Below are 1,153,433 nucleotides of genomic sequence, written 5' to 3'. Positions count from 1 at the left end.
TTGAACACAACTAGATTAGATTAGAATCCCTACAGTGTGGAAACAGACCCTTCGGTCCAACAAGTCCACACCGATTCTTTGAAGAGTAACCCACCCAAGCTCATTCCCCTCTGACAAATGCATCTAACACTATGGGTAATTTAACATGGCCAATTCACCTGACCTGCACATCTTTGGACTGCGGGAGGAAACTGGAGCACCTGGAGGAAACCTATGCAGACACAGGGAGAATGTGCAAACTCCACACAGAACCTGGGACCCTGGTGCCGTGAGGCAGCGGTGCTAACTACTGAGCCATCATGCAACCTCAGCTATATACAGGGAATTGCATGACAGGACATGTTATGTGGAGCACAGTAAACCAGGCTTCGATTCCAGGTGGCCTGATGTTTTGATGACATAGCTCCCTTTTTCTATCTCAGTAATTATAGCCAGATTAAAAGTATAATTCCCTTTGTAGTCAGTCATTCCAAACAAACAGAAGCAACTTGAAAGAAACCACCATTTAAAAGCAAAATAAAACAAAGGACTGTGGATGCTGGTCATATCAAATAAAAACAGAAATTGCCTGGAAAACGTCAGCAGGACTGATAGCATCTGTGCCGAGAAAATACAGAATTAGCATTGCTGAAGCAGTGTCGCTGGACTCACAACATTAACATTGTTTTCATTCCACAAATGCTGCCGGATCTGTTAAATTTCTTCAACAATTTCTGTTTCTGATCTGTTTGTGGTGGGCACTTTTTTGAGAAATTGGTGAAATTCTGCTTCCCAGGGATATTCAAGGGATCTAGAATACCTGACATACACATGCTTTTGTAATATTCTGTTGAAGAGGAAGCCGCCACATAATGATTTGAATGTGTGTAGCATTAGTTCGGACAGCATTATCGACCAGTCCTCATTGCCCTAGAGAAGATGGTCATGAGCTGATTCAAACCGCTGCAGTCCTTGGTCGGGAAGGACACCCACAGTGCCGTTTGATAGGGAGTTTCAGGATTTTAAACAAGCAATAATAAACAAATGGTGCAATAGTTTTAAGTCACATTGGTATATGGCTTGGAGAATAACACTCAGTGATGGTATTGTCTTGTATCTGCTGTCCTTGTCCTTCTGAGCGATAGAGGCACAGGTTAGGAAGATGCTGTTGGAGGAACCTTAGTGAGTTTCAACTGGGAGACATTGTTGCTACCATGCTATTGCAGTGAAGGGGGTGGAGATTGAAGCTGGTAGATGGGCTGTCAATGAAGTAAAACTGCTCTGTCCTGGATAGTGTCAAACTTCTTGAGTGTTGGTGAAGATACACTAATTGGTGCAAATGGAGAGTATTCTATCATCCACATGATACATACATTACAAATGATGAACAATTATAGGGAAGACAGGAGACGAATTTCTCCCAGCAGAATTCCTAGCCTCTGACCTGCTCTTGTACTGACAGTATTCAGTTCAGTCTGTCATCAATGGTAAACACCTCATGAGAAAATTGGTGCTTGCTCTGTTTTCTTGCAAGCCATCTGGACTACGCAGGTGTCGCCTCCTCTCCAACTAATTCCAGTGTCTCAGAAATCTCCAACTCTCCCTGTAGTACTTTCTCTCCAGCTATAAATTCATCTGTCGTATCCTACTGTTTCTATATTCACAAGCATATGGCATAGGAGTAATCCAGAGATTAGTGTTGGCTGGTTTGGTTTGCCCTCTTGATAAAATCTGCCTTCACGATTAGCATTCCTTTTTTGACTTATGCTGTTTCTATTAAAATACATTACAGCCATTGACTATTCACATTCCTTCCACAGAGTCTTCTGAAGTTAGTCAGTGAGGTCTTGATGTGGCAGCTAGAAGGCAAAGATATAGTTTTGGATTCATGTCTATAGCTGAAGAAGTGCTTGTCTGTTACCCTAAACTACTCCTTCTTCCTGTGCAGATGAGCCTGCTCTGGTGTCAATGACTTGACTGAAATCCCCAGAAGCATCATCGCTTTCACCAGCATTCTCCCTAAAAATAATTGAAAAGGATGCACATCAGATAACCTTGCATTATTACATTCCTATTCATCCTTGGCTTCTTGCCAATCACTCTTTTCTCTTTGTCATCCTTACCTCACACAGAGGCCTTATCTTTAAATTTGGAATCCAATATTCAAGCTTAAACTGTTCGAGCTTATGGCACTTGGAGTCAGAGAGCATTGGAGAAAGCAAGGAGGCCCTGTGTCTGTGCCAATTATCAAACATTTATATACTCGAACCCCCTTTCTAAGCATTTGGCCTGTAAACTTGTATACAATGTTTTTTTCAAGTACTAGCCAAAATCCTTCTTAAATGTTATGATGGTTCCAGCTTCTACCATGCTTTAAGGCAGTGAGTTTCAGATACCCTCATGGGGGAGAAAAAAGTTGTTAAATGCCCTCAGAATCTCATTGATGTTAGAGTCATAGAGATGTACAGCATGGAAACAGATCCTTCGGTCCAATCTGTCCATGTCAACCAGATATCCCAACCCAATCTAGTCCCACCTGCCAGCACCTGGCCCATATCCCTCCAAACCCTTCCTATTCATATTCCCATCCAAATGCCTCTTAAATATTGCAATTGTACCAACCTCCCCCAATTCCTCTGGCAGCTCATTCCATACCCGTACCACCCTCTGTGTGAAGAAGTTGCCCCATAGGTCTCTTTTATATCTTTCCCCTCTCACCCTAAACCTATGCCCTCTAGTTCTGGACTCCCTGACCCCAGGGAAGACTTTGCCTATTTACCCTATTCATGCCCCTCATAATTTTGTAAGCCTCTATAAGGTCACCCTCGGCCTCCGATGCTCCAGGGAAAACAGCCCCAGCCTGTTCAGCCTCTCTCTATACCTCAAAGCCTCCAACTCTGGCAACATCCTTGTAAATCTTTTCTGAACCCTTTCAAGTTTCACAACATCTTTCCGATAGGAAGGAGACCAGAATTGCACGCAATATTCCAACAGTGGCCTTACCATTGTCCTGTACAGCTGCAACATGATCTCCCAACTCCTGTACTTGATAGTCTGACCAATAAAGGAAAGCATACAAAATGCCTTCTTCACTATCCTATCTACCTGAGACTCCACTTTCAAGGAGCTACGAACCTGCACTCCAAGGTCTCCTTGTTCTGCAACACTCCCTAGGACCTTACCATTAAATATATAAGTCCTGCTAAGATTTGGTTTCCCAGAATGCAGCATCTCGCATTTATCTGAATAAACTCCATCTGCCACTTTTCAGCCTATTGGCCCACCTGATCAAGATCCTGTCATAATCTGTGGTAACCCTCTTCGCTGTCTGCTACACCTGCAATTTTGGTGTCATCTACAAACTGACTAACTGTACCTCTTATGCTTGCATCCAAATCATTTATGTAAATGACAAAAAAGTAGAGGACCCAGCACCGATCCTTGTGGCACTCTACTGGTCACAGGCCTCCAGTCTGAAAAACAACCCTCCACCACTACCCTCTGACTTCTACCTTTGAGCCAGTTCTGTATCCAAATGGCTAGTTCTCTGTATTCCATGAGATCTAACCTTGCTAATCAGTCTCCCATGGGGAACTTTGTTGAATACCTTACTGAAGTCCATATGGATCACATCTACCGCTCTGCCCTCATCAATCCTCTTTGTTACTTCCTCAAAAAACTCAATCAAGTTTGTGAGACATGATTTCCCACGCACAAAGCCATTATGACTATCCCTAATTAATCCTTGTCTTTCCAAATACATGTTCATCCTGTCCCTCAGGATTCCCTCCAACAACTAGCCCACCACTGACATCATTTCTGAATTGCTTCCCATTTTCCAGCTGTCCCTTTACCTGTGAACATCTGCTCCCAATCAGCTTTCGAAAGTTCTTGCCTAATACCATCAAAATTGGCCTTTCTCCAATTTAGAACTTCAACTTTTAGATCTGGTCTATTTTTTTCCATCATTATTTTAAACCTAATACAATAATGGTCACCCCAAAGTGCTCCCCCTCTGACACCTCAGCCACCTCCCCTGCCTTATTTCCCAAGAGTTAGTCAAGTTTTGCACCTTCTCTAGTAAGTGCATCTACATACTGAATCAGAAAATAGTCTTGTACACATTTAACAAATTCCACTCCTTCTAAACCCTCAACACTATGGCAGTCCCAGTCTATATTTGGAAAGTTAAAATCCCCTATCATAGCCATCCTATTTTTCTTACAGTTAGCTGAGATCTCCTTACAAGTTTTTTTCTCAATTTCCCTCTGACTATTAGAGGGTCTATAATACAAATCCAATAAGGTGATCATCCCTTTCTTATTTCTCAGTTCCACCCAAATAACTTCCCTGGATGTATTTCCGGGAATATCCTCCCTCAGCTCGGCTGTAATGCTATCCCTTATCAAAAACACCACTCTCCCTCCTCACTTCCCTCCCTTTCTATCCTTCCTGTAGCATTGATATCCTGGAACATTAAGCTGCCAGCCCTTCTCATCCATGAGCTACATTTCTGTAATTGCTATGATATCCCAGTCCCATGTTCCTAACCATGCTCTGAGTTCATCTGCTTCCTCTGTTAGGCCCCTTGAATTGAAATAAATACAGTTTAATTTATTAGTCCTACCTTGTCCCTGTCTTGCCTGACTGTTTGACTCGCTTCTTTTCCGAACTGTACCAGTCTCAGATTGATCTCTTTCCTCACTATCCCCCTGGGTCCTACCCCTCACCTTACTAGTTTAAATCCTCCCGAGCAACTCTAGCAAATCTCCCTGCCAGTATATTAGTCCCCTTCAAATCTAGGTGCAATCCTTCCTTCTTGTACAGTCACTTCTACCCCAAAAGAGATTCCAATGATCCAAAAATGTGAATCCTTCCCCCATACACCAGCTCCTCAGCTATGCATTCATCTGCTCTATCATCCTGTTCCTGACCTCACTAGCTCATAGCACTGGAAGCAATCCAGATATTACTACTCTCGAGGACCTCCTTTTTAGAATTCTGCCTAACTCTCTGTCACCTCCCTTCAAAATCTCAACCTTTTCCCTTCCTACGTCATTGGTTCCAATGTGGACAATGACCTCTTGCTGGTCCCTCTCCCCCGTGAAAACATTCTGCACCCTCTCTGAGGCATCCTTGATCTTGGCACCAGGGAAGCAACACACCATTCTGTTTTTCCATTGCTGGACATAGAAACATCTGTGTTATATTAAATCTAAGCCGTTTGTTATTGACCCCTACACTGAGCTGAAAAAGTGCCTTCTTATCCATCCAGTTTATGGTCCTCATAGTTTTTGAGGGCCTCAGTCAGGTCCCTCCTAGGCCTTCTTTGCTCCAAGGAAAACAACCTCTTGTTTGTGTCGATGCCAAACCTCTTGCTTGTGTGGGTGTCTGAGTCAGAAATTGCAAACTTCAGTTTGCTTAGAACAAAATATGCATTGAGATTCATTGTCATGCTTCTCTTTATTAAACTATGAACTGCTTTAAAGAAGTAAATTTAAAATCCAACCAAAACTCACCAGATATTCATTAATTAATTACTTCCCTTATGTTAACATCATTATATTTAATAGTAAGTTAACTTACATGTTTTGCTTAAGTCTTATATTATGGGGCAGCACGGTGGCTCAGTGTTTAGCACTGATGCCTCACAGTGCCAGGGACCTGGGTTTGATTCCAACCTCGGGTGTCTGTCTGTGTGCAGTTTGCACATTCTTCCTGTGGCTGTGTAGGTTTCCTCCCACAACCCAAAGATGTGCAGGTCAGGTGAATTGGTCATGCTAAATTGCCATAGTGTTCAGGGGTGTGTAGGTTAGGTGCATTAGTCAGGGTAACTATAGGGTAGGGGAATAGGTTTTGTTTGGTTGTTCTTTGGAGGGTCTGTGTGGACTTGTTGGGTTGAAGGGCCTGTTTCCACACTGTAGGGATTCGATGATTCTTTGACAAGGTCTTATGAGTGGCATTCCTGCTTCTGGGCTAAAAGTTCAAGGGTCACCACAGGACTGGTTGGACTTTAAAAAACTCCGAACGAACTGCAGATGCTGTAAATCAGAAACAAAACCAGAAATTGCTGGGAAAGCTCAGCAGGTCCGGCAGCATCTATCGAGAGAAATCAGAGTTGATGCTTAGGGTTGAGTGACAATGTTTACTCAACCCTAAATGTTAACTCTGATTTCTTTCTATAGATGTTGTCAGACCTGCTGTGCTTTTCCAGCAATTTTTGTTTTCATCACCACAGGACTTGTTGGCCAAGGAGGATCCATTTGCAAATGTGAGAAAAAAAAATGGTTTAAGTATTAACCTGCAAATCTTTCCAACACACATCACTGACAGGTGGTAAGAGCAGCAGAAATTCCAAGTCAGTCATGTGATGAAACAAAATGTTGGAGACTCAATTAGTCCTATGTATAGCTTTAGACCAGAGCATGTTGCCATAGTACCTCAGATTCCCTGAATAAAGTGTAATACATCTTAGGTTTCAATTTGCTCCCAACATTGCTATCCCTTGTTATTTAATTGAAGATTATGCACTCAATTTGATGAATTAATCAAATATTGATCATAAACATATTATAAACAGAAAATTTTGTTGTAGTTTTTATACAGTTGATTGACCTACTTTTACTTCATAATTGATTCATTTAAACTAAAATAAAAGCTTACTAATATATTTACTCCACATGACTCCTTAACCTGCGACTCTGCTTTGTGATATTATTGATTTTTTTCTCTCCCAACAGATTCAGATTCACAGGGAGAAAGTGAAGACTGCAGATGCTGGCGATCAGAGTCAAAAAGTGGGGTGCGGGAAAAGCACAGCTGGTCAAGCAGCATCCGAGGAGCAGGAGTGTCGACGTTGCGAGCATATGCACTTCATCAGGAATGTGGGGAAGGCCCAGGGGTGCATTTATCTGTCAACCCCCTTGGGCCTCCCCCCCATTCCTGCTCAAAATGTCGGCCCTACTGGTCCTCAGATGCTGCCTGACTGGCTGTGCTTTTCCAGATTCAGACTGACAGCCAGTGATGCTGTGCCCTGCAGTTTTTCCTTTTGCCCAATTACTTAATGATTATTTCTAGTTATTAATTAGTTTAGTTATGAACACTATTAATCTAATACCATACTGCCAGATTTTATAATCCTATTTTTAACCACTGTTTTATCTGTTTTTTTTTAAATAGAAATATGCTGTGCACTGCTCCTGGAGCTATTGACCTTATCTTGCTCTATGTTTATGCTTCATTGGTTCTGCTGGCACTTCTGATCAGGCTGTGCTGATTCCTGTCTTCTGTTTTAATGTTTCATTGCTTCTTCTGGGCCGTCTTTAAATTCCTTAAGAATCTAATTTTTTTTTCTATCCACGTTCAACTTTCCTTCAATGTTGTATTTAAATCTCTCTCCTAGTTTCCAATGCTGTAACAGCACTGAACCAACTTTCTCTGCGACTGTTACCATGTTGGCCTCTCTCTCCCGGATCTTCTTGACCGCTTTGTAGTCTGTTACACAGATATCCCCACCACTTTTCACCATTATGTCTCTAATATCCTGCAGAATGCTCCTTACATCTTTTCATTTCAGTCAAAGCTGCTCAAACTCAGAGCACATCAAGTAATGGCTTTTCCTCTCACTTCTGCTGTTCCTCTACAGTCTCCAATTACTTTGTCTTAACCTTCTTTTTTCTTATTCCATAAACTATAACTTATTGATAATATTATTCAAAGAAAGAAGGCAGTATTTACACGTGCGCTAATAATAATTGGTTCAAGTTTCCTCTTCACTGCCTCAGTACAGTCAGATGACTTGACACATATTCAATCCTGGCTCATCTACAAATATTATTGTATAATAATGTCAAGCGAGTCATAAAGTCTCAGCCTCACCATTGACTTGTCAAATATCTTGTTAGCTCAATATTGTAATGGAACTTGAGCTTAATGTCCAACCCTTTGCCTCACCCCCATAGCTTCTACCTGCATCTCTATTACATCATCCACTCAACCCACCTGCTGCTGAACCCTTCAGGATGAACGATTTTATTGTGCTTTTGGCTGGTCTCCTATCCTTTATCCTCTGTGAACTAACTCTCATCCAACATTTGTTATCATATATAAGTTCATATCACATTCTTCCTAATCATGCCTGTTTGCTGACATGCATTAACTCCTGCCCAGGATATATCAACACTTGTACCTAAGGCCACTTCTGGACTCACACCCCTTCTTACCCCCAACCACCCTATCTATTCTAAGCTACATCTGTGGCATTTTGCAGTTTTCCCATTATCTATAGCCAAGTATTCTGCTATCTTCATCTTGTGCTCTGATTCCTCTGCTTAAACCATCTTTCCCTCCATCGGGTCATTCAGTTTTACAACCTGCTTTAAAAGTTATGGGCAGAATCTTGGGACCTCCATGGAGGCAAGTTTGGCAGTAGGGAAGGACATATATTTGTGGGGTACCTAAAACATTGCTGCCTCCAATGCAAGTAATTCTGTGGCTGAAAAATATGATGGTCTTCCTGTCACAATACCAACTGAGGTCATTATGTGGGAACTCGGGATTTGGTTTTGGACATGTGCTTTAGGAATAATGAAGGGTTTAGGGAGGAAGCAGATAAAATTTACAAGTCTGGTTCCAGGAATGAGAATGATCTGATTTGTAGATAAATTGGAGAAGCTAATAATTTCCTCAAAGAAAGGAATTTTGAGAGGAGATTTGATACAACTCCTCAAAATCATGAGGAGTTTCAATGTTATTTGTATATTAATTGTGTGGAATTAATAGATACTTCCTGTTTATCAACAGAGCTTTATTATGCCAATGTCATTTGGAAAGAAAGTAAATGTGACAATGAACTACCTTAATAAGAATCTGCCCTTTCTAATAAAAAATCACAAGGGATGGATGAGTGCATGAAAGTAAATACTGCCATAATGAATAGACAGCTAATATTACAGTTTGTCCCAGTAATTTAAAGAGGATTTATTCAATGCCCACTTGACAAACAAATGAAAGGAATTTTTTTTCTCTGTAAGCTGGTCGGGAACAATAATCAGCCAGGAAAGCTAGAATGATTTATACTGAAATTTAGCTTGTTGGAGATAATTAAAATCTATATCATGCATTGTGAATATTCCTACAGTTGAGACACATAATGTCCTAGGTTGTTTGTAATGAAAAAAAATGTTTTCTTGTCTCGGCTGCATGGCCCAGTGGGAATGAAGTCTGGGTTAACAGTGGATGATCAGGTGTCAGCAATCAGTGAATCTGGCTTTTTGAAATATTGTAGCCGTTTAACTCATCCTCAACTACTTCAAATTTAAACCCTTGTTAGATTCAGCCAATGTGGCAAGAAAATACAGAATCAATGCGGAAGGACAAGTTTATATCAACGAAAAGGTAACACAGTAGCAACATTGTTACACACCCCGGAGCAGCATCAAGTGTAGCTAAAATGAGATGTCAACCCAGGTTTTGATACAAAACAGGACTACTTGCATGCCAAACAGCTAAAGCAGCAAGCAATAGACAGAGCTAATTGATCCCACAACCAACGGATCAGATCTAAACTCTGCAGTCCTGCTACAGTCAGTCATGAATGAAGGTGAAGAATTTGTAACTCACTGGAGAAGGATGTTCCATAAGTTTTCCCTTCCTCAATGATGAGGAGCCCAGCACATCAATGCAAAAGATAACAATAAAGCATTTGCCAAAATCTTCAGCCAGACGTGTTGAGTGGATAATACATCTTGGCATTCTCCAGGGTTCACAGCATCACAGATGTTAGTCTTCAGTCAATTCAATTCACTCCACGAGACATCAAGAAATCGTTGGAGACACTGTATACAATAAAGGCTATGGGCAATAGCACTGAAGATCTGTGCTCCAGAACTTAATGCTCCCAGCTACAACACCTAACTAACAATGTGGAAAATTGCCCAAGTATGTCTTGTCCATAAAAATCAGGCCAAATCCAACCCAGCACATTACTGCCTTAGTCTCGATCATCAGTAAAGTGATGGATGGTGTCATCAATAGAGCTTATAAACAGCAACTGCTTAGCAACAAAATGCGCAATGATGCCCAGTTTGGGTTCCACAAGGGTCACTCAGCCCTTAACCTTAGTCCAGCCTTGGATCAAACATGGATTAAAATGTTGAATCACTGAGGGGAAGTCAGAGTGACTGCCTTTGACATCAAGGCTGCATATGTCCAAATGTGGCACCAAGGAGCCCTATCAAAACTGGAATCAATAGATATCTAGGGGAAACTGTTAGCTGGTTAGAGTCATACCTGACACAAAGAAAGGTGGTTGTGGTTGTTCGAAGTCAGTTATCGCATTTCCAGGCATCTTTGCATAAGTTTCTGATGGTAATGCCCTGGGCCCAACCATCTTCAGCTGCTTCCTAAATTACTTCCTTTCATAAGGTGAGAAGTGGGGAGGTTTGCTGATGGTTGCACAATATTCAGCATCATCTACAATTCCTGAACTACTGAAACAGTCCGTGTCCAAAGTTCAAAACGAGCAGTGAGAAAATTCATTTGTAAAGAAAGAACCCTCCTAATTTAAACAAACTTCGGGACTGCAATGCTTCATGTAATATTTTGTCCTGTATATTAACTGGTTAAATTGAGTTGTGCTATATCACGAAATCTCAGACTCAGTTATTAACAAATATTGGAATCTGTCTATATTGTAATATTTTACAGATCTGAGACTAGACTGAAAATGCACCTTTAAGACAAATAAATGGTATCATGAAATGTGAAATTAGAGTCCTAGAGTCATATAGCACAGAAGCAGATCCTTTGGTCCAACTCATCTGTGCTGACCAGATATCCCAAAGGGGCCTAATGCCAATTACTAGCATTTGACCCTTTTCCTTTAAACTGTTCCTATTCATATAACCATTCAGATGCTTTTTAAATGTTGTAATTGTACTAGCCCCCACCACTTCCTCTGGCAGCCCATTCCATACATGCCCAACCCTCTGCATAAATAAGTTAACCTTCAGATCCTTTTCACGTTAAACCTATGCCCTCTAGTTTTGGACTCCCTTACCCTCTAGGCTATTCACCCTATGCATGCCTCTCATGATTTTATAAAACTATATAAGGTAAACTCTCATCGTCCGATGGTCCAGGGAAAATAGCTCCAGTCTATCCAGTCTCTCTATAACTCAAACTCTCCAGTCCAGGCAACATCTTGTAATTTTCTTTTTCTGTGCCCTTTTCCTCACCGCCATCATTCTTGCAGTCTTGCAGAATGCACTGACTCTACTGTAAAATTTATGATAGTCAAGTATAAAGTGACTTGTCCAAATCATTGGAAAGCTATGCAAATATATCTGTTATCTTGGTAATGGCTTGTCTTCACAGGTGATTCTCATGTTTGGAAGACAAATCCACACAGTTCTTTCCCTCCATACTCCAATGATCCAAACGCATGTACATGACATATTTTTGGAAAGAAGGGAGAAATCTGTGTAAGACTATAATCAATGAGCATGCAGATAATTTCCCAACTTGGGCCACAATGAAGTATGAGAGTTTGAGATTGTCAGATAAACCAGTGAATTTGTAGGAGGATATAATGCTATTTTATCCAGCCTAAGTTGTATGATAGTATAACAAACAATGGTCACGCCCTACGTGGAATTAAGCAACATATGCAAACAACATAGGTTCAATCACCATCATACAGAGTGATGAATTAGATACTAGAAGTATTATCATAGTTTCAGTCATTAGCTAAACATCTACAACAAATACTATACATCCAACTATAATGACAAGTAGCACACCGAAAAATGAAACGGCACAACCAAATCATGAAAAATGTTGAAGGACTAATTCTACTCATGGTGCATATTTCCATTCATTATCTTAGCTAGTCTAGATAATATTTCTGTGTGCATCTTATTATATATTTATCAGAAAATGTTCCCATTCTTCAAAGGGAAAAAAGAGGGATATTGTATTATTGCATAAATTGCAGACAGGTAGACAGTGTACCTTTGAAACAGTTAGATGTTATCATGACGTGTGACATTCCAATATAATTGTATCTGCCTCACCTTCAGTAACAGTCACAGTCATAATTCTAGCAGTCTTCCTGCAGTTACTGTATTTTACCTCTGTCTGTAGTCAGTAAGCACAGAAACAAGCTATATGTAAGCCTGAAATGTTATAGAAGTGTAAATGGTAATGTTGATAAACTTTGAGAATAGCTATCTCAACAAGAACCTAATCTTTATTGTATACATTAGAAAGGTGAACAACTCAGGAATACCCAGAGCATATCATTCTGATAGTGATATTTTAAACAGAAATTACTTCAATCTATATACTGTTACAAAGAAGTATCATAGTTAATATTGCTTGGAAGATGTATAGTTTGAAACATTATGAAAAAAAGAACTTATTTCAAGTTTGTAGACATGACTGGAGTAAGTTCTTCAAAAGAGGTCATTTAAAGTTCACTATAGACATTCAGATGCATGGTAAGAACTGCATGTTGCTGGAGACTTCTAAGGCCTGGGCTTTGAACATTGATTGCCTTGAAGAGGTTCTTGTTTTATCTGGGTGAGTTGGAGGGAGGTCTGCAAAAAAATAAACAAGCTGACTTTTAGGGGAATCTGCAAAGAACCAGTTGAGTTGGAGGAGAGCTTGAGATGAGCAAGCTGCCCAGCTGATCTCTTCCATTTCTGAAAAGAAACCCACTGCATGAGTTCAGGGTGACACTTAGTTACTCTTTTGAAAGAATGATTGAACAAATATCTCAATATTGTATTTCCTGAGTAAACTGCACTTGCAAGACTTCAAAATTTCATTTCATGATTAGTGATTGGCAGAACATCAGAGCAACAGACTTAAGAACATCTTATATTTTATCTTTTGCTTAAATAATAACACATTGGATTAAGTATTTTCTTTTCTGAAAACAAATCTGTGCAGATAACATTATTTTCTCTTTTCCTGAGGTGTATGTTTGTGTTTGCAATTATTACATCTTAATTGAACAAGCTTTATGTCGATAATAAACTCATAATTATGTTTATTAAGAAACTTTGTGGAAGGTCGTTGGGCAAAGGACACTGCGTGCAGAACTCCTGTAACAATGACCCAATGCTGATTTAATTGTTTCCAGCAACATGATGATTTTATGCAATGTCTGACTATTGCCCTTGGAAAGCTTTCCTCTCATCACTATTGATTTCAATTTTTCAAGGACTTTACAAATATCAAAGGACTGGTGGTGAGATTCTGTCTTCTGGGAGCTGATTATTAGCTTGCACTGGACTCTAAAACAAAGCACTCCCTTCTAGGTGGTTCAGTTAAAAATTACAAGACCTGTGGTATAATTTGAAAAAAGACTAAGGGGCTCTTTTGACATCTTACGTATCAGCAGCAATACAAAGCTACTCATTTCTAAATTTGCCCGGTTCTGGTGAAATTTCCTCACCCAAACTGGTTAACACTGTTTCTCACTGCACATGATATTGCCTGACTGTTAAGTATTTCCAGCATTTTCTGTCCTTATAACATAATAACTGGTTTGAAAGTAGATAATGATACAATGCTTTTAACAATTTCTGGGAAGTGATAAGATTCTTCCCAAATTCATGAATTCATGCTCATCTTCTGTGTTGATTTATTTAGTTGGTCTTATAGCCTCAGGGTCAAAAAGCAATTGCGTAAAGGGGTGTCGTGCAAGTAATAGGATTATACATTTACCATGTGTTTAAAACTGTTCGAGTTTGTATTATTCAATAAATATTTTAGCTTATTCAATTATATTTTTATTTCTTTGGCTTCATGAACTTTTATTGTTTACCAAAGCCTGCAACATTGCATGCTTATATTTCAGTGAATTACACCATGTTAAAAAGCAAAACAAAATAAAAAATAAAATTGCTGCTTTTCAATTTGAAGGAGATTTGAGCTGGGCAACAAGCTGCTACTGCTTCCAGAAGACAGAGCCAGCATCATGCATTTTATGTCAGAAATGGCACTAATTTGGAACAAATAAAGTACTCACCAGTTTGCCTATCTCTGCACTCGCAGTAACACATCCTCACTGGGCATGGTTGTGGCTTTTCTCAATTTTCATACAGTTAGTTTTCTGATCTCTGCATGAGATTGCTGATTTGATTCTAAATTTCACGCAAGTTCAGCTGGAGGCACATGTCAAGCAAATTTGTGTTTGAGCTGCTTCACTTTATTTTGAACAGGTCAACAAAGAGCAGAACTCTCGCACAATTGCTGGAAATTAATTGAAACACTGCTTTAAAGCTTTACGTATAATGTGATATTCTTTGTGCTATTCAGGGCCTTTCTTGCAGTTAGCTCAGTTGGTTGGATAGCTCGTTTGCACAGTGATGCCAACAGAATGGGTTTAATCCCATGCTGGCTGAGGTTACCATGAAGATTCTCTTTCTCAACTTCTCCCCTCACTAAAGGCATGGTGACCCATGGTCACCCCAGCAGTGGTTAGTCTCTCTCTAGTAAGAGAGTATTGTTATGGTCCAGTAGGGCTTTAGTGACTGTACCTTTACAGGTCATTTTAGTGACTTCAAACTGTGGAAACTGCATTGTGAATAGTTTTGACAATTGAAGAGTGCAGATAGAGGGGTCTGTTTCAGGATGGCAGCCTGTGACTAGTGGAGTTCTGCAGGGTCAGTGTTGAGGTCACGACTATTCACGTTATACAAAAATGATCTGGATGAAGAAACTAAGGGCATGTTGCTATGTTTGCAGATGACACAAAGATCAGTGGAGGGACAGGCAATGTCGAGAAAGCTGAGGCTGCAAAAGGTCTTCTACAGGCTAGAAGGATGGGTAAAGAAGTGGCAGATGGCAAAAAATAGGGATACATCTGAGGATATATACTTTGGTAGGAAGAATAGATGCACAGACTGTTTTCTAAATGGGGAAAAGCTACAAATTCTGAAGCACAAAGGGACTTGAGAATTTTAGTTCAGGATTTTCTTGAGGTTAAGATACAGGTTCAGTTGGCAGTTAAAAAGACAAGTGCAGTGTTGGCAATCATTTCAAGTGTCCAGAACACAAGAGCAGAGTTTCTGAGGCTTTAAGGCCTTACTCAGACCGCATTTCAAATTTTTGAACCCGGTATCTAAGGAAGGATATGCTCAATTTGGAGGGGTCCAGAGGATGTTTACAAGAATGATACTGGGGATGAAGGGCTTGTCATTTGAGGAGCAATTGAGGACTCTGGGTCGGTACTCAATGGAGTTTAAAAGGATGAAGGGGTCTCACTGAAACTTACAGACTACTGAGCGGCCTGGATAGAGTGGATGTGGAAAAAATGTTTCCACTAGATGAAGAAACTAGCACCTGAGGGCACAGTCTCTGAATGAAGAGATGACTCTAGAACGGAGATGACAAGGAACTTCTCCAGCCAGTGAATCTATGGAGCTCATGGCGGAGAGTGCTTTTGGAGGGCAAGTCTTTGAGTGCATCTAGGACAGAGTTAGATCGGTTTTTGATTAGTAAGGGAATAGGTAGGAGAATGGGGTCGAGAAACGTATCAGCCACGATTGAACAGAGGAGCAGACCCAATAAGGGGAATAGCCTAATTTTGGATGCAGGTTTGCTCACTGAGCTGAAAGGTTCATTTCCAAGTGTTTTGTTAACCTACTAGGTAACATCTTCAGTGGGCCTCCGGTTGAAGCACTGCTGATGATTCCTGCTTTATACTTATATGTTTGGGTTTCTTTCTATATAAATAGAAAGCAGGAATCATCAGCAATGCTTCAACCGGAGGCCCACTGAAGATGTTACCCAGTAAGGTAACGAAACGTCTGGAAATTACCCATCCAGCTCAGCAAGCAAACCTACATCCAGAACCTCAAACCAAGCTACAAATCTCCTCAAAACTTGCTAAAGCCTAATTTTGCTCCTGTCTCTTATGGTCTCATCCCGCATATGGCGAAACAATTTTATAAAGAATACAGAAATTCATGATCATTCTGGAAACCTTACCTAGTGAGCACTGAAGAGTAGTTCTGCATCTGTCCATGTACCAGAAGTTCCTCTGTAGCATTCCAGTTGCTTGTTTGACTGTATCTTTGGTAATCATTCATAATATAGTTGTTGGGTTTCATTGATCATTATAATTTAGATTGTTGATCCAGTTGTGAATTTGCTCCCAGATTTGTTGAAGAATCCTTTTGAATGCATTGAGGTGAGAATAATAGAGAACTAAAAGGGAACCAACTATTGGATCTCTGTCCCAAAGTCTGTAGGCATAGCTTAAGTTCCCCAGTTGTATTTCTTGAAAATAGCAAATCTTCATTTTCTTTATAAAATATCATAAAAGTGATTAATTATAAACACAAAAATGTGTTTAAAATTACTTTTGGTGCAGCATGCATCTTCTGAACAACTTATTCTTGAATATGAGATAGAAAGGTTCATATTTAGACAGACTGCAGTTAGAATCCAAATATTTTGAATGTAATTGTCAGTCCAATCTTAAATCCCTTCCCAAGTGTAAAACAGCAGCAACAACTTAACATCTTTGAAAATTATTTCTACACAAGCATAACAAACTTCCCTAGTGTTCTTCATAATGAAACACATTACCACTGATAGCGTTATAATTATTCCACAGGTAAATTCTGGTTGCAGATCATACAACAAATTAAACAGCCATCTTATTAGGTACGCTCTCATCTGTAATCTGATAAAACACTCTTGATAATTAAAAACTGACAATGGGATTGTTTCACAAGAATGCATGAAAATAAATGAAGTCAAAGCCAAGAATAATAATTAGATGCAGAATCATTATTTTATACTGAGCTTCAAAAGCTGGCTGGTAGTGCTATCAATTTACATAAATACTAATGACCAAATTATCAAAGGATATGAAAAATAACCGAGTGAGGTTGAAGCAGATCTAAACTATTAGTATTCTCCTACCCAAAGTGAAGGGATACAAGCTTCTATGTGTCTTACTGGTCCCATTGCTCAGATTCTTAAAATGATCTTGATAGCTTGGCTGCTCTTTACTGGGTTTTGTTCATAATAAACAAGTTTCATTGTTTTCCACATTTCTTTGTTTACATTATGTTCTGACTGGAGATTTATTTGTCCTTTTCTTTGTCAACATTTTTCCAAGGGGCACGACAACCATAGCAACTCAAATAATTAGCCTAGCTGTTAATTGGTGGGATGGGATGATAGGGGAGCTTTTAACTGCTGATATGCTGATTCACAGAGAAGAGCCTATTATCAGGAAATCTTGGTCTGCTTTTACTAATAAGTCACTAACCACAATACATTTTCATGAATTTCAACAGCAAGGTAGTGGTATATGCTATACATTACAACTACGATGATGATGAATTTCAGGAAACACCAGGCCATAAAGCCCTATGTTCACAATTCTTGGGAGTATTTGTGCAGCATGCATTATTTTCTGATGTTTGTAGTGGTTCATTTAAATTCTAAATATGCATTATTAATCTGGCAGTATTTTTCATATCTGCACTGATGATTCATTTCTAGCCTATTGTTCTGCGTCTACTCCCAAGGCATCTCAGTCAAAATCATCATAAATAAAGAAAAAAAACAACTCAGTGATGATGCAGTATTAAGAAAATAGAATCTACATTGCAGTGTCATACAGCTGGTAGGCACTTAACCAGAAATTGTCTGGACTACAGTGTCCAAGCAACGATGAAAGTCTATAACATATCGTAATTAGTTGAGAACTTGAGGACAAAAAAATGGATTTGATTTTCCTAGCTTTGTGAAATTGTGAACTTTTATAAAATCAGAAAGTTATTTTTGAACATTAAGTTTAGACAACATTTACAAAATCACAATTGATTTTAGTTAAATGACCGGCAACCATCTGAAGAGATAATTGCTAGAATATTTACTGACTTGTGTCTTACCCAGAGAGGGAGACAGACCAAAAGCAGGTTTATGCAGAGGGACAGCACCAGACTCCAACCAGTCAGAGCTGGTGACAAGTCCTGAGTTGCTTAAAAATCAGTGGAAAGAAAGCTTAAGAAGCAAAGTTTATGGATGTGTCGGTGAAGATGACATCTTACAAGACTATTGAAGCAAAGGTAAAAAGAACCACAGTTGGACCTACATACAGGCCTTCAAACAGTAGACAGGAGCTGGGGCACACAATACACACCAGGAGATGAAAAAGATGTGGAGGAAAGACAAAGTTACAGTCATCATGGGAGATTTCAATATGTAGTTGGACTGGGGAAATCAGATTGGTAATGGATTGCAAGGAAAGGAATTTGTGGAATGTCTACAAAATGGCTTTTTATAGCAGTTTATGGAAGAGCCAACGAGGAAACAGGCAATACTGGATTTAGTGATCTGCAATGTGGCAGACTTAATAAGGGAGCTTAAAGTGAAGGAACCCTTAGGAGGCAGTCCACTTCACTTTCACCAGTTTCCTCATTTCCCCTCCCCCCACCTTACCCCAGTTCCAACATTCCAGCTCAGCACTGTCCGCATGACCTGTCCTACCTGCCAATCTCCCTTCCCACCTATCCGCTCCACCATCCCCTCTGACCTATCACCTCCATCCCCACCCCCATTCACCTATTGTACTCTTTGCTACCTTCTCCCCAGCCCCATCCCCTCATTTATCTCTCCACCCTGGAGGCTCCCTGCCTCCATTCCTGATGCAGGGCTTTTGCCCAAAACATCAATTTTCCTGCTCCTCGGATGCTGCCTGACCTGCTGTGCTTTTCCAGCACCACTCTGATCTAAACACTGGTTTCCGGCATCTGCAGTCCTCACTTTTGCCTCGAAGCTTGGCTGTCTGGCAGAAAGCAGAGAGTGGTGATAAAATGTTCCTTCTCAGGATGGCAGCTGGTGACAAGTGGTCTTCCACAGGCTCAGTGTTTTGACCATAACTTTTCACTTGATACATTCGCAGCTGCAAATGTGTTGCTGGTCAAAGCACAGCAGGTTAGGCAGCATCTCAGGAATAGAGAATTCGACGTTTCGAGCATAAGCCCTTCATCAGGAATAAGAGAGAGAGAGCCAAGCAGGCTGAGATAAAAGGTAGGGAGGAGGGACTAGGGGGAGGGGCGATGGAGGTGGGATAGGTGGAAGGAGGTCAAGGTGAGGGTGATAGGCCGGTGTGGGGTGGGGGCGGAGAGGTCAGGAAGAGGATTGCAGGTTAGGAGGGCGGTGCTGAGTTGAGGGAACCGACTGAGACAAGGTGGGGGGAGGGGAAATGAGGAAGCTGGAGAAATCTGAATTCATACCTTGTGGTTGGAGGGTTCCCAGGCGGAAGATGAGGCGCTCCTCCTCCAGCCGTCGTGTAGTTGTGTTCTGCCGGTGGAGGAGTCCAAGGACCTGCATGTCCTCGGTGGAGTGGGAGGGGGAGTTAAAGTGTTGAGCCACGGGGTGATTGGGTTGGTTGGTTCGGGCGGCCCAGAGGTGTTCTCTGAAGCGTTCCGCAAGTAAGCGTCCTGTCTCACCAATATAGAGGAGGCCACATCGGGTGCAGCGGATGCAATAGATGATGTGTGTGGAGGTACAGGTGAACTTGTGGCGGATATGGAAGGATCCCTTGGGGCCTTGGAGGGAAGTGAGTGTGGAGGTGTGGGCGCAAGTTTTACATTTCCTGCGGTTGCAGGGGAAGGTGCCGGGGGTGGAGGTTGGGTTGGTGGGGGGTGTGGATCTGACAAGGGAGTCACGAAGGGAGTGGTCCTTGTGGAACGCTGATAGGGGAGGGGAGGGAAATATATCCTTGGTGGTGGGGTCCGTTTGGAGTTGGCGGAAATGGCGGCGGATAATACGTTGTATGCGCAGGTTGGTGGGGTGGTAGGTGAGAACCAGTGGGGTTCTGTCTTGGTGGCGGTTGGAGGAGCGGGGCTCAAGGGCGGAGGAGCGGGAAGTGGAGGAGATGCGGTGGAGGGCATCGTCGATCATGTCTGGGGGGAATCTGCGGTCCTTGAAGAAGGAGGCCATCTGGGCTGTGCGGTGTTGGAATTGGTCCTCCTGGGAGCAGATGCGGCGGAGACGAAGGAATTGGGAATATGGGATGGCGTTTTTACAGGGGGCAGGGTGGGAGGAGGTGTAGTCCAGGTAGCTGTGGGAGTCAGTCGGTTTATAATAGATGTCTGTGTTGAGTCGGTCGCCCGAGATAGAAATGGAAAGGTCTAGGAAGGGGAGGGAGGAGTCTGAGACAGTCCAGGTGAATTTCAGGTCGGGATGGAAGGTGTTAGTAAAGTTGATGAACTGTTCAACCTCCTCGTGGGAGCACGAGGCAGCGCCGATACAGTCATCGATGTAGCGGAGGAAAAGGTGGGGGGTGGTGCCAGTGTAGTTGCGGAAGATGGACTGTTCCACATATCCTACGAAGAGGCAGGCATAGCTGGGGCCCATGCGGGTGCCCATGGCAACTCCTTTAGTTTGGAGGAAGTGGGAGGATTGAAAAGAGAAGTTATTCAGGGTGAGGACCAGTTCAGTCAGTCGAAGGAGGGTGTCAGTGGAAGGGTACTGGTTGGTGCGGCGGGAAAGGAAGAAGCGGAGGGCTTTGAGTCCTTCGTGATGGGGGATGGAGGTGTACAGGGACTGGATGTCCATAGTGAAAATAAGGCGTTGGGGACCGGGGAAGCGAAAATCCTGGAGGAGGTGGAGGGCGTGGGTGGTGTCCCGAACGTAGGTGGGGAGTTCTTGGACTAAAGGGGACAGGACCGTGTCGAGGTATTGGGAGATGAGTTCGGTGGGGCAGGAGCAGGCTGAGACAATGGGTCGGCCGGGGCAGGCAGGTTTGTGGATTTTGGGCAGGAGGTAGAAACGGGCGGTGCGGGGTTGTGGGACTATGAGGTTGGAGGCGGTGGATGGGAGATCCCCTGAGGTGATGAGGTCCTGGATGGTCTGGGAGATGATGGTTTGGTGGTGGGAGGTGGGGTCGTGGTCAAGGGGGCGATAAGAGGAGGCGTCCGCGAGCTGGCGTTTGGCTTCAGCGGTGTACAGGTCAGTGCGCCAAACTACCACCGCGCCTCCCTTGTCTGCGGGTTTGATGGTGAGGTTGGGATTGGAGCGGAGGGAGTGGAGGGCTGCACGTTCTGAGGGTGAGAGGTTGGAGTGGGTGAGAGGGGTGGACAGGTTGAGTCGGTTGATGTCACGGCGGCAGTTGGCTATAAAGAGGTCGAGGGCGGGTAGGAGGCCTGCACGGGGTGTCCAGGTGGATGGATCACTTGATACATTAACAATCCAGATGAAGGAATTGAGGGCATTCTGGCTAAGTTTGCAGATAATACAAAGATGGGTGGAGGGACAGGTAGCATTGAGGAGGTAGAGGGGCTGCAGAGGGATTTGGACAGGTTAGGAGAGTGGGCAAAGAAGTGGTAGATGGAGTACAATGTGGGAAAGTGCGAGGTCATGCAACTTGGGAGGAAGTATAGAAGGATGGACTATTTTCTAAATAGGGAGAAAATTCAGAAGCCTGAAGTGCAAAGAGACTTGACAGTCCTAGTCCAGGATTCTCTCAAGATAAACTGGAAGGTTGAGTCAGTAATTAGGAAGGCAAATGCAATGATGGTTTTTATTTTGAAACGGCTTGAATATAAAAGCAGGGATGTACTTCTGAGGCTCTATAAGGATCTCGTCAGATCACATTTGGAATATGGTGTGAAGTTTTGGGCCTCATATCTCAGGAAGGATTTACTGGTCCTGGAGTGTGTTCAGAGGAAATTCATGAGAATGATCCATGGAATAAAAACTTAACATATGGAACATTTGATGTTTCTGGGTCTATACTCGATGGAGTTAAGAAAGGTGAGGCAGGATTCAATTGAAACATATGGAGTACTGAGTGGTCTGGACAGAGTGGATATTGGGAAGATGTTTCCATTGGTAAGAGAGCCTAGGACTCAAGGGCATAACCTTAGACTAAAGGGAAGACATTTTAGAACGCAGATAAGGAGAAACTTCTTCAGCCAGAGAGCGATGAATCTCTGGAATCTATTGCCACAGCAGGCTGTGGAGGCCAGGTTATTTGGTGTATTTATGACTGAGGTAGATAGGTTCTTGAGTATCAAGGGGATCAAAGGTTATCGGGAGAAAGTGGGCAAATGGGGTTGAGAAACTTATCAGCTATGATTGAATAGCAGAGCAGACTCAAGTTGCTGAATGGTGCTAATTTATGCCTCTATGTCCTATGATCTAATGATCTTATGAGTGCAAGGGAACCTATGCTTTGTAATAAATGAGCTGAATTAATAGTTTGTTCTAAGGATCTTGGAAAGAGACATTAATTTAAGAAAATAGGAAAGAGGAAATGCACAGAACTACGCTGCAATAAATTGGTAATGACTGTGTCAACTGAGCAACAATGTTTAATGTAGAGATCACAGGGGATTGGATGATTGTAAAAATAATTCTGCAGTGAAAAGGATGAATCTTTCTTTCTAACTTTCATAATGAGATTGTTTCAATAGTTATAGTACAACATCATACAGTTCATGGTTTTCTTTTCTGTAATAAATATGTATTTATTTGTATGTATTTCTTTTTGTTAAAGAAAGTTGTCAGCTTCTCTCGTAATTATACCCAGTAAATGTCCTCGAAACAAGACACATCTATCAAGTAAAGTTCCACTCAGAATTACCAACAACTGAATCTTAACAAAGCTCAGTTGTATGGATCAATTGGAATTTTCTGATCTCTAACAATGGTGCTGGTCTTTTGAAATCGGGAACAATTCAATCATGAAATTAGATAGAAGCAGCTGCTTTATAATTCATTCAACTTTTTGAGTTGAGATTCATTTGTATGTATTTTACCTTGCCCAGTTTGATCTGTTAAGAACATAGAACATTACAGCACAGTACAGGCCCTTTGGCCCTCAAAGTTGTGCCAACCTGTGAAACCAATCTAAAGCCCATCTATCCTACACTATTCCATTATCATCCATATGTTTATTGATTGACCATTTAAATGCCCTTAATGTTGGCGAGTCCACTGCTGTTGCAGGCAGGGTATTCTATGTAAAGAACTTACCTCTGACATCCGTGCCATATCTATCACCCCTTAAATTGAAGCTATATTCCCTCATGCTAGCCATCACCATCTGAGGAAAAATGCTCGAACTGTCCACTCTATCTAATCCTCTGATCATCTTGTATGTCTCTATTAAGCCACCTTTTAACCTTCTTCTCTCTAACAAAAACAGCCTCAAGTCCCTCAACCTTTCCTCATAAGTCCTTCCCTCCATACGAGGCAACATCCTGGTAAATCTTCTCTGAACCCCTCCCAATGCTGCCACATCCTTCCTATTATCATTTCTAATCATGCAGCTGTAGGATTGTGACCTAGTGAGGTACTATTTTGTGTGAAATGCATGTTTTACAAATTCCAAATAAGGAATGTTAACAAGACTGGAACTAGACATTGCTGAGGGAAGAAATATTGACTTAAATGAGCTAAATAAGATTTCAAATTGGCCTGTAATGCCATCAAAAGGAGAATCATTATATATTGCATGTCTTCAGCTATCTGCTGCCTTTCAATATGTTTCTATTGGAAAACACTCTGAGACAAACTGGTTTCATTATTTCAGTCTATAATAAAAGTACATTTTTTCATAGATGTGAGTGGTTTAGAAAATGCATCACTGCAAAAGTAATTCCACTGCACTTTTCGCTGGAGGCTGGTGAATACCTGAGCAGAGAGAGGTATTAGTCATAGAGTCATAGAGATGTACAGCCCGGAAACAGACCCTTCTGTTCAATTCGCCCATGCTGACCAGATATCCCAACCCAACCTAGTTCCACCTGCCAGCAGCCGGCTCATAGGCCCATATTATAGTTGAGAGTTTGTTGTTGGGAAAGCACAGCTGGTCAGGCAGCATCTGAGGAGTAGGAGAATCGACGTTTCAGGCATAAGCTCTTCATCTGGAATGAGGATTATGGGTCGGTGCTGAGAGATAAATGGGAGGGGGGGTGGGTATGGGGGCAAGGTAGCTGAGAATGTAATAGGTGAATGAAGGTGAGAGAGAGGTATTAGCCAAATATACAGGGTCTTGACCATCTTTGCAGTTGCTTTCAAAGACAATTGATAGCCTGAAGGTAGAACAATGGAGCAGGATGTCTCAGGTGGCCTGAACTTCTGAAGAACCAAGGAAAAAGGAACAAAAAACCTTGTTGAGATTAATGAAAGGTTCTGAGCAAACTACCATAATGATCCCCCTACCCTCCAAGGTGAGGTGGTTTTTCCAGTTGTGTTTGAACTCAACTTATCCTTTTAAAAAGAGTCCCCACTGACTCTATTAAGCCCAGTGAGTTTACATGTTAGAGGACACCAGTAAGATTTCTCCCTGAGTAATTATGAGGATTGCTGTCAATGCAGTCCAGAGTCAGTAGATTTATATCATTAACCTTGCATCTAATGCTATCAAATAGCTACCATATGAAATTTATCAGAGAATTTGCCTGAAAGTATTTATACAAATCTGAAACAAAGAGAGGATGTGGTGATCATCAGTAGAGTGCTGCATTGCACTGTTTCTTTTGTCACTAGTCAATTGTGTGTTGAAAATTACTTATTAAATAGGTGTCGAATGCATAAACCAACATAAATATAATACTTCGCTGGTAGGTTTAAAGGATATTAAGTTAATTCTGAGAAATGTTTTGGCTGATTAGTGCTCCTTATCTTTAAATTGTTAAACATCTGTTATCTAATTGTTGCTGTAGTGTTTAACCTTTTACAGGTATAATTTTCATACTTGAAATAATCACAATGCCACAATTTGTTAATGTCTTTCAGTGGTTTAACTATCAAATTGGCCTTTGAAGGATCAAAGCTTAATGAGCTTTTCATGAAGTTGGATGAATAATGTGCCTTGGGAATTTTCCAATTCAAATTCTCTTTCACGCCAACCTTACAGTGTGTAAAAAAAAAACAATTTTAATTTACTGGACATATGTCCTATTTATTATTGTTGAATTATGGACAGTTAACTATGATGAAATGTTACAATTTGTTCTGTTTATAATTTATAAAGAAAGCAATAATGTACAACTTGTGCAGAAGCTTTCAGGATCAGAGAAGTCCCACAGCACTACATACCCAGTGAAGCATAGGCAATGCTGGAATGTAGAGAAAAGCAGCAGCCATTTTGCAGTCAGCGATGCACCCCAGAGAGCAATGAGAAAATGGCCAGATGAATTGTTTCACTTGTGCTGCTTGAAAATGTTACCAGAGCAATATGAAAACTTCCCTAGTTCCCTTGAAAAAGAGATGGTAATGAGGCAGATTTGATTAGGGAGCTAGGTCAAAGAACCCCGAGGAGGCAAAGCCCATAATAAGTTAAAATTCACCCTGCAGTTGAAAAAGAGAAGCTTGAATTGGATATAAAAGTCTTACAATTGAGAAAAGGTAACTACAAAGACAAGAGGGAGGAGCTGGCTCAAGCTGATTGGAAAGGGACTCCAGCAGGGAAGGCAGTGAAGGAGTAATGACAGGGATTTGTCAGGGTAATTCAGGAGACACAGCAGATATTCATCCCAAGGAAGAAAAAAGATATGAAAGAACGGTTGAAGCAAACATGACTGACTAAGGAAGTCAGGGACAGCATGAAAGCAAAAGAAAATTTTCCAATGTGGTGAAGATTAGCAGGAAGCCAGCAGATTGGGAAGCCTTTCAAAACCAGCTCAAGTAAACTTAAAAAGCAATTAGAGAGTAGAAGATGAAATTAGAGGGTAAGCTAGTATGTAATATAAAGGAAGATTGCCAGAGTTATTTTTAACAATGTAAAAGGTAAAAGGGAGAGGCAAGAATGGACATTGGGCTGCCGGAAAATGATTGATGTAATACCCTTGTTTAAAAATAGAAGGAGACAGAAGGCAACAAATTATAAATTGATTAGCCTTACTTTGGTTGTTGGTAAGATTTCAGAGTTGATTATTAAAAATGAGATTGCGGGGATTGGAAGTGTATTGTAAAATAAGGCTGAATCAGCATGGCTTTATCAAGGTGAGGAATACTTTGAGGAAATAATGAGCAAGTTGGACAAAGGAGAGGCAGTGAACTTGATTGATTTGAATTTCCAGAAGGCCTTGACAAGGTGTCACATAGGAGGCTGCTTTATAAAATAAGAGCCCATGACGTGAGGGCCAAATTTCTACCACGGATAGATGACTGGATGACTGGCAGATAACAGAGAGTGGGATACCAGGAGATGATTAGTTGAGTTCCGCTGGAGTCAGTTTTGGGACCATAATTATTCTCTTTACATGTTAATGATCAGGATGAAGAAACTGAGAGCATTGTTCTGAAGTTTGAAGATGACATAAAGATAGGTGGAGTGACAGGTAGTGTTGAGAATGTAGGGAGAGAGCTGTGGAAGGGCCTGGACAATCCAGGAAGGTGGGCGAAAAAGTAGCAGATGGAATAAAATCTGAAAATGTATATGTTTGTGAACTTTGAGAGGAAGAATAGAGGCAGAAACTATTTTCTATATGGGAAATGGCTACAGAAATTTGAAGTACAATGTGACTTAGGATTCCTAGTTCAGGGTTTTCTTGAGGTTAACTTATAGGTTCAGTTGGCAATTAGGAAGGCAAATGCAATGTTAGCATTCATTTCAAGAAGGCTAGAATGCAAGAGCAAAATTGTACTGCCTAGGCTGCATAAGGCTCTGGTCAAACCACATTTGAAATATTGTGAGTAGTTTTGGGTCCCATAACTAAGGAACGATGTGCTAGACAATGTTCAAAAGACTGATCTAGAAATGTAGGGCCTGTCGTATGAGGAGTGGATGAGGATTCTGTGTCTGTACTTGATGGAGTTTAGATGGATGAGGGGTGATCTTATCAAAACTTACAGAATACTGAGAGACCTATACAAAGTGGACATGGAGAAGATATTTCCACCATTAGGGGAGACTGGGACCTGAAGGCACAGCCTCAGAGAGAAGGGACAACCCTTTAGAACTGACATGAGGAGGAATTTCTTCATCCAGACGGTGGTGAATCTGTGGAACCCATTGCCTCAGAGGACTGTGGAGGCTGAGTCATTGAATCTTTTTAAGAGAGAGGCAGATTGGTTCTTGATTAGTAAGGGATCAGAAGTTAAGCAGAGAAGGCAGGAGAATGGGGTTGAGAAACATATCAGCCATGATCAAATGGCAGTGTGGACTCAATGGGCCAAATGGCCTAATTCTGCTCCTTCATCTTATAGTCTTATGGTATCCTTCTGGATTACTGAGCCAGCATAATAGGTTCTTTCTAATTTTCTGTTTCTCCCCTAGCAGTGAAACTGGAGTTCCACTGAAGGCCCAAGCATATTTTTGGATCCTTGCAGTTCTCTTTGCAGCTGACCAATTCATGGATGGTTCAGGAAGACAATGTTCTGAAAAAGGTTCACTGGAATGGAATCATTAACTCTGTTTTCTTTCCACAGTTTGCAATTTCTGTTTTTGTTTGCGTCAAAACCTATCTACCTGCATGACAGGTTATAGTTCTAAATTTTAAGAATGGTGGATAGGAGAGGAGAAAAGGGAAATGATGTAAGTGATGTTAAGTTCTTTTTGCCAATGTTACTCATATATGTTAAATGACTATCCAATTATGAAGTCACATTTAGATAGCATTAGTAAGTGGTTCACAAATTTTAATATAGGTTTAGGAAAGCTGTAAATCTTTTATTCTGGTATAGTTAATTAATAAAGATCAAATCTAACGAACTTAAACAATTCCAAAATGTTCTAATATTTACAAAAAGTATGCTGTAGCACTTGCCTTAACCATGGTACACATGAATGTATATAAACAGACAGGTTCACAATGATGGAATATATCTTGATTTCAAATTTCTAAAACATGCTAATTAGAATAATTATGCAAAGCATATTGATGCATTTAGAAACATTATGCATTTATGGTAATCAATTTTGAGCTCATTGTGTTACAACTATGTAACTCTGAAGGGCAAATGCGGCATTTATCTTGTTAAGAGTAAGTTAATAGAAGATTATGGAGCATTTTTCTTTACAGGTATATGTTGCAATCTGCCTGATCATTTATTAATCCCTGCACTCCTCTGAACTAACACGCCGGAGCACAGGAAAATGCTTCATAATATGTATGAAATTCTTATAGTGTCACAATACTTCTAATCTCTGTTAGTCCAATCTATACTGCAGGAAATCAGAGAGGAAATAAATAAATGTGATGTAAAGCATGTCTGTATTTGCATAGTAAAAATGTGTTTTGAATGACACATGAACAGGAGGGGAACAGAGGGATGGAAACTGCTTATGGGCATTAAGTAGCAGGCCTAAATAAAGATTAAGAATCAGTACAGCCTTAGTGGGCTGACGGTACTGCCCCTGTGCTGCACTACATTGTGTTGTGTTATAAGGATTTTGAAACTAATGGCCATTGAAATTTTAGAACTCAAGAACTTGTACTTATAGCAAATTGAAACTTACAGCAGACTATAGTTTTTATAAAACATCTCTTTGTTCAAAGGCACAGTTTCATACTTATTAGATTGATCCAAATAATCTTATGAATTTAATGGAATGTTTCAATCTGCTATGAAAGAATATATATTATGCATGCTGAGGTAATGGAAATTTTGACTTTATTTATGAAATATCTAACTATGTTTTCATCTTATTGCAAATGAGGCCAAGATCATTTGATATTGGATCACTTTCTGTGATGATGTGCACTGTGTCTCATTAGAATATCACACACCCAGAACTCACCCTTTTACTACAGTTTGTTGATCATTTATTCAGATTAACTGAGTAATTGTTTTGGGATTTCTGTTCACTGCTCTGAAACTCTGTTTATTGGAATCTGTGTTTCTTTTTGCTGTATATTTGACATTATTGTGCTATTTCTGATATCCCAATTGCATTTATGTGAATCTTTGAAAATGCCACATCTGGACTACCTCCTTTATCATGAAACATAGACATGTTTGCCCTTTCATAATCAGCAGTGTTGATCAAACTAATTTTTGAATTTAATGAATTGTTTAACCGGAATAAACAAGTTTACTTTATATAAAAATGCAATCCACTTAGCAGTTTAGTTTTCCGTTCCATTTTGTCCTTTTCGATTACCAGAAGTAACCCATTCATTAGCATTTATTAAAATATATTAACATATCTAAACCACTTCAATGTTGCTCATTGATGTAAAATATTTTGCATAACTGCAAATAATGGATTGACCTTTATAGTTCTGGCAGTTGCAGAGAAAATTCATAGTTTTTGAATGCCATTTTGTTAAAAGAAGTGTTCAGCTTAATAGGTAACAACAAATGAATGCTTGGGCAGAACCTTATGCCCCCAGTGGTAGCATACTCATAGCTAAATTGAATGTATTGTGATGCACTTAAATGCTATCTTCCCATTTCCACTTGATCATGACTTTCCTGCCCTACTCCTAATTGAGGCCCTTAGATGGCCAAGTAATAAATTTAAAAGCCTTAACCCACAGCTGCTGGGAATAAGCGGGAGTAAGAGGCTTGTTGTCATGCAGCATGCCCAGTCAGTAAACCTAAACTGGCAGCTTGTCAGCTGATGAGCAGAGGGAGGAAGCCCTTGGTCAAAGGCAAATAGTGCCTGATCAAGGAGCTGGACATAGGGATAGGATGTCTATTGACAGGCAATACTGTGCCCTTGTTTCTGGCTACCCAGCAAAAAAGTCTCCTGTTGACCCATCATCACAGAATCATCCCCTCCCTGCAACAGATTTCTTACTTCATACCTTGGTCTTCTACAATCGTAAATGCCATTCCTGTAGCAGCATGGTTGCCTCTGTTCACTGTCAACTGTGAGAGATGCTAGCCTCTGATTGGCTCGTAGGTCTCACTGGAAAAGATACCCCCCATGAGGTCTTTTTTCCTAATCAAAGTCCCTTGGTGGCCTCAGTGAATGACTGATAGGAATTATATTCGATGGCCTTACCTGAAGGAATCAGTGAACATCTCTAAACTTCCCTCTTGCAAGAACCTGGCTCTTGAACAAACTTCACCGCTAATTATTGCAGTGTGAAATTTGTTTTAGTGACAGGAGTCTCTTGAATCCAATAAAAAGGGATCTGCAAAGTTCAATTTTAAATTTTACATTTTAAACCATCCTGTTGTGTCTGCTGCCATTCCTTTTCTTTCTATTTCCTTCACCATTTTGTTTTATTCTTCAATGAGTTTTGAACATTGCTGCCAAGCTCAACATTTATGACCAGTCCTAATCGCCCTTGATATGGCAGAGTTGCACTGCCTTCTTGGGCTGTTGCAGTTAATCTGGGTAGGTATAACCACATTGTTGTGAGGAGAGAATTCCAGAGGTTTGATCCAGAATGATGAAGGAATGTGATGTAATCCCAAGTCAGAATAGTGTGTAGCTTGGATAGACTCTTGAAGGTGGTATTCTATGTTGGAGAATTCGCGCTTTTAGAAAGCCCTGCCAAAGGACGCTTGGCAAGTTTCTTTAGTACATTGTGCAGATGGTACCAACTTCTGTTATTGTGTGTCTTTGGTTCAGGGGGAGAATATTGCAGATGTTGAATATGATACCAATCAAGCAGGTTGCTATATCCTGGAAGGTGTCAAACGCATTGAGTGTTGCTAAAGTTGTACTCGTCCAGATAAGTGGGAAATATTCCAACACGCTTCTAGCTGTTGACTTGTAGAAAGTGGATGATTTATTAGAAGCTAGTCACTCAACAGAACACTCTCATTCATAGCATTGTTCTTTATCATAGAATCATAGAATACCTACAGTATGGACACAGGCCATTTGGCCCAACCAGTCCACACCCACTCTCCAAGGAGTTTCCCACCAAGACCCATTCCTCCACCCTTCTACACTTCCCCTAACTAATGAACCTAGCCTACACACCCCTGAAAACTGTGGGCAATTTAGCATGGCCAATTCACCTAACCTGCACGTCTTTGGACTGTGAGACGAATCCCCAGCACACAGTGTAAACCCACACAGACCTGTGGAGAATATGCAAATTCCACAAGGCAGTCACCCGAGGTTGGAATTGAACTGGTTCCCTGATGGTGTGAGGCAGCAGTGCTAACCACTGAGCCACCATGCCGCCCATCTGGCTTAGAATAAGCACATTGTTGTGAGTAGAGAATTCCAGAGGTTTGATCCAGAGATGATGAAGGAATAGTGATATAATGCTAAGTCAAGATGGTGTGCCGCTTCGAAGGAGTCTTGAAGATGGTAATGTGCTCATGCTTCTGCTGCCCTTGCCATTCTATGTAGGAGAATTTGTGATATTGGAAAGCTCTGCTAAAGGGTACTTAGCAAGTTTCTTCAGTGCATATTGCAGATGGTATCAAGTGCTGTCATTCTTGTAGGCATAAGGTCTAATTAGGTTTGGTTAATGGTAACTCCCAGCTTGTTGATAGTAGAGGATTCAGTGATGCTAATGCCATTGAATGTCAAAGGGCTACGCTTAAATTCTTTCTTTTGGGAATAGTTATATTCCTGCTATTTGTGTGGCACAAATTCTAACCATCAGATCAAGCCTAAATATTGTCCAGATCATGTTGCATGTAGACACAGGTTGATTCAGTACTTCAGGAGTTGCAAACAGTTGTGAACACTATGCAAGCATCAGAGAAAATTCCCAATTTTAATCACAAAGAGCTCCAGTAGTGAGGTGCTCAGACTGAAATGACTGGCCGCCAAAGCCATATTCCTTTGAGCTATTAATGACTTCCACCAGTGACAAAGTCCCCTCTACCTCTTCACAGTGACTTACATTTTATATCAAATCCTTGATAGCACACTCTGTCAAAACTGCGTTCATGCAAAGGGATAATACACTCATCTTACTGCTTGAATTGACTAAAGATGCAATGACATTGAGGACATCAATGGATTGAGCACCAATCCTGCTGGATAGAACTGATGATAACCATTACTATTATTTTGCTGATGATTAAGAATAAAATGATGAGGTGACCATTGGTCAGATTGCATTTGTTCTACTTTTGTGGACAAGACAAACCTGGACAATTCTACATTTCTAGGTAAATGCCAATGTGTAGCTATTTATGAATAGCTTGGTGAGGGCACACCTCACTTAAGTGACAGGTAAACTGGTAAAATGGATTCATACTTATTCCTGTGCCATCTGCTCCTTCCTCATGTGAAGTGAAATGAATTCAATTGACAGAAGAGAAGGCAACTTTAATTGTGGGAACCTGAGGAGAAAGCCAAGATGAATCATCCATTCAGCTCTTCTGGCTGAAGATAATTGCAAGTGTTCAGCCTTGTCTTTTGCACTAATGCGTTGGACTCTGCCATCTAGGGATGTTTATGGGGGCTTCTTCATCAGTTTGATGTTTAATTGTTCACCATCATTGATGACTGGATGTAATTGAAGTGTAAAACTTTGGTCTGAGCCATTGGATGGGGAATTGACCTTCTATGATTATTGCATCTCACTGTTGGTATGCTTGATGTTCCATGCATTTTACCAAGATTTTGCCTAATTTGTAGGAACACCTGCCGCTGGCATGTACTCCTATAATTCTAAGTCAGCTTTGAGGGAGTCTTGAAGATCGTAATGTGCTCGTGCTTCTGCTGCTCTTGCCTTTCTATGTAGGAGAGATTTCATTAAACTATAGTTGATACCCTGTATTGATGGTAATATTGGGTCTCGGTATATCCTGGGCCATAAGGATAAAGATTGTAATGAAATATATTTGGTATGAGTTCAGGTCAGATAAGTTTAGGTCAAACTTCATGAGGATCTTACCATCTCTGTCCTAAACCACTCTGTTGCCAGCCTTCTAGCAGAAGTCATTGTTACATCACAGCATACCTGACATTTTCATATCTTTTAAAGCCTGGCTGTACAGATTACAGTTCTGCTGATGTTGATTTCCAACAATACCTCATGCGTGCTCAGTATTGGGATACTAGATTTACTCAAATCCAGCCCCCTTAAGTGGGAGTACTACACTGAAGGATATCTTCAGTGGAAGTACTGGACTTCCTACTGGACTTCACAAGGACAGAGCAATGGTCATTTCTATCAATGTGTTCTTGTGTGGAAATACACATGTGATGCAGGTTGATAATGACAAAGTAGGTTCTTCTATCTTGTTCATTATTTCACTACCAGCCATACACCCACTCTGAATGATATGTTCCTCAGTTAGTAATTATGTTATCAAGCCAACCTTGGTATTGGACATTGAAGTCATCCATCTAGAGTACATTCTGCACCTTGGCTACTATACTTGCTTCTTCTGAGTGGTGATTACTTGGAGGAGTGATTCATCAGCTTTGAGAGGACAATAGGAGAGAATCCGAAGGATTTTTTATTTGTGTATGTATAACTGGATGTCACGTCAGGAAGTCCAAAAACAATATTGAAGACTCCCAAGGTTGTGTCCTCTCAACTGTATACCACGGTGCTTCCACTGCTGGTAGGTGTACTCTGCCAGTTAACCCAGATATAACCAAAGATGGGAATGTCTGGGCCATTGATTACAATGATTGGTCAGTATTGGCGGTCAGTATTGGTATTCAGTCTGTTGCTAAACAGGTTTGTGAGACAGTTCTCCCAATTTTGGCACAGTCTCAAATAGCTATTTGAGAGACTTTCCTTGCAGGGTTGACTGGGTTAGGTGTGTCTTTCTTGTTTCATGTAGTCTGGGTACATGAAAAGAAACTGTGAATCTGGATTATCTATCAGATTTAATTTTATTCAACTTTTCTACATTTTGATACAAGTGAATTACTTTCTAGATCATTTCATAGGCTGGTTAAAAGTCAATGATACTGCTGTGGCTCTGGAGTCACATAGAGCCCAGACAGGCTAAAGATGGCAGATTGCTTTCCTAACACATGTCAGGGATCCAAACAGACGTTTATGACAATCTGGTGGATTGATGGTCACAGTTACCGAAACTTACTTTTTAAAATTAGAAAGATCTGCGCATGATACATTTTCACATGAATTTAAATTGTAATGGTTGTTGCCGTGAGATTTGAATATATATATATATGTATATGTGTGTGTGTGTGTGTATATATGTATATGTGTGTGTATATATGTGTGTGTGTGTGTGTGTGTGTGTGTGAAGCATTATTCTAGACTTCTGAAATACTAATCCAACACTAATTCTTTCAAATTCCTAGAATTTTCACAGCATTTCGATTCTATTTTGTCGAATAGAACATAAGTACCTGCTTGTCTACTTATGATTTTAATCATAAGTTTAAAAGATGTTTTACTTACCAAGATTGCTGCCATCATGCAGCAATATTAGCATGTCCCCTGTGATGAGACCTGCAGTGAGTCAGATGATATGCAATTTTATAGTGACAGAACTGTTGCATAATGTAACATCGAGTCATACTCCTTAGGATTGTTTATGAACAAAACAGAATGAGGTAAATTTTGTAAAGTTCTGCTTCAGTGCAGAATCTCATTAGCTAGGACAATGGGGTATCGGTCAGTTACAAGGTCGAGGCTGATTTTCTATCGAGCAGAACTTCATGTCAGGATCTGTGTTTCACCAAAGTGACTGCTCTCATTGCCTTTCTGATTTATATAGTTGCAATTAATGTTTTGGTTCTTTGTATTTTCTTATCATGCACAGTTTCTTTCACTGCCACATTTTTCTCTCATAATCTCCAAATCACTTTTCAACTCCTCACTGTTTCTACAAATTTTTCCTCTTTCAGGCTTGTCATTTATCAGATCTCTGTAATCATTGAATGTTAAAGGAGCATATGCTGAGGCAAGGCATTGTGTTTGATTCCTGAATATTCAATCCATATAGAAAAAACACACATAAAATAGTGCCAGAGGTGAGCATTTAAATGAGGTAAGAGAGGGAAATAAGTGAATATTCAGTTGTTTTTGTCTAAACAAAGCAGCTGATTGATGAGTAATTCTGGTCTTTAAATTAAGTAAGTTTTGAATTTGTACTGAGGTTTCTCTTTTTGTTATAAAGTATAACCTTGATTCTAGTGAAGAAAAAAATTATAATGAAGTGCAAAGAGCAGGAATACTAGAATGATTTGTTCAGAAATTTTACAAATTGATTAAGTTGGCAGTTTGAATGATGTGTTGCGAGTGTAGTCAGTAGAACTCCGAAGTAATCCAGAGTGAACAAGGGAATGCAGTTAAAACAGCTTGGTGTCAAAATAGAGGAGCTTGAACTTGAGCTGCAGGCATTACACAACATCAGTGAGGGGGAATATTACCTGGACAAATTCTTCCCACAGATGGGAAGGTGTCTCAGATTTGGGCATTCAAATCTCATCTTTGATCAGGGGCAGAAGTGTGTGACTGCAGGCTAGGCAGTCATGGGGAGCCAAAAGTTAGCTTTCAAGAAAACTTGGCACCTGCAACAGTCCAACTGTTGCAAGGTTGTTGCAAGCTGTGTGGACAAGAGTGGAGACTGGCGGAAAGATGACCAAACTAATCATTGTACCTTGGTGTTGTGGTTCTGTTCGCCGAGTTGGGAATTTGTGTTGCAGACATTTCGTCCCCTGTCTAGGTGATATCCTCAGTGCTTGGGAGCCTCCTGTGAAGCGCTTCTGTGATGTTTCCTCCGGCATTTGTACCGGTTTGTCTCTGCTACTTCTGGTTGTCAGTTCCAGCTGTCCGTTGCAGTGGCCGGTATATTGGGCCCAGGTTGATGTGTTTGTTTGATAGAATCTGTGGAAGAATGCCATGCCTCTAGGAATTCCCTGGCTGTTCTCTGTTTGGCTTGTCCCTTATTAGTAGTGTTGTCCCAGTCGAACTCATGTTGTCTGTCATCTGCGTGTGTGGCTACTAAGGATAGCTGGTTGTGTCATTTTCATGACTAGTTGGTGTTCATGGATACGGATCGTTAGCTGTCTTCCTGTTTGTCCTATGTAGGGTTTTGTGCAGTCCTTGCAAGGGATTTTGTACACTACATTGGTTTTGCTCATGCTGGGTATCGGGTCCTTCGTCCTGGTGAGTTGTTGTCTGAGAGTGGCTGTTGGTTTGTGTGCTGTTATGAGTCCTAGTGGTCATAGTAGTCTGGCTGTCAGTTCAGAAATGGTCTTGATGTATGGTAGTGTGGCTAGTCCTTTGGGTTGTGGCATGTCCTCATTCTGTTGTCTTTCCCTTAGGCATCTGTTGATGAAATTGCGGTGGTATCCGCTTTTGACGAATACATTGTAGAGGTGTTCTTCTTCCTCTTTTTGCAGTTCTCGTGTGCTGCAGTATGTGGGGGCCCTTTTGAACAGTGTCTTGAGGCAACTTCTTTTGTGTGTGTTGGGGTAGTTGCTTTCGTAGTTGGGGCAGGGTTCTGGAAAGGGGCTACATAGACCTACAGGCTATGGCAATACATAGGCTGAAAATAAAATGGAAATATTGCAGGGAAGCTATTTTACTAATGAAAGCCAAAGTGGAATAAGAAGAGATAGAGTCTCAACATTTAAAAAAGCAGCAAGTAGGGCCAAAGGCAGACAAAAAATGGGAAAGAGGCAGAATGAATAGTTTTTTTTAATATAAAGTACATATTAAACAAAATGAATGAATTAACAGTAGAGATAGAGTTTAATGGGTGTGATCTAAAGCTATTATGAAAACAATTCCAAAAAACCCAAAGATGGGAAATAAATATCTAGGATAAGTGACTTCTGAAAGGATGGGAAAGAACACGTGGCACGGTGGCACAGTGGTTAGCACTGCTGCCTCACAGCACCTGAGACCTGGGTTCAATTCCCAACTCAGGCAACAGACTGTGTGGCGTTTGCATGTTCTCCCCGTGTCTGCGTGGGTTTCCTCCGGGTGCTCTGGTTTCCTCCCACAGTCCAAAGATGTGCGGGGTCAGGTGAATTGGCCATGCTAAATTGCCCGTAGTGTTAGGTAAGGGGTAAATGTAGGGGTATGGGTGGGTTGCGCTTCGGCGGGTCGGTGTGGACTTGTTGGGCCGAAGGGTCTGTTTCCACACTGTAAGTAATCTAATCTAAAAACAAAAAGGTGATAGGATAACTTTCACGTACAGGATGGAACAGCAGCAAGATGTGATCTTGAATCAGAAGAGATAGAATCCACATAGGCGGAGCTAAGAAATAACAAGGGGAAGAAGACATTGTTAAGAGTAACCTAAATACCCCTGACAATACATATTGTAAGACAGGAACTAAATTAAGGGATGATGATGGCAAGTATAACAAAAAGCGGTAGATTCAGCATTGCTGACTTTAATCTTCAAATAGCTTGGGAGTGTCAAGTTAACAGTGGTAGCCTTGAGGAAGAATTCATACAGTGTATTCAGGATGGTTTCTGAGAACAATATGTTTTGGATCCAATCAGGAAGTGGGCTATTTTGTATCTTGCAATGTGTAATATGGTGGATTTTATAAAAAAAAAACTTAGAATCAACGATCCCCTAAAAAACTGTGACAATGATAGAATTTGACATTCAGTTTGGCAAAGAGAAACTTTGGTCACAAATAACTGAGCTAAGCTTAAACAAGAGTCATTACAAAGGAATGAAGGCAGAGTTGGCTGGAATGGACTGAAAAAGGAGTTTAGCAGAAAAGACAGTAAATGAACAATGATGAACATTTAAGAAAACAGATCTTGGCTCGCAGTAAAGATATATCCCATTGAGGAAGAAGGATTCTAGATCTAGAAAGAGGATAAAGTGACTATGGTTAATCAATAAAATTAAGGATAGCATCAAATTGAAACAAAAGAAGACATTACAAAGGTTTGTGGTGGGATTAGGAAAGTTTTAAAACCAACAACAATTAACCAAAATATTAAAGAGGGAGAAAATAAACCATAAGGTTAAACAGGAAATTAGTATAAAAACAGAATGTAAGAACTTCTTCAAATACATATTAAGGAGAGAGAGAGAGAGAGAGAGAGAGAGAGAGAGAGAGAGGCTAAATTGAACACAGCGCCCTTAGAGAACAATGATGGGGACATACTAATGAGGAACAAGGAAAGGTTGAAGAGTTGAATAAATACTTTGCATAAGTTTTCATGGGAGAGGACATTAACAACATTCCAAAAATATTAAATTGGGGAACATGTGGGGAAAATAAATAATAACTATAGAAAAACTAGATATAATAAAATAGCACAGAGAAAAAGTATTATGGGCTAAAGGATGATAGATCTCTTGGACCAGATGGATTGCAGATAATATTGGAAGAGATAACTACAGAGATATTGGGTGCGCTGGTAGTAATCTTCTAAGAACTTTTAGATATTGGGACTGTCCCAGAGGGTGAATACTTACAGTGTAACACCCTTATTCAGAAAGAGAGGACAACAATAAAACAGGAAACTATGGGCCAGTTTGCTTCACGTCTATCATTGGGAAAACATTATTTTAAAGGATATAATAGCAGAAGTCAAGACATATATAATACAATCAGGCAGAGTCAACATGGTTTCCTGAAGGGAAAATCATGGCTGACAAATTGATTTGAATTCTTTGAGGTGATAATAAACAGGGTAGTTAAAAGTGAACCAGTAGATGAAATATATTTTTATTTTGATCTCGCATTTGATAAGATCTGCACATAAGACTACTTAATAAAATAAAACCTATAGTGTTTGGAATAGCATGGACAAAGGATTGACAAGCTAATTGAAGACATAGAGTTGGGATAAAGGAGGCATTTTTAGGATGGCAAGCTATAACTGGTGAAGTGCCACATACATGCTTGAGTATACTCTCACCGAGTATGTGGGTAATACAAAAACAGGCAGAAGTCAAGTAGTGAAGATGACATTAGGAATATGTAAAGGGAGTTGGACAGTTATCTGAAGTCCTTGAAAAAGCAAACAGTGAGCAGCTCTAACTGATATCTGCCATGATTTTCATGTTAGGAATTGGCAATGTACAATTTCTTGGGGAAGAAGATGAGAACACGTGGCATGGGTGGCACAGTGGCTCAGTGGTTAACACTGCTAGATTAGAGTGGTGCTGGAAAAGCACAGCAGGTCTGGCAGCATCCGAGGAGCAGGAAAATCAACATTTTGGGCAAAAGCTCTTCATCAGGAATGAAGGCAGGGAGTCTCTTGTTGGAGAAATAAATGGGAGGGGGTGGGACTGGGGAGAAGATAGCCAAGAGTAAAATAGGTGGATGGAGGTGGGCATGTTGGTGATAGGTCAGAGAGGAGGGTGAAGCGGATAGGTGGGAAGGAAGATTGGCAGGTAGGATTGGTCATGAGGATGGTGTTGACTGAAAGTTTGGACTGGGGTAAGGTGGGGGGAGGGGAAATGAGGAAACTGGTGGAGTCCACATTGATGCCCTGGGGTTGAAGTGTTCCGAGGCGGAAGGTGAGGTGTTTTTCCTCCAGGTGTCGGGTGACGAGGGAGCAGCGGTGAAGGAGGCCAAGGACCTACATGTCCTTGGCAGAGTGGGAGGGGGAGTTGAAGTGTTGGGCTACGGGGTGGTGGGGGTGATTGTGTGGGTGTCCCAGAGATGTTCCCTAAAGCACTCTTCGATAAGGCGTCCAGTCTCCCCAATGTAGAGGAGACTGCATCGGGAGTAATGGATACAATAAATGACATTGGTGGATGTGCAGGTGAAACTTTGATGAATGTGAAATGGGAGGTGTGGGTGCAGGTTTTGCAATTCTTGCAGTGACAGGGGAAAGTGCCAGGATGAGAGGGTGGGTTGTTGGGGAGTCATGGACCTGATCAGATAGTCACGGAGGAAACGGTCTTTGCAGAAGGTGGAAAGGGGTGGGGAGGGAAATATATCCCTGGTGGTGGGGTTTGTTTGGAGGTGGCGGAAATGTCGGCGAATGATGTGGTTTATGTGAAGGTTGGTAGGGTGGAAGGTGAGGACCAGAGGGCTTCTGTCCTTGTTACAGTTGGAAGGATGGGGTTTGAGGGCAGATATGCGGGATGTGAATGAGATGTGTTGGAGGGCACCTTCAACCACGTGGGAAGGGAAATTGTGGTCTTTAAAGAAAGAGGCCATCTGGTGTGTTCTGTGCTGGAACTGGTCCTCCTGGGAGCAGATACAGCAAAGGCAGAGGACTTGGGAGTACAGGATGGCATTTTTGCAGGAGGTAGGGTGGGAAGAGGTGTAATCCAGGTAGCTGTGGGAGTCGGTGAGTTTGTAAAAAATGTCAGTGTCAAATCGGTCATCATTAATGGAGATGGAGAGGTCCAGGAAGTGGAGGGAAGTGCCAGAGATGGTCCAGGTGAATTTAAGGTTGGGGTGGAATGTGTTGGTGAAGTCAATGAACTGCTCAACCTTCTCGTGGAAGCACACGAAGGAAGTGGGGAGTGGTGCCGATGTAACTACGAAAGATGGACTGTTCTACATAGCCGACAAAGAGTCAGGCATAGCTGGGGCCCATGCAGGTTCCCATTGCTACCCCTTTGGTCTGGAGGAAGTGGGAGGATTGGAAGGAGAAATTGTTAGGGGTGAGGACCAGTTCAGCCAAACGAATAGGAGTGTCAGTGGAAGGGTACTATTGGGGACGTCGGGAGAGGAAGAAATGGAGGGCTTGGAGGCCCTGGTCATGATGGATGGAGGTGTAGAGGGATTGGATGTCCAAGGTGAAGATGAGGCATTGGGAGCCAGGGAAACGGAAATCTTGGAGGAGATGGAGGGCGTGGGTGGTGTCCCGAACGTATGTGGGGAGTTCCTGGACTGGAAGGATAGGACAGTATCGTGGTAGGTGGAGATGAGTATGCAGGAGCAGGAGCATGCTGAAACAATGGGTCGGCCAGGATGGTCAGGCTTGTGCATCTTGGGAAGGAGACAGAACTGGGCAGTGCGGAGTTCCTGGACTATGAGGTTGGAAGCTATAGGTGGGAGATCTCCTGAGGTGATGAGGACATGTATGGTCTTGAAGATGATGGTTTGGTGATGGGGGTGGGGTTATGGTTGAGAGGGTGGTAGGAGGAGGTGGCTTTGAGTTGGCAACTGGCTTCAGCGGTGTAGAGGTCAGTGCGCCAAACTACCACTGCACCCTTTTTATCCGTTGGTTTGATAGTGAGGTTGGGATTGGAGCAGAGGGAGTGGAGGGCTGCATATTGTGAGGGTGAGAGGTTGGAGTGGGGGAGGGAGTTAGACAGGTTGAGGCAGTTATTGTTTCGGCAGCAGTTGGAAATGAAGAGATTGAGGACAGATAATAGGCCAGCACGGGGTGTCCAGGTGGATGGACACCCTCCATGCCTGGACTTTGCCTTCACATATTCTTGGTGAAGTCTCTCGACGTGTTCAATGGCATCCTGCATAAGCCTTCTTCAATTTGATTAGTCACAAGCTAATGTTTTCCATGATTCAATGGATTTGTTTGAACTACTTACAGATAATTTGAAGGCATCCTTAAAATATTGAACTTTCCCATAGCGGAGTAAATGAGTATTATGGAAGAAAACATACTGTATTGTATTAATCCCCTTTAAGGTTTCATGTAACAACAGCTTTTGTTTTAAGTATGCCATCTGGTCTTATTCAGTATAGTGGGTTATCTCCTAGTAGAAATGTATGATGTTTTGGCCAACAATATATGATGGATAGGCATTGAGGGAATCGCTATTTCATTTAGATGCTTAAAAAGCAAAGGTACTCTTGATAAAGGAGCTCCTTAAGCAGGCAACATTTTCCTTCCCTAGTCAAAGTTATTTCACAGAAACTCATCGAAACCATACAGGGCTGTACATCCTCCCCTTACGTCTCAGACGTTCAGATCTAACACTGCATGATCAAACTGTTTGTGTTTGGTTTTGAAACCATTGTTTTTGGCTTTTTTCCAGTGCTGTCCTAGCAACTGATCAAACAATTTAAATAAGTAATGAGTTCTAAGTAAGGGGAAAAAAATAACCAAGAGATTTAGAATCTTCTCAGTTTAGGGGATTGACTCTGTGCTGGCCAGGTCACAGTCAATGTTTTACTACTGGTTTAAGGTTAATACTAAGGAGGAGAGTTTTTTTTCTCTCTCACCCTTGTTTAAGGTAGTTAAAAATCACACAACACCAGATTATAGTCCAACAGGTTTAATTGGAAACACACTAGCTTTCGGAGCGACGCTCCTTCATCAGGTGATTGTGGAGGGCTCGATCGTAACAGAATTTATAGCAAAAATTTGCAGTGTGATGTAACTGAAATTATACATTGAAAACACCGTCATCTCCAAATCTTGTTTAAGGTAGACATTTTGATTTTTGGTTTTCTTTATTGCTTGTTGAGTTTATTTTTCTGGGTTTCTTTCTACAAAAAAAGGATCGTACAAGGAAAATAGCTTACAGCTCCTGATCTGTGCCTTATAATGATTGGAAAACAATGTGTGAGAAATCTTCTATCCTTCGTAAAAAGGTTTTGAAGGCAAATAATTAAAGGTCGGTGGCTTTCACTAACCTTAGGAATTATTAGTCTGCTTTGTCAATTAAAGGATAATGCAAGCAAGTTCCAATATGGCTCGCTGGTGACTTGTTTAAAAATAATTGAAAAGCTGTTTTTACACTCTGCTGGGTTCCAGTTTCTAATTGCAAAGATATTTGCAACATTCACACTAACAATAATCAACACAACAATATGACATACTATTAATTTTTGACATGAATAGATCCAGAACACACATTTAAAGAAGAGCCAAATGTTGTGATGGTAATTTGACTTATATTTTGCCTATGAAGCATAGAAAATGCCACTTTTTATCTTGGTAAATATTATTTCTGCATGTAGTACATTTCCATTCAGAACAAAATTACTGACAATGAATGTGAATAAGTGTGATAATCAGTAAATGCAGGTCTTTATTGTTGCATTCAGTTAGAATCTAATCTAACAAATTTGATAAATGAAATAAACCACTTTCTTTGAGTAAGTGGCAACTCTATCAGCATGATACAAAAAAAAGACCTTGAGATACTTAATGTTATCAAGCCATTATTGTCTAAAATATTTAGAAAATGTTAATTTCAGTACAAGCTTAAGTTCTAACTGTGAATGGGATCACTGCTTTCACCTTCAGTCTGCTAGGTTCTTTAGGATAATATAACAAACATGAACTAATCACTAGGTGTCAAGGTTAATAAGAATGTTCTGCTTTGATGGAACTATCACTATTTAGGTAATTTACGTTCCTCAGAAGGAATTGCTCCCACAGTGTCCTGTATCAGATAACAGAAAGAAGTTTGAGCTTTTGGCAAATTTTAGCTTATGTTTTGCGAGTTGTGCTCACTAATCCATTCGATCGACCCCAAGCCCATCCTATTACGGTCATATAACAACTATTGTACATCTGCACCTCACAGCCCACCACCACCACCACATCCCAGAACCACTCAATCAACTCACCAAGGACCCACAGCAACAATCTTTCCTGCCTCAAACCCAGATAGAATTGACTCTAGAGAAGGTATGACACATCTCATGTGAATGCATTTCCAATACCATTTTGTGCCATTCTCATTGTCGAGGAGAAAGTGAGACAGCTCAAAAGAAGATACTACCCTACCAAAAGCTTTGTGACAGAGTGCAATTCTTTAAGGCTAGCATTGCAAATGTCTACATAATGATCTCCAGCCAACTCCATAGATGGATGTGCTGTCAATGTAGTAATGCAAATGCCATTTGCTCCGAATATTTTGGGGTGTGGATCGTTCCAAATTGTTGCCTAAGAAGTGCATGTAATATAAATTACAGGTTTGGGGAGGGTGATTATGACAACTGTTTAACAGGCGTATGACATTATTTAACAAGACTTAGGCAACAGAGTGAGAGAATCTTGGAAATCTAGCAATTACTGTTGCCTTCCTTTAGGGAAGGATACATACCATCCTCTCCTGGTCTAGTCCACATATGACTCCATATCTATAGCAATGTAATTGGCATTTAACCACCTTCTGAAATGACTTAGTGAGCCAATCATTCGATGGGCAAATAAATTAGTCATCAAATTACAGCCTTGCCAGTCATGTCCACATCCTGTTCAGAATGAAAAAATGACTTGGGTTCTCATAGTCCTATAGGTTTCAAACATGTGACAAAGAAGGTTAAAATAATATCTTTACTATGTCAACATCAAAGTTAAAAATCACACAATACCAGGTTATAGTCCAACAGGTATAATTGGAAGCACTAGCTTTTGGAGCGCTGCTCCTTCATCAGGTGACAAACATCTGATGAAGGAGCAGTGCTCCAAAAGCTAGTGCTTCCAATTATACCTGTTGGACTATAACCTGGTATTGTGTGATTTTTAACTTTGTCCACCCCTGTCCAATACCGGCATCGCCAAAACAACAAGAAAGGGTTTTGTGCATTCAATATACAGATCATCTGAAGTAAACTCCAACTTGGTCAATGCATTTATTTTTCAGTAAATGATATTCCCTGGTCTTTTCCATGAAGACTACTATGAAAATGGAAGGAACACAATGGACAAGGCAGATTCCATAATATTAAGGTTCATGACTGCACTCGAGAAACTGAGAATCCAGCAACAGGTCAAATAGAACTAGACCCAAAACCTTTACAAGAATTAAGGAACAAACTTTCTGCCTGGACAGTAATGTTCTACAGTGGGCAGCCAAGAACTATTGATTTTGTACCTGGCAACATCTTCCAAAATTTCTGCTTGTTTTCACCTGTCATGACTTCATCTCTGGTAGTTTCAGGCTAGGGATAAATATGACTTCTCCTAAAAGCTGCCTGAAAGTTAACAAGAGCCCAGGATTCATTCTGATATGCCTATGGAGGAGCCTTGAACATACTTAATGACCCAGCCTCAAAGATTTTCTTTGGTAAAGAATTCACCTGGGAAAATACATTCCTCTTTTAAATGCACAACCTTTGAGATTTTGAAATTATACCATTCAGTGCTAGAATCTCTCACAAGGAGAAACAATCTTTTTACATCCAATCTGCAAACTTCTCAAAGAATCTTATATGTTTCAATGAGGTCACCTCTCATTCTTTTATATTCCAATGAGCACAAACCCAATGTACTCAACCTCTCCTCATAAGAAAGTCCCTCCATCCTGGTATCAACTTAGTGAACCTTCTCTGGACTGCATCCAAAGCAGGTAATGGGCCCCAAACTGTTCACATTATTCAAGTAGTCCATTTTGACCCACAAGAGTGATGTAGAATATTAATTGGTATACAGAAGTATATGAAAAGTTATCTCAGTGCCGATTCTGAGAGCCCAAGAATTGATCTGTTCCAGTTACCCAGAAAAGCACTAGCTATACTGATGCTGAAGTATCTGTTCATCCCAAATCAAAAGGTCAGCATTCATCTCAAATTGAAAACTCGTCAATGGATTACTCCCTCCCCTCCCCAAATATTATTGATTTTAGAGAGTAGCGGCTCTCTGGGGATTTCTCCTTGAAACATACAGCAGTCTGCATTTTTCAGTAACAGCGTCAATTGAATCATAACCATTCCCAGGAAGAAGGCCGTGTCTCATTCTCTTTCTCTGTCTCTTTCTTTCTCTCACTTTGTCAGATTCAGGCACAGACTGTGTATTAGTCAAATTATTTTTGAAATTGAATTGAATTGAATTTATTGTCACATGTATTGAGGCACAGTGAAAAGTGTTGTCTTGCGAGCAATATAGGCAGATCACAGAGTTAAGTAGCATAGATAGTAAGTAATAGGTAAACAGCAGCAAAACCAAAACACAGGTACAAAGAGTTTGTGAGTCCATTTCAGTATTCTAGCAGCAGTAGGGTAAGAAACTGTTTCAAAACTGACTGGTGCATGTGTTCAGGCTTTTGCACCTTCTCCCCAATGGTAGAGGTAGTAGAAAAACATTGCCAGGGCAGGATGGATCTTTAAGAATGCTAGCGGCCTTTCCTAGACAGCAGGCCTGGTAGATGGAGTCTATAGAAGGGAGGTTGGCCTTTGTGATTGCCTGGGGTGAATTCACCACTCTCTGTAACTGTCTCTGATCTTGAATAGTATAGTTGCTATACCAGGTAGTGATACATCCAGATAGAATGCTCTTGATGGTGCACCTGTAAGAGTTGGCAAGGGTATTCACCGTCATGCCTAATTTCCTCAGCTGTCTGAGGAAGAAGAGATGTTGTTGGGCCTTTGTAACCAGTGCATCCACATGAAGAGTCCAAGAAAGCTTGTTGTGAATGACCACTCTCAGGAGCTTGACAGTGTCCACTCGTAAATGGCATTAGTCTGGTATTTGGCGACGCAATCATGGGTATACAGTGAGTACAGTAAGGGGCTGAGCACTCACCCCTGGAGGGGCTCCAGTGTTGAGTATTAGTGAGGATTAAATATTATCCCCAATTTTCACTGATTGTGGTTGTGGCTCAGGAAACTGAGGATCCAGTTGCAGAGATGGACCTTATTCCGAGATCACTAAGTTTAATAATCAGTCTCGAGGAGCCTACAGTTGAAGGCTGAACTGTAGTCAATGAGTAGGATTCTTACATAGCTGTTTTTGGTGTCAAGATGCTCTAGGGAGGAGTGAAGGGCAAGTGACATGGCATCGGATGTGGATCTGTTGGTCCGATAGGCAAACTGGAGTGGGTCCAAAGTAGTGGGAAGGCTGGAGTTGATTAATGCCATGACCAGCCTTTCAAAGTACTTCATGACCACTGAAGTTAGGGCCACTGGGCGATAGTCATTCAGGCATGCTGCATGATGTTGGTCCTTTTGAAACAGACAGGGACAGTGGCCTGCTGCAGGGCGAGGTTGAAGATGTCCAAGAAGACCTCTGCTAGTTGAGCTGCGTATGCTCTGAGTGCACGGACTAGTACGCTGACTGGTCCCATCACTTTCCTTGGATTCACACAAAATAAAACTGATCTGACCTCTGATGCAGTGACTGTTGGGATAGGTTCATCAGGACTAGTCAGAATAGGTGTTACCTCTCCACTGAAATTCTGCTCAGAGCGAGCATAGAAGGCATTGAGATGATCTGGGAGGGATGTGTCATTGTCCGTTATCTTTGGAAATAGGAGACCAAAAAAACATTAGCAGGTTAAGAAGAAGCATTTGTTTTAAATCTAATGAGCAGAGAATGTAGGGAAATAGTTCTCAATGTGAAAACTGCATTTATGAGAAAACTATTTACCATAAATTTGAATAGTTCATTTACAATGTTGCAAGCCTTTCTTGATATTTCAATTCACTCTCATAAAGAAAGAAGAATTAATGTGGTGACACATGTTCTTTGCACTGGCTGACATATAATCAACTTATGTTTTGATTTTTCTATTGTTTCACTGCAATTTGGTTATTGTAACATATTAGTTATGTTACTGAATTAACTGTCTGAAGGTCTTGAGTTCAAATTCCACCAATACTGGTTGTCAAATTAAGTTAATTAAATGTGTTAAATTTATATTCTAATGCCAGGAGAAGTGACCTTCAAGACTCCTTGACTTCTGTAAAAGAGCACCCGAAACTAGTATAACCTAGAATGCAATTAGTTTGTGATTTTGCAAGTGTGCCAGTCATAATACAAATGATTATTTCTAGAACTGTGGCAGAAAAATCACAAATCCATCAGAGATGACCAAGAGATCATATCAGGAAAAAGACTTACCCAAGCTAGGCAAAGCCAACTGTGCAACCACTCCCTATTAATTTCAGGAACTTAGTACTCAAATTGAGAGAGATTTCCGACAGATTAGTAAAATGACAGTCTGATGCAGTGATGTTTCTAGCATTGTTTTAGGCTCACAATATTTCAGAATCCTCATTATCATGATTGAGTATGTCACATGCCTTTTACAGAAAAAGGCAATGAACGTTGGTGACATGAGCAACTTTGTTTTTCATTCATTGGATTTGGGCTTTTCTAGCAACGCCAGCCTTTATTGCACAGTCCTAATTATTCTGGAGATGATGGTGGCGAGCTGTCTTCTTGAACTGCTGCAAACCTTTTTGTGAAGGAACATGCACTGTGCTGTTAAGGGATTTTGACCAAGTGAAGGTACAGTGATATAGGTCCACTTCCAGATAGGATGTAGCTTACAAGGGAACTTACAGATTGAGGAACTGAAACGTTATGGTGATGGATGGTATACTGATCAAGTAGTTGTTTTGTCCTGAATTTACTGAGTTTCACAAAGGTTGTTGGAGTTACACTCATCCAAGCGAATAGAGAGTGATGAATTGTAATTCTGATATGGGCCTTGTTAATAGTAAAGAGGCATTGATGAAACAAGAAGTAGATTTTATGTCTTGGAACTTCCAATTTCTAATCTGTGTTTATAGTTACAGTTTTAATGTGACTGGTCTAGTTAAGTGGCTGGCTAATAACAATTCCCAGAAGCTTATTGTGAGGTTTCAATGATTAGAAAGCCATTGAAAATCAAGGGGCGATGGTTAGGTCCTCTCCTGTTGGAGATGGTGATTGCCTTCTATCTGAGTGGCACAGATATTATTTATCTCTTATCAACCCAAGCCTGAATGGTATTCATTGTCTGAGGATGCCAACAGTCATCACTTACCCTACTGTGGAATTAAAATGTTTTATTTATAATTGGACAAAGATTACTACGAGATCTGGAACCAACTGGTCCTGATGGATCCCAGGTTAACTATTAATGACCAGGTATGTATGCTGTAAATACTGCTTGATAGCACTGTTGACAGCACTTCAATCACTTTAAGCTGAAGCTTAAAAGAAGATTGACGAGGTGGTTATTGACTGAACTGGATTTGTTCTTTTTAGGGATGTGAGATACTTCACTAATTTTCCATATTGTTAAGTAAACACAAACGTTGTGGATGTATTGAAACAGCTTGGCTCGTTAACAATATCGTCAACTGATAACAAAGCAGCATTTTACTGAGCTTGAATAAAATTGAAGGCAATGTGAATTAAACGTCTCCACTTGATAGAGTCACGCTTAGCATAAAGGAAGTTAGTTGACGTTGTTGCTGAAAACAGAAACATGTTGATGAGACTTTACAACTTGCATTCACCTGAAAAATACAAGCATTCTAAGTTTCAAATGATCACAGTAAATTATACTCCAAGAAGAAAGAGTGTTGATTCATTGACAGGACAAAATCCAGTTGGAAAAAACTATTTCTGCAGCAAGAGAGAACTAGCAACAGGAAAATATAGGCTCCCAGAATTCCAGAATAATTCAGAAAAAGTGCAAGGTCTAAGCATATTCCTTTTATTTGCAGGGAGTATGTCCTTGCTTACATTGCATGCATCTTCCAGGAAATACAGATAAACTACATTATAAACTCAACAGATCACCTTGGATTGGTTATTCATGTCGTATGAGTGCACTCATGATTATTTAGGAAGCCCTGCCCAATCAGAGAATTGTATTAAACAGTTGATTTTTTTTTAGTTCTCTTGTTTAGTAAGTACGGGCTGACTGAGTATGTTTTTTATGCTGCCTATTGCAGTGAAAGGGCATGCTTTTAAAAAAAAATTCTCCCACGGGATTTGGCATCACTGGTTGAGTCAGCATTAATTGCTTGTTTTTAGTTGCCCTTGAGAAACTGGAGGTGAGCTGTCTTTGTGAATCGTTGCAGTCCATGTGCTGTAGGTAGACCCACAGTGCCCTTAGAGAGGGTGTTCTAGGATTTTGTCCCAGCGACAGTGCAGAAACAATGATGTATTTCCAATGTCAGAATGGAGAGTAGAGAGGGCTTGTAGGACAACTTAGTGATGTTGTTGTTCTCATGAGTCTGTTGCTGTTGTCCTTCGAAGAGGAAATGGTTGTGGATTTGGAAGATGTTGTGTAAGGATGTTTTATGAATTTCAACAGTGCATCTTGCAGATGATATATATTACTGATACTGATACTGATGGTGCAGGGAGTGAATTTATACCATACAAAGTGCACTCACGTAATAAAACAGAGCGAAGAATATAATGTTATGGCTGTATAGAAAGTACACAAAGAGGTAGATCATCATTAAATTAAAAATTTGAAAGGTCTATTCAAAAGTCTAATAACAGTAGGGAGAAGCTGTTCTTGAATCTGTTGGTACGTGTGTTTAAGCTTTTCTTGGAGGATCTGAGCTATAGGGAGAAGCTGAACAGGCTGTTTGCCCTGGAGCATCGGAGGCTGAGGGGTGACCTTATAGAGGTTTACAAAATTATGAAGGGCATGGATAGGGTAAATAGGCAAAGTCTTTTCCTGGGGTTGGGGAGTCCAGAACCAGAGGGCGTAGGTTTAAGGTGAGAGGGGAAAGACATAAAAGAGATCTACGGGGCAACGTTTTCACACAGAGGGTGGTACGTGTATGGAATGAGCTGCCAGAGGAAGTGGTGGAGGCTCGTACAATTGCAACATTTAACAGGCATTTGGATGGGTATATGAATAGGAAGGGTTTGGAGGGATATGGGCTGGGTGCTGGCAAGTGGGACTAGATTGGGTTGGGATATCTGATCAGCATGGACGGGTTGGACCGAAGGATCTGTTTCCATGTTGTACATCTCTATGACTCTATGAATCTATCGGCTCAATGGAAGAGCTTGGAAGAGATGGCTCTTTGATTGATGTTGGCCGCGAGAAGAATAGTTGGAGCCAATGTATGGAAGGTTAGCTTGCATGATGGTCTGGGATAGACTGTTGGCTTGCATGAAGGTGTGGGAAGTGTTTACAACTTTAGTTTCTTACCGTTCTGGGCAAAGCTGTTGCCTTACCAAAGTGTGATGCCTCCAGAATATAGTACAGGGACAGTACAATCACTAAGTCCAACCATTTTCAGCTTCTTCATCAGTATGTTCCCTCCATCATAAGATCATGTTTGCTGATAGTTTCACAATGTTCAGTACAATTCACAATTCCTCAGATACTGAAACAGCCTGTATCATATGCAGCAAGATCCGGACAATATCCAGGCTGAGGTGGATAATCCTGGAACACCACATGATATTATGGTGTTCCAGCATCACCATGGAACACACGACCTAAAAAATAAAGCTTGCATCCCACTTCAGGGACAGAGACCTGAAGGTGCTGATCAAGGGGAAAGACGAGCCATTTTCTTACTTATCACTGCAGGAAATCACACTGCCAGAGACAACCACTCTGCACCCAGATAGCAACCTTGGTCAGTGCTGTGTCCCAGGAAAAAAGGAACATCCAGCAGGGCAGGAAGAAAGTTAATGATCTCATGCTTATCGAGACACTACTTGTACTAATTCTGCCATTGTATATATGTCTCACAAAGGTTCAATTCTTTTTATTGCCAGAAGCAGATCCACTCCACGGTTCTCTTCTACTTAATCCTTCCACACAATTAACTCTTCCTACTGTTACTGTTTCCTATTTGTTCACTGGGGACATCACTACCTGTCCTGTTCCTATCTTAGTTGAAAAATGTGGTGCTGGAAAAACACAGCAGGCCAGGCAGCATCCGAGGAGCAGGAGAATCAATGTTTCGGGCATAAGCCCTTCTTCAGGCTTGAGCCCGAAATGTCAATTCTCCTGCTCCTTGGATGCTGCCTGGCCTGCTGTGTTTTTCCAGCACCACATTTTTCAACTCTGGTCTCCAGCATCTGCAGTCCTCACTTTTCTCCCTGTTCCTACCTTAACTGCTCTTCTTTACGCTTTAGTCATACTTAATGCCCCCTTCTGTCTTATTGCAGGAAAAATCATCCCAACTCTCAGACCGATGTCTCCAAAGCACCCTGTCTGACGAACCTGTAATCTCTGGGCTGGATGCAGTTGACCTGCATGACTATCTCTTGCTAACTATCTGTTTGGGAATCAGAGAAGACACTTACTTTAGTGTGGCAGTACTCCCTGACCGAATATATTCCCTCTTCACCACACTAATGCCTGCTCACCTTTAGATTTCAATCATGGCCATTTGCTTGAGACAGATGCAGTGTGTTTGCTGCATAAGCTGCTGGCATATGCTACAGTTGAGGTGTTATTAAAGGCTGGTGCCACATCCATCTTCTTGAATATTCAGTGCTCCCCACTGAGACAAGCTGTCTGCATTTCCCTTTGTGCGAAAAAACATAGCATCACTGAAATAAGTGTAAAGTGGGTGAATGCTAAGAAAGCAATCTGAAAGCCATAAGATATGATTAGATGCATGAGTGTCCACTTATGCAAATCAATCTGACAGAAGAGTTTAAGTCATAGGTCCCTGAACTCCAAAGTAAAATGCTGAATTGCTGGTGGTATTTGGGTTGGATTGAGAGCAAGCATAATGAACTGGTGAGGCTGGTATTTTGCTGCTGCTGACTGGCATGGATGAAGTCACATAAAAGATGTTGTCCAAGGAGCAAGTAGGAATGTTTTAGTGAAGAAACAGTTGGATGATGGCAGAAATCAAGCCTTACTGTCCCAACTTTGATTTACAACTGGGGAATTTATACGATTTTTTTTCAGTGACAGAGAGGTGAATTAGAAGTGACATATAAATAAGAAATGTTGGAACTTCAATGAGATGCAAATGCATGAAAATAAGCTAGGCATCACTCAACAGCATGATTCTAAAATTGCCATTCAAAGCTTAAGAAGAAAATTGAGAAATCCTTCTTTGAGATTCAGAATTCTTTTGTTCCCAATTGTGTCATCATTGTCCATGTCACTTCTGATGGGGAATTGCTATATTAATAATGTTTTTGAAATTTAATATTTAAAAATTTGCATTTTTAATTCATTAGTTCAGAATTCTCATTGTAAAATGTTAGCATGAAAAATGTTTTTGATTTGTTTGGTATTTTTCCACTGCATTAGTTTTTATAACAGAAACTGTATCTAATGTTCATTCAATAATTTATAAGGTACATTTTACTTTACCAAGAAAACGGAAGGTTTTTTTTGCATTGTGTGTGACTTCTTTCTCAATAACAGGCAAAAGTCACTTTTGAAGTGACTTCTGGCAGTTATAACCCAGTTCCCTCAGGATAGCTAATGACAATACAGAATTACGTAGAATTTACTTCAAATGCGATGAATTGGCAAAGAGAAAAAAATGCAAATAACACTCAAGGCAGAGGAAATGATGAATTGGCTATCTTGTCTAAGAGCTGATTCCACTTTCATTTGGAGTTATGGCTCATTTTTATGCAAACACATAATTAAAACAGGACATAATAAATGATGACAGGTTGACACACTCACTTCACTGTTGTGCATTTTGCAAGCTTGTGAATGATAATCCATGTTAAGCGTAAACTTTCACCTTTATAATTGAAATTATTTTTTTTAAATTGCCACGCTGGACAAATAAACAGAGAGAAAAAAATTCTAATTTAACAGCATTCAGTGCTTGCTGAGTTCTTATGCCAAAATTATAATAAATGTCAAGCATACCCTGAAGAGATTCATAGGATTAGTTAATTACTTCCTTGATGCTGATGGCACTAATGGTAAATGTCTTTATCTAATGGATGAATTCATCTTTCTCCTGCTTTGAGAGTTAAAGTGCTGACAAGCAATCATCAGAAACCTCCAGATAACATTTTATATTTAGCATGGCTTCTAGGTAGTGAAATTAGTCAAATATGTAAAAATAAAATGTTCACATGTAATTACTTTTCCTTTCAAATATTAAGAGCTGACTCAACCTTCACATGCCTAAATAATAAACCAAGATTAGTTTAATTGCACCTTCCTTGACATATCTTTTATGAAGCATCTTCCCAAACATTTGATTAAAGTTGAAACATAACATTTTCAACATTTTTTTTCTTTTGTTAAGAGGATTTCTACAAGTTTGTTTTGTTTGATTTTCATAGATATCTGCTGGTTACGACTTGCATTTTAAATATATTTCCTCAATTTCTGTGACAAATTTGAACACAATTATTTCACATGCATCTTCTTCTTCCACACCTCACAACCTTTTAAAAACACTTGAAAGAACACTCAAAATGCCATAACATTCAAAGCTATGGGCCAAGTGTGGGAAATTAAGATTAGTGTAGGTAGCAGTGTATTTTTAGCAGTACAGACTCAATGGGCTGAAGAGCCTCTTCTGTACTGTATGATTCTACCAAAGACAACAATTATTAAACGATGATAATCTAATATAATATATTTTTTAGTAAAATACATGTGTGATCAATGGTCTGAAATCATTCCAAGGTCAGTTAATGAGGAAAAATATAAAGATAAAAGAAAGACAGATTGGAGAACTGAACCTTTTTCTAACACAATAACACAAGCTGGATTTTTGAAAATTGGTAACGGGGATAAAGCATGTCAATGTAAACTGATTATTTAAATTAGCCTGTGATCATTTAATGAGAGGTTAATAAGTACAAAACCAAAAAACCCTTAAGTAATTGCTGCTTCAAGTTGCGAATTGAAAGGGGAGGTCTAAGGACTAAAGGTTATTACATCAACCGATGATTCAGAGTTAAACTGAAATGTGAGGAAATAAAGGAGTAAAACCAACTGTTGGCTTTAAAAACTTGGGAATTGTAATATAGAGCAAAGATTGAGGGAGGTTATAAAATATAATTTTCCAATGAAACACTTCTCTTCTATCCACAAGAATGAGCTGAAACTTGTAGTTGCTCATCATTTCAATATACCACTCGCTTCTCATGTTCACATTTCTGTAATGTTTCCATGGAGCCCAATACAAGATGAAGGAATAGATTTCACTTTCTGCATACACACTTTACAGCATTTTGAACTCAACGTTAGATTCAACAGCTTCAGCCATGAACTCTGTCCAGCATTTTGATTACTTCTCACTGCTCACCTTCCTACCCCAGATAACTTATTTACATGGGTTTGTTCTCAGCAGAGAGCATTATTTTCTGCTATTAATGACAACCATAAACACCTACTCTTTATTTGTACTTTTTCCCTATATTGGCAGACCTTTTCCCTTTTGTTCAGAGGCACCTTTCCAATCTGGCGCAGTCGCTGTTTCTCCTTCTTTATCGATAGCATAAAAAACATTTTACCGGCTATTTCAATTTCAGCAAAGAATCAGATTGAGCTCAACACTACTTCTCTTTTTACAGCTGCATTTGCTGAGTTTTGACGGGACTTTGTTTTCAATAAAGATTTCTTTTGTTTCCAATTGATAGTGATGCAATCAGCATTTTTGAGTTAATTACATAATGACAGCTTCTTAGAGAGTACTGTCTGGTAGAGTTTGAATTTTAATAAGTGTATAAATATATTTCATATTGTAGTGGTAGGATTAAAATTATATATTCAAACCAGATCATTAAGGTTAAGTTGTAAAGTGTTAATTGGACATGATATTGAGCAATTGAAAACACATTGAAAATTACTGGTTTACTGCAATATTGTTGTTTCAGCTATCTACATGAAATGACCACCTGGAAGATGATTTTCTGCAAAATGGAATGTCTGGGAAAGTACTGGAAGCACCCAGAATAGTATTAACATCAGGAACTCTGCAGCTCATGTTAGGCTGCATTTCAGGCTGAGATCACTACTGGTGCTAGAAAACACAAGTTCTCCACACCAGCTATTGTAAAGTGGGGTCCCTGACGGATGGAAGGCAGTGAAACTTAATTGTTAGATATGCTGAACATGTCGAAAGTAGTTCAAGCTAACAGATTCACTCATTAGTTTGCAAATGTTTCCAAGCTATCTAAAGTAGATTATAAATTATTTTATGTAGTTTCAGATAATAGATTCACTCATTAGTCTGAATAGGTTTCAACTTATCTGAAGTAGTTTGTAGATTATTATTATATATTTACTTTTTTTTAATGTATATTTACAGCTATATATACATACTTACCTACTGCTCTAAGACAAGTCTACTGCTTAATATATACTTACTACTCAATATATTGATTTACCGCTTAATATATTCATCATTATGTATATAAAATCACCAATAAAATTGTTAATTAGAATGAATTAACTTGTAGAGTGTTTTGTTACATCCCACCAAATCCACTATCAAACCATAACAAGTGCAGTAATACTATATATAATTTATATATATATAGTTTTTATTGGATTGGAATTTAAAGACCACCTAGGAATCAGAACAGGTAGATGGACTGATAAGTAGGATATGTATATGTTAGCAGCCCATGTGCCTCTCTGCAATTTTACAAATGGCAGAGCAGGTATTGGGTGTACCACGTCATCTCAGTATGGTCTCATAACACGATTGTTTCAGTTTAACAGCTGACAGGAGAGGCCTATATCCAAATTGCAGCCCAACACATTTGAGCCTGTGCCTCATTTCTGGAATCCTGGTGCCAATTAGTAATCATCATCCTACAGTTTTTTTTCTAAGTTCATCCTCCAGTTTCATCTCAACTCGATTTCTGTCCAGTGTGCTTCCCCAACCCTCATGCCAGGCCACAGTGGGATCCAAGACTTAGTAGTAGGTTCAGCCTATCTCAGTCTCTTCAATATGTTATGGATGAGGCCAGACCCCCTCAGCGCATTTCAAGAAAGTAGCCCAGATCCTAAATTTGCTAGTTATTTTAAGCAGGCTTAAATGATACTCGAGAGAAGTTGCTGATCAAACTAAGTATTTTGAAACAAAATAGAATTTATTTACAAAATTACCAAGTGAAACACAAATAAAAGAGAACAGAATACCTAATAACTTAGCCTATTCAAAAATTCAACAGATCATCCCAATTTAATGATGCTGTTCCAAATACTTGCAACAATCCCTATAAACACCTTTTGGCACAAAAGGTAAAATCAAACATAGGTTCTTACTGGAGAGATGTCAAAGAGACGGGGGTGGGGGGGTCAGCATGGACCTGCATTTTTGGGTCTAGGAGTTATAGCACTGCTTGACTGCTTTCAGTGAATAGCCAGGCTGCCAAAACCAAATCAAGCCAGAGAGAAGCTGAGTTGGGAGAACTGGCCAAGCCTCTTTCATTATACAAGCATTTTTTTTATTTGAATGTTTTTTCCCCTGAGGCAGTATCTGTTAGCTATAATCAAATTGGTCCTAAAACACTTCAAACCCAGGCTTTTTAGAATCTGTGCTTTTATGACCTCCTGACCTCAAAACCAAGGACAATATAAACTTGTTAAAGGAACATCATCATCATAAATGTCCTTGGTGCAGCACCAAAATGGCCACTATTCTTTACCAACATTAATGGCTAAATCCAAGAGGATTTCAGCATGTGGATTGAATCTGGGATTGTTTGCCTCTGTCTATCACATGCAACTTTCACTATTTGGTAAGCCTGTAGTCCTGCAATGTAGTTTTACCAGGTTGGCACCTCATCATTAGTAAGCCTGCACAGAAAATGTCTGACCTATACCCCAACCAGTTTCCATGGCAATTGGGGTTTAATATTCCCCTCGTGGCAGCTCCTTGCAAAATCAGAAGGGAGATCGTTGTCATTAATTTGGGTAAATAAAGCTTCCTCATTTTTCTGCAGTTAACCCAAATTGTGACAGGTTATAATTGGCCCCAATGTGCACAGTGTCTAGCATTTGACATCTGTGTTTTGGCAAATGTTTAATTAATCTTTGGTTTCCTTGAGTCCCAATTGAAAGATGTTGCTTCAATATATTAATGAAGATTTTATGTAAAAAAATGTTCAAATCCATATTTAATGGTGTTATGGATCAGGCAACTTTTCAACCCTATTGTTAAAATTTATAACTGCTTGCCAAGTGCCAAAGTATTCAAATTTAACTAGGAATATTTCTGTGTTGGTATTTGTTCCTGCATTCCCATTAGTTATATAGAGCGCATAATGTTTATTGCAGGGATGATGCTATAAAGGGGATAGGGCTGAGAGAGTGAAATTTTGATATACTATTGTTGTGTTATGTGTTTGACAAAGTATCAATCAGAACTTAGCAATATTTGCATGTGTAGAATCACAGAGTTATGGAAAGATTGCAGCACAGATGCTGGCCATTTTGTCCATTATGCCTCTGGAAGTGATATTCAATTAATTTCACCGTCCTGTTCTTCCCCATAGCCCAACAAATTATTTCTTTTCTAGTATTTAAACAATTCCCTTTTGCAAGTTGGTTTTGAATCTGGTTCTAAGACTATTTTAGACAATGCATTTCAAAATGGTGAACTGGTTGTCATTTGAACTTGTTTTGTTTTAGTCTCCTGAAGACTGTGTGCTTTACAATGGATGGCATTTTTGTACTTTTCTTTTAAAAGATTGTTCAAATAATTGTACAACCTTTGTCCCAGTATAGAAAGGATGGCAATATGTCCGAGCTTGTAGATATTTTTCATCATTCTACTACCTGATGTGCCAATCTTACCTTCATCTGACAACGAAGGCTATGGTGCAAAATCTGGGACAATCATGTGAGAAGTTGAGTAAGGCCTGTCTTGATGTAAAGAGCATCGAGTTGAATTTTCCAACAGAGTTCCAGATGTCGAGACAAGATTCTTGTCAGTGATCTGCAGGAGGCCTATTAACAAGGATTATCGTTCATTATGACTCTCATTACTACACAATGTTTCCTCATTAATATGCAGTTTCCTATTCTGCGATGCATCAGTAAAAACAAAGTGCTGAGAATTTCTAATGTGAATGTCAAAGTGGGTACCTGGCAAATCCAACTCGCAGCTTGCTCCTCTGAATCTCAATCCTGGACACCCGGCAAAAACATCTCAGGACATGCCCCATGGCAGTGACTGCCTGCATCCCATACCTGTGAGTGCTGGCATCTGACACATGCCAGCCTCTCCCTGCCATCATGGCATGTTTCTGATTCACTTACAGTATGTTTTTTTTTGCTTCAATGTTGCAGTTTGACGTGCACCAGCAGGTATACTCATAATGCTGCTGCAAGGGCATTGTGCACACAGGGATAAGCACCCAGCTCATGACTGGATCAGGTTGCTCACGTGTACTCCTCGTGTTCAATTACTTTGGGTCTATTTGGATGTTCAAAACCATGTCTGTCATGGTTGCCAGCTGTGATCAGTCAAGGGGATGGACATACTGTTATGTGGCACCATACTATGTCAAACCCACAACAGGGCCATGTGCTAGCTGCTCGTGTGCATTCATACTGTAAATACTCCAATCAAATGTCATGTCTGAAGTCAAAAGAGTGTAGTTCTTATTCATGTCAAGATACACACCTTTTGTTCAAGGGCAGTGCAGCAAGTGAAGGGCAAACCCTGATATCAATTCAGGGGTATTATGCACATTCAGGCAGTTGCTTGGAGTGTTCAGAGTCAGAATCCTCTCCTTGTCAGGTGAAGAGTCAAATGTTAGGCACACCATCATCTGTCCTGAGATTTTCTGCCTCTTTTCGGCTATTTTCTCCAGGACTGGGAGAAAAGGTATACCTTCAGTCTGTTGAGACAACACTGATCCAGGTGGTAGCCTCAGACCACGCTGGCATGGCCTGGTGATGTGGCCTCCTCGATTGTTCCTGGGCATGTGGACTTTCAACCTCTGCACAACCCCATCCACCAGGACCTCTCTCTTTACAAAGAGGGGGACAATTTCCCTTTCTCGGCCCCATCTGGGGTAAATGTCATTAATTGCGCAGAGCCATTCTAAACTGCCTGGAATTTGTTTGGGTACACAATGGTTTTTCAAATAAGGCACAAATGGTGGAGGGGGATGATGTATTCTGCAATGTCTGGACAGTGACTATGATGAATGGTAGATGAGAGGGATGCCATTGGGGCGTGGTAGAACGTCAGTGATGTTTGTTCGGGGCAATAGCATAAGAAAACATTAGGCTTCATGGACTGAAACCTTCTATGAAATATGGAGAAACTGGCACTTTACTAGGTTGGTAATATTCAGCCCAGAATGATGCAAAGAAGGTTTTTAAGAATATCTGCATTCCTATCATGCTTACTGTTTCAGAAATAGCTTCTGGAAGGTGATTGGTCACTTGGCATTTTGCCAATGATATTACCATAATTTCCAAAGTGAGAGCTCCAGTATAAAATTGCTGAGTAATTAAGAAGCCTCTGTCTTTTGGGCATATAGAATATTGTAGTATATTGCAACTTTTAAATATTACCAGATGTCCATAAACATTACTTTCATATTACCGAGGTATATTCAGAGCTGTTTTTGAACTGGCCCATTTCCTAATCACCAGGTCACAATTTTCTAAAGTCGTCACAAACAGTTGTTCCAATAACCGATGTCTTATTTCTTGTCTTATGACCAGCCAGTCACATTCCACGTGTTTTAAATTTGAGCTTATCCTGCCTGCACTCAACGAGGCCACACCTCAACATTAAAATGGGACATTCCCTTCCTAAACATTTATTCCACTGTATCTTTTCCTTCTTAGAAGACAATTTCTTTACAATCTACATGTTGACCAAGACTTTGCTCACCAACTGTGGCCCAGTGTCAACTTCTGTCTGGTAATGATCCTATGAAACACCCTACGGAATCCTGCAATGTTTTAAAGGTGTTATATATGAGTGCAATACACATCAACAATGCAGGAACTATTCACCAGGCCTATCAGCAGTTGTGAAGAAAGAACAAAGTGTGTAGGCTGAGTTTTACCTCAGGCCTCAGATTCTGACATTGGATTGGAAAGTGAGTACTGAGCCTACATTTGCCGAAGTCTGACTGCAATTTTACTACATGCCAGATCTTAATTGGCACTACGAGATGGCTGTTGTTAAAGACAGTGGGATAGGATTAGGACTCATGTTGAATCATCCAGAAAGCTGACATCTTTGAAGTCTCAGCATTGTCATCTAAGAGCTTCCAGTTCTGATAGGAGACAGCTGTGATAGGAGATGAGGAATTCTACTCAAGCTTTCAGAAGGAGGAGATATGCCTATAACAACTTGCCAAGGTCCTCGTAATTGTGGCTATCCAAATATTGCTTTCATGAAATGCATCTTGTTATCAAAGAACAGTGCCTCTTCTAGAGATAATCTACAGTGGTGTGTCCGCCAACATTTTTCACTTGATGGGCTAAGATGAAGAAAAGACAAAGCAAGATTGGTGAGAGTGACCTACCTCAAAGAACCCTTCTGCAGTGCTATTAGAGGTGGCAAATATCACAAGGTGTCAGCAGTGATCATCTGAGAAAATACTACAGAAGTATAGTGAAGAATTTGATCATTGTTCTCGTCTTCATTGCTGTGAGGCCACTGGATTCCTTCCAGAATTGCAGCTATGTGTTGGGAGCACAGCTCTTGATATTAGTTATCGACCTTCCACTACTCATGGTGAAGGTATTATTGGAGAACACTCTATCTCTGGAAGTGGGAGGAGAAGCAAGACTTCTAGCTGTTTTCCATAGCTAGACTTGGGACTTCAACATAACATTAGGCAAGCTGAGTGCCTTATTTGGACATCTTCCTACTGCCTTCTTCAAACTGGGGTATTTCCATGCTAAACAACATTTCTTGTTTAATAGGTTCTGTCTGTCTTTAAGTGACATCAGAAATACTCAAGTGTAGATCCCCCAAACATGCCACACAGTTGCTGACCAGCACAATGGGGCAGACTGTACACATTAATCATTTTAATAAATCTGCTACAAATGCTATCTGATGGCGCATGATCAAATGTGTAAAGCACACACCCAAAAATTAATCTGTCCATTTATGAATATAATCAAATTTCCAGGTCCATGTCATGCATTTGTACAGACGTTTAAAGGCAGACTGAGAAACACAGGCAGAGAAACTATTGTAATTACCATGAAGATTTTTGATCAGTGCCCTCGGCATGCTATCGGAAATTTTTCAACTTATCCTGACTGATAATGATACCCAGGAGATTACAGAGAACTAAAAGCCATGTCTGAGATAATTTAAAATACAAAATTTACGCCAGAGTAATTAAAGCAGAACTGGCAGAATACATCTGAAAACATAGCTGCGGCTAAACAGAAGATGAGATTTAACAGGGTACCCAGGGCTCAACATTCCCATTTGCATATCTGGTGAAGAACAAGTTTTTTGACATGTGGTCCACTATGGCTTGGGGCAGATTTTCTCATGGAATCTTGCACTTTTTAACTTGATTAATTCCTCAACCAAACTGCTGTGTACAATACTGGGAGAATCATGGGGCCAGAGAGGAGCAATTGCTCACCCTAATGTCAAGACTTGCTGCTTACAAGACTCTGCACTATATTTAAAGACCACTACACATCACCTCAGACATTGCACATCAAGAACTGCCACTCACATTGCGCGTTTTGCTCCCAATCACCTGCTGCGCTTTTCCAGCAACACATTTTCAGCTCTGATCTCCAGCATCTGCAGTCCTCATTTTCTCCTTGCTCCCAATCACTAAAGGGATGGCCAGAAGGAATGCAAGTTGGCGCAACGTTTCACAGACTCAGATGTGGATGAGGTGTTGGAGAGCATGCTGGCCTCTTTCCATGCACGATACCAAAGCAGCCATGCCATTAAACCTGACCAGCTTGGATTGAATTTGCAGCTTGGGTCAGTTCTGAGTCCAGAGTGAAAAGGAATGCCCAGTAAGGGAGAAAGAAAGTCCATAATATTCTGCAGTCTCCAAGGCTAAGTATTATCTCACACTCAGGGTTAGCATTCACTCTAACTCTGTCATTGCACTGACGTCACATCAAAATTTTTCAACTACAATTCTCTAGCTGGTAAGATGAGCAATGGAGAATTCTGTACTACAGGTCTCCAGAGCTCAGGGAGAGAAATCTTCCATGAAACTCCCTGAAATTTATAGCTAGTTGATTTCTGGTAAAATCAAGCAACATGAATTTTGTTGTAAAAATGAAAGAGAAACATAGAAAATAAGAACAGGCCCCTCAGTTCCTTGGGCCTGCTCCTTCATGCAATAATATTATGGCAAATCCTCTATATCAATGCTATTGTCCTGCTCTCTCCCCATACGTCTTTATACATTTAGCCTCTAGAAATCTACTTTTTTTTCTGAAATGCATTAAGTATCTTTGCCTCCACTAGTCCTGTGTGTAGAGAATTCTACAGTTTCATAACCCTCTGAGTGAAGACTTCCCTGCTCTCAGTCCAAAATGGCCAACTGGAAATCCTAAATCATGACACTTTGTTCTTGACCACTGAACTGGAGAAGATACATTGGCTTCCTTTCCAGACTGTCCTCCCATCAAAGTTTACCCATTTCAGTGAAATCCCCTCTCATTCTTCTAAACTCCAGTAAATCGACTCCAGTAACTCCAGTCAGCCTAATCTCTCCGCATACAACAAATCTATTATCCTAGGGATCAGTCTGATGAATTTTTGCTGCAAGTGTGGCAAGTGTATATATTTGTGGCAAGTGTATATATTTGTTATGTAAAGACACCAAAACAGAACACAGTACTCCAGGGTATGGTCTCAGCAAGACTCTATTCACCTGCAGTAAGAGCACTTTGCTCCTGTACTCAAACCTTTTTGAGCTGAAAGTCAATATGCCATTTTCCTTTTTAACTGTTTGCCACACCTGCATGCTAGATTCAGTGACCTGCGTATGAGAAGACCCAGGTGCCTTTTCACAACAAACATTTCCCAATCTATCACCATTTAAATAGTACTGTGTCATTCTGTTTTTCCTACTTATCCATGTTATATTACATTTGCCATCCATTTATTCACTCACCCTATAGTCTCAATATCATCTTCACAATTCACACTCCCATCTGGTTTTTGTCTTAAGAAGACATTTGATTCTTTTCATCCCAATTATTGACATATAGCTGTGGCCCAAGCACTGATCCTTCTGTTACTCCATCTATCACCACCTTCCACTCCAAACATTTTGATTGTCATGTATAGACATGAATTGGTATGAGAATTTAGGAGGCATGGTTAGTACATTTGGGATGACACCAAAATTGGTGGCATAGTCGAGAGTGAAAAAGGTTATCTAAGATTATAAAGGATTTTTGTTCAATTGGGTGAATGGACTGATGGAATTTAATTTGGATCAATTGCAAAGTATTGCACTTTGCTAAAGCAAACAAGGGCAGAACTTATACAGTGAACAGGGTAGTGTTGTTGAACAGAGAGACCGAGAGGTTCAGGTACATTTTTTTTTGAAAGTTGTGCCACAAGTGGTTAAGCATGCTTGCCATTGGTCAGGCCATTGAGTACAGTAGTTGGGACGTCATGATGAGGTTGTACGAGGTGTTGGTCAGGCCACTATTAGAGTACTGTGTACAGTTCTGGTCACCCTGATATAGGAAGGATATTATTAAATTGCAGAGGATTCAAAAAGATTTATCAAAGAAGCTTAGTGCAAGAACAAACAGAGTTGTTATCTCTGGTTTGTTGCTCGTGCCATGTGCTAGTGATGCGAGGAATAGGGAAAGAGAGGAATTGAACACGTGGCTACAGGGATGGTGCAGGAAGGAGGGTTTTGGATATCTGGATAATCGAGGCTCATTCCGGGCGAGGTGGGACCTCTACAAACAGGATGGTTTACACGTGAACCAGAGGGGTATCAATATCTTAGGTGGGGGGAGTTTTCTAATGCACTTCGGGAGGGTTTAAATTAATTCAGCAGGGAGATGGGAACCTAAATTGTAGTTCCATTGTCCAGGAGGTTCAGTGTAGTGAGGTCAGAAATATGGTTTCACCGGTAAGCAGGAAGATTATTTGAAGTGCGTCTACCTCAAGCCAGGCGGATCTGGAATAAGGTGGGTAAACTTGCAGCATGGGTTGGTACTTAGGACGTCAATGTTGTGGCCATTTCGGAGACATGGATTGGTTGTTTTTGGTTCTGGGATTTTGATGTTAAAGATGGTAAAAGATGGACAGGTGTGGTATTGTTAGTCAGGAACAGTATTAATGTAATAGAAAGGACATTTGAGGACTTGTCTATTGAGGTGGTATGGGCTGAGGTAAAAAACAAGAAAGGAGAGGTCACCTTGAGGGAAGTCTTCGATAGGTCTCTGAATAGTTCCAGAGATGTAGAGGAAAGGTTAGCAATGATAATTCTGGATAGGAGTGAGAGTGACAGGGCAGTTGTTATGCGGGACATTGACTTTCCAAATACTGACTGGAAATACTTTAGTTTGGGCATTTTAGATGGGTCAGTTTTTGTTCAATGTGTGCAGGATGTAGACAAGTCAACTAGGGGCGAGGCCACATTGTATTTGGTACTGGGTAATGAACTCGGCCACGTGTTAGATTTGGTGAGCACTTTGGTGATAGTGATCACAATTCGCTTATGTTTACTTCAGCGATGGAAAGGGATAAGTATATCATGCAAGGCAAGAGTTATTGCTGGAGACAGGTATTTTAGATGCGATTAGGCAAGATTTAGGATGCGTAGGATAAGAAAGGAAACTGCAGGAGTTAGCCACAATTGAAACGTGGAGCTTATTCAAGGAACAGCTACTACTTGTCCTTGACAAATATGCACCTGTCAAGTGGGGAGGAAGTGGTCGAGTGAGGATCCATGGTTTACTCAAGATGTTGAATCTCTTGTCAAGAGGAAGAAGAAGGATTATGTTAGGATGAGACTTGAAGGCTCACTTAGGGTGCTTGAGAGTTACAAGTTCGCCATGAAAGACCGAAAGAGAGAACTAAGAAGAGCCAGGAGGGGACATGATAAGTTGTTGGCAGGTAAGATCAAAGAAAACACTAAAGCTTTCTACCGGGATGTCAGGGATAAAAGAGCCAAATGTCAGTGGAGCACAAGTTACCAAGTGGGGGAGCATGGACACTGTGACTAACCGTGATACCTTGTCGGTCCGTAGTAGATCGACAAAACTTGAATAGTGGCAATGGCCGGAAGGGTAAAGAGTTCCACCGGTAGAGGGCACACCGCACTAGAAGTAGGTTTCTGGGCCTATTTGGAGGCACTCGGTCAGTAGAATTGACCGGGAGGGTAGAGGAATCCTGGAAGAGAGCACACTCTATTGAGCCAGTATTCCCAGCCAACCGGTAGGTACTGATGAGTAGTGGTGGCTGGGATGATAGAGAAGTCCCACTGGTAGAGAGGACATCTTGCTAGGAGGCTCCTATGGCCGTACGGATGGTGCTGGTACAGTATTAGTAGCCAGGGGTAAGATGACGCCACTGGTTCAGAACACTTTACTGTTGGTGGGATCCAGGGGCTCACAATCTGCTAAATAACAGGCCAAAGTTTTAAGGAGGCTGCTGCAAGTTCCCTTATTGAGAAACACAAGGCAGATAGACAAGGGTTGACAGAGCAAATGAAGAAAAATGGTTGGGATCCATCCCAGATATTACCACAACAGAGAGTGTGGATGGAAATACAGAAATGGATAAAAATATAGGAGTAATGTTAGTGTACCAATTAGCAGGCCTAATTGAATAAGTAGGTGCCTCCACAAGTAGGTGGAGAAAGGACCAGGAACAAGTTAAAGAGTTAGAGGACAGGGTACAAGGGTTAGACCAAGGAACAATATAAAACATTGCAGCCACTGCAACAAAATAGAAACATAGAAGCAGTGCGTTGGGAAAAGTATGGGGCACCCCCAAACACCACCCAGAACACCACAGGAATCCCGAGGTCAGCAGAGCTGACAACCAGCTGCCCCCATTCCTGAGGGTAAGGGACAGGGGAGAATTTACGTACCTGCAGTAATAGGAGGGAGGAAATGTGAAATGCTAGTAAGCAAAGGAGCAGCTATATCCATCACAAACATACCCTTTTGCATAAGCGATTAGAACATTATAGTCTCTCATGAGATCATTGCCCTTTATGGTGCCCTCATTATTTTGGCATGCATAGAATTCCATTGGGATATATATATTATTTATTTCTGTGAGGGTAGTTTTGCTTAGGTAAGCCGGTGTTTTGTCCCCTCTGACTACAGACACCAGTAGGGATTGAAACCTGAGAAGGGGAGATTCGGAGCCATCTGCATCTCTGTCCCCGGAGCATGGGCAGAAACAAAGTTAGGTTCAGGTCTAGTTAACATAGACCCGATAAGGGTTTCCCTGACCGGAACATAACCCCCACCAGCAATACCCAATGAAACCCAAAGCAGAAAAAGCAGTCGGTGGAGATAGTGAGAGGATGAGTGAAACAGGGAATCCTGAAAGTAACCACATGTACAACTTGGTCTCCGAACACAAGATTTTTCCTGTTTTAGACATAGCCAAAGGATTCTGGTCTATCCCGTTATATCCTAAGTCTCAAAATAAATCCGCTCTTACAGTAAGGGACAGGCAGTACATGTGGACTCGCCTGCCACAAGGGTTCCAGAACAGCCCCACTATTTTCCACAGGGTGATGAGTGAAATTCTGAAGAGAGTAGATTTACCAGTGGGTAGCACTGCCCTCCAATATGTAAATGATATTCTAATTGCCTCAGAGTCTGTATCAGGACAACAGGAAGCTTTATGTCTCGTATTACAAGAATTGGCAACCGCAGGGTTAAAAGTTAGCCCCACGAAGACACAAATTGGCAAAACATAAGTCTTACACCTCGGACACCTCATATCCCAGGGACTACAACAAATGCCCAATGACTGCAAGAAGGCTCTAACAGATGCCATGAGCTGCCACTGTCAGAGGGGTCAGAAAGGTCTCAAGGGTGTTCAAAGACAGTCAGAGCTTTATACCCGAGTTTGCAAAACTGGCTGAACTGATCCAGAGTCAGAGAGTCATAGAGTCAGAGAGATGTACAGCATGGAAACAGATCCTTCAGTCCAACCCGTCCATGCCGACCAGATATCCCAACCCAATCTAGTCCCACTCCCCAGCACCTGGCCCATATCCCTCCAAACCCTTCCTATTCATATACCCATCCAAATGCCTCTTAAATGTTGTAATTGTACCAGCCTCTACCACTTCCTCCATACACGTACCGCCCTCAGTGTGAAAACGTTGCCCCGTAGGTCTCTTTTATATCTTTCCCCTCTCACCCTAAACCTATGCCCTCTAGTTCTGGAATCATCAACCCCAGGGAAAAGACTTTGCCTATTTACCCTATCCATGCCCCTCATAATTTTGTAAACCTCTATAAGGCCACCCCCCAGCCTCCAACGCTCCAGGGAAAACATTTCAGCCTGTTCAGCCTCTCCCTATAGCTCAAATCCTCCAACCCTGGTAACATCCTTATAAATCTTTTCTGAACCCTTTCAAGTTTCACAACATCTTTCCAATAGGAAGGAGACCAAAATTGCATGCAATATTCCAACAGTGGCCTAACCAATGTCCTGTACAGCCACAACATGGCTTTCCAACTCCTGTACTCGGTACTCTGACCAATAAAGGAAAGCATACCAAACGCCTTCTTCACTATCCTATCTACCTGCAACTCCACTTTCAAGGAGCTATGAACCTGCACTCCAAGGTCTCTTTGTTCAGCAACACTCCCTAGGACCTTACTATTAAGTGTAAAGTCCTGCTAAGATTTGCTTTCCCAAAATGCTTATTTATCTGAATAAACTCCCATCTGCGATCTCTCAGGCCATTGGCCCATCTGGTCCAGATCCTGTTGAAATCTGAGGTAACCCAACTTGCTGCCTACAATACCTCCAATATTGGTGTCATCTGCAAACTTACTAACTGAACCTCTTATACTCACATCCAAATCATTTATGTAAATGACAAAAAGGAGATGACCCAGCACCAATCCTTGTGGCGCTCCACAGGTCACAGGCCTCCAGTCTGAAAAACAACCCTCCACCACCACCCTCTGTCTTCTACCTTTGAGCCAGTTCTGTATCCAAATAGCTAGTTCTTCCTGTATTCCATGAGATGTAACCTTGCTAATCAGTCTCCCATGGGAAACCTTGTTGAACGCCTTACTGAAGTCCATATAGATCACATCTGCCCTCATCAATCTTCTTTGTTACTTCTTCAAAAAACTTCATCAAGTTTGTGAGACATGATTTTCCATGTACAAAGTCATGTTGACTATCCCTAATCAGTCCTTGCCTTTCCAAATACATGTACATCCTGTCCCTCAGGATTCCCTCCAAACAATGTACCCACCACTGGCGTCAGGCTCACTGGTCTATAGTTCCCTGGCTTGTCCTTACCACCTATCTTAAACAGTGGCACCATGTTTGCCAACCTCCAGTCTTCCGGCACCTCACCTGTGATTATTGATGATACAAATATCTCAGGAAGAGGCCCAGCAATCACTTCCCTCGCTTCCCACAGACTTCTAGGGTACACCTGATCAGGTCCTGGGGATTTATCCATTTTTATGCATATCAAGGCATCCAGCATTTCTCCCTCTGTAATATGGACATTTTGCAAGATGTCACCATCTTTGTCCCTAGAGTCCATATCTTCCACATCCTTTTCCACAGTAAATACTGATGCAAAATACTTATTTATTATTTCCCCCATTTTCTATGACTCCACACAAAGGTCTCCTTGCTGGTCTTTGAGGGGCCCTATTCTCTCCCTAGTTACCCTTTAGTCCTTAATGTATTTGTAAAAACTCTTTGGATTCTCCTTAATTCTATTTGCCAAAGCTATCTCATGTCCCCATTTTACCCTCCTGATTTCCCTATCAAGTATACTCCTACTGTCTTTATACTCTTCTAAGGGTTCACTCAATCTATCCTGTCTATACCTGACATTGCTTCCTTCTTTTTCTTAACCAAACCCTCAATTTCTTTAGTCATCCAGCATTCCCTCTCCTTATCAGCCTTTCGTTTCACCCTGACAGCAATACACTTTCTCTGGATTCTCGTTATCTCATTTCTGGAGGATTCTCGTTTTCCAGCCGAGATTAATTATAGGAGGCAAGCCGCCTTGGAACCTGTAACCTGGGGCCACAACAGGAGGAGGCATACAGTCAGCTTAAACCTCGATTCATATTGGCACCCAGACTAGGGTTGCCAGATCGAGGATTTTACTCCACACTTGTCACCCAACACTATGGTAGCAGGAGAAGGCCCATAGGGTACTACACAACTACAGATGGGCGAGTAGTCACCAGGTTGCCCAGGTACATAGCAGACTTAGACTGTGCTGCTTGGGTCATTAGCGTAAGTGAGCCCATAGTAATGACAAGGAATGTCATTCTCCACACTAAGAAGAAAGTGAGGTCTTCAGATGCTGGAGATCAGAGTCAAGAGTGTGTTGCTGGAAAAGCGCAGCAGGTCAGGTTGCATCCGAGGAGCAGCAGAATCGAGGTCTCAGGCCGGACCCCTTCATCAGGAGCCTTCTGATGAAGGGGTCCGGCCCAAAATGTCAATTCTCCTGCTCCTTGGATGCAACCTGATCTGCTGCGCTTTTCCAGCAACACCCTCTCGGCATCCTCCACACTAAACACACCCTCGTAGACATGCTAAACACAGGGAAACTGAGGGCCATTTCCAATATAAGAAGGGCAAAGTGGGAGGCAGTCTTTTTCCCCCCATGGTAATAGATAAGGATATGGGAGAAAACCCAGCTGAGCGAATTCCAGACACAGGAGAATCACACAATTGTGGGGATATAGATGGGGATGAAGATAGAGGTAGATTAAAAGATATCCCGTTGAGACACAGCTGAGGAGAACCTCTTCATGGACGGGTCATGAAAATAAGTAACAGGGTCACCCTGAACAGAATGGGCTTTGGTAAATGATAAGTTAGAAACAGTTCTGCTGGAAGGATTGGTGGAAGTCAGTCTGCACAGGTAGCAGAACTGGTAGCACTCACTAAAGCACACTGAAACGAGTAAAAGGAAATATATATTATACACACAGACAGTCAATATGCCTTCAGTGTAGTCCATGCCTACATGGTGGCATGGGATAGAAGAGGGTTCACCACTGCAGGAGGAATCCCGATCAGATACCAGTTAAGAATTCAGGCACTATGACATGCCAGTGAACAGCTAAAAGAGACTGAAATTAAGAGCCACCACGAATCAGGCAACTGGGCTAACACCATATGAATTAATGACTGGGTGAGCAATCCAATTGCCAGAGACAATAATCACAGGTGGCACCGATGTGAATCCACTAAAAGACAAAATTTGGCGGTATGTGGTAGAACTAAGTGCCCAATTGAAAGGGATGCAGAAATCTGTAATTGACAAACAAACAGGACAAAAAGGATAAGGTAGGGGGACTCAAAATCTTCCCTGAGGTCCCAGCAGCAGGAAGCCGTGTCCTGGTGTGAGCACTGCCCGATAAACCAGGATTTGTCCCAAAATGGATATTAAAGGAAAAGGCACATGGAAGCACTGGACTAACCGTTTAGAGACTCCTGTGACCAAACTAATATCATTGACCATTCCCCGGGTGCAGACAGGAATGGCAGACAAGACGGTCATCCTGGGGGTGGGGGGGGTGGGGAACAAAAACACAACAGAACAAACCACACAGAAGCACAACTGCACCTCCTGACGAAAACAAAGACTTTGACTAATAACTTTATTTAACTGCAAAAATGTATTTACCTGTAATGTATTATACTGTGTTTAAGTGTCGTGACTGTCAGGAGCATGTCAGGATTTGAAGATAACCTTTTCTATTAAACCCGCCTAAGTTTACATGGGAACCAAACTGTCTGCTATGCTCTGGCGCGATCAATAGAATCCCTATTTGTGACCACCCCAGCGTGGACCCCTCGCGACCTGTATACAGTAGACACTTTGGGAGCACCATATAAAGAGCAGATAGGAAAATACAAACGGGGATTCCAAGGTAGATGTGTGCAGCTGGGCAGGACCACCAGCCCAAGGAGCCGGGTCTCCCAGTTGAGGTCAGGGAAAACCCAGTAATTACCCAAGCTGTTTAACAGGGCAGGGATGGGGATGTGTTTATGCCCTGGTTCCCAAAAATGATTAATGCGTCCTGACACAGTGCACATATCAGTACTGTACGGTCACCAGGGGACAATTTACCCGCACCTGCAGCAAGCAGGCATGCTTGAATGTGACAGCAGGCGGACAATTCATGAGTGGTCAGTGCAATGACAACCATGTCAGCTCTACCATATTGACATACCTGTTCAATACTTACCAACTGGGTGTAAGTACAGCAATTACTACAGTAATGGACATCTGCACAGACATTGAAACTGATAATGTCTGCACTGAAAGTGACAACAACCACAATGCAATTAACAAAGGCTGTCCTGACACCGACAATGACTCCATCAAAACTATCAATGATTCTGCAATGTTTGCAACAAACAAACTATGTTACAGCGACAATAACCTCATCACTGACCTATTATATCACAAAATCTATAAATGTATCTTGACATGTGCTCTGGGTGGAGAGAAGACTCACAGCTGACCACTGTGCTTTTGGTCTCTCTCTCTCTCTCTCTCCCCAGAGCTCCAGTATTTCCTTGTGCAATAAACTCTGTCATTGAACCCCGACTCTGACTCTGAGACTGCTAATTTTCCCCACAACAGTTGCCAGCCAGGTTGACAGGATTGAGAAGAAGGCATATGGTTTGTTCGCTTTTATTAGGGATTGAGTTTTGGAGCAATGAGGTCATGCTGAAGCTGCACAAATCTCTGGTGCAGCAGCACGTGGAACATTGCATACAGTTCTGGTCACTGCATTACAAGAAGGATGTGGAAGTCTTGGAAAGGGTTCAGAGGCAATTTACTAGGATGTTGGCTGGTATGGAAGGAAGTTCTTATGAGGAAAGGCTGAGGGACTTGAGGCTGTTTTCATTGGAGAGAAGAAGATTGAGAGGTGACTTAATTGAGACATGCAAGATAATCAGAGGGTTAGATAGGATGGACAGGGAGAGCCTTTTTCCTTGGATGGTGCTGGCTAGCACAAGGGTACATAGCTTTTAATTGAGGAGTGATAGATATTGGACAGATATCAGAGGTGTTTTCTTTACTCAGAGTGTAGTAGAGACATGGAACACACTGCCTATAACAGTAATTGGATAAGCATATGGATGAAAATGGAATAATGTAGGATAGATGGGCTTCAGATTGGTTCCACAGGTCGATGCAACATCAAGGACTGAAGGGCCTGAATTATGCTGTACTGTTCAATGGCCTATTTTCTGTTTACCAGGATTATGCCAGGCCTGGTGGATTTGAGTTATAGGGAGAGAGTATGGAATCACATGGGTTTGGAATGACATGTAGGCCAGAACAAGTAAGGATAGCAGGTTCTTTCCCTAAAGGATATTAGTAAAGCAGATGGATTCTTTCAATAATTGACAACATTTTCATAATCATCACTAGACTCTTAAGTTTGTTTTCTCAAATTGAATTACAATACCAACATTGCCTGTGATGGGAGTCAAACCGGGTCCCCAGCACATTACCTGAGTCTCTGGATTATTAGTCTAGTGATAATACCACAAGGTCATTGTCCCCTTATTTGGGTCTCACCAGGAAAACCAAATATATTCTATCCACTTCTTCCCTTTATCTATCCTACTTGTTACCTCCTCAAAGAGTTCTAATAAATGTGCCAGGCATTGTTTCCTCTTCATGCTGACTCTGCTTGATGGATTACTTCCAAATGCCCTGCAGTGACGTTCTGCATAATAAACTCTTACACTTTCCCAATATTGAATATTAAGCTAACTAGCCTAATTGCCTTTTCTTGTCTCCTCTTTTTGAATAATGGTGTTATATTGGCAATTTTCCAATCTTCTGGCACTTTTCCAGAATCTGAAGATCCTTGGAAGATAACTACTAGTTCATCCATTATCTCAGTAGCTACTTCTTTTAATATCCTGGAATGCATCCAAATTGGGTCCAGTGGACTTATTGATATTTCACCCCATTAGTTTCTCCAGCACACTTTCTCTAGTGAAAGTTCTTGCATCTATTCTCTCTCGCCCTTTGCTTCTTTATTATTTAGTATGTTGATATGCTATTAATACCATGAAGACTGATGGAAAGTATTTATTCAACTCCTTTGCCATTTCCTGGTTACTTATAATTACTCCCTCAGCCTCATTTCCTCCGTTCACTTTGGCTTCTCTTTTCATTTCACTATATTTAAAGAAATTCTTGTTGTCTGTCTTCACATTACTTGCAAGTTTACCCTCAAAGTATATTGTATCCCTTGTTATTTTCACTTTGGATTTTTCCATGCCATCCAAGTCATTATATTTTTACTGGATTAGCCTTGCAGCCTATTTTAAACAAAGGTGTAATGACTGCATTCTTTTGTCTTTTGGCCACACCCATAACAAAGAAAAAATGGAACATTATTGCCAGTTTCTCCACAACTACCATCCTAATTTCTATCATCATTGGATATTTCCTTTTAACTCATGGTGACGTGTCATAGATTGAGCAAGAAAAACATGTCATATCAACTAATCAAATTGAAGGCATTTTAAAGAGTTTGAACTAGTAAATGCAATTAGTAAATTTAATTCAATGTCAGCTTGTGCAGAAAGTAAAATAAAGAGTGAAAGAAAAGACTGTCAAGAGATATAAATCAGACTGCAATTTAAAACTTTATAATGTTTTGTATTTTCGTTTTTTCTAATACCATCTACAACAATCTGAAGAATTAAGACTCCGCACCAGAAATGCAAATTTTAGTGTTCTGACGAGGAAGATTGTTCCCTTATGTTTGAATAGACAATCTACAATATCACATTTAGTGCTTAACAAATGGCAAGTGTTGTTACTTCATGCTATCGTTTCTGAATGCCGAATCCCTTGGTAAGATACTGGTGTTCTGAAGTTTATGGAGCAGCAGGGCAATTTAGAGTGAACAGCAACTTTGATTTTCACTGCACATATTCTGATACAAGAAATTTCTATCAGTTTACTCAATATCAGCAAGTGGTTTCAGCATTATACTTCCCACAAAACATTTTTTTTTCAGAAAAAAATTGTCAAGTAAAAGAGCTAACACATGAAGAATATTGTTCTCTAACTCTCTGGTTAAATTTGTACTATATGACTCTCAACTAAAGATTCACTAAATACACCAAAGACCCTCAGACTACACCTTTCAAACACATGGCTTCTTCCATCTAGAAGGACAAGGGCAGCAGATACATGGGAATTCTACCACCTACATGTTCCTTTCCAAGTCACACACCATCCTGACTTAGAAATATATCACTGTTCCTTCACTGTTCCTGGATTAAAACCTTGGAATTCCCTCCCTATTGGCATTGTGAGTCAACCTACAGAAGGTGAACTGCAGTAGTTCAAGAAGGCAGCTCACCACCACCTTCTCAGAGGCAACTAGAGATGAACAATAAATGCTGGCCAGCCAGCGATGCTCACATCCCACAAATGAATTAAAAAGAAACTTTTGTTTTAATTTTTCTACAGTTGCTGAATTACACCACTTTAGCTCCTGCTGCCCATACTATTTAACCATTAATCTATTTAACCATTTAACTATTAATCCCTAAAGATTTCAGAAGACTGTCACTCAATTTCTTGTATCAGAAGCCCAAACAGCATCTGTTTCAAGAAGCTGTCATTGTAGAATGTGAACCAGCTTAGACCTGCTATTCTCTATGGAAGAAATATGTTGACAATCAACTGTAGGGTGCAGTTCCAAGCAGGAGGAGTGACAACATTAAGGATATATTCTGTAAAGGACATGTCTTCATTTTGTATACTTTTTTTTATTATTGTGGACTAAAATGAGAAAGGAATGTTTTAAAACAAGTTTAAAATACTGTTTTGACTACATATTTTGAAAAGCAAGGTAACCTGACACTAATGGTAGGTGCTGTAAATAACTGTATGAAAGATAAAAAAAAACAGAAATTGAAGTGGTTGCAGATAAACAGGAGCCAAGAGGTTGTGTTGCACAAATGCATACAGTGACAAGAAGATGATTGGTTTATGAATCAGTGATAAGTTATTGATAACAAGAGCGTTTTGCATGCAAAGAACCACAGATTGGTTGTTGCATAATTGAACAGCAGGGAACAGGATAGAGAGAACGGATTTGATTTTGACCAGCACAGAAGTAGTCCATCTGTTCTCTGTAATCAAATCTCACTTTAACCAGGAATGAAAAGAGTTAGCATTTCTTTCAGCACTTGTTATAAGCTATGACTTTTAATTGATAAATCAAAGACATTTTAGAATTAAACCAGCCACATTGTGTCTTGCGCAAGCTGGTGAAAGCATTCAGAAAACAGAAGCCAAAATAAAAATTTGAATCAGCAGTAACTGACTCAATAGAATGTATGAACAAAGACTATTGAACTGCCTTTCCAATTTGTTTCATTTTATAGATATGTTTTCCTCTGTCTGTACATCTGTGTGTAAGAGCTTTCAACAGGGCAAGAGTTTTAATGTGTACTGTTAAATGCCAATAGTTTGTAACTGCTTTACTGTAGCTAAAGTCTAATAACTTGCAATAAATAGTAATTCTCATTAAGTACAGAAACTTGGTCTATGTTTTCTACCAAACTGGTCTAACACTCAGGTGAGTTGGGGAATTTTATGCATTTATTTTAATATTCGAGATGACTTCAGGAATAGAAGAGCTTTATTTCCAACATGTTGCTCCAATGAGTCATAGAATCTGTCCAATGTCAGCACATCAAGACCATACCAACTCTCAAAAGGCCATCCTAACCAGACCCAACCCCCTACTCTATCTCCATATTTACCATGGCTAATCCATCTAACCTGTACATCTTTGAACTATGGGAGGAAACTGGAGCAGCCGGAGGAAACTTGTGCAGGTACAGCAAGAATGTGCAAGCTCTACACAGACAGTGGTCCAACGTTAGACTCAAACAGAGGTTCTGGTGCTATGAGGCAGCAGTGCTAACAGTGAGCCACCATGCCACCCAGATGTGGCTATCCACAGGGTTGTTATTTTTACACTCCTCTTTACCCTGCTTACTGCACCTGATATTGTCAGTTACTTCTTCCTTTACTCTCTTCACAATAATTCTTATCTCCATCTTTAATTTCCACTGTTAAAAGTTAGGAGAACCCTAAACTACTTAAAAATAAATCCAATGTTCCTAAATATGCAGCATTACTCAATTTGTGTAATTTGCAGCTCAGGGTCTTAGCATTCAAGAGATATAATTAAGATAGGCTGCTATGAGGTTTCTGTAGGCATTGTAAATGAAGGAACCAGCCTCTGCCTGCCCTGACTCATAAACAAAGGACTTGATTAGAGGATGAGTGGTAGGAAAGGGACCATCAATCACTGTGTTACTGTCAAAATATGGATAGATTTAAATTGAGTTTGATGGGTAGTGTGAGTTTGAGGAAATGGAACATTTCCTATCAGGACTTTATAAGATCTTGTTCTGTCCTCCAATGACTGTCAACAAGAAGTCTCTGAAGAAGCTGAGTGTGTAAGATGAGCAGACAGCTGAGAACAACCAGCATTCCCAAATCATTGAACAATTTGCCAGTATGACTGATCATCCTCAAAGTATTCAGTCTATTCAATTTAAAATATCAAGGCAAATTTCTGTGAGAAACGTTGTCCTTCTAACCATCTAACAAAAAGTTAAAACGAAAACTGGATATTTTTAAAAATTTGTCTCTCTGAACAACAGAAATTCAAGAAAATGGTAAACGATTATCCACTGGGTATTATTTTGGGGTAAGACATCATATCCTGTTTGAATGTATCTGTAACTTATCCACATATCTCAAGTTCCCAAATGAATATAATCAATTTCCATTTGCCAGGTGCAACTAAAAAGCTACCTGAAGCATCAATACAATCTGAAGCAAGATGGAACACTTGGAAAATGAATCAGAGAATAAATATTGAATGGAATTAAGTAAAGAGAACTCCGCACTATTTTGATTTTTGTCCTTTAAAGAGCAGGCTATATTCATTACATTGTTAGTGTGCTCAGATTATTATCTGTCTTCTGACGATACCTGGTCCGTACAGGACTATTGGACATCACTACCTCCTCCTTCACTTCATGGAACATCTGTAGGGAAACTTTCTTCTATATTTCTTAAGTCCACTTCCACCTCTTCATGTCCACTTCCAGCCAGTTCTGTTGCTGACATTCAAACTTTCCTTTCTCCTTAATTCTCAATATCTTTTTTTTTCAATTTTGCCAAGGATGACTGCAGATGCTTAATTTCATTTTTGAAATAACTCCACAGAGGCTGGTATCCTATCACCAAGTCGCCCTTTTTTTACACATGAACAGTCTTTGACTATAGCACTGCCTCATTCAGAGTCAGGCACCAGAGGGTCAATATCCCTGACAGCCACTCTTTTGATATGGCAGCCAGGGCTCCTTGATTGGATCAGGTTAAGAGTGAGGTACTGGCATGGATGGAGGATTGGCTGACTGGCAGAATGCAGAGACTTAGGATAAAGGGGTCATTTCAGGATAGCAGCTGATGACTCGTGGACTTTCACAGGGGTCAATGTTGGGATCATAACTATTCACACTACACACTAATGATCTGGACAAAGGGACTGAAGGCATTGTTGCTAAGTTTGCAGATGACAAAAGATCAGTGGGTGGACAAGTAGCGTTGAGAAAGCAGGGAGGCTGTAGAAGGACTTGGACAGGCTCGCAGAGTGGGCAAAGAAGTGTTAGATGGAACATAATGTGGAACAGTGTGAGGTTATGTGCTTTGGCGGGAAGAATAGGAGTGTAGACTATTTTAAGAATGGAGAAAGGCTTCAGAAATCTGAAGTACAAATTGTAGGATTCTCTTGAGGTATTGTGCAAATTCCGTTGGCAGTTAGGAAGGTAAATTCAATGCTAGCATTCATTTCAAGGGGGTTGTGTAAGGCTCTGACAAAATACATTTGAAAAATTATGAGCACTTTTGAGCACTGTATGTCTTGGCCTTGGAGCGGTTTCAAAGGAATTATGCAAGAATGATCCTGGGAATGAAGGGTTTGTCAGAAAGGGAGTAGTTGAGGAAACCTGGTCTGTACTTGATAGAGTTTAGGAGGATGAAAATCAATTTCTAGCAAAACAGACCGGGAGCTGAGTAATAAACCATAATCCACAAAAGGAGCAGATGTGTCTTTCTCCATTGCATAATGACAACCGATGATATTCATTGAGGTCATTATCCAGCATCAACCGGTGGGACAGTGAGCCTTTGTGAATTCTCAAAGCTGGCAAGAAACACGTGCTGTTGGTGTCATACAGTACCACATGCTAGCCAGTAGGTTGACTGAGCTAGGGAAAGTGAATGACCTCCAAAAGCCGAGCCAATTTAGACAGAAACATCGAAAACAAACATTAACCTGCTTTATAAAAAAAAAATCATGAATGGGATATGGGTAATTGTTAGGTGAAAGTGAGGACTGCAGATGTTGGAGTTTAGAGTCAAATGTGTAGTGCTGGAAAAGAACCAAAAATCAGGCAGCAGCTGAGGAGCAGGAGAATTGACATTTTCAGGCAAAAGCCCTTCATCAGGAATGAGGCTGTGAGCCAAGGAATTGGGGAGATAAATGGGAGGGGAGGTGGGGCTGGGAAGAAGGTAGCTGCGAGTGTGATAGGTAGATGGAGGTGAGGTTAATGGCAATATGTCAGAGGGGAGGGTGGAGCGGATAGGTGGGAAGGACGATAGACAGGTAGGACAGGTCAGGATGATGGTGCTGAGTTGAAAATTTGGAACCTGGATAAGGTGGGGGGAGGGGAAATGAGGAAACTGGTGAAATCAACATTAATGCCATGGAGTTGGAATGTCCCGAAGCAAAAGATGAGGCATTCTTCCTCCAGGCTTTGGAAGGTTAGGGAGTGGTGATGGAGGAGGCCCAGGACCTGAATATCCTTGGCAGAGTGGGAGGGGGAGTAGAAGTGTTTGGCCACAGGGTGGTAGGGTTGGTTGGTGTGGGTGACCCAGAGATGTTCTCTGAAGTGCTGTACGAGTGGGCATTGTTGCCCAACCCTCCTTGCCCTTCAGAAGATGGTAGTGAGCTATATTCTTGCATTGCTGCAGTCTATTAACTATTGATAGCCCCTAATGCCATTAGGGAGGAAATTAGATTTTGATCCAGCAACACTGAAGAAACAGTGAAATATTTGCAAATCAGAATGGTGTGTAGCTTGGAGGAAAACTTGCAAGTGGCTGTATTCCCATGTATCTGCTGTTCTTTTCCTGATAGATGATAATGGTAATGGGTTTAAAAGCTGGAGTTGAAGGAACCATAGTAAAATTCTGCAGTAATCTTGCAGATGGTACCCAATGCTCCTAATGAGTCCCAGTGGTGGAGGAAGTGGATGTTTGAGGATTATGGTGCCAATCAAGCAGGCTGATTCTTTCTGGAAGGTGTCAACTTCCTTGTTGTTGGAGTTGCTTTCATCCATACACATGGGGAGAATCCATTGCATTCCTGACTTTTTCCATGTATATGGTAGACAAGTTTTGAGTCATCAAGCAGTGAATTACTTACTACAAGGTTCTTAGCCTCTGGCCTGCTCTTATAGCTATTGAATTTATATGACTAGTTCAATTCAGTTTCTGGTCAGTGGATAGTGGGGGTTATCGGTGATGGTAATGCCATGGAATATCAGGGGCTAACAGTTAGATTCTCTCATGGTTGAGATGGCCATTGTTTGGTACTTGGATCAAGTGATTTGTCAGCTCAAAAGGAATATTGTTCAGTTGTTCCTGCAATTGGATGTGGATGACTTCAATCTTCGAAGAAATGCATATGATACTAAACATTGTGTATGCATTATTTAATTTCCCCATTTTTGATCTTATTATGGAGAGAAAGTTATTGATGGAGGACCTGAGGAAAGTTGGGTCAAGGACAGGACTGTGAGGAAATCTCCAGAGATGCCCTGGAGCTGAAATGATTGACCTTCCACATGGAATCCCTATGATGGGGAAAAAGGTCATTCAATCCATTGAGACTGCACCAGTCCTCCAGACAGAATCTCACCGAGTCCTTAGCTGGTTAAGGAACTTGACCCAAACTGTTGGAATCATTCTTCATCACAAACTAGTTGTCCAACCAATTGAGCTAGCTGACTAAAAGCCTCACAGCTATTTCCACTTCGTATCACTCATCTAGAAACACTACCACAATGTGAACATTTTATCAAACTAATGAACCTACATCACAGCCAATTTCTCCAATATTTCCACAACCCATGTTGACATGGGTAGCTATGTCATGTGGATTGATGCTGTATTAAAGGTTATTTGCTCCTTTGGCCTTTTTTTTTAATCTTTTGATTCTGTCCTCCCATTCCTCCTCCTCCACTATAATGTCCACGTGAATTAAGTCAGGAAAATAAAAGTTTGTTTGATGAAAGTTAGTAAGTTTGCAGATGACACCAAAATTGGAGGTGTAGTGGACAGCAAAGAGGATTACCTCAGATTACAACAGGATCTGGACCAGCTGGGCCAATGGGCTGAGAAGTGATAGATGAAGTTTAATTCAGAAAAATGCGAGGTGCTGCATTTTGGGAAAGCAAATCTTAGCAGGACTTATACACTTAATGGTAAGGTCCTAGGGAATGTTGCTGAACAAAGAGACCGTGGAGTGCAGGTTCATAGTTCCTTGAAAGTGGAGTCGCAGCTAGATAGGACAGTGAGGAAGGTGTTTGGTATGCTTTCCTTTGTTGGTCAGTGTATTGAGTACAGGAGTTGGAAGGTCATATTGTGGCTGTACAGGACATCGGTTAGGCCATTTTTGGAATACTGCGTGCAATTCTGGTCTCCTTCCTATCGGAAAGATGTTGTGAAACTTGAAAGGGTTCAGAAAAGATTTACAAGAATGTTGCCAGGGTTGGTGGATCTGAGCTACAGGGAGAGACTGAACAGGCTGGGACTGTTTTCCCTGGAGCGTTGGAGGCTGAGGAGTGACCTTATAGAGGTTTACAAAATTATGAGGGGCATGGATAGGGTAAATAGACAAAGTCTTTTCCCTGTGGTCAGGGAGTCCAGAACTAGAGGGCATAGGTTTAGGGTGAGAGGGGAAAGATATAAAAGAGACCTCAGGGGTAACTTATTCACACAGAGGGTGGTACGTGTATGGGATGAGCTGCCAGAGGATGTGGTGGAGGCTGGTACGATTGCAACATTTAAGAGGCATTGGATGGGTATATGAATAGGAAGGGTTTGGAGGGATATGGTCCAGATGCTGGTAGGTGGGACTAGTTTGGGTTGGTATATCTGGTCAGCATGGACGGGTTGGACTGAAGGGTCTGTTTCCATGCTGTACATTCTGTGACTCTATGACTCTATGAGAGGCAAGGAAATGGCTATCAAGGCACAAAGGATAATGCTAGCATGAATATTTCTCACAAATGCAAATTGTTCCTGGGTCAGATTGACCTAGATTTCTGGGTGCAATTTTCAAAGTGTTATGAGCCAGCATTTTTCAGGAATTTAAGGTACTTTCAGGTACTTTAGCATGGCAAGATCAATTATATCTCGATTAGGTAAATAGCTAATATGTACACAGGACATTCTACCACAAAAAATTCCAGTGATTTTAGACAAGACAACTGGTGATTGTTAGCTACATGCCTAAGCTATCCACATTAACCTCCCTGCAACATTTTGATGTTTCTAGAAAATTCCGATATAGATGCACATCATGAAGACTGGGGTGAAAAATCATATGATTTACAAAATAGATTATCCCAGATCAGGAAATCCTCCATCATTAGGAAGTGACATTTCAATGAAGCTGAACACTAAAATCTGGAACATTGTGTAGAAATTCAGAGAGTTGCTATTTATTCTGAGCTGCTGTCTGTTGTTGAGCAAGCATTAATGTCTTCCTGATCTTGGACAAACCATTTGCAAATCTTATAATTTAAGCTCCACTTGCACATGATGACATATGATGAATAACCAATTTAACATCAACAGCTTTAACATCACCATATTTAAAAAAAAAATATTTAATAGCGATTAACTGTCAGTTTGACAAGAGCAAGGCACTTCTGAATAAAAAGCACCTTGCTAAGAAAATTATTATACATTTCTGCTGCTTTTGAACAACTGAGCATCTTAATAGATGCACACTGCTGTTTCTGTGGTTCATGAAATAAAAAAAATGGCAGAGTGATTTGGATGTGTTAACTTTACAGCAAAGAATAGTGTGACTGTATAAATGTTTGTTGGCCTACTTCTCTGTTGCTAACATGTGGGATCTTTGAAGATGTTTAGGGTGCACTATTCTGTAAAAAGAATGTTACTGGAGCCTGAAGATCTTTTTTTGTGTATTAACTGTGTATATTCTGGCCAAACACAGAGTTTGAACTGCTGCTCAGGTCTTTAGAATTGCATCATCATGATGTGATCATACCATCATCATTGCATAGATTTCCCTGTACATGTTCATGAATAAACCCTTTAACTGATTACTTCAAAGGAGCTAATATGACTGTTCAATACACATAAATGTAATTCATATTTGGTATCATTAAGTTATTCAGATATGTAAGTTTCTAAAAGTTTTGCAGCAGACATTAAAATTACACTGGAGGATTTCAGTGTAAAATAGTTATTTGTTACTGAAGTGGATTAAAGATATGTTGATTTGAAAGATATGTCATTGTTTCAATTTATGCAAAGCATGAACGGCAAGATCAATACATGTCATTTCTAGTATTGTCTTTAACTAACTTTGTCCAATACCAATTAATAAAATGAAAGAGAGAAAACAATTCTGTCAATAATGCTAATGAGATACACAATTGTTTGAAATTCATCTGTTACTGTCCCACGGGGGTCCCATAACCAAAAATAATCAGAATTCCTGAATTATTCCTCCAACTAATGGCATTATCACTTCTTGTTTCACTTACTTTAAAATGAATCAGAATTCATATAAATTAAACATGAATCAATGGGTGAATGATATGTGAAATTAAAAAAAAATCAGCCTTAACTTTAGTTAGTCAGTGGGGCCTTTGATGAGATACCACATGGGAGACTGATAATGAAGGTGAAGGCTTCTGGGTAACAGGGTAATTTGGCAAGTTGGATTCAAAATTAGCTTAGTGATCGGATAAAGGGCGTGGTGATAGAAATTTGTCTGTGTGACTGGAGGTAGACGAGAATTGAAGAAACTTTATTTTACCCAGAGGTGATGGGTGTCTGGAAAGTAGTTGAGGCACGAAACATCACAACCTTCAAAAAGTATTTGGATGAGCACTTGAAATCTTATAATATTCAATACATTGGGCCTAGTGCTGGAAAATGGGAATTGTGTAACTTTAACATAGTGTTAGCGGTAAAGACTCAATGAGCCAAAGGACATTTGCTGTGCTATATGAGTGTCGAGAGTGTGGTGCTGGAAAAGCACAGCTGGTCAACTGAAGGGCTTATGCCCAAAATGTCAATTTGCCTGCTCCTCAGATGCTGCTTAACCTCCTCAGATGCTGTGCTTTACCAGCACCACACTCCTGACTCTGATCTCCAGCATCTGCAGTGCTCATTTTCTTCCTGTATGAGTCTATGATTCTGTGATTCTCATCAATACAGCAAATGTACTAAATTCACAGCAGGTAGTTGCATCACTCCCTACACATACCTGCATCACATGCAATCTCACAATCTTTCCAACTCAATTGATTCAGCTTTTGAGTCTTCTTAACCCCAAGCTTCTTCAATCCTAGATCCCAAAGTAAACCTTCTGAAAATGTATTCATGTAATGTGAGTGTCACTGGCTGGGTCAGCATTGATTTGCCACTGAAAGGAAATGGGAAGCCACTTTCTCAAAAAAACTGGAGTGTATACAGTGTAGATATCCCACAGTGATGAAGAATATGGTGCTGGAAAAGCACAGCAGTCAGGCAACGTCCGAGGAGCAGGAGAGTCGATGTTTCAGCATAAGCCCGTCATCAGGAGTGAGTGTCAGAAAGGGAGTTTTAAGATTGTGGCCTAGCAACAGTGAAGGAGAGGGATTTCCTTAAGTTGAGGAAGACAGGGAATTGGGTGCCAATCACTTCCAATGTTTTTTTTTAGATTAGATTAGATTACATTATAGTGTGGAAACAGGCCCTTCGCCCCAGCAAGTCCACACCGACCCGCCGAAGCATAACCCACCCATACCCCTACATTTACCCCTTACCTAACACTACGAGCAATTTAGCATGGCCAATTCACCTGATCTGCACATCTTTGGACTGTGGGAGGAAACCGGAGCACCCGGAGGAAACCCACACAGACAAGGGGAGAACATCCACACAGACAGTTGCCTGAGGCGGCTTTATTATACAATTCCAGGGATTTTGCCTTCATTGTTTTGTTTGACTATTCCTCGTGTTTATTGATCAACTTTTGTGTGAAGAAAACTTCATTGCATAACAAATATAAAATTGCCATTTGCTAGTTAGAAATTGTGTTTCCTGGTGCTACATTTACATCTTAATTTAAGGTGATATTTTCGGTTAACATTTTAGAAATACTTAAAAATTGCACACAACTCTTCATAGTCATTGGACAATTCTTTTCAAGGCTGCGTATTCTATCTCTCCAGTCTTTCCTCATGATTCAGACTCCAGGATTACAAAGAAATAGATCAATTGGCTTCATGTCAGTGGTAGGAAAGATAATGGAATCCATCATCAAAATAGAAACATATTTCAAAACTGAAAATATACTAAACAGTAGATAGCACTGATTTAAAAGAGGAAGGTCATGCCTGAACAGTCTCAATGAACTCTTTGAAGAAATAAACGATTAGTAGGATAAGATAACGCAGTAGGCATAATACATTTGGATTTTCAAAAAGCATTCAATAGAATATTGCAAGGTAGACTGATTATTAAGGTCAGATATTGAGATGGAGTCAAGAAGTTGAAAGCAAAGAAAGAACCAGAGTTAAAGGCAATTGTTCAGTTTGGTAAATGATTGGAAGTGGTTCTCCACAATGATTGATACTGGCCCCACTGGTGTTCATCATTTATAGAACAAGTACAATTTCAAAATATATGTTGACACCAAATGGAAGGTCTCATTAATAAGAAGGAGCACAAGTGCATACAAAATTACATTAAACTTGCAGAATAAGCTGTGTCAGGTAAATTAACTTCAATATAAGTAAATGAAAGACCATACAATTTTTGAGAGAAACAAAATAAGATGGTCACATGTGTGTTGAAAAAAAGTTTATAAATGGGCTAGTGGAACAGAGGAATCTGGCAATATATAGACACACAAACCACTAAAAGTAGAAATGTAAGTAATAAGGCCAGGCAAAAGCAAACAAAGTCTTGAGGATCCATTCAAGAGACCTAAAATTGCAAAGCAGGGAACAATAAATTAAAGTTATATAAAACTATGCTTTAATAATACTTGATGCACTGTCAACTGTACTGATCTTTTAAGGGATATAGAGGCATTTGGAAAAGTACACAAAATATTTAAATAATGTTAGCAGTACTAAAAGGGTATGGCTTTCAGAAAAAAATGGAGCAGACTCTAGAATTAAAAAAAGAGTTGACCTTCTACAGTTCTCCAAGATACTCAAAGAGTTTGATAGGATTGATACAAAGAGTGTGTTTCTTGTTATGGGCAAGACCAAAATTAAGGGCTATAAATAAGTTACTAACAAATCCAAAGTCCAAAATAAAGAAAACATCTTGATTTATAATATGGATGTACATGCATCAGGGAGTATTTGAAATGCATAGCTTAAATAAGTTCAAAGGGACGCCAGATAACAATGAGGAAGAAAACAATAGAAAAATACGATGATCAATTTAGATGAAAGGGAATGACAGAAGGTATGGGTAGAGCATAAATATTAATAGAGATCTGAGGGTGAAATATCTGTTCCTGTGCTGTAATTATTTTGTTTCCAATATAACGTTGAAAGGGTGATTTTATCTGCTCCTGCCTCACAAAGCCAAGTAAAAATTACATTGGCAGATGCAACATCACAGCTCATTTCTTCATCATTTTACTTGTACAATTCCTTAACATGTTCATCACGATGATTTAAATCTGAAGGGATTATCATGACCTCCTGTAAATGGGGTACATATAATCTCAGAAAGATAGCAGGAAAGAAGTTAATTTGTAGAAACTGTTCAGTGTCAAATACAATCCAACAGGAGCGGCATGGAGATTGTAGCCACAGTTGAGTTTGATCCAGAGTGTGATTTTAAATGAAGTCATTGATAGAGTGGGGTTTATATGAAAAGATTGAAGCCAAGAAGCGTGTTACATTGCTAGGTTAGCCAGATAGTCTCATGTTACTGACAGGGAGCAAGGTATTGGGCAGAGCTTAAAACATAATGCTTTCAGAATGAGAGTGGGATGACAATTCCACAGCAACACTTGCAAACTCATCCATGCTGCAGCAGCTGATGGTCAATATCTTCACTTCAACTACAGGGCAGCTAAAAGCTAGCTACCTCTTAGTATTCCAGTGAAAGTTCAATCTAATATCATCCTTGCTGTCATGTATATTCAGATTACCACCATGGTTGCAGTTCTCAGTGTTTAATGGAATGTAGGTTCCCAGAGCAATCCAGCAATCTGAGGCATCATTGGAAGGGAGTGGCAGTTATTCTATGGAGCACAAACCTACTGCCCTCTCCCAAGTTAGTAACATTTGTCCTGCCAGCACTACTTGCAAGAAGTTTATGAGGCAAGGTAGATTAACTCAGGGCTTTGGTTAGTACTTGGAACTATGATGTTATTAAGATTATGGAGACTTTGCTGAAAGAGGGACTGGACTGCCAGCTAAAGGTACAAGGATTTAAATATTTCAGGTGTGATAGAAAAGGAGGTCATGGGATGGGGAGTTACATTACTGGTAAAGGAATATCTCACAGGTGTACTGAGGGAGAATACATCAGAGGACTCATAGAGGGAGACAATATGGTTATACTAAAGGCATTCCAATAGCCAGTGGGAGATAAGGGGAGAAATATGTAGGCAGATTTTGGAAAGGTGCTGAAACAGCAGGTTTATTGTAATGTGTGATTTTAGCTCCCCCCTATATTAGCTCGGACTCACTGCATGCTAAGGGCTTGGATAGAGCAGAATCTGTAAGAGTCATTCAGGAGGGATTCTCGACACAGAATGTAAACAGCCCAAAAAGGGAAGGGGTTTTTCTGGATCTGGCTTTGGGAAATGAAACTGGTCAGGTGAGTGAAGTTTCGGGGGGGGGAGCATTTTTGGAGTCATGACTAATAATTCTGTGAGTTTTAAAATACTCAAAGATAGGGATAACAGCGGTCCTTGGATGAAGATGTTAACTAGAGGAAGGTGAATTATAACAATATTGGATAAGAACTGGAGAACTTTGGCTGGAGGTAGCTGTTTGAGAGTAAATCTGCATCAGACATGTGGCGGTATTTCAAACTACAGTTGATAAGAGTTTAGGAGCAGCAGGTTCCTGCAAGAATGAAGGATAGGTATGGCAAGTTATGTGAACCTTGGATGACTGGGAATGTTATGACCTTGTTCAGAAAGAAAAACAAAACATACATAAGATCTAAGAGGATGGGAACTGATAAAGCCCTTGAAGGATAAGTGAAGAAGTGCTGTCCATCTTAGAAAATATTAAGGTAGATACTTCCCAGACCCTGATCAGAATCTATCTCAAATATTGAGGGCGGGCAAGAGCACAAATTGCTGGAACATTGACTAACATCCTTGCATTCTCTTTGGCCAGAGGTGAGGTCCCAGAGGGCAGGAGAATAGCCAATGTTGTCCCATTGTTTAAGAGACGTAGCAGGGCAATCCAGAGAATTACAGATCTGTGAGCCTCACATTGGTAGTAGGGAAATTATTGGAAGAGGTTCTCAGGGACAAGATCTACATGCATTTAAAAGCAAATGGACTTGTTAGCAACAGATAGAATGGATTTGTGTGGGGGAGGCCATGCCTTGCTAACTTGATCGAGCTTTTTGAGGAGGTGATGAAGATGATTGATGCAGGAAAAGTGGTTAATGTTGTCTACATAGACTTTAGTCAAGCCTTTGACAAGGTCCCTCATGGCAGACTTGTAAAAAAGGTGAAGTTACATGGTATCAGGGCTGAGCTGGCAAGATGGAAACAAAACCGGTTTATATAAAGGAGACAGAGGTTAACGGTGGAAGGATGCCTTTCAGTATGGAGGGCTGTGAATAGTAATGTTTTACAGGGATCAGTGCTGGGACGTTTTCTGTTTGTGATCTACATAAATGATTTGGATGAAAATATAGTTGGTCTAATTAATAATTTTGCAGATGAAACAAAGATTCACAAAGTTGCAGATGTAGAGGAGGATTGTCAGAGGATACAGGAGGTATAGATCAGTTAGAGGCATGAGCAGGAAAATGGCAGATGGAGCTAAACATCCAGACAAATGTGAGGTAATGTATTCTGGAAAGTCACTTACAGATGGAAATTATGCAGTGAATGACAGAACCCAAAGGAGTATTGATATGCAGAGAGATCTGGGTGTGCAGGTCCACAGATCACTGAAGATGACAGTGTAGTAGATAAGGTAGTTTAAAAAAGCCTATGGAATGCTTACGTTTATTGGAAGCCACATTGAGTATAAGAATAGACAAGTTATGCTGCAGCTTTGTAGAACTTTAGCTGGGTCATATTTGGAATATTGCATACTGTTCCAGTCATCACACTACCAAAAGGATGTGAATGCTGTAGAGAGGGTATAGAAAAGGTTTACCAGGATGTTACCGGGTTTGGGGGGCTTGCAGCTATGGGTTGGGTAGACTGGGTTTGTTTTCCTTTGAATGCAAGAGGTTGAGGGATGACTAAAACGTTCATTAGATTGTGAATGGCATGGATAGCATGGAAAGTATAGGGCAATATCCTGGAGTGGAGGGATCAATTACTGGCGGCCACAGGTTCAAGGTGCGAGGGTGGGGTACGTGTTTAAAAGTGATGTGTGAGGCAAGTTTTTCACACAAAGTCTGATGAGTGCCTGGAATACATTGCTAGAGGAGGTGGTGGAAGCAGACACAATTTCTGCATTCAAGAAGCACCTGGATGAATACATGAACAGGAAGGGACAAAGGGATGCAGATCCTGTAAGTGAAGACAGTTTTAGTATGGAAGGGCAAGATGTGGCAGCACAGGCTCGGAGGGTCATAGATCCTGTTCCTGTATTGTTCGTCGGTCTTTGTTCTTTGTTCTCTCTGTCAATGTTCTTTGCTACTATTTGTGTGGAGGTACCAGAAAACAAAATTACCAAATTTACCAAAGAAACCAAAAAAAAATTGACCAACATAATCAGTTTAAATTAATCATGAATTACCAGGTAACTAATACATCAAATATAAAGATAAACTGCATTTTAAACACATGATGCAACAATGTTATGTCTTACACAGTCACAAAATTGGAACTATGCAGTTACATTGTTCGACAATATGCTCTTCTTTATTTACAAAGATATGTCAGGATTAGTGTCCAACAAAAGCTTTAACCTTTGAGTTTCACAGGTATAATTATTATAAGCAAGGAACATTTCCTCGTACCCTCTCTCCTTCAGTTGTCAACACTTCTGATCTAGCTTCCCAATGTTCCTTTATAATTGACTGCCCAATAATAAGTAACAGGTTAGAAGCAAATTACTGCAGTTGCTGGAATCTGTACTGAAAGCAACAATCCCCATCTACCAGCACTCTCCTCCGCTTGGCTCAACTTGTTTTCCCCCTGAACAATTTCTCCATCTCACTTCTGCCAAGAAAAAGGAGTAGCTATGGGCACCAGCCTGGATCCCAGTTATGCCTGCCTCTTTATGGGGTAGGGGTATGTGGAACAATCCTTGTTCCAGTCTGACATGGGTACATCGACGACTGTTTAGGTGCTGCTTCATGCTCTCTCCTGGATCTGGAAAAATGTATTCATTTTGCCTCCAACTTCCACCTCCCCATGATTTTCCCATCACCCATTTCTGCCACTTCTCTTCCTTTTCTTGAGCTCTCCATCTCCATTTTGGGGAATAAACTGTGCACTGCCATCCACTATGAAGCCGTTGACTTCCAATGGCTACTTTCATTGCTGCTCTTACCACCTCATGTTCTGCAAGGACACCATCCTATTCTCCCAGTTCCTTTGCCTACGTTGCATCTGTTCGGATGATGTCACCTTCCAAAAGTGCTGCTGACTTGGCTGGCTTCCTCTGTGACTGTGGTTGACAGGGCCCTCAAACGCATTTGACCTATCACCCAAGCTTCTGCCCTAGCCCCTTCCCATCACTCACAACAGTGTTATTGGGTCCCTCTTGTACTCCTTTTTCATCACACCGTCCTTCACATTCAAAGGATCATTCTCCACTATTTCAGACAACTCCAACAGAACGCCACCACCAAACACATCTTCTCCTCATTTCCCCATCTGCATTTTGCAGGGATTGTTCCCTCTGGGACAACTTAGTCCATTTCTTGATCACCGGCACCTCCCCCCATTCTCGTGTAACAGACAGTCAAACACCTGCCCCTTCACCTCCTCCCTGCTCACCATCCAATGGCATAAACAGTCGTTCCAGGTGAAGCAGCATTTCACCGGTATCTCCTCAAATATAGTGTATTGTATTCGCTGCACCCAATGTAACCTACTCTACATTGGAGAAACTAAATGCAGATTGGGTGAACGCTTTGCAGAAGCCTTCTTTTCCGAGTGCAAGCATGACCCTGCCCTTCCCGTGGCTGGTCATTTTAGTAATGCATCTTGCTAGCTGCCCACTTGTCTGTCCTTAGCACCTTGCAATGCTCCAGCGAATCAAAGCACAAACTGGTGGAGCAACATTTCATCTTCAAACCAAAAATCACACAATACCAGGTTATACTCTAACATGTTTATTTGGAGGCACTAGTTTTTGAAGCTTTGCTTCTTCATCAGGTGTTATGTGATTTTTAACTTTATCCACCCCAGTCCAACACCAGCACCTCCAAATCACATCTTCAAACAAGGCAGTTTCCAACCTTCTGGGCTCATTAATGAGTTCAGCATCTTCAAATTGTGAATCTATCCTTTTACTTATTTTATCTTTGCTTGTTACATTCTGTATCACCCCTCTTCCCTTCCCTGACCCCAGTGGTCTGTTCTTTGAGTCTGTCCGTTAAACACACTATTGTTCTCCTATTCTCACATTCCAATCACATCATCTGAACTATCAGCATCATTTCTTCCCCAGCACCACAACTATCTCCAACCCCTTTCCCACCAAGGCTTAAATGCTGTCTCCTCCATACTTCAGCTCTGGTGAAGAGTCATCTAGACTCAAAACATTAGCTTGCTCTCTCTCCATAAATAACAGGTCATGGCATGTCACTTCTGTGAAATACCCTGTTTGAACTCACTAAAATGTTCCAAAAACCTTGAAAGCTGTGTGAATAGCATCTCTGAGCTATTCACACAGCTTTCAAGGTTTTTGGAACATTTTAGTGAGTTCAAACAGTTTTTCCAAGAGCTTTCATATCCTTTTCCATTAAACAGATAAATTAACTTCTCCCTCAGAGTAGACTGCTTCTACCTGCCACGTTGTTTGACAATACAATCTGCCAAATCAAAATTTTGAGTGCAAGCCCAGTTCTCCCATTTTAGAGCTGTAAATTAGAGCCCTGCCTTAAGTGACCTGAAGCAGTGTTGTCAACTATTTTCAGAAACTCTGGCCTCCATATCACTGGCACCAGATGTTTTGGTCAGTCTTTGCAGAGCTCCATAGCCTCCTGAAAGCAGAATTCTTGCTGGTTGGGTCAGTTCACCACATGTTTTGATTGTGGCTAAGAACTATTGTTCTCAGCTTTTCTGCTGCAGGATTTTCCTACATTGCTACAAGATACTTCTCCCTAGTTTGTCAGTCTGTGATTGACCAATGCATTCAGAAGGTCACTAAAGTTTCTTTACCATGGCCAATGACTGCATTACTTTGTTAATGGATGTCAGTGCTCTTGATGGACCTATTTTAGATTTTTGTACCAGAGAAGACTTTTATTTAATTACAGTGACACTGAGCACCTCCACAGGTTATACAAATCCTTCATTTTTCAGATGTAATCATGGAATGTTAGAATATAGCTGCATCAAAGCAAGGAAATAGCCCGACACATGACACATAGATATAATTACTGTAGGTCTACAGTAGTGAAGCACAACCAGGTCTTTGATACCATCAAGATAATAATTAACCAGACAACGTAGCTTCAAAATAGCAATACAGCTGCATGGATAAGTCAGAGGCCTTCCCACAGTACAGTTCTCAGAGAATCACATACATCGTCGTAATGCTTGGAAGACTGTGCCACATAGCATCTTAAAGAACATTGTATAATAAACTGGCATGAAGAATAAGCATATTTTGTCACAAGGACTCAGTAAAGATCAGGAAAGAGTTAAACAATGAAAGCAAATACAATCTTTTTTACCAGTCCATCAATTCTGCAATATTGATCATTGAAGAAGTTAAAAAAAAAGTTGTATATCTTTATGGTCCATGAATCTATTTAAGACAGTATTGACACGGGAGCTAAACAGTAACTGGCAGCTATCTAAGTTTCAACAGACTTTATTATTTTATTATAGAGCAGCAAATACTGAACAATAATCTCCTCTCAGATCTAATTTGTCAGTTTATAGTCCAGCCATTTTGTTTCCATTAAACATCAACCAAGTGTCACCAAAATTGGTTGAGGAGCCCAGAGACATTGCATAATCATAGAATCCCTGCACTGTGGAAAGAGGCCATTCAACCCATTAAATCACACTGACCCTCCAAACAGCATTCTATCTAAACTCAGCCCCCTGCTTTATCCCCGTTACCCCATATTTACATGGCTAATCCATCTGACCTATACATCCCGAGACACTATGGGGCAATTTTATTATAGCCAATTCAACCAACATGTATATCTCAGGACGGTGGGACGAATCCAGAGCACCCAGAGGAAATCCATGCAGACACAGGGTGAACGTGCAAACTCCACACAGTTGCCCATGTTTGGAATCAAAGCTGGGTTCCTGGCAATATAAGGCAATAGAGCTAGCCACAGTGCCACCATGCCACCTGCGTTATTAAGTCCTTCCAATTTTTATAATTTCATCAGAACATCCAATGGAACAACACATGAATGTGGAAAAATGAAATCCATGAACTAAAAGCAATGCACAGCATGGTGGCAATAAATAATAATGAGTAAAATCACAACATCAGTGCAGAGCAGAAGAGCAGTCTGATGAACAAGTATGGGATGGCAAAGAACACACTGGACCAATGGATTGCAATAGGAATCCTCTCATTCTGTCCCAGCTTTTGTCTGTAATATACTAAATGAACATCTGCTATGGGTTGCAAACTGATCATCAAACTTCTGCTGCAGTACAAACATTCGCCCTGTCTGTGATGAATCAGATGAATTTTGCACAGCACTTTCAGAAGTATGAAGCTTCAGAACTGTTTCCTGTCTGAGTAATCATTGTATCTTTTTTTCAGATTTAATTCTGTAACCACAGCTCAACTGATTTTCTTTCTTCTTACAGTTTTCTCCAAGGCAGTTGGTGAACTATTAACTGAATTCACCAATTGAGAAAAATCCCTTGATATGTATGTTCTGCAGTTGAGAATTTCATTGAATTTACACAGATATTAATGTCATCTGCAGACATCAGTTCAGTGACTCCAAATATATATATTTAAATGTTTCAGGTTGGTCCTTGGAAAATTGAGTTGCACTGACTACAAATTGTTCTTAAATTTCTGTGGGGATTTTTTTGTGCTTGTTACCATGGTGTAGAGGGATTGTAATGGGAATAAAATAATACATCTAAGCAGAGACTCCATATCAATTCCTCCAATGTAGCTGAAAGTAGAAGAACATTCATTCTTTGTTTCATGTGTTTTCAGTTTGTTTCTTTGTCCTTTTTCAAAAACTAAAGTGATGCCAAACAGTACAGAATTTATTTGAACTTTTAATTAATCCCAAACTTTCTGCATTTGTGGAAGTGATCTTTTATCATTAACTGTGCAGTATTTTAACAATAACATTATATCTGTTGCATTTTTAAAATTTTGAGTTCTTTTCTTCACTGAAACATCCTTTTATTTAAGAATGGATTTTGGAAAAAAAAGTTCAATCACAAAAGTTTAAAAACAATGTTAAGGCATTAGGTTTTGGTGTTGTTTTCCCAAAGACGAGTTAATAAGAAATTCGTCTGACTGTTTTTGCAAACGCTGAACTATTCACACTATTACATTAGCAAGTGGTTGGCCCTTGTTTGGGAATTCATGAGAGGGTCTGTGCTGCAGGCTCTCTTTCTGAGTTATGAACAGATGTAGATAAAAGGACAGAACCATTAACGTTTGTAAGAAGAATAGAGTAGGTGTGTTGGAAGTTTATACTGTTTAAGCCAAGCAAGTGAATCCACTGCCCTGTGGTAATGTAGCATATTCATTATTTTGTCTTTGTATGTAAAGATAAATTGTCTCGATTTAATTGAGTTAGACCGTATCCACTTGTTAACTGCAGGTAGGATAGCTGAAACATTATTTGCATTCAGCCTGATGTTACTAAATGTGTCCTCAGTGAACCTGTAAAAACTTGGAGAGATTGTGAGAAGATAACATTATTAATGTTACGGATAGGCTTTTATTTATTAAATAAGTGACCAAGTGGGATACATTTTACCAACTGGACTTCAGCTAAATGACTAAGGGACTGCAGTCCTGATGTGAGACTTGGTCAATTTTGAAGTCAGGGCATTATGTACATGGGATTATTGGCCTTCAGGGCCATGGAGTAGGCTGTCAGAGCTGGACTGGAAGTTGGTAGATCTCAATAGCTGGAAGGGGAAGAGCCAAAGCAGTTAATGTCACAACTAGTTTTGTGGCATCGAAATGAGCTCCTGTTGGGCCATGAAACTAAAGAAAGCTGGTGATTCCCTTCAGCTGAGTCAACAGTTGAAATTGACTGGATGCAGTGTGCATGTTAGATTTTCTACTCAGTTAACCTCAAACATGGCAGTTGGAGGATCCAATGTTTGTCATGTGAGAGAATGACATTGTCATTAAATGGGTCTATTGTTTGATTCAGGGACTGGTAGCAGTGACAGTGACACTGCTACTGTGGTGGTAAGACATTGAACATCATTTTAAAAGTGTTTACAACATTGTTGCCAACAAATTAAGATGATTAAAACACAGCTTTCTGAATCTATTTAAGCATATAAGGAACTTAACACCATTTCTAACTTCCGTTACTGATTCGGAAGGTATCTACAGCAGGCCTTACTTTATAGTAATATATAGACTGACAAAAACAGATGTCTCACCAAAAATGCATGACACTGACAAAAATAGCAGTTTATTCATTCAGAACCATTGCAATCCTAATAGGAACTAAATATTGATTTCAAATGCATTGTGTAATGTTTATGATTATTTGTGTTCATGTTGTTTTATGTCAATATATTGTAATATTATTTATTTTACTAAGGTCTTTCCAAGTGTTGGAATTAGGGAACACCGACCATTGAATTTGTTCATTCAGCTAATTGGATTCTAAGATTCACTTTAGGGACCAAATCAATTGAATTGCATAATATCAAATTTTGCAACATTTAATTAAAGTGACATATCCTTATTAATTCAATCTTACAAATCTGAAACTAAATTGTGTAACTTATAAATAGGTGGCAAAAAATTCCACCCAAAAACTTTAAACTGCCCCAGAAATGTTCTAACATTACCTATTAGTAACTCTTCCATTTTCTCTGCCTCTACCTCAAAATTAATTCAGTATCTTCAAATAACAAAGAACAGCACAGGAACAGGCACTTCAGCCCATCATAGAGTCACATAGAGTCATAGAGATGTGCAACAAGTACATGGGATTATTGGCCTTCAGGGCCATGGAGTAGGCTGTCAGGGCTGGATTGGAAGTTGGTAGATCTCAATAGCTGGAAGGGGAAGAGCCAACCAGATATCCGAAATTAATCTAGTCCCATTTGCCAACACTTGGCCCATATCCCTCTAAATCCTTCCTATTCATATTCCCATCCAGATGCCTTTTAGATATTAAAAATCACATAGCACCAGGTTACAGTCCAGCAGGTTTATTTGGAAGTTCTAGCCTTCGGAGTGTTGCTCCTTCGTCAGGTAGCTAGTGGGGCAGGATCATAGGGCACAGAATTTATAGCACAAGATCACAGTATCATGCAATTGAAATGATACATTGAACAAACCTAGGTTGCTGTTAAGTCTTTCATCCTTTAGAATGGGTTGCAGGTTCCAGCATCCTCTATTATTTCCTCTGGCATTCTTTGCACGTGTTGTCTGCTGCATGAAAAGGTCGTCCCATAGATCCCTTCCAAATCTTGCTCCTCACATCCTAAACCTATGTCCTCCAGTTCTGGACTTGCCTATCCCAGGAAAAAGAACTTGTCTATTTTCCCTATCCATGTCCCTCAGGATTTTATAAATCTCTATAAGTTCACTACTCAGCATCAGATGTTCCAGGGAAAACAGCTCCAGTCTATTCAGCCTCTCCTTATAGCTCAAACCCTTCAACCCTTGCAACATCCTTGTAAATATTTTCTGAACACTTTCAAGTTTCACAACATCCTTTCTATGGGCGGAAGAACAGAATTGCACACAATATTCCAAAAGGTGACTGAACCAATGTCCTATGCAGCCTTAACATGGCCTCCCAACTCCTTTACTCAATGCTCTGACCGATAAAGGAAAGATGACAAATGCCTTCTTCACGACCTTATCTACAACTTTCAAGAAGCTCACAAACTTGATGGAGTTTTTGAAGTAGTTACAAAGAGGATTGATGAGGGCAGAGCAGTTGATGTGATCTAAATGGACTTCAGTAAGGTGTTTGACAAGGTTCCCCATTGGGATACTAATTAGCAAGGTTAGATCTCACATAATACAGGGAGAACTAACCATTTGGATACAGAACTGGCTCAAAGGTAGAAGACAGAGGGTGGTGCTGGAGGGTTGTTTTTTCAGACGGGAGGCCTGAGACCAGTGCAGTGCCACAAGGATCAGAGATGGGTTATCTACTTTTTGTCATTTACATAAATGATTTGGATGCGAGCATATGAAGTACAGTTAGTAAGTTTGCAGATGACACCAAAATTGGAGTTGTGGTGGACAGTGAAGAGGGTTACCTCAGATTACAACAGGATCTGGACCAGTGGGCCAATGGGCTGAGAAGTGGCAGATAGAGTTTAATTCAGATAAATGCGAGGTGCTGCATTTTGGGAAAGCAAATCTTAGCAGGACTTATACAATTAATGGTAAGGTCCTGGGGAGTGTTGCTGATCAAAGAGACCTTGGCGTGCAGGTTCATATCTCCTTGAAAGTGGAGTCGCAGATAGATAGGACAGTGAAGAAGGCGTTTGGTATGCTTTCATTTATTGGTCAGAGTATTGAGTACAGGAGTTGGGAGGTCATGTTGCATCTGTACAGGACATTGGTTAGGCCACTGTTGGAATATTGCGTGCAATTCTGGTCTCCTTCCTATCGGAAAGATGTTGTGAAACTTGAAAGGGTTCAGAAAAGATTTACCCGGATGTTGCCAGGGTTGGAGGATCTGAGCTACAGGGAGAGGCTGAACAGGCTGGGTCTGTTTTCCCTGGAGCATCGGAGGCTGAGGGATGACCTTATAGAGATTTACAAAATTATGAGGGGCGTGGATAGGATAAGTAGGCAAATTCCTTTCCTTGGGGTGGGGGAGTCCAGAACTAGAGGGCATAGGTTTAGGGTGAGAGGGGAAAGATATAAAAGAGACCTACAGGGCAACGTTTTTCATACCGAGGGTGGTACGTGTATTGAATGAGCTGCAGAGGTAAGTGGTGGAGGCTGGTACAATTGCAACATTTAAGAGGCATTTGGATGGGTATATGAATAGGAAGGGTTTGGAGGGATATGGGTCAGGGGCTGGCAGGTTGGGATATCTAGTCGGCATGGACAGGTTGGACTGAAGGGTCTGTTTCCATGCTGTACATCTCTGTGAATCTATGACTCTAAGACTCTAACTTGCTCTCCTCAGGACCTTACCATTAAGTGTATAAGTCCTCCCTTGACTTGCCTTTCCAAAGTGTAGCATCTCACATTTATCTAAATTAAACTCCATCTGCCACTCCTCAGCCCATTGGCCCATCTGATCAAGATCCCATTGTACTCTGAGATAACCTTCTTCGCTGACTACTACACTTCCAATTTTGATATCATCTGCAAACTTACTAACTATATTTTATATGTTGACATATAAACCATATCTATGAATGGCAAAGTCTACCCAATACCGATCCACTGGTCAAGGCCTCAGGTCTGAAAAACAATCCTCCACAACCACCCTCTGTCTTCTACGTTTGAGCCAGATCTATATCCAAATGGCCAGTTCTCCCTGTATTCCATGTGATCTAATCTTCCTAATTAGTCTACCCTGCAGAACTTTTTTGAATGACTTCCAGAAGTCCATATAGATCATGTTCACTGCTCTGCCCTCATCAATTCTCTTCATTACTTCTTCAAAAAATTCAATGAAATTAGTAAGACATGATTTCTCACGCACAAAGCCATGTTGTCTATCTGTAATCAGTCCTTGCCATTCCTAATAAATGTAAGTCCTGTCCCTCAGGATTCTTTCCAATACCTTGTCCATAACCGATGTCAGGCTCACTGGTCTATAGTTCCCTGGCTTGTCCTTACCACTTTTCTTAAATAGTGGCATCACATTAGCCAACTAACAGTCTTCTGACACTTCACTTGTGACCATCAATGATACAAATATCTCAGGAAGCGGCCCAGCAATCACTTCTCCAGCTTCCCACAGATTTTTCAGACACATCTAATCAGTTTCTGGGGATTTATCTACCTTTATGCACTTTATGACTCCTCCTCCTTTGTAATATGGACATTTTTCAAGTTGTCACCAATTATTTATGAAAATTCTGTATCTTCCATGTCCTTTTTGCAAATCTGATGAAAACTATTTGTTTAGTATCTCCTGTGGATCCACATATAGGTTGCCTTGCTGATTTTTGAGGGATCCTATTCTTTCCCTCATTACCCTTTTGTCCTTAATGTATGTACTTTCTCCCTATGGGTTCTTCTTAACCCTATTCACCAAAGATATCTCATGTCCACTTTTTAACCTCCTGATTTCCTCTTCAGTATATTCCTACTGCCTTTTTACTCTTCTGAGGATTTACTCAAACTCTGCTGTCTCTACCTTAAATATGCTTCCTTCCTTTTTCTTGACCAATACTTCAATTTTCTAGTCATCCAGTGTTCCCTACACTTTTACCTGACAGCAGCACACTGTCTCTGGACTCTTGTTATCTCATTTTGGAAGGCTTCCCATTTTCCAGCCATCCCTTTACCTGCGAACATCTGTCCCCATTCAACTTTTGAAAGTTATTGCTCAATACCATCAAACTTAGCATTCCTCCAATTTAGAACTTTAACTTTTAGATCCAGTGTATCCTTTTCCATCACTAATTTTAAACTAATAGAAGTAAGGTCACTGGCCCCAAAGTTCTCCTCCACCGACATCTCAGTCACTTGCCCTGCCTTATTTTCCAAGAATAGTTCAAATTTTGAGTCAGTAAAATTTCTTGTACACACTTAACAAATTCCTCTCCATCTAAACCCTTAAGACTATGGCAATCTCAGTTTTTGTTTGGGAAGTTAAAATCCCCTACCATAACCACTCTATTATTCTTACAGGTAGCTGAGATCTCCTTTGTTTCTCAATTTCCCACTGAATATTAGAAGATCTAAAGTACAATCGCAATAAGGTGATCATCTCTTTCTTATTTCTCAGTTCCTCCCAAATAACTTCCTTTGATATCTTCCCAGGAATATCTTCCCTAAGTACCACCTTAATGCTATCCTTTGTCAAAAATGCCACTCCCCCCCTCTCTTGACTCCCTCTCTGCCCTTCCTGTATCATTAGTATCCTGGAACATTAAGCTGCCCGTCCTGTCCATCTCTGAGCCATGTTTCTGTAATTGCTATTATATCCTAGTTCCATGTTCCTAACCATACCCTGAGTTCCTCTGTCTTCCCTGTTCAGCCTCTTGCATTGAAATAAATGTAGTTTAATTTATCAATCCTACCTCGTACTTTGCTTTGTTTTTGCCAACCCTGACTGCTCAGCTCCTTTTCTGACCTGTACCAGTCTCAGACTGATCTCTTTCCTCACTGTCTTATTGGGTCCAACCCTCTCAACTTTACTAGTTTAAATCCTCCTGAGCAGCTCTAGTAAATCCCCCTGCCAGTATATTAGTCCCCTTCCAATTCAGGTGCAATCTGTCCTTCTTGTACAGGTCACTTCTGCCACAGAAGAGATTTCAATGATCCAAAAATGTGAACTCTTTGCCCCTACACCAGATCCTCAGCCATGTGTTCATTTGCATAACCCTCCTATTTCTGCCCTCACTTTCTCGTAGCACTGGGAGTAATCCAGATATTACTACCCTTGAAGACCTCCTTCTTAAATTCTTGCCTAAATTTCTGTATTCTCCCTTCAGAATCAAACTTTTTTCCCTTCCCATGTGTACAAAGACCTCTGCTGGTCCCTCTCCCCTTTGAGAATATTCTTTACTCTCTCAGAGACATCCTGGATCCTGGCACCTGGGTAGCAACACACCCTTCTGATTTTTCACTGCTGGCTGCAGAAACGTCTGTCTGACTGACTAGAGAATCACCTTTCACAATCAATCGCTTAGAACCTGACATACCCCTCTTACCATTTGAGCCAGTTTCAGTACCATAAACTTAGCTGTTCATGTTACATTCCCTTGAGAGTTCATCACCCCCTACAGTTTCCAAAACAACATATTTGTTTGAGACAGGGATAGACACAGGAGACTCCTGTACTACCTACCTTCCTCTCCTACCTTTCCTGGCAGTAACCCATTGACCTGACAGTATCTGTGGTTTTTCTCCCTTATCATAACTGCCATCCATCACACTCCATAGCCCCTGTAAATTCCTCCTTGCCTCATCAAACCAATCCATGTGATTTGATAGGATTCACATCCATTCATGCTGAATGTAGACATATTCATCACTAACATGGGAACTCTCCCTAATTTCCCACAGGAAGAGTGCATCACTCTACTAATGGCGATTTTTGCGCCTTAAGAATCTACAGATCCAGAAAATAGCACAGTTTTACTGCTCTAAAAAATAATGCCCCAGGATACCTTGGGACCTGTTTTATATTTTAAAAATTTAACCACGTGACAGGTTTCAATAAAACTTAGAATCAAAAAAGAATCCACTCTACTCACTGTTGTAGATTTACAAAAAAAATAATAAATTTGAGAGAGTCCTTTGATGAAGTGACCAGGAAGGTTGATGAGGGCAGGGCTGTAGACGTAGTCTATATAGATTTCAGTAAGGCCTTTGATAAGATTCCACATGGTAGGTTGCTCTGGAAGGTTAGAACGCATGGAATCCATGGCGTGCTGGCAAATTGGATACAAAATTGGTTTGATGGCAGGAAATAGATGGGAATAGTGGAAATATGCTTGTTGGACTGGAGGCCTGTGACTAGTGGAGTGCCTCAGGGTTTGGCTGAGCCTAATGCTGTTTGTTATCTATATTCATGATTTGGATGATAATTTACAAGGCATGATTAGTAAGTTTGCTGATGACACTAAAATAGGCAGTATTGTGGCCAATGGAGAAGGTTATCAGAAATTGCAGCAGGACCTTGAACAACTGGGGAAGTGAGCTGAAAAATGGCAAATGGAATTTAAAATAGGTAAGTGTGAGGTCTTGTATTTTGGAAAGTCAAATCAAGTTAGGAGTTTCATGGTGAATGGTAAGGCCTTAAGGCGGATAGTGGAACAGAGTGACTCAGAGTTCAGGGTCACAGTTCTCTGAAAGTGGAGTCACAGGTAGACAGGGCAATCATGAAGGTTTTTGGCACACTGGCCTTCATCAGTCAGGGCATTGAGTATAGAAGTTGGGAAGTTATGTTGCAGTTGTCCAGGATATTGGGGAGGCCACACTTGGAATATTGTGTTCAGATTTGGTCACCTTATTACAGGAAGGATGTTATTAAACTGGAAAGAGTGCAGAAGACATTTAAAAGGATGTTGCCTGGACTCAATGCTCTGAGTTATAGGGAGAGGTTGGACAAGCTAGGAATTTTTTTTAGTGATCGGAGACTGAGGGGGATCTTATAGAGGTATACAAGGTCATGAGAGGCATGAATTGGATGAATGCACTCAGTCTTTTTCCCAGGGTTGGAGAACTGAGGACTAGAGGACATCAGTTTAAGGTTGGGGGAAAAGAATAAAAGGGAACCTGAGGGGCTACAATTTTATACAGTGAGTGGTACACATATGGAATGAGCTGCCAGCGGAAGTGGTTGATGAGGGCACATTAATATTTAAAAGCATTTGGACAAATACATGGATAGGAAAGGATTAGAAGGATATGGGCCCAGAGCAGGGAAATGGGGTTAGCATGGACAGACACTTGAATTGAATTGAATTTATTGTCGCTGTACCAAGGCACATTGAAAAGCTTTGTTTGGCATGGTTCAGTTTGGGACAAAGAACATGTCTCCATGCTGTAGGACTTTATGACTCTATATAAAGGTTACACTTAAAAACTATGCACTTAACTTCTCCAGTGCTGTGAGTTTGCCCATATAGATTCCTCCAAGGTCAGCTGTGAATTTTACTGTTTTGTAATTTTTCTTAGACTTCAATGTTCAGGGATACTTGAACTCAAACAGAAAAAGCAGTAGCTGTGCAGATTCACTGTTGGGTCAGATAGCAGTATCGGTTTCTTTCTTGTTTGATTCACTGACCATGTGGTCACTGTCTTCATCTCTCCTCCTCCTTTATAAAGTGCTGTTGCTTTGATCTTTTGTTTCCTCAAAGTTCCAAAACAATGCAATAGCTTATAAAGCAGTAATTAATGCTCCTGGAATTCAAGGAAATCACTCCCAACAACTAAAATACAGCCACAATTTTCTCCCATTCCCCCATGTTGGATTATCTATAATCAAAAAGAACAAGAAAAGATTAAAACTGAACAAAAACAGCTAAAGCATGAGGCACTCCATTATCACTGTTTTGACAGTTCTGGTATTTGCCTTCTACATTTATTTGACTGTAGAAAGTGAAAATAGCTCTGGTCTGTAAATGAGGCAAAAGCTCATTTTTTGATTCTAATAATTAGATATGAGCTCATTTACAATTGCCCATTGTCAGGATTAGAAATATAACAGATTCTAAGCAAGTTAAAAGTGAAAGATTTGAAAGAAAAATGAGCCCATCTTTAAAAATCTGTTGTCCACCTAGATAAGTCTTGCTAGGCTGGAGCTACCCTGCACAGTTCCTGACATTATCCTCGGACATGGTAGATAAGGGGAAATAAGTACCTGACTTTTCAGGTAGATACCATGAGGTCCTGTTGGACAGGTTGATGCAGAGAGAGGGCATCCATTTTACCCAGGACCAGCATTGGAGGCCATAGCCCCATACCATGCTGAGGTTGCTACACTGACTTGTGTTGGGGAAACCTTAGCTGTCTGGAAGAATGCCCAGCACTATAGGAAGAAGGTCAATGTCCTTCAGCCCTCTATCAATGTAAATTATTACACCTCTCTATTACCTCACACTCAGCCTATGGTATCCATTGCCCACAAGACATATGCTCAACCCCTCTCAGTAATGCCTGTAACATCTTCCCCTCACCAATCCTACTTGTAAAATAGGAAGCTGGGATGTGCATTAGTAAGATATTTGACAAATTGCCATGGCCTAGCAAAGAAACTCACCTGGCAGCTGCATGGAGGATGCAGCATGAGATGCAAGGAGTAATTTCCAACATGGAGACTGGCTAAGCCAGAATTCTCCCATAACTCTGACAGATCATATTATAGTCCACATCATTCAGGCTCCTGTAAAATTTCAACCACAATATCCTGAAGGGAACATGACAGGATTAGATTACTTACAGTGTGGAAACAGGCCCTTCGGCACAACAAGTCCACACCGACCCGCCACCCATCCATACCTCTACATTTACCCCTTACCTAACGCTACGGGCAATTTAGCATGGCCAATTCACCTGACCCGCACATCTTTGGACTGTGGGAGGAAACCGGAGCACCTGGAGGAAACCCACGCAGACACGGGGAGAACATGCAAACTCCACACAGTCAGTCGCCTGAGTCGGGAATTGAACCCGGGTCTCAGGCACTGTGAGGCAGCAGTGCTAAACCACTGTGCAACCGTGCCGCCCATGGTGTTGCGTCGAAAGAATATTTCTCATTGTGGGAGAGTCTAGAACTAGCAGGACACATTTTAAAATTAATGGGATCAACAGAGAATGTAGGGATGTCACCTATATTTTCAGGCTAAACCTGCAGACCTGTGCTGCCTTCTGAACTGCATCCAGAGGAAGCCCATGCAAACTTCATACAGACAGTCACCCAATACTGGGATTAAACTCAGGACTGTAAGTGGCTGTGCTAACCACTAAGTCATCATTGCCACCCAATGACTTCTTGGGAGTTTCAACATACTGGAAGCATAAGCCAATGAATAAATACTCTTGAGTTGCTGCTGGAAACATGGAGAAAGGTTCAAAATACTATAACACTAATACTATAGCTCCATGTCTAGTAATTAATAAAAATGTCATTTACTCTCGTCTGCAAGAGGTTAACTAATTCGATTGGCTTCACCGTGAGGTTTCTATAGGTAGATTTCTCAACTATTTCATATGCTTGAATTTTATATTCAATTCCTTACAATTAAAATCTTAAATTTCATATTCTCTGTTTGGAAAAGAATTGAAGGACAACTATAAAATCAGTAACTTAGAGTAATGGTATAGAGCGAGGTTTTGCTAGCTAACAATGCACCTCCAATATTTAATCACATAATTTCACAATAGATTCTACTTATCTGAAGGCAAGCAAAATACAGAACTAGATCTTGGAAATCTGCACCAAATATCCTACAAATAGCCATGGTACCTATATCCCTGAAAGGTCTCATGTTCCTGGTCCTTTTCAAGCATAGTTGCTGGGTGACAAGGGCAATCATCTGCAACCTGCTAAGGACTTTACTACAAAACTCCCCGACTAATTAAGGCATGTATTTGGTGGAACCAATGGTAGCCCTCCTGAAGCTGAGGTTTGGATCTGTTTTGAGGGGGAGCCTTGCAATACAGTCAAGAGTACTAAGCCACATAACTCGAACACGCTGTGGTCTGCACAACTGGAGCGAGAAAACAGATTGATGAGCTGGCAGAGTGAAGATGGTCTTTTGAACAGGATGCTGTTTACATTGGAGGTATATCACCTTCAGTTATGATGCAGCACTGTAGCATGCGCAAAACAAACTAGGCATGATTTAATTGGCCACTGCTTCCAATTGTTATGAATTGGGTATTCACTCATTGACTGTAAAGTTGTTTTAGTTCAAAAGACAAGCAGCCAACTGTTAATTGCCCAAAACCCTTTTGTTTGTTTTCTTTTCTTTTTCGGCTCCAACCCCTCAGTGTATTTTTTTCTGGTGAGAAGGCAACTTTTTATGTCTCTTTCCTCAAAATACCAAATTTGTTTTAGATTTCTGGTAACCAGCCTCTTTTCTCAAATAATCCTCCCACCCTGTCCCCTGTAAAAATGCCATCCCATATTCCCAATCCCTTCGTCTCCGCCGCATCTGCTCCCAGGAGGACCAGTTCCAATACCGAACAACCCAGATGGCCTCCTTCTTCAAGGACCGCAGATTCCCCCAGACGTGATCAAAGATGCCCTCCACTTCCCGCTCCTCCACTTCCCCGCCCCTCCAATCGCCACCAGGGCAAAACCCTACTGGTCCTTACCTACCACCCCACGAACCTCCATATACATCGTATCATCTTTCGTCCTTTCCGCTACCTCCAAACGGACCCCACCACCAGAGATATATTTCCCTCCCCTCCCCTATCAGCGTTCTGAAAAGACCACTCTCTCCGTGACTCCCTTGTCAACTCCACACCCCCCACCAACCCAACCTCCACTCCTGGCACCTTCCCCTGCAACCGCAAGAAATGCAAAACTTGCGCCCACATCTCCCCCCTTACTTCCCTCCAAGGCCCCAAGGGATCCTTCCATATCCGCCACAAATTAACCTGCACCTCCACACACATCATTTACTGCATCCTCTGCACCTGATGTGGCCTCCTCTATATTGGGGAGACAGGCCGTCTACTTGCGGAACATTTCAGGGAACATCTCTGGGACACCCGGACCAACCAACCCAACCACCCATGGCTCAATACTTCAACTCCCCCTCCCACTCTACCAAGGACATGCAGGTCCTTGGACTCCTCCATCGCCAGACCATAGCAACACGATGGCTGGAGGAAGAGCGCCTCATCTTCCAACAAGGAACCCACCAACCACAAGGGATGAACTCAGATTTCTCCAATTTCCTCATTTCCTCTCCCCCCACCTTGTCTCAGACAAATCCCTCGAACTCAGCACCACCTTCCTAACCTGCAATCTTCTTCCTGACCTCTCCGCCCCCACCCCCACTCCAGCCAATCACCCTCACCTTGACCTCCTTCCACCTATCGCATTTCCAACGCCTCTCCCCCAAGTCCCTCCTCCCTATCTTTTATCTTAGCCTGCTGGACACACTTTCCTCATTCCTGAAGAAGGGCTCATGCCCAAAATGTCGATTCTCCTGCTCCTTGGATGCTGCCTGACCCGCTGCGCTTTTCCAGCAACACACTTTAAGCTCTGATCTCCAGCATCTGCAGTCCTCACTTTCTCCTCTTTTCTCAAATAGGCAATTTTGATTTGCTCCTTTATCTGCTACTGAAATTTTACTGCACTCATTGCAGGTTGTTTCCTCTGTTACTGTCTGGGAAAAAAAAAACTGTTTTATTTTTGAGGATAGTTGGCTTTTGTTGGTTTCTCTGGAGTAGTTTCTTTTAAGAGATGTTCCCTTTGCAGGGATTATTCAGTTCTATGGTTTTTCTGGCTGCCTCCTGGACTTAAAGTTGTATTGACAATTTATTGCAAAAAAAGATATTTTGAATTTTGCCCTTCGCCAAATGACCTCAGGTCTATTCCATGATCTTCATTGCTGCCATGACATTTTAGACAGTGAATCCCATAGCTGGTCCTATTTTTTACCCTATGGTTTGATGCCATGCAAACAGTTCAAGATCTTTATGGACTGATCAAAGTGTAGGCAAAGTCACTGCCTTCAAGTTTAAAGTTCAAAGTAACACTTATGTATTATGTATGGATAAGAAATGCATAGATATTTATAGATATAGTTAGATGACGTAAAGATTAATCTATCTTCTGTGTTACCTGTGTTTCCTCCAGAGTGTCTTACGCTAATGCATCTTCCAGATTGTTTCTTCTACCTGTTCTAGCTCCATCCACACATTGTATTTTGTATGACATCATCACAGGGTTGCTATAAGGTTTTATTGCCCTCACCTAATATTAATACATCTGCAATTACTTGTTCCTCTCTTTTTCTCCCCGTAAGTATTTTTCAGACCTTTCTATTTCTTCTTTTATGTGTGCCTGTACAGTTTGTGTGTGTGTAAGTTGTGTATGTAGGAGAAAGTGGGGACTGCAGATGCTGGAGATCAGAGCTGAAAATGGGTTGCTGGAAAAGCGCAGCAGGTCAGGCGGCATCCAGGGAGCAGGAGAATCGATGTTTCGGGCATGAGCCCTTCTTCAGGAAGGGCTCATGCCCGAAACATCGATTCTCCTGCTCCCTGGATGTTGCTTGACCTGCTGCGCTTTTCCAGCAACACATTTTCAGTCAAGTTGTGTATGTATGCAAGCACATGTTGTAAGTGCATTTGTATTTTGTATTTATGTACTGTTGACATAGATACGTGCACGTGTTGTTGGTGGTTTTGTAGATGTATTTAGGTGTTCATGTTTTCTCCACAACTTTGTTGGTGGATGTAAACATGTACTGTCTCAATGAGACCAGTGAAAAAACAATAACAATAAAAGGATTTGCACGTTCAGAGAACTTGTTTTATTCTTCTATTATCTTTCCATTATTTCACTAAGATGATTTCTAAGGTCAACTCATAAAGTGCATGCTTTATGATTTGTCAGTTAAAGAGCATTCCATCAATTAACTTCTTCTCAATCATTGTTATCCCAGCTTCCTTCCTCTTTTAGCTAATAAAAATAAACAAATGGTTTGCTTGTTTTTGTTTTCAATACTTAAAATATTCTGCAGTAAAATCTTTCTATTGTGTTTCCTTTTTCATTACTAGGATGATGAACTGAATTCTGCACTGTGTCATTATGTGAGGCTATAATGTATGAATGTTGATCAGCCTTTGGTGCTGATGAACAATTTTAAAAAATGATGCATGAGGAATTTTGCAGTAAATATATTTAAACTATTTATTTATAAGCTTTATTCAAATTGATATGATTTCAGGCGAGAATCCTCTTAACAGCAAGTGTCTATGAAACATGAAAACATTTTTTAAATGTTTGTTGAGCAAGCTAAAATACGGTATTCAGAGTGAATATCTGACTCTACCAATAGACTAAATTAGCACAGTTTCTTTCACCATTAGTGAGTAACCTTCATTACATGGCTGATGAACAACTGAAGAATAAAGGAACCTGAGCTATAAGCAGACAGGCTTTCTGCTGGGGGACATGGGCCCATTAAAATTAATAAGGAACAATTGTTACATGAATAGAACTTCAAAAATCTTCCCTGAGCAGAATAGCTTCCAGCATACATTTATATATTTTAATACTTTAATGAGCTATTCAGTAACATTTTTATGCCACACTTCAAAAATATAATACAATGTTACCATTTTATTTATGCCTACTTCAAATAGAGGTCTTATGGCATTTCTTCTTTGGCTCTTGTACTGTTTTCTTTTAATATTCAACTATGTTTTTAATATTTAATATTCTCTCAATATTCAATTATGCTTTTAATAATCAATTATGATTTGTATAATTCACTGCACAAAAATATGGAAAATCATGTTTGCTTAGTAACAAAAGCCTTTAGATTTCCAATGATATTATATAATGTCCATGGACTCTTTACTTTTGCAGAGGGGAATTACTAAGCATACTTGACATTTTATTTGCGACAAAGCAAATGCATATAAGAAATAAAGAGCTTCCAGGTAGTACATTTCACAGCTCTACAGTATTGAATTAGTTAGAGCTATGTTAATTTGTGAGATTGGTAATTTCCGAGTTTGATGTTGCAATTGGGATTTCTAATCAGATGTCAAGGTGATTAGTAAAGTCAGCAGGAGAGTGACAACTCCTGATGAGAATTACTGTAATCTGTTCCTAACTTCATGCCATCACTGGTAGACATATGACAAATCAAACATATGTTTGACTTGATTTATTTTTAGGAGATGAAGGAGAAATAAATAGAAGAAGGTGAAAGCTGAGCACGTCCCCAGATTGAGCATAAAAGAACAATGATTATAAGTTATTGATTGGTAGTACAGAACTTGAGTATTGATAGTTCTTGACGATATTTTATTGAAACATTTCATCTTGCACTCCTCAAGACCATTCACAAGAAATAGCAACATAAAGGAGAGAAGGTGTTTTATTCTGTATGAAAGGTGTACATTGATTAGTTGGCATATAATGCTGATTTACAGAGGTATTTCCTTGGAGATATACCAATTAGATAGTGACGATAGGTAACTGCCAAGCTATGCTTAAATTGTAAACTCTGATTCTGATTGGTCGAGGTATTGTACTGAAAAATGAAAATTTGAGTTTGCTGTTTTCTTTCAAACCAAACCTTGAAGCATGCGTCAATATTAAAGGAAATAAGTTTCGCATAAACAGGAACAGTTTGTGGATGGATTATTTCACTTCTCTCCAAACAGTAAAATGCTAATAATGGAGCAGAAGGAGTATGAATAATTTGTTATTCTTATGCATTCCTGGTGTTAAATTGGGTGGAGTTCCTTTAGCCAGATTGAATGATTAAATTTAATAAGCTCAGGTAAAGCCCTTTTAACTTTCCTCTTTAGTCTTAGAGCAGTTCAAATGACAGTGTTAGCAGTGGCATGCGCCCCCTACAGGATGTGGGAGGTCAGAGAGACTTCCATCGTCCCTGATGAATACACGTATGGGAGGTGCTCCCAGCTGCAGCTCCTGGGAGACCATGTTAGGAAGCTGGACCTGGAGCTTAATGCACTCAGGATCATCCGAGAGGCTGAGCACTTCATAGATCAGAGTTTTACTGAAGTGGTTACACTTAAGGTGCAGGCAGAGAGTAGTTGGGTGACCACATGGAAAGGCCAAGGGAATTTGCAGGAATCCTCCTCAAAAATAAGTATACTGTTCTGGATGTAGGTTTACTCGCTGAGCTGTAAGGTTCATTTTCAGATGTTTCGTCACCATACTAGGTAACACCTTCACTGAGCCTCCAAGTGAAGCACTGGTGGTGTAGCCCACTTTCTATATTTATATGTTTGAGTTTCCTAGGATTGTTGATGTCATTTCCTGTGGTGACATCAGTTCCTATGGTGATGTCATTTCCTGGTCTTTTTCTCAGGGGGTGGTAAATGGGTTCCAAGTCAATGTGTTTGTTGATAGAGTTCCAGTTGGAATGTCATGCTTCTAGGAATTCTCACGCATGTCTCTGTTTGACTTGTCCTAGGATAGATATGTTGTCCCAGTTGAAGTAGTGTCCTTCCTCATCTGTATGTGGGGATACTAGTGAGAGTGGGTCATGTCATTTTGTGGCTAGTTGATGTTCATGTATCCTGGTGGCTAGTTTTCTGCCTATTTGTCCAAGGTAGTGTCTATTACAATTCTTGCAAGATATTTTGTAAATGACATTAGTTTTGCTCATTGTCTGTATAGGGTCTTTCAAGTTCATTAACTGCTGTTTTAGGTGTTGGTCGGTTTGTGGGCTACTACAATGCCAAGGGGTCTGAGTAGTCTGGCAGTCATTTCTGAGATGTCTTTGATGTAAGGGATTTGATGTGGCTGGGGTTTCTGGATGTGTTTTGTCTGCTTGTTTGGGTTTGTTGCTCAGAAATCGGCTGACTGTGTTCATTGGGTATGTGTTCTTTTTGAATACACTGTAGAGGTGATTTTCTTCTGTGCTTCGTAGTTCCTCTCTGCTGCAGTGTATGGTGGCTCATTGAAATAAAGTTCCAATGCAGCTTCGTTTGGGGATGTTGGGATGATTGTTTCTGTAGTTCATTATTTGGTCTGTATGTGTTGTTTTCCTATAGACGATGGTGTGAAAATCCCCATTGGCTGTTTGCTATACTGCAACATTTAGGAATGGCAGTTTGTTGTTGTTTTCCTCCTCTTCAGTGCATTTTATGCCAGTCAGGGTATTATTGATGGTCTTGAAGGTTTCTTCTAATTTGCTTTGTTTAGTGATGACAAATATGTCATCCACGTAGTGGACCCAAAGTTTGGGTTGGATGGTTGGCAGAACTGTTTGTTTGAGTTTCTGCATTACTGCCTCTGCTAACAACCCTGACATCGGAGATCCCATGGGTGTCCCATTGGTTTGTCTGTAGGTTTTGTTGTTAAAGGTGAAATGGGTAGTAAGGCAGAGGTCCTCTAGCTTGATGATACTGTCCTTGAAGTTGGTGGTGTTTGGTGTAAGTGTCTTTGGTTCTTCTAATAATATAGTCAGAGTTTCCTTTCCTTGGCCAGGTTGATGTTGATGGATGTGAACAGAGCTGTTACGTCGAGAGAGACCATTATTTCATTCTGTTCTACCTTGGTGTCTTTGGTGTTCAGGAGTTCTTGGATGGAATGGATTGAGTGGTGTGTGTCTTTCACTAAGTCTTTTAGTCTTTGGTGTAGCTCCTTGGCCAATCTGTAAGTTGGTGTTCCAGGTAGCAAGACCATGGGTCTGAGGTGGGGAGTTCCTGGTTTGTGCATTTTGGGCAATCCTTGGAAGTGTGGTGTGTTACATCTATCTAGTTTCATTTTCTGCAAATCATTCTTACTTATTTCTCCAGATTTCTGAAGTTGTTTGAGGACGGCTATGATTCGGTTCTCTAGTTGTGGGGTTAGGTCCATCACCACTTGTTGGTAATTGTTGGTATCTGCAATTAGTGCATTTGCTTTCTCTTTAATTTAACATGACAGTCAAATGTCTGTTGTCGGCAGCTAGGATAACAATGTTTTTATCTTTTTTTTAGTGCTTTCCTATCTGCGAATTGCCCAAGGATCTACACTAAAGACTAACACACTTCGTAGAAGACTCACACCATTCCATTCACTGCACCCAAGAATTCCCGAACATCATCAAAGACACAAAGATAGACCAGGATGAAATAATTATCTCATTTGACGTAACAGCCCGGTTCACATCCATCAACATCAACCTGACCAAGGAAACTCTGACTACATTATTAGAAAAACTAAAGACACATACACTGAACACCACTAACTTCATCAGCAAGGATGACTGTTCAGGAGAAAGCCTCAGTAGCAAGGTCGGTAGCACTACGACTGGCTCTGGGGCACAGTGGGAAAGGCTAATGGTAAACAGGACCTTAGGGGTAGGAGATTCAATAATTAGAGGGACAGACATGAGAGTCTATGGCCGCAAATGGGAATCCAGGATGGTGTGCTGCACTCACCCCACCCACCCCACCCCACCCTAATATCAAAGTTCAGGATGTCTCTGAGTGACTGCACAATATTCTCTTGGGAAGGGTGACATAGATAGAAATAGGGATGAGGTCTTGTGGGGTGACCATAGAGACCGAGGAAAAGTCATTAATAAACAGGATCTTGATGGTGGAAATCTCTGAATAACTTCCAGTGCCACGTGCTAATGAGGCTAAGAACAGGAAGATATGGCAGATGAACGAATGCCTAAAGAAATGGTGCAGGGGGCAGAGATTCAGATTTTCATATCATTGGATTTTTTTCTGGGGCTTAGGTGTCCTCTTCAAGAAGGACACATTGCACCTGAATTGGAAGGGGACCAATACCTGGCAGGCAGATTTGCAAGTGATCCAAGGGAGGATTTAAACTCAATATGGCAGGGGTGTGGGATCCTCAACAGCAGGAAGGCAAGTACAAGGCTGGAAGGAGATACAGTAAACAGAAACAGCAATTTGAAGAGACAGGTCAGGTTCAAACATGGCAGGGAATGAGGGATGCTTGTTGGATTAAATTGTATCTATTTCGCTGCAAGAGAGCTGACAGGTAAGGCCGATGAACTCAGGGCATGGATAGTTACATGGGACTGGGATATTGTAGCTATTACAGAAACATAGCTTAAGGGAGGGACAAGATTGGCCTCTTAATGTGCCAGGGTACAAGTGCTGGGACAGAGGTGGTGGAAGGAGGGGAGGGGAACTTGCAATTTTAATTAAGGGGAGTGTCACAGCAGTAGTCAGAGATGAAAAAACTATAGGATCATCCAGAGAGGCTTTGATGGTGGAGCTAAGAAATATGAAGGGGAAGGTGACATTAGTGAGGTTGTTCTATAGGACCCTGAATAGTCATCAGGAGTTAGAGGGAAAAATATGCAGGGAAATTGGGGAGACTTGTAGGAACAATTAAGGTTGTCATAGTACGCTATTTAAATTTTCCTAATATAGACCGGGACTGCTAGAGCATTAAGAACTTCGATGGGGTGGAATGTGTTAAGTGCGTTCAGGAAAGTTTCCTTGAGCAGTGTATAGAGTGTCCTACTCGGGAAGGGGCAAAACACGACCTGCTCTTGGGAAATAGGGCAGGACAGGTGACTGAGGTGACAGTGGGGGAGCACTTTGAGACCCATGACCACAGTTGTATTAATTTTATAATTGTTATGGAGAGTGACAAAACTGGTACACAGGTTCAAGTTCTAAGTTGGGGCAAGTCGAATTTTGATAGAAATAGACAGGAGCTTGCAAAGGGTTGATTGAAGTAGCTTGTTTGCAGATAGACAGACCTATGGCAAGTGGAAGGACTTTAATATTGAGATAGCTAGAGTTCAAGGTCTAAATGTTCCTGTGAAGGCAAAGGACAAGGTTGGCAGGAATAGGGAACCCTGGATGACAAGAGACATTGAGGCTTTAACCACAAAAAGGAGACATGGGACAGGTAAAGGCAGCTGAGATCAAGGGAATCCCTGGAGGCATCCAGGAAATAAGGAGTTCACTGAAGAAGGAAATCAAAAGGGTGAAAATATAATTTTGCCTGAGAATGTTAAAGTGAATCTAAAGAGATTTGTTAATTATATTAAATGAAAAAGATTAACTAGAGAGAGAATAGGACACCTGAAGGGCCAAAGTGGATATGTATGTGTGGAACAGTGGGAGATGGGCGAAGTCCTCACTGAACATTTCTTCTCTGTGCTTATCATGGAGAGAGACATGAAGACTTGGGAACTTGGGAAAGTTAGTAGTGATATCTTGGGGACTGTCCATATCAGAGTAAAGGAGGTGTTGGACATATCAGAATGTATGAACGTGGATAAATCTCTTGATCCTGACCAGATATATCCAAGATCCCTGCAGGAGGCTAGAGAAGAAATTATTGTTGCCCTGGCTAATATATTTGCATTACCATCAGCCACGAGTGAGATCCTGGAAGACTGAAATGTAGAGAATGTCATCCCCTTATTCAAGAAGGGCTGCAAAGAAACGTCTGGGAACTATGGACGAATAAGCTTAACATCCGTTATAGATAAGTTAATTGAGAAGATTTTGAGGGATAAGATAGACACGCATTTGCAAAGACAGGGTTTAATAAGAAGTAGTCAACATGGCTTTGTGCATGGGAGATCATGCCTCACAAATTTGTTTGAGTTCTTTGATGAAGCGAACAGGAATTTGAAGAGGGTAGGTGGTAGATGTAATATGAATGGATTTCAGTAAGGCCTTTGATAAGTTTCCACTTGGATGCTGCTCTGGAAGGTTAGATCCCATGGAATCCAAGGAAAGATGGCAAATTGGATACACAATTGGCTTAATGGTCGGAAGCAGAAGGTAATAGTGGAAGGATGCCTCTCGGACTGGAGGACCATGACAACTGGTGTGCCTCAGGGATTGGTGCTGGGGCCATTACTGTTTGTTATCTCATTCAATGCTTTGGATGAGAATGTATAAGGCATGATAAGTAAGTTGGCAGATGATAGTAAAATAAGCAGTATTGTGGACAGTGAGGAAGTTATTGGAAACTGCAGCAGGAAGTGGGTCAAGAAATGTCAAATGGAGTTTAATTTAGATAAGTGTGAGATTTTACATTTTGGAAAGTCAAGTCAAGGAAGGAATTTCATGATAAATGGTAGGGCCTTAAGGTGTGTAGTGGAATTGAGGGACTTTGGATTTCAGGTGCAGAGTTCTCTGAAGGTGGAGTAGACAGGGCAATGAAGAAGGCTGTTGGCACACTGGCCTTGAGTATAGATGTTGGGCATTGAGTATAGATGTTGGGAAGTTACATTGCAGTTATACAGCACATTGGTGAGGCTGCACTTGGAGTATTGTGTTCAGTTTTCGTCACCTTGCTACAGGAAGAATGTTATTAAACTAGAAAGAGTGTAGAAGAATTGTACAAGTGTGTTTCCAGGACTCAAGGGATTGAGTTATAGGGAGACAATTTAGGACATTTTTCTTTGCAGCATAGGAGACTGAGGGGTGCTCTTATCAAAATGTATAAGATCATGAGAGGCATGAATAAGGTGAATGCACTCAGTTTTTTTTCCCCAGAGTTGGAGAATCGAGGACGAAAGGGGATTGATATAAAGTTAGAAAGTAGAAATTAAAAGGGAACCTGAGGGGCAACTTTGTTACGCAGAGGTTGGTACGCATATGGAATGAGCTGCCAAAAGAAATGCTTGAGGCAGGTACACCAACGTCTTTTGAAAGGCATTTGGATAAATACATGGATAGGAAAGGTTGAGGAGGGAGTGGGTCAAGTGCAGGGAAATGGAGTTAGCGTGGATGGATATTTTATTCAGCATTGACCAGTTTGGACTGGAGGGCCAATCTTCCTGCTTAGCACTCTATGACTTTTTGAGTCTATGACTCTATGAATGGTAGCAGAGGAAATACAGGACCAAAAACTTTACCTCAAGTGCTTCCGTACCTTCTCATAGATTTTCCTTAAACACCTAGTAACACAGATGAATCAAGTATCAAGTTGAATGCTGGGGAGGGATGGGAGAAATAGGATAAAATGTAAAGTAAATGTTGAGAAAAAAGTCATCTAGATAGCTGAATAGTAGAGGAAGTAACTGTTTGACTAGTTTTATGGTAGTGGAGAACTTGGAGAGGACTTTTATGTTGTGTTGTGTCTTTCTGGAAGAAACACAAAGAACACGCAGGCATGAGGGAAGTAAGAGAGGAAGGGTTGGGGACCCTGACACATTGTATCTAGCCAATGATCATATTGTTCCGATAGTGAACTCAGAGAACAGGTCCTGATGTTTTTCACCTTGTGCACCCCATTTTCCCAGACCCTGTAGACAATAAAAGCAATAAGCACTGAAAAATGTGTTGCTGGAAAAGCGCAGCAGGTCAGGCAGCATCCAAGGAGCAGGCGAATCGACGTTTCGGGCATGAGCTTTTTCAGAAGCCCTTCTCCATTCCTGAAGAAGGGCTCATGCCCGAAACGTCGATTCTCCTGCTCCTTGGATGCTGCCTGACCTGCTGCGCTTTTCCAGCAACACATTTTCAGCTCTGATCTCCAGCATCTGCAGTCCTCACTTTCTCTTAATAAAAGCAATAAGAAGTGTTTTGTTTTAATTTTGCGATGTATTCATAGAATGTGGTTGTTACTACCAAGAAGAGCATTTGTTGCATCCTTACTTCACCTTGAACTGTCTCAGTCCATTGGGAGTGGCTATTTCCACAGGACAATGGTTGTTGACTGAGGGGAACTCCATATTGATATGAATCCACAGACCCACATGCCCATGATTGCAACACTGTGCATGCACGGAGAGTTGCACACACTTTGAAATGGAGTGCAGTAGTGGAGAGTAGAGAGTGAAGACATGGGACAGGTAGGGCAAGAGGATGAGTAGGACGGAGTAATGGGAGGGAATCCAGATAAGGTGCAGATGAGAGGGAATTGTGTGAAGGGAATCAGGTAAGAAATTAGATGCGAGATGGTGGGAATTGTGGGGTTATCTACTGGAGTGAGGAAGGAATCAGGGAGGGAGTGGGATCCAGCACTCAAGGGAGAGAAAAGACGCAAGACCATGAGGGGAGGTGGGACAATAAAAGCCTAGGTCCTGAATGCCCTTGCTCCCTCCTCCCTGGCCTTACCCTGTTCTCCCATCCGGTCCTCACTTCATTGTCTGTCCCCTCTCCAGGATCCCAAATTGGCTCTTCCCTTTCTAAGTCCTGATCTTCATCTCACTTTCCTGTGTCCCAATTCCATTCCCTCTCTCTGCTGGGTCTCAACCCTAATCCTCCCCCATCTCTCAGCTCCTGACTCTGCATCCTATGCCTTTATGTTTTTTTTATTCTTTCACAGGATATGGGTGTCACTGGAAAGGATAACATTTGTAGCCCATCCCTAATTCATCTTGAACTGAGTAACATTGCTAGGCCATGACAGAGGTAGTTAATAGTCACCCACATTGTTGTTTAGAATCACGTGTAGTTCAGACCAGATAAGAATGACAGATTTCCTTCCCTTAATACATTATTGTGTCAGTTTGTTTTTACAATAATCAATAATAGCTTCATGGGTTCCCATTTCTAAGGTTCAAATTTAATGGTAGATTCATGCATTACCCAAATTCAAATCCCAGCAGTGACCATGGTGAATTGGAACCCATATCTACAGAGTATTAGCCTGGGCCTCTCGATTACTAGTCATGTGATATTACTACTGCCATTACAATTGTGCTACTGTGCCCTTATTAAATTGATTATCTATGTTTATAGAAGCATAAATCGTTGTATAACACAGCATAAGAAGGTCATTCTGTCCATCATGTCTACTGGGACTCCTTGAAAGAGCTACCCATACTGTGGCAATCATTTTCTTTGCAAACCCTATAAAAATGTATCATTGTCTGCATCTTTCACCCTGTTCAGGCAACACACTCTGATAATAACTCTTCATATATAGACGTTTCCACATGGCACCATGATACTTCTGTTGATCATATTAAACCTGCTCCTTCTTGAAATAATTTCTCCCCATTTATAACCTGAAAACCTTACATTTGAAGATCTCTGGTACATTGTTTAAACTTCTCTACAGTAATGAGGAAATCTTGAGTTATCTAGATTAGATTACTTACAGTGTGGAAACTGGCCCTTCGGCCCAACAAGTCCACACCGACCCGCAACCCACCCATACCCTTACATTTACCCCTTACCTAACACTATGGGCAATTTAGCATGGCCAATTCACCTGACCCACACATCTTTGGACTGTGGGAGGAAACCGGAGCAAACCCACGCAGACACGGGGAGAACATGCAAACTCCACACAGTCAGTCGCCTGAGTCGGGAATTGAACCCGGGTCTCAGGTGTTGTGAGGCAGCAGTGCTAACCACTGTGCCACCGTGCCACCCATCTATTCTCTATCAATCTAATCTGATATCAATCTAGTAAACCTCCTTGCATTCTGAGGCACCGAAGGGTGCAGTTTGACTTATTACCCACTTTTTAAACTAGTTTAGCCTATTATTTATCTGTTGTAGAAAGGTTGTGTCTTTGATTTCTATTTCATCAAGTCAAATGCAACTTGAATAGTTTGCAAAACAGCAAAGTCAGTTTTTTGTGCCAACAGCAAGTTGAAAAAGTAACCCTAAACAGGTGATCAGTCTTCTTACACATCGTTAGGGAGACTAAGTGAAAGTGAGGACTGCAGATGCTGGAGGTCAGAATAGAGGGTGTAGTGCTGGAAAAGCACAGCAGGTCAGGCAGCATCTGAGATGCAGGAGAGTCGATGTTTCGGGCAAAATTCCATCATCAGGAATTAGGGAGATTAATATATGCTGGCTTACTACTTTGTTTGATACCTATGCTCTGTCCATGACAATAACCCTGAGCTTCCAATTGCCTGCCATGCCAATACACCATCTTGTCCCTGTGCCAATACATTGACCTCAGGCCTACGTAATATGATTCAACAAGGCTCAATTTTCTGCCTAGGTACCTTCATGACTCTACATTGAGTTGAACAATTTCATAAGGCTAACAACACCCTCTTCATTGCTCATTACCTTCCCCCAGACCCCAATGTCCTTAGTGCATGAGCTGCTCATCCAGCATATCCAATCCTTTTCAACATTTACTCTTTGCTTTAGCACACTTCTAGGAATTATCTGTCTTTAGGTTTATCTTCTACAATGTCTGCATTTGCCTATCTTTTTCTCTCTATCTCTCTCTCTGGGCGCTATCCCCATGGACTCTCGTCCACATTCCGCACCTCCACCATCAGACCCCACCCCTCCAACTGTAACAGGGACAGACGCCCCTGGTGCTCACCTTCCACCCTACCAACCTTTGTATAAACCAAATCATCTGCCGACATTTCCGCCACCTCCAAAAAGACCCCACCACCAGGGATATATTTCCCTCCCCACCCCTTTCCGCCTTCCACAAAGACCGTTCCCTCCATGACTACCTGGTCAGGTCCAGCCCCCCTACAACCCACCCTCCCATCTTGGCACCTTCCTCTGTCACCACAGGAACTGCAAAACCTGCGCTCACACCTCCTCCCTCACCTTTATCCAAGGCTCTAAAGGAGCCTTCCACATCCATCAAAGTTTTACCTGCACATCCACTAATATCATTTATTGCATCCGTTGCTCCCGATGCGGTCTCCTCTACATTGGGGAGACTGGACGCCTCCTAGCAGAGCGCTTTAGGGAACATCTCCGGGACATCCACACTAATCAACCATATCACCCTGTGGCCCAACATTTCAACTCCCCTTCCCACTCTGTCGAGGACATGGAGGTCCTGGGCCTCCTTCACTGCCGCTCCCTCACCATCAGATGCCTGGAGGAAGAACGCTTCATCTTCCACCTTGGAACACTTCAACCCCAGGGCATCAATGTGGACTTCAACAGTTATCTCATTTCCCCTTCCCCCACTTCACCCCAATTCCAAACTTCCAGCTCAGCCCTGTCCCCATGACTTGTCCTACCTCCTTTCTCCTTTTCCACTTATCCACTCCACCCTCCTCCCTGACCTATCACCTTCATCCTCTCCCCCACTCACCTATTGTACTCCATGCTACTTTCTCCCCACCCCCACCCTCCTCTAGCTTATCTCTCCACGCTTCAGGCTCTCTGCCTTTATTCCTGATGTGGGGCTTTTGACCAAAACGTCGATTTTGCTGCTCCGCAGATGTTGCCTGAACTGCTGTGCTCTTCCAGCACCACTAATCCAAAATCTGGTGTCCAGCATCTGCAGTCATTGTTTGTATCAAATCTCCATGCTATCCCCTCCCCAGCCTCACCCTCATCATCAACATTAGTACCACCCTGCCCCTGCTTCTTTCAGTTTACTGATTGATCACTGGACTAAAAACTTTGCCTTTGGTTCTCTCTTGATATAGATGCTGCCAAAGCTGCTGCGTTTCTCCAGCACTGTTAGTTCGTGTTTCAGATTTCCAGCACACACAATTTGTTGCTTTTATCTTCCCCATCAACTTGCTCTCTGTAAATGGAATGCTTGCTGATTTTTTAATTCTTCTTTTCTTCTCTTTAATTTTATCTGCCTTATGACAAAGGAATTTGTTTATCGAACATTAAATAGTCAAGGAAGGATTATAATGAAGTGCTCTCCTGTCTTCACACATGACGAATGCTGACAAAATTGCTGTGCATTTTCAACATTTTTTGGATTATTTCAGGTTACATCATTTTGTTCGATATTGTTTGAAATCCTTGATCTCCACTCTATTTTAGTAATGTGTCTTGTTATACACATTAGCACACATAAAGGCCAAAGTACAATAGACTGTAATTTATTTGCATTTTGAAGTAAGAGTGTCATACACAGTGCAGCAATTCCAGTGCACTGCAAGCCTTAATTGGACAATTAGCTACTCGATCTTTTGTTCAAATGCTCCATTAACATCACCAGCAGAACAACTAATAAGGTGCCTTGAATATCATGAATAATTATATAACTTAAAGGTCTAGTAAGGTTCCAAAGTTTTGGGCACAGAATTTATTTGTTGCATTGCCTCTCATAGCATTATGGGATCCTTAAGCTCTTTTGTTGCGGCATGCTATGCTACCAACCATTTCTCGCAAGGCCCATGCTGTGTCTGATTGTATAATGGGTACAATAATGGGTTGTGTTGGGCTTTTTACCATACAATGGAAGGTGTAGCATTGATACTGTGCGGATATCATGTAGCCTCCTGATTTGCACTGGTGGATACTAGGGGATGGCCTACAGGACAATCTTAAACTGCTTTGGAGCTTGAGGACTCAGCTTCAGACTGCACTGCCTTAGCATTGATGACATTGGTCTGGCCTAACTGGCTAAAAGGCTACAGTGAGGACGAACACACAGTGGTAATAGTGGGAGTACAATTGATGGCATTCTGAGAGATTACTGCTGGTTCACCTCCCATGCTCCCACAAGATGGCACTTCAGAACCCGAGCCATGTGCTGATCGTCAGATTACTGAATGGCAGAGGGAGTCTGTTTTCCCCTTTGAGCCATGGTATCCATAGCAATGACGACAGAGGTCTGAGACTGCTTGGTAGTAAGCTGAGCTAGTCAACACCTCAGACTAAGTTTCCACTGCAGCATCAAGATATTGATGGACATTTTGAGAAGATTTTTAGCTCAGGTTGATGATATGGAAGTTTGCTGGCTCGCTGCGCTGGAAAGTTTGTTTTCACACCTTTCGTCACTATGACAAGGTAACATCATCAGTGAGAGCCTCCAATGTAGTGCTGCAGTTATGTCCCACCTCTTTATTTATAGATTATGGCTTCTTAACTTGGGTGATGTCATTTCCTGTTCTTTTTTTCAAGGGAAGGCAGATGGGATCTCACTCGATGTGTTTATTGATGGAGTTCCAGTTAGAAGGCTAGGCCTCTAGGATTTCTCATGCATGCTTTGTTTTGTCTGTCCTAGGAAGTGTGTGTTGTCCCACAAAGTGGTGTCTTTCTTTATCTATATGTATAGAAACTAGTGAAAGTGGGTAGTGTCTTTTGGTTACTAGTTGGTGTTCATGTATCCTGGGGGTAAGTTTCCTGTTTGTCTGATGTAGTGTTTTTTTCAGTTCTTGCATGGTCTTTTGTAAATGGCATTAGTTTCGCTGGTCATATCTAATGGATCCTTTAGGGTGATTAGTCGCTGTTTAAGTGTGTTGGTAAGTTTGTGGGCGACCATGATGCCAAGGAATCTGAGTAGTCTGGAAATCATTTCTGATATGTCTTTGATGTAAGGTAATGTGGCTATAGTTTTTGGTTGTGTTATGTCTGCATGTTTGGGTTTTTTTCTGAGGAATTGGCTGATTGTGTTTATTATGTATCCATTTTTCTTGAAAACGTTATGTAGGTATTTTTCTTCAACTGTTTTTAGTTCTTGGGTGTCATAGAGTGATGTAGCTCATTGAAATAGTATCTTGATGCAACTCTATTTGTGAGTGTTGGGATAAGGGCTTCTGAAGTTAAGTATTTGGTCTGTGTGTGTTGTTTTTCTGTAGACATTGATTTGAAGCTCTCCGTAACTTTACATTCAATTGTCACATCCAGGAATGGGAGGCTGTTGTCATTCTCCTCCACTTTTATGAATTTTATGCCTGTCAGGATACTGTTGATAGTGTTGTATGTTTCTTCTAATTTGTTCCGTTTTGTGATGACAATGGTGTCATCCACATAGCAGACCCAAAGTTTGGTTTGGATAGATGGGAGGAACTGTAAAAAAACACTGCATCGGATAAACAAGCAGGAAACTTGCCCCCAGGATACATGAACACCAATTAGTCACCAAAAGACATGATCCACAATCACTAGTGTCCATACATGCAGACAAAGAAGGACACCACTTTGACTGGGACAACACAAACTTCTTAGGACAACTGAAACAAAGACACACACGACAATTGCTAGTGGCCTAGCATTCTAACTGGAACTCCTTCAATAAACACATCAAGTTAGATCCCATCTACCTTCCCTTGAAAAAAGAACAGGAAATGACATCACCCACCTTAAGATCTATAAATAGAGAGGTTGGACATACCACCAGCACTTCACCAGAGGCTCTTGCTGATGATGTTACCTAGTCATGGTGACGAAACATCTGAAAACAAACCTTCCAGCTCAGGGAGCTAACTTATATCCATATTGATGAACTTTTGCAGCTGAAGCAGCAACTGTCATGAGAATGATTATACTCTAATAATCAATCACTCATCAGAGATTGAATGATTGTGTGGGTTAGTTTATTAAAAAAAGCACATTGTAAGTTATAAAATAGACATTACAGCAAACAAACAGATTTCTGTATGTATAAGCTTGCAGACAACAGTAGACTAGCTAACCGGCAAAGTTGTAACACAGCATAGGGAATCCTTAAAGATAGATTCTCTTAAAGACAAGATACTCATAAAATAGCAGCCACCACATTTGTCTGTGCAGAATGTGCATGTTCTCACTTTATCTGCATGGGTTTCCTCTGGATGCTCCAATTTACTCCCACAATCCAAAGATATGCAGGTTAGATAGATTGGCCATGCTAAATTGCCCGTAGTGTCGAGGGAAATGCAGGGTTGTAAGGATAGTGTTGGGGGGGTGGGTCTGGATAGACTGCTCTTAAGAGATTTGGTGTTGATTCAATGGACTGAATTACCTGCTTTTACACTGTAGGGATTATATAATTTGGTCGAGTTCACTTAGAGAGGTGCGCATACTTCTAAGATGGTGATAACCTCTTCCACATTGGAACTGAGCACCTCCATGCTCTTTGGCTCTCAAAGAAGCCTGCTGAACAAGCCAGTCAGGGCATGAGCAAATATAGTATTGTACTTTCATTTCAATCTTCCACTGCAGGTTGTCACATGAACATCCTTATCTGAGTCCTCTGCGGCAGGTGTGACCTGCAAGCCTATCCTCCATGAAGCTGGTACATAGAGATGTATAGCATGGAAACAGACCCTTCAATCCAACTTGTCCATGCTGATCAGATATCCCAACCCAATTTAATCCCATCTGCCAGCACCTGGCCCATATCCCTCCAAACCATTCCTATTCATATTCCCATCCAAATGCCTTTTAAATGTTACAATTCTACTAGCCTTCAACATTCCTTTGACAGCTCATTCCATACACATACCACACACTTGCCCCTTAGGTCTCATTTATATCTTTCCCCTCTCACCGTAAACCTATGCCCTCTGGTTCCGGACCCCCCCTCCCCCACTCCAGGGAAAAGAGTTTGTCTATTTATCCATGCCCCTCAGGATTTTATAAACCTCTATAAGGTCATTCCTCAGCCTCCAACACTCCAGGGAAAACAGCCCCAGCCTATTCAACCTCTCCCTATAGCTCATATCCTCCAACCCTGGCAACGGCCTTGTACATCTTTTCTGAACCTTTTCTGAACCCTTTCCGATTTCACAACATCCTTCCAATAGGAAGGAGGCCAGAATTGCATGCAATATTCCAACAATGGCCTAATTAATGTTCTGTATAGCCACAACATGACCTCCCAACTCCTGTACTCAATACTCTGATTAATAAAGGAAAGCATACCAAATGCCTTCTTCACTATCCTATCTACCTGCAACTCTACTTTCAAGGAGCTATGAACCTGCACTCCAAAGTTGTTTTGTTCAGCAACACTCCCTAGGACCTTACCATTAAGTGTATAAGTCCTGCTAAAATTTGCTTTCCTAAAATGCAGCATCTCACACTTATCTAAATTAAACTCCATTTGCCAGTTCTCAGTCCATTGGTCCATCTGATCAAGATCTCATTGTAATCTGAGGTAACCTTCTTCACTGTCCACTACATCACCAATTTTGGTGTCATCAGCAAACTTACTAACTATGCCTTTTCTGCTCACATCCAAATCATTTATATAAATGATGAAAAGTAGTGGACCCAGCACTAATCCTTTTGGCACTCCACTGGTCACAGGCCTCCAGTTTGAAAAACAACCCTTCACATCATTCTCTATCTTCTACCTTTGAGATAGTTCTATACCCAAATGGCAAGTTCTCTCTGTATTCCATGAGATCTAACCTTGCTCACCAGTCTCCTATGGGGAACCATGTCAAACGCCTTACTGAAGTCTATATAGATCACATCTACTGCTCTGCCGTCATCAATCTTCTTTGTTACTTCCTCAAAAACTCAATCAAGTTTGTAAGACATGATTTCCTACGCATAAAGCCATGTTGACTATTCCTAATCAGTCCTTGCCTTTTCAAATACATGTACATCCTGTCTCTCAGGATTCCCTCCAACAACTTGCCCACCACTTACCTGAGGCTCATTGGTCTATAGTTGCCTGATTTGTCCTTACCACCTTTCTTAAACAATGGCAACACATTAGCCAACCTCCAATTTTCTGGCACCCCATCTGTTTCTATCGATGATACAAATATCTCAGTAAGAGGCCCAGAAATCACTTTCCTAGCTTTCCACAGAGTTCCAGGGTACACATGATCAGATCCTGAGGATTTATCCACTTTTATGTGTTTCAAAACATCCGGCATTTTCTCCATATAGTCCCTCCTTTCCTCTGGTTAGGTTGCAGCCCATTTCTGTTATTCACCCAGTGCAGGTGCCAATTCTAAGCTATCTGCTAAGGTACACACTGATCGGGAGCTGAACTGTAAGTGTCCAATCACATGACAGTGCCTTATCATCAATGGTGTAGGAAACTGTCCTCAAACAGAACTTCAGAAGGAGAGTGTTAGTATGAGGGAGGGACATGAACAATGGTCATGCTATCTGCACCTTTCACATTCAGCCATATCTTGAGATGTGGATGAGGATGGTTACAAGCTGTCATCTTGGATAACCTCAGTGGCACGAGATGACATGAGTTCTGTTGATGCGAACCCTATGTTTATATGTCATCTCCTCACCCAGAAGTTAGCTCTGGACTTAAGTAATGTTAAAAACAATGCCCCTCAAAACTTCCTCACTGTGGCACCATATTGAAGCTTGAAAACTGCAGAGGTCCTCAGTGAGTGATTGATAGAGAAGAGAGGATCAATTGGTGGAGGGGAATTGGATTGGTCATCGATGTCTTGGAGCTCAAAACTAAAATTTCAACTCCCAACCGTGATTTTAGGAAGGGATCCTGCAAAAGATCAAAAGACACTAATTTGAAGAACAGGGGAGTTATCACTAGTGTTTTGGCTAATATTTATTTTTCAATCTACATCCCAGAAAATAGACAATCTAACTACAAAAATGATACTATTGTGAGACTTTGCTTGTACAAGTTAGCAAACTCATTATAATTGTGTTGTGTTTACACTTAGAAAGTCAACTGGATATAAATGTTTTGAGGTTCTTATTGTCATGAAACACAATATGAAAATATAGATTTCTTTTTCCCTCAAAGAGACTTTTCAATAGAGTCATAGTTTCCTTCCCACGCTCTCGGTTTCCCTGGTATTATGAGTGAGTATGGGTTCATAGATACATACTTGTCATGTTGACCAGAAAGATGGACTTTAGATGGAATAGATTTTCTGGTGAATGCAATTCAATCACAGAAATATTGTAATGGGAAGTGGGAAATCATACATAGCATTAGTTGGAAAGACAGATTGCCACACTGTATTATATTTTTGTGAAAAGTAATGCAGTTGTAACGAGATGAGATGTATCTTTGTTTCTTCAACTCCTTAAAGTGAAACTTGCCACCTAGTAATCAATGTTTGCATTACATTGGTCCCAGTTGGTTTGTTAATGTAAAGGGTTTTTTTTAATTAAAGCAAAGTCCTGTCCTAGTGATTCTTTTTCAATTGATGCTGTGGGCATTTTATTTTGTTTTCTTTTTAAAGCATTATCAATCTCTCTGGGAATCATTGTATTATTTTGGGCTGCAGTTTGAACTTGTGTCCTGGTAGTGTTCTGGCTGGGCTGCTCATTGCACAGTTTGTGCCAAAATAAGTTACTTACAAACATGAGTGCCTCTTGGATTTTCTTGAAGAATTGTACTTGACCAGTAGAATAAAGAGAGCACAAAGAGCAGGACACATTGTTAAGAGAGGGAAGAGGAGGAAGATAAGGGCTTTAAATTTGCCTTTTTTTTAACCAAGAATTGTTTTCCTGTTGGCTTCAATGATGGTGAATACTTGAGACAAATTCACTTCATAAATAATGTTGTGATGGAGAAGTCTGACAGCTGCTACAAATACTGTAGCGATTGTAATGAGGTCCGCCAAAGTGATCCTCATAGAATATGAGTTTCTTGATTGGGGCTGTTAATCTGGTCCAACTAGGAAGCCCTGGTTGACAGATATAAACAGGAGTGTCAAAGGTTCTGTTCACTTGATAGCTGGCTCTGAGGAAGCCAGACCAATGTCAAACCATGTGTAAATAGAGGTTGACTTGGTGACAGGATAATGGCCTCTGTGGATTTATTTTAAATACAGTTGTAACCTCATACTAATCAAGACTATCATTGTCCATGGTTGTCCAGGTGTTGCAGCCCATAACTTTTATGTTCCAGGCTGCTGCTGGGGATGTAAACAACATCTTACTGAGGTATAGCTGCCTCTAACTAATGTTAGTTACTGACTGTATTGGGTCTCTTGGTGATGCATGCAGCCAACTAACACCACAGGGAGTGCCTGCTGTTCAATGTAATTATTTAAAAGAGCAGGTTGCTGCAGTTTAATATGCTGTCTACAGAATAGTGATGAAACACATGTTTATCAAGATCTCTGCATTCATTCTCCGATCTGCTCAGCATTTCATGTTGTTGACCATCCTGTTTCCCCTTGATAATACATTGCCCAACCTTCTCAGCATTTAAAATGTTTTCTATTATTTCCTACAATTTTATTAGGCTTAAAGTGATGCTTAAAATTGGTAAAGATACTGCGCAAATCTTATTTACTTCTCTACGTAAAATGATTTGATTTGATGCTTTTCACAGGCGTGTTAAGAATAACAAATTCATTTTTGACACTAACAAAGCAATCTTTTTACTTTCTGCTGATGTATATTAGTTTGGACTTTATCTGCAATTTGATGTAATGTATTTAAATTGCTGTGAAAAATCAATTTATGTTGCTATTGTAGTCCCTTTAAAAATCACAGTCAAGAGCATCCATTCTGAAAGAAAAGCAATACAATTGTCTCAGTTGAGTCCACCTGACAATGTTGCTGTTCAATGTATGCAGTAAAAACAGCCACATGCTTTATGTGCACTGTGATTGATAATGGTTCAGTGTAAGTGAGTGCCATGAACATTTCAAATCACTTGCCTGTAAAATAGAGTAAAGCAGAATACCATTTTACAAAAGATTTATGATCTATTTAAATAAAGTATCAATGGGAGACTTATCTAGTTAGTGTCCTTTTGTTGTGGTCATGTAGAAATGTTAAAACTTATGTTTATGTTTAATTTACAAATCAAACATGATCATTCTTATCGTGCTAATTGAGTAAGAATTGAATACAGTTATTAGCATTGCATTTCAAATACCTCAATTTTCTTCCTTATTTTTTCGCCTGCAACTATTTCTCAATTATCCTCCTGCACACTTCCTCAGGAGTGCTTCAAGAGCCCACCTTTGGTCCCCTCCTGCTTTTCTTCTCAGAGCTACCTCCTATGACATAATTTTAAAATATAAAAGGGCAAAATTCAACACCAGCAGAAGATATACAGCTCAATTTCCCACACTTCATCATTCCCAAACCCACAATTGCTATCACAACTCGTACCTCATGCTGATAACTTCACCTCACTTTCACACTGTAAACACTGCTGCAAACTTCACATCCATTTCACAAAGCTTGCTCACACAGCAAACTGCTCATCTGTAGTAAACATACCACCCAAACATATCACAGCATTCTCAAGTAAGACACTTTCCTGCCTCATATAGTACAACATAATTTAAAGATTGGAGTAGCGAACTATAGGATACAAACATTTCAGCATGTCCTTCCCTATAGAGGTGATGATACTCACCCTCACTGTCTCAGCAATGACTAAAGTCATGGAGAACAATGAGACCGAAACCATCAAAGCTGATGGAATCCCTCTTGTGTGATCCACCTTTCCACATTCCAAGTCCTCATCAGGCCACTCCCTCTTCTAATTTACAAGCTGCAGAGGATGCTTATTCTTCCTACTTCATTCAGTTATGCCTGGCTTTGTGCATTTCACCTATCATATACATTAGAACAGAAACATACTGGGCAGTGTTCAGATGAAAGGTGTATGACATATTAGATTTTAGGTTAGTTTTTCAAAAAGATCAGAAAGTCATTTGGAACACATGGCTTTAGTCATGCGTCTGGCACCTGTGATGTCAGTGGGTGGAAGGTTTATAAGCGTGGATTTATAAACAGACTAGAGGATGTTAGATTAACTGTTGACTGCAGGTCAGAAGTGAGAATAGTTTTCTCTGAAATATGGAAAATTTTTCAGTTCAGTTCAGGGGAATGAGTTATCCCCGCGGGGTACTTTAAATTCATTGATCTTTCAAGCTGGCAAACCCTGCAGAGAAATCTATAGATTGTTAGAACTGAAACAAAAAGTATAAGGAAACAAAATTGTAAAAGGATCATGCCAGCAGAATCAGAAGAGAATTGTAAAACTGTCTCAAAATAGTCCAAGTAAACAGGGAAGAGCTAGTTAAGTTAAAAATCAAAGAGTTGAGATTGAAGTGATACTTCTCTGTAATTGAATATTTTTAAAAGTATATTGCTGGGCAACAGATTGAGACTTTCTTTTGCTGTTTTATGTCAAGATCTTTCGAACTGTCTCAAATACATAGCTTTGTTTGTTTTTCATCTCTGTAATAAACTTGTGTTCTGTTATTGAAGATCATTTACAGTTTCCTGTAAATACGTTTCAGTGATGAGTTGCCAAGTGGAAAATAATACACAATCCATCAACTAAAAGCAAAATTCTATGGATGCTGGAAATCTGAAACAAAGACAAACTGAAAGTGTAAGAAAAACTTAGTAGGTCTGGCAACATCTGTGGAGAGAGAAAGAGTTATTATTTTGAGTTCAGTATGACTGTCTCAAAATGTTGACTCTGTTTCTTTCCACAAATGTTTGCAACCTGCTGAGTTTCGCTAGCACCTTTCTTATATTCTGTATAATTTATCAAGCCAGGTTTTATTCTGGGATTTGACTTGCCCGGTCTTTCCACCAGCTGGGATCGGAACGGTTGGAAAAGAATGTAATGTGCAAGAGGAAGCAAGGACAATTTGATGATGATGAAATGTCTCAACTCAATCTCATGCTGTCAGCTTAGATAGCTTAACTGTGGCATACTTTAGAGGGCACACAGACGCAAGGTCTGCATACAATGATTAGGAGCAATAACAACAGCACTGCTCACTGGGCTTCAGTGCTGGTGGAAACTTTATCAAAGCCATATCTGAGAGCTTCAGCATGTTTACCATCTCTTGCTGGGATTTTTAGATCCAGATAGGCAAATAGAGGCCAAAGGCTATTCATTATCAGTAGTTCCACTGTGAGAAATGACAGGCACAATAGGGGTCTTTGAAAAGGAATACTTACAGTGACCTCAGAGCTCAGCTAAGTGGGACTGCCTCGCTGGGGCCAGTCACGCAGGCTCTACAGAAGGATGGAAGAGGCTTTTGTTTAAAGGTTTAGGGCAAAGTGTTTTGAGGGCATGTTCATTGCTACCATAGATCCCCTCAGTTGCCCAAGGGCATAGGTTGATGGAAAAGTAGCAACCAGCCTCCTTGCCAGGACACCAACTCACCCACCAACTTAAAACAGGTGACCTGCCCTGATGTCATGCATAACCCTCTTGTGGCTAGAATATCAGTGGTGCTGAGAAGCAGCCCTCTATTTGACCTAGAAGTTGCTACTTACGGGCCTCAATTTGTATAATGATAAAACCAATCTAAACTTTTTTTAATTCATTCACAGGATGAGAGTATCGCTCACTAGGCTAGCATTCATGGCTAGCCCTAATTATCCAGAAAGCATGATGTGGATGTGCAGGAGTTGGACTAGGTGGACAATGTCAGGTTATCATCCAACTGGTTTATTTGAAATCAAAGCCGTTGGAGCACTGCTCCTTCAACAGGTGAAGTGGAGGAAAGCACGCAGACACAGAATTCATAGGCAGAGAGTTAATTGCAAGATAATTGCAAGACAATTCCTGGTAATTAAGAGGGTCAAAAGATAGTACAAGTCGTGTGAGTGGAGTGTTGAAAGGCTGAATAATAAATCTTTGCAGGTGATCAAAAGTGTCAAACAGTGAGAGTAAAGTGTCTATAGCTGAATAGCAAGTGAAGGGATGACCTATGATCAGATAAATTAATGCAGAGATATAATTACAAAAGCATAAAAAATAAGATGGTGCGAGAGATAAATAAAATGACTGGAATAATATGATAGATATAAAAGTTGCATGATGAGGGTTTAACCAAAGTAACAAGTAATGCAAAGCTGCACAAACCATTTAAGGTAGAGAGATAATAACAAATTATCAAGGTGATGGTGATTAAACAGAACAGTAAGGAAGATTTTGCAATCACAGAACAGTGTGGTGGGGTTACATGTGACATGACACGAATCCAAGATCAAAGTTGAGGCCGTCCTAATGGTTATGGAACTTAGCTATCAGTTTCTGCTCGGTGATTCTGTGTTGATGAGTATCTCGAAGACTGCCTTGGAAAACGCTTACCTGAAGATTGGAAGCTGAATGTCCTTGAGCGCTAAACTGTTCCCCGACTGGGAGGGAACACTCCTATCTGGTGTTTGTTGTGTGGTGTGTGCTCATCTGTTGCAATTTAAAATAAACCTGTCAGGCTATAACCTGGTGTCGAATAACTCCTGACTTTGTCCAGAGTGCAGTTGACCACCAACCACATTGCTGTGGGACTGAAGTTATATGTAGGTCAGACCAAGTGAGGATAGCAGATTTCCTGTTCTGAATGACACTAGTGAACCAGATGACAATCGCAATGGTTTCATGGTCATCAGTTGATTCTTAAAAATTGAATTCAAAACTAAGCCATTTCCAAAATGTGGGATTTGAACCCAGCTCTCTAGAGTATTAGCTAAGTTTCTGGATTAAGAGCCTGGTAACAATGCCAATGGGCCATGGCCTCCTATTTCAATTCTGTGGATTTAAACGGCAAAGTCAGGAAGGCAACAAGTTTCCATCCAAACATTTGGGTCCACAGTTATGTTAACAGAGTTGAACATGACCTTCATGCTGGAAAGAAAGGGCTTCAAGACCTGGATAAAGCTCTGTGCCCAGCTGGAGATAGATTCATCTGCTCTCCTCAGTAGAGACAACAGGTTTGCTGGAAAGCATTTAATGAACAAAGTATTGTGGGATCAGTATGCAATGAGTTACCACAGCTTTCATTACTGCTGAATAAGGATGAATTGTGAAGCAAGCCTGACTGGTGAAGAATGCTTTGTGTATATCTTAAGCTTTGGAACATGCTAGTTTGGTCACTGTTATTATTGCAAAGATATGAAGGTTCTTAATTATATCGATACCCATTTCAAGAATGATGGAGTTTGGAAGGATGGAAGTGTACATCTGGTGTCAGATTGTGTACCCTTTAGTTGATTGTAATTTATTGTTTGTGCGTGCATGGAGTGAAGAGCTGGAGATGGATAATTGCTGTAAGTGTTTAAAGTAAATTACTGTTTTCTGTCATCATGCTGGAATTGTGGAGTGGGGTATCTGAGTTCCTATAGTAAATTGCAATATAATAATGAAACAATCTAATCACACCAGGATCATGTTATATGATTTATTATTGTGTAACATGAACACAGTAATGTTTAAGATCTAACTCTGCTGTTGTTAGAAACTGATGTCTAGGTTTAAAGTCACAAATTGAAAAAGAATAGGACAACAGATGGATTGGTAAGGCAATCAAACATTAAGGGAAGAATGCAGGAGAATGTGATTGAGAAACATAACAGATATGATCAAATGGTAGAGCATTACAGAGATCCAAGATGGCCTTGGTGTGGGACGTTTCAGACAGACCTCATCCACTCAACCCATTTCTTTCTGGTTTCTTCTGTTATTCTTCACATTTTTTTTCCTTTATCACTCTTCTTCCTTCTCCAGTCCACAGACTCCCAGCCTCCAGACAGACTTTTGGCCCTTCGTGCAGGTGTGGCAGACTCTCAGTGACCCAGTATCACAGACTCTTAGTGACCCAGTGTGGCAAACTCTCAATGACCCAGTGTGACAGACTCTCAATGACCCAGTGTGACAGACTCTCAGTGACCCAGTGTGACAGACTGTCAGTGCCCCAATGTGGCAGACTCTCAGTACCCCAGCATGGCAGACTCTCAGTGACCCAGTGTGACAGACTCTCAGTGACCCAGTGTGACAGACTCTCAGTGACCCAGCATGGCAGACTCTCAGTGGTCCAGTGTGACAGTGTATATGTGATACTTAGTGGTCTCTTGATCCAAAGTCACCTCAGTGTGGACTTCGCGTCTTGAAGTGCAGTCCCTCTGTGATTAAGCACTTAAGAAAGACTATAATGTTTGAACTATCAACTTTATTTCTTCATTTTTGACTTCAACCTAAGAAGGTCTGCAATGCATAACTTTTAATCTTATTTTGTATGTTTTATGCTGTATCGTAATTACTACAATATTTAACTTTTAACTTGGTTCTTTCTTTCTACATTGTTCTTAAGATTCTGTACCTAGGTAGTTGAACCTAAGATGGCACCTTTTGTGGTAGCATTATCACATTTCGGTATACTCAAGTTTTTATTCACTGAGTAAAAAGTGAGGTCTGCAGATGCTGGAGATCAGAGCTGAAAATGTGTTGCTGGTTAAAGCACAGCAGGTCAGGCAGCATCCAAGGAACAGGAGATTCGACGTTTTGGGCATAAGCACTTCATCAGGAATTTTATTCACTGACTCTTGTTCTTGAGTATATGCGACAATAAAATCAAAATTAAATCAGATTCAATGATTTGAATGGTTGAATTCTGTGGGATGGTCTTATGAGCAGTGTAGAAAATGTGTTGCTGGTTAAAGCACAGCAGGTCAGGCAACATCCAAGGAACAGGAAATTCGACATTTCGGGCATAAGCCATTCATCAGGAATGAGGAAAGTGTGTCCAGCAGGCTAAGATAAAAGGTAGGGAGGAGGAACCTAGGGGAAGGGCGATGGAGATGTGATAGGTGGAAGGAGGTTAAGGTGAGGGTGATAGGCCGGAGTGGGGTGGGGCGCGGAGAGGTCAGGAAGAAGATTGCAGGTTAGGAGGGCGGTGCAGAGTTCGAGGGAATCGGCTGAGACAAGGTGGGGGGAGGGGAAATGAGGAAACTGGAGAAATCTGAGTTCAACCCTTGTGGTTGGAGGGTTCCCAGGTGGAAGATGAGGCGCTCTTCCTCCAACCGTCGTGTTGTTATGTTCTGGCAATGGAGGAGTCCAAGGACCTGCATGTCCTTGGTGGAGTGGGAGGGAGAGTTAAAGTGTTGAGCCACGGGATGGTTGGGTTGGTTGGTCCGGGCGTCCCAGAGGCGTTCCCTGAAGCGTTCCGCAAGTAGGCGGCCCATCTCCCCAATATAGAGGAGGCCACATTGGGTGCACACACATCATCTATTGCATCCGCTGCATTGCCAGAACATAACAACACGACGGTTGAAGGAAGACCACTCATCTTCCGCCTGGGAACCCTCCAACCACAAGGGATGAACTCAGATTTCTCCAGTTTCCTCATTTCCCCTCCCCCCACCTTGTCTCAGTCGATTCCCTCGATCTCAGCACCGCCCTCCTAACCTGCAATCTTCTTCCTGACCTGTCCACCCCCCACCCCACTCTGGCCTATCACCCTCACCTTGACCTCCTTCCACCTATCACATCTCCATCGCCCCTCCCCCAGGTGCCTCCTCCCTACCTTTTATCTTAGCCTGCTGGACACACTTTCCTCATTCCTGATGAAGGGCTTGTGCCCGAAACGTCGAATTTCCTGCTCCTTGGATGCTGCCTGACCTGCTGCGCTTTAACCAGCAACACATTTTCAGCTCTGATCTCCAGCATCTGCAGACCTCACTTTTTACTTATGAGCAGTGTACCAATGGGTGTACATAATGATTTTCCTGGAACAATGCCAGGCCCTCCAGTGAACCTGCTGTCACCAGTAAGGACCACAATAGAACCTGGCTCCAATTTGGAACAATATTCTATAGGGACCATCCTACTCACCATAGAAGAAACCAACTACATTTGTTTGTGCATTGGAAATTGAGATATTGGACATCAAGCAGATGCCAATCCATGCAACATTTGAACACTATGACCTCACAACCTCAGTATTTTGTAATGCAAGCTCAATTTGCAGTTATATTTTTTGCAGCTAGCAATTTTCAAAATGGTTTACAGGATGCAGGTCACTGTCGTCCAACAAGCTGTCCTCCAGAAAATTGCTAGACTTGCTAATAGGCATAGCAGTAGCCCTGTGGAGCACAAACATGTTGTCCCTTCTATTTCCAATTGTATTTGTGTTCATATCACTGTCATTCTGCCTTAGAAATGACAGAAAACCATGGGAACAAAAATAGGCATTTTCGCCTCTCAAGTTTCAAATATTGCAATGCTTTCCAGTCCAGTTTCCCTGCTACAATCTTCCAAAATCAAAACACGTTCAAACTTCTGCTGCCTATCCTCAGTTACACCAAATCCCATTCCACCCATTTCTCTTCTTTTGGCATTTATTAATTCCCAATCTGATAGTGCCTCTCTCTAACTACAGTCAGCCACAAAACATTCTGGGGACTCTGAGTTCTTCTAATCCAAATTAATTCTGCAGCTTTCACTTGTTTCAACGCACCATTGGCCGTTATGTCTTCAGTTGTTTCGGGTCTAGATCAAAATTGTTCTATCTAAACGTCTTTCCACATTCGCTCTATCCTCTTTAGACATCAGTTCTCCTATTCTTTTTTTCCTGTTCGTAAAGTTTTCAGAAGTGTCCTGAGACTTTTCGCTACATGAACAATGCTTCGTATTTGCTATTTGTCATTGTTAGCTTTACAGACAAGTCTTAAAATCATAGATTTCCACAATCTGGTTTCCAAATTTGGCAAGCTTTTGGTGGCTTATTTTTTCACTCAAAAATGATCTACTTTAAATAAAAAAGTGTTTCTGGTGAAAAAATGCAAAATGGTTTCAATGATATTCTCAGTTATTTAAACTGACGTTACCCAGTTTTTGATATGTACATTTTGTTGTTTGCTCCCAAGAAGCAACAATATGGCAGTAAGTCTTGAGTCGATTTACTTTGGCTCTGAATTGAGCATTATGTGAAAAGTAAACGTCAAACTTCATTAAGTTAATCCAGCTTTCAAAAAAAATCATACTTTATCATAAGTTGTTTAACACTTAAGAAATCTGTTCAAAATGTTAAGAGAATACAATCACTGACAAAGGATCATCTCCTGTAATTATCTCTGTAGTAGCTGACCAAATCAATCTTACCTTTACCTGCAGCAACATAGTTCCTCTTCCAATTTTTTTCATGTATATTTTGTCAATGATGAATAGGCTGCTACATTGACAAGGTCTTAATACTGATCAATATTTGACTTAAGCCATAATGCCAAAAGATATGATGAGTTTGTTGTTTGTCCATGGAGTTAAAGTCCACTCTGACATCATCCGTCGTCAGTAAACTTATTCAGTAAATTTCCAACATGTTCTTTCCCAGTTCTTTTAACAGTTGGAATTTAGGATTGATTGAACAGCTATGCACATCTGGGCTGTGAGTTGGCAAACTCCCAGATAAGAATGTTTGCAGAAAATATCAGCAAACCTTTAGGTCTTGTGCCATTTTGTTTTCACATAATCTCCAATATCTGCTTCCTATTATCCTAGTTACATGTGCCTTCTCCCAAAAACATCACTTCATTTATTCCTGATTGCACCATCTGTTCTCATTAAGCTGGCATATCTCTGCTAGTTTATTTTTACAAGGGAACGAATAAGTATTTCATCCATCAACAAAATTCCCAGCTTAACAGGCCATGTTGGTAAATCTCATCAAACTTTGGTATTCATGCAGGAATAATACACCATCTGTGGCTAACTAAAAGATAAAGCATGATACCCAATTCAAAGAAAAGATATGCAATACTGGAATGATTAAGGGTAGGGCACAGGTTGTGAAAATTTTAAAACCAGAAAAGGATGATGAACATAAGAATTAAGAGCAGGAGTGGGCAATTAAATTCCTTGAACCTAATTTGATTCAGTCCCTCTAGCCCAATAACTTAATGATGAGGGGGTAATTTAAACATGAGAGATAATTAGCCACTTTTCAGAAGAAAAGTGAACTCTTCAACAAGAATATCAAAAGGAAAATAACAGTAGTTAAGATTAACTTCGATCCCTTAACAGATGAAGCTGGGGATTTATTAATAGAAACAAAGAAATGGCAGAGATTCTGAACAAGTATTTTGCATCTGTCTTCACAGCAGGAATCACAAAATCATCCCAAGAGTATTGGAGAAGTAAGGTATAAAAATAAGGGAAAAATTTAAAACGATCACTATCATTAAGGAAAAGGTAACAGGAAAACTAATGGAATTTTAAAGACTGTCAAATCTTTTCGAACTGATAGCTGAATCCTAGAGTCTTAAATGAAGTAAACTCCAGACACAATGAATGCATTGATTGTAATCTTACTGAATTCCCTTGATGCTAGAGAGGTCCCACTTATTAAGGTAACCACGTATGTTGTATAAGAAAGGTGGAAATCAGGAAATTAAGAGCCAATTAGCATGACATTTGTCATTAGCAGTTGTTATAAAGGAGTTCATAGCAGGACATTTAGAAAATGATAATACTAATCTGGTAGATTCAACATGACTTCAATGAAGGGGAAAATGTATTTTACATGTTTGCTGGAGCTCTTTGAGGATGTAAGAAGCAGGGTGGATAAAGGGAAATCAATAGATGTCGTGTATTAGGAATTTCAAAAAGCATTTTAAAAGGTACCATTTTATTAGCTAGTACACTTTCATGTACTTGGAAATTACAGATAAAGTTAGGATAAATGGATCAATTTAATGTTTACAAATGCTAACAGTTAATGTGTTGCTAGGTTAATTTCTGGGATTCAAGGTTTCACTGCCTATATTGATGATTTGGATGAAGAGACAGACTACACCAGAGCCAAATTTGCTGACAATACTAAGGTAGGCAGGAAAGAAAACTCTGAAGAGATTGCAAAGTGTTAGTACAAATAGATTCAAGGAGTGGCCAAAATTTGTCAGATGGAATGTAATGTGGGAAAATGTGATGATGCTCACTTCAGCAGGAACGTTTTTTAGAACTGTATGTTTATCATAAGGAGAAAGATTTTAGGATGCTGCCCTACAGAGGGATATGTTTGTTCCTGTAGATGAACCACACACAAATAAAATCCAAGTCGAGGAAGTAATTAGGAAAACAAATGAAATATTCTTGCTAATTACAAGGGACATAGACCCTCAGAGTAGAAAAGCCTTCCCACAACTGAACACAACTTTGGTGAGATGACATCTACAGTCCTGTGTGCAGTATGGTCACCTTACATAAGATTAGATTACTTATGGTGTAGAAACAGACCCTTCAGCCCAACAAGTCCACACTAACCCTCCGAAGAGCAACCCACTCAGGCCCATTCCCCTACACCTCACACTACAGGCAATTTAGCATGGCCAATTCACCTAACCTGCACATTTTTGGAGTGTGGGAGGAAACCCACACAGACACAGGGAGAATGTGCAAACTCCACACAGACAGTTGCCTGAGTTGGGAATTGAACCCAGGTCTCATGAGACAGCAGTGCTAACCACTGTGCCACACTGCTGCCCATTACAAGGAAGATATATTTGCATTGGACTCAGTACAGCAAAGATCCACTGTGCTCGTTCTTGTGATGAAAGGTAAAGATTGAGCAGGTTGAGCAAGTGTATTCATTGGCATTTGGAATAATAAAATTTGATTGAAAATATGAAGTTAAGAAGAACCTTGACAGGGTGGCTGCGGAGGGTTGGACGAACCTCTCACTTTTTCTGATGGAAAGCTTGGAGGAAGGAAGGAATCTAATGTGATATGATGATGTTGTATAGGAACACTATTGTCTTCCTGCTCCAACATGAGGTCAATGTGGGGATGCTTGCTGATTGTAGCACATCTACAACTCTTCAGTCACTTTAACTGATCATCTTCATATGTAGTAGGATGTGAACAATGTTAGATGAAAATGTGTTGCTGGAAAAGCACAGCAGGTCAGTCAGCATCCAAGGAACAGGAGATTCGACGTTTCGGGCATAAGCCCTTCTTCAGGAAGGGCTTATGCCCGAAACGTCGAATCTCCTGTTCCTTGGATGCTGCCTGACCTGCTGCGCTTTTCCAACATCACATTTTCAGCTCTGATCTCCAGCATCTGCAGACCTCACTTTCTCCAGTGAACAATGTTAGGTTTGGGCTTATATAGGCAAGTAACATGAATGCCTCAAGGTGTAAGGCAAAATGACTGTCATGATCAGTAAAGACCTTAACCATCTTCCTATAATATTTGATGACATGGCCATTACTGAATCCTCCACTAATAACAGCCTGAGGGCAACAGTTGATCAGAACGAAAATAGACCAGTCATGTAAATAAGGTGACAACAAGGTCAGAAGCTAGGAATTCTGCAGAAAGTGCCTCACCTTTGGTCTCCTGAATACAGGTAGACGATTCTTTATCCGAAATGCTCAGGACCAGCTGTTTTCCAGAATTCTGAGTTTTTCAATTTTCAGAATAAGTAAGTTTAATGGTATTTTTTTTAAAAAGCAGACTCCTAAGTAAGAGCAGGTGCTTGGCCATACACCCTCATGTTGCATCTGAGTGACATGCATCAATTGGGTTTCGACTAGGGTTAACTGTTTGCATGCCAAACAACCTTGTTAATAAGAAAAACTTCACAAAAATATCTTTGGATTTTGGAGTTTTCAGTTTTTGGATGTTTGGATAAAGGATTGTCTTTTGTACTTTGTATCACATATAGCACTGCATGGTGGCTCAGCAGTTAACACTGCTGCCTCACAGCACCAGGGACCCAGATTCAATTTCAGATTTGGGTAACTCTCTGTGGGAAGTTTGCATATTTTCTTGTGTCTGTGTGGATTTCTGCTAGGTGCTCGGGTTTCCTTCTACAGTCCAAAGATGTGCAGATTAGGTGGCTTGGTCATATGAAATTGTCTGTAGTGGCCAGGGATGTATGAGCCAGGTGGATTAACATTGGTGAATGCAAGTTTATGAAGATAGAATAGGAGGTTGGGTCTTCGGAGAGTCAGTGCAGACACGATAAGCCAAAAGGCCTCTATTCGCACTTTAGAGATTGTATGATTCTATTTGCTGGTTCGATAAAGCACATGCCAAGAATGTGATGGCATGCTTAAATGACTGCAGCTGCAACACCATTTAAGAAGCTCAAAATTAAAGCAGATCACTTGATTGGCACACTTTCTACACTTACATCTTTCATCACGGGGACTAGTTGGTATTGGTAAGGAGCATCTACAATATGCAGTGCTGCAACTCACCAAGGCCCCTTCAATAACGCATTCCAAACCCAGAACCTCTACCACCTAGAAGAACAAGAATCGCAGATGCATTGGAATACCATCACATGCAGAAGTTTCCCTCCAACCTACACACTAATCTGATTTGGAACTACTTCATCATTGTTTAACTGTAGCTCAGTCAAAATCCTAGAACCCATAGCAACACAGGACATAAGATGTAGGAGCATAGGAACAGGGTTTGGCCATTCAACCCTTCAAGCCTGTGATTGTGGTTGGTCTGTGCCCTAACTCAATCTACATGCCTTTGGTTACTGTATGTGGTCCTACACATCAAAATTGCAACAGTTTAACGCAACATCTCAGGGTTACCTTCTTAAAATCAATTAGGCAAGATAAATGATGGCTGAGCAAACATGTATCTATGTATCATGAACAAATTTTCCACATTTACATCTTTCATCACGGGGACTAGTTGGTATTGGTAAGGAGCACCTACAATATGCGGTGCTGTAACTCACCAAGGGCCCCTTCAATAACGCATTCCAAACCCAGAATCTCTACCACCTAGAAAAACAAGAATCACAACTGCATTGGAATACCAGTTGCTCCATGCTTGACCTTCCCAGCCTGGTACCAAGTGATAAGTCACCAATGAGTAAGTACTTAGGATTGGATGTCTGACTTGGAATCATACTCTTACCCTTGCTAAGAAGCCTTACCTTGCAAAACTCTCACATAATAATTACATTTGGCCTGAGCGGCCCTGTAATTCTGGGACACCATGACTCTTCTCCCTTCAGCAGCCAGGATCAACGGAGTGGTGCTGCTGAACATAAGAGTGACAGGGTGTAATTGGCTGGCAATACTTATGAACATATCTCCACACCTATGAATTAAGAGTAGGAATAAATCGTTCAGAACTTCAAGCATACCCCAGCGTTCAACAAGATCATAGCTGATCTGATTGTAATTTCAAATTTGAATTCCCACCCACCGCTGATAACTTTTCACCCTCTTATTGAACAAGAATCTATCCACATATGCTTTAAAAATACTGATGGACTTTGCTTCCACTTTGTTTAAGGCAGAGAGTTACAACCACTTGGGTGCTAGAGTATTGATTTCAGGCAAAGGCATACTTTGGCTCACTATTGCCTGATTGGTTTACTGTTTGCCAGAACTTGCTGTTCAGAGTCACAGGAGGTATGGTTAGTAAATTTGAAGATGACACCAAAATTGGAGGTGTGGTGGACAGTGAAGAAGGTAACCTCAGATTACAACAGGGTCTTGATCAGTTGGACCAATGGGCTGAGAAGTGGTAGATGGAGTTTAATTAAGATAAATACGAGGTGCTGCATCTTGGGAAAGCAAATCTTAGCAGGACTTAGACACTTAATGATAAGGTCCTAGGGAATGCTGCTGAACAAAGAGACCTTGGAGTGCAGATTCATAGCTCCTTGAAAGTGGAGTTGCAGATAGATAGGATAGTGAATAATGTGTTTGGTATGCTTTCCTTTATTGGTCAGAGCATTGAGTACAGGGGTTGGGAGTTTAGATCAGAGTGGTGGTGGAAAAGCATAGCAGGTCAGGCAACATCCGATCTTAGAGAGGTCCTTCTCCCCCCCCTCCCCCCAATTATCTCTCCATCCTGGAGGCTTCCTGCCTCTATTCCTGATGAAGGGCTTTTGCCGGAAATGTCGATTTTCTTGCTCCTTGGATGCTGCCTGACTCGCTGTGCTTTTCCAGCACCACTCTGATCTAAACTCTGGTTTTCTGCATCTGCAGTTCTCACTTTTGCCTACAGGATTTGGGAGGTCGTGTTGCGGCCATACAGGTCATTGGTAGGGCCATTTTTGGAATAATGTGTGCAATTCTGGTCTCCTCCCTATCGGAAAGATGTTGTGAAACTTGAAAGGGTTCAGAAAAGATTTACAAGGATGTTGCCAAAGTCGGAGGATTTGAGCAATAAGGAGAGGATGAACAGGCTGGTGCAGTTTTCCCTGGAGCGTCAGAGGCTGAGGGGCGACCTTATAGAAGTTTACAAAATTATGAGTGGCATGGATAGGATAAATAGGCAGTCTTTTCCCTGGGTGAGGGAGTCCAGAACTAGAGGGCATAGGTTTAGGGTGAGAGGGGAAAGATATAAAAGAGATCTAAGGGACAACTTTTTCACACAGAGGGTGGTACATGTATGGAATGAGCTGCCAGAGGAAGTAGTGGTACAATTGTAACATCTAAGAGGCATTTGGATGGGTATATGAATAGGAAGGGTTTAAAGGGATATGGGCCGGGTGCTGGCAGGTGGGACTAGATTGGGTTGGGAGATCTGGTCGGCATGGACAGGCTGGACCAAAGGTTCTGTTTCCATTCTGTACATCTCTATGACTCTACAACATTCAGACAGAATGTGAGATCTCCAACATCTCAACAGGATTCCGCCCAATATCACCCAAATCTACGATTATGGGAAGTAGTTTAGGAATAAACTTTTCCAACTTAAGATGGAAGTGAGAAGAAATTCCTTCTCTGAGAGAATCATTAGTCTTTGGAAATCACTACCCCAGAGATCAGTGAATGTTGGATCGGTGATTAAGGCCATGACTTAATCGGCCATGATCTTATTGAATGGTGTAAGCAGCATTAATGGACTAAATGACCTAAGCTTGCTCATGTTGCTTATAATTTAATTATTTTGTTTTTAAAGGCATATCATTCCTGTTTTATAAGAATGATGGTGCAAGTATTCCCAGGACAAAAGTCACATATTAGAAGGATGGATTTGAAGTAGCAGAATAGAGTTTATACAGAGTACACATTGTAAAAGTACACATTGTACAAGATTGAAATTGATGAAATGTATGAACAAAAAGTGAAGGAGAATAAATGCATGCACACGCTGAAACAACAATACGGTGGGATTAGTAGCACAGCAGAGACTGGATCATTGTACAAAAGCATCATTTAAACAAATGCTAATAAAAACAAATAATTGTGGATGCCAGAAATCTCAAATGGAAACAAAGTGCTGAAGAAATATCGAAGTTCTGGCAGGATCTGTGGAAAAAGAAATAGAGTCAATATTTCAAAACCAGTATGTTTCTATTCTGAAGAAGTCATACTGCATTTGAAACGTTAATTTTGTTTCTCGATCTGCAAATGCTGCCAGACCTGCTCATTTTCTCCTGCACTTCCAGTTTGTACTTGAAGTAAAACCTTCCAGATCATAGCTGACCAATTCTGTATGTGTCATTTGCCTACTTACAAAACTGATTTAACTGAAAAATCACACATGAACCTTAAGTATTATCTCTGTTTTGTTTTGTCAACTACACTACCTGGTCAGCCATGTATTTCCAATATTGTCACTTTACAAAATCAATAACCCAAATAGTAATATTTACCATCTACAAACATTAGCTGTTTTTAAGTTGTCGTGAAAAGCCTTTGTTTATCACTATCTTCCTGCTCTGTAAGTTTTTTGCAGTAAGCACACAATGCTTTTATTCCAAATAAGTTAGTCTAACAGTTGAATTTCACAATCTTTGGACATAAAAATCAAATACAATATCACACACAAGTCAGTTCTCTCTGTAAAGTGGATCTCACCTATCAGTTTATGGATCTTTTGAAAAGGTTCTTGCAGGTTCATGATTTTTACCTTTATATTGACTACCTTTTTTTAGCTCAGATGTGAAGATGTAAACTTGAGAGCATGCGCTGTAATTCCTTGTTTGCAATTTGCTATGTGTTTAAATCTGCCAGTCTCTGGTTTATTTCTTAAGTTAATAGCAGTTCTAATAAAACATGGAATATATTTGAAACTGACCTTGTATAGAAAGAAACATGAATGCCCAAGGCCAAAAGGAAATTGCACATTGAAACAAAATCAAACTGTCTAATTGGATAGTTAGGTAGTCAAAATACACTTAAGCAGAAATACATCTCTTAATTTAAATTAAATCATTCCAAGAGTCATAGAGTCATAGAGATGTACAGCATGGAAACAGACCCTTCGGTCCAACCTGTCCATGCTGACCAGATATCCCAGCCCAATCTAGTCCCACCTGCCAGCACCTGGCCTATATCCCTTCAAACCCTTCTTATTCATATACCCATCCAAATGCCTATTAAATGTTGCAATTGTACCAGCCGCCACCACTTCCTCTGGCAGCCCATTCCACACATGCACCAGTGTCTGTGTGAAAAAGTTGTCCCTTAGGTCTCTTTTATATATTTTTCCCCTCTCACACTAAATCTATGCCCTCTAGTTCTGGACTCCTCCCATCTCAGGGAAAAGACTTCATCTATTTATCCTATCCATGCCCCTCATGATTTTATAAACCTCGATAAGGTCACCCCATCAGCCTCCGACGCTCCGGGGAAAACAGCCCTAGTCTATTCAACCTCTCCTTGTAGCTCAAATCCTCCAACCCTGGCAACATGCTTGTACATCTTTTCTGAACCCTTTCAAGTTTCACAACATCTTTCCAATAGGAAGGAGACCAGAATTGCATGTAATACTCCAAAAGTGTCCTGTACAGCCACAACATGACCTCCCAACTCCTGTACTCAATACTCTGATCAATAAAGGAAACCATACCAAGCACCTTCTTCACGATCCTATCTACCTGCGACTCTACTTTCAAGGAGCAATGAACCTGCACTCCAAGGGCTCTTTGTTCAGCAACACTCCTTACCATTAAGTGTATAAGTCCTGCTAAAATTTGCTTTCCCAAAATGCAGCACCTCACATTCATCTAAATTAAACTCCATCTGCCAATCCTCAACCCATTGGCCACCTGATCAAGACCTCATTGTAACCTGAGGTTACCTTTTTCACTGTCCACTACACCTCCAATTTTGGTGTCATCTGCAAACTTACCAACTGTATCTTTTATGTTCATATCCAGGTCATTGATATAAACAATAAAAATTCGTGGACCCAGCACAGATCCTTGTGGCGCTCCACTGGTCACAGGCCTCTAATCTGAAAATCTACCCTCCACCACCACCTTCTGTCTTCTACCTTTGAGCTAGTTTTGAATCCAAATGGCTTGTTGTTCCGATATTCCACGAGATCGAACCTTGCTAACCAGTCTCCCATGGGGAACTTTGGTGAATGCTTTACTGAAGTCTATATTTATCACGTGCACCACTTTGCCCTCATCAATCCTCTTTGTTACTTCTTTAAAAATCTCAATCAAGTTTGTAAGACATGATTTCCCACACACAACGCCATGTTGACTACCCCTAATCAGTACTTGACTTTCCAAATACATGTACATTCTGTCCCTTAGGACCCCCTCCAACAATTTGCCCACCACTGGCGTCAGGTTCTATAGTTCCCTGACTTGTCCTTAGCCCTTCTTAAACAGTGGCACCACGTTAGCCAACCTCCAGTCTTCTGGCAGTTCACCTGTGATTATCAATGATACAAATATCTCAGCAAAACGCCCAGCAATGACTTCCCTAGCCTCCCACAGAGTTCTAGGATACGGTTGAGCAGGTCCTGGGAATTATCCACTTTTATGTGTTTCAAGACATCCAACACTTCCTCCTCTGTAATATGGACATTTTTCAAGATATCACCATCTACTTCCCTCTATTCTGTATCTTCCATGTCCTTTCCCACAGTAAACACTGATGCAGTTATCATTTAGTATCTCCCCCCAATTCCTGCAGCTCCACACAAAGACTGCCTTGCTGATTTTTGAGGGGACCTATTCTCTCCCTAATTACCCTTTTGTGTTTACTGTATTTGTGAAAACCTGTTATATTCTCCCTAAACCTATTTGCCAAAGTTATCTCATGCCCCTTTTTTACCCTCTTGATTTCCCTCTTAAGTATACTTCCACTGGCTTTATTATCTTCTAAGGATTCACTCGCTCTATCCTGTCTATACCTGATGTATGCTTCCTTCATTTTGTTAACCAAACCCTCAATTTCTTTAACCTTAAAAAATTTCTTGAATGTTTCAGGTCAAGTGACCTTTCCTCAGAGGTTCTCTATCTTGTTCCGATGAGCTATTCTCTTCCAACTTTGTTTTCATTTGGTATGCAAATTTTAGCCTCATTAAACCAGTTCACCTTCCATTTGCAATAATCATTTTAATAACTTCAATACATTCTTTTTTAAAACAATATGATTCCATGAGCAATGCATTTCATTCAGTATTGCTGAAAATAAACTCATTTTCTCTCGGTTTTTCATCTTGCACTCATCAAGAGAGTTTGCAAGAATGCCAATTTAAGGGAGAACCAACATTTATACTGCTTGAGAGGAAATTTCTGATTTTTTGGGCAAGTGGATTCTAATTAGAAGAGGTGTTGTAATGGAGAATGCATCAATTAATGATGGCTTACATTTAACTATGAAGATTTGTTTAAATTTTAAGCCAAGCAGTTGAGTCTGATTGGTTGTGCAATTTCACTGAGAATTGGAGCAGCAAATGGCTATTGTCAATTTGTTTTTAAGTTGAAACAGATGCAGTGTGTCTATATCTTCTACATTGCTAATGAGATGACTTGCAGAGAATTAAATGAGAAACCCATTAGGGCTCATGGAGAGAAATCCTCCATGAAGCTCACCAAAATGGACACAGTCTTATTTCTGGTAAAATTCATCCCAATGGCATGATGGCATCATCCTTTTAATTGTGAAAAACACTTACATTCTATAATAAAGTACCAGCTTGAAACAACTAGTTTCAGCTGTTGATTGAACATTTGAGATACCCTTCCATGGAGGTGGAATGAACACATTTCAGGGTTGACAGGGCTTCAGTTGTCTTCAGGGCTTTTTATGAGTTTGTGCTGTCTCCTAGGGATGTATAGTAAATACAGGTCCTGCTAGCAATGTACACATCCCATAAATAAATAATTAAAAACAACTGCTGGAAGTGATCTTATCGAATTTCCCATAGGATGGCTGTGATGCATCCTACTTCAGCTTCAGCTTCCAAGCTGAATAAATAGTGCAGACCCTATTTATCAGGCTGTCGGAAACCTTGTTTTTTTTTTAACTAGTTTTCCATTAAGAAGAGTACAACAACAGCCATAGGTCTGTCAGCCCAGCTAGGTAGTTTTGGTTGTCATTGTTATTGTCAATTCATCTGTTCAGATGTATAATGATATATCTCTGGAGCAGGTGGGGCTTAAACCAACTCTTCCAGACCAAAGGTAGGGACTAACACTGCATCACAAGAGCCTCTATTTTATTTGGGATTTGATTGTTCTGTCTCTTAATTTTGTCACCCAACTTACCTTTGTAATTCTTAACATCCTATCCTAATAATAACCTATCAATATCAATTTTGAAATTTTCATTTGATATTTTCATGAGATTGCCTTTATTGTGAAGTAGCATTTCTTGACATCATCGCTATATGACAAGGCTCTAATTAAAGGTTGCGTCCACACACAAGACCCCAAAGCTCCAGTTCACAGTACTTCAAGAATTTCGGTGAGATGCCTTCATTTATCAGTGTTAATGTCTGCTACATCACTTTTATCTACTTCTGTTGCTTTTTTTTGTTATTGGTTAGGCTTTATCACTACCTGTTTTCTTAGTATGTGTTTGTGCAATATTTGCCAAGACTTTGACAGAGAATTTGTGGATAACTGACAATCATGAGCAGACAAACTTCAAGTGTTTAACATCCTCCCCTTTGAGAAATGGAAAGACTTAGTACTGGTGTGAAACAAATCTAATTTTACACAGCTTCTTGCAGTACTAAAGAACTCAATTGAACTATCATCTATCTTGTTGATCAGAAAATATTTCATGACAAACACACGTAAAATTGATTCATATGTGCAAACATTTTTAGCCACTGGAAGTAGAATTGAACAGAATGGGACCAACATGAAGACATAATAAACATGAACAATACAAGGGAGGTTACAAGTATAGATTCCAAACCAATATTTGTTTTAGATTTAACAAAACACTAAAAATGCTGTCAAAAGTGATATTGAGTTCACAGACTATAGGCTACATGCCCCAAGTTACCTCAGAAAGGTCAAACACAGTTCTGGGAGAAAAGTTGTTTGGCATTCACAAGTAATTCTTGTAACACCACGGGTACTAAATGCATGAATCTTGATTAACATGAGGTGAGTTGATTTCAAGTTTGAAACAATACAGTTATTGATTGTTGAAAGTATTCCTGCCTCAGATCACAGGTTGCACTCCGGAACTTCTGAATAAAAAAACAAGGCTGACGCTTCAGTGCGATGCTGAGTAAGTGCTGCATTATCACAGATGCCGTTTTTCAGTGCGTCAATAAACCTAGGCTCCATCTGTCCTCTCATGTGGATGTAAAATATTGTCAAGTGCTATCTGAAGGAGAATAGGAGAATTACCTCCCTGATGTTCTGGTTAGTGTTTGTCCCTCAGTCAATGTTATTTAAGCAGATTATCTAATCACTAACTAAATGCTGTTTGTCGATACTTGATGTGTGCAAATAGGTATTTTATACTTCGCAAACAGGCTAAATTTCAAAATTGCTTCATTTACTGCAATGCACTTTGAGATAATAGTGTGATAGAAATCTACAGCAGAGAAAAAGATGTCATTTGGCCCATCAAATCTGCACCAGTCAAAGACAACCACCTAACTATTCCAATGCCATTTTCCAGCCCTTGGCCCACAGCTTTGGCATCACAAGTGTGCATCTAATTACTTCTTAAATGTTATGAGGGTTTCTGCCTCTTCTACCCTTACAGACAGTGAGTTCCAAATTTTCCTCACATTCCCTGAAACCGTCTGCCCTGTACCTTAGACTTATTGCCCCGGCCATTAATCAGGGGAAAGTTTCTTCCTGTCTACCCTATCTATCACCCTTATAATTCTATACATCTCTAACAAGTCTCTCCAAGGGAAAAAAAAATGTCAAGCTATCCAATCTCTCTTCATAATAAAACTTTGCAACTCGGCAGCATCCCAGTAAACCTCCTCTGTACCCTTTCCAATGCAATCACATCCCTCTCATATTGTGGTTTCCAGAACTCTATACAATACTCTAGCTTGGTTTAAAGAACATCTTACACAGTTCCATCATGACCTCCCAGCTCTTAAACTCTGCTTTGGCTAGTAATGGCAAGTACCCCATATACCACAGAAACCACTTTCTCTACCTATCCCTCTACCTTAAAGAACTCATGGACATGTACATCATGGAATGCTGATCCTTGAATCCCAGGAGCCTACCACTCATCAGCTATTCCCATCCCTTATCTGTCCTGCTCCAAAGTGCATCACTTCATGAGTATTTGGATTGAATTCCATTTGCCACTAATTAGCTCATCTGACCAATCTACCTATATCCTTTTATAATCTAAGGCTACTCTCTTCACTACTTTCCACCTTACCAATTTTTGAATTAGCCATGAACTTACTAATCAACCCTCCTACATTTAAGTCTATATCATTTACACAAACTACAAACAACAAGGACTCCATTATTGATCCCTTTGGAACCCCACAGAAAATAGACTTCTATTCACAAAGAAACCTCTCAACCATCACCCTCTGCTTCCTGTCACTCAGCCAATTCTGAATCCAATTAGCCAAATTTCCTTGGATTCCATGGGCTACACTATTAGTCTCAGTAGCTGTAAAAAGTGTTGTTTTAAAGTAAGCCTTTCCTTTTCACTTAAAGTTTTAAATCTTAGTCAGCCATGAGTCACCCAGTTTTGATGGTTAAAATTCAGACTACAAACTTCCTTATGCCACCACATTGACTGCACCCATAGATGAAATCAGATCAGAGGATTAAGTCTCATGGTCTTAGGGAGAATTTCTCACTGATGTCTGTGGAGTATCTGTCAGTCAGGGGATCCTGGAACAATAAATCAAGGGCACAGTCCCATTGCAGCCATGGGATTGGCAATTATCAGATGCCCACTGAAGGTGGTTTCAGTCAGGGAGTCCATTACTCTGCGGTCAGAGGAGTATGTCATAGTCAGTTGTGTGAGATGAATCTTACACTTTCTTGTCTAAGTCTGAGTTGTATTGAATTCTTTTGAGCATTTGGCACTGCAAAGTCCAGCAAGTTCTTAATGGAGCAAATTTGTTAACGTACAGTAAGTACCTATGCTGCCCCATGCTGCCTCTCACATCCATATTCTCTTCCTTGTTACCACGCACCATTCCCAGGGCAACTCACCACTCAGTGGCTATTGCAGAATTCACTGGCATCCCCATCACTTGCACTATTTTGAAAGACCATTGTGCACTCTCAGCCTGGTGCTGTCTTGCAGTTACTCACATTTGCTTTGGAAATGACAGACCAAAGAAAATGGCATTGTGCTTTGTAGCAGGGACCTGGAGGTCCTGCTGCATGTGGGCTGGGGAGGAAGGGGAATGTTCTAATGTAGGGTCTCCTCTTCCACCAGTACCAAGAGTGAAGACCACAACACCAGATGATGCCGTATCAGCTTGGTCCAAGGTTGAAGCAATCTCAGCTATCTGGAGCAATGCCCAGTAACAGAGGAAGAATATCAACAAACTTCTTCACTGCACCATTGTAAGGAGCTTTGTGAGCTGAATTTTAACCATTAAAAATGGGGTGAGTTATGGTTGACTGAGACTTAAAACTTTAAATGAAAAGAAAAGACTTACTTTTAGACACCACTTTTCAAAGCTATCGAAACTAGTACATCATACTGCGATACATCACACTCGCTCTGATTCTGCTACTGTACCCACCTCCCACAAAGGCTCATGCTCTACTACTCTCGCTATTGCTTGCAACACCTTCTGCATTCAGTCTCACCCACTCTCACCCCTGACACCACTAATCCTCCATGCCCTCTGTGCTGTCTACTCACTCCCCATTTGCATCATTTGTAATAGTTATGGCACCCACTTTCATCTCCCATAATGCCTACCTATCTCATTCTAACCCACAGTAGGGCAGAAAGAGCTGGGGCAGGTGATGTCTACCATCACACAGCTTCTCATCCCTAATGAGGAGAGGATTCTGACTCTGACCGTGTTGAGCAGGGCCTGGATAGGTATTGGAGGCTGCTTTTGACTTACTGCACTGTAAAACCCATGAACTTGACCTGATCAAAGCCTGCTGAAAACCATGAAAGCTTCCTAGCTTTGTGTCTGCACTAAACAACATGACAAAGCATCAGTTATATATGAGTTTGATATCTCTGTCTGAAAAGACAAAGTGCAAAAAGGCAAGGCAAGGGAATGAAAGGCTCAGATACTATGAGCATTCAGGTAGGGACAGTGAGTGAACATTATGAGAGCAAGCAAGGAGCCCAGTGATGCAGCCTTGTCTAGTTCATGAGCTAGGCTTACGTCCCTGAACATAATGTCCTTGCAACAACATTGTAGTGATAGTTGTGCAGTGTGAAAGCCGTGAAATGATAGTGGTGTGGGAGATCGTGAGAGTTGAGACTGAGCGAGGGAGAGATGTTGCAAGCAATAGCGAGAGTGGCAGAGTGAGAGGCTTGGTGGGACATTGGTGCAGTAGTCAACAAAGAGTGAATGGGAGGTGGCAGAGAGACGATTGTGGCACTTACACTGGCACGGTAGAGCAGGTCATTGACCTACTTTCAACATTGCTAACTGTATCTCCACACCCTAATAATGGCATTGATTTTTGACAAAGGCTACCAGGGCCAGGTGGCATGACCTCCTCGACTGGTCCTCCAGGAATATTACCCCATTCCTTTGTTTTACCTGGTCCACCAGGATCTCCATTTACCTGTTGGTAAATCATGGCAACATTTTCCCCTTCACCAACCTGTTCAGACTCTGCATTAGACCGAGATGAATCGTATGCTCACTATGGGGCAGGCTAGGTAATGGATGTAGCAAGTTTGGCAAGATAGGATGGGAAAATCTGCAAGGCGTTGTGGTGATAAATCCTACAAAAAGCTTGACACACCTGAGACACCACCATAAAAATAAGATTCAGCCCATAGTCCTACAGTATCTTGGCCTAACAGGTACAAGACCACAATATCAGAGCAGTACATAAAAAACTTTATCTACTTACCCAAAGAGAAAGGAGGGATAAGAATAAGACAGCCTTTAAATCTAGTTTAGATGTAAATTCTTACAGAGTTTTGTTGATTTATCTTCTCGATATTGTTACAGCAAATTTTGAACAAGCTGTCTTTTGATATTAATCAAGTTTCTAATTTACAATGGACTGTCACTATAACTTCACAGTTTTTATCATAGAGTTCTCATGTCCCTTCCTTTACATCACCAGTAAAAAATGGATAAATGACAGCCATAACCTCCCCTCAGGTCTGTACTAGGGCATATGAATTAAAGGTGTTGATTGTTTGTAACTGCATTTGAGCCATAAGAACGCAGTTAATATTTTTTTATCCACACTATACTCTCTAACCCGAACAAGACTGAATCCTAGTTAGCAACCTTTTACAAGGCACTTTGGTAAGGGGCAGCCAAATACTTAAGATACGGAATGTCAACTTGGCTTTCATCAACTTGGTGAGTCTCCCAACCCTTTGTGCAGTTTGTGCGATCAGTAGTTCTTTTCCAGATGCTATAGTGAGATTCAGTAATAAGCTTTTCCCTTTTGATTAATCATAATTAACCCTTTGAACTATAACAGAAATGTGAATAGTGTCAAGTTCTGATCTCTTGCCCTTTAAAAAACGAAATTACATTCCATGTGATATATTTAGTTGTTGAACTTCTAACTCTTTGAATGAAGAAGAGTGAATTACATTAGGATCAGCAAACTGATATGGTTTAAGAACTCATATTGTAGCAAAGCCCAAATCTGCAGCTAGTTTGACATGTTCAATTTTGGTCTTGAACCCATATTAAAATATTGAAAATGTAGCAGTGTTATTAATCAGAAACGAAAGTAGTGCCGAAAATGTGTTGCTGGTTAAAGCACAGCAGGTCAGGCAGCATCCAAGGAACAGGAAATTCGACGTTTCGGGCCAGAGCCCTTCATCAGGAATGAGGAGAGTGTGCCAGGCAGGCTAAGATAAAAGGTAGGGAGGAGGGACTTGGGGGAGGGGCGATGGAGATGTGATAGGTGGAAGGAGGTCAAGGTGAGGGTGATAGGCTGGAGTGGGGTGGGGGCGGAGAGGTCAGGAAGAAATTATTAATCAGAAAGGCTGATGTAGATTGGTTGCTCTTAGTATAAGAAAATTAGAAATAGGAGCAAGAGCAAGCCATATAACCTCCTGAGCCTATTCCACCATTCAGTAAGATCATGGTTATTCTGATTGTTGCTGGACCCCCTATAACCTTTAACACTCCTGTTTATTAAAAAACCTCACCTTTTAATATCTTCAAAAACTCAATATCCATTGTTGTCTAGGATAGGGAATTTTAATGTCCCTGTGCCTCCACCAAAACCGGCTCTCTTAAATCTCTCAATTATTTATTATTATGTTTTGCTACTGCCATTGAAAAAATGTTGCCATCATTGTCACATTTATCTCCAATCCTCTTTTCTAATGTCCTTTAGCTGTTCAGAAATCAGCAATCATTGGGTTCGTTACTCAATTGATCGTTCTCAAGAGATCGGTACAGTTGAGAAAAGAAGCGAGTCAGGGCAGGCAGGGACAAAGCAGAGAACAAGGTAGGACTGAGAAATTAAACTGCATTTATCTCAATGCAAGAAGCCTAACAGAGAAGACAGATGAACTCAGGACAAGGTTAAGAACATGGAAGTGAGATATCATAGCAATTACAGAAACATGGCTCAGAATGTACAGGGCTGGCTGCTTCATGTTCCGGGATACAAATGTTACATGAAGGACAGAAAGGGAGGCAAGAGAGGAGAGGGAGTGGTGTTTTATATAAGAGATAGTATTACAGCTGTACTGAGGGAGGATATACCCGGAAATACATCCAGGGAAGTTATTTAGGTGGAACTGAGAAATAACAAAGGGATGATCACCTTATCAGGACTGTATCATAGACCTTCAAGTAGTCAGTGGGGCAATTGAGAAATAAATTTGTAAGGAGATCTCAGTTATCTGTAAGAATAAAAGGGTGGTTGTGGCAGGGGATTTTAACTTTCCAAACATAGACTGGGACTGCCACAGTGTTAGGGGTTTGGATGGAAAGAACATTTTCTGATTCAGTATGTGGATGTACTTACTCGAGAAGGTGTAAAACTTGACTTACTCTTGCGAAATAAGGAATGGCAAGTGACTGAGATGTCAGTGGGGGAGCACTTTGGGCCAGCAACCATAATTCTATTAGTTTAAAAATAGTGATGGGAAAGGACAGAGCAGATCTAAAAGTTGAAGGTCTAAATTAGAGAGAGGCGAATTTTGACGGTATTAGGTGAGAACTTTCAAATGCTGTTGGGGGCAGATGTTCGCAGGTAAAGGGATAACTGGAAGATGAGAAGCCTTCAGAAATGAGGTAATGAGAGTCTAGAGACAATATATTCCTGTTAAAGTGAAAGGAAAGGTTGGTAGATATTTTCAACTACTTTCACATTTTCAGAATGATATCGTTAAGCAACATGACGCTTATATAATAGCACTGTACATATGATATGCATTAGTATGATGAAAAGTGTGCTTTATATAGATATATTATGTATATATTAACATCATATGTAGAATTTAGATTTCAAACCAGTGGTATGTGTATTGGAAATTGTGTCTCTCTAATTTTTTAGTACTTCCTATGTACCAAGACATCTAATTTAACCAGTATTCTGGCAGTTAAGTATTTTCTCCAAGCATAAACAATTGTTAATAAGCAAGTCAAAATGAAGGTGACATTAAAGACGGCCAATGGTACAATGTTCCACAGTCTGGAGTATTGCATACAGTTTTGGACTCCTCGTCTGAGGAAGGATGTCCTGGCTGTGGAGAAACTGCAGCAAAGGTTTACCACACTTATTTCTGGGATGATAAGACTGCCTTATAAATAGAGACTGGATAGATTAGCTTATGACCAGTACCACCACAGAACACACCAAATGACCTCATTCTTTAAAGACTGCAATTACTCCTCCCACATGGTCGATGATGCCCTCCTGTGCATCTCATCCACATCCCACACCTCCACCCTTGAACCACACCCCTCCAACCGCAACAAGGACAGAACATCCCTGGTCCACACCTTCCACCCCACCAACCTTTACATACATCGCATTATCCTCTGCCATTTCTGCCACCTACAAACGGACCCCACCACCAGAGATATATCTCCCTCCACACTCCTTCCCACTTTCCGTAAAGACTGTTCTCTCAGGACTCCCTCGTCAGGTCCACATCCCCCATCAAACCACCCTCCCCTCCCGATACCTTCCTCTGTCATCAAAGGAATTGAAAACTTGCACCCACATCTCCCCCCTCGTCTCCATCGAAGGCCCCAAAGGAGCCTTCCACAGCCACCTGCACTTCCACATGTGTCACTTACTGTACCCATTGCTCCTGATTTGGTCTTCTCTACACTAAGGAGACAGAAGCCTACCTGCAAAGCGCTTCAGAGAACATCTCTGTAATACTCACAGCAACCAAACCCACAATCCCATTTCTGAACACTTCAACTACCCTTCCCACTCCACCAAGGACATGCAGGTCCCAGACCTCCTCCATTGCCACTCTCTAACTACATGATAGCTGGGGGAAACATCTTCCACCTTGAGACCCTACAACATCAATGTAGATTTCACCAGTTTCTTCATTTTCTCTCTCCTCACCTTATCCCAGCTCCAACCTTCCAATTCAGCACCACCTTCTTGACATGTCCTACCTGTCCATCTTCCTTTCCACCTATCTGCTCCACCCTCCTCTCCAAGATATCACCATTACCCCCACTTCCGTCTACCTATCATACTCTCAGCTACCTTCCCCACAGCCCCACCCCCTTCCCATTTATCTCACCAACCCTCCAGTCACAGCCTCATTCCTAATGAAGGGCTTTTGCCCGAAACGTCGATCCTCCTGCACCTCGGATACTGCCTGACCCACTGTGCTTTTCCAGCACCCTATTCTCGACTCTGATCTCCAGTATCTTCACAAGAATGAAGTGGGATCTAATGAAAAAACCTTGTAATTCTAACAGGACTAGACAGGTAAATGCAGGAAGGATGATTCACAGTCACTGGACCTGGGGTGGATCATTTAGGACTGAGATGAAGAAAAATGCGTTGATTCAAAGACTGTTGAGCCTGTGGAATTCTTTGCCACTGAAATTAGTTGAGGATAAAGCATTGAATGTTTTGAAAAAAGAGTTAAATATGGTTTTCAGGCTAAAGCAATCAAAAGATGTGGGGATAAAGCAGGAACAAGTTACTGAGTTGGATGATCAGTCCTGATCATATTTCAATGGCTGAGCAAGTTAACAAGCTGAATGACCTACGCTTGTTTTGATTTTCTGTATATTTCTTTGTTTGACATCAAAGAACAATATATACTCTATTATCGATGCAGTGTTTTGGAAAATAAAAGCTTTTTTTCTGCCCTAAGCAAATGCAAACTAATCTTCGTATGAGGGTGAGAATAGGTATCCTGATGTCATGAGTAGCTGTCCTATGTCCACTGTCTCAAACAATTCGAATGGATGTTTGACATGTGTAAGCAAACAGATTTCAGAAAATTCTCGTATATCAACAAGTACTCAGGGTTAGACGGCAATCCTTATCAGGAAGCTGTCTTCTTCAGATGGATTTTGGATCAGAAAAGATTGAGGGAAGACCTAGCAGAGAATTTCCAAACACTTTGTCTACAGAGCAGGATGCTGCATTTGCAACTTTAATGAAAAGATACACTCTGTGCCAACAGACTGCTTATCCTCTGATGTCAGTAAGCCATCCTCAATTATCATTGGTTTTTGACTTTTTTGTCTAAATTGTTGTATCTACACTGCAGCCTCTTAACAAGCTATCTGAAAATTTCTTATGAACAATTAACCTCCTTTATTCACTAATTTGGGTCATGAACCCCCAAATTCTAACAATGATGTCAGGAATGACATCAACAAGAATTGAATTGAGTTCTGGAGAAGAGTCTGGACTCAAAACATTAATTTGCTTCTCTTTCAATTGATACTATCAGATGTGTGAGGGTTATCCAGACAATTCTCTCTTTTTATTTCAAATCTCCAACATTTTCACTTCTATTTCAGTTGAGGTATGATGGCTTGGAATTTAAGAAGCTGAGAATGAGCTGTGTTAGATTGTAATGAACTGTGGCAACCACACAAAAACTGACATTCTTTTTTTTTTGCAAAATGAAAGAGCACTCCATTTTTAACAAAAGACTCCATTCAGGGCTTCTTCAGAATTGCAGAGCCATTTCTGACTAATCCCTTGTAGTGTAGAACAGTTGGAGAATGCAAACCATGCCACTGTCTCACAGCAGTGAGCAATCATCTTCTATAAGTGTAACATCCAGCATTGCAGACAGCCACTATGCCCTAAGAAAGAATAGGTAAAAAGCATCAGTGTGATGGGTGGTTGGATAGGATGCCAAGTGGAGAGGTCAGAATACAGAGATAAGGTGCCAGGTGTGTAATGGATAGGATTCCAGGAGATAGGGTATCACATGGGCAGGGTAACAATAAGTTGGATCTCCAGGTGCAACATGGCAAGAGGAGGCAAGCAAGTGATTGTATATTTGGGGCATGTTGGTGCCAGTGAGAGATAGTGGGTCCAGTAGGATGTGCAGAGTGGGAATAGTGTTGGCTCCTAATAGAGTCTCAGGTCCCGCAGCAGTGTGGGACCAGTATGGACTGGAATAGGGGCTGGGGTGGGGGAGGGAGATGTTGTCAATTATGGCAGCAGCAGATACTGGATTGGGTCCAGTTGGAAGATTTGGGGATTACAACGGAGTTGAGTTCCAACATACTCCTCCTCAAATGGGAAATGATTAAGATGTAGTATCCAGAGTTTGAAAATTCTGATGTTAAATAGTCTCTCCCTAGGAGAAGCTCCATCGACATGAAAAGAAAATTTCATGCCATGGGCAGCATGGTGGCACAGTGGTTAGCACTGCTGCCTCACAGCGCCAGAGACCCGGGTTCAATTCCCGCCTCAGGCAACTAACTGTGTGGAGTGTGCACATTCTCCCCGAGTCTGCGTGGGTTTCCTCCGGGTGCTCCAGTTTCCTCCCACAGTCCAAAGATGTGTGGGTCAGGTGAATTGGCCATGCTAAATTGCCCATAATGTTAGGTAAGGGGTAAATGTAGGGGTATGGGTGGGTTGCGCTTCGGCGGGTCGGTGTGGACTTGTTGGGCCGAAGGGCCTGTTTCCACACTGTAAGTAATCTAATCTAATCTGAACTGCTATAATTTGGGCATAGGCTGTTCAAAAGATTAGAATACAATATAACGCAGGTATTGGGGAAACAAGAATATTGATTTCCATCAAATATTGGGTAGTGTCAAACAGACCCCATTGAAAGCCCCAGTGTATTTGCAGAGAGGCCTCATGACTATTACCAGAAGATCTGGTTGGAGGAGGAACCGAACCAGATGATGGTGAATATCTGCACCTCCCCAAATTTCAAGATCTTTTCTTCTGAAAATGTCCCAGCCATTAGCCCGTAGTGTATTGAATGTTTACAAAAGTAAAGCAGTGGACTGGAATGAGTTGATTAGATAGGGTGTTCAAGAAAGAATAACACAGCAGATGTCAAGAGTCCCTTGCCCAGTTAGAAGTTTGGACATTTAAAAGCATGATGCAGGAAATGGGTATTTAAATTCACTGTTTCTACTGCTGGATTACTATTCCCATGATTACCATAATAAGCATGCAGGGCAAAAGGCTAACAATATGAACAAGTCTCACTCTTATCACATATAGTTGGGTCATAACCCAGAGAACAGATCTAGAGAGAATGGAGGGAACAATAGAAGTTGTGAGGAACAGATAGGAGTCTTGGCAAATGCATGCAAAAGTGACCTGAAATCACAGGCTAACAACCAGAGTTGTGTGACTCCCAATGGCCTCCATTAATAGTCTGTATTGATGATAATTGGTCGTGGAGGCCTTTAGAAAATAATACTAATTGATTTTGACTCCTCTGTCACAATTATTCATAACCACTATCCAGTCTCCATGTCAGGTTCACCATAAATTCTGAAAATGTTCAAGACAAGCATCTTTTGCCATTTGGAATTTCCTGCGATGGTGTTGGAGAAAGAGGCTCTCCCAGTGATTCCAGCTGGTGCTAGAGCATAGTTGAAACCGCTTACCCATCTGCCTCAACTCTCCAGTGTAGGGGTTCGAAGCCAGTGTTCAATGTCACTTAGACAGAGGAAGAAAGGATGGGAGCTGGACACTCTGGTGTGGCTAGAGAAGAGGTTAACAGTATGCACAAATCTGTTTGTCCCAATGAGGTTAATGATGTCCTTATTGAAAATCTGAGTGCATTTACGAGGAGATTCCATAAGTGTTACAATTAGAGTACACCTTATATTCCAGTCATGTCAGTGCTGAATGGAATATTGTTCACAATTCCCTTGTGAACACAAAATGAAATGGGAAGCAGTTTGAAAAGTGACTTTCTGTGCTATGAAAAGTTGTGACTTCTTCTTAAAACAGGCACATCAGCTGAAGTTTGGCAGAAATCCAATCTAAACTCAGAAATTGAAAATTGATTTAAGAAGTAAAATGATAAACACAAGATATGTAAGAAGTGTTCTATAGGTGAGGACGTTTTTTTTAAGTTGACCTTACAAAAATATTAACTATGTTTTAATCATAAGTCTCCTATGGCTATTCCTCTCTCAAATAGATATCTTGTTTTGGGGACTGTTGGAAGAGATAGTCCTATAGAGGAAAATAAAAGAGACAGTCAGATCTTGGGCACTAAAAATGAATCTTATGTTTGGCAGGGTTTCATAAAATCTTAAAAAAAATGTTATAGGGGGCTCTCCTGTCAAGGGCACAGACAGGAGATTCTGCGGTAGTAAGTATGAATCTTGGATAGGTTGTTGTTGTCCTGGTGCCAGGATTAAGGACATATTTAAATGTTTAAAGCTTCCTGTCAATGGAGAGAGTGAGACATGGGAAGTGATTGTCCGTATTGGTAGGAATGACGTAGTTAGGGAAAAGATTATTCCTTTACAGAGCGAATATAAGAGGCTGTGTGGAAAATTTAAAAAAAACAGAACCTTAAAAGTATCTGGTTTACTCCTGATACAACACTTGAATGAAGGAATGAATGAAAGGATAAATGAGAGAAATCAATTGCTAAAGATGAGGTGTAATGTTCAGCAATTCTAGTTCTTGCATCAGTGGGATCTCTTCCAGATCAGAAAAAACCTGTTCAAGAAAGATGAGTTTCACTCATACTGGAAAGGGATCAATATCAGAGTGGGAAGATGTGCTAATTATGTTAAGGGAGACTATAAAGAGAAGTTTTGGAGTGATCCTAAGTAACACAGTCAATGAAGAGGATAGATGTGGATGGTTTTGAATCTGAAAATAATAAGTTAATTAGAAAAGACCACAAGAACAAATCAGAGCGCAAAGTAATTCTGAAGAACTGAACCAAATTTACTTCAGTACAAGCGGTCTTACAGGTAAGGCTGATGAACTTAAGGCATGTTTGAGAACATGGGATTGGGATGTCATAGCTATTGCAGAAACTTGGCTGAAGGATGGGCAGGACGGCAGCTCAATGTTCCAGGTTTCAGATGTTATAAGAAGGATAGAAAGGGATTCAAAAAAAGAGGGATGGGAGAGGGGTGGCCTTTCTGCTTAAAGAAAACATTACTGCTGTAACTAGGTCAGAAGTCACACTTCATCAGGTTATAGTCCAACAGGTTTGTTTGAGACCACACGCTTTTGACATGTAGTCCCTTCATCAGGTGAAGTGAGAGGGAAGCACTCAGACACAGAATTTATAGGCAGAGAGATCAAGGGCAGACAGATGAAAAGATCATACAAATGATGTGATGTCAGATCATGTCAGACCAACAACATGAATACTACCTCCACCTATGAGAACACCACCCACCTATTTATGTGACTTGGCCGATGTTGTCTACCTCATACGCTGTGGGCAAGGATGCCCAGAGGCATGGTATATTTGTGAGAAAATGCAGATTCTACAACAACAGATGAATGGACACCACACAACCATCACCAGACAGAAATGTTCCCTCCCAGTTAGGGAACACTTTAGCACTCAAGAACATTCAGCTTCCAATCTTCAGGAAGTGTCCTCCAAGGTAGCTTTTGAGATACACAACAACACAGAATCACCGAGCAAAAGCTGATAGCCAAGTTCCGTGCCCGTGAAGATGGCCTCAGCCATGATCTTGGGATCACTACATGTGATCCCACACACTGTTCTGTGTCAGTAAAGTCTTCCATGTTGTCCTGTTTTGACACTATCACCTTGATAAATTGTTATGATATCTCGACCTTAATTAGTTTGCACTATTTTGGATTCCGTTACTTTTGTGATTTTTAATTTTGTCCACCCCAGTCCAACACCGGCTCCTCAACATCATTGCTACTTTTGCTAAACCCTTGGCATACGACTGTTATACCTATCATTTTATTTCAATCATTTGGTTTGTCTCCAGCACCACCTTATTTTTACTTTTTTTGTAATTATCTCTCTGTCTCATTTAATCGGATAATAAGTCATATCTTCGCTTGTTATTCAGCTGCTGACACTTTACTCGCACCGCCTAACACTTCTGATCACCTGCAGAGAAGTATTTGACAGTTTACTTCACTATTTATATAATCTTTAGATCTCTCTGCCCATTAGTCTCTCTACAAACAAATTTTGTGTCTGTGTGTTTCTCTCTCATTTCACCTGTCGAAGGGGCTCTGCTCCGAAAGGTTGTGGTTTCAAATAAACCTGTTGGACTATAACCTAGTTTCGTGTGACTTCTGACCTTGTCCACCCCAACCCAACACCAGCACCTCCACATCATGCTGTAACTGGAGAAGATATTTCTGAAAAAATAGTCAAATGGAAATATGTTGGTTGAAATTAGAAATAAGAAAAGAATGGTCATCTTGATGGAATTGTACAATAGATGTCCCAGTAGTCAGAGGGAAATTGAGGAACAAATATGTAAAGAGGTCTCAGATATATGTAAGAATAATAAGGTTATAATAGGTGATTTTAATTTTCTAAACACTAATTAGGACTACCACAGAGTAAAATATTTGAATAATGAAGAATTTATTAAACATATTCAAAAAATTGTCTTAATCAATATATAAATGCTCCTACTTGAGAAAAAGCAAAACTTGAACTTCTCTTGGGTAATAACACAAGGGCAAGTGACTGAGGTGATAGTGGGAGAGCACTCCAGTGACCACAATTCTATTTGTTTTAAAATTGTTATAGAAAAGGATGAGGCTTCCATAAAAAAAGTTAAGGCTTTTATTTGGAGTAAGGCAAATTTTATGAGAAAGGAACTTTCAAACGCTGATTGGATTAGACTGTCCACAGGTAAAGGGATGTCTGATAAATGAGAGAATTTCCAAAGAATCCAAATGAGAGTTCAGGATCCTTACCTTCCTGTTAGATTGGAGGTTAAGGCTAGTAAGATGAGGGAACACTGGATGAATAAAGATATTGAGGTTCTAGTCAAAAAGAGAAAGTGAGGACTGCAGATGCTGGAGATCAGAGCTGAAAATGTGTTGCTGGAAAAGCGCAGCAGGTCAGGCAGCATCCAAGGAGCAGGAGAATCGACTTTTCAGGCATGAGCCCGAAGAAGCTCATGAAGAAGGGCTCATGCTCGAAATGTCGATTCTCCTGCTCCTTGGATGCTGCCTGACCTGCTGCGCTTTTCCAGCAACACACTTTCAGCTCAAGAATGAAAAAGAATCATATATTAGATATAGATAACTGAGTTCAATTGGACAGTATAAAGAGTGTCGGGCATTCTTAAGAGGGAGATCAGAAAGGCAAAGAAGGGATATGAGATAGCTTTGATAAATAAGATTTTAAAAAATCCAAAAAGATTCTCCAAGTAGATTAAGAACAAGAGAGCATATAGAGAGAGAATTGGGCTCCTTTAAAAATCGGAGACCATCTTAGTTCTTGACCTCAGGGGATGGGAGAGATATTAAGTGAATATTTTGCATCAGTTCTTACCATGGAGAAAGAAATGGAGATTACAGAGCTCAGGGGGAAAAAAATTGATATTTTGAAAACAGTTCACATTACAGAAGAGGAAATGCTGGAGATCTAAGAAAATATAAAAGTGAATAAATTCCAGGATGTTGTGGAAAGTTAGGAAGGAAATTGCAGGGGTCCTTACAGAAATAATTGTATCATCTATAATTATGGGTGAGATGTCAAATGACTGGAGCCTGGCTAAGTTATGTTTTTATTTAAGAATGGATGTAAGGAGAAGCTTGGGAACTATAGATCTGTGAGTTTGACTTCAGTAGTGGATAAGTTATAAAGTCATAGAGATGTACAGCATGCAAACAGACCTTCGGTCCAACTCATCCATGCTGACCAGGTATCTGAAACTAATCTAATCCCATTTGCCAGCTCTGGGCCATTATCCCTCTAAACCCTTCCTATTCATATACCAATCCAGACACTTTTAAATGTTACAATTGTCCTAGCTTCTATCACTTCCTCTGGCCCCTCATTCCATACATATATAATCCTCTGCATGAAAATGTTTCCCCTTAGGTCTCTTTTAAGTTCTTTCGTCTCACCCTAAACTTATGCCCTCTAGTTCTGCATTTACCCATCCCAGGGAAAATACCTTGTCTATTTACCCTATCTCTACCTCTCATGATTTTATAACCTTATATAAAGTCATTGGTGCTCCAGGGAAAATAGTCCAAGCCTATTCAACCAGTCCCGACAGCTCAAACCCTCCAACCGTGGCAACATCTTTGTAAATCTTTTCTGAACCCTTTCTGAAGTTTTGCAACATTCTTCCTGTAGGAGGGAGACCAGAATTGCACAAAATGTTCCAAAAGTGGCCTAACCAATGTCCTGTACAGCTGCAACATGACCTCCCAACTCTCATACTCAATACTCTGACCAATAAAGGAAAGCATATCAAGTGAGTTCTTCACTATTCCATCTACCTGCAACTTCACGTTCAAGGAACTGTGAACCCGCACTCAAGGACTCATTTTTCAGCAACATTCCCCAGGACCTTACCCTGATTTGTCTTTCGAAAATATAACATCTCACATTTATCTAAATTCACCTCTATCTGCCAGTCCTCAGCCCACTGGCTGATCAAGATCCTGTTGTATTCCGAGGTAGCCTTCTTCACTGTCAATTTTGGTGTCATCTGCAAACTTAATAACTATACCTCCTATGTTCACAACCAAACCATTTATATAAATGACGAAAAGCAGTGGGCCCAGCACTGATCTTTGTGGCACACCACTAGTCACAGGCCTCCAGTCTGAAAGGCCATCCTCCACCACCACCCTTTGGCTTTTATCTTCAAAGCTGAAAATGTGTTGCTGGAAAAGCGCAGCAGGTCAGGCAGCATCCAAAGAGCAGGAGAATCGACGTTTCGGGCATGAGCCCTTCTTCAGGAATACCCGAAACTTCGATTCTCCTGCTCTTTGGAAGCTGCCTGACCTGCTGTGCTTTTCCAGCAACACATTTTCAGCTCTTATCTCCAGTATCTGCAGTCCTCACTTTCTCCTTTTATCTTCAAGCCAGCTGTATATCCAAATGGCTAGTTCTCTCTGTATTCCAAGTGATCCAACCTTGCTAGCCAGCCTATCATGAGGAACCTTGTCAAACACCTTACTGAAGTCTATATAGATCACAGTTGAAAAGTGTGGTGCTGGAAAAACAAAGCAGGCCAGGCAGCATCCAAGGAGCAGGAGAATCGACATTTCGGGCATAAGCCCTTCTTCAGGAATGAGGCTGGTAACTCTTTCCTGAAGAAGGGCTTATGCCCGAAACATCAATTCTCCTGCTCCTTGGATGCTGCCTGGCCTGCTGTGTTTTTCCAGCACCACGTTTTTCAACTCTGGTACTCCAGAAGACTCTGCAGTCCTCACTTTCTCCATATAGATTACGTCTACCACTCTGTCCTCATCAATTCTTTTTGTTACTTCTCCAAAAAACTCAATCAAATTTGTAAAGCATGATTTCCCCCACACAAAGTCATGCTTACTACCCCTAATCAGTTCTTGTCTTTCCAAATACATGTAAATTCTATCTCTCAGGATTTCCTCCAACAAATTGCCCATCACTGATGTCAGGTCTATAGTTCTCTGGCTTTTCCTTACCAACTTTCTTAAACAGTGGCACCACATTAGTCATCCTCTAGTCTTCCGGCATCTCAGCTGTGACCAGCAATAATACAAATATCTCAGGAAAGGGTCCAGCAATCACTTCTCTAGCTTCCCACAGAGATCGAGGGTACACCCGATCGGATCCAAGAGGTTTATCCACCTTTTTGCATTTTAAGGCATCGAGCACCTCCTCCTCTGTAATGTGGACATTTTTCAAATGTCAACATCTATTTCCCCACATTCTGTATCTTTCCAATCTTTCTCCACAGCAAAAATCAATGCAAAATATTCATTTAGTATCTCCCCCCATCTCTTGCGGTTTCACATATAGGCTACCTTGCTGATCTTTGAGGGGTCCTATTCTCTCCTTGTTATCTTTTGTTTTTAATGTATTTATAGAATCTCTTTGAATTCTCCGAAACACTATTTGCCAAAGCTATCTCATACCTCCCTTTTACCATCCTGACTTCCCTCTTAAGTATACACTACAATCTCGGTTATCCGAACATCAATTAACCGAATTTTGGATTATCCTAACAAGATTCATGGTCACATAAAAATGGCATTAGGCAACTCAGCATTCAGTGATCCGTTATACAGCATTATGGCGTACATTGCCGGATAACTGAGAAATGTTCAGATAACCAGCACTCATAAATTACCACTTGTTTACGATCAGATTGGTTATCCGAGCAATCAATTATTCAAACAAAATGCTGCCTGCTCATCTCATTCAGATAATCGAGGTTCTACTGTACTCCTACTGCCTTTATACTCTTCTAAGGATTCACTCAATCTCTGTTGTTTATACCTGATACATGCTTCCTTCTTTTTCTTGACTAAAATCGCAATTTGTTTTGTCATCCAGCATTCCCTTCACCTACCAGCTTTCCTTTCACCCGAACAGGAACATACTGTCTTTGGACTCTGGTTATCACATTTTTTAAGGCTTCCCGTTTTCTTGCTGTCCCTTTACCTGCAAACACCTGCCCCAACCAACTTTTGAAGGTTTTTTCCTAATGTCATTAATAGAGGTCTTCCTCTAATTTAGAACTTAAACTTTTAGATCAAGTCTATTCTTTTCCATCACTATTTTAAAACTTTTAGTATTATGGTTGCTGGCCCCAAAGTGCTCCTGACTGACATCTCAATCACCTGCCCTGCTTTATTTCCCAAATATAGACTATTGAGGGTGGGGTCCATAGTACAATCCCAATAGGATGATCAGCCCTTTCTTATTTCTCAGTTCCACCCAAAAAAAACTCCTGTACATGTTCCCAGGGATAACCTCCCTAAGTACAGCTATAATGTTTTCCCTTATCAAAACCACCAATTCCACTCTTCTCTTGTTCCCCTTGGACCTCGTCTCTATAATTGCTATGATAACCCAGTCCCATATTTCTAAACATGCCATGAGTTCCCTGTTAGGCCTCTTGCATTGAAATAAATGCAATTCAATTTATCAGTGTTAACTCATTTTCTGCTTTGTTCCTACCTGTCCTGACTGCTTGACTTGCTCCTTTTCTCAACTCTACCAGTCTCAGACTGATCTCTGTCCTCACTATCTCCCTGGATCTCACCCTCCCCACTCGTTTAAATCCTCCTGCGCAGCTCTAGCAAATCTCCTTGCTAGTATATTAGTCCCTTTCCAATTTAGATTCAATTTCTCCTTCTTGTACAGGTCATTTCTACCCCAGTAGAAATTCCAAAGATCCAAAGATGTGAATCCTTCTCCCTCGCACCAGCTCCTCAGCCAGGCATTCATCTGCTCTATCCTCCTATTCCTATACTCACAAGCTTGTAACACCTGGAGTAATCCAGATATTAATACTTTCGAGGACATCCTTCTGAAATTCCTCCCTAACTTTCTATATTCTCCCTTCAGAATCTCATCCTTTTCCCTTCCTATGTTGTTAGTTCCACTATGTACAATGATCTCCTGCTGGTCCCAGTCCCCTTGAGAATAATCCGCACTCTAGCTGCGATATCATTGATCCTGGCACCAGGGAAGCAACACACAATTCTGATTTCTCACTGTTAGCCACAGAAACATCTGTCTGTACCTCTAACTAGAGAGACTCTATCACAATTGATCACTTGGATCCTGACATACTCCTCATTACATTATAGTCAGTTTTGGTATCAGAAGCTTGGATGTTCATGCTACATTCCCCTGAGAATCCGCCACCCTCTAGATTTTCCAAAACAGCATACTTGTTTGACATGGGGTTAGCCACAAGAGACTCCTGCGCTATCTACCTCCCTCTCCTGCCTTTCCTGGAGGTAACCCATCTACCTGCCTGTATGTGTGGTTTTTCTCTCTTCCGATAACTGCCATCCATCATATCCCCTTGCCCTTGTAAATTCCTCCTTGCCTCTAACAGCCACTCCAAACGGTCCATGCAATCTGATAGAATTCACAACCAAAGACACTTTCTGCAGACATAATCATCAGTAACATGGGAACTCTTCCTGATCTCCCGTAGCCAACAGGAAGAACATATCACTCTACTTAAGGCCAGCTTGCTCCTTAACAATCTACAGATTCAGAAAATAACACTACCTTACTGCTGTAAAACACACTGCTACAGGCTAGTTTAGAACCTATGCTTTACACTTTTAAAATTTAATCAAGAGATGGAACTGAATAAACATATAATCAAAAAAGAATCCACACTACTCACCATTGTAGACTTACTGTAGGGTTACACATAAAAACTATGCACTTAGCTTCTCCTGTGCTGTGAGCTCCCCTATATAGGTTCCCCCAAACCAGCTGTGAATTTTGCTGTTTGTTAGTTTTTCCTTAGGCACCCTCCGATGTTCAGAGACACTTGAACCCAAACAGCAAAGGCAGTTGGTGACCAGATTCACTACTGTGTCAGACAGCATTGTAGGTTTCTTCGTCTGATTATGTGGTCACTGCCATTAACTCTCTTTCTCCATTTTAAAGGATCATTGTTTTTTTTCAGATTAGATTACTTACAGTGTGGAAACAGGCCCTTTGGCCCAACAAGTCTATACTGACCCCCTAAAGAACAACCCATCCGGACCCATTACTCTACATTTACCCCTTCACCTAAGGTGATGGGTGATCAGGAAGAGTTCCCATGTTACTGATGATTATGTCTGCAGAAAGTGTCTTTGGTTGTGAATTTAGCATGGCCGATTTACCTAACCTGCACATTTTTGGACAGTGGGAGGAAACTGGAGCACCCAGAGGAAACCCACGCAGACACAGGGAGAATGTGTAAACTCCACACAGACAGTTGCCTGACGTGGGAATTGAACCTGGGTCTCTGGCACTGTGAGGCAGCAGTGCTAACCACTGTGCCACCGTGCTGCCCCATATATATTTTCCCCCAAAGTTCCAAAACAATGCAACAGCTTCTACAACAGTAATTATAACTCCTCATATTTGAAGAAATCACCTCCAACACCTAAAATACCTCAAAAAAAGAAGCAGCTCTGATAGCCACAATTTTTTCCTATCCTCCATCTTGTATTACCCAGAAGTGGAAGTGATCCTGAAAGATATGATATGTATGCATTTGCAGAGGCAAGGAATGATTAAGGATAGCCAGCATGGCTTTGTGCAAGAGAATCATGTCTTACAAACTTGATTGAATTTTTTGAGGAAGTAACCAAGAAGATTGATGAGGGCAAAGCGGTAGACATTGTTTATTTAGACTTTAGTAAAGCCTTTGACAAGGCTCCGCATGGTAGACTAATTAGTACAGTTAGATCACATAGGTTTCAGGGCGAGCTTGCTAAGCAGGTACAAAATTGGCTTAATGGCAGTAGACAGAGTGATAGTAGAGGGCTGTTTCTTTGGACTGGAGGCCTGTTACCATTGGTACTCCACAGGGATTGGTACTGGATCCATTTCTATTTGTCATTTATATAAATGATTAAGATAAAGGTATGGAAGGCATGGTTTGTGATTTTGTGGATGACACCAAAATTGGTTTCATAGTGGACAGTGAAGATGGTTACCTAAGATTGCAAAGAGATCCTGATGAATTGGGCCAATGGGCTAAAGAGCGGCTATTGGAATTTAATTTGGATAAATACAAGGAATGACATTTTGGTAAAAAAAATAAAGACAGACCTTATGCACTTAAATGTGGTGCTGGGTAGTGTTATAGAATAGAGAGACCTAGGGGATCAGGTACATATAGACAGGGTGATTAAGAAGATGTTTAGCCAGCCTGTCTTCATTTCTCAGACGTTTGAGAATAGACATTAGGACGTTATGTTGAGACTGCAAAAGGCATGAGAGTCATAGAGTCATAGAGATGTGCAGCATGGAAACAGACACTTCGGTCCAACCCGTCCATGCCGATCAGATATCCCAACCCAATCTAGTCCCACCTGCCAGCACCCGACCCATATCACTCCAAATCCTTCCTAATCATATACCCATTCAAATGCTTCTTAAATATTGCAATTGTACCAGCCTCCACCACTTCCTCTGGCAGCTCATCTCATACACGTACCACCCTCTGCATGAAAACGTTGCCCCTTAAGTCTCTTTTATATCTTTCCCCTCTTACCCTAAACCTATGCCGTCTAGTTCTGGACTCCCCCCACCCCAGGAAAAAGACTTTGTCCATTTATCCTATCCATGCCCCTCATTATTTTGTAAACCTCTATAAGGTCACCCTCAGCCTCCGACACTCCAGGGAAAACAGCCCCAACCTGTTCAGCCTCTCCCTAAAGCTCAAATCCTCCAACCCTGGCAACATCCTTGTAAATCTTTTCTGAACCCTTTCAAGTTTCATAACGTCTTTCTGATAGGAAGGAGACTAGAATTGCATGTGAATATTCCAACAGTGGCCTTACCAATATCCTGTACAGCCGCAACATGACCTCCCAACTCCTGTACTCAATACTCTAACCAATAAAAGAAAGCATACCAAACGCCTTCTTCACTATCCTATCTACCTACGACTCCACTTTCAAGGAGCTATGAACCTCCACTCCAAGATCTCTTTGTTCAGCAACACTCCCTAGGACCTTACCATTAAGTGTATAAGTCCTTTTAAGATTTGCTTTCCCAAAATGCAGCACCTCACATTTATCTGAATTAAACTCCATCTGCCACTTCTCAGCCCATTGGCCCATCTGGTCAAGATCCTGTTATAATCTGTTATAATTAGTGTGGCCTTTCTGGAATACTTTGTCTAGATCTAGACATCCTGTTATAAGCTGGAGAGGGTTCAGAAGAAATTTACCAGGATGTTGCTACAAATGGAGGGTTTGTGTTATAGCGAGAGGCTGGATAGGCTGGAACATTTTTGATTGGAGCATAGGAGGTTGAGGAATAACCTTATAGAGTTTTAGAAAATCTTGAGGAGTGTAGATATGATGAATTGCAGATGGTTTTTTTTCCCTGGGATGCAGAATTTCAAGGCGAGGGGCACACTTTGAAAGCGAGAGGAGAAAGATTTTAAAAAGACATGAGGGGCAATTTTTTTGACATAGAGAGTGGTTTGTGTATGGAATGAACGTCCAGAGAAAGTCGTGGCTGTGGTTGAGTTACAATGTTTAAAAGATGTTTACTTAAATACATGAATAAGAAAAGTTTGGAAGGATATGGGCAAAGTGCAAGCAGTTGGGAAAAGTTTAGTTTGGGATTATGGTCAGCGTGGACTGGTTGGACTGAAGGGTCAGTTTCCATGCTGTATGACTCCGTGACTCTGAAACTCCAAATGACATTTAAAAATAATGCTTCAAATTATCAGGAAAAGTCTTTATTTACTGAATACAAAATACAAAATTGTGAAATGGTGAATATATTGGCTTACTCCTTTTCAAATCAGCACAGATTCTTTGCTGTCACCTGGCAGACGTTTTAGAAATGTTACTGCACATCTTCCAACTTATTATAAATTAGAGTCATAAAATCATACAGCACAGTGGAACGGTAATCAAGTATGGCCAACTCAGAATTAAAGATAGTGACATGAAAATTACACAATATCAAATTGTAATAACTCACCTTAAGTGCAGCTAAATGGATGTATCAAGTGAAAGGAAAGTGTAGATGAAACTAATTAATTGACAGCTTTTTCTGGGAAATTTGTGTGCCAGTACCAATGAAACATTTTTAAAACGACTGAATTGGATGAATTGTCCATCACCCGAAACATCAGAATCAAGTGGGAAGCATATACATACCTTCCTCTCCCTCCCACATTTGACCTTTCCAATAAGATCGCCTGGAAGTTAAGAAGGTGCAATATAATCTTGAGATACAGGTCTAAGTGGGCAGAAGTAATTTGTTACATCTGAAGTAACCCAGTAAGGGAATGCATGGGGAAAGGGCACTGAAGAGCACACTGATGTTCACCCACTTGACAAAGTGATTATTGTGCCCTAACGACCTAGAAAAATATTTAAATGCAAATGCATTGATACATAATCCCCTGAGAAATTGGCTTTAAAAAAATTGAAGTGGTGCTGGTTAGAGGGGGTAAAAATTAGGGGTAAAGGATTTTTCTGGTTGGGACAATTGAAGCTGATGAGGATAAAATATTTAAGAGAAGGTATCCATAAGATGGTTACAGGTGAAGAGAGGACTGTAGTATCTTTAATGAATTTCTCCTGAGCATCTTGTAGATATTACACACCATTGCAACTGAGCGTCAGAAGTGGAGAGAATGGATGCTTGTGGATGTAATGCCAATCAAGAAGGCTGCTTTGTACTGTAGGAGCCAAGATTTTTGCAAGTTGTTGAGGTTACACTCATCCAGGCAAGTGAGGAGTATTTTATCACACGTTTGAATTGTGCTATGTAGGTGGTGGACAGGCATTTAGGGGATTAGGAGATGAGTTACTCATCTCAGTATTCCCAGCCTCAAACTTGCTCTTGTAGCTACTGTGTTTATGTGGTGAATCCAATTGAGTTTCTGGTCAATGATAACCCCCTAAATGCTGATAATACAGGATTTAGTGGTAGTAACACCATTGAATGTTAAGGGGTAGTTGTTAGATAGTCTCTTGTTCATGATGGTCATAGCCCGGCATTTATGTGGCACGAATATTACTTGCTACTTCTCAACCAAAGCCTGGATATTGTCCAGATCTTATTGGATTTGAACATGAATTTCTTCAGTATCTGAACCATCGCAAATGGTGGTGAACATTGTGAAATCATTAGCAAACATTACCACTTCTGACCTTATGATGGAGGGAAGGTCACTGATAAAACACCTGAAGATGATTGGACCGAGGACACTACTCTGTGGAACTCCTGCACAGATGGCCCGGAGCAGTGATGACTGACCTCCAACAACCATGACTATTTTCCTATGTGCCAGGTATGACTCCAACTACTGGAGAACTTCCCCCCAATACCCAATGATTCCAGTTTTGCTAGGGCTCCTTGATGTCACACTTGGTTGAATATAGCCTTGATGTCAGGGGCTGTCACTCTCACCTCACCTTTGGAATTCAGCTCTTTTGTCAGTGTTTGAACCAAGGCTGTATTGAGTGAGCCTAGCGGAACCCAAACTGGATGTCACTGAGCAGATGAATTAGCAGATCTTACTTGATAACACTGTTGATGACACTTTCCATCACTGTTCTGATGATGGAGAAGAGACTAATAGGGCGGTAATTGGCTGGGTTGAATTTGTCCTATTTTTTATGTACAGGATCCTCCTGAGCAATTTCTATATCGTCGGGTAGATGCCAGTAATGTAACTGGACTGGAACAGCTTGACTAGGGGAGTGGCAAGTTCTAGACCACAAGTCTTCAACACTTTTGCTGAAATGTTGTCAGGGCCTGCAGCCTTTGCTGTATCCAGTGTCTCCAAACGTTTCTTGATATCACGTGGAGTGACTCGAATTCACTGAAGACTGGTATCTGTGATGCTGGGAACTACTAGAGGAGGCCGAGATGGTTTTAGTTTTATCACTTTGACAGGGCAAACCTCTGAAAGGAAGGCTCAAGTGTCCAAGCAAAACACTTAGGATTAGAATTAGATTTTATTGTCATATGTACTCAAGTTTAGAAGTACTTGAGTACGGTGAAAAGTATACAATGTCACCATGCCCAATGGCATCTTAGGTACAAAGATACCTAAGCATAAAATCAAAAAATAAAGGAACAAAGTTAAAAGTTAAACATTGCAGTCCTCTTAGTATAAAGTAAGTGCTTAACTATGCTGAGCTCGCACTCAGTACAAGGGTTCAATCTCCTTCACATCTGACAGACACTCCAAGTTATGGAAAGAAAAATTAGCTATGTCACTTCAACTTGCTAAAACAATTTCATCATAGAGGAAGATAAGAAAAAGCAAGTTTATTGTCTCAATCAATCTCCAGACAAGGTACTCCATTAATTACAGTTATGAGAGGATACCCCAAATTGTTAAACTCTCAGTTGAGAAAGGGGGATTGCCATCCCTAAGTTATTCAGCTGCCCGTAGTTGGTTGCAGTAAGACTAATTTAAATAATCCCTTCCCTCACGAATAACTTTTACCCAGATCCAAATTGTGTTTTAACAGGAGCCAAGTTAACTTGGCCTTCTTGAATTTAAAAAAAAGAGTGAGTTTATTAATGATTAAATATGAGAGGCAAATAATGTCGCCCATCGATTAGAGAGAGGGGATGTGTCTGAAATGATAAGAGTAGAAGAAAGGATATTTAACCCATGAGTGAATTGTTTGTGAACAGTAAATATGAAGAAGTTGTAGTCATTATTGGAAGGCACTGATAGCATTGATTGTGAGGTTCTTGGTTTTGTGGGTTGATTGAAATGTCTTTATCCTGATTCCTTTTGAGCTGACTGGCTACTCTCAAAGTGAGAAAAAATGACTACAGTGTACTCCTTTGTTTTATTTACAGTGCAGGGATATTGGAAAAGGCTATTCTCAAAATTGTGCCCTTACAGTACTCAAGTCCACTGACTAGGACGTCCAGCCAATAACACACCCAGACTGCTTTGGGGGCTGTTTTTAATCCTCATTTGATATGTTCCTGAAGGGTAAAACAGACATATTGCTGAGAGTGGGGATAGTCAGTCTGTTCATTATCTCTGTTCATTATGTTAAGTCTCTCCCTGTTTAAGTTTACATTTCCTAACCTCTTTATCAGTCACTGAATTTACATCCAAAGTTTGTGATTTCTTATTCTGTAGCAGTCCACGTCTAATAGACAAACACATTTTGAAAATAAAAGTAAAGAAAAAGTCTGCAAACTACTCCGAGTTCTGATCCATTGTTGTACTGTGTCAGGTGATGAGAATAATGGAGGATGACAGAGACAGACACAATTATTTAGAAGGAGATGTGAACAATTCACAAAGTTAACTTTCTACTATCTGATTAACTAATGCTGAAATATTGGGATAGTTAGGTAATAGATTCTCATACTTAGAGGAAGAACAAGAGAGAGATTTATACATTTATTTATGGAGTTCAATAACATCTGTAGAGATACAGCAAGCTGTATCACCTTAGCCAGACTTGATGTGGATATTGGGGGAATCAAACAACAACTTTATTACTTAAGCCCAGAAGAAGCAGCCCATGTGAAAATAGAGATTCAATGCATTTTAGAAAATCAGATAAATGTACCTACCCTTAAGCAGTTTGAGTTCTCCAGTGGTATTAGTTTCTAAACCTGATGGGTTGACTAACTTCAGCATAGAATGTAAATAGGTAAGTGCTGCAATAAAAGCAGCTTTGTGCCCAATTCCTTATTTATGTGCCCATTAATGAATGCATTCACCTTCGCAATGTCAATACCAGAGTCCACTTAGTAACCAATCAACACTATCTTCTCATGCAGTATAACTGTGAGCTTTTCTTATGGTTGGCATTTTTGATGAGTCAAGATGAAACGCTTCTGCAAAATGTGACAATGCTGATCTTTTATCAAGGTTATGTTGTCCTTCGTTCTTTTTCAGAGATGTCGTAAAAACACAGACTCCAAAAAGTCTAAGCTCGAGTGTATATAGCTAACAGATACTGCCTCAGGCAACAGGCTTTCAAGTAAAAAAAACACTTATGCAATGAAAGGGGAGTGGCCAGTTCTCCAAGCTCTGCTTTTTTCTGGTTTGGTTTGTTCTGGTTTATTTGAAAAATAGGCTGCTGGGCACCAAAGAAGCAGATCCAGGCTGGTACCTTCTCTCTGACTTATCCCCTGTAAGGCCCTGGGTTTGATTTAACCGTTTGTGTCAAGGACTGTTTATGGGGATCATTGCAATTATTTAGAACAGCACCATTAAATTGGTGTAGTCTGTTGGATTTTTGGATACGTTAAGTTATCTGGTATTCTATGATCTTTTGTTTCTGTTTAATTCGGTAATCTTGTAAATAAATTTAGTTTTGCTTAAAACTAAGTGGTTTGACCAGCTGCACTCTCCTGAAAAGTCCACTGTACACCTGCTTCAAACAATTAGCAAAGTTAGGGCCTGGGCTACTTTCTTGAAATGTTTTGAGGGGGTTTGGCCTGGTCCATAATACTTCTATTTCAACAATAAAGTATAATGACTATATTATTCCCTTTAAATATTCCAGCAGAGGTACAGATGAAACGTTCAAGTCTGTCTTTCAACGTAGTGAATGCAGGTCAGTCTCATGTAAAATTAAAACAGAAAATGATGGAAATGTTCAGGAGTTCAAGGAACATTTGTGGATAGAACTAATGGAGTTAACATTTGATGTTGATGACTTTTGACATTAATAGCCATCAATTTTATTTCATTTTATTTGCATCCATAATATTTGGGGATTGTTTGAATCTAGCATGCTTGGTCAGGATGACATGGCTATCTTTTAATCAGAAAATCCTGTATTTTTCATTTTGATTATATGTTTGTAATGAGCTAACAGCCAATTGCAAAGGATACTTTGATCAATGCTTCCTGTTTCAAAGTATTTTTTATCGTACATATATCTACAACTGACCTTGTGCCAGTTAGAAATCTAATGCCAACAGAGTTTCTGAGTTACACATTGCTCCACAGTTGCATTTCCTTCTGTGATGAGTGAGAGGCTACATTTCAATTTGATGTGGGCAGGCAGTGCAGTAGACACAATTTTGTACTCACATTGAGAAGATTAATAAAAATGGAAATACATTGTAAAGTGTATTGGTTGTGTTGAAAACTTTTTATTTGCTTATTAAATATTAAGTGCAATTGAGAGTTGATGTATGACCTGATTCTTTGTCTAATGGTGCATATTTCAACTTTCCAAAGGCAAAGTTGTTCCTCGACACGGTCCTGTCCCCTTTAGTCCAAGAACTCCCCACCTACGTTCGGGACACCACCCACGCACTCCACCTCCTCCAGGATTTTCGCTTCCCCGGTCCCCAACGCCTTATTTTCACTATGGACATCCAGTCCCTGTACACCTCCATCCCCCATCACGAAGGACTCAAAGCCCTCCGCTTCTTCCTTTCCCGCCGCACTAACCAGTACCCTTCCACTGACACCCTCCTTCGACTGACTGAACTGGTCCTCACCCTGAATAACTTCTCTTTTCAATCCTCCCACTTCCTCCAAACTAAAGGAGTTGCCATGGGCACCCGCATGGGCCCCAGCTATGCCTGCCTCTTCGTAGGATACGTGGAACAGTCCATCTTCCGCAACTACACTGGCACCACCCCCCACCTTTTCCTCCGCTACATCGATGACTGTATCGGCGCTGCCTCGTGCTCCCACGAGGAGGTTGAACAGTTCATCAACTTTACTAACACCTTCCATCCCGACCTGAAATTCACCTGGACTGTCTCAGACTCCTCCCTCCCCTTCCTAGACCTTTCCATTTCTATCTCGGGCGACCGACTCAACACAGACATCTATTATAAACCGACTGACTCCCACAGCTACCTGGACTACACCTCCTCCCACCCTGCCCCCTGTAAAAACGCCATCCCATATTCCCAATTCCTTCGTCTCCGCCGCATCTGCTCCCAGGAGGACCAATTCCAACACCGCACAACCCAGATGGCCTCCTTCTTCAAGGACCGCAGATTCCCCCCAGACGTGATCGACGATGCCCTCCACCGCATCTCCTCCACTTCCCGCTCCTCCGCCCTTGAGCCCCGCTCCTCCAACCGCCACCAAGACAGAACCCCACTGGTTCTCACCTACCACCCCACCAACCTGCGCATACAACGTATTATCCGCCGCCATTTCCGCCACCTCCAAACGGACCCCACCACCAAGGATATATTTCCCTCCCCTCCCCTATCAGCGTTCCGCAAGGACCACTCCCTTCGTGACTCCCTTGTCAGATCCACACCCCCCACCAACCCAACCTCCACCCCCGGCACCTTCCCCTGCAACCGCAGGAAATGTAAAACTTGCGCCCACACCTCCACACTCACTTCCCTCCAAGGCCCCAAGGGATCCTTCCATATCCGCCACAAGTTCACCTGTACCTCCACACACATCATCTATTGCATCCGCTGCACCCGATGTGGCCTCCTCTATATTGGTGAGACAGGCCGCTTACTTGCGGAACGCTTCAGAGAACACCTCTGGGCTGCCCGAACCAACCAACCCAATCACCCCGTGGCTCAACACTTTAACTCCCCCTCCCACTCCACCGAGGACATGCAGGTCCTCGGACTCCTCCACCGGCAGAACACAACTACACGACGGCTGGAGGAGGAGCGCCTCATCTTCCGCCTGGGAACCCTCCAACCACAAGGTATGAATTCAGATTTCTCCAGCTTCCTCATTTCCCCTCCCCCCACCTTGTCTCAGTCGGTTCCCTCAACTCAGCACCGCCCTCCTAACCTGCAATCCTCTTCCTGACCTCTCCGCCCCCACCCCACTCCGGCCTATCACCCTCACCTTGACCTCCTTCCACCTATCCCACCTCCATCGCCCCTCCCCCTAGTCCCTCCTCCCTACCTTTTATCTCAGCCTGCTTGGCTCTCTCTCTCTTATTCCTGATGAAGGGCTTATGCTCGAAACGTTGAATTCTCTATTCCTGAGATGCTGCCTAACCTGCTGTGCTTTGACCAGCAACACATTTGCAGCCCTAATTGTTTTAAAGTTGAATAGCATGGTAAAGGTGCTTTTTTCTGACCTTGGGTCCTGCTATATTTGTCTTGTTTCTGTGTAGATAATGACACACCAATAATTAGAGAATGCAAGATCTGCTTCTAGAAGAGGTAAGTGACATGGAGCATATCTAGTATAAAAGCACACCACAGCATTCTTTAAAACTTATGAAAGAATACAGGAGCAGGTCATTCGGTCCCTCAAACCTATCGCACCATTCAACAAGTTCATGGTTGATCTGGCTCAGGTCTCAACCTCTCTTTCATGCTAATTCACCACAGGAGTTAACTCCCTTACATTTCAAAAATCTGCATCTTTGTTAAATACTTTCTATGATCTCGCCCCTTCAACTCTCTGGGGGTGGAGAATTCCAGACATTCTTTTGGGAACAGAAACTCCTTCACATCTCATTTTTAAATGAATGTCCCCTTATTCTGTAACTATGTTCCCTGGTTCAAGATTCTCCCATTAGGAGAAATATCTTATCAATATATACTCTGTCAAGCCCCTGAGAATTTTATATGGTTCAATAAGAACACCCCTCAATCCTCTAAATTCTAACGAACAACTGAGGCCTAACATATTGAACTAGTCTTGATAGGTCAACCCTTCATCTCAGAAATCAGCTTGGAGAATTTCTTTTGAACTATCTCCAATGCCAGGCTATCTTCTTTTTTTTAAATAAGGAGACCAAAACAATACAGGGTATTCCAGGTAGAGCCTAATCTACACCTTGTACAGTTGTATCAAAACTTCCCTATTTTAAACTCCAAATCCTTGCGATGTAGACCAACATTACAGTTGCCTTCTTAATTGCTATCCCCACTTGCAAGCTAACATCTTATGTTTCATGCACAAGAATACTAAATCTTTCTGTACTGCACTCCTTTAATGTCGCTGTCTATTTCAATAATGGTCTGCCTTTGATTCTTCAAATGAAAGTGTATAATCTCAGTTTCCTCCCTCTTCATTTCATTGATTCATAGAACATGGGCGTCATTAGCTGGTCAGCATTTATTGCCCATTCCTAGTTGCCCTTGAGAAGGAGGTGGTGAGTTGCCTTGTTGAACTGCTTCAGTCTACCTGCTGTGGGTTGACCCACCATGCCATTAGGGAGGAATTTCAGGATTTTGACCTAGTGACAGTAAAGGAATGACAATATATTTCCAAGTCAGGATGGTGAGTGGCTTGGAGGGGAAGTTTCAGGTGGTGGTGTTCCCATGTATCTACTATCCTTGTCCTTCTAGATGGAAATGGTTGTAGGTTTGGAAGATGCTGTCTGAGATTTGTTGGTGAATTTCTGTAATCCCTCTTGTAAATAGTACACACTGTTGCTGCTGAGTGTCAGTATTGAAGGGAGTGGATGCTTGTGGATGTAATGCTAATCAAGTGGGCTGCTTTGTCCTGGATGGTGTCAAGCTTCTTGAGTATTATTGGAGCTGCACTCATTCTGGCCAGTGGAATTTCTTCCTTCATACTCCTGACTTGTGCCTTGTGCTCCTCCGTCTTGAGCCCCGCTCCTCCAACCGCCACCAAGACAGAACCCCCACTGGTTCTCACCTACCACCCCACCAACCTCCGCATACAGCGTATCATCCGCTGTCATTTCCGCCACCTCCAAACAGACCCCACCACCAGGGATATATTTCCCTCCCCTCCCCCATCAGCGTTCCGCAAAGACCACTCCCTTCATGACTCCCTCGTCAGGTCCACACCCACCACCAACCCAACCTCCACTCCTGGCACCTTCCCCTGCAACCGCAGGAAATGTAAAACTTGCACCAACACCTCCTCCCTCACTTCCCTCCAAGGCCCCAAGGGATCCTTCTATATTTGCCACAAGTTCACCTGCACCTCCACACACATCATCTATTGCATCCGCTGCACCCGATGTGGCCTCCTCTACATTGGGGAGACGGGCCGCCTACTTGCGGAATGCTTCAGAGAACACCTCTGGGACGCCCGGACCAACCAACCCAACCACCCCGTGGCTCAACACTTTAACTCTCCCTCCCACTCCACCGAGGACATGCAGGTCCTTGGACTCCTCCATCAGCAGAACATAACAACACGACGGCTGGAGGAGGAGCGCCTCATCTTCCGCCTGGGAACCCTCCAACCACAAGGAATGAACTCAGATTTCTCCAGTTTCCTCATTTCCCCTCCCCCTACCTTGTCTCAGTCGGTTCCCTCAACTCAGCACTGCCCTCCTAACCTGCAATCTTCTTCCAGACCTCTCCGCCCCCACCCCACTCCGGCCTATCACCCTCACCTTGACCTCCTTCCACCTATCACATCTCCATCGCCCCTCCCCCAAGTCCCTCCTCCCTACCTTTTATCTTAGCCTGCCTGGCACATTCTCCTCATTCCTGATGAAGGGCTCTGGCCCGAAACGTCGAATTTCCTATTCCTTGGATGCTGCCTAACCTGCTGTGCTTTAACCAGCATCACATTTTCAGCCTTGTACATTGTGGACCGGCTTTGAGGAATCAGGTAGTAAGTTCCATGCCTCAGTATTCCTGGCCTCTGGCCTGTTCTTGTAGCCACTTCGTTTATGTAGTGAGTGGAGTTAAGTTTCTGGCCAATGATAATCCAATGATGTTGTTCATGGGGGATTCAGTAATGGTAACAGCATTGGATGTCAAAGGGCAGTAGTTAGATTGTCACTTACTGGAGATGGTCATTGCCTGGCATTTGTGCAGCACAAAAGTTACTTGCTACTTTTGTCAACCCAAACTGTAATACTGTCCAGATCTTGTTGCACTTGAATATGGACTGCTTCAGTATCAGAGGAGTTGCAGATGGTTATACAATCATTGGCGATCATCCCCACTTGTTATTAAATTTCACTTCCTAATTTTTGCCGACTCATTCAACCTACCCATTTCTACTTCAAATTCTTTATGCCCTCATCACGGTATGCTCTCCCACCTATTTTGTATCATTGAAAATTTGGATACATTACACTCTGGCCCTCCTCTAAATATAGATCAAAAATCGATAGTAAATAATTGAGGCCTAAGGATTAATCATTATGGCACTCCATTCCATTTTGGCAGTTCTTTCCAACCTGAAAAAGACTTATTAATCCCAACTCTCTGTCTTCTGTCTGTTAATCGATCCTCTATCTGTGTTAATACATTAACCCTAGTGCTATGAGCTCCTACCATGTGCAATAACCTTTTATGTGGCACTTCATTAAAAGACTTCTGAAAATCCCAATGCATCTACATCTACAAGTTTCTTTTTATCAACTCTACTTGCTATAATCTCAAAGAATGTTAACAAACATGACTTCCCTTTCACAGAACCATATTGTCTCTAATTGCTTTAAGCTATTCTAAAATCTTGCTATATCTTCTTTAATAATGGATTATAGCACTTTCCCATGACATATGTTAGGATGACTGGCAGATAGTTTCCTGTTTTCTGTCTGCCTCCCTACTTGAACAAGGAGATCATATGAGCAGTTCTGTAACCTGCTGAGACTGTCATGGAATCTAGTAAGTTCTGGAACTGATTGATTAATAGTTCCACCAATTCCTGCAGCTACTTCATTCAAAATCCTTGGATGCAGATCATCAAGACTTGGTAATGTGTCTGCCTTTAGTATAAGTAATCTAAAAAATACTTTCTCTCTTGTGATAGAGACCATTAACAAGATCTTTTCTCCCATTAGCATCTTGTTAATAGCTATCTTTGGGAAATCCATTTAGTTCATTCATAGTCCATGATGGTATCTTCCACCATGAAGACCAATACAAAATATTTGTTTAAATTAAATTTCTCTGTTTTCAATTCATGAATTGCATCTTCCAAGGTTCCCACGATTACTTTAAATACTCTCTTTCATTATATATACACCTGTTGGATCTCTTGCTGTTTATTTTTATATTTCTTGCCAATTTTCTTTCATTATCATTTCTCTCTCTGTCTTTTTAGACTTTTGCCACTAGTTCCTAAAGAAACTCCCAATCCTCTGTCCTAGCATTAGTTTTCACTGAGCTGCATTCCTTAGTTTTTGATTGGAACACTCTTCTTGACCACTTTTGTCAACCACGGGTGCTTTATCCTTCCTATCGTGTCCTTCTTTTTGACCTATGTAAATTTTTTGCTGAGCATTATGAAGTATTTGCTCAAGTGTCTGCTCTTCTCGTTCACGTACTTTACTCTGTGTATTTTCCAAGCCCAATTTAGACAACTGTTTCTCCATTCTTCGGTAATTGCCCTTCATTAAGTTGAATGTTGAAATCTCAGCTGAGATTATTTGTTCAAGTCTGAGAATGGCAATTAAAACTACCCTTGCGCAGCCCAAAGGGATGATTATTACCAATTAGGTAAGTTTACAATTGCTGCAGGAATGAAAAAAGAATGTTTACAAACTGCAAACTAAGTTAGTCCAATACTGATTTCTGAACCTTGATGTGGTCTCAGCATTTACAAACATTAGTAGTATAATTTAACACTTCCCATTTACTCACATGTTCCATTTATTTCTCACGGCCCATTTATTCCACATAACCTCCGGCATTCAAAGTAGCATAAATCATCCTCGAAATACGCTTTCTACTGTTGAACTTGTCTTTACGCAACTGATTGATTGACACAGTTGTAACATTGCAGCAATATACACTCATTGTATACTTCCCACAAACTCTCCTCAACACAATTTGTTGTACGGGCATGCAAACCACGGCAATGCTGCTAATGATGGAAGATACTGCCACCATCCTTTTCTACAAAACTAAAGGATCTGCTTGTTTGAGTATATATGTCTACAGGAAAACCATTTAGTGGTATAATCAGTAGGAGTGCTTGTTGTTAACAGCTTTAATTTATTACATGAGCAATTGTTGATAGCTACATCAATATGATTGACATTGGTATTGAGGCATGGGGGACGGGGGTGGGGTGGGGGGAGAAGGTGATGGAGATGTAGATTTTCACTTCTCTGTGATCCAAAACTGTTTTCCCACAAGTCCATGTGACATCATCACCATGTGTTGTGCTTATCTAAGCAAATTACTGATGAAGAATTGATAAGAGTGTTATCTATTATATGTATGTATATATAAATATGTGGGAAGAAGCTAACATGAATTGAGGTTAAAGTTATATGTAAGTCATGGCAATGTGGTTAAGGAATAGAAAACAAAGCCATCTTTTCATTGTGATAGTTCATTTTACTCTTGGGGGGCAGATGTTATGAAGTTGTAGGTGTACTGTACCTTTAACAGAGAGTGACAGCTGGCAAGGACTTACAAGCGCAGAGTGTGCTGAATAATTTAAAAATGTAATATTTGGCTGTGAACCAAATAACTGAGATGAGTTGTTCTGGTACACATCAAATCTGAATTTGGCCAATTAGTTTAAATTATTACCCAAGATACCAAAATCCAATTGAATCTGAATTTTACTATTTTGATAACATCAAACTAATGAGATGTTTTGGGGTATAAAAATCATGCATTTTGACCAGTTAGTCAGAGCAGCAATGAGTACCAATAAACACAGATTGTCTGCAGACTCATTCTCTGAAAGATACTTGTTCACATGAAATCTGTGCAGCAGAAGACCAAAGAAAAGACCTAGAAAAATCTACAGAGGAAGATACAGAGGAGAATTGACACAGCTGACTGGTTTTGAAATTTGATTTTTTTGGAAACCTTAATCTGGAGTTTTTATCGGATCAGTTTAGTGTTGTACAGTGGGAGGTAGGTAATTTGATCAGACAAAGGAGGTTTAGAGTGTAGACAGTTGTTGTTTATAAGATAAAAACAATGATTGCAGATGTTGGAAACCAGATTCTGGATTAGTGGTGCTGGAAGAGCACAGCAGTTCTGGCAGCATCCGAGGAGCAGCGAAGTCGATGTTTCGGGCAAAAGCCCTTCATCAGGAACAAGGGCAGAGAGCCTGAAGCGTGGAGAGATAAGCTAGAGGAGAGTGGGGGTGGGGAGAAAGGAGCATAGAATACAATAGGTGAGTGGGGGAGGGGTTGAAGGTGATAGGTCAAGGAGGAGAGGGTGGAGTGGATAGGTGGAAAAGGAGATAGGCGGGTAGGACATGTCCAGACAAGTCATGGGGACAGTGCTGAGCTGGAAGTTTGGAACTAGGGTGAGGTGGGGGAAAGGGAAATGAGGAAATTGTTGAAGTCCACATTGATGCCCTGGGGTTGAAGTGTTCCGAGGCGAAAGATGAGGCATTCTTCCTCCAGGCGTCTGGTGGTGAGGGAGCAGTGGTGAAGGAGGCCCAGGACCTCCATGTCCTCGGCTGAGCTGGAGGGGGAATTGAAATGTTGGGCCATGGGGCGGTGTGGTTGATTGGTGTGGATGTCCTTTGCTAGAAGGTGCCCAATCTCCCCAATGTAGAGGAGACCGCATCAAGAGCAACGGATACAATGAATGATATTAGTGGATGTGCAGGTAAAACTTTGATGGATGTGGAAGGCTCCTTTAGGGCCTTGGATAGAGGTGATGGAGGAGGTGTGAGCGCAGGTTTTATAGTTCCTACGGTGGCAGGGGAAGATGCCAGGATGGGAGGCTGGGTTGTAGGGGGGGGGGTGTGAACCTGACCAGGTAGTCACGGAGGGAACGGTCTTTGCGGAAGGCGGAAAGGGGTGGGGAGAGAAATATATCCCTGATGATGGGGTCTTTTTGGAGGTGGCAGAAAAGTCGGTGTATGATTTGGTTGATGCAAAGGTTGGTAGGGTGGAAGGTGAGCACCGGGGCGTTCTGTCCTTGTTACGGTTTGAGGGGTGGGGTCTCAGGGTGGAGGTACGTGTTGTGGATGAGATGCGTTAGAGGGCATCTTTAACCACGTGGGAAGGGAAATTGCAGTCTCTAAAGAAGGAGGCCATCTGTTGTGTTCTGTGGTGGAACTGGTCCTCCTGGGAGAAAATACGGTGGAGGCCGAAGAATTGGGAATACGGGGTGGCATTTTTGCAAGAGGTAGGGTGGGAAGAGGTGTAATCCAGGTAGCTGTGGGAGTTGGTGGGTTTGTAAAAAATGTCAGTGTCAAGTCGGTTGTCATTAATGGAGATGGAGAGGCCCAGGAAGGGGAGGGAGGTGTCAGAGATGGTCTAGATAAATTTGAGATCAGGGTGGAATGTGTTGGTGAAGTTGATGAATTGCTCAACTTCCTCGCGGGAGCACGAGGTGGCGCCTATGCAGTTATCAATGTAGCGGAGGAAGAGGTGGGGAGTGATGCCAGTGTAATTACGGAAGATCAACTGTTCTACGTAGCCAACAAAGAAACAGGCATAGCTGGGGCCCATATGTGTGCCCATGGCTACCCCTTTGGTCTGGAGGAATTGGGAGGATTCCAAGGAGAAATTGTTAAGGGCGAGGACCAGTTCGGCCAAACGAATGAGAGTGTCGGTGGAAGGGTACTGTTGGGGACGTCTGAAGAGGAAAAAACAGAGTGCTTGGAGGCCCTGGTCATGGCGGATGGAGGTGTAGAGGGATTGGATATCCATGGTGAAGATGAGGTGTTAGGGGCCGGGGAAATGGAAGTCTTGGAGGAGGTGGAGGGCATGGGTGATGTCTCGAACGTATGTGGGGAGTTCCTGGACTGGGGGGATACGACAGTGTCGAGGTAGGTAGAGATGAGTTCAGTGGGACAGGAGCATGCTGAGACAATGGGTCGGCCAGAATCATCCGCCGACATTTCCACCACCTCCAAAAAGACCCCACCACCAGGGATATATTTCCCTCCCCACTCCTTTCCGCCTTCCGCAAAGACCGTTCCCTCCGTGACTACCTGGTCAGGTCCACGCCCCTCTACAACCCACCTTCTATCCTGGCACTTTCCCCTGCCACCGCAGGAACTGTAAAACCTGCGCCCACACCTCCTCCCTCACCCCTATCCAAGGCCCTAAAGGAGCCTTCCACATCCATCAAAGTTTTACCTGCACATCCACTAATATCATTTATTGCATCCATTGCTCCTCATGCGGTCTCCTCTGCATTGTGGAGACTGGGCGCCTCCTAGCAGAGCGCTTTAGGGAACATCTCCTGGACACCCGCACCAATCAACCACACCGCCCCTTGGCCCAACATTTCAACTCCTCCTCCCGCTCTGCCGAGGAGATGGAGGCCCTGGGCCTCCTTCACTGCCGCTCCCTTACCACCCGGCGCCTGGAGGAAGAACGCCTCATCTTCCACCTTGGAACATTTCAACCCCAGGGCATCAATGTGGACTTCAACAGTTACCACATTTCCTCTTCCCCCACCTCACCCTAGTTCCAAATTTCCAGGTCAGCACTGTCCCCATGACTTGTCTGGACTTGTCCTACCTGCCTATCTCCTTTTCCAACTATCCACTCCAGCCTCTCCTCCCTGACCTATCACCTTCATCCCCTCCCCCACTATGTTACTTTCTCCCCACCCCCACCCTCCTCTAGCTTATCTCTTCACGCTTCAGGCTCTCTGCCCTTATTCCTGATGAAGGGCTTTTGCCCGAAACGCCAATTTCGCTGCTCCTCGGATGCTGCCTGAACTGCTGTGCTCTTCCAGCACCACTAATCCAGTTGTTGTTTATTGTTCTTTTCATCTTGGAATTTAATAATAAATTGTTATTTCTTTCTTTAAATAGTGGGATTTGGTAGTTCTTTGTCACTCACACTTTTACAGATTACGGCGTGAGGTGAGCTTTTCTGTGTGTCCGGTTTAAATTAGCAGAAGGGTTTATCCTGTGTCGTAACACTGTAAGGCTCTTTCAACCCTTAGAAGACATATCTTCAGTCAAAAAAAAATCCAGAGCTGGCCTAGCTGAGGGCTGCCACCCCATATTGCACTTGTCTATGATTTTATTTTCTAAACTGGAGATTTATGATTAAAACAAAAGTTCTGTTTTTGAAACTGTGAATTCAAAATGTTAATGATCTGACAGAAATGAAGGGCCAAAGTTCATTGCATGATCTAGTTTTGCATTAATTGTGAATGTAGAGCGTTAAGCATAAACAATTCAGGAATGTGACTGACCATTTTAGTATGGAATATTCCATTCTACTGGATAGCACAACACCACCAGATCCTAATAGAGAAGTCTACATGGAAAAAAAATATGTTTCCTGTAACATATCTTGAGCAGCTTATTAAAGTTGTTTGGTAGAAGGCTGCCTCACCATTAAAACTTTCAAACAAGCATTGAGCTTGTGAGAAATTGCCTCCCCATCAGATCCTTATGAACACTAGGAGTCTCACACCTGCGGCATGTTGCCCTCAAAGTGACTGAGGTGGGAAAGAAACAATCACCTTATGGAATATGCCTTTGCAAGACAGCTCTGGAAAGAGATGCAGTAGCTTTTGCCAACATTCACATCATATTCGTAATGCATGACTCTCTATTCGACCTGTTGCAGGCTTGCATCTTGAGATAATCTCATTTGGTTCTGAAGGGCCATAAGTTGATAGAAAATACCCTGCAGTCTGTCTGAAACCTGGAAGTCGTTTGGTATAAAGGCACTTTCGAGGAGAAAGTGAGGTCTGCAGATGCTGGAGATCAGAGCTGAAAATGTGTTGCTGGAAAAGGGCAGCAGGTCAGGCAGCATCCAAGGAACAGGAGATGTCAAATCTCCTGTTCCTTGGATGCTGCCTGACCTGCTGCGCTTTTCCAGCAACACATTTTCAGGTATAAAGGCACTGTATGGTTTGGTGCAGCATGTTAACCCAAAAATGTTATTTGACTGTAAAACTAATTAAAATCATTTTTAATGTGTTTCCATGTGTGATGTGGATGTCCATTCCATAGTACAGATTATTTATTTTTGTTTCTATATTTTTCAATTGAAAGGACAAATACATTTCCTCAATACTTTATCATAAAAAATTCTTGAAGAAGATCTAAACAAGAAACAAATATCTGCTTGATTTCTTCCAAGTGTCTCGTGGTCATGTGTTTCTCTCTGGCCTGCACCCATAATTAGTGCAAATCCACCACTGCAAAGTCTGTGTTAAATATTGCCACAAAAAATTGATGTCTTATATTTGGGTCAGATATTAAAACTTTTTAAAATCTGAAACAAGACATTGACCTGCCCGTAGCACAAATCTACAGTTTATGAAGGAACAGCATGAGTCAAACAGTCAGCCAGCAGCTAGGAGGCAGATTGGTAATTTTAAGTATTTTAATAAAATTGATGATTTATTATACTTTTCAGGCTGTAATGCAGATGATCTGTTTTCCCAGGCCTAAAGAAACCTGACAACTGAAGTGAGGTGATAATGGTGTTCGAGGAAATGTTAAAAAGCCTTCACAATGATGTCTAGGTGGGCCATTATAAGCAGGAGCATTCTCCTGACCCTTCAAACTCCCTTCTTACAAAGCTCCACCATGGTCATGAATTGGACAGTCATTGGCTGACTTGAGATCAGACACCTTCGCCCAAGGCTGAAGGTCAAACCCCAGACTCTGAAGCAGGCATTTAATATTGATTTCCCCAAACCATCTGAGCATCCCCACCCATGAGAGAACTCATCCATATTAATATCCAGTCATTTGTCATTGTGATACTCTACCACTCAAATTCAACACTTTATAATTGCTCTTTTACAGGGCAAGGTGGCAAACAATAAAAGGAAGCAGGGCAGAGCAGAACAATGGTTACAGGTTGAGCTCCTGAACTCCAATGATGAATCATTCACAGAGTCATTTCACAGTCCCTGGCAACCAAAATTACTTAGAACATTCAGAATGCTGCATGCTTTTACTTTTTGACACTTCTGAACTATCATCCAAGCTTCATCCTACTAGCAGTCAAGATGTGAAAAATCTTGCTTTCCACTGCCTCCACCTTGTCCCTTTCAATTTCCCTTCTGAATTCTTGCTTTCATACACCCATGAACCAATGTAACCTGCCCAATGTTACCTACCAATGGCCTAAGGAAGTTCAGCACTGCAATGGTGAAGAAGTCTTATTTTAATTTGATACTCATGGCCATAGCTGAGTTACCAGCTTTGTGTGGTCCTTTTAGGATAGTGTAAAGTTGGGATCAGCATTGATAAGTTATCTGGGCAGAATTGGATTTCGGCTGTGCCAAAGCTATGGAATGGCTAATTTATCAGATTGACAGAGGCAAACGGCATGAATGAATTCTGCTGCAGATGATCCAGATGAAGACTGTGATATGGTAAGATGCACAAGGGTGTTGATTCAACACACACTGTGAAGTGCTGGGTATAACTTCCCATCATATCATTGAATATGGAGGAGTACATTTCCAACTTGGAAGAGTGGATGGTGCAGAGCTTACATTCCTGGCAACTTCTCCATTCCTCTGACACATTCAATGCTACCGCAACTAACTTCTGTCCTTCTGATGAGAACGCAACAAAAATTGTAACAAACTCAAGAGCTCAATACAAAAGAATATATCTGGTGTTTATTTTGCTGCAAGTATATCTGAAATGTTACCACCAAAATGCAGCAATCTTTGAGGTCTTGATCTAAGAAACAAATTCAGCACATAAGCATAGTATTCCTCAATATCCTTGTTTTCAGACACGCACACTGACACTTTGATTTCCACAGATCTGATAATATAGGCAGCCATGCCCTCAATTTCTCCTTATAAAAGAAGCATTTGCACACCCAATTCTCTTTCCTCGAGATCCCTTGTGTTTGGTGTGACATTGATACCCACTCCTCACTATTACCTGCTAATTCCCCTCAGATGAAGATGTCCAAGGTGATGCCATGCAGAAAACCTGAGGTGGGTGCAGTATAATTGTAAAAGCCATTGAAGCTCCTTCATTATATAATTGTTCATAGATCAAGCAGTGCAGTAAAGGCCCTTCTGCCCATTGCACCTGCACAGACACAAACTACTATAAGGACATGGTGAGGTCTGCAGATTCTGGAGATCAGAATTGAGAGTGTGTTGCTGGAAAAGCACAGCAAGCCAGGCAGCTTCCGAGGAACAGGAAAATCGACATTTCAGGTCGGAGCCCTTCATCAGGAATGAGGCTGAGAGCCTTGGGGGTGGAGAGATAAATGGGAGGGGTGTGTGGCTGGGGAGAAGGTAGCTAAGAGTACAATAGGTTGGTGGAGGTGGGTGTAAAGGTGCTAGGTTGGAGAGGAGAGTGGAGCAGATAGGTGGGAAGGAATATTCACAGGTGGGACAGGGCATGAGGTTGATGCTGAGCTGAAAGTTTCGAACTGGGATAAGGTGGGGTGAGGGGAAATGAGGAAATTGGTGAAGTCCATATTGATGCCCTGAGGTTGAAGGGTTCCAAGGCAGACGATAAGGCATTATTCCTCCAGACGTCGGGTGGTGAGAGAGCGGCAGTAGAGGAGGCCCAGGACCTGCATGTCCTCGGCAGAATGGGAGGGGGTGTTGAAATGTTCAGCCATGGGGCGGTGGGGTTGGTTGGTGCGGGTGTCCCAGAGATGTTCTCTAAAGTGCTCTGCGAGAAGGCGTCCAGCCTCCTCAATGTAAAGGAGACCAAGTCTGAAGTAACGGACACAGTAAATGACATTGGTGGATATGCAGAAAATTTGATGGATGTGGAAGGCTCCTATGGGGCCTTGGATGGAGGTGTGGGCGCAGGAATTGCAATTCTTGCGGTGGCAGGGGAAGGTGCCACGAGGGGAGGGTGACTTGTTAAGTAGTCACGGAGGGAACGGTGTTTGCAGAAAGTGGATATAGGGGTGGGGAGGGAAATATATCCCTAGTGGTGGGGTACGTTTGTAGGTGGTGGAAATGTCAGCGTATGATGCGATTTATGCTGAGGTTTGTGGGGTGGAAGGTGAGGACCGAGAGGTTCTGTCCTTGTTGCGGTTGGAGGGGTAGGGTTTGAGAGCACCTTCAACCATGTGGGATGGAAAATTTTGGTCGTTAAAGAAGGAGGCCATCTGATGTGTTCTGTGGTGGAACTGGTCCTCCTGGGAGCAGATGCGGTGGAGGCAGAGGAATTGGGAATATGGGATAGCATTTTTGCAGGAAGTAGGTTGGGAGGAGGTGTAAAACTACTATAAGTCTACAGTGGTCCCACTTTGCAGGACTTTCCCCATAGTCTTGAATATTATGGCATTTCAAATGTTCGTACAAATACTTTTTACTTTATTTTTCTCAAATTCCTTCAAAACATCCTCCTTTCACATTTTAATTATGCTTCCTTGTTATTGATCCTTCAACTGGTGATCTGTTGTTTTTTTTGTATCCAGACCAATCTTTTCTGCTCCAAAGTAAACAGACTAATCTATCCAGTTCTCTTCGTAACTGAACTGAACATCCCCGACAATACCCTGGTTAATCGTTTTTGCATCCCTCCATCCTATCCATCTCATATCGTGGTGACCAGAACAGTACTCAATACCCCAGCTGTGGTCGAACCAAAGTTAGCTCCAATGTGACTTCCCTGTTGTTATAATCTATGCCATGAGTAATAAAGACAAGTGACCCATATGCCTTCTTAACTACACAGTACGCTTTTAACACATCCAGCCACCTTCAGGGACAAGCACCCCATGATCCCTCTGCTCCTTTGAGCTTTCTAGTGACCTGACTTTCATTGAATACTTGCTTGACTTGTAACTTCTTCTAAAGTGCACCACTCTGCACTTAGCAGGGTTAAATTTCATCTGCCGCTGATCTGCTCATCTGATCAAGCCATATATGGCCTCCTATAACCCAAGACTTCCTTACTCACTGTCCAACGTCATATAATCCACAAATTTACCTTTCACTGCCACCAACTCACTGCCTGCCCCAACCCTCAATTCTCTTCTACGTCACTTAGATATATAAAACAAAAAATAAGGGACCCAGTGCTGATCCCTGAGGTACTATACTGGACACTGGCCTCCAGTCACACAAACAGCCTTCAACCACTACCCTCTGTCTCCTACACTAAACCAGTTTTGGATCCATTCTACCAAGTTACTCTGAATCTCATGTGTTTTTATTTTCTTTATCAATTACTGATGTGGACTCTGACAAAGTTTTGATGAAATCTATGTAAACTACATCAACTGCGCTATCCTCATCTACACATCTGGTCACCTCCTCAAAGAGTTCAATCAAATGTGTTAGGCATGAGCTTCCTCTGACAAAGCCATGCTGACAATCCCTGATCAAAACCTCCTTCCCAATTTAAGATTATTTCTCTCCTTCAGAATTTTCTCTAATAGTTTCCCTACCACTGATCTGAGATTCACCAGTCTGTAATTCCCTAGTTAACCTCTGCCACCATGCTTTTAAGGTGGAACAATATTTGCTAATCTCCACTCCTCTGGCACCTGCATTGTAGCCACAGAGGAATTAAAAATTTGAGTCAGTGCACCTCTAATTTCCTCCACCTCCCAAAGGTAAAACTCACCTGGACGTTGGAATTTGTCTACCATTTTAAATACATCAAAACCTCCAATGCCTTCTCATTCCCTATGTCAACCAGCTCAAAAACATCACAGTCCATCTTTCTGAATTCTGCACCCACATCCTTTTCCTCCAATGTGAAGATAGATATAATGTACTCATATAACACCCTACCAATGTCCTTTCGCTCCACGAAGAGATTGTCCCCATAGTCTGTAATGGAACTTACCTTTTCCCTGGTTATCCTGTTCCCCTTGACGTACTGATAGAATATCTTGAGATTCTTCATAATCTTACCTAATCTGTTTTTAATGCCTGTTCTTTACTCTTCTAATTGCTTCCTTAATTCCCCTTTGCAATTTCTCTTCTCCACTAAGGCTTCAATTGATTTCCTCATATTATACATGTTAAAAGCCTCTCTTTTCCCTCTAGGCAGTCCTGAATATTCCTCGGCGTCCAGGGATCTCTCAGCTCATTGCTTCTAAACTTCTATAGACATCGCATTAAGCATGTACTCTCACCCATTCCATTTTGAATGCCCCCACCATTCTCCAACACTCTACAAATGGTCTGTTTTGATTTACTGACAATTTCCCAGTTTACTTTTGGTCAAATCCTTCCAATAATTTAATTAAATTTGCCCTCTGCAACCCAAAACTCTTTTTTTCAGACCATATTTCTCCTTTTCCATTACAACCTAAAATATATCACTGAGGTGCTCTCACACTACCGCCATGAACACCTATTCAGTAATATTAGGTCCAGCAATACAGAGTTCTCTTATAGAATCATCTACATGTTGGTATAAAACACTCTCCTGAATACATTTCAAAAATCTGGCCCCTCTAAACTCTTTCAACTACAATTACTCCACTTCATCATGGTTAGGTTGAAATCTGCTTATACACTTAGCATGGGATCTTGGATCTGAATGTCACTTACTCATCTGCTTTCTGTATCTCTTGATTCCCTGGAAAACCAAAAATTGCCAATCCTAACCTTAAATCTTTTCATCAATGGCTCCAAAAACATGTTTCTCAACTGTTCACTGTGAGGGTTTTGAGGCAAACCTCTTTTTCTGTTACAGTATTATATTCCTTGAACAAAATTCACTTTATATTTGATTTGCTGGGAAGGATTGTGCAGAGAGATGCCAGGAGAAAATTATAGGGATAGATGTTAATTAACATTGTGATATTATGGTAATTTTGAAGACAAGTCAAGTTCAACTTGAACTATTAGTTAGATTCTGCCAGACCTGTTTCTCATGCTTCCTGTTTTTTTTATTCAGTTTCAAATATTCAGCATCCATATTTTTTTTTGTAGCATTTTAGAAACCCAGTTATTAACTTCAGCAACTTTAGTATCCACCACAGTCATAGTCACATTCCTGTTCCTGAGTTTTATGGATTTATCCCCATAGGAAGTAAGGAGAAGAAAACTGTTGCTGCGAATGCCAATCTCTCCCCCAAGAAATAACCAATTAAGGGGAAGGCTGGCAAACAAGAAGTATGGCAAGTGCTATAGGGGAATACAAAGTTAAAGGTGTTGGAGAGTAAATGTACACTGGAGAAATATGTTCTGGGATTGTTTAAGACTGTGTTACAGGGGCTGTATACTGTCCAGCAAAGAACAGCAGAAACAATGCGTAGTGTGCATGGTTAGTTTTACAACTGTTGCTTTAAGTGGTTGAAGTGTATGGCATTTCCCAAAGCAGTGTGAGTAGTCATTGAAAGGAAGAGTGTGTTCATTTATTAACTTGCCAGAAATGCTCAAGGCATTGAAGTCATTTTGGTATGATACTGCAATCTTGGGAATGTGGAAGTTGGCAGACATTGGTGATATCAAATAACATGACTGACATTCCCATTGGCTTGGGAGACAGCAGATTCAGGGGTTTCTGCTTTTATACTTCAGACTGATCCAAGAAAGCTTGAAAACCTTCAGTGTGGAAGTTCCTGATCACTTTCCTGGCAATGACTCAGTTTTGTTACACTCAGTACACAGATGGTACTGTACTGATGATACATAATGCTTCCAAAATAAAATCAAATTATCAGAGTTACAACAGTACATGTAGAGGAACATACCAAGGAAACTTAAGTACCTCTCTCTCTCTCTCTCCAGACACCAGTGGCTGATATCCTACTTTTATTAATGTGTAACAAGATTGCAATCAAATTTTCAAACCTGGCCCTAGAGCTAAGCAAGATGAAAAGGTTGCATTGTTTTGGAGAGACGGTGGTGTAATGGCTATGGCACTGGACATGTAGCACATGCTAATGACCTGGGAACAGGGTTTCAATCCCACCATGGCAACTGGTGCAATTTGAATTCAATGACTAGATCTGGAATTGAAAATAATCCCAGTACTGACAATTCCATAAAAGCTCACCTAATTCATGAATACACTTTAAGGAAGGAAATCTGCAATCTTTACCTGGTCTGGCCTGTACATGACTTCAGACCCATGGTAATATGGTTGATTCTTAACCACCCCCTGAAGTAGCATAATGGACCATTCAGTTAAAGGGTAACAAGTGCTGGTCTTGTCAACAATGCCCATGAAAGAACAAAGAAAAAAAAGGAATAAAACAAATGTGAGTTAAATTCAAATGAGAGTGACAGATAAAGGGGGAAATGTACAGCCCCTGAGATGGGTGAGGGAACATCAAATAGGATGGATAAATGACTGGACTACTGCTATCCTGCCAACGCGAGCTATCCCTCTTTATCCTGTGGCCAGCTAAAGACACAGACAGGAGAAAGTGAGGACTGCAGATGTTGGAGATCAGAGTCGAGAATGTGGTGCTGGAAAAGCACAGCAGGTCAGGCATCTGAAACGTTGATTCTCCTGCTCCTCAGATGCTGCCTGACCTGCTGTGCTTTCCTAGCACCACACTCACGACTAAAGATTCAGCCAGTTCATCCACCCTTAGGCCTATTGAATCCAGTTGAAAGCTTGTTCCCACCATATATTTTTTTTTCATTCACGGGATGAGGACATCACTGGCTATGTGAGCATTTATTGCCCATCTCTAATTGCTAAGAGTCAAGAAGAACTTATGCCCCAAACGTCGATTCTCCTGCTCCTCGAATGCTGCCTGACCACATTCTCGACTCTACGAAGCACCTGCAGTCCTTACTTGCTCCTAATTGTTAAGAGTCAACCACATTACTATGCTTCTGATGTCACATGTAGGCCAGAGCAGGTAGGGTTGGTAGTTTGCTTCCCTCATGGGCCTTAGTGAACCAGATGGTTTTTTTCCTGGCAATTAATAATGGATTCATGGTCATCATTAGACTCTAAATTCCACATATTTATTGAACTCAAATTCCCCCATCTGCCATGACAGGATTCAAATCCCAGCTCCTCAGAACATTACCTGGGTCTCTGGATTAATAGTCCAGTAATAAACTAGACCATTACTTCAGGAAGATAGAATGAAGCAGGCCAGCCTGGGGACACCATTCACAAGATATTGTGCCTCGTTAAAGTCCTCAAAACTTTCTGATCAGCAACCTCAGACTGAGCTTAGTCCAGCTGCCATGTTTCTTCACAGGATTCCCTCGTAGTTGTCACCATTGAGTTCGGATATAGCAGGTACCACTCTGATTGGGCGGCAGCTCTTGAAGATGGGCAATTCTTTTCCTGAGAGTAGAATTCCCATAATCATCTTGTTAAAGATATTATCTTATTGCCTATTATCTCAGAGGGGCAGCCATTATAAAAGTGCTTTCCATCATAGAGGAGGTTGAGAAACATGTCCCTCCCACTCAATAGAACTCATTCCAATATCTAAAACTGAACTGAATTCATAACGTTCATGTTCCTTGCTGACTTGCAATCATAAAGGTGTCATATTTATGATGAGATGTTATAGATGAAATACCCAATTCTTAAAGGTCAAGGAAATCAGGCATGCATTTCTTTTCATCTCAGTATACTCAATCTAAGAAGTCAAGCAGACAAAATGTTGATTGCAAAATTGGATTTCTTATGGCTAACAGTTTTGCTGCAACAGGTACTCTTACTGCCAAAATGATGTCTGTTTTGTACACTATGCCAGACTTGTTTTGCTGAGGGCATTAATGTAGGTGTTAGGAGTACATAATGTTTTCAGTTGTTAGAGAGGAGCCAGACTGCAATATTAGTCAGCCTATATGCAGACACATACAGCTGATTATACATTCAGCAGTGGGTGGGAAACCCATTGACAATATTTTGAGAGATCATTTCAATTCGTAAGCACTTTTTCTGTTTAAGCTTTTGGAACAGTTCAGTACTTTAATGAGTTGGTTACATTTTCAGAAAATTGGAAGGAGTGGTGTTGGATGTAGAGAAGGACTTGTTTGTGCAGGCAAGGATTTCAGGAATACAACTTGCTTTATCTTATGGGTTCTATAGTTATTCTTCCTGCTAGGTTAAAACATGAGAGGGAGCTGAAGCAGAAGCTGCAATTAATAGGAAGAGCTGATAGCGTACCAACCTAAAGGGGAGGGCTTTCCACATTGTTCAGGAATCTAAAACTTGGACAGTTCCAAAATAAAGTGCCTCCCTTTTAAATTAGAGATGAAAAGGAATTTATTCTTTCACAGTTGATCATATTTGGTATTCTCTACCACAGAGAGAAAGGAGAATGGGTTATTAAAACTCCAAACATGTCAAGGGATTTGGGGGTTGAGTAGGAGAATGATATTAAGGCTCTAATCAGATCAGCCATGACAGAGCAAGCTTGAGTAACCAAATAGTCCATTCTCACTGCTATTTCTTAAGTTCAACTTCTCAAATGCCAAGCAATGATAATCTGTAACAAGGGAGAATTACCCCATGGTAGAACTTCAAAAGTATTTTGATTAGGAACACTATTTACATTCTGGGTATCATCAATTACCAGAAACGTAACTGGGCTGACTATATAAAGAGTAGGTGAGAGGTTGGAATTCTGTGTTGATTAATTCACAATCCTTACTCCTTAATGTCTATAAGGCATAGGCCATTGTTGATGGAATTACCCCCACTGACTTGAATGAGTGAAACTCTACTGACACTCAAGGAATTCATCGTCATCCAGGACAAAGCAATCCACATCCCATCCAGTATGTGACAATGTGACAGACACACTTTAAAGTATGAGAGGAGAATATATTGTATTCTTTTGAATAGGCAGAAGTAGGAGGAGTATGCTGATGGCTTTGTCAAAACTGTGGGCTTTCCAAGGTGCAGCACACCAATGTTATGACCAAATCCCCATCGAGATTCCTCAGGATTTTACATATTCAGAACAATTATCCCAAATTGTTAAGGTCCCAGGTGAGATGTGACAAACTGGTTTCCTTCTTTATTCACCAATTCCCTTCTTCACTCAAAACAAGTTCAACACCTTTTGTTTTCCAGATCCAAATGAATTTATGTTTTTAAAATAGCAAATTAACCAGGCTTCTGAGTTAACAAAAGAGTGAGTTTATTGAGCAAAAAAAATGAGAAGAAATAATAATGCAATACACATTCACAAAGACTCAGAATAAGAAGTAAGTCCAAAAAGAAAAATAAACATTAAAAGTCCCTGAGTCAGTCATGATGAATAGATCATAGATGCTGTGGCTGTTACAATGAATGTGACCAGAAAACTAGTTTGGCAAGGGAGTGGGAACCGGAGCTACAGATCTGAAGCTGGAGTAGCTAGTGAACAGCCAGATACAGTGTGCAGAGAGTCTGTGAGGAGGGATAGACAGTTGATAGGGCAAAGTTGCATTCAGTGTGATGGGTTGAAATGTTTCTATTTTAACACAAGAAGTGTCAGGAAAAAGGGTGATGAACTTCGATAATGGATTGGTACTTGGAACTATGATGTTGTGGCTTTGTGAGAGGCAGGTCATGCCACACAAGCTTTATTGAATTCTTTGAGGATGTAACAAAACACATTGATGAAGGTAAAGCAGTGGACGTAGTGTACATGGACTTTAGCAAAGTGTTTTATAAAGTTCCCCATGGTAGGCTCCTTCAGAAAGTAAGGAGGCATGGGATACAGGGAAATTTGACTGTCTGGATTCAGAATTGGCTGATCCACAGAAGACAGAGGGTGGTGGTCGATGGAAAGTATTCAGCCTGGAGCTAGGTAACAAGTGGTGTTCCGCAGGGATCAGTTCTTGGACCTCTGTGGAAGGTTATTAAGTTTGCCAATGTCATGAAGATTGGTGGAGTGCTGGATAGTGTAGCGGGCTATTGGTGGTTGCAACAGGTCATTGACAGGATGCAGAGCTGGGCTGATAAATGGCAGATGGAGATCAACCTGGAAGAAGTGTGAAGTGATTCATTTTGGAAGGTTGAATTTGAATGCAGAATACAGGGTTAAAGACAGGGTTCTTGGCATTGTGGAGGAACAATAGGATCTTGGGGTCCAAACTGGCTTTCTGAAAGAAGGCAGCGAGTGGTAGTTGATGGAAAATATTCAGTCTGGTGTCCAGTTACTAGTGGTGTGCCACAAGGATCTGTTTTGGGACCACTGCTGTTTGTCATTTTTATAAATGACTTGGATGCAGGCATAGGTGGATGGATTAGTAAATTTGCAGATGACACTAAAGTTGGTGGAATCATGGACAGTTTTGATGAATGTTACAGGTTGCAGTGGGACTTGGATAAACTGCAGAATTGGGCTGAGAGGTGGCAAATGGAGTTCAATGCAGCTAAATGTGATTTGATGCACTTTGGGAAGAATAACAGGAAGGCAGAGTACTGGGTCAATGGAAAGATTCTTGGTAGTGTGGATGTGCAGAGGGATCTTGAAGTCCATGCACATAGATGCCTGAAAGTTGCCACCAAGTTGATAGTGCTGTTAAGAAGGCATACGGTGTATTAGGTTTCATTGGTAGAGGGATTGAGTTCTGGAGCCACAATATCATGCTGTAACTATACACATTGCTAGTGTGGCCACACTTAGAATATTGTGTACAGTTCCGGTCGTCATATTTCGGGAAGGATGTGGAAGCATTGGAAACGGTGCAGAGGAGATTTACCAGGATGTTGCCTGGTCTGGAGAGAAGGTCTTACGAGGAACAGCTGAGAGACTTGGGTCTGTACTCATTGGAAAGAAGAAGGCTAAGAGGGGATTTGATAGAGACATACAAGATGATCAGGGGATTAGGTAGGGTAGACAGTGAAAGTCTTTTTCCTCGGATGATGACGTCAGCTTGTATGAGGCGGCATAACTACAAATTGAGGGGTGATAGTTTTAAGACAGATGTCAGAGGCAGATTCTTTACTCAGAGTGATAAGGGCATAGAATGCCCTGCCTGCCAATGAAGTTAACTCAGCCACATTAGGGAGATTTAAACAATCCTTGGATAAGCACATGGATGATGATGGGATTGTGTAGGGGGACAAGCTGAGAATAGTTCACAGGTCGGCGCAACATTGAGGGACGAAGGGCCTGTTCTGCACTGTATTGTTCTATGTTCTATATTCATAGATTTAGAAAAGTTGCCAAAACTTTGATAGGGTTGTTAAGAAGGTGTGTGGTTATTGGCTTTCATTAGCAGGGAGATTGAGTTTAAGAGCCACGAGGTTATCCTGCAGCTCTATAGAGCTCTGATTAGACTACTTTTGGAATATTGTGTTTAGTTCTAGTTGCCTCATTATAGGAAGGATGTGGAAGCTTTCGAGAGGCTGCAGAGGAGATTTACCAGGATGCTGTCTGGACTGGACGGAATGTCTTATGAAGGAAAGTTGAGGGAGCTAAGGCTTTTCTCATTGGAGCAAGAAGGGTGAAAGGCGAGTTGATAGAGTTGTACAAGATGATGAAAGGAATAGATACAGTGAATAGTCAGAAACCTTTTCCCAGGGCAGGAATTGCTATCAGAAGGGTGCATAATTTTAAGGTGATTGGAGGAAGGTGTGAGGGAGATGTCAGAGGCTGGTTCTCTACACAGAGAGTGGTGGGCACATGGAAAGCACTGCCAACAGTAGTAGTAGAGTCAGATACATTAGGGACATTTAGGTGACTCTGGAAAAGGCACATGGATGATAATACAATGAAGAGTATGTAGGTCAGTTTGATCTTAGAGTAGGATGAAAGGTTGGAACAACATCAAGGGCTGAAGAACCTGCAATGTGCTATACTGTTCTATGATCTATGTAAGCGTTGGCATTGAAAGTTGAACAGTCAATGTGTGATATTTGGTTTTCCAGGTTGATTGAAATTCCTTTGTCCTAGTTCCTTGAGACAGTAGCTAGCTGGCAACACTCAAAATGAATCACTTTTTACCTGCAATTCAGAGGTGATTAGTTAATGGTTCTTCAACTGTAAACTTCACCAGCAGTTGAAACTTGGCTAGTTCTAGTGTATCTCAGTTCACAAGCCCAAGTTCTTCACTGACATGCATTGTCCCACGTGCACATGGAACCTCGGGCTGAACTGACTTTTAATCCCTGCTTTGTATCCTCTTGAAAAGGGAATATTCAAAAGATGACTCACATCCAGACAACTGTCTTTTTTCTTTCATCATGTTTGCAGTCAAAGATAATTTCCAGGAGATTACAATTCAGCCTGTGATGGATCCTTCACTTGAAGCTTCTAGCATACATGCAAGACAGAAATTCCATGGTTAGCAGCTTTGCAGATACAAAGAAAAGCTGAACAGCTTTTAGGTAGGTGAGACAAATCATACCTGTTACAAATTTTGCCGGTTTTCTCTCCTTTGCTGGCTAAAGCAAGAGGCTTGGCTGCACTTAAATCACGTCGTTATTGTCTTTGAACCATAAAATCCCTACAATGCAGAAAGAGGCCATTCAACCCATCAACTCTGCACCAACCCGCTGAAGAGCATCTCACACAGACCCAACACTCATCCCTATCCCAGAATCCCACATTAACCATGAATAATCTACTTACCCTGCACATCTTTGGACCCAGAGTCAATCTCGTGACCTTTCTCTGGACTCTCTCCACTGCCAACATATCTGTCCTTATTAGGGGTACTAAACTGTTCACAATATTTCAGCTATGGTCTGACCCGTGCCTTGCATTGTTTCAGCAAAACATATACTTTGATCATTGCCTTGAAAATAATGACTAAAGTCCATTTGCCTTCCCCATTAGTCTCTGAAGCTGGATGTTAGCTTTTTGTGATTCATGCATGATTCAAATCCTTTTGTGCTCAATGTTATCTTTCATAACATTACAAGAAACTAATTGTCAATAAGTGATATTGAAAGACCAACAAATGTTTATTAATGTGGCTATTCTACACAAATATAAAATTCACAGGCCTTTCTGTGTCTAGGCATACATTAAGATATTTATTTACAAAGAACAGTATGTTTTACATACTTCTAGTGATCCCATTAAGAGGACTCTAGGAATTTTATGCCCTCAGGTCACAAAGCTGTAATACAGTGATGATACCCTGAGAACACTTCTTAAAGATAGACTGACATAATGATCATGAAGTACAACACAACATCTTGTCCGAACAGAACATCTTTCCATTTGTCCATCTCCTGCACCAGATCTCTGATTGTTACTTCTGATAATCTATGAGCCTATTATCTGCTATTTACACAATCTACATAATTCTTCAGGGATTAACCTTTTTGTACTGCAAGATCTTCCAGTACCTGATAGAGTCAAAACACACATCCCGTTTAAATGTGCACATTAGCTTGAAGTACACCAGGTCAACCTCAGGCATTGCTAGCCTCACACAAACTTGACCTCACCTTTGCGTAAGTCAACATCGCAATTTTCATGGAGTTGCAGGTCATTATCATTTAAAGTGGCAGACAAAATGATGAATACATAATGCCTGTATCACTCAGAACATGCATGGAGTAGGTGAACATCACAAGCCCTGTGTCTGTTTTTGGGTCTATTAAACTTTAATCTTTTTTTAAAGATCTCTTTGTACCTTGGTAGAGCCAAAATTGTCAAAAAATGACTGTGTATCCTTTCCTCTTTTAGCAAGAATGTATTTAGAGTTATTAATGCATTCTTTGGAAACACCAATGATTTAGATGGCTTTCAAGAAAGGTTATCAAATCTGACGGCATTAGAACATAGAACATAGGACATAGAAAAATACAGTGCAGTACAGGCCCTTCGGCCCTCGATGTTGCACCGACCGAAGCCTACCTAACCTATACTAGTCCAATAACCTCCATATGCTTATCCAATGCCCGCTTGAATGACCATAAAGAGGGAGAGTCCACCACTGATACTGGCAGGGCATTCCATGAACTCACAACCCGCTGAGTAAAGAATCTACCCCTAACATCTGTCCTATGCCAACTTCCCCTTAATTTAAAGCTGTGTCCCCTAGTAACAGCTGACTCCATACGCGGAAAAAGGTTCTCACTGTCAACCCTATCTAAACCCCTAATCATCTTGTACACCTCTATCAAATCTCCCCTAAACCTTCTTTTCTCCAATGAGAACAGCCCCAAGTGCCTCAGCCTTTCCTTATACGAACTTACTACCATGCCAGGCAACATCCTGGTAAACCTCCTCTGCACCCGTTCCAGTGCCTCCACATCCTTCCCATAGTATGGCGACCAAAACTGCACACAAATCTCCAGATGAGGCCTCACCAGAGTCTTATACAACTGCAACATGACCTCAGGACTCCGGAACTCAATTCCTCTACCAATAAAGCCCAGTACGCCATATGCCTTCTTCACAGCACTATTTACCTGGGTGGCAACTTTCAGAGATCTGTGTACATGGACACCAAGATCCCTCTGCTCATCCACACTACCAAGTAGCCTACCATTAGCCCAGTAATCCATCTTCTTGTTACTCCTACCAAAGTGAATGACTTCACACTTAGCTACATTGAACTCCATTTGCCACCTTTCTGCCCAGCTCTGCAACTTATCTATATCCCGCTGTAACCTGCCACATCCTTCTTCGCTGTCCACAACTCCACCAACTTTCGTATCATCTGCAAACTTGCTCACCCAACCTTCAAGCCCCTCCTCCAGGTCATTTATAAAAATGACAAACAGCAATGGTCCCAAAACAGATCCTTGTGGAACACCGCTAGTAACTGCACTCCAAGATGAACCTTTACCATCAACTACTACCCTCTGTCTCCTTCCAGCCAGCCAATTCCTTATCCAAACCTCTAATGCATCCTCAATGCCATACCTCCATAATTTCTGCAGTAGCCTACCATGGGGAACCTTATCGAATGCCTTGCTAAAATCTATATACACCACATCTACTGCTTTACCCTTGTCCACTTCCTTGGTCACCTTCTCAAAGAACTCAATAAGGTTTGTGAGGCATGACCTGCCCTTCACAAAACCATGCCGGCTATCCTTGATCACATTATTCCTATCCAGATGTTCATAAATCCTATCCCTTACAATTCCCTATAAGACTTTGCTCACAACAGAAGTGAGACTCACTTGCCTATAGTTACTAGGGCTGTCCCTACTCTCCTTCTTGAACAAGGGGATCACATTCGCTATCCTCCAGTCTTCTGGCACTATTCCTGTAGACAACGACGACATAAAAATCAAGGCCGATGGCTCCGCTATCTCCTCCCTAGATTCCCAGAGGATCCTAGGATAAATGCCATCAGGCCCAGGGGACTTATCTATTTTCACCCTTTCCAGTATTCCCCGGACCTCTTCCCTACATACCTCAAAGCCATCCATTCTAATCACTTGTGACTCAATATTCACATCAGCAACAATGTCCTGTTCCTGAGTGAATACTGACGAAAAGTATTGATTTAGTGTCTCTCCAATCTCCTCCGCCTCCACGCACAACTTCCCACTACTATCCTTGACTGGACCGATACCTACCCTAGTCATCCTTTGATTCCTGACATACCTATAGAAATCCTTTGAGTTTTCCCTAATCCTACCAACCAAGGACTTTTCATGTCCCCTTCTTGCTGCTCTTCGCTCTCTCTTAAATCCTTCCTGGCTACTTTATAACTCTCAATCGCCCCAACTGAACCTTCACGCCTCATCTTTACATAGGCCACCCTCTTCCCTTTTACAAGGGATTCCAATTCCTTATTAAACCATGGCTCCCTCACAAGACCCTTTCCTCCCTGCCTGACTGGTACATACTTACCAAGGACATCCAATAGCTGCTCCTTGAACAAGCTCCACATATCATTTGTGTCCTTCCCTTGAAACCTATTTTTCCAATCCACACATCCTAAGTCATGCCTCACCGCATCATAATTTCCCTGCCCCCAGCTATAACTCCTGCCCTGCAGTGCACACTTATCCCTCTCCATCACTAGAGTAAAAGTCACTGAATTGTGGTCACTGTCCCCAAAGTGCTCACCTACCTCCAAGTCTAACACCTGGCCTGGTTCATTACCTAGAACCAAATCCAGTATGGCCTCACCTCTTGTTGGCCTGTCTACATATTGTGTCAGGAAACCCTCCTGCACACATTGGACAAACACCGACCCATCTAACGAACTCGAGCTATAGCTTTCCCAGTCAATATCTGGGAAGTTAAAATCCCCCATAACAACTACCCTACCACTTTCACTCTTCTCCTGAATCATCCTTGCAATACTTTCCTCCATGTCTCTCGGACTATTAGGAGGCCTGTAGAAAACTCCTAACAGGGTGACTTCACCTTTCCTATTTCTAAACTCAGCACAAACTACCTCAGCTGGCAAGTCTTCCTCCATCGTCCTTTCCACCGCTGTAATACTATCCTTGACAAGCAATGCCACACCTCCCCCTCTTTTACCCCCACCTCTGACCCTACTAAAACATTTAAATCCTGGAACCTGCAATAGCCATTCCTGTCCCTGTTCTACCCACGTCTCTGTAATGGCCACAACATCGAAGTCCCAGGTACCAACCCACGCTGCAAGTTCACCTACCTTATTTCTTACACCTCTGGCATTGAAGTATACACACTTCAAGCCACCTTCCTGTTTACCGGCACCCTCCTTCGAGATCGATGCCTTGTTCTTAACCTCCCTACACTCAAGGTCCTGTACCCTAAAGCTACAGTCCAGGTTCCCATGCCCCTGCAGAGTTAGTTTAAACCCTCCCAAAGAGCACTAGCAAACCTCCCCCCAAGGATGCTGGTGCCCCTCAGGTTCAGGTGGAGACCATCCTGTTTATAGAGGTCCCACCTTCCCCAGAAAGAACATGAGTTGTCCAGAAACCGGAATCCCTCCCTCCTGCACCATCCCTGTAGCCACGCATTTAACTGTTCTCTCTCCCTATTCCTCGACTCTCTATCACGTGGCACGGGTAACAAACCAGAGACAACTCTGTTCGTTCTAGCTCTGAGCTTCCAACCTAGCTCCCTGAAAGCCTGCCTAACATCCTCATCCCTCTTCCTACCTATGTCGTTGGTGCGCGCTTTTATAGAAAAAAAACCTTCCCAGGTAAGCTAGCGCTACACCGGCTTCTGGGTCCGCTAGGCACTTAAAAAAAACTTTAAATTTTAACCGTTAAGATAAACACTGACTGGACTATACCGCGACTTAAAAACAACACCACCAGACAGCCGTTACCTGCTCCGCCGAGAGAGTGAGGCCGAAGGCTTGCAGCTGCGCGCTTTTATAGAAAAAAACCTTCCCAGGTAAGCTAGCGCGACACCAGCTTCCGGGTCCGCTAGGCGCTTAAAAAAAACTTTAAATTTTAACAGTTTAAAAAAAACACTAACTGGACTATACCGCGACTTAAAAAAAACACCACCAGAGAGAGTGAGATTAGTGTCCTTTGGGTCTCTTAAATTATGCTGGCATCGTTCTGTTTATGCAAAACTAAAACAGCTTTCACCCAGGCAAAAATAAATGTTTAAATAGAACACCGTCATGGAATTACATACTTCTAAGTCCAACATCTTTCTAACCTTCCTTAATAGTTAATATTTTGCAGGTAGATTACCACTAGTTCAAAACATTTAGCTCAGTTATTAACAGTTTCTAGTTTAAAGCCAAGCAGTTTGAATCAACGTGAATCAAAAAAAGAGAAAAATCAATTTTGATCCAAAGAGTTTGCAGAGTTTACAGTTAAATTAGTGTTTGCCAGTCTAAATACTGTTCAAAATTGTGTCAAAATATGTTTATTCGAATCAGTATATCTTAAAATGATCTCATGTCAATTTATAAACTGGACTTGATGCTATGAATAGTCGGGACCAATCCATTAAATTTTGTTTCAAAAGTTAGGTTGTCCAGTTTATAAAATACGGAAGCAATTGAAAAGAGATTTCCTTTTTAGTCAATATATACAGTAGAAAGAATGAAAGCATATTGGTTACTTTCATGGTCATTGTCATTTACGCTCAAAGTCATTTCTGAGAGTGTAGTTCTAAAGGTTTTGGGGTTGCAACCAATTTCAAGTTTAATGCAGAAGGAAGCTGTTTTGTAAGTGTGCAACGGAAAGGGAAATTGGTGAAGTTTAAACACTTCAGAATGATAAATAGCCAGTGCGTCCCAGTGACACAACAATCTCCACAATTCTGCTTGCAGAAAAATTGAAATTTCTTGTAATACCTTCAGCATTTGGAAGTTATCACAAAATCAGGAGTTAAAAACATATCACAGTTCCATTTGCCAATGCTGTTGAATGGTAGCTTTAAATATCCAAGATAATGTTGAAAAGTAAAGCTTTTGAACTACATTTTCCCCATTCAATCAAGGCTGGAAATAACTGATTTGTTTTGGGCCTTATGGATGCCAGCAAGTAATTTCGTCTCAAGCTTTCCACTTCCCAATATCGGTTGAAACTGAATTAATTTGCAACCTGTTATACTACTGATGCACTCAGGTCATACTTCAGTGATCTCTCATCCAAATAGCTGAAATTTAATTTCCATGTTTATCAGAAGTAAATTTTCAGTGAATTGATATGTTCCTGAAATGAGTAGCAGGCTGGCAGATGTAGAGAAAATACAAATTGTTAGATAGCGGTTCAAGAAATAATAGAAGAGAAGGGAGATAGTAGGATAAAAATACACTTGAATTTGCACAGTGTCTTTCACAACCTCAGCAAGTTCAAAAATGCTTTGTGGCTATAGTCTTCATTGGGATGCAGGAAACAGGCAGCCAATTAATGTACAGCAAACAGCAGTGTGTGGCTCGAGAAATTGTTTTAGTGATACTGGTTGAATAATAGACAGGAAAAAGAGTTGGAAATAATGCAGGAACTAAAGTTTTTTAGAGATTGAGGCCTATAAAACTGGAAATGCAGTAGCAGATTTTTGAAGAAATAACAGCATTTGTTCTACTTCTCTAATATGGAGGCTATCAAGTATGTATTGATGAGTTTTAAAAATTTGTATGTTTAGGTCTGCACCTGAAATATGTTTTAAGTATTTTGCATATGCAGATAAGCAACCTGATACGTATTTGGGGTTCCTGCTGTAAGAAACGTTTACTTTGATTCAACAGAATTTTTTACATTTTCTTATGTATATAGATCAGGAGTTGAATAGGGCTTATCCTCCGCTTCCCACATTCAGAGAACCTATCAAAGTCTCAACTGTTAACTCGGTTTCTTTCTCCACAGATGCTGTCAGACCTGCTGAGTTTTCCCAACATTCTCTGTGCTTGAATAAAGAACATGAGTTTGTGGTACTCCAGTAATCACCATTTCCTCTGACGAGGCCTCTAAAGTCCTATCACAGCTTTCTATTTTCTAATACCTGGCCTCTGATCTCTTGGCCATATGCCCTCTTGGGCCTCAGACTGTTATCATCCGAACTTCCTCTGGCTGCTTGTTCACACCAATGACATAAGGCCCAACTGCCAAAATTGAAATACCTTGAGCTTCAAAATTGAGGCAAAAAAGTGTACATCATTCCAAAATGGCTTGGTTGACTCTCTTCTACATATTGACACTATTAAATTGGTGAAATTACATGAAATGTGATAAATATCATGATATTGCGAATAAATAAAGGTATATTCTGATGTAAAAGTCAAGTGTAAAACATCATGACACTTGCTGCTGGTTCTCTCCAACATAAAATCTCATATGGGTCTGTTTTCTATTGAGTCTTGAGTTCCATTTACAAATCTTTCAGGTAATGAAGTATGCTCACATGCAGCAAGATCTGGAAAACATTCAGACTTGAAAGGCAGATAGGCAGGAATACATGTGTCACCTAAGTGCTAAACAATGATGGACTCCATCATGAGAATCCTAATCACTGCCATCCAATGGGATTACCATCACAAATCATTAGAATATTGAGAGTGTCACTGTACAATAACAGTTTAACTGGATGACTCACATAAATACAATGGGCAGAATCTTATGAGTGATGTGGGCTATGACAATCAGACAAGATGCAATGTTCACTCACATGGATGAAGGATAGAAGAGATTATGCCCATGGAGCATGCAGTGGAATTGTGGACACAGTGGAGTTTGGTGGAAGCCCAAAGAAATAAGCAGTGAGCTGCTGCCACTGGGTAACCAGCCTGGCTTTCATGTTTACAATTCGCATTGTCTTGTTTCTCAGGAGAGAAGGGGAGAATCAAGAGCTGGATAGAACATAAGAAATAGGAGCAGGAATATGCCATCTGGCCCGTCAAGACTGGTCCACCATTCAATAAGATCATGGCTGATCTTTTTGTGGATTCAGCTCCATTTACCCACCTGCTCACCAGAACCCTGGATGAGGTAAAATTAGCTTATGATGAGAAACAACTGCATAGGCATAAGGCTACTCATTTGCAAGATCCAAAACTTGCCTTTAAATATGATTATTGGAAAATTTTCTTGTTGTTTGGAATCTGACTTTTTCATTCTCACCATATTTTTTTCAACTTTCTACCCTTGTCCACGCCACTCAAGGTAATGGAAACGTTTGCCTTATCTTACAAATTTAATTTTAACAGCTTTAATACAATAAACAACTTTTTGCTATTGATGATCCATCAATGTGGAATGATATAAGGCATGTAATAACATCTCTGAACACATTGATTAGAAAATAAAACTAAAATCAACCTATTCTGATATATTATCACAGCCCTTTGGAGAAAGTGACACTTGAACCCAGACATTCAACGGGTTGTCACCACTGTGCTGTAAGAGTCTCTTAAATACCTATTGCACATCATATTCTCCGGTATTCTCCTATCTAAATACTAAACAGGTCTGCATCTGCTTCGCTTCTGAAATTAAGATGAGATCAGGCATTTTCCTACTTGCATGATATCACTAATTGTTTTTAAGCCAATCGTGCAATGCCATCCAATTGATAACAAATTAGCTGTAAATGAAATGTCATCCTTTTGACAATGATTAACATTACAAGTTATGGCCTCAAGCAATCAAGACCATTGCATACTTTTAGAATGTGAAATGTGATGCTGGAAAAACAGCATCTAATTGATGGAGTGGATAATTATTTTGGTTAACCAGCTATTCAGTGCACAATCTCAAAGCCTGTTTCATCCAATCCGAGGAGCAGGAGAATTGACGTTTCGGGCATAAGCCCTTCTTCGCTTCTCTGCTCCTTGGATGCTGCCTGGCCTGCTGTGTTTTTCCAGCATCACATTTTTCAATTCTGGTCTCCAGCATCTGCAGTCCTCACTTTCTCCTACTTTTAGAATGTGTCTGGAATGGTGCCCACCCAAATTCAGTGGCCATCCAGGTTACATCTTCCCGGGATTTTTATGTCAGCAGCTCACTGCAAGGAACAACTGGAGGTTTGTGTAGCATTTCTCAATCTTTGATCCACAGTTACATCTGGAATGTTACTGAAGTAATTTTCCTCAGAATACATCAATTTATATTCTCCTCGCTGATGAGGAAAATGCTTCACATCAGCTAAATTCTCACAGAAACTGGGTGAAACAGGCTATGCCACATTGCTTTCAGATTGTGCACTGATGAGCAGGTTAACCAAAAAAATTATCCACTCCATCAATTAGCGTGGCATGATGGTTCAGTGATTAGCATTCCTGTCTCACAGCACTTAGGGACCTGGATTCGATTCCCACCTCGGGCAACTGTCTGTGTGAAGTTTGCACATTCTCCCTGTGTCTTCATAGGGTGCTCCGGTTTCTTCCCACAGTCCAAAGATGCTGTGATAAATTGACCATAATGTCCAGAGATGTGTACGTTAGCTGGATTAGTCATGCAAAATAGGGCGGGACTATGTGGATTGGTCCTCAGAGGGTCAGTGTGGACTCAATGGACTAAATCACCTGCTTCCACACTGTAAGGATTTTATCTTCAATATCAGTAATAACTGATACCAGATTTTGGAGGCTTAGACCAGGCAATTGGTGCCATCCATGATGTGTACATATAAGAGAACTGCCCACTGCCTCCTTCCTAGTTCCTTGGGCCATACAGGAATGGCTGCTCGGAGAAAGTACTACTCTGTTCAAACACGGCTGATGACACATTTAACTGGAATGGCACAGGAAAGAGATATAAACACTCCCCATGCTTGAACTGGGGCCATTGTTGAACAGTTTTAGTATTCTTTAAAATGAGGTTATAACGCCTAGACCACTCTAGTGGAGGCTTACTATTTGAGCCAGAAAAAGTGCATTGGACTATCATTTCTGGACACAGTTCATTATACTCTGCTCAGTTCTTGCTCTCCTTATGATTGGCTCCAGCCAGACTGAACCCGTTTTCACAAGGCTCAGCTGTTGTCTCTTGGCATCAGTTTGTTTTTGGCCAATTTGGATGGTCAGCCCCTGTAATCTAACCTTCACATGATTAACAAGAAAATAAATTCTTTTCCAATTTCTCCATCAAGAAACCAGCTCACATTGCATGCTTGTTACAAATTTATCATTAATTTTAAACTCATATACTTAATGTTTCCTGTTATCTAGAGCACCACCTTACAGGATTTTGTCCATTCGGTTCCTTTAGCAGTCGTATATGTAATCATGTTACAGACTTAAAATCAAAAGAGCCTGAGGATTTAAAAATCATTTAAACTCCAATTATTGCAAACAAACTTCAAGTCAGTTCATAAAAGTTAATAGGATCAGTCAAACTCCACTGGCTGAATTTTTACCAGAAGTCAGCTAGGTGTCAATTTTAGCAAGTTTCAAATTGGTCACACTGTGCAAGCACAAACTATATTTTCCACACTATCTTCCCAACTCCAACTCCTTACCCACCAATCAAACTCTCTGCCACCTTACTCTTCCCTCCCACTTCAGGTGGAAGCACTTAGGACCTTCCAGGATTCCTGGTGCCAGTACCATTTTTAATGCAAAGCCTTATACCAGTGACAGTCTGGAGGTGCCCTGCACAGTTCATATGAATTGCCCCAAATCCATTGGACAAAGGGAAATTGACACTCCGTATTGCTGACAGAAACCTGGAGGTCCTGGTGGCTGAAGAATTGCAAAGGAGAGCCATCCACTTCCCTGAGGATTGGCAGAGAGGTCATCACACCAGACACTGTCTTGCTGATCTGAGGTTGCTAGCTGGATCACTGCTGTTTCCAATACATGGAGGAAGACCCAGGAATGCAGAAAGAAGATCTGTGCTTCGTAGGGGTGAAGTGCCAACACCTTCTGTCTGCAACCTCCCACTCACCCTATCTCTTCTACTTCTACATTTCCTCTACATCTCCAACCAAAGCTCATGCTATACTACTCTTACTATTGCATGCAGCATCTTCCCTCATTAGCTCTCACCCACCGAATACCCCTACACCTCTAACCTTATATTGGCTCTATGCTACCTACTCACTCAGGACACCTCACAAAATATTCCCACCAATGCCAGTACTAGCAGCTGTGTCAGATACTTTCAATTCACTCGTCTCCCCCTTTATTGCGTTCTAGGAGCAAAGGGACAATAATAGGGGAAGGTGATGTCCTGGTGGTAGTATTGTTTGGCTATTAATCCAAAGACTCTGCTAATGTCCTGGAGAGTGAAGTTTGAATCTTGCCATGGCAAGCCTCCCCTCCCCCTCTCTGAGGATGAAAGATCAGTCCTCAGCAAAGGCCTCACCTTCATTTCCATATGCTCTCGGATTAACGAGTTCAACACGCGGCGAGACATCGAACAATTCTTCCGCTGCCTTCGCCTCCGCGCCTACTTCTTCAAACAGGATTTTTACCCACCCTCTGACGACCCCTTCTCCCACCTCCAACACTCCCCATCCACCTGGACACCCCGCACTGGCCTCTTACCTGCCCTTTATCTCTTCATAGCCACCTGCCGCCGCAACATTAACCACCTCAACCTCTCCACCCCTCTCACCCACTCCAACCTCTCACCCTTGGAACGTGCAGCCCTCCACTCCCTCCGCTCCAATCCCAACCTCTCTATCAAACCTGCAGACAAGGGAGGTGTGGTAGTAGTTTGGCGCACCGACCTTTGTACCACTGAGGCTAAATGCCAGCTCGCGGACACCTCCTCCTACTGCCCCATTGACCATAACCCCACCTCCCACCACCAAGCCATCATCTCCCAGACCATCCATAACCTCATCACCTCAAGGGATCTCCCATCCACCGCCTCCAATCTCATAATCCCACAACCCCGCACCGCCTGTTTCTACCTCCTGCCCAAAATCCATAAACCTGACTGCCCCGGCCGACCCATTGTCTCAGCCTGCTCCTGCCCCACAGAACTCATCTCTGCATACCTCGAGATGGTCCTGTTCCCCTTAGTCCAAGAACTCCCCACCTACATTCGGGACACCACCCACGCCCTCCACCTCCTCCATGATTTTCACTTCCTTGGTCCCCAACCATGGACATCCAGTCCCTGTACACCTCCATCCCCCATCATGAAGGACTCAAAGCCCTCCGTTTCTTCCTTTCCTGCCATACCAACCAGTACCCTTCCACTGACACCCTCCTTCAACTGACTGAACTGGTCCTCACCCTGAACAACTTCTCTTTCCAATTCTCTCACTTCCTCCAAACCAAAGGAGTATCCATGGGCATCCACATGGGCCCCAGCTATGCCTGCCTCTTCGTAGGATATGTGGAACAGTCCACCTTCCACAGCTACACTGGCACCACCTCCCACCTTTTCCTCCGCTACATCAATGACTGTATCGGCGCTGCCTCGTGCTCCCACGAGAAGGGTGAACAGTTCATCCACTTTACTAACACCTTCCACCCCGACCTCAAATTTACCTGAACCATCTCAGACTCTTCCCTTCCATTCCTAGACCTTTCCATTTCTATCTTGGATGACTGAATAAACACGGTCATTTACTGTAAACCGACCGACTCCCACAGCTACCTAGACTACACCTCTTCCCACCCTGCTCCCTATAAAAATGCCATCCCATTTTCCCAATTCCTTCATCTCCGCCGCCTCTGCTCCCAGGAGGACCAGTTCCAGATGGTCTCCTTCTTCAAAGATCGCAAATTCCCCCCAGACGTGATCGACTATGCCCTCCACTGCATCTCCTCCATTTCCCGCTCCTCCACCCTTGAGCCCCGCCCCTCCAATTGCCACCAGGACAGAACCCCACTGGTTCTCACCTACCACCCCACCAACCTCCATATACATCGTATCATCACTGTCATTTCCGCCACCTCCAAACGGACCCCACCACCAGAGATATATTTCCCTCCCCTTCCCTATCAGCGTTCCGAAAAGACCACTCCATCCAAGAATCCCTCGTCAGGTCCACCCCCCCCACCCCCTCCCCACCACCACCACCACCAACCCAACCTCCACTCCCGGCACCTTCCCCTGCAACCGCAAGAAATGCAAAACTTGTGCTCACACCTCCCCCCTTACTTCCCTCCAAGGCGCCAAGGGATCCTTCCAAATCCGCCACAAATTCACCTGCACCTCCACACACATCATTTACTGCATCCACTGCACCTGATGTGGCCTCCTCTATATTGAGGAGACAGACCACCTACTTGCAGAACATTTCAGTGAACACCTCTGGGACACCCAGACTAACCAACCCAACCATCCTGTGGCTCAACACTTCAACTCCCCCTCCCACTCCACCAAGGGCATGCAGGTCCTTGGACTCCTCCATTGCCAGACCGTAGCAACACGACAGCTAGAGGAAGAGCACCCCATCTTCCTCCTAGGAACCCTCCAACCACAAGGAGTGAACCTAGATTTCTCCAGTTTCCTCATTTCCCCTCCCCCCACCTTATCTCAGTCAAATCCCTTGAACTCAGCACCATCTTCCTAACCTGCAATCTTCTTCTTGACCTCTCCATCCCCATCCCCACTCCGGCCAATCACCCTCACCTTGACCTCCTTCCACCTATCGCATTACCAACGCCCCTCCCCCAAGTCCCTCCTCCCTACCTTTTATCTTAGCCTGCTTGGCACACTCTCCTCATTCCTGAAGAAGGGCTCATGCCCGAAACGTCTATTCTCCTGCTCCTTGGATGCTGCCTGACCTGCTGGGCTTTTCCAGCAACACATTTTCAGCTCGGGAAGGCAGCCAACATAGTCAAAAACCCCTCCCACCCCATGTCATAATCTCTCCCAACCTCTTCCATCAGGCAAGTGATACAAAAGCTTAAACACACATACCAACAGCATCAAGAATAGCTTCTTTCACGCTGTTATCAGATGTCTGAGTTGACTTCTCAAGTTTTAACTTTAAATGTTGATTCGCTGTTTGTGTGCCTTCACTGCAGCTATAACATTGCCTTCTTTGCTCGGTTCTATTACCCTAATGCATTTTGTACAGTATGACCTGCCTGTACTGCATGCAAAACAAAACTTTTCACCTTTCCTCAATACATGTGACAATAATAAATCAAGTTAAAAGATGGTGGAATTTGAATTCAATAAAAAATCTGGAACTAATCATAACTGCAAAACCTTTGTCAAATCTTGGGAAAAACTCACCTATTACACTAATGTCCTTAGGGAAGGAAACTAATTATCCCTATCTGGTCTGGCTTACATGTCACTCCACACCCATAGCAATGTGATTAACTCTTAACTGTTCTCCAGGAAAATAGAAATGGTCACACTATTGATGCCAATTTCCCAACAACAAATTCTCTTTTGAAATAAAGCAGAAGGAGTCAAGACAGCTACGGGGGTTTCCAACATTTAGCTCCTCACCCCCTACAAGGAGAAAGTACTGACCCTGACTACTCAAGTAGCTGACTGACCGTATACAAGTCTCAGTACTGATATTGGAGGATACCCTTGTCTGAAGGCTTTCTCTCTTGACTTGACTGCGGACTACTCCCCTTCAAATTAAGACTTGGCCATTTAGTTGAAGCACATGCAGTGTGTTTGTCACATTTGCTACTGGCACATAGTGCAGGTCTGAGATTGACACAGCACGTGAGACATTCAGTCCCTTGGGCTGATGGCTGCTGAAACCTATGATAGGCTGCTTGGCTTTTGCTTGCTTGAAAACCAAGTTAAAACAGCAGCTCTTTGGCATAGTGCAAAAAGGCAAGGCATTGCAAGGGAAAACAAGACAGAGAAATGTAGAGATACTGTGGACACCCAATTAGTGCAAACTGAGGGAATGTGAAGAGAGCAAGTGAGAAGCTCTGAGATGCAGCCTGCTCTACTGCATGAGTTTGTCTCTTTGTACAAACTGTCCTGGCAGTGAAATGAAATGTGCCCTTGCAGGCTAAAGATCTGCACAGAAGAACAAATCGGTTTTGTACGCAAATTTGACTTGTGCCATCAGGGTGCGGGTAGGCTGGTATGTGTCGAATACTCATGTCTGAGGATGGAGGGGTACACGTGCTCTCTCTGTCCCTCTCAGTAGAGCATGCCTTGAGATGTTGGTGATTGATGGATGGCAAGAAGAGCAAGTGGCAAGCCTGAGTTCCCAGGTTGCTGCTCTGACTTTCTGAATTGTCAGTGTCCAGTTTATATTTGGCAGGGGGAAGAAAGGGAAACTACATATCAATGAGGGAAGAGGAGGGAATGATGAGATGTTAAGATATGCAAATGGTTTCTCACCACTCACTAGTGAGATTCTCACCTCGCTTTCCAACACTTGTTTGGAGGATGGAATGCTTTGCTCTTGGCATCCTCTTCCTGCTGATTTCACACAATTCTCTCAACTTTCTCACTAATGCCCATATTGCTAAGCAGCTGGAAAGATTCTGCCTGACGTTACAGTCAATATGCTCCTCTTCCCCCACCCAACAGGCAATTGCTTCTTTGTATCAGTTATTTGTTACTTATGCACATCACCTCTCCGTGAGCTGAGAGTTGTACAGTTTGTGGGGACAATGGGATGAATGGAGCCGGGGGGGAGGGGGGGAGGGGAATGACTTTTACAGGATGCCTCAAATGCAGAAGAAGTGAGGGATTGAGAGCAGTCCTGTGGATATGAGAATGGGGATCAGAATATTAGCCAGGAGGGACAGCCAAGAGTGCATGTTACAGGGTATGTATCATCAACTTCCCTGCCCAGTGAAGCTGTTGAGGCTATCCTGGGAATGCTTTTACGGCAAAGATCGATATATTTTTGAACAGGAAAGGAAATAAGGGTCATGATGAATGGGTGGGTAAACAGAGCTGAGTCCACAAAGAGATCAGCCATGATCTTATTGAATGGCAGAGCAGGCTCAATGGGCCTTATGTTCTTATGTGAGAGGCCACCTAGAGCCTCAGGTAAGCCCACTTCTAGCATGAATAAGCTGAGTTTGGGTCTTCCTTGTATTGTGTTGTTCTCTGTTGATTATATAGCAAGCATTCCCTGTTCAATCTACCTGATTGATGTTGACCTGGTTATTCTGAACATTTTGAACATTTTTGTTGACAAATAAATGTTTTCTTAACCATATGATTGTATAATTGGTATCTTCAGCTGATCCCAATTCAAAATATCTGTTCATTACAGATCATCCTCAACATTTGGAAGAAAAACTCAGTTGTTGAAACAGGGCACAAACACCACATGGCATGAAGGTTTAGGTGGCTTTTAAGGCTTTGGCAGCATGTAGAATCCAACTACTGTGCAGTGTCGATCCTCACAATAGGCATCAAGTTAACAGCAATCCTGAGAGACCTTCCATCATCAGCTGGCCTTCAACATTACAGAATTGGTGTACACTGCTAACTTGCTGTGGAATGCTTCAGTATACTGTTCTACCAGTTTTTAACCTGAAGGAGGCAATGTTTTGTGCTGCAACTCTTAGCTGATTACTGCTTATGAGGGAGGGTAGAGATCCGACCTTCCTACTGTATACCTCCCAGACTTGAATGCCAATACACTCCCTTGAAAAGCTGAAAGAGTTTTGGTCTCCTTATCTGAGAAGAGATATTCTCAACATGGAAGGAGTGCTCTGAGAGTTTATCAGACCGATGCCTGGGTTGGCAGGACTGCCAGATGAGGAGAGATTGGATTAGTTAGAACTATATTCCCTCAGATTTCAAAGGATGATGGAGAATTTCGTTGAAAACTACAACATTTTAACAGAAGTAGAAATGTAGGAAAGATGTTTCTGATAACTGTGGAATCCAGAACTATTAATAATTTATTAATAGAAAGTAGGCTATTTAGGACTAAGATGAAATAAAATTTCTTCACCAGAGAGTGGTGAACCTGTGGAATTCTCTGTTATAAAACACAGTAGGGTCCCCGACATTAGATGTTTTCAAGAAGGAATTACAGTTTTTACAGTTGAAGGAATCAAAAGGTGGATGCAGGATCAAGGTACTGAATTGGATCATTAGTCATGATCATATTGAATGGTGGAGCAGAATCTAAGGGTCAAATGATCTACTTCTGCTCATATTTTCTATGTTTCTGCTTCTACAGTGTGATGATTCTGTGGTTTTAAGAGGTTATTTTGTCCCTTTTTTTGAAGAAAGGTTGTAAGGCAGAGGCACTGAACAGTCTCCGAAGACCACTTGAGTAAACAGCTTGGGAGGCCTTGTTTTACCTTAACAGCCTGATTGAGTGTGGCCAGCTCTCACAGATCAGGATGTTAGGATTTTGGTTTTTCAGTAGCATCAGAAGCTGCTGGGGTCTTAACAGAGTTGGAAGCTTCTTCTGGCTGCTATTCACTCAGCATTTTATTTTGATGCCTTGTCCTCCTGGATTGGAGTACTACATGTGAGAATCTGTGTCTGAATTTGCCCTTTTGTCAAGGAGTGTGTTTACGTGGTGTTAATTAGTAACAGTTATCATGTCTATTATTGGGTTAAATTTTCCAACGGATATAAATTATTCCAAGTTATTCTTTCTTTTGTTGGTGTATTACTGATAGTGTTTAAATAAATTGTTTTTGCTGAATGTTGAGTAGTTTGACTAGTTGCATTGCATCTAGAGCATAGCACTTCACATTTGCCTTTAAAATAAGAAAAAAAACTAGGATCTAGGCTATCTCCTTAAAATATTTTGAAGGGGTCTGATCTGGTCCATAACAATAGAATGAAGTGGTGCCTATGGAGATGTGTGGAATAGTGTAGATGTGGACGATGTACATTAGACGGGGCCTACCTAACCATGTACATTGCTTGCAGCCTCACTGTGTTGACATTAAGGTGCAATTCCTTGGCTGTAGTTAAAAAATGTAACAGTTTACAGACCCTTGACAGCAACAGCGATGGAGTTAGTTACTTGAAGTCGAACAATGCTTAGCCATTAGATATTCTTTCATTCTTGGAATATCCAAAGAGGTTAGTCATCTCTCAAATGGGTGGAAATTCACCAGGTCTGAGAGTGACCAAGAGACTATAGCAGGCACTTTGAAAATGTAAGTAACCATATATTTACAAAAAATACAGGATTATTCACAATAAAGTATCACCTTGCCACCTATGTGCCTTTAGTGAGTTTCATGTCCTTCCCACTGGGTCAAAGTGCAGTCTTGAGGTCACCAGCTGAGAAGGAGGGAACCTGCTCTGTAACATGTCCTGTGGCCTGGACCAATCGGCTATCATTCATAGGAATATTTGAGCCTAGAGGGTCCAGGGCCACTGAGAGTCTCCTTCAGATGTAGGCTTATCATCCTTGGCTTAGAACTCTGCAAGCATCAGGATTATAGACAAGGATGGGGGTTGACTTGACTGTTATAGTTTGCTGGATCTCATTAGTATCTGAATAAGTGAAGAGAGGAATTGGTTGCGGAAACCGACTAAAATCTTGTTCATGTACAGAATGAATTATTACTGGGATAGTTGGGAGAGCAGCACAGCACAAGACAATGAAGTTCACTTAATTGGTTGCTGATCGAAGTCTCTATGACCCCTGTGAGCAACCATGTTCTTTTCCCCTCTTGTCTTTTCTCCTCACATGAGGAAAGAAGCAGATCTGTGCGCCACCTCACTGCTGATCTTGGCCTTCTTGGCCTGTTTTTTTATTGTAATGAAATGAAAGGAGAGATTAGGTATATGGCCTGGAGAAGCTTTAGTGGTGAATCAACAGAGATAGTGAAGTTTTCTCAGGGAGTGAGTAAGAAGTGTTGGGCAGGAGGGGTTAGTACCATTTGTTGAGTCGAAGCACAATCGTGACAGTTAGAGTCCATGATCCTTGGTGAGCAGCATGGGCAGTGACAGAGTTGTATTAAATAGTTGCAGAGCTGTATTGCTCTTAAGTTCCACTAAGCTCATTCAACCTGCGAACAGGAAACAGTTTATTTTCCTTTTCAGGCAACAGGGAACACAAGACGTAACAATTCAGAGATTCCAATGGCCCTCTGGAACCTTCCTCCCCATCCCTTTCCTCTGACTTCATCTCCTAATATTTTCTATGTCCCCTGACTTTCTGCTCTCTGATACTGGACATTCTGTACTCAGCAAAGGTCTTTTATCCCTCTGCACCCCCATCCTAATGAATTCCGTGCACAACATGACGCTGAACTTTTCTTTGGTCGCCTGTGCCTTTGTGCCCATTTCTTTGGACAAACGTCCTCTTCCTGTCCCATAGACACCTTCACCCATCTCTAATACTCTCCCTCTACCTGGACCCAGCCCTCTGGCCGTTTACTCAAACCCAGCCAGTTCATTGAGAACTGTCAACTTGACGTTGGTCACCTCAATTTCTCTGCCCCCCCCCGACCTATTCCAACCTACCTCCCTCTGAATTGACTGCATTCTATCTGATCCTGACTATGTAATTAAGCATACTGACAGGGATGATGCTATTGTTGTCTGATTGGCTGAGCTCTACATTGCAGCATTGCTGGCTGTTCCTTTTAGCCTGAAACACCACACTGAACTGATTCACAATCTCTGTGGAGGCTGGCTGCATCTGGTCACATGCTTTTCTTGATAGTCGAGAGAAAACAGCACTTCTCATCTCACAAAACACTTCCAAGTTCCTGTCAGCAAACAGGGACCACTTTCCCATTTTGCTGGGTTACAACAGTGCAGAACCATACTGTAAGGAGCAGATCCCTTCTTGCAGTGTTTGGATAGCTGTGGTGCCGGTTATTTGAAAAATGAGATTAAAATGGTGAAGTACTTTCATGGCTGACACATTGCAAATATCTGACACATGTTCCTGGAAACCATAATCTCAAATGATTATTATCCAAAAAAGGTAATGATGCATGCACTGTATACAAAATACTACTGTTTGGAGGCAAGGATTATAAGTTTTGTGTAAACTGTGGTTCATAAAATTGTGAACATTTGGATTTTTTATTACAATGTGGTCTATTTCTATCATCTAGGTTTTGATACTAGATATCAATGATCCAAAACTCAAGTCCTTTTCATTGCAGTTGAAATACAGTAGCTGCCTACAAAAATATTTATTTTGCCACACGGGTGTCTGATAATGCAGTTTTCAAAGGGTTACGGATAGTGGAAGCTTTAAAGTTCTGAGTGGATATTTTATTTAGCCCTTGGCAATTGAACAGACAAATAATGAATTCAGTAATCCTACTATGAAACTAAGAATAATAACATTGAATGAAATTCATATTGATGTTGTATGCTGCCTTTTCTAAATGTACAGCAGATGGTTACGTCTCTGGTGGCATGTAGAACAGGAATTAGAATGGAATAGAGAAAAAAAATCATTTGGTTACTAGGGGTGAAACCAAGTAATGTTTCTGTAAATACTTGCAATAAATGACTGGAATCATTGATGTAAAGACTGATTAGTGATCTCATGAGACAACAGGAAGCAGATATTGTACTGAAATTGAGGTTAATAATTACTTTGTGATGATTTGGTATGAGGAGGATGGATGTAATTTAGACACTAGAGAGGGCACTGAGATGAATTGGCTCTTCAATACGAAAAAACTTCAAAAAATGTTGCTGTTAGACATTTATGAAAATGTCCAGAGTGACCTCTATTGTAGCAATTGCCTTAGGCTCTTCATAGGACTGCTTTTTGACATCAGCAGTATTATTATCAGCCAATGTGGCATCCAGCAGAAAATCAGTAATCAGCTTTTGTTCAGCAATAAAGTTGTAAAACCCTTAAAGTATCACAGCAATTCAAGGTATGGACTAACAAACCAAACAAAAATATTTTGATTCTTTCCAGAAATCAAATGCATGTGTGATTTGGAAATATAAGTCAATGTGGTCAATATACATACAGAGAAATATAAGTCAATGTGGTCAATATACATACAGCAACATTGGTGCAATCAATAATCCCTACAACTGTGACATTTAAAATAAAACAATATTGTCCTTCCAGTCATGCGCTTGGGATCTCTGTGAAAGTACCTAAACTGAGCGGTCATTATAAAAGAGAACATTGTTGACTTGCTTTACTGAGAATGCACAGTTAATTGGGCAACATGTCAAAAGTACAAGCATAAATGTCATACAAAGTTCAATGCTTAATAGAAAAGCTTTTTTGCCCCCTAATTTCTTTCAATGACAAGATTATATATAGGTGCTGGAGAATGTATGTTAACTGTTCCTGAAGTAGAGCAGGAAAGAACACATTTGAATTGAGTCACAAAGGGCAACAGCATGGAAACAGGCCCTTCAGCCCAAATTGCCCTTGCCACCCCATTTTCACTATTAAACTAATCCCATTTACCTGCATTTGATCGATATCCCTTCATCTCTATCCCTGTCTAAATATTTTTTGAATGACAAAATTGTACACGCCTCCACCATTATTTCTGGCAGCCCATTCCAGACACTCTGTATATAAAAATTGCCTCTCTATACCCTTTTGTAAATCTCCCCTCTCACCTTGAATAGCTCTAGTCAATCTGTGCTGGAACACTGAAGCAAGCGTAAGACAGAGATGTTGACCAAAGAACATTATTTTCTGTTCAGCCTGCTTAAAGGTATTATTACACACCTCTGAAGCAGGTGGGACCTGAGCCAAGACATCCTGGCTCATAGGTAGGGATGCTACAAGTGCACCACAAGAGCCCAGTTCCTCAGGGTAATGTCCTGGGCACAAGAATCTTCACCTTCATAAATAACCATCCATACATCATAAAGTCAGAAATGGGGATGTTCACTAATTGCTGCACAATTGATATTGAAGCAGTCTAGATCCAAATGCAGCAACACCAGGGCAATATCCAGGCTTGGGCAGAATAGTAGCAAGTAACATTCATAGCACATAAATGCCAGGTAATTGCCATCTTCAACAAGAGAGAATCTTACCATTGCCCCTTAGCATGCAATGATATTACCAGACTTGATTACCCTACTGTCAACATCTGGGACACATACCATTGACATGAAACTGAACTGGACAAGCATAAATGCTGTGGCTACAAAAGTAGTTCGGAAGCTAGCAGCTCTGCAGTGACCAACTCATGTCCTGATTCACCAAAGACTGTCCAGTATTTGCAAGATGTAAGTCAGGAGTGTGAGGGAATACACCCCACTCATCTGGATGAGTGCAGCTCCAGCATCACTCATTCAACAATTTTGACATTGTCCAGGACACAGATGCTTGATTGACACTGCATCCACCAAATATTTAGTCCAGACCACATGCCAAGACCCTGCGCTGAGCTGCTACGTTGTAATATCTATTTGAAATTTCCTACCTTAATGTACTGTTAATCCTTTAATGATGTCCTATTTTTAATTTATTTTTCAACTCTGTAAGCAATGCAACTACTTTTATGCCTCTGCAGAATTGTACCTAGATACTTGTATCCAAGATACCGTCGTAAGAAGGCAGATGTTATAAAAGCTTCTCCCTGACTCCTACAATAAAAAGTTGTTCTATTCTATTCTATAAACTCAGTGACAGCAGTAAGTACTATCTAAAAAGTCTCGCACAGAAATTCACCAAGACTTCTAAGACAGCATCTTCCAAAGTCATGGTCAGCATCACCTAGAAGGACAAACGTAATGGATACATGGGAACAACACAACCTGCAAGCTCGTCTCCAAGCCAGAGACTATCCTGACTTGGAAAAATATCGCTGTTCCTCCCATATCGCTTGGTCAAAATCTACACCAAATGGAGTGTAGCTGTTCAAGAAGGCAGCTCACCACTACCTTGTCAGACAACTTGGAATGGGCAATAAATGTTAGCCCAGTCAATGCCACTCATACCCATGAAAGGCTTTTAAAAAATTATAGAATAAACAACAGAACACTGTAAACTTTTAAGCACCAGAGCACTTTGCAATTCATGTCCACGGATCCCTGAAAATAGTATAGCAAGTGGATAAATTGATTAAAACGGTAAACAATGGTAAATGATACTTTGTTTTGTTAGTTGAGCCATAGAATATAAGAGTAGAGTATAAGAGTTGAACCATACAAAACATTAGTTAGCCCAAAAGCTGGAATACTATGAATGCATAGAAAGTTGAAAGAAAGTTTAAAAGTTCCAAAGAAATATTACAGACCTAGAATATTAACTATGTTCTTCACTGCACTAATGCTGAATATTTCTAGCATTTTCTGATTTTATTTCAGACTATGAGCAACTGCTGTATTTTACTTTTAGATTTTCAAGAATGTTGCTAGAAATGGAATATTTTGCCTATGAGGAAAAATTAGATTGCATTTCTTCTCAAAAGGAAAGGGTTAGGTGAGAATTGAAGAGTTCAAAAGTTTATGAAGCCTAAATTAAATGAACAGAATGGACTTATTCCCCTGATCAGAGAGGCCATCAAGCAGGGCACAGAGATAATGTCATTGTCAGAACAATTAGAGGGAAGTTAAGGAGAATGCTTCTCATCTAAAGTAGAACATGAAAGAGTAAAAGAAGACAGAAAGCTTCAACTTATTAAAGAAAATTATTTGGATATTACATATGCTGCCTGTACATGTAGTGCCAGAAACTAGAGAACTATGTACCAAAAAACTGGAAAGTGGGATTAAGCTTGATACCGCTTTGTCAGTGAGCACAGCCAAGTTGGGCCTACTGTCCTACTTCTGTGCCATATATTTTTAATACTCCTGCATAACTATTCAGAGATTTCTAACTCGTTAACATGACTTCTACAGCTAGCTACCTCGGTATTTTATTTTTCATGCTGCAAAGGCCAGCATTCCATTGGAGCTTTTTTGATTATGTTTTTTACCTGTTCATGGCATTTAATTGTCTATGTACTTGAATCCTTAAGTCTTTTTTCATCTTCACTGTTTCTAGCTTTTCACTATTTAGGAAGTACCCTCTTCTATTCATTTTAAGCGCAAAGTGGGTGACCTTACATTTTCAGGGAGGTTTTTCAGGTATGATACGTATTTTGCAGATACATCCTGCTTTCTCTAAACATTCTATCTTAAATTACAGATTCTACTTCTCGTAATTTCCTGACAACACATGTTAGGCTAATTGTTTTACAATTTCTATTTTCCCTGTCTAAACTTTCTTAACTTAAAGAGTAAGAATGCAATTTCTAGTCAAAAGGAAAGGTTCCTGACTTCAAAAGGTTGAAAATTTATAGTTAGGCTTTTGTTTTGAGTTCTCCCCGATTTCTTTCAAAACCACGAGATGGATCATCTACGCTGCCATTCTGCTGCTGCCATGTCCTGCCATTTGGATAATGCATTAAACTAAAATCATGGTTGCCTGCTTGTGTGAATACAGATCCCATTAGATTATATGAAGATAAACAGTGAGTTCTATCAATAGCCTTGTCAGAATTATACACAGAAACAATATCGGCAAAAGCAATATTTTTTGTGCTTTTCTGCTAAATTTGCCAAATATGCTTCAAATCCAATTCATTACATACAAAGCATTTTTATTCTGAGGAAATGATAAGGTTTGATGTCAAAGTAAATACATTTTTAAAAAAAGTGTTCTTTCATATTCTCAATTTCCATTATAAATGAAAGTATCTGTCTCTATCTACTTTGTAAAATCCATGTGACATTTATTTGATTTATCCAGCTAAGTTCCAAAATCACTTTGTTAGACTCCATTTCTATCTTTTGTTCTTTATGACTGAAGTGTGTTACAGATCACTGGTGTTCATTATTCATCACTGCCCATCAGTACAGGATAATCCCTTTTATTCAGATTGTCTCTTACTCTGTCTAATTTCTTACCAATACCAAGAGGTTGCATTCAATTCCTTAAATTTTGGTGAGTAATCTCTTGGAACAAAACCTTATTAAATGATTCCTGAAGGTCCATGTCTTTGATGACCATTGATCCTCACTTCTTTACCATGTCAGTGAGTCTGAACTAAAATTTTAAAGCCCTGTATTAGGTTAAGCATATCATTCGCAAAACATCTTGATTTTTATTTCAGGTACTCACTTACTCTGTCTCTGTTGATGTATTTGGCATTTATTTTATCATTAACTGTCATTATCATCAATCTGTCATTACTCAGTTTGTTCCTTTGTCCATTTAAAACAACTTAATGTCTTCCATTTTCTAATCTTTTTGCATTATCCCCAGGTCCATCAGTTGTCCAAAGGTCATATGTTTTCAAGGAAATTGCCACCCTATTAACAATGTTTGCAATCTTATTTTCTCTTGTTTGAAAGACAGTAGATCCTTGGATTATTTTCATCGCAATGGTGTGATGGATTCAAACTGATTCTATCATGCAATTCATTCTGATTAACGATCATAAGTAATTTTTAAATATGCTAAGAATGTGTTGCTGGAAAAGCGCAGCAGGTCAGGCAGCATCCAAGGAGCAGGAGAATTGACGTTTCGGGCATGAGCCCTTCTTCGAGATTCCTGAAAAAGGGCTCATGCCCAAAACGTCGATTCTCCTGCTCCTTGGATGCTGCCTGACCTGCTGCGCTTTTCCAGCAACACATTTTCAGCTCTGATCTCCAACATCTGCAGTCCTCACTTTCTCCTAATTTTTAAATATGTATTTGTTTTACTTATGCACTTATCTCCATGAACAACACATTCCTACAACACAGCTACTTTTAACACTTGCAGTCTGTTCTTACTGATGATGTACTTTTACACTGGAATTAATTGAGTTCTGCGTGAATAATAAGATAGATTTGAACAGATGGCTGAGGATCATGATACAAAGCCATTTCAAAAAAGCAGATTTGTAATCACTCATGTGGATCTCTCCTTTTTTTCACTCCAATTAAGAATGCCTCACAATTACTGATATAAAAGTTTTAGTTCCCAAGTGGGACAAGTATAATTACAATTACCTTCAAATATGAAAATGGTATTGTCTCTTGGCTACATAAGAGATTCTTGGAAAAACTGGGGCTAGCATTTAGCTGATTTTCGGACTGTGAGTTTTACAATGGACAATACCTGTTATGTGGTATATAACGGCAATGGTAAAGAGGACATGGTTTGAAAATATCTATCCATTGATTACAGTTGAACAAATGCTTTTCTGTTGTTATGGTTCTGTTTGCCGAGCTGGGAGTTTTTGTTGCAAACGTTTCGGCCCCTTTCTAGGTGGCATCCTCAGTGCTTGGGAGCCTCCTGTGAAGCGTTTCTGTGCTGATTCCTCCGGCATTTATAGTGGTTTGAATCTGCCGCTTCTGGTTGTCAGTTGCTGTCCGCTGCAGTGGCTGGTATATAGGGTCTAGGTCGATGTGTCTGTTGATAGAATTTGTGGATGAGTGAATAGGTCGAACAGACACATCGACCTAGACCCTATATACCGGCCATTGCAGCAGACAGCAACTGACAACCGGAAGCGGCAGATTCAAACCATTATAAATGCCGGAGGAATCAGCACAGAAGCGCTTCACAGGAGGCTCCCAAGCACTGAGGATGTCACCTAGAAAGGGGACGAAACGTTTGCAACAAAAACTCCTAGCTCAGCGAACAGAACCACAACAACGAGCACCCGAGCTACAAATCTTCTCACGAACTTTGAACAAATGCTTTTCTGTTTGCATAAAACTGTAGAAAGGCACTTGAAATTAATGCTGAGACTCCTTTAAAGAAGAGATGAGACAGCAATATGAAAACGTCCTGTTATATCACAGAGCACTGGAATGTGTTATGTGTAGTTGAATGGGGAGATATCAATTTCCCTCAGACTAAACATGCTAAAATGAGATTGGAAATCCAAAGACTAATTTCAAAGAAACGGAGCTTATTTTAAAGCAGAAATGAGTTGATTACCATACTGACAGGAAGGAAACCATATGCAATTTGATAGAAGAAGTTGAAAAGTTCACAGAAAGGCCATCTGCATAAAATAAAATTAATAAGGAAAGAGTATTCTCACGGTAATACTGAAAGTGTCTTAAAATATAACAGTATAATAGGATCTTAAACTTGATATATCATCTCTTAAACAAAATACTAAGGTCCATGAGTGAAAAAAAAATACACAGTTCAGAAGGCTCATCACGTGGAAATTCAGAATGGAAGCTCGGCTAGGAGCGTAACAGATTTATCCAATCGAGAAATCATAGCTAGATGGTAAGACAAATGTCAGTGTGAATTTAAGATCAACTTGAAGAATCTGACTTATGCCACTTTTACTAATCAATAAAGAAAATTAACTGAAAAATTAAGTTTCCTATCCGTAAGTTAAACAGAAAAATCCCTGGGAGCACCAAAAATTCACTTGAAGAGAAAGGTAAAGTGCCTTGAGGCAGGAAGCATTTGTTCAGTGCTGACTTGGAAAGATGATCTCTGACAGCACAAAAGTTGTACTGAAAAATGCACAGTACAATTGCAGAGGAATATCTAATGCATGGTTAAAGAGTGTGGTAGTGGTAAAGCACAGCCAGTCAGGCAACATCTGAGAGGCAGGAGAATCAATGTTTCAAGCATTAGCTTTTCATCAGATCCTCCTCATTCCTGATGAAGAACTTATGCTTGAAACATTGATTCTCCTGTTCCTCAGATGCTGCCTGATTGGCTATGCTTTTCCAGCACCACACTCTTCGACTGATTTCCAGCATCTTCAATGCTCACATTTTTCCATAACTATGATGTTATTGTCTGAAACTTGATTTGCTCCATTTTCTAGCCACAGGGATCAGGAACTGCTCATGTCTGTTTTCACTGAGGGAGGAAGCACACAAGCTTTCCACTATCTCCTCCCTTCTGTGAATGTAACATTCAGCCGAGGACAACCCACATGGGAGTGGGCTGGCCGAAAGCAGCAGCATGTGCAGCTGGAATGTGTTGCAGCTCCTCCCCTCACCAACCTCCTACTGAACCCCCACCTCCTCTGGCACTGATTATAAAGGCATTGCTAATAATTGAGCAGAAATTGGCTGCAATCACACCATGCAAAGAAAAAGAGGTCCCTCGTTCTTTGCCCTTCATCCTGGAAGTCAATAGGAGGACAGATGTTATGTTTCTGGGGTAGATTTGGGGGGGCGCAGAGTATAGGAGGCCTTGAAGGTATACCCGCAGAAAAGACTGAGAAGAATTTGCAGGGTCTCAAATCAAAATGTATGGTCTCTAGCCTACTTCAGCAGGGCCACAAGAGGTTCAGCAGCACCGTGTGAGTGGTCATAATCAACTTCATATCGAATCATCACATCTTCATCCCAGACCAGCCATGACCTTATTGAATGGGAAAACAGGCTCTCGGAGCCAAAAGATGCTCTCCTGCTGTGAATTCCAATTTGTTCTTTACTATCTACTGCATCACCAAACCGACCATCTTGGTTATTGCACCACAGTCTCATCACTGATCCATCACAAACTCTAGTAATCAGAACTCAGGATAAAAATTCAGATATTCCACTTCATCAAAACCTACCAAATGATACTGAAGCCTCGCACCCACCTCTTATAGCTTTCACATACTTCTGGCTGTGTTATGACTTGACAAACTACCAGAAAACTTAGGTATAAGCTCTAATTGGTCTCTCCACGCTTTCAGGCTCACTGCCTTTATTCCTGATGAAGGGCTTTTGCCCAAAACGTCGATTTTGCTACTCGTTGGATGCTGCCTGAACTGCTGTGCTCTTCCAGCACCACTGATCCAGAATATAAGCTCTAATTGTTTATTTATGCGTAGTTTGGTAGATCCTGCCTTAGGCAAACACACCACCCAAGATGAATGCACACACGGACAATTTTCTCATGCCTTGTTGCAGGGCAAGGTGATCTACAATCTCAGGGAGTGGCTCTGAAAGTCAGGAACAGCCACATCTACATCACTTCAGCCCGCTGAAGGATCCTATGCTCAACTTTATCTGCCAGCTGCCACAGAGACCATTACATCTGCTGCATCTGAGAATATATGATTCAATCTCATGGTCCTTCTCGGAACTCACTATCTTTTATCCTAGTATCTAGCAAAAAAATGTAGGTGATGTGACCATCGCCTCTTGCTACCTCCCAGCCTGCTCTGTCACTATTTACATCAATCATCTCCTTCTGATTTATACTTTCAGTTACCTAAGCACTGCTACGTGATCAACCAGTGCACTTCGATGAGGAAGCTGAGAGCTGCTTTTAACCATTGATAAAGAAGCACTGTCACATTTTCTGTTACTCGCAGCACCAGCTCAATTAAAGACATACTATAAACCTTAAAGGATGATACATTGTTGGAATTTACACATGGTAAGTCAACAAGGAAAAGCAGGTTGCAATCAAGACAGTTTGTATCCTCGCATGCCGAAGAGTAAGATTTCCAAAAGTTCTTCTCTGGGATTCAGAAGTAGACTTCAATGGAATGGTTTACAGGCAAACTTGGATAAGCATGCACTTTAAGAGGCTTACTGCATTGGGAAGCTTACTGGGCAAGTCATCTTCAAAAAGCATGGAGGATTCTCGAGTGTTGTTGGAGCTGCACCCGTCCAGGCAAGTGGAAAGTTGGAATGAAACCTTTACTCAACAGTATGCACCTTCTCAGTCTAATCAATATTTAATCTCAACAAATTATCACCTTGTGATTGAATTAACAATGAATGTTCCAAATGCGCCATATGGCACACAATATGTTAACTCCATTTCTTGCTAACCTGAATATAATATAGTCAGATTAATGCATCATTTTTCTACCTTACAAATTCTGATTCATGTCTTTTTACTGTTAGCATCTTCACCCATGCAACAAAAGTTCATGAAGATCTCAGATGACAATTCCCCAGAAGACCTCAGCAGACCTGGCAGTATCTCATGCCAGACCTGCTGAACTTTTCCAACATTTTCTGTTTTAGTTTCTGATTTCCAGAAGTTCTTTAGTTTTTAATTCCTTGAAAAAAACTGAGCACATGGCACAGGACATCATGAAGAGCTTGTAGTCCATTCCTTTTCAAACCTGGGCAGATGCCTAACCATGTTTTCAGAGTCAGCAGTGGTGTAACTCTTGATGCTTTTGTTTCAGTTTCTGAAGTAGCACAGGTAGAAATTACTCAACAGCTCAGGCTGCAGTGGAATATGAATGTGGATCATGAGATCCATGCTGCTGCCATGCACATTTAGAATGTTGCTACCATGGCTATGCATTGTAGTGTTTGAAAGGAATGTAACTTTCGCAGAAATCCAACAAGCAGCATCTGACATATTATTAGGATTACTGAGGAACTGATACAGGGAATTGCCAATGCTTCCTTTGAAGATGAACATGTTATCCTTCTCATTATGACAGCATTCATATTCCCCATCCAGGCAAGGGGGAAGTGTACCTTGTAGATAGTATTGAGTTGGGGGAGGGGGGGTGTAATCAGAAGGTGAGTTACCCACCACAGTATTCCTAGCCTCTGGCCTTCTCTTGTAACTATTGTATTTATATGGTGAGTCCAGCTGAGTTTCCATCAATCATAATGTCCATAATGTTGATAGTGGGATATTCATTTAGTTGTTAGCTAACTAACTTATGTCACTGGTAGTCACTATGAAATCTATTGAGGTAGCAAGTAGTGAGGTTTAGAGCTCACAAGGTATTTTGTACAGGAACTGCACTTGGTATGATCATCTAGTTGATCTGGCAGGGATGCTTGAGACCAAATGAAAGTAGGGAACAGTTGATGGTTATATATTAACTGATACTTAAGTGAAAACTTGACTAGTTGTGTATATAGGGTACAATTCATCAGCGGGGACTTGGGCATCACTGGCTGGCCAACATTGGTAGTTTATCTCTATTGGCTCTTGAGAAGGTGGCTTCTTAAATCGCTGCAGTCCACTTGCTGTGGGTTGACCCACAATGTTGGTAGGGAGGGAATTCCAGGATTTTGACTCATCAACTGTGAAGGAACGGCAGTATATTTCAAAGTCCGGATGGTGAGTAGCTTGGAGCGGAACTTGCAGATGGTGGTGTTCCCAAGTACCTGTTGCCCTTATCCTTTTGGATGGAAGTGCTTGTGGGTTTGGAGGGTGCTATCTAAGGATCTTTGGTGAATTTTAACAGTGCATCTTGCAGATAGTATACACTGCTGCAGCTGAGCCCTGGTGGTAGAGGTTGTAGATATGGTTCCAATCAAGTAGACTGCTTTGTCCTTGATGGTGTCAAGCTTCTCGAGTGTTGTTGGAGCTGCACCCGTCCAGGCAAGTGGAAAGTTGGAATGAAACCTTTACTCAAAAGTATGCACCTTCTCAGTCTAATCAATATTCAATCACAACAATTTATCACCTTGTGATTGAATTAACAATGAATGTTCCAAATGCGCCATATGGCACACAATTATGTTAACTCCATTTCTTGCTAACCTGAGTATAATATAGTCAGATTAATGCATCATTTTTTTTTAACCTTGCAAATTCTGATTCATGTCTTTTTACTGTTAGCATCTTCACCCATGCAACAAAAGTTCATGAAAGTCTCAGATGACAATTCCCCAGAAGACCTCAGCAGACCTGGCAGTATCTCATGCCAGACCTGCTGAACTTTTCCAACATTTTCTGTTTTGTTTCTGATTTCCAGCAGTTCTTTCAGTTTTTAATTCCTTGAAAAAACTGAGCCCTTTTGAAAATGAAAGGAAGCATATCACCCATCTTCACAGATGCTCAGAATTTAGAGGAACCATTGGTCAGATGTTTAGGTTTTGGCATTTGTGACTCATTCTTCACAATCGTGCAAGAGCAAATTGCTGTGGCAGTAATAGCTTTGGAGGGCCCATAACAGAAACCACAGCCATTTCAATTTCTGCTTAGTTGGACAAGACATGCTGCTTCCTGGCACCATTGATGTAAAGAAAAATCACTGAGCATGCAATGCATTCACTAACCTTCTCAATGTACTCTCCATGACTGCAGAGTATACATGGGCTGATGCCACAGGATATTGCAATGAGGTTTTCTTGAATTGTCAAAGACAATTACAAGGGGCATAGATAGGGTGAATAGCAAAGGTCTTTTTCCCAGCATGGAGACTGCAAAACTAGAGGGCATAGGTTTAAGGTTAAAGGGGAAAGATTTAAAAAAGACCTGAGGATACCATTTTCACAGCAGGTGGTATGCATATGGAACAAGCTGCCAGTGGAAGTCGGTACAATTACAACATTTAGAAGGGATCTAGATGGGTACATGAATGGGGAGAGTTTAGCGAGATGTGGACCGAATGCTAACAAATGGTAATAGGTCAGTTTGGGATGTCTGGTCAGCGTGGACAAGTTAAACTAAAGGATTTGTTTCCGTGCTGTATGACACTACAACTCCATAACTCTGTGAAATATCACACTACACTTGCCTCTGTATCAGAAGATTGAAGGTTCAAGTCTCACTCCAGATCTTGAGTATAACCATCAAATCTCACTTACCAATGGCATGCTGCACCACTGGAGGTGACACCTTTGGACGAAACTTTATTCTGGATTTTTATCTGCCCTCCCAGGTGGATATAAAATGGCCTGTAATACTATCTTGAGGAAGAATAGAAGAGTCATCCGTGGGGCCCTGGGCAACATTTATTTCTCAATCAACAATACAAAAATGGGTTGTCTAGTCATTATTTTATTACTATTCACTGGAACTTCTTATGTACAAATTGGCTGTGGCCCATCCAACAGTACACCAGCGACAACACTTCAAGGGTGTTTGCACTGGCTGTAGAGTACTTTCAGATGTCCAGTGATGTGTTATGTAAATATAAGTCTTTGTTTCTTCACTGAATATAAGGGCAAATTGCACATGACATGCAGCCTATGGATGCCAACATTATCATAAGTTCTAAGAGAATTGAAAGATATTTTTGCCTTGGATTTCCAGTGCTGCTCTGCATGCTATCACAATAAGAACTATGAAGTGTATCTAGCCCATAAAAGGGATGATGCTAAATAGAAATGGGATGCTCTGATGAAAGCATTTCTTCTCCTGCAAATGTGCAATCTCTACGTCATGTGAGGCAGCTGGTGTTTGACAGGCTGTTTGGAGTTTTGTGCATTCCTTCGGACACTTCTATTTCACATCTGCATGTTCCGGGTGAAGTCATGTTACCCTTCTGAGCAAGAATTCTACATTTTCATCAGTCAAAAGGCAGTTTCCCTTGAGAACGTGTTGGACCTCTTCTGGGATGCTTAGAGGACATCCCTAACGTATTTCCACCAAATTGCTGGGAGCCTCTTAGTATGACTGATCTCGTAATAAAATAATATTTCCTTCAGTTCTGAATGTCAGACAGGTGCTAAGCCAAACCTGAGGCAGTGAAAGGATCAAGAAAGATGGTGATGAGATTACACAGACGATGTGGTGTAAACATTAAAATGTTCTGTCACATAATGATATTGCTGTCAATGTTACTAATGTTTGTGACGATTATTGTCAGTGAAGTTATAGACTTGATGGAGCTGAGCAGCAAAACGAGACAGCTGTTTCTTTTATATTTTGTAACACTGCAGTTTGACTGTTGTGGTGACTCAAAAAAATATGTATTGCTCTCCCTCATGGTATTACCACACTGTTCCATTACTATTACAATTACAGTCAATCCTGAGGTATAATAAGCAATTTTAAATACATATCGATCTATCTTATAATGACAATGTATCAACCTAATTTTGTTTTTATATCCCTGCTATTAAAAACTTTAGAATTAGAATACTTCTACATTTGTATTGCAAGTATTACTATATTTTTCATAATTAATACAAATAGATTTAAAATAAATGTTACCTCCCTTGGTCAATTCACAAATTTCAGTGCAATCAAAATTTAAATGTTAGACTAATTTTTCAACAAAAAAATGAAAATTGTGAATATGGATAATCCTGGAACATTAAAGAGCTTTCTTCTCAAATCGCTTTATGCTTGTGAATATTGTGCTAATATTGAGAGTTTAATAGTAAATTGGATAAATAAGCAGTCATAATTATACCAATTAAACAATCATTTTAACTTACTTTCATTTCTCAGCCACTTTCATTCTTCAATCATTTTTATAATGTTAAAGCAATAAGGCATTACGTTGCAGTAATGATCTTTTAGTAGAACAGCTTCTCTTTAGACAGTTAGTGTGATATTTCCTATGGGATCTAATTTGTTGCAGTACTTACTTCCTTCAGAATACAAGGCCATGTAGTGTGAAAAGATTCTCTATGTGGAGGGCACTAATGCGTATCAGATTAAGATATTCTGTGCCGTTTATTGATATTTTCATTTGGATTTGTTTCAAAATGAAAAATTAGGCATAAAGTCTGGAGCAAATCATTGCTGTAGCAAATGAGTACCATACATTTCTAATAATAATATTATTTGCAAGAATAACTCTGGTGGACTAACCATATCTAAACATTGTCATCTTGTTTCTGGAGATTCTATCTCAGAGTATAGGGTGACTAATTCAGTATCATTACATCTATTTTACTTTTTTAAAATTCATGCATACACAGGTCAGATGACCTCTGTATGATCAATAAATTTTTGAGGCATTGCTAAATTATTCAATGTCATTTTTAACATAAATGTTGTGGTTATATTAATTCATTGTCAACATTCAAGGGAGGTTCTGCACTCATTTCAGAACCTATGTGCTAAGTTTGTTACAATGGTTGAAGCTTGTGCTGACTGATTTCTCTCAATATGTAATGGAACCATCAACATTTATAAAAGGGCCACTTGAGACCAATGAAGATATTGTTGGATAAGATTTCAAATTGAACCTCATTATGGAACTGGGAGGAGCCAGAGTGTTCCTTCTGCATCCATGTTACTAGTTTAGCATTCAATGGTTCTGTGCCTCCTGGCCTCTGATCATTTTCCCTCATCCTCAATTCAGAATTGACCTGAGCGTTATGAACAGTGTCTTTACTGGCTGATATTTGACAAACTCCAATCAAAAAGCTGTAACTGGCAATTTGATGTGCCTGTCTAAAGATAATTAGACCTAAGTACAATCTTTGGTGTGTATTTCTAAAGGGCCAGCCCATTTAGATTTGATTCCTTACAGTATGGAAATAGTCCCTTCGGTCTAACAAGTCCACACTGACCCTCCCAGACTCATTCCCTGCCCTTATATTTACCCCTAACACCATATCTTTGGACTGTGGGAGAATGTGCAAACTCCACACAGGCAGTCTCCCGAGGCTGAAATCAAACCCGGGTCCCTGGCACTGTGATGCAGCAGTGCTAACCATTGAGCCACCTTGCCACCCTCATAGGGGCTGATGAATTTACTGCTCCTTTTCTCTATGTTTTTATTGAGGAATAATGTTGAAGTCCAGGTTGTTGTCATGTCATGTTTTCCCTTCAAAACCTTGCTCTGCATGTTCAGAGCATTTGTACTGCATGCAGTTGTCTGCAAAATGTTATGAAGCCAAAACTTTAAACCATCACTGCTGCCCATTTCTTCAAATCTCAGTCCAGGGTATCATAGTAGAGTTCAGGAGAAGAGAAATTACCCACTTTTGAAGTCATTAGTTACCATATTCATGTGCATTTTTAATTGTCCAGCATTTTTATGAATGACTGCATTAGATAATGACTGAATGAATAGGTGAAAAGGTGGATAGGTAAGCAGTGAGTGAGTGATGAATGGATGGATGTGCTTGGGGTAGGTGAACTGGGTACGATGGAGAGTTGCTTAGATGGTAGGTGTGTAAGAACGGAGATGTGTAGGAGGTTGTGTTGTACATGGGGCTGGAAGGATCTGACAGATTCAATGCATTGGTAATGTGAGATATTGTGTTATGAGGTATTGTGTTATTGAGGTATTATCTTTATTAATCCACTCAGTTGCTCGCTATATTTTACTGCATTTTCACACCTTATTGGCCTTTGCTACAAGCAGTGTTTACCTCTGAATAAATGTAGCATACAGAACAATACCATCTCCATCAAATCTCTATGAAACATTATAATATAAATCATCCCTTAGCAACAATGTCCTGGACCTGAATAGATTAAGTACCTGTTAAAAACCTTTTAACAGGGCCATTATCCTTTAAGAAACTAACTGACAAATCAACACTTCCATATAAATGCATGAATGAATAAAACTCCTACTGGCAAATCGTAAATTAATCTCACAATTCAGCTGTAGTAATCCGTTTAATATTCTTTATTGTTTTATTAATTATAGGTACAATATTTAACTTGTTTAAAGCATATTGGCTTAGCATTTTTACTAACAGTTACTAACTTTAAAGAAAAAAGGACTAACACCTCCTAATTATACAAGCAGACTGGACAGATGTTCCATCAGAAGTAGCAGACAGCACTTAGCACATGTTTTATCCCATCTCCTGTCTCCCATGACAAAGGTCCTTCAAAACTTTGTGTATCAGAGGTAAAAAAATGTAACTAGGCAAAAGTGAGATCTGCAGATGCTGGAGATCAGAGTCTAGATTAGAGTGGTGCTGGAAAAGCGCAGCAGGCCCGGCAGCATCTGAGGAGCAAGAAAGGGTTCCTCCTCCTGAGGATAGGCTAACCATTGATTTTCCTGCTTCTCGGATGCTGCCTGACCTGCTGTGCTTTTCCAACACTACTCTAATCTAGACAAAGGTAAAAAAATGTAACACCATACTAATGGAATTTTAATATATGTAAGAACTGTGTCTAAGGGGGCTCTTGTAAGAACAGTTTTTCGGGATTCTATTGCTGCCTTGAACATGTGCTGTAATTGCTGAATAACAGAGGCTATATTTGCCAATCAACGATTTCGGTCGGTATTTGAACATGATCCCACAGTAAGTGCAATAAGCACACCCACAAAGATGATGTCATAGGGACTTGATAGAAGAGAAGTAAGGTCACTAAGCCCTCTCAACAAACTTTGTCAGAATTCAGTGCTTTTCCTTGCAGCCTGTAAATGGGTGCTGGGATGCAGTAAGCAACATGTATTGTAAGACCATGCTACAAAAAAAACCAAAATATCAAAGAGGTTCTGGAATAAAAAATAAATGTGGTGGAACACTACTCAGTACAAGGTGAACTCAACAGTTTCCTATGGGAAATTGGTGACCAGACCAAACATTTGTCAAGCTAGCATTTATATCAATGGGCATCTTATGACTTTCAAGTTAGACATGTTAGCAAATCTCATAATATTATCAGATGATGAGACTTGGTTGATGAAAACAGGTTACAGCTGACAGAAATCCAACTCTTCAATACAGGGGATATCAAATACTAGAAAACCTGCATGTATTTACTATCATAAATTTTCATTTTTGAGTAGGAAGGTATGTGTCGAACTTAATCTTACTCAAAAGCTGCAAGTGTTTATATAGAAAAGGTCAAATAACAGACACACAAGGAGCAACTAATCAAGGAAGAGCGAGTAGAAGAATTTACAGCACTGTGAAAGCTCACAACAGAACCTAAACAAAAGGTAAAATCCTTGAAGTTAATTAAGTTGGATTAAGAAATTTGCTTCATACTAACAATGAGATGGTACAGGTGTAGCTAGAAAATGGGAAGCCTTCAAAAATGAGATAATGAGAGTCCAGAGACAATATGTTCCTGTTAGGGTGAAGGGCAAGGCTGGTAGGTGTAGGGAATGCTGGATGACTAGAAGTTTTGGTCAAGAATAAGGAAGAAACACATGACAGGTATAGGTAGCAGAGATCGAATACATCCCTTGAAGAGTGTAAAGGCAATAGGAGTATACATGGGAGGAGAATCAGGAGGGCAAAAGGAGGACATGAGGTAGCTTTGGCAAATAGAGTTACGGGGAATCAAAAGGGATTCTACAAATACATTAAGGACAAAAGGATAACAAGGGAGAGAATGGGAACCCTTAAAAATCAGCAAAACCACATAAGTGTGGAATTGCAGAAGATGAGAAGATAATAGACAAGTATTTTACATCAGCATTTACTGTGGAAAAGGATATGGAAGATAGAGAATGTGGGGAAATAAATAGCGCCATCTTGAAAAATGTCCATATCAGAAAGAAGGAGGTTAGATTAGATTTTTTAGAATTAGATTACTTACAGTGTGGAAACAAGCCCTTCGGCCCAACAAGTCCACACCGACCCGCCGAAGCGAAACCCACCCATACCCGTACATTTACCCCTTACCTAACACTACGGGCAATTTAGCATGGCCAATTCACCTGACCCGCACATCTTTGGACTGTGGGAGGAAACCGGAGCACCCGGAGGAAACCCACGCAGACACGGGGAGAACGTGCAAACTCCACACAGTCTGTCACCTGAGTCGGGAATTGAACCCGGGTCTCAGGCGCTGTGAGGGAGGTTCTGGATGTCTTAAGAAACATAACAATAGATAAATCCCCAGGATCTAATCAGGTGTACCCTAAAACTTTGTGGGAAGCTACAGAAGTGATTGCTGGGCCTCTTGGGCATAAGCCCCGAAACGTCGAATTTCCTGTTCCTTGGATGCTGCCTGACCTGCTGCGCTTTTCCAGCAACACATTTTCAGTTCTGATACTCCAACATCTGCAGACCTCACTTTCGCCTGGTGAAGAAGGCATTTGGTATGGTTTCCTTTATTGGTCAGTGTTTTGAGTACAGGAGTTGGTAGGTAATGTTGAGGCTCTACAGGACACTGGTGGGGTCACATTTGGGATATTGTGTGCAATTCTGGTCTTCTGCTGTAGGAAAGATGTTGCAAAATCTGAAAGGGTTCAGGAAAGATTTACAAAGATGTTGCCAATGTTGGAGGGTTTGAGCTATGAAGAGAGACTGAATAGGCTGTGGCTATTTTCCCTGGAGCATTGGAGACTGAGAGGTGACCTTATAGAGGTTTATAAAATCATGAGGGACATGGATAGGATAAATAGCCATAGTCTTTTTCCTGGGTTGGGGGAGTTCAAGACTAGAGGGCAAAGGCTTAAGGTGAGAAGGGAAAGATTTAAAAGGGACCTAAGGGGTAAATTTTTCACGCAGAAGGTGGTATGTGTATGAAATGAGCTGCCAGAGGATTTGATGGAGTTTAGTACAATTATAACATTTAAAAGGCATCTAGATGGGTATATGAATATGAAGGGTTTAGATGGATATGGGCTAAGTGTTGACAAATGGGACTAGATTAATTTAGGATATCTGATCGACGTGGCTGAGTTTTTGATTGAAGGGTCTGTTTCCATGCTGTACATCTCCAAGACTCTATGAGATGAAAAGCTGTAAATGTATTGTTGTGAAGAAAATGTTTCCCAGTGCTCTCAATATAGTAGAGGTTCAGATTCTGAATGCTAACAAACTTCAATAACAAAAGCAAACAAAGAGGGCAGCAACTAAACAGCATTCCCCATACCAGACAACTGAAATATCAGCAACTACAGAGAACTGAACGCAAGCCATGAACTGCTAAGATGACTAGGAAGGGACACATTCAAACACAATATCTAGATTAGATTACTTACAGCGTGGAAACAGGCCCTTCGGCTCAACAAGTCCACAATGACCCGTCGAAGCGCAACCCATCCATTTCCCTACGTTTACCCCATTACCTAACAGGCAATTTAGCATGGGCAATTCACCTGACCTGCACATCTTTGGACTGTGGGAGGAAACCGGAGCACCCGAAGGAAACCCATGCAGACACGGGGAGAATATGCAAACTCCACACAGTGGTCGCCTGAGTCGGGAACTGAACCCGGGTCTCTGGCGCTGTGAGGCAGCAGTGCTAACCACTGTGCCACCGTGCCACCCACCATCTAAAGTCCTTACTTTCAAAACAAATATCTTGAATAACCTTAACAATTATCACTTCATGCATGTAAGAATCCTCAGGTTTAGCATTTGAAGAAGTTAAAAAAATTGATTTCACCAATAATTCAATCACTGAAATCAAGCAAAAAATATTTAAACTAATCAACATATTGATGTAAACAGCCTATATATTTCAACACAGATCTATAAGTGATTTAAAACAAAACTCTCCAATACAAATTGAAGATATAGTGCATACAACACATGGAAAACACCACTAAGAAGCAACGAACAATGACTAATGCTGCTTGATTCTGTAAAGTAAACTGTGACTGGTCTAGCAGGGACTATGATCTCTGTGAATAAATTTCAAGTAAGTCGATGTTCTCTAGTTCAGAACAGCACCATCAGGAAGGAAAAGTAAGACAACTTCTTTCTACCAAAAAATGACCATTCCTCTAAGTCTGAAGAGAACATATTCAGGCAGTATATTGAAAACTCCAAATCATCTGAATTTGTTAAGCCAAAGACTTGGGAGATATAGCTTGGATGCAAACATAGGTGAAAAAATGAATATATAACAAGAATGGTTGAAATGAAAATACAGCTTAGGGTGTGATGTAATGTCTAAGTCTGGAAGTATTTGATAGGGCTAATATTTAATTAAGTCAATCAGCATTATCAAATGTGCTGATATCATTACCCATAGTGTTTAGGGATGTGTAGGTTAGGTGCATTAGTCAGGAGTAATGTAGAGTAGTAGAGGAATGGGTCTGGGTGGGTTACTCTTCAGAGGGTCAGTTTGGAGTTGTTGGGTAGAATGGCCTGTTTCCACACTGTATGGATTCTAAAAAAAATTCTAAATTGCCCATAATGTCCAGAGTTGTGTAGGTTAGGTGGATTAGCCATGGGAACTACAGGGTCACAGAAATAAGGAGGTCAGTTAGTGTGGGATGCTCCTCAATGGGCCGGTGTGGACTCAATGAGTCAAATGGCTTGCTTCTACACTGTAGGGAATCTGTGATTCTATTTTGGCAGCTAGCAAATTATTGTGTGCATCATTGGCTTGGTTCAAATGGGGTCAAAAGTTTGATGATTGATAGAAGCACTGATGGAGTTACCCGGCTGTGAAACCAGCTTTTTGATCTGTCTACCAATTCCAGGATAGGTATACAGGTAAACCCCAATATCTAGCTTCCAGTCTCTATCCTAAGCTCAGGATCAGAGACATTTGCGGAGGTTTCCAAGGAACTTTTCAAAATGTTAAACTTCCTGGAAAATTCCCAACTTTCAAGTGGTCCTGATGCACATTTTCCATATGTTCCATCATGAACAATCTGGGGACCGAAAGATTTAGATCCACATGTTTTTCATACCTTACAATCTGAAGTAGTAGTGTTTCAGCTGCCAGGTGTGTGGATCATGAAAATAACTTCACTGGGAATTGCACTCTGAGTATATATTCATCTAGATGTGTTAATAGTGGGATAGCAATACACTGTTTCATGCTAGGAAAGGAGAATTCTGTTCTTTAGACAATAAATAGTTCCTAATTTCCCCTTCTACTTGACATGACTTGTAGCTCACTTTGGTTCCGACAATCACTTACTAAATGATAAACAAATTCTAGCCAGTCTTTTTGGCTGCTTTAATTGCATTGGGTGTAAGATTGACAGTGTGTATTAAAGTTCTTCTTCATCAGAATATTCATGTACCTCTCTTAGTAACAGTGTTACACTGTTTCTAAATATTTATAATTTTGAAGCCAAAGTGTCAGTAGACAAATGCTTTTATTTTATGATTCATTTTAAAGGCTCCAAAACTCAGATAGCAAAATATAAAAAATTGAATTACGCTATTCAGATGGCAGTTTCCAACTTCTGACTACACTCAAATTGTGCTGAATTTTGAAAAAATGGTGCATTTCAGAATTTTGTGTAAGCTTGTTTATCTGGTGTCCATCAAGTATTTGTTTGTGTTATTTTGAGTAGGACACATTTTCAATCGTTTGTGGCGCACATCTGTAATTGGAAGTCACATGATCCATTGATGAAAACAGAAATGTCATGGCTGTTTCAGTGACCAACCACTATTTACAATTTCTTCAGCATTGGCTCGACCTGTTCTAGTATTTCGAGAAAGTGAGGACTGCAGATGCTGGAGATCAGAGTCAAGAGTGTGGTGCTGGAAAAGCACAGCATGTCAGGCAGCATCCGAGGAGCAGGAAAATTGATGTTTCGGGCAACAGCCCTTCTTCAGGAATGAGACTTGTGAGCAGAGGCGGTGGAGAGATAAATGGGAGGGGTGTGGGTTTTGGGGGAAGGTAGCTGAGAGTATGATAGGTAGATTGGGGTCGGGGTAATCTTGATAGGTTGAAGAGGAGGGTGGAGTAGATAGGTGGGGCGGAAGATGGACAGGTGAGACAGGTCATGAGGGCAGAGCTGAGTTGGAACGTTGGAACTAGGAGAGGGTGAGGGGAGGAGAAATGAAAAAACTGGTGAAGTCCACATTGATGCTGTGAGATTGGAGGGTCACCAGACTGAAGAGGAGGTGTTTTTCCTCAAGGCGTTGGGTGGTTAGGGTGTGGTGATGAAGGAGGCAGCAGTGCGAGAGGGAGTTGAAGTGTTGAAGTTTCTCTCCCACTTCTCCAAGGACATGGAGGTCTTGGGCCTCCTCCATCATCACTTCCAAATACCCGACGCCTGGAGGGACAAGGCCTCATCTTCCACCGTGGGACCCTCCAATCTCATGGCATCAATGTGGACTTCACCAGTTCCCTCATTCCCCTCCCCCCGCCTTATCCCAGTTCTAACTTTCCAACTCAGTACTGCCCTCATGAACTATCCTACCTGTCCAAACTATCAGCTCCACCCTCCTGTCTGACCTATCACCATTACCCTCATTCCATCTACCTATCATACTCTCAGCTACCTACGCCCATCCCAACCCCTCTCATATTTATCTCTCCCCCCACTCTCCCTCGACCCACAAGCCTCGTTCCTGATGAAGGGCTCTTGCTTGAAACATCGATTCTCCTGCTCCTTGGATGCTGCCTCGCCTGCTGTGCTTTTCCAGTGCCACATTCTCGACCCTGTTCTCGTATTTGTCCACCAAAAAGGTTGAGTTAGAGTTGGAGTTAGGTAAGTATCTGTTTCATTGTTCTTAAATGATGCTCATCATTTTGGTCTGTTTCTTGCTGTATTACCTTATGGCAGCATTTGTGACAAATTTATTTTGAAGCAAGAAGAGAACAGCCCAGGATTTTCTTCACAAAAATCATCTGACAATGTGAATGATTTTTTTCAGTCTGCCTGAAGGACAGGAGAAAATAATAGCAAGCAATGGCGAAGGAGTTGAGTTAGCAAGAGGCTTTTTGCTAGATAATGTAACATTTCCACCACAGAAGTTGTTAGGCAGTGTCCATCTTCAACAGGAAAATATCTAACCATCTCTCAGTGACATTCCAGATCTCCTCACAACAACATCCGCCCCATCCCTCCAATCAAGCTACCATTAGTAGATCAAAGAAAATCAGACTAGGAATTCTGTGAAGAATTTATGAATCCCCAAAACATGTCTGCCATCTGCAATGCACAAGTTGAAATTCTGATGGAAGACTCTCCACTTGCCTGGATGATTGTAGCTTCAGCAACAATGAATATTCAATAATGTCATCCAGAACCAAGTAGCCCATCTGATTATGCCTTGTACTTGATCTTAAATATTAATTCCTTGCACTGTTGGTAAAGCACAGCAGCAGCATATACATTTACATGATGCATTTTAGCAATCTACCAGCCTCTTCAACAACACATTCTAAACCTGTGTCCTGCACAGCCCAGGATAAGGCCAGCTGATTCATGAGAAGACCTACACATTCCCTTCCAAAACAAACATTATTCTGACATGAAACTTTATCACTATTCCTTCACTAAATGCCCTGAATTCCCTTCCTAACAGATTAAACCCAATTTATTTTAAGCTTTGTGAAGAGCATAGAGATCTTTCTATATAATGTGGATCAATTATGTAGCTCCATTGACAATACAGTGAAGATTGTTAAGACTGCATTGACTGCTATCATAGCAGTATAAGGTCTGCTAAATTCAGGGCTCTAAAATAATTCTCAGGTTTCATTAGACACAGAATATATGTGATTCTCCATGTGGAGAACTGTAATTTAAGCTGAATGTGCTACATTAAATCAAATTTATGTTTGTAATTCTGACAGATTTCCTACTGTGGAGGATGTATTCTTAAAATGTTTGGAAATGACTGCTCTCAATAGTATCTATCAGCATAATTTGTGTTTTCCTTTCCATGTGACAGTGACAAAAACATTTTATGATAACTTTCAACAAACAAAAATAATTTTGTCAAACCTGTTACCAAGGTGCAAGTTATGTATTTCTATAAAAGTAAAAGAAGCTTCAATATATTATAAAATAAAATGTTTAAGTTGTTTGTTTAACTGAATAAAAAAATAAATTTATCTTTGGTTGTTATGCATTTTAAAACATCCTTTGGATCTGATGCAATGTCCTTTTTTAAAATTATATTTTCAATTTTATTATTTCTATGAATTAAACTTTAGCACAGCTAATATTGAAATTATTCCTTGGTACAAGAGCTTATTTGATAAAGTGGCATAATACGCACAAATGTCTCCAAAATAATTCTAATGAAATGGATAAAATGCAACATTGATTTAAAAATAGATGGATCTCAATTAATCATCCTTAAAATCAAGCTGAATATTAAAGAACAAATAATTGCTTCAATTCATTATAAGCAATGATCTCATTAATAGGATTCAATATCATACGATATAAGTAGTAACTAATGAGCACATTACACAATTAATAATTTTATTATCAGACAAAAATTAATGATTTGTTATGTTTAATATTGGTATTTTCTAAACTAGTAATGAAGTATGTTTCTTTTAACATAATTAGGAGTCTAAGAGTTCTCCAATATAGAAATAAATCTCTTAGCCTATAGTGTCTATAGTGGTCATAAAGCACATACCTAATCTAGTCCTGTACCAACCTACGTAACCTACTTACAATTGTCCATTCCCCATGAACCATCAAGCCCTTTTGCCAATGTAATGTTTTCTTCCACCCATCACCATTCCTCTTTTCATCCACCATGCTAACACACAGATGAGTGAATTTCTAATAGCACTCAAGGTGTTCTAACACCATCCTGAACAGTCACCACCCTATCCAAAATCTTCAACATTCATGTCCTCCACCAGAGTTGCATTGTGGCAGCAATGTCGAGAGATTGCTGCTGGAAAAGCACAGCAGGTCAGGCAGCATCTGAGGAGCAGGAGAATTGAAGTTTCGAGCAAAAGCCCTCAATCAGGAATGAGGCTTGTGGGCCGGGGTGCTGAGTGATAAATAGGAGGGGAGTGGAGTTGGGGGGAAGATAGCTGAGAATGTGATAGGTAGATGAAGGTGGCGGAGAAGGTGATAGGTTGGAGAAGAGGGGGGAGCGGATAGATGAGAAAGATGATGGACAGGTCAAGAGGCCAGTATTGAGTTTGGACCTGGATAGTGTTGTGGAAAGGGAAATGAGGAAACTGATGAAATCCACATTGATCCCATGTGGTTGCAGGGTTCCAAGGCGGAATATGAAGCATTCTTCCTCCAGGCGTCGGGTGGTAAAGGTTTTGCAATGGAGGAGGCCCAGGACCTGCATGTCTTTGACAGAGCGGGAGGGGGAGTTGAAGTGTTCAGCCATGGGCCAGTGGCGTTGGTTGGTGTGGGTGTATTAGAAATGTTCGCTGAAACGATCTGCAAATTGGCATCCTGTCTACCCGATGTAGAAGATACCACATTGGGTGCAACGGATACAGTAGGTGACATTGGTGGAGGTACAGGTAAATTTCTGTCAGATGTGGAAGGATCTTTGGGGGTCTTGGATGGACGTGAAAAGGGGAGGTATGGGCGCAGGTTTTGCGCTTCTTGAGGTAGCAGGGGAAGGTGCCAGGAGGGGAGGGTGGGCTAGTGGAGTGTGGAGGGAAAGGTCTCTCTGGCACGGGATCAACGTGGATTTCACCAGTTTCTTCATTTCCCCTCCCCCCACATTCTTCCAGTCCCAAGCCTCCAATTCAGCACTGCCCTCTTGACCCATCCATCACCTTTCCCAACTATCTGCTCCATCCTCTTCTCCGACCTATCTCCTTCTCCCCCACCTTCATCTACCCATCCCATTCTCAGCTATCTTGCCCCCAGCCCCACCTCCCTCCCATTTATCTCTCAGCCCCCCCAGCCCTCAACCCTCATCACTGATGAAAGGCTTATGCCCGAAATGTTGATTTTCCTGCTTCTCAGATGCTGCCTGACTTGCTGTGCTTTTCCAGCACCACACTTTTGACTTCGATCTCCAGCATCTGCAGCCTTCACTCTCTCCTATGGTGGTAGCACTGTATATTATCTACAAAATATTCTGCAACAACTCAACAAAATCATCTTAAGTATCTTCCAAATCCGTGAATTCTACCACCAAGAATGACGAGGACAATAGATGCATGGGAATACAACTGCCTGCAAGTACTCCTCCAAACCACACACAATCCTGACTTGCAGACAACACACTATTGAAAAAATAATATAATCATTCATGGACTGTTGTAGCTGCTCTCATTCAGGCACATGGAGAGTTCACTTGTACTCCTCAGTAGTACTTTTTATGAGAAAGGACAGTTTTAAGGAGTCAGGAGGTAAATTACACATTACTGAATTCCCATCCTCTGACTTGCTATTGCAATCACAATGTTTAACTGGCTTGCTGAGTTTAGTTTCCAGTCACTGGTAGTCCACACATTTTGAGATTACTAAACACTGCTTTGCAGATCAACAGCTTTGACAAATGTTGACACATCTGAACACTGCTTTACAGGCTGACACTTCCTCACAGTTCTTGACCAGTTGGATAGCTCCAAAGAATTTATCCACCACTTACGCAAAATCGTTTCCACAGTTAAATGTTTCAAAGGATGCTTGACACCCCACGAACCCTTAAAAAGATCCATAAAGCATTCCCCAAAAGATGCCTGCTTCATTCTCCCAAATATCCAGGGACTATAGCTGTAAGGGGACTATAGTTCTGTAAGGAATATCTTAGCTATCCAAAAGAAATGCACTGAGAAGAGACATACTCTTATTTGGTTTACTTGCCAACTCCAGGAAACATACATGTGTGCATTATGTAAACAGACGCATGCGTGCACACACGCACATACTCACACTCTCACACTCGCACACACGCACACACTCATTCACACTCACACACACTCTCTCTCACATGCACACACACACATGCATGAACATGTGATTTCTAGCAAATTTCAACAATTTTGCCAAGGAAAAGACACTCTCCTCCTGGTGAAAATTGGAGCCAAAGAACAAAGCAATTAAGAATTTATTGTATTTAAGATGACTCCTTCTCTTTAAACAATGAGATTTTGCTTTCCAAAAGACTTATCATTTCGGCTTCCACTTCCACTCTTTGCTAATTTCTTGACACAATTTATGGGATGTACTTTCATTTAAAATCAATTAATGCTTTAAACAGCAACAAAAGCAAAATGCTGCAGATGCTGGAGACCGGAAATGAAAAAAAAAAGCAAGTGTTGGACAAACTCAACAGTTCCGACAGAATCTATGGTGAGAGAAATAAAGTTAACTTTTTAAATCTAATATGAGTCTTTTAAAATAAAGCCTGCTGGGGATAGGTTCCGATACCCAGCGGCCCACCTTCTAATCTCAAATAGGTCCATGGTGTGCATCCACACTTCCAAGAGTAAGTCTGGGGAAAGACATGCATTCACACAGCTGAAGAAAGGTGGCACGGTGGCTTAGTGGTTAGCACTGCTGCCTCACAGTACCTGGGTTCAATTCTAGCCTTGGGCAACTGCCTGTGTGGCATTTGCATATTCTACCTGTGTCAGTGTGGGTTTCCTCCCACAGTCCAAAGATGTGCATGTTAGGTGAATTGCCCATGGTGCTCGGTGCATTAGTCAGATGGTGGAGGGTCTGGTTGGGCTGCAGGGCCTGTTTCTGCACTGCAGGGAGTCTAATCTAAATAACCCTTCAGTTTGATGACAAAAGACCCCAGCAACATGCAGACCAGGCATGTCATCATTCAGCGTGCAATACTAACTTGATGTGAATGTCACTTTTCGATTTCATTCTGCAGCCTATGTACTGTTGGAGCTGAAAGCAATGTTAAACTGAATGAATGCCAGACTGGTAATCTTTGTTTAAAAGAATAACTTCCAGGTTTGTGGCTGGATTATGTATTCTGGTTGTTGGATCAGTGATGCACATCTTTGCAGCTCACCTATCTTTCTCTGAAGTATGATTATTCTGGAATTGAGTGGTGGCAGCTGATGGTACCTCAAAAATTATGCCAAAACAAAGTTGCTTCCAGACAAAAGTAGACTTCCAGCTCTTCTGCTTGGAATTGCATGTTACTGGGCAAATGAGGAGAAGCTACACAGAGAAGAATAAGATTTTCTAAGAGGAACAAGCAGGTGGAATGGAAGGGCTCTCAGAAGGTGATATCTTTAAGGAACAATTCTCTGACTTTATTCTCAGAAAAGATTAATGCTGAAATATGGACTTCAAGCAGAGAGATTGTATTTTGAAACTGTGAACTGTTACAGCCACCTCCCAACAGTGCAAGGCCCTTATTCTTTGTAACTGTTAAGTTTACTGCATCACTGCTTCCCCTTCTTTGGAAGTTCAGTGTTTACTGTTGCATGTTTAGCCATTGTTCAAGGTCTCAGATCAGTGTTGAAACAAATATAAAAATATTATTGTAGCAACAATGAAACTGCTTTAAGAGGTCCAGACTGACTGAAAATAGTGCCAGTTAGTCACAATATTGGCCCTTTGCTGATGTATGCAGTCAAAAAACAGTGAATTAGTTACACAAAGAAATCATGTCAATGAGAAGAAAATGCCACTTTAACACGTTGCCCTCAATTCAATGAACAAGTACTGATGGAGTACACACCTGTATATGAATACACACAGCCATTCTTTCGGAATAATGAACTTTTCTATCTCCAAAGACTGTTGCCAATACCATCCAGAGTGGTCAGTGAGCTGATTTATTATAGTTTGTGCAGTTCTCGTTTGAATATTTGATCATTCAGAGTGAAGGAAACCTGCAGCCGCACTTTTGGTTTAAACAGGCAAACAGTTACTTTATTAGAAGCTATTACTGAATTTGTTATGAATAAAGAAGTAGAATTAGTAATGAGAAAAATACAAACATCTTATCTGATGAAAATCCTTATAATTCTCAATGATATATTACTGGAGGCTAATTCTCGCATTCACTGTTCCCAAAGTCACTTGAAATCAGATCCAAGAGCTATGACAACTTCTGTAGTTGAATAGGTGGTGTTTTCTTGCACAGTTGTATGTGCACAGTGGCTCAGTGGTTTGCCTCACTGGGGCCTGGGTTCAATCCCACTCTCTAGCAGCGGTCTGTGTGGAGTTTGCACATTCTTCCCCGTGTCTGCACACATTTCCTTCCACAATCCAAAGATGTGATGGTTAGATGCATTGCCCAGTGTCCAGGGATGTGCAGGCTAGGTGGAGTAGCCATGGGAAATGCAGGAATACTGGAATAGGAGAGGGGAATGGGTTTGAGTGGGATGCTGTTTGAGGGTTGGTGTGGACTTGCTGAGGCAAAAGGCCTGCTTTCGTAATGTAATGATTCTATCAGGCAGCAGATTTTGGGAAAGAGGGAGGCTTCCTGGTTCTTTATCAGTCCTATTGTTTCGGCACGATCACAATCCCTGACTTTCCTTACAAAGCACAGTATTTATTATGCCTTTTCTTTTTGTTTCTCAAAGCTCCACTCTCGGAAGATGTATCGTAGAACTTCCTTCTTGGTGATTTTCACACTTGCTGGTTTTAGCCAAGGAATTTTTTTTTACCAAAATAAAATTCAAAATGGTGGCGTGTTAACTTTTTGGAATCACGAGTTCCACAAAGCAAACGAGTTAATTATGCTGTCCTTTCGAAGTTCTTCTTCCTGTCCACTGTTCTGTTTGAAGCTTGAATGTTTACAACTCTGTTTTCTATTTGCAAATTCCTGTTATTTCAAGATCTTTATCATGTTTGGTATGTCTTTCCATAATCAATTCAGACTTGCAGCTATATTAACATGTGACTTGAAGCTGACCTCTGTTTTTAAAAATGTTCTTATGTCTAGTTAGAGTCAGATTACAAATGTCTTACAACAAATTTACAACCTTGCAACTCCTTTGCTTATGACATTAATCAAGGCTGAATCGGTACAAGTTACATACAAAACATTGTCTTGAAGATAGTTGGATCACATCTATAAGAAGATCAATCCAAACTGCAAATCACTGCAAACATTCACAAGCAAATGCTAAAGGTAGAATAGATTTTGAAATTTTGCTTACCTTTGCTTGGTCATTCATTGAGTTAAGATTATTTTTGGTGGACTTGATCTCAGCTCCCAGAATGTGAAGGGTTTCTTCTGGAAAATTAAGGTTTCTCCCTCCAGAATTACCTGTCACTTTGTAAAAAAATAATCTTAGTTTTGCATTGTTCTTAGCCTTAAGGTTGTTCCTTTTCGGAATTCAAAATCTGAAGTAAATTCTTCTGTTTAATGTTTGTGCTACATTTAAATTTTGTACGAGTCTGCCAAATTCACAATCTTCTGTGGTACAAGGTGTACTATCCAGGAGAAAAGCATGTGAAAATATTCATCAAAAATAACATTTCTTTTGAAGATGCATTTACTGAACTTCTCATACATGTGAGAACATTGAAGTTTTTTGAGGAGAACAGAATTCAGGCCATTGGGAGCTATCTTCTCAACATTGACTCTTGCAACTGTTTGGAGCAAGTTAGACAATGCCAGTGGATGTGATCTATTTGAATTTCCAAAAGGCCTTTGACAGGGGCTGGCACAGGAACTGCTAAGTAAGATATGAGCCTGTGGTTTTAGGGGCAAGGTACCTGCAGAGAAAGAGGATTGGCTGACATAAAGTGCAGATAAAGGATCTTTGTCAGGACGGCAGCCAGTGACTAGTAGAATTCCAAAGAGGTCAGTGTCAGTGCCACAACTCTTCATGTCATATATTAATGTTTTGTTGGGAAGAACTGAATACATTGTTGCTAAGTTTGCAAATGACACAAAGATTGGTGGAGGGGCAGGTAAGGATGAGGAAGCAGGGAGGCTGCAGAAGGATTTGGAAATGCTGGGAGAGTGGACAAATCAAATACAATGTGGGAAAATGTGAGGTTACGCATTTTGGTAGGAAAAATAGAGGTGTAGACTATTTTCTAAACAGAGAAAGGCTTTGGAAATCTGAACACAAAGGGACTTTGTGCAGGGAGGTGGTATATAGTGGTGAGCATATCTGCCTTCTAAGCAGTTGACCTGAGTTTAATACCCAGCTATTGCAAGATTGTGGTTTTACATCACTAAACAGACTAAAACACAAAGCAAAAAGAATCTAATCGGTGATTAGCACTGCTGCCTCACAGTGCCAAGGATTCCATTCCAGCCTCGGGAGACTGTCTGCCTGTGTGGAATTTGCACACTCTGTGTGTGGGCTTCCTCCGGGTGCCCTGGTTTCCTCCCACAGGTGCAGGTTAGGTGGATTGGCCATGGGAAATTGCCAATAGTGTCCAAAGATGTGCAGGATAGGTGGATTGGCCATGCTAAATTGCCTATACTGTCTAAGGATGGACAGGTTAGGTGGATTGGCCATGGGAAATTGGGATTACAGGGATGTGGTAGGAGGTGTGTCTGGGTGGGATGCTCTTCCGATGGTTAATGTGGATTTGATGGGCTGAATGGCCTGCTTCTGCACTGTCAAGATTCTATTCTATAAAACTGAGAGGCCTGGATAGAGTGAATGTAGTGAAGTTTCCACTGGTAGGAGGGACTAGTACCCAGGAGGCATAGCCTCAGAGTGAAGGGACAACCCTTTAGAACTGAAGCGAGGAGGAATTTCATCAGACAGGGGGTGGTTAATCTTTGGAACTCATTGCAACAGAGGGCTATGGAGACCAAGTCATTGAGGACAGAAATAGATAGGTTCTTGATTGGTAAGGGGTCAAGTGTTTAAGGGAGAAGGCAGGAGAATAGGGTTGAGAAACATATCAGCCATGATTGAATGGTGGAACAGACTCGATGGGCTGAATGACCTAATTATGTTCCTCTATCATTTAGTCTATGGTTTCTATTTCTTCTGAGAGTTTATCTGGTGGGCCTCCTGGATAATAATTCTCCTTTTCACTGAATCATATTGTTTACAGTGCTGGTGGAGGCAGCATATATGTTACCAAGACATACAGTGCAAGGATGGAACACTTTGCAAATCATTCTCTGCCATGATGTTCCAGCATTATACATTCTTCTAGCTCATGTTTTCCTCTGGAATAATAGACAGTAGACAATAGGTGCAAGAGTAGACCATTCTGGCCTTCAAGCCAGCACCACCATTCATTATGATCATGGCTGATCATCCTCAATCAGTATCCTGTTCCTGTCTTATCCCCATAACTCTTGATTCCACTATCCTTAAAAGCTCTATCCAACTCTTTCTTGAAAGTATCCAGAGTCTTATCCTCCAAAGCCTTCTGGGGAAGAGCATTCCACACACCCAACACTCTCTGGCTGAAGAAGTTTCTCCTCATCTCTGTTCTAAATGGCCTACCTCTTATTTTTAAGCTGTGTCCTCTGGTTCAGGTATCACCCATCAGCAGAAACATGCTTCCTGCCTCCAGAGTGTCCAATCCTTTAATAATCTTATACGACTCAATCAGATCCCCTCTCGGCCTTCTAAACTCAAGCGTATACAAGCCCAGTCTCTCCAATCTTTCAACATAAGATAGTCCCGCCATTCTGGGAATTGACCTCGTGAACCTACGCTGCACTCCCTCAATAGCCAGAATGTCTTTCCTCAAATTTGGAGACCAAAACTGCACACAATATTCCAGGTGCGGCCTCACCAGGGCCCTATACAACTGCAGGAGAACCTCTTTGCTTCTATACTCAATTCTTCTTGTTATGAAGGCCAGCATGCTATTAGCTTTCTTCACTGCCTGCTGTACCTGCATGCTTGCTTTCATTGACTGATGTACAAGAACACCTAGATCTTGTTGTACTGCCCCTTTACCTAACTTGACTCCATTTAGGTAGTAATCTGCCTTCCTGTTCTTGCCGCCAAAGTGGATAACCACACATTTATCTGCATCTGCCATGCATCTGTCCATTCACCTAGCCTGTCCAGGTCACCCTGTAATTTCCTAACATCCTCCTCACAGTTTACCCTGCCACCCAGCTTTGTATCATCAGCAAATTTGCTAATATTGCTTTTAATACCATGATCTATATCATTAATGTATATTGTAAAAAGCTGTAGTCCCAGCATGATCCCTGCGGCAAACCACTCGTCACCACTTGCCATTCAGAAAGGGAGCCGTTTATCACTACTCTTTGTTTCCTGTCAGCCAACCAATGTCAATCCAATTCAGTATTTTGTCCCCAATACCATGAGCTCTATTTTTGCTCACTAACCTCCAGGTACACTACATCCACTGGATCTCCCTTGTCCATCTTCAGAGTTGCATCCTCAAAAAAATTCCAGAAGATTAGTCAAGCATGATTTCCCCTTCATAAATCCATGCTGACTCTGACCTATCCTGTTACTGCTATCCAGATGTGTCATAATTTCGTGCTTTATAATTGACTCCAGCATCTTTCCCACCACTGAGGTCAGACTAACTGGTCTATCATTCCCTGCTTTCTCTCTCCCTCCTTTCTTAAAAAGTGGGACAACATTAGCCACCCTCCAATCCGCAGGAACTGATCCTGAATCTATAGAACATTGGAAAATGATCACCAATGCATCCACGATTTCTCGAGCCACCTCCTTCAGTACCCTGGGATGCAGACCATCAGGCCCTCGGGACTTATCAGCTTTCAGACCTAACAGTCTCTCCAACACCATTTCCTGGCAAATATAAATTCCCATCAGTTCAGGTCCTTTAACCACTATTATCTCTGGGAGATTGGTTGTGTCTTCCCAGTGAACACAGATCTGAAGTACCAATTCAACTCTTCTGCCATTTCTTTGTTCCCCGTAATATATTCACCCGTTTCTGTCTTCAAGGGCCCAATTTTAGTCTTAACCATGTTTTTTTCCTTTCACATACCTAAAAAAGCTTTTACTATCCTCCTTTATATTTTTGGTCAGTTTACCTTTGTGCCTCATTTTTTCTCTGCGTATTTCCTTCTTAGTTATCCTCTGTTGTTCTTTAAAGGCTTCCCAGTCCTCCGTTTTCCCACTTATCTTTACTATGTTATACTTTTTCTCTTTTCAGTTTATATGTTTCTTAATTACCATCATCAGCCACAGCCACCCCTGCCTCCTCTTAGGATCTTTCTTCCTTTTTGGAATGAACTGGTCCTGCATCTTTTGCATTATACCCAGAAATACTTGCCATTGTTGCTCCACTGCCATCCCTGCCAGGGTATTGCACCATTGAACTTTGGCCAGCTCCTTCCTCATAGCTCCATAGTTCCCTTTATTCAACTGAAATATTGTCATTTCCGATTGTACCCTCTCCCTTTCAAATTGCAGATTAAAGCTTATTGTATTGTGTTCACTACCTTCTAATGGCTCCTTCACTTCGAGGTCCCTGGTCAAATCCAGTTCATTGCACAACACCAGATCCAGAATTGCCTTCTCCCTGATAGACTTCAGCACCAGCTGTTCTAAGAATCCATCTCGGAGGCACTCCACAAACTCCCTTTCTTGGGGTCCAGTACCATCCTGACTCTCCCAGTCTGCCTGCATGTTGAAATCCCCCATCTACTCAGCATCTACTCCAACCACAATGCACTTCCCATTTAACAGGTGCAGGCTGACTTTAAAAACAGCTGCCTGATAGTATTATGTGCTGGCCTCTCATTCACTCACTCACTCACTCACACAGTCACTCAGTAGCTGTAATGTTGGCTTCCTTGCAAAAAAAATAATCAAATGAGCAGGCAACATCAAGTTTGTGTGCTGCATGGAGCAGAAGCAATAGGTATGCATAAATTGTGCATCATGATTCCCATGCATATTTTCAGGCATTATTACATTTTGAGGTCATATTGCTTAACTTATGCTCTGTATTAGAAGCATTGAAAAGTCTTTTTCCCAGAAGCCATGGTCACATTCCCTCCTGCTATATACGAGGCCAATCAAATATTACATTTGTTTTGAAAAAATTAATCAAAATTGCATGTTGTTATGTTGGTCACAGTTAGTTTTGACTCTTTGATCAAATAATAATTTCTCATTATGAAACTAGCCCAAGGCTGCAAATAAGATGGTATCTCTAATATTACTTTAGATCTTACCTTTTTTGTCTATGTATGTGTATGGTTTCATCATAAATTAGGGATGCAAATCTGCAGTCAACAGCATTAATTTCCTGAAGTATAACCCTTACTCTAAACTCCTTTTCGTCATGTGGATAAATAAAATGGCACATTTTAGCTATCTGCAAGCCATGAATTTTGAATCTGCTGTATTCATAATTTTAATTTCCTGACAACCAATTGAAATTAGTTTCCGTCGCCTAAGAAGCAATTTACATTTATTTCATTTCAAAATGGCTATATATAGAATTGGAAGCATCGTTTGGAAAAATTGAAAACATTATTTGTAAAGCTCAGAAGCTTACAGTTGACTGCAAAAAAATAAAAGTAGCAACACATAGGAACATTTAAATGCTGTATATCAGGTTTGTCATTCTCAATTCTCTAAGCCATACATCATAACTTAAAAATAACAATAAAGATCTGTCATGTTCAAAAACATTGCAAAGCTCAGTGGTCAGTTTCTGCGGTGTTGCTCACAGGGACTTAGAGATGATCCTGTTGCAAGGAGAAATTGCCATTGTAGGGCAAGGCTGGGGTGGGTGCTTGGGGATTTCAGAGATGGACATTCCTTTTGATGGAAAAAATGTTGAATAATGTTGAAAGACATGGAATAATATTCCTGGTTACAAGGTGTTCAGGAAAGATAGGGAAGGGTAAAGAAAGGAGGGTTGACAGCATTGGTCAAAGGGAACATTGTAGTGCTACAGAAAAGGGATGTCTCAGAGCATTCAAGGACAGACTCAATTTGGCTACAACTAAGGAGCAAAAGAGTGCAATTATATTGCTCAATGTTACCCGTAGACAACCAACTAGTGGAAGGAAATAAAGGAAGAAATCTACAGCAGGCTGCAAACATACTTATAATGGAGGACTTCAGTTATAGAGTCATAGAGTCATAGAGATGTACAGCGTGGAAACAGACCCTTCGGTCCAAATTGTCCATACCGACCAGATATCCCAACCCAATCTGGTTTCACCTGTCAGCACCCAGCCCATATTCCTCTAAACCCTTCCTATTCACATACCCATCCAGAGGTCTTTTAAATGTTGCAATTGTACGAGCCTCCATCACTTCCTCTGGCAGCTCATTCCACCTACACATCACCCTCTGCATGAAAACGTTGCCCCTTAAATCTCTTTTATATCTTTCCCCTAAACCAATGCCCTCTAGTCTGAACTCCCCAGTCTGAGGGAAAGTACCTCACCTATTTATCCTATCCATTGTCCCTCATGATTTTATAAACCTCTGTAAGGTCACGCCTCAGCCTCTGACACTCCAGGGAAAACAGCCCCAGCTTATTGAGCCTCTCCCTAGTCCAATCCTGGCAATATTCTTGCTAATCTTTTCTGAACCCTTTCAAGTTTCACACTGTCTTTCCAATAGGAAGGAGACCAGAATTGTACACAATATTCCAAAAGTGGCCTAACCAATGTCTAGTATAGCCACATGAGTAGAGATTGAGATAGTGATGGGGTAAAGAACAGCGAGAAGAAATGGTTCCTAGATTGTATTTAGAAAAATTTTCTATAGCAGGACATATCCAATCCAAAAAGAATCGAGACACTACTGAACCCAGTTCTTGAAAATGACATGGTTCAGTGAAGAATGAGTCAGTCAGATTCAGTTCAGGGGGAGTGATTATTGATCATAACGTTTAGGATTTCTGTGGGCTAAAGACAATCCAAAAAAAAAATTAACTATGGGAGAATTGATTTCAATTGGAAAAGACTGGAACTGAGCAAAATACATTACAAGTAAAGGTTGCTAAGAGGAACTTGAACTGAGCAATGAATTCCCTTCAAAGGAGAGGTAGTTCCGGTATATTCCTTTAAAAGTGAGAGGTAGGGCCTAAGATAAAGGAGAAAGTGTGTACTTCTGATGAATGTTCCTGGTGTTTTTGCTTTCCTCAGCATGCATGCACAGCAGCAATGCCTGGATCCAGGAGTCATTATTACAAATGACATTGGCACACCAATCTCTGTACACAGACACTTAGATCAGCTATGCATGCTGAGAGCCATGCAGTTTTGGAGGATTGCTGCTTATAACAGATGTCAGGTATAAAATACAACTTAGAAACCAGCTTAATGAAAATGACTTAGAAGGGAGGTGAGAAAGCAAATAAGATTAGCAAGGTTAGACTATGCAAAAAAGACTAGCAACTAAACTAAATGGAATCCCAAGGAATTACATAGGCACATAAACAGTAAAGGGATGATAAAAGATGAAGGAAAACTAATTATGGACTAAAAAGAGATTTAAACATGAAGACATGAGGCATGATTGATGTGTTAAAGTAATAGTTTGCATCAGCCTTTACCAAAGAAGTAGATACCATCCAGACCATGCTTACCAAGAAGTATGTCACTAGAAGGGTTCACATTGATGCTGCGGAGATATTTGATAGACAATCCACACTCAAGATTGATAAACCATCTGGATCTGATGAGGTGCATCCGAAGATTTTGAAGGAAGTGAGAGTGGAAATTCCAGAGGAACTGGCAACCTTTCAATCACCCCTTGACCCCAGATCCTAATTCCACACCGGCATCTCGCTCCACATTGGACCTGAAGCTAATTTCAGTTGGTCCAGACTGGACCTGATCCAACCCGACTCCAATGTAACAAAACCTGACACCAATCCCCACACGCTGGACCTGCAATCAATTACTTTGCCACTTTACACTATGGCACTCTGCTCCTTCCTGGTTTGCGCCTGAGTTAACTAGTACCCTAACAGTCTACTCACCTGGCCCCCGACTTACCTTGTACCCTAACATCATACTTACATATTTACATTCCACAAGTGGCTGTCAGAACATTTTAATTTCAGAGTACAGCAGCTGACTGCCGTGAAAAGGTTGGGGTGGGAGTAATTTGTCGTCCACTATCAGTTCTGCGATTTTGAATTGGTGGGCCAATTTATGATCCTATGATTTGAAAGTGCTGTCAGAATGGAAGAATGGCTCAGCTTCTCTGAAGGAGCCCTGAGCTAAATCTCCTCTCAAATATCTGGAGCTCCTTTCTTTTGTGACAAAGGATGGCCACATGCTAATCTGCATGAGATAGTCACTCCTAGGAAACTCTAGCTCATTGCTGTAAATTATTTATATTAAGCTTGAAATAAGGAGGGAGAAGAACACCAGAGTCACATTCTTCAAGGAAGTTGAAGAAAGTGATGGGAACCAATGGGATATATGTGTTTGTGAAACAATAGATAAATACACTTCTACCTTATATACTATATATGCATATCCATGGTATATAATGTTTACCACTTTTTGCTTTTACAGTTTCAAGATTATCTTGTGGAAATCCATTTAAAAATGATCTTGCTAAGGACCCTTCCTAGGGATTGCTGTGTTTTTTTTAACCAGTATTGTCTTTACTAATTGAAGGTCAATAAATAAATGAACTACATCTACACCTGTACTGCATGCAGAGGGTGATTTTTCTGATGACAAATTTCATTAGGCAGAAGACTGGTGATGTGAGCCTGCTGCATGCCCAATTAACTAGTCTGAGGCAGAGCCAGTTTTCATCTTCTTTATAGTATCAATATATTTTTGACATCTAATTTAGCAAGGACATGTTTTTTTCTACATGGATTAACAGAAAAATTAAAGAAATTTGTGTCAAACTTATTTGGGTCAGCTGCAAAATATGACAGGGCAAAACTTGTAAATATGCTTACGACCCTGCTGTGCAGTATGAATTGATCAGGTCAAACAAGGTTCAAAATGGACAATGGCTTGTGTGTGAACTGAACTGAATTTTAATACAGGGATTTATATTATCAGAGGAAGATAATATTTGAACCGAATTGATTGCTTTTGATTCAGTTACAAAATTGAAAATAGCCAGTTATTAAGGCGAAGGAGGCTGAACACCAAAACTATATTATAGATCCTTTTAAGCCTGTCTGGAAATTTAGAAGTTCAGGGAGGGAATTGTAATTGGGCTGCAAGCAATAACTCGTTTTTCCATTGGCACTTTAAAGTTTTGCAATTATGTTCTCAGAACCTTACAAGCATCAGCATTCTCGACTTTAAGTTTATTAGCATTCCATGAGCATTCCAGTGCACTGGAATTATGTTCATGGGAACAAATTGAAGCAAAATGAAAGATATCCATGTTTACAAATGTGACTATATATGAGATGTGAGCGTGGCTCCTTCCCCCAAGTTGCAGTGAGTGCAAACTTCTTACACTCCTTGGCTCCTTCAGAACCAAGACATTTATTTGTGCCAACACATACGGTGCCAGAGAATGGAGCCTGATTAGTTCAACCAGCTCATGAGAAGTCTCAGTCAAACGTGATACTGTTTCCTGTGGGCCTATGAAGTTGCCTACACCAGGTATGGAATATATGGAGGTTACTGTGGCAGTTATATAGATAACTTAATGGAGCAATGCATGCATAGGATCAAGTAACAGATGAGCAATAGATGAGCTCATGCTGAAGATAGTAGTAGCACATTATGATAGGCTCGTAAAATCACATGATAGATGAGCTAATGCTAAAGACAGATGGTGGTGTACTGTGATATTTTAAGTGTAAGTAGCAAACTGGTATGGCAGAAGATGATTAGTTGAAAAGAACAAAGCAAGCCAGTATGATTGGTTATGCTTGTGACACCAGATAAGCATGGGACCTAGAGAAGTATAAACAGAAGGGGCCCCAAGAACATGTGGGCAGACAGGGAAGACATTTTCTGACTGCCACAGCTCTCTTGTTTGCAAATAAAACTTTAAATTCATGAAGGATTTTCTGTGTCTTCTGGTAATTCTCTCAGAATATCGGGTGATCTTTCCACAACACAGGCCATACCAACGATCCTGACTTGAAAGGGAGTATGAAATGGAAAGGGGACTTAACAATAAAAAGGTTTCATAGAAAATGTGGACAGAAAGATAAGAGGGTGGAAAATAATGTTAAGGAATGGAAATTTAAGGGTGTGGTTATCCCGTGCATGAAGGGGATGTACCTGATGTACATGTGGGTGTCCCTCAAGATACTCTCTGAGTTACAAAATACACCATAGAAGACTTCACAAATTGAAACAAGCTACATGACAATCAAGCAAAGTGCTGTGACGTTGTACAGAAGGTTAACAAGAAAGTACATTGTTATGGACTAGGCCAGATCAATCAAAACATTCTTAAGTGGGCAGCTGGGGCCATAACTTTGCAATTTGTTTTGATAAGTGTACAGTGAAAATTACTGGGATTAAGTTAGCTAGGTTGACTACTAGACTTTAAAACAGATATAAATTTATACACAAAATCACACAATGAAATACAAAGAACAGAATAAAGTACCCCTACAGAACTCAACCTATCCAACTAGACTTAGTTATGCTGTTCAGAATATACACAACAGTCCCAATAAGCAAACTCCCTTTGAAGACCAGTATAAATGGAACACATGTTTACAGGTTGAAGTTGAAGGGCAGAAAAGAGAGAGAGAGTTTCCACACAGCTCCCTGTTAAACTCCCAACCAGTTCAAAATGAACTAAACTGCTCAATCAGAGAGCTGACCACTCCCCTTTCATTATACAGGTCACTTTTGAAACATGACCACTTTGGCCTGAAGTCTCATCTGTTTACATATAAACAAAAGGCCTCTCAAAATCCTTTTCATCTCTGTACCAAACCAAACTGATTGGAACCCAGCCCCGTTTATTGAACCTCTGAAAAAAAAATCAAGGACAGAGTATCCATGAGCTAAGGAACAGCTTTTAATAAAAACAGGGACTAGTTTTGTGACACCTCCCCATTTAAAAAAAGTGGACCATCAATACCAATAGATGGCTTCATTTTTAACCCTTCCTGGGGTGGCATGGAGGCTCAGTGGTTAGCACTGCTGCCTCATTGCATCAGGATCCCAGGTTCGATTCCAGCCTCGGGTGACTGTCTGTGTGGAGTTTGCACACTCTCCCTGTGTCTGTGTGGGTTTCCTCCCGGTGCTCCGGTTTCCTCCCACAGTCCAAAGATGTGCAGGGCAGGTGAATTGGCCATGCTAAATTGCCCATAGTGTTTGGTGCATTAGCCAGAGGGAAATGGGTCTGGGTGGGTTACTCTTCAGAGGGTTGGTGTGGACTTGTTGGGCCGAAGAGCCTGTTTCCACACTGTAGGTACTCTAATCTAAAAAAACCATGATTAGTAGTCGAAACATACATGTACACTATACTAACTATAAACATTCAAAATCCAATTCAAATTCAGGCCACGGCACATGTCACTGAGCACCCCAATATCTCATTTGAGTCTCAATAATGCATCAGCAATCATGTTTTTGTGACCCTGCCACATGCACAATTTTCAAATTGAATGGCTGCAACATCAGTCTGACATTTTTGTCCTTAAAATTTTCCACAAATGTCAATGGGTTGTGATCAGTGTATACAATTGTCTCAGAGGCATTGCTGGGAATATAAAGACTGAAATGTTGTAATGCCAACACCAAGCTTAACATGTCTTTCTCGACCGTTGAATATTTCTGTTGATGAACATTCAACTTCCTGGAAAAATACTTGATGGGTTTTTCTATCCCCCCGTCATCCTCCTGCAGGAGCAGTGCACCAACACCCACATCACTGGCATCGATAGCCACCTTGAAAGGCTTAATCGGGTGTGGCTAATAGTGGGCCAGTGTTTTAGGCTGTCAAACGGCTTTTGACAGTTTGCTGTCCACTGAAACTTCTTGCCCTTTTTTCAACAATTTGGTGAGCAGCCACACTGCTAAAGTTAGGCACAAACTTTCGGTCATAGCCATTCAATTTCAGGAACTGCAGTACTGCTTTTTTCGTCAATTACTTTTGTTTTCACATCCCGTGGGGCCGTTTGTCCATGTCCAATAACATGGCCCAGGAAGGTGGCTTGAGCTTTGGCAAATTCGCTTTTAGCTTGGTTTCCCACCAAACCTGCCTTCCGAAATTGATCAAACAAGTCTGATAAATGCTGTAAATGTTCCTTCCATGTGTGACTAAAAATCGTTATGTCATCAATGTACATCACACAATTGATTAACACACCAATGCCCTTTTTATTCAGTCTCTGAAATGTGGCTGAAGCATTTTTCATATCAAATGACATGACTTTGAACTGATATAGTCCATTTGGCATTACAAAAACCAAAATTGCCTTTTGTTGTCTCTGGTAGAGGTATTTGCCAGTAGCCTCTGAGCAAGTCCAACTTAGAAATGTAAGTTGCTAGTCCCACTTTTTCAACATAATCCTCCAACTGTAGAACTGGATATGCATCAGTCTTTGTAACGGCATTGATTTTGCAATAGTTGGGTACCAGCTGTCTTTGGCATCATGACTAGGGTGAGTCCGGTCACTGTAACTTACTTTGATTATGCCATCTTGGAGCATGCGCTCTATCTCCTTCTGAAGCTGTGCCAACTTTAGAGGATTACGCCTATAAGGAGGTTGGTTAATCAGTGCAGCATCTCCTATATCTACATCATACACAATTAGGTCAGTATTTCCCAGTGTATTTCCACATATCTCCCCATGTGATAGTAATAGCTCTTTCAGGTTATTTCAATGTTCTTGTGGAAGGTAAGTCAATAATTTATCACAACTTTTGACAACTTCCTCACTGTCCAATTTGATTTGGGGAATCTCCAATTCAGAATCCTCTGAACTTGGTTCTTCCCTCTGTGCCGTAATCATTTCCACCTTCTCCTCTTGCTTTCCTTCCCTATCAAAATACTTTTTGAGCAGATTCACATGACACTCTCTGTGAGATTTCTTCCTGTCTGGAGTCCTTATCAAGTCATTCACCTCACTCAATTTCCTCTCAATTTGATACAGTCCACTGAACCTTGTTGTTAAAGACTCACCTGTTACTAGAAGTAACACCAATACCTTATCCCCAATTGCAAGGTTGTGAATTTGTGATTTTTTATCCACTTCCTGTTTCATTGTATGCTGTGATACTTTTAAATGCTGTCTAGCCAACTTTCCAGCTCTATTTAATCGCTCTGTAAAATTTGACGCATAGCCCAAATGGGTGGTTTCTGAAATTTGATTTATTAATTGCTCCTTAATCAATTTTAATGGTCCTCTTACTTCATGCCCAAAAATAAATTCAAGTGGACAGAATTTGGTTGATTCATTCAGTGCATCGCTGGTTGCAAAAAGTACGAATGGAACTCCCTTAGCCCAATCATTTGGATAACCCTGGCTATAACCCCTCAACATGGTCTTTAGTGTTTGATACCACCTCTCTAGGGCTCCCTGTGATTCTGGATGGTACACAGTAGATTTGAACTATTTTATTCCCAAATTATTAATAATCTCCTTGAATAGTTTGGATGTGAAGTTTGATCCTTGATCTGACTGGATCTCTATTGGCAGTCCAATTCTATAAAAAAAAATTAAGTAATTCTTCTACAACCCTTTTAGTTGTGATATGATTGCCTCTGGGAATCTAGTCAACACATCCATTATTGTTAATAATTACTTATTGCTACCTTTTGTTTGAGGTAGGGGACCTACACAATCAATCAAGACTCTTGGGAAAGGTTCCTCAAATGCTGGGATAGGTATTAAGGATGCAGATTTTATCAATGCCTGGGTTTTCCGAATAGCTGACATGTATGACATGTCTGGCAAAATTCAACCACATCTTTGTATAGTCCAAGCCATAAAAAGTGTCTTTGTATCTTAGCCTGTGTTTTCCTCATGCCAAAATGACTTGCAAGTGTTAGCTCATATGCCACTTGCAGCATCTCCTTTCTATACTCTACTGGCAAAAGAATTTGATGAATCTCTGCCCATTTCTCATCTGCTTGAATGTGTGATGATCTTCATTTCCTCATTAAGACATCAATTGTTAAGTAATAACACACAGGAATGTATTCACTTTCTTTCTCTGTACATGCTTTTTGACATAACCATTTTAACTCTTCACCTTTCTGCTGTAATTCAATTAGCTTAGTAGAGCTAAAAATACTTGCATGTTTACCTATTTGCTCCTTCTGTGTTCCACTTATCTGATCGAGAGAAGTTTCGGACAACACCTTGTCAGCTTCCTTATTTGTGCCTTTTGAACTCTTCTGCTTCAGCTTGTGTGTTTGCGATCTTGTAGTCAGACAATCAGGGAAAATTCTTGGAAAAAACATTCTCAAGGTCTTCAGTTGCCTGCATCTCCAGTGGCTTTTCAACTCGAGTAGGCAACATTCCCCACTGTTGATCAGTTGTATCATTTGCAAGAACAAATTGTATTCCTGGAGCTGAGAGGTTGTCCAGTACTCCTACCACAAATTCTCCACCTTTCTCTGAACTCTCTAGCCTTACTTTACATAATTGAGCACTTTTTTTTGTCTCATCACGAATTCCTGTTACCAGTACCTTTTCTAGCAATAGTCCCTCAGGAATACATTTCTCCTCATCCTTCAGCCAGACTGAAAGGATCCTGTGTCTCTTAATATTGTAACCTCCTTCCCTACTGCTCCTGGCCTATGTGAAGAAACTTTACCATAGCATGTATATTTTTTACACAGATCTAGCACTTCCTCCTTAATCAATCTCTGATAATTTTTGTACACTCTGAGGCAGGTGTCTAACTTCCCTTGTCCTCTTTGTCCAGAACTTCCACGCTTGTTTGGTTTTCCTTCATCTGGCCTCCTCCTAGCCCACCAACACTGTGATTTTGTGTGGCCCACTTTATTATAATGAAAACACCAGAGCCTTTTAATTTCTTTGCCCCCTTCAAGGATTTGTTTTTTTACCACGTGGCAAATTATCCTTATGATCTTCACTGAGATCCACCTTTCTCTTTCCACATGAGGATTTCTCTTTGGCCTAATTTCTATCCCACATGGACTGAAATTGATTCTGGAAGTCAAACCATGTTTAATGGACCAGTTCATAATCATCAGCCACTTCAGCTGCTAACCTTGCTGTTTTAACTCTGCTCTTCCACATGAGCTTGCATTAATTCCTCACTGGGCCTACCCTCAGCTTTTATCTCCAGCCTTTTAAACTTTACAGGTGTCAGTTTTTGAAGTTCAAAAGCTCTCTATTTTTCTTTCTCTGTTCTCTCTCTTTCCATCTCTTCTGCTGCTCTCTCTTTTTTCTTTCTCTTCTGCTGCTCCCTCTCTTTCCTTCTCTTCTGCTTTTAATCGTAACTCAAACTGTTTCATTTCTGCTGCCCTTTCCTTATCTCTCGCCTCGAACTCAAGCTGCTTCATTTGCAATCGAATTATTCCTATCTCTATAGTTTCTGATGATTTCTCCAGCAAGTTTAATTGCTGAACTACTGCTGTAATTATCTCTTCTTTCCTCACATGAGCAGACAGTTCCAATTCCAACTTCTCTGCTAATTCTTGCAACTTGGTCTTATCACTTTTTGCAAAACTTCCAAATTCACTGCATCCACATCCAGAAAACTTTTAGCAACTGAAAGAGCCATTACTATCCCAACCTTGGTCTACACATGAAACCAACACCCGAAATAAAGACACTAGCATCTACCACTCACTGTTTAAAATCCTGGAAAGAGCCCCAATCTGTTAGGGACTAAGCAGGACCACTCAAAACATTCTTAAGCGGGCAGCTCAGACCATAACTTTGCAATTTGTTTTGAAAAGTGTACAGTGAAAATTACCGGGATTAAGTTAGCTCGGTTGACTACTAGATTTTAAAAGAGATAAAAATTTATACACAAAATCACACAATGAGATGCCAGGAACAGAATAAAGAACCCATACAGAACTCAACCTATCCAACTAGACTTAATTATGCTGTTCCGAATATACACAACAGTCCCAATAAGCAAACTCCCTTTAAAGACCAGTACAAGTGGAACACATGTTTACAGGTTGAAGTTGAAGGGCAGAAAAGAGAGAGAGAGTTTCCAAACAGTTCCCTGTTAAACTTCCAACCAGTTCAAGACAGAACTAAAACTGCTCAGTTAGAGAGCTGACCAAACCCCTTTCATTATACAGGTCACTTTTGAAACATGACCACTTTGGCCTGAAGTCTCATCTGTTTACATATAAACAGAAGACCTCTCAAAATCCTTTTCATCTCTGGACCAAACCAGACTGATTGTAGCCTGGCCCACTTTATTGCCTCTCTGAAAAAAAAATCAAGGACAGAGTCTCTTTACGCCCAGGAACAGCTTTTAGAAATACAAGGGACCAGTTTTGTGACAACCTCAATATTCTGTAATCTTTCAATTTCCTATCACTATATTTATTGTTTGAGGGCTTCAGACTGTTTGAGGTCTACATTTCAGATGTAGGTGTAATCTCCTCAGACTATCTGATGGAAACATTTGGGTCCCTGGCAAAGGGAATTTCTAAGTAACTTGAAGTGAATGATCTTTTAATGCTGAATTGTTTCTCCTTTTGCTTGTTGGTTGACAATGTCACCTGTCTCATCCCTGGAGAGGTTGGGGCACCTGGCGGGAATTCAGGATTCAGTTGTGAATTCTTATCGAGCCAATTGATGGATTAATATAAGGTGCAAACAAGTTGATGAATGAACTATGGCATGAGATACTGATTGTTGTGCGACACCTGGGTCCCTCTGGTAGCTGCCACCTGGTCCAAAAAGTACGTTGGAGCCACAACATCTGGCAGGGCTTGTGTTGAATCCTCTTCCCTTAAAACTCTCTCACACATGTCCCTACTTGCCTATCTAGCTGCATCATTTCATGAATGGTCAGGGCAGAGGCTCATCATGTGAACTGAATTCAGCAGGAACCTATTCTCTAGTGTTCCCAGAGTAATAAAGGCCTCAGCCAATTATTCCTCCCTTAACTGGGTGCCCAATGCTTACCTGAAGTGTGGAGTTGACAGATTACCTACCAACGTGTAATGTCTCTGTGCTGGTGGAGATTAGAGAAGGTGATCATGATTGCTTTAAAAGTGCAGCACTCCTCTGAGGAGCAAATACTAAAGACAACAGCTGATTATTCCTCCTCTAGCTGTGTGCAAGGTGTTGGGCCTTGGGTTGGGGGGGGGGGGGGTTCTTCATCTTTTGCTCCTGTTTTGGGAGTGGAATCTTGAGGTTTCACAGAAGAGCGTAAAGATTTCGAAGGTTGCAAGACATTGCCCTTACCCGAGTCTCTGTTTTGGATCTTGATGCTTTTTGTGTAAGAGTGAGTAATGTTTTGGAAGATTAGATTAGATTACTTACAGTGTGGAAACAGGCCCTTCGGCCCAACAAGTCCACACCGACCCGCCAAAGCGCAACCCACCCACACCCCTACATTTACCCCTTACCTAACACTACATGGCAATTCACCTGACCCACACATCTTTGGACTGTGGGAGGAAACCGGAGCACCCGAAGGAAACCCACGCAGACACGGGGAGAACGTGCAAACTCCACACAGTCAGTCGTCTGAGTCGGGAATTGAACCCGGGTCTCAGGCGCTGTGAGGCAGCAGTGCTAACCACTGTGCCACCGTGCCGCCCACTAAGAAGCTTTCTTAATAGCTGGCTTTGGATATCCAATTTGTCCTTGAACACAGGAATGAATCATATTTTCGCTTAAGGGTCAACTCATTTATGTTCATTCACAGAATGGGAGCACCACTGGCATTTATTGCCATCCCTAATTGCCCTTGAGAAAGGGGCAATTATCTGCCATTAGACCTTGGAGTGTAGATGAATCCACAGTACTGTTACGCATAGGCCCCAGCTATGCCTGCCTCTTTGTTGGCTACATAGAACAATCCATCTGCCGTAGTTACACCGGCACCATTCCCCACCTCTTCCTCCGCTACATTGATGACTGCATCGGCACTGTCTCATATTCTCGTGAGGAGTTTGAGCAATTCATCAACTACACCAACACATTCCACCCTGACCTTAAATTTACCTGGACCATCTCTGACATCTCCCTCCCCTTCCTGGACCTCTCCATCCCCATCAATGACGACCGACATGACACTGACATTTTTTACAAACACACCGACTGCCACAGCTACCTGGATTACACCTCTGCCAACCCTAACTCCTGCAAAACTGCCATCCCGTATTCCCAATTCCTCCACCTCCCCCATATCTGCTCCCAGGAGGACCAGTTCCACCACAGAACACACCAGATGGCCTCCTTCTTTAAAGAGCGCAATTTCCCTTCCCATGTGGTTGAAGATGTCCTCCAACACATCTAATCGATGTCCGGCACCTCTGCCCTCAAACCCCACCCCTCCAACTGCAACAAGGACAGAACCCCCCCGATCTTCACCTTCACCCTACTAACCTTTGCATAAACCACATCATCCGCTCCAAATGGACCCCACCACCAGGGATATATTTCCCCCACCACCCCTTTCCGCCTTCCGCAAAGACCATTCCCCATGACTACCTGGTCAGGTCCATGGCCCCAATAACCCATCTTCCCATCCTGGCACCTTCTCCTGTCACTGCAGGAATTGCAGAATGTGCGCTCACACCTCCCACCTCACCTCCATCCAAGGTCCCAAAGGAGCTTCCACATTCAGCAAAGTTTTGCCTGCACATCCACCAGCGTTATTTATTGCATCCATTGCTCCCGATGCAGTCTCCTTTAACAATAGGGAGACTGGACGCCTCCTAGCAGAGCGCTTCAGGGAACATCTCCGGGACACCTGCACCAATCAACCACACCGCCCCGTGGCCCAACATTTCAACTCCCCCTCCCACTCTGTTGAGGACATGCAGATCCTGGGCCTCCTCCACCGCCACTCTCTCGCCACCTAACACCTGGAGGAAGAACGTTTCATCTTCCACCTCGGAACATTTCAACCCCAGGCCATCAATATGGACTTCACCAGTTTCCTTATTTCTCCTCCCCCCACCTTACCCCAGTTCCAACCTTCCAGCTCAGCACTGTCCTCATGACCTGTCCTACCTTCCAATCTCACTTCCCACCTATCCGCTTCACCCTCCCTCTGACTTATCACCTTCATCCCTACCTCCATCCACCTATTATAATCTTGGCTAACTTCTCCCCAGCTCCCCCTCCCCTCCCATTTATCTCTTCACACTGGAGGCTCCCTGCCTTCATTCCTGATGAAAGGCTTTTGCCTGAAACATCGATTTTCATGCTCCTCGGATGCTGCCTGACCTGTTTGCTTTCCCAGCACCATATTAATCTAGACTCTGATCTCCAGCATCTGCAGTCCTCACTTATGCCTAGGCAAATTAAAGATTTTTAATCAGCAACATGGACACGACAGCAACACAGTTTCCATTAAGGATTCTGACTGGTGTGGAGGCAATATGATTACGTTTTTTGAAGAAGTAACAAACAGAATTGATGAGGGAAGAGTAGTAGATGTGATGTATATAGACTTCAGTAAGGTTTTCGACAAGGTTCCCCATGGCAGACTGGTGAAGAAGGTTAGATCTCATGGAATATATGGAGAACTAGCCATTTGGATACAGAATTGGCACAAAGGTAAACAACAGACAGTGAATGGTGGAGGGTTGTTTTTCAGACTGCAGTCCTGTGACCAGTGGTGTGCAGCAAGGATTGGTGCTGGGTCGCTGCTTTTTGTCATTTTTATAAATGAGTTGGATGTGAAAATTGGAGGTTTAGTTCGTAAGTTTGCAGATGACACCAAAGTTGGAGGTGTAGTGGACAACAAAGAAGGTTACCTCAGAGTGCAACGGAATCTTGATCAGATGGGCCAATGGGCTGAGAAGTGGCAGATGGAGTTTAATTTAGATAAATGCGAGGTGCTCATTTTGGAAAAGCAAATCAGAGCTTGACTTATACACTTAATGATCAGGTCCTGGGGAGTGTTGCTGACCAAAGAGCCCTTGAGGTGCAGGTTCATAGCTCCTTGAAAGTAGTTGCAGGAAGATAGAATAGTGAAGAAGGCGTTCGGTATGCTTTCCTTTATTGGTCAGAGCATTGAGTATAGGAGTTGGGAGGTCATGTTGTAGCTGTACAGGACATTGGTTGGGCCACCTTTGGAATATTGTGTGCATTTCTGGTCTCCTTCCTTTTGGAAGGATGTTGTGAAACCTGAAAGAGTTCAGAAAATATTTACAAGAATTTGCCAGGGTTGAACGGTTTGAGTTATAGGGAAAAGTGAAATAGGCTGGGACTGTTTTCCCTAAAGTGTCGGAGGCTGAGGGGTGACCTTATAGAGGTTTATAAAATCATGATGGATATGGATAGGATAAATAGACAAAGTCTTTTCCCTGGGGTGGGGGAGTCCAAAACTAGAGGGCCTAGATTTACGGTGAGAGGGGCAAGATATAAAAGGGACATAAGGGGCAACTTTTTCATACAGAGGGTGGTGCGTGTATGGAATGAGCTGCCAGAGGTGGAGGCTGGTACAATTGCAACATTTAAAAGGAATCTGGGTGGATATATGAATAGGAAGGGTTTAGAGGGATCTGGGCCAAGTGCTGACAAATGGGACTAGATTAGGTTAGGATATCTGCTTGGAATGGTCAAGTTGGATGAAAGGTATGTTTCCGTGCTGTACATCTCTATGACTCTAGTGGTGTTCCCGTCTATATAGTTCTTTTGTCTTTCTATTGTATAGAGGGTTTGGAAGGAGACTTTGTGAGTTGTTACAGTATATCTTATTGATGGCACAGCCTCCTACTGTGTGTTGATGTGAATGGTGTGAATGTTGAAGTAGTGAATGGGGTTTGGCTGAAATGCAAATAATCTGGGCTTCCTTGTAATGGATGGTGTCAAGATTAAGCATTGTTGGAGCTACACCCACCCAGGAAAGTGACGAGTATCCCCTAAGAGTGCTGGTTTGTGCCTTTTAGTTGATGGGCAGGCTGTTTGGAATCAACAGGTGAATTTATTTACACCAGAATCACCAGTGGCAATTTCCTGGTCACCAATAGATCAGTTTGCAATTTTAGATATTTGAATAATTGCCTTGGTACAATTCATGCTGATATGCCCAAAGCGTAATCTTGATTTCTGATTTAATACCACTACATCAATAATTCCTCAGTTTATTCACAGTGTTTAAAAAAGGTTGCACCCTGAAATTTGCCTAGGCCAGCTTGCTAATTTGAAATGAGGTCATTTTTACAACTTCACAACAACGATTTATTAGTTCTCACCATATAAATGTTTCACTTTTAAGCTTATAAAGATGCTATTATTTGAATACCTGACCTGAGTGTGAGTTGTTTCCTTTGAAGGAGATGAGATTCAAGAAAAAAATCAGATAAAAAGTAGTTACGTATGATGAAATTGAACAAGTTGGAATAGAAATTCAAAAATTAAGTCTAAAATAATATTGCCGAGATTTAACATATGCTATTCTTCCCATTTTTGCTATATGAGTCACCGAGAAGAGAGTTCTATTAAATATACCATTGTGGTTCACAAGTCTTGTAAATAATGAATCAAAGGAATTGTAGCCATGGGAATAGCTTTACTTCCATTAGAAGATGAAATGGAGATATTGGATAAGAAAATAAGGAAATAAAAATCTTGCACTTTCAGTTTGTAACAGGTAAGAATTAACTAGTTTATAATAGTGACTGATTCATGAAACTTGTCAATTTCTTTAAACCTTTTATGTTCAGTGTGAGCTACAATTCATACAACTATTTTCCATCATAAAACTTCTGGGGTATGCAGTCAGCACTGAATCAATGCAGGGAAGATAAACTAAATCAAATGCTTGCAGAATATCTATCCATTACCATTGACAGATAAATCAAACGTGTGTGTTTGTGTCTTCAAATTATTCATTGGGTCCTCTCTGGACTCAACAGAAATTAAATGCTTGACACAACAGCTCAACCTGAACATTTAACACCTGATTTCCTTCCTTAGTACAGAAGATGAACAACTTAAGAGACAGTTCGGAACTGCTTTTTTGATAGGAGATGCATGCAACACACCAGGGTTTAGAGTTTTCAAAGAGTTCAGAAGCAGACATTATATATAGACAAGGACACTAAGGGAGTTAAAGAGCACAGGATAAGTTTGCTCACAGATTTAATTGGTTTAATATTTATAATGTGAATGGTGGAAAAGTAAAAGCTGAAGCCAAAAATTTCTGTCCTGATCTTGGTCATGGTTTGTGACCTGCCTGTGTCTACTTACATTGAGGTAAGCAAGATGCAATTTTCCTCAACCATTTCATTCAACTCATAGTAATATTGGGCTTAGTGACTATGAAGATGTCTGCTGCACTGCTCTATTACTATCTATCCTGCCTGTCGCTTCTAAACAAAATGTTTTTTTGAATATCATATGCTATAGATAACTCACTCTTCTGAAAAGTATACTATCTGTTAGAGATGATGTTACATGACTGAAATTATGAATTAGAGTCCTTACTATGTGGAAACAGGCCATTCGGTCCAACAAGTTCACACTGACTGCCCGAAGAGTATCTCACCCAGACCCATTCCCTTACCTTATTATTCTGCATTTTCCCAAGACTAATGCACCTAATGTACACATCCCTGAACATCATGGATAATTCAGCATGGCCAATCCACCTGATATACACATCCTTGGATTGTGGGAGGAACCCAGAGCACCCAGAGGAAACCCACGCAGACACGGGGAGAATCTATAAACTCCACACAGACAGTCAACCGAGGCTGGAATTGAACCTGGGTCCCTGGAGCTGTGAAGCAATAGTGTTAACCACTGGGCTACAGTGCCGTCCCAAATAAAATTCAAATGATCTCTCGTAGAAAATCAGTTTAGAAGCGTTAGGAGAGTTTTACAGCGGACAAGCACGTGGCTGGCCCAATTTAGTTATGCCATATTGGATAGTTTGATCATTATGGTGCACTCTAGGTTACAGGCAACATTTCTCTGGGAAAGAAGGCCTCTAGATACAAGCAGAAGAGGGAATAAGAGCATATTGCCTGGGAAACAAATACCTAGGCTCCCTGGACACCATTTCTATAGTAGCAATCATGAAGGAATATAATGACTTTGTAGATATGATTAAGGTGAAAGAATGTAACACCTTAACACTCTATTTCCTGTCAATCAATAAACTCTCACAATGCTCAAGGCACATCCCTGCTTCACTTGCTCAGCAACAGCCCCTGGAACTCAGATCTCATGCTTAACATTCATGTATTTCACGTCAACCATGTATGAAATTGTACTTTTCAGAATATTCTCGAGTGCCTATACAATTAGCAGGCATTGAAGTGTGACTTGCTCCTTCTCTCTGCTTCACTTAGGAGAAATACATTCTCAACAGTCAGGGACAGAGTTAAACAGACATAGTAGCCAAAGAAAACACTGGTCTCAAGGCTCTCATGTTGTCATCTCCCGATACAGGCTTCCATGTAGACGTCTCTAAATGAATAGGAAGATGCCTTGTACTCTCTGAGCAATATTTGACAACAGTAAGAAATGACAACCAACATGAGATAACCAGTAAGATCACCATGAGTTAAAGTAATGATTAAGGAAGAGGTAACATGTTGAATACTTATCCTCCAGTCATTGGCTAGATGAACTGAGACGTAACATAAAGTAATCAATTGTGGTTGGGAAATAATATATATTGAAGTGTGCTCAGAAGGTCAAAGGGGCAGTCCTCGTCAAGCAGTTACCTTCTTCAGATGGATTAAGACCAGGGCATGAGCTTCCTAAAACTTCAGTTAAAGAGCAGAAGTTTTCTATTACAAGCTGCACAGATCAAGTCTGGTGATCTGTCCAATCATTCTCTCAGGATCCAGGAAACCACTCTCACTCGCTACGGGTTGTAAGCTTTTTCTGTCTATTTAGTTTCTGCATTTAATTTAAGCTGTTAACTCTTCAAAAAAACATTTTAAAATATGAAATCAAGGCCCTTGTTGAGGTAATCTGATAAAGAGGTGTCAGGAAGGGGAGATGATCAACGGTGGCAGCTGTCCTTGTACCCAGGATCATGGATAGCTTCCTGCTCAATTTCTGCTCTGCTTCATCATAAATATGTCAAAGTATGATGAGATGTGATGGATAAGATAAAAGATAACAACATGGTGGTTTATATAATCCACACATTTGTGGGAGGTCTCAGGATGGATTGAAGGAGATGCCACAGCTACAAAATCCCCATCTTTCGCAATATTTCTGCCTCGTGTGAATGCTGCTGCTGCTACCCTTGATTGAAAAGTCTTACTCTTCTCCTAACTCAGAGTTTTGTCTCTCTGCTCTTTCTTTCATTTGCTGATCATGTAGTAGCTAAAGTGATGCTGAAAATAATTATCTCAGTACCTGAGTCCATTATTAATCTCTTCTCTAAGACAATAGTAACAACTGCCAATAAAAATTCTGACAACATTCCCCAACACTGTCTGAGCATAAGGAAAAAAATATTCAATTGCAATGTGTTGACTAGCCCTCTAATAAATCCAAGTCTCAAACATGCCATTTTTAAAAAATGGACACATAGAAAGACATCAGACAAGGCCTGCATAGTCACAATTTACAATCCTGGCATCACATCAGCCTGGATAGAATTTTTTTTAACATCGGAAGATGCCTATGACACAAGGCAAAGGTATCAAAAGTGCCTTGGGTTCTTGAACATTTCACCTGGGTACTTTCTGAATTGTGTGATTGTAGTATCTTCTCAGGTAAATCTTTTCACAAAATCTCACCTTACATCTGGCAAGCAGATCAACACTATGTTTTGTGCACTCCCTCAAAAGTACTCAATCTACAACAAATGTGTTCTTTCATATTACGATCCCTCAAAGCTTACCACAGTCGAAGTAGATACACCTCCAGAAAGGTTGTACAGCATTCCTATTACTGAATTTTAATCTCCTTATGACAGCTCTGACTAACTACTCCAATAGTTAATAAGGAACTCTTTAGGTTTTGGAATACACCTGGTTCACTTGTACCTATTCAGCAAGCATTTTATTGTTTACTTCATTTACCATAAACCATTGGAATTAATCTACCAAAAACCTCTCAGTTGGATCTCCGTGACTCCAATGACTATTTGCAAAGATTCAAGATATGATTTAGAAATTTAATTCAAACCAGTTTACCAAAGAACTACTTCTGAAGTTCTTAGCCAACTTTCAAATCCTGTTAAAAACAAAGAAGTTTCTTTAGACATATTATTGAATCTGAGTTTGAAGACAGCCTTAAAATCAATCTTGTTTATTTTGGTCACAGCCAAGCAAAGCAGATTCAGCAAATTACATCAATTAATGACCATCATCAGGAGGTGGCCTGAAAGCATCTAACAGGTCCCCAAGCAATGCAGAAGTGGGTACTGCAGATGCTGGTGATTAGAGTCAAGATTAGATTAGGGATGGAAAAGCACAGCAGGTCAGCCAGCATCTGAGGAACAGGAAAATCGATGTTTCAGAAGGCACTCTCAGCTACCTTCTCCCCAGCCCCAATCTCTCCACCCCCAAGACTCTCAGCCTCATTCCTGATAAAAGGTTTTTGCCAGAAACGTCGATTTTCCTACTCTGCCTGACATGCTGTGCTTTTCCAGCACCACTCCAATCTAAGTAAGCAGATTCAATATCATTATTCATAGATGAGCTCGGACACTCCAAGAACTTATAGTCTTTAAAGGTCATAGTTTTGACATGCTGGACCACGTAGATGTGGATCTCGTGTGTAGATAAAAGAAAAACAAAAATTGACTAGTGAGTCCTTTTCTTGACCTGACATAAATATAATTGTGGCTCAAATAATCAATTCATATGAAACAAATCTACTCCATCAAGCTCAAGAACTGAGAGAATCTTTCCTTCCACATTAGATTCCTTCTGAGCTGCGGCATAAGATTACAATTGATATTGTTCATGAACAAGGATTCAATTAGATTTTGATGACTGGGGATAGAAATTACAAACACTGGTTCTGTTCTTGATCTGAGCAAGTGACACTGTCCTGAGTACAGTAGGTCATCTTAGAGCCTCAGGTATTCAGTCCTGATGTACCTCCTGACCCTAGGCCCTGCTGGTGACTGACTATTTCAACAAATTCTCTTTTAAATCAAAGATAGTCCTAATGCAGCATTTATTGTTAAATTAACTGACATTCAGTATGTTCCATTTACTTAACAAATTATATCTGAGAATTGTCCATGGTACAGGAATGCAGATCTCTGTAGAGAACGGGTGTTCAATATATCACCTCTTCTCATCATTACTGTTAGTCAAATGGTCTCACAGAACAAGTTGTTCAAACAGTAAAATCCAAGATAGTCAAATATAAATTGACATGCCAAGACTTTTTGATAGTAGGCAAGCAGGATGCTGGAACAGGCACATCAGGAGGTGGAGAAGTCGATGTTTCAGGTGTAACCCTTCTTCAGGACTGGGGGTGGGTGAAGGGGGAGCTACAGATAAAGGGGGTGGCAGGGGCAGGGTGGTGAGTTGGGGATAGGCGAAGACAAGTACAGAGTACGACCTGGTGAGTCAATGGGAAGGATGAATCTGGTAGGTGGCTGGGAGGAGTTGAAGGGAGGGGAAAGGGCTGGGAATAGAGTCAGGGGTTGGGAAAGGAGGTTATTTGAGAATTGGAGAACTCAATGTTGAGTCCTCTGGGCTGTAGGCTGCCTGGTGTGGATGAAGTGTTGTTCCTCCAATTTGCGGTTTGGTTTGTTGTGACAATGGAGGAGGCCACAGATGGTCATGTCAGAAAGGAAGTGGGAAGGGGAATTAAAATAAGTAGTGACTGGGAGTTCAGATCAGCCCTTGTGGGCCTGGCTGAGATGTACAGCGAAGCGTTCACTAAGTTTAGGTTTGGTCTCCCCTTTCGGGAGAAGACCACATCAGGTGCACCTGATGCAGTAAACTAGGTTGGAAGAGAGGCAGGTGAACCTCGGTCTCACCTGGAATGACTGTTTGGAGCCCTAAATGGAGTTGAAGGAGGAGGTTACTGGCAGGTCTTGCATCTTTTCCGGTTGCAGGAGAAGGTGCCTGGGGTTTTGGGGTGTTGGTGAGGAGAGTAACGCAAACCAGGGACTATCGAAGGGAACAATCTTTGCGGAATGCAGAGGGAATGGGGAGGGAAAGATTTTCTTGGTGGTGGGGTCTAGTTGGAGTTGGCAGAAATGTTTAAGGAAGATGTGTTCGATGCGGAGATTGCTGGAGTGGTAGGTGAGGACAAGGGATCTCTGTCTTTATTGCATTTGGAGGGGGATGGGTTTATAGCAGTGGAATGGAGAATAGAGGTGGTGTGGTCGAGGGCATTCTGGATGATGGAGGGAGGGAGGAAAAGCACATTGTTCAAAATAGGAACATCTGGGATGCTTGGGAGTGGAATGTCTCCTCGTCTGAGCAGATGCGATGGAGGTGGAGGAATTGAGAGAATGGCATGGAGTTCTTGCAGGATATTGGATGGGAGGAGGTGTAGTCCAAGCAGTTATGGGAGTCTTTGGGTTTGTAGTAAACATCTGTCAGGAGACTGTTGCTGGAGATGGAAATAGAGAGGTCAGGAAAGGGGAGGGAGGTGAATTTGAGAGTGTGGCAAAAGTTGTGGCAAAGTTGATGAACTACTCCAGTTCAGCCTGGGTGCAGGACGCTGCGCTGATGCAGTCCTCGATGTAACGGCAGAAGAGTTGGGGCACAGTGTCTGTATAGGTACTGAAGAGGGAGTGTTCGACATAGTCGACAAAAAGGCAAACATAGCTGAGGCCTACCTGGGTGTCCTTGGCCACCCTCTGGATTTGGAAGAAATAGAAGGGAGTTAAAGGAAAAGGTATTAAAGGTGAGGACCAGTTTGGCGAGGTAGAGGAGTACTGGATGGGTAGAATCAGGCCCTTTGGCCCAACAAGTCCACACCAACCCTCTGAAGAGTATTCCACCAAGACCATTCCCCTCTCTTAGTACTCTACATTTACCCCGACTAATGCACCCATCCTACACACCCTGAACATTGTGCGCAATTTTACATGACCTGTGGGAGGAAACCGGAGCACCCAGAGGAAACCCCCTCTGGGGAGAATGTGCAAACTCCACACAGACAGTCTGTTCGAGGCTGGATTCGAACCTGGGTCCTGGCGCTGTGAGGCAGCAGTGCTAACCACTGTGCCACCATGCCAGGTCTATTGCTGAGAAAGAAGTGGAGAGTCTGGGGGCCATCCTTGTGGGGCATGGATGTGTCTAAGGACTGCACATCCATAGTGATGACAAAGCACTGAAGGCCGGGTAACTGGAAGTTGCTGAAGAGGGCCTGGTTGGTGTTGTGGATGTTGGCAGGAAATACCTGAACCAAGGGAGAGAAGATGGAGTTGAAGGAGGATGAGATGAATTCAGTGGGGCAGGACCATGCCAAGATGATGCATCAGCCAAGTTGGGCTTGTGGATTTGGAGAGCAGGTAGAACCGGGCAGTGCAGGGCTGGGGACAATGAGTTTTGAGGCAGTGGAGGGGAGAGCACTGGAGGCAATGAGGGCACGGACAGTGATTTTGGCACAGTGGATCGTCTTGGGGTCGTCGGCAAGGGAGAGGTAGGATGTGGTGTCAGAGAGTTGGTGCTCGGCCTGTGTGACAAAGAAGTTCATTCTTCAGCCTAGCCCAGCCTCAGGTTAAATGATGAACTGGGGGTTGGTGCAGAGAGAGTCGATCGCTGCATGTTCAGAAGGGATGAGGTTAGAGTGGGTGAGGGCATTGTGGAGAAATTGAGGCAACCGATGTCATGTCAGCAATCAGCAATGAAGAGGTCTAGGGCAGGTACAAGGCCAGGGGGGGCCCAACTGGAGGGGGAAGGTTGGAGAAGGTGTCCTCAGAGGGAGGTTGGGAATTTTAGTCAAAGAAGAAGACGTGAAGGTGGAGGCAGCAGAAGAAGAGCTCCACATCATGGCAGGTGCGGAAGACTTTCTGATAGTTAAGCTAAATCTATCAGTTACTCATCAAGGCAACATTTCACCTCAGCCTCTCATCTTTGGAAGAAAGATCCACAAAGGATGATAGTTCAGATACTGAAGATGTCATTTCTGACAAAGGTTACAGATTTTTGACAAATGATACATATCAATCCCCAATGACAAATGGCACACAACAGCGCAGCCAAGTCAAGATATTTGTATAAGAAGTTTGATTGCATTATGCATCAATCAAGCATTTGTTTTGCAGTTGAAAGTGTGTACTGTACCTTTAAGGGAGAGTGAATGCAGTTCTGAACTGAAAACTTACAAGCACCTATGATATGACTAGATGGCAGTCCCAGAGTGTACTGGAAAATTGAAAATATGTAACATTTATCTGTGAAATGGATACCTGAGTCGGTTGCTGTTTTGACAACAATTCACATTTAACCATTCGGTTTAGATTATGCAGCAGGATACTAAAACCCAATCACATTTGAATTTATTGTTTTGCCAACATTGAACCAATGAGATGATCTGATGTTGGGGATTAAACAAAAGCAGGCATTTTGAAAATTGGAGATACAGCAACTGTCATTGAGAAAGACCCAAAAAATTAGGAAGCACTGTCTATCAAAGTTACCATTTCATATGAAACATATTTGCAATAAAAAGAAAGTTGATAACCCAGGGAGATCCGCAGACAGAAGTAGAAAAACACCGAAGAAGACAGTTACTACCTTGTTTTGAAATTAAGTTAATGTGATTTTAATAAGTGCCTTATTAGAATAAAGTTATTTTTAGAGAGTTGGAGGCAGATAATAAGCCATTCAGAGAAAGAATGGCTTAGGTTATGAATAGTATTGTTTAATATTCACATTTAGAGTTAAAAATTAAATTGATATTATTTTCTTCAAATAATGGAACTTGGCAATTCTCTCTCACTCATATTTTAACAGATAACGAGACAATGCGAGCTTTTCTGAGTGTTTGGATTAATTAACAAGAGGGTTCACCACCATGTTTTAATACATTATCTAAACACATAGAGACATTATGCTCATATGCATGCTTAAACATACTATGGGAAAAGGAATAAGTAAAACCCCAATCTTTAGAATAATAAAGGGAATATTGTTATTGCATCAAATCATATCATTAAGGATAAGATTTCTAAATTCTTGGAAGTGCAGGATTGGATTAGAACAAGTCAGCTTGGATTTATTAAGGGGAGTGGTGCCTGACAAACCTTTAGAATTCTTTGAAGATGTAACAAGTAGAAAAACCCAGTGGATGTTATCTATCTAGACTTCCAAAGGACCTTTGATAAGATGCCTTATGGGAGGCTGTTGAGTAAGTGAGCACCCATGATGTTCAAGGTGAGCTACTGGCATAGATTGACCCTTGGCTGTCTGACAGAAGGCAGAGAGTTGAGATAAAAAGGTTCTTTTCCAGAATGGCTCTGGTGATAAGTGGTGTCCCGCAGGATTCAGTGTTGGGTCTGCAGCTGTTCACTTTATATATTAATGATCTGGATGAAGGGACTGGGGGCATTCTGGTGAAGTTCACCGATGATGCAAAGTTAAGCAGACAGGCAGGTTGTACTGAGGCGGTGGGAGGCTGCAGGAAGATTTAGGCAGCTTAGGAGAATGGTCCATGAAATGGCTGATGAAATTTAACATGAGCAAGTGTGAGGTCTTGAACTTTGGAAAAATGGACTATTTTATAAATGGTGAGAACATTCATAAAGCCAAATAACAAAGGGATCTGGGAGGGCTAAACCAGGATTCTCTAAAGTTTGATTTGTAGGTCGAATCTGTGATTAAGAAAGCAAATGTAATGTTGTCATTTATCTCAAGAGGGTTGAAATATAAAAGCAGCGATGTGCTTCTGAGACTTTATAAAGCTCTAGTTAGGCCCCATTTAGAATAGTGTGTCCAATTCTGTGCCCCACACCTCAGGAAGGACATACTGGCACTGGAGCGTGTCCAGCAGAGATTCACATGGATGATCCCTGGAATGGTAAGCCTAACATAGGATGCCCGTTGGGGATCTTGGGATTGTATTCATTAGAGTTTAGAAGTTGAGGGGAGATCTAATTGAAACTTACAAGATAATGCATGGCTTAGAAAGGGTGGACGCTGGGAAGTTGGTTCTGTTAGGTGGGGAGACTAGGACGTGTGAGTACAGCCTTAAAATTTGAGGAGATCAATTTAGAACGGAAGTGAGGAGACATTGCTTCAGCCAGAGAGAGGTGGGCCTGTGAAATTCATTGCCATGGACTGTAGCGGAGGTCAGGATGTTGGGTGTCTTCAAGGTAGAGTTTGATAAATTCCTGATCTTGCAAGGAATTAAGGGCTACGGGGAGAGTGGAATTGAAATGCCCATCAGCCATGACTAAATGGTGGAGTGGACACAATGGGCTGAATGGCCTTGCTTCCACTTCTATGTCTTATGGTCTTAATTCCAGACCAGATAGGGAGTACACTCTTAAGATAGTTACATGATATCACCACACAAGGTGTCCTGCTGTGAAGTATTCTCCTCATATCCAGTCAGGTTCTCAGTATACCGGAGTCAGCATTATGCTTTTATTCAGCCAGGTAAATATATGTAATATACAGTAACAACAGCAAGCATAGAACCTGACAATGCAGAAGTTTGAGATATAATAACAATGGCAATAGTGTCGTCAATTAGCTTAAAGACATGTTTTAATAAGAACCCAATCTTTAAGGTATATCTTACATAAGCCAAAGTATAGGACAATAATCAGACCATAGCATGCTGAAAATGGTGTTTGACCAAAGAAACTACATCAAAGCTAAATATTAATATGTCAGAAATTGCTGGAGAGATATATCTCATTGAGTTGTTTTTTACTCTCACCTTTCAGATTATGTTATGTTTGTCCAGTAAAGTACTATGAATTGAATTGGTAATGAGATGGGAACATTAGGAAGGTTCTAGCCTCCCTGACGAATGTTGGATCCAATGCAGTATTACTTGAATCGATCAAATTTAAGGGTATGAAATAAACAGAATTAACAACCGAGAAGTATATAGACTTGTATATTGGGGATCTTGTGATATATGAGGCAAAGCATGTGCTTTCATCCAGTCTGGAGTGGAATTGAATGCTGGAGCTTCTGGTTGCTACCCATTGGATGCTACCCATTGTGTTACAAGATGGTGAAGGAAATAGGGTGAAGTAGAATCAAATTAGATACAAGAATAGAATTAAAGAGAGGGACCGAAAGAAGAAAAACGAAGAGTAAGGAGAAATTGGAAAAATGTAATATTATTCAAGGTTCTATCAAAGATTTACTAGTTAGCGGAGTGATACATTTTCAACGTTCCTTTTCTGGACATTATGGTTCAGTTCCATGACTGGACTATAACTCATATCTTTGATGGATCTTTGTGGCATGAATTACCAGCTCGAAATGACTGCAGTGAGATTAACTTACTTCTTGCTTCAAATCCAGCATTTTTTTTATATTCAGTGAATGTCAATGGTGAAATTAATGCCAAGCTGCCTTTAATTGTAAGGTTAACAAAAGAGTAGTACAAATCAAGCAGCAATTTGTGATAATTCACCATTCACAGCATACTGTACTTATTCTTCATTGCAAACTGTTAAGATTTTATGCACTAATGATAGTAGGTGCCGTGATCTCACCATTAATTTCACAGGAATTTCAGGCAGTATATTGAGAAAAGGCACTGAGGCAAAGGTTTTATTTTGAGAAGATCTATATGATAGAAGAAGACGAATAAATATTCTGTTGGTAGAGTATTTAGGATTATGTGGACAAGAGTAGAGTAAAATGAAATTTTCCACAATGCATGATGATTTTGTGTAGATGACATGATATTAATGACCATGATAAAAATGCTGAAGTTGTGGTGAAGTTGCTCCTCTGGGGTTTCACTTTGTAAACTTCAATGAGTACTTTAACACAGCTAACCCTCAAGAAATTCAATAAATGATTGAAGTGGGAAGGTAGGTCTCACAAGATCTATAGTGCGTCAAAGTTATACAGGGTAGTTTCAATGCTGAGAAAACTTGTTCCACACTGATCTAACCCCTTTAGACACAAAACAACTTTGTTATCCGATAGATGCTCATTGTTTCCTTAAATTTCTTTCCATTTTCCAAGATTCTTTATATTTTCCTTTTTCATCAAAGCCAGTACACCATATTTCCTTTGGGTTGGACAGTTTGTATTACACATTAAGTGTGCTCTCCTATATGATCTTTCACTTTCCAGTGTTCTCATTGGGCACTGGGCATTTGACATTTAATGGAGTGATGAGCCTTGACAACACCTTGGCTTTGAGATTGAAGACTTGCATTCCAGAAGTAGTCACACCTTGAGACAAGATGTTCTAAAAATAACGAAAACATTGATATCTGCCAAAGCTGACATGTCGTCATATCCTGCTCTCAGCAAGGCTTGTCTCCAGGTACATGCCAACAATGGGGCAGGAAAAAGTTATAAGCTATTCACACTGATATCAACTGAATCATTGGTGTAACAACGTATCTGATAGTTAGTGATATGCTCTGATTGTGTGTGTGTGTGTGTGTGTGTGTGTGTTGTGTGTGTGTGTGTGTGTGTGTGTGTGTGTGTGTGTGTGTGTCTATGTGTGTGTGAGTGTCTTTGTTTTAGTTCACACTGCTCCTATTTTGATCTGCAACGGTGTCTTCAGTCAGAATCTTTCTCCATCTTCTTACCTCTCAGCTTTGAGCTCAGGACTTTGGTCCAAGTCACCTTACAATTTAACACAAGTATAAATAATGTGTATTAAAATGCAAAGAAAGAATTCACATTCCAGCATGACAGAAATATGCAAAAATCTCAAAAGTACACAAAATATCAAAATGCTTTACACAACATTGTGGGAAATTGTGCAAGTATAGTAACCATATAAAGCAAAACAAATCTAATCCAGCAATTAGCACTCTAAGTCTACTCTCAAGCATCAGTAAAGTATTAGATGGCATTATTGACAGTGCTTCAAGCAGCATATCCACAGCAACAACATGGTCACGAATGTTCTGCCTGGTTCCCTCTACTTCAGATCTCCTTACTGCCTTCATCAAAATATGGACAAAGGAGCTAAATTCATGGCTGTAAGCACTACATTAACATTTGACTTAGTGTGGCACCAAGGAGCTGAACAAAACTGCAATCAACGGGAAAGCTTTGCACGAGTTGAAATCATTTGTAGAACAACAGAAAATAGTTATGACGTTTGGAAGCCAATTATCTTAGCCCAGGACATCTCTGCATCAGTTCCTCAGGATAGTGTCCCAGGTCCAATTATCTTCAGCTGCTTCAGCACTGACCATTGCTCCATCATAAGATCAGAAGTGGGATATTTACTGATGATTGCACAGCATTCAGTACTATCTGTAACCCTTCAGATACTGAAGTGATCCTTTTTCATGTGCAGCAAGTCCTTGACAACATTCAGGCTTGGGCTGTTAAATGACAAGTTTCATGTGTACCACACAATTGCCAATCTAGGGCTACCTCTAAAAGGACCATTCCCATTGACATCCCATTGCACTTATCATTGCTGAATCTCCCCTTACCAACTGTAAGACAACATGCTCAATATCCAATACTCCCAACCTTTGTTATCTGATTTTAGCAGAAGTTTCATAACTGTGTGTGTGTGTTTCTCTGAAACGTGGTTTTTGCATTTGATTATAAGATTTGTAAAGAGTAATATTACAGAAGAATCAGACTGCTCTTGTGGGTTATTGGAATTTCAAAATTGATGTGTCATTGTGGATTGTGGTTCATGTTTTTCTTTTCAAATGTGACAGTTGATGAATTAATAATCTCATTGTGTTTGTTTCAAATTAATAGAGTCAGTAAGCTAATCATTATTATGGAATGTTTGCGGTTGTAAGAAAACATAGCTCCAACTTGATTCAAGTAGGTGGTATTGCTAGACTAATCATTGTCATATAATGTTCATGGTTATATTGAAACTGAATTGATGAGCAACCTTGCGTGTGTGGAGGTTTCTACAAAGTCAATATAAATGGAAGATGGAATCAATTAAACTGTTATAGGTCATACTACCAAAGCTATTAAAAAGCAGCTGCAGACAGGATTGATCAAAACTTCTCGAAGCCTGTAGATCTTATGAGTACAAATTTTTCAAATTTTCTTACAAAATCTATCAGCGTAAGCATCTTGATGTCAAAAGTTAGAGCAAAACCAGAAATCAGCTTCAAAGGAGGAGATCATGGAGCTTCAGGTTCTGCAGTTGGGTAAGAATGATTTGGTCAATCAATTAAAGATGCAGACAGGCAGAACGGTGAGCAAGGATCATCTGCTGAAGTCTGCTCCTCCGCCAAGGGTAACTCTGAAATTTAGGTTATTATAAGAATATATTTTCCATGAACTGTTATTGACAATAAATGTTTCCATACTGCCTGAAGAAAAATGAATTTGATCTGATTGTGTTTCATCCACACAAGTCCACAATAATGTTCCAAACTTGAAAGTAAAACTTTCTCAACCTATACAATAGCTTGCAGATTATTACTGGCCAGAAGCTAAACCAGACCAGCTACATGAATATAAACAAAAAAAAACAGCCTCCTGACTCTCACTGCCCGTTCACCAACTACAATGTTCAAGTCAGGGATTTGATGGAATATTCTACACTTTAGGATGACTGCAGCTTTACTAACACTCAAGAACTCAACACTATACAGGGAAAGTGGTCCACACGATTGGCATCCGATCCACCACCTTAAACTTTCACTCCATCCGTCAGTAATAAACATTGGCAGCAAATGGTGTAGTATCTACAAGATGCATTGTATACATTGGCAAATTTCAGCCTGTTCTCACCACAACATATTCAGCTTACATTCTTTTCTGCTCTTTTGAACTTTGAAAAGAAGATTTACTCTGGCTGTTCTGTGCAAGAACATCGTAAACGTATTCATGAAGGTCTGCTATGGCACTTATTTCAAAGAAACTCATGAATCAAGGGACTAAAGCAATTCATATCCTGTCATACATCAGTGTTGAGGACTCATCTGGAAATAAGGTATTAAAAAATCTGCAAAAGGCACAGGATTGAAGAGTTAAAAGATTATTTTGTTACATGTTATCCTGAACAGCTGCTTCCATATGGAACTTTTATGCTTTTACCCTTGTAAAGCCTCATGTAGCAAATTTGAGCTCCAACATTTAATATCTTGACCCAAATCTTATTTGTGGATTTCTGTCATCTCTTTAACATGGACAGAATTTCCATCCAGTAATCCAGCACAAAAATATGTTCATCGTCCAAACTGTTTTTTAAACCTCAGAGTCATTTTAATATTTCAGCAGATTCCCCAGCTTTCTGAGAATTTATCTAACACTGGAGGTAGAAAATAACTGCAAGACGATTCTGAACACTGCATGTTCCTGTAGTGATACAGCTGGTGGCCTCCAAGCAGTCAGTTTAAAAGTTATAAACTTAGAATTGTAATGTTAAAGGATTCAAGTCTAGCATAGCAATAACTACAATGCTTGACAGCAGAGGCAGGCAAGGGTACTTTAAAGGGTGCATGGCCAAGTAATGGAAAATGCATCAGGTAATGTGAAATTCCTTTATTTTCATAAAGCTGCTCACATTTGGCTCCCTGACACCAGCAAAGATATGATTGATTTTTCTGTCAGATGTTATTCGTACATTCAAGTAACAAAAGAAAACAGAGCTCATGTTATGGATTAAAACAGGTAATTCACACAAATACATGGTCTCATAACTTTCTTAGACAATAATTTATTTTTATAATATTATGTAATAACAACAGTCATGTTCAGATTTTCAGAGGCATTGTCATCCCTGTCTTCCATTTAATTATGCTGAGCTGGCATTGATGGTCAAAATGTTACAGTGATCTCATCACTAAATGTCACTTTCTTATGATCACTTCCTTACTCATTTTGGGAGGATTTATGCAGAACCAACTTGTCTTTTCATGATGACACATGGCATTCATTAAGTGTACCAATATAATTATTTTGATATGTTGCGTATAGCATTGAATTGTGTTATTTACGACAAATCCTTAGGCATATTTAGGTATCAACTTGTGAGGCAATGAAGCTTTGTTCATTTAATTTACTTCAGTAATGAGCAAGCAGTTTTCAAGCACCACTTTCAAGGGTGCATTAAAATACAAAATTAAACTTTCACAATAATCACACACGGCGTTTAATAACTCTTAATGACAAATATCTGAGTTGCACACAGAAATGTCATGTGTCTATCAGTTGTACTTAATCCCTCATATAATTGTCAAGAAATGTTTTAAGAATATGTTAGAATGCTTTTAGATGATTACATATTGTAGTAGTCTGCTGAGGATACTCACCTTGTGCAAAAGTTTAGTTCTGCTTAAAATATTTTGAAAAAAAGGAACAAAAAAACAAATGGGGCAAGTTAAGTATATTAACTTAACAAAGCTTCATTGCCTCACAAGATCATGGCTAAATATTTCAGAACTGTCTAAGAGCAACGATAGTGTAAGATATCAGAACTGAACTCCTCTGGGACCAAATACATTATGACAAGGTCTCTTCTAATACTTCATTTTGATTCTGCAGGTATGTACCAGCTATACTGATGGGTGCAGTAATGGCCATAATCTCAAAAGACAAAGGGACATCTTGTGCATTATAGGCAAGTGCAGTGAAAAGTCTGAAAAAACATTTTTTTCTGGTGCATGGGAACATCAAATTTGTTAGAGATCTTTGATGAAATGACCAGGAAAGTTGACAAAGGTAGGGTGCTAGACATAGTCAATAAGAATTCCAATAAGGCCTTTGATAAGGTTCCACATGATAGGCTGCTCTGGAAGGTTAGATTTCATGGAATCCAGGAGGAGCTGCCAAATTGGATACATAATTGGCTTGATGGTAGGAAACAGAGGGTAGTAATGGAAGGATGCTTGCCAGACTGGAGGCCTGTGGCTAGTGGTGTACCTCAGGGGTCAGTGCTGAGCCCACTGATGTTTGTTATCTATAGCAATGATTTGGATGCAAATGTACAAGGCATGATTAGAAAGTTTGCAGATGACACTAAAATAAGCAGTATCGTTGACAGTGAGAAAGGTTATCAGAAATTGCAGTGGGACTTTGATCAGCTGGGAAAGTGTCGTGAGAAGTGAAAATGGAGTTTAATATAGATAAGTGTGAGGCCTTGCACTTCATAAAGTCAAATCCAGCTTGGAGTTAGGAGGGCATTAAGGAGAGTAGTGGAACAACGGGACCTTGGAGTTCAGGTGCATGGTTCTCTGAAAATGGAGTCATAGGTAGACAGGGCAGTGAAGAAGGCTTTTGGTACACTGGCTTTCATCAGTTGGCCATTGAGGATAGAAGTTGGATGCTATGTTACAGTTGTACAGGACATTGGTGAGGCTACACTTGGAGTATTATGTTCAGTTTTGGTCATCTGGTTATAGAAAGCATGTAATTAAACTGGAAAGGGTGCAGAAGGAATGTACAAGCATGTTGCCAGAACTCGAGGGTCTGCGCTATAGGGAGAGGTTGGACAAACTAGGACCTTTTTCTTTACAGCATAGGAGATTGAGGGGGGATCTTATAGAAGTGTGTCAGATCATGAGAGGCAAGAACAGGATGAATGTATTCAGTCTTTTTCCCAGGGTTGGGGAATCTAGGACTAGAGGGCATCAGTTTAAAGTTAGAGGGGAAAGAATAAAAGGGAACCTGAGGGGCAAGTTTTTTATGCAGACGGTGGTATGCGTGTAGAATAAGCTGCCAGCGGAAATAGTTGAGGTGGGTACATTAACAACGTGTAAAAAGGCATTTGGAGAAATGCATAGATACGGAAGGTTTAGAAAGATATGGGCCAAGTGCAGGAAAATGGGGTTAGCGTGGATGGACATTTTGATCAGCATGGACCAGTTTGGGCCGAAGGGCCTGTAGGACTCTATGGCTCTACGACTCTGAGTATTTATACTGGTGATTACAGATCAGTGTTGTCATAACAACCGGTCAGGGCTCCAAGATACTACCAGCACTTTTACCCTTAATTCTAAAGTGTGCTTTTTTTTAAGGATGGTGCCATCCGTCAAAATAACTGCAGATGTAAATTAAGTGTTTAGTTGGTCGCAAGGAAAAATTCTATGTTGGATTGATAGGATGCAATACCTAAAAATATCAGTGCGACCTCAAAGAGACTGGATTGTGATCTTTTGACGTTGACAGGGTTGGAGGATTTGAGCTGTAGGGAGAGGCTGGGACTGTTTTCCCTGGAGTATCGGAGGCTGAGGGATGACCATATAGAGGTTTATAAAATGATAAGGGGCACGGATAGGATAAACAGACAAGGTATTTTCCCTAGAGTGGGGGAGTCTAGATCTACAGAGCATTGGTTCAGGGTGAAAGGGGAATGATTTAAAAGGGATCTAAGGGGCAACTTTTTCGCGAAGAGGGTGGTGTGTGTATGGAATGAGCTGCCAGAAGAAGTGGTGGACGCTGGTACAATTACAGCTTTTAAAAGGCATCTGGTTGGGTATATGAATAGAAATGGTTCAAAGGGATATGAACCAAGTGCTGGCAAATGGGACTACATTAGGTTAGGATTTCTCGTCAGTATGGACGAGTTGGACCGAAGCATCTGTTTCCGTGCTAGATATTTCTATGACTCTATGACTGTAATAAAATAATGAGGGGTTGACAGCACAGGTATTTTATGTTTTCCACTTTAACGAAATTGTGTGAACGGAGATTAAAAGCCAGATTCAATTCCATGGGAATATTCTACTGGGACTGAACAATTCTTGAGAGGACTAGTGTGGGTTTGAGGGTCAGCATGTCATGACGATGATGGTCAAAGACCTACCTCCCAGTCACATGCATTGTAGATTAATACTTACTTTCACTCTGGATGTTAGAAGTCAGTTAGCTAGCAATCAGATAAAAAGGAAACAGGACAACAAATGGATTTTTTTTCACCTCATTGTGTTGAAGTGTGCTCTGTAAGTACATGTGGCAGACACCTTGTGTGCTGGACCTTGGCCTTCATGGTAACTATCAATCCATCCAGAGAGACAAACAGATAGATGCATGATGGAAGCAGCATGGACCAGATGCTATTAGTGGACTCTTCCAATCTTCAATCGAATTTGGAAATTTGGGGATGGCACATCTACAGGCTCATATTCAAAGAACTCCAACAAATTGGTTAAACATGATTCCCTCTCATTAAACCAATTTCCCTGCTTACCTAGTTTTTTTCTAGATGCCCAGCTATTATTGCTTTAATGATTCATTCCAGCACTTTCCCCAAAACGATGTCAAGCTAACTGGCCTATAATTTCCAACTTCCCTTTCTTCTTGAATAGACGAGTTACATTTGCTAATTTCTAGTCTGATGGAATGTTTTCAGTGTCTAACAAATCTTTAAAAATTAATACAGGTAGTTCTCCCACAACACAATGACTGCATACTTCTGCAACCCCGCATTATAGAAACAGCGCTTAAAGTGTTGGTGTTGTGATCGCATTCAGCCAACATGTTTTTAAAATTTGCACTTTAGAACTAGTGTCTCCAATTTGTCAATCATATTACAACGAATTCGCATAACAAAAAATGTGTTATAGCAGAACAATCTGTACTGGTGCACCTGCAAGAGTGTTAGCCAACTCTTTTCAGATCCTAACCTTTCTCATTAACTTTACAGTCATTTTCTGCTGTTCTTTATATCCTGACCAATCATCTGACATGCCACTCAGTTAATTTGCTTTTAACTTAAGTTTGATGTGAAATAACTTGACAGAGACCAGTATCCCATCATCCGGGTGTTTTCCGTGGAAAGTTCTTGACACTGATCCAACTCCCTCAGAGTGTCAGAATTTTAGTTTTTTAGTTTTTCTAGGAAAAACACCGATATGGCCAGGGAACCAGTAACAAGTAAGGCCCAATAGTGGCCATGCTTATGTGAAAAAAAGTGAAAGGAGAGACTTAAATGGAAGCAAGTGAAGGAATAAATCAAAACAGAATTGGAGTGGGGAATAAATCACTCCACCACCCCCGTTGTGCCTGCCTCTCTCTAAAGGCATCGAGAGCATTGGTGGACACCGTGTGCTCTCTCTCTAAGGACACCCAGGCTCAAACATAGCAAGGGAAGAGGGGCAGGCAGTTGGTCAAAATGAATCCCTCCATGGCCTGATACTTGGATCTGTTTATAACCAGCCGGGCCAGGCCTGGGAGCAGACCCATGAGGAGCTCCTCCAGCCTGCCTGTACCCCTCCACATCAGGTGCCCAACGATCAGGAGCATGGGGCTGAAATGCAAACAGAAACAGAACAAAAGGTCCTTCACAGAACTTAAAAGGGAGTGCAAACATCCGCAACTATTGTACACATCATTCATGGACTTCACAGTGCCACAAAACAAGCAATCGGGCTGGGACTCCATGAATCACCACAATCTGCAGTTACAGGGGACTGTTGTGTGCAACACCCTCCATCCAGATCTCCAAGGGAAAGAGGGAGGACTCCTGAATAGAGAGCCCTCCACTGGGACCTCCACTGCCCAGTGGTCAGTAGATGTGTCAGAGCGTGCCCGAGCAGTGGATGAAGAAGAGGTGGATGGTGTGCAGCAGCAGTCTATATATAGTCCATCGTTTTGTTTCCCTAAAGGACATGCAACTCAGAGGCAGCTCAAGTTGTTGAGCGCAGGCACCCAAGGGAAGTATTGGATCTTGTGGCTGAAGTGAAACTCTGTCCAGGTAGGGATACGCACAGATGGGATACACCTCTGTTTTTATCTATATGCCAGGAATCCATAATTGGACCAGACTAACAGTCAAGGAATTCATATTATATGAGACCTATTCTTTTTTTCAGAACAATTAATGATGAGCAATAAATGCTGGCCTGGCTGACAACACTCATGCCCGCGAATGAATAAAATAAACTAATAAGTAATGAAACAAATTGTGGCTACTCCCATGAGAATAAGCATACACCTACCAACTTCACTGACAGTGGTCACATACCAGTTGAATATTTGTGAAATCCCTTTCAGTGAATGAAGGCCTCTTTTTGATATGTCGATGGCTGATAGTCACTCATATGCAGTCCATGAGACCTTGCATCTGGGTAATCAAGCAATGGCCGGAGATCCTTTGGTTCTCGATCTGATTGTCTGCAACAGTTCAGATTGAAAGAAGGGCTCATGCCCGAAATGTCGACTCTCCTGCTCCTTGGATGCTGCCTCACCTGCTGCACTTTTCCAGCAACACATTTTCAGCACAGTTCAGATTGACACCACTGAAGAGAACAACTGGAGGCACCTTGTTGCAATGATGTGCAGTTGATGGAGAGGTCTCACTCATATCTCCAGATGCCTTTTGGAATGGGCCTGAGGGATAGAAGGTGAGAGGCCAAGTTACCTTACTGTTTATCAGATGACAACTAATAGAAGTGGCATGGCGGATATCTTCACCACTATTTCAGGAGAAATGTCATATTAAACAACACTGCTGACATGATACCTGGAGATAGCTCATTCTTTGTCTATAGACGTAGGCTACAGGGTACCATATGGCTATGGCATAATGAGAAACAACCATCCAATCTGTCATGGCAATGTTTTAACCCAATTGGTTAACTAATTGGTGTTGTCTACCTGTGACTCCAACCTCAGATGGATCCCATAGAAAATTAATGCTAATTCTAAGATACCTAGAACACATTGGGAGCATTATTTGTTCACCTAGTGAGAGTTCTAGCAATGCTGCACAGACTCAGATCTAAGAACAGTGTGTCACGGTGGCTCAGTGGTTAGCACTGCTGCCTCACAGCACCAGGATCCCAGGTTTAACTCCAGTCTGAGGTGATTGTCTGCATAGAGTTTGCACAACCTCCCTGTGTCTGCATGGATTTCCTCTGTGTGCTCTGGTTTCCTCCCACAGTCCAAAGATGTGCAGGTTAAGTGAATAGGCCATGCTAAATTGCCCATAGTGTTAGGTGCATTAGTCAGAGGAAAATGGACTTGTTTGGGTTACTTTTTGGAGGGTCGGTTTAGGCTGAAGGGCATGTTTCCACACTGTAGGGAATCTAATTTAAATGGGAGCATGGTCGGGCAGTATGAGGCGCTCCTCTTTTGAATGAGTCATGAATTCGAATCCCACCACTGCCTGAGCACTGGGTGAAGGAGTCTATTCAGTTTCTTGTGAATGACCTTGGTGGGTTATGATGTGTCAGTTTGGGCATTTGCAGCCCCTCAGACCCGACATCCTCTTGCTGCTGGTGGCGTGGTTGCGCAGTCCAAGGCGCAGGCACATGGGTTTCCTCCAGTTTCCTCCCACAGTCCAAAGATGTGCAGGTTAGGTGAATTGGCCATGTTAAATTGCCCGTAGTGTTAGGTGCATTAGTCCGGGGTGAATGTAGGGGAATGGGTCTGGGTGGGTTGCTCTTCGGATGGTCGGTGTGGACTTGTTGGGCCAACGGAGCTGTTTCTACACTGTAGGTAATCAAATGTAATCTATTTGAAAACAGTGCTTAGTCATCAATTTTCTCTCCCTTGGAATCTTCTGGCACCATGGGCACATTGGGATGTAGAACAACTTGTCAGAACATAACTCAAATACTCAATTTTCCAATTTGGACCTTAAAGTTAGTCACTTACCTTAAATCAAATACACAAAGAGTATTTAACAGAAGTTCACAAAATGGACTCTGAGCAGGGAATTTCACCATTGAGCACAAATCATTCACAGCATCATTAATCAAGCTAATAACTCTTGAAGAACATAGTTACCACACTAAACATGCATCAAGTATTGAAGAAACTAACAAGATGGAAAAATCTATTTGCCTTGGTCTTTAGCAATCTTATCCTCCCTTATATTCAATACCTCATTATCAATTTTGAAAACTTCTAGTGACAGCGTTTCCTCCTTTGTCATCATGGCCTCGATGGGTCTAAAGACAAAGTATTCATTTAACATTGCAGACTCACTCACTCATGCACGCACGCGCTTAGGTTCCCAGATGCCCAATCCTCCTTTCTCATTCCCGTACAATATATATGTCAATAGAAGACTCGTATATATTGGCTGCCAGTCTTTCCTCATATTTACTTCGAACTCTCTGATTTAGTTTTACACTTTATGATGAAAAGTACATAATATACTATTATAAGTTTTGGAATTTAAACTTTTAAATGTTAAAGAATCAATTGGGTTTTAATTTGTCCTGTACGGGTATTTTAATTTGAACGATGAGGAAGTAATTTCGACGGTAAGCTAAACGCACATTTTCGAAAAAATTATGTGACTTCAGCCAAATGCTCAGCAGCCCCTGTGGTGTTAATGTGAAATATTAGCCTTGTTAAATTTATGGCAGTTAAGGCAATCACATTCAAACAATTAGTATAATTTTGAGAACAAAAGGATCAAAGATAACTCAGAAGAATCTGGCATTCAGTGCAGAATTCAAAATTACTTTTATGTGGCAGGGAGACCAAGTTTTTTTTTCCCCAGTTCACTTTCGAGGAGTTAGATCTAACCTTAGCAGAAGTGTTTTGTGTTCTGTGAAAACTTCAAGCCAGGAAAACCTGGATAGAAATCAAATTACTTAACTGAGAACGTTTAGGCAATCAAAATTATGATACCTTCATGTCATCAGGCACATAAATAAATTATTAAAAATTCCCAACAGTCCAAGGGAAAGAAATTGGAAATTGTCTGTTAACTAAAGATTTAAAAAGCTGATTATAGATGTGGTATTTCTCTGGGACTGAGTCGGTAACAGATGGTGTTGCAAAACAGGTTGAAACTTAGTTCTGATGTTTATGTTAAGAGCTTTTTAAGTTGTGAATAGAGAACGAACGAGAATTTTGCTTATTTCCTTCTTATTTTGTGTAATAAATCTATGTATAATTGTTAAATAGCAGCTGCAGCCTTATGTAAATATGTGTCAGTTACTAACCACCAAGTTAATCAGCTGCAAATTACGTGATCTATTAAGTCACTTCTCATTCTGAGATCAGACTTGACCAGTATTACCACCAGTTGGAATCGGAACTACATCCCCTTCATACTGCACCATTTTTCCAGCCTCACATTTATTTACGTCATTGTCCTACTGCTGTACTCACTTGTGCATGATATTGAGAATATTCCAGAGATTATTACCTTTAAGGTCCTGCATGGTTTTTTTTATTAACCTGGTTGCCTGAATTCTGACTGCAAGGCAACATCCTAAGTCATTGATATTAATGTGCACCACAAGCCTTTGCTGTTCACACTCCCGTGCAACCTCTTGTAAAAGGTTCTGCAGCTGTGCAGTGACACCCTTGATCTTGGCACCACTGATGCAACTGAGCATCCTGGATTCATGTGTTTGGTCACAAAAAATGGCTAGTGTTCCACTAATTAACAATTCCCCTTTCACAATTGTTCTCAATTTTATCTTTGTTCTTCTATTTTATGAAAAACATTTGTATTGCCAACTTATGCCTGTTACCTTGTGCCAATTTAAACATTGTGATATGTGGGGAATTAATGTCTCCCTTATTCACTGTAACCATAGCTTTAATGGATGGTTGATAATTATCGAGGATATTGGTGAATTATTATAATTTTGCTTCTATGTGGATTCCAACTATTCCATATGTTAAAAAAAAACAGAAGGTAATGTTACTACATGACTGTGTTATCTAATAAAGGAGATATAGGAATGAACAAGTTAAGAAATGGTCCTCAAAAATGAATAAATAGTCCCTCAAGAAAATTTCAAGATGAGTCTTCAGAAAAATACCCTAGGTTGGCCATCTTTGAGCGTGCCTTCTTTGTCCATCAAGTTTTTGGCTGCAACTCCAATCAAGAGCTTCCATCTCCAATCCAAGGAGCGTTGATATCCTCTTATCACAAGACCACCCTAAATATTCTTTGAGTAAAAAGTGAGGTCTGCAGATGCTGGAGATCAGAGCTGAAAATGTGTTGCTGGTTAAAGCACAGCAGGTTAGGCAGCATCCAAGGAACAGGAAATTCGACATTTAGGGCCAGAGCCCTTCATCAGGAATGAGAAGAGGGTGCCAGGCAGGCTCAGATAAAAGGTAGAGGGGAGGGACTTGGGGGAGGGGCGATGGAGATGTGATAGGTGGAAGGAGGTCAAGGTGAGGGTGATAGGCCGGAGTGGGGTGGGGGCGGAGAGGTCAGGAAGAGGATTGCAGGTTAGGAGGGCAGTGCTGAGTCTAAGAGAATCGACTGAGACAAGGTGGGGGGAGGGGAAATGAGGAAACTGGAGAAATCCGAGTTCATCCCTTGTGGCTGGAGGGTTCCCAGGCAGAAGATGAGGCGCTCTTCCTCCAACCGTCGTGTTGTTATGTTCTGGGGATGGAGGAGTCCAAGGACCTGTATGTCTTCGGTGGAATGGGAGGGAGAGTTAAAGTGTTGAGCCACGGGGTGGTTGTGTTGGTTGGTTCGGGCGTCCCAGAGGTGTTCACTGAAGCGTTCTGCAAGTAGGCAGCCTGCCTCCCCAATATAGAGGAGGCCACATCGGGTGCAGTGGATGCAATAGATGATGTGTGTGGAGGTGCAGGTGAATTTGTGGCGGATATGGAAGGATCCCTTGGGGCCTTGGAGAGAAGTAAGGGAGGAGGTGTGGGTGCAAGTTTTGCATTTCCTGCGGTTGCAGGGGAAGGTGCCGGGAGTGGAGGTTGGTTTGGTGGGGGGTGTGGACCTGACGAGGGAGTCACGAAGGGAGTGGTCTTTGCGGAACGCTGATAGGGGAGCGGACGGAAATATATCCCTGGTGGTGAGGTCCGTTTGGAGTTGGCGGAAATGACGGCGGATGATACGCTGTATATGGAGGTTGGTGGGGTGGTAGGTGAGAACCAGTGGGATTCTGTCTTGGTGGTGGTTGGAGGAGCGGGGCTCAAGGGCGGAGGAGCGGGAAGTGGAGGAGATGCGGTGGAGGGCATTGTCGATCACGTCTGGGGGGAATCTGCGGTCCTTGAAGAAGGAGGCTATCTGGGCTGTACGGTATTGAAACTGGTCCAACTGGGAGCAGATGCGGCGGAGACGAAGGAATTGGGAATATGGGATGGAGTTCTTACAGGGGGCAGTGTGGGAGGAGGTGTAGTCCAGGTAGCTGTGGGAGTCAGTTGGTTTATAGAAGATGCCTGTGTTGAGTCAGTCACCCGAGATAGAAATGGAAAGGTCTAGGAAGGGGAGGGAGGAGTCTGAGAAAATCCAGGTGAATTTGAGGTCAGGATGGAAGGTGTTTGTAAAGTTGATGAACTGTTCAACCTCCTCGTGGGAGCACGAGGCAGCGCCGATACAGTCATCGATGTAGCGGAGGAAAAGGTGGGGGGTGGTGCCAGTGTAGTTGCGGAAGATGGACTGTTCCACATATCCTACAAAGAGACAGGCATAGCTGGGGCCTATGCGGGTGCCCATGGCAACTCCTTTAGTTTGACTGAACTGGTCCTCACCCTGAATAACTTCTCTTTCCAATCCTCCCACTCCTCCCTCCCCTTCCTACACCTTTCTATTTCTATCTTGGGCGACCGACTCAACACAGACATCTTCTATAAATCGACTGACTCCCACAGCTACCTGGACTACACCTCCTCCCACCCTGCTCCCTGTAAAAACTCCATCCCATGTTCCCAATTCCTTCGTCTCCGCCGCATCTGCTCCCAGGAGGACCAGTTCTAATACCGTAACAGCCCAGATGGCCTCCTTCTTCAAGGACCACAGATTCCCCCCAGACGTGATAGACGATGCCCTCCACCGCATCTCCTCTACTTCCTGCTCCTCCGTCCTTGAGCCCCGCCCCTCCAACCGCTACCAAGACAGAATCCCACTGGTTCTCACCTACCACCCCATCAACCTCCATATACAGCGTATCATCCACCGTCATTTCCGCCAACTCCAAACGGACCTCACCACCAGGGATATATTTCCCTCCCCTCCCCTATCAGCGTTCCGCAAAGACCACTCCCTTCGTGACTCCCTCGTCAGGTCCACACCCCCCACCAACCCAACCTCCACTCCCGGCACCTTCCCCTGCAACTGCAGGAAATGCAAAACTTGCACCCACACCTCCTCCCTTACTTCTCTCCAAGGCCCCAAGGGATCCTTCCATATCCGCCACAAATTCACTTGCACCTCCACACACATCATCTATTGCATCCGCTGCACCTGATGTGGCCTCCTCTATATTGCGGAGACAGGCCGCCTACTTGCAGAACGCTTCAGGGAACACCTCTGGGACGCCCGAACCAACCAACACAACCACCCCGTGGCTCAACACTTTAACTCTCCCTCCCACTCCACCGAAGACATGCAGGCCCTTGGACTCCTCCATCGCCAGAACATAACAACACGACGGTTGGAGGAAGAGCGCCTCATCTTCCGCCTGGGAACCCTCCAGCCACAAGGGATGAACTCGGATTTCTCCAGTTTCCTCATTTCCCCTCCCCCCACCTTGTCTCAGTCGATTCCCTTGGACTCAGCACCGCCCTCCTAACCTGCAATCCTCTTCCTGACCTCTCCGCCCCCACCCCCTCTCCGGCCTATCACCCTCACCTTGACCTCCTTCCACCTATCACATCTGCATCGCCCCTCCCCCAAGTCCCTCCCCCCTACCTTTTATCTGAGCCTGCCTGGCACTCTCTCCTCATACCTGATGAAGGGCTCTGGCCCGAAACATCGAATTTCCTGTTCCTTGGATGCTGCCTAACCTGCTGTGCTTTAACCAGCAACACATTTTCAGCCACCCTAAATATTCTCCCTTGTCTGGGCTGCCAGGATTGTTACAGATATATTGACATTTTTTTCATGAATGTGAATAAAATTTTGAAAGGAGGAAGCCAAGTTTGAATCTACCCGGATTCTGCAATTAGCAAACCTCACAGCTCGAACCAAGAGTTTTCATGCAGCAAGATTTTGGACAATCAACTTCCCATCGAATTCAGACAGACCTGGAATTGCTTGACCAGGTACACAGCCACATTGTTTCAAAATTAATCTCTGTTTACACTTTCAGTGAACCTGCTTTGTTAAAAGAATGTTACTAGGAAAAAAGTGAGGGGACTGCAGATGCTAGAGAATCATAGTTGAAAAGTGTGGTGCTGGAAAAGCACAGCAGGTCAGGCAGCATCGGAGCAGTGGGAGAGTTGACATTTTGGCCTTATGCCTGAAATGTCGACTCTCCTGCTTCTTGGATGTTGCGTGACCTGCTGTGCTTTTCCAGCGCCACATGTTTTGAATCTAAAAGAATGTTACACAGATTTGATGGAGCCCAGCTCAGTGAGAGGCCAGAGGCATTGCATGACAAGGTCAGCACTTGACAACTGAAGGTTCAAAATCACATTGTAGTTGATTCATTGGATCTTCCTGCCCTTGCATGATGCTAGAATTGGACTCAGGCCAAAATATTTTCGAGAAAGGTGCAAAGACTAAGATGAAAGATGCAAACTGGAGCACCATCTCTCTCTGCCTTTTGCCTCTTCTTTAACAACATCATCTCAGTGAGATGACCGAAAGCTAGAACCAGCCCTAGCTGTGAGGGGAAATCCAAATTGATGACTGCAAATCCTGAGACATCTGTCAATCTTCAAAGAGCAAGGAACAGCCTGCTTCAGCCTCTCTGAACAGGTATTACCAGTTCTTTCATACAAATTGTTCAAATACAGTAATAAGGACCTATTCACTGGATAGGGTGCAGTGAATCCTCAAAAATGCATGCCAGAAATAGACAGTGTCAAGAAAAAACTGTTTACTGAAGACTCCTGGGAAGAGGTTGATAGCATTGGAAAGAGTTGAATTGAAGTATGATTGTAGAATTTGATAAATATTGCTTTACATTGATAAATTGTTCAATAAGTAGTGTTGGACCTTGTCCTGACTCTTGTCCCCTTTGTCTTTCTCACATAGTGCACTTGAGTTAAAAAAAAAGTTACTGCAAACTAGCGAAGATGAGTCAGGGTCCATTTACCCACTCTCCCATTTCTCCATACCAGGATTTAATTATGACAATAGCTCGAACTTTTGCATTTGCAGTTTTGAAAACAAGGAGGCGAATTTTTAAATTGAGACCACTGTTAAGCCAGGAGACAAAATAAATCGCTGAGTACAGGCATGATTGAAAAATATCCCTGGCTTTGAAGCATTTAATAAAATTATGTTCCTACTCCTTTGGCCACATGCTGACCAAAACATATTTCTTCCAGCGACTGTTCTGTTCATGTTACAACATTAACACGGTTCTGATAGCTCTATCTGCAGCTGCTGTGATATAATGTAAGTGACATCATATAACTGTCAATAGTAAAACAAAGAACTATTTCCAGTCTTCCTGTAGCAGCAATGTCAAAAACATGGAAAAAAATGTTTGATGTCAGTGACGTTAAAGTGTGGCAGTCAAATTGAACACCAATTTGTAGAGGATTCCTATGAACCGCAACTATAAAATATTGGTGACTGACTAGGGACCTCTATGAGAATTTATTAGAAAATTAACCAGTCAACAACATAAAGCACAAAAAGTCATTAACAGCTGATGAAAGCAGAAAAGAGCTTAAGCCTTTATTTTGTTATTTCCTTTTCCTTTTTCCTATGAACAAGTCGAGAGATTTTTAGTGAAGCATCAAAAATGAATCTATAAATTTTGATATAGCTATTGGAGGAGGTGAATGAGACAACAAAGAAAAGAAGCCAGATCAAAATTTTCAAATTCCAAGACCAAAATGGCTGAACACTCTATACAAAGAATGGAGCAAAGTGAAGACAGAGTGTAAAAAGTGAGGTCTGCAGATGCTGGAGATCACAGGTGAAAATGTGTTGCTGGTTAAAGCACAGCAGGTCAGGCAGCATCCAAGGAATAGGAAATTCGACGTTTCGGGCATAAGCCCTTCATCATGCCCGAAACGTCGAATTTCCTATTCCTTGGATGCTGCCTGACCTGCTGTGCTTTAACCAGCAACACATTTTCAACTGAAGTCAGAGTGTGAAGAGAAAATGCTACCTGCGTGAAGAAGAGACTGCGTAGTGATGCAAAAGTGATTGTGGTTTGAAATAAAAACAGAAAATCCTGGAAATATTTAAGAAATCTGGCAGCATCTGTGGAGTGAGGAACAGTTAACATTTTACATTTGTAAACTTCTTTCAGAACTGGTAAAAGTAAACAGTTTTTCGGGAAGTGAAAGATTAGAAAGAAGGGCTGAAGAGGAAGCTCTGACAGGAGGAGGGCAGGAGAGATTAAATAAACAAAGGTTTCATGGTCTGTGGTAAAAATAAATGGCAATGTGACAAGTAAAACAACAAAAGGTATGCATGAAGGAGGTGCATATAATAGAATCTTGAATAGCTGATATCAAAAGCAAAGAAACTAAAGAAACTGAATATTCATTCAATAACAATGCATAGTTCTTTTAACATAGTAAAACCTTCCAACATGCTTTGCAGAAGCATTATTAAATAAAATGTGACAGCTAGCCTTACAAGGAGATATTTTGTTAAAATGTCCAAAAGATTGGCTTTAAGGATCATCTCAAAGGAGGAAAGAAAGGTAGACAATCCGAGTGGACTAGGGAGAGAATTTCAGAGGTTAGGGCAGCTGAGAAGACAACCATCAATAGTGGAGTTTTCAAAATCAGGGACATGCTAGAGGCCAGAACTAGAACAGTGCAAAAGATTGTGGAAAGTTGTACAGCCAGTAACTGTGGCAAAGATAGAATAAGAAGTGCATGGAGATTTTTGAAAAATAAGGAGCAGATTTTAAAATTAAGACACTGGAGGCAATGCAGGCCAATGAATATAAAGATGATAGGTAAACAGCTGTTGTTATCAATCAGATCCCATAACAGAGTTTTGACTGAGGTAGTCTATGGAGGATGGAAGATTGAAGTATAGTCGAGTATAAATGCAGTAAAGGATAACACTATCAACAGAAAATCAGCTGATTCAGGATTAGAGATTAACAAATTTACAGATAGAGGAGGCAGTCTTGATAGCGACCAAGAATAAATGAATGATGATTTATCATCACTTATATTTTACAGTGAATAATACAGTAAAATAAAGTGACAAGCTTCAACTGTCACCATAATCTAACACAATCTTGAGTAGTTTAAGAATAAAAAGGTATATTGGAAAGTGACAAAAACTGAAATTACTGGAAAAGCTCAGCAGGTATGGCAGCATCTGTGAAGAGAAATCAGAGTTAATGTTTTAGGTCTGGTGGCCCTTCCTCAGAACTAATGGTAACTAGGAAAATGTTTCTTTTTTATGCAGAAGATAGGGTGCGGTGTAAGGAGTAAATGATGGGTGAAGATAGTATCCAAAGAGAGAGAGGAACAGTTTGACAGACAAAAGAGTGGATATACATCTGGCTATGAGGGTGACTAGCTGTTACTGGACACTGTTAGCGGCTAACAATGAATTATGTGTAATAGCAGACTATGTGGTCAGAAGGCCTGTGTATTGGGGGTGGGGATAAAAGAATATGGTGCTGGAAAAGCACACCTGGTCAAGAAGGATCCAAGCAGCAGGAGAGTTGATATTTCAAGCATAAGCTGTTCATGATGAATGAGAGGTGGCCCAAGGGGGCTGAGAGATAAATGGGAGGAGGGTGGGGTTGGGGAAGGTAGCTGGGAATGTGATAGATTCCTGGGGGTACAGTGAGAGAGAGACTCACTGAGATCTTGTAGAGGGAGGAAGAGAACTTCTTCAAGGTAGTCATGATTTGGAGGTGCCAGTGTTGGTCTGGGATGTACAAAGTTAAAAATCGCACAATACCAGGCTATAATCCAAAGGGTTTATTTGGAAGCACTAGCTTTTGGAGAGCTACTACTTCATGAGGTGGTTGTGGAGTATAAGATCGTAGGACACAGAATTTGAGGAAGTGAGGACTGCAGATGCTGGAGATCAGAGCTGAAAATGTGTTGCTGGAAAAGCGCAGCAGGTCAGGCAGCATCCAAGGAGCAGGAGAATCGATGTTTCGGGCATGAGCCCTTCTTCAGGATTCTTCAGAATTTATAGCAAAAGTTTACAGTGTGATGTAACTGAAATTATATATTGAGAAAGATCTGGATTATTTGTTAAGTCTCCCATCTATTTGAATTGGCATGGTGGTTTCAATTCTTTTGTATGTAAATTGTAGAACTTCTGTAAAATTACATTCTCAGGCGAACTTTAACATTAGGTGCCATATTGGCCCAGATAGTGCACTGAAGGTGTGAGGTGCCTGTGTGAGCTGTCTGTGCCCCAATGTTCAGACTGATTCTAATCTTAAAAAAAAGGAGTTACAGGATCTTACATAGATTTAAGCAGTTTTTGAGCAAAATGAAAGGTAATTCTGCAAGTACAAATTCATTCCACAAACTTATGTGTGTTTGCGCATGTAGGTGTGTGTGAGTGGGGGGGGGGGGGGGGGGGGAGCTATGAGTATCTGTGAGAGAGTGTGTAAGTATGTGAGTTTAAAGGGGTATAAGTCTGTGAGAGGCTGTTTGTGGGAGTATGGGAGTGTATGTGTATGAGAGAGGTGTGTGTGTGTGTGTGTGTGTGTGTGTGTGTGTGTGTGTGTGTGTGTGTGTGTGTGTGTGTGTGTGTGTGTACACATACCTGTAGTGAGACATGAACCCAAGGTTCTGGTTGAGGCCATCCCCATTGGTACTGAAATTGATTATCAGCCTCTGCTCAGCCACTTTGCATTGTTGCCTGTGTAAAGCCCGCTTTGGAGGATGGCCACCCGACAGTCCAAGGTTGAATGTTCTAGACCGCTGAAGTGTTCTCCTATTGGGAGAGAACACTCCTGTCTGTTGATTGTTGTGCAGTGTCCATTCATCCGTTGCCACAGACTCTGCCCAGTCTCGCCAATGCACCATGCCTCAGGGCATTTTGCCTGCAGCATATGAAGTAGACAACATTGGCCGAATCACATGAGGACTTGCTACATACAGGGTGGGAGGTATCCCCACATGTAATGGTGGTATCCACGTCGACACTCTGACATGTCTTGCAGCATCTACCATGACAACACCATACAACCAAACACATACCCGGCAGATGCTGGAGGTCAGAGTCGAAGATGCTGCCTGGCCAGCTGTGATTTTCCAGTACCACACTCTTCGACTCTGATCTCCAGCATCTGTTGCACGTGGGGGCTGGGACATAGGAGAGTTCAAGCCCCTGAGAATGTTGCTAATGAGTGTTGAGAAGACTATTTGCATGCACTGACATTTCATTATTGTCTCATCATTTACAAGCAGTTTGCTAATTTTGCAGGCCGTGGAGAAAACCTAAATGATGACAATTTCTGACATGAAAGTCCAGTGGTTCCAGCTCACCTCTTGTTGTTTCTAATCTCCAGTGTGACAGCATTTCCCAACATCATAAGGCATGTTACACTGGCAGCAACTATGAGCATCCTTCATCCACAAAGGATGGCATCCTGATGAAGGGCTTATGCTCGAAACGTCGAATTCTCTATTCCTGAGATGCTGCCTAGCCTGCTGTGTTTTGACCAGCAACACATTTGCAGCTGTGATCTCCAGCATCTGCAGACCTCATTTTTTACTCGAAGAATTAAACCACATCATCATGGCACTCACTTAAAATACAGTTCAGCAAGTCAATACCCTACCTCAGAGCTCACTGGCACATTTCATTGGAATGCTACTGCCTGTCCAGTTTATGCACAGGTTCAGATACTCATCTCATACTTCACAGGAACAGTGTACATTGCAGGATATTCAGCTTGATCTTTCAGCACTCAGTCACCATGCTCTTGCTTACAAATCAGAGACTCCAGAGGTTTGTGGCAACACTGATGGAAGACATTGAGCAGGGGAGTGGAGCAGTTCTCTGTGCTCTCCAACAACAGCTGAAGCAGGGCAGCTGGAGCAATTCAAGTTTCATCATCTTAGAACCTTCCATGTGTACAAATCTCATACTATACATAGATGATCACTGCAAGTCCTTTCTGTATTTCCTTGTTATTTTGTTCAATGCTGCTTCACTCAGAACTTACAGGCTTGGTGTCGTTCTGTCCTGCCTTGCTTATTAGCACAGACACAAAGACAAGCAGCTCATTATGGTTCCCAGCAATGCTAATTCAATGGCTAGACATGTTGCTGTATGGCATCATACTGTGTGCCAACAGAAAGTCAGCAGATGCACAGCAAGTGCTTCAATTACATAGCTCAAAATAGAATAAAGAATATTGCAAATCAGTACAGGCCCTTTGGCCCTCGATATTGTACCGACCTGTGGAACTAATCTGAAGCCTAACTATCCCACAATATTCGATTTTTATCCATCTGTTTATCCAACGACCATTTAAATGCCCTTAAAGTTGGTGAGTCTATTCCTGTTGCAGGCAGGACATTCCATGTCCCAACTATTCTCTGAGTAAAGAAACCACCTCTGACATCTATCCGATATCTATCACCCCTCAATTTAAAATTATGTCTCCTTGTGCTAGCCATCACCATCCAAGGAAAAAGGCTCTCACTGTCCACCCTATCTAACCCTCTGATTATCTTATATGTCTCAATTAAGTCATTTCTCAACCTTCTTCTCTCCAACAAAAACAGCCTCAGGTTCCTCAGCCTTTCCTCATAAGACCGTCCCTCCATACCAGGCAACATCCTAGTAAATCACCTCTGAACCCTGGCCAAAACTTCCACATCCTTCCTATAGTGTGGTAACCAGAACTGTATACAATGCTCCAAGGACGGTCGCACCAGAGTTTTGTACAGTTGTAATATGACCTCGTGGCTCAGAAACTCAATCCCTCTACTAACAAAAGCTAACACACCAAATGCCTTCTTAACCACCCTATCAAACTGGGTCGCAACTTTCAGGGATCTAGGTACATGAACACAGAGATCTGTCTGCTCATCTACACTGCCAAGAATCTTACCATTGGCCCAGTACTCTCTATTCCTGTTGCTCCTTCCAAAGTGAAGCACGTCACACTTGTCCACATTAAACTCCATTTGCCACTTCACAGCCCAGCTTTGCAGCTTACCTAAGTCCCTCTGTATTCTGCAACATCCTTCCGCACTATCCACAACTCCACCGACCTTAGTGTCATCAGTAAATTTAGTAACCCATTCTTCTATGCCCTCACTGAGGTAATTTGTAAAATTGACAAACAGCAGTGGACCCAAAACAGATCCTTACTGTCCAAAACTAAATTGAACTACAGCATGAACATTTCCCATCAACCACCACTCTCTGTCTTCTTTCAGCGAGCCAATTTCTGATCCAAACCACTAAGTCATCCTCAATCCCATGCCTCTGTATTTGGTGCAATAGTCTCCCTTGGGGAACTTTATCAAATGCCTTAGTCAAATCCATATATACCACATCAACCACTTTACCCTCATCCACCTGTTTGGTCACCTTCTCAAAGAATTCAATAAGGCACGACCTACCCTTCACAAAACTGTGTTGACTATCCCTAAACAAATTATTCCTTTCTAGATGATTATAAATCCTATCTCTTATAATCTTTTCCAACACTTTACTCACAACCGAAGTAAGGCTCACTGGTCTATAATTACCAGGGTTGTCTCTATTCCCCTTCTTGTACAAGGGGACTGTCCTCCAATCTTCTGGCACTATTCCTGTAGACAGTGACAATGTAAAGATCAAAGGCAAAGACTCTGCCACCTCCTCCCTGGCTTCTCAGAGAATCCAGGATAAATCCCATCCGGCCCAGAAGACATCTATTTTCACACCTGGTTACTCCTGGTTGGCAGCAATCTGATGCACAAATGGGCTTCAAAACTGGCACCAGCAGCAAATCCCAGGAGTAACAAGGACTTCTGATGTTAGTGAGTACACAATAGCATGAACATGATACCAAGGTGGCATAATGATTTGAACAACAGGGAATTGTATGAAAATTTGCGAGAGCACCCTTGCTGGAAAGCCCTCCATGAAACTTCCCAAAATTGACATATAATCATTTTGTTCTAGCTTTGGTCTCCCAAGTCTTTAGCGAGAGAAAATGTCTGCTTATCTAGTACTGGATACTGGACAAAAGGGTTTAACCACCCAGGGACAGAGTGTTCACTATTTTCACTCCAACTGCTTTCTTTTGGGTGGCATGATGGCTCAGCGGTTGGCACAGCTGCCCTATAGCACCAGGGTCCCAGATTTGATTCCAGTCTCGGGCGACCATCTGTGTGGAGTTTGCACATTCTCCCCATGTCTGCGTGAGTTTGCTGCCACAGTCCACAGATATGCAGGTTAGGTGATTTGGCTATGCTAAAGTGACCATAGTGTTAGGTGCATTAGTCAGAGGGAAAATGGGTCTAGTTGGGTCAGTGTGGACTGGTTGGGCCGAAGGGCCTGTTTCCATACTGTAGGGAATCTAATCTAATCTTAGAACCAATTAGCTCTTTGGAGAGGTTCGATAAATTTAGATTGCTTTCACTCAAGTCATGGAGGCTAAGAGGCAACCTGATGGAAGGATATAAAATCATGAGAAGGATGGACAGTCAGACCCTATTTCTCAAGGTGGAAATTTCAAACAGTCAAGGGGGCATAGATTTAAGGAGAGAGGGGAAATTTTTAAAGGAAATGTGTAAGGAACTTTGTTTATGCATAGGGTGTCGATGCCTGGAACAGGCTGCCAGATGATGTGGTAGAAGCAGATGGTAGAAATGTTGAAGAATCACTTCGACAAAAAACATGAACAGGCAGGGAATAGAGGGATATAGACCACATGCAGGCAGATGGGATTAGGTTTAAAATAGACTAATGATCAGGACAGACATGGTGGCCAAAGGGCCTGTTCCTTCACCGTACTGATCTATAGTCTATGTTTGAATTGGAAAGGTGAGATTTGAGTGTGAAGTTGAGCTGTGTGCATTGACTGTAAATGTGGAATCAGTTAACTAATTTTCAGATGATCTTGTTAAGAGGACAGAATGTGGAAGTAAATCAGAAGAAAGTCAAGAGTGGATTCTTTCGAGACGATAGAAGTAACAGTGAAGGAGCAAGAACAGAAATCCATTGAAACTGATTCTCTGGCTATGACTGAGTGTTGTTAGTAGAAACTTTCAAAATACAATGTTAGATTTTTCTTTGTCTCTTTTACCTCTCCCATTTTTTTTTTCTTTTCTCTTTATTGTGTTTTCCCTTCACTGTCTTATGTTGAGCACTTCTTGGTTTTTGGAGGGTGTTGTGCTTTGTAAAGGTTTGCAGGATTTATGTGTATAAGTTAAATATTAATGGGTAGTAGGTAAAAGTCTATGCCCAAGACCTTAGTGTTTTTGATGCTGAGTTGAACAAAATATTTGTTACAGATGCCATGCAGTGTAGAATAATCAAGTAATGAAGTGTTGAGGCAGAGAGGAAAACGCTCAGCATCATAAGCATCCATGTGCACAATAACTCAATGGTAGTAATTTATTACTGGGGGGAGCAAAGTAAAGGAACCTCAGTTATCTGGCATTGCATGATCTGAATTTTGGATTATCTGGACAAGATCACAAGGTGCTGTTGCTTGGCTAAACTGTGTGATCGGGCATGCGGGTACCCGAACATTCCATCATCCGAACAAAATACTCCCTGCCTGTGTCATTCAGATAATTGAGGGGTCCCTCTGTATAGACAAACAAATGAAGATAACATTCAAAATGCAAATATCCCCTCCACAAAAAAACAGATGCATTGCTGATTCGTTCCACTCACATACAAAAAGAAGCCGACTAAAGTTTGAATTGTTAGTTGGTCACATTCCTGATTTTTGCTTTAAATCTCAGGGAAGTGAAAGGAAATAAAGTTTGTGTGATTCATTCATTGTTACTATCCTTCTATATAATTGAGATGATGGTCATATGATAAATCAAATCTATTGAGGATGAGCGTAGCTACATAGTTACACTTTTGCTAATGGGTGAAGAGATAAATCTATAAAGTACAAACGACGAGAAAAAATATAACGCATACAGGAAGTAGATTTGGAGAATGAGATAGGACACTGAGCAGAAAAATGTAAACAATTATGAAAACAGTTAGAAGATAGTTGGGAAGAAACAGATACAGAGTGAATAATGAAGAAGGTCTGTTGAACCAGAGAGAAATTTAACTGGCTGTCAAACATAATTGGATTGGAAAGAAGCCAGTAGTTAAATTACTGTAGAAATTGAACAGGGGAGAGAAGAGGAGATGTTAAAAATTATTGATTATTACATTCAGACATTAGCATGTGGTTATTAGTGGTCAGAAATGTCTTCCCTTGCTGTGTTGAGAATAATGGCAGTGAAATGACACACTGGGACAAGGTGCAAAAATAAAAATCAAATTCTTAACATCAAGAAAACTCTCCCAATTCAGTCCTCAATCCTTCATTGGTGAATTCAGAAACTGTCCCTTGAGTAGCAACAAGCTTATTTTCATGTAATTGCATCCAATTAAAACTCAAACTTATTTTATGAACATTACACATCCAATTTTCACCTCTTCCACTGAGTAACTCGGCGGCACAAATAATCAACGGGTAAAACAGAATGAGTATCTGGTGACTTGTTTCATCATTTTGTTATAGTTCTCACAATGCCTGTGCTGGCCATCTTTTTCCTGTACACAGTACATACATGTTCAACGAACACAGTGCATCTCGATGCTTGATCCATGCAACCCCAAGGGCAATGCCCCAACATCTTAATATCATCCATACCTAAACTTGGACAAACCACTCTCACTTCAGGGCTCCATCCATCTCCTTTGGACCTCAGGGACAGTTGGGACTTGGATGCTTCTGCCATCTCACTTTGTGCTCAAAAACAACAGGCCTCTCATGTACCTGGACAGGGTCTTTTCTGCTGGCATGGCATCATTTAGACCTTCATTTGATTTTGAGTATGCAAGGTTCTTAACACATTGTAGAAGCATTCAGTGTCAAAGAGTTCAAAGACAGCAGGTAATATGTGTTGGTGAAGAGAACTGAAGGGATAAATATACCATTCAGAGAGGGTTGGTCATTTTGCTGTGCAGCATGGTGTGACATCAATGTCAGTGTTATAGAATGTGCCTGTAGGTGGATTGGTACAAAATGCATGTGCTTGAAGTAATAGGCAAAGTGTGAAAGTCAAGGGAAATGAATGCTAAATGGGATGAGGGTGAGCTCAAGTCATTCAACTGAAATACTCATATGATAGAAAGTTGGCCACAGCCAGCCATGCATTTAATCCTATGAAAGTCCAGGGATCCATGGCTTGCAGGTCTCAGGATTGGGAAAATGATAGTCTAGCAGGTTGGATGCAAATGGTCCAGGCATGCGTCAGGGTGTAAGGCAGGTTTTGTGAAGCGACTTTAAAACCAGACCCTCTTAATAGATCATTTGTACATTAAAGTTGAAGTGGGGCTGGCTAGAGGGTTGTCTCTGGCCTCTTGGGCTCTGTGATAGACTGCTTTGCCCTGCTCTCTTGGACTATCATTCTGGTGGACATCCTAATCCTCTGCCTCATCATTAGAAGATTATGTTTGCCCCCAGCCCCACCATCCCTCATATGCCCCACCACCTACCACTGCCTCCACCCCCCCCCACCCCCACCCTCATCCCCCAGCAACTCATTGAAAGATGGAATAGAGGAGCAGGAGCAAGCTATTCCAGCCTTCATGTCTGCTCCACCATTCAATAAGAGCACAGCTGATCATTCAACTCCGTACCTTGTTCCTGTTCTGTCCCCATATCTTTTGATCTCTTTTGTCCTAAGAACCATATCAACATTTTTCCAGAAAATCTTCAACGTTTTGACCTCAACGGTTTTGTGTGACAGAATTCAACAGGTTCACCTCTCCCTGGAAATTCCTCCTTAACTCTACTCTAAAAGGCCTGCCTCTTATCCTTGGACTGTGACCCCCCACCCCGATTTTGGATTCTATTCATTTGCATCCAAGACACTCCCTCTTTTTTTATCTTGCTGCTGCAAGTGCGTGCATCAGAGGTGAGGAAATTAGTTGGAGAAGGTAGAACATAGAACATAGGACAATACAGCGCAGAACAGAACCTTCGGCCCTCGATGTTGCACCGACCTATAAGCTATTCTCAGTTCGTCCCCCTACACTATCCCAAAATCATCCATATGCTTATCTGAGGATTGTTTAAATATCCCTTATGTGGCTGAGTTGAGCACATTAGCAGGTAGGATTCCATACCCTTACCACTCTCTGCGTAAATAACCTGCCGCTGACATCTGTCTTAAATCCATCACCCCTCAATTTGTAGTTATGCCCCCTCAAAAACACTGAAGTAATCATCCTAGGAAAAAGACTTTCACTGTCTACCCTACCTAATCCTCTGATCATCTTGTATGTCTCTATCAAATCTCCTCTTAACCTTCTTCTTTCCAATGAGAACAGACCCAAGTCTCCCAGCCTTTCCTCATAAGACCTTCCCTCCAGACCAGGCAACGTCCTGGTAAATACCCTCTGCACCTTTTTCAATGTTTCCACATCCTTCCCGAAATATGGAGACCAGAACTGTACACAATATTCCAAGTGTGGCTGCATTAGCGTTTTGTATAGTTGCAGCATGATGTTGTGGCTCCAGAACTCAATCCCTCTATGAATGAAACCTTACACACCGTATGCCTTCTTAACAGCACTATCCACCTAGGTAGCAACTTTTAGGTATCAATGTACATAGAAGTCAAGATCCCTCTGCACATTCACACTACCAACAATCTTTCCATTAACCCAGTATTCTGCCTTCCAGCTACTCTTCCCAAAGTGCACCATCTCACATTTTTAAAAATCACACAACACCAGGTTATAGTCCAACAGGTTTAATTGGAAGCACACTAGTTTTTGGAGTGTCACTCCTTCATCAGGACACACACACACAGACAGACAAAGACCCACATGCACACATATATTTTGTGGGGAGAATTTGTACTTGCAGGGTTACATTGGACTTTGCTCAAAAACTGCATGAATTTATGTATCCGTTATCTCACTTTTTAGATTAGAACCAATCTAAACATCATGGCATAGACAGAGAACACAGGGGGCTAACACCTTCAACATATTGTCTAGCTATCACTATTGTTAACAGCTAACCTGAGAATGCAACTTTTAAAAAAGAAGGTTTTGTGATTTACACATGAAAGAAGTGAAACTATCACGGTATTCTAACAGATGAAAGACTCAGCAGACAACCAATTTTTCAATGTATAATTTCAGTTACATCACACTGTAAATTTTTGCTATAAATTCTGTATTAGGATTGAGCCCTCCACTATCACCTGATGAAGGAGCAACACTCCGAAAGCTAGTGTGCTTCCAATTAAACCTGTTGGACTGAAACCTGGTGTTGTGTGATTTTTAACTTTGTACATCCCAGTCCAACACCGGCATCTCCAAATCATCTCACTTTTAGATGTATTGAACTCCATTTGCCACCTCTCAGCTGCCAATTCTGCAGCTTATCCAAGTCCCCCTGCAACCTATAACACTCTTCCACACTGTCCACTATTCCACTGACTTTAATGTCATCTGCAAATTTTATAATCCATCCACCTATTCCTGTGTCTAAGTCATTTGTAAAAATGACAAACAGCAGTGGTCCCAAAACAGATCCTTGTGGCACACCACTAGTAACCGGACTCCAGGCTGAATATTTTCCATCAACCACCACTCACTGCCTTCTTTCCAAAAGCCAGTTTTGAATCCAAACTGCTAACTCACCCTCAATTCCATACCTCTGCATTTTCTCCAACAGCCTACCATGTGGAATCTTATCAAAGATTTTACTGAAGTCCATGCATACCACGTCAACTGCCCTACCCTCATCTACATGCTTGGTCACCTTCTCAAAAATCTCAATGAGGTTTGTGAGACATGACCTGCCCTTGACGAAACTATGTTGACTATCTGAAATCAAATTGTTGTTTGTTAGATGATTATAAATCCTATCTTTTATAGTCCTTTCCAAAACCTTTACTACAACAGAAGTAAGGCTCACTGGTCTATAATTACCTGGGTCATCTCTAATGCCCTTCTTGAACAAGGGCACATTTGCAATCCTCCAGTCCTCTGATACCAAACCTGTAGACAATGAGGACTCAAATATCAAAGCCAAAGACTCTGCTATCACCTCCCTAGCTTCCCAGAGAATCCTCAGATAAATCCCATCTGACCCAGGGGACTTGTCTACTTTCACTCCTTCTAAAATTGATAACACCTGTTCGTAACTAACCTCGATCCTTTCTAGTCTAATATCGCGTACCTCATTCTTCTCCTCTACAATAGTCTCCTTTTCCTGAGTGAAAACCGATGAGAAATGTTCATTTAGCACCTCTCCGATCTCCACAGGGTCCACACTCAACTTTCTACATCTGTCTTTGACTGGCTCTATTCCTACCCTAATCATCCTCTTATTCCTCACATACCTATAGAAAGTTTTAGGGTTCTCCTTTATTCTATTTGCTAAAGACGGCTCATGTCCTCTCTTTGCTCTTCTTAACTTTCTCTTTAAATCCGCCCTAGCTGATCTGTAACTCTCCATTGCCTAATCTGTACCATCTTACCTCATCAACACATAAGCCTCCTTCTTCTTCGTAACAAGAGATGCAATTTCTGTTGTAAACCATGGTTCCCTTACCTTATCACTTCCTCCCTGCCTGACAGGGACATATCTATCAAAGTCACTCAGTATCTGTTTCTTAAACCAGCTCCACATTTCCATTGTCTGCATCCCTTGCATTTTTCTACCCCATTCTATGCATCCTAATTCCTGCCTAATCACATTATAATTGCCCTTGCCCCATCGATAACTCTTGACCTGTGGCATGTATCCATCCCTTTCTATCACTAAACCAAATGTAACTGAATTATGGTCACTTTCTCCAAAGTGCTCACCTCCAACTAAATAAAACACCTGGCCTGGTTCATTACCAAGCACCAGATCCAGTGTGGCCTCCCCTCTTGTTGGCACTTCGACATACTGTGTCAGGAAACCCTCCTGTACACATTGGACAAAAACTTATCCATCTGACGTACTAGAGTTATAGCATTTCCAGTCAATGTTGGGGAAGTTAAAGTCCCCCATAATGACCACCCTGTTCCTTTCACTCCTACCCAGAATAATTTTGCTAACCCTCTCTTCCACCTTCCTGGAACTCTGCGGAGGCCTATAAAAAACTCCAAGCAGTGTGACCTCTCCTCTCCTGTTTCTAACCTCAGCCAACACTACCTCAGGAGATGAGTCCTCATCAAAAGTTCTCTCAGCCACCATTATACTATCCTTGACTAACAAGGCCATGCCTCCCCCTCTTTTACCACCTTGCCTGTTCTTAATGAAACATCTAAACCCTGAAACCTGCAACATTCATTCCTGACCCTGCTCTATCCATATCTCTGAAATGACCACAACATCGAAGTCCCAGGTACCTATCCATGCTGCAAGCTCACCTACCTTATTTCAGATACTGTTGTGGTTCTGCTCGCCGAGCTGGAAGTTTTTGCTGCAAACATTTCGTTCCCTGGCTAGGGAACATCATCAGTGCTGTTGGAGCCTCGTGTGAAGCGCTGCTTTGATGTTTCTTCCGGTATTTATATTGGTTTGTTCTTGCCGCTTCCGGGTGTCAGTTTCAGCTGCAGTGATTTGTATGTGGGGTCCAGGTCAATGTGTCTGTTGATGGATGTTCTTGCCGTTTCCGGGTGTCAGTTTCAGCTGTAGTGGTTTGTATATGGTGTCCAGGTCAATGTGTCTGTTGATGGAGTTTGGGGATGAATGCCATGCTTCTAGGAATTCTCTGGCTGTTCTCTGTCTGGCTTGTCCTATGATAGTGGTGTTTTCCCAGTCAAGTTCATGTTGCTGGTTGTCTGAGTGTAAGTCAGAGTGTAAACCAGAGAATTCCTAGAAGCATCGAGTAAAAAATGAGGTCTGCAGATGCTGGAGATCACAGCTGCAAATGTGTTGCTGGTCAAAGCACAGCAGGTTAGGCAGCATCTCAGGAATAGAGAATTCGACGTTTTGAGCATAAGCCCTTCATCAGGAATAAGAGAGAGAGAGCCAAGCAGGCTGAGATAAAAGGTAGGGAGGAGGGACTAGGGGGAGGGGCGATGGAGGTGGGATAGGTGGAAGGAGGTCAAGGTGAGGGTGATAGGCCGGAGTGGGGTGGGGGCGGAGAGGTCAGGAAGAGGATTGCAGGTTAGGAGGACGGTGCTGAGTTGAGGGAACCGACTGAGACAAGGTGGGGGGAGGGGAAATGAGGAAGCTGGAGAAATCTGAATTCATACCTTGTGGTTGGAGGGTTCTCAGGCGGAAGATGAGGCGCTCCTCCTCCAGCCGTCGTGTAGTTGTGTTCTGCCGGTGGAGGAGTCCAAGGACCTGCATGTCCTCGGTGGAGTGGGAGGGGGAGTTAAAGTGTTGAGCCACGGGGTGATTGGGTTGGTTGGTTCGGGCGGCCCAGAGGTGTTCTCTGAAGCGTTCCGCAAGTAAGCGGCCTGTCTCACCAATATAGAGGAGGCCACATCGGGTGCAGCGGATGCAATAGATGATGTGTGTGGAGGTACAGGTGAACTTGTGGCGGATATGGAAGGATCCCTTGGGGCCTTGGAGGGAAGTGAGTGTGGAGGTGTGGGTGCAAGTTTTACATTTCCTGCGGTTGCAGGGGAAGGTGCCGGGGGTGGAGGTTGGGTTGGTGGGGGGTGTGGATCTGACAAGGGAGTCACGAAGGGAGTGGTCCTTGCGGAACGCTGATAGGGGAGGGGTCCTTGCGGAACGCTGATAGGGGAGGGGCATTCATCCCCAAACTCCATCAACAGACACATTGACCTGGACACCATATACAAACCACTACAGCTGAAACTGACACCCGGAAACGGCAAGAACATCCATCAACAGACACATTGACCTGGACCCCACATACAAATCACTGCAGCTGAAACTGACACCCGGAAGCGGCAAGAACAAACCAATATAAATACCGGAAGAAACATCAAAGCAGCGCTTCACACGAGGCTCCAACAGCACTGATGATGTTCCCTAGCCAGGGAACGAAACGTTTGCAGCAAAAACTTCCAGCTCGGCGAGCAGAACCACAACTACGGATACCCGAGCTACAAATCTTCAATCAGATTTTATTTCAGATACTTCTGGCATTGAGGTAGACACATCTCAAACCACTTCGCTGTCTGCCAGCATATTCCTGTGACCCTGAAACCCTGCCTCTGTCCTTCCTACTCTCATCCTCCTGTGCACTGAAACTACACGTCCAGTTCCCATCACCCTGCTGAGCTAGCTTAAACCCACCTGAATAGCACTAGCAAATTTCCCACTCAGAATATTAGTACCCCTCTGGTTCAAGTGAAGACCATCCTGTTTGTACAAGTCCCACCTTCCCCAGAATGAGCCCCAATTATCCAATAACCTGAAATCTTCCCTCCTGCACCATCCTTGCAGCCACATGTTCAGCTGATATCTCTCCCTTACTATCACGTGGCATGGGCAACAAACCAGAGATAACAACTCTGTTTGTTCTAGTTCTTTGCTTCCACCCTAACTTCCTGAAATCCTCCCTTACATCCCTATCCCTATTTGTGCAGAAGTGAATGGGTGAGTGGTAATAGGAGAGCAGCACAATATAATGGACCTTCTTAGGTAGTGCCCCACTGGCATCTTTTCATCATCTGATGGATATTTTTTGGCCAACTACACAATAATCTCACATTTGGGAATGAAGTGCCTAAAACCTGCCACAATATTATGTTATAAAAGTTGATGTGTCACACTGGCGTTAAATGAAATTACCCAGCTTATCTTACGCTGATTTGCAAACTTATTTGCTAACTACCTCCATGATTTGGTTATATCCATCGGATAATTGATGTTTCCTGTTTCCTCTTGGAACATCATCAATTGCTTCTTGAATGAAAGAATCAAACCAATTTAAGACTGTGCTGCATGCCACCTTAATAGCAAATATGTTGTTTCTAGAATAAATGCTCAAAAGATTCAATTCCTTAAATATACTATTAAATAATAATGGAATCATAATAGTTTACAATTATTTTGAAATCACAAAAGAATTTTATTGATTTTTCTGGAAATAGCTTTGAGTAAATTGAAGTTCTGACTCTTAGAGTAGTGCTATGATGTGTTTTATTGTATTTAGTTCCAGGATTTATTCCTGCAAGATTGATATCATTATTGGTGTCCAAAGTGAAAAGAATCAATATAATATCATGGCAACAATTCTGAATGTTCAAGAAAAAGTTTTCAATGTTGTGGTTCTGTTCACCAAGCTGGGAATTTGTGTTGCAGATGTCTTGTACCCTGTCTAAGTGACATCCTCAATGCTTGGGAGCCTCCTGTGAAGCACTTCTATGATCTTTCCTCCGGCATTTGTAGTGGTTTGAATCTGCCGCTTCTGGTTGTCAGTTCCAGCTGTCTGTTGCAGTGATCGGTATATTGGGTCCAGGTCGATGTGCTTATTGATTGAATCTGTGGATGAGTGCCATGCCTCTAGGAATTCCCTGGCTGTTCTCTGTTTGGCTTGTCCTATAATAGTCCCAACAGCCACTCTCAGACAACAACTCACCAGAATGAAGGACCCGATACCCAGCATAAGTAGAACCAATGTAGTGTACAAAATCCCATGCAAGGACCGCACAAAACACTACATAGGACAAACAGGAAAACAGCTAATGATCTGCATCCATGAACACCAACTAGCCACGAAATGACACAACCAGCTATCCTTAGTAGCCACACACGCAGATGACAAGCAACATGAATTCAACTGGGACGACACTACTATTATAGGACAAGCCAAACAGAGAACAGCCAGGGAATTCCTAGAGGCATGGCACTTATCCACAGATTCAATCAATAAGCACATCGACCTGGACCCAATATACCGACCACTGCAACGGACAGCTGGAACTGACAATCGGAAGCGGCAGATTCAAACCATCACAAATGCCGGAGGAAAGATCACAGAAGCACTTCACAGGAGGCTCCCAAGCACTGAGGATGTCACCTAGACAGGGGACGAAACGTCTGCAACACAAACTCCCAGCTTGGCGAACAGGACCACAACAACGAGCACCCGAGCTACAAATCTTCTCCCAAACTTTGAAAAGTTTTCTATGGTGACAATAAGAACCTCGACTCGGAATTTGACTTTCCTTGCAGCTAATTCATCGCAACCAAGCTTTCAATGAACCTTGCTCCCTTTGACAAATAAACTATCTTTTATTCCCAAGAGGCAAAGAGCAAATTTGGAGATGAGCCAGACTTTCATGTTATTTAACAGTGATTTTGAAAAATAAATTATTTGAATAGGTTAAGCTTATCTCTAAGTAGATATATAATAAGCCAAAATTCTTTATGATTTAATTTGGCTCAAACACCCAATAACTCATTTATGCAGAATCATATAGGTTTAAACCTGTAAATAGTCCACATGAGCTCTAGAAATAAGACATAATTTCTAAAAGTAATTATTTAACATTATGTTGGAATGTGGCCTGAAATACAATTATGAGATATTTTTTAAAAAGAACAGTTTACAATAAGAAAAGCTTTTGGTTCCTTGACACTTTATCTTCCACAGATTTCATAAAATTCAATCTTTGGTAGAATTTGTGGTAATTTATGATCACTCTTGCTGAGTGGATATTTATGATGGAATTACTAATTAATTCTATCTCATGACATGTTCCAGAATCTAAACTAACTTGTTCACTGGGTGATTCCAGACTTCTGAATACTCTCTATGAATTCATCAGCAAAATTACCTTTGATAATTTACTCACGGTTATTGCAGTACCTTTCTTAGAAGCCCCATTATTTCTTGATTTATTCTCTTCTCTACTTGCCGCTACTATCAGAGGACCTGTAAATTACTTCCTCTGATAAATTCTTTCCCTTGCTATTTCTGATTTCCAAACAAGCTGATTCTGCATCTTAATATTCTGAGTCAAGACTACTTCTGATTACTTTCTGTATCTAACTTTTTTTTTTCTAAACGGGGATACACTGTCTCCTTTTCCTTTCTCCCATGCATTTGGGCCTACTTAATTACAAAGTCATGCATCCCAGCAACAGATGGGATGTAATTATGAAGTTAGTAGTAGGAACAAGCCCATGAGGGAAATTCACTTGCTCACATTAGATTGTCAGTTAACCTCATTATTGAACCAATTGACATCAATTATGGCTGAGCCCACCAGAATTTAACTGGTGGATCAGAGAGTTAAATACGAATGGCATAGCTTCCCAATGCCTCCAGAAGGACATCAGGTAAACCCAATGTGGTATCTCACTTTCAAAAGGCAGTTCATGCCCAATCATGGAATCTGTGTCAGTTAGGAGGTACCCCTTGCAATCCATTCACTGAACTGTCTTTGGCTCCTCTTGTCTTTCTCACCTAACCCCCTATTTACCTCACTCACCAGGTGTCAGGGTTGTTCAGCAGTTCTAGGCTCCTGTACGGATGCAGAACTAGTTGTGGTGCTGGTGGCACTGTGAGTCATGAAGCGCAGCTGACCTCTGATTGGCTGGCAAATCTCAGTGAGCAGAACCTCTACCCCTGCAGGGACAGCCCAATGCTGGACAGTTAAGGGGATTAATCTGACCACGTCTCTTCCTCAGGAGCAATACGTGTGTCCTACTGGTTGATGGAGCCATTGTCAATTACTTTAAATTCCATCCCACATTATTGTAAAAACTGCTGTATCACATGAGCCTAAGAGCAGCTGAAACTTACAACATGATCCAGCTATACTTAACCTGTGTACAGCTTGCATGTCATTCTATAATGCTATTATCCTTCATAAGTCCTTTAAAATGCTTTGGGAATTTTTCTGTCTGGTAATATTTACTGACAGACTATCATAAGGCTTTCACTTCTGCCCAAGATCCCCTTAAGAGACATAAAGAATAAAATTGATCACTTTGGAAAATTTTGCCTGTTTCTCAGTCTTAGAAATTACACAATTTAAACAAAGGGAAGTACTTCCATTTAAGTTTCAATTTTCCCATACGCACATGCCTTGTGTTCTTAGCAAAGGGCAGCATCTATAAACAGAGAAAACCTCTTAGGATTAAACCTAAGCTCTTCTACCCGCTATGTGCAAATTGGAAAAAAATTGAGATCAGCACAGCAAGTATAAAAATAAATTTAAAAGGTCACATTTTTTGCAGGGTCTGATTAGGAACAAGATTTTGGCTGAAACAGATTTGTCTTTTATTAGACCTTGCAAGATGTAATAATATACAAGATTAATGACGCTCATTTTTTCAAAGAAGTTTGAGATCTTGCCAGAGCTAGATGAAAGTTATTCAATGCTCATTCAGTCTAAGGGTGCCTATAGGAATTCTTTAATTAAAGGAGATGAAGGTCCATCTAATAGGAAAAAAAGACAGAGGTCTGCATTGTACCTTTTACAACTGATGTGTATTTGTGTAAGTATGATGTACTGTCACTTTAAAGGTCTGATCACATGACATAACAATGACTTTGGGCATTTTGGGCAGGCAAACCATTCTCTCTAACCTTGCAGAGTGAACACATCTGTCATAAATCTCCTGTAGTTTAACACATCGGCCTCCAAGTCCTTCTTAAACTTAACATAAAGAAAAAAAATGTGTTGAAAGTGGGATTTTAAAAAATCCTCTGGTACATTTAATGCTCCAATTCATTCAAAAAAGAACAACTGTTGTCCTCCTCAGAGACACTTCAATAATAAAGAAGAAAAGAAAATAAAGGATGCCATCACTGCACCAAAACAGGTAAAGTTAGCAATAAAATAAAAATAATTCATCCCAGAGAAAAAGTTGCAGGGGAAGCTCACCATGTGCTCCACCCAGAATGGACACTTGGGTTTAGATTAGAGTGGTGCTGGAAAAGCACAGCAGGTCAGGCAGCATCCGATGTTGCCTGACCTGCTGTGCTTTTCCAGCACCACTCTAATCTAAACTCTGGTTTCCAGCATCTGCAGTCCTCACTTCTGCCATAATGGACACTGTCAGTAACAAGTGCCTTACTTAGAGGGAAATGTCTTGAGCTTGGTTGTCAGCTTGGAAAGAGAGAGATGGCATCAGAAATATCTTGTTTTAAACAGGAAGAAGTAGTGCTAAAATTTTCATGGTACATCATGCTACTTCCTATTTGAAAAAAAGAAGGAAGAGCTATTTGGCACCATGACACTGTGCTGTGAAAATATGGAAAGCTAAAACTCCAATACAGAGAGATTCCATCATTTTGTTCAATGTAACAAAATTGAAGATGTATTCATCCTCATGTTTCTGAATATTATGGAAGGAATATTTTTTTAATTTCCTGAAAAGTATCATAGAGCCAACGAAGCAAGGTTCCAAAACATGTGAAGAAATAGTCAGAATCCTACAGAACCATTTTTCATCAAAAACATCAGTGGTTGCTGAAAACCTCAGAATCCACAAATGTAATTCAGCATGATGCTGAACAGAAGTCCCAGCCGATAGCAATTTTAAAGAAGTTAGCAGAATTCTGCAAATTTACAGACAAATCTTTACAGAGATAGTCTGGTGTGCTTCAGCAATCCAACTTACATGGTAATGCTGCTGGGCTGTCTAGATTAACTTTGCCAAATGAGTTGATTACAAATTGTCCCAATGTAAGCATTTGAACAAGTAGATAACACTCAGGTAATGTCAGAACAAGTTAAGAAATAGACTAGAAATGATCTAATATGATCAAAAGTGATGGGCATTGTACCTCATAGCAAGATCACAGGAACATTGCAGAATTGAAGTCATATGGAAGCTAGAGCCATCCGTCAAATCAGAATGTCTCCTCTGGGGAATGCAGATTGTCATTCCACCATGGCTGAGGAAACATGTGTTAACTAAATACATAAGGATCACTATGGCATTGTCAGAATGGAGGAGATAGCCAGAAGCTAATTTCTTGTCCAAGGCTTGACTCTGATGTTTAGGAAAAAAAAATGGGAATATGTGTAGCTTGTACAAGAATTCTCTAGCTACTTACATTAAAAGAATTACACACATGGAATGGCCAGAAAGCCCTAGGCAAAGTATTCATAGTCGATGCTGAAAAAGCACAGCAAGTCAGGCAGCATCCGAGGAGCAGAAGAATTATCATTTCGGACATAAGTCCTGATGAAGGGCTTATGCCCAAAATATTGATTCCTCTGCTCCTCAGATGCTGCCTGACCTGCTGTGCTTTTCCAGCACAACACTCTCAACTCTGATCTCCAGCATCTGCAATCCTCACTTTTTCCAAAATATTTATTTTACCTGCGCCAAACCCTTTAAAGAACAAATGTTCTTCATGGTGATTGATCACATACTAAATGAAGTTGGCAACATGAAGTCAACATCTTTCAAGAAAGCCATTGAAAGATTGAAGGACACCTTTGTGAGATTTGGTCATGCAGAACAACTAATTTGAGATAATGGTCCACCACAGTTTATACAATAGTCTATCTGAAGCAGAATAGAATTCAATATATTGGATCACCCAGCCACAAATAGTTTGGCAGAAAGGTTTGTACAGACAATGAAAGGAAAACTTGAGAACAAGGATCGTCAAAAAAACTGAGTCAATATTTTGTGAACATACCAGAACACAACCCACTCAAAACCTTGAAGCTCTCTAGCTTTGCTCTTGTTAAAGTGCCAGTTACATTCGAATTTGATTTGCTGAAGCCAAGCATAACTGAAGACATTGTTGACAGGAAACAACAGAATCAGGTTTTCCAATGACAGAACAGAGCCAAATGTTGCATTTTCCAAAACTGTAAAGAAGTGTTGATAAGGAATTAAGCCAGTAATGAGAGGTGGATACCAGCCATCATTCTAACATAGACTCTCTCCTCTACCATACAGATGAGAGATGATGGAGCATTGAGAAAATATGTAGAACTACTCTTAGCAACCAAGATGAATGTGCCAGGGATAACATTAATTGGATCCACAAATAACTGTGCCAATAGGGCGGCATGGTCGCTCAGTGTTTTGCACTGCTGCCTCACAGCACCAGGGTCCCTGGTTCAATTCCAGCCTCGGGTGATTCTCTGTGTGGAGTTTGCACGTTCTCCCCGTGTCTGCATGGGTTTCCTCCGGGTGCTCCGGTTTCCTCCCACAGTCCAAAGATGTGCAGGTCAGGTGAATTGGCCATGCTAAATTGCCCCATACTAAATTAGATCAATTAGTCAGAGACAAATGGGTCTGGGTGGGTTACTCTTCGGAGGGTCGGTGTGGACTGGTTGGGTTGAAGGGCCTGTTTCCACACTGTAGGGAATCTAATCTAAACAGAGACCTAGCTGGAGTAACTGGAGCATCTGAGGCAGACAGTACTTTAGTGGAGAATATCATAACAATGTGGAAATCTCTGAACGTTCAGCTCTCAGGAAAAGACAATGGTAGATGATATTCCCAAAACAACAGAAGTTAAAGCCAATGAGAAAAATAAACAGACATCTGGTGTGGGCTGACAGCCACGTGGGAATCAGAATTTTCCAGAACATCTTACCTACTGACCATTGTATGTATGTAAATGTGTTCATTGCAGAAACCTTTGATCTAAAGCAGGAGCGATGTTATGTATTTGTGGACTGTCACTTTAACAGTCCAATCACATGATGTAATGATGACATTATCAGTCATTTTGGGGAGCAAACACCTCCCTTGTTGCCTGCAGAGTGGGAACATCTCCAAAACAAAATTAACCCTTCAGCCTGCTGGTCCTTCTTGGAAGTTAACAACAACATTATATTGTAAAATGCCTACACACAAGTAAGTAGTTTTGCAGTATAGGCTTTACATTAATGTAGTCCCATACTGATAGCAAGCTAATGGAATATAATGATAACAGATTAGCTAGTCCATAACCCATTCCTGGTAAAGGGCTGATGCCTGAAACATCGACTCTCCTGCTCCTCAGATGCTGCCTGTCCTGTTGTGCTTTTCCAGCACCACACTTTACGACCATAACCAGAGATGCCAGTTACCTGTGATTAAAGCCAAACATTATGGGCGGCACGGTGGCACAGTGGTTAGCACTGCTGCCTCACAGTAAATGTAAAGGTCTGGGTGGGTTGCGCTTTGACGGGTCAGTGTGGACTTGTTGGGCTGAAGGTCCTGTTTCCACACTGTAAGTAATCTAATCATTCTTGCAAAATGCTGATGATAAAGGTCCTTGCAACATTTACACTGTCTCTGGTGATGGTAGGACCTGCAAAAATTTGGATGGATTACATCTGAATAGGAATGAACCACCATCCTCACAAGTATTGCTTTCTGACAATGATTGGATAAATTTAAACTAGATTGGGAAGGGAATAGAATCTTGGCAAGAAGTTGAGTAAGGAGAAAAGCTGAGATGGAATTAGAAATGACAACATAAATAACTGAGCCTGGAAGGCATAGGAAATACAAGAAGGATGTGGGTTTAGCAAGGCTAAATGGAATATAATTCAATGCAACGATCCTGAGGAAAAAGATAGCTGAGCTAAAGGCACAGATATGTATGCAGGAGTATGACATTGTAGCTGTGACCAAGACTTGGTTGAAAGATGGGAAGGATTGGCAACTTAACATTCCTGATTGTAGGGTAATCAGCCAAAGCAGAAAGGGGAATAAAAGAAAGGAGGAGGTTCTCAATATTGATCAACAAATCAATTATAGCAGTGAGGAGGGGTGACATTTTGAAGGGATCATTGAATGAGGCCATCTGGGTAGAAGTAAAAACAACACACCAAAGGCAGAAACACTCTGTTGGATATGTGAAATAGACCTCCAAACAATCAGGGAAAGATAGAGAATCAAGTTGCATTCAAATTTTAGAAATCTGTAAGTTTGATAAGGTGGCATATGTAGTGATTTTAACTATCCAAATGTTAACAGAGATAGTTTGACTGTGTAAAGTAAAGAGAGAATAAAATTCTTAAGCTGAATCCACTTTTTTAACCAGTATTTTAGAATACTGGCAGTTCTGGTCCTAGTATTTGGAAATTAGACAAAGCAAGTGGAAGACATATCATTTTGGGGGCATTTTGAAGATAGTGACCATAACTCAGTTAAATTTAGTTAGCTGTGGAAAAGGCTAAGGATGAGCTGGGAATAAAAGTTCTAAATTGGAAAATGACATCTTTTTCTGGAAAAGATACAATATGTCTCAAGTGGACTTAGAAGAGCGACATACAGCTAAAACTGTGTCTGAGTCATTCAAAGAGGAAATCGTAGGAGTGCAGACCAAATATGTGAAGACATCACTGGCATCAGAACCAGAGACCCCTGGATATTAATTAACATAAAGTTTAACATTAAGAGGAAAAGAGACATCTATAGCTAACAAAGTCTGAATATAGCAGTTCCCCTTGAAGTGCAGGGATGAGGGACGTGTAATTTGTAAAGGAAATTAGGATAGCAAAAAGAATGCATTGGTGTACAGAATAAACAAAAACTTAAAGGAAGTTTTAAAAATACATCACAAACAAGCTAATAACCAGGGAAGAGATGTGGCCTACTACACAGGTAATCTATATGTGGACCCAGAAGACTGTCTTCAATAAATGCTTTAGTTAGGGCTTACCACGTTTTTTAGTTGACAGAAAGTGATGAAAAGCAATACACAGTTGACATAAAATGGCTGAGAGAGATTTTTGGCTAAAGCAGCTTGCACAGTCTGCGATTTCAAGTCAAACTGTAAGCTACAGTAATTACATGCCTTCATAAAGAGAGTAAATCCAAGGTAACTAGATAAAAGATAACACACAGAGACTCCTGTGGAATATATACAATGAGTTTCGTTTGTAGAAACAGATGTAACTGCTGCTTGTATGGAGACAGTTTGATGTGGAACATCTTGGAAAAATGCTGATGAAAGCCTTTTCTCTGAACTGACTAAAATGGTATTGATCATGGGATAGAGGGGAAAAGTCTGACATCAAATTAGCTAAGATCCTTTTGGTAATTGCACCCATATATTATAATTTTATATATATATATATATATACATTTTAAAAATGTGACATTATTAATAGTGATTTAACTAGATTCTTGTGAACTGGCAGTTTAGGCAGTAAAAGACCTTTCTATTAGCAGGACAGTACTGAATAACTGGTGCAGAAATTAAGGGTGAAATGTAGTTGAATAAAATGTATTGTGAAAACTGAAGAATGGAGTGATAGGGAATTTGGAAAACATCATGGGATCATGGGAACATCTGGAGTTGTCCATCACTGATCATGCTGTCATATGATTAACCTGATTGATTATATGCAGATCCAATCAATTATACAATCGGGTTGCAATTAGCTTGTAAACGCTAAAGTGAGCTGACAACAAATGTATAAAAGTTTATGCCTTTCCATTGTGCAATTGAAGATGTTTCTGGACCTCCAAAGGCTTTCTTCTCCCTGGTGTAAACAACCAACCCTCTTGACAACAAAGTGCACCTCGCCGTTAAGTGATCCATTTAGTCATTCTGCCCCAAGAATATTATGGCACAACGATAGGGTGAAACTGTTTGGGCAGAATGACCAAAAGAATCAATCAACATGGGGAGTCCACTTCCAGCATCTAAATGTTTATAGTTTCCATTTGTTCCACAAAGAAGCTTTTGGACCTCAGAGGTTTGTTCCTGTTTAGTGTAACACAATAAGCTCATTGATGCTGCAAGTTGACTCCAGGTGTTGAGAGATTCATTTGGTCATTGTACCCAATACTTAGCATCAATATTCATAATGGAAAATGATGATTCAGATATTGACAACATGGTTGAAGACTGTTGAAATATTTGTAGAAATTAACATAGTCAGAGAGAGAAAGAGAGAAAGGAGATACTCTCGGATTTAGCAGCCTTAAAAATGAATAAATCTGTAGGCCTGGATGGGACAAATACGAGGCGGTTGAGGGAGGCAAGGGAGGAGATATCAGGCTTTTCCTCTCTATCTTATGATCAATACCAGATTTTGAACCAGCTGAGTGTGAAAGCTTCGATCAGCATTTCGCAAAGATGTTCCTTATCAAAATGTCTCTATACAAGCAACAGCTACAGTCACTTTCAAATCCTCTCTGGTCACAAGTGATGCACTAAAGGAATGGAGAACTACTAATATTTATTCCATTATTGAAAAAAAAATAGATTGGGAAATTACAGGCCAGTAATTCAAGCCTCGGTGGCATTGAAATTATAAAATAAAAAATTCTGAGGTCCAGAATACACTTGTACTTGGAGAGACATGGCTTAATCAGGAATATTCAGCACGAATTTATTCAGGGAAGGCTAGGTTTGACAAGTTTGAGCTAATATTTTGAAGTGGTAAATGGGAGTATTGAAGAAGGTAATGCATTTGTTGTGATTCCCACAAACTTTAGCAAGGTTTTTGGTTAAATTTCTCATGGCAATCTAGTCAAGAATGTAAAGGCCCCTGGGATTCAAGGCAAAGTCGTACAGCCAGATCCCAAATTGTCTGAGAGAAAGGAAGCAGGGGGCGACAAAAGAAGGATATCTCTGTGATTGGAAATTTATTTTCAGTGGAGTGCTGCACGGCCCAGTTCTGGATCTCTTGCTGCTTGTGGTATATGTTAATAACTTGAACTCAAATATTGAGATCTAATCAAGAGGTTTGTGTATGACATACAAAAATTGGTGGAGTGTTAGTTAGTGAGGAGGATAGTCTTAAACTGAAGAAGGACATTAAAGGACTAGTCACACGGGCAGAATAATTTCAAATGGAACTTAACCAGAAAAATGTGAAGCATTACACTTTAGGAGGATAAAAAGTCAAAGGATTACACAATGAATTGTAGGACCCTAGAAAGTACAATGATCAAAGTGACCTTGCAAAACATATTCAAAGATTCCTGAAGGTAGCGAGGTAGGTAAATAAGGTGATTGGAGTACACAAGTGCGTATATCATGAGTATCCCATACCATGGATCACTCCAAAATTTGTCTTTTTTGCCCAGTTCAGAAGAGGAGATGACATTAACTGTGAGATCTTGCTAACCTTGCATGTTCTTGTATGAAAGAATCCAGTGGTGCATCAAGGTAGCCGTTATATGGAGGTGTCGATGTTAGACTGGGGTGGACAAGGTCAGAAGTCACATGACACTGGGTTATTGTCCAACAGGTTTATTTGATGTTGCAGGCTTTTAGAGCGCCCCCCCCCCTCCTTCATTAGGTGAAGTGAAAAAAAACATACAGCCACGGAAGTTATAGGCAGAGAGATCAATGGGCAAAGAGATCAAAAAATCACACAAATGGTATGAGTGGAGTGTTGAATAATATGTCTCTGCAGGTGATCAAAAGTATCAGACAGTGTGAGTAAACAAGTGAATGTTAAGTGAAGGGGATGGCCTGTAATCCAATAAAATGTGACAGAGAGATAAATACAAAAACTTAAAAATAAGGTGGTACTGGAGACAAACTAAACAGTTGGAACAACATGTTAGGCATTAGAGTTGCATACTGAGGGTTTGAGCAAAGTAACAAGTAATCCAAAACTGTACAAACTAATTAAAGTAGAGAGATCATAACAATTTATCAAGGTGATGGCGTTAAAACAGGACAGTAAGGAAGACTTTACAAATACAGAACAGTGTGGTGGGGTCACATGTAGCATGACATGAATCCAAGATCACGGTTGAGGCCGTCTTCATGGGTACAGAACTTAGCTATCAGTTTCTGCTCGGTGATTCTGTGTTGTTGTGTATTTCAAAAGCCGCTTTGGAGAACCTGAGGATCTGAGGATAAATGTCCTTGATTACTGAAGTGTTTCCCGACTGGGAGGGAACACTGTTGTCTGGTGATTGTTGCACGGTGTCCATTCAGCCACTGTCTTAGCGTCTGCATGGCCTCGCCAATGTACCGTGCCTTGGGATATTCTTACCTGCAGCGTATGAAGTAGACAACATTGGCTGAGTCACATGAGTATCTGCCATGCATGTGGTGGGTGATATTCCCTCATAAAGGTAGGACTTTGATGGCCACTTGTAGCACCATTCATATCAGACTGTGAAGCTACAGGTCAGGTTGGAGGGTACACCTGTAATACTAATGGGTAGAGGAATGTTGCCACCATACCTCTTTCCTTCACTGGGTCTATTTGGTTTACAGTGGTAGTGCAACAGCCACTTATGAATCGTATAAAGATCCACTTTTAGCAAGATTTAATTTATTGCGCTTAATAATCAGGTACAATTTACATTAGTTATCCCATTAGCACAGTTGGCTGGACAGGTGGTTTGCGATGCAGAGTGAGGCCAAAAGTTTGGGGTTACAATTCCTGCACTGTTTGAGATTACCATGAAGGACTCTCCCTCTCAATATCTTCTCTCACATGAGGTAAACCTAGAGGAAACCCATGCCGATATGAAGAGAATGTCCTAATGATAGCTGCTGCATGTACTTCAACTCTGGATTCCATAGGAAGTCCATGTTATTTGGCATCTCAACAAAAATATGCTTTTGTGTTGATTGTTGTAGCTGTTGCTGCATTTTAACTTATGTTGCAGCATGATATGCAAATACAGAATAATTTGCAAAGAGGGAGCCCAGGGTGTCAAGAGGGGAGAGGAGGGACAGGGCTCTCAGTGAAAAGTCTTACGGAAGCACTTCTCTTAATCAAAAGCATTGTGTGACATGCTTGAATTTCAATAAGGTGTGTTGACCCTCGGGTTAAGTCATGACTAGTCATCTGTCCCTCTAATGAGAGAGGAGCCCTCTGACTTGGTAAAATTAAAACAATTTTACCTTTATATTAATTGTTTAAACATTGCTACAAAGACTGTGATGAGACCTATAGATCTTAAGATGTTCTTCCTTATTCCCATACCAGGCTTTATGATATTGCCAGACTCAGAGGAACTAAATGCAGTCCACTAATTTAGCCCTTACTGAACCAATTCAATATACAATTGACCATCTCCTTATTGAAATTCAAGCATGCACACAATGCTTTTGATTAAGAGAAGTGCTTCCGTAAGACTTTTCACTGAGGGTCCTGCCCCTCCTCTCCCCTCCTGACACCCTGGGCTCCCTCTTTGCAAATTATGCTGCATTTGCATATCATGCTGCAACATAAGTTAAAATGCAGCAACAGCTACAACAATCAACACAAAAGTATATTTTTGTTGAGATGCCAAATAACATGGACTTCCTATGGAATCCAGAGTTGAAGTACATGCAGCAGCTATCATTAGGACATTCTCTTCATATCGGCATGGGTTTCCTCTAGGTTTACCGACCACAGTTTCCTCCCACAGTCCAAAGATGTGCAGATTAGGTGGATTGGCCATGGGAGAAACAGGGTTGCAGGGATAGTGTAGGGGAGTGGTTCTAGGTGGGATGTTCTTCAAAGGGTCGGTATGCTTATTGGCTTGCTTCCACACTGTATAGGTAACTCAAAAACTCCTGCCAATGTAACTTTGAATCTAAAAGGCTCACATTAATGTTTATGTAAAATGCTTGTCTCATGCATGAGAAATTAGCAAAGTCATAACATGGATACAAGAACAGGAAGAATTGCAGACTGTGTATATATTCTGATACTAACAAACAATATCACTATCAACATCAATAGCAAATGGAGAGTACACAGCTCTGGTTTTTGTTTCTTTCTCTCTTTCTAGTTAATCCTCTACTTTACATGCTCAAAGCAGCAGGGAACGTATGCTATTAATTAGAGAATCCTCTCAGTGTGAAAGCAAACCATTCAGCACACTATCCACATCAAACCTCTGAAGAGCAACTCACCCAGACGCACCCCCTAACCTATCCCCATATTTCCTTGGCTAATCCACCTAGCCTACACATCTTTGAACTGTGGGAGGAAACCAGAACACCCAAAGGGAACTCATGCAGACATGGGGAGAATGAACATACTCCAAACAGACACACAGTCGACCGAGGATGGAGTCTAAACTGGGTCTGTGGCACTGTGAGGCAGTGGTGCTAACCACTGAATCACCATGCTGCTCTATTCATCTGTTACTCTTAGTCCTCGTCACAAAATGCTGACACGTCACCCAACATCGCTTTCTCCAGCTCTATCAAATGTTCCACATCCTGGAGGAACTCACAGTGAAGGTTGAATACCGTTCTGTTGATATCCCATTAATTCAACTTGTCTTTTCAAGTATTATACAGGAAACAACACTCAGCCCATAGACAGTGAGTTACAGGGGTCACCTTTGGTTCATTCATTAAGCACAAGTGAGAAAATGCAGGTGGCAAGGACAGTTCAGGAAACAACTCAGCAGAGGATAATGCGATGTGCTTTATCTCTTGAAGAGGACAGACAGGCTGCAGAACAAAAACAATGCAGCAAGAATGAAAATACCATGAAAGCATCTGGCAATGTCACTTGACACTGATTAGCATATATTCATTATGCTTTGTCTGTTTCTGGATGGCCCTATAAATCTTGGTTAAGTTAAAAATTAGAACATGGAAACCAGCGGTAATATGTACAGTGTGTAAATTCCATCTCACTAGCTCTCTGTTTTTATGTGCAAGCGATGAATGATGAGGTAAAAACTATTCCCCTTGTACACAGGATTATAGAGCAACACAGCAGGATAATTCAACCCATCATATTTTTGTAGAATGTTTGGAAGAGCTAGCTAATTAATTCCATTCCTTTGTTCTATCAGCACAGTTTGGAATATTATTCCCTTCAATGTTTATCATTTATCCAATTCGCTTTTGAATGTTATTATTGAATCTATTTTTACTTCTTGAAATCTTTTCAAATAGTGAAGTTAGAACATCTCACTGTATTCAAAACTTCTTTCCTCACGCCATCGCAGATCTTTTTGCCAATTAACTCTGTTTATCTAGTCTGTTTGCCATTTGAACTTTAAACAAAAATCTCAATCTCTCCAGATTCTCCACTTAACTAATGCCCTTCTTCATTGTACCATCAAGTAAATGTTTTCCACAGCCTCCCCTCCTTAAAGAGTGGTGCCTGAATTATTTACAGTTGGTGCATTACCAGTCGTCTATAAAGGTTTATCATGATCTCCTCATTGTGAACTTGTTCAATCCAGCAGGAAGAATGGAAGTGCAGTCTGGTATTTAATTGGAGAGATTGCAAGATACTGAAGTCGAGACTGGTCTGGCTATGAGTACATGCAACATCTCAAGTTGGTATGCATGTACAGAATGTAATAAGGAAAGCAAATAGAATGTTATTGTTTATTGCAAAGATAATGTATTATTAAAAATAGAGATGTTTTATTACGGTTTGATAAAGCATTGGTGAAACCATGTCTGGAGTACTGCGCATATGGTTAGACTCCTTATTTAAGAAATTATGTATATGCATTAGAAGCAGTTTAGGAAGGAACCATCTGACTGAAATCTTGACTGAATGGTAATATTACCATATGAGGAAAGCTTGGACAGGCTGAGAGTGTATCAATTGGAATTTAGAAGGACCAGACTTGATCTTATTGAGAAATATACCATCCTGAGAGCACTTAATATGAATGTTGAAATGATATTTCTCCTTGTGGGAGAGACCAAAACTAGGAGAGATTGTTTAAAAATAAGAGGTTTACTATTTACGATGGAAACAAGGAGCTATTGCTTTGTTTCAGAGGATCCTAAGTCATTGGGAACTCACCTCATGACTGCAGTGGAGGAAGTGTCATTAAGTATTTTTAAAGCTGAGCTAGACTGATTATTGACTAGAAAGGAAGACACAGTTTTTCAGGGGTTGCCAAGAATGCAAATTTGAGACCTCAATTAAATCAGTCGTGATCATATTAAATAACAGAACAGGCTTGAGGGGGCCAAATAGCCTATTCCTGCTCCTGATGCACATGTTTCTATGTTGCCATTTGACCACTCCTCTGGCATTACACTGACACCCAAGGAGTAGTACAAGTTGGAAGATTGTGGCAGGAGCTTCTAAAATGTACATCCTTCCTTCTTTCAGTGTCCTGGAATGTAACTAATTCAGACCTGGTGAATTCTCTTTGAGAATTGCCAAACGTTATGTGTTCACTCTCTCTCTGACTGAGTCTGCCCTTTAAGCTGTGAATAATTATACAAATGGGTCTTCTGGAGAGAACTGTCGATCATATTTGGGCTTGACCTCTTGGTGAGGATCTGCACTCATTATTTTCTGTGGAAAAATTATTTAAATCTGCATGTGAAAATTTGCTTACAAGGTCAGTTGATCATAGTTCACACAGGTGGTTTAGCCAAATGCTTTATTTTCAGATAAATTGTGGGTTTAAAAGCAGCATTGTGGGCACAAATACACGGCAATGAGTTGACTTCTTCTTTTCATCCAAATAACTGTGTAAACTCCTTGCTGAAATTCATGTTGATATTTCACCTGGTTTGTTTTTCAAATGTAAAAACAAGATAAGTATTGGCTTTATACAATATTGTAATACAAACCTCTTAGATAAGAGCAATTTCACGTTTATTCTGACAGGAACCATTTGGTTGTTTGGTACGGTAAAAAAACAGAGTAAATCACACCCTTGGTTGTCACCATCTGTTTCCATCTTTCTAATAAATTACCTTTTGTCTCCTTTGTTATGTTTCAATGGCTTCACTAACTAAATTGCCCTTGTAATTATATGCTGTTTCAGTTATCCCAAGCAGAATGTGTAAATATTTTTTAATTGAACTACTTAAAATGGCTGGTGTGATATGAAAATGGCACCAAATATATTAATAGTTTACTGCCCTATTCACATATTTTGCACTATTAATTTCTTCACTTCCATGCACCAGTTTAGATGCTTTCACAAAGATTGTTACTAATATGGTCTGTAAGAGTGGGATTGGATGGAGTTGAGGCAGTGGGAATGAAAGTCTTAGTTTCCCAACAGCAGGTTGAGATACAGAGATTAACAGGAGCTTAGACGGATAAGCCCCTTGCTGCTCAGTTGCAAGTCATTATTTGCCATACACTTTCATTCTGAGATAATTCACTATTTTAAAACTTTTTCAAATTACATCATAAATTCACTGTTAAGTCAATGGCTCTTAGGCAAGTCAAGGCACTGATTTCATGGCGGACTCAATAAACCTGGAATCACTCCTCCATCACTCCTAACATGGTACCTTTCCATGCAATCACAGAAGGTGTAATGCATTTCTATTCATCTCCTCCTTCCTCACTGTCCTGGGTAAAAGGGGGATGTCTGATTATACACCTCTCATAATGACACCATCTTTTCAAGAAAGCTTGATGACATCATTATGTCACATTTTAGTTTAAGACGTCCCCAATCTACTGTCAGTCATTCAGCTCACCAGTCAGTTTCTAAGTAATCAGTCAGTCAACTCTTTGGTCTGTTAGTCAGCCAGTTGTCCAGGTATGTAATGTAGGAGAAAGTGAGGACTGCAGATGCTGGAGATTAGAGTTGAGAGTGTGGTGCTGGAAAAGTACAGCAGGTCAGGAAGCATCCGAGGAGCAGGAGGATTGATGTTTTGGGCATAAGCCCTTCATCAGGATTCATAATGAAGGCCTTATGCCCAAAACATTGATTCTCCTACTCCTCAGATTCTGCCTGACTTGCTGTACTTTCCCAGCACCACACTCTGAACTAGGTATACAATGTAGTAGCAACTTGAATAATCAGACAATCTATTGTATATGTAGATCTGAGACGTTATGTTGGTGTTTACAGTTAGTTGTTAATAAACTTCCAGATATCTGTCTCGATATGTATGTGACTTAAGTTACATGGGCTAATATGTGGGAATCCAGAAAAAGATCAATGCTTTCTGAGGAGGATAGTTCAAAACCAAGAATTGAAAGATTTTTTAAAAAGGAATATGCTGTGTCACAGAGTTGCCAATCTGATGCTGCTCATTTAAAATTCTTGTTCAAGTTGAATTTTACCTCCAGATGTCAAATATTAAAACACATTGATTTAGTAGTGTCAAGGGTCATTTCTTCTGATGTCATACTATTGCTTTCACAAACAAAAATAGTTTATTTATAGGTTTATAGAATCATACAGCGCAGAGTCATACACTTGACCCATCTAGTCTGCACCAACGTAACCAACACTAAAAGTGCACTGCACCCATTTTGCTGCACTTGTTCCATATCCTTGAATGTTATGATATTCAAAGTATTGGGTGTAAGTTTGCTTGCTGAGTTGGAAGATTCATTTTCAACCATTTTATCACCATACTAGGTAACATTGTCAGTGAACCTCCAGTGAAGCACTGGTGTTATGACCCGCTTTCAATCAATGTGTTTAAGGTTTCTTGGGTTGGTGATGTCATTGCTGAAAATGTGTTGCTGGTTAAAGCGCAGCAGGTCAGGCAGCATCCAAGGAACAGGAAATTCGACATTTTGGGCACAAGCCCTTCATCAGGAAGGGCTTGTGCCCGAAACGTCGAATTTCCTGTTCCTTGGATGTTGCCTGACCTGCTGCGCTTTAACCAGCAACACATTTTCAGCTGTGATCTCCAGCATCTGCAGACCTCACTTTTTACTTGGTGACGTCATTTCCTGTGGTGATGTCATTTCCAGTTCTTTTTCTCAGAGGGTGATAAATGGGGTCCAATTCGATGTGTTTGTTGATAGAGTTCTGGAATGACATGCTCCTATGAATGAACCAACAGAACACCCATGGGGTCTCCAATATCTGGGTTCTTAGCAGAGGCAGTAATGCAGAGACTCGAACAAACAGCTCTGCCAACCATCCAAACCAAACTTTGGATCCGCTACGTGGATGACACCTTTGTCATCACTAAACAAAATAAATTAGAGGAAACCTTCAAGACTATCAATAATATCCTTACTGGCATAAAATTCACAGAAGAGGAGGAAAACAACAACAAACTGCCACTTCTAGATGTCACAGTAGACTGAACAGCTAATTCAAAACTTCAAACCAGTGTCTACAGGAAAACAACATGTACAGACCAAATTCTGAACTACAGAAGCAATCATCCTAACACCTGCAAACAAAGCTGCATCAGAACATTATTTCAATGCGCCACCATACACTGCTACACAGGGGAACTACACAGAGTAGAGGAGAATCACCTACACAGCATATTCAAGAAGAACATGTACCCAAGGAACACAGCCCACTGATTTCTCAGCAACAAAACCAAACAAGCAGACTAAACACATTTAGAAACCTCAGCCACTCTCCCCTATATCAGAGACATCTCAGAAATGACTGCCAGACTACTCAGTCCTCTTGGGATCATGGTAGCCCACAAACCCACCAACACTCTAAGACAGCAGCTAATGAACTTAAAATACCCTATCTAAAAAACCAGCAAAACAAACATCATTTACAAAATACCTTGCAAGAACTGCAACAAACACTAATTTGGACAAACAGGCAGAAAACTAGCCACCAGGATACATGAATATCAACTAGCTACAAAAAAACGTGACCCACTCTCATTAGTTTCCTTACATACAGATGAAGAAGGACACCACCTCAAATGGGGCAACACATCCACCCGAGAAGAAGCCAAACAGAGATATGCATGAGAATTCCATGAAGTATGGCATTCCAACCAGAATTCTATCAACAAACACATCGACCTGTCCCCATTTACCACCCTCTGAGAAAAAGAATAGGAAATGATATCACCACAGGAAATGACCTTGCCAACTCAAGGAAACCTAACCATATAAACAGAATGTGGGTCATAACACCAGTGCTTCACCAGAGGCTCACTGATGATGTTACCTAGTATGGTGATGAAATATCTGAATATGTGCCTTCCAGCTCCGCAAGCAAACTTACATCCAGAACCTCAACCTGAGCTAAAATCTTCTCAAAACTCATTGATTTGAAGTTCTAACCCAAATGTTTTTGTTCAATTGAAAGTTTTCTTGCCTTCACTCCCTTCCCAGACAGTGCATTTCATATTCCCACCACCCGCAGAGTGAAAATGTTTTTTTCCCAAATCCCCTCTGAATCTCCTGCCCATTCCCTGAAAACTATGCCCTCTCACCCAGTAAAGTAACTGCCTCCTTAGCATTCCTAAGTTCGACACACAAAGCTCTGTTTGAGGACCCTTCCAAGATATAATTTCTCCTCATTGCAGTAATTGACTCCTTAATTAATAGCGAGGTAAAAACAATGACTGCATATGCTGGAAACCAGATTCTGGCTCAGTGGTGCTGGAAGAGCACAGCAGTTCAGGCAACATCCAACGAGCAGCGAAATTGACGTTTCGGGCAAAAGACCTTGCCCGAAACGTCGATTTCGCTGCTCGTTGGATGCTGCCTGAACTGCTGTGCTCTTCCAGCACCACTGATCCAGAATCCTTAATTAATAGCGCTACACCACCATCCTTTTCACACCCTCCTCCGTATGCCTGAGGATCCCATGCCCCAGAATATTATTGAACTTAATTTGATAAGTATTGTACTGTACTTATACCAAGCAACTTTATGTAAAATTATCTCTGTTTGTCTAAAAACAATCTTCAGCTGTTTTATTATTGCTGTTTCTGAGAAGCCATTAATTGTACTCCTGTTGTCACCATCTGTTTGCACCTTCTCTGCAAATTACTTCTTTCTTCTGAAATACTAAATTCGGTAACTCAATTGATCGTGCAATTATTTACTTCTGTAATGATCCTAAACTGGTCATTGCAAAGAAATACTTCCATTCACTGATCAGATAGTTGCAATAATTATAATATTTGTTCAGCTTTCATTAAAATTGTGCTTCTAGGTGAGAACATTATAACCATATTTTTCATTTAAATAAAAAAGAGGAGATGCTCAATCTTTGAGTGATTTTCATCAGAGGGGGTTTTCGTAGGCAGTCATCTTTTTCTTTCCAAAATAAACATTTGAACAATTCATGTTTCTTTGATCTTGGAAACTATGGGAGTGTATTATTGCAAAATGTATTTTGCAATGACTACTGAATCAAAAACATATTTGTTTAGGATGAAAATGTATGTCTTTTAGAAATAAAAGATAATGACAGCATTATTTGAGGTTCTGTTTCACTTAATTACTTGCTGCTTCTGCTTTCAGGGCTTTTAGTCAAATAATTACAGCTAAATTCATGAGAAGAATAGAATATTTGTTTCATGCAAATCATGCTGCCTGCTTTTCACTTGTTTTGCTTGCATTCTGTTGGGATTATATTTCAGTAAATATAGTGCTGATGGATATTGAAAAATCTATATGTCTTTAGGTTTGCTGAATATTACAAAGTGTCTTATCCCAAAATTGTTATGAATTAAATTTCATAACAAAATTGAACATTATTAATTAGAGCTGTAATTTGAAGTCCTCGGTTTGGAATTTACTGTTTCCACAGTAACCATGATAGAATAATTTATTGAACAGTTTGGGTCTGGGATCCAGGAAACAAAAATAATTATATATGTGGAAAAAACACTCCTCTAAGTCAGAAGTCATTCAAAAATTATTCTCTGATTCAACAATGCTGATCTATTTCTTTTTTAAATGCCAGTTCTAGTTATCTTAAACTTATTAGGCTGAATTTTACCAGAAATCAATTTCAATGAGCTTCACGCAGGACTTCTTTATGTGAGACCTCATGAGATTTCTCAAGCTATTTTCCAATATCCATCTCATTAGTTAGGCAAGATGCTTCTGTGGCATCCCATTCACCTATTCTCCCCCTTGCCAGAGGACTAAATGCTCACCACTTTTGAGGCATTCTGGGATCCCCAGCATCGGCAACATATTTACAGCCTAGCCATGTACCAGGTCAAACAATGCCAACCAGGAGATGCCCTTCACCATGTGTGTAGCTTCTCAGGTGTCAAAGCTTATGTGATTCCCAATACAAGTGTACCTTCTTAAGTGTATTGCTATTTAAGAACTAAACTACAAAAGCTAACAGTTCTTTGTCTCATCCTATTTTAGAATCCATTTTAAGGAAGTGCTACTCTTTTCTTAATGTTTAATATAGCATACCACTTAATCATGCCAACTGTCATTATGCACTGTACCCCCCATTGAAGCCAGAGTAGTTGTGGTCAATGATTAGTCCCCCACTCCTGCAGTAAGCAATGTCCTCCAATGTATAACTGATTCCCACATTCTCATATGTTGAAGTGTCCAAGTTCAATGATTGCCCCCTCTGCATCCAGGATGCTGTCTCCAGCTCCCAGAACTGACTTTTCCGACTTCAATAGATGTGGAGTTGGAAATGCACAGCAGGTCAGACAGCATTAGAGGAGCAGGAAAGTCAAAGTTTTGGACCAAAATCCTTCATCAGTACTGGGAGGGTAGCCCAAAAGTATATAGAGGCAGGGGGTTGGGGCTGGGGGAGGGTGAGGTGCAATGATGATAGTTGTTGCAGATAGGTGGTTACTGTGATTGGTCAGTGGGAAGGATGGAGTGGATAGTTGAGTGGGAAGATATGCAGTTTAGGTAAGGTCAGGAAGACAAGGGGGTGTGGGAGGATGGGGTGAGGGGGGTGGTGGGGTGGGTAGATGGGGCTGGCCATAGGATAAGGCAGGGGAAGGAGGGATTTTGAAGCTGAAGTCGATATTCAGGCCATTGAGCTGTAAGCTTCCCAAGTGAAATGTAAAATGTTGTTTGTCTTTTTCTGTTTGGCCTCACTCTGACAATGGAGGAGACCAAGGATGGACATGTCATCAGGGGATTGGGAGGAAGAATTAAAATGGATGGTAACTGGAATGTCAGGTTGGTTGATGCTTGCAGAACATAGACGCTCTGCGAACCAATCCCTGAGTTTGCATTTGGTCATCACAATATAGTAGAGACCACATCGGGAACAATGGATACAACAGATAAAGTTAGATGAAGTGCAGGTGAATCTCTGTCAGATCTGGAAGGATTATTTGGAACTTTGGATGGAGGTATAGGAGCAGGTGTTGCACCTCTTGTGGTGGCAGGGAAAGTTAGTTGGTGTGGTGGAGAAACTGTTGGGGAGCATAAGAATTGATGAGGGACTCACTGAGTGAATGGTCACTGTGGAAAGTGGACAGGGATGGGAAAGGAAATATCTTTTTGGTGGTAGAGTTTGATTGTAGGATACTGAAATGTCACAGGATGATGTGTTGGATTTGGACGTTGGTGAGGTGGTATGTGAAGACTAAGGGAACTCTATCTTTATTGATATCAAGAGGATCGGTTTTGAGGGCAGGAGTGCAGGAAATGGAGGAGATGCAGTTGAAGGCAACATTGACTAATAAGGAGGGTAACAGTCGTCCCTAATGTAGGAGGACACCTGGGATGTCTTGGAGTGGAAAGCCTCATCCTTGGTGCAGATGTGGCGGAGGCAGAAGAATTGGGAGTATGGAATAGCATTTCTGCAGGAGGGCAGGTGAGCAGAGGTGTAATCGAGGTGGTTGTGAGAGTCAGTGGGGTATAAATGGATATCAGTGGTGAGTCGGTTTCCGGAGATGGAAATGGAGAGGTCCAAGGTGGGAATGGAAGTGTCAGAAATGGTCCAGATGAATTTCAGGCAGGGTGGAAGGTGTTGGTGAAGTTGATGAACTGGTTGAGCGTTCACAGAAGTATGAGGCAGCAACGATACAGTCATTGATATAGCAGAGGAAGAGGTCAGGGATGGTGCTGCTCTGGGGGGACTGTTCTATGAATCCTACAAAGAGGCAGGCATGGCTCAGGTCCATGCAGCTGCCCATGGCTACCCCTTTTCAACTTCCCTACTACAGCAGTGCCTGCAATAACTTCCTTGATTTTCATTCAGTTGACCCCTAAGACTGACTATCGCCAACTCCCCTGACCCTCTTTAGATGTATAGCCATGACTGTTGACTGACCAGAGTCCTAAGTGATCTCTGTACATCTGCCCAACTGACCTACTGCAACCCCCCCAGCCTGGATACACAAGATCTACTGGACTAATCATGGCATGCCCCTCCAGACTGTAGATGTATGGACTTCTTGACAGCTCCAAGCAGCCAAATAACTGTGTCCAAACCCCTGAACTGATACTGTATAGTGCCCTTGATGTACTGTGCCAGGTCATTGTGTTTGATGGCTGTCTCTCTTGGCCTCATTGGTAACTACTCCCTGAAACTTTGAGACGGGCCATTTGATTGTAGCATGTGCAGCGTCTTTGCTGCATCTGCTACTGGTATTGGCTGCAGATGTGAGATTGATGCTGCTACATGACATCATGCTACATGTTCACCCGTTTGACTGTTCACTATTGAAAACTATGACGAGCTGCCCGGCTTTATGTCTGTCCTAAACAGCAAAGCAAGACAGAAATACTGTAAGCCTTTAAGCTGACGATGATGGGGCAAAGTGTGTAAAAGCAAGAAAGGCAATGCCAAGATGCTATGAGCATCGAAGTCGGTATAAAGTGAATAAAGTTAAAAATTACACGAAACCAGGTTATAGCCCAACAGACTTATTTGAAAATACAAGCATTCGGAGTGCCGTTCCTTCATCGAGTCGCCACCTGACAAAGGAACAGTGCTCCGAAAGCTTGTTCTTCCAAATAAACCTGTTGGATTATAACTTGGTGTGTATTTTTGAATTTTGTTCACCACAGTCCAACACCGGCACCTCTCTATCATGGCCTAAAGTGAGTCAATTCCAATGGTGCAAATGAGGAGCTGTGAGATACACTCTAGTTGAATGCATAATTTGAGTGAAGCACTGAGTGCAGAACTATATTGCCTGGTTGAAGATATCCATGATGATGTGGATGGACTTTAATGCAGTCACTTCCCAGGGAGCATGCCTGAAATGTTGGTAACACCTGTCCAAGATGGAGGCCTGGAAGAGCAAGAGATGAGCTAGAGTTGTCAAATAACCATTCTAATGTTTGTGTTGTTATCTAGCCTCTATCCAGTGAAATGGACAATGGGAAACTATTTATGAACAGATTGAACAAGAATGGTACATTAATCCATGCAAATGGATGCACATTGGTCTTCTGCCACTCATCTCATCATTCAAGCTTTGGTTGATGAATCGGAACTTCTTGTCTTGAGGTCAAGAATCACATTTCCTCCAATCTAACCATATTTTTCCAGATGACTTGTCAGTGCCACATCATTTAGTGGCTGGGAAAATTCTAATTCCCATTCCTCTGGATCTCCCCTTGTTGGTATTTAATATTTGTGCCTGCTTTAGCTTATAACACTCTAGCAGTTATTTAAAGTAGTAGCTGAGGAGGGTTTAGCTCTGAAACATTCAAAGAAACAGTCAGAGAGAGATGTGTCACTTATGGAGATTATGTAAGTTAAGAGGCTGTGGGAGGGCTGCAGTCTCCTCGTGCTGAGGAGGTCAAGCAGTGAGGGGGCGAAAGAAGGTGGAGAAATTTGAGTCGTTAAAGTGGCATTCAGCTAACAATGGACCAGAAAAATGGGATTGAGAAGGAAATGAGGCAAGGTGGGAATAATTAGACAGAGGAAAGCTGTTTTCGGAGAACAGAGAGACAAATGGGGAATGATTAATGAAGGACAGCAGAAATAACTCCAAAGCAAGAAAACACAAGGCAGTAAAAGCTACAGGGATACACCAACAGTCTTGGAAGAGCAGGAACAGAGCAAAGCAGCAAAGGAGAATCAATATCAAAATGAGAAGTACTCTGAGGATAACAACTGTATTAAAAATCACAAGGGGAAAAATGCAAAAATGGACAGGAGAAGGTGTGATCTGCCTCTGTCAGAAGCTTCCTTTTTCATACATCATCTCTCAAGAAGTAAATAACATGGATAAAAAAGCAGAGGATGATAGAAAAAGACAGAAAAAAATAGTCAGGAAGAGACATGGAGAAAACGAACAATACCTAGATAACAAAAATGAGAGAGTGTCAATGTAGTAACATAATGAGAGTTGACATTAATAATGCATCTTCCAGGTAATCAGGATGTCTCACAATATTTAAACCAATATATTATTTCTGAAGTTCAGCTACCATTATGTGGTTTTCCAGTTAGCGTATAACTAACAACCAACCAAGTAAATAATATCTATTCAATCTGTTGACAAACATGAAAATATTTTGATAAATTGGAAAACAATAAATTGATCATTTAAAGATATACTTTGAAAGACAAAACCTCACAATGTAAAGCTCCACAGCAGAAGGATCGACCCATATGAGCACCATCAAATTCATAACACTTTTAATTTTCTGATGAGTGAAGTTTCTCAAATAAAATATTTGGCTCATTACTGCTCTGTACCAGCACTTTATGTTTCCACTGATGAGCATCATCAATCAATGTACTTCCACATTGTAGCTTTTAACAAAGTCTTCTGATCTGGAAAATTATCTGCAGCAACTTCTGTTCCTTCTGCAAGCATAGTAACAGAATCACCAACTTCAATAACATGATTCCACTAATCAAAAAGACATCACCAGAGACAGCGAATTACAGCCAACATGTGCACAGCAGCACATGCAAATCAAATCAAAAGGTTTAAACTATATATTACTGGTGATGTTTAATTAAATATAAAATATATAACTTTACAAATGAATAAGACAAATGGAGTACTTAATTCTCTGGTAGTTGGGTAATCACAAAGCCTCCCACTGAGTCCACTAGCACAACAAGCATTAATAAATAGGACATCCCTTCAAAAATATTTCTATTTTACTATTTCCTTCTGTTCTTCAAAGATCTTGTTAAATTATTTCTCCAATTACAGCTTGCATCACTACTCATATGCTGCTCAGAGTTCCATTTTGCCATTGTAAAATGGTTTGGAATCATTCTTTTGTTTTACGATCAACGACAATCTTGGAGATCAATTAGTACATTCAATAAATGACTTGCATCTAAGATGAGTTGACTGTTACAGATTATCATTAAGGTTGTTGGTGGATGGAGTGGAAGAAAGCTACAATTTCCCTCCTGTGTGGGTTGACTGGCCACACATGGTCTGGAACCAGTCAATTACCTAATCAAGGTGGGATATAGTGACAGATTGTCAATGTCAATGGATTAGTTACCCAAAGTCCCAGATTGACATTCTGAGGACATTCACTTGAATCCCAAATAGCAGATGGTGAAAATTTAATCCCATAACATCTGGAATTAAAAACTAGCTGAATGGCATCCATATAACCATCTCTGATTGTCATATAAAATCTGTCCATCTCTGCAATGCCATTCAGGAAAAGAAATTGGTCACTATTACTTGGTCTGGACTACATGTTACTCCAGAGACAGCAAAGTGATAAATTCTTTAATATTCACCCAAATAGCCCAGCATGTCATTCCGTTGTATCAATCTACAGCAAAGTCTAAAGAAAGGTATGAAACCAGATGGATTACCTGGTATCAAGCTAGGCACCAGCAATTACAACAATAAACAGAGCCTTATCAACCATGCAAAGGTCTCCTTTCAAACATCTGAAGGCTTGTGCATTAAATGGAACAGCTTTCCTGCAGACAGCTCAAGCAATAGCCTGATATAGTTATACTCACGTAATCATGTTTTATAGAAAATGATCCATGCCCCATCAACAAGCCTGGGTGTACCCTGTTCCACCACCAGGATGCACCTACCACAAGTGGTGGCACAGTGGTGTATTGTCAAGAAAGAAGTATGCTGGGAGTCCTCACCTTTCACTCCAAACTCCATGAAGTCTCATGGCAACAAGTCAAACACCAAACCACTTCCAGCATAGGTTTCCCAATAACACCAGTAATCTCAGCTCCTCTCATCCAACAAAGATTTTCCTTACTATTATCTGGGGTCTCTGTCAATATTGAGAGCTGTTTCACAGACTAGTCAAGCAACAGACTAACATATTCACACACACAGAATCATATCTTGCACAGAATATCCCTGGTGAAGCTACAACACAAGACGATTTGCATGCCAAACTGCATTAGCAGCGAGTGATCAATGGAGTGAAATGGTTCCACAGCCAACAGAATCAAATATAAACTCTGTGGTCCTGTCACATCTTGTCATCAACCGTGATGATCAATTAACAACTCGCTGGAGGATGAGGCTCCACAGATGTCCCCATCCTCAATGATGAGTGAGCTTAGTACATTAGTGTATTAATCATGCTTCACTCAGAAATGTCAAGTCTCTTGTCAAGAGGAAGAAGATGGTTTATGTAAGGATGAGACATGAAGGCTCAATTAGAGCATTTGAAAGTTACAAGTTAAACAAGAAAGACCTAAAGAGAGAGCTAAGAAGAGCCAGGAGGGACATGAGAGGTTATTGGCAGATAGCATCAAGAAAAACCCTAAAGCTTTCAAGAGGTATATCGGGAATAAAAGAATGAAGAGAGTCAGATTAGGGCCAATCAAGGATAGTAGTGGGAAGTTGTGTATGGAGTCCGAGGAGTTGGGAGAAGCGCTAAATGAATACTTTTTGTCAGTACTCACACTGAAAAAAGACAATGTTGTTGAGGAGAATACTGTGATACGGGCTACTAGACCAGACGGGATTGAGATTCACAAAGAGGAGGTGTTAACAATTCTGGAAAGTGTGAAAATAGATAAATTCCCTGGGCTGGGTGGGATTTATCCGAGGATTCTCGAGGAAGCCAGGGAGGAGATTGCAGAGTCTTTGTCTTTGATCTTCACATTGTCATTATCTACAGGAATAGTGCCAGAAAACTGAAGGATAGCAAATGTTGTCCCCTTATTCAAGAAGAGGACTAGAAACAACTCTGGTAATTACTGACCATTGAGACTTACTTCAGTTGTGGGTAAAGTACTGGAAAAAGTTATAAGAAGTAGGATTTATAATCGTCAAGAAAGGAATAATTTGATTAGGAATAGTCAACACAGTTTAGTGAAGAGTAGGTCGTGCCTCACAAACCTTATTGAGTTCTTTGAGAAGGTGACCAACAGGTGGATGAAGGTAAAGTGGTTGATGTGGTGCATATGGATTTCAATAAGGTATTTGATAAAGTTCCCCAAGGGAGGCTATTGCACCAAATACAGAGGCATAGGATCAAGAGTGACTTAGCAATCTGGATCAGAAATTACCTAGCTCAAAGAAGACAGAGAGTGGTGGTTAACAGGAAATGTTCATCCTGGAGTTCAGTTACTAGTGGTGTTACGACAAGGATCTGTTTTGGGGGCCACTGCTGTTTGTCATTTTTACAAATGATATAAGTGAGGGCATAGAAGGAAGGGTCAGTAAATGTGCGGATGACATTAAATTCGGTGGAGTTGTGAATATTGCCGAAGGATGTTGCAGATTTCAGAGGGACTTAGATAATCTACAGAGCTGGCTGAGAGATGGCAAATGATGTTTAGTGCAGAAAAGTGAGATAATTCACTTTGGAAGGAGTAACAGGAATACAGGCTACTGGGCTAATGGTAAAATTCTTGGTAGTGTAGATGAGCAGAGAGATTTCTGTGTCCATATATATAGATCCCTGAAAGTTGCCACCTAGGTTGAGAGGGCCGTTAAGAAGGCATACAGTGTGTTAACTTTTATTGGCAGAGGGATTGAGTTTCAGGGCCATGAGGTCATGTTGCAGCTGTACAAAACTTTGGAGTATTGCATACAGTCCTGGTCACCGCATTATAGGAAGGATGTGGAAGCTTTGGAAAGGGTTCAGAGGAGTCTTATATCAGGATGTTGCCTGGTATGGAGGGAAGGTCTTAGGAGGAAAGGCTGAGGGACTTGAGGCTGTTTTCATTCGTGAGAAGAAGATTGAGAGGTGACTAAATTGAGACATATAAGATTATCAGATGGTTAGATAGGGTGGACAGTGAGAGCCTTTTTCCTCAGATAGTGATGGCTAGCACAAGGGGACATAGCTTTAAATTGAGGGGTGATAGTCATAGGACAGATGTCAGAAGTAGTTTCTTTACTCAGAGCGTAATATGGGCGTGGAATGCGCATCCTGCAACAGTAGTGGACTCTCCAACTTTAAGGCCAACTTAAATGGTCATTGGATAAACATATGGATGAAAATGGAATAGTATAGGCTAGATGGGCTTCAAATTCTTTTCACAGGTCAGCAGCACATGGAGGGCCGAGGGGCCTGTACTGCACTGTAATGTTCTATGTGCTAACAATCAACCTCAGCTTTGTCCAGAGATGCTCAGCATCACAGGTGTCAGTCTTCAGCCCATTCAATTCGCATCATATCAAGAAGCAGCTGAAGTAATTGGATATCGAAAATGCTATTGGCCCTACCAACATTCTAGCAATAGTATTCATGGCATGTGCTCCAGAGCTGTATGACCTTAGTCAGTATACATGCAGTATATTTATTGCACAGGCAGATGGCACATGCTGTAGGTGTTAGAATGATGTCTGTGTGCTATACAGCAATATGCCTGACCCCACCCCGGACTGATCCCTACTGACAAACATGACAAGTACTACTGATAAACGAGAGACTCTGGTTGAAAGGCTGACATGCTAACAATCAAGGAACAGCAATGGCAAGGTAGGCCATAGATGCCGCAAGCATGCAAGTCAACATTAAGTGATTGGTTGTTAAGGTAGCAAGTAAGCAGCCCTGTGATGCAGTCTGATCCAATGAGCTGGGTGCCTGCTTTGCACTTAAATTTTCCTTGCAGCAGACTTTCAATGTTATTTGTGGATGCACCCCACATGACTGTGTTTCCTAAGTATTTGGCAAGTAGATTGCAGAGGTACCATGAGATCCAGAGGGATTTGCAAATATCAGATATTCATGTCCATGGGCAAGGATGTCCATGGATATGCGTGGCTGGTGCCCATTGAACATGCCCTGAGATTCTGTTCCATGTTGAGTAACTTGGAAGCTGTTCATAACCAATGGAGAGCTAAGGTTTGTAGGTATTCTGTCTTCCATGTTGAGAATTCTTAGTGTTTAGCTTACTCAGCAGGTTTTGATAGGACCAAAAGGCGCACAGGAGAAAGTGAGGACAGCAGATTCTGGAGCTCAGAGTCGAGAGTGTAGTGCTGGAAAAACACAGCAGGTCAGGCAGCATCCGAGGAACAGGAGAATCAACATTTCAGGCATAAACCCTTCATCAGGAAGAGATGACTAAAATGGTGAACATCCATGTTGCCAGATGTGGATTTATTAAGGTTGTTAACAAGCAATAATCCCACTGAAGAGGCAACTCACCACTGTTTAGTGATATTCTTATTTCAATGCCAGATATTTGGATGAAAGATGCAGCTAGTTGCTTGAGATGTTAAGATCAGCCTCATTGGATTTGGCATTCTGTCTCAAATCCTGCTGTAGCCCATATTGTTTTTAGAAAATTCTACCAACATCATGGGTCAAATGATTTCACTTGATGACTGAAGAACTTCAACTTGATTACCTACATGAGGTAGACAAGCTGCATATGACTCTGTGGGAGCCAAATCAATATACCCAAATTCAGGATGTGGGTGAAAAAAAGAAACTGCCTGTTCTAAGAATACAGAAATCTGAGAGAAAGAGACTGCTGTATTTATCGTTCCAAAGTCAGTTAAGTGGACCGATAGAATATGAGTTCCCTGAGTGAGGCTGTTAATCTGTATACAAGACTGCCATTTTGGGTTTTGTCAGTCTGTGCAGGTTTTCAGTGAACAATGGAGAACATTTTACAAGATCTACCCCAGGTCACCATTTATCTAGATGACGCACTAATAACAAAGAACACCAATAAGGAGCATTTAGATAAATTGGACATAGTCTATCGACATTTTTCCCAGGTGGGTGAGCACATGCCTTAGAAAAGAAAAATGCAAGTTCCAGGTACTCCTAGTGACCTATTTGGGTTACATGGTCAATAAGACTGGATTATGCCTGCTGAAAGATAAGTTGAGGGTGATCAAAGATGCCATGGCTCCCACACCTATACCAGAACTTTGGAAAGGTTATGCATAACCTGGCCTCCATTCTGGCACTTTTACGTCAACTCTTACAAAGCGGTCAGCCTTGGAAATGGTTGCGTAGCCAAGCCATGATTGTTAGGGAAGTGAAGAAACAGCGATCATCTTCTATGGCACACTATGATCCCAAGAGAGATCTGGTATTGAAATGCAATGCCTCCCCATAAGGCATCAAGACAGTATTAGCTCATAGATGGCCCAATAGAGAAGAATGCCCAATAACATATGCATCCAGGACCTTGGTTAATGCAGAGCATAAATATTTCCAGCCAGAGAAGGAAGATTTGGTGGTCATATTTGGAGTCATGAAATTCTACCAATACCATTATGGATGTAAATTTGTCATAGTAAAGGACCACAAAACCCTGGCAGGTCAATGTAAAAAGGACAAGGCAGTGCTGACATAAATTCAGGCTAAATTCTGTGGTGATCTCTAATATGAAGTGCACATTATTACAAGTTGGAAAACCGTGGGGAGGACAAACACCAAATGCGGATGCATTGATCTCCACATCCTGCTGGCAGATACACCATCAGTGGTACTGCCACTGGTAGACCATAAGACCTTAAGACATAGGAGCAGAAATTAGTCCATTCGGCCGGGCAGATCTGCTCTGTCATTCAAACGTGGCTCATAAGTTTCTCAACCCCTTTTTCCTGTTTTCTCCCGGTAACTCTTGGTCCCCTTGACAATCAAGAACCTATCTATCGCGTCTTAAATATACTCAATGACCTGGCCTCTACAGCCTTCCATGGCAATGAATTCCATAGATTCATCCCTCTCTGGCTGAAAACATTTCTCCTTATTTCCATTATAAAGTTATAAAGTTATTTCCTTTACCCTAAGCTTGTGACCTCACATTCTAGTCTCTCTTGCCAATGGAAACATCTATTCTGTCCAGGCCGTTCAGTATTCTGTAAGTTCCAATTAGATCCCCTCTCATCCTTCTAAACTCCATTGATTATAGACCCAGAGTCCTCAAACATTCCTCATATGTTAAGCCTTTCATTCCTGGGATCATTCTCGTGAACCTCCTCTGGACACGCTCCAAGGCCAGTACATCTTTCCTGAGGTATGGGGCACAAAATTGTGCATAATATTCTACATGTGGTCTGACCAGAGCCTTTAAAAGCCTCAGAAGTACGTTCCTGCTTTTATATCCTAGTCCTTTCGAAATAATGATTCAACCTGTAAGTTTACCTTAAGAGAATCCTGGACTAGAACTCCCAATTCCCTTTGCATTTCAGATTTCTGAATTTTCTCCCAATTTAGGAAATAGTCTATATGTCTATTTTTCTGACCAAAGTGCATGATCTCACACTTTCCCACATTGTATTTTTTCCGATTTCTTTGTCCACTCTCTTAACTTGTTTATAATTTCTGCAACCTCTCCGCCTCCTCAATACTGCCCCTGTCCCTCTACCTATCTTTGTATCATCTGCAAACTTAGCCAGAAGACACATGGTTTCTTCATCTAGACCATTAATATATAATGTGAAAATTTGTGGGCCCAACACTGACCTTGTGGAGCACCAGCTAGTCACCTGTTGCCATCCTGAGAAGAACCCTTTTATCCATGCTGTCTGCTTTCTGCCAATCAGCCAATGCTTTCTGCTTTCTGCCAGTCTATCCATGCTAGTACTATGCATCTAACAAATCCTCGAACACCATGGGATCTTATCATATTCAGCAGCTTTCACTGTGGCACCTTATACACTGCAGTACACCAGAACTGCAAAAAGAGGAAGAAGAACACCTATACAATGTATTCGCCAAAAACGGATACCCCCGCAATTTCATCAACAGATGCCTAAGGGAAAGACAACGGAATGAGGACATGCTACAACCCAAAGGACTTGCCAACTACCATACATCAAGAGCATTTCTGAACTGACAGCCAGACTACTGCGACCACTAGGACTCATAACAGCACACAAACCAACAGCCACTCTCAGACAACAACTCACCTGAATGAAGGACCCGATACCCAGCATGAGCAAAACCAATGTAGTGTACAAAATCCCAAGCAAGGACTGCACAAAACACTTCATAGGACAAACAGGAAGACAGCTAACGATCCGCATCCATGAACACCAACGAGCCACGAAACGACACGACCAGCTATTCTTCGTAGCCACACACGCAGATGACAAGCAACATGAATTCAACTGGGACAACACTACTATTATAGGGCAAGCCAAACAGAGAATAGCCAGGGAATTCCTAGAGGCATGGCACTCATCCACAGATTCAATCTATAAGCACATCAACCTGGACCCAATATACCGACCACTGCAACGGATAGCTGGAACTGACAACCAGAAGTGGCAGATTCAAACCATTACAAATGCCGGAGGAAAGATCACAGAAACGCGTCACAGGAGGCTCCCAAGCACTGAGGACAGGGGACGAAACGGCTGCAACACGAATTCCCGGCTCAGCGAACAAAACCACAACAATGAGCACCTGAGCTACAAATCTTCTCCCAAACTTTGAACCTGTTCATTAACTCCTCAAAGCATTCTAACAGATTTTTCAGGCATAACCTACCCTTGGTTAAACCATAGGGTTTAGATCAGAGTGGTGCTAGAAAAGCACAGCAGGTCAGGCATCATCTGAGGAGCAGGAAAATCGACATTTCGGGTAAAAGTTCTTCATCAGGAATAGAGGCAGGAAGCTTCCAGGGTGGAGAGATAAGTGGGGGGGCTGCGGAGAAGGTAGCAAAGAGTACAATAGGTGAATGGGAATGGGGATGAAGGTGATAGGTCAGAGAGATGAGTCTGTTTCAGTACATAGTTGAAGAGCTTCAGGGCAGAGGAGATGACCTGGGGGTTGCAGTGAGAGAGAGAGACTCACTGAGATTCTTGTGGAGAGAGGAGGAGAACTTCTTCAAGGTAGGCATCCTTGCAAGAGGATTCGCAGTAAGGTTAAAATTAACTAGGCAAATATGAGGACTGCAGATGCTGGAAACTAGAGTTTAGGTCAGAGTGGTGCTGGAAAAATACAGCAGGTCAGGCAGCATCCAAGGAGCAGGAAAATCGACGATTCAGACAAAAGCCCTTCATCAGCAATAGAGGCAGGAAGCCTTCAGGGTGGAGAGAGAGAGGGGGGAAGTTGGGGCTGGGGAGAAGAACCATGCTGACTTTGTACTATTTTACCATTCACTTCCAAGTATTCAGAAATCGCATCCTTCATAATGGACTCCAAACTTTTACCATATCACCAAGGTCCGGCTAATTGGCCTGTAATTTCCCATCTTTTGCCTTACCCTGTTCTTAACCAGAGAGTTTACATTTGTGAATTTCCAGTTTTCTTGGACCCTCCCTGACTCCAGTGATTCCTGAAAAATCACCACTAAAGCCTCCACTGTCACTTCAACTATCTCCTTCAGAACTCTGGGGTGTCTATCTGGTCTCGGTGATTTATCAACTTTCAGACCTCTCAGACTTTTTTGCATCATCTCCTTGGTGAAGGCTGCCATATACACCTCTGTCCCCGACTTTCTTGAATGTTTGGATATTTCTCGTGTCTTCCACTATGAAGACTGATGCAAAGTACGTATTCAATTCCTAAGCCATTTTTTGTTCCCCATTACTACTTCTCCAGCATCATTTTCCAGCAGCCCAAATCCACTTTTGCATCTCTTTTGTCCTTTATGAATCAAAAGAAACTCTTGCGATCTTCTTTTATTTTACTGTCTAGCTTACCCTCATATTTAATGTCTTCCCTCCTTATTTCATTTTTTGTTGTCCTCTGTTGGTCTTTGTAGACTTCTCAATCCTTTGTCTTCCCGCCACCCTTCACTACATTAAATGCTTTCTTGTATGCTTTTATACTGTCCATGATGCCCCTTGTCAGCTATGGTTGCCTCATCTTCCTTTGAGTCTGCCTCGTTTTCCTAAGAATGAATTTTTGCTGTGTCTCCCAAATTTCTCCCAGAAACTCCTGCCATTGTTGTTCCACTTTCTTTCCTGATAGACTCCTCAGTCAATTCTGGCCAGCTCCTCCCTCGTGCCTCTGTAGCTGCCTTTATTCAACTGTACTACCACCACATCTGATTCCACCTTCTCCCTCTCAAATTGCAGAGTAAATTCTATCGTATTATGTTCTCTGCCTCCTACGGGCTCCTTCACCTTAAGCTCTCTTATCAAGTCTGCCTCATTACACAAAACCAAGTCCAGAAATGCCTGTTCCCCAGTGGTTTCCACCACAAGCTGCTCCAAAAGGCCATTCCACAAGTTCATTTTCTTGCAATCCACTATTAACCTGATTTTCGCAGACCACCTGCTTATTGAAATCCCCCAATGATCACTGTAACCTTGACTTTCCAATATGACTTTTCTATCTCCCGGTGTATGTTATTCCCCAAATCCTGACTACTGTATGAAAGTTTGTACATAACACCTATAATGGACTTTTTACCTTTGCAGTTCCTCAACTCTACCCACAGAGATTCTCCATCATCTGACCCTGCTTTCATTTCTTGCTAGCAAGATAACCCCACCCCCTCTGCCCATCCGTCTGTCTTTTCGATAGGATGTATATCGAAGCTTTCAGTTCCGATCCCCTTGCAGGCACGTTTCCGTCATGCCCAACATATCATACTTGCCAATTTCAATATGCACCACAAGCTCATTTACCTCATTTCGTATACTGCATGCACTCGGATACAACACCTTCAATCCTGTATTGACCGTTGCTCTTATTGTCATTCATTTATTTTGTCTGCTTGAAGTTTGATTATTAACCCTTTCCAAACACTCTGTCCTACTTTGTGTGGTGGAGACTTTAATAACCTTTCCTGATTTCCCCTTTTCATATTTTTCATACTTTGCCACTCCTGTTGAATCCACCCCCACATATGTTAACCTGCTGTTTTGTTTCCCATTAGCCATTATACCTCGAGTAGGGGTATGAATTTTCTGGACACAACTTCAATCAGAGCTGACAATATCAGCCTCTGGATGCAGAAAGATTCCTTCCAGGAAAAACTGAAACAGCTGGTCGTGATGGGGCAAACCAAAAGGGAGTCTCAATCAGAATTGAAACCTTCTTCGACCAGAAAAACCAGATTAGAGTATGGAACAGCATACTATTATGGGGAGCAAGAGTGATTGTCCCGACAAATGTCACTGCCAGGTACTGGCTGAATGCACCAGGGTCATCTTGGGGCTTCCAAAAGGAAGATGTTGACAAGGAGTTATGTCTGGTAGCCAGGATTGAATGCGGATATAGCAGCATTGGGAGAGCAGTGTCCAGAATGCCAACAAGGACAAAAACTACTACCGGTAGCTCCCCCATATTTGTGGGAATGGCCAGGTAAGCCCTGGACTCAGTTACACGTGAACTGTGCAGGTCCTTTCATGGGCTCAATGGTTTTAGTGAGGATGTCTATTCTAATTGGCTGGATGTGTTTAGTGATCGTTTGTCAAACACATGGATGATGATAGAAAAGCTGTGCATATCTAATTAATAAGATCATGTACAATTAAGAAACAAAGGGTACTACAAAAAAGAAAATTTCGATTTCTATTGAGCAGCTGTCCTTTCAGAAGAGAATTCAGAAGAATAAAGGTCCTCTGTTTGAGGGAATGGGCCAACAATGAAGGTCTACAAAGAATGTTTCCCCTTGCAAAGGTTATCGGAGGTATAATCCTCTGTACAGAAATGACCAATGCATCAGAATCCAAATAGAATGGAATCCCTACAGTATGGAAACAGGCCCTTTAGCCCAATAATTCTACACCAACCCTCCAAAGAATAACCCACCCAGACCCTTTTGCTCTATAGTTATCCCTGATCGTTCCCACTAACCTACAAATCCCTGAACCCAAAGTCCAAAGATTATTCCAATAAAAATGTGAAGCATCCAGATCATCTGCATTTTGAACTTAGAGACACGGAGTAGTGATAACATAAAATAACTATACATATTATTGCATTGTAGCTTAGCCATGGGAAAAATGCTAGGGAGGAGGATGTGTCAGATAATGGTTTCTAAAGGGGTTAATGTTCAACTCCACACCTTCTATTGATGTCACACACATTCTGGGTGGAGACAAAGAATTTTAATCTAGCTTTTGGAGGAAGGTGATGCATCTGTACCAATTCCCTAGAGTTTTAACATATATGGTTGACCAAATGTAGTTGTACTTATTGTCACTGTGCAATAAACATTCTCAGTATCTAAGAACAGAGTTGTTTGTATTTACTCTAAAATGGGATGTCTCTACCACCACTAACCACTTGATGGGCTCCAGACAATGTAAGATGAGTGAGAATTCAACAAGAAAGAGTTGAAATACCTCAGAAACCCTTACTCACCACCACTTCCCAGTAGGGTTGGTAAATATCACATGGTACTAGACAGGATCATTTGAAATTAAGATAGTCACATTTGGAAAGCACTGCCAGAGAATGTGGTGGAAAGAAAGTTAGTTGAAACATTCCAATTAAAATTAGACTGTTACCGGCAAAGGAAGAATGGGGCAAGTCCTGGGAGCTGACAACAACTGAATTGCTTTTCAGAAATCCAGGGCAGCCAAGGAAAGCTGAATAACTTCCTACCACAGTGTAGTAATTCCTTAATTCACTTTGTCCTAGCTTTCATTCCTCATCTGTCAAAAGCATCCAGAACTCAGTTGTGATTTATACACAGTTTATGCCTCAGGCATAATTTCTAATTTCTAGGGTTTGGAATCCAGCTGGCAGAAAGTAGGATTCACCCAACTATCATCTCACAGAGACTGCTGCCTGAACGACATCGAGAGCTGAGGCATTCCATAAGTATCATATGAAAAGGTTCCATGTAAGACATTAGCAGTGTTTGCACAGTCTGTCATTGACTCATTTCTAAACCACAACCACAGGGTTTCAACAATGTTGAGTTAATTAATTTGCTTTATAATCTCCTTAGCTCATTTTGTAAAATGTAACATACACCCTCTGGACCTGGTGACATCTCTACTTTCTGTCCAATTAACTTTATTTTTAATACTCCTTGCTTTTGAATGGTTATATTTATTCTTCAGAATGAACATTAGGTCTGAGAAAATATTTTTGTGTTGAATTAGAGTATAGATTCAAGTTCCAATTAACACAACCCTAGCAAACAAACAAAAGTATTGCAGGGTCCGAGCACTGGGTTCATATTGAGTGCATACTTAAATCTGACATTAGTAAGCGGATAGATGATAGTGACCTCCATTGTAGCCTGGCAAGGAGACCAGAAGCTGCAGCTGCATACTTATTTCCAATGAAATGATGAGATTGCATTTAGCTTATCCTCTAATAGTTGGTTGAGTTTGAATCATATTGTGGTCTCATCAATTTGAAACACACAAGGAGAATTCTGGAGAAACTCAGCAGGTCTGGCAACATCTGTAGAGAGAAACATAGTTAAGGTTTTGCGTTTAGTCTGACTAAATTTGATCTTCATTGCTGAAAAATCAGGGTTTTTCTAAATATAAAACATCAAAAGAAAACAAGTTTGCTGATGTGCTGTCAGGCCCAAATGAGGGAAATGGCTCTCCCATAGTCTCTATAAATATTTCGATGATCACAATTGCACCTTCCTCTGCAGTTCTGAGCTGTCACTGCCATTCCTTCCTTCCAATTATAAGATATGTTCTTTTATCTGCAAGAGGGCAGACCACTGGTTTCCTTTTTTTCCTGTTTCCTCTTCAAAAATCATCACTTTTTTCCTTTATGTCGACTTTCAACTTTTCTTTCACTCTTCCTTCAAAGTCTTTGTGTTTCTCAAATGCGTTTTACTTTTTTCTTTCCATACCATCTTTCTTATGTCTACTATGCATCTCTTTTATGTGGGACTACTTAAGTCACTAGATCCCCTTTTGCACACCAAAGCTAGTAAATTTTCAGTTCAACATGAAATTCTTAGTTTTGATCATTTTTACGTAAGTTATGTTTCTCGTTATATTGTTCTATCTCCTGATCATTTACTTCTCTTGTTTTGCTATCCGGAATGATTCCAATATTACAGCTTTTTCATGTTGGTTATTTGGATGTGCTGTTTAATGAAACCATAGGAAATCAAAGAATTGTACCCTTTTTTGGTCATGTCTTATCTTAATTCAGGATAACTGAAATGGCTAATTGTTGCAACACTGCACACCTTCCAAAATTGCCTACATCCTCAATTTATTTACCAATAATAATCAAAGGAACATTGTCAATGACTTAACATTTCAGTTAAATTTTAATTATTTTGCAAACTACATCTGCTATTTTAAATGGTTCGAAACTGTGAAACTTCTTCTGCAAATATGGGCTACTCAATCTTTGTTCTCATTGAAAAATAGCACTTAAATTAATAACAGGGCTGATATTAGGTGGTTGTTGAGAATGTGGTGATGGAAAAGCACAGCAGGTCAGGCAGCATCTGAGGAGCAGAAAAATTGACGTTTCAGGCAAAAGCCGTTCATTCCTGATGAAGGGCTTTTGCTTGAAATGTCAATTTTCCTGCTCCTCAGATGCTGACCTGCTGTGCTTTTCCATCACCACATTCTTGACTCTAATCTCCAGCATCTGCAGTCCTCACTTTTGCCTGATATTAGATAGTTACGTAGAAATAAAGTTAGCACTCTGCATGATTCGTAAATGTGACTTAGTAATGACAATTGATGAGATGTCACAGAAGAAGGAGACTGATAGAAACAAGATAAATTGCACAGAGTGGTGCTGGAAAAGCACAGCAGGTCAGGCAGCATTCGAGGAGCAGGAAAATCAACGTTTCGGGTAAAAGTCCTTCATCAGGAATACAGGGTGGAGAGATAAAGGTGGGGGGGGGGGAGCAGTGGGGCTGAGGAGAAGGTAGCAAAGAGAACAATAAGTGAATGGGAGTGGGGATGGAGGTGATAGGTCAGAGGAGAAGGTGGAGTGGATAGGTGGAAAGGGAGATTGTCAGGTGGGACAGGTCATGGGGACAGTGCTGAGCTGGAAGGTTGGAACTGGGGTAAGGTGGGGGGAGGGAAAATGAGGAAACTGGTGAAGTCCGCATTGATGCCCTGGGGTTGAAGTGTTCCGAGGCGGAAGATGAGACGTTCTTCCTCCAGGCGTCGGGTGGTGAGGGAGTGGCGGTGGAGGAGGCCCAGGACCTGCATGTCCTCCACCGAGTGGGAGGGGGAGTTGAAATGTTGGGCCACCGGGCAGTGGGGTCGATTGGTGCAGGTGTCCCGGAGATGTTCCGTGAAGCGCTCTGCTAGGAGGCCAATGTAAAGGAGACCGCATCGGGAGCAACGGATGTGCAGATGAAACTTTGAGGGATGTGGAAGGTTCCTTAAGGGCCTTGGATGGAGGTGAGGTAGGAAGTAGGAAGTGAGGGTGCAGGTTTTGCAATTCCTGTGGTGGCAGGGGAGGGTGCCAGGAGGGGAGGGTGGGTTGTTGGGGGGCGTGAACCTGACCAGGGAACGGTCTTTGCGGAAAGTGGAAAGGGGTGGTGAGGGAAATATATCCCTGGTGGTGGGGTCTGTTTGGAGGTGGCGGAAATGTCAGTGGATAATGGGGTTAATGCAAAGGTTGGTAGGGTGGAAAGTGATGACTGGGGTGTTCTGTCCTTGTTATGGTTGGAGGGGTAGGGTTTGAGGGCGGAGGTGCAGGATGTGGATGAAATGTGTTGGAGGGCATCTTCCACCATGTGGGAAGGAAAATTGCGGTCTCTAAAGAAGGAAACCATCTGGTGTGTTCTGTGGTGGAATGGTCCTCCTGGGAGCAGATATACGGTGGAGACAGAGGAATTGGGAATACGGGATGGCATTTCTGCAGGAGGTAGAGTGGGAAGAGGTGTAATCCAGGTAGCTGTGGGAGTTGGTGGGTTTGTAAAAAATGTCAGTGTCAAATCGGTCATCATTAATGGAGATGGAGAGGTCCAGGAAGGGGAGGGAGGTGTCAGAGATGGTCCAGGTAAATTTAAGGTCAGGGTGGAATGTGTTGGTGAAGTTGATGAACTGCTCAACCTCCTCGTGGGAGCATGAGGTGGCGCCGATGCAGTCATCAATGTAACAGAGGAAGAAGTGGGGAGTGGTACCGGTGTAACTACGGAAGATGGTCTGTTCTACATAGCCGACAAAGAGACAGGCATAGCTGGGACCCATACGGGTGCCCATGATTACCCCTTTGGTCTGGAGGAAGTGGGAGGATTTGAAGGAGAAATTGTTGAGGGTGTTGACTAGTTCAGCCAAATGAGTAAGTGTGTCAGTGGAAGGTACTGTTGGGGACATCGGGAGAGGAAGAAATGGAGGGCTTCGAGGCTCTGGTCATGGCAGATGGAGGTGTAGAGGGATTGGATATCCATGGTGAAGATGAGACGTTGGGGGCCGGGGAAACAGAAGTCTTGCAGGAGGTGGAGAGCATGGGTAGTGTCTCGAACATATGTGGGGAGTTCCTGGACTAGCGGGGATAGGACAGTATTGAGGTAGGTGGAGATGAGTTCGGTGGGACAGGAGCAGGCTGAGACAATTGGTCGGACAGGGTGGTCAGGCTTGTGGATCTTGGGAAGGAGGTAGCATCAAGCAGTGCGAGGTTCCCGGACTATGAGGTTGGAAGCTGTGGGTGGGAGATCTCCTGAGGTGATGAGGTTCTGTATGGTCTGGGAGATGATGGTTTGGTGATGGGGGGTGGGGTTATGGTTGAGGGGGTGGTTGGAGGAGGCGAAACAAGGTGTTGATTCTTCATCATGAAATGGCACCAGAACCAAAAGGGAATGAAAATTGACTGATGTAAAGTCATCCTTTCATTATGACATTACATTTGCAGCATTATTTTTCACATACAGTACAAACTAGTCTCATAAACAGCCAAAGTTTCTGTGAACTGTGCATTACTTTGCAAATGTCCATTTTATTTATTGCAGTTCTGAACTTAAGAGCATCAAGCCTTAACATGAAATATAACATTTTGTGTTTTCAATCGTATTGCTGTCACATGTCAACAAATGCCATCCCTTTGAGATACTGGGGTGAATTATAAGTGTGCCTCAAACTGATAGAAGCAATGTAAACTTCAACTTAAACATTCAATGTCATGCAAACCTCCAGGCAAGCCTGATTGAAGAATTGGTTTGCCTCCATATCAAATGCTGTTACATAAATAGGATGTAATTAAGGCTGCCCTAAATCTTACAGCAACCTTGTTCCTACAGTGACATAAGGTCAATCAAATTATATTTTACCAAGGCTGTCATTCAATGGTTGGATATTCCCCTTGAAGAATCAGGTGGTAGATCTGTTTTTGTGTCAGAAACCTGCCTTCTGTGGGAAACTGACTGAGCTTTGAATTTTCCTAAAGTAAGCTCTTAATTGAAAAGGAGACAGTTTTACTGTCCAGTGAAAGCTGGTAAGAACAGAAATGCTTGCAGGTTTCAGACATCCAAGGTAACCATCACTCAGTATCCTGGTTGTCCCAAAGTAGAGGGTTTGTACTAAAGCTTTCCACTCCATATAGAAAGTGAGATAGCACATGGAATTTGGGAGCCTGGTATCCAGGACCAAAAAGGAGACAATAAACTGCTTTAGATCAGAGACAATGATATTTAGGGGTTTCCAGATTCAAGTTTCCTTTCAGTGTATTCATCAGCAATGAGCACTTAACAAAATTAGTATGCGCTAGTGCCATTTCATAGCTATTTGGCTCGGCATGTTTACTGCTGTTGCTGATTAAAAGGCAAACATCTTCCCTGGGGTTATTTACATTCTAATGACTTTTACAGAAAGGATCTTTACATGGTCTGAATTTGTCCATTTCATCAATTTGTGGTGTGCCCTTACTGGTACTGAACTGTCGAAGAATGTAGTCCTGGAAAGGCACAGCCGGTCAGCCAGTTTCCGAGAAACAGGAGAGTCAACATTTTGAGCATAAGCTCTTCATTAGGAATGAGCGAGTGGCCCAAGGGGGCTGACAGATAAATGGGATGGGGGTGGGGCTGGGAAGAAGATAGCTGGAAATGTGATAGGTAGATGTTTCAGGGCAGAGGAGATGACCGGGGGGGTCTGGAGGAGGGGGGTTCAGTGAGAAAGAGACTCACTGAGAACTTCTTCAAGGTAGGCAAACTTGGAAGAAGCTTCGCAGTTAAGTTATAAACAACTAGGAGAAAAAAAAGTGAAGACTGCAGATGCTGGAGATCAGACTCAAAGAGTTTGGTGCTGGCGCTGTAATGTACATTCAACTGAGCTTATTCATCATTATTACAGATGAAATTCAATTGCAATAGATAGGATAACTGAGTTCAAAAAATATTACATTAAAGTAACTTATTCTGACAGCATCATTTTATTCTATTACACATTGGCCACTGTGTCCTCTGACTTTACAATGCTTTATCAGTTATTAATCTGATATGTTGCCCACCCTTGTTTAAAATGTCCCTGCATGTAGTTGTCTGTAAGACACTGCAGACAGTGTCAGTGACAAGGGCAGAGTCTGTAACCATCTTCCTTGAGAGTGCTGTCTCCAAAGCACTCACTTTCAGCTATCTATAGCTTTCCTTGCTTCTGCTTGTACAGCTTCTGCAAAAAGCTAGTATGTCCTTCTCCTTCATTTCCTTTTTTCCTTCTCTGTCTTCCTCTGTAAACTACCACTTTACAGCTCCAAGGTTCTGATTTCAGTAGGTAGAGATTTCCTACTGCCCTAGTTAATCTCCAACCAGTTGTGCCCACTGTTTCGATGCTCACACAACACTAGGTGATGCTGGGAGTGTGACAATATCCTTAAATGGTAACATTTTTCATTCATAGTTTTCTAACCAAACTATGATGGCATTTAACAACTTGTTGTTACATATGGGTATGAAAGGGTTAACACATCAAGCAAGAACCACCCAGTGTTTGGACTGATAGATAAAACAGTTAGGAATCTCAAAAGAAGTAAGATCAAATAACTATAGCTCCTCAAGATCCCTGTAATACTATTCAATGTACCATTATAACCTGTAGCTAGTTGTAAATACACTGCTTGCAACTTGCAGTAAATTAATCTTGTTCTTTATGAGACTCCTCTGGTCAGGCCAGGAACTAGTCACCATTCCAAACAGTAGGTGGTTCTTGTGGCACACAATGTATTAACCTTTTCAGACCCATATACAAAAACTCTTTGAAGTTACATGGTAGACAATAATGTGGATTTGCTTTGTCTGCTCATACTACATCTGGTAAGCAGCAGTGTGAGACCTTCAGAGTCAGACTGAAGTTGCCTAATCCCAACTCCTGTACTCAATACTCTGACCAATAAAAGAAAGCATACCAAATGCCTTCTTCACTATCCTATCTACCTGTGACTCCACTTTCAAGGAGCTATGAACCTGCACTTTAAGGTCTCTTTGTTCAGCAACACTCCCTAGGACCTTACCATTAAGTGGACAAGTCCTACTAAGATTTGCTTTCCCAAAATGTAGCACTTCACATTTATTTGAATTAACCTCCACCTGTCACTTCTCAACCCATTGGCCCATCTGATCAAAATCCTGTTGTAATCTGAGATAACCCTCTTCGCTGTCCACTACACCTCCAATTTTGGTGTCATCTGCAAACTTACTAACTGTACCTCTTATGCTCGCATCCACATCATTTATGTAAATGACAAAAAGTAGAGGACCCAGCACCGATCCTTGTGGTACTCCACTGGTCACAGACCTCCAGTCTGAAAAACAACCCTCCACCACCACCCTCTGTCTTCTACCTTTGAGCCAGTTCTGTATCCAAACCTTGAGATGGAATTTACCTGTGAGCCAATTGTTATCAGAAGGTCAAGTTAGACAACAGGGTAAGTGTTAGAACTACTAAGGTGGAGCTGTCTTATCATGCACAATAGTAGACAGTTGGCAAATGTAAGTCAGAGGCAATAGGTGTGGATCAGGGATCTGAACAGAAAAGGAACTGCAGACTAACAGGGATTATAGATTGCTTGTACTACTGAAGAAGTCCTGTGAAGAAACCACAGGAACCTTATCCAATAACAGGGTTAATCATCCTGCATTGATCGAATGGGGATAGACACAATCAGTGAAAAACCTGATAATCCACGGACCTCAGACTGTCAGGGAGAAAATCAAGGGCAACAATTGAAACCTACCAGCTTTCCATCTCTGAAGAGGATGGGTTTCAGGAGAATAGTGAAACCTTCAGATTGTCTCAACTTGTAAAGTCATACTTTCAGGGAGATGGGATACTGCTGAGTGTGTACATTTACCTAAATGTATACTGTTAAAAATGAAGGAATAAAGGCTTGGGGAGATGAGTCTGAAAGGGTTTGAAATGGTTTATATGCAGGAGTGACATCATGATGCAGGAACAACTGTTTCAAAGGAATGAGACTTACCATCTGTCTTCCTTGAAATCTCTGGGGAAATATCTATCAAAATGTACCTGTAAATAGTTGCTAATAAGCAATAACTATATATTGTCAACTACACGAGATTCTTCTTCTTCAACCAGGAAATGTTTTTTTCCCTCAAGCACACCATCCCAAGAACATAGTTTCCTATATTTAAAGAGATGGCGCCAGTAATCATAATCATGAACAGCAGCTTACATGGCATAGTGTATAACTATGTCCCACAACAGAGATAAATATTGAGGTAAACATGGAAATTATTTATTTCCTCACCTTTTCACATTTCTACAACCACCCAGTGCACAGTCCTTGCCTCCAAGCAGCTGGTTTGACACAAACAGCTGTTAAACATTAATCCCTTCTGGAAATATTAGAAATGCAATGGACATTTAAGAAGCTCAAAGTATTGTTAACAGGTGTCAGCAGGTTTGAAAGCCGCTCTGTCCTTGGGAAAATCAGGAGAGCGGAAACCAATGTGGGCATTCAAGCCACTTAATGTTACAGTATTTTATTCAAACTGCTCACTTTATCTCAGAGCTAATTACAGCTGAGAAAAGTCAAGCTTCATCTCTCCAATAACTTTATGTATTACTGCATAAACCATATCATACTATTGAAAGCTAAGACTCATAATTTGTTTCAAAATTTTAGTAAGACTTGAGACACAGATGTTCCAAAGAAAAATGATTCTGTAAGATTCAGAAATAGCCATTTCTCTCACCTACTCAGTTAATATGCTAAATTCCAACAAATGAGGAAACTATCTATCTATCTATCTATTTAGCTAACATATAGCTAACAAGAGCAGTAAAATTCTTTATTTCTGTTGTCACACAATGTTTTCTTCATGCATTTAATGACTGTAAAACCAAGTGAGTCCACTGACCATAAGGTCATTTTTACATCTTTGGCAATTAATTTCCATAGACATGACTCAATTAAAATCTCCAGTACCCAGACCATCAGGGCACAGCTTCAATTAGGTGACTCGCTCAGATAAATGTAATATAAATTGAGCTATAAAGACTAGGATCAGAAGATCAATAGTTTCCATAATTTAATTCTAAATTCAATGAACTCTATCTTCCAAGACATATATAACAACTCAGCATATGCTTGACCAATTCCCAAATTCTTATCTGCTTGCTCATGAGTGGCATGGTGGCTCAATGGTTAGTAGTACTGCCTCACAGCGCCAGGGACCTGGTTTCAATTATAGTCTCAGACAACTGAGTTTGCACATTCTCCCCATGCTTGTGTGGGTTTTCTCCAGGTGCTCTGGTTACCCCCCCCCCCCACAATCTAAAGATGTGCAGGTTAGGTGGATTGACCATGCTAAATTGCCGATAGTATTCAGGGATGTGTAGATTAAGTTGATTAGTCAAGAAATGCAGGATTTCAGGGAATAAGGTTAGTGGAGGATGGATCTGGATGGGAGGGTTGGTGTAGACTTGATGGGCCAATTAGCTGGCTTCCACACTAGGGATTCTGTGTTTCTGCACAATTATGACTTTACTACAGAGCACCAATTCATTAATTCTCCACTTTGTTTCCCCATCTTTTCTGATGAAGTTCAACTCAGCCACTTCCATAACTCTTCTAATATCCTCTGTCAAATGAATAAATTCCAATATTTTTTGCAGTAACTGCCTTTCTACACTTCCATTTCCCTAGGATCGTGTACAAGGCCAGTGTTTCTCCTCAAGCAATGGCCAATCAAAAACTGATTCTAATCACTATGCTTATTGACTCGTCTGAACTTGTTCAATAACTTTCCCTTTACCTAATAAAAACTGGGAAAAAAAACTGCAGAAGCTTCAAATCAGAGACACAAATAGAAATTGCTGTAAAATCTCAACAGATCTGGTTGCAGTTGTGGAGAGGTCCAGAGTTAACATTTTGGGTCAAGTGACCGTTCAGTTCTAAGGAAGGGTCACTTGACACGAAACGTTAACTCTGCCTCGCTCCACAGATGCTGCCAGACTTGCTGAGTTTTTACAACAATTTCTATTTGTCTCTGTTTTCCCTTTACCAGTTGTGTCATAGTCTGCAATAATACCTGAAAGAAACATTCCCACGATGTCACCTCTGTATGATAGTTTGTGACTTGATCATGTTAAAGTCTCAGTCTCCATCTCTTGAATCCACTTGCAGCAACTCACACTGCGAGAAGTGTGCTATAATTTACATTCAAATTGCTTAGCTTTAGTCCAGACACACAAGTATCTGTGCTTCCAATATGTGTGCCTACCAAGAGCTGCCATGAAAGTGTATTAAATCCTTCAGAACCATGCTACCCACATCTCATTCTTATATTACAAGTGCTAACATAAGTATCATCTCAGCAGATATTAAAACCCTGCTGAAGGTGAAAATGTCTGCACTGCACCTACAGCAGATTGTGAGAGTAGAACTTAACTGGGCTAATAATGATGACTGTTAATAAATAAATTATTCCCTGTTCCCAAATATCCCATCATGAAGGCAATGTGGTGCTAAGCAGCAGAACCTTTTCAATAAAGGCTCAAAGACTTCAATCACAGACCCTTGAAGACCCGACTAAAGAGTACACAGCCTGACAGCATTCTGAGGATCAACAGGAACAGGATTATAGGAATACTGCTCTGAAAATTAAAATGCCAGGACTCAGACTGACCTTCTTTCCACTTAACGTCTGTATTCCTGTTACAAAAAGGAACAAAGTTTCAGCCTGCTTTCTGACATAAAAGTTAAGACACAGCAACCAAGAGGCTGAAAATTAAAATTGGCTGCTAAAAGACTTCTTATAATCTTAAAACTAAAATCAGTAGCTTAAGGATATTGGCAGTCCAACTACAGAACTGACTAGCTGAAAGAAAATGGTGAATGAAGCACATTTGCTTTTATTCTGAAGTCACTTACCTATGTGCAGAGGTTGGTTATTTGCATAATTTTGTCATTCCAAACTGCACCAAAGCTTGTTTGACCTTATTCTTTCTCATTTAGTGTAAACTGCCTCTAGTGGCTTCAAATAGATACTAGGGACTTTGATTTAGGAAAGACATAATACCCAAAGCATTAAATGGACTACAAATGTGAACATTAAAATGGACTACAAAGTAATGTAATATTGAAGCAAAGGAAGGAAAATGAAACGACCGAGCAGCTAACCAGGTAATGGAAAGGCACAAACAACCATCGTGTTCTACATCAACAAATAAAGAAAGCTATCTCCAACAAGAAGGAGAAGGCAAATATTTTATTATAGATTGTGTAGCAATTAGCTTTCAGAAATAAGTTGTTAAACTTGAAAGGGTGAGAAATGATTTACAAGGATGTTCCAGGCTTGCAGGGTTTGTGCCAAAGGCAGAGGTTGGCACAGCCCTGGAGGGAGGCTGAAGGGTGACCTTATGGAAGTTTATAAAAGCATGAGGGGCATGAATTAGATGAATAGCTAAGATTTTTTTTCCCAGGGAAGGGGAGAGTCCAAAAGTAGAGGGTATAGGTTTAAAGTGAGAGGAGAAATATTTAAAAGGGACATGAGGGGAAACATTTTCACATAGAAGATGGTGCATGTATGGAACAAGCTGGTGGATGGGGTACAACTGCAACATTTAAATGGCATCTGGGTAGGTTTATGAATAGGAAGAGGTTAGAGGGATATGGGCCAAATACTGGCCTGTGGGACTAGATCAGTTTAAGATATCTGGTTGGCATGGATCAGTTGGACCGAAGGGTCTGTTTCCATGTTGTACAATTCTATGACTCCATAACTCTAAATGATATCTTCATTAAATTACAGCTACAACATATGTAGCTTTACTTCATAGATCAAACAATAAATTATACAGAAGAAGGTTTCCACAAATTCTACATGTTTTGAGCAAGAAGAAATTTTGCAGAATAAATTTATCTGGTCTTTCAAAGAGCAATTTAAAAGCTTTCAAAGAAGATTGGGATCTCCTGGAATGACTCAATTTCCATGTATATTCCAACTCATATCATACTGACAGAAATGCCAAGGGCAGAATTGTATCTTTTTGTTAACAAGGTGTCAGTTGCATTGAGACTTTTTTGAGGTTTTCATCAGAATAATGCATAATGATGTCAGGTAAAGGTCAATAATCTTTTCCACTTCTCCACTGTAAATGCCACCATCTTCTGTCTGATAGCTCACACTCACTCTATTCCTTCTGGCATACTGATCTCCCTGCAAAGCTCATGCTCTAAAACTCACAACATCCCTACAATGACTTCCCTCAAGTGTCCTTACCTAGCCTGATCTCTTCCACCCTCTAATCATGTATGCACACTGTTCTGGCTAGTTACGTGCTTGGGACACATCCCCATCTACACCACAATTAATTTCCATGCTTTTTCTATTATTCATTTTTTGAAAAAAACCAAGGCCTCACAAGTTGGTAATCTTCTTATAATGTGCTTAGCATTTGTCTCCCAATCTCTCTCCAACAGAAATCAGGACAAAACACATCTCTTAAAGCCAAAGCATCATCACACTGTGGAGCATGGCCACAGTGGTGCCTGGTACCTAACATGGACATTCTTGGAGCAAGTATCGAATTGAAGTTGCCAAGCGCTTGCTCCGACCTCCACATTGAGAATCCTCAACATTTAGCTTGTTCAGTGCATTACTAAGGTAGAAAGCTGAATATTAATGCAGTATATGGCGGTACTAATTTGGGTATTGAACAAGCTATAATCTCCTTTAATCTGCATCTCACTGCTTCCGAATAAGAAATTTGTCAAATGCATAAAAGATGCACCAAGTTGCTCCCATTGTCAAGATAGATCTCAATGGATTTCTCATTTGATACTTTCACAAATATTGCCAGAACCCATATCATTCAGAACCCTGTAAGATTCCATCCATTGAGTTCCATCATTGAAGATGTCACAGGAAAGCGAAAGGCTAATTTAATTGGTCATCATTTGTGCAAGTAAAGCCTTTAGAAAGATCTGGCCAAGAAAAGATTGATGTCTTGCTGGAAGATGGGTGCCAGCACGAAGCCACACAGACTGGCCAACATCAGTTACATACTTCAGCTGCAGAAAATACTACAGCTGTGGTCGAAGTGCACCTAGCTAACAAAATCTATCAGAGATGTGTTTTACTGTATCTACTCAAAATCATTTCGTATCTGCAAGTATGTGTCACCAGAGGACATTGGACATGCTTGTCCTGAAAATCTGATTTCAAAAGCTAAGACAGACACCAGAAAAGGACTCAGATGATTTACATGATTGTACACTACCACATTCAAAGGCATCTGTTCCAACAAGTGGCGATCCACCGTATAGCCTACAAAAGACCGTCTCACAATATATAAAGGACCAACTTTACACAAATTCAGCTTGGCTTCCCTTAATCTTCAACCTAGTGTAAATCTGTGGCCAAGCAGAAGCAGGACTAACAATATACACAGACTCCAGTATTGTCACAACTCTTGAAATTCAAACCACACCTACTGTGGTGATGACAAAACAGCCACAGGACATTTATCTTCCATGAAAGAGAAGTGAAAAACATAAAGCATAAGTGAACAGCTAGAGAGCTACTATAACTAGGTACCAGACAGAAAATAAATTAACCTTCCCCTTCATATAAAGATCCTTTTCACTTCCTCCATTTTGACATTATATCTGCTATGATGATGCTAAACAAATATTCTGCAGTGATTTCCTTTTTGCTTAATCTCTATTGTTTCACTTAGAAACCTTGAACTATTTAATTTCCTGTACTACTAACCTTCCTGTTAGAATAGTGATACTAACACCGCTTCTCATCACTTTGCACTCCATTAACCTACACAAATGTGTCATATTTCCACTTCTTCCAACAAGATTCTTTACCAAATATCTCTCATATCCATTATCTGTTCAACTTATAGAAGAGGCTGTTCTCTTTGTAACAAAAGCTCCAGCAACTCAGAGGAGATTAGATTACTTACAGTGTGGAAACAGGCCCTTCAGTCTAACAAGTCCACACCGACCCGCAACCCACCCAGACTCATTCCCCTACATTTACCCCTTCACCTAACACTACGGGAAATTTATCACCGCCAATTCACATAACCTGCACATGTTGGGGCTGTGGGAGGGAACCGGAACACCCGGAAGAAACCCACGCAGACACGGGGAGAATGTGCAAACACCACACAGTCAGTCGCCTGAGGCGGGAATTGAACCCGGGTCTCTGACACTGTGAGGTAGCAGTGCTAACCACTGTGCCACCGTGCCACCCATAAGGAGTAGCAGTTACTGATGGATTGCCCAGTTTGCCCCAGTCATTGTACTATGTTCTCAAATTTCAAGATCCAACAGCACAGCCAGGCATTTTCTCAACTCTTGTGTAGGTATATGTAAGGTATGTGTCAGGATATGGACAGTTAGTTAGGTAGTTGGGACGCTAGGTAAGTGATGTCGTTCAAGGGGTAGTTAGGGTCAGAAGATAGGAGAGATGTCAGGGTTGTTCTTTAGAAGGTGGGCAGTGGATATGTTGGGACCACAGTGGGAGGGAAGTGCCAGAGTCAGCTGCAGCAGCCAGGGCAGATGTTGGGACTGGCGCGTATTGGAGCTGTCAGGAACAATGGGTGAGAGGGGCTTTTCAGGCCACTGACTGCTCATGCTGGTAGAGAAGGGCAGGATGGGATACCAAATTCACCATCCTATGGTTGAAGCAAATCCTCCTTATCTCAATTCTGAAGGGTTGTGCCTTGACTCTGAAGTTGAACCCTCAGATCCTAGTCTCTTCTACTAGCAGGAACATCTTCTCCACATCCATCAGTATTCTGTAAGTTTCAGTGAGCCTTGATCCCAAGGACAAGCACTAGAAAAGAGTGCAGAAAAGCACAGAGTGGGATGAAGCATCCACCTGTAAAGAAGCGTGGTGTTGGGTCTGGAAGGGATTCAAGCTAGCAGTGTGGCCAGGGGAGTGTTGGTTCTGAGGGCAGCCGTTGAATGGTGTTGAGTTTGGGGACTTGTTCTAGTCATGGAATTGGTTGTTGGGATTTTGTAGCTGCAGAAGGCTGTGTGTTGAGTTGGAGGGTCAGCTAAATAATTATCCAAGGGTCGGAGAAGGTCTTCTTAAATTGTTTAAATTTCTCTGAGTAATGATTAAGTGCAATCATCCCAATTCTGTACATTTAATGGATACTTTCAGAAGGGCAATTGTCCAATGGAATCTCCATTTCCTCAGAAATTCGTGAAGATTCTGCAGAAACTGCGATTACACAGGATCCTGTTGCACATCTTCAGTCTGCACTGCTCCAATGACCTATCTGCCCGCTGGAATAGCTGGACCAACAGTTCATTCTCCACGTCATCTTATAACTCCGCCAACAACACCAGCTCAGGTTGCCATGAAGGACTCAAATTGTCAACCTCTCCCCTCACCTGGGTCATGGTGACCCTCAGGTTACACAACTACTAGTCATCACTCTCTAATGAGAGACCAGCCCTACAGTCTGGTATGTCTGTGGCAACTTTACCATCTGGTCTGATCAGCATATCTGCTAAGACAGTAAAAATAGAGTCCTCACAGTAAGACATTACAATATTGCTTCTAAGCAAGAAATGACTGGAATGTTAAGACAATCTGAAGCACTGGTAAAGCATTGTGATGAGGAGCTAAGACCAGAAGGTACAGGAGCAGAATTAGCAACATAGTCCATTCAGTTTGCTCCTCCACTCAACCATAGCTGATATGTTTCTCAACATTTTTCTCCCCATTCTCTTGCTTTCTCTCATAACCTTTAATCCCCTTACTTATCAAGAATATATTTATCTCATTTTTTAAACACATTCAATGACTTGACCTCCACAGACTTCTGCAGCAAAGGGTTCCACAGATTCACCATCCTTTGGCTGAAGCAAATCCTCTGAAGCTCAGTCCTGAAGGGTTCTCCACATTTGCTCTAGCCAGGCCTCTCTGTAGTCGCTTCTACTCGCATAGTATTCTGTAAGTTTCAATGAGCCTTGATCCCAAGGACAAGCACAAGAAAGGAGTGCAGAAAAGCACAGGGATGAAGCATCTTCCTTTTGAATAAGTAAAATAATCAAAACATCTTTATACATTAACTCCTAAAGAAAATTGTATGGCATCTTTACTAGAAAAATTATTGTAATATCAATAAAACATAATTAAGATACAGTTGATGTTTAATTTACAAATGTACTGGTTAAAATTAAAAAAAAGCCTGTAACTCAGATGAGCAAATATCCTACATCTTTGCTTCCTGTGATCTTTAACCCTATAATTCCTTGAATCTTCTCCTTTTGAGACAACTACATTTGCTGTTTGTCAGCATTCTGCAGATATTCAATCTGATTTATATTATACATGGATATTTGATCACATTCTGTCTCCTCCCTTTTTACTTAACTATCGCGGATGTAATCCATCTTAAATTAAGTCTCGTCCTCTGAGGTTTGCTGATTTATTTAATACCTCCATTTTGTCTTAACTCTTAAAAACGGCTGAATCATTTCTCCTTATTTAAAATTTTCAGTTTGATAGTTCAACTCTGTTTTCACTGGAGAAGCGATCTGTTCAGAATTTCTGCCGGTTCAGAATCATCTGCTGTAAACATATTTTGCTTAGCCTTTAGCCCAAGCTTAGCGTTTTTATTTCATTACTTTTCCCCTTCCAAAAAAAATCTCTTTTCCCCATTTCCTAACTTCATCTTGTCCCTTTTGATCATATTTTGACTATTGTTGTGATATTTTAGATATGTGTTTTTCTTCAGGTTTAATTTTGTTCTCATCTATTTATTTGTCCGTGAAACTCCATTCTTTGCTGAGACTTCTCCTGACCTCTATTGATTACCTGCCTGAGCTTGCTGCAGAATATAATTTTTATTACCCTTTTAAATTGTTTTGACCAAAATTAACTCAAAGGACACAAACACTTAATAAGTAAATAAAGCACTGACTTCAATTGTGCTTTTTTTTTCACTAGCTGTCAACAGAAACATATGTTTCTTTCTTGGAATTCAAATAGTTTGCAAATGTAACGTTAATATGTTATATGCCTACATACAATGAAGTTCAAAGTAAATGTTTGTGTTCATGATTACTAAACAGGCAGCAGTTTTCAGAGAAAAAAATATTTATTACAAAAGGAGAAAGTGTGGTTTCAGTCTGTCCAACTATAAAACATTATGTAGAATGTAAAGCACTGAAACAGGCCATTATGCGCTTATGTAGCATTTATTCTCTGCTCCCATCTCTTTTCATCTTTCTTCATCAAACTGTATCTTAGCAACCCTTTATTCCCTCTCTCTCACAAGCTTGTCTAGCCTCTACTTAAATGCATCCATACCCTTCATTTCAACTGTTCCCTGTGGTAGTGAGTTCCATATTCCCATCATTCTGGATAAAGGTAATTTATTTTTAAAATTTCTTTTAGATTTCTTTGTGACTCTCATATATTAATTGGCTCTAGGTTTTTTTTCCTCACAACAGGAAAAATGTTGTCTTCATCTATTCTATTACACCATTAATAATTTTAAATAACCTTCTTTACTAAATCTGCAATTTTTTATTTTCAAAAAGATATCATGCCCATCAATCCTTTCTAGGTATACATACCATCTATTTCTGATTTCATCAACTGTTACATGTCATAATGTTCCAGAACCTGATCAATGCAGATGATATAATTCCATCCCAAATCCAACAAGTTTAACTTTCATTTATTGCAAACAAAACTTCAAACCTGCTTTAGATATTTCACTAGGTTTACAAATGGAAGTCTTTTGTAAGCAGAATTATAAATCCTAAAACTTTAACAGAAAGTAGTTGACTATGGAAAATGGAATTCACAAAATTTGAAGTTTAATTTGAAATGGAAAATGAGGAAGAGTAGAACCAGATGGAGAGCAGGAGACCGAAATAGCATATCAAGAGGATATGACTTAAAAGCTATTACTCTTTGCCCTAAAGAATTTATAAACCATTGATTCCAATAAAACATTGAGTAACCCTCTCCATGTCAGGAAAGTGTATTTCATTAAGGAGGTAATGTGAAAGACACCATGGTGTAATAACTGGCAATTACCTTGGTTCAGGAGATCAGAATGTAGAATTAGTTGACATGAGAGGAATAGATTAGACTCCACTGAAAGTGGTCTATAAGCCCCAAATAGCAACCGCAATGTTTGATGAAGTACAGAAGAATAAATATTGGTGTCCAGGATAGAGGGACAGCAATAATCCTGGATGATTTTAATCAACGTACAAACTGGAAAAATCAGATTGCCAAAAGTGGTTTAGTTATGGAGTACATAGAATGCTTTTGAGAAGTTTCATAGAGCAACGTGTTCTGTAAGTGAATACGTAGATTATACTTCACTTAGCACTGAATAATGTACAAGGAGAGAAACAGTGAAAACTGCAGACACTGAAGATCAGGGTTGAGAATGTGGTGCATTCAAAGAGCAGGAGAATCAACATTTCAGGCATAAGCCCTTCATCAGAAATTAGGCTTGTGGGCTGGCAGGCTGAGAGATAAATAGGAGGGGTTAAGGCTGGGGGGAAGTTAGCTGGGAATATGATAAGTAGATGAAGGTGCGGATAAAAGTGATAGGTGAGAAGAGGAGGGTGGAGTGGATAGGTGGGAAGGAAAATAGACAGTCAAATGGGGCACCGAGTTAGAGGTTTGGGACTGGGATAAGGTAGGGGGAGGGGAAATGAGGAAACTGGTGAAATACACATTAATCCCATGTGGTTTCAGACTCCCAAGATGGAAGATAAGATGCTCTTCCTCCAGGCATTGGGTGGTTAGGGCTTGGCGAAGGAGGACGCCTTGGACCTGCATGTCCTTGGTAGAGTGGAAGGGGGAATTGAAGTGTTCAGCCAAGGGGCGGTAGGGTTGGTTGGTGCAGGTGTCCCAGAGATGTTCTCTGAAATGATCCGCAAATTGGCGTCCTGTTTCCCATGTGTATAGGAGACCACATTGGGTGCAATGGACAAAGTAAATGATGTATATGGAGGTACAGGTAAATTTCTGTTGGATGTGGAAGGATCCTTTGGGGCCTTGGACGAGGTGAGGGGCGGGGGGGGGGGAGCCGCCTCCCACCATCTCCTCCCTCTCTGCCTCCTTATTCCCAATTCCTCCGCCTCCTCCTCATCAGCTCCCAGGAGGACCAATTCCACCATAGAACATCCCAGATGGCCTCCTCACACAAAGACCACAATTTTCCTTCGCATGTTGTTGACAATGCCCTCCAGCACACCTCCTTCACTTCCAGCACCTCCACTCTTGAACCCCACCCCTCCAATTGCAACAAGGACAGAACCCCCTCCTCCCCCCTCCCGGTCCTTACCTTTTACCGTCCAAACTCTGGATACATTGTATCATCCTCCATCACTACTGCCACCTGCAAACAGACCCCACCACTAGGGATATATTTCCCTCCCTGTCCTAGCTGCATTTTGGAGAGACCATTTCCTCCACAATACCCTTGTCAGATCCATGTCTCTCACAAGCCCACACACCACGCCCTCCAACTTCTCTTGCCACTGCAAGAAGTACAAAACCTGCACCCACATCTCCCCCCTCACCTCCATCCATGGCTCCAAAGGATCCTTTCCCATCCAACAGAGATTTACCTTTATTTCCACACACGGCTTCTACTGTACCCATTGTACCCGATGTAGGCTCCTCTACATCAGGTAGACAGACGCCAATATGTGGATCATTTCAGAGAACATCTGTGGGACACATGCACCAACCAACTCCATTGCCCAATGGCTGAACACTTCAACTCCCCCTCCCTCTCCACCAAGGACATGCAGTTTCTGGTCCTTGTCCATTGCCAAACTCTATCCACCCAACACCTGGAAGAAGAGTGCCTCATTTCCACCTTGGGGCCCTCCAACCACAGGGGATCAATGTGTATTTCACCAGTTTTGTCATTTCTCCTTCCCCCTTCTTACCCCAGTCCCAAGCCTTCAACCCAGCGCCACCCTCTTGACCTGTCCATTTTCCTTCACATCAATCCACTCCACCCTCCTCTCCAACCTATTAATTTCACCCCCACCTTCATCTACCTATCACATTCCCAACTACCTTCCCCCTAGCCTCACCCCTTCCCAATTATCTCTCAGCCCCCCAGCCCACAAGCATCATTCCAGATGAAGGGCTAATGCCCAAAATGTCAATTCTCCTGCTCCTCAGATGCTGCCTAACCTGTTGTGCTTTTCCAGCACCACACTCTCGATTCTGAATAATGTACATATTGATTAATGTGAATTTAGTTAATATTAAAGGCATCTGTAAATAGCAATAATATTGAAATTTTATTTCTGGTTTGAAAGGAAGAAAAGTGTCCCGAAGTTAATCTTAAATAAAAGTAACTACATGGACTTGAAAACTGTGTAAGTGAGTGAAATGACCTGGAGTGCTAGACTTAAAAAACATCAATAGAGAATCATTGCCAACATTTAAAGGGAACATTCAAAATACTCAGAACAGGTATGTTCCGACTATAGAGAAACCTTTATAAAGGGAACTCACCATCTGTGGTTAACTGAAGTAGTTAAGGGAAGCATGAAACTTAAGGAAAACACAAGATAATTGTGCAAAAAATGTGTGGTCAGTCTGACAACTGTGTAGAATATATGGAAAAACAGAGAATGACTGAAATGTCAACCAGGAGCTGGAAATCAGTGTATGAATGCAAGCTAGCTAGAAACGTTAAAATGAATAGCAGAAATTTCTATAAGTATTTATCAAGGAAAATAAGAAAAAAAAAATTGATCCCTAGAAAGTGAGCAGAGGGAGTTAATACCAAATATTAAAATGGTAGATCAAATTGAAAGGTATCTTGCTTCTATTTTCATCATTAGATAATATTTAGAAAAAGTTCCAGGCACAGCTGGGAATCAGGAGGTGGCAAGAAGAGAGGAACTTAATAATAGTACTGCCACAAGCGAAATGGTACTGAAGAAACTGATGAAGCTACAGACTGACAAATTCCCAGGTCCTGATGAACTTTACCTGGTGTAAAAGAGGTGGGTAATGAAATTCAAATGTATAAATTTTAATTTTATAAAATTTTCTAAATTCTGGAAAGGTTTCATCAGGCTACAAGGTAACAAATACAATGTCTCTATTCATGGGGGAGGGGAGTGAAGACAGAAACCAGGAAATGATGGGCCAGTTAGTTTGATAGTATCGTGGGAAGTGTGTTAGAATCAATCATTAGCTAGGCACTTCGAAAAACCCAAGATAATTGAGAAGAGTCAACATAGTATTGTGAATGGAAAATCATACTTAACCAATTTATCGAAGTTATTTGAATGAGTAACGTGTACAATAATTAAATTGGAAGTTGTAGACATATGATAGTTAGATTTTCTGAAGGCATTTGACAAAGCCATACAAAAGTTATTTCACAAAGGAAGAGTTCATGGTGCAGAGATTAACATGTTAGAATGGACAGAAGACTGGCTGGTTGGAAGAAAACATAAACAGCTCTTCATTCTAATGTCAGTATGTCACACGTGGAGTCCCACTTGCATGTGTTCTGAGGTCTCAGCTTTTTATAATTTATATCAACGGCTGAAATGAGGAGAGCAAAGGCATGGTAGCTCCAATTACAGATGACACAAGGATAGGTCTGAAAGTATGCAGCAAAGAGAATATACCCAATGATGCAGACAGGTTTAGAGAATTGGAGTCAGAAAATAAATCTGGCAGATGGAGCTTAATGTGGGAAAATGTGAAGTTGTTCACTTTGACAGGAAGAATAAAAAAATGCAGAATATTACTTAAATAGAGAATAACTGCAGAATTCCGAACGTAGAGGGATCTAGATGTTCCAGAGTACGAGTCACAATTTGCTATGATCCAGGTGCTGCAAGTAATGAAGAAGGTTCAAGGAATGCTTTCCTTAATATGAGCAACCCTCCAACCACAAGGTATGAAGAACACAACTACACGACGGCTGGAGGAGGAGCGCCTCATCTTCCGCCTGGGAACCCTCCAACCACAAGGTATGAATTCAGATTTCTCCAGCTTCCTCATTTCCCCTCCCCCCACCTTGTCTCAGTCGGTTCCCTCAACTCAGCACCGCCCTCCTAACCTGCAATCCTCTTCCTGACCTCTCCGCCCCCACCCCACTCCGGCCTATCACCCTCACCTTGACCTCCTTCCACCTATCCCACCTCCATCGCCCCTCCCCCTAGTCCCTCCTCCCTACCTTTTACCTCAGCCTGCTTGGCTCTCTCTCTTATTCCTGATGAAGGGCTTATGCTCGAAACGTCGAATTCTCTATTCCTGAGATGCTGCCTAACCTGCTGTGCTTTGACCAGCAACACATTTGCAGATTTGAACATAGAAAACATAAGAACGCTACCTTCATATATACAGGGCAATGGTGACAGGACTTTGGTGAGACCACATCTCAAACACTGGATGCAGTTTTAGCCTCTTAATTTAAGGAATGATATGAAGCATTGGAGGTAGATCAAAGCAGATTTACTGGATTAACACCTGGAAAGAGCGGGATGCCTTATGAGAAAACGTTGGACAAATTGGACTAGTTTCCACTGGAGTTTACGGCAAGGCCAATTTGATTGAAGTATGTAATATCCCGAAGGTCTTAACAAAGTGGATGTGGAAAAGAGGTTTCCTCTAGTAGTTGTGTTTAAATAAAGGGATGTTCTTTAAAACTTAGAGTTCGTTCCATGATTGAGAGTTCTTTATCTTACAGAAGCTTATGTGATAGTAGAATGCTATGTTTCAGAGGGTGGTGGAGGAGTCAGGGTCACGTAATATTTTTAAACTAGATGCAGATATATTCTTGTTAGGTATGGAGTCAAAGAGTATTGGGGTAGATACAAATATGGAATTTGAAACAAGAACTGATCAGCTATGATCATATTGAATGGCAGAGTATTCACGAAGGGCTAAGTGGCCAATTTCTGCTCAAAATTCATAGATACCCATGGAAATCCTGCTAACAGTTTCATGCAAACCTTTTGAAAACTGCCTGGGCATTTTTTGCCTGTAGCTGTGAAAGACCAATCAATGTTTGTGCCAGGAATGCATTTAAAGTAGTAATTTTGGGATTATGTAACCTCAGTCAGAGCTACAGCTAGCTATGGAATTGCTAGATATCTGATACACTTTATCAGAGAAATCACCCAGTTTGTTACTGAACAGAGCAACTATCGTGAGAAAGGCCATCCAGTTTTAACACATCACTGGCTTTCTCACACAGCAGTGGATAAAACTTGGCAATTTTCTTTCATCTCCTTAACCAGCAAAAACAAAACATTCTATGCAAGGCATTTACAATGATGAAGTGTTCAATGTATAAAGCAAAACTTAGTATAAGCCACATCAAACAGTATAATGTCAGATGGTCAAAAGCTTGGTAAAAGTGATTGGTTTTAGAGAGTAACTAAAGAGAATGGAGAGTGAGCCACAAGGAGAGAGGTAAAAACAATGACTGCAGATGCTGGAAACCAGATTCTGGATCTGTGGTGCTGGAAGAGCACAGCAGTTCAGGCAGCATCCAATGAGCAGCGAAATCGACGTTTCGGGCAAAAGCCCTTCATCAGGAATAAAGCTGGATGCTGCTTGAACTGCTGTGCTCTTCCAGCACCACTGATCCACAAGGAGAGAGGACATGCAGAGAATTCTGGTGCTGAAGGCAATAGAAAACATGGTAAATAATTGAAATCAAGAATGTTGAAGGGGTATGAATTCGACAACCTGGATACATCAGGGAATTATTGATTTGGAAGACATAACAAAGATATAGGAGAGTAAGAATATGGAAGTCCTTGCAATCAAGGATCAATGTTGACAGGAGCCATTGTAAATCAATGAGCAGAGGAGCATTGATAAATGGGACTTGGTCAAAATAAGGACACAGGCAGGAGTGTGTTGAAAAACCTCAAGTTTATGAAAGGTAGGATGTGGGAGCCTGGCTAGGAGAACCCTTATGTAATCAAGTCCAAAGGAAACAAAGACAATGGTAAAGGTTTCATTAACAAATGAGCTGAGTCCCATGATGTTGTTGAGGTGAAGTAGTCAATCTTACAGATGGTGTGGATATTTCCTTTGAAGTTAATCTTCGGATTAAGTCTCGCATGAATGTTGCAAATAGAATGGTTCACTTTCAGACATTTGTCAGCAAAAGGGATCTAATCAACAGCAAGGTCAGGAATTTGTGACTTCAAGAAAAGTTTAAGACTTTGGCCTTTTTGATTATTTTTGGACAAAACTTCTGCTCATCCAGAGTTGGATGTCAGGCCTGGTCATTTTGTTTTGGCAGAGAAGACAAGAGAGTTGGTTCAAGCTAGAACTCTGTAGGTCAACCCTATATATATGTAATCAAGTTCTGTGCTTTCAGATACTGTCATCAAGGGGAGCTATGAATATAACAGTGCAAGGATACATCCTTGGGAGTGGGGGAGGGTGTCATCAGTTAAAACGGTATAAGACTTGGAAGAGGAGCCATTGCCGGTGATACAATTGGCTATGATTAGATAGATAAGAATTAAAACAGAAAATTAAATTCCCATCCATATGGACAGAGTCATAGAATCATAGAGATGTACAGCACGGAAACAGACCCTTCGGTCCAACTCATCCATGCCGACTAGACATCCCATCCTAATCTAGTCCCGTTTGCCAGCACTTGACTCTTATCCATCCAAATCCTTCCTATTCAAATACCCATCCAGATGCATTTTAATTGTTCCAATTGTACCAGCATCCATTACTTCCTCTGGCAGCTCATTCCATACACATACCACCCTGTGTGTGAAAAAGTAACCCCTTATGTGCCTTTTATATATTTCCCCTCTCACCTTAGGGGAAAGACTTTGTCTATTTATCTTATCCATGTCCCTCATGATTTTATAAACTTCTATAAGTTTGCCCCTCAGCTTTCGACTCTCCAGAGAAAACAACCCCAGCCTATTCAACCTCTCCCTATATCTCAAATCCTCCAACCCTAGCAACAGCCTTGTAGATTTTTTCTGAACCTTTTCAAGTTACACAACATCTTTCTGATAGGAAGGAGACCAGAATTGCACGCAATATTCCAACAGTGGTCTTACCAACATGCTGTACAGCCACAACATGACCTTCCGACTCTGATATTCAATACTCTGACCAATAAAGGAAAGCACACCAAATGCCTTCTTCACTGTCCTATCTACTGCGACTCCACTTTCAAGGAGCTATGAAACAGCACTCCAAGGTCTTTTTGTTCAGCAACACTCCCTAGTACTTTACCATTAAGTGTTTATGTCCTGCTAAGATTTGCTTTCTCAAAATACAACGCCTCACATTTATCTAAATTAAACTCCACCTGTCACTCCTCAGCCCATTGGCCCATCTGGTCAAGATTCTGTTGTAATCTGAGGTAACCCTCTTCACTGTCCATTACATCTCCAATTTTGGTGTCATCTGCAAACTTACTAACTGTACTTCTTATGCTCACATCCAAATCATTTATGTAAATTACAAAATGTAGAGGACCTTGTGGCACTCCACTGGTCACAGGCCTCCAGTCTGAAAAAAAACCCTCCATCACCACCCTCTGTCTTCTACCTTCGAGCCAGTTCTGTGTCCAAATGGCTAGTTCAGCCTGCATTCCATGACATCTCATTGATGCAAGCGGAAAGACTTTGAAGGAGGATGGTGCAGTCAACTGTGTCCAAGAACACAGGCAAGTTGAGTCGGATGGAAAAGGAAAGTTTGTCTTTTCAAAAGAACCTTTGTCATCTCTTGCAGATTCAATGACCTTTCCCATGGTACTGTGATCCTTAGGAATTGTGTTTTCTCAACCCTTCAAAGAACAACTAGTTTGCATGTGACGTGATGCTTCCTCTTCTACCATTCATAATGACTATTCTAAGTTCTGAAGACCATCCATTGTAGAATAATGCAATTAAACATACATTACAATAGTAGTTATAGAGGGGACCATTGACTTCTTTAAGGGATATTTTTTTCTGCTCTGATGGAACAAGGGGAATTTTAAGATTGCCAAAGTGTTAACCTAATCTCTGTTGTATATCTTAGTCATTCCAAAAAAACCCTGGCTTTGAAAATTTCTGAAAAGGGCGAGTTAATTGTGTTGATGGCAAAATTATTTAGAGTGGAGCAGCACTTGGAGACCCCTGAGTGATAGCTATAGTATCATTTCAAGTTAATGGAAATTCTCATCTGTTTCAGACAGTGAACATTTTCACCGCTGTAACTCCCTCTCTGTCCTCAGATGATGAATAAATGCTAACATTCTTTCTAAAATATCACATTTTTTTTATAGTAGTTCTCCTTGACCCCATATGAAAAAGCAAATTATCTGACAGAATAAATAAACATAAAGTGTGTTCAACTTTTGTAACAATGTAATTCAAAAGTGTAACTGAGCAAAATTCACTGTGCATTCCCTTCTATTGAAAACATGTACCACCCGACTCTCTTCTGACACCAGAAAATTAGTGCAGAAGATCTTACCTCTTCCACACAGCAATGATCTAAATACAAACATAGATTTTCAAAAATGATATGAACAGATGAAGAGGGCTTAGAGTGATTCACCTCTTTTCCAACTCCATATTTGATCAGAGCATGCTTTGTTCTTAAATAAAGAGTGTGCTTACCAATTCGGAAGATATCTAACTACTTTAATTGTTGTGACTGTAAAAGCCATACCCAGTCAGATTTTCTTATTAAGCTTTATCTTTAGAAAGAAACAATAAATATGTTGGACTTTAATGTCAAATTTGAGCTTAAAAAACCTGATTTCAGAATCACGCATTCAAGAATTTTCTCTCCCTCTTTCTCACACTTGTACACAAACACACACAGTTAAAAAGTGGGAAGATAGATTAATTATTTCTAAAGTTGAATAAAAGACAATGATATGCAGATCTTGTCAATTGATGATTTCAATAATTTCAGACTGAATCCAATGATCCTTCTGGAGTCATAACAAGACAATGCCAGTGATGTTGATGGATGATTCATCTTTCTTTCTGAAGTCTATAGTAGGTATGTTGATTCTTAATATATTGCTTTCTCTGTGTAAATGTAAGATGGGCAGAGAGACAGCGAGAGATCACCTGGTTTGCACTCTTTCTCCTGGGTACGGAGCCATGTCAGAAGTGTATTTTGCAATGTTTCAGAATTTCAGCAGTGATCTCTTCATCGAGAAGAGGCTCTCAAAGAAATGAAAATGGACCACGTTTTCTAGGTTGATTCATCTGAATTTATTGGTCACTGATCTTAAGCAATAAAAATACATCATAGAATCATAGATGTGTTATACTCTAGGAACTAGTCAGAACAGGACTTTAATAATCCAGGTGTTTAATAAAGAGCCTCTTCATTTTTTGAGAGCCTCTTCTTGACGAAGTTAGCCATAGATGAAAAAATAACTCATCATCTTCAATAAACCAACTCAACCATGGGCTTACTGAGAGAAATAGTAAGTGAGAACCAGTATCTGAAACCTATGATAAGGTCAAGGATCATTATCCAGTAGCAGCACCTATGCTCCTATATAGTTCAGAATCTTAAAGAACCAAAAGCATATACTTCACAGTACTGAAGAAGGACCATGTGTGGTGACTTCGTAAGATCTTTCAAATCTAGTAGCAAGAAAGGCATGCCAATAGCCGTGTCTTTTTTCAAATGGACCTTTCCACCATTGAAGCACTAATCAAACAAAACCAGGTCCAGCAAGTGGGACAGTTCATTCATGTGCTTGATTCCAGACTCTCAAAACAACTGCACTGCCCAAAACTTGGTCTTGATATGAGAATCCTAAGCTGACAGCAGAAACACTTCAGAGATATGCTCAAAAGATCCTCGAGAGGTCAAGCATTTCCGCCAGCTCATGGGCATCTCTGACTTGTGATCAACTACACAGGGTAGGATCATGCAGAAAGACATGAACACATTCAGAGACTTTGTTGGGAAGTTTCAGAGGTGAAATCAAGGTTTCAGAGGGAGTGAACAGTTGTATAAGACAGGTAGTGTCTAAAAAGGGTTAAAAGAGATAAGCTGTGCCCATTAGGATATACGCTCTGTTGCTGGGAGGAGTTAACAGGTGTCACACTAGTTCTGCATTTGTAATCAATGTTGCATGAGAATGTTTAAATCGTAATAATGTGAACTTACTCTTAAACTGAGCTTGATGTTTCACAAGTAACAATTATGTTTCACAGATGTAATTCAACTTGCTATTAGGTAATATGTAATAAATCCATTCACTGTTTATCAAGATTGAACCCTTCTTGTTTGGATGAAATTGCTTGGGTATCCTTCTATACAAGGTAATAGTAGCTGAGACTAACACCAGCGAGAATTATTAGGGCTAGTAAAACTACATTAAGCATCTCAGCTGCGCCATTATGGGCGGCACGGTGGCACAGTGGTTAGTACTGCTGCCTCACAGTGCCAGAGACCCGGGTTCAATTCCCACCTCAGGCGATTGACTGTGTGGAGTTTGCACGTTCTCCCCGTGTCTGCGTGGGTTTCCTCCGGGTGCTCCTCCCACAGTCCAAAGATGTGCAGGTCAGGTGAATTGGCCATGCTAAATTGCCCGTGGTGTTAGGTAAGGGGCAAATGTAAGGGTATGGGTGGGTTTCACTTCGGCGGGTCAGTGTGGACTTGTTGGGCCGAAGAGCCTGTTTCCACACTGTAAGTAATCTAATCTAAATTATAAAATGCTCCACGCAATTTATCTACCCAACCCTTTAAGCACCACCTGCCCTTCATGTGACAGAGGCTGTAGCTCAGTAGTCAGTAGTCATGCTATAGCTCAGTAGTCATCAGACCAGAGTGGAAGCAAGTCGTTTTCAATGGTAGTGTATTATCTACGTGAGAAGAGACAGAGGAGATAATACACAACATACAGGGTCAGAATGGTGTTGTATGCAGCTTGATGGCAATGGAAAGTAATGATTTCATCACAGAGATGAAAGAATATATTCAGAGATGCTGCAGTCCAGTTCAGTTACGTCAGACATCATTAGCCCAAATATTTAAAATGATGTCGATTAGCCAACTCAGCTGAAGTTGTTCTTTACTTCTATGATCTGTCCAGTCAACTCTTCAATTAGCAGTTTTAAACTGGTGAAGTGCAGTTTTTTTTTCCTAAATTCTGTCATCATTTAAAACAAATGGAGTCTGTCAGGGGGAAGGGGACAATGGATAATAAAAAGTAGGAACATGTTCAGAAAGGTCACAAGTCTCTTCTATGTAACAATTGTCCCTCAGATTATTCTGCCTAGAAATCAAATGGATCTTTTGCACCTCAAGACTTCAAAATAATTTCTTTTATCTTTACACTTTTAACACCTGATGGAAGCTCAGAGATAATGGCCTAGAACCTCTTCAATTTTTGTTGGCTTGGCTTCACTTTACAAGGGTGAATTTGGGCAGGAACAGCCTTATATCTGCCAGTGATGTAAAATAAACTTATTCCATGACTTAAAATGGGGTTACCAGCTTGGAATTATGCCAGGCAGAAGTTTTGTTTTGCTATAATTGTGCTGGATGTAGAGACCCCTGGAAATATTGCACTGAGGCATTTACTGTGAATTCTTTGCAAAGAAAAGATCTTCAGGATTATATAATCAGAAATTCAATTATACATAGTTCAGCAGTGTGTTAGGACAGAACAACATGAGAATGAGGAACAGGACTCAAATATTCAGCCTATCAAGATTGGAAAACCATTTAAAATATGCCACCTTACCTCAATTTCTATTTTTACCTCAGTTTTCCCACATACCTTAGTGTCCAAAGATATTTTAATCACATTGTAAATATATTCAACAACTGATGATTTACAATCCTCTCAGGTAAAATTTCCAAGATTCACAACCCTTTACGTGAAGGAATTTCTCCTTACCTTGGTCTTAAATGGCTAACCCCTTGTTCTAAGATTATTACCCTTAGTGCCAGAGAAAACATCCTCCCTGCATCCACTATCAAGCTTCTGAAGATTTGTTAAGTTTCAATGAAATCAGCTCTTATTCTCCGAAGTTCTCAGCAACATAAAGCCTAGTTTACTCTTATATTCTCGCACAGAAGGATTATCAGATTTTAGGAATCAGTCTATGGAAGCTCCAATACACTCTTCAAAAGCAGAATCAATGAGCTGACTGACCTACTTCTGTTTCTATGCCTTATGGTTGAAAATAAATATATTCTTTATTTGGTACAAAGACAAAAACACAGAACTCCTGATATGGTCTTGCCAAAGACTTAGGCAGTCGCAGTAAGACTTCTGTGTCACCTGTGATTAAATTTCTAAGAATTCTAGCCTGAGTCAGAGTGTTTGGACTCAAGTTTCACTCCAGAAGGTGGAACACAAAATCAAGACTGACACTCCAGAGCAGCATTTTTCAAGGGTAAACCGAGACATCATCTGCCTTCTCTCACATACACATTAAAGAAATCCCATGGCACTATTTTGAAGAGAAGTTATTCCAGTATAATAGTTAACATTTATTTCTCAACCAACATTAATAAAACAGATTAGCTGATGACTATATTGCTGTTTGTGGGAGTTTACAGTGCAGGAAGTGGTTACAAATATTTCCTACATTACAACAATGTCTATGTTTCATAAAATAATTCAGTGACTGCAAAGTACTTACAAAGCTGGTATGGTGTGAGGGATGTTGCAAAGCAACACTATGGGTTCTGGATATCTGAAATAAAAGTAGAAAATCATGAAATACACAGTGGGTCTTGCAGTCAGGAGAAATTAACTTAATGTTTCGGGTTAATAACATTTTGTACTGCATAAATCTAATTGCTGCTTTTAATTCAATGACTCATCAATAGCCAATTTTCTCCGGGATGAGAAGGTAATTTTTTTTACAAAAAAGAAAGGAATAGTAAAATGTGATTTAAGAAATCATTGTGCTGTGCAGGTGCATGTAATACAAAGGAAGAACAAGATAATTTTCGAACTGCTTAATAAGTATGAAATAATTGAATTAGAGTAGCAAACTATTCACAAGTTAATGTATTAATGACACCATTGAGAAAACTAAGAACAAGGTCACTGACATCATGACTTTGAGTAAAAAGGTATAATTATTGCCTATAAAACTCAGGTTAACTATGGCTCCCTGGAGCATGAACCTGAAAGGTTATTTTGATAAAATTGAGAAAATACTTGTATAGAAGCATTGATGTAAATGATTTAATATTATTTGCATTTTCTGGCATCTTGATAAGTGGATGATGATATAAAATGGAATAATAAGCTAGTTACATTGACTAATATTTGACAAGTTTGAGTCAAAGCCAAGACAGACTCTATAGAAAGATCTTTTTCATCTTTCAATTTCAGGTAATGGAAAATAATAGTTGTAGAAAAGGGATTTTAAATAAGCAAAAGAATAGGCACATTTTAATAGATGTTGGCAGATTCATAGAAACACAAATCCATTACATGAAAAAAACTTTTATTCAACATAGAGTGTATTCTAATATCAAAGCCCAGATGAACTGTACTTTCCAGGCTGGTAACTAGTTAACTCCTTGAATGCCATTCCAGCATTTATTCCATTACAATTTATGATTGTTGATTTGACTAACATTGTAAAGAGTCTCCACAGGTCTACTGAAGTCATGTCCTCAATAAAACATCTGTTAATTGCTTTCAAACAATTATCATAGGCAGACAAGGACATTTCATGAATCAACTCAATCAGGAATATTGACATAATGTTCTTCACTTGCAGCACAATCTTCTTTATTAATGTGTATAGCATCCATTGTAAAATTAGATATTTTTAAGTATTAATTTTAGAAAGTATTAACAAATGAATCATGAAAAAAGTGTGTAACCATATTAATAGGTAATTTCTCGTAAGCAATGTTTATTAGTACAATGAGGCATTCATGATTTGGAGATAATGTTCTATTTTGTTGCAATGTATTGATTTAGGTTATCTACCTGAAAAGTTTTACTTTGTAAATCCTCTTTATCCATGTTGCAGTATCTTTTAATCTATTTCCTGTTATCAATTCATTTTCTTTCATAGGAAAAGACATTTATCATTGGCAAGTCATGATTATTAATTACATTTCTGATGCCATTATTTCTCTTCATAATAAAATTTTTGTCCTTCTCTAACCTGAGACTGCTTCATTTCCTACTGCTGTTAAAGCCTTGTCTTACATTACTATACTCAATTTCTTTTACACATTAATGTAATTGCTTTCAGTCTGAAGATAGTTGCTAAGCATTAGAGCAAACCTCTGTTCTGATCCACTGGATGTTCAACGTCGAGAGCTACATTTAAAGAATGTCTTTTGAATTGAAACTTAGGCACCCAGATGGGTACAGGAAGATCTAAAATGAAGAGAGGAGGTAAGAAAATGGAAATGTACAGGGAGGAATATCAAGCGTAACCTAAAGTACTGAAGGCTAAATTGAGAAATAACACAATGAGCAATGCTAAATTTAAGAATGGAGATTTGTAGGCTAGATGATGGTATGCATGACCAAGAAGAGATTAGATGAGTAAGGATTGATTTCAGAATTTTAATTTGGATGCTATAGAAATTAGGAAGTAAAGTAGACCAGCAAAGCAGGTGATGGATGAGCAGGACTTGAGTAGTATAGGAGCAAGGTCTTATATGAGTTGAATTTCACAAATCATGGTGCATGGGAGGCCAACATCAGAAAATTGAAATTGTTCAGTCCAGAGGAGACAAATAAGGCATGACTGAGAGTTTTAGGTTGAGTAGAACTAGAAAAATAGATGTGGGCGATGATAAATTATGAAAGTAGGTGCTATTTCTATTATGTACAGATCTCTTTCATAATTAGACAACCATAACTGAATGATTTGTGATTTAACCAGGACAAAGCTTTACTTAAATTTTGAATTTCTGTTTTGGGTAATAAGGATTAGATTGTTCAATTGCCCCATGAAAAATCAACTTGAGATAAGTAACACTCAAACATTGTGTTACTCACATGTTTACGGTGTAAAGCCTAACAAGAAACTAGCTGCTGACTCGCAACGTGTCCCAAAAAGGGGACCCAGATCTGTATGGCTAGTATAGCATGAAATAGTCTACCCTTCTTAAACACAGTCTGACCTCTTCGAAGAAACATTTATTCAGGGTGCAACAGCTGGTGATAAATTCTGACAATGGTGAAATTGCACCCGAACAACAATGGTTGTGATAGAATCTGTGGCAAATTCATACAGGAAGTCCAATGAAGCCTATCTTTATGTTAGGGCCATATTGCTACATCTTTAATGCAGCTGCCTGTTGTGAGGGGCTATCCTAGCCAAGCAGCAACAAATCGCCTATTCAGCAGGATTATTGCTTGCTACCCACCTTATTAACTGCAATTTGTACCTTATGAATATGCAGCTTTCTAACTTACCAAAATGCGGTCAAATTAGAAGCTGAGAATAAGGAAGTCAGAATAGATACCTGGTGGCTTCAGTTCGCTACTGGCTGTAAAGAGTCTCCAATTTGCTGTGCATCTCAGAGAATGATTCATGGATACTTTTGGCATTCACCCCTCATTCACAGACATTGCCATCCAATATTTTCCAACCCCTCAGATACTCTTGGCACCTCTCTGTTCCACCTGAAGGATGCTTATGCATTGCAGGGTGCATTAGAAAGCGGTTTCATAAGACTGCTGTAATGACATTTATATCTGCATGAACAGGCAGCCAAGGCCAGACAGCATTTCAAGACTGCTAGCTTGTTCTTACAGTATTCACTCATTAAGTGCCTAATTACATGCTCATAGCATCCATGCCTTCCCTTGTCTTGCTCTGCCAATTAACATAGTAAATCCACCAGGCAGCTTGTCTTGATAGTCAATTGTCCTCCATCACGGGTCTATATGGCAGTATGCCATGTCAATCTGACATCTGCTCCATATTCCAGCAGCTTATGTGCAAGTACACCATAAGTGCAGCAAGTTAGCAACCATGTCTCAAAGTCCAGAGGAAGTAGTCTTCACCAAGGTCAATGGAGGTACATGGGCATTTGAGAACAATAAGGGCAGCCTCAGATACCAGTCCAGGGTTTGGCCATGGCCACACATCTGGTCAGGGTGTTCTTGGTCATTTCTGTCTGGGAAGTGGGTCACAGTGTGTCTTACTGTTCCATAGCAGCCAATCATGAGGTGTGGTTAACATGGTCAGGGACATATACAGGCATTAGTCAGGGTTTTGGGCTCTTCTGCTCTGAGGCTGCCTGGTTAAGTTGCTCAAGGGATTGAGTAACAGCCAGTTCACTGGGCTCATCTTGAGAAACTAAGAATGGTGTGAGGAACAAGGGGCTGTTGCTATGGGAAGGAGACTTAGGAATCTATTCATGGAGATTGGGTACTAAACGATGGGGTTGGGGGGGAGGGGTAACAATTGTAAAGGGGGAAGCAACTGTATTTGTAAGGGGAGAATACTAGAGTATGGATAATGTGAGGGAAGCAGAGATTTGTTCGCTGTCATCCACAATAAGCAATAAACAGTATATGACCACACCTGGCACAGTTATTTCATGTGCCAGGAGAGGGGGGTGAAAGTGTGGGTAGGTGCAGGAGCATGTAGAAAGATTGGGTGGGGACCAGCTGTGGGAATAAGTCTAAGAGGTGCCTGGGAATGGCTACCTGCATGTTCAGGGCTTTACCAATACATGTAGGTAGAGGTTGGAATCCACTGGCCAAACGGCGCTCACTGTCACCTTCCATTGTGACTACAATTAAAAGTGTGTAATTGAGAAGAAAAATAGGCAAAGTAAGTATCTTGATCTATGAGAGATGGAGCTGCAAGTTGCATCAATATGGGGCCTTGTAGAGTGAAGACCAATAGACACAGATCCATGAACTCTGCGCAGCATAGACCTGTGGACACCCTAAACAATAACTGATCCTGATGTAATCCTAATGCATTGATTCACAGCATGCTGCCTCACACCTCACTGCTCCACACCTCACTGATCACTTCATCCACACAAGCAGCTTTCAACACAGGGATCAGGGAAAGAGTAGGAATGTTTCACCATGAGGAACAATGGAACACATTGTCCTGTATATGCTTTGTTCACCTTGCTTCCACATGCTGCAACAGACTGTCAACACAGACATTGATTCATGGTACATCCTATGTGGACATGATAGTAGGCATCAAGTTGTCACGGTTACATTCAGAGCTACACAGAGACTCAGAGAAACAGTGGTAGCGCAAAACCAACCAATTTATCCAAATTTGTGTACAGTGTGCAGTCATCCATTCAAAAAAGTGGCCTCAGAAGTTTTTTTCTTTCTCTCTTATTATGTGGCACTGTGGCTTAGTGGTTAGCCTTGCTGCCTCACAGTGTCAGGGACGTGTGATAATCTGTGTGGAGTTTGGACATTCTCCCTGCATCTGCATGGGTTTCCTCTGAGTGCTCCGGTTTCTTCTCACAATCCAAAAATGTGCTGGTCAGGTGAATTGGCCAGGCTAAATTATCTATAGTGTGCTTTGGTCAGGGGTAAATATTGGGTAGAGTCATGGGTGTGGGTAGGTTACTCTTCAGAGGTCAGTGTGGACTTGTTGGGCCAAATGGCCTGTCTCCATACTGTAGGGAATCTGATCTATATCTTAGTATCAGGTTCTGTACTTTGGGTGAAGGGGTGCCTGATCCCCAATAGAACTCATGGGTCCTAGAGGCTTGGTCAGACAGCTTTGATTCTGGATAGCCATGATATTCTGGGGAACTTCAATGATGTCACAGGAGTGACCAAAGTCATAAATACATCTTCAAGTGACAGTTTCTACCCACCATACCTGTGACCTCTGTCACTGCTCACTACATCACAGCCCCATCAACCATCAGAACACATGCCAAACATTCTGAGTCCCTACCTCACCCTCATACATTTACTAAAGATGTTGGCCTCACATTTCACAATGACTGCATACTTCCAGATGTTCAACAATGAGAGGTACCAATCATCCAAATAGATTGCAACACATTCACTTGCATTGTCCCCTTACTTTTGCAGCTCAAAGTCATACATGATGATTGTAAACAGGATTGTTCTTAACAGAAGGTAGCAGTATGTCACAAAAGAATTATTTGTAAATCGCTGGTTTAATTCTAGCTCAAAAGAGTCTGAACATTTTTAGTCAGGCTTTTGTGATGTAGGGGTGGTGTCCCTACTCTGAACCAGGAAACCCAAGTTCATATCTCATTTACTCCAGAATTGTGTCCTAACATCTCTGAATGGGTTGGTTTGAAAATATCTTTCGGCAAGACTGCATCTTCACCAGCTTCAACATTCAATCCTTCCGCCAGTAAAGCATAGCAGCAGCAGTATATAGCATCCATGAGATGCAGAAACTCAACGTGGCTAATTCAATAGCACCTTCTATACCCATGGCTTCTACTACTTAGAAGGACATGAGTAGCAGATACATGGAAACATCGCAGCTGCAATTCTCTCTCCATGCCACCCACTACCTGGACTTGGAACTATATCACTGTCATTTTATTGTTGCTGGGTTAAAATTATAAATTCCATTTTCAACAGCACTATAGGTGCACCAAAAATTGCCTCCCACCCACCCCAACCCCATGGACTACAGTTGATTCAAGAAAACAGCTTGTCCCACCATCTCCTCACAGGAAATTGAGAGCAAAAATGCTGATGTAACCAGTGATGTTCACATTCCATGAACAAACTTCAGTCAGCAGGTCAAATTTGTGTTCCACTGTAGTCACTCTGCCCCTGTCCTGTCTTTCCATTGCACTCAACACAGCACTACTATTCAGCCTGGAGCAAGCAAAGTCAAACCCTCTCACATGGAAGTACCGTGGTCATCTCTTTCATATTTTTGATGGTTTTGGGGTGGGATTGGAGGAAGTTGGGTTGCGAGAAGTGTCCCTTTTGCATCTTCATCTGGATGTGATTAAGAGACAATCTTAACAGAATTTGCAAAGTCCCAAACAACAGCTTGAGCCAAATCAACATTACAGACAGTTTGAGGTCATAATCTGCCCCTCTACATGCTCTTGGGTTACATATTACACACCTATGCTAACACCCTTGCAACCGTGGCATATTGCATAATGCGCAGAAGATAGGGTCAGAAGCGGACAGGCTGTTTTCACAGTTTCAGGCTTCCATTCTAACTTCGGCATAATTCATGGCCTTAGCATTTTGCCTGCAAACTTGCAGTTTCATGTTCTGTCAATACCACCTATCACATTCCTGTGTGAATATTTCAGCAGTGCTTTGATGACAGCCAGCTCTTTTAATAGATCTATGGAGACCACGGGGCCATGTTCTGAACATGAAAATGCATTCCATCTATTCTTACAGCATTAATTATTAATCAATCACTATGTATATATTAATATTCTTACAGTGGTTCTTCAGTTCTTGCCATCTGTGCAGCAAACTGTTTCAACAACGCCTACCAAATATTTATATCCCCTTCACTTGTGAGATTTCAGCAGGTTCAGAAATTATTAGCAATTATTGTCATTTCAACCCTCTAAAATCCAAATTCAGCATGCTTGATTAGTATCTGATTTGGAAACATGCCCAGAATCCCTTCTAGTTTGTTCTTGTCATCAAAATTATTGTTGAAAAATATGATAAATTTCAGCTTTAAAATGACCGAAGCAAAATTCTGAAACAGCGCTATAAAAATGCTTAAAGTGGACATAATGAAAGCACACAATAAACTAAAAGTTGCTGTTTAGTTATGTAATTAGAGTAATGCATTAATGGCACTTGCAATTATTAACTTTTAAAAAAAACACGAGAATATGTTAAATAAAAATGATGTACTAGGGGCTTCTGGATTTTGTTTGCAAATTGCTGAATGATTTGTGCACACCAAGGTTAGGATTGCTGAACTAATGAAAAGCTTTTAATGATACCTGGTCAGTTGGGCACATCCTACTATAATCATTTAGCAAAATGACATGGGCACTGGTAGCTGGGGCAGCATGGTGGCACAGTGGTTAGCACTGCTGCCTCACAGAGCCAGAGACCTGGGTTCAATTCCTGCCTCAAGCGACTCTCTGTGTGGAGTTTGCACATTCTCCCCATGTCTGTGTGGATTGCCTCCAGGTGCTCTGGTTACCTCCCACAGTCCAAAAACGTGCAGGTGAGATAAATTGCCTGTAGTGTTGGGTGTAGGGGAATGGGTCGGTGTGGACTTGTTAGGCTGAAGGGCCTGTTTCCTCACTGTAGGTAATTTAGAAAAAAAACCTGCTGCACACTGTTCAATTTTTCACTACATCGTAAACTAGCAGAGAAGATGCCACTCGATCTGATAGTTGCCTCCCTGGATATATCCAGGACCATGAAGTAGCATCTGGGCATATTATTGGAAGGTAATTCTCAGTAGCTGAAATTAGTAAGACCTGTGTGTCCTGAACAAAATCCTTGATCAGAAAGAGGTGTTAGAGAGTCTCAGACGTTGAGTAATAAATTCATACAGCATAGAAACAGACCCTTCAGTCCAACCAGTCCATGCTGACCATAATCCCAAACTAAACTAGTCCCAGGTCCTGCGCTTGGCCCATATCCCTCCAAACATTTCTTACATACTTATATAAATGTCTGTTAAATGTTGTAACTGAACCCACATCCACCAATTTATCTGGAAGTTCATTCCACAGACAAACCATAAAAGATTGTCTCTCATGCATTTTATAAGTCTTTCTTTTTTCATCTTAAAATATGCTCACTAGTCTTGAAATTCTGTACCTTAGGGAAAAGATATCTGTCATTCACCTTACCAATACCCCTCATGATTTTATAAACCTGAATAACGTCATCTCTCAATCTCCTATGTTCCAGTGAAAAATGTCCCAGCCCATACAGCCTCTCCTTTTAACCCAAACCCTCCATACCTGGCAACATTCTGGTAAATCTCTTCTGAACCTTCTCTCGCTTAATAAAATCTTTCCTATAACAGGGAGAACAGAAGTGGACCCAGTTTTCCAGAAGAGGCCTCAGTAAGGTCCTGTACAACCTCATCTTGACTTCCCAACTCTTATACTCAAATGAAGACATGTATGCTAAACGGCTTCTTAACCACTTGATCTATATGTGATACAAATTTCAAAGAATGATATACCTGAACCTCTAGGTCTCTCTGTTCTACAAACTACCCAAGGGTCTACTTTCAACTGTACAAGTCCTGCCCTTGTTTGATTTACTAATATGCAATACCTTGCATTTGTCCAAATTGAACTCCATCTGACACTCTTAATCCATCTGGCACACTTGATCCAATTGATCAAGATCTCTTTATAATCTTAGATAATCTACACCACCAATCTTGGTGCCATCCACAAACTTACTAATCATGCTTTCTATATTCTCATTTAAATTGTTTATACAAATGACAAACAAAATTGGATCCAGAACTGATTCCTCGGGAACATTGCTGGTCAGAGGCCTTCAAAAACAACCCTCCACCATTAATCTCTGTCTTCTGCCATTAAGCCAATTTTAATTCCAATTGTTATTGTTAGGAACTCATGCATTCCTGCTTTATGACTGAGTTTTTCTCATGACCTTGTTCTATCTGTATTGCAGGTTCTGCAACAAAAAGAGATATATGACATCGAGTGCAATACAGCTATACTCACAGCAAGAAAGTCAACTGTTCACAAAAGAAGCTGCAAGAGGTTGCTCAGCTTCTGTCATTGTATTGATTAAGGTGCTTTGTCCGACATGAACAGAACCAGAAAAGTTGCTAATACTTACAATACTTTCCAATTATCCTCTTCCTTAGTTCTGGAACCGCGTAGCCCTCAGTCCAATCATGTTCAACTTAAATTAAGTTTCTGCATAGTCTTAGACAGAAATTCCTGGCACAGCTCCTCTGCTTGTTGTCCTCTGCCAGGACAGATTCTAGAGTGTGAGTTGAGTCCTCCAACCCTGCATAGGCAGCTTCAATGCTACATGTGGAGATAGGTCTGGGCATAGCTTGTTTTGTAGTGCCAGGAGCTGTAGGAGATGCAGGCTCTTGAAGGTGACAGGTTTGAGGTTGGTGGGAAACCATGGGGACTGCAATTATGCACTCACCTTATTTGCAACTTGCACCTCTCCCAGCTGACGTACCCAGTCTCCTCTTTCTCTTCCAACTTCCATCTCCTCAATCATTCCTCCTCCTTGCACTTAGCCTTAATGCCCACTTCAGTCTCTGTTTCCCAAGTTAGTTATGAAACAAAGTGAAAGCAGAAGAAAATATATAATACTTCTTTGTGCAAAATAATTATTTTAATATTTATTGCATGACACAAAAGAACACATCCTCTCAAGACATCTATATTCATATTGATATGTTGCACGAGAATCCTCTCTACTTTTCACATGCTGCAAACAAAAGATAGTTTTGAAACATGGAGTCTTTAAAATACATTTTTTTCACAAATGTCTTTCTTTTCCAGTTCATCCTTGGTTGATTCCTCACTAAGAGGTAAACAAAATAGATTAACATTTCAGGCAGCATCCAAGGAGCAGTAAAATCGATGTTTTGGGCAAAAGCCCTTCATCAGGAATACAGGCAGAGAGCCTGAAAGGTGGAGAGATAAGTGAGAGGAGGGTGGGGGTGGGGAGAAAGTAGCATAGAGTACAATAGATGAGTGGGGGAGGGGATGAAGGTGATAGGTCAGGGAGGAGAGGGTGGAGTTGATAGGTAGAAAAGAAGATAGGCAGGTAGGACAGGTCAAGGGGACAGTGCTGAGCAGGAAGTTTGGAAGTGGGGTGAGGTGGGGGAAGGGGAAATGAAGAAACTGTTGAGTCCACATTGATGCCCTGGGGTTGAAGTGTTCCGAGGCGGAAGATGAGGCATTCTTCCTCCAGGGAGCGGTGGTGAAGGAGGCCCAGGACCTCCATGTCCTCGGGCAGAGTGGGAGGGGGAGTTGAAATGTTGGGCCACAGGGCGGTGTGGCTGATTGGTGCGGGTGTCTTGCAGATGTTCCCTAAAGTGCTCTGCTAGGAGGCATCCAGTCTCCCCAATATAGAGGAGAGAGCATCGGGAGCAATGGATACAATAAATGATATTGGTGGACGTGCAGGTAAAACTTTGATGGATGTGGGAGGCTCCTTTAGGGCCTTAGATGGAGATGAGGAAGGAGGTGTGGGCGCAGGTTTTGCAATTCCTGCAGTGGTCGGGGAAGGTGCCAGGATGGGAGGGTGGGTTGAAGGGGGTCATGGACCTGACCAGGTAGTCACGGAGGGAATGGTCATTGCGGAAGGTGGAAAGGGATGGGGAGGGAAATATATCCCTGGTGGTGGGGTCTGTTTGGAGGTGGCGGAAATGTCGGCAGATGATTTGGTTTATGCAAAGGTTGGTAGGGTGGAAGGTGAGCACTAGAGGCATTCTGTCCTTGTTACGGTTGCAGGGTGGGGTCTGAGAGCGGAGGTGCGGGATGTGGACGAGATGCGTTGGAGGGCATCTTTAACCACGTGGGAAGGGAAATTGCAGTCTCTAAAGAAGGAGGCCACCTGGTATGTTCTGTGGTGGAACTGATCCTCCTGGGAGTAGATACGGCAGAGGCGGGGGAATTGGGAATATGGGATGGCATTTTTGCAGGAGGTAGGGTGGGAAGAAGTGTGATCCAGGTAGCTGTGGGAGTCGGTGGGTTTGTAAAAAATGTCGGTATCAAGTCGGTCGTCATAATGGAGATGGAGAGGTTCAGGAACAGGAGGGAGGTGTCAGAGATGGTCCAGGTAAATTTAAGGTCAGGGTGGAATGTGTTGGTGAAGTTGATGAATTGCTCAACCTCCTCATGAGAGCACGAGGTGGCACCAATGCATTTCCCCTTCCCCCACCTCACTCCAATTCCAAACTTCCAGCTCAGTACTGTCCCCATGACTTGTCCTACCTGCCTATCTTCTTTTCCACCTATCCACTCCACCCTCCCCCTGCCGCCGACCTATCACCTTCATCCCCTCCCCCACTCACCTATTGAACTCTATGCTACTTTCTCCCCACCCCCACCCTCCTCTCACTTATCCCTCCACCTTTCAGACGCTCTGTCTATATTTCTGAGTAAGGGCGTTTGCCCGAAACATTGATTTTACTTCTCCTTGGATGCCGCCTGAACTGCTGTGCTCTTCCAGTACCACTAATCCAGAATCTGGTTTCCAGCATCTGCAGTCATTGTTTTTACCTAAATAGATTAACAGTTACCCCATATGTTACTCATCTGCTGTGTTCATTTTATCTGGTTTTTGGATTTGTGCTCACCATCTCTTTAACTTCTGCTCACAACAACAAGTTAACCTGAACTTGAGAGTTGAACTAATATATGCATCATGTATATTCCCTAGAAACATCTGTCATATGTGGCCTTATTTTATCCTTTGCATCCTGCTATAATTAACATAATGGAACAGATGGCTCAACACTTTATTGGTTTCATAAACATAAATTGTTCATCATAATCATGAACTTCCATGTGCATTTTCCCAAACAAGGTCATTCATTATGAAATGATCTGACTGTGGTCACACGATTTAAATAATGAAAGTTTAGTTGCCATTAATATAAGAGAAAGTCACTGTATTGCTAATAGAATTGGAATTTAAATATATTACAAAATGTATTACATAGAAATCAAATTATTAAATTATCGCTGAGTGAGGCTCTGTGGCTTATTAGCCGTTTATATTAAATCTTAAATACACTCTTGTGAAAATCTGACATTGCATTGGAAAATCACAAGAGAATAGTCTTTCGGATCAGTTACATCCAACTTATGAGTGTAAAGTGGATGTGACTATTCAAAATTAGAGACCTGAACCTTGTTGCTCAGAAGAACATAGACTTTGGGGAAAATTGATTCAGATATTTAAAATAATGAAGGGATTAGTTCGTAGCCATGTGAATAGACAATTTGCATTAGATAGGTTAGACAGAAGCAGAGTACTTATGTCTAAGCTATGTAAGCAGAACGAGGTCAGATGCCTGGAGGGTTTCCATTTTGTAGAGGATCATCGACTTTTTCAACAAGTCATCGGCTCATTCAGTATCTTCAGATTTGCTTTCAGCTGCCAACTAGGCAGTTTCATAACTTTAGCTAATATTATTAGAAAATAAGAACAGAAAACACGAGGAGCAGGAGTAGGCAATTCAGCCCCTGGAGACTGCTCCACCATTCAATACAATCTCGGCTGATCTCACCTTGGCCTCAACTGCACTTTCCTGGCAGGTCCCCAAAAACCCATTAATCCATTACTGATTAAAAATCTTTCTAACTCTTCCTGAAATTTTACTCAATGTCCTTGCACTGACAGCATGCTAAATGAGATACTATCACTGCACCACAAGAGCCCCCACTAGCTCTGTTTTATTGTGGTGTTAGAAAGAACTAGCAGTTGGCAATTTATTATATTTTATCAACAAAATTTAGATGCCCATGTAATTTTTCAGCATTTCTGGTAGTATCGTGCTTAGTCAACTCTTCACCTACACCTTAATTAATCGAATGCTCCCTCAATAATACGTGCTGAAGTGTCAGCACGTATAATGTGTTCAACTGTGGAGTGGGAATTGAACATGTGAACCACTGATTGAAAGGTGAAAATAGTAATACCACTCAGGTAAGCTCACATCTTCATTTACATGCAAAGTGGCTATGTTAAACTGGCTGTACAGGCTCCAATTAAGCAGACTGTCAATTGCAGCATAATGCGACCTCCTGTCAGTATTCATATAACTAATATTTATTATAAGATTTTCCCAGCCATTGTGAGTAATGAATACTTTATTCACCATCTTCCAGGTAGTTGCTACTTGCTTATGGTACATTTGACATGTGTATGGGTTAGTATTCACCAGTATGCACAACATTACCTGGTTTTTATTCATTTAAACTTAAGAGAATGCTCTGAAGTAGCAAGCTGGGTCAATCTCTTGCCACTACTTCAGTTTGCATAAGTTTCACTTTATCAGCCATGGATAAGTTTTGAGAGTTCTGTTATGATGTCGTTTTGCTATGGCCTTGATTTCCTGTGTTTCAGTCTTTATATCAAGGCCAAGGTGTTTTTACTGCCATTTTCATTACCCCAAATAACTTCAACAAAAGCAGGAAGATATATTGGTGAATTCTTTCTGCTATTCCTTGTAGGTTGCACTAAAATTCAAGAAGCATCACTTATACAATCATAATAATAGCCAATAGAAATTCATTAGCAATAAGCCTGAGAAGAGTTGATCATCCATTTAATGCTGGGAAATTGGGTGGTGAAGGTAGGTGTGTGTGTGTGTGTGTGTGTGTGTGTGTGTGTGTATGTATGTATGTATATATATATATAAAAGAAATGAATCTCAGGGCGAGGTTATTTTCTACCTTCAAATGTGCTTTCTATCCTGCATGATTAGGTAAAACAGTGCCAGTTCAGTTGTGAACTGCCCTCTGAAATGGCCAAGCAAGCCATTCAATTTGAGGGCAATCAGGGACTGTTTCGCTAGCAGCATCCACCTCCAGTGAGAGAATCAAGATAAAAAAAGACTTTGCTATGTGCTCCCAAAACTTGATTTGGCCTGTTCAGTGCTAGAGCAAATATCTTCTCATCTATCTCAAAGACAGTAATACGTGGGCGGCACGGTGGCACAGTGGTTAGCACTGCTGCCTCACAGCGCCTGAAGACCCGGGTTCAATTCCCGACTCAGGCGACTGACTGTGTGGAGTTTGCACGTTCTCCCCGTGTCTGCGTGGGTTTCCTCCGGGTGCTCCGGTTTCCTCCCACAGTCCAAAGATGTGCGGGTCAGGTGAATTGGCCATGCTAAATTGCCCGTAGTGTTAGGTAAGGGGTAATGTAGGGGTATGGGTGGGTTTCACTTCGGCGGGTCGGTGTGGACTTGTTGGGCCGAAGGGCCTGTTTCCACACTGTAAGTCTAATCTAATCTAAAAAAAACTTCATCAACATCATTCATGCTCCCCATTTTTATCTGTTATCTGCAATGCTTTATGTTTAAACATATTCAATTTCTTCTGCCACTGTTGTTCCCATTTACATCTGTTTTTTAATTCACTTTGTGGCTGCCACATGATCTTAGCTACTCCTCCTTATTGTCTCTTAATTAAATCAAGGTTCTGATTCTAAATTACTATTGTATGTTAATAACTCTGAACAACTTTTACCATCCCCACAAGTAGATTTGGTGGTGGGAGTCGGTTAATAAAAGACACTAGCATCCATTTTTGCTGCTTTGGTCTAACTGTGACTTTATGGGTGTAATTCAGGTGTATGGTATGAAGTGTGATTGGGAAAGGTGAACAAAACAGTTCCATTACTGAGCGCCCCCCTCCCCCCCAACCCTTCCCAGTAGCCCTTCTTCACCTGACCTTTCCATCATATCCCCACCCTCTGGGTTCCAGTCCTGTTCCTGCTGTCAGAACTAACCCAATTTCTCTGAAGCCTGATTCCCTCCTGAATGGCGGGTTGAAATCGCAGCCAATTATGACCGTGGGGCAGCCTCCATCAGGAGTTAGGGGTCTTGTTCCTAAATTCAATATTTGCTCTTTATTGTCAGTATGTTCTCACATGTCAATTTTATTCTCCCCACACCCATTGCTTCTGACAGGTCAGGCAATTTATTATCTAGGCCTAGGTTTTATCCTGAATTGTCAGCTCATTCCCACTTTAATCTTAAATATCTTACTTGTTCATTGAAGCTCATCAAATGCTTCAATATTTCAGGGATTTCTCTGGTCACTTGGGGCATTACTTCCCTCCAGAATTTCAAGGAAATACATCAAGAGGTACTTTCCAGTTTGAATCCATGCTAACTGCTGTTTGGTAGATTATCATTCAGTAATGACAAAGTATACCAAGAGATAGGACTTTTAACAAAACTCAAGAAAGCTTTGCATGAAAGATTTTGATTTTCTAATGTTAAATCTTAGATTGATGTCATCCCATGGAAAAATACGTTAGAAATATTCCATTTAATTTAATTAAGGAGGACTTCAATCTATAAATCAATTAACTAGCCAAATGTAATTAGCAGAAATTACTGAAATGCATTGGGATCAGAAAAACAAGAAGCAATGCAATAAATCATTTTCAACACAGAGCTCTAAAATTAATAATTGGGCTGGATTTCATAAAATCATAGAAATGTCTGGCACGGAGGGAGCTATTCAGCATCTTGTTTGTGTCTATTCGCCAACTGAAAATTATATATCCAGCTGAATTCCATTTTGCAGGTTTTGTTGCACACCCTTTTAGGCCACAATATTTCATGTGCATTTCAAAATACCTTTTGAAAGTGCTGGGTTTTCTGCGTTTACCACCCTCACAGGTAGTGAGTTCCAGAACCCCCACCATCTGGTGGAAAACATTCTCCTCCCCTCACATCTAATCCTTCGGCCTATTACCTTGTAGTGATTGCAATGCCGTCAGCTAATTGGACATCATAGAATATGAGTTCCCTGATTGGGTCTGTTAATCTGATCCAATCAGAGAGCCCCTGGCTGGCAGATAAGTACGGAAATGTCAGAGATATTGAAACTTTGAAGGCTGACTCTGAATGGGACGATAAAAGACTGTTTATATGTAAATGAATGGTGACTTGGTGACAGGATACCTCTGTGGAGTTATTTCAACCTGAAATTGAAACTGGAGCACCTGGAGGAAACCCACGCAGACACGGGGAGAATGTGCAGACTCCACACAGTCAGTCGCCTGAGGTGGGAATTGAACCCGGGTCTCTGGCAGCAGTGCTAACCATTGCGCCACCATGTTATGCTAGCAATATTTAATTAATCTAGATTTACTGCAACCAATATGAGTTTAATAAAGCTATTTTGGAATATAAGACGTAAGATTCACAGCAAAATCATGCAAACTTTATAACTAACAAGTTCCGATTGAGTGTTATAGCTGGCATGTATGGACATACCTTTCATTCTCTCTTTCCTGTTTTTCTTTTATATGTAGTGTGTCCACTTTTCACAAACTTTCAAATTACTCCAATGTGTTGGCATTGATCTACTCTTAGGAATTTCTCTCCACTGCAATGGCACCTCTGAAATTCTCTTACATTGCGTCATTTTTCAGAGGTAGACCTGGAAGTTATACTGTATTGATTGGCCTTTTTGCCCAGTAATTACTTCCTTTATTTGAAGTACCCAATATGATCAAATTCTTTTTTGAAACTCAAAGGGTGGAAACCCAGCTTTAAAGTTATCCACCTGTCATTAACTGCTTGAGCTTTTGAATATAACTTCTCTTTTTTTAGTCAAGCTCTTATATCGTCTTTCTCTTATCTCGTGCTGTTCTCTTGGATGTGTTGCATCCTCCCCAGAAACATCCTAGCTCTGGTGGAAAGCTAAATTGGAGAATTGTCATCATTTGCCTCTGTTCCAATTTCAGTTAAGACTGGCTGGAAAGCTTGTTAATGTAGTATCAAAAAATTTCACAAAATTGAAGTAAATGGGAAGCTGAGGAAAACTGTCCACTTCTTGGAATCAAACCAAACAGAAGGAAGATGATTGGAGCTGTTGGAAGCCAATCATTTCAGCCCTAGGACATTGTTGCAGGTGTTCCTTGGGGTAGTGCCTTTGGCCTAACCGTCTTTAGCTGATATGTTGTTAGGTCTATCATAAAATCAGAAAAGATCTTGGTTGCTGATGACTAGAATGTTCAGTGCTATTGGTGACTCTTCAGAGAGGTCTGCTCATATGCCGCAATACATTGTCAACATTTCCTTCCTGGAAAAATTTGCAAAACGAAACAAAGCATCAGGCAGTGGTCAAGTAAGAGATCTTGAGATCCTGCAGGAAAAAAAGAGGGTTAATCTTGTCAAATGGCTCCAGACTCTCAAAGTCATTTGGCAGAATGCCTCATCACCAAACCTTTCCAACAAGCACCAGACATAGTTTGTCTGGTGATGAGAAAGGCATTTCATATGATATCCTTCAAGTATGTCCAGATTCTCTATGCCATTGTATGTTGCCCCTCGAAGCAGCTGTGGCGGGGGGAGAGGACCCAATTGTCACAAGTCTCCTTCTAGAATGATCCTCAGCAAAGAAGGTCTGTAGACAGATGCAATAGTTTTGAGTCAAAGTTCTTCCCAAGCAGTTACGTGATGTGGGACTCAGCGCTCAGTGTTTCCCGGATGCATTCTGAGACAAACATTAACTGTGCCTGGAAAACAATTAACTCAGTGAAAGATGCTCTCTGGTATTTCCAAAACCTGTTGGTTTTCCAGTATAAAAAGTTGGCCTCAACTGTGCTTTTCAGACTGGCACATTCCAAGGTTCACAGCTACTTGCTGAGGAATGCATTAAAGCTCGGGCCAGCTGCCACCATGGCACAGTGGGGAAATGCCATAGTCTAAGATCTTTCTGACAAAGTATGACTGGAGTCTGTTCAGTTGCCAGACTCCCTCTTTGCATCAAAATATAAACATTATTTTCCTGCATGAGTAAACATGTCCTTGTTATTTTCAACAGAACGGTTGTTTGGTGGGATGTTAAATTCTAATGAGTTTCTTTTTCTTTGTTGTTAAGACTGTATAGAGCAGAATAATATTTTATTTATGTATTTACAGATTTTTTTATGAAGAAGGTATATTTTCACAATATAAGAAACATCAATAGATTGGCAGCAGGAAGGCCATCCATTGGGTTTAATAAGTCCGCCCTGCATTCACACCCATTAGCCAGGAGCATAAAATCCTGCCAAGAGGTTTCAAGAAGATAACTTCTTGTTCTTAATGCTAACTAATTTTTTTTACATTTTAGCAAACATCTTAATGAATCACTTTTGACTGAGAAAAATACACAACTGTGAAGTAGGGCCATTTGTTTCGCGTACCTTGTTAGTTGCTCTCTTCCTAATGCAGAGGGGAGATCTGACATTGGTCCTGTTTCAGGCTGGGATCACAGGGGAATAATTATGCCATGAGCTTTGTTTCTAGAGAAGTGAAATCTTTAGCAAATAGCAGGAAAACATAACATATGGCAATGAACTATCTTTCTTCCTAATGCAGGCTGAATATTAAATACACATTTATTTAAAATGTATTGCTCTTTTCTAACAAAGAGCCATCGACCCATTGATTGGATTGGTCGACTCAGCAGCAACTACATCCCACCTGCTGTCCTTATGGATGGTAGGTCAAGAGGTGGCCAATTAGGAGGCAGTCTCCAGCAAAGTTATTAAGTCAGTCCCATTACTGACAAGTATAGGCCTTAGAACCCCCATTGGTCCTTACATCAAAATCCCAAAGTCCTTTATAAAATTCAACCCAATTAGGAGATGAATTCAGTCTAAATAGGCTGAATTTTATGTCATTTTAACTGGATAAAAGATAAATTCCATTGGATAGTGCATATTTAGCTTGTTTAATAGTTCCATTCAAGTTTTAAAAACTGATTTGGATTTTACATGCATGGTAACTTTTCTATTGAAAATGCACTAAAATTGTAGCACCATAAAGCTTAAGTAATAAGATACTACTGCTCTTTTATTACCAGCTAAAAAGGACACATTGATTGCAAAATTGTATGTTCCAAAAATGCTTTGTTAGTGGCATGTTGTCATCCCTGTGCTAATAATGAGGGTGTGTTGTTCCAAATTCCCTTGACAAAATATAAGATGCATTTTCTGTCAGAACTCATACATTTAAGAATAAAACATTGATTTTAAAGAAAAGTTTGAAGAAGTCTGCAATTTTCTGGAATGATCAATGGAGATAGACAAACGTTGTTTGGAATATACAAATGTATAAAAATATCGTTAGTAAACATTTCCTATTTTCCCACTAGATGCAGTAAAAAAAACTGTAAACTTACGATTGTTAATATTTCACTATTTAATTTTGAATTCTAACTGACACAGAGATGTAAGATATGGAATATAAAGTAAACGCTAAACTAAGTTAAATGGCATTATGTGACTGGAACAGATAATACTCCATGGATTAACTCTGACCATTTAATGAACTGATCCATCTACAAGTGCAATTTGGGACGAAAAACATATTGATTCAATATGTCTAACTGACAACTGAAAGAATATCATTGCATTATGCTGGAGCCTGTACCGGATGGGAATGTTCACCTGTTAAACCATTTCAGTTCATTTATAGTCTAGACCTACATGGATGTGCACTGAGAGGGTGGAACTGAAATATACTCAATTGATTTTCATCAAGGTGTTAAAATGAAGTTTTACCACACAGCCAGCTTCTGTAAAACAGTGATTTGTTCTGGTTGCATTTTACCCTCTTAGAAATTGCTATAGAATCAGATGATGACCAACTGGACAATTTTTCATTTTTGCTGGGAAGTTTTGAAGTATTCTTAAACATATGACAATCTAACAATTTTAATCCTTTTTCAAATATAATTGCAGTGTGCAAATGAATGTCAAAACAACTTGAACATTTTCTTGATCATCAATATTTTTCACTGCAAATAGGTGAAGACTTTGATCATGAAATGACTTCCACGTCCTAGTTAAAAGGGGAAATAGGGAAAGAGTAAAAACTCTAAATTATTTAAGCAAAGGCATCTAAATTGCCTTTGTGCACAGAGGAGCCCATTTGTAAGATGAAAGGCAGGCAGTTTAGAGGGAAGTTGGGGAAATCTTTTTCACCCAGATGTTGGTAGGGGTCTGTAATGCACTGCCTGATAGGGTAATTGATGTCGATAACCCCACACTCTTAAAGATGAGTACTTGAAGTTTCACAACATTCAAAGCTTTGGGCAAGTGTTGGAAAGGAGGACTTGTGTAGATTTAGCATATTATTTTATAAACTAATCAGGAAAGGAACATATTTGGAAGTATAAAATCAGCATAAAATGCTGATGGTAAGGAAATAAATAAAGTTGCAGGAGTCAAAGTAAGGTAGTTAAACATAGAGTAAGTGAAAATCTTACTTCAGTGGATATTAGAGCTATGGTCTGTAGAACAACCATAAGACAGGAGGAACTGTAGACAATCATGCAGATAAAGGAGACAATATAGGACAATTAAATCATAAATACAGAAAAAAACAGAACTTGAAATTAAGAATTGTAATGAAGAAATAGAGAATAGATGTAGATGGAGTGAAAGATCTGATCTGCCCTCACTATCTGCTGTAGATGCAGATTTCAATTTTACCTTCCACAGAAAATTTGTAACTGATGAGGCAATACAGCACCACTGATCCAGAATACTAATGTTAAGTTCTGTTGCATAATGTCTCAATATGGGAATCATAGTTTTTGAAAAAAATGGATGTTTGTTACAGCTCCTTATGCATATATTTATGTGATGGAAATATGCTGCGGTTCATATCAGAATTGCTCAGTATTAGCCCAGACATTGCCTCGGTTGTATCACAAGCATATATATGTTGCAACCCAGACAATATCTGGGTAGCTACTGAGCAATTCAGATATGAAAAACAGCATGTTTCCATCACATGGCCATGTTGTAAGTAGTACAAGTAAAATGAAGACTGAGACTTTTATATTGTCAGGTCACATGCCATGATATGATGATGATATCTTGAGCATGTTTCTGAATCATATACTGACTTAATATCTGTGAAACAAAGCATGACAGTGACAGTACACATTAGGAAAAACAAATAAAAGGATTCGTCTAGTGGCAACCCGAAAATAGAATCCATATGGACAAAACGTAAAGATAATAAAGGATCAAACATGCTAATAGGTCAAGTCTAATATTGTAATGGAAGGGAGTTGGAAAAAGAAATAAACAGATGAATCAGGAAACTGAATAAGTACAATAAGTAATAATCATGGGGGATTTCAACTATCCCACAGTTGGAAAGTAGCAGTATTGGTCAGAGGGAAAGGGAAATATATCTTTACAATGAGAACAAGATTCCTTTTTAATCCCAATGTGTAAATAAAAACAAGAGTCACCTTTGGATCTCATCTTTGTGAACAAACTAAAGCCAATAAGTGCAGTAAAATTACAAGAATATCTAGGCAATAGTGGCTATAATATGATATACTTTTGGATATAGATATGATGAAAACCAGGTTAATATATTAAGAAAATCCTTTCATAAGAGTTTGAGAATTCCAGTCAGGAAAATAAAACAGGAAACCATATTAGCAAACAATGATGTAGAACAACAATGCAAAACATTTAAAAATTGCGTCAACAGAGTGCAGGGAAAATTTTAAAAAACTCTTGAGTCCCATGGATGAGTAAAGACATAAGAGAACAACTGAGGAGTTTAAAAAAGGGACAAATAGTTAAGTACATTGTTGTGAAGTGAAAGGTGGGTTAATATACCCCGACTAACCTTGACAAATTTCTAACAATCCTTTTATCTCAGGCATGCTAAGCAGTGAGATAGACAAAGGGGACAAGAGTTAGGGAATGTCCAACATAACTTTGTTGAACACTTAACCAATGAAAAACAATGTTTAACAGACTCTACTACTCTGCTTTAAATAAACTCCATCAAACGCTATCAATCTCTTCACAAGATTGTTCAGTAAACAGTCTTAAATCTCTAAGTAAACAATCTCAAATTTGCACTAGTTATTCATTTCTGACATGCACTTCTAGAGATTAGCTATATCCTATCTGCAGGTTCCTATCACTGTCCTTAAACTGTTTGAATGAAAAGACCAGTTGCAGGGCTTCTGGAGATGCAATTGAAGCAGGTCCATAAGCAGAGCAAGCAGGAGTTCCAGATTGCTACCTTTATTCCTTTCCTCATGCCTTTCTCAAAGATTTGATGGCTTTTGTCTAATAAGCGCTTTAGGTATATCCAATGACGTGGGTAATTTCCATATTTGGAGTTTGCGGAATATCATTTTGAACCTTCAGCTGCCAAGTGCTGTCTTTGTCACGCTATGCTTCTGGCTTTTTACTGAGCTAGTTGCTATCGCACCAAGTCTGCAGAAGTATTCACCTCCAGGAGGATCTCTGGAGGTGTAATCAACTATTTGTTCTGAAAACAACTGGCCATTAGCACCTGGCCAGACAGTTCTAGGCTGTCTAGTTTCAATGGAAAGTTGATAGTCCAAGGCTTGGCTGCATGCCTTCAGGCCCAAGACTTTCCTACTAGTAGAACCATCTTCTCTATCCACAGTTTAACCAGGTCTCTCAGTATTCTGTAAGTTTCGATCAGATCCTCCTCAGCCTTCTAAAGTCCATCAAGTACAGACACACAGTCCTTAATCTCTCCTCATACGACAAGTCCCTCATCACCAGGATCACTCTTGTGAAGTACTCTTGTGCACTCTCTCCAACACCAACACATGCCTCCCTTAGATATAGGGCTCAAAACTGCTCACAATATTCCAAATACAGTCTGACCAAAGCCTTATACAGCCTCAGCAGTACATTTCTATTCTAGTCATGATTTGGAGATGCCGGTGTTGGACTGGGGTGTACAAAGTTAAAAATCACACAACACCAGGTTATAGTCCAACAGGTTTAATTGGAAGCACACTAGCTTTCGGAGCAACGCTCCTTCATCAGGTGATTGTGGAGGGCTCAATCGTAACACAGAATTTATAGCAAAAAATTTACAGTGTGATGTAACTGAAATTATACATTGAAAAATTGATTGTCTGTTAAGCCTTTCATCTGTTAGAATACCATGATAGTTTCACTGCTTTCATGTGTAAACCACAAAACCTTTTTTTTAAAAGTTGCATTCTCGGGTTAGCTGTTAACAATGGTGATAGCTAGACAATATGTTGAAGGTGTTGGCCCTCTGTGTTCTCTGTCTATGACCTGATATTTAGATTGATTCTAATCAAAAAAATGAGATAACAGAGTTTTACATAAATTCATGCAGTTTTTGAGCAAAGTATAATGTAACTCTGCAAGTACAAATTCACCCCACAAAATATATGTGTGCATGTGGGTCTTTGTGTGTGTGTCTCTGTCTGGGGTGGGGTTGTGAGTGTGAGAAAGTGTGTGTGTGTGTGTGTGTGTAGTGAGTGCAGAGTGTCTTAAGTCTGAGAGGGGGTGCATGTGTGAGTGTGGGAGAGTGTGTGTCTATAAGGGTGTGTGTGGGTGTCTGTGTGTGCTTCTGTGTGTACCTGTGTCCATGTGTATGTGAGAGTATGTGTGTGTAGGAATATCTGTGTGCGTGTGTAGTGCAATGGTAATCACCTGTAATGTGACATGAACCCAAAGTCCAGGTTGAGGCCCTCCCTATGGGTACCTACGCTCCAGATTTTCAAAGTCTTGCCCCTTTAGAAATAGTTTATACCTCATAATGTGCATAACTTCACCCTTTTCCATAATATATTCCATTTGTCACTTCTTTCTCCAATCTCCTAGTCTGTCCAAGTCCTTCTGCAGCCTTCCTACTTCCTCATCATTACTTCCTCATCATTATCATCTATTTTTGTGTCCACTGCAAATTTAGCCAAAATGCTTTTAGTTTTTTCATCCATGTGTTAACATATAATATGAGCAACTGTGATCCCAACAATCACCCCTACAGAACTCTGGTAGTCACTGCTATCTTGAAAAAGACCTCTTAACCATTTCCTTCTGCCAGTCGGCCAATCCTCTATCCATACCAGTATCTTGCCCCTAATACTATGGGCTGGAATCTAATGTGGTAGTACCCTGTCTGGCACCTTGTCAAAGGCCTTCTGGAAATCCAAATAAATCATTTCCATTGGTCCTCCCATGTCAAACTTACTTATTACTTCCACAAAGAAGTCTAACAGATTTGTCAGGCATGATCACTCATTAATGAACCTGTGTCTCCTCAGCCCTATTTTAAAATATCCTTCCAAATACTCCACAATCTCATCCTTAATAAGGGACTCTAAAATCTTACGAATAACTGAGGACGGGCTATAGCTTCCTGTGTTACGTCTCCCTCTGTTCTTATACAGTGGTGTTAATTAGTCATTAGCCTTCTGGGACTCCAGTGAAAGATCACCATGCATGATTCCACAATCTCCTCAGCTATCGTCTTCAAAACTCTCAGTTGTAGTCCATCTGGTGTGGATGATTTATCTACTTTCAAACCTTTCAATTTCCCCAGGATTTTCTCTTCAGTGATGGCCACGACACTCACTTATTCCCCTGACTCCTTCGAATTTCTGATATGCTACTGGTGCCTTCGAATGGAAAGTTTGATGCAAAGTATCTATTTATTCAGTTCCTCTGCCATTTCTTAGCTCCTCATTACTATGTTTTCAGCCTCATTTTCCAGTGTTCCAATGTCTACTGTTGCCTCTCTCTTACCTGTTAAATTTCTGAAAAAGCAATTGTAATCTTCTTTTATATTACTCACTACTCATTTTTCATCTTCTCCCCTCATTGTTTTCTTAGTTGTCCTATGCTGGTTTATGAAGGATTCCTCATCCCTTGGTTTCTCAGTAATCTTCACCGCATTGCATACTTTTTCTTTTGTTTTTATGCTGTCTAATGGAGGGAAATATCAAAGACGAGTCTGGTGTTCCATGTTTGGCAGCACAATTGACCTTCATTGAGAGGTCTACAGCACGCAGCATGGGGGAGGTCCCAGATTAGGACGCTTGAGCTCTCTCAGTCAAGTACAGCATTTTTATACATTTTGCTTCTAATAATTACAAGCAACACTGATGTCATTATTAGTCACATCCCCCTGATCTATACTTCCAATCCTGTAACCACATTATGGAGAACTCTACAGATATCCCAGATCCCCTCCCCTAATCCTGTGATATTTACCAGAAACCACCATCATCTGTCTTTGGGATCTTGCAATGCGTCTGACAAGTATAATCTTTCTCAGACATTTGCCAGTTGAGTCACAGCAATAAACTGGATACTTACTTATCACTAAGACCTTTTTCAAATTCTGTGTTGCCATTTATATTCCCTGCTAATCTTAGACCAGAAGACCAGAAAGGATGTTAATTTCTACTAATTGTTGAAAATTTGAAATCTCAGTTCCTATATAAAGTTATGTAGTCACACCTAATGTCACAGTTCTTTAACAAGGCGAATAAATTGGGGGCAGCTTCTAGCTCAGTTAACCCTGATAGATCAACAACCATTGTCTCTCTGTCTTGCAGCTGCAGTTTATGATCCCTGCTATTTGCATGCTGTAAATTGGCTTTCAACACAAAGTTTAATCCTTGATAACTCTTACTGTCTCTACTCTAAATTAAGTCATTTTACTAAATAAGATTAGCAGTGAGAAATACACAGTTAAGTGATAAGTTAGGAGATGGGTCTGGATAGGGTGCTCTTTAAGCACCAGGGACCTGGGTTTGATTCCAGCTTCGAGTTACTGTCTGTATGGAGGTTGTACACTCTCTCCGTGTCTGTGTGGGTCCCCTCTGGGTGCTCTGGTTTCCTCCCACGATCCAAAGATGTGCAGGTTAGGTGAATTGGCCTTGCTAAATTGCCCTTAGTGATCAGGTTAGGTACATTAGTAAGGGGTAAAAGTGGAGTGACAGGGTAGGGGAATGGATTTGGGCAGGATACTCTGCAGAGGGTTGGTGTGGTGTGGGCTTGTTGGGTTGAAGGGCTTGTTTCCACACTGTAGGGATTCTAAGATAGTATCAATTCAGGTTTTATTGATAAGGTGATATTCAGTCACTTGCATAGCTTTACTAAGTCACTAAAATGAACTTATTGAGATTCTCAAGGTAAACCAGGACAAGACCTCACTGCACCATCATCTTATAATTTATTTCTGCCATCTTTCCCTTGGTCTTTGGGTGTAAGGATTTGCACTTAATCTGCAATTGCTTATCTACCATGTTTTCCAACCTCTTTTGCTTTCAAAGAGGTTGTCTGTTTATAATATTAGTCACTCTACCTGTCCTGATAATGAGGGGGGGCTCTTTTTACTGTCTAATATTTGCTGCTTATAAGAATTCAACTAAATCCCTGCATAGTAGGTATAGGCTGCATTTTAAATTTCACAATACACACATGGGTATGTTTAATATGTAATGACAATTAACAAAAAAGTCTAGATTATTGTGGGATCATACTTTACTTTTGGTTCTTGCTGGACTATAAATGGTTATTCCTAGATGTCTCTTATTTAAGTTGTTTCAGGATACTTTCTTATCAAAAAATGTTTATGTGCTTAAAGCCGCCTGTATACAGAAACCTGATTAAATTCTCTTGTCTTTTCTTCTCATCGGGACTCTTTTATGACTGCCACGGGACCTTTCATTATGTTATCTAGTAACTCTGTATGGGCACCACAAATATTGCTGTGAACATCTGCTACATGAAAGAGCTTATCCCTTTCTTGGTTATCTTACGTCAGCTAAAAAGCCCCAGGCAGCCATTATCTCAACTGTGGCCATATGCTGCTACAATACTGTCCCTGACTTCCCATCAACCATGGATACTCCATCCTCCCCTTTGTATGCCTCTTCTTCCTTGGGATGAATTTCTATTGTGCCTGCTGAATTACCCCCAGAAACCCCTACCATTGTTGCTCCATGTCACCCCTGCAGCCTCGGAAAAAGTGAGGACTGCAGATGCTGGGGATCAGAGCTTAGAAATGTGTTGCTGGAAAAGTGCAGCAGGTCAGGCAACATCAAAGGAGAAGGAGATTCGACGTTTCAGGCATAAGCCCGATTCTCTTTCTCCTTGGATGCTGCCTGGCCTGCTGCGCTTTTCCAGCAACACATTTTTAACCCCTGCAGCCTCCCCTTTCAACCAAGCTAGGTCAGCTCCTCCTTCATGCCTTTGTGGGAACCTTTACTCAACTGTAATGCAGTTACATCTGACTCCAGTTTCTGCCTCTCAAACTGCAGGGTGAATTCTATCAAATGATGTTCTCCACCTCAGGGATTCCTTCACATTAAGCTCCCTACTAAAGCTTGCTCATTACACTTCACCAAATCGAGAATTGTCTGTTCCCCAGTGGGCACTAACACAAGTTGCTCCAAAGAAATCTCACAGAAATTTCATTGGTTCCATTTCTTAAGATCCATTACCTATCTGGTCTTACTATTCCACCTCCATTTGAAGTCCCTCATAATTATTGTAATACTTCCTTTCTTACATGTCTTTTCTATCTCCTGATTTATTTCTTTCCCACATCCTGACTCCTTCTAGAAGGCCAGTACAGAACTCCCATCAGGGTCTACTTTCCAATGAGGCTTCTCAACCCTACCCACATAGATTCTACTCTTGCTGACTGTCTATCACTTTCTGCTATCAATTTCATTTCATTTCTTCTGAACAAGGCAACACAATCCCCTCCGCCTATCTGCCTGTACTTTCAATAGGACATGTATCCTTGGATATTTACTTCAGAGCCCTGATTCCCTTGCAGCTATGTCTCCGTGATACCCACAATACACACCTCATCATTTCAATCTCAGCTACAAACTAATTTCCTTTGTTTTGTACATTGCGTCAATTTAAGTATAACACCCTCAGACCTGCTCCCTTCTTATAATTGTCCTCTCATCTGTTGTGCCTGAAGTTAGATTCCTGATTTTTTTCCACTCTTTCTGCCCTATTACTTTTTCTGGAAGCTTTAAAAACCTTAGCCCTTTCCTCTTAAACTTTTTCCATAATTTTTCGTGAAAGTGTGCCAAATTTGCGCCACTATTTAGTTTAAAGTTCTTCCATTCTTTACCACCAATGAAGGCCTTAAGTGATCAATGAAGAGCCATTTAAGGGTCTTAGGCCACTTCTACTAGGGTTCACCCATATGTCATTTTACCATATGTCATTCTTGATAGCTGCTACCCTCTGGGCAGCTTGTCACTCAGGACAGGAGTGGCCTTGGTTCCTTTGATCGAAGCAGTCAGTATTCCCAGTCACCATGCCTTCCCTGTCCCACAAGCACCAATCTGACATCAAATATCTTGTCAGGAGCTCTCTGCACTCTTGGAACTTCAGAGGTGCTCTTCCAAAAATAGTCATAACCTCCTCCAGAGCATTGCAGAGCAGAAGAACTACCTGTCTCCCAGAGTCTTGATCCCAGAGGAATGCCTCACCTCTATCTGATGAGTGTATGGTCTGGCTTGCCTTCTATGGAAGAGGCAAAATGGGTCTCTAACTGGGTTTCCAACCAACTGATAAAAGTCCAACTGCCTTAATAATATTCTCTTCACAATTTCTACATTTTTGGATGAAACTAAATTCTGGGGAAAATCAATACTGAGGAGAAGTATAATAAATTATTGTCAAATATTAATATATTTTTAGAGAGGGAAATATTCAGAAAATTAAATTCAACAGTAGGAAGAATAGCTGATTGCATCCGTTAGTCTTGCGAGACCATGGATCTGCACCTGGGAATACTTGCTTCAATCTGTGTTGGTAGAGCAGTGTCAGTTGTGGCTGTAGAGGCCCACATAGGAGTGACAGTCTTGGCTGCAGCGACTGGACTCGATGGCGCTGCCCTTCGGCATTGTTTTGGTGCTGTTTTCTCGGCAGGTGGGCTTTTCTTCAGCAACAACCCTCAGCTTCTCTTCTCCTCTTTTTAGATCACTACGTAATTCCTACCTCCACTGAGAGCGATCACTTGCAATGTCCTCCCAAGTCTTGATGTTCATGTTCAGTGACTTCATGTCTCTCTTGCAGACATTTTTAAATGAAGATGGGGTCACCCTTGTGCTCTCTTACCAGAGGCCAATTCCCCATACAGCAGGATCCTCTCACCTGACATGTGGTGTATGTGGCCCAGCCGGCAGATACGGCGTTGCTGGCGCAGGGTGAAGAGGCTGGGTATCTGGGTGCACGCCAGGACCTCATGGTTGGTAACTCAGTCAGTCCCCTTGATGTCCAAGGATGTGTCTCAGGCTGCAAAGGTGGAAGGCATTGGGATGATGCTCCTGTCAGTTCCTACTGCCATAATCTTAGTGTGTGACATCAGCTTTCTGTTCTCCCAGATGAATAGGAGGTCACTTACTGACTGAAACATGGAGGTCTCCATGGGATAGAAGGCTAAAAAATTCTCAATGTACAAATCTATAAAAGTCATAACATAAGAAACCAGCTATGCCTAGAAGGATAGAATTAAACAAGTAGTAATATGTGATAATGTATACATTAGATTTAGGTCAATGTGTATCCAATCTTGATTATAACCAGATTTGGATGAACAATACAGTGCTCATTTCTGATTGCTTTATGAAAAAAAACGTTAACATAGAGTCTCTGGAGAAAGTGAAGAAAAGATATACAAGGATGGATGCCAGAAATATGGAGCTAACATATCAGAAAATAAATAGGTCCGCTCACTTTTTACTCGACAAAGAGAAACTGAAGGGAGACCTTTATAACAATGAAAAGATTTGATTGAGTGGACATAAGGAGAAGAGTTTCTCCTTTGATGTAAAGTATAACTACAGAACCCAACTCTATAAAATTGTAACCAAGAAATCCAATCCAAAATTCAGAAGACACTTTGTTACCCAAGAGTGTTGAGAAAGAAAGTGGAAATCAGTAGCAAGGGGAGCAATTCCTTCAGATGGTAGTGATCATAAGCTTGGAAGGTGCTATCTAAGGAGCTTTGGTGAATTTAATTTGCTGAATATTTTCCCACACTGAAAGTGTATTAATAATCTCTAATAATTTGCGGTAATTCTCAATATCGATTTCTCCAGTGCATCACGTAAATGGCACACACTACTGATGGTGGAGGGAGTGGATGTTTGGGGATGTGGTGCCAAACAAGTGGGCTGCATTGCCCTAGATGGTCTGAAGTTTCTTCAGTGCTGTTGCTACATGCATCTAGGCAAGTGAAGGATACTCCATCATATTCCTGACTTGTACCTTGTAAATGATGGACAGACTTTGAGGAGCCAGGAGGAGAAGTGGTCCCTGCAGAATTCATAGTTTCTGACCTGCTCTTATAGCCGCTTATTTGTATGACTAGTCCAATTCAGTTTCTGGTCAATGATAACCCAAAGATGTTGCTAGCAGTGGTAATTTTATAATTGCAACATCATGGAGTGCTAAAGAATGAAGGTTAATTTCTCTCATCTTGGTCATTGGATTGCATTTGCACGGTGGGAATGCTACTTGCTACTTTTTCAAATCAAGACTTGATAATCTTATTTACACTATCATAGTTTTCATGTGATTCAAGTAGCAATTCTAAGACCTGACTGTCTGTGGGACACCTTTCTAATTTAGCCCTAAGCTGCTCATAATTCCTTGATAGAACATGTTCCTTATTTTAACTGTTGTTAATACTTATTTGGCCCATGACAACTGGATCCTTCCTCGCCCAATCCAAGTTCCTCTCCAGGCCAGAAGAGATGTCCTGAATGTTGAAATCACATAGGCAACCCAGCCTTCCAGACTTTCTGTCTTTGCTACAGAGAAGAGTATCTATTCTTCTAATTATGACATCTCCTAAATACTGGTAAATGCTGTCAGACTTGCTGAGTATTTCCAACAATTTCTGTTTTTGTTTTTGATATCTAGCATCTGTAGTCCTTTTGTGTATTTTTTTTCTCTCATCCTCTTGAGTCTGTGCCTTCACCCACAATGGGAACAAGAACCCTGTACTTATTGGGTAAGGTTGCTCGCTGAGGCTCCTCCAAATCAAAATTCTGGCTCTCTATACCTACCTCATTCACATTCCTATTTTGCTGTCCCTGACCACAAACTAAACTTGCTGTAATTAATCAAAGAGGTAAGACTGTCGCCTGAAACAGTGCCATGTAAGTTCCTCACTCTCTGCTGTGTCACAATATCCACAGCTCAGACTCCAACTCAGCAACTCTGGCTGAAGCCAACTTGTTGCAGATATGCTCAGATTGGAATCTACCAGCTCCCCCATGTTACAGCTGCAACACATTGCCTTACCTGTTCTACTCAGTTAGTTCATTTGAGTGTTAAATATTTTAAAGGTGAATTTCCTAACTGTACTTATCATCTATAGTTACGTATCCTGATTGAAACCAGTTGGCCAATTGGAAGACAAGGTAGAAATACCCACCAATCATCTACCTGTGGTGTCACATTTCAGTTCTTGCATGATGAATCTAATTGAAGTGATTCCCTGTTGCTGGATTTTATCTCCTGCTGTCTTTTACTTTCTCACATAGGTCCGAGCTTCTCTTTATGATGCTGCACACATGCTCCCTCATATTATTTTACAAGCTCCTGGCTCCATTTTTTATGAAACTGGTGTCCTCATGCTCTTTTTCAGAAACCTAGGCACCTCCTGGTTTTGCCCAGGCCTTTATTCATTGTTCACTGGGCTATGTTTGTACAGGAAGCATGAAGCACAATTTCAATTAGAGCTTTGTTACTCAAAAGCTTGTGTTAAAATGTAACAGTCTGTCATTTACTGATAAAAGTGAGTTATGTAGAAGCTGATATGTAAATCCATGCAATTTAAAAATAATCAAAAAGATGAAATTTGAGGTCTCACACATTACTCACATGTTCAAGAAATAAAATCACTGTCGATTACAGTTTGTAAAGAAAACACTTGACTTTAGCAATCTTTTAATTACACCATTTCAGCTGTGTAACTTGGCATTCTGCCCTCAAAAGTTCTGTTAGGAGCTTGGAAAGGCTGCAAGGTTGCTGAAACTAATTCTATAGGTTCAGCAACTGCATTTACATTACATCCAGGTATTTAGTAATCAATTAAAACATCTCAATGATGGTTTCCTTGCTCATATGAACCTTAACATACCTCAGTTTAATCAGAACAAGAGATTTAATGCCTAATGTTTTGAATTATCTCCAGTACTTTCAGATTCATTGAGCTGAGTTCTGAGTCTTCATGTCTGGAAACAAATTAGTACAGCCCTAGAGCACGCAGGAAAAGATTTAATGTGTCATTCCCATTCATAATATTGCTGGCATCATTTTCTCAGGACATTTCACGAAGTTGCCTGTATAGGTGACTGAGCACTGCAATAGCTGGACATGTTTAGTCTAATTTGAGTCCAATTATTGTGGCATAATGTAGTGGAAATGAAAGTGTTAATTACCTAAGGTGACTCAGATATATAAGATACATAACTTGCAGTCTGGGGGTAGCTACTGTTGGAGTTATGAGACAGGCTCCAGATGGAGATGTAACTGTCTTATGTGCCTCTGGTTAGAAAGAGTCAATGTGCCTCAGAGTAAATGTAACCAGAATATAGTCATTGAAATGTAATAATCTTTATCTTGTTACCGAGGCTAATTGTCTCTTTTGCTAAGACTCATTTGTAGTCCATTCTTCACCAGGACTACTAAATAGCCCCATAAACTGTCATAGGAAGGGGGATTGTGGTAGCACTTGCAGCAGCTACCAGCCATCAATGGGAGGTCATGTTGCAGCTGTACAGGACATTGGTTTGCCATTTTTGATATTGTATGCAATTCTGGTTTCCTCCAATAGGAAGGATGTTGTGAAACTTGAAAGGGTTCCAGAAAAGATTTATGAGGATGTTACAGGGTTGGAGGATTTGAGTAAAAGGAGAGGCTGAATAGGTTGGGCTGTTTTCCCTGGAGCATCAGGCACTGAAGGGTGACCTTATGGAGATTCAAAAAATCATGAGAGGCATGGATCAAGTAAACAGGCAAGGTCTTTTCCCTAGGGTGGGGAGTCAAAACTAAGAAGGCATAGGTTTAAGGTGAGAGAGGAAACATTTTGAAGGGACCTAAGGGGCAACTTGATCATGCTGAGGCTGGTATGCATGTGGAATGAGCTACCAGAGGAAGTGATGGAGGCTGATACAATTACAGCATTTTATATGAATAGGAAGAGTTTAGAGGGATATGGGCCAAATGCTGACAAGTGGGATTAGATTTATGCAGGATATCTGGTTGGCATGGACAAGTGGGACCAAAGGGTCTGTATCTGTGCTGTATATCTCTATGACTTTATGACTCTGTTAAATGTGAAGAAAAGGAATGGGAGCGATTCCAGCAGTGGGTGGTGTAGGAGTAAACATCTTGTCCATCCTGCTGTGAATTTGGGATGAGTATCTGCCATTGGAATGTGTTTGTAGGATGACGCATTTAGTGACAGGGTGATCAGAGGGTAGAAATATCAAATACTAGAGGCACGGGTTAAGATGAGAGGGGGAAAGTTCAAAGGATCTGTGTGAAGTACTTTTTTTATGCAGTGGGTGGTAGGTGTGTGCAATATGCTACCAGGGCAGGTGGTAGAAGCAGATATGATAGCAATATTTTGGAGGCATTTAGACAGATGAACAGGCAGAGGAAAGAAGGAGGCGAAAGTGAGGACTGCAGATGCTGGAGATCAGAGTCAAGTTTAGATTGGAGCTGGAAAAGCACAGCAGGTCAGGCAGCATCCGAGGAGCAGGAAAATCGAAGTTTCGGACAGGAGCCCTTCAACAGGAATGGGTTTATTCCTGATGCAGAGAAAAGAAGGATATAGACCATGTCCAGGCAGATGAGATTAGTGTAGAAGCATCATGGATGGCAGAGATGTGATGGGCCGAACAATCTGTTCCCATGCTGTGCTGTGCTGTGCTGTTGTATGTTAATAATCCACCAAGTTCAAAATCTGGCTTTTTACTAAGCTTCCCTGATGTTTAGCTTATTTGGCGAATTTGTTAAAATGAGAGGATGTGTTTATGAGATGAGTTGTGGCCTTAGTAAGGCACTTAAGAAGCATTAATCTCCATTATTAGCATCTCGCTGCTACCGAGAGAAAATCGTGCCACATCACTTGTGAAAAACATGTAAGCTGAAGCAAGATGAACTCCAGGTTGGCTTTGCTGGACTTGTCAACCAACCCTGCTGCTCATCTAACCATAGCACATGTTGATTAGACCCCGACAAGATTCTGCTCAAAATACTAACAGGCAGGAGCAGCAAGTATTTATAAAAACAATTGATGTTTGGTCTTAATTTCAAGAGGGAATGATGTATAAAAATAGAAAAGTCTTGTAGCAACTGTATAGTCCATTACTGAGACCGCAACTAGGCATCTGCGTGCAGTTTCAGAATCCTTATTTAAGAAATTAAGAATTTAAGATTTCACGAGGGAGCAGCAAGGCACTAATGATGGGGATTAACACTTTATAAATGCCTTGCTATGCCATAAACCATTTATATTCAGCTTCCCATCTAAGCAAACTCAGCATAAAAACCAAACATCAGGAAAGCTTGGCAAGAAAACCAGGTCATTTACCTCAAAGGTTCAGTTTGCTGCTTCCTGTGAACGACATCGATGCTGGATTTGTTTACATTGAAGGCAGCTCAGAGAAGATTCACTTTGTCGATTCCTGTGGTGAATCGTTTGTCTTATGAGGAAAAATAAATCAGGTTGGTCCCATATACATTGCAGTTTAGAAGAAGGAGATGTGATTTTATTGAAATGTGTAAGATTCTGAGAGGGCCCAGGATAATGTTGAGAGGATGTTTCCCCTTGTGAGGAAATCTAGAAACGGGCCATTGTTTCATAATAAGGGGTCACCCACATAAAGCAGAGAGGAGAACAAAGTCGAAGGAATCGAGGATTATGGCGAACTGACAGCAAATTGGAAATGAGGTCAAGGTCAAATCAGCCATGACTGTATTAAATAAGAGAACAGGTTCAAGATGCCACATGATTATTGCTCCTGTGTTTTCACGTTCTGTAACCCTAACACCATATACTTGCGCCAGTCATGCTGTCTTCGATTTTTATTTCATTTACACCACTCGACCTTTATCTGAGTGAGGAGTTGTTTGGGATATTGAGAGGGAATGAGAAGCAAGTGAGTGCCTTTTTGAAGGAAGGTGAAAAAGTCCTGCTGTGACCCAGCTGTGGTTAGAGGACAAACATGCAAATTATGGACACTGAGAGTATCACTGAACATAGAGGGGGATTTGGTTAGAGAAGACTACCAATTGCAATATTAAAGTATAAAAAGGAGACCTAAAGACACAGACTTCCATCTTGTTTTTCTGGTTAAATCTCTTTCTGCACTGAACTCAGGACCTCAAAGTGTGGTTGTAAAAAGATTTATGACTTGTAATTGTCATAAAAAACACTGAATAATATGTACCCTTTTGCAACATATGTGAGTCAAAGCTGTAAATTTTTAAATAAATGCTTCTGTAGTTTTGCTCCGCAGCAGTTTTCAGAAAATATCAATAACCAATTGAGCAACTTGATGTTAAATAACATAATTTCTGTTTTTGTTTGCTGGTAAATAACTGTTTTTGAAAAAAAAACCCTTTAATTTGCGTGTAAAATTTGAACTGGAGATCAGAGCTGAAAATGTGTTGCTGGAAAAGCGCAGCAGGTCAGGCAGCATCCAATGAGCAGGAGAGTCGACGTTTCGGGCATGAGCCCTTCTTCAGGAAACATCAACTCAGACCCGAAACATCAACTCTCCTGCTCCTTTGATGCTGCCTGACTTGCTGCGCTTTTCCAGCAACACATTTTCAGCCCTGAAATCTAATGCCCAATTGTTTATTCGTAAAAGACACCGAATGAAAACAATCATTCTTTAGCACATCCCTCTCTCATACTGTCAACATGGCTGAAGAAATATTGAGTTAGCCATTCAACACCTTCATAGACACAGACCCAACTCAATTTTCATTAATTCAAAATCCAAACACTGAATAAAGAATGCTATGCTCATATAAATATCCCTTACTAAATTATTGTTCTCTGTGTGGATCATTGCAAATTGAGGACATGCCCAGAATTTCAAATCACTGATTGAAAAGAGTGCATTTGGACTTGTTATAGTTTAATCAAATCTTTAAAGTCTGGTTGAAGATTTGTAGCTCGGGTGTCCGTTGTTGTGGTTCTGTTCGCCGAGCTGGAAGTTTTTGCTGCAAACGTTTCGTTCCCTGGCTAGGGAACATCATCAGTGCTATTGGAGCCTCCTGTGAAGCGCTGCTTTGATGTTTCTTCCAGTATTTATAGTGGTTTGTTCTTGCCGCTTCCGAGTGTCTGTTTCAGCTGTAGTGGTTTGTATATGGGGTCCAGGTCTATGTGTCTGTTAATGGAGTTTGTGGATGAATGCCATGCCTCTAGGAATTCCCTGGCGGTTTTCTGTCTGGCTTGTCCTATGATGGTAGTGTTTTCCCAGTCAAATTCATGTTCCTGGTTGTCTGAGTGTAATCAAATCACTATGCAATGACTTCTGCTGTATTAATTGGGAAATATGTAGCTATGTCTAGTGCAGTAACATTCATTGAAAAAGAGTGAATTTTAATGGAGTGTAACACTTTGGCATGGGTAGGTTATAGAGAGGGATGAGTCAGAAATCCACTTTCAATCTGATAGCATCCCTGCAATGTGGATTGGGCCATTTGGCCGATTGAGAGTGTGGTGCTGGAAAAGTACAGCAGGTCAGGCAGCATCCAAGGAGCAGGAGAATTGACATTTTGGGCAAAAGTCCTTCATCAGGAACCTTCCTGATGAAGGGCTTTTGTCCGAAACATCAATTCTCCTGCTCCTCGGATGCTGCCTGACCTGCTGTACTTTTCCAGCACCACATTCTCAACTCAAATCTCTAGCATCTGCAGTCTTCACTTTTGCCCATTGACCCATCGAGTCCACACTGACCCTCCAAAAAGCATTCCACACTATCCCGGTAATCCTGCATTTCCTTTGGCTAATCTACCTCACCTGCACACCTTTGAACACTATAGAAAATTTAGCATTGCTCACCCACTTAACATGCACATCATTGGACTGTGGGAGGAATTCAGATCATCCCAGAGGAAACCCATGCAGGCACTGTGCAAGCTCCACACAGTTGCCTGAGGTTGGAATCAAACCCAGGCCCCTAACACTGTGAAGCGGTAGTGCTGACTGAACCACCGTGCCATTCACTGTCTTGATTTCACTTCAGTGTGTTACTGTGGGTGAGTCTAACAGGCAAGTTTTGGACTTTACACACTTAGATTCAGTTACTTTTGCTTTTATGATGACTTGTAGGGCAGTGGGACTTGATTTCCAGAGTGCTACTCCACTGAGGCATAATTGTAAAGACTTATGGAGAGATGGGAAGTTAAAGATTAATTATTTAATCTAAGACTATCTCCTGATCATGTGCATAAGGAGTTACATCATAATGATGTCAGATCACATGAGCCTGGAGTCTGTGTCTGTGAATTTCTAGAAATGGTCATTTCTTACCATCCCTGAATACAGCTCAATAAATCCTGTTCATGTTCATTTACTTGAATGGAGACCTGATCTTACCACACTGATGAACATATATTACTCCCTCAGTTAAAATGATATTTAGATAGCCATTTAAATTGATTGTTGAGCCTTAAGTTTCTCAGCCTTCCTGGAGCTAGTCAATAAAAGCGAGATGAGGACACAACAGCAATGAAAAGTGCTCAATTAATCTCAGGGAAGGAAGACAGGATGTAATCAGTACTTGGAGCAGCATACTTACCTGCTAGTGAGGAAAAGAACTGACCATGCACTTTTTTTTTGCTGATGGTTAACCTTCGACCGTTGGAAATTTTACTTATTTTGGAAGCGTGGCTGATCATCAGTTTGGATATGTTAATGCTGCTTAAGATTAGGCCTTAGATGAGGAGCAAAATGAGCAGTATCAGATGCAGTTAACAGCAGTCTCCTGGTCTCGAACCATTAGCTGCACATCATCCAAGAGACCAGCCCAGTGAGGTAGCAGAAACAGAAGATAGAATCCCTGAAATATGTCAGCATAGGCTGACTTTCCATCACATGGTCAGACCAAAGAATTTGTTTGCCTGCGATATGACTATAAATCTACGCCACCAGAAGTGTCTGGAGAGATTCAATTTGTCACATTAATAGGTGACAGGTGTTTGCTGTCTTTTTGATGACTATCAGTTTCCTCTGCTGGACCAGTGACAAACTTAAATAAAAGTCACACACAAGTCATACGGCCCTCAGTCTTGTTGATTTGGTTTCAGTAGTGAGTAAAATATGATCATCTTGACAACTTGCAATATGTTTTGACTTTGCATTACCAGCCATGGTCCAAGTCACCCTCTCCCTCATCATTTTGCTTCTGAATCCTTCCGGGGCTTTCTTCAGGCACAGCCAGGGTGTCCCAGTCAGGGGCCTGCAGATGAGATAAATCACTGATGGCTTGTTCGCTAGGTTAGGCAATTATGCAAACTGTGTTCTCAGGCAACAACAGCTACCTGCTGTAAACCTGGCTTATGCCATCCATCAGAAACCTGATTACTGAAGCCCAACAGCACTGCAATGAGCACAGTGTGCTCGTTAGATTTGTAATTGAACATGGCACTGGCATGCTGAAGGTATCTTTCAAAGCAGGTCTGGAGGCACTTGCAGCACACACCTGTTAGGATTTTCAAAGCTGTTCTGGTGCTCTGCACAACACTGTACTTCAGTGAGACATGACTATTCAGGAGGACCAAGGGAAAAAAGCTCAGATTCTGAGAGGGAAAAGGAAGATGGAGTGTGATGAGGGAAATATACTCCCAGTTGCATATATTGCTACTAGGAAAGCTCTTACTAATACATGTCCATTTAAATTGCACCATTTATTTTGTAAGGAAATAAGAAATATGTTTGCTACCATTCCTGTACCTATGCTGCAATGTCCCTGGGAGACAGCACAACTGTAAATAACAAACATCCTCCCCATTGCTTTTCAGTAATTCACTTCATCATCAAATAAATTCAAAACTACTATTCACCCAGCAAACAAAAATTGTCAAAATGTGAAAATACTGAAAGATAACCGCATTCATATGAGTTAAACAAGCAACAGAAGCCTATTTTAACCATATTAAAAGTCATCTTTGTGAGTGATCACTCTGTTCTTCCCTGTTTTCTGATATGAAGCAATAGCAGTGGCTTTTACAAGGGTGGGGTTAGGCTGCTTAGATCCCTGCTCTCAATGCTTTCTAGTTTTCGGAACTGAAAGAGTATTGCCAAAGACAGCCCCACCTATGTCTCTATAAAAGCAAGCTTTGTTAAGCTCAAGTGTGGTTGGAGTGTTTGACATTCCATGCTGCTGATCACTTTATCCTTCATTATCTGAATGGAGTGCAATATCAGTTCACTCATGCGTGCGGCAGGATCCTCTATTTTCTCTGCATTGTTGTGAGTTTATTTTACAGTTCTTTTTTTTCATCAGTGGTGCCTCTGCTATGTTATCTGCATCCAAGTAAACTGGGTTGAAAGAGAGCTGCATTGTCTGAGATGGATTTTCCACTGCCTCTATCATTGGCCCTTGGTGACTGGTGACACATCAGATGAATATTTTATTTCCAACTTACTGGCCATGCTGAATAATGAATTTCTGAGGTGCTGGATGAATCTTGTGAAAATATACCCTCAGAAACATGCAGCTCCTCTAAGGAATCGTCATTCATTATCTCCGCTGACTCATGCTTTTGGTGCCAAGGCTCTGTTGGAGATTAGGTTAGATTACTTACAGTGTGGAAACAGGCCCTTCGGCCCAACAAGTCCACACCAATCCTCCGAAGAGCAACCCACCCAGACCCATTCCCCTACATTTACCTCTTTACCTAACACTATGGGCAATTTAGCATGGCCAATTCACCTGACCTGCACATCTTTGGACTGTGGGAGGAAGCCGGAGCACCCAGAGGAAACCCATGCAGACACGGGGAGAATGTGCAAACTCCACACAGACAGTTGCCCGAGGTGGGAATTGAACCCGGGTCTCTGGCATTGTGCTGCCCAAAAGAGATAAAAGAGATGATTAGCTCTGGCAAAGCTACAAGTTATGAAGATGATTATGTTTCACTCACCATTCAAATCAAGGATATCAAACAATTGAGTGACTTTTACTTAAGGAGGTCACTTCCCGGTATGTGGGAAGTTCTCAGTTCTGCATCTACAAAACAATAAAATAAAAGCCCATGGGACACAGGCAATGCGTTGAATTGGATCCAAAGTTAACATGGTAGCGGGAAACAAAGGTTTATGGCCAATGGCTGCCCTTGCAAATGAAAAATTGTTTCAAGTGCTGTTCCGCAGCGCTGGGTGGTGGGACCCCTGCTATTTGTTTTATACATTAACAATTTGGACTTGAGCATGGGAAGCACAATTGGGAAATTTACAGATGGCACAAAATTTGACTGAGTAGTGGATAGTGTAGAGGGTAGCTATAAGCTGCAAAATTTTATAGATGGGTTGATATAGTGGGCAGGAAAGTGGCAGATGGAGTTTAACTTTGATAAGTGTGAGGTAATGTATTTAGGGAGGTCAATCAGTAAAGGGAATAAACAATAAATGGGAAGATACTAAGAGGAGTAGATAAAGTGAGAAATGATGACGTGCAAATGCACAGGTCTCTAAAAGTAAGATTACATGTAGGTAAGGTGGTAAAAAGGCATATAGAATGCTCTCCTTCATTGGTCGAGATGTAGAATACAAAAGTGAAGATGTAGTGATGAAACTGTATACGATACTAGTGAGCCCACAACTGGAGTATTGTGTGAATTCTTGTCACCACATTACAGGAACAATATAACTGTTCTGGAGAGACTGCAGAGAAGATTTACAAGAATATTGCCAGGGCTGGAGAATTATAACTATGAGGAGAGATTGGTATTGTTTTCCTTGGAGTAAAGAAGAGTGACATGATTGAGGTGTACAAAATTGTGATGGTTAGAGACAGGGTCAACAGGAGCAACCTGTTTGACCTGGAAAAGAGTTTAAAAATTAGGGCTCATAGATTAAAGCCAGGTGGCAGTAGCATTAGAGGGAACAAGAGGAAAACCCTTTTTACACAAAGGGTGGCAGGTGTCTGGAATTCACTGCCTGAGTCGGTGGTGGAGTCAGAGACACTAAACTCTTTTAAAATGTGCCTGAATCTGCACCTTAAGTGTTACAAGGTGCAGGGCTATAAGCTGTGTGAAGGAAGATGGGGTTAGAAGGAACATCTGGGTGTGCTTTGACAAGATGGGCTGAGTTGACAACTTCCATGTGTTCTAAATGTATCCTTTCTATTGTGCTAAATGTAACTGCATTGATCGCCAATGTATCCTCCTCTACAGCTGTCAATTGGAAGATCTTTGGAGATCAATCTTCAGTTCTCTCCCTTTTCTTAGTGACTTGTACTCTCCTCCTGAATGACACCAACTGTTTAGTCACTTGCTATTTCAAAACACCATCTTGGTTTCATGCTAACATGTCTGTTCGAGGTCTAGTGCAGTGTTTCAATGAAGCTATTGGATGAATAGCATTTCCTTTTCCACTTAGAAATTTTACAGCCTCAGGACCCAACATTGAGTTTAGAAACCTCAATACATGAATATTGTTCTCCATTTCAGATGCACCTCCATCCCCTCCACACTCTCTCCAGGTATTTTTTGCATGTGTTGTTTGCAGCAGAGTTGATCTATTTTCTATTTTTAACACCTACAGTTCATACCATTAACATTTACACTTCATCTACATTTCTCTTCTACTACTGTTAGCACTTGCTTTGCATTTTGCTCTGGTCAACAACACCACATGTTCTACTTATTTCTCTGTTCCTTTGTCAACAACATATTAATCCTAATTTTTCAGTTCATTTTGTTCACCAAAATAAGTCGTATTGGACTCAAAGCATTAACTCTGTGTCTCTCTCCACAGATAGTGACCAACCTGTTTCAGATCTCTAGCATCGACAGTAGTTCACTTTTATTTGAATCTTCAGAGATTGCTCCCTGCAATGGAAGATTTGCTTTCAGACCAGCCAATGCTACATCTGCCATTACAGAAAAGCATGCTCAAAGAAACGAAATATGAGGGAAACTTTAAGGTTGAAAACTAATCATACATCTGGAACGCTTGATGAAGATTTTTTTGAGAAACTCTGGGCTCTCCTACAAAATATCATCCTTCAAGTTTGTTGAAAGACTTTCCTGCATAAGGAGAGTTTCCTACTCAGCATCATTGTAGACAATCATGTCAAGATTAAATAATTCAATGATTATTTGCCAACGTTTTACCACTGCTAGTACTTCACATCTTCAACAGCTACACATGATGTTTCTTAGTGAATATTATTGCTCACATAACCTGGCACCACCAATACAGGAGGGGAAACATGATGTTCATCTGATCTAAAAGTACAACAGAGGGATCTGGATCTACAGTATCAAGGACTGAAGAGGTAGGTAATATAAGACTTTCCTTTGAAAATGACAGAATTGGACCTAATGATAGCATTTCTTAATTCAGTTTCACTCCTGGATGTATTTCCTGGTGAGGAATCTTTGAAGAACGTTCCATTTTCTTTGAGCACTGTGAAGAAGGGGTTCCATGAAGTTAATCAAAGTCTTCAAAACTGAGTTGGTTCTTCACACACACATACACAAAAAAATCTTCTTGATATATTGCAATAATCTAGGAAACTGTGGAAAATCTTCACAAAATATGGTCCAATCTATTTGAGATGAAAGCTCATGTTCCAGTATAGACTGAGGTAACTCCTCACAGAATGGAATACAGCCATCATCTTGGCACAGAGTGGTTTTGCTTTAGCTGGTGTGGAAGACCACGTTTGACACAACCGTGTCACTATACCAAGGATTTTCTCTGATTCAGCAAGATGTAAATAGGTTTCCTAATAACATTACTAGTTATGGGGAAGCATTGTTTTAAAATTAACTAAATGGAAAAAATGTGTCCTCTCAAACCTTCTCATGCCTGAAGGGATACAATTTGAAGGCATTCCAAATTATCAGCTGCACAATGATAGTTGCTCCCGAATTAAAACTCTTGTCTTTACTGACTGGTAATCTTGGTTTAAATAATCTTTTTTGGCTGTAGGGTCATCAATGTCCACTTGACCAAGTGATTGTGCAATTCACATCTTTGCTTCAATCTGATATTTCGACCTATATCAGAAGGGGCATGACTGCTTGGCTGATGCAGATATGCTTCAACTTCAATTAAGTCATGATGTGGAGGTGCTGGTGTTGGACTGAGGTGGATTAAGTCAGAAATCTCACAACACCAGATTATAGTCCAACAGGTTTATGTGAAATGACAAGCTTTTGGAGCGTAGTCGCTTTGTCAGGTGACATGAGGGGGAAATACACAGAAACAGAATTTATGGGCAGAGAGATCAAAAGATTACACAAATGGTGTGAGGGGAGAGTCAAATAACAAATGTCTGCAGATGACCAAGTGTGATAGACGGTGTGAGCAAATTGTCAATGGCTGAACAAACAAGTGAAGGGATGACCCATAATCTGATTAAATGAGGCAGAGAGATAATTATAAAAAACTAAAAATAAAGTGGTGCTGGAGATGAACCAATTGACTGGAATAGCATGGAACAAAAGCAGAAGCCGCTGGAAAAACCCAGCAGGGTTAATGTTTCAGGTCCGGTGACCCTTCCTCTTGTTTTTCTAGGCATTTCCAGCAGCTTCTGTTTTTATTCCATGTTATTCCAGTCATTTGGTTTGTCTCCAGCACCATTCAATTACTAAATTTTTGTAATTATCCCTCTGCCTCATTGAATCAGATTTTAATTCATCCCTTCACATGTTATTCAGCTATTGATACTTTACTCACACTGTCTAACACTCTTGGTCACCTGCAGAGACTTATCATTCAACACTTCACTCACACCATTTGTATGATCTCTTGATCTCTCAGCCTATAAATTCTGTGCCTGTGGACTTCTCTCTTACTTCACCTGATGAAGGGGCTATGCTCTGAAAGCCTGTGATTTCAAATAAACCTGTTGGACTATTACCTGGTGTTGTGTGACTTCTAACTTGAAGTACACTTCAAGTTACCTCCCTTCAGTAAGTCTTCAACTCACTGTATTTAGGAATCCTTCCCAGTATTTTTGCCTCATTCTTTCTCAACCTTTCCTTATGGCCACTTAGTCTAGTTTCATAGTTCTTCAGATTCCTCAGAGAAAAGCACGATCTAGCACAGAATGGTATTTCAACTTCTGCTACTATGGGTTATTCTGTCTGTCACACAAGCTCTGATCAGACATACAGATTTCTTTTGAGCAACATTTATTCACAATGCATGATGATATGGCAATAGAGCTCCGTGATCTGGCCACTAAGTCCAATCTTCTAACAGGCTCCTACAGTATAACTACTTAGGTCACAGTTACTTCATGGAGTACCCTCAGACGTTCATCTGGATATTCATTGAAACCCAGGTTGACATATAGCTGCAGGTTAATATGTCACTGTGCTCACCTTTCCTGTATTAAATCCAGGCATATGAGCACCATACTTCTGCTGCTGACCCCATCACACACCCACTTCCCCTCGCTTGCAACCTCTAAATGCATCTCCCTAGTTTCCTCTGTTCACTTCTTCCTCCCATTGTTTGGGAAGTGCATCTCTTTGACATTTTAGAGCCTCCAGTTGTACATCCAGGGAAGCATCAATCAAACAGGCTTTGTCTGTTTGGACTTTAATCTGACGTTTATTTTCCTCTTCTTCTCAAATTGAAGCTCCTTGGACGTAATTATTTAAAAACTGGAGTTGAGGTTGCTTCATGTTTGCTGCTGCTACTGAATGAATTGGAAGCAAATGCTAATGAAGTGGCTGAAAAACCATTAACGGATACATTAAACTTGCTACTCGACATAATATTTTCCCATTTGAAAACAGATCAAAACAGACGATGCAAAGAAAAGTTTACTCGAGCAGAATAGTTTGAAACCCTTGAGTTGTCACTGGTGTAGTCATTCAAAGGTCTGAAATAATAATACAGATAATTCAAGATCAAATCCAAACATTGCATTCCAGATTTTAATTCTGTGTACAAGAACAACTAATATCAATAAAGGTGACAACTGTCAAATTGTCGTAAAATTCCAACTGATTAATTAATGCGTTTTTGAAAAGTATAACCACTGTCCTTATCCAAACATATGACTTTAGCTCTAATTCAACATGTCTCATTTTAACTCTCCTGTAAAGTGGTCTAGCAAGATACTCAGTTGTATTAAACGATTATTAGTAGCTGAAGAAGCAACACTATCGTAGACTTCTCAGGACAGCCAATAAACATGGGCCTTGCCAGTGAAACCTGCATACCGAGAATGAATTTAATTTTGAAGAAAACTGTGTCCATTTTTAGAAATTTCAATTAGTGGGTGGCACAGTGGCACAGTGGTTAGCACTGTTGTCTCACAGCACCTGAGTCCCAGGTTCAATTCCCGACTCAGGCAACTGACTGTGTGGAGTTTGCACATTCTCCCCGTGTCTGCGTGGGTTTCCTCCGGGTGCTCCGGTTTCCTCCCACAGTCCAAAGATGTGCGGGTCAGGTGAATTGGCTATGCTAAATTGCCTGTAGTGTTAGGTGAAGGGGTAAATGTAGGGGTATGGGTGGGTTGCGCTTCGGCGGGTCAGTGTGGACTTGTTGGGCCGAAGGGCCTGTTTCCACACTGTAAGTAATCTAATCTAATTTTTGAAAAACAGAGCAAATAATTTCTGACTTACGTAAAATAAAATAGAATCCCGTTTATGTCAAGTTTTGCAAATTCACTATGTAGGGATTTTACTTTAAGGTCTTGGCCTCACCCGTTAAATTTCTCCATAATCCCAACCATCCATCGATCATGTTTCACCACAATTGTATGTCCCTGCATCCAGCCTCCAACATTTGTCTAAATCTCATTCTTTGTTCTTTCCATCTTACTCGTGATGTTTACTCCTTTAGTAGCCATGGCCTATTCTTTGGACTTCTCTCTCTTGATAACTTTGTCTCCCTTCCAAATGCCTCATAAATGCTCTCAAATGGAGTGACTATGTTCAGTTTTTCTGACCCACTTGATGTTAATTGCCCTGTTAAGTGCTTTGAGATCTCCCTCAATGACAGACATACCACCAAGATGCAAATTGCTGCTGCTAATCAAGTATATTTTTGGCTTCTGAAGAAAAGAGTTGAAATATTTAAATCACAAAAAAAGATTTAAACAGCTTCAAGCATTTGCAGAAGGTGGCTTGAATAGTCAAGATCGAGAATCCCCTGTGGTATGACATCTGAATTGTAAACCTTTGCCGAAAGTGAATTATAACGTATTTGGTTTTGAAGCTGTTTTTGAAAACCATACATTAGTACATTCACAGGTGATCTAGTCTCCCCACAGGCCACAATTAGGGACCTTGAGAATGACCATATATGTAATCTTGGTTTTAGAATGATCAGACTCCAAGGACCAGCTCAAACCCAAAATTACTCACAGCCAATGAGACCTGTCATCACCAGAAGCAAGATCCGAGCTATTACGACATTTCCAGTATTCTAAACAACTTCCCCAACCACCCAGGAAAGCTTGAATAGAAGAATCTATCAATCACACCACACAGGAATGATAAATAGTCATAGGTGTGAGAAACTGATTAATTGACTGACAACTTTGATTTAAATGGCCATTAATAATCCAAAGTCAAAAATGGTTGTTTTATCAGTTGGGAAGTGAGTTTTCAAATGCAAGTAAAGTTGCTGGAGGGTATAAGGAGAACAGATGCAACAAGTTTTTCAAGATAATAACAGCAGAGAACCTTCATCCTCATGTCAGCAAGAAGAATGCACGCTCCCAACATACAGTATTTTTAACCTATAGGCGAGCATAACGTTTTCTCTAATAATAAAAAGGGAGACTGAAAACATTGCTTTTCATTCCTACTACAGACTCTGATCGTACTAAAACCTCTAACCCGAAGACTTGGCTATTTTGATGTGCTTCTAGCTGGCCTTTCATATTTTACCCTGTGGGAACTTGGATTCTTCCAAAACATGCTACTTATGTTTTCATATTAAAGCCTGTTCACTATCTCTGCTCACTGAGTTATCACTCTGATAACTGACCTATGCTAGCATTCACTGGTGTTACTGGGGAACACCGGTGATCTGTGGCTAGAGTTGGGGGAACACCGTTTATCAGTAGCTGGAGTTGGGGAATACCGGTAATTGGTGGCTGGAGCGGGGAACACCGGTGATCAGTGACTAGGGTGGGTACACCGGCGGTCAGCGGCTCGAGTGGGGACACTGGTGAGCAGTGACTGGAATTGGGGAACATTGGGGGCAGTGGCTGGAGTTGGGAAACCTGGTGATCGGTGTCTGGAGTAGGGACACCGGTGATTGGTGGTTGAAGTGCCGGGAGTGTGGACGCCGGTGATCAGAGGCTGAAGTTGGGAAACACTGGTGATCACTGACTGGAGTTGGGGAACCTGTGATCAGTGGCTGGAATTGCGGAATATTGGTGATCTTTGGCTGGAGTTGGGGCACACTGGTGATCTGTAGGTTGGAGTTAGAGAACACCGATTGTCAGTGGCTGGAGTTGGGGAACACTGTGGTCAGTGGCTGGAGTGGGGACACTGGTGATTGGTGGCTGGAGTTGGGGAACACCGGAGGTCAGAGACTGGAGTTGGGGAATACCAGTAGTCAGTGGCTGGAGTGGGTACACCGGTGAACCGTTGGTGGAGTGGGGACACCAGTGACCAGTGGCTGGATTTGGGGAACACCAGTTTTCAGTGGCTGGAGTTGGGGAACACCGGGGATCACTGACTGGAGTAGTGGAACACTGGTGGTCAGTGGCTGGAGTCGGGACACCGTTGACCAGTGGCTGGAGTTGAGGAACACCTGTGATCCTTGGCTGAAGATGGGGAACACCGGTGATCAGTGACTGGAGTAGGGGAACACTGCAGGTCATGGCTGGAGTGGGAACACCAGTGATCAGTTGTCTGGAGCTGGGGAACATCGGAGGTCAGTGGCTGTAGTTGGGGAATACCGGTAATTGGTGGTTGAAGCGGGGAACACTGGTGATCAGTGACTAGAGTGGGAACACCGGTGGTCAGTGGCTGGAGTTGGGGAACACCAGTGGTCAGTGGCTGGAGTGGGTACATAGGAGATCAGTGGCTGGAGTGGGAACACCGGTGACCAGTGGCTGGATTTGGGGAACACCGGTAATCGGTGGCTGGAGTTGGGAACACCGGTTTTCCGTGGCTGGAATTGGGGAACACCGGTGATCGGTGACTGGATTGGGGGAACACTGCTGGCCAGTGGTTGGAGTGGGGACACCAGTGGACAGCGGCTGGAGTGGGGACACCGGTAATCGGTGGCTGGAGTGGGAACACTGTCAGTCAGTGGCTGGAGTGGGGACACTGGTGATCAGTGGCTGGAGTTGTGGAACACCGATGTTGAGTGACTAGATTGGGAACACTGGTGGTCAGTGCCTGAAGTGTGGGCGTTGGTGATCAGACACTGGAGTTGGGAAACACAGGTGAGCGGTGGCTGGAGTTGGGGAACACCGGTGATCACTGACTGGAGTTGGGGAACACTGTGATCAGTGGCTGGAATGGGAACACCGGTAATCGGTGGCTAGAGTGGGAATACCGTCAGTCAGTGGCTGGAGTGTGGACGTCGGTGATCAGACGCTGGAGTTGTGGAACACCGGTGATCTGTGGCTACAGTTGGGGAACATCGGAGGTCAGTGGCTGGAGTTGGGTAATACCAGTGACCTGTGGCTGTAGTTGGGAACACTGGTGATCAGTGCTTGGAGTTGGGGAACAACGGTGATCACTGACTGGAGTAGTGGAACACTGTGGCCAGTGGCTGGAGTGGGGACACCGGTGATCGGTGGCTGGAGTGGAACACCGTCAGTCAGCGGCTGGAGTGGGGACACCGGTGATCAGTGGCTGGAGTTGTAGAACACCGTGATCGGTGGCTGAAATTGTGCAACATCGGTGATCTGTGGCTGATGTTGGGGAACACCGGTGATCAGTGGCTGGATTCGGGAAACACCGGTGATCTGTAGCTGGTGTTGGGAAACACCGATGATCTGTGGCTGGTGTTGGGGAACACCAGAGGTCAGTGGCTGGAGTTGGGGAATACCGGTGATCTGTGGCTGGAGTTGGGGAACACCGATGATCAGTGCATGGAGTTGGGAAACCTGGTGATCGGTGTCTGGAGTGGGAACACCAGTGATCAGTTGGCTGGAGTTGGGGAACACCGGTAATCTATGGCTGGAGTTGGGGAACATTGGACATCAGCGGCTGTAGTTGGGTAAAACCGGTGATCTGTGGCTGCAGTTGGGGAACACCAGAGGTCAGTGGCTGGTGTTGGGGAATACCGGTAATTGGTGGCTGGAGCGAGGAACACCAGTGATCAGTGACTAGAGTGGGAACACTGGTGGTCAGTGGCTGGAGTGGGAACACCGGTGAACCATTGGTGGAGTGGGGAACCGCTGATCAGTGACTGGAGTTGGGGAACCTGGTGATCGGTGTCTGGAGTAGGGACACCGGAAATCGGTGGCTGGAGTGGGAACACCGGTGGTCAGTGGCTGGCGTGGGGACACCGGTGATCAGTGGCTGGATTCGGGAAACACCGGTGATCTGTAGCTGGTGTTGGGAAACACCGATGATCTGTGGCTGGTGTTGGGGAACACCAGAGGTCAGTGGCTGGAGTTGGGGAATACCGGTGATCTGTGGCTGGAGTTGGGGAACACCGATGATCAGTGCATGGAGTTGGGAAACCTGGTGATCGGTGTCTGGAGTGGGAACACCAGTGATCAGTTGGCTGGAGTTGGGGAACACCGGTAATCTATGGCTGGAGTTGGGGAACATTGGACATCAGCGGCTGTAGTTGGGTAAAACCGGTGATCTGTGGCTGCAGTTGGGGAACACCAGAGGTCAGTGGCTGGTGTTGGGGAATACCGGTAATTGGTGGCTGGAGCGAGGAACACCAGTGATCAGTGACTAGAGTGGGAACACTGGTGGTCAGTGGCTGGAGTGGGAACACCGGTGAACCATTGGTGGAGTGGGGAACCGCTGATCAGTGACTGGAGTTGGGGAACCTGGTGATCGGTGTCTGGAGTAGGGACACCGGAAATCGGTGGCTGGAGTGGGAACACCGGTGGTCAGTGGCTGGCGTGGGGACACCGGTGATCAGTGCCTGGAGTTGGGGAACACCGGTGATCACTGACTGGAGTAGTGGAACACTGTGGCCAGTGGCCGGAGTTAGGGTACACCAGTGATCGGTGGCTGCACTGGAACACCGTCGGTCAGTGGCTGGAGTGGGGACACTGCTGATCAGTGACTGGAATTGGGGAACACTGGTGATCAGTGATTGGAGTCGGGAAACCTGGTGATCGGTGTCTGGAGTAGGGACACCGGTAATCGGTGGCTGGAGTTGGAACACCGTCGGTCAGTGGCTGGAGTGGGGACACTGGTGATCAGTGGATGGTGTTGTGGAACACCGGTGATCGGTGGCAGGAATTGCGGAACATCGGTGATCTGTAGCTGGTGTTGGGGAACACCAGTGATCTTTGGCTGAAGTTTTCTCACACCGGTGATCTGTGGCTGGTGTTGGGAACACCGGTGATCAGTGCCTGGAGTTGGGGAAAACCGGTGATCACTGACTGGAGTAGTGGAACACTGTGGCCAGTGGCTGGAGTGGGCACACCGGTGATCGGTGGCTGGAGTTGTGGAACACTGGTGATCTGTGGCTAGTGTTGGGGAACACCAGAGGTCAGTGGCTGGAGTTGGGGAACACCGGTGATCAGTGCCTGGAGTTGGGAAACCTGGTGGTCAGTGGCTGGAGTGGGAACACCGGTGATCACTGACTGGAGTTGGGGAACACTGTGGTCAGTGGCTGGAGTGGGGAACCCGTGATCAATGGCTGGAGTTGTGGAACACCGGTGATCTGTAGCTGGTGTTGGGGAATGCCGGTGATCTGTGGCTGGTGTTGGGGAATGCCGGTGATCTGTGGCTGGTGTTGGGGAACCCTGGTGATCAGTGGCTAGAGTTGGGGAACACCGCTGATCTGTGGCTGCAATTTTGGAACACCGGTGATCAGTGGCTGGGGTTGGGGAACAACAGTGATCACCGATTGGAGTAGTGGAACACTGTGGCCAGTGGCTGGAGTGGGCACACCGGTGATTGGTGGCTGGAGTGGAACACCGTCGGTCAGCGGCTGGAATGGAGACAGCGGTGTTCAGTGGCTGGAGTTGTAGAACATCGGTGATCGGTGGCTGAAATTGTGCAAAATCGGTAATCTGTAGCTGGTGTTGGGGAACACCAGTGATATGTGGCTGGCGTTTGGGCACACCGGTGATCAATGGCTGGATTCGGGGAACACCAGTGATCTGTAGCTGGTGTTGGGAAACACCGATGATCTGTGGCTGGTGTTGGGGAACACCGGTGATCAGTGCCTAGAGTTGGTAAACCTAGTGATCGGTGTCTGGGGTAAGGACACCGGTGATTGGTGGTTGGAGAGTGGAACACCGGTGGTCAGTAGCTGGAGTGAGGAACACCAGTGACCAGTGGCTGGAGTTGAGGAACACCGGTGATCCTTGGCTGAAGATGGGGAACACCGGTGATCAGTGACTGGAGTTGGGGAACACCTGTGATCTATGGCTGGAGTTGGGGAACATCGGAGATCAGCGGCTGTAGTTGGGTAACACTGGTGATCTGTGGCTGTAGTTGGGAACACCGTTGATCAGTGGCTGCAGTTGGGGAACACCGAAGGTCAGTGGCTGGAGTTGTGGAACACCGATGTTGCGTGACCAGAGTGGGAACACTGGTGGTCAGTGCCTGAAGTGTGGACGCCGGATATCAGATGCTGGAGTTGGGAAACACCAGTGATCGGCGGCTGGAGTTGTGGAACACCGGTGATCAGTGCCTGGAGTTGGGGAACACCGGTGATCACTGGCTGGAGGAGTGGAACACTGTGGCCAGTGGCTGGAGTGGGGACACCGGTGATCAGTGGCTGGAGTTGTTGAACACTGGTGATCCGTGGCTGGATTTGGGGAACACCGGTGATCTGTAGCTGGTGTTGGGGAACACCGATGGTCAGTGGCTGGAGTGGGGACACCGGTGATCAGTGGCTGGAGTGGGAACACCGGTGATCAATGGCTGGAGTGGATACACTGGGGACCAGTGGCTGGAGTTGAGGAACACCAGTGATCCTTGGCTGAAGATGGGGAACACTGGTGATCTATGGCTGGAGTTGGGGAACACCAGAGGTCAGTGGCTGGAGTTGGGGAATACCGGTGATCAGTACCTGGAGTAGGGACACTGGTGATTGGTGGTTGGAGTGCGGAACACCTGTGGTCAGTGGCTGGAGTGGGAACACCGGTGATCAGTGGCTGGAGAGGGTACACTTGTGACCAGTGGATGGAGTTGGGGAACACCGGTGATCAGTGACTGGAGTAGTGGAACACTGTGGCCAGTGGCTGGAGTGGGCACACCGGTGATCGGTGGCTGGAGTTGTCGAACACCGGTGATCCGTGGCTGGATTTGGGGAGCACCGGTGATCTGTGGATGGTGTTGGGGAACACCGGTGATCTGTAGCTGGTGTTGGGGAACACCGGTGATCTGTGGATGGTGTTGGGGAACACCAGAGGTCAGTGGCTGGAGTTGGGGAATACCGGTGATATGTGGCTGGAGTTGGGGAACACCAGTGATCAGTGCCTGGAGTTGGGAAATCTGGTGATTAGTGTCTGGAGCAGGGACACCGGTGGTTGGTGGTTGGAGTGGGGACACCGGTGATCAGTGGCTGGAGTGGGAACACCGGTGATCAGTGGCTGGAGTGGGCACAGTGGTTACCAGTGGATGGAGTTGGGGAACACTGGTAGTCACTGGCTGGAGTTGTGGAACTCCGGTGATCAGTGACTGGAATTGGGGAACACCGGTGGTCAGTGACTGGAGTATGGACACTGGTAATCGGTGGCTGGAGTGGCAACACCGTCGGTCAGTGGCTGGAGTGGGGACACCGGTGATCTATGGCTGGAGTTGGGGAACATCGGAGGTCAGCGGCTGTAGTTTTGTACCACCGGTGATGTGTGGCTGTATTTGGGGAACACCGGTGATCTGTGGCTGGTGTTGGGGAACACCAGAGGTCAGTGGCTGGAGTTGGGGAACACTGGTGATCAGTACCTGGAGATGGGAAACCTGGTGATCGGTGTCTGGAGTAGGGACACCGGTGATTGGTGGTTGGAGTGCGGAACACCGGTGGTTAGTGGCTGGAGTGGGGACACTGGTGATCAGTGCTAGAGTGAGTACACTGGTGACCAGTGGATGGAGTTGGGGAACACCGGTAGACACTAGATGGAGTTGTGGAACTCCGGTGATCAGTGACTGGAATTGGGGAACACCGATGGTCAGTGAATGGAGTTGGGACACCTGGTGATCGGTGTCTTGAGTAGGGACACTAGTAATCGGGGGCTGGAGTGACAACACCGTCGGTCAGTGGCTGGAGTGGGGACACTGGTGATCAGTGGCTGCAGTTCGGGAACACCGGTTGTCAGTGGCTGGAGTCAGGTAACACCGGTGATCACTGACTGGAGTTGGGGAACACTGTGGTCAGTGGCTGGATTGGGGACCCCGGGGATCGATGGTTGGATTTGGGGAACACGGTCGGTCAGCGGCTGGAGTGGGGAACCCGTGATCAGTGGCTGGAGTTGTGGAACATCCGTCATCGGTGGCAGGAATTGCAGAACATCGGTGATCTGTGGCTGGTGTTGGGGAACAACGGTGAACTTTGGCTGGAGTTTTGTCCCATCGGTGATCTGTGGCTGGTGTTGGGAACACCGGTGATCAGTGCCTGGAGTTGGGGAACACCGGTGATCACTGACTGGAGTAGTGGAACACTGTGGCCAGTGGCTGGAGTGGGCACACCGGTGATCGATGGCTGGAGTAGAACACCGTCGGTCAGTGGCTGGAGTGGGGACACCGATGATCAGTGGCTGGAGTTGTCGAACACCGGTGATCGGTGGCTGGAGTTGTGGAACACCCGTGATCGGTGGCTGGATTTGGGGAACGCAGGTGATATGTGGCTGGCATTTGGGCACACCGGTGATCTGTAGCTGGTGTTGGGGAACACCGCTGATCTGTGGCTGGTGTTGGGGAACACTGGTGATCAGTGCCTCGAGTTGGGAAACCAGGTGATCGGTGTCTGGAGTAGGGACACTGGTGATTGGTGGTTGGACTGCGGAACACCAGTGGTCAGTGGCTGAAGTTGAGGAACACCGGTGATCTATGGCTGGAGTTGGGAAACATCGGAGGTCAGCGGCTGTAGTTGGGTAACACCGGTGATCTGCGGCTGTAGGTGGGAACACCGTAAATCAATGGTTGCAGTTGGGGAACACTGGTGATCAGTGGCTGGAGTTGGGGAACACCGGTGATCAGTGGCTGGAGTGGGTACACTGGTGACCAGTGGCTGGAGTTGAGGAACACCGGTGATCCTTAGCTGCATTTTGGGGACACCGGTGATCAGTGACTGGGGTAGGGGAACACTGCTGGCAGTTGCCGGTAGTGGGAATGCCAGTGATCAGTTGGCTGGAGTTGGGGAACACCGGTGATCTATGGCTGGAGTTGGGGAACACCGGAGGTCAGCAGCTGTAGTTGGGTAACACCGGAGGTCAGCAGCTGTAGTTGGGTAACACCGGTGATCTGTGGCTGGATTTGGGGAACACCGGTGCTCAGTGGCTGGTGATGGGGAATACCATTGAACTTTGGCTGGAGTTGTGGAATGCCGGTGACCTGTGGCTGGCGTTGGGGAACACCGGTGATCTGTGGCTAGAGTTGGGGAACACCGGAGGTCAGTGACTGGAGTTTGGTAACACCGGTGATCTGTGGATGTAGTTGGGAACACCGGTGATCAGTGGCTGGAGTAGGGACACTGGTGATTGGTGGTTGGAGTGGGAGCACAGGTGATCAGTGGCCAGAGTGGGTACATTGGTGACCAGTGGCTGGAGTTGGGGAACACTGCTGGCCAGTGGCTGGAGTGGGTAAACTGGTGATCAGTGGCTGGAGTTGAGAAACACCGGTGATGAGTGGCTGGAGTTGGGGAACACCGGTGATCTGTAGCTTGTGTTGGGGAACACTGGTGATCTGTGGCTGGTGTTGGGGAACAGCAGAGGTCAGTGGCTGGAGTTGGGGAACACCGGTGATCTGTAGCTGGTGTTGGGGAACACCGTTGGACAGTGGCTGGAGTGGGGACACCGATGATCGGTGGCCAGAGTGGGAACACCGATGATCAGTGGCCGGAGTGGGTACACTGGTGACCAGTGGCTGGAGTTGAGGAACACCAGTGATCCTTGGCTGAAGATGGGGAACACCGGTGATCAGTTGTCGGGTGTTGGGGAACACCGGAGGTCAGCGGCTGTAGTTGGATAACACCGGTGATCTGTGGCTGGTGTTGGGGAACACCAGAGGTCAGTGGCTGGAGTTGGGGAATACCGGTGATCTGTGGCTGGAGTTGGGGAACACCGGTGATCAGTGCCTGGAGTTGGGAAACCTGGTGATCGGTGTCTGGTGTAGGAATACCGGTGATTGGTGGTTGGAGTGCGGAACACCGGTGGTCAGTGGCTGGAGTGGAGACACTGGTGATCAGTGGCTGGAGTGGGAACACTGGAGGTCAGTGGCTGTAGTTGGGTAACACCGGTGATCTGTGGCTCGTTTTGGGGAACACCGGTGATCTGTGGCTGGTGTTGGGAACACCAGGGGTCAGTGGCTGGAGTTGGGGAATACTGGTGATCTGTGGCTGGAGTTGGGGAACACCGGTGATCAGTACCTGGAGATGGGAAACCTGGTGATCGGTGTCTGGAGTAGGGACACCGGTGATTGGTGGTTGGAGTGCAGAACACCGTCGGTCAGTGGCTGGAGTGGGGACACTGGTGATCAGTGGCTGGAGTTGTGAAACACTGATGTTGAGCTACTAGAGTGGGAACACTGGTGGTCAGTGCCTGGAGTGTGGACGCCGGATATCAGACGCTGGAGTTGGGAAACACTGCTTATCGGTGGCTGCAGTTGGGGAACACCGGTTGTCAGTGGCTGGAGTCAGGTAACACTGGTGATCACTGACTGGAGTTGGGGAACACTGTGGTCAGTGGCTGGATTGGGGACCCCGGGGATCGATGGTTGGATTTGGGGAACACGGTCGGTCAGCGGCTGGAGTGGGGAACCCGTGATCAGTGGCTGGAATTGTGGAACATCGGTGATCTGTGGCTGGTGTTGGGGAACAACGGTGACCTTTGGCTGGAGTTTTGTCCCACCGGTGATGTGTGGCTGGTGTTGGGAACACCGGTGATCATTGCCTGGAGTTGGGGAACTCCGGTGATCACTGACTGGAGTAGTTGAACACTGTGCCCAGTGGCTGGAGTGGGCACACCGGTGATCGACGGCTGGAGTAGAACACCATCGGTCAGTGGCTGGAGTGGGGACAGCGGTGATCAGTGGCTGGAGTTATCGAACACCGGTGATCGGTGGCTAGAGTTGTGGAACACCGGTGATCTGTGGCTGGATTTGGGGCACGCCGGTGATATGTAGCTGGCATTTGGGCACACCGGTGATCAGTGGCAGGATTTGGGGAACACCGAAGATCTGTAGCTGGTGTTGGGGAATACCGGTGATCTGTGACTGGTGTTGGGGAACACTGGTGATCAGTGCCTCGAGTTTGGAAACCAGGTGATCGGTGTCTGGAGTAGGGACACTGGTGATTGGTGGTTGGACTGTGGAACACCGGTGGTCAGTGGCTGGAGTTGAGGAACACCGGTGATCAGTGGCTGGAGTTGAGGAACACCGGTGATCAGTGGCTGGAGTGCGTACACTGGTGACCAGTGGCTGGAGTTGAGGAACACTGGTGACCCTTGGCTGAAGATGGAAACACCAGTGATCAGTTGGCTGGAGTTGGGGAGCACTGGTGATCAGTGGCTGTAGTTGGGAACACCGTTGATCAGTGGTTGCAGTTGGGAAACACTGGTGATCTATGGCTGGAGTTGGGAAACATCGGAGGTCAGCGGCTGTAGTTGGGTAACACCGGTGATCTATGGCTGTAGTTGGGAACACCATTGATCAGTGGTTGCAGTTGGGGAACATTGGTGATCAGTGGCTGGAGTTGGGGAGCACCGGTGATCAGTGGCTGGAGTGGGTACAATGGTGACCAGTGGCTGGAGTTGAGGAACACCGGTGATCCTTGGCTGCATTTGGGGGACACCGGTGATCAGTGACTGGGGTAGGGGAACACTGCTGGCAGTTGCCGGTAGTGGGAACGCCAGTGATCAGTTGGCTGGAGTTGGGGAACACCGGTGATCTGTGGCTGGATTTGGGGAACACCGGTGCTCAGTGGCTGGAGTGGGCACACCGGTGATCGACGGCTGGAGTAGAACACCATCGGTCAGTGGCTGGAGTGGGGACAGCGGTGATCAGTGGCTGGAGTTATCGAACACCGGTGATCGGTGGCTAGAGTTGTGGAACACCGGTGATCTGTGGCTGGATTTGGGGCACGCCGGTGATATGTAGCTGGCATTTGGGCACACCGGTGATCAGTGGCAGGATTTGGGGAACACCGAAGATCTGTAGCTGGTGTTGGGGAATACCGGTGATCTGTGACTGGTGTTGGGGAACACTGGTGATCAGTGCCTCGAGTTTGGAAACCAGGTGATCGGTGTCTGGAGTAGGGACACTGGTGATTGGTGGTTGGACTGTGGAACACCGGTGGTCAGTGGCTGGAGTTGAGGAACACCGGTGATCAGTGGCTGGAGTTGAGGAACACCGGTGATCAGTGGCTGGAGTGCGTACACTGGTGACCAGTGGCTGGAGTTGAGGAACACTGGTGACCCTTGGCTGAAGATGGAAACACCAGTGATCAGTTGGCTGGAGTTGGGGAGCACTGGTGATCAGTGGCTGTAGTTGGGAACACCGTTGATCAGTGGTTGCAGTTGGGAAACACTGGTGATCTATGGCTGGAGTTGGGAAACATCGGAGGTCAGCGGCTGTAGTTGGGTAACACCGGTGATCTATGGCTGTAGTTGGGAACACCATTGATCAGTGGTTGCAGTTGGGGAACATTGGTGATCAGTGGCTGGAGTTGGGGAGCACCGGTGATCAGTGGCTGGAGTGGGTACAATGGTGACCAGTGGCTGGAGTTGAGGAACACCGGTGATCCTTGGCTGCATTTGGGGGACACCGGTGATCAGTGACTGGGGTAGGGGAACACTGCTGGCAGTTGCCGGTAGTGGGAACGCCAGTGATCAGTTGGCTGGAGTTGGGGAACACCGGTGATCTGTGGCTGGATTTGGGGAACACCGGTGCTCAGTGGCTGGAGTGGGAACACCGGTGATTGGTGGTTGGACTGCGGAACACAGTTGGTCAGTGGCTGGAGTGGAGACACCGGTGATCAGTGGCTGGAGTGGGTACACTGGTGACCAATGGCTGGAGTTGAGGAACACCGGTGATCCTTGGCTGCATTTGGGGGACACCGGTGATCAGTGACTGGGGTAGGGGAACACTGCTGGCAGTTGCCAATAGTGGGAACGTCAGTGATCAGTGGCTGGATTTGGAGTTGGGGAACACTGCTGATCAGTGCCTGGAGTGGGGAACACCGGTGATCATTGGCTGGAGTTGGGGGAGACTGGTGATCAGTGGCTGGAGTTGGGGGAGACCGGTGATCAGTGGCTGGAGTTGGGGAGACTGGTGATCAGTGGTCGGAGTTGGGGAACACCGGTGATCAGTGGCTAGAGTTGGGAACACCGGTGATCAGTGGCTGGAGTGGGGAACACCGGTGATCATTGGCTGGAGTTGGGGGAGACTGGTGATCGGTGGCTGTAGTCAGTTCCCCGGTGATCAATGGCTGGAGTGGAGACACCGGTGATAAATGGCTGGAGCTGTGGAACACTGGTGATCAGTGACTGGAGTGGGGATCACTGGTGATCTGTGGCAAGAGTTGGGGAACACCGGTGATCTGTGGCTGGAGTTGGGGAACACCGGTGATCAGTGGCTGGTGTTGGGAACACCAGGGTCAGTGGCTGGAGTTGGGGAATACTGGTGATCTGTGGCTGGAGTTGGGGAACACCGGTGATAATTATCTGGAGATGGGAAACCTGGTGATTGGTGTCTGGAGTAGGGACACCGGTGATTGGTGGTTGGAGTGCGGAACACCGTTGGTCAGTGGCTGGAGTGGGGACACCGGTGATTAGTGGCTGAAATTGTGCAACATCGGTGATCTGTGGCTAGTGCTGGGGAACACCAGTGATATATGGCTGGTGTTTGGGCACACCGGTGATCATTGGCTGGATTTGGGGAACAGCGGTGATCTGTAGCTGGTGTTGGGGAACACCGGTGATCTGTGGTTGGTGTTGGGGAACACCAGAGGTCAGTGGCTGGAGTTGGGGAATACCGGTGATCTGTGGCTGGAGTTGGGGAACACCGGTGATCAGTGCCTGGAGTAGGGACACCGGTGATTGGTGGTTGGAGTGCGGAACACCGGTGGTCAGTGGCTGGAGTGGGGACACCGGTGATCAGTGGCTGGAGTGGGAACACCGGTGATCAATGGCTGGAGTGGGTACACTGGTGACCAGTGGATGGAGTTGTGGAACACCGGTAGTCACTGGCTGGAGTTGTGGAACTCCGGTGATCTATGGCTGGAGTTGGGGAACACCGGAGGTCAGCGGCTGTAGTTGGGTAACACTGGTGATCTGTCGCTGAATTTGGGGAACACCGGTGATCTGTAGCTGTTGTTGGGGAACACCGGTGATCTGTGGCTGGAGTTGGGGAACACCGGTGATCAGTACCTGGAGATGGGAAACCTGGTGATCGGTGTCCGGAGTAGGGACACCGGTGATTGGTGGTTGGAGTGCGGAGCACCGGTGATCAGTGGCTGGAGTGGGATCACCGGTGATCAGTGTCTGGAGTGGAGACACTGGTGATTAGTTGCTGGAGTTGGGGAACACTAGCGATCAGTGCCTGGATTTGGAGTTGGGGAACACCGGTGATCAGTGGCTGGAGTGGGGGGAGACCGGTAATCAGTGGCTGTAGTCAGATCCCCGGTGATCAGTGCCTGGAGTGGAGACACCATTGATTAGTTGCTGGAGTTGGGGACCACTGAGGATCAGTGGCTGGAGTCGGGATCCCGGTGATCAGTTACTGGATTGGGGAACACCGGTAATCAATGGCTGGAGTGGGGATCACTGGTGATCAGTGACTGGAGTTGGGGAACACCAGAGATCAGTGGCTGGATTTGGGTAACACCGCTGATCGGTGGCTGGAGTGGAGACACCGGTGATCAGTGGTTGGAGTTGGGGAACACCGGTGATCAATGGCTGGAGTTGGAAAGACCATTGATCAGTGACTGTAGTCAGATCCCCGGTGATCAGTGACTGGAGTGGAGACACCGGTGATTAGTTGCTGTAGTTGGGGAACACTGGTGATCAGTGGCTGGAGTTGTGGAACAACGTTATTCAGTGGCTGGAACTGGGGAAACATCGTTGATCAGTGGCTGGAATTGGAATTGGGGAACACCGGTGATCAGTGGCTGGATTTGGAGTTGGGGAACACTGCTGATCAGTGCCTGGAGTGGGGAACACCGGTGATCATTGGCTGGAGTTGGGGGAGACTGGTGATCAGTGGCTGGAGTTGGGGGAGACCGGTGATCAGTGGCTGGAGTTGGGGAGACTGGTGATCAGTGGTCGGAGTTGGGGAACACCGGTGATCAGTGGCTAGAGTTGGGAACACCGGTGATCAGTGGATGGAGTGGGGAACACCGGTGATCATTGGCTGGAGTTGGGGGAGACTGGTGATCGGTGGCTGTAGTCAGTTCCCCGGTGATCAATGGCTGGAGTGGAGACACCGGTGATAAATGGCTGGAGCTGTGGAACACTGGTGATCAGTGACTGGAGTGGGGATCACTGGTGATCTGTGGCAAGAGTTGGGGAACACCGGTGATCTGTGGCTGGAGTTGGGGAACACCGGTGATCAGTGCCTGGAGTAGGGACACCGGTGATTGGTGGTTGGAGTGCGGAACACCGTTGGTCAGTGGCTGGAGTGGGGACACCGGTGATCAGTGGCTGGAGTGGGATCACCGGTGATCAGTGGCTGGAGTGGGTACACAGGTGACCAGTGGCTGGAGTAGGGGAATACCAGTGATCCTTGGCTGGAGTTGGGGAACACCATTGACCAGTGGTTGCAGTTGGGGAACACCGGAGGTCAGTGGCTGGAGTTGGGGGAAACTGGAAATTGGTGGTTCGAGCGGGGAACACTGGTGATCCTTAGCTGCATTTGGGGAACACCAGTGATAAGTGGCTGAAGTGGGTACACTGCTGACCAGTGGCTGGAGTTGAGGAACACCGGTGATCCTTGGCTGCATTTGGGGAACACCGGTGATCAGTGACTGGGGTAGGGGAACACTGCTGGCAGTTGCCGGTAGTGAGAACGCCAGTGATCAGTTGGCGGGAGTTGGGGAACACGTGATCTATTGCTGGAGTTGGGGAACATCGGAGGTCAGCGGCTGTAGTTGGGTAACACCGGTGATCTGCGGCTGTAGGTGGGAACACCATTGATTAGTGGTTGCAGTTGGGGAACACCGGAGGTCAGTGGCTGGAGTTGGGGTAATTGGTAATTGGTGGTTCGAGCGGGGAACACTGGTGATCAGTGGCTGGAGTGGGTACACTGGTGACCAGTGGCTGGAGTTGAGGAACACCGGTGATCCTTGGCTGGATTTGGGGAACACCGGTGATCTGTGGCTGGTGTTGGGAACACCAGGGTCAGTGGCTGGAGTTGGGGAATACTGGTGATCTGTGGCTGGAGTTGGGGAACACCGGTGATAATTATCTGGAGATGGGAAACCTGGTGATTGGTGTCTGGAGTAGGGACACCGGTGATTGGTGGTTGGAGTGCGGAACACCGTTGGTCAGTGGCTGGCGTGGGGACACCGGTGATTAGTGGCTGAAATTGTGCAACATCGGTGATCTGTGGCTAGTGTTGGGGAACACCAGTGATATGTGGCTGGTGTTTGGGCACACCGGTGATCATTGGCTGGATTTGGGGAACAGCGGTGATCTGTAGCTGGTGTTGGGGAACACCGGTGATCTGTGGTTGGTGTTGGGGAACACCAGAGGTCAGTGGCTGGAGTTGGGGAATACCGGTGATCTGTGGCTGGAGTTGGGGAACACCGGTGATCAGTGCCTGGAGTAGGGACACCGGTGATTGGTGGTTGGAGTGCGGAACACCGGTGGTCAGTGGCTGGAGTGGGGACACCGGTGATCAGTGGCTGGAGTGGGAACACCGGTGATCAATGGCTGGAGTGGGTACACTGGTGACCAGTGGATGGAGTTGTGGAACACCGGTAGTCACTGGCTGGAGTTGTGGAACTCCGGTGATCTATGGCTGGAGTTGGGGAACACCGGAGGTCAGCGGCTGTAGTTGGGTAACACTGGTGATCTGTCGCTGAATTTGGGGAACACCGGTGATCTGTAGCTGTTGTTGGGGAACACCGGTGATCTGTGGCTGGAGTTGGGGAACACCGGTGATCAGTACCTGGTGATGGGAAACCTGGTGATCGGTGTCCGGAGTAGGGACACCGGTGATTGGTGGTTGGAGTGCGGAGCACCGGTGATCAGTGGCTGGAGTGGGATCACCGGTGATCAGTGTCTGGAGTGGAGACACTGGTGATTAGTTGCTGGAGTTGGGGAACACTAGCGATCAGTGCCTGGATTTGGAGTTGGGGAACACCGGTGATCAGTGGCTGGAGTGGGGGGAGACCGGTAATCAGTGGCTGTAGTCAGATCCCCGGTGATCAGTGCCTGGAGTGGAGACACCATTGATTAGTTGCTGGAGTTGGGGACCACTGAGGATCAGTGGCTGGAGTCGGGATCCCGGTGATCAGTTACTGGATTGGGGAACACCGGTAATCAATGGCTGGAGTGGGGATCACTGGTGATCAGTGACTGGAGTTGGGGAACACCAGAGATCAGTGGCTGGATTTGGGTAACACCGCTGATCGGTGGCTGGAGTGGAGACACCGGTGATCAGTGGTTGGAGTTGGGGAACACCGGTGATCAATGGCTGGAGTTGGAAAGACCATTGATCAGTGACTGTAGTCAGATCCCCGGTGATCAGTGACTGGAGTGGAGACACCGGTGATTAGTTGCTGTAGTTGGGGAACACTGGTGATCAGTGGCTGGAGTTGGAAACACCGGTGATCATCGGCTAGAGTTGTGGAACAACGTTATTCAGTGGCTGGAACTGGGGAAACATCGTTGATCAGTGGCTGGAATTGGAATTGGGGAACACCGGTGATCAGTGGCTGGATTTGGAGTTGGGGAACACCGCTGATCAGTGCCTGGAGTGGGGAACACCGGTGATCATTGGCTGGAGTTGGGGGAGACTGGTGATCAGTGGCTGGAGTTGGGGGAGACCGGTGATCAGTGGCTGGAGTTGGGGAGACTGGTGATCAGTGGTCGGAGTTGGGGAACACCGGTGATCAGTGGCTAGAGTTGGGAACACCGGTGATCAGTGGATGGAGTGGGGAACACCGGTGATCATTGGCTGGAGTTGGGGGAGACTGGTGATCGGTGGCTGTAGTCAGTTCCCCGGTGATCAATGGCTGGAGTGGAGACACCGGTGATAAATGGCTGGAGCTGTGGAACACTGGTGATCAGTGACTGGAGTGGGGATCACTGGTGATCTGTGGCAAGAGTTGGGGAACACCGGTGATCTGTGGCTAGAATTGGGGGACACTGGTGATCAGTGACTAGAGTGGAGAACACCGGTGATCATCAGCTATAGTTGGGGAACACCGTTGATCTGTGGCTGGATTGGGGGAACATCGGTGATCAGTGGCTGGAGTTGGGGGACAATGGTGATCAGTGGCTGGAGTGGTGATACTGGGAATGAGTTCCTGGATTGGGGAACACCTGCGATCGATGGCTGGAGTGGGGACACTGGTGATCGGTGGCTGGAGTGGGGATCACGGGTGATCTGTGGCTAGAGTTGGGGGACACTGGTGATCAGTGACGAGAGTGGAGAACACCGGTGATCATCAGCTATAGTTGGGGAACACCGTTGATCTGTGGCTGGATTGGGGGACAATGGTGATCAGTGGCTGGAGTGGTGACACCGGGAATCAGTTCCTGGATTGGGGAATACCTGCGATCGGTGGCTGGAGTGGGGACGCCAGTGATCAGTGGCTGGAGTGGGGATCATGGGTGATCTGTGGCTAGAGTTGGGGAACACTGGTGATCTGTGGCTAGAGTTGGGGGACACTGGTGTTCAGTGACTGGTGTTGGGATACATTGGTGATCATTGGCTAGAGTTGGGGAACACCGTTGATCTGTGGCTGGATTGGGGGAACATCAGTGATCAGTGGCTGGAGTTGGGGGACACTGGTGATCAGTGGCTGGAATGGTGACACCGGGAATCAGTTCCTGGATTGGGGAATACCTGTGATCTATGGCTGGAGTGGGGACACCGGTGATCAGTGGCTGGATTGGGGAACACCGGTGATCTATGGCTGGAGTGCGGATCACTGGTGATCTGTGGTGAGACTTGGGGAACACCGGTAATCAGTGGCTGGAGTTGGAGTTGGGGAGCACAGCTGATCAGTGGCTGGAGTTGGGGAACACCATTGATCAGTGCCTGGATTTGGAGTTGGGGAACACAGCTGATCAGTGGCAGGAGTGGGCAACACCGGTTATCAGTGGCTGGAGTTGGGGAGACCGGTGATCAGTGGCTGGAGTTGGGGAGTATGGTGATCAGTGACTGTAGTCAGATCCCCGGTGATCAGTGGCTGGAGTGGAGACACCGGTGATCAGTGGTCGGATTTGGGGAACACCGGTGATCAGTGGATGGAGTGGGGAAAACCGGTGATCAGTGGCTGGAGTTGGGAACACCGGTGATCAGTGGCTAGAGTCAGGTTCCCGATGAACAGTGGCTGGAGTGGCGACACCAGTGATTAGTGGCTGGAGTTGGGGAACATTGGTGATCAGTGGCTGGAGTTGGGGGACACTGGTGATCAGTGGCTGGAGTGGTGACACCAGGAATCCGTTCCTGGATTGGGGAATATCTGCGATCGGTGGCTGGAGTCGGGACTCCGGTGATCAGTGGCTGGAGGTGGGGGAGACCGGTGATCAGTGGCTGTAGTCAGATCCCCCGTGATCAGTGGCTGGAGTGGAGACACCGGTGATTAGTGGTTGGAGTCGGGACCCCGGTGATCAGTGACTGGATTGGGGATCACAGGTGATCTGTGGCTAGACTTGGGGAACACTGGTGATCAGTGGCTGGAGTTGGGGAACACCCGTAATCAGTGGCTGGTGTTGGAATTGGGGAACACTGCTGATCAGTGGCTGGAGTGGAGACACCAGTGATCAGTGGCTAGAATGGGGTACACTGGTGATCAGTGGCTGGAGTTGGGGAACACCGGTTATCAGTGGTCGGAGTTGGGGAACACAGGTAATCAGTGGCTGGAGTGCGGAACACCGGTTATCAGTGGTCGGAGTTGGGGAACACCGGTAATCAGTGGCTGGAGTGGGGAAAACCGGTGATCAGTGGCTGGAGTTGGGAACACCGGTTATCAGTGGCTGGAGTGAGGAACACCGGTGATCAGTGGCTGGAGTTGGGGGAGACCAGTGATCAGTGGAAGGAGTGGGGAAAACTGGTCATAAGTGGCTGGAGTTGGGGGAGACCAGTGATCAGTGGCTGGAGTGGGGAACACCGGTGATCAGTTGTTGGAGTTGGGGAGACCGGTGATCAGTGGCTAGAGTTGGGGGAGACCAGTGATCAGTGACTGCAATCAGATCCCCGGTGATCAGTGGCTGGACTGGAGACACCGGTGATTAGTTGCTGGAGTTGGGGAGCACAGGTGATCAGTGGCTGGAGTGGAGACTCCGGTGATCTGTGGCTGGAGTTGGGGAACACCGGTGATCAGTGGATGGAGTGGGGAAAACTGGTGATCAGTGGCTGGAGTTGGGGGAGACCAGTGATCGGTGGCTGTAATCAGTTCCCCGGTGATCAGTGGCTGGAGTGGAGACACCGGTGATCTGTGGCTGGACTTGGGGAACACCGGTGATTAGTGGATGGAGTGGGGATCACTGGTGATCTGTGGCAAGAGTTGGGGAACACTGGTGATCTGTGGCTGGAATTGGGGGACACTGGTGATCAGTGACGAGAGTGGAGAATACCGGTGATCATCAGCTATAGTTGGGGGACACCGTTGATCTGTGGCTGGATTGGGGGAACATCGGTGATCAGTGGCTGGAGTTGGGGGACACTGGTGATCAGTGGCTGGAGTGGTGACACCGGGAATCAGTTCCTGGATTGGAAAACACCTGCAATCGGTGGCTGGAGTTGAGGAGCACCAGTGATCAGTGGCTGGATTGGGGATCACTGGTGATCTGTGGCTAGAGTTGAGGAACACCAGTGATCTGTGGCTAGACTTGGGGGTCACTGGTGCTCATTGGCTGGTGTTGGGGGATACTGGTGATCAGTGGCTGGAGTGGGGAACACCAGTGATCAGTGACTGGAGTTGTGAACACCAGTGATCAGTGGCTGGAGTTGGGGGAGATGGTGATCGGTGGCTGTAGTCAGTTCCCCAGTGATCAGTGGCTGGAGTAGAGACACCGGTGATTAGTGGCTGGATTTGGGGAACACTGGTGATCAGTGGCTGGAGTTGGGAACACCTATGATCAGTGGCTGGAGTTGGGAACACCGGTGATCTGTGGCTGTAGTTGGGGGAGACCGGTGATCGGTGGCTGTAGTCAGTTCCCCGGTGATCAGTGGCTGGAGTGGGGATCACTGGTGATCTGTGGCAAAGGTTTTGGAACACTGGTGATCTGTGGCTAGAGTTGGGGGACACTGGTGATCAGTGGCTGGTGTTGGGGGACACTGGTGATCAGTGACTGGAGTGGAGAACACCGGTGATCATCAGCTATAGTTGGGGAACACCGTTGATCTGTGGCTGGATTGGGGGAACATCGGTGATCAGTGGCTGGAGTTGGGGGACAATGGTGATCAGTGGCTGGAGTGGTGATACTGGGAATGAGTTCCTGGATTGGGGAACACCTGCGATCGATGGCTGGAGTGGGGATCACGGGTGATCTGTGGCTAGAATTGGGGAACACCAGTGATCTGTGGCTAGAGTTGGGGGACACTGGTGTTCAGTGGCTGGTGTTGGGGGACACTGGTGATCAGTGGCTGGAGTCGGAACCCCGGTGATCAGTGACTGGAGTGGGGATCACTGGTGATCTGTGGCTAGAGTTGGGGGACTCTGGTGTTCAGTGGCTGGTGTTGGGGGAGACCGGTGATCGGTGGCTGTAGTCAGTTCCCCAGTGATCAGTGGCTGGAGTGGGGACACCGGTGATTAGTGGCTGGAGTTGGGGAACACTGTTGATCAGTGGCTGGAGTGGGGATCACTGGTGATCTATGGCAAAAGTTGGGGAACACTGGTGATCAGTGGCTAGAGTTGGGGGACACTGGTGGTCAGTGGCTGGTGTTGGGGGACACTGGTGATCTGTGACTGGAGTGGAGAACACCAGTGATCATTGGCTAGAGTTGGGGAACACTGTTGATCTGTGGCTGGACTGGGGGAACATCGGTGATCAGTGGCTGGAGTTGGGGGACACTGGTGATTAGTGGTTGGAGTCGGGGGAGACCGGTGATCAGTGGCTGTAGTCAGATCCCCCGTGATCTGTGGCTGGAGTGGAAACACCGGTGATTAGTGGCTGGAGTTGGGGACTACTGGTGATCAGTGGCTAGAATTGGGGAACACTGGTGATCAGTGGCTGGAGTTGATGAACAACGTTATTCAGTGGCTGGAGTTGGGGAACACTGGTGATCAGTGGCTGGAGTGGAGACACCGGTGATCAGTGGCTGGAGTTGAGGAGCACCGGTGATCTGTGGCTAGAGTTGGGCAACACCGGTGATCAGTGGCTGGTGTTGGTGAACGCTGGTGATCAGTGGCTGGAGTTGGAGTTGGGGAACACCACTGATCAGTGGCTGGAGGTAGGGGAGTCTGGCGATCGGTGGCTTTAGTCAGTTCCCCGGTGATCAGTGGCTGGGGTGGAGACACCGGTGATTAGTGGCTGGAGTTGGGGAACACCGGTGATCAGTGGCTGTAGTCAGATCCCCGGTGATCAGTGACTGAGTGGAGACACCGGTGATTAGTTACTGGGGTTGTGGAACACTGGTTATCAGTGGCTTGAGCCGGGAACCTGGTGATCAGTTACTGGATTGGGGAACTCCGGTGATCAGTGGCTGGAGTGGGGATCACCGGTGATCCGTGGCTAGAGTTGGAGAACACTGGTGGTCAGTGGCCAGAATGGGGTACACTGGTGATCAGTGGCTGGAGGTGGAAAGAACGGTGATCAGTGACTGGAGTAGGAATTGGGGAACATCGGTGATCGGTGGCTGGAGTTGGAGTTGAGGAACACCGGTGATCAATAGCTGGAGTTGGGGAACACTGTTGATCAGTGGCTGGAGTGGGGACACTGGTGATCAGTGGCTGGAGTTGGGGGAGACCGGTGATCAGTGGCTGTAGTCAGATCCCTGGTGATCAGTAGCTGGAGTGGAGACACCGGTAATTAGTTGCTGGAGTTGGGGACCACTGGTGATCAGTGGCTGGAGTCGGGGCCCCAGTGATCAGTGGCTGGATTGGGGAACACCGGTGATCTGTGGCTGGAGTTGGGGAACACTGGTGATCAGTGACTGCAATGGGGCCACTAGTGATCAGTGGCTGGAGTGGGTAACACCGGTGATCAATGGCTAGAATGGGGTTCACTGGTGATCAGTGGCTTGAGTTGGGAATACCGGTGATCAGTGACTGGAATGAGGAACACCGGTGATCATTGGCTAGAGTTGTGGAACAGCGTTGATCAGTGGCTGGAGTTAGGAAACACTGGTGATCAGTGACTGGTGCTGGAATTGGGGAACACTGGTGATTGGTTGCTGGATTTGTTGAATGCTGGTGATTAGTGGCTGGAGTTGGGGTAAACTGGCAATCAGTGGCTAGAGTTGGAATTGGGGAACACTGATGATCGGTGGCTGGAGTTGGGAAACACTGGTGATCAGTGGCTGGAGTTGGGGAACACCGGTGATCAGTGGCTGGAGTCAGGGCCCTGGTAATCAGTGTCTGGAGTTGGGGAACACCAGTGATCAGTGGCTGGAGTTGGGGACCACAAGTGATCTGTGGCTAGAGATGGGCAACACCGGTGATCAGTGACTGCAGGGGGGACACTGGTGATCGGTGGCTGGAGTGGGGAAACACCGATGATCAGTGACTGTAATGGGGATCACCGGTGATCAGTGGCTGGAGTTGGAGTTGTGGAACACCAGTGATCGCTGGCTGGAGTTGGGGAATGCTGGTGATCAGTGGCTGGAGTTCGAGTTGGGGAACACCGGTGATCAATAGCTGGAGTTGGGGAACACTGTTGATCAGTGGCTGGAGTGGGGACACCGGTGATCAGAGGCTGGAGTTGGGGGAGACCGGTGATCAGTGGCTATAGTCAGTTCCCGGTGATCAGTGGCTGGAGTGGAGACACTGGTGATTAGTGGCTGGAGTTAGGGACCACTGGTAATAAATGGCTGGAGTGGGGAACACCGGTGATCAGTGGCTGGAGTTGGGGAACACCGGAGATCAGTGACTGAAGTTGGGGTAGACCGGTGATCAGTGACTGGAGTGGAGACACCGGTGATTAGTGGCTTGAGTTGGGGAACACCGGTGATCAGTGGTTGGAGTTGGGGGAGACCGATGATCAGTGGCTGGAGTCAGATCCCTGGTGATCAGTGGCTGGAATGGAGATACCGGTGATCAGTGGCTGGAGTCGGGACCCAGGTGATCAGTGTTTGGATTGTGGAACACCGGTGGTCAGTGGCTGGAGTGGGGACACAGGAGATCAGTGGCTGGAGTTGGGGAACACCGGTGATCAGTAGCTGGAGTTGGGGGAGACCGGTGATCAGTGGCTGTAGTCAGATCCCTGGTGATCAGTAGCTGGAGTGGAGACACCGGTAATTAGTTGCTGGAGTCGGGGCCCCAGTGATCAGTGGCTGGATTGGGGAACACCGGTGATCTGTGGCTGGAGTTGGGGAACACTGGTGGTCAGTGACTGCAATAGGGCCACTAGTGATCAGTGGCTGGAGTGGGTAACACCGGTGATCAATGGCTAGAATGGGGTACACTGGTGATCAGTGGCTTGAGTTGGGAATACCGGTGATCAGTGACTGGAATGGGGAACACCGGTGATCATTGGCTAGAGTTGTGGAACAGCGTTGATCAGTGGCTGGAGTTAGGAAACACTGGTGATCAGTGACCGGTGCTGGAGTTGGGTAACACCGGTGATCAGTGACTGGAGTGGAGACACCGGTGATTAGTGGCTGGAGTCGGGGAACACCGATGTTCAGTGGCTGGAGTTGTTAACACCGGTGATCAGTGGCTGGAGTTGTTAACACCGGTGATCAGTGGCTGGAGTTGGGGGAGACCGATGATCAGTGGCTGGAGTCAGATCCCTGGTGATCAGTGGCTGGAGTGGAGATACCGGTGATCAGTGGCTGGAGTCGGGACCCAGGTAATCAGTGTCTGGATTGTGGAACACCGGTGGTCAGTGGCTGGAGTTGAGGATCACCGGTGGTCTGTGGCTAGAGTGGGGGAACACCGTTCATCAGTGGCTGTAGTGGGGACACAGGAGATCAGTGGCTGGAGTTGGGGAACACCAGTGATCAGTGGCTAGAGTGGGGGAACACCGGTGATCAGTGGCTGGATTAGTGGAACATCGGTGATCAGTGACTGGAGTGGGGACACTGGTGATCGGTAGCTGGAGTTGGGAAGCACCAGTGATCAGTGACTGGAGTGGGGAACACCGGTGATCAGTGGCTGGAGTGGGACACTGGTGATCCTGAAGAAGGGCTTATGCCCGAAACATTGATTCTCCTGTTCCTTTGATGCTGCCTGACCTGCTGCGCTTTTCCAGCAACACATTTTTCAGGTCTGATCTCCAGCATCTGCAGTCCTCACTTTCTCCACTGGTGATCAGCGGCTGGTTTCAGGACCCCGATGCCTACTGGCAGGATTGGGGGATGCTGGTGCCCAGTGGTTGGAGCAGGGATGTCAATAAGCAGCAGCCCGACTTAGAACATAGTGGCAGCCAGCAGTCGGACCAAGTGGAGGCCTCTGTGTTAGTCTGTGGTGGGGAGCCCTTGGCGAGACCCCCTGATGATTGTCTTTTTAAAATTGGTCCTTTTTTTCCCTGAGCTATGGTTGTCCTGTGTGTCGCGTAATATAACTTTTTTTTTTAATTTCATTTTTCTATTCTGTAATTAAAGATTGTATCTCAGTATCTTTGTATCTGAGATAGTCCTGCAAGTATTGACTTATCAAGTTTTCATTGTACTCACTTCAGTTCATTTGGCAATTAATCTAATTCAATTCAATTTCAGATTGGTCACACTCTTAATGGACGACCTCAAGTTCTCAAACCTCGAAATCAAACTGTTGTATGTGTATTGAATGGACTCCCCTTTGTCAGCCATACACTACATTATCCTCCACGGAACTGTAACATGTGGGAGCACTCCTGCTGCTGCTGACCTAAGTGAAGTCCGTTTCTTGTGACACCTCAGGCACCCAGCAGCGTGAGGCTGTGCCTGTCCTCTCTCCTCTGAGAAAACTCCCTGACTGCTCCCTCTGCCTCTTTCTACTCTTCCTGCTCACTAATGACACACTCAACACCCGTTTCACACTCCTGAACACGTACCAGGATGCACCAAAGTGGTTATATGAGCTAGCAAACCTTGCACTTATAGAATGTGATGAGGATTTTTTTGAAATGTTTCAAGTTAAGTGACAGGCATCTGTCCATCTATTGCAATGTTTGAACGTGAGAAAGATACAAGCAGGGATCATGATCTGTAGCTCAGGAATTTCAAAGTCCACTGCAGTGCTAAAAAAAATCTCAATGTAGCTGAGTCCCTGGCAAATGATGCAGTATACCTCCTTAATTGAAGAATTGCAATCTCTATTCACCCAATCCATTAAGAGTATCTTTGCCACTTTCCTGAACTTGCTCAAAGCCAGCCAACCTGGTGATCTCTTTGGCTCCCTCCTTCATTGCTTTCATGATGAAAGGAGGGAATCACTCCTCTCGTTTATGGCCCTTCACATCTCGTACTTGCCAAGTACATTTCAAAGATAAAAAACAGAAAGAGACGCAGTGCTGGCCCCACCAGCCTGCTTTATCAACTCATTGGCAGAAGAAACTGCATGCATCAGTGATTGACAGGTCTTCAACAGCATTATGGCTTTGAATCTTGCTGAGGACCAGTGGATATTCTGGAAATATGTTCTTTCCATGTTTAGGAACTTTATATATCCTCAGGCTTCTCAGCTGGAGTGTCTGATGTAGTGCAAATACCTAAGGGCCAGTCACAAAAGTCTGCACTGCACTCACTGAACCAACGAAATAAGATAATTGAGCACATTCTTATGCTGCACCCGGTTCTTCCTCACCACAGTCTGTACATTTACCGAATGCTAACAAATCTCAATCGGCTTCTTTTGTGAAGTGGCCCTCTCCCTCAGTGCCTCACTCAGACTCACCTTTATTGCTGAGTCACCTGGTTGACCATCAATTCCCTGTCCAAACTAATTAGATATTCCACCCCCATGAAAATCAGGGTTTTGACCTGTTTCCTTTGAGGTGGGATTATGTCTTGGATATAATCTTGTCAGACATTTCCTGATCTAAGCATGTGGATATAATTGTCAAACTAAATGACAAGACTGCAACAATTGACTCAAAGTTCACAAAAATCTAAATATCACATTAAACAGTGAGCTCTCAATGCACCAAAGGACAGAACACTGCACAAAAGAAAGATTGTGGTGTTCTACATGTACTGAATATTTTTCCCTGAATGCAAAGACCTATATGCATAACTCTACTTATTTATTTCGATCAGTGAGTAGGACGAAAATGGAGAAAGAATGAAACCAGAGATTATGACACAGCTCAATTTCATGCTTTGCTGTTAGATCAGTTTTCTCTGATTCATCTAGGTGTCTATTGAAGTTTTTAAATTTACAATGACTTGATTGATTTTGGAAATTAGCAGGCAGAATGTGCCATCATCAAGACTAATTTTGATGCAGAAATTCTTTTAACCAAGAATTGGTTACAATTGCTGCACAGATTCCTGATGATGACTTTGACAGCAAAGACTCCTGCCCTCCATTAGGCTGCACATTTCGAGAGGCCACTGGAGTCAATGCTTCAACCTTTCCCACTCACTGGACCGAAAAACTGGAAAAACATCTTCCCTGAATGGTCAAGAAATTTTCGACAGCTTAATTGCTGCAAAATCAGGTTTCCACACAAGCACAAACAAAAAGGTCAGGCAAGAGTTTTGCAAATCAGATCAAAGAGGTTTACAGATCACACATTATGCCCCTTGGCAATATTTAGGCTGTTAAAAATCTGACAGCCAGTTGGTAAAGTTATGAGACCAGAAATGAAACTTCATGTTTAGATTTGTTTGCGCAATGAGGCTTTACAGATGTATTTGTCCTCAAACTAGAGTCACTAAGTGTCTTTTGGTAATCCTTTAAGAACTAAGCATGTCACCTAATTAACTGATTGAACACCATTCAAGCGGGTGCACGCAGTTTAAGAATTTTTAGTCAATCAGGAGGTATTGTGAGAACGACTGTTGATGGTTTACTTACCATGTTGGATAACTGCTGTTACATTACCAGGAACTTTCTATGCTTTATGGCCCTCTCTTTTGTAGTGTGCCATTCCCCCAAAATTATAACCTACGTTGAATAGTTTTGCAATATATCATACAGGCCTCCAAACATTCTAGACTTCAACCATGTTGAGAGCTCTCCTCCTTGCATGCAAAGTGTTCAAAAGTATATAAAAGGTGGAATAAATTCTCCTGTTCATTCCCTCTCGGGCGGGGAAATCATTGCCCTGCAAAAGACAGTTTGGATTTCCTCCAACAATTGATGGATACTCTCCAACTACTTAAAGTGAATCATTTGAATGAACCACAAACGCAAGTACATTTGTCAACTTGTAGTGATTTGTCACTGTGTGATTCCTTTCACATAGTCCATTGCTGAAAGGATTTTCAGCTGCAATATTCATAATTACTTTGTTCACGTTTTTACATATGCCTTTAAAGTCACCATTAGCAAAATTTTTTTCCATTAGCAGTCAGAATATTAATGGATGCCAAATCCAGTTTCTATTCACTTTTATGCAGCTTTATTGACAATCACACTTTTATTCAGGCCACATGCTACAATGCAAGTACTAACTTGGATTAACATGCTGTAAACTTGCCTTTAGATTCATGGCAGGTGCCTCAATTAAGTCGCATGTCAATGGAACATGGAAAGATATAAAAATAAGTAGATGGAGGGGCAGACCATATGGATCCTCACACCTGTCCTACCCTTCTCTCAGATGAAGGCTGATTGTCCCAGGCTTCTTTCATGCCAACACCTCATAGCACTCAACTCCTTGATATCTCAACAGTCTTTCTAACTTTTCTTTAAACACTTGCAACGATGTAGCTTCCACAAGTCTCTGAGCTAGGTCATTCCAGGCATTCATTACTGTCTAGGAAAATAAATTTCTTTGCATCTCATTTTTAAATGAGTGTCCCCTTATTCTGCAATTATGCCCCATAGTGCAACACTTTCCCATTAGTGGAAACATCTTCTCAACATTAACCCTGTCAAAATCTTTCAGAAACTTGTTGGTTTCAATAAGATCACCACTTTTTCTTCTAATGACTAAACAATTCATCTGTTTAGCCATTGTTAATAATTCAGCATTTTCATCTCAGAAATCAGCCTAGTAAATCTCTTTTGAACTGTCTCCAATGACAATATCCCCTTCTTTATATTTGGGGATAAAAACTGTACACAGTACTCCAGGTGTGGCTTCACCAATATAACGTATACTTGTAACAAGAATTCATTGTTTTTAAGCATATTCATATGTTTGTAAACTTTCATCTCCTAGCTCTGAAGACTAAATTCCATTTGCTTTCTTCACTACTTGCTATATCTGCATGCTACCTTTTTATGATTTATGTGTAAGAGCACCCATATCCCTCTGTGCTACACCTTTTTGGAGTCACTCTCCATATACGTGCTAGTCTGCCTTTTGATTCTCCCAACCAAAGTGCACCACCTCATACTTCATCAAATTAAGCTCCATCTGCGAAGTTTCTGCTAATCACTCAACCTACCTTGCAGATTTCTAAGGTCGTCATCACAAATACACTCCCATCTATTTGTGTATCAGCAACAAATTTGGATACATTACATACTGCACCATCCTCTCAGTAAATATTTGTGGCCTTGAAAAACCCTCAATACATTACAATGGTTACCCTTTTCCAATCTGAAAGAGATGCTTTGCCATGGATAATGTCAAGCTTGTTTAGTATTGTCGGAGCTGCACCTATCCAGGCAAGTGGGGTATCACACTCCTGACTTGTGCCTTGTAGATGCTGGACAGGCTTTGGAGAGTCAGGAGGTGACCTAATTGCCACAGTGTTCCTAGCCTTTGGCCAGCTCATAGCCACTGCGTTTAGATGGCTCATCTAGTTGAGTTTTTGGTCAGTGGTACATCTCACGATGTTGATAGTGGTGTTCATTAAGAAAACGCACCGTTGCGTTGTGTGATACTATCACCTTTTAAAATAGAACAGACTTCAAACAGATCTAGCAATTGGGTTCCCATCAAGCACCGTGGAATCATACTCCAACACAATCTACCTCATAGCCTGGCATATCCCTCACTCAACTATTACCATCAAGCCCTAAGGTCAACCCTAGTTTAATGGAGAGTTTAATGCAGGAGGAAATGCCAGCAATAGCACTATGCGTATCTCATTAAACTACCAAATAGGTCTACCTCAATGCCAAATAGTGTAAGCAGTAAGTGAAAGACAGAGCTAAGTGATCCCATAACCAATGGATCAGATCTAAGCTCTGCAGTCCTGTCACATCCTGTCAGGTGCACGCCCCCCTACAACCTACCCTCCCATCCTGGCACTTTCCCTTGCCACCACAGGAACTGTAAAACCTGTGCCCACACCACCTCCCTCACCTCAATCCAAGGCCCTAAAGGAGCCTTCCACATCCATCAAAGTTTTACCTGCACATCCACTAATATCATTTATTGTATCCATTGTTCTCGATGCAGTCTCCTCTACATTGGGGAGACTGGGCGCCTCCTAGCAGAACGCTTTAGGGAACATCTCCGGGACACCCGCACCAATCAACCACACCGCCACACTTTGTCCCCACCCCCACCCTCCTCCAGCTTATCTCTCCAAGCTTCAGGTTCTCTGCCCTTATTCCTGATGAAGGGCTTTTGCCCAAAACGTCGATTTTACTGCTCTTCGGATGCTGCCTGAACTGCTGTGCTCTTCCAGCAAGACTAATCCTTGAATGGTGATGGACAGTTAAGAACAGGGTCCACCAATATCCTCATCATCAATGATGGGAGAGCCATCACATAAGTGAACACAATAAGGCAGAAGCATTTGCAGCAATCTTAAGCCAGAAGTGCTGAGTGAATGACTCATCTCAATCTCCTCCAGTGATCCCCAAGCATCTCTGATGCCAGTCTTCAGCCAGTTCTATTCACTCCACGTGATTCCAAGAAATGGTTGGAGGCATGGGAAACTGAAAAGGATATGGTTCCTGAAAACATTCCAGCAATAGTGCTGAAGATTTGTGCTCCAGAACTTTTCCCCTAGTCAAGCTCTTTCAGTACATAAATGATACCCGTACATATTGAACACCAAAAAACATTGGGTGGCAGGGGATCTTTAATAGCCTTCACCATGAGATGTTCAAAAGCATCACTACTGACTGAGCTGGTTGAGTTCTGAAGAACACAGATACAAGATAGAGGCAGTGATAGTGAAGGAAAGAACATGACAGAATAACATATTTGGCCTCATCCTCAAGTACCATCTTCATTTTGCCTGCTATAGATGCATCTGATCCTGATGATGATCCTGATGAGTTGGATCATGTCAATGACTCTCCACATGTAAATGAAGAGGGAGTTGTATCAATTATCATAGGACTAAATTGTAAAATGGAAACAGTGAAGGCAATCTTCAAGTCAACTCAGGCAGATGAAATAGGGAAGACAGAGTATTGTGTTACCACAAAGAGGAAACAGTGCCATTATGGATTAAATTTGATTTGGCAAATAATCCTTCCGATCTGGAATATTACTCCTGAGATGCTTGCAAAAATGGGACAAAGAAAAGTTTTGAGCTTTTGATGTCATAAAAGCACTGAATTTAAAGTCTGTGACACAAATAAGGGGGAATTTATAGGAATACGTGAAGACATTTGTTTTTGATGTGGCAGTGCCAGCGTTTTACTGTTCAATTGTCTGACACCGTTGGATGTGGTTGGAATTCAAAGCTTGGATCTGAATCTATTGGTTGTGGCATCCCTTAGCCCTTGTCTGTCAATTGCTGCTTATGTTGTTTGTCATGTATGTCGTCCTCTTTTGTAGCTTCACCAAATTGGAACCATATTTTTTGGCATGACTGATGCTGGTCTTGTGCACGAAGGCACTCTTCATTGAGCCAGGGTTACTCCCCTGCTTGATGGTAATTGTCAAGTAAGGGATATGCAGGGCCATGAGATTGCAGGTTGTGTTGGAGTACAATTCTGCTGCTGATGACCCACAGCATCTCATGGATGTCCAGTCTTGAGTTGCTAGAACTGGTAAAACTCTTTCCCTTTAGCAAGTTTATCATGCCGCACAACACAATGGAGGGTGTCCTTAACATGAAGGCATAAAGTTGTCTCCTTGAGGACTGTGTGATGATCATTCTCATTGATGCCATCAGAATCAGCTGGATCTGTGGCAGGCAGATTGTTTGAGGATGAGGCCAAATATGTTTTTTTCCACCTTGTTCATTCCTTCACTAATAAGGCCCAACCTCGTAGCAAGTCCTTCAGGACTCAACCAGCTCAGTCAGTCGTGATGATTCTGAACCATTCTTGGTGAAGGACATTAAAGTACCCTATCCAGAGTACATCCTCAACCCCAAATCATTGTCCAAGTAACGGCCAACATAGAGGAGTCTGATTCATCAGCTGAGATACGGTTGCAGAATGTGGAGGGGGTGGGATCAGTAGATGGTAACAGAAGGCGGTTTCATAGAACATAGAACATAGAAGGATACAGCGCAGTACAGGCCCTTCGGCCCTCGATGTTGCGCCGACCGAGTCCTACCTAACCTATACTAGCCCAATAACTTCCAAATGCCTATCCAATGCCCGCTTAAATGAACATAAAGAAGGAGAGTTCACCACTGATACGGGCAGGGCATTCCATGAACTCACAACCCGCTGTGTGAAGAATCTACCCCTAACATCTGTCCTATACCTACCACCCCTTAATTTAAAGCTATGTCCCCTAGTAACACCTGACTCCATTAGCGGTAAAAGGTTCTTAGTATCTACCCTATCTAAACCCCTAATCATCTTATACACTTCTATCAGATCTCCCCTAAACCTTCTCTTCTCCAATGAGAACAGCCCCAAGTGCCTCAGCCTTTCCTCATACGATCTTCCTACCATTCCAGGCAACATCCTGGTAAACCTCCTCTGCACTCGTTCTAAAGCTTCCACATCCTTCCTATAGTATGGCGACCAAAACTGCACACAATACTCCAGATGAGGCCTCACCAGAGTCTTATACAACTGCAACATGAAGCTATGTCCCCTAGTAACACCTGACTCCATTAGCGGTAAAAGGTTCTTAGTATCTACCCTATCTAAACCCCTAATCATCTTATACACTTCTATCAGATCTCCTTGACTGTGTTTGACCTGATGCTATGAGACTGAATAAGGTTGAGAATTAATGTTGAGGACTTAGAGGGAAAACCCCCTCTTGACTGTCTATCACTGTATTTTCACCTGTAAGTCAGGAAATAGCCAGGGATTGTGATGTTGAGCCTGGGACATCATTTGTAAATTACGATTCCACAAGTGGTTGTTTGATTAGCCTGTAAGACCATAAGACATAGGAGTGGAACTCAGGCTTTTTGGCTCATAGAGCCAACTCCACCATTTAATCATGACTGATGGGCATTTCAATCTCACTTACCCACACTCTCTCTGTAGCCTTTAATTCCTTGCGAGACCAATCTCTGCCTTGAAGGCATTCAACGTCCCCGCCTCCACCATGCTCCATGGCAATGAATTCCACAGGCCCACCACTCTCTGGCTGAAGAAATGTCTCCTTATTTCCATTCGAAATTGACCCCCTCTAATTTTAAGGCTGTGCCCACAGGTCCTAGACTCCCCACCTAATGGAAACAAATTCCCAGCATTCACCCTTTCTAAGCCATGCATTATCTTGTAAGTTTCTATTAGATCTCCCCTCAACCTTTAAACTCTAATGAATACAATCCCAGGATCCCCAGCGGATATCATATGTTAGGCTTACCATTCCAAGGATCATCCATGTGACACTCTACTGGACACGTTCCAGTGCCAGCATGTCCTTCCTGAAGTGTGGGGCCCAAAATTGGACACACTATTCTAAATGGTGCCTAACTAAAGCTTTATAAAGTCTGAGAAGCACATCGCTGCTTTTATGTTCCAACTCTCTTGAAAAAAATGACATTACATTTGCTTTCTTAATCACGGATTCAATCTGCAAGTCAACCTTGAGAGAATCCCAGACTAAAACTCCCAGATCCCTTTGTACTTTGGCTTTGTGAATTTTCTCACCGTATATGAAATACTGCATGCCTGTATTCTATGTTCTAAAGTGTAATACCTTACACTTGCTCACGCTAGATTTCATCAGCCATTTCTTGGACTCCTAAACTGTCTAAATCTTTCTGCAGCCTCCCCACCTCCTCAGAACTCCCTGTCTGTCCACATAACATGGTATCAATGATGAACTTCACCAGAATGCCCCCAGTCCCATCATCCAGATCATTAATATATAAAGTGAACAGCTGCAGACCGAACACTGAACCTACGGGACACCACTTGTCACTAGCTGCCATTCCAACTCTCTGCTTTCTGTCAGACAGCCAATCCTCATTCCATACCAGTAGCTCATCTCGAACACCATGGGCCTTCATCACCTCCCATGAGTCACCTTATCAAAGGCCTTTTGGAAACCTAGGTAGATAGTGGGTGGCACGGTGGCACAGTGGTTAGCACTGCTGCCTCACAGCGCCAGAGACCCGGGTTCAATTCCCGCCTCAGGAAACTCTCTGTGTGGAGTTTGCCCATTCTCCCCGTATCTGCGTGGGTTTCCTCCGGGTGCTCCGGTTTCCTCCCACAGTCCAAAAATGTGCAGGTTAGGTGAATTGGCCATGCTAAATTGCCCGTAGTGTTAGGTAAGGGATAAATGTAGGAGTATGGGTCTAGGTGGTATACGCTTTGGCGGGTCGGTGTGGACTTGTTGGGCCGAAGGACATGTTTCCACACTGTAAGTAATCTAATCTAATCTAATAACATCCACTGAATTTTCCTGGTCCAATCTACTTGTTACCTCTTCAAAGAATTCAAACAGGTTTGTCAGGCACTAACCTCCCCTTACTAAATCCATGCTGACTTGTTCTAATCTGACCCTGCACTTGCAAGAATTTAGAAATCTCATCCTTAACAATGGATTCTAGAATTTTACCTACAACCAAGGTTAGGCTAATCAGCCTAAAATTTTCCATCTTTTGTCATGATCCTTTCTTAAATAACAGGGTTACAACAGCGATTTTCTAATCATGTGGGACTTTTCCTGACTTCATTCACTTTTGAAAGATCACAAACAATGTCTCCGCTGTTTCCTCAGCCACGTCCCTCAGAACTCTAGGATGTAGCCTATTGGGGCCAGAAGATTTATCAATTTTTTGACATTTTAGCTTTTCTAGCACTTTTGCTTTTGTAATGGCTATCATACTCAACTCTGCCCCTTGACACTCCTTAATTGTTGGGATATTACTCATGTCTTTCACTGTGAAGACTGACACAAATTTCTTATTAAGTTCTTCAGCTATTTCCTTATCTCCCATCAGCAGCCTTCCTGCATCAATTCGAAGTAGCTCAATTTCTACTTTTGCTTCTCGTTTGTTTCTTACGTATGGAAAGTAACTTTTACTATCATTTCTAATATTACTGGCTAGCTTACGTTCATATTTGATCCTCTCCTTCCTTATTTCTCTCTGTGTTATCCTCTGTTTGTTTTTGTAGCCTTCCTAATCTTCTGATTTCCCAATGCTTTTGGCCACTTTATCAGCGCTCTTTTTCTTCGATGCATTTCCTTACTTACTTTGTCAGCCATGGTTGTCTAATCCCCCATCCTCCACCTCCAGATCATTTTTTATTTTCTTTGGGATGAACCTCTATACTGTGTCCTCAATTACACCCAGAAACTCCTACCATTGTTGCTCTACTGTCTTCCCCACTAGGCTCTGCTTCCAGTCGATTTTCGGCAATTCCTCTTTCATGCCCCTGTAATTACCTTTATTTAACTGTAACACCATTATATCCGATTTTGCCTTCTCTCTATCAAACTGCAGACTGAACTCTACCATAACATGATCACTGCCAAATAGCTGTTCCTTTAAGATTGTTTACAAAGTCTGGCTCAATGCATAGCACTAAGGCCAGAGTAGCCTGCTCCTTTGTGGGCTCCATCACAAGCTGTTCCAAAAAGCCATCCTGTAAGCATTCCATGAATTCCCTCTCTTTGGATCTACCTGCTACATTATTCACCCAGTCCACCTGCATATTGAAGTCCCCCATGACCACTATGACCTTGTCTTTCTGCCATGTCCTATCTATTTCCTGATACATTAGATTAGATTACTTACAGTGTGGAAACAGGCCCTTCTGCCCAACAAGTCCACACCGACCCGCCAAAGCACAACCCACCCATACCCCTACATTGCCCCTTACCTAACACTACGGGCAATTTAGCATGGCCAATTCACCTGACCTGCACATCTTTGGACTGTGGGAGGAAACCGGAGCACCCGGAGGAAACCCACGCAGACACGGGGAGAACGTGCAAACTCCATACAGTCAGTCGCCTGAGGCGGGAAATGAACCCCGGTCTCTGGCGCTGTGAGGCAGCAGTGCTAACCACTGTGCCACCATGCCGCCCACTAACGCTCCTGGTCCTGGCCACTGCTGGGAGGTCTGTACATAACACCCAATATGTTTTTTGTTGCCTTTGTGGTTCCTCATATCCACCCACACAGACTCCATATCGTCTGACCCTTTGTCATTCAGTGCCATAGATTTAATTTCATTCTTAACTAACAGGGCACCCCGTCCCCTCTGCCCACCTCCCTGTCTTTTTGATAAGTTGTAAATCCTTGGATGGTTAACTGCCTGAACCCCTTGCAACCATGTCTCTGTATGCCTATCACATCATAATCATTCACGATGTTTTGTGTTGTTAATTCATTACTTTGTTACGAATACTACGAGCATTCAGATAAAGCACCTGAATGCTAATTTTCTTATCCTCATGATTTCCATCATCTCGAGTAATATGTCCTAAGTTATCCTTCCTTTTTGCTTCATTCCTAGTCTGATTTGAACTTAAACCCTGCATACATGCTAATCTGCTGCTTATCTTTCTACTTGACTCCATATTCCCTGTTATTTTCTCTTTCCCTTCCTCTTGACCCACAAGTTTAAAGCCCTAGTGACCACCCTATTTATCTTTTTCGCCAGAATACTGTTTCCAGATTGGTTCAGGTGGAGACCGTCCCATCAGTACAGATCGCCCCAGTTCCAAAACTGATGCCAATGTCCTATGAAATGTGTACCTTTGTTCCCACACCAATCTCTCAGCCATGTGTTTACTTCCCTAATTCCCTTATCCCTATGACCATTAGCACGTGGCTCGGGCAGTAATCCAGAGATTCTGACCCTTTAGGACCTGTTCTTCGATTTCCTTCTTTGTGCTTGATACTCCCTTAACATGGTCCACAACAACAGGATCATTCCCATCCAGCTCCAATATCATTTCAAGCCGGTCGGAGATGACCTGAATCCTGGCACCAGGCAGGCAACACACCATGTGGGACTCCCGATCTGGGTCACAATGGAGATCTGTCCCCTTAAGTATAGAATCCCCTATAACAACTCCTTGTCTTTTTTCTCCCCCCTCTTGAATGGCCTTCTGCACCATGGTGCCATGGTCTGCTGGCTCATCCTGTCTACACTCCTTTTCCTCATCAATACAGGGAGCAAAAATCTCCTACCGTTTGGACAAGGTCAAGGGCTGAGGCTCCTCCACTCCTCCATAATTTGGGGGAAAGTTAGTTCGTTTCAGAGGCATTTAATTATCAACTACAATGGTGCAGTTCTGGAGGCACAGGGTAAAGATGTCAATTTTCTAAAGGAAGGCCATTAAATAAAGAACATTAATAAACCAGAAAAGGTTTACAACAACTGACATTGGTTCATTGTTGTCACGTGCATGGTGGGGATTTCAGGCTTGAGTACTCATAGTATTCCCGATATCTCTATATCACTGGGTCACTAATAATGCCATGGTGCCTTGATATCCCACAGTTAAAGGTTCATGGTTGAATGTCAATGATTAAAAGGGATATCATTAAACCAAACTTGGAAACAAATGTAAAATGAAGAATTAATTATCTTTTTTTCTTTAAAGTATAGCTGCCAAACATGAATGAAGCAAGTTACAACCTAGTGACATCAGATCACATGGAACTGATATCCAAGACCATGCTCTGTCAGGAAGATGTCCTCACTTACCAAGCTTCATTGAGTTATGTTACATGAAGCCTGCAAATATTCAGTCACAGGAATATAGATCTCATCTTTTTACAATTGCTGTTCAAGTTCACAAGTATAAATACAGTCATGGAGGTCTACAGCATAGGAAAGGTCCTTCAGCCCATCAAGTCTGTACATGTCAAAAAAAAAGCACCTATTCTCATCACATTTTCCACCACTTGGCCTTGTACACTTAGCATTGCAAGTGAATATCAAATATTTCATAGCTACTACAAGGGTTTCTGCCTCTACCATCCTTTTAGGCAGTATGTTCCAGATTTCCACCATCTTCCGGGTGAAAACGAAGATTCTTCTCCTCCCCTCTAATCCTCCTGCCATTATTTTAAATCTATGTCTCCAGTCATTGATCCCTTCACCAAAAGGAAAAATTCCTTCCTGTCTGTTCTACCGATGCTCCTTATAATGTACCATCTTCATCATTCTCAGTTTGTACCTTTGTTTCTGTTATCAATCGTTCTACTTAAAATGCCAATGCCTCTGAACTACAATAAATATTCAACATCCATACTTCTCCTATCATAGTTTTTTTTAGCAAAAGTAAAGTTGCATTTTTGAAACCACATTTTTAGTCTACCTATATTTGTGTTATGGTGTAACATATAATCTTCTGAAGTACCTGTGCAATGTTGTGTATTATCTCACCCAGTCGCTATCATTTTAGTTTTTTTTAATCTTCATAAGGAGATGCTTGAAATTTATTTCAGTATTTCAGTTTAAATGCAACTCATGAATTAGGGAAAGCACAAAGTATGTTCCCATGGCAACACCTTATCCAGCAAATGTGTAATGCAATGTACGTTTAAAGCCCTCAATAAGAAAAAAAGTCCCTTCAGCACTCTGGCAAAAGTTTACAAATACTGAAGGATAGTATCAAATACAATGCACATTTATCATGCAGGACATAAAATACTTAGATCAAAAAATATAAATGGCACATGTGGACATAAAGATTTATTTTGAAATAGCAGAAATCATGCACCAGTACTAGGTGTCACAGTGATAATGAGAAGTTTGTAACCTAAAAGCATCAATGTAAAGCACAGAGTAGATAAGGGTAAATATTGGCGTGTGGTGTGCCAGTTTCTGGGTGCGAATGGGTACAATGTTGATGCACTTAGATTTATGCCAACTGTGTATAAAGTGTTGTTATGTTCAAGTCACTGCTAAACTTGTTGGCCCCATATTTTAGGCAGTCTGATTTGGCACCTCGTACCTTAACTTGCTTAAAGTCTTAATGGCTAATTAAAGATAATTCAGGAAATTTATTTCCAATGAGTAGATGAAATGCCAGAAATAATTCTTGAATCTTTGTCAACGATAATAAAACCTGATTGCATAATCAGGTGGATCAAGAGCACTCCTCTGACACCGCAATCAATTTAATTGCTTTTATTATGCATTCCCAAAACTCTTTCACAGGCTTCCCCACAGGCAACTTACAGGGGAGATCTTCAGTCTTTGTCCTCGACGTGCAAACTGCCTGTGGAAGTAGGCACCATATGTATAAAAGGAAAGAGCTATTGTTCGTGTATAAAATGGTTTTGAGGGCCCAAAATTGAAGAAAACTTAGTGGCCTGCTACATCATGTTGCAGTTAGGAAGGCAATGGATGAAGAAGCAACAAAAAGATTATCAGTCCCTGTACCATAAAAATAGCAGATTTAGGATGGTCCAATTCTAGTGGTATGTGATGATCAGTGGGCAATCAGTTAGAACTGTTTACAGTGGAAATGAGGTAATCCATGAGGAAAAGCATGAATAGAACCATTCAATATAGACACAGTCTGCCCTTGAAAGGTCCTTGGTTGGAATGAATCTACAAAACTATGTCCATTTTTGGTTCCCTGAAATGATTGGCAACACTGAGTAGGGATGCAGGATTCAAAAGCTGAGTGAATAGTGAACATGGATTTATGTGAAAAATCTACACAGGCAGTATAACTACTCAATATCTAAGAACATTGAATGATTGCACTTGGTCATGACAAAGCAGATTGACTTCAGAGTATTTGATTGCTCAGACATTAAAAAGACCAGCACATCTCTCTTGGCACTGCTCTCTATCTGTCGGATAATACAGCTATTGCTGCTTTCAAGTGTGTTTCGTCAAAGAATGAGCAACATGTTATTGTGTTACTAGGGTGCACTTGAGTGTACACACATGGGCAAAATTCTGCTTCCACTCATGATAGTCTTATGAGCCAGGACTACGACACAACCACCAATACCGTTGAATCCTCAACCTGGATTCTTCGATCAGAGTTTCTTTTTTATTTGTTTATGGAGTGTAGCCATTATTGGTAGAGCGGCAGTCTATGTGGTGTAGATACAGCCCCAGTGCTGTTTGGAAAGGAGGTCCAGGATTTTGATCCAGTAACAGTGAAGGAACAGCGATTTGTTCTCTTTTTCTGGTGCCTTGGTCCATGATGGGTCATGTGTCATTTTTAGTAGTTGGATGTAATTAAGTGGCTTACTTGGAAACTTCAGAGGACATTTAAGAGTCAGTCATATTGTTGTGGGTCTGGAGACACATCTAGATCAAACCAACTAAGGATGTCAGATTTCATTCTCTTAAGGACATTAATGAATGAGATGAGCTTTTACCACAGTTGACAATGTTATTATGGTTACCATTAGAATACCTTTTAATTCCAGATATAATCATGGAACTTAAATTGCAGCAGCAGCCATAATAAGATTTGAACCTGCGTGTAAAAAGCACTAATCTGGTCCTTTGACATTCCCACTCTGTTCCTGCCTCCCCTCCAAGTGTATTGTATATACATTCTCAGTGGGATTCCCATTGCCAAAAAAGGGAGCCTGATATTAATTAGCAGTGGATTCACAGTGGCACTGGGAAAATAGGAGGCTCCTGCATATAAAGAGAAGCTAGATACACAGGTGGTAGAGAAGAGAGTATAAGGTTATGGTGATAGACTAAGACAAGAAAAATTTAGAGGAGACTCGAGTACAGCATAAACACCAACATGAACCAGTGGGCCAAATAGCCTATTTCTTTGTTATTTATAAATATAGAATATAGGTGCAGGAGGAAGCCATTTGGTCTTGGAGTCTGCAGCATCATTCAACATTATCATCGTTGATCTTGCAATTTCAGGATCCTATTCCTGTTTTCTCTCCATACCCATTGATCCCTTTAGCCACAAGGGCCATGTTCAGCTCGCTCTTGAATAAATCTAACAAACAGGCCCCAATCGCTTTCTGTGGTGGAGAACTCCCCACGTTCACAACTCTCTGAGTGAAGAAATTCTTCCTCATCTCAGTCTTGAATGACTTGCCCCTTATTGTTAGATTGTGACCCTTTGTTTTAGACTTTCCCAACACTGGCAACATTCTTCCCTAGCTTGTGCAGTCCCTTCAAGACTTTATGTTTTTCTATGAGATCCCCTCTCATTGTTTTAAATTCAAGCGAGTACAAGCCCAGTCAATTCAGCCTTTCTTCATATATCAGTCCTGCCATCCCCAGAATATGTCTGGTCTTTTGGTTTATCTTGTGATTCTATATGTATATGCATTTTACAACAAAATCAGATACACTTGAGAGGGCAGGGAGTAAATGAGATAATAATTGAGTAAAGAGAAAGTGAGAATCATCTAAGCCAGGAAGAAACGTGTTTAGGAACCTAAAAGTGATCTCGAAAGGGGCCAGATTGGAGACCGGGAAAGCAGCTCGGCTGGACAGCAGGAGGGGAGCTGGAGAGGACCATGTAAAACTGGGTTCGAAGGCTATACAGGACGGTACCAGAAGGGAAGGCGTGGAAGGTGCAGGCACATTCAAACCATGTGAATTTGGAGCAGGCGTAGGTATTGCAGCCACTCCAGCCTACTCTGCCATTTGTTGAGATCATCGCTCATCTCATCTTAGCCTGAACCTGACTTTCCTCCCATTCCATGTCCAACAACTCACTACTAATTAAAAATCTGGTACGTCATAAGAACATAAAAACATAAAAAAAAAAGGAGCTGGAGCCCACCGAGTCTGGTCCACCATTCAATAACATCATTTTTTGTGGACTCAGCTCCACTTACCCATCCACTCACTATAAAACCCTTAATTCCTTTACTGTTCAAAAGTCTATCTATCATTGCTTGAAAAAACATTCAAAAGGGTAACCTCAACGGCTTCTCTGGGCAGGGAATTCTACAGATCCACAACCTTTTGGGTGAATAAGTTCCTCCTCCACTCAGTCTGAAGTTTAATCCCAAGACAGCAAGAGTTATCCATTGTGCCATCCAGTCAGTGGCGCAAGAGCACTCTGAGAAAAATTAAGTTGTGATATCACTGGAAAACAAGTATTTGTTTGGTTATTAAGAAGTTTTCTCATTTATATTCAAGAAGAAAATTAATTTATCATGAAAGGAAAGACTTTATTGACAGCAGTAACATTTGTTAATTGTGATAAAGCTCGGGCTAGAAAGGCTTGTGAATTAATTAAGAATCAAAAGATGGAACATGTAGTAAAGAAGCAGAGCTGGTGATGGGAAGTGGCTAGAGAATGCATGGATTTAAGGACATTTTCGACAGTATGCATGGAGTAAAGGCCAGTGGTTACAGTATGCATGGAGTTAAGGCCAGTGGTTACAGTATACATGGAGATAAGGTCAGTGGTTACAGTATGCATGGAGTTAAGGCCAGTGGCTGTAGTATGTGTGGAGTAAAGGTCAGTAGCTGCAGTATATGTGGAGTTAAGGCCAGTGGTTACAGTATGTGAGTAGTTAAGGCCAGTGGTTACATATGCATGGAGATAAGGTCAGTGGTTACAGTATGTATGGAGTTAAGGCCAGTGGTTACAATATGCATGGAGTTAATGTCAGTAGCTGCAGTATGCATGGAGTTAAGGCCAGTAGTTACAGTATGCATGGAGTTAATGTCAGTAGCTGCAGTATGCATTGAGTTAAGGTCAGTGGTTACAGTATGTGAGTAGTTAAGGTTAGTGGTTACAGAATGCATGGAGTTAAGGCCAGTGGTTACAGTATGCATGGAGTTAAGGCCAGTCGCTACAGAATGTGTGGAGTTAAGGTCAGTGGTTAGAGTATGCATGGAGTTAAGGCCAGTGGCTGCAATATGCATGGAGTTAATGTCAGTGGTTACAGTATGCATGGAGTTAAAGTCAGTGGCTGCAGTATTTGTGGAGTTAAGACCAGTAGTTACAGTATGTGTGGAGCTAAGGCCATTGGTTATAGTATTCATGGAGTTAAGGCCAGTGGGTACAGTATGAATGGAGTTAAGGCCAGTGGCTACAATATGCATGGAGTTCAGGTCAGTGGTTACAGTATGTGTGGAGTTCAAGCCAGTAGCTGCTGTATGCATGGAGTTAAGCCCAGTGGGTACAGTATGAATGGAGTTAAGGCCGGTGGTTACAGTATGCATGGAGTTAAGGTCAGTGGTTGTTGTATATGTGGAGTTAAGGCCAGTGGTTACAGTATGTGAGTAGTTAAGGTTAGTGATTACAGTATGCATGGAGATAAGGTCAGTGGTTACAGTATGCATGGAGTTAAGGCCAGTAGCTACAGTATGTGTGGAGTTAAGGCCAGTAGCTGCAGTATGCATGGAGTTAAGGTCAGTGGTTACAGTATGTGAGTAGTTAAGGTCAGTGGTTACAGTATGCATGGAGATAAGGTCAGTGATTACAGTATACACATGGAGTTAAGGCCAGTAGCTACAGTATGCATGGAGTTAATGTCAGTGGCTACAGTATGCAGGTGTGAATGTATTGTTGCTAAGTTTGCAGATGACACAAAGTTAGAGGAGGGGAGAGGTAGTATTGAGGGAGATTGTAGAAAGTGAGGACTGCAGATGCTGGAGAGTCAGAGTCAAAAAGTGAGGCGCTGGAAAAGTACAGCAGGTCAGGCAGCATCCGAGGAGCAGGAGAGTTGATGTTTCGTGCATAAGACCATCATCAGGAATGTGGGGGAGGGGAGGTGAATGAAGGGGGCTGAGAGACCAATAGGAGGGTGGGCTGGGGCTGGGGGAAGGGACCTGGGAATGCGATAGGTGGATGCAGTGGGAGGTAATTGTGATAAGTCAGTGGGAAGGGTGGAGCAGATAGCGGAAGATAGGCAAGTAGCACAGGGCAAGAGGGTGGTGCTGAGGTGGAGGGTTAGTTCTGAGATGAAGTGGGAGGAGGGGAGATTTGGAAACTAGTGAAGTCAATGTTGATGCCATGTGGCTGAATGGTCTCAAGGCAGAAGATGAGCCATTCTTCCTCCAGTTGTCGGGTGGCTAGGATTTGGCGGTCGAGGACTTGCATGTCCTTGGTGGAGTGGGAGGGGGAGTTAAAGTAGTCTGCCACAGGGTGGTGGGGTTGTTAGGTGCGTGTGTCCTAGAGATGTTCCCTGAAATGCTCCATGAGTTCACATCCTGTCTTCCTGATGTAGAAGATACCACATTGAGATCAACAGCCACAGTAGATGAGATAGTTAGATGTGAAGGCAAATCTCTGTCAGATATAAAAAAAATCCTCTGGGCCTTGGACGAAGGTGAGGGGGGAGGTGTGGGCATAGGTTTTACACCTTTTGTGGCAGCAAGGAAAGGTACTGGGTGTGGAGAGTGGGTTTGTGGTGTTTGTGGACCAACAAGTGGATCATGTAGGGAATAGTCTCTGTGAAACACCGATAGGAGTGGGGAGGGAAATATACCTCTGGTGGTGGGGTCTGATTATAAGTGGCCAAAACAGCAGAGGTAGAAAGACTTGCACAGGCTACGAGAGTGGGTAAAGAAGTGACAGATAGATTACAATGTGGGAAAGTGTGAGGTTATGTACTTTGGTAGGAAGAATAGATGGGTAGACTATTTTCTAAATGGAGAAAGGCTTCAGAAATCTGAAGCACAAGGACTTGGGAGTCCTAGTTCAAGATTCTCTTAAGGTTAACATATAGGCTCGGCATTTAAGGAAGCAAATGTAATGTTAGCATTCATTTCAAAGGGGCTAGAATACAAGATGTACTGCTCAGGCTGCGTACGCCTTGGTCAGACGACATTTGGAATAGTGAGAGCTGTTTTGGGCATGTATCTAAGGAAGATTGTACTGGGGGGGGTGGAAGGGGTCTAGAGGAGGTTTACAAGAATGATCCTGGGGATGAAGGACTTGTCACATGAGGAGTGGTTGAGGACTCTGGGTCTTGTACACGATGGTGCTTAGAAGGATGAGGTTGGAATCTGATTTAAACTGGCAGAATACTGAGGCCTGGACAGAGTGACAGGGAGATTTTTCCATTAGTAGGAGAGACTAACTCCTGAGGACACAGTCTCGGAGTGAAGGGGTGATCCTTTAGAATTGAAATGTAGAATAATTTCTTCAGCAAGAGGGTGGTAAAACTGTGGAACGTGTCACAAAGGATTGTGAAATAGAAGTCGTTGAGTGTATTTAAGACTAATTGATTGGTAATGAAATCAAGGGTTACAGGGAGGCAGCCGGAGAATGGAGTTGAGAAACATATCTCGATGAGCCGAATGGCCTTACTTCCACTCCTATGTCTTATGGTCTTATATCAGCCATGATCGAATGGCAGTGCAGAAACAATAAATCGAATGAACTAATTCCGCTCCTATATCTTATGCTTTAAAATGTTTGGGAAATCTACCCTGGACCAGAATGGAGTTGAAGTGGGAGGGGAGTATTCAATTGTTCTGCATCTATTATATATCAATTGCATAATGTGGAGTAAGGAAGAGTTTCTGTTTAGGTATTATGAACAGATAGAGGCTTAATTAAAGAGCAGCACCTCAAAGTAAAAGCTCTGGATTCTTACCTGAAGTAAAGTATAACTTATGCTCTCATCTTGAGCTAATCTATATCAGGAATATTCCCCTGATAAATTCTGTCTGCTAAATTTAAACCAGTCAAGTGAACTAATCTTTGTATTGGCTTTGTAATACTTACATAAACATCCCACAAGAGAAAATTCTGCCAGGGAATTTTATCTTTATCTAAAGAACTGCCTTAATTTTAATAAGCCTTAGCTATGCTCTGAACATCCCAGACAGTTTAGAGTCCAGAATTTCTTTTCCCAGAATACACACTACCTTACTTAAAGAGTATGTAGATGCAGTGTACATTTCAGTTATAAACAGAAAAAATTACAACAGACAATTTACTAAGGTCCATAATAGAAATTAACATGCAATACATTATATGTGCGTTAAAATACTGTTATGTCAAAACTTGCAATATGAAGTCTAGTTTCATGTTTTTTCTAACAATTCAAGAATTTCTAAGAACATCTAAAAATATCTAATATCAGCTAAGAATAGAAGATCTAACAATATTCAGTAACAGGATATCCATTAATATTTAAAGCTTTACCTTAAAGATCTGAGCAAATAAGATTTCTTCTCTCAGTGAGGGAAAATGGAGACATTTTGGAGAAGTATTACTTAAGTATTCCTCATATTTCTGAAAATTCTATGGAAAAGTCTTATTTTTATATTGTTTGGATACTTTCTGTATTGCAAATGTTCACCCTCTGTATAGATTCCTCCGATGTTCATGTGATGCTGTATCACTGAACGTTATCCCTTAATTATTCAGTCACGATTCTTTCATGAAGTTGTAAGCATTTATCGTGTCAATTTGTGTGTGAGATTCTAAATTCTTAGATTGGTGGCACCTTGGCTCGGTTTAATCCACCCTCAGGTGACTGTCTGTGTGGAATTTCCCAGTGTCGGCGTGGGTCTTCTCTGGGTGCTCTAGTTTCCTCCCACAGTCTGAAGACATGCAGGTTAGGTGAATTGGCCAAGCTAAATTGCTCATTGTGTTCAGGGATGTGTAGGTTAGGTGGGTTAGCCATGGGAAATGCAGGGTTGCAGGGATAGGGTAGTTGCAGGTGGGTCTGGTTGGGATGCTGTTTGGAGGGTCAGTGTGAACTCGATGGGCCAAATTGCCTGCTTCCACACTGTAGGGGATTCTATGAGTAATACTTTCATCACTCCCTTATTCTTTCACGCTTAAGCAAAAATCATTAAATGTTTATCAATATTGATGCTTCATTTTTCTATCTTTATGAGTTGTCTGATCCTGACTTCAAACAGTACTGCATTCATGTAATAAAGAGCCTGGTAAGTTAGATCACTCAATATTTTTAGAACATAGAACATAGAGCAATACAGCTCAGAACAGACCCTTCGGCCCTCAATGTTGTGCTGACCTGTGAACTAATCTAAGCCCATCCCCCTACTCTCTCCTATCATCATCCATATACTTATGCAAGGACTACTTAAATGCCCCTAAAGTGACTGATTTAACTACATTGGCAGACAGGGCATTCCATGTCCTTACCACGCTCTGAGTATAGAACCTGACTCTGACATCTGTCTTAAATCTATCACCCTCAATTTGCGGCTATGCCCCCTTGTATAAGCCGACATCAACATCCTAAGAGAAAGACTCTCACTGTCCTCCCTATCTAATCCTCTGATCACCTTGTATGTCTCTATTAAATTCCCTCTTAGCCTTCTCTCCAATGAGAACAGACCCAAGTCCCTCAGCCTTTCCTCATAAGACCTTCACTCCAGACCAGGCAACATCCTGGTAAATCCCCTCTGCACCTTTTCCAATGTTTTCACAGTTTTCCTGTAATGGGGCAACCAGAACTGTACACAATATTCCAAGTGACGCCGCACTAGCATTTTGTACAGTTGCAGCATGACTGGTTTGCTACCCGTGCTTTATGTTTGTTACCTGGGCCATGTGATAGCGAGGTGAAGAATGAGGAGAGATATCAGCTGAACACGTGGCTGTAGGGATGGTGCAGGAGGGAGGGTTGCAGGCATATGGATAATTGGGGCTCAGTCTGGGGAAGGTGGGACCTCTACAAATAGGACAGTCTTCACTTGAACCAGAGGGGTACTAATATCCTGTGTGGGAAATTTGCGAGTGCAATTTGGGTAGTTTTAAACTAGCCCAGCAGGGGGATAGGAACCTATGGTGGAGCTCCAGTGCACAGGAGGATGAGAGTAGGGAGAGCATAGACAGGATTCCATGGTCACAGGGGCATACTGGCAGACAACAAGCTGGTTTGAAATGTATCTACTTCAACGCAAGGAGTATCCAGAATAAGGTAGGTGAGCTTGCAGCATGGATAGGTACCTGGGATTTCAATGTTGGGGCCATTTCTATCCACATGGATAGAGCAGGGTCAGGAATGGATGTTGCAGGTTCCAGGGTTTAGATCTTTCATTAAAATAAGGGGCAATGGTAAAAGAGGGGGAGGTGTGGTTTTCTTAGTCAAGGATAGTATAATGGTGGCTGAAAGAACTTTTGACAAGGACTCGTCTACTGAGGTGGTATGGCTGAGGTTAGAAACAGGCGAGGAGAGGCCATACTACTGGGAGTTTTTTATAGGTCTCTGCAAATTTCCAGGGAGGTGGAGGAGAGGATTGGCAAAATGATTCTGGTTAGGAGTGAAAGGAACAGGGTGGTCATTATGGGCACTTTAATTTCCCCAACATTGACTGGAAACGCTATAACTCTAGTACATCAGATGGATCAGTTTTGTCCAATGTGTGCAGGAGGGTTTCCGGATACATTATGTTGAAGGGCCGACAAGAAGGGGAGGCCAAACTGCATCTGGTACTTGATAATGAACCAGGCCAGGTATATGATTTAGTGAGCACTTTGGAGAGAGTGACCATAATTCAGTTATGTTTAGCTTAGCAATGGAAAGGGATAGGTACATGTCACAGGGCAAGTGTTATAGGTGGGGGAAGGGCAATTATAATATGATTAAGCAAGACTTAAGTTGCATAGAATGGGGTAGCAAAATGCAGAGGATGGGGTCATTCGGAATGTGGAGCTGGTTTAAGGAACAGATATTGCGTCTCCTTGATAGATAGGGAGGAAGTGATAAGGTAAGGGAACAGTGGTTTGCTAAAGAAATTGTATCTCTTGTTAAGCAGAAGAAGGAGGCTTATGTGACGTTGAGACGAGATGGTTTACATAAGGCGATGGAGAGCTGCAGATTAGCTAGGAAGGAATTAAAGAGAGACTTAAGAAAAGCAAGGAGAGAATATGAGCAGTCTTTAGCAGGTAGAATAAAGGAGAACCCTAAAGCTTTCTATAGGTATGTGAGGTATAAAAGGATGACTAGGGTAGGAATAGGGCCAGTCAAACACAAAAGTGGGAAGTTGTGCGTGGACTGTTTGGAGATCGGAGAGATGCTAAATGAATATTTCTCATTTGTTTTCACTCAGGAAAAGGAGAATATTGTAGAGGAGAAGACTGAGAAATGTGCTATTAGACTAGAAAGGATAGAGGTTAATAAGGAGGAGGTGTTATCAATTATAGAAGGTGTAAAAATAGGTAAGCTCACTGGGCTGAATGGGATTTATCAGAGGATTTTCTGGGAAGCTAGGGAGGAGATGGCTGAGCCTTTGGCCTTGATCTTTGAGTCATCATTGTCTACAGGTTTAGTACCAGCAGACTGGAGGATTCCAAATGTTGCGTCCTTGTTCAAAAAGAGCAGTAGAGATGACTCAGGTAAATACAGACCAGTGATCCTTATGTCTACGATAGGAAAAGTTCTGGAAAGGATTCTAAGAGATAGGATTCACAATCATCTAGCAAGCAACAATTGATTTCAGATAGTCACCATGGTTTTGTCAAGGGCAGGCCGTATCTCACAAACCTCATTGAGTTTTTTGAGAAGGTGACCAAACATGTAGATGAGGATAGGGCAGTTGACGTGGTGTACATGGACTTCAGTAAAGCCTTTGATAAGGTTCCACGTGGTTGGCTTTTTGACAAAATGTAGAGGCATGGGTTTGAGGATGATTTAGCAATTTGGATTAGAAACTGGCTTTCCGTAAGAAGGCAGCGAGAGGTGGTTGATGGAAAATATTCATCCTGGAGTCTGGTTATTAGTGGTGGATCTGTTTTGTGATTACTGCTGTTTGTCATTTTTATAAATAACTTGGACACAGGCATAGGTGGATAGGCTAGTAAGTTTGCAGATGACACTAAAGTCAGTGAAGCAGTGGACAGTGTGGAACGATATTGCAGCTTGCAGGCGGGACTTGGATAAACTGCAGAATTGGGCTGAGAGGTGGCAAATGGAATTCAATCCAGATAAATGTGAAGTGATTCACTTTGGAAAGAATAACAGGAAGGCAGCGTACTGGGTCAGTGGAAAGATTCTTGGTAGTGTGGGTGTGCAGAGCGATCTTGGTGTCCATTAGATCCCTGAAAGTTGCCACCCAGGTTGATCATGCTGTTAAAAAGACATATAGTGTGTCAGGTTTCATTCGTAGTGGCATTGAGTTCCGGAGCCAAGATTAATGTCTTTGCCTGTAATTAATGTATTTTTTTTCATGCCTTGATGTGATGTTGCCATTTCTTTTTCCAGGCTTTCCTTTCAATGATTAAACTATCATTTAGATATTTCTATTATCTGCCTTGAGTACAAGTCTATTAACTTAATTAGTAGAATTAGTATGCTGTTTCTGTATCCCCTTATAGGTTTGTCCTAATTTCAATGTGGACCTTCTTAGTTTTTTTTTGCACTATCTCCATTGATGCCTTTAATAGTTAATCCTTATCTAAATAATTATCTTTGAATATTTTCAGTTACCTGTGTATGTTCTACCTACTTTTTTATCCTCAATGAAGCCCATATTTCTTAATATAGCTGATGTCACTGCAATCTAATCCATAAACAAATTGGAATAAGTTAAATAAGATTAGAGAGTTAAATGCAAAGTTCAAAGACTGTATGGTATATATAGAATTTGATTCAAGAGAGCACTACTCCCAGGGGAGTGGGAAAGTGGAAGATGTACTGTTAGGAAGGGTTTCATGAACCTTGATGTGATCAGCGTTCTGGCAAGCTCTATACTTACAACAGTAGAGAGGGCTTTAAACTTAATAATAGGGGTGAAGGATCAAGTAAGGAAAGATTCGATAAATTAAAGAGGAAAGTACAAATCATGAGAACGAGGTAGCAATAAGGGTCACAACAGTCAGAGTTTGGCACAAAGGGATAGAGTGCACAAAACTGAGCTACCATTAAGGCTAACAATTGCAAACCTTGTCAAAAAACACAACAAAAGGGTTTGTTGTATTTGCAACTAAACAGTCTCAAACAGAAATAAACATGTATGACCTGAGAAATGGCTACAAAAGGCTGAGATCTGAAAATTCAAGATTACATTTCAGAAGATGTGAAATTAGAAAAGGGTGGAGTGGTACATCTGTTAATTCAGTGTCACATTATTACTATAAATAAAGACCTCAGTTCGAAAGATGAAGATATAGAATCATTTTGTGTAAAGATGAAAATAACAAATATCGGTAATTTGTAGGCCTCAGGGGAGTAATCTTTTCGACTTCTAAAAGTAGCTACACTTTAGGTTGGGGATACAGCAATAAATAATAGATGTTTGCCAGAAAAAGACAGTAATATTAACATGTGATTTTAAATAATGCGTAAATAACTTGGAAGATAAGTTCATTGATTGTTTTCAGGACAGTTTCTTAAAGGAGCAAGTTACGTAGCGCACCAAAGTTCTGGAAAAATTAAAATTACTAACATGCAATAATGCACGATGAACTAATAACCACACAGTAAAGGCATCGCAAGCTAATGATCAAAATATAATTGAATTTTATTTTTAATTTGAGGGCCAGAAGAATGGGCTGAACACTGGAATTTTAAATTTAAGTAAGGCCAATTGTGAGGGCATGAAGAGGAGGCTGGATAAACTAAACTGGGAAATTGGGTTACCAAATTTCACAGCACTCAACAAAGACATGTTCCTGTGGGAAAGAAAGACTCTCAAGGAATGACAGACCACCCATGACTAACAAAGGAAGTTAAAGATTGTATCAAATGAAAAAAGAGGCATACTACTCCACAAGGATGTGAAAGTTCAAAGAAAAATTTAAAATCAAGGAAGATGGAAAAGTGATGAGAAAGATTGCTGAAGCTATAAGCACAGCACATTAGAAATTCTTCAGAAAATCAAGAAAATGAAGAGTAACTAAAGTGATTGTTGGAATGAAATGGGGACAATCTTACCACCATTGGAGAGACAAGGTCAGAAGGTGATCAAAGCTAGGAATTAAATATTTTGGGATACGTGACTGTTTAAAGGACAGGCAGGAAGGAATGTGATGATGGAGTGACACTGTTAGTATGGGATGAAATAAGTGCAATAGCAAGAAATTATCTTAGATTGGAAGAATCTGTATGGATGGAGGTAAGAAATAACAAAGGGAAGAAGATGCTGGTGGGAAAAGCGTACAGGCACCAAATACCGATATATGGTGGAAGGGGTAGAGAATAAAGTAGAAGATAATGAAGACATGTGAAAAAGGCAACACCTTACCTTTTGATTCCTTTAACCTTCATGCAGATTGAATTGGACCGATTTGTAGAGATAGCCATGATAAAGAACTCACAGAGTGTATTCGGGAGAGTTTCCAAGAGGAATATGGTGTCCTCAAACAGGGGACCATCTATTGTGGACATGATGGCATGTAATGAGGCAGGTTTATTAAATAATGTCAGAGTAAAAGATCCCCAAGTAAATAATAATCAAAATATTGGAGAATTTAGCATTCAGCTTGAGAGGGAGGAACGTAGGTCGGAGAGAACTGCATTAAGCTTATGTAAGGGCGGTTGAAAAGGAATAATGACAGAACTAGCTGGAATGGACTGGAAAGGGTTTCTCAGATAAGATATTCGAACACAAATCTCAAATATTTAATAGATCATGGCTCACAGCAAGGATGCATTCCAGTGGGAAAGAAGGACTTTAGGAATGGAATAAGTCAACAATAGCTAACAGGGAAGTTAAGACTAGCATCAAATTGAAAGAAAAAGGTTAGTGTAGCAAAGGTTAGTGACAAACCAGAGGATTGGGAAAGTACTAATAACTAACAAAACACAATCATCAATAAATACAAGGAGAAGATAAACTTTGGGGGTAAACTTGCAAGCAATATCAAAATGGATAGCAAGAGCTTCTTTGCACATAAATGGGAAGAAAATGACAACTTTGACAAAGGCCCCTTAAGGAAAAAGGCTGGGGAAATAATACAAATTGCAGAGGGGTGGAATAATACTTTACATCAGTCTTCACATTAGGACACACTAATAACAATCCAAAATTATTAAATAATCAAGGATACATGGAAGTGAGGAATCAAATACAATAACTACCACTACAGGAAAAGTTCCATGGGAACTAATGAGGGCTAAATACTGATATGTCCCTTAGATATGATGGAATGCATTTCAGGATTTAAAAGAAGGAGTTACAGAGATAGTGGATGCAATGGAAGCAAACCTTTCAAGAATTATTAGATTCTATAAAAGACCTCGAGGAAAACTGACAGTGTAACACTTTTATCGATAAGGGGAAAGAGACAATTGTTAACAAAGGCCATTTTGCTGAAATTCTGTTCTTGGGAAAATTTTAGAGTCTATTCTAAAGGATATGATAGCAGAACATGTGGAAATACATAATATAATCAATCAGAGGCAGCATGGGTTCACAAAGCAAAAATCATTCCAGACACATACATCACAATTCTTTCAGGACATGACAAACAGGCTAGATAATGGTGATGCAGTGGATATAATACATTTGGACTTTCAAAAGCAGTTTAATAAGGTACCTAAGATACTTAGGCTACTTAATAACATAGGATTCCATGCTGTTAAAGATATTATAATATAATGGATAGAGAGTTGGCTAACTAATCAAAGACAGGATTTGGATAGGTGGGGCAAATTCAGGCTGGTAACCTGTGGTTTATCAGAGGAAACTGTGCTGGAACCACAATTATTTACAATATACACTATTGACTTGGATAAGAAAACTAAATACGCTATTGTCAAGTTTGCCGATGGTACCAAAATAGGTAGGAAACAAATAGTGAGGATGACTCAAAAAGTCTACAGATGACATAGACTAGTTGAATGAGTGGGCAAGAAGGTGGTAGATAGAATATAATGTGGGAAATGTGAGGTTGTGCATGAATGCAGGAAGAATGGATGAGTTGAAATTATTTTAATGGAGAAAGACTACAGAAAGCTACAGAACAGAGGGATTTTGCAGCATGGAGGAGCTCTTGGGTTCTAGGTCAGACACATCTTCAGTACATTTTTGAAGTTCAAGTAGTTTTAGTTAAGGGTGTATGAGTTGGAGGTGGAGCTATAGATAAGCCTTCGTGCCAAGATCTAGGTACATAATGCATAAATCTTAAGAAAGCTAGCATACAAAGTTCAGTAAGTTATAGGGAAGACAAATTAAATGTTGACTTTTATTTCAAAGGGAAAGGCATATAAAAATTTTCCTTAAACTAAACAAGTTAGAAGTCAAACGACAGCTGAAATACTATGAACAATACTGGACCCCTTTCCTCAGGAAAATATACTGGTAGTCAAGAGAATGTTCTCCATGCTGTTCCTAGTATGGAGGGCTTATATTAGGAGGAGAGGTTGGACAGGTTGGGCTTATACCCATTGGAGTTCAGAAGAATGAAAGGTGACCTTCTTGAAACATACACGATTTTTAGGCAACTTGATTGGGTAAATACGGAAACATTGTTTACCATCATGGGAGAATTGAGAATCAAATGGCATAATCTGAGATTAAGAGATCAGCATTTTAAAATAAAGATGAGAAGGAACTTTGTCTCTCAGAGCCTACTGAATGTGTGGAATTTTTAATTGTATTTTTAATTAAATTCAAGGCAGTATTAGACAGGTTTTTAATCAATAAGCGAAGCAAGGGCTATGGGGAGAAAGCAGGCAAGGGGAATTGAGGATTAATAAATCAGCAATGATCTTAATAAATGGCAGAGAAAACTCAATGGGCTGAATAATCTGCTTCGGCTCCTTTGTCTTATGATTGTCCAAAGAGAGTCCATGGATCTAAGAATGGAAATTAAGGAAATGTCTCGTGAATTGAACAGATAATTTGCATCTGTCTTCACGGTGGAAGGCACAAGTAACAACTCTGATACAAATGTAAATCAAGAAAAGATTAATCTGAATTGCTTGGAATTAGTTTTTGCTCTAGTATGTAGAAATGAGCTAGCTGTTTATTGAGTTTCTGTAAATGGTTAAGGTTTCTTCTATTTTTGAATTAAGCAGTTTACAAATTTGTGCTGAAGTTAATACACTACATGAAAGTGAATATATATATAATTAAATAATTAAAACTAATTAAAGATGGCAGGACAAGTAATGTGTCAAGGCTGCAGCATTGGGGAGCTCTTGGGTACTAGGTCAGACACATCTTCAGTACATTTTGGAGTTCAAGCAGTTTTGGTTCAGGGTGTATGAGCTGGAGGTGGAGCTATAGATAAGCCTTCGTGCCACGATCTTGGTACATCATTTCAGATAGGGTCTTTGGATTTGATTAGAGGTGAGGTCATGACTGTATAAGGCAGGTAAGGGGACCAGAGGAGGGAGCTAAGGAGTCTTAGCCTCTGCGACTGTCTTAGGGGATATGAGATTCTCAGTCTGTTCAAATGAGAGCCAGGCCTGCAGCACAGATGAGGAAAATTGCCAGGGCATTGTAATACAGGAAGCTATTCAAGTACAGGCAGTAACAAGAAATGTAGCTATAATCTTAACAGATCATTTTGTAAGGGGGAATAAACACCACTGTCAACAGCAAAGTGCAGGAGTCAAGGAGGCTGCATTGCTTGATGTATGCCAGAGTTCAGGACATCTTCTCAAGGTTATGAAAGAACTTGCTGTAGAAATGTGAGAGAATCCATGAGTTGTGGTCCAAGGAAGTACTGACATCATGGATAGACTAGGAAAGAGGTCCTGCAAGGGAATATGAGCAACTAAGCACTGAATTAATAAAGTGGAACCTCCAAGGTTATAATCCCTGATGTACTTGTGTCATATAATCTGCCTGTAAAGCAGGTAAGACAACACTTTTCACTATACCTCGGTACACATGACAGTAATAAATCAAACCAAATCAAATGAGCCATATGCAAATTGGCATACGATGCATAAAATTAGAGAGATGAATATGTGAATTAAAGACTCGTGTGGAAGAAGTGGATTCTGGTTTGTGGACCTCTGACTTTGGAACTGAGAAAGGAGGAAAAGTAACAATGGCGTCAGACTAAACTGTGCAGGAGCCACTCTTCTCAGAAACCACATAAGTAGGGAAGCAGAGTTTTGCTTTTAATTAAATAGTGAAGGCAAGGGATCAAATGTGGAAAGGTTTGATGTATCAAAAAAAGCAGAGAAAAAGTGAGAGAGGGCGATAGTAATATGGGAATTGAGAATCAGGAAATTGATGGTAGTGGCAGAGAGGACAAAATCCAAGAAATGTACCAACAATCCAGACTAGATGTTACAGTATGAGAAAGAGTCCAACCTAAAACTTCTGTGCACAAAAGTCATCCCACCAATTAATCACTTTGATTTCCCTGATATCCTTTTGAACTTGCTCTGTCTGCTGAATATAACAGTAGCAAAAACTTTATGAGCATTTGTCAATTGTGTCCAGACGTGCTGTAATTTTCTGGTAGGAGTTCAATGCCAGTGCTACATTTCTCCCAATAATCTCCTAAAGTTTGAGTTTGTCAATGACACTGACAATGACAAAGATCCCACTTGTCCTTTGGATGTCTGTGAGCTCGATTAGGCTTACCCTGGTTTATATGTATGACCTATCACAAAAGATGATGTTTTGGATGTTACTGTGAAGGTCCTGTACTGGTAGTGTTTTAGAGAAATTGTGATGCAGTATTTTCCCTTCCCCCTTGGACCAGATCAAACCCCCTCAAAATGTATCAAGGAGATAGCCTGGACCCTACCTTCATCTTATTTAAAGGCGAGTGTAAGGCACTGCATTCCTAATGTAACTTGATTGGTCACATCACTCAGCTTTAAGCAAAACACACATTATTCTTACAGTACAATGACAATACAAACAAAAGAGTTAAAGTTATATCAATTCATTTATTGGACAACCTAACATAATTTATTTAACTAATAAGCCATAACTGTTTCAATGTAGCAACATCCGATAAACACACCCCTGGCAAAGGCAAATTCAGTATAATAGATTGTCTCGTTTCTCCAGAGTTATTTGCGAAAAAGCAAGCTAGATATCAATTTGCAATAGGACCCATGCCTTACAGTTGAAGATTCTCCACAGAGTCCACTTGGCTGTCAAAATTTAAATCAAGGGTATTTTCCCAAGTGTAAGGTCTGTATACACATTGTCTCTGGTCCTGTGGTAGGCTGCAAATATATTGGAGTGCAGTGGTAGGTGCAATGGAGAGGATTTTGGGTGTGAGGGTGGAGAAGGACCCAATTTCTCTTCTTCTGGGCCTGCCCGGTGTGTTCCCTGCAGATGTGCATAAGATAAAACTTTTCAATATCCTCACTTTCTGTGCAAGAAAGAATATCTTGCTGGGTGGGTACCTGAAAACCCCCTATGGGCCTGTCGGGTTGGCAGAAGATTGTTATGGTGCATATTCCTTTGGATTTTCTCACAAGTATGGTGCACCATAAAACTGAGAATTTTTATAAGACTTGGCAGCCCTTCTTGGAATCCTTGGACATAGATTTATCTGCCACACCAACAAGGGCTTTCATATAGCCATAACATTTGTGTTTCACGAGTCCATTATCCGGGGAGGAAGAACTGTGAACGCATGAATGTCTTGTTTGGTGAGCTGAATTATTGCTATTCATTAGTTTGTTGTTGGTTATTACTTATTTATTTAGTTAAATAGCTAGTTTGATGTTTTTTATTCTATATTTTTTTATATATGTATATAAACGAGGGTGGCTTGGGTTTTTCTTTACTTGTGTGTTTTAGATTAGATTCCCTACAGTGTGGAAATGGGCCCTTTGCCCCAACAAGCCCACACTGACCCTCCCAAGAGCAACCCACCCAGACCCATTCCCCTACATTCACCCCTGACTAATGCACCTAACACTACGGGCAAGTTAGCATGGCCAATTCACCTAACCTGCACATCTTTGGACTGTGGGAGGAAACCAGAACTGCTGGAGAAAACACACGCAGACATGTGGAAAATGTGCAAACTCCACACAGACAGTTGCCCGAGGCGGGAATTGAACCCGGGTCCCTGGCGCTGTGAGGCAGCAGTGCTAACCACTGAGCCACCGTGCCACCCTGTGCTGTTTTGAATTGTATTGTTTTGTATTTTTAGTAATATTTAAAAATCTATTTTTTTCAATAAAATAAATATAGATTGTCTCACATGCAGTATATCTCCAGTACCAAGAGAAACTTCTGACCGAGAGAGTGGAATCAAATTATTTTTTACTGTGCCTGAGAGGGATGTAAAGCAACTTCCACAACCAACTTCAAAACCCCAACAACTGAAACTAAAATTAAACCCTGGTTCTGTAGGAGTCTGACTTCACCCATTCATGCTTCTATTGTTTTAATTTAAAAAAAATACACCAGGGCCTCACAAGCTGTTTACTTTATTAGATTGGAGAGAGACGATTCAACTCCATTATCTTAAAAAGTTACACCTCCTTCCTTGCAAAACAATGAACCATCAATATATAAAGGTGTCTTCATTTTTAAAAACCTTTAATCTTATGCTATTAGTACATTACAATTCATATACATTACACTGACAGAAAATATGCTAACATTCAATACTACAGTCCATTTCAATCAGTTTCTTCCATCACACAACACCTTCGTCTTCTTTCATCAAAGTCATGATAATGTATCAACAGTTAACCTGCCACATGTATAATTTTCTAATTAAATGGTTGCAAACTCCATCTAAATGCTTTTATAGTTTTATCTTGAAATTTAAAAAAAACGTTAGGAGGTTTTGGTCAGTATTTCCAATCATCTAGGACACATTATTAGCAACGTAAATGTTGAAATGTTGCAACATCAATACAAAACTCAAGGTCACAGACATCCACATCAGTTGCATCGATAGCCGAGTTGAATGGCTTTGGGTAATTAGTTGTGACTAACACTAGGGTGATGGTTAACACAGCTTTCAGCTGTCAAGTGCCTTCTGACATTCCTCTGTCCACTGAAATTTTCTGTATTTCTTCAACAAATCAGTCAGCTCAATAATCAGCAATCATGCTGCTAAAGTTTAGTATAAATTTCTGATTAAAAAAAAGTCAGTCCTAGGAATTGTCATACTTCTCTCTTCATCAATGGTATGGGAACCTCCCCAGTAACCTTTGTTTTCACATCCCATGGAGCCATCCAACCATGTCCAATGATATGGCCGAGAAATATGACTTCAGCTTTTGTGAACTCAATCTCAGCCAGGTTTAGCTTGGTTTATCACCAAGCCCACCGCCTGAAGTTAATCGAACAATTCTAGTCGATGCTCCACATGCTCCTTCCATGTGTTCTTTCCAACTTGGTACACTACATATTGGGTGTTCTCAAAGTTACTTTATAGGTTTGTGTTTGAAATGTAGCTAGGTGGTGCATTTTTCAGACCAAACAGCACATCTTTAAACTGGCAAAGTCTACTTAGTGTCACACAAGCTGAAATTTAGTCCAAATATGGGGTTTCTGAACTCTGAATTGCCAATTTTTCCTTAGTTAATATTTAGTAGTCCTTTCATCTTGTGTCTGAAAATGCAGTGAAATAGGCTGAATTTAGTTGTTTCATTAGGTACATCCCCAGTTACAAAAGTACAAGCGGAATTCCTTTATCCACATTCTCTGGATATTCCTGACAATAAGCCTTCAACATTGTATTTAAACTTGTATGGCACCATTCTAATGATACTTGAATTTCTGGATGTTATGCAGTTGATTTAATTTGCTTTATTCCTAAACTATTGATAACTTCCTTGAAGTGTTTTGATGGAAAAGTTGACCTTTAATCTTATTGCAATTCTTTGGGCAGTCTGTATCAAGTAAGAAAAAGAGCAACTCTTCCACAATATTCTGACACTTAACTGCCCTCAGAATTAAGTAAATTACTCAGTTGTACCAAAATCATTGGAACGCCTCATATTTAGGGATAGGTTATAAATCCTGTTCAAACCAGATAAGTCTATGTTTCCTGGCAGGATAATAAAAAGCGAACATTTCTGTTGGCCTGGAGTCACATGAAGGCCAGACCAGGTAAGGGTAACAACTGCTCCTTCCTGAAAAGGCGGTAGTGAAGCAGGCAGTTTTTTTTTAATGGCAATCAGCAATGGTTGTGGTCACCTTTCGGCTTTTATCTCCATATTTCTATTTAATTCAAATATCACCATCTGCTTTGGGTGGATACAAACCTGGATCCCTAGAATTACTCAACAATACTATTACTATTACAATATTGTTATAATGTTATCACTGACCCATGTCACTCGGTTCTACTCTATACCAGCAACCTCCTTTCCCATTCCCCTTTCCTTCCTAAATATAATTGAACTACTGTCCCTTTCCTCCCTCTGAGTATATTCTTCTCTCCATTTCAATGCCTGCCTCTGGACTTTTCTCACCTTCTTTGCCTCACTCATATGCATTTACTTCATTCACTCACAAAGTCGTCACAATGAACATTTGGAAGCTCTAGCCTGAACCTTACTGATATACCCTGGTTCCTGATGGTGAGGATCAAAAGTGGGTCCTAACTCTGGGTGAATAATGGCATCATTAAAGTCCAGGACTGTCATCCAGTTAAAGCTCGCAGCTTGTCTCCCAGGAGACAATTACCAGGATGCCCTCAGAAGTCCTGCAATCTGAATAAAAAGTGGCCCCTGCTGAGGCATGGACAAGATCATGTTGAGTCATCCTGTTATGGACCAGATCAAACCCCTCAAAATATATTAAGAGTATAGCCGAGACCCTAACGTTTTCTTATTTTAAAGACAAAGGCCAGGTGTTGCATTCCAGATGCAATTCAAATGGTCAAACCACCAGTCTTGAAGTAAAACACACTTTATTCATGCACTATCATCAAAATACAACAAAAGAAAGAATTAGAATAACAATTGTTTTGGAAAACATATAAGGGTAATAGATTATTAACTACGAAACAGTAATTGTTCCAATTTAGTAATATCCCATAAACACATCTTTGGCAAAGGCAAATTCAGAAAAATAGATTGTCTCACACGCAAACCTAACAGCAGGAAGAGAACCTTTAGCTGTAACAGAGAGGGAAAACAATGTCCACACCCAGCTTCAAGACCTCAGCAGCAGCCGATACCGAAAACTCAAACGAAAAATACTAGTTATGTGGGAGCTTGACAACTTGGGCCAAATTTCAAAAAAGGACAAGGCATCACAAACTGTTTACTTTATTGGCTCTGAGTTAGCCACTTTATTGGCCACTCAGCACCTCTCTCTTAACCTTTCTTCATTAAAAAAAAAGACCAAAAGGGTGGTAATAAATATTTACTGTCCCCAAGACAGGAAGGCAGTTCCAATTGTTTGCATGGTGTTATGGACCAGGCCAGACCCCGCACCCCGCAACCTCACAAAACATTTCAGGAAGGTAGCCCAGACCTTAACGTTTCTTGTTGTTTTAAACAGGTGGAAGTAGATATTCTAGGAGTGATGCAGCTGGCAGAACCATTTAGTTTTAAACAAAACAGAATTTATTTACAGACTACTAAATGAAACACCAACAAAAGAAAACAGAATACAGAATAATTTAAACTATCCAAAAACCCCCAACAGATGACCCCAACTTAATGATACTGTCCAAATGCTTGCAACAGTCCCCATAAATACACCCTTGGCAAAAAGGTAAAAGCAAACATAGGTTCCTACAGGAGAGAGATGGCAGAGAGGTTTAGCATGGAACCTCCTACCACTGTAGCTGCTTGTTTAGATTTCCCAGCTGTTACTGATCAGCAGCTCTGAACAGCCAGACTGCTAACAAAAAACCAAACCAGACAAAAGCTAAGCTGGCAGAACTGACCACTCCCCTTTTATTATACAAATGCTTTAAAAAAAACACATTAAAGCTTCTTCAAGTAAGAACCCAGACATATCGGAGCCACTGCCTTTATGCCCCCTTTAAAAAAAAGGACAATATAGTCTTGTTAACGGAGTAGCATTGCCACAATGGACACATCTTCCAATGGTGGTCCTGATACTCCTCTATAGCCACGGAACCTTTTCAATCACAGAGGTCAGTGGGATATAAGTTGTGGTCTTCCCTTGTGGAGGAGGGATACTCTGATTTTTTTAATTTCAAAAATACACTTGATTCATAAAATATTTTAATAATCTGTACAATTGGTCATGCCATACATATGTAAACATTCTATTTCTTTGCATATAGAGACAGAGTAATCATTCATATATACAGGTCTGTACGATTACTATCCACATATCTAGCTGGGGGGTCAACGGAACCCCCTTACTGCGTGGGCCCCCTGTGCTTAGGCAGGCAGATGTTACATGGTGGTCTTTCCCCACTGTGCCTTGGTGGCAGCTGCCCCAAGCTTCAGCACATCTCTCAACACGTAGTCCTGGACTTTAGAATGTGCCAGTCTGTAACACTCAGTCGGGATCAACTCCTTCAGCTGGAAGATCAACAGGTTTTGGACCGCCCACAGAACGTCCTTCACAGGTCTGATGATCCTCCAAGCACAGTTGATGTTCGTCTCGGTGTGCGTCCCGGGGAACAGACCATTGAGCACAGAGTCCCATGAACCTTGACAAACACCACTGTATTCCTCTCCAGACTTCCTTTGCATAGGCACATTCCAGAAGGCGGGGTGTGCCAGTCTCGCGCACTCCCCTCCCACACAGCCGCTTCGAGGGCAGCGTGCGGTGTGGCTGAGAGTCCGGGCATGCATAAAGTACCTCACTGGCAGAGCCCTTCTCACCACCAGCCAAGCCATGTCTTGGTGCTTGTTGGAAAGTTCTGGCAATGAGGCATTCTGCCAAATGACTTTGACAGTCTGCTCAGGGAACCACTCGACAGGATCCGCCCTCTCCTTTTCCCAAAGGGTCTCAAGGACACTATGTGCTGACCATTTCCTGATAGACTTGTGGTCAAAGGTGTTTCTCTTCATAAATTTTTCCACGAAGGACAGGTGATATGTAACAGTGCAACTACTCGGAGCGTTCCGCGGCAGCGAGGCCAGGCCCATCCTTCGCAACACTGGGGACAGGTAGAACCTCAGTGCATAGTGACACTTTGTGTTTGTGGAGGGACACTCTTTTTTTATTTCAAAAATATACTTTATTCGTAAAAAAAATCATAAAATAATTTGATGGTCTGTACATTTGGTCATGCCATACATATGTCAATATTTGCATACACAGATCAGAAATAATCATTGTTATATACAGGTCTGTGCATTTCTCACTCATATGCCCATATATTGAGCTGAGGTGCCAGCAGAGCCCAAACAACTGCATGGGCCCCCTGTTCTTCTTTTGGCAGGCAGATGTTACACGGTGGTCTTTCCCCACCACGCCTTGGCGGCAGCTGCCCCAAGCTTCAGCGCGTCCCTCAACATGTAGTCCTGGACCTTGGAATGTGCCAGTCTGCAACACTCAGTCGGGGTCAACTCCTTCGGCTGGAAGATCAACAGGTTTCGGACCACCCAGAGAGCGTCCTTCACCGAGTTGATGATCCTCCAGGCGCAGTTTTAAATTAAATTAGATTAGATTAGATTACTTACAGTGTGGAAACAGGCCCTTCGGCCCAACAAGTCCACACCGACCCGCCGAAGCGCAACCCACCCATACCCCTACATTTACCCCTTACCTAACACTACGGGCAATTTAGCATGGCCAATTCACCTGACCCGCACATCTTTGGACTGTGGGAGGAAACCGGAGCACCCGGAGGAAACCCACGCAGACACGGGGAGAACGTGCAAACTCCACACAGTCAGTCGCCTGAGTCGGGAATTGAACCCGGGTCTCAGGCGCTGTGAGGCAGCAGTGCTAACCACTGTGCCACCGTGCTGCCCACGAGTTGATGTTCGTCTCAGTGTGCGTCCCGGGGAACAGGCCTTAGTGCACGGAGTCCCGCGTCACGGCGCTGCTCGGGACGAACCTCGACAAACACCACTGCATTCCTCTCCAGACTTCCTCTGCATAGGCACATTCCAGAAGGAGGTGTGTGACAGTCTTGTCCCCCCCCTCCCTCTTCGAGGGGCTCTGATTTTTTTTTTATCTTTCAAAAATACACTTTATTCATAAAATATGCATAGAATAATTTGATACACTGTACATTAGGTAATGCCATTCATATTTCCACATTTACATACACAGCTCCGAATTATCATTATTCCATACAGATCTGTGCATTTCTCACTCACATATTGAGCTAAGGCGTCAGCAGAGCCCAAATGACTGCATGGGCCCCCTGCTTTTCTTTCGACAGGCAGATGTTAAACAGTGGTCTTTCCCCACCGCGCCTTGGCGGCAGCTGCCCCAAGCTTCAGCGCGTCCCTCAACACGTAGTCCTGGACCTTGGAATGTGCCAGTCTGCAACACTCAGTCGGGGTCAACTCCTTCAGCTGGAAGATCAACAGGTTTCGGACCGCCCAGAGAGCGTCCTTCACCGAGTTGATGATCTTCCAGGCACAGTTGATGTTCGTCTCGGTGTGCGTCCCGGGGAACAGGCCGTAGAGCACAGAGTCCCGCGTCACGGCGCTGCTCGGGACGAACCTCGACAAATACCACTGCATTCCTCTCCAGACTTCCTCTGCATAGGCACATTCCAGAAGGAGGTGTGTGACAGTCTCGTCCCCCCCGCAGCCGCTTCGAGGGCAGCGTGCGGTGCGGCAGAGAGTCCGGGCGTGCATAAATGATCTCACATCGAGGGGCTCTGATGCTCATAAAATCATGGTGTCATAATCAAACAACATAGGACTGGGAGGTCATGTTGCAGCTGTACAGGATATTGGCTAGGTCACTTTTGGAATAGTGTGTGCAATTCTGATCACCTTCCTATTGTAAGAGTGTTGTGAAATTGAAAGGATTCAGAAAAGATTTACAAGGATGTTGCCAGGATGGGAGGATTTGACCTATCGGGAGAGGCTGAATAGGCTGCGGCTGTTAATAAGCAAATTTACAAATAATTAAAAACTGTGAATGACTGAAGAGACTGTATGCTGGATAAAATCAGCAAATGGATGGAATAGTTAAAATAGTGCTGTTGCAGCAGGGTATAGCAGAAAGGCTGAAAACTCCAATTTAAAGGTGATCTGAAATATTCTGCCTTTATAATTGCTTTGATCAGGTCCGAAAGTAATGTAAATCTTGGTTCCTCAGAGATAGGTGCTCCACCTTGTGACTCAGTGGAGAAGTAACATTGAACTGGGGACAACATGTACACTGCCTTTCAATGTAATTGCCTCAGAAGTCTAAAACTAATTAACTATGCATAGCTAGTGTATGATTTTGTTAATGAATGGTATTTAAAACTACAGAAGCTTTTACTAATTTTTGAATAAACCACGATATAAATAGCTCTAAACAGCTACCTCGAAAATTCTTGAGCCAGAGCAAATGTTAAAGCTGATTACTCAGTTTGAACATATGAATAGATTTGTTAATATATGATGGAAGTCTATAAATTTATAAAACATAAATCTGAACTGACTATGTGAAAAACATAGCTCTAGCCTGTGTAAACAACCAATGAAATACAATGGTAGGTTAGAGTCTAATTTAAGAGAGCAGAGTTGTGAATTGATATGTTTTGGAGTTGGTGTGGTGCAAAATGTCTAAGTTTACTGAAGTGTCAAACAAAATCTGACAAGAATGAAGTCCTGAAGAATTGCTTCACTGCTGTCAATTTCTTTGATTTTTCCCCATTCACACTGCATGATGGGAAAATTCGATCAGCCTTTAGATTGTTCTGGAATTTGTAAGGGAAGGAAAACATCATATATATATATTACATTTAAAACAAATAGAGGTTAACAATTTGACATTTCCAATATAGTATTTTCCTTTGATTCATTTCTATCAGAATGTATTTATTGTATTGTTATCTTGTACAGTGTTACTGGTTGATACTAAACATTTCTAAAAAGAGACTTGAAGTTAATGTGCTTAGCCTTGCACCCACCAGGACAGAAATGCAAGAAAACCAACTTTAGACAGGAAAGAAAACATTGTACGATGTGAGGTGTTGATTGAATGAACCCTGTTGACTTGGAGGTGTTGTAGAAACTGGTAACTGTCTTAGTTAAGTAATTAAATTCAAGCTAGCAAAGCCATCTCTTACTGGTCATTGTATTACCATGGAGCTATAGCAAGGACTGGCTCTCTCCATATGACTTTCCTCAGTGAGAAAAGGTACAATGCATCAACGTGCTATTTTTGTTTATTAAGAGAGGAGGGCACTATGTTTCAATAACTATAGCTCTCAGCATATGTTAGCATGTCACACTATGAGCCTGACTGATAATCTTGAATTCGTATCCAGTGCAATGCTTAACACATTCAAGATCATTGAATCAATATTGTCCTATAGCAGAATTATAGTTAATATTGGACTGTATATTCTAAATTTTGAAGAGAAGATTGAAATCATCTGCAAGGACTCAATACAAATGAGCAGAATTTGGAATCAGATTTTCAGTATATTAGATTAGATTAGATTACTTACAGTGTGGAAACAAGCCCTTTGGCCCAACAAGTCCACACCGACCCGCCGAAGCGCAACCCACCCATACCCCTACATTTACCCCTTACCTAACACTACGGGCAATTTAGCATGGCCAATTCACCTGACCTGCACATCTTTGGACAGTGGGAGGAAACCGGAGCACCCGGAGGAAACCCACGCAGACACGGGGAGAACGTGCAAACTCCACACAGTCAGTCGCCTGAGGCGGGAACTGAACCCGGGTCTCTGGCGCTGTGAGGCAGCAGGGCTAACCACTGTGCCACTGTGCCACCGTGCCGCCCTGACAGTGGCTCAATTATTGTGAATTTTTGCTGTATTTGTATTGCATTTAACCAATGTTTCCTCTTAAAGTGTCCACACAGGCCATGTTCAGTATGGCTCTTCCAAATGACCATGCACCTAAAAAAACGTTTTCCGGGGCTGTGCATTTAAAAAAAAAGATTGCCTACTGAAGGTTTGTAGAGAATATTGCAAAATACACATACACCCTTTAACATTGGTTTTAGCTTAGTTTCTCTGAATAGATGAACAGATTTCTTAAAATAACATTATAGTTCAACTATGACCTATGCTATACTTTTAAAATATAAGTTGACGATTTTGTCTTCATAAATTCTTATTCAATTATAAATTGTAGTTAGTTGCAAGTATATACATGTTGGAAATTGTGTTTTTTTTCTCTAAGTTAATTCATGAGGAGTGGGTATCATTGACAAGGCCAACATTTAATAGTCATCTTTGCAACATTTTGATATCAGTATCTATAAAATTAGGTTTTTTTTGTATTTTTAATTGTTTCAAAACTTGCACTTCAAGTTCAACATTACATAAAAGTTTAATACAAAATACAAAGGAATCATTAGGAATATATTCAATAAGATCCTGAGGAGTCTTGGCATGGTAGATGTGGATGGTATGTTTCTTCTTATTGGAAGATGGAGATTAATATAAGCAGATTAACAATCTAGTTTTGTCCATTAAAAGCAGAGATGAGGCAGATTCTTTCCCCTGTCAGCAGCTCTTGCATCTTTGAACATCACTTCTTGAACAAAGGTGGTTGAAGCAAAGTCCTTGAATATTTTTCAAGGCAGAGCTAGATGGATTCTCAAAAAGCAAGAGGGTGAAAAGTTATTAGATTTTGGTGTGAATACAGATTTGTTGTCACAGTCAGATCAGCCGTGATATTAATGAATGGTGGAGCAGTTCAGTACTTTGGCTCCTGGTCTCCAAACATCACAAATTTAAAACTGTTTTTGTGTTGAACTCCTATGGACTTGGCTGACCCTATCACTGTAATTATTAGAACTCTCCCTTTCTCTTTCCCCATTAGAAACACATGCTGGAGAATCTCAGAATTGTTACAGTCCTGAAGGGACTCGTGCAACCTATTGTGCCTGTAGCAGCTCTTCCAACAAACATTACCTACTACCAAGCTCCTACCTTTTCCCCCATATCTTTGCACACTATTTCCAGCCATTAATCATGTACTGTTCTCTTGAATGCCTCAAATGAACCTGCACTCACCACACTTCCAGGCAGTGCATTCCTTATGCTACCTAATCGCTGAGTGAAAAAGTATTTTCCTCGCTTCACCCTGGCTTCTTTTGCAAATTACTTTAAATCTTATTGTTCTTATGAGCTGAAACAGCTTCTCCCAGTCTACTCTATCCACCCTGCTCATGATTTTGAAATCCTCAATTAAATCTGCTCAGCCTTTTCTCTCCAGGGATTACAATCCCAACTTCTACAGTCTATCCTCATAACTGAGGTTTTTCAGTACTGAAAATATCCATGAAATATCCAATGCATTGACATGTTGTAATCCCTCCTACTAATGATATTTTTCTCTTTGAATTAGTACTAATCTTGTGTCTAATGCTTGGGATCATTTTCTACAATAAATACAAGCTGTTGACATTTTTCCAGCAACAACAGAAAATTGCCAATTGATTGCTAGTTGATAATGGTTGGGTTCCCCAAATTTGCTTATTATCCTTCCTGAATTCGATTTCCGAGGAAACCTGATATATGCTGACAATGGGATTATCTGACAAAATGTATGTACATTCTGAATTAGATTCACCACCACTGTTTTCTCTCAGCCACAAAGCAGCAAGAAAATCAGAGGTGTACACTACATTGAGAAGGATCAAATTTCTCCAGCATATTACTTTACAAAACAAAATACATAAGAGAAAGCCTGGAAAAAAATGCAACAAATATAAATTAGACCGACACAGAAATAGTATTGTACATGCAAAGCAAATTAAGAATTGGAATGGATTTATTCTCACTTTCAATAATGGTTTAAAAATCTAATTTGAATTGCCATCAGCTAATTTTTACTTTTAAAACAGATCGTTATTTTTTGTTATCTTGACTTAGACTAACAGCTTCTCAATTGGTCATCAACATGAAATATAAAATTACAAAAAGTACATTTTATGTCTTGTTGGAGAAACCAAAAGGCTAGGTCATTTTAATGTTACACCTGTTGGATTTAAGGACATTTAAAATACATTGTTATTAACAAGAAGAGGGTCACTTCAGATTACCCCATAATTGTAATTCTTTCTGATCTGTAATTAACTTTCAGAGGGGAGACATTACTGTACATTTTTAACATGATCAAAAATGACTGCATGGATTTTCTGCAGTTACAACTATTATAAATCTATTGGTTGTTCTATTTGGGGCCTAAGAAGATAATTAGAAATACGATTTTGGGTCTCAGGAGCAAAGTAACAGCTTTCACTGTTCAGCTCAATGACAACTTTTGCTCTTTGGTCATGGATTTGTCAGTTGAAATTCCCTAATCTGCTATTTGTTCCAGCTGGTGCCCTCTGCAGGAGATCTCTGGTGTCTCTGAACAGGACAAGCAATAGTGAGGCTCTCCAATCAGATCAGAGAATCCTTCCTGTGCCAGATGGAACCCAAACTAAAATTGCAAAGCAGGAATTCTAAATTAGATTTAAGTGATGTAGAGAAATCAAAATAAATGTTGAGAGATATTAATGGGGCATGGAATGGAGTTGAGGGAGACATGTTGAAAAAGTAATTTTAAAAGAGCACTTTTGATTTACACATAACTATCTTTTGAAGGAAAGAGCTCCCGATTTGTACGTTGCGTTTTCAATGATAGAGAAGCTGATTGTTCATTTTTGTACCTTGAAAAACCCACTTGTTTCTAATTGCATCAACCGCAACTTGTCCAACCACTTTTCGTGTGAACTAACTCGTAAGTCCCTTCAAGTTCAAGCCTTTGCAGGAATTTCAGTGTTAATTGTTCTGGACTGGAGCAACATACCCCGTGAATAACAAAGTGCCTTTGACAGCAATTTCCAGATATTTGCTTTGAACTGTGCAATTGTAGCCAGGAGCGCTGGCCGCCAGATTCACCTCGCAGCAACAAGTGCTGAAAAAGTCATTGTTACTAGTTACTAGTAACTCATTGTTACTAGTATGGCAAACTCCAAGACAATTTAAAGTTCTATTTATATTAAAAAGGATATCCTACTATCACTGAAATAGAATGTAGATTCAAGAGTGTCAAAATAACTTACCATAACATTCAAGATAATTCTAATTTTCTTGTCAAAAATCACACAACACCAGGTTATAGTCCAACAGGTTTAATTGGAAGCACACTAGCTTTCGGAGCGTCTCTCCTTTCACCTGATGAAGGACGTCGCTCCGAAAGCTAGTGCTTTCAATTAAACCTGTTGGACTATAACCTGGTGTTGTGTGACTTGTAACTTTGTACACCCCAGTCCAACACCGGCATCTCCAAAACATGACTTTTTTTTTGGAACGCTCCATTGGCTGTTAACTAATTTATATATCCACCATTTGTTCATTGTTACCTTCTTTGAGGTCCATAGCTTTGTTTATGTGATGACTGTAAGCTGTAGGCAGTACATTGGCATTCTCATGCAGTTTGCCAATTGGGGCGTGGACAGGAATCGTATAGCTAATCAGACTATTCTTTGCAATCTGTGGATGAGGTTGAAGAATGCTCACCGACTGGGTGGTCAATGTGGGTATAAAACGCAGCAGGGTACCTTCTGGCCAATTTGCTTTCCATTGCAACTGTCAAAGCATATCATGTGCCACACGACAATTCATCTTTTCAAACAAGCAGGCCCTTCTCAGGGTCAAGGTGGGCCATTAGTGTAAACAATTCAGTTGTACCGCGCCATTTAACGACAATGGCTTCCTATTTACGTCAAGCATTGTATAATGATATCAATATTAAACCCCAAAAAATCAAGTTGCATTATCAAATTTGTCTTTTTAGTTCCAAACTTCTCTACTTTTTTTCCTCTTTTGCTATTGACAAAAAAAGTCAGTGTTTCTAAAACGTCTCATTTTGTTCATTCCGAATTACAATGTCACATTCTCCCTCTCCTTTTTTAGTGTCGTCACTCTCACTGCATAGTCTCCGGCACGAATTCCTTTGCACCATCCAAGAGCGCTCGCATTCCTTGCCTCCCTTGGCCATTTTTCGTATTGGCTATGTTTAAATCTTTAGCCCCCAACTCTTTTATCTCATAAATGCGGCTGTCAGAATCAATTCATCACCTTATCAAGCACCTCTCCTCCTCCCCCCAGCTGTGGTACTGCCCTGCTCACATTTCAATGTTTTGCTCTCTTCAGTTTCTGAGTTACAGAAGGATTGACACTTACAACCCGGAGCAACATGGAATGCCAGTTCCTTTCTGTGACCAGGCTGAGGGAATGCAGATCTCTGGTGTTAAATAGACAGCGTGTGGGTACGAGTTTCTTGGCTCAAGCTCAACAAGTGGCAATATAAGAACATTCTGACCAGATGCACGCACCCTGAATGGGAATCCATCTCTCCAACCACTTGGAGTTGTGAAACAAATCGGACAGATTGTAAAAGCAGACCCTGCAGGATATCAGTGGACATGGACATCTGCTGGTCATTTTTGCATTGCCCGAAGTGGAAACAAATACAGAAATTGCTGGAAAAGCTCAGCAGTTAACTCGGATTTCTCTCCACAGAATGCTGCCTTGACCTGATGAGTTTTCCCAGCAATTCCTGTGTTTGGTTATGATTTAACAGCACTCGCAGTTCTTCCGGTGTTTATTTAAACAAAGTTGGTTGGTGGTGGTGGCTAACGACAGCTAAATTGCTTTTTCCTCGAACGTTGCCGCCGGGAGAAGAAAGAAAAAAGCCAGTTGAATTCGACAATGTCTTCTTTCATGAGTTAGTGGATCCATCCACTTTGAGAATTACAGGTTCGCACCGGCCAACCGCAGACTGGGAGGGAAGGAGCTGACATCTCACAAAACAGTGCTTTCCCGTGACGTCTTGGCAAACTCGGACTAAACAGCCAATTGCTTCTATCCCCAATGTTCATTGCCCACATTCTTGCCAAGTTTGTTGCTCGCTTTGACTAAGCTGCCCCACCCCCCTCACGTCGGGATGGCCATACTTAGCTCTGTGCCGCGGTTACCATTCCCGCCTCTTTCAGCTCAAACTGCAACTCCATCCAAGTAGGAGGATACATCAAATCGCCTTCATCAGAGAAAAAAAGGCTTCAGGGGATTAGTGCCCATCCGAACGAGTGAATCACTGAGGGGATTTGAGCTTCCTTCATCATGCGCGCTCGGAATAGTGCTAACAATCCGTGTCGAGTTTTCGACCAACACACACACACACACACATATTCCTGCATGTCCTGCTTCAGAGAATGCTGCATAACGTCAGTTTCGCTATTTACGCAAATTGAACGTATTCCCATTTATTGCCGCTAGTGGCTGCGTAGACCCGATTTGTCTGGCGTCTCATGGTTTTTTTTTGACCGCTTTTAAAGCTTCGTTCCAAGACAATTAATTCAGGAGAGATCGAGGTGACTTGTCCCTCTGCTGCCTTTTCTCAGGGAAGGGACTTCCCAGCATTAACTGAAATCCAAGCGACAGACAGGAAAGGGGGCTCCGCAAAAGCGCTGCAGTTGGAGATTGTACAATTTCACTGGTTTGTCTGCTCAGCTTTTGGCTTTGCATTTGGCTGTCATGGGTTTTCTGCTCCTGACAGACACCGAATCGGTAGCTGCCACTGACGGTGAGATACAGCTCTTTGCCAGATCATGACCATCAGCGGCCGGGGAAGGAGCAATTCCCGCTGAATCCCGCATCTCTTTTGCTGTAGTTTACCTTGGAGTCACTTTTTCTTGAAGCGTGGATTGGAGAGACACGCTGCTGTTTTCTTCAATAAAACAAAGTCCGTAAAGTTCCAGAAACGTATTTTCCCGCCGCTGGCAACAAATCAGCAGTGTCACCCCAGATGTTTTATTTAAGTCGGAGGGAGATTGGATCGCCAGGTTTTGTATTTACGTTATGTGTTCCATGTTCAATGTTCCTGCGGTCTCCAGTTGACTGATTAAAGGAAATGGAAGTTTTGGCCGCTCTGATTGTATCCATCTCTTGGATCTTATATCCCGACAGGGTAGCTAGTGATTCCATCATTCACATAGGTAAGACAATCCTGTTTGTTCGCTTTTCTGCTAAAATAAAGACAGTGAAATTTTGAGTAGATCGTAAACACATTAGAATCACTGTTTTACTGATGTGCGTTAACCGTATCCGGTAACCCAGGATTCGCAAATACATTTTCAGAGCGCCCAGGCCGATTACTGTTTGCTGTAAAATCATTGCATCGTGTGTTTAGCAGTTGTCATTTGCACTTGTCCAAACGTTTGAAGAATGCAGCAATTTTATCTGCAAGTTACGTGTTACGCTACAGACTGTCATTATCCAAGATTGGATGTGCTACGTTACCCAGGTTGACTGGATAATTTTTTTAAAAATGGATAAAACAGTCAGAAATGAAAGCAGTTGGGTAAAGGGCCAATTGAATCGGTATTCTACGGATTTGCATAACTTGCAGCGAAGAGATACTGAATGCATTGAAGAGTTGTTTTGGCAAGTCCCCTACGTTCAGTGTAATGGACCAATAAACCAAGTATGAACTGGTAACCTGCCTATTGCATACCTGCAAAATATAGGAAAAGGACCAGGACAAGTTGGGTGAATGATGTTACTGTGTCTTTTACTTTACGTGGTTCTGACCGCACAGGCTGTGTGTGAACGGTCCCTTTAGCTGGTCTAAGTGGTATTGGTGGCAATGTGTGTTCCCTGCACTTTAAAGAGTAAGAAAACGGGCTATAGAATCAGTTCCATTCCAACTGTCAGTCACGAAGGTACGATCCTTGCACGCCGAAGCGGGTAGGGAAAAAATAAAGAATGATTGGTGAGGTCTGCCGCAGTTCCATTCTGCAGAGGTTGTCATATCCTGTGTTTATACAGTAACGGGAAAGGTCGAACCAGTTGCATCAAATGAAGACGAGTGGCCGAGACGCGTTCGTGTTTGAGGTTCAGTCTGTCCATACACCTCGACTGGACGCACAATATTCATTCGAGCCAATGCACAGCCACCTTATTACAGAGGGATTGCCTTCAGCTCATTGCAGGACAAGCCTGGACTGAGGGAACGTGCACAAGATCTGGGGAGGCGGTTACAAGAGTTCGGGGGGAGGAAGAGGGTTAGTATGAGGCTAGAGGAATTGGATAAGGCAAGACCGGGGAATGGTGTTGGTGGCTTAAGGAAGTGGGCGAGAACAAAGAGGGTGGTATCATGAGGCTTGAGTCGGTGGGGTTGTAGGAGGGACAGGGTGGGGGGAGTAACTTGAGAGGTTTGAGGAACGGATGTGGTAGCACAAGATTAGGGCATGGCTTTGAAGCTCAGAGACATTGTGGGAGTCATACAGTGGAAGATGTGCTTCCGCAGACAATACTAACAGGTATCTGAATAAATTTGCCTTCTGTTGGGGTGTGAAGTGAGAGAGTGCAGTCAGTAAGATTTTTACTTGACGATGTGGTACCACCCAGAACATACTGTGAGGTACATTGAACCATACTTTGAGGCCCTATGCATTGAGAATAATCTGTCATCTCATTAGACTTTGTGAAAACTCTTTCCTGGTTTAAAGATTCTTGCATACACGAAAGTAACAAGTTAGGAGCAACAGTAGGCTATCCAACTCTCTACCCTTCAGGCTCTCTGCCTGTATTCCTGATGAAGGGCTTTTGCCTGAAACGTCGATTTTACTGCTCCTCGGATGCTGCCTGAACTGCTGTGCTTTTCCAGCACCACTAATCCAGTATCCAAGTTTTTAAGTCCATTCTGCTCTCAGGACAATCATGACTGTTAGTTTTCATTCTGTATTTCACATTCCCATCTACACCCAATAACCTTATAATCAAGCCAATGAATCAAACATTGCCTTAAGTTTTCTTAAGTAAAAGTACTCAGGTACAGAAGGGTGTCCCGTAATACTGGATTCACCACATGAGGAAACTTCATTTCCAAGTTCACCTTGTCAGGACCATTCGGGATCTTTTAAACTTTAGCCAATCACTCCTCACTCTTCTGAACTCCTGATACAAACAATGCCAGCCTGTTTAACCATTATTTATGATGTTGCTTATTCCAGGTGTCAATCTAGTAAATCTCCATTGAGCTGCTTCCAAAGCACTGCTGTCCTTAAATAATGAGACCAAAATCCTATATAATATTTGAGATACAATAGCCTGTATTACTAAAGTATAACATCTTATGTTCGGTATCTCTCATAACAAAGGAAAACATCCCATTAACCTTTGTGATCATGTGCTCTATCTGCATACTAACTTTTTGTGACTCATGCACTGGAACCAGGATCCTCTGCATGTCAGAATTCTACAACGATTCTCTAGTTCAGTAATAATCTGCTTTTTAATTCTTCACGCCAAAGTGAGCATCTTCACATTATCTGCCAAATTTTTATCCACCCACTTAACCAGTCATAACATCTGCAACCATGTTATGTCATCTTCATCATATACTTTCTGACCTACTTTTGTGTCACCTGCAAATCTAACTGCCTTGCCTTCAATCCCTTCATCTAAGCCATTGACATAAATTGTAAAAAGTTGAGGGATGCATTCCTGGAGTCCCTACCTGTCGCATCCTAACAATCTGTAAAAGGTCCATTTATGCATGTTTATACATGTTTCCTGTAAGCCATCAGGCAAATAGGTAATCTCCTACAATGTGACCTTTTACTTGTTATAAAAGCTTTGATGTGGCACCTTATCAAATGCTTGCTGGAAATCCAAATATAGTAAATCTACAGGTTCTCCTTTCTCAGCAGTGTATGTTACTCCTTCAAACAGCTTTAATAAATTAGTTAAACATAATTCCCTTTTAACACAACTGTGCTGACTCTTCCCGATTGCTTTGAGCTTTTCCAAAGCTCCGTTACAAACTTTTTAAAGATCAAATTTAACAATTTCCTCATGATAGGTGTCAAACAATGCTTTTTGGTTTTCTCCTCCCATCTTGAAAAAAGGGGTCATATTTTGTGTTTTTCCAGTCCAATGGAACCTTTCTAAAATCCAATGAATTTTGGAAAACTAATATGAAATCAGTATTGCCTCATTAGGACCTGTTTTAAGACCCTGGCTTGAAGTTTGCCAGGACCGAGAACTTATCAACCAACTACTCCATCAGTTTGCACAATATCACTTTCCTAGCGATTAACATTTCCTCTTCTATCAGCCTCCAGTTTTACAGGTGTTGCTGAAATGTTTAGTATAAACAAAGAGTGCAGGTTCATAGCAACGTGAAAGTGGAGTCACAGGTAGATAGGATAGTGAAGTAGGCATTTGGTATGCTTTCTTTTATTGGTTAGAATATTGAGTACAGGAGTTGGGAGGTCATGTTGCGGCTGTATAGGACATTGGTTAGGCCACTGTTGGAATATTGCGTGCAATTCTGGTCTCCTTCCTATTGGAAAGACGTTGTGAAACTTGAAAGGGTTCAGAAAAAATTTACAAGGATGTTGCCAGGGTTGGAGGATTTGAGCTTTAGGGAGAGGCTGAACAGGCTGGGGCTGTTTTCTCTGGAGCGTCAGAGGCTGAGGGGTGACCTTATAGAAGTTTACAAAATTATGAAGGGCATAGATAGGATAAAAAGAGAAAGTGTTTTCCCTGGGGTGGGGGAGTCCAAAACTAGAGAGTATAGGTTTAGGATGAGGGGGGAAAGATATAAAAGAGACCTAAGGGGTAACTTTTTCACGCAGAGGGTGGTAAATGTATGGAATAAGCTTCCAGAGGAAGTGGTGGAGGCTGGTACAATTGCAACATTCAAAAGGCATTTGGATGGGTATATGAATAGGAAGGGTTTGGAGGGACATGGGCTGGGTGCTGGCAGGTGGGACTAGATTGGGTTGAGATATCTGGTCGGCATGGACAGGTTGGACCGAAGTGTCTGTTTCCATGCTGTACACCTCTATGACTCTATAAACTTGAGAGTGAAGACAAAGACAGAATATTTATGAATTACATTCACCATTTCTTTAATACCTTTTGTTAACTCCTCAATGTCAACCTCTGTAAGACATTTCTTGCCTTTATTCTGGGTATCATTGGCACACAACAAATTGGGTACTGTCACATTAAATGCAGTAAATCTTTATTAATTCTCTAAGCAATAGTACATCCTCAGTGCTACTTGCTTAGTAGCCCTGTGAACAGGTCCGATGCAGGTGATCTACATGTAAAGAGGTCACTGACCATGTCTTCAGCATGGCTGACAACACCACCCTACACATTGCATTGGTGTGGTCCTTTTCAAATTTTTAAAAAATTTACATTTTGTCTCTTGTTATGGTTGCGTGTTGCAAAAGTAGTGCCTGGTTTTGGTCCATTTAATTTGTTGGTAATTACATTACTGTCCAGTCCAACAGCTTCTACCAGATGTCCAATAGCTGGGCCCAGTCCCAAGAACTTGCTTCCATGAATACAGACAGTTGTTTTGAAGTATTGTCTGAAATATCCGTATCAATCACCAGTGTTTAAATGAGGGAGATATGTTTATAGCCTTAACACACACACAGAACAAAAAGGCCTTCATCAGACTTGCTTCTCAGCTTAAATCATTTTACAGACTGGCTGATCCAAACAACTGTTTTCATCTAAATTCCCTAAATTCCTTGTTCTCAAACTCATACTGCAGTTATTTAGAAAATTGGTTAACAGGCAGAAAGCAGAGAGTGGAAAATAAATGAGTTATTCTGAAGTTAGAAGGATGTGATCAGTGAGATATCACAGGATCAGTGCTTGGGCTCCATCTGTACAATATCCATATCAGTGTTTTGCATGTGAGGAGCAATCAAAATATTTCTAAGTTTTCAGATGATCCAAAACTTGGGAATGTTGGTTATGAGGAGGATGCAAAGACACTGAATGGAATTTAGACAGGTTGAGTGAGTGAGGAATAATGTGGCGCATTGAATATAATATGTATAATTGAGAGGTTAACCACTTTGGGGGAACAAAAATTCAGTGTATTTAGTAAATGGTAAGAAATTGGAAAAACGTTGATGCTCAAAAGGACCTGAGGTGTCTTTGTTCATAACTCACTGAAAGCTAGCATTGTAAGTATAGCAAGAAATATGGAAATCAAACAGTATGCTATCCTTTATAGCAAGAGGAGTTGAGTACAGGAGAAAAGAAGTCTGGCTTCAATTGTCTAGAATGCTGGAGAGACTGCAGCTGGAGTATTGTGTGCTGTTCTTTCTAGTTGCTTTGCCTAAAGAATTACATACTTGTCACAGTGGGAATGCAGTGTGGAGATTCACCATATTGCAGATTGATTACTGTCCTATGAGGAGAAAGGATGTTCCTGCTGTTTGTGGGGTCTGGAACTAAGGCGCACAGTTTCAGAATAAAAGGCAAGCCATTTGGCACCATGATGTGGAGAAACAGTTTCACTCAGAGGATGTGGTGATCTTTGTTGTTCTTACTCCCGAAAGCCATAGAAAGTCAATCATTAAGTTTAACTTTCTTTTACTTTCTACTCTACTGACTCTCGACTATGTTAACCACTCTTTTTCAATTGCATCTCATATGTAGCTTTGTTGTCTCTCACTTTTATCCATTGCACTCCAACCTCTTCTTCCATTTTCCTTTCCCAGATATCTTTTGGCATTTTCCATGAATGCAAGTTTCCCCATCTGCACACAATCTTTTGCTGTGTGTTTCTTCTCCTCTATAACATTTTTATCTTTGTGATATGCTTACTGTTTCTTTTATAACACAGATCTAGCTGTATTGTGAGTACTGAGAAGGATATGAAAAATGCTTCAGGGCAAATTCAAAAAAGTCCAGTGAGTAGGTAAATGTTTGGCAGATGCATTGCAATGTGGATAAATATGAAGTTGTGCACTTTAGTGGGAAAAGCAGAACAGCAGAGTGTTACATAAGTTATGATGGATTTAAGAAATGTTGATCCACAATGGGATCTGGGAGCACTCATATACTAGATACACAGCAGATGCAGGAAGCTGTTTGGAAGTCAAATGACATATTGGGCCTTCATTGCAAGCAGGTTTGAATAAAAAGACTAAGAAGTCTTACTGCAGCAATGCAAGGATTTGGTGAGACTACACCTGGAATACTGTGTGCAGCTTTGGTCTGTTTAGCCAAGAAAAGAGACTTGCCATTCAATGAAGAAAATGCAATCTGACTGTCGTATGAGGAGATATTGTGTCGAATGGGCCTGTATTCACTGGAGTTTAGTAGAATGAAGAGGGTTCTCACTGAAGCATATAAAACTCTTATGAGTCTGGGCCTATTGGACGCAGGGGTGATGTGTCCCCTAGCTAGTTGGGGGGAGGGAGTGTGGTGGTGAGATGGGAGGAATGCAGAATGAGGAGTCATGGTCTCAGGTAATGTGCTAGGCTATTTTAGAATGAGACGAGGAGAAATTGTTTTATCCAGATGGTGGTGAACCTATGAAGTTCTCTACACAGAAGACTGTGGAGGTCAAGTTGCTGAATATATTAAAGAAATAAATACATTTTGGGAGGCTAAAAGTATTAAGGGGATTCATGAGAGAGTGGGAATTTTACCTTCAGGTAGAGAATCAGCCATGATCATGTTGAAAGCAGAGCTGGTCTGATGGGCCAAATGGCCTATGCCCACTCCTGTTCCACTTTCTACATTTCTGTTTGTTCCACCCTTCCCACCCTGCCTTTAATAAAAACAGGAATTGCTGGAAGTCAGTTCTTACAGCATTTGTGGAAGGAAACTGAGCTAATGTTTCAGATCAATACCGTTTCAGTTTAATTTTGCACCTTTTCTCATTTATGCACTTCTCTTTAATCATTAATGCCTTGCTGTCTCATCATCTTGCTTTCTCATCTCCAATTAATCCCTTTCATCTGTGGAGTCAAAGGATTTTTCAGAGCATCTATGCTCCTGTAGATGTATATCTACACACCCTCTGCCAGATGCTTAGGGTTTTCTGAAAGGACTGCAGTTAATAGGCTCTCTATGCTTGGATTATACTTAAGGACTCAAGGCATCTGACACATGGAAATCTTTATTTCACAATTTCCCTGTAATCAAAGCTTTCTCAGATTCACCTGACACTTTTCATTTAATACTGTGCATGTTTTGACTTTCTATCCATGTGGATTAGCATGCTCTTGAAGGGGGCTCTTGTGCAGTGGCAGTGTCCCCGCAGTTGGCTTTGCATGGGTAGGGTTGACAGTTCACACTCAGAATGAGACACAGCCCGAGTGAGTACATAGCTAGGGGAAGTTGGAAGGAACATGGAAATTCAGTACAGAGGGAAGATGTGCTTTTTTGCTTACTTTTTTGGTTCATAGTTTATAAAGCCTTTTTACAGGATAAATTGATGCTCAGGACAAAACAAAGAGTGACATTAAAGAAAAACATTATATTAGGTTAATTTGTTGGTAATACTACTTAATTTGACATTTTACAAAATGTTACTATAGGTTAGTTTCAGATTGGAGGGCAATAGGAGAAATATTTACAAGCTACAAACTAAAAGATCTGTGTAAATTGTTTAAAAATCAAATTGAGAACAAAGTAATCAAAATAAAGACCCTGGCCCAGGAGATGTATTGTACATGCATGATGTGGGAGCTGGTAGACCCCATTGTGGACCACATCTCTAGGTATTTGTTGGTCGAGGAACTCCGACTCAAAATTGATGAGCTGGAGTCTGAGTTTTGAAAACTGCAACACATTAGGGAGTGCGAAAGTTACCTGGATGTTGTATTTCAGGAGGCAGTCACACTCCTTAGATTAACTACTTCAAATTCAGTCAGTGTCAGTGACAGGAGGGTGTGATTATAAGCAAGGCAGGTAGCGGAATCCAGGAGGTAGTGCTGAAGGAGCCCCAGCTTCTCTAATAGGTTTGAAATTCTTGCTGCCAGTCTGGATAAGAGCAGGGGGCTGTAGGGAGGATGAACAACCTGGCCATAGAACCGTGGTACAGGGAACCGTTCATGAGGGGGGAGAAAAGCGAAATGTAGTTGTAATCTAAGATAGTATAGTCAGGGGAATAGACACTGTTGTCTGTTGCCAGGATTGAGAAGGCTATGTTGCCTGCCTGGCATCTGGGTTCAGGATATCTCATCCGCGGTGCAGAGGAGTGGGAGGGGAAAGATCCAGTTGTCATGATCCATGTAGGTACCAGTGATAAATGTAGAATGAGGAAAGAGGTTCTGCTGAGGGGATATGGGTGGCCAAGGACTAAATTAAAAATCAGAACCAAAAAGGTAATAATTTCTTGATTACAACCTGAGCCACAAGCAAATTGGCACAGGGTCAACGAGTTTAATGAGATAAGTGTGGAGCTCAAATATTGGTATGAGAGAAATGGGTTCAAATTCATGAGAGATTAGCATCAGTACTAGGGAAAGAGGGAGCTATTCCGATGGGATGGGTTCCACCTAGCTTATGCTGGGACCAGAATCACATAACTAGGGTTGTGGATCGGGCTTTAAATTTAACAGTAGGGGCTGTGGGTTCAATTGCATGGAGAATTATGGAAAAAAACGTATAGGGAGGGAGGGCTCAGCAGATGATATTAAAGTTTCCAGAGCAAGAAATATGACAGAGGGTATGGAAAGGGTCAGGAATCTAACTTCAGGCAGAGCAGATAAGGTGACAATGAGGAGAAGTGGGGGGGGGGGGGGGGGGGACAATCAACACAGGATTGAGGGTGTTGTTCAGAAATACATGCAGTGTATGAAACAAAGTAACTGAGCTTGGAGCACAGATTAAAATCGATGGCTACAATGTTGTGAGTGTCACAGAGATGTGGCTGCAAAGGGATCAGGGCTGGGAGTTAAATATCCAAGGTTACACATCCTGTTGAAAGGATAGGCAGAGAGGCTGGAATTGCCTTGTTGGTAAGAAATGAAATTAAATCAAAAGCAAGAAGTGATATAAAGCTAGAATGCTCAGAACCTATGTGAGTGGAACTGAGGACCACAAAGGAAAAAAATGACTCCAATAGGAGTTGGGTACAAGCTTCCTAGCAGTAGTCAGGATGTGGGAAAGAATATATATCGGGTAATAGAAAAGAGATACAAAAAAGACACCACTACAGTAATCATGGGGGACTTCAATATGCAGATAGACTGGGAAAATCAGTGAATCATAAGAAAAAAAAAGTCCATGCAATGTTTCCAAGATGTTTTTTTTTTAAAAGAGCAGCTTGCTGTAGATAAGGGAACAGGCAAATCTGGATTTGGTGATGTGTAATGAGGCAGGTTTGATTGTGAGGTGAAGGAACCCCAAGGATCAGTGACCATAATATTATAGATTTCACCTTGCAGTATGAGAGCCTGAAGCTGAATCAGATGTGTTAAAATTGAGTAATGGTAACTACAAAGACACGAGGGAGGAGATGGCGAAAGCTGATTGGAAGGGGAGCCCAATGGGGATGACAGTCATACAGCAATGGTAGAAGTTTCTGGGTGAATTTGGGAGGCACAGCAGAAATTCATCCTTAGGAAGAAGAAACATAAGAGGAGGACGAGGCAATTATGACTGACAAGGGAAGCCATTGACAGCATAAAAACAGAAGAAAATGTGGTGAAGATTAGTGGAAGTGAGAGGATTGGGAAACTTTTAAAAGCCAGCTGAGGATAACTGAAAAAAGCATTAAGGGAGAAGAGATGAAATATGAGGGTAAGCTAACTAGTAATATAAAAGAAAACTGCAAGACTATTTGAAATCCAGAAGATATGAAAGAGACAACAGTTGACTTTGGACCAGTGGAAAATAAGGCTGGAGAAGTAGTAATGCTGAACAAAGAAATGGCAGAGGAACTGAATCGGTACTTTGCATCAGTCTTCACTGTGAAAACACCAGTGGCATACCACAACTTTAAGAGAGTCAAGAGACAGGTGCATGTAGTGGTCATCACTAAGAAGAAGGCGTTGAGAGATCTGAAGATAGATAAATCACTTGGGCCAAATGAACCATAACCTAGAGTTCTAAAGGAAATAGTTGAGGACATTGTGGAGGTATTGGTGGTAGTGTATCATGAATCAGTGGAGTCAGGCAGAGTCCCAGAAGATTGGAAAATGGCTGATGTACCATCTCTGTTTAAAATGTGAGGGAGGCAGAAGATAGGAAACAATTGCCTGGATAGCCTGACCTCAGTTGTTCAGCAGATTTTAAAGTCCATTATTACAGATGAGAATACTGAATACCTGGAAGTGCATCATGAAATAGAGCCGAATCAGCACATTTTCGTCAAAGGGAGGGCATGCCTGACTATTGTGTTAGTATTCTTTTAGGAAGTAATGAGGAAGTTAGACAAAGGAATGGACATGATATAATTGGAATTCCAGAAGGGCTCTGACAAAGTGGTGCACAGGAAGCTGCCAAATAAGAAAACGTCCATAGGGTTATGGAAAAAGTATTGGTATGGATAGAGGATTGGCTGACTGGCAAAAAGCAGAGAATAAGAATACAGGAGTCTTGTTTGCAGCTAGTAACTAGTGGAACTCCACAGGGATCAGTGTTGGGAGCACAACTATTGAGGTTATACATTAATGATCGAGATGAAGGAACTGATAGCATTGTTAAATTTGCAGATGATACAAAGATAGATTGAGGAACAGGTAGTGTTGAGGAAGTAGGGGTGGGGGGGGCACTGCTGCATAAGGATTTCAACAGGCTCGGAGAATGGGCAAAGAAGTGACAGATGGGATGCAATGTGGATAAGTGAGAGGTCATGCACTTTGTTAGAAAGAATAGAGGCACGGACTATTTTCTAAACAGGGAAAGGTTTTGGAAATCTGAAACAAAAAGGGACTTGGGTAACCTGGTTCAGGATTCTGTTAAAGTCAAGAGGCAGGTTAATTTGGCAGTTAGGAAGGCAAATGAAATGTTAGCATTCATTTGTAGAGAGTTGGAATACAAGATCAGGGGTGTGCTACTGAGATTATATAAGGCTCTGGTCAGACCATATTTGGAATGTTGTGAGCAGTTTTGGGCCCTGTATCTAAGGAAGGATGTGCTGACATTGGAGAGGGCACAGAAGCAGCTTGTAAGAATGATCCAGGGAATGAATGGTGTGTGATAGGAGGAATGGTTGAGGACACTGGGTCTGTACTTGATGGGGTTTAGAAAGATGAGGTTGGAATTCTGATTGAAACTTACAGAGTACTGAGAGGTCTAGATAGACTGGATTGGAGAAAATGTTTGCACTAATAGGAGAGATTACGGTCCAAGGGCACAACCACAGAGTGAAAGGACAGCCCTTTAGAATCCAGATATAGAGAAATTTCTTCAGCAAATCTGTGGAACCCCTTGCCACAGAACTCTGTGGAGGCCAAGTCATTGAATATATTTAAGACTGAGATAGATAGATTCTTGATTGGTAAGGGGATCAAGAGTTGCTAGGAGACAGCAGGAGAATGAAGAATTGAGAAATAGATCAGCCATGATTGAATGGCAAAGCAGACATGTTGAGCTGAATAGCCGAATGGGCTAAGAGGCGCAGGTTCAAGTCCCACCTACTCCAGCTGTGTATCATGATACCTCTGAACAGGCTGATTTAAAAACATTTGATCTATTTTTGATTTACAATCTGTTTAACAAAAGTGGATACGATTTGTCTTATTCCAATGCTTCTGTCTCCCAAAAAGTCCACTGAGCTAATTCTTTGTGCTCTGAAATACGTGCACAGCAGTCAGAGTTATCATTAAAATGCAAGAAACAGAACAATCTAACAAACAGTTTGACTTGCTCAAGCGTTGTACTGAGTGTGGTTTTCTCAGTTGGAGGTTTTTAATTTGTTGAGAATCCTCCCATCATGGGCACCTCACAAAAGCAGCACACGTGTTTAAGCTTTTTCCAACACTTATTTCACATTCGATTTGTCTGAGTTCTGATCGAAAAGCTGCTTCCCTTGTATATTATTGAAAATTTTCACCATTACATCTTGCATCACTGAATGAGTACAGTTACAGCCGAACACTTAATTTTGATTGGGGTAAATTGCTTGCAAATAAATCTGTTGGGCGCCTACTACATAGATGAGATAATGGAAAGCATCACACTGTTAGTTCACTTCATTTCATCAGCAACTATTCAAGATTTATTTATAAACAAAATGCTACACACATATGACTTTGACAAAATGCCAACATCACAAAATGAATATGAAAGAGCTGGAATCTATCCATGAGAAAAATCATACTCTTTTCAAAAAGCTGCTTTCTTCAGGTTCTTGCAAGAGCTAATTTGGAATGTATACATATTTTGGGTCAATGTATATGATTCTTGTGCACCAATACAATTGAAGCTCACTTTGCCAGTACTAAGGATGAACATCTAGAACAGAGACACTCATCACATAGAACTAACCTGCTCTGAAACATTACTTCCAAAAATCTGCTGAACAAAGTTTTAAGTTTCCACTTTGGCATGCTTTGGAATGGCTCTAAATAGAGACTTGCATTTGCTTTTCCTGTAACTTAGTGCAACTTGAAATTTTCAGGACCAGTGTAGGCTTTTTTTTGTTTGTGCTGTCAGTTAAGTGGGCGGCACGGTGGCACAGTGGTTAGCACTGCTGCCTCACAGCGCCTGAAGACCCGGGTTCAATTCCCGACTCAGGCGACTGACTGTGTGGAGTTTGCACGTTCTCCCCGTGTCTGCGTGGGTTTCCTCCGGGTGCTCCGGTTTCCTCCCACAGTCCAAAGATGTGCGGGTCAGGTGAATTGGCCATGCTAAATTGCCCGTAGTGTTAGGTAAGGGGTAATGTAATGGGTGGGTTTCGCTTCGGCGGGTCGGTGTGGACTTGTTGGGCCGAAGGGCCTGTTTCCACACTGTAAGTCTAATCTTAAAAAAAAATGACTCTTTGTGGTATTTAATAGGGTTCTGGTGGGAAGTAGGTGACGATTGAGACTGACTCAATCCTGGAAGGTTCTGCTGCAAATGATGTGTTGAGTTTTACACAAGTTGCTGATTTGGAATTTCTCCTGCTCAAAGTTTTTTGTTTTCTCTGCTTCCAACAGCTGTTTAATTTCGAAGCAGGCCATCTTATATTGTCCTTATTTGTGCTGCATGCAGTGATGCTGGGTGAGCTGCTGAAAGAAGGGTGTACAAGAAGAGAATGCAACATGAACTGTGAGGTTGTGTTTCCAGGATCCGAATTTATAATCCTTCTTTCAGAAAGGACATAAATGTTTTAGAGCCAGTTCAGAGAAGATTCACTCATCTGACACCTGTGACACGGAGTGGAGTGGTTGGTTACCAAACGCGGAAAGGTTGGACAGGCTTTATCCTTTGAAGTTTCGAAGAATGAAAGATGGTCTTATTGAGATATACAAGTTCCTGAGAGGACTTGACATGATGAATGTTTCCTTCTTGGAGAGAATAAAACTAGGGAACACTGGCTTAAAAATAAGAGGTCTCTATTTAAGATGGAGGCGATAAGAAATATTCTCATCATTTCTTTCAAAGAGTCATGAGTCTTTGGAACTCTCTTCCCCAGGGAGCGGTGAAGGCAGGGTCATTGAATAACTTGAAAGCAGATTCTTGAACAACAAAGCAATCAAAGGTTACTGAGGCTGGCGAGAATATAAGAGTTCAAGCCAGAGTGGAGCAGGCTTCAAGGTACTCTTGCTCCTAATTATTACGTTTACAGATAATTTACTAAGTTCCTGTTGGATTATCTTGTTTTGATTTTGATTTTATTGTCATGTGTATTTTACAGTAAGAATATCATAAAACACAGTGAAATGTTTTCATTTGTCATCAGGAAATGGTGCCATTTTGAATCATTTAAGAATAAGGGAAAAAAGAAAGAGGTAGCTTGAAGAGAGTCCATCAGTCCTGAGCTAGCTCATCGCCATCAATCACACCATTCAGGAGGAGAAAGTGAGGACTGCAGATGCTGGAGATCAGAGTCAAGAATGTGTTGCTGGAAAAGCACAGCAGGATCGGCATTTCCCGATGAAGGGCTTATGCCTGAAAAGGCGATTCTCCTGCTTCTCAGATGCTGCCTGACCTGCTGTGCTTTTCCAGCACTACACTCTTGACTGTGCTGCCACCCCTCTGACACCACTTCGTTGCTGTCTACACTGGACCCAACTATTGCTGAAGTTACTGATCCTCAGGCGTCATCTTTGCCAGTGGGATGGTATACCTCTGCCACCACCTACGCCAGACCAATCAACATCAGAGTCACATTTCGCTGGACCCAGCTCACTGATGTTGCCGTGATGCCCTTCCACCACCAATTCAGCAGTACCGGTGTCAAACCTAACTAGCAATGAAGTCATCAATCTTCAGATGCCATCCTATCCTGTTGGAGCAACCTTGACAATGTCACCTTTGCTGAAAGAGCAGCCACCAATTCCAGATCCTGTGTTTGCTCTGGAAACCTAAGTAGTGGTTCACTCTCCTCTGTGCTGAGCCCACTCAAGGCCTGTGCCCTGGGCTGGGTTTGAGGTCCACACCCTGGGTTTAGTTTGAGGTTCGCATGCTGAGCTCTCACCACCACCAATGTTGTCCAAACTCAGGACAAATAAGTAAAAAAACGAAGAAAAACAGAGGAAAAAGAAGGAAAAAAAATAGTCGGAGCATACGAGCTCCAGCACAGGGGCCCTATGCCGCCATCATCTTGGACATAACATTTTCATCCACAATGTTGTCATTGTGGCATAAAATGGTACCCCATGTAACTCAGAACTCTTAGAACCTAATGGAACTGCAGACTGATGACCGCCAAATAAATATTAAGAGCTTTCTGACTATCTGGTGTCCACCACAGTATATCCTGTGGTTATGTACAAGTTCTACATTGATGGAATAAAATCCATTTGTATTCATAAGTATGGTTGCATTGCACAAGAAGTCCTTGTGGCCAAATATGGTAGAACAATATATTGGAATTTTTGGAAAGCTTGTCATTTTGGAAGAGTGATTAGTCTTTGACTATTGATTCTGGCCCTCCATAGGGAAAACAATAAGTCTTTTGTCCTAGCAAAGAGTGAATAATTTGTTTGATACTTGCAGCGCTGTGTTATGTATTGGGCTTCTCTGACTGCTCTGAAAGTATTCTGGCGTAGAAAGCAAGATGGACTTTCACAAACAAAGTTCAGTGCATAAAAGTTTTGAGCTCTGATTATAGGAAATGATAAAGCTTTGTGATTGCCTTCCTGCATAAACACAATAAAGTAATGAATACATTGTTACACGTGTGTGTCGAGATAACTGAGCAGTAATCTATATACATCTCTTCGGGTATGCACAGCTCTGCTATGCTCTGCTCCAAAGTATTTGCACCTGCCTCTGCTGATAAGATGTAGAATTCATCCTTCAGCTTTCCGAGGATGTAAGGAATTTATTGAGGGATGAGCTTTTTATGCTAGGTTAACAGTTACTGATTACTGTAAAATTCCTTTGAATTGACAAAATACAAACAACAAGCTAAATAAACCCTAGAAAATTAGGCTATAAATTGAGCAATTTTAAAAGACAGGAGGTGATAATTTGGTACCAATAAATGTGAGTCATGTTATCATTTACAGAAAAGGTTCACTAATGTATTTTAGGGAAGGAAACCTGCTGAAACCTCCTGTGTAATGTATGACTCTTCAACTGACTCCAAATGTCTCTCTAAATTGTCTGATAAGATATTTTACTGAGGACATTGAAGGATGGCAATACATTTCAGCCTTGCTTATGGCATTCCACATGCTCAACCTGGAACTTATTTTATAAAGTCTAGGTCCTAATAAACCTGCAAAATGTGATGCAAGGCAAGTGCAGAAGCATGGCTAAGGAGAAATTTGTCTGTCAAAAATTTCAAAAATATCAATTCAACTTTAGCAATGCTTAGTACCTTCTGCTGGCTATGGGTCCAAGGAGTATGTGGTGGAATGGCCTACTCCAGTAAATCTGCACTGCCATTCAATGTGATCATTGTTGATCCTTCATTTATATGCCTTTTCCTTTAACATCCCTTTACATTATTGATATTAAGAAATCTATCAATCTTTACCTTACACACATCCAATGATTTAGCTTCCATAGTCCTCTGGACAACATTTTTGACAACCTTTCTCCTAATCTCAGATTTAAGTGCTTTCCTTCTTATTTTGAATATGTCCCATAGTTCTCTTTTCCCCAACAAGGGGAAACATCTTAACTGCATCTATCCTGTCTATCCCTTTAAGTATTTGTAGTATTCAATGTGATCAGCTCTCATTCTTTAAAACTCTAGAGAATACCTGTCAAGTTTTTCAAATCCATGTTAATAGGACATTCCAACTGTTCCAGCAACAGGGCAAACTTTATTGTAGTCTTACTTTCTATGGCAATAAATTAAGGAGGCCCAAAGTGCATACAATACTGCAGGCACAGTCTAACCAAGGTTCTTTGCAATTGAAGCAAAACATAAGACCATAAGACATAGGAGTGAAAGTAAGACCATTCGGCCCATTGAGTACACTCTGCCATTTAATCATGGCTGATGGGCATTTCAACTCCACTTATCAGCATTCTCCCCGTGGCCCTTAATTCCTTGTGACATTAAGAATTTATCAATCTACTACAAAACATTACTACTTCTCCACTCACAATGACTTGTGCTAAAGGCTAATTTACCAATGGCCTTCCTAATTACCTGCTGTACCTGCACGTTAGCAATCAGTGAATACTTTGAAATCTTTTACCATTTAAGAAATATTTTGCACACCTGTTCTTCCTGTCCCCTCACATTTTCCCATTTCAAATTCCGTTTGTTACATTCTCTCCGATATATCTGTCCAAGTCTTTTTGAAGCCACTTTTCATCCTCATAGCACATATTCCCACTCATGCCAAGTCATCGCAAATGTGTAAATGTTACATTTGATCCCAACATCCAAATGTATCAGTATAAATATTGTGAACACCCAGGACCCAAATACTGATCCTTGTTACATCCCACTAGCCACAGCCTGCCAATATGAGAATGATTCACTTATTCCTATTCTATTTTTTGCTGTTAACCAATCCTTATCCATGCCAATACATTACCTCCAACCCTTTGTGCTTTAGTTTTGATAAGCAGCCCCTTCAAGGGGACTTTATGAAAAAATTCTGAAAATTCAAGTATATTGTGTTTATAAACTTCCATTCATCAATCCTAGTAGTAACATCCTCAAAAAACTTCAACAGATGATTTAAACAGTTTCCATTGACTAATCCATGCTGACTGTGCTCATTATTATCCAAGAATTAATCATCCCCTTTATAATAGATTCCACCTTTTTTTCAACTAGAAATGCAAGTACAACTGGTCTGCAGTCCCTGTTTTCTCTTTTGTTTCCTTCTCAAATAGTTGGGTTACATTTGCTACTTTACTATCTGTAGGGACCATTCCAAAATCTACAGAAGTTTAGAAGAACATAAAAGCCTCAACAGTCTCCATAGCTATCTCTTTTAAATTGTGGGATATGGATTATTAGGCCCTGAGGACATATAAAACTTCGGAACCATAAATTTCTCTAACACAACTTTTTTTCTAACATTAATTTCTTTCGATTCTTCAATCTTTAGTTCCACGGATCTCTAATTCTGGGAAGTTTGTTGATCTGTTTTAGTGAAGACAGACACAAAGCAATAATTTAGCTTCTCTGCCATGTCCCTATAAATTCTCCTGACTCTGCCTGAGTCAGACTGATATTTTTCTTAGCCAAAGTGTCTCCTTTTTAGATACCTATCAAAGTTTTGAGTTGGTTGTTATGTTTTTGCTGATTTACATTTCAAAATCTATTCTCATTTTCTTTATCAGTTTCTTGATTCTCCTTTGCTGTATTCTAAAGTTCTCCCAATCCTCAGATTTATAACCAGTTATGGCAGCTTTACAGGCAATACATTCTTTTTCTTTTGGTCCATGTGTGGCAGTTTCTTTTGCAACTGGAAGCCAGTGCATTTTCTAATTTAACAAATTGGCATACATAGAACTACTGATCAGCTGCATAGCCATTCTTACAGGGAACACTGTTTATTGGCATTTTTAAAAAATCTTATAGAATCCTTAACTTCTTTTGTTCGCCATGGTTGACTGATTTTTTTATGCTTCTTTTGTATCTTGAAGGAATGTGCAGTTGCTATAAAGTATGGAATAAATCTTTAATGATTATCCATTGCCTGCATAATAACATGCTTAGTTGATGCATTTCCCACATCCTCCTCAGACAATTTGTCCATTGTGCCTTCTCAAATTCCTTTGTTCAAATTTAACACCTTAGCTTCAATTGAACTATGTTAAATAATAACGTGCAATCGTACTTTCATTCCCTCAATGTTATTTTTGCAACAAGATTAGCACTTTTTTGAGACATAATATGAGATCTAAAAAAGCTCGTTCTTTAGTTGATTCCTCAATGTACTGCTCTAGAAAACTATCCCAAACACAGGCTGGAAACACAGCCTCCACAACATGAGAGCTCATTAGGATTATCCAGTTTTTATGCAGATTGGAGTCACCCTAAATAAAAACCAATAATTGCTGTAAATCGGAAACAAAAACAGAAGTTTCTGGAAGAACTCAGCAGGCCTAGCAGCACAGAGTCACACAGTCATACAGCATGGAAAGATACCCTTCGGTCCAAACTGTCCATGCTGATCGTAATCCCGAACTAAACACATTACACCTGCCTGCTCCTGGCCCATGTTCCTCCATGCTTTTCTATCCAGGAATCAATCCAAATGTTTGTTTAAATGTTGTAATTGAACCTGCATCCACCACTTCCTCAGAAAGTTCATTCCATATGCCTGTTATGTCTTTGTTAAATCTTCCTCCCCCATCGTAAAAATATGCTTCCTAATCTTGAAATCTCCCATCCTAGGGAAAAGGCAACTACCATTAACTCTGTTTACACCTCTCATTATTTTATACCCTTCTATCAGGTCACTTTTCAACATCCTACGCTCCAGGAAGTGTCACTGGACCCATCTTCACAGATGATGCCACACCTGCTGAGCTTTTCCAGCAATGTCTGTTTATGTTTCTGATTTAAAGCATCTGCAGTTCTTTCAGTTTATACATAGTTCCAAATTCCCTGGCTACTCTACATTTTCATTACCACTTTGAAACCTATGAATGATTCCTCCCATTGTTTTGTTTTGTCTCCAATCGTACAGATCCTGTATTTTGCTGTTCCGATCTGAGATTCTCCCTTACTAATGTATTGATCCCATCGCTTATTTCAAGTGCAATACATACTCCTTTGTTTTTGTTCTTTTCCTTTTTGCCGGTCCTTCCTAAATGCGCTATGTCCTTAAAAATTCAATTCCCAATCTTGGTCACCTTGCGGTCAGGCTTCTGTAATGTCAATTACTTTGTAACCATTCACTCCTATTTGTGGCTATAGATCACCTACCTTATTGGGGATGTTGCAATTTAAAGTCCAGTTGATACATGCCTTTGTTTCACCTGTTTTGTAATTTCACTTGCCACATTTCTTAAATTTGCCCAGATTGCTTTGCAGAGCATGAAACTAATTGTCACAGATTTTATGGTGTTTATTTCCAAGCAAGCCTGCAGATCAGAAGTGTCACTTAAATTGTTTTGGATTTTTCTTTGACCTTAAAATTCACATTTAAATATTACTGCATTTAGAGAAATCATCAACAATTAACCAAAGGGAGAAATGACTTGCGGGTCTTTTCCTGATTTTCGACCTTCGTAATTATAATTTATAAGGTGATTTTGAAATACAGGTTAGATCTGAACTGGAGTATTGTGTTCTATTCTGAGGATCGTGGTTTCGGAAGGATGATTTACAGAGGATGCCGAAAGGACTTCAGTTATATCTGAAGCAGTTGGAGTTGTTCTCCTTTGGAGCAAAAAACATTAACAAGTTTTGATAGAGGAGTTCACAGTTATGCATAGGTTTATTTCGTAAATAAGGAAAATCTATTTATAAGGGCAAAAAAATAACAGTAGACAGCGAACAAACTTAAGGTGATAGACATGAGAACATTTTTTTTCTACTTGTGTTGTGATCTGAATGGAATTCCTGACATATCCAGGTTCCATAATAACTTTTAAAAGTAAATTGGATAAGTATGAGCTGACAGGTCTGTTCCCAAGCTGTACTGATCTATGTTTGCATGCATGTTTGTATTGTCAGGAGAAAGAAATAATGGGCTTTTAGGTCAGAATCAGGTTATGCTATAATTGGATAGTTTTCAAAACCAGCACAGCCATAATCGACTGCATAGGTATTTGCGCTGTATCATTTTATGATTCTCTGCTTATATATAGTTACAATTTGCTTACTATTATTCATATTTACAGCAAAAGAAATTGATCCGTGTTTCATCATCCAAACTTGCATTTTTGCAGACACAATGCCAGAACATTAATGATGACCCTTCTACCATAATATTTTACACTGGAGAATGCACAGTTAGTCCACCTTTGTCTATTCTAGACAATAGACAATAGATGCAGGAGTAGGCCATTCTGCCCTTCGAGCCTGCACCACCATTCAATATGATCATGGCTGATCATCCTTAATCAATGTCCTGTTCCTGCCTTATCTCCATAACCCTTGATTCCACGATCCTTGAGAGCTCTATCCAACCCTTTCTTAAATGAATCCAGAGACTGGGCCTCCACTGTCCTCTGGGGCAGAGCATTCCACACAGCCACCACTCTCTGGGTGAAGAAGTTTCTCCTCATCTCTGTCCTAAATGGTCTACCCCATATTTTTAAGCTGTGTCCTCTGGTTCGGCACTCACCCATCAGTAGAGACATGTTTCCTGCTTCCAGAGTGTCCAATCCTTTAATAATCTTATATGTCTCAATCAGATCCCCTCTCAGTCTTCTAAACTCAAGGGTACACAAGGCCAGTCGCTCCAGTCTTTCAGTGTAAGGTAATCCTGCCATCCCAGGAATTGACTTCGTGAACCTACACTGCACTCCCTCAATAGCCAGAATGTCTTTCCTCAAATTTGGAGACTAGAACTACACACAGTACTCCAGATGTGGTCTCACTAGGGCCCTGTACAGTTGCAGAAGAACCTCTTTGCTTCTATACTCAATCCCTCTTGTTATGAAGGCCAGCATGCTATTAACCTTCTTCACTACCTGCTGTACCTGCATGCTTACCTTCATTGATTGGTGTACAAGAACACCCAGATCTCTCTGTACTGCCCCTTTACCTAAATTGAATCCATTTAGGTAGTAAACTAAAGAGGAACTTGTGTTCTTGCCACCAATTCCTGGCACATATAAAATCCCTTAAGTTCAGGTCCTTCAGCCACTGTTACCTCAGGAGATTGCTTGTGTCTTCTCCAGTGAACACAGATCTGAAGTACCAATTCAATTCTTCTACCATTTCTTTGTTCCCCGTAATGTTTCTGTCATCAAGGGCCCAATTTTAGCCTTAACCATTTTTTTGCCTTTCACATACCTAAAAAAACCTTTACTATCCTCCTTTATATTATTGGCCAGTTTACCTTCGTAACTCATTTTTTTCTCTGCGTATTTCCTTCTTAGTTGTTCTTTAAAAGCTTCCCAGTCCTCCGTTTTCCGACTTATCTTTGCTATGTTATACTTTTTCTCTTTTAACTTTATATGTTTCTTAACTTCCCTCATCAGTCACAGCCACCCATGCATCCTCCTGGGAGCTTTCTTCCTTTTTGGAATGAACTGATCCTGCGACTTCTGCATTATACACAGAAATATCTGCCATTGTTCCTCTACTATCATCCCTGCTAAGCTATTGTACCATTGAACTTTGGCCAGCTCCATAGTTCCCTTTATTCAACAGAAATATTGTCACTTCCGATTGTACCCTCTCCCTCTCAAATTGCAGATTGAAGCTTACTGTATTATGGTCACTACTTCCCAATGGCTCCTTGACTTGGAGGTCCCTGACCAATTCTGGTTCATTGCACCATACCAGATCCAGAATTGCCTTCTCCCTGGTTGGCTCCAGCACCAGCTATTCTAAGAATCCACCTCTGAGGCCCTCCACAAAGTCTCTTTCTTGAGTTCCAATACCATCCTGATTCTCTCTGTCTACCTGCATGTTGAAATCCCCCGTAACAACTGTAGCAACATCTTTGCGACAGGCCAATTTCAGCTCCTGATTTAACTTACATCTGACATCCAGACTACTATTTGGGGGCCTGTAGATAACTCCCAAGAGGGTCTTTTTACCCTTAGTATTTCTCAGCTCTATCCACACTGACTCTACATCCCCTGATTCTAGATCCCCCCGTGCAAGGGACTGAATATCATCCCTTACCAACATGGCCACCCCACCCCCTCTGCCCATCAGTCTGTCCTTACGATAGCACGTGTAGCCTTGAATGTTCATTTCCCAGGCCCTGTCCACTTGAAGCCACATCTCAGTTATCCCCACAATATCGTATCTGCCAATTTCAAAAAGAGCCCCAAGCTCATCCATCTTATTTCTAATGCTTCGTGCATTCATATATAGTATTTTTAATTTGTTACTGCTCTCACCCTTCCCATCAACTCCTATTTCACTCAACCTTACAGCATGATCCCTTTCTGAGTTTTCTGCCTCATTGATACAGTTGTCTTTCTTGACTTCCCTTGTTCTAACTTTCCCTCCAATTTCCTTCTTAAACATCCAGTTTGTCCCCTCCCCCCCCGCTACTTAGGTTAAATCTAGCTGTGTTGCAATAGCAAACCTGCCTGCCAGAATGCTGGTCCCTAACCTATTAAGGAGCAAATTGTCTCTCTTGTAGAATTTATGCTTACCACAAAACATACCCCAGTGATCCAAGAATTTAAATCCTTGCTTCCTGCACCAGTTCCCCAGCCACATGTTCAAGTCCATTATCTCCCTGTTTCTGGCCTCACCAGCCCGAGGAACTGGAAGCAAACCGGAGATAACCACCCTGGATGTCCTGCTATTCAGCCTCCTTCCTAGTTCTCCAAAGTCCCGCTGTAGTATGTTCCTCCTCTTCTTCCCGACATCATTTGTGCCGACATGTACCACCCACCACCTCTGGCTCTTCACCTTTGTCCTTGAGGATTTCCTGCACTCTGTCCGTGATGTCTTTAACCCTGGCACCAGGAAGGCAACACACCATCCTTAAGTCCCGTCTGCTGCCACAAAAACCCGGTCAGTTCCTCTCACTATGGAGTCCCCTATTACCATGGCTCTGTGCGATGTCCGACTCTTCCGCTCTGCCTCCACGCCAACGTTTGATTGACAGACCTGGCCGCCTCGCGGACTGGCAGTGTCATCTGTCTCTACTGTTTCCAAAAAATTCAACTTGTTCCTGAGAGGTACTTCCCCCGGGGTCTCTTGCACCTGTCTCCTCTCTGCCTTCCTCATCGTCTGCTCTCTTCTGCTCTTTTCTGGTACGATTGGTGTAATAACCTCGCTGAAGGTCTTGTCCAGAAAGATCTCATTCTCTCAGATGAGCCTAAGGTCCTCGAGTTCTTTCATCAGTGCTGCAATATGCTCTGTCAGTAGCTGAACGTGCACACACTTTCCACACTTATACGAGCCAGACACACGAGAGTTGTTGACCTCCCACATCAAGCATGTAACACACTGAACCAGCTTGGCAGTCATGTCTTCACCCTCTTCAACTGTGGCGTAATCACTTCACTCAACCTCCTTGTCAAAGACTCCTGAGCTAACGCCTCACTCTTCAATCCGCAGGAACTTCCTTGGACCCTCTCTTTTTTTTAGATTAGATTCCTTACAGTGTGGAAACAGGCCCTTCAGCCCAACAAATCCACACCGACCCGCCAAAGCGCAACCCACCCATACCCCTACATTTACCCCTTACCTAACACTACGGGCAATTTAGCATGGCCAATTCACCTGACCCGCACATCTTTGGACTGTGGGAGGAAACCGGAGCACCCGGAGGAAACCCACGCAGACACGGGGAGAACGTTCAAACTCCACACAGTCAGTCGCCTGAGTCGGGAATTTTGGGGCAAGTCTTTTAATTTAGGTTAGAGGAGGAGGGAGGGAGGGAGGCCCTACTTTGTAGGACCTGGGGTCTAGAACACACCCACTCAAATAACAATCACTTACCTTCCCGACTGAATTTTCGCTCTGCATTCACTTCCGCCCAGCTCCCGCTGCTCTCTGATGCGAAAAGCTTCTGGTATACTTCTTTCTTATTCTGAGAGAAACAAAGCACTGTGATATCAGAAATATTCCTTCTAAAATATACAGTCTTATACCAGCCTGAAGTTCCCATGCAGATTGATCACAATTTGAACTCTTTAAGTTGCAATCCAAAATACTTCTAAGGGCTTGCAAATTGAAATATATAGGCTGCAGACAGCAACAACAACCTTTGGCTATCAGTGTATTCTAATGATTTTAAAATTATTAAAATGGTTTATTACCAGCTATTATAATTACACTGAAGTAAAAATCATTGATGAGAAACTAGCAATGTTTCTACTGGAATTTTTCTACTATAAACTACTGGAATTATTTTGCTTTTGTGTTCTTTAAAGTACATTCTTATGAAATCTGATAGCCAAGATCTTCAGAGGAAGGCTAGTATTTTTTGTGTGTGGTTGAGACAAGTCCTCTCTCATACTCGATGAACTCTGCCAAATACAGTTTCAGAAAGTGTTGAATGCTAAACAGTGTGATTGGAAATCTCACATCTGTTCACTCAGCCTTCTGGGTATCCAAAATGGAATACAACAAACAAGATCAAAAGGAATATCACAACTAGGCAAGTAATTATGTCATTCAACATTATTATTCAACTTGAAGAATGTCAACAGAAGCCCTTTGTCTCTTGGCTTTGTTTAATTTTGACACTTAACTTGCATATTAAATAGTTTGATTTTTTATGATGGCACTATAGTATCTGACATTCAGCCACACATTCCATATGCATTTAAATCTGAGTGAATTGCTGATGCAATTAACTTGCAAACATAGGCAAACAGTAGTAGTGTTGGGAATCATTAACTGTCTCATCCTCAGCTAATACATATTCCTAAATGCATTTGTGTGCTGTCTTGTTTTCTATCAAAGCTGAAATTATTTCTTAATAGGATGTAATTGAAAAGAAATTAAACCAATATCTGACCAGTCTGACTTCATGACAAATAATAGGAATAACATGTAATATCCCAGTGGATAGAGCACTGGACTAGAAATTGAGAGCTCAACTCAACTATGTTTAGTAGCAACTGGACTGTTTGATTACTACAGAAGGTCCAATACTAGATTCTTGGGATATTAAAAGATTAAAATAAAAGCAGTCTGATGCATATTTCCCAAGAACAAATTGAAAATGAATATCCGGGATACATTTCATGCAATGTGGCGTGAAAGTTTTTTTGAAGTTAACATTATTTTATGGAATACCCTTCTGGATTGAAGATGGGGGGATTTCAGGAAGTACATCACTGCAGTGAACCACTGGATTGTGTTTCATCTTGGACTAAAATTCAAATGCAAACGAGCCAGAAGGTTTGTAGATCTCCTCTGCGGTGTGAAGCACAATATGAAATCATTTTGGGTAATTTCAACTTGGTTGCTGATGAAGGTGAACTGAAAACACAGACATTCTTCTATGGGACTGTTCAGGGCTATACTTTCCCAGCTTTTGAATGAAGTGGGAAAGGATAGGTCAGTTGGGAAAACACAGCGAGAACAGAAAAGTGACATTCGCGACATTGAGAGAAAATGTCCAATTTTATCATCAAAATTTTAACAGTGAGATGAGAATTTTGCTAACGGAGTAGTGAAAATTTTTTTTGCACGTATTAACATCTCATTATTACCTACTTCTGCATAATTTATATGCTAGTTGATATTTTCCTGAGCAGTACAGGAAATCAGATTGCAATAATTCCCCACATGAAAGGCAGAGAGGTGCCTGGCTGCTGCAGGTATGTGGAATCTTCTCTGGATATTAGATTAGATTACTTACAGTGTGGAAACAGGCCCTTCGGCCCAACAAGTCCACACCGACCCGCCGAAGCGCAACCCACCCATACCCCTACATTTACCCCTTACCTAACACTACGGGCAATTTAGCATGGCCAATTCACCTGACCCGCACATCTTTGGACTGTGGGAGGAAACCGGAGCACCCAGAGGAAACCCACGCAGACACGGGGAGAACGTGCAAACTCCACACAGTCAGTCGCCTGAGGCGGGAATTGAACCCAGATCTCAGGCGCTGTGAGGCAGCAGTGCTAACCACTGTGCCACCGTGCCGCCCACTAATCTGCCTTGGTCTGCATTCTGCAACACTTAAGAATAGACTTCATAAGCAACGATTGTAGACCTTCCCTGCCATCCATGGAGACTGGCATCAAACCAACACCAGCCTCATTCCATCATAATGGCATATCTCAGACTCATTTTTAATATAGAGCACCCCTCAGTACTGCGCGTTGGAGCTCACTGACACCTTATATCACAATGCAGCTGCCAGGATGTGTTGCCTGCAGGGACAAACACCTAACTTGTGCATTGAGACAATGTGTACCTGTGAGATTTTAGCTTGTTCACTTAGCACTCACTCACTTTGTGCCTCCCTGGATACTCTGCCTTGTCTTTTTCTGCCTTGCTGCCTCATTCAGACCTTTCAGACTCACAGTACTTCAGCCTTGACTTTTAACATAGACATAAAGGCGCCTCATCGTAGTTGTCAGTATGGATCAGTTAAGGGTGGAAATATGGATGGACAGCCGCATTCTGTGACCATGTCGCATCATACTATATGTCAGCAGCTACGTGATAAGAACACTGCGCTTCAACCAAATGGCTGTGTCACAATGCCTCAGGGGACTATTCCTCATTCACGTCAGTGGGGGCTATTGTCAATTGAAATTTATCACCACAGTCAGCAATCTCAGTCCAGGAGATTGGACACGTAAACCCATGTCTTGGGTTACTCAGGGTCAGGAATTCAGTGTCACTGCAGTACAGGGAGTGGGTCACAGTCAGTCCTGCAGATCTAATGCAGTCAGGACCAGGATTAATTAGTGGTCCAAATCATTTTGAGGGTTGGGGGTAGGGGATAAGGCCTTAATTAGTCCATGGGTTTGTTCACTGAAAGTCAAAGTGGGGGTTATTAAGGGCCACTTCTGTGTTGGAGAAGTTAGAGACGTCAACTGTGAAGATTAGAAGCAACATGTTAGGATGTAAGGGGACAATAATTATGATGGAGAGGGGTCAAGACAACATACAAGAGTGGGAGGCAATAGAGAGTTAGAGGGCATAGTTTACTGTAGGAGGGGAAATCATCAACAGTCACTTAAGCTTTGACTTCGATGTGAGGACAGTGTATGTTATGTTTGGCATAACTAAAACGTATACCTGGGGCATGTGGGTAAATGATGAGATAAAGATCTAAAGATGAGATTTTTGTGGGAATGTGTGAAAACTGAAATCTGATGGGGTAAACAGGGGAATGCAAGGCAGAATAGAATGCAATGAATTGAGTGACAGTTAGATTGATGGGCTGAGACTCTGAACTTAGTCAATTGTCACATTTGTTGCCTTCTATGCTCAACTGAGTCACAAATGTTTTGTGGAAATGAAAAGTAAATGCCCACCACCATACCTGGAGTGAGCCAAAGCAATTTTCTTTTTGTTTGAGGGAATAAGCTTCACTTGTGTGACCCAATGCTATTCAAGGGGCAATTGTGTTAATCAGGCACTCCAGCATTACAGGTAAAAGATACCTGCAAACACAGCATTGTGCATGTAAAACACATGCAGTGACCGGTCAAGCTGAATACAAATCTTGGCCATCAGCAATCTTGATCAGGTCATTCATAAGATCATAAGAAATATAAACAGGAGTCGGAAAGTCACTGTATCAAGGTAGCCTTGACATTCTATAAGATCATGGCTGATTTGTGCCAGACCTCACGTCCTCTTGTATGCTCACTCCTCATCGCTGTCAACTCCTTAATATTTCAAATGTCTATCTACCTCTTTCTTGAAGACATTTTGTGATCCAAATGCCCTCCCACAATGTTTTGTATCATCAGCAAATTTGATGACATTGTGGTAAATAACTGAGGCCCAATTATGATCTTTGTGGCACTCACTAATTGTATCTCAAATCTGAAAAAGACCCACCCATCCTGATTCTCTGTCTTCTGTTAACCAAAGTTGAATTCATATTAATGTATTATGGTAGATACCATGACATTCCATGTTGTGCAATAATGTTTTTCATGTTACATCTTACTGACTACGTTTTGGAAATCTGAATACACTACATTTACCAGCTTTCCTTTATCAACTCTGCTTGTTGTATCAAAGATGAAGTCCAGCAAATTTGCCAAGTGTGATTTCTTTTTCAAAGCATCATGATGATTTTTTGAATTGCATTAAGCTTTTCTAAATGTCCTTCTATAATAAAGGACTCTGGCATTTCCCAATTACAGATGTTAGGCTATCTGGCCTTTGGTCTCCTGATTTCTGTTTTTTTCCCTTGTTGAACAAGAAGTGTCAAATCAGTGGTTTTCCAGTCCACTGACATGCTCCTGGCATCCATTGAGTTCTGGAATGTTTGAAAACTGACCCCAATATCTCTGTAGCTTTAAAAAAGAGTCTTGATAAAGGCAATCAAGTCCTAGCAATATGGCTGTACTGTACTCAGTCTGATATCTTTGTCAAATACTTCTTCCTTTGTGATAGGAACTGTTATATCTCCTTCCCTCTCAATTGACACATTCTTTATCTGCTATCTTTGATATGTTAAACATTCTGCACTGTGAGGACTGATGTAAAATGTCAGTTTCAATTAACTGCCATTACTTCCTCTCCATGATCAATTCTCCAGTCACATTCCTCAATGGTGCCACAGTCACTTTAGTTGCTCTTTTGAATGTACCTGTAGAAGCTGTTTTACACTGTTTTGTAACATACTACTCCAAGAAACAATAATTGATTCTTCTTTACTCCATTCATGGGATCTGGACGTTGCTGCTAGGTTAATATTTATCATCTAACTCTTAATTGCTTTGAGGGCAGTTAAGAGCCAACGGCAGTGCTGTGGTTCTGGAGTCACATGTATACCAGACCAGGTAAGAATGGCAGATTTCCTTCCCTAAAGGATATTGGTGAATCAAATGAGTTCATCTGACAAACAACAATAGTTGCATGGTTGCTGTTAAAATAGCGTTTTCTTTTCTAATCAGCTACTTGTATGAGTCAAAACACCATCTGTGTATAACCCCTTAACTCCAATCCATTTACAATCACTTTAACCAATACTTACACAAACAGCTGTATAAACTGTTTCTCATGAGTTTCATGTCAGTTATGTGCTAGGCAATCCTTAGTTCTATTCACATTTCAATACACAGTTTAAAAATATTGAAAAAAATGAAAAAGAAAGACTTCATCTGCACTGGCTGACGACTCGATACTGCAATCCCTGGCTGAGGACAAGTATAGATAAAATGCAGTTCATTCTTTGACCAAGACTACTGTGGCACAGATGTGGACCTCCTGAGATGAGGTTCCGATGCTTGGATCCATCTGGAGTAGATTTTTAGTACCCTCCAGACAGAGTGTGCCATGTAATGCGAACATGCTATGCACTGCAGAACTGGAGCATTGCAAGGTGGGGGGTTTGATGGATTCGTCAATTAGCCAATTTTGGGAAAAACTCAGACAATATTTACTCTTGGCAAATTTGCTTTTTTGTATTCTTCCTTCGGTGTTGATGGATGCCTGGCTCTGTGCTCAGATGACATGATTTAAATGTATGTAACTATGTGATTGATTCCATTGCGTCTTGGAGAATAAAATATTAAATGTTAATATATCTGGGGGTTCAAATGAGCTTTTATTATAAGAGCAGTAATGTTCAAATTTGAGTCCCTTGAAGATGAGAAATAATCAAATTTCATACAATTTTGAGATGCATGTTATATTATAATTCTTCCATTACTGGGCAATTGGTTTAAAAATGAGGCATGTCAACAGTCTGCAAACTTGGGAATAATTTTATAGTAGCCTAAGAAAGAACCAATTCAAAAAAAATTATTTTACCCCAGCAGGTTACCTCTCCCAAATGGCCCCTAATGCTACTAAGTGATTGAGCAAGGCATGAGTCGATTCCTTTTTTTCTCTCCAAGTGTTTTTTTTACTGTGTGCTGTTACTCTGTTGCCACAATGTTCTGTCTGCATGCTCCATTATACAATATGTTGGTCCTTCAAAACATTGTACGGCCTACCTTTTCAGCTTTATAAATATAAGAGTAATTTAAAAAACAATGCCTCTAATACGTCTTCTCATCTATTCTATTCTAGTTGCTAGCACATATGAGAAAAACTGTGTGTTTTTATTCACAATATTTTTCACTGCAAGAAGTTGCTTATTTAGAAATAATCCAGCCAAGCTTATTCCCAGCCATACTATTTATTGTCCATCTTCCATGTTTTCATTTCAAACTAAATGTAACTCCCTTAAAACATTAAGTTCAGCTCATAGATCGTTGTGAGATTACGTACTATACCAAGACTTTCATTCAAAATCTGGCATGACATACTGATGCAATACCAAGTTGAATGTTGATTTATTGGTGTTGCCACCCATTAGATGAGCCGGTAAGCAAAAATCTTGCCTGCCTCTTTGTCCATTAAAAGATGGTGCAGATTTTCTTCTCTTTTTCTCTTCCTATTTTTATACACATTTCTGCATCACTCATCTCGATTTGAAGCTTTGCTTTCCGGTTCAATTTTTACATAACAGGGCTATTATCCAAAATTTATTCCACAAGAGATGACAAATAGTTACACAGTTGGAAAATGTAAATTAAGGAAGGCTTTAATTGAGAAACCTATCTGTGTCCAGTACAAAGAGCAAGATCTTTTTTAAAAGAAACAACATTCACAGGGCAATCACAGTACTGCTAATAGCCGTAAATGTGGACCATTTTAGTTCTGGAAAGTATTTTCTTTTGAAAGCTGCCTTTTGTCGAATTCAATGAAGAAAAGCTTTTTAGGAAACATTTCCATTACTCAAACCACTCGCCTATTCATCGAGCTTTTCACATTTCTTCTAAGGAGCTGACGGGGGGGTGGGGGGGATGTTGTGAGAATAGCAAAGTTCGGAGCGTGGCACAGAATATTGAGACGGTGTTGGAATCTTCTGAAAGTAATGGGTACCTTGGTGAATGTTTGGAAAGAGCTGGCAAGAGGCTTGTGTTGTCCTTTTACAAGACTGCATGCATACTGTTTGCTATCCAGGTATTTGTCAGGGCCAGCAGCAGGATTTGTAGGATCTTGTGATCAAAAATACTGACCACAAGGAGCTCCCAGTCAATTAGAGGCTGGTAATTGCATTGAAGGGGGACAGCATGGGAGACCAAAGTTTGCCAAGGGAGTCAGGCCACATGTGAATGATGGCAGGTTGGAAGTTGCTTTGTATGGAGGGTGAGCCCATTCATTCCCAAATCCCCCAGTCCCATTTTCCAATGCTGGATCTGTTGATCAAGCATAGAGTGCCTTTAACTGAAAGGTGCCCCCAACTTGGGAATTTGCAAATAACTGTAAGAGAACTTGCCTTTAGGGCTCCCGATATGACAAATCCCTTGATTCCCACAGTCTAAATACTGATACTAGTGGAATGAAGCCTTAGAACGTCGGTTGAACTTTCTCAGGTGTAATTTGGGTGGAGTTTGGAAACTGGTTCAAACTTCCCCTCCCACCAAAAAAAAGGATCATCCAGCAAATATTAGAGTCATAGAGATGTACAGCATGGAAACAGACCCTTCGGTCCAACCCATCCATGCCGATCAGATATCCCAACCCAATCTAGTCCCACCTGCCAGCACCCGACCCATATCCCTCCAAACCCTTTCTATTCATATACCCACCCAAATGCCTCTTTGATGTTGCAATTGTACCAGCCTCCACCACTTCCTCTGGCAGCTCATTCCATACCCGTACCACCCTCGGTGTGAAAATGTTGCCCCTTAGACCTCTTTTATATCTTTCCCCTCTCACCCTAAACCTATGCCCTCTAGTTCTGAACTCCCCCACCCCAGGGAAAATAATTTGCCTATTTACCTTATCCATGTCCCTCATAATTTTGTAAACCTCTATAAGGTCACCCCTCAACCTTTGACGCTCCAGAGAAAACAGCCCCAACCTGTTCAACCTCTCCCTATAGCTCAAATCCTCCAACCCTGGCAACATCCTTGTAAATCTTTTCTGAACCCTTTCAAGTTTCACAACATCTTTCTGATAGGAAGGAGACCAGAATTGCACGCAATATTCCAACAGTGGCCTAACAAATGTCCTGTAAAGCCGCAACATGATCTCCCAACTCCTGTACTCAATATTCTGACCAATAAAAGAAAGCATACTAAATGCCTTCTTCACTATCCTATCTACCTGCAACTCTACTTTCAAGGAGCTATAAACCAGCACTGCAAGGTCTCTTTGTTCAACAACACTCCCTAGGGCCTTACCATTAAGTGTATAAGCCCTGTAAAGATTTGCTTTCCCAAAATGCAGCACCTCGCATTTATCTGAATTAAATTCTATCTGTTATGTCTCAGCCATTGGTCCATCTGATCAAGATCGCATTGTAATCGGAGGTAACCTTCTTCGCTGTCTATTACACCTCCAATTTTGGTGTCATCTGCAAACATACTAACTGTACCTTTTAGACTCACATCCAAATCGTTTATATAACTGACAAAAAGTAGAGGACCAAGCCATGATTCTTGTGGCACTCCACAGGTCACAGGCCTCCAGTCTGAAAAACAACCCTCCACCACCGCCCTCTATCTTCTACCTTTGAGTGAGTTCTCTGTTCAAGTGGCAAGTTCTCCCTGTCTTCCGTGAGATCTAACCTTGCTAACCAGTCTCCCATGGGGAACCTTGTTGAACGCCTTACTGAAGTCCAAATAGATCACATCTACCGCTCTGCCCTCATCAATCGTCTTTGTCACTCCTTCAAAAAACTCAATCAAGTTTGTGAGACATGATTTTCCATGCACACAGCCATGTTGACTATCCCTAATCAATCCTTGTAAGAAATGCGGGCTCGTCTGGGATTTGAACCCAAAATCTCCCTCAAGTCTGTGCAGTAGAAGACCCAAAGCAGGAATAATACCCCTAAACCAACAAGAATATTCTCTCATTGCAGAATCGCATTTAGTGTTGGACAACGAATTGTGAATTTTTAATATCTGAGCTGATTGGGTCTGGTTCTCACTGAGTTTATTGCAAACAGCTGAAGGGATATGCTGTTTGGTTTAGTTATCAGACTTTGGGATGTACAACTGACAACTACCATCATGTTGACATGAAATTTGTGTACCCTACTACTTATTTGTTTGATATGCAACTGCCTTTTTGGCTTGATCACAGCTTCCTGTTGGTGGTGAACACCGCTCACATTGTTAGTGCATAGTCAGAGCATGAAGCAGTTAGCTTCTCCTAATGTTCAAAGTTTTGTTCTTTAGTTTATTTGAGGTAGACTGTACAATCTTCATTTCCAATAGTAATGGCCTGAGTCTGTTCATGAATTTGCATGATTTACAGTGAGAAATGATCTAATTAGCATGGCCACTAACTGCAGGATGGCTTTGAAATGTCCTACTTCAGCACTAAGCTTGCATGAGAAGATGTTTCGCTTAACTTTTTTTATTTTACATCCAACAAAGGGACTAAGATTTATGGTCAGTCTCAATCATAACTTTGAGGTTCAGAAGAAAAGCAGAAAATTCTTCATAGGCCCATGTAACTGTTAAGTCACTTTTTAAAATGATGGCATACCAGGCTTCCCTATCTGATAATACCATTGAAGTACATCTGGGCTTTTGATTTCCATTCTGAAACAGAAGCATCCCAAATCCTGTGGCTGAGCCTTCTGCAGAAATAATCATGGCACCTGATGGATTGTAATAAGTCAGGCCATTTGTGGAGATCAACCCATGTTCATAATCTTCTGAAAGACCAAAATGTTGCTGTCTATCCCAGCACTGTGCTTATGGCTCCCTTAAGAGAGCTATCAAGGATATAGCCACAGAGGTGAGATATGGTGAAAGCTGAGTAATTGATTTACCACACCCAGAAAGCTTTGCAGATCATGCACTCGTTTTAAGTCGGGTATTCTTTGACTGCCTTGGTCTTCTTAAAGTTAGCTTATATTCCATCCATTTTTGACTGTGACCTCGGAAATAACTGGAATCCCTAGAACATTTGTTGTTCAGCATAGGCATAAGGTCTACTCTTTGTAAACAAGATATTATGTAGTCTCCTATGATATTGCTGGATAGTTTCAGCATATATCAACATATCATCCTCATGATGTATCAGGCCATCTAGTCCCTGTAGACTAGAGGACAGAGTGCTAGAGAATCTTTGAGGCAGAAGCACAAAGTCTATTGAAACAATACGTCTTTAAAGGGTGATAAAGGTGGTGAGAAGTTGAAATAATTCATCCAGAAGGACTATCAAAACCTTCTAATGACATGCAGCTTCATTTCTTTCTATTGGTGGAAGATTTAACCAAATATTCATCAACTATGGACATAGGATGAATTTTTCCAGCATGACGTTTCCCACAAATTCATACGGAGTCACTGAAAGAGGGAGCTGTGAATAGCCCTGATCACCATTTCTGTAGGTTTAGTTACTCAGGAGATAACACTTGTATTGACCATTTCATCTAATTGCTTCTTTATGCTTTCTTTAGAGAGTAGTTCTCAGGTGTAAGGAGCAATACTGTTTTAGCGTCAGCATTTAAAATGATTTTATCAAGAATTTCCAGCTTTCCTAGTCTAGTAAACAATTTGGAAAATTGGCACTGGAACAATTTTTTTTGCAGTGTGTGTGTGAGAGAGTTATTGTACTCTGCAAAGGAGGTTAAAGGCAAACTGTGCTGCCTTACTCATCAGGGAAGACTGCTGTTATTGATTTCAATTTCTGTTTTTGCGTTTGGGAAGATTGCTGGTTACTGATGACTTATGCTTTCCTTTTGTGAGACCTGTATGTCAATACAACAGGCAACATTCCTTTAACTACAGACACATTATCTGTGGTTGCATACAGCTACAAATCATCTGGTAAAATCTTCACCTCTGCCAACCCATGGCATTATCATCTGAGATAACCAAAACAGTGGCACTAATAACTATCTTTAATTTGGTTAGATAAACATTTCCTTAGATGATGTCTGTCAAACCTAGATCAGGTGTCTGTTTAATTTCTCATGGAGAAAATTAATATAGGTTATTCTTTAGTAGTTTATCTTCATAACAAAATTATTCCCTTGCAGTATTAACTGTTCTTTAAATTTGTGGAAGTTCAAGGCATGAATGTATTTAAGAATGATTTAACTTGTTGGCTAGGATGTTACTCAGACTATGGCACATCTTTGTGAAGTGTCTCTTTTTATTTTAATGAGTACATTGTTAGAAGGTTAGAGAATTTTGTCTTCGCTGGATGCAGGATTATGGAAACACACCTGTTAGATTGCCTATGACTTTGCGTTGATTTTAATGCATGTGATATACTTTTTCAGATCAGTGATCTGTCTTCTCTGGTTTATTGTGCTTTTAAGGAATCTAAACATCTTTCTGTATTAAACTATATTTTTACTATATATTGCTTATGGAACAGTTTTCCATGCTCTAAACACATTTAGTTTGGACTGTTTGTTTTAGAATTTGATCCTCTTTTGATACATTAGTCACTGTACATCTTCAATCTAAAGACCAATGCCAAGTCTGTTTTAACGGAGCTCTTCTAAGATTTTCTGTTGTTGTATAGATCAGATAATATGTGCAGATTGTTAATGAAACTAACTACAGACCCTCATGGACGTTTATATCAGCTAAAGTCTGATTGCACCAATGTCTTATTTGTTCTTGAAGTGAAATAATTATCAGAAGCTGTTATGAAATTGTCTGACATTATTTGGTCTTTGTTCATCTGTTATTTGTATAACATATGCCCTGGTTTTCTTCCCATGCAGTGGGCAACTTTGCTGAGCCATTCTGCATTTGGTTTAGTGTTCAATATTAAAGTTATTTTGAAACCTTATAAATTGTGTTTTCCATATTTGCCAATTCACTGATCTATCAAATAGATCTAAAAGAATTAATGTTTAGTGGTGGGAAGATTGGTGTGGGCAAGCTTTGTTAAGTTGGTTGATTGTTGCCAGATATTTGAAGTTATTAATTCTCTTCTTGATTTGCAGAAATGTTGTTAGGTTATTTATCTCCTTGTGATTCACATTTTCAAATCTTTTTTGATTAAAGTTGTTGAATATTTGTAATACTGAAACTGAATGTATTAATGGTTCTGCTGTTTTAAATGCTGTTGGCAAGGTAATCTTCCTTTACCAATTTGACTTCTATATAGAGGTGAATGAAGATCACCTTTTCTAAGATAGCTGAAGAATTTCCTAAAAGTTTGAGGTTTAAAACTTTCTCAAATGGCTTCATTTAATAAGATATGTTTGTTGTCAAATAAGTCTAGTCTGACATTATGAAAACCAGATGTATCTGAGGTATTTTTATACTAAATTTGAAGCCGGTGATCAGATTTGTGCCTCTTCTCTTTGATTCTTCATCTTTTAACTAACAAAACTAATAAAACTACTTGCTTGTCAAATAAAATGTTGAATTTGTCATTCGAACTAGTGAAATAATAAAGATAAAAGATAATATAAAGTAAATAATTCTTATTTCACTAAATTCACTGTTAGGGTTCTGATACTTCGAAATGCATAACAATTTTTATTCCTTTTTCAGTCGATTTTATTTAAGCCTGAAACTGAAGAAACATCTTAACTTGCTAGTATTAACTCTTTTTGTCAATTTTAGATGATTACGAAATGTATTAAATCTCTTTTTAGATATTTTGTGTCCCTTAGCCTTTTTTTCGTGTTTCTTAGCTTAGCCATTTTTTTTTGCATCATTTAATCTTTTTCAGATGAAGTCATAATTTCCTATGTTCCTTAAATTCTCACCAGATCAAATATGCTTTGAGTATAAAAGATATAGACAGGTTAAGCAAGTAGGCAAACAATTTGTCAGATGGAATATAATGTGTGAAAGTGCGAGATTCTATGTTTCAACAGGAAGAATAGAGGAGCTAAATATTATTTAAATGGAGAAAGACTGCAGAAAGTTACAGAATGGAGGAATATGGGACTCCTTGCCTTTAAATCTGAAAAAGCTAGCATCTAAGTTCAGCAGGTAATAGGGAAGGAAAATAGAATGTTCAAAGAGAATGGAAAGGGGAATTTGCTAAAACTACACAAGGCATTGGTCAGACCAGTTAAAACATTGCAAACAGTTTTACCTAAGCAAAGATATGTTGGCATTAGAAACAGTCGAGAGAAGGTTCACTAAGCTCATACCTTTTATGGAGGGGCTAGGTATAAGGAGATGAGTGGATTGGGCCTGTACTCATTGGAACAGAGAAGAATTAGCAGCAATCTTTTTAAAGTATCCAAGATTCTTAGAGGACTGAAAGTGTAGATGCAGAAAAGTTGTTTCCTGAGAAATATAGGGAATAATCTTAGAATAAGGGGTCATAGGTTTAAGACAAAGGTGAAAATAAATTTCTTCTCTCACAGCATAGCGAATCAATGGAATTCTTCACTGGAGTGGGCTGTTAAGGTTGGGTCATTAAGTACATCGAAGGTTGAGATGCACAGATTTTTAATTAGTGAGGGAATCAAGGGTAATGAGGAATTGAGGATCATCAGATCAGCCATGATTTCATTGAATGGCAGAACAGTCCCAATAGGCTAAATATCATTACCATTTACTTTTGCTCCTATGTCATATCTGTAGTAATCAGCCTTTTTTCTTTTGTAATGAATTTGAATTTTTCTCCTTAGCTGCCTGTGAGCTTTTCCTGATCTCACTGGTTTTTCTTCTATTACATACTCTATCATAGTTGGTTGGATCCTAAAGGACATAGCTGCTGGCTTTGTGGCAGGTGGTGAGGGAACCAACAAGAGGAAAAAAACATACTTAATCTTATCCTTAACAATCTGCCTGCTATAGATGTATCTGTCCATGACTGTATCAGTAATAGAGATCAACGCTCAGTCCTTGTGGAGATAAATTCACACCTTCACATTGAAAAGACCCTCTATCATGTTATATGGCACTGTTTCTGTATTAAATATGACAGACTTTGAACAGGCCTAGCAACTGAAAACTGGGTATCAACAGCAGAGGAACTGTACTCCAGCGCAATCTGCAACCTCATACCTGGCATATCCTCCACTCAACCATTACCATCAAGTCAGGAGATCAATCCGGGTTCAATGGCGAGTGCAGCAAGGCATGCCAAGAGCAGCACCTAGCATATATAAAAATGTGGTGTCAACCTGATGAGGCTACCACATGGGACGACTTGAGTGCCAAGTAGTATAAGTAGCAAGTGCTGAGTAATTCCACAATGAATGGATCAGATCTAAGCTCTGCAGTCTTGCCATATCCATTTGTGAATGGTGGTGGACAATTAAACAACTCACTGAAGGAGGAGGGTCCACAAATATCCCCATCCATAAGATGGGAGAGCCCAGCACAACATGTAAAAGATAAGGCTGAAATCTTCAGCCAGAAGTACTGAGTAGATATCCATCTCGGCCTTCTCCTCTGGTCCACAACATCACAGATACTAGTCTTCTGCCAATTTGGTTGACTCCACGTGATATCAATAAATGGTTGGAGGGATTGGATACTGCAAAGGCTATGGGCAGTGACAACATTCTGGAAAAAGTACTGAAGACTTGTGCTACAGAACTTGCCACACGGCCAAGCTGTTCCAATCCAGTTACAATATTGGCATCAACCTAACAATTTGGAAAATTGCCCAGGTATGTTGTGTACACATAAAGCCTGATGAATTCAACCCAGTGAAATACTACCCCTTCAGTTTAATCTTGATTGTCAGTAAAGTGATGAAAATTGTCATCAACAGTGCTATCAAATAGCACCTGCTTAGCAACAACACACTCTGTCCACCCAGTTTGGGTTCTGCAAGGGCCACTCGGCTCTTGACTTCATTACAGCCTTGGTTCAAACGTGGACAAAAGAGCTGAATTCCAAAGTGAAATTAGAATAACAGCCTTTGACACAAGGCCACATTTGACTGAGTGTGGCATCAAGGAGCACTAGCAAAACTGGAATCAATGGGTATCAGGGACAAACTCTCTGTTAGTTGGAGTCATACCTGGCACATAGGAAGATGGGTATGGTTGCTGAAGATCAGTCATCACAACCCCACGACATCTCTGCAGGTGTGCCTCAGGGAATTGTCCAAGGCCTAACCATTTTTAGCTGCTTTATCAATGACCTTCCCTCGATCATAAGATCAGAAGTGGGGATGGTCGCTGATGCCTGCACAATGTTCAGCACCATTCATGACTTCTCAGATATTGAAACAGTCCATGTTCAAAAGCGACAAGATCTGGACCTACGTAGGCTTGGGCCAACAAGTGGCAAGTGACATTTATGCCACTGAAACACCATCTGCAATTGGAGAAATAAGAGAAAGCCATCACTACTTGTCATTCAATAGTGTTATCATCATTTTCTCCCCCACTATCAACATACTTGGTTGTTATTGACCAGGACAAAGCAGCCGGCTTGCTTGGCACCACATCCACAAGCATCCACTTCCTCTACCACTGATGCTCAGGAGCAACAGCATGTATCATCGACAAGATGCAGCACCGAGATTCACCAAAGATCCTTAGCAGCACCTTCTTTCCAAAACCATGACTACCATCTCGAAGGACAAAGACAGCAGATACATGGAACACCACCAGCCACAAGTTCCCCTCTAAGCCATTCACCATCTTGACTTGGAAATATATTGTTGGCCCTTTACTGTTACTGGGTCAAAATCCTGGAATTCCCTCCCTCGCAGTATTGTGGGTCTATCTGCAGCACATGGATTGCAGTAGTTCAAAAAGGCAGCTCACCACTACCTTTGCAAATGCAGTTAAGGATGCGCAATGAATGCTGATCAGCCAGTGACAACCACATCCCACCAGTGAAAAATAAGGCACTTTTGAAATTTAAAGTTTACTGATGGCTTCATTTGAAAGATGCCTCCTTGACACCTACTGTCATACTCTGTGGCTTTTTGGCTCTGTGCTGATCTTGAAGCTGTATCAACAACATCTTAAAATAAAAATCATTTTTAAATTTGATTTGGAGATGCTGGTTTTGGACTGGGGTGTACAAAGTTAAAAATCGCACAACACCAGGTTATAGTTCAACAGGTTTAATTGGAAGCACACTAGCTTTCGGAGCGTCGCTCCTTCATCAGGTGATAGTCTATCCGAAAGCTAGTGTGCTTCCAATTAAACCTGTTGGACTATAACCTGGTGTTGTGTGATTTTTAAATTTTTAAAATTGTTCTCTTCCTCTGGTGGTCTCAGTGAGGTGCAGCTCTCTGACATCATCACAAGGTTGTTTCAGGGTCCTGAAAATTTTGCACAACTGAAAATGCAGAACAAAGAAAAAGTACAAGTCAATGTGGTTTTAAAATTAAGCTTTCTACAGTTTGCTTCTGAAAGTAGCACTTTTTTTTAATTTAACCCCCACACTACCGCCTAACTGCGGTAGTGCTTATTTTTTCCCCAGCACCCATGGTGTGTGTGTGCAGGTGTGAGACGCAGTGAGAGACACAAGGTGCATGAATCTTTATTCAATTTCCACCGCCAGGAAGATAGGAAAACACCCCAGTGGTCAGTGACAAGCACTGCCCTTAAAGTAGCACTTGTTGGCCAAATTGCAAATTTTTACTGTAAGTCAGCAACTGGTTTGACTTATTCAAATCAGTTCTCTGAACTGACTGCCAATAAAAGCTGAAGGCTAGCTTGACGAGTCGGTCGGCCCAATGTTGATGTTCATTGAACCTGGCTGCACCTGTAAGCCAGTCAATTAAGGACACAGAGCTGAAAATGTATTGCTGGAAAAGCGCATCAGGTCAGGCAGCATCCAAAGAGCAGGAGAATCTATGTTTCGGCCATGAGCCCTTCTTCCAGAGCTCATGCCCGAAACGTCAATTCTCCTGCTTTTTGGATGCTGCCTGACCTGCTGCGCTTTTCCAGCAACACATCTTCAGCACTGATCTCCAGCATCTGCAGCCCTCATTTTCTCCTCAATTAAGGACACAGCACAACATTTTTAAACAGGCAGCCTGAATGAGACCAGTTATGGGGGAACACTGACTGCTGTGCCCCTGAACAAGTATTGACTGATGTTTAGGCCCATATGTGTTAGAACCTTTTTGCTGACAATAACTTTCCTAAACAGATCGCAAATTCCAATGCTTTCCACAGTCATTCACTCGCTATGTTACTGATGTTTGCTAATAGAAAACTACGTTCTGTTGGTTATTTCTCAATTAACTGGAATTATTTAACTACTTCCACAAGATCTATTCCAGTCATGTAAGTTATGAAAATCTTTTCAGGTTGTAGTCTGGTTTAGTTTACTAAATATTAAAATGAACAATTAAATATGTAATGAGTAGGAATTGTATCAATCCCTTCAACAGAAGAAAAAAATAGCAGGCAGGTGTGAATCTAAATGAAAACCGTTTACTCCATAAAACTAATCCTACACATTCATGTCTCTGTTTGTTTCTGAGTGCTAAAAATGAATCAACATCTTTGTGTTAAACAAATTGAGATTATACCTATACTCTGGGGACTTTACTGGCACCCTATGCAAAAATGTTGATACCATCCATTTGCAGCTGTTAGATTCTTTGACTTTTTTTGCAAAATGTTTTGGAGAAACTAATTGCTTTTAAATTCTGTGTTGTAAAGAATTGTGCCTTCATGGTTTTAGAAAGAACACATGAATGGTTACATTGCTAGGGACTTAAGCTTTGTTATTGCTTCCCGGTAGATTTAAATAATAAGCAATTTCAGCAATCATTAAATACATCATAGGCATTATATGGAAAAAGGCTCTAATCCATTTGAGCTATAAACAGAGAGCAATAAAACACAAAAGATATACAGGCAGGTCAGAAATTTTAGATCTAAGGGAAAAATGCAAGGCTGTAACAATGCAGTGAGCTGGTTTTTTTCATTTGTGTTGAGTACCAATCACTGATATGAGATAAGGCAGCATGTTATACAAAGAGAAGTTGTACTACTTGAACTGAATTAATGTGATCATAATTGATTATCTTTATGCTAGAGCAAGATGAAATAGAACAGTTTGACAGTTCATGTCTGGCTTTGTTTTATTGTGTTTGTTGGTCTGCCTTCATAAGAATTAAAGATGTACATAAGCACACAAATATAAATACTCACTTATTCACTTTTAGAAAGCTTATGACTGGGCATACTGGAAAAAATGTCTTGAGATATGCTAGAATTTATGGAACACTTGAAGTGTGTACAAATGCTGTCAGACAAGTGTAAGAAGCAGTGTAGGAATGAGTTTTGAAGTCAAGGTTAAATTGCACCAAGAATTGGCCTTGCGCCCTTCCTCTTTCCTATAATCCTAAACATTCCAACTGCCCAAATGAGATGAGAAGAACCATGCACTTCTTCCTACCACCCCCTGGACCATGACCCCACATCCAGACATCAAGCTGTTGTTGCCAGGACTATCACCGACCACATTACCTCCAGGGATCTTTCCCCCACTGCCTCCAGCTTTATAGCCTCCCAACCCTGCACAGACCGCTTCTTGCTCCTTCTCAAAATTCATAAACCAGACTGCTCTGGTAGACCTATCGTACCAGCCTGTACCTACCCCAAAGCACTCATTTCCTCCTACCTTGACTCCGTCCTGTCTCTCCATTTATCCAGACCCTGCCCACTTACATCCATGATTCCTCTGATGCCTCTGCCATATTGACAATCTCTAATTCCCTGGCCTCCTGTTCACCATGACTGTCCAATCCTTCTATACTTCCATTCCCCACCAGAATGGTTTGAGCGGTCTTGGCTTCTTCCTTGACCAGAAGCCTGAACAATCCCCATCCACCCGCACTCTCCTCCGCCTGGCTGAACTTGTTCTCTCACTGAACAATTTCACCTTTAATTCATCTAATTTCTGCCAAGTCAAAGGAGTGGCTATGGGCACTCGCATGGGTCCCAGTTATACCCCCCTTTTTATGGGGCATGTGGAACGATTCATGTTCCAGTCTTATGTTGGCGCCTTCCAATTTCCACCCTTCTGTAACTTCCACATCATCCATTTCTGACACTTCTCTGCCTTTCCTTGACCTCTCTGTCGCCATTTTTGAGAATAAACTGTACACTGCCATCCACTAGAAAGCTACCCATAGCTACCTTCACTACAACTTACCATACCCATGTCCTACAAGGACTCCATCCCATTCTCCCAGTTCCTTCACCAACATTGCATCTGTTCGGATGATGTCACCTTCCAAAACAGCACTGCTGACTTGGCTGGCTCCTTCCATGACTGCGGTTGACAAGGCCCTCAACCACATCTGAAAATGTGTTGCTGGAAAAGCGCAGCAGGTCAGGCAGCATCCAAGGAGCAGAAGAATCGGCATTTCGAGCATTCCAGCAACACATTTTCAGCTCTGATCTCCAGCATCTGCAGTCCTCACTTTCTCCTCAACCACATCTGACCTATCACCCATGCTTCTGCTGTTGCCTCCTCCCATCACTTACAACAGCGTGATCAGGTTCCCCTTGTCCTCACTTTTCATCCCACTAATCTCTGCGTTCAAAGGATTGTCCTTCTCCATTTCAAACAACTCCAATAGAATGCTATCACCAAACACATCTTCCCTTCCCTTCCCCAGTCTGCATTTTGCAGGGATCAGTCTGTCTGGGACACAGTAGTCCACTTCACAATCACCAACACCACCTCCCTTCCCATAGCACCTTCCCATGTAATCACAGAAGGCCCCTTCACCTCCTCCCTGCTCACCATCCAAAGGCCTAAACGGCCTTTCCAGGTGAAGCAGCATTCACCCATACCTCCTCCAAACTTGTGTGTTGTATTCGTTTACCAATGTGACCTACTCTACATTGGAGAAACTAAATGCAGATTGAACAACCATTTTACGGAACACGCCCAGTCTGTAAGCAAGCACGATCCTGACCGTCCCATGGTCGGTCATTTTAACACCACATTCTGCTTGCATGCGTACATGCCTGTCCTCGAAATGCTGAAATGCTCCTGTGAATCACAGCGCTAACTGGAGGAACAACATCTCATCTTCACACTAGACACTTTACAGCCTTCTGGATTTATCATTGAGTTCAACACCTTTAAATTGTGAACCTTTTTCTTTCCTTTATTTTAGCTTGTTACATTGTTATCTGTTATCTTCTTTCCCCTTTCTTCTTTCTGAGGGACTGCCTGCCCTTTCAAGTCTGGCAGGAAACACCATTGTTCTGCTATTCTCACATTCTGATCACTTACCTGAACCAACAACATCTTGTCTCCAAAAGCACCCTGCATCCACTAACCCCCCCAAACACACACTCGCTCCCAAACTGTAGCATAGATGCTGTCCCTTCCATACTTCATTTCAACTCTGATGAATTGTTAGCTTGAGCTCTCTCCAAGGATGCTGTCTGACCCTCTGTGATCTCCAGTATTTGTTGTTTTCAGAACCATGACGACTGATATTTACAGTTGACATTCTGCTATGCAGTAACCATGGTGAGGACATGACAAGAAACCTTCCACTTTCTTCTTCCTATTAGTTGGGCAATTGGCCTCTTTGACACTTGTCATGTGGAATTGTATGGCAGGAGAAACAGAAATGCTTACCATTTGTGGTACTTTGTTATGATCAGACTTCTGGTCCCACATCAAAACCCAGCTTCACTGCACTTCAGATGCTGCAAACCAGGAACAGGCCCTAACCATTAAACCATAAGACATAGGAGCAGAAATTAGGCCATTCAGCCCATGGAGCCTGCTCTGCCATTAAATCATGGCTGATGGGTTTCTCAACCCCATTCTGCTGCTTTCTCCCTGTAACCCTTGAACCCCTTCATACTCAAGAACCTACCTCGAACTTAAGTATATATTCAATGACCTGGCCTCCACAGGTGCAATGAATTCCATAGATTCATCATTCCCGGATTGAAGAAGTTTCTCCTTAACTCCATTCTAAAAGGTCTTCCCTTTACTCTAAGATTAGGCCCGTGGGTCCTAGTCTCTTCTACCAATGAAAACATCTTTCCAACATCCACTCTGTCCCAGCCATTCAGTATTCTGTATGTTTCAGTTAGATCCCCCTGATCCTTCTAAACTCCATTAACTATAGACCCAGAGACCTCAAGTGTACCTCATATGTTAAACTTTTCATTCCTGGGACCATTCTCGTGGACCTCCTCTGAACATTTTCCATGGCCAGTAAATCCTCCCTGAAATATGGGGCCCAAAATGCTTCAAATGTGGTCTGATCAGAGCCTTAGAGTCTCTGAAGAATATGCCTGCTTTTATATTCAAGTCCTCTTAAACTAAATGCCATCATTGCATTTGTTTTCCTAATGACTGACTCAACCTGCAAGTTTACCTTGAGAAAATCCTGGAATAGAACTCCCACATCTCTTTACACTTCAGACTTCTGAATTTTCTCCCCATTTATAAAATAGTCCATGCCTCTATTCTTCCTACCATGCCTCTTATGTTCCACCATCATCACCATGGACATGGCCTAGAAAGGACAGCTCACATCCTGCTCCAATGACACTGACTTGAAGGATGGTATGGTGGAAAAGTAAGTCACCCATTTTCTTGCTGACTGCCAAAGAAGGCCACGACACCAGACCCAGCCAGTCTGAACAAAGACAATGACTCAGGTTGGTACAATGTTCTAGGCAAAATGCAATGCAGTGGTAAGTGTTGCCACTTTCTCTCTGCTCCCTCGTACTTAAGGGGCCATCATTCAGTCTCTGCCTGCCACTGCATCCACCAAGGCCCATTGGCTACACATTTCAACGTTGCATCCATCATGTCCACTCAGTTGCTCTCAACCAGCTCATTTTCCCAAACAACTAAATGTTCCTGGAATCAACACTTGCTATTCACCCACTTGGGAAACCTCACTATCTCTCCTGCCCCTGTGCCACCATGAACGGCTCACCCATCCTCTTTTTATCACACTCATTCCTCCTTTTGTCTAACTGCGGTAAAAGAAGTCTCATAACCAGGCTGAGAGGGTGAACACTGGCAGTGGGGTGGTGGACATAAGACTCCACACCTCAGATTAGAAGAAAATGCTTTACTTGGCTGAAGATGAGGAGAAAGTGAGGACTGCAGATGCTGGAGATCAGAGCTGAAAATGTGTTGCTAGAAAAACGCAGCAGGTCAGGCAGCATCCAAGGAACAGGAGATACGACGTTTCGGGCATAAGCCCTTCTTCAGGAAGATGGCTGAAGATGAGCATGGTTGCTCCTGCGGAGACAAAGAGACCTTCATTGGTAACCAATCCATTGAGCTTCATTGTGTTGTGCTGTACTACACTACTCTCCCATTACCACCATCACTTCTGAACCAACACAAGTTTTTTTTTCTTTCCTGCACAAATAAATCTCTCTCTTCCCATTTTAGCCATTAGCAGTTCTCAAAGAAGCTCTATAAGAAGAGATTAGCACCAGCTACCCTCAGCTCCATTTCCACTGCGGAGGATGCACTTGCAAGAGCTTCACCTGGCCCACCTCCAGCTCAGAGACTTTCAGCTCAGAGAGTTGAAGCACTGTCTGGTGAGCACATTACTAGCATGTCTCCTTGACTGTTTGGGGAATGAATACTCCAGGTCTCAGACTCTCAGGGGTCTGTGGAGACAAGGTTCCTGTTCAAGCTCTTGAGTAGAAGACAATTTCATGTTTTCAGCCATTAATGTCTTTGTCAAAACCCACAGTCAGACTCAGGAATGGCAGGCAGGTTTGTTTGAGACAGGATTGAGGAATCTATCAATGCCATCGACACTGGCTCTGGCACACATGCGTCTATCACTATGGAAAGCCGGGTCCAATACACCCAGTGTCTGCTGGATATGCACGAGGACATGCATTTTGTTGTTTTAACCACAGGTGTTCAGCTTCAAAGAAAGCGAGAGAGTGCAAGGGACCGTAACCTTCCTCCGGAAGTCCTTCCTCGGGACTGAACAGTAACTGTTTGCTATTATAACCAGCAGAAAATTACACAATGAATGTAAGTCCATATCCAAATCATTCTTCCTAGGTGGAGATTTTAATTAGGTTCTGTATATCTTCTTGCAGTTGACAGTGCCCTGTTCTATATTGCTTCACTAATCTCCTGCCATGCACCTGTTCAGAATCTCATTGCCATCTTCATATGTAGATTGATGTCAGTCTCCATTACCCTGTAATGAGAACATCCCATGCAAGCACAGCTCACTTCCTCCCCCCACCCCCCAAAAAAAAATTCCAGTCTGCATTCATGAAGGGCACACCATACTACAATGCTGTGGCACACCCTTTCTGGGACACTGGAGATACACACTGCAAAGCCCTGATGGAGCTATCCAGGCTCCAACACCTCATTTGAAGGCGGCCTGTGGTCTTTTCTTGATAGCCTTGGAAATTATAAGGGCAATGTTGTATCTCTGCCCTGCATCAGTCTGAGGGCTTTGTAATAGTGTTTTGTCTAATTCCTTCAATGACGAGAGCATTACTGAATTAGAATTATGAATTAGAATCCCTACAGTGTGGAAACAGGCCCATCGGTCCAACAAGTCCACACTGACTCTCTGAAGAGTAACCCACCCAGACCTAATCCCCTGCCCTATATTTGCCTAATGCACCTAACCTACACGTCCCTGAACACTATGGGCAATTTAGCACGTCCAATTCACCCTAACCTGCACATCTTTGGATTGTGGGGGGAAACCGGAGCACCTGAAAAAAATGCATGCAGACATGGGGAGAATGTGCAAACTCCACACAGACAGTCGCCTGAGGAATCAAACCCGGGCCCTGGCACTGTGAGGCATCAGTGCTAACCAAATTCGCTCAGCCAGCATTTATTATCAATGCCTAATTGCCCAGAGGGCAGTTAAGAGTAAATTACATTACTATGGGTCTGGAGTCACATGCAAGCCAGCCAAATAAGGATGGTAGTTTCATTCCCTGAAGGGCATTAGTAACCAGATGGTGTTTTCCTGACACTTGACAGTGGACTCATGGTCATCTTTAGATTCCAGATTTTTAGTGAATTTGTATTCCACCATTTGTCATGTCAGTATTTAAACCCTGGTCCCCAGAATGTCACCGAGATCTCTCATCGTCCAGCAATAATACTACTGTCGCATCCTTAAGTCATCAGCCATGCTTGAAGTGGGTAGATCTTGCCTCACAGTGGCCTTTCCGTGTTTGGTCTGAGGATCTTGGAAGGAGGCAGGAACTGGAGTTCTCCACTACGTATGCATCATGGCAGCTCCCAGGATATCTTGCAGAATATGGCATTGATGGTCACAGATATGCTGAACGTTGGTGAAGTGGGAATCTTTTCTGTTGAAAAACTCTACATATCGATGTCAAGGCATTCTCAAAGCAATGTAGTTGCAATTTATAACACTCTGCATCCAGGGGAAGGCGGCAGTACCAGAGAATCCAAATGTTCAAGCTGCTGGACTAAAAGCTATAAACTGGTTAAATCAGCAGTAAACAGTATCTGTGATCTCCCAGATGCATCAGTAAGTTGAGGTCTGTGAGTTGCCACACAGGTTCCCCATGACATCATACAGTATAAAAGAGGCCCTTTGGCCCATCAAGTCTGAAATGCCAAAAATTGTACTAATAGCCGCATTAGTCCCACTTCTCTAAACCAGGCTCATGGTCTTGAATGTTATGACACTTCAAGTGCTGCACTTTTAAAAGTTGTGAGGTTTCTCATCTCAACTACTCTCCCGGGCAGTGCATTCCAGACCCTCACCACCCTCTGAGTAAAAGGGTTTCTCTTCAGATCCCCTCTAAATCTCCTGCAAATCACTGGAAAGTGATGCCTCCTTGATATGGACCCCTCAATGAAGGAGAAAAGCTGGTTTGTATTCACTCTGCCAGTGCCCCTCACAATCTTATACACCTGCATCAGATTCCCTCCTCAACCTTCAGTACTCCAGAGAAAACAACCCAAGATTATTCAGCATCTCTTTCTTGCTGAAATTCTCTATCCCAGGCATAATCCTGATTAATTTCCTTTGTGCCCCTTCCAGTGCAGTCATGTCTTTCCATTATAGGGCAGTTATCAGAATGGTACACTGTTATTCAGCTGTGGCCTAACCAAAATTCTGTACAGCTCCATCATGACCTCCAAGCTCTTATAATCTTTGCATGACTGCTTACAGAAAACATCTCATATACCTTAACAACCCCTTTAAACTGTCCAGCCATCTTCAGGGATCTGTGGAAGAACACCCCAAGATCCTTTTGTTTCCTCGAAGCTTCCAATTGCATTGCCATCCATTGAGTACTCCCTTTACCTGTTCCTTCTTCCAAAGTGCACCAGCTCACACTTTTCAAGGATAAATTCTGTCCACACAGAATTCTGCCCATCTGATCAATCCATTTGCATTATATCTTCCTGAGATCTAACAACTTGCTCCTTACTATCAACCACCTGACTAATCTTTGTGTCACCTGCAAATTAACATGGCATCCCTTGCACACATTCTCATTTGCATCATTTATGAATATCACAAACATTAAGAAACCTGGACGGATTGCTGTGGTATGCCATTATACATGGGTCTCCAAATCACACAAAGAGCTTTCCAGCACCACCACTCTCTGCCTCCTATCCCTGAGCCAATTTTGGATCCATCTGACCAAGTTACCCTGGATCCAATGAGACTTTACGTTATTTATAAGTTTCTCACGTGGGAGCTTGTTGAAGCCTTGCTGAAATCAGTATAAACTACATCAACTGCCTTACCTTCATCCAAACACTTTGTCACCTCCTTGAAAATTTCCATCAGATTTGTTAGGCACATCTTTCTTCTGACAAAGCCATGCTGATGACCCCTGAGGAAACCATATTGAGAGCAATACTCCCCACCAACCCATCCTCTGCTCCTGGCACCCTCCCTTGCCATCACAAGAGGTGTAAAACCTGTGCCTATATCTCTCCCTCACCTCCATCCAAGGTCCCAAAGGATCCTTCCATAGCTGACAGAGATTTTCCTGCACATCCAAACACCTCATTTAATGTGTCTGTTGCTCTCGATGTGGTCTCCCCTACATTGAGGAATCAGGCCGCCAACTTGCAGAACACTTCAGAGAACACCTCCGTGACACACACTCTAAACAATCCCACTGGCCTGTGAGATTCAACTCTTCAACTCCCCCCTCCCACTCTGCAAAGGACATGCAAGTCCTGGGCCTCCTTCACCACCAAATCCTACCTCCCGATGACTGGAGGAAAAAGAAACACTTCCTCTTCGGCCTTGGGTCCCTCCAACCACTGGAATCAATGTTGATTTCATCAGTTTCTTCATCTCTCCTCTCCCCCACCATATCCCAGATCCAACCTCCAACTCAGCACTGCCTTCTTGAACTGTCCTACCTATCCATCTACCTTCCCAGCTATCTGCTCCATCCTCCACTCCGACCTACACTATCATCCCCACCTCCATCTACCTATCACATTCCTATCTACTTTGCCTCCAGCCCCACCCCCTCCCATTTATCTCTCAGTTCCCTTTCAGACCTCACCCACAACTGCCACCCCCCCACCCCACCTCCCAACCCACCATTCCTTGTGAAGAGCTAATGCTCAAAACATTGACTCTCTTGCTCCTTGGATGCTGCCTGACTGGGTGTACTTTTCCAGTGCCACACTTATCAACTTTGATCTCCCTGATCTTTTAAATCCATCAAAATCTTCAGTGCTTCCTTGCTTCTTATATTAATCCCAGTCCCCATTGCTCCTTGAAATGAACTGCTGACCAGCAATTCAAGGCAACTGTAACTTTGCTGGCCACTGGGATGGGATGGCCAGTTGCTACAGGTGTGATGTTGATGTTGTATAGTTCTGTACTGCAGTATGTTCATGTCTTGATTGCTTAGTGACAATCTTCCTTTCTGTATCTCTGTACTGAAAAGCAATGTAAACCACAAGTTTGTGATTTGGCCCTGAAGAGCCTCTGCACTGAAATCAGTGCACACCATATAGGCTAGAAGCCTCCAAGTAAACACAAAGTAAGTGAGTGCTAACATATAAAGCTAACACCCATAAGATGCACGTGTGCTCCAATGTGACCGAACAGAAATGACCTGGCAGAAGCACGCAAAGTGATTATGTCCCTGAGTTCCAAAGTGAAGTCCTGAAAAGTGAAGTGGTGAGTGAGGATGTGGTTATGCTGGTGGGTTGGTAATAAATTGAATTGAATTGAATTAAATTGAATTTGTTTTATTGTCACATGTACTCAAATGAATACAGTGAAAAGTTTAGGGTCGCCACATTACAGCACCATCTTTGGTACAAAGGTACCTAGGTACAGATACTTAAGACCAAATTCTTAGGAAACAAAGTAAAATTAGACAAAGTAAAGAGAAATAAATAGTCCAGCTTTATAGGTCACGGGAATAAGCAAGAAAAACAAAGAAATGAAAAGTTCAGAATATCACTGTTTGCAACTCAGTGTGTGGCAGCATCTAGCCTTAAGGGAGACCTCCATAGACCCCCTCGTGCCTGCGCCGGACACACTAATGTAGTAGTTGCCCTACTTTAGCCTCCATCTCTTTGCTGCAGGGCCCACTCTGCTGTTGCCGCTGAACCCACACTCACCCTGCTACCAAAAGCCCCTGGCTCCACTGCCAGGCTAGGCCGCTGCCTGACCACAGGTTCCACTTTGGCTTCAGATGTCACCTTGCCAGCACTGCTATCTTGAAGAGTCCTCTGTAGCCACCTTTCCCGATCGCTGGAGGAGCTTTGCTTCTGCTGCCACAAGCCTCCAATGGCGGGAGAATGACCTCACTGCTACCTAACGCCGACCTGCATGGAGCAAGGGTGGAAGAAGGTGGTGTCTGTGTTGGGAAATGGTACTGAAGGTGGAATTGTTTGAATGACCAATGCAGCAAGTGGTGAGTTGCTGTCTATCATTTGGGAATTGATACTGTCTCTGTTTTCAGGGATTACCTCGGAGGAGATTTGGAAGCTGCATAGAAATTCAGTGTATCTAACTAATAATGAGATGCAAATGTATGAAAATAATATAGTCACTGCTCATTAGCAAAAAAGTTTCCTAACATCAAAAATCTGATTTTTCCATTTCATGTTTTCCCAATCTTCTCACCATTCCCGACGCTATTCAAGGGAGTGAGAAATCTATTTTTAGTAGGATGGATGGCATAATATGGATGTATGGAAATGAAAATTGAGCAATGGATTGGCTCAAGTTAGAGTAATTGGAAGAAACACAATGGAATGTTATATAATAGAAAAGTATTGATGAAACTGAAAGGAAGAATCTACAACAAATTTGTGAGACTAACTTTGCAATATAGCACAGAAACCTGGGCAGCATCAAAAAAAGGGAAGAACAATGACTGGATACTAAAAGAATGTGGATGCAACAAATTTATGTGGGGAAGATCAGGAACCAGACTTTAGAGGATCAATGCGGATTATGGAAGTATCCAAACAGAGATTGGAATGGTATGGTCATATTTATTGCAGAGATGGAAAGGACATATGATGAAGCAAATAATGATGATGGGACTGCCAGGAATTGAAAGCAGTAAGCCCAGATGGTGGAATTCAACAGTCAGAGATTTGAAAAGTAGGTATTGAAATAAGAACTTATGACTAACTAGAGGAGATGGAGAAGGTAATCAATCATTTCTGATGAACTAAAGTATTGCTCCCTGTGACTGTGAGGCAGATGAAAAAGATGTAAAAAGCAGACTAAAAGTGACAAGATCAAGGATTGATAGAAATATGTCTTCTACAAAAATGTCCTGAATAGGGAAAACAAGCTTTTTTTCTTGATCGTAATTACCTTATCTTCTTTACTATAACTAAAAAATATTCAATATTTATTTGTCAGTTGTACCACTTCATAGGAACAGTCTGATTTTCCTTGTCTCAGATTTTATCCATAAAACAAAAACGATTACTTTTTTTGACTAAATGGTTTCTACAGGCAAGTTCTTAAGTAACAACGTTCTGACCAAAACATGTTATTCCCTTTTCTATTCTGCCTCCTTTGAACAATCAATTATAACAACTACTGATTTCACCTATTTCACTTTGCGCATCTGTAAGCAAGTGTTGAATCTCCCTCGGATATCTGAATTTTTTTACTATTTTGTGATCCTGGAACTTGATATTCATGGGATAAAGGTGCATCCTAGTTTGCATCTGTTCAAGCTGTGGGATAATGTTAATAGGGATTCTCCAGTGTGTTTTTATTTGTAACTGTATATATACACAACAGTATTTGCATGCAATTAAAATGCTTCAGTGCAGGTTGTGTTCTGTTCAGTTGGTTGTGATAACTATGCGATGAAAGAAATGACAGCATAAAATCTAATATTGTGACAATTTTCTACTTATTTTTCATCACAATTAGCAAATGGTAAAGGCCCTGCTACATTTGTAAGCACTTAGCAGATTTTACAGATTTTTTTTGGGTAATTAGTCCGGTCCCCACTGTTTGGAGATTTACATTTAAAAAAAATCGTTTGTTATTTGTGACATGTTAAGATATCAATTTTTGAGCTGGCACCAATTGTGCCCTGCAGTGCTAGTGAAGGATACAATCACACCTGTCCTCTATATTTTAAACCTCTTATCATAGTAACTGTGTACATCAGTCAGTTTGCAGTATCCAAAGTCATTACTCAACTCTCAGGTATTTTCTGCAGCAGTAGACCTTTACCATCTCTAATTCTCTCCAGCAACACAAAATACAAGATGCCCTGTGCCTCCTGCCTTCCCTAAAGATCTAAGTTCTATTAACTGCACTCATGTTTGACTGTGTGCCTGCTGAACTGAAACAAGAAAGGCTTGTAATGCACAAAAGACTTGTGATGCCCAAATGTGTATGCTAATTGACTTGTTAATTTCTTTTCAATCTTTGCTAAGTTTGAACCAGGAAGAATTAATTGATGGAGGACAGCTGAATAAGATGTAAAACAATAGAACATTACATCTGGTCCAACAACAAAATGCATTCATATAGCATCTTCGAATAGAGAAAAAAATCAAAACCTTTCTCTAAATATATTGCCTAAAAAATTGTATAATAACCCAAAGGAAGAGCTATTAGGAGAGTTAGCTAAACTCTTTAATAAAGTGGTCATTTTAAACTATATATTAAAGGAGTAGGGGAATGTGGCAAAGCAGAAAGGTTAAATGAGAATGCTGTTTTTCTGTTCATGAAATGTGAGCAAGGCGAGCGTTTATCGATTATCTGAAATTGCTTTGAAGTGTTGGTTAACCTCCTTCTTGAACTGTAATAGTCAATGTGGTGTCAGTAAAGCACAGCAGGTCAGACAGCATCCGAGGAGCAGGAGAATCAACTTTTTGGGCAAAAGCCCTTCATCAGGAATCCACTTGATTGACACCAGATCCACTGGTGTTTAGTAGTGGCAGTGTTTACTATCTATAAGTTGCAATGCAGAACATCAAGTCTCCTTACACAACACCTTCCCAACTCTCAACCACTACTATTTAGATGAATCAGGGCAGCGGATCGATGGAAACACCACCATTTGCAAGCGACTCACCACCCTGAATTGGAAATATATCCCTCAGTGTCAGTGGGTCAAAATTCGGTAATTTCTTCCCTAATGGCTTTGTGGGTCCTACCTGCAGTTACATGGAATGCAGCAGTTTAAGATGCAACAACTGCCTTCACAAAGACAACTAGGGATGGGTAATGAATGCTGGTCCAGCCTGTGATATGCACATCTCACCCCTTGTCCTTTTGAACTCCTCTCAACCCTTTCTCCATAACTTCTGCCTCAGGAAACCCTTCCTGTTGTTACTTACCTCTGATATAAATGACTTATTGATCCCTTAGCTCCAATGGCTGACAGTCCTTTCAAAGGATGCTGATGAGGAAAAAAATCTGTCAGCTTCTAATTGGATGATATTTCTTATGAGTGTGATACTGCCCTACGTGGAGAATTACTGATGGTCACATTAATGCCAGAAAGGTACTTATTACTAGCAGGTCTTTCCCAAGGAGTCAATGGAGAATTCTTGTCAGTTTTTCAGCTGGCGGCTATAAACTACTGCTGCCACATACAACGTCCCTGACTCACTTCAACATCCCAGCTTCTTACCTTCAGCTAGTCCAGTTAAAATTTGGTTGTGGATGGTAATGCCAGTGAATGGCTTAGATGTTTAGATTTTCTCTTGTTGGAGGTTCTAATTGCCTGACATTTGTTAATTGTGTATGTTACTTGCTACCCACCAACCTATGCCTGCTTATTGTCCAAGTCTTGCTGCATTAGCTTACAGATTGTGTCACGACTGAAAGAGTCAGGAGCTGAAGAACCCTGGCAGAATCCAATCTGAATATGCCACTTGATAGTATTGCCAATTCCATCTTTTCTCATATTTTGCTGATGATTGACAGTGGATGATGAGGCTGTAATTTGGTGGGATTTGGGCAGGTCATACTTGGAAATTTTCCACATTGCTGGGTAAATGCTAATGTTCCAGCTGTACTAAAAGTAACTTGACTATGGGCACAATTAATTACGGAATACAAATCTTCAGTACTTTACCAAAATATTATCAAGGCTCATTGTTTTGCTGTAGCTCTCAGTGTCTTCAACTGTTTCTTGATATAATGAAGTAATTGAGTTGGTTAGATATTGGCATCCGTGACACTGGGTACCTCAAGAGGATGCTGAGAAGGATCATTCACTTCTGACTGAAGATGGTTACAAATGTTTCATCCTTATTTTTTAGATTGATTCCTGAAACTTGATAATTGGATGTTTGTGGAGCCTTCTGTACTCCTTAGTAGTTTAATATTCTACCAGCGTTCATGACATGATGGGCAGGACTGCAAAGCTTTCATGTGATCTTTTAGTTGTGGACTCACTTAGGTTTGTCTACCATCTTCTCAGCATGCATGGAGTTCTCTGGTGTAGTTTCAGCAGGTTTCCACCCCTTTGTTTTAAAGTATGTGTGGTGCTACTGCTTGATATCCCCCTGACACTTTCATCAAACAAAGGTTTATTTGCTGACTTAATGGTGGCATGAAGAATACTCCAAGCAATTGTAGATAGAAGTCAGGAGTTGGCAGAACACACTGAATGATGCAAATACACGGTTTCAGGGTTTATGTTGAGAACAAGGATAGCATGCTAGGCATACCAAGGAAATCAGCATTGAATCAGGGATGGAGATGGAAATTAATTTGCCAAAGTTAAAGAAGCAAAATAACAAATAACAATGAGAAAAAAAAAACTTCTGAAGCCTGAGAAATGTCCAGAACCAAAATGTTTTCATTTTAGGGTTCTAAAAAAAATAGCTGAGATCATTATAGATACCTTAATCTTCTAAGGTTCTTTTTTATCTGGTTACTGATCCTTTAGATTTGACAATTGTACATGGAAGCTATTTGAAGAAGCTGAGAGGTAAATAACAAATTATAGACTAGTTTGATTAAATCTATCTTTGTGAAATTTCTAGTGGATGACTAATACAAAGCCTGAACATTTTAAATATCCAACATTTTAGAGAGGGCCAGCATGGACTTTGTGAACCTGATTTAATTGAAGAGGCAACTAAAATGGCACATTGGGAAATGTCTATGAATGTTAATCTAAAGGATTTCCAGAAGGCATTCAGTAAAGTCCCTCATTAGAGACTGTTAACTAAAGTTGAAGCATATGGAATTGAGACAAATTAATCCTCATTTAGCAATTATCTGAGTGACAGCAGACAATCTGAACATAATCGAATCATAGGATTCTTACAGTGCAGAGATAAGCCATTTGGTCCAGGAAGACCGCTTTTCCACTTACCATGGTCAATCCATCTAACCTGCACAATTTTGGACTGTGGAAGGAAACCTGAATATCTGGAGGAAACCAGCACAGACACGGGGAGAATGTGTAAACTCCTCACAGACATTCATCCAAAGCTGGAATCGAACCAGAGTCCATGCCGCAGTGAAGTAGCAGTGCTGACCCCATACCACCCTTGAATGGAAATAAATCATATGGTCCATTGAGCCTGCTCATCATTCACTATTATCAGGACTGATCCCTTATTTTAATGTCTTACTCTGCTCTATCCCCATACCTCTTGGCAATTTTCATGTCTAGAAATCTATTTGTTTCTTAAATATATTCAATAACTTCACAGCCTATTGTCAAAGGATTACATAGTGTTTACTATCTTCTGGTGGAAGAAATTTATTGTCATCTTACTCCTGCATCCTGAGACTGTGACCACATGTTCTGGACCAGTCAGAGGAAACATCATCCCAGCAATGAGTCTGTCCAATCTTGACAGAATTGCATATATTTCAATGAAAACCCTTCTTGTTCTTCTAAACTCCAATGAATACTGCTCTGGTTGACCGAATCATTCTTTATACAATAATCCTGCCACCCCAGAAATCAGTCTGCTGAACCGTAATTGCTTTGCATCAATGGCAAGTATATTGTTTCTTAGGAAAGGAGACTAAAACTGCACACAGTTTTCTAGGTGTCATCTCACCAAAGTCTTGTACAGCCCAGTAAAACTTCTTGGTTCTTGTACTCAAGCCTGCTTGTAATGAAGACTAATATACCATCTGACTTCCATACTACAGGCTGCATCCACATGCATGTTATCAATGGCACCCAGGTCCTGTTTTACATCAATATTTTCCAATCCATCACTATTGAAATACTACTGTTATTCTGTTTCTCCAATTGAATTGGATAACATCACACCTATCTACTGCATCTGCCACTCATTTTCCCACTCATTCAGCTTGTTTATTCACCTTGAACCATCTTTACATCTTCCTTGACACTCATAATCCCAACTAGCTTCGTGTCATCAACAAACCTGGACACATTACATTCGAATTTCTCATCCAAGTTGTCGATGCATGGACTGTGAATTGAATGGACTGAAGGACCAATTCTGTGGGATTCCATGAGTCACTTCTTTCCAAAGCAAAAACAGCCAATTTATTCCTACTCTCAATTAGCAGACGGGAAACAAGTTCTCAATCTGTGCAATTATATTAACCCCAAATTCCATGTGCTTTAATTTGGTACACTAATCCAAAATGTTGGATATTATCAATATACTTAAAATCTAAAAACATCATTTCCACATCCTCATTTATTTGACTAGTTTGGTCTTAAAAATAAAAAAAAAATCCAGTATATTTATCCACTGAAAAGTCATAGAATCATTAATCATGGAAACAGACCTCTTGGTCCAACTCACCCATGCCAATCAGATGTCTCAATTTGGCTGAGTGCCATTTGCCAGCATTCGGCCCATATCCCTCTAAACCCTTCCTATTCATATGCCCGTTCAGATGCCTTTTAAATGTTGCAATTGTTCCCACCTCCACCACTTCCTCTGGTAGCTCATTGTAAACACACACCACCATCTGCGTGAAAAAGTTACCCCTCAGGTCCTTTTTAAATCTTTGCTTTTTACTTCAACCTGTGCCTTCTAGTTTTGGAGTCCCCTACCCTGGGTTAAAGACTTTGGCTATTCACTTTATCCAAACCCCCACAATTCTATAAATCTCCATAAGGTCAGCCTACATCCTCTGATTCTTCGATAGCTGCAGTCTATTCAGACTCTCTCTGTAACTCAAACCCTCTGAACCTGGCAACATCTTTGTAAACCTTTTCTGCATCCTTTCAAGTCTCACAACATCTTTCCTATAGAACGGTGAAGCATTCCTGATGAAGGACTTATGCCTGAAACGTCGATTCTCCTGCTCCTCGGATGCCGCCTGACCTGCTGTACTTTTCCAGCATCATACTCTTGACTATAGAACGCTGAGCACAATTGATGACAGTATTCTAAAAGTGGCCTCACCAATGTCCTATACTGCCAGAACATGATATTCCAACTCCTTTACTCAATGTTCTGACAACTGAAGGCAAGCAAGTCAAATGCTACCTTCACCACCCTGTCTACCTGTAACTTCACTTTCAAAGAATTATGCACCTGCACCCCTAGGTCTCTTTGTTCAGAAACACTCCACAGAACCCTACCATTAAGTGTATAGGTCCTGCCCTGATTTGCGTTGCCAGAAATGCAACACCTAACATTTATCTAACTTAAACTCCATCTGCCATTCCTTAGCCATTTGGCTGATCTGATTAAAGTCCCAGTTTTAAGCTGAGATAATCTTCTTCACTGTCCACTACACTATCTATTTTTGTGCGATCTGAAAATTTACTAACCACACTTATATAAATAATTTGGATGGGAAAATAGTAAATGATGAAAAGCAATGGACCCAGCACTGATTCTTGTGGCACCCCTTGGGGTCACAGACCTCCAGTTTGAAAAGCAACCCTTCACCATCATCCTCTGTCTCCTACCGTCAAGTGAATTTTGCATCCAATTGGCTAGCTCCCCCTTGAATCCCATGTGATCGTACTTACTAACCAAGCTATTATGCAGATCCTTGTCAAATGCTTTGTTGAAGCCCCTGTGGACAACATATACTGCTCTGCCTTCATCAATCTTTTGTTTCACCTCTTCAAAAAACTCAAACAAGTTAGTAAGACACAATTTACCATGCACAAAACCTCTGACTATTCCTAATCAGTCCTTGCCTTTCCAAATGCATGTATATCTTGTCCCTAAAAATCTCTTCCAACAATTTATCCACCACAGACAGAAGGCTCAGTGGTCCAGCTCCCTGGCCTTTACTTACAGCCACATTAGTTAACCTCCAGCACCTTACCCATGGCTGTCAATGATACAAATCTCTCAGCAAGGATCCCAGCATTCTCTTCCCTAGCTTTCCAGGTTTCTCTTTCATCAATCTATTTTGTTCTCGAAAATCCCCCATGGCTACTTTCTAAGTGTCCTGATAACACATCATTTATAATAGACTCTGTCATTTTCACTACTACTGATGTCATTTTTAATTCACTATTTTCTAACTACTTCCTTTTGTAAATAGTGAGGTTACTTCTGCCACCCTTAGTTCTGCCAGGACAGTTCCAGAAATCTAGAGAATTTTGGATAATGACAACCAATGCATCCTTTATTTCCAATATCACCTCCTTCACTGCCTTAGAATCAATGTTGTCTTCCATGCATGGACCCCTGAGGTCTAAGGAGCAGCAGCACAAATGATAGAGAATGTAGCTTGGGATCTATATTATCAAAGCTTGGGGATTTATCAGCTTTCCCATTAATTTCTCTAGGATTTTTTTTGTTGTAACACTAATTTATTTCTTTCTTCTCACTAGACTATTAGCTTCCTGGTATTTCTGGTCATGAAGACAGAACTAAAGTAGTTGTTTAAGTTCTCTGCCATTTCTTTGTTGTTCATTATGAGTTCTCTTGCTATAAGATGTAATGAATTTACATTTGTCTTTAATAGTTTACTGTCATGCTCTACCACAATACAATATTTTCCCAATTAATCAAACTCTTGCTGCACATTTGCTGAATTCTAAATTGCTTCCAGTCTTTAGGCTTACTATTTTTATGAGTATCTTTCCATGACTCCTTTTTGTATCTAATATGTGATGATGCTTTGGCTTTACTGTCTCCTGGTTTTCTTAGGAAGGGAGGTTGAGACAGAGGCCCTGTGTGGTCAGTTCTAAGCCAATAAAGTAAACTGCTTGTGAGGCCTTGGATTTATTTTTGAAATGTGGAACAAGACAGGCAATCTGAAGGATTGAGCTCAAGCTCTGACAGAACCAGGATTTCAATTTCATTTTCAATAGCTGTTGGGGGTTGGAAGCTGCTATACATCTCTCCCTGATGCAGAAAACCACTGAATTCTGAGTTCTCTCTCTCTGTGTTATCTTCATGTTCTTATCGTGTGGGCATTGCAGTGAGACAATCTATTTTACAGAATTTGCCTTTACCAAGGGTGTGTTAATAGCATGTTACTATCTTGGAATTGTACACACACATCTTGTTTATTATTTCAACAGACATACAGTTACGCTTTTTTAAAAGTTTTGATTTAAGTTGACTGTAAGGATGAAGTGTGTTTTGCTTCAAGCCTGGTAGTTTGACCAATCAAGTTGTATACAGAGCACAATGCCTTTGCCTTTAAAAATAAGAAAAGGTTATGGTCATGGCTATCTCCTTAACATGTTTGGATGGGGTTTGGTCTGGTTCATAACAAACTGGAGGTTCTTTGTTGCAATCAATATCTCTAATTGCAGATTAGGTTTAGAATATTGGAATTCAAGACAGCGTGTGTTGGTGTTCCCTTTTTCGCTGTTACATTTAGTTGTTTTAAATAGGATGTGCCTTGTGTAATAGTGGCTTTTTTGGAGGATAAGAGTTTCCTGGGTGTTTGGAGCGGTTTATAGAAGGTGAGCAAGGCAAAACTTGTGGAATTGGCAGATGCTGGAGTTGGGGTTGCTTCTATCAGAACGAAAAAGGGAGTTAATTGCAACTATAGCTCAACATTTATAATGGCAAGCCATGATATCGGACTATTTGGAAATGATTAAAATTCAATCACAAATGAAGCAGCTTGAATTAATGTTAATGGCACAAGAGGAAGAAAATGAAAGATTAGCCCTGTCAGAGCAAATAGAAAGAGAAAAGGAAATGAAACAGTTCGAATTATGATTGAAAGCAGAAGAAAACTGAAAGTGACAGAAGAAAGGGAGAAGCAGTTTTTGAACTTCAGAAGTTGGAACTGAAATCTGGAAGTTGAATTAAAATGATGTAGGTCGAGTGGAAAGGTAGGAGTAGTGATGAGGATGATGATGGAGAGCAATCCCATCTAAGCCAAAAGCCTGCTGGGGATCAGTTTAAATATGTCCAAGCATTGCTTAGATTCAGTGAGAAGCATGTAGAAGCCTTTTTAATTTCATTTGAGAAAGTGGCTAAACAACATGAAATGGCTGGTGACCATGTGGGTATTGTTGATCCAAGCAAAGTTGGGAGGTCGAGCTAGTGATGCATTTGCATCACTATCAGAGGAGGAATCTGTGGGTGTATGAGGAGGTGAACAAAGCCATCTTACGTGTGTATGAATTAGTGCCAGAAGCCAACAGACATTATTTTAGGAATTTAAGGGAGGAGCCTGGTCAAATGTACATACAGTTTGAAAGGATCAAAGTAATTTTGATAGTTACATAAAGGCATTGAAAATTGATCAAACATGCAATGTTCTATGAGAGATAATTATATTGGTGGAGATCAAAAATTCACTTCCTGAAGTAGAGAGAGCTCATGTGGAAGAGCAGAGAGTTAAGGCTGTAAGATTAGCAGCTGAAATGGCAGATGAGTATGAGTTGGTTCAGCCTAGTCCATAACGCAAACCAACCTTCCATCCACTGACTCCATCTATACTTCCAGCTGCTGTGGAAAAGCAAGCAACATCGTCAAAGATCCAACATAATCAAAGGAGGAATTTTTAGTTCAGAGAAGTTAGCTTAATTACAAGATGAAAAATTTAAGCAGTTGGATCAAAAAACATACAGCAATGAAGAAGAATCTGAACATATCCCAGAATGTTAATACCTTAAAAAAGAAACATTGATGAGAAAATAGAGACCATCACATATTCAGGTGGATAGAAGTTCATCAGGTTGTATTACCAATGGGTCTTAGAAGGGAGGGTTGCCAGTAACACATAAATTACCATAGGAAGTCATTTGGGAGGAAGGAAAACTGGAGCCTCAATACTAAAACATCTTTATTGGCCTGGAATGCATAAGGACGTGTTTGACTTTTGCTGGACATGGCGTATGTATCAAGTAATTGGAAAATCACAGCAATGATAAAACCAGCAATTTTAACACCCATACCCACATTTAAGGAGCCATTTACACAAATCTTAATTTATACCCTAGGATCTCTACCTAAAACAAAAATTGTGATCAGTATTTGTTGACAATAATGGATATGCCTGCCAGATTTCCAGAGAGCATTCCATTATGTCGTGGCATAACTAAAAGGACTATAGTAGAGTAATTCAGTTTTCTTTACCAGATATGGATTATGCAGAGAAATAAAAATGTATCCTTGATTCAATTGTATGTCAAAGTTATTCAAAGACGTTATAGATTCTTAATAAAACAATTCAAATTCACTACCTAGTGTCCAGAATTGCAGGGAGCATTGAAATAGTGACATCAAACTTTAAAGACTGTGTTGAGGGCTTATAATCAAGACTATCCAGAGGATTGGGATAAAGGAATTCCATTTATAAGTTTTGCAAGAAGGGATACAGCGAGTAAATCAACTAAATTCAGTCCACTTGCATTAGTTTCTGACATGAGGTGAGAGGACCACTGAAATTAATTAAGAAAAAATTGGTAATCCAGACTTCAGAGACTACATATTTGGACTATGTGTCAAATTTTAGAGAGAGATTAAATAGAGTGGGTGAGTTGACTCAACAGCATTTAAAAGTAGCACAGCATGTGATGAAACAGGAAGCAAACAAGAAATCAAAAATTCACAATTTTCCTTGTGGATATAAACAGCTAGTGTTACTATCAGTGGCAGATGAAGCTTGAAAGGCAAGGTTTAGTATGCCTTATTAAATCAAAAGGAAATTGAGTGAAGTGCATTTTCTGATAAGAATGCAAGAAAGAAAGGAATCTCATAGATTGTGTCATTTGAATATGCTCATAAGGTATTTTGAAAGCAAAACAAGAATGTGTTGCGAGTTGCAACACTGACTGAATAACTAAGTTCAGATGATGCTGAATTGGGCTTTCCTCAAAATAAATTGGACAAAGGAAGCTCTCAAAAAATGGATAAAATATTGTGTCACCTTCCAGAGGAATTTCAAAATGCCCTGAAAAAGTTACTGCAATCACATTGGGAGGTATGTGGGAATAAGCTGGGAAGTACTAATCTAATTATGTATGATGGAGATATAGGAAATGTTTTTGCAATTGAGCAATATCCTTACAGATGTATCCCTGTAAAGTTGGTACAGCAACAAAAAGAGATTGAAAGCATCCTCAATAGATGACATAATCAAAGTCAGTTGCAGTGAATGGAGCTCACCCATCGTAATAGTACCAAACCAGAGTGTATCCAATGATTGTGCATGGACTATCACAAAATCAATGCAATTATAAAATCTGGGTCTTATCCTGTTCCATGTTTGGAACACTATACTGAGAAGGTGGGGCAAGCTACATATTTTCCTAAGTTGGGGTTACTCAGAGGATACTGGCAGGTACCTTTTTTCAAACGGGCAAAGGAAATTTTAGCTTTCATGACACAAAACGGGATGTACTAGTTTAAACGTCAGCCATTTGGTAAGAAAAATGCACCAGCCACATTTCAAAGACTAACCAATAAAGTCATTTCAGAATTACCCAGTTGGATGGTGTACATTAATGACCTGGTGATTTTTAGTTACACATAGAAGGAACATTTGGACCACCTAGCAAAAGTATTCGATCGACTTCAGGATGAGGGCTTGGTGATAACCTAGCTAAGAGTGAGTTCGAAAAGGCCCAGGTAATATGGATCATATCATTGGCCATGAGAAAATGGTCTCTTGTGTTATGAAAACAAAGGTTATTGGGGAATTGCCCATATCAACCATGAAAATACTCCAATTCCTGAGACTGAGTGTTTTTATAGGAAGTTTTAGCAGCGTGGTTGCTGCCACTGACTTTTTGAAGAAGTGCAAAATTTTATCAGTGGATAGCTGACTGTCAGAAGGCATTTGACAGCCAGAAAGCTGTGTTAACCACCACCTCAGTGTTAGCCACATATTATTATGCAAAACCATTCAAGGTAGCTATCGATATCAATGTTGTATTCTTGCAAGAAGCTGACAAACGGGTAGAAAGACCCATTTGAACACTTTTCCAGAAAATTACATAAATCATCAACAGAAATATTGCACAGTTGAGAAAGAGACCTTGAGTTTGGTGTTGGGCTTGCAACAGTCAAGCATTTACATTGCTAGGAATGTATTGGGCACAATTGTAGGTATTGATCGTTAGATTTAGGATTGCAATATTGGATTAGGCTGTTTCACTTTCATTCCCAATGAAGAATTCCATCATATTATGGTCATCCTTCTCAAAGGACCCTGCACAGCATGATTATTAGTAAAAAAAAACACCTTGTACACACTCCTGGAATTAGTTTGCAATTTTATTATTGCTAATGTGGTTTGCTCAGTTTAGATGGGAATTAAAGTCATCAATATTATTTCAGCATCCTTTTTACATGCATCTCTAATTTCTTGTTTAATATCAGCCCCTACCTTATCATTGCTGTTTGGGTGCTTATCATTAACTCCAATCAATATGATTTGGAGATGCCAGTGTTGGATGTTAAAAATCACACAACACCAGGTTATAGTCCAACAGGTTTAATTGGAAGCACACTAGCTTTCGGAGCGTCGCTCCTTCATCAGGTGATAAGGAGCGGCACTCCGAAAGCTGGTGTGCTTCCAATCAATATGATTAGTTTGCATTTCCAGCCCTACCCTTTTTAACTCTGACTCTCCAGCATCTGCAGTCCTCATTTTCTCCTAGCATTGATTCACCCAGACTGATTCTACTTCTAGATTTTCTAGATGTTGTGCGGTCTGGAATCCTATTTAGGCTAGACCAGGTAAGCACAGCAGATTTCCTCCCTTTGAAGGCATTAGTGAACCAGTTTGCCAATTATCATTAAACAAAAGAACCATGGATACATTAGACCAGTTTTGAATTTATTAAACTCAAAGCTCCACCAAACGATATTGTGGGATCCAATCTCCCCAGAACTTTAGGATTACGAGTCCAGTGGTATGACCACTACACTATCCTGTGATTACTTTATTCTCAATTCATTGTGTGAATGGTCAATGCTACATTCCACAAGCAAATTACCTGCACTAATGGGATGTGTAAATGCCTGTGGCTCTCTTTATTTGTTTTATTCCTGACCCTGACATTTAATTATCTGGTTTCTTTGATTGAATTTCTGACCTCCCTTGCCATTTATTTAATTGCTGCCCTCTTTAGTATTTATTTAATTTTTTTGGCTCCAATATTTATTTAAGTCATAAGACTCCAAGGAGGCCTGTTGGCTCACTTGCACAATCTAATATAACAATGTAATTACCGTTTTCCCATGATTCCCCTATATAACAATAAAGCTCTTCTCTAAAGCATGCAAATGTTGCAGTTTTTCCATTCTTATTTTCGATTTCATAATTTAGCACATCTTCTGACTCAGGCAAATCCACAGAGGAATCAACTAGTTCATATACATTTTATGGAAAACAAAACAGGTCCTGTTATTGATTTCTAGAGTCTCCCACTAGCTACCACAGTCTGAGAAACATTAATTACTATTTAATCTTGATGTCTGTCTTTTAATGACCTTTATTTTGTGGCAAGCCTGATCAGGGACCCGTTTAAAGTGAAATCCAGGCACATTTTTTCTCTTGGTTAAACAGTGACACAACATTTCAGATTGTGTAAACAAAAGAGAAACCTTTTTACAATAAAGAACAAATGCAATAAAACCAGCAAGTTTATGTGTTTACACACATTATACTCACATATGTCAGACTCTTGGTTCTGCTTCTTGTTCTCTTTTTAAGAATTCCCCCACAGGCTATGATTTTTTTAAAAGTTATTTTTAGTCAGACAAGGAACAGCCCATAAGTTTACCACAGTGCTTGGGAATCTTTGAAACATTGTATTCAGTTCAAATTGAATTAATCTTCAATGACCACCTCATGTCTACAGATACCTAAGTTATTTGTTCTTGTTACTTTTTCAATCCCTCAAAGTTAATTTGCTGCATGCTTTCTTTGACACAAAACTCTACAGGCCACTGTAGATTCCATCATCAAATTGTGCATTTTCTGTCTTCTGTTCTCTCCAAATTCCAGCAGTAATCGAGCCTCACTTGCATTCCACATGATGAATGCTAACTGTCAATTATTTTGGCTATTTCGTGGTGAGCAGCAAGCCAAACTGGGCCTAGACAACAACCACTATGATGTTCTGTGTCCCTTGTGTAGTGATTGTAATGGGGTCAGCCAGGTGGAATTCATAGAATATGAGTTCCCTGATTGGGGTTGTTAATCTAGTCCAATCAAGGAGCCATTCATATCTATCATGACTGATAGATATAAACAAGAGTGTCAGAAGTGCTGAGGGCTGGCTGTGAGGGAACTGCATCACTATTTCTAATTAAAGGTTGGCTTGGTGATGGGATACCGGCCTCTGAGGAGTTACTTCACTTTGATGTTTCCTCAACCACTTTTAGATTCCCTAGAAGTTTTGATTTTCAAGTCTCAGAGTCAGTTTTGTGCCATCAGGACCAAGAAAAGTCAGCCTTTTCTGCTTCCATTTTCTGTTTCTGTTTTTGAGGTTGTGCACTGTTGAGAGACAGATATTTAATCAGTAAGGAAATCGAAGGTTATGGAGGAAAAGGCAGGAAAGTGAAGTTGAAGATAAACATATGAGCTATGATCTCATTGAATGATGGAGCAGACTCAATGGGCTGAATGGCCTATTTATGCCCTCTGGTCTTATTGCTCCTATACCTTAAGGTCTTACTGACCTGGATATTCTGAGAAATGCAGTCACTATCAGATTGCCACTCTGCTCCTGTTTTTGTGCTTGGACTGAGCTCTGGATTTTTAGCCAGGAATTCTTATTCTGAAAACCTCAGCAATGTGGAGTGCAGCTGAAATCAAACAGTTCTTTTGTAGTGCAGAATATAAGGGGAAGGTCAACCGTGCCATCCTTTTGCAGCACTTCCTGTGCTGTATTTTGAGAATTAAATGTCGAGCAGCACAATCAGACACTTTGATAACTGCAAGGAAGTGTCTATGCTAAGTGTAGGGTTAGGGTGAACAGTAGGTTAAGGGGTTAGAGTGCCAAGTGAGTAGGATGCTAGTTTACAAGGACTGTTGAGTGGTGGGTATGTAGGGGAAATGGGTTTTGGGTGCAGCATTGGAGATGGGATGGGTTAGAGTCTGGCAGCTGGGGAAAGTGAATGTTGCCCCTAGGGGAGGGTAGAATGGGAGAGTCAGAACAGGACGTGGAGGATGGGTGGTGGTGTTATCAGGTCTAGTGAAATTGTTACCAGGTTTGGCAAGGAATGAGGAGACACTGGGTCTGGCAGGGAGAAGCAGATTGGGACTTATGAGAGTATTGGTGTCTTCTGGTTGGGTTTGGGTACAAGCTGGGGTTTGTTGGGGGGGGGGTCACCTTGGGATTTAGGGCTTCAGTTTTGGAGGGGGAGGGTGTTCATCAGGTTGGTGGTGAGGACTGTTGCAAACGTGTTGGAAACGTTCTGATCAAATGGTGATTATCAGGTATCCATGGGTGTAAGGGATAAGGGGAAGTGTAGTACAGGGTGGAGGTATTTGTGGTGAGTTAGAGGGAATTCAGCTAGGTTTTCACTTGTCTAACTTTTCTGGGTAACAATTAACTAAAGGAGAATTCCCTGAATTTGAAAGATGGCAGCACTGGCAAGGCATTAGCACTTGGGCTTCAGGGCCCATCCACTCCAGGTCGGCTGCATCCTTCGTTCTGTTTCCTTTCTGTCTTTTTTTTTTGCCTTTTCCTTCATCTTCTTGTCAGTGGCAGAGGAGGTATCATTGCGGAGGAGGTTGGAGTGGGATTCCTGGTGAGGCAGCAACTGCAGCAGGGGCTCATGGTCATGGTAGGCCCTGAGCGAGAACTCCTCACGATGTCGGTGAGGCTGTGACAGCAGAGGCGGGGAACCCTGGGGCATCAGCTGGACCCAGAAACAGCAGAGTGGGGGGATGGGGAGTCTTGAAGTGCTGGGAGACCAGAACACACCTCACAGAAACCCCATGGATCTTAAGACAACCTGGAGTCATGCTTGACAGAAAGGACTATCAAACTGAATGTTATTTTCTGCCTTTTATATTTTTCTGACAATTGAACAGAAGATGAAGTTCGATTTAAGTAATTTCTTTCCATTCATTTTGTCAGTCAAAATGGTGCCGGATTGTGGCGACAAGACACTTTTTGCTGTATTTTCCCAAATGCATGTGACAGTAAAATTATTGATTCATTCACCATTGATGGATTCCATGGAGGTTTGCAGATGCAGGGGAATTGCCTGCCAGAATCTACGATTTCTATCAATTCCCAGGAGGTTGGCTGAAGTTTTGGTTCTGCATAGTCCGAACTCTCAGTCCCAGAATGCTCTGTTTCAATGATGATCTGGCTATTGGACTGACCAGACAATTAGTTTATCCACCTGCTGTTTTGTAATTATATCTCATCCATCCTGATCTATAAGCATAATAAAACCAACTTGTTTATATTGCATGTACCAAATCTTCAATAGTTAACTCATGGTTTTAAGAATTAAAATTTTACACTCTAAAATTAAAAGGCATACTCTAAGGCACAAGAACTGTGCACTAGATAATCATAAGACTATCTATCCTGCGGCACTTTCCTTTATGCAAACTGCCCTCATTTTTTCATAGAAATACAATGTGGCAGATTATCAATATTTTCTGGAGGCTTGTGTAATTCCATTTATTTCATTCAGCTTAACAATACATTATATAGGTAAAAACAATGACTGCAGATGCTGGAAACCAGATTCTGGATTAGTGGTGCTGGAAGAGCACAGCAGTTCAGGCAGTATCCGAGGAGCAGTAAAATCGACATTTCGGGCAAAAGCCCTTCATCAGGAATACAGGCAGAGAACCTTAAATGTGGAGAGATAAGTGAGAGGAGGGTGGGGGGTGGGGAGAAAGTAGCATAGAGTAAATTGGTGAGTGGGGGAGGGGATGAAGGTGATAGGTCGGTGGCGGGGGGAGGGAGGAGTGGATAGGTGGAAAAGAAGATAGGCAGGTAGGACAAGCCATGGGGACAGTGCTGAGCTGGAAGTTTGGAACTGGGGTGAGGTGGGGGAAGGGGAAACAAGGAAACTGTTGAAGTCCACATTGATGCCCTGGGGTTGAAGTGTTCCGAGGCTGAAGATGAGGCGTTCTTCCTCCAGGTGTCTGATGGTGAGGGAGCGGTGGTGAAGGAGGCCCAGGACCTCCATGGCCTTGGCAGAGTGGGAGGGGAGTTGACATGTTGAGCCATAGGGCAGTGTGGTTGATTGGTGCAGGTGTCCCAGAGATGTTCTGCTAGGAAGCGTCCAATCTCCCCAATGTAGAGGAGACCGCATCGGGAGCAACGGATACATTAAATGATATTGGTGGATGTACAGGTAAAACTTTGGATGTGGAAGGCTCCTTTGGGGCCTTGGATGGAGGTGAGGGAGGAGATGTGGGTGCAGGTTTTGCAAATCCTGCAGTGGTAGGGGAAGGTGCCAGGATGTGAGGGTGGGTTGTAGGGGGGGCATGGACCTGACCAGGTAGTCACGGTGGAAGGAGGAAAGGGGTGGGGAGGGAAATATATCCCTGGTGGTGAGGTCTTTTTGGAGGTGGCGGAAATGTCAGCGGATGATTTGGTTTATGCAAAGGTTGGTAGGGTGGATGGTGAGCACCAGGGGGGTTCTGTCCTTGTTACAGTTGGAGGAGTGGGGTCTGAGGGCGGAGGTGCGGGATGTGGATGAGATGCATTGGAGGGCATCTTTAACCATGTGGGAAGGGAAATTGCGGTCTCTAAAGAAGGAGGCCATCTGGTGTGTTCTGTGGTGGAACTGGTACTCCTGGGAACAGATATGGCAGAGGCAGAGGAATTGGGAATACGGGATGGAATTTTTGCAAGAGGTAGGGTGGGAAGAGGTGTAATCCAGGTAGATGTGGGAGTCGGTGGGTTTGTAAAAAAAGTCGGTGTCAAGTTGGTCGTCATTAATGGAGATGAAGAGGTCCAGGAAGGGGAGGGAGGTGTCAGAGATGGTCTAGGTAAATTTAAGGTCAGGGTGGAATGTGTTGGTGAAGTTGATGAATTGCTCAACTTCCTCGCGGGAGCACAAGGTGGCGCCAATGCAGTCATCAATGTAGCAGAGGAAGAGGTGGGGAGTGGTGCCAGTGTAATTACGGAAGATTGAATATTCTATGTAGCCAACAAAAAGACAGGCATAGCTGGGGCCCATACATGTGCCTATGGCTACCCCTTTGGTCTGGAGGAAATGGGAGGATTCGAAGGAGAAATTGTTAAGGGTGAGGACCAGTTCGGCCAAACGAATGAGAGTGTCGGTGGAAGGGTACTGTTGGGGACGTCTGGAGAGGATAAAATGGAGGGCATGGAGGTCCTGGTCATGGTGGATGGAGGTGTAGAGGGATTGGATATCCATGGTGAAGATGAGGCGTTGGGGGCCGGGGAAACAGAAGTTTTGGAGGTGGAGGGCATGGGTGTGTCTCGAAAGTATGTGGGGAGTTCCTGGACTAGGGGAGATAGAACAGTTTCAAGGTAGATAGAGAGGAGTTCAGTGGGGCAGGAGCATGCTGAGACAATGGGTCGGCCAGGATGGTCAGGCTTGTGGATCTTGGGAAGGAGGTAGAACTGGGCAGTGCGGGGTTCCAGGACTATGAGGCTGGAAGCTGTGGGTAGGAGATCTCCTGAGGTGATGAGGTTCTGTATGGTCTGGGGAGATGATGGTTTGGTGATGGGGGTTGGGATCCTTTCTCAGCAAAGGGCTCACCTTCATTCCCCTCCGTCCACGCATCAACAAATTTAATACACGCCATGACGTCGAACACTTCTTCTGCCGCCTCTGCCTCCGAGCTTACTGGGTAGTGGTCTACCCACTGACCAGAAGAGTCCTAATACCTTACAACACGTAGTGTGCCGTTTTAACCATACTGTTTCCAATAGAGTCATAGAGATGTACAGCATAGAAACAGACCCTTCAATCTAACCCATCTATGCTGACCAGATATCCCAACCCAATCTCGTCCCACCTGCCAGCACCTTTGTTCAGCAACACTCCCTAGGACCTTACCATTAAGTGTATATGTCCTGCTAAGATTTACTTTCCTAAAATGCAGCACCTCGCATTTACCTGAATTAAACTCCATCTGCCACTTCTCAGCCCATTGGCCCATCTGGTCCAGATCCTGTTGTAATCTGAGGTAACCCTCTTCGCTGTCCACTATACCTCCAATTTTGGTATCATCTGCAAACTTACTAACTGTACCTCTTATGCTCGTATCCAAATCATTTCTGTAAATGACAAAAAGTAGAGGACCCAGCACCGATCCTTGTGGCACTCCACTGGTCACAAGCCTCCAGTCTGAAAAACAACTCTCCACCACCACCCTCTGTGTTCTACCTTTGAGCCAGTTCTGTATCCAAATGGCTAGTTCTCCCTGTATTCCATGAGATCTAACCTTGCTAATCAGTCTCCCATGGGGAACCTTGTCGAATGCCTTACTGAAGTTCATATAGATCACATCTACAGCTCTGCCCTCATCAATCTTCTTTGTTACTTCTTCAAAAAATTCAATCATGTTTGTGAGACATGATTTCCCATGCACAAAGCCATGTTGACTACCCCTAATCAGTCCTTGCCCCACCAAATACATGTACACCCTGTCCCTCAGGATTCCCTCCAACAATTTGCCCACCACCGAGGTCAGGCTCACTGGTCTATACTTCCCTGGCTTGTGCTTACCACCCTTCTTAAATAGTTGCACCACGTATGCCAACCTCCAGTGTACCGGCACCTCACCTGTGACTATCAGTGATACAAATATCTCAGCAAGAGGCCCAGCAATCACGTCTCTAGCTTCCCACAGAGTTCTCGGGTACACCTGATCAGGTCCTGGGGATTTATCCACCTTTACTCATTTCAAGACATCCAGCACTTCCTCCTCTGTAATCTGGACATTTTGCAAGATGTCACCATCTATTTCCCTATAATCTATATTTTCCATATCCTTTTCCACAGTAAATACTGATGCAAAATACTCATTTAGTATCTCCCCCATTTTCTGCAGCTCCACATAAAGGCCGCCTTGCTGATCTTTCAGGGGCTCTGTTCTCTCCCTAGTTACCCTTTTGTCCTTAATGTATTTGTAAAAACCCTTTGGATTCTCCTTAATTCTATTTGCCAAAGCTATCTCATGTCCTCGTTTTGCCCTCCTGATCTTCCTCTTAAGTATACTCCTATTTCCTTTATAGATTAGATTAGATTAGATAACTTACAGTGTGGAAACAGGCCCTTCGGCCCAACAAATCCACCCCGACCCTTCGAAGAGTAACCCACCCAGACCTATTTCCCTATGACTAACGCACCTAACACTATGGGCAATTTAGCATGGCCAATCCACCTGACCTGCACATGTTTTGGAATGTGTGAGGAAACCGGAGCACCCGGAGGAAACCCACGCAGACACGGGGAGAATGTGCAAACTCCATACAGACGTCGGAGTTTGCACATTCGCTTTGTGTCTGTGTGGGTTTCCTCCGTGTCCTCCAGTTTCCTCCCACAGTCCAAAGCATGTGCAGGTCAGGTAGATTGGCCATGCTAAATTTCCCAAAGTGTTAGGTGCGTTAGTTAGAGGGAAATAAAGGATTCACTCGATCTATCCTGTCTATACCTTACATATGCTTCCTTTTTCTTAACCAAACCCTCAATTTCTTTAGTCATCCAGCATTCCCTATACCTACCAACCTTTCCTTTCACCCTAACAGAAATATATATTTTCTGGATTCTTGTTAACTCATTTCTGAAGGCTTCCCATTTTTCAGCTGTCCCTTTACCTGCGAATATCTGCCCCCGATCAGCTTTCGAAAGTTCTTGCCTAATACCGTCAAAATTGGCCTTTCTCCAATTTAGAACTTCAACTTTTAGATCTGGTCTATTCTTTTCCATCACTATTTTAAATCTAACAGAATTATAGTCGCTGGCCCCAAAGTGCTTCCCAATGACACCTCAGTCACCTGCCCTGCCTTATTTCCCAATAGTTGTCACTTAGTCTCTCAGAAAGGCATGGAATATTCTAGATTATTAAGAATGTGCCTGATTTTATTTGCATAGCTGAAAATATCACAGTCATGGCTAAGACAAAGTTCCAGCATGACTATAACCTTCATCTTGTGATGAGAGTAACATGATGCTATTGATTGATATTTCACACTGCAAATGCCAAATCAACATTAACCAGATAAAACAGTTTGGGGCTATGCACTGCACTCATAGAATCTGCAGGATGAAGCATGATAAACAAATGTTGACCTCGTAGGATAAAAAGGATCCTTGGTGTGTTGCCTTAGAGTTTTTAATTTCCTCACACCAGATATTCCCAATATCTCCTCGAGAGAACTGCTCTTTAAGGCCATTCCCTGTATGTGGTAAGATGACCACAAATATGCCTTCCATTCTCTCTATTAGATTTTCCTGACCCACTGCTATACTACAACCCACAAAGACACAATTCTTAAAGATGATGCAGCACAAAAAAAACAAATCAAGGTGGATATCTTTTACAAGACAAACAAAAACTATCGCTTTTATTTCAAAATCCCTGTCATTTGCACAAGCCAACTATTCCAATATAAAACATTAGTTCTGGTAATTGAATCATACAGTTTCAAAACTACTTATTTCAAGAAACATTCTGTTGAAACAGATCATAAGGCACTCAATGATCTTTGTCAACTATTAATGCATGCAAACCTTCGAAGGCAGTGTTTCCTTGTCAAGCTCCAAAAGGATAACTCTGAAGTGAAATATAGGTCAGGTATGAAAATGATTTCATCTCTTACATACTGAGCTGATTAATCAACCTAAACAAAGACCAAGATATCCATCTTGATATACGTATTCAAGCTCTTGACTATGAAGTTGAAATCATTCGCTTATCTGTTAAAAGTTTGGCCAGGACCAGTGTGAATGTTTGCAATTGATGAAATGTGAACAGTGATAGTTGAAGAAAAGTTATTATCCAGGAATGGGCTAACAGTATTAAGGAAGGAGCTGAGGAGATGAGATTGTTTTGGTTACACAGAGAAGAACTTGGTACTGTATACCATAGCAAGCCATTTTCAAGGACAAATAAGTCCTAATACCAAAAGCATTACCGAAGACATCATGTTCATGCTGCACCAGGTCACATAAATATTGAATGTGCAAGAGAGTAAGCACAGAAATCCATAGACTGGCCAGGGATAAATCAGAATCGTCAATGACTTGTGGATGCACGTGAGACAATGGCAATCGTATCAACCCTAGCAGCAGAGAGAGCCTCCACATCCAAACAGCATTCCATTCGCTCCTAGGATGAAAATAACAACAAACCAAGTTACAGTGCACAATGAAAATTATATCCTTATTATGGATTAGTTTTCTAGGTTTTGCATCATTTAATGACATAGCAACACAATAAATGTGACCAGTTCTGACATAATTAACAGAACTTGCTGGAAAATGTCAGCAGGTCTGGCAGAATCTGTGGAAAGAAATCAAAACTAACATTTCGGGTCCAGTGACCCTTCTTGAAGACTTTTGTTAGTGATTAGTGATTAACGCTACTCACAGTTTACATGGTATTTCAGATGAGATAATGGCTGACAATAGACCCAAGTACTCTGACAAACTGTTTCAAGATGTGTACACTTGGGGAATGAGCAATTTCACATTGTTACACCACTATCTATGTTCGAACAAATTGTCCGAATATGAGATCTGTACTGTTGAATCTGTGCTCATTATGTATTGAGCAACAAAGCGAGATTTTAAGATTACATTGCTCATTGCTGTAGAGCTCCAATTGAAAAGGATTACCACCCTCAGCACAACTTGGAAGGCAAATGTAATGACCTTGCCCAGCAAAAAAACCTAACCCTCTGAGACATGGGGTATTCTTCTCCAAAGACAGAGCAGAACAAAAGAGATATGTGAAAAGCAAGCATGTGAAATAAAGAACAAAGGAACAGGCCCTTTGGCCCACTGAGACCGTGCTGACACATGATGCCTTTATAAACTAAAAGCCTTTCATCCCTACATGTTCTTATCCCTCTTTGCCCTGCCTATTCATATATCAGTTAAGGTGCATCTTAAATTATGCTTTGTATCCACATTCGTCACCTCCTTTGGCAGTCCATTGCAGACACTTACTACTCTCTGTCTAAAAAAAACTCCCTCTCATATCTCATTTAAACTTACCCCCTTACAGGTTCCCTAATAATTGACATTTTTATTATTTATGTGTATTAATCCAAGCTCTTGCGTTCATCGGCCTTACTTGTCATATTTCTTGCATTAAAACAAGTACACCTCAAACTGCCAATTCTACTGTGTTCAGTAACCTCCTCCAAACCATTCTTCCCCATAGCCTTACAGGCCTTAATCTCTAATTCCTCCTTGGACATTTTATTTTCTGACCAAACAAAATCCAACTGAACTGCAAACTGGATAAAAAGTGTGAATTAGAAATCCAGATTTACATACTGAGATGCCAGCAAAGATTTCTAGAACGTACCAACAGCCAGTGTCACACAAAGTCCTCACTGACCATGTAAAGTAATACGTTGCAAAGGAATAGAAAATACTCCAATATCAATAGTGCATGAACTGTGAGGAAACTTACTGTGAAGGTGGTAGGTGTGGTGATGTTGAGTTCCAACAATTCTCAGCTAAAAAAAAACAAGTTGTCAAAAAAGTGCAATCAAGAATAAAAGTGTAATCCTTCAGACAGGCGTATGATCATGAGATCAAAATGTCAGAGTTCCAAAGTGTAATATAACAATTTGAAATATTAATCATATAAACTTGTTTTACCTGTTTGTATACTTACTAAATTGCTAACACGTACCTGTGCATATCTGTTTATGTTCAGGTATGTTATCTTTAGAAAAGAGAAATGTTGTATATCTCATGGTTAATTTGACAGCATGCCTTCAGGAGACAAACTAACAAGCTCCTCACTGGTGTATGGCTAAAAGAACAATGGTCTTTCACACTCCACCTTACTTGGGATCACATAACATGTTACTGAAAGCATACTCCACTGTTGCAATCTAATAACCTGATGTTAACACAGACACTTAAGTGCATGAATATAATGTTTGTACATAATAGTTAGCTGTAATAGACATGTGTTAGATTCTTTAATATCACAAAATGTTGCCAGAAATAATGTAAGCAGTGCCATAACAGGTCAAAGCACCCAATTTGAGGCAAATTCAACTCATTGTTGACTGCAAAAAGCAAATTCAATTTTGATTCTCGTGCTAATAATGTGGAAAGCCTTAAACTTTTGCATATTTCTGATAAACTTATTATGCTTTATGTTGAATGTCTTGGTCAAAACTTTGACTACATTTTTTTAGGTAATGGCCCAACAGGTTTATTTGGAAGCACTAGCTTTTGAAGCTCATTCATCAGGTGGTTGTGCAGAATAAGACCATAAGACACAGAATTTATAGCCACAGTATAGTATCATAGAAATGTAATGATACATTAAACAATTTTAATCTTTAATCTTTTAGAATGGGATGTGCTGGTTTCTGTTCTTTGATATTGTAAATCCCAGAACTTCTTTTAAATTACATTTTCATCCATCTCTGGCTTTTCTGACAATTGGTGCCATCTCAACTCAGACAATCCATTAAGGTGTGAGGTCTGTCTATGTCCCAATGTTGAGTCAAGCTCTCTGTCATATGCACATACATGCATATACACCCCACACTCACACCACGCAAGCACCCTCTCACAGGCATACACCTCATCGCACTCTCACACACATATACACACACTCTACCACATGCAGTCACACCCACACGCACGTACTCACATGCACATACTCACTCTGTCTCTCCTACACGTGCACACATATAAGTTTCTGGGGTGAATTTGTTTTTTGCAGAATTACATTTTAATTTGCTCTAAAACTTCATGAATCCATGAATGACTCTGTAAATACCACTTTACAAGTAGAATCAGTTTGACTCATATTAAAGAGGAGTGTGAGACCATTATTATTTTAGCCATACATATCAAAGATCAGAAATCAGCACATCCCATTCTAAAAGATGAAAGCCTGAATCTAAAATTGTTTAATATACAATTACATCTCATGAAACTGTACTGTGGCTATAAATTATGGTCTCATTCTCCACAACCACCTGATGAATGAGCAGTGCTCCGAAAGCCAGTGTTTCAAAATAAACCTGGTATTGTCCAAACTGGTCCAACACCGGGCAGCTCCAAGTCATACTTTGTTTAAGAAATACTTCATTTGAATTAATTAATATAACAGAAAAGTCAATGTGACTAATATGCAAGTAAATTCTTGTTGTGTAGGAATGCAAGTCCGCCACCATACTTAAAGATTATTGATTCAGTTGATTCTTTACTTTTTTCAAATTCATGGCATTCATATAATATTAAGCTAATTAACAAATAATTTTGATTCATTGACTAAGTACACTCAAGTAAATGGGTTTGTATCAATATTTTTCCCTTCTTCAGGTGCAATTTTTGAGGAATCTGCAAGAAAGGATGACAAAATGTTTCGATTAGCTGTGGCTGAAATGAACATGAATGAAGAAATACTACAAAACGAAAAGATAACATTCTCTGTCAGATTTGTTGATTCCAACAATCCATTTCAAGCTGTTCAAGAGGGTGAGCCACCAGTTTTTCAGCTATTTATCTCATTAACCTTTAGTGTGGGGAGATTGTTGCTGTTTTTGTCCATGTTTTAAAATTTCTTATCTTATAGGTTTCATTTTTGTTGATGGAACTCAATGTTGTGAAAGGTTAATTGTCAGCTGGAAATTGATTTATTTTGAAGAAACCATTCTGGCATTATTTATTGATTTGCAGAGTGAAAATTGTCTAAAATTTCTACATTTGTGATTCAGCGCTGTCTCTTTTTAGATTGAAAAAATTAGGTTGAAAATAAATAAAATGAGGTAAAGAATGAAATCATTTGTAGTAATCTGAAACAAATTGCCTTGTTTTTCAGACCTTAGTTAAAACTAAACCTTGTTTTACACACTGCATGCTTTCTATTTTTCCTTATTTACTTTTGTTGTGAAAATTAGACATGATTATCTATACTTGCTATAGATATAGATACTAGCTGCAATTATGATTTGGAGATTCCGGTGTTGGACTAGGGTGTACAAAGTTAAAAATCACACAACACCAGGTTATAGTCCAACAGGTTTAATTGGACGCACACTAGCTTTCGAAGTGACGCTCCTTCTTTCATGTGTAAATCACAAAACCTCTTTTTTATAATGCAACTTTTTAATAAAAAGGTTTTGTAATTTACACATGAAAGAAGTGAAACTATCACTGTATTCTAACAGATAACAGACAATCAATTTTTCAATGTAAAATTTCAGTTACATCACACTGTAAATGTTTGCTATAAACTCTGTTGTAGGATTGAGCCTCAACTATCACCTGATAAAGGAGCGTCGCTCCGAAAGCTAGTGTGCTTCCTATTAAACCTGTTGAACTATAACCTGGTGTTGTGTAATTTCTAGCTGCAATTAAATTCTGAACAAACTATTCACTAAGTTGACCACATCATCAGTCCCTATGCCTTTTTTCCACTTCCTATTCAGTAGGAGTGTCCTTGCCTGCTTCCACTAACAATTGTCTGGTCATAACAAGAGATTTTCCTTCAGTGGCTGACCATCCAATTTTCCCATAGCTACTTCTTGAGTTTCCCCAGAATCTATCTTTTGTCTTTTCCTATTTTGTACCTGCAGTTCCCCTTTACCAATATCACCTGAAGACATGACATGAGATTCCAATGATAATTCCACCTCTGCTATCTCTCTTGTCCCATGCACCAAATTTGTTGTTGGGCTGTTTGACATCCAGTCCTTGCTGTGCATGAATTTCCTCTAGTTGGCAAGGTGTAAATCTTTGTCTTTGGGCCCCATCTTGATCTGTTTCCTTACCACCAATTCTATTCCTCTCTCTGAACTGGCCTGTTTGAGACATAGAAAAACTTCTGGAAATACTCAGCAGATCCGACAACATCCATAGAGAGATAAACAGATTCAACGTAAACTCTACAGTGTGGCAACAGGCCCTTCCGCCCAACAAGTCCACATCAACCCTGTGAAGAATAACCCACCCAGACCCATTTACCCTTGACTAATGTACCTAACCTACACATCCCTGAACACGATGGGCAATTTAGCATGGCCAATTCACCCAACCTGCACATCTTTGAATTGTGGTAGTAAAGCGGACCACCCAGAGGAAACCCATGCAGACGCAAGGAGAATATGCAAACTTCACACAGACTTTTGCCCAAGGCTGGAATTGAACCTGGGTCCCTGCCACTTTAGGCAACAGTGCTAACCACTGAGTCACCATGCCACCTCAGGTCATGAAAGTTCACCTTCCCAATACATCTGTGGCAATGGAGTTTGCCTACTGTCTACCGGATGGAAACTGTTGTGGCCATGTTGTGCAAAACTCCCAAAATGTATACAGATCAATACTTTTGATGAATTAACTTGTCAATGGCTCCGGAATAGACTGTTTGGCATAAACATTAATCCATATAAGTCAAGGAGGGGTGGTGGTGAAATAGATGACAGTTATAATGTACTTTAACAACATTATGCATTGGACAGATTCTGTAATTTGGTTTTGCTTTTAAGTGATACAATTTGATTATATATTTTATTTGATCACTTTAAAGAACTACTTACTATCGTTGAAAAGAATAAATATAATTTCATATAAATTATTGTTCATAAGTGGCTTCAAATTAAGCTGTGTTCCTTGTGTTCTTCATTTATTACTTCCTCTTAAAAACTTTTTTTTGTCAGTAAGAGGAAATTAAAAGTCTTTTTTCTTACCAAGCTTATTTATTACTAGTGAGCAGGATCTGATCAATTATAAGTGAATCTCCTCTGAAGTTACGTAATGGTAGAAAGATATCCATTGCTATGTCTTTGTGCTGGTCCTATTTGTTACTCTAACTGTCTTTTATGCTGTTCCCTCAGCGCAGAAATGATTTAGTGCTAGATTATCAGCCGCTTTATGATGTGGACCTTTAACCCAATATAAACAAGAGCCACTTCACTTTAAACACTTCCATACGATATTTAAGATTTTGGCATAAGCAATAAAGCCACATTGGTAGCCTACACAAGAAATCAGTTGAGTGTTTTTGCAATGTTTGGAAAATGTTTCAATATTTATTTTGCTTTATTGTCTACCTTTTGTATATGAAACAGAAGAAACATTAAAAAGTCTCCTTAATTTCATTGCAATATTAATATTTGAATTGGTTTACTTTCTGCAACATAACACAAACATAATTTTGATGGTTTCCAAAAAACAATTTACTTTGCAGAATGTCAGAAAATTAGCCAGGTATGCTGTGTCTACAAATAAACAGGACAAATCCGTTCCATCAATTGTCAATCCATCAATCTGGGCTGGATCATCCATAAAATAAGGAATGTGCCATTCAGTGTTATCAGGTGACAGTTCCTCATCAAAAACTGAAAAAGAATGGATCAGGGTACTTTCTAGATGATATATGGTAACATACAGTAGATATCTAAAGAGACTTGGTGGTTCAGATGTCTAGATCTTTAAATGTCATGAACAACTGCAGAAAATAATGCAGAAGGCTAATGGAATGCTGTCATTTACATCTAAAGGATTAAGTACAAGGATGCAAAAGTTATGCTGCAGCTGTCCAAAAGTCTGGTGAGACCCCATTTGAAGAACTGAGAGTAGATCTGGGCTCCACACTTCAGAAACGGAGGAAGTATAGTGTAGGTTTACAAGAATAATACCTGGACTTCAGTGGTGAAGTTATGAAGACAGATTATGCAAATTAGGCCTCCTTTCTCTCGCATTTAGAAGATTAAAGGGTGATCTGATCAAAGTCTTCAAGATGTTAACAGGAAAAGACAGAATAGATAAATTATTTACACCAGTTGGAAACTCTAGAAGAAGGGGACAACATCTGTGAATTAGAGCCAGACCATACAGAAGAGATGTTAGAATGCACTTATACAAAAAGGGTCGTAGATGTTTGGAACTGTCTTCCACAAATGGCAGTGTTTGCAGGATCAGTTGTTAATTTTAACTGTAAGATAGATTTTATTTATTAAGCAAAGGTTTTAAGTGATGTGGGCCAAATTCAGGTATATGGGGTTATACCTGACAAAGGAGCAGCACTCCGAAAGCTAGTAATTTTAAATAAACCTTTTGGACTTTAACCTCATGCAATGTGACTTCTGACCATGATCTTATTGAATGGTAGAACGGGCTCAAGGGGCTGAATGGCCTGCTCCTGTTCCTGTGTTCCTGTGCTCACTTTGAATTCTGTTAGTGCGACTAGAGACTCCACCTCCACGAATCTAAAGAATTCTAGAGATGCATTGAAAGTGACCGCCCTTAATATCAAGTCTATATTTGACCAAGAGTAGCATCAAGGAACCCTCTTTAAATTGAAGTCATTGGGCGTCATAGAGTAAGCTTATCATGTAAAGAGTCATAATGAGAACAAAACATAATTGTAGTTGTTGGATGTGAATCACCTCAGTCTCAGGACTTCTCTGCACAAATTTCTAAAGTAATGTCCTAGGTCCCTCCATCTGCAGCTGCTTCATCAATGAGTTTTCCTTTATCACAATGTGAGAAGTGAGGATTTTTTAAAAAGTAAATGTTCAGATCATTGCAGTTTTCAATCATTCATGATTCTTATATACTGAAGCAATCTGCATCTGCATACATTAATCCCTGGACAATATTCAGGGTTGGGTTGATTCATTCCTGATGAAGGGCTTATGCCTGAAACGTCAATTTACCTGCTTCTCGGATGCTGCCTGACCTGCTGTGCTTTTTCAGCACCACGCTCTCGACTCTGATCTCTAGCATCTGCAGTCCTCATTTTCTCCTCCTTGGGTTGATAAGTGGCAATGTACAATGCAAGTGCCAGACAATGACAATCTCTATTATAGAGTTTAACCATCATCCCTTGACCTCAATAGCATTGCCATTTCTGAATTCTCTGGTAGCAACAATCTAAAGGTTTCCATGAACCAGAAATTTAATGTGACCAGTTGCATAACTATTACAGCTATAGGAACAATCAGAGGCTGGGTATTCTGCAGAAAGAAATACAAGGCAGAAGTTGGGACTATAATGAAAGACTCCCCATTTCTCTGAATGAGCGCACCTCCAATAACCCTCACAATGCTTGACAATATCCAAGACAAAATAGTCTGTGTGTTTGAAATGGTATTCACCACCTTTTACATTCACTGTCTCTCTATCATGAGTGCACCACAGCTGCAGCGTATACCATCTAAATGATGCGTTTACCAAAAATCCCTCACAGCACCTCCTAAATGTAGAACTGTTGGTAGCCTAAAATCACAAGGGTAACATAGAGAATGGGGACACCAAATCTTCAACTTCTCCTCCAAATTACACAGCTTCCTCACTTCAAAATGCATTAATATACATTCATTATTGTTTGGTCAGAATCATGGAATTCCCTCCCTGATTGTATTGAGTACTTACACTGCACAGAATGTAGTGGTTAGGTGGCTACCAATACAATTTAAATGGCAATTATACATGAGCAATAAATGATGGCCTCAATTGCAGTCACACCCAGATTCCATGACCAAGTTTGTTTTAAAAGTAATTTCACTGGATTAAATAAGTCTTTTTGGCAATCAATTGAAATCTTTGTCAAATTAAAACATGTCTTCTTTATTTCATAATGGATTAGTTATTGTGGCTCAAGTTTTATCATTAACCCCAAATGAGTCACTTTGTTTCCAAGAGGGTTATCAATTTTATCTATTGTCATTCCACAAACTGTACACCAACTAGACAGTTTCATGCAGATTAACCTACCAACAAATATAAATGAAAGGACTTGGAGGTGGGGAGGTGAGTAAACATTGTAATTCTTGTAATTCATTTGTTAGTTAATTATTTATGCAACTATTTCATGTTTAAAGAACACATTGACTGTCTGGCACTGCTTAACAAATATATGGTGAAATCAATTGTTGCAGCAAAGATGCAACTGATGCTTCAGGAATATTCACATGCTTCAAGTGTATATGACATTTGAACTAAATTCAGGCAGGTTCGCTCATATTGGTGATATTACTGAAATACAATATAGAAGCCAGCACAGATGATCTTAAGAGATATGTTCATAGTCCCTTTAAAGAAAATAGGGAATGTAAATTCAGTTAAATATATCTGTATTGATAGTAGTCACCGCAAAACTATCGAACAAATGTTACTTCTCCAAATATGTTTTTTTGTGGAAGGCAGTCTGCTGTCCTTACCCATATCTGGCTGGCCTATATGTTACAACAGCAATATTGGTGTGCCTTGCATTAAAAAATATGCAATACACGCTGACCTTGCCAGTGACATCCACAAACTGAATGAATAAACATTCTGAGAATTATGCAGCTTGTTTACAGTTCTTTAAATATTGATTAGGGTTTTTAAAATAGTAAACTAACACTAAATCAACTTGTTTCTTTGCAAACATGTTCCAATTACCAACTTTACTCTGGTGCTATCCTGTATGTAGTGGAAGATCACAGAGATCTGTGCTGGGACCACAGTTATTTACAATATATATTTAATGACTTGGATGAGGGAAGTGAATGCAATGTAGACTAGGTTATCAACTTTGGTAGGAAGAATAGTGGGACTGAGAATGATTTAGATGGAGAAAGACTGCAGAAAGCTGCAGCAGAGAGAGATTTGGTGCTTCTCATTCATAATTTACAAAAACAATGGTACAAAAGATCATAGGGAAGGCACATGGCAGGTTGGTTTTTATTTCAAAGGTGAAGCAGAGTAAAAGTAGGAATGTCTTGCTAAAATAAGGCTAGTCAGAGCACATCGATAGCTGTGAACAGTTTAGATCCCCTTTTCAAAGGAAAGATGTTGTGGCATTGGACACAGAGAAGATGCATTAGGTTGACCCTGGCTATAGAGGAAATAGTTAGATTTTTAATAAGTAAGGGAATCAAGCATTATGGGGAAAAGGAAGACTTGTCAGATCAGCCATGATCCTATTGAATGGCAGAGCTGTCTCGATAGAGCAAATAGACTACTACTTCCCCTAAATCCTATCAGAGCATAGAAACCTTTTTGTATACAGACATCATTCCAGACAGCTATTTAAACCGGTGATAATTCTATGTTGGAAGAAATCCTTTGTATAGTGGACACTCTGATAAAAGAATCTTTTATTTGAAATGTAGTTACTTACTGTTATCCTTGCATTATCTTTGAACTAGAGGATCACCCTGTTTTATCTTCTTTATGCTTCTGGCTACTGCATCACGACAGCTAGATGTAACTTTCTCTTGAGCTCTGGCTTGCATCTATGCCTTTCAATTTTTCAAGATCTGAATCATGTCTCCCTCCAGTACAATTTACTTTCTCAGTAGGCTTTGTTTAGAAAATCCCTAAAACCTGTGGAAATATTTATTTACAATTCCTGTTTCATGTCTCCATTCAATCTGAGTTGAAAGCAATGGAGTCACTGTATAAACTCCGTGAAATTTTGATGATGCAATCCTGCGAGTTAAAATAGTAGCCCAGTATAGATTGCAATTCTTCAATTTTAACAACTTAAAGTTTGGTTTGTCTGGTTTCCCAGTTTACTGTGCATTAACTACGGGCTGAATCTATTTCTTCTTGGTTAAGTCTGAGGTGTGTCGAACAATTTTTAAGGGTTTATCAAAATGACGCCTGGCATATTTTCTTGCTGTGTCTTACCAAGCCTAACTATTAAAAGTCTCCCCTATCCCTGGGGTATCCTTTTCAATAAGTCCCTGCCACGACATGACATGTGCCTTTCCTGCAATAACTCGGCACTCATCACAATTACCCTCATCATCCTTGGTGCAAATTCCTGGTGCATCTTTAAAAGTCTGGAGTGCAACCACACAAACATTGTCAGTCTGGAGCTGCACCCTGGTTAATTCCTAGACATTCACCCCAGACAAGTAAAACAAGGGGAAATTGGTGTCCCATTTTGCAGGCAGAGACTGAGAGGTCCTGTTGAATTGCGTGGTATTTGGGCCAACATCTCAGTTGCCCCCAAGACCAGCAGGGGAGGTCAAGACACCAGACCTTGCCAGCCTAGTTCAAGGTTGCCACCCAGGTCAGTACAGTCACAGTCACCTGGAGTAATGACGGCAATGTAGGAAGAAGGTCAATGACCTCTCTGCTCTGCCAGTGTGAGCGCCACACTTTCTCTCTGATACATCACACTCACTCTGTCTCTGCTACTGTGTCCACATTTCATCAAGGCTCATGTTATAATACTCTAAATGTTGTCTGTAATGTTTTTCTCACACCTGTCACCCACTGATTCCTCAGCAGCAGTAGCCTGCATGCCTTCTGAGCTGGCTACTCATTTTTCCTGGGAGAGTTCTCTAAGAGCTGTGCCTCCTGCCTTTATCTCCAGTAATACCTGCCCCACATTCCAGGAATGAAAACAGCTCACATTAGGGCTAAAAGAATCAAGACAGAAGGTGGCTTGCCTGGTATTCAATTCCTCTCCCCTTATGTAGAGAGTATCTGACTCTGACTGACTGTGACCAGACCCTGGGATTAGTTTTAGAGATGGCCTTTGATCATTTTGATATATCCCCTGGGTGAAGATTATTCTCCTTGAACTGATTGAGGCTTGCTGACAATCTTGACAGTTTTCCTGCTTTTGTATTTGTATTAAATAGCAAGGCAAGATAGAGGTAATGTGAGCTTTATATTTCTGGCTGAGAGGACAAAGCACAAAATTACAAAACAATGCAAGGCAAGATTGCTGTTAGAGTCAGGTATGTTCAGAGTGAGTGAGTGAGTCATGACAGCAAGCTACAGGTTGGAGATGCAACCTGGTCCAATCCATGAGCTGGGTGCATGTGCCTGACTGCATATTGTCCTTGCTGCAACTTTATCAAAATAGTTGCCAGTGCAGCTTGAGGCAGAGCATCAAAGTGCAGAAGTGTCCAATAAAGTAGATCAGAGAGATGCTGGGAAGGTTCTCAGGGGCACATATTGGATGACAATTTCTGTGGATATGGTGTGTGTCCAGTCGATGTCCATGGAGCACGTCTTGAGATGTTGCTCAGTGTCCAACATTGAGGTCCTTTGAAGCAAGAGGTGGGCTGAAGTTCCTAGGTAACTCTGACTTCCATGCCAAGAATTCTCTGTATCTAGCTCGTTCAGAGCTTTTTGTCATATGGAAAATTGAATATTGATGAGCTGAATTGTGGCATGTTTAAAATGTTTAATAAGCTATAATTCTCTTTAATTGACAATTTACCATTGCTTAGTATGAAACTTACCTCATCACTTGGTTAATGCATTAAAGGGGCAGCAAGTTGCTCCTAACATCAAGTTAGGCCTTGACAGACTTCTTGCCTTCCACAAATCTCACCAAAGGCATATTGATCAGATCTTTATAAAGGAGGGCCTAGAGCATATGGATGTAGATAATTCTCCGGGACCTGATCTAAAGTAGCCCAGAACATTATGAGAAGTAAGAGAGGAAATTAGGAGACCCCTTGCAGAAATATTTGCATCATCTGTAAGTACAAGTGACATGCCTGATGACTGGAGGGAACTATAGACCTGTGAGTCTGACTTTGATTGTGGGGAGGTGGTGGAGGTGAATATAAAAGATAAGATTTACGGAGGTTTAGAGAGGCAAAATTTGACTAAAAATAATCAGCATGGTTTTGTGTGAGGTAAATCATGTCTCATTGTGTTTTTGAGGAAGTTACCAAAAAGATTGATGATTGCAGAACAATAGACATTGTTTACTTTGATTTTAGTTAAGCCTGTGACAAGGTTCTGCATGGTATGTTAATTAGTAAGGTTAGTAAGGCAAGTAATGAGCTTGCCAATTGGATGCATACATGGTTTAATGGCAGGAGACAGACAGTAATGGTGGAGAGTTGCTTTTTGGACTGGAGGCATGTGCCCAGCAGTGTTCCACAGGGATTGCTTCTGGGCTCTCTTTTGTTTGTTATTATATAAATGAGATGAGAATATAGAAGGCATGGTTAGTAAGTTTGGGGACGACACCGAAATTGGTGGCATTACAGACAGTGAAGAAGGTTTTCTAAGATTACAAAAGGATCTTGATCAGATGGGTCAATGGCCTGAATAATAGCAGCTGGAGTTCAATCTGGATAAATGCATTTTGGTACAATAAACAAGGGTAGAGCTTACATAATTAATGTTAGGCCCTTTGATAATGCTGTAGGACAAAGGGACCTGGGGTGCAGGTATATGATTCTTTGATGTTTGTGACACATACAAGCAGGGTGATTAAAAAGGCTCTTGGCACACTTGCCTTCATTGCTCAGTCCCTTGAGTATAGGAGTTGGGAAGTCATGTTGAGGTTGTACAGATCATTAGCGAGGTCTCTTCTGGATTACTCTGTCCAGTTCTGGTCACCCAGTTATAGGAAGGGTATTATTAAGCTAGCGAGAGTTCAGAAGAGATGTTGCTGGGTATGGAATAGACATAACAGTCTGATTGGCTCTTCAACCACTAGTGATGGCAAGTGAGGAAGATGTTGAGGGGTTAGTATTATTGAAAATGCCCTGCCCACACTTGCAAAAAAAACCCTACATTGTGGCCATCAATTAAAGACCTTACTCCTCATAAAATACTCCACTTGCTAAATGAATCCATCTCTCTCCTAGGAAACTGTGTGAAGCTAAAAGTTGTGCTGTAAATTGTGGTGTCGTATTTGACTGTCCGGGGTGGTTCTGTCTACATTCACTCCGGCACCCCCTCCTCAGATTCCTTCTCTGCTGACCTGATCTACTTCCCCTGCTAAACCTATTCACCTCGCTTTTCCATGAAGATCCTCCTTAAATATTGACATGTGTTTTGCCAACTCTCCTTTATAGCTGCTGAAAGCCTCAATCAAACTTCATTGCTCCCCCTCAGTGGAGCCAGGGTCCAGTGTGGACTGAAAGTTATTTCTGTGATGCTGAACATTTTATTTCTGTATTGTTTAAATCTTGTAACTAAATAAGCTAGGTACATTAGTATCTAAGTCGGTGCTGTAATTGGTAACGTATAAACTTTTCAGTCTATTCTTTGAGTTTATGTGACACTAAAGGCTATTCTATTCTATTTGCAATTATATGTACGTTTTAATTCTTTTAAGGAATGTAGGTGTCACTGACTGAGCTAGCATTCTTGGCACAACCCCCCAGTTGCTCTTGAGAAGGTAGTGGTGAGCTGTCTTCTTGAACCACTGCAGTCCATATGCTGTAGGTAGACAATGCTATTAGGGATGGAGTTCCAGGATTTTGAACCAGTGCATTTAAGGAACAGCAATTATATTCCCAAGTCGGAGTGGTGAATGGCTTCAAAGGGATCTTGTAAGTGATTGTATTCCTATGTATTGAAGGAGGCTCGGTGAATGTCCGCAGTGTATCTTGTCGATGGTACACACTGATAATGAATATCAATGGGGCAGCAAGTAAATGTTCATGGATGTGGTAAACCCCAGAATGTTGGTAGTGAAGAAGTCAGCAAATGTTGGTTGTTTAGGGGCATAGCTAAGATTATCTCTTGTTGAAGATTGTCATTGCCTGACACTGATACTATTGTTAGAATGTTGTCAGGGTCAAAATCTTTGCGGTATCCAGTGCCTCTAGTCATTTCTTGATATCATGTGAAGTGAATTGAATTGGTTAAAGACTGGCACCTGTGATGTTGGGAACGTCTGGAGGAGGCCAAAGTGGACCATCCACTCAGGACATTTGGCTGGAGATGGTTGTAAATGGTTCAGCTTTATTTTTTGCACTGATGTTCTTGGGTCCTTCATTATTGAGAATGGGGATAGTTGTGGAGCCTCCTCCTTCAGTGAGTTTTTCAGGATATGGCAGAACTGTAGAGCTTTCTTCACCATGACACCCATCAGCTGTCTATCTGTTCCTTTATTTCCCATCAGCATTGACATTTGCTCATTTGAAACTTTTATTCTAGAATTGCTTTGCTGAAGTTTATTTTCCATTGAGACCCACCTTAAATATCAAAACGTAGGGTATTTTCCCATCTCTCCTAATATGTCTTTATTTGCTTTTTGGGTGACTTCTTGTTTTGATCCTTTTAATTCCCTTTAATAAGCCTGGAGCCATGAAGGGGTATTTGACTTTACAGTTGCTCTGGATTTTCCTGTCAGAGAATTCCAGTCTGATAAGAAGAGGAAGAAACAGCTGCCAGTGAATCGACAAAAGATTGATGGAAGCTTTGTCAAAAAGATCCTTAAGAGTGCATTTATTATGTCTCACAATCAGCATGTCAGCATAGCTTTAAGAGACACGCTCAAGATATCAACACTTTATTACAGCATGTGACCTGTGAGTATAAAGATCTCAGGGGGTAGAATCCTTATGGTTCAGAAGGTCAGGGTTCAAGGTCCACCTGACCCGATGTTGTGCCAAAATATGTCTGGTTAAGTTGATTGAAACATCTTAGCCTGGATCACTTGAAGCATCACATGCTTGTGAGAGTATGCTACTCAGAGGTAATAAATTAGCTTAATACTGGCCCAGACTCTTGTATTTGCCTGTGAATGTAATATTTGCATATTGCTGTGAGCAATAATAAATTTCTGTTGGATTCTTCAATACCATGATATCCAGGCCCAGTTTCTTAAGTTATGAGGGATGACATGAGCAGTTCTGCATCAGCTAAAGTATTATATGGAAGACAAAATCACATCAATGAAATGTCATGGTCTCAAGACAACAAACCTGTGGTAATTTAGCAGAGCTGAAAATGTGTTGCTGGTTAAAGCGCAGCAGGTCAGGCAGCATCCAAGGAACAGGAAATTCGACGTTTCCGGCACAAGCCCTTCATCAGGAATGAGGAAAGTGTGTCCAGCAGGCTAAGATAAAAGGTAGGGAGGAGGGACTTGGGGGAGGGGCGATGGAGATGTGATAGGTGGAAGGAGGTCAAGGTGAGGGTGATAGGCCGGAGTGGGGTGGGGGCGGAGAGGTCAGGAAGAAAATTTGCAGGTTAGGAGGGCGGTGCTGAGTTCGAGGGAATCGACTGAGACAAGGTGGGGGGAGGGGAAATGAGGAAACTGGAGAAATCTGAGTTCATCCCTTGTGGTTGGAGGGTTCCTCCAAAATTTTTACTCGGTAATTTAGCAGAGTATTGTATAAAGATCCCTTTTATGAGATAGGATTCTCTTGCATTCTGCAGTGAAACCAACAACCACCTGTGAAAGCCATAAGCTACCCTTCTCTGTCAATTTCACCGTAGCCTTAAATGGCTGACTGTGTACCTTTTATTCCAAGTTTCTAGGCACTATATCAGTAGCATTAGCCTCGGTGCAGTTCATGTTTGCATAAGCTGTGACTGTTTCCATGTTTGCTGCAGGAAATATCAGGAAGAAATAAAATAGGGCAGCAGGATTTGTACAGATTACCGGCTTTCTCTAAGAGTGGAATGCCATTTGATGCCACTTATTAACCAGTAGGATCTATTGTTTTTTGACTCTTAATGAGCCAATGATGTGCATTTACCAGCAACTGATCACAAAGGTATGTACCATTAATCTGGAAGCTACCATGATCATACACTGAATTTCCACTTTCTCCTTGCACTTTCACCCTTCAGTCTTCATCCCATTCTCAACCACTGAATGGGGTATTTAAAAAAGGTTGTATAGAGGCAAGGACACACCTCTACATATTTGCTTTCTGACTTCATTTGGAAGCTTACCCTCTTTGGTGAGACTCTGATTAAGGGGAAGAGGGCAGTCTGTCGATTGTGATCTTATTTGAGTGACAGAAAGTGAGGACTGCAGATGCTGGAGATCAGAATCGAGAGGGTGGTACTGGAAAAGCACAGCAAGTCAGGCAGCATCCAAGGAGCAGAAGAATTGATGTTTCGGACATAAGCAATCTGAGCAGCAGTCCATGGATATATTTAAGAATCTCAAGCCAGGTTTTGCCTCAGATAATTTTCTAAAATCCATAACGTTGCTTTTGTCTTTTGGCTGAAAAGGAGAAAAAAAACATTCAGGCTGTTAAAAGCTGTTTACAATCTGCGGCAAAATTTGCTTTTGCTTCTCCTAATCACCTCTGGGAAACTCTTTATCTTGATAGACAAAAGTAAGATAAGCAGAAGCTAGGATAGGTCTCCTACCACCTTCCCCAGACAGTTATTCTCCTTGTCTTGCCCACATTTCATGATGGGAACTGGCCCAGAATTAAATGTTCAAATGAAGGATATAAATCTAATATTTTCTTAATCGCTTGGAGTTGCTTTCCTTTTTTTAATTATGTCATTTTCAGAAGAGACATAACAATTTAAAATGGCCACTGTTCAAAATTTATTTGCTCCATCACACACACATTTTATTATTATTTTGTGGGATTGCTGAACCATGTTCCATTTGAGATTTAATGGAGGGTAAGTTAAACACCAAGAGTCATTTTTCAGCAGCTATTGAAGATTCTGGTTTTTTTTGTATTTTAAAAATGCTTGTTATTGAACAGTTTTGAAGTTCATTTTAGAAACTGTAAATACTCATATTACATGCTTCAGGACAAGCCATAATCAGGACATGAAAACATTTTCTGTAAAAAATATATCTCTGCTTTAAATATCTAAACTTTCTAAGATTGTGACCTTCTGCATTTCTATATATGCTTTGCTTGCATTTGTTGTATCAGTGTTTCACACGAATTCTAATAAATTTCTCCTTGTTCTACATTTCCTATTTATTCTTATAATGGTTAATATCTCAAATACTTATCCTTATTTTAAGTAGCAGAAAAAAAAACAATTCCATGGAAGTTCTCATCCTAACCTCATCATTCCTTCATTTTTATTGGTCCTTTAGTGTGTTATGTACCATATATTTATTAAGTGGAGTAGAAATCTTTGTACAAATATTTAAGCATTTACTATACATTTGATGGTACACATTACCTGCAATTGCAGATAGGCTTGCAGATTAGACAGGCAGGTAGGTGGCTGATGGAATTCAATACAGAGAAGCGAGAAGTGATGTATTTTGTTAGACAGTTCTAAAGAGTGAGCAAGGATAGAGGGAGCTCAGATTTCATGCATATTGATCTTTGAAGATAGACGGTGGATTGATGTCGTGGTTTGCAGAGGGTATTGATAGCATGCCTTCATAAAGAGATATTGGGACATCTTCAGTTCTAATGTCTTGTCGAGTGAAATTCATGGTGCTTGGTCTGAAACAGAACAACTTTTATCATCCAATCTTTCACTCTTCATGTCATTAATTATGCATTCAAGCTGTTGGAAACCTTTCTTGGGATCTGTGTAACTAGAGAGGCAGAAATGCTAGCCATTGCTGGACCTTACGACCTTCAAACTTCTGGTGTCATATTGAAAGACATACTACTTCAGACACTGAAGGCCAGGAATGATCTGCCACACTGTAGCATTCAAATATATACTTAGAACATGACCCAGAAGAAAACAAAGCTAGCTCTCCACTTTGTAAACAGGAAGTTGGATGTCTATGTGATTGGGATGGTAGAGAGGAGGGCAGTCATCTTCCTAGCTGACTGCCATGTCGCTGGACACGTTACAACCCTTGGTCAATGTTGTGTCCCAAATAAAATGGAGTGGCCGGCACTGCAAGGAGAAAGTCTGGGAACTCCTGTGCTTTGTAAGGCTAAGTGCCAAAGACTTCTTTCCTCTAATTGACACACTATGTGGGCCATCCCTCACTCTAACTTTGTTACTGCACTCACATCTTATTAAGGCTCAGGAGCTGCAACATTCCTACATTTCCATGCATTGTGTCCACTCAACACCCACACCCACATCACCCTCCCAAACAATTAACACTTTCTGCTCTTTGCACTTCCTATTCACCTACTAGGAACACCTCACTATCTCTTCTGAATCTCACTGATTGCTTTTACATCCTTTTCCAGCATTTTCAACTTTCTCTTTGTCTCATTGCAAGAAAGAGTGATACAGCATCCCAACCGACCTACTGGCAATCCTTGAGCTGGTTGACTTGTAGGATTAACCCTGGCCCAAACACTGCACTGCAAGGAAATGAATCCCCAGGATCCTGGCAGGACCATGGCCAGTCCCTTGGATTGGTATTGGACCCTTGACTGATGTTGGTGGTGACACTTAACTACAATACTCCTTCACTCCACTCAAAACTGTTCTACTTTGACTTTCAGACAAGTTCATTTGTATGAAGCACGTGTGATTCATTTTCCACATGAAATGCTGCCACTTGGTGCTGGTGTGACATTGACATAACATCATGCCACACAGCGGTATAACATTAATAGCCCTGTGCTTCCCGCTGGACCAAGCTGGTTGTAATATATCCAAAATTGTTGGTGATTCTACATTGATATGTGGGAGGACAGTTATGATGATATAAGGAATCTGCAAGGGGATAGATAGGTGAGTGAATGATGGAGTTTAATGTAGGAAAGTGTGGGATTGTGCATCTTGGTAGATAAAACCAAAGGCAGGTTATTCATAAAATGGAGAGGGACTCCAAAAATGCAGTACAGAGGGACCTGGGCGTTCTTCTTCATAAAACATAAAAAGGTTAGCATGCAGGTGTAGTAAGTAATCGAGAAGACAATTTTGACATTTATTTTGACGGGTTTGGAATTTTTAAAAAAGGCAAGTCATGTTACCTTGAGAGGCTGCAACTGGAGTACTGTGTGTAGTTTTGGTCCTGTATTTAAGAAAGGATATATTGGCATTGGCAGCTATTCAAAAGAGATTTACGAGACTGATTCCAGTATGAATGGGGTTAACTTATGAAGAATAGCTAAACAGGTTAGGCCTACATTCATTTGAATTTAGTAAAATGTGGAGTGATCTTTTTGAAACATATAAAATGATGTGGGGATATGACAGGGTAGGATGTTGAAAAGATGCTTCACAAGGATGGACATAGTTGCAGAATATGGGGACTCTTATTCAAAACTCAGATGCAAAGGAATTGCTTCTCTTGGAGGTTGTGAATATATGGAATTCTGTATCCCAGAGAGTTGTGGAGGGTAGATCATTGAAAATACTTAAAGACGAGATAGGTAGATTTTTGAAATATGAGGAGTTGAGAGCTAAGAGAAGCTGACCCAGAGGTGGAAACCCAGACGAAACCCACAGGACGGCATGGTGGCTCAGTGGTTAGCAGGTTCAATTCCAGCTCTGGGTGACGGTCTGTGTGGAGTTTGCACATTCTCCCCATGTCTGTGTGGGTTTCCCCCGGGTGTTCTGGTTTCCTCCCACAATCCAAAGATGTGCGCATTAGATAAATTGCCCACAGTGTTAAGGTATAGGTGCATTAGTTAGGGATAAAAAAAATTAGAGTGGTAGGGAATGGCTCTGGATGGGTTACTCTTTGGAGGGTTGGTGTGCACTTGTTGGGCTGAAGGGTCTGTTTCCACACTGTAGGGATTCTATGATTCTGGCATCAAAGAAGAGTTGAGGTCTGAGGCAGATCAGCCAAGATCTTGTGGAATGGCATTTCTGGCTTGAGGGGCTGAATGACCAACTCTAGTCCTATTTCTTATGTTCTTATGTTTTTTAAATCAGACTCCAGAATAGTTCTATGGAGAATATATGGAAGCAACAGGGCAACCCATCTGCAAACAGTGGAAACTAATTCAGCGAGCTACTTGTTCTAAGCCTGACTGTAATTTACCAGAAGGCCTCTAGATCCCTGGAAACACTGGTAAACAACTCAGTACCTGTATATATGATGGCCTTCTGGTGATGGACTGGAAATCTCATGCTCCATGCAAGCTTGATCCTGAGCTTTAACAACAGCAATAGGCAGCCATTTGAAGTGGTTCCCATTCTACATTGATAATCCAGCTATATCTAAGAGACTTTTATTTCATATTTTAAAATGTTGGAAGGAGCAACATCTCTACCTTAAGGCACCCCATCTCTCATTTACCTGAAAAAAGAGTTCTCCTTCTTGTCCCAGCTGGGAGATCCTTTTGTTGGACTTGTAGCTGCAAGATCTGTTCAGCTTCCTTCACTGGATGGTGAGTCCACCCTCTGGCTATTAGTTAGCCAACTAGTGAAAACATACAGCTGCGTGACTGTACTCCACACGAACTAAGCTTTTGACTTTCATTTGCGTTCCTTGATGGTATACTGTGAAAATCTGCCGAAAGGCTTCTATGAACCAGTGTAGTCAGCCAACACAACATAATTGTTAGTCTCCCTTTCATGAAAGTATATTCATAAATGCATTTAAGACCAACTTAACCACATTTACTTTTATTAATACAACTGAAAATATTTATCAAAAAAGCAATTTTAATATCAGTGCACAGCTGTGAGTAATTTGATTTTAAATCACTGAAACTACTTGAAGGAAAAATGCAGCATTTTGCCATTTTCAATGATGTAGAACATTCACTTTCTTAGTACATTGATTTGTTTTTAATGTAACAAAAGTATTAAAAAGTTTGTGGTAATGTTTGTTCATCTAATAAAATTAGTACCACATTAAAAGCCTTCCTAACCATAATAATGAGTTAAAACTGTCCATGGCTGTGGCGATGGTGGTAAGGTGGGGTTAGGGGACCATTTTAGTGGATGAAGCATGATTCAGTGATTCAAGTGTTATTCCAGCACAATTAGTTGTGGAATTGAATAACGTAAATGGTTTTGTTACAACTCATTTAATGTTTAAAATGCCCCAATTCTTTTCCTTGTTTAGGTCTAACCTTCTGAAATGTGTTGATTTTCTACTAACATAAAGAGTGAAATTTCTACCTTAAGGTATTTAAATTGAGGAACAAGTAATGGTTTTCTTGATAGTTTTATATATGGTGCTAAATCTAACTAATGGCTGAGTAGTTCCAGTCAGAGCTATTTGTATCCTAATAGATATTGTGCAAGAAGTAACAATGTAGACAATGATGGCAGTATTTAAGATTCCCCAGCTTAAGGTATGAATGTATTTTTGTCATTAAATAAATCCATATCTGGACAGATTCACAGCAGTGCTATACTTCCAGGCATTGTTCGCTACCATCTTACTTCTACACCATTCGATCTTTTTCATTCATACACTTGAGGTTTCCCTGTCATCACCTATTTCACCAGAGACTATTGTTAGATTAGTGGTGCTGGAAGAGCACAGCAGTTCAGGCAGCATCGACAGTGCAGCAAAATCGATGTTTCGGGCAAAAGCCCTTCATCAGGAATAAAGGAATATTATTAGATTCATAATCATAGAGTCATAGAGTTATACAGCATGGAAACAGACTCCTCTGTTTATGCTGACCAGATATCCTAAACTGATCTCAGAGATTAAATGAAAATGAATATTTTCCCTTCAGGCTTTTCAATTCTGCAATGTATATGAACATTTGCAAGCTATTGCAGATCTCTGCAAGTCTCCTTCCCAAACTTTCTCGCTTTTATTTTCTTCTTTGGAGATAATGAAAGACAGAATGGCCTCTACCAAGTGGTTGGTCACCCATTGTTTAAGTTTTCTTTTCTCACTGCCAGCTCTGACCTTCTAAGCTAAATCTAGGTTAATTGCTAATTGCAATTATCTCCAGGCTTGTTTGAACTGCATTTACTTCAGCGTGTTTACTTTCTCAGGGGGGTGTCCATATTTTCTAAAGTTAAGGCATTAATTTCTAAAACTAAAAGTTATATTCTTAAAGGATATTGAACTTGATATTCACAATGATAGTCTGAATGAAGGTGAAGTAAGGTAGATATAATTGTAGTATTAGTGTTTGTAGGTGTTGGAGCAAACAGAGAAAAGAGTCCTGGTATGTTTTCTCAAGATTATAGACAGTTATGGGCAGCAGGAAAGGAAGGCTTGATGGTACTCAGAAATGTGGAGCTTTAAGGCTGTGCAGGGAATAAGAGAGTCTAATAGTTAAAACAGAGTCTATTCTTGGCAATTCTACACTGCATCCAGGCTTTAGATATCAAATATTTTCTACAACCTGATTACATATCTGTTGTTTGATTGCCTCAGTACCTATCAGCCTTTGAATCACTCACCTGTTTGCTCAACTTCTAAGCCACTGCATGAGAAAATCTGAAGATATTGTTTCAGGATTAAAGGTTTGCCCGTTACTGAATGTCCATCTGCTTTCACTGCCCTACCTTCATGATTCTATAATTGACAGCCCAGCCAGTCCAAAATAGTGGCACGGGGGCAGCTCGCAGCGATCTCTCCTGACCAAAGACGACTAAATTCCAGGAGGAACAGGAAACGCGATGTTTGCAAACACTGCTACAACACAGGAACCAGCTGAAAACGTACCTGGATGAAGAGCTGCCGAAAGAGTTGCGCGCCCTCGGCTTGCTGCGGGGACCAGGCCTCCAGTCCTCAGCCTCGCCTGATGCCGGTATCCGGGTATTGAGACATCAGAAACAGTATGTGAGGAAGCGGAAGTGCGGTAAGTGTGGATGAGTTCTCAGTGTGATGTAGAGAGCAGGCCTCCAGTCCTCAGCCTCTCCTGGTGCTATTAGCCAGCTGTTGAGTCATCAAAAGTGGTGTGTGAGGAGGTGGAAGCAGGGTAGGCGTACAGGAATTCATGACATGCTAAAAACAAACACGATCCAGCCAGCTCTCCTATTCATTCTGCTCTCCAATGTCTGCTTCCTGGACAACAAACTGAACTGCATCTGACAGTGACATGTGTCTCAGTGTGAGTTCAGAGAGTGCTGCGTCCTTGTTTTCATGGAAACATGGCTCAGTGACAGAGTTCCACACACCACCATGCAGCTAGACAGGCTCGCCTTGTTTCACGCCAACAGAAATGCAGCTCTGTGCGGTAAGGCTCGAGTTGGGGGTCGGTGCGTCTACATCAACACAAAATAGTGCAAAGAGTCCATGCTAGTCTCCAGTTACTGCTCATCACTGATGGAGTTTGTGACTGTTAGATGCAGACCATTTTGTTTGCCATGGGAATTCACTGTCATCCTTATATTGGTGGGGCGGGGGGGAGGGTGGGGAGCAGAATTCCTCCCAGTGCTAATGCTAAGGAGGCACTCTGTGAACTGTATGAAGCTATTAGCAAACTGCAGAACACACACCCTGGTGGACTGTTTATTGTTGCTGGAGATTTCAACCATCTGAATCTCAAGACTGTGCTCCCTAAGTTCCATCAGCATGTGGACTTTGTGACGAGAGAGGAGAACACGTGGATCTCGTGGATCTGGTTTACACAAACATCCCCAACGCATACAGGGCAGAGCCTCGGACTCACCTCGGCTGCTCAGACCACATCTCTGTGATACTAATCCCAGCATACAGACCGACGTTGAATGTGTCAAACCAGTTCTGGAGCAGGTGAAAACCTGACCAGCAGGAACCATTTCTGCTCTTCAAGATTGTTTTGGGTGCGCTGACTGGCGCATGACAACCGATGGCGATTCCATCAACTTAGAGGAGTACATGGTTGTGGTGATTTGCTACATTAACAAGTATATTGACGACGTTGCTGTGTCCAGGCCCATCACTTCTCCCCCAAACCAGAAGCTGTGAATGACCCCAAAGGTGTGTGCGCTGCTGAGGACACATGATTCCACCTTCAGAGCAGATGACAAGGCCGAACAACAGCGAGGGCTGACCAGACCCAGGCCATCAAAGAGGCAAAGTGTTCACACGCACAGAGAATACACAGCCACTTTCAGGACAGCGACGATATGCGGAGCATGTGGAAGGGCATCCAGGCCATTACCAACCACAGAACAGCATCTCCTGCTTGTGCTGGTGATGCCTCCCTCCCGGATGAGCTAAATGACCTTTATGCATGGGTTTGAGGGCACAAAACGACGTGGCAGCAAGGAAGACCATTCTCCCTCCCAATGACCAGGTGCTGTGCCTTACCACAACCAACGTGAGGAAAATCCTATGCAGAGTCAATCCACAAAAGGCTGCTGGACCAGATAACATCCCTGGCGTAATGTTTTGACATACTAGCATATGATCTCATGGACATCTTAAACATCTCCCTGAGCTGCACCATAGTTCCAATGTTCTTCAAGGCAGCTACCATCATTGCTGTGCCGACGAGGTTTTCAGCGCCCTGTCTCAACCATTACCACCCGGTTGCACTAAAGCTCATCACCATGAAGTGTTTCAAGTGGCTCATGATGAGGCATATTAAGACCCTGCTGCCCACCCCCCCCCCCCCCCCCCCCCCACCCCCTTACTGGACCCCCTGCAGTTGGAATATCACCCCAACTGCTGAACAGATGATGCAATTTCCACCATCTTCATCTGGCCACCTCCCACCTGGCGAAGAAGGATATCAATGTCAGATTATTGTTCATAGATTTAAGTTCTGCATTTAACGCTGTCATTCCTTAGCACCTGTTTGCAAAGCTGAGTCTGCTAGGGCTAAATACCTCCCTTTGTAACTGGTCCTGGACTTCCTGACTGAAAGTCAGTCCAGAATGGCAACAGCACCTCCAACACCATCACAGGGGGGCCCCCAGGGCTGTGGGCTCATTCCACCTCTGTTCACCCTGCTGACACATGACTGTGCAGTGATACACAGGTCAAATCACATCATCAAGTTCGCTGATGACACGACTATAGTGGGTCTCATCAGCAGGAATGACGGGTCAGCATACAGAGAGGAGGTACAGTGGCTAATGGACTGACGCAGAGACAACAACCTGTCTCGGTATGAGGACACAACGACAGAGATGGTTGTTGACTTCAGGAGGGCATAGAGTGATCACTCTCCACTGGACATCAACATCTCCCCTGTGGAGATTGTGAAGAGCACCAAGTTTCTTGGCATCTACCTGTCGGAGAATCTTACCTGATTCCTCAACACCAGCACCATAACCAAGAATGCCCATCAGCATCTGCATAGACTGAGGAAAGCCCACCTCCCACCCCCTATCCTCACCACATTCTACAGAGGGTTCACTGAGAGTACCCTGAGCTGCTGCATCACTGCCTGTTTCGGGAATTGCACACCGCGGATCATAAGACCCTATAATGGATAGTGAGGACAGCTGAGAAGATCATCAGGGTCTCTCTTACCTCCATTACAGGCACTGACACCACACGCTGCATCCGAAAGGCTAAGTGCATTGGAGAAGACCCCATACACCCCTCACTCAAACTCTTCTCCTTCCTGCCATCTGGCAGAAGGTACCGGAGCATTCAGTCTCTCACGGTCAGACTGGGCAACAGCTTCTTCCCCCAAGCCATCAGGCTCTTTAACACGGTATGATTGGACTCTTTCCCACCTGAAGTTCTTTGCACAACTTCGAATTACTGCTGGAAAAATGTCTATTAATTATCATTCTTTTATTACACTGTAACTTGTGTGTTTTACACTTTTTATGCATTTTATGCTGCCCCTTGTGTGATCATGTAGTTTGTGCTAACCATGTAGCACTTTGGTCTAGAATGAATGCTGTATCAGTTGTATATGGTAGAAATGACGAATAAAAGCTACTCTACTCTAAGCTGGATTTCTGTGCAATTGCAAGCTAAATATAGTATGATTTATACTGTAAGTTCACCGAATTGATGTAAATTAGACACAACTGCACAAATTGAATGGGTCCCATGCAGGTCCTTTGAACATTCTAAAAATCACAGACATGTTATATGACATAAATCTTTATAGTTTCAGAGGGCCTCATGGTGGAGGCAGTGGAAGCTCTGAGTAATGATGAGTGGGAACGTCAGGAAAATGTGATAGGATTAGGATCACCACCTGATTTCCCCCTCTCCTCCCCGGTTCCAGGTTTTCATAGGCCGAGTAATGACTACAGAAGGGAAAACCTGGAGTCTAGGTGGAGGTGGGTACTGCAGCTGCTGGAGATTAGAGTCAAGATTACAGTGGTGCTGGAAAAGCACAGCAGGCCAGGAGCAGGAAAATCGACCTCATTCCTGATGAGTCACTTTTGCCCGAAATGTTGATTTTCCTGCTCCTCGGATACTGCCTGACCTGCTGTGCTTTTCCAGAACCTGGAGTCTGGCAGAAAAGCAGATGAGATACATGAAATGACAATTAAGGGTCTTTTCACCATGAATTCCCTCTTTCAAACAAAGCATGGGTTAAACACTGTGTCTGCAGCTCTTCAAGCTAGAAAGAATGAACACAACATGATCCCTTCATAACTAGTGAATCAAACCTGATGTGGACAGTGTAAGTGTGAAACCAGCAAACCTGTGTTCTGCCACAGTGTCAATCTTGCACAAACAGTTCTTTCAGCTTCGGATCATTGATTATGTTAGAAATAGCAACTTTATGCAACTTAGGGATGGGATCCCCACTCACAACCTGGCTATTGATTCAAATGAGGACTTGAGTATACAGAGACATGCAAGAGAGAAGAGGAAGCATGTTACCAGCAGGGTCACAATTGAGCGATTAGTTGTGCGACCTTTACTGATCTGAAGGTGTCCTTCAATATTCCCCAATGTTACGAGCAGTCCCCAGGTGCAGTTCCCCAAGTCACAACTTTTCCAGATGGGATTTCTCAGATTGTCATGCTCCCTGGTCAAGATTGATTAACTGTCTCCCCTTCTTTACTCATGCTCCCCTTGCTTGGTTGCAATGAGGTTAATTTAAAATTTAGTTTAATTTATCTTCTCACGAGGACACCTTTTTAAAGAACCAAATGAATTGGTTTTTCATGGAGCCACTTTAACCAGACTTTTTTGAGTTCACAAAAGAGTGAGTTTATTAGATACTAAATGTGATGGGAAATAATGCAACACACATACACACAGATTAGAAACGAGAGGCGAGATGAGTAAGGCTGACAAGTGGCAAGTAACATTCACACCACACAAATGCCAGACAATGACTATGTCCAGTAAAAGACAATCTAACCACTGTCCTCCGACATTCAATGATATCACCATCACTGTATCCCCCACTATCAACATCCTGGCAGCTTACTGTTGACCATAACCTCAACTGGACTCAACTACATAACCACCGTGGCTACAAGGGAAGATGGAAGGCTAGGAATACTGCAGCGAGTATCCTGATTCCCCAAAGGCTGCCCATTATCTACAAAGCACAAGTCACGAGTGTGATGGAATACTCCTCATTTGTCTAGTTAGGTATAGCTCCAACAACACTCAAGAAGCTTGACACCATTCAGGACAAAGCAGCCTACTTAATTGATACCTTATCCCAAACATCCACTCCCTCCAGCCACCACCAACACTCAGTCACAGCAGTGTGTACTATCTACAAGATGCACTGCAGAAATTCACCAAAGGTCCTCAGACAGCACCTTCCAATCCCATGACCACTTCCATCCTGAAGGACAATGACAGCAGTTTTGTGGGAACACCACTGCCTTCAAGTTCTCCGCCAAGCCACTCACCACCCTAACATGGAAATATATTGCCTTTTCTTCACTGTTGCTGCATCAAAATCCTGTAATTCCCTTCCTAAATGTATTGTGATCAATTTGTAGCAGGTGGATTGCAGCACTTCAAGAAGGCATATTACCCCCACCTTCTCAAGGGCAATAAGGGATGGGCAATAAATGTTGGTCAGCCATAATTAAATTTTTTTAAAAAGTTTAAGTTGGAAAAAGGATATGCTGAGGAGGTGATAGAATGTGAGGGCATTACATTTGGTGTGACATTCCTGGCCTTTTCTTCCAACAGCCACTGAATTTACATCCACAGCCATCCTTTCATCACATAACTGATTCTTTCTCCTGCAGTCCGGAGTAGTTATCAGATAAGTCACTTTACTGATCTTTTTAACTGTTGAGTATGAACCACTTAATGTCATTTTCAGAGGCTTGCCTTATAAAGATGACAATACCAATGTTTCGTTTCCCACATGAAACATTCTAATTGCTTAATAATTACCTTCCCATTCTTTCATTGCTAAAACGTTGACATCCTGTTGTACTATCTGACATACTCCTGTGAGTCTTTCTAGCAAAATTAGACATGTAATTCAACATTTAGGATTTGTCTTTTTGGTTCAGGAACTCATCCTTTATCAATTTTAGTGGACCCCCAATAAAGTAATTCAAATGGACTCAAACCAGTAGATTCATTGAGGGATTCTTTGGTTGTGAGTCAGACAAAATCTAATCCTTTGTCGCAGTCCTGTGGATATTCATGACTTAATCATGGTTTTGAAAATCTGATGGATACCTCTCTAATGTTCCCTGTATTTATGGATGATTTGCAATTGACTTCAGTTGTTTTATACTCAAACTTCTGATAATTTCCTTGAAAACTTTAGATGTAAAGTTAGAACACTAATCAGGTTATATCTCAATTGAATTCATTAGCAGTAAAAGCAAGTGTACTTTTCCAACTCAAACCTAGCTATAATTGTCCTTAAAATGAATTTAATGTCCACATTTGTAAGGATATACTCATGTTTTGCTTTCACTTTTGGTAATGGATTACACAGTCTAATAACACCCAACTAAATGCTTCTTCAAAAATTGGTATGGGTATCAAATATTCTGGTTGAATTACATATTTAGATTTCTCTACCAACTGACATGTATGACATGCTTTACAGAACTGCACTGTCTCTTTAGAAATCTTGGTAATGTAAAATACCTGTTTATCAAGATCTCCAATTCCTCATCAGAAACTCTATTTTTAATAAAGTAACACCTGGAACTCCTTCAGCTTTAGCGTGAACTATCTGTGCCAGCTTAATTTACTCTGGGATATGCTTCCTGAGCCCTACTTCAACAAGACATGCCAAACACTCCTGAATAATTCTCATGCTTAAATAGAATTTTAGTGACCTGAACATCTGTTTGGGGGATTACTATGACTTCTAGTAATGGAGTGGCACGGTGCCAGGGACCCAGGTTCGATTCCAACCATGGGAGAGTTTGCACATTCTTCCCGTGTCTGCATGGGTTTCCTCCCACAATCCTAAGATGTGCTAGTTAGGTAAATTGGCCATGCTAAATTGCCTATAGTGTTAGGTTCATTAGTTGGGGGTAAATGTAGAGGAATGGGTTTTGGTGGGTTACTCTTCAGAGGGTCAGTGTGGAGTCATTGGGCTGAAGGGCCTGTTTCCACACTGTAGGGAATCTTTAAAAAAAGGCCTCTGACTATTAGTTGAAGATCACAGCTTAAAACAGCTGCATTAGGGGAAATAAATCGGTTATCTTCAGGCTTGAAATGCTTTTCAGTTCAGAGTGAAAAACAGCCCCTTCCATTTCTGAGGTCTGATGACTTCTAAATCAACCATTTGCACCACAAACTTGTGCAGCTGACTAGGAGCTAATCACATTGTTGCTGGCAGACAGGAAGCCTTTGTCATCAATAACTGGTCACCTTTTCATCAATCAGCTGTTGATTGCCAGGCTAATCTCCATTTGGACACATCCCTCGCCTCCATCCCATCTCCGACTAGGCATATGCCAATGCTTGAACAAACAGCTATGTAAACAATGTTTCCAATGACTGTCAGGTAACTTGCTTTTGAACAGTTCAACAGCCCTTCAATAATCCTTGGTTTTTAAAACTGCTCTTTTCCCATTTTAGTCTGCATTAAAAATTACCGGAAAAATGTAACGTTATGTACTTTGCACTATTCATCACATTTAGAATCTTATCTCCTCAACAATTTGGCTGATGCTATTCACCAGAACAATCACATCCATAGAGTTATACAGCATAGAAACAGACCATTCAGTCCAACTCATTTGCGCTAACCAGACATCCCAATCTGGCCAAGTCTCATTTGCCGGCATTTGGCCCATAGTCCTCTAAACCTTTCCTATTTAAATGTTGTAATTGTACCCATCACTACCACTTCCTCTAGCATACACACACCACGCCTGTGTGAAAAACTTACGCCTCCGGTCCGTTTTAAGTCTTTCCCAATCCAACAAAACGGAGGCCATGGCATTTTGAGTTTATGTGAATTAGGTTCTTACATTTAAGTAAAGAACATCAATGAAACACAAGTAATGGAATAAGTGCCAAAGCGATAGCATTGGCAAACTAGGAACTGTTCCTTGTTGTAGCCTTTCTACTGTTTCTATGTTGTGCTACCTCTGCCTCTTCAGCAGAGTTAGTGATTTGTCATTCTTTTCCTTACTTTGACACAAAGTGCATGTGGCAGATAAATTTTTGGTTTTGGAACCATTGCAAGTCATGTCAAAGAACATGCCATCTGTATTTGTGCAGACTTCATCATCATGTGCAGCTCTTTCAAAGGAATGATAGGGAATCAAGGGCCATGAAGTTGGGTAATTAAGGGCCATGAAATTAGGCTCTTTGAGAAGTACCCCTATGTCATCAGTCACTTCTCCGCCTTGCTCCTCAGGATCCATGTCTTCCATTCATGTTGCAGCTCTTCGCTTCCTCACAATGGAGTTTTCCCCCAGAAACCCTCCTGCTTGCACCACCTGCTGGAGATGGTTCATTGCTGTTTTAGGCTTTCCAGATGGGTTGTGTCATTCCAGCAGGGACTAAACTGAAATGTTTCTACCCAATATCTTGCAAATCTCTTTTTCCAATTAAACTAACCATTGTTTTCTTATATACTCCATGTCAAAGTATCCATCTAGTTCATGCCTTTAAACAAAAGATCATTTGCAGAACATAAGAGAGAGAGAGATTGATTCTAGTTCATGTGCATTCCTGTCTATAATACAGTCTCTTGCATGATAGCAAGTATACTGCATCAGCCAACATATAAAATATATATTGGTTTCATTTCATTTGCAAAATACAATAAGTTAATTAAAAGCTTTTGAAGAAAATAGCTGCTTGATGCATAAAATATACCTCTTGAAGTCTTGTATGCAATGTAGAAACTATTTTGGAATGTGCAATCATCCAAAGCACTGCAGTGCTTACTCACCAGATTTCAACCTTGGCACAGCAATTCTACCTGGATAAATCAAGATGATTATTGACTCTTTCACTCGATGCATTACCCTAAGCCTAAATCTAAAAGCAAAGAACTGTCTGCCTTGATATTCGAGCAAAATAAGCTAGTCATGTGATAGAAATGTTTTTTATGTGTGAAAAATTGAAACACATTTTTCATATGAGCTTGCAGAAGTATTTTCGTAAAGTGTGCATTATCTATAAACCTAAAAAATTTGGTGGTGGCAAATCTTGAGCTGAAGCTATTTTTTTGTTTGACCAAGTTGAATTGAGTTTTTATGGAGGGATTTCTACCTTGAATCTGAGCAAGTTTTACTGTGGAATCTTACCAAATTTCATACATTAACTACTACTCCACCTCCATGACTTCTCTCACATCTGAATCGGCTTCACCTTAGCACATGCCATTCCCAGAGCAATGCACCTTTCAGCAGATATCTGCTAACATTCTTCACCCTTTGCAGCCACGCCATCTTACCCACCCGGATAAGGGGTGGCAATTCGAAATTCCCCATCACAGTCAATATCATGGCACAGTAGCCACAAAGCTACACTACCCGTGGTACATGGCTGACTCTCCCTCACACATGCAACACCATTCTCTCATACTAGTCACTGTTTAACAATCACATCACACACCTTACCTGGCTACTGTCGCATCCCATTTGAACACTTTTTCTAAGCCATTGGTACTCTGCCCTCAGTGCACATTGTGACCTGCACCTTGTTATTATTGTCCGGTTGGGGGACATCACATACAGGCATGGAGTCAGACAAATATAAACAAGAGCTCTTTACAGAGACAAAACTGAATGCAAACAAAACCAGGAGAAGCTGAAGTTCATCCCACAATGCAAGTAGATTTTGGTATTGTGACCAATTAATATTTTACAATCCATGATTATTTGCTGCACCCATCTTTCAGCTGTGGGACTGATGTCTCAGTGAGGTTTTGACTGGCTGGAATGTCATGTACAATAGCAGTCTTCTCCTTGGAACACTGCTGGTGTCTCTCCATTTCCTCAGCCTCCATTATTGCTCCAATTGTGCAGAGTACAGTGTGTCAGGATGATTTGGCACACTTTCTCTGGACTATACCCATCCAAGCAGTGGAACCACACCTTTAGCAGCCCTATCATTTACAAAGTCCTGGCTCTGGTTCAAGCATGGGCAGCATTGTGTATATGCTTTGCATCCATCAGGGGGTTGCACGACAGTTTCATAAGCCATGGTCACAGCTGAGTTCTGTGCAGCTTCTGTAGCTACTACTCATCTTTGGGTTGTTGTCAGCCCTGGTCTTCCTGGATCTTCACCTTCTTAGGTAGGCAGCAATAGTGACTAACATGTCGTTAATGACAGGGTCCATGACTCTCGATGGATATGACATAAACAGGTAACAATAGGAGCAAAAGAGTTTCTTAGGTCAAAGAACATTCATCAATAGCATAGCCTGCAGATGAGAGCAGAGACACCTCACTATATAGTGAAACATGTTGCACTTTGACAACGAAGGCCATGTCTCCATCTATCATCAGCCCCAGCATGTACTGCAAAGTGATGTGGGTGCTGCACTAGCTGAGTGACTGCCCAATATCATTGAAAAGAGAGAGCCTGCAGCGCTATGACAGCCTTCCTATCCTAGATCCACTTCAAATGCTCAACTTCTCACTACATTTACTTTAGAGAAAAATGCTCTCTCCCTGACAGATGATGAAGTTGTGTGGCTTCCACAGATCCTTGGGAAGCTGCACCAATGATGGTTCCTTTTTAGCCAGCAGAGGCCTTTGGTACCATTAACTTAAAGATTATTGAGATGCCCAAAGCTCAAAATACAAGCAACAGTGGCATTTGACCAGCATCTGATTCCTCAGCACCTTTGCTGTGCACGCATAGCAAATGGATGATGCAGTGATTACAAATTAAAAGTGCTTTGCAAATGGCTGGTTCAGGTATTTATTGCTACAATGTCCTAGCATCCATCAAATGTCGTTCCCTAGTTTTGGCTCATCATATTGACACTTATTGACTCAATGTAGACATTGATACTACTATTTTCTCATAGTGCCTTGTACCAAGAGAAGGGAAAGTAATGGCAGGAAATAGTGGACACACTAAGCACCAGGTGCCTCCTGAGTACTGTTAACACTCCCCCCAGAAGCCTATACAACCCTTTTTATGTCGCTGTATAATGGCAGCCCTTTAATATCCACAAAACTCCATAGCACATTACAATTGAAAATAGTGGTGACAGTAAACCTATCTCATCAATAATGATAGGGTGTGGTTTAAATACACATACAATATGATGAGCATGAGGATTGAATTCAACTGCCATCTACTCCCTGCTGGCAGTAATGAAGTCTGAAGATTTTTTTGGCAGACTCAGCTTGAATCATGCAAACAGTCAGCAGCAGGAAAAAGGTGAAGATTAAACAACTCAACACATTAAAACCCTTCTGTGGCAAGATTCAAAAAGGAAAAAATCCAGTCTATGATAAAAGCATTTCTGACTGGTATGAGACTAAACCAGGAGACTTCTGAATTCCTTAGCGAAGCAGAATTAGTTATTCCAAAGTAGATACTCGACTGCATCGGGTGGCCCATGGTCTTTGGAAGCAGCCCTGAGTCAAGGCTCAGCCTGAGAGCAAACAGACATTGGAGGCTTGGTGAGAAAGATCAAATCCCTGGTGGGCAAAGCGAACCTTTTAAAAAACACTGTATTTCATGCTGGAGTGTGAACGTAGGGAAAGTATACCTCTGATCAAGTGTAATGGACTAGGCACCCATAAGGCAGCAAGGAAAATCAAGGACCACAAAAGCAATTTAAATATAGATCATAGATCTAGAATGTCACAAAGCCTGAATCAAAGTGACAAAGGGACAGATTAAAAGTCAAGCCAACATCATGTAACGAAAGTAAAACTTCGGATACCTTATTAAGCTTGTGGAAAAGGTAGAAAGTAGTTCATTAAAACTGTGTAAAAACTATGAAAGAAATTGAATCATTCTTAGAGGTACAGGCAGCAGGAATCATCCAGAAAAATACATGAAAGAAATGGGATTCAGCTCGAAACATCATGAATGATACCAGTCCTTTAAGTAAAACTGTGATTAAAGCAGGAATAATTTTTTTGAATTGTGCTGTCTGTTTAATCATTAAGATTGTTAAGGGAACAGGAATCCTTTATTGAGATCGTAGACAGCAGCATTCATCCAGTGAAACATTGCACTATTCAACAGTACAGCACACCCACTGAACAGCACTGGAGTGTCAGTCTCGATTGTTCTGCTTGAGTCTTGACTTGAAGTGAGAGTGGGATCTCATGAACCATACATGACAATGGGATTTTGACTGCAATATAACTTTGCAAAGTTTTTTTTTAATAAAGTTATGTATCACTTTACAAATGTAATCATTTTGAGTTCTATCCACTTTAGAAAAGTGCAAATGTGTTTTTTATTTTCAGCACCCTTGGAAATGTTTTTATTTCTCTTCTTATCCACAGCTCTATTATTTGTGCCTATTATTCTCTTCCTATCTTTTGATAGCTAATTGTACAAACCATCAAAGCTTAAAAAAATTCTATGGGCACTCATAACTTTACATGATAATTTTTGTACGCAAAAGACTCATATTAATTAGTCAAAACTGCATGGTGTTTTATGCCTTCCTTGAAAAATACAAATTCCTTTTCTGATTAATTTGTTCATAAAATTATTTTCATATTATTTCTTGAAATCAGAGACTTCAGAGACACACAAGTACTTTGAAAAATTTACAAAAAACATTGAATTGATTACCAGGTTTATCTGTCTCATTGCATTATCCTACCTAAGAGACTAATCTGTACAGAACTATCATTCAAATCCTGCAATTTAGTTTAAAAAACAAACAATGTATAAATTTTCCTAATAAAAATGCTGAGAAAATATGGAACATGCTAACTTTTTAAACAAAAACGGAAACTGCTGGAAAATATCAACAGGTCTGGCAGCATCTGTGGAGAGAAATCAGAAATTCTGAAAAAGGGTCACTGGACCTGAAATGTTAACTGTGATTTCTCTTCACAGCTGCTGCCAGATATGCTGAGATTTTCCAGCAGTTTCTGTTTATGTTTCAGATTTCCAGCACCCGCAATTCTTTTGGTTTTTAATTCTACCTATTAAGTTTGTTCAGCAGTTACAATGAAAATTGTGTTTGCCATTCTATCTTAAATGCATCTTCCTGCAATATTCCTATTTACTTCAATATCCTTTATATAAAAAAAACTATTGATCTATATCCCTTGAGTATACACAGGTAGTAAAATATCCACAATGCTCTGGGATAGAGAGTTTAAAAGATCACAACTCTTCACTCAAAGAAGTATTTCATTTCTGTTCTAAATAGTAAAACCTTAATGTGAGTCTGTGATGGCTATTTCTAAACTTCCCTGTCAGACTGATCATCTTCTCAGTGTGTACAAGGCCTTTGAGAATTTTATACATTTTAATGAAGTTCTAAACTTGAGGAAATGTAGACTCAGTCTCCTCAATTTCCCCTCAGAGATGAATCCCCTCATCCCAAAACTTCAACCAGTGAGTCTTTGCACTCTCTCTAATGGGAAGAGCTACAGTAGTCTAACATGGTCTGACCAAGGCCTGATATTACTGCTACTTTTACATTTTGAACCCTTTGTAATAAAGACTTGTATGCCAATTGTTTTCTTAATTATTTGCTGGAGTTGTACTTTACTGTATTCTCTATTGGAATACCCTGGGTAATAAAAATTGTCCGGCTTATGCCATTTAGAGTCATGGGGTCATAGAGATATACAGCATGAAAACAGACCTTCAGTCCAACTCGCCCATGCTGACCAGACATCCCAACCCAATCTAGTTCCACCTGCCAGCACCTGACCCATATCACTCCAAATCCTTCCTCTTCATATACCCATACAGATCCCTTTTAAATGTTGCAATCATACTAGCCTCTACCATTTCCTCTGGCAGCTCATTCCATACATGTACCACCCTCTGCGTGAAAAAGTTGCCCATTAGCTCTCTTTTATATCTTTCCCTCTCACTCTAAACCTATGCCCTCTAATTCTGGACTCCTCCACCCTAGGGAAAAGACTTTGTCTGTTTATCCTATCCATGCCTCTTATGATTTTATAAACCTCTATAAGGTCACCCCTCAGCCTCTGACACTCCAGGGAAAACAGCCCCAAGCCTATTCAACCTCTCCCTATAGCTGAAAATCTCCAACCCTGGCAACATTCTTGTAAATCTTTTCTGAACCCTTTTAAGTTTCACAACATTCTTCCGATAGGAAGGAGACCAGAATTTTAAATTTTTTAAAAATTCTGCTTTAAAAACACTTCTCCTTCCAAAGTGAAATGAATCATATTTATCCACATTACGGGTTAGATTTTTTTCTCAAGGTGAGTGACAGAAAAATTGCCAGCTTTGGCTGCAGACCTCAGGAAGTACCAACTCCAGAGACACAATCTTCATTGCCAAGGAGTAGGTGCCACTATAGTAAAGCCAGCCGACTCTGGAAACATTTCAGAGGAAGCCATGTCGTCTGCTGACTGTGGTGGTGGGTTGTTGGAAAAGCAAAGACTTCATCTCACAGCAATATAAAATAGGTTGCTAGGCAGTCAGGCCCCATTCCTTCCCCCACACTGTCCAATGGCTTATCATGTCCCCTGTGTCAAGATTTGGCTCTTAAATGCTTACTGACCTACAGTACACCTTAAATAAATGCTCTTTTACAGAAGAAATCTGCCACTTTTATCTGGACTGCAGTATGTACATGTGATTTCAAACCACAACAATATGGTTGTCTCTTAACTGTCCTCTGAAATAGCCAAGCAAGAGACTTAATTGTATCAAACCATGAAAATGTCTTAATTTAAAAAAAGTGAACCACCTGCCATGTTCATTCATTCATAATTTCATGTGATATTTTAAACATGTCTTTTCTAATACAGGGTGAAAAACAATTTGATACCTGAATCTTTAAAGTTTCAATACCTAAGGCCCTTGCAATGACTCAGTCTTGTGTAAACAAACATATTGACATTGATAGAGAACAGAGAGCCAGGGCTATTAACCAGGCAGGGACTCACACTTTTTAGCTTTTTGATGATTAATTTTTTAGCTAAGCCTCATTATTCATCCTTGTGTGGGTTTGCTTGGAGAAGGGCACGGAGGACAATGAGGATTGTTTCGAGCTCCTGCCTTGTCGTGGCAAGTATGAGGAGAACATTTAGTGCCAATCAACAGGTTCCCTCTGTTGCTCATGACATTTCTGTGGGACCATGCTTGCAAGGTTATGGTCAGTGTTGCATGTGGACTCACCAGAGTGCTCCCTTAAAAGACATTCCTGGAAATCAGAAAGCCCACGAGTAGGGATAGGATCCTTGAATCAGGTCCCAGTCATCATTTCTAAAGGCACTCAATTCAACCCCATTCAATAAAAATCTCACCCATTATTGACTTGACATATTTGCATTCTCATTTTCCTCCTTACAATTTACTTTGAAACTTGAAGATGGATGACGAGACCCTGTTTAATGTAAGGCAATTTGAGTTGTAAATAGCTGAGACCCAAGTTGTCTCTTAGCTAGTTGCAGCCTGCAAATCTGAAAACAACCAGATTTATTCCACTTTCTGTTTGCTGCCCTTTAACCGAAAATATTTAAAAGTATTTGGGGAAAATGTTAAGTTAGGAACATGGCTTCATTTCTGCTACATATTCATTAAGTAATTACAGTGAGTTAGTTGAAAATGTTTGCTTGACTGAAAGTGAAATTTCTGAAAGCTACTATATGTAGAAAATCTCTGAAGAAAGGAATAAAGCAAGATGGACCACCCAGCTTAATTATTCATTCATTACTTTCCACATTGGTTTAAAATGTCCTTTCTAACCCAGTGTAAAAACAATGGTCAATTTCAGACTGTTTGAAGTTTCAATACATGAAACTGCAAGGCACTTGCAATGACTTAACCTGACTTAATGACTTAACCAGAAGATTCTGATACCTTGGATATTTATTTATGCCTCAAGGAACAGAACCAGAATGGATTATCTAGTTTTTTTTTGCTATTTGTGTGCTTTGGCGCAATGTTCACATTTGCGATGACATTTGCAGTTTGTAACATTGCAAATAAATGTAATGGTCTTAAAGTGCTTTGAAATTTTCTGAAGTTATATAAACTTATGTGATATTTCTGGACCTGAAAATGTATGATTCTGCTTTCCCTCATATAACCTGTGCATTATAAAATAAAATAAGTCCTTTTCATTTATTATGAAGTTATCAGCCAAAAACAGAGACTATAGACTTGCTATTTGTCAAATTTCTAGGTCATACACCAAAAGTTTTTAATGGGATCATTAGGTAGAGGGACAGTTAGAATTAGAACCCAGAGCATATAAATATAATAAATGAATCATAGCTGCATGAACCTTTACTTCACCATCTTTTTCAATTGTAAAATGAATCTGAAAACTTTGGTAGCAAATTCATACCTATAGATTTGAGAGGATTCAAGTGAATAATCGAATTTTACCTTGTAAAGTAAAACAGACATCATTCTTAGCCATTTTATGAATTCACTGCATAGTAATTTACTTGCTCATTACTGTTAATAAACGTATAATAATCTGGGATGTTTCAAGACTGCATATTTATTCCTTGTTAAATTATAGGCTAATAGCACAGAAGGAGGCCAGAATATAAGGACTGTTCGAAGATGATAGCAATGCATCTACTATATCTACAGCCATACCTTTTAAGACTCAGGGCCGCAGTCATGCAAAGTTATCAGACTTCAGGACTAATAGCTAGTGAAAGTGATTGTTCTGATTTTCTCCATCCCTTTTTTTCCTTTGCAACTCCCCCCTTGCTTTTCAGACATCTTCTACTGTGAAAACAGATACAAAATGTCTGTTCAGTGCCTTCACCATTCCCTTGTTTTCTATTATCAATTCTCCAGAGAACCAACCCCAACTTAAGTTATTCTTTTCCATTTCCCTCTGATCTTTCTATATTCAACCAGGCTCCCCTTTATATAATCAACCAGACATGTCATGCACAACCTTTTTCTGCTTAATCTTGTTCCCTGTTTCTTTCATCAAGGGAGATATAGGGTTGCTTGTGCTAATTTTCTCTCCGTTGAAAGTTACATTGACTGAAAACATAGAATACCTACATTGTGGAACAGAGTCCATTCGGCTCATCAAATCCACGCCAACCCTTAGAAGAGCATCACACCCAGACCCAGCCTTCTACCCTATTCCCACAGCCCTGCCTTTACAATGATTAACCTGCCTAACCTGTTTCTCTAGTGGATGATTCAAGAACTACGGGCACAGTTTTAAAAATGACTGTTCACTCTTTTAGGACAGAGACAAGGTGAACTCTTTTTTTTCCCCTCAGGGCTGTATGATTTTGGAACTCTCTGCCTCAGACTGTAGTGGAGGCAGGCTCATTAAAATATTTTAAGCCAGAGGTGTAGAGATTCTTGTTAGGCATGGAAAATTAATGGCATGAGATTGGAAAGTAGACTTCGAAATGTAAACATGATCTTATTGAATGGCTGAGTAGCCTGAAGGAGTTGCATGGTCTACTTCTGCTCCAATTACTTATGAGTATCATCTGAAATCATCTGCTTAATAAAACTACATTTTCTATACAGTTTCCCCCACCAACTTCAATGCCACTCACCAAGGCCTGATAATTCTGAGCAAATTGACATTGGTCCTCCTTAAATTTTGAAACTCTAATCGTAAATATGGAAAGTCTCTTGTTTTAAACTGTTAGCAAATAATTTAATCATCATATTTGTTTGCAGTTGTGTCCGAATGTTTGCTTGCATATTTATTTTAAAAATTCAGATCTGTACTGTTTCATAAATTTCTGTATAATGTCAAACTGTGCTGACAGATGTGAAATTGGTTTGTTTTAGAAGTGACATATCTTCCAGATGTATAACAAAGTTTAAATGTGAGTATTTTCAAAGGCATTTAGTGATTGACATACTAACTTATTCTCTTCACACTCAATAGACCTTTGTTTGAAACCCTAAAATGTTTGACATGTGCCCCACGTCCAATTGCATTTTTCAATCTTAAATACCATTTGCTGAATTTAGACCAATCCCCTTAAAGATCCAGATCTGATTGAGTTTTTGTGTTACTCATCCAATATTCTGACCGTTAAGCCCTAACATATTGACAGTTTCCCAAATATCTTCATCAACATTGTGAATATGAATTTTGAGGAACAATGGGTCCTAACAATTGCAAAACTCCACATAACCTTTTATTAATGGTCTGTGAGAGTGCAATTGATTCCTTATCCATGTTGAATCAGCCATCTAATTACACTAGAATGTGCCTAATTAGACACCTTATTGGGTACGATCTTGTTAAAAATGCTATAAAAATTCAAATATATGATGGTGACCATTTCTTTGATGCTTACCTCAGACTGTTTTGAGGAATCCTGAGGAATTATCCTTAGAAGTCCTTTATTGCTTTCTGACACTTGCAAAAGGTTGTATTATTGCTAATGCAGTTATCCACTTCATTCTTATTACTGCTCAGATTCAACAAAAGTTGCTATCAATCTATTTCTGATACATATAACTGTTGTCCTCAGAAGACCTTGTTCTTCTATTCTGTCTTTTTTTAATCTTTCCTCTTACATCAGAATAATACACTTTTTGACTTTGGCTCTGGGCAAATGTTAGTTTTTATACTGGAACGTTTTCAAAGGTTTACATCTTTTCTTTCACTCAGGCTAAAATTTCCACTCCTGAAACAGATGCACAGAGTTTAGAAATGTAATGGCTCACCACACCTGCCTTGGGAACAAAACAAAATCTGTCGAACAACAGGATCATTGTTCCCACAGCATTTCTGGGAACAGTTCAGAGATAACTAAGAGGATTCCAAGTGCTGAGTCAGTCTGTCTCAGTGCTCTGAGGCTTCATTTCAGTTCTGTGGTTGACTATAAAGCTCTAAACCTCACAGCTTATCAATCCTTAATAAGGATTGTGGAATTATTATATTATATATTTTTGGAAAGAAAGCTAATCTGTCTTCAAAATGGGCACATAAAAACCTTGCAAAATTGTTCCTGGAAGTCACATAACTATCCTCGTGAATTCAGCTGTTTTGGGATTGAATTCTACCTGTCCAAAGAAGAAATCACAAATGCGACATTTTGAAATTCAACAAGTGTTTCAGAGGCTGGATAGAAATTCCATGACAATGGTTACCTTGAAGGTGTGAATATCACTTCCTAGCTCACCAACAGCCTGACACAGTGAGAGCTATCCAAGTTAATGGCTATGACAGTTAAAACACCAATTACCTGACTAAAAAAAAAATTGCCTGGGTTTAGCCAGACCCAGACTAAACCAGTATCTAATATGGCAGTGAGCTTTGACGGTTTTTGGATAACAGACACTTTAAGTATTGATCTCCATTAATGGCTGGCTGTCAGGAAGTATTCTGTGCAGAGACAATGAGAGAAACATCTCAAAGCAGTCACTCCTTCTCAACAGGGTACCAGAAGTAATTGCAGTTTTTAACAAGTATTGCACTGTTGTTTAGAAATTTAAAAAAACATCAGAAACAAAGATACTTTAAAAGAGAGGAAGGAGAGAGAGTTTTGCAAGGGTGATTGCATGCCAAGATCAGAGACTGAGGAATTGCATAAGGCTCAGAGATTGGCTTTTTCTGAAGCAGCTAACAATGATAGGTTCACAGCTGTCAGACTGAGAAATTGTTCTGGATATGAAGTTTCACAGAAATAACAAACCAGCAGTGCAGTTTCATAGCTGAAACTACAGGAGATGAGGACAATGTTTAGTTTTTGAACCTAATCAGCTAAGTGTTTGATTTTACTACTTAGAAAACTTATAAATATTAATCTTGTTGTTGTAAATATATAAAAGTGAGTAAGGTGAGAAGATAACTTTTTTTATGTTTATACTGTGCTGAAAATGTGTTGCTGGAAAAGCACAGCAGGTCAGGCCACATCCAAGGAACAGGAGAATTGATGTTTTGGGCATTAGCCCTTCATCAGGAATGAAGAAAGTGTGTCCAGCAGGCTAAGATAAAAGGTAGGAAGGAGGGACTTGGGGGAGGGGCGATGGAGATGTGATAGGTGGAAGGAGGTCAAGGTGAGGGTGATAGGCCGGAGTGGGGTGGAGGGCGGAGAGGTCAGGAAGAAGATTGCAGGTTAGGAAGGCGGTGCTGAGTTCGAGGGATTCCACTGAGACAAGGTGGGGGGAGGGGAAATGAGGAAACTGGAGAAATCTGAATTCATCCCTTGTGGTTGGAGGGTTCCCAGGCGGAAGATGAGGCGCTCTTCCTCCAACCGTCGTGTTGTTATGGTCTGGCGATGGAGGAGTCTAAGGACCTGCATGTCCTTGGTGGAGTGGGAGAGGGAGTTAAAATGTTGAGCCTCGGGGTGGTTGAGTTGGTTGGTCCGGATGTCCCCGAGGTGTTCCCTGAAATGTTCCGCAAGTAGGCGGCCTGTCTCCCCAATATAGAGGAGGCCACATTGGGTGCAGCAGATGCAATAGATGATGTGTGTAGAGGTGCAGGTGAATTTGTGGTGGATATGGAAAGATCCTTTGGGGCCTTGGAGGGAAGTAAGGGGGGAGGTGTGGGCGCAAGTTTTGCATTTCTTGCGGTTGCAGGGGAAGGTGCCAGGAGTGGAGGTTGGGTTGGTGGGAGGTGTGGACCCCCAACCTCCACTCCCGGCCACACCCCCCACCAACCCAACCTCCACTCCCGGGCACACCCCTCACCAAGCTTGCAGAGCTCTCCTCCTTTATCAGGTAGCTAGTGGAGCAGGAGGGCACAGAATTTATAGTAAAAGATCAAAGTTCATACATCATGCAATGTATTCAACAAACCTAGATTGCTGTCATGTCCTGAAGAAGGGGTACACCCGAAACGTCGACTTCTCCACCTCCTGATGCTGCCTGGTGTACTGGCTTCCAGCCCTCTACCTGTCCGTTAAGTCTTTAATCACTTAGAATGGGTTACAGGTTTTAATATGTAAATCCCAGAACTTACTTCAGGTCACATTCTCGAAATAACTTAAGGTTTCATTCAAAAAAAGCTGACATCTCAGCTCAGACAATGAATTAAAAGTGTGAGGTTAGAGTCTGTCTGTATCCCAATCTTGAGTCAGACAGATTCTATTTCCAAAGTCAGAATTTATAAAATGTCACATGGATTGACTGCCTGCAGGTTGTGTGCTTTTTGAACAAAATAGAATGTATCTGCAAATACAATTCTGCAAATGCAGATCTACCCCATAGACTTACAGTGTGTGCCTGCATGTGAGGGAGAGAGAGTGTGAAAGCAAGAGTGTGTATGTGTTTGTATGTATGTGAGGTTAAAGACTTAACAGCAATCTAGGTTTGTTCGATACATCTCAGATGTGTGACATTTTGATCTTTCACTATAAATTCTGTGTCCAATGAACCTGCCCCACCAGCTACCTGATGAAAGAACAGTGCTCTGAAAGCTTGTACTTACAAATAACCTTGTTGAACTATAACCTGGTATTGTGTGATTTTCAACTTTGTCCACCCCAGTCCAACATTGGCTCCTCCACATCGTGTCTTCCAATGAAGTCAAATATGCCATAGGCCTTTTTTACTACCTTATCGACTTGTGTTGCCACCTTCAGTGATCTGTGGACCTGCATACACGGACCCTTCTGTATATCAGTACTCCTAAGGGTTCTATTACTCATTGTATAATTTCATTCTGTACTTGACCTTCTAAAATGCAACACTTCACATTTGTCCGGATTAAACTCCATCTGCCATTTTTCTGCTTATGCCTCCAACTGATCTATATCCTGCTGTATCCTCTGACAATGCTCCTCACTATCAACAACACCAACAATCTTGAGATTATCTGCAAATGTACTAATTAGACCAGCTACGTTTTCCTCCAAATCATTTATGTAAACCACAAACAGCAGCCGTCCCAGCACTGATCCCTGTGAAACACCACTGGTCACAGCTCTCCATTCCCAAAGACATCCTTCCACCGCTACCTTCTGTCTTGATGTCTAAGCTAGTTCTGTATCCATCTTGCCAACTCACCCTTGATACCATATGACATTACTTTTTGTGCCAATCTGCCATGAGGGACCTTGTCAAAGGCTTCACTGAAGACCATGGAGACAACGTCAACTGCTTTTCCCTCATCCATCATCTTCGTCACCTACTCAAAAAACTCAATATGTTAGTGAGGCAGGATCTCCTTGCACAAAACCATGCCCTCTATTGCTATTAAGTTCATTTGCTTCTAACTGTGTACAGATCCTGTCCCTGAGAATCTTTTCCAATAATTTCCCTAATGCCGATGTGAGGTTCACATGCCTGTAATTTCCAGGATTATCCCTGTTACCCTTCTTAAACAATGGTACGACATTGGCTATTCTCCAGTCCTCTGGGACCTCATCTATGGCCAAAGAGGATACAAAGATATCTGTCAATGTTTGAGGCACAGAGGAATTTACAAGAACCAAAGGATGTGATGGATGGCAGTTTGAAGATGGTAGAGAAACCAAAGATACAGTCAGGTAGATGGATTACCACTAGAAGAGGTAGGCAGGTAGTGCAGGATTCTTTAGGGAGTGGATGGCTTCTCAGCACAGTAAAGCTCTGACAGCTAGGTTTCTGGTATGGTGACTGGCTTAACTGTAATGAGGGTTATGTCAGGTTCCAAGTGATCAGTTGTAATAGGGACTGTCTCCTCTGGGGCACAAACAATGTTTCTGCGGCCATCAGCAAGGCATCAGATGGTGTGTTGATTCCCAGGGTCAAGAATGTCTCGGCGAGAGTGCAGGAGCTCATTGTGCATGTTGACACTAACAACATAGGTAGAGAAAGGGATGAGGTTCGGCAGAGTGAATATAGGAAATTAGGCAGAAGGTTAAAAAGTTGCTCCTTAAGGGTAGCAATATCTGGACTACTGCCAGTGCCACATGATAGTGAGAGTAGGAAGAGGAGGATAGAGCAGATGATTGCATGGCTGAGGAGCTGGTGTGAGAACAAGGATTCAGATTTTTGGAGCATTGGATCCTCTTAGGGGGTATAAATAATCTGAACAAGAGGGATGAGTTCCAATTGCATTGGAAAGGGACCAATATCTTTGCTCATGCTCCTGAGGAGAATTTAAGCTAGTAAGGGTTTGAGGGGCTAGGAGTGGGAGCAGGTGTCAAAGCGATAGTGTGAAAGGAGAAAAGGTTGAGGCTGGTACAGTAGACAAGGGGAGCAAGTCAAAAAATCAAAGCAGACAAGAGCTTTGCAGAGAGCAAGGTAAGACTGATAAATTAAACTGTATTCCCTTCAATGCAAGAGGCCTGACAGGTAAGGCTGATGAACCTAGGGCATGGTTGGGAACATGGGATGGGATATCAAAGCTGTTACATAAACATGGCTCAGGGAGCGGCAGGACTAGCAGCTTAATGTTCCAGGTTATAGATGCTATAGGAAGGATAGAATGGGAGCCAAGAGAAGAAGGGTAATGGTATGTTTATAACATTACAGCAGTACTTAGGGAGGATATTCCTGGGAGATTGTCCAGGGAACTTATATGGGTGAAACTAATAAATAAGAAAAGGATGATCACCTTGTTGGGATTGTAATTTTAGGCCCTCCAATAGTGAGTGGGAAATTTAGAAGCAAATATGTCAGGAGATCTCAGTTATCTGTAAGAATAGTAAGGTTGGATTGGTAGGGGTTTTTAACTATTCAAAAATAGACTGTGACAGTCAGAGTGTTTACGATAATTTCAAAAAGGTCTGATCCCCAGAGACAGTTATTTAATTCTACTGTCAGGCGAGATTTTTTTATGTCAAACATTCATTTTATTTTATTTTAGTTTTGACAAAAACAATCATGAGGCAATATAGTCAGACCAATATTTGTATTAGGTTGATACTCTATTTAGATTTTTAAACTGGACTGTGATAGTATCGGTTAAGATAGACTGCATATTTGTCAGTTTTATTCACGGTCTTCCTGTAGGAGTCCGGAAAACCAGTGATTTCGGACTCTTCACAATAATTAACCCATTCTCCATATGTGCGATGGTTTAATGTATGTCAGAGGAATAAACCACAGTAACATACATTCATATAGTGCCTTTAAAATAGTAAAACCACACAAGTCATCCATAAAATTGCAATAGCAAGCCTAAATCTGCTCATGGTAAGTCCCCTGTCAATTCAATATTTGACAAACATGCTTCTACCGAAAACTATTTATCCATTGGTTTCCATGTAAGAATGACACAATATTAAAATTAATAAGATTCAAAACCTGATAAACAATTAATACAGGTGCCATCATAGCTTTTCTTTGTCAGATTTTTGCTACTCTGTGTACATATCATAGGCAGGAATACATAAACATACATCAATTCATAAATGCATACATTCTAAGAATTGGGGTGGGGAATGGTACATATTACTAATACACTAGCAGTGAAATAACTGTGTCCCAGATATATCACTGTGAATAATTCATGGTTGTCTTTTGTTCCCATAAGTGCCCTTAAGTAGCTATTCAGTTTGCATTATGCTTTATATGTGCTTATGCAATAATGGATACAGAGACATTCAGTAAGTTGTAAGGAATTGAAGGCTGTTTCTACCACTAATGCAGCTGTTCTCAGTAAACATCCCATTGGTATAAATAAATTACTGTGATAATTACATTTAATTAAATAAGTGAAGATGTCAGAAAATTATTTCATGTATCACTGGGCTGCAGTGGAGTCAAAGGTTGCAGCAGAAAGCTGTGGGGTTGATTTTCACACCATTGGACAGGTGCACAGCTAAAATTACCTAAATAATTTTCCTGATTTGAACTTAATTAACATCTACTCAAAGCCAGAGACGTCCTTCTTTACAAATGCTGATCAGGTCCATATAGCATCAGCAACTAACTGTTTAGGTTGATGACTTCAATGAGAAGGAGGAACAAGTGAGGTCTGCAGATGTGGAAATCAGAGCTGAAAATGTGTTGCTGGAAAAACGCAGCAGGTCAGGCAGCATCCAAGGAACAGGAGATTCGACGTTTCGGGCATAAGCCCTTCTTTCCTGAAGAAGGGCTTATGCCCAAAATGTCGAATCTCCTGCTCCTTGGATGCTGCCTGACCTGCTGTGCTTTTCCAGCAACACATTTTCAGCAGCGACTTCAATGAGAAACCAAATACCGACTGAATAGGGAAGGTTCCAAATAAGAATATCCAAAAAGGTACAGTTTTGATATTTTAAAAGGTTTATTTTATTCTTTATTTTGGTGAAGCGGAGGAGGAATAATCTTCCACACACACAAATACAGATGAAAAAGCAAAGTTAGAACCCTCTTGCTGTGGACATGGCCTCTTAGCCCAATGGCAAGGCTGTGTCAGAGTTACTCTGGCAGTTGATTTCAGCTGGACAGCTCTGGGCCACACAATTCTAACAAACTTTCTGTCAGGATTTAAGTGAGATCTGGGGTTATGAAAGAGTGGGTGAATTCTTAACTCAAAGTACTGTGTTGCACTTAAATCTGGCACGCAGGTAAAATTGGTCTGAGTAGTTTTATCAGCATCTTTCACAACTAGTGTGGATATTACATTTTACAAGAAACTTAGGGAATTAAAACCAGCACCATAAACAGTGATTTCAAAATGGTGTTCTTTAACAGGAAATCCTATTGCATTTGACTGATCTCATTTTCAGTCCAGTGAAAAACAAGAAAGCAGAAAAGGTAGAAGTTAGTAGTTAGTTGTTGGACATTGAAAGGGAATAATATGATATGGATTTCCCAAGCATTATCAAAAAATGCTATACAAAAACAAGTTTATTTCTTTTGCTGACCAGCACTGACAGCTTGAAAAATGTCTGTATGGACTATAGGCTCAAACACTTGTGAGTTTGAAAATTCTGCTTCCAGGTTATGGAGATTGCAAACAGGAGCAATTATGATGGAAGCACTGCAAAAAGGCAGCATGCTCCACCAAACAATTTACCTGATTTGGCATCAAGGTCCTGCAACCGTTCAGAGGTTTTTAATTGGCATATTCATAGGGCCGAAAGTCAATTGTAGATGGAGAAGCAAATGTGCCACTTTTTCACTTGAGTTTTCAGGTGACAAACAAACAGTCCCAAGAGGACTGTAATATGTCAGCTCACACTCAGAAATTGTTCTCAAAATGGAGTAAAGGGGGAAATTTGTCTTCCTTTAGTTTGTGGTCCTCTCACAAAATTCATGAGCTATTCTTAACCTCAAAAAAAAACAGCTGAATTCCAATTTTGGGATGTTTCATGGAGGGTTTTTACACAAATTGCAATTAATCTTCTAATTCTCTGCTGCTCAGCACACTGTGCAGTTTCTCACTATCACATGCTCACCAGCAGCAGGCGTGTTCTCCGCTGCTGGGACCTGACAGCTGTGCACCAGGTCAGTTCTGCAAAACAGGAATAGCTTTTCACATGTCCAGTGAGGAAAGAATCATCTCAAAGATGGCTGACAGAAGTTAAGCTGGCACCCCGAGGAACTGGAGATCCTTGTGAATGGGATGCGCGAGAGGATGCTATCAGACCCAGCTAGCTTGGTCTTACGTCGCAGTGTCCATGGACTGAAAGAACACCCAGCAGTGCAACAGTTCTTCAAACGTTTGAAGATTTGACTGTTGCAACGCATACAAATGACATTTAAACATTGTGCTCAAAACAATGTAACAAGGAACCATTCAACAAGGCATGTAATAGGATGATTCTACAAGGACCGTACACATTGTTGCCCTGATTCAGATATATGCTGTATAGAGTAGGAGATTTTAAATGGGGTACTAATAGTTAGAACTTCTCCCCCTATCTCCATTTCCACATCATCAAAGAAAGACAGAAGTCACATGACACCAGGTTATAGTCCAACAGGTTTATTGACTGTCTGTCTGTCTGACTGTCGGTGTCCCCTGATTCTTGAAATGTCTCCAGCAGCACTGACTCAAAAGTAAGTTCCCCTGGACTTGGTAGAGGAATATTTCCAATTAATTTTCAGACCTGGCCATTTGGTTAGATTCAGATTTAATTTAGATGTTTATTGTCACGTATATTTGAGTACAGGAATACAGGAGGACAGTGAAAAATGTACAAAATAGCCATTCTCTGGCACCATCCTACATACAAAAGACAGGATTAGAAATAGAAGCAGAAATAAAAGAAACATTCAAAAGAAAAGGAAATGTTCAAGATCACCCCTGCCCCTACACCACAGGCCCTCACTGCCAGATAAATGAAGCCACAGTCCATACTTCAGACTGTGAACATTGAGGTATCCCAGATCCCCACACTCTGCTGCAGCCAGAATGCCATTCCTCTGCCATCATGTACCTGGGCCCAGCCATGGCATGGAGCCACAGCATAGCCACCGGAACTGTGTCACCATTCTTCAGCGCCATCTTGCCTCCACCGATGTCATCATTGCCATGAGTGCAGTGAAGCTGCCAGGTCCTGAACTGAACTCAATATTAGGAGAAGCATCATTTACTTTCAGGGAAGATTCTACCCCTTTCTCAGGAGGCTAGCAGCTCCACAACTCCAGCAGAGCCAGACCAGCGCAGAGACCTTTACCGGATCCACAGGCTATTACTCAGGGTAAATGCGAGGTTGGGTTCAAGAGACAAGGTGGAAGAGTCAAGCATTCATGGAGGCTTAGGAAATGAAGAGTTACCCGTAAGGTTGTTCAGTAGACCTGTAGGAGGTCCCCTCTGACCCCAACCTCACCATAAAATTTCAAACAGACTGGGGGAAGACAGCAGGGCAAACAACAGTTAAAGCCAATACCAGATTTCACTTTTGCATCTTGCCATTTCAAACCCAAAGAAGCAGTGGAGCAAGAAGTTAATGTCCAGCTAATTGCTGGACCTGGCATCAAGAAAGAAGGAATCACCAATAGCCATTCCACCCATACTAGCCACCAATGCTCCCAACCACTGTTTGCCATCACTTGCCTTTGGCCTAGGTCTCTTGCTGATCCAGGGCTTCTGGTGGATTTGTTGCCAGAAGGTAGCAGAGCTCTCCAGCTATACCTGATTGAGCCGACAGCAATAAGGTGTTGTCAGCCTTTGGTTGCCTGTATTTCATTGGGGGAAGGATATATTTCCAACATAAGGATTCACAATTCTGGGGAAAACCTGCCACTTACTATGGCAGATCCTCTTCAAAATGAGGTGACCAGGGGCTTTCACTAGCTAGCCATCTGGCAAGCACACCCCCTGTTGCCTGAATTAAAGTTTCCTCTAAATTATGAATAGATTGTCCTAACCACTCTTGGGTTTTTTTTTTATGCCATTATAATCTGGCGGCATCTTTTAGAACTTGCATGTTACTTCCCACTTAGTCGAAGTGAATCAAATCAAAACATTAATTCAAGTAAATCTTCAGAAGATGTAGTATTTTCCTTCCGTTAGAAGTGAGAAGAATGTGTGATATCATTCTTTGTATTCTTCAATTGTATTAAATGAGAAGTCAAGTCTTAAACCTGTAAGCACACTATCCCATACACTACAGTGAATATCACAGCTTCAAATTCAATAGATATTCGACAAACCTATTGATAACATCTATCTGCCTATGAATACAAGCAAAATATTTCAGAATGAAAAGCAACAAAACCTGGTTGTGAAATCCTAGTGCAGAGTAGGTGTGAGGCTTCAGCAAAGGATCCCTCCCGAGTCACAAAGGTTTCAATCCTAATCACGAACTGATCAGATTGCTTATTTGTAAAACATAAATTACAGTGCTAAAAGCACACAAGAGAACTGAGTTGTGACCACTATGAACATGGACAGCTAATTAAACATGTTCTGTTCATATCTGTTGATTTCTGAAATGTGAAAGAGCCTGAAATTGTAGGAGAGGGATATGTCACGACATGACCAACATTATTTCAACTTTTCAGTAATTTATGTAGAGGTTGCATTCCTAGGGGCAATTAGCTTCTGTCAAATTTTATCAAGTAAATGTGTCATACAAGAAACATTTCCCATTTTCACCAATGCTGAAAATAACTAGCTATTGTGGAATTTTCTGTATTTATTGAAAACAAAAATATCTGTCTTAGCTAAAAACACTTTGCACTTTTTCTGTTTTTTTAAAAAACCTGTGATTGATATGAATGCTTACTGACAATACAATAAGTTTTATTGGACTGATACAATATTACTGTGGAAAGGAATTTTGTGCTTACACCATTCCGTATTTCATGTATTATTTCCTTGAACTTTTGAATACCCTATGAAGTCTTAGTTTTCACTTGTCACTTGCCGAGAAGCATAGATTTGAGCTTTTTTTTTGCTTGTTATACTTTATTATTCAAGCCACTAATGGTGTCAATCTTATTCTGAATCTGTTTTGTGGGCCTAATGCAAGATGATTATAAATTCTATCTGAGCAATGGTGCCACTTCATCCTGACCTTTTTTTTGCCTCTGCAATATTACTCCACCTGCCCTGCTGAGACTAGGAGTCACGTGAATACTACAGTCCATGCATGTGAAATGCCGTGTTGTTCAGAAGCTCTTTGGAAGTTAGAATAAGGTTTTTTCCTGATGCTGATTTTCAAGATAATGTCTGTTTTAAAGTGCATACATTTATATTATGTTGGAAACCACATGTGCCCCCACGTTAAATCGAAGCTATATATTTATCTGTGATAATTATCAGGATTCAGAATTAAACATTCTAGAAAATCCTGTAATCAAATAAATTACATTAAAGTACTCTAACAAGCCAATTTCAAATTTACTTGGCTGAAGCTGCTGGGGCATATTAGTGAGCCACTTAAAATCAAATTACAGGTACAAGCAGGACCTGATTTTAACAAAAAGGACAAGATATATAGCATACACTAACAGCCACAAATATCAATCAGTTAATGAGATAACAATGAAATACAACCAGCTAAGAAAAAAACATGAACTGCAACCAAGAGGTAATTAAAAAAAAAGGTGTCTAGATTATCTGCAGTGTAGTTCCTGAAAGCATTGATGTTACATTGATCAGGAGTGATGTCCTAAATAGGATCAACTGCCAATTTACCATCATTATCCTTATTGCAAAGCCTAGCAAAAATAAGCAGAATAATTCTGGCGCCACAGCCAGCCTGGTATTTCTATTCATTGAACGTTTTACTGTGATTTTTCAGAGATCTGAATCTGAACTGTGAGTCTTGTTCCTCTCCCTTATGGCTATTTGAAGGTCATTGAATAACAGATGAAATGTGGCCATTTTCCTTTACAGGCAAATTAATTTTTTAGGTTTGCTTGAGGATCATTGTTTGATATAGAATTGTACCAAATGTAGCATGACTTCCAAAATAATAAACTTGTTAGGAAAATCAAAGACAACTAAATGAAAGGGTCAGTGGAAGTGTGCTTGGAAATTTGGTCAGGGAACAGAAAGCAGAGTAGTGGCGAATTGTTATTTTTCAGACTGACCGAAGAATACAGTGGCATTATTCAGGGATTGATACTGGGCCTTTTGAATGGAATTCTCAAATGTTAATTTTGATTTGTCTCTCTCTCTCCACCTTCTGTAGCTGTATAACTGTATTCTGCATTCTGTTCTGCTACCCTGATGCATTTTGTATGGTACAATCTGCCTGTATAGCACACAAAACAACACTTTTCACTGTATCTCAGTATGTGTGACACCAATAAATCAAACTCAAACTAGGGCCAGTGTTTGATAAGTATATTATTAAGCTGAACTTGATTTAGGGGATGTAATTTCAAAGCTTGCAGATGACATAAAATTTAGAAGTTTAAAAAGTAGTGAGAGGGTTAAGTAGTAAACATTATAAGGATATTGACAGACTGGTAAAATAGGCTGATGTTTGGCAGATGAAAATTACCCATCATATCAAATCATTGTATTCTGAACCTCTTAACCAATTGATTGTGATGTGAATTCACCCAGCTATTTTCCCAGATTCTACAGCTGTATTCAGCCTCCCCGGGTCCTTCCTGTCACCCTGCCCATGTTGAAACTGTAGAATGCAAAAGCAAGGAGATCATGATTAATCTTTGTAAAATATTGGTTAGATCTTATTTGGTGGAATTTAACACTCTCCCACAAGGTGAGCTCTGAGATACAGAGGGGTTGTTTGATCAAGCACAGTTACTGCTCACTTAGCTGGACCTTAGTCAAAGGCATGCAGGACAAGATTGAAGTGATCAGTATCAGGAGGTGGGGAGGGTACGTTTTCCTTATAACCAATCCTGTTGCCATTTCTCCCAGCATCCTTTTCCCCACCAACCTTCATTCATAGAATCATAGAATAGAACCTCTTCTGTGTGGAAGCAGACCATTCAACCCATCGGGTCTACACTGACCTTCCAAAGAGCACCCCAACCAGACCCCACCTTCTACACTATTTCTGCATCCCTGCATTTCATATGAATAATCCACCTAACCTACAAATCCCTGGATACTTTAGGGTCATTTATCATGGCCAATCCACCTAACTTGTACATCTTGGAATGTGGGAGGAAACTGGAGATCCCGATGGAAACCCACGCAGACCCGGGGAGAACGTGCAAACTCCACACAGACAGCTGCCTGAGGTTGGATTCAAACCTGAGTCCCTGGCACTGTGAGGCAGCAGTACTAACCACTGAGCTACCATGGCGCTTCTGTCCTGATCCCCTTGCCAGCAATATCCACATGCAAGCACTGACCTGCCCTCCCTTAAATTTCTTCAGGGAAATCATATTGAACTCTGTTGAAGCTGAAAATGTGTTGCTGGAAAAGCACAGCAGGTCAGGCAGCATCCAAGGAACAGAAAATTCGACGCTTCGGGCATAAGCCCTTCAACCTGATGAAGGGCTTATGCCTGAAACGTCGAATTTCCTGTTCCTTGGATGCTGCCTTACCTGCTGCGCTTTTCCAGCAACACATTTTCAGCTCTGATACTCCAGCATCTGCAGTCCTCACTTTGAACTCTGTTGAAGACCTCCGTGTGTTACCAGTAGCAGCCCCTGCTTCTGATTGGCCAGCAACTCTCAGTGTCAGCATTTCTCCCCTACTTGACTGAAGAGCTAATAGATTTGGTGGCATCTTTCTCATTAACAATTAAGGAATAATTCACCCAGGGTTCCCACAGACTGGGTCAGATGGGGCACCTGTAAGTTTTGGTGATAGATAATAGACCTTCTGTCACACTCATTAACTTCTGACTCTTGTGTCCAATTCTGAGTACCACACTTCAGAAAGGATGTCCTGACCTTGAAAAGCATACAGAGACGATTTGTTGGAATGATACCAGAATGCACATTATTGCCTGGAGCAACGAGATAAACTTAAAATGTTTTCCTTACAGCATGGAAGGTTAAGAGGACATTAATTGGAGGAGTTTCATACACAGACATATTTTGATCAGCCGAGAGTTTCAGCTGTCTATTCTGGGAGAGTAAGGAACGAGCAAATTCAGATTTAAGGTAATTGGCAAAAGGACCTGGGAGAAATCTGAATTTCTTCACAGAAGCACAGCATTGTTAGTGCTCAGGAGGAGCCTGTTTGTCTCATTTGTCTACACTGCCTTTCAATGTTAGCAACTTGCCGTGGGGTCTTTTAGACAGAAATGTGTCATGATCTGCAATGCACTGTTGAAGGATAGTGGAATCAGATTCAATAATAATTTTCAGAAAGGAATAGGTACGTATTTGAAAAGAAAACCTTATGGGGAAAGTAGCAGGCATCCGAAAATTGGCTGGCTTATTCAATGAGCATGTACTGACATGATAGGTGGAATCACCTCCTGTGAAGAGCAGATTAGAGATAGGAGTGTGCACTGAAATGAAAGTGGGAATCTGTTCCCTGCTCTCTTCACACTCTCCTCAGTGTCATTCTTTGGATACAAGTCTGAAATGTCTGGTTGAATGTGGTAAACACCACCCACTGCAATGTCATGAGGACATGATCAATGTAAAGAAGGGACTGGTAGGAGACAGACCTGCGCTAATGTGCTTCTAATAGTCTCTGCAGTAATGCAGATCAATCTGGAAATTGTTGCCATAATGCAACAGATTGTTTCCTCAGCAAGCCTCTTTCAAATTAGAATTTAGAATTAACTTTTTTGCTACAAATACTGAATGAGTACAGTGAAAAGATTATATGTCGTCATTGACAGTGCCATATGGTACAAATGTAGTGAGGAACAGCTTCCTCAGTTACAACATCTTAGAAAAATGGATAAATAAAAAGACCAGCGTTGCAGAAATATAAGCTTAGAACAATGTCTTCCAACCAGACCATGCTGGCACCTCGCAAGCCAGTCTGCACTGGGCCTTGGCTCCACACTGCATGGGCTTCACCTCAAAGTTCATGAGGCTGGGAATTCACTCAGGAATCACTTCAAGACCGGAAGTGTATTTCCACATGGAAGTTTCAGTTAGATAAGGAACATGGTGATCCTCATTCATGCTGAACCAGTTCAGGCTTGAAGGAGTTCATAACAGGGATCTGTGTCCTTTTTGTAAGCATTCTACATTTTATCTTTATCTGCATTATAAATATATATTACTAATCTTCACAAATAATGTTTGTATCTGTTGTCATGTGCTGCTTCCTCCTGTACTTGGCCGACTGATTGGTTACAAGTTCTGTATGAGATTCTCTCAAGTATTTTGTTCATGTCCATTTAGTAGCTGCTCATTTGAGCCAGAGATGAGAACATTTCCAGGGATTGACTAAGATTGACAAATGACACAAATGTCTTCTTTTCTACAGTACAAGATGACAAACAAATATCTTCTGAGGTTCGTGAACTCACCTGTCCTGCAAATTTGAAATGGTTTCTGCAACATTTTGTGAATTACACAACCTCGTCATCTCGAGTGGTTATATTATTGAACAAGCTAGCAAGTATTCTTGGTTATTAATCCAGATCATGTGATTTCAAGTCACAACAGGGCTGTTTAAAAACTTTAATTCAGATTTATAAAAATTTGGAAGTGAAAATCTGGTAATATTAAAAGTTACCTTGAAGCTGTTGACTTTTCTTTAAAATTCCAACTAGATTTTCTAATATCCTTTTTGGAAGTAAACATTCCTGAACTTACCCAACCTGGCCAAAAAGTAAGTCTTAACTGCTGTTTAAAGCATCTGAGGAAGCCATTTAGTTGTATTTAGAGGTGAGCATTGATTGCTGAGCTTTCCAGGGCCATCAATATACCAAGAACAAATTAAAAACAGATAATACAATAAAGTGAAATTTTAAAAAAATGAAAATGAAACCTCAATAATATGACTTAACTTAATCTGATAAGTTCACTGGAGACTCTTGCTGTTGCTCAAATTCATGATGTATTGTTTGGAGAAATAGATAAAAAAAATTGTCAAAGATAACAATGAAGACTTTAAAATTTGAAAACATCAAATCCACATCAGATTATTAAAGTGTAATGCAGCTATCTTGCTGGTGAGTAATGGTTTATAGATTAATAGGAAATTGGCTTTTAGCTTGATTACTTTCATAAGTGTGAATTGGATGGTGTTGTGAAAATACTCAAACCAGTGGCAAAGCTTTCATAGTTGTCATTCCTGCTGATGCCCAAATACAATGAAGTTTGGAGGAAAGAGTCAAGAGTCAAAAATAACATACAAAATGTATGAATGGAAGTGTGACTCGTGGATTTTTAAAACATGGTAATTGCTAACAAGCTTTACATTTATTACCCACCACAATTCTCTTATAGAATTTGGTGGTCAGTTTATTTTTAAACAATGCAGGCTGTGAGGTGAAGGTAAAAGTGTAGTATCATTAAGTTAGTAATTTCAGAATTTGATGAAGGTATGATAATTGGTGTCCAAGGTAACCTGGAGGAAAAATGCAAATGTTGGTGTTCCCATGCAGAAACTATCCTTGTCCTTTTAGTTGCTGATTTGGAAGATGTTGCAAAAGAAGATTTGATAAAATTATATTATTGCATCTAATAGATGCTCCCTTCTGCAGCTACAAGACAGTGATAGTGGCAGAAGGTAAGTATAGACTGTAAGAAAAAGGAAGGGGGTAAACTGTTTGGCCCCTTGAGCCAGCTTTGCTATTCATGAAGGATCATGGTTGACCTGACTGTTCATTTAGACCAAATTATTCATGTGAAGAGCTTCTTCCCTGCAACCTGTTCTGATGCCATGATTATAATATTCTCTACTATATAGCATTCATTAACTCAGAAAAGCAATTCCACGGGTGAATCCTAGAAATAATGAACTAACTATTGCAGTGTAGCTCATGACATCAACACAATACTGTAGAATATTAAATAGGCACCCTTATAATGAAGTTGATTCACAGTTAAAGCAATATTGTTACATTATTGGCATTTTCAAGGCGAACTCTGCACATCTGGATTCGACTCCATCGTAAAATGCTCAGACTTTCAGAATTGTGCTTATGTTTTGCATGCTGCACAATTGCTTTACAAAGGTGCATTAAAAAAAACATTCCAAGTTATCAAATATTCTGTAGGAATTAAGAAGATAAGCAAATGAAGAAGCTGTGGCAGTTGCTTAAAGAGGAGAGCATAGCCTATAATCAGTGGCAAGTGACATTCATGTCAGTCATACCCAGTCCTTCTATTCACTGTTATAACTGCCAAATGCATTCACATTTGTGGTGACATTTTTACACTTTATTTCCCAAAATTGTTTTCATCAGTAATCATTTCCCTATGCATGAAAACCATCCAAGCTCCTTAAAAATGAAAACATCTTCCAAACCTTTCCAAGAATAATGTTAACACATGAAGACAAATACACACCTGATGGCTTTTTACTAAGCATAACAAAAACGTGAATCCAGGTCACTTTTGAAAATGTCAATTGTTATGAATCAATTAGTTTCTTCCAGATTCTGTTCCACATGAGCAGAGTGAAGTTTCTTATATTTTGAACTTTGTATTTTGTCTTCCAGTCCTGAGCTCTGCTTTTAAATGTATAAACCCACTCAGCTTTATTATAGCTTTACTAATTTTATGAGTGATAGCATAACTCCTTGTCTTTCTTCCAGAAAAAATAAGGTTGGATCCGAAAGTGCTTTTTATGTCTTTGACACTGGCAGCTCCCAAAGAGTTTGCCTTGCTGTAGTCAGACTCCTGGCACATTACTGTAGATTATAAGTTTGTGAATTTGTAGGCTGTTTGACTTGATTAGTCAACAGATAGTTGCTGGATGCCCCTGTTTGTAGAATCAAAGGGGAAAAGCAAAGAAATAGCCAAGTGTGCACAGAGATGGAAGGACTGAGAAAAATATATAAAAATATGAAACATAAAAAACACATGAATTTGATGGATCTTGCATTGCTTTGTCACTGTGATTGAAACAATCTGATCATCTGTCTCTGCCATTTGGTATAATTCCCTGGTTCATTGGTTCTTTCTCTTTATGCATTGTAACAGTGTCCTACAAATCCTCTATCATTGCTATTCTCTTCAAAAATCGTCTTTTAATCCTTCTGTGACTGCTAGTTATAGTCCAACTTCCCCTCCCTTTCAAAGATCCTTGAACACGTTGTCAGCACTGAGATTTGTGGACACTTTTCTCAGCTTTCTAGGTTTGAATCACTCCAAGAAGGTTCCACTCCAGTCATGGTTCTGGACCAATTCTTTTGGAAGTCAAAACATCATATCCACTGTAACTTTGACAAATATCAGCTATTGCTCTTCATTTTTATCAACCTGTCTACACTCTTTGACACAGTTGTTCACACCATCCTCTCCAAAGGCTTGCTATTGTTATCAGGCTGGAGGGACTGCTCTGATCAACTTCTATGCCTATTTAAGGATAGCCAGAGATCCATCCATAATGGTTTCTCATCCTGCTCCCACTTCACTTCTCAGGTGTCATCCAAGGATTTGTCTTTTGCCTCTCTTACTGTCATCTATACATTTCCCCTTGGAGATGTCATCTGAAAGTACAGTCAATTTCTACAGGTGCATTGAATATACCTACATCATTACCTCCCCCTCTGATATGGCCAATTGAGGAGGAGTGAACTGACTCATTCTTCATAAATCACAATGGTACTTACAACAAACATTTTTATTTTTTCTTATGATGCAGCTTTATCACTAAAATATAGTTCTCTACTTAAAAACCGAGGCACCAATTGTAAGGTTTTTAAGTACAAGAAAGAGGACTTTTACTGTGTGCTAATGCTGAGAAAAAGGAACTTAAAGATGTCATGCCAAGCATACAAAGAAAGAACGATGATAATGTTTAGTACAAAAAGGAAGAAGAGGATAAAGTTTTTGGAGACCTTGGAGTCTTTGAAGGGTTAGGTTTAACCTGAGGCACAGTTGTTTAACTGAAATTGTGTCCTTAGCAGTAGAATTTTAGTTGCCCTTCTGTCGGAGAGATGTTGTGAAACTTGAGAGGGTGAAAAAAAAAGATTTATAAGGACAGTGCTAGGACTAGAGGGTTTGAGTTATAGAAAAAGGCTGAGTAGATTGAGGCTATTTTCCTGGAGTGTCAGAGACTGAGGAGTGACCTTATAGAGGTTTACAAAATCGTGAGGGGCATGGATAGGGTGAATAGCTAAGGTATTTTTCCTAGGGTGGGGGAATCCACAACTAGAGGGCATAAGTTTGAAGGTGAGGAGAAAGATTTAAAAAGGACCTGAGCGGTAACTTTTTTTTTACACAAAGAATAGTTTGTGTATGGAATGAGCAACAAGAGGCAGTGGCGGAGGCTGGAACAATTACGACATTTAAAAGGCATCTGGATAAAAGGGGTTTACAGGGATATGGGCCAAATGCTGGCAAATGGAACTAGGTCAGATTGGAATGTCTGGTCAGCGTGGTTGAGTTGGACGGAAGAGTCTGTTTCCGTCCTGTATGACTCTTTTGAACATTGCAGTCATCTTTGACTTCTCAGTTTTTTTCCCCAATTTGCTTTATCGATGGGTCTTTTGAGAGGCCAAGATAAAAGCAGAGAGAGAGAGAGAGAGATCTTTTCAGTTGTGTTACAAATCTATTCTTCACTCACAGCCCTGCCCAAAAACACTTATTTGAATTAAAACTTATTTGTGCATTCTCACTACGGATAGCAAGTCCTTGCCTTGGAATTTTTCTTTTTCATTGTTCCCTTAAAAGGCTGGTGCCGCGTCTCTATTAGCCTAACCCTCAATCTAATCCAGCAGTTCATTTTACCTGGCTCTGTAGTTATAATTCCCCCGTTTATGCTTTAAATATCAGTCTTGGGCCCACCTCTTTGTCCTTAAACTGAATATAAGATACAATCATTTTACTATCTCTGCAACCTATTAGGTAAAAATTAATTAATCTCATCAATTTCCTTAATGTCAGGCTTAGTAAAGTCTACTTGTCAGCTCTTGAACAGGCTGCTCTTTGAAGCTATCTTTATAATATTTTTTAAACAATATATTCCATATTCCCCATCAAGTTTTTTTCATTCTATTTATGGATGAAAATTTCTGGTGAATATTACCATATATTTCTGGCAAGTTGCCATTATTTTCTATTTTATTTCTCCATCCTACTATGTAGTTACTTTCAGAGATTCCCACAAGTGACTTCTTGCCTTTATCATCAATTCCCAAACCACTACAAGATCCAGGTTTCCTGAGCCTCTCCCTTTTGTGCTAATGCTGTCATTAATTAGTGTAATTAAATAATAAGCACTCTTTGTCCCTCCACCTCTTTCTACCCATTTCATACATTACATAAAACTTCTTCTTTCAGCAAGGGTCAGTATCAAATTTTGCATGATAATGCTCCTTTGAAGCACTTTAGGACATTTTACTAAGATAAAGGTGATATACAAACACAAATGATCATTTCTATGCTGTAATAAGTACCATAGGAGATATCACATGGCTTAAAAAAAGCGCAATGGTAAGGATGATAAATGCATGGTGAAGAAAGAGATGTTCATGATTTGTGCAGAGGGGTCACTGTTGTATTTCACGAGAGGAAACATTTTTAAAAAGCTAATTGGTTGGAGTCAGGAAAGGAAGTTTAGCATTGACATACTTAGTGTGAATGTGGTCAAAGTAACACAAGGTATATTTTTTCTGTCAAAAACATAAAACCTGACCTCAACTTAAAACATAGGTAGATTCAAAGTGGGACCTCACATCTAAAGTGCATTGTCTAACCTGAGATGTCACCTCTTACACATTGTCCCTAGATGATTAAAGATTTCATCAAAGACTTGAAAGGAATCTGGATTTTGCATTTTAATCAGCAGTCTACTTCCTAACTGATTAAAGAATTCAACAAGAGCAGTTAGTTTTAAAGTTACATAGAACATAGAACATTACAGCGCAGTACAGGCCCTTCAGCCCTCGTTGTTGCGCCACCCTGTCATACTAATCTGAAGCCTATCCCACCTACCCTATTCCATGAAGGTCCATATGCCTGTCCAATAACGACTTAAATGCACTTAAACTTGGCGAATCTACTACCGTTGCAGGCAAAGCATTCCATACCCTTACTGCTCTCTGAGTGAAGAAACTACCTCTGACATCTGTCTTATACATATCTCCCCTCACTTTAAAGTTGTGTCCCCTCATGTTTGCCATTCCCATACTTGGAAAAAGGCTCACCCTGTCCACCTTATCTAACCCTCTGATTATCTTATATGTCTCTATTAAATCACCTCTAAACCTTCTTCTCTCTAACGAGAACAGCCTCAAGGCACTCAGCCTTTCCTCGTAAGACATTCCTTCCATACCAAGCAACATCCTAGTAAATCTCCTCTGCACCCTTTCCAAAGCTTCCACATCCTTCTTATAATGCGGTGACCAGAACTGGACACAATACTCCAAGTGTAGCCATACCAGAGCTTTGTACAGCTGCAGCATAACCCCCTGGTTCTGGAACTCAATCCCTCTATTAATACAGGCCAAAACATTATAAGCCTTCTTAACAACCCTGTCAATCTGGGTGGCAACTTTCAGGGATCTGTGTACATGGACACCGAGATCTCTCTGCTCATCTGCACTCCCAAGAATCTTACCATTAGTTGTTAACTTTTTGCTTACAGATATTGTGTCTTATACATTTCGATCATACCATCCCTAAGAGGAAGGAGCTGAGCCATGTAAACTTGCAATTTCAAATAAACCTATTGAACTATAACCTGGTGTTATTTGATTTTTGATACTGTCCATCCCAGTCCAATTCTGGCACCTCTGCATCATGGCTTTACAAATTGGGTGAGCTGAGGGTGAGCAGCTCAGCGGTGATGTTATTGAGTAAGGCAATGAAGTACGTAGAGACAGTGTAATTTTCATACCCCTGTTTATTAAGTTAGATGATCAAGCACTAGTCCAAGCAGAGGACGGTCACATGGGAACAATGATAAAATTGATGGCAGTAAAGTGGCTCATTTCAGGAATGTGCAACCCACTGTGAGGAGTTCAATGCAAAGTTTCTTTGCATCTAATTTATATGAAACAAAAAGAATAACATGAAACAAAGTACTGTTGCCCTGCTGAGCAAGTTATTAGATCCTGCCACCCACCACTGACCACCCATCAATAGCCACATCAGTATTGCTCCAGATTACCCATCAGTGAACATATTTAATACTGATCCTGTTCACAGTCCTCTCTCAATTGAATATTTTCATCTGCTACCAATCCACTGAGTGCGTTGACTGAGCCTCCTCCGCCATAACTATTGATATCCTTATTTACCTCCTCACTAAACAGGTTTATAGCTTATGAATAGAATAAATCTCAAAATCAAGATGACAGATTCTAAGGAAATTTATTATACAGTTTCTTCATGGAGAGTACCATTAAAGTATTTTGAGCTATTCTATTTTTTTTAATTAAGTCTCAGCCTTGTTTACCTAGTAGTATACTTGTCTGAGTCAGAAAATCACGGAATATAGCTGCACTCTGGGATTTTAGTCGGTCGTCTAACATGGTAGTCTACTGCTATATTGAGGGATGTGCCATTCTTAAGATAAGTCACACTGTTCTGGTAATTCAGGTGAATAAGGTTCCCTGGGCTATTTGAAAGAGAGCAGGCCTGTCCTCTCATGTTCCCTCAACCAACATCAAAAAACATTAACTTTTTATTTTTCTACTGATTGTTGGTGGGATCTTGCTGTATGCAATTGTTGCCTTTTTCCCTGTATAAGTCACTGAACGTCACAATACATACTTGTATGCAAAATGCCCTAAAAAAGATATAATAATGTATATTGTAAATGCAAATTTTCCATCAGTCTTCTTCATATTTGTCTTTGAAGCATTTACACTTCAGTAGATATTCAAGAATGAGGAAATGTGCAATAGTCAGTGTTATTAGCTTTTCAGTGTCAACGATTCCTGGTTCAGTGCTGTACCAAGTACTAGATGAGATATCACATGGGGACAGTGCATTTTTGAAATCTTAATCTGGTTTGAAGCAGATTGAACAAGTTTTCCAAGATGTTTAAAACGAGCTTGGTTTAATTGTAAAATTCATACCAACTTTGCCCCAAGTTATGCCGCTGATTAGCACTGGTGGCAGTAACCATATCCATAATTTATAAAGAAGACTGACATATTGGTAAATTATGACAATTGACAATTAATTAGATAGTGCTAAGATTACTTCCAAAATTAGCAAGAAGGATCAGTACAATATTCTGCACAGAAATTCTGCAGGTAACAACAACTTAAATTCTTGTAGCGCTATTACTGCAGCAAAACAACTCAATGTTCTTCACAGTTTCAGGAACAAATCACATAAGATATCAAGCCTCAGATTAGCAAAGTGACCAAATGAAGTGGGTTTTAAGAAGTCTCCCAAATCAACTAGGACAGCTAACGGTGGAATAAAATTGAGAATGTAAGTGCAAAGCTGATTATGGACGACTGGGGTAACTTGGTTTGGTTCTTCATGAATACTATGCATCCTTTTTCACAAAAGAGATGGATGGTATGAACTTGTTCATTGGAGACGAGGACCCAGATCCTCGTGACCTCTGGGGAAAATCCAAAATGTGCACTTCTATAACAAAAACAGAAATTGCCGAAAAGCTCAGCAGGTCTGGCAGCATTGTAGAGAGAAATCAGAGTTAATGTTTCAGGTCCAGTGACCCTTCTTCAGAACTCCTTCTTCAAAGTGGTAAACTTCTACACTGTCTGAAATACACATTAACTCATAGGTGTGACATTGTCTGGGGTTTTTTTGTCTTATCAGACAGGGGTCAAGTCACTCTGCATTTTGTGTGCAGCAAAGGTGTGTAAAGAATCTGGGTATGGAGATGGACAGTTATAAGGCTCATCTTAATTTTTCAAATATACCAATCCAGCTCCTAACATTTATTAAAGACCCTAAACCTCACATCTCCATCCAGTCCCATGCCATTCCATGCCCTTTCAGATCACCCATGTCACCTCACAATATGCAAATCATCATCATGCTACCTCATTTCTTCACACGTAAAAAAACCATACCACTCCAACGAGTCCCAATTACCATCCATAACTACTCACTCAGTAGATATCATTCTGTGCAAAATGAATGAGAATGACTTGAAAATTATTGATTAAAAATCACACAAAACCAAGTTATAGTCCAACATGTTTATTTGTAAGTACTAGCTTTTGGAGCACTGCTCCTTCATCAGATAGCTGCGGAACAGGATCATAAGACACAGAATTTATAGCAGAAGATCACAGCGTCATGCAAGTGAAACAATTTATTGAACAAACCGGATTGCTGTTCACAGGTTCATTCAATATATCATTTCAAATGCATGACGCTGTGATCTTTTGCTCTAAACTCTTGTGTCTTACGATCCTGCTCCACAGCTCCTGATGAGAGAGCAGTGCTCCAAAAGCTAGTAATTCCAAATAAACCAGGACTGAAACCTTGTCATGTGTGATTTTTAACTTTGTCCAGCCCAGTCCAACACCAGCACTTCTACATCTTGAAAATCATTGATTTAAAAAACCCCACTAACAATGTAATACAATGTCGTATTCTAACACACTTTCATTAATACCAAAAAGAGAAAAAATGATATTATTTGCACCAGAATAATCCAGAAAATGTGTTTTTGGTTTGTGAACTATCAAGAAACTATCAAAGGCATATTCAGTTATTAAAGACTCTTAAATGTTTCCATTAAGTTTAGCTCAGTAGATTACCCACTGAGACTAAGCTTTTGAAACTCAGCCAAGCATTCATTGTGACATTTAACATTTTAAAACAAACATTTCAGCTACATTGTCTGAAACTAGCAGAACAGAATGGTTTCCCGTTTTCATCTTAAACCAGAGCTTAATCCTTTCAGGGAAGCTAGTGCAAAAAAAAATCTTCACAGTTAGAACTAGGGTGGCACGGTGGCACAGTGGTTAGCACTACTGCCTCACAGCGCCAGAGACCTGGGTTCAATTCCTGACTCAGGTGACTGACTGTGTGGAGTTTGCACATTTTCCACATTCCTCTGCGTGGGTTTCCTTTGGGTGCTCCGGTTTCCTCCCGCAGGTCAGGTGAATTGGCCATGCTAAATTGCCCATAGTGTTAGGGTTGTGGACTTGTTGGGCCTGTTTCCACACTGTCAGTAATCTAATCTAAAACTCTCACTTCATTTAATTCATGGTACAAAATACGATAGCAGAGCCATAAGAGACATTGTATTAACATTTTTGCACTTGTGATAATTAGAAGGAATTCCACTATACATAATTAATTGCACAATAGTGGTCAATGTCAGGTCAAGTAAAAAGTGATGTCTGCAGATGCTGGAGATCAGAGCTGAAAATGTGTTGCTGGTTAAAGCGCAGGAGGTCAGGCAGCATCCAAGGAACAGGAAATTCGACGTTTCGGGCACAAGCCCTTCATCAGGAATAAGGAAAGTGTGTCCAGCAGGCTAAGATAAAAGGTAGGGAGGAGGGACTTGGGGGAGGGGCGATGGAGATGTGATAGGTGGAAGGAGGTCAAGGTGAGGGTGATAGGCTGGAGTGGGGTGGGGGCGGAGAGGTCAGGAAGAAGATTGCAGGTTAGGAAGGTGGTGCTGAGTTCGAGGGATTCGACTGAGACAAGGTGGGGGGAGGGGAAATGAGGAAACTGGAGAAATCTGAGTTCATCCCTTGTGGTTGGAGGGTTCCTAGGCGGAAGATGAGGCCCTCTTCCTCCAACCGTCGTGTTGTTATGTTCTGGCGATGGAGGAGTCCAAGGACCTGCATGTCCTTGGTGGAGTGGGAGGGAGAGTTAAAGTGTTGAGCCACGGGGTGGTTGGGTTGGTTGGTCCGGACGTCCCAGAGGTGTTCCCTGAAGCGTTCCGCAAGTAGGCGGCCCGTCTCCCCAATATAGAGGAGGCCACATCGGGTGCAGCGGATGCAATAGATGATGTGTGTGGAGGTGCAGGTGAATTTGTGGCAGATATGGAAGGATCCCTTGGGGCCTTGGAGAGAGGTAAGGGAGGAGGTGTGGGCGCAAGTTTTGCATTTCCTGCTGTTGCAGGGGAAGGTGCCGGGAGTGGAGGTTGGGTTGGTGGGGGGTGTGGACTTGACGAGGGAGTCACGAAGGGAGTGGTCTTTGCGAAACGCTGATAGGATAGGGGAGGGGAGGTAAATATATCCCTGGTGGTGGGGTCCGTTTGGAGGTGGCGGAAATGACGGCGGATGATACGCTGTATGCGGAGGTTGGTGGGGTGGTAGGTGAGAACCAGTGGGGTTCTGTCCTGGTGGCGGTTGGAGGGGCGTGGCTCAAGGGCGGAGGAGCGGGAAGTGGAGGAGATGTGGTGGAGGGCATCGTCGATCACGTCTGGGGGGAATCTGGGGGGAATACTGGGCTGTACAGTATTGGAACTGGTCCTCCTGGGAGCAGATGCGGCGGAGACGAAGGAATTGGGAATATGGGATGGCGTTTTTACCGGGGTCAGGGTAGGAGGAGGTGTAGTCCAGGTAGCTGTGGGAGTCAGTCAGTTTATAGTAGATGTCTGTGTTGATTCGGTCGCCCAAGATAGAAATGGAAAGGTCTAGGAAGGGGAAGGAGGAGTCTGAGACAATCCAGGTGAATTTGAGGTCGGGATGGAAGGTGTTGGTAAAGTTGATGAACTGTTCAACCTCCTCGTGGGAGCATGAGGCAGCGCTGATACAGTCATCGATGTAGCGGAGGAAAAGGTGGGGGGTGGCGCAAGTGTAGTTGCAGAAGATGGACTGTTCCACATATCCTACGCAGAGACAGGCATAGCTGGGGCCCATTCCACTGAAAAAAGCCACACCAACCAGTACCCTTCCACTGAAAAAAAACTGACTCAATCTGCCCACCCCTCTTACCCACTCCAACCTCTCACCCTCAGAACGTGCAGCCTTCCACTCCCTCCGCTCCAACCCCAACCTCACCATCAAACCGGCAGACAAGGGAGGCGCTGAGGCCAAACGCCAGCTCGCGGACGCCTCCTCCTATTGCCCCCTTGACCATGACCCCACTTCCCACCACCAAACCATCATCTCCCAGACCATCCATAACCTCATCACCTCAGGGGATCTCCCATCCACCGCCTCCAACCTCATAGTCCCACAACCCCGCACTGCCCGTTTCTACCTCCTGCCCAAAATCCATAAACCTGACTGCCCCGGCCGACCCATTGTCTCAGCCTGCTCCTGCCCCACTGAACTCATCTCCACGTACCTCGACACGGTTCTGTCCCCCTTAGTCCAAGAACTCCCCACCTACATTCGGGACACCACCCACGCCCTCCACCTCCTCCATGATTTTCGCTTCCCCGGTCCCCAACGCCTTATCTTCACGATGGATATCCAGTCCCTGTACACCTCCATCCCCCATCACGAAGGACTCAAAGTCCTCCGCTTCTTCCTTTCCCGCCGCACCAACCAGTACCCTTCCACTGACACCCTCCTTCGACTGACTGAACTGGTCCTCACCCTGAACAACTTCTCTTTCCAATCCTCCCACTTCCTCCAAACTAAAGGAGTTGCCATGGGCACCCGCATGGGCCCCAGCTATGCCCGTCGCTTTGTAGGATATGTGGAACAGTCCATCATCCGCAACTACACTGGCACCCCCCCCCACATTTTCCTCCGCTACATCGATGACTGTATCGGCGCTGCCTCGTGCTCCCACGAGGAGGTTGAACAGTTCATCAACTTTACCAACACCTTCCATCCTGACCTCAAATTCACCTGGACTGTCTCAGACTCCTCCCTCCCCTTCCTAGACCTTTCCATTTCTATCTCGGGCAACCGAATCAACACAGACATCTACTATAAACCAACTGACTCCCACAGCTACCTGGACTACACCTCCTCCCACCCTGCCCCCTGTAAAAACGCCATCCCATATTCCCAATTCCTTCATCTCCACCGCATCTGCTCCCAGGAGGACCAGTTCCAATACCGTACAGCCCAGATGGCCTCCTTCTTCAAAGAATGCAGACTCCCCTCAGACGTGATTGTCAATGCCCTCCACCGCATCTCCTCCACTTCCCGCTCCTCTGCCCTTGAGCCACGCCCCTCCAACCGCCACCAGGACAGAACCCCACTGGTTCTCACCTACCACCCCACCAACCTCCGCATACAGCGCATCATCCGCCGTCATTTCCGCCACCTCCAAACGGACCCCACCACCAGGGATATATTTACCTCCCCTCCCCTATCCTATCAGCGTTCCGCAAAGACCACTCCCTTCGTGACTCCCTCGTCAGGTCCACACCCCCCACCAACCCAACCTTGACTCCCAGCACCTTCCCCTGCAACTGCAGGAAATGCAAAACTTGCGCCCACACCTCCTCCCTTACCTCTCTCCAAGGCCCCAAGGAATCCTTCCATATCCGCCACAAATTCACCTGCACCTCCACATACATCATCTATTGCATCCGCTGCACCCGATGTAGCCTCCTCTATATTGGGGAGACGGGCCGCCTACTTGCGGAACGCTTCAGGGAACACCTCTGGGACGCCCGGACCAACCAACCCAACCACCCCGTGGCTCAACACTTTAACTCTCCCTCCCACTCCACCAAGGACATGCAGGTCCTTGGACTCCTCCATCGCCAGAACATAACAACACGACGGTTGGAGGAAGAGCGCCTCATCTTCCGCCTAGGAACCCTCCAACCACAAGGGATGAACTCAGATTTCTCCAGTTTCCTCATTTCCCCTCCCCCCACCTTGTCTCAGTCGAATCCCTCGAACTCAGCACCACCTTCCTAACCTGCAATCTTCTTCCTGACCTCTCCGCCCCCACCCCACTCCGGCCTATCACCCTCACCTTGACCTCCTTCCACCTATCATATCTCCATCGCCCCTCCCCCAAGCCCCTCCTCCCTACCTTTTATCTTAGCCTGCTGGACACACTTTCCTCATTCCTGATGAAGGGCTTGTGCCCAAAAGGTCGAATTTCCTGTTCCTTGGATGCTGCCTGTCCTGCTGAGCTTTAACCAGCAACACATTTTCAGCAGTCAATGTCAGGTCAACATACATTTGCATGAAAGATCCCTATGACAAATGACTACATGGGAAATACATCTAAATTATACTATAGCATCTATGAACATTGGTTGTAGGTGCAAAAATATTTTACACTTAGATTTCATGAATGAACCCCTCATCAGGCTTCCCTAAGTGGTTGAAAACTTTCCAAGACGGTGTGTTTTTGTATGTGGATAAAAGTGTAATTTTTCCTGTGTCCTCGCAATGGGATTCCAACTTAAACTAATGTTTTTATTCATTCAGGGATCGGGCAGTGGTGGACAGGATAGCATTTATTGTCCCTCCCTCTTTGTCCTTGAGAAGGTGGTGGTGAACTGATTTCTTGAACAACTGTGGTTTATTTGGTATAAGTAGACCGATCATGGTATTAGAGAAGGAGTTCCAGGAGTTTGAGGCAGTGAGGATATATTTTCAGGGATGAAGATATATTTTCAGGTCAGGATGGTGTGATTTGAAGTGGAATTTTTTATATTTTTCTGTCTGTCTCCTTCTAGATGGCAGTGGTCATCACTTTGGAAGGTGCTGTCTAAGGACCATTGATGAATTTCCATGGTGCATCCTGTACATCCATAAGACCATAAGACCATAAGACATAGGAGTGGAAGTAAGGCCATTCAGCCCATCGAGTCCACTCCGCAATTCAATCATGGCTGATGGGCATTTCAACTGCACTTACCCGCATTCTCCCCGTTGCCCTTAATTCCTTGAGCCATGATTGAATGGCGGAGTGGACTTGATGGGCCGAATGGCCTTACTTCCACTCCTATTTCTTATGGTCTTATGGTCTTATGATCCATAGTGCATCCTGTACATCCGTGGTGCATCCTGTACATCAGTGGTGAATATTTATGGATGTGGAGCCAATCAAATAGTCTGCTTTGTACTGAATGGTGTCAAGTTTCTTGACTGCTGTTACAAAGGCAGTCATTCAGCCAAGTGAGGAATATTCCTCACCACCATACCTTTTAGTCGATGTAGTGGCCTTGGGGAGTCAGAAAATGAGTTACTGCTGCAGAACTCTGAACCTCTTCCTGCTCTTTGCAGCCATGCTATTTAATTGGCTAATTCAGTTACATGTCTGGTCAATGATAAGCCCAAGGATGTTGACAGCAAATCTGAGAGTAAAGTCTTGCTTCATAGATCGTAAGTTTAATGTTTATAATGGCTCGCATGCTGAATCACCAGTGAAGGTAATCATTGGGGCTGTGTAGGTTTCTAACAAATTAACACATGCTTCTTGTACAAACAAAAAAAGACAGTTTAAAAGGTTCTTAACATAAAAAGCAAAATAAAGTTTCAAACTTGATTGAGTTTTTTGAAGAAATAACAAAGAAAACTGATGAGGGCAGAGCAGTGGGCGTGATCTATATGGACTTCAATAAGCTGTTTGACAAGGTTCCCCATGGGAGACTAGTTAGCAAGGTTGGATCACACGGGATACAACTAACTATTTAGATGCAGAACTGGCTCAAAGTTAGAAAACAGTGGGTGGTGGTGGAGGGTTGTTTTTCAGACTGGAGACCTGTGACCAGTGGAGTGCCACAAGGATCAGTGCTGGGTCCACCGCTTTTTGTCATTTATATATTATTTATTTGGATGTGAGCATAACAGGTATAGTTAGTAAGCTTGCAGATGACACCAAAATTGGAGGTGTAGTGGACAGAAAAAAAGGTTACTACAGATTACAACAGGCTCTTGATCAGATGGGCCAATGGGCTGAGGAGTGGCAGATGGAGTTTAATTTACATAAATGTGAGATGCTGCATTTTGGGGAAGCAAATCTTAGCAGGACTTACACACTTAATGGTAGATCCTAGGGAGTGTTACTGAACAAGACACCTTGGAGTACAGGTTCATAGTTCCTTGAAAGTAGAGTCGCAGGTAGATAAGATAGTGAAGAAGGCGTTTGGTATGCTTTCCTTGATTGGTCAGAGTACTGAATACAGGAGTTGGGAGGTTATGTTGCGGCTGTACAGGACATTGGTTAGGCCACTGTTTGAATATTGCTTGCAGTTGTGGGCTTCTTCCTATTGGAAAGGTATTGTGAAACCTGAAAGGGTTCAGGAAAGATTTACAAGAATGTTGCCAGGGTTGGAGGATTTGAGCAATGCGAAGAGATTGAATAGGCAAAGGCTGTTTTCCATGGATGCTGTGGGGTGACCTCCTAAAGGTTTATAAAATCATGAGGGGCATGGATAGGATAAACAGACAAGATCTTTTCCCTGGGGTGGGGGAGTTCAGAACTAGAAGGTGTAGATTTAGGATGAGAGGAGAAAGATATAAAAGAGACCTAAGGGGCAACGTTGTCACGCAGAGGGTGGTGTATGTCTGGAAAGGGCTGCCAGGGAAAGTGTGGAGGTTGGTACAATTGCAACATTTAAAAGGCATCTGGATGGGTATATGAATAGGAAGGGTGTGGAGGGATATAAGCCGGGTACTGGCAGGTGGGACTAGGTTGGGTTGGGATATCTGGCCGGTATGGACAAGTTGGACCAAAGGGTCTGTTTCTGTGCTGTACATCTCTATAACTCTATGACTCTATGAACTTGCTTACCAGCAGCATCCTTTTACAGATACCCAGTTACAGACAAAAATACTACTTATATCTCCACTCTTAAAGTTTTGACTTAACTTCTCCTTTCCAGTTCTCCTTCATGGACTGCAGAGTCAGTTTCATCACCTCTTTCCAATTTTGCTGGCCTAAAACTCATTTCAGTTCTGACAATTTGAAAACCGCTATACAGCTTTCAGATTAGAGACATGACAAACTATAAACCCTTCTGCTAGGGTAAGCATAGTTCTCCTGAACTGTAAAATTGATTCCTTTTCTAGTAGAAGACTGCTCACCTGATTATTTTGAACTGAATTCAAAAGAGAACTAATGACCCCTGGTCTGTTTTTGCTGTCTGCTGTAAATTATAGTGCCAGGCACTTAACTGAACGACATATCTTCTTCAAAATGATGCGTTTATGTCATCATTTCAAATTACTTTCTGACCTCTTGGGGGGTTTTGGGGTGGGGGTGGGGGGAGTCACCTTCACAGCACTCAAGTCAAAATACAGCAAACATTGATTATGTGGACCTCTCGATCAATTGGACTATTTGAACAACCAGTACACTCCTAGTCCCATAGATGCCAGGTAATAAAACGTTTGCTATACATACGTTTCTAAATTAGAAAATCTAAATTTGAAAATGATAATACCATCTTAGACACATTATGCTAAAACTGTAAGGTTTAGATTGTCTATTTTAATATCTTTTTACCGCAGCTTGGATTTTGGAATCCTAAGTTAAACATCTGGGTTTCAATTGTGTGTTTGGGGTTAACACCCATCTTTAGAAAACTGCAGTAACCTTAATCCAAGTGAGAGTATGTGACCCAAAGCTCTTGGATAACTATCCAGAGGACTTAGAGGGACAACTTTCTGTCATTTTCAGTCTGTTCCAGGAAGTTTCTCCAGAGAGAAGAATGTATCAAACTCCAAAGTGCTGAGAAGCCTTTCGGGGCAGTAACAGGTCCAATTGTATCAAACGTTAGATCATAATAATAAGGTTTATCAGAAATTGTAGTAGGTTTAGAGCAAGGACTGTCTGCGAAAGTGGGCAAAAGGAATGCTTGTGACAGGGTGTAAGACTATGGAGATTCAATGATAGAAAAGTTAGCCTTGTAGGACCAAAGGGAATGATTATTAAAAAAAAACAAAGAACCAATACCCATAGCAGCTGTGTTGTTGTAAATCATTCAGATGCTCCTGAATTAATGTATATTGATTAAGTGAAGTGCAAAACAAGAGATATTATACATACATACAACTGGCTAATTACTACGTCATTGTGCTCTATCATCAGAAATGTAATGGAAAGAATTGCATTTACTCAGTAATAACTTATTCAGTGCAACTCAGTTTGGGGTCCATCAGGGCAACTTAACCCTTGACATAATTATAACAGTAGCCCAAATATGGGTAAAAGAGCTGAACTCAAGAGATAAAAAGAAAATGACTTGCTCTTGAATCAAAGTTCCATTTGACCAAGTGTGGTATTAGAGAGTCGTAGCTGAAAATAATGAGAGACTCGTTGGGGTGGGGAGAAGATTTGGGGTAAGAGGGGGAGGGAGAATGTCTTGACTGGTTGGAGTTATACCTAGCACAAAGGAAGATAGTTGGTGGCTGTTGGTAGTTAATCATATCGGTCATAGACCATCACTTCAGGAGTTCCTCAGGGAAGTTTCTGACTCTCTAACCATTTTCAGTTGTTTCATCAATGAACTCGTCTCTATCATAAAGTTTGGAGTAGGGATGTTTGCTAATAATTTTGCAATGCTTTGTACCATTTGTGATTCTTTACGTACTTAAGCAGTCTGTATTCATTATGTGGCCAGACTTGGACAACATCCAGAATTGGGCTGATAAATGCAAGTAATGTTTGCACAATATAAGTGCTAAACAATGACTCTCTCATCAAAGGAGAATCTAGCCATTGCCCCATGACATTCAGTTACACTATCATTTTTGAATCCCTCACTATCAACAGCCTGGGTGTTGCCATTAGTCAGAAATTAAAAGGCTCGGAAGAAATCTGAGTGTAAGAATTTTGCAGTAAGTAATTCATCTCTTGTCTCTTAAAAATCTGTCCACCAGGCAGAAGTCTGCAGTGTGATGGAATATTCTAGCCAATCTGGTTGCATGCAGCTCGAATGAGACACAATCTTGACACCATCCAGAACAAAGCAGCCCACTTTACTATCATTGATTGCATCCACCACACACAACATTCACTCCTTCACCACAGAGACACAACAGCAGTGTGTATCATCTACATGATGCATTGCAACAACTCAGTAGGCTTCCTATGCCGGGATCATCCCTGACCACATTGCTGCCACCTGCAAAGACAAAGCCAACAGATACAATGGAAACAACACAATCTGCAAGTTTCCTTCCAAGCCACACACCATCCTGACATTGCCAATCGTTCATTGTCATGGTGTCAAAATCCTGGAAGTCCCTTCAAAACAGCACTGTGGGTATACCTACACCACCTGGGCTGCAGCAGTTCAAGAAGGCAGCTCACAGTCACCTTTTCAGTGGCAATATAAGTTGGCCTCACCTGCAATGACTGTGAATGAATATAAGACAAAGGGACAAATTCACTTACTGCAACTTCAGTCAGTCACATTATAGTTTGTCTTCAGAATAGGTTATAGCTATCATCTTCATAAGGTAAGAAATAGGAGCAATAATAAATGAGTTGGTCTATTTGAAAGTGCTCCATTGTTCATTGAGATAGCAACTGATCTGATTGTGATCTTACCTATCATCCATAAACGTGAACTCACTTGCTCATTGAAAACCTTTCGAACTCAGTCTCCAATATGTTAAATGAACAAAGCTCCATGGAAGAAAAATTCAAAGATTGATGATCCTTTGAGAGAAGAAATTTATCCTCATCTCAAAGATGAATGATAGATGCTTATTTTTAAGACTGCATTTCCTAATTCTAGATTTTCCCATAAAGGGAAACATCTACTCAGTATCCATCTTGTCAAGCCTCTTCAGACTCTTAACATGTTTCAACCTGATTGCCATTCATTCTTCTGAACTCCAATGACTATGGACCCAATCTGCAACACCTCCCTTTATAAAACAATCTTTAAACTTATCCAATTTGACAGTGCAGCTAAAAAGCAATAATCTGTACTAACATCATAAAGCTATTTAATAAGTTAATAGTTTATATTAATAATCCTGTTGAAATATAATAACTTGTTACACTTCATTTATTTTCATGGATTTATGGAAAAATGGAAACTTTGTCTATTCTCCATTTTTGTTTTAAAGTGATCTGTTTTGAAACAATATATCATTGATAGGTGAGGTGACCTCCCTTCTTATCTGCCAAGACTTGTGAAACGCCACCTGGAAGTTTGCCTTCCTATCTGGTCCGTTCAGTACATGCATGCAATCTTTTAGGATATTCTATGGAAAAGAAATTAAAATGCAACCGATATTTCCTGCAGACCTAATGACTGACTTTGCCCAAATATGTGCAGAAACTAGCACACAATGACTGTACAGAATTGTTGGCAGGGCATAAGCTATCACAGGATTCTGTAGAGAAACCCAATCATTCTCAAGGAGATGCAAATGACTGAAACTCATATTTTGTGTCTATGTTCAAATCGGCAGGGACCATTTTTGTGGACAATGGAAAAAACAGATGCCGTGATTATATGATAGAGACCGGATTTTAATGAGGAAAATTTACATTTTGAGAACACCCTTAGTCATTTATCAAGACAATAAGTCCCAGAGGGAAGCGATCTAGTCCGGCAAAAAAGGGACCTAGAATCCACTAAGACAGAAAAGGGGGGATGCCCTTTTATCTATTGCTTGAAGAACCAAACCAAATCTTCTCTAAAGATGGTCAACTGGACATTGCCTGCAAGTAGTAAGCAACTGTGAATTAGTGACCGCAAGTTTCCATCCTCCACTTCTTCAGTGAACAGAAAGGAAATTATAAAGTTGTTGTGGTTCTGCTTGCGAGCAGAACCACAACAACGGATACCCGAGCTACAAATCTTCAATCAGATTTTAAATTATAAAGTTTGCAATGTTTCAAGCTTCTGTCTTGTCTGAGTCTTTGGACGTGTTAACAAAACTCCAAGTTTTGTAAACACCCTAACTCATCTATAATTCATGTTTTTCAGACTGGAGGCCTGCGATCACCAGTGTGTTGTAAGGATCTGTTCTAGGTCCACTGCTTTTTGTTATTTACAGATATTATTTGGATGTGAATATTGGAGGAGTGGTTAGTAAATTTGCAGATGACACCAAAATAAATGGTGTAGTGAAAAGATGGGCAGAGGAGAGGCAGATGACATTTAATTTAGATAAATGTGAGGTGTTGCAATTTGTGAAGGCAAATCAGAACAGGACTTATACACTTAATGGTAGGGTCTTGGAGAGTGTTGCCAAACAAAGAGAGCAAAGGGTGCAGGTTCATAGTTCCTTGAAAGTGGTTGCAAGGTAGTGAAGAAGATGTTTAGTATGGTTGCCTTTATTGGTCAGTGCATTGAGTATGGGAGCTGGGATGTCATGTTACGACTGTACAGGACATTAGTTAGGTCACTTTTGAAAAATTGCATTCAATTCTGGTTTCTCTGCAATCAGAAAAAAATATTAACGTTGAAAGGGTGCAGAATAAATTTACAAGGATATTGCTGCAGTTTGGGGGGGGGGCGGTGCAGGAATTGGGTGTTCAGTTATAGGAATATGCTGGGGCTATTTTCCCTGGAACATTGAAGGCTGTAGGGAGACCTTATAAGAGGCTTATAAAGTCATGAGGGGTATGGATTGGGTAAATAGCCAAGGTCTTTAATCCAGGTAAAGGAAGCTCAGAACTAGGGGGCATAGGTTTAGGGAAAGATTTTAAAGGGACCTAAGGGACAACTTTTTCATGCAGAGGGTGGCGTATGTATGGAATGAGCTGTCAAGGGAAATTATGGAGACTGGTACAATTACAACATTTAAAAAGGCATCTGGATGGATATATGAATAGGAAGGTTTTAGAGGGGTATGTGCCAAATGCTGACAAATAGGATTAGATGAATTTAGGATTTTAGTCCACCTGTATAAGTTGGGCCGAAGAGTCTATTTCCATGCTGTACAACTCTATGATTCTATGACACAGTGTGTGGCTGTGTCTGTGTCCATGCATGAGTGAGTGTTATTGAGAAAATATTATGGTGTTGAAAGAAACACGTATTCTTCCATTTTTTAGACTGAGAAAGGGACCTTTTTTTAACAAGGAAAATTGTAGCAATAAAGGGTTAAACCATTCATTCCCTTTAAAATAAGACATATCTATCTGGTTAGTTGAGAGGTGGAAAAATATTGAACCACTCTACCATCTTTTCCCTGCCTATAAAATTCACCAAAAATCAATAAAAGTGAAACAATACCTGTTTATGTAAAACCAGCTTTGGTACTTGGAATACTGTCATTGTATTAACAGGGAAATTAGGCTATGAATGATTTAAATCACTCCGTTAAGGGCATCAGAATTACATAGAATTTTCAGCTCAGAAAGAGGCCAGTGATTATGCCCAAGAAAAGCCCTTTCTTACTTGAGTTAGTTCACCTTTCCTTTTCTCCTCTGTACTCTCAAGGTTCCCCTTCAATGCATTTAGGAGCTTGCAGAAAAAAGGCTTAAGTCTTTTATGTTGTCCACATTGGGAAAGAACATGCTGACATGCTTCTATTATCATACTTTCATAACATTGTAAAATGTCAAAGGCAGAGATCAGCCTGAGTGAAATTGCCCCGGATATACTCTGCTGAAGACCTTTCTTAAAATATTTTGAAGGTGAACATTGAATGTGAATGCAAAGAATAAACATGTTATTAAAATTAGTTATAAGTCAAATAAACCTGACTGTGAATATATCAGCAAGTCGTAAAATAATAAAAGAAATGAGTATTCCAGAAAATGTTGTGATAACACATAGAAAGGAAATGTATGGAATATGTAACACAGGAATATTTTGTTGAAATGATGTAATTGTTTGTGCATCACAGGAGTCTCCTCACATTTCCTCCACTTCATTTCAACCTTTCAAGATAACTTTTGATTCCCTTTTCCCTCATGTACTTATGAATGCAACTAAGTTGTTTCATTCAAAAGTTTACAGTGGTTGTGATTTCTAATTATAGAACCCTTACAGTGTGGAAACAGGCCATTTGGCCCATCGAGTCCACACCAACCCTCCGAACAGCATGTCACATAGATGCACACCCCTACCCTATCCCTGCATTTTTCATGGCTAATCCACCCAGCCTGCACACCTGGACACTATGGACAATTTAACGTAGCCAATCTACCTAAAATGCACATGTTTGGACTGAGCGGGAAACCCTGCAGACATGGGGGGACTGTGAAAACTCTATTCAGTACGTTTCCTCGGGGGAGGGGGGTTGTGGTATTGAATCTGTGTCCCCCTAGCACTGTGAGGCATCAGTGCTAATCACTGAGCCACTGTGCTGCTCTAAACACTTGCTTGTTTGCTCTGATCCTCTACACCGTCTGCCCTCTTGCACCTCCTCTGTCTTTGTCAATTGTATGTTTTAAAAAGACTGCAATTTTCAACACCTGTCACTTCCGAAGAAGTCATAACCCAACTTGAAACAGTGACTCTTTCCCTGTCCAGAGATGCTGCCATTTCGGCTGAGTTTCTCCAGCATTGCGTGTGTTTGTTTGGGAAACTAAATTGTAAGGTGGCTGAAGAAAGGATGAAGGTAAATAAGTATTGGAGAAAATGTGACAGATTAAATACAATGTGGGGAACTGTGAAGCTTTGTTAAGAAAAGCACTTTTGAAAAAAAAGGTTGTGGGATTGGGCATTGTCAGCATTCACAGGGACTTGGATAGTTTTGTCAACAAATCACTGAAGGCTAACAGTTAGGACGGGAAGTGTCTTTGTAAAGATGATTAAGTAATGAAAAATTGCTATCTTCTTACTAGACAAATTAGGCTGTTCACTCATTAGAGTACAAGAGTATAAGAATTTTATTACAATTATATAGTGCTTAGGGAATACCATGGATTTTAACCATTTCTGAGGAAAGGGATCTCTTTGTATTTTGCTGTTGTATTTATTTATAACAATTTTGCCTTTTACTTGGTATTCTCCCACATTGTCTCCAAATGTAGTCTGTCCAACACATTCATAATTTTAAAGATCAGTCAGGTCAACTATAGTTTTGTTTGATGTATTCATCCATGGAAAGGGGACATCAATGGTTAGGCCAGCCATTGCCCATCCCAAATGGGGAATTTGGTGGTGATATGCTTTCTTGAACTGCTGCAGTCCATTTGGTATGGGTGTGCCCACAATGCCATTCGACAGGGAGTTCCTGTCAAAGTTTGAGTCAGGGCAGTGTCTGATGACTTGACAAAATTCATTCCTAACTAGTAGGTGAAGCTAGATAGCATGTTATATTTGCTATAATATTTAATCTCCCAAAACAGAAATCTGTCTCCAATTTTCAGAAAATTTGGGGGAATTTTCATTGAAGGCGATAAGAAAATGAAGTAATGAGCACAAAGCTAATTCACAGTCTCAGGGGCTCTGGTTCATGGTGTGCCCACACATGTTGGAAACAGGGTGGTTCAGGCATAAGATTCATGTGTCGATCTGATTTTCATTGTTATGTTGTAGCAAGATTACTGCATCCCTGCAGAGCCCTGTTTTCCTTTTCCCTGGCAGTATTCTCTCCACCCTTCAGGGGACAAGTAGCACATTTTTAGAAACCTTAAGTTCCAGAAAGTTGTGCTATTAATGATGCAATACAGTATTCCCCCCATACCCATGGGGGATTCGTTCCAAGACCTACTGTGGATGCCCGAAACCACGGATAAAAGTGAACCATTCATTTAAACAGGAAGTTTACCTTCACAACAGCCCCCTGGTCCCTTGTTTTGGAATGTTCTATGTAATATGTTCAGGTTGTGGTAAACAATAGGTAACTGAAACCGTGGTAACTGGACCCACAGATACAGCGGTTTAAAGAGGGCATTATAGTCTTCAGGAAAATTACTTTTGGAATTAACAATGATGGTGCATCAAAAGAAGGGGAGGTCTCCCAGGACTCTCTGCTTAAATATTGAAGTCAGAAATGAAGTCATGTTTAAAGTCTGGTTGAAGATTTGTAGCTCGGGTGTCCGTTGTTGTGGTTCTGTTCGCCGAGCTGGAAGTTTTTGCTGCAAACGTTTCGTTCCCTGGCTAGGGAACATCATCAGTGCTATTGGAGCCTCCTGTGAAGCGCTGCTTTGATGTTTCTTCCGGTATTTATAGTGTTTGTTCTTGCCGCTTCCGGGTGTCAGTTTCAGCTGTAGTAGTTTGTATGTGGGGTCCAGGTCGATGTGTCTGTTGATGGATGTTCTCGCCGCTTCCGGGTGTCAGTTTCAGCTGTAGAGGTTTGTATATGGGGTCCAGGTCCATGTGTCTGTTAATGGAGTTTGTGGATGAATGCCATGCCTCTAGGAATTCCCTGGCTGTTCTCTGTCTGGCTTGTCCTATGATGGTAGTGTTTTCCCAGTCAAATTCATGTTCCTGGTTGTCTGAGTGTATGGCTACTAGGGATAGCTGGTCGTGTCGTTTTGTGGCTAGCTGATGTTCATGGATGCGGATTGTTAGCTGTCTTCCTGTTTGTCCTATCTATGTATAAAAAACTGCCTAAAGGCTTCATACACACCAAATATCAGGTTTTGAAGCTGACACAACTTTAACCTACGTGACATTTTGTTAAGGTTTTCACTGGAATTAAAGCTTTGCCAATATAAACAATCACATCAATTGGAAGGTGCAATTGGAATCTGTCAGCACCAATTAGGTTTGTTGCTGGTTGGGCCTAAAGGCTTCTACAACTATTGAATTAAATATTGTTTTCTCCCATGGTTGTTTCCATAGCAACTGGGAGGGTGAGGGATGCCTGATTAGTGTTGGATGGTCTAATCAATCTCACAGACATCAGAAATTAGTACTTATCTTTTCTAATTTATGAAAATGCAATCTATTGACAAATTTACATCATGCTTTTGTTGAAAATGCTAAATCATATTGACATACAGGTACTAACTAATTACATGAAGGAATGTGAAGCCAAGGCAGAAAAATTGAAATAATGCCCAAAAGAAATGCTCCCACATTCCCCAAAATGTTGGAGAGTATGTTGGCCTGACTTGGTAGGTTCAAGGGACTAAATAACCCACCCTAGAAAATGTTCCATGATAGGACAGAAGATTGTATAAAAATATTATTTTGGAACAGTGTTTGAATTTTCAATACACAGAACTTTTGACAGTATTTTTATGAAACTGGCTGAGAATTAAAAAGGCACACCAGGTTTTGAAATAATGGAAGTTTTGGTGATTCTTCTGTTTTATGCCAGGAGGAGGAGGAGAGGGTCCGAGGAAAATGTTTCGGTGGGGATAGGAGGTAACTGGAAAACCTCCTGTCTATGAAGTTGCTAAATGTAGCTCATTACAGGACCTTTGAAACGTTATCTTGGAGAACTAGAATATTCTGGTCCATGATAGTACATAGCTGCTGGGTGTGTCATGGGGAAGAGAAAACTTGCTGTAAAGCAAAGAGTGGTTGGGCCCTCAGGTAACATGTATCATACTGTACGATGTGTTTTTATTTGAGCTGCTCACTCTCGTTCTGCCTTCTTTGATTTCAAGTCCATCTGTTGAGCTTCTTGGTGCAATTGGAAAGGCAGCAACAGCCCCAACATGTCTGCCATCTGTTTTGGAACTGGTATCAGCTGCTTTGACCTGGAGATGCTGGCCATCAGCCTGATTAATGTGTTAACATTTGATCATGACTTTGAAACATAGAAGCATAGGAAATATATGCAAGAGTAGGCCATTCGGCTTTTTGAGCTTGCAGCATCTTTCAATATGATTATTACTGATTATGCAATTTCAGTATCCCACACCCACTTTCTCTCCATATCCCTTGATCCCTTTAGCCACAAGAGACATATCCAATTCTCTCTTGAATATCTCTAATGAACTGTTCCCAACAGTTTTCTGTGGTGGAGAATTCCACAAGTTGACAACTCTGAGTGAAGAAATTCTTCCTCATCTCAATCTTGAATGGTTTACTGCTTATTCTTAGGCATTTGGCCCTAGTTCTGGACATCCCCAACATCAGGAACATTCTTTTCACATTGAGCCTATCCAGTCCGAAGAGGATTTTGTATGTTTCTATGAGATACCCCCTTATTCTTCTAAATTCCAATGATAAATATCAGTCCTGCCATGCCTGGAATCAGTCTGGTGAACCTTTGCTGGACTCCCTCAGTAGCAAGAATATCCTTCCACAGACTAGGAAACCAAAAATGCACACAATACCCAAAGTGTGGACTCATCAAGGCCCTGTACAACTGCAGCAAGGCATCCCTACTCCTGTACTTAAATTCTCTTGCTATGAAGGCTAGATGCTACCTAATTCTGGTGGGGATCATAATCCAAACTGCGTCTGGTATTTAGTTCCTGACTGTGCTTTGAAGATTTGGCCTATATTTATACAAAAATAATCCAGGATTCCTGCACCATGCAGCCTCAGCAATGTCTATGATGACTTATGGGAGAATTGTAGTCCCCAGTTTAATTTTGGTAGGTGTTAATGGAATCAATTCTTGGAAATCTTGTTCAGTTTTCATCGGCTCGGAAAGAACAGTGTCAGTTTGAAAACATAATCCAGTTTGGAACAGTTATGGCTTTAGTTTTGGGCTATCAAGGAGATGAAGAGAAAGAAATATAATCCCTAATTTAGAAAGGCGTTATCGAGATGGCTGCAGGCATTTTGTAGATACTTTCTCATCAACATTTGGAGATGTTATTGCACACCTCTGGTGCAGGATACCTGGCTTAGAGAAAGGCACACTACTGTCTACAAGAACCTTTCCAGACACTTTGTAACACATGTATCAAGCATAAGGTTATTACAGGAGAAAAGGTCCCTTTATTTGCATGATACAATAGATAACCATACTTTCTCCTTGATGTCATTTAATCTAATATGGTATAAAATAAACATCTTCTTTGGAGAGATGACATTAAATCCCTATGCTAGCAAGATAATGGTCCCTCCCCAGAAAGAAACACAAACACAGCCAAGTGCCAGAAATATAGATGTTTCCAGCATGTTTATCCCTCATTGTGCCCCGTTTCTATTATTGCCTCTTAACATGTGACTGTCCCTTGTGCTTGAAACTCTTTTTTTTGTTCTTGTGATCTTAATCAATTATTCCAAGACAGTTTTACCTCAGTAGTAAGAGGGTGTGCTTGACTTCTGGCTGTAGCTGAAATAAAATGAGCTTTCGAAAATTGAAGTGATATCTACCTCTCTGAAGACAATGCTTTTGAGGTTTGCGCTTTTATTATAATTTAACTTCCTTGTCCTGGTACTCCTGGGTCCATCTTGGTATTGGCATTGTTGCAGTGTGTTGTTTTTGAATATTTGTCTCTGTAGACTTTGGTTCAAAAGATTGGTTTCAGATGTGATTTCCCAATTGTCAAGAAATCTGGAGCATTTATTGTTTAGTCTTATTGAACAAGGTATTTAAAACTGTCAACATGTCCGAAAGCGTTATAATTTCTGATTTTGATAAAAGCTATTGTATTGTTTCACCCAGCTCTTATAAGTAGAATAAACCATTTACAATCTAGGAACTGTACCTCCTCAGCAAAGTTCTCATTAAACATCCTACTGCATAGCATTTTGGAAATAGTGGCTATTATGTCAGAAAGTCTGTCATAATTTACATATTTACATGCTAAATAAGACAAAACCTATTATTTCCTTTTATTGCTTTTTAATTTCCTGTAAGTACAGCATTTAACAATTTTTTAACACCAAAGTATAACACCAAAGCTTCAGAGGATATGAAACAGTGGACTTAATTTTCCCAGCCCCTGAATTAGGTGGACAATGAAAAGATTGTTGAGGGAAAAAATGGTGAGGGTTAAAAACTAAATTCTCAATGTTGAGAAAAATATCTGATTTTCTGCTGAGGTTTTTAACACGTAAATGAGAATCTCACTAATGAGCAATGAGGAGCCTATTAGTGTGCATAACTCTCATTATTTCCTAATCTCAACTCATCTGTATGTGGCTTGCTTCATTTCCAGTTAGCAAATTGGGTACCAATTCTTGACTTGGAAGGCAGAGCAGTAACCTGGCAACTACAGATCACCAGATCTTCTCTGAGTCTCCAACCTGATCAGCATTCCCCACGACACACTCCATGGACAGTAGTCAGCATTGTGTTTACACCAAAAGACAGGACACAATTATTGTGAGCCTGTAAGTTCCAAATGAGGTGGAAATGTGCTGAAAGACAAGGCAAGACAGATGCTGTGAGCACCTAAATAAGGGCAAAGTGAATGATCTCCTTCACTTTCTTCATATCTTGAGGAGAGCATGTGATGTTCAACTGGAGGCTGTCTGGCCGACACTGGAGTTTGTTATAGGCCTTGGACTTGCAGTTGTATGAGTTCCTTAATTACCTTGAACCAGCCACAGCAACAAGAGCACCCGTCATTGCTGGATCCAATACTGATGGTTCCAATGAGCTAGTGTGAGAAATATCAGGATCAAAGCTCCTCCCTAACAATCCAATTGAAGGTCTCGAACAAGACAAGGTGTGGGATGCTTCCACATGGAGGCTGACATTTGCAAAGCAATCAACCTCACCGCATCATCATGGAACATCTTGGACTTACTTTGAATACTTTGCACTTCAGAATTCATCACATCTCAGAACGTAAAGCTCCTCCCAGACTGCTTTATGTGCAGATTGCACATCTCATTCAGACTAACAGAGTGCTTCTCAGGGCTCTGAGTGCTCACCCAACTTTGTGCCATCTGCAAACTTGGAGATATTATTTAGTTCCCTCAGCTAAATCATAAATATGACTGAGGGGCAAGTAGCTCCTGTTGGGATTTCCATATTCTAGGCAGTTTTTTTTAGTTTCTTCTTTCTTTACTTTTCCACTTGTACAATTAAGGTTAAAGTGAACCTTGATGCCCCCACATTCAACAATTACAGGATATTGTGCTCATATGGGCATTTGAGTCACACTCTTTTAGAAAGGGTTATAAAATCATGTCGCATAATGCAAGTTTAGCCTTCTGAGCCTCACTCTTGCCGTTGCAGCTGAAACAATGGCTAATGAAACCAGATAACATCAATGCCAATGTAAAGGGAGTCAGGGGGCTGAGTTGGGTATGGTTGCCATTACAAAAGAGGAAGTGCTAGAAAAGCTGAAAGATCTTAAAATTGATAAATCTCCTGGCCCCGATGGGATACATTCTAGAGTTCTGAGAGAGGTGGCTGAGGAAATAGCGGAGGAATTTGTTGAGATCTTTCAGAAGTCACTGGAGTCAGGGAAGGTCCCGGATGATTGGAAGATTGCTGTTGTAACCTCCTTGTTCAAGAAAGGATCAAGACAAAAGATGGAAAATTATAGGCCAATTAGCCTAACCTCGGTTGCTGGTAAAATTCTAGAATCCATCATTAAGGATGAGGTTTCTAAATTCTTGGAAGAGCAGAGTCTGATTAGAACAAGTCAACATGGATTTAGTAAGGGGAGGTCGTGTCTGACAAACCTGTTGGAATTCTTTGAAGAGGTGACAAGTTGGTTAGACCAGGGAAACCCAATGGACTTCCAAAAGGCCTTTGATAAGGTGCCACACAGGAAGCTGCTGAGCAAGGTGAGGGCCCATGGTGTTCAAGGTGAGCTACTGGGATGGATTGAGGATTGGCTGTCTGACAGAAGGCAGAGAGTTGGGATAAATGGTTCTTTTTCTGAATGGCAGCTGGTGACAAGCGGTGTCCCGCAGGGTTCAGTGTTGGGGCCGCAGTTTTCCACATTATATGTTAATGATCTGGATGAAGAGACTGGGGGCATTCTAGCGAAGTTTGCCGATGATACGAAGTTAGGTGGACAGGCAGGTAGTACTGAGGAAGTGGGGAGGCTGCAGAAGCTTGGGAGAGTGGTCCAGGAAATGAAATTCAACGTGAGCAAATACGAGGCCTTGCACTTTGGAAAAAAGAATAAAAGCATTGACTACTTTCTAAACGGTGAGAAAATTTATAAAGCCAAAGTACAAAGGGATCTTGGAGTGCTAGTCGAGGATTCTCTAAAGGTAAACATGCAGGTTGAATCCGTGATTAAGAAAGTGAATGCAATGTTGTCATTTATCTCAAGAGGTTTGGAAAATAAAAGCACTGTTGTGCTACTGAGACTTTATAAAGCTCTGCTTAGGCTCCATTTGGAGTACTGTGTCCAGTTTTGGTCCCCACACCTCAGGAAGGACATACTGGCACTAGAGCATGTCCAGTGGAGATTCACATGGATGATCCCTGGAATGGTAGGTCGAACATACGAGGAATGGCTGAGGATCCTGGGATTGTATTCATTGGAGCTTAGAAGATTAAGGGGAGACTTAATAGAAACGTGCAAGATAATACATGGCATGGAAAGGGTGGATGCTAGGAAATTGTTTCCGTTAGGCGAGGAGACTAGGACCAGTGGACACAGCCTTAGAATTAGAGGGGGTCAGTTCAGAACAGAAATGCGGAGGCATTTCTTCAGCCGGAGAGTGGTGGGCTTGTGGAATTCATTGCTACAGAGTGCAGTGGAGGCCGGGACGCTAAATGTCTTCAAGGCAGAGATTGATAAATTCTTGATGTCACAAGGAATTAAGGGCTACGGGGAGAATGCTGGTAAGTGGAGTTGAAATGCCCATCAGCCATGATTGAATGGCGGAGTGGACTCGATGGGCCGAATGGCCTTACTTCCGCTCATATGTCTTATGGTCTTATTTCCAAATGTGATGATGATAATGAAGTGTTTCCCTTGTCAGTTAATTACTCTCAGAAGATTTTCCTTTTCACTGCCCTTCCACTCTATCTAGTTGCAGTCCTGGGTTCCACAGCCGGGATGGAGGGAGCCTGCCCTGCATTGGAGCCTGGTGGCCTTAGAAGTTTGAGCAGCTGACCACTAGGGCAGTTGTGGCAAGGTTGCTCAGAATTCTCAATATCCTGGCTAGAGGTAGGGTCACCTTCTCAGCTTGAAGTTCCCCAATTTGAGTGTGGCAGGCAGGGTGGAATTGAAGGATAAGAGCATTTCTCAAGTGTCCTAAGAGGAGATTTCTGGATGGGGTTCTATCTGGTTCCAGTTGTTGGCAACACCATGGCTCACTGAGAAGAAGAGAAGGGATTATATTTCTTTCTCTTCATTTCTTTGAAAGCTCTAAGTAGATTGAAATCAAAATCCCTCTTGCCCCCAGCGCCTTGCCATTGTGATGACTTCCAATCGTTAAAGAAATGGACTGCATGTCTGCATGAACCTTCAGCAGTAAATGAGCATTTTGCTGGCCTTGGATCTCCGTGGCAGCCACTGGCCTATCCATGGAGATTGTCAAATGTGCACAGACTGCAGCCAGCATGGTACTGAAGCATTGGTGGATTTATTCAGTCTGCTGAGTGTCTGCAACAAACCAGCCTGTTGCTGTGTGTCTGTCAATGTATTTTTATGAAGGTGTTAATGGCCAGCACTAAGGTATCCTCTATCCTGTGTGGGTCTGAGCAGTTGCTTGGTCTACAGAGACCATGGCCAGTTACAGTATGTGCTCCCCACAATGTGCTGCTGAGTCTAATTGAGTAAAACGACCCAACAAAACATGATTACCTCAGAATCTGAGATGGACATGATGGTGTCACCGCCTCAAAGCCTTTGCCACCTGAAGAAGAAAATGAATTTCTTTCAAGACTTTGTGGGCACAAGTTATGAGCTCCTGTGAGTTTCATACTACCCATATCGGAGGCGGAGTTGGAGGAACCTGACCCGGTGCTAAAACGCCTCAGGAGGAGCTACAAAAAAAGGAATTGGCCTATGTCCTTGGAGTCAGAGAGAAAGGGATGTAGTGATTGTAATGTAATCATCTAGGTGGACATCATAGAGTATGAGTTCCCTGGTTGGGGCTGTTAATCTGAACCAATCAGGGAGTCCTGGCTGATAAACGACAGAAGCTGGAAGGTGGGTAAGCTGTTCAGAGCGCTGTCATCTGAGAAGGGGTAATCAGGACAAGCTGTCCTGGAGGTGGCCAGAAGGTGTGTCAGAGCAGTCAAGAGTAACAAGATGCAGAGGACCAGGCCGAGATCAGAAGGCATGTGGCCTGCCCTGTGTGCCATTGTCCAAGGGAGGGGAGTGAGCTGTTCTAGATGTGACCCAGGGATATCTGGCCAGCATGTCTGTCAAGGCAGTCCACATGTGGGATGGTGCATTGGGTGGGTGAGAGTCAGAGGGTATGTAGGGGCAGATCAAGAGCTGGAAAGTTGGGAGGCCATCTTCAGTGCTGCCACCTTAGAAGATACCAGGGTGGGCTGATCTAGAGGCGGTGCGGAAGGGCGGTTAGGGAAGCCAGAAGGTGGGTAGGCCATCTTGATTGCTGTTGCCCTGGGGTAGGGGTGGGGGTGTAGTGGGAAACAGGATGGGCTGTCCTAGAGGTGGCTGCAAGGTGTGTCAGGGCAGCCCGAGAGGCGGAAGGGACATAGGAGTGGGCTGCCTTTGAGTGGCTGGAAGGTGGGAGGGAAGGATAGTTCGCTGGGTTACTGGGGTGTCTGTAAACTTCAAGGAGAAAGTGAGGACTGCAGATGCTGGAGATCAGAGCTGAAAAGTGTGTTGCTGGAAAAGCGCAGCAGGTCAGGCAGCATCCAAGGAGCAGGAGAATCAACGTTTCGGGCATCAGCCCTTTCCTGAAGAAGGGCTCACGCCCGAAACGTTGAATCTCCTGCTCTTTGGATGCTGCCCGACCTGTTGCGCTTTTCCAGCAACACATTTTTCAGCTCGTGTCTGTAAACTTCAGCCTGTTAAGAATATTTTCACATAGGTGGTAAAGCAGGAGCAGCGAAACACATCACAATTAATCTTAATTTGTTACTAAGTCTTCCTTAGCTGGAGCCCCTCAGATAGAGTGGTCTCCATTCTTTCTCATGAACTCAGGATTCTTTCCTTGTCTGGAATAAGGAGATGAATGTTGTCTAGCCCTCCACAGATCCCTATCAACAAAGTGCTCTGGCAAAGTGGGCCTCTGTCAAATATCTCCTTTGCAATTAGAATCATAAAGTCATAGAGATGTACAGCACAGAAACAGACTCTTCGGTCCAACTCGTCCAGGCTGGCCAGATATCCCAACCTAATCAAGTCCCATTTGCCAGCACTTGATCCATATCCCTCCAAATCCTTCCTATTCAAATACCCATCCAGATGCCTCTTAAATGTTGCAACTGTACCAGCCTCCACCACTTCCTCTGGCAGTTCATTCCATACACACATCACCCTCTATATGAAAAAGTTGCCCCTTAGATGCGTTTTATACCTTTCCCCTTTCACCCGAAACCTATACCGTCCAGTTCTGGACTCCCCAACCCCAGGGAAAAGACTTTGTCTATTTACCCTATCCATCCCCTCAGGATTTTTAAACATTTATAAGGTCACCCCTCAGCCTCAGGGAAAACAACCCTAGCCTACTTAAACTGTCCCTATAGCTCAAATCCTCCAACCCTGGCAACATCCCTGTAAATCTTTTTTGAACCCTTTCAGGTTTCACATCATCCTTCCAATAGGAAGGGGACCAGAATTGGATGCAATATTCCAAAGGTGGCCTCAACAACATCTTATACAGCCGCAACATTACCTCCCAACTCTCATACTCAATACACTGACCAATTAAAGGAAAGCATACCAAGCGCCTTTTCCACTATCCTATCTACCTGCGACTCTACTTTCAAGGAGCTATGAACTCGCACTCCAAGGTATCATTGTTCAACAATAGTCCCTTGGACCTTACCGTTAAGTGTATAGGTCCTACTAAGATTTGCTTTTCCAAAATGCAGCACGACGCATTTGTCTAAATATCATTCTGCCATTCCTCAGCCCATTGACCCATCTGATCAAGATCCCATTGTATGCTGAGGTGACCTTCTTCACTGCCCACTACATCTCCAATTTTGGTGTTATCTGCAAACTTACTAACTATACCTCCTATGTTCACATTCAAATCATTTATATAAATGACAAAAAGTAGTGGACCCAGCACGAACCTTGTGGTACCCCACTGGCCACAGGCCTCCAGTCTGAAAAGTAACCCTCCACCACCAGCCTCTGTCTTCTACCTTTGAGCTAATTATGTATCCAAATGGCTAGTTCTCCTTGTATTCCATGAGATCTAACCTTGCTAACCATTCTCCCATGGGGAAACTTTTCAAATGCCTTACAGAAGTCCATATTGATCATGTCCACCTCTGCACTCATCATCCTCTTTGTTGCTTCTTCAAAAAACTCAGTCAAGTTCATGAGACATGATTCCCATGCACAAAGCCATGTTGACTTTCTCTAATCTGTCCTTGCTTTCCCAAATACATGTAAATCCTATCCCTCAGGATTCCTAAGACAAATGAACTATTAAGGGCAGTTCCTGGCTTGCAGTGTTTTAAATGCTACTCATTTTAAGTGTGTTTAAGTGTGACGCTGACAAAATGGGCCCCAGAATGTCCTAGCATCCGCAAGCATTTCTATTGCTGCTGATCACCAAATATTGACAGAAGAGCACAATGGAGGCATGCTGTGTAATTAATGAGGTGAGCATTGCATAGTTGTGTGAGAAAACTCACCATATGGGAGGATGGTCTCCAAGAAACTAACTAACTAATCTTGGCAAATTCTGCCCAATATTTATAGCACATTTCAACCCCACCTGCTTTTGGTGCAATGCTATCATCCAACAGTAAACAATACTAATATTCATAAAAAAATGTGATTTCCCAGAAACATCATAAATATCCAATTGATGCCATTCAAATGCCACATTCAGTCACATATCTAAATATTGTCAAGTAAACAGATTTCAATTTTGCAACTGTTTTTCCTCACATATTTTCATGCACATTTGTTTATCCGTTAAATGACAAGAATTCCAATGCACAAATAGCAGTTATGCCGAAATATTGGAACTTTTGCTGTTGTCCTTTATTGGGTGCTGCCATTAGGAGCTTCATCTCTCAGTTTCCTCTAGAATTAAGTGCACTACTACTTATTTGGAAGATAAATCACTGTGGTTCTGTTTGCCGAGCTGGGAATTTTGTTGCAGATGTTTAGTCCCCTATCTAGGTGACATCCTCAGTGCTTGGGAGCCTCCTATGAAGCGCTTCTGTGATGTTTCCTCCAGGATTTATAGTGTTTGTATCTGCCGCTTCCAGTTGTCAGTTCCAGCTGTCTGCTGCAGTGGCTAGTATATTGGGTCCAGGTCGATGTGCTTATTGATTGAATCTGTGGATGAATGCCATGCCTCTAGGAATTCCCTGGCTGTTCTCTGTTTGGCTTGTACTATAATAGTAGTGTTGTCCCAGTCGAACTCATGTTGCTTGTCACCTGAGTGTGTGGCTACTAAGGATAGCTGGTCATGTCATTTCGTGGCTAGTTGGTGTTCATGGACGTGGATCATTAGCTGTCTTCCTGTTTGTCCGACGTAGTGTTTTGTGCAGTCCTTGCATGGAATTTTGTACACTACATTGGTTTTGCTCATGCTGGGTGTAGGGTCCTTCATCCTGATGAGTTGTTGTCTGAGAGTGGCTGTTGGTTTGTGTGCAGTTATGAGTCCTAGTGGTCGCAGTAGTCTGGCTGTCAGTTTAGAAATTTTTGATGTATGGTTGTGTGGCTAGTCCTTTGGGTTGTGGCATGTCTTCATTCCGATGTCTTTCCCTTAGGCATCTGTTGATGAAATTGTGGGGGTATCCGTTTTTGGTGAATACATTGTATAGATGTTCTTCTTCCTCTTTTTGCCGTTCTGGTGCACTGCAGTGTATTGTGGCCCTTTTGAACAGTGTCTTGATGCAACTTCTTTTGTGTGTTTTGGGGTGGTTGCTTTCGTAGTTTAGGACTAGAACTTCTGTGACTTTCCTGTATACCTTTGTGGTGAATTCTCCATTCGGGGTTCTCTGTACCATCACGTCTAGGAATGGGAGTTGGTTGTCTTTTTCTTCCTCTCTAGTGAGTTGGATTCCTGTGAGTGTGGTGTTGATGATCCAGTGCGTGTGTTCTATTTCTGTGTTTTTAATTATTACTCTGGAGGCGTGGGTTCGGATCCCACTTCTGACATTGATTTTAGGGCAGCACGGTGGCACAGTGGTTAGCACTGCTGCCTCACAGCGCCAGGGACCTGGGTTCAATTCCCGCCTCAGGCGACTGACTGTGTGGAGTTTGCACATTCTCCCCGTGTCTGCGTGGGTTTCCTCCGGGTGCTCCGGTTTCCTCCCACAGTCCAAAGATGTGCGGGTCAGGTGAATCGGCCATGCTAAATTGCCCGTAGTGTTAGGTAAGGGGTATATGTAGGGGTATGGGTGGGTTGCGCTTCGGCGGGTCAGTGTGGACTTGTTGGGCCGAAGGGCCTGTTTCCACACTGTAAGTAATCTAATCTAATCTAATCTAAAACAAAGGTATCATCTACATATCTGACCGAGAGTTTGGGTTGAATTTGCGATAAGACTGTTTGTTCCAATCTTTGCATTACCGCTTCTGCTATGAGTCCAGAAATGGGTGAGCCCATGGGTGTGCCGTTGATTTCTTTATATATTTGGTTGCTGAATGTGAAGTGTGTTGTGAGGCACAGGTCCAGTAGTTTGAGTATGCAGTCTTTGTTGATAGGTTCCCCGTCTTGTTGTCTGTTCTGTATGTCCAGCAGGTTGGCTATTGTTTCTCTGGCTAGGGTTTTGTCGATAGAGGTGAACAGTGCCGTTACATCGAATGAGACCGTAGTTTCTTCCTTGTCTATGTGTATATTTCTGATGATGTCCAAGAATTCCTGTGTTGACTGTAAAGAGTGTCTGGATCAGCTGATCAGATGTTTCAGTTTCTGCTGTAGTTCTTTAGCCAGTTTGTGTGATGGTGTCCCTGGTAGTGATACTGTGGGTCTGAGTGGGATGTCTGGTTTGTGCACTTTAGGTAGTCCATAGAATCTGGGGGTGTTGTTGCTTTCAGGTTTCAGGAATATTCCCGAAGAAGAGATTTTGCCCGAAATGTCGATTTTCCTGCTGGTCGGTTGCTGCCTGACCTGCTGTGCTTTTCCAGCACCACTCAAATCTAGACTCTGGTTTCCAGCATCTGCAGTCCTTATTTTTCCCTAAATGTGAGGTTGTCTATTTTGGTCAGAGGAATAGAAAGGCAATTTATTATCGAAATGGAGAAATACATACAGCAGGTAATAAGGAAGTCAAATGGAATTTTGGCACTTATTACTAAAGGAATAGAATATAAAAGAAAGGAGTGTTGCTGCAATTGTACAAGGCATTAGTGAGACCACACCTGAAGTATTGCATACAGTTTTATCTCTTTAATTTAGGAGGGATGGGGTTGTATTGGAGGCAGTACATAGAAGGTTCACGAGATTCATTGCAGAGATAAGGGGTTCATCTTATGAAGAGAAATTGAGCAATTCAGGCCTCTTTAGATTTTAGAAGAATAAGAAGACAACTAATTCAGGTATGTAAAATGCTAACAGAGATTGACAAAGTGGACAGAGAAGATGTTTCCTCATGTGGGGGATCTAGAAAGAGAGGTCATAGTTTTTGGATAAGGAGTAGTGAATTTAAACAGTAAAGAAATAGAATTATCCAAGATAAATATATACAAAATACTACTATGCTCTCAACTATCCAATATTTCCCTACCTTTTGAATCTATCAAAGTCAACATTCCAGTAAGCCCCACAGCCATTCTATTGACTTGAACACCATCCTTCACAAGTGTCTAACACATCTGGGGAAAGAAGCAGTTAATTGGTGGCTACATTTTCTCATTGAAGCCTTTTTGACGAAGATCTGATATTTTTAGACCCCACATCATTTCCCACACTCAGTAAATACCACCTCCCTTTTATGAATGCTCTGGAACCAAAGGGAATTTGGTGTCACCAGTAACCAAAATGGAAGATACTTTCTCCACAGATGCTGATCTTTTGAGCTTAGCTGCTTTTCTTGTCTGTTTTGAGTTTGCATATTTCAAGCTGCTGCAACAATTGAAATGTAATTAAAATGCTCAAGCTTTGGAAATTATAAAATCAATGTCTCAATTGATTCCCAGTGTTAAAGCATTAGTCATTACTGTTCAGTAATGAGTGGACAATATGAATCGACCTTGTATAGACATCATATTAAGTGAAACAACAAAACTTAATCCAGGGCACAATTTCAACTTTGGATACCTTGAATGTACAGTGGTAGAGGCAAGTTCACCATCAAGGTCAGAGATCGCTTGCTCATGCACAAGACTGGATAATCTTTAAAAATAGGCTTTCAGGTCAGGCATCAAAAGGAAAATAATTCAAGGGTAAATAGTAAGGAGAATAGGTTTAGTCCTATAAGTTTGTGTGAAAAGGTGAACTGCTTCGGCTAGATGGCCTGCCTTACTTGTACCTGTCTTATGATCTCTGAACCTGGTGACATTACTTAGACTGTCCCTGTTACACAACATTTCCAATTGACTGTCAGTGCTGCTTGGCCAATTTAGCTGCTAACAGTTAGAATCCCAATGCCTGTAGGATAGAATTCTGAAACAATTTATCCTGACAGTAAATTAGATTTGTTAAATTGTGCAAATATTAGCCATATTGTAACTTTTAATTTTATTGTAACTTTAATAGTACCAGTTCATTTTATGAATGGTTGCAGAAAATAAATTGCAGTTGTGATTAACATGTGCTGTATAAACTTACTGGTAAATAAACTGTTAAATGAAATTTTTACATTTTTCTTATTCACATGTTTAATGCCACTTTTATCTAGTTATCTTCTCAAACCTTAAGTAATGTTAATGTCTCTTTCAAAATTGTAAAGAAAAAAATGATGTGCTTAAATGTGTCAAGCTATGAATTGAGTTTGAGCTGGTAATTAGTGATATAATTTGGCTCTGGTCTTACCTGTGCAATTAGAGAATCACTGACTACAATGGGGGAGAAAAATAACTGTGAGGAGTAGCAATTTGAAAGGGAATGCAATCTGTTCATCTATAGTATAACAAGCTGCTTGAATAGCTGTATAAGACAGTATAATAGACTTCTTCCCTTTTTATTGTAGAGATTGCTTTGTGTATTGGAGGATGCTTACAGTGGGCAAGCAAATGTACATAGGAAATGGTGAAAATAGTCAGCAGATCTGGCAGTATCTGGGGAGGGTGAAAGTTAGTGAACAGGATGCTCCAGAGATGGCAGAAGTCCTGTCACCAGGCATGGAAATGGGGGACCTTAAAAGCTACCAATGGCTCCCAGTCCAGAGCGGAGAGGGGGGGGGGGGTGGTGGGGGGCAGTTCAGCAGCTTCAGCAGTGCCACTGAGAGTGGTGACTGTTTCTGGGGCAACAACAGTAGGAAGAAGACATTGAAAGGGAGAAATCCCCTCACAAAATGTAAGTAGCATCTGGGGTGTCGGTGTAGTTGCACTGGAGGGTTATCCAGGAACCAGTGCTGATATAGTGAGGGAAACCATTGCAGACCAGAGTGTCCAAATAAAAAAGGTCCCTTTCTCTTTGAGCACCCTGGGAAGTTTTTTTAGAGTTTTTCTCGACTAAATGTCTCCTGATGTAGCAAAGAAACCACCCTTCACTCATTGCCAATGTATGCAAGAGGAGGCATTAATTGACATTTAAGTGACTCATTTAGGCCTTGGGTGTCCAGGTCAGCTGTCACCTCACCTGCCACTGGCAAAATGGCAAGGGAAGGGAAAGGTACCACTGAAACCTCGCCATGCTATTTTCCAGCCTTTCTGCCTCTGTTCCCAACTCCAAACACAATATAAAATTAAACTTGGCATTTCAGATTGTGATTGTTCAACCTCAACCTTTATGAAGAAAAGTCATCTCCTTGAAATGGAACTCTGTTTATCTCTCTACAAATGTTGCCAGACCTGCAGAGTATTTCCAAAATTATGTGTTTTTTTTTCTGTCAGATTTCCAGCATCTTGCATTATCTTGCTTTTGTATAATGGGAAGCAACAGTATTTGAAAATGGCACAGGGAAAAACAATCTGATTAAGTGATTTTCAATCATAATTTGAGTTTGCTATCAAAGAATGCATCAACTTTAAACTGGAAAGAATGAGAATCAGAGAATCCAGAGACCTAGTCACATATCACTGAATTGAATCAGAGCTCCAGTTATGCATAAGCTGTAAATATTATTTCTAATTGAACTAATTCTTGAGTCATACCTTCTGGGCAATTTTAAGTTTGGACTTGTGCCTGCTGCTTAACGTTCTTACTGAGAGAGTTGAGCTATTTTAATTCTTGGGTAGCAATGCAAAATGCATGGCAAGCTGCAAAATTGAGGACGTGATTTTATAGAAGGCTGACTGACATAGGCTATGACAAGATTTGTGACAGAATCAGATGAGGAATCCAGTGAGGCTGATCTGGACATCAGAAACACGACCATTAATGTTTTTGACAAATGGTATAGCATGGTTCTCACTCGGCAGTGCTGAGTTGTAATGAAGGGGATTATTGCTTGTGAAATGCCTTGTTAATGACCCAACTTGCCTCATTAATTTTCAGCCTTACTAAACTAGCTTGATGTTGAGAAAACATGGAAATCAGAGCCGGTATCTAGCAAAGTCAACTCATTGCCTGCTTCCAAGGGCTTTCATGTTGAACACTGGGTGCCAACATCACATGGCCTGCTCCATGAGCATCAGAATCAGGTACCCATGCTCATGGACAATGGCATCTGATATGTGCCTGCCTCTCAGAAACCTCATGGCATATCTTTGATCCACTTAGAGGATGCTTCTGTACTGTGAGCTACCTGAACAAATTTCATTGTAATGCTGCAATAAGGCCACCGTGCATTCAGGGACATGTACCCAGTTCATGGACTGGACCAGGCAGCATCTTGGGGCTCTTCACACACTGTCATAGTGCTCATTCACTCTAAACATACCTGGATGCTCACAGGATGTTCCTGTTGAAAGAGAAGATTCTCTCTTTGCACCACCCCAACCAGAAAGAGCTCCTAGTGCAAACAGGATCACTGAGTTCCCCTTGTCTGCTATGTCTGAGGCAAATATGAAGAATTGTGCAGGGTAGCTAAGGGTCAAAAATGCTTGGCTGGATGCACAGTGGAGTATTTAAAGATGGCACAGACATGAGTGATACTGATGAATTTCAAGATATCTGCTGAGTGGCGAGTTGTTTTGGGAATGACGTGTTAAGATGCAGCCAGAATTGGACATGATGGGGTAGGATAGGAGTGGAGTAGGTAATTAATGAGGTGAACTTTATTAGATAGAGAGAGAAAACTCACTAGGCCTCATAAATGATACCCCTCCAAAAAACTCACTGCAACATGGACTACACATCCAATGCTGTATTGATCGGAGAGTGGAAGGGAATACAGAATGTTATCAAAAAGATAATAGATCTGCATCCACCTATTTAGATTAGATTCCCTACAGTGTGGAAACAGGCCCTTCAGTCCAACCAGCCCACACTGACCCTCCAAAGAGTAACCGACCCAGACCCACTTCCCTCTGACTAATGTACCTAACACGATGGGCAATTTAGCATGGCCAATTCACCTGACCTGCACATCTTTGGACTGTGGGAGGAAACCGGAGCACCCGGAGAAAACCCACACAGTCACGTGGAGAACATGCAAACTCCACACAGACAGTTGCCCGAGGCTGGAATTCCCGAGGCTGGAATGTGAGGCAGCAGTGCTAACCACTGAGCCACCGTGCATGGTAGATTTTCAGTAGCACAAAGAAGTCATTAATCTGCTCCACGAGATTACTGTTGAGGTGGTGAAGAAGGTTCACCCAATACATCTTTGAATTTTGTCTCTGTGGGAGGCTTACTGATCTCACTGGGAGAAAATCCCACTCTCTGGAACTTTGTTTGGCCAGAAACTCCAGCAGTTGCTGCAACTTACCAGAGACATTTCTGGGGCAGAAACCAATTTCAAGAAGAAACCTCAAAAAAATCCCGAGAGTGAGGCAAGTCTCGGACATTTGGTGGGGACAGTTTGGCCAGCTCAGGAAGGGAGAATGAGGTGGTTGAAGGAGCTTGGGTAATGAGGAGCAGTTAGGAAAGGAGAGGGTACTATTTTTAGACAGGTATCCCGATTAAAGGTAGCCTCTCCCAAAGTTAATATTACTAGACTGCACATGAGGTTGCCTAATTCAATGGAATACCACAAACTGTTAAAATCCTAGTTGAAGAGGGATGAACTAGCTGCCCTTTTCAAATTACCCATCTCCCTCAGTTGGTTGCAATCAAGTTAATTTTAAAATGATCTCTTCTCTTGTGAATATCTTTCTTCCAGACCCAAATGTGCCTATGTGGCAAAAGGCACCAATTTCAATCAGGCTTTCTTGAATTAACAAGAAGAGTGAAGTAATTAATTACTAAATGCAAGAAAAGTTAGCAACATAACATACATTCACCCAGATTAGAAGGTGCAAGAAGTCCTCAAACATTACGTTGATCACTCTCTGAATTGTTTGAGAAGAGCCGATAAGACAACAATGTGGCTATTATTGGAATGTACTCATAGCACTTGTTGTTGGCAATTGAACAGATAAGTTTTGAAATTCTTGATTTTGAGGGCTCAATGAGGTTCTTTTAGCTTGATTCCTTTTTGAAACTGGCTTGCAACACCAGGGAAGTAGGGGCTAAGTCTTCAACTATGACCTTCTTAGCATGTTAACAGTCAAACCCAGGATGCTTTATACACAAACGTTCAGTCCTCATTAGCATTAATTGAAACTGGCTTTTTGACCCCAGTGTTTGTCGATTCATGGAGGTGGAAGGTTCCGGCGGTAGAACAAGCGTAGGTTTTCTTTTCTTCCTGTTTGACAGTTTACAGGTGCAACATTCCATTAGCTTCACAGGACTTTGCCAGGCAGTCACTGACATCAATTCTACAGTTTTTTTCTATAGCAGTCCTCTTTAAAAGTATACATTTTGAAATGAAAGGGAAAAGAAGTCTATAAATACTCCAGGTTCCTAATCCATCATCATTAAAAACACTCCTTCATTCCTGCCCCTTTGAAAATTCATTTTATAAAGGATTACCTATTTCCAAAAGCTTGTCCAAGCCAATGTTATTTTTTTCTTTTATAATTAACCCCCACACTACCACCTAACTGCGGTAGTGCTTATATTTTCCCCAGCACCCATGGTGTGTGTGTGCAGGTGTGAGACATAGTGAGAGACACAAAGTGCACAAATCTTTATTCAATTTCCACCACCAGGAAGATAGGAAAACACCCGGGTAGCCAGTGACAAGCAGTGCCCTTCACATCAAAGGGCAATACTAAGCCAATGTTATATCAACATTAGCATATTATTGGGGTTAATTGAATTGTGAACAAGCTCAATTGAGCAGTAATTATTTAAATATAGCAGACAGGCCGTTGGTTCTGGAATTCTCCCACCTGTTGTTATGGTGATGAGGTGGGAAGGTGATGGGTTAAATGTCTGTCCTATTTTACATACTGTTCCTTCCTTTCTGTAAACATGTAAAATCCAGCCCCACACTTTAAACACTCCAAACTCAGAAGTCACAGGACACCAGGTTCAAGTCCAATAGGTTTATTTGCAATCACAAGCTTTTGGAGATTAGCCCCTTCGTCAGGTGAAGTATAACCTGATGTCATGTGATTTCTGATTTTGCCCACCCCAGTCCAACACTGGCACCTCCACATTAAACAGTGCAAAATACCTCAATAAAAGGAGATCATCCAACAGCTTTAATTGGAAACACTAGCTTTCGGAGCGCTGCTCCTCCATCAGGTGGTTGTGGAGTACACAGTTGTAAGACACAGAATTTATAGCAAAAGTTTACAGTGTACTATTGCTATAAATTCTGTGTCTTACAACTGTGTACTCCACAACTACCTGATGAAGGAGCAGTGCTCTGAAAGCTTGTGCTTCCAATTAAACTTGTTGGACTATAACCTGGTGTTGTGTGATTTTTAACTTTGTACACCCCAGTCCTAGCTGAAAATGTGTTGCTAGAAAAGTGCAGCAGGTCAGGCAGCATCCAAAGAGCAGGAGAATCGACGTTTCGGGCATGAGCCCATCTTCAGTCGATGCTGCCTGACCTGCTGCACTTTTCCAGCAACACATTTTCAGCCCTGATCTGCAGCATCTGCAGTCCTCACGTTCTCCTCGAAGATTTACACCCCAGTCCAACACCGGCATTTCCAAATCAATAAAAGGAAACTGGTGAAGGGTATGGAAGCCAGGGTAGGGGAGTCATTGCAATATCCAGAATGATTTCAATGAAAGCTGAAAATGAAACAGCTTCTTATTTTAAAAGAAACACATCCTAAGAACAAAGTTACAATTACATTCTGGCAGCATATGCATAAATATATAAAAATAGTTATGATGTTATTTACAAAAAGACAGTCATTTGTAAATATTGTAGATTTGTGTGTAATTTATTGTATTTTTGCAGTGTAACATTGTTGATTTCTTTTGTCCTAATAAAGTACTAATAAGGGAGGGACAGTTTTTTTTTAGATGCAGGTTAAATCATATTAATGTTGAGGGAAAAGTAAAGCTGTGTGTCATTTTCCATCTCCCATTGTGACAAGATAAAGAAAACTGCAAAACCAGTAGCTTGGATAAGACACCTAATAAGAATGCAGCTGCAGCAATTGACAATTATTACCTTAATTATCAGGTGTAAGCCACTTGACCTATACAAATGAATTTTTCGAACTCCCTAGAGAAGGTAAGCTGTAGATAATGGCATTCACATCAGACGCATGATAGAAATTTAAATTCTGTACACTAGATTTATCCTTGCCTGTGAAACAAACCACAGAATTGCACAATAAATTTCAGACAGGAAGAATTCCTAACAGTATATCCCTAGGCATTAAAAAATATAGTGCTGAAGACCATTAACATGATTAGAATATTGTGGGCACACAGAAGAAACTAAAGCTCCTTTTGTACTTTTTTTTTTACAATTGGATTTCTGGAGAATGACATTTGTGAAGTAGCTCCTGGCATTTACATGATTAAATTATTTTGTTTTAGCCTGGTGGTTGCCTGTTTACTCTGTAAAGACTGGCTGCTACAGTGTTGTGCTAATAAAAGGGAGCTGTTTTTAGTCATGAAGGTACTGAGAATTGGGCAAACACACAAAAGAACTGCTGAGAGCACATCAATGATACTTAGCTCAACAAAAAAAAAGTTTTCACCAGAAAGAAAAAAAAACATTCAATTGAGTATTCTGTCCACTTTCCATCAAATAAACAATTATTATTTTTATTCTCTTTCAAACACAATGGTACCATATCAACACTTTGCACCACTTGTTCTCTCACCAGGAAGCAATTGAAAAGCCCCCACATGTCAAATACCTTGAAATTTTGAAATATTATTTTTACTGCCATGTTTCTTAATGTGAACCTTTAATTTGTTGTTAACTCTTAACAGGGTTTTTTTTACACATCATTTGTTTTGTGTGTATTATATCATTTTAGCTTTTAATCTCTTGCCTTCACCTCAAAATAAGGAATACATCGGTAAGGAAAGTAATAAATGATGGAAATACAAAGGTCAGTTAACATCTGTGGAGATGTTAGCTGTGGAGAGAGATTTTCGGTCTCATCACACTCTAAAAGTTTGGCTTTACAATTTACAATGTACAAGTAAGGAACAAGATGTAATGGCTTTACAATTTACAGTGCACAATTAAGGAACAAGAGGAGGCCACTCTGCTCTTTGAGCCCCTGTACCATTTGATAAGATCATGGCTGCTCTTATTTTAACCTCAACTCTATGCCCAATGATCTTTCATTCCCTTGGTAATCAAAAATGTATCTAGCTCTGCCTTAAATGTATCTAAAGATTCTGCATTCAGTGATTTTTAAATAGGGAGTTGTGAAGTCTTTTGAGAGATAAAAAATCCTCACCTGTGTCTTAAATTTTCAAATGATGACCTCTGATTCTAGACTCTCCCACAAGAGGAAAGAATTTTCCACACCCATCCAGTCAAGTCCCCTCAGGATCTTATAAGTTTCCATTGAGTCACTCTTGACTCTTCTAAACTTCAGAGGTTACAGGCCCAGATTTCCTCAAAAGGTAATCTGTTCATTCCATTTATTGGTCTAGTAAACCTTCTCTGAACTGCTTTCAATGTATTCACATCATTCCATAATTACAGTGCTGTACAAGGTATCCAGGGTTTCTAGCAGGGACAGAGCAGAGCTGGATGGTGAGGGGAACAATAAGAACAAAAAAAGAAAGGTCTGTGTTTGGAAGGATGTGGAAAAAAAGAGAGATTAAATGACTATATTATTGATGATATAAGACAAAAAAAAGTATTCGAACAAGAAAGAAAGAACCCAGCAAGGAATGGAGGTGAATCGTTTTTTTTAACAAAAGGTAAATCTCACCACAAAGAAGAGAAATTGTTCAAGATGGGCGTTCCTAAATGAAGAGATGCATTAAATACAAACTTGAGGGTCACTTCAACCAATCTGGAAGCAGCATGCTAATGGATAACGTAATCAGGCTTATGACCAGGGCTTTAAAAGGACAGTGAGTGTTCAGGTCGAAATCTGAAGAAAAGGTCAAGATAATTGAGGAGTGTGGAAGCTTGGAAAAACACAGGCAGATTGGACAGGGAGGCATTGAGATTTTAGTAATAAAGCATCAGCATGTAAGTAGTGTTAAGAGAAAAGAAAATTAAGGACTGTATTTGCCTGCTAAATGCTAAGAAGTACTAGCATGGTATTTAGGTTTAGCAGAAATACAGGAGAGACCAGGTACTTGATAATAATGAAACCTAAGAATCAGTTACGGTTGAAGCATCTTGAACATGAGGAAAGAAGGGAAAACAGGAAGAAAGCTACAAAGAAAAGGAAATGAGAAAATTAGAATTCTAATTATCAAAATAGGAAGCAAGAGAATATGAAAAACAATAAATTAGATGTTGATGCAGGCTTTGATGGGAAGAATCTATGTTAAAATCTGAAGTCCAGTAAGGAAATATTTAAGTTTATACAGGCCCGACCAACATGTGATAAATAAAGGTAGAGGCTCTTTGCGAAAACAATGAGCCAAATGAATTGATTTCTTCCTGTTTCCCCTTCTTTCTCTAATACAGTTCCACCTCATTTGCCAATGCAACTAACCTGTCATTTGGAGTTTCACTTAATACTGCCAGGGACACCTCTGCCACCTGCAGGAAACTCTTTGCAATTATCGGTGCCATTTCTAATTTGCAGTACCGAACCTGGCATTTATTTTACCTTTACCATTTACTAATACCATACCTAAATCCTTGTTGTCTATGTTTCAAAATATTTCCATAAGAACACCTAGTATCTTTGTACAACCACTTGGGAAAGTGCATTGATCATTAAGCCCTACTATTCCTGGAGTCATCACTGAAGTACTCTAAGTTCCCGAACTACCTGACCGATGTTATCAGGTTAACAGAAAACACTGAATAACTTCTTGTAATTAACCAGGAACACAATTTATTGCAAATAAATTCAACTCAGAGACAAACTAAAACAATCAGTTATTGATACAGCAATCTATCAGGTGAAGCTGTAACTACCTTTTAAGACCCCAATACACAGAGACAGATAGACACAGAAAACAATAAAGATATTATGTATAGAAGTTTTAAAAAAAATGCCTGGTGAAACATAGATCAATACCTCCAGATTTGCATCCCCAGATCTTTCATTCTCTGAACTCTATGTAGGTCGTTCATTACTTTATAGATGGCAAAGGTCAATTTGTACATTAACTTCAAAGTTTTTGAGTTACTAGTTAAAGACAACAACTTATATCAACTGATGGGCGAAAATAACTTGTTCCTTGCAGGCTTCAAACTAATATCAATAGTTAAAACAAGACCGACAGTTTAAGTATTGAATATACTGTTTGAGAAAATGGTATTTTAAACACAAAAGATGATTTTCTAACCTAGAGCAGCTTACCTGTGTACATTGTTCATGGTTTTTGGCAATTGACCTTCTTCAATTTGGTGCCAGAGTTGGTGTGTTACTCTTCCTTATTTGGTTCAAACACCCTCCAGTGGATGAATCCTGATACTACAAGTCTTCATCTCGACACGCAGTAAAACATCTTAAAGATTTCATAATCATGAAAAATAAAGTTAAATAGAAACAAAGGAATGGAAAATAAAAGGACAGAACAGTGAAATAAGTTAAAGAAATGAAGAAACAAGCACTGCACTCTAATAAAACAAATATCATTGAGCTATTGCAAGAAATGGAAGGCAAGCACTTGACAACAGATTGGATAATGAATGAAAACCTTGCTGAGCTACATCTATGTATGCGCCATATGAATTTTCTCTTCCAGATCAAGACATAAATGAAATAAAAACAGAAATTGCTGGAAAAGTTCAGCAGGTCTGGCAGCATTTGTGGAGAGAAATCAGAGTTAACATTTCAGATCGAGTGACCTTTCCTCAGAGGGTCCTCACTGGACCCAACAAATTAACTCTGATTTCTCTCCACAGATGCTGTCAGACCTGCTGAGCTTTTCCAAGAATCTATATACTTATTTCTGATTTACAGTATCCACAGCTCTTTCGGGTTTTATCGTGCCATAAATGCGCCTAAGCAGATTCCTAAAATTTTACTTGCAATCGGCTAGGAAGACCTTTACCACATAAACATATCCAATATTTTTGTGGATGAAAAATTATCAAAACCTATGTAAACCGCTCTAGGTACTCAAGGATCATCTCAAGGCACAAATAAGCTTCCAAATTAACAGACTCCATCTTAAATCACAAAGACAGAAACTCCAAGAGTCTAATCATGGTCTTGTTGCTAAATGTGTCTGTTAAGGGGCATGAGTGTGATTTATTTGGAGAATAATTCCAGGGTGAAGAATCAAGTTGGTAATCACCTTTACTCTGATCAAAGCTTTCTGGAATGATATTCCAAGCAAGATGAAGTGTCACACCATTAATGTCTTGCTGGAAGATGGATGCCAGCATGAAACCACAGTGACAAGTCAATATCAATTGTAAGCTTTGGATACAGCTAACACTATTGATGTGGTTAGCAAAGTGCGCCAAACCAGCAAGATCTGTCATTGATGCTGTTTATCACACTTACACAGAGATTGTCAGGTATTTTCTCACATCTGGAAAGAATGTAGAACAAAAGGATATTAGGTATGCATGTGCAGAAAATCTGTTTGCATAACTCAAACCAGATGCCAAAACAAGACCCAGGTGACTGGCAAGGTGACAGGTTGGAAATTCATTCAAAAGTACACAACATATCAATAATGAGATCAGCCAATAAACAAAAAAACAACCGCTGGAAAATGACTAAATCTTTCATATTTCCATCCTCACATATTATTTCAACAGTATAAAATGAACAGAAACTTTTAAAACCCTCAACAAAAGACATGTCAACACACTTGAAAGCCAAAACTGGTAAAGGAGCTCATGCCACCATTTGACTAATGTTTGTCAGGGCCATAAGATGTAGCAGCAAAAGTCAGCTGTTTGACCCATCGAGTCTTCTCTGCCATTCAATGAGATCATGGCTGATCTAACAGTCCACAATCCAACTTTCCTGCCTTTTCCACATATCTCTTGATCCCCTTCCTCATTAAAAATCTGTCTGTCTCAACCTTGAATATTCCTAATGTCCCAGTCTTGACTGCTGTCTGTGGTAAAGAATTCCACAAATTCACTATCCAACCTGAGAGAGAAATTCCTTCTCGTAAGTCTTAAATGGGCAATGGCATGCTCGACTGTCTCATAAAAGCAAACAACCTCTCAGCATCTACCTTAGTCAAGTCCTTTAACAATGTTGTGTTTCAATAAGGTCATTCCAAAGAGTACAGGCGCATCATACTCAAACTCTACTCACAAGAAAATCCTTCCACTCCTAGGTTCAACTTAGTGAACTTAATTTAATTTATTATTCATTCACAGGATATAGTCATCATTAGTTAGATCAGTGTTTATTGCCCATCCTATGTGACCCAGGGAGCAGTTCAGAGTCAGCTTAATTGCTATAGACCTGGAGTCACATGTAGGCCAAGTTAGATAAGGAGTTAGATATATTCCTGACAATCATTTCAGGGTTATATATATTGTTCAGATTAAGTGATTGAACATAATCTGAACTATCAACATCCTTTCTCCTCCAGCACTTTAGTTCCCCCCTCTCTGCTCTTGCATAAATGCTGTCCCCTTCACAGTTCATTTCTTTTCTGATGAATAGTCATCTAGATTGGGAATGTTAGCTTGCTTTCTCTCCATGGATACTGCCTGACATGTTGTGATTTCCAGCATTTTTTGTTTTCAGTACAGATTTGGAACAAGACCTTCCTATTTGTATGCACCATTACCTTTTAAATAAAGGTCGTCAATCCATTTGCCTTGCCTGTTATCTGTTGAGTTCTATAATAGTTTTTTTGAGATTCATGCACAAGCACTGCCCAATCCCTCTCTGCTGTTGTTTCCTTCAGTCTTTCTCTATTTAAATATTAGCTCCTTTGTATTTCCTGCCAAATTGTGCAACTTAACAATTTCCCACAATATATTCAACCTGCCAAGATTTTGCCACTCACTTAATCTGTCTATAATTCTCTGCAGACACTTTGAGTCATTCTCAATGTTATTTCTGTATCATCTGCGAAATTGGCAATGGTACATTTACCTTCTTCATCCAAGTTATTATCATAAATTGTAAATAATTGTGGGCCAAACACTGATCCTTGTGGCACTTTACTATTTACAGGCTGTCATCCATGAAATGCCTCCTCTATCCCCATTCCCTATCTCACAATACTTAGCCAAACCTCTATCCATACTAATATACTACCTCAAACACTATGTGCTCTTCTGTTATTATTAACTTTACATGCGGTACCTTACTGAATGTCAGAAGTCCAAATATCTACTCATCCACTTTATTAATATACTTCTTGCCTTCTCAAAGAATTCTAATAAATGTGTCAGGCATGACATTGCCTTCATGAAACCACGCTCACTGCTTTATTGTATTATGCATTTCTAAATGTTCTGCTATTACATGCTTTATAATAGACTAAAATTTTCCCACTAGCTGATTTTAAGCTAACTGGCCTAAATTATATACATCACAACAAGGGCAACCATTGTACAACCTACAAAAGGCTATCTTGTGACGCACAACAAATTTTCAATATGGAGTCATACAATCACATTGCAGTGTGAAAATGGAGATATAGCTTGAATTCTGGAATATTTTATCTATTAGATACCAATGTTCCAGCAATGACAAGAATATAATATTCAAAAAGAATACTCAGAGATACAGAAAGATTTTGGAATGTCTGTCCACAAATCCATGAAGGGAACAGAACTGGTTAACATGGTACTTAAGGAAGCATATGGGACACTTGCTTTTATCAGTCATGGCATAGATTATAAGAGCAGGAGGTTAAGTTGGAGCTAAACAAAACTTAGGTTAGGTCCCCGCTGGAGTACTGTGAACAATTCTGGTCTCACACAATAGGAAATATGTGATTCCATGGAAGAGAGTGTAGAGGAAATTCACCAGGAGAATTTTAGCTTTAAAGAGAGGCTGGATAGGTTCAGATTGCTTCCTTTAGAAGACTGAGAGGGTACCTGACTGAGGTGAGTAAGATTATGAGGGGCATATACAGGGTGGATAGAAAGTAGTTGTTCCCCTTAGGCAAAGGGTTATTAATGTGGGGGTGCAATATTATGAACAGCTGGAGGTTTAGTCAAGATTTGATGATTTTTTTAAATGCAGAGATTGGTAGGAACTTTGAATGCATTGCCTAGGAGGCTAGTAAAAGTAGGACACAGAGCAATCTTTATAAGGTATGCAGATGCGCACTTGAAATATCACAACATTAAAGGCTATAGGCCTAGTGCTGGAAAGTGGGATCAGGGTAAACAGGTCAGCACAGACTCAAGGGACCAAAGGGCCTCTTCTGTGCTGTATGACTCTGAGACACATCTCAGCATTGTAATTATTCATGTGATTCAAACCACACTCACTTGTGGTGAGATTGAAAGATGGAAAGAGTCATTGGACTTTTCCCTTCAAAGAAAGTGAAGATTGAAACAGAAACACAACCAGCTAGCAAATAGATAATATTACAACCAAACACCAGTCAGAGTGAGACTCAGAAATCCAGTCACAAATACCTGGATGCCAACAAAGATATGCAATCAGGCCCAGGTCATATGAAGTCATTATTGATCTTGGTACCACATTGCGAATTAACAGAAGACAGTGCTAACCAATGCAGTTTACACTAATTATGTTTTCCGAACATGAGAAGAAAAGTTCCAACAATAATAATTATAATATGAGGTTGAGTGACAGCAACCTGTAACCAGGCGAGCAAGTTGTCAGTGATGAGCTACTGAGAATAACACATAGTTTTCCAGGTGGGTAAACAATTACCAAAGCAGGACAAGTTGTCCAACTTCAAAATATTCATGTCATTGTATCAAAATCTGAATTATTAATCTTGTTAACTCTGATTATTCATGCCTGTATAAGCATTGAAATAATAAGGCATGCTTATGTTAAATGATCCATTGCTGTTTGGGATTTATTTTCTTTGATAAAAAGGGGGATGTTGTTTTATATCTCACAGCAATGTACCTTCAAGAGGAATAATTAGATGTCATCACCGTATAATGGCATATAACCAAGTGGTATAAAGCTCTCAGTCTCTATCTTGCAGGGTTCTGTTGTCTTGCAACGTGACACACACTGAAGGAAACATGCTACAGTCCATCCAAATTGCTTAGCCTGACAAGTGCAGTGCATGTGATTGTAACACACATATTTAGGTAGCAGTTGCTATAATAAAAGTTTAATGAAATCCCCAGTACTATGTGACCTATATAAGTAATATAAATATCACAGTATGACCATATCAAGTCATCAGTACATGCTACCACATCACGTCATTGTATCATGTCACAGTAAAGTGGGCAAAAAGGTGACTGGTGGAAAATAATGTGACAAAGGGTGAGGGATCCTTTTTGGAGGAATAGAAAAGTAGATTTTTTTAAAAGTAGAGCAAAACTTGTAAATAATCAAGTTTAGGAGAATTTGGTTAGACTGGTGCAAGGAATGCAACAATTAGCTTGCAGTACAGTAAGCAATTAGGAAGGCAAATGGCATGTTGAGCATAATTTCATGGGAATTGAAGTATAAGAATATTGGCCTTTTGCAGGTTTTTTGGAGACCACACCCAGAATACTTGCCCTATATAAGGAATACTTTGCTTGCCTTGCAGATGTTACAGGAACAATTCACTAAATTGATTCTTAAGGTGAGAGTGGGAAGGCCAGGGGTCTACCCAAATAGTCTTAAGTTTCCTGCTGGTCAAAGAAAACTGACTGAGTGATTGTAAAATAATGTTTTATTACACATAATTGGCTATTGGCAACCAAGGACTGAAAGGAACTCAAATTCCCATCATCATAAGGCATTGCCAGAGGATAACAGCCCACTTAGCTCAGTTCCATCCTGATCAAATTCAAACCTCCTTAAACTTACAACAAAAGATAGGACGCCTCCAGTGGTCCAGTATTTTGCTGGACTATGAGGGGATTTGATAGGACTTGAATTGGGTGTTGAGTAATAAGTGTTTCAATGACTGTAATGAGTGTTAGCTGGGTTCAGATCCCCTCTTTTCATTAAAAAGACAAAGGTGGAGAGGGAGAAAAAAATAACCTAGGAATGAAATTCAGGTAATTTCTTCAGTCAGAGTGTTGTGAATCTTTGAACATGTTTACATTAGAAAGTTATGGATACTCAATCCTTCAGTACATTCAATAAAAGGATCACTAGACTTTTGGTCTCTCGGTGATTCAAAAGGGAATAAGGAGGAACATTGTAGTATAGGGTGGCATGGTAACTCAGTGGTTAGCATTGCTGCCTCATAGCACCAGGGTCCCAGGTTTGATTCCTCTCTTGGGTGATTATCTGTGTGGAGTTTGTGCGTTCTCCCTGTGTCTGCATTGGTTTCCTTCTAACGATGTACCAAATTAGGTGAATTGGCCATGCTAAATAGCCTACTAGTGTTAATATTAGGAGGGAAATGGTTCTGGATGGGTTACTCTTTGGAAGGTTGGTTGGGCCAATGGGCCTGTTTCCACTCCGTAAGGAATCTAATATCATAAGCATATTGAATGGCAGAAAAGGATTGAGAGGCCAAGTGACTTTTTCCTGTTCTTATATGCATTTTTGTTACAAAAAGTGCAGTGGTCACATATAATTACAAAGGATTATCGATGATGTACAGCACAAGAGCAGGACTTTGCATGCAGCCAGGCCATATCATTACCTATGCTTCATTCAAGCCTCCCATTTCATTTTGTCTGAATGTATTTTGTAACCTTCTATTTCATACTCACTCATATGATGAATTAAAAGCAAAATACTACAGTTGCTTGAAATCTGAAATAAAAATGGAAAATGCTAGAGAAACTCAGCAGGTCTAATATCATTTGTGGAGAAACAGAGTTAATCGTAAGACCATAAGTTATAGGAGCAGAGTTAGGCCAGTCTGTTCCACCACTTAATTATAGCTGATTTATTTCTCAAACCCATTCCTCTGCCTTCTGCCTGGAACCTTTGATCTCTTACTAATGAAAAACCTATCTATCTGTGTCTTTGATACACTCAATAACTTCGCCTTCAAGCTTTCTGCAGCAATAGATTTCATAGATTCGCCATTCTCTGGCTGATGAAATACCTCCTTATTTCAGTTCAGAAGCATTGTCCATTTACTCTGAGGCTGTGCCCTCTGTTCCTAGTCTACTATTAGAAACAGCTTCTCCACATCCACTCTATCCAGGTTTTTCTGTATTCTGTAAGTTTCAAAGTGATCCCTCTCATCCTTCTAAGCTCCATCAAGTACAGACCCAGAATCCTCAACCACTCCTCATACAACAAGGCCTTTCTTCCCAGGATCATTCTTGTAAACTTCATCTGGACCCCTTCCAATGTCAGCACATCCTTCCTTAGATACAGACCCCCAAATTGCTCAGAATATTCCAGATGCTGTGACCTGAGCCTTTACAGCTTCAGCAGTATATCCCTGCTTTTGTGTTCTAGCCCTCCTAAAATCAATATTAACATTGCATTGCCTTCCTAACAGCCAGCTGAACCTGCATGTTAACTTCCAATTTGAGCCTGCCATGATTCTCCTTCAGAAGAATCTTATCAGATTTGAAATCTTAACTCTGTTTTTCTCTCTCATTGGCCTTCGAGATTCTTCCGAATGCCTTATTGGATTTCCTCTACATTAGCATGTAAAGCTGCTGTCCATGAATACAAACATTGGGTAGAGTTTCACCAAAAGTCAGCTAAATATAACTTTTATAAATTTTATTCAGGGTTTCTCTCTATGAACTCTAGTGAGTTTTTTCAGGCAAATCTTTGGTGTTCATCACATTATGTATTCACCCATGTAGACTGCTACATTTTAAAGCCAAGCGGCACACCAGATCAATTGCTGTCAGCCCTTCAAAGGACATGTAATGGGAGGGAAATAACAAAAAAACATTTTCTAATGGAACATTGGTGGTATGGGTGACTCATCATTAGCGAATAGAACATGGCAATTATCCCTTTGAGGATTAACTGGAATTCATTTACTTGATGTGAATTTTTTTTCATTTTTACTATTTTCTCACATTTCGTCCATGTCACACATAGAAGCAGAACAATCCAACCTATATTTGTCATTTTTAGATTTCACCCTCTCCCTCATTTGGTAAGGTTTACGTTATTTGTTCTGCCACTGAGGTTAAGTAAATTAATCAATAATTCCATGAAGATGAACTGCCCCCTTCTTAATTATAGGAAATACATCAGGCACGTGCTATTTCTGTGACACCATGCCTTTTGCTAATGAATTATTCAATTTGAGGGATAATGTCTCTGCCATCTCTTCCCTAGATTCTTTTTGAGTACATGAATACAATCCACCCAGACCAGAGGATTTATCCTATTTGAATTGTTGCATTTATTTAATGCATCCACACTTTTTATTTTAAGTTCACTTATTTCAACTAATCATTAAATATATTATGTATATTTGTGCTAGCTCCCTTGTGTGTATCAAAGTGAGTTAATTGTTTCCCATTTCTGTCATCTCTCTATTAATTAAGGTATTATCCTGTATATATATTAATGGTCTTTATCCCATCACAGTCATCATGTGTCGAGTGTACCTATAAAACATTTTGTTGCTTAAATTTCATGTAAGTTTAGTTTTGTTATTCGTTTATGTTTTTTTTTGTTATCCTCCGATCACATTGTATTCTTTCATAGTTTGTATTCTTCTACTGTCTCTATAATGTAAGCTGTTAAGATTCACATAGCGACTGAACTTTTAAAAATAAATCAATTTTCCCAGCAATTGGTGGAATTAACTGAAGGACAGGATTTATAGTGTAAAACTTTTATTCTAACTAGTAAATCAAAATGAACTTCGTTCAAATATAAGCAACTGAAGAAAATGCATTTCTGCATGAACCGACAGGTGCAATTGAGATATGTCTTAAAAGTATACCACAGAATGGTATACTTTAGCAGATAAGTAATCATTTAAAATGCATCCACAGTAACTCCAGGCTCTATAGTAGGTTGGCTTTTCTCTGCTGAGCTAGGTTAAAATTTCTAGTAGCTTTCAAAAAGACAATTTTAATTTTAAAAAAAACAGTTGTGATGTTTTGGAAATGTTGTAGTTTTATAAATATTAACTCAAATGAAACTCAGCTTATCAAGTGGAATATTGAAATAATTGAAACCAAGTCTGAAATTGTTGGAGGAACTCAGCAGATCAGGCAGCATTAACTCTGCTTTCTCTCCACAGATACTGCTGAGTTTCTCCAGCAATTTCTGTTTTTGTTTCAGATTTCTAGCATCCAAAGTTTTTTTTCTTTATTTTATTAAAATAATTAAACTCTTTCCATCCCATTTAACTTTATCACTATTTTTAACTGGATTAATTCTTCAGTAATTTTTGTACCACAGCTTTCTTATATCAATATTGACCTACTTTGGACATAAGAATTTAGGCTATTTAGTCCCTTGACACTGTTCTGTCATTCAATGAGATAGAATCATAAAATCCCTACAGTGCAGAAGGTGTCGATTCGGCCCATTGAGTTTATACACACCCTCTGAAGAGCATCCCACCCAGACATAGCCCCTGACTGTAGCCCTCCATTTCCACTGGCTTTTCCCTGGCCAATCCACCTAACCTGCACATCATTGGAATGTGGGATGTGCAAACTCCACGCAGTCACCTAGTGCTGGAATTGTACCTGGTCCCTGGCACTGAGAGGCAGCAGTGCTAACCACTGAGCCACTGTGCCACTCAAATTATGCTAATTTGCCACCTAATTCCATTTGCCTGACTTTGGCCATATCCCTTAATACCTTTGCTTCATAAAAATGTATCTATTCCAGATTTAAAAACTCACAACTGATTTAGCATCAACTGTCATTTCTAGAAGAGAGTGCCAAATCTCCAACACCATGGGTGGCACAGTGGTTAGCACTGCTGCTTCACAGCACCAGAGATCCGGGTTCAATTCCCACCTCAGGCAACTGTCTGTGTGGATTTTGCACATTCTCCGCGTGGGTGTGCTCTGGTTTCCTCCCACAGTCCAAAGATGTGCAGGTTAGATGAATTGGCCATGTTAAATTACCCCTAATGTTAGGTGAAGGGGTAAACGTAGGAGAATGAGTCTGAGTGGGCTGCACTTCGGAGGGTTGGTGTGGACTTGTTGGGCCGAAGGGCCTGTTTCCACACTGTAAGTAATCTAATCTAAAAACCCTTTGTGAATAGAAGTGCTTGCTAACATTTTTTCTGACTGTTCTGACACAAATTCTCAGGCTGTCTCCCTTATTTCTAGAGTGCCAAACAAGTGGAAATGGTTTATCTTTATCTAGCCTGCCTTTTCCTGTTAATGCCATGGAAACTTCAATCAGATTATGCCTTAACCTCTTAAATTCTGGAGAAAGCAGGCCTGATTCTCCCCTCATAACCCAAGTGCTGAAGTCCAGGTAACATTTTGTATACAAACACTGTAGATTTGTACCTCCTTCAAAAGTCAATATATTCTTCATAAAGTGTGGTGCCCAGATCTGCTCACAGTCCTCAAAGTGGTTTGAAGCAGAACTTTATATAACTGCCGCCAAATGTTTGTGTCCTTATACTCCAGTCCTTTAGATATAAAGGTCAGAATTACATTAGTTGTTTTGGTTATTTTTTCCACCTGTTCAAGGCACTTTAAAGATCTATGCACCAGAATCCTCAAATTTCTTTGGGCATCTACTGTATTTAACTTCATAACCTCTAGAAAGTACCTTGATCTATCCTTTTTTGATCCAAAGTAAGTAACCCCACTCTTGTTGACATTGAACTTCATCTACTACAGTTTTCCCATTCACCTAGTCTTCAATACACCCTTGTAATTTTATACTATCAACAATACTGTCTATAGTGCCACCTAACTTTGTGTCATTATCAAAGTTGGACATATGATTTAGTATGTTGTCATCTAAGTTGTTATCCAAGTCATTAGTAAATAATGTGAGTAATTACGTCCTTTGGGGGACACCACTGATCACATCTGCCAATTTGAGTAACTACCCATTATTCCGACATTTTGTCACTTGTCACTCAATCAATTTCCCAGCCATGTCAGTAATTTGCCCTCCATTCCATGGGCTTCTAACTTGGTTAAATGTCTGTTAAATGGGACTTTACCACATGCCTTCTTGAAGTATATATAAATGACATCCATACACATTCCCCTGTCCACTACCTTCATCACCTCTTCAAAAACTTCAGTGAGTCTATTAGGCAGGATCTACCTGTCATGAATCCATGCTCGATCTCTCTGAATAGCTGAAATATTCAAGGTGTTCAATTACCCCACCCTTGATTATAGAATCCAACAATCTCCCCACTATAGTCATTAGACTAAATGGACTGTAATCCCTGGTTTTCCTACTTCACCCTTCTTAAAAGACAGAGTGACATGTGCAATTTTCCAATCCAGACAGATTAATTTGTCGCCAGTGGTGATTCATAAGGACCATTGCTGGGATCAGTGTTGTTTGTAATATGTATAAATTACATGGGTGTAAATGTAGATGGTTTGGTTGGTAATTTTGTACATGAAAATTGGTGGAGCTGTGGATAGAGAGGAATTTGTGAAAGGATAGAGGAGGATATAGATCGGTTGGAAAGTTGGGTGGAGTAATAGCAGATTGAGTTTAAACTGAACAAGTGTGAGGTGATTCATTTTGGGAGGTTAAATACAAAAGTATACAGTAAAAGGCAGGAACCTTAGGAGCATTGTTTTACAGAAGGATCTTGTGGTTCAAGTCTATAGCTCCTTGAAAGTGGCAACACAAGTCGATTAAGTGATAAAGAAGGCATGGGAATGCTTGCCTTCATCTGTTGGCCATTGAGTATAACAGTTGGCAAATCATGTTGTAGCTGTGCAGGACTTTAGTTAGGCCATATTTGGAATACTTGTTGCCACATTATAGGAATGATGTAGAGGCTTTGGACAGGGTGCAAAAAGAGATTTACCATAATGTTGCCTGGATTGGAGTGTATTAGCTATAAGGAGAGATTGAACAAACTTCAATTGTTTTTGCTTGAGTGTCAGAGGCTGGGAGAAGACCTAATAGAAGTATATAAAATTGTGAGGCACTTTGATAAGGTGGATAGCCGATAGCATATTTTTCCCAGGGCAGGAATGTAAAATACAAAGGGGCATAGGCTTTAGTTGAGAAGGGGAATGTTTAAAGAAGACATGCGAGGATAATGTTTTATGCAGAGGATGGCAGGTGCCTGGAATGCCGGGACATGTGGTGGAAGCAGGTATGTTAGCAATCACCTTGTAATCACATTGCCTTTCCTAACAATTCTTGAATATTGTACTGATTTAACAATCCATCTGACTATTTGTCCCTGTAAATAATCTGTTTAATTGCTCATGTTTTATTTTATTATGGCTGAAAATGTGTTGCTGGAAAGCGCAGCAGATCAGGCAGCATCCAAGAAGCAGGAGAATCGACGTTTCGGGCATGAACCCTTCTTCAGGAATCCCTGAAACGTTGATTCTCCTGCTCCTTTGATGCTGCCTGACTTGCTGCACTTTTCCAGCAACACATTTTCAGCTCTGATCTCCAGCATCTGCAGTTTTCACTTTCTCCTAGAAGATTTTATTTTATTATGTCAAGCAAATTATTTATCACCTGACTTCTTTCTGAATATCACAAAGTAAAAAAGTCCATCATCTTCCTCAAAGAAATAACACATTTTAATAACAGAGCACATTTAATATAACAGAACAAAAAAGCAATATTAGACACCAAATAGAGAATGCTAAATTTAAACAGACACGTGAACAGGGAGGGAATGTCGGATAGAGTCCATATGCAGGCAGATAGGAATAATTCAGAATAGCATCATGATAGCCGCAGACGTAGGTCAAAGGGCCTGTTCCTGTGCTGTACTATTCTAGGCATCTAGAGAACTCTTGAAGATTATAATTAGTGCATTGCAACAGTACTTTATACTACAGTACAGCATATCTTTTTTTCAAAGTATAGGTCAGAGATTTTCTCTTGAGCTATTCTTGCTTTTTCTGTTATTTTGACAGAAAAGCTTGCACCTACATAATGGCTCTCATGTCCACTGGAGATCTCAAGTATTCTACAACCAGTGATTCTTTTTTCCAAGTATAGTCATGGTTATAATAGAGGGGATATAATTGTTGCAGATATCATATTTTCTGCATTTCTGGTCAAATTGTGGCGTTGGTGTGGAAAGAGATCAAAGGAAATACATGTTCCATTAGTCAGCAAAGAAATCATGAAGAGTTTGATATATTCATTGTCCTGCTTGAATGTATCACACTGTTCAACATAAAATACTCTCTTAATTACTGTTCAAAAGGTTAAAATAGTAATGTGCCAAATTATTTCTCTTTAATAAGAAATAAAGTTTCATTGAATACCATTTCCAAAACTGGATCTGCCAATTTATTAAGGACAATTGTTCTTCTGATTTCTCATTAAATCCATCTGTGCATATAAAATCTTAAATAAAAATGTTGGCCAGCACTTTTCCGAGGCGGTAATGTACTGGCTGAAAGATCAGAGGGTGAGCCTGCTTCCTCTGGCCTGGAAAGCCACGACAGGACTTTTCCGGTTGTCAGGCTGTTAACTGCTTGAGGGTGTGGCTTTTGAATTCTGACCCCATGTGGGAGGATGTGTTGCCTTCAGAGCGGCCACCCCATCAAAGGTTGAAAAACAAGGTAAGTTAGGCTTGTTTCACTGGGGCTGGTCAAACAGAGCTTGGTATGTCAAGATTGTCTGAGCTTGGAGGGATAAGCGGGAGCAGTCATTTTTGTTAGGCACAGGGTGCCCAAACCGGAAGACCATTTCCCTAAGCTTGCAGTCAGGCTGCTGAGGTTTACCTGTGTGACGTGAATATCACCAGGTTGGAGGAGGCCATTGCATGGTAATACTTGTCAGATGTTTTCTTAGCAAACAAATCTGGTGTAAAATATTAGCATTCCTTCACTCCCCTTTTTCTGAAGGACTTCTTGTGGCCTAGCAAACTTTATTTCTCATTGGGCCTAATGTCATTCGAGTTTTATAAGCGACGCAAATAAGTATCACTGAAAGGGGAGTCAGTTCAACTAACTGTGGTACAGCTGTTGGAACAAAGAGACACCGTATACTACCTCTCATCATTCACAGTTACCTAAAGAACAGTACAATACATTACATCCTGCTTTTATTTAACAATTATATTACACCTCATCCCAGAGGCAATGTAGGTTAAAAACTCCAGAAATACCAAGATTGGGTGACCAAAGTTTACAACTCCTCATATGGATTCTGAACAAGGGGTAATATATACTTGAACTCCTGTGGGCTTTAGTATTTTATCTTCAGTTTTAGTTTTGCCTTCTGTAAGGCAATCTGTTGTTTGCTGAATTATACAAATGGTACACAATGTCCATGTTATTGTTTTTTCAAAATGTTCTCATTTTTGTTTTCCATCAGTGAACTGATATAATTACAGGGTTAAGGGATTCTTTACCCAGGGTGAAACTAAAGTCTGAGCACAAACTCCACAGTAGATCAGAAGCACTAAAGGCAGGAATCATTTTTCTGTAACAGTAAGGGGTATCTGGAGATTTCCAGGCTTCCTCATTTTTGTTTTAATAGATACCTTGGATAACTTGTAATATCCTTTTGTATGTCAAATTCCAACAAGAATATAGTGTTCACTTTAAATACTTGCAGCAGTTTTGTATTGACATGTAACAAAAATAACTTCACTGTTACAGGAATCAATATAAAATAATATTCTGTTTACTGCATAGGCTTTCTAGCAAAATACATCAATTTAAATCATCAATAGTTTTACCAATACATATTACCATTTCATTTCCAGCTTCTCATCTGCTTGCTCAACATAAGAAAGTTGTATATCAAATTTTATGTATCATTTAACTCCTTCTTAGATTAACACAAGATAAAACACCGTCTAGTCACATTTCCTTTCAAATCAATTCTTACATGTTGTACTGATTTAACACTCCATCTGACTATTTGTTCCTGTAAATAATCTGTTTAATTGCTTGTGTTTTATTTTATGTCAAGCAAATTATTTTTGATTCATCTGACTTCTTCCCGAATATCGCAAAATAAAACAGGTCCATCTTCTTCCTCAAAAAAAAATGACAGAATATTGCAAAGCACTTCACAGGAGCATAGTAAATAAAAATGAAAGGAATAAACACCAAACACAGAGGGCTGAATTTCCAGGCTCCTGAAACATGGCAAGCTCAGAAAAATGAGAGTCTCTAAATCAAGAAAACAAGTGAATTCTGCAACTCTGTTTTGAACTGCAAGAGTAAAATCTCGATAGTGAGCAGCAAGGGAGATATTGGCTCGTATTGCATTTTATTAATATCTAATCTCACCTCATTGACATGCAGTTTCTAATTCTCTGATGTACTGAATATAAACTAGATGGTGACAATTCCTGACAGAAAATGTCAGAATGGGTAGCTGTCAGCTCCAGCCTGCTGCTTGCTTCTCTGGACCTCCACTTTGGACTGCAATCACCAATATCTCAGGGTAAACTTCACAGTCAGCAACCCTGTGCGTGGAGATTGGTATCAAACATACACCAGCCTCACCATGATACATGTCTGACTCATTTAGAATATAGTTCTCCACTTCATTTACCAGCACCTTTCATTTGAATCCTGCTGTTCATACACAGCAGGACTGACACTCACCTCATGGATTGGAGGAATGTGCACCTCAGGGCTCCTTACTTGTTTTTTTTAGCATTTAGTCATTTTGCACTTACTTGGTTACCAACAGCATCTCTGCCTTGAAGTTCCACTTTGCACTTCCCTTTTATTTACTAACAGTGAACCTAAAGTCTCACAGTATTTGAGCCTTACCTTGCTGTTAAGCATAGACACAATACGAGGTGGCCTGTTATTGTAATAATCAGTCAAGGCAATTAACAACTTGCTGCACAGTAGTCAACAAAAGGCTATCATGCTGGCTTAGAAGAGGGGGAAAACTGCATCATGATTGGCATGACTAAGCTATAGAGTGGGACTTAGAGGATAATGTTGGGAAATGAAGATGTTTCTGAAAGAGTTTGGTGGGAATATTTGAAAAATTGGTGCTACTGGGATCAACAGGGAGTGCAAGGAAGAAAAGAACCATCACAGTTTGGAGTGGCTTCTTAATTTTCAGGCTGAGACTATTACACTGCCAAGTGAGCTTGCTTTGCATTCCTTCCTCCTACAAATCGTAAATGCAATCCAGAAGTAGAAAATAGCTGCAGTCACATTGGAATGGACAATGGGTTTTTTTCTAAATGTGTATATGGGCTTTACTAGCAAGTGATGTAAGGCCCTGCAAGGGTTAACTACATTAATCAGGTAGTGACATAGTACAGGCTGAGGATATCTGTAATCCTAATACTCTGCATGTCAAATGCATACAGTGTCCAACAGTACAAATCTAGCTACAATCTTGACTCTGTCAGTGGTCATTATAAATTTATTGCAGTCACCTCTATAAAGTAGAAGTAATCAAAGGAGATCTTTCAAGTATCATCTGCAATTAATAAAGACAATTCAAGAGTACATAGGTTGCATAAGGGCATAGAGCTGATTTCTTCTCATCTTGACCTATATATATATTTGTCAACATACTTTTGTATGCAATGTTGTCTTTCTAGGGTGATTTGGAGTGGGAAGACAATGTTTCAGTAATCCTACAAATCTTAGAATCTCCTAATGTATTTAGACCAAGTAGTTTGTGCTATATGCATTGGAATAGTCAACTGTGTCAAAGATTGATATGGAGGCATTTCATGGCTCTCATTGTCAGAGCCGTTCATGCCCCATGTTATCAAGGACTAAGCTGAACTCATTTGAGTATGATGTGAATACCATCTGTTCACATTACAAAGAATCTGTTCTTTTTCTAATATTCCTCACAAAGGTTCTCTGGGACAATGAACATTGGATCCAGCTACAGGAGGGGTCATTGGCATTGTGGCTGCTTTACAATGAAGGCACAGAGAATTGCAGATGAATAGGCAAGTTCAGGACCTGCAGCAACTTCCAGTGGTTGTTGAACATGTGAAGATATTGCAGTGGAAGGCTATCTCAGGGTGTGCAGGCGGTATATTAGGCCCAGGGTCCATGTCCTTCATGCCATTTCTTCGAGATGAGAAACGCACATTGTCACAACAGACTAAGGATGTCCCAGCACACTGTCACACAACTGCACTAACTGCCAGAGCATGATATGATGGCATGGGTGGGTGTGAAGGTGACAGCCATGTGAAACTTTGATGCAACTGACTACTTCCAAAGGTTCGCTGGGGACCTGTGTGGAAATCTCACAACCTTTGACCTACAAGTATATCAAAACTGTTGCCAATATAATTTATACCAGTTCACACTGCTTCACTTCATTTTCCATGATGAAATCAATGCTGTGGCCTGGCCAGTAGGCTTTGCCAATTTACTTGGTGTCCCCCAGGTACATAAACATAGACTGTACATGCATCACATGGAGATCATCATATCATAATGCAGCAGACTTTATCAACTGAAAAGTATTCCATTTAATGAATGAACAGCATCTGTGATCATCATTTTAGAAATGTGTGTCAGAAAGCTTGGGAGCTGCATGATGCTTATACCCTTGAGAACTTTTGCTTCCCTGCTTTGTTTCCAAAGTTTGATGAGACAAGGGCAACCTTATGCAACCATGGCCGATGACTTCATTTTTCAACCTACTGACTGAACTGAGTGTAGATACAATGCAATCATTCTTCAATTGGGATCATCATGGAGCAGACGATAGGGGTCCTGAAGATAAGATTCATGCAACCATGGCCAATGACTTCATTTTTCAACCTACTGACTGAAGCTGAGTGTAGATACAATGCAATCATTCTTCAATTGGGATCATCATGGAGCAGACGATAGGGCTCCTGAAGATAAGATTCCAATAGTTGGATGAGTGTTGGGCAGTTCTTGCAGTATCCTCCAAACAGAGTATACAAGAAAATCCTTGTGTCTTGCGCTCTGCCCTACTGGAGCAGATAAAGAGTGGCTGTGCTGGACAGTAAGGAGCTGGGAGAGGGCAATAGTCTTCCATGGCGGAAAATCAATAGGAGGACATTGAGAAAGAGAAACAATGTCTTCATTATGATAGAACAGCATACCATCAGGCGCAACAAGCTAGAGAGTGATCTTATTGACTGTAAATTTGTAGTTGTTCAAAAGACAAGCAGTCCCTGTCCTTTCCCAAAATTGAGTGCAATTTGTTTGGTTTGTATCTTCTTTGCCGCAATTGAAAAAAGTACTTTCACCATTTGAGGCCTTTTCAGTATGTGATGCTCCCACATTGAATAATGAGATGATATTATGCCATCCTGAGCATTAGGAAAAGAAAAGGAAAAGACAGAGTTCTAAGATGAGATGACACTAGGACGGGTAACTTGTGCAACTTGATTCTTGTACTGGCAGTTGCAATGACAGTGAATTAGACAGGTTATAATTTAAAATAGCAATATATTTACAAATGTGAGCCTGTACTTGCAAAGAGGTGTCACCTATTGCACTTATGCTCACTCAGAAGCAGTTTTATTTTGTTCCCCTCCCACGATGTGCACTGTGAAGGGCTAAGCTTGACCTGCTGCATAACTGGGATTTCAACCTGAAATCATACGAGGTCCAGACAGTGGTGAGTATTTTCACAATTGCTAAGCACATGATAGAACAAGCAGGGTACCATAGATCCTTGCAAAATGAGGTGAGCTGCATAGTACTGTGTGAAATAACTCTTCAGCACTCACACTGAGAACCTGAAAGAAATTCCATGAAATTGACCCTGATCCAATATTCAGCCCATGAAGTGAGACTCGGGCAGACGGTCAAAACGTTTTAAGGAGTGTCTTGCAGGAGGACACTGAAAGTCTGGCCATCAATAGTAGAACATTGGGCATGTTCAAGAGGCCATAATTAGTGCAAAGATCAAAAAGATTTTGGCCACGGAGAAGCTTACAAAGTTAGAGAAGACTGTGGCCATGGAGGGATTTGAAAAAGGATGAACATTTTAAAATCGGAGTTTTGCTGCTCCTGGAGTCAATCTAGATATGTGAGCACAGGGGGGATAGAGGACAAGGACTTGCTGTGAGTTAACAGAGGGCACAGAATTTTGTTCTACATCAAATTTACAGAATGTAGTATATGGCCAGGTATGCAGTGGAATAGTCAGTTCTTGAGATAATAAAAGCATGAATGAGGGGTTCAGCAACAAATGAGATTGAAGAGGGACAAAGTTGGATGATGTTATCGAAGTAGAAATAGTGGTGTTTTTAATGGCATGGGTGAGGAGCTCATCTCTCATTCAAATATGATATCAAGATGTGTGAAATGACTTCCACAGCAATGATAATGTCCCTCCAAAGTCCTCAATTTCCACCTCACCAGCCTCGTATCATAATCTGCCATTACTGCCAACTTCAATGAGATGCCACCAGGCATATATCTCGACCGTCCTGTCATCAGTCCACAAGGACTAGTCCCTCTAGGACACTCTGTTCCAGTCCTTCTCCAGTCTTAACACGTCTCCATACCCCCGCAGTGCCTTCCTATGCAATCAGACAAGATGCATATTTGCTCATTTACTTCCTCCCTTCTCATTGTCCGAGGCCAAAGTTACACCTTCCAGATGAAGCAGCGATTTTCTTGCACTTCATTCAATCCCAGTTTATGCATTCACTGCTCACAATGTGGTCTCTTGTACACTAGGGAGACGAAACACCGATGGGGTGGCTGCTTTGCCAAACATTTATGCTCGGTCTGTAAAAATGACCTGAACTCCCAGTTCCCTGCCAGTCCACTCATCACTGTGTTCCCCAGAACCAACATTTCTGTCTCAAGCCTGCTGCAGTGTTCCAGTGAGACTCAATGCAAGCTGGAGGAACAACATCTCATCTTCCAACTCAGGACCTTATAGTCTTCAGGGCTCAATGTTGAGCTTAGGAGAAAGTGAGGACTGCAGGTACTGGAGAATCAGAATCGAAAATTGTGGCACTGGAAAAGAACAGCAGGTCAATCAACAGCTATGGAGCAGGAGAGTCAACTGAGGTCATCAATTACATTCATTCCTCACCCCTAGGTCCTGGGTTGTATATGGCCGACCTATTTTAAACTATTCTCACTTCTTGTTAACACCCTACCTCTCTCTTTGTTTCTTTCTCTCTCACTGTATCTCTCTATATCTCTGTCTCTGTCTCCCGCACCGTCCAACCTACCCCCAAGGCTCCAGCGCTATGTATACTACTCACTTCCCTGCCCCCCGCCATCATCAGTATAAATACCACCCTCGCTCAGTTATTTTCTGTTCCAACAAAGCGTCACTGCACCCAAAATGGTAATTCTGTTTTTTTCTCTTCACATATGCTGTGTTTTTCTAATACTCCCTGTTTTTGTGTACAGTCTTGTTTAGTTTCACAAAGAGGCAAGACCAGTGAACATAGTTCTCTTCATTTTGAAATAGCTATGGAAATGGATAAAACTGGTTCACAGTTCCAAATTCAAAATTGGAGCTAGGCAAATTTTGATGGAATTTGACAGGAGCTTGCAGGGCTTAATTGGAGAGGTTTGTTTGCCAACAAAGGGACCTCTGACAAGTGGGAGGCCTTCAAAAGTGAGATAGCTGGAGCTCAAGGTCTATACGTTCCTGTGAGAGTGAAGGGCAAGTTTGACAGTAATAGGGAACCCTGGATGACAAGTGATTTTGAGGCTTTGACCAGAAAAAAGAAGGAGGCCTGGCTCAGGTACAGACAGCTGGACTTGGGGGAGGCGCATTGTCCGGAATGCAGTAGGTGGAAGGAGGTTAAGGTGAGGGTGATAGGCCGGAAAGGGGGTGGGGCGGAGAGGTCAGGAAGAAGATTGCAGGTCAAGAAGGCGGTGCTGAGTCCGAGGGTTGGGACTCACCCTACCTTTCATCTTAGCCTGCTTGGCACACCCTCCTCATTCCTGAAGAAGGGTTTATGCCCGAAATGTCGATTCTCCTGCTCCTTGGATGCTGCCTGACCTGCTGCGCTTTTCCAGCAACACTTTCTCCAGCATCTGCAGTCCTCACTTCCACCTTGCTATAGGAAGGATGCTATTAAACTGGAAAGAGTGCAGAAGAAATTAGCAAGGATGGTACCAGGACTTAAGTTTTTTTGAGTTATGGGGAGAGGTTGGGCAAGCGAGGACTTTTTTTATTTAGAGTATAGGAGACTGAGAGGTTATCTTACAGAAATGTATAAGATCATGAGAGGCATGGACAGGATGAGTATACTCAATCTTTTCTCCCTGGGTTGGGGAATCAAGGACTAGAGGGTATCAGTTTAAGGTTCGAGAGGAAAGAATAAAAGGGAACCTGAGGGACAACCTTTTTACACAGAGCGTGATATGCATATGGAATGAGCTGCCAGCAGAAGTGGTTGAGGCGGGTACATTTACAACATTTAAAAGGCATTTGGATAAATACATAGATAGGAAAGGTTTAGAAGGGTGTGGGCCAAGTGCAGGGAGATGGGGTTAGCATGGATGGGCATTTTGGTCGGCATGTACCAGTTTGCGCCAAAGGATCTGTCTCTGTGTTGTAGGACTCTATGTAGGTTGTTAGCTCGGGAGACAAGTTAAAAGTTGGGATTGACCACAAAGGTTTTGTGCTTCATAATATTTTGATGAAGGAAATGTTTGTTCATTCAGTTCTGATTTTTGGTTAAGCAGTTTGATCATTTTAGCAAAGGAGGAGATATTGAGAGAGCTGGTGGTGAAGTCAGCTGAGAATCGTCCATGTACTTGTGAAAGCTAATGCTGTGTTTTTGGATGATATCCTGAGGGTCAGCATGGGCATTAAGAAACAGGCGGTGAGGCAGTGAGAGTGGGGGGAGCACCAGTCATAACTGTGCAGAAGCAGTAAGAGAAGTCATTGGATGTGATCCTCTGCCGCTGATGAAAGAGATAAGAATGGAAGCAGATGAGTGCTGTCCTTCTGAGCTACAAGACAATGCAGAGCATTGGGCCAGGATAGTATGGTCAACCATTTCAAAGACTGTAGGCAGGTCAGCAAAGACAAAGGGCAAACATGCCACAGTTATATTTGAAGAGCAGTTTCAGCACTGCAAGGAATATTCCTGATATTGCTTCAGTGTTATTAGTAGATGTCCACATGCTCTAGCAATTATTCAAGAATTAACCAAACTTATGACCTGTAAAGTGAAGGCCACTCAATGATTTGTTCCCCTGAAAGAATTCATCAGCAAGGGCTTGCTTCAGTAAGCATTGGAATTTGGAGCAAGAGTGAGCAGCTTGGCCTCTTGAGTTGGCACAACCATTCTGTAAAATCATACTAATCTGAATACTCCATCTTCTCACCTTCTCCAATAACCTTTCGCCCCCTTGGTTATTAAGATTGTAACATAAATCAACATATCGATCAGTGAGCAGTATAGAAATGTTTCAGAGATGATGTTTCATGATCTATCAAGCTTTAACATTCAAAAGGCATTATTAGTTCAGTTCTTGCAGTCCCTTGATTACCATCTAAATCATTTATACTTTAAGATCTCAGACTTACCGATTTTTTCAGTGTTCATTCCATTAAACCTGTCACTTATGAGTGTGCTTTGCAATGTGGACTTTCAGTTCTATTACTAACATTGATTTCTTTCATGACCTGGCCCACAAATCATGTTCCATCATCACTATTGAACACCTAGATCTTCACAGCTTGACAGAAGATGTTCAGCAGGAACTTTTGCAGAAGCATCATGCATATAGTTGGAAAAAAATCGGTAATGTGCAAAATATGTTTAAAAGTCTATCTCTATATTAACTGACATGATCTTTATTCTGTTTACATTGTCTTCACTACCAGCTACACTTAGGACAAAATGAAGCCTTTTCATTCCTAATAATTGTACTATTTATGACTACGAAGCTTTATATAGTTATTTTTGTATAGTTCTAATAACTGACAATATTAATAACCTATTCAAAGTTGAGCAGTGCTTAGGGTTTAACTTCCTTGCTATGTCCAGATACACACTGTTTCATGATATTATCCTATTTTTGCATTTCATGCATGCTTCATATCAAAACAGGTTTCTGAAAATTTAAATCCTGAAAATATTCAGCAAGTACATTGATGTCGGCAGAGATTACTGACAAGTTGAAATGTTGGGACTCTTCATTCAAGCTAATTTCAACAATAATTTGTGGCTTATACAAGATACTGCTTTTTATTTTTGATAGATCCTCTTGAAGATTGATCACTTTCATTACTCATAAAATTATTTCTGATCTCTAAAGCTGAAAGAAAATTTGATTTACTTGTAATGTTGCACGTCATATTGAAGAGTATCATATATTTTCTTCCTACATTGATTTCCTAAGCCAATCAAACTTCAATATGATAAACTTTCTATTGCGGATTTCTACTAATGCTATGACGAACCATCAGAAAGTCATTTCACTGGAGTCATTTAGAGTGATTCACCATCCTCCATGAAAGCAGTTGTCTTCACACTTTATATTTTTCCTATAAATACACCTGACAAAATAAATTTCGAATGAAGGAATAGAATTTGTAGCCTCTGTTCTGCATATGAGCTGCAATCCTTTCCCTTATACATGGCACTTTAAATAGCTGGTAAAAGCAAAGTACAGTAGATGCTGAAGAATTTCATAGATAAGTTATATTGGACTTGAAATATTAACTCTGTTTCTCTCTACACATGCTGCTACATCTGCTGAGTTTCTCCAGCACTTCCTATTTCTCTTTCAAAACGGTTGGTATCATGCTGAAAGTCCCCACCATTCACATTTACAGAGATACATAAAATTGATTGTGTGCTTTGCTATTCAAAGTAGCTATAAATGAAAAAAATGCAAATAACAGTGGCGCAATTATTATTAGCACCTTTTGTAATCCATAATGGAAAAGCAAATTCCTTCTGATTTTGCTGGCATTTTGCTGATGTTTTTATTATGTTCTCATATTTTACTGGCAATGAAATAAAATGTCAAGTGTTCCACAATTAAATTAAATATTTTCGTGTGGAACAGGATATAAACAAAATGATAGTGCATTCTTTTAACATAAATTAGTCACTTTAAGACTGTAAGATTGTAGTTTTATATATATTCATAAATAATTCACATTTTATAACCCTCTAGCATAATAATGCCTGTTTCGTTAACCTTCAAATGACTCATAATCGATATGTATTCTCTCAAGGATATCTTACTGATTTTTTTATGGTCTCTTCTAGAAACATGAGGCAAATATCAGAGACAGTGACAGAAATTTGGTACTTGGAGTATTCTTTTTTAAAATAATATTTTAGTCAGCATTTATGCATACAAATGTAAATAGGCAGCTGCAATGTTTTACTGCAAACCACACATTACACCAATGGTTTTAAAATCACAGTATTTTTAAGAAACTTCATAGGTTTTGCGCCTTTTGGTATCCATCTATAGCCTTAGATATTAAATATTATATTGTCTTTAGAGATGTTGTTGGACCTACAATGTATTTACTTCATTTTCTACTTTTGCCTTGAAAGAAAATCCATATTGGAATTCGATATATTTTTCATTGCAATATACCTCCAATGTCCTAGTCTTCATATAATATATTGTTGAATTTATTCAAAAACAGGCCAGGCTCAGGAAATGAAACAAGTTTGTTTTTTTTAGCATTGCAACTCCTAACATCAGCCACAGCAAATATTACACGCACAAGTTTACACATGTTTCCTGATGAGGTATTTGTATCTTCAATTGCCGCAGGTGAGGTGCCAGAAGACTGGAGAGTGGCTAACGGGTGCCACTATTTAAAAATGCTGGTAAGGAAAAGCCAGGGAATGATAGACCGGTGAGCCTAATGTCAGTGTTGGCTAACTTATTAGATGGGACTCTGAGGGACAGGATCAACACACATTTGGAATGGCAAGGACTGATTAGGGACGGTCAACATGGCTCTGTGCATGGGAAATCATGTCTCATTAACTTGACTGAGATTTTTGAAGTAGTGACAAAGAAGATGGATGAGGGCAAAGATCTAGTGTTATCTACATAGATTTCAGCAAGGCATTTGACAAGGTTCCACATGGTAGACTGTTAGCAAGGTTAGATCACCTGGAATCCAGGAAGAGCCAGTCATTTGGATACAAAATTGGTTTGAATTTAGGAAATAGAGGGTAGTGTTGGAGGGTTGTTTTTCAGATGAGAGTAGGTGACCCAGGGAGTGCTGCAATGATCAATGCTGATTCTGTTGCTTCTTGTCATTTATTTAAACAATTTGGATGTAAATATAGGCAGAATAGTAGTAAGTTTACAGATTACACCAAAGTTAGTGATGTAATGGACAGTGAGGAAGATTATCTCAGAGTAAAACAAGACCTCGATCAGAGGGACAATGGGCTGATGGGCCAAGGAGGGGCAGATGGAGTTTAATTTAAATAAATGTGAAGTGTTGTATTTTTGTTAAAGCAAATCACGGCAGGGCTTATACATTTCATGGTAGGGTCTTGGAGAGTGTTGCCGAACAAAGAGACCTTGGGGTGCAGGTTCATTGTTCCTTGAAAGTGGAGTCACAGGTAGACAGGTTAGTGGAGAAGGTATTTGGAACACTTGCCTTCATTGGTCAGTGCACTGAGTATTGGAGTTGGGATGTCATGTTGCAGCTGTACAGCCCACTGGTTAAGCTACTTTTGAATACTGCATTCAATTCTGCTCTACCTGTTATAGGAAAGATGTTATGAAACTTGAAAGGGTGTAGAAAAGATTTACAAGGAGATTGTTGGAGTTGGAAGATTTGAGCTATAGGGAGAGACTGAATAGGCTGGGTCTTTCCCTGGTGTATCATAAGCTGAGAGGTGAATGTATAGAGGTTTATCAAATCATGAGGTGCATGGATAGCCAATGTCTTTTTTCCCAGGATAGGGGTGTCTGAAATTGGAGAGCATACGTTTAAGGTGAGAGGGAAAAATATAAGAAGAAGCTAAGGGGTACCTTTTGATGAGGAGGGTGGTGCATGTAGGGAATGAGCTGCCAGACAAGTTGTGGAGGCTGGAACAATTGCAACATGTGGATGGATACATGAATAGGAAGGGTTTAGAGGAATATGGGCCAAATGCTGACAAATGGGACTAGATTAATTTAGAATACCTGTTCCATATAGATGAGTTGGACTGAAGGGTCTGTTTCTGTGCTGTACAACTCTATATCTCGAAAGACAGGCATTCCAGAGGATGGATTGAGTTGTTGTAGGGAATTGACACATTGCAAGTAAGGAAACAGTAAAAGTCAAAACTGAAGAAATTCTCATCCCATTAGTCTTCATCTTAGACTGCATACTCTGCAACATTGCTTTGTTTGAGTTGTGATCTAATGGTAACAGACTTGTCTCTGTGTCAGAATATTGCTTGTATATTAGGGACTTGCATCCAAAAGTAACCTAGGTTCACATTATATTAGAGCTCTGTAGGAGTGTTGCACCATTAGAGGTGGTCTTTCGAATGAGATGTTTAGCTGAGGCTCCCTATACCCTCTGAGATGTAAAAGATGCCATAACACTATTTAAGGAAGAGTAGGAGAGTTTTTCCCAGAGTCCCACTCAATAATTACCCTTTAACCACTGTCATGCAACAGTAACCTGGTCAATATCACATCATCCTCAGTGGGTGCTTATTGTACTTACATTACAAAGTTGTCCACACTTTAAATGCACTCCATTGGCCATAAGCAACTTTGAGTCATCTTGAGTTTGTCAAAGTTGCTATATTGAAAGCTGTTTTATTTCGTTTGAAATCATTTCTGTCTATAAATGGAAAACAAATCTTTTTCAAGGTAAGAACAGGAACAAATAACCTCCTTCAATGCAAATAAATAATTGACCATATAATCCTGGCAGTTAGCAAGCATGTGTGCTTCTGTAGGCCAGTAATGGTCACCAAACACTAGCTTCTACTTTGGATAAAACATGAATGTTTTTAGCACAGTTACAGCACAGTGCTCAATAACACAGTGGTGCGGGAGTGTAGAATTTAGAATTTTATAATGATTGACAACAATTTTAAACAAAAGTTGGGGCTCCCATAACGTTTAAGTATCTGATGAAATTACCTGGATGTTTTCTCTTGGAGATTTTGTGTTGTACTCAGTCCTCAGCCTTGAGAGAAAGCATTTAGATAATGTCAGATAGCTCTCAATACATAATCTGTTTATGGATGTGCCTGACATTCAACAACTGAAAAAGGCAGAATGAAAAGGAGAAATGTTGATTTTATAGATTTAAGTTGCTTGTAAGATCACAAGTCAGATTTTCAAGGGAGTTCAGACAAAACCTTCATGTTTACTGTCAATAAATATCTTCAATTTGAGGAAGAACCATAATGATTCCACATAAAAGCAAACTGTCACTGTTTATCATAATGGCTATCACAAAGTTATATAAAGTTCAAATGCACTCTAATAAAAGGAAAAGACATGTTTTAAAGATAAGAGCAGAGATCTTACGGTACAGTAGATAGCTTATTTTCATCTTAGCCAGAAACTTTGATGCTAGTCCCACTTAAGGACTTGATCGCCAAGGATAGAACATTCATTATATGCCTAGAGTAAGGAACAACATATGCCATTGGCAGGAGTAACAGTGGGAGAGCTTTCCTTGTTTGTCTTGTGATGAAAAGAAATGGAGCCTTTACCATCTATCATAACCTTGCAATTATATTATACATTTCATAAAGGAGCCTAACCTACCATTCAAGTGAACAAAAAAAAAGACACTAAATGGCAACTGCAGCCAAAACAGATTATTCATTCTGCCTTATCTTAAGAATCAATAGCAAAGTTTCAGTAAATTATTAGAGGATTTCAGAACTGCCTTTTGAATGCTCAAAATAAGTGAAGACTCAACAGCTCTATATAGTTGAACAGGAGACAGGAAGAAGGATATCACAAGGCATTCAGCATAATTGATTTTACTTTGTGGAACAATGATTTAACAAAGTTAGTGTTTACAACATTTTTGATTGTGATAAAAGCTGACTGAGGACACTCACTGAGAGAAATAGTTGAATACCATGAGAGAGATATCTTGACACAGCAAATTCTTCTCGACAGGATGACAGAATAAAACATCTAGAATAAAGCAATGAATGGACTGCTGTTCTGAATCAGGCTACAAAGAGCCAAAATCTGCAATGTTATGAATCTGAAACAAATGAGCAGTCGCTCACTCCTAGCACCTGTTCTGCTTAATCCATCTATGAGAGCTACATCCAACTATTCAACTTCAGAAGTCATCACAGTTGTTGATTATGAATTCAAGTTTCAAGACCTTCCCTTCAGGATAAGGATTTTCAAATATTGAGTCCTGCAATGATAAAAGAGATACATCTTATTTTAATTTATAGCTTTTATCTTTAGATCATCATGTGTGTATTTTAGCAATCATCTCTGCAATAGTTGTGTATTGAACAAACCTCTTATGTAAAGCATGAAAGTTTGCTGCTGGTAACATTTAAATTGAAATATGCAAATTAACAGGGGATTGCATAGAAGATTATAGAAATTCTTAGTTCATGGAAGACATTAAGGAAACACCGTAGGTGACAATGACATTATAATCTATGCCTCCAGATGACTGAACACATGCAAAAACAATACATATTTTCACAACAACTCTGACTCATTGGTGGAGGAATTTGATAGATAACTGGACAACTAATGTGGATCAGATTGGTGCCAACAGTTGGTAGATTTGGGACATGCCTTCTTACTCTACTCGTGATTGAATGCCGTGATGCTATGAGTAAAACCTACCATGAGGCAAAGAACTGAAGATGTAAGGGCAAAAGAAAAATGTAGAAATCCTTGCATTTATATCTATTTCAACTTAAGTATTTAGGGCACTCTATTATCCTGTGCAGTTGGGAGAAATAAAATTCTAACTCCCAGAAGCAAACAGTGGAGAGTAGGCAACATAGTACACGTTCCATTAGTTCCACTTTACCAACTTAATGCATACTAACATATGATTTTCATGCATCCTAGCAGTCGTACTTGAAGATAATTCACTTGGTGAGCATATAAAGCTTCATCAGATGATGTTCTGAAACAAATGGCTCAAATAATGACAATGCACCAACATGTACTATTTTAATCTGAACAATTGTACATTCAAGCTTTGTCAAGCTCTTAATGATTAAGGTGAATTGTATTTTTAATGTCAGGTATATAATATATTTTAATCATTTTTAACAAGTATAATGTTTCAATTAAATTAAAATGTTACAGCTGAGAAAATGGTTTTCTCATTCTGGTTGAACATTCTGGTTTATAAAACAAATAGGAAAACAAAAACGAAAGTAACAAAGAGGGAGAAATATATAGAATTATTTCAAAGGTGCAGTATTTAGAAAGTTTTGACTTTTTTTGGCCCAGGAGCGAATAGTCAGTAATCATTTATAAATATTCATTTTGATAGTTAACTGAAGAAAGTGATTAGTTCAATTCCTCAAATATTAGAGTTTAATTTCCATATCGTCTTTTCCAAACTAAGAAAACAAAGGAAAATTTTGCATCTGTGCAATGTTGACTCTAGTTAATTCATTAATTCCTGCCTGTATTTTCTTTCTTTCCAAACCACATAGATCTTCTTTCACGGATGAAGAAAGAACAATATAATTCATCTGTTTGATCAGCCTACCTAGCTAATTTTTCATGGTCACCATGAGATCAATTGGTAATTAGGACACAAACAATAATTTTCTGCCAATTAATTAAAATGACCTTATCAAAATAAAAATAAAATTGGGGATCTTCATACCCATAAATAATGTTTCTTGCTGAAGTATCTTTCATTGTGACACCTCCAATAAATCTAATAATTCTAATGAGTTATGTCCTTACATTTTTGTATATGGATTCTTTCATTCATACATTCGTATAAGCTGCATCATTGGGAGCCAATTACTGATCAACATTAACAGCAATGACAAATTTATTATAATTCCCAAGCAAAAATCAACCAAATATTTTTAGACATTCACCAAATCAAACTCTCCTTTATAGGAGCCATTCAAATTTACTATCATTAATCACAGAGTCATAGAATCTCTGGAAATAAACTCTTCGGACCAACCAGTCCATGCCGAACATAATCGCAAACTAAACTTGTCCCACCTGCCTGCTTCTGACCCTTATCCCTCCAAACCTTTCTCATTCATGTGTCTTTCCAAATGTCTTTTAAACATTGTAATTGTACCTGCATCCATTATTTCTTCAGGAAGTTCATTCCACACACAAACCACCGTGTGTGTAAAACATTTGCCTCTCTTGTCTTTTTAAAATCTCTCTCCTCTCACCTTAGCATGTGCCCCCCCCAGTCTTGAAATCTTCCATCCTTGGGAAAATACAATGACTATTAACTCTATCTATACCTCTCATTATTTTATAAACTTCTGCAAGGTCACCTCTCAACCTCCTACCCTCTAGTGAAGAAAGCCCCAGCCTGTCCAGCCTTTCTTTATAACTCAAACCTTCCATACCTGGCAACATCGTGGTAAATCTTTTCTGAACGCTCTCCAGCTTAATAATATCCTTCCTATAACTGGGCAATCAGAACTGAATAAAATCCTCCAGAAGAGGCATCACCAATGTCCTGTACAACCTCAACATGACTTCCCAACTACTATAGTCAAAGGACTGAGCAATGAAGGCAAGTGTATCAAACACCTTTTTAACCATCCTGTCTATATTTGAAGCAAACTTCAAAGGATTATATACCTGCAACCCTAGGTCCCTCTGTTCCACAAAGGGACCGAGGGTTGTAGGTATATACTACCCAAGGCCCGACCATTAATTGTCTAAACCCTAAATCAAGATAACTTCTCTGATTTTCTATGGGATGCAAACTTTGCTGGTAAGGTCATTTTTTTGTTGCCCATTCCTAAATGCATTGAACTAAATGGATGACTAGGCCAGGTAAGATTCAACCACATTACTGTGTGTCTGGAGTCACATGTCAAATGGATCAAGCAAGGACGGCAAATTTTCTTGCCTGAAGTGAACCAGTTGGGCTTTCCTGGTCATTCTTTCTGAAACAGCCTTTATATTCCGTAGCCGTTTATCGAATTTAATTTCTACTAGATGGTAAGGTGGGATGACAAACAGTTTCCCCAAAACATTATTCTGGGTCTATAGATTACTAGTCACAATGCCATTGCCTCCCTAAATGACTGTGTTAGGACTTGCTTCTGTTCACTCTTCAGAGCTTTACCATGAAAAGGTGGATGGCAACATGAATTATCATCATGCACAGTTTTTACAAATGTTTTTACAGAACCTATAAGGTAAACTTGAACTAATTATTCCAACTCCTTCATTTTGCATTAATGCACTTCAGCATGAGATAGCTCCCAACCTGTAAGGACACTTAGGTATGTCTGTATCTCCAGTCATCTCACCTACTAGATAATACACTTATTTTTTTTATTCTTCCTGCCAAAATTGGCAGTTTCATATTTATTTACATTATGCTCCATCTGTCACATCTTTGCCCATTCAGTTATGCCATCTAATCTTTTTGATGCCTCCTTATAACCTCATTGCAATTACTTTCCTGCTTTTGCACTGTCAGAAAATTTGGCAATCAAACAATCATTCAGATTCAACGTCTGAAGAAAGGTCATTAAATTATGTCAAATACAGATGATCCTATACCTCCTGAGTTTTTCCAGTACTTTCTATGTTTCGTTTTTACTCTTTATATGATTGCTGATTCGATGTTACCCTGGACATCTTCTTGTTAAAGCACAAAACATTATACTTCGGAAGCTTGGCTTCTGATCTCAATTTCCACTTCAATCTTTTTATATTTCTCAAATTCCATAATGCCACCTCATTCAAAAAATCCACATATATTATAAAGGTGCCTGAAAACATCTCTTTCTGATACCAGTAAAAGATGGTGGAATCTGCTTTTAAGAAAACACACCTATTTTCAGCCAAAAAATTCTCCTGAGAAAATGTCACATCATTGTGACATAATTCAGATCGTTATTGTATTTGTTTAGTTTCCTTCTGTGCGGTGAGCCTCTTTTAGAGAGAACCCCTCCAGAAATGTGGCTTTTATACCAATGATTTATACTCCCACAAATAGGTGGCTAAAAACTTCTGGAATACCTGACCTGCTGTGGATGAATCCACGCTAAGATATCCATCAATCAGTCACTGTTTAAAACCCAGAACAACTAACCTCAAAGACCCATTTATAAAGACCCTTTATGTATAAACCCATCTTCTGACAAAATTGGCTATCACTTTCCGTAGACCCAAGCATAAATTCCAAACTCATTTTAATTATGCAATTTATTTTGCCTTGTTTACCAACTTGCACTCTAGTTTATTAGTGTTAAATCCATTTTGAGTCTGTTCAAGCGTCCTCCTTTCAGTATATACTCTATTTAAGCTATCGCACCTGTTTGCACTTTGAAATGTTTTAGGACTGTAATCGTGAGCTTCGTTGTGGTATTCTTTGTCACATTTCAGTATGGGATCATTTTTTTAAAGCAAAGGGGATCTCAGTGAAGGCTGGAGTAGGAATGGCAAATATTGCTTTCCTGACCAATCCCATTCTCGATTAAAATCATGGTGTGAAGAGTTGAGGACAGCCTTTCCACCCAGAGACCAAATGAAAGTGGTTAGCGAAGAGTCTCAGTCTGTCGCAGTTTGAGGCCAAGTAGGGGAGAGAGAGCACTTCTTGGATGAGCAGATAGATGTATGGGATGTGGAAAAACTTCCAGATGCAGGTTTGAGGGCATAGTGGGAGGAGGGATAAGTGAGCGGTTCCTCCTCAGGCATAGAGAACAGTGGGATCGGCTGGGACTTGGCCTGGGGCTGCCAGGCTGAGAGCATCTCCAACCCTGTTTACACTGACCCCTCACTACAGTGCTAATAGTGGCCAACTCTCCCGTTGGTGCTGGTTGAACTATTGAGTTGGATTGGTTGATGGCTCCCAATGGCAGTGCGACCAATATGAACCCTGCCTTCAAATGGCTTTTGATTGTGTCATTCCTACTGGAAAGGAATTTGATGGGGCTACAGCTGTGGTTGTGCTCACCAGAATGTCTATAAAAGCCAGTCTCGTCTGTCAAGATCCAGGCTCTGATTTAATAATTCCAGTTTGCTTCCATTTTGAATCTCTCAGGGGTCTTGAGATCATGGAACTAGAACCGATTGCTGCCATTCATCAAAACCTATCTTTGCTTTAATTCGCTGAGCAGCCCAGACCTTAGGTGCAAGTATCCTGCTGAAGTAAAGACAACTGGCAAATGCACTGCATAAACCTCTATGTTCAAGTAAAATGTAGTTACTGAGCAACACAAGCAGTAACTGGCCCACATTATGATATGAATAGTACTGTCTTCTATACTTGATCATAAAAGTAAGGACATTAGCACATTTCATCATTCTGAAATGCACAGCTTACTGTTTTTCTTTAATAGCATGCTTCTTGCTGTTTTAATGATTTTGATTGTGTGTTTTTATCAATCATTCACAGTTATGATTTTCTGGCACAGAAGATACCATCAGCTCTTTGATGACCCTTTCAGATTTGTCATTCTCAATTATTAATTCAAGCACTTACCCTTATCCACAGAGAGTTATCTGTACCAGTAATGCACCACATGATAATATGTAAATTGTTATTCACTTTTGAAACTTAAATTAATGGAATTGCTTCAATATTTTGTGTGTATGTTTGCATGAGCCATATTCTGAGCCATATTCTTTGATAAATCTCATCTTACTTAATGTGGCTCATACATAGAAATTATTTCACTCAGATAATACCTGAAAGCCAGATTTCCCTATTCATTGCATTTTTTGTAAATTAATAATACTATTACTGATTTATTTATTCATCAATATTCATGTGGGTAATTGTACAGAGGAGAAAAAAGTCCCTAGAATGGTTAATGAAGGTATTATGTTGAGTAAACAATGTGCAAGGCTAAGGGCCTAGAATAGGAAATTAGACCAGCATAGGTAGTATTGTATTTTTGATGTGCAGAATTGATGGGCAGAAGGCCTCAACTGATTAGTATGATTCTATGATTCTACAATTATAATGTAATAATGTTCTCAACCTTACTTTTCTTTTTTTTTACTTTGTGATACTTCGCTAATTGTTATGAAGTTGAAGGTGTGCACTTGTCCTTTAAGAAGAGTGAATAGTAATTTGCACTGAGAGCTTACAAGGACCTGTCTTAGCAGTCTCAGAGTGTACTGGAAAATTGAAAATATGTAACATTTGACTGTGAAATAGATGCCTGGGTTGGTTGCTGTTTTGACAACAATTCAAATTTAACCAATCATTTTAAATTATACCCCAGGATACTAAAACCCAATCGAGTTTGAATTTATTGTTTTGCTAATACTGTATTTCACTAATGAAATGATCCTATGTTTTGGGGTATAAAAACATCAGGCAGATGAAAGTCAGAGAGAGAGAGTACACTGCTGTCAATAGAATAACTGCCATTGAGAATGACTGCCAGTCAAAGACACTCTCTATCAAAGGCATTTTTATTTTCATATGAAACAGCTTCACAGAGAAAAGAAAAATAACCCAGGGAGATCTTCAGCCAAAAGAAGACGACTGCCGCTGTGTAGTTTTGAAATGAAGGTGATATAATTTTAATAGGGGTTTTTATTGGAACAGTATATTGTTATAGAATTGGAGCCAAAGAACAAGCAGTGAAGAGAAATGGGGCTGAGAGTTGTGAATAGTTGCTGTTTAATGCTCACTTTTAGAGTTAAGGAATAAATTGATACTATTTTCTTTAAATAGTGGAATTTGGGGAGTTCTTTTTGGGGTTTGTTTTAATTAACAGAGGGGTTCACTGCCATGCTGTCACAATGTTTTATAGGTATGAGCATGCACACAATATAATATTCAAAATCTATATACAAGAAGAAATTGACTTAAATAAAATAAAAAAAAACTGTGGATGCTGGGAATATTAATCAAAAACAGAAAGTGCTGAAAGTACTCAGCAGGTCTGGCAGCAGCTGTGGAGAGAAAAATGGAGTTAATGTTTTGAGTGCAAGTGAGTCAGAACTGAAAGCAGTTGAGAAATGATTGAATTTATGCTGATGACTGGGTGGAGGGGAGGAGTAGGTAAAGCTCAATGCAAGCTGGAGGAACAATGCCACATTTTGTGCCGAAGTACCTTATAGCCCCCAAGATTTAGTTAACAATTTCAGAGTATGCACACCTTTCTTCATGCATGTCACCTACTTCCACAACCTGAGATTCTGTTCTGCATGGGTTGTTCCCATCAGAGTTATCCCTTTTTGAACTATTCACACTTTCCTTTAGCACCCATCCAGCATTGGTCTTTCTCCTAGCACATCATTAGCAATCCCTTTTACTGCTTCACCTCCCTCTCTCTCTCTGGGCACTATCTCTAATTATTCAATTTCCCTGTGGCCATCAGCATAAATATAATTACTTCCTAGCTGTTTCAGTTCTGATGAAGGGTCATTGGATTCAAAGCATCTATTTTGTTTCTCTCTCCATAGATGTTGTTAGACCTGCTGAGTTTCTCCAGCATTTTCTTTTTGTTTAAGAAATATATTTATTTATTTTCTTGTAATGCGACTCATTAAGTGTGCCCTTATTCATAGCAAGTTACTACAATTTTTTTTTTAAAATGTATTTTATTCGTTTTATACTTTTATATGCTCAAGCAATTAGATAATTATTTATGGAATTATTTCCAGCCAGCTGAATTGTGAAGGTTCAGAGACTTATCTTAAGGAGAAAGCAATATAGAAAGAATGTGATGTGAGGTCATAAAAGAACTATCTGCAAGCTATTTAACACAATCACCTGAAAAATAGTAGTTGGGACAGAGTACACAACACTATTGTGCTTTTATTTTAGTTTTTTTTAAAAAGCAAATCCTTTTTATTAGACAGCTCAATGAAACAGTGACTGTAACTGAGATGTACATCATTATCAGAATGTTATAATTATTTCAAACTGAAATTGTTTAAAAAACTGTATTTTACATTGTATGAAAGTTTATATTGTAGCAGTTGCTGAAAACCATGTTGTCATACCAAGAGTAGCCGGTGTCATAACAGGGCTTCAGATTGTCATGCTAATTATTGCCAAAGTAATTCTTCAGTATTTAAAATATAAAGCTAATGTGTGTGAGCTATTTGATTGGCAATATAATCTACCTACTAATACAGCTTCTGGACTTGTTCAGAAATTTGACCTTGGAACCACACAATGACTTTGGCCTATTCAAGATAGGAGAAATGTGCAAACAATTCTCATGCACTATGGGTGGTTTTGATATTACATGACCTAGTTATAAGGAAAACCTTTGAAAACGTGACATGAAATTGATGTGCTACCTGATATGGGCGAGGACACTAAAGAAACCTTAACTGGCTACTTTCCTCCCTTAAATTACATCAAACTTATGTTCTTTGAGTGGCTGCACTACACAAATTTATTTTTGAAAACAGTTTTGTTGCCTTGCAGCACCCCTGAAGAAGAGGTACATTGAACCTCGAACGTTGACTCTGTTTCTGTCTCCACAGATGCTGCCAGATCTGCTGAGTTTCTTCAATACCTTCTAATTTTATTTCAGATTTCCAGCATCCACAGTATTTTGCTTTTATGTAATTTTACAGTGCAGGTCAAAGTATTTGGCAAAATAATGTTTGTGCAAAATTTTGAACAGCTTTAAATGGGTTATTAGAATGGGGTATATGATCAGCTTATTGGGATTGTATTATATACCTGCTAATAGTCAGAGGGAAATTGAGAAACAAAATTGTAAGGAGATCTCGGTGATCTGTAAGAATAATAGGGTGGTTATGGTAGAGGATTTTAAATGCTACAGCAAGGATAGAAAGGGAGGCAAGAGAGGAGGGGGAGTGGCGTTTTTGATAAGGGATAGTATGACAGCTGTAATGCGGGAGGATATTCCCGGAAATATATCCAGGGATGTTATTTGGGTGAAACTGAAAAATAAGAAGGGATGATTACCTTATTGCGATTGTATTATAGACCCCCTAATAGTCAGAGGGAAATTGAGAAACAAATTTGTAAGGCGATTTCAATTATCTGTCAGAATAATAGGATGGTTAAGGTATGGGATTTTTTTAACTTTCCAAACATAGACTGGTACTGCCATAGTGTTAAGGGTTTAGATGGAGAGGAATTTGTTCAGTGTGTGCAAGAAAACTTTGTGATTCAGTATGTAGATATACCTACTTGAGAAGATGCAAAACTTGATCTACTCTTGGGAAATAAGGCAGGGCAGGTGACTGAGGTGTCAGTGGAGGAGCACTTTGGGGCCAGCAAACATGATTCTATTAGATTTAAAATAGTGATGGAAAAAGATAGACCAGATCTAAAAGTTGAAGTTCTAAATTGGAGAAAGGCCAATTTTTATGGTATTAGGCAAGAACTTTCAAAAGCTGACTGAGGGCAAATGTTCGCAGGTTAAAAGAATGGCTTAAAAATGGGAACCCTAAAAAAATGAGATAACAAGAGTCCAGAGAAAGTATATTCCTGTTCGGGTGAAAGGAAAGGCTGGTAGGTGTAGGGAATGCTGAATGACTAAAGAAATTGAGGGTTCGGTTAAGGAAAAGAAGGAAGCATATGTTCGGTATGGACAGGATAGATCAAGTGAATCACTAGAAGAGTAGAAAGGCAATAGGAGTATCCATAAGAGGAATATCAGGAGGGCAAAAAGGGCACATGAATTAGCATTGGCAAATAGAGTTAAGGAGAATCCAAAGGGATTTGACAAATACATTAAGGACAAAAGAGTAACTGGGGAAAAAATAGGGCCCCTCAAAGATCAGCAAGGCAGCCTTTGTATGGAGCCGTAGAAAATGGGGAAGATACTAAACGAGTATTTTGCATCAGTGTTTACTGTGAAAAAGGACATGGAAGATACATAATAGATGGTGACATCTTGAAAGATGTCCATATAACAGATGAGGAAGAGCTGGATGTCTTGAAACACATAAAAGTAGATAAAACTCCAGGACCTGATCAGGTGTACCCTAGAACTCTATGAGATGCAACGGAAATGATTGCTAGACCTCTTGCTGAGATATTTGTATCATCAATATTCACAGGTGAAGTGCCTGAAGACTAGAGATTGGCTAATGTGGTGCCACTGTTTAAGAAAGATGGTAAGGACAAGGCAAGGAAATATAGACCGGTGAGCCTGATGTCAGTGGTGGGCAAGTTGTTGGAGGGAATCCTGAGGGACAGGATGTGCATGTATTTGGAAAGGCAAGGACTAATTAGGGATAGTAAACATGGCTTTGTGCATCGGAAATCATTGTTTCACAAACTTGGTTGAATTTTTTGAAGAAGTAATAAAGATGATTAATGAGGGCAGAGTGGTAGATGTGATGTATATGGACTTCAGTAAGGCTTTCGACATGGTTCCCCATGGGAGACTGATTAGCAAGGTTACATCTCATGGAATACAGGAAGAACTAGCCATTTGGATACAGAACTGGCTCAAAGGTAGAAGACAGAGGGTGGTGGTGGAGGGTTGTTTTTCAGACTGGAGGCCTGTGACCAGTGGAGTGCCACAAGGATCGGTGTTGGATCCACTACTTTTCATCATTTATATAAATGATTTGGATGTGAGCATAAGAGGTATAGTTAGCAAGTTTACAGATGACACCAAAATTGGAGGTGTAGTGGACAGTGAAGAAGGTTACCTCAAAATACAATGGGATCTTGATCAGATGAGCCAATGGGCTGGGACGTGGCAGATGGAATTGAATTCAGATAAATGTGAGATGCTGCATTTTGGGAAAGCAAATCTTAGCAGGACTTATACACTTAATGTTAAGGCCCTAGGTAGTGTTGCTGAACAAAGAGGCCTTGGAGTGCAGGTTCATAATTCCTTGAAAGTGGAGTCGCAGTTAGATAGGATAGTGAAGAAGGTATACTTTCCTTTATCGGTCAGAGTTTTAAGTACAGGAGTTGGGAGGTCATGTTGCGGCTGTACAGGACATTGGTTAGGCCACTTTTTCAATATTGCATGCAATTCTGGTCTCCCTACTGTAGGAAGGGTGTTGTGAATCTTGAAAGGGTTCAGAAAAGATTCACTAGTATGTTGCCAGCGTTGGAGGATTTGAGCTATAGGGAGAGGCTGAACAGGCTGGGGCTGTTTACACTGGAGCATCGGAGGCTGATGGGTGACCTTGTAGATGTTTACAAAATCACAAGGGTCATGGATAGGATAAATAGAAACAGTCCTTTCCCTGGGGTTGGAGTGTCCAGAACTAGAGGCCATAGGTTTAGGGTGAGAGGAGAAAGATATAAAAGGGACCTAAGGGGCAATTTTTCCATGCAGAGAGTGGTACATGTATTGAATGAGCTGCCAGAGAATGTGGTTGAGGCTGGTACAAATGCAGTATTTAAGAGGCATTTGGATGGGTACATGAATAGAAAGGGTTTGGAGTGACATGGGTTGGGTGCTGGCAGATGGAACTAGATTGGGTTGGGAGATCTGGTCAGCATGGATGGGTTGGACTGAAGGGTCTGTTTCCATGATGTACATCTCTCTGACACTATGACTCTATTTAACATGTTATGGAAACAAAACATACTGCATGCAACTTTGAAGATCATGCTGCATGTTTACTTGCTATGTTTCAGTTTACAAGTTATGTAAATACATTTCTAATTAAACCAAAAGTTTACGAAAGCTTACATAGAACATAGAACATAGAAAGATACAGCGCAGTACAGGCCCTTCGGCCCTCGATGTTGCGCCGACCGAATCCTACCTAACCTACACTAGCCCAATAACTTCCAAATGCCTATCCAATGCCCGCTTAAATGACCATAAAGAAGGAGAGTTCACCACTGCTACTGGCAGGGCATTCCATGAACTCACAACCCGCTGTGTAAAGAATCTACCCCTAACATCTGTCCTATACCTACCACCCCTTAATTTAAAGCTGTGTCCCCTAGTAACACCTGACTCCATTAGCGGTAAAAGGTTCTCAGTGTCGACCCTATCTAAACCCCTAATCATCTTATACACCTCTATCAAATCTCCCCTAAACCTTCTCTTCTCCAATGAGAACAGCCCGAAGTGCCTCAGCCTTTCCTCATAAGATTTTCCTACCATTCCAGGCAACATCCTGGTAAACCTCCTCTGCACTCGTTCCAATGCCTCCACATCCTTCCTATAGTATGGCGACCAAAACTGCACACAATACTCCAGATGAGGCCGCACCAGAGTCTTATACAGTTGCAACATGACCTCAGGACTCCGGAACTCAATTCCTCTCCCAATAAAGCCCAGTACACCATATGCCTTCCTCACAGCACTATTTACCTGGGTGGCAACTTTCAGAGATCTGTGTACATGGACACCAAGATCCCTCTGCTCATCCACACTACCAAGTAGCCTACCATTAGCCCAGTAATCCATCATCTTGTTACTCCTACCAAAGTGAATGACTTCACACTTAGCTACATTGAATTCCATTTGCCACCTTTCTGCCCAGCTCTGCAACTTATCTATATCCCGCTGTAACCTACCACTTCCTTCCTCACTATCCACAACTCCACCGACTTTTGTGTCATCCGCAAACTTGCTTACCCAGCTTTCAAGTCCTTCCTCTAGATCATTTATAAAGATAACAAAAAGCAATGGTCCCAAAACAGATCCTTGTGGTACACCGCTAGTAACTGCACTCCAAGATGAACTTAGTCCATCAACTACTACCCTCTGTCTCCTTCCAGCCAGCCAATTCCTAATCCAAACCTCTAATGTATCCTCAATGCCATACCTCCATAGTTTTAGCATTAGCCTACCATGGGGAACCTTATCGAACGCCTTACTAAAATCCATATACACAACATCTACTGCTTTACCCTCGTCCACTTCCTTAGTCACCTTCTCAAAGAACTCAATAAGGTTTGTGCGGCACGACCTGCCCTTCACAAAACCATGCTGGCTATCCTTGATCACGTTATTCTTATCCAGATGTTCATAAATCTTATCCCTTACCATTCTCTCTAAGACTTTGCCCACCACTGAAGTCAGACTCACTGGCCTATAGTTACTAGGGCTATCCCTACTCCCTTTCTTGAACAAGGGGACCACATTCGCTATCCTCCAGTCCTCTGGTACTATTCCCGTTGACAATGACGACATAAAAATCCAGGCCAATGGCTCTGCTATCTCCTCCCTAGCTTCCCATAGGATCCTAGGGTAAATGCCATCAGGCCCAGGAGACTTATCTATTTTCATCCTCTCCAATATTCCCAGAACCTCTTCCCTGCATATTTCCAGGCCATCCATTCTAATCATTTGTGACTCCATATTCACGTCAGCAACAGTGTCCTGTTCCTGAGTGAATACTGATGAAAAGTATTGATTTAGTGTCTCTCCAATCTCCTCCGCCTCCACACACAACTTCCCACTACTATCCTTGACTGGACCAATACCTACCCTAGTCATCCTTTTATTCCTGACATACCTATAGAAAGCCTTTGGGTTTTCCCTAATCCTACCAGCTAAAGACTTTTCATGTCCCCTTCTCGCTTCTCTTAGCTCTCTCTTTAGATTCTTCCTGGCTACCTTATAACTCTCTATCGCCCCAACTGAACCTTCACGCCTCATCTTTACATATGCCGCCTTCTTCCCTTTCACAAGGGATTCCAATTCTTTACTAAACCACGGCTGCCTCACAAGGCCCTTTACACCATGCCTGACTGGTACATACTTATCGAGGACACGTAGTAGCTGCTCCTTGAACAATCCCCACATCTCATTAGTGTTCTTCTCTTGAAGCCTGTTTTTCCAATCCACACATCCTAAGTCATGCCTCACTGCATCATAATTTCCCTGCCCCAGCTATAACTCTTGCCCTGCGGCGCACACTTATCCCTCTCCATCACTAAAGTAAAAGTCACTGAGTTGTGGTCACTGTCCCCGAAGTGCTCACCTACCTCCAAGTCTAACACCTGGCCTGGTTCATTACCTAGAACCAAATCCAGTATAGCCTCACCTCTTGTTGGCCTGTCTACATATTGTGTCAGGAAACCCTCCTGCACACATTGGACAAACACGACCCATCTAATGAACTCGAGCTATAGCTCTCCCAGTCAATATCTGGGAAGTTAAAGTCCCCCATAACAACCACCCTGCTACCTTCACTCTTTTCCTGAATCATCCTCGCAATATTATCCTCTACTTCTCTAGGACTATTAGGAGGCCTGTAGAAAACACCTAACAGGGTGACCTCACCTTTCCTATTTCTAACCTCAGCCCAAACTACCTCAGATGGCAAGTCCTCTTCCATCGTCCATTCCACTGCTGTAATACTATCTTTGACAAGTAATGCCACACCTCCCCCTTTTTTACCCCCATGTCTGATCCTACTAAAACATTTAAACCCTGGAACCTGCAACAGCCATTCTTGTCCCTGTTCTACCCACGTCTCTGTAATGGCCACAACATCGAAGTCCCAGGTACCAACCCACGCTGCAAGCTTCATAACTTCTTACATCTCAGATGCAATTCACATGTCACTACTAAATTTAGAAATACACAACATGCCTTTTTAATTGAGTTATTAGAGGAAATACTTTACTTAGCAAAAGAAAAATATTTTGCAAGAAAAGTCAACTAACAAACTGGTAATCAGTAACAACGTCAAAATGGAACAAAATCACTATATATCAATTATTGTTCATCTTAAATGAAAATGGAACAGGAAACTAGAGGCACTAGATGTTTGAAATTTATCTTTGTACATTCAGGTTACAAATCAAACTCAAACATGATTTGTGAGATACCGTGTGAAAAGAATGACTGTGCATGTAAAGGAATCTTGAGCAAATTATATCAAAAAAACTGCAAAAGCTAAAATCAATGATAAAAATGAAATTATATTTGTGACAGAAAAAGGCTGCAATTATTTTGTCAGATTGAGTTATAAGTTTTATGTTCTGCTAATATACATTAATATGAGAATAATTTCATATTAATTAATTTTGCATTATCCTATTTAAGGGGTTAAGTGGAAATATGATGAGTTTGCTATCCACCAATGCTGAACCAAATTCCTGGAACTAGAAGTATAACATTACTATTTTTCTTGTGTAGTAATAATAAAAGGATATTGATTTACATCGTTCATAGCAACAGAAATGCAAAGCAATTAAGCAATGGTTCTTTCACAGAAAATAATATTTTGCTAAATTTTCAATCCCTGACATGGCTTAATTAGAAAAATGAGATTGTCAATATAGAGAAAAAAAGGCCAATTTTACACTGAAGATTCAAGCAACAAGATGGGAATCTTGCTGGTGATTGGCAAGCTGTCCATTTGAACATATTTACATCTCATCAGTATCTAATCTGACCTAATTTATATGCAATTGCCTAATCTACCATGGAGTGGAGAGACACTTGATGCTGTCAATTCCTGACATGAAAATGTTTGCAGGTAACTGGTGTCTCCAACTCATTACTTGCTCCTCTAAGTTTCCATCTCAGCCAATTCTCCCAATATCTCAGTGCAAGCTGCATTGCCAGCTGTCATCTGCATCTTCCATCAATGGAAATTGGCAGAAAAATCTGACCTGATCTCTGTTTACTTACAATACAGTTCTCCTCTTCAATGCTGCAATTTGGAGTAGAGCACCACATTGCATTGCAGTGCTGTTGTCAATCCACATTGCACAGAGGGATGATCTAATGAATTGAACCAAGCTCTCCCACAGGGTTGGTCGCTGCTCCTTTAGCTCTCACTCACTTTCCATCCATTTGGTTACTCTCAGCATCTCTGCCTTGCCTTTTAGCACATTGCTACCTCATTCAGAGCTTAAAGGCAGACAACACTTCTGTGTTCCCATGCATTTTAGTGCAGACTCAAAGCCAGCCGCTTGTCATGATAGTCAGCAGTGAGTAGTCAAGGAGTGCATGAGAGGGCTGGCAGGCAGAACATGTCGCTATCAGTCCAATCCAAGTTGGTGTCACATCTGCTACAATACCAGCAGCTTATATGACAAATGCACTGCGCGTGGTTCAATCAAGTCACCATGTCTCAAAGTGGTTCTTGCTCAAGAGTAAGGCAACTGTTTTCAATCATGAGGTTCTAGCACAGAATGTCAAGAGCAGTGTCTGATTTTATTCCAAGAGCCTGGACACAGTCATGTTGACCACTTGGGCATCCAGTTTCAGGTAATTTTTAAAAAATTCACGTTGTCAATGGATCCAGGTACAGAAGCTATGTTTGCCCCCATAGCCGGTGCACTAAAGGCTACTCAAGAATATCACATGTGACTGAAAGCCCAACACCAGCATTAACTTCCAGTGAATGTATAACCAGCTCATACTATTGAGTTTCCTGCCATATGTACTGTCAAAATGTAGCATGGATGCAGGAGAGGGACTGTTGCTCGTCTTCTCTCGAATGCCATGCAGATGAAAGAGGGGCACTGTTTAGGTGATAGAGGTCAGAATGCCATGTTATAATGTTCAGAGTATATGCAATTGCTAAATCTCCTTCCACTGGCCCATCCATGTAAGTTTTCCATGCAGGTCATGGCTGGAGCTTCACATCACTAACATCCCTTTGGAAGCTATGCCCCATCCAAGTGAAAGATGCACCCAGGCTATATGAGGATTAATGAGTGCCATTGTAATGTTCTGAGTAACAATATGAGGACAATCTCCAAATGGAAAAGCACTTTCAGCATCCTACAAGACACACACAATATAGTTATGACCTCTTTGTGAACCTCATTCAATGGAAGAGAGCACCGTGAAGTCACCTTGCATTGAAAATATTTTTGATACTTCAGAGGCCAGTAATCCAATGATAATCTCAAGCACAAAAGTAGCTTAATGACTTGATCTTTCTATGCTGCTCATGCTGTTTTGTATAGATTAAGGTTATAAACGAATGGAAGCCTTCCCAACAATTGATGCTCCCATATTCGATCATGACGAACTTTCATGCCAATATGGGCACTAAGGAAAAGGTAGCTATCATTCAGACAGGGTTGGAACATCATGTGAGACTAAGTCTCTTGTAGTTGTGACTAAAATGACAAGTCACCCACACAACTTATCAAAAGTGAATATGTACTGACAAGTGTAATAACACCTGTGCAATAAATTGTCCCATGTTACACATTATAAAGGAGGAAATCTACCTTATAGTGGACACTGTTAGTCTTGGAGATTTGGTTGTGTGATGCCAGGGGCACAGATATATAGAGTGTGCCCTTCCCAGATGCAGGTTCACCCTCCTTGGCTTGAACTCCCCCAGGGTTGGGGATTGCAGGTCGATTGGAAGCAGAGAGCCCAGGCATCTCAGGAATGTCCTGAAAGGAACGTATGTCATTTCTTCTCTAGCTGAGCACCACACCATCTTGACTCCTGGAGGCGAACAGCACCTGGAATGAAGTCAATGTGTCTTATTCCTCTGTCACCTCACCATTGGTGCTGCGACCCAAAGGTTGGAGTGATGGAGTGCAGTTCTGTGCGTACTTCCAGCAAGCAGTAAGGTGTGTTGGATCCTCATCTCCATGGCAGCCAGTAGCTTTACACTGAGGCAGCCAGATGTTCTCATGCCAGAGACTGCATGGTACATATAGCTGTCAGAGACCTCCAATCTTTGGTTCAGTTCCCTGAGTGGGCTTCTGACAAATCTACCTGCCTGTACATTTGAAAGAATGATGAATACCATGATGTCCTCTCCTGCCGGGGGCTAAGTAGGTACCTGCTCCTTGGCTGTTCTCTCCAGTGTGCAGAGATGTAGCAGTGATGCATTTAGCAGAATGTGTCCCAGCCATATTCTAGTTAAAGTATCACCAAGGGTATTAGGATCGAAGCTGGTAGGGGATGCAAGATGCAGCCTTGCCATAGTTTCTTCTGAGGAATCTGTGGCTTCTCCTTGGAAGGGGGGGCAATGATATCTTGAGGAGCTGGTTTCATTGTGATAGTGGCCATAGAGATGACACTGGAACTTACAGAGAAGGGGAAAAAGGGAATAAAATTGCAAAATAGAGATGGACATTTGGACATGTTCAGAATACATTCACAATGGTGGTAACAGGATAGCAGTAAAGCACACTTTCGCTTGTTTGCCAGGACATGAAAGTCTTGGCATCACCACATGAGCAACAATGGTCCTATCCTGCTAAAGCTAAGATTCACTCCTCGTAGATGGTTAGAAGATAAAATGTCAGTTCCAACCATCTGATTTGGCTCTCTCCACCCTATTGCGGAGAAACTGTCCTGGAGTAAGATAATTAGTTGGGAGGGACTGAGTGAGATGAAGTGACTGGCACAATTGTTTATCTCTTGCATGAGTGAGGAGGCAATTACTTTCTCAGAGAGCATGTTACCATTGACCTACTTCCTGCATTGCTCCAGGCTCTTTGTGTCACATTAATCCAGGTCAAAAAGTGTGGTGCTGGGAAAACACAACTGCTCAGGCAGCATCTGAGGAACAGACGAGTCAATGTTTTGAGCATAAGCTCCACTTTCTCCTACATTAATCCGGGTAGCAACATTAAACCACACTGATGGGCTTTGGTGCCGTGGTGGTTCTGAGGAAAGAGGATAGTTTCCATCTCCACCATTTATCCATCAGGATCCCAAGGTTTCAGTCAGAAACTTGAGATGCTATCATGTCTCTGTCAACTAATCCTGGGGCAATTTTTTCTGATACTGCAACAACGAATGACAGATCCCACTCACAGCGAATGACTTGGGGGCAAAGTTGGGGGTTAAACAGAAGAATATGACAGATGAATGCATGGCTAAAGAATTGATAAGGGGAGCAGCGATTCAGATTTTTAGATCATTGTGATCTTTTCTGATGCAGAGGTGACCTGTTCAGAGGGACAGGTTGCACCTGAACTAGAGGGGGACCAATATCTTGGTGGCCAGGTTTGCTAGTGCAAGGGAGGGTTTAAACTAGTTTGGCAGGGAGGGGGGTGGGATACTCAACAGCAGGGAAGTGAGTGTGAGGCTCGAAAGACATACAGTAATCAGAAATAGTAAGTAGAAGAGACAGGTCAGGCTGGAACATGATAGGGAGTGAGGAATGCCTGTTGGATTAAATTGCATTTATTTCAATGCAAGAGGGCTGACAGGCAAGGCTGATGAACTCAGGGTGTGGATAGGTACATGGAACTGGGATATTGTAGTCACTACAGAAACATGGCTATGGGATGGTCAGAACTGGCAGATTAATGTGCCAGGGTACAGGTGCTTTAGGTGGGGCAGAGGTGGTGGAAGGAGGAGAGGGGGAGTTGCATTTTTGATTAAGGGGAGTGTCACAGCAGTAGTCAGAGATAAAATAACTGAAGGATCATTCAGTGAGGCTTTGTAGGTGGAGCTAAAAAATACGAAGATGACATTATTGAGGTTGTATTATAGACCCCCAAATAGTAAACAGAAATTAGAGGAACAAATGTGCAGGGAGATTGGAGACACTTGTAGGAACAATATGGTGGTCAGAGTAGGGCATTTTAATTTTCCTAACATAGACTGGGACTGCCAGAGCATTAAGGGCTTAGATGAGGTGGAATTTCCTCAAGTTGTATATAGAGGGTCCTACACAGGAAGGGGCAAAACTCAACCTATACTTGGGAAACAGGGCAGGACAGGTGACTGAGGGAACAGTGGGGGACCAATAACCATAGATCTATTAATTTTAAAATAGTTATGGAGAGGGACAAAACTGGTCCACAAGTTCAAGTTCTAAATTGGGGCAAGGTGAATTTTGATGGAATTCGTCCAGAGCTTGCAAAGGGTTGATTGGAGTAGTTTGTTCACAGGCAAAGGGACCTCTGGCAAATGGGGGCCTTTCAAAGTGAGATAGCTAAAGTTCAAGGTCTATATGTTCCTGAGAGGGTGAAGGGCAAGGTTGGCAGGGGTAAGGAACCCTAGATTACAGGAGAATTTGAGGCTTTGACAATTAAAAAGAAGGAGGCGTGGCTCAGGTACAGGCAGCTGGGATTAAGGGAATCCCTGGAGGTGCCCAGGAAATACAGCAGTTTATTGAAGAAGGATATCAGGAGGGTGAAAAGAGTGTGTGACATAGGCTTGACTAAAAAGGTTAGAGTGATTCCAAAGAGGTACTTTAATTTTATTAAAGGAAAAAGAATAACTAGAATAGAATAGGACCCCTCAAGGACCAAAGTGGACATGTATCTATAGAACTGCAAGGCATGTGCGAGATTTTGAATGAGTATTTTTCCTCTGGTTACCCTGGAGAAAGACATGAAGACGTGGGAACATAGGGATGTTAGTGGTGATGTCTTGGAGACAATCCATATCACAGTAGATGAGGTGTTGGATGCATTAGAATTTATGAAAGTGGATAAATCTCCTGGTCCTGACCAGATATATACACGAATACCGCAAGAGATTAGAGAAGAAATTGTGGGGTCCCTGGCTGATATTTTTGCAACATCGTTAGCCATGAGTGAGGTCCCAGAAGACTGGAGGGTAGCAATTACTGTGCCATTATTCAAGAAGGGCTGCATAGAAATGTTTGAGATCTATAGACCAGTAAGCTTAACATCTGTGGTGGGTATGTTATTTGAGAAGATTCTGAGGGATAAGATTTGCATGCATTTGTAAAGACGGTGTTTGATTAGAAGTAGTCAGCACGGTTTGTGAGTGGGCGATCTTTCCTCACAAAATAGTGAGAGTTCTTTGATGAAGTGACCAGGAAGATTGATGAGGGCAGGGCATCAAAAGTAATCTGTATGGATTTCAGTAAGGCCTTTGACAATGTTCAATATGATAGGCTGCTCTAGAAAGTTAGATCACATGGAATCCAGAGCAAACTGGCAAATTGGTTACAAAATTGCCTTAATGGAAGGAAGCAGAGGGGTAAGAGTGGAAGGATACTTGTTGGACTGCATGCCTGTGACTAGGGGAGTTCATCAGAGGTCAGTGCTGGGCCTATTGCTGTTTGTTGTCTATATCAATGATCTGGATTAGAATGACAAGGCATGATTAGTAAGTTTGTTGATGACACTAAAATACAATGTAGAGGAGTTGATGTTGGACTAGGGTGGACAAAGTTAAAAATCACACAACACCAGTACGTAGTCCAACAGATTTATTTGGAAGTTCTAGCTTTTGGAGCGCTGCTCCTTCATCAAGTAACAGGGACAGGATCATAAGACACAGAATTTATAACAAAAGCTCACAGTGTCATACATGCAACTGATACGATATATTGAACAAACCTAGATTGTTGCAAAGTATTTCATCTTTTAGAATGGGGTTGCAGGTCTCAGTTCATTAAATGTAAATCCCAGAACTTCTTTCAAATCAAATTCTCGAGATAACTTAAGGTTTTATAAAAAAAAAGTGACATCTCAGCTTGGACAATGCATTAAAGGTGTGAGGTTGGAGTCTGTCTGTATCCCAGTCTTGAGTCAGACCGATTCTATTTCCAAAGTTGGAATTTATTAAATGTTGCATGAATTGATTGTCTGCATTGACTGCCTGCAGATTGTGTGTTTTTTGAAGAAAATAGAATGTATCTGCAATTACAATTCTGCAAATTCAAATTCACCCCATAGACTTAAATGTGTGCTTTTGCATGTGAGGGGGTGAGGGCGAGACAGACAGAGAGAGAAAGAGAGAGAGAGACAGAGTGTGTGTGTGTGTGTGTGTTTATGTGAGTGTGAGAGTGTGTGTTTGCTTCTGCACCTCTCAGGGGGTGTATGTGTGTGTATCTTAGAGAGAGCATCTGTATGAGAGTGGGTCTACGTGAGTGTGTGAGTATATAAGGGTGTGTGTGTATGTGTGTGTGTGAGTGTATAGTGTAGTGGGGTCATCTGTAGTGTGACATGAACCCACGATCCCAGTTGAGGCCATCCTCATGGGTACTGAACTTGGCTATCAGCCTCTGCTTGGCCAGTCTGCATTGTTGAGTGTCCCAAAGTCTGTCTTGGAGGCTGGTCACCCAAAGATCCGAGGCTGAATGTCCCTGACCGCTGAATTGTTCCCCAACTAGAAGGGAACATCCCTGCCTGGCAATTGTTGCACACTGTCTTTTCATCCATTGTCGTAAAATAGGCAGTATCATGGACAATGAGGAAGGTTATCAGAAATTGCAGCAGGACCTTGATCAGCTGGGGAAGTGGGCCAAGAAATGGCAAATGGAGTTTAATCTAGGTAAGTGTGAGTCCTTGCATTTTGGAAAGTCAAATCAAGGTAGGAGTTTCATGGTGAACTTTAGGGAGTGTAGTAGAACAGAGGGATCTTGGAGTTCAGGTGCAGAGTTCTTTGAAAGTGGATTCACAGGTAGACAGGGCAGTGAAGATATCTTTTGGCACACTGGCCTTCATCAGTCAGGGTATTGAGTACAGAAGTTGGAAAGTTATGTTGCAGTTAAACAGGGCATTAGTTAGGCCACCCTTGGAATACTATGTTCAGTTTTGGTCACCTTGTTTTAGGAAGAATGTTATTAAACTGGAAAGAGTGCAGAAGAAAATGATAAGGATGGCACTAGGACTGAAGGGTCTGAGTTATAGGGAAAGGTTGGAGAAACTAAAACTTTTTCTTTAGAGCGCATGTAAGAATGGAATGACAGTAATCATGGGTGATTTTAACATGCATATTGATTGGCCAAATCAAGTCGGTAGAGCCAGTCTTGAAGAGAAGTTCACAAAACTCATCCATAACTTTCTTCAGCAGCATGTTACCGAACCTCTGAGAGAGCGTACAATCTTATTCCTGGTCCTGTGTAATGAGACAGGTAAAATTAATGATCTCGTAGTTAGGGATCCTCTCAGCAAGACTGATCATAGTGTGATCGAATTTTGAATTCAAATGGTGGGTGAAATGGTACATCTAAAGCCAGGGTGTTATGCTTAAAGAAGGGAGACAATAATGGGATGAGGAAGGAGTTGGCCAAATTAGACTGGGAACACTCGTTACATGGTGGAACAGTTGAGGAACAGTGCAGGACTTCGAAAGAGATTTTTCACAGCGCTCAAGGAAAGTATATTCTGATCAAAAACATGGATAGCAAGGGTAGGTAGAGCCAGCCTTCGATAAGCAAGGAAATAAAAGAATGCATCCAATTAAAAACTTAGGCTAACAAAGTAGCCAAGAGCAGTGGGAAACAAGAAGATTAGGAAAACTTTACAAAGCAACAAAGAACCATGAAGCAAGCAATAAAGGAAAGATAGATTATAAATGCAAACTAGCACAAATATAGAAACAGGTAGGAAAAGTTTTTATAAATATATAAAACAGAAAGGGGTGGTTAAAGTGGACGTCGGTCCCTTGCAGGATGAGAAAGGGGAATGATTATTGGGTAATGCTGAAACAGCCAAGGCCTTGAATAACTATTTTGCGTCAGTCTTCACAGTGGAAGATGTGTCTAATGTGCCAAAGAATGACATTAAGGATATGATGGGTGGTTGACAACCTCAATTCAATTGTTATCACGAAAGGGATAGTGTCGAGCAAACTTGAGGGTCTAAAGGTAGGTAAGTCCCCTGGTCCAGATAGAATGCATCCCAGGGTGCTGTAAGAAATGGTAGAAGTTTTAGTAGATGCACTAGTGGTAATTTACCAAATTCACCGGACTCCAGGAAGGTTCTGGCAGTCTGAAGACAGTGAATGTCACACTGCTGTTTAAAAAAAACGGGTGTAGGCAAAAGGCAGGTAACTATAGGCCAGTTAGCTTAACATCTATAGTTGGGAAAATGCTGGAGGCTATCATTAAAGAAGAAATAGTGAGACGTCTGAATGGAAAGGGTTCCATCAGGCAGATGCAACATGGATACAGGAAGGGAAAGTCATGTTTGACAAACTTACTGGAGTTCTTTGAGGATGCAGTGCGGTTGGTGGAGGAGAACAGGTCAGTGTTGTATACTTGGATTTCCAGAAGGCATTCGATAAGCTGCCTCATTAAAGACTCATCCATAAGACAAGAATGCATTGAGTTGCAGGAAATGTGCTAGGATAGATAGACAACTGGTTAGTCAATAGAAAGCAGAGAGTTGGGATAAATGGGTGTTTCTCTGGTTGGAGATCACCTGGTGAGCAGGTGTTGCAGGGGTCAGTGTTGGGTCCACAACTGTTCATGATGTATGTAAATGATTTGGAAGAGGACACCAAGTGTAATATATCCAAATTTGCTGATGACACTAAATTGAGCAGAATGGCAAACTGTGCAAAGGATATGGAGGGTCTGCAGAGAGATTTACAAAGGTTAAGTGAGTGGGCAAGAGTCTGGCAAATGGAATACAATGTTGGTAAATGTAAGGTTATCCACTTTGGAAGTAAAAATGTATCAGAGTATTTTTTTTAGATTAGATTCCCTATAGTGTGGAAACAGATTCTTTGGCCCAACCAGTCCACACCGACCCTCCAAAGAGCAACCTGCCCAGACCCGTTTCCCCTCTGATTAATGCACCAAACACTATGGGCAATTTAGCGTGGCCAATTCACCTGACCTGCACATTTTTGGACTGTGGGAGGAAACCGGAGCACCCAGAGGAAACCCACGCAGACACGGGGAGAATGTGCAAACTCCACACAGACAGTCACCTAGATTGCAGCATGCTGTTGTGCAGAGGCACTCGTACATAAATCACTAACAGTTGATTTGCTGGTGCAACAGGTAATCAGGAAGGCAAATGGTATATTGGCTTTCATTGCTAGAGCAATTGAATTTAAGAGCAGGGAGGTTCTGCTACAATTGTACAAGGTGTTGGTGAGGCTGCACTTGGAGTACTCTGCGCAGTTCTGGTCTCCTTACTTGATGAAGGATATACTGGCTTTGCAAGTGGTGCAGAGGAGGTTCATCTGGGTGATTCTGGAGATGAGGGTGTTACCCTTGAGGAGAGTTTGAGCTGCCTGGGACTGTACTCGCTAGAGTTTAGAAGAATGAGAAGGGGTCTTACAGAAAATTATAAAATTAAGAAAGCAATAGATAACATAGAGGCAGGCCAGTTGTTTCCACTGATGGGGGAGACAAGAACTAGGGGACATGGCCTCAAGATTAGGGGAACAGATTTAGGACAGAAATGAGGAGGAACTGCTTTTCCCAGAGAGCAGTGAATCTATGGAATTCTCTGCCCAAGTAAGCAGTAGGGGCAGCTTCATTAAATATATTCAAGTCACAGTTGGATGGGTCTTTGCGTGGTTGTGGAATTAAGGGTTATGGGGATGATGCAGATAGGAGGAGCTGAGATGATCAATAAATCAGCCATGATGTCAATGAATAGACAGGAGGCTGGAAGAACACAGCAAGCCAGGCAGCATCAGGAGGTGGAGAAATTGATCTTTCGGGTGTAACCCTTCTTCAGGACGAGGGATGGGTGTAGGGGGAGCTGCAGATCTGCTTGGTCAGTGGGAGGTTATACCCAAAGCATTGACTTCTCCACCACCTATGCTGCCTGGCTTTCTGTGTTCTGTTTGTCTACTTTGGATTCCAACAGCTGAATGGCAGAGCAGGCTTGATGGGCCAAATGGCCTACGCCTGTTTCTAATAATATGAAACTATGAAAGGAGACTGAAAGGGGACCTTATGCAGGTGTATAAGATCATGAGATGCATAGATAGAGTGAATGTACTCAGTCATTTTCCCAGAATTGGGCATAATCAAATATGGAAATATATTTTCAGTTATGTTGTTTCACAATATTGAACTTAGAAACAAATTTTGCATGTGGCTCTAGTCAGCAATTAGGCAGGCATGTGATATGTTGTATTCCAAACTGTTGTAATAAAAGGTTAATGTTAAGGATATCTTGTTGAAATTATATAGGACTGTGGAGAGTCCACATCTTGGAGTAATACGCATAACTTTCTTATCTGTGCCCTATGAAGAATGTACTTGTCATCGAGGGGGTACATGAAAGGTTTATTACATTGATGTTTAGTATGACAGGGCTGAATCATGAAAGGAGATTGAGCAGGATGGCCCTTCACTCTCTTCAGTTTAGAAAAATGAGAGCCTGCCCCATTAAAGCATATAACATTGTAGGAAACAAGACTAGGGGTCATTGTCTGAATAAACAGTCAGCCATTTAAGTCTGAGTTGAGGAGAGATTGCTTCACTTAGTGTTGTGAATCTTTGGAATTCTCAAATCTAGGCAGCTGTTGCTGCTCAGTCAATGAGTTTATTCAAGTGTGATATTAATAGGTCTTTTGCGGGCATAAAGGAATCAAGAAATATGATTTCTTAAATCAAAATATAGCAGGAAAGTGAAGTCAATTAAAATTTAATGTTATTGCATATCGAGGTTTTGGAGTGAATGTTCATGGCTTGTTGTTTATGTTATTAAAGATACATAGGACATGGGCATTGTTTGATGAAGGAATAAGATCATATTTGAAGGTAGACAGCCAGGTTACTGGAGAGTAGTATTTAGGAGACAGGATCTTTATTCTGTGAATAACTTATTATCAAAGGAAATAATTGTCTTATTTCGTACATCACCATCTGGGTTTCGATCCAGTTAACAACAGGTGGTGCTCCCACAGTTTCTTTATGAGCTTGCAAATGCAGAATTTCAGTTTTTCAGGCTATAATTGTTGGGAATTTTAACAAAGTATTTTTAAATTGTAACATTCAGTTTTATTTTGCCTTTTTCCTCTCCTCTCTCAATTAAATACATTAATCTATATATCTGATGTAGCATCAAATTCAATCACTATTTTGTAGATTTCTCTCAATCCTTATGCTGTTAATTTCACATGGCTTCATTCTAATTGATTCAGGAATTAGATATTTAGTTACACTTCACTGAGCGATTCAGCAATCTGTTTAATTCTGGCCATGCTACTGAACATAACATAGTTTAGTGAAGATTCCTAGTGCTGTTGATGTTGAACTGTCCCAAGGACAAAATCACATTAAAGAACACAAACCAGGAAATGTAAAACACAAATCAAATCTTTACATCACAGGATGAAGTAAAGATTGGGACATTTGAGGGTTAAGGTAGAAACTGGAACATCATGAATAAAGCTACAAACGATATTTAACAATCCAGCTTAAAATATCTAGCAATCATAATGGAGATATTTAACAACGTTGCACAGATATAAAGCCATTTTTGTTTTGTTGGGAAAGCTCAATCATTTAACAGTTATTATTACCAATTTGCTGTTTAAAATCTCATTTAGATCTCATCTGAAAAATTTAACTTCCTACATCATTTCTAATACTGACTGAATTTTGAAAATTAAGTTCATATCACATAAATTGATTTCACAAATTTGTGGCTCTGGATGGGTGGGAGGAGGGGAGCATGGGGACGACTGCACAAGCTGTGGTAGAGCAATTGGGCTTATTTGTTTGTATTGACACCTTATTATTCACTCTTATTTTCATCTTGTTTGTGCAGTTTGCTAGTCTCCTGTAAAGTAGAGAGAAAGAAGATGGAAATATTTCTCAACAAGAAAGTCAGAGCAAATACCTGACAGCTCCAGTTGACTACTTACCTCTCCAGGCCTCCATCTTGACCACCATTCTCCAGCATGCACCATGGTTAGCAACTGCATGCACTGCACCCCATCAATAGAAATCAGCATCAGACACACACCATCCTCACCACATCATAGTATGTCTCTGATTCAGTTAAAATACAGTTCTCGATTTCAGTATTGCATTTTGGAGTACACTAGTATCTGGCAATGCAGTGCTATAGCCAGGCCATTTTGCATGCAGCAATAGGCACCTGTCTCACGGATGGAGCAGGGTAGACCTCTGACTTTTTAACTTGCTGTCTTACTTCTCACTCATTTTGAACCTATTTGAATGTTCACAGCATCTCCATCTTGCCTGTTATCACTTTGCTGTCTCATCGAGAACTCACAGAATTGCAGTCCTTCAGTTTTGCTTTTGTTTTACCACAGGCATAAGGTTGTCAGTAGTCATCACTTAAGTGGGGGACATGTTGCTGCATAGCACTGTCATGTTAACGTCACAGCCTGCATCATATGCCAATAGGCTACACAGCAAGCAGACTACAGGTATTCCAGCCAAATGGCCAGTTCTTAAAGTCTAAGGGGAATTTGGCCTTTGTCAAATCAAGGGAGACTGTCAACCACCAGGGTAAATCAAGGTCATCAACTGATATCAGAGGAGATTTGCTGTGGGAGTTTAGGGAGAGTTTACGTGTTACTGAGGATTATATCTGCAATAAATGCCATTCATTGCGAACCCTATCAGATCGAATGGAAAGGTTGGAGCGACAATTAGAGGCAGTGAGGAATTTTCAAGAGCAAGGGAGTGTGATGGATGGCAGTTATAGGGACAGAGAAAAGTCGCAGATACAGTCACATAGATGAGTTAACTCGAGGAAAGATAAGAGAGGTAGGCAGCTAGTGCAGGAGTCTTCTGTGGCTATCCCCATTTCAAACAAGTGTACTGTTTGGAAAATGTAGGGGGTGGTGGAACGTAGCATGAACAGCCAAGTTTCTGGTATTGAGACTGGCTTGAATGCATTGAGGGGTACATAGGGTTCCAAGAGATCAATTGTATTAGGGGACTCTCCAGTCCAGAGTACAGACAAGACATTTCTGAGGCCAGCAGCGAAAAATCAGAATAGGGTGTTACTTCCCTGGTGCCAGAATCAAGGACGTCTCAGAGAAGGTGCAGAATGGTCTCAAGGGGGAGAGGGGCCGGCAGGGCGTCACTGTAGACATTGGAACCAATAACATGGGAAAGGAAACAGTTAAGATTCTGAAGGGAGATTACAGAGTATTAGGCAGGAATTTAAAAAGTAGAGTACTAATATCTGGATTACTAATAAATTAAAATGCATTTATTTCAATGCAAGGAGTCTAACAGGGAAGGCAGATGAACTCAGGGCATGGTTAGGAACATGGCACTGGGATATCATAGCAATTACAGAAACATGGCTTAAGGATGGAGAGGACTGGCAGCTTAATGTTCCAGGATGCAAATGCTCCAGGAAGGACAGAAAGGGGAGGCAAGAGAGGTGGGGGAGTGACATTTTTTGATAAGAAATCGCATTTCAGCTGTATTGAGGGAGGCTATTTCTGGAAATACATCCAGGGAAGTTATTTGGGTGGAACTGAGAAATAAGAAAGGGATGATCGCCTTATTGGGATTGTATTGTAGACCTCCCAATAGTCAGAGGGAAATTGAGAGACAAACTTGTAAGGAGATCCCAGTTATCTGTAAGAATATTAGAGTGATTAGGGTAAGCAATTTCAACTTTCCAAACATAAACTGGGACTGCCATAGTGTTAAAGATTTAGATTGAGACAAATTCGTTAAATATATACAAGAAAATTTTCTGATTCAATTTGTGGATGAACCTACGAGAGAAGGTACAAAACTTGACCTGCTTTTGGGAAAAAAGGCAGGGAAAGTGACTGAGATGTCAGTTGAGAGCACTTTGGGGCCAGCAACCATGATTCTATTAATTTTAAAATAGTGATGGATTAAGATAGACCAGATCTAAAAGTTGAAATTCTAAATTGGAGAAATGCCAATTTTGACGGTATTAGGCAAGAACTTTCAAAAACTGATTGGGGGCAGATGTTTGCAGGTAAAGGGACCATTGGAAGATGGGAAGCCTTCAGAAATGAGATAACAAGAGTCCATAGATAGTATGTTCCTGTCAGGGTGAAAGGGAAGGCTGGTGGATATAGGGAATGCTGGATGAGGGTTTGGTTCAGAATAAGAAGGAAGCATATGTCAGGGATAGACAGGATAGATCAAGTGAATCCTTAGAAGAATATAAAGGCAAAAGGAGTATTCTTAAGAGGGAAATCAGGAGGGCAAAAAGGGGACATGAGATAGGTTTGGCAAATAGAGTTAAGTAAAATCCAAAGTGTTTTTACAAATACATTAAGGACAAAGGGGTAACTAGAGAGAGAATAGGGCCCCTCAAAGATTAGCAAGATTGCCTTTGTGTAGAGCTGAAGGAGATGGGGGAGATACTAAACATGTATTTTGCATCAGTGTTTACTGTGGAAAAGGACATGGAAGATATAGAATATAGGGAAATAGAAGGTGACATCTTGAAAAATGTCCATTTTATAGAGGAGGGAGTGCTGGATGTCTTGAAACGCATAAAAGTGGATGAATCACAGGAGCTGATTAGGTGTAACCTAGAAATCTGTGGGAAGTTAGGGAAGTGATTGCTGGGCCTCTCGCTGAGATATTTGTATCATTGATAGTCACAGGTGAAGCACCGGAAGATTGGAGATTGGCTAATGTGGTGCCACTGTTTAAGAAAGGTGGTAAGGACAATGAAGGGAACTGTATACCAGTGAACTGACGTCGGTGGTGGGAAAGTTGTTGGATGAAATCCTGAGGGACAGGATGTACATGTATTTGGAAAGGCAAGGACTGATTAGGAATAGTCAACATGGCTTTCCACGTGGGAAATCATTTCTCACAAACTTGACTGAGTTTTTTGAAGAAATAACAAAGAGGATTGATGAAAGCAGAGTGGTAGATGTGATCTATAAGGACTTCAGTAAGGCATTCGACAAGGTTCCCCATGGGAGACTGGTTAGCAAGATTAGATCTCATGGAATACAATGAGAACTAGCCATTTGAATACACAACTGGCTCAAAGGTAGAAGACAGACGGTGGTGATGGAGGGTTGTTTTTCAGATTGGAGGCCTGTGACCAGTGGAGTGCCACAAGGATTAGTGCTGGGTCCACTGCTTTTTGTCATTTACGTAAATGATTTGGAGGTGTTGTGAACAGCAAATAAGGTTACCTCAGATTGTAATGGGATCTTGATCAGATGGGCCGATGGGCTGAGGAGTGGCTGATGGAGTTTAATTTAGATAATGTGAGGTCCTGCATTTTGGGAAAGCAAATCTTAGCAGGGCTTATATACTTAATGGTAAGGTCCTGGGGAGTGTTTTTGAACAAAGAGACCTTGGAGTGCAGGTTCATAGCTCCTTGAAAGTGGAGTCACAGGTAGATAGAATAGTGAACGAGGTGTTTGGTATGCTTTCCTTTATTGGTCAGAGTATTGAATACAGGAGTTGGGAGTGCATGTTGCAGCTGTACAGGACATTGGTTAGGTCACTTTTGGAATATTGCATGTAATTCAGGTCTCCTTCTTATCAGAAGGATGTTGTGAAGCTTGAAAGGGTTCAGAAAAGCTTTACAAGGATGTTGCCAGGTTGGATGATTTGAGGTATAGCCAGAGGTTGAATAGGCTGGGGCTGTGTTCCCTGGAGTGTCGGAGGCTGAGGGTGACTTTATAGAGCTTTATAAAATTATGAGGGGCATGGATAGGATAAATAGCCAAAGTCTTTTCCCTGGAGTGGGAAGTCCAAAAGGCATAGGTTTGGGTGAGAAGGCGAAGATATAAAAAAGACTGAAAGGGCAACTTTTTCACGCAGAGGGTGTTATGTGTTTGGAAAGGGCTGTCAGAGGAAGTGGTGGAGGCGAGTACAATTGCAACATTTTAAAGGCGTCTGGATGGGTATATGAGTGGTAAGGGTTTGGTGGAATGTAGGCCGGGTACTGGCAGGTGGGACTAGGTTAAGTTGGCATATCTGATCGGTGTGGATGAATTGGACTGAAGGGTCTGTTTCCATGCTATACATTTATGTGACTATGATTCAATGACTTGGACATGTCATTCAGGTGCTTGGGCTGATCAGGTCCAGGGAGTCTTTGTTAATATGGTCCAAGGCATGGATTATGTCCAATCCTGCAGGTCCAATGCATCTAGACTGGGAATTAATAGCAAGTCAGTCAGACATCTGCGTTGAGATCAGTCAGGATTTTGATAATGCTTCAATATGGGCTGGCTCTCAAAGTTGATCAGAGAAGTGTGCCATAGTTAGTCCAGCGGGTCTGTTCACTGAAAATTAAGGGGGGAGGGGTGAAGGGGGTTTGTGTATTAAGATTCAGTGCTGTGATGTGGCACTGGGGAACTCAGTTGTGAGGAATGAGGCAGCATGCTGGGCTGTTATGGGAAAAAATAAACTGTGAAGAGGGTTCACTGGTACTGTGTAAGGCAGGGGCAGTGTGGTGATAGTCGATGGTCACAGCACTAACCTCCACATGGGGAAAAAAAGATGAAGCAGTGTGATCTGATTCAAATTGCTTTGGAAACAGCCTCAATACTTTTGTAGGTTGACAATCAAGATATTTTACACAGGTTGCTCCTTGGATACAACCAGTTACATAGAAGTGTAGCACAGCGATTACATTGATAAACTGTTAGATAAGATGACCACCTACTCCTTTAGGTAATTGATCCTTTTGTAGTTGACATAGTTTTAGACAGTGCACAGGTCAGCTTATAGCAACATAGAGTCTCACTTATATGGAGGAAATAACATTGAGGATAATAAATTCTGTGCATGTTGTACCTCCCGAGGGGACCTCAGCTGCGAGAATTACTTGGCATCTGCTAGAAGTTGCTGTTGATCCTCGGCTCGTTGATGCGTCTGTTCCTTAATTTCTTCTTGTACCATCATTCCACCCCATGACAAGAAAACCCTTACTTGGCTGGAGCTATTGCTCATGCTTAGAATGCATCTATGTTGGGAATAAGGAGAAAAAGCAGATCCTTAGTGATGAGAGAAGTCAGTACTCACATAAGGAAGTGTGCTTCCATCCGGGGACGTGGAGGAACTCTGACAAGGAGACCTATGGAATGTCTCGAGATGAAACTTTAACATGGGGACCATATTCCAACAAATCCAAAGACAATAGGAGACATGCAGTATCTGTACTGAAATGTTGTCCTCCCACCCCCCACAATCATGCAAAAAAAAAAGCATCTTTGCATTTAAAGCATATTGTCAAATTTCACTGACAGAGGTGACTTGTAGTAACTAACACTCATATTGTTAAAACAAAGGAATGTAGACTGAGAAACACAACACCTAAATTTCTATTGAGAATTTAGATTGTATCTACAATACAAATATGACAGACTCATGCAGTTCAATGTATTTCAATAGTGAACCATTTTGGAAAATGCTGTTTTGATGAAGCACGCAGAAGAGTAGCACGATTTTGATTGCAACTTTTGAAGTTCCATGACTGGCTGTGAACCTTTCTTCTTCTGGAGTTATTGGAATGTCTGGATATATATAACTCTGATGCCATTAGCCTAAGCACTTCTGTAACATTAAATTATGGGCTATCACCCTTGCTTCTCTGTTCTTTCAATTACATGATGTGATAAAGTTCTTGCATTCTTAATACTTATACTTAATGTTGTCTTTGTGATTTGTGCAGGTTATAGACAACTCGTCATTATTGTCAGTTGCTCTTGGGAAATATATCCTCCGTATGTTAGATGTACCAGAAAGCAATTCCAAAAGCTCAAATAACACAACTGCTACATTGCTCACAATCCAAATCTCAGTCATAAGCTTTTAATTACAATAATTGAAATAACTATATCCTGTTCCTTAATTCCAAAAGTCACTTTTAAGTGCAGTAATTTTACTCACTTAACTTCTCATTTAGAGTATGGGAGACTCTTTGGAGATGATACTTTCCTTATCCATCCAGAAATACATTACTGTTCACTTTTTATTGGACTTTATGAAATATATTGGATTTTACAGTCCAAATTAGTTTTGTAGATCTTTTTGTGTTTTTTTTTGCCACAACCTCTTATTAAGGCACGGTCTTTTTTTAAACCTACACTATTGATTTTCATTTCAATTGTATCCATTCTGGTATAAACAAATCTGACATAAATCTCATCAGGTTGTATGTAATGTAGGTATGATCACTCACTTGTTTGCTAGAAACTCAAGAGCAAGGTAATGCAGGCCCCATCTCCAAGACCTCGGCTAACGTGCCATCATTTACCTCAGGAGATTAAGAAAACCCTGGCAGAAATTTAACTCTTGCTGCACAGTGCCACAGTGGCTAGCACTGCTGCCTCACAATGCCAGAGACCCGGATTCAATTCCCACCTCAGGCAACTGTCTGTGCGGAGTTTGCACATTCTCCCCGTGTCTGCATGGGTTTGCTCCGGTTTCCTCCCACAGTCCTGCAGGTTATGTGAATTGGCCAAGTTGCTAAGTTGCCTGTAGTGTTACGTGAAGGGGTAAATGTAGGGGAATGGGTCTGCGTGGGTTGCTCTTTGGAGGGTCGGTGTGGACCTGTTGGGCCGAAGGGCCTGTTTCCACACTGTAAGTAATCTAGTCTCTAAAATCTGATTGAAGATTTGTAGCTCGGGTATCCGTTGTTGTGGTTCTGCTCGCCGAGCTGGAAGTTTTTGCTGCAAACATTTCGTTCCCTGGCTAGGGAACATCATCAGTGCTGTTGGAGCCTCGTGTGAAGCGCTGCTTTGATGTTTCTTCCGGTATTTATATTGGTTTGTTCTTGCCGCTTCCGGGTGTCAGATTCAGCTGCAGTGATTTGTATGTGGGGTCCAGGTCGATGTGTCTGTTGATGACGGCACTGTTCACTTCAATTGACAAAACCCTAGCCAGAGAAACAATAGCCAACCTACTGGACATACATAACAGAACACAGGAGGCCGAACCTATCAACAAGGACGGCATACTTAAACTACTGGACCTGTGCCTCACCACACACTTTACATTCAACAATCAGATATACGAACAAATCAACGGAACACCCATGGGATCACCAATCTCGGGACTCATAGCAGAGGCAGTTATGCAAAGGTTAGAACATACAGCCATACCACAAATCCAACCCAAACTCTGGATCAGATATGTTGATGACACCTTTGTAGTCATCAAAAACATAGATATAGAAAAAACACACCGAATCATCAACGCCACACTCACAGGAATCCGATTCACACGAGAAGAGGAAAAGGATAGACAACTCCCATTCCTAGACGTGTTAGTAGAGAGAAGACCCAACGGAGAATTCACCACAAGGGTACACAGGAAACCAACACACACAGACCAAGTCTTAAACTATGAAAGTAACCACCCCAACACACACAAACGAAGCTGCATCAGGACACTATTCAAAAGGGCCACAACACACTGCAGTACACCAGAACTGCGAAAAGAGGAAGAGGAACATCTATACAAGGTATTCGCCAAAAACGGATACCCACGCAACTTTATCACCAGATGCCTAAGAGATAGACCGAGGAACGAGGACATGCCACAACCAAAAGGACTAGCCACTCTACCATACGTCAGGAGCGTCTCAGAACTGACAGCCAGACTACTGAGACCCTTAGGACTCATAACAGCACACAAGCCAACATCCACGCTCAGACAACAACTCACTAGAACAAAGGACCCAATACCCAGCATGAGCCAAACTAACGTAGTTTACAAAATACCATGCAAGGACTGCACAAAACACTATATAGGACAAACAGGAAGACAGCTAACAATCCGCATCCATGAACATCAGCTAGCCACAAAACGACACAACCAGCTATCTCTAGTAGCCATACACTCAGACAACCAGGAACATGAATTTGACTGGGAAAACACCACTATCATAGGACAAGCCAGACAGAGAACAGCCAGAGAATTCCTAGAAGCATGGCATTCATCCCCAAACTCCATCAACAGACACATTGACCTGGACACCATATACAAACCACTACAGCTGAAACTGACACCCGGAAACGGCAAGAACATCCATCAACAGACACATCGACCTGGACCCCACATACAAATCACTGCAGCTGAATCTGACACCCGGGAGCGGCAAGAACAAACCAATATAAATACCGGAAGAAACATCAAAGCAGCGCTTCACAGGAGGCTCCAATAGCACTGATGATGTTCCCTAGCCAGGGAACGAAACGTTTGCAGCAAAAACTTCCAGCTCGGCGAGCAGAACCACAACAATCTAGTCTCTGTGTATTCTGCAGATGAATCTTTCATGATTCTGATTCATTGTTTTCTGATAAATTCAAATAAAATGTTTGATTTGCTTTAAATCATCATAATTTTCCAGGTTGTTTCTCTTTGATTTTTTAAAAGCTCATATGAACACTGTTCAGTTTACTTTCTAACTAAATTTGCAAAAAATTGGGAAACACCTTTGAACAACAGTGTTAGTCACAGTTATTGTATATTTTGAACATAGTAAAGAAATTGATTCCTGCAGTCAGGTACTTTTACACAAAATTCAGTTGAATACAGAACAGAGAGATCATATCAATTAAACTATGAATCAAACTCAGCAAAAAAATGAATAGCTAGTTTCTAGTGTACCTTAATTTCGTTGAGAAATCCGCAATATTACCAATTGCCATTTCCCAAAACAACATACGCAGAAATTATATAGTGTACCGTAGTAAGTTAAAGCTATTTTCTATAAATCAATACCACTACTCTTTGAGCAAGGTTCTCTATTTTGTAGCCAAAGGGACTGGGTATTTTTAAAGGTGAGTAGACATCAATGCCCACCCCCCACCTTCACACACCTGACTCCACACACTTCCACCACCCCACACACCCCCACCTCTCCACACATCCCCACCACTCCACACGCCCCACATTCCTGCATATGCCATCCAACTCTCAAACTCCACCACCCCTCTACATACACCTCCACACCCCAAACACCAACAGCTCGCTCCCCTCATACCCTCAGTTTGCACCCACCCTCAGTATACCTCTACACCCCACATTCCCACACTACACTCCCCCACACCTCAACAAACCCCACACTCCAAAATCCTCACACCCTCACACACATGACCCACACACTCCACCAGCCCCTCACAACCATATCCTTCACTCTCCTACATCCCCATACCCCTGATACCCCATACGTTCCTCACCACCCCAAAACTTCACACCCCATCACAACACAACCCTCAGCTCACACACACACATACACACTGCCACACCTCACTCTCCACTGCCTCAAACCCCCACATACACATCCCCACAACACCGCACTCTCCAAATACAATCCATACCTTCAGATCCGACCAACACACAACCACCCCCGCACGCTCCACAATCCCACATCCCCGAACCCACCACTTTCCATACCCCAATAGATCCACAGCCACACACACCCACACACACCCTTACACACACACCCACACATGCAACCTGCACCTATCCCCCACAACGCCCCCACCATCACTTCTCCCCACTTACCACGCAGCCCCCACAGTCCACAAACCTCAGTTCCCAGCCGCCTCACCCCACCCCTCTCACCACAGAAACCCCTCCCCGTACAGACCATCATGCCCACACTCTCCAACCTCCCACCCCACCCCCCCTCCCATCGCACCCCACCCACCACAACAACCCACTGTGTGGAGCCACAGGGGCATATTATTTACAATATGCATTAGTTACCTGGATAAGGGAAATGTATGCACTTTTACCAAGCTTACAGATGACACAAAATATGTGAGGAGGGGAGGATGACAAAAGGAGTCTGTAAAAAGATATAGACAGGATTAGATAAGTGGCCAAAAATTTGGTAGATGGATTATAATGTGGGAAATACGAGGTAGTACACTTTGGTATTGCAGATAGAGAGTCTGCATGTTATTTAACTCGAGAAAGCAGAAACCTGCAATAGAGGGGCTTGGAAATCCTTGTGCATAAATCACAAGAAGCCAGTACACAACCTCAATAGTGAACGGGAAGGTGAATGGAATGTTGGCTTTTCTTTCAAAGGGAGTGGAGAATGAAAATAGGAGTTCATATGAAGGTCATAGAAAGCACTAGTAACATCACATATAGAATTCTATGAGCAGCTTGGTCTCCTCATTCAAGGAAAGACATAGTGGTGTCTGAGGCAGTCTGGATAAATTTCAATTTCAGATAAGTTGACCCCAAGAATTAAGGGATGTACATGTAAGGAGAGGTTTAATAGGTTGGACATGTACTCATCCAGAGTTTTGAAGAAAGAAATAATCTTATTCAGATATACAAGACTTTTAGGCAGGGTAGATGTTGTTTCCACTTGTGAGAACATCTAGAACCAGACAGCAGGCAACATCAGTAAGTATATCTAGGACTGACATAGACGGATTTTTAATCAGTAGGAAATCAAGAGTTCTGAGGAGAAGACAAGAAAGGGGAGTTCAAGATAACCAGATTAGCATAATCTCTTTGAATGTCAGAGCAGACTCACTGGCCTGACTGGCCTACTTTTGCTCCTGGTCTTGTGGTCTTAAGGGCAGGTACTGCTCTAGTATCAACCTGTCTGATTATTTTCCCTTTTTGACACCTCCAGCAGAGAGAAATGCTTTGAGTAATGCTTCCAAAAAGCAAAATGTACAAAATAGGCAAATACAACTACGAATGTTTAGAAGTATTCAAACTGTTAACTCGCACAATATACACAGTGTAAAATGTTACAGTTCAGAAATATGCCATTCCTCCTCATATGTTTATCAATAGCTATGCTTCACATGAGTCTACTCCTCCTGTACTTTATATTACAACATCAACATTCTTAAATTAGCACTCCTACACGTTGTAGGTGGCAATATTAACTGTCTGTCTCCACGTATCTTATCATTCCTTCCCTTCTTTCACCTCAGTCTTACTTCAGTCTTTTTTTAATATAATGTAGTGACTGGAACCTATCAGGACATGGAGGAAGGGTCTCATCTGCATTGGCTGTTGCTGAAATCAGTGGTACTGCTTTATCTCGAGATAGCAGCAATTTTTTGTGCTGGACAAATGGAAGGTTTTAGTTAATGAGCAGCAGCACACAAGCTGATTTTATGAAGTTAACCTTAATACGACTGTTCATCATCTATTCCTATGAACAATGAGAAAATAATTCTATGCCTTTGCTCAAATCAATTTAGTTGAATTTTCTTCATTGCACCAGGTTGAAGAAAGGGTTGGTGGCTCAGAAGTGATCGTCTGTGAAATTCACATATTTCTGAAGGCTAAGAGGGTTTAGTGTATCAATAGATCAGGGTGGGCGATATCTTGGATCCCAGCTGTTGCTTTCTGGATCAATGTTGTAGATTGAGAGTCTCAGTTCTCCATTTCATGATGTAGACTTTGCTTTTGAATAACCACAGTCCTTGAAGTTTGTTGGCCAGTAGTATTACTTCACCTTTAGGTGGTTTGATTTCTCCCTACTTTGAATGGTAGATGGATTTGCAACATATTCTCATCATTTCCTCATCAACACCAATGCTCAGACCTGGAATGTATTCAGAAAGAGAATTAGTCACATGGGACTTCAGTAACGGGCATGTGGAATGTGTCAGAAGGAATATTCAATCATCTATTTATTTACCAATAATTGGCATAAGCAGTATGCCATATGATTGAAAGTAGATTAGGTGAGCATAACAATTTAATTCATACCACTGAAAAGGTCTGTGTTCTGAGAAAAAAAACGTTGCTTGCACTTTAGTTGATTTCTAGCAGTACTATTTATGAACAGATATATTCTGTACCAATGAAATCACTGGAGTAACCAAGCTGGTTGGATGAGTAGACTTAAAGGTATCTGTAATGGAAACTTAACAGACCGATTCATGGGATGAGAGACTGACATATGAGAGGTTGAATCCATTAGGATTATATTCACTAGAATTCATAAAATAAACAGGGTGGATGCAGGAAGGGTGTTTTTATTGACTGGGATTTACAAGACCAAGAGTCACACTCTGCAGATAAGGGCCAAACCATTTAGGACTGAGATGAGGAGAAATCTCTTCACTCAAAAGAGGCTGTGGAACTCGCTACTATGGAAAGCAGTCAAGGTCAAAGCATCAAAGGTTTCCAAAAGGAACTTGGAGCAAAAGGGATCAAAGGATATGAGTGTGTGGGGGGAGAAGCAGGAACAGGCTACTAGTGAGAAAATGAGCTACGATGATAATGAATGGTGAACAAGGCTTTAAGAGCCATTTGCCTACACCTGCTCTGAATTTCTATGTTTCTATTTTTCATAGACTGTGGAAGGAGAACAATCCCTTCGTGCAAAATCTCAGCGTATCATAGTTAGCTCCTACAGTATTAATTCCACAAATGTAAAAGTTGCTTTAGAATTTGAATTTATTATTCAACCGAATATAAGAGCTAAATACATCACTAAATATGTGCAATATATTTGTTCAATCAAATAATTCATTCCCGTATGGAATGGAAATGTGGAAATCAAAAGCCACTACTTACACCACTTCTATTTAGCCTCGAAATGCATGTAACAGAATTGGAGAAATTTTGAGAAAGCTGTAATCTTTTGGTTTACTTGCAAAGAATTCTGGCAGAGTTCTTAAATGTTGGGAGCATGATTACTCCAGGCAATTTCCAAGTTGCCTATCTCAGGTAAATAACAGAAATAAAATTGTCTGTACTAATCCTCTGAAGTGTTTACAAAGGACCATTAGGAGAGTCTTCATGGCAATGTTAGCATTTATTTTCCTTGAAGGACATCAAATAAATATAAAAATAAAATATTACCTTCATTACTTTGCTTGAAATATTTATTTTCCAAAATGCTTCCTTGTTGCATTCCACCCTATTTAAGTTATTTGAAAAGTAAAAGAACTTAAATGAGAATAATTCAGTTACTGTGGTTATTTTTGGTTTCATAACAATTACAATTCTAGTTATTCTGAACATAATTGGAGGAAAATTGAAAGAATGCAAACTTATGTGGACCAAATATTAAGATATATATTTAGATTAACCCTGTGTTTCTTTGTGCAATGAGAACATGAATGAAAGTTTGTCTGTTCAATTCATTAGCAATATTTACTTATGACAAGCTATCACATTAATGCTCCTTCAAATGATTATAATTTAGGAAAGAGTTCATGGCTTTAATTTAATAAAATACAATCTGAAATAAATAAGATGTGTCCTTATGTAAATAATTCTGAAAACTGTCAATGTGAAAAACCAGTTATTCATATCTAAAATTGTTCCTTAATTCTAAACAAATTAGTATTTTAATGAGGAAACTCAGTGATTTTGGCAATATAACAATGAATGTTAATTATCAAAAAAACATAATTAATCACCAAAAGAGACAAAAATTGTCTCATTTAAAATAAATTATGATTATAATGTCAAGATCAGTGTGAAACAATTAGCCTTTTGCAATATCCTGTGTGGTAGATGGATTTAACAACAGAAATTAAATGCTAGAGGTGTTTGATAGTGAAATAATACTTTAGAAAATGGCTTCTCAAGATATTAATAGCTCAATAGATTAAACACATTTGTCACTGTATAATAGCTACCTTGATACATGAACAGTAAAAATGATGTGGTTTCTTTGGGAACAGAAATCTAAATCAAAATTCCAAGCAGTAACTATCACAACTTAATACTGGTGAAAGGGGAAAATACACAAATGAACTTTAAGTACTTTATGGAAGTAATGTATTAACAGTTCTGGCATTATTTTGGTAATACAGAAGGAAACTTTCAACTACCAGCCACACTTTTTTTCACACGGAAACACATAACAGATCAACTTTGTATGTGTCCAGTATGTGTCTCTAAAACCAACACGAGGCTATTGAGACATGCACACTACATTTGTCAGGTATCAATTGTAATTTACATTGAAAAATAAGATTTGTATATATTATTTACCTATCCTTTTTTTCTGTTGATGAAAAGGTATCTCAAGCGACAATCTGGAAAGGTATGGATAGACATTCCTTCCAAAAAGAACTAAGAGATTATTTTGTGGCATGATTTGGTGTAGAAATGCTCAATCAAGCCTTAGAAAAAATGTCCGATCCTACACTGACCCATTATTCCCCACCATTGCTCCAACCATCTGCTTCCTCTACTATAAACAGCTTTTAACCTCCGGGTTGCAACATGAAATAATCAAATGATTTTGTGCTAGAAATAGGTCAATTGCAGAATTTGATATTTTTAACACCAACAACAGAAGGTGAATGAGAGCTGTGTCTAAAAAGCCATATAGATCTCTTGGGTGTTAAATTGGATGGGCAGCAGACATGCATTGCTCAGATTCTGCAAGTTTAGTTTCCAAGCATTTGACTTCTTACTATTTCGTTCGCTAGAAAAAAATGTAAGAGTATTTGTAAATCCTATTGTTGTTGTTGATTTATGAAGACAACTTGTTTAAATTTCATATTGATACTTTTCATTCCACATACTGAGTGTTAACGTCTTAAACAACTTAAGAACTTAGATCAATAATGTTCGTTGATTTAATAATAGAGCACCAAATGTAATGCATGTTGGACTATAGTTAAGCAATGTCTCGGGAAACAGAGGGAGAAAGGTAGTGTCAAGAGTTTGGCTGTACATCAGGCTTTCTTTAAAAGAGCTAGAAGTTTGGGATGACTGATTTTGTGGATATTGATGTTAAGGCATATGACACACAAAAAAATTGCCATTCAAGTTCATAATCAGAAGTTCACCAGTATTTATTGCTTCAAATGTAGTTTCAAAACATGTGAAGCAGAAGGGAGTAGAGAAGCATCTTGCTGGGATTACATTGGAGATGTGTATGAACCTTAAATAGTGAGAAACACTGTTAAACCAGAAGTAGGATTCTGTATTGTTTATTTTTGTGTAATAATTTATGACACAGTGAAGTTCATCTTAAACCATAAAGAAATAGCATTTAAAAACAGAACGTGTTAGGGAAACTCAGCAGGTCTGGGAGAATCTGTAGTGTGAAAATGAGAATTAACATTTCAAGTCTGGTGAACCTTCGTCAGAATGGCACTGTTGTTTTTAAAAATAAGACAATAGTCATCCCATTTCCACTTGTTCATTCTTTAAATCTTTCAGAAGGACAACCATTACTTACGCACGAGGAGCATGTGCATTGAATGCTGCATGGAATCTGTAGTTATCAACAATAAACATTTCCCAGCAATACAGTACATGTGTTATAACATTAAACATTATTACTGTTCTGATCTTCTCTGCTCTTTGCTGAATTTTCTGACTCAGAATTAGGCTTTAGCTAATATGACATATACACCTTTATTTTAGAGTCCATAATGACAACAAAGCTTTTTAAAAGGAAATAGGAAAATAAAGTTCACAAAATATGAAATTGTTGCCAGAATTACTGCCATGGGAAGGAGCAACTCAAGACATTAACAGACTTGATGCTGCTCAATTGATTTGATTATGTTATTCTGCTCATTCTTGAAAAAATATTGCATAAAACTTTTAGTTTTAACAAATATTGAAATATTTGTGGAGTTTTGTGTCAAACAGGCAACCATTAATTGTGCTAGCCAAAAAATATAATCAGTACAATTGCACCACTAAAGTTATTATTTTAAACATGGCCTCTGATGGCCCTAGACCTAAAATAAAAAAGCAAAGTACAGTAGATGCTGGAGATCCAAAATAAAAACATAAACTGCTTGATAAAATCAGAAGGTCTGGCAACATCTGGCAGGAGTGAACAAGTTAACATTAAGTCCAATATGACTCTTCTTTGGAATTGAACAGGTCGGGCAAATGATTACTTTCATAGTGTTGACAAAGTGAGAGGAGGAGCAAGTGAAACAGATGGTGAAAGTGCCCAAAGTAAAAGGCAAAGCAAGTGTTAATGAGTCCTGAAGGCTGTAAAATGCATTAGTGGAAAATGAGGTGCTATTGCTTCAACTAGCATTCACTGGAACACTGCAGTAGACCGAGGACAGAAGTGTTAGTCTGAGAGCAAGGTGATGGTTTGAATGGCAATTGACTGGAATTCAAGAACATTCTTATGGTCAAACCACAAAAATAGAAGCAGAGATTGGGCAGAGGTGCAGGAAATGGGTCAGACATGATTGAGAGCCTTGTCAACCATGATGAGGAAAATCCTCAATTGAGGAAAGAAATGTGTCTTAACAATTAATTTAACAACTGCTATATGAAAATTTTGTTAAATTGTAAAGTGTTCAGAAAAGACGTACAAGATAGTTGCCAGGATTGAAGGTTTTGGGTTTCAGGAGAGGCTGAATAGACAGGGTTTATTTTTCTCCTGGAGTGTCAGAGGCTGAGGAGTGACCTTATAGAGGTTTATAAAATCAAGAGAGACATGGATAAAATAACTCCATGAAGACTAATATTCCATCACTAAGTCACTCTTATATACACATGCATAGTACATAATGCTGAACCAGCTAGCACAGAGCTAGCTCCTAGAGTAAACAGAGCCCCTGGCACTCCTGTTTATATCTGTCAGCCAGGGTTCCCTGATTGGACCAGCGTATCAGCCCCAATCAGAGAATTCGTATTCTATGACATCCATCTAGCTGAGGAGAAAGTGAGGTCTGCAGATGCTGGAGTATCAGAGCTGAAAATGTGTTGCTGGAAAAGCGCAGCAGGTCAGGAAGCATCCAAGGAACAGGAAATTCGACGTTTCGGGCATAAGCTCTTCCTGATGAAGGGCTTATGCCCGAAACGTCGAATTTCCTGTTCCTTGGATGCTGCCTGACCCGCTGCGCTTTTCCAGCAATACATTTTCAGCATCCATCTGGCTGATCTCATTTCAATTGCAATAGCTAGGGTGAATATCCAATGTCCTTTTTCCATGGTACAGGTATGTTTAAAATGAGAGGGGAAAAATCTAAAGGGAACCTAAGGGGCAACTTTTTCATGCAGAAGGTGATGCCTGTATGGAACAAGCTGTCAGAGGAAGTGGTGGAGGCTAGTACAATTGCAACATTTGAAAGACATCTGGGTGGTAGATGAATAGGAAGGGTTTAGAAGGATATGGGCCAAATGCTGGCAAATGGGACTAAATCAGCTGAGGTAATTTGGTTGGTATGGGCGAGTGGAAGAAAGGATCTATTTCAATGTGTATAACTCTATGGCTCTATAACTACAGACCATTGATAATGTCCATTTTTATTGTAGCCCATTCTCTCCCTACCCTATCCCATGTCCTGTTTGCTTGGGTTTACTCTCAGAAAAGCCAACATTCTTCCTTGCTATCAACACCAATTCTTTTTCTATGTTATTCTCTATTACCATTACCACTGTTTGTGTCTTTCGCTGTGGGTGTGCTCACCATCTGTTCCACTTGTTTCTCATTCCACATACTCACAGCATAAAAGAGATTACTTTCTGGCCTCCTTCTGTTACAAAGAAGTGTTCACTCTGTTGCTGTCTTCATTAATGCTGCCAAACCTACTGAGATTTTCCAGCACTGTGCTATTATTTTAGCATGATCTGGAGATGCCGGTGTTGGACTGGGGTGTACAATTTTAGCACTGAGCTTAACTTTGACATAATGCCAAGCCTAGGTAACCTGAGGCAGGGATGTCTGGCACAGTTCCTTCCAGAGTCAGATTAGAAAGACCACTGAAGCTCGTTACCAATTTTTGGCTGATCTGCAACTGAAGCTGCTATGCGTCAAAGCAGAGTGACAAAGAAGCAACAGGATAATTGCTCCCTAAGGTTGTATTGGAGGTGTTGTATCAAAAGCTGTTAAAATTGTCATTTTAATTTCTTGTCAGTTTTCATGTTGGAGGAACATACTTTGTCAGTGTTCTTGTTAGAGTGAGAAAATATTATGTTTGACATTCCAGGGAAACTAATAATGAATCAAGGACTGAAATACTCTCACACCGGTAAAAGCAATAATGTACTCAAATTGGGAAGAGGTGACTAATGGACTTGAGTAAGAGCAAGGTCTAGTTAGACAAGTATTGTCATGGTTTAGGGTCTACAGCATGTCTCTTTTGGTTTGTAGCCACATGGTATCCCAATTCCATTAAACCTATAGGTGACAAGTGGGGTCAGGGATTTCTTTTCCAAAAATTATTGTCTTATCTGCTACCAACCAATCTGATTTTGTATATAGAATTCCAGCCCTTTAGGATCTCTGTTGGGATGTTAATTATGCAATAATTTTAATAAATAATTAGATAAGAGAGAGTATTAAAAGATATTGTGTCAAGCAATATCCCACTGTTAGGATTCAGAATAACCATGATCTCAATAAATGATGGGCCCTGGTTGAGGATCGGGTAGCCTGACTCTTCCTAACTTTTGAATTGAAAAGATCTCATGAAGTAACTGGAAAGATTGTGCCAAATAACATGCCCTTCTATCCATAATTCATCACAAAATGTTTATCGTCCCAATAAAATCCTTGATATAACCAATTTGTGCTTCTGTCTGCTATTCAGGACAAAAGCAGTTCATCTAGGAGAAAGTGAGGACTGTAGATGCTGGAGATCAGAGCTTATGCTCAAAACGTCGATTCTCCTACTCCTTTGATGCTGCCTCACCTGCTATGCTTTTCCAGCAAAATATTTTTAAGCAAAAGCAGTTCGTACCAAGTTTTGTTATTAACAGAAAATGGCTATTTATTGCTACGCACTTAACTTCAACAAATGGCTGAGAAAATGAATCCCTAAGCTATTAATACATGGCAAACTATAAAAGTTTAAAAACCCCAAAAGCATCATTTAAATGATGAGAGAGTTTAACATATTATATGTGGAGGAAAAATGGGACAAAATTCTACTCAAAAGTTCAGATCACCCTTTTAAGCAATGATGGCACACTATTGTGTGTAAAGCAATGGTTATTCTTCATTTTGATAACTGATTCAGTGGTCATAGAATCCCTCTAGTGCAGAAAGAGGCCATTTGACCCATCGAGTTTACACTGAACCTCACTAAGACGCAGTTTATCCCCATAACCCTGCAGTTTCCCATGGCTAATCCACCTAGCTTGCACATCCTGAACACTAGAGGACAATTTACCATTGCTAATCTGTACAGCTTTGGAGTTGGAGGAAACTGGACCACCTGGCAAAAACCCACACAGACACAGGGAGAATACACAAACTCCACACAGTCATCCAAGGCTGGAATCAAACCCAGATCCCTCATGTTGTGAGGTAACAGTCCTAACCACTGAACCACAATGCCAACCTAAGTCTTTGCGTGCTAGAATTCTCTGTTAAAGTTTCATGGTTTTCTTGACTGACGACTAGATAAGAGATAGACAGACAGAGTGAGAGCAGGTTGTTGTTAGCTTGCAGGCTCTGGATGTCTCTGCCTGCCCTGCTTTTACAGCTTTGTAACAAAATTCTGGTCAACCAGATGGCTATCATCAGGTGATCTTTCGTAAACTCAGATTTCTGGTTCCACTCTGTCTCAAAGTACCTTCCTCACTGCTATGAAAAGCAAAATTGCCTTGAACAGTTAAAAATGTGCACCATTTGATTTTTCCAAGCTTCTAAGCGCTCCTAGAAGTTTAGTTATATGACAGTTCAACTTCGATTACAGTTTATTTTCAGTCCAAAAAAGGGGAAAAAAAATAGTGTGATTCCTTCAAGCCTATCCATAGTGTCATTGACAGCATGGCTCACTTGTCAGCACTCTTGTCACTGATTCAAAAAAAAGACATAAGAACATAAGAATTAAAAACAGGAGTAGATCACTCAGCCCTGAAACCTTCACACCATTGTAGAAGATTGTGGTGGATTTACCTTAGGCTTCAACTCCTCTTTCAAGCCTGCTCCCCATAGCCTTTGACTATCTAACTCCCTCCTTTCTAAACACTTGAAGTGATCTAGCCTCCACAACTCATGAGATAGAGATTTCCAGATATTTCCTTTCTCTGGGAGGAGACAATCATTTACATGTCAGTTTTAATATGTGTCACCATATTCTGTGATTACATCACCTACTTGGTGATTCCCCCACTAGTGGAAATATTTTCTCAACATCTGCACTGTCAGGTTTTGAGGAAGGGTCATCAGCTCCAAAACATTAACGTTGATTTCACTTCACAGATGCTGCCAGATCTGCTGAGCTTTTCCAGCAACTCCTGGCTTTGTTTCTGCACTGTCAAGCTGCCTCGTCAACTTTCAGTAAGATCACCCCCATTCTTCTAAACTCCAATGAATGAAGTCCTCACCTATTTAGTTGTTCTTGATAAGGCAATCCCTTCCCAGGAATCCGCCTAGTGTTTCTTTTTTGAATGGTCTCCAATGCCAGGGTATTCCTTTTTAAATGCAGAGAGCAAAACTGTGCAACGTACTCCAGATGCACCCTTACCAAAATTGTCTACAATTATAGCAAGAGTTCCCCATTTTTAAACTCCAGACCCTCCAACAATGAAGACCAAAATTCCATTTGCCTTCTTAATCACTTGTTGCACCTAACATTTTTATGTTTTTTTGCACAAGAACAGCTAGATCCTTGTGTGCTGCACTTTTTTGGAGTCTCTCTCCATTTAATTAATAATCTTTCTTCTGATTCTTTCCACCAAAAACCTCACAGTTTGTTGCTTTAAATTCAATCTGCCAAGTTTTCGCCCACTCACTCAACTCATCTATATCCACTTGCAGATCCCACATGTCCTTAGTACAATATGCTGTGCCACCTATGTTTGTATCATCAGCAAAGTTGGATTCATTTCATTCAGATGTTATGTCCCAGGTCTTGACACTCAGTGCAGTACTGAGGGAGCAATAGTTGTAGGAGCTGTCTTTCCGAAAGGAATTTAAACCTCGTTGTCGGACATGGATATACAGAGATCCTAAAAATAGCTTGAAGGTGCACAGGGGTGTTATCTTCAGTTTTCTGGTCAATAGTGACCTCTCAAGCACATAAATATATCTAGTCATGTTCACATTGTTAACTGTGGATGTTTGTTAAGCTCAAATTGGTTGCATTATTTCATAGCAGCATTGAAAATATAAGAATGGGCCATCTGGCCCTTTGTCCCTGCTCTTCTCTTCAATATGATCATGGGTGATCATCTAACTGAGAACCATGTTCCTGCTTTCTCCTAATGCCCTTTGATCCCTTTAGTCCCAAGTACGATATCTAACTCATTTTTGAAAACATTTAATGTTCTAGCCTCAACTGTTTTGTGTGGATGAGAATTCCAGAGGCCCATCATTCTCTGGTTGAATAAATTTCTCCTCATCTCAGTCCTAAATAGCCCACCAGGTGTCCTGAGACTTTGACCCCAGTTCTGGCCATTAAGAACATCCTTCCTGCATTTGCTTTGTTAAAGTTTTATGGGTTTCCATGTGATTTCCCCCTCATTCTTATAAACTCCAGTGAATATAGTCTCAACCATATGTTGGCCCTGCCATCAGGAATTAATCTGGTAAACATTTGTTACACTGTTTCCATTGCCAGAACATTGTAAAAGGAAAAGAGTTCAAGAATTTAAGGAAGGAGGCACAAGAGGCTATAATTGGAGGCACACAGAGACTTCAGAGGTCTGCTGTGACCTAGGAGGTTTCCAAGATAGGGAGGAGATCACTATCACATCATGACTGGAGCTGAAAAATGCCTCACGAATTATGATCAACAAAGCACGTTTTATTTCCTGCTGTTTTATCCCTTTACTCTTTGTTTCCAGGTCCCAAACTGGGCCCCGGGGCAGAGGAGTGGGGGTAACAGTCACACAATGGGATTTTCACAGAGGTGTCCCCTCAGTTGGCACGAAGACATATTCTCTGTCTGATTGAGGGTGAGACAGGGTCTTGAAGTAGGAGGGCCAATCACAGACCTTTCAAATTAAGACAAGCAATGCACTGCACTAAAGAACAAATAACTGAGCGGGTGCTTCAACATAGAGGTGATTTCTCACCAAGGTTTCTCAAAGTCTAAATGGAAAAAACAACAGCCAAGGCACAAGTGTTGGGATTAGGGACATCCCTGGCTTTGGACCATACCAGGCTCCCTCAAAATATTTTAAGAAGGTAGCCCAGACCCAATCTTTAAACATATATTTTGGCAGCAGCTGAATCCCAACTCATTACACGTGTAGTGTCTCCCACCTGCCCTCCTCCGCTAAATAAAAAAAAGGACTCTCGTGTGTTGCTGGGGTAAAGCATTTCAATTGATATTTCTTGTGTATCGTGTGATTGATTAAAAGTTTGCTTATAGTTAGCTAATTGAATAAGACCACAGAGAAGTACTAGAAATTACTTAACTCATAAATTTGTATAAATTAATTAAATAAGTAGAGATGGCCGGATAGCTGATGTGCTCTAGCTGTATGATGTGGGAGCTGGCTGATCCCATTGTGAACTGCAGTGACCACATCTGCAGCAAGTGTTGGTTGCTGGAAGAACTCCAGATCAGAGTTGTTGAATCTGAGCTTCAAACACTGCAGCACATATGGGAGGGGGAGAGTTACCTGGTTGCTTTGTTTCAGGAGGCGGTCGCACCCAGTAGATTAAGCAATTCAAATTCAGTCAGTGATCAGGGACAACAGGGTGTGACTGTAAAGTGAGGCAGGTAGGGGGTTTCTGAGTTCAGGAGTGGAGGAGCTTCAGCCCTTGACCTTGTCCAACAGGTAGGAGATTTTGCTCCCTGTATTGATGTGGAAAACAGCTGTGGACAGGATGAACCAGCAGACCATCCCACCATGGTACAGACGGCCATTCAAGAGGAGGGAGAAAAAAGACAAGTAGTTGTTATAGGGCATTCTATAATTAGGGGGACGGTTAGTATCCTTTGTGAGCCAGATCAGGAGTCCCGCATGGTGGGTTGCCTGCCCGTTGTCAGGGGGCAGGACATCTCCAACTGGCTTGAAAGGATATTGGAGCAAAAGGGAGATGATCTAGTTGTTGTGGACCATGTTGACACTAACAACATAGGCAAGGCTAGGAAAGAGGTCCTGTTAGGGGAGTATCAAGCACTAGGAAGGAAATTGAAGAACAGGTCCTCGAGGGTCATAATCTCTGGATTACTGCCTGAGCCATGTGCCAATTGTCATAGGGATAAGAAAATTAGGAAGTAAACATGTGGCTAAGAGATTGATGTGGGGAAGAGGGATTACATTTCATGGGACTTTGGCATCAGTTTTGCAACTGGGGCGATCTGTACCGATGGGACGGTCTCCACCTGAACCAATTTGGAATCAGTATTCTGGCGAAAAGGATAAATAGAGTGGTCACTAGAACTTTAAACTGGTGAGCCACTGAGAAGTGAAAGGGAAAGCAACAGGAAATATGGAGTCAAGCAGAAAGATAAGCAGCAGGTTAGCATGTGTGCAGGGTTTAAGTTCAAGACAGACTAGGAATGAAGCAAAAAGGAAGGACAACTTAGGACATATTACTTGAGATGATGGAAATCATGAGGATAAGAAAATTTGCGTTGAGGTGCTTTACCTGAATGCTCATAGTATTCGTAACAAAGTAGATGAATTAACAGCACAAAACATCGTGAATGATTATGATGTGATAGGCATCATAGAGACATGGTTGCAAGGGGTTCAAGCAGTTAACCATCCAAGGATTTACAACTTATCAAAAAGACAGGGAGGTGGGCAGAGGGGACGGGGTTGCCTTGTTAGTTAAGAATGAAATTAAATGTATGGCACTGAATGACATAGGGTCAGATGATTTGGAGTCTGTGTGGGTGGAGTTGAGCAACCACAAAGGCAAACAAACCATAATGGGAGTTATGTACAGACCTTCCAGCAGTGGCCAGGATCAGGGGCACAAGATGTACCAGGAAGTAGATAGGACATGTCAGAAAGTAAAAGTTTCTTTGAAAACATAAGAAACAAACAAGAGAAAAATAGAAATTGGGGGCTCCAAATTGATGCTTGGAAGGCTAGTACTATGAGATAAGGAAATAGCTGAAGAACTTAATAAGTACTTTGTGTCAGTCTTCACAGTGGAGGACATGAGTAATATCCCAACAATTAAGGAGAGTCAAGGAGCAGAGTTGAGTGGTAGCCATTACAAAGGAGAAAGTGTGAGAAAAGCTGAAAGGGCTAAAAATTGATAAATCTCCTGGCCCGGATGGGCTATATCCGAGAATTCTGAGAGGGGGGTGGGGGGGGGGGGTGGTGGTGGTGGTGGTGGCTGAAGAAATAGAGCAGGCATTGTTTGTAATCTTTCAAAAAATCACAGGAGCCAGGGAAAGTCCCAGATGATTGAAAAATCTCTGTTGTAACCCCCTTGTTCAAGAAAGGATCAAGACGAAAGATGGAAAATTACAAGACGATTAGCATAACCTCAGTTGTCCGTAAAATCTTAGAATTCATTGTTAAGGATGAGATTTCTAAATTCTTAGAAGTGCAGGGTCAGATTAGAACAAGTCAGCATGGATTTAGTAAGGTGAAGCCGTGCCTAACAAACCTGTTGGATTCTTTGAAGAGGTAACAAGTAGGTTAGACCAGGGAAACCCAGTGGATGTTATCTAACTAGACTTCCAAAAGGCCTTTGATAAGGTGTCTCACAGGATGCTGCTGAGTAAGATGAGGGCCCATGGCGTTTGAGGTGAGCAACTGGCATGGATTGAGCCTTGGCTGTCTGACAGAAGGCAGAGAGTTGGGATAAAAGGTTCTTTTTTGGAAAGGCAGCTGGTGAGAAGTGGTGTCCCGCAGGGTTCAGTGTTGGGGCCACAGCTGTTCACTTTATGTATTAATGATCTGGATGAAGATACTGGGGGCACACTAGTGAAGTTTGCTGATGATACAAAGTTAGGTGGACAGGCAGGTAGTTCTGAGGAGTTAGTGAGGCTACAGAAAGATTTAGACAATTTTGGAGAGTGGTCAAAGAAATGGCTGATGAAATTCAGTGTGAGCAAATGTGAGGTCTTGCACTTTAAAAAGAATACAAACAAGGACTGTTTTCTAAATGGTGAGAAAATTCATAAAGCCAAAGTACAAAGGGATCTGGGAGTGCTAGTCCAGGATTCTCTAAAGATTGACTTGCAGGTTGAGTCCGTGGTTAAGAGAGCAAATGTAATGTTGTCATTTATCTCAACAAGATTGGAATATAAAAGCAGCGATGTGCTACTGAGACTTTATAAAGCTCTAGTTAGGCCCCATTTAAAATACTGTGTCCAAAATTGGGCCCCACACCTCAGGAAGGACATCCTGGCACTGGACTGTGTCTAGCAGAGATTCACACGGATGATCCCTGGAATGGTAGGCCTAACATATGATGAACAGCTGAGGATTCTTGGATTGTGTTCTTTAGAGTTTAGAAGGTTGAGGGGAGATCCAGTAGAAACTTATGAGATAATGCATGGCTTAGAAAGGATGGAAGCTGGGAATTTATTTCTGTTAAGCGGGGAGACTAGGACCCGTGGACACAGCCTTAGAATTAGAGGGGGTCAATTTAGAATGGAAATGAGGAGACATTTCTTCAGCCAGAGAGTGGTGGGCCTGTGGAATTAATTGCCATGGAGCACTGTGGAGGCCGGGACAATCAAGGCAGAGATTGATCTCGCAAGGAATTAAGAGCTACGGGGAGAGTGCGGGTAAGTGGCATTGAAATGCCCATCAACCATGATTGAATGACAGAGTGGACTCGATGGGCTGAATGGCCTTACTTCCACTCCTATGCCTAGTGGTCTTTAAAGGCAAATGTAAAGTGTTGTGTTCCAGATGCACTTCAACCGGTCAAACTACTTGACGTTAAACAAACACAATTTATTAAAACACTGTAGTTAAAACACAACAGAAAGAAGAAGAACTTAGAATAACATCTCTGTTGGAAAGCTTAATAGAATAATAGATACAGTAACGATTACTCATCAACAATTCCAATATAATAACATCCCATAAACAAAGCCCTTGGGAAAAAGGCGAATTCAGAAATCAGATTTTCCCACATACAGTGCCCGCAGTTGGAAGAGAAACCCTAGCTTCTAGCTGGAACCAAGAGAGAGAGGAAAAAATAGCTTCTACTTCAAAACTCCAGCAGCTTCTGCTGAAGCTAAAAGCTAAAAGAAAAGCTAGAAATCCTGGTCTGTGAGAGATGGACACACCACTCCAGGCTGCTTCTGTTGCTCCAAGTTTAAAAGAAAAATCCAAGACCTCAAAAGCTGTTTACATTATCATCTCTGCCTCTCATTCAATCTCTTTTTTAAAAGAAACCAGAACAAAATACACCTCTTAAAAACACAGTATCATCACAGCCTCACAGGGTGGTATTTAGCTGTATCCACACCAAGGCAAGCTGGCCTGGTACCCACTGTCACATCAGGAGGCAGTAGAAAATCCCAGGCAACCTTGTTTCAGAGCCTTTTATGAGCCAATTAATGAACTCAACAGTGCAAGTCACCCACACTTGCGACTGTGCGGACTGTGATAAGGAATCTAGCACACTGATTGGCATTGATATCTTAGAGCCCCAGCTACATCGGTTCCCATCCCCAGCGGTGGCCAAAAATTCTGTCTATCATTCCATCGGCCCTAGTTGTCAAATCCTGGCTGACATGAGTCAGAATGTTCAGTAAAAATGCATTGTCATTCTGGTGCCAAATAGGCAGGCCCTTCATTTAAGTGACCTTAGCATCTCCCTGTATTGAGCAAGGCTTTGTTTCCGTACTGAAGGTTATGAAATTTATTTTGATATATATTGCAAAAGCACTGTCTAAAAGTTCCAGGTCATGAGCTGCCATACTTCACAGGATTTAAAGCAACTACTGAATGCTATTGAAATAAATTGCTCAGAAAAAAAGTTGGCATGTGTAGGGTTGAGAGAGCAGCAGCATTCCTCTTGACTCTACAAAGCTGGCTATGGACTGGCATCAGCCTGCACTCAACATGCTCACTCTCCAATTGCCCTCCACATACATTGACTATCTCTCCTCCAATCTCCACTGGAGCTTCTGCAGAACTCAGTGCCAGTTGATATTGATTAGGGTGGTCCAACATCTTGCCTTTGTTATTATGATGAGCACTGAGTTATTATGAACAGCACAGTCCTGTTAGGAAGGGAATTTCAGAATTTTGACCTTGTGATAACAGAGGAACAAACTTGTATAATTCCATATCAAGCTGGTATGTGGCTTAAAGGAGAAATTGCAGGTGGTGTGTCTTCCTTTGTGTTTATTGCTTCATTCATCTTGGTCATAGAAGTGGTGGGCTTGGAAGGTGCTGCTGATCTAGACATGGTGAGTTGCTGGTGTGGATCTCATGAATGGCATAGACTGCTTGGTCTCTGCACTCTTGTTGGAAGGAGTGAATATTCAAAGAGGTGGATAGGTTGCTGATTAAGCAAACTGTCTTGCTTTGTGTTGAGGTTCAAGTGTTGTTCGAGTTGCATTTCTGCTGATCTGATTGTGATTTTAATACCGCAATCCTGTCTGTTCCTTCTGATTCTCGACATTCTCTTTGATTAAAAAGATGTGTAACTCAGTCTTGAATAGATGCAAAAAAAAACAACCTCTATTACTCCCTGGGGAAGAGAATTCCAAGATTAATGACATTGACAGAGAGAAAAAAACATTCCCCTCCTTTCCATATTAAATGGGAACTCTCTTATTCTAAAACTGTGTCCCATAAGTCTAGATGCCCCTGAAAGAGGCAGCCCCCTCCCAGCATCAATCTTGTCAGAACCTCTTAGAATCTTAGGTTTTAATCAAATCATTTTGTTCCTTCTAAATGCCAAAAACTATAGGTCCAAGCTCTACAATTTTTCCCTATAAAATATTTTTTTAATCCTAGGTAATTAGCTGAGTGAATTTTCTCTGAGCAGCTTCCAATGCAAATACATCTGTCCTTAGGAATAAAGACCAAAACTATATCAAGTACTTGAGACATTGTCCAGTAGTAGCAAGACTTCTGTACTTTTATATTCTGTCTCCCTTACAATAAAGTCCAGGATTCTATTAGCCTTCCTAATTGTTGTGGTTCTGTTCGCCGAGCTGGAAATTTTATTTGCAAACGTTTCGTCCCCTGGCTAGGCAACATCATCAGTGCTTTGGAGCCTCCTGCGAAGCGCTTCTTTGATGTTTCTTCCGGTATTTATAGCGGTCTGTCCTTGCCGCTTCCGGGTGTCAGTTTCAGCTATCTGCTGTAGTGGTTGGTATATTGGGTCCAGATCGATGTGTTTGTTGATGGAGTTTGTGGATGAATGCCATGCCTCTAGGAATTCCCTGGCTGTTCTCTGTCTGGCTTGCCCTATGATAGTAGTGTTTTCCCAGTCGAATTCATGTTGCTTATTGTCTGCGTGTGTGGCTACTAGGGATAGCTGGTCGTGTCGTTTCGTGGCGAGTTGATGTTCATGTATGCAGATTGTTAGTTGTCTTCCTGTTTGTCCTATATAGTGTTTTGAGCAGTCCTTGCATGGTATTTTGTAAACTACATTAGTTTTGCTCATGTTGGGTATTGGGTCCTTTGTTCTAGTGAGTTGTTGTCTGAGCGTGGCTGTTGGTTTGTGTGCCGTTATGAGTCCTAAGGGTCGCAGTAGTCTGGCTGTCAGTTCTGAAACGCTCCTGATGTATGGTAGTGTGGCTAGTCCTTTTGGTTGTGGCATGTCCTTGTTCCATGGTCTGTCTCTTAGGCATCTGTTGATAAAGTTGCGCGGGTATCCGTTTTTGGCAAATACCTTGTATAGGTGTTCCTCTTCCTCTTTTTGCAGTTCTGGTGTACTGCAGTGTGTTGTGGCCCTTTTGAATAGTGTCCTGATGCAGCTTCGTTTGTGTGTGTTGGGGTGGTTCATCACCGGATGACCAACACCAGATCATCAACGCCACACTCACAGGAATCCGATTCACGAGAGAAGAAGAAAAGGATAGCCAACTCCCATTCCTAGATGTGATAGTACAGAGAACACCGAACGGAGAATTCACCACAAGGGTACACAGGAAAACAACACACACAGACCAAGTCCTAAACTATGAAAGTAACCACCCCAACACACACAAACGAAGCTGCATCAGGACACTATTCAAAAGGGCCACAACACACTGCAGTACACCAGAACTGCAAAAAGAGGAAGAGGAACACCTATACAAGGTATTCACCAAAAACGGATACCCGCGCAACTTTATCAACAGATGCCTAAGAGACAGACCATGGAACAAGGACATGCCACAACCAAAAGGACTAGCCACACTACCATACATCAGGAGCGTTTCAGAACTAACAGCCAGACTACTGCGACCCTTAGGACTCATAATAGCACACAAACCAACAGCCACGCTCAGACAACAACTCACTAGAACAAAGGACCCGTTACCCAACATGAGCAAAACTAATGTAGTTTACAAAATACCATGCAAGGACTGCACAAAACACTATATAGGACAAACAGGAAGACAGCTAACAATCCGCATACATGAACATCAACTAGCCACAAAACGACACGACCAGCTATCCCTAGTAGCCACACACGCAGAAAACAAGCAACATGAATTCGACTGGGAAAACACTACTATCATAGGGCAAGCCAGACAGAGAACAGCCAGGGAATTCCTAGAGGCATAGCATTCATCCACAAAGTCCATCAACAAACACATCGACCTGGACCCAATATACCAACCACTACAGCGGACAGCTGAAACTGACACCCGGAAGCGGCAAGGACAGACCACTATAAATACTGGAAGAAACATCAAAGAAGTGCTTCGCAGGAGGCTCCAAAGCACTGATGATGTTGCCTAGCTAGGGGACGAAACGTTTGCAACAAAAACTTCCAGCTCGGCGAACAGAACCACAACAACGAGCACCCGAGCTACAAATCTTCACACAAACCTTGAGCCTTCCTAATTACTTGCAATATCTGCATGCGAACGTGTTGATTTAAGTACAGGGCACCCAGACGTATCTGTACTGCAGCTTCTGCAATCTCTATCCATTTAAGTAATGTTTATCCCTAATGGATTTCTGAAATAGCACTCTTTTCTAATACTACACTTCTTAGACTACTAACCCCTAACTCCCACACCAATGCCTCCGACATATATGATTAGTTCATAGATACTTTTGCTTTCAAGAATAAACTGTTTATTTCGGCAAATGTTTTCTTCCTATTACCCAATAAAAACAGCCTTTCTTCGAGGTCCTGTTCGGTGGTAGCCCTGAATCCTTGCCACTCTACATCCTCACTTATCTTTCCACCTGAAATCCATTCCCAATAAATTCATACTACCCTGCTTTATCTCATTGACATGCAATCCATTGGTGACATCATATAAAGTCATAGAGTTAGAGTTGACATGTATTTAAATAAGACCTGGATGTCCATCCCCATCTCCTTTTGTTAATATTTCCCTCTCAAATTTCCAGTGAATACAACCTTGAATTATTCATAACTTCCTCCATCTAAAAATTGAAAAGAGCAAGCATTGAATCTTAAATAATGTCTGTTTATTTAGTTCTGACAGATACTTCTGGTTGAACCAGACAATTCATACGTTGATTGTTCAACATCTCTCAAATATATATGTTTGTATTTCTATTTACATTTAACCACCAATGAAATCATCCATATATTCATGAACTCCAGACTTTCAATGCTTTCCTGGCCAGTCTGTTATACTTAATTCTCTAAAAGTTGCAACTTATCCCAAACGATACTGGCTGCATTGTATCTGAGAACAAGTCGTGCTGACCCATCTCATTCATTCACACTGACCTGCTTTGACTCGTGGTCATCAACTATTTAAATTTAAAATGTTCATTCTTACAGTTAAATCTGTCCATGAGTCTACCTTCATTTCCTCCTCCATCCATGCAACCCATAGTCTCTGATCCTCAGAGTCCCTCCTTTTCAGTGTTCTCCCTTCCTTCATTACACTATTGGCAATTTTGTTCTCAATAGCATAGAAACCATGCTCTGCAATTCTGAGCCTCAGAAATTCCCCACCTTCTTGGCCTTTGAGAAAAGGTTCTTACAATCCACATTTCACCCTTTTTCTTCCTAAACGCATTAGGATGTCAGCCTGAGTTAACAGCACTACTTAAATGCAATTGATAGATCATTAACGAAATTTTTTTCTTCTTTTTCAGCCTGTGACCTTGTGTCACAAGGAATCTTGGCTCTTGTTAGCTCCACTGGCTGTGCTCCTTCAGCTTCACTTCAGTCCTTTGCAGATGGAATGCATATTCCTCACCTCTACATTCAACGCACAGCAGCTGGAACTCCACGTTCTCAATGTTCTATTACAAGGAATACAAGAAACAGTGATTACACGCTTTCTGTCCGTCCTCCTGATTACTTCAATGAAGTGATTCTCAAAGTAATCACAGAATTTTCCTGGCAGAAGTTCATGATCTTCTATGATGATGCATATGGTAATAATGTAACCTGGTGTTCCTTAAATTATCAAGTGTAAATTGTTCTAGCTTTAATAGTTTCAGTACTGATGTCTAACCTGTCATTATTTGAACCAAAAAAATATTTCATCTATATACATAGTACCCAAATTTTAATACAAATAAGAGGGCTGAGCTAACAGCCATGTCATATTGTGAATCCGATTAAAGTAGTACAGTATTTGTGTAAATACCATAATCCTGAAAATGAATCTAAACCCAACAGTTCAAATAATTAGTGTTGTTTATTTAGAACGTGACTCTATCTAATACAAAGGAAGAAATAAATTAAAAATATGATGTGTCAAATTGAAGGGTTTTGCTTTGTTTTTATAGCAAGAATTTGCGTTGGTCTGAAAACTTAAAGGGAAGCAGTCTTTCTCCCTTTTTCAACATTCCTGGCACAGAATTTCTGTGATTTTGTCAAAGCAATAAAAAAAGGATAACATAAGGGCAGGACTAGTTTGATAGATAGAGGTGGGAGTTGCAATAACTGTAATACAGCACTACAGATGCGTAAAATGCCAATACAATCTTTATCATACATGAACTCCCCATGGTATTACTTATATCAGATTGTGCCTTGACATCCAGCACCTGGCATTATTATTTGCTAGATTCAGCCTGGGAAATTTAATCACAGAGCAAAGAGCATTATTCCATAATAATGAGTGAACTGACATTTCATAAAAGTCAAGAAATGAAAGTGTGTGCCTGATTTCGTTCTTTGCTTATTTTTAAATTATAGTTTCCTTTCCCAGCAGTTGAAAGTAAGTTTTTAGTAAGTAGGCACTTGACAATTACAATTACCCAGCTGGTTATCTCCTCCTAAGTTTATTTCTGAGAGTTTTATTTCTTTGGGGTGCTCCCTTTAGCATCTGGATAATATGTTGGCATTACATTTCTATCTGTGCTATTTTAATGCACTTACTAGCTAATTTGTTTTAAATGGGTTAACAACTGCAATGAAATAGCAGAGGCTGCAATTTAGCACAAACATGCTAACCAATAGCTTACAGAGAAAACTAAATCCTCTGTTGTGCAGACTCTGAGAGTAGGGAATGTACTTGTGAGTTAATTTTTGCTGCCAATATCTGTTGCACATGAAATGTAGCATAATATTGTGGGTAGTCATAGCTTTTGAATTCCTAGTCAACCTGCCTGGATATCCAGTTGGTTTGTTTCTTATTGGGGCATTGCTTGTGAAAATACGTAATTGTGAATATCACAGGGAGCTTTCATTTGTTGGCTTCTGTTCCATAATGGTGTTGTAACGCTGCCAAAAGGAAAACACAGTATTTGAAAATAAAGCAGTTGCTCATTTGTGAAAAGTAGCAGAGTCCTTGGTATTGGTAGTGTTCCTACCTATGGGTTCAAGTCTCCCTGCCCCAGATAGCATCATACCATGTCTGAAGAGGTTGATCATAAGTATTTTACAGACAGCATCAAACCAGCAATGCTTGTTTCTTCCATTGTTTATTTAAATACCTGCCCATAAGTTAATTTAATGCACATATATAAGCACAATGAATCTCCCCTTTGAAAAGTAAATAAAAATCTCAAATTTTGATAATTGTTTGGTAATTATTTTCTGCAGCATGATCATAAAACAGTCAATGGGATAAAGTTTTTTTTACAATATACCTTAATACATGGAAATCTCATACTTAATCTTTTGAACGTTTAAACAGATATTCGTGGGATTCAAGAATTTTTGGGCCAAGCTGGTCAACAAGGGATAGAGATTTCACTACAAAAGGTTGAGGCCAGCATTAGCAACATGTTCACAGGCCTTTTCTCCACGCTTGGGTTTGATGAGCTGAGCCGTTTCCGAGACATGCTTCGAAGAGCTCTACTTTTCCTTAACCCACGTACTGCAAAGACCTTCATTAGTGAGGTAACAAATTTCACAACTTGGGTGACTTATACAAAAAAACTGTGAAAGAGAAACAGCAAAGTTTGGGGAAAAGACATAAGCAGGACCTTGAGCATCACTAACAACATATAACTTATAGAAAACTGTTACCATGTTGAACATTACACTTCAGTTCAACATTATGAAACAAAGTATGACGTTAAGACCCTTGTGGAGATATGTGGGTCAGGTCAGCTGATTTCAAGATGGATAATTTATGGATTATCACTAGTCTTGTTGTTGATAACAACCATCATTAAACAGACCAATTATTCCTGCCTTACATAATATAGATGCTAGAAAGAATAACCATACATCATACTACCAAAAGCCTATTTCTCAAATCATCAAATTATCAGGAAAGAAAGATGGCAAATTGGAGAGGTGTAGGGAGAATATTTCAGAGTTTAGGGCTCATGCAACTAAACATATCACCTTCAATAGTGAGGCAATTAAAATTAGGAGAATTAAGAGTGTACAGTTATCTCTGAGTTGTCAGGCTGCAAAAGTTTATAGAGATAGGGATGGATGAGGCATGTGTGATTTGAAAGCAAGCTAAAATATGTAAATCAAGATTTCAGGAAATAGACTTTCTGTGAGTGAAAACACCAGCAAGGAAATTTTTAGTTGACCTCACATTTCTGAAGGGTAGAATGTGGGTGACTAGTTAAGTCTTGAGGAAACTAAGGCATAATTGATGGTTTCAGCAGTGAATGAACAGAGAAAAAGGCAAATCCAGTGAAATTGCTGAGGTGGACCCAGAGATATTAGTAATGATACAAATATGGGTTGGAAGCTAATTTTGTGATCAAACGCAGCATCAAGGTTGAACAGACTAAGTTAATCTCAGGAAGAAAAACAGAAATTGCTGGAAGGGTTCAGCAGGTCTAGCAGCATCTGTGGAGAGATATCAGAGTTAACATTTTGGGTTCAGTGAACCTTCCTCAGAATTGATGATAACTAGGAAAAAGTTGTTTTTATGCAGAAACGTTAACTCTTCTTTTCTCTCCACAGATGCTGCTAGACCAGTTGAGCTTTTCAGCAATTTCTGCTTTTGTTTCTGATGACAATCATCCACAATTCTTTCAATAATCGATTTGACTTAATCTCAGACTGTTGTTAGAGTGTAGAGCCAAGAGCAAGGAAATAAGTTTGGATCAGTGACTAGAAAAAATATATTCAATCTTTCAGATATTCAATTGTAGTTCATTTCTGTTAAACAAATACTGGATGTTGAATAAAAGTTTGGTAATTTGAGAAATAAGCTTCTGGTAGTATGAAATATGGTTATTCTTTCTTGCATTTATATCATGTAAGGTAGGAATAATTGGTCTGTTACATGATGGTCGTTATCAACAACAAGATTGGTGACAGTCCATAAATTAATATTACCGTGTACATTGTATCTATTTCTATCAGTAAAAGAAAGCATAGATCTTATAGAAAATGAATGTTCTATGAACTTGTTCGTTTTGCTTTGTAAAGTACACAGCCTTGGTGGTGTGACACATTGGGAGGCAATCAAAACAGTGATTCAAAATGTCTGTAATTTTCTTTTCCATTCATAACTTTACTGTTTATTCTCCAATTCTAGAGCATGTAGTAAATCTTCATTTGCTCGACTCTTACTCATTGGATTAAAAAACAATCCTGCACACTTTATAGGAACTCCACTCTACATTCCTTTTCTGTTCAATTAATTTTGTGATAGTTATTCCTTCCATTACTCATGTCCCTCATTTGTTTGAATCTTTCTTTCTTCCCTGAAGTCTCACTATTAAGGGGACCTGAATGACCCCTATCAATATAATTGATCCTTTATCACTTGTCTGTGCCACATGGATTCTGTGCCTTATTAATAGTTACGCTGTATTTTTATACTGCCACTATGATATCGTTGATAATTGTAGGTTTTTTTTGAGTAAATTTTCCAAATATGTTATACACAGTAGTGGGGTAAAAACAATGACTGCAGATGCTGGAAACCAAATTCTGGATGAGAGGTGCTGGAAGAGAGATAAGGTAGAGGAGGGTGGGGGTGGGGAGAAAGTAGCATAGTGTACAATGGGTGAGTGGGGGAGGGGTTGAAGGTGATAGGTCATCTACCTTATCTCTCCACCCTTCAGGCTCACTGCCTTTATTCCTGATGAAGGGCTTTTGCCCGAAACGTTGATTTCGCTGCACTTTGGATGCTGCCTGAACTGCTGTGCTCTTCCAGCATCACTCATCCAGAATATACACAGTAGTGTTTTAGTCCTAGTCCTGATTTATCTCTCATTATTTGTCATTAATTCCTATCATATCTGGATTTTTGCAACACATGACTATTTCCAGTCTCTCTTTTAGTCCAGCATGCATTGCTGTACAGACAATTTAATTAACTTTTATTAACAGTTTATTTTCTAATTGTTTTATATGCAAAAAATTAGAAGTAAGCTGTTAATAAAAGTTAATTAAATTGTCCACAGCCCATTATTCCCTCACCATATAAACACCTGCCTTCATCCTCACTTAGATGAAGGACTTTTGCCCAAAATGTTGATTCTCCTGCTCCTCAGATGCTGCCTGAGCTGCTGTGCTTTTCCAGCACCACACTCTCGACTCAGATCTCCAGCATCTGGAGTCCTCACTTTCTCTTCCTTCATCCTCCCTTATCCCTACTTGTAATTTTATCTGTTCCATACTTTTCCATTTGCTTTGACTGTAGGCCTCCAAATAGTTCCAGAGATGTAGAGGGTAGGATTGCAAAGGTGATCCTCGATAGAAGCGAGAGTGACAAGGTAGTTGTTATGGGGTCTTTAACTTTCCAAATATTAACTGGGAATACTATAGTTCAAGTATTTTAGATGGGTCAGTTTTTGTCCAATGTGTGCTGGAGGTTTTCCTGACACGATACAGACCAACAAAGGGTAAGGCCAGGTTAGATGTGGTACTGGGTAATGAACCCGGCCAGGTGTTAGATTTGGAGGTAGGTGAGCACTTCGGTGATACTGACCACAATTCAGTTATGTTTACTTTGGTGATGGAAAGAGATAGGTATATGCCGCAGGGTAAGAGTAATAGCTGGGAGAAAAGCAATTATGATGCATTAAGGAAAAGTTTAGGATTCATAGGAGGGAGAAGAAAACTGCAGGGAATGGGCACAATTGAAATGTCGAGCTTATTCAAGGAACCACTACTGCGGATTCCTGATAAATATGTGCCTGTCAGGCAGGGAGGAAGTTGCTGAGTGCAGGAACAGTGATTTACTAAGGAAGTTGAATCTTTTGTCAAGAGAAAAAAAAGACTTATGTTAGGATGAGATGTGATGGCTCAGTTAGAGCACTTGAGAGTTACAAGTTAGCCAGGAAAGATCAAAAGAGAAAGCTAAGAAGAGCCAGGAGGTGACATGAGAAGTCATTGACAGGTAGGATCAAGAAAAAAACCCTAAGGCTTTCTACAGGTATATCAGGAATAAAAGAATGAATCAAGTAAGATTAGGGTCAATCAAGGATAGCAGTGGGAAGTTGTGTGTGGAGTCAGAGGAGATAGGAGAAGCACTAAATGAATACTTTTCATCAGTATTCACACAAGAAAAAGAAAATGTCAAGGCTACTAGACTAGATAGGATTGAGGTTCACAAGGAGGGAATGTTGGCAATTCTGGAAAATGTGAAAATAGATAAGTCTCCTAGGCCGGATGGGATTTTTCTAGGAGTCTCTAGGAAGCCAGGGAGGATATTGCCGAGCCTTTTGCTTTGATCTTTATGTCATCATTGTCTACAGAAATAGTGCCAGAAAACTGGAGGATAGCAAATGTTGTTCCCTTGTTCAAGAAGGGAGTGGAGACAATGCTGGTAATTATAGACCATTGAGCCTTACTTCGAGTTGTAGGCAAAGTGTTGGAAAGGGTTATAAGAGGTAGGATTTATAATAATCTAGGTTGAGTAGGGATAGTCAACATGGTTTTGTGAAGGGGTGGTCGTACCTCACAAACCTTATTGAGTTCGTTGAGAAGGTTACCAAACAGGTAGATGAGGGTAAGCAGTTGATGCAGTGTATATGGATTTGAGTACGGCATTTGATAAGGTTCCCCACAGTAGGCTATAGCACAAAATATGGAGGCATGGGATTGAGGGTGACTCAGTGGTTCAGATCAGAAACTGGATAGCTGAAAGAAGACAGATATTGGTGGTTGATGGGAAATATTCATCCTGGAGTTCAGTTACAGTGGTGTACCACAAGGATCTGTTTTGGGTCCACTGCTGTTTGTCATTGAGCATAGAAGGATGGGTTAATACATTTGTGGATGACACTAAGGTCAGTAGAGTTGTGGATAGTGACGAAGGATGTTGTAGGTTACAGAGGGACATACATAAGCTGCAGAGCTGGACGGAGAGGTGGCAAATGGAGTTTAATGTTGAAAAGTGAGGTGATTCACTTTTGAAGGAGCAACAGGAATGCAGAGTACTGGACTAGTGGTAAGATTCTTGGTAGGTTAGATGAGCAGAGAGATCTTGGTGTCAACGTGCGTAGTTCATTGAAAGTTGCCACACAGGTTGTAAAGTCATAGAGTCATAGAGATGTACGGCATTGAAAGAGACCCTTCAGTCCAACTCATCCATGCTGACCAGATATCCCAGCCTAATCTAGTTCCATTTGCCAGCATTTAGCCCATATCCCTCTAAACCCTTCCTATTCATACACCCGTCTAGATGCCTTTTCAATGTTGCAATTGTACCAACCTCCACCTCTTCCCCTAGCAGCTCATTCCTAAAACGCTCTATCTTGTGCATGAAAAAGTTGCCCCCTCAGTCCCTTTTATATCTTTCCCCTCTCACCCTAAACCTATGCCCTCTAGTCCTGGACTTCCCCCATCCCAGAGAAAAGACTTTGTCTATTTATCCTATAAGAAGACATACAGTGTGTTAGCTTTTATTGGTAGAGGGGTTGAGTTTCAGAACCATGAGGTCATGCTGCAGCTGTACAAAACTCTGGTGCAGCTGCACTTGGAGCATTGCATACAGTTCTGGTCACCACATTATAGGAATGTGGAAGCTTTGGAAAGGGTTCAGAGGAGATTTACCAGGATGTTGTTTGGTAAGGGAAGGAAGGTCTTACAAGGAAAAGCTGAGGGACTTGAGGCCATTTTTGTTAGAGTGAAGATTGAGAGGTGACTTAATTGAGACATATAAGGTAATCAGAGGCTTATAAAGGTTGGACAGTAAGACCCTTTTTCCTCAGATGGTAACGGCTAGCATGAAGGGACATAGCTTTAAATTGAGGGGTGATAGGTATAGGACAGATGTCAAAGGTAGTTTTTTTACTCAGAGAGTAGAAGAGGCATGGAACACATTGCCTGCAACAGGAGTAAAATTGCCAACTTTAAGAGCGTTAAAATAGTCGTTCAATAGGCAATTGGATGAGAATGGAATAGTGTAGGTTAGATGGGCTTCAGATTGGTTTCACTAGTTGGCGCAACATTAAGGGCCAAAGGGCCTGTACTGTGCTGTACTCTTCTATGTTCCATGTTCTATAAAAACTCTTTATATTCGATGTAAAGGAATCCGCTAATGTCTAACCAAGTGAGTTAACCAACCCCTCTTTCCTTATCTGAACATATGCTTATCTATAAGTAGTGATCTTTTTGTCAGTTTTTAAGATTTTTCTTTGTTATTAGCATGGTAACTTTTAATAAATGCTCAAACGCTGGATGAATGTTTATCCATATACTGCTTCATGTTTACATAAACTTATAAAATGTTCAAAGCAAAAAGAAGCACTCTCATTACTATTTTCAATAATTTCCAAAAGTTAACAGCGAGATCAGTGCTTATGTTCTCTCTGCAGTGTTTTTAAAAGATCTTAACTTTCTAAATGACGGATGTTAGGCTGCAAATGCTTGCAATTTGTGTTTTTGAAGTGAAAATGCACATTATGCACCATTTTTGACTTGAGCCAAATTACTGTCTCTATTGTACTTAGTTATTTGTTAAAAAGTACTTTACAGATTGAATTATAGCCCATTTTAATGTGTACCCTCTGAGGGTACACTTAACCTATGTTCAGCATTCTCTCTCAGGGAAGCCAGGATATATCAGTACCCTGAACTGCTGTATAAATCTGCTAAATCACAGAGTCAATGTAATAATGTTGCCGGTTCCAGCCTGTTTGGTACTGGGAAAATGGAGCTTCAGCCGATTCCAACAGCCAAGTCCCACCAACAATTGCTTGGTTCTGAATCAAAATGGCCTGACAGTCAGATGGATACAATTGACCATCAGTTCAAAACTGAGTGGGGTCAAGGAAATCTGATGATGATGTCTGCAAGGAAATCAGTATTGCTACCTAATGCATGTTTTTATATAAAATCAAAATTAGTAGCATTACATCTATGGAATTGACAATCGGCATATTTAAAGAAATATCCCATTCCCTTTATCCTTCGTGTTGGACTGGGTTGGACAAGGTCAGAAGTCACATGACACCAGGTTATAGTCAAACAGGTTTATTTGAAATCACCAGCTTTCAAAGTACTATCCCTTTGTCAGCTGAATGTTTCACCTGATGAAGGGGAAGCATTTGAAAAGCTTGTGATTTCAAATAAACCTGTTGGACTATAACTTGGTGTCAAATGATTTTGCTTTTCAGTGTCAGCTATCTGCAATTTAAAATGATTGTCAACCAGAACAGGATAGAAGCTCAGTGTTGAGTTTCTCATTCAACTTTAATTGTCATTTGCCATTTTTTGGTTAGAAATGAGTTCAAATCAACTGTAAAATATTATTACAGCAAATTTTATAACGTTGAGATTCATGCAGACCACTTTACGAAGTTTGTAAACAGAAGCACAGAAGGTACTGAGGAGAATACAAAACAATAGACTTTGCGTACCGTGTTCTTGTGGGCAACATGAAAAATTGTCACACATTTGATTTTGCATCTAAATTTGTTCTTACCCATCTTCAACAAGTCAGACAATAATGTTTAATATTTTTTAAGGACATTTTATTCAGGAGCAATAAGTTTCAACACCAATAACCATGCCAGAAAATAAAATGTATGATCAAATTCAGTTTGAAAACATTAAAAAGCGAAATGTTTGCAGCTCTCTAATGTTTTAATAAATGGCCTATTATTTTCAGATGGCCAGGATTTGGTCAAGCAAAACCTGCGATTGTATTAGCAAATCTGCTTTACTCTGCTTCGACAAATAATGACACATCTACAATGTGTGCACAAAGGCAATGGAATACTCATCACAATCATACTAAGTCAAGTCGTAGCAACTGTGAATTCAGATTTCTGTTTACAATGCAGTTTTCCCAAAATGTAAGAATAAGTTACAATCCATGTTTTCTTCAGATTTCATGGTAAACTTATCCCCTGAGTGTTGCTGTTTCTCATGCCATACACATTCCATCCATGGTTACTATAAATATACTCATCACGGTACCAGATTGTACTATCTAGAATGAGAAACACATTCTATGATGCTTTGAGTGAGGCCCATATCAAATGCAGTTGAACAATTTTGCAAGATTGATCAGTTTGTAGTTGTCAAAGCTGACTGTTCCATCATCAGAAGCTGCCTCAATGTGACCTTACATTACTCAAGAGCTTGACAATGAAAAGTATCCAGTCTTTGAATACGTTAATGAGTAAACAAAAGATCAGACTAATTCTGCAGACTTTATTAACAGTGTTGCGTAAGGCTATGATACTTTTGCTGCATTTTTGTCAAGGTTTTGTCTCGGTTCTGTCCCTTGACAATTCACTCATTGTACTCTGCGGGTTAATGTTTCTGCAATGAGTGCGGCTGCTAATTCTAAGGCAAATTGCAGCTGAGATTAAAACCGACTTGAAAGATGCTTCGCCCCTTGTGTTTTGCACAATTTACTTCCATTTCATCAAATGCAAAATCTGCCCTTGACTAATTCAGGAAAATATTTTAAGAAGTATTGTTTTTTTTTTAAAATGGATCCTTCATTTCTTTCAAAGTGATAATGTTGTGACATTTGATTAAAACAGCTGAAAATAAAGTTCCTCAACCCTCAAATTAAACATTTAAATCTCAGAATCAAGTAATTCTGAGTGACCCAAACCTAAATTCACTTTCAAAAAAAAAGTTTTAATTACGTTAGAGTGCATTAGTCAGTTTCTTACTAAATTAAAATGAAAATGAGATTTAAGAGCTTTCAGAATGTATTTTTTAGTGCCCTTGCAACTAAAAGATTCAGCATAATTTTGAAGTCTTCTTAAAGACCTAAGATGTATTCATTGAGCAGGAATTTCCAATGGTGATTAGTTGACCTAGGCCCATGGCCAATTTTGTTTCTATAACAAATGCAAAAGATTAATCATGCATGGCTGCAATGAGACCAAGCTGCATTGATATTCCAAGGCTCAGAAATTCCAGTCTCTGAAAAGTTGGAGACTGGATGTAGCCTGAAAGATATATGTTGGGAACTTGTGGAAATTGAAAAGCACTGACTAGCTGGTAATTGCCCAGGGAGTTTGAATTTCTGATGCACAATTATTTGGCATCTGGAAGCCTCATAGAAAGGCCCCAAAGTTGGAGTTCATGACGATGGAGGATTCCAAATCACCTAACATAAGGATGAGGAATTAAAACCCACACTAACTCCTGGCTAACTAGAAACCTGACAACCTGCTCCCTTCACAGATATCTAACATACACGTATCCCTGACACAGTCTCCCTATTCCACCTTGACAACCACACCCTCCCCATCCTATTTCCTTTCTCTTATTTTTGGAGATGACCTGGGGCCAATCCTTGATAGGACAAGATTGAACATTACAGTGCAGGACAGGCCCTTTAGCCATCAATTTAACAAAAGAGTTCTGCATTCAGGACTCTGTAGTTAATTGAATTAATGACCAGCACAGATAGGTGCAAATCTGTACCCACAGACCTTTGAAGTTGGAACACTATATACCAATTTGTAAGGTTAAAAATGTTCTTCAGTCAGATATGACAAGTCATGTCTGAACAAAAATACCTTACAAGAGCAAGCAGTGCCCCACTATGATAAAATAATGTTACACCTGTCAAGCTATAGGTCATTTTCAGGAGATGTATTGAAGTGGATGAAGTTTCAGAGCAGCAAAAAGCTAAATGCTTACTCAGAAAACATGGTAATGCCATAGAATTTCTTCCATTAGAAAATATACCCACGTTAGGCAACACACCTACATTAGAAAATACACCTGAGATATTCCTAGGGAGAGTTGGTGATCACACCAATGTGAATTTGCCAGAACATATGTATGTCAATGGAAATTCCTTTAATTTTAAGCTTAAACATGTGGTGAGTGCCACTTTTCTATCAGATCAAAGACCAGAAGAAGACAAAAACGAAAGTTTCAGCCTTCAGGGATGAAACCACATGGCCTAGGTGGAATAATCTTCCAGAATAAAAGAATGCCAAAAGTAACTTGGCAACACAAATAGCATAAAATGTCTGAAAACGTATACATAATTCATAATGAACATTTCTCACCACTGAACTTCAACACCTTTAAAATAATATGAGGGATACATCTAGTTCTAAGAGAACAAGGCGATTAGAAACAAACTTGTCATTCTACTGGTTAAGGTGCAAACAATAGAAGATTGCAGCAGGCTTCCGAGATTTGTGGTGGAATCCAAAAAGAAAAATTAAAGCATTTGTTGAGATTACCTACATTGGCACAAGAGAATTGTTTTGGATTTTTAACAGGAAAGAAGTTGCATACTTTACAGGACAAGTGAAAATGTTTCCTATTTCTCTCATCACTGAGGAAAACTTAGAACACAAGAGTGAAGTTTGTCAGAAGTAAATACTGCAAACTAGAATAAGCAATCCAATGAACATGAATGCATTGCTGAATCTGTAACTGAAATTGTACAGACAGTAAATGGGCCTATTGAAATAATTGATACAGCAGACTTCACTTTGATTTTGGATAATGAGCTGACAATTTCAAGAGCAACATTTCAATCTTTTACCTTACAAAGAAGATTTATCAGTCCCATTGACTAGGCATTAAGTAAACAGCAATTCTGCAGTAGAATGATTGAAGATGTAAAAATATCAAAGTATATCAGGTACATGTGCTCAGAAGATACAGGAAAACATCTAACCTACCAAAGAAATTGAAGCAAAGAGCATATACACTTCAACGCAGATGTATTAACGGATTGAAATAAAAACTTGCTGAAGCATTATGCAGATGAGCTGTCTGTAATTCCATTGAAGCCAAACCAATATCCACAAATTTGAGGTATGGTCAAAAAGAAATGGCCTGGTCTAAAAATCTGGGTTACAACAAAGAAGAAGGTACATATTTCAATAGTACAATCTGATGAAGGGCTTTTGCCCGAAACGTTGAATTTCCTGTTCCTTGGATGCTGCCTGACCTGCTGCGCTTTAACCAGCAACACATTTTCAGCACATATTTCAATAGAGCAGCCATCTTCCACGATGGACATTCATTGATTAACAGCCCCCCAAAATGTCCATTGACATACACACATTCTGACAAATTCACATTGGTTTGATAACCAACTTTCCCTAGGAATAGCTCAGGTGTATTTTCTAATGTAGGTGTGTTGCCTAACGTGGGTATCTTTTCTAACGGAAGAAATTCTACTGCATTACCTTGTTTTCTGAGTAAGCATTTAGCTTTTTGCTCCTCTGAAACTGCATCCACTTCAATACATCTCCTGAAAATGACCTACACCTTGACAGATGTAGCTTTACTTTATCATCATCGGCACTGCTTGCTCCAGTAAGGCATTTTTGTTCAGACATGACTTTTCGTGTCTACCTGCAGAACATTTTTAACAATAACTACCAACATCAGCTGGGAAGAGTTCCTCCATTAAGGGAATTCATAAGGTTAAAATCCTCTAGCTTAATGAATGGACCAATTATTGGGTTTATTAGGAATAACATCCTCAGCAACAACGTCCAAAAGATAAAAGATTCTCCAGTGGAGACACGATTTACAGACGGTCAATATCAACCTTAAATTGAACTCAAGCAAAAGAGAACGTGATCTGCAAGACTTCTGATGAACTTCCAGATTATCTACATTTGTGAAATCAGAGACTTACAAGGGTTTGTGAGTGTGTGGTGGCAGGGACAGGGAAATGGAATAGTGTGAATTGTAGGAATAGTTATATGTTTGAATGGAAAAAAAAAGTGGAAAAAATTTGGAGTGAGCGTGGTGGGCAATATTACACAGGACAATGGTTCTGAATGGGGCTAATGTTGGGGAATCGTTTGGGCCTCACCCAATCTGATAATGTCAGACAGCCCTGGGTGGAGAAAGACCAGTCTAGCTTAAGATTCTGATGAAGACAGGCATATCATCTGTGCTGGTCATGATACTTGTCATAGAGTCATAGAGTCATTGAGAGGTACAGCACAGAAACAGACCATTTGGTCCAACGTGACTAGATATCCCAACCCAATCTAGTCCGACCTGACAGCACCCAGCCCATATCCCTCTGAACCCTTCCTATTCATATACCCATCCAGATGCCTTTTAAATATTGCAATTGTACTAGCCGCCACCACTACCTCTGGCAGCTCATTCCATACTCGTACCACCCTCTGTGTGAAAAGGTTGCCCCTTAGGTCTCTTTGATATCTTTCCCCTCTCACCCTAACTTATGCCCTCTAGATCTGGACTCCCCAGCCCCAGGGAAAAGACTTTGTCTATTATCCTATCCATGCACCTCATGATTTTTTGTAAACCTCTATAAGGTCACCCCTCAGCCTCCAAAGCTCCAGGGAAAACACCCCACAGCCTCTCCCTAAAGCTCAAATCCTCCAACCCTGGCAACATCCTTGTAAATCTTTTCTGAACCCTTTCAAGTTTTACAATATCTTTCCGACAGGAAGGAATTCAGAATTGCACACAATATTCCAACAGTGGCCTAACCAATGTCCTGTACAGCTGCAACATGACCTCCCAACTCCTGTACTCAATACTCTGACCAATAAAAGAAAGCATACCAAACGCCTTCTTCACTATCCTATCTACCTGCAGCTCCACTTTCAAGGAACTATGAACCTGCACTCCAAGGTCTCTTTGTTCAGCAACACTCCCTAGGACCTTACCATTAGTGTATAAGTCCTGCTTAGATTTGCTTTCCTAAAATGCAGCACCTTGTATTTATCTGAATTAAACTCCATCTGCCACTTCTCAGCCATTGGCCCATTTGATCAAGGTCTGTTGTAATCTGAGGTAACCTTCTTCACTGTCCACTACACCTCCAATTTTGGTGTCATCTGCAAACCTACTAATTATACCTCTTATGCTCACATCCAAATTATTTATATAAATGACAACATTCTGCCTAACTATCCAGTGTAATTTGTACCATTGCTGTCATGTAATAAAATACCATTAATTGACACAATTGCCTCTAATAGTGGTTTATTCTCTACCATTACTAATAAATGGGCGTTTAAACTCAGTACAGAAAGGAGGATCGCTGGTAGCGTTCAAACCCAGCTAAAAGAAGCTAGCGATTGGCACCACAACATAGAATAGTTGTCAGAAGCTTGCCTCAGATTACTGCATTGTTCTCTGTGCAAAATATCCTTTGAGCATCACATCCTATACAATCCATTGAGACTTTGAAATGCTGGTAGCAGTGAAGAATGGACCCACTAGATTACTTCCTAATCTGAATGATCTCAGTTCTGATCATTGTGAAAAGGGCTGCCAGAGATATAACATGAGAAAAAATAGTTAAGTTTGTGAAGAAGACAAATTTGGAATATTACTTTAATTAAATATTGAGAGTAGCAACTCTCATGGACACTGAATTCATCACACAGGTGAACACAAAATGGAGAACCACCAGTCTCCAACATGTGATGAAAAGTTTGTGAAGTTATCACAACAACTCCTCGCATTGACCCGTTCCTCAATTTACTTCTGCCAAGCTGTACTTTATTACGAAGATTTCTGACACCATTCCTTTTTATGCAAAACAAGAATAACTATTTATTATGAACAAAATGTATTCTACAAAGTTTTAGAAATTGCAATGATACAAACACTTAAAACCACTAACAGACCTTCCAGACTGTTCGCCCAAATTCCCCTTTTCCCTCAAGTCTGCACTTCAGTCTGACAGACAAGACAAAAGGTTAGTGTTTGAGGTTAGGTATTAGGTTAAAGATAAAAAGAAAGAAAGGTGGTGAGCCACGCGGCTGGTCACAGAGTATTGTAAATCACAGATATGCAGTTCCAACAGCCGAATACAGAAAACCTCTCTGAGCAGATCTTTGACAGTTTGGTGATGAAAGAGCTGAAACTTTTGATAGAGTTACTGAGTTGTGTTGGTTTCTTCTTCTGGATAATCTCCTTATGGGACCCTTCCAACTGGACACTCAAATATAGTTCTTCACCAAAAATGATCTTCCAGATCGACCTTTACTTCTTCAGTCACAGCTCTCTGTTCTTTTCTTCGAACAGTATCCCTGTGGTTCACTATGCAGTGGGCACTCACAGTGTGTCCCCTCTCCTTTCTCACACCTCACTGCTGAAGCTCTAGCCATCGACTCTTCACACAGGGTTGCGAGGTTTTGATACGCAATGCCAGCCCCTCAGTCACTTTAAGCAGGGTTATTTTGAAGCAGTCACTTTAAAAGGATTATTTTGTCATTGTTTTTTTTCGAGAGCTCGTAAAGGCAGAGGTGCCAAAATGTCTGGAAATGTCTCCTTTAACAATAGGAGGGGAGTGGCCAGTTCCCCTAGTTCAGGATTTGTTTTTCTAGTTTGCTTTAGTTGTAGCAGTCACAGAAGTTGCAAAAAAGGTTCCATTATTCAGCAGATGATTCCTGGTGACATTTCTCTCTGAAGTCTCTCCTGCCTGTAAGAACCTGTGTTTGAATTTACCTTTTGCCAAGGGCTATGTTTGTGGAATATTACGGGATTGGAACAGCTCCTTTGTTAAGTCGCTGTGTTGGGTCAGCTAAATTTTCCAAAGGGTAAGTTATTCTTAATTCTGTTTTCTTTTGTTCATGTTTCAGCGGTAGTGTTTCAATAACTTGTGGTTTTGCTTAAAGCTGAATGGTTTGACCAACTGCATCACACCTGGAATATCTACTTCATATCTTTAAATTAAGAAAAGAATTAGGTTTTAGGCTACCTTCTTAGAATATTTTGAGGGGATCTGGCCTGGTCCATAACACTTCACAGCTGTTTTTATACCTGTTGTGAGGTCACATGGACAATCTCCCTTTTAGCTTGGATTGGCTTTCTGAAGCACGAAAGTATCCAGTCAGTGCCCAAACTTGATCCATGCTGATTCCTACTGTCCCCAAGGTCAATTCCACATTTGGGAGGGGGTGGGGGTTTATGACTAATCAGAATCCCAGTTTTGTTTTACACTTCTAAAACTAATGTTAGCTGTTATTTACACAAGGAAAAATGAGAAAGAACAGATCGGGTTAGAACATACTTCCTCACCAAAAATGTAGTGTTTGTAATGAGGTCAGACAGTTGAGTTCCCTGTTTGGGGCTGTTAATATGATTCAATCCGGGAGCCCTGACTGCCATCTATAAACAGGAGTGTAAGAGGTTGTGTTCACGCTGAAAGCTGGTTCTGATTTACCAGCACTTCCTTCTCAAAGGTGGAGCTTTTCTTTAATCTTGATTCAGCTTCTTCGAAAATTAGCCCACAGAGTTCTCAATCCCTTAGAAGTCATCCTGTAACAGAACCACTCCAATATTTATATCACTGGCATCCATTGCCAACTTGAAACATTTGCTAAAATCTGGAGCTTTTAATATGGACTCATTTAGCAACATGGTTTTTAACTTTTTGCAAGCCATCTAACATTCTGGAGTTTTATTCTTCCTACTTTTGCAGCAAATCCATAATGGTTGCAGCTACTTTACAAAAATTTGCTATGAATTTACAGTGAAACCCACATATTCCCAAACACCTCATAATGTCTCACTTTGCCTGAGGGATGGGAAAGTCTATCAAGGTTCTAACATTTGTAGTTTGTCAATGGGTGACAAGCTGTCGATTGAATTTACTTTATCCCCAAGCTGTCAAATTTTCGTAAAAGGGTTCGGATCTACAATTGGACATTGGTCTGACTGAACCTTCAGTGGGAGTCCCTATCTTACAAAAAACATCGGCACAAGTTTCTCCACTTCTGCCCTAGCTTCAAAGGAATGGTCCCAGGGAGCCATGCAGTTATATCCGTTACTGTGAATATATACTGATTCCCAGCTCTAGTCTACAGCAAAGCACCAACACAATTAATTAACATCTGGCAAAATGGTTCTTCAGTAACTAGAATGGGCATTAAGGGTGCCATTTTAATCTCATACTGAGACTTGCCCACAGTCTGACACATGTGATAAGCTGTGCAGAATTGCAACACATCTGCATGCAGCTTTGGCCACATGAAATATTGATTCAGGGATGATTGAGTCTTCCGCATGCCACCATGCCCTACCATGTGGATTTTGTGTGCTACCCATAACAACTACCAATGGTTCTTGGATGACACCACAACCTGGTGGACAATCAACCATTTTTCATCTGTGGGTCTTTGAGAAGACCTCCTTCTCCTCATCAGCACTCCATCTTTCATGTAATAATGCTCTGGAACTCCCTCTGCTACAACCTCAGAGTGAGCAACCTTTGCTAATTTAGCTAACTTGGGGTCTGACCATTGGGACTCGATTAATGTCATTGTCTCAAACACTCTGTCTAATTGTACTCGTTCACCTATTTGTGGTGTGGCAACTTCCTCTCTCTAAATATTTCTGCTGAGCTGTTGCTCAGGTCAATACACACACTGGGAGGATACCCAGAACCTCCTCTACTGCTCATTCCATCTCATATATATCCCCTGGCTCCTCCATTAGGAGAGGTGAGGTGATAGCCTTCAATCACTCTTTTGGTTGACAAAGTGTCTATCACTCCGGATGCTACGTATCCTTACCCAGTGTTGTAGTCCAGCCTTGCTCCCACATTGTGGAGCTGGGATGTGCACTCCACCTGCTCCATGTTTTACATCCTTAATCTTTACTAGAATTTCAGTTGGAAAGACTACACTGTCCCTCAGTAGTTAAGATCGTGGTGCCATATATCCCTCAAAATTGTTATGGGCTTTGCCATTCGTTTAGAAGCAAAAGAGAAAAGGCCTCACTGAATCCTTTGACAAACATCCCTGGTATCTATCCCTTACTTTGTTTCTTCCTGCCATCTTCACAGGTTTCTCTCCAACCTTTTACTGTACTGTTGTTACTGACTGGCTCGGGGTGCTTTCTTCCTTAACTCCTTTTCCCTGCTTCTCCTTGCTGAATACCTACAGCCCCAGTTGGCTCTCCCTACAGCTTCCAGCAAGTTACCTTACCACAGTGAAACATCTTAGTTTCCTGCTTTCTCCTGCTCCTGACAACTATGTTACTGGCCTGAGACAGTATTTCTAGCTCTCCCAGCTGTTCCTGCCTTAACCACACAGCTTTCCTCTCATTCTCCCACTTTATGTTTTTCTCGAACCTCTGAATTTGATGGAATGAGGGATTATGGGTCATCTCATATTCATCAGGTATTGTATTGCCTGCCTAGCATTCTGTTTCTCTAAATGTGTACTGATTGCAGTGGGTAACGAGGTTTTAAACTCCTCCAGTCAAAACAGTCTCTCTTAACCTTCATAGGCTGTTTTCATTCTGGCTGTCCTGATCCATCTGTTAAAACTGGCCCACGTCTCCATCTTAAACTCCAAATCTGTCAGCTCTGGCTGATCTTTTAGATTTCTAAACCTTTGCCTACAGGCCTCTGGGACCAGTCTGTACATTTTAAAAATTGTCATTTTCATGGTCTCATTAAACCCTTGGGAACTTTGCTCTTATACAGAATCCCATTCTTTACTGTTAACTTTTAAAAGTAACATTATACGTTCGAGATTAGAAGGAGCAGTTTGGAAGAATAGTTAGGGTTATAACACAAAAAAGGGACATAATTTATATTTTTCTGTTTGAATCCAAGAACCAATATCAGAATCTTTTTACTGCATAACATATTTAAGTCATTAAATAGCTTTCCACGAAGAAAACCTCATTCATTTTTAAGACAAATGGATCCTGAAATGAGGGTGGAGGTGGGTGAAATAATTGGATCAGGCTGGATGGGCAAACTGGATGGGACAAGTGACCTTTTCACCTATAAATATTTTGATCTCAAGAGAAAAGTTGACAATTTTAAGGTAATCATAATTAAAAATGTGAGAACCAAACTTATCTCAGATAATGTAGTGGGCGGCACAGTGGCACAGTGGTTAGCACTGCTGCCTCACAGCGCCTGTAGACCCGGGTTCAATTCCCGACTCAGGCGACTGACTGTGTGGAGTTTGCACGTTCTCCCCGTGTCTGCGTGGGTTTCCTCCGGGTGCTCCGGTTTCCTCCCACAGTCACAAAGATGTGCGGGTCAGGTGAATTGGCCAAGCTAAATTGCCCGTAGTGTTAGGTAAGCGGTAAAATGTAGGGGTATGGGTGGGTTGCGCTTCGGCGGGTCGGTGTGGACTTGTTGGGCCGAAGGGCCTGTTTCCACACTGTAAGTCTAAGTCTAAGGTAACCTTATCCTGGATACAGGTTTAACATGAGCAAAAGTGAATTGCCAGTCCATTTTTTATAAAGAATCTGAGTTGCTTTTTCATGGAGGCATTGTCTTAGCACTTTAAGTCAAGTGAGAAAGAGATATTGTTCTTGCAAGAAGGTGTACTTTTATGAAAGTTAGATGATGACTGTGATGAGCTTTCACAATTCACTATTTTGGCTTGACTTACATGTAAAAATTGGTCAATGGAATGACATAGAAAAGGCTGCATTTGCTAAAACCTTCATGGAGAACTGGAGCAAATTAGCATAGGGCAAGAGAAACCTCACTTTGAAAAACATGCATTACATTTCAGATATTGAATTTTGTGTAAAACATCAACAAATCAAAATGGAGCTGTCTTTTAAATGTAACATGTGCAAAAAGAGGAAGAAAGCTATTTTTTTCTTTTTTTTCTTTGATCTTGAGAGTTATTGGTCTGTCTGAAGAGAGAAAATAAACATATACCAATCTGGGAAAGTTTCCGATAATAACAATAATTAGCCTCATTTGACCTCAAATAGTATCTGTTAGGACCACTTGGCCAAAGGAAATTTCTGAAGAGGGATCATTAGGATTGAAAATGAGGTGATCCAAACAGAATCTTTAATAGCATTGAGAATTAGCAATGATCAGTCACACTGAAGTATAGGTTGATGAACAGTGAGAAGGAAATTGTGAGAGGTGTATACTAATGATAACTCTGATTACAATAGACCTCAATTATCATTAACATATTGAGGTTGATAAAATTTGCATGGAAAATGGGAAGTTTTTTTTTTATTTTGCTGCTTTATCAATGCTGAAGTATTCCTTAACATCATTTTAGACAATGAAATAATATGAGTGAGCAGCAGAAGTGTGGGAGAATGCTTAGAAGTCATTTGCAACACAGAATAGAAAAGGAATAAAAAACACTTGAAGACAAAAATATTTCACAGGTCACAGGACTATAACAAGATAATAAAAAGACAACTTTGCCTCGATTAAATGGAAGTAAAATAAAACTGTCAAACAAGACCTTGGATTAGGCAGACGGAGTTTAATTTGGATAGATGAGAGGTATTGCATTTTGATATAACAAATAAGGGGAGGACTTATTCAATTAAAAGTAGAGTCTTGGGTGGTGCTGTAGAAGGTAGAGACCTCGGGGTCCGGTACATAATTCTTTCCAATTTGCATCCAATATAGAGGCAGGGTGATTAATTAGCATGCTTGCCTTCATTGCTCAGACCTTTGATTAGGAGTTGGGATGTCATGTTGAGGCTGTATAGGACATTGGTGAGGCCTCTTCTAGAATAATGCATCCGGTTCTGGTCACCCTCTTATGAAAAGGATAATATTAAGCTGGAGAAGGTTCAGATAAGGTTTATCAGGATGTTTCTGGAATTGGAGGGTTTAAGTTAAAAGGAGAGGCTGGAATAGGTAGGGACATTTTTCATTGGAAATAGGAAGTTGAGGGATGACTTTATAGAGGTTTATAAAATCATAAGATGAATGACAGATATCTTTTCCCAAGGCTTGGTGACATATTTGTAAAGTGAGAGGAGAAACATTTATAAAAGGAATGTGGGCAATATTTTTACGCAAAGAGTGGTCAAGTCTGGAGTGACCTACCAGAGGAAGTGATGGATGCAGGTACAGTTACAACATTTAGAGGGAGATTTGTATAAGTACATGAATAAGAAATGTTTGGAAGTTTATGAGCCAAGTGCAGGTAGGTGGGACTTCTTTAGTTTGGGACTATGTTTGATATGGACTGGTTGAACCGAAGTGCTATATGACTCTGACTATATAACTGAAAAATATACAAGTATATTCCAGCAAAGGGAAAATAGCATGCATTTAAAACTGGGTTCCAGTGATAAATAGAGAGATTTCAGCAAATTCAAACTTTAAATTGGTTTGTTAATGAGTTAGATTTAGCTAAAAAATTGCAAGCCACAAAGAAATGCACAAAGAAATACAGGAAATTTTAGAAATGGTGACTATAAATTAAGGTGGAATTCAAGATAAAATGATCCTAATATGTCAGAGTCAAGGTTATTGGTATTAAAAGTCAGACCTCCATTCGGCTGATGGGAGACATACCAATTGGAAGATCCCATTCCATTTGTATGCAACGTCACTGATTTTCTCCAATATTTATTTGTAAAAAGACAGCCCAGGAATGTAACAACAATATCCTATGTGGAACAACTGGGAATCTGGAAAAAAAGAGAGAGCCAAATAATACAAAGCAACTGTCCGAAAGCTATGAGAAAAATCAAAATTCACTGGTGGAATGGGTAGATGGGTATGACAGAAGGGCATAAAGTTGAAATATCTAGAAAACAAAAAAAGTGTAATAAAACATAAAACAGCTACATTTGAAACATTTAGAACATGTCTGCCAGTGGTGCTATTTACTCTTTTTGGTGTTTATAAGTGTACAGTTTACAAATGTGACAATACAATCATCCCTAAAGTTGTGTGTGTATAGTTGATTGAGACTATGGTATTGTCTACAGGCCTGTTTTGGATGTATATTTATTAGAAGAAAAAGCTTATGATGTAACATCTCCATTCTCGAGCTTTGATTGATTGTTATCATGTTTCAGCAGACAAGTACTTAGTTTTATTCTCTTAATGTTTCTTTAAGTACAACCAATAGCACAAACAAAATGTCAAGCTGGAGCAGGCACTTAGCAGCAGGGGGAAAGTTTTCATTGGGTGATATTAATGGAGTCTGCAAGATGTGAGCAATGTGACAGAAGACAAATAGATCTTTATTCTGAGCCATTCTTCCATCATAAAAGATTCCAGAATTTCCTACCCTTATTTTCCCTTTGCAGAATTTTTTTTAATGATGCTTGAATGTGTTTCATTTTATAAAACCAGTTTATCAGTGTAGTTTATCAAAACTAAACTCTGAAAATCTTACAGTATGAACAAAGTTGCAAGAAGATAACCATGAAATTGAAATACTTCATTAGCAATCATTGTTCTCTATTATATGTTTATGAGGAATTATGTTTCTTAAAGTAAAACCCGCTCTCACCTTTAGTTCTTTGAACTAAGTAGTTTGGTAAATTTGAAACTTAGCTGAAAAATATATTGTAACCTATTTTCAAATCCCAGGAAGTACAACATCCTTCCACTTGCACTAAAGTAGCCACGTGGGAAGTTGCACACACTGCTCATGGGACATCTTCTTTCAGTAATTGACAGAGTTTCAGTCTTTCTGACAAAATATAAAATTCAAGCCCAAACTCTGACAGAAGATGTCAGATTCAAGTAAAACAACCTTGATGGCATTCAGAAACAAAAAGTAGTTTATTGTTAAGGCTATGGATGTTATTGTGAAAAGTGTTTTTGAATATTTTATCTTTCTCTTCATTCTGAGAAAAAAAACACAGAAAATTTTAAATAATTCATTGGAAATATTGGGCTCACTTCTAATAATTTAACTTTGATGTACATATTTTAATCATAGATGCTGAATTTAAGTAATCAGTCATTCAGATGAAACTAATTGAATTGGGAAAGGTTTTACAATTATAATGCAGAAATCTGCAAGAGTTGAAGTGTGATGCAATCATGTACAGTACGTTAGTAATTATGGTACAAGGTCTATTAACCCAGAAATTGGAGTCTCAAGAACGATATGACAAATTATAAAATTGAATCAAACAAATCTGATAGTTATGTGCAAGCACCAAGAAATTGACCATTAAAGCTGTTGAATTATCATTAATTCTTCGCTGGTTCGATAATGTCCGAGGGGACCCTTATCTATTCTGAACAACACGTAATTAATAATATGCTGGAAAACAGTCTAGTAAACCACACAGTTGTAAAAGGTTGGCTTCAAACTAATGAAACCTCATTGCTTTAGTTCGGATAAGATATAAGAATCCTTTTGCTGGTCACTATCTAATAACCCCTGGACTGAATCTGTATGCCTTTCTTGAAAAAAAAAGTAACAAGGCATGAACATTAGAGGAATTTGATGTCTGCCGGCATGGTTTACATGAATGTAAACCATTGGTGGTACATTGCCCTCACTAACATATGGGTCACAGAACATTTGTTCCTGTTGCATTGAATGAAGCGTTGACCTACAGCACAGAAATGCCTGCACCCTGAACACCAAAATTAATAAGCTACAGCCAAGGTTCCATAATCAAAAACTGATGGATCACAATAAATCTCTTTAACTCTACTACATTCAGAGCAATATGTTCATGGGAAAAAAGCCAGATAAAAGAACATCTTGTATACATTTCCATTTCCATTATGATACAACCTACCACAATTACAACAGACAAGACTGAGCTGTTTGCAATAGCTTCAGCAAGAAAAGTTGAATCAATGATTCTGCTCAGCCTCTTGAATTGTCTACTGTTATAAATGCCAGTGTCTATCCAATTTAATTTATTACAGATGTCATTAAATAGCAGTTGAGTGTTCCGGTCATAGTAAAAAAGTCAGGGTTAAAACCAATACGACATGTAGTTATTACCATCTAACATGAATCAACTGCCTTCCTAGTTAGGAGAAAGTGAGGATTGCAGATGCTGGAGATCAGAGTCAAGAGTGTGGTGCTGAAAAAGCACAGTAGGTCAGGCAGCATCCGAGAAGCAGGAGAATCGACATTTCAGGCAAGACTCCTTCATCAGGAATGAGACTATCCCTTATTCCCAATTCCTTCACCTCTGCCGCATCTGCTCCCAGGAGGACCAGTTCCACCAGAAAACACACCAGTTGGCCTGTTTCTTTAAAGACCGCAATTTCCTCTCCCACATGGTTGATGATGCCCTCCTTCATATGTCATCCACTTCCTGCGCCTTCGCCCTTGAACCCCACTCCTCCAACTGCAACAAGGCAGAAGCCCATGGTCCTCACCTTTCACCCTACCAACCTGCGGATATATCGCATTATCCTCTGCCATTTCCAACGCCTGCAAATGGACCCCACCACCAGAGATATATTTTCCTCCCCTCTCCTATCTTCTTTCCATAAAGACCATTCCCTCTACGACTACCTTGTCAGGTCTATGCCTCCCATCAACCCACCCTCCCTTCCTGGCACATTTCCCTACAAGAGCAGGAATTGCAAAACCTGAGCCCACAACTCCCCCATCCCACCTATGTCCAAGGCCCCAGAGGAGCCTTCCGCATCCAACAGAGTTTTACCTGTGTCATTTACTGTATCTGTTGCTCCTGATGTGGTCTCCTGTATTTGGGGAGACAGGTCGTCTACTTGCAGAGCACTTCAGAGAACATCCCCAGAACATCCGCATCAACCACTGTCCCATGGCCGAACATTTTAGCTCTCCCTCTCACTCCGCCAACAACATGCAGGTCCTGGGCCTCCTTCATCGCCACACCCTCACCACCTGATGCCTGGAGGAATAATGCCTCACCTTCCACCTGTCCTACCTGGGCATCTTTCTTCCCACCCATCCGTTCCACCCTCCTCTTTGACCTATCACCATTACCCACACTCTCAGCTACCTTCCCCCGCCCCACCCCCGTCTCATTTATCTCTCCACCCCCTCGACTCACAAGCCTCATTCCAGATAAAGGGCTGTTGCCCGAAACGTCGATCCTTCTGCTCCCTGGATGCTGCCAGACCTGTTGTGCTTTACAGCACCCCACTCTCGACTCTCCCTCCCTTGTTATATTATTCTAATGCAGTTGTGATGTTGGAATTGTCCATCAATGTAAAACATTTTCCAAGTGTCCCCTGTCAAAATAAAAGGACAAACATCACTGTATCATTAGCTTTTGTTTGATAGTAAGTATCACAGGAGTCATCTATGATGCCATCAAACAACAGCTAATCACCAATAGCCCTGCTTATTGACACTTTGAGTTCAGAAAATCTTCTTGATTTCAGACTTGTTTAGTAATGGATGTAGGAGATGAAGGCTGAAGCTGTGAACGCAGCAATATTAAATATCAAGCCAACTTTTAACTGAAAATTGCATTAAGAGCTCCAGAGAAACTAAAATTAACAATGACAAGGGAATAAACATTTAATGACTTGGACTAAACTCAATACAAAGATTGCTAAAGATGAATAACCCTCTCAGATTCCTCAAGAATCAATACCTGTGACCTCTAACTGCACTGCTCCAAAAACGCTCCCTGTTCTCATTTGTATCAGCCTTGAATTTTAAATAGACACATGGCTGCAAAAGTGGATGAGAAGCCATATACCCTGCTACAATGAGCTGTTTTGACTTTTCAAACCTTCACTGTCTGCAGTCAACAAAAGATATGATGGAATACTGCCAAGAGTCAAAGATTCACTCTCAACTAAGGAGTCTCTTTGATCATACATCTTGTCACTCAGCTTAATATCAGTGAGCATGCAGAGTCAAAAGGGTGGTGCTTGGAAAGCAGGTCAGGCAGCATCCAAGGAGCAGGAGAGTCGATGTTTCAGGCAAAAGCCCTTCATCAGGAATGTGAACTGGGAAGGGGGATGAGAGATAAGTAGGAGGGGTGAGGGTGCGGGTGGGGTTGGGGATAAGATGGTTGGGCAGATAAATAGGTGGATGCAGGTGGAGGGTAATTGTGATAGGTTGGGGAATGGGGCAACAGATAGGTGGAAAGGAAGATAGACAGGTAGAACAGGTCAAGAGGGCGGTGCCAAGTGAAGAGTTGGAACTAGGATGAGGTGGGGGCAGGATGTCTTGGAAACTAGTGAAGTCAAACTAGTATGGTTGAACATTCCCAAGACAGAAGATGAGGCATTCTTCCACCAAGCATCAGGTGACTTTGATTTGGTGGTGGAGGAGGCCCATTGACTTGCATGTCCTTGGGAGAGTGTAGGGGGAGTTGAAGTGATCGGCCATAGGGCGGTGGGGTTATTTGGTACGTATGTCCCAGAGATATCCTCTGGAATGCTCTGCGAGTTGGCATTTTGACTCCCTGATGTAGAGGATATCACATCAAGAGCAAAGAACGCAGTAGATGAGGTGTATGGAGGTGCAGGAAAATCTGTGCTGGATATGAAAAGATCCTTTGCGGCCTTGGAAAGAGGTGAGGGGGGAGGTGTGGGTGCAGGTTTTACATCTCTTGCGGTGGTAAGGAATGGTGCTGGAAGTGGAGAGTGGATTGGCATGAACCTAACGAGGGAGTCATGGAGGGAATGGTCTCTCCGGAACACAGATCGGGTGAGGAGGAAAATATATTGTTGGTGGTGTGGTCTGACTGTAGGTGGCAGAAATGGCAGAGGATAATGCGCTATATTCAGGGATTAGTGGGGTGGAAGATGAGGACCAGGGGGTTTTATTCTTGTTGCAGTTGGAGGAGTGGGGTTTGAGGGTGGAGGTGTGGGAAGTGGAGGAGATGTGCTGGATGGCATTGTTGATCATGTGGGAGGACAAATTGTGGTCCCTGAAATAGGAGGACAGGTGTGATGTCTTGGCGGGGAATTGGGGTGGGAGGGGTCTTGGGAGCAGATACGGTGCAGATGGAGGAATTGGGAGTAAAAGATTGCATTTTTACAGGAGGTGGGGTGGTACGAGGTGTAGTCAAGGTAGCTGGGGGAGTCAGTGGGCCCATCTCCCTATTTATCTCTTACCCCCTTCCCCCTCCACAGTCCTGATGAAGAGCTTATGCCCGAAATGTCAACTCTTCTGCTCCTTGGAAGCTGCCTGACCTGTTGCGTTTTTCCCGTGCCACACTTTTTGACTCTGAATCACCAGCATCTGTAGTCCTCACTTTCACCTATAGTGAGACTGCATTAGATATTATCCACAAAATGCACTGCAGGAATTCTACTCAGTGTACTTTAAATCATACCCTACATAAGTACATCACAGTAATAGAACATACTGCAGAAAGTCATGTTACAGGCAACAGGGACGGTACACAGAAAGATCAACCCTAATATATAAGAGGTTCGTTAAAGTCATGTTACAGGCAACAGGGACGGTACACAGAAAGATCAACTCTAATATATAAGAGGTTCGTTTGTAAGTCAGATAATAGTAGGGAGCAAGCTGTTCATAAATCTGTCGGTACATGTTTTCAAACTTTTGTATCTTGTCCCTGATGGAAGTGGGTCTAAGAGAGTATAACCAGGGCTGGAGGGGTCTTTGATGATGAAATTGAATTCTCAAATAGCAGAGGATGGTAAGTATATTGTTTAACCTAAATTGCCCTTCTTAGAATTTCCAGTGTTTTTCTGCTGTCAAGAAATATCAAGATTTTTACTTGGGAATAGACATAACAGCCCTGTGACTTTGAGAAGAGAGAAGACAGGCAGAAATATAATTAAAGTGTAAAATTCTAGCTTACCCATAATCTTGACTTGAGTCTGTTATGTCCATTTTCAGGTAAAAGTCTTGAAATTTGTTGTCAGTGGAAAAGCTGTAGCAGTTCTAAGAAGGGCAATTAATGTTGAACGTTAATAAATGAGAGATCCATTCATAACTCTGATAACAATGGAAGGGGATGGAAGAGAATAGAACTGGGGTGGGAGGGGTCTTTTAATATGAAAAAAGAACTTTCAGACAGCAGAGAATGGTAACTTTTCATTTATTAATGTTGATCTTCCTCTGGACCTTCTCTGTTGCTGTAACACTATATCCTGTGCCCTGTTGTATTACCCTGATGTACACATAAGATATGATTTGTCTGGTTAGCACGGAAAATGATACTTTTCATTGTATGTTGATACATGTCATAATAATAAATCAAACCAAAATTCAGCATTATCAGCACAGCCCATGTATTGAAGTTACAGGAATTTTGTGCAATATACTGTATGAAATCTGAAATAACTCCACAGAAGACAGTATCCGTCACCATGTCACCCCTTAATAACAGTCCTTGACTTTATTACTACCTCATTCAGAGTCAGGCATCAGACTGTCAGCATCTCTGATACTCCCTTGTTATCTGTAAGCCATGCCTCCCTGAATGGGCCAGATTAACAGCCCCAAGCAGAGAATTCATATTCTATGAAGTCCAGCTGGCTGACCTTGTTACATTCACTACAAAGTTAAAAATGTTGTGACTGATCAGCAGTAGTTTTTATTGAACGTGGCCATATACAGGGAGATTCTAAGAGAGGACAAGTTCTTTGGAACCTTGCAGACCCAGGTTCCAATTCCATATGGTCTGACATAACACGACGTAGCTCAATTTGCACACAGCTACACCCAGAGCAAAGGGATTCTCCCCTTACTCTTAATTAAGCATTATTATGAAGTTACTAGCAAATCTGTTTTGGTGCTGACAGCAAATCAGATGTAATATTCAACGTAAACCTCGGGTCTCTTTAAGGCAGCAAAGTTGTTACTGTCAAAAAGGGCTTATTTGTCATTTTGAATATGGTGAATCTCCCTGAGTCGATTATCCTACTTCCTGTCTGAGGACTATGTTGTCTATTGTGTTTAATAATATGTCCACAAAATATTAACAGGCACAATTCTAAATTGTAGACTACATCCTGTATCTTACCAGGAGCTAAACAGCAGTCATCAATGTGTATCCTGAAGCATCTTTACATAAACAATTGTGCCATTTTATTCTTTCTAGTTAATGTGTAATTCCAAAATCTATTTCAATGAGTTAAATCCCAATCATTTGTGCAGTGTATACACAGTATCTTAGATCAATAGCATCAATTTGTGTTTATATAGCACCTTTTTAAAAAAAGCCTAAGCTGTTTCATAGGAGCATTAAAAAACAATATTTAACAATAAGCCTAATAAGGTAATATAAAGGAAGATGATCAAGGGTTTGGTCAACAGAGTAGGTTTTAAGGAGCAGCTTAAAGAAAAACAGGGGTTTAGAGAAGTTACAATGGGTGGGTAAGAGGGGAGGTTGTTCCAAGGCTTTGGATAAGGCAGCTTAAAGCACAACAACTAATGATATAACAATTGAGATTTGTGTTGTTCCAAGAGTGCTGATATTTTGGAAGTTTGTAACGAAGCGAAGATCACAGAGATAGGGAATGGAAAGTTTAGCAATCAGGGATGAGAACTTTGAAACCAAGGAATTTAACAGAACTCAGTAAAGGTCAACAAACACTGTGTAATGTGGATGAGATGTGGTACAGAAAAGAACACAGGCTGCAGAGTTTTACATTGGAACAATCTGGTCTGGAAGGAACAAAGGCATAGGTGAGGATTTCCAGAAGCATGACAACCAAGGTAGGAGTACAAATAGGTGATGTTACAGAGATCTTGTGGTGACATAGGTATATAACTGGAAACTCATACTGGGTTCAAACATGATGCCAAGATTTGAAAAAATCTGGTTGAGCCTTCAGAATTGAGAGATGGAGTTGGTATACAGATGGCCGTGTAACAGTCTCAGTTATAAGGACAGAATATCTGACACACTAATGGGGCTGAAGGCATATGGATCTGTTGTTTTGCATTCAAAGATTTTATTGGAAGAGACAACAGAGATAGTGATTGGTTGGAATATTCCAAATTTCCATGTATGTTTGAATATTTAAACAGATAATCAAAGGTCAAATTCAGGTCTGTGTTGAGAATAACTGTGTCATGGAAGGGGCAATTAGTTTGTAGGAATCTCCAGACTGTGGGTTTATAATCGGTAAAGATCTTCAAGTTATCAGCATTTTGTAGAAGGCTCCAGATTATCAAAACTGGTTAGAAATATTTAGTCTTCAGAGCTGGAAAAAAAGGTCTTCAAGTCATCAAAATTGGAAATTGTATATTGAGTCAGAAATCTTAAAGTTGAGATAGGAGTTATATTTCGCTAGTATTGAGTATCTGTGAAAGATATTGCTGGGAAAATGTTTAAAGCTTGGATCGTAACACATCACCTAAGATAAAGACATCATGGTTACTCTCAGGATTCTAGGAATTAACCTCCATGATGCACTGTATCTGTTTCATGTCAGTTGGACCTTAAAGGAAAGGAATTCCTTTCAGTTGTGCTATTTCTTTAAATTGGCTTGTTATTTCTACAAAGCAATAATCAAACATTGAACTTTCAGGAAGTTCAGAGTCCTTGTGATGCTGCACTTTTGCTGTCAAAGGTAATTTAGCAGTCTCTGTACAGGGTCTCACTGATCACCGCCTGGTGCAATAGCAGATGGCAAACTGAATGATTCAAATATTATCTACTCCAGTGAAGGAGTCATTTGCTTAAAATTTCTTGGCTAGGCATGATGTTTGCATCCAGGTTGAAGTCTGACACCTGGTTCCTCACATTGCTACTAAGATAGGAAAATTATTTTCTTAACATCCTAAATGCATATGACCCTCTGCTGAGACAACTTCTCCTCTTCCTTCCTTTTTCAGTAGCTTGGTCTAATCTATGAAAGCATAAGACCATAAGACATAGAAACAGAATTTCGACCATTCAGCCCATTCAGACCATTCTGCTCCACCATTCAATCATGGCTGATAAATTTCTCGACCCGATTCTCCCGCTTTCTCCCCATAGCCCTTGATCCACTTGATACTCAAGAACCAATCTATCTCAATCTTAAATATATTCAATGACCAGGCCTCCACAGCCTTCCATGGCAAAAATTCCATAGATTCACCACTCTCTGGCTGAAGAAACTTCTCCTGACCTTCGTGCTAAAAGATCTTCCCTTTACTTTAATGTCCTTGGGTCCTAGTCTCTCCTACCAATGGAAACATCTTCCCAACATCTACTCTGCCTAAGCTATTCAGTATTCTGTATGCTTAAATTAGATTCCCCCCCCACCCCCATCCTTCTAAACTCTATCGAGTATAAATCCAAAGTCCTCAAACTGTTAAGCTTTTCATTCCTGTGCCCATTCTCGTGAACCTCCTCTGAGCACGCTACAGAGCCAGTCCATCCTTCCTGAGATATGGGGTCCAAAACTGCACAGCACTCCAAATGTGGTTTGATCAGAGCCTTATAGAGCCTCATATAGCCTCAGAAGTCCCTGCTTTTATACTGAAGTCCTCTCAAAATAAATGCCGTAATTGCATTTGCCTTCCTAACTACTGACTCAACCTGCAAGTTCACCTTGAGAAAATCCTGGATTAGAACTCCCAAATCTCTTTGCACTTCAGACTTAATTTTCTCCCCATTTAGAAAATAATCCATCCCTCTATTCTTCCTACCAAAGCACATGATGTCATACTTTCTCACATTGTACTCCAACTGCCACTTCTTTGCCCACTCTCCTAATCTATCCAAATCTCTCTGCAGCCTCCCCATCTCCTCAATGCTACCTGTCCCTCTACCTATCTTTGTAACATCTGCAACCTTAGCCAGAATATCCTCAGTTCCTTCATCTAGATTGTTAATGTATAAAGTGAAAAATTGTGGTACCAACACTGAGGCTTGTGGAAGGCCACTTGTCACTGGCTGTCATCCTGAAAAGGACCCTCTTATCCTCACTCTCTGCTTTCTGTCAGGCAACCAAGCTTCTATCCATGCTGACACATTGCCTTTAACCCCATGGGCCCTTCTCTTACTCAGCAGCCTCCTGTGCAACACATTGTCAAAGGCCTTCTTGAAGTCCAGATAATTAACTTCAATTTTCTCTCCTCAGTCTAACCTGTTCATTATTTTCTTAAAGAATTCCAGCAGATTTGTCAGGTATGACCATCCCTTGATAAAATCATGCTGACTTTTCCTTATTTTACCGTACATTTCCAAATACTCAGAAATCTCATCTTTCACAATGGATTTCATGACCAACAATTGAAGTTAAGTTAATCAGCCTTTAATTTTTTATCATTTGTCTTACTCCATTTTTAAAGAAGGGTGTAATGTTATTGATTTTCCAGACCTCTGGAACCTTCCCTGATTCTCGCAATTCCTGAAAGATCACTGTCCTCTACTATTTCTACAGCTATCTCCCTTAGATCTCTGGGGTATGGTTATAGAGTCATAGAATCAGAGAGATGTACATAATGGAAACAGACCCTTTGGTCCAACTTGTCCATGCTGACCAGATATTACAACCCAATCTAGTCTCACTTGCCAGCACCTGGTCCATATGTTTCCAAACCCTTCTTATTCAGATACCCATCCAGATGCCTTTTAAATGTTGCAATTGTACCAGCCTCCACCACTTCCTCTGGCAGCTCATTCCACACACGTACCACCCACTGTGTGAAAATGTTGCCCCTTAGGTCTCTTTTATATCTTTCGTCTTTCAGCCTAAACCTATGCCCCCTAGTTCTGGACTCCCCCACCCCAGGGAAAAGACTTTGTCTATTTATCCTATCCATGCCCCTCATGATTTTATAAACCTCTATAAGGTCACCCCTCAACCTCTCCCTATAGCTCAAATCCTCCAACCCTGGCAACATCCTTGTAAATCTTTCAAGTTTCACAACATCTTTCCGATAGCCATCTGGTCCAGGTCAGATATCCACCTTCAGGTCATTCAGTTTCTCTCGCACTTTCTCCTTGGTGATGGCCACCATATGCAGCTCTGTGTCCTCACTCTCTTGAATATTTGGGATATTACTTGTGTCTTCCACTGTGAAGACTGATGCAGCCATTTCCTTGTTCCCCAGTACTTTCTCTCCAGCATCATCTTCCAGCAGCCTGATGTCCACTTTAGTGTCTCTTTTGCCCTTTACTTTTTGCCCTTAATTGAAGAACCTAAATTATCCAGCATTTGATTCACCGTATTTTGGATCATCCGAACAAAATTGCAAAGTCCTGATGTGTGACCAGCTATGTTATCCAGCATCAATTATCCAGCATTCGATTAACCGAATGAAATACTCCCCACCCGTGTCCTTCAGATAATTGAGATTCCTCTGTATATATCTAAAGAAACTCTTTACACTCTTCCTTAACATTACTGGCTAGCTTACCCTCTTATTTAATATTCTCTGTCCTTTTTTCTTTCTTTGTTGCCCTCTGTTGGTCTTTGTAAGCTTCCCAATCCTTTGGTTTCCCACTGCCTTTTGCCAAATTATATGCCTTCTCTTTTGCTGTTTTGCTATCCCTGACTTTCATAGTCAGCCATGATTGCCTCATCCTCCCTGTACCATGCTTCTTTTTCCTCGGGATGAATCTCTTCTGTGTTTCCTGAATTACTCCCAGAAACTCCTGCCATTGCTGTTCCACTGTCTTTCCTGCTAGGCTCCTCTCCCAGTCAAGTCTACCTAGCTCCTCCCTCATGCCTCTGTAGTTGCTTTTATTCAGCTGTAATACTGTTACCTCTGATTGTATCCTCTCCCTTTCAAATTGTACAGTAAATTCAATCGTAATATGGTCACTGCTTCTTTCACTTTAAGCTCCCTTATCAACTATGCCTCATTGCACAATACTAAATCCAGTATTGCTTGTTTCCTAGTGGGCCTCACCAAATAACTATTCTAAAAAGCCATCTCATCGACATTCCACAAATTCCTTTTCATGCAATCTACTATTAACCTGATTTTCCCAGTTCACCTGCATATTGAAATCCCCCATGATCACTATAACTTTGTCTTTCCTACACATCTTTTTTTTATTTCCTGGTGTACCTTGCGCCCTAGCTCCTGATCACTATTTGGAAGCCCATACATAACTCCAACTATGAGATTTTAGATTAGATTAGATTAGATTACTTACAGTGTGGAAACAGGCCCTTCGGCCCAACAAGTCCATACCGACCTGCCGAAGCGCAACCCACCCAGACACATTCCCCCTACATTTACGCTTTCACCTAACACTACGGGCAGTTTAGCATGGCCAATTCACCTAACCACATTTTTCGACTGTGGGAGGAAACCGGAGCACCTGGAGGAAACCCATGCAGACACGCGGTATCTCCCTATTTTATTTGTGCACACGCGCGTGTGTGTGCATGTGGTATTTAACAATTACTGAAATCAAGTAAAAGCCTCTTAGCAAGAGTCTATAGCGATCGATGAGCAACAGACCTGAAGTATTTGATGATTCCTTTAAATACCACATGTAAGGCCATCCTTCTTGCTGTTTCAAACATGGTCACTTACATATGTTGAACACACAACTTTAACTGGAGCTTTCAGCTCGATAAGCTAGCATTATGCCATGCTGATTGGAGTTTTTTTGTTTATTCGTGTGATGTGGGCCTTGCTGCTTTAGTCAGTATTTAATGCCCACCTCTAATTGCCATTGAGGAGTGGTTAACGAGGTGCCTTCTCAAATCACTGCTGTCCTAGTGGTGTGAATTATCTCACAGAACAGTTAAGAAGGGAGTTCCAGAATTGGAGCCAGCAACAGGTAAGGGAAAGTTGTGTAGTTCTAAGGCAGGATAATGTGTGACTTGGAGAGGAACGCGCAAGTGATGGACATGATCTGCATACTTCTGGCAGAGTACTCCAGTGCAAGTACTAGTGCTATAATTCATATGTACAACGATATTCAGCACAAGATGTGTGTGGATATCACAATTTTAGAGACAAAACAGCACCAAGCAACTTTTGTTGCCAGCATTTTATATTACAAGTGGAAACATTGAACTTTGAATCAGAATACTAGGTCGCTGAGGCAGCTTTATTTATTGAAATTATGATTATTAGCTTTTTATATGGCAATTTAAAATATATTTACATTTTACTGACGCAAAAATAAATTATTCAGTCACAAATAGTATATATGAAAGCAATTATTGTAAGAATTGAAGGCATTATCTATAAACACTGATAATGCTCCCAGTGGGAGGTGAGTGGTTTTTTAATGTGGCTTGTGAAGAAAGGAAATTCAAGTATTAACAGTTTATATCAATGGACTGTTTTGTAGTATTTTTACACATCATTTAATAGATTCTGTTCACTCCAATCATTACACAGTGACAGCGATGTTATTTACTTATAAAAAAATAGGAATCAGTTTGACTACCTGGTAGAAAGCTATTTTAACAGCCTTGGAATGTTTATAGAAGCAATCCTAAATTGCTTTGCTATGTGTCAAAATTGAAAGACACCACTGAGAAAGCAGAGATGTTATTCTCTGTCACTCACAAAGCAGCCATTCTGTGGCCAGGACCATCTGTCAATGAAAAGCAACTTAGCATCTGCTGTGATAATGAGGTGCCATTTCCACTCTTGAAACATAACCCACTTAATGATTGTAAGTGAATATAAAATATGTATATTTATATAAGGAATTTACTTTTACTGAAATTATCCTTGCTAATCGATCCACGTTCTTTTGGATAGTTTCTTTTTATCTTTGAATTGTAGAATCGTAGAATCCCTACAGCACAGAAATAGGCGATTTAGCCCATTAAGCCTGCAATGACCCCTGAAGAGCATCCCACCCAGACCCAGCCCCGACCCTATCCCTGTAACCCTGTGTTGACCATGGCTAACCACCTAGCCTACACATCCCGGATATTACAGACAATGTAATATGGCCAATCCATCTAATCAGCACAACGTTGAACTTTGCATTAACACTGATGAATATATTTGAGTAACATGTTTAGTACTCCCGTATGATGTGGCCTGCATTCAGTGAATTGGTTAATTAATTGTATTATTAATAATTAAAAAGCTATACTTAAATGTACACTTTATAGTTAGTCACTGAATCTCTTGTTATGTCATTTAATATGAAATAAACAGATTTATGGCAAAAAGTATATGAAATATGAAAAATGAAGTCAATGAATATCTGATACAAGGAATATTTGATCTTAAGCCAAGGACACTAATATATTTTAGTTTAGTTCACATTTGTGGTATTTAAAGTTGTAAAGGTTTTGTTTATTCTTGCTTGTTTTTGGACTTTATTAATATAGATATGTAGACAAACCTTTCAGAAGGGACCAACCCAGCATACCCGAGGCACTACTCTCAGTGACTCTGGATTGGTGTTAATTCCTAATGGAGGCAATTTGAGAACCTGATATTGGGCTAAATAGCATTCCACAGTTGGCATATGCCAGCAGAGTAACATATAGGAGTCAGCTTCCAAAGGAATCACCTTTTTTTTTTAAATTCATTCTTGGGATGTGGGAGTCCCTGGCTGGACCAGCATATCTTACCCATCCCTAATTGCACCGACCATCCCACCAAAATGCTTCAGGGCTAATCAGAGAGTCAGGACCTCCGCAGTCTCAAGTATTTCCATCGAGAGACACGGGCAGAACTGAGATGAGATGACAATTGCAAGAGCACCAAGATCTGAAAATGCTCTGGCTAGTGGACACAGAAGGGTTCCACTGAAATCTGATGAAGCCAACACAACAATCTGTGTGTGGAAGGGTTGGAAGTTGCCCATCCCTAGGTAGAACGACTTGTAGTTGAGGTTAGAGCCTTTCAACCTCACAGTACTTTCATTGGGTTTGAAGTTGTTGGTCCCATTGAGTCCTGGCCTGGCCTCAGGAAACTACTCCTTTTGGTCAGGTAAACTGCAAATATGTCTGGGAAGGGTGGGGATTGCACCATCTGTAAAATATCAGCCTCAGCAGAATATGACACTTAAAGTGGTGTCTTGACTGGCCTAACTAGGCTAAAGTGAGGACTGCAGATGCTGGACAACAGAGTCAAGGGTGTAATGCTGGAAAAGCACAGCAGGTCAGGCAGCATCAGAGAAGCAGGAAAATTGACATTTTGGGCAAAAGCCCTTTATTAGGAATTTAACTGGTCTAACTAGGCACCCATTCCCATGCAGTGGGTTATGAAAACAGCTTTTTTGACCAGCAGCAAACCTCTGAACAATGGTCGCAGGGCTCAAAATTTTAATTCTGTTTACTCTACACAAATGCTGCCTGACCCGCCAAGTTTTTCAAGCAGTTTCTGTTCTTGTTTGTTTCAACTTTCTAGCATCTATAATTCTTTGTTTTATATTAGTTTCAATAGCTCAAGCTATTGATAAAAAGACAACAATAATCCAATGAAGGCATTACCATTTCCAAAAATTGCAATATGGGCCAAAATATTTTACTTTGAAATATATCAACTATATGATAAATGTAATTCAGACTTAAGCCTTTAGTATAATTACTGCTCTTTTCCCCCAATATGCAGTCAATTTATTATACTGCCAGCTAACAATGTTTAAAATAAAGATAAAATAAGATAAATCTGCCCTTAAGACAGGTTCAGTTTAGCTTAAACTGATTATATTACTTCCAGTACTATGCAACTGACATTTGGAAATGAATCATACAATTTCAGAGCACAGATGGAGGGCATTTTTCCCATTGTGCCAACTTCTAATGAAATGTCCCTTTACGCTGTTTTCCAGTCCCAAATCACATTTTTTTTTTCTTTTTCCGAGACATATCACTTTTATAAGTTATTATGAACTCTGCCTGCACTACTGTATTCTGCTGGGGAACTGAATGCCCAAAAAGTTATGAGAGCAAACAAAAGCGTAACTTTGTTCTTTTGTTGGATGCATTTCTTATTTTTTGGCAGCTCATCCATCAGTAGAAATAGTTCCTCCCCTTTTGTGCATAATTACACTGTTGTGCAGCTGGTCACACTGGGCATCAGATGTGCAAGTTTTGTGCTGCCAGTGTAGCAATTTTATTTCAAAAGGGATAAGAAGATTTAAAGTTGACTGATTTTCAATTATTTCACGGGAAATTGGCTGTACAAGTGCCAGCATGTTTATATGAAATTATATTTCGACGAGATACATTTCTTACTTTTGAATGGTGGTTTATTGTAGCTTGGAATATTTAATTTATTTAACTGAAGAGGCTTTGGCAGCTAACATTCTCTTGTAAATATCTGTACTTCGACTTGGAGGCTTTCCCATGTCTAGTGACACATAAGGCAGCCAAGCACAAGCTTGTATGAGAATGATTTACAGATTGATAGTTTGCCTACTTGCCCATGTTAGAAAACACATGAGCATCAAGTTCAAGGTGTGACCTGAATTCAAAGCTTTTCTCTCAAATGGCAAGGAGACTGCATTGTGCCAGAAAATCTCTCTAACCATAAAATACCAATTGTTGCCTAAATCATGTTGTCTCTTTCTTTGCTATGAAGCTATAGAATTGATCCATTGGGTGATAGTCAGTTGAATTAAGCCAATGGTATGTTACCTTTTTAAGGGTCATGCCTCATGAGCAGCATTGGTGATCTTCAAATGAAAATTAAGCACTCTGACTCTGACCAATCGCTCAGAGGGCCTCTGTGATGGAAAAATAGATCAGTGGTTCTGTCTTGGTGGGTGGAGACATTTGGAGTGGAAGCAGTGCTGACTGTTTGTGTAGAGTCTAGAGGAATATTCCTGATCCACCAGCCGCACAGAAATGTATAGGCTTTGGTTGAGTCTTCTTTGGAATGTGCAGAACACTTTGCTGGATCACATAGTCACTTAAAATGATGCCTTGCTGGATGGCCTAAAATGGCAGTGGGAGGTGAGAAGGTTTTACCTACAGGTATATCATAGAATTCTAACCTGCTTATTCAATGAACTAATTCTATGATGGAGAAGAACTTCAGCTACCCAGCAACAGGCATGAGAAAGGATTACAGTAACCACAGTGACTGTAGAACTGGAACAATAAGTTATTTTCATTGTTTTATGATATTACCATCTCACTTCTATTGCAAGAGAGACCTCAAATTCTTCCTCAATTATTTTGCATCTGTTGATTTCATCAACCAATTATTTTTGAGAGCCTTACTTCCAACAAAGACATTGACAACTTCATTTTAGTCATTTCACATTGCAGTTTCACTTTCTTTTTCCTCAAACTTTTGGGTACAGAAGCGTAACGTCCTCTGTCAAAGCTGCTCACTACTCGGAGTTCAGCTTAACTTTTAAAACTATGAACAACTGGTTGAACTCCCTCTTCTTTTGCCCAACTATTTTCTACTTCATCAAGGAGAAGCTAATGATTTGCATTCTTGCCAAGAGTATAATTATTTAATCAGCTACTATTGCTATCATTGACTTTTTGTTCTTCAATTTTTCATTGCCCAATAAACTAAACCTCGTTCCTGCTCCTTTAGTTTCCCTCTATCCTCTCTCCAAGGTTATTTCATCCAGGAAACTCACACCTGACTCCTTTGATCTCATTCTTACTAATCCTTTGAAAAATTTACTTCATTTCTCAGCTGCCATGTTAGCTGATTTGAGGATTCCTTTACATCAGGAGCTGTCTTCTATTTTAAATCCCCATTGCTACCCTGCTCCATAAAAAAATCACATTGGTCTCTCTTTAGCAGCTCTTCCCCCATCTCTATCCTTACAGGCAACCATTTTGAACTGCTCTGTGCCAAAATTTTGCATACTCTTGCCCATTTCATTTATTATCTGGTTGGATTCCTTCCATAACATTGAAATGTAACTTAGTAGATTAATATACAATATTCTTTGTTACTGTCATTCTCCTTGACATCGCTACAAATTTTAATGAGGATAACTACAATACTTTGATTCATGTGGCATGTTGACAGTCCTGTTCTCTTTTTTTTTCACTTTTACCAAGTACACTGTGCCGTGCTTCATCTTAATTGCTTAATATAAATGGATTATGTTGCCATCAGATTATTAAAGATCCTAATATTCAGCTGCTTAGGATACACAAGAGCCACTTTTTTTTTCATTTATGTACTGCTTTTAATGTAGTAAAGTGCTCTAAGTGCATTAAAAAAATCCAATCAGTAAATGGACCCTCAGCCTTTAGGAGGGATGATGAAAGAATAGACAAAATAGTGGATTTTAAAGAAGATTTTGGAGTGCGAGAGGGGATTTCATTAAACTCCTTCTCTCCCGCCTATATCTTCACCCTTTTACTACCTTAGTTATCTTTATGTTCAGCATTTAGATGCACTATGTTATCTTTTCAACAAATATACCTAGACCTTGCGCTTGGCATAGATTGTACTCTTTGGACATAATTCAGTTTTTTTCAACTTTGAGCATTTGTTCTGCTCCAAAATTTCCTTTTTGACACTTTACTTCATGAGCATTAAACAAGACCCTCCAATTCTGCAGTATCAGAATTCAATATAATCAAAAATACCACGCATACTAAAAGTTGAAACCAATAAGCCAAACACTTTCTCAAGCAGGGTAAAAGCAGGTAAACAATTGGCAAACCTTCAATAATGATGGTTGAGTTAAAAAGTTATTTAATAATAATAATATAATAATTCATATTTAGCTGTGAGAAATTATAACGATTTATTATGTAACTGAGGGAGACCTATGTATGTGGGATAATTAATTATTGGAATATCAAATGTTAATATTCCTGTTACTCTGTCGGTGTGAGAAGCTGGTACTTATAGAGTAAAGAAACAAAGAAATAAACCATCCTGAATTGGTGTATAAGGGTTGTAATTGAATCTTTCTTCATCAGATTCAACAGATTCTCAATACCATGGTGTAATACAGATTGGTATACTCAAAAAACTTTGGAAGTGTATTGCTTATTACATCAATGTGGGAGCCCAACTAAATTGATTAAGAAACCAATTAAAAAGAAAGAGTGAGGATCAATGCACTGATCTGAGGAGCCATTTGGGAAAGTGGTATGTGCCAGTTCCTGAGACATCATTTCCAAAGTCAGTAAAGTAAATCATGACAGGCTTCACAAATGTTGTGGAAGAGGATCCTACCTTTTATTGACATCTTAATGGCTTTGGCTGAAATTGTAATATTTTAAAATATTTGGTATGTTTTTTGAGAGTGCAACAGCACTATTAAATTCACCATTCTGCACCTTCTGCTGCTGTTATGGGTGCTCAGTCGGGATAGAAATGCTGGGTAAAAAGTTGCAGCACTAACAAGAAAGCTCCCACAGAAATTGGTCTTATAAGAAGAAAGAAAAGGAAGAGAGACTACAGAAGGCCTGCAGCACTCAGGTCTTCAGGAGATGTGATATACGTCAATCTCATGGAGCAGCAGTCTCAGAGACATCTTTACAAGGGAATTTGTCACAGAGCTGTGGGGTGCTATTGCAGTATGAATAGGCATCTCAAACAAGGACATGAACAGGTTTTTTGTGCCCAGTCACTTTGGCCATGAATTTCTACATTGCAAAGTCATTCCAGGCTGCACCAGGTGACATTAGTGATATAACTCAGTGTTGCATCAGGGATTTACCATCTACTCCAGGAGAATCAACTTTATTTCCTTGGCCTGGAGTCAGTGAAGCAGGATAAGACAGACCAGGTCCTTTCAATGGTTGTCGGCTTCCCAAAAGGAGAAGAAATAATTAAGAGCACCCGCTTTCTCTCCATTCCTCCTTACCCAGCCTCAAGATCAGGTCAAGTACAACCTCCAAGTGATTCTGCTCTATCAAATAATAGGTGATGACAGACAGTACATTATGTAGATCCTTGTCTTATTTCTTGGCAATAGTCATGATGCCTCCTATAAACTCAATACATCCTCTATTTCAAACAGTCATCAGTGTCGATCTAGCATCTGGGGACAAGAAATGTGCGCTGAGCATATATCTCATGATTACTGTCAAGAAAGACAGCATAGAACCAAATTGCACCTTGAGCAGTGCCATGCATGCTACAATGCCCTGCAGTAAACTTTACATTGTGTCTCTAAAATCTTAGTTGAAATATGTGGTGCTGGAAAAACACAGCAGGCCAGGCAGCATCCGAGGAGCAGGAGAATCGATGTTTCGGGCATAAGCCCTTCTTCAAGGGCATATGCCCGAAACGTCGATTCTCCTGCTCCTCAGATGCTGCCTGGCCTGCTGTGTTTTTCCAGCACCACATTTTTCAACTCTGGTACTCCAGCATCTGCAGTCCTCATTTTCTCCTCTCTAAAACCTCACCCATTTATTACATGATCTCTAGATTTGTCCTTCAAAGTGACCAACCTTTGAATGTACCTGGATATGATGACGCGCAGGAAAAATTCCCTTTGCACTCCAATTTCTCACTTCTCACCTTATTAAGCTTTTTCAGCAGCCATTAAACACGCTCGGTTTACTTTTTGGCATAAACTGTTATTAACAGCTATTTTAAAAACTTGAATGATCCCTCCAACACAATGCAACAATAGTCTCATTCTGTATTTTACTAAGATTTTGACACACAGAACAATAATTCTCTCCAGTTATAAACTATCTTTAATTCACCTTACCTTGAAAATGAGGCAAACTGACAGAAGACAAATAAGAATAATAAGTATCAATATTTCATTTTTCTTCAAAGTTAGCAATGAACAATTGAAAATCACCCTGGTGTGAAGTCCAGGCACCTGACCTAGATTAGACTTACAGTGTGGAAACAGGCCCTTCGGCCCAACAAGTCCACACCGACCCGCCGAAGTGCAACCCACCCATACCCTTACCTAACACTACGGGCAATTTAGCATGGCCAATTCACCTGACCCGCACATCTTTGTGACTGTGGGAGGAAACCGGAGCACCCGGAGGAAACCCACGCAGACACGGGGAGAACGTGCAAACTCCACACAGTCAGTCGCCTGAGTCGGGAATTGAACCCAGGTCTCTGGTGCTGTGAGGCAGCAGTGCTAACTACTGTGCCACCGTGCCGCCCAAGCTGTATGCTGTATGCTCTATGCTGTATTCCCTGTTTAGTATTTCTATGAGGTAATTCACCATGCCTGAAGTTTGGGATTTAAAAGGCTTCATGAACCCACATGACACACTTAGTTTGTTTTCAAAGCAACCCAAGACTTGCACCACAACCATTCTATCTGTTTGGCAACCCAGTGTGTGCATAAATTCTTTGTATACATTCAGCAGTTTACTTCAGTTCTGTTTAAGTCATCATCTGTGTCATCTACCTTGGCGCTGGGATGCACACTCACCCTAAGGTTACCCATTTCCATATTCTCTGACATTCCTGGTATTTATTTTCCCACTAGTACAGGATGCATTCTCCCTGTACTGATCTGTCTAACCAACCCTTTAACATGCTGCTGGTGTCAGTTTCTGTTATGGATCCTGTAAGGATAGGGTTTTGTGACACATCCACAGTGCTACCCTCCTCTTCAGATGCTAACTCAATGGAACTACCCATGAATGCCGACTCAAAGCAGCTATGGATCCTGAAATAGCTAAGAACAGTTTATGCCAATAAGTAAATAGAGAGTATTTAATGGCTGCTGAAAAAGCTTAATAGGGTGAGAAGTGTGAAATCGGAGTGCAAAGGGAAACATTACAAACATATGAAATAGTAGGATATGTGCCATGGAAATAGAACATTTGGCCCTAGCAGCTCATACAGATTTGCACTGCTCTTAAGCATTCATGGATTGTTCCTTATCTAAATCTATTGTCACAACCCTTTTTTCTCTCTATGTTTCTCCAGCTTACTCCTAACTGACTGTATATCCTTCACTTCAATAATTTGACTACTTTGTGGTTGCACAGTCTTATCACTCTTCAGATGAAGTTTCTTGTGAATTCTGTTTTGGATTTTTTGGTCACGAACTTATGCTGATGGAGTCTAGGTGTTTCTTTCAATTTCTTTAAAGGAAGTTGGCATTACTGGCTATATCAGCATTTGTGAGCATCTCTACCCTCTTTACCCTGGAGAAAGTGGTAGTGAGCTGTCTTCTTAAACTGCTGTAGTCCTTATGATTTAGTGACACCCACAATGTATGCTCTTTTGCACAAGAGGAAACATTCTTTTTTTAAATCTACTTGATCAAAATCTTTGATCATTTTGAATACGTCTATAAGAGCAACCTGCAAGACTTTTACAAGATAGAAAAGACTCAATCTATCCATGATGGAAGAGGTGTGCAGAACTGAAGAATAAATAATACAAGCATATTGCAGATTTGACACCAGACATGGGCACATTTTCCTCCAACCCAGTGATAAAATAATACAGAGAGAAAGAAAGAGTAAATGTCAAAGTGGAATGTTTTAGTAGCTCTTGCTGTTCATACACCAGCCTTTGCAGCTATCCAAATCACCATCTGTGAACTCTACAGTAGGTCTCTGTATAAGCATTCCCAATCAGAATAGGTAACTATTGCAAACTGTGAACACAAGTGAAAACCAATTAAAACTTTTTTTTATTACTTCAGTCTGTAGCAACACCACAGAAGATCAATTATTTATCATTAAGTACTGCTATATATATAGAAAGTGTTTTTTTTATGGCTCTTTCGCTTGCTGTGCTAATATGTCAATGTTTCCATGGTTTCAACGTGTTTTCTATCTAAAGGATAGCTAGCATGAAACCACACTGCGAAATAGAAGCTTGGCAAATTTAATATTCACATAAAGTGTCCCTATCCACAATTTTAACAGCAGAGCTAATCAATTAAAATCAATATACTATTACCACACATGATGACTTGTGCTTCCCAGATGACAATTAATGTTAACCTAAGTTAGACAGATCTTCCAATGTGCTCCCCAGTTGATTCTGTTTATAATTGTGATCACAGATGATGAAGATGTAAAATTAAGATAAAGATCAATTATTAATTAAAGAGTAATTTTAATTTTTCAAAAGAATACCTTCTTCATCTGTCATGAAACCCATTTCTTCTTTTGCAGTTCTCTTAATGCAATGCATACTGCATTTAGTTGGCAGAATTGGTGCCTGGTGTAAATCGGTTCTAAATGATAAATCAGGCCAACAGAGTAAAGTGCTATTAGCTCCAATGTAGATTTTTTAAAAAAATGTGTCCTGAAAAATGTGTGAACCTGAATTCTCAGCATCTTGTTGTATTGCTGTGAAACATAAACAACTTACAGCTATGAAATAAAGCTCAACAACATTTTTTCAAAACATAAAGCAACTCAAATTATCTTAGAAGCATATTTTGATCATTCACAGATGCATGTTTAATGAATTTAAATTAATTTGAGCCACAAAGATGCACATATTATTAGTATACTAAAATCATAAGCAATAAATCTTATAACTTAGCTAAGTTTATATATGAAATGACAATGGTGGGTACTTTAGGGGTGATACAGTGGCTCAGTGGTTTGCACTGCTGCCTAACAGCGCCAGGGACCTACTTTTGGTTCCAGCCTTGGCCAACGGTCTTTGTGGAGTTTGTACATTCTCCATGTGTCTGTGTGGGTTTCCTCCACACGGGTTAGGTAGATTGGCCATGCTGTGTTGCCCATAGTGTTCAGGGATGTGTAGGTTAGGTGCATGAGTCTGGGATAAATTTACAGTAACAGGGTATGGAAATTGGTCTGGTGGATTACATTTTGGAGGGTTGGTGTAGACTTGTTGGGCTGAAGGGCCTGTTTCCACATTGTAGGCATTCTATAAAAAAACTTGCATCTTTGCTGTTTGTGGCATATTATGGGTATCTCATGAAAAAACAAAATGAAGGTGCAGCAATCCTCTCAAACCTCATTAATCACCGGCAACTTTGGTACTTGAGCATGTGCATGTTTGTAGGTTAGAAAATGAATGAATAAATGACATTTTCAGTAGGGTGAGGCGGCCAAACCCAGAAGAACAGTGAAATGCAAAGTTTGGACCTGAGAAGTTTTGATCTAGGGAAATGGCCACTGAATCTTGGCAGGCTTATTATTATGACAATCATTTTCTACAGTGGTCTGGCAACAGGCATCACATTAAAAACAATAACCCTCAAAACCAATACTTGATAACCATTTCATAAGTGCCACTTATGGCAAAAATTTGCTGAAAGTGGATTGTTTTTTTGAGCCATAAGCAAATATGTGCCATACAAACCTCTCTCATTTCTGATGGACTTGATAAGTTGTATGTCCATAATGTCGTATAGATTGAGAGGTGCTTATGTTTACTGGGATACTTTGATTGGTTTGGTCTGTCAGAATAAGAGGGTAAACATGGGAACAGAAGTAGCCATTCAGCCCATTGACTCTGCTCTGATATTCCATGTGATCATGACTGAATTGATGAGCCTCAACTCCACTTTCCCGATAACTCTTAATTCCTTTGCTGCTTAAAAAATTGCCGATCTCAGCCTTGAATATACTTAATTGCCCAGCCTCAACAGCCTCTGCAGTAAAGAATTCCAAAAACTCACTGTCCTTCTCAGCTTTGTTTAAGTGTACAAAGCCTTCTGGGTCTCTGGTCCTAGACATTCCCGTAAGGGAGGCCTTTCCCATAAATTAGTTGAATTTTGTGCTTTCTTGTACAGTTAATACTGATTGCTGGAATTTGTGGCTTATTATTCAGTAAATATTTCAGAAAACCTTTTTTTTTTGAAAACATAAAACTACATCAAATTATCTTCGAAGCATATTTTGATCTTTCATGGATGTATGTTTAATGACCTTAAATTAATTTGAGCAAAATTATACAAATGATATTATTGGTATACTAAAATCATAAACAATAAATCTTATAACTTAGCTACGTTTATATATAAAACAACAGTGGTTGGTATTTTAGGAACTATAGTTGGAATGTAAAAAAATCCTTTTGCTGATTTTGGGTAACTGAGTCTTCTACAGGCTAACAGTTGTGAATTTATTTGATATTCAAAAAATAATTCTCTGTTGATTAGTTTTAATGTTAAGATTTATCCAATCAAACATATAAACCTGATGATGTATTATAAGATCACTGTGGGAAAATCATATAACCTGTGAATTATTGCTTCCCCTTCACAGGCAGTTGACACTAATTTGGCAGCTGTTGACAGTCACTGGATCTTCATCAATGAGGTAATTGAAATCAAGTGGATCAAGATGTACTATGCCATAGAAATTTGCCAAATATCGGTGTAGTTTATATTTCTCATTATACTACATGCTGGTAACCTGTCTGACTAGAAACTGCTTCATAAAAACAGGATTGTAGAAAGATTGGGGAGTCTTACAGATTTATGCTTTTATGGATTTATTATGGTATGCATTGTATGAGGCTGTCTTTACTATTTTTAAATACCATTGAACTTCAACCATTTAATTAAATCATAGAATGGCACACAAATTCAAAACTATTGCTGATTATGCAGGAAATGTATGAGCTTGGCACTATGCTATCTTCATTTGTTCATATTTATGTATAGAAATTGCCTAAGTTTTAGACCCTCGGGCTTGTTGTACCATTCATTCAGATCTGGTCACTCCATCTTTGGTGTGTTTCTCCAAATATCCTTATTGAAAGAAAGTCTATCAGTACATTCTTAAACGTTTCAAATGATACCACATCCACTGCTTTCTGAGGAAGAAAATGCTGGATCTTTTGTGTTTGTTCCAACTTGTTTAACATACTTCTCGATTTCATTTTTTAAATGGTCTAGGTTGCATTTTAAGATTGTTGCCCCTGTATCAGATCAGAGATTATAGTTTCTTTTGATGGCAGAATTGAATTATTCTTTCTTTTAAACACCTCAGTTAGGTCAAAACTTAATCTTCTGTCCTCAGGTAGAATCAAGCTTCATAGTGTGGCAATAATGAAAGAATTGTTGAAATTTGTATGATGTGTAAAAGTACTTTACAGCTCAAATGTAATTGTAAAATGTAGTAATCAGGTCATGGGCATTAGTAAACGGAGTTGATATATGTATGTTAAATGGCTAGACAAAATGGATTAGGTTTTCACCTGAAATACGGCTTAAGTGATATAAAGCTGACAACAAATGTAAGGAGCTTTTGAAGATCTTCATTGCAAAAATTGATCACCCATTTTTCCATGTTCACCAGAAAATTGCTTCTCTTAAGTTTCTCCAGTTCCTTGGATCTACCCATGTTAATTTCACATTTTTATTATTATATGGAAATAAGATTTGGTTGCAGGGTTGGGGAGGGGAAAAGTCCAGCAATCGGGAAAGCAGATGAGCAAGATTAGGATTGGAATAAAGTGGGTGGCGCAACCAATCATGAGGTAAACTGAATGACAAGGGATTGTAAATTCGCTGATGGAATGCTGCATTTGGCAGTTGCTTAAAAGGCTGCAAGGAAGCAATTCTTTTGTCCATGGATCAGAAGGAATTTATTTTTTAAAAGTCTATTATTTAACTGCAACAGCTGGCTGCTCCTAGCTCTGTATGTTGCAGGGGTTTCTGACACATTAGTGTGGTTGCATCTCATCATAAAATATCCCACCTCATCAAGCTAGACAAACATCTAATAATCCACCGCCATAACAACAACAATGTGTTTCTTCACAGTGAGTTTTTTTTAATTCATAGTTTGTGGATGTCACAGGCTAGGCTAGCATTTATTGATTATTTCTAATTGTCCTCAAGAAGGTGATTCTGAACTACTGTCTTAAATCACTGGAGTTTCTCTGGTACAGGTGTACACATTGTACTGTATAGGATAGAATTCCAAGATGATGACACAGTCCTTGGGGTGGGGACAGGAGGTTGTTTACTTGCAGGAGATAGCGTTCTCAAATCCCTGTTGCCATAGTTCTTCTAGGCGGTACATTTGGAAGTTGTTCTTGCAGGAACCTTGGTAAGTTATTGTTGTGTACTTTATTGCTGCCAATGTGCTTCCATAATTAATAGATTCAATGTTAAAACAGATATTTATAGTACCAATTAAGTTATACTTTTTCCTGGATTGTTGTTAAGTTTTCTGAGTGTTGTGAAGGCTGCGCTTAACTAGAGAAGTGGAGAGCAGTCACATTCCTTATTTGTGCCTTGTATTGGCGAATAGATTTTGGGGAAACATGAGGTTGAGTTACTCTTGGCAGAATTCATAGTCCCAGACCTGTTCTTGTAGCCATAGTAGTTATATTGATTTGATCCCAACTAATGTTACTACTGGACAAATCAGGTCCCAGAATAAAACCCAGCATGATAGACCATTTTTTAAAAATGTGGTGGGTGGGCACTCAAATGTTCTTTAACAGAATACAGGTTTATTACACAAAAGAAAGACAATGGATGAACTAAAATCTGTCTACTTTTATGAAGTAGTTAAGAGCTCAACACAAATATCAAAACAAAATTTCAACGTATTTTCCAACACTGTCCATCACAGAGATTAAAGTTAAAGAAAGTAAACCTCTATTTCAACTTTGTACATAACTGATTCCTTTGAGATTCTTTCTCTTGGCCAGTGAAGACAGTCTTACAATTTCCTGAGTCTGTTAACAATAACTTGCAAATTTCTATCCAACTACCTTGATCAGGAGGCTGCACAAACAAGATAGCTTTGCCAAAATAACTGACTTCCATGAACCCCTGCTAGGAGAGAAACAAAACTTTGTTCCTGAATGCAACTATGCTGTTTTCTCAACTGAACTGAAGACAAAGTTAATGGTGTTAATTTTTATACTGATTGTCATAACAGAACCTCTTTCCATAACAGAATAGAGATCAGCAGTTGCAAGTTTTGCACATTTCTGGACTTGGGTCACTGTTCCAGAAAGATTTGGTGAAGTTATTGAAAAAAAACATTCACAGCAATAAGCAAAATCCAATTGCCTTTTAAAAAAAATCCAAATTCTGAAGATAGTGATAATATATGTTATACATATTTGTTCACTGTATAACTCGTCCCAGTTAGGTTTCTGCTCAGTGGTAATTCCTAGGATTTGACGTATAATTGATGCAGTTGAATGTTAAAGGAAGAAAGTTAGATTCCCACTTGGAGATGATCATTGTCTGACACTTTTCTAGTTTAATACTAATTGTCCCTGATCAGTTAAACCTTAAATAATGCCCAGACTGCAGATGAACATGGATGTTTCAGAGTCTGAGGAGTTGCAAAAGGTGCTGAACACTGTGGGTGGAATGATCGGCAAGCACTTCTCTGCTTCTAATCTTATGATGGGTGTGTGTGTGTGTGTGTGTGTGTGTGTGTGTGTACTTTTCTCCCTTTGTTCAAATATTAATTTTCTCACTTATACTCATCCAGTCTTTAAACCCCAGATCACCAACTAAACCTCTGATTCTCCAGCTATTTGCCTCCTTGAAGAAGTTCACTTTGACCAAATATGATCTCAGCTTCTCTCATTCCCATGTTTCAGTGTCTGATTGTACTTTGATAAAATGTTTGAATATTTTTCTACATCGAGAGTTATATAAATGTCGGTTCATGTAGGATAGGTAGACCAGAATCAAGCCATTTAACCCAACTTGTCTATGTAAGTTTTTATGTTCCACACCAACTTCCTCCCATTCCACTCATCACAGCTTTTCATCATAAATTTCTTTAAAAGCTTTTGGAGATCAGATGAGGAGGCATTTAACGTAATGGTTATAAGATCATTCATACATAACAGAACAAGACAAATCTATTTTGTAGTTCCTCTTTAAGGTAATTCTTCCTTTCTAAATATTAGTGGCTACATTGGACTTGGGATGTCTTCCCATTGTTTCCTATTTCACCTGTATACCTGTGTGCCAGATTCTCTCTATCACTTTTTATTTTCTGAAGCCAGGGGTGCTGTTGCATTCTAGCAGTACCATCATGTGTGATCATGTTATTTCATTTGGACATTGACCCATGAACCAGATACCCACAATACCCAAACAGCCTGTCTTTAACTTTTTTCCTGTACAAGCATTTGCTCGATTTAATAACCATTACCCTCAGTTTCTTATAGCTCCATAGTCCATGGATGTATATTTTTCAAAATATATCCTTTGATTTCCACTACTTAACATATTATGACATCTGTCCTACTTCATTTCTACTATTTACACTACCAATTTGTACTACAGTGTGAGTTTGATTTGACTCAACCCACTCAGCCATATGGCTTAAGCATGCATTTAGAATTAACCATTCATCAACCAGTAGCTCATATAAATTACACATTCAGTGTGCCATGAGTTCACCATGAGTTGGTATATAACATTAGCATACTCATCAAATAAATATTGAAATGAAATGGGTGTTCAAAATCTAGTGACCAGGTAATTACTGGAATACAGGCAATAACTGTCAAATTCTTTTGTAAGGTGCCCATGCTGGCAAATGAGGGTTACAGCTGCATCCCAAATTTCTTTTAACCTTTGCCTATATCTCTATGCTGAGCAAAGTTAAAGATGATTTTATCTTAGTGGAGCCCATTTAATGCCAAAAATGGGACCTGAGCCTATTTTCTTCAGCCATGGACATTGTTATGCCTATATAGCATATCTTGCAGAATTTATAGAAACATCCTCTGAACAGCAGATTATTTTGCCAACCTGATTGTACTTTGATAAAATGTTTGAATATTTTTCTACATCGAGAGTTATATAAATGTCGGTTCATGTAGGATAGGTAGACCAGAATCAAGCCATTTAACCCAACTTGTCTATGTAAGTTTTTATGTTCCACACCAACTTCCTCCCATTCCACTCATCACATGGAGGTGATGAAAGGACCAAGTACAAAAGAAAATCACATATTTGATTGAAGTTCACCAAGTTCATAAAAAAAATAAATATTAGAACTATCCACAAGTGTTCATTTTTTTAATGATTGGAAATTTAGTTTACTTTTAGTGCACATCATCTGGGTCATAAGAGCTCAATTTCCAGTTCATAATGAATGACAGTGTGTATTGAAGAGTGTAAGTGTCTGTAAGTGTATTTGTGTAGCACTTTAAATTGATCAGAGATTTCAAGAACTTGTTTTTTTTTACAAATCCTGACTGGGTTTGTGCTCATTCTTGCCACGAAGAGATCCTTTTGGAAGTGTGCAAGTCTCTCAATTTAAGTCACAACAGCATTGAGACCAGCTATGGATCTCTGTTATCTGCTACCATTCACTGTCAGAGCTCACAAAAACCAGTCTGCTCTTCCAATGATGCATTGGAGAATCCCTAGCTCTTCTTGCACAATTCCTTGCAGAACAAAATCTCCACGGATAAAACATACGAGGAAAAATTGATAGCAAGAACTATTGTAAATAAAATGATTCATGCTAGCTTAAATAACTTGATATTTTTTTTATTTCCAAGTGGAATCAGAAAGCGTGGCAATTCCTTTTAAAAACGAATGAGGCAGGTCAATAATTTGTAAGGTGTTCCATTGGAAAGGCAGTCTATTGACTGAGAATTGGATCTGATGACTGAAAAAAAAATGTATATCATAGCATTTGTTATTAAATTCAATGTGTAACAAATTGAAAGGGAATTCAGAGCTTCAAACGACATGAGCCCTGAAAATCTGCCACATCACTCACCTGGGAGCTTTGATACTGAATCAATTCTGTTACTGCCTATTAAAGTAACTAAATATGAATCAAACTCCACTTTCATTTGTTATCAATCAGCACTGACAAAAGCCCTGCAAAAATGATCAGTAAGGTTACTCACAATTTTGAAACCCACATCATTTAATCCATGAGCAACTGATGTGTGTGTGTGTGAATGAAGCATGATTCAGAATGTCGACCTACATAAGATGCTGCACAAATGTGATGCGCCTTGTCGGATCTGACGGTATTGTTGCAAATCACACTGTAACACTCATCTCCACAATGAAGAGGGTTATATGTCTGTCTCTTCTCTATGAAAGAATTTTCAAAAATTTTCCATTTGAGATGTTTGGTTCAACCAACCTCATTAATTACTTCAAATGGAATAAAGTAATGACACCCTGCCTTTGCCTTGGGACAACCAGCTACACTCCACCTACCACCTTCTCAACCCAAACCACTAGCCCTGATTCTCCTAACCCAAGCCCCTCTCGAGATCTTATTCTCCTCCAGATCCACCTAACCTCTTCTCTCCCCCAGTCCTAACTAGACCATCCATACTTAGTTTCTTCGTTCATCTGGACCCACATTGAGTTCAGCTTTCTCCTTCCTTGGACTTGACCCATATTAGACCCAACCAGGGCCATTGGATCCAACTCAATTCCCAACCACTCAACCACGCTAAGAGCTTTTGAGAAAGTAATTCACTGATCTTCTGAGAGGTGCAGTTATGACTATGTCAACACTTAACGTACTTTCATGCTAATTGCAAACCAGCAGTGTTTTACTATAAGACAAGAGCAGCATAGGAAAGGAAACATACATGCAACATTTTGCTTCAGATGTGCAGGTGTGTTTCTCTGGCTTACTGGTATTGTTAAAATAATATACTTTCTTATACACCATGTAAGATAAGCAATACAGGAGAAAGCCATCATTCTTTTGAGATGCACAGTAGTCTATTAAGAGCAGTGATACCTGAGGTTGGAATTTCCTAAGATGGTGATCATGACCCCAAGACGGATTCTGAGCTGAAATCTGTGACCACTAGTTCCACGATTGCAGTAACTGACACTACTCTACCAGCTCACATGGAATTTCACCCTCCTACTGCTTCCTCAATGTCCTCCACTCCCCTCTCCTTAACCCTATGAGAGGTCTATGGTAATTTACTATAAATTACCAAATGGTAATTTACAAGCCTCAAAACGGGGTAGCAAATTATAGGAGACACTGCCTTAGGTGATAATCAATCAATAAATTCTTTGGTTGAATGCAATAAAGTGAGTATTAATGGTTGGAATTCAGGGCACAAAATATTTTTCTTTCTGTTTGAAAGCTCTTAGCGTTTGTTATTTTTGGGACATTTTTTGGTTTTAGGGGCCAGTTTTTAAACATCAGTCAAGTCTTTTATTAGTCAGTCACATGGGTCAGTCGGTCCTAAGAGATAGGCGACTGCCATTCCAAAGAGACGGGCCATGGCCTCCCTTGTCCTCAGCCGATCGAAAGAGAGTCAGGTACAGATCCCTGAATCTGGGGTGGCGGAGATGGGTGCCTCACGGTGTCCAGTGTGGTAACGCAAACGATCCCGGACAAGCCCCCAAGTTTACTGTCATGGAAATTAAATCAACTCGACTCAACTGTTAGCAAGAACAAAGAAAGGAGCTTTAATTAAATTCTGCAGATGCCTCAATGTAAGGGGTCCCAGAGCATAATTCAGATACTCATCTTATACTGTTCCTTATCTCACGCTCAAGGGCAAAAATGGAAAACTCAAGTTGTTATTCTCTCATCCCCTGGTCTTGGACATAACAGTTCTTCAGCTTTTGCTGAATTCGGCTGTTGCAAGGTCAACTTGAATGTTACAAAGTTCAAACAGAGACAAACTGGTTGCAAACGTCATCAAAGTATTGTTTACAAAGATCAGCACAGCATTAAATTTTAGAAAAGCATTCTCTTTCAAATTTCACAGTAAATGTAATATTTCTTAATTTTCCATTACAGTAACATTAGCTACTGTTCGAGTTTACATATAGGGTAATTGGAATCACACAGAAGCAAAATAAGAAGAATTCATCAATATCCACACTAATTATAAAGTCTCAGCTTCAAGCCACAAAACACAAGGAAAGATTAATTTCATAGACAAAACTGTATTTAAATTTTCATAAGGCAATAGATATAGCAATAATTTTTTGTCCCCAAAGTAAATGATAGTGAAAAAAGCCATCCTCCTCCTAATTGGTATGGTGACAATCTTAATCTCATTTTTATCTGTATTTTTATATCATATTCACAATGCTGGAATGTTTTAATCAAACAGTTACTATTCCTTCTACTGCCTTTTTAGAGCTGATTACAGTAGTGCCCACTGCACTTTCCTACAGGGTACTGATGGAACAATTGCAGCCTTAAGCTAGAGACTGTACTTCCATGTCAAGTTAACTCCGTGATTTCAAGCCTTCTTAGGCTAAAGAGTAAGTCAGAGTTTCTAAATTCTACAGCACGTAACACACTTCTTCACTCTTCAAAACCTGTCCACCACGTACAGACACAAGCCAGGCATGTGATGGAATACTGTCCACTTGGTTGAGTAAGTGCAGCTCCAATAACACTCCAGTAGCTTGGTACCGTAGATGCAGCCCACTTGATTAGCACACAAGGTAGCACCTTCAACATTCACTCCCTTCATCATCAATGCACAGTGAAAGCTGTGTATTCCTAATTAAAATTCCACCAGCTGCTGTGATGATGTTTGAACAAGTGCCTCCCATAGCATATAGTTTGAGTGGTTTTAGAACATAGAACATTACAGTGCAGTACAGGCCTTTCGGCCCTCGATGTTGCGCCATCCTGTCATACTAATCTGAAGCCCATCCCACTTACACTATTCCATGTACGCCCATATGCCTGTCCAGTGACGACTTAAATGCACTTAAACTTGGCGAATCTACTACCGTTGCAGGCAAAGCATTCCATACCCTTACTACTGTTTGAGTAAAGAAACTACCTCTGACATCTGTCTTATACCTATCTCCCCTCATTTTAAAGTGGTGTCCCTTGTGTTTGCTGTCCCCATACTTGGAAAAATGCTCTCCCTGTCCACCCTATCTAACCCTCTGATTATCTTGTATGTTTCTATTAAGTGATTATATAATTTAAACTCAAATTCCAATAATAATTTGGTCATTTGATACTTCAACCAAAAAGGCACAAGGAAAAAGTCTAGTGTAGTAACACAAGAAACTTGTCTCATTCTCTGTCATGTCCTAATGCCTCAAGAGTGTTCCACACCCAGCTGAAAGCAGAATACCTTCAAATCTCTCATGCATACTGAAAGCTGTTGCATATTAATTTGTCCAAGCCAAAACTTACTGGTGTATGACAGGCAAGACATATTGCTAGTCGGTTTAAGGGATGCTTGATCATAATTTTAAGGGTGATGGCATTGACAGATTTCTATTCCCAGTATTTGGAAGAATCTTGACAGTGCAGAGAGAGGCCATTTGGCTTATTGGGTATGCATTGGCCCACCAAAGAGGATTCCACCCAGACACAACTCTATCCAAGTAACCCCATATTTAACAAGTCCAATCCCCTGACCTGCACATCTTTGGACTGTGGGAGGAAACCAGAGCACCCAATGGAAACCCACTCAGATACAGGGAGAGTGTGCAACCTTTGCAAAACAGTCACCCAAGGCTGGAATCAATCCCAGTTCCCAAATGCTGTGAAACAGGAGTACTAACCACTGAGCCACTATGCTACATAGTCTCCTGACTGGCTCCTTAATTTGTCAATTATCCCTGAGTTTGAAATCTTCTTTACCTTTGTGAAAAGAAATAGCACAGAGAGACCCACATGACCCACAGATTGATATCTTTGAGTTCATATCTAAATCTTCACTTAATTGATGATGTTTCCATTAAATCAGATGCTTATATGTTGGTACTTATTCTTCCTGTCGTTGAATGCTTAGAAATATTTTATGTTACACTCTATACTTTTAAGACAAAACTAATGCAGAATGTACTAATGTCTACAAATTGTAATACAAGATATGTTAAAGTCGAAAGGATTATACAATTACAAACGTAAACTATTACAGATTTAACTCTAATACAAAGGTCACATTTAGTCAATTGTTATTCTTCTAATATACTAGTACAAGGACACAGCAGTGATTATGATTCCTTGATAGGGACTAACAAGCAGAGAAATATACAATGTCTAGCTTATACAACTTTAAAATTAAAAATTATACAACACCCGGTTATAGTCTGGACCTGAAACAAATCAGAGCTCTAATCCTTACAGCTATGGGTCTAAACATTAGACTTCGGTTGTAATCCCAAGCAGCATATATTTGTTAACTGAATCTAAGCAGAGTCACATGATGTTAGTGTCAAGATCTGCATTAGCTACTGTTACGCAGAATAAATAAAATATTAGATTTATCAATGAACATATTTTAATTGTCTGATTATTATTAAACAAAATTAGTTGTGAATGATATGTGCTTCCCTGTGAATCCTGCAACTCTCAGTCTGGGCTCTTGGTTACCAATGTAGTGACATTATCACTACGTTCCTACCCTGCCTTGTAGCTCTCATGTGTCCCACTGATCACTTTGTAGATCCCCAGCCCAGCTTCCCATACCCTCTATAACCTTCCATTATTACCCACCCTCCTTTCTTGCTCCTTTTTAGGGGTAGCACGGTGGCTCAGTGGTTAGCACAGCTACCTCACAGCTCCAGGGACCTGGGTTTGATTCCAGCCTCAGGCAACTGTCTGTGTGGAGTTTGCACGTTCTCCTCATGTCTGTGTGGTCTTCCTCTGGGTGCTCCGGTTTCCTCCCACAATTCAAAGATGTGCAGGTTAGGTGAATTAGCTGTGCTAAATTGCCCATTGTGTTCATGGCAGTGTAAGTTAGGTGCATTAGTCAGGGCTCAACATCGAGTAGGGGGAATGGGTATGGGTGGGTTTATCTTCGGAGAGTCTGTGTGGACCTGTTGGGCCAAAGGGCATGTTTTCACACTGTACGGATTCTATTCTATGATTTTTCCCAACCCCCCTCAGAAGAGAGTGAATTTTCCTAGGTGATTTGGTAATCTTGTGTGTGATATGCCTGTCATCTGGTGAGCATACTGAGCACAATTGAGGTGTTCCTCCGTGTGCCCAATGCTTATATGATTCTTAAAACTCCAGTTCCTCTTGCACCCTACTTTAAACCTTGTCCTCCCAGCAAGAAGGAAGCAGAGGGAGGAGTTCCTATTTTACAGTTGACCCAATGAAACAGAATGTCAACCAGAGCAAAATTACATTGAACTTGTAGCATAGAAATAGGTCCTTTTGTCCAACTGGTTTGTGTCGATGATTCTGCTTCTCACAAGTCTCCTTCCATCCTTTTTCACATAGTCCTATAAGTCTGTCCTCTATGCCATTCCAGCCTGTCAGATAACTTTAAAATCAGATTTGTTAAATCACCCCCCCCAAAAAAAACCTCACAATATAGATATATTCATATCAACCTGTTTGGATGTGGTATGACACACCTCAAGAACATATGGGTTTCAACTGCAGATCTTCTGACCCAGAGGTGGAGAGACTAGAGCACTACAAGAGCCTTACAATCACTGATTTGAAATTTGCTTATAAATTAGATCATAGTATTTTCAGAGATAAAGTACAATTTACTATTATTTCTAGACACTTGTGGTGAGTAACTCCTTCCTCCAATTGTGAGAGGACTCCCCAGACAATCTTTGGCAAGAACATGTTTGCTTGTGAAGTCCCTGAGATCAGCATGACTTAGGACACTGTGGCATTATTGTGAGACAATGTACAGAAATTAACATGGTCATTTTCAAACCGAGCTTCACTGCTGTAGACGCTAAAACCAATTGCATTTGCAGTTTCATCTTATTTTAACTAGATAAATATTGTGAAAAGTGGAGCCGGGATTTTTTGAGAACTTAATTAACACAGTTGTGAACATTTATACTTATTGCTGTCACTGCTAAATAGTGTCATTAAAAAAAGTAGCACAATTCTTGAAATGTTGTCAAATTGGCTTTTGGGTGCACTGTTTTATATATAGTGTCAGAATTTACATTGGAGTATAAAAAGTGTAATCTAGCATGCTTTTAAAATCTGTTTTTTCTCATTGTCTCATGATAGTGTGAGATTTATAAAATAATTATTTGTTCTCCTACCAATGTTTACTCCATATTTGTTGCCGCTTTTAAATTGTATAAATTAGCTGCTGGACATAAGTTAATGTTCATCAGAGGAATTAATTAAATAGAATTAAGCATTGTTATGTTTTGGGGGATTTCTAAATGAGTAAATAATGATGTACAGTAATTGTAGAAGATCATGCGAGGACCAGCATCAGCCATATCTAACAGAGGTGCCAACCTAGAAAAGCTACAGCAGAAATGACATACACGCTAAAAGGAAAAGCCACATGCTAGACAGACATAAATGATCCCATAACCAACAGATTAGATCATGGCTCTGCAATCTTACAAATGAACAACTGAACAGCTAAAGGTTCATCTCCATGAACATCCCATTCATCATAGATGGTCCAGCTGAGCGCATCAGTCCATAAAAGCAAGGGTGAAGCATTTGCAACCATCTTCAACCAGAAGTACAGACTGTTTGATTCATTTCAGCCTCCTCCTGAGGGCCCCATCAGTTCACAGCCAATTCAGGTAACTCTGTAAGACATCAAGAAATGGATTAGTACTTTGGATATTCAAAAGATTATTGGCCTTGAAAAAATCCAAACTGCAGTCTTGAACACAACAGTGCTGTGCTGCAGACCTAGCTATACCTTCACCCATGCCATTCCAACATAGTCACACACTCGCATCATTCTAAAAATGTGGAAAATCTCCCAATATATCCTGTGTCCAAAAGACAGAAGAGATCCAATCCATCTACTCCTAATTTTTAGCAAAATATAAGGCAATGTTAACGACCCGTACAGAGCAATGATCTCTCACTGAAGTCAAGTTTTCATTCCACCAGATCAATTAGTTGGTTATAAATTTATGGACAGATGAAGATAATGACCTCATTGCAGTCTTGGATGAAATTTAAACAGGATAGCTAAATTCCAGAGGTGAGAGAATAACCTTGACATCAAGCAATACTTTACTAGATGTGACACCGAGGAACCCTAATAAAATTGAAATCACTGCAAATCAGATGGCAATCGCTTTCCATAGGTTAGGGTCATACTGAGAACAAAAACAAATGACTTTTATTATTAAATGTCAAGCATCACTGCAGAAGTTCCTCACATTAGTACCTTGAATGGAACCACCTTCAGACCTCAGATGTGGAGATGTTTGCTGACGTTTGTATAATTCACAACTTCTCAGATATACTATCAGTCCACATCCATATGCAGCAAACCTGGACAACATTCCGGGTTGGCTAATAAGTAGCAAGTAGCATTCGCAAGAATAATTATCATCTCCAATAAGAATGACTCCAACAATCTTTCCTTCACATCTAACTGCAATAATCCTTGAAATCCTTAATGATCAATATTCCAGTAGTCACCATAGATGAAAAACTCATCTGAATCTGTTATATAAATACTGTGGCTGCAAGAACAGGACAGAAACTGAGATTTCACTGATCGGTGACACATATCTGAATTCCCACAGTCTGACCATCATCTGAAAATGAACAACTCAATGTTATGACAGAGCACTCTTTACTTGCTAACATGAGTTTACATGCTAACTGGGACCTTTAATTTGGATAAAAATAATAATCTTGAGCTTCAGTAATATTCAAGAAGCATGACACCATTCAACGAAAAATAACCCACTTGATTGCACCCACTACCACCTTCACCCCCACATTTGCATTATTCACTCCTTATACCATTGGAACACTGTGTTGCAATGTGTAACATCTACAAGGTATATTCAGCAAACGCTGAAGGTTTCTTTCAGAGCAGCTTCCAAACCTGCCATCTTAACTTTCTCAGAAGAACAAGGACATTAGGAACATGTTCACCTGCACGGCACACACCATCTTGAGTTGGAACTATATCACCATTCTTTTGCCATCACTGGGTTAAAATCCTGGCGTTCCTTCCCTATCAGCACCATGGATGTACCAACAACACATAAACTTCAGCAAGTCAAGATGGCTTGCCAGCACCAAGGAGAATTAAGAATGGGTCATATATCTTGATACTCTTATATAATGATGAATTACAACTGTATTTTGGTCTATGTGAAAGAAAAATATGATTTCATATAGATTTTAATCAACTCCACTATGAAACTACCTTCATACTGGGACCTTTAATTTCGATAAAAATAATAATCTCAAGATTAAATTTCAATGTGGTGCTGAAATTCACAAAGTATTGAAATCTTTTGCAGAAGTCAACAGTTGAACTTTTGACGATTGTTTTACCCAATGGTTACACAGTTCACAATCTGTTGCTGTACTTAATGTGTGATCTTATATTTATTCTCTCTGTGAATTATGGAGGAATTTGCTTGTACAAAATCAGCAGTATGTGGTTGTTGTGGGTGTGTTCGCCAAGCTGGGAATTTGGTTTGCAGACATCTTGCCCCCTTTCTAGGTGATATCCTCAGTGCTGTGGAGCCTCCTGCAAAGCACTGCTGGACTGTATTGGATGGAATTTATTTTGTTTGATTCCCACTGCTTCCAATTGGCAGTTCCGGCTGTTCGTTGCAGTGGTCGGTAAATTGGGTCTCGGTCAATGTGTTTGTGGATGGAGTCTGTGGAAGAGAACCAAGCTTTTAGGAATTCTCTTGCTGTCCTCAGTTTGGCTTGTCCTATCGTGGTTGTGTGTCCCAGTCGAATTTGTGGTCCTTGCCTTCTGTGTATATAGATACTAAGGATAGTTGAATTATAACAGCAACCGTCCAAACACACTCAAGAAAAGCTGCATTAGAATCCTGTTCAAAAGGGCTACAACACTCTGTAACACTTCCAACCTATAAAGAGAAGAACACTCAACAAAGTCTTTACCATGAACTGATATCACCGCAACTTCATCCACAGATGCCTAGCAGACAAACAATGTGACAAGGACATACCATGACCCAACATACTAACACTCTACTTTATATAAAGTAGATCGTGGAACTGACAGCCAGACTCCTCCAGCCACTTGGATTTGTGACAGCACATAAACTGACAGCCACACTCAGGCAATAACTTACCAGAACAAAATATTCAATATCTGTAATGCGCAGGACAAATGTGGTGTATAAGATTTCATGCAGAGACTGCATGAACCACTATATAAGACAAACACGCAGACAATTAGTGATCCACATTCATGAACATCAACTAGCCACTAAATGGCATGACCAGCTATCCCTATTATCTATACACACAGATGACAAGGACTACAAATTCCACTGGGACAACACAACAATAATCGGAAAAACCATACAGAGGACAGCCAGGGAGTTTCTAAAAGCATGGCACTCATCCATGGACTCTATCAATAAACATATTGATCTCGACTCAATTTACCGCCCACTGCAACAAACAACTGGAACCGGCAACGGGAAGCAACAGGAACAAAACCAAATAAATTCCAACCAACACAGTACAGCAGCTCTTCACAGGAGGCTCCATGGCACTGAGGATGTCACCTAGAAAGGGGATGAAGCATCTGCAAACCAACTTCCCAGTTCGGCAAACACACCCACAACCACTGTAACCACCACCTGAGCTACAAATCTTACACAAACCTTGATCAGCAAGGTAACTGTCTTATTTATGCTGTTTGTTGCCAGTTTAGCAATTGCAGTGAATTCCAGGCAAAGTATTATCATGTTATGCATTTCATTTGAAAGGTTGGGTTTTTGCTTGGATTCTACAATATAAATAGTAATCTGTATTATGATATAATATACATTGAATGTGAGAAGGCAGCAAATCCTGATGCCCGTCTTGCAATGAGCATCTTTAATCACCTTGAATTCCTTGCCTGTTCAGTCGCTAGCAACAGTAAAGATCTATCCTCTTTAGATCAATTTAGTATGTAGCAGAAAGAAGTAATTGGTTAGAAGTAAGAAGGAGTCAGTGTCAAAGCCATTGGCGCAGTTGATGCCAGGAATTCAATCTCACAGAGCCTATGAACACAGTTTGATTGTGCTGCACAGTATTTAGTTATGTAAACTGAAGTTATGCTAATCTGCCTGTGAAACAGCAGGATGTCTATGGAAGATTTCACAGCTTGCACCTGCTATGCAATCCCACGGAAAGTGTGGTCAGATTTCACTGGAGTGTAATTCCAAATTCAAAGTCCTAAATTCAGCCACAGGTCCCCAAATGAATGTTCTAACTGTAGCTCTAGAGAAGTTGTGCAACATCATGCAATGTAATTTCTCAACATCATTCACAATATTGGGACTTGTATTGAGACAGCTGTGACATAAGAGTTCAACAGTGGCTGCTCAATGTATAAATTTCTGGCATGCTGTGAAAATGCTGCACAGCAGGCTGCACTTCAAGACAATGCAACATTCTATCACCCAGCTGTCTGCTTTAGATGTCTCCAGATGCACCATAAACGTACAAGCCAAGGCAGCTAATGCAGCTGTATGCAATGTATGATGGCTACAGTTGTTCGACCATCTGTTAACACTGCACAAACATGTTCTGAATCACTTCTATCTTTTGAAGCAAATGCTGAAAACAATGCAGCTATCCACCTTACTTTGTGTTACACTGAGAAGTCATTTGAAAGTTGTACATGGTTTGGAGGAGTATGGCACACACCACCTACTGTCAAAAAGGAGAAGCATCAACATTTCAGATCAGGTGGATTCGTGGCCTTTAATAATGCACAATGTGTCTTTGCTGGTATGTCAGAATGAAGAGGTCTAATATCTTGTCAAATTCGTAGGATCAAATGTGTGATGTGCACTAGCTGGAAGGATTGGTTCTTTAATTCAATGTAGGAAATGTTAAATGAGGTGAGCAATGATAGATTACTTTAAACAGAAGGGAGTCAGAAATTGTGCTCTGGAGCCACTTGCAGTTTGTACTGAGGATGCCTCTGAGCAAAGGATTTCTTGATGGTCTCTTTATTCCTCAGTCCTAAAGTGTCTGCAGCTGTCACTGGATGCATTTTTGTCTGCAGAAGCTTTGCCATTCAGCTCAAATTATCATCAGTCTGGTGTAGACCTCTCTAATTGAATCATGACATTTATGTGGTATTTTTCTGGTGCTATTTAGGATGCTTTACTTAGTTGTTATATCTGAGATATTATACATGATGTCAAATCAATGTAACGAGGCTTTGTTACCCACAAGCAATTTTGACATACCTTACTTCATGGAAGAAATCAAAAAGAACCACATTTACAAGAATCAGTTCTTTACGATCATTTTTGGTATATTAACTTTATTGTACAGAATCATTTCTTTGTTACTGGCAATACATTGAGTTGACAAAGCTGAAAAGTTGTTGAAAGGTGTTGTTAAAACACCATGAATGCCACCTATTGAATTATTAGCCTTGGGAGTATCCTCACCTGTATGCTTGAAAGGCCTACCTCACTGCTGCTTGGGATGATGTCACCAAAACAGATGAGTACCTTATCTTCCTGTAAAGTAGAGCAGTAACCTGATAAATACATATCTGCATTGTATCTTGGCTGATACTACAGAAATCTCATGTGACTGCCTGAAATTAGCTGGGAGCATCCAAATTGGATACAGGCTTCACCTTTGACAGAGCTGAGTGGGGAGATTAGGGTGGCCACATGTCACCCTATTTTATCTTGGGAAGCTACAAATCTGGGATGGGGGAAGTTCAAATTTCCAGCTAGTCAAAATAGCTCAAGCAATTCCTATTTCATGTCTGCTGAATATCAGAATAAATGTTTTAAAAATAACTTCACAGCTGTCATACCTGTCAAACTGTTCACAATCTTCACGCTTAGATGCTCCTCGCTTCTGTGTGTTCCAGCTGATCCCAGGAATAAATGTATTCATTTCTAATTCTGGTGTAATTTAAGTGCATTAAAGACAGACTGATACAGTCCATGTCCAAATGCAGCAAGACCTGAACATTACCCAGGACATTAACAAATGGCAAGTTACATTTGTGACACATAAATGGCAGACAATAAGTATTTTCATCAAAAGAATCTCACTAGTGCCCCTCGACATTCAATGACATGACAATCATTGAATTCCCTACTATTAATATCCTGGGGTAACCATTGACCAGAAACTGAAAGGGAGCAGCTATGTAAGTACTGCAGCTACAATAACAGGTCAAAGGTGGTTAATCCTGCAATGAGTAATTCACCTCTTGACTCTCCAAAACCTGTCCGTTGTCAATAAAGCACAATTCGGTTGTGTGAAGAAATGCTTCCCTCTTGACTGCATACCAGTATGTGCCTTCTACAAGGTGCATTATAGAGATTCACTAAGGCTTCTAAGATGGCACCTTCCAAACCCACGACTGCTACCATGTAGAAGGAGAAGGGCAGCAGATAGATGGAAGGAACTGCCTCTTGCAAGTTCCCTTCCAAACCACTCACCATCCTGACTTGAAAATATACTGCTGTTCCTTCAGTATCACTGGGCCAGACTCATGGGATATATTCCAAACAGCATTGTGCTGTGCCTACACTGAAAAACAAAATGCAGTGGTTCACAAAAGCAGGTCAGAACCACCCTCTCAAGGATAAGCAATAAACGCTGGTGGAGTTAGCAAAGCCCACATCCCCTGACAAAATACGAAAATGTTGGTAAGACACACTATAGATGGAAAACAGAAGGTAGTGGAAAATTTATGGAATTTTTGTGGGATAGTGATTGTGGGATAAAAAGATGCACAAGTTTCAACTGAAGAAATACAAAAGCTGGTATGGAATTTTATAGCCCATTGTTTCATTGTACTTTTCATACTGGATCAATCATTTTTAACAAATTTTACACAAAAGATTGATAAAGTATTGTTATTTTGTTCATGGAAATTTAGGACATATTCTAAAACACAAAATATTCTCTTTAAATAAACTCTGTTTAAACTCTCAGATGGATTCTATGGGAGAGGCCAGTGTAAATGTTGGTGTGATCCTGCCCCCGCATGGCTAATTTGTACAGCAACAATTACATAAACATCAGCCAATCATTGGCATGAGTTAGGCCTTCCCCTACCCCCAAAGGAGGAAGTCCCACCACTGCGAAATACTGGCCAAGTAGTCACTAGATGTCTGGTCTTAGCAACTCCATCAGGAAGGCTTACTGCTTGGGCTGCAGGCATTCAGAACTTCAGCACAAACCAAGGTCCAAATCAATCTGGGATCTTGCTGGGTCTAGGTTAGCAAGTCCTGATAAGGACAGGGTGAGTGGACGGGTGCATTGCAGACATTCACAAGCCTTGGAGGGAGCACCAATGGACATAGGATGCCCATGAAGGACTCATCCTGCTTGCACCTTTATAACACACTTAACAAGCTGTCAATCTCTTTGGTGAAACTGCCAGATTACATAATTGACATGGGCCCCTCCATCTTTTGACAAAACCCCAGTGGCATGCAAAGAAGGTCATTTAGAGGCCTCATCTGGCTCATGCTGGAGAGGTCTCCCAACGTTTGCCCCACCGCAGGTAAAATTGAGTTGGAGATTGGGGTGTAACTTCAGTAGCGGAATGCATGACATGGTATGCAATTTAAGGTCATGGGAGGTGTAGGAGCTTGTAGACTACTGCCTCTTGAAAAGTGTGTACACATATAATGATAAACACTATTTCATTTCGTCTATGCCTGAGGTTTGGTGAAGTTGTTCAAACATTTCAATATTTTAAAGTACTTTATAAACCCATATTTAACATTCAGTTTCAAAACAAAATGATATGAGACTACACCCTCTTTTCCAAACCAGTTTGGATTTCACCCAGACATTTAACTACCAGCTTATTGGAGTTGCATATACGCATTGCATCTACCCTGCCCTTACAGTATAAATGCCCTGTAAATATTACCAGTTAATGCAACAATTGTAGGAATTTAAAGATAATGATTAATCTCCGGTTGGAAATATCAGATGAGAAATTTTACTTAGTGGAATAAATTGTGCCATATGGTTTTACAAAGGAAAAATATTTTTGTATATAGTGTATTCGTGTATAACAAAAAATGTTTTTTTTTAATGTGATTAATATTGATACAGATTAACTTCTTAACTAATTTTATGTTCACGCTCTGATTCTTTTAAAATGAGTTAATGTAAAAGACCATCTCTTAAATTAACTAATTATCTGTTTTATTTTGTTAAACTAAGGAAATAAATGATGCAGATATTCGGGAGCTGGCAAAGAGACTGACTGGCAGATTGACTGTCATTCGGCAAACTTTCCCAATGTCAGAAAGCAAGAGCCAATACTGTTTGAGAAGCAGTCATAGATTTTCTTCTGTAATGTGCAACCCTAAAGATCCCTTCACACAACACATGGAGGTAGGGAATGTGACAATAAATGATTTTTAATAATATTACTCTTTACATACAAATTATATAATATTTAGATGACAATATATGTATGGATCTAAGTAGAATTGTCATCACTAATGCTATAGAATAATAATGCAACTTTGTAAGCAATTTTAAAGCTACCCTTAATGTTCATTAAATAGGCACTGACACAATTTTCAGATGTTGTCATAGAGTCTTTTTAAGGGGTTATATTTAATCAATAAATAGTTGACTTTTGAAAATGTATGTAACAATGTTGCATATGTATTTTGTTATTATTAGTGAAGGCTAGTCAACTGGAGAAATTATATTGTACTTAGGGTAAGTTATGGGTACTTAATTGTGCAAAAATAGCTGAATTAGAAAATTGACTGAAAGCGTATGGTTATCTTTTATTTGTGATTCTGCGATCATTCACAGTTTCTATGAAGAGTCAAATTTTGCTTTTGTCTTCACTATAAAGAATACAAGTAAAATTCTGGTTGTGGCTGTAAGTCAGTAGGGGAGCAAGTTTAAACAACTTATGAAGTTGCAGACTAACAAGTGCCAAGTCTTGATGGACTTCATCTTAGGGTCTTAAATAAGGTGCTAAAGAATGTAATAGATGGAATGGCATTAATTTTTCAAATTTGGCTAGATTCTGGAAAGATTATATTGACTGAAAGTAGCAAATATATCCTTCATATTCAAGAAGTGAGGGAGGAAGGTGGGAGAAAAGTAAAATCCAATAGACAAGAAGCCAGTTAGATTGACGCCTGTGATGCAGAATGTATTAGAATCAATCATTTAAGGTTATGGCTAGTCATTGAGAAAAACTCAAGGTAATCAGGATGAGCCAATATAGTTTAATGAAGGGAAAATCATATTTAACTGAATAATTAGAGACTTTTGAAGGAATAACATATTGTTGGGGAGAAGGAGCAATGTAGATAGATGGAGCTGGCATTTGACAAGGTACCACGTTAATGTACAAAGTAGAAGCACAGGGTGAGGATGCATCACATTGGAATGGATAGAAGATTGGCTGGCTCTCAGAAAACAAAGATTATGTAAAAATGGGTCTTTTTTCTGATTGTTAGATATGATGAGTGGATTTCTGGAGGTGTCTGTGCTGGGTCTCAACGTCTCACAATTTATATCAATAAGTTGGCTAGTGGGAGCAAAGCTATGGTGGGTAATTTTGCAGATGTGCCAAAGGTAGGTAGGAAGGTATTTTACAAAGAAGGCATAAGGAGGTTGCCAACCAATGTAAATGGTTTCAGTGGGCAAAAAACTGACAGACAGATAATCTTATAATATAGCATAGGAAAATGTATCATTCACTCTGGCAGGAAGAATACAAATATGTGATTTAAATGAAAAATGACTGCAAAGTTCCAAAATGCAAAAGGATTGAAATGTTCTACTGCAGGAGTCAGAAAAGGTTAAACTGCAAGTACAGCAATTAATTAGTAAGGATAATGGAATGCTTTCCTCTATTTTGAAAAAAAAAGAACAGAAAGGGAATGAAATCATGCTTCAGTTATATAAGACATTAGTGAAACAACATCGCAAATATGCTGTGTGCAGTTTTAGTCTTGAAAAATGTGGTGCTGGAAAAACGCAGCAGGCCAGGCAGCGTCTGAGAAGCAGCAGTTTTAGTCTTAGCAGTTTTAACAGCAGTTTTAAGATAAGGAAAAATGACAATGTGTTGAAGATGATTCAGAGGAGGGTAATTAAATTGAGCAGACTGTCATTTGAAGAAAGGTTGGAAAAACTGGGCTTATATCCACTGGAGTTTAGAAGAGTGGGATATGAGTTAATTGAAGTTTAGAAGATCCCGATAGGTCTTAATGAAGGATCTGGAATTATTCCCTTTGTGATTAAATCCAGAACAAAGGGACATGGTGTAAAAATTAGGCATCACCCTCTTCAGGCAAAGATGAGGCAAGTTTTCTTCTGTCAGAGAGTGATATGACTTTGAAACTCTCTGTCTCAGAAGTTGAAGAAGACAAGGTCATTGAATAATCTTAAGGTGGAGGTAGATATATTTTTGTTAGTGATTTTTCTGCGAAAGAATTTCATGGTATCTGTTTCTCTACGGCTCACAATGATTTTTCTCAAGCAATCTTCCACTTGTTAATTCATTAAGTAAATCTAGATTATTGGGCATTGAAGAAATTATGGAATTTTGAATAGCGGGTCAGTTTCAAGTAGCTGATTGTCTTACTCCTAAGTCATATATTAGTTTAGATTAGATTCCCTACAGTGCAGAAACAGGCCCTTCAGCCCAACAAGTCTATACCGACCCTCCGAAGAGCAACCCACTCCCCTACTCCCTACCAATGCACCTATTACTATTGGCAATTTAGCATGGCCAATTCACCTAAACTGAAGACCTTTGGACTATGGGAGGAAATCGGAGCACCCAGAGGAAACCCACGCAGACACTGGGAGAATGTGCAAACTCCACGCAGACAATCGCCCAAGGCTGGATTTGAACCCAGGTCCCTGGCACTGCAAGGTAACAGTGCTAACTGCTGAGCTACCGTGCCACCCAAATGTTTGTATGTTTAATGTTTGTATGTGCATAGATATATGTATGCACATGTAATTAAAGCCTCAGTGTGCCTGCAAAAATATTTTAATAAATATGTAACACATTTGCACTTTTTGCCTTTAAAAGTGAACTCCTCAGGATAGAATTCACAATCCGTTGTGCCAGTTGCTTGAATAGATCAGAAAGCTGCCTGTCATGCCCACATCCTAATGTCAACAATTTTCCACCAAGCTGTATTTTGATGCATCTCAGGCTGAAGTTTTGTATTTGAGTTAAAATGCTTCTCCGAATGGGATTCTGTGGCAGTGAATTCTACAAGATCACCACACTCTGAGTGAAGAAATTTCGCCTAATCTCAGTCCTATCTTGTTTACTCCTAATCCTTAAAGTGTGATCCTTGGTTCTGGATGACCTCACCACCAGGAAGCTTTATTCCAGCATCGAACCGGTGTGGTCCTGTTAGAATTTAACAGGTTTACATGAGATACCCCCTCATTCTTCTCCAATGAACAATCCTAACTGACTTAAGTCCTCTTCATACATCAGTCCTGTCATCTCAGGAATTAATTTGGCAAATCTTTGCTGCCCTCCCTCAAGAACACATTCATTCTCATTGCATCTGCTATGCACTTGCCAACTTACTCAGCCAGTCCAAATCACACTGCAACATCTCTGCATCCTCCTCACAGCTCACCCTTTCACCCAGTTTCGTGTCATTTGCATGTATTGCGAATAGCTGAGACCCCAATCCCAATGCCTGCATTGCATCAGTACTCACAGCATGCCATTCAGAAAAAAGAAGACCTTTTTTTCCTACTCTTTGTTTTCTGTCCATTAACCATTTTCTATATTTCAATTCACTACCCTCAATCCCATGCATTTTAATTTTACTCACTAATCTCTGAGGTGGGACTTTGTTACAAACCTTCTGAAAATCCACATCCACTGGCTCCCCTAATTAACTCTACTCATTAATCCTCAAAATACTCTAGTAGATTTGTCAACAATAATTTCTCTTTTGTCAATCCATACTGATTGTGTCTGACTGTTTTCTAAGGCCTGTGCTATAAAATCCTTGATAATAGACTCTAGCATCTTCCCCATTACCAACAACAGACTCTTTGGTCTATAATTCCTTATTTTCTCTCTGTCTCCCTTTTAAATAGTGGGGTTACATTAGTTGGTCGCCAATCTGTAGGAACAGTTCCATTGTCTAGTGTCTGGAAGATGACCACCAATGCATCCATTATAGCAAAGGCCATACTCTGGGATGTGGATTATCTGGCTGTGAAGATTTATTAACTTTCAACCCCATCAATTTCTCTAACACCATTTTACAATTAATACAAATTTGCTTCAGTTTCTCCCACTGAATAAACTATATGTTTTCTGTCATTTAGGTATGTTATTCATGTCATCCTTTGTGAAGACCGAAGCAAAGTATGAATTCAGTTTGTGAGCCATGTCTTTATTTCTCATTATGAATTTCCCAAGCTTACACTCACTGAGAAACCACTCTAACGCCCATAACTAAATGGACCTGCTTACCATGTTCCCTGCTGTGACAAGCAGTATTATATTCAGCCCACAGGGAGAAGATTCCATGTAACTATGCATTTCTAATTATAGTGAAAGAATTGCAGGTTGCAGTATTTTTTAGGTCTGTTGGAAATGCTGATGAACTATTCTTTCAGGCCTACAGTAACAAAAGCAATGTTTTATAAATTACAAATCATTAAAAAATGGCAGCACTTCTACAGCATTTCAGAAGCATGAGTTTAAAATTCATAGTCACAAAGGGAATTTTGTCTCCCCCTACTAAGATATGTGCTGTAAGAAACCTGTGAAACTTGTGACTTAATAAGCTCATTTTCATGTCAAAGAGCAGGTAATTAGCCAGCCTGCTCTAATACTAGGTAGGCACATTCATTGAATAAAATATTTTTATACTTATCGAGTTGTTCTGCACTGGAACAGACCCTTCGGTCCAATTCATCCACTGACACCAGATATCCAATGGGATGATCTAGTCCCATTTGTCAAAATTTGGCTCAAATCCCTCTATACGCTTCCTGTTCATGCAGCCATCCAGTTGCATTTTAATAGTTATAATTGTAGCTACTTCCATCACTTCCTGTGGCAGCTAGTTCCATCCACCCACCACCTTCTGACAGAAAATGCTATCCCTCAGAACTCTTTTAAATCTTTCCCCTCTCACCTTAAACCGATGTCCACTAGTTTTGAACATGCCTACTCTAGGAAAAAGACATTGACTATTCACCCTATCCATGCACCTCATGATCCTGGTAATATACCTGCAAATCTTTTCTGCACCCTCTCAAGTTTATCAACACCTTTCCAAGAGAAAGGTGACCAAAATTGTATACAGTATTCTAAAAGTGACCTTACCAATGCCCTGTACAGGTGCAACATGGCTACCCAACTCTTTTACTTAATGTTATAACCAATGAAGGCAAGTGTGCCAAATGCAATCTTCACCACCCTCTCTATTTGTGACTCCACTTTCAAGGAACTATGCACCTGCCCTCCAAGGTCTTTTTGTTCAGCAACACTCCCCAGGACACTATCATTCACTGTATAAGTCTTATCCTGGTTTACATTACCAAAATACAACACCTCATATTTATCTAAATTAAACTCTATCAGTCACTCCCTGACCCATTGACCCATCTGATCAACGTTCTATTATACTCTGAGATAACCTTCTTTGCTGTCCACTATACCACCAAACTTCCAAACTGCAAACTTTCTAACCACACATCCAAATCATTTATATGAAAGATGAAAAGCAGTGGACCCAGCACCTCCAATCTGAACAACAACTTTTCACCACCAACCTCTGTCTTCTATCTTTAAGCCAATCTTTTTTCTAGATAGCTAGCATTCCCCTGGATCCCAAGTGACCTGACTTATCTAATCAGTCTACCGCATGGAACCTTGTCTGAAGACCATATAGATAGTCAGCCATGATCTAGTGAAGGGTGGAATAATTAGCTGAATGGACTATCACTCTGCCTTCATCAAACCTTTTTGTCACCTCTTCAAAAAACTCAATTTCCTCTGCAGAAAGCCAGGTTAACTATCCCTAAACAGTCCTTATCTTTCCAAAAGCATGTAAATCTTGTCTTCTTTGTCTGGAACACAGGAGACAATGAAATCATGGGAAGGGAGTAGCCATTCCTCCGATTATTCTACCCTTTATTAGATCATGTCTGATAATCCACCTCAATGCCACTTCCCCATGCTATCCCACATTCCTTGATATCTGCGTTCAGAAACCTAAAAAAAAATGTGTTTAACACACTCAATGATTAAAGTTCCAACCCCACATATTTGGGCTGTGTTAGCTCAATCCTATATATATATATATATATATATATCATATATATATATCATATGTAGTAATATGATCATCACTGTAAAAAATGAATTAATAATGAACTGTTTAAAAAGAGATACTATATACATCATGACAAGAAGTTATGTAACATTACATAATTTTGCTCTCCCCATGCAGCTTCGAGGAAGATGAAGCCTGTAGTAAGAGACCGAAAAAAAATGTAAACCACAGGCTTTATTGTTCTAATCATTTGACAATATTCTAACAAATACCAAAAACATTGTTTACCTTGTATTATAAAGTATACATTTTCTTGTATTAATACCGTTAGGATTTGAGAATTGTAGATTTTGGTTCATCCTAGAAACAGTTATATTACTCTATTTTAAGCTGCAACAAATTTAATCAACCAAGAATCAAATGAATGTTTGAAGACACTTTAATACCTGCAATCAAATTTACAAAAATCCCAGCTGCAGTAATTTAAGTTTGCACCTTTTGTTTGTCATTTCTCAGAATTTATTCCATCCTGTCATTGCAAAATGTACCCCCAATTTGAAATAAATTTCAGTAGATCTGCACACATTATAGCTTGAAAATACAAGCATTTCTCTTATAGCAGTTAAATATTGCAGATATTAGTTACCCAGAAAATGAACTGAAAATGCTGAAAATACTTAACTGTTCACACAACTGGAGGGAAAACAAAGATTAATTCTTTCCAACATTAAATTATTTCATGTCAGGAAGACTGTTCAATAGTCCATGTCCACAGGATTCACTTAGACGTTCCTTTTGACTTGTTAGGACTTGTTCCTCAATCATTCTCCTCCAGATAGTTTAACCGGCTTGCAAGAGATCAATGTCAAAATGCAGAAGTATTGGAGACGTGCCATGCATGTTCTTAGAGTCAGACACAGTGTTAATGGATGTGGGTTGTGTGTGACTATGAGCCACAGAGCATGTCCTGAGTTGTTAGTGCCTGTGCCTGACATGGACGCTCTTGAGAGCAAGTAGCAAGCTGAAGTTGCCAGATGCCCACTCAGTCTTCCATATCAAGCAGTCTCAAGCATCTGATTTGCTTGAGGCAGGTGGTATAATCAGAAGTGGTAAGATTATAATAAAAGTAGCTTACCTTAGAGTAAAATGTTAGTGTAAGCCCCAACCAGAAATGTTGGGATAAAATCCTGAATAAGACTTGAACCTAAGATTGTTTACTCGGGTAGATGATAGTTCCAGGAATAAACCATCAATGTCCCTGTCTTGGAGTTAAAGTGACAATTACATAAATCTTTCATGGTGTTAAAGAGATTCTGATAAGACTACTGCAGAAAGGTAGCTATTGGATACTGTTCCAAGGATATTTTTAATAATTTTTAAAGGCCTGTTGTGGGATTAATGAGATTAAACCTTTATTGTGTTTAAACTGTTTGAATTTATGTGATGCAATAGAATTATTTTATTCCATTGTACTTTAATTTATTTTGCTTAATAAACTTCTGTTTTATTGTTAAATCAAAATCTACGCATTGTATGCCTCTGTTTCAGTGAGAGACCACTTTGTTAAAACCACAGCAAAAGTAAACTATTGTCAGTCAAGCCAGATATCAGTTTCTTGCTTGCCCAGTACTAAAATCAACTAGAATCACAACAGTCTCTCTGTAATATTCATTGTTCTGTAGGGAAGTCTATGACCTGATGGCTGAAATTGTCTCCTCCGTTCTCTTCCCTGTGGCCAGATGGAACATATTAATGCTGCATTCAGATAGGACTGCTAAGCAGCTATCTTTGAAGCACAACTCCATTTAATATTTAAAGTAACTAGACAGTTTATTATAATAAGGGAGTCACCACAGTCCTATCAGATCATGGGGCTGCTCTTTCTTTAGAGAGGGAGACACTGGTGGTGGTTTACCCCAAGGGTCACCACAGCTCAGGTGAGTGGAAAAGTTGGAAAGTAGAGTCGTCCATGGTAATCTCAGCCAGTGTGAGAATTGGCTCATGTACTTGGTTTCACTTAGATTGCAAACCAGCCAATTGAGCTAACTGACCTCCATTTTGACAGTTTATAACACATCCAAAATCTACAGCACCCTTTTGATACTTTAGTAGATTCACAGACATTACAAATTTTGGGCTGTATGGTTGCTCAGTGGTCAGCACCGCTGCCTCTCACAGCGCTTAAAGTGATGGTGATGTAATCACATTACAGCCAACACACATTTTAAAATGTACAGACAAGCTGGCTCACAGCGCCAGGGACCTGAGTTTAATTCCAGCTCTGGGTGACTGCCTTTGAGGATTTTGCACATTCTCCCCATTTCTGAGTGGATTTCCTTTGGATACTCCACTTTCCTCCCACTGTCCAAAGATGGGCAGGTTAGGTGGATTGGCCATGCTAATTTGCCCATGGTATCCAGAGATGTGTAGGCTAGGTGGATGAGCAATGGGAAATGCAGGGTTATAGGGTGGGGAGATTGGTCTGAGTAGGACCTCTTCAGAGAATTGGTGTGGACTTATTGGGCCAAGTGGCCTGTTTCCACACTGTAGGATTCTATGATTTTGTAATTTCTGATCTCTCAGAGCAATCACTTGATCTCCTAAATTTATTCTAAATTCAAAGCTACAGACCAAACAATAACAATCATATAAATCTTATTGTTTTAAGTGAGTGCTCAAAGAGCTGTCAAAAGGAGTACAATGAGGGAAAATATTAATTTTCCCTGTTGGTTGGGAGAATTAAAAAAAGGAGCATAGAATCTAAGTGATGAGAGATTATAGAGCTCTGTACTGCAAAAGATTAAAATACAGTCCCATTATAAGAATGCCAGAATTTTCTACAGCAACATCGGTCCTCTTCTACATAGCAGTGGAAATACAATTGATAGTCTGCCACATATAACCAGTAGATTGGTTTAAGATCATAGCAATGTCAGCTCACTTTCGTTTTAGAAATTTCTACAGGTAGTTCTTCTATAACACAATGGTTGCACCCTTGTGCAATCCCACATTATGGAAAACTCGCACCTTAGAAACAGCATTTAAAGTGATGGTGATGTAATCACATTACAGCCAACACACATTTTAAAATGTACAGACAAGCTGGCTCACAGCGCCAGGGGCCAGGGTTCAATTCCAGCCTTGGGTAACTGTCTGTGGGGGGTTTCCTCCCACAATCCAAGGATGTGCACATTAGGTGAATTGGCCGTGTTAAATTGCCCATAGTGTAAGGTGCGTTAGTCGGGGGTAAAAGTAGGGTAGGGGAATGGATCTTCAGAGCGTTGGTGTGGACTTGTTGTGCCAGAGGCATGTTTCCATACTGTAGAGAATCTAATATAAAAATTCATGCTTTAGAAACAGTGTCCCAAATTCATCCATCACATTACAGCAAATTTACATTATTGAAATGGGCATAACAGTGGAACAACATGTACCTTTGGTATCTTAGAATTGTAAAGTTGAGAGATAAGGTCACTGTGCCTTGTTAATAATTATGTAATTTACAGTTGTTGACATTTCCATAAGTTAGTTGTAATACAGATGCCATCTTGATCAAAAATCAGATATGGTTATACTTTTACCATGAAATTGCTTAAAATAGCAATTAATAAAACAAGTTGTAAAATTCATTTAATATATTTTAAGTGTTTCAATTAGGATATTTTATCGAATTCTCTGATGAAATTAAAAGATATAATTAATGCACATAATGTGGATTCCTCAGAGACCTTCAACTTGTTATTAAAGTGCTATCAGGGGACTGGTAAATTCTTATTCTCAAATTCAATAGATGCAGGTGGAAGAACTCGTTACAGAAATGATACGCTTGTCTTTGGCTGAAGCATTGTATTAATCTCCAATTCCTTTTGTCAGGGAATTAATCAATTCAGTATTAACTTGTTTTGCTGAAACCTGCTCTTGCGTCTAATCTATGCAGATCTCCAATCTCTATGTATATGACAGTGTTTTGCTGCTGGCTGATGCCTTCCACAAGAAGCTTGAAGATCGAAAATGGCACAGCATGGCTAGCCTGACATGTGTAAGGAAAAATTCCAAGCCATGGCAAGGTGGGAAGTCAACTTTTGATGCAATCAAAAAGGTACTGGATGTTTTATTGGCGAATTCAGTTGTACTACACCTGCACAAGTATAAGAACCATGTAATAGTAGGAGTTATGAGTCACACCTCAGACATGCATACATTTCTGCCCAAAACATTTAGTCAGTCACCTGATGAATTACCCAATCTAATATCTGGTTGACCATTTTCAGGCATCCTTGACAATGAGCACTGGTTGCTGAAATTTGCTCTCAAAGACTTCATAGTAAAGCTAAGCTAACTGAAATCAAGTCCTATTTATACCCTCAGTAATTCCCTCTGTTTCTAAATGTGTAGAGGGAACAGTTTGCCCAAGTTTTGAAAAACTTAAGCTGAAATTCTCTTGGGGTTCTCCAAATATTTCACTGTAATGTTTTCCTAAGATGACATAGTATCTGGGAACAACAGCAAATGGTTGTTTTTGTTGTTTTTTCAAGTGTTTTGTTGGTCTCCTGCTGAAGTTGTAGAAGGCATTTTGACAAATTCCAATGTATTCTTTCTTTGTTGTGTTTTAGTTTTCGTTTGCAGTAAATTGCTTAAACAGCTGATACACCCTCATAGACCTTACCAAGAAACCTTGGGTGTGGCCTTCCTCTGCTCAGTTGCATCCAGAGGTCACCTCAGAATCCCTGAATCAATGGCTGCATTCAATACATATTAACAAGATCTATCCAATAATCAACTCAGACCATCAGTTTGATGCATATTTTGGGGCTCATGTTCACCATACTCAACTATCCCCTTTAAAACTAGGGCCATAATTTCAGGTTATTTTCTCTTCATTTGCTCTTCCTGTTCAACTTATATATGCAATAGGGAAAGAATCTAACAATTAAGTAATGTGAAGTAGTCATAGTCCATCTTCCATAGTTACACCGGCACCACTCCCCACCTCTTCCTCCGCTATGTAGATGACTGCATCAGTGCCATCTTGTGCTCGCGCGAGGAGGTTGAGCAGTTCATCAACTTCACCATCACATTCCACCCGGACCTTAAATTCACCTGGACCATCTGTGACACCTCCCTCCCCTTCCTTGACCTCTCCATCTCCATCAAAGATGACCAACTTGACACTGAAAATTTTTACAAACCCACCAACTCCCACAGCTACTTGAGTTATACTTCTTCCTTACCTGTCTCCTGCAAAAATACTATCCCGTACTCCCAATTCCTCCACCTTCCCCGTATCTGCTCCCAGGAGGACCAGTTCCACCACAGAACACACCAGATGGTCTCCTTCTTTAAAGACAGCAATTTCCCTTCCCATGTGGTTGAAGATGCCCTCCAATGCATCTCATCCACGTCCTTCACCTTCGCCCTTGAACCCCATCTCTCCAACCATAACAAGGACAGAACCCCCCTGATCTTCACCTTCCACCCTACCAACCTTCGCATAAACCACTTCACCCACTGACATTTCCGCCACCTCCAAACGGACCCCACCACCAGGGATAAATTTCTCTCCCCACCCCTTTATGCTCTCCGCAAAGACTATTCCCTCTGTGACTACCTGGTCAGGTCCACACGCCCCAATGACCCACCCTCCCATCCTGGCAATTTCCCCTGCCACTACAGGAATTGCAAAACCTGTGCCCACACCTCCCCCCTCACCTCCATCCAAGGCCCCAAAGGAGCCTTCCACATCCAGCAAAGTTTCACCTGCACATCCACCAATGTCATTTATTATATCCGTTGCTCCCGATGCGGTCTCCTTTACTTTGGGAAGACAAGGCGACTCCTAGCAGAGCACTTCAGGGATCATCTCTGGGACACCCGCACCAATCAATCCCACCGCCCCGCGGCCCAACATTTCAACTCCCCCTCCCCTCTGCAGAGGTCATGCAGGTCCTGGGCCTCCTCCACCACCGCTTCCTTACCACCCGACGCTTGGAGGAAGAATGTCTCATCTTTCACCTCGGAACACTTCAACCCCTGAGCATCAATGTGGACTTCACCAGTTTCCTCATTTTCCCCTCCCTCCACCTTACCCCAGTTCCACCCTTCCAGCTCAGTACCATTCTCATGACCGATCCTACCTGCCAATCTTCTTTCCCACCTATCCACTTCACCCTTCTCTCTGACCTATCGCCTTTATCCAAGCCTCCATCCATCTATTGTACTCTTTGCTACCTTCTCCCCAGCCCCACCCCTTTCCCATTTATTTCTCCACACCGGAGGCTCCCTGCCTTCATTCCTGATGAAGGACTTTTGCCGAAAACATCAATTTTCCTACTCCTCAGATGCTGCCTGACCTGCTGTGTTTTTCCAGCACCACTCTAATCTCGACATAGTCCTGCTGGAGCCTATCACTGCTCTTTCATTAGAGAGAGACAACTAGCAATGATTTAACCTGAGGGTCACCATGCCTCAGATGATACTTGACATTAAATCATTAGTGTTAAAAAGATTATTTGATAATGAGTGCTTTGGCAAAGCAGGTATCAGAGCTTCTCCTTTCAAATACAGTTTCAATGAAATATCAATTAAAACTTTCTGGACAGGGAAACCTTAATAATACTATTTTAGGCCTACTAAAATGCAGGTTTCCAATGGATTAACAAATCATCTTTCAAAAAATACAAGGAAACAGCGATTAAAATTCAACAAGATATCCTAGCAGCGGTGCAATATGTCAGGAGTTAATGGTAACATATCTAACCAATACATTGTTAATAAGACAGAATAAACACTCTTTCTGGTACTGCAATAGAGATTGCTCAATTCCCTGTAATCTAACAACAAATCAACTCTCAGATTCTCAAGGGCAATTAAAGATAACAGCAAATTCTGGCCTTGCCAATGATGTTCACATCCCAAGAAAGAATAAAAAAAATGCTGCAGATTGCTTTATTGGTCCATCAATGTGCTACTCCCAGGTGAGCTATTCAGTTTAGGATGGTTTTAGAATCATTTTTTGTGCTAAAGCTGATTCTGCTTTTCTAGAGATTCAGACTTCACCACAATATGAATGATAAATCTATTAAATATAAATAGAATATGGAAATGTTTTCAGTTCCATCCAGGGTGAGTAAGGAGGCAGCAGGTGAGATCTCTCTTTCTCCCTCACTCCAGTCCACTCTTCTCTCAACCAGGAGGGCCTCCTTTGGACTGTGAGACTGCCTTCTGGCCACTTATTGGCAAATTCAGGGAAAATCAATACTGGTGTCTGCGTCCCCACACAGCAGTGAATCAGCAATCTCATTTAACCTTGGCTATACCACAGAGGACAGTGGAAGCTCAGTTTTTGAACATATTTAAAGGAAAAATCAATATATTTCTGATTACCAGTAAGGCACAGGGTTATGGAAGTGAGAGTCTGATCAGCCAGATACTTCACGTCCATAACCCTGTAGAGGGAATGTTCAATGGGCTGAAAGGCCTATTCCTAATTCTATAGTCTAAGATGTCAGAATTCTAATCCAAGACCCCAAATTCTAACCCCAATCATAATAAAAAATGCTTGCAAGGTCATTCAGAATAGATAAATATAATTAACAGAGGTGATAAACTGTAATGTGAATCCAGGCATTTTATTCATTTCAGACCAACACAGCTGCAATATTAATGAGCTTTCTTTATGAATGCTATGACAATATTTTCGAATAACATAACAATAGGCAAAAAACTTGCAAACAATCCAATTTATACTTCTTAGTTCAAGGATAATAAAATGCTACAAAGACCTAATTTTATTCAGTGTGGTAGAGGTTGCTACTTCCTGTACAAGGCCATAAGATATAGAGTAGAAGTAGGCCATTCAGCCCATTCAGTCTGCTCCGACTTTTGATCTTGGCTGATATGCTTCTCAACCCTATTCTCCTGTCTTCTCTCGTTGATCCCCATACTAATCAAGATGCTGTTTATCTCTATTTTAAATACATTCAATGACTTGGTTTCCAAAGCCTGTTGAGCAATGAATTCCACAGATTCACCACCTTCTGGCTGAAGAAATTCCTCCTTATCCCAGTTCTAAAGGGTCATCCCTTTATTCTCAGGCTGTGCCCTCAGGTTCTTGGCTCTCCTATCAATTGAAACATCTTCACCATGCCCTCTCTATCTTAGTCTCACAGTGGGCGGCACAGTGGTTAGCACTGCTGCATCACACCACCAGAGACCCGGGTTCAATTCCCGCCTCAGACAACTGTCTGTGTGGAGTTTGCACATTCTCCCTGTGACTGTGTGAGTTTGCTCTGGTTTCCTCCCACAGTTCAAAAATGTGCAAGTTAAGTGAATTGGCCATAATAAATTGCCCCTAGTATTAGGGGAATGGGTCTGGATGGGTTGCTCTTCAGAGGGTCAGTGTGGACTTGTTGGGCCGAAGGGCCTGTTTCCACATTGTAAGTAATCTAATCTATTCTGTAAATTTCAATGAGATTCCTCCCTCATCCTTCTAAAATCCATTGAATAGATACGCAGAGTCCTCAACCACTCCTTGCAATGATAAGCCTTTTGACCGTAGGATCATTCTTGTGAACCTCCTCTGAACCCCCGAGTAAAAAATGAGGTCTGCAGATGCTGGAGATCACAGCTGCAAATGTGTTGCTGGTCAAAGCACAGCAGGTTAGGCAGCATCTCAGGAATAGAGAATTCGACGTTTCGAGCATAAGCCCTTCATCAGGGCTTATGCTCGAAACGTCGAATTCTCTATTCCTGAGATGCTGCCTAACCTGCTGTGCTTTGACCAGCAACACATTTGCAGCTCCTCTGAACCCCTCCAAGGCCAGCACATCCTTCCTGAGAACCAAGGCCCAAAACTGCTTATTATATACCAAAAGCAGCCTGACCACAGCCTCAGCAATACATCTCTGATCTTTTACTCTAAACCTCTGAAAATAAATACAAGCATTGCATTTGCCTTCCTAACTGCCAACTAAACCTGCACGTTAACCGTAAGAGATCCTGAACTAGTACTCCTAAATCCCTTTGTGCTTCAGATTTCTGAAGCCTATCCCATTTAGGAAATAGTCAGTGCTGTATTCATCTTTATTATTCCCACCAAAGAGCATAATCTCATATTGTATTTTCCATATTGTATTCCATTTGCTATTTCTTTGCCCACTTTCCTAGTTTATCCAAGTCCTTCTGCAGCCTCCCTGCCTCCTCAACACTACTTGCAACCCCCACTACCTATCTTTGTGTCATTTAAAAACTTAATGACAATGCCCTCAGCTCTTTTGTCCAGATTGTTATTATATAACATAATAGTTGTGGTCCCAACACTGAACCAAGCACAACTCTGCTAATCACTAGCTGCTAACCCCAAAAGTACTCCTTTATCCCCACTCCTGCCAATCAACCAATCCTCTTTCCATTAGGAGAAAGTGAGGACTGCAAATGCTGGAGATCAGAGTCAAGAGTGTGGTGCTGGAAAAGCACAGCAGGTCAGGCAGTATTCGAGGAGCAGGAGAATCAACGTTGATTCTCCTGCTCCTCGGATACTACCAGACCTGCTGTGCTTTTCCAGCACCACACTCTTGACTCTGATCCTCTTTTCATGCCGATACAATGTCCCTAATATTGTGGACTCTTGTCTTATTTAGTAGCTTCCAGTGGGGCACCATGTCAGAAGTCTTCTGGAAATCTCAGTAGATCATGTCAACTGACTCTCCTTTGTCTACTTACTTGTTACCTCCTCAAGGAATTCTAACACAATTCGAAGGCAAAATCTTCTTTGGATGAAGTCATGCTGACTGAGCCCTATTTTACCGTGCCCTTCCATATCCTCTTCAATCTCATCCTTAATAACAGACTCTAAAATCTTACCAAAACTGGGGTTAGGTTTCAATTTTCTGTCATCTGCCTCTCTCCCTCCCTAAACAGGAGTGTTACTTTAGCCATTTTCCAGTCCTCTGGGACCCTCTTTTACTCCAGTGATTCTTGAAAGGCCACCAATATTACCTCCACAATCTCCTAGCAATTTTGTGCAGTTCAATTCTATGCTTGTTGAGAGATACCCAAAGGGTCAGAAGCCATTTGAATGTAGGAACTTATTTGTGGCCAAAATGGTCCAAACATATACCAAGATTTTACAAATTATGCATGAGCAGCAAGTAAGTTCATCCTACTAATTGAGAGTGAGTCATCAAATGTTCTTTTGTGCTCATGGGTATTCACTTGTGTGATACTGGTCCTCTGATTTTTATATTGCTTTTGATCTTAAAAAGTGCACCATGTTAACTGAGAAATAATATTCTCTTATTGCGAAAATGGTAATGTAGCACTTATGGACTTGATTTTCAACCCCGAAGTCCGAAGTTCAAATTCCATCATGACAGCATACTGAGTTGCATTTAATAGATCTGGTAATTTGTGAAACAACACTGATTAGTTCCCTAGCTTCCTATCTGTTTGATCTACATGTACCTTGTTTTCACCTTACATGGTTCTCAGTTAATGATGACTTAGTATTGCATCCAGATTATAATTAAGAGCCACTAAATTGAGCAGATCAGTTCTGAAAATTTGACAGGAGCAGCCCAGGCATTATATGAAGACAAATCTAATGTAATCCCAGTCCAATCAACACTGCAGAAAACTCCACACTGACATTGGGAGATTACAATACAAATTATTTCACAGGTCTATTGTGCAATGACCTGACATAATTGAATCCACAGATACATACCAATCAGCCTACATTCAAGAAAGTTCCATTATTCACTTTACGTAATCTACATTCTCAGTGTGGAGTTTGAATTTCAAAGGCTCAAGGACGATTAAAGAAATTTCTTGCTAATCAATATTAACTTTTCTTTATTAATAAGGGATGAAGGCATTGTTGACCAAGCCAGCATTTATTGTCCATTCCTAACAGGCATGAAACTGAATGGCTTGCTAGATCATTTCAGAGGGCTGTTAAGTGGCAATTACGTTCTGTAAGCCACACATGATAAGGACAGTGGAATTCTGAGATTAGCTTTTGATTCAACACTTGTTTACTTATTTATTTATTTATTTATTAAACTTAACTTCCACCAGCAAATATCCCCATCCACACCAACTTGTCTCTACCCATAAATTCAACTTCACATAAAGGAAACACAATGTAAACCATTGAGTGGGCAATGTCATTTTCTCCATTTGACATTAAGAAACGTCTGAGCATCTCTACTCACATTTTTATCAAACCCTTAATTTCTTTTTCACAATGTTGTTAAACCCAGAACCCCGGTCCCAGTACTGTCAAGTCCAGATTATCTGAGAATGACTGTGTTCCTCTTGCACTCTCTATCCTGAATAGCTAAATATGAGATTACTGCACACCGCTTCCTGCTGCATATACTCAATTTCAAACAAAATGAATTTGGAGAAAATTTAAATTTATAAATGACGAAAGCATGCTTTTATGGATTGTTTTTTAAAAATCAATAAAATATGCAAAATAAATAATAGAAACAATGCTTGAATTTTGCAGGTAATATAAATGAGTGAGCCTGAAATTCTGCCTAATTTAGCTAAACAATCTCTTAAAAATTGACAGCTCAATTGACTTATAATGAACAATGTAAGGAGATATCTATTAGTTCCACAATGAATTAAATTCTAATAAAAATCTAAGAATGAATATGTTATTTTGTTGTTACTTTTCCCATATTATTTACATTTGTTGTTTTGTGGTCTTTAAATGTCAAATCTTAAGTGTATTTTTGCTTTTATTTATAGGGGAAAGTGAGTGGATTAACTGGAATGCTCAATTTTAGGGATGATGGGACAAATACCAATGTTCTGTTTGAAATTCTTGGTACCAGTTACAGTGAGGAAAAGGATAGAGGGATTCAACGTGTAAGCATTATTTTGTGCTCTGGAATTAATACGGGATGTTTTTACCATGTTTGTTTTATTAATGTGTTTCTCCCTGAATTTTGATTGCTACAGCTCTTTGTTTTCATTAAGTCCCTTCCATCAGCTGCACCTTTGCTTAATGATTATTAAATAAAGCTAAAATAAAATGAAGCTGTAGTTTCCAATAATGCTTTTACTCAGTTTGATGATGTTCTGAGAGGAACTAAGGTGATTCAACCCATGAGGAATCTTTATGAGGATTATGTCCAATGTTGCGCATTCTGCTATTTTCAAATGGAGAAATTGCGATGGCTGATTTTCCAGTACCCTCCCGTATGTCAAGGGGCATGAGTGAAATATCTTTTGGCATATCTCAGGAATTCAATCCCATGCACTGTAGATATGATTTTGGAAGATTCTGATCACCTGAGTTGGCTGTTTCATCTCAAAAGTTCAGAACATCCATAGTGACATTATCACTAATTCCTAATTTGCCACTTCTCAAAATGGCACTGAAGAGCAATTCATCCTCAAGACCTTTGGAGCTTCTCTGAGTTTCTTCTCTAACTAGAAAATAGTCTCCTTCTGCTCCAATCTTCTTGGAAACACACTGTAACTATTATATCCATGTGTAATAATAATCATTGTTCTCAAACTCGAAAATCTATCCTCAGCCTGACAACGCCACCACTTTTATGTTGACAGGGTAGCCCCAGTTTCCAAGTTCATCAAATGGTAAAAATTAAGCATTGTATTGTTTAATGCAAATTCAACTACAAGTACTTTGATTTGATTTATTATTGTCACATGCACTGCAATACAGTGAAAGTATTATTTTAAGTAATCACCAGACAAATGATAGCTTACATAAGTACCTCAGTGTAATAGAATGGAATACAGAATATAATGTTCCAGCTGCAGAGAAGGTGCAGAGAAAGATCAACTCTAATATATGAGAGATCTGTTCATAAGTCTGATAACAGCAGGGAAGAAGCTGTTCTTTAATTTGTTGGTACGTGTTTTCAAACTTTTGTATCTTCTGCCTGATTGAAGAGGGTGGAAGGGAGTATAACCAGGGTGGGAGGGGTCATTGATTATATTGGCTGCTTTCCCAAGACAGTGGTAAGAACAGTTGGAGTAAATGGAAGGAAGGCTTTTGTGATGGACTGGGCTGCATTCACACCTCTCTGTAATTTCTTGCAATCTTGGGCACAGCAGTTGCCATACCAAGCTGTGATGCTTCCGGATATCATATTTTCTGTGCGCCAGAGACCCAGATTCAATTCCCGACTCAGGCGACTGACTGTGTGGAGTTTGCACGTTCTCCCCGTGTCTGCGTGGGTTTCCTCCAGGTGCTCCGGTTTCCTCCTTCAGTCCAAAGATGTGCAGGTTAGGTGAATTGGCCATGCTAAATTGCCCCTAGTGTTAGGTAAGGGGTAAATGTAGGGGAATGGGTGGGTTTCGCTTCGGCGGGTCGGTGTGGACTTTTTGGGCCGAAGGGCCTGTTTCCGCACTGTAAGTAATCTAAAATTGAAAAGTGTAAGTATGGACATGCCGGATTTCTTTAGCCTTCTGAGGAAAAAGCATTTACCTAGATGGACCAGGAGAGATTGATGATGATATTTACTCAGAGGATCTTGAAGCTCTCGATCACCACCTCAGCATCATTGATACAGGTGTCATCCACTAGACTTCCGGGCCTTTGTCCGAAATGTCGATTTTGCTGCTCCTCGGATGCTGCCTGAACTGCTGTGCTCTTCCAGCACCACTAATCCAAAATTCCTAAAGTCAATAATCAACTTTTTTATTTTGCTGACATTGAGGGAGGGATTGTTGTGTTTACACCATGTCACTAAGCTGTCTATCTCATTCTGTACTCTATGTCATCGTTGTTCACGATCCAATCCACTACAGTGGTGTCATCAGCAAATATTGTAAAAGAAATTAGGGCCACGTTAGGCCACACAGTTTTGAGCATATAAGGAATATAGCCAGGGGCTGAGTATGCAGCCTTGTGGGGCACCAATGTTGAGGATTATCTTGGAGGTGTTGTCACCTATCCTTACTGACTGTGGTCTGGAAGTTGAGGATTCAGCTGAAAGGAGGGAGAGGGGTCTTAGGTCACAGAGTTAGGAGATGTGTTTTGTTGGAATTATGTTGTTGAAGTTGGAACTTGTTCCAGGAATGAGTGTAGGGCCAGGGAGATGACCACTGCTGTGGTCCTATTACAATGGTAGTTGAATTGTAGTGGATCAAGCCAGTCTGGGAGGCTGGTGTTGATGTGTGCCATTACTAATCTTTTGAAGCATGTCAGAGCCATTGGAAAGTAGTCATTAAGACACATTAACTGATTTTTCTTTGGAACAGGGATGATAATGGCCTTGTTGAAGTAGGGGGGGACCTCACATCATAAGAAGGCAAGGTTAAAAATGTTTGCGATGGCTCTCACCAGCTGGTCCACATAGGGACTCCATCTGTGCCAGCCACTTTCCATGGGTTAATCCTCAAGAAGACCAATCTGATTTTTGTGACTGTGGGTAGAGGCACTCCCAAGGCTGTTGGGGCAGGTGACATTATTTCACTGATTTTCTGTTCAAAAGGAGCGAAAAATGATCATATCGAGGACAAATACATTGTTGTCAGCGATTCTACTCCACTTCACTTTATATCCCATTATATCATGTAAGACTTGCCGCAGTCGACATATTTTAGTCTGGTTTTGTTTCTTGGCATCCCTGATGGCTGATGCATGTTGTACATTTAGAGCAACTGTCTTCAGTGCCAACAACAAACTCAGTTCCCAAATACATTTCTGGCTGTCCACCCACATTCTTGCTATTTAAAAACAGAAAATAGCAGAAATGCTGAGTAAGTCTGGCAGCATCTGTGACAGTAGGATCCCAGGTAGCATTTCAAGTAAGACTTTTTGTCAAAACTGAAAGACATTAGAAATGTAGTTGGCTTTGAGCAAATGCAAAGGAGAACAGTGGGAAGAAGAGCACTTGTACTCTGGAGCACTTGTATTCTGGATTCTTGGACCCTAAAGCAGCTATTTCCACATATACTAAACTCTCACTTTGTTCCTGTCTCTATTCTAATTGTGCTACCTTCCAGCACATCTGTGCTCTTCAAATTCTGGCCTCTAGAGCATCACAGATTTTAATTGGTACATTAGTGGCTGTGACATTAAAGCTCTATTGCTTTCCTTAAATCTCTCTGCATCTCAATGTCTACATTCTTTAAGATACTCTTTATAATTGACCTACCTCTTCGACTTTTGCTCATGTCTTCGGGCGGCACGGTGGCACAGTGGTTAGCACTGCTGCCTCACAGCGCCTGAGACCCGGGTTCAATTCCCGACTCAGGCGACTGTCTGTGTGGAGTTTGCACGTTCTCCCCGTGTCTGCGTGGGTTTCCTCCGGGTGCTCCGGTTTCCTCCCACAGTCACAAAGATGTGCGGGTCAGGTGAATTGGCCATGCTAAATTGCCCGTAGTGTTAGGTAAGGGGTAAATGTAGGGGTATGGGTGGGTTGCGCTTCGGCAGGTCGGTGTGGACTTGTTGGGCTGAAGGGCCTGTTTCCACACTGTAAGTAATCTAATCTAATCAAACCTTTCTAATATGTACCTGGTTTTGTACAAAGCTTTGACCATATTCCTTTGAAGAACCATAGGAAATTTATGGTAGAGGCGCCATTTAAATGCAAAAATGAGCTCAACTAAGTTCAGCTGAGCTGATGAAATTTCACAAAGTTGAAAAATTGACTAGCTTCAAAAAACTAAAAAAATAATGCATCCATGAGCGGTTCAAACAGATTAAGCCTTGACAAAAAAAAAGTGAATTTCACTATAATTGGATGACCAAAAGAGACACAGTGAAAGTATAGAAGTGATTTTTGCAATTACTCAATGAATAATTGCAGCATAATCCGTGATACCAAGCTATGAAGTGCTGCCATACTGTGACACGTTGTATTGCTTCACTGATCGTCCACTTTGGAAGGTGAAAACGTAGCCACAGCTCCCGCTTGTAGCAACTGTCTATCTAATTACTGTTCTCTGTTGGAAAATGTACAATCATAGACGTGTGTTCCAGAAGATAACAGGAATTACCTCCACACCTCATCTTTCCACCCATGGTGTTAAGTATTGTTGATACCTTTCTGTGGATTTTACAGATGTACCTAATAGTTGTAATGCTGTACTTCAAGATGGTTAAAAGGCAAGAAGAGACAGGAGTTACATTGTGCTTGAGTTTGCCCCTATAATTTTCAGTATAGTTTACGAAGGGTTGAAGAAACACCCATTCATATTTGGATGATTCCATACAATGAAGCAGTAATATTGAGATGCTGTCAGCTACCCAATTTACTCCAGATTATAATTATGACCACATGACCAAATCATTGGGCATCCATTTACAGGACAGACGGAATTGATGATTCAGAGTTTTCTTCATCTAAGTTTGACTTGGGGGCTATTTCTTTAAATAAAGTCACAAAAACATGACAAATCACAAAAATCTAAGTATCATCCAGATTATTCCCATTGTAACCTTGGTGTGATTCCAATTGGCCTGCAGTTTCCTCTGGATTTCTGCGTCAATGACCTAATAGAAGTAAACATCTAAGATCATCTAAGAAACAATAAACTCAGGACCAGGGACTTCTTACTGGCAGATTTGGGATGGCACAGTGGCTCAATGGTTAGTACTGCTGCCTGACAGTGCCAGGGAGCTTGGTTCAATTTCAGTCCTGGGAAACTCTGTATGGAGTTTGCACGTTCTCACCATGCCTGTGTGGGTTTCCTGCCACAGTCCAAAGATCAGGTGGATTGGCCATGCTAAATTGCCCATAGTGTTCCAGGATGTGCAGAATAGGTGGATTAGCCATTGGCAATGCAGAGATAGGCTGGGTCTGGATGGGCTGCTCTTTGCAGGGTCAATATGGACTTGATGGACCGAATGGCCTGTTTCCACACTTTTGGGATTTCATTTTCAGGAAATGGGCCAAAATCATGATTACTGACTCCTGAAGATGAGTTCTGGAATTTTTTTTTAAATGACTCATCGTTGGTTAACGAGATTTTTTTTATAACTCCAAGGGCAAATTGACATTGCAGGGCACACATTAACTTTTAACATCCCAAAAGGAAGGTAACACAGATACTTCATGACTGAGCAAATCATTGGTGCTTCCCTGACTTTGTGAACTTTGAACACATCAGCACGAGGATTGTGAGGAATGAACATGAGTGTATGCAACAAATGGTTTGAACTCTTAGTGCCAATGAGTATAAAGCTAATGATAGCTGCAAACTTGAACTCAAGCAAATTTGATATAAATTCTGTAAGTACTGTTCACAGTAACTTTAGAACTGCAGACCAAATCATAGGAAACCAAGTTACTTTTAAGAAATCACAAACTGTGAAATTTGTTTACTAAATATAAACCAATAATCATTTAATGACATTTCAGGAATTGCAGCCATGAGAGATCAAGTATTTAACTGGCCTTTGTTTCAACTTTAGTACAGTGCACAGTCAAACTAATTTGAATCTTCAAAGGGATGGACAAAGTGGACTAACTCAATCGCTATACAGAAAAAATTATAAGGAAGGAAAGGAGTAAATCTATGTTTTGCCATCATCTGGATGCCACAGAAGCTATAGCCATATTCACATGATATTGTTATTTTAGTGTATTTTGGACTAAAATATTTTGAAATTATTGCAATGCATTTCTAACAAGAAGTGTGTCTGGTATAATGGTGCGTCATTTTCTAAAGGTTCCCAAGATGAACTCACTTCCAAGAAGTAATGCAGTTTTTATTGTCACTAAATGTAATCCTGACTATTGAGTTTAAGGAGAGCAGGAAATTATTTCACCAAAGCATTTTTTTTTCGTTAAACTTGATAGCTCTTTAATAGAGGTCTCAATTCATTCGGGTTTCAAAGACAACCATAATTTGAACAGCATTCACAGATAAATTCAGTACAAAATTTTAAAGCTGTAATTCCTGATGAAGGGCATTTGCCTGAAACGGCAATTTTACTGCTCCTCGGATGCTGCCTGAACTGCTGTGCTATTCCAGCACCACTAATCCAGAAACAAAATTTAAAAGCTCTATTCAAAGCAATGGACCTGATTGTTAAGTGATGCCGCTTATGAACACAAAATCATAACTGATTCTTTTTTCTCTTGAAATATACAACAATTTATTTGAATCCAAGTGACAGTTACAAAACATCTGAAGAGTGAAACTTGCTGAATTATTTGTGACTACAACCTGTCTGGTCATCAGGAAATCAACTGAACATCAATACAGAACAACCTTGGTTATCCGAACATCAATTATCTGAAATTCGGATTATCCAAACAAGATTTCAAGGTCCCTAAACACCTTACATCGAAGAGGTGTTACTGACACTGGTGATACTGACATCTCCTCCAGTCCCCATTAACAAAGCTTTCGACAGTTTGTGACTTTTCATGGAGTGGTATGAAGCAGGCGGTAACAACCGTTTGGGGCTGAGAAGAGATCCAAATAATACTCACCTTGGTTGCTGTTGTTGTGAGCAGTTGTTGGTGGGTAACAGTTACCAGTACTACAGCGCTTTGTTCATAAGGCAACAGTTGCTATAACTGAAGTCGCTGCCACTGTCATCCATTTGCGCGTGCACACCCTCCCTCCTGCACTTCCCTCCTCCCTCCTTCTCTTTCCAATCCTCCCACTTCCTCCAAACCAAAGGAGTAGCCATGGGTACCCACATGGGCCCCAGCTATGCCTGTCTCTTCTTAGGATATGTGGAACAGTCCATCTTCCGCAGCTACACTGGCACCATCCCCCACCTTTTCCTCCATTACATTGATGACTGTATCGACGCTGCCTCGTGCTCCCACGAGGAGGTTGAACAGTTCATCCACTCTACTAACACCTACCACCTTGACCTCAAATTTACCTGGACCATCTCAGACTCCTCCCTCCCCTTCCTAGACCTCTCCATTTCTATCTCAGGCGACAGAATCAACATGGACATTTACTATAAACTGACCAACTCCCACAGCTACCTAGACTACACCTCCTCCCACTCTGCCCCCTGTAAAAACGCCATCCCATATTCCCAATTCCTTCGTCTCCGACGCATCTGCTCCCAGGAGGGCTAGTTCCAATACCGAACAACCCAGATGGCCTCCTTCAAAGACCACAATTTCCCCCCAGACGTGGTCGACAATGCTCTTCACATCTCCTCCACTTCCCGCTCCTCCGCCCTTGAGCCTTACCCCTCCAATCGCCACCAGGACAGAACCCCATTGGTCCTTACCTACCACCTCACCAACCTCCATATACATCGTATCATTTGTCATTATTTCCGCCACCTCCAAACGGACCCCACCACCAGGGATATATTTCCCTCCCCTCCCCTATCAGTGTTCCGAAAAGACCACTCCCTCCATGACTCCCTTGTCAGGTCCACACCCACCACCAACCCAACCTCCACTCCAGGCACTTTCCCCTGCAACCGCAAAAAATGCAAAACTTGCGCCCACACCTCCCCCCTTGCTTCCCTTCAAGGCCCTAAGGGATCCTTCCATATCCGCCATAAATTCACCTACACCTCCACACACATCATTTACTGCATCTGCTGCACCCGATGTCGCCTCCTCTATATTGGGGAGAGAGGCCACCTACTTGCGGAACATTTCAGAGAACACCTCTGGGACACCCGGACCAACCAACCCAAACACCCCGTGGCTCAACACTTCAACTCCCCCTCCCACTCCACCAAGGACATGCAGATCCTTGGACTCCTCCATCGCCAGACCATAGCAACACGACGGTTGGAGGAAGAGCGCCTCATCTTCCGCCTAGGAACCCTCCAACCACAAGGGATGAACTCAGATTTCTCCAGTTTCCTCATTTCCCCTCCCTCCACCTTGTCTCAGTCCCAACCCTCGAACTCAGCACCACCTTCCTAAATTGCAATCTGCTTCCTGACCTCTCTGCCCCCACCCCCACTCTAGCCTATCACCCTCACCTTATCACCCTCACCTTAACCTCCTTCCACCTATCACATTTCCAACGTCCCTCCCCCAAGTCCCTCCTCCCTACCTTTTATCTTAGCCTGCTTGGCACACTCTCCTCATTCCTGAAGAAGGGCTCATGCCTGAAACGTCAATTCTCCTGCTCCTTGGATGCTGCCTGACGTTCTGTGCTTTTCCAGCAACACATTTTCAGCTCTGATCTCCAGCATCTGCAGCCCTCACCTTCTCCTGTGTGTGAATCCTGCCTAGCGCTTGTTTTTTGTTTTGTTTCCTGACATTAATTATCCTGATCTGTGTGCAGCATGGACAACCTTTCTTTGTCCTCTATCTCTACCTTTGCAGCAAAATCAGTTATCCGAACAATCAGTTATCCAAACAAAATCCCTGCCCATCTCGTTTGGATAATCGAGGTTGTTCTGTATAGCATGATCCATGCATTCACCAGAATCACAATTCTGTTTGCAATTTGCAGGCTTCTCTTCTGAACGTTGAACTATCAGCTCCCTGCAACGTGGTTGCACTTGGATTTCAGGGTTGTATTTGTTTATTGATTGCTACAACATTAGCTTACAGACACCTCAGGGACACTGCAAAGGACAACAGAGGAATTTAACTTTTGAGAAGCCTCAGCTATGCCCCTTATCTAGTGTAAGGTTCTTGTTCCTGATGTGGATGAAGGAATGGACTACAGGGAGGCTGAGTGAACTGACCATAGCACCGTGGTCCAGAGTATCTTTCAAGTGATGGAAGAACAAAGAAGCATAATAGTAATGTGGGATTTAGGGATTAGATACAGCTCTGTACAGTAAATACAGTCCTGGTGGAAAGACTCAGGATACTTCTGGGCTGGAGAGAACATTTCATGTGGTAGTGGCAGGAAACAGTTGTATGACAGTGTAGGTACCAATAATACAGTAGGACAAGGAATAAAGGTTCACCTGAGGGATTATGAGGGCTACATTAAAAAGCAGAGACACAAAGGTGCAAATGGGCACAGAGACTATATGTATTGCTCAAAGGTCAGTATGGGATAAATGGGTTCCGATTCAAAGGGCACTGGCATAATTACTGGGGAAAGAGGAGGCTCTTCCATTGGGATTTGTTTCATTTAAACTATGCTAAGGCCAGTGTCTTGGCAAAATGTATAACTAGGTTGGGACTTTAAACTAATTAGTAGAAGCTGTACGGTTCATATAAGGGGAACTTTAAAAAGAATCAAAAGAAATGAAAGAACAGAGGTGCAGGGTAGTGAAGAAGGTGACAGGAGGGTGACAGAAGAAAATCTGTATACAAGAATGTAATCAAAATTATAACCAGTGCAACTAATAATGGCAAAATGTCAATACTTAAGGCTCTTATCTGAGTGCACACAAGATAGGTGAGTTGATGGCACAAAAAGAAATAAATGAATTTGACTTGATAGCTTTTACAGAGATGTGTTAACAGGGTTACCAAAACTGGGAACTCAATATTCAAGGGAATTTAATGTTTCAGAAAAGAAGACAAAAGAAAAAGGAGGTAGATTAGATTTATTACTGAGGAGTGATAGAAGTGCAATTCATCATAAAGTAGAATTGGTTTAGGTGAAAATAAGGAATAGCAAAGAAAGTAATTGACATGAGGGAGTTTTTTATAGGCCGTTGAAAAGCTGCCTCTCATTTGAGCAAAATATAATTTGGGAAATAATGGGGACGTGTAAGATGGGCATAACTGGGGTGCTTTTAATCCACATATTGACTGGAGAAATCACATGGGAAAACTTAACATGGAAGTCAAATTTGTAGGGTATGTCACAATTTGTTCTTCAAGTAGTATGTTGGAGAACCCTCCCAGGAAAAGGCAGACCCAGGAACATTATATCTAAAGATGTCTAAAGAAATGGGATTAATAAGAGATTTTGTACTTAAGAATCCTCTAGGGAAGTGATCACAACTCTAAATTTCAAATGTAGTTTGAAGAAGTTTAACTCAGCTCTCAACCAGTGACCTCAATTTAATAAAGGCACTTACAGAGGTATGAGCAAAGAATTGCCTAAACTGGGCTGGGAAAAAGAATCAAGGGGAAACTCAGTGGAACAGCAACCGCAGTCATTTAAGTCAGCAACTCATAATGATCAGCAAACAATTTATTCCAGTCAAAAATGAGGACTCAGTGTGAAGAATGAACCATTCATGATTGACAAATCCAGAGGATTGGAAGTTTTTTTAGGGATGAGTAGAGGAAACTAAAAAAGTTGAAAAAGAGGGAAAATTTAATTTAGAAAATAAATTGACAAACAATAAAAAAAAACAACAGTAACTTCTAAGGGTACATAATAAAAAAGACTGCAGTAAAAGTAAGCATGGGACTACTGAAGGGTGTAACTGGAAAATTAATAATGGAAATAAGGAAATGGCAGATAGTTTAAATGAATATTTCTCATTGGTCTTCATCATAGAAGACATGAGAAACATCCCAAAGATAGCAGATAAGCAAGGTGCTAATGGGAGAAAAGATCTTGTAACATTCTGTCACTACAGACAAAGTATTTGACAAATTTAAAGGAGATATGGTGGAAGCATTGGTCAAAATATTTCAGAACTCAGAAGTTTGGAAAACCACAAATGTGACTCCCCTGTGTAGGAATGGAGGAAGGTCAAAAGCAGGAAACTATAAACCAGTTAGCCACTGTGTTGTTGGGCAATTGCTAAGGTTTATTATTAAGGAAGAAATATCATGATATTTAGCAAAGCTAATACAAACAATGGAGATGTCATGGTTTTGTGAAGGGGAATCATGTTTGACGAGTTTGCTGGGGTTCTTTGAGGATTTACCAATTACAGTTGATAATGGGGAACTGGCATATGCATGTATTTGGATTTCCCAAAAGTATATGACAAGGTGCCATATTAAAGATTATTTGACTAGATAGGAGCTCAAAATGTTGAGAATAATGTTTTAAATTGATAGAGGTTTGCTTACCATATGGACATGAGAGAGCCAGGAATAATGGGTTTCGGTGTCGTAACAATCAGTCCTTCCTAGCATCTCTAATATAGATAGCAAATAATTGTCACTTAGCAGAGGAGGCCAAAGTGTAATGTATCAAGATTTACTAATTATATAAAAATAGCTGGGAGGGCATGTTGTAATGTGGACATAAGAAATCTTCAAATGGATAGAGTTAGGTCAAGTGAGTGGGCAAAATCTTGACAGATGGAGTTTAGATTAGATTCCCCACAGTGTGGAAATAGGCCCTTCGGCCCAACAACCCCACACCAACCCTCCAAAGAGTAACCCACCCAGACCCATTTCTCTCTGACTAATGCACCTAACACTATGGGCAACTTAGCATGGCCAACTCACCTGGCCTGCACATCTTTGGACTGTGGGAGGAAACCAGAGCACCCAGAGGAAACCCATGCAGACACGGGGGGAATATGTAAACTCCACACACTGTCGCCCAAGGCTGGAGTTGAACCTGGGACCCTGGTGCTCTGAGGCTGCAGTGCTAACCACTGAGCCACCATGCCATCCCTTTAACATAGGAAATGATGAGATCATGCACTTTGGTAGGAAGAATCAAAAGGCAAACTATTATTTAAAAATAAAAAGACTCCATAAAATAGTACAGTGTAGAGGGATCTGGGTGTTCTTATGCAATAACAAAAGAAACATGAGCATGCAGGTGCAGCAAGTAATGAAAAAGCCAAATACAATTTTAGCTTTTATTGTGAGGGGTTCTTGTCACAACAATTCTGAGTGTGGTGAGGCTGCATCTAGAGTTCTGTGTACAGTTTTGCTCCCTGCACTTAAGAAAAAAATCTACTGGCATTAAAGGCAGTTCAAAAGAGATTTACTAAGCTGATTCCTTGGATGAAGTTTTTGAATTATCAAGAACAGCTAAACATGCTTTTTGTAATTGTGTCTAGAAGAAGAGGTTATCTTTTTTGCGAGATAAGATTCTAAGGAGGCTTGACAAGGTAAATGTTGACAAGCTGTTTACACTAGTAGGAGTTATCAAACTAGGCTACCTAGTTACAGAATAAGTGGACAATCGTTTAAAATGCAGAAGCAAAGGAAGTTGTTCTCTCAGAGGGCAGTGAATGGCTGGAATAATCTACACCAGAGAGCTATGGAGACTCGATCATGGGAATGTAATTAAAGAGAAGATAGATGAATATTTGAAATATCAGGGATTTGGGAGAGGGTTCAAAAGAAGAGTTGAGATCTAGGGAAAATCAGCCTGATTTTCTTGAATTGTGATACAACATTGAAGGGCTGAATGACCTACTCCTGCTTCTATTTCTTGTTTTTTCTATAAATAATTCATGGGTTGTGGAAGACAACCCATAACCAGTTGCAAAAGATAATCTTGTTTTTACACAGGGACACTTCTCCTGAATTCCACAGCTGACCAGTGTATTAGCACTTCTCTGTACAATTTCATCCTTGTCTCCACAGAGATATCATCATACACAGTACATTCACTGTGCTCAAAACTCACAAAGTCTCATTCATTCACTCTTTTCAAAGGAGCCTCCAATAAAGTTGCTTGAGTATAATTCATAGAGTATGGATGCCAACTGCTTCTTCCTAATTGTGCTTCCTCTTGATGCCAGTATATGAAAAGTAAATTATTCATTTCAATCTGATCTTTTTCATAACTGCTGATGGCAAGAATGTATGTGCTAGATGAATAATGTTTTTATATGACCTTCTTGTGAAAAGGGTTCACTGTTGTATTATTGGACAGGTCTCAGGATACTTTTAAGATAGCTAGCTGACATCATGATATGTGATGCTGTAATGTAAGAGGTCCTACCTTAAACTCTGTATATTCAGTTGGATCGTATTTATTCAGTTAATCAGCCAGTCAATTGGATATAATATATTAGCAGTCTAAGTAAACATTTAACCTAGACTAAATCTGAATCTGAGATGTAATATTAGTGTACATGGTTTATTGTTAATAAAGTTCCAATTATCTGTTTTAATATGAAACCAATACATTGTGCTATATATGACGTAGACTATCAAATTAACAAACACAAAGACATTACAGTAGCAGCAAAGTAGCAGCAAATACGTACTGGAAGATAGTGACAGCAAATGGATCCTGAAAGCTGAAGTAAGATTTCAACAGTTACCAATCACCTATCAGATACCTGCTTTTAAAGTTGAAGCGCTTACTGGTAACGATTAAAATCCACAACCATACCAAAACAAGAAAAAATTGTTTCCCTCTCTCTCTTTAAAAAATGGTCTGTAGCTGACCCAATTTAAAAACAGGAGAAGGACAGCTCTAACCTGCTAAAGTGGTCCTGGAACAAAACTGAAGGGAAACAACTCGATATAATATATTTTCAATATTTTAAAAAAGCTTTTAATTGTGTCAAGACATATTTGATTTTGGCATTTTACTCCTGGAAAATGTAGCATAAACCAAAGCAAGTTACACACGTTGTCACTACTCACTTTTCTTTTGCCATGATCACTACCTAAAAACACAAAGTTGCTACTTTCAAAACATATGGCATGCTTCCCTCCATCGGATGGTATTGAGTACAAGAGTTGGCAGGTCATGTTACAGTTGTATAAGACTTTGGTTCAGCAGGATGTTGCCTGATATGGAGGGTACTAGCTATAAAGAGAGGTTGAGTAGATTAGGATTATTTTCATTAGGAAGATGGAGGTTGAGGGGAGTGTCTATAAAATCATGAGAGGTATAGATAGGGTGAATAGCAAGAAGTTTTTTTTCCCCAGAGTGGGGGATTCAATTACTAGGGGTCATAAATTCAAAGTGAGTGGGAAGAGTTTAAGGGAAATATGTGTGGGAAGTTCTTTGTGCAGAGTGGTGGGTACCTGGAACACATTGCCAGCAGAGGTGGTAGAGACGGATACGATAACATGGTGCTGGAAAAGCACAGCAGGGCAGGCAGGATCCACGGAGAAGAAGAATCGATGTTTTGGGCAAAAGCCCTTCATCAGGAATGAGGCCTTATTCCAATTGAAGTGCTTTTGCCCGAAATGTTGATTCTCCTTCTCCTCGGATGCTGCCTGACCTGCTGTGCTTTTCCAGCACCACACTCTCAACTCTGGTCACCGACATCTGCAGTCCTCACTTTCTCCTAGTGGGCATGATAGCATCATTTAAGATGTATCAAGGCAGATACATGAATGGACAGGGAGCAGAAGGATACAGATCCTTGGAAAATAGACATAAGGTTTAGACAGAGGATCTGGATCGGTGCAGAAAGGCCAAAGGGAATGTTCCTGTGCTGGAATTTACTTTGTTCTTTGTTCAACTACAGCAAGAAACAAAATGAGAAGAGAAGCCAACTGGTCTTGAAGTAAATTTTATAAATTGCCATGTTTCATCTGCACAAAACAACACAGTTTATGATGAAAAGCAAATAACTAAACATAGAATGACAGTCCATTCATTTACTGTCTGAATTATTCAAAGACAGACTGAATCTTAACCCTTTAGACTGACAGACTACAAGGACAGACAGTCTGTCCAACTTCCTATCACTTTGGGAAGAAGAGTTAAACTTTCCAGCATTTTGAATGTTGACAGCAACATCCAGCCAACATTGTGCAAGCCCTAGAAGAATCCTTTAAAATTCCAAGGTTTGAATTAATGTTATAATACCGAAGGTTAGATGAAAGTGTTGACCAATTTGAAGGCAGATGTCAATGCCAAGGTACAGAATGTGATTTTACTGAAGCTAGCTGAAAGGCAAATAAAATTGATCTTCTACACCTATCAAATCTTTTGAAATGTCAGTTTTGAAAAAAAATCTAAAGACTCCCTCTAGACAAGGATGTCTGGGTTTGAGTCCCATCTGCTCTAGAGATGTGTAATAACAAGTTTATTATATGTAACACCTAGACTGTATAAGTAAGGCTGAGATATTAATGTCCATATTTAGTTGTTGGTAAATGTCCACATATTAGTGTTAATACAGACCTAGGTGTCTGTGGTATATATTATGTGAACTAACATATTGAAAACCATAGGAACATCAGTCACTTCACAGGGGATATGACTAATGCTGTTTGCTACACTTCTTGTGATGCTGTGCAGACAATCTGACCCCATCTATTTCTTGTCACATATGCAAAAGCATTGGATATAGCAGGTTGTCTAGGGTCTGCAAATGCCTGCTATTTCTTTTCATCTTCCACCAACTCATGACCCCAACCAATCTTTTGAGCTTACAATCTGGAGTACTTGCTTGTCCAGGAAATAGCACGAACTATTCAAGTACACTCAACTGCAGAAGTTACATCAGTACTCAAGACAACTGGCACGATCCCTCCCTTCCTGCTATGCCCAAGTGAAAATTTTGATTTTTACTGTTTAGAATTAGAAGTAAGGAATAAGCATTTTTATGGGGCATAGTTGGTCTATCATAATTGAAAACGCCACCCCCCAAAGAGGCACAGCAAGTACTTTAAACGTTTGGGCAGCTTTAGGCTATTAAAATATTATAACTAAGCTGACCAAAATATTTCAAACTGTCCCACTTGCATTAATTAGCTTAAATATCGTATTCATAAATCTTGGAATAGATTTAACAGGACAGCTGAAGGTCCTGACCATCAACTGGGAGTGTTTTCAAAATTACTTTGAAAAAGGGAAAAACGAATTAATTAACCTCTCAAAATGTGTCAGGTCACAGTAATAATAATTAAGTGGCTTTAAAGGGCTAGGCTAGCAATTAAACATACCATCATTTCAATAGTAGAACAACTCTGGTGTGCCACCTTCTGCTTCAGTCCTTATAACATCCATGTGTATTCTTCAATGTATTGTAACAGGTCCAAGATTGATTGAAATTTTATACTTTTAGAAGGTAGTTACATTAATTACAGCTTCAGTGTCTTCACATTGATATAATGAGCTGTGAGAAACATGGATCTTTGGGGAAGTAAAATAGTACAATTATGCCGTAATTAAAGTTAATTGCATTATTTTAATAAACCATGTTTGTATTCCCCATATAGCTAGGACTTTGGAGTCCAACCAATGGATTGAATGGTTCTCTTGTCGATCAAAAACTGGAAAATAGTATGGAAGGAGTGACTCTGCGAGTTGTGACAGTACTGGTAAAATAGAATTTTTTCCCTTTGTATATAGTTGAATGTTTGGCAGCCGACAATCATATTTAAATACTTGCAATGTTAAAAATATGATTCCTATTATAATACTACATAGCTCAACAGTATTATACTTCAACAATGATTGTCAGATTTAAATGCACAAAAATAAACATATGGCTTGACATCCTCACATTGAATATTTTCTTTAAAACTAATCAAGAACACATTAATAACTGTAAAATTTTCTTTAAGATCAGGGTATCTCTGGAGTGATTTAGTGTTCTTAATTATAATTAGATGACTGTCTTCTACTATCTTAATACTCTTTCTGATTTATTTATCAAGCAGTAGTATAAACAATAGCCAGGAAGATGTTGGCCTCCTGAAACACATCACAGTCCAAAGATTAGGTAGGTAGTAGATACAGTCAGAAAGAATAGAATAAGCAGAATAGAATGAATAGAAAAGAATAGAATAGAATGAGCAAAGACCCATCAGTTCACTGAGCCTGTTCCTGTTGCGAGTCTTGTAAAGTCTACCCTGGTGTGAATTCTGCCTCAACTATTTTATGTCCAGTGTTGGGTTTCTGCATTACTGATTCCTCATACCTTTTTATATTCTCTGTACAAGGACAGATCACTGTCCTCTAAAACAACAAGCCACAGACCCAACGGTGATAAGACCTATCATATGCCATGGAATATTTGACCATTTCAGTCCATAGCGATTCCTGTAAACTTCATTCTTGTTCCCAACTAAATATTTATCAAGATTTTTTGATTTCTTTTCTTGAAGGAGTTAATCAACACAGCATCAGGTGATTTTGCTCTATGTTCTGGAATCATCCTTGTTGCTCTTCTCTGAATCCTCTCAATGCATCTCTCTTTTTGAAGGTAGGGTGTCCAAAATTGCACAGTATTTGACTATGGCCTCACAAATGATCTGTACTAGTTTGGGTAACCTATTGCCCTTTCTAGTCAAATACCCATGAGATCCACCACATGTCGGATTAGCTTTAGTGAATACAGCTACACATCAAAAACTGTGATTGATCAGTCGCTTTTCTTATGTCATCCATGTTTCAGTATAGATAATGCTTTCAATTTACAAATTCATGCATTTTTTTCAAATGTGCATTGCATTCACTTTTAATTAAATCAATTTATAACATCTTACGATATCTGCTTAATTTCTCCAGATTTTCTCTAACTTTGCTTATCTTTTTGTTTTAACCCGTTCATATAATCTAGTGACTTAAATAAAAAAATACAGTCGAATACAGTTGGAGTGACCAATTTGATCAGTCTGCATTTAGGAATAAATGACAGAACCCTTTAGAAACCTTGTTCTGTTAAAATCAGCACTTTTAATTTTTTGCTGACGTTAATACAATAACTTAGCAGGGCAGGCTTAGCAGCTATTTAAACTGTCCATTAGTCATGAGCAACCTCACAAACCTCATGGAAATTGAATGCAAAATTACTTGTATTGATCACCATAATTGATGATAAACCTTTACATTTAATACAAACTGATCTTAGTAATAGGATCTCAGGATTTAATGTTTGTATCCACCTAATCATTACAAAAACTGCAGTTTGATTGGCAAGGATAGCAAGAACAGAGCTCTCTAGAAACCCCCTGCTTCCCAGGCAGTTTTTTTTTAAGTTTATCATCACTTTGTACTTCTTATCGTTAAGTCTGTCATCAATGTAATTACTTAACCTGGTCATGATTATGTGAATTTTAACCGTTTAAAGATTTTATCTTGAACATTATCCTTCTACATGCTTTTTTAAAACACTGAATCAATATATTTTCAGTGTAGCTCCCATTTATTAGTTTGGCTAATTATTCAAAGAACTCCAGCAGATTAATAACATAGAAAACAGAACAGTACAGCATAGTACAGGCCCTTCGACCTTCAATGTTGTGCTGACCTTTAATCCTACTCTAAGATCAGACTAGCCTACATACCATACATTGTACTATCTTCCAAGACTCACTTAAATGCTCCTAATGTATCTGACTCTACTACCACTGCTGGCAGTACATTCCACACACCCACCACTCTCTGTGTAAAGAACCTACCTCTGACATCACCCCTAAATTTTCTTCCGATCACCTTAAAATTATGCTCCCTTGTGATAGCCATTTCCACCCTGGGAAAAAGCCTCTGGCTACCCACTCTATCTACACCTCTAATCATCTTGTATACCTCTCAAGTCACTTCTCACCCTTCTTCATTCCAATGAGAAAAGTCCTAGGTCCCTTTACTTTTCATCATAAGACATGCTATCCAGTCCAGACAGCATCCTGGTAAATCTTTCCTACACCCTCTGTAAAGATTCCATGTCCTTCCTTCAATGAAATGACCAGAACTGAACACAATATTCCAAATGTGGTCTGACCAGGGCTCTAGAGAGCTGCAGCATAATCTCACAGCTCTTAAACTGAATCCTACTGCAAATGAAAACCAACGTTACATATGCTTTCTTGACAGCCCTATCAACTTGGGTGACAGCTTTGAAGGTTCTATGGACATGGACCCCAAGATCCTTCTTTTCCTTCACACTGCCAAGAATCCTGCCTTTAACCCTGTATTCTGCATTCAACTTTGAACTTCCAAAGTGAATCACTTCACACTTTCCCAGGTTGAACCATTTCCAACTGTTTCTGACTATTTATTGATTCCTTGTTATGACCTTTTTCACTTTGGATGCGTAATTATAACATCCCATATAGTGTTCTTGACCATTAATATGACAGTATGTGTTAGGGTATGATCCATAGTCTTGCCTTGCTCCTTTTTTCAATATTGTGATAGGCAGGTTAAATTGGCTGTGAGAAAGTAAATTCCAAGAGAATTGAAAATACTAGGTAATACAATCATTATGAATTCAATATCAAAATTACTAGATTTTAAGTAATGATATTTTATTCAAATTTTGTTTGCGTTCCAAATAGAAACTTACATTTATTAATATGACTTACCACCTTAATAATTTTTAAACAATTCTTATACTTTTGTACTTTTTCACAAAAATAGGCAAGTGGAAACTTGTCATTAGACAAATTTTGAGATTCAATACCTTTGTTTCCAAATACTTGGAAGGACAGAGGGCTTTATAAATCTTGTGCTGCCTTAATCACATTTAATTCCTACAGTGTTGAAACAGGCCATTGGGCCCAATAAGTCCACATGACTCTCCAAAGAACATCCCACCCAGACTCACGTCCATATACTATCCCCATAACTCTGCATTTTCCCATTGCTAATCCACCTAATCTATACCTCCTTGGACACTACAGATATGGTCAACCCAGTTAACCTGCACATCTTTGGACTGTGGGAGGAAACCACAGCACCCAGAGAAAACCCATGCAGACACAAGCAGAACATGCAAACTCCACACAGACAGTCATCCGAGGTCAGAATTGAAACCACAACCTTGGTGCTGTGAGTCAACTGTACTAGCCACCGTGCCACCCCATGTGATATGACACTGTTTGTAGAAGCCAGGAATTGCATTGTCTTGAGCAGTTATTTGAAGAATGCTATAGCAAAGAGACAAAGATATCAACCTTAACTGGCAGCAATATGAAAGCAATCCATAAAGTCTGTAAGTTTCTTTGCCCACCTCTATTTATTCCATTATAAATGAAAGGAGCTGATATTTTTTCCTTCATAGATTTTTTCACAAAGTTTGAATAACAAATATTTGAAAGTAGGGTAACTGTAAAAGGGATTATTTGTTGTTTTCTAAGCATTCCAACTCATGCAAATATAGAAATATTATGGGAAACAGAAATTATTTATATTGATTAAAGGCTTCACTGGATTATGAATGAGCTCCTGATCCACAATTCTGCATCTGGGAACAAATATCAAAACGTGGTCTGATTTCATTGATAATACTCAATGCAAAGATTTGAGTGACAAGATAGCAGGATGCAATATGGGAATTTGTCTGTTTAGTTAATCAATCCTGTCCCACCATTCAATGAGGCTATGACAATCTAACCCTGCAAACTCATCTTTTCATTTTAACTCTCAGTTCTGTTGACTAAAAATCTATCAATTTCAGAATTGAAATAAACAATTAAAGAAGTTTATAAACACTTATCATTTCAAATCTTGTGATCCTTTCATTCAATCACAGGAATTCTAAATAATTTTTTTGATGTGTTCAGGTCTGTATAAAGATCAAAACAAGCCCCAATCTGCAGAGAAATTTTGTCTGTATCTACCCTGCATATTCCCCTATCTATCAGAAAAAAATCAATCAATCTCTGCTTGATCTTTTAAATTCCATGAAAATGCAAGCACTGAGTATGGAGTCTTTCTGTGTAGTTTAACCCTTGAATACAGGTAATGGCCATATTTCTTTTGTAGGGTAAAGTGGCCAAAATTGCACTCAATACTCCAGGTGCTTTCCAAGTATTGTATCCTAATTTTTAGTGGAACCTCAGTCTCCTTCTGGTCCACTCTGGCAGATATGAAGCCTTACATTTCATTTGATGTCTTGATCAGTTTCTGTACCTGAACTGATATTTGAATGATTCATATATCTAGACCCTTAGGTACCTATGCCATGTTAGTCGCTATTTAAGTAACTGTAGCTTTAACTTTCTTTAGATACCATCAGCTTTGGTGAGGTACCTCATGCAGTTTTCCGCTGTTCACTTCATTTATGTGCCAAACCTCTTTGGCATCACACTCATGCTTTTGTAGAGTCAACAGCAAAATATCCACTACTGTTGGGATGTTCTGGGATTTCTTCAACTAATGCCATAATTAAAGCCCACCTGTACATCAAGTTAATTGCTGCCTGCTATGACCAGCCCTTCATTGATATGCACAGTTGGAGGAAAACAAGAAAGGAAAATCTCTGAGGGCACATAAGTGACATGGGCGTCTCTTCAGTGGAAATGGAGACATAAATTCCTGAATGTATTGCTACTTTAGATCATTGCCAGTCTGATCAACAATCATTGTAACTACAGCTTCAAGAATCAAACTACAGAGGTCACCCATCCCATGGTAGACAGCTGTACATATTTTTAATCAACTTGTTCAGATACACCTCTAGGGCAGGTGGAACTTGAACTCAGACATTCTGACCCAGAGAACAGGACCTCTACAAATACACTACAAGGCTCTACTGTATTACTGTATTCTAAATGAGTCGAAAATGTGCCGTGATTATGTGGCCAGGCTGGTGCTTGTTTGATGCCAACCTTTGTAGGCAGATAATACAGCTGTTCATTGCCTACAAGCATGCCATTAGATGCCAGGGTTTGTTGGCAAGATTGCAGTCACAGAGAGCAAGCAGTGAGCTGTAGCTGCCAGGAATCTATTCTGATTTCAATGTCATCAAGCTGTAGAGTCATACAGTGCAGAAACAGACCCTTCAACCCATTAAATATATACTGACCCACAAACACTATACTACATTCATTCCATTTCCTTCCATAGTCTACAGTAGCATTTTAAGTGCCAATCCAGATGCTTCTTAAATATTATGAAAGTATCTGCCTTTGCCACCCTCTCAGGCAGCACATTCCATATTTTTACCACCCTCTGGGTGAAAACAAAATTCTTCTGACTCCATCTAAACCACTTATTCTTCACACTAAACTTATGCCCTCTGACCTTAGACACATCTGACATGGGGAATAGACTCTCACTACCTGCTATGTGTATGCTTCTCATAATTTTGTATACTCAAGCAGACCACAAACCCCACCCAGCTGCCCCAACCCCACCTCAACCTCCTCTGTTCCATAAAAAAGAGCAACCTATTCAGTCTCTCCTCATACCTCATTCCAGGAAACACTCTGGTGAATATCCTCTGCATGTTTTCCAATGCAATCATGCCTTTCTGATAGAATGACAATCACAAGTGTGTACAGTATCGGTGGCCTAACCAATGATTATAAAGTTGTAACAAGACGTCCTTGCTCTTATATTCAACACCCCAGCTAATGAAGGCAAGCATTGCATATGCCTTTTTCACATGTGACACCTTCAGGGATCTGGCAGGAATTTGTGCTGTTTACGTTTCCTCTGGCATATGGGAGAATAGCAAATGACATGTAAAGGAGGTGACAATAGGTAACAGTGCAGTAACGTAATGCAATATAAGTACGTGCAAGCAAGCCTCTTACCAGTCCGAGTGTATTATGTCTCACATACAAAATGTGGGTAGAAAATCACTCTTTCTGTCTTAAAATTAAAATCTCATTTTCCCAATCTTGCCATATTTTCCCAATTGACTCACCACTGTTTCTATCATGTGGGGCTGAGATTTTGTCATTTATCTCTCGTTCATTTCAGGAGTGGAACTTAGTGATCATTCTGAATCTCTAAGATTACAGATACCATAGTTGTAGGAGCTGGCTGCTACATGCAGTTACAGGCAGGTGGGGCCTCACAGGTACAAAAGCAGTAGGATTTGCCCCTATTGCTGGATTCATAAACCCATAAAACTTTATTGATTGCACTCATATGTTTATCAAAGCACTCAGTTATTGGTCAGTCTGAATTCTCAATAAGTTGGTATACAATTATAATAAGAACTTTACTTCTTGTTTGTGCATAGTTTCATGTCAGCTAACACAATACCTTCAGCCTAGTAGTTCAGAGGTGGCATTGTTTTCATGTCACTACTGTAAATTTATGAAATTTTTCTTGGGATCAAGAGCACTTGAAAACCTTTCTACTCAACACTTTACATGACTTCCAGATGGAAATACAGAGTTACGATACTTGAAGCCATCTACTCATGAGAACAATCATCGAACAGGTCAAAGGCACTGCTGAAGATGGAATTCCAGTGTCTGAAACAATCATAGAGCCATTGAGTCATAAAACATGGAATCAGACCCTTCAGTCCAACTCATCCATGCCAACCAACATTTCCAAACTAAACTAGCCCACTTGCCTGCTTTTGGTCCATATTCCTCCAAACTTTTCCTATTCATGTACATGAACAAATATATTTAAAATGTTGTAATTGTACCTGCATGTACCATTTCCTCCGGCAGTTCGTTCCACATACAAACCACCATTTCTGTGAAAAAGTTGCCCCTCAGGTCCCTTTTAAATTGTTCTCCTCTCTCCTTAAAAATATGCCCCCCCTAGTTTTGAACTCCCCCACCCTAGGAAAAGAACCTTTTCTATTCACCTTATCTATGCCCCTCATGATTTTATAAATCTTTATCCGATCACCCCTCAACCTCTTATGCTCCAGTTAAACAAGTCCCACCCTATTCAGCTTCTCCTTATTTCTCAAAGCCTCCAGTCCCAGCAATATCCTGGTAAATATTTTTCTGAATCATCTCCAGTTTAATAATATCCTTCCTCTAGGACGGCAACCAGAACTGTGCACAGTACTCCAAAAGTGGCCTCACCAATGCCCCGCACAACTTCAACATGACGTCACAACTCCTGTACTTAGTGGCCTGAGAAGTGAAGGCAAGCAAGCTAAATACCTTCTTAACCACCCTGTCTACATGTGACACAACTTTCAAAGAACTATGTACAGTCACGTGGTGCCTGTAATACATTCCTGCAAGGCTCTTATCCATTGAGGTGGCTTGCTGCATTCTCCATCATGTGGCCCTATGCGGAGTTCGAACCTTCAAGCGGGTGAAATGCTAAATTAATACAATTTATGAAAGGATGAACGAGATGAAGAGGAGGATGCAGAGCAAAACCGTGTCTAAGCTAGTCAGGGAGATGGACAGGGACAGTTCATAAGTCAATCCTCTGATCAGGATGACATGAATGTCATGTAAACCTTGAGTATTTCATCTGTTCACTAATCATTGTGTAAATTTGCATGCATCAGAACTCACTTTGAACAACCTGTGAGAGTGTTAGCACTAAGCAACACAAGCTTGAATAGATTACTCTTATTGCTAGCATATAATATTATCACCAGCAGTCTCACTAATCATCACTTCTTCCTCATTTTCCAAGTTTCATATTAAATTCTGGAAGCTCACATATCTTGGGTCGTAGGCCAACATCTTCAATGTTATTAATACAAGACCATGTGCACATTCACAAATTAGGTTAACCAATTGCTCAATAGGGTCTCTGCCTAATGTAATGGACTCCATACATGTTCTTTGTGGCATTAGACGAATTGGAGGTGACAGCCTGCTCACATGTCTCTGATATACAGAATATGTTAAGATACATCTAATGGTTATCCTCACCATAGATGTACCAGTGATGTAAATTCACTGGGCAAGTCCTGCCACCACTCAACTGAATAACATCAGTCAGGTCAACTGGCTGATTGGTAATATTTTAATCAATGTTCCAATGTGCTTAATAGTAGTATCTCAACAGAATCTGTTTTACAAAGGTTATTGTGATTGAGGCTTTTCTACCTAATTCACAAAATAGTTGTTATTAATGCTTTCAACATTTATACTATAGGAAGTTATGCACTGCAATCTGATATAACTGCAATCCAGTAAGTATCGTTGCACAAAATATTTGTACTGCTATGCATTAGGGAACCAAACATGCATCAATTTTAAAAGTGGGAAGGATGTGATACGGACCATATTCAGTTCTTCAAATGAACCCTACTCTTGGAAAATGTTAATCTCGCTTGATGAATTTCAGGAGCAGAATTCTTTTTGAACATTTTGTTTAGACTTGATCAGTTAGTGTCAGTTTCATCAAGTTAAAAATGACCCCACCAAGTTTATTTAGCACTTCATATTTATTGACATTTGGAATGTTTAAGTTGATTTTGCAGTCAAATCAATAATGGTTTGACAGGAGGGTATCTCTGAGCTGTGAGAAATGTCCGAGGTAACAATAATTGTGAAAGTGGGCCATAACTAAAAAGGGAATAAAATATTGAGCTTAATAAAAGCAAAGTAAAATCTGAGCTACAGTTGTGGGTGAAAATTTATGTCAAAAATGTCTTTTTTGCTTCCTTGAATATCTAAAAATTAGAAAATTGGGATTATGATAAAGGACAGTTTAGGCTGTTTTTAAAAAGTAGATAAAAAGTAAAGGGGAAGAGTCAAATTTAAGAGTGCAGCAAATAAGATTTTAAAAAACCATGTTGCTTCAGGAAGAAAGAATAAGTGAAATTGCTTAAGCACAAACCGAGTACCATTGCAGATGTTTATGGTGAAGTAAATAATGCAAATGTATTCTGTATGTTTCCTTTCACAAAGGAGGATTATGAACAAATTGTCATTGTAGTAAAAAGCAAGAAAATTATTCAGGCATGTATAGAACTTAATAAAAATTGTGTTCTGTAACCAATAGAACAATGAACTATCCATGAACAATGAACAATGAAGTGTTATAGATGTATTCTCTTATCATTATTGAAATTCAGGAGCAAAGTAATTTGCCTTCACAAATTATAAACCTAAGAGCTGAAGGTTTGCAAGGGTATACACTAATATTTAAGAAAGGAATAAAATGTGTAAAGTAGCCTGATATTAATTGGCAAGTAAATCCTAATGATAGTGACCCAAAATATCTAAGTACATTCCTTGTGATACTTTAAGTGGGCATTTCAAGAATATGTGCATTAAGAGATATGTCCTTGAGCACATAAGCTTGCTATTGATAAAGATAGATCCAAAAGATAAACTTTATTTGATTTTAAAAAATGTTTAATGAAGTTTCTCATGAGGTTAGTAAAGAAGTTTAAAGCTCATGGGATAGAGTCATGGAATAGAACTTAAACAGATAGCTTGGCTAGAGGTTAAGCACAGGCATGAAATGCTTCTCTTTGTTATAAACATTGCTCTCGGTATTCATGATGTGGAGGAGCTGGCGTTGAACTGGGGTGGACAAAGTTAAAAACCACACAATGCCAGGTTTATTTGGAAGGACAAGTTTTCATAGCATTGCACCTTCATCAGGTAGTTAGTGGGGTAGGATCATAGGACACAGAATATTGAGTAAAAAATCAAAGTATCCTACAACTGGTGGGATACATTGAACAAATTTAGATTGCTGTTAACACTTATAGAGTCATAGAGTCATAGAGATGAACAGCATGGAAACAGACCCTTCAGTTCAACCCGTCCATGCCGACCAGTATTCCAACCCAATCTCGTCCCACCTGCCAGCACCCAGCCCATATCCCTCCAAACCCTTCCTAATCATATACCCATCCAAATGCCTTTTAAATATTGCCATTGTACCAGCCTCCACCACTTCCTCTGGTAGCCCATTCCATACACATACCACCCTCTCCATGAAAAAGTTACCCCTTAGGTCCCTTTTATATCTTTCCCCTCTCAGCCTAAATCTATGCCCTCTAGTTCTGGACTCCCCCACCCCAGGGAAAAGACTTTGTTTATTTATCCTATCCATGCCCCTCATAGTTTTGTAAATCTCTATAAGTCACCCCTCAGCCTCCGACACTCCATGGAAAACAGCCCAAACCTGTTCAGCTTTTCCCCATAGCTCAAATCCTCCAACCCTGGCGACATTCTTGTAAATCTTTTCTGAACCCTTTCAAGTTTCACAACTTCTTTACAATAGGAAGGAGACCAGAATTGCATGCAATATTCCAACAGTGGCCTAACCAATGTCCAGTACAGCTGCAACATGACCTCCCAACCTCTGTACTCAATACTCTGACCAATAAAGGAAAGCATACCAAATGCCTTCTTCACTATCCTATCAACCTGCGACTCCACTTTCAAGGAGCTTTGAACCTGCACTCCAAGGTCTCTTTGTTCAGCAACACTCCCTTGGACCTTACCATTAAGTGTATAATCCTGCTAAGATTTGATTTCCCAAAATGCAACATCTCGCATTTATCTGAATTAATCTCCATCTGCCACTTCTCGGCCCATTGGCCCATCTGATCAAGATCCTGTTGTAATCTAAAGTAACCTTCAGCGCTGCCCACTACACCTCCAATTTTGGTGTCATCTGCAAATTTACTAACTGTACCTCTTATGCTCGCATCCAAGTAAATGACTAAAAGTAAAGGACCCAGCATCGATCCTTGTGGCACTCCACTGGTCACAGGTCTCCAGTCTGAAAAACAACCCTCCACCACCACCCTCTGTCTTCTACCTTTGAGCCAGTTCTGTATCCAAATGGCTTCTTTTCCCTGCATTCCATGAGATCTAACCTTGCTAACCAGTCTCCCATGGGGAACCTTATCGAATGCCTTACTGAAGTCCACATAGAACACATCTACCCCTCTGCCCTCATCATTTCTCTTTGTTACTTCTTCAAAAAACTCAATCAAGTTTGTGAGATGTGATTTCCCACACACAAAGCCATGTTGACTATCCCGAATCAGTCCTTGCCTTTCCAAATACATGTACATCCTGTTCCTCAGGATTCCCTCCAACAACTTGCCCATCACCGAGGTCAGGCTCACTGGTCTATAGTTCCCTGGCTTGTCCTTACCACCCTTCTTAAACAGTGGCCCACATTAGCCAACCTCCAGTCTTCCGGCACCTCACCTGTGACTATCAATGATACAAATATCTCAGCAAGATACCCAGCAATCACTTTCCTAGCTTCCCACAGAGTTCTGGGGTACATCTGGTCAGGTCCTGTGGACTTATCCACTTTTATGCATTTCAAGACATCCAGAACTTCCTCCTCTGCAATATGGATATTTTGCAAGGTGTCACCATATATTTCACTAATTTCTATATCTTCCATATCCTTTTCCACAATAAACACTGATGCAAAATACTCATTAATCATAGGTTGCAGGTTTTGATTTATTAATATGTAAATCCCAGAACTTCTTTGAATTCACATTCCTAAAATAACTTAAGGTTTTATAAAATAAAGTGCCACCTCAGCTCAGACAATACGTTAAAGGTGTGAGGTTAGAATCTGCCTGTATTCAAACCTTGAGTCAGATTGATTCTATTTGCAAAGTAGGGATTTATTAAATGTCACATGGACTGACTGCCTCCAGATTGTGTGGTTTTTGAACAAAATAGAATGTAACTGCAAATGCAAATTCACTCCGTAGACTTTTATATGTGTGTGTATGTATGAGGAAAAGAGAGAGTGTGTGTTTGTGTGTGTGTGTCTGTGAGAGAGAGGGAAAGAGAGGAAGAGAGCATGTGAGTGTGTATATGTGCACGAGTGTGATAGAGTATATGCCTGAGAGGGCATGTGCATGAGGGCGAGTGTGTGCAAGTGTGTGTGTGTTTGTGTGTATATATGTATACTGTAGTGGGGTCAACTGTAGTGTGCACAAACTTAAATCCCGGTTGAGGCTATCCTCATGGATACTGAACTTGGCCATCAGCCTCTATTCGGCCAGTCTGCATTTTTGCATATCCTGAAGTCCACCTTGGAGGTTGGTCACTCGAGGCCTAATGTTCTTGACTGCTGAAGTGTTCTCTGGCTGTGGGGTCATCCCTGTCTGGTAATTGTTGTGCAGTATCCATTCATCCACTGTCGTAGCATTTGCTTGGCCTCACCAATGTACCATGTCTCGGGGCATCCTTGCCTGCAGTGTGTGCAATAGGCAACGTTGGCTGAGTCACATGTGTACCTACCGCATACTGGGTGTGTGATGACTCCAGGTGTTATGGTAGTATCCATGTTGACACTGACATTTCTTGCACTGGTTGCCATGACAGGGTTGGACGGTGTTGTGGTTGATGTTGTCCTGAAGGCTGGGCAGTTTGCTGCGAACAATGGTCTGTTTAAGATTTATGCAATAATGCAGAGTTGCCGAGCACAGGCTGATAGCCTAGTTCAATATCCATGAGGATGCCCTTAAACAGGATCTTTGATTCATGTCACACTACAGGTGACCCCACTACACTGTACACACATGCGCACACACAATAACACACGCTCTCATGCACACCCTCTCTCATACACACGTTCTTTCTCTCTCACAAATGCGCACACACGCAACAATTATTTCATTATCATGCAGACTATAAATGATTATATCCATTGCCATATACTAATTCGCACGTGTGAGCCTTGATTTTTGAGAAATTAGACATTATGGTAAAATCAGGTATCCCGTGTTCTGTTTATGCTATTCAGTGGGCATCAAAAAAAGAGTCCATGCCAAGCAATGTCAGTTGTTCAGTTTTACATGTGTATCTGTGGGCAGTAAATTAGAAGAAATATAAAGAAAGACTAAACAGGTATTCATATGTCACCTAATATTTCTCCCAGATGGGTTCTCAAGTAGTTCACATACAACTTATTGCTCTAAACTACAGACAATTATTGTATCAGCGAATTCAGAAACCATTTTCCCCAGGGCACTGCCTCACAAACAGCAATAAAATGAACAAACAATCATTCTGCTCCTGATGGTTGTTGAGTGTTTACATTGGCTAGGGTGACATTGTAGTTATCTGCAAAATTTTCCATAAGGTCTTTAACCTTAACTGAGAACCAATAGGCAAACTTTAGTTTCATGATTAAATTGAAAGATAAACTTTTGAAAGTGCATCTAGCACTGAAGTATTGCCTAAAAATATATGTCCAGTTGTTAAAGTGTTTCTTAAAGACTCCAATACTGACCCAGAGACCACCATTTGAATGTGTCTTAGAGGTTGCCTCTGAAAGATAGCAGAGAAATTTCATTTGAGGACAATGATGACTTCAAAGACCATTGACAAAGCTCTTCTGTAGTGGATGTTTTCTCAATGTGTTTAATGAGCAAGTGCTATTTTCCGCTGACTTTAATTTCATTTATTTCATAGTCTGATTAGTGTGGTAAAATATTGGTCCTCCTAATCCTGTGGGATATGTGATTAGAATTGTCAGAATTATTTTTAAAAATCACTCCAAAAGGGAACTAAAATGTCTGCAAATGCCAATTCTTTTTATCAGCCATTATCAGGGATGCAACTTATATCAATTGGTTTAATCTGAATTTTTTTTCTTTTTAGGTAATTAACCAGTATCAATTTTGCAGCAACAATGCTGAAAGCCAATCACTTTTTAATGAAACCTATACTCAACTACAAAATGTAATTCCTGAAACAACGAGATACAGAATCAGTATTCAAAAATGCATTTAACTAATTCTTAATTATTTGAAAATTCTCAATAATTTACCTTTTGTATTAATAATGGTAAAGGGAGATAAATAGAAAACTTTGATTATAGTTGCAACATCTACTTAAACTCACATCAAGGACATACACAATCATCACTATTTGACCAGTCCAATGATGAGAAGTTTTTTTTAAAAATGTATTTTCTTTTTTATTAATTAACTATTGTTTCCTCTCCTAAAGCATATAGACTTCCTATTGGGGTGCAGTTCCAAAGATCCATAGTTGCCCTCCAGTATGTTGCTCAAGTAGACATAGATTATTTGTGAACTATGGTAATGTTAGAACCCTATTTACCCAATGAGGCATCACAGTAAAACACTACCCGGTTCTCACTGACTCATATATGTTCTTCCAAGGGAAACTAGCAAGAGCAAAACGTTTTACTGTTTTTTTTGTTCTTCTGAGTTCCAGGTCAGTAAGTGCAACACCCTTTAGATCAGCTCACATAGTACAAATTAGATTTGATCAACTCATATGCAGGTTCAGCAAAACATTTAAAAAACTTGACAAGCCACCACTGTTAAAGTGTGCAAATTATGCTATGTATAGTATTGAGAGTCAACTTTTAAATTTTCTTCATTACTCAATGTAGAGATGTTAACTTTTTTGTCTTTTTGCAAATTGTTTAAAAAATGAAAGAATTACCATAATGCAAAAGGAATTTATATATATATATTTTAAATCTATAATTGAAATGAATTCGAAAATATATCATTACTCTTTTGCAGATCTGCAATCTGGCCATTAGACCAAACAAGATAAACATTGAATGAATTAAATGTACTAATTCAGTGTTCAAATGTAATATGATTTAATCTTGGATTTTTAAGAAATGTCTTCTCGAATAAAACTATGAAATCTTATAATGTATATTTTCTACAATCGGGTTAGGATTATTTTATATATGTACATTAGAAAAGCAAAATCTTATGCCTAAAACATTCCTGATAATTTTATAATTCTATAATTTTGTGATAGATTTCACTAGAAAGCTAGTAATTAACCTTTCTCCAGAAAATTGGGCTATGTCTTCAGAGGTTCAGCTATGTTTTAATGTTTTCTCTGAATCTTTCCAGGTTCCTCCATTTGTTATGATGTCAGAGAACATATTTGGCCAACCTAAAGAGTTCTGTGGATTTTCCATAGATGTTCTGAATGCTTTGTCAGAACACCTTGGCTTCAAGTATCAAATTTACCAAGTTCCTGATAATCAACATGGTAGATTACAAAATAACGGAAAATGGAATGGAATGATAGGAGAACTTATTAACAAGGTAAGTAGTTCATTGCTGAAGATTATTAATGGTCTGAATGCTGCAGTACTAATGTGGTGAAACTGTCAAATGCACCTTCATTACTTCTCAGAAACTGACAGCAACTTATGGAGTTTGTTAGAGAGCAGTTATATTAAAGTTTCTGTCAATTATTCTATGCCCTGTGTAAAATACAATATTGAAGACACCACCAATTACATACAATTTGAAGTCTTTGTACCAATGACAATCTTAGACTCATCATAAGAAAAGCTTTTGGAAAATGTACATCTTGTTAAATGAGATATAACTAAAATATACTCATTTATTAACGACTGCTGAGATTTCTCTAGCTCTGACATGCTGATTCAATATTATACAATTTTGTATTTATCTATTTAATTATCAAGGATCTGCTGATATCCAGATGCTTCTCAGAGATGAGCAATGCCTCACAAACTTACCTTTTGGTTCTCCCTGGGATGGAGGAAGAGGCTGCTTAACTCTGACATGATTGACACTTAACCAGGTCCTCCAGCTAAAATGAATTGATCAGTCATGCAATGATTGAAAATGCATATATACTTACAGAGATTAAAGTATGTTTACAATGTTGTGTTACCTGTGCTGTCAATGTGCCCTCAGTTCATTTTATTTCACCCTAGTACTCCCTCCCTGTCTACGTTAAGTTCTGTGGATCTGCAGCTGGGTGGAGGGGTCCAGTTCTGCTGTGAACCCTGTTTGCCTGGGAACTTTAGGGTGAGATCCAGGTGAAATTTATAGCGAGAGGTCCGAGACTTTCTGAGAGTCTCCTGCAGGTTCATCTTCCTCGGCTGCAATTTCTGTACGGTCAGGGATCATAGATAGTGTGGAGGTTGAGGGACGAAGCATCTCTGGAGTGTTGGGAGGAAACTTCTTTGAGGTGTTATGTGTGGTTCCTATTAAATCTGGGTGACTGCTAATGCCAGTGTGTCTCCTTGAGAGGAAGAGGCAGCTGGAGTGAAATTGAAATCCCTCTTCTACCCTCTTGCCTTGTCAATGATGCTGACCATCAATGGATGCATGTGTGTCTGGCAGCCACTGTGCACTCTGCTGGAGCTGGCTTTCCATTGCAGCCACCGACCTGCCCGTTGAGGCAGTCAGAGACATGAATCTTGAAGTCAGCACAGTACTGATAATGTTGGTGAACTCCACCAATCTTCAGTAGAGTTTACTGAGTGTCTTTAGTAAACCTTCCTGCTATTCCTGTGTTTGTCGGTGAATTGTAATTTATTCATTAATGGCAGACACAATGGGGTTATCTTTTGCACGCGCTTGATCAGGTAGGTGATCTTTGGCAATCATCTGGATGCATTTTTGGGGCATTTTTTCTTTAGTCAACTGTGGGGGTGCCAGTAGTGTGCTGTCCAGATTGTGCTCCTGAAACTGATTTAAATAAACAACCCCATCAAAGTGAAATCTCTGAGCTAGTGGAACATGCAGGAAGAAGCCTTGTCATGCTTCTTTCTTAAAAGTAAAGACGTAGCCGATGCCCTGAAAAACTGAATTCTTCCAGATAATTGCTTCATGGGTGCTGCTGTGCCTACCTAAAAGAAAAGTGGCCATTAGTTGTGCAATAGCAGGAGAAGCATGAGTATCTTAAGAATAAGTTAACAGAGATGGTAATGGGAGAGCTGTTCAGCACAACACAATGAGGTATATTTGCTTGTCTTAAAACAAAGGTGTTGATGCCCTCCTTGAGTGATCTGGTGCTCCCCAACCCACATTGAGGATCTTTTGCTCATTTGGCCAAATATCAACCACATGATCGCCAATCTTTGATGTCTCTGCCCAATTATCAGACATTTCATCCTGCATGCGTCTGAAAGAAGGCATTGAGTGAGATGAAAATGGTTGGGAGAACCATGAGTGATGGTGCAGGAGCATCAGAGGTGGTGAGGCAAAAAGATGTATTCATATGTGCCGTCCCCCCCACCCAACATTCCTGATGAAGGGCTTATCCCTGAAACGTCGACTCTCTTGCTCCTCAGATGCTGTCTGATGTGCTGTGCTTTTCCGGCACCACATGTTTTGATTCTGATCTTCAGCATCTGCAGTCCCCACTTTGGGTGAGAGGCTTTGAGTGGAAACGCTGTATGGAATCATGAGGATTGTGGGCTATTACCCTTGGCATTGTTCCTGTGCAGTGGCAGAGAATATGGTGGCACTTACCTTTGCAGAAAACAAAAGATTATTAACCTTCCTCTGAAACTGCTGGATATTTCTGCTGTTGTGTGAAAAGCACTGATGTAGGCCTCCATCTGTGACCAGGCTGGCTGGATTAATATCTTTGCTTGTCCACACCATTGCAACACCCACTTGCACCTCCAGGTCCTTTTGATTGAAATGGGGTGCCATTTTCCATTTCTGGCGCATGCCCTTTCCAAAAAAATATTAGAGCAGCAGAGTATGAAGATCCATTTCTGGCTTGCAGCTTTTGAAGTGATGCATTGCTGCAGCATGCAATTCCACCCCTGTAGCTGCACGATTGCACAAGATGAACGTTGGACCTAGATATCTACCTAATGAGGTAAGCAGTGGAGATTGCATGAGAAAAGTGACTGAAAGCCATAACATGAAACGATTCATAAAACCAACCCCCTCCCCCAACTCCAAAAGAAACAGCCTCAGAGTGGGAATGTCTAGCCCATTGTTGCTGAATTTAAGCACCAAATGTTATATCAGTGCAGTTTTCTGATATTTATGAGACTGGAACAAAATAGTATCTTAAAACTCAGCACCTGATGTTTAATAAGACTTCAGTACACGATCATCATTCAGTATTAGACCCTGTCTTTTGCACACAGTTAACCAAAATAAAATCATTGCCACACTGAGAAAAGCTTTACTATTGCAATGAGGAATCTCGCTATTTTTAGTGTATAGGAAATAACATTATGTCATTGAAATTTATGGTAACCATACAATCAAATAAATTGGGTTGATCAGTTTTTTTTTTCACATATTGTGAAAGGTAAATGCTATTTCTTCAACTTGGCTATAGCCAGCATATGCAGGAAATAAATCTTTCTTTCGCAGCCATAACATTTTCAGGGGTTCCAAGATGCAGATGTAATATAATTTTTCAAAATCAAACTTTATGGGTTTAAAATCAACTTATACATCAGGAAAAATCACTTGTGAAAGAAAAATAAACTTTTGGCTGAGCTGAGAGAAACCATTGAGACTTATCTTCTGCAACTACCCACTTGCACAGTAATTGTGTAAACTATTCATTTGCAATGGGATATAAGACAAAACATTGACCTTTTAACTCCTCAAGCCTGTTCTGCCGTTCAATTAGATCATAGCTAAGTTATAATTCTGTATCCCCTCCTTTGTCCCATTTCTCTTATTATCTTCAGTTAACAAAATTCTGTCGTTCTTAGATTGAAATTCAACAAATAGCCTGACATTAATGTAACTTTGTAGAAGTGCATTCTAAACATTTGTCGTTTCTTTATGTAAAGAATGGTGAAAATATGTAATTTACCACACAGGGAATGTTTGAAGCGATTAGTACAGATAAATTTAAGAGGAGGCATGTAGAATGTGTCCAAAAATCACTTTTGAAGGGGTGGATCCTATTTGTAAAGTCACATCATGTCTCTGGTGAGCTGAACAGTTACCCTCTATTCACCTTACCACTTCCTCTTCATTATTCTGAGAGACTGTCAAATCCTTCCACTAGATTATTTAGATTCTCTGCCTCCTGCCAATCAATTAATTTTCTAACTGGTTTAATAGTTTACTTTTAATTCCATGATCTTTAACTGTAGTTGACAGATTAGATTCCCTACAGTGTGGAAACAGGCCCTTTGGCGCAACAAGTCCATACTGACCCACTGAAGGGTGACCCATCTAGACCCATTCCCCTCTGACAAATGCGCCTAACAGTATGGACAATTTAGCATAGCCAAGTCAGGTAACCTACACATCTTTGGATTGTGGGAGGAAACCAAAACACCCAGAGGAAACCCACGCGGACATGGAAAGATTGTGCAAACTCCACACAGACAGTCACCTGAGACTGGAATCAAACCTGGGTCCCTGGCACTGTGAAACAGCAGTGCTAACCACTGAGCCACTGTACCGCCCGTATTCATGGGAGGGTCTTTATCAAATGCCTTCTGAAAATGCAAACAAATACAATCCATTTACATCTCCTTGTCAACTACTCTTATTACCTCCTCAAACAGTTCAATCAGGTTCTCCATGACAAATCCTTTCTCAAATTCAAGTTGGCTCTCCCTGATTATTTAAAAATTGAAGACGTTCAGTCAGTCTATCCTGAATTAGAGACGAATATATTCTGGACACCAGATGTTAGACTAACTGGTTTCTCCATACATTTCTTAAACGCTGGAATGATGTGCACAAATTTCCAATACAAAATGTTACTGAATCACATGAACATTGAAATTTGGAGTTAGGATCTCTGAAGTGTTCTCAACCAGTCCATTTAGTTCCTGGATTAAAACTATCTGGTCCTCGTGAATTTTATTATTCTTTAGTATCACTAAAGTTGTGAAGTTGCCTTTCCTTAAGTCAACAACTTATGTTAATTATAGAAGGTCCATATCTTGATTCATTGTTAATATCTTTGGGATATCCAGCATGCTGCCCTCTTCCTATTCTGTAACTATTGACACAAAGGAATTGTTCATCATTCTGCAATTTCTTTATTTTCATTTATGATATTATTGTAATCAACCAAACTCTTTAAAATTTGTCATGCTTGAGTCTGTCCTGATGAATGAAAGGTGAGAAGCTTTAATAGCATTTCTTTTTCTTAGGCACAGTCTCATCAGTGTAAATCATGATTCTTTGAATTATTTGTCCCCAGTTTGACTTTTCTCTGGTCATGCTTCAGTCATTTTCTAATCTATCTAGTGCTCCGTAATGCAGGATTGAATCCAGCTCCTTTATTTTATTATATTCATTGTGGGCATGTTGCTAGGCAAAATTAATTCATTTTTAATAAGATGTCCTGTCACTTTATGTTTATTAATGTTGATTGTTATTCCTGACAAATGTATTTTCATGCATTTTTTTGAAACCCTTACTTTTTTTCACTTCATTGTTCTTTGTTTCTCATCTAGTTATCCAAACACATGTTTTTTTAATTCATTTCATAGAATAGAATGCCTACAGTGTGGAAGCAAGCAATTTGGCCCATCGAGTCCACATCGACCCTCCAAAGATCATTCCAAACAGACCTAGCCCCTACCCTCTCCTAAGCCTGCACTTCCCGTAGCTAACCTATCTAGCACATTTCTGGACAGTACAGAAAATTTAGCATGGCCAATCTACCTAACCTGCACATGCAGGGAACCCAGAGCACCCAGCAGAAACCCACGCAGACACGGTGAGAATATGCAAACTCCACAGTGTTAGTCGCATGAGGGTGGAATTGAACCCAGGTCCCTTGTGGTGTGAGGCTGCAGTGCTAACCACTGAACAACTGTGCTGCCCTACATTTTTGCATACTTTCTCTTTTATTTTTACGTTTTATTTAACCTATCTCTTCAGCAGGCAGAGCTTTTGCCTCTTATGGATATAAAATTGTTCTGTAACGCTTTCACCTATTTTGAACATCTTCTACTAATCTTCAGATGATTTATCCATTAGTGAATTTATCCAGTTTACTGTAGATGTTTTCTATGTCATCATATTAAAGGCAGCCTTTCTAGAATCAAGAATCTTGGATGATGTTTTGCTTTTCTCCCTTCACAATATGATTGCTATAGATAAATGTACATGCACCATTAGGCCAGTAACTTAATCCAGCACAGCTCTCGCCCCCAAACCCCAAAAAAGATTGTTGGCTCAAAGATTTTTTTTTGCAGAAAACTACTTTGAACGCAGTCAAGAAATCCACTTTCATCCTGTCATTTATGGTAGAATCATATGCATATGAACATACAAACAAGGACGAAAAGTAGGCCACTTGACCCTTTGAGCCTGCATCACCTTCAATAAGATCATGACTGATCTCATTTTAACCTCAACTCTACATTCCTGCGTGTTCCTATTAATCCTCAGTCATGAATGGTGGTGGACTGTTATACAACTCCGTAGAGGATAACGCTCCACAAATATCCCATACTCAATGATGGAAGAGACTAATACATCAATGCAAAAGATAATGCTGAAACATTTGCAGCAATCTTCAACCAAGTGGATGATCCCTCTCAGCCTCCTGCAATAGTCCCCAGGATCACAGACACCAGTCTTCAATCAATTTGATTCACTCTACATGAAATCAAGACATGGTTGTAGGCACTGGGTATTGCAAAGGCTATGGGCCCTGACAACATTCCAGCAATATTACTGAAGATTTGTACTCCAGAATGGTGGCTCAGTGGTTAGCACTGCTGCCTCACAGCACCAGCGTCCCAGGTTCGATTCCAGCCTTGGGTAACTGCCTGTATGGAGTTTGCACATTCTCCCCATGTCTGCGTGGGTTTCCTCCAGGTGCTCTGGTTTCCTCCCACAGTCCAAAGAATTGCAGGTCAGGTGTATTGGCCATGCTAAATTGCCCATAGTGTTAAATGCATTAGTCAGAGGGGAATGGGACTGGGTGGGCTACTCTGCAGAGGGTCATTGTGGACTTGTTGGGCCTAGGGTCCTGTTTACACACTGCAGGGAATCTAATCTAATCAATTTGCTGTTCCAGTACAGTTACAATACTGGCATTGACTCAGTGGTTTATCTTCACTGATTACAAGAAATTTCCCAGAATTAGAGATTCAAGTGTTGAGGGAAAAGGATGAATTGAAGGAAATTGTTTTTAGTAAGAAGGTTGTATTACAGAAATTAATGGGATTGAGTGTTGATAATTCCCCAAGAATTGATATTTGACATCCCATTCATTTGAAAGAGGCAACAATGGAAGGTATGAATGCATTGGTGATTGTCTCCCAAGCTTCTATCATCATGGGCAGCACGGTAGCTCAGTGGTCGGCACTGCTGCCTCACAGCACCAGGAACCTGGGCTTGATTCCACCCTTGGGTGACTACCCTTGGGTGTGGAGTTTGGTCATCTGCCGCATGTCTATGTGGGTTTCCTCCGGCTGCTCTGGATCCCTCCCACAGTCCAAAGATGTGCAGATCAGGTGGATTAGCAATACTAAATTACCTACAGTGTCCAGAGATGTCCAGGCGAGGTGGATTGCCATGCTAAATTGCCAATAGTGTCCAGGGATGTGCAGGTGAGGTAGATTAGCCATGGGAAATGCAGGGTTATAAGTATAGGGTAAGAATTGGATCTGAGTGGATTGCTCTTTGGAGAGCTAGTTTGGACTTGATGGACCAAATGGCCTGATTCCACACTACAGGGATTCTATGGTTCTATGAATGGAATCAGTTCCCTCAGATTGAAAGTAACAAGTGTCACCTCACTATTTCAAAGGGAGGGACAGAGACCGATTGGTCTTACATCAATTGTCAGGAAAATGTTCATCTTTATTATTAAGGATGTAATAAATTAATATTTCAACAATAATAAACTAATTAGACATTGTTATTAGCATGGATTCCTGAATAGAAATTATGTCTGGTGAACCTATGTGTGTTTTTTGAACGGGTTACAAACAGTATTTTTAAAGGCATGACCATAGTTTATATGGATTTTCAGTTCAGTTTGATAACAACTCCTATAGGAGGTTGACTAATAAAACTAAAGCATGTGAGATAGGAGATAGCATGTAGGTGCCATGAATTAAGGATTGGCTAACAGGACATTAAGCTGAGAACAGGATTAGGCAAAACACGTTTGTGTTGGCAGACTCTGACTTATTTAGTGCCAATACGAGCAGTATTTGGGCCCAACCTGTTCACAATATATATCAATGATTTGGATATTGGGACAAAATATAATCTGTCCAAGTTTAAGGAAAAACGTAGTTTGTTGGAATGTGTGCTGTGAAGAAAATGCAAAGTGATTGCAAGAAAAGTTGGACCTTGAGAGTGAGCAAGAACATGGCAGCTGAAATATATTGTTGGAAAAAAACTAAGACTCTCTACTTTGGTAAGGGAAGCAGATATACAAAATATTCATTATTAGTATAAGGTTAGAAGTGAATTTCTAAAAAGGGACCTGGATGTTCTCATCAATAAGTCACTGAAGGCTAATATGTAACTGAAGCAAACAAGTAGACATGCTAATAATACATTGCAACAGTGGTAAACCCTTGCTTCAATTGTATAGGAACTTGGATAAACTGCACCTGAGTACTATATGCAATTTTGATCCCCTTACTTTAGGAAAGATATTACTGTTTTAGGGGAAGGATGCTGAAGGTTCACAGACTGGAGGTGGAACTAATCTGTGATAAGAGATTAGGAAACTGGGCTTGTATTCTCTGGAGTTTCAAAGTATGAGAAGTGATCTAATTGAAACCTACAGAATATTTAAAGAGATACATAAGGGAAATCCAGGTTAGATGTTCCCTCAGGTTGTAGAATCCAGAACCAGGGGACACGTTTTCAAAATAATGTGAACTGAGATGAAAAATTGTTTTATACACATAAAGTAATGAATATTCGAAATTCTCTATCCCTGGGGTATAGGAAGCACAATCAATGAGTACATTTAATGTGGAGATTGACAGATTTGTAAATATCAATGTAAATGGACATGGGGATGATGTGGGGAAAAGATGATCAATGACGATCATGTTATTTGGCAGAGCAAGCTCAATGAGCTGAATGGAATAGTCCTGTTCCTTTCTTCCTATGTTGAATGCAGGCTATGGTGTAAAGTTGCTGAGGCATTGACACTTCAATAACTTCATGAGAAAATAGGACAACTTGGACAACAGAATAAACTCCTAGAGCAGAATCAATAGAAGATTCCAGTGTGGTATCTAATCTATGTGACTACATGAAAGGTTTACCTCATGCTGCAACTGACCTCTGCAATTAAGGCAATCAAGATTCTCGTTCAGTTTTTCATTTTTAAGACTAGATCATCATTCATTAACTGAGCAGAGTTTTCTTCGTTCACTATTTGCCAAGGACCTTAGACAATTCTAAAACAATACAACTTTTTTTTCTCCATGAATACATCTCTGGTTGAGAAAACTAGTTGCTTAACTATAAGACTTTTGTAAATGTTCTTCAAGTATCTCATTTTGTATCATAAGGCTTACTTGCTCTCTTTACTAACAATTAGATTTTTAGTTCAGTTGTCTTACTAGGTGGCACGGTGGCTCAGTGGTGAGCACTGCTGCCTCATGCGCCAAGAACCCAGGTTTAATTCCCACCTCAGGTGACTGTCTTTGTGGAGTTTGCACATTTTCCTCATGTCTGTGTGGGTTTCCTCCAGATGCTCTGGTTTCTTCCCACAGTCCAAAGATGTGCAGGTTAGGTGAATTGACCATGCTAAATTGCCCATAGTGCTGGGTGCATAAGTCAGGGGTAAATGTTGGGAAAAGGGTCTGGGTGGATTACTGTCCAGAGGGTTGGTGTGGACTTGTTGGGCCAAATGGCCTGTTTCCACACTGTAGGAAATCTAATCTAATCACTGAGATAGTTAGTCTGGTCAAATTCTGTTCAGTTCTGAGCCATTCAAGATCATTCCTGAACTCATTTTCAAACTTGCTGAAGATAATCTGTGTCATCATGAACCTCAATTATCTGATATTGGAGGCTTTGCTGAAGAAACATCTCTAGTGCTTCCACGGCTTACTCAGTTTCTCTTGAAGCAGCCTACCGTCAACTACATAACTTTGAACTTAAGGAACTCTTTTCCTCTAAATAGCTTCTTGTCTGTTGTGGTTCTGTTTGCCGAGCTGGAAGTTTTTGCTGCAAACGTTTCGTTCCCTGGCTAGGGAACATCATCAGTGCTATTGGAGCCTCCTGTGAAGCGCTGCTTTGATGTTTCTTCCGGTATTTATAGTGGTTTGTTCTTGCCGCTTCCGGGTGTCAGTTTCAGCTGTAGTAGTTTGTATGTGGGGTCCAGGTCAATGTGTCTGTTGATGGATGTTCTTGCCGCTTCCGGGTGTTAGTTTCAGCTGTAGTGGTTTGTATATGGGGTCCAGGTCCATGTGTCTGTTAATGGAGTTTGTGGATGAATGCCATGCCTCTAGGAATTCCCTGGCTGTTCTCTGTCTGGCTTGTCCTATGATGGTAGTGTTTTCCCAGTCAAATTCATGTTCCTGGTTGTCTGAGTGTATGGCTACTAGGGATAGCTGGTCGTGTTGTTTTGTGGCTAGCTGATGTTCATGGATGCGGATTGTTAGCTGTCTTCCTGTTTGTCCTATATAGTGTTTTGTGCAGTCCTTGCATGGTATTTTGTAAACTACGTTAGTTTGGCTCGTGCTGGCTATTGGGTCCTTTGTTCTAGTGAGTTGTCTGAGTGTGGAAGTTGGCTTGTGTGCTGTTATGAGTCCTAAGGGTCGCAGTAGTCTGGCTGTCAGTTCTGAGACGCTCCTGACGTTATGGTAGTGTGGCTAGTCCTTTTGGTTGTGGCATGTCCTCGTTCCGTGGTCTATCTCTCAGGCATCTGGTGATAAAGTTGCGTGGGTATCCGTTTTTGGCGAATACCTTGTATAGGTGTTCCTCTTCCTCTTTTCGCAGTTCTGGTGTACTGCAGTGTGTTGTGGCTCTTTTGAATAGTGTCCTGATGCAGCTTCGTTTGTGTGTGTTGGGGTGGTTACTTTCATAGTTTAGGACTTGGTCTGTGTGTGTTGGTTTCCTGTGTACCCTTGTGGTGAATTCTCCGTTGGGTGTTCTCTCTACTAACACATCTAGGAATGGGAGTTGGCTATCCTTTTCCTCTTCTCTCGTGAATCGTATTCCTGTGAGTGTGGCGTTGATGATTCGGTGGGTTTTTTCTATTTCTGTGTTTTTGATGATTACAAAGGTGTCATCGACGTATCTGATCCAGAGTTTGGGTTGGATTTGTGGTAGGGCTGTATGTTCTAACCTTTGCATAACTGCCTCTGCTATGAGTCCCGAGATTGATGATCCCATGGGTGTTCCGTTGATTTGTTCGTATATCTGATTGTTGAATGTAAAGTGTGTGGTGAGGCACAGGTCTAGTAGTTTAAGTATGCCGTCCTTGTTGATAGGTTCGGCCTCCTGTGTTCTGTTATGTATGTCCAGTAGGTTGGCTATTGTTTCTCTGGCTAGGGTTTTGTTAATTGATGTGAACAGTGCCGTCACGTCGAATGATACCATGGTTTCTTCTTTGTCTATGTGTGTATTCCTGATGATGTCCAAGAATTCCTGTGTTGATTGTATGGAGTGTTTGGATCCGCTGACGTACATACACATAACCTCAACACCAAGGAGAGGGAAGCACTGAAAGCACTGAAAAATGACAAGAACATAATCATACTACCGGCAGATAAAGGCAGAATGACGGTCATCTTAGATAAATCAGACTACATCAATAAAGCACAACAACTACTCGCAGACACCAACACCTACCAAATGAAGGATTCCGACCCCACACCACAACTCACCAATAGAATAATCAACACACTAAGGAATCTACAAAAAAACGGACAGATAACCAAAGCGGACCAGCAAAGAATGAAACCTGAAAGCAACAACACCCCCAGATTCTACGGACTACCCAAAGTACACAAACCAGACATCCCACTCAGACCCATAGTATCACTACCAGGGACACCAGCATACAAACTGGCCAAAGAACTACAACAAAAACTGAAACACCTCGTCAGCGGATCCAAACACTCCATACAATCAACACAGGAATTCTTGGACATCATCAGGAATACACACATAGACAAAGAAGAAACCATGGTATCATTCGACGTGACGGCACTGTTCACATCAATTAACAAAACCCTAGCCAGAGAAACAATAGCCAACCTACTGGACGTACATAACAGAACACAGGAGGCCGAACCTATCAACAAGGACGGCATACTTAAACTACTAGACCTGTGCCTCACCACACACTTTACATTCAACAATCAGATATACGAACAAATCAACGGAACACCCATGGGATCACCAATCTCAGGACTCATAGCAGAGGCAGTTATGCAAAGGTTAGAACATACAGCCCTACCACAAATCCAACCCAAACTCTGGATCAGATACGTCGATGACACCTTTGTAATCATCAAAAACACAGAAATAGAAAAAACCCACCGAATCATCAACGCCACACTCACAGGAATACGATTCACGAGAGAAGAGGAAAAGGATAGCCAACTCCTATTCCTAGACGTGTTAGTAGAGAGAACACCCAACTGAGAATTCACCACAAGGGTACACAGGAAACCAACACACACAGACCAAGTCCTAAACTATGAAAGTAACCACCCCAACACACACAAACGAAGCTGCATCAGGACACTATTCAAAAGAGCCACAACACACTGCAGTACACCAGAACTGCGAAAAGAGGAAGAGGAACACCTATACAAGGTATTCGCCAAAAACGGATACCCACGCAACTTTATCACCAGATGCCTAAGAGATAGACCACGGAACGAGGACATGCCACAACCAAAAGGACTAGCCACACTACTATACGTCAGGAGCGTCTCAGAACTGACAGCCAGACTACTGCGACCCTTAGGACTCATAACAGCACACAAGCCAACTTCCACACTCAGACAACAACTCACTAGAACAAAGGACCCAAGCCAAACTAACGTAGTTTACAAAATACCATGCAAGGACTGCACAAAACACTATATAGGACAAACAGGAAGACAGCTAACAATCCGCATCCATGAACATCAGCTAGCCACAAAACAACACGACCAGCTATCCCTAGTAGCCATACACTCAGACAACCAGGAACATGAATTTGACTGGGAAAACACTACCATCATAGGACAAGCCAGACAGAGAACAGCCAGGGAATTCCTAGAGGCATGGCATTCATCCACAAACTCCATTAACAGACACATGGACCTGGACCCCATATACAAACCACTACAGCTAAAACTGACACCCGGAAGCGGCAAGAACATCCATCAACAGACACATCGACCTGGACCCCACATACAAACTACTACAGCTGAAACTGACACCCGGAAGCGGCAAGAACAAACCACTATAAATACCGGAAGAAACATCAAAGCAGCGCTTCACAGGAGGCTCCAATAGCACTGATGATGTTCCCTAGCCAGGGAACGAAACGTTTGCAGCAAAAACTTCCAGCTCGGCGAACAGAACCACAACAACGGACACCCGAGCTACAAATCTTCAACCAGACTTTAAGCTTCTTGTCTACACTAAATTTCACCTCTTCTTGGTTATCTTTTGCTGAGGATTCAAGTTGATTTTTCTCTAAGCATGTCAAGCACACGTGTATGCTCTTTGTGCAAGATTGTAAAAATTAGTTTCATACAGTGACTTCTGCCTGTGTAGATGTGGCACCATTCACCTTGATTGAAGCTTCAGTGATCTTGAATTAATTTGGAAACTATCAGTCATCTTCCCGCTTCCTAACTCCATCATTCTTGATGCCTCAGGTTCTGCAGCCACTTCACTGATTGTAGAAATTTTGAAACTTCACTTGCTTTTATTGTTGATTGAACACATACAAAGTTACTGTCTTGCTTCCCAGCAGTGGTCTGATAGTTTACAATGAGAGGAATTTATTCAACTAACTGTGACTGAGCTTTCTGCTGCTACATTTCCGTGGAGAATTCTGTGCAGTCAGTAGACAGGTTTATTTTCTCATATCTTTTTCATGTAAGGACAGATTATCCCCAACAGAGACAGGTGGCTTTCCAGGAACAGTGTCTGCTGAATTCAAAAAATAAGGGAAGGTCCGAAGTTTCAGATTTCAGTGAATTGATTACTTGAGCACTGACTTCATTCTCTATAGCTTTATCTTGCGACAGCAACCCACAGTCCTCTGGAAAAGCCTCTACAGGTTGACCATCACCTTCTTTGGTGACTTCCTTTCTTGCCATTTCCATTTTCTGTTCTGAGAGAAATGGAAGTCTCCCCCATCTCATTGCCATGCTAGGATTAGACTCTAGTTTCTGTTAACTGTTGAAACCAATGCCAGCACTTCCACCAGAGACTTCTCGAATATTGTTGCTGCTTTTTATATGATCAGCTGATTACATTATTGTTTATCCATAAACCTGATCTTCAAATGGTCACTCTCTGTATAAAACTATTCATTTTCCTGGATTGTGGTACAGGGTTCCTTAGGGTCAATACAGTAAAGAACAGTTCCTATTTTTAAATAACAAAGTATACTTCTATTTTTCGATGATTTACTGTGTTAGGGAAAACAATAATCCAATCACAGCAGCAATCATGTGTTTGAACAATATCACTATTGATAACATAATTGATTCATTTTCAGGTTATCAAAACATAACCACTTGAGTTTAAGTTAGTGTTTACAAATTAAGAATCTCGGCCTGGGTTCAAGTCTTACCTGCTTTAGGAGTGTGTAACAACATCTCTGAATAAGTTGATTAGAAAATGTCTACAGTTCACTTAAAACTCAAAAGGAAAGTGGGAATAAGACATAAAAATTAAAATTGCACAAATTAGTAATTGCTGGATCCTGGCCTGCAGTTTTATCTAGTTTAACCATTTTACATCTTACATTTTCTCTGTAACTTTAACTAAATTTCAGTTTGAGGTCTTTACATTGATTATGTAGCAGAGGATTCTATTTTTGCCAAATTATTAATGTCCTGTTCCATTCATGATGCACTCCATAAGTGAGTGACTTGTGCTTCAACAACTAATCATCCTTCTCATACATTTGTCAAATGGGTCAAAACATCCTCTGGGCTTGGAAAAACTTGTTTCATCAATCTTTGTAGCACACAAAGTGCATAGCTGCCTCTTTTGTGCCTTCACACACCTTTTTCACACCAGGAAGTTCACTGTACAGGTTCAGACTATGATGAATCAGTGTGGGGGAAAGCCCAATGTTTACTTTCCCACACAATCTCCCAGATCACACGGTGTCTAAAGACCCCAAAATGTTATCCATCACCACCCTCAACCCTGCACCCATCACTGCCTGCCAGAATATGCCTACCTCTCAGACTGTTAATGCCACTTCATGGTTACGGCTGTCCAAATGACAATTTATTATATGGAAAGAAAAGAATTCCCAGTTCGCATATAAATTTCATTTCAGCATGCCTGCCAATCAATGTTTGGGATCAGGTGGGTTTTATCTTTATCAGCTGGAGCTATTTAAATCACAGCAAAGAAAAATGTGACAGAACAGGCTGACAGGGTATTTTGTATATTTTTCACCTCATTATAATGCTTTTTGCATTAGAAGACCACTGTAATTTGTATTAAAATATTACAAGGCTTATAAATGTCAGTGTCAACTTACATTTAATGGACAAATCACTATGATAAATCACTGTGTTAAAACATTCTGATATAACACCTAAGCGTGGCATTTGAAAGTGCAAAAATACTGAACACTTGTCTTTCAGAATGTCTTTCAGACTTCTCTGCAGGTTTTTCATTTTCTTCATGAACTCTCAGAAATAGTGTGATTATGAAGTGTTTCCATGTCTCCACATGACCCATATGAAAAGCATGAGGAGAGGAAACCCTATTTTCATTCCCCATGTTAGATAGAGGACCCAACGTCAGCAGAGTTGGGTTTGCTTTTTCACAACAGACCTTCCGAGACTGCAAAGGCCAGAAAAATATTGAAATGACTCCACAGAGGCCAGTATCCTGTCACCAAGTCACCTTTTATTCATCCAAGAAGAGTCCTTGATGCTGATGCAGCTTCATCAGAGCCAGCTCTCAGAATGAACAGAACCTCGAGCAATCCTATTTATCTTCTTAAGTCGAGGGTTTGCCCACCCTTTCCCACAATTGTGGGAGAAGCTGCTGGTGGTAATTTTTTTGTCTTTTTTGGCACGATGGGCACTGCCCCATCAATGTGGCTATATCTGCATCCAATCCTGGCCACCAGACATAACTTCTTGCCAACATCTTCATTTTGGAAACCTCTAGATCATCCTGATTATATTAGATCCCCAACAAGTCCACACCAACCCTCTGAAAAGTAACCCACCCAGACCCATTTCCCTCTGACTAATGCACTTAACACTATGAGCAATTTAGCACGGCCAATTCACCTGATTTGCATGCCTTTGGACTGTGGGAGGAAACCAGAGCACCTGGAGGAAATCCATGCAGACACGAGGAGAATGTACAAATGCCACACAGATAGTCACCCAAGGCTGGAATTGAACATGGGACCCTGGTGCTATGAGGCAGCAGTGCTAACCACTGAGCCATCATGCCACCCCCAGTCCTGCTTATATTTTTCAGCCAGGGTTCCCTGATTGGACCATGTGAACAGTCCCAATAACAGATTCTATGAGGTCAACTTGGCTGAACTTGTGACACAATCACTACAAAAATGTGCAGTGCCAGGAATGTGGAAAAACATCAGCTTTCCTCTTATAAAAATATGTAACATTCATGCACCAGAATACACTCAGGCAAAAGTTTAGTCCACGTATTGTGCCTTTACTATTTTATATTTTGAAGCTTGAGATACTTAGTTATACATCACAACATGTGACAAAGGCATAATAAGAAGAAAAATAGTAAATACATAAACCACAAAGATGTACAAAAACAACTAAATTATTTTTATAGTTGTTACAAATGAGGAATTAGATGCATGTCCTAAATATTGATCAGATATTTGAAGTTAAAGAACTGACATAGCATAAAATTCTTAATAGCATAAATATTATAATTATATTAGAATTCCAACATTGCAAGCGACATTTTTTTTAAATTACCTTAATAATGAAGCTTCATATTTTAAAATGTCATAGATTATGGATGCTGATGGAAAATTTAATTTTAAAAGAATTACATCGTAAATATATTCTGTCAAAGAAGCTCATTGATTGAGATTCATGTGGTATTTTGCTAACTCTCATTAAGCACAAAATGTCACACTGGATCTGGGTGATAACTCTCAAACCTTTACTCCATAATCTGTGTTTTCTTTTAAAAAATGATATAATTATTGGATTTTGCAAATTAGCAAGATTATAACATTGAGATAATTACTTGTGGTTTGAACATATCTGCAGCCATCAATTCTGTAAATGAAGTTATCTAGGCAAAGGGTATTAAAATGATCGAGCATTTGAAAAAAAACAGACAAACTCCTATTCACTTAAAAAAGACAGCTGACATTAATGACAAGCACAATATGTTAATTAATATGATTACTTGGCTCAAAGTATTTTGTTAAGTTATTTCCACTATTATTTTTGCAATAATGCTGTATTGTGAATTTTCTTCACAGAGCAAACTATGTTCAATGTTTGGTTTTATCCATTTTATATACATTTTGAAATTCTGCTTGCACTTTTAACTTTAATTGTGTATTTATTCTTGGCAATGCTTAGGAGTAGCAGTTTGACAAAGGGTCAGTTAGACTCGAAACATCAGCTCTTTTCTCTCCTTACAGATGCTGCCAGACCTGCTGAGATTTTCCAGCATTTTCTCTTTTGGTTTCAGATTCCAGCATCCGCAGTAATTTGCTTTTATCCAACATATTATGGTCTGTGCTTCTTAGGGGTTCCTTCATCTGAAGCTCCCTAATCAAGTCTGCCTCATTACACGTCACCAAATCTCGAATTGCCTGTTCCTTAGTGGCTCTACCACAAGCTGCTCCAAAAAACAAATCTCATAGACATTCCATAAATTCCTTTTCTTGAGATTCACTACCAATCTGATTTTCCCAGTCCAGCTGCATACTGGAGGCCTCCCCATGATGACTGTAATAGTGCCTTTCTTAGATGCCTTTTCTATCTCTCAACCTCTTTTCTGCCTCACATCCTGACTACTGCTGAGAGGCCTGTGCATGACTTTCACTTTTGCAGTTCCTCAACTTCGCCATATAGGTTTCTTCTGCTTCCAGCCCTATTTTGACTTAATATCAATTTAATTTCATTGCTTACCCACCCCGCCCTCCCCCCCACCATCTGCCTATCTGCCTGTCCTTTCCATAGGGTGTGTGTTCTTGGATTTTTACATCCCTGCCCTTATCCCCTTGCAATCATGTATCTGATGTCTCTGATGCTCGCAATATCGCAGCCAATAATTCCATTCTGTGTTACAAGGTCAGTTCCCTTGTTTTGTACACTATGCATATTCAAATACAACGCCCTCAGTTCTGGGTTGACTGCATCTCTTCCCACTTGCCTGAATTTAGATTCTTGACCCTTTACACACGCTCTGTCCTATTACTTCTCCTGGAAACTTTAATAAGCTCTCCTGCACCCAAGTCCCACATCAGTGCTGGTGGAGCCAGCCACAATAGTACAGTTTCCTCCTTTCCCAATACTTCAAGCAAACCCACCTGTGAAAGTCACAAGAAAGCAGCGGAATGAACGCAAAATGCTGTGGATGCTGGAAATTTTAAACAGGCTCAGAAAAAGCTGGAGAAACTCAGAGGTTCAACAGCATCTGTGGAGCAAAAAACAGAGTTAATGTTTCAAATCCAATCAAACACTTTGTCCATCCAGGGTTTCAGAATGCAGTCTTACAGTCTGGGATCGGGTCATGGTCATTCTTACAGGTCAAATACAACCAATCCGGGGGTTGCAATTACATCAGTCAGGCTGCAGTGTGTTGCTGCTGTTCCATCATCACTCGGAGTTCTGTAGGTAAAAACAATGACTGCAGATGCTGGAATCGAGACTCGGAGTTCTGTGCCAAATCAGTCCAGGGAGGGGGCAATGCTCAAGGAGCTAATCAGGAGGCATTCTGTGGAGTCCTGGGAAAGTGGGCATTTCAAGTCAAGGAATGGGCTTCATTGTTCTGGATCAAGGATAGAATGGCAACATTGATGGGGGAAATTGGACATGCAAGATATGATCTCATAGCAAAATCCTGATTGAGAGATCTAGATTTGGGGTGCAGGGCCTTTGTTCAAGCAGGTCACAATAACTCTGGCATCTATATGAGGATGGTGAAGGACAACAAGTGCATGGGAATTTCCAGTCATGGACTCTGCGGTAAAGTGGGGACATTAGTAGTTTTGTAATGGGACTTAACAGTATTAGGAGGAAGTTGAAAGGACATCGATGCAAAATGGAACGTGAAGGATTGGGGATAGTTATGCCTCACAGGCAGAGTCAACAGCTCACTCACATGTAAGGGAATCTTGCCACATTGGACTAAAAGTCAACTGCACAATACTAAACAAACTTCTGGCACTGTGTGGAATGTGGGGAGGGCAGATGAAAGCTTTTGGAATTGGAACCCTGCAAGTGGCAATTGTCATTATCATATCTACACTGATTTAGTGATGCCGGCCATCAATTTGCACTTCAGCAGCTCAGTCATTGTCCAAGGATTAAAGATTACAGTCTCAAGCAAGCATGACCATTTCATTCTTCTCCCACTGTGCGCCTGACTGAACACTCCCTTAGCTTTTGAGGCAGTGCTGTTTGGTTGAAATGTGTAACCTGAAGTCACATAGTATAGATATGACATTGATGTAGTACAATACAATACAGCAACATGTCCGTGTCTTTGACTGATCACTGCTTATAATCATAACAATCTGCCTGGGTTTAAGGTGTCTGTAAGTTCTGAATGAATCTGAAAATCCAAGAAGACAAGGCAAGACAAAGATGCATCGAGCAACCAAACAGTCAAAATGTGAGTGGGCACTAAGAAAGCAACCAAAGAAACCTGAAATGCACTGTCCTCCAAAGTGGGGGACTGGTACCGTTCCTTGTCCATAAAGTGACCCAGAAGTAGTATTATAATGAAAGCTCCAAAGTGCAGAATTGAAGTGGGGAACTGTTGTCAGTGAGTCAGAGATGTGGCATGATGATGTGGTGAAACTGGTGAATGTTTGATGCCAACCTCTCTGGAGGGGATGTTTAGGATGTTACTGCTAATGGAGCATTCCCTTGAGATGTTGGGTACTGCTAGCCAAGGTGGAGGTCCAGGAGAGCAAGCAATGAGTTGCCAGATACCCAGACTGACTTTTATGTCAGGGATTGTTACCTTCTAGTTTCTCTTTGCTGCATGGGAGAATAGCAAACTACATATGAATGAGGAGAAAGTGAGGTCTGCAGATGCTGGAGATCAGAGCTGAAAATGTGTTGCTGGAAAAGTGCAGCAGGTCAGGCAGCATCCAAGGAACAGGAGATTCGACGTTTCGGGCATAAGCCCTTAGATACTACAGCAATATAAATGCATGCAAATGGTTTTATCACCACTCATTAGTGAGATTCTCATCTCACCATTCAAACCTTAGAAGGAGAAACAGACTATATTTCTTGAAGTTGACAGTCCTATTTTTCCAAAATCACCATATATTCTCAATTGACTTGCCACTGTCCACATTGTTCAGGACCTGGGAAAATTCCACCCTTTAACTGAATACGGGAAAATTCCACCCACATTTTGTTATCTTAACATGATTTTTTTATTCAATCGAGAGCATTTCTTGCCATTGTAATGTGGCATTCATTCATTGACTATTATAGAAGGAGTGTATATATTTTACATAAATAATGAACAGTATAAAGGAAGTTAGTGTACTAAAATGTAAATCTGGTTTGCACACTAAATTTTAATTTATTTTCATCAATGCAAATGCCAGCCCCACTGTCCAGTTTTCAGCTCATGGGATGCTAAAGCATGTTATCTATGAAAAGCTAGAAGTTCAGAAAGCATAAATATATTTGCTGCTGAACTATGAGCTTTCTAAAAGTAAAATGTGCACAAAAAATGTAATTCTTAATTATAAAAACATGAAATAATTCCGCTACAGCTCTTTTGGATTTTAAGTTTCTAACATTAATTTATTTCCTTCCTTATATTTGTCACAAATTTTTATCTTAACTTCAAATTTGTTTTTGTTTCTTTATTCTAACCTTTTAAAGCTTCCCTAACTTATTTAAAAAAAACACTTGTTTTATTGTCATCCTGACTCCCACCATCTGCTTTAAAACAACTTCAAAAAACACAATTGAATTCAAGTTTTGTTTGTTTATTCACAGGGTTTTCATGCAAAATAATATATCAAAACATAAAATAGTGCCATTTGATGGTGGAATTCATTGAAGTCAATTGCATCCATAATGAATAAATTTATCTGCAATGCAGTAAAGATTGAAATAATATATTAGATTTAGTACATTAGAAAGAAGCAATGAAGGGTGGGTTATTCATGTTAATTTTCACATTTGGGTCATGGCTTGCCTGATTAATGGTACAGGAATATTTAGGTTTATATATATTTACGTATTCAAATATGCACATTATTTTGTTAAAGATAAATTCATTTTGCAGCACCTTCTTACAATCAAAAATGTTCATCATTTTACTATTTATGTTCCATTTGAGATCTTTTAGAAAAGCTAAAATGTTATTTTGTTTCTAATTTCATTTCAGTGTGTATCCGGCTAATTTACTTCTGCTCAGGTTATTGCAGCATACATCCTGCTTAATTAATCAGTCTGTTTACTTATTTATTCAGTGATTTTTTCATTTTGTTTTTACCTTTTGCTCCTACTTCGCACTCAGATAAATAGAGAAAATCAATGCACGAGTATCCAAAACCCATTAATTATTCCGATTAATTTGATACCTCCGTGTGAATGTGTGCAAAAAGCTGGAAATCTAATTACAGATAAATTAACTAATTGCTTACGGCAATTATTTTCTCAAATTAAAAAAAACAAGAAAAGTATTTTGGAAGATCTAGGCACAAAAACAAAATGTCACAAATTTACATATGCAAGCAAAGAGTTCTAAAAAAGACACACGGATGTGTTATCTTGTAAATCTTACTTTAGAGAAAAAACAATGAATTAGTTAATCTGGAGGCTGCCAAAACTAGGTGGTAACTGCTTTCAGGGAATTTAATAATGGAAATAACTGACACCCTATATTTGTGTTGGTAAGCTGTATATGACACTCATTGACTACTTTGGCGTATGGACAATATAACGTGATCAAATGCAGAGTCAAACACTGCAAAACTTCCTGTTCTGTGACAAGTTAGCTGACGTCATCTGCATTACGATTGTTTTAAGTGTTTTTGTGTCACAGTGGGAAGAAAAAGGTCATATTTGTTATCACATATTCATTTGGTTGTGCAGTTCGAGTAATACTGAAAAGGAATATTTACATCTTGCACTCATCAGGATGTTTTGGAAGAATAAAGTTTAAAAGGAATTTACATGAAATATATAAGAGGAGAGTACTGATTGATTGACAATTGGTCTCTGATTGGAATAGGCAATACCATGGAGAATGCACCCAACTCAGCAAAATAGGTGACATGCATTCATCGGTTTATTTCTCAGGGCAATGCCTGAGAATCAGAACAACACGTCCGATTTAAAATTTAAACAAAGCCTGGCAGTTAATTGTCAATCTGTGTTAATGGGTGCATTTTCCATGGTAATGCCTGCCTGAACCACTTGTCAATCAATCAGTACTCTAAGCAGTATAAATGTCACTTTTTCATTTGAATTTATGTTGCAAAAAGTCCTAATGAGTTCAAGACAAAAAGCTTCAACAAAACGTGTCTTGTTTATTGTTTTCACAAGGAAATCTTAGTACATAGACATCTCAAATACAATAATGTGCTAAGTTCATTGTCAAGTAACCTATTGGTATTTATTGTGTTCATTCATACATTGTCAAGAGGTCAGGATACACTTCTAATTTGGGAGAAAAAGAAATGTGAGGAAAATGAAGATGCTATTCAAAAAGCAACTGATGTTATGCTTTTACTCAAATTTCTTTTCAGAGAGACGTTTTTGTTCCACTTCTGAAAAGCAGATCTTTGTTATCTTTCATATAACCTGAGTGTTTTATGTTATTAATTGCTGTATTTTGTCATCTAGACTGGTATACTTAGTTTTCTCAGCATGAATCTGAATACATTAGTGCATCAGTATTGAAATATTGCTGAAAAGAGAAATATGTTGCTGAAGGTATTCACCCTGCAGTCATCAAATCAAACAGAAGAATGCAAAATTTCAAACAATAAAAGCAACTTACATGACAGAAGTGAGCTGAGCTTTACAGACAATGAACTAGTTTAAAGTGTAATCACTTGCCATGTGAAAAGTTTTCATAACCTTAACTCACAGAGCACATAAGTAAAAGTAGGATACTGCAGATGCTTGAGATCCGAACTAAAATAAGAAATGTTTGAAACAGGCAGCAGGCTGGCACATCTGTGAAGAGAAAACAAAGCTAATGTTTTCAGTCCAATATAGCTGTTTTGTTTTCCTTTGTGTTGCCCAAACACAAGGATAATTTGTGACAGTGACAAGGTCCTCCTGATCTTCACTTACCAACTCCCCTCCCTGCCCACAGCATCCACATCCAAAGTATCATGAACCACCATATCCACCACTCCAGCAGGGTTTCACTACTTGAGACATATTCCCTTCCCCTTCCCTGTCAGCTTTCGATGGGGACTGTCTCCTCCAGGACACCTTGGTCCACTCTTTCTCCACCTCCAAGAGCTCCCCACATCCTCATGGCACCTTCTCACACAACCACAGAAGGAGTAACAGCTGCCTGTTTACCTCCTCCCACCTCACTATCTAAGGAACACAGTACAGTTGATTTACCTGGACTTATCTCATTCTACTCTACTCTATTCACTGCGTGTAACGTGGACTCCTATGTATTGGGGAGATGAAACACAAATCTGGTGACCACTTTGCAGAACAACTATGTTCTGTCTACCAACACGACCCTCAGTTGCCTGTTACCCACTACTTCAATACAACACCTGGCCAACATCTGTCTTAGACTTGCTGCAGTGCTTCACCAAAGTTCAGTGCAAGCTAGAAGAACAGCATCTCACTTTCTCCTTGGGAATTCTGCAGCATTTGTGGCTCAACATCGAGTTCAATAGATTGAAGGCCTGAGCACCTTCTCCCATCTCCTTACCCCAACCCCCACACATTAGGCCTTGTCATCACTTGGCTACTACCTTAACCATCCCATTGTCAGCTACAAATAGTCCAAATTAGCAGCTATTGATTCACCTTAGCTATCCTTTCCCCATTTCTTTGCCTGTTTCACTGTCGCTTTCTCTCCCTCTGGACTTCATTTCCACCAATCATTTATTCCTCCCACCCCCATCCTATCTTCAGTATACATACCAATTGTTTTCCTAGCTAAAATCATTTCTGAATAACGGTCAGTGGACCTGAAATGTTAATTCTGCTTTGTCTCCAGGGACACTGTTGAGGTTCTCTGGCAACTTCTGTTTGTTATTGCATAAGGATAACTTCCCTGATGGAAATACATTTTCATATTTAAGTTTACAAATAGATTTGAAGTTATAAATGCTGAGGAAAAATATATGTAATATTTCCCACACAAGGTAATGCATAACAGTTTATGGTTATGAAAAAAATTGAGTTCAGTATTTACATATTTGCATTATTGCATTTTAAAAATTCATTGTCCCTTTACTTAGCAGAATTATTTAGTTATTTTTTTCATGCTTTTGCTTTTTAATATTCTCATTCCGGCAGCATGCAATGAAGTATCTCATAAATGATTTAAAACGCATGCAATTATACCACTCAACATAAGTTCTAATGAAGAGTCACTGGACTCGAAACATTAACTCTGTTTTCTCCACACAAATGCTGCCGGACCTGCTGAGTTTCTCCAGCAATTTCTGTTTTTGTTTCAGATCTTCAGCATTCACAATTCTTTGTTAATTTAACCGAATTTCCAGTCTTTGTTTTCTGCAATAGATGATGTTGGATTTTGATGTCAGAATATTTCTCATTGGAAGTGACCCCCTTTCAGATGAAGCATTAAATGGATGCTCCTTCTAACTTCTGAGGTGGCTAGAAAAGTCCCATGGCAATATTTTGAAGCAGTTTAACAACAGTGTGCTGGCCATTACTTGTCCTGAATCAACCTCAGATAAACAGATTATCTGGTCATTATCACTCTTCTGATCTGAACCTTCTGAGCCTCTGAATGCTATGGACATTGGTGAGTCAATTGGGAAAATATGGCAAGATTAGCAAAATGATATGTTCAGCCTGGAGAAAAGAAACGACCAAATCTGCAGCCAGGTTTTGAATGGTGAGTTGAGAATCTCGCCAGCGAGGACCGAGAGGCCTTTTCATATGAATTTACATTCACTTATCGCTTAATCGCATCTCATTAGTACACATTTTCCTAATTTCACATGCTCCAGAAAAATCAGATGGCAACAATTCAGAGCATCAATGTCAGAGCAGGACTTGGTGACTCCAGTTACTTGCTCCCCTGGCTGTCCATCCTACAGTGCAGTCCCCAACATCTCAAGAACATTCCATCAACAGCAACTTCTCATATCCCCTCTCACTCCTTCCCTGTGGAGGTTGGCATTGGCTGTTCCATATTCTCAACCACTTGTATCCCATTCTTGACTTTAGCACACCAACACCTATCATTGCAAAGCTGCTGCCAGGATAGTTTGCTCACAGGGTCTGGCCTCCTTCACATTATATAGGGCATGGTGCTTCTCAGAGCTCCTCACCTGCTATACACTGGGACATCAAGGACTCTGAGAAAGAGGATAATGCTAAACTATCATTTGTATATGATTTGGATGCTGAGCGTTCACATCACTAAGGAGCTGTTCTGGTTCTAGTATTCTGCCCAAAGTTTCATTGAAAGCACTATCAGTGCGGATCCAGCCACAGTGGAAGCTATCAGCCATGGGGCCGTTATGCAACAAAGTTGCAAAGAAAGTGAGGCCAAACAAATGTACCAGCAAGTTCTGAATCAGCAGCAACCTCCAGGGCCTCCAAACAGCTTCCACATGAAGAGAATTTAGTTGATGGTTCCCCTTATGATGTGCAGGAGAAACATGAGGCCCAGAGTCTATCATACTTAATGTTATTACCTCCAGATAAGTGAGGCATGATGTCATTGCAAGCTGAGGGATATCCCAGGACATTTTTATAGCACTATACCAACTGCTAAGTGTGTGGCCATCCTATTCTAGTGGTCATCAACATTTATGTAACCAGCTGCTTCCTAGGACCCACTGGGATCCTATGGCCCACAATGTATTAAGGTTGCTGTTAACACAACTTGTGCCAGGTCATATTGCTTCATTGAAGTCAGTGCTGCAGACCAGGCAGTACGATTTCCTAACAGCTGCCTTCCCTCAGTTGTGGCTGTTATTGACTATGCACATGTCATGTTGAGAGTGCCATATCATAACCCAGCTGATTTCATCAACAGAGAAGGGTAGATTCCATTGATCTACAAATCACCATCGATCATCAATACCAAACCTTAGAAATCTGTGCCAGATATAATGCCATGATGTCTATTTCTTTGAGAATTTTCACATTCTTGCTTTATTTCAAGATGCCTTACAAGACATCTGTTACTGACAGTCAAGATTAGAGTGATGGTGGAAAAGCACAGCAGATCAGACAGCATCCAAGGAGCAGGAAAATCAACGTTTATGGCAGGAGCCCTTCATCAGCCCATTCCTGATGAAGGGCTCCTCCGCGAAACTTCGGTGCAGGCTGGGGCGGGTCCTGGTTCTTTAAACTGCCTAGCTATGCAACTGCACAGTCACTTTCAGGTTTCTTTGGAGTTTTGTACATGGTGATCAGCGTGCTGATGCATTAACTTATGGTTTTTAAGATCGTTGCCACACACAAACCTCAGAGGACCAGGACCACACACCGATAAATGAAAGCTTAGTACATTGATGTATTGACTTTCAATTTGTTTTTGGTCAAAAGCTAGCAGCATGTTCTCAGAAGCAAATGCAGCATCACTTTTTCCATTTGTTTGCTGTTGTTGAATGAAAATGAATGTTGTCAAACTTTTGAAGGCTTTCCAGTATGCGATGCTTCCGCATTGAACAATGTGGCAATATTAGGTCATAAGGGTTCAGCAGCACTCCTTAGACAGTGTTCTAAAGATGAGAACCTCTGTAGCTTGATCCTTAAATCATCGTGTATTTTTGCATGTGACACCTGTTTTTACAATGAAATATAAGCCAGGCCTACTTTATGCCCTCAGATGTGATTCTTTATCTTTTTTATTCCCATCCCACAGTGAAGCAACTACTGGCTGGCATTTTTCAGTCTTATACACAGCTGGCCTTTAATATGGTGCCTGTACAGGGAGGGTATTGTGAGAGATCCCAGCTGTTCTGAGTACTTCTGCCATTGCTGAGCAAAGCTTGGGTACCGTATGTGCATTGTTCCCAATGGGACAAGCTGCAGAAAATACTGTGAGAAAATTCACTCGGCCCCGCAGAGAGAAACCCTCCCTGAAACTCACCAAATTTGACACTTTATTGATTTTTGATAGAATTCAGCCCTCTGATTCTGAAACCTTGCTATGTGCAAATTGACTGCTTTACTGTCAACATGATAGCAGTGACTACACTTTAAATGTACTTCATTAGCTATAAAGTACTTTGAAGCATTAAATGGTGATAAAAGTTCAACGTAAATGTGGATTTTAAAAATATTACTGGCACAATAATGGTATATGAGTCATAGAAACAATCCCATGTTGAATATTGTGTTGTCTCCTTAATTATTTTACGTAAGTCTCTGTACTTTAACCAGAGTGTTTATTAATAATTGAATATTAAGATACATGGAACGATTTTGTTTTGATTTTAAATTCTAAATCAACATTTGTTATTTTTAACATATATTCAAATACTACAGGTATTTTATCTTACACTCTGGCTGATGATCAGGTTTATGAAATATTCCAATTGCACCTGAAATCAAATGGAAGTACTTTTGTCAAATGTGTGCAAATATTTTAATATGCTTGTGCACTTCAAAAGCAAACTTTATTTTTGATATGAGACTTAATTACAACAATATTAGTGACAAAGATATGTTTGTGACTGAAGAACAGAGGCTTAAATCGTTTGAATTTTAAAAATTATGTTCATTCTAAGAATGTGTTTTAATGCATCAAGATGTAATTTGCAGTTTTAAGATTATTATGCTGTTAATCAATATAAAAATTGCAGTTTAATGTATCATGCATTATTACTGATGCACAATAATGCAGTTTTATCAAGATGGTAATAAAATAAATTGCCTAGCTTAGAAAATTAGTAGTGTTTTAATTGCAAGATATCCACTTTTCATTATTAAAATATAAAGGCTTTATACTTAATTTATTTATGTTTTTGATTTAAATTTACCTTATAGAGAGCTGACATAGCAGTTTCAGCCTTGACAATTACTCCAGAGAGAGAGAATGTTGTGGACTTCACTGGTCGAATCATGGACTACACCTTAGGATTTCTACTTAAAAAGCCAGAACAGAGAGTGGATATGTTTACCTGCCTAGAACCATTTGATCTGACAGTTTGGGCATGTATTATTGGCACTTTGTTTATAACAGGCCTGCTTGTCTGCATGTTTAGCTGGGTAAAACCATCGCCACTGCAAATAGGATCTGTGACTTCTACAACATTGTACAATGCTGCGTGGCTTGTTTATGGATCATTTGTACAACAAGGTAGGCATATCTTACTCAAATGTTTTCTATTAGATTCTACTTTAGTAAATTCATCTCAAAATTGATTATTTTAAAAACCAGTGAGTTGTTAACATAATTGTGTTATTTTATTTTCCTTTCAAAGAATCCATTTTGATCAATTTGTATAATAAAAGCATTTTTCAGACTTAAGATAAATTTACTATAAGTTTATGATATTGAATATTAAGCAATAACATTAGTAAATTCTAAAAAACAAAAATAATAATTCGAAGTATTTGAAACAAAACCAATACTGCTGTTTGTTTTTATTATATTTCTTCTGAAATATTATCAATTATTTAAGTATAGAAAAAAAATCAGTCCATTTGGTAAACCTAAGATCAACGAATGTATAATGTATAAAATACAGTTCAACACTGATTTTTAAATGTTGTATATTTTTTCCACAACTTTTCAAACTTTAAAAGTTCTAACTGTTAGTCAACAGTGCTGTGTACAAATTTCTCTTTCCACCTCAGCTTGCACATTCCTCGAGATAATCAACTGCTGCTTTTGCTTTTGTACTAACCTAATCTCTTTCTATTTGAATTTTTAACCTTATGTTGTAATCATTACTCCTGAGAGCTGACCCGTATTAATCATTACTTCATCACATATAAGTAATGCTAACAATGCTCCTCCAATCATATGTAGATATTCAAGCGGTTTCCTGGAATGAAGAGTTCTGCATAAAGAGTTAGGAGTCCATTGTTTTTCTCTGTTTACTTCTTACTTGTGTCATTTAATTAGTGGTTAAAATTATCTTTAACAATGCTATTCCTATTCTTTGATTTGCTCACAAATTTTGACTTATATTTCCCACAATTAATGGACAAGAATCTCAACTCATATTGGTTCTTCTGAACCATTTTTATGTGCATCAGACCTTTTTGCTGTGCATTTCCTTTCCTTGAACAATGTTGCTATCCCCATCCACATTTTAAAATTAGCTTTGAGCTCACCAAAAGTAATAGTTTCTGCCTAGTTTATGTTTTTGTCTGTACGCACACAGCCATTCATTCATGGTGATTGCTATGCCATTGTAGAGCACAGCATTTACTTCCAATTCTGGACGTCACTACCACACGCTGGCATCAGAGGTCCACATGGAAGAAAAAGCATTAGAGGGAACATTGATCACATCCATAACTCACTGCAAAGATTTGCTTCTAATTTCCTCAACTTATTCACCAGACTAAACAGTGAATCATGTCTAATGTTTCATTCCTCTTTCTTCTCTTCAACTCTACTCATTACTCAAAGTTTGTGAGAAGATTTGTAGCTCGGGTGCTCGTTGTTGTGGTTCTGTTCGCCGAGCTGGGAGTTTTTGTTGCAAACGTTTCGTCCCCTTTCTACAACATGAATTCGATTGGGATAACAACACTATTATAGGGCAGGCCAAACAGAGAACAGCCAGGGAATTCCTAGCAGCATGGCACTCATCCACGAATTCTATCAACAGACACATCGACCTAGACCCTATATACCGACCACTGCAGCAGACAGCAACTGACAACCGGAAGCGGCAGATTCAAACCATCATAAATGTCGGAGGAATCAGCACAGAAGTGCTTCACAGGAGGCTCCCAAGCACTGAAGATGTCACCTAGAAAGGGGACGAAACGTTTGCAACAGAAACTCCCAGCTCGGCGAACAGAACCACAACTACTCATTACTTTTGTTTAATGAAGCTAAGACTTTATTGTTTCATTTTAGCCTTTTACCTGCTTATAGCTGACTAGTTTTATTTTACTCAGTTGTTTGTTTTATTCTACTAAATGCTGTCCTTATATCTTTTATGCCCCTACCCCATGACCCATACCCCCTTGGCCCATCCTATTTTACATTCTATGCTGTAGCATTTCCATATCTATTAACCTGAACATTGTATACAAATGATGAACTCTCCAGTGGAATTAAATGGGTAAAAAAATATATATTTTTCCAAACAAAATTTATATATAATATTCCATTAAGTTAAGCAAAATTCATTTTCACAACAGCTCAAATATCAATCATACAGATCCTTCAAACTATCATAAACTGAAACTGCAAGCTCATGAAATCTTGCTGAAATAAACATCATGAAAGTGCTGGCAGAAATCAAATATTCAGGGCTGTCAATCAAGTAGGAATCAGGTGTATCATGGGAATAAAGGATGTCTGGGCTCTCAGCCAAGGTTATTATGTATTCTAATTTCTATCTTCTTTAGCAGTTCCTTCTGTTATGCATTTTTTTTTTCCAGTTGTCTTCCTTCTTAGTTTAAATACTATCTATATCGCAACTTTCAAACTCATTGAGTGCATTCTGATCTGGTATAACTTGGCCTGACAGAATAGCCTCATTTTCACAGAACCCATCCAATACTCTAAGAAAGAGTATGTTTTTCAGCCTTGCATTGAGATCCTAATCTTTCAATTTTTCTTGATCGAGCACATGAATCACCCTTGAAATCTAACTGCCGAAATTCCTTCTTAATCTCCTAAAATCTGTTTTACAGGTCTTCAGGGCTTTTCTTTCTTATATCATCAACTCCCAATGACTAAATGCCCTCTTGCATTCCACAATCATTTTGTCTCTTTCGAGTGTTCTTTATCCTAACATGTGTGAGGTAAAAGTGCACCCAGGACGTTTACATATAATATTGAGACTCGGATTAAAATTACATTTATAAATGATAATCACTCTCTCTTCCTCTAACCCTCTTCTTTACCATTGCCAGTCCCCAGTGATTGATCACCAAGACTCTTCTTTCAGAAACCTATCCCCTCTGTCCCAACGATCTGTCAGATTGTCACCAGTTCAGACTGAAGTGTTCAATTTGTGAAACCCTGTGACTGTCAACCCAATGCAAATATCTCAGAATTTAAATTATTTATGTTTGAGGTTTATTTTTGATGGACATTCTAGGAATATTATTACAGTATTTTTTTTAACTGGAGTCTGAAACCTGTACAATTGCATGGCATAATAAATATAGGTATAATGGTAGACAATCACCCACTAGTATCCATCAGTTAGCAAGTTTTGTGTTTTTTTATTTATTCTTTAGGCTCCTGGTAAAATCTTGAATAAATCTTCAAATTTATTCTGGAGCATCACAGGCTAAATTTTATTGGTACCATTTGTGCTATCACTAATGCTGGTGGCAAAGGCTTTTCTTGTTTCTTAGCATTAAAAAGCATTTGACTTGGTAATCAATGTGTTTTATTGTGACAATGTGAATGCATAAATTATGATTTGAATATGTTTCTGGTTATGGTATGCAGTGTTGAAATATCCATTGCATTTCTTTCCACTTCAAAGCCTTGCCTTATTACAGTCATGTTAAAGATGTCCTGTCTTGGCACCATTTTGCTACCTCAAAATGGTGATACTGAGTTTAATAATGGTAAACTCATGGTAATACTGAGTTTAATTCAATGCATGGGATAAAACCTCAATGAATTAGAATTAGAATCCCTAAAATGTAGGGAAACAGACCATTCAGCCCAACAAACCCACCCAGACCCATTCCCCCTACCCTATATTTACCCCTGACTAATGCACCTAACCTACACATCCCGGAATGCTAGGGCAACTTAGCATGACTAATTCACCTAACCTGCACAAATATACCTATATTTGTTGTGCCATGCACAACTATTGGAACTGCATTAATAGAGATTTACTAGATATCATGGTATCACTGACTGCACCTAGTGGCTATGAATGGTCCTAGATAACAGATGCTAGCCTTGATCAACAGAAGGACTTCCATTGTAATAACATTCCACTAGTCTGTGATGATTGAAAATGCATCCTTTGGGTTTCTGGTCACTTTCTAGGAAGCAAACACATACCTATACATTTTGGCAATCATGAATTACATAGCTTTTCACAGTGGATCCTATTCCCAGTAGAAATACTGTTCCATCCATCATTAAGGATTGATACACTACTGTGGTAAAACAACACCACTGAGAATTTGACCAAAGGGTGGTGTGAGGAATTCAAGCATGGATGAAGAGGAGGCTTACAACATCTACAGTAGGCCAACATGAATGATATATAGTTCCCTCCCCACCCCTATCAGCATTTCGCAGAGATCATTCCCTCCCTGACTCCCTCGTTACTTCCAGGTCACCCCACCAATCCACCCTCCACACCCGGCACCTTCCCTTGCTGCCACAAGAGGTATAAAACCTGTGCCCACACCTCCCACCCTCACCTCCATCCAAGGTCCGAAAGGATTTCCTGCACATCCACCTACCTCATCTACTGAGTCCATTGCTTTCGGTGTGGACTCCTCTACAACAGGGAGACAGGACTCGCAGAGCATTTCAGGGAACATCTCTGGGACATATGCACCAACAATCCCACCGCCCCATGGCTGACCACTTCAACAACCCCTCCCACTCCACCAAGGACATGCAAGTCCTGGCCCTACTCCACCGCCAAATCCAAGCTGCTCAAGACTGGAAGAAGAAAACCTCATTTTCCACCTTGGGACTCTACAACCATACAGCATCAATGTCAACTTCACCTATTTCCAAAAATCCTCTCACTGACCTCATCTTTGATCTAACCCTCCAACTCAGCACAGTGCTCTTGACCTGTCCTACCTATCCATCTTCCTTCCTACCTATCCTCTCCGCCCTCCCTATTGGCTTATCACATTCATCCCCAACTGCATCTACCTATCACCTTCCCAGGTGCCTTTCCCCAGCCCCATCCCCACTCTCCTATTTATCTCTCAGCCCCCCGATGAACATTTTATTCCCGAAACATCAACTCTCCTGCTTCTCAGATGCTGCCTGACCTGCTGTGTTTTTTCAACACCACACTTTTTGATTCTGACTTGCTAGCATCTGCATTCCTCATTTTCAACACAAGTGATCACTGAGCAGGTCATTGGGTTTCTGACAGTGAAACCCATCAATTCACCCCTGTAAGGAACCTGTGTATCATGGTGGATTGCTATGCACTACATGACCAGCTGATAATGTTGTTCAAGTTGTGAGGCTAGTGAGCACAAGCAAGGCACAAGGAACAAGCAAGTAAGAGTCATGATATCCTGATCATGGTAAATTTCTTGTGGCCTTTTTACCTATGATTCCAATAAAACCTTCCCCTCAATCATCCCTGCTCTTGCTTCCTTCATTTGGCACTTGATTATCCAATACTTAGGAACACAGCATACAGTGACAAGATTGAAATGTGAACATTTTGTTTGTAGATCATCTCATTCTTAATTACGAAAAATATCTCTGCAAAAATGTTCATTGAGATTTATTTGGCCAATTTCTTTACCTCTCTGAAGTCTGGAGAAACCAAAACTAAATAGTGATCTGTAATTAGTTATTGAAGTTCTTTTATGAATTAAATCTTATTTGCAGAAACTTTATTTCTTTTGTACTGCATTTTTGAGTAATTTCCCTTGTATATTACAAGTTACAAAAGCATACATTTGTCTTATTTAGCTTGAACAGAGAAAAGTGTCACCCAATTACATATTCTTGTATTCGTGCATTTGTCAAAACCATGAATTTAATCAACTGTATAACATATCCATCTTGTACTTGTTTAAAGTCTGCATACAGCAGGGAAGTGCTTCATTTCATTGATATACAGATAGAATATTCAATCATAAATATCATCATGGATATGTATAACCATTTTCTCAGCAACCACAAATGATTTATCTTCATATATTCTGTTCCATAGAGCACATATTTATGCAAAGAGAATAGCTTTTGAATGCTGATAATTAAGATCTTTTTGCAATTCAGAGTTCTTGTTTCTTTATGCTGATCCATATTTTGTTTGCATCTTTTTATTGTATTTGTATTGAGCATCTGTTCAGATTCTATACTTAGTCTCTAGGGATCAATGCAGACTTTAGAATCTAAAACTCATGGCTGTTGCATCCTGCTCTATATTTGCTTCATATTTTCATGTGTTCAGATGGATTCAGTCCACTTAACTACCATAAATGTTTTGATCTGCAGGGCTGAATTCTCCTGCTGCTGAATGATGTGAGCAATGATGATTCAGTTGGGAAGATTATGGCGAGGTCAGACAAATGAGATTCTAGGTGTTGAGAAAAAAAGTCAGCATTTGCAACCGAAGTTAGACTGGCGAGATGATAATCTTACTAATGGAGTGGACAAAGGCTGATTTGGAATGCATTAGTATCTATATGCAGTTTAATGTTTTCCCACATTCCAGAGAAAAGCAAGGTGGTGATAGTTCAAGACATGGAAGTCAGAGTAGGTATCTGATCACTTCAGCTTGCCTTTTGTTTCTCTGGGCCTACATCCTGGTTCCCAACATCTGAGACATACTCCATGGGAAGTGACTGCCTGCACCCCCTGGTCATAGAGATTGCTATCACCACACCTTCACCTGACCACCTCCTCATGGCACATCTTCAACCATATTAGAATACAGCTCTCCACTTCAATGATGCACTTTGAAGTGCACCAATACCTTTCATTGCAATGCTTCTGCCAGGTCACTTTGCACACAGGGACAAATACTCATGTTTCAGAACAGGGTGTGCTTTCGGACCCTTCACTTGCTTCTATACTGTTCACTTACTTAGCACTTACCTGGATGCCTACACAATCTTAGTCTTGCTTTGCCTTGCTTTGACTTGCCTTTCTGAGCTTTACTGTCTCCTTCAGAACTTAAAGCTTATGCCTTTCCATTTCGTGTAGATACAAGGTCAGTCAGCTTGTCATGGTTATCAGCAGTGATGAATCAACAGGGCAGAAATGTTACAGTAAAGCACCATGCTACATTAGTGTCACTCTGATAATATGTGCCAAAATCCTAGCTGCAAGAACATGCCGTATATGCTTCAATCACATAGCTCTTTCTCAAAGTCTAAGGGTAGTAGTCCTTAGCCAAAAAGCATAATCTAAGTTGCCAGTTAGGACATAAATGAGAAAAAATTTGGAGGAAGTCAGGGAGAGTAAGTTGAGGGAAGCATCCAATCTTAGTCCAGGGCCTAGGGCAGTCAGTCAACTGCATCGGGCAGTCACGCTCAGGGATTCTCCATCACCATACATCAAGGACTAGGCCCTGATTGTCCTGCAAATCCTGTGCAACCAGACAGGGGATTTTCCTGAAGTCAGTGAGGGAGCTACATAGAGGATCATACAGGGATCTGGTCACTTTCAGTTAGGGTTGTCTTTCCAAGTCAGACCATGGTCAGTCTGTTCAATGAAATTTCAGGGTCATTATCAGAGGGCCAACACTAAGATGTTGAATCTGGGGAAGTCAATTATAGGGATTGAAGGCCAACATGCTGGGCTCCAGAAGGGTTGATAATCATGAAGGGAACCCACTCAAGCTATAAGGCTGGAAGAGGAGGACATGGTTATTATGGGAGAGGGATTAGCAATGTTCACAACAAGGGTTTACCTTCAATGGTGCAGTGTGATGGTTGGCATAGCTACGTTGGGGACTCAGGGCGCAATGTTGGTAGGTAAAGACTTACATGAAAGAGTTGGATGGGAACATATTGAAGCTCAGTATTAATGGGGTCCTTAAGTTAATAAGACTTGTGAACTGAAATAAGTAAGCCATTTAAGCCATGGGTCTACACTGCCATAACATCATTGTCCTTCTTAACTTCATAACACTTGATGCCCGTACTAATTAGTAAACTATCAAAGCTTTGAATATGCTTAACAACTACACCTCCACAATCCTCTGTAAAAGATTCCACAGCTTTACTACCCTGTGGGACAAGAAATTCTTGTCCTAACTGAAATTCTTTTTTAGATTATGCTCTCTGGTCCTAGACTCTGTCACAAGAGGAAATGACCTCACCCACACCAATCAACCACACCACCCCGTGGCCCAACATTTCACCTCCCCCTCCCACTCTGCTAAGGACATGGAGGTCCTGGGCCTCCTTCACCGCCGCTCCCTCACCACCAGACGCCTGGAGGAAGAACGCCTCATTTTCCGCCTCGGAACACTTCAACCCCAGGGCATCAATGTGGACTTCACCAGTTTCCTCATTTCCCCTTCCCCCATCTCACCCGAGTTCCAAACTTCCAGTTCAGCACTGTCCCCATGACTTGTCCGGACTTGTCCTACCTGCCTATCTCCTTTTCCACCTATCCACTCCACCCTCTCCTCCCTGACCTATCACCTTCATCCCCTCTCACACTCACCTATTGTACTCTATGCTACTTTGTCCCCACCCCCACCCTCCTCTAGCTTATCTCTCCACACTTCAGGCTCTCTGCCTTTATTCCTGATGAAGGGCTTTTGCCCGAAACATCGATTTCGCTGCTCCTTGGATGCTGCCTGAACTGCTGTGCTCTTCCAGCACCACTAATCCAGAATCTGGTTTCCAGCATCTGCAGTCATTGTTTTTAATTCTGCATCAACCCTGTCAAGCCTCTTGAGAACTTTTAATAGTTCAAGTTTTAAAAGTTCTTGAGAACTTTTAACAGTTTGGGCCAAAGAGCCTGTCTCCATTCTTCTAAACTCCAATTGACTCAACCTCACATAAGAAATTTCATCCACCCCTAGCCTCAATACAGTGAACCTTCTCTGGATTGCTCTCAATACCAGCATATTTTCCATTAGACATGGTGAGGAAAAGTGATCACTGTATTCCAGGTGTAGATTGACTAGTGCCTTATATAGTCTTTGCAAGACTTACCTATTTGTATTCTCCAATTTCTTTGCAATAAAGACTAACTTCCATTTGCCATCCCTATTTCCTGCTGAATTTGGATGCTAGTTTTGTGTGATTTACACATGACAATCTCCAAACACCTGTGTGCTGCAGTTTTCTATAGTCTTTCTCATTTTTAATAGTGTTCGCTTCCTATGTTCTTCTTGCCAAAGTGCATGACCTGATATTTTCCCACTTTATGGGGCATCCGTCAAATTTTTGTCTACTCACGCAACCTGTGTGTAAGTGCTGACAGTTCATCTTGTTAAGAACCTTTCCTTTTCCTGATACTGTATCTCACACTCAGGTCACTGAAAGCATGGTCAACAGATCTCACCACAGCAGGTGTTAGTGTCACTGTTGCTCCAGTGCTACAGAGGTGCAGAGAAATCAAGGAGCAATAGGTGCACCAGCAAGCCCAGGGAGCATCAGTAACCTCCAACAGCCTCCACATGATGAAGTCTCAGCTGAAGATTCCTTCAGGATATTGTGGAGGTACAGGTCTACTGTCCTCCATTCCATTTCCTTCAGGTGAATTGCTGTTAAAGTCAGGATGACTTCATAGACGTTCGCTGATGCCTGGAGTAGGACTTCTAATAAAGGGATAGTAGCCATTATATCTCAGTTGCCCTCAAGGGACAGCTATGCTACACATTAGAACAGCAGACTGCTTCCTAAGATTCACAGAGGCATTGTGAGATCTCTTGATCCTCAACACACAAATGTCTATGCTGTCATAGACGTAGTTTGGGCCAGATCACACTACGTCACCTCATCTCCCACTTGATAAGTTCTGCACACCAGACTATTAGTTTTACTAATGCAGCTCCCTTCCCCCAGCCGCAGGGGGCTACTGACTGTATGCACATTGGGTTGAGACTACCATATCATAATGCAGCTCACTTTATCAACAGAAAAGGTTTCCATACCATCAATATTCAAGTCACCTGTGATCACAATTACCTCATCTTAGAATTCTTCAGTAGTTGTTGACTCTGTCACATACCCATGACTGAGGCAAAACATAGATAAAATGCAGCCCATTCTTCCAACAAGACCATGTTGGTGCAGCAATAGGTCTGTGCAAGATGCTTTGATTGGTCTGGGCATGCCTTTCAGTAAAATCCAGGCAGAATGTGCTACATAACCCGAGAATGTTGTGCTCAGCACACCTAGAATTGACAAAAGGAGGATGTGATAGATTCTGAAGATTAGTACAGCAATGGCATTCCATTGAAGAGGAAGATAAAGACATTATGCAGGAGGAACATTATCTTCTGTATGATTAAATACTCCGGCATTAGGTACAACAACCCAAAACGGTCTTAATGAACATCTGGTTCCAATAGATGTGAGCTGAGTGCAGTGATCATTCCTGACTTTATAACAGTTGTTGCTGAAAACTCAAATGATTCGCAGCAGCAAACACAGCTTTGTTTGGGAGTTTTTTCCCTTTACTTTTACTGTTGTTTAATGAAAGTTAATATTTTTGACCATTTGAAGGTTTTCCAATATGTCATGCTTCCATAAAGATCAATGACAAGTCGTTATGTTATTCAGGGTGTTACAAAATGCTGTAGCACTCCCTTGGTCAGCTACCTAATGTGATATGGCATTAAGGATAGGTAGTAATCTTCGAGTAAAAAGTGAGGTCTGCAGATGCTGGAGATCAGAGATGAAAATGTGTTGCTGGTTAAAGCACAGCAGGTCAGGCAGCATCCAAGGAACAGGAAATTTGACGTTTCGGGCCAGAGCCCTTCATCAGGAATGAGGAGAATGTGCCAGGCTAAGATAAAGGTAGGGAGGAGGGACTTGGGGGAGGGGCGATGGAGATGTGATAGGTGGAAGGAGGTCAAGGTGAGGGTGATAGGTTGGAGTGGGGTGGGGGCGGAGAGGTCAGGAAGAAGATTGCAGGTTAGGAGGGCGGTGCTGAGTTGAGGGAACCGACTGAGACAAGGTGGGAGGAGGGAAAATGAGGAAACTGGAGAAATCTGAGTTCATTCCTTGTGGTTGGTGGGTTCCCAGGCGGAAGATCAGGCGCTCCTCCTCCAGCCGTCGTGTTGTTATGTTCTGCCGATGGAGGAGTCCAAGGACCTGCATGTCCTCGGTGGAGCGGGAGGGAGAGTTAAAGTGTTGAGCCACGGGGTGGTTGGGTTGGTTGGTCCGGGCGTCCCAGAGGTGTTCTCTGAAGCGTTCCGCAAGTAGGCGGCCCGTCTCCCCAATGTAGAGGAGGCCACATCGGGTGCAGCGGATGCAATAGATGATGTGTGTGGAGGTGCAGGTGAACTTGTGGCGGATATGGAAGGATCCCTTGGGGCCTTGGAGGGAAGTGAGGGAGGAGGTGTGCCTTGGAGGGAAGTGAGGCATCTTCCCCTGCAACCGCAGGAAATGTAATCGACGATGCCCTCCACTGCATCTCCTCCACTTCCCGCTCCTCCGCCCTTGAGCCCGGCTCCTCCAACTGCCACCAAGACAGAACCCCACTGGTTCTCACCTACCACCCCACCAACCTTCGCATACAGCATATCATCCGCCGTCATTTCCGCCACCTCCAAACGGACCCCACCACCAGGGATATATTTCCCTCCCCTCCCCTATCAGCGTTCCGCAAAGACCACTCCCTTCATGACTCCCTTGTCAGGTCCACACCCCCCACCAACCCAACCTCCACTCCCGGCACCTTCCCCTGCAACCGCAGGAAATGTAAAACTTGCGCCCACACCTCCTCCCTCACTTCCCTCCAAGGCCCCAAGGGATCCTTCCATATCCGCCACAAGTTCACCTGCACCTCCACACACATCATCTATTGCATCCGCTGCACCCGATGTGGCCTCCTCTACATTGGGGAGACGGGCCGCCTACTTGCGGAACGCTTCAGAGAACACCTCTGGGACGCCCGGACCAACCAACCCAACCACCCCGTGGCTCAACACTTTAACTCTCCCTCCCACTCCACCGAGGACATGCAGGTCCTTGGACTCCTCCACCGGCAGAACATAACAACACGACGGTTGGAGGAGGAGCGCCTGATCTTCCGCCTGGGAACCCTCCAACCACAAGGAATGAACTCAGATTTCTCCAGTTTCCTCATTTCCCCTCCCCCCACCTTGTCTCAGTCGGTTCCCTCAACTCAGCACCGCCCTCCTAACCTGCAATCTTCTTCTTGACCTCTCCGCCCCCACCCCACTCCAACCTATCACCCTCACCTTGACCTCCTTCCACCTATCACATCTCCATCGCCCCTCCCCCAAGTCCCTCCTCCCTACCTTTTATCTTAGCCTGCCTGGCACATTCTCCTCATTCCTGATGAAGGGCTCTGGCCCGAAACGTCGAATTTCCTGTTCCTTGGATGCTGCCTAACCTGCTGTGCTTTAACCAGCAACACATTTTCAGCATTAAGGATAGGTACCCTGTGTAGCTTGATTCTTCCAGCTGCAGTTGCAATGACAGTCGACCTGACAGGTGATGATATAAAGTAACAATACATTTCGGAATGTGAGCTCTGTTTCCAAATAAGTGCCAACTTTGCCAACTGTATAACTCAGAAGCTTTTAAATTTGATTCTCCTTCCACAATGTATACAGTGAAAAGCAGTTCTTGACCAGGTGCACGGCTGGGCTTTAAATATGGCACTGGCACCAGAACTCCCAGAAGGCCCTGCCAGTGCCAAGTATTTCTGTTGGCAGTGAGTGCACAATAGTGCTAATGGGGTTCCATAGAAGTATGGTGCATTAGATTACAAGGTGAGTTGCAGAGAATAGTGAAAAGCTCCATAAATATAAGAATATAAGAACTAGGAGTAGGAGTAGGCCTTCTGGCTTTCAAAGTTGAAACTGATGTTTTTTGGTCAACTTCAGCCCTCTGTTGCCTCTGTTTTTGAAAATCAATGGATTAGAAATTCAAGGGGTCTGCATTGTTTCACAGTCATGAAGGATGTGTATTCTTTGTTGGCATGTTCAAGGACATTCTCATAAGGTAGTGCACTTCTTGGCATATTGGTATCGATATCAAAAGAGGCTTCAAGGACCAACATATGAATCTGATTTGAGTAACTATTACATGTTTGATACCAAATGTGTTTTGTTTGGATGAACCCTGCATTGCGTAAGCTCTTCAATAAAATCAGGTTCTAGGTTTTTGCCCAACTAGTGTGCCTCTTCAACATCGTAGACAATTGTACATTCTGATCCCAAACAGAGAACTACTATTTTCACTTGGATGCATTTGGCTTTGAGATTCACACATACACAGTTCCGAAGGCACTTGACCAATTGTACAGACTGCTATCTGCAGTTAATTTCCATTTTGGTTACATCAAATACACAGAACAGACCAATTTGGGATTCTTTTGAACCGCCAGGGTAGCTCTTTGCAGAGCAGCTTTACTGCTATGAAATGATCTCTGGAACCTTAGGTATTGGGCTCAGTAATCAGTTGAGAATGTGGGTTGAGCATCCTATTGGCGGAAACTTATGTACCTTTAATGAAGGGAGGAGATTCACTTGTTAATTGTAGAAATGATTGTGAGTAAAAAGTGCATCAATCGTTTTAAATGTCAAGCCTATAGATAAGTTGTCAAGAATTGTCACAATTATCATGATCTCATGAGAAGAGTTGAATCTTCAAAAGGCATTTCAACCAAAACCTGTTGAAATCTGTCAAGGTCGTCAAGATGTGTCAAAGCTTTCAAGCACTGTCAGCATCTGTCAAGAAGTGTCAAGAATTGTCAAAGCTGTCAAATCTCAAATTTATCAAGATCTGTCAGGACCTTTCAGGAAGGGTAAAGCTGTCATGACCTGGCAATAGATGTGTTTATTAGGCTGAGCACTTTTTCAATATAGTTTGCAATATAAAACTTTAATCAGTAGAAGGTATTCTTCGCTGAGTGCATAGGTACTTATGGATACTAGTTGCGTTGACATGGTAGAGGAAGGGGAAAAAATTGTGGATGTTAATAGGCATTGGGGAATGAGCAGCAACAGGATATATGTGTAGTTGGGCATAGGGATGAGTAATTAGACATAGGATGGCATGGATGGAGCGGGGCAATGGAAGAGGGAAAACGGGATATGAGGGATGGAGAGATATTTTATATTTTGTTCTTGCCTTTCAAGTTTTGTACATAGTGCTGGATCCCCAAGGCAGGCTTTTCATCCATTCCATCTCAGCAACTGTCTGCATTTTCAGCAATTTCAAAGTTGCCTGATCCAACTTACAATTTGTACCATCACTCCCAATCTGACGATGTAGAATGCAGGCAGCCATCTTTGAAGGTCGAGTTTGTGTAGTTAGGAATTCCCCCATTCCATGCACCCAACCAGGAACAAAACCCAGGCCCAACTTTCCATGCTGCCTCAGAGAGGTCCTTGAAGGGAGTATTAAAAGAGTCAGTGAGTGAAATTTCGAAATTTTACGTTTACTCTGAGGCACAATTACAGCTGAAAGACGTAGATAAACATCAATGACATTTAATCAGCACCCCATGGTGTAGAGTTCTGGGCAGTGGATTCTGATATACTAAAATACTATTTGGAACCATCCTCCAAATAATTAAGTCACCATCTGGTACATTTTACAATTTGTAATTACCTGAAGATTTGTCTCCAAGAGTTAATTTAAATCACAAAGATGATGCTGATTTTCATTCATTTGTGTTACTTTTTCTTTCTAGGAACAGGAGGAGACATCCCCATTAATACTTTGGCAGTTCGTTTGTTGATGGGATTTTGGTGGCTTTTTGTTTTTATAATCATCTCGACATACACTGCAAACCTAACAGCCATCTTGACCAACAATCGAATTGAAAACCCTATTCGGTAAAACATTATTTTTCTTATGTCAAAGTGTAAATAACTTTGCGGTACATTTTTGAAATACTGCCAGTCAAAATGCAATTCAGTAAAATATTTGTTATCGGAAGGCACACTGCATTAAATTGAATATTTTCAATATGACCTAATTGGGCAGAATTTAATTGTAGTATGTCATTATCAGTGGGTGACCCAGAATTGTGCACCACTTCCAATTATTTCCAGTCCAATTAGAAATAAAATTTAAAGTACTGGAAGGTGTGTGATTGTGTGGCTGAGAAGTTTTTCAAAACCACAGTTTGTCAACAATGCTGCAGCTTCAAGCAGTGTACAGAAGTTCCTCTGGGTGAAACAGGGTGGCTCTGTATCATCACCAAAATTTTCTTACCGATTCTATTGTCATTGACATAAGCCATATTAAGGTCACAAAGCCAGCATTTAACAACCTTTAAATTTGAACCAGACTCCCTTCGCAACTGACTCAGCCTTACTGGTTTCTCGCCTCCATGCAAGCTGTCAGTTTTCTGCTCACCTCCCTTGTGTTACAGAGTGCCAAGTAAAACTGCTGAGCTCAAAGAGCTGCACAAAGCTATCTGGTGTATGCCACCTTTGCAAGAATGCCATCCCATTCTTGTGTTCCATGGAGAATACCTTGGAGGATGGCCGAATTTGAAAATATTTCACCTGAGTTAACTACTTATAGCATCTAAATGTGTTGCAAGTGAGAACCAGATGGCAGTATGAAGCCCAAACTAACACAGATGCACCATGGTTTTGATATCTACATCTCAATCCAGTGTTGGCAGGTGGACATATGGCTCCCTTTTAATTTAATTACTCTGTATGCCATGTTTCCTGTTTATGAAAGCTTTACAAAATTCACCCATTCTGGCTAATTGGTTATGTCAGCCAACATACTTTCCATCTGGTGGTGAGGGGTAAAATACCTTAACCACAGACATTGCCATCCAAGATTTTCAATGCTCCCCCAGGTTCTTCTTATGGCACCTCTTAGATCCATTTGCAGGATACTTAGGAAGTACAGACCTGTATTGGAGGGCAGAACAGCACTCAGCATTGAAAGGCTGCTGCAAGGAGACTTTGTCTACAGGGCAAGGTACCCGGCTCACTCATGGCTGATCATTTGTTCATTTAACATCTACCTGCATTTTTGTAGCATCCACACTTTGCCATGCCATGCCTCGAGACTGTCAGTCGCGTTGATTTGACATGCTCCTTTGAACAGATATAGACCAGAGTGTTTGTCCTTCTTGTTAGCAAAGATCTGTCTGGTGTGAGGGCAGGGCATCTTACTGCATCTAGTACACCAAGATATCAATCTAACATCTATGGAGTTTAATTCAGATAAATGTGAGATGCTGTATTTTGGGAAAACAAATCTTAGCAGGACTTATACACTTAATGGTAAGGTCCTGGGGAGTGTTGCTGAACAAAGAGATCTTGGAGTGCAGGTTCATAGCTCCTTGAAAGTGGAGTCACAGGTAGATAGGATGGTGAAGAAGGCATTTGGCATGCTTTCCTTTATTGACCAGAGTATTGAGTATAGGAGTTGGGAGGTCATGTTGCGACTGTACAGGACATTGGTTAAGCCACTGTTGGAATATTGAGAACAATTGTGGTCTCTTTCCTATCGGAAAAATGTTGTGAAACTTGAAAGGGTTCAGAAAAGATTTACAAGGATGTAGCTAGGGTTGGAGAATTTGTGCTGTGGGGAGAGGCTGAACAGGCTGGGGTTGTTTTCCCTGAAACATCGGAGGCTGAGGGGTGACCTTATCGAGGTTTACAAAATTATGAGGGGCATGAATAGGGTAAATAGGTAAAGTATTTTCCCTGGGGTGGGGGAGTCCAGAACTAGAGAATGTAGGTTTAGGGTGAAAGGGGAAAGGTAAAAGAGAACGAAGGGGCAACTTTTTCACACAGAGGGTGGTACACATATGGAATGAGCTGCCAGAGGAAGTGGTGGAGGCTGGTACAATTGCAACATTTAAGAGGCATTTGGATGGGTATACAAATAGGAAGGGTTTGGAGGGACATGGGCCGGGTGCTGGCAGGTGGGACTAGATTGGGTTAGGATGTCTGGTCAGCATGGATGGGTTGGACGAAAAGGTCTGTTTCCATGCTGTACATCTCTATAACTCTATGACTCTATTTGAGACATTTTACTGGGTTAATCAACCAAATGGCCACGGCAGGGAGTAGATCATCTGGCACGTAAGCATTACAATGGACTTTACTGAATTCAATGATAAGTTTCATTGTTGATGTAGATCTGAGATGGGAAGGGCTTGGAGCACAGCAGGCAGTTCCTTTTTGATGTTATATGTTGATCACTGGGCCAACACCTTCACCAAGTTGATGCAGATATTGAGGCTGAAGCTGAATGAATAATGGAGGCAAAGCCCTCATTATCAGGGTGTCACACTGTATGGAAGAGTGTGTGCAGCATTCATCTGCAGGAAACTCCACCACTGACTCTTCTGAGACCTAAGAACTCGTTTTGCTTGAGTCAGAGTGTATCACATCACCTGGCGTGCTGTGCTCTGCACCATTTAAACAGGTAATGAGGCTAAGTGATAGATCCTGAGATACTAGGAGAAGGGGAGCAATCTTCCAAGGAAAATGATGAGGATCCTGGGGAGGAGAAATTTGTCCGCGTATGTGACAGAGCTCAACTGCATTAGGCGCAAGAGGCATACAGGACATGACTCACATCCGGTTCCAGTAAATGATAGCTTGGTGCAACAGACCATCATGAATGCAAATAGTCATCGATCATGATGACAGCATTTGGTTTGCAATGCGAGGGCGAGCTGCTGCCTCTACTCATTTTGTTTGTGTTCACTTTTGCTGACTACAAATAAAAACTCATGCTGGTAATTGTCCGATTGCTTGCCTGTGTGTGACATTGCTTAAAATGTGTTGCTGGAAAAGCGCACATCTCTCACTGCACCCCCCCAGGTCATCTCCTCTGCCCTGAAGCTCTTCAGCCACATCCTCAAACAGACTTGTTACCACAGCCACATCTCCTTCCTCAGCACCTATCTACAGAACCGACTGACCCCGTATGGACTGCGGACTACGTTCTCCAGCATCTGCAGTCCTCACTTTCTCCTGTGTGTGACATTCCCCTACTGGACAATGACAAGATGTGGGTGTACAATGGATACTGGGGACAGAATAGCAGTTAACTAGAGAAGGCGTTTAGACAAGACGTAGCAAAGAACAAGTATACTATGCAGCATGGCGGTTAAGCAGTGACTAGGGTGTGAAAATGGTGTTGTAAGTGCAAACATGTGCCATTCTTGCTGGCTATGTGAGGCTTTATGGCTACTGTGTCATGAAGTTGTGGTGAGGGGCAACATTGGGTTTACCAAAACTTGTCCAGGTGCACAGTGGCCTTTCAAAAATGGCACAGAAACCAGGGAAGCTGGTCTTCAGGTGGATATCCAGTGAGTGGTAAACTCTTCTGGCAATGGTGCATGGTAAGGTAGAGCTAGAATTGAGCAAGAGGGATGTCTTAATGGCAGGGTAAATAATGAGGTGAGATTGGTAAGACATGATAAAACATCTCGCTAGGCCACACAGCGAGAAACCCTCCAAAACGGAATTAAACTGACACTTAAACATAAAGGATGATAGGCTGAATCTTGTATGTTTATGTTGAAGAGTGGAATTCTATTTTATAGACAGATCCTTGAAAATGATCTGCATAAATTACAACACTATAGAATAAATTTATTTATTTTTTGTTTACCCAATTATGTTAATGTTAGTTGTCACACTGTCTCTGGCATTCAAGTTCCAATCTTATGGTTGAATGAAACATTGGACCCATTGCTGTAAGATGCCTTTTGTTGTTATTGAAAACCATTCCCCCTATTTTCATCGCAATATAATTCATGTCATTGAGCTTTAAAGACCTTGGTGAGTTGGAATATAGTTAGTAAAAGAGCAAAGATTTCTGGAAATCTGAGATACAACCAGGAATTTCTGGAAATGCTTAGACGTTCTGGCACCATCTGTAAAGAAAGAAACATAGAAGGATAACTGACCTGAAACATCATCTCTCTTTCTCTCTTTCCAGCTGCTTCTAGACTCCTAACCATAGTAGATAACATTTCTAGCTCTGGCTCCATTTTCACTCTTTTTAATTTGTGTCTAATTCCACTTTGGAAATAAAGGACAGAATATACTAGGGACTTGAATGCAATTGACAATGGTAACAGATAGAATCACGTGAGACATCTAACAAATATTTTGGGCGGCATGGTGGCACAGTGGTTAGCACTGCTGCCTCACAGCGCCTGAGACCCGGGTTCAATTCCTGACTCAGGCGACTGACTGTGTGGAGTTTGCACGTTCTCCCCGTGTCTGCGTGGGTTTCCTCTGGGTGCTCCGGTTTCCATCCACAGTCCAAAGATGTGCGGGTCAGGTGAATTGGCCATGCTAAATTGCCCGTAGTGTTAGGTAAGGGGTAAATGTAGGGGTATGGGTGGGTTGCGCTTCCGTGGGTCGGTGTGGACTTGTTGGGCCGAAGGGCCTGTTTCCACACTGTAAGTAATCTAATCAAATACACTGTACACTCAGGGACATACATCCAGCCCATGACTGGACCAGCCTTCATCTCCAAGCTGGTTATTCCTGCCTTGTACTGCCTTTTTGCACCTTGACCCTCAGCCAGAGATACCAGGCTCTCAGCATTGCTGTATGCCTGTATTAACTAGTAAAGACACAAAGCCAGGAAGCTTGTCATTCCTATCAGCAGTGCTCAGTCAAGTTTGCTCTGGACTTCCCAACATTGTAAGTTAAGGGCAACCTCTGATATCAGTCCATGGACACAATCAGTAAGCCAAATGGAGCAGTCAAGATCTGGATCCTCTCTTCATAAGGAGTAAGGAGCCAAATGCAAGCAGTCCATCACCTGCCTTGACTCTTTCTGCTCTATTGTAGGCTATTTTCCATCTGTAATGAGAGAAAAGTAGAAATTAAGGGAGATTAAAGTGAGTGGCACAACTACTTCTTTTGGTGCAGTTAGGGAGGTGTGCCAAGAGAGAATAGGCAGCACAGTATGCCTGCAGGGTTAGAGGTATTGGGGCTTGGGATGGGTGATACCAAGTGAGGGAAGAGTTTGCTGGCAGTAGTAAGATTGATAGAGTATAAGACTTGGTGGGAAGTGAGTACTGCAACACAGTTAGAGTCAGTGTGTGGTATCAAAGAGAAAATGGTAGCACTTAGGCTGGTAGAGTAGACTGGGTCATTGACCTTCTCCCTACATTGCTGGGCATTCTTCCAGGTGGCTGAGGTAGCACTGATCTGGGTGTTAATCTCAGACTGTGCTGGCGTGGTCTGGTATTGAGGCCTCCTTTTCTGGTCCTGGAGAAAGAGAATATTCTGCTTCTGAACCAACCCATCTAAGGGCTTCCAAGTCTTTGCCTCCAAAGTATGCTGCCAATTTTCTGTTGCCTGCCATGTGTGAGACAAATGTCAGGAACCATGCACAACATTTCTGGACTAACAAAGCTTTGTCCATGTGCTGGTCCCAAGGATGCCGATCTGTTCTGGGATATCCTTGCAGTGACGATTTGTTCCTAATGCAGTGAGTATTGTAATTGGGCTAAAATCGGATAAAAGGGCATCATAGAGGTGGAATTGGCACTTAAAAAGGCTGTCTGGGAAGATACAGTGACAGAACTTGCTGAACATCACTGAGAAACATTCCATGAGCCAAGTCAATCCCAAATGAACACTGTACTCGTCAAATGAATACTGTTCTTTTTTGGATATTTCACCTTATTTTAAAGAGTTTATTCATGATAATGCAAAATTACACATCAGATATGCAGTTGAGCAGATAAAAATCATTGCTTTACAGTGTCAAGCATGAATTTATTAGTCTTTACTTTGTGATATAATGAATTGTACATTCCAGTTCCAGAGTGTGCATTGTTTGCAGCATGTACTGATATACAGTCACTCACTTGCAAGTGAAAAAGCTACTGGAAAACTGAGACAATCTCAATTTATCCAACAGCAATACAGTTTCAGCCAGGTTTCTGCAGAGGAAGAAAGAATGTGTTCACAGACCTTTGTGGTGAATAATGGAATCCTCTCACTTCCCACACACCGATGTGAGGGTTATTACTTCATTGTATTTAATATTGAGCTGCTGCACAAAAGAATAAGATTATATTTGGTATTTAATGAAGAAACAGTTTTGTAAATATCACTGAAGATCATTTGTACGCAAACAAGAACTATCTCCAGTTTTAACATTTCCTTGTTATTTTGAAATTGCTTGGTTACAGAAGGAAGAAAACACAGGGATGACAGCATTAAAATATTCAGAAACATTAATAAAAGCACCAAAATACTAATAAATTGTGGTAAATCACATATCAGGACATGCACACAATCCCAGTCCACGTCTTTGCATAAAAGCGAGGGTTGATCATCACATTTCATCTTTATTTATCCTTATTTAACATTCTTGATCTCATTGTCCTTTACTTTTCACCTGCTTTTGTTTCTTCCAACAGTAATTCATGCAACCCTTCTCTTCTGGGTATTTTGTTTTCAGATATGCCTCAGGTTCATATGTCATTATCTTCAGTTTCATCTCAAGCTGCATGTTTGGCCCATTATATTCTTTATTTTTAAATGTATGTGATGTTGAACAAAAGAATAATATGTCTTCACTTCTTTCTCAAATTCCTGTCAACTACACCACAGAGTAAATTAATATTTCATCAGCCATCCAATTTGTAATGGGTAAAGTACCTTTTTGCGAATATTCCTGTTGAACTAATTAGTAACTGTCGCACGTTTGTGTTCCCTAATTCTGGTCCTGCCTGAAGTGAAATTATCTTCCTCTACATCTAAACTCTCATAACCTTTCAGAATCTTAAAAGCCTAATACTACTGTTGCTCCCTGTTTAGAAAAGAGAAATCCAACCTTTGAACTGCCCTGATATGTATTATTCTATAATATTTTACATTAATCTTCAATTGAGTATACCCACTATGCTATTGTGTGGCATGATCACTATGTGGAATAAATAGATTTCAAACAGATCTCACAATCAGAAGTTGACATCTATGAGACAATTTAGGCCATCATGATCATCAGAATTGTACTCAGATAAAATCAGTAAACTCATGGCCCAGTATATTTTCCCGTTTATTCGCCAGCTGGAGAATGAAGCATAACTGAATAAAGAGTACAGAAATGCATTCCAGGAGAAGAGCAGGGGAGACTTACAAATGAGAACTCAACCTGATGAAGCTACAATAGAAGTACTGTTATGACAAACAATAAAGGCAGCATGTGACAAACAGAGCTAAGCTATCCCACAACCAGTGGATCAGGATCACGCTTTGCAATCCTGATACATCTGTTAAAAATCACACAATACCAGATTATAGTCCAACAGGTTTAATTGGAAGCGCACTAGCTTTCGGACCGACCCTCCTTCATCAGGTGATTGTACCTAATTCTAATTAGTAATGATTTCATCTTTTCTATTTGTTCACCCGCTTACCTAATGCCCTCCAAATCCTCTATTTAATCAGGTAGTGTTTTTTTCTTTGTCATCATGCAAACTTTAACTTTCTGAATGGTTGCATCTCTTATGCAATATATTCCTCTTGCAAGCAACTCCCTTAAAGTGATCATTCAATAATGTCTGGTGGATATTGCCCCCTATGTTGGGACTATGGAAAAATAAGAGAAGGTACAATAGGAAAGCAAAGCTGGGGAGAGAAGTGTAATGGAGCGATTCCATGGGAGAACATTGGAGATAAGCGGCTGGATTTTTGTCTTCTTATTGGAAGGGGTTAGCAATGCAAAAAGAAAAGGATTTGTGACTGCAAGTACTAATTTGCAGTGCCATCCTACATCCTTGCAATTACTGTAAGATCTTGTCATGGGTCACAAATTTCAAATGGACCTTTTCTGAAGCCAGGGTCACCATTGCGAGCATCACAGGAAATTTAAATTTATTTTCCCACATCATTTGATGTGCTGAAACCCTTTTAAAAAACTCACCAGATTTAAGGGTTTGTAACCTGGGGGGAAACCTTGCTGAAGAGTCCCAAACATTCTGACAGGTAAGTGTTAAATGTTTTGGCATCACTGAATGTCACAATTAGACACAGCATTGTAGTATGGATGTCATAGGGTCATAGAGAGGTACAGCTTGGAAACAAACCCTTTGGTCCAACTCATCCATGCAGCCCAGATATCCTAAATTACTCTAGTTCCATTTGCCAGTGTTTGACCCATACCCCTCTAAATGCTTCCGATTCATCTACCCATCCAGATGCCTTTTAAATGTTGTAATTGTACCAAGCTCCACCACTTCCTCTATACTTGCTCACTCTATACATGCACCACCCACTGTATGAAAATATTGTCCCTTAAGTCTCTTTTAAATCTTTCCCCTCTCACCTTAATTCTATGCCCTCTAGTTTTGTACCCCGCCCACCTTGGGGAAAAGATCTTAACTATTTAACCTATCCATGCCCTTCATGATTTTACAAGCCTCTATATGGTCACCCTCATCTTCCAATGCTCCAGGGATAACAGTCCCGGTCTATGCAGCCTCTCCCTATAGCTCAAACTTTCTAACCCTGGCAACATCCTTGTAAATCTTTTCTGAACCCTTTCAAGTTTCACAACATATTTGCTATAGCACGGAGACCAGAATTGTACATAGTATTCCAAAAGTGACCTAACCAATGTCCAACTGCAATATGACCTCCCAACTCCATGCTCGATGCTCTGACCAATAAAGGAAAGTATACCAAACACCTTCTTCACTATCCTATCTAACTGCAACTCCACTTTCAAGGAACTATGAACCTCAGTCTAAGTTCTTTTTCTTCAGTAACACTCCCGAGGACCTTACCATTAAGTATATAAGTTCTGTCCTGATTTGCCTTTCCAAAATGCAGCACCTCACATTTGTCTAAATTAAATTCTATCTACCACTCCTCGGTCCACCTGCTAAGATCCCATTGTACTCTGAGGTAATCCTCTTCACTGTATACTATACCTCCAATTTTGATACCACTGGCAAGCATACTGACCATACCTCCTTTGTTCACATCCAAATCATTTATGTAAATTATGAAAAGCAGTGGACCCAGCACCAATCCTTATGGCACATTGCTAGTCACAGGCCTCCAGTCTGAAATGCAATCCTCCACCACCACCCTCTGTCTTCTACCTTTGAGCCAGTTTTGTGTCCAAATGGCTAGTTCTCCCTGTATTGTATGTGATCCAATCTTGCTAACCAGTCTACCATGAAGAACCTTGTCCAATGCTTTGCTGAAGTCCATTTGGATGTATGCCAATGCAATGTTTGATCATGAGATTTGTCCTTTAAAGGGAAGGTCATCATTGCATTGACAATTATTGTGTGTATTGTTATGCATGACCATACTTTTCCCAATAGAAAGAATGCCAAAATGCTTTCAAACTGTAGCATTTAAACTTAATACACTGGCTACATTTAATTGACTGACATGCAGTCTGCTTTCAAATGAAAATGACACAATCTGCAGATTTTAAAAAAAGGCATCTCATGTTTCAATTTTATTGTATTCTACTGTTGACATTAATGAACATCACTTGACAGCTGGGAATGTTTATGAACATTTGGTTGAGTTTCCAAAAGTCAAACACCACTTATCTCATAGGGTGGAAGTGCTGTCTTTATATAATTCATTGACATATTTCAGAGATTGTTATGCAATTCATTGACTTTGATGCTGTGAAAGATAAATATTTTTACAGCAGACTGAAAATTTCAAGACATTTAGCATTTTTTCCAATGGTGTTTGCAGAGAAAGGCTTCGTTTTGTGTAGGAAGTGTCTTTGAATGTGGCAGATGGATTAGATTGCTAGATAACCATCTCAATTTTTAATGATAGTACAAACATATTCAGGGACCTACCTATATTGGATGGCTGGTTGAGTGACTACAAAGTATAGAGGGGGGCAAGGTAGAGATAAGGAAATGGAAGTAGCCCAACTCGCAACTCTGGTGTCCAAAATGAAAATTAGCTAAGGATTTTAAATTTAACACAAATGTACACAAAGCGTAAGGAGAACATTGAATATGGAGGCAACAACTGTCTTGCTGAGGGTTTTAACAGCCAATGAACTGAGGAATACAGCAGTACATCGTAAGAAACAATGATCGAAAGGGAGAATAACATCTTGAGATGTCACTAGCATACAAATGGAAGATGACAAGTGGCCTATAAAGCAGGTCACTGAACAGCAGCATGCAAATGAACATAATGAGAGGTCTAAGAATTGGTCCTTGTTTGGTGCATGAGATGATGGCATGGAAAAATGTGAAGAAAGTTTATTGTAGGACTTATATTGACTATGTTCTAAAAGGAAGAAGAACCACACAGGGCATGCCATTTAAGTGAGGACTGCAAGAGAAATGCAAAGGAGATTGATGTGATTAACTGTGCCATATTTTCTGGAAAATTATGCAGGGAGGTAATACCAGAACCAGAATCATAGATGCAGTTAATCATACCTTTGAGCAAAGCAATCTCAACAGTGTGACTTCAGAGAACTTCAGGAATTTGAACATCAAGATTTCAGTGAATTAACCTTATTATTAGAGTTTTCAAAAAGGCTGCCTATTGGCTCTCTGTGACATAGAAATGTAGAAGATATAAACATCAGTAGGCCATTTGACCCCTCAAGCCTGTTCCACCATTCAATATGATCAGGGCTGATCATCAAGCTCAAAACCCTTATCCTGCCCTCCTCTATATCCATTGATCCCTCATCAAAGAGCTATGTCTACATCATCTTTGATAATAAATAATGTTTTGACCTCAGCCACTTTCTGTGGTAGTGAATTCTACAAGCTTACCACTCTCTGGGTGAAAAAATTTCTCCCTATCTCAGCCTTAAAAAAACCCCATATCCTTAAACTATGACCCGTGGCCTGGACTTCCCCACCTTTGGGAACATCTTTACTGCATCTAGCCTGTCTGGTCCTGTTAGAATTTAATAAGTTTCTATGAGATCCTCATAAACTCCAGCGAATACAATCCTACTGACTCAATGTCTCCTCCTCCATCAGTCCTGCTATCCCAAGAATCAATTTGATAAACCTTCACTATGGGGAGTCTATAGCAAGAACATCCTTACTCAGAGAAGACGACAAAAACTACACACAATATTCCAGGTGTGGCCTCTTCAATGCCGTGTATAACTGCAGCAAGTCATTCCTGTTCCTCTACTCAAATAGTCTCCCTATGAAGTGGAAAATGCAATTTGCTTTCTGTACTGTCTGCTGCACTTCCACACTTACTTTCAATCACTGTACATGAGGGCACCTGGTCTCATTGAACACTCCCCTCTCTGTTTACAGCCATTCAAATAATAACCTGCCTTTCTATTGTTGCTACTAAAGTGGATAACCTGAAATTTATCCACATTATACTGCATTACCAAGCATTTTCTTGCTCACTTAGGCTATCCAAATCACAGTGCAATGTCTCTGTATCTTTAAAAAATGCCTCATATAAAATCATTTATTTCCTTGCTTTTAAAATCCTTCATGACTATAGCCCAATCAATCTCAGTAATTAATTCTGTCAGGTTGAGAGAGCAAGAGATAAGTCTCATGGCTAAAATTAGATTTGAGAGAGCATATAAGGAGATAAGATTTAAGCAGAGAAAGATACAGTTTCAGCGCTTTAGGTTGGAAGGATCCTTGAAGTACATTTGGCACAAAGAGCTCAGGGAAGAGGTGGCCAGTGGTATTATTTCTGAATTGTTAATCCACTGACCCAGTAATGGTTTGAATCTCAAAGATGATAGAATTTTCAGGTGGCATGGTGACACAATGGTTAGCATTGCTGCCTCACAGTGCCAGAGACCTGGGTTTTATTCTATCCTCAAGCAAATGTCTGTGCAGAGTTTGCATATTCTCCTAATACTTCATGAGTTTCTTCCAGGTGCTCCGGTTTCCTCCAACACTTCAAGGATGTGTAGGTTAGGTAGGTTGGCTGTGCTATTGTGCTCAGGGATGTGCAGGCTAGGTGGATTAGCCAAGGGAAATAATGACTTATAGGGTATGGGGTTGGGTCTGGGTGGGTTACACTTCAGAGGAACAGTGTGGACTAAATGGGCTGAATGGGCTGCTTCCATACTGTAGGGATTCTATAATTTTAAAAGAGGGAAGTAGAAAAGGCAGCTGGTCAGATAGTCTCTATGTTAATTGGGAACACTTGTTCACTTGTACATGATTTAAAAAAACAGTTTGCTATAAAGAAATTAATTTAGGTTGAGCTGAGAAATCTACTCAACTTCTTGAACCAGACTGATGTCATAAATTTGTGAGTAGGGCATTTCTTGCATCTGGTTATACAGAGATTTTTTAAAAAAGATGAACTTATGTTTTGAAGAAAATACTGTTACTTGAATTTTTGATATTTCGGAGGTGATATTACAACCTTAGCGATATAAATATACATTTGACTATAAACATGTTTTTTTATGAGGAATATTTATACATTTCTTAATCAGCACCTGGTGTTTTGAATGCGGCAATACTAATTATCAAATTGAGAAGCTAGCATAATTAAAACGCTTTGGGATAATTAAAATGCCATGACAAATTTGCAATTAAAATAAATTATGACATTCGACTGCATAAATTGTAAATAAAATCTAGGCATTTACTAATATAACTATGTCTTCCATAATACAGATCTTTCCAGGACCTTGCCAAACAGACAGATGTTCCATATGGTACAGTCCTTGATTCAGAAGTATTGCAAATAATCAAAACCAAAGGTCGAAATCCATTTGAGCTTGAACAAACATATGCTCATTTGTGGAATATGATAAACAAAACGAATGGTTTGGAGAACTGCGTGAAGAGAATCCATGATGGAATTCAAAGGGTGAGTAAGCAACTATGTACAAGACAGTATTTGCTGCACAAATTTAAATACTGTTTAACTTGAATAGACTCTTATTTTTGTTCATATGTATTTAATGGCATATACTGAGAGTGTGTTAGATGTATTCTTAATTAAAAGATTATGGTACATATAGGATGGAAATATGGACACAAAGTAAGAAAATTAGTCACAATTGCAAATATTTCTGTTCCACATTGTGAATTGAAATGTAAGACAATTTTTAAAATAAATTATAACTTCAGGATTTTCACTAAAATCCATCCTGAATGATGCATACATATTTGTACCCCATGCAAGTCTGTCAAAAATCTAAACTGAAATTACCTTGAGTAATAAATCTGTTGTTGTATTCAGATAATATGGAAGCAATATTATTGCTGTATTTCGTTGTAATTTTATGACCGTTCAATACTGGCACAGGAAGAGTGAATTTAGGAGATAACTCATGCAGTCACAATACTCCTATGACAATGGTGCTTACTGTTTTTGAAGCAATTGAAAACTCAACATCAGCTTAAAAGTTGAAAACTTTGTTAAGTTAACTCTGAATTTGCAGATAATAAGAAAAGGTATATTACAGCCAATCTGACCTGGTACTTAGAAGTCTCTAGCAGCTGGCACACAGTGTAAGTGTGGTACTAATGTAACACCGAACCATTTAGTGAAATGTTTACCACCTTAACTGTTCGTGTCTCTGAATTCTGACAGATTACCTATCTCATCATCTGTATTAAAAAGCAATGGAAGCCATAGAGGCTGGTCATCTCCAAGTAATCACAAAGCATCAATGCTAAGAAGTGAAACTGTGAACCATAAAATGCAATCTGTTTTTATAAGACTTGTGTAGTCCCCTGTATGCAAAGTAACCTGGCAGAAGCATGCAAGTCATAGGTGCTCCCAAACTCCAAAGTGATATCTTGAAAGGCTGATGTGATGCATGAGTTGGCCTGAAAGCAGGAAAGGTGATGTGATGAGACTGATGGTTTCCTAATTTGTGTGGTTAAACATTGAAGAATGGTGTTCGTGGAGAGTGGAGGGACATTGTGTGAAGGCAGAGTTGGAGGAAGACTTGTGGGACAAGTGGGAGCTGCATTTCCATATTGGGAATTGGAGGTTTCTTGTTTCTCAGGAGAGAATGGCGTTACTGGAAGCTGCTTAGGAATCAGATGAGTCGGATGATTAATAAGATTCAAGTGCATGAAAATGAGGTAATTAACCTCATAACTGAGACTCTGAACTTGCTGCTTAAACTTCAAGAAGCAAATACCAAACTTTTTTTTAATCAATAGTAAAATCCTGATTTTTTTTCATTTTACTGATATCTTCCCTCAGTTTTCACTTTTTTTCCATGCTGCTGAAAGGCACAGAGCCATATGGCAGAATTTATCCTGTCTGACTTCACAAAAATAATAACAGATGAGATGACCTAATCTGTGACAGTCAACAAATCAAATTCCCAATGTTGTCGAAAAACTTACCCAACTTAACATCTCACATCTTAACTTACAAGTTCAGAATCTTGTCCTAGGGTGATAAGATATTCATTTCCATGCATTTGCATCTCATTAGTGCCCCAATTTGTCATGATAGCATCTCACTTCAAATCTTCCTCCTGCAATCGAGAAACTAAATGATACAAAACTCCACAGCTAAAACATAGTGAGTACCTAGTGAGTTTTGAGAAGATTTGTAGCTCAGGTTGAGGTTCTGAATGTAGGTTTGCTCAATGAGCTAGAAATGAACCTTCCAGCTCGGTGAGCAAGCCTACATCCATAGTAAGTACCTGGCAATTTTCAACAGTATCTTTTGCAGCTTATGGGAATGACTATACTGCCAATCACACTTCTGTTTTTATGGAACCGCTTCTTCTGCATGCCTCCATGACCAATGACCATACATTTCCTCAACCCTTCATCCACAGAACTCGGCATCAGCGAAACAAACAGCTCATACCCTCATCAGGCCTGTGTTTGGCCCAAAGCAGCCAGTATTTCAGGCCTTCAAGTACCTACATTAGAGCTGAAAGACTGCCAGGATTGCACATTTGTAGCAGGTCGGTTTGCACTGAGATTCAGCCATGCATTTCATGCATCTATACAGGATTTTTAGTGTTTCCTTCAAGGCACGCATCCTCTGGGTCATGGCCTGCTTTTAAGAGGTCAAAGAATTTAGCACCAAGTTAGAAGCAGACATCCTCTGTGGCTTAGCTACTTGTTGCAGAATGGGATTGCAGTGAGAAGGACTAAGTAGAAACAGTATTTGTCAGACAGGGGATGGATATGTTGTTGTACATCAAAGCTGCACTGCATGCAAGCATCATACATCCACAACCATGGGCTGAGTACATTGCTAACTAAGGCAGCATTTATTGCTTCCCTAATTGCCCAGAGGGCAGTTATGTGATTGAAGGAAATGTCGATATGTGAAAGTGAAAAAAGAGGAGTGTTTCGTGTGTTTAGGGTAGACTTTAGTCAGTGATGGGATACCAATATATTCAGACTAGGGCTGGTCCAGTTTTAGTCCAGACAGTATTCTTAAAGGTGGCATGACCCATATTTTGAGGGGTACACCTTGTCTCCCAGCAGTCATCCTGAATGAGCCGAGAGTTTTTGAAAGAGGCAGCAACCGTGAATGTTCGAGTTTGTACAAGTCATGGTAGCTCCCAGTATATTTGACGGAGACCTCCAGAATTTGAATTTGATAATTACAATGTGATTGATTATATGGGAGTGGAACCTTGTGACCCATCTATTACCCCCCATTCTTGACAGTCAGTCAAGCATTTGTTCTGCCATGACTCTGGGGATCTGTGCCCTTGATGTCTAGAGATCTTGACACAGAGAGTCCTCAAGCTGGAAGAAATTGGAGGATTACATCCCGGACAGTCAGGGTGCTGTTGTGAGATCAGTATAGAGGGTGGACTCAAGTCAGTCAGCATTGACCTGCCAAGGCAGTCTGGGGGTAGAATATAGTCATTGGGGTCTGGCTACTAATAGTCAAGAGGGTTTATTAGGTTACATTATAAACCTGATAATTAAACATCAGTCCATAGTATGCTGGTAAAAGTGAGCAGATAAAGTCATTTCAGAGGATTGATGAAGGAATGGCTACAGTGATTGTCAGCATTTATACACAGGGTTGGCCCTCATAGTTAATGGAAGAGAACAGGGAGATCTCAAAGTATGGAGAGGGTTCATGCCTGTTATGGTTACTCTGGCATTCCTGATGAGGGGCTAGTGCCTGAAACGTCAACTCTCCTGCTCCTCGGATGATGCATGACCTGCTGTGCTTTTCCAGCACTGCACTTTTCAACTCTGACTCTCCAGCATCTGGAGTCCTCACTTTCTCAGGGTTACTCTGGCCCCCACATGAGTACACTATTAAGCCATTAAGGGCACTCGAGAATTATGAGGTCTGGGTGTAAAGTGGTCAAGTCAATAGTGATGTGAATGGGCTGAACCAAAATGGGGGAGGCTGCACCATCATCAGGAACACAGGCCCAGCAGCTCAAAAGCAAGGATGAAGAATGGGGGGAAATAGATGGGTAACAGGGTTCCACTCCCATATAATCAATCACATTGTAATTATCAAATTCAAATTCTGGAGGTCTCCATCAAATATACTGGGAGCTACCATGACTTGTACAAACTCGAACACTCACAGGTTGCTGCCTCTTTCAAAAACTCTCAGCTCATTCAGGATGACTGCTGGGAGACAAGGTGTACCCCTCAAAATATGGCTCATGCCACCTTTAAGAATGAAGAACAATGACGATTCAGTCACCCACGTGAGTACAAAATTGGAACCTCACCACATTGGGTTGAAATTCAATTGACAGTAAGTTCACAAAATTGCTGCAATCAAATGGGAGAAGTAAGATACTGTATTTTTTTCTATGGAGGCGGTGTTACTGGCTTTGTTTTTAAGGTCTGCCAAAGGGCGATTACAATAACAATGGATTCACTGATTAAGAAATGTTGCCATCTGCCATCAGTTCTAGAGATCGCTAATTATCAAAGATTGTAGATATCGCACAGTCATGAGCATTGCATTGTTCTCACTGATTGCCTCCTTGTCATCTACACTCAGCAAGTCTTAACATAAGGGGGGACTCAAAAGCAGAGCCTGATATTTCCAATCTATAGCGAGTACTGAAAGACAACACATAGCAATTGTCATAATCTCAGACAGATAAATGAATGTGCAAAGACATGGGCTGTGATGTTTTTTGTTTGGGCAAGTGTGGGGAATTTCATAGTGGGTTACTTTCGGACAACTATTTCACAAGCGCTTTGCTTGTCCACTGTACATTCAAAAAGGTCACACATCTGAGCATTTCTTACTGAGGCATGATGGAAGCTTCCTTGGGATGTCTTCTTGCCAATTTGTGTGAGACCAGAGCCTTCGGCCTGATTGTAAAGGATGTGAGGCCTCAGTTGTCACTTTATCAACACTCTGTGATCACTTTGACATTCCCCTCGGAGTGAATGTTCATGGACCTGAAGTGGCAGATGGATTGCCCAGTTTCTTTGTGGTCTTGTTCTTAATAGGAAGGCTATGCAGAAAGAGACAGTGATTGCTAGAGCTACAGCAAGTGAAGCTAGATTATCCCTGGAATGGTAGGTCTAACATGTGATGAATGGCTAAGGATCCTGGGATTGTATTCATTAGAGTTTAGAAGGTTGAGGGGAGATCTAATAGAAACTTACAAGATAATGCATGGCTTAGAAAGGGTGGACGCTGGGAAACCTTGTTTCCATTAGACGGGGAGACTAGGACTCGTGGGCGCAGTCTTAGAATTTGAAGTGGTCAATTTAGAATGGAAATGAGAAGACATTTCTTCAGCCAGAGAGCGGTGGGCCTGTGAAATTCATTGCCATGGAGTGCAGTGGAGGCCAGGCGTTAAATGTCTTCAAGGCAGAGATTGATAAATTCTTGATTTTGCAAGGAATTAAGAGGAGAGTGTGGGTAAGTAGAGTTGAAATGCCCATCAGCCATGATTAAATGGTGGAGTGAACTCAATGGGCTGAATGGCCTTACTTCCATGCATGTATCTTATGGTCTTATGGCCTAAGTAAGACCAGTAACCTGCATCATTTGTCACACAGTCTCCAGAGGATGAAGCAGGACAAGATGAGGCATGATGGAAGCTTCCTTGGGCAACAATTTGATTTCAGATAGTCAACATGGTTTCGTCAAGGGTAGGCTGTGTCTCACAAACCTCATTGAGTTTTTTGAAACAGTGACCAAGCATGTAGATGAGGATAGGGCAGTTGACGTGGTATACTTGGACTTCAGTAAAGCCTTTGATAAGGTTCCACATGGTCGTCTGTTGGAGAAAATGCAGAGGCATGGAATTGAGGGTGATTTAGCAGTTTGGATTTGAAACGGGCTTTCTGAAAGAAGGCAGTGAGCGGTGGTTGATGGAAAATATTCAGCCGGGAGTCCAGTTATTGGTGGTGTGCCACAAGGATTTGTTTTGGGACCACTGCTGTTTGTCATTTTCATAAATGACTTAGACGCAGGCATAGGTGGATGGATTAGTAAATTTGCAGATGACACTAAAGTCAGTGGAGTAGTGGACAGTTTGGAAGAATGTTCAGGTTGCAGGGGGACTTGGATAAACTGCAAAATTGGGCTGAGAGGTGGCAAATGGAGTTCAATGCAGCTAAATGTGAGATGATGCACATTGGAGAGAATAACAGGAAGGCAGAATACTGGATCAATAGAAAGATTCTTGTGAGTGTGGATGTGCAGAGTGATCTTGGAATCCATGTACATAGATCCCTGAAAGTTGCCACCCAGGTGGATAGTGCTGTTCAGAAGGCATACGGTGTGTTAGATTTCATTTGTAGAGGGATTGAGTTCTGGAGCCACAATATCATTCTGCAATTATACAGAACGCTAGTGCGGCCACACTTGGAATATTGTGTACAGATCTGGTCGCCATATTTCAGGAAGGTAGTGGAAGCATTGGAAAAGGTGCAAAGGAGATTTACCAGGATGTTGCCTGGTCTGGAGGGAAGGTCTTATGAGGAAAGACTGAGAGACTTAGGTCTGTTCTCATTGGAAAGAGGAGGGTTAAGAGGGGATTTGATAGAGACATACAAGATGATCAGAGGTTTAGATAGAGTAAACAGTGAAAGTCTTTTTCCTAGGATGATGATGTCAGTTCGTACGAGGGAGCATAACTACATATTGAGGGGTGATGGATTTAAGAGATGTCAGAGGCAGGCTCTTTATGCAGAGTGGTAAGGGCATGGAATGCCCTACCTGCTAATGTAGTCAACTCAGCCACTTTAGGGAGATTTAAACAATTCTTAGATAAGCATTGGATGGTTTTAGGATAGTGTAGGGGGACGAGCTGAGAATAGTTCACAGGTCGGTGCAACATTGAGGGCCAAAGGGCCTTTTCTGTGCTGTATTGTTCTATTTTCTATGTTCTATGTTCTAAGATCCAAGTGAAGGTGACAAAATGCAGATGAATAGTAAGACCCAGGGTTCATAGAATTTGCTGTGGTTATATGCAAATGTATGAAAAGCACTGCCACTGAAGATATCTCATTCCATCATTTTGGAGCTGTAATAAGAGAGAGCTGTTGGAAATCCCATCCCAGTGGATGTCAAGGTCACAGTTACCCTTAATTTTGGTGCCAAAATCTTTATTCAGTGAGCAACTGGAGACCCCTCCCAATCTTTCACCAAAAGTACATCAGGGAGATCATGAATGTTGTTTTCACAATAGCCCACTTCTTCTTCCCCCATTTCCTTGACGATAATCAAGCAACTCGAGCATTAGGATTCTCTATTTTCACTGTTCCTTCTAGATTCAGAGATATGGATTGCTCCAAAGTTGCTTTAAATGTGCCCTCTCACTCCCATATTGTCAACTGCTTTGTAATCATGAAATTCAAATTCTGGAGGTCTCCATCAAATACTCTGGCTACTGCCATGACTTGTATATACCTGAATACTCGCAGGTTCCTGCTTCTTTCCAAAATCCTCAGCTCATTCAGGATGACAGGTGGGAAACACTCAAAATTATGACTCATGCCACCTTTAAGAACTTTACAGACAGACGCAGAATGAAGAACAACGATGCTTACTATTCCATTAGACCATAGGCTAGTTTAAGGTGAGGATGCGACAACTGTACCCTTCGAACGGAGCTTTGCAGTACAACCCAGAAAGGTTCATGGTGGTGTGCTTTGCTGTGCCCTGAACAACATGAGGACACAAAAGGGAGATCCCCTGGATGAAGACAGGGATGGGGAACGAGAGCAATCTAAATATAAAGATGAGGCTAAGGATTTGAATTGGTAATGTTGCATTATCCATTTTAATATGTGATTGATATCTTCAGATGAATTAACATATAAGTAGCGACATACAACCCACTGTGAATCACTGTTAGGTAAAAAGAAGTGAGACAATACATTTGCATGGCAAAGTACCACAGTTATGTATATCTGAAACCTTCCATGAGGATAGACATCTGAGTGATGTGTAATTCAGTCTGTCATGACAGTCAGCCAAATTCTAAGGAGGAATCATTTGAAAATTCCTTCATGTGTATCGTTTCAATGCTCCAGAGTGGGCAGAGATTGCTAAGCTGCCTTTATATGCTTGAACTTCCTCTACGGCAAGGTTTAACCACTGACGATAGAGCTTTGTGCTGCTTTTCCTAGCAGATTACTGTGGATACAGTGAACTTCTGAGCTGCCAAATGAACATTTCCAGCCTTAAAAAGCTTATACATAATAACATTTCCATGCTGATATATGTGAAATCATTTCTGATTCCATGCTGTCTCAAAAAGCTAGCGTAAACATAAAAGAATGTGTACAGACCAGGCTCTGAGACATTCCCTGGACATTATCATTAGCATCAGTATCCTTCACAGTAAGATGAAATACATTGGTGCAGTCTCAAAGGTACGGTCAAAGGGACACAGACCTATGACACAAGCTGATCAAAGACTTTGTTACTTTTAAAAGATGTGGCTTGCTTAGTAATTGCAGCATTTTATATCCTTGGGATCTTGGAAAAGGCATCTCACATGTGTATGACTTAACCAGGTTCTATAACAAAAATCCTACGACATCAGACATTGTAACACAGGAAGTGAAAACATATTAAGAAAAGTGATAGTCTCTTTAACCTGTGCCAGCTATGTGGCCTCAGTATGTTTTCTTTTTCCTCTCTCTCCCACTAAGTCGAGGTACGTTCCAGACCTGCACCTTCTGTCATTTACTTGTAAGGTACTGGTGAAAATAAGTTCTTAAGAACATAAGGAATATAAGTAGGAGTAGGCCTTTCAGCCACTCAAGCCTACCTCATCATTCAACAAGATCGTGTCTGACCCACCCCAGGACTCAACTCCTCTTTTATGCCAAACAAAAAAAACCTACTGAAACTGACTTTTAGAAACAAACTCAGAAATGGCTGGAAAAACTCAGCAGGTCTGGCAGCATCTGTCGAAAGAAAGCAGAGTTAGCATTTCGAGTCCAGTGACCCTTCCTCAAAACAAGCAAAGAGTGCTTGCTAATGGGAATGATTTTCAGTGTCAGTCATAACTGGAGAACATTCCAGAAGGAAGTTATAGATCTAAACTCGGTTGGCTAACAGCTGTCATAATACTTTCATCCTATGACAGTTATGTCACCCACCCCCCTTTTTCACCCATCCATCCAAGAATGTTAAAGGGTGGCTTCCAGCAGACAGGAGAGACAATAATCTTGTGGAAATGTCCCAGGCTCTGGTGACATGTGTTCAAATCCTATTATGGCTGCTGATCGAATTTAAATTCAATTAATAAGTTTAGTATTATTAAGACATTTTTCTAATGTATTTGATAAATTATGAATGATGGCCAATATTGACTGCTGTTAAACAAATGTCCATTTGTGAAGGAAATCTGCCATCTATATCTGGTCTGGACTATATGTGACTCCAGACTCAAAGTAATGTGGTTGTGGTTTAACTGTTCTCTGAAATGACTTTACAAGTGAAGTTCAAGAGCAATTACGGATATGCAATAAACACTAGTCTTGACAATGATGCCCACATCCCATGATCTTTTCTTTTAGAAAAATGCCCCCTTCATGTACTGCAGAAAAGAAAACCTTATGCAGATCCAGGTGGACTGAAGAACAAAGGTGCATTCTATTAACTGAAGCATCACAACAAAAGCTATTAACACTTTAAAGTAATAGCTCAAATGTCATTATCATTTTCACCTTTCTCAACATTGTTAGTCCACATTATTATGATTTGCTGAATATTGCACAACTGGTATTGCTGAAAGCATTGGGGTTAAAGGATGCACAACAGTATGAATAGGCATTCTTGTTCAAGGAGGAATTGGATGAAGATGAAGTTGAAACTAAAAGAAGGAATGCATTGTAGCAAGAGAAGCAAAGAACAATAGATCAAGAGTATTTTCAATAACTTGTTCAAAACCTCTATCTGTAAAATGAAGAACAACCCTATGCTTTATTGGCCCAAATTACATCTACATTAAAGAATATCTGAAGCCATTGACTCTACCTTTATATCAATGACATTTCAGTAACAGTGATCAACAAGCCACAATGAAAATGAGCTAAATGAATGCAATAAAATTTTTGTTTAACTTAAAATACAACAGATTGAACTGATTTGTCATATTGTTTGATTTTAAAAGATGTTTTCTATTTTCATCACTCATATAAGTTGGTCATCCATTGTCCACAGCAGAGACGGTTGAAAAGCTAATATGACTATTGTTGGGGGTTGTTGAGATGCCTGTGCTACTAACCAGCTGGGTTCCCAGCATGGATTGATATTGGCTGTGGCATTGCAAAGAGAACAGACATGGTATAACATCCTAAGGGAGGAATACTGATGCTGCTCTCATAATCACCATTCCCACTCCCTTACAAGGCATAGGCTCTGCTTGGATGCTGAAATGATTATGATCAAAATATGAGATAAGTAGTATTGAGAAACAGAAAAAAAATACACAGCAGAGAGAAACGTGGATATCAGAGGAATGCATGAACTATAGATAGCATCTTATAAAAAAGTGAATGAAAAAGAAAATTGAAAATGATACTAAAGCTAAAAGCAAAAGTTTTGTTTTAAATATAGTTAGGAGATAAATTAAACTTCATGTGAGAATGTATACATGTGTAATAATGAAATGGCAAGTGTTTGGTATGCTTGCCTCTATTGGAAAGAACATTGAGAACATGAGTTGGGGGGTCATGTCTTGGCAGTACAGGACTTTGGTTAGGCCATTTTTGGAATACTGTGTGCAATTCTGGTCTCCTTTCTAATGGAAGGATGTTGTGAAACTTGAAAGGGTTCAAAAAAAGATTTACAAGGATGTTGCCAGGATTGGAGGATTTGAGCTATGGAGAGAGGCTGAACAGGCTACGGCTGTTTTCCCTGGAGCATCGGAGGCTGAGGGGTGACCATATAGGGGTTTATAAAATCATGAGGGACATGGATAGGGTAAATAGACAAGGTCTTTTCACTGGGGAAGGGGAATCCAGAACTAGAGGGCATAGTTTTAGCGTAAGGGCGAAAAATTTAAAAGGGACCTAAGGGGCAACTTTTTCACGCAGAGGGCGGTATGTATGTGGAATGAGCTGCCAGACGAAGTGGTGGAGGCTGGTACAATTACGGCATTTAAAAGACATCTGGATGGTTTTATGAATAGGAAGAGTTTAGAGGGATATGGGCCAAGTGCTGGCAAATGGGACTAGCTTAGGTTAGGATATCTGGTCGGCTTGGACGAGTTGGACCAAACGGTCTGATTCCATGTTGTACATCTCAAGACTCTATAACTCTATAACTGTTACTGTCAATCATCTGAAAGTGGTGGCCTGACTGAGTATGAATTACCTAACAGTTATAACTTTGATGCGTCATACATTATCTATAAACGTGGACAGTGTTTGTAACTGGACAGTGGGTAAATAGAGTGATCCAAGAAGGAAGTACTAAGTTGGGAATTTGTTGCAGAGGGGGAAGGAGGTGCTGTTTTTCATTCTTTTGTTTTAGCTCTTTGAGTTTGTGAGTTTTTTTCTCTGAAAGCTAGCAGATAATAACTTGTGATTATTTTGTTAAAAGGTCATAAATTTGGTTAAGTAATCAAGCAAGTAAATAAGATTAGACAGACATGCTAAGGCAGAGTGTCTGCTGTGGCTTCCATATGTGGGAGGTCATGGAATAAAATGTAGTCCCAGACAACTGTGTCTGCCATTTCAGTCTGTAACTGAAGCTCAGAGTTTTTGAGCCAGATTATGAGCTGCAGCTAATACAGGGCATCAGGGTGGAGGAGATTTAGTTGGGCATTTATTCTGAGAGGAAGTGAAAACAAATGTGGTAATGATCAGGGACAGTACAGTAATCCAGATGGATATTGTTCTCTGCAACAAGAAGCAAATGTTTTGATGATTTTGTTCCCCAAGTCGTGCCAGGGTTAAGACAAGAATTAAACCGGAAAGGGTGCAAAAAAGATTTACCTGGATGTTATCAAGACTGGAAGATTTGAATTATAAGGAAAGGTTAGATAGACAGGGACTTTTTTTTACCTGCAGTGTAGGATGCTGAAGGGTGATCTTAAACTTGATAAGGTGAACAGCCAAGTATTTTTCCCAGGGTAGGGGAGTCCAAAACAAGAGGCATAGGTTTAAGATGAGAGGGAAAATATTCAAAAGGGACCTGTGAGGCAACTTCTCACACAGAGAGTGTTGTGTATTTGGATCAAGATGCCAGATGAAGGGGTAGAGATGGGTATAATTACATTTAAAAGAAATTTAGACAGATATGTGGAGAGGAAAAGTTTAGATGGATGTGGGCCAAATGCAGGCAAATTGGACTAGTTTAGTTTCAGAAAGCTGGCATGGATGAGTTAGGTCACAGAGCCTGTTTCCATGCTATATAACTCTATGGCTTTAATTGGAGACAAGGGATCCAGTTATCATAATTGATGTATAGTAGAGGTAGAACCATAAGTAATGTTCTCCTGAGAGGATTTGAGGAATTAGAATCCAAATTAAGACATAATCACATCTCTGGATTGCTGCCTTAGCCTTGGGCCTGTTGGCATAGGGTCAGGGAAATTAAAGACTATGGCCTAAGGAATAGTGTGGGGTGAAGTACTTTCAATTCATGGAACAGTAACAGCAGTAAATCCAGAAAGATGTAGTTATTCCTATGGGAAAGCTTCTATTTAAATCAGGCTGGAATACATGTCTGGTGAATTGTGTTACCAGAGCTATGGACGGGGCTTTAATTGAAAAGATGGAGTGGAAAAGGTTCAGCTGATGTGAGATTTAGAAGTCTAATGTGTAAAATTGAGACAATAGAACAGTACGTGATTTTTTTTTAAATGTTGTCATTGGGATGTGGGCATCACTGGCTAGGCCAGTACTTTTGCCCAAAACACAGTTAAGAGTCAGCCACATTACTGTGAGTCTGGAGTCACAATTAGGCCAGACCAGTTGAGGATGGCAAATTTCCTTCCCTAAAGGACTTTAATGAACCAGATGAGTTTGTCCCTGATAATCAGCCAATGGTTTTTCTGTTATCATTGGACTCCAAATTCTAGACTTTCCCTTAAATTGGAATCCCGACATCAGCTATAGGAGGATTTGAACCTGGGGACTCTGGATTAATAGTCTAGTACCAATACCAATAGGCAATCACTTCTCCTTGATAAGTAGAATAGAACAGCATTGGTACAGAGCGCTTAACAGTAGTAAGGACATCATTCACTGATATACAATTTTCTGACTGTCAGTGAATTTGCCTCTCGGAGTCACCGCCGAGTGATTTTACCATGTGCTTGTACCAGATAGTAAACCAACTTGTAAGCACAAAGGCTTAGCCACTGGGGTAGAAGTGACTTGTGGATAGTACACGAAAATGATGCACCCATGCACTCTCTAACGTACTCTCCTCTTCTTCCAAGGTGGTTAAGTGTCCTCCTACAGCCAGCAGCTCTCTGTTCCTCTGGTTGATCTACATGAACAAACAAAAAATCTAGTTTTGCCCCATCAAAACACCAGCCGTCAGAATCAGTTAGTGTTCAGATCAATGTGCGTCAACAGCAAATTTGGCATCCATATTTTCTGTTCCTTCATCTAAGTCATTCATATAAATTGTAAATTCTTGAAGTTGCAGCACCAATACGTATGGCAAACCACCTGTCAGATCTCGCTAATCTGAAAAAATGCCTGCTCCCTGCTTTCTTTTTGGCAAGCAATCTTCTCCTGCACCATTCTGCTATTTCAAATACCATGAGCTTTTATTTTCCATAATAAACTTTGATGTGGCATTTTACCAAATACCTTCTGAAAATCTAAGCACAGTGCATCCACTGGTTCCTCTTTATTTACAGCATGTGTTACCTGCTCAAGTAACTCCAGTAGCTTGGTCAAAAAAGAGTTCCCATGCACAAAACCATATTAATTCTACCTGATTACCTTGAACTTATTGAAGTACCCTGTTATAACTTCTTTAATAATAGTGTTTTAACATTTTCTTCTCAACAGGTGTTAAGCTAACTGATCTGTTGCCTAGTGTTTTCTGATTTTTTTTTCAATAAAGGAGTTACATTAGCTACCTTACAATCTCCCAGGACTGTCCCCAAATCACGCAAGTTTGGAAAACAAGACCACTGCATCAGTCATCCCAATCTTTTAAGGTGCTAGGATGAGGAACCCGGAACTTGCCAGCCTGTGTATACCACCAATTTACTCAGTACTACTTCTCTGGTGATTGTGATTTTCCTGAGTTCCTCCTTTCTTTTCATTTCCTCATTTATAAATACTTCTGGGATATTATTTGCACAGAGGAGGGTCTTTGGTTTACAAAAGCCCAAACTTACAAATGCAACCCCATGTAAATTTTTAAATTTAAAGACCTGATATACAAACTTTCCTTGTACTTACAAGCGGCTGCTCTCCATTGTCCTGAAGTGTGTTCAGGTTTGCAAACTCCAGAATGGAATCATTCACAACCCAGGGACTGCCGGTAATCTATAGTGGTAATGGATGTAAAGTACCTCTGCAATTAATTTGCCATTTCCTGATTTACTATTTTTAATTCTCCTGTCTCGCTTTCTATGGGACCAATACTCACTTTGTTAACTCTTCTTTAAACATTCATAGAAACCCTCAGTTTTTAAAAATATTTCAACCCAGCTTTCTTGCATAATTTTTTTTCTCTATGCTCATTGTTATTTGGTCATTCTTTTCTGTTTTTTACATCTGTCCGATCTTCTGGCCTGCCACGTGCCTTTGTACAATTATGTGCTTTTTCTTATAGTTCCATACTACCTTCAGTATTTCTAGTGAACTACTTCAGTCTTAATCTGTTACACCAACATGATGGGATGTTTACTTTCCTGCTGCTGCAACCTCCCATTTGTTCAATTTGCAAAAACATAGCCAAGGTATGGTATTCAACCTTTTGGAGCAGAGAAAGGTGTCAGCACCTGTTCAACATTCCAGCCGGTTGTCCAGGTGAGCATAGAGTAATCTCTTCAACCTCTATGTGAAGAGGTTCTACTTCTCCTGTCTCTCAGGAAGAGGACTTCTACATTGCCGAAGTAGCTTATTGGAAAACATGAACACAGTTCTCACTGAGCAACAGGCCCGCCACAGATAATTCTTCTGCCCAGCTGACAAACATTCCTTCCCCAGGCTTTCACTTTATCTGCCACTTGGCCTCCTCTCAAGGCCAGTTGACACTGATGGCTAGAACTGTTCTGCTGCCTGGTTGGTCACAGGCTGCTGGCAGGATGGTCTACTGCAGGACTCTATTTAAAGATAGTGCCAGAACACACCTAATAAATAATGTGGCCATCAGCACAATCCCAATCTCAAGCTGAGAAATGGTTAGTCACTCTGCTATCATTCAGTATTTGATATTGTATATGGGTCTGAAATTTCTAATATTGAGCTATGCCATGAATTTAGGATTGTGTATGTCAAGAATTTTTTTTTTAATCTGCTTCACAAAACTAAGCAAGCTTTGTTGTCTTTCACACTTAAAGAGGATATTGACAGCAACCTTCATTATGAGCAACAGCTCATACAGATTAATGGCCTCACTTTTCTATAAGCTGGCCAGCGTAAAAACAGTCAAAACTATGAATCAGTATGGATGGTCCAGTAACAACTGCTTCTTCCCATTTTTCCCTCCCCATTAAGCCTTTGTTTCAGAACATGCATTATACCATCTATATCCTTTGAAAAACAAGTCCTTAAATATACTTTTGTTCTGCTGAGTATGATGGATTGTGTCATGGGCCCCCTTAATCACATTGAGATTACTAAATACCATTGAATAAAAGCAACTGCAGTTTTCAGGGTACGTCACATTCAGCTACATCTAGCAGTTTTGATGGTAACACAATCCAGATGTCAATAGAATGACATTCCCTCCTGTTCAGAAATGCCATGGCAACAAAAGGAGCCAAATAGCCATGTCAGGCATGAGCTTGCCAGCCATATCCACAATATGCCAGGCAACTATACACATGAATAAAATTAGCAGTTTTCCTAATGGGCATCTTTGTCTCTAGAATAAAGGTTTCTGTCATTCCTCTGTGTAAGGTTTGAAAGTGACGGAGGAGGTAAACTTTTTTAGATACTTTTAATCCATATACAGTTGATATGATGGAGTTGTACATAACATTAATTAAGTCACAGTTGGAGTACTTTTTGCACTTCATGTCACAACACTATATCGATCTACCAAAGGAATCAACACAGGTATGCATAGCACCACATTTGGTGTCACACAAACAAATTAACCCCCTCCCTCCCTCAGCAGTGTTTCAGTTGCAACCATCAGAAGGGGTTTGGGATAGAAATTCCATAATACTTAACATATTTTGTGTCTCTTTTTCAAGTTGACCAGGGTCTATCTTCTTGTTTCTTCCTATTGAGCTCCTGGCCAACATCCCCTCTGATATCTATTCATTCCAGTTGGTGCCCTAACTCCATCCCGCATTGACTTCTGGTTTTGGAAGTTGCTTCCACACACGGGAGAAATAAATTTGAAGACAATGGAGCTCCTGGCTATTAAAAATTGAAGCTTGTAAACCCTTGCTGAGCACTAGCTCTGAACATAGTCAGTGTATAACTGAACTCTTGTTGGTCCGTGCAGCACATGCACAGTTTCTGATTCATTAGGTGGTGCAAGATTACATTTCTTGAGGATAGTAACTTCCCATTGTATCTTGACTGAGTCGCTTGGATATCAGTTACCTGTTGGGCTGTCCTCATTAGGCCTTCTCTGCTATTTTATCTTAAGCCTTACTACTGAGATAATGGGTTACCTTGGGATATTTTCTGTATTTGCTTGTTTCAGACAAGAGAGTGTATGAGGTCAAGTGCTTATGATTAATCTTTGTGCTCATTTTCCATTTGCCACAATTAAAGAAGACTTATGACTATTGAATATTCTGTAGAAATCTCATTAAGAGAGGTGGTTATTATGTTTTGATAAAGGAACCACTTGTTAATGAATGTGTTTCAATAGTGGATGTGGGAATTTCAAACAGAACTAATTAATAATAGCAAAAGTAATAAAATTGCATGCAACCCTAAAATGAATATTAAAAATGACAAATTTGATAAAACTCAATTTGTTAAAATGTGTGTAAAGTAAATGCATAAAATTATCGCTGTGTTAAAGCTGAGGAGGCAAGAAAATATCGCATGATATAATCAGCTGAAATAATAAAAGCTACATAGTTACAAAAATAATAGATTATAGAGCCCTCTCAGTACTTACTTTGAAGCAAAATAATGCAACTATTTTAATCCACCTTTTCAGTCAAGCCTCCAGGACAGATAGACTGGAACCTTGGCCTTCTGGCTCCAAGTTAGGGATAATACCCCTGCACTACAAGAGTATACAAGTTGCAATGTAACCTAAAACAAAGAACTTGATTCTTTTTATGGGATTAAATGTAAAATTGAGTAAACGTGGGACCCAGATTAAAAGGCTTGAAGCCTCACAGCTGTGTTTACTTCACATAATGTTTTTTTTGCATACAAATTGAGAAGTGTTAGTTCATTAGAAAGTTTTCATTCTCAGAGTTTTGATCATTAAATCTTGATACGCTTTGCAAGATATTCTCTGCAATCAAGTCTTAAAATGTGGTTTGCCCTGCCTGAAGGTGTGCCATTACAGACAAAGGCCTAATCATGTGATGTACTAGTGTTCTATTTTTAGGAAGAAGGTTTAAATCTCCACTTCTTGATTACGATGGGAAAACATGGTTTTGTGTCTTACTGATAGTGAAGGAGTCTGAAGATCCGAGGTTGAACGCGTGGACTATAATGAGGTTTTCTGACCCTTATAGGCATGATTGCAGTCAGCAGTTCCAAAAAAGTCGAAACAACTGTACAGTTGCCCAGTGACAGGCAGAAAAATCCAGGAGTCAGTGTGTATGTTTGTCAGACAGTGAAAGCAAGACAATTAAAAGTTCCAGTAAAAAATTCTTTCATGCTGAAAACTCAATTTGGGGAAAATGTTTACCTACTGAAGTTAAAGTGATAGTGAGTTTAGTTTGCAGTTTGTTTTGGGTGTCACATGAATTGGTATTACGTAAATTTCATGATTGTGTGGGAATTCACTGGAAATAAATCAATTTCAGCTGTGCTAGCCAGAGCATGCAGCTTAGTTGAGAGGCTGGTGAATCTTCAATGGGCTTTGGTGTTTGTAAGGGTTTTTGTTGTGGTAAAAATAATCATGAATATCAAACCGTCTTTGATATTTGAAATGAGAACTTTCATTCCTTTATGTCTGGTGTAATCGAGTTCATTTTCTTTTCTTGTTGAATACATGTCTTTTGTTTGCATTCAAAGTGTGTTTGCAGACTGTAAAAAATTAGGTCTGCAGATGCTGGAGATCACAGCTGCAAATGTGTTGCTGGTCAAAGCACAGCAGGCCAGGCAGCATCTCAGGAATAGAGAATTCGACGTTTCGAGCCCTCCTGATGAAGGGCTTATGCTCGAAACGTCGAATTCTCTATTCCTGAGATGCTGCCTGGCCTGCTGTGCTTTGACCAGCAACACATTTGCAGCTGTGTTTGCAGACTCTTGTGTATGTATTCAGTAATTGGTCTCCACAATTTAAAACAAAAACAGTTGGGATATGTCAAGCTATGCTTCACTCTTAGATCTAACTCATCTAGTATTAACATGAGTTGGAATCATGACAACTGCACTCATTACACTTAAACAGAATACACTAGGCTAAATGGAGGGCTCTTTTGGGACAATGATGGGGCCATATCTCTGGAGCAGGATGCCCAGGTTCAAGTCACACTTGCTTTGGAGATGTGTAATAACATTTCTGAACAGGTTGATAAGGAGAATGTTTGTTTATAGGTCAATTGGATGGCTGTTATTGCACAATAGTAACATCCCTATATCTGAGCCAGAAGGTCTGGGTTCAAGTCCCACCTACTCCAGAGGTATGTAGCAATAATAAATTGATTAATGATCTATTATTTTTATTACAGAATGTTAAACTACAATCTAGATGCTAAAAAATAAATGTAATCCTGGAAAACTCCTCAAGGCACTTTGCATGAGCATTATTAAACAAACATTGACATTGAACCGAATAAAAATATTTGGACAGGTGACCAAAACCTTAGTTCAAATAGTCCATTTTTTTTAAGTTCTAATTCCCTGTTGACTTTTTTTCTCCCAAATTATCATTCTGTAGAAAATATAGTTCTTGGTATTTTACTTATATTATTTCAGTTTGACAGTCAACCATGAATGTATTTTTAGTGTAAGTTCTACTTCTTATGAATGTAAATACATTGATACCATCTTCCTTTTAAAGGGAAAAAGTGCAATATATTAATGCAAGTTAAATAGCACTGTTTTGAAATTCTGCAATTTTCCTGACAACAGGAATTTTTCTTTCAAATTGATTGTGATAATATTATGCATATTTTACTTGAAAATATGTTCAATTTATATTTAAAAAACAGAAATGGGAGACAGAAGTAGGTGCAATTTGTAGAAAACAGAACTTTAATGGAAGATAAAGTTATAGAGTTGTACTGCACAGAATTCATTCAACTCATTCATGCCGACCAGATACTTAGTTTCTTTTCAGCTAGTCATAAACCTTCCCAGCTCTGAAGTGACTAGTTTGGTACACAGATGAGAAAGGATGTTGAGAGGCCTTTTGTTTATATGTAAACAGGTGGAACTTCAGGCCAAAGTGGTCATGTTTTAGATGGACCTGTATAATGAAAGGGGAGTGGTCAGCTCTCTAGCTGAGCAGTTCAGTCCAGAACTCGTTAGGAGTTCAGCTGTATCCTTCTGTATTCTCTATCCTTCTGCCCTTCTAACTTCAATCTGTAAGCATTTATTCTGTTTTTACTGTTTTTAAGGGGGTTTCCTTATGAGGACTGTGTGTATATTCAGAACAGAATAATTAAGTCTAGTTTGGATAGACTGAGTTCTGTAGGGGTTCTTTATTCTGTTCTTTGTGTTCAATTGTATAATTTTGTAAATAAATTTTTGTCTGTTTTAAAACCTGGTAGTCAACCTAGCTAACTTACTCCGGGTAACTTTCACTGTACACTTACCGAAACAAATTGCAAAGTTATGTCCTGGGTTGCCTGCTTAAGAAGGTATTGAGTTGTCTGGCCTAGGCCATAACAATAGCAAGCATGCACCTCCCATGCACAGTCCATAACTCAATTTGCACATCCAATGAAAGTTTTCTTCTGTGTATTAAATTTAAGCAAAGCATTTCATCTATAACTAAAACTATTAGTATGAAATAGAAAAGTGGAAGATTTCTATATAAAAGTGCATGGAACAGAATGGGAGACCTTAATAGGAATGTTTTAAGAAAAAAAATGAGATTCAGTGTTATTAGAAATGCATCTAAAAAGGTTACAGTGCATTCTTGATCCTGATTATCTCGTGATCCATCTCATCCATCTCAAAAGGAAGATGATGAGAAATCTGGTTCGTCATCTCTCCACTGTCTTCACCAAAGAATGATCCTGTGATTGCAATGTAACACTGCATCTGGATCTGTGACAATGAACAGACTATTAACAAATGAGCAGCAGATGTAGCTAAACTAGCAGGACCAGGATTTCAACCAGAAAGAAGGTCCTTTAGTTTCTCTATTGGAGTCACAATCTCTGAAAAGCCTCGCAAAGAAAAATGTTTGTCAATGATAATGAGTTTAATTGGATTTTCAATTCCTCATTAATTTCCTGAATATTTAGTGCAGAAAGGGCGGCACGGTGGCACAGTGGTTAGCACTGCTGCCTCACAGCACCAGAGACCCGGGTTCAATTCCCGCCTCAGGCGACTGACTGTGTGGAGTTTGCACATTCTCCCCGTGTCTGCGTGGGTTTCCTCCGGGTGCTCCGGTTTCCTCCCACATTCCAAAGATGTGCGGGTCAGGTGAATTGGCCATGCTAAATTGCCCGTAGTGTTAGGTAGGGGGGTAAATGTAGGGGTATGGGTGGGTTACGCTTCGGTGGACTTGTTGGGCCGAAGGGCCTGTTTCCACGCTGTAAGTAATCTAAAAAAATAAATACTGGATGGGAAGTAGTTTAAACATACAAATTTGTGCTCTTCTGCCTGCACAAATGAATTGACACGTTGCCTCACTGGTCAAACTGAGCTATTTCATATTGCTTGGACACCTCCTTTCATATACTTCAGAATATTGCACATTTTCCTGAGACTCTGCTAGCCTTTTACTGCAAAAATACATGCATTTCATCAGACTACCATTGAGCTCAGCTGGCCTCAACTATAGTGTCTGAACAAGTAACAGTTAACCAACTCCACTGCTCTGCCTAATATGGAAAAGTATTTCTCTAACTCAAAAAAACAGTGAAGTGCCTACAGAGGTAGAATTAGCTTAATAATAAAAAAAATTTAAATGTTTGTGATGCAAGGAAAGAACAAAGTGCGTATTGAATTCAGCAGACTATCTTCTTTTGTGAGAAAGTGTTTCTGTTTTGATTTTGAGGCACCAGTCCAACATATGTTTTAATGGTTTTAATGAGTATGTGGGGAATCCAGCAGTCTTATAAAATTAATGTTGATTGCTAATGAGTTTTCTTCCATGTCAGAGTATAAGCAGCTATATGCATCTACAAAGATTGGAAAAGATTCTATTTTCACTCATTCAATGGATGACAGCATTGCTGGTTTAGCCAGCATTTATTATCCATCCCTAATTGCCTTTGAAAAAATGGTGATCTTCTTTCTTGAACAACTGTCTTCATGCATTCTGTATAGACCTACACAATTATTAGAGACAGAGTTCCAGGATGTTATCTGAGCTGAAAATGTGTTGCTGGAAAAGCGCAGCTGGTCAGGCAGCATCCAAGGAACAGGAGATTCGACATTTCGGGCATAAGCCCTTCTTCAGGAATATAGGAAAGGCAATATTCTTCTGAGTCAGAATGGCTTGGAAGGGATCTAGACTCACTATGACTTGGCTGCCCTTGTCTTTCAAGATGGTGGAGTTCACAGGTTTGGAAGCCTGTAGGGTCTTGGTATATTGTTGCAATGCTTCTTTGTAGCTGGTACACTGCAGCGGCTGTGTGTCAGTAGTGGAAGGAATGAACTTTGAACATTCTAGATGGAATTTCAATCAAGTGGCTGCTTTGTCTAGGATGGTGTCAAGCTTCTTGAGCATTGTTGGAGCTGCACCCACTCAGGCAAGTGGACAATTTTCCATACTCTTTTTGCCTTCTACCCTGTAAATAGTGGAAAAGCTTTGAAGACTCAGGAGGTGAGTTATTCACTACAGTTTCCCATCTCTGACATGCTCATATAGCTATAGCATTTGTGTAACTGGTCCAGTTCAGTTCTGTTCAGTGGTAGCCATCAGAATGTTGGCATGGGAGATTCAGTGATGGTAGTGCTATTGAAAGTCAAGGGGTATTTGTTAGATTCTCTCTTTTTGCAGATGGTCATTTCCAGATTCTTGTGTGGCAAGGATATTATATACCATTATCAGTCCAAGTCAGAATGCTGTCCAAGTCTTGTTACATTTGGACATGAACTACTTCATTATCTGAGGAGTCGCAAATGATGCTGACTAATGAACAATAATAAATTAGGACACCCACTTCTGACCTTATGATTGAGGGACAGTCATTGATAACGCAGCTGAAGATGGTTGATCCTAGGACACAAGCCTGTGGAACTCCTACAAAAATGGCCCAGAAAAGCGATGATTGCCTTCCAATAACCACAACCACCTTCCTTTACATTCAGTATGACTACAACTGGTGAAGAGTTGTTATTCTGATTCCCATTGGCTTTGCAAGGGCTTCTGGATGCTGCATTTGGCCAAATTCTGCCTTGATATCATCCTCCCTCCCCATTCAAGTTAAGTTCTTTTGTCCAGATTTGGACCAAGGCTGCAATGAAGTCAGGAGTTAAGTGGGCTTGGTAGAACCCATTGGTAGTTATTGTAAAGCATGTGCCATTTGATAGTATCAATGGCACCTTCCATCACTTTACTGATGGAGCAATAATTGGCTGCATTGGGTTTGTGCTTCTTTTTGTGGAACAGACATGTCCAGATTACTTTTCCCATTTCTGGTAAGATGACAGTGTTGTATCTGTACATGAACAACTTTGCTGGAGCTCAGCTAAATTTGGACTACAGGTCTTCAGTATCATTGCCAGAATGTATTCGTGAAAGCCACCTAGTGCTTTCATCTATCTTTTGAAATTGTGAGGAATGAATTGAATTGGCTGAAAGATGATACTGGGGATCTCAGGAGGAGGCTGAGTTAGGGGAACATCAACTTGGTACATCTGGTTGAATATATTTTCAAATGATTCAGCCTTGTCTTTTGCAGTGATGGACTGTGTTCCCCTTAATTAACAATGGGAATATTTTTAGAGCTACCTCCTCCATTGAATTTTTAAAATGTCCTCACTATTTGCAACTGGTGGCATCTGGGACATAGTTACTTTCAGAGAATCATACAACGACAGGCTGAGTTTTTACACAATTTCTTTCGTAAAACTAGATATTGAATTATACCATGGATTATTATTATGTCTTGCTTTTTTTTAAAATCTGGCAGTGAGTTTATCCAGAATAATTTGAATGATATTTCAAAAATAACACAGTTGACTACATGTTGAAGGGAGCTGATAAAAAACTATTAATCATAGATTTCATGCAGCAAATAGCAAGCAATCAATAATTGTAAACTTATTGAAGAATCAGTTTACTTTTAAAGTAGAATATTAGAATAAAAGTGATCTGAGAACATTAAATACCAACTGGATAATTGGTTTCAACATTCTTTTTAATAACAACATTCTTGAAGAAGGGCTTATGCCTGAAACGTCGAATCTCCTGTTCCTTGGATGTTGCCTGACCTGCTGCGCTTTTCCAGCAACACAATTTCGATTCTTTTTAATAAACCAGGCGAATAACTTCTTGGTTAAAATTCAGGTAGATTTTAAGTTAACAATTGAATATTATGAACAAATGGATTCTGATTAAATGAAAGGGTCCAGGAATATTGGTCCAGTGAATGTTTACTTCTGAAAATAATTGTGGTGATAACGAAGGAGTCAAAACACTAACTCAGTTGCCATTAGTGAATGAATAGCCTCTGTTAAATTAGACAATTCAAAAGTCAGTGCTGCAGCAAGTAAAGTGTTTCTGGTTAGTTCACTCTGTATTAAAAAAATGTTTTGGATCAAAAATCTTTTGGGAAAAAAAATTCACATACAGGGGACGGTTTATTGTAAACTTAAGTAATGTATAATCATATTAGATATTTCAGAATAGCCGTTAGATGTGCCCTTAACTCCAGTTCAGTGTTATATTCAGTGTGGCATTCTAATTGCGTTGATGATTATTCATATCTTTACTACTGAAACTAGTTCTAATTCCTGTAACTTCTGTGGGTTTTAGAAAAGAGTTGATAAACTCTATTAAAGAAAATTCGTTGATAATATTTGTGTAATATTGTTGTTTTAATAAGAAATAATCATGTTGTCTTTGCTTTAATAAGTGAGTTAGAATCTAATTTCCCATCACATATATCAAAACTGATATAAGATTACTTCATTAATCTGTCTGGAATTAACAAATAGTTTAAGTTTTGTTTTGTCATAGAAAAATTATTCCTGAACATTTTTGCTTTCATAAAGAAATTATATAATTATTATGTTAACAATTAAGCTAATAAATATGGCGAGTCCTTATCCTTGCAGGGACCAGATAGCTACAAGTGTGATAGCCAATTACGAAGCATTTAAAATTAAAAATGCTCAAGAGATCAGAATTAGCTGAGTGTGAATATATCGAAGTTTTCTGAGGCTAGAAAGATAAAGGAGCAAGATTAGCCTGTCCTGGTGCAATGTGAGCTCATGTCATAGCTCTCCCTCCCACACCATCAAAGACATGCAGGTCCTGGGCCTCCTCCACACCAATCCCTTACCACCTGACGCCTGAAGGAAAAATACCTCATATTCCACTTTGGGACCCTGCAACCACATGGGATAAATGTGGATTTCAACAGCTTCCTCATTTCCCCTAACCCCCACCCCCCACCACCACCCCTACATTATCCCAGCCCCAAGATTCCAACACGGCATCGGACCTGTCCATCACTCCCCCACTGACCTATCACCTTCTCCCTCACCTTCATCCACCTATCGCTTTCACAGCTACCTTCTCCCCAGCCCCACCCCCCTCCCATTTATCTCTCAACCCTGACCGACAAGCCTCATTCCTTATGAAGGGCATATGCCCAAAATGTTGATTCTCCTGCTGCTCGGATGCTGCCTGACCTGCTGTGCTTTTCCAGCAATATACTCTTGACTCTGATTTCCAGCATCTGCAGTCCTCACTTTCTGCCTTCTGAATAATTTAAAATGCTTTCATGTATTCAACTCTGGAGTGTTTATTGGCATAGCTGTGCAATGAAATCTTGCTTGGCTGAGTTCCATCAACAAACCCATGCCAGCCCCTCATTCAAAGCAGGAGATTTTGCTGAGGAGTTATGAGACCACACACCAATTTGAAAACAATGATGAGAATCTTTAATATTGAGTCTTTGTTTAACTGGTTAAAAGCAGGGTCAGCAAGGATAAATGACTGTTAAGTGACAATTGATGCAATTCATCATTGACAGGAAAATTAGATTGACGTCACCTTTATGATGGGCTAAATATGGAAGTCAACAAGCAAATTATTTGAAAGATCTAGTTTAGAAAGATCAAAAGGATGGATGAGAGTTTCAACAATAAATCATCTCAGGCAGAGGTTCCATCAATGAATGACTTTGTGATGGTGCAGATATGGGATTGGAAACTCACCTCAGGGTTAAACATGGCTTCAACGTATCAAAGAGCATGGTTCACCATCAGGCAGTTGAGAGGGTTATGAGAAATGGTAGTGAGCTAGAACTAAGCCACTTCAATGTACATGTGGAAATATGATATGATTTCAGATGATGTTACTTGGGTGCCATAAGTCATGATAAATAAGCAGAGGCCAAGGGAAGTTTGCTTAAGGACATTGGGGTGAGACTGGGGTAAGAATTCATTGCAAATAATCTTCTGCCAATGATGAAAATGGCATCAGGTGAATGCAATCTGGTCCTAAGTGACAGCAAGGAGAATGGTATGATTAACAAGTTGAAAAAGGTAAGGAGGAATAATTTATCTTTGTCATAATCATATAAGATGTCATTTGTGATTTTGTAAGAGCCATATTGTTACTCTGTAGCATGGGCAGTAACCTGAGCGGAGGGGTTCAAACTTGGAATTGTGTGAAAGGTAGGTACAAATTTGGAAGTCAGAGCATATTCAAGGACTTTGAAGAGCACATAGGAAAATTAAAATGCATTTTGACACTCCTGATGCACTAAATATTGTAACTTGTCTTGTAAAATATAGAAATGTTGATCCTTCTGGATCAGCTCATGTGTTTTCTCATTAGCCTAATTTGGAATTTAGTCATGAACTATAAATTTTAAGCAAGACTGTTTTATAAGGTTGGGTGATTTTGTTTTTATACTTTCATGTGACAATAAAGGCGTGTTTGGTTTTGCTGGTATATTTATGTTGCATACACTTTTGCTAACTACACACTGAACAAACATATAGATAAACAATGTTCACTTTCATATTTTAAGGTAAAGGCTGGAAATTATGCATTTATCTGGGATGTTGCAGCACTGGAATATATTGTCGAAAATGAACCTGATTGCTCCCTTGTCACAGCAAGGAATTCGAAAGTCGATCGCGGTTATGGCATTGCTCTTCAAGATGGCAGCCCTTACAGAGACATTTTTTCACACAGGTATGTCCTGCTTGTGCATGATATGTAATAGTTTAAATATTGTGTTTCTACATGTCGTCTAAAATATAATCACATATTCTAACAAGACAACTCTATTATCGTTAACTTAAATTGTCGAATTTAAATAACTTTAATAATTTAAATGATTTAGATACTTCTTTAAAGTCAGTAGTTCTAATTGTCTAATGCAGGTGTGGTGCTACTCAACTTATGTAGTAGAGTATACTTTTTTTTGTTCTTGTAATAATCATGAAAGTGAATATACAATGGCTAGAATACCAGGTTGCTTAAATTTATAAAGGGGAAGCACAATTTTTTGTTCATTAATTTCAGCTGTCTGGAAGCATTAACAATGAATCTACCAAGGAATACTTTTTTTAATTGCTAGTCATGAATGAGCAATACGGAGAACCATTTGGAAGCAAGTTGTACATTAAACAAATTATTCATATTCACCTCTCATAAAGGGTATAAAATTGTCATTAACAAGACCAGTGGAGACTTCTACTGGTTTAAATCATCTGGGTTTATTAATAACAGAAGATGACAGTGAACTGATATTGGGACTTGATGCGAAAACATATGCAAGAAGCTCATGTTTACTTAAGTATTTGCATTAAGTAAAAAACAAGTATTTTATTCAATCAACACCCAAGGTGGTTTTACTGAATCATGCAATATTGACCAGAAAGAAAATCCTTACAAAGATATGGAGCTTTCCCAAAAAAGAGGAGTGGAAAAAATGTAGAAAATATATTCAGGTACATATTATTTGAATTTCATCATTCAGTATTACTAGGATTGCCTGTTCATTATGGTAAGCAGTATTCCCTACCTTTCTTGCAACATTAGTAACTTCAAGTAAACATTGTTACCAGCATTAATACTGGTTCGCAATAGGTAACAACTGTCTTTTACTTTTGAAAAGTAAGTATGACTGTAGTGGAAAACGCTATTAAGAATGTAGACATGATTCTGGATTTTATCAAAGGGCTATGGATATAGATGACAAGGAGCATTATAAATTTTGACAAAACATTAATCGGACTATAGTTGGTGAGTATTTCCTACATTTCTGGGAACGCCAATATAATGAATATTAAGCCAATAAGTTCAAGTATAAACAGTGAAAGATTATGCATTTGGTTCTGCAAATCTATAGCAAGATTCATCAAGGATTCTCACGAGGAGAACAAAAGCTGAGAGACAGTGAAAATCTTCACTTAGAGGGTTATGACTCTTTGAAATTTTATACCCAAAGTTAATGTATTTGAGGTTGAAATTGATTAACTTTTGGACATTGAGGGCATCAAGAAATATGATAATTGGATAAGAATATCGATGGAGGAAAGGTCAGCATTTTTTGAAAGGCAAAGCCATTAATGACAATAATGATTATGATTTGGAGGTGTTGGTGTTGGACTGGGGTGTACAAAGTTAAAAACCACATAACATCGGTTTATTGTCCAACAGGTTTATTTGGAAGCCCTAGCTTTTGGAGCGCTGCTCCTTCATCAAGTAGTTGTGGAGTATAAGATCGAAAGACATAGAATTCAAGGCAAAAGTTTACAGTGTAATGGAACTGAAATGATGTATTGAAAAAGTTTGTGAAGTCTCTTGTCTTTTAGAATAAAGTTGGTTTCAGTATGTTCATATGTAAATCCCAGAACTTTTTTTAAAGTTATATTCTCAAGTGAACTATAACAATGGGTGCCATGTCAGCTCAGATAATGCATTAACTGTGTAAGGTTAAAGTCTGTCTGTCTGTGTCCTAATGTTCAGACTGATTCTATTTCTAAGAATGGGACTTACAGAATCTTATGTGGATTCATGCAATTTTTGAGCAAAATAAAATATAATTCTGCAAGTACAAATTCACCCCACAACTGTGTGTGTGTGTGTGTGTGTGTGTGTGTTTGTTGTTATGATACGGGATAACCCTCCTGCTTAATTTAAAGCCAGCAACACAGAAAAGAATTATTCATGCAGTAATCTGTAGAAGTTCGAGTGGCCAAGAACTATTTAAAGTAAAAATTTAAAACTTTATTTCTTAAAGTATAACAAAGAATAATTAACTAACTTTTTACAAGTCTTTCCTCTAACCTATCTTTTACCTTCCCTTCTACAATACTGCTCTGATAAAACTCCCAATTAAGATTTACAGTAAAATTCAAATTTTAAAACCAGGCATGATTGAATCTTCTCTTTATCTTTGTTGGTAGATTGGTTCTCCGGGTCAGTGTTGATATTTTTCTCTGTGTAAACTCCTTCTTAGACAGGTACCTCTCAGAGAGTTCTGAGTAGCAGTCTACTGCTGTAGTCTGGTGGCAGTTCTCCTCCCAACTGTTCAATTTCCCCCAGTCTTACACCCCCAAGGCATCGGAATGTGTCATTGGCTTTTAAGATTGTCAATATACTCAATTCAAATGTTTGGAATTTGGTTTTTTGGGGGGCATAATTTAAACTGATTGGCCAAATTCGAATCTGTTTTGTTGTTTCCAGGCAACCAGCTACCCCAATAGCTGGAGTACATGTTTCATTGTGCCTTATTGAGAACCCTTGGTGCTGTCACTGCTATCTTTTACTCTGTTAAAGGTATAGTACACCCACATCGTCGTCTGCATGTGGGTGTGTGTATGTGGGGACATGTGAGTGTGAGAGAGTATGTTTGCATGAGTGTAAAGGGGTATAAGTCTATGAGATGGTGTGTATGTGTGTATGAGTGTGGGGGTGTGTATGTGTGAGCATATGAGAAAGGGTCTATGTGAGTGTATTGGTCGGTAGGTGTGTGTATATATACAATGGGGTCACCTGTAGTGTGACATGAACCCAGTGTTTCGGTTGAGGCCATCCCCATGGATACCAAATTTGGCTATCAGCCTCTACTCAGCTACTTTGAGTTGTTACCTGTCCCAAAGTCCACCTTGGAGGATGGTCACCCGAAGATCCGAGACCAAATGTTCTGGACTGCTGAAATGTTGCCTGACTGGGAGGGAACACTCCTGGCTGGTGATTGTTGTGCAGTGTCCATTCATCCATTGTTGTAGCCTCAGCTTGGTCTTGCCAATGTACCATGCCTCAGGGCATCCTTTCCTGCAGCATCTGAGATAGACGTTGGCCAAGTCACCTGTAATAATTATACGTTATTATAAACATATTAATTTGGTTGAGAAAGTTAATTTGATTTTTTTTATATTCTCCAAAAGGATGCAGAGCTATTTCTGAAGTAGAGTTGGATATAACATTTCTGTTTCATCCACTGTGTATTTTTTTTCTCACTGATTTACTCCCTTCCTGAAAAATTGAACTTAAAACACAAGGTCACTTTTGAATATTAATTTGAATTTCCAAGAGTAACTTCAACACAGAAATGAACTTCTTTTGCCAGCATTTCAGGCCAAACACAAATTATAAGGAGAGTAATAGTGACCGTTCAGTTTAACCTAGCTGCAGATCTACAACTGTTTACTGCAGCAACACATTAACTAATGATTCATAAATTTATACACTCAGATCCACACTCCAGAATCTTTAGCATCAGTCAACCATTCCAAGAAGATACTGAGAAACTGCTACGCAATCACAGGTGCCGTCTTTCAGACGAAATTCTAAACATTGGCTATCTCAATTGTATTGCAAATGCGAATAATTTCATACCATGATTGTGAAGAAGTGTAGAGCATCCCTTAGATGTCCCAGCCAATGTTTATCCCTTAACCAACATCACAAAAGCAAATTGCCTGATGACTATCAAATTGCAGTGTGTGGAATGTTTTTATGTGCAAATTGTGTTTTGTTTTATTATTACAGAAGTGACAACACTTAGTGAGTATTTCATGTTTGTGTAAAAAGATGCAAAGTGTCCTGATGTCTTACCTCATGGTAGCCTCACTGCCAGAATTCCCAACACTCCTGACTCTTTTCCAACTGGCAATTGAGACATCATAAATAGCATTTGGGTCATTGCGGGCATGATAGTAGAGTTCACTAGGTTCATGGTCTAAAATTGCATATGGTGATTTTAATTGATTGGTTCTCTTATAAGAAGGACTGCTACAATGCAACACCTCACCTTTACTTCATTAGAGATCTAGTCTTAAGAACACATTCATGGTCTGAAAATATTTGAAGTACAGGACCCATTTTGACCTTATATTTGTGGCCCAGAATTAATTGTGATCCTTGCCAAGCTCTTCAGGTGCAGCTACAACATGGACCAGAAATGTGAGAAATTGCCAAGGTATGTTCTGTTTTGAAGTTGGTTTAACAACAAACCTATGTAATGGAGCTGTTAAGGATTAGTGGGAGCTCAGTTGTCCTGCTACAAAGAATGTGTACAAAATTCACATTTAGAGACCATGGCAGAAATGTCTGTTTACAATGGTTAAGTTACTAATCTGCACACTACCAGACAAGTGTTGAAAATGTGAAATTGTAAACAGTAATGCTTTAAATTGTCCATACACTTTCAAGAAAATAGAGTTGAGGTTTCACGGATAACTAATCAGAGATTCAACTTTGAAAAAAGAGGAATGTGATTCACCTTGCCATGGAGATAGTTATGAGAGGGCAGGGTTTCTAAAATATTGCTGAAAACTTGTGCAGATTGGCATGATTCAGAACAGCAGGAGCAGCTCAGAGGCCTTCATTTCTGTGGTTCACTGCATTAGAGTGCACTTGTGATTCATATTCAGATCAAGAAGCCCAAATGTGTTAGGATTTGAAATAAGGTTGGAAGCTTATGTAGATTGCAGCAAAGGACAGTTCTGTTGTTAAGAATTATCAAACTTGGAAAAGGAATGGAAACAAATCCTCAAATGCATAGAGTCATTTTTGATTGGGTCCTGAAGCTGTGAAATAAGATTGTAGTTATGTAAGAAGTTCTGGAGTTTAAAGTACAAGTTGCTTTCCAAAATTGAATTTAGTCGATTGTGCTTTGAACCTGTTTGCTACAATAGAAATCTTAAAATGTGAAATCCTGTTGTATCATTTTTTCAATTATTTGTTGAGGTTCAAACTTCTGTTTTATAAAGGTAGCAGTCACTAAGAGGATCATAATATGGATCCCGGAACTGCCCATAGTACTCCAGGTGTGGTCGAGTTAAGCTTTTATTATAGCTAAAGCAGGAATTATATGCAATCTGCAATCCAGACCTCTGTGTATCAAAGCCAGAATTTAATTTATCTTTTGATCATGTTCTGTATCTATTTTGAAAATATTTCAAGGATCTGTTTATATGAAGCCAAAAATCTCTTTGGACATCCAGTAATGCAAGTCTCTCACCATTTTGATCCAAGTTGGCTTTTCTCACATTTGTCTGCGTTGAATTCCATTTTCCACAGTTTGACTCATTCACTTAATCTATTAGTAATTCTCTATAATTTTATGCTTCCATCTTCAGTGCTTTCAAAACAGGCTCTCTTTGTATCATAAACAAATTTGGTTATATAGTTGTTAGTCCATTGTCCAAGTAATTAATGAATATGAACTATTCATATGATGAATAGTTCAGTCCCCATCTCAAATCCTTGTGGGACAGCGCGAGAAATATCTTGTCAATTAGAGTACCTACTCATTATCCCTTCTTGCTATTTTCTGCCACTCAGGTTTTAAACAAGGTCAATAATTTACTTTTGCCTCTTTGAAATTCAATCTTAGCTAACAATTAAAATCAGAAACAAGTCGGAATTTTCTAATCACATAATACATCCTTTGCTTTTAAATCACGAACAATTTCTTTCAGACTGCTTCTTGCTGAGCTTCTGAAACACCATAGCAACTGTTGCCCAGATACATCAGGCATGACTTTTCACAGATGTAACTACTAGGTTATTTGTGAAGCCTGTTTGGTACCATTAGAAGTAACATGTATTTAGTTTGCCTGTAACTGTAATTCATACATGCAGTATGAATTAGTTGTTTTGTTTCTTCTGCATTCATTGATTGGATCAAAAAAAGATATTAAGAATCAAATTGCTCGTCTAATATAGTTAATCGCAAAAACAAGAAAAGCTCCTGTCTTTTTAAAAATATATATATAATTGTAATGCCAGGACAGCTAACTGCCATCCATTTTTATGGTTTATTAATTCAGGAAACATCTCAGCATAAGAATCATTTGATAATAATGAATAATCTTAGTTTCATAGATATAAAGGGAAAGAAAATATGCAACCAAATGACCAGTGCAGAGTTTACTATATCACTAATAGCAGGGAATGAATTTGATAATTTTTTTCCCCAATTTGGCTAACATAAGACTCCAGTTTGACAGAAATGGGATTGACGTTTAATTATTTCTGGAATAGTCTAGAAGCTGCTCAATTCTATCAAAATATTATGTGTTGCTTAAGGATATAACTGTCATGATCATCCAGCATTAAGTAAGATACCAGAAACAGTAGAAACTCAAAAACCCTACAAAATCCTCCTGATATCTACATCTGAGACCTGTACCAAAACTGGAAGAGTTACCCGACAGACTAAGCATGCAACAAATGTCACAAACATATTTACAGAATCATACCTAAAGCCAATTATCTAAATGCCTCTGTCACCATCCATGGCTATCTCCTGTCCCAAAGCAGAGCTGAATTACTCAAGAAGGAATGGTCCTAGAAGTCATCAACATTGACTCAGGATCCGAGGAAATCTCATAGTGTTAGAGCAAATATGAACAAGATAACATGTTGATTATCTCATTCTGCCCTCTTTCTATTAATGAATCACAATTTCTCCAAGTTAAACACCACTTGAGAAAACAATGAACATGGCAAGGATACAGATTGTATTCTGGGAAGGAAACTTCAATGTTAGCATCAAGAGTGGTTTAGTACTGCTACTGATTAAGCTGACAAGCCTTGAATCATTTGCAGCCATCATTAGCCACAAATGCCATCTGAATGGTTCGGCTTAGGCTCCTTCTGAGGTCCTCAAGTCACAGTAGCTAATCATTAACCAACTCAATTCACTCCACTTGATACCAAAGATGGTACAACAAAAGCTATGACTCATACATTTCATCTGTGCTACTGAAGAATTGTGCACCAGAAGTAGCTGCATCCATACCTAAACTGATTCATTGCAGGTGCAATATGGAATTAGAATGGCACAGGTAGAGCCATTCGATCCTTCATGACTTTGCTAGATCTCCATATGAGCATTTTGACTTTGTACCATTCTCCTACCTTTCTCCATAACACTGTACAGTGCTTCTATTCAAATAATCAACAAATGCTATCTTGCAGCTCCCAATCAAACCTGCTTCTACCAAATTTTCATTTCAGTCCCAAACCAGCCATGGTGTGATCTTTCTCCCCCCACATTGGATTTGCTCCCTTTGCAACTTACATGAAATCTATGCTCTCTCATTCTCAATCCTTTTATAAATGGGAACGGTTTCTTTTTATCTGCTCTGTTCGGACCCGTCATGATTTTAATAACCTCTATCAATCTCTTCCTAAATTCTCCAATTTATTGAAATTATGAAGTCTTATCCCTGAAACATTCCTGTAGACCAGTTGTGCACTGTATCCAATGTGTTCACAGCCTACCTGAAGTGAGGTGCCCAGAACTGTACATAATACTCCTGCAGTTTAACTAGTGTCTTGTGCCAGGTTAGAACAACCTCTTTGCCTTTGTACTCTTTAACCTTATTAAAAAAGCCGAAGATACATGTATCTATATATACACACACACACACACACACACACACACACACACACACACACACACACACACACACACACTTTATTAGAACATAGAAACATAGAAAAATACAGCACAGTACAGGCCCTTCGGCCCTCGATGTTGCGCCGACCGAAGCCTACCTAACCTACACTAGCCCAATAACCTCCATACGCTTATCCAATGCCCGCTTAAATGACCATAAAGAGGGAGAGTCCACCACTAATACTGGCAGGGCATTCCATGAACTCACAACCCGCTGAGTAAAGAATCTACCCCTAACATCTGTCCTATGCCAACCTCCCCTTAATTTAAAGCTGTGTCCCCTAGTAACAGCTGACTCCATATGCGGAAAAAGGTTCTCACTGTCAACCCTATCTAAACCCCAAATCAGCTTGTACACCTCTATCAAATTTCCCCTAAACCTTCTTTTCTCCAATGAGAACAGCAATTGCTTTCTCCACCTGCCTTCCCACCTTCAATAAGTATGCACATCTGTTTGAGATCCACATTTCATTGTGAATTATCTCTTTATCTTCTTTCAACCAAAATGTATCACCTCACATTTCTTTGCATTGAATTTAATCTGCCACCCATCTGCCCACTCCACTACTTGTCAATGTATATTTGAAGTTCGACAATATCCTGCTCAAAGCTTATAATAATTGCAGGTTTTATATTGTTCACAAACATAGATGTCCTCTGTGATATCAATGTCCATATCATTAATATATATCAGGAAAATCAAGAGTTCTAATACAAACCCCGGGTGCTCCACTACGAGCTTTCCTCTAACCTAAAAAATTCCACTGATCATTATTCTTTGTTCCCTATCACTCAGCCAATTTTGTATCTATATTACTACCATCCTACACATTCTATTAACTCTAATTTTGCTCACAAAGTTGTTCTATGAAGCTGTTTCCATCAACTTTTGGAAGTCCATGTAACCCACATCAGTAGCATTGCCATCATAAACTCTCTTTGTTACCTTTTTTAAAAGCTTCAGCAAGTTAGAAAAGAACAATTTTCCCTTAAGAAATCCAATTAACCAAAATGGCCCATGTGGTTTATTTTAATAATCATGAATTATATTTTTTAAAATACTCCCTAGCACCAAAGTTAATCCAACTGATCTGAAAGTGATAGACATATCCTTCACCTTTTTGATGATCAAGATGGTAATGTTGCAATTTTTCAAACTGCCACGATCCATGAGTCTAAGGGAGACCGAAAAATAATGCCTCCATCATGTCTATTCTCGCTTGCTTCAGTATCCTTGGATACAACTCACATGTTACTGGTGCTTGTTTAAATTTAACTACACACTGTGATGCAATATCTCCTCATCAATTTTGAACCTTTTATATTCAGCCTGGTTCTCAATTGTACTTGCTAATAATTCATGTAACCATTATAGCGCAGTGAGAATATTTGATTTTTGCAAGAAGTCTTTGAAATATTTTTGGTTTAGAATGTTTAACATGAAGTTAAATAGTATTCGAAGATAACTGTCTGTTGTAATATGTGAACTTAATTGTTTTGAATTTAATTTTGACAATGTTTTGCCAGATTGATTGTACGTAAATATTCAACATTACTAAACTTATTTTCCTGACAATAAAATACTGGATTATCATAAATCATTGTACTAAGTTAATATCATAATTTTCCTTAAACTATAATGGGCTTTGGGTTGGATTTTCTTTTGTTTATCACATCTTTAGGAGGTAAGGAAATAGATTGTAATGGCTATTATTTGCTGTATCGAATTTGTATATAATTGGTGGGAGGTAAGAAGTCTGCTTGATCTGAGAATGCGAGTAGTCTACTTCATAATATAATGAGGCGTAGAGTTCACATTAAATCTGCCTTGCAGGCTTAACCCTAGGTTTCCTTGGCTTCAGGAGACAGCTAAGTGCATTTAGAGTACTGCTTGTGAGTCAGAAGAAGCAGGAGTGTTTTCACCCAATCTAACAAGTTGTCTAGCATGACCTCTGCCACCCCATTAGATTCTGCCTTTGGTTCTCTATTGGGATCAAGGATCAAGCTTCCAAGAGCCAGACTTAAAAGTTCCCACAGCCACAACAATAAATTTCTTACCTGCTCCTTTGGCCTCCAGTGAGGCATTCCTTGCACATAGCACCACACTCTCAACCTTATCAATAACATGGTAAAAACAATGGCTGCAGATGCTGGAAACCAGATTCTGGATTAGTGGTGCTGGAAGAGTACAGCAGTTCAGGCAGCATCCAAGGAGCAGCGAAATCGGCGTTTCGGGCAAAAACCCTTCTATCTCTTATCAATAACATGCCTTGTACCTAGTTTGAGCTGCAGAAAAATATCAGGAAGATGGACACTGCATCAAAACAAATATTTTGATTGATTCAACTGAAACCTGGTTCTACATTGCCTTGTGTATCAACTTTAGTTGCGTACTTCTCTGGAGCATCTGTCAATATTTTTACTGCCCAGTGTATCCAGTTTTGACAAATATTTGCCCTGGGACCTGAATTTTCCAATGGAAACTCACTGTTTCTTTATTATGAAGAGAAGAATATTCTTCGACAGCTATCGCAGAAAGCATCTCTTACTAGCCTGCACAAATCATTTTGTTGAATCTTTGCAATTCAAGTGAAGGTTACTCTTGCCTTGACTTTCTTTGCAATTGGAGCCTTTCAGGCAACATCTGATAGTCATTGACTCATGAGGCAGCAGACCAACCCAACATAAAGAAAAAAAAAACAAGTGAAACAGAGTTATCCAGAAGTACACAATGTCAAGGTTTCTTCTTACAAATGCAAGTAACAAATAACAGGATGTCTTAATATTGAGTGCTTCATAATAGATTTCTTCAACTTTTTGTATAAGAAATTACTTTAGTAATGTGCAGAACCAGTCACCTAGCCTTATATGTGAACTCTTGATTTCCAGTAAGCTTGATTTCTCATGAATCAGGCCAAATATTATAACAACAACCATAGCAGATGCTGAAAGCTAAAATATAGTAGTTATGCGTTAGGATGCTATCGGCAAAAAAAAATGCAGAACAGTCAGTATAATATGTCTTGTAGCACTATAAAATGTGTAACTGAGCAAACAGTATTCCAAAATCTTGTTTTGGCTGCCGAGGCAAATTTGTTGGAACTCCGCAGTGCATTTCAGTATGAATCTCAAGAAACATTGTTGCTAGTTGAGTATGAGACACCATCTAGAACAAAGCAGCCTACCGACCACTAAAGATTTGCTCACTCCGCCACTGACCCCAGTGATGAGTGAATGTGCTGTGCATCTTTCAAACCCATGACTTCTGCTGCCTAGAAGAATGAGGAACATCATCACCTACAGGATTCCATCCAAGCCAAATGCCTGACTTGAAACTATATTGCTGTCCTTTCACTGTCACTGGATCAAAGTCCTGGACTTTGCTTTCTAACATTGTGAGCGTACCTACACCACATGAACCACAGCAGTGCTCGAAGACATTCGCCAGTACAGCTATAGCTACAGAATAGGCAATACATGCAGGCCTTGACAGTGATGCTACGTATCATGAATAAATAAAGAAGTTAAGATTACATAACCTTGTAATAAGGACTGCATCATTGCTTTGAGAAGATGGAGGAGGGTGGGTGAAGGAGCATACTTTATTCCCGACAAAATGAGAATACATAGAACAGGGAAGATATGAATCAGGGCAGTCAGTTGTCAGAGAAAAGTAAGCAAAACCTGAGGTGAATGAGTAAAGGTTGATACAACAAATTACACATGTACTTCATATTTCTTATTTCTAAAACCTTCACAAGATTTCATTGTCAAAGACCAAGGACAGAGTTAGTGTTGATTTACGAAAGAGAAAACTTCTTTGACGAAATCTATTAAAAGTTCTTGAGTTGTAAGTAGTGGGTGAATAAGGGAAAACTAGTGTGTGTAATGTATTTTAATTTTTTAAAAATTGATAAGAGAAGGAGCAAAGCTTGACCTTGGGAAATGAGGCAGGGCAAGTGACTGAAGTGTTTGGGAGGGAATGCGTTGAGACCAGTGATCATAATACTATTTGTTTTAAAAGAGTTATGGAAAAGCATCGGGCTTGTATGAAAGGCAAGTTTTGATATGAGACTGGAAATTTCAGGATTGATTAGAGTAAACTGTTTGCAGGTAATGAGATAACTGGCAAGTGGGAGGCTTCAAAAGTGAGTTACGAGAATTCATAGTCACTATGTTCCTGTTAGAGTGAAGGGCAAGGCTGGCAAGCGTAGGGAACAAAGGATAAGTAAAGATATTAAGACTCTAGTCAAGAATAAGCAGTTCTCATATATTAGGTATAAATTGGCATCAAATGAATCTCTTGCAGAATATAAGAGGTGAAGGGGCATTCTTAAAAATGAAATCAGGAGAGCAAAAAGGGAACGTGAAATAGTCTTGGTAGATAAGGATAATCCAAAGAGATAACATAAGGGGACTGGAAGATGGCAGCGGAGTAGGATGCTTTAGCCAGAGCTTGTTCGGTCCATCCATTTTTTCTCCTTTCTCTTTTTCTCTCTCTTTGCACTTTTTGTTTTTGTTTTTTCTGTCATCATGGACTTGGTGCAGCCTGGCATGGCATAGGAGTCTTTTAGTGGCTGAAAATGTGTTGCTGAAAAATCGCAGCAAGTCAGGCAGCATCCAGGGAACAGGAGATTCGACGTTTCGGGCATAAGCCCTTCTTCCTGAAGAAGGGCTTATGCCCGAAACGTCGAATCTCCTGTTCCCTGGATGCTGCCTGACCTGCTGCGCTTTTTCAGCAACATATTTTCAGCTCTGATCTCCAGCATCTGCAGACCTCACTTTCTCCTCGAGTCTTTTGGTGGCCCATGTTTGTGTTTTGGCAGCCTGTTTTGATCTCCAGACCAGGTGTCCAAGGCAGTTGGCAACAAGAGCGGGCCCCAGCACGTACCTGTCAAGTGGATACTGCACTCGATCCTTCCTGGGCATGTTCTGGAGAAAGCAGGAGGAGATCAGAGGTAGCAGTAGCAGCAGTCACATTGGCATCACAGCCCAATGAGGGAAGAGGGAGCGATGAGGCAGGTCCCCCAGTATCTGCGGTGGTGACAAGAACAGGAAATTGAAGTCTCCTTGAGACCAAGATAGTTAGAAGAGACTGGGGCTCTGTTTGAACTCTATTCCTTTATTTTTCCAGTATTTTTTAAGAAGGACTTTATTGTTAACTATTACCTTATTTCTTTATTTTTTACTTATTCTATGAAGGTCTGTAATACTTTACATTTTAACTTTTTTTTTCACTACTTTGTACCTGAGCTTTTTGTACTTAGGTAACTTTGTATCTAAGATGTCACTTAATGTGGTGACATTCAACACTTTTCACTGGACTCTTGTACTTCTGTACTTGAATACACATGACAACACAATCTAAATCTAAATCAAGAGCATGAAGAGCAAAAGAGCAACCAGGGAGACGATAAAATCAGTGAGTCATCTACGTATCAAACCACAGGAGATGGGAGAGATACTAGATGAATATTTTGCATCAGTTTTTACTATGAAGAAAGAAATGAAGGCTCGGGAACTCATGGAAATAAATGTCGCTGAATTGAAAACAGTCCACTTTATGAAGTGCTGGAGGTCTTAAAAAAAACACAAAGGGGATAAGTCCTTGGGACCTGATCAAGTGTATCCCATGATATTGTGGGAAGTTAAGTAAGAAATTGCAGGATCCCTAGCAGAGATATTTGTATCATCTGCAGCCATGGATGAAGTGCCGGAAAACTGAAGGATGGCTAGTTTTGAGCCTTTATTTAAGAAAGGCTATAAGGAGAAACCTGGGAAATGTAGACTTGTGAGTCTGACATCAGTGGTGGGTAAGTTGTTGGAGGGGAGTCTGAGAGATAGGATTTATATGCATTTGGAAAGGCCAGGACTGATTAGGAATAGTCAGCATGGCTTTGTGCATTAAAAGTTGCCTGACAACCTTGATTGAGTTTTTGAGAATGTAACCAAAAGGATTGATAAGGGCAGAGTGGTAGACATGGTCTATATTAACTTTAGTAAAGTCTTTGACAAGGTTCTGCATGGTAGACTTATTAATAAAGTTAGATCACGTGGGATTCAGAGAGTTTGCTGATTGGATACAAAATTGCCTTGTTGGTAGGAAACAGAGGGTAGTGGTGGATAGTTGTTTTTTGAACTGGAGACCTGTGACCAATGGTGTTCCACAGGGATTGGTGCTGGGTCTTTTCATCATTTATACAAACTATTTGGGTGAAAATTTAAGAGGCATGGTTAGTGAGTTTGCAAATGACACCAAAATTGATGGTATCATTGACAGCAAAGAAGGTTGTTTTCGAATACAAAGGGATCTTGATCATTCAGGCCTAAGAGCTGAGGAGCGACAGATGGAATTTAATTTGGGTAAATGCAAGATTTTGCATTTTGGCAAAGCAAACAAGGGCAGGACTTATACAATTAATGACAGGGCCCTTGGTAGTATTGTTCAACAGAGAGACCAAGGGGTTCAGGTACATATTTCTTTGAAAATTAATCAAAAGGAGACTGGGTGGTTAAAAAGGCATTTAACATACTTACCTTCATTGCTCAAACCTTTGAATATAGGCATGATTTGGAGATGAACATTGAATATAGGAGTTGTGATGTCATGTTGAGGTTGTACAGGACATTGGTGAGGCCACTTTTGGAGAAATGTGTACAGTTCTGGTTGCCTTGCTATAAGAAGGATATAGGAGAAAGTGAGGATTGCAGATGCTGGAAATCAGAGGTGAAAATGTGTTGCTGGAAAAGCGCAGCAGCTCAGGCAGCATCCAAGGAGCAGGAGAATCAATGTTTCAGGCATGAGCCCTTCTTCAGGGCTCATGCCCAAAACGTTGATTCTCCTGCTCCTTGGATGCTGCCTGACCTGCTGCGCTTTTCCAGTATAAAAAGGATATTTATAAATTGGAAAGGGTTCAAAAAAGATTTACCAGATGTTGTTGGGACTAGAGGGTTTGAATTATACTCTCTCGGCGGAGCAGGTAACGGCTGTCTGGTGGTGTTTTTTTTAAGTCGCGGTATAGTCCAGTTAGTGTTTTTCTTAACGGTTAAAATTTAAAGTTTTTTTTAAGCGCCTGACGGACCCGGAAGCTGGTGTAGCGCTAGCTTACCTGGGAAGGTTTTTTTTTCTATAAAAGCGCGCAGGCGAGGAACCTGAGGCACTACAGAGGTAGAGCCTCCCACCCGCCCTCCTCCTCTAACCTAAATAATAAGACCCATTGTGGTAAGCAGGTAAGTGCTGCATTTTGCTTGTTTGTTTCTTTAGATCTAGTTTTCTTTTTAAAGTTTACCTTTTAGAGGGATGGCAGCAAAGGCAGTGCAATGTTCCTCCTGCAAGATGGTTGAGGTGAGGGAAGCCATTAGCGTCCCTGCTGAATACACATGCAGGAAGTGCACCCATCTCCAGCTCCTCCAAGACCATGTTAGGGAACTGGAGCTGGAGTTGGATGAACTGCGGATCATTCGGGAGGCAGAGGGGGTCATAGATCAGAGCTTTAGGGAAGTAGTTACTCCGAAAGTTATAGACAGATGGGTGACAGTGAGGGGGACTGGGAGGAAGCAGCCAGTGCAGGGACCCCCTGTGGTCGTTCCCCTCAAGAACAAGTATACCATTTTGGATACTTGTGGGGGGACGACTTACCAGGGGTAAGCAATGAGGTTCAGGCCTCTGGCACGGAGCCTATCCCCATTGCTCAGAAGGGAAGGGTGGAGAAAGGTAGAGTGATAGTTATTGGGGACTCAATAGTGAGGGGCACAGATAGGCGGTTTTGCGGGGGCGACAGAGACTCACGATTGGTATGTTGCCCCCCAGGTGCAAGGGTACGTGATGTCTCTGATCGTGTTTTCCGGGTCCTTAAGGGGGAGGAGGAGCAGCCCCAGGTCATGGTCCACGTTGGCACCAACGACATAGGTAGGAAGAGGGATGATGATGTTAGGCAGGCTTTCAGGGAGATAGGTTGGAAGCTCAGAGCTAGAGCAAACAGAGTTGTTGTCTCTGGTTTGTTACCCGTGCCATGTGATAGAGAGTCAAGGAATAGGGAGAGAGAACAGTTAAATGCGTGGCTACAGGGATGGTGCAGGAGGGAGGGATTCCGGTTTCTGGACAACTGGGGTTCTTTCTGGGGAAGGTGGGACCTCTATAAACAGGATGGTCTCCACCTGAACCTGAGGGGCACCAGCATCCTTGGGGGGAGGTTTGCTAGTGCTCTTTGGGAGGGTTTAAACTAACTCTGCAGGGGCATGGGAACCTGGACTGTAGCTTTAGGGTACAGGACCTTGAGTGTAGGGAGGTTAGGAACATGGCATCGATCTTGAAGGAGGGTGCCTGTAAACAGGAAGGTGGCTTAAAGTGTGTATACTTCAATGCCAGAAGTATAAGAAATAAGGTAGGTGAACTTGCAGAGTGGGTTGGTACCTGGGACTTCAATGTTGTGGCCATTACAGAGACGTGGGTAGAACAGGGACAGGAATGGCTGTTGCAGGTTCCAGGGTTTAAATGTTTTAGTAGGGTCAGAGATGGGGGTAAAAGAGGGGGAGGTGTGGCATTGCTTGTCAAGGATAGTATTACAGCGGTGGAAAGGACGATGGATGAAGACCTGCCATCTGGGGTAGTTTGGGCTGAGGTTAGAAATAGGAAAGGTGAGGTCACCCTGTTAGGAGTTTTCTACAGGCCTCCTAATAGTCCGAGAGATGTAGAGGAAAGTATTGCGAGGATGATTCAGGAGAAGAGTGAAAGAAGTAGGGTGGTTGTTATGGGAGTCTTTAACTTCCCAGATATTGACTGGGAAAGCTATAGCTCGAGTTCGTTAGATGGGTCGGTGTTTGTCCAATGTGTGCAGGAGGGTTTCTTGCCACAATATGTAGACAGGCCAACAAGAGGTGAGGCTGTACTGGATTTGGTTCTAGGTAATGAACCAGGCCAGGTGTTAGACTTGGAGGTAGGTGTGCACTTCGGGGACAGTGACCACAACTCGGTGACTTTTACTCTAGTGATGGAGAGGGATAAGTGTACACTGCAGGGCAGGAGTTATAGCTGGGGGCAGGGAAATTATGATGCCGTGAGGCATGACTTAGGATGTGTGGATTGGAAAAATAGGCTTCAAGGGAAGGACACAAATGTTATGTGGAGCTTGTTCAAGGAGCAGCTGTTGGGTGTCCTTGATAAGTATGTACCAGTCAGGCAGGGAGTAAAGGGTCTTGTGAGGGAGCCGTGGTTTAATAAGGAATTGGAATCCCTTGTGAAAGGGAAGAGGGCGGCATATGTGAAGATGAGGCGTGAAGGTTCAGTTTGGGCGATTGAGAGTTATAAGGTAGCCAGGAAGGATCTAAAGAGAGAGCTAAGAGCAGCGAGAAGGGGACATGAAAAGTCCTTAGTTGGTAGGATTATGGAAAACTCAAAGGCTTTCTATAGGTACGTCAGGGATAAAAGGATGACTAGGGTAAGTATCGGTCCAGTCAAAGATAGTAGTGGGAAGTTGTGCGTGGAGGCGGAAGAGATTGGAGAGACACTAAATCAATACTTTTCGTCAGTATTCACTCAGGAACAGGACATTGTTGCTGATGTGAATATTGAGTCACAAGTGATTAGAATGGATGGCTTTGAGGTATGTAGGGAAGAGGTCTGGGGAATACTGGAAAGGGTTTTTAGGAGTAACAAGAAGATGGATTACTGGGCTAATGGTAGGCTACTTGGTAGTGTGGATGAGCAGAGGGATCTTGGTGTCCATGTACACAGATCTCTGAAAGTTGCAACCCAGGTAAATAGTGCTGTGAAGAAGGCATATGGCGTACTGGGCTTTATTGGTAGAGGAATTGAGTTCTGGAGTCCTGAGGTCATGTTGCAGTTGTATAAGACTCTGGTGTGGCCTCATCTGGAGTATTGTGTGCAGTTTTGGTCGCCATACTATAGGAAGGATGTGAAGGCACTGGAACGGGTGCAGAGGAGGTTTACCAGGATGTTGCCTGGCATGGTAGGAAGATTGTATGAGGAAAGGCTGAGGCACTTGGGGCTGTTCTCATTGGAGAAAAGAAGGTTTAGGGGAGATTTGATAGAGGTGTACAAGATGATTAGGGGTTTAGATAGGGTTGACAGTGAGAACCTTTTTCCGCGTATGGAGTCAGCTGTTACTAGGGGACACAGCTTTAAATTAAAGGGAGATTGTATAGGACAGATGTTAGGGGTAGATTCTTTACTCAGCGGGTTGTGAGTTCATGGAATGCCCTGCCAGTAGCAGTGGTGGACTCTCCCTCTTTATGGTCTTTTAAGCGGGCATTGGATAAGCATATGGAGGTTATTGGGCTAGTGTAGGTTAGGTAGGCTTCGGTCGGCGCAACATCGAGGGCCGAAGGACCTGTACTGCGCTGTATTTTTCTATGTTCTATGTTCTATGAGAGACTGGATAGGCTGGACTTCCTTCACTGGAGTACTGGATGTTAAGGGGTGACCTGATAGAGGTCTATAAAATGAGGGGGACAAATTAGGTGAATTGCAAAGATCTTTTCCCGAGGGTGGGAGAGTTCAAAACTAGGAGGCATTTTGTAAGGTGAGAGGAGAAAGATTTAAAAGGGACCTGAGGGGTAACTTTTTCACACAGATGCTGGTTCGTATGTGGAATGAATTGCCATAGGAAATGATAAATGCAAGGACAGTGACAGTATTAAAAGATATTTAGGTACATAGGTAGGAAAGATTTAGAGGTACATGGGCCAAACGCAGGCAAATGGAATTAGTTTAGTTTTGAAACTTGGTCAGCCTGGACTGTTTTTGTGCTGAATGACTTAATGACTTGAAAATGCTGCATAAGAGGTTCAAACACAAGTTCTGAATTTCAGGCATTGCTGGTGATACGGTAAGATAGATTGGCTGTTAGGTAAAGGACAGAAAGCAGAGCCAAGTCATTTTATGGCTGGTCGCCTGTAACGAGTTAGGTAAAGCAATGATCAGCTATTGACATTCAATCAGTGATTTTGAAGGGGTGATATAGTGACCAAGTTATGATTAGATTAGATTAGTTACACTGTGGAAACAGGCCCAACAAGTCCACACTGACCCACAACCTACCCAGACCATTTCCCTACATTTACCCCTTCACCTAACACTATGGGCAATTTATCTAATCATTTGTGAATTGTGGGAGGAAACCAGAGCACCTGGAGGAAACCCACATAGACATGGGGGGTGTGTGCAAACTCCACACAGTCAGTCGCCTGAGGCGGGAATTGAACCCAGGTCTCTGGCGCTGTGAGGCAGCAGGTGCTAACCACTGTGCCACCATGCCGCCTACATATCTATAGTTATGTAGATATATTGCAGGAAGATGACACACATAGATTGGTTTCAGGCTGAACAAGCTGAAGGGTGTCTTTCTATTATGTCTTTAGGTTCTTAAGGCATGTATGTATCCTCAACCTTCATTCAAAATCGAAAAGTCGGAAGGAGATTGGATGAAAAAAACCGACAGTTTTTTAAAAAGTGTACACAGTTCTTTCAGGATCTTGTCACCTATTTCCAAGAATTAGAACAATCTTCCTCAATTGGCATGGTTCTTCCAGTGAAGAGGAATAATGTGGCCTCTGTGTTAATTATAATATTTGTTAAATGAAATCATCACCAATTATTCAGATGTTATGTTGATTGTTAAATAATAATGAACTACTTTACCAAAATCCTTTTCAAAGCATGGTGGCTCAGTGGTTAGCTCTGCTGCCTCACAGCACCAGTGATATTGGTTCGATTCCAGCCTCGGGCACCTATCTGTGCAGAGTTCTCCCTGTGTCTGCATGGCTTTCGGCTGGGTGCTCCGGTTTCCTCCCACAATCCAAAGATGTGTAGGTTAGGTGAACTGGCTATGCTAAATTGACCATAGTGTTTAGGGATGTTTAGGTTAGGTGCATTAGTCAGAGGTAAATGTAGAGTAAGAGGATGGGTCTGAGTGGCTCCACACTGTAGGGATTCGATGTTAATTAAATTCATGATTTCTTGGGGCAGCATGGTGGCTCAGTGGTTAGCACTGTTGCCTCACAGCATCAGGGTCCCAGGTTCAATTCCAGCCTTGAGCGACTGTCTGTGGGGAGTTTGCACATTCTCCCTGTGTCTGCATGGGTTTCCTCCAGGTGCTCCGGTTTCCTCCTGCAGTTCAAAGATGTGCAGGTTAGGTGAATTGGCCATGCTAAATTGCCCTTAGTGTTAGGTGCATTAGTCAGAGGGAAATGGGTCTGGGTGGGTTGCTCTTCAAAGGGTCGGTGTGGACTTGTTGGGCCGAAGGGCCTGTTTCCATACTGTAGGGAATCTAATCTAATCATAATGACACTCTTCATTTCTACCTTTCTTATTCAGGGAACACTGGATTTGTTTGCCTTTCCTTTCCCTTTTGAGAGAACACAGCTTGTGTCCAAATCATCTTTTTTGAAGATAACCCAATATTTAACTACAGTCTTTGGCTACATTTTGTTATGGACCAGACCAACCTCCTCAAAATATATTAAGAAGACCCCAACTTTTTCTTACTTTTAATGGCAAGTGTAAGGCATTGTGTTCTGGATGCAATTCGATTGGTCAAACTACCAGGCTTGAAGCAAAACACATTTAAGATACAAACAAAGGAAAGGAGAATTGGAATAACTCAACTTTACTGGAAAACTGAACAGAAGAATAGATTATTTAACTACTAAACAGCAACTGTTCCAATATATAGTAATATCCTTTAAAGTAGATTATCACACATGCAATTCTAATGGCAGGAAAAGAAACCACGTATTTAGCTATAAAAGAGAGAGGAATAACAGCTTCCATATCCATCTTCAAATCCCTAACAACTATTGGAAGCTAAAACTAAAATCCTGATCCTGTGAGAGCTTGATGCCACCCCTTCATGTTGCTTATATTGTTCCAGCTTTTCAAACAAAAGCTAGCTGGGCTTAGAGCAGATAGCTCTAATTTTATAACACATGGTTTCAAAAGAAATATGACAAAACAAATCTTTCTTAAAGGCACATCTTGTAAAATTTTTTTGTCTCAAGTCTACCTGGCTCAACTCCTTCTTGCCCCATTGAAGTCCCCTTTTACATTTTCTGACTGTGGATTACTCATTGTTCGTTTACATCGTCACGCTAAACTGTCAAACCATATGGAAGAGGAGCAGAATTAGGACATACAACCCATCATGTTTACTCCACCATATAATTATGACTGATGAATTTCTTAACTTCATGCTTCTGCCTTCTCCTTGTAATATTTGATCCTCTTACCAGTCAAGAACCTGCTAGTCTCTGACTTAAGTATACTTAAAGACTTGGTCTAAACAGTCATCTGCAGCAATGAGTTCTATTGATTCACCACCCTCTGGCTCAAAACAATTCCTCCTCATCTCAGTTCTAAAAGGTCTTCCCTTCACTGTGAACTGTGCCCACAGGTCTTAGACTGCCCTACAAGTGGAAACAACTTCTCCATGTCCACTACATTGAGGGCTCTCAGTATTCTGTAAAATTTGCAGGAGATCCCCCAAATCTTTCTTGCACTGCTGCCTCACAGCACCAGAGACCTGGGTTCAATTCCCACCTCGGATAACTGTCTGTGTGGAGTTTGCACATTCTCTCCGTGTCTGCGTGGGGTTCCTCCAGGTGCTCTGGTTTCCCCCCATAGTCCAAAGATGTGCAGATTAGGTGAATTAGCCATGCTAAATTGTCCGTAGTGTTAGGTGAAGGGGTAAATGCAGGAGAATTGGTCTGGGTGGGTTGGTCTTCGGAGGGTCGGTGTGGACTTGTTGGACCAAAGGGCCTGTTTCCACACTGGAAGTTATCTAATCTAATCTAATTATGTCACTGGCTCTCCTTCGTCTAAGTTGTTGTTTACCTCGCCATAGAAATCTAACAGATCTATCAGGTATAACCTCTCCTTTGACAAAGCCAGCCCTATTTTACCACACATTTTCAAGAATCCATGCACTTCTGCTTCATAAGGTAATCTAAAATCTTACCAATGACTTAGGCTGAGCCACCCAGTATACAGTTTCCTATCTTCTGCATCTCTCACTTCTTAATTAAGGGGATTAAATAAGTCATTTTCCAGTCCTCTGGGGCCCTCCCTTACTCCAGTGATTACTGCAAGATCACCACCTATACCTCGAGGAGAAAGTGAGGTCTGCAGATGCTGGAGATCAGAGCTGAAAATGTGCTGCTGGAAAAGCGCAGCAGGTCAGGCAGCATCCAAGGAACAGGAGAAGAAGGGCTTATGCCCGAAACGTCGAAATTCCTGAAGAAGGGCTTATGCCCAAAATGTCGAAATTCCTGTAGAAGGGCTTATGCCCGAAACGTCGAATCTCCTGTTCCTTGCATGCTGCCTGACCTGCTGCGCTTTTCCAGCAACACATTTTCACCACCTATACTTCCCCAATCTCCTCAGCTATCTACTTCTGAGCTCTAGGCATGGTCTAATTCATTTGGATGATTTATCCACCTTCAAATCTTTCAGCTTCCCCAGCAGTATCTTCTTAGTGATGGCCACAGCAAAGACTGATACAAAGTATATATTCAGTTCCTCCACTATTTCTTTGTTGCCCATTACTATTTCTGCAGCCTCATTTTTAAGTGGTCTAATATTCACTCTTGCATCTTTCTTACTTTTTTGTATATCGATAAAAAAACCTCTTGTGATCTGCTTTGATATTGTTAGTTAGCTTACCCACATATTTCATCTTCCACCCTCATTGTTTTTTCAGCTGTCCTCTGCTAGTTTTGAAAGGCTTCCTCTGGTTTCCCACTAATCTTCACCGTGTTTTAGGCTTTTTTCTCTTGTTGTTATGCTGTCCCTGGCTTCTCTTGTCAGCCATGGTTGCATCATCCTCCCCTCCATATGTTTCTTCTTCCTTGGGATAAATTTCTGCTAGGGTCCCAATAATCCCAGAGGCTCCTGCCATTGCTGCTCCACCATCCTTTCTGCTATGCTCCCCTTCCAGTCAAATCTGGCCAGCTCCTCCTCATGTTTTTGTAGTTACCTTAAATCAATTTTGATATCATTACATTTGAATCAAGCTTCTCTCTCTCAAACTACTGAGTGAATATGGTCATTGCCTCCTCAGGGTTCTTCCACCTTGTTCCCTATTAAAGTCTGCCTTATTATAGATCATGAAATCCAGAATTGCCTGTTCCCTCAATGGCTCTACCACAAGCTACTCCAAAAACATTACCTTGCAGATATCAGGCAAATTCCTTTCATTTCATGGCAATACAATAGAGGGAAGGTGGCTGAGCACAGGGCTCAACTGCTCCCAATGGTTTTCTTTTTCTTTATTTTCTCTTTTTCTTTGCTTTTACTCTTTTTCTTTTTTCCTTTCCCATCATTTTCTTTTAAGCCTCTGGTGGCAGCAGCTGCACCACCAGTTTGAGCCAGAAATGGCTACACCCCAGCCTGCTCCCCAACTTAACTTCATAAAATTATTATATATAACTTCTGTTATTGATGTAGGTGGGTGACTTATAAAACTTTGAGAGTATTTTTCCTATAAAAGTGCAGGTGACAATAAATTTCTGTTCTATTCTATTCAATTTTCACGGAATCCACTACCAGCCTTAGTTTCCCAGTCCACCTGCATGTCAAAGTCTCCCATGATTATTTTAATAGTGCCTTTCTTTTCCTGCCTTTTCTATCTCCTGATTTATTTTCTGCCCACATCCTGACTACTGCTAGGAGACCAGTACACAACTCTCATCAGGGTTTTTGTCCCTTTGTGGTTCTTCTACCCTCATAGATTCTGCATCTCCTTCTTGCTCTTGATTTAATATCATTTCTTACTGACAAGGCAACCCTACCTCCTCTGTCCATCGGTTTGTTCTTTCCATTGGACATGTATCCGGATATTTGATTCCCAGCCCTGAACCTCTTGCAGCCATGTCTCTGTGTTATCCACAGCATTGTTGCTGCCTTCAATCTAAACTCAATGATACAATGATCACTGTCCTCTAACTTGCTACCCAATGTTACATGATCTACTTGTTTTACGCCATTCTTAAAAACCAGGTCTGGCAGTGCTTGCTCTACTCTACCCACACAGATTCTATGCCTTCTACTTCTTGCTATCAATTTAATAACATTCCTTACTGACAAGGAAACCCTGACATGTGAACGTTCTGCTTTAGTAAATTTTCCTGAACATAATCTGGGAATGAATATCCTCCTTTGTTCTTATGTTATATCCAGTCTACATTCGGATAGTTAAATACCCCCATTATAACTTTCCTACAATGTTTACACTCTGTAATTTCATTGTTAATTGGTTCCTCCACATCCTTCCCACTTAATGTATGGTCTGTGAACTACACTGAGCAATGTAATTGCTCTTTTTTTCTTCTTTAGCTCTTATGAAATGGATTTTGTCCTTAAATCCTCTAGGATATTCTCTAGGACATTGTAATGCCCTCCTTCACCCAATATCACCACCTTTCCTTCTTTCTTTCCTTTCCTGATCACTTTGTGTGCAAGACTATTTACACCAAGAATTGTTTTTTTTCTTGAGTCAGGTCTTTGTTATAATCAAAACATCATAATTTCACAGAACACTGGCATCTACCCAATAACATGAAAGATTATCTAAGTATATCTGGTACAAAATACAAGAGGAATCTAATCTGGCTAATTACTTAGCCTCTAGTCTGCTCTTGAATATCTGTAAAGTGACAATGCTATCCAGTGGCACTTACTGTTAACAGCAGCTGTTCCTCAATTCAAAGATGAGGACTACTCAGGATCATCAGTTTCGACTTTGAATCTTCATGTGACTGAACAGACCAATTTCCAACATCCCATCTTTGAATACACAGGCCAAAATGCCCCACAAAGTAGTGGGACCTGAATTGTAGAGATTTTTTTTCCCTCTTTTCCTTCTTCCTCTGCCATTGCCCTGTCTTATTATTAAGAAGTTGTGTCTTGAAGCATGATGAAGCTTGCCGGACAAGTTATCACCATTTTAAATTGATTGTTCGAAAGCTGCTGCCTGTCATTAATTTCAATGTTGTCATGCTTCACCAAGAGCTTCAGTGTCCATGAAGCATTGTGTATATTCTACATTGAAATGCTGGCCATTTGAATGTTGAGGAAGCGTAATTTGGTGAGGAAGCCAATTCTTGACCATTCAAACTATGTCCAGTCCAACAAACTTGATGTTTACTGGAGTTTTGCAAGAATATTGTGGAGATGACTTCAAGAAGGGCACAAGCATTTGTTTGGCATTCCTAACATTACATGTGGAGGATTTGCAGAGGCATCACTGATGAAATTTTCTCCACTACTGAAGTCAGGCTAACTGGTCTAAAATTCCCTGTTTCCTCACTGTCTCCTTTTGTAAAAAATAATGGGAATACATTAGCAACCCTCCAATTCATAGGAATTATTGCAGAATCCAGAGAATGTTGACAGATGATCACCAATGCATCCATTTTATCTTAGGGCTCCTTCTTACGTATTCTGCAATGTAAATTATCTCTAGATATATATATATAAAATCCCAGCAATTTTCCCAACACCATTTCCATACAGATACTTCCTCCCTCTGACTAGACACTATGTTCCCTAATCAGGATGTTATTTGTGCCTTCCTTTGTGTAGATGTAATGAAAGTATTTATTTAATTGACCCACTGTCCCTTTGTTCCCCATTATAATTTCACTTGTTTCTGACTGTAAAGGACCTAGTTTGGCTTCACTAATCTTTTTCTCACATTCTGATAGCAGATTTTACAATCAGCTTGCTTTTGCCTGTGAGCTCACTTTTGTGAATTGTATACTATATTTGTGATTGTGATGCAAAGGGCATTTATTGGTTGCAATTAGACATTAATACATAGATCAGAGGATGATTTGTCCTTTGATGTGTGTTATTTCCTTCCTATAAACTGATGGTATCTTGCACATTGATGCCAAATGAACATTTGTACTCATGACATGAACAAATTAACTTTTTCTTCTTCACTGCATCCCCCTTCACACTCAGTTAATGCTGGGTAGCCTGTGAAATGACACTGTTAAAAAATAAAATACTGCACATCAGTGCAATGAGCAAGCATCTATATTTTGCACTCTAATTTCTAGGGGATTTTAAACAATGTGATTATGCTGGTAAATATGTCCAAGCACATTTTATTTCCAATGCATTTTCTTCATATTGGCAAAATGTTTACAATGGAATTGTGAATTTCTGCAGGGGTATTCAGACATCCCTTGCATATATTTAGTGTGAGATCCATGGAACCCCATTAAAAGAGGTTAAAAAATCCATTCATACTATTTTTGTAAGACTTGGTATTGCTCCACTGAATGGAGCTCATTTGTTTGTACTATGCTCTTTCTCTTATAAAACAGGTTATATGTTACATGTTTTACTATTTTAGTGGCTTCAAATGATCTTTTCTCCCAAAATAGCAACCATTAATTGCAATGTAGCAGTATCTCAGCATGCACTGTTGCATGTTTTCTCCTCAATGTAGAGATTAATTTTTAGTCATTTTTTCCATTCATTGTATTTCAAAGTCTGTCAGTCCCAAATATATTTCATTGCTCTGCCGAGAACAATTATAGAGAACAATCAGGGCTTTTGATCTGTTATATAACCCCATCTGTTGAGTTCACTACACATGCACAGGTTAGTCATAATCATTTTAACTGTAATAACATGACATTAATTCACCAGACCTCAACTGGACGTACTGGCACTATCTACACAGGGATTTAACTATAGATTTGAGAAGGAAAACTCAGAGCAGTTTTCATAGCTCCATAGTGAGTGTAATGGAAATGGGAAATGGTTTAAAAACAAGGCCCTGACTTAAAGAATAGATGGTGGGTGGAAAGATAAGAGGAGACTCAGCAACTCACTGATAACCATTAATCTCAGTCATCCACAGTCCAAGTATCCAAGGTCCTACTGCACTCTATGCCAAATATGGAAAGACGCTCATCAAAGGCGTAGAGGCAGACAATACCATTGTAGAGAGCATTTTGCAGGAAACCTCAACTAAGACATAAACTTCAACATAAGTGCTCTTGACACCATCCCACCACCCACGATTCTTCACCATCTCAGCACATCTCCAACCTGACACGATAGAAAAAGTCATCTGACAGCTGAAAACCAGCAAGGTCTCGTGCTCAGGTGGAATCCCTGCTGAAGAACTGAAATACAGCAGAGAGGTGCTCTTGAAATGAATCCATAACCTCATTGTCTTGTTTGGAAGAAAGAGACCATGCTGGAAGATCGCAAAGATTCTGTCATTATGACCATCTTCAAGGAAGGAGGCAAGTTCAACTGTAGAAATTACCGAGGGGATTGCCATGAGAAAGGTCATCCTGAGAATCCTCCTCAACTGCCCCCTCCCATGAGCTAAGGACCTCCTCTCCAACTCTCAGTATACCTTCTGCCCTTTAAGAGACACGATGGATATGATTTATATTATATGACAAATCCAAGAAAAGTGCATAGAACTGCACCACCCACTGTATATGGCTGCCTTCAATCTCATAAAGGCCTTCGACCCTGTTCATCTTGAGAGCTTGAGAAATATCCTCCTCAAATTCAACTGCCCCTAGAAATTTATCACCATTCTCCACCTGCTTCATGATGACATAGAAATCATGATTATCACTAATGGACCCACCAAAGACCCAAAATGAATGCAACCTGGGGTCAAGCACAGCCATGTCATCACACCAATGCTCTCCTTCATCTTTCTCACCACAACACCACATGCCATCTCCATGAAGCTCCATGCTGAACGTAAATGACGAGTGGGAAATTGTTAAACTTTCACCTCCAAGATACAGCTTAAACTACCATTGAACTATACAGACAGTGCCTGTGTGTGCACATACTCAGAAGCTGAACTACAAATCACCAGTGACACATTCAAAGAGATGTACAAGAGAATGGGCCTCAAATTAAATATCTATGAAACAAAGGTTTTCCACCTGCCTGTTCCTGCGACACAACACAGTCCCTGCAGCTATCAAAATCCACAGTGAGTCTCTGGACAATGTAGATCATTTCCCAAACATCAGGAGCCTACTCTCAGTGTGAGCAGACATTGAAAATGAAATCTAACATCAACCCCAATGCACAAATGCAGCCTGCAGCTGCCTGAGAAAGAGTATTCAAAATGAGATACCTCAAACTCAGCGCCATGTTGACAGAACAGCCATCATCCCACCCTCCTGTACGCATCAGAAATATGTACTGCCGACACTTAAATCCTTGGAAAGTCATCGCTCTTCCTGTAATTCAAGAAAGGAGACAGCTCTGACTGTGGAAGTTTCAGAGGGATTTCTCTGCTGTCTGCCACAAGAATGTCTTCATGAGCGTCCTCCTTAACTGCCGCCTCACAGGAGCTGTAAAGTCTCAGTATGGCTTCCATACATCAAGAGCCACAATGGACATGATTTTCAGGAGGCAGCTGCACCAAAAGTAAACAGCACCAACCTCTGTACATGGTCTTCTTCAATATCGCAAAGGCCTTCGCAAAATCAAGTAAATGAACTGGTGAAAATGGAACACCAAAGGTAAGCATCCTCTCTCAGGCCATTATCAAGTATAACCAGCTGGATTGGCCTACTGGTCTCCAGTCTGCTACAGCACTCCTTAAACAGCTGTACTCCAAGCTCTGCAATGATAAACAATCACCAGGAAGGCAGATGAAAAACTACCAGGGTATCCTGAAAGCCTCCCTAAACAAATGCACAGTCGCGCTGACATATGGGACTCACTTGCCTGAGAACACACAAAGGCTCCAGCCACTTCAAAGGTTGCTGAGAGGAGCAGATGAAAACTAAGCGTCAGTAATGGAAAGAGCGGGCAATCCAGCTCCTCAAATACCACTTGCTCCATTCTGTGGCAGAGTCTGCAGCTCCAGGAGTTGAATTTAATGAGCGTTATTGTTATATGTACACAATTAAATACAGTGAAAAGTTTACAGTCACGGCATTAAAGTGCCACCTCAGGTATGGATACTTAAGATCATATTCTTAAGAAACAAAAAAAATAGAAAAATGAAGAAATAAATAGTCCAGCATTATAGGTCACTGGAATAAATTAGAAAACTAAAGGAGTAAAAGGTTCAGAATATCAGTCTTTCTGATCCAGTCCATGTCAGCTCCTAGACTCAAGGGAGGCCTCATTCATCAGACCCATTTATACAGGAATCACCCCACTTTAGGTGCCATCTCTTCGCTGCTGGGCCCACTTCACTGACACCACTAAACCCACATTTGCCCAAGAACCAAGAGTCCCTGATTCCACTGCCAGGCCAGGCTGCCATCTGAGCCACATGACCTACTTTGTCAGCAGACTTGCCTTGCTGGTGCCGCCATCTTGAAGAGACTGCTGCCAATAGCAGTGCCACCCCATTCACTGGAGGGACTTTGATGCCACTGCCACTCACCCTGAACACCAGGAGAACTGTCTCACTGCTGCTGGCACCGAACACCAGGAGAACGGTCTCACTGCCGCCAACCCCAAATGTCAGGGAAACACGTTGAATCCTGCCAGTCCCCTATCGCCAGGGCAATGTCCATGCTGCTGTTACCTCCGAATGGCAAGAGAGGCCACTTCACTGGCACGCTGGCACAGCAAAGACCAAAAGGAAAGGAAAACAAAGGGAAAGATAAAGAGCAGGTGCAAAAGTTAAGCAAAGAAGGAAAGCAGATTGGCACCGGGCAAGATCGGCACACAGCCATGTTACTCCACCACCATCCTACTCCAGAAGGGATTGGACTACTCAGCCACCACAGACACTCACCATCTTCTACCTCCCCCCCACTTCACCCCTCAGAGTGGAAACAATCCGCCCTCCACCCTGGGAGTCTGCCAGAGAAGACATGAGTGTAAACAAAAGCATTCCCCTGACTCTTCCATGTATTTTTGGTGCTATTAACAATGCAGCAACTGTAGACTGGTTAACCAATTTTCAAGTTTAATAAATCACATTTTCCAAAGAAGCTGTGATTTTTTTCACTAGGCTACGGTGCTGTTGTTTTGGCAGCAGCTTATCTACTACCATGGTCAAGATGCATGAAATACAAATCCAGGATTTTGGAATTCACCAGATAATACTGGACATGAGGAGCTTGCTCCCAGTCCCATCATTAATGTTGTACTCCCATTGTTTGCTGCCCTCTCCAGCTCTAGTCAGCTCACAACTGGGCTATTGGCAAGCCTTATTTCAGCTGCTCTCACTGGCCGTCTGTGTCTCTCAACTGATAGTTATCCCTACATGGTGTCCTCCTGTAAAATTAAACAAACAGCACATTCTGAAAGAATGGGAGCTTGATCTGGAAATCTATTAAAAAATTTTCAAAGTACAAAATACCTCGGTGTGAAGCCCTGAAATTTAAACTTGGAAAACATATTTTATATTTTCACTGTCAATTAATATTTCAGCCAGCACTTTCCATTGCCTGAATAGAATGTTAAAGTTCAACAACTGCATTATTGTGATGCAATTTGATTCTGACAGCAAACAAACTTCAGCTGGCATGCTGGAAATATTCGAGTTGCTATGAAGTTGATCCTGCAAAAGGGCTGATCTTTTTTTAAATATAAAATGTATTACTTTAATCAGTAAACAAAATGCACTTCATGAAAGATGTGCATTGAGATTTTCTGCTGTGAGTGAAAGAACGCTATTGTAACAATTAGTGGAGTCTGCCCTCTGCAGGAAAGGTAGTACCTGTACTTCATTTACACTGTCAGCAGGGAGGAAGGTTCCAGTCTATTGCAAGTGCACTTGGCAGCAAACTACATCATTCCAGCCAGCATGCCAAGTGCGGAGTGCTAATTATGACCATTATGCACTCATAATAGATCTTCACCACGGTGCCTATAATTGGTAGTAATGTGCAAATAGTTTAATTTACATTCACATTTCAATATATTATATTAAAAGTTACAAGTTTATTGTTTTATAATTTTGTATTAATCTGAAATTTTAAACACAGAGAAGTATGAGGTAAATGTATCTTAAAATACATACGTTTTAGCTGTTCACTTAAATTATTCAGTTGTGTGAAAGCTGCTGAATATCATAATAACATGAATGAGAATGCATTTGCAAAACAACTGAAAGTGACACATAAAGCACTAATACCTGATGTTCGGGTGTTAGACAAATGAATTTAATTTTCAATTCTATTGAGTCTGCTGAAGTGAAGAAGGAAAAACATAAGAGGCTTTTCTTGCTTCTTGACAATCCCAGTGTCAGATACTTTTCTAAATATAATCTGTTCTTTTATTGTCCCTTCCCTGTTTCACTGTTGACAGATCAGGTAAAGTGGCAAGGTTGATCCTGTACAAGAAAAATAAAAGTCTTGATCCTGCCAAACAAAAATGACCATTACTTGCATCTTTCATGTTGAAAATACACAAGACACATAAGACTCCCATTTTCTTCTGAAATTCAACCACTGACAATGGGAGATTTCAGTAATAAGAATCGAAGTAGTGGGCGGCACGGTGGCACAGTGGTTAGCACTGCTGCCTCACAGCGCCTGTAGACCCGGGTTCAATTCCCGACTCAGGCGACTGACTGTGTGGAGTTTGCACGTTCTCCCCGTGTCTGCGTGGGTTTCCTCCGGGTGCTCCGGTTTCCTCCCACAGTCCAAAGATGTGCGGGTCAGGTGAATTGGCCAAGCTAAATTGCCCATAGTGTTAGGTAAGGGGTAAATGTAGGGGTATGGGTGGGTTGCGCTTCGGCGGGTCGGTGTGGACTTGTTGGGCCGAAGGGCCTGTTTCCACACTGTAAGTCTAATCTAGTCTAATCTAAAAAAAAATAAATTTGTCTCCTTCCCCATCCACAGACGTCACCCAAATCATCTCATAATTTGCTCAATAAAAGAAAAACCCAAAATGCTGGATATCTGAAACAAAAATCAGGAAGAGCTTGAAGCAGAGTCAGTACTGTTTGAGAGAAAAGACAGTCAAATGGACTTGGAGGGTTCTTCGGAGGTAAAATCACAAGAGATAAATAATGGTATTAGTAGGATGAAAGCAATTGGGAAAAAAACACAAAGAGTGTATGCAATAGGATAAGCCTGGAATCATAAATTTGTTGCCATCAGACATATAAAGAAATGCAAGAGAAGTTATGGATACCAAAAATGTGCAAATATTGAGAGCAGGCAAGAAAAAGGTAAAAAAAAAAGGGAGAGAAATGGAAAACATACTTTTCTTGGCTAAGTGTGTGAAATTATTTGGATGGTTTGTTGCTGTAAGAACCAATATATTTTAAACAAATCTTATCAATGTCACCAAATTATTTACTAACCATGTCCCTGTGGTGTCCCCTGCATCTGAGTTCTACCCCATCTTACCACACACTGTTCCTGGAAAATCTCACCACTCAGCAGGTATCTTGGAAATCACTGGCATCCCTTGAGCCAGCAGTATCTCTAAAAAATTTCTTGTGCACCTAGACAAGTATGGTCAGTTCAGAACTTCCCCTGGGTTTCCTGACATTTGCGCTGGACATGGCAAATAGAGGGAAATCTTTGCCCCACTTTGTGGGCAGGGTCCTAGAGGCACTGTTAGTTATAGTAGTGCCATCGTGGACTTCCTCCTTCCCCTAAATCAGCATTGGAGGCCACAACACTAGACCACAGCAGTTTGACCTGAGGCTGCCCCTTAGTCTAAAGCAGTTTCAGTCAACTGAAGGAATGTCCAGCATTGTATGAAGAACACCAAAGGCCTTCTCCAATCTGCTAGTGTAAGTGCCACCATCTTCTTTTCAATACCTCACCCTCTATCTTTGCTACTGTATCCACCTGCCAAGGAACATGCTGTACCACTCTCACTACTGCCAGCAACATCTTCCCTCACTCACTATCACCCAGTCCAACCCCGACAACACTAACTTTGCATGCCCTCTGTGTTGCCTACTCACTCACTCAAGACACTTCCTTATCTACAGCCACCCACTTTCATCTCCCTAAAACCTGCTTGTCTCTTATTTCAGGAAGAAAAAAGTCCACAATTAAGGCAAAATAGAGTCAAGACAGAACGTTTGCAGTTGCTATTCAACAGCCCACAATTTATGTGGAGAGTATCCTGACTGAACTCTCCAAGCAGGACTAGGATTGGTGGGGTTGCCTTTTCTTCATTTACTCTGCCAGGGACTCCTGAGTGAGGGCTACCCTACTTGCCTTGGCTGAGGACTGCAGTAATTTGAGCGTGATATCTCTGGCTGAGGAGGCAAAACACAAAAAAGTTAAATAAAGCCAAGGACACTGTGAATGTCCAAGTGGGTTCAGAGTCAATGAGTGCTATGAAAGCAAGTGAAGAGCCCTGATATATAGCCTAATCCTATAACCTAACCACAGCACACAGCAGTCTTGCTGCAGCATTGCAATGATGGTTGCAGCACTGAAGGGCAGAATATCTTGTAAGTGGATCGAAGGTAAATCATGAAGGTTCATGGAACATGTTGAATGCCAATATCCGTGCACCATGGGATTCATGTCACCAGTGTCCATGGAGCATGCCCAGTTTCCAACATGGAGGTCACTCAAAACAAGTGGCAATTTGAGTCCACCAGGTGCTCACTCTAGATTTCTTATTGGGTTTTCCTGCAGTTTAGGTGGTTTGCTATCTTTGAACAGATGAGAGGAAAGGTTTATACAGCTCAGAAACAGACTTTCCAGTCCAACTCGTCCAAGCTGATCAAGTTTCCCAAAGTAAACTCAGCCCTCTTGCCTGTAATTAGACCATATCCCTCTAAACTTTTTCTATTCATGTACCTGTCCAAATGTCTTTTAAAAGTTTAACTGGACCTGCATCTATTACTTCCATTGACAGCACATGTATGTACCACCCTTTGTGAAAAGGTTGCTCTTAAGGCCCCTTTTACTTCTTTCTTTTCTCACCTTACAAAATGCCCTCTAGTTTTGAACTGTCCCACCCTAGGGAAAAGACTTTTGCTATTCACCTTATCTATGCCCCTCATGATTTTATAAACATCCATAAGGTCACCTCTCTACCTCCTAATTAGTGAGATAAGTTGGGCAGGCATTTTTAGATAGATTAGATTACTTACAGTGTGGAAACAGGCCCTTCGGCCCAACAAGTCCACACCGACCCTCCGAAAAGCAACCCACCCAGACCCATTCCCCTACATTTACCCCTTCAAATAACACTACAGGCAATCTAGCATGGCCAATTCACCTAACCTGCTCATCTTTGGACTGTGGGATGAAACCAGAACACGCGGAGGAAACCCATGCAGACACGGGGAGAATGTGCAAACTCCACACAGATAGTTGCCCGAGGCGGGAATTGAACCCGGATCTCTAGCGCTGTGAGGCAGCAGTGTTAAGCACTGTGCCACCGTGCCGCCAAAACAAGCAAAGGTCACCATCAGTTGCTAACTTACTGCTGCCTAGCAAGAATTCGTAACCAGGTCACTTGTTAGAAGCCTAAAAGATGGCGTGAGGTGCTCCCAATACCACAATGGGCCTTACCATACTTGTCACCAAATTCTGCTGCACATTACACCATATCCCATACCACTCTGACAAAGCCCATAGAAAATGTAATGATCATTTCTCTAATACATTCTCTAATTTTTACTTCTGACTTTTTCATGAAAGTGATTCTTCTTTGTCAATTCTGAAATTTATGAACCTTCAACTGTCTTTTTGGCATTTAAAGATTTCTTTGAATATTTGTTCATGCCACTTCACGATCTAATGCCACTCCTACAACTCACTTCTGGGGTGCCCAGGCGCAGCTGTAGGCCTCTAGGATTGCTGTCAGCCAGGTCCAGGAAAGGGAGCACCAACTACTGGAATGGAGAGGAATGATGAGGCTACATACAGTGATGGTGAGAGGAAAGGAGGAGGCTGCACGCAGGAGCGAAGCAGAAAGTTGGAAGTTGGAAGTAGGAATTTGCAAAGATGTGGGGAGGGGTAAAGGGGAAGGTTACAAGGGGAAGAAGGAAAAGGCTGCAAGGTATTGCAAAAAAGGGCCTGTGCAGCAGGGAAAAGAAGGAAGTGGCAAGTCGGGGGGAAGAATGATGAGTTCTATCAGAAACCAGTTTAAGTTTGTCATTTGAGCTCGTAGTGCAATGCATTTGCCTGTGCTAGAAACTATACAGATTGACATACAAGACACAGTTTTATGTAGAAAAAGGAATTCGTTTACAGCGTGTACTTTTTGCAATGTTTAAAAAAGGATGTCATGGTTACTGTTCCTATGGTAATACCTAACAATCAGAGCATAGCTGGTATGACAACTAATATTGATAGTAAACTGTAACTGATGCAGTTCCCTGCCCCGACACCTAATCAATCAGAACCCTCTTCTCCTGCTGTATAAAAGGGTGTGTCTTTTTCAAATCAAATTTTTTGCATCCTAGTCCTGATAAGTGCCAGATGAAAAGCTTCGACTTTGTGTCATCTATTAGCGATATTTAAGTTCTGTAATACCAAGCAACTAAAATGAAAATTGCTAATTTGACCTTGTTATCATGTATCAATTTTAAAGCTATGGTGTCAAGCAAATTAATGTTTTCTTCTGTGCTATGGCTATTGAGATTAATAATTGATTCCAAGTATCCCATATCCTAACTCATATGCAAAAGTACTTTTATCATCTAATCTGATGAAATTGTTGGACAAATCAGAATCCAGAATTAAATCTGGTTTGATAGATCATATCTTTAGTAAATTCAATATTATAGCCTTTCACTGAATCCCAAGCATGCCAGACTGTAAATTTTGTTTTAACAATAAAACAGAAGTTTATTACATAAAATAAATAAAACACAAGATATCAACATAGAACACAGATTAAAAGTATTAAAAAATACCTACTCCTTGATGCCATCACTTTACAGTTAATCACCATTCAAAGAAATTTCCCTTCCCCATCAGAATAGGTTGATTTAAACGTTCTTGTGAACTATAAAACCTTTCCTATGAGACTTGAAATACCCCGAGTAATCAATGTAGGTCTCAAATTTAACACTCCTGATCTGGAAATTGCACTTTCACTGAGATTACTTCACAGATTTACGGATCATTATGGCACAGAAGGCAGCCATTTTGCCAATCTAGTCTGACTCCAATATCTAGTGCTAAATCTCCTGCCCTTTGTCTATATCTCGGGAAATCATTACTATCTGAAAAACCACCTGATTTCCTCTAGAATTCCACATTTGAACCTGCCTCCACAATATTTCCAGGCAACACATTCCACTCCCTCACAATTCACTATGTAAAAACAAAATTTCACATTACCCTTGCTTCATTTGCATATCACTTATTTCTGTAACTCTTCTGAACAACCCCTTTTTTGGAGGACAGACTATACTTATCGTTGACCCTAGTCATGTCACTTCTGAACTTTTGAAGAGCTTTCCAATTTCTGGGTTTTTCCAAGCTAACATCAATCCTTAATTTTTCTGAACTCAGAAACACATTAATAGCACTCAGTGTATTCTCTCTCCTATTGTATAACCCTCAATGTAAACAAACTTTCAGTAACACTCCAGAAAACTACTCAAAAATTTGTTGTCTGACAGATACTGGTTTAAAACCATGATTCTGGAAGATTAATCTAGTTAATTATTAAAACCTTCAACAAAAGAAGACCAACACCCATATATCATTAATTTGAAATCCAAGCTCTTTGTGTCTCCATCACCTAAGAATGAGTTAGTGAGAATAAAAACAGTGCTTATGAGAACCAAAAAATAACCTCCAAAATTAGAAAATAGGTCTTGAAAAATTTCAAGGCAAAACCCTCAAAGTCATTATTTTGACACAGGGCCAGGTTCAAAGAAGCAAAGCTGAATCTATAATATAAACAATCAAGTTGTGTGCAATGGTCTAACAAAGGTGTTGTTGTCAAGTGCAATTTATTAAAACTGAGCTTTTAATGGTCTTTTAAAATATAGGCATAAAGGACACAAGTGAAGAAGTTTGGTTGAACCTGTATGATACAGTTTGATTTCACTGCGTCCATGATTTCTATCTGTTGGTAACAGAACGATGTGAAGATTTTGTAGAGGATTCGGAGAGATTTACTGAAATTGCTATAGGGATGAGTGATTATGAAAATAAACTGTAGGTGTTATCCTAAGATCCAAAAACCCTGTGAGAATTTGATGGCGGTATATAAAATAATGAAGAATTTCAATAGAATTGATATAAATTATTTGAAATAGCAGAAGGATCAATATTCAGCTGGTCCAGATTTAGTTTAAATTAATTTGCAAAAGAATCAAAGGTGAAATGAGAAGATGCTTCACAAATAGTGTTTAGGGTTTGGAAGGCACTACCTCCCTTATATCGAGGTGGATACAGATCCAAGGATATTGGAGAAATACTTGGAAAGAAACAATGGATGTGTGAGAGGCTGGGGATGGGAGTAGTGCAGAAGTCTGAAACAAAATGGATTTTCCTTCAAAGGAACTGGGGCAAATTTGATTGGCTGAATGGCTTCCTTCTGACCTTCATTATTCTATTCTTGTGATTAGATTCCCTACAGTGTGGAAACAGGCCCTTCAGCCCAACAAGTCCACAATGACCCTCTAAAGATTAACCCATCCATACCCATTTCCCTCTGACTCATGCACCTAACACTATGGGCAATTTAGCATGGCCAATTCACCTGACCTGCACATCTTTGTGACTGTGGGAGGAAACCGGAGCACACCCACAGGGAGAGTGTGCAAAGTCCATACAGTCAGCCACTCGAGGCTGGAATTGCACCTGGGACCCTGGTGCTGTGAGGCAGCAGTGCTAACCACTGAACCACCATGCCACCCTAACCCAAAATGCATTGACACAAGCTGTCAGGGGTCAGATGGGGGCAGGGAGGTAAAGGCAGAAGCATCAAGTTTCATAATTTCTCTCTCTGACCCGAAGTTCAATCATTTATTATGCCACTGAGATCAATAAAGAAAGTCTTACTACTCAATCATTAGGTCAGTTATTTCTTTAACTGTTTGTGATGCTGACTGCAACCAGTGCTGCTACCTGATGATAATATTCAGATATTAGTTGCAAGCATCCACTTAAATATAAATAAATTTAGAACTCACATATAAATGATAAATACTGAGAAAAGAAAATATCCAACAGTATAACAGAAAACAAAGGTGAGAATATAAGGAAAACTATTCAGTTCCATGTCTTTTAACAGAACTCATTTTTGCATTTCCTGTGTCTGTACAATACTCTTGATATATTATTCCAGTTTGTTGCCAAAAGGAAAGTAAAATCCTCAGATCTTGGTAATTGAAGTTAGCATTTGATGGAATGAAACTGACTTATAATTGATTTACTCCTAACTTTCAAAAGTGCACTAGGGAATTCATTAGTGCAGTGTTTTAAGTACTTGACCCCCTGACAAATGTATCGACACTGAATAAAATTATCAGAATGCGTTCTGTAAACAAGGGAGAAAATTCAATAAGGTTAACCGCAGCATGCATTACTCATCAAAAATGAATGTAAGAAGCTTTTTTGTTGTACAGCATATAATATCAATAGTACGCTCATTAAATGAGCAGATTTTATATTTTTTTCTAACTCCGCATAGCTGATGAAGTTAATCTCTGAGTTTATTCAGAGGAAAATTTCAGTCAATAGCGAAACAACAACAACAAAAGAATGAGTTATAACAATGTTGTAAATATGAAGAGTGGTATTTTTGCTTTGAGATTTCTTTTATGATTCAGTAACCTGCAATGTTTGTTACGCACTAAGCCCAGCAAAGCCAATGCACACTGTCTCTAGCTTTAACATACTGTCTATGTAAGCTAAGGCATGCCCACAATAAAAATGACTGATTAAGGTGCATTTTGGCAATACAATAACTTATAATTATATGTTCACTTTTCGGGAATAAAAAGTCCCCAAAACACTTCACAGGAACACTTTTAGACAAAATTTGCTATTGAATCTCGAATATTTTATTACCACAAGTGACCAAAAACTTGATCAAAGAGACAAATTTTAGAGTATGACAAAAGGGAGTAATGAGAGAAAGAAATGTGGAGATGTTTTTGTGAATGCAACCTCAATAGCTTACAACGTTGAGACCTGAAGGCATGGCCACCAATGGGGGAACAATTCATATTGGAATGCTTAGGAGGCCAGAATTAGAGAAGAGCAGATACTTGGGAGGCTGTGGGATATGTGAGATTGTAGAAATGTGGAGATGTTCAGCAAATGGAAGCATTTCACAGCTTGGTGAGAAGTTTAAAGGGGTCTTCAACTCTGAAGACTACTGGAGACTGGCTACCTACTGAGCCCCTGCTTAAGACATATCTCTGTCCACAACCATAAGTTACATGTTAAATCTGCAGAGAGAGAGACAGAGAGAAAGAGAAACATTAGGCAGGTTAGCAAGAAGGTATCAATATAAGCTGGATGAGTCTGCCCTTCTAAAGAAGGAACTTGAAACATTGACTCTGTTTTAACTCCACAAATACTGCTCGGTGGCAGAGCTTCTTCAATAATTTCTGTTTGGATTTGTTTTACATTTCCAGCATCTATAGTTCTTTGTTTTCTTTTTGAGTCCACACATGCACTATTGGAACCCTATTGTACCAATAATGGATGAAGAGGTACTCATTGAAAGACAAGGAGCATTTTCCACCATCAATGAAATGTATTACATTGTAATCTTGCACCTTGCAACCTCTCCCATAATCAGCAATGTGGGTGACTGGTGATTGCCTCATCTATCTGAAAATCACACAGCTATAATTTGGGAACTAGAGGCAAGGTTTTACAAATTATTCAAGAGGACACAAGGCAACAATGAGGTTAGGGAAGGAGCCAGGGTCTGGAATACGGACCCAGAACATGCATTTTACAGGAGCAATGGCAGAATTTCTTTGCTATGTACAGTTTCTAAGAGGGAATGAACTGATCTGGTTGCCTAACATTTATCTTCAGCTGGTTACTGAAAGCCATACTGGTGGAGGTACAGATTCCTAGGACCAACTTACTGCTGCTGCTCCTGAAGAGAGATAACTCTAGCAGTAGGAGATTGTGTCTGAAGTCAGCCAGGTTCTGTTAAAAGGCAGAAACCTTCTTGAAAGCATCACAGAAACCTCACAGTCTCGAACAGGAGCTATGTATCATAATTGAAGCTGTGTTTTGGGTTCAAGAAGCCACATGTCAATATTTCAGACCATGAGGTGGACAATTGCACATGTCAATTGCGCCCCCCACTCCCCCCCATTGGGTGACTAAGATTGCTGAGCCATAATAAGGAACACTGTCTGGAGTACCTCGTATGGCACTGCCTGACTCATCCAGACATCAAAATCTCACTTTTTGGAAGACGATGATCAGTTTCCTTCTTCAATATTGGTCTAAGCACTTCTTGCAGCTAAAATCAGCCACGTGTTGAGGGATATCCCTTTTCGTGTAACAGCTATCCTTTGACGGGTCAAGGACCTTTGATAGAGGTTGTTCAGGATGTATGAGTTATGACAGATTGCTGTATTTGTGGCTATTGTGGTTAGAAATGACTTGAACATTAAGAGAATGGAATCCTTTTCTATTCATGAAGACTGTTGGTCCATGATAGAGAATTCTGATTGCTATTTGAGTGCATTCGATTTACACCCTGAACTGCAGAAAACCAACGATGGCTGAGAATTTTAAAGGCACTGCTGACTGACCCCAAATATACACCCAATTTGAGTGACTATGACTTGTCTTAACCCCTCCCCCTGAGACTGTCCAGTCCCTTCCCAATCCTACCAGACCCACACCATCTTCAATTACTCCTATAACTGCGGCCATTCTGTGAGTCAGCAAATGCAACCAAACACTTCCCAAATCTAAGCTGCCTGCAGCCTTAACAATGCCATGGCCAGATCCTTACCATCAACCCCCTCTCCCCAACACCCGAAACCCCCCCAAAAAAAAACTCCAACCCACCCCCACCCCCAACAAATTCAGATTGTACACAACAAACAAACAACCCACAGCAGCTAACCTCCCCCACCCCACAATACCAGCACCACCATTCCCCAGGCATTGTTTAAATAAATCTTATTTACACATCCACAATCATTTAAAGATACTAACACCAATTCCTAGTTTTAGATAGGAGTTGGCATAAGTTATTACTAAATAGCAAATTGAAAGCTGGTTTTAGGATGAAAAGTACATGTTGAATCAATGGCTGGGCTTTCCACACTCTTCAACATGAATGGCATGTCTGGCAAAATTTGACCACACCTTTATGTAATCATGGCCAATAAAAATGTTTTGATAGTTTAATTTGTTTTCTCCTAATACCTAAGTGACCTGCCATTGGATTTTAGTAAGCCACTTATACATTTTTGTTACAACATTCAGAAGAGACTGTGAACTGATGGACTGCTGCCATTCTTTAACTGATTCTGAAGTTGTCTCCGTGGCCTTGTTAGTATATTGTTTTTTTCTCAATTAATAACACTCAGGTAATGGTTCTGATTCAAGTTTTAAATAGGACCTTTGGTATAACTCTGCCAATTCTGTATCCACATGTTGCATTTTTATTCAAGTAGATGGGTTAAACATGTCAGCCTTATTCATTTTACCTTTATCCTTTTTGATTTAACATTTCAGATAATGCTTCCGTTGATAGAGTTTCTAAATCATCTCCTTTCTTCATAGACTTGTCTTTCCTGTATTTATTTCTATGTGCCTACGATCTAGTCATAACACAGTCAAAAGAAATCCAGGATTTTCTCCAATGTTACAATACCTTCACCTCCGTAGTTCTATCACCCTAAGTAAGGCCAATACAGGTATTTCTGAACTATTCCAGCTACAATTTCTCCACTCACTGTTTAATCAAACTCTATATGATGAAATTTGTTTACAGCCAGAGTGTATTACTCCAAAGAATTTTTTCTCATCATTTACCCATCTGGAAGGCAAATCTTTTCATCAGGCAGCACCAGTGACTGAATTACTCTAGTGTCTCTCAATATCTTTATTAGTATGTCTCATTGATTGAAGGCAAAAGTAAATACCTCTTTTTGAAATTAAAAATAAAATCTCCAATGATCTAATTTTATTAACACTATTTGAGGAAGATTTTTCTTAATTGTTCTGAGCCATCTCTCCCTTCTTGGTATATTTTAAACTACCTTGTTATCTCTGTACCGCACTAGCAGGTTTAATACTAGTTTCCTTTTTGAAGATCCTTTAGACCACATACTATGGCCACCAGATTTCCATTTAGCTTTCAGCAATTGTCTTTGGTATACCCTGTCTTATTACAATGGAAGTATTCTTTTATATATTAGACTTTATTAAGGTCTCTGATCCTCTGAGTTGCTGTCATTTGTTTTCTTTCTTCTCGGCATTTTTCTGGCTGAGTCATATTGAATTATTTCTTTGAAGTTCAAACCTTTTAAACAATGTTTCCCTGTCATTTGATGTGGCATGGTGGCTCAGTGGTTAGCACTGCTGCCGCATAACGCCAGGGACTTGGGTTTGATTCCACCCTCAAGCACCTGTCTGTCTGGAGTTTGCACATTCTCACCATATCTGCATTGATTTCCTCCAGGTGCTCCGGTTACCTCCAAAAATTCAAACATGGGTGGATTGGACATGTTAAATTGTCCATGGATGTGCAGCCGAGATGGATTATATATGGGAAATAGAGGGATAGGGTGGGTATGGGTGGGATGTTCTTCAGAGGGCCAGTGTGGATTCAGTGGTCCAGTAGGCCTGCTTCAACACTGTAGAGATTCTATGATTCTCTTTCCCCACCTCTTCATTGCTCTTTGTTTTAACATCTTCTCATTCTCCAATTCTATTTTTGTTCTTCCCGGGGTTTTGTCTTTTGTTTCTCCACCTTTTCTATTTTTCTTTCTTCTCTTTTTCTTCCAATTTAAACCTTCACATTTCTTTTTTTCTCTCTCTTTTATCTCTCACTCAAGCTGTTTTCACATCTTACTGAATCCTCACTAATTCTAGCTTTGACCTCTCAATTTCAAATTTCCATCCTTATAAAATCCTGCTTTTTGTTCTACCTTTAAATTATCTGCTGTGTCAGTTTAACTGTCAAACATTTGAAATGACTCACTGTTATGTATTTGACTGACAGAAAAATCTTAGTGACAGTATTTAACATGTCAATTAGTCATTAGGACAAATTCACAAAATGCTGCAGATTTTCTTAAACAACAGAACAAAAGTTCATTACACAAATGACAAAAAGATAAAACAAGCTACCAGTGTTTTTTTTCTCTTTCATGTGTGCAGGTGTGAGACACAGTGAAAGACACAAGGTGTACGAATCTTTATTCATTTTCCATCACCAGGAAGAAAAGAAACACCCGAGTGGCCAGTGACAAGCAGTGCCCTTCACATCAAAGGGCAATGCTGTGTGATCAAACAGTGAAGGGGAAGGCAGGGATTGAATCAAAATAGAATTGGACAGGAAAATAATACACTCTACTCCCTGCAGCGCCCACTGCTGTCTGAACAGCTCAGGGGTGGAGGTGGACTCTGCGTGCTCCTTCTCCAGAGATACCCGGGCTCTAATAAATCTGCGGAAGAGGAGTAAGCAATCGACCCTAATGACCCCCTCCATGGCCTGCTGCCTGGATCTGTTTATGGCCAGCTTAGTTTCGTGGAGCAGACCCATGAAGTGGTCCTCAGACCTGCCCACCCCACTCCGTACCAGATCAGGGGCATGGGACTGAAGTGTAACCAAAAACAGAGAAGAAGGCTTTTTAGAAAATCAAAAAGGGAGTGCAAGCATCCACACCCAATATAGCTACCAGTGTTTAAAAGACATAATGATCTTAAATCCTACAGCAAATCAAATTTTCAGCAACCTATCAGTTAGAGAATCTCAAATCAAGAGAAATTGCACCCTATCTCAACTCTTCAAATTTGCACTTAACTGATTTCTTTGCCTTGGAGTGTGCAAACAATTTTACAAGGCCTTTCCAAGACTGCCAACATGAACTTTTCATATATCTGAAAATCTAAACTTTCACAGTTTCAAAACTTGCAGATTTCCAACTATCCTGCTTTGGAAGATTCACAAACTAAGATGATTAGTTCCCTGAACTCCCTCTAGGAGATAAGCTAAACTAAAGCAAGGAGATTGTGATTGAGAAGATGAGTGAGTGGGTAAGAGAAGGAGTCTTTCCATATCCTACCGTGCCAATAATGGTATCTTAGTCAGGCAGTGACCAACTGGAGATTACCGATGTAATGAGTCTTCCGTGCATCAAGGGTGGCAAGATTAGGTCCTTAAGTGAGAATTAATTGCCCTCTTAAAGGTCTCAATTAGCATTCAAATAAAGCCTCTACTACCTCCCACCAAGGCTTAATGGGGGAGGCATCAGGAAGTAGCCACATCATTTGCTAGCTTGCACCAATTAAATGACATCCTCACCTTCTCATCCTCAGAGTTCAACTTTGGTGTGGGAGGAAGTGATTAAATTCTGTCCAGGAGAGATAAGGGTGAGGTAAAGCTGACTAACATCAAAGTTCATGTGAAAACTGACACTATCCTTTTGAAATGTCACCGAGGAGAATGTGTGTATGAACAAATGGAGGAGACCAATCTTGGAGGGAGGAACACTTGAAGGAAGAGCACAGCACTGGGAAGAAATGATATTATAGCTATTTCTGGCTGCAATTAGATAGATGAGAACTAGGTGACTTCAGTCCTGAACATGATGCTAATGTGGTCAATCCTAACAAAGGCTGCAGACATTTAATAAGGCATATGAAGGAAAGTATATCTTTGTTACAGTGACATTGGACAAATATTGTGACTTTTCTAAGAGCCCTTTTAGTAAGCCTTTGGGTTGGAGTTTGGAGATAATGGGTTGAACCTTGGTCTATTTTGGCTGTGTAATTTTCTTTGGGTTTCATCGAGGGTTTCTCTCTGTGAGGCCAAATTGGTATTCTGATGGTGTCATTACAAAGTCATTACCTCCTTAAGTACCCACCGTGTTCCAAAGGCACTCCCGTTGTCTGATGCTAGCCTGATTCTACCAGTCAACATAGCCGGAAGATCTTGTCACTACCTGGATATCCTGGAATGAAATGGTTTCTGTGGTGCTGGTACCATATTCAAAAGTCCATTGTTCACCCACCAGGGACTGGCATGGAGTTGCGCTGCAAGCTGCACACTGTTTGGTGGGCATAATATCAAACAAATGGAAAGTTCCCTGCTTTGCAGACAGGGACCGCATGTATCTGGTGGACAGGGTGGTGCAAAGGAGGACTGTCCTCTTCTGCCAGGACTGCCAGAGGAGACCATGTCACTGGCCTTTGAAAGCCTGGTCTGACATCACCACCTGGGTGAGTGTTTTCTGTAGTTTCCTGAGGAACTCTTGGCTATGTCGGAAGCAGATCAATGGCCTTCTCTGCTTTGCAAAGATAAGTGCCACCATCTTCTCTCTTCTACTTCACACTCACTCTATATCTGTTAAAGCACCAACCTCCCATTAATGGTCATGCTGTACTATTCTCATTATTACGTGCAGCATCTTCTCTCACTTGCTTTAATCCACTCTACACTCCCAGACTACTAACCCTGCACTGCCTAAACACTTACATCATTTTTCCACCCCAGCTGGATAAACACAAACAGCTGTTCCAACCACTTTCCTCTCTTTCAATGCCTCCCTTTCTCTCATTATAGGAGAAGAAAGCCCACTATCAGGCTAAAAGTGCCAGGACGGGTGATTTGGCCCGACATTCTGCTCCTGAAATCTTATGAGGAGAGCATCTTAGCCCTTGCCTGTGAGACTAGCAGGTTAGCACTGGGGAGGCATTGGCCTAGTGGTGTTATCTTAGACTATTAATTCAAATTCTGCAGACCAGGTTCAAATCCCGCCATGACAGATGGTTGAATTTGAACTTAATATAGAAGCTGGAATTAAGTGTCTCATGATGACCATGATTCATTCTCAGAATAAACCCCTCTGGTTCATTAATATTCTATAGGAAAGGAAATTTGCCATCCTTGCCTAGTCTGGCCTACATGTGACTCCAGACCCTCAGCAATGTGGTTGATTCTGACTTGCTTTCTGGGCAATTTGGGAGAGGTAATAAATGCTTGCCTAGCCAGTGATGCCCTAATCCTATGAGTGAATTTTAAAAAGTTTTAAAGGGAGGAAACATCAGAGAAGCACTTCACAGGAGGCTCCCAAGCACTGAGGAAGACAGGGGACGAAACGTTTGCAACACAAATTCCCAGCTCGGCGAACAGAACCACAACAACGAGCACCCGAGCTACAAATCTTCTCCCAAACTTTGAGTTTTAAAGGGTCCTGGGGAGATGCAGAGATATTTGTGCCCTGGCAGCCAAGCAAAAAACACTGTTCATTCCTGTGCAATTCTTACATTCATCCCGGTATCAACGTATGTCTCCCCCTACCAGAATTTACAACCCACAGTCCAGCAATTTCTATTGTGTCTTACAGGTACCAGCAGCATGTCTATGTTGGTTGCAACCAAGAGGGTCACCCACAAGGCGTCCTCTCCAGCACCTCTGAGACAGACAGCCCAGATACTCAGAGGAAGCTTAGGCAAGTCTGTCCCTGCACCCTCTACCAGCTCAGATATTAACACCTCAGCGGGTATTTTCTCTAGATTAGAGTCAGGAGCACATGCTGGTGAGCATTTCAATGCCATGTCTTACAGCTGGTCAAGAAAGAAATGCCACAAAGTGATGGCACTAGGGGGAACTGTCAGAGACCAGGCACCTACTCAACCCCAGGAAGGAGAAAACCATATCTTGTTGGCCATTTGTGACTGCGTACAAATTCTCAAGCAGACAGAGGGAGGCAGGCAAGTTTGTCGATAAGACTGAGCAACCTAATGCAACAGCTACAGGATTGCAGCAAAGCTGGAACCCTATTGCCTCAGGAATGCAACCATCTCACTGTCTTCATAGACAAGTTGGCAGCTGCCTTGGAGAGACAAGTCCAGACACCTCCAGGGTCTGTTGGATATGCTGATGGAACTCTTTTGTCCTAGCTACTAGTTTCTCCAAAGTAAACAAAGGAATGAGGGACCTTGACATCAGTCTCTATGCTCTTCCGTCACAAGGAGATGGGGTGATGCCAGTAAGCACCAGCCAGAAGAGGAACCACATACAGGCCCCAATAGAGTCCTTCTCTGGCTTGGCCTTCTAATTCCACCCTCTCTGCTACCAAAGCCCTGTAGGAGTCCAAAGGACACATTCAGCATGATTAGGCCCTCTAGATGCAACCCCCCCCCTGGGGTCAGCCAATCAAAGCTTGAAGGAAACTGGGTTCTACTGTGCAGCAGCCTCCCTCCTCCCCACATGTGAATGGACCCAGGGACTGAATTGAAACATTATTAGAAGGAAAGAAAGAAGGGACATTTGAGGGAAAATGGTGGACAGTTGTCACTTGATTGTGAATACGTTCTCATGCTTGTAAATATATGTGCACCTCTTGCTATTAACTGTGGCAAATCTCTGTGCCTGAAGTTGTTAAAGTATTCCATTCTTGTCCTTAAACAATGTCAGTGGGCCAAGGTGTGAAGCCGCTGCATTGTTGCATGCAATGGGGACAATTGCAGGTGACTGTGACCTTGACAATTCAGCTCCAATTTTCCAAGTACACAGGTTCTTGTATCACAGGCATCAGTGGGGTTCAGCCATTAAGCCTGGGAGCAATGTTCAGCAATGCTTGGGTCACAGAGTTAGACTGCACAACATAGCTAATGTATAAGTGACGTAAGGAATGCTGAACTCGCAAGTGTGTTTCACCTTTACTGGATGGGGATGTTTTGTCTACTAGTGTTGTCTTTTGTAGCTATAATTTCAGACCCCTCCCTCGCAGATGACAACTTTTACCCCACCCACTTCAGGCATGCTGTAGCTTTTCCTTTTCCATTGTGCATTCCGTTGTGATTTTCAAGATGATGGAAGACAACAGCAGCCTCTTCTCAGAACCTGAGATCCAGGCTTGGTTTCACGAGTAGGTATACCATACATTAATGGGGTCTGAGAAGATAATCTGCAGGAGAGAAAAGAAGCTGTGGTTTATTTTGCATTTCAAGATGATCCTAGGATAGTGAACAGTTCTGGCAGACAAAAATGGGGCACAATAGTGTTTTACGTGCTGAATGCCTAATTCAGTAGTCTATCATATCCAAAGAAATCTGCATCCCTTGGTTTTAAGGGAGTGAAGATGAGGATCAGGAGAGGCCAGCAGGGGAGGAAGCATATTGGTTTTAATATAGACATGAAATTGTTACTCAAAAAGAAATTTAACCAATGTGAATATCTATTCAATTGTTGAAATGCTATGTTAAATCAAATAGTTCATGTTTAATTCATTACATATATATATATATTTATGCCTTAGCACTTACGAAAATCAGTAAATTTAATATATTCATCATGACCCTTTATTCACATCTGGATTGGTAAATTAAATGAGATTTTCCCATTTATGCTGCTGTGTTTTTGTCACAGGAGCATAAATTTGGATTTGAACTTACAGCTGGAATGCATCAAGCATTCAGAGTATTTTACTTCTGGAGTCATCCCAGAATGAGACCAGTTACTAAATTTGACTCTGTTTAAAGCTAAAATTAATCAGCTGCGCATCCTCTCTGTCAATCTAATGTTATGTATAGTTTTGCTTCCATCTGACGTTTGATTGGCAGTGCAGATTTAGCACATGTTTTTTTATTCAAGTAAAATGTAGAATAATTAGTTTGTTACATGACATGAATTAATAATCTATTTACAATAACATGAGGGTTATGAAACTTAAATAGTAAGGTGCTTCAAATGGTGAAAATATTTCTCAGGACCTTTCCACTGATTAAAACCTCTAATGAAAGTAAAATGTCACCCAGGCTCAGAGTCACTTTCTACCATAATAAAAGTGACTATCAGTGAGTCTCAAAATTATATCTTAAATCACTTAATTAGTGTAATGTTCCACCTTGAAATATTGAGAGACCTAAGAGCAGAGTTTTGGGTCTACTATAGATATGAATTAATTTGAATTAACATCCTTAATAATATCTTTGGAAGTTTTGTATATTTTAAATTTATGTAACAAAGTACTAATATTAAATTTTTTGAGCAAATGCTTTCCTTAGATGTATTCTCTGTAATGCATATTTCCCTGCAAGAGCACATCATAAGTTTCAAAATATTAAAATAACAAAGGTTTTTGCATGGATTTTGCTTTAAATCACCCTGATGACAAAATAATCTGGGCTAAGAAGCTTTTAAAATATTTTCACAATCAGAAAACAGCACTGTGGGTTTATTTTTAATAAACTTTCATGCAAGTAATTAGTGGTTTGTTGCAGGATTAATGTAATAATATAGTATGAAACTTTAAGCAACAAAGAAGGCACTGTAAGATGTTACAAAAGCAAAACTCTTCAGGGCAAATAACATAATAAAGCACTGCTGACACCAGTTCCATTCTGCATCATTGTATTGTTTGATCCCTCCATTGCCTTTGCATTGTAAATTACAATTTCTTCCACTTAAAAACTGGGAAGACAAACAATTGTTTTTGTCCCATTCTTAGTAAGCTTCATTCTCTTCCAATGAATTTCAGTTCTTTACTTAGTGCTGCCATTGATAACAGCTGAATAAACATCTTAATTTACCTCATCTAAGTTTCTACCACCTTAACCTGTCTATTGGAAAGGCGTCCTCCTTTTATTGCTAAATTGATCCATCATCTCCCTCAACCGATTTTCATCTGATAAATCAATGCCTTTGTCACATTAAAATAACCTTGACTTATTCAAATTTCCTCATCACTTTTTCCCCCTCCATCTCTCTAATCTTGTTCCACCCCATAACTGTCCCAGACCTCAACCATTTGTGCATCCCTAACTCCTTTCATTTTCAACATTAACAGCTTTGTCTTCAGCTATCCAGGTTCTGAGATCAGGGATACAAACTCTCAGATTTCCCTTATCTTTAATATCAAATTAATTATTTCTTCATGCTTTCAGTCACCTCTTCTAAAATCACCTTCTTTCATAGGATGTCAATTCTTATCTGATTATGTTTTTAAGCAGTGCTGTGGGATATTTATCTACGTTAAAGATGCAGTATAAATGTGTATTGTCTTTGGAAGTAATTGAATCATATCACTCACTGAATGGAATTGACCATAAATAACATCTTTTTCTGCATGTTTAATTCAGACTTCTAGAACTGGAACAAAGTGGTGAACTGGATGCCTTAAAACAGAAATGGTGGCCCAAAGTTGGGAAATGTGATCTGCAAAGTCACATTAAGACGCATGGGAAAGGAGGCCCAATGGATCTGCAAAACTTTGCTGGAGCATTCGGTTTTCTTGCTTTGGGTGTTATTTTGGCTTTCATCGCTGCTGTGGTCGAAATTTGGTGGAAAGGTGAAAAGAAATCAGACTCTCCTAGAGAGGTAATACTTATAACTCAGATTTCTCAGAAGTCTAGGTTTTCTGCTACAACAAACTCCAAAGATTTAAGTAAATGTTGACATGAAAGCTCTTACTCTTAAGGTACATTGTTATTTAATTTTAATTTTATTCTTATATTGAATGGTCATCCATTTAATTATCTTTTTAAAAAACACTTGTTGAAGACGACAAGTTCCCTCCAAGCTACGTGCAATCCTGACTTGCAACTATCTCTCCCTGGAATTCCCTATGTGTAGCTAAACTATGTTGAACTGCAGCAATTCGAGAAAGTAGCTTACCACCACCTTCTCAAGGACAATTAGTAATAGGCAATAAATTCTACCTCGACAATGATATTCATATCCCACAAGCAATTAAATAAAACATATCATCCTTTCGTTTTGCAAGATACATCTGTTTTTGGAGAGTTCTTATTTTAAGACAGTAATTCTACTGAAATCCTTTGAAATGTTAATGAATTTGATATCATAGAGAAGCTAAAGTAAAATACAAGGCTAAAATAAAAGAAGTACCAAGCTGTTTTTAATTATTTTGATATTAATACAGTTTCATCACATTATTGAACACATTAATATCCACAACATCTTTCTCTGCAAAGATAAATGATTTTAAAACTTATTCCGATGAGTTGATAAAGTTGGAAAGTGTGGTGATGGTTTTTGTCCACTCAAAATATTAGAAAACAATGAGGAAAGCAATTGGAAACTACTGCAGGTACTTTCTCTATTAAGTACTCAAGAGTAACTTTGTGTTAAGGCTTTCCTTAAAAGCCCAAATGGTTGAATTGACGATGAGATCCAGTTATATGGATGAATATACCAATGATGAATAGTTTGAGGAGCATATTTACACAAAAGTAGTTTTATAATTCAGATAGTAGATCTCTATAATTTATTCATAATTAACTTGTTTTTAAAAACTCTTGGTTGGCTCATATAATCTACTCACTGGAGGTTAGACGAATGAGAGGTGATCTCATTGAAGCATATAGGTTCCTTAAGAAACTTGACACAATAAAATGCTGAGAGGATGTTTCCCTTCATGAGAGAGTCGAGGACAGAGGATAGAGTCTCAAACTAAAGGGGTGCCAATTTAAAACTGAAATGAGAAGAAATGTCTTGTCTTGGAGGGTTGTAAGTCTTAGAACTCATTGCCACAGAGAGCTGTCAGGGTGGAGTCCTCAAATATATTTAAGGCTGATATAGATAGAGTTTTGATCAGTAGGGGAATCAAGGGTTACGGGGAAAGTGCTGGAAAGGAAATGTGAGGAATGTCAGATCAACTTTGAACCTATTGAATAGTTGAGCAGGTTCGAGGGACCAATTGGCCTACCCTTGATTTTATTTCCTATGGTCTAATGGTCTTAATTTCAGTTGAGTTTGATGTCATGATATGCTGCATCAAGTTTTTAATTTGTTTATCCCTGAAAGTGAAGAGGAATATGTGTAAGCTTAACTCTATACTGCCTCCTGTTTTCAGCTGTGAGGACCCTCTATTCTTTCTTTATATTCTCCACCCTTAGTTTACTAAAGATTCTTTCACTTAATTTTTTTTTGCTAGTTTAGATAATGAATACTATTATGTAATTTCTATTAATCAGAGTACAACTTGTTTGAAAACTGAGATTGCTAAGTTAAATTCTATCCCTTCTGGATGCATTTTATTCATAGAATCTTAGAATTTTACAGAAGGAGGCCATTCAGCTCACTGTATCTGTACCAGCTCCTGAAATGATTCCCAGCGAGTCACATTCTTCAGCCTATCTCCATAGGCTTTTAAATTCATTACTTCTAAATATATATTAAGCACCACCTAAGAAATTCACATTCACCATTCTCCTGTGCAGCACATTCCAAATCCTAACAACTCTTTTGTTTCACCTCAAATCACTCCTTGCTCTCTTGCTGATAATCTTGAAATGGTGACCACAAAGTTACTAACATGCTAACTAGTGGAAATAAAACATTCTTCTTTACCCTATCAAAACTGTTCATGACTTTAAAAACTTTAATAAGATAACTTCTTAATCTTCTCTGATCCCAAGAGAATAAGCCCAATTTCACTAATTTTTCCTTGTATCTAAAATCCCTCATTGCTGGTATCATTCTAGTAAATCACCTTTGAACACCCTCCAGGGCTACGTAATAAGACATATTGTCTTCCAATTTGTTTCTAATTATTTATGCCATTTGTATTTCAATTAAAGAAATTAGATTAATGAGTCTCAATTTCTCTGATATTACTTAATTACCCTTAGAAATAGCAAAAATGAATCTAATTATACCTGGAAGGTTGGCTGTTTTCACCCCAGCTTAAAGTTTTAAACTTCACCCTCACTTTGCACACCCGACATTTTTTTTTCGTGTGACACCCTTTAACTAGTTAGGTGAGCCCTCCGTCCAATTGCAGTAAGAAATCCTGTCTCCTCTTATCTAGGCCAGCAGCTCTGTGCAACATCAGGATTGGTGGCTAATGCCAGAATTGCTAAAGGCACAGGAGGAAGAACCCCATTCCCAGGTAGGTTTGGGCTCTCATTGGTGCCAGGCTGGCACGTCCAAGCAAGGAAGGTGGAGTGACCTGTTGGACAAAGAAAGGGAGAAAGTTGCCGTGGGAAGGCAACATTGAATGCCTGACTTGGTCTGCACTTGTCAGAACCTGCACAATTGGTAAAATCATGGCATAGCTGGGTGGGTAGGCTGGCGGTGAGTACTGCACTGATGGTCTGACACTCCTGTTTACATGTGGAACCCTGCTTTCCTCCCCATAGTTGGTCCATAATATTAAGCCCTCTATTTGGTAGTTTTGCAGTCCACAGAATCTCCTCACTGAAGAATTATTTTCTCAACTGGATTTCTATTTCCATATTAACCTTCCCTATTTCTTGAAGGACTGAAAGATACAGTTCACTGATTCTGGAGTATACTGACAGACTTTCAGTATTTTCAATATGTTTAAAGCCACGGTTTTACTAATCTCAAACCTTTGTGATGTATGCAATATTTATTTAATGTTGAAACAGTCGGTGGAATTCTCTGGTTCTCGAGGATGCATGAATAAATATAGCCGGGGGAATTAATTGAGTGAGAGTCACAAATTCTGAATATTAATGCCAGGGTAAACTTTAGCAATCAATTTATCTGACCATAAAAGTTGAGCCAACCCACCTGATTGCAGGTGCCAAGAAGCCTATCTGAATGTATTTGCACCTCATTGTAAATACAACTAATTGGAATGAAGTGCTCTTCCAGCTAGGATCTGTCCAATAGAGAAATTCATGCCTCTAGATATTCAATTGCATATAAGGTGCATGTGTGTTGAGATACACTTGACACTCATCTGTACCTTCACCATCCTATGACTGGCGCAGTTTCAATCACTTACGTTCTATCCCTCCAAGAGAATGATATTCTCTACCTCTCAGTAGTGTATGATCAATTTCCAATTAAAAGAATATTTTTCCTGGTGGTTCCAGCCAGGGGAAATATCCTTCCCTTATGCCCCCAGAATCTCTCTTACTCCTATGTTACAACCACTATTACATGAGCCCTTATAAAACTGAACTTTATCCATCTGAAGTTCAATGCCATGTCTTGGTAAATTGTTTGTACTGAGGGAGTAAACTGCATTTTATAGACTCTCCTAAACAATGTCTGAAAATGTTCTGCACCATACGTATAACTTTAGAATCATTTCCCCTTTTCGAAAACTATGTGAACTCCATATATGTTTAACTGTTTCATTGATTATTTCAAATTACTTAAATTATTTTTTTTTGTTTTGCCTTTCCTCTGTATGCAGGAGGACAATGAAATCGAAATTGACCAGTTCCAGAAACAAACAGATGATTTCTCTAAAGTCGATGAGAGCTCTCTTAAATTTTCACCATCATTTGTAGACTTGAATTCATTTGAACTATCTATAATGCCAACTGGTGAAAATCAGGAACAATATGGTGATTTCAGGAACACTAATTTAACAATGTCAACCTTCATACCTGACCAGATGCGGAGGACAAGCACATGTAGCTTATCAGCTAAGACTTCATCTGGATTGCCACTGAGTGGCACAGCTGGTCAACAAACTGCACAATATGTATGCACATCACAAAATGAGAGAGATTCGAGCAGCCCTTCTTCCTTCCTCTGATCCTAACTATGTGCAGCCATAAGAAATGTGAGTTTCTGAATATTGTAAGTGAACATCTTTGCAGAAGAATTTGGCACATGCAGTTGTAAGTCTTGCTGGATTGATCTGATTGCATTGTTCAGAAAATTAATAATTATGTGCATGTTCTACTTGATCCCACACAATTCTTAAAGGAGTAGAACTCTCATATTGTTATAGTCAATTTGTCATTTAATTTTACAATGTATGAATGTGTAGATTTTTACCCCAGGTTTAGTTACATTCTTCTCTTTATTTTTCATTTCATCCTATCCTACAAACCATTTACAGCTCAAAAAGAGTGGACAGATGACCTTCTTAGACCTCCATCAACACCACTGTAATCTTGACCATCAAGATACATGCAAAAGCAAAGGGAAATAATACCTGCTGAGGAAGTGCCTAATCTCCAACTCATCTTTCAATATTAAGTAGACTTTGTCAATAAGCAGTATTTGCCAAAAAATGAAGTCAAGGTATTAAAAATGAAATAAATAAAATCAAAGAAAATATGAAGATAGGAGGAATAGATAACATTCAGAATGATGCTGTCTTTATATCAGAACTAATTATCACCTGAGACATTCGAGGTTATTGAGATAGTAAGAGGGTATTCTCTTTGTGGCATAGTGGGGAAAGTTTTTATGTGGAGTTACATGTGCTGCTTAGTTACTTATGTCAATCTGAAATGCTTCAATCTAGAAAAATGTATATTACATTGGCTCGATAATGGTACAAAACGATGCACTTTAGAAAGGTAATAGAAACAGTGTTAAATTCATCAATTTTATAGCAACAAATAAATTCAAATATACATAGAATGACATTAATTTCACTGTATTATCAGTAAAATAAAATTGCAAAATCTATCGCTTATTATCAACTGACAGTACCTAATGAGGTGGTCATTTTTTTAGTCTGTATACTTTTTTGAGAATTTTTAGAAATCTTTTCTATGAAGCACAACTTAAGGTAATTAATTTATCTAGTGTATAATTTGCTGAAATTCTGCTCCTGTAAAAAAAAGTTTCCAAAATAATACATTTTTTTAACCCATGCTCAAGATGTATAAGCAGCTCAATATTATGACTGATGGTAAAATTATATGGGTGAGCTAGGGGGCAGCATCCTTCTGTGTAAGAGATTAAATAAACTGTTTGATGAGTCAGTTGCATAATTCAGACATTTGAGCTATAATTTTACTCAAATCATTTACTGTCAATCTCCTTCTAAACTTCAAATGATTTTTAAATGTACAATATTAAGTACATAAATAAACTAACCTCTAATGTTTGTTTCTGTCATGACCATTACAAGGGTAATCAAAAATAATGGCCCAGCAAGAAATGTACTGGTGTGTAACACTCCAATATTTAACTCAATTGAGCAGGTTCTAGCTTTGTAGCAATAGTAAAACAGTGTTCCAAATTCTTAACTTTTTTTTAATTTTTATTTTAATTACCGAAGTTATTATTAAATAACATGATTTTGTCTTATATAACCATTGGCTCCATCCTAACAAATTTTAATTACTGTTTTGGAATTCTAAACAAGCAACATGTTAACTTAACTGTAAGAATGCAAGATACAGCTGCTCAGTGTTCACGACTAGAACTTGTTTACTTTGAAAAGTTCAGAGTTTTTTTAAAGCATTTGTAATGTCAGACATGGGCAAATTTTGACCAGGCTGTGAGATGTGATATGAGGAGGATAGCATGTTTGACATCTCAAGGAAGCTAAATTTAATCAGGGGAATAAAGTTATAAAAAGTAACCAAAATAGAATACCAGTAATAGAGAAAACAATGGCACTGAAGTGACAAAAACTAGAATCATATAGATTCCATGATAAGGTTTTAACTGCATTCTTCCAATTTCTCTCAATTCAGATACCATTGCTTTAGATCAGAAAATTGCACATCAGTCCACTATTTAAGAGAGGTGAGAGAGGATGACATTGGTTTTTAAAATTGTTTAGCTGAGAAGTGGTGTAGTGGACAGCGAAGAAGGTTATCTCAGAATGCAACAGGACCTTGATCAGATGGGTCGATGGGCAGAGTAGTGACAGATGGAGTTTAATCCAGATAAATGGGAGGTGCTATCTTTTGGTAGGGCAAATAAGGGCAGAACTTCACTTATGGTAAGGTCCTGGAGACTGTTGCTGAACAAAGACTTTGGAGTGCAGGTTCATAGTTCTTTAAAAGTAGTCACAGGCAGACAGGGCAGTGAAGAAGGCATTTGGTATGCTTGCCTTTATTGGTCAGTGCACTGACAGAAGTCATTGTCCTATACAGGACATTGTTTAGGTCACTTTTGGAATACTGCATTCAATTCTAGTCACTCTCCTAAGAAAAGATGTTGTTAAACTTTAAAAGGGTCAGAAAAGATTTACAAGGATGTTGCCAGGGTTGGAGAGTTGGGCGATAGGGAGATACTGAAGAGGCTGGGGCTATTTTCCCTGGAGTGACAGAGGCTGAGGGATATCCTTACAGAAGTTTATAAAATCACAAAGGATATGGATAGGGTGAATAGACAAAAATCTTTTCCCAGAGTAGGGAAATCCAAATCTCGAGGGCACAGGTTCAAGGTGAGAGAGGAAAGGTTTAAAAGGGACTTAAGGGGCAACTTTTTCACACAGAGGATGATGATGAATGGAATGAGCTGCCAGAGGAAGTGGTAGAGACTGGTACAATCACAACATTGAAAAAGCGTCTGGATGGGTATATGAATAGGAAGGGTTTAGAGAGATATGAGCCAACTGCTGGTAAATGAGACTAGATCAATTTAGAATATCTGGTCAGTTTGGATAAGTTGGACCAAAAAGTTTGTTTCCATGTTATATATCTCTATGACTCTCATTTGTAACTGGGAAGTTAATAAGGGGACAATCTTTCATATACTACCACTTCCTTCCATTCCACAAGACTTGCAGCACTATGGCAGTGCTATAGTCTGTTACCTGCCTGGCCAATATGGCAAATGTCTTTGGTGTCAAAGGAGAATACTATATGAACCATATTGGTAATAACTGACAGTGATGTATACCAACAGCATAATGCTGCTCTAAGCAAATGTTTCCATCCTGCAATGTATAATGTAAGTTAGAATAACTGAACGTTTTGGAAAATTCCAGCTGATCAGAGACAGATTTATAAAAAAAGTAGTTCATTTCTGATTAGTCTGATTTGTATATTTGAAGAGGTGAAGGACGTAGTGGATAAGACAGTATTATTTATATGATATGGACATTAAAATATGCTAAATAAACTCTCTCATAAGAGAAAGTTAACTGAAATTGAAGCTTATGGTATTGAAAACATATTTGGAAATGTAATCACTGGCAAGAAACAGAAAGTAAGAGTATGGTCTCATCCTCTATCTGCAGGGTGTAACAAATGGTATCCTACCTGTTCTTGGACCCTAACACCCCATATGTATTAATGATTTAGATGATGTGATAGACAGCTACATAACAAGTTTGCCAATGACCAAGGTGACAATATTGTAAGTAGTATAGACAGACACATATTATGAAGAGATATTAATGATTTAAGTAAATTATTAGAAATGTTGCAAATGGATTTCAATGTGGAAGAATCGGAAATCATTGTTTTAATTTAACTGCTGCAATATGACTATCATTCTGGTCATTCTAATGGACTCAACCAAGGATAATCTTAAGTTGTAGTGGCTAGTATTATATAAAGTAATCCAGGCATTTTCTAACTAGATCTTTGCATGCCTTCTATTTACCCTTTAATCCCATATTTTAGTTCTCCAGATATAAAGCCAAGCATTCCATTTGCCTTTTTAATGTATTATGTACTTGTCCATCACATTTTAATGATGTCTTCACATGAAGCTCCTAGTCTCCTTGGTTTTTTGCTATTTCTAGCTTTTCATTATTTAGGATTTATTCCAGGTCAGTATTTTCAGGTCCAAAGTGGATTCCTTCTCACCTGCCGACTTTGAAACCTATTTCCCCATTAATGTATGAATTTCTCCTTCTCATTTATACTTCAATGTAAACAGTTTACAATGTCACTTAACTTTGTATCATCAACAGTTTGGATATATTGCTCTTTATTCCATCACCTTTGCTATTAATAAATATATGAGTAATGGAGAGCCCTAAAATTTACAAACTTAAGGGCTAGGATGATCAAAATTGACAAGGTATTAAAGGGAACTGACAGGCTACGTAGAGGATAGCTATTTCTGCTGATTATGGAATCTAAACCTAAGGGACAAAGCCGAAGAATTCAAGCCAGAATTTCAGCAGCAAAGTTAGGAAAGATGTCTACAGACAAAAGGTTGTTAGGAAGTTGCAACTCTTTCCTGCAAATAGCAGCTAATGCTAAACCAATAATTCATACTAAATTTTAAATGATATAAATTTTTGATATCTAAACGTTATGAGAGACATGGGGCCAAGCAGGTGTAAGGAATAATTTACAGATCAACAATGATCTCACTGAATGGTAGAACAGATTCTATTTGGTAAATTGACTATGCCCTTTCCTATGTTTCTTTATGTGACTGATATATTTTCAGATATTAATGAAACTCCAACCTGTGTGACAAAATCTATATATTAATTTCAAATTACTGCGACAAGTAATTGACATGTGTAGAAAACTCATGTTAATTTGCAAACTAATTTTCTGGCAACTCCCTTGGAAGCGATGTGAGGAAAATCTTTGTAACGTTTCAGCAAACACAAATACTTGGAAGTGTAAATGAAGAATTAAGCTTCATTGATTTGTAACATGTTCAAATCATTATATTGCTTGTAGGTAATAAATATAGACAGCACAATGGAACTTTTGTTTGAAACAATTAATTTAATTCACCTTCTCCAAAGAGTGAATCTGTGAGAAGTAATTGCAATGATATTAGGAATATGTAATGTTAACATGCTCATTTTGTGATGTTTTCATTTTTTTGAGCGGCGCACAGAATCATTGTGTGAAATTTAGCATCTCTTAGAATGTTGTGCTCCTGCTGTAAGACTATGAGATTGCATTTGATAAAATACCTGACCTGAACTTGTTGTTGCATATATGGATGTGAAACCAATGCTGTATGGACTAGAGAAGAGTACAACAGTGCCCTAACAGCTTAGTTATGTTATTAGGACACCTCTCCATAATGCTGATAAGCAGTTTTGTTCTCTTTTCATATTTGTGTTACTGTATGCCCAATGAGTGAACTGTTCTTATTATTGCCTTTTATGTGCTTTCAAATTTCTCCTTGTGTAATTTAAATAACATCTTTTATTACACTTTCCTGGCATGTGTTTGCCTCTGACTATCACAAGAATCTGTTATAAATGCCTTTTAATGAAGAACTTTATCTGTTGCATTTTTGATTTCCACTATTTGTTCTTTATTTCAATATATTTATGTCACATCTCACTTAAAGCCAATAATGTTCACACTGAAAAAAGGAAGCAACCTTTGGAGAGGGAAAAAACAGTCCATTTCTTAATATTAACATTAAAATTATATGTAGAAAATCCCATCGTGAATGAACAGCATAGACTGAGCACTAATATGAATGGATTGAAATTACATCCAACATTCAATTTACATTCATGGCAATTATTTTAGTCAAAAAGTGTGGTGTTGGAAAAGCACAGCCAGTCAGGCAGCATCTGAGGAGCAAGAAAGTCAATGTTTCCAGTATGAGCTCTTCATCAGGAGTGCCTGGGGGGGCTAAGAGATAAATTGGAGGGGGGGGGGTGCGCTGTGGGAAGATTTTAAATAATATCCACCTTATTATTCACATCATATATCAAGTTCCTTTTGCTACTTTTTCTCTTCTTGCATTATACAGTACTAATTTGAAATTAACACATGATATTGTAGTCTTCTCAAAAATGTAACGAAGAGCATTACATGTATACTAAATTACTGAACATAGTTCAGAATTACAGAGCTGATTTGCTAAAATGCCTTGGAAAATTATGAATTAATTTGGTTATATTTATATTTTATTTACATTCTCACAATTATTAGAATTATATGCACCACTGTAGCCCATTTCACAATGCCACAAGATATATATTGCTTAAATCAAGTCAATAACATGTGAGTATGGAGTGTTTGTATGCTTTTCTTGATGTGCATTGCATAAATGACCAAGTTGGTTAGACATGTTCAAGTCGAAAAAAGTCTCTATTAAGCTATATCAAACAGAATATAAATCTCTGATATCCAACAAACTGAAAGATATAAAATTAAAGTATATCTCTTTATAAGATATAAAATGTGAAATTTTAACAAATTAACTATAATGGATGTCCTTTCTAATTCCATCGTATAAGCACTCTACTTCAACAAAAACTGGATATAGATAAGATACTCTCTATTGTACTGTTATCCATATGGAAGATACTTTAATGACTAATTGCCAGCTCTATCCATCAAATATTTTACAATATGTGCTGAAAAATCATGCAAGTGAATCAACTAAGTCACTCTCATGAAGACTTACAATGCCCAGCCAAGTTCAGAAGACTATTAACTGTCAGTTTTCTTAATTGGTAGCATGTATAGCAGCAGAAAGAGAATGGAATCTTAAAAATAGGAATAAAACATGTCATTGCAAGGGTTCCCGAGGATAGTCTCCTAGGCTGAAGAGTGTGTTCTCAATGACCTCCCTTCCTGCATAAAGTCAGATGTGGATAAATTTGCTAAAGATTTCACAATGTTCAGCACAATTTATAACTCTTGATGTGTAGCTCTCCGTGTCAATAATGCAACAGGATTTGGATAGCATTCAGGCTTGGACTGATGACTGGCAGTAATATCTTCACCACACAAGTGCCTGGCAAGGTCTTTCATTGACATTTGATGTTCTTAATATTGCTAAAGACACCACCATCAACATCCTTATCATTGGTCAAAATTTTAACTGAAGCAGTCATATAAATAATAAGAGTGTATAGGATTTGGGGATTTCTGAGCAATTAATTCACTTCCTCACTTTGCAAAGCTACAAGGTACAAGTCAGGAAGTTGATAGAATATGTTCTACTTGCTTGGATGAGTGTAGCTCCAACAACATTTCCCAAGCTCAACACCATCTAAAAAAAGCCACACACCTGATTGGTGTCTTATCTACTAACATATACATTTATTCCATTCACCACCAATGCACAGATAGCAGTGTGTACCATTAACAAGTTGAATTACAGCAACTTAGTAGACGTCTTTCAATAATATCTTACAAACTTGTAATCTCTACCACCTTAACAGACTAAGATAATAGAGACATGGTAACATCCACACTTGCAAGTTCTCCAACAAGCAACACACAATCTGAAATGGAAACTTTAATACCTTTCCTTCACTGCCACTGGATCAAACTCATCCAACTTTATTCCTGACATTAGGTGGTTGTTCCTGGACCAGATGGCCTGCAGAGATTGTAAAGGTGGGTTCACAAAATATTTCTCTTTCCATCCTGTTATGATCTCCCATGTGAAGAAGAATGTTTATTTGCTTATGGAGGGAATGTAGCAAAGATTTATCAGGAATAATTCTCGAAATGGAAGGACTGACATATGAAAAGAAATAGGTTCTCCTTCCCAATCACACCCCCTCGCTTGAGGTGCAGTGAACCTCAGGTTAAAACATTGGAAGTTCTCTATGGTCTAGTGAAACTATGGAGACTTTATTTTATTTTAATACTAGAGATCTACAATATATTACATGATTCTTCAGCCCATTGCATCTATGCTAGTCAAAAACAACCATCTAACTATGCTAATCCCATTTTCTAGCACTTAGCCTATATCCTTTTATGCCTTGGCATGCAATAACACATCTAAATACTTTTTAATTGTTATGAGGGTTTCTGCTATTACCAACTTTGTAGACAGTGAGTTCCAGGTTCCCACCACATACAGGGTAAAAAAGATTTTCCTCACATCTCCTCTAAACCTTATTGTCCACATCTTAAATCTATGCTTCCAATCATTAATCCCTCCATCAAGGGAAATGTTTCTCCCTGTCTATACCTCTCATAATTTTATACACCTCAATCATGATCCTCTCAATTTCCTCTGCTATAAGGAAAACAACCTCAGTCGCTCCGATCTTTTTCATAACTGAGACTCTCCAGCCCCATTACATCCCTGTAATCTCATCTGCACCCTCTCCAGTGCAATCACATCCCTCCTATAATGTGGATTCCAGAAATGCATGCAATACCCTAGCTGTGGCCTAAACAACATTTCATGCATTTACATTTACATTAATGTTCCAGTGGAACCTCCATGCTGTTAAACGCTCTGCCTCAACTAATAAAGGCAAGTATAACATATACCTTTTAAACCACATTAACTATCTATCTGCTATCTTAAGCAATTGTTGGTGCTTTCAAGGGTCCTGTATCACTATTCATCATGTATCTCTTTTCATTGTTTGACCTTGTGTGTCACCTCACATTTATCCAGATTGAATTCTATTGGACACTGATGAACCCATTTGACCAGCCTGAGTATGTCCTCCTAAATAAGTTTATCCTTCTTACTATTTGCCATCCCTCAAACATTTGTATCAACTGTCCTACATTGAAGTCTAAATCATTTACAACAGCCACAAACAGTAAGGGCCCCAAACCTGCTCCCTGTGGGACCCCACTGAACACAGATGTCCATTCAGAAAGAAATCCTCAACTATCACTCTTTGTGTCCAGCCACTCACCAATCCAATTTTCCCAATATCCTGAGGTCCCATGGGTTCTCACCATTGCTATTAGTCTATTGCTATTCAGGACTTTATGAAAAACCTTGTTGAAGTCCAAGTAGACTATGTTAAATGCATTGCCCTCATGTAAATATCTGGTCAGCTCTTTAAAAAATTCACTCAAGCTGGTCAGATATGATGTCTCCTTAATAAAACCATTCTGCCTGTTCTTCAAAGCACTGTCCTCATGACCTGTCCTATCTGCCAATCTCCCTTCCCATCGACCTGCTCCATCCTCCCCTCCAACCTATCACCTCCATCCCCACCCCCATTCACCTATTGTACTCTTTGCTACCTTCTCCCCAGCCTCCCCACCCCAACCCCACCCCCATCCCCATTTATCTCTCCGCCCTGGAGGCTTCTTGCCTCCATTCCTGATGAAGGGCTTTTGCCCGAAACATTGATTTTCCTGCTTTTGGATGCTGCCTGACTTGCTGTGCTTTTCCAGTACCACTCTGATCTAAACTCTGGTTTCCAGCATCTGCAGTCCTCACTTTTGCCTACTTCATTAATCTCTACCTCTCCAAATGCAAACTGACCCTCAGAATTGCTTCTCATTGTTTTCCCAAAAATTAGATTTGATTGACCAATCCTGTGGTTTCTTGCTTTACTTCTTCCTGCCTTCTTGAATAATGATACTGGATTGCCTGTCCTCCAACCCTCCAGCACCTCTCCTGTGGCTGTTATTTCCTCCCATGCTTCACTCATCAGTCTGGGATATATTTAATCTGGCCCTAGAGATTTGTGTACTTTTAATCCTGCCAGACTACTTGAAACTTCCTCTCTGTCTGTGCTAATTCTTTAATTGTATCACAGACCTTCTTCCTGATTTGTACACTGTTATTGTCCCTCTCATTAGTGAACATGGACCCAAAGTACTCATTTAGAACTTTTGGCTCCACGCACAAATTACCACTGTGGTTTTTAATGGGCCCTAATCTTTCCCTTGTTATCCTTTTATCCCTAGTGTGGCTGTCACACGATTTCAAATTTTCCATTATTTTACGTACAAGAAGTTCTGACTGAAATCATGCCAATAGTAGCACCTCAAGAGGTATTTCAAAATAACATCTTTTATAAGAGCACTAAACACCATCAATACAAAAAGAGTTGTTCTTGTAAACTATTCATTTTTATGCACAATAAATTCTACAATCTGTTAGAATATAGCCCAAAAATATTTTTCATGTATATAACTATTACTTTCTCTTGTGTTTATTTTAAAAGCTGCTATTTGGCACCTGTGTTTAAAATATGGTGAGTGTACCTTGATCGAATGATACTTGTAATGTATGTGTCAGATTTTATAGTCAGTGACAAGAAAACACTGCTCACCTTTCACCTTTCCAATAACTGCCAATAACTTTTTTTGTTGTCTTTCCGTGCATACTTTCTCTAATCCTTTGCATCCAGTACAGAGCCCACAAAAAGTCATGGTGTGTGTGAACAGGGCAAGAAACAGTGAGAAACCATGTTCAATTCAATTTAAGATAATAAGCCTCACTAAAACAACTAACAAGGAATTGGGATTGGTTGTTTGTTTTGTTACGAGTGCCATTGGAACTTCAAATGGGCATCTATAGAGAGCACACGTATAACTTTGAGGTGAATTACTCCAGACACCATATTACAGGGCATTAGGACACAGCCAGACAAATGCTGAGTAGGCAGATTATTACGATGCTAATTCGATGTCAGCGGTATCATTTTGGACATAATACTGCAGCTGATGCACTTCTTTTAACCTTTGCTATACTGAACATGTGTTCAGCTTCCATGCAAGAACTACTTAAAACAACATTCAACAATTAAAGTTAAGGGGTTTGTTGATTTTCTCTGTCATAATGATTTCATGAACATTGAGTTGCAAAAGTCTACAGGAAGTGGTACACGCTGAAGAATTTTTATCTAACTTCAAGACCTCTGGACAAGCCAGTTGTTCTCACTTGTGGGTGTACCCGTGAACATTTCCCTTGGTTCTGGCAGTATTTGGAGAATGTACAGAAGCCATGCAGGGTGAACAAGATGCCAGGCGAGGGTGAAAGATGAGAAGGGCTCTAAGCAGAAAATCACATCTTTCTATTGTGTTCAAACAATTCTGCTGCCTAAGCTCAGGAGACAGTGTGTGAGATGTCTATGTTTCAATGGTGATTTCTCACTAAAATTTGTCACTTGTTGCAATTATAACTACAGTTTTAGAGGAGGGCCAAAGACTGCACAGCTTGTAACTATAGACCTGATGATACCCGTGAACCTTTATGTAATTATTTGTTTCCAGGCTTCAGCAGAAGATAGATACAGTAACTCAGTGTGCATTGAGTGAGGGGTTTCACTAAAGTTCTCCATTCAAAGAAAGCGAATTATGTTTCATTCTTTTTTGGCAGAAAGAAGAAGATGGAGCAAGCACAATCGTTTTACTACAATTACAAGTTTCTTCATGGTGAAGAGAGCCATTGCTGGCATGCAGGTTGTTCTGCCAGTGTTGAATGTCCACTCTGGCCTGTGTGAGAATTGAAAAGGCTCCCATTGTTTCAGCTTCCAATTGATGTGTGACCATAGGAGTATATCATGCATATCAATGCTGTTATCATACTAACCATCATAATGTTAGCAAAATTCTGCTGTACCACCCATATTTGTGAAACCACAGTAAGGCCAAGGGTGGCTACTCGGCAACAGGGACCGTACACTGACCAAACGGCTCCTGTCCAAAAAATGTCCCTGAGCTTCTGGTTTCCTGACATTTCAACACACTCGGAGCAAGTGAGGACTGGAGATGCTGGAGATCAGAGTCAAAGAGTGTGGTGCTGGAAAAGCACAGCAGGTCAGGCAGCATCTGAGGAGCAGGAAAATGGATGTTTCAACATAAGCCCTTCATCAGGAATGAGGCTTGTGGCCCAAAGGGGCTGGAAGATAAATGGGAGAGGGGTGGGGCTGGGGGGAGATAGCTGGGAATGTGATAGGTAAATGAAGGTGGGGTGAAGGTGATAGGTTGGAGAGAAGGGTGGAGCGGACAGGTGGGATGGAAGATGGACAGGTAGAGGGCGGTGGCGAGTTGGAAGATTGGATCTGGGTTAAGCTAGAGGGAGGGGAAATGATGAAGCTGGTGAAATCCACATTGATCCTGTGTGGTTGGAGGGTCCTACGATGGAAGATGAGGCATTCTTTCTCCAGACATCAAGTTGTTACAGTTTGATTGAGGAACAGGAACATCCTTGGCAGTGGCGGGGGGAGTTAAAGTGATCGGCCACAGGGCAGTGGGATTGTTTGATACATGTGTCCCAGAGATGTTTTCTGAAACGTTCCGCAAGTTGGCATCCTGTCCCCCCAGTGTCGAGGAGACCACATCGGGAGCAAAGGACACAGTAGATGTGTGTGTAGGTGCAGGAAAATCTCCGTCGAATATGGAAGGATCCTTTGGGGCCTTGGACGGAGGTAAGGCAGGTAGTATGAGTGCAGGTTTCGCACTTCTCGTGGTGGCAGGGCAAGGTGCCAGGAGTGGAGGATGGGTTGTTGGGGGGAACGGACCTAACAAGGGAGTCATGGGGAGAATGGTCTCTCCAAAACACAGATGGGGGTGGAGGGAAATATATCCCTAGTGGTGGGGTCTTTTTGTAGGTGGAAGAAATGGCAAGGGATGATGCAGTGTATCCAGAGGTTGGTGGGGTAGAAGGTGAGGACCAATGGGGTTCTGTCTTTGCCGCGATTGAAGTGATGGGGTTCAAAAGCTGATATGCAGCAAGTGGAGGAGATGTGCTGGAGGGCATTGTTGACCATGTGGGAGGGGAAATTGCGGTATTTGAAGAAGGATGCTATCTGGGATGTTCTATGGTGGCATTGGTCTTCCTGGGAGCAGATGCGGTGGAGGCGGAGGAGGTGGGAATAAGGGATAGCGTTTTTACAGGAGGCAGGGTGGGAGGAGATGTAGTTCAGATAGCTATGGAAGTCAGTGAGATTGTAGTAGATGTCTTCGTTGAGTTGGTTGCCAGAAATGGAGATGGAGATGTCCAGACATGGGAAGGAGGTGTCTGAGATGGTCCAGATGAACTTGAGATTGGGGTGGAAGGTATTAGTGAAATTGATGAACTGTTCAACCTCTTCGTGGGATCATGTGATGGTGTCGATACAGTCATTAATATAACGGAGGAAAAAGTGGGAGATGGTGCCAGTGTAGCTGTGGAAGATATGTTCCACATATCGAACAAAGAGGCAGGCATAGCTGTGGCCCATGTGAGTGATCATGGCTACCCCTTTGGTCGGGAAGAAATGGGAGGATTGGAAGGAGAAATTGTTGAGGGTGAGGACCAATTCAGCCAATCGAATGAGAGTGTCAGTGGAAGGGTATTGGCTGGGTCGGTGTGAGAGGAAGAAACGGAGGGCTTGGAGGCCTTCGTCATGGTGGATGGATGTGTACAGGGACCAGATGTCCATGGTAAAGATAAGGCATTTAGGCCCTGGAGACAAAAGTCCTGGAGGAGGTGGCGGACTTGTGTGGTGCCTTGAACGTAGGTGAGGAGTTCCTGGACCAAAAGGGACAGAATAGTGTGTGGTGATAAGTTCAGTGGGGCAGAAACTGGCCAAAATGATGGACCAACCAGAGCAGTAAGGCTTGTGAATTTTGTGAATTTTGGGTAGAAGGTAGAACCGGACGGTGTGGAGTTCCCGCACTATGAGGTTGGAGGCTAGCTGATGCCTGGAGGAAGAACACTTCATCTTCCACAGAATCAATGTGGATTTCACCAGTTTCCTCATTTCCCCTCTCCCCAGATTATCCCAGATCCAACCTTCCAATTCAGCACTGTCCTCTTGAACTGTGCTACCTGTCCATTCCTCCCCACCAGTCTGCTCCACCCTTCTCTCCAACCAAGCACCTTCACCTCCACCTTCATCTTCCTATCATATTCTCAGCTATCTTCCCCCAGCCCCACCCACCCCCACCCCCCCTCCCATTTATCTTTCAGCTGCTTGGGCCACATGCCTCATTCCTGATGAAGGGCTTATGCTCGAAACGTTGATTCTCCTGCTCCTCAGATGCTGCCTAACTGGCTGTGCTTTTCCAGCACAATTATCTTCGACTTCAACACATACTATGTTCCTTGACCAACATTTCTGTCTTGGACTTGCTGTAGTGCTCCAAAGAAGCTCAGTGCAAGCTGGAAGTACAGTAATCTCACTTTCCACTTGGGGACCCTGCAGCCTTCAGGATTTAATATTGAGTTCAGTTATTTTAGAGCCGGAGCACATTCTCCCATGTCCTTCTCTCAATCCCCACACACCGGGCCTTGTTATCACATGGGCTGCTACCACAACCGACCCATTGTCAGCTACTAATCGTCTCCATTAGCAGCTGTTGAGTCTTCCAGCTACCCATTACCCATTCCGGTGAACATATAGACTGCAGATTCTGGAGATCAGAGTCGAGAGTGTAGTGCTGGAAAAGCACAGCAGGTCAGGCAGCATCTGAGGAGCAGGAGAATTAATGTTTCGAGCATAAACCCATCATCAAGAATGAGGCTTGTGGCCCAAGGAGCTGAAAGATAAATGGGAGGGGATGGGATAGCTTGGAATGCGATAGGTAGATGAAAGTTGGGGTGACGTTGCTAGGTCAGAAACAAGTGTGGAACAAATAGGTGGGAAGGCAGATGGACAGGTAGGACAGTTCAAAAGGACAAGTGCCAAGTTGGAGGGTTGGATCTGGGATAAGTTGGGGGGAGGGGAAATGAAGAAACTGGTGAAATCCACATTGATCCCATGTGGTCAGAGGGTCCCAAGCTGAAAGATGAGGCATTCTTCCTCCAGGCATCAGGCAGCCTCCAACCTCATAGTGCAGGAACCCCCACTGCCTGGTTCTACCTCCTACCCAACACTCACAAACCTCATTGCCCCAGTTGACTCATCATCTCGGCCTGCTCCTGCCCACCGAACTTATCTCCTCATACTTTGACATCATCCTGTGCCCCTCAGTCCAGGAATTCCTGACTTACATTCAAGACACCATCCACGCCCTCCATCTCTTGATTTCTGATGCCTGAAACGTCAATTCTGTTACTCCTCAGATGCCGCCTGACCTGCTGTGTTTTCACATTACCGATTCCTGCTGTTCTCTCTCTGGGTTCTATCTCCATCTGTCGTTTGCTCTTTATGTCTTCGCTCACCCCATCTTCATCATACATACCAGGTGCAATCAGTTCTGAATAAGGATCACTGGACATGAAAACTCTGCTTTCTCTCTACAGATATTGCCAGACATGCTGAGTTTCTCCAGCAATTTCTGTTTTTCTTTCAAATGGCTGATAAATCTGATAAGAAACATGCTCATATGTACAGCATGCATACAATGAAAGCCATGCAAACAGACAAAATATGATGAAGCAGATTATTGGGGAACTGCAACAATACTTTCATTGGCAGCAGTGTTCTGCAGATGCTGAGTGGATTTCCAAATTCATGGTGGTTTGCTGCAAGCTGCACAGCTTCACCATCAGAAGACACAACATTTTCCAACAACTATACAGCAAGAAGTTGAGCAGAGAGTGGAGGAGATGGAGGATAAGAATATTAGGAGGCAACTTATACAACCCCTTTCATATGGGCTGTTCAAGAAGTGCTCATTTGAGGCTGAACTGAAAATGTGTTGCTGAAAAAGTGCAGCAGGTCAGGCAGCATCCGAGGAGCAGGAGAATCGACATTTCGGGCATGAGCCTTTCTTTCTCCTGCTCCTTGGATGCTGCCTGACCTGCTGCGCTTTTCCAGCAACACATTTTCAGCTCTGATCTCCAGCATCTGCAGTCCTCACTTTCTCCTCATTTGAGGCTGAGACTAGTAAAAACAGTCCCCAATTTCCCACTTAACGACAATACCACATCTTACCTTGGCTCTGTCACTGAATATCTAAACATCCCTTTGGCAACACTGTAAAAAACGACCAACACAAATTAAATATTCCAGAATGAACTTAGAAATAAAGTAATCCATAATACATGCACAAGTCAACACAGTGGCCTTCTGCATGCTCTTAGGACCTGTCTACAATAGAAGAGAATGCAGATGCCCTTGGAGGTTGTTTTGAGCAGTCTCAGATCTCGAAAGCCTGGCTGCTGACTGCACCATCTCAGCCTGGGCAACAACAGTCTGCACTGGCTGAGAAGTGACAGCAAGGCCACTGGCAGAGTGGCACTGAAGATAAATGCTGTCTTCTTCAGAAGGAATACCAAGTTGATGCTTCATGATGCTTCTGTCACTCTCCTCACGCAGCTTCTCTGCAATCCTCATAAACTGTTGGTGGACAGATGTCTGCACTGCTGCAACATCCTTGGCACATTGTAATCCTCAGCCATGATATTTCAGTTTGAAATTCAGACATTGGTTCACTGTTTTGTTTTGTGCTGATGAAAGTTCCAACATAGGCCACCATGTTTGGGTCCACAAGAAAGTGAATGAAACTGACCACTACTTTGATGCTAGAAAGGATGTGCTCCAAGCCAAGTATCAGGATAATGCTGTACCTCTCCATGCTCTCTGACAGAAAGTAAGGTTTCTGGCATGTTTCTCAATGTACCAAACATTTTGTTGTACAAGACTAATGACATTTTTCTCTAGGCTGCCCCTATGACGTTTTCATTTGAGTCCTCTCCAAACTTTATAGTCAGTAGGGTAGCAAGAGAGGAGGCAGCAGAGAATAAATTGAGGCCGAAGAATTGGGGCCCCTGCTCTTCATCACCTCATGCGAAGAGGCCTGGTTTAGCAGCTGTAACTCATAGAGAACACATACTTGGAGAAATAAATCAATGTACCCAGCAGTACATAGAATTGCTGGGTTCATTGGTTCATGACTAGAAAAGTGTATTTTTTGATATTAACTGACAATCAACAGGAATAAGTGAAAGTCAGGGCCACCATAATAAAGTAATTTAAATGAGCAAACTTGGCAAGGGGGAAGTAGATTAAAATTAATGTCAGAGAATTAAGTTTAAGACTAAGTGAGATTAGGTAAGTTCAAGTTTAAGAATAGCTATACAGGTGTCTTGATTGGAACACATGGCTTATAATGTACAGCAAGTCACAAACCTGGCCTGTGATATTGAAACTCGGGTAGCAGCTGAAGTCACTGTGAGCAACAGTGATGAGTTACATGGATAGTTCAGAGAGGTGGTCTCACTGCAGCTCAAGAGGAAGAAAAGGAATGGGTGGCCAGCAGGCAGGCCGAGGTAAACAAAGTTAGTTTAGGGATCTCTGGGAGACCGCTCACAAATTGGTTTTCCATTTTTGGAAAGTGGTGAGGCTGTCAGTCTTCACGGGAGTGTAGACAGAGCTACGTTTATGGCACCATAAATGCCATAAATGTTCCAGATTATTCCCAGTACACGTGCAAGTGCATACAGAAATAAAACAGATGAATGTGTGGCTAGAAAGATGACACAGGAGGATGGTCTTTAGGTTTCTAGAACTCTGAGACTGACTCGCAGGAGGATGACACCTGCACAAGCTAGTTAGGTTGTATCTGCCAGAATTGTGATGAACTTCCTGACAGGGCAGTTTGCTAGCACTGTTGCAAAACCTTTAAGCAAACTTGGTCAGGGTGTCAGAATCAAGAAAGAATAGAAGGAAACTGCCAGGATTCATAAAATACTCCCAGCCTGCCTGACATTAGCTTAGAAATAGCAAAATAATAGGTGAATTCAGTGTAAGTGGGAAATGAATGGAGTCGACATGACAGTTACAGTGTATGTAAATGAACGTGCAGAATATGGTAAATATGATTGAGGATTTATATGTGTCGATTACCATGTGGAAACCCACAAGGATGTACCACAACATACCAACATTGTTTTTCTACATGAACAACTCCTCCTTGCAAATGACCCTAGCTATTTATAATGCATTGAAATGCATATTTAAATGTTACAAAGCTACAAGTTAACAAACTCAAACTTATCAACTCTTGAAGTGATGACTTTCTCCAGCTTGTGGCAGTTATGTCTCCTCAGTGATCTGTATGAGTGTTAGCCATGAATGGCCCTTTGTATTCTGCCTTTTTTCCAGTGATCTGCAATTGTTTTTCAAGTGTTTATCCAATGTCCTTTTGAGACCCATGATTAACTCTACCTTTATATTATAAGGCACAGAATTCACGATTCTAACCACTCACTGGGCAAAAACCCTTTCTCAATTTTCTGTAAGCTACACATGAATTTGGAATCCCTCATCCTTGGAACAATTCATGAAAATATTTCCCGCACTCTCACAAAAGTTTAATTTACTGACTAAAGTGAAGTTTCAGAACTGGGCAGAGTACATCAGTTGATAAGAAATTCCTGTGTTGCATTATAAAAGTTTATTATAAGTTACTTGCTCATGTACTCTGTATTACTTTATATAAAACCCCGGATCCCAATGACATTTTAACCTCTTCTCATTCTGCCATTCCACCTTCAATGATTTGTGTGTATGTATGTACTTCTTGCCCAATGCCAGGCTTCTGACATGAAATGGGTTTTTCCACCCCACAACGGGCATATGGGCCAGACACCTGATGCCTCTTCTTCCCTTTGTAAAACTTCAGGCAGGCTGGGAGTTAGATAGGTAGAAAAAGGAAAACCTGATGGATTTGTAGTCATCCACAGCTTCAAACTTGCCAGGAAGGAAGCATAAAATTCAGGCCAATGAGATTAACGATAATTATCATTATTTGAGTAAACCAGAGTGCAACTTCAGGCACTGCACATAGGTTGTTAAATAAAAAAATCTGACAGTTTGGTGGTCAAAATGTTTTATTACTCTGAAGTCTTCCTGGATGTGGCATCTTGACATATCACCTTTCAAATAATTTTGAACAGTGTACTGTTTACTTAGTTGATTTTCAATAACTCCACAGAAAAGGTAGGGTTTATCCAAACTAGTATAAACTTCTCTTTACTGGTATAGTAAGTTTCATTTGATGACAAAAATACATTATTCTTTCTGTTTCTTTTGAGTTTTTTAAATCAGTTTTTCTTTTCCTTTATTTATGTCACTTCCTATAATTTGAATAAGTCATTAAGCAATTTCCTTATAATGCCTCCCAGAGATTTGTTATTGTCTCAATAATTAATGTTGAAAATGTGTTGCTGAAAAAGTGCAGCAGGTCAGGCAGCATCCAAGGAGCAGGAGAATCGACGTTTCGGGCATGAGCCCTTCTTCAGGAATCCTGAAGAAGGGCTCATGCCCAAAACATCGATTCTCCTGCTCCTTGGATGCTGCCTGACTTGCTGCGCTTTTCCAGCAACACATTTTCAGCTCTGATCTCCAGTATCTGCAGTCCTCAAATTTTTTCCCTCAATAATTAATGTGCCAAATCCTCAGAAAATTGAATGATGTCACAAAATCAGTTTTATAGAACATAGAAAAGTGCAGCACAGAACAGGCCCTTCAGCCCACGATGTTATGCCGAAGATTAATCCTAATCTAAAATATAATAACCTAACCTCTACAACCGTCAATTCACCGCTATCCATGTGCATGTCCAGCAGTTGCTTAAATGTCCCTAATGACTCTGCTTCCACCACCACCATTGTCAACGCATTCCATGTGTTCACAACTCTCTGTGTAAAGAACCTACCTCTAATATCTCGTCCTTACCTTCCTCTTAACACCTTAAAACTATGACCCCTCGTGGCATTCAATCATAAAATGGTGAAAATGCTCTGCTCTTATTGAAATTTTCTTGCATCAAAAAAGATATATTACAGGAAAGATTACAAAATGACTTGGTACATTAGAATTCTGTCTTGTTTTAGTTCTAATAGAATTAAATTGTTCCAGAGTTTATTGTAATTGTGTTAACATTTTGAAGTGTATATGCTTACTTCACTTAGTACGTTTAACTCTATTTATGGACTAAGTTATTTTTTAGCAATATGTTTAAATGATTGCACATGTGCTTAGTTAATGAGATCAGGTACTAACATCTAATGCAATTGTCAGTTATCAAATATCATATAAATCTATTAAAAGTGAAAGAGCATTTTGAGTGTGAAGATTGCATTAAAAAAAGATATCTGATATTAAACTTATTACTGTTGATTTTCTTGCTTTTTTATTACACAGCTATTTTGCTTTAAAAAAAACACAAAACTGTTTGCTCAATGGTTGACTTTTCAAGAAATATATGGCTCAGCCTGTGACTAGGCCAATAACAATGTTAAAGTTTTGAATGTCAATATCTAATAAAACGCAGCAAGGTAGTTTATACATAATCACACCAGGCGTATAATTGCAGGTTAACCAGGTAAATGGTTAACCAACTTCTTTTTATGATCGTGTGATCAACTGCAGATTAAAAACTAAAATATGTAAAAAGTGTCAACAGTTTAGTTTGCCAATTTGGATACACCTTGGGGGTGTCCTTATTTATACCACTGTTGTTAAATTCTTCTACTTTCGAACAGAAAGATTTTTTTGTACGAAGGATGTACAGCCAGAGAACCTCAAATCCACTAATATCACAAAGTAACATATGGTCTTTTTTAATGCCATACTTCTGCAGCAATTAGAGTCATAGAGTCATAGAAATGTACAGCATGGAAACAGACCCTTCGGTCCAACCTATCCATGCCGACCATATATCCCAACCCAATCTAGTCCCACCTGCCAGCACCTGACCCATAACCCTCCAAACCCTTCCTATTCATATACCCATCCAAATGCCTCTTAAATGTTGCAATTATACCAGCCTCCACATCCTCTGGAGCTCATTCCATACACGTACCACCCTCTGCATGAAAAAGCTGCCCCTTAAGTCTCTTTTATATCTTTCCCCTCTCACCCTAAACCTATGTCCTCTAGATCTGGACTCCCCGACCCCAGGGAAAAAACTTTGTCTATTTATCCTATCCATGCCTCTCATAATTTTGTAAACCTCTATAAGGTCACCCTCAGCTTCCGATGCTCCAGGGAAAACAGCCCCAGCCTGTTCAGCCTCTCCCTGTCGCTCAGATCCTCCAACCCTGGCAACATCCTTGTAAATCTTTTCTGAACCCTTTCAGGTTTCACAACATCTTTCCAACAGGAAGGAGACCAGAATTGCATGCAATATTCCAACAGTGGCCTAACCAATGTCCTGTACAGCCGCAATATGACATCCCAACTCCTGTACTCAAAACTCTGACCAATAAAGGAAAGCATACCAAATGCCTTCTTCACTATCCTATCTACCTGCAACTCCACTTTCAAGGAGCTATGAACCTGCACTCTAAGGTCGTTTTTGTTCAGCAAAACTCTCTAGGACCTTACCATTAAGTGTATAAGTCCTGCTAAGTCAGAATGTTTTCACATAATTGCTAACCTATTGATTAAAATTTGTCATTTTCTTGTTCATAGAACTATGTGAATTAGAGGTTGACATTAAGTGTCAGAGAAAGAAAATACCACACACAAGGCTTAATTAAATTGCCAAAATTGACAAGATTTAAACCAAGGAGAGTTAGATTTCAAATTGAAAACAAACAACTTAAAAGTAAATTGGAATGAGGTTCTGGTTGATCGTATTGAGATTTGACCAAAGGAAAATCTTTTTATATAATTAAATATTATAAACTGACTTGGTCGAAATGACGTGTGTAGAACATATGCGCAATGAGCAAAATAAAATAGCTCCGACTTTCCTATTTTTAAAAATTCACTCGTGGGGCATGTACGTCGTTGGCTGGGTCAATATTTCCCGTTCCTAGTTGCCCGTGAGAAGCAACTCTATCAGGATTTGCCGTCATCCATGAAACTGGCAGCAACTTTAGTTTGCACATGAACACAGTAGCATGAAAATCCAGAATGAACTGTCGGAGGTTGTGCTCAACGTAGGAAAATGTGAGTTTCCAACAAAACGCTTCTCCCAATGAATTGGTGAATACGTCCACACTTGTATGGGTAGTCTCACTGTAAAAACATTGTTAACATTATTGAGGGAAACGTAACTTGGATTTTATTTTAAAAGTATCATATTCATAATTTCCTCGCGGCCCTTAAAAATTATTCCTACATTTCGGAGGGTTAAATTAATCTATTATCATAAAATAATTCCGTACTAAAATAAAGCTAGAGTCTGTTTATCATGTTTGAGATCTATCCTAATCCAGTTATCATCAATCATTTCGCTACCTGTAAATATGAATTAATATTGGAGCTGCCAACTTTTAAATTTTCTGGTTTCTGGCTCTGGAAATGTGTCAGTGTGATTGACTGTGTCTGCTTGCTGCAGCGCTACTGCCGGACACTTGGAGATCCTGTTGACTTCCCACCAGATTGAGGCTGCCTTTGGTGAAAAAGAAAGTTGTATGGCGGAGGTAACTAGGTCTTTATTCTTTCCTTCCTTTGGCATCTGCATTGAACGTCGTTGCTTCGCTCCTGACCGTAACATCCTTATAATTATTGAGCCGAAAACCATTCAGTTACTTGTGAAAGGTTGCATGTTTGCTTATAGTAAGCTAAACAGCTATAACGCGTTTTACTTGTGCCTACACTATATACAGTTTAGGATAATTACATCTATGGTTATTCAAGTATATAACATGTTCTTCAGTTAGAATATTGAGGATATTAACAGTTATCCATGAAATTGTTAATGGTGACTCATGTAAATAATACAGCTAAATTACTAAAAATTATATTAAACTGTGAGCCGACTAACGATTTTAATGACAATATATTACATTTTGTATTCAAAAAGATTAAAACGTAGTTGATGTGGCATTTGAAGAGTTTACCGATGCCAACGCTATATTCCAGCTTCATTTGATTCATGATCTAGAGTTTTGGATTTTATCAAAGGTTTCAATTGAACAAGAAGGCAAACAAGGAAAACTCTTCAAAAATAATATATCTTCAAAGAGTAGGTGAACTGACGAAAAAAGGGCAATCTTCACAATAACAGCACTTGTAAACAAACGCTAGCATACATACATATATAAACACAATATTTACTTCGAACAATTCGACAGCATACGTTATAATGCATTATAAGCGAATATAGGAATGCAAGTTATTAAATTGTAGCGAGCAATTGCAGAAATCCTTTCCATGCAAACTCATATACCGAAGTCCCTATCGACGCCCCTTTCGCTCTTCCCTTTCTCAATTCCACGAATATTGCATTTGGCCTCGCTGTGTGGATTGGACATTCTCATTGTTGTATGTGACTGCTTCTTTTTCGCATGATCACTACCACGGCTGGAATCAAGCAAGGAGCTGACTACTGGACACAAGTGGAAGATTTGTAGCATGTTTTGCAAATTGATTCAGTTCCAAAGAAGAGTCACATCGGACTCGTAACGTTAATTTTTTGTTTCTCTCCCCACAGGAATTGCCAACCTATTATGTTTACTCAACACGTTCTGGTTTTATTTCAGATTCCCAGAATCCGCAGTAGTTTGCTTTTGTTTTATAGTGAATATTATGCCCTAACCGGACCCATTCATATATCTCGCATAATCATTTCTTGCTGATAAGGAAAAATTGCGCTCTTCTGATATTGGTTGAAAGTCATCTGAAAAAACGAAGTGGTCGCTCTGGCTATGAAGTAAGTTGGGGTCCAATTGAGGTATGAAGCCAAAACAAAATATGCTGGTTGAGTCCAGTGGACTGTACAGTAAAAGGTGGGGGTGCCACTAGTTTTGTGGGAATGTAAAGAGAAGCAAAACAATATCTCCAGCAGGAGCGAAGGTTTGGGAATGACACTGGGAAGAGACTGACACGCGCCAAGCGCCGGGTGTCGCGCCCTGCACTGCGCGTGCTCGCTGCCCAGGGCTAGGGGTGGGGTCATGTGTGAGGGAACGCCCCCTAATAGATTCATCAGGAGGGCCGGCTCTGATTGGCCGCACACACGCGACCGACGCGAGCCAGACCCAGCACCGAAGCCGCTGATTGGTCAGAAGCACGCGTCGGAGCTGATTGGTCGACTTGCGGCAGTAGGGGTGGGTCCAGGGGTTTATAGAAGCCGCCCTCTTCCCGGCGGCTGTAGATCCACTCGCTCAGCGCCTGCGCTTCAGCTCCACTCGGCTGAGCTGTCCTGCCAAACACCCCTACGCCCCCCGCCCGCCCCCACACCCACCCTCCACGCTCGACATGTCCCACCTTCGGAAACTGGCCGCTGCGCGCTGGCTGCTGCAAGAGTCGCCGCCAGATCCCGGCGAGGTGTCACCCAGTGATCCAGCCAACGCCACACGCTTCGCCAGCGCCGAGCCATGCGCTTGGCTCTCGCCTGCTTTTCCGGCAAGCTGTCCACACTTTTCTCACCCCTACTGCTCACCCGCCGGAAGCATCGCGCCTCGCTGTCACCAGCAGGTCTCGCAGGGGGCAATGGCCAGCATCATCCCCAAACTGCCCCCACAGGCTGCAGTGCAAGCCAGTGAGCTTTGCGGGGTGAAAGGCCAGGCAAAGGCGACAAGCAAGCAACTGGCGGAGCCCCCCAAGCATCGACGACTCGCCGCAAATGCACGCGAAAGGAAGAGGATGCATGGATTGAATCACGCGTTTGATGAGCTACGGAGTGTCATTCCAGCTTTTGACAATGACAAGAAACTTTCCAAATACGAGACACTGCAGATGGCGCAGATCTATATAGCAGAATTGACTGAACTTCTGCAGAATGTGAGCCAGCAGAACCTCGGTGCTGGCAGTTCGCTAGCCGACTGCCCAAATGTTAAAGTCGCGACCAATAAACTCTGTCCTACGAAATGCTGCAGTTTGCAAACCCCAGTTGGTGCGTGTTCTCCTAACATCTCTGATGGCTCTCCAAAGATTCTTTCCGACAGTACTGGGGACACTGGAGCTGCAGCTCAGCGCTTGAAGTTACTCTCTCCTTGCAAATCGACCAGAAATGAAAGTAAAGTGACTTCTAGTCGCAGTGATGGAGAATCTTCTCCTCACTCTCATTCCAGCGACTGGGAGGAGGCACAGGCAGAGAGTATGGCCTACCAACGCTCAGAACACTTGTCAGATCTCTCACGTGCTCCGCTGGCGCGGAAAGCCAGTTAGACTGAAACCTCATAAACTTTGACACAAGTTGCAGAGTGTAAAATCATTTATTTTCGTAAATTTCAAGTGATGATTTCATTCTTGCTCGCTCAATGGTTTGTTGCACTTTAAAAATACTGCATCTGAGTGCACAGCGAAATCATCAGCTGGTATGCAGTATAGAAAAGCAGAACAATCCACAACACTGTTGAAATATGTTTTATAATGTTTTCGCCAAACCCTCTATTAGGCAGATTAAGGTCACATCCTAAATACTGTTGCATGTTTTATAGTATGACATGTTAGTCCAGGGTATAAAATACGTAAGTTCAGGCACTCAGTCATCAAGTTATAAGAAGAATGAAATGGATTCGACATTTTTTTTTAAAAAAAGCTTTGTTTCATGTGAAATGAAAATATATTTTTTTAATAAAATGTGGACTTGTAAATCAATTTTGTGTAATTTGTTTTTGTTGCTTTGCGTGTAATCACTCTCCCTAATTTAGAATGTGCAGGAACATAAATGGATTCAGTTGTATTGGAAGTTCAATACAGATCACAGCAAAATGATAACGCCGTTGGGTTCAACCTTCCTGCAAGAACCGATCAACCCAACATAAATCCTGTCGAAATAGTTTTGTCACTTAAAGTAAAGTTTGGTCCAATCATGTCTTTGCTGCAAAGTTTACTGTTAGCAATACATGAAACAAAATGTTGGAGACATTCATATGTAAAAAAATCTGTTAAGGTACAAGAGAAGAATTGCGCCCTTCAGTTAAACTTTACAATAAAGGGAAGGAACAATATATTCAATAATTTAAACTCAGTAAATGAGGTAAGGCTGTAAACCAGCAGGTGTAAAGCCTGCCATAGCATTGCACCTGTTCCTGGAAGACGAACTTTGTCCTAAACTGTCAGTGTACCTGCATTAATCAAATTGAAATAATGTACGCGTGCCGTACACTCGTTGCAATGATGAAATATGTATGGGTAGAGGTTGGCCAACAGTTCTGAACACTGTTTCAAGCTATAACTTTATTTCCTAGTATTGCCAGTAGTTTTATTTTAAAACTGGAGTGGCTGAAGTTGAACATTGTTTGGATCAATTGTGACGATTACTTGGAAGAAATAGTTTAGTTCATGAATAAAATTTGGGTCAAACCAATAGATGTTTGAATATATTCATCCTAATAAAATTTACTTTTTGATTCAGAGTCCAACTCTTTGAATCTTTTATTTTAATATTCTGTATGTTTTAAATTTCCATATTAATAGCTTAAAGAAACCGGATAAAGTACAGGCATAAAATGTGAAAATTGACACCGGGACCTATTCAGAACAACCAGAATCTCATTCGAACAGCAATTCTGGAAGGATCATTGAAACACAACTTTCTAACAGTCAAAAGTACATTGGATAAGGCGAATAAAACAGGGTCGATCGGAGACGAGATAAGACCCTCTATAACGTGTAGATTTCTCGACCATCCTAAGCGTCCGATTGAGATCTAATTTTGGGAGAGGTGTTGGGAGCCTGGATTAAACTGTTTGGATTTTGTATCGTGAATTGTCATCAATCTCTAATATCAGTAACGGGAACGAACCAGTTTTGACTTTATAAGGTACCCACAGTGAGTTAAATCTCGGAAGGATCAATATCATCCGGCCCTCTCACCTTAAGTGCCTTTCGAATAAGTAAGACGAATACATTCAGATATCGGCTTCAGAAATTAGCATTTATGGATTGATTGTAAGGGAAAAAAATCAGCAGTTGTAGTAAAATTCCTACCAAAGACACTTCCAACTCTTCAAATGTTTGCGTTTGGTCAATAACTGATATATCAAAATTGTAATAACATTCAAGTAATGTAATACGAGGTACTTAATTATACTGCAGTAATAAGGGTTTTAAAGCATATTTCAATTGTATCACAGAGCATGCATGTATTAACAAAAGCCGCTCTTTTCGGATCTATCTACCAGATGCTGTCCGGTAGGCGAGTCTTGATCTGTCCCTGCCCCTGACTGTAACTAAGATACTGACTTCGGCATCAGGGATTTCCGACCGCGTGTCTGCATAATATCTAGGATATCACTTTCCACTGAAAGAAGGCTCATTTGGTCACGTTTTGGAAAGAACGATTGCCCATTAGTTTTGGTATAAATAATTCAAACCTTCGACGAGTCTCCCATATGCGTTTAGAGTTCGCTCTCGAGGCAGATTGTTCATAGGCAAAGTTCAAGGCTCTTGTTCGTCAACAAAAAAAAGTTTTCTGCCAACATACAGGTTAAAGTGCCCAAACTGTTCCCCTTATCTTAATTGTTATTTTCGTGCGAGTAACTTCTTTTCTTGTTAAAACCTCAGTCTCGAGAAGTTTCTACTTGAAATTTCAATCATCCCCATCTTTGACTGAGACTCTCATGTTTTTGACTGCACCTAAGCTTTTGTTTACGTCGGTTACTTCAGCGGATTGCTAACATAAATCCAGTTTGTGTAATTCTGCTTTGTAATCATATTAAATTTCTAGCACTGTTCCAGAAGCTTTTTATTTTCAAAACTTACATCTTTTGGTTGTATTCAATCTTTGGAAACTTTGCTATGTTAAAACATTTCAACATGCTCTTCCCTGACACCAGCAGTTCATCTGAAAACTGTTCTGTCTCCAACTCATGTTCAACTAAAAATAAGGAGTTTTTTCTTCAGTTGAATGTCTCAAACACCTTTCCATCCAATGCTCGACCAGTTTGAATTGATTCCAGTTCTATCTTAAAACTGTTTGTCACACGTTGACAATTCAATGTGAGAAAGGTCGTCTTTTTTCGTTGGGTGTTTAAAACTTTAAAATGGTGATGGTTAGTGGGTGGGGCTACTGCTATTTTTTGTTTGCATATATGTTGTTAAGGAAGAAAATTGAAGCTTTAGTCAACTAGTACGAATATGATTTTGCCTAGTTAAAATCTACTAATACAAGGCATGTTGCTTAATTCATGCAAAACCAACGAGATGTATTTGAATCTGGTGGTAACAGTGGAAGGAAGTCAAACTGAAAAGATACATGTTAATAAATCAAACTATTACTTAATGACCTAGTTGTTTTTGAGAAATTATCTTACATTACAGTGCAATGTTTACTGAATTTAAATCTCCTCATTAATCTTCGAAGGCATTGAACAGAGTGAAGCTCATTTTAATTGAGACACATAATGGAAAGTTGGCAGGTAGAGTGCACCCATTGTCTTCACTTATTATTGGCTTTAAGCCTGGGTCTCATTTACATGCAGCTAGTGAGTTGCCAGTACCAAACTGGAAGGAAACTGGACAGGTCATGCACAGAGCCAACTGACAGTCAGAGCCCTGGGAGAAAATTTGAACCTTGCAAGATTTGACTGTGAATTGAAGATTTTTAATGAAATTATTTAAGAAAAAAGTCTGTTGTTGGATGTGTGCATCACTGGTTGAGCCAGTATTTATTGCTTGCCCCTAGCTGCTGTTGACGTGATGATGAGCTGCCTTCTTGTACTGCTGCAGTCTATGTGTTGTAGGTAGACCCAGATTCTGGTCAGGATGGAATTCCAAGATTTTGCCCAAACTACTCTGAAGGAATGGCAAAATACTTCAAAGTTAAGATGGGGGTGAGTAGCTTGGAGATAAATTTGCAGGTGGGATGCATCTACTGCCCTTGCCCTTCTAGATAGTAGATGTCATGGGTTTGGAAGGTGCTTTCTAAGGATCATTGCTATGCATCTTGTAGATGATACACACTATTGCTACAGAGTGTCACCATTTGTGAATGTAGAATGAATTAAGCAGGTTTTGGCCCGATGGTGTCATGCGTCGTCACTATTGTTGGAGTTGCACTCATTATGGAAAGTGGGGATTATTCCATTACATTCCTCAATTGTGACTTTTAAATGGTGACAAACTTTGGGGAGTCATAAGGCGAGTTACTCACTGCAGAATTTCTAGTTTCTGACCATCTCTTGTCTTTGTATGGCTAGTACAGTTCTATTTCTGGTCAACACTAAATCCCCAGGATGTTGGTCATGGGGGACTTTTTTAGTGAGGGATTCAGTGAGGCAATGCCATTATATATAAAAGTGTGGTGGTGAGATTGTTTCCATTGGAGATCGTCATTGCCTAACATTTATATGGCTCAAATGTTTCTTGCCTCTTTTCAACACAAGCCTGGATACTGTCCATGTCTTCCTGTATTTGGACATGGACAGCTTCAGTATCTGAGAAGTCATGAATAGTGCTGCATGTTGTGCAATCATCAGCAAACATCCTCACTTGTGACATTGCAGTGGAGGGAAGGATATTGATGAAGGAATTGAAGATGGTTGGGCTTAAGAGACTCCGCTGATGCTCCAGCAAAGAAGTCCTAGAAATGAAGTGATGGATCTCTTGCAGAAACAACTATTTTCTTATGTGCCAAGTATGAATTCAACCAGTGGACAACTTCCTCCCACATTACAATTAACCCCTGTTTTGCTAGGGCTCCTTGATGCCATGTCAACTCATATGTGGCAATTACATTAAGGCCAGCCCTTCTCACCCAACTTCTGGAATTCAGCTCTTTCTTTCATGTTTAAAAAAGGGTATAATGAGGTCATCAGCAAACTGATATTGACAGAACCAAAAGTGGGCATCGGTGAGCAGGTTAATAGTACTGTTGATGACACCTTCCATCACTTTGGTGACGATCAAATGTATACTGATGGGGCAGTCATTGGCGAGTTGGATTGGTCCAACTTTATGTGTGTAGGACAAATCTGGGAGATGCCAGAGTGGTAGTTGTACTGAAATAGTTTGGCTAGGTGTACAACAAGTTCTGGTGCACAAGTCTTGATGCTATTGCTGGAATGTGGTCAGGGCTCATAGTGTTTGCAGTATCCAGTGTTTCCAACTGTTACTTAACATCATGTGGGGTGAATCGAGTGAGATGAAGATGAGCATCTGTGGTATTTTTGGAGAGGGCTGAGATGAAACATCCATTTGGCATTTCTGTCTTGTCTGAAGATTGTTGTGTATCTTTTGCACTGATGCAGTGTGTTGCCCCATCATTCAGGATGTGGGTATTTGCAGACCCTCCTACACAGGTGAGTTGTTTAACTGTCCACCACATGTTGTCCTGTTTTGTAGCTTCACCAGGTTGATACCTCATTTTACATAGAACATAGAACATTACAGTGCAGTACAGGCCCTTCAGCCCTCGATGTTGCACCGACCTGTCATACCAATCTGAAGCCCATCTAACTTACACTATTCCATGTACGTCCATATGTTTGTCCAATGACAACTTAAATGTACTTAAAGTTGGCAAATCTACTACCGTTGCAGGCAAAGCATTCAATACCCTTACTACTCTCTGAGTAAAGAAACTACCTCTGACATCTGTCCTACCTATATCCATCACTTCTCAATTTAAATCTATGCCTCCTCGTGCTCGCCGTCACCATACTTGGAAAAAGGCTCTCCCTGCCCACCCTATTTAATCTTCTGATTATCTTATATGTCTCTATTAAGTCACCTCTCACCCTTCTTCTCTCTAATGAAAACAGCCTCAAGTCCCTCAGCCTTTCCTCATAAGACCTTCCCTCCATACCAGACAACATCCTAGTAAATCTCCTCTGCACCCTTTTCAAAGCTTCCACATCCTTCTTATAATGCGGTGACCAGAACTGCACACAATACTCCAAATGCGGCCGCACCAGAGTTTTGTACAGCTGTAGCATAACCTCATGGTTCTGGAACTCAGTCCCTCTATTAATAAAAGCTAAAACACTGTATGCCTTCTTAACAACCCTGATAATCTGGGTGGCAACTTTTAAGGATCTGTGTACCTGGGGACTTATCTATTTTCACACTCTGCAGGATTTCTAATACCTCTTCCTTGTGAACTTCAATCACACCTGGTTTAGTAGCCTGTTTCTCAGTAATCTCCTCAACAACATTGTCATTTTCTAGAGTGAATACTGTTGAAAAATATTCATTTAGTGCTTCCCCTATCTCCTCTGACTCCACACACAACTTCACACTACTATTCTTGATTGGCCCTAATCTTACTCTTCTCATTCTTTTATTCCTTAAATATCTGTAGAAAGCCTTAGGGTTTACCCTGATCCTATCCGCCAACAACTTCTCATGTCTCCTCTTGGCTCTTCTGAGTTTTCACTTTAGGTCTTTCCTGGCTACCTTGTAACCCTCAAGCACCCGAACTGAGCCTTCACAACTCATCCTAACATAAGCCTTCTTCTTCCTCTTGACCAAAGATTCCACTTCCTTCATAAACCACGGCTCCCACACTCTACAGCTTCCTCCCTGCCTGACAGGACACACAGTAGCTTTTCCTTGAATAAGCTCCACATTTCTAATGTGCCTACCCCTGCAATTTCCTTCCCCATCCTATGCTTCCTAAATCTTGCCTAATTACATCGTAATTGCCTTTCCCCCAGCTGTAACTCTTGCCCAGTGGTATACGCCTATCTCTTTCTATCACTAAAGTAAACATAACAGAATTGTGATCGCTATCACCAAAGTGCTCACCTACTTCCAAGTCTAACACCTGGCCGTGCTCATTACCCAGTACCAAATCTAATGTGGCTTCACCCCTTGTTGGCCTGTCTACATACTATGTCAGGAAGCCCTCCTGCACACACTGGACAAAAACTGATCCATCTATAGTACTCATAGTATAATGCTTCCAGTCAATATTTGGAAAATTGAAGTCCCCCATGACAACAACCCTATCTCTCTCACTCCTATTGAGAATCATCTTTGCTATCCTTTTCTCTACATCTCTAGAACTATTCAGAGGCCTACAGAAAACTCCCAACAGGGTGACCTCTCCTTTCCTGTTTCTAACTTCAGCCCATACTACCTCAATTGACGAGTCCACAAACATCCTTTCTGCAATACTGTCCTTGACCAACAATGCCACACCTCCCCCTCTTTTACAATCTTCTCTGTTCTTACTGGAACCTCTAAATCCTGGAACCTGCAACAACTATTCCTGTCCCTGCTCTAACCAAATGTCTGAAATGGCCACAACATTGAAGTCCCAGATACCAATCCATGCTGCAAGTTCACCCACCTTATTCCGGAGGCTCCTGGCATTGAAGTAGACACACTTCAAACCAACCTCTTGCTTGTCAGTGCCATCTTGCGTCACTGAAACTTGATTTTGGACCTCCCTACTCTCATCCTTTTCTATACTCAAACTATAATTTTGGTTCCCATCCCCCTGATGGATTAGTTTTAACCCAATCCAATAGCCTTAGCAAATTTCCCCCCAGGATATTGGTACCCTTCTGGTTCAGATGAAGACCATACTGCTTGTAGAGGTCGTACCTACCCCAGAAAGAGACCAATTATCCAAGAATCCAAAACCCTCCCTCCTGACCATCCCTGTAGCCACATGTTAGTGGGCGGCACGGTGGCACAGTGGTGCCTCACAGCGCCAGAGACCTGGGTTCAATTCCCGCCTCAGGCGACTGACTGTGTGGAGTTTGCACATTCTCCCCGTGTCTGCGTGGGTTTCCTCCGGGTGCTCCGGTTTCCTCCCACTGTCGAAAAATGTGCAGGTTAGGTGAATTGGCCACGCTAAATTGCCCGTAGTGTTAGGTGCAGGGGTCAATGTAGGGGAATGGGTCTGGGTGGATGTGTTTCAGTGGGTCGGTGTGGACTTGTTGGGCCGAAGGGCCTGTTTCCACACTGTAAGTAATCTAAAAAAAATGTTCAACTCCTCTCTCTCCCTTTTCCTTGCCTCACTAGCACGTGGCAAGGGCAACAAACCAGAGACAACAACTCTGTTTGTCCTAGCTCTAAGCTTTCATCCTAGCTCCCTGAATTTCTGCCTTAAATCCCCATCTCTTTTCCTACCTATGTCATTGACTTGAGGCTACTCCCCCTCCCCCTGAAGGATCCCAAAAACATGATCAGAGATATCACAAACCCTGGCACCTGGGAAGCAACACACTAACCGTGAGTCTCTCTTGTCCGCACAGAACCTCCTATCTGTCCCCCTAACTATGGAGTCCCCAATGACTACTGCTCTGCTCCTCTTCCCCTTTCCCTTCTGAGCAGCAGGGACAACTCTGTGCCAGAGCACTGTACCCCACTGCTTTCCCCTGGTAAGTCATCCCCCCAACAGTATCCAAAACAGTATACTTATTGTTGAGGGGAATGGCTATAGGGGATCCCTGCACTGCCTGCCGGTTCCCTTTCCGTCCCCTGACTGTAACCAATTTGCCTTTTTCTTGTACCTTAGGAGTGACTACCTCCCTGTAACTCCTCTCAATAACCCCCTCTGCCTTCCGAATGATCCAAAGTTCATCCAGTTCCAGCTCCATTTCCCTAACATGGTTTTCGAGGAGCTGGTGTTGGGTGCACTTCCCACAGATGTAGTCAGCAGGAACACAAGTGGTGACCCTTACCTCCCACATTCTGCAGGAGGAACATTCAACTGCTCTAACCTCCATTCCCGCTATTCTAAATTCCCAAAGAGACTGTTGAAAAAATAAAGAATTTAAAAAAAAACTTGTTACCTTACCAATCTGGTGCACAGGTCCTTTTTTTTTGGTTAGAGGAGGAGGATGGGTGGGAGACACATTTTGAGACATGTCTGTTGCTGTCTTTCTGCACTATTGTTGACCCAGGGTTAATCCATTGGCTTGTTAAGCAATGGTAAAGTAGGGGAATGATACCAGGCCATGAGGTTGCAGAATATGCTATATCTAATTCATCTGCTGGTGATGGTCCACAACACCTCATGGGTGCCTAGCATTGCTAGATCTGGTCAAAGTCTGTCCCATTTAACACACTGACAGAGTCATAGAATCAGACAGTTACAGCACAGAAAAATATATTTTGTCCATAATGATGCCACTGGTCAAAACTATCACTTAACCACTTTATTCCTTTTTTTAGCACTTGGCCCTTATCTTTGTATACCTCGACAGTAACAATGCACATCTATATGCTCCTTAAATGTTTGAGGGTTTCTACCTCTACCATCCTTACAGGCAGTGAATTTCAGCTTCTCACCACCCTATGAGTGAAGAAGATTTCTTTCACATCTCCTCTAAACCTTATACCCCTTACCTTAAATCCACACACCTGGTCATTGCTCCCTCCATCAAGAGGAAAGACCTCTGCCTGTCTCCCCTTTGCTCTGCTTCTTATAAATTTATACACCTTGGTCATGGCCCTCTCAATCTCCTCTGCTATGAGGAAAACAACCCTAATCGCTGCAATCTCTCCTCATACCTGAAACACTCAAACCCAGACAACATCTTGGTAAATCTAATATTACCGTACAACATGATGTAGTGCATTGTCAATTTGAAGGCTGGACTTAGTCTTCACAAGTACCCAGTATCTCACTTTCAGGTACAGATGTATGTCTAGCAGGCAAATTACTCAAGCATAGTTTTCCCTTTTGTTGGTTCCTATTACAGACTCAGACTAGTAGCAGTGTCCTTTAGAGCTTGTGAAAATACTATGGCTTGAAGAGGTGTATTTTGTCCTTTATTTTCTAATGAAGAAAAGTTTTGAGACAGATGGGCCAGGCAGTCTGCTCCAAATAGTCGAGTAAAAAGTGAGGTCTGCAGATGCTGGAGATCAGAGCTGAAAATGTGTTGCTGGTTAAAGCACAGCAGGTTAGGCAGCATCCAAGGAACAGGAAATTCGACGTTTCGGGCCAGAGCCTTTCATCAGGAATGAGGAGAATGTGCCAGGCAGGTAAGATAAAAGGTAGGGAGGAGGGACTTGGGGGAGGGGCAATGGAGATGTGATAGGTGGAAGGAGGTCAAGGTGAGGGTGATAGGTTGGAGTGGGGTGGGGGCGGAGAGGTCAGGAAGAAGATTGCAGGTTAGGAGGGCGGTGCTGAGTTGAGGGAACCGACTGAGACAAGGTGGGGGGAGGGGAAATGAGGAAACTGGAGAAATCTGAGTTCATTCCTTGTGGTTGGAGGGTTCCCAGGCGGAAGATGAGGCGCTCCTCCTCCAGCCATCGTGTTGTTATGTTCTGCCGATGGAGGAGTCCAAGGACCTGTATGTCCTCGGTGGAGTGGGAGGGAGAGTTAAAGTGTTGAGCCACGGGGTGGTTGGGTTGGTTGGTCCGGGCATCCCAGAGGTGTTCTCTGAAGCGTTCCGCAAGTAGGCGGCCCGTCTCCCCAATGTAGAGGAGGCCACATCGGGTGCAGCGGATGCAATAGATGATGTGTGTGGAGGTGCAGGTGAACTTGTGGCGGATATGGAAGGATCCCTTGGGGCCTTGGAGGGAAGTGAGTGTGGAGGTGTGGGCGCAAGTTTTACATTTCCTGCGGTTGCAGGGGAAGGTGCCGGGAGTGGAGGTTGGGTTGGTGGGGGGTGTGGACCTGACGAGGGAGTCACGAAGGGAGTGGTCTTTGTGGAACGCTGAGCCAATAAACAGCTTCTGAGGCCTTTGGTTTTTTTTAAAAAACTGGAACAATAGAAGCAACCTGAATTTATGGGGTTACAGTCCTGCAGAACCAGAATGTCTTTTAGTTTTAGCTATTAGTAGCAGTTGCTGGGGTCTTGAAGCTAGATGAGAAGCTCTTATTTCTCTCTCTGTTGCAGTTAAAAGCTGGGGTTGTCTCCATGCTGCTAGAATTGCATGTGAGTCAATCTATTTTATTGATTTTGCCTTTGCCATGGGTATGCTTATGGGATGTTGCTAAATTGGAACAGTTAATTAGTGGTGGTTAATACACACTATGATGTTAAGCATTTCGATAGAGTTACAGTTAAGCCAATTCTTTTCTTTTTATTTTGTTATGGTTTAACTGTAATGTATTATCAAAGTGTGTTTTGCTTCAAATCTGTAGTTTGACCAAACAAATTGCATCTGGAATGTAATAGGTAGCACTTGGCTTTAAAATAAGAAAAAAGTTAGGATCCAGGCTATCTCTTTGACATGGTTTGAGGGAGTTTGGTTAGGTCCATAACAAATTGGGGCTTGTCCAGGATTAAAATCTCTAATTCTAGGTTGGGTATAGGATTATTGGACTCATGGGAAATGAGTGATAAGTGTTTGTGTTCTCTTTTCGGGTGGTGAATTTGTTTGGTTTAAATAGAGTGTGCCTTGTGTACCAATGAGTTTCAATGAGTTGCAATGAGTTTCCTGGGAGTGGAAGTAGTCACTTCTGGAGTTTTACAGACAATGAGCCAGGCAAAGTTGGACTTGGGTTGTCTGAGACTGTGTGGAAAGGAGAAATAATTATGACAATCATGCAGCATTTACAATTGATGGGAATGTCATCAGAATCTTTGGAAATAGCTAAAACTCTATTGAAAATGAATCAGCTTGAGTTCGAGGCAAAAGAAAAAAGACAAAGAAATAAAATGGTTTAAATTATGATTAAAAAAGGAACAAAAAGAAAAGGAAAGGAAGGCAAGGTCTTAGCATTAGAAAGGGAGGAAGAGAGATGTTTGAACTTCAGTAGTTGGAACTGAAAACTTAAAGTCAACTTAAAATGGCAGAGGTAGAGATCAAATGGAAGATTAGTGATGAGGACAGTGATGGAGAGCAATCCCAGCATAGCCAAAGGTCTGGTGGGGATCTGTTTAAATATGTCTAAGCATTGACAAAGTTTAACAAGAAGGATGTAGAAACCTTTGTCATTTCATTGTTATGAGATGTGCTTTTAGGTAGGTTTTGTTGAACCAGGTTTGTTTTGAAAGCAAATGTTGTAAATTTGGAGCCGAGCTGTTTGCTTTAAACCCAGCTGGCTTTGTTTTTTTTTGAAGTTGATACAATAGAAGCAGCATGAAAGGGTGTGGTCAAGCTCTGACCGGATCAGAACTTTTAGGTTTAGCTTTCAGTAGTTGCTGGGGTCTTGAAGCTGGATGTGGAAGTTGTTATCCCTCTCTCCAATACAGCTAAAAGCATGAATTCCTTTCAGCTAATAGAATTACATGTGAAACAATGTATTTTATTGTATTTATATTTGCTCAGGATATGTCTATGGAATGTTACCATTTGATAGCAGTTGCTATTTAATGGTTAAATAATCAATTATTTTGTTAAGTTTGCACTAGAGTTAGTTATTCCAATGAAGACAGTGATGAAGAGCAATCCTATCATAGCCTGGTGGTGATCTGTTCAAATATGTCAAGACATTGTCGACCAGAAGAATGTGGAAGCCTTTTTCATTCCACTTGAGAAAGTGGCTGAAAAAGTGAAATGACCAGTGACCATTTGGGTATTTTTAATCCAAATGAGGCTGATAGATAGAGCTAGTGAGGTCTTTGCATCACTATTAGAGGAGGTATCTGAGGGTGATATGATGTGGTGAAAAATACCATCTTAAGAGCGTATGAATTTGTGCTAGAAGCCCACAGGCAACTTTTGAATAATCTAAGAAAGGAACCTGGTCAAGCATACATAGAGATTGAAAGGATCAAATGCTGACAGTTGGTAAGGGCATTGAAAATGGATCAAACCTATGACACTCTTAGAGAGATGATTATTTTGGAGGTTTTCAAAAATTCACTTCCTTTAGTAGTGAGAACTGATGTGGAAGAGCAGAGAGTTAAGTCTGCAAGATTAGCAGCTGAAATAGCTGATAAATGTAAGTCAATTGAAAAATCAAAGTTTGGCTTCTGACATCAATTCAATCTGTGAGGGAAAGAAATTGGGGAAAAGAGAAATCATCAGGTGGTAAAGGGAAAGGAGGTCTCATTGAAGATAGCAAAGACAGGGAAAAAAGGAAACCCATAAGGGGAAAACAGAAGGAAAAATGCTAAGGTGTTTTTACTGTAATAAAGTAAGCCATATGAAGTGTTTAGAAAAAGCACTGGGAACTCTGATATGGAAAACAAGATAAACCAGTGAGTTTGAAGGGGTAAAATAAAGCAGAGTGAAAACTAAAAAGCTGCAAAAGAATGTGTAATCTAGTCAGGGACTGATTGAGAAGGAAGTACTCCAAATCTCTTTAAAGGATTTACTTGCAGTTAGATAAAGTTTACTCATGTATGCCAGGAGAGGTAGGTAAAGAAATTAAGATTTTAAAGGAGCAAGCCAATCTTTGATGGTGAGCGATGAGGAGAAATGTAATTCAGAAGGAGTATTTGCAGAATTCATAATGAGAAGAGCAGTATTCCTTTGTATAAAGTGAGGTTGGTGGAGTGGTGGAGGAGTAGTACAGAAATTCTCGGTTCTGGAAATACACTTTATCTTTGGCAATGGTATAGTTGAATCATAGGTGGAAGTGATGCTACTATGGTTGAAAGGTCAGTGGCAAATCAGGCAACTGAGGTGTTACAAGAAGTATATCCTGGAATTTTTCCTGAGTGTGTGGTAATAAGGTCACAAAGCCAAAGGTTGAAGCAGGAGGATGAGTCAAGGAGTAAAGAAAAGGAAGTTAAAGTTCAATTATTGGAACCTAAGTTTGATCAAATGTTGAGAAAAAAAACCAAAGAGTGGAGGACAAAGTGGATATTTTTAGTTTACAGAAATTAGCTGAATTACAACAGAAAGATGAAAAACTAAAACAGTTGTTTCAAAAAGCATACACAGAAGAAGAAGAAGGTGAATGTATCTCAGAATGTAACTATCTTAAAAATGACGTCTTGGTGAGGAAATGGAGATTATCACATATTTAGGTTGGTGAGAAATGGGCAGAGGTTCATCAAGTTGAACTACAGGTGGCTTGTAGAAAGGCAGTATTGCGGGTAGCCCATGCATTAAGGCAGTATTGCAGGTAGCCTATGCATTAACAGTAGGAGGTCATTTGGGAATAAGGAAAACTGAGGCCAAAATACAAAAACATTTTTATTGACCTGGACTGCAAAAGGATGTAGTTGAATTTTGCTGGGCATGTCATACTGTAAGGAGAATAGTTAAGAACTAGAAGAAGAAGCCAAATTAATCATAGAAGAAGTTGCTTTCCAGTGCAAGTTTCACTGTAAAGTTAACAGTATTTTGCATTTTGCTGCCACTGTAGGTAAATTAATTATGCATGAACGAAAATAAATTCTACGTTTTTGAGAATTTCATAATTTCGGGCAAGTGATCTTCCTTCAGTCTAATTCTGATAAATGATGCAAGAGGCTTTTCTGGATTGGGATTAGACCATTCTAATTCATGGAAATGGAAAACAGAGAGAAAAAATTCTGCTGTTGAATTTTGCTTCTACTGGGCTAGACAATGGTAATATGTTGCATACCATTAATATATATATATATATATATATATACACACACACACACACACAATATGCTCTTTGTCATGTTTGTCTTTGTAAACAAAAAAAAAGTGCAAGTTTCTTTTTGGGCACACTCTACAAATCCAGACATAAATTATGATCGGAATTGTACTAGCTTTTAGAATTTAATTTTTTGCTTATGTTTCTGTTCAAACATACTAACAAAATAAAAGTTTTCTGAAAGCAGCACCACAGAGAAGCATTTTAAAATATGTTATGTATTAAAGGTATACTTTGATATGTTTAAGAGCAGTCAGCTAATGCATTTTTATTAATACAGCTGAAGTGGATTCATAGTATATTCAGAAATATAGGGTTTTAATCAGTATGCCTTGTTCATCGCTTGATAGTAATGTGAATTTAAACCATTGAAATAAATTTAAAATAAGACTGTACACTAGTCTTGTTTATATGTAGTTATCATTTTCACAAGAGTTGATTTAATACATGTAAGCATTAAGGGTGCATTTGCACTTTTAAAGAAAGACTTTTGATAGCTGCAAATTGTTCCCAAAATTGTGGACGGTTTTTAAAAAAATGTTACTTTTCATCAAATTTTTGCACAAATTCATTGATTTCTTGTTGAACTCAATATATGCATGAACCAAACCAGTCAGGTGACATTTAAATAAAACTGATTTTAAAAGAGTTGTTCTTAAAAGTTAGCTTTTTAAGAAATAACTGGATGAAGTTAGATGAATACAGTTGAATAGGTTTATCACAAAAAAAACTTTACTCGCGATGCAATCTATCATCTGTGAGTCCTGATTTTCAAATGACTGAAAATAACTTTTAAAAATATGTTCCCTAGTAATATCAAAATCCAGTCATCCATTAATTTGCAGCTTAAGAGAATATTCAATGGCTATTAAGTCATTCCTCTCAGCATTCTTTCATTCCAAGATAAAACTAAAATTTTGTAACCTTCCCAAAGGTTTGCAAATGTGACAATGAATAGACATTCCAATGGAAATGTGAATCATATTGATTATATCTTGTACTTAAAATCAAATTTTGAGTGATTTGTGTGAAAATGTGCAGCCAAACAGAAGTGTCAGAACCTTCATTTTAACAGCTCCTTTGAAGGTCCACCTAGGGTACAGTTAGGAGAAGTTTACTATGGTGATTAATTCAGCCTGGAAGTCTGGACAGTTTTGTGTCTGAGGCCAACTTCCTGTGTGACACTTTTTAAAATCAACACAAATGATCACACAAACTCAGTTTGTGAAAATATGAACTTTTGAAATTGAAATGAAAACTTGAAATTGAAATGAAGCTTGAAATTCTTTTGTGGTATTTTGGCCAATTATAAGCGTACTGCATTGAAATGCTAGTGCAACATTAGCAAAAATCTGAAGTCAAGGCATTTGCATTAATATTTCTTGATGTTAAATCCAAATGCTTTCCTGCTTAATGATGAACACATTTCGAAATAACCAAACTTTCTTAAAGAAATGGTCAAATTTACAAATACCTGTTTTCTGAAAGGAGTAACCAGGTGATATTCTGTCATGGATATTAATGGCCACATCATTTGGCTGAGAACTACTAAAATTTATTTTTTTTTTGATTGCTTCATATTTTGAGGTTTTGAGAATGTTCTTAATTTGAATAAGTGGTTGCTAATTAGAGGCGGCACGGTGGCTCAGTGATCAACACTGCTGCCTCACAGTGCCAGGGACCCAGGTTCAATTCCCACCTCAGATGACTGTCTGTGCACATTAACCCCGTGTCTGCGTGGGTTTCCTCTGGGTGCTCCAGTTTCCTCCCACAATCCAAAGATGTGCAGGAAAGGTGAATTGGCCATGCTCAATTGCCAATGGTGTTAGGTACATTAGTCAGGGGTAAATGTAGGGGAATGGGTCTGGGTGGGTTACTTTTCTGAGGATTAGTGTGGACTTGTTGGGCCGAAGGGCCTATTTCCATACTGTAGGAAATCTAATCTAATCTAATGAACAGTTATGATGGAAACAAGCTTCTGATGAAGAACAGTGTTTTAAGACTATAGGTTCTTCATTTCTCCATATTTTGATTTAACTACACTGGGGATAGCAATTTCATTCAGCTTACACCCACTTCCTTCACTTATGGTTCATAATCATACTTTTATCATAAGCTTATCTTTGAAGTCGCGTGTCTTCCATGTAACAATAATGTTCTTGGTGCTTCACATGTTGCTGAGGGAGGTTTTCACAGAATATCCAGAGCTTTTCTCATCAAAGGAATTGTCCAACTGAGCATTCTCACAGCATTAATTGATTCTTCAAAGGAAACTTTCAGCACCAGTGTCTGTGGCTAATTATTTTTCACATGATTTGATGGTCATGACATCCAAAGAGTGATGCAGCCTGTGGGAATTTTGAACTCTGGAATTGAGATCTGTTTTCTGGATCTGGGTATACCTCAATTGTCATTAAACTATGAAGTGTAATTGTTTAATGACCCACCTCACTGCCACAACATTCTGTTCAATCTGTTATTATGTTATTTTGTAAAATTGAGCAAATGATGTACATTTCTAACAGATCCAAAAGGGTTCTTTTTATTCAAGGATGGTTCCTGAGCTAGTTAAAAAAAAGCAGTGACAGTCTTTTTCTCTGCCCTCTCCATCGAGAAAGATGACTGATAGTAGTTTAACCTGAGGTCACCATACTTTGGAAGAGTGGAGAGATTGAGGAGGACAGTCCTTCATAGCAACCTCAGCTGGCATAGGAACTGAACCCACACTGTTGGCATCAGTCTGCATCCCAAACCAGACAATGACCAGACAACTGTGCTAGCTGGCTGTCATACACCCTGACATTCTGGAACTGTGCTGCACAGTTCCTGATGTTTGACCTGAACATGTCAAAAGGGGGCAGATCCTATCATGTGGCATAATCCAGATTATCCTGCTGGATGGGGTGATTCACAGATAGGTCTTCCACCTCATCAGCAGTGGAGACCACAACACTAGACCATACCAGCCTAATCCAAGGTTGTCGCTCATGTTGAAGCAGTCTCAGCCATCTGGAGAAATGCTCTGCACTGTACAAAGAAAGTCAATGTGTTCTTGATTTTCTGGATCAGAGTTGTGCCATGACGATTCTTAGAGGCTGGCATATGTTGGATGTCAGTATCTGTGGATATGGGGTACAAGTATCCAGTGTCCTTACAGTTTGTCTGAGATGTTAGTCCCCAGTGTCAAGCATGAAGATCTTTTGGAGCAATCAGCAAGTTGAACCTGTCATGAATATTTTCTGATTCCCACATTGAGTTCTTCCAATGGTAAGTTTGTATGAGTTGAATTTGACATGGTATTGGACTGGATTTTCCCAGACTGCAGGCAGCACAGTGACACAGTGGTTAGCACTGTTGCCTCACAGCACCAGAGACCCGGGTTCAATTCCCGCCTCGGGCAACTGTCTGTGTGGAGTTTGCACATTCTCCCCGTGTCTGCGTGGTGCTCCATTTCCTCCCACAGTCACCAAGATGTGCAAGTTAGGTGAATTGGCCATGCTAAGTTGCCCGTAGTGTTAAGTGAAGGGGTAAATGTAGGGGAATAGACCTGAGTGGGTTGCTCTTTGGAGGGTCAGTGTGGATTTGTTGGGCCAAAGGGCCTGTTTCCACACTGTAAGTAATCTAATCTAATCAAAAAAAAAGTATTGAATAACAATCTGTGCCAAGTTGGAATATGAAGAAGCTATTTAATAAGCAATAGAGTACCAACTAAAAATTCACTGCTCTCTGGTGAAAATCTTACCACATCACTTGAGAAAAAACAGGGAGGTTATGGAGAGATGATTTAAGTATTGAGACAATCATCTTTTTTGATAATACCATTCATTTTGCCACAGTCCATGTTGGAGAAAGTGAGGACTGCAGATGTTGGAAAGTCAGAGTTAAAAAGTGTAGCACTGAAAAAGCACAGCAGGTCAGGCAGCATCTGAGGAGTGACAGAGTGAACGTTTTGGGCATAAGCCCTTCATCAGGAATGTGGGAGTGTGGGACAGAGGGGGCTGAGAGATAAATAGGAAGGTGTAGGTGGGGGAAAGGCGGCTGGGAAGGCAGGTGGGAGTGATAGTGATAGGTCAGAAGGGAGGGTGGTGCGGATAGGTGGAAAGGAAGATGGACAGTTAGGCTCAAAGCCTAATAAGGTTCTACCCATTGTCTTTCATATGAGACATTGAACTAATAACAATTCTGCCTGCCTCTTTAGAAGATACAAAATATCCCTGTCTCCTACCCAAAATATATTCTCCCATCAACAATACTAAATGAGATTATTTGGCCATTATCACATTTGTATTTTAAGAGCTGACCATGAACAAACTGGTGGCTGCATTTTATGTTTTACAGCAATGACTGCACTTCGAATGTATTTCCCTGGCCATTGTAAACCTTGGAATGTCCTGGAAATGATAAATATACTTAAAAAATGTCAACATTTTGCCCTTTATATTTTTGTAGTTATGTACATTAGTCACCAGGGGCAGAATTTTATTGGGGCCTGAACTACATAGGCTATGGCAAAAAGCCTTTCTCAACAGTGCTTTTTTAAAAAGTATTTCTGGACCTCAGCATGAGATTCTCATTAGACAACAGTGAGTTACTTATTAAAGGGATTGTTGCTTGAAAATAACATTATTAAGTACACACATTGCCTCATTAATATGTAACTTACTCTCTCACCACCTGCCTTGAGAAAGCTAATCAGCAACAATTCTCAACATGGACATCAAAGCAGGTACCTAGTGCCTCTAGCTTATCCTTTGCTCTATAAGGCCTCTATATTAGACATCAGGCATCAACACCTCAGGGAATGTTCCATTGGTGCTGGCCACACACATCCCATGTTCCCACATGTATTGACATCCGACATATGCCAGTCCATAAGAATCCTCATTGTACAGCACTCATCTATTTAGAGTATACTTCTGCATCTCAATCTCCTCTGGTGACAACTTTTGTAACGCTGCTGCCAATTCACTTTGCATTTAGGCAGACACACCCAACTCCTGGACTGGACTAAACTGCATCTCAGCATGCTCACTTGCTGTCTTCGTGCCTACTTACTTTGAACTTTCTAGGATGCTTACAACATTCCTGCCTTGCTTTACTCTGCCTTGTCTTTTTGCATCTTGCCCTTAAACAGATTCAGAGTGCTGCTGCATTCCCTTGCTGTTCAGCACAGACACAAAAATTTATCTTGGTTGTTGGTTGTCCTCAGCATGTCAAGGATAATAGCCTCAGTCAGGGGCCCTAGGATAGTAAGTCAAAGGCAGCATCTGATACCATTTCAGGGGCTTGGATGCAGTCAGTCAACTGCTCAGTGGAGTCAGAGACAGGATACTGTCTGAAATAAGGGATGAGGAACACATTGTCAGATAGTCGAATACCTATCCTCACCCTGTCTGTTCTAACTTAGGCTGTTTTCCGACTGGAATGAGAGCGAGGCAGGTATCATAGGAGAAGAAATTGAATGGCGTACTTGTTAATTATTTCAGGTAGGGATGTGTTCTGAGCGAGTGGGTAGGCAGCACAGAGGACATGCAGAGTTCGTGTTATCGGGGTGAATGAGAGTAAGGCAATATTGTGAATGGCTGAATATGAGCCTTAGTGTGAGGTGGATTCAGTAGCAGAGACAGAGTAAATATGAGGTATCAGAGAGAAAATGGTATCACTTGTAAAATCATAGAATCATAGAATTTTACAGTAGAATAATCGAGGCCATTCAACCCATGAAAACAGCCAAAGCTCTCCCCAGCTGGTCTTTTTTTGCATTTTTCTTTTATTCTTCTTTTTTGCTTTTTCTATTTTAAGATCTGTTTAGCATCTTCAGTGTGGTGGAAGTGGGCCCAACAGTGTGGAACATTTACTGGCAGCTGCAGAAGGAGAGAGCAGGCCAGCAGTGCGGAGGAGAGAGCAGACCCAACTATTCAAGATGGCAGCACCTGCATGGTAGGCTTGTCCACTTAAGGCTGGCACATTCCTTTTTGCTCTTTATCCTTTTCATCTTTCTTTCTTCTTTCCTTCATCTTCCTAACATCACAGGGAACCTGGAATGGTGTCAGCGGTGATTGGAACAGGGACTCCTGGCTTCAACAGCCTGATGTGTGGATTCCAGGAATTAGTGGTGTGGCGTTGCCTGCAGTGATGAAGGAGTGGGGACTCCTAGTGGCAGTAGCCCAGGAGAGTGGACCTTGAAAAAGTCCTGGACCCATCTATGGGAACCCGACCAAAGAAGTTGAACTCTAAGTACTTCCATTTTACTCTTTAGTACCTCAAAATGTGCTGTTTTGTGGCAACAGAACACCTTTCCCTGTGTCTCCTAAGACATATGTGACAATAAATAATTCAAGCACATTATGTCTGCCGAAAGAGCTACCCAACTAGTTCCACTCTCCAGTTCTATCTCTGGAGCCCTCTAATTTGATCACTTTCAAATGTATATCCAGCTCTCTTTTGAAACCTCAGAGGGACTCCGCCTACACCACACTTCCAGGAAGAGCATTTCAAGTCCTAACAACTCTTTGACTAAATAAGTCTCTTCTCATTTCACTCTGAAATCTCTTGCTGGCAATCTTAAAATTGTGGCCCTTAGTTATTGACATATCAACTAGTGGAAACAAAATATTCTTTTTTTATCCTGTCAAAGTTGTTCATAATTTTGATCACCTCAAAAAGTTTAGTTCTTAATTTTCTCTGCTCCAAGAAGACCAAACCCAATTTCTCCACATTTTCCTTGTATCTAAAATCCTTCATTCCTGGTTTCATTCTAGTAAATCTCCTTTGAACTCTCTACAGGGCTTAAACATCCTTCTTTCAATATGGTGCCCTGACCTGAACACAATACTCCAAATGTGGTCTAATCATTTAGGTTAGAGGAGTGGAGAATGACATTGAGCTTCTTCCTGCATGGTTGTGCATTCTGCCAGACAATTGAGACTGTTCTGAGCCAAGCAGCAACCCTGAACCAGTTTGGCATGCTGTAATGTTATGGCCTCCTTTGCCAGTCATAGAGAAAAGATACATGCCTCGTCTGCACCATCCTATCTAGCAGAACATCCAGGACCTGGCCTGTAAGGTATGGTGCCAATTTTCCTTTCTATGCCATATCAGTGGTAAATATCAGGAACTACAGGGCAGCACTAGACTCAATACATAGAGAGGGCCAGGGATGACAGTCCATTCTGGGATATCCCAGCAGTGGCAAGTTGTTCTGGTTACAACAAGTAGCATAATGGAGCTAGAAACTGAATAAAATGACACCATAGAGGTAGGTAGATGGCTAATGTGGAGAGTTTGGCCAAATACAGTGAGAAAACATGGTAGTCCTCGTGGATAGAAACTGTAGATCCCTGTTTGAGATCGGCAATCACCAGCTACTGTCTGAATCCAGTAATTGCTAGCTGCAGCTGCTGGTATGTGCAGAGAGGGGAAGATCCATTCTTTAACTTCAGAAATTACTTTATTAGTGTATTAAACCATGCAGTTATCTTTTATATGCTGTCTTACACACTCGACCTTATATATCTTCCCACGAACTGAATTAAGAACCTATTTATAAACCCACTTGAGTCCCCTGCCACTCCCTGAGCAGTCACAGCACACAGAAGATAAACCCCAATCTGGATAAGAGGCTTACTGCTGCTGAGAAGGGCTGATATTGGCCACAGGTAAAAAGTGAGGTCTGCAGATGCTGGAGATCACAGTTGAAAATGTGTTGCTGGTTAAAGCACAGCAGGTTAGGCAGCATCCAAGGAATAGGAAATTCGACGTTTCAGGCATAAGCCCTTCATCAGGATTCCTGATGAAGGGCTTATGCCCGAAACGTTGAATTTCCTATTCCTTGGATGCTGCCTAACCTGCTGTGCTTTAACCAGCAACACATTTTCAACTGATATTGGCCACACGCTGCTTACTCTATCTCCATGTCTCCACATCCCTGACATAGGGTTTGATTTGCGATGGTTGGTTTCTGGAGTTAACACTGCCCATACGCCTCAAGGGTCACCTTTTAACCTCTTTCCTTATCTTTCTAGAATTGTGGTGTCTCTTTTCTGTTGGCTCAGGCTCATCTGTTAATCGCATCTCTTTATTTTTTTGGTTCCAGACCAAGGAGCTCGATGGCATTACCTCATTGCTCCTCATCCAAATAAGACTTCTACATTACCTCATCAATCTTACTTTTTCTGAATAATAAGATTGGTGCCAAGCAGTACCTGGATTCTGAATGTTCTCAGTTCACAAGCTGTTTTCCCTTGTGTGTCAGCATTTTTTTAATACCGAGCATTCCTAGCCCCTGTCAGCAACTGGTACCTCTGTGTCTCTGCAGCATCCTGGCTAACATCTCATTTTCAGGAGCATGTCTCTGACTGCTCCCCGTCTCTCTCTGTGCAGCAGCTTGACTAACAAAATCCTCCATAAACCTCAACAAAATTCACAGTCTGCCAAAAGAAAAGTAAGATTGAGTCCCATGTTGATCCAGTGTTTTTGTTAAGATCTATATTTGGATGATTGACAGACCTTGTTAAGGTGATTTTACTTCCCAAACCTATTTTTGTAGGTGTTTGGGACTCATCTGCATGTTCTGTGTCAGTTGCTGGCATTTACTGTCATTGTTTCATAGGATACTCACTATTCTCCAGGATTAAGTTTTGGTCTGGCATCAGTCTAAATATATGTAGGTTTACAAAATGTAAGTTGTAACTAACATATAGAAGGGATGTGGGGTGAGGATGTTATGGATGATAGTGAAAGGAGAATGATGACTGGGTAACTGTTCAGTAAGCAGGACTAGGAATGGAAGGGCACCTTTTGTTAGGATGTTTGGTGGAGCCAGGTTCAATTGAGGCATTCAAGAGGAATAGAAATAGCGTGGAAGGATGTGGGGGAAAAGCAGGAGATTGGCAATAGCGAATGATGCACATTTTAAGAGCTGACACAGGCACAATGGACCTTCTGCACCATAACAACTCTGTCATTCTGTATGAAAATTCTTCCCCCATCATCAAATAAAGGCCAGCAGTTGATGGCTTTAGGAGGTTTTGAAGAGCCTTAGCAGGACAGGCAGCTTCTCAAAGGCTAAAGTTGTATTGAAGTCATTGTTGTATAAGATGGTTCATGCCCGATAGAGTTAACTGACGCCTCAAGATAAGCTCTATTCATAAAGATATAAATTATATAAATATACATTAGGATATAACCTTCGTAGGAGGATGCAGCCAATTGTTATTAATTTAATTGTTAATGTCCTACTGCTAAGTTCTATGTAGCTAAATGGAAATGTGTATGATTCTAAAACCTTACACTTAAGTGTATCATATAACTCAGATGAAATATTACCACCTATTAAGTACTAAACCTATTCTGTTCAACAAGAACCCAAATTCTCTTCTGTTGAAAAGTTTTGAGGGCATTCTTCTCCACTTGGTGTCAATAACTTAAAGCTAACACTATTAAGAGTAATTGATGGTAATAAATCTACCAAAGATAGTTCTGATAATGATTTTAAAAGATACTGGCCCTAATTAGCATATTAAAGAGGTCTAAATTCATGTTTTACCTATCCATGGAGCACCAAAATTGATCATGTAACTTTAGAATTATGTAATCATTTAAATTTAATGTATAGAAGGAGGTTTATTAACAATCCATGATATATTATCGTTACTTGGAATCTTAGATTCTAAAATGGAGAACTAATTATGTACTTTTAAGTTTGATTCAATTTTGGGATAATAGATGTTAAGAAATAGATATAAGGTTTTAGTTTCATTTTAGGTTTGTTCTGTGACAGAAAAGAAAGAAAACTGCTGCTGCTAAGCAACAAGTTATCCCATGACATGGGCAGATCAAATAATAGAACTATTTCGAAGGTCAGCATCTTTCAGAGGGAAGCAGGTCATTCAGAAAGAAAAGACTTTAACAGCAGCAATGCAGTTTAGCCAACTCCAAAATAGTCAGAGCAGAAGAAAAAAGTCCAAAATGGATTAACACCATAAGGGAAAGTTCTAGAAACAAAAAATAAACGATAAAAGATGTGTTCATAAATCTCATGTTAAGAATTAAGTGAGCTATGTTAGCAGTTTGTTCAACAGTATCAAGAAGCAACATGAACTAAGAAAATAGCATCAATGTAGAAATTTGTAAAAAAGAAATGAATTACAGCCATACCAACTGAAGAAGGACCTCCAAAGTGGACCCAGAGTGACCCTTGACTGAAATTTGATTATCTGTAAAGATGTTCTTCCGGGTAAAAAGTTTTAATCTTTAACTTGTGACACTTGAAATAATACTATTTCCAATAGTTCCTGTTTCTGGTTTATTGAAAAGGTGTTTATTTGTTGTTTTTTTCCTTTTGCATACAATTAATATTCATGTTCTTTTAGTAAAAGTACATTGGCATACTCTTGTGAATACAGAATTACAGAATCTCTACAGTGTGGAAACAGGCCCTACGACCCAACAAGTCCACACCAACCCTCTAAAGAGTATCCCACACAAACCTATTCCCCAACTCTATTATTCTATACTTACCCCTGACTATTGCACCTATGGGCAACTTAGATGGCCAAGTCACCTCACCTGCACATCTTTGGATTGTGGGAGGAATGTGGAGCACCTGCAGGAAATCCATGCGGACACAGGGAGAATGTGTAACCTCTTCACAGACTGTCACCCTAGGCTGGAATCGAACCTGGGTCCCTGGCACTGTGAGGCAGCAGTGCTAACCTGTTGAATGATTGATTATATGAGAAACAAATACTAAAAATAAGCTAGCTTTCACTTTAGCATCTGACTGATGTTACATGGAGCAAAGCAGAGGTCATTCAGCCTACTGATCTGTGCTGACTGAAAATGAGATTTTCAGTCTAATTCTACTTTCCACCTCTTTGATCTCTAGCTTGTGGAAGCAATTTTAATGCACATTTTAAAAAGCTCTTAAATGTAATAAGGATTTCTGTTTGCACTGTATTCCAGAACTTTAACAATCTCTGGATGGAAAGGAATCTTCCCAATTCCCATCTGATCCTTTCACCAGTTACTTTAGAGTTATGGTCCGGACGTCATAGCCCCTTGATTGGTAGGGGTGTGAGGTGTGCTGTTGTTTTTTAAATTGGGTACTATGAAATGGATACCTGATGCCTACCTACTTGGCTACAATTTTACCAATTGCAGAGAAGATCCTTGGAGGCCAATTGAATCACCAATCAGCACTCAAGCTCCTCCTCCAGCCACCACTGAAATTAAACCAGTGACAGTAGAAACACATGGCAAATGTGGAGCCTGACATCTTGTACCACTCAGACTGGTGGCTGGGCAAATGGAGAAGGTACCTCCTTAACAGATTTCCTGAGGTCATCTGAGGGAAGCCTCGTCAAGGTCTTCCCATTGCTCGAATATCATTTCCTCCCATTCACTGTGTAATCGGAATCCACCTTGCTTTCTCCTTCCACCCGTGCCTGCCAATCTGATCATGGCGAGTGCCTCCTCCTCCATCCCATGCCTCCAACCACCTGCTACCCCACCCCAAACACCTACCTTCATATTCCCCTCCTTTATCACTGGGAATTGCTGCAGCCATGAAAACTAAGGGTCCCATTAACTTTAGTGCATGTTGTCATACCTGACTGAGCCCATTTAGTTTGGAGACAACTTAAGTCATTTGTCTTTTGGTTTAATAATATATCCCATTGTCAATCTTGACTAGCTCAGGGTTATTATTCATTTGCTTGATTAGATTTATTGCCACAACAAACTTAGCATATTCTAATCCTTTCATTTCCAATGGGACTGAATGTTTCACTCAAAGATTTGAATATAAATGGAAAAAAAAAGGAAATTTCTAAACTGCTACACTCTATTAATAAGGATTATGGTGTGCTAACATCCATACATGACAACTTTATCAGCAAAGGAACTTAAGCAACCTTTTTGACATGTAATTGTACGAGGAGACATGAACAACTTTGCGTCATCATCAAATGTACATATAAAATTAAAGATTTTCATTATTACTTTAATAATAAGGTTTTGTTCATGTCAATAATAACATTTTATTCTCATTTAATACACCAAAATATAATTATTATGCAATGAATTTGTTTGTATTCTTGGTTTATGTAGAGATAATCATAATTGAGAGAACCTTGCATTATATGCAGTACTGAAAGAATTTAAACAAACAATTTTATAGACAGCAAAAATTCTAAGTGCAACAAGGGACTATCCTTATAACCACTTTATGTACCAATAAATCTGCCTTATGAATTACTTTCTGGGGATTTACTGTAGTAGTACTGCATTGCTTCTCCAGAGACTCCAAGTATATATGTTTTCACTAATATAGACAAATACACACAACCAGAAGTAAATGTCAGAAAGTGAACAGTGCAGGGAAAAATGATATTGCTTATTTCAAAGTACTAATATAAAAACATTCAGTTGTGTATAAAAGCACTTCTGAATATTCAAAAAAGAAATGGAAGCAAGTGGTGCAGTGGTTGTGTCCCTACATTTAGGCCAGGAGGACCAGAGTCAAATCCGGAGGGATATAAGAATATCTCTGAATAAGTTGATTTAGAAAAATGGAAAGGCATTGGCCTCATAAACCAGAAATCATGAATTCAATCCTCATCAGTACCTGACAAACGGATTCTTAATGGAAACAGAAATTGCTGAGAAAACTCAGCAGGTCTGACAGCATCTGTGGAGAGAAAGCAGTGTTAATGTTTCATGTCTCATGAGCCTTTTTCAGAACTGATTGCAGCTAGGAAAAGGTTGCTATATATGTTGAAGATGGGGAGTTGGAGGAAGAATAAACAATAGGCAGAGATATAGCTTAGAGAGAGGGAACGGTTGGGAAGACAAAGAATGTGTAAATATCAGTCTGGGACAATTAATAGCTGCTAATAAGGACCATTTTAGCTGACAAAAGGTTGATTGTGCTAGCAGATTATATGATGATAAGGCCTGGTGTGTGGGATTTGGGGTAAGGACATGGAAGAAGGTGTTCAAGCCATAAAACAACTCGATGTTGAACCCCAAAAGCTAAAGGGTCCATAAGTGGAAAATAAGATGCTGCTCTTCCAGCTTGTGCTGAGCTTCACTGGAACACTCCAGCAAGCCCAAGATAGAGATAATGGCCAGGGAAAATGGTGATGTGCTGGAATAGTGGGAAATTCAGAGCTCAGGATCACTTTTTTGGACAGAACATAGGTATTCTGCAAAGTGGATATGGTGGGGTGGTAAGTGAGGACCAGATGGACCCTATCACTATTGTGAGAGGGAAGAGAGGGAGTGAAGGCCAAAGTGTGGGAGATAGGTCAGAAATAACTGAGGGTCATGTCAACCTGATGGTGGGGAGTCCTTGGCTGAGGAAGAAGATGAACATTTCAGAGGCTCCTTATAGATACTCAGGTAACAGTATGAGGTTTGTAACACCCACCAGAGCAAGCAGCCAAGTTGATATACTCAAATCTGAGTCTAGGATAACAGAGGTGGCTGCCGGAAGAGATTTAGGGGTTAAAGGTGGTGATTTGAAATTCAAATATTGTGAAAGAAAAATATCAAGAGGATTGTTTCCTCTGTGAATTGATTCTGAATCCCTGTTTCTGATCTGGCGTCATTGGAACAAGTCTGATAGAGATGGAGAAAATTAGAGAATGGAATGGAGTCTTTTACTGGAAGCAGGGTGTGAGGATGAATAGCCAAGGTAACTGGAAGTTGGTGGATTTGTAACGGATATCGGTGGTCAGCCTATCCCCAGAAATAGAAATAGCGATTCTGAGGAAAGAAAGGGAGGATTCACGGTTGGGGCAAGTAAAGGTGAGCGTGGGGTGAAAATAGAAGCAAAATTGATAAACTTTTCCAATTCCGCATGAGAGAGGGAAGCAACAGTGATGATGTAATTGATAGACTGGAGAAAAAGTTGTTGGTGTGGTGCTGGAATAAGACTGGAACAAGGAATGTTCCATGTGCTCCACAAAGGTATAGACATTACTAGGGTCCATGCAGGTACCCGTGGTCACCCCTTTGACATGAAGGGAGTGGGAAGAGTTTAAGGAAAAGCTCTTCAAAGTGAGGACAAGCTTGGCTGGGGCAAGAGGATGATGGTGAATGGGGATGGTTCAGGCTTTTTTTCCTGGAAGAAGCAGAGAACTCTGAGACCATACGAATGGGAGATAGATTAGATTAGATTAGATTAGACTTACAGTGTGGAAACAGGCCCTTCGGCCCAACAAGTCCACACCGACCCGCCGAAGCGCAACCCACCCATACCCCTACATTTACCCCTTACCTAACACTACGGGCAATTTAGCTTGGCCAATTCACCTGACCCGCACATCTTTGGACTGTGGGAGGAAACCGGAGCACCCGGAGGAAACCCACGCAGACACGGGGAGAACGTGCAAACTCCACACAGTCAGTCGCCTGAGTCGGGAATTGAACCCGGGTCTACAGGCGCTGTGAGGCAGCAGTGCTAACCACTGTGCCACCGTGCCGCCCATAAATTGTGTAAATTGACAACTGATAGGGATTTGTTTCAGAATTTTGGAGCCAGGGAATTCAAGTCCTACCTACTCCAGTGTTATATAATAATATCTCAGAACAAATCAGAAATTAGCATCATAAAATATAAGGGGCTGTTGTGGCAAATGGATCAGAGGTGCCTGTTTCAAGACCCACTTGCTCATAAGAACATCTCTGAACAGGATGATTAGAAAATATCTACATGTAAAGTAATTTACTTGATTCCTTGTCACAAAAATAGTTTGAAAGTATGTTTTGAAGGGTTCTTCTGGTACATTGGCCATGTTCCTACATCTGGACCTGGAGATCTGGGTTCAAGTCCCACCTGCTCCAGAGATGTGTAATAACAGTCTGAAAATATTCACTAGAATTTTTTTTAAATGTAGTGTTTATGGGGGTTTCTTGTAGCACAGTGGTGTCATTACCTCTGAGCCAATAAAAAACAGTGTACAAGTTCCACCTGCCCTAGAAGTGTGTTATAACATTTCTGAACAGGTGGACTAGGAAAATATCTGATTAAGTTCCAACTCCAACTCCATTTCAATTTAGCCTCCCCTCTCTCTCCCTACCTCTCCCTCACCTTCGATGGGCTGCTTGGCCAATAATAGGCTTTGCATGTAAACTAATTAATATGAAAAAAGCATGCAATTTATTGGTGGTAGTTAATGGATGGAAAGTACCACCAGTGATTTGATAATGGGAAAAAAAAAGATCTAATGAGTGTAAGAGGACTTCTGGTTATACCAGAAAAGGAAAATAAAGGAATGTAAGTTGCCACAGATTTTACATCATAATAGGAAGCCACAAGTGTACAAATGTTCAAATTTCTTATTTATTTCTCAATCAATGGAAAAATTTAAAGAACTATTCAGTGTTATATTCAGATACATGTACTGACTGAGACTATTTCGCTGTTCTGCTTGAATGCATAGGTTCCCCACAAGTTCCGTAAGCCATGTATTCAGGGACATCCATTGTTCCATATAATCAGAGAAGAGAATCATACCGTACAGAAGAGACCCATTGGTCAATCACATTTGCACTGACAAAAGAATCACTCTAAATCTACACTTGTCCCACTTTCCAGCACTTGGCCCGTGGGCTTGAATGTAATAACATTTCAAGTGCTCATCTAAGTACTTTCTAAAGGTGCAAATTTCTCACCACAATCACCCTCCCAGGTAATACATTCTAGATTCCCACCATCCTATAGATAAAAATAATTCTCAAATGCTCTCTAAACCTCCTGCCTAAAATTATTGACTCTTCAACTAAGGGGAACAGCTGCTTCCTCTCCACCATGTTCACGCCTCTCTTAATTTTATACACCTTAATCAGGCACCCTGTCAGTCTTCTCTGCTCGAAAGAAAACAAACCAAGTTTATCCAAGTTTAACCAAGCATAGCTAAAGTGCTCCAATGCAGGCAACATCCTGGCATATCACCTGTGCAACACCCCTGACACAAGTCCCCACCCTACTGTGAAATCACATGCTTCTAAAAGTGCAATGACCAGAACTGTACACAGTACTCCAGCTGTGGTCTAACCTAAGGTCTGTACAGCTCCAATGTGACCTCCCTACTCTCATAATCTATGCCATGAATGATAAAGGCACATTTTCCTATGTCTTCTTAAATTACCCTATTAACCTGTCTTGCCATCTTCATGGATTCTGTGTGCAAACACCCAAGATCTTTCTGCTCTTCTGAGCTTCCTCATGTCCTGCCATTCATTCCCATGAGCAGATTGTCTGTCAAGTAATAATTTGGACAGAACATTGGCAGAGATTTGAAACTGCTTGAAAAAATTAGGTATCTGCTAAAATAAAATCAGATACATTATCGACTCTCAGAAAATCATTCCTGTTTATGTATACGCTGAATGTGGTATGTGAGTCTCTGTTATTGCAATCAAATATGTCCACACCTGGTGGATTAGATTAGATTACTTACAGTGGGGAAACAGGCCCTTCGGCCCAACAGGTCCACACCAACCCGCAACCACCCATACCCCAACATTTACCCATTACCCAACACTACGGGCAATTTAGTATGGCCAATTCACCTGACCCGCCTATCTTTGGACTGTGGGAGGAAACCAGAGCACTCGGAGGAAACCCATGCAGACACGGGGAGAACGTGCAAACTCCACACAGTCAGTCGCCTGAGGCAGGAAGTGAACCCGGGTCTCTGGCACTGTGAGGCAGCAGTGCTAACCACTGTGCCACCGTGCCGCCTGCCCACTCTGGTGGAGCTCAGAGATTATTTTGTTATATTTCAGTGTCCGTAGGAGATTGTACTTGCTGCATTAAAGATTGGATCAGTAAGTCATTTCAGGCAGATACACTCAGTAAATTGATTAAAGTCACTTATACCAACTGCTCGAGTCTGGAATCATTCTGAGACATAGATATTCAGGAGTACAGTCATCTTGACAGCTGCAGGCATTAAGCTCTGTGTTCCCTCTGCTGTGCGCCAGTTGCTACTCCAGTGGTGATATAGATGTCCAACAGCTTGTCAGAGCATCAGACATTCTGCTTTCCATTCACCTGCAGGTAAGATGTGTACTTTTAGTTTTTGTTTTCATTCATGGAACATGGACATCATTGACTGGCACTATGTTGCCCTTCCCTAATTGCCTTTGAGAGTGTTGATGAGTTGCCTTTTTGAAACACTGCGGTCCATGTGACATGATGAAACCACAGTGCTGTTAGGAAAGGAATTCCAGGATTTTGACCTCGCAGCAATGAATGGTAATATAATTTCAAATTAGGAAGGATCATGACTTGGAGGGATATATGTAGATGTTGGAGTTCTTATAGATTGGCTGCTCTTGTCCTTCCAGGTGATGGTAGTGAGGGTTTGGAGGATGTTGCTGGAGAAGCAATTGTGAGTTGTTACAGTATCTACAAGTTGGTCATTAGCACAAACATTACATGCCACTTATCAGTCCAAGCTTGCATTTTGCCACTCTGTTTCACCTCTTCACTCTGCCAGTCACACTCAATTTAATCTTTATCTCTCATTTACCAACATTGTCACTAGCTTTGCCTTTTGCTCTGGGCACCATCAAACTTCCATTTGCTCCTCCTCCCACTCCGTTGACACCATATAAACTAACATTTTCCATTTCTGATGATGAGTCATTTCAGACTCAAAATATTAATTCTGTTTCTCTCTCCACAGATGCTGTCAAACCTGCAGAATTTTTGGAGAACTTCCTATTTTTGTTTAATTTCAGTTTTCCACCATCCACAAAACTTTATAGATTAGATTCCCTACAGTGCAGAAACAGGCCCTTCGGCCCAACAACGACCCTCCGAAGAGTAACCCACCCAGACCCATTTCCCTCTGACTAATGCACCTAGCATTATGAGCAATTTAGCATGGCCAATTCACCTGACCTGCACATCTTTGGACTGCAGGAGGAAACCGGAGCACCTGGAGGAAACCCGTGCAGACACGGGGAGAATGTGCAAACTCCACACATCCAGTCACCCAAGGCTGGAATCGAACCTGGGACCCTGGTGCTGTGAGGCACACTGCTAACCACTGAGCCACCGTACATGCTGCCAGCTCAGTAAGTAGTGGTGTCTCCGAGCCACTGTTTGTGAAGGGCATTCAAGTCCCCTAGCTTGAGTATTTTTTGCACATCCCCCAAGTGACTGAGATCAAATGACATTTGGTGGCACGGTGGCTCAGTACTTAGCACTGCTAACTCTCAGCACCAGGGACTTGGGTTCAATTTCACCCTTGGGCAACTGTCTGCATGGAATTTGCAAATTCTCTCTGTGTCAGTATGGGTTTTCTCTGGGTGCTCTAGCTCCCTCCCACAGTTCAAAGATGTGCAGGTTAGATGAATTGACCATGCGAATATTGCCCATGAAGTGCAGGCTAGGTGTGTTCGCCATGGGAAATGCATAGTTACAAGGTGAGTAGGACCGAAGGGACTCTTTCCATGCTTTATAACCTTCTGACTTTCTTCAGCCAGAAGTGACCAATTCTAAATTCAATTGATCTTTTTGTCATAATCATGTGGCATGTACTTCTGTGTGTGTCATGAAACATCATTTGAAGCACAATGTAATAGACTTTCAGAGCTAAGTGAGTCAACTGTTGCAAGGAAAAGCAAGGAGATAAAAAAATCAGCACTCTATAACTTTAGATTACTGGTTGAATCAAATGGCTATGCAATATTCATTCACTGCTGCTGTGGAAACAAGCAGGAGGCATGAGATAAAATTGGAGTTTTTTCCACTCAGTGACAAAAGTATGAACTAGCAACAAATTCAATTTTTAAAAAATGAGCATGTTTGGGTTGTAGTCCCATTATCATCAATGGGGAAAGAATTCTATAAATTATGCTGTAACCAAGGTTTCGGTGAGTACAAGAGCAGCTGTACAGGAGAGGTTTTGCAGGCTTTCGTGATGCATTTTGAACTCTAATACTATTACTTACGAATGGTAATTTTCAACATCTGAGCGCAGGTCAAGGAGAATATTGATGAGTATGCAACTGCAATTATACATTTAACTGAAACCTGTGAGTTAAACGAATTGAAAGATGGCTTCATCTGAGATAGGATGTCTGAGCCGAGAGAGATCCTGCAGTGAGAGTGCATCTGCTGAGAGGAGAAGCTTACTCTGAAGGAAGCTATCATGTGCAGAAGATCTAAACTTGTCAATCATCAGCTAGAGCACATCAATGGGAGATGAAACAAGGCTTTGCATTATAGGGGTACACAATCCTTTAACCAAAATTTTGAAGTCCGAAATACTCCAAAATCTGAAGTTTTTCATAAAGTTTTATTTTCTGCATAGCAAAGTTATTTGGCATGTGAACAGATGACCCAACTGCACATTCACTCAACCCACATGACTTAGAAGAAGTAAACCCAGCATTGGCAGGTGTTAATTGTGTCTCAGCGCTCGTACTAGTCACACATGGGTCTGCTGTTCAATATTTTTTTTTATTTCACTGTGAAAATGTCATTTATTCTGAAATCCAAAAAATTCTGAATTCCGAGAAACAACTGGCCCCAAGGATTTTGGTTAAAGGATTGTGTACCTGTGTTGAGAGACCTTTCAGGCTGAATAAAACCACAGACTAGGAGAAACAAGAAATAGTTGCAGAAACAGCAGCAAAAAGGCCAAGATCAGAAGGAAGACATATATATTGTGGTGGACATCACATTAAAGAACAGGGAGCACACATAGTTTTCCAACTGCAGGAAACTGAATCACATTCATGCAAGAGAAATGAGAGAAATGAACCTATGAAGATAGCTTTCAGAGAAACATCTTTTGATGATTCTAATAAGCATCTGTATGTCAAGGAATAGTTTGACATTGTCAAGTGTAAACGCAATAACTGGTTTTAGAATATTTTATGAAAGGAGACCATCAAGTGAGTGTGAAATAATAGATAGACACTGGTGCTTCATGCAACATCATGAGTTTTAGAGATCTGTGCAATGAAGCTCAAGATGGTGACCTGAAACCTAAACCCTTCAAAATAGGTTTCAAGTTATATCATGGAATTAAACTCATGCCAAGAGGAAAGATAAAGATCAGAGCCCACTGTAATAGGAAGAATGAAGATTTGCAGTTACAGCTAGCAAGCATGAACATCTACCCATCTTCACTGAAATAACTTTGGGCTAGTAAGCAAAAAAGAAGAGATCTGCAATGATTTACAGCCCACTGAGCCACTGACTGCTGACCAGATCCTAGAAGATTGTAACGATGTGTTTACAAGTCTTGAATGCCTACCTGCTGCTATGTAGACTAATACAGCATCTGTTGAATCTGCCAGAGACATCCAGCCACCCTCAGCTCCAGCTGAAAGACAAAGTAGAAGATCTTGAGAGAAAGGGAATAATCTAGACATTGACAATTCTTACTTACTGGATTAGTAACACAACAGCAGTGAAGTAACCTGCACAGACCTAAAGGATCAAAATAGATTTGAAGGGATCTTGCTACCCTATGACAACCACTAAAGAGATTTTGTCACTCTTAATTCTAGTGTTTTTTAAATTGAATTCAAACTTCACCATCTGCCATGGTGGAATTTAAACCCAGGTTCCCAGAACATTACGTTGGTCTCTGGATTAATAGTCCACTGATAATACTATTAGGTCATTGCCTTCCTGCTGAGGAAAACCCACCAGATGAATCTGAAGCTAAACAAGAGAATGGTACTGTTGAAGATGCCTGAATTAGCTTGTGGTGGAGTGGTATCCTTGGACTAGGTGGCCTGTATTCAAGTCCCACCTGCTCTAGAGGTGTTTGATAGCAACTTTGAAGAGGAAGCCAAAAATGCTATTTTTTTCAAATATATCAGTCAACTACTGATCACAAAATAACTTCACACAGATCCTGACAAGGTCAGAGCTGTTGAAGAGATACAGTCACAGACGTGAAAGAAAAATGATATTTTGTTTGATTTATAAGCTATGTAGCGCATATGTTGTCTAATTTTTCAAGATGTGACTGTCTGCACAAGCTCACAGCTATGGAGTCACACTAAGATTGAGGCAGAGAACAAAAAGCAAGTTTCACTGGTATGAAATGCCTCATGACAAGACTACCAATGTTGAGTTACAATACCATCAATGATGAAGCCACTTTATCAGTGTGATACCAGAGACAGGACTTGGGGAATCCACATTGCAGCAAGGATAACCAGTTGCATTAACATCCAGGTTGTTAACACAAACTGAACAACACTTTCTCAGAGAGAGAAAGAGAGCCTCATATTGTCTTTGCTAGTGAATATTCCAATCAATGTCTTTGAGACAAAATGGCAGTGGAACTTGATCAGAAGCCACCTCAAAGCATTCTCCTCAAAACACTAATATCTGCTTAAAAGCATCTGCAAAGAATATTACTTTGTTTGCAGAGATATCACCTTGATGTGACCATAAAAACAAAAGAAACAATTATACATCATTGACATGTTGTTGAGAGCAGCACTTTCTGTGAAGAAAATTGAGGATGCTGAGTATAACGTCTTTCAGATTCAATGAGAAGCAACAGCTCAACATGGAATTCATCAAGCCAATAGAGACACTGAATCTGAAAGACTCTGAAAGACAAGCATCTTGCTAAAATCAATGTAACAGGATGCAACTGTTCAAGTGCTAAAGAGTGTAGTGATGAGAAGATGGCCTGAAAACATTCGGGACAGGCAGGTTGCTTTAATTGAGTGCGCAGAACATAGAGATAAAGTGAATGCTCAAAATGGCATCTTCTGCAAAGCTAATGTGGTCGTTGTCCCTCAAGGGATGAGAAAGAGATGCTGAAGTACATCCACAAAAGCCTTCAAGAGATTGAGTCTAGCTAAAGAAATGCACAAGAAGTGCTCTACTGGTCAAGCATGGACAATGAGATTACAGATGTCCACATTACAGATGTGCACATTACAGATGTGGGCAGCACGGTGGCACAGTGGTTAGCAATGCTGCCTCACAGCGTCTGAGACCTGGGTTCAATTCCCGACTCAGGCGACTGACTGTGTGGAGTTTGCACGTTCTCCCCGTGTCTGTGTGGGTTTCCTCCGGGTGCTCCGGTTTCCTCCCACAGTCCAAAGATGTGCGGGTTAGGTGAATTGGCCATACTAAATTGCTCATAGTGTTAGGTAGGGGTAAATGTAGGGGTATGGGTGGGTTGCGCTTCGGCAGGTCGGTGTGGACTTGTTGGGCCGAAGGGCCTGTTTCCACACTGTAAGTCTAATCTAATCTAATTAGCTAGAGCGGTGATTGCAATGAATATCAAGCTAAACAAATTTAATAGATGCTTGTGACACATTGGATGAAGCTCAAAGTAGACCTCTTCACCCTCTACTTTCTGCGCAGTCTGAGGAAAGCCCACCTCCCCCCCCCACCCCCCACCCCTCCCGCTCCTGATTCACACCATATTCTACAGAGCATTAATTGAGAGTATCCTGAGCTGCTGCATCACTGCCTGGTTTGGGAATTGCACCATCTTGGATGGTAAGACCCTACAACTGATAATGAGGACAGCTGAGAAGATCATTGGGGTCTCTCTTACCTCCATTACATACAATGACACCACACACTGCTTCCAAAGGGCTAAGATCATTGGAGAAGACCCCACACACCCCTCACTCAAACTCTTCTCCTTGCTGCCATCAGGCTGAAGATGCTGGAGTATTCAGTCTCTAATGGCCAGACTGGGCAACAGCTTCTTCCCCCAAGCCATCAGGCTCCTTAGCACAGTATGGTCGGACTCTTTCCCATCTGAAATTCTTCGCATGATTTAGACATTTTTCTGGCAGGAATTCTATTATTTATCATTCTTCTATTACACTGTAACTTGTGTATTTTGCACTTCTTATGCACTTTATGCTGTGTACAATTGTGTAGTTTGTGCTGTCCATATGGCACCCTTGGTCCTGAAGGAATGCTGTCTTGTTTTTACTGTATCAGTTATATATGGTAGAATTGACAAATAAAAAAGCTACTCTACTCTAATGGACTGATTATCTTGTTAGGGTTTAGATCAGAGTGGTGCTGAAAAAGCACAGCAGCTCAGGCAGCATCCGAGGAGGAGGAAGATCGACGTTTCGGGCAAAAACCCTTAATCAGGAATAGAGGCAGGAAGCCTACACAGTGGACAGATAATTGGGGGTGGGAGGGGGGGTGCTGGGGAGAAGGTAGCAAAGAGTACAGTAGGTGAATGGGGGTGGGGATGGAGGTGATAGGTCAGAGGGGAGGGTGGAGCAGATAAATGGGAAGGGAGATTGGCAGGTAGGATCGTTCTTGAGGACAGTGCTGAGCTGGAAGGTTGGAACTGGGGTAGGTGGGGGGAGGGGGAATGAGGGTGAAGCATCTTGTTATCATTGACTACTATGCTAACTGCTGGGAGTTAGTCCAATTAACATTAAAGACTACCAGTGAGATAGTAGAATGCCTGAGAGCTCATTTCAGTGCTTCCAACATTTCAGACATTATGTTAAGTGGCATTGGTCCACAAAGCACTGGGTCCACAAGGTGAAAAATCTGAGTGTTTCAGAAAGGATTGGGAAATTCAGTACCATATATCATCTGATATTGTCCCCAGTCAAATAAAAAAGCTGAAGCAGCAGTTGAAATAACCAAAAGAATCATCAAGAAATTGAACAAATTTAGCACAGACTTGAATAATACAGTGCTTGATGGAGAAATGTTTCTCCTGAAGGCATGGAAAAATAGTCTAGTCCAAAAATAAATATCATGATATGCCCAGACTGCTGGTCCAAGAGCAAAGAAACTATTGAATCCAGAAATGGTAACAGGCATGTGTCATAAAATCAAGGTGAAATAACAGAAAGTCAAGTTTCACTTTGATGAAACTGCCTGAGCTGAGCATTGTCAGCCAGTCAGATTTCAAATATTTAAAACACTGAACAAAAATTAGCCTAACTGGCCAATCGGGACTTGTGTAGAGTGGTTGTCACCTTGAATGTGAATCACAAGATAGATCACTTCCTTTCACCATTGCTGCACAAAAGGAGGAAATGGCACCATCTACAAGATATACTGGAGAAACTCACCAAGATTGCTCAAAGGGTATTTTCCTAACCAAGAACCACTCCCAACTAGAAGAACAAGAGCCACAGGGGAACACCATCAACTGTCAGTTCCCTTCCAAGCCACTCACCAGTCTGGTGTAGAGATGTGTCACAATTCCTTCACTGTCACTGGGCCACAATCCTAGAACTTCATCCCTAACAGTTTGATGAATCTTCCGATACCCCAAGGATTATAGCTCAGCACCATGTTCAGCAGAGCAACCCGGGAAGGTCAATAAATGTTGGCCTAGACAGCAAAGCCCACGTTTGCCAAATTAATTTTTAAAATGTTATTGTAGAATCTATGTACAAGTTGGGAAGCTGTGCCTTCACTGCTGGCAGTAGAATGGGAAGAAGTGATCACGCCTCCTGCGCAGAGTACATAATGGCAATCAGCCCCCATTGCTCACTATTCCCCAACAATAGAACTGGAATAGTCACAACAGTTACTACGGGAACAGCTCTCACCTCAGTAATGATGCTCCTTGGAGAAGGAACATCACTATTGAAATGAGCAGAAATGACGTAAATAGAAAACAATATGCAGGCACACCTTCAGGAGAATTGCACAATTTAATGACTAAGTATGTAATGAATGTACAGAGACTGATGAAAATGAAACTGATTAGAGGTTAACACATTATTTTGTTTATAAATAATAATTTACTTTATGGTACATGTATTCGATAACATATGCAATTGTTACTGCAAATGAAAATGCATGCTTTTTTGGAATTTTGTGGAAAGGGGGATGTTTGGAGAAATACAGTTAAACTCTTCAAGGACTGATTGGCTGGACCTCTACATCTGCTGTTAGTGCCTTTGAGTGCAACCCCTGATGCCTGTTAAACACACATCACTTCTAAAACTCCACATTTTGCAGACACATTTGCAGATTGAATAGTATATTGGCATTGCTATGGGAAGTTTGGCAGAAATTCTATCTTCACTTTAATAACAACTTGACAAATGCCATTGATATCTGCAGTAATGAAAATACAAAAGCTAACAGCTAATTTAAAACAATTACTTAATTAACAGGAAACAAAAATCCCTTTAAATAACATTGGCCCAATGCATAATTTGACTATTACTGCCTAGGATTCATGGGCAGGTTTTGGAATGTGCGAACCCATTATAATCAGGTTGTGAAACATGCAAAGGACATACATTTATGCCTGTGTGCCTTTTAGCCACTGGTTTCAGGCAGGAACCTGAGATAATTAAAACGTGCTTGACTCGAATTGCAACAGATTGGCAGGCAATGGATGAGCAGGGCGTTTACTCAAAACTCAGTGCTTGTTTCTTGAAGCGATATGTTTAGCGCAATAAAAGACAAACCTTTAGTGATTGAAATATGAAAGTAGGTTCACTCTTCTGTTGCCTTGACAAGTTTTTATCTGTTCTCAACCAGTGAAGATAAATTGCACATGTTCAATAAACTATAGACTGCAGAACTCCAGAATAAAATCTTCACGTTAAATATTTATGAGTTCTCTAGTTTGGTGACATGATAAATCCTATGCCTGAATGGAGTACTAAGTGGATAAGAAATATTTAGCAACATTTCAGTCTTATAAAAGAAAATGAATAAGTCAAACTTTGCTGTCAAAAATAATATTTGTGCACAAATGGTCCAACAAATTTAAAATATACAAATGCAGTCAAAAATAATTATCCAAAAGATAAGGTCCATACTAAGTTGTTCCTCTATTAACTTCACAAAATCAGCATTTTTGTGTCCCCCTCACTACTGAAAACCATGGGTAGTATGAAAATACATTTCTGCAGTAGATCTGACCTAACCATGTCACAGAAAATTAGGTCAAGCGAATTGAGGCACCTCACTAACAATATGATAAAGTGTTAATTATTATTCAACTCTCTGGCACTGAAAATTCTGGAGTCTTGACTCCTCATGAATTAATTGTTCTTGTTACATTATAAATCTATCAAAATTATTTAATTTTATTTTTCTGTCAATCTCTTCCATCAAGCTTTTAAATCCAATCTTTCTCTTCTTGTTTTTATTTCTCTCTCTGTATCTGATTTCAGGTTGAATTCACTTACAACAAATCATACTCCATTTTCAGACCAAATTCTGTTAATTTTGTTAGCTTTCAAACTACTTTGTTAAGCAGAAACACAGTTGGTTGTACTATTTACTTGTTACATCATCATTTTACACTTGCAGCAAGTTGTCACACACAAAAAAAAATAACAAATGTGACAAAATGAATCTATAAGAGTCTGTTAGGTGCCTTCTGATGAAAATAAATCTATGGAATCAGAATTTTGCTGAGTTTGTCAGGGAGAAATTTCATGTGATTATAATGAAATATGAGATTTCTATTTGACTTCTGAAATGAAGAGATCATTTGTACAGAAGACAGGCAAATGTACTTGGACTGAAAGGATAACAAATGTTATCAAAACTTGGGCTTTACATGTTGCGGTGGATTAACAGTATGTAAGTTAGCTCACTCAGCTGGAAGGTTTGTTTTCAGATGTTTTGTCACCATGATTAGGTAGCATCAGCAGTGAGAGTTGGTGGAGTTCAGTTGGTATGTCCTGCCTCTCTAATTTATAGGTCTTGGTTTCTTAAGGTGGGTGATGTCATTTCTGGTTCTTTTTCTCAAGGGAAGGTAGATAGGGTCTAAGTCGATGTGTTTATTGATGAAATTCTAGTTAGAATGCCATGCCTCTAAGCTTTCTCATATGTGTTAACAGTTTTACAACTTAAATAACTTAGCAAATGGTCTCTCATGGCTTATTGCAATTAGCATTTACTGGTGCTTAACAATGAAAAATTGTCCATTCACACACTATTCATGAATGTGAAAATTATTATCACTTTTTAATCATGTCTGACTTTTGCAAAGATATTACAGAACTCCAAGAACATTTCATGACATGAATAAAGGAACCATAACAATAGAACGGAACTGAAAAGTTCTAATTAATTTGGCTTGACCATATTATAGTGTTTATATATGTATATGTATCTTCAACATAAATGCCAACTCTGCTTTCTCATTTTTAAAAAACATCTTGTAAAACTGAGCAGAACCCAAAATTACCTTACTGAAATTTGTTTTGAATGGTAGTTTGGTTTTACCAAATTGTGTGGCAAAACCACTTTTTTTCTAATCTGAGTGGTGATTAGGACAGCATTAACTCTGAGGAATATCCAAGACATCAGACATTTCCTGGGCATATCTCATTTCTGTTGAAGGTCCCATCCTGTAACAGATAAAGTCAGAGGGCAAAGTACCTCCTCTCATAACTATCCAGTTGCCTATTCATCCACTGTAGAACACTTATTACTAGCTAGAAGATGGACTTTTCTTCCCAACTGGAGAAGATGTCTCATCTCCAAGAATTGTTGCTGAAAATGTGTTGCTGGAAAAGCGCAGCAGGTCAGGCAGCATCCAAGGAACAGGAGATTTGATGTTTCTGGCATAAGCCCTTCTTCAGGAAAAGAAGGCTTATGCCCGAAACGTCGAATCTCCTGTTCCTTGGATGCTGCTTGACCTGCTGCGCTTTTCCAGCAACACATTTTCAGCTCTGATCTCCAGCATCTGCAGACCTCACTTTCTCCTCCAAGAATTGTTGGCCAAGTTAATTGACCAGCAGCTGTATTCTCAGCCACATCAACTGAAGTGGTGGCTATTTAGAAAAGGTTAACTACTTTCCATGTACATAAGAAGCTTTGTCAATAATGATGTGTGGATTACATAAAATGGAGAGACTCCCAAAGAAAGAACAACAGATCTTATGTTTAGCTGGAATGAATAAAATTACTATTACATACATGAAGGATTATTTCAAGATGTTTTCAGTCTAGTCAGATTTCTTTCATAGAGAAAAGCACTCAACATTCTCTAAGACATCATATGACAACAACAGAATGATAGCTACTTGGACAAGACATCAGGTCCCATAGAATAAAGATCTGGGTGTCTAGGATGCAGTTAACATAGAACATTATAGCACCTTATTATTATTATTATTATTTCAGCCTTGAATTTTGTGCTGACCTGTGGAAACAATCTGAATCCTATCTATCTTGCATTATTCCATTTTCATTCATATGTTTATCCAATGACCACTTAAATGCTCTTAAACTTGGCGATTCTGCTATTGTTGCAGGCAGTGCGTTCCACGCCCCTACTACTCTCTGAGTAATGATCCTACCTCTGACATCAATCCTACATGTACCACCCCTCAAATTTTAGCTATGTCCCCTCATGCTAGCCATCACCATCCCAGGAAAAGGCTCTCACTGTCCACCCTATCTAACCCTCTAATTATCTTATCTGTCTCGATTAAGCAACCTCTCAACCTTCTTCTCTCTAAGGAAAACAGCCTCAAGTCCCTCAGCCTTTCCTCATAGATCTTCCCTCCATACCAAGCAACATCCTAGTAAATCGCCTCTGAACCCTTACCAAAACTTTCACATCCTTCTTATATTGCCGTGACCAGAACTGTATGCAATATCCAAAGTGTGGCTGCACCAAAGTTTTGTACAGCTGCAGCATGACCTCATGGCTTCAAAACTCAATCCCTCTACCAATAAACAATAACACATTGTATGCCTTCTTAACAACCTTATCAACCTGGTGACAACTTTCAGGAATCTGTGTACATGCATTTTTACACTATCAAGAATCTTACCATTAGCCCAGTATGCTTTATTCATGTCATTCCATCCAAAGTGAATCACCTCACACATTTCCAAAATAAACTCCATTTCCCACCTCTCAGCCCAGCTCTGCAGCTTATCTATGTCCCTCTGTAACCTGCAATATCCTTCAGCACTATCCACAACTTCATTAATCTTAGTGTCATCCACAAATTTACTAACCCATCCTTCTATGCCCTCATTTCACCCAGTTCATTTATAAAAATAACAAACAGCAATGACCCCAAAACAGATCCTTGCATTACACCACTAACAACCAAACTCCAAGATGAACATTTCCTATCAAACACCACCCTTTGTCTTCTTTCAGCTAACCAATTTCTGATTCAAATTGCTAATTCACCCTCAATCCCATGCCTCCATATTTTGTGTAATAGCTTTCCGTAGGGAACCTTAGCAAATGCCCTACTGAAATCCATATACATCATATCAACCACTTTACCCTCATCTACCTGTTGGGTCACCATCTCAAGGAACTCAATAAGGTTTGTGATGACGACCTACCCTTCACAAAACTGTGTTGACTATCCCTAATCAAATTATTTCTCTCTAGATGATTATAACTCCTATCTCTTATAACTTTTTCCAATACTTTACCCACACCCAAGTAAGGCTCACTGATCTATAATTGCCAGGGTTGCATCTACTTTCCTTCTTGAACAGGGGAACAACATTTGCTATCTTCCAGTCTTCTGGCACTATTCCTGTAAACAAAAATGACATCAAGATCAAAGTCAAAGGCTCTACAATCTCCTCCCTGGCTTCCCAGAGTATCCTAGGATAAATCCCATCTGGCCCAGGGGACCTATCTACTTTCACACTCTTCAGAATTGCAAACACCTCCTCCTTGTGAATCTCAATCCTGTCTAGTCTAGTAGCCTGTATCTCAGTATTCTCCTCAACAACATTGTCTTTTTCCAGTGTGAATACTGAGGAGAAATATTCATTTAGCGTTTCCCCTGTCTCCTCAGACTCCATGCTCAACTTCCCCCTACTATCCTTAATTGGCGTTAATCTTTCTCCAATCATTCTTTTATGCCTGGTATATCTGTGGTATCTGGTGTCTTTCAGGAGTACAAGGAAAGAAGGCATTAGAGGTTGGTCAGGGGCTGGGGGGCTGGGGGGGGGGGGGGTGGGGGGGAGGGGTGTGGGGTGGTAGGGCGCCTGTGTTGCTAGGACTAGGACCAGTAAATACCTGGGAGGGGCAGACCTTTCGAGGAATCTGATTAGGAAAGCAGAATGATGAAGAAAGTGTTCCTTCTAACCATTTAAGGCTTGAGCAATGAAGCTGCTGGGCTTTGCCCTTCCCATACCTGTCCTCTCACCAGCCTGAAACCTGTGACTGCATTCATTCACTGCATAAATGCAATGGATGATTTTATACAAGGTTCTTAAAATAATTGCCTTCATCTAAATTACAAAAATGTAAATCTAACAGATTTATTTTTGCACAAGGAGGTCTAATTGAAAATAAAATGACAACTTCATAATTAGTAATGTACCAGTATCATGGCTACATAGATTATTGTATACATTTTAGGCTCCAAGTATCTAGATAACAAACTATATATCAATTGAATATTTGCATATCATAGGAAAGCCACCTGTGGTTATTCACAATTTACATGGATGATTTGGAGTTGATGACCACATGTATTATGTCAAAGTTTGCAATGACACGAAGATGAGTGGCAGAGCAAAGTGTGCAGAGGACTGTGAAACTTTGCAGAGGAACATAGATACTTTAAGTGAGTGGGCAAAGACCTGGCAGATGGAATACAATGTCAGTAAATGTGGAGTCATCCATTCCATAGGAGTAACTATAAAATGGACTATTACTTGAATGGTAAAAAGTTGCAGCATGCTACTATGCAGCAGGACCTGGATGTATTTGTGCAGAAGTTTGGACTATAGGTACAACACGTAGTTAGGAAGGCAAATGGAATGTTGCCCTTCATTGCTAAAAGGATTGAGTTTAAAAACAGGGAGATTATGTTGCAGCAGTATAGAGTGCTGGTGAGGCCACGCATGGAGTACTGCATGCAGTTTTGGTCTCCTTACTTAAGAAAGGACGTACTGGCTCTAGAAGGGGATGGAGAGGAAGTTCACTAGGTTGGTACCAGAGTTGAGTTGGCTTATGAGGAGAGACTGAATAGACTACGATTATATTCATTGGAATTTCAAAGAATGGGGTGGGGGGATATCCTACAGAAACATATAAAATTATGATGGGCATAGATAAGATCAATGTAGACAGAAGATGTTTCCATTGGCAGTTGAAATTAGGACAAGAAGATATACCCTCAAAATTAGGAATAGCAGGTTTAGGACTGAATTGAAAAGGAACTTCTTCACCCAGAGGGTTGTGCATCTATGGAATTCCCTGCTCAGTGAAGTAGTTGACACAAAAAACTAAACGTTTTTAAAGCTAAGATAATTTGTTTTTGAACAATGAAGGAATTAAAGGTTCCAGTGAAAGGGCAGGTAAGTCAAGCTGAGGCCACAAAAAGCTCCGCTATGATCTTATTGAATGGTAAAGCAGGCTCCAGGGGCCAGAAGGCCAACTCCTGCTCCTAGTTCTTATGTCTTTCATGCCAACGTTGTTCACAATCTCTTGTTGAAAACTGTGAGAAGCTAAAATTTCCATGAAAAGACTAATTCCCTTGGGAAACTTGAACGGATGAAGAAGGGAACAATGTTTGAAAATAAATGATGTCTTCTTATGTTCTTTTCCTGAAGGCAGATTTGACACATTGTACTATCATCTGGACAGAAAGATACATCCTATCAATCCCAGCCACAAAAAGGATTGAACTCCAATCTAATCCACATTGGCTGTCAAGTCAACCAGTCCCCCACGGAGTACATATTGCTGTACTGTCATACACTTTTATGCTTATAATGTAATCTGGAGCTGTGGACCATGATGGTACAGTCCAATTTCTTTACATCACATGAGTGACCAGGAATGTCTCCCACTCTTACCACCTGCCACTGGTCCATTTTGGAAGGATTTGTAAGTTGATTCTTGATCTGTTTGATTACATTATGGATGCGCCTTCCTGGTTTCAAGTCCCGGAATTCGACCTGAAATTGAACGCTTTGGGTCAGAAAGGGAGAGACACTATCCACTGCACCAGAAAACTTTTCACAAGTAGACTATACTAAAATTAGATATTGCAACGTGGTTAGAAAATTATTTTCAACTGAAAATTAAATCACATTTTATGTAGTTCATGAGCCTTATGAAAAATGTTTATGATCCTGGATCAGAACTCCAAGATTTATTATGGTCTAATTCAGAACTGTAACCTTTCATTTAAAGTGAATGAAGTTTGGGATCCTGAATCCTTACCAACGAAATAAAACCACTTTCGAGGCTTTGGAGGCAGTATTTTTCTCCCCTTAGCCTGAGGAAAATTGTAATGGCTTTGAAAGCAGTCTAGAAAATGTTTACTAAGTTGATCATGGGTATGGAGAGATTTTCTTCTGAGAAAAGTTTGAGTGGGTTGGACTAGTACTCACTGGAATTTGGGAGAATAAGAGGCAACCTTTAAGGTCTCTTTAAGAGCAAAGCCTGTACAGCTCCAGACTTGATTGAGAGCAAATGATTCTCATCAATATTTATATTTAGAAGTGAGTGCTAAGGTTTCTTGTGATGCAGAGTAAGTCTCCCTATCTCAGGACCAGAAGACCTGAGTTCAAATTCACATGCTCCAGAGGTGTGCCTGAGCAGATTAATTAAAAATATTTAAAAGTAATTGCTTGAAGCTTGTAGAACAGTAGTAATGCCTCTATTTCTGTGCCAAGAGGTCCAGGTTCAAATCCCGCCTGCATCAGAAGCATGTGTAATATCATTGAATGGGTTAATTCAAAATATAAGAAGTTGCCTTTGCTCCTTTCTTATTGGTGGTTGTTAGTGGATGGAAAGTACCATGGGTCATCTCGTGATGACTAAAAAAGCCATAGCAGTTCTTATCCCTCGATTCTTAACTCTCCCTCACCTTTGATGGTCTGTGTTGCCTATAATGATCTAGGCATGTAAATTAATCCATCGGAAAACTTGGGTTATATACTGGTGGTAATTAATGGATGAAAAAATGCCATGGTGATTTGGTGATTGGAAATCAAAATATTCAGTTGTGGACACAAAAAAGGAAAAACAAAAGGTAGGTGCTTTGGGCTCCAGTGGTGCAGTGGGAATGTCCCTACCTCTGGGGCAGAAGACCTGGCTTTAAGTTCCACCTACTCCAGAGGCGTGTCTGACCAAGTTCATCAACAATATCCAGAGGTTGGTGCCTGGATCTTATAGTGCTGTGGTAGTGTTCCAATTTCTGTGCCAGGCCAAGGTTCAAGTCCCACCTGCTTCAGAGATGTGTCTCAAATTACTAAATCAGTTGATTAGGAAAATATAAAGAGAGGTGTGTGTTTTGATCCTTAATTTGTAATACAGGCATTTTGACGGAGGTGAAAAAACAAGTCCAGAGTTGTTTAGTAGAATCTTTGAACAGGAAATAAACAGATGCTTAAGGGTTGGTCGGTTCAGTTAGCTGGACCACCAGTGTAGATCAGATTGCTGTCAACAATATGGGTTTTGATCCCCATTCTGCAGAGGTGGGTTTATGCCTGCCTCCTTTCCCTAACTGTGCTGGAGAATGTAGCATTTTAGGTCAAACTCATCTTTAAAAAAGTAGAGTAGGGTGCTCAGAGCTGCTTTTTAATTGATGTTGGTTTAATGTTTAAAAAAAAAACCGCGTTCTCACTGCCTTTGGTGGGAAGTACTCGTTAAATTATATTTTAATTAGTGACGTGGGCGAGTTGGTGATAGTTCAATTAAATAAAAAAGAACTGGGTGCTTGCCAAGTCTAAGTTAGTTTCTGGACAGGGATATAGACAAAAAGAGAGAAAAAAAACTGGTGTTTGTGTTTAACTGTAGCTTTGCAATAAACTCCTTGTCATTCTCTGAGAGGCTTTTGCTCCCTAATTCAACATATGGATATCAATCTATTAAGCAACTTAAACTACAGAGTACAGTGCTCAGTGTAATAAAAGGGGGCCTGGTTTCTACAATGGTCCTTTCTGCTGCTAAAGTTGAGGATTCCTGGACATTTTTGTTCCAGGACACTGTTGTCCAAGAAGCTGTAGTGCTGAAGTCATCTCAAGATAAGTGTATATTTTTTAATCTAATCAAATTGGAATTTCTGGGGCATAATATTTAATTGATATTATGAGCATGATAGAAAATCTCTAAAACTGACAAATTTGTATACCCTACTTGCATACTTTTTTTGTTACGGTTAAAAATTAGAAACACTGCAAGTGCAAATTTGAGAACAAATAGTGGTAGTGACTAGTATTCTCCTGCAGAATGTTATTTGGTATTTTGTATACTACTGTGTCTTTAAGCTTAAAAATATTTATACAAGGCTTCCTTTGACTATCCTGCACTAAAAAGGACCTCTCAGATTTAGGATGCTCTGCATTCCTAAAAGAGCTCTGATCAGAATCTTTGTCAGAATTATGACATTCTCAGCAAATTTGGCCCAAAAATTGTACGGCATAGGACTAGACAGTCTGTTGAATTCTTTAATTACAAATTAAAGAATTACAAATTTTCAGTTTTGGAAAGGTTTGGAAATTAACAATAAACCAGATATATCTGATGACCTTGTGCTGCAAAACCATGAGGATCTGATTGTCACATTTGACAGTTTGCCAGATGAAGTGCAAAGAAGTTCTTATGATCAAAATGAGTCCGTTGGTCCCAAAATACAACTACCGAAAGTGAGTATGAAGATCAAATGTTTGCCAGAAGAGACTAGTCAGTGGGGAAACTTTAAAAAAAAATATTCATTGGGCCAGGGTGTCACTGCCAAGGCAAGTAATTATGGCCCATCCCCAGAAGGCTGATAAGAAACAATCACATTGCTGTGGGTCAGGAGTCAAATATGGGCCAGACCAGTTAAGGATGGCAGTTTCCTTCCTAAAAGGACATTAATGGAGCAGATATTAATGAACTCTGACAAATTAGATTCATAATTCCAATTTTTTAAAAAAAATTGAATTCAAATTCCACCATCTGTCTTAGGATTCATACTTGGGTCCCCAGGACATTATCTGGGTTATCTGGATTAATAGTCCAGCCCACAGCAAATATCATAACTAGGACAAAAAGAAGGCTATTGGAAAATACAAAGACTGATTGAATGTACAGATTGGAGAACAGGAGAAGGGAACCAAAGATTAGAAACATGAAACTCAAAAATGAAAGTTACACTGCAAGCTCAGAAAGTGGTTCTGGGAGAAAGTATGTCGAGGAAGATATTCTGAACTGTGGAAAATAATCTTTTTAAAAGGAGGGGGAGACCAAAAAGTAACCACCCAGAAAGAACTAGAAGACAAGAGAAAGGTTGTGGCGTAACAATGTCAAGAAATAAAGTACAGGTCAAGAATGCCACAAGGAAAAATAAATCCAGGTATTCAGGTATTCTTAGTGACTACAAACAAATTAAAAAGCAAATTAATTAAACCAACAAACAGCAAGAATGTAAAGTTCGAGAGAAATTGGAGTGCACACAGAGGTGTGAGGTATCATCCTCACCTTGACCTCCTTCCACCTATCGCATCTTCATCGCTCCTCCCCCAAGTCCCTCCTCCCTACCTTTTATCTTAGCCTGCTGAACACACTTTCCTCATTCCTGAAGATGGGCTTATGCCCGAAACGTTGAATCTCCTGTTCCTTGGATGCTGCCTGACCTGCTGCGCTTTTCCAGCAACACATTTTCAGCACTGCACACAGAGGTGCCAGCATGGTCACATAGGTGCAAATACTATGGAAAAGGTATCGCTTGAGCAAGGCTCATGGCATGAAATTTTAATGAAAAACTAGAGGACTAAGGTAAGAATACATTCAGTGACAGTAGAAAAAAAGCAGTTTTGAAGATTATTTTTGGTTTTCATAGACTCCCTACAATATGGAAGTAGGCCATTTGGCCCAAAAAGTCCATATCTGAAGAGTATCCCACCTAGAATCGCACCCCTATCCTATCTCTGCATTTCCCATGACAAATCCACCTCACCTAGATTTCCCTGGAGACTATGGACAATTTTGCATAACCGATCCACTAACCTGCACATCTTTGGACTGTGGGAGGAAAGCAGAGCACCCGAAGGGAACCCATACAGACATGGGGAGAATGTGTAAACTCCACACAGACAGTAGCCCAAGACTAGAATTGAACCTGGGTCCCTGGCAGTGTGATACCATAGTGTTAACCACTGACCCACAATGCTGCTTTTGTAAGCAACAAATACTTAAGAATGTAAATTAATTGATGTTAAAGCTATAGTCTTGCAGGGTCAGCTCAAAAGGCCAATGTTTGTTTACCCTCCAAAAGAGGAACCAAAGTGCAGCATGGGCAATTTGGAAGTTAAAGAAATGTATATAATGGCCCAAGTTATGAATCTAGAGTTTGGTACTTCTCACAAAGATGTGTTTTCTTAAAAGTCCAGGGTCCAGTCTCCAGTTAAAAGTATACCCTGCCATATTTACTGGCACTATAGGTGGCAATTTTCAGGCATCTTTACGATACATGTAACAAAAATGTAGATTGGGAGTAGTGAATTCAGGAATTTTAAGTATATTTAATGAGGAATCAGTTAGAAAGGTTTTAGAATAATATTCTCTCAGAAATCTCACATAAAGAAGCAAGGCTTCCAAGGAATCGTGATGTCTAATTGGATAGCTGAATTGGCTGTGCATGCAAATAAGGCCAGGTACCAGTTTTGATATCTTAGAGTTGAGAACAACCATGAATAATCCGAAGGGGGATGTATATTATTCAAGTAAAGAATATTGAAACATTTAGAAGTCCAGCATTATGTTTTGAAATTTCCATCTTTGTGAAATCCTAGAAACATGAATTGGAATGAAGCTTCTTGTGCAAATCACTATGACGAGTTTTCAAATACAAGAAGGTTTATAATTTTTCTTTTGGAAGAGGGGTAAGCAAAATGATTCTTTAGATTAGGAAGCTAAAAAAGATCAGAAAAGCATTAAAAATACCTGAGCAGCAGAAAGTCTTGTTTTTATTGTGATGGTATTTACGGTATTTTTCTCAGTGAAAATATTGGAAAAAAATCTAAATGGAGATTCAGCAGCAATCCTCACTGAGTGCTGCATTGATAATGAGACACTATGGGATTAATATAGATTCAATGAAAGGCTGAGGATCAATATAGCAGTTTTAAAACAAATATTGGAGAATGGAGAAAGCTAAAGATCTAAGAAACTATTAGAAATATTGACAAAGGAACTTTAATGCACACTAAAAATAGAAGTGACAATGTAATATTTGAGACTTTTGAGACTCATTTTGAGCTTTTTTATTTTATGTTTTATTATTGTGAGCGTATTGATTCATTAAAAAAAAACAGGGATTCTGTTATCATTGAGCTGGGTGTCAGAGGGATGCCTAAGACTTAATGAAATCAGGAATGGGTGATGGATATATATTAATTAAAGGTTAATTGGTTGAGAACTGAGTGTTTATACATGCCAAGTACACAATCAGTACTGCTGGAGAGTTCAATGTGTGAATGAGAAATAAAGCTGTGACTGCTGAAATATATGATTGGACTGTGCAACCTGCATTTCAGCCTTTGGAATTTAACAGATGTAACAGAGAAAGGACTTGGATCATGTCTAATACAGGATGACAGCTTTATTGTATTTGGTTCTAAGGTCCTTATAACAGCTGAGACACCCAACTCCAACATTGAACTGGAAAGTTCTGCTTTCTTTTCGAAACACAATGGTTCTCCAAGTTCACATTCAGCAAGTATTTCATTTTTCATACCGACTACAAACCTTTGGAAGTGATCTGTTGAAAACTACTCAAGTGCATTTTTCAGCTCTAATGTCCATTTTTAAGGGTATAATACAAAAATACAATACAAACCAGCCTCCCAAATGACTACTTCCAAAATTGTTAGCTAGCATCTGAATCCTGCTAAAAACAATGATATTATTATATCCTGTATACCTACAAGTAGATATTATTGATTCTGATTTTGAAAATTGTCTCAACATCCATCTCACAGATTTTGGTCATAGTCAAACTGAGCGGGTTGAGCAAACTGCATCTAATGATGACTTGGAGATGCCAGTATTGGACTGGGGTGTACAAAGTTAAAAAAACGCACAACGCCAGGTTATAGTCCAACAGGTTTAATTGGAAGCACACTAGCTTTCTGAGTCTCGCTCCTATCACCTGATGAAGGAGCGGCGCTCTGAAAGCTAGTGTGCTTCCAATTAAACCTGTTGGACTATAAACTGGCATCTAATGATGACTAGCTGCAGAAACTCCAAGATCATCCTTAATACAAAAAGGTTATGATGCAGGAGGAGACCTATTTAGACCATTATTATCTGCACTGCATCTCCAAATAAATAAGCATCATAGCGCTTCCCTCCTGCCTTTTCCCATATCCTAGCCCATTACTTCTCTTCAAATAATTACCCAGCGCCCCCTTGAGTTCCCCAATCAAATCTGCCTCCATTACAATTCCAGGCAGTCCATTCTGAATCAAGCCACTTGTGTGAAAAAGTATATTTTTTTCTCTCACATCACATTTGCTTCTTTTGCAAGTTATTTTAAATCTGTGCCCTGTTTAAATCTTATTGTGGCAGATGTTGAGACTTGAATTCTAATGAATAAATCTAGCATCGAAAGTTAGTCTGTTAGTGACCATAATGTCATGGTCAAACGTCATAAAACCCATTCCTTGGGGAAAGTAATCAGATATCATTAATTGGTCTGACTTTTGTGTGATTCCAGACCCATACTGAAATCTTTGACTCTTAAATGCCCTCTGAAATGGTTGAGAAAGCCATTCAATTGTATCCAACCATTGTAAAAGAATAAGAAGACAATCTCAACTTCTTGTAAATCCTTGATTTGAGTTATAGGCCCTGCATCCTCAGTCCCATTCTTGAGTACATGCCATTCTGACAATAGATCTGACAATGTTACAGCCATAGATACTGATCTTTTGATTCAGTATCAAATACATCCAAAGCTCTTCAAAGCTTAGCTTTAAAGCCTCCAATGTTGGAAAAGAAATCTGACAAAGCAAGGTCCAACCAGATCTGATAATAATCAATTTTATACAGAAGGGGCAATGATCAGTTTCAAAATCTGCATGAAGAGCTGCTCAAACACTTCTCTGCTTCCTTTATCAGTTTTCCAAGTCTTGGATTGCTCAAGTATAACTTGGAGTCAAATTATAAATAATTTCTAATATAGCTAATTTACATATTTTAAGGCAATGAATAGCTACTGTGAGTATCTGCCTGCATCCCATTATAAGGCAAAAACATTTCTCACCATTATGCATGCCTTGTGTCCTGCTATGCCATCCATTGTATCACAGACCTAAGTACTTGTGCAAATGCACAGCATCTGCAGCAAACAGTGCAAAATGTCTGAAAGACTTCAGGCAATAATTCTTGGTGAATTTGTGAAGACATCTGACAGTTAGCAGTAATAATATGGTTAGTTAAAGGTAACCTTCCATACTAGTCTCAGGCTTAGACCATGGTTGGGATGGTTTTGGAGGTATGGATACTTGTGATCCAAAAAGTGGATCATAATCGTTCCTTTGTCAACACAGGGGAACGTCTGGGGTGGAAGACTTTCACAGTCTGGGACATTGTATCTACTGCCTAAGACTGGTGAATGCTCTTCTGGCAGGACTGGTGACTAAGGGGGTGGGTCGTGGTCGTTCTATCACCTCCATTCAAAGGAATTAGGAAGTTGGAGGAAAAAGGATTGCGAGGGTAAGGGGATGCATGAGAAGGAAAGTGGAGTTGGAGTTATATGTACACAGTGTGGGTCATGACCTGTGGAAGTATGAAGTCTGTGGGATTGACATTATGAGCAGTTAGAAAGAAGAGAGTGAAGGTGAGGGTCTCAGTGGTGTGTTTATGCTGAAACTGAAGACCATTTAATGTCGTTGCAATTGTGAAGAACTTGGTTAGAGTGCAACATTGAGGGGAACAGCTTTGTAGAGATTGACAAGGGACAGAGTCAGTAAGGTAACATGTGACTTCGGAGCTTGCATCTGCAACTGGTCACTGAATGTTCACATGGGAAAACCATTATCCTGCAATACATGTCTTCTTGGCAACATATCCTGACAATCTTACATCATTAACCATCCCAATTGTAACTCGCTGTACCCATTACGTCTGGGGTGCTCCCTCAGTTCGCATATGCTGTATACATAGCCAGCCAAATAGTAGATAATGCTGAGGGCTGGTGGGGACATAAGATAACAGAGTGAGCCAATGCCAAGAAAACGCCTTGCTACCCTGGTCCCTGCATCGTGTTGTTGGCTCTTGTTTGTATACCCCCAAGCATTGCACTTTGTTAATAGCCAAGATGTGATGCTGCAGAGCACTCTGACGCAACTTCGGGCAAACCAGATAAAGAGAAAAACTACACGAATGGTGAACTGCAAGGCTTCGTGAAATATAATCACTATTGAAGTAACACTTTACATTAAAAAATCCACATTTTTTTTGGAAAACAGAATGCACATCACTTTGTATGCTAAAGAAAGCAACTATTTACATTACATTGTATGCTGCACAAAATATTTGCAAAGTACTGTATTTAATCTGAGTTTCCCAACCATCACCTACATGTGCTATTATGAAAGTTTTCTCTTTCTCTCCCACCTGCTGTGATTACTCTAGCAGGGTATATGGCCTCCTCAGCTGGTCCCCTGGGAAGGGAACTTCTCTTCTCTCCATCACCCCATCTTCAGGTCTCTCTGAGAGAAACATGGTGTCAGTCTCACAAATAGATATTGTTGGAAAAAAGCTCAGCAGGTCTGGCAGCATCTGTGGTGAGAATCAGAGTTATCATTTTGGGTCAAATGACCCTTCCTCAGATCTTGAGTTAACTCTGATTCTCTCCACAGATGCTGCCAGGCCTGCTGAGCTTTTGCAGAACTGCTTAATTTTGTCTCTGATTGATAGCATCAGCAGTACTTTGATTTTTTTATATGGTGCCAGCCTTCATTCCTCACCATCTCTAATCACTCCTTCTACAGCCAAGCAGCACCGATTCCAGATGGCAGCACTCCTGTAGGTTTGTCTCAGGCTTTGGAAAATGTCAAGCCTGCAAGGGATGCTGGTCTTAGAATGAGCGGCGGGTGGAAATTTGATGTGATTTTCGCCACAAGGTGACAAACAATATTAAAAATCACTCCACAGAACTCAACTCAACTGACACATTGCTAAAATAAAATCTGTAAGTTTCAGTCCAATTTAACTTTGAGAGAAATGTGTAAGACTTGAGTGTAAAAAACAAAGGTGGAGGAACCACTATTTGTAAGTAAGACAACATCTTTTACAACCTGTCCTGAAAGTAGTGAATGGAAGTTATTGAAGCTCAGTGAATGCTAATACGTTGTGGAGGAGGAAAGGATAAAAGGGTTAAGTGGTCAGTTCAGGTTCATGGATATTGATGGAAACATGCTTGCAGTAAAGGTAAAGTTTATACCTCTGCTTAGACCTCTAACTCTAACCTTCCAGTCACTGTTGCCTTATTGGGGAGAAATCAGAGTTAATGATTCGGGTCCGGTGACCTTGCTTCAGAACTTCTGAAGAAGAACCATTGGACCTGAAACATTAATTCCGATTTTTTTCCACAGATGCTGCCAGACATAGGGAATTTTTCCAACAATTTCTGTTTTTGTTTCTGATTTCCAGCGTCTGCAGTTCTTTCTTTATTTTTTGCTGGCTTACTTTATGGTCCACCTCAATTCCTCTTTGATTTTTCTCTCCTTTGCCATCTCCACTATTCTAATGAAGCTTGGTAAAAACAATGCCTCATCTTTCAGTACAGTATTTTATCGTCTTCTTGATTCAACACTGAGTTTATTGAATTCTTATCATAACTGTTACTCCCATTTTTGTCAGAGAGCAGATTTTGGTTATGATTCCCTACATATCCATAAACCTTTTATTTCTTTACTTGTTACGTTCTGACTCCCTCCTAAATTACAACATCATGCCCTTTGTCATTTAATTTCTCCTGCAATTCATCTTAATAAAGATTTTCCCATTTGCCCTCTTTACCATTCTTTCATCTCATTGTATTATTTTATCTCTATTACCTTCCAGTTTTGAGGAAAGATGATTGACCTTCAATATTAATGCATTTTTTTCTCTACGCAGATGTGCTTGATCTACTGTGCATTTCTGGCTTTTCTATTTTTATTTCAGATTCTTACTCTCTACAGTGTTTTGCTTTTGTGAGAAAATGACAATATTTTCAACTTTTTATGTACTTGCCCACAATATATTGATTAGTTGTTCATTAAAATTGGTAATTTGTATCGATTGAATACTGAAAAACGGGAGTCCTTGATGATGCGGTGTAAAGATAACAATCGCTCCCTTAACATCAGCAAAACTAAAGAGCTGCTCATCAACTTCAGGAAGCAAGTCCTCCTTGAACACACCCCTATCTACATCAATGGAGCTGAAGTGGAGATGGTCAAGAGTGTTACGTTACTAGGAGTGATGATCACCAACAATCTGTGCTGGACCACCGACATTGATGCAATCGCTCAAGAAGGCACAACAACTCCTCTACTTCCTCAGGAAGTAAAAGAAATTTAGCATGACCATAAGGACGCTCACCACCTTCTATAGAATCCCCCAGGACTGTAAGAAACTACAGAAATTTCTGAACATAGCCAAGCCCATCACACAAGCCAACCTCCTATCCATTGACTCCGTCTACACTCCTTGATGCCTCAGAAATGCAGCCAACATAATTAAAGACCCTCCCACACCAGTAATAGTCTCTTCCAACCTCTTCCATCAGGCAGAAGATACAAAAGCTTGAACACACATACTAACAGGTTCAAGAACAGCTTCTTCCCTGCTGTTAATAGATTTCTGAATGAACTTCCCAAATTTCGAAACTAATGTTGATATTGTTTATTCTATCTCTTCTTTGCAGCCGTAACTTTATATTTCTCACTCTGTTCAATTACCCAAAGATCATATTATCTTTGTATGGTCAGCCTGTACTACATGATAAATAAAACCTTTTCACCATACAAATCAATAGTCCATTTCAAAATGGATTTGAACCTTCTGGATAAAACTAGTTTACTGGAAATGCTATAATACATGTTTGTTTATGCCATTCATACTTGTTGTTCTTGTGGCTGACTGTGATAATATTGCTTAACATTAGATTTTGATAATGTCAGTAACACCATAATGGAGTAAGTAGCAACTGAATTAATGGCGAAATGGGTGCAAGATTTTTTTTAAAAATGAGGATACTATATTTTTAATATTAATGGAGCTTTGATGCTATTTATTGTAAAAACTGTGTCGATTTCATAGGCACTATTAAGAAATAATTGTATTCTGGTTTTCTAAAAAAAAGTGCAGAGATATCTGGCTGCACTACAAGAACTTTTAAAGTTTGCAAGGTTTTTTCCCTTCCCCATTCCCCCTATTCTGTGCTTTTTTCCTAATTATCCTTTAACTTTCCCCGATCTGAAGTTAATATATGATTTCCATATCTACATGTGGTGCCATAAAAGGGCAACTAATATCTGTAATAGTTAACACTTACAAGTTGAATGTTAAATTAGAGCATTGGTCAGGAAGTTAATCTTTTAATTTAAACAGCATTCATTTTTTGCCAATCATAATTTAGCTTAAGTATATTTAATATTGAAAACCACAATCTCTAATCAAGATGAATCAGATTTTGTTATGCAATCATAGTGCAGAGGGGCTGTATTAGTACAGTCAAACCACTTTATTGAGGTGTTAAGTGCAGACTATGCTTCAACTTAAATGTTATTTCTGCTCCGTAATCTAAGAGACAAAAACATCAATGAGTTCTTACCTTCTGGTTGCACTTAAAAGGAAAAATGTAATACTTAATCTTTTAAAGATTTTTTAAAAATAGAATGTAACTCACGTTTAACAAATTTCCAATGGGTTAACATTGAATGTCTTTTCATTATTTTGGAGTATGTAACACTAAGCTCTCCAGTGTATATTACCTCAATGGAGATGACTGGAGATAACAGAAATTTTAGAATAACTTAATTTTGGGCTTGCCAGACTTAAAGGGATGTGGAATAGCATGGATGGTTAAGCAGGCATAGTTACTTGGGAGCTATTTAATTCAGTTATGAATATTTCATAAGGCTATAGCAGCCACTAGACTGCAGACCATACATACTAAGAAAGAAGTGTCAGCTTCCACTCTCCATCTGGCAGTGCATGAGGACAGAGCTGTGGGAGATGCATTAGACAGAATCTCTGACAGAGTTAGGGTCATTGAACTTGAAGTATCCTTTTATCATTGAGACAAAGTATAAAACAATTAATAATAACAACACTTTATTAGTAGAAAGAAGCTTATATGAGATCATTTCTCGAAATCTTATTGTTGTGCTTTTGTCAGAATAGCAATGCATTACATCTAGTTTCATTCTGAATTAATTTATGAATCTTTCCAAATCTAAGAGTTGTATAAGAACATTTAAAAATTTTAAAACACTTAATTCTGTCTGTTTATTTCATCTCAAGGAAATAAGAAATAGGTTGAGACTTATAATGCTGACTTCTGAAGGAGAGTTAAATCCAAAACATTATCTGCTTCTCCTCCTGATGCTGCCTGCCTTGCTATGTTCTTCCAGCCTCCTGTTTGTCTACTTTGGATGCTACCATCTGCAGTTCTTTAGTTTCTAACAAGTGAATTTGTTTCCATCATCTTTCAGGCAAAGCACCTTGGATTGTAACCTTTCATTACATATAAATGATACCTTTCTTTTGCCAATGTCCTCTTGTTCTCAAGCCTTCCACCAATGGGATATTTTCCTTTTATCTAGCGGTCTCATGATTTGAAAACATGTATAAATCTTTGGAGTTTCTTCAAAGACAGCAACCTCCCCTCCTTAAATCTATTTTTATGTTTTTTTTGTGAACAATGTTGCTTATCTAACAAATATCATTTGTCCTAGACAAATATTACAGTTGTACAACAGAAGACATTTTCAATATACGAGAATAAAATCCTTATGCTTAGAATTTCCTCAAGGATTTCTTCAAATTAGCCACTTAAATTCAATGGAGGAAGTCTGCGCACCAATGATTAGATGTTGGGTTTCCACCTAACTTCCACTGAAATGAGCAGCCAATGAGGAGGACCCACTGAGAAACTCTTGAATGCTTATTTCCCTGCGGCAAATTCAGTACACTGCCTGATTCAAGATTGGCCCTCAATTTAAGTCCAAATTATTTTCACAACCTTACATATACTCCAACCCAAAGCTTACTCATTTCTGTTTCCCGCCACTGTCTCTATACTTCAGCTCCGTCTATTGGTAACTTTTCTGGCTGGACTCTCATTCTCTGCCTTCATCTCATCACATATTACAGCTCCCACTCACTCATAGGTTGCACCTTCAATGACTTAAATCTTCCTTAAATATTAGTTTGCACACTGTTGAGTTAAATATCAAAGGTTGATTTTTCAGGAGTCTAGATTATAGAACTAATTTCAAACAAACATGACAAGACCTCTTATTGCATTGTTTAATTCCTTCATGCTGTTGATGATGCCAGATATCATTATTATGGAAATAGGCTGACATATTTCACAGATGGCATATATGTCTGACATGATGGAAGATTTAAACATTGAGGATTGATTTAATAACCATTCGGTTGTATAGCCTAAGAATCGATAAAGGAAATATTTTACTCATTCTAATCACAACTTAGAAAATGTAATAGAATCACTACAGTGTGGAAGAAGGCCATTTGGTCTATTGAGTCTACACTGACCCTCTGAAGAGCATCCCATCCAGACCCAGCCTCCTACTCCATCTTGGTAACCCTGTATTGTTAGCCCACTTAGCTTGCACATCCCTGGATACTATGGGCAATTCAGCATGGCCAAACCACCTAACCTGCACATCTTTGGACTATGAGAGGAAACCGGAATGCCCAAAGGAGAGCCATGACGACAGGGGGAGAATGTGCAAACTCCATACAGAAGTCGTCCAAAGATGAAAGCTAAACCCTGATCCCTGATATTGTAACGCAGTGATGCACTGAGCCACAGTGCCACCCAAAAAGCCATGCTTACATCTGTTGTGGATGTTTACACAATTAAAAATCAATAAGCAATAAGTTCAGCACCTTGGTTTACTTCTGCCAATCGGTACGGTACCAGGTATGTAGAAGGCATAGTGACAGGTGGGTAGTTTGTCAGGTGGGTTAGCTGTCAAGGCACAAGATGGCACAAGCAGGTATGTGTTGGAGTGTTTAGAGTAGGTTGGAATAGCAGGGGATATCAAGTTTGGCTGGGCAGGGGTCTGTCAGGTCAGATGAGGTCACACATCTTGTGATGATGAAAGTGAGGTTGGTTCTGGAAGTAAGAGATGGAGCTTGTGTGAGGTGCCAGGATGCAGGGTAAGGTGTGCCACATCCAATGATAGGGAAGGAAATTTTGGGTCTCTTGGGTAGAAGATGCTGCTGAATCAAGATCTGGAATTTTTAAGGGACCTAGGGAGATGAAGTTAGGGTGTGAGTAGAAAGTGGAGGGAGGTCAGTTAATAGTTATTCAGGAGTTGGAATAGGTTTTTAACAGTCTAACTTTTCCTGAGCCTTTCAATGTTAATTGCTGGTGTGCCTGCAGTGCAAGTCTATGCTTCCTGAGTGTCCTCCAAGCATATTGAACAGGTGTCATGATGGTCATGAGAAGCTGGCAAATGCCAGATGCCAATGGCCGTGGAAGAGTGGTGCATGTGGCTTGTGCTCATGCTTGTGTCCAGAGATGGGATTTGGCTGTGTGTAAAGTGGGGGTCCTTTAGAGCAAGCAGGTGAGCTGAATTTACCAGGTACCCACATCTATTTTCATGTTGGGCTTTCCTGATGTCCAGTTTATTTTGTGTGTTTGGTAAATTAAGAAGTTCAATATTAATGAGATGATTTGGCTTGTTCTTGAAACATTTAATAAGAATAATCTCCCTTAATTATTAACTCACCATTGCCTAGTGTGATATTAAAATGGTGTGAGATTTTCCCGATATTGAGATTAGCCTCACCAGATTTCACATCTATTCTACCATAAATCTTACTCAAAAGTTTATGTTTATGTCACTCAAATTCTGCCCAAGATTATGGTAGCTGAAAGTCTTCAATGTGTTATTCAAACAGCTTTTAGCAGCATAAAAATCATAACAATAACAATATTTGATAGTAATACAGGTTAAAATTGGCCAGAAAAATGTAATTCATATTGTTACATATATGTGTAGTGTTTGATGATGCAAACACACATTTTGGTAACAAGAGCACCAAAGAAACATTATCCATTGCGCTAATTGCATGCACATTAATAGTAAGTGGAGCAATCTACATAAAACCTAACTGTAGAGTAAATGATCCCTTTTGATGGGGCAATCAAACTCCACTGCCAATTACATGCATTTCCAATCAAAGCATTGGATCGTTTGCTATCTGTTCTCGTGAATTCCAAGAACTACTAATTCAGGACCCAGTTTTGCAGGAAATGTTTGCTCGAGTGAATTTGTCGGAGGTAAAGACGTGCAGATTAGGTGAATTGGCCATTCTAAAATTGCCCATTGTATTCAGGGATGTGTAGGTTACGTGTATTAGTCTGGGGTAAAAGGAGAGCAGTAGGGAAATGGATCTGGGTGGGTTACTGTTCAGAGGGTCAGTGTGGATTTTTTGGGCTGAAGGGCTTGTTTCCACACTGTAGGGATTCTATTCTATATCTAAAAAGAGCTATGGAATAAAATGCTTTTTATTATCTTCAATCACTTTTGCTTGTTTTGGATCTTTGAAGGGTGAATTTTCAGAAAAGACATTTTCCCATATCAGTTTGGACACAACACACTTGAAATGTGCCACAACTTCATTTTCCCTCTTAGATCCATATCCATTGATACTTCTCATGTTCAATCTTTACTTCCATCAACTGATTTAATACCTGAGCCTTTGCTTTGAAAGAAAACACCTTTAAATTCATTATGGGCAGAATCTTATAAACTTGACTCTAAGTACGGTACAAGAGTGTTAGAGATCACATAATGTGATTTTACTGAGTGACTGTGTAGACCTGAAGAGCCAAATGACCTACTCCTACTCATTATATTAAAAAAATACTCCTATGACCTTATGTGCTTTGGAAAGATGAAAAAGAATTGCATTCCGCTTCAAACAGACATATTCAAAATACAATCAGTTTCAAATAGTGAGAGATGGTAATGTGTGAATTAGGAAATGTATATAGTTTTTAAAACATCTTAAAAGGAGAAGAACGGAAGCTCCAAACCCATTGTTACTGTCAGGATGTTGTTTTGTGTAGAGAATTAGGACATTCTTCCGATAACTGTTTTCTGCTTAGCATCATTGTAACTAGATTATTCCATTTCCAGATACATTCCAAATACATTGTATTTTACCCATTTCTACTTAGCCTCATAGTACAGGATTATTATAAAAACTGGCCTCTTCCTCAGCTCGAAGAAGTGAAACTCTGATCTCCCTGTACAGACTGTCAGTTCTGGGTCTGCCTAGTCAATTTCTCTTCCAGTGATATCACTTGTAATAAACAGCATGTCAATTTCACCAGATCTGGTTTGTGTGGTCTCTACTTTATTGGACAAATTTCTCCAACATTTCTAATATATAATTGATCCACACCCATTCATTCTGATAATGGTGGCATGCACATGTGCTGTGGTGTAATTTACAGGACCTTCAAGAACGGAGGATCTAGCAGTTGCAATGGCTGAATTAGGCATGAGCTGATGTTTCACTTTCCCTCTGGTGGATTAAATATTATATTTTAACAGTTTGTGGCTGGTCAGGTTCATACCATCCTGTGACAGTACCTAGTTACACACATCCATGACATGAATTCTCATTACATTGATTTATTTTTATAATTATGTAAATTCCATGGCACCCTTTTATTTAAAAGTATCATGTTGCAGTCAGGTTTATGCCTGAGGTAACTGTCTCTCTCACGAAGAGCAACAGGAGAGTGGCAGATTGAATGGAGGCTTGGTATGAGCAAGGGTAACTCATAGATGGGTTATGGAATTGGGTTAATGGTGTGGAGGACTGCAAGTGGGATCAAACAGATGAAAGAGGCTTAAATATGAACATTGAAAAGTGAAGTGGGAAGGAACTGGTATGTGGGCGTGAATGATCAGAAGAGTCAACTTAAGTCAGGGGGCTAAGGTGTCATGTCAACATTTGGTTTGTTTTAGTAGAAGACAGCTCCAGTCAAAAACATATGACTGCAGATGTAAATTTAGAGTCTGGCAGAGGCTTGTGATTCTGAAATAGGCTACAAAATGTCACACCCGTACAGAGTAAGGGAAACCTCAAATGGAAGGACTAATGTAGGAAGTGAACATGAGGAGCTGACTATCCAATCCCCTCTCAGCAGAAAGCCACTGGCTGCAGGTGAGTTTATGTATTACCTTTCCAAGAATATACAAAAAAGGCAAAATGACTGATAGCATCCACTGATCTGTGTAGGTTAATGGTCTGACATGCTAGTGTGTGGATTAGTGTGCTGTGAAATTCACAGTTTAAGAACAATGAATAACTTTGCACTACATATAAATAAAGGATGAAACAAACCCTCTTGCTTTCTGAGTGCTCTCAGCAGTTACCATTGAAAGGAACTAGAACAATAAATTTAAATCAATTTGTAAAGCCAAGAACCTTAAAATTGACTGCTTAGCCACCAACATCAAAGCTATTTCTATCATCTAAAATAATGTCTGGAATGTTCTACTCTCTGCTCTTCACAAACAACTTAGGCTGATAGCGAGTTTTGAGAAGATTTGTAGCTCAGGTTGGGGTTCTGGGTGTTAAGTTTGCTCGCTGAGCTGGAAGCATTGTTTTCAGACGTTTTGCCACCATACTAAGTAACATCTTCAGTGAGCCTCCAGACGAAGCACTGCTCATGTTTCCTACTTTCTATTTATATGTTTGGGGTTCCTTGGGTGAGGATGTCATTTCTGGTGGCGATGTCATTTTCTAACATTTCCTGTTCTTTTTCTCAGTGGTTAGTAAATGGGGTCGAAATCAAGTGATTGTTGATAGAGTTCTAGTTGGAATGCCATGCTTCTAGGAATTCTCATGATTGTCTCTGTTTTGCTTTTCCTAGAATGGATGTGTTGTCCCAGTCGAAGTGGTGTCCTTCCTTATCTGTATGTAAAGATATGAGTGAGGGAGGGTCATGTCATTTTGTAGCTAGTTGATGTTCATGTATCCTGATGGCTAATTTTCTGCCTGTTTGTCTAATGTAGTGTTTGTTACAGTTCTTGCATGGCATTTTGTAAATGACATTAGTTTTGCTTGTTGTCTGTATGGGGTCTTTCAAGTTCATTAGCTGCTGTTTTAGGTGTTGGTGGGTTTGTGGACTACCATGATGCCAAGTGGTCTGAGTAATCTGGCAATCACTTCCGAGATGTCTTTGATGTAGCGGCTAAGGTTTCTGGATATGTTTTGTCTACTTGTTTGGGTTTGTTGCTGAGAAATCAGCAGACTGTGTTCATTTGGTATCCATTCTTTTTGAATACACTGTATAGGTGACTTTCCTCTGCTTTGTGTAGTTCCTCTGTGCTGCAGTGTGTGGTGGCTCATTGAAATAATGTTCTGATACAGCTTCCTTTGAGGATGTTGAGATAAGTGCTTCTGGAGTTCAATATTTAGTGTTGCTTTCCTAGCCAAAACTTGCTATCTCAAATTATTGATTGATAGAGTCTTTACAGAGCTTTGAGTTCACCCACACCATTTTAATCATTTCTGTTGAGTGTGATTTCAGCAATGTTCTTTATAGTGCATAAAAGGGATGGTCGTCTGAACCTGAAAGTTAATGATGTGGATGTTGATATGCAAGGTACAAAGTTTTCAGATGATGTGGGAAGTGGAAGAATTGTAACCTGTGAAAAGCATAGTGTGGAGCTCCAAAAGGACATTGACAAGTTGATGGAGTGGGCAGATAAGTGGCAGATGATGTTCAATGCAAAGAAGTGTGAGGTGAAGCACTTTGGTTGGAAGAATATTGAAAGACAATGTAAAATAAGGGTTACAATCCTAAAGAGGGGAAGGAGGAGAGGAACCTGGGTCATGTGGAGGGTCATTAAAGGTGATAGGACAGGTGGACAGAGCAGGAAATAAGGCATGTGGTATTCTGACTTTATTAATATGGACATAAAGTACAAGAGCAAAGATATAATGTTGCACTTGTATAAGACACATGTTAGACCTCCACTGGAGTAGTGAATAGTTGTGCTTGCCATATTAAAGGAAATATGACTGCACAAGAGAGAATGCTGAAATGATGTACAAGAATGTTTGCAGGAATGAGAAACTTCAGTTATGCTCTTAGCTTGAAGAAATTGGAGCTGTTGTCCTTGGAGAGAAGGCGACTAGAGAGGTGGATTGATAGAGGTTTTTAAATTCATCATCAGTCTGGATAGCTTAGTGAGGGAGAAGCTGTTCCTGCTTATAAAATAAAAAAGAAAGAGAGGGCAGAGATTTAAAATTAAATGGAAACAAAGCAAAGGTGATGTGAGAGAAAGCCTTTTGTTTGCAAGAGTGTGGAGATAAAGTGGAAATTGGCATGAGATACTGACATTCATTTGGAGATTGAGTGCAGGCACTGCCACCTCAGTGCTGTAACAATTCTTTGTTTCTGCACTGTTCCCAAAATTGGCAACATCAACACTGGATGCCAATATGAATATTCAATAAAAAGTTAATCCAAAAGTATAATATCCTTTCTTTCACAATAAAGGAAATGTCCCTAACCCCTGCTTAGCAATCAATAATGGCACCAATGGGGCATGCAGATGCATTTAGCATTCAAATTAAGTTATTCAACAATTAATGATACTGTGCACATGAATAAAATGAACCCAATGCAATATGTATTATAAGATGAAGTTAAATTTCTAAATCACCAGTGCTGCCTTTGTAGTCTCAAATTGTACGGTAATAGCAATGAGTCTGGGAAGAAAAATTGTGACCATGATGACAAGCATTCCTTCTGTCTGGGAGGATCTGTTAAGACCTGATGCTACCTAAAGCATTATCAGCTGTTAGCAGGTATCGCCACTGAAAAGCTTTCCATTCACACTGCAAATTTTAATTTTATTCCCATGGAAATTAGCAAAAAGCAAGAGAGTAGAAATGGCATTTACTTCCTACTCCACAGCATGCCATAGTTAAATTGCTGCCCTTGATGCTGTCTGTCCATTTATTCAATCATAAACTCTGCTAGTGTTAGCCCACTATTTAATGATTACAGGTCTGAGTATGCGATGCAAAATCTTGAGAGGCAAGTGCAAGGTTAAGATTATCAATACTATGTAAAGCAAGTCTATGGTCCTTAAAAGGGAGTGCATTCAGTTTTGAGCAGGTGCTGAAGTTCATGGCAGTCATGAACCAAGGAAAGATTTAGGAATGGTACAACATGGCAGGGTGTAAGATTAAACCTCAAACTCACAGCGCCTGAGACCCGGGTTCAATTCCCGACTCAGGCACCTGACTGTGTGGAGTTTGCACGTTCGCCCTGTGTCTGCGTGGGTTTCCTCTGGGTGCTCTGGTTTCCTCCCACAGTCCAAAGATGTGCGGGTTAGGTGAATTGGCCATGCTAAATTGTCTGTAGTGTTAGGTAAGGGGTAAATGTAGGGGTACGGGTGGGTTGCGCTTCGGCGGGTCGGTGTGGACTTGTTGGGCCGAAGGGCCTGTTTCCACACTGTAAGTCTAATCTAATCTAATCACTGTTTTCAAGGAAACTGCCAGCTATTCAAACGAGGAAACTGTGTAACCTAAATAAATGATACTGGCATACTTTCTTCTCTCCAATAGGATAAATTGGACACACTTAAAACAGTAACACCTAATCAGCTAGAAACAGGTACTGTTGCAAGACCCCACCAAGTGTGCTGGTCACTATTGAGAGTAACCATAACCAAGGTTATAGATAGCGGCAAAGCTGAAGGGATTAGAGACCAAACGTTCCCACCTACTTCCATTTCTTGTACCTACTTTCCCACAAGCTGAATGTGAAGAACCTTTAATGTCTCTCATTGCAGCCCTAACCCTATTCTATTTCCTTTTAAGGCATCCAAAAATTTCAACCCAGTCAGACAGTGGTTCAAGAGGAATTAAAGACCCAAAGATAATGAAGCAGCATCACTCAATCTCACATTCACAATCACAATCACCATCTCAGAACTGGCAATACAGGCATTTTAGAATGTGACATAATGGGTGGGATCGTACATAGTGAAACAGATCAGTGAGAAATGCTGGTAGCAGGTTGTTGCTCATTGAAGTGTGAGGTAGCATGTATATTCTGCCGCAAAAGACTCATAGGAAGATTTCAACATGGTGCAAACAGCAAAGGGCTGATGGACAGAAGCAAAAAAAACACTTGGTGCATTGGCAAGCCTACAAGAGATATTGTTGTCACTGTCAAGGAGCATAGGTCCAGCTCCAAATTGCTTCAGGTCTTCGTGTGTGGCTGGAGGCCACCGTTCCCAGCATGATTTCTCCAATAAAGGTACCTTGGGCTGCTTGAGACTGGCAACAGACCAAGCAGTGACCATCATTCCTGGTGGCACTGTGGAGCTAAAAAAACCACTGGTTATCTAATTGGCTGATATCTATGCTAGGCAATAGATTCCCCTTTTAAGGACATAAAAGTACTGACTCCAGGCAGTTAACTACCTGAAGGTTATGGAATTGATTTGGACATTTTGAAAATGTCTATGTCAGAGTTATCCCAGCTTCCCAGTTAGTGATCAATGCCACTGCTGTTGTAACAATTTAAACCACCACAAGGCCAGGAATGGAAGCTAAACGACCTTGGCCTGCACATTAATAATAAAAGTGAACAGGAATACCGTCACACTTCCGGTAGTGGCTTGCCCGACACCAAGAGTCAATATGAACAAACTAACAAACTTTTATTTAGTCCTGGTTAGATGGCGAGAACATGGGGTGTTGATGTATTGCAAGCTGTCAGAAATCTGCAGCCATGCTGTGGAGTTAGAAAGAATGCTCCTCTTTCTCTTGCCTACTCAACAAAATAACTAATAAAACTGATTTCTCCTTCTTCCCCACATCCTCTCTACCATTTCTGTGGTGACGTAGATATGATATAATTTCATGAGAATCCCATAATGGGAAACATCTGTAAGGTGGATCAGGCTAAACCTAGTCATTTTGATTCATTACATCTGGTATCAAGAAATGGCTGTAGACACTGCATCTTGCAAAAGCTATGGGGCCTGATAACATTCCAGCAATATTACTGAAATGCTTCAGAATTTGCCACAGTCCTACCTAAGCTTTCCCAGTACAATTGAAATACTGACATCTACCCAGCAATGTGTGGAATTGTCCAGGTATGTCCTGCTTGAAAAAGCCAGCATAAATTCAAGACAGCCAATTTCTGTCCCATCATTCTATTCTCAATCATTAGCAAAATGATGTAACAGTGTTATCAATAGTACTATCACAGAGGACTTACTCAGTAACAAGATATTCACTAATATTCAGATTGTGTTCTGCCAAAGCCACTTAGCTCCTGAATTCATTCTGAACACAGTTTCAGTCCAAACTTTGACAAAAGAACTGAATAGCAGACACAAAATACACCCATAACCTATGGAACCAACCACTAGAGTGCTATCATTAATCTTCCTTTCTATACTGGGTCTAAGGGCCATTTTAGTTGGCATTGGTAGAGTATGGACCAGTACTGGCTGTCCATGGGTTGCAAACAGATTCCAATCTGTTGTTCGCAAGTTGGAGTAGAATTCAGGACAATGGAAAGCAGCCATTTGTAAGTCCAGGAAATGTTCATATATCACATCTTACATTTTAAAACCACATATGGGATCTTTTTCGGAAGTATGAGCATTCATAAATCATGACTTGGAGATGCCGGTGTTGGACTGGGATGTACCAAGTTAAAAATCACACAACACCAGGTTATAGTCCAACAAGTTTAATTGGAAGCACACTAGCTTTCGGAGTGATGCTCCTTCATCAGGTGATAATGGAGGGCTATCACTGATCAAGGAGCGTTGCTCTGAAAGCAAGTGTACTTCCAATTAAACCTGTTGGACTATAACCTCATGTTGTGTGATTTTTAAATTCATAAATCAGGCAGTCATAAATTGGGAAAGCCCTCTAATGACTTTTAATGAGAATATGCACTTGTCTTAACAAAATATAATGTTTTGAGTGAAAGTAATAGTTACAAGTTACGTTGTCTAGTTAGATGTAATTACTAAGATGATCAAGGGACAACAAAGCCACACCTGTGTCTAACAGGACCTTGAGCTGAAGTCCTCTTTTACTGGATTGAAGACTGTATGACATAATCAGATTAAAGTTTAATACAACACTGACATTTTCAGAAGTACCATCTTGTGCAACAGGAGTGACTACCCTTGACATCAAGGCAGCATTTGACCAAACATGGCACCAAGGAGCATGAACAATGCAGAGTTAATTGGAATCGGGGTAATCTTTCCACTGGTTAGAGTTATATTGAAGTCATATGAAGAAAGGTAGTTGTGGTCTTTGGAGGTCATTCATCTCAGTTCAGCGGTATCACTCCAAGAGTTTTTCAGGATAGTGTCCTTGGGTCAAACATCTAAAGCTGTTATATCAATGACCTAGTCTCTATCAAAATGTCAGAATTTGCACAATGTTCAGTGCAGTTTACAATTCCTCAAATATTGAAGCAGCCTGAACCCAAATATAGAAAGGATTGAATAATGATTCCCCAGGTAATTACCATGCTATTCATAGATTTATTCATGCCACAGCTCTTATAACAAGAAATCAATAGTTCCTGAGAGACTTATGAAGGCTCCCCTACAGCAGGAAATGAGAAGGTGCATGTTAGCACCGATTGGCCTCACTGGGAAGCTTGGATAACTCTCTCATGGATATTTTCAGAATGTCCAAATCAACTATACGGATCTTCAGGTAGTTAATTGCCTGGAGTCAGTGCTCTCATATCCTTAAAAGGGGAGTCTACCGCCTTGCATAGACATCAGCTAATTAGATAACCAGTGTTCTTTTTAGTCCCACAGTGCCACCAGGAGTGATAGTCATTGCTTGGTCTGCTGCCAGTACACTAATGCGTACTGTCACCTAAAGAGAGAACGCAATCATCTCAATTTGATTTTCAATGATGTTACCATGACTAAATCCCTCACTATGTGCATCCTTGGTGGTTAGCATTGATCAGAAACTGAACTGGATGAGTCATATAAGCAATGAGGTTACCAGAACAAGTGGCGAGGAATTCCATGTTGAGTAGCTCACTTCCTAATTTCTCAAAGCTTGCCCACCATCTAGAAGGCACAAGTCAGCAGTGTGTTGGAATACCATCCATTTGCCTGAAGGAGTGCAGTTCTATCACCGATGCACAGTGGTAGCAATATATTCCATCTAGAAGATGCACTGCAGCAACTCATCAAGGCACCATTGGCAGCACCCTTCAAAACCTGCAACATTTACTATCCAGAAGGACAAGTGTTGCAAATGTACATGAACACCACTACCTGCAAATTTCCTTCCGAGACAATCATCATCCTGACTTGGAATTGTATCGCCTTCATTGTCACTGAGTCCAAAACCTGGAGGTCCCTTCTAAACAGCACGGTTGATGTAAGTACTCCTTCTCCCCCTCGGAACCATACCCCACCCCCATTTCCCTGCTACCCGCCCCTGAGGTCTAACGTAGCTCCAGAAGATAGCTCAACATGATTTTCTGGAGGGCAGTTAGGAATGAGCAATATATACTGTCCTTTCTAGTGACACCCAGATCTCTTGAATGAGTAAAAAGCAGAGCATAATTAATTCTGCAGGCTACAGTGACTTCTTTAAGGCTATAGCTGTTTGGTTAGCTTCTTTGTTTAGAAAATCCCTGACTGTATTTTTAAATACTTGCCTTCATGAGAATATACCCTTTACAAGTTTCTCTCACATATTTTTAAAGATTATAATTTCTTGCCCGCGCTCCACACATAATGACATTGTAAATTCAGCAACGTGCCAGAACAAGCATGTTTCAAATAGACAGACTTCACCTCTCCCTGGTGTGATGCGCTGTTCATTCTCTGTCTCCTAATGGAAGAGATCATGTCAGACAGAAGCCTTTGACATGCTTCATTATTTAACTGTAAGCTTTAGCGGACTGTCACCACCCCCTAGTAAGGCCGATCGGTGCTAACATGCACCTTCTCACCTCTAGCTGCAGGGGAGCCTTCTTAACTTTCTCGAGAACTATTGACTTCTTGTTATAAGATCTGTGGCATGAATAAATCTATGAATAGCATTGAAAATACCATCAGCAGGGTTACGTTTGTAAGTATCTTTGAGTTTTTATTTTGTTTTGTGCCTTCTTCTAATCTGTTGTTTTAATTTTAATGGTAAAGAAATATATGAATAATCCAGAAATATATTCTAATACAGTAGGTCTGGACAGTGTAATGCATCTAAAAGATAGAATTATAGTTTGGATGACAATTTCATCATTCTGTATTAATTTTTTTTTGTTTCCCTCACTATCCTGCAATGTCGTATTCATTCTGCTTGAACCTCAAATTTCTCCTCAATTTTCTCGCCTGAGTTCAAATGAGATGAATGCCAGAATATGTTTCTATATATGATAGTATGAAAAGATACATCTAGACTTTAGGCATGAATTTAGACGGTGTGTTCCCATCGGTAGCAGGGCTCTGAAAGCCCAGAGATAAGAAAATTGTGCCCCCAACATTTTTTGGACACATCTCACCTGAGTCATATGGTACCCAATACTGGGAGGGGTGCTGACACAGTTGGTAGAACCAGATGACGCAGTACTAGTGCTATCATGATAAGTAAACAGTTGCTAGTTTCAGGAATTTCATCCATGCATGTTGCATTGTCCATTGTGTTGATCACTTGAAGCTGATCAAACATTTAGCAGCAAAGGATCCCTCCTTTAAATGGCCAGCACAAACATGCGGTTGAGGTGTTTTGAATTTACTGCAGTTTAGGCTTAGTTTATGCAAAAGCTTTTCTATATTTATGAAGAGCGAGTGCTGAACTGAGGTATATGGGCTCTGTTTAGCTGTAGTTCCCTTTGGTCTGCAAGATGTCCATTGGATTGAGCTGAAGCAGCAGAAATGGGATGTTTTGTGATTGAGCAGGAGGACTTTGCAGAATTCCCTACCCACCAAGGGATTATCAACAACTTTTCTCAGGGGCATTGAATGAGTCAACTTAAGACCAACAAAGAGATGGTAACTGAACTGTACCATCTCCAACAATTCCTCCTGAAATTGGTGCTGCTGGAGGGAATATTCTTCCAGACCTCATCTTCATCAATCCTGTTGCAATGATAAGTGTGTCAGGTCATGCTGGGATTAGCACCATGCTTGCTTGAGAATGCAATAGCAGTCTGGTAAAGTTACAGCACATGACTAATTGCATATCAAACAGGGACACAGCATGTAATAAAGCTAAATAATTCTGCTACTGATGGATTCAATCAACATTCTCCAATGCTGTCAGATCCTGTCATGAAAGATGGTAGACAGTTAAACAAATAACCAGAGGACTATCTCCACAGATAACTTCATCTTCAATAATGCAGAAGCTCATCAATGTCAAGACTAGGCTGAAGCATTTGCAACTATCTTCAGACAGAAGTGCTGAAATGTATGATTAATCTCGACCACACCCCTAAGCTCTCCAACATTATAGATGCTAGTCAAAAATCAGGAGAACCATGGATGCTGGAAATCTGAAACAAAAACAGAACATGCTGGAAAATCTCAATAGGTCTGGCAGCATCTGAGATGAGAAGTCAGAGTTATTATTTTGGGTTCAGTGACCCTTCAGAGAAATCACTCTACAGCCAATTCGATTCTCTTGATGCAATATAAGGAAATTTCAGGTAAAACAAAAGCAAGGGGCTCTAACAGCATCCTAACAATAGCCGTGAAGACTTGTTCCCAAGAATTAGCACTGGGCAAGCTGTTCAGTACTGATAAAACACTGACATCTACCCAAACATATGGAGAATTGCCCAGTTATTTGCTATCCAAAAAAAGCAAACAAAGCTATCCTGGTTAACTAGTGTCCCATCAGCCTCCTCACAATCAACTGCAAAGTAATGGATTGTCTCATCAATACTTACGGAGGAATAATTTGATGACTGGTGCTCCATTTGAGTTCTGACAGGGCTATTGGATCCCTGATCCTTACACCCCTGGTCCAAACACAGAGTCAAGAGTAAGTTGTGAATGACATCAAGGCAGCTTTTCAGCAAGTCTAGCCTAAGGAGCCCTAGCAAATTTCAAGACAATAGGAATTAGGTGAAACCTCTCTGGAATCATAAACAGCACAGTGTCAGTCCCAGGGAATTATTGCAGGTGTTCCTCAGGGTTCTGTCACAGACCTACTATTTTCTGCAGCTTCATAATCCATTGCCCTTACAATGGAAGGAAGTGGGGATATTTGTTGAATGTTAGCACCATTCATAACTCTCAACTTGAACTTAGACTTATCTGAAAGGTGGCAAGTAACACTTAGACCACACAAGTGACAAGCAATGACAATTCCAATAATGATTTGTAGATGCTGGTGTTGAATGGGGTAGACAAAGTTAAAAATCGCCCAATACCAAGTTATAATCCAAAATGTTTATTTGAAAATATAAGCTTTCACAGCTCACCTGATGAAGGAGCAGTACTCTGAAAGCTAGCACTTCCAAATAAACCTGTTGGACTATAACCTGTTTTTGTGTGATTTTTAACCATCTCCAGCCAGACAGAACCTAAACGTCACCACTCAACATTTAATAGCTGTACTATAGCCCAAACCTCCTCTATCTGCATTTTGAGGGTTACTATTGACCAGAAATTTAAATGGACCAACTCTATAAGTAGTGTAGTTACAAGAGTAAGTCAGAGTTTGGGAATTCTGTAGTAACTCCTAACTCCTGATAACCTGTCTGTTAACTACAAGACACTAGTAAGGAGTGTGTTGAAATACTCACTGCTTCCTGAAAAGGAATGGTTCAAACAACACTCAAGAAGCTCAACAGAAACCAAGTCAAAGTAAGATGCTTGATCAGCTCTCCTTCCATGAAATTATACACTACTGTGACAATAATGTGGGCCAGACTCAAGAGGCGCTGCAGTACACTGACACAACAACTTACCAAGCCTCCATTGATGGAATGTTTCAATCACAAAAACCTCTACCACCTACAATGCCAAGGGTAGCAGGCACAGAGGTATACCACCATCACAAATAAGGCCTTTGCCTATAATGTCTTCTTGCTTTATCCATGGCAATGCCTCAACTAATCAGGGTTGGCTTGCTGATCAATCCTCCCTTTTCCCATGTAGTACAAATTGTTGTGATCATTTGAAATGTGGCATTCTTGTGAAGACAATAGCCTCTCTCTTGGTCTCTCTTTTCAGAAACAATCTTGACATGAACTCTCTTCTGCTGACACGAGAGGATCAGGGAGGGAGACGCCATTTTTAAATGGGGAGCACACCCCAATCTGCCATCTATGTATCCAACACTATTTGGTGAATTTGAATTACCAATGAAGCTTCGATCCTGGGAACAAATTTTAAATAGCTCAACCCCTCATTTCATCCCTCCCAAGATTGCTCATTTCAAGCTCACCCAGCATTGTTCTGTTGATAGAAAAAGCTGGCAATAATCAGCACACCTGGCAGCATCTGTGGAGAGAATAACAGAGTTAACACTTTGAGTCTGATAGCACTCTTTTTCGGAACTGAGTTGCTCCAGCATTTCTATACTTATTTCAGATTTCAGGCATCCAGAGTATTCTCCTTTTACTGTGACTGTTCCCTTGATCCCTCAGTTACTGACTAGCTTAACGGTGACCCGCAAGCCTCAATTGCTTGTTCAATGCTATGAACCCTTATTGGAAATGAACTGCATTCAAGAATCCCAAATAGTCCACCAAATAATGTATCAATTCGCCAAGCTGATGGACGGGCAATGGAAAAAATGAATTATAATAAGATTCGTACAATACATTGAGCAGGACCTCATCTTGTTAAATTTTCCCTATGTTGTTACTGTTCCTGACACATTTCTCAAAATTGCAAGTCAATATTGACTAATAAAATGACAACATTGAAGTATTGACGCACCTTGAGAAGCATTACTTTACAGTTTGCTACATTTATAAAATAAACTTGAAAATATTATCTATAGATATTTATAGATACGTTTAGAAAATGTATTGGTTTAAAAATAAACAAATTCGACTTGACCTTTTTCCTTTCAAAAAATATAAATCAAATCTTATGCTTTTTTTGTGTAAATGAAAGCATTTTCACTTTAATTTATTCTCTGGGGAATTCTGAAGTTAATGACCATAATAATCAGCATAGATACCTCCAGTAACTGCTACCATTCTTAAATGGTTCTTTATGGGTGTCACCAATAAAAGACCTGGAAGAAGTTGAAAGTGATAAACAGGGGCAATTTACATTCTTGCTTGAACTGCTTTGTTTTCAGTTCATGCAATACAGTACACAGTCAATTGTGGCATTGGTTAGCCTTATATAGCGCTCAATTGTATGTTAAGACTAGCAGTTGTGTGCAATTCAGTTCTTGCTAGAACATCGTTATACTCTTGGTTATCATTTTCAATACATAAAGCGAGTAACAGAAATAGAATTGACAGTTCAATTTACTGCTCCATTTACCAAACTGCAGCTGAAGCTAAATTGTTTAATCTGTACTTAAGGACAGAAAAGCCATAGTTATACTGCTACTCAGATCATAGGGTATATACCATAGTTCCCGTGAATGTAGTTCTGTACGCAACTACATTTGGTTCTTTATGTAATTCACAATAATTCTCACACTTTAACAAGTATCAGCTGAGATCGATAACAAATTGTCTAAGATTGGAAATTCAGCAGATGAGTATAACAGTGAGACAATGCTGTCCTCTCCTGTTGTTAGCATTTCAACTTTATTTCTAAACTTATAAACTTAACTTCAATATCTATAACTCAGCTCACCACATTTGAATTAATTTGTGTGTATTAGTAAAAATCTTATTTTAATGATTTAAATTTCAATTAAAAGTCACAAATAATTGATTAGAGTAATTGGTTATATTCCTGGTATGAAGTCTGAAGTCATATGACACCAGGTTATAGTCCAACAGGTTTATTTGTTTGTTTTATTTGTTTATTTATTCACGTCACCTGATGAAGGACCAGCGCTCTGAAAGTTTGTGATTTTAAATAAACCTGTTGGACTAAAACTTGGTGTCCTGTGACTTCTGACTGTCCACCCTAGTCTAACACCAATATCTCCATATTGTTCCTGGTATGAGCCAACCATGTGTTATAAATGGGAATGAAAATTTAAACCTTCATGAAATAAATTCAGATTTAAATCCTACATTAAACCCAAAGATTTTTTTTCCCCCAGGTTGTATGGTGTGGTATAAGCATAAATATATTGAAGAAAATTCTGTCCTCAGAATGAAAGCTTTTGGTAGAATCCTCATGTTTCTTTTCTAGGACTATATTTATGTTGCAAAAGATCATGCATAATGCCTCTAAACTGCTTCAGATCTGAGGTAGCGCATAAGAAAAAGATTTCTGGGTGAGATGTAAAATTCGTTACTAAAAGTTACATGTCAAGATTTTAACAGGTAACCCTATTTTCTAAACATTAAATTCAAACCTAGTAAATCGTTACACCACAATTACTTTTATTTCATTTGATATGCTTTTCTTCTTCTGCTTTACGACAATACATGCCCATAGTAAATTCCAGTGTTTCAAACTCTATGTTGCTTATGTCACTCTCTAGCCAATCACTTATTATCTTACATACTTCTCAAAGGATGTTTATTTTTGTTAGCAAAAACTTTTGATTGGCTAATGTCTAATGTTCTGTGCCCTCATGGTCGAGGAGGGGGATGATAATACCATGTTAGCACTGCCAAAACTTTAGCCAAGTAACCAAAAGAGAAAATGCTGGAAAATCTCAGCAAGTCTGGCAGCATCTGTAAGGAGAGAAAAGAGCTAACATTTCGAGTCTAACTGACCCTTTGTCAAAGCCAAGTAGTCTTGTCATCAGAGGTAGAAGAGTCTATAAGGTAATAAATTTGACAATTTGGACATCAGTCAAAACAAAAAAAAAACAAGTTTAGTTAACATTTTCCGATTAAGAAAAAAAATATTTACTTTTAATAGGGTTTTAAAAATATTGTCAGTTTGAATAACAGCAAAACAGTTGCAATTTTCAGTATGATCCATAAAGGCAGAACTTTAAAACCAATCTATGTTTAACTAGTTCTCCTCTCTGATGAACCGAGCAAAATAGGTGACTTTGTATCAATAGAAAAAAAATTAAATTCAGATTTTCTGTTCTCCAATTTAAAACTTCTTTTTAAATTTCAAAAGAATTAATGAAACTGAGTCTGGAAATTATATCTTATAATATATTTAAAATGTAACTCACAAAAAAATGTAAAGAAACCATGAGGAACAATATCACTGTAGTATGCTCATTATTCAGTAATTGGGTTTAATAGATTCTCGTCATCATAGAATCCTACAGTGTGGAACTATTATGCCCAACAAGTCCACACTGACCCTCAGAGTATCCCACCCAAACCCATACCATCTACATTTCCCCTGAATGATGTACCTACCCTACACATCCCTGAACACTATGGGCAGTTTAGCCTGGCCAATTCACCCAAACTGTACAACTTTGGCTGTGAGAGGAAACCCAAGCACCCAGAGGAAACCCACACAGGCACAGGGAGAATGTGCAAACTCCACACAGTCACCCAAGGCTGAAATTGAACCTGAGTCCTTGGTGCTGTGAAGCAGCAATGCTAACCACTGAGCCAGTTTAGCTTGGTTGGCTGGGTGGCTGGTTTACAATATAGAGTGATACCATTTGTATAAATATCACTTCCCACAACAGCTGAAGTTACTATGAAGAATTCTCCTTTTCAATCTGTCCCCTTACCTGACTTGTGTTAATTCTCAGGTTAAACCACCACCAGTCTCTCGAATGAGACAACAGCCTCTCACATCTGATAAGGTTATGGTGAATTTGCCTTACTACTAGAAAATGAAAGGAAATTAGAATAATATCATACAGTCTGAAAATTTAACAAAATTTTTATATAGTTAGATCAAGATAAATGTCCTCAAACTTATTTAAAAATTAATTGATTTTTACAAATTCACACTTGGTTTGGAAATTTATTTCAAAATTGCTTTAGCAATCATTTCAGGACATGCTGTTTAAATTTGTCCTTTGTTTTAGTACTCAGATGGAAGTTACATTTCATGGGAATTGTTAGTCGGATTGTTTATAATGCCTTGCTTTTCCACACCTATTATGTACACGTTTCAAACATAAATTATATTACTTTGTCAATACATCAGCAAAGAGACATGCATTTTTATTAGGTCACTAAATGACTCACCTGAGTCTTAATTTATTTTTGTGATTGCACAACAAACAAAACACAAAGAACAGCCCACAAACCAAACAATTTGAAAACTCTTCATTGAAGAGGATGTTTATAATGACAGATTTTTTTTTAAATGGTATCTTCTGCATGTTGTGGGTTGTTGAGCACAGTTAAGGTCATATTTTTAGTTTTTAACTTGGCTCAACGAACACAGATGATGGTCTTAAGCTTCTCATAGAACTGGATTGGCAGTCTGTTCCAGCATTTCTAACAACCAGAGATTTTGGAAAGTTTTCATGGGAGGAATGTTTATTAATGACAATAAATGAACATGGCACCCATCAGTTGAATCACAAGAAATACTTTTCGCAATTGCACTTCCTGACAGAAAGATAAGGTCCAAATTGGAAAACCAGAAAACCTGAATTCAAGTTGAATTTATTTTAATTATTTGTTACAAAGCTGCCTATTTTGCTAGGTTCATTAGAGACGAGTACTAATTGAAGGTGAGTTGGAAAATGTGCATGGTTTTAGTGTTCTGTCTGCAGGGATCACATTGAGTCTTTCTACAGTTTGTGCTATGCAACCTCTTTATGAAAAATAAAGAAACATTTTACTATGTTTTAGGATTATTAATGAAAAGTACACATAATAACATTTGTGGAAAAAGCTAAAAATGCAAATGATTTTCATTCTTAAAGTGCACAGTTTTAATGGAAGCTCTTTATTGCAACAGGGTTTTGTTTCTTTTAAGCTTCCTGCAGAGGAACTGAATACCAGACCTGAAACTATAGTAACCATGAGACCAAGCTGTTGTGATATGGTTATATTCTATATTCATTTGGAGATATCAGGATGGCACTTCATTATAGTTTAAAATCTGAATTGCCTTTAACCCTTGATATTTGACCTCTTCATTGTAAATGCATTGCCAGTTCTTTTTATTAAAGACAGATCTGTGTAGGCAGGGGCCAGTTGTTTCCAACTATCAGAACTCCCTGCAGAGGGACTTTAATTTTACCACAGCAAAGTACAGCACCAGGAAGATGTAAGTGAGACAGATGAATCATTATTATGGCATACTAATTAACAGTCTGATGTTTTTTCCAATTAAGTACTTTTGCCATGGAAATGTCTGCCTTGCATTATAATTGTCTAACAAGTTTTTGTAGACTGCTTCATATTTTCAATTGACATAAAAAACTAGTTTATATATGACAACATACTGTGCCCATAGGTTAAATGTCTTTTAATTTTCATTAATGAGTGAAATATTCGTATAATGAATGTAAAATACTCTTTAATAATATGTTCTACATTTCACGTTAGGTAATATTAAGCTGATTGTATTCAATCCCTCAATTTCATGTTGTAACTTACAATATGAATTGTTAAGAACCCACCTAATTGTCTTCAATAAATCAAATAATAACTAACTTGTTAACTCATAAATTAACTTGTAGTAATAAAAATCTGTTCTTCAAATACTTATTTGCAACCTGAATCAAAGAATTCACATGGGCCTTAAGAGCCTCTGATGGAAGGATTGAAATATTACTGTATCTATGGTTACAGCAAAGATCATCCAGCAAGTCATGCTTCCATGTAATGTCTTATTACTATTTCTTGTGGTAGTCTCGCCCAAGATAGACTACATCTGAAATACCACAAGAATCCACACATGTTATGGGGTGAATCTTTATACTTTCTTCTAAATATGACTAAAGTTATGTCACCTTACACATTTGAAAAATTGAAAAAATAATGTGCTTGATCAAGCAGTATATTACAGGCTAAGTGAGAAAATATTGCTCTTCACTTCAGACACGAATATTGTTTAATTCTTTTCTAACTTTCATAAAATGCCAACACATGCCAATATAAACTGTAACACTACTTGACTGTTTAAGGGACTGCATTACAATAGTTGTGCCATAACCTTCTCTGGATAAGTACTTTGGGAGAATTTGTAGTGAAATCTCACAACTAAAGAAAACATCACTGATTTTAAACTCTCTCGATTTGAGTCTGAACCTAACTTAGCTAAAGCATTAAAAAAGGCTTCTACTTGGTAAGTGTTTAAACTCTTTGAGAATACCTTGAGAAGGAGAGGCATTGATACCTCACGTGGACTTAAAATCATAATGTTCCATTTAAAGTTTGTCGAAGAGTGTGGTGCTGAAAAAGCACAGCTGATTAGGAGCATGAGTCAGGTGCCAATTCGCGGACACCTCCTCCTACTGCCCACTAGACCACAACCTCACCTTCCATCACTAAACCATCATCTCCCAGACCATCGACAACCTCATCACTTCAGGAGATCTCCCACCCACACCCTCCAGCCTCATAATCCAGGAACCTTGTGGCGCCCAGTTCTACCTCCTACCCAAGATTCACAAACCTGACTGCCCCAGTCAACCCATCGTCTTGGCCTGCTCCTGCCCCATCAAACTTATCTCTGCACATCTCGACACTGTCCTGTGCCCTTGGTCTAGGAATTCACCACCTACATTCGGGAAGCCCTCCACCTCCTCCATGACTTTCATTTCCCTGGCCTCCAACACCTCATCTTCACCATAGACATACAGTCCCTGTGTGCATCCATCCACCAAGATGAAGGCCTCCAAGCCCTCCGTTTCTTCCTCTCATGCTGACCCAACTAGTACCCTTTCACTGACACTCTCATTTGATTGGCTGAACTGGTCTTCACCCTCAACAATTTCTCCTTCAAATCCTCCCACTTCTTCCAGAGCAAAGGAGTAGCCATGGGAACCTGCATGGGCCCCAGCTATGCCTGCCTCTTCTTCAGGTGCATGCATCAGTCCATCTTCCGCAACTACACTGGCACCATTCACCACTTTTTCCTCTGCTACATCGATGACTGCATCGGCGCTACCTTATGCGCCCATGAGGAGGTTGATCAGTTAATCGATGTCACTAACACTTCCCACCCTGACCTCAGGCTCACGTGGTCCATCCTGGATACCCTGTCCCCTTCCTGGACCTCTCCATCTTCATTTCCGGCAACCGACTCAACATGGACATCTACTACAAACCCACCGACTCCCACAGCCATCTGGACTACACCTCCTCCCATGCTGCATCCTGTAAAAAAGCTATCAGTTTCTCCCAGTTCTTCTACCTGAGCCACATCTGCTGCCAGGAGGACCAGTTCCACCATAGAACATCCCAGATGGCCTCCTTCTTCAAAGACTGCAATTTCCCCTCCCACATGGCCAATGATGCCCTCCAGCACATCTCCTCCACTTCCTGCATCTCCTCCCTTGAGCTCCACCTCTCCAACCGCAACAAGGACAAAACCCGTTGGTCCTCACCTTCCATCCCACTAACCTCCGGATGTATCGCACCATCCTCTGCTATTTCCACCACCGACAAACAGACCCCACCACCAGGGATATATTTCTATCCCACCCCTATCTGAATTTTGGAGAGACCATTCCCTCTTCGACTACCTTGTTAGGTCCACACCACCCACCAACCCACCGTCCCCTCCTGGCACCTTCCCCTGCCACTGCAGAAATTGCAAAACCTGCACCCACACCCCTCCCCTTACCTCCGTCCAAGGCCCCAAAGGATCCTTTTACATCTGACAGAGATTTACTTGTACTTCCACACATGTCATTTACCCTGTCCGTTACTTTGATGTGGTCTCCGCTACATTGAGGCAACAGGTTGCCAACTTGTGGAACATTTCAAAGAACATCTCTGGGACACACACACTAAACAACCCCACTGCTCTGTGGCTGAACACTTCAACTCCCCCTCCCACTCTGGCAAGGACATGCAAGTCCTGGGCCTCCTCCACTGCCAAACCCTAACCATCCGACACCTGGAGGAAGAATGCCTCATCTTCCATCTTGGGACTCTCCAATCACATGGGATCAACATGGATTTCATCAGTTTTCTCATTTCCCTTCTCCCCACCTTGTCCCAGATCTAACCTTCCAACTCAGCACTCCCCTCTTAACCTATCCTACCTGTCCATCTTCCTTCCCACCCATCCACTCCACCCTTCTCTCCAACCTATCACCTTCACCCCCACCTTTATCTACCTATCACATTCCCAGCTAACTTCCCCTCAGTCCCACCCACCTCCCATTTATCTCTCACCCCCCTCGGCTCACAGCCTCATTCCTGAAGAAGGGCTTTTGCTCGAAACATTGATTCTCCTGCTCCTCAGATGCTGCCTGACCTGCTGTGCTTTTCCAACACCACACTCTTGACTCTGATCTCCTGCATCTGCAATCCTCACTTTCTCCCATTTAAAATTTGGATTTGACATCAGGCAAACACAAACTTTTTCCAAGCTTTCCTGAAGCCATTGTGTATCCCATGGTACTATTTGAAAAAAAAAATTCTCTGTTTTTCTGGCCAAAATTGCTTTCTGAGTTGACATCATCAAAGGGGGTGACTGGCCATAAATTAGTTAACATATTATTCACATGACTCAAAGTAAGTGAGATTCTTGGTGTTACTTCTGACATGTGATAGAGAGCAAAGTTATTACTTGCTCCAAATCCTTCTTCAAGTTTCCTAAGTGTTGCAATTGAAATAAAGTACTTGAGACCTCCAACACAAAGTGTTCCAAGAAATCCTAAATTACAGATAGCGAGGTTTGCAGCTGTGGGTGTCTCAACTCATTGTAAATCTATCAAGGGACCAGAAGCCCTTGCATACCTCGAATGGTGGATATAAAGAATTTCACAGAAATTCTGTTAAAAGTAGATTAGTTGACCATACAGAACTTGCAATCACCTGATGTATTTACAAATAATTGACATAAAGCCAACTTTGCTCACTTAGTTATATTGAAATTATATTCATTTTCAGGTTATAATTTTATGCTTTGTAGTTGCTAATAAAGCTCCAAAACACAAGATAATTAAGCACAATTATAAAATCCAACAATTTAATCTTTGGCAAGGATGACTAGTCATTAAGTGGTGTAAAATCTCTTCCACACAAAGCATCTGGTAAATACAGATGGGCAAGATGCAACCTGGCTTTGGCATGCTTCTATAAGGACTATCATCTGATCTCAGTACACACACCCTTATTTAAATGATTAGTCATAACAAGTCATGACACGAATACCTCATGCCTGACAAGTGGATAACACTCTTGTTAACTAATTCTCAGGAAACAATATATAGAGGAATTATTATGGTTTTATGATTAATTTGTTATCTTTCAGAGCAGCTGCCTGTCTACATAAAAGTAGGGTTTGGCAAGTGGTGTATTTGTTTCTAACCTTTCTTCCTACTTAAAAACATTTTAGATCATCTATTACATTGGGGATCTAAAATCGAAAACAACAGAATTTTATGAATTCACAATTATGTAATAAAAGAGAGTATTATAAGCACTCAGAAAGCATTGGGGTAATTGTATTATCCGTTTGTGTATTTGTTGAAGGGAATGTTGGAGCCATGACCTTGGCTTCAGAGATGAAACACAATGTTGGATTTTATGCTACTTATGGATTTGAAGGCATTGGGAGGTTGTTAAGTCGCAGCAAGCATCATGCCCACTGATTATCCACAAATGTGGTGGGAGTGCTTAGTGGGTTAATTTAGGCTGCTAAGTAGGTAATTAATGCACACTTAAGGGCCTCATTCCATTTCTACCAGGCTTTCAAACACTGGTGGAAGAGGCTCGCAAACAATTGTCCACCCTGCCAAGTATTTCTGAAAGGATTGGTGGCTGGCAGCCAGGGTATGAGAAGGGGCAAGTTAGATTTATTCCTACCATGTTATCCTACCTTTCCCTCACGTCTTCTCAAATCCCAGCCTCCACCCCTCTAATCATGGCTTGCCACTTGGCATCTGATAAAACAGGAGAAAGTGAGGTCTGCAGATGCTGATAAAACACCCAAGTCTAGACATAAATACTAATCCGATGCCACATGCCAGCAGTTCAGAGGTACTAGAGACAAGTCAGCTTCTGTTTAGCCAGTAGATCTTTAGGAATTCCTGATCCAGCACTCTTTCTTCAGTTATTAATGGCTAATTGGTTACTGTTAAATGGCTGTGGGGAAACCAATGTTCTCCACAATAGATTCCCCCACACTGACTTTTTAGCTAAGAGAGCATAGAGAAAGCAATGCTTCCAAATAAATCTGCCCACAGCTTGACACTGTTTATAACCTTTAATGTCCGATTCAAACCACTATGATATGCACTTAAAATCAAAAACAAAAAGTTTAACTTTCATGCACATTTCTGATGCAATACAAATTCATTTAAGCAGTTTGTTCATTTCAGAGATGCATTACTACACACTAATCAGGCTGTTATAATATTGTTAAAATAGTTTTCTTATTTGAAAAATTGGAAATTCCACCAAACACCCAGCCTGCTAAGTAAACCGTAGCAAGATTCGTCAAATGGGTCACTTGAAGCATTATTTTAAAAGATTGCTCAATTGCAGCACATGGATGATAAGTCTCATATTTATTCAGTTCTTTGTATTGCTAAAGAATTTCTGAACTTGATGATTACTTGTCCTGATGTTACTGATCTAGTTATGACAGATGGCTGCACTTTGACCCTTGAGTCATGAGATTCCACAGTCTTCCTTGTATTTAAGTGTATATCTCAAAACAGATCCTTCAGTACTACACTGAGGAGTGCTGCATTGTTTGAAGTGTTGGATTTCAGACTGGGTATGAAACTGAAATCTTGCTCAAGATCCCATGGACTGTTTCAAAGAAGGGCAGGGGAGGTATAATCAGTACTTGTCCCTTTATTAACATGGGAGAAATACATTATCTGGTCTTTATCATAAAACCAGCACACAGACTGCTTGTCCAGTTAAAATGCTGAAGTGAGGTTTGGGAGAATGAGGATAAAGTCGTAAGCCCACTTGTGAGTTTCTGGGATGTGGATAATAATCATTGTTAACATGAGAAGTTGGCATTTTCCAAGAATGTAGTCGTTCATCTCTGCAATATCTTTCAGTGAGGCCTTCTAGTTGTTTTGATAAACAGTCATGTTTTGCCAGTGGCTTATTAATCTATTTTATTGTTTTGGTTTCAGCTTTTTCAAGATGCTTCAGGACATTATCTGTACCTAACTTGTACCCTATTTGGCAGGGTTAACAAATACATCTCATCTCCTGCGACACTAGCAATCAAAATAAAAGAGTTCTTGCGTTTCAGAATATCGATGGTTGAAACGTAAAGATACCAGAGGACTATCCACTAACATTATCAACAGCAAGGATTTTCTCTTGGTAATGATTGTCACATTTTTATAACCGGGTAAGAAAGGTGAACTCACTTCTCTCTTTTCAACCTTCTTGGCTAGTCACAGAGCTATATCCATCCCAGTTAAAAGACAATTAACTGTCACCACTTCTACCTGATCATATGCCACACCTGTCTCCAAATATCTTTGTCAATTTGGACATCATGATCAAATGATGATGGAGAAAATCTGAAGAAAAGAATAACTTCGACTGATTGTTGAATTCGAATGTATGTAGTAAGCATTGTGTAAATAATTGCTTTAAAATATCTTAAGAGGCTAGCCAAGTCTCTTTCATAGATTTTGCACCATAACCATCTTCTAAAAGTGCAGAGGACAACAACAGATAGTTGCACCAGTGGAGAAACCCAGCAGCAAGTCAAAACATTGAGAAATGGCCTGTAGATTCATCTAGTAGCAAGCCAGAAGTACTGAGTGAACCCTCTGAACAATTCCCAACAGTAGAGAAAAGTTTGAGAGAAATGTCTAGCCATGACTGTCGAAGATATAGCTCTGGAACAAAAGTGCTATTCAGGATACAAAATAGATTTGGCCTTGGTTCATCCATAAATATTCGAACATATGAACAGTTGAGTTTTGCCCTTAAATCATTGAGTTGGTTTGATTGTGTTATCTTATAACATGCTGTGCAAGCAGCAGGCACAATATTAGAACCACAGAAAACAAAAGCTATAAATAGTTCCCATCACCCAAACACATTACATAATAGCAAGGGTTCATATTAATGGTTAACCAACTGAGTAATTTTCCATTGCCACGTACAACAGAACAACAAAATTTTGAACTATTCCTAAAGCAAAAACAGGTATGATGCTGGTATAAATACCAACAGCAATTATTTGAAAAAATAAACAATGTTAATTTCTTCATGATCTGAGCTCATCATGATTCTGAGCTACCAATCATCATGGGGGCTGTTGTATCATCAACAGGACAGGGCACAGTGTCGCTCCAGTTTCAAAATGATCTTATTAGAAGATCTGTTTATGACATATTAACATCCATATCACAAACTGATAAAAGTCACACCGTTACAGAAAGATAAGTTCTTGCAACCATTTGGGCGTATTAAAAAGATTTATATCGTAGGATTTCAATTACAAATTAAAACTAATATACCTCATTGAAAGCCTTGTAAAATGCAAAAGAAGTAAATGAAATGCTACCGAGCATCTAAACATTCATATTCAGGCTAATGCAATATGATGAAATTACAGAATTTCCTCAGTGGAAGTATCAGAATACTGCTGATGCATCATTGAGAATGCCTCTTGGTTAAGCTTGTTCGTAAGACAAGAACGTCACCAAATGATTGAAACTTTGTGCGTGCCTCATCACCAACCATGTGTCTGCAATACTGAAAACACAAGGAAAAAAAATCAAAAGTAAAAGTTTTCCACTCCTTGGGATGGAAAATAGCAGAAGTAGGACGTAAATGAGGAAAGGAAAAGTGGCTCTTAAAGAATCTGGGCAATTCAGGTCCTCAACAACATCAAAGAGAAATTCACAGTTTGGGGAGATTGCAGTAACTACCACAAAGACTGTCCCTAAAAAACAGAAACTTTAATGGAGGTGTAGAATATACAAAAATGTTGTATCGAGACAATAACTAGGAAAAGATGTAGAGTAAAGGATGAAATCCTGACTCTGTACGCAGGAAGTTATGTCAATGACGATATCATGGTCACACAATAATAGAGACGGTCTGAAGAGATAAGCAACAAATTAGACTTCATGCTTATTTAGAATGTACATAGCTAATAAAGTGAAAAAGAAGAGCTACTTTAAGAGTCCTCAGACTCTAGCTATATCTCTTTTATAGAGTATGTCATGTACCCCAAATAATAGTTAAAACTCTATGTGACAGCACCAAAATGATTACTGCCGATGGTACAATTTCCCCCCACTTTTATTGTGGAGTAAAAGTCTGGATGAGTATAAAATGACTCAAAGGTAAATTCTCCAGGGCCTCATTCTCCAAGGGCTGTGTATTTCACCACCTACTTTGGTCCTGTTAATTGTCATTAGTTAGAGTTGGTCCTTAGGATTTTAAAAACTATTATATTAAATTACCAGAAGTCATTTGGATGAAGTGTAATAAATAAGAATGTTGTAAGATGGGCAAAAGAATGACATTAAACAAAAGAGATAGTGATTCATTACAGTTTTGATTGAACAGCTGTGGCCATCACAATGCCCTGAGGATTGTTCCTGGGAGAACACTTGTTCGAAACACATTTGATGAAACTGTAAAAACGTTTAGCTAAAGCCACTGTGCCCTCTTGTGATCTGCATGTCAAACTACAGCGCAATGGAAATAAGATATTGATTGAACCAGTAGTCAGTCTGCTTTCGTACGTTGATGACACTTGTGTGCTCCAGCCCATGCTTAGCAAATTACTACAGAATCTCAGCTATAATTGGGTTAAATTAATTATTTTAATATGGCAGTGATTTTTATTTAAATGGTCTTCCAAATATTGCATAAAAGAAACAAAAACAGTTAAAAGAAAAGAAGTCTGTTACCTAAAATACAAATGAAGTCAACTTTTAATTTAATCATTGAGTGGTAATCGAAATATAAATAACATATGTTCTCCAACAGGACCATAAATGAATCCAAGGGGATCTCATATCTGATCAGACAAGGTTCATTAAATAATTAATGACTTTTCCATATTTGCTAGCTTAATCGTGAAGCGAAAAGAAATCAACAACAATGGCATTTTTTTTACTTTTCATCCTGTTTGTTATCTAGGTGTTAGTCTAGGGGTGTGGTTGGTTAGTTCAGTTGGTTGGATGATTAATAGTGATGCCAACTATGTGGATTCCATTCCCATACTGGCTAAGGCTAAGAGAAGGATTCTCTTTCTCAACCTCTCCACTTGCCTAAAGTATGGCAATCCTCAGGCTAAGTCACCACCAGTCATCCCTCTGATGAATAAAGCTACTCTAGGGTCCGGTAGGACTATGGCAACTTCATATCAGGAATGCTGTCACTATAAATTGAAGATCTGTTGCACAAGAATAATTCAGATGTTGAGTTGGATTTAGTTCTACCGATTGAAGTTGCCAATGGGAATCATTGAAGCAGGAAGGCTGCATCTGCCTGAATCTAATCAAGTAGCAGCAAGCTCCTGAATATCTGCCAGGCAAACCTGGTGCCGGATCTCATGGCAGGAGTGTCTCTGATAATTGTTCATGACAGAAATCCTTTAACAGTGGCTCAGTGGTTAGCCTCACAGCACCAGGATCCCAGGTTCAATTCCAGCCTTGGGTGACACTCTGTGTGGAGTTTGCGCATTCTCCCGTGTCTGCGTGGATTCTCTCCGGGTGCTCCAGTTTGCTCCCACAGTCCAAAGATATGCAGGTTAGGTGAATTGGTCATGCTCAATTGCTCATCGTATTAGGTGCATTCGTCAGAGGGAAATGGGTATGGGTGGGTTACTCTTCAGAGCGTTGGTGTGGACTTGTTGGGCCGAAGGGTTTGTTTCCACACTGTAAGGAATCTAATCTAATCTAATCTAATCAACCATCCTGTGCAAGGGCTAAAATTGAACCCAGCTAATATTGTCAGGCATATGAACACCACAACAGAAAATCTTTGAAGTCCAGGTGGAGTTCTGGATGTAGGTTTGCTTGCTGAGCTGGATGGTCGTCACCCTATTAGGCAACATCTTCAGTGGGCCTCTGGGCAAAACACTGCTGATGATATCTGCTTTCTATTTATTTGTTTGGGTTTCTTTGGGGTGGTGATGTAATTTCCTGCTCTTTTTCTCAGGGGGTGGTAGATGGGGTGTAACTCGATGTGTTTGTTGATAGAGTTCTGGTTGGAATACCATGCATCTAGTCTTGTTCGTGTCTCTGTTTGGCTTGTCCTAGGATGGATGTTTGTCTGAGTCAAAGTGGTGTACTTCCTCATCTGTATGTAAGGGGACTGGTGAGAGAGGGATATGTCATCATGAACATGAACATGAGAGGGTCATGAACATCAACTAGCCACAAAGCAACCCTCTCTCATATTAATCATCATTCCAGAAAACAGCAATGGACCAAAGATCCACTTTTTAAAAAAAACCCTCTGTGACTTTATCATTCTATGACAATATAAATTATAAATGTAAAATAGACTACGAAAGTCAAGTATAACCTAACATAACAATGAATAGTGTTACACAGATGTCTTGGAGGACTTAGGTTTTGAAGGATTGCAGAAAAAATTATTATTTCAAATTCTTTGGATATACCTAGAGTAGTTTTTTTGAAAGAGGCCATTGAAAGTTTCCTGTGGACAATGGAGATTACTTTATCAAGGCTTCTTGACAATCATACAATTGGTGACAGTAGTTTGTATTATTGACCCTGCTGGAGTTGTGTTTTGGATAGTGACCGGCTTGGACAGTTGCTTCTTTTATTTGGTTTGGCTGGATAAAACCTGCTAAGACCACGTTGAGTCAGGTGAAAGCTTGCTAAAAACAAGCTTCACAACTGATTCCTCTCATTTTGAAAGAAACTCCTCTGTTGAGTTCACCTTGAAAATATTTGTTATCTTGAAAGAGCAATTGAAGAATCATCTCAAGATTGTATTTCCTGAGCAATCTGTGTTTCGAAGACCTCAGGGATAGGATTAGTGACTTGGTCATCTGAGTAACAGTCTCGGCAAATCCTGTGCTTTATCTTTCTGCTTTCCAAAAGAGAATCCATTGGCTAAAGTTCAAAGTTTGTGAGAAGATTGGCTAAAGTGTTGTTTCGTTTTCCAAAACACCAATCTCTACAGAGAAATATTCTTTACTCTCATTTCCTGAAGAGTGTCTGTGTGTCTGCCTGGGGGTTAGTTAGAATGATAAGCATTTATATTTCTGTTTCACTATCTAGCGCTGACTAATAACTGCATCTTTATTAAAATGTTTCATTTTCATAATAAACCCATGATTACTTTTATTAAGAAACTTGATTGATAGATTTTTTTTTCCCTTTATTTAAAGTTTAACATAAGGTGTTTACATGGTTTCCTTGGGAACTGACCTAAGTATTTTTACATTGCAACCTGTGGAGAAGTAGCAATAGAATGATAGCGTGATCCTCCAGCATAACAATAGCTATTTACAAGTGTAATAGTTTGTTAGCATCATTATTGTAAATCTGTAACAAATCAGTAACATTTTATTGTGTTTGTTTCCTAAATAAATCATCACTAATTCTTAAAATCAGAGTTATTCATGTTTCAATCCAGCATGTTAATTTTGTAGAAAATATTTCACACTCTTTGTAATTTAGATGTTATTTAGTCAGGTTACTTCACTTTTCATTTGAATTGAATAGAGTGATGCAGACAGCACTTAACATTTAATTGCAATTAGTCAGTTCTAAAAATCTAAGATTGAAACAAAAATATAATTGGAATCTATTCATTGAAATTTTATTTTTATCTCTCAATACAATTAAAAGTAAAAAAAAAATGATGCATGTGAAAAGAAATTGTGCAGAAATTCTCAAATTAATTAAGTTGAAGCATCTTCTGAATAACAAACATGAGCATCAATTAAACAGTGACAATCATCAATGCCTTGTGATTGTGTAACCCAATTGCCATTGAATAAATATTCCTTCAAGTACAGCATTCCACTGGAGAATTTAATAATTTTACACTACTAACAGATTTAAAAGTAAATGCAGCATGTTTGATATCATTAAAACATTATCAGATTTCATATGGCAAAAAAGATCAAAGGTTCTTGTCATTCATTAAATATAGGGAAATTATAAAGCTTTTTTCATAGGTATAGTTAGGATTTTGCTACAGTTTTTGCTCAGCAGATATCTTGACCATGATGCTGCAAAGCTCAATCCAAGAAATAAAATTCCCATCAGTTATTAAACAGATTTGGTATGAAGCATTAGACAAATTACCTTGCATTATTAAAGTTTCATTTTTTAAAAATTCTGTATCTGTTGAGAAACTAGGGAACAAACCATATTGAAAATACCAATAATAGAAAGAACATCTCTGTCGAACAACTCATATGGGGAAAAGAGATTTATTTAATTAATGGCTTTAAATAAAATTTTCATGACAATTCCTGACCCTTCTCCCCTTACCCTGCCAAGGGAACAGAAATAATTCTTCCAGTGGTGTTAATGGATAATGATGTCTGATGATTATATGAAAACTTGTGTTCTATTGTGGACAGACCTATTGATATCTTTTAACTTATGATGTACTTATATTAAGCAGGGAGAAAACATAGAATTAATTTCATTTAACATTTTGAGATTTGAATATGATGCCAGGTTGTCTGGAATTTGTTCCAGAGATCCTTTCTTAAGAAAAAAATTAAGGTGAATAGTTCAGTGTGTTAGAAAATGTTATGATGTGGAGGTGAACCTCTCTGTTAATTAACCCAAACACCCAGAAAAGCTCAACTCACAATTCAAATTTAACCAATCAGTTCAAATTATGCCCCAAGATGATAAAATACAATTATGTTTGAATTTATTGTTTTGCCACTAAATTTTTCTCTTAAATGCTTATTATCTGCCTCCAATTCTATGACAATAAGCTGTTCCAATAAGATACTTATTAAAATTATATCAACTTAATTTCAAAATTACACAGCTGATGCTGTCTTCTCTGTTTTCTTTTTTCCAACTGAGGACCTCCCTAAGTCATCTTCTTTCTTTTTACTGCTAGTATGTTTCATTAAAAAGTTACCTTTGATAAGAGTGTTTCTTAATTTCTTGGAAAGTGAGGTGTTAGCCCCTGTATGTTTCTTTCTCAATGGCGGTTGCTGTCTGACTAATTTTCAAAATGTTTTTATATTCTCTCCCTTAAAATCAGATCATCTCATTGGTTCGATGTTGGCAAAACAATAAATTTGAACACAATTGTATTTTATTATCTTGGGGCATAATTTAAACTGTTTGGTTAAATTTGAATTGTTGTCAAAACAGCAAATAAAACTCAGGCATCCATTTCACAGCGAAATGTTACATATTTTCAATTTTTCCAGTATACATTTAGACTGCCATCTAGTCATACCACAGGTGCTTGTGACCTCTCAGTTCAAAACAGCATTCACTTACTCTTAAAGGTATAGTGTATGCCTTCAACTTCATAACAAAAACAAAGGTAGGAGAGAGAAAAAAATAATTGCCTTGTGACAAGGAGTCTTACGACACAGGTTGACAGAGGCATAACCTGGTTATTTAATCTAAAAACAACACTGTCCAGGAAGTCACAGAGTGTGCATGCTCATTTCAGAGAGAGAATCAGATCATTTTGGATCATCCCGTAAATTTAACAGTGCAGCTTAGCAGTCTCCAAAACAGTCAGGATTGAGGAAAATAGGTCCTGAATAGATTTGGCAAAAGGAAGATGTGTAAGACAAATGAGAAACAGAAGTTCTGCTACCAAGTTTCCCTCTTGAGTACACTCAATGAGAGTTTCTGAGGTAGAGATGATTATGTTTCATGTCATCAGTCTTTTCTTACTCTTCTATTTCTTCTCGCTCCAACAAAGCTGCCTGGCCAGTTTGCAATTCTTGTGCATATGAAAGGTAACAACACAAGTGTAGGGTTAGAGTGCAGGAGGGGAAGTAAATGGTGCACATTCTGATTGGCGCAGAGGGGTTGGACCAAAGGATCTGTTTCTATGCTGTATGATTCTATAGCTCAATGCTTCTATTTAGAACAAACATGTGCAAATTCTTATTTGGAAGAGATAAGAGGATGAGGACAAGTGGAATGTAACAAGGAGCATTAGGTATCAGCATACATTCATCTTCAATACTTTCAGGTCCCATCTTTGGACTTAGCTTCAATCTGTTCCACCAAATTCCTCTGACAATGAAATAACTTATCCACATTAATCCCATTAAAATCAAAGCATTGAAAACCTTGCTTTTTCCATAACTGTTTCTGTATTTTCCTCATTAAAGATACATGATATGTAATTTCTAATCAGCCTTGGTCATGCCACAGGAATAGAAATTCAATGTTTGGATCCTTGAAATGTATTATTTAAGATTTGAATTTTATATTGTTGTATTGTTATCTGGTATTAATCCATTACAATAGAATTAGGATAGAATTTACTTGCATTTATAATTAAATTACATCATATCTACAATCCTGATTTGTCTTGTGAGGGAGAATTTCTGTAGCATTTTCCAGAACTCCTTATTATATATTTAAAGAACAGCATGGAAAAGTAGCAGACATTTTAGCAGCTTATGCATTTACCTTGGGGTTTCCGTAATGCTCTGACAGAGAAAGCTATAAACGCCAAGGCCCACATTCCAAAAAAAAAAATCAGCTAGGACCTGAATTAGTACTAAATAACAGCAGTTTAAATTCTGAAGTGAATAAATAGCATAGTTAAATCAGTTCAAATCATGTTTTTTTAACTATTGAGGCAATAATTCAAATATTCTACAGCAGATTACTAATGCAGAGCCTCAAGTTCAAAAATGGCAACAACTTCCATTTAAATAACATGTTTGATATTATGAAATGGTCCAAAGTATGTCACAGGAGTGTTTTGAAACAATTGTGAATACTGAGTCACATAAGGAGATATTGGTAAAAGAGACCAAAAGTTTGTTCAAAAAGTAGTTTCTAATGATCTGTTAGCTCACAGCAATGCACTGGACTCACGCACAGAATATTAAAATGATTATTGAGTATGAAAAGTTTTACTTTGTTTCATCCTTTATTTACATGACTATTGTAAAATATTATCACAATATGCTGGTTTGTTTTTCTGTACTCTCATTAATTTATTTTTGTTGAAAGTACCACAGCTTATTTCCGACTGCATATGCATATTCAGTCAAGATATGAATTTTTTAAAAAATGTTGACTTTTGTTTTTCTGTTTATTTTGGTAGTCCAACATAAGATTTCAGTAAAGTATTATCTTTAATTGGTATTTGTAAATATTTGTAATTATATTTATAAGAGATATTGCTGATAATCTGCATGTTCCCTGATGCAGCTAATTTTTAAACTGATGTAAGGAGGCACTGAAGAAATTTCAGATCTAGGGTCCTGGCAACTGAATTCGTAATGATTGGCTGAAGAAAATCAGAGATATGCAAAAGGATAAAATTGGGGCAGTATGGGGATCTTGGAGGGTTGCAGGTGCGAAAGAAATTAAAAGGTAAGGATAGGGAGGAGGTGGTGGTGGCATTGGGAAGAGTAGATGAGAATATTGCCATCACTGTATTACTAAATAGAGAGTAAATCTAAATTACCAAACATAGATGTTAGGTGACTGGGAATTGATGCGAGTTGGGATATGGACAGCAGAGTTTAAGATGAGTTCAATATTATGGAGTGTGGAGTGTAGGTGATCAAACAAGATAACTCTGGAACAGTTAAGCCGATAGGTAACCTCGAAATACTGTTGAGAATTTCAGAAGTGAATGAGCTGAGGCAGGGAAGACACAAGTGATTTTACAGATGTAAATATGTGCAGTTCTGATTATGGAAGATATATGGGGTCGGAACCTGATTTCAGGGTCAAATAGATGCCAGTATTGCATATGATGCAACCTCAAATGATGCAACCTCACATGATGCAACCTCACATGAGACATTGCAAATGAATGGAGTGACTTAGCAGGAGTGCATACAAGAAATTTGCATGATGCAAGAGATGATCTCCCAACATTCCAAGGGAATGAGACTTTATGCTGCTGCAATACACATGTAAAACGTAGGTTTTCCATTCAATGTGTCATTGGTCATTTGTACCACTTGAGTATGAGGAAAGAAATAACTTAATTACAGAGTTATCCTATAATATGAATATAATATTATAATACCATAATATTTATTTGTAGTGAAAGATTTTAACATATTATATTAAGTTCCAACTCTACATAGAGTCATAGAGATGTACAGCACAAAAGCAAATACCTCGGTCCAACCCATCCACGCCGACCAGATATGCTAACCTCATCTAGGTCCACTTGCCAGCACCTGACCCATATCCCTCCAAACCCTTCCTATTCATATACCCTTCCAGATGCCTTTTAAATATTGAACTTCCATCAGCCTCCACCACTTCCTCTAGCAGTTCATTCTATACACATACAAAGCTCTGTGTGAAAACATTGCTCCTTAGATCTCTTTCATATCTTTCCCCTCTCAGCCTAAACCTTTGTTCTTGACTCCCCCACCCCGGGAAGAGACTTTGTCTACTTATCCTATCCATGCCCCTCATCATTTTATAAACCTTTATAAGGTCACCCCTCAGCCTCCAATGCTCCAGGGAAAACAGCCCTAACCTATTCAACCTCTCCCTAAAGCTCAGATCCTCCAACACTGGCAACATCCTTGTAAATCTTCTCTGAACCCTTTCAAGTTTCACAACATCCTTCCAATAGGAAGGAGACCACAATTGCATGTAGTATTCCAAAAGTGGCCTAAATAATATCTTGTACAGCTGCAACATGATCTCCCAACTCCTGTACTCTGACCAATAAAGAAAAGTATACCAAACGCCTTCTTCACTATCCTATATACCTGCGACTCCACTTTCAAGGAGCTATGAATCTGCACTCCAAGGTCTCTTTGTTCAGCAACACTCCCCAGGACCTTACCATTAAGTGTTTAAGTTTTGCTAGGATTTGTTTTCCCAAAATGCAACACCTCACATTTATCTAAGTTAAACCCTATCTGCCACTTCTCAGCCCATTGGCCCAGCTGATCAAGATTCCGTTGTAATCTGAGGTAACCTTCTTCGCTGTTCACTATACCTCCAATTTTGGTGTCATCTGCAACCTTACTAACAAAACTCCTATGCTCACATCCAAATCGCTTATATAAGTGACAAAAAGTAGTGACCCAGCACCAATCCTTGTAGCACTCCACTGGTCACAGGCCTCCAATCTGATAAACAACCCTCCACCACCACCTTCTGTATCCAAATGGCTAGTTCTCTCTGTATTCCATGAGATCTAACCTTGCTAACTAGTCTCGCATGGGGCACATTGTCGAACACCATACTGAAGTTCATATAGATCACGTCCACCACTCTGCCCTCATCAATCCTCTTTGTTACTTCTTCAAAAAACTCAATCAAGTTTGTGACACATGGTTTCCCACAGACAAAGCCATGTTGACTATCCCTAATCAGTCCTTGCCTTTCCAAATACACGTACAGAGTAACCTCGATTATCCAAATATCAATTATCCGAATTTCGGATTATCCGAAGAAGATCTCAAGGTTCTGATAGAAACATTACACCAAAGAGGTGTTTCCAACACTGATTGCGTCTTTTGTTTACAATGATTAAAAATGAACTCCATTTACTGAAATGTTGCCGGAAACAGTCCTGGACATTGATGGGAGCCCAGGTATTGGCTCCAAATTACTGACCACCCGCCCTCTCTCTCCCCTCACACTTTCCCTGGAGTTCTACACAAGGCTGTACCTAAACGTCCACCTCCTCAGACAATCTCGCCAACATTGTTCTGTACATGGCAAAGGTGGAACCTGTCAAAACGTTACAGTGAAAATGTGTGTGTGTGTGTGTGTGCGCGCTATTTTGAGACTCACCCCCTAAATGCAGTAGCAGTCTTGCTACTCGTGTCCAATCTGGCTACCCCAGAGAGGGGATGGGAGCTGGATGGGGGGGGGGGGGGGGGAGACGGGAGTTGATGGTGGGTGGAGGTGGATGGGAGGTGGTGCTGGACAGGGTTGTGGGGGATGGGGGCAGGAGTGGAGGCACACAGGGGGTATGGGTGGTGGTGGACAGAGGATGGAGGCAGACTGGTGGGAAGGGGGCAACCGGTGGATGGGGGTGGAAGGAGGGAGTGATGTTGGATGGGTTTTGGGGGTGGGAATGGAGGGGGGCGGTGGGGTGGACAGGGGTAGATGGCAGCAGGGGTGGTGGGGGATGGTGGGTGGAGGCAGACGGGGGGGGGGGTGGCCAGTGGATGGGGGTGGACAGTGGGGGTGGGATTTGATGGGGACAGGGTTCAATGAGGGCAGGGCTGGGTGTGGGCAGCAGGGTCAGACAGTGGGTGGGGGCGAATGGGGGCAGACAGGTGGCAGCTGGTGGGTGGGGGTTGACAGGGGTGGGGTTGGACGGGAATGGGGGCAGGGACAGACGATGGATGGGAGCACAATGGGGCGGTGTTGGGTGGGGGCGGACAGGGAGCAGACTTGGGGGTGGCCAGTGGATGGGGAGATGATGGGTGGGGCAGATGGGGCAGTGTTGGAAGGGGATGTGGCTACAGATAGGGTCAGGGTCAGGGGTGGGGGTTCGCGTGCAGTGTGCTGCTGCCTAATCTCCTGAACAGAGAGTGGAATTAGCAAGTACTCACTGTATCAATCCCATTGAACTTATGGGGGTAGGTGGGGCAGGGTGGGAGATGTGGGGAGTGGGGGAGGCTTCGGCAATGCTGCAGGTCCCTTACACACAAGGGTGTATCTGTTCAGAAACAAACCCTGAGACAGAGAGAGTGAGTTAGGCAGGCAGAGTGAGGCAAAAGGAAACTTCAGAAAACTCCAAGGCCCAGAGGAGAGGCATTGAGTCAATTAACCAAATAATCAATTATTTGGACAAAATAGTGCCCGCCGATCTCATACAGATAATCAAGGTTCCTCTGTACATCCTGTTCCTCAGGATTCCATCCAACAATGTCAGTCTCACTGGCCTGTAGCTCCCTGGCTTTTCCTTGCCAGCTTTCTTAAACAGTGGTACCACATTAGCCAACCTCCACTCTTCCGGCACCTCACATGTGACTATCAATGATACAAATATCTCAGCAAAGGGCCCAGCAATCACTTCCCTAGCTTCCCACAGAATTCTAGGGTACACCTGATCAGGTTCTGGGGATTTATCCATTTTTATGCACTTCCAGCTATCCAGCACTTTCTCCTCAGTAATATGGACATTTTTCAAGATGTCACCATCTATTTCCCTACATTCTATATCATCTGTGTCCTTTTCCACAGTAAACACAGATGCAAAAGTCTCATTTAATATCTCCCCCATCTCCTGCGGTTCCACACAAAGGCTACCTTGTTGATCTTTGAGGGGCCCTATTCTCTTCCTAGTTACCCTTTTATAAAAGATATGGAATCCAGAGTGTGGAAACAGGTCTCTCGGCCCAACAAGTCCACACCAACACTTTGAAGAGTAACTCACCCAGACGCATTCCCCTCTGTTCAACATTTACCCCAGACTAATACACCTAACCAACACATGCTTGAACACTATGGGCAATTTAGCACGGCTAATTCACCTGACCTGCACATCTTTGGATTGTGGAAGGAAACCCACACAGACAGGAGGAGAATGTGAAAACTCCACACAGACAGTCACCCGAGGCAGGAATTGAACCCAGGTCCATGGCGTTGTGAGGCAACAGTGCTAACCACAGAGCCACTGAAAACCCTTATTGATTCTCCTAAACTCTATTTGCCAAAGCTATCTCATGTTCCCGTTTTGCCCTCCTGATTTCCCTCTTAAGTATACTCCTCCTGCCTTTACTCTTCTAAGGAATCACTCGATCTATCCTGTCTATGCCTGACATATGTTTCCTCCCTTTTCTTAACCAAACCCTCAATTTCATTAGTCATCCAGCATTCCCAATACCTACCAGCCGTTCCTTTCACCCTAACAGGAATATACTGTCTCTGGACTCATGTTATCTCATTTCTGAAAGCTTCCCATTTTCCAGCCATCCCTTTACCTGCGAACATCTGCCCCCAATCAGCTTTTGAAAGTTCTTGCCTAATACCATCAAAATTAGCTTCCTCCAATTCAGAACTTCAACTTTTAGATCTAGTCTAACCTTCTCCATCACTGTTTTAAAACTAATAGAACTATGACCACTGGCCCCAAAGTACTTCCCCACTGACACCTCAGTCACCTGGCCTGCCTTATTTCCCAAGAGTAGGTCAAGTTTTGCACCTTCTCTTGTAGGTACATCCACAGACTGAATCAGAAAATTTTCTTGTATGCACTTAACAAATTCCTCTTCATCTAAACACTGAACAATATCACAGACCCAATCTTTGTTTGTAAAGTTAAATTCCCCCACCATTGCCACCCTATTATTCTTACAGATAACAGATCTCCTTCCAAATTAATTTCTCAATTTCCCTCTGACTATTAGGGGATCCATAATACAATCCCAACAAGTTATCATCCCTTTCTTATTTCTCAGTTCCACCCAAATAACTTCCCTGGATGTATTTCTGGGAATATCCTCCCTCGGTACAGCTGTAATGCTACCCTTATCAAAAATGCCACTCCCCCTCCTCACTTGCCTCCGTTTCTGTCTTTCCTGTAAGGATTTGTATCCGCGAACATTAAGCTGCCAGTCCTGTTCATCCTTAAGCCATGTTTCTGTAATTGCTATGATATCCCAGTCCCATGTTCCTAACCATGCCCTGAGTTCACCTGCCTTCCCTGTTAGGCCTCTTGCATTGATATAAATGTAGTTTATCAGTCCTATCTTGTTCTCTGCTTTGTCCCTGCCTGCCCTGACTGTTTGACTTGTTTCTTTTCTCAACCATACCAGTCTCAGATTAATCTCTTTCCTCACATTATAAAGTAAATTTGACTTAATATTTTGTAACTGTACATATATTTTTTGGTAAAATATATTAATAAACAAGTTTATCCAAAACTCATTGATTATGTAAATAGAATTTTGTACATGAACATTATATTTTTCTCTTTAATATTCCATATTAGAGTATCTACATAGCTTCCTGATGCTACCTAGTGGCACAAATTCAGTACTGCAGAAGTGAAACACAACTTAAATCTGCCTCTGGTATCAATTAATTACCAACAGTTTTGTTCCAAAACATACAAAATTGTTGAGGCAGATGGTGAGTCTGTTTCTAGAGAATTGCCAAATAATAGTTAGTTTCAAGAATATCAGATGTTTGGCTCTGTCAGATGTCACTGTTTCTCCTCTGATGTCAGTTCCACACGGAATGTTAGTGCAAGCTCTGCTTGATACATTATCTTTCAGAAGGTCAGAAAATCAAACTTTTGCTCATTCCGTGATCTTGTCTTTAACCTGGTCGTACGTTGATAGAAGTGGATGTCAATAGCATTCACTCCTTAAAACCCCGAATTTTTGTAGTTGGAATAGTGAGACACATATACAGCAATATAAATCCACATAGATTTCTGTGAAGGGGGAACCTGCATATTTATATACTGATGTATGTGAAAACTTTTGTCAGAACCCACTTGGGAGAATGTGCTGATATTTGAGTCTCACTGCTTACTGGGTTGACACAAAAGTGAAAAATTTAACCAAGTTACTCAAAGCCCCCAATTTATCTGTCTGATGAATTCAGGTTAACAGACATCATTGGTGAGGCTTCTATTTAATATGAAATATTATTTATTACAAATAAATCAATTCTATCAACGCATAACATTAATAGCTGAAATTCTAGCCCTTCTTAAACCTCATAGACATATAGAAATATAGACAAACAAGCAAATATGAATGTTATGCATGAAAGAAAACATATTGGTGAAACACAGTTCAACAGCACCAGACCATAAATTTCAATGATGAGTCCCTTTTCCTTCCTTCAAGTCCTTCTGATCTCCAATTTTCCTGACGACGTCCTTTCAGCTCTTTTCTGAAGACATATGTAATATTTTCCAGTGGCTGAAAGCTTGGTGTAGAGAAATTGGTTCCCATTAATGTAACACCTGCAATGGGGAGACGTAGAGCTGGAACAGACTTCATTTGAATCATACTGGAACCAGTGTCTGAGCAACTGTGTAACTGACTGGGCAAAACATTGGCAAATGGAGTATAGTGTAAGAAAATGTGAATTTGTTCACTTTGGAATGGAGAACTAAAGAACAGTATTATTTAATTTGAGAAAAAATTCAGAAAGCTGCAACACAAATGGATCTGAGGAGTACTTGTGCACAAAACCCAGAAAGATAGCACTTAGATGCAGTAAGTAATCAGAAAGACTGTTAGCCCTTATTTCAAGGTATTAGTGTATAGAGTCATAAAGATGTACAGCATGGAAACAGACCCCTTGGTCCAACGCGTCCATGCCGACCAAATATCCCAACCCAATCTAGTCCCACCTGCCAGCACCCAGCCCATATCCCTCCAAACCCTTTCTAATCATATGCCCATCTAAATTGCTTTTAAATGTTGCACTTCCACCAGCCTCCACCACTTCCTCTGGCAGCTCATTCCATACACATACAACCCTCTGAGTGAAAAAGTTGCCTCTCGGGTCTCTTTTCTATCTTTTCCCTCTCACCCTAAACCTATGCCCTCTGGATCTGGACTTCCTGACCCCAGGGAAAAGGCTGTCTATTTATTCTATCCATGCTCCTCATAATTTTGTAAACCTCAGCCTCCGACGCT

The 1,153,433-nt window shown here is 40.8% G+C and overlaps 2 protein-coding genes across 2 annotated transcripts; both read left to right on the top strand.

Annotated features, from left to right (window-relative positions):
- Positions 1-506,214: 506,214 nt before the first annotated feature.
- LOC132823558 (glutamate receptor ionotropic, delta-2-like) lies at positions 506,215-1,042,247 on the top strand. The gene is made up of 17 exons (XM_060837503.1): positions 506,215-506,765; positions 585,112-585,267; positions 773,038-773,322; positions 775,035-775,240; positions 820,341-820,394; positions 840,147-840,320; positions 850,173-850,334; positions 857,996-858,115; positions 874,153-874,254; positions 889,407-889,604; positions 917,822-918,134; positions 932,517-932,655; positions 945,420-945,615; positions 971,837-972,003; positions 1,021,922-1,022,159; positions 1,025,977-1,026,270; positions 1,042,116-1,042,247. Exons 1-17 carry the CDS (start codon positions 506,681-506,683, stop codon positions 1,042,245-1,042,247), a joined length of 3,021 nt encoding a protein of 1,006 aa, XP_060693486.1. The 5' UTR covers positions 506,215-506,680.
- A 7,942-nt stretch (positions 1,042,248-1,050,189) lies between these two features.
- Positions 1,050,190-1,051,101, top strand: LOC132823557 (transcription factor ATOH1-like). The gene has a single exon (XM_060837502.1). The coding sequence runs from the start codon at positions 1,050,190-1,050,192 to the stop codon at positions 1,051,099-1,051,101; it is 912 nt and encodes a 303-aa protein (XP_060693485.1).
- The last annotated feature ends 102,332 nt before the right edge of the window (positions 1,051,102-1,153,433 follow it).

This window comes from Hemiscyllium ocellatum, chromosome 16 (assembly GCF_020745735.1).
Source record: "Hemiscyllium ocellatum isolate sHemOce1 chromosome 16, sHemOce1.pat.X.cur, whole genome shotgun sequence".
In the NCBI taxonomy this organism is placed as follows: domain Eukaryota; kingdom Metazoa; phylum Chordata; class Chondrichthyes; order Orectolobiformes; family Hemiscylliidae; genus Hemiscyllium; species Hemiscyllium ocellatum.
Note: the sequence above shows the minus strand (reverse complement) of the source record. Positions and strands in the feature narration are given on the sequence as shown.

What these genes read in the sequence shown, in the direction of transcription:
- LOC132823558 (XM_060837503.1), top strand. Translation starts at nt 506,681, where the DNA reads ATGGAAGTTTTGGCCGCTCTGATTGTATCCATCTCTTGGATCTTATAT. An exon ending in TGATTCCATCATTCACATAG is followed by an intron (nt 506,766 to 585,111) that starts GTAAGACAATCC and finishes TCCCTTCTTCAG; the next exon opens with GTGCAATTTTTGAGGAATCT. An exon ending in AGAGACATTTTTTCACACAG is followed by an intron (nt 972,004 to 1,021,921) that starts GTATGTCCTGCT and finishes TGTTTAATTCAG; the next exon opens with ACTTCTAGAACTGGAACAAA.
- LOC132823557 (XM_060837502.1), top strand. Translation starts at nt 1,050,190, where the DNA reads ATGTCCCACCTTCGGAAACTGGCCGCTGCGCGCTGGCTGCTGCAAGAG.